This window comes from Bubalus bubalis, chromosome 13, assembly GCF_019923935.1.
Source record: "Bubalus bubalis isolate 160015118507 breed Murrah chromosome 13, NDDB_SH_1, whole genome shotgun sequence".
NCBI classification, from domain to species: domain Eukaryota; kingdom Metazoa; phylum Chordata; class Mammalia; order Artiodactyla; family Bovidae; genus Bubalus; species Bubalus bubalis.
The window spans coordinates 75,220,178-76,315,051 of record NC_059169.1 but is presented as its reverse complement, the minus strand read 5'-3'; the positions used below and the strand labels follow the sequence as shown (position 1 = coordinate 76,315,051).

The following is a 1,094,874-nucleotide window of genomic DNA, read 5'->3' as shown; positions in this document are numbered from 1 at the left end:
TGTCCATCACCAACTCCTGGAGTCCACCCAAACCCATGTCTATTGAGTTGGTGATGCCATCCAACCATCTCATCCTCTGTCATCCCCTTCTCCTCCTGCCCTCAATCTTTCCCAGCATCAGGGTCTTTTCAAATGAGTCAGCTCTTTGCATCAGGTGGCCAAAGTATTAGAGTTTCAGCTTCAACATCAGTCCCTCTAATGAACACCTAGGACTGATCTCCTTTAGGATGGACTGGTTGGATCTCCTTGCAGTCCAAGGGACTCTCAAGAGTCTTCTCCAGCACCACAGTTCAAAAGCATCAATTCTTTGGCACTCAGCTTTCTTTATAGTCCAATTATCACATCCATACATGACTACTGGAAAAACCATAGCCTTGACTAGACGGACATTTGTCAGCAAAGTAATGTCTCTGCTTTTGAATATACTGTCTAGATTGGTCGTAACTTTCCTTCCAAGGAGTAAGCGTCTTTTAATTTCATGGCTGCAGTCACCATCTGCAGTGATTTTGGAGCCCAGAAAAATAAAGTCAGCCACTGTTTCCACTGTTTCCCCATCTATTTCCCATGAAGTGATGGACCAGATGCCATGATCTTCGTTTTCTGAATGTTAAGCTTTAAGTCAACTTTTTCACTCTCCTCTTTCACCTTCATCAAGAAGCTCTTTAGTTCTTCTTCACTTTCTGCCATAAGAGTGGTGTCATCTGCATATCTGAGGTTATTGATATTTCTCCTGGCAATCTTGATTCCAGCTTGTGCTTCTTTCAGCCCAGCGTTTCTCATGATGTACTCTGCATATAAGTTAAATAAGCAGGGTGACAATATATAGCCTTGACGTACTCCTTTTCCTATTTGGAACCAGTCTGTTGTTCCATGTCCAGTTCTAACTGTTGCTTCCTGACCTGCATACAGATTTCTCAAGAGGTAGGTCAGGTGGTCTGGTATTCCCATCTCTTTCAGAATTTTCCAGTTTATTGTGATCCACACAGTCTGTGAAGCTAACATGGCACAAAAATCAACTGCTGTGTGTGGGCTTTGTTTGGATCCAGACATCAATAAATCAGCTATTTAAACAATTTTTGTAACACTGTGAGAAATTTGGATATGAACTAGATGACAAAAAAGTTATTAATTTTTATTGGATGTCACAATGGTGTGATGTGTTAGAAAATGTCTATATTTAGCAGGAACATATACTAAAATATTCAGAGTGAAATGAAATGGTATCTTAATTTGCTTTAAAATACTCCATCCAAAAAAGGAAAATAGAGAAGAGTATTGTGGCAGAATCCTGACAATTGTTTAATCTGGACTTAGGGGATATGAGGTCTCATTATACTGTTCTTTTTACTCTTTAAATGCTTACATTTTAAAGTACAAAATTAAAGAGAATGTAAAATCAAGATAACTCACTTCAAAACTATAAATTTCAGAGATGGAATAAACTTCAAGTGAAGTCTGATTAAGGACTCGGTTTCTTCTTAACCTCCTTGTAACTTTCAATGGCGTCTGCTGCATCCTCAGGCTAGCCTTCTAATGATCAGGGCACCATATGTCCTGGTAGGCCAGGACACTCCCAGTTACATCTATTGTCCTAACACAACTATTTATAGCACTGTCTTTCATTCAGATGTGACCTAGTTTGGGATGATAAATTACATGGTTACCCTAGCTCATGGTTGTCAGCCAACTGTCAACCACAATTAGGGCTTCATACTACTCTGTTTATGTTCACCTGAATAGGAAGAAACTGCTTTCCCTGAAGCAACCAGTAAACCTCTCCAATAATCCCTGTGTCCCAGAAGGGCTGTGTACCCATCCATGAACAAACATCATGGCCAGAGTGGTGGGTCCACTCTTGAGAGCAGGGAACAGTCAGTCCTTGGGTCCTTGTTTGGTGGGGTCAAGACGGATTGAATGCGGGGAGGAAACCACTAAAGGTCACAACACATCTTGCCATGTGTCTGCCAGCACCCTAGTTTAGGTCTCAACATCTCTTACTGTTACTCAGGCCACTGAAATAACTCTTGTTGATCTCCTTCTTTTGACCCCACATGACTACCAGAATCTGATCATATCACTGCCACATTTGACATTTTCTGATGTCTTGCCTTCACCGGTAAAGTAAAATCTAAATGCCTTTGCTCAATAAACAAAGCTGCTCCATATCTGGTCTTTGTCTGGTTATCTGTCTACCCTTATCCAACTTTGTTGTCCTTTTCACACTTTTCAGTTCAGTTCAGTCGCTCAGTTGTGTCCGACTCTGTGACCCCATGAATCGCAGCTCGCCAAGGCCTCCCTGTCCATCACCAACTCCCGGAGTTCACTCAAACTCACGTCCATCGAGTCGGTGATGCCATCTAGCCATCCCATCCTCTGTCGTCCCCTTCTCCTCCTGCCCCCAATCCCTCCCAGCATCAGAGTCTTTTCCAATGAGTCAACTCTTCGCATGAGGTGGCCAAAGTACTTTAAGTTTAGTGAAACTGAATGACTTTCAGGACTGTTCATATACAATGCTTTCATTGTCTCATCCCCCCCCAAGCTTGCCTCCTTCTTATCTGTCCAGCAAACTTGTAGTCACCCTTCTATGGCCAACTTGAGCACTAACTTCTCCAACTCCTGCCTGGGTCCTTCTAGAACTTACTAGGTATATGGCATTGTTCTAAGAGTTTTACAAAAGTCAGTTTATTTAGTCCTCATACAGGAGGGGCTATTATGTTACTACTACCACAGACATACACTAGATCCACTATGTCTATGTCTATTTACGTACTCTATGTTTATCTGCAGGGTCAAAGTCTTTTTTTCTTCTTCTTCTTTTTTTTTAGAGCCAAAGTCTTTTATTTGAATGAGAGTCCTCTGATTCAATTCTGCCTTTACTTTCTTCTACATTGGTAATCTATCTGTAACAAAGAAGAGTCAATTTTGACTCTTCCGTGCTAGATCTGTTTCTTTGACTTTAACCCCCCCTTTTTTTTTTGCCTGTTTTGTTATTATAATCATTCATAATGTCCTGACTCAGGGAATCCTGCCCCTCTGCCTGTGCTGTGCTGTGCTCAGTCTTATTTGACTGTTAGTGACCCCATGGACTCTAGCCCTCCAGGGCCCTCTGTCTATGGGATTCTCCAGGCAAGAACATTGGAGTGGGTTGCCATTTCTTTCTTCAGCCCCTCTGACTGGTAAGCTCAAGTTCAGAACCCTTGAGGCTCCAGGTCTAGTGGAAGTCAGTTGGTTTGCTATCCTGGACCTATTTGGTTATAATCAGTTTATGTCCTATTCTCAAACTGTATCATTCTTTTAAATACTGTGCTTTGCCCCCTTCCCTTCCCATAACAGTTGGGGCTGGGAAGCAAGAAGAAAATATACAAGGAAGCAAACAGATGAAAGAGGTAATATAAGGAAAATAGTAGTTAATACTTATAGAATTTAACTCAGTATCCAGCACTGTTCTAAAAGCTTTACAAAAGTCAATTCATTTAATCCTCATACAGGAGGTGCTATTATTATCCCTCACTTTAGTAGTCCAGCTGGCAAAGAATCCATCTGCAATGCAGGAGACCTTGGTTCAATTCCTGGGTCAGGAAGATCTGCTGGAGAAGGACTAGGCTACCCACTCCAGTATTCTGGCCTGGAGAATTCAGGACTATACAGTCCACGGGGTCATAAGGAATCTGACACTACTGAGTGACTTTTACTTTCATTTACTAATGAGAAACTGAGGCACACAGAGGTCAATTTTTTTTGCCAAAATCTTTTTAAACAAAAAATGTTGAAAACCTTTTTTCACTGAGATATATCTAAGATAAATTGCCTATATCTGCTTTTCTTTAAGAAAGTGTCAACTACAAATTCACTCTTGCCAAGAGGTTCGGCATCTGCCTCTCAAATGAACCCTCTGAGAATGAACTCTGTGCTGCAGCTGTTGACCGTCAACAGGCCCTAAAGGGAGTTAAGGGTGGAGAAAGAGGCACTTTGTGCTCCAGGAGAACTGGTGGGACAGGTCTTTAGATAAATATTTCCAGGAACTAAAGTTCATGATCTCAATCCTTGCATTTCTTCATATCTAGAAAAGCACTAAATTCTTTCATGGTGACATCAGTTCCTCCTGACTAGCAGAAAACCTTTTGAAAGTTAGGTGCTTGACTGCACTGAGCTCCCCCTTCACCAAAATCATATATACTGACCTTCCCCCACTACCTCTTCAGAGCGGTCCTCTCAGAGCTATCTGAGGTAATGTCTCCCAGGCTGCAGTTCTCATTTTGCCCCAGGTGAAACTTAACTGGCAACTTTCACACTGTGTATCTTTTTTTAGTAGACAAAAGTCTACTGAATGTAGTGTTATAACAGGAGCGAAAGGGGCAGGGCACAACTTTTCAAAGAATGACATAGCCCAAGGACGCAACATAAACCAATTAGAATCAAATGGGACTGAGATAGCAGACAAGACTAGACCTTGATCCTCAATCAGCAAGTGAAATGACACACCCAGAGCTGCCATGACAATTCCAAGGCACTGTTACAAGACCAAGGAGTGGGCGGTGACCCAAATCCTGGAGATCTCCACCCCTTCCCAAAAATAGTTGGAATAATCCTCCTACTCATCAACATATGAAATTAACCAGCCTATAAAAACTAACCACACATTTCACAGTCTCATTGGCCCTCTGCTATGGCCCACACTCTCAGTTTAGTTCACTCAATCGTGTCCAACTCTTTGCCACCCCATGGACTGCAGCACACCAGGCCTCCCTGTCCATCACCAACTCCCAGAGTCCACCCAAACTCATGTCCATTGAGTTGGTGATGCCATCCAGCCATCTCATCCTCTGTCCTCCCCTTCTCATGCCTTCAATCTTTCCCAGCATCAGGGTCTTTTCAAATGAGTCAGCTCATCGCATCAGGTGACCAAAGTATTGGAGTTTCAGCTTCAGCATCAGTCCTTCCAATGAACACTCAGGACTGATTTCCTTTAGGATGGACAATAACAAAGTGGGTCTCTCAATTTCCAAGTCAGTGCAAAACCATTTGTGGAGTGGAAGATAAAACAAGTTTCTTTGTAATTTCACCTTAAATATAGCCAGTCCTATGGGGGGGAAGAGGTGGAATACGCAGATGGTCACTTCGATTGCCCTCGTGGATGGGAGAATTGTGGTTTTAAACAGAAGTGTGATCAGTAGTTGGGGTGTGTGTGTAGGGGGGCAGGTATGGTGTGGGTCTTAGGGACTTTCGGGGAACTTCAGTCACTGCATCCGGAGGAGACTCCGGATGTCTCCTCGTGTGGCTCAACACCAGATCTAACACCAGATTGTAAGGATGTGGGGAGGAAGCTCCTCAGGCTTTGCCCCCAGAGTCTCGATGCGGGCTTTAGGTCTGCAAATGGGAAACAAACGACTTGATGGCACAAGCTAGCTGCGAACGAGATGCCCTGGGGCCGCGGCCTCCACTGGCTAGGCGGGCGTGGCGTAGGTGAAACCCGCGAGCGCGTTCCGGCCTCACTAGTTTGTCCCTGCGGCCGCCCCATAGGCACCGCGGCGCTCCGAGGGTCCCGAGCCGCGCCGCCATGGCTGCCCGGGTCGGCGTCGCGCCCATCGGCGATGGCCTGCGCTATTCCGGGTCCTTGCAGCCCCCCGCCCAGCCGTCGGACGCCGACCTCGACCGCGGGCTGGTGAGTCTTAACCGGAGCTGCCGCCGTTCTGCCGCTCCGAGCTGCCCGGGCACGCCCGCTGGCGCCCCCTGGAGCCCCGCAGGCCCTGCCCGAGCCCCTCTGCGCCCCTTTACCCCCGAACCGGGGTCGTCCCGGGTGTTCATCCACTCTGACCCACCCCTCGTTCATTCAGCGTTCTTGCTGCTCTGTGCCCCGCGTCGACGAGTCGGCGTGTTGGGAGACTCTCTGGTCCCTCAAGGAGCTTCCCCTCTTGTCGGGGAGACGGACCAGCACCAGGCAAGCAGTTGCTGTGTGACAACGAGCTGTGGGATGGATGCTCCCATCACCTAGGTGGAGACCCCAGGCCAGTCTGTCGGGGCTCCAGAGTGAGAGGCCAGGGGAGGCTTCTTGGAGAGAGCGGTGTAACCGTCGGTGTGCAGCTAAGATCTGAAGATTGAGTAGCAGCAAAGTCGGTGAGGAGGGAAAAGTGTTTCAGATGCCAGCAGTAGTACCTACAAAGTCGTAGCTCAGGGGACACAGGGCTCATAGCAAGGGGTCTCTTCAGGCTGAATTGTAGAGCTGGGAAAAGAAACTGTCCAGTATCAACATACTGCGAGCCACATGTGTTTTTGTTCCTTTTTGTTTCGGTTGGTCCGGGTCTTAGCTGTGGCACGTTGAGGCACGCGGGGTTTTTAGTTGCAGCATGTGAACTCTTGAGTTGTGGAACGTGGGGTCTAGTCCCCTGACCAGGGATTGGAACCTGTGTCCCCGGCATTGGGAGCTCGGATTCTCAGCCACTGGACCCCCTGGAAGTCCACCACATACGTGTTCTCTGATTTTCTGCAGTAGTTAAGTCGCTAAGTCTTGTCTGACTTTTGGGACCCCATGGACTGTAGCCCGCCAGGCTCCTCTGTCCATGGGATTTTCCAGGCAAGAATACTGAAGTGGGTTGCCATTTCCTTCTCCAGGGGGTCTTCCCGACCTAGGAATCCAACCGTGGTCTCCTGCATTGCAGGCAGATTCTTTACCATCTGAGTTATAAGGGAAGCCCATTATATACAGATTTTTCGTAGCCATATTAAAAAGTGAAAAATAAGTAGGTGGATTTAATTTTAACAATGTGTTTTTATTTAATCCTGTATGTCCACAGTGATGTCTTGACGTGAAATCAAATAAACATTATTAATGAGATGTTTTACTTTTTTTTTTTTGGTACTAAGTCTTTGAAATCTAGTGAAACTTACACTTTCAGGATCTTTCAGTTTAGACACATTTCATGTACTCAGTTGCCACCTGTAGTTAGTGGCTACCTTATTAATCTGTGCTCTTCTCCTATGGTGGGGACCAGGACATGGAAGCTTCTGGTAAGCAACACATAAACAGGTAGGTGAATGCTGAGAACATTGGTACCATTTTGATGAGCTTTAGGGGAGAGACAGGTTTGGGCTACTGTAAAGTTCTCTCAGGCTATGTGTGAGAAAAATGGATTAATTGGAGAAAAATCTGGAAACTTGGCTCTTTTATCTCTTATTCACATCACATTCCATTCTGATCCCACCCACAGTAATGTGTCTTGCCCTTAGATACACTGCACTTTATGTCCTTACTGTTGGTTGATTAGTCATACACAGTCTTGTGACATCTTTTATGTTGCCCTGTCATTTTCCAGAGTTTTTTTGTTTCTTAAGAGCAGAGCCTGGGCATTTTCTTCTGTGGTGGTGCTTTAGTCGATAAGTTGTGTCCGACTCTTGCAATCCCATGGACTGTAGCCCGCCAGGCTCCTCTGTCCATGGGATTCTCCAGGCAAGAATACTGGAGTGGGTTGCCATTTCCTTCTCCAGAGGATCTTCCCAACCCAGGAATCGAACCCTGGTCTCCTGCATTGCAGGCAGATTCTTTACTAACTGAAGGAGTCTTTACCAACTGAGGGAAGCCCTTTTCTTCTAGTAAACGCTCAGTTTGTGCGGCTTCCCAGGTGGTGCTAGTGGTAAAGAAACCATCTGCTGATGTGGGGGACGCTAGAGACCAGTTAGATCCTTAGGTTGGGAAGATCCCCTGCAGGAGTGCATGGCAACCCACTCCAGTATTCTTGCCTGGAGAATCCCATGGACAGAGGAGCCTGGCAGGCTACAGTGCATGGGGTCGCAAAGAGTGAAGCAGCTTAGCATGCACAAAGGAACACTCAACTTATTCTTACCTGATTAACTGATAAATTTCTGGAACAGAGTCAGATGGGCTGGAAAGGTTTCAGAAAGCAATATGCTTTCATTCAACAGACATTTCTTGACCACTGCTGGGTACCTACCGGGTATCATCCTTGGAATGAGTAAATGAACAAAACAGATAAAGGTTTGAAGTAGCAAACTCTTTGAGTTCTTGCTGTGTCTGATTCATGCCACACTGCAACCCTGTGAGCAAGGTCCTTTTCAGTTGTCACTTAAATGAGGAGGCAGAGACTCAGAAAGTGGTAACTCATCCAGGGTACTTCACCTAATAAGTGGCACACCTAGGTTCTAAATCCTAACGCTCTCTGTTATTTATTTGGTTGTGCTGGGTTTTAGTTACGACAAACAAACTCTTAGTTGTGGCATGAGGGATCTAGTTCCCTGACCAGGCATTGAACCAGGGCCCCTACATGGGGAGCGTGAACTCTTAGCCACTGGACCATCAGGGAAGTCCCCTAACACTCTTTCTACTGTGACTTGCTGACTCCTTAGAAATAAGGCTTTCTTTCTTTCTTTTTTTTTCATTATTCAACTTTAAAAAGAAAATTGTAGTTGATTTACAGGGTTGTGCTCATTTCAGGTACATAGCAAAGTGATTGAGATAAATATATATATATATATATTTAGATTCTTTCCCCTTATAGGTTATTACAAAATATTGATTATAGTTCCCAGAAATAAGCCTTTCAGAATGGAGTGTTCTATCTGTGATATAAAGCAGATAAGATATTAGGTTGGGTAGAGCTCATCTCTTTATGGAGAATTGTAAAAATCTCAGTCCTGGACTGATTTGCAAGGCAATTGGAACCCTGTGGTATTTTGGAGATAGAAATAATAATGGTGATTTTTTTTTTTTTAACATTTGTAGCTACTTTGGAAAAGGCATGTAGAGAATCTAAGCTGTCAGTCAGGAGACATCTTCAGTAGTCCAGGCACGTGGAGGCTAATGTGTAGGCCAGTGATTCTAAACCTTTCTAGCCCAGTGTCTCCTTTTTGTAACGAATATGAAAGTCTCCTGTAATATCCTAAAGATTAATAGTCAATAAAAAATACCCATAAACATAATTTTAAAAAAGCAGTGTACTGCTCTAGTTGAAGCATAAAGGTGCAATAAGTATTTTATTAGAAAATGACATGTCTGCTATTTAAATGTGTAAGCGCTCGAGTGTGATTACATTAGAGGACACAGTGAAGTACCGATCAGTTGCTGGCGTATTGCACCAGCCACAGAATCACTGTGCGCGTGATGGCAAACGTGCAGGCTGATCTCAGATGTACTGCAGCGGCAGTTCAGACCCACAAGTGCCGTTGCCATCGACGAACCAATTTCTCCCAGGTTGTGAACAAGTTTTGGTTAAAGCGTGGAATCTTTCCTCAATCGACATGGTGGCTGCCCTTGTGGAAAATTCAGTCTTCACTAACACAAATGTTATATGTAGTAAAGTCCTAGACTAAGATGGTCATACGCAGGCTTTTCACCTACTCAGTGTCCAGTGGAGTCTTTTGAAACCGTAAGGGATCCAGTTTGTTGTCCAGTGATGTCTCATACATTTTAGGACTGCTAGGATCAATAGTCCCCATCCATCAAATACCCTCCCTCCCATCCCACTTATCGTGACAACCAAAAATGTCCTCACAAATTTTCAGAAGGCCCCTAAGGGTCTTTTCTGCTTTTGTAGGGAATCATTGGTGCAGGCAGTGACCCGTGATGAGGTGAAAGATAAGAAAGTTGGTAGTAGTAACCTTGGGGGAACTCAGAGGTCCTGAGAGTGATGGGAAGGTGACAAAAGGTGGTGTAACAAAGAATAGATAACTTAGGTATGGGATGCATTCACTAATCTCATTGAAAATAGTAGAAAATAAAGTGTTTGTCAAGGAATTGAAGACATTTTTCATATCATTTTTTAAAAGGATGCAACTTATTTTAAAGTTTTTGAAATGTATCTGTAGTCATATATAGTTCTGTCTCAGACAAGCTTGGGGATTAAGAATTCATGTTCACTAGCCTGTTTGAGAGATTAAAAAGATTAACATATAGGCAGAAATACCTGTGTAATACTTTGAATAAAATATCTTACAATTAAATATTTCATAATCAGAGGTCACAGTCAACTTTGTTTTAGCAAAGCTGCTTCTAATGGACAAGTAGAAAGGAAACTTTAGATTTTAGAGAAGAATATTAACAATTTTTGAAGCAGTTTGAACTATGCTCAGTTTGTATGACGTGCTAGCTTTTTAATTTTTAGTACTTTCCCAAAGAGCACGCCTCCTAGTGTTACTGGGTTGGTGTAGCTAGCTTCCCAGGTGGCTCAGTGGTAAAGAGGCCGCCTGCCAATGCAGGAGCCACTAGGAGACATGGGTTCCATCCCTCGGTCCCCTTGGTGCCCTGGATCAGGAAGATCCCCTGGAGGAGGAAATGCCAACCCACTCCAGTATTCTTACCTGGAGAATTCCATGCACAGAGGAGCCTGGCGGGCTATAGTCCTTGGGGTCACAAAGAGTCAGATGAGACTGAACACACACACACACACACACACACACCCTTTTAAGAAAATTAGCCACATATGTTTCTGTGCAAGCAAAACTAATACATGAAAATCAAAACATATCAAACATGAAAATTATCAGCTGCTTATTCATTACCCAAAAAAGACCACTTTTGTTTTTCAATTGCAATTTGAATTTAAAATATTTACCTTGAAGCTTCACTTTGAAGAAATCATATGGATTGTCTATTATATGCCCATATTTTCAGCCTTGCCCTATTTCCTTGCTGTTCCTTTTACTGTAGAATAGTGTTCCTGTCACTGTAATATAAGAGGAGGCTAAAATGTAAGCTCCATGGACAGGGACTTTGCTGTATTTCCAGCATTTGTAATGGTACCTGATACATGGTAAGCACTTCAAAAATAAACTGTTGAATGAGTAATTGTTATTGTGGAATGGAAGGAGTTTATTTTATCCTACAAATAAAAATACAAGATTCAGCTTATCTAAAGTGTAGTTCATTACATCCCCTCTCCATACATGGCAATTCTTGTCTGTCGCCTACCTTGAATAATGCCATCATCATTCTTTCTCCTTTACATCCATCAAGATATCTTCAGTCCATAAAGATACTTATTCTGTAATTCCTTTTTCTCTCTTCTCACTATTGGTTTTTATCATCTCTATCCTAGCCTGTTGTAATAGCCTTTAAAAACAGGTCTTTTTGCTCTGACCCTTTACAGTTTTAAACGTCACACTGCTATCAGTTATTTTTCTATACTACAGACCTAATTATAGGACTATAAATTTTTAAAATTATTTTACCAAGGTCCTTTTTATTAATTTACCAAGGTCCAAACTTTCCATGGGTTTCCATGGTGGCTCAGTGGTAAGAAGGAACCTGCCTACCAATGCAGGAGACGTGAGCTCTATCCCTGGAGAAGGAAATGACAGCCCACTCCAGTATTCTTGCCTGGAAAATCCCACGGACAGAGGAGCCTGGTGGGCTACGGCTCATGGGGTTGCAAAGAATCGGACATGACGTAGCGAGTAAACAACAACAAACTTTCCGTGGTAACTGTTTAAATTGTATAAATATACCATTGTGATCTACAGGAGTCTTCATGAACTGACCCCTAAATAAGCTGAGTTACCCAGCCCCATTTTCCATTCTCTGTTCTGTACCCTGAGCTGTGACTTTACCTACTGTAGTTTTCTCCTCATCTGAAATTCTTTGCCTGCCAAACTCCTCTTAATTTTTTAAGACTTAGGTTATTGATGTGACACCTTGCCTGACTCTAGTCCCCTAGTAGAATAAAGTTGTTTCATCCTCAGTACTTCCTTAGAAAGTCATACAGTTTTTTATTAAATTATTTCTTATATCAAAATTATTTGTTTATGTATAAGCACCTGCGTGGTGAAGTCTCAAGGGTAAGAACTCACCTGCTTCTGTGACCATGGTAGTCACTTAGTTGTTTATTTAAAGAACAGCTGTTAACTTTTATTACTACTGAGTGGCTTTATAAATAAACAGGGATATTTAGTTCCATATACTTTTTTAAAATTTTAGTTTATTTTTTGGCTGCACTAGATCTTGGTCGCTGCATGCGGGCTTTCTCTAGTTGTGGCGAGCAGGTTTCTCTGCTTGCAGCAAGCTGGTTACTCATTGCTGTGGCTTCTGTTGTCACAGAGCATGGGCCCTGGCACATGGGCTCAGTTGCCCCATGACACCTGTGATCGTACCAGGCCCAGGGTCATGTCCCCTGCATTGGCAGCTGGGCTCCTAACCTCTGGGCCACCCAGGAAGTCCTTGGGTTCAACATATTGATGCGTGTGTTCTTTTCTGTTGGATTTCTCCGTTATGTGAACTAAGGGAGAACAAGAGTCTGTGTATGTCTTGCTCACTACTCTTTTCCCGAGAATTTAGCACAAGGCCTGGCATAGATGCTAAATAAGTGTGTATTTATAAATAAATGCTAGGTGAACTTTCAGAGAGTGACTGGTCTCCCATCTTGGCGTTCTCCATCACAACTACTTTTTTGAGGCCGAATACTTTTTTACTTTTATTTCCCTCTGGTACAACTGTTATCTATCTTGAACTTAAATGTTGCAGTCTCAGGATAGAAGTTTTAGCATTGTGTAACACTTTCAGGCAGTTTATATTTATCTAGAAGGTTATTTACTGCTTATGCTGTTTTGGAAGGATAAAATGCCTTAGGGAATTTGTAAACAGTTTTATGCCCCACCACCCCCCTCGCCCACCAGCAGTAGCGGCTTTGCTGAAGTGTGCTGTTTTCCCTGTTCTCAGAAATTCTTTGATTCATGATAGCGGAACATTTAAAGTAATTTTTCTCGGTGTGTGTGTGGTTTGGTGGATATTTGAAACTAGTTGATGATAACAGATACCTGACTTGTCCCACCTGTTGACTTGCTGGCATTATTTAAATAGTGCTTCTTCTCTTGGAAATGTGTCTTTTAAACTAAAATTAGATATTCTTTACAGGCAAAGACAGTTTTAAAAATCTTTACTCTCTCAGTTCTCAACGTGTTACCAGGCATGGTTTCTGCTCTGTACATTTCTACCTAATGATTAACAGAGGAATGAAACAACTAGATGAAAGAAAAATGGAAGATTAGAGGACATAATGAATAAAAAAGACTGTCATAAATGAGATTCTCTGATTATTATTTTTTTTAATGGTAAAGAGACCATGTATTAAATGTTAAGTATAGTCAGAGTACACATATACTCTGACTTCTTCTGATGTTGCTTTTCAACTTTTGGGAATTGTATTGCTTGATGCTTCTGATAACATAGTTAGTCTCCAACTCTGTTTTTAAAGTCTGTTGATGCGCTTCAGTTTAATCGTTCTTCTGTAACACCGAGTACATGGAAGCTGTGTGCTGGGTGTGTGGGGGAGATGAGTGAGCCAGCCCTGCTACCCTCAAGGTTGGAGGGCAGCAAACCTCTTTTGTAAAAGGCTGAGTAATAGTTTCGGTTGGAGAACATAAGGGCCCCTGTCAGAGAATTTTAAGTAGAAGTTTTAGTAAGTGCCATGTTGTTGTTAAGGACTTCCCTGGTGGCACAAACAGGAAAGAATCTGCCACCTGAGTTTGATCCCTGGGTCAGGAAGATCCCCTGGGGAAGGAAATGGCAACCCACTCCAGTATTCTTGCCTGGAGAATCCCACGGACAGAGGAGCCTGGGGGGCTACCGTCCATGGAATTGCAAAGAGTCGGACACGCCTGAGTGACTAACACTGTGTTGTTGTTCAGTCGCTAAGTTGTGTCTGACTTCGCAACCCCATGGACTGTAGCACACCAGGCTTCCCTGTCCTTCACTATCTCCCAGAGTTTACTCAAACTCATGTCCACTGAGTCGATGGTGCCATTCAGTCATCTCATCCTCGTCACCCCCTTCTCCTCCTGCCTGCCCTCAATTTTTCCCAGTGTCAGGGTCTTTTCCGGTGAGTAGGCTCTTTGCATCTGGTGGCCAAGGTATTGGAGTTGATACCAAATTTGTTGATACCTTATTTTATATTCCCACTTGGCATAACTCATTCATTCCTTCCGTTTTAGAAAACTTGTGATATTCTACTGTTTAGAAACAGCTTAGAGTTGTTGACTACTTTACTCTCATTTTTAAGTGTCAGTGTATCTCTTTCCGGCACTGTTTATTGTCTATATTCTATCAGTATGATAAAGTGTTTTTAACTGAGATTTTGTGGAGGATTTGTCTCAGGTGCTTATAATATAAAATCACTTTTGGCCAGAACAAAAAGTGTGACCATGTGGGATCTTCTAAAGTCTTTTCTTTATTAATACTCTTTCTTAATATCATTAATAAACTTTTTTCTGAGTTTGTTTCTCCTTAAACAATGCTTCCCAATCTTTTCAACCTTTAATAAGGTACAAATTTTCATACCTGTCTCCTGCTCCCATATATTAATAATATTTTTTATTTTTGATCATTGAATATATACAATTGAGATAAAAATTAATGCTGTGTTGATGTTTGGCAAAACTAATACAATTACGTAAAGTTTAAAAATAAAATAAAATAAATTAATAAAAAAATTAATGCTATGAATGTATTAAGTTCATGATATGCAAACAAATAGGGAGGAAATGAACTAACTTTTTAGTGAATGCTATTAATCAAACACTGTTATATTTTTCCACTTCTCATAATAACCAGTGAAGTTAGATACTACTTTTTGTCATTTTACTCATAAGAAAACTAAGGATCAAAGTGGTCAATTAACTCTCTCAAGGTCATAGAGCTAGCAAGTGACCAGACTAGGATATGAAACCAACTTTGACTTTAAAAGTCCTTGACTGTTCTACATTACCATATTTTTTCCTGTTTTTACTTTTTGTTGTACATATTTTTTACTGTTCCATCATTTAGAAATCAGAAATGGATGAAATTCAGTTCCAAAAAATGATGTACAGTCTTGGTTTGGGGGGTAATTTTTAGAGCCTTCAGAAGCTTCAAGATGTGTTTAAAAATTCTTAAATTTCAAAACAGAATTAATTTCATTTCATCTCAACTCAGAAAGGAAGAAAATAATACTGTATAATGAAACTTAAGCTAAAAGCATTGCTACTTTCAGAAATTATGGCCTTAAACTAAAAGACCCTATTGTAATGTAAAGAAGTAAAAGTAGCTTTCAGAAAATGTTGATTTCCCAAGAAAAAAGAATAAGCAAATTGCAAGGTGTTGCAGGTAAACCAAAAGAAAGAGTTTAAGGACCACTGGCCAGGGAATTCAAAGTGGGCATAATAGAAGACTAAGTACATGACGGGGGTGTGCTAGCAGGACACACAGCCATCACTTTTACAGTCAGGGGAGGGATAAAATTAAGGGATTAATTTCTCAAGGATCACAAGGGAGATACCAAAGATCAGGTGTATTTGTTTTTATTGAAGAATTTGTTTTTAAAGTTTGTTTTAAAGTAGACAGGTCAGAGGGTTTTCTGACTGGAGAAGTTAGTTATTATTAATAAACCCCTTGGCAACCACTCCAGTATTCTTGCCTAGAGAATCCCATGGATGGAGGAGCCTGGTGAGCTCTGGTCCATGGGGTCGCAAAGAGTTGGACACGACTGAAGCAACTTAGCGCACCACTGACTGGTGGGCTCATCCCAAGATTTTTCTTTTTTAATAACCTTTATTTTTTCCCCTGATTTTAAAAGAAACGATTGTATAATATCATATAGTAATTGAAATAGCTACCATTTATTGAATGTTTACTGCATGTAAAAATACGAGGTGACGTATCAGATCAGATCAGTCGCTCAGTCGTGTCCGACTCTTTGTGACCCCATGAATCACAGCACGCCAGGCCTCCCTGTCCATCACCAACTCCTGGAGTTCACTGAGACTCATGTCCATCGAGTCAGTGATGCCATCCAGCCATCTCATCCTCTGTCGTCCCCTTCTCCTCCTGTCCCCAATCCCTCCCAGCAGCAGAGTCTTTTCCAATGAGTCAACTCTTCGCATGAGCTGGCCAAAGTACTGGAGTTTCAGCTTTAGCATCATTCCTTCCAAAGAAATCCCAGGGCTGATCTCCTTCAGAATGGACTGGTTGGATCTCCTTGCAGTCCAAGGGACTCTCAAGAGTCTTCTCCAACACCACAGTTCAAAAGCATCAATTCTTCGGCGCTCAGCCTTCTTCACAGTCCAACTCTCACATCCATACATGACCACAGGAAAAACCATAGCCTTGACTAGACGAACCTTTGTTGGCAAAGTAATAGCAATGTCTTTGCTTTTGAATATGCTGTCTAGGTTGGTCATAACTTTTCTTCCAAAGAGTAAGCATCTTTTAATTTCATGGCTGCAGTCACCATCTGTAGTGATTTTGGAGCCCAGAAAAATAAAGTGTGATACTGTTTCCACTGTTTCCCCATCTATTTCCCATGAAGTGATGGGACCGGATGCCATGATCTTCGTTTTCTGAATGTTGAGCTTTAAGCCAACTTTTTCACTCTCCACTTTCACTTTCATCAAGAGGCTTTTGAGTTCCTCTTCACTTTCTGCCATAAAGGTGGTGTCATCTGCATATCTGAGGTTATTGATATTTCTCCCGGCAATCTTGATTCCAGCTTGTGTTTCTTCCAGTCCAGTGTTTCTCATGATGTACTCTGCATATAAGTTAAATAAGCAGGGTGACAATATACAGCCTTGATGAACTCCTTTTCCTATTTGGAACCAGTCTGTTATTCCATGTCCAGTTCTAACTGTTGCTTCCTGACCTGCATACAAATGTCTCAAGAGGCAGATCAGGTGGTCTGGTATTCCCATCTCTTTCAGAATTTTCCACAGTTCCTTGTGATCCACACAGTCAGGGGCTTTGGCATAGTCAATAAAGCAGAAATAGATGTTTTTTTTCTAGAACTCTCTTGCTTTTTCAATGATCCAGTGGATGTTGGCAATTTGATCTCTGGTTCCTCTGCCTTTTCTAAATCCAGCTTGACCATCAGGAAGTTCACGGTTCATATATTGCTGAAGCCTGGCTTGGAGAATTTTGAGCATTACTTTGCTAGCGTGTGAGATGAGTGCACTTGTGCGGTAGTTTGAGCATTCTTTGGCATTGCCTTTCTTTGGGATTGCAATGAAAACTGCCCTTTTCCAGTCCTGTGGCCACTGCTGAGTTTTCCAAATTTGCTGGCATATTGAGTGCAGCACTTTGACAGCATCATCTTTCAGGATTTGGAATAGCTCAACTGGAATTCCATCACCTCCACTAGCTTTGTTCGTAGTAATGCTTTCTAAGGCCCACTTGACTTCACATTCCAGGATGTCTGGCTCTAGGTGAGTGATCACACCATTGTGATTATCTGGGTTGTGAAGCTCTTTTTTGTATAGTTCTTCTATGTATTCTTGCCATCTCTTCTTAATATCTTCTGCTTCTGTTAGGTCCATACCATTTCTGTCCTTTATCGAGCCCATCTTTGCATGAAATGTTCCTTTGGTATCTCTGATTTTCTTGAAGAGGTGATGTATATGTATGTCCTAATTCATAAAAACTCAGAGCAACCCGAGAGGTAGGTTATTATTAACCTCATTTTACAGATGAAGAAACACTGGTATCCCTGGAGAAGGAAACGGCAACCCACTCCAGTATTCTTACCAGGATAATCCCATGGACAGAGGAGCCTGGTGGGCTACAGTACATGGAGTTGCAGAGAGTCTGACATGACAGAGGATTGTGCACAGAGCATGAAACGCTAGTATAGAGGTTAAGTAACTTGTTCAGGGTTACATTGCAGACATGTAGAGAGCAATTCAAACCATATTTCTCTGAATTGCAAAGTCTGTGATCCAAAGTCTTTGTTTCAGTGAAAAAAGGTAGGTAATAAGAATATATGACTACTGTTAAATGTTTTGGTTTATAGGATTCCATTTTTTTTTTTTTCCTGGTATATATGCTGACCCTTCTGTCTTGTAACTTTTATTCTCTACCATGGTCTGAAAACATTCCTCAATATATTATTTAATTGTGGGTGCACATTTTTGATATGCCTTTGTTTATTTAACTATTCTATTATTGGGTATTCAAATTGTTTCCAGTTTTATATATTACAAATAATGCAGTGATGCATATTCTCATGTAGACGTTTTTATGCACCTGTTTTCTTAGCCTAATGACATGAAAATGTTTAAGGCTATTGATTCCTAGGATGAAATCTAGACTGTCCCAACTTGAATTTGCAGCATCAGTTTGAGAATGTTCATTGAACCACTCCCTTGACAACCTGTAAGGCTTTGAGTTATTAGCTAAATGGATGCCTCTCTTTATTAATGGCCTTTATACAGGACTGTGACAGATTGCCACATGGCCCTACCCAGAAGTTGAAGGAGGTACTGGTAATCGTACTTTCATACTTAACAAACTGGTTGGTTTTATTTTAAATGTAGGACTTTTGGACATACAACTTCCTGTTGGAGGATGAGGGAAGGTAACATTTTGTGGGGTGGGGAGGGGGGAGGAAATTGTAAGCAATGGGGACATCAAGAACCAGTGCTAGGGTCTGGTTTGACATTAGATAATTAAGGGACACTATTTTCTCTAGGTAGTTTATAAAATTACCCAGTAAGTGGTTGTGCAAGACTTTTTAAGGCTTTTGTGAACAGGCACTGAAGTCAGATAGGGATGTTTCTTTGAGTATGAACTCACACTGTCAACATAATTGAATGATTTTTATAATCTATTAAAAGAGTGTGGAAGTAGTTTTAAATTGTTGCTTGAAGACCTAGGCTGTGTCTGGGATTAGGGTACCTGTGTTCCAGCCCCAGGGCAGACACTGATGATCATTGCTACATCTCAGACATGGCATGTGACTATTTAGGACCTGCATAAAAGGAAGGAAGTAGAGTGGGTTTTGACTAGATATTTTCTATTATTTCTTTGAACTCTAGAAATGCCAACAAAACATTGGACAGCTTAAGAAAACTATTAAAAATAAAACAGAAACTTTTTTTGTATAAAAGTATAATGTCTCTGTTCCTAGCATATCATATGTACATCTGTTTGCACCTTTCAAAAGTCAGATAGAAACGGTTTCCAGAAAGAGATAATAAACAGATGAATTGGCAGAAGTGTGTGATTGTGTGAGAGGAAGAGAGACAGGGAAGGCTCACTTGAAGGTAGGCTAAAATAGTTTAGAACTTCGTTTAGAATTTAGGAATAGTGTAGAACTCAATTCAGGAAGTTACTGGACAAAAGTAATCTAATGGAAGTACAATAATAAAATGATACAGGATATCAATTGGCTAAAAAAGTCCCCTGTCTCCAAATTTTAGAAAGTAGAATTAGGGAAACTCCGTAAACTTGAAAGAGTTAAATTTAGGGCCATTGAATAAAATAGCAGTGATGAACAAGTTAAACTAATTCCTGTGTATGTGTGTGTGCATGTGTGTGAAAATTGCTCAGTCATGTCCGACTCTGTGCGACCCCATGGACTATACAGTCCATGGAATTCTCCAGGCCGGAATACTGGAGTAAGTAGCCTTTCCCTTCTCCAGGGGGTCTTCCCAACCCAGCGATTGAACCCAGGTCTTTACCCGCTGAGCCACAAGGGAAGCCCAAGAATACTGGAGTGGGTATCCTACCCCTTCTCCAGCAGATCTTCCCAACCCAGGAATCAAACTGGGGTCTCCTGCATTGCAGGCAGATTCCTTACCAACTGAGCTATCAGGGAAGCCATAGAACTAAATGAACCTTGAATTGCCCAGAAGACCAAGCTCTTGAGAGTGGGTATATCTGAAGCTTCAGGCCAAAGAACTCCTCTCACTGATAGACTTGACACATCTGGTGTCAGGAGGAACAAGCATGGATGCAAAGCCTGCCTGAGTTCTTACTTCCTAACATATCTTCCAAACACTGCAGTTATCTTTCAGTATCATTCTCATTTAATTTTTCTAATTAGAATTTGGTTTGTCCCTTTTTGGCCTGTCTGCTCAGGGTTATTATCTTGAGATGATTCCTGTTGTTAGATAGATGGACATTGACCTTATATTTTACAAGTTGTCTGCTCTGATGTTTGAAATACTTCACAGGTTACTGGTATAATCTGTATTTAACATATTCTGTAGATGACCTCTGCCCTCCAACACACATGTATATTCAGTTGCAAAGACCTAAGGTCATGGTGGGGCTTCTCAAGTGGCTCAGTGGTAAGGAATCCACTTACCAAGCAAGAAATGTGGATTCGATGCCTGGGTCAAGATTCCGCTGGAGAAGGAAATGGCAACCCACTCAAGTATTCTTGCTTGGGAAATCCCATGGACAGGGGAGCCTGATAGAGTCCATGGAGTCGCATTAAGTCACACATGACTTAATGACTAAACAGCAGGTGTAGCAGCAGCAAGGTCACAGTGAGTTAGGGCAGAATCTGAATCAAGATTCAGGTTTCCCAGCTTCTAACCTTTGTTCTCGCCTGTATCCTTCCTTTTCCTATCCTCACCTGTATCCTATCCCTCAGTTTTATCTTGACTCTTCTCAGAAGCCGTCTATAATACAGAAGCAGAGTCCTTAGCAACTGGCCATCTGTCTAGGGGCCATCTACCCACACATTCATCCGTTCAGTCAGTTGACACTAACTTTTATTTAACCCATCGTATATTCTAGGAATACAAAAATGAATAATGCTTGCTTCCTGCTCCCTGGAGGCTCACAGTTCAGTAAAGGAGACAAGTTATGAAGTTGTAATCTGTGATCACAGTAGACAAATAAACTGGGATGTAGAGATGTGGGAGTTTGAATAGAGGAGGGGGATTCAACAGCCACTGGCATTGATTTCTTTCATATTTGGAAGTTTACTTGATGCTGCTGCCTATCTAGAGTAGTTCGTTTTTGTTTTTTTTTTTTTTTTGCTATTTAGTAACTGATGTATAAAAATAGATTTAAGGGACTAGATCTGATAGAGTGCCTGATGAACTATCGATGGAGGTTCGTGACATTGTACAGGAGACAGGAATCAAGACCATCCCCAAGAAAAAGAAATGCAAAAATGCAAAATGGCTGTCTGAGGAGGCCTTACAAATAGCTGTGAAAAGAAGGGAAGTGAAACAGCAAAGGAAAAAAGGAAAGATATACCCATTTGAATGCAGAGTTCCAAAGAATAACAAGGAGAGATAAGAAAGCCTTCCTCAGCAATCAATGCAAAGAAATAGAGGAAAACAATAGAATGGGAAAGACTAGAGATCTCTTCAAGAAAATTAGAGATACCAAGGGAACATTTCATGCAAAGATGGAGTCAATAAAGGACAGAAATGGTATGGACCTAACAAAAGCAGAAGATATTAAGAAGAAGTGGCAAGAATACACAGAAGAACTATACAAAAAAGATCTTCACAACCCAGATCATCATGATGGTGTGATCACTCACCTAGAGCCAGAAATCCTGGAATGTGAAGTCAAGTAGGCCTTAGGAATCATCACTACAAACAAAGCTAGTGGAGGTGATGGGATTCCAGTTGAGCTATTTCAAATCCTAAAAGGTAATGCTATGAAAGTGCTGCACTCAATATGCCAGCAAATTTGGAAAACTCAGCAGTGGCCACAGGACTGGAAAAGGTCAGTTTTCATTCCAATCCCAAAGAAAGGCAATGCCAAAAAATGCTCAAACTACCGCACAATTGCACTCATCTCACATGCTGCTAAAGTGATGCTTAAAATTCTCCAAGCCAGGCTTCAGCAATACATGAACCGTGAACTTGCAGATGTTCAAGCTGGATTTAGAAAAGGCAGAGGAACCAGAGATCAAATTGCCAACATCTGCTGGATCATCAAAAAAGCAAGAGAGTTCCAGAAAAACATCTATTTCTGCTTTATTGACTATGCCAAAGCCCCTGACTGTGTGGACCACAATAAACTGTGGAAAATTCTGAAAGAGATGGGAATACCAGACCACCTGACCTGCCTCTTGAGAAATTTGTATGTAGGTCAGGAAGCAACAGTTAGAACTGGACATGGAACAACAGACTGGTTCCAAATAGGAAAAAGAGTTCGTCAAGGCTGTATATTGTCACCCTGCTTGTTTAATTTCTATGCAGAGTACATCATGAGAAATGCTGGGCTGAAAGAAGCACAAGCTGGAATCAAGATTGCCGGGAGAAATATCAATAACCTTAGATATGCAGATGACACCACCTTTATGGCAGAAAGTGAAGAACTAAAGAGCCTCTTGATAAAAGTGAAAAAGGAGAGTGAAAAAGTTGGCTTAAAATTCAACATTCAGAAAACTAAGATCATGGCATCCGGTCCCATTACTTCATGGGAAATAGACGGGGAAACAGTGGACACAGTAGCTGACTTTATTTTTTTGGGCTCCAAAATCACTGCAGATGGTGATTGCAGCCATGAAATTAAAAGATGCTTATTCCTTGGAAGGAAAGTTATGACCAACCTAGATAGCATATTAAAAAGCAGAGATGTTACTTTGCCAACAAAGATCCGTCTAGTCAAGGCTATGGTTTTTCCAGTGGTTGTGTATGGATGTGAGAGTTGGACTGTAAAGAAAGCTGAGCGCCAAAGAATTGATGCTTTTGAACTGTGGTGTTGGAGAAGACTCTTAGGGTCCCTTGGACTGCAAGGAGATCCAACCAGTCCATCCTAAATGAGATCAGTCCTGGGTGTTCATTGGAAGGACTGATGTTGAAGTGAAACTCCAATAATTTGGCCACCTCATGCGAAGAGCTGACTCATTTGAAAAGACCCTGATGCTGGGAAAGATTGAGGGCAGGAGGAGAAGCGGACAACAGAGGATGAGATGGTTGGATGGCATCACCGACTCAATGGACATGGGTGGGTAGACTCCGAGAGTTGGTGATGGACAGGGAGGCCTGGCATGCTGCGATTCATGGGGTTGCAGAGTCGGACACGACTGAGCGACTGAACTGAACTGATGTATATATATATATATATCTGACATCCTGATGTGTTAGCGACTATGGTCACTAATGCTATCTTTACATGAGCAGTGGTGAAAAAAATCTAATAAGTTCTAAAAGAAATTAGATAAATTTATGAATAAATAAATAGTTTTCGAGAACTCACATGTTTTGTTTTGAGATTGTGAATCAGTTTGTAACCTTTGTGAGATGATCTTATTAATCTCTGTCTCTACCCCTAGTACAGTGCCTGGTTTGTAGTCAGCACCCAGATTAAATGTCTAAATAAATGTTGAATTTGTGACTAATGAATGTGCCTAAAAGCAGTATTTTCTGGTTCTGAAACACAGCAAAAATATGTATCATTCAGGGTTCTCCGAAGAAACTGAGCTAAGGAATCAGCTTACCTAGTTGTGGGAGCTGGCAAGTTTAAAATCTGTAGGGCAGGCCCACAGGGTGGAAACCTTCAGACGTCAGCTCATTCTTGAGTAGAATTTCTACTTCCCCAGGGAAATCTCAGTTTTTCATATTAAGGCCTTTCAACTGACTGGATGAGGCCACTTGCATGATCAAAGAAACCCCTTTCCTTAATAAAGTCAGCTGAATATAGATGTCAGCCTGATGTACAAAATACCAATATGCCAACACCTGGCTTGGGATTTAATGGACTGACCTGACACGTAAAATTGACACATAAAATGAACCATCACAGTATCCTTGGGTTTGAGAACTTGAAGCCAAATGTGCAGCCTGGTTTGGCAAACCTATGATGAGCCAAGGGGCTCCTGATGCTCTGCAAGGCCACCAGGACTAGGTTGGTACTGAGACAGGACTTTCTGACTAGTCACATTTAATGTGAGCAAAGAATACCTGCTTGGTTACTAGAGACAAGGTTCGTATCATTAGGTCACTGAACGAATGCACAACAGCACTTTCTCATAAGTTATAGCAAGGATTTAAGTTTGGAGAACTTTTTGTCAGTTACATTAGAGAGTGGAGAAGCACTCGCTTGGCATGAGCCTAGGGTTTTGTTTCCTACTGTGTTTGCTTCCGAATGTTGTTTTGATTTGTTTCTGTTTTGCCCTTTTATTTCCTCTCTAGTCATGCTGTAGAAATGAATGCTTGCCTCTGGTTTAAAATAAGTGACTTTAACGTTGAGCAAGTAAGACGTCATTAGCATTGTTTTTTCTCTTTTACTTAGGTTAAGTTTTTCACTTCAGTTGGTTACAGAAATGGTGTTTTGAGTAAAGTGCAGGTGTATTTGTTTGAGGCAATGTAATGGTAAGGGCCAGGTAGATTAATGTGGATTGGTCCAATTTAGATACGAAAATCTGTGAAATTCATGTCAGCTTGAAAGTTTAGGGAAGGATAATTGTAAAAAAAATAAAAATTCTCTTCTAAATGTCTTTGTATCATGTCTGCCCCTCTTTCTGGAATATAAATCCTCTCCTTCTTTTGATCTGCATGTGCAATACCTCTTTCTCCAATTCTGCTGATTTGCCAGCAGTCTTTCTTATTTCTTCCCTTTTTTCTCCTTTCCACTTGCTGTTGTTTAAATTCAAAGAGCTTTCTTTGGAGAAATTGAACCAAGTAATGAGGCCACATAAAACACCAAGTTCAGCAGAAAGTGATTTGCTTGTGATTAACCCTTGAGAATTGAACCACTGCCAGATAACGAAGAATGCAGTTTGAGACAACCTGCTCATTCTTCTTTTCCATTAGTAGATGAGACCCTTTCTTCCCCAGGTGTTAGGAATTCATGTACAGCTTTGCTCAGGTTTTATTGATCAAACTCAGGGTGGCATGTTTTTAGAAAAGCAAGACCAAAAGGGAGCTTATGACAGCCCTTCCCTCTGCCCCACTTCCTCCTACAGACTTTCCAGCAAAAGGCAACTCCATTCTTCCAGTTGTTTAAGGCAATAACATTGACGTCTTTCCCGAAGCTTTATTAAAGTATAATTGGCAAATAAAAACTGTGTATATGTATGGTTTACAACATGATGATTTCATAGACATATACATTGTGAAATGATTGCCATGCTGCTGCTGCTAAGTCGCTTCAGTCGTGTCTGACTCTGTGCCACCCCATAGACGGCAGCCCACCAGGCTCCCCTGTCCCTGGGATTCTCCAGGCAAGAACACTGAAGTGGGTTACCATTTCCCTCTCCAATGCATGAAAGTGAAAAGTGAAAGTGAAGTTGCTCTTAGCAGCCCCATGGACTGCAGCCTACCAGGCTCCTCCATCCATGGGATTTTCCAGGCAAGAATACTGGAGTGGCAATGATTACCATAATTCAGGCTAATTAATACATCTGTCATGTCCATCACATTGTTACTTTCTGTGTGTATATATGTGCGAGAACACTTAAGTTTACTCTTTCAGCAAATTTCAAGTGTAAAACTTATTCATCTAACAGAAATTTTGACCCACATTACCCCATTTCACCCACTAATCACTGTTCTACTCTCTGCTTCTATGAGTTTGACTTTTTTTTAGATTCTACATATATATGTGAGGTCAATCAGTAATTTGTCCTTCTGTGTCTGACTTTATTTCATTTTGTGTTATGGCTTCCCTCGTGGCTCAGACAATAAAGAATCCACCTGCAATGCGGGAGACCTGGGTTTGATCCCTGGGTCAGGAAGATCCCCTGGAGAAGGGAATGGCAACCCACTCCAGTATTCTTGCCTAAGAATTCCATGGACAGAGAAGCCTAGTGAACTACAGTCCATGGGATCACAAAGAGTTGAACACATCCTCCAGGTTCATCCATGTTGTCACAAATGCTAGAATTTCCTTCTCTTTATGGGTGAATAATATTCCATTGTACATGCATACCACATTTTCTTCGTTCATCATCTTCTCTTTCCTTTATACCTCACATCCAGTCTCTCAACAAATCTTATTGGCTTTATCTTCAGAATATATCCAGAATCTGACCACTTCCCCCCAACTTCATGGCTAATCACTTCGGTCCAAGCTACCACAATCTCCTTCCTGGATTATTTTAAATGACTCCTAGCTCATCAGTGCCTCTGTCTTTGACATGTCTTTTCTCAGCATGACAACTAATAACCATTTTAGAATTGTACATATGAAGTCTTAGGCCTCTTAAAACAGACATGGCTTATCGCACTCAGAAAGACTTAAGTCCTTATGCTCATGCTAAGGCCTGACACGACCTGTTGTCCATGTTGCTTCTCTGCCCTCATTTTCTGTTCCTTCTTCTCTCCTTTCTTTGTACGTGCTGGCCTCCTGAGTGTTCGTGGGCACAGCAGTTTATACACGCTTGCCTTAGGGCCTTCAGATTTGTTGCCTCTGCCCATAATGGTTTCTCCTTAAATACTGACATGACTACACTTTCTTCCTATTTTTCGCCACCCAAAAGTCACCTTTTCAGTGAAGCTTCCTCTGTTCACTTATTTGTTGCTTTCATTGTATAAACACACGTAAATTCTCTGGTCGCTTCATTTTCTCCATTGCATGTATCACTTTCTGTGTATATTTTTCTGATTTCTGTTGTTTGTGGTCTGTCTCTTTGAAATACTCAGAGATGGGAGAAAGCCTCCAAATGGCTGAAAAAATGCCTGGCTTTTTTTATTGGGAGTTTTGGTATTTTTCTTTGTTTAGCAGTTCAGTTACTCCTCCTTATTTCTCTACGTGGATATGTGAATTGTATTCATTTAAATTTTTGTAATGAAATTTACCTGGCACAGACCCTTAATTTCATCTTCTTTGTCTTCTGTGAGACTTTTGGATGTATTTACCTGGTCCAGGATATTTTGAAACATGATTATGTGTTAATTTCTTAATTAAATTTAACTATCATTTTGCATTATATTTTCCCATTTCAATCATAATTCCATTCACTAGCAGACACCAATACACAGAACAAATAATACAAGTTCCAGGAGGCATCTGGGTAGTGAGGATGTTGCTTAAGATCATTTTCATCCCTTTATATTTTTGAGAAACTGTGTGTGTGTGTGTATGTATGCTTAGTTGTGTCCACCTCTGTGACCCCATGGACTGTAGCCTGCCAGGCTCCTCTGCCTGTGAAATTTCCCAGGCAAGAATACTGGAGTGGGTTGACATTTCCTACTCTAAGGTGTTCTTCCTGACCCAGGGATCAAACCCCTATCTCTTGTGTCTCCTGCATTGGCAAGTGGATTCTTCACCCCTCGCACTACTTGGGAAGCCCCTGCTGCTGCTGCTGCTAAGTCGCTTCAGTTGTGTCTGACTCTGTGCGACCCCATAGATGGCAGCCCACCAGGCTCCGCTGTCCCTGGGATTCTCCAGGCAAGAACACTGGAGTGGGTTGCCCTTTCCTTCTCCAATGCATGAAAGTGAAAAGTAAAAGTGAAGTCGCTCAGTCGTGTCCGACTGGCAGCGACCCCATGGACTGCGGCCCACCAGGCTCCTCCGTCCATGGGATTTTCCGGTCAAGAGTACTGGAGTGGGGTGCCATTGCCTTCTCCTATTACTAACTACTTTGTTAGACGGGAAATCTAGAGATAAGCAGTCCCTACATCCAGAAGCTCACATTTTAGAAGGGGTTTAAAATAGGTAAATCAGGGGAAAGGTTGGGGGAGTGATAGGTTGGGAGTTTGGGATTGGTATGTACAAACTGCTGTATTTAAAATAAAATGCTTTTCCATTAAATAAATAAAACGTATGTCTAATTCTAAAAATAGAGAAAGAAATAGGCAAACTATTATTATTAATAAAGAATGTGCTATGTACTGTAATAGAACTGCTAAGTATTGGGTTGACCAAAAGTTTTGTTTGGGTTTTTCTAACAAACGAACCTTTTGGCCAACCCAATACCTTGGGGTCACTGAAATGTTTTATTTGAGTGAGGAGATGGGTGATGAAATGAGGTGACCTTAAAGCTGTTTGTTGAAAAATAAGCAGGGATTTTCCAGGAGGACTGAGCATAGAAGAACAGGAAGGATTAGGAGTGAAAATGTGAGAGTGAAGGAAGGACTCGCAGACATCTGCCATGTGTACATGGTGCATCGGTTGCTCTCCATGATCTTTTCTCATAATCATTTTGAGCTTCCTGTGATGTATATGTTCATATTCCCGTTTTATAGATGAGGAAATGGGCCTAGAGACATCAGCTTAGGGTCCCAGATTTGGTCAAGATTGAGTTGAAATTAGAGCCCACACCTGATTAACTCTGAAGCCCGTGGAGTCTACATTCAAGGCTGAAGGGATGGAAGACTGAGGAAGTTCATGCTTGCTTCACAGATGGAAACTGAAAAAAGTAAAGTAACAGTAGTGGCAAAGAGGAATCCGGAATGCTGTGAATCAAGGATGAGGGAGAGGGCGAAAGGCCAGCCAACAGCAGAAACCGTAGTTTTATAATGGTGCTCTTTAGCATAGACATGAGACTTTTCTCCAGCCAGATTTAGCAGTCTAGGCAAAGGATTCTTTATGGTAACTCTCCAACCATTTTGAAATCAATCAGCAATTTCACTGGGAATGTACTGTTTGTTAATTTCTGCAATGCTGTTATACATACGCTTGGACATTTTAAAATCTAAAATATTCATGTGTTGTTTGTAGTCATAGGAGATGCAGCGAAAACTATGCTGTTTGGCATTTTGAGAAATATCTGAAGTTGTCATGAATTTTTAAAACTTTTAATTCAATACCATTAGCCAGTAACATATACATTTGTTATGTGTATACATATCATCTTTGTTTTCCCTGGTGACCATGATGAGATTGTTAAAAACCAAATTTCCAGATTTGGCATGAATAGAATTTTTCTGTTTTCCTTATATAGACCACTTTCCCAAAACACTGGCCTAGACCAGTTGTAAAATAATTAGTGGGTAGAATTTTTACCTGACTGTAACTGATCTAAATTTTAGATATACATACCTTTTTTATAAAAAAGATCAAGTTGTTATAAATACGTGCTAGCATACTTTTACGTAGGAAAAAAAAATGGATCTAAGAATTCATTTAGATCTTTTACCTGGAAAATGTTAGCTACTTTTCCAGCCGTCTGAATCTTCAAAGAAAATGTTACAAAACTAAAACTTGCTGAAGGCAGTCTTGTGGATATTTAAAACCAATGAAAACACCTTGTGTGGCATCCACATTTACCATCTACTGTCAAGATTGCTGGGAGAAATATCAATAACCTCAGATATGCAGATGACACCACCCTTATGGCAGAAAGGGAAGAGGAACTAAAAAGCCTCTTGATGAAAGTGAAAGAGGAAAGTGAAAAAGTTGGCTTAAAGCTCAACATTCAGAAAACGAAGATCATGGCATCTGGTCCATCACTTCATGGGAAATAGATGGGGAAACAGTGGAAACAGTGTCAGACTTTATTTTTCTGGGCTCCAAACTCACTGCAGATGGTGACTGCAGCCATGAAATTAAAAGACACTTACTCCTTGGAAGGAAAGTTATGACCAACCTAGATAGCATATTCAAAAGCAGAGACATTACTTTGCCAACGAAGGTCCATCTAGTCAAGGCTATGGTTTTTCCAGTAGTCATGTATGGATGTGAGAGTTGGACTGTGAAGAAAGCTGAGCACCGAAGAATTGATGCTTTTGAACTGTGGTGTTGGAGAAGACTCTTGAGAGTCCCTTGGACTTCAAGGAGATCCAACCAGTCCATTCTGAAGGAGATCAGTCCTGGGTGTTCTTTGGAAGGACTGATGCTAAAGCTGAAACTCCAATACTGTGGCCACCTCATGCGAAAAGTTGACTCGTTGGAAAAGACCCTGATGCTGGGAGGGATTGGGGGCAGGAGGAGAAGGGGACGACAGAGGATGAGATGGCTGGATGACATCACCGACTCGATGGATATGAGTTTGAGTGAACTCTGGGAGTTGGTGATGGCCAGGGAGGCCTGGCGTGCTGCGATTCATGGGGTCACAGGGAGTCGGACACGACTGAGCGACTGAACTGAACTGACTGACTGACTGATCTCCTACATATGTACGACACCTATGGCAGTTTTAGCTCAAGCCAGAGTACAGGTGTATACATATCTGTCCTTTTAAATCACACTGCCTGATTTCTTTTCTTTTCAGCACATATTCTAATTTTCCAAAGGCAAAGAAATAGGAACATTTCTCTGGTTTCTGTAAAAACACAGGCGTAGCATGGTGTCAGTGTGGTTGCATGAAAGCAGTCTTGGACATCTAACCTGGCTGTTGCCTGGTCGGTGGGAAATGACAGCACTAGTGTTGCTCACACATGCCTCGTTCTCCATTTTGCTTTTAAATGGTCTTTTCAACGTTGTTTTTGTTCTGTTACTGACAATTTAATTTTGAAGCATCATTGTTTAAAAAACATTCAAAATAGAAATTGAAGCACATCATTGTGCTTGACACTAGATCAAATATGGTGTTGTGTCTAGAAAAGAAATAAAATAGATCCTGTTAGCCTGACGGTACAATACCAACATTTAAATAAATGTGAAATAGCATAGTGATAAAGCAAATGTGAAAGTTTTTCAACAGTGGTAAAGTAGAGAAGATGTTGATGGAATTCTCTATTATTTACACAGTTAAGCTAAATGAACCATAGGCTATTTCCTTTTTTAAACCTCAGTTAGCTTAGATGTAATTTTATACTTTAAAAAATTTAAGGACAGATGTAGGTATGGTTGAGAGTTCTCTGTGAACTACTTGGTTAGATGTCAGATAGACTCTCTTGTGCCTCCTACTTTCTGTATTTGCAGTTAGATGGTTACTTTTTTCTGTTTGGGTCATTCACATATATGAAGGGTTGGGGGAACTTGTTGTTACCGTTGTTTAATCCCTAAGTTGTGTCTGACTCTTTGTGACCCTCTGGACTGTACCCTGCCAGGCTCCTCTGTCCATGGGATTTCCCAGGCAAGAATAATGGAGTGGCTTGCCCTTTCCATCTCCAAAGGATTTTCCAGACCCAGGGGTCAAACCCCTGTCTCCTGTTTGGCAGGCAGATTCTTTATTACTGAGCCACCTGGGAAAAGCTATCTAAATTCATGTCTGAAAAAAAATTCCATTGACTTTTTAGTGAATGAAAAACTGTTAGGTAGTAAATAAATATTCTTTTCTAGGAAACAAATGATATTCTTATTCTGGACTATTCGAGGTTCAGTTCAGTTCTGTCACTCAGCCGTGTCCAACTCTTTGCAACCCCATGAACTGCAGCATGCCAGGCCTCCCTCTCCATCACCAACTCCTGGAGTTCACTCAAACTCATGTCCATCGAGTTGGTGATGCCATCTAACCATCTCATCCTCTGTCGACCCCTTCTCCTCCTGCCCTCAATCTTTCCCACCATCAGGGATTTTCAAATGAGTCAGTTCTTCACATCAGGTGGCCAAACTACTGGAGTTTCAGCTTCAACATCAGTCCTTCCAATGAACACTCAGGACTCATTTCCTTTAGGATGGACTGGTTGTATCTCCTTGTAGTCCAAGGGACTCTCAAGAGTCTTCTCCAACTCCATGGTTCAAAAACATCAATTCTTCGGTACTCAGCTTTCTTCACAGTCCAATTCTCACATCCATACATGACCACTGGAAAAACCATAGCCTTGACTAGACGGACCTTTATTGACAAAGCAATGTCTCTGCTTTTGAATATGCTATCTAGGTTGGTCATAACTTTCCTTCCAAGGAGTAAGCATCTTTTAATTTCATGGCTGCAGTCACCATCTGCAGTGAGTTTGGAGCCCAGAAAAATAAAGTCTGACACTGTTTCCACTGTTTCCCCATCTATTTCCCATGAAGTGATGGACCAGATGCCATGATCTTCGTTTTCTGAATGTTGAGCTTTAAGCCAACGTTTTCACTCTCCTCTTTCACTTTCATCAAGAGGCTTTAGTTCCCCTTCACTTTCTGCCATAAAGGTGGTGTCATCTGCATATCTGAGGTTATTGATATTTCTCCTGGCAATCTTGATTCCAGCTTGTGCTTCTTTCAGCCCAGCGTTTCTCATGATGTACTCTGCATGTAAGTTAAATAAGCAGGGTGACAATATACAGCCTTGACGTACTCCTTTTCCTATCTGGAACCAGTCTGTTGTTCCATGTCCAGTTCTAACTGTTGCTTCCTGACCTGCATACAGATGTCTCAAGAGGCAGGTCAGGTGGTCTGGTAATCCCATCTCTTTCAGAATTTTCCACAGTTTATTGTGATCCACACAGTCAAAGGCTTTGGCATAGTCAATAAAGCAGAAATAGATGTTTTTCTGGAACTCTTTTGCTTTTTCGATGATCCAGCAGATGTTGGCAATTTGATCTCTGGTTCCTCTGCCTTTTCACAATCCAGCTTGAACATCTGGAAGTTCATGGTTCACATATTGCTGAAGCCTGGCTTGGAGAATTTTGAGCATTACTTTACTAGCGTGTGAGATGAGTGTAATTGTGCGGTAGTTTGAGCATTCTTTGGCATTGCCTTTCTTTGGATTGGAATGAAAACTGACCTTTTCCAGTCCTGTGGCCGCTCCTGAGTTTTCCAAATTTGCTGGCATATTGAGTACAGCACTTTCACAGCATCATCTTTCAGGATTTGAAATAGCTCACCTGGAATTCCATCACCTCCACTAGCTTTGTTCGTAGTGATGCTTCCTAAGGCCAGCTTGGCTTCACATTCCAGGATGTCTGGCTCTAGGTCAGTGATCACACTATCGTGATCATCTGGGTTGTGAAGATCTTTTTTTACAGTTCTTCTGTGTATTCTTGCCATCTCTTCTTAATATCTTCTGCTTCTGTTAGGTCCTGCTTCTGTTAGGTCCATACCATTTCTGTCCTTTATTGACTCCATCTTTGCATGAAATGTTCCCTTAGTATCTCTGATTTTCTTGAAGAGATCTCTAGTCTTTCCCATTCTGTTGTTTTCCTCTATTTCTTTGCATTGATTGCTCAGGAAGGCTTTCTTGTCTCTTCTTGCTATTCTTTGGAACTCTACATATAGATGCTTATATCTTTCCTTTTCTCCTTTGCTTTTTGCTTCTTTTCTTTTCACAGCTATTTGTAAGGCATCCTCAGACAGCCATTTTACCTTTTTGCATTTCTTTTCCATGGGGATGGTCTTGATTCCTGTCTCCTGTACAATGTCAGGAACCTCTGTCCATAGTTCATCAGGCACTCTATCAGATCTAGTCCCTTAAATCTATTTCTCACTTCCACTGTATAATCATAAGGGATTTGATTTAGGTCATACCTGAATAGTCTAGTGGTTTTCCCTACTTTCTTCAATTTCAGTCAGAATTTGGCAATAAGGTGTTCATGATCTGAGTCACAGTCAGCTCTCGGTCATGTCTTTGCTGACTGTATAGAGCTTCTCCATCTTTGACTACAGAGAATACAATCAATCTGATTTTGGTGTTGACCATCTGGTGATGTCCATGTGTAGAGTCTTCTTTTGTGTCGTTGGAAGAGGGTGTTTGCTATGACCAGTGCGTTCTTTTGGCAAAACTCTTAGCCTTTGCCCTGCTTCATTCTGTACTCCAAGGGCAAATATGCCTGTTACTCCAGGCATTTCTTGACTTGCTACTTCTGCATTCCAGTCCCCTATAATGAAAAGGATATCTTTTTTGGGTGTTAGTTCTAAAAGGTCTTGTAGGTCTTCATAGAACTGTTCAACTTTAGCATCTTCAGCGTTACCGGTTGGGGCATAGGCTTGGATTACCGTGATATTGAATGGTTTGCTTTGGAAATGAACAGAGATCATTCTGTCATTTTTGAGATTGCATCCAAGTATTGCATTTCGGACTCTTTTGTTGACCATGATGGCTACTCCATATCTTCTAAGGGATTCCTGCCCACAGTAGTAGACATAATGATCATCTGAGTTAAATTCACCCATTCCAGTCCATTTTAGTTCGCTGATTCCTAGAATGTCGACGTTCACTCTTGCCATCTCCTATTTGACCACTTCCAGTTTGCCTTGATTCATGGACCTAACATTCCAGGTTCCTATGCAATATTGCTCTTTACAGCATCAGACCTTGCTTCTATCAGCAGTCACATCCCCAACTGGGTATTGTTTTTGCTTTGGCTCCATCCCTTCATTCTTTCTGGAGTTATTTCTCCACTGATCTGCAGTTCCAAATAGGGAAGGAAGTTTGTCAAGGCTATATATTGTCACCTACTTATTTAAATTACATGTAGAATACACCTTGAGAAACACTGGGCTGGAAGAAGCACAAGCTGGATTCAAGATTGCGGGGAGAAATATCAATAACCTCAGATATGCAGATGACACCACCCTTATGGCAGAAAGTGAAGAAGAACTAAAGAGCCTCTTGATGAAAGTGAAAGAAGAGAGTGAAAAAGTTGGCTTAAAGCTCAACATTCAGAAAATGAAGATCATGGTATCCGGTCCCATCACTTCATGGGAAATAGATGGGGAAACAGTGGAAACAGTGTCAGACTTTATTTCGGGGGGCTCCAAAACAATGCAGATGGTGACTGCAACCATGAAATTAAAATACGCTTACTCCTTGGAAGATAAGTTATGACCAACCTAGACAGTATATTAAAAAGCAGAGACATTACTTTGCCAACAAAGTCCGTCTAGTCAAAGGTATAGTTTTTCTAGTAGTCATGTATGGATGTGAGAGTTGGACTGTAAAGAACACTGAACGCCGAAGAATTGATGCTTTTGAACTGTGGTGTTGGAGAAGACTCTTTAGAGTCTCTTGGACTGCAAGCAAATCTAACCAGTCTGTCCTAAAGGAAATGAGTCCTGAGTGTTCATTGGAAGGACTGACGTTGAAACTGAAACTCTTAATACTTTGGCCACCTGATGTGAAGAACTGACTCATTTGCAAAGACGCTGATCCTGGGAAAGATTGAAGGTGTGAGGAGAAAGAGACGACAGAGGATGAGATGGTTGGATGGCATCACCGACACAATGGACAGTCTGAATAAACTCCAGGAGTTGGTGATGGCCAGGGAAGCCTGGCGTGTTGCAGACCATGGGGTTGCAAAGAGTCGGACACGACTGAGCAACTGCACTGAACTGAAGGTTAAAGATAAAGACCTTTGGGAGGTTAGCATTAGCACTGGAGGCTCACCATGTTCAGCATCCTGTAGAGGACCCATTTGATACAAGCCTTTGCCTTATTATACACTGCATCTCTTATGCATAATATAGCGACTCGTGTATACTCATGCTTGTGTCTATGAGGATACTGGTAGTAATGGGTGGGTTTTGGGGACAGAGTTTAATGAAGGGACTATTTGCAGAGTTGTGGGCATAGTTTAAGGTAAACAAGAAAGGATGATGAATGACCCAGGGACTAGTGACAGTTGGAAACAGTACCTACTCAGGCAAAGAGGCAAGGGGTTGGGAACTGTGCTCCAGAACCCAGTGAGAGTTACGGGTGTGGAGGAAGGGCTGCTGAACAGCAGCTGCGGCCGGAGAGGAAGCATAGCAGGGGATAAATGGTACTGATTTTCTGTGTCCTTCTACTGCTGCTTTTCTGCTGATTCTTCTTTTGAGAAAAGCAGTTTCACGTGCACAGGCTTTCAGCCCTGCTCGGCCTCATGAGGAGAGGTCTTGGACTCAGAGCACTTTTTTAGCAAAAGGTGAGGAGCTCACACAGTCTGTGTTTTGCGGGATGATCGTTTCCTGTTTCAGTCTTGCCCCCAGCTTTCAGTATCTCAGACTCCAAGGGTGGTGTGGGCTAAAGAGGGGAAGGGAGCACCGGGCCAGTCTCCTCTTGTCAGCTGTCATCCCCCAGCCCTGTGAGACTGGTGCACACGGCTGGGCTGGAGCGGATCTTACTCTGGCCCTTCTCTGGGTAGGAAATCTTATTCTATCCAGTGCTTGAGCATTGTGGTTGGCTTCGAAACTTTGGTACCAAGATATACTGGGCAGAGATGTTTAGAGTCCTTTTCTGTGATTGGTAGCTAGTGCTTGGTGTTCTGTGAAACTTCCTCTCATTGGCAAACCCAACCAGTAGCAGGAGGGCAAATGAGGACTGGATAATGTAGTCTTTTGAGCTAAGTGGAGACAGAGGTATAGAGCAAGTCAGGGAAGAGCGGAAAATGAACCTGGGGGGACAAATGGACAATAATCATTGGTGTATTCAATACTTATTTATTGAAAATTAAATTGAATTTTTAGCTGTTAAATACCGTTGAGCCTTACATATTGTTAAAGTGAAAAATGACCAAATGCCTAATGGTTGAATGTTTTTGATATAAATATCTTGACATAAAAATCTCTTTAGTAAGGCAACTATTTTGTCTCATATATATTTGAATAGTCAGAATAGTAAAAATGATATAATAATTAATCTATAAAAAAGAGCCTACCTCAAAAACCACTTCTGTGAGTCTTTTGTTCAGACAAATTTAAAAGTACATGGGCCAAGCCATTGTGCTAAGTCCTTTTAGTACATTATTACTATTATCCTAGAAGTGTATCCTGGAAGAATATCCTAGAAGAATCACCCAAGAAGTGTAGATACTACTGCTTGGTGCTTGATTCATTGGTGAACAGAACAAATTCCACAAAGGTCAGAGATCTTTATATTCTGGTATTAATATTTCTACACCATTTTGGTTTGGTAATTGTTATCATTAGTATTCATGTTTATCAGCCATTTAGATTTTTGTTTTCTATGAAGTCCCCGACCTACTCTTTTGTCCATTTCTATTGGATTGTCTGTCTTATTAATGGGGAAGAACTCTCTGTATTTTTGGATATGTGCTTATTATCTTTTATGTGTTGCAAATGAGTTCTCCCATTCTGTGGCTGGTTCAAGCTGAAATACTGAGAATATGTCAAGTCTTGATAGGCACAGATAGATATTTCTAGTGAGATAAAAGAGTAAGTAGAGTTTATAAGGAAGGACAATAAATTCACACATGAAGCAGTTGAGTACTTTGGTTGAACTGAGGATTTTTAAAGTGAACCAATGGAAAATAAGACTGGGAAACTCAAAATATGTAGTCCCTGGGAAGCTTTGGAAAATGGCAAAAATACACCTCAACAGAACTTCCTTTTCTTTCTTCTTTAAACTTTTTATTTTGTGTTTGCGTAAAGCTGGTTAACAGTGTTGTGGCACATTGTGTGCTGTTTCAGGTGAACAGCAAAGGGATTCAGCCAACACAGAATGTCTTCTTTAAGCCAGTACACATCTCCCTTCAGTTTCAGGAGTAATTAAGTCTAGGCAGCCTGAAGGGAGGGCTTCCCTTGTGGCTGAGCTGGTAAAGAATCTGCCTGCAATGCAGGAGACCTGGGTTCGATCCTGGGTTGGGAAGATCCCCTGGAGAAGGGAAAGGCTACCCACTCCAGTATTCTGGCCCGGAGAATTCCATGGACTGTATAGTCCATGGGGTTGCAAAGACTCAGACAGGACTGAGCGACTTTCACTTTCACTTAGCCTAAAGGGAACCTTGAAGACAGTTTGGTCCCTCTGGCTAGCTAGCTCTAGGCTTGCCCTCTACCAGAGAAAGAATCTTCCTTCCCTGAGATTGTCCCAGTGCTCTGCCCAGTGAGAAGGTGTATCTTAAAACTGGAACTGAAGAAACCTAGATGAACTTTCTTCATCTTGTCTATAAAGAGCTCTAGATTTCTCAGAGAGCGTTGCGTGCATGAGTGGTCAGTTGCTTTGGTCGTGTCCGACTCTTTGCGAGCCTATGGATTGTAGTCCACCAGGCCCCTCTGTCCATGGGATTCTTCAGGCAAGAATACTGGAGTGGGTTTGCTGTGCCCTTCTCCAAAGAGAGCCTTACTGGGTGTTAAAGTTAGAGCACCTTCATACGGTTGGCCTTTGTGTCCTGATGTTTATCCTTTTAGAGTCTCTTGTTGAATATTTAGGGGTTTAATTTCCTAAGACTTGCATTCCCTTACAGAACTTGAAAACTAATAGCTGTAGGGCTTTTTGGTTTTACTGTCCTTCCAGTCTCAACCTCCATTTTTTGACTTCTGCACTGATGTGAAATGAATCCATTCCTGTCCACTGGTGAGATTGTTGTAGCTATTCTTAGTCTTTGCTGGATGTGACGGATTTGCCTCTCTCACCACTAATCAGACAAAATCATTTCTATAGTGTCTTTCTTCAGTTATGACCCCATCAAAATTTTGATTTGGCTGCAGATACCTGAAAACCGAAAATATGAGTAGTATCTTAGGAAGCCAGAATTTTATTTTTGTCTCTTATAAATAGAGGCTATCCAGGGGCACTGGCAGCTCCATGATCGTCCAGACCAGTGTTCTTCCACCTCATTTTTCCTCCTTCCTTGTCCGACACGGCAGCTTCTGGTATAATGTCTACATCGCAGCCAGTAGGAAGGAGGAATGGAGCAGGGGAGGGACATTCCCCTGCCCCCTGAAAGACTTCGCAGATGCTGCACGCACTGCTCTGCTTATATCCTATAAGCCAACATTTACTAAACAGTGCTGTACCTAAGCCTAAGGGAGGCTTGGAAATATGTGTCTGGCTAAAAATAGGAATTTTTGATCCTGTAGAAGAAAGGGAGAATGGATCTTGGGGGCATCTATTGATCTTTGCTACCTAAAACCTTTTTCTGTTGTGACTTAAATATTTTCCCCAGGTGGTTAAGGAGAAAAGCAGAGAATAATATGGAGTGTATACCTAATTCAAAATTTATCTGGACGAGCTCATATTTTTAGACTCTGGATTTTTCGCTCTTATTTTAAAATTTTTACCTTGGTCTAGAAAGGTAGAAATAAGCTAGTTCTTAAGCTTTTCATCACTTTTACTAATTTTCCACAATTTAGCTTCTTGGCTACACTTGGATATCATATTTTATCAAATTTTTAAATAGAGCGGAGTCCATTTGTGCATCACATATGTAAAGGAGGAGGAAATATTTGCCTTTTATATTTATGGAAGATAAATACACTAGACCCACTGTTAAGAATAGTCTATAGAAAACATTTTAGTAACAAGTAACATAAAAGCTCTTGGTCAGAATGAAGTCAAATACATGGAAATTGAATGAAGTCTAAAATTAGTTCACTGAAAATCAGCCAATATAATGTGTAGGAGATAGAATCTCATAGACACTGCAGATATTTAAACCTTCTACAGAGCAGAGCTTGAAGAAAATGCGATATTTAACATAATTGTTCTCATTATTTTAAATGATTTACTTTAAAAACTCATATGTAGCACTGTAAATGATAATCATTTTTTTCCTCTGTAGGCAAGAAGTTTGATAGCTGTGGGGCTGGGTATTGCAGCTCTTGGCTTTGCAGGTAAGATAAATAAAGGATACATATCAATAAATGTTGTAGGAGAAATATTTCCAAATAGCTTTTAGTGAATTTTGAGAAGACTCTCAGTTTTCTGAGGTTTTTGGTTTTAAGACATACATTCCCGTTCTTTACAGCATTCATAGTCTGTGAACATTTGTCAGTATAGATAAACTTTGTAGTGAAGGAAATTAATGCTACCAAAGTTTGGGAAACTAGCTCCTGTAATAATTGATCTTCCTGACATTTTTTTAGTGTGAGCTATAGTATACTGTTAAAAAATAAACTTTAATGTGAAGCAGTATAAGTGATATGGAGCTCTTCTGTACGCCCATATTTATTTTTTTCTTGCAGATAAGTTTATACATTTTCTGTCAGTTCTTTCTGATGAGCTAGTTAGTCTTGGTAGTGTGTTTATTACTCAATTTAATGTATTGGTGTAATTTCTTTGGAAACCCAGGAGGATTTCTTTAACTGCCAAAAATCTTTTTAGAAAGAATAGTTATAAAGATTTAAAGTAAAATTGCTATTGCTTCCAGTCATTAATTTATAGTTTTAAATTACATAGCTATTCTCTAATTAAATGTTCATCTGAGAGCATTTCTTTGTTGATAAAGATTTACATTTTTCAGTTAGCTTTTGTGTCTCCTAAGGGCCATGGGTTTGATTGTATTAATTGGATCTTCTTTGTAGGTGGAGCTATTAATACATTCTATTGTGGTTATATACAGTGACATCCAATAGGAAAAGAGACTTAAAAGATTTTATTTTGTTTTACATAATATTTAATTGCACACAACTCTATTTAAAGCACCTTACCAGTGAGAACTTTAAAAATAGGACTATCAGTGGTTCAGTTTTTCTTGGTTCTTATACCATCAAAGTCTTATGTCTCATTATGTAACTATAGTTAACTACTTATGGAGGTTTCATGTGAAGAGTATCATGTCTGAAAAGGAATTTTGACAGACTTGCCCATAAACATAAAATAATTTTAATATTAATTGCTATGGCATAATAGGCATCAGTTCAGTTCAGTTGCTCAGTTGGGTCTGACTCTTTGTGACCCCATAGACTGCAGCACGCCAGCCCTCCCTGTCCATCACCAATTCCCGGAGCTTGCTCAAACTCATGTCCATCAAGTCGGTGATGCCATCCAACCATCTCGTCCTCTGTCATCCCCTTTTCCTTGCACCTTCAATCTTTCTCAGCATCAGGGTCTTTTCCAATGAGTCAGTTCTTCGCAACAGGTGGCCAAAGTATTGGAGTTTCAGCTTCAGCAACAGTCCTGCCAATGAATATTCAGGACTCATTGCCTTTAGGATGGACTGGTTGGATCTCCTTGCAGTCCAAGGGACTTTCAAGAGTCTTCTCCAACACCACAGTTCAAAAGCATCATTTCTTTGGCACTCAGCTTTCTTTATAGTCCAATTCTCGTATCTATACATGACTACTGGAAAAACCATAGTTTAACTAGACGGACCTTTGTTGGCAAAGTAATGTCTTTGCTTTTTAATATGTCTAGGTTGGTCATAGATTTTCTTACAAGGAGCAAACATCTTTTAATTTCATGGCTGCAGTCACCATCTGCAGTGATTTTGGAGCCCAAAAGAATAAAGCCTCTCACTGTTTCCATTATTTCCCCTTCTATTTGCCATGAAGTCATAGGACTGGATGCCATGATCTTAGTTTTCTGAAAGCATGTCTTTCTCATTTCAAATAAAAATCTTATATTTGAATTTAAAATAAGAATAGGCATAGTTCAAATTCAAATGTAAGATTTTTATTTGAAATTAGAGAAAGATATGCTTTTGCCAAGGTCTTCTTTCTAAAATGAGAAGAATTGGTATATGTACTGCATACATATTACACTCTTGCCAAATTCATTTTACTAAGTAGAATATTAAATAGCAGGCATTTCTTTTTCATAGTCAACTACAACTAAAGTGTAGAATTTAGAAGAAAAGTATTCCTAGACTGTTAGAACTTTGTCTTCTCTTTTATGGTTAAAGTAAATGTCCAAATGTCAGTTCTTGAAGCCTTTGATTGCTTTTTTACATCAAGATTGCATGACTGTGGTTTTCAAGTAATTTTGAGACACTTTAAAAGCCATGGACATGAGTTTGAGCAAGCTCTGGGAGTTGGTGATGGACAGGGAAGCCTGGTGTGCTGCAGTCCATGGGGTTGCAAAGAGTTGGACACGACTGAGTGACTGAACTGAATTGAAAAGCCATATTTTATACTATTGAAGAATCAAATGAAAGTTGATTTCTATGTGATAAGAGATTTAGACGAGTTAGGGTTTCAGCTTTATTTAATTTTACTTTAACGTTCTCCTTGGTTTCAAGAGCTTTTTGTCTCCTACTTAGGTTGACTATTTCACATCTTCCTAGGTCTAACTAGCATCCTTTATTTTTCACTATAGCATGTTGTCTGAACAGGAATAACAGTATATTTAGACAGATAACTTGTTATAAAAAATCTATGTAGTTGAATTTTCCCAGTAGAAATCTTTTTTTGTTGTTGTTGTTGTTTTTCCCAGTAGAAATCTTAATTTGCAAATAACGTGGTTAGAAATTTCAGAGGATCAAAGCTTTTCGAAAAGAGACACTAGTATTTGTAGACACACAGTCCGGTTAGGACACACATTCTGATTGGCCTGATGATATTTTATTCCTGTTCTGTGCCCTCAAAACCGGTTAGGACCTGTTTTGCTATTGATACTTAGTTGTCTAGTCTCAGAGGGGTTTTGATAATTAGGGTGACTAAGAAAGAAAAGTACTAAAATAAAAGAAGCTTTTGGTCATCCTCTGTGAGAAATTGATAGTAAACACATTCTTTGTAAATATTTCCCACGTAATTGCTTTATTAGTTAGCGGTAACTTCATTAAAAGCAGTCCTGTTTTGTATAGATCATAAATATGACTTGTTTTCTCTATATTTCAAAGTGATTATCATTGTGAGAAGCAATAGAATTGTTTTTTTTTTTAATTGAAGTAATTAAAATGAAATCTGTCCTCCATTTAAGAAATTAGAAGTTTGAAAAAATGACTGTCTTTCTGGTAGGTTTTGAAATAGTTATTAAACTAACATATGTAAAGTAAACTATAAATAACTGCTATGGTGAGCACCTTGTGGGTATTGGCTTTCATTACAGAAAATGTATTTGCCTTTATTCCTGTTACTATTATATTTAGGTCGCTACGCATTTCAGATCTGGAAACCTCTAGGACAAGTAATCACAGAAACTGCGAAGAAGATTTCAACTCCTGTAAGTTAAAAAAAAAAGAGTTTAGTTAGAAATCTAAACTTACTTTGAAGTTTCCTGGGCATATTATATCTATGTTTGTTCCTGACTTTGCTAATTACTATATTCCTTTTAGTAGTATTATATCAACTCTGAGATAATTTACTTTCCTTGTTTAATTAGTGTTCATTTATTCATTCAGTGATTGTCCTGTGCCAGGGCCTGGGCATAGCTGGTGAACAAAACAGACATGGTCCCTGTCCTGATGGAGTATACTCCCAAATGTATTTCATCTTGAAATTTGAAACTAGCTTCCTTGTACCACCACACCTGGCTGTCTCAGACTGGAAATTACATGATTCCAACTTTGAAACCTATAGGGCTTATACATCCATCTACCAGCATCATGGCTACTCTGCTGAGCGGAATCTAAGTGAAGAATGAATGGTAGTAGGTATCTAAGAAGCTATGGTGTGGTGAGCTGGGGTTTGTGACTGCTGGAGACCATGCCCAGAAAGCTCACATCACTTAGGGCCAAATCGACTATGACAAGGGCTGCAGATTTTAAGTCTAATGGAAGGCCTTTGGAAGGTTATGAGCAGGAGGGCAACAGACTAGAATAAGCCAGAGGAGAAGCTGTGAAATGTGTTGAAAGGGCATTGAGACAGTCCAGGGACTAGGTGATGGTCAGTGGAAATAGAGCAATATGCCTGGAAATAGTGACATAAATGTTCAAGTGTTTTTCCATGTTTGTTGTTGTCCAGTCCCTAAGTGGTATCCAACTTTTTGCAACCCCATGGACTGCAGCACACCAGGCTCCTGTGTCCTCCACTATTTCCCGAAGAGTTCTCAAATTCATGTCCATTGAGTCAGTGATGCTATCTAACCATCTCATCCTTTACTGCTACATGTTTATGTATAGTAAATTGGGAGACTTTCAGAAATCATTTCTCTCCTGTTTGATGATCTTCAGTAGACAGACTTATAAATAGAAGAGTCACGTTTTGTAGAATTACACTATTTAACATTGTAAAGGAAGGGAGAGAAAGAAAATGAGAAACGTTTCACTGCTCTGCGGAGGTTCACAGATAAGGTGGCGTAGTTTAAGAGAGCGTCATGGGTATCCTGAAAGGCGGCCCCAGCATTTCTTAATAAGAGGAAAGGGATGCACACACACACCCGGCCCCCCTTTCCCCTTCCCTCTGTGGGCTTCAAGTTAAGACAAGTGGCTTTCTTCTGGCCTCTTTTCCACAAAGTACTACTCATCCAGTTTGCAGTGAAGCCTCTTGGAGTATCTGTCATCATCGTAATTAAACCTCAGTGAAGATATTAGTTTTTAAAAATAATTCTTTAAACATTAATTGTTCCAGGGAAATTGAAGAATGAAAAATATGCACACTTTCCCTTGACATTGACCTCAAAAAGCCAAGTTCATAAGCTCGGCATTTCCAGTGTTTTGATTTTATAACTCTGTTCATTATTGAACCAGTTACTAACAGATAGGGACTGCAGTCATGCATCAATAAATTCCTGTCACTAATTCCTGTCACTCAAAGGAGAAGGTTCGACTCAGGTTCCTATGGGCTCTCTCTTCATTTTTTCTCAAAGTGTATTTGCTCCTTCTATTCTTTAACATCAGTTTGTTCTTATATCTCATCTTTTTCTCATGCTTCCCTCTGCCCCATTTTTCTGGAATGTTGCCTAGAATAGTTTCTTTCACATGAAATGTATGGAGAGTTTGTTTCTTTCCCTCTTTACATATACAGCTGTTTGTTCTGTAAGATCCTCTTATATTTTTTCCTTCCAATGTGTCTCTGCTCCTGGAACTCATATTCGTGGCCTCTTCCAGCAGTTTGGTAGATTGGCTTCAACAGTTTACTTGAATGAGAGGATTGGCAGTGTGCTGTGAGCACGGAGGTGGGTTATGTCCACAGTCACGTCTCTTCGGAAGCAAGGAGCCCAGAGGCTGTCTGGGAACCTGCAGAACCCAGGAGTGGTTGAGTATTGTATTTTACTCCTTGGAATAAATGCCCCCTCTCTTCAGCCCTCTGGGTTCTGAAACGTTGTCTGTTGTTAAGCCTCTCTGCTTCCCTTGGGACCTGCTCTGTACACTAACATGTAAAATATCATGTATGAAACGAGTTGCCAGTCCAGGTTTGATGCACGATACTGGATGCTTGGGGGTGGTGCACTGAGATGACCCAGAGGGATGGTATGGGGAGGGAGGAGGGAGGAGGGTTCAGGATGGGGAACACATGTATACCTGTGGCGGATTCATTATGATATTTGGCATAACTAATACAATTTGTAAAGTTTAAAAATAAAATAAAATTAAAAAAAAAAAAAAAAAGATGCATTCCAGGCATATGATTCTCTTTTTTGGCCCGAGGGCTGAGGTGGCAGGTGGCAGCCCTTATGCCCTGTACTAATGGAGTTAGGAATGGTCTGTCTGCCGTCCTGGTTCAATTAATTACCCTGATGTTATGTTTTGTGTTTGTTGACCCTGGATGTAGTGTTTTCGTCTTTCTTTCCTCTGGTGATTGGGTTGCTGTGATTTTTCTGTATGTGCAGTCTTACCTGTTTTCAACCGTTCAGGATTTCTTTGAACTTTCTGCTTTGGTACTTGTTCCATTTCTTGTTTTCTAGGCCTATTGTGGATTTTTCTTGTTTAAAATATCTCATTTCTCATTTCAAAGAGCCTTTGCAAAGTAAAAGACTAATTATTCAGTCTGCTATTTTGAATCAGAGCCTTTTACTTAATTTTTAAAAGTATTTATGTGTGTTTATTGACTCAGCTATTGTCTAATTACCCCTAATTTTTTTCTGGAGAAAAACCCAAGTCATTCATCTTCTTTTGAGGCTTTTATGTTTCTATTTGTGAATTTGCCTTTTTACTTGAATACAAGTTTTTAAAATTGGACTTAAATTGTTTTTATGGTTAGGTGAAATTCATGAAAATAACACTAATTAAAACTATCCTTCTGTGGATCTATAAATCAAATAGATGATTCTACATAATTAAGGTTTATACTTCATGTGAAACGTAAAAGGTATTTCTTCTCTTAAGACTATGGAATGATATATTTTTCTGGTTGTTTGGAGGGCTGTTATGTTTCAAGTGATTGAGTAAATTAGCTAATGAAGACTTTCATTTAACTTGGTTCATTTCACATCATTTTTGATAATATATAGCGCTACAGTGGAGAAGGCAATGGCACCCCACTCCAGTACTTTTGCCTAGAAAATCCCATGGACGGAGGAGCCTGGTAGGCTGCAGTCCACGGGGTCGCTAGAGTCGGACACGACTGAGGGACTTCACTTTCACTTTTCACTTTCATGCATTGGAGAAGGAGATGGCAACCCACTCCAGTGCTCTTGCCTGGAGAATCCCAGGGACGGGGAAGCCTGGTGGGCTGCCGTCTATGGGGTCGCACAGAGTTGGACACCATTGAAGCGACTTGGCAGCAGCAGCAGCCGCAGCACTATAGCATTCAATGTTAATTTTAGTAAGAAAGTTATTTTGACTTTTGTGTATATATTTATATATTTTATGAGTAAAATAATACAAATAATAATTTGTAAGGATCAGAGTGTCTTTCAAATAGACAACATAATAAATCCCACTCTTTCTGTTCTTGGAAATTCTATTAGAAAAATGTAACTATCTACTCCATCTGTTTGATATAGTTGTTCCTTATTGCAATCACATTTTTTGTGAATCTTACCATTTTGTTGACCCACCAATGTTGTCAGAAAACAGTTCTGCATCACCTGTTTCTATATAAGCTAATAATATAATGCAGTATTGGTATGTTATATTTGTAAGCTTCAAAGGGCTTACAATTTCAATGGAAAATTATGTAATATAAAACCTAAACTCTATATGAGTTTAGAAGGCATGATTTTGTCTTCTGTCTACTTTTCTATATAGCCCCAAATAGTAAACGTCTGTCCTCAAAAATGATCTAGTTCCTTCAGAAGGATCGTGATGATTGTATGCTTACAGATTGACTTACTTGAAAGCAGGTCAGTATTTACGGTCTGCCTGAGCCTCATCCAGATGCTAGACTTTAACCTTGTCTTAGTCACCTTTTCTACCTGGAAAAAAACAAAGTAAAAAATTTGCTTGGATGTAATAGCTGCTTGTAGGGTTAATGAGCTTTGTGAATATAGTGGAAATGACAGTTTATGAAATATCAATTTATGTTTATTGTATGCTGAACACTTCAAAACTTGGAACTCCCAAAGGTAGATACTCATAGAAATATTAGGGAGTAAGATATGCATCTAGTAAAAATTTTAGCTGCTTGAGAGAAATCTTAAAGCCAGCTGTTCTTCCTCTGTTAAAGCCCTGCTCCTGTATGTATATTCCCTATGCAGCTCTTATTCTTTTATATATTCCTGTGTGTGTGTGTGTGCTTGTGTATATATACATAATTTGTCCATGTTAATATGTGTACTTAAACGATTTGATTCCCTTCCAGTTTGGAGGAGGAGATTGTTTTTTGTTTTCTTACTAGATTGTTAATTACGTGGAGTTTGGAGTGGTACCTTATATTCCTCACAGCACTGGTACACAAACAGAGGAACAACTGTGTGGTGAAGGACAGAATTTCACTTGCCTCATTTGAAAAGTTCCTGGCACATATTAGGTGCTAAAGCATTTGTTGAAGGACTGTCAGGGGATTATTACCAATGGAAATTTATGACAAGCTGGTCAAAAAGAACAAGTTATATAAATGACCAGATCTGGCTCCCTGTGACTCTTTACACTCTAGTAATTTCCTTGGTTTCCTTTATTTAGTCCTTTAAAAAAAAAAAAAGATTGTATAAGTAACCATGTTCATTGTTGAAAATTTAGAAAGTATAAATGAACACAAAGAAAATAATATTCATAATTCCACCACCCCAAAATAACACTGAGGGGGTATATACTTTCAGATTTTGTTTTATGCAAGCACATACTTATTTATCATTTCTTAGGAAAGGATTCACATTTTAGAAACATGTGCGCATTCAGTCATGTATGTATGTTTTTCCTTGGTAAAGTTGAGTTCACGCATGCAGTTTTCTCTGAGAGCTCCTGAAAACAGTTGTGTCTCTCTGCTGTCTCCCATTCCTTTCTTCCTGTTCTCTCCTAAACTCACTCTAATCAAACCTTCATGCCCAGTCCCTTCACTTAGCCTTAGGTTTCAGATCAGATCAGATCAGATCAGCCGCTCAGTTGTGTCCAACTCTTTGCGACCCCATGAATCACAGCACGCCAGGCCTCCCTGTCCATCACCAACTCCCGGGGTTCACCCAGGCCCACGTCCATCGAGTCAGTGATGCCATCCAGCAAAGGTTAAATCCAGAGGTCTAGCCTCAGCTCTGCTCCTATTTGGAAGCCCTTGAAACTGTTTTCCACTTGGTCACTTTGGGCGCCTGCTTCTCCTCCCCCGCACTGCTGGGCCTTCCCAGTGTCTGTTACTGACTCCCTCCATTTCTCTGCTGCTGAATGTTGCAGTCTCTAGGGCTCAGTCTTCCCACTTCTTAGCTACACTCCGGCTCCAGGTGATCTTGTTTAGTCTCATGGCTTTAAATACCGCCTGTATACTCATAATTCCCCAATGTTATTCCCAGGTCAGACATTTCCTCCCCTTAACATACATAGTAGACATCTGAAACTTAATATAACCAAAACCAATCTCCTGATATCTATTACCCACAAAAAACAAATAACCATTCCTCCTCTAAGTCAATAATTGGCAGTTTAGGCCAGAAACCTTGCAGTCATTTGCAGTTGAAGTTCTCTGGAAAGCAGAATGAGACACAGATTAGCAAGCTGTTAGTTTATTGGAGAATGCTCTGAGGATCAGCAGCTCCAGAAGGCGAGAGAGGGAAGAAGGATGGAGGGTAATTTAGGCTGCAGTGCAGTCTTTGCAAGGCTTGAGGCAGCCGGTGGTGGGGGGCACAGGGTGGGCGCTCTGACTCTGAGGTGACTCATCGTGGTTGTCCCAGGTTGTGGCAAGGGGCCATGAAACTAAATGACATCACCTGGGAAGTAAATATAGAAAAGAAGCTCACAGACTGAGCCCTGGAGAACTCCAGTGTTTGTACCATGAGGTCAGCCAGTCGTCAGCTAGAGGCGGCCCTGGGAAGGGGGCGTGGCATTCTTCAGCCGAGGCCCTTGCTGGAGTTGGACAGCAGAGTGCTGTCTGCCAGCAGCAGCCCTGGGGTCTGAGGAGCAAGTGCCTTACTGCTGAAGGGGGCCCTGTGCTGAATACGGCAGTGTTTACCGCGTCATCTCTCCCTGCTTTTTCTCATATTCGACGTTCAGTCCAAGCAAAGGTCATTTCTGCTGTCCATATCCACCCCAAATCTGACGGCTCTGGCTTCTTCCTCTTCTACCAGTTTGCTCCACACCACCCCTGTCTCTTGCCTAGATTATGGTTGTGCCCTCTTACTGGTCTCCTGCCTCTACTCTGTACCTGTCTCTGCACAGCAGAGTAATCCTTTTAATTAATTTCATTTATGTATTTGTTTTTGGCTGTGCTGGGGCTTCTTTGCTGCATGGGCTTCTCTGTAGATGCAGCAAGTGGGGACTGCTCTCTGGTTGCTGTGTGGGCTTCTCTTGTTGGGGAGCATGAGCTCTAGTGTGCACAGGCTTCACTAGTGGTGGCCCGTGTACTCAGTAGTTGTGGCTCCCTGGCCCTAGAGCACAGCCTCAGTAGTTGTGGCGTGTGGACTTGCTTGCTCCATGGCCTGTGGGATCTTCCCAAATCAGAGATCAAAGCCCTGTCTCCTGCATTGGCAGGCAGATTCTTATTCACTGAGTCTCCAGGGAAGCCCTGGAGTCATCCAAATCAAATCTGGGTGCCCAGTGTTCTGGCCATCCTGCCCCTGAGAGTAAAGTCCCCCGTCGTTCCCGACCTCCAGGGCCCCCCCCGTGGCCTCAGCCCCTCCCCTGCCACTCCTCTCTTCCCTGCTCGGGCCTCTCCAGCCACACTGACCCTACAATCCAAGAGGGAGTCTACTGCTCCCTCTTGGCCTTCCTGTCTGCTCTCCTGATGTCCTCTCTATTTTGTCAATTTCTCCTCCTCTTTCTCAGTCAGCCAGTCTTGTAGGTTAAAAAGATATCTGTCATCTCAGCAGTAACTTGGTCAAGGTTATCCATTGAGAAAGTCCCTGTAGAGCTTAGAAAAAATTGAAGCCTTTTGTTTCTACCGGTCTCTTTTATTCCTTCAGTGTAGGAACATTGACATATTGGGAAGTGGAAACCATTGCTGACGTACTTTGAGTGATGCCCAGGTTCCTTCTCCAGTGCTCTCCCGCCCCACCCCCCACAATTCTAGGTTGATTTCTGGAAAATCCGTCACTCCCACTGCAGCTGTGTGGTGGGGTCCAGGTCATGCCCCTTCATACGTGGAACTAATCATTTCTCGCTCTTTGTTCCCTGTTCAGAGCTTTTCATCCTACTAGAAAGGAGGATTTGAACAGAAAATGAGTAGGCGAGAAGCAAGTCTCATTTTGGGTGTAAGGTAGGTGTCCTGCGTAAGTGTTACTTTGTTCTGTGGCTGAGTTTGTCTTGAAAAAGGAGAAAATGTGACAGTAAAATTATCCTTATATTTTAAATTATGAATAGGAGGCAGAGGAGAAAATAGGAAAGTTTTACATCTCAAACCTTGAGTCTAAGAGATTATCCTACTACTGATAAAAAAAAATCAGGCATAGTTGTGATGTGCCTTTATTCCTTTACAAGGAGCTGTTGTATTTGAACACTAAAATTTAAAAGCAATTATCAAAATCCCTTATTGTGACATTAAATTCTTTCTGAATTCAGTTTTCTATTTGATTTGTATCATATTTTCAATTATAACATGGAATCTCTTTTGCAATTCTTCTCTAGTTCCACAATTTGACACCTAGCATGTTTTATTATTTCTGTCCTTTATCGAGCCCATCTTTGCATGAAATGTTCCCTTGGTGTCTCTAATTTTCTTGAAGAGATCTCTAGTCTTTCCCATTCTGTTGGCAGAAGATAGTAAGAAGAGGTGGCAAGAATACACAGAAGAACTGTACAAAAAAGATCTTCACGACCCAGATAATCACAATGGTGGGATCACTCACCTAGAGGCAGACCTCTGGAATGTGAAGTCAAGTGGGCCTTAGAAAGCATCACCACGAACAAAGCTAGTGGAGGTGATGGAATTCCAGTTGAGCTATTTCAAATCCTGAAAGATGATGCTGTGAAAGTGCCGCACTCAATATGCCAGCAAATTTGGAAAACTCAGCAGTGGCCACAGGACTGGAAAAGGTCAGTGTTCATTCCAATACCAAAGAAAGGCAATGCCAAAGAATGCTCAAACTACCACACAATTGCAGTCATCTCACATGCTAGTAAAATAATGCTGAAAATTCTCCAGGCCAGGCTTCAGCAATACATGAACCGTGAACTTCCAGATGTTCAAGCTGGTTTTAGAAAAGGCAGAGGAACCAGAGACCAAATTGCCAACATCCCTTGCATCATGGAAAAAGCAAGAGAGTTCCAGAAAAACATCTATTTCTGCTTTATTGACTATGCCAAAGCCTTTGACTGTGTGGATCACAAGAAACTGTGGAAAATTCTGAAAGAGATGGGAATACCACTTGACCTGCCTCTTGAGAAATTTGTATGCGGGTCAGGAAGCAACAGTTAGAACTGGACATGGGACAACAGACTGGTTCCAAATAGGAAAAGGAGTACATCAAGGCTGTATATAGTCACCCTGTTTATTTAACTTATATGCAGAGTACATCATGAGAAACGCTGGGCTGGAAGAAGCACAAGCTGGAATCAAGATTTCTGGGAGAAATATCAATAACCTCAGATACGCAGATGACACCACCCTTATGACAGAAAGTGAAGAGGAACTAAAAGCCTCTTGATGAAAGTGAAAGAGGAGAATGAAAAAGTTGGCTTAAAGCTCAACATTCAGAAAACGAAGATCATGGCATCTGCTCCCATCACTTCATGGGAAATAGATGGGGAAACAGTGGAAACAGTGTCAGACTTTATTTTTTGAGGGCTCAAAAATCACTGCAGATGGTGACTGCAGCCATGAAATTAAAAGACGCTTACTCCTTGGAAGGAAAGTTATGACCAACCTAGATAGCATATTCAAAAGCAGAGACATTACTTTGCCAACAGAGGTCCATCTAGTCAAGGCTATGGTTTTTCCTGTGGTCATGTATGGATGTGAGAGTTGGACTGTGAAGAAAGCTGAGTGCCGAAGAATTGATGCTTTTGAACTGTGGTGTTGGAGAAGACTTTTGAGAGTCCTTTGGACTGCAAGGAGATCCAACCAATCCATCCTAAAGGAGATCAGTCCTGGGTGTTTGGTGGAAGGACTGATGCTAAAGCTGAAACTCCAATACTTTGGCCACTTCATGAGAAAAGTTGACTCATTGGAAAAAGACCCTGATTCTGGTAGGGATTGGGGGCAGGAGGAGAAGGGGACGACAGAGGATGAGATGGCTGGATGGCATCACCAACTCAATGCACATGAGTTTGGGTGAACTCTGGGAGTTGGTGATGGACAGGGAGGCCTGGCATGCTGTGATTCATGGTGTTGCAAAGAGTTGGACACAACTGAGTGACTGAACTGATGTTTTATTATACTTATTTCACCTTAGTAGCCATTTATTGTCTGACTTTGGACAGTGTAGGAGATAGTTAATGATCCTTTGTGATTACTGTATGATATCATTTAACACTGAGAGTTAAGAATACATCCCCTAGCATAGATTTACCAGTATCTATATTTGTTTATGTTCCCTAGAGCTCACTCAAAATTTTATTTGGGTTGGTTATAGTATGTTACCTACGACAAATCTTACAGTGACTTAGTCAACATAATTAAGCAGAATAGATCATAAAGTCCGATATTGACAGAATTTTTAAATCTCTCTAGGTTAGCAGATATTTAAAGCCAAAACATATTGTTATTTCTTATGACTAATCAAAACAAACAAACAAACAACACAAAAGGTGGGTAGGGGAGAAACAGGTCAGTTTGGCTTGGTGCTTCATTTAAATATAAGGAGAGATGAGCTTTCTCACCAAGAATACAAAAAAAAGAAATGATTTTAAGCAGGGGAGCCACACTGTTAAATTAGCTATGTTGTTAACTATTCTTTGGTTTAATATTATCTGAATGCTTCTGTTATTTGTCTTCGGTCCCCATATCATCCCATTCTGGATATGTGTATACAAAGTACATTACTAATTCAAACAAAAGTTTTTGAGGATATCATTTAATATCATCCAAGGTACTCCTGTTTTTTGGATAGATTATTTGGAGTTGACTTAAAATACATGGTTATTAAGTTCTATTCCATTGAGCAGGAAGGTATACAGAATTTCACAAGGAAAATTGAGTGACTAACAGCACAGACTCTGATAACAGTGAACCTGGGTACAAATATCAGTTTTACCACTTGTTAGCTGCGTGGCCTCAGTCTCTTCATTAGTTTCTACTGCATAGGACTGCTGCAAAAACTAACACATAGGAAGTTTTTTAGCATAAACGTAGCAGTTAGTAAATACTCAGTAGATATCAGCTAAGCAAACAGATTCTGATTGTATCACGGAGGCACTGATTTTTAGCTTTTATGCATTTCAGCTTCATTTTTGATTTGCAATTAATACTACTTTGCCTTGTTGGAATAATGTAAAATGCTGAGTGGTACCTTTTTTATCAAAGAAAGAAAGTGAAGTCGCTCAGTCATGTCCGACTCTTTGTGACCCCATGGCCTATAGCCTACCAGGGTCCTCTGCCCATGGGTTTTTCCAGGCAATTGTACTGGAGTGTGGTGCCATTTCCTTCTCCAGGGGATCTTCCCAACCCAGGGATTGAACCCGGGTCTCCCACATTGTAGAGACGCTTTACTGTCTGAGACACCAGGGAAGTCCTTTTTTTTAAGAGCTTACCAAAGAACAGGTGCTGAATAAAGTTTGGTCCCCTCTCTTCCTGTCTCTCTCATGAGTGCAAAGTCTAAATATTCGCCTTTAACACATTAAATAGAAAGGTAAAATTTATTTGCTTTCCTCTAGCTCTTTCTTTCAGTCAGGCAGTGTTGTTTTGAGGAGATCCTTTTAAGATGTGAATACATTGCTGTGGTTCCATTTTCCTTGGTCTTGGAATCCAAATGATTTAGACTGTATGACAAGTAGGTAAAGACAAAATGGAGCTGACTCTGATAATACCCTGTTTAAAAACAAAGAAATTCTCTTTGTTACTAGATGATTCTATGTTTTCTTACCATATTGAATAAAGCCTAAAATACTTTACTGAGTTGCTTGGGAAAACTTAACTATATCTGCTATTTTCTGAAAGTACACATACATTTGTGATATTCAGACTTTCTAAAAACTTCTGTGGAACTCTCTTTAAATGTTATTTAATAGACTAGTAGTAGAAAAAGGTGAAACCAAAGCTGCTCTATTTGCTGCAGGATCAGGGAACACTGCTCTGTTCTAGGCACTCTAATCCCCTACTCTCAGTCAAATACATTCCAGGGAGCAGTTTGAAATCCCTGATCTGGGCAAAACTGTATTTCAAGTTCCATTTTCAGTTCATAGTGAAATTATCTGTGCTAGAGATATATCAGAGCTATATTTCATTTTTAATGCTTTGTTTAAGAACTGAGATTCTCTCACTTAGGTAGGTGCTTTGTTTCAAGGAATGCATCTATTTCTTCCAGGGTTTGCAGTTTCTTATTGTATAGTACAGCCTCTTATCCTCTTAGCTTTGTATTTCTGTTGTATCAGTTGTAATCTCTCCATTTTCATTTCTGATTTTACCTGAATTCTGTTTCCTTGGTGAGTGTAGCTTCTGGTTTGTCTGTTTTCTTTACATTCTCCAAAAAAAAAAGCTCTTGGTTTCATTGATTTTTTTTTTTCTTTTTTTTTGGTCTTTTAGTCTCTATTTCATTTATTTTCACTGTGATTTTTATTTTCCTTCTACTAATTTTAGGCTTAGTTTGTTTTTCCTATACTTCCCTGAGGTGTAAAGTTAGGTTGTTTGAGATCTTTTCTTTCCCCTTAATGTAGGATTTTAATACTATAAACTTTCCTCTTAGAACTGCTTTGGCTGCATCCCAGAAGTTTTAGTAGATTGTTTCTTTGTCTCAAGATACATTTTTATTTTTCTTTTGGCTTCCCCTTTAACTTAAGACTTATGTATTTTCTTTATAGAAGAATACTTTATATGCTTATGTAGCAATTGATAGTGTATTTTTAACATGTCTGATGGTCTGTTATTTAACCCCAGGAGATTAGAAGCTGCAAGTAACTGGCAAGTAACAGCTTGAGACTAGAATCCTGCCAGAATGGAGGATTGGCAACTGACAGCAAGGAATGTGGTGTTCAAAGCAGAATGTAAACATTTTATGACCAATTAGTAGAAGGGCAAGCAAACCTCTGCAGACCTTGAGAGTTTCTTTCCACTTAACTGATATTCATGGTAATCTTTTTTGAGTCATTCAAGAAATGCTAGATTAGATTATTTATACTTCACTTTTTTAATGTACATTTTTACTTATGAGAAAATTATAATTCAGAGAGTTAAGTAAGCAAGACACAGTTTTATAGACAATGAGCAATGGATTTAAACCAGTGTCTGAATATCTCGAATAGTACCTGCTGTTAGTCCCTGTTGTGTGGTTCATCCTTACAGATTATTTTGAGTTTCATAGCAACCACCAGGTGCTTTGAGTTAGCCACTGTTATTTCCGTTTGAGGCCCCGAAAAATATCTTAATAAGCTAATGTAAATGTTAAGTAGAAACACCAGGATTTTGTTACTGTTAGTGTAAATTTTTTTCCTTGACTGGAAGATGTACTAGAAAGAAGGATTTCCAGTATTTGAATATATTAGGTTTTACACGGATAATTTTAGGCTTATTTAACTTTCTCCTTCAAGTTTTGCTTAGAATTTAGGCTCTCACAGCCAAGCTTTTCCCATAGATTTCTCACAAAACTAAATAAATTAATGAGCTATGAAGAGTTTTGAGGTGTTCTGTTGAAAGATAATAATAGTAAAAACTATTATGTAACATTTGCTATACACACCAGACCTTGTTGTAGCACTTAGTTGGCATTAACTAATTTAATCCCTTGTAATTACTTTATGAGGACTACGTTGTTCCTGGCTCTGTTTTACAATGAAGAAACTAAAGCACAGAGAAGGTAAAAAATTTGGCCAAGGGCATCCCATCCTTCTTGGAGTAGGAGAAGGCAACCCACTCCAGTATTCTTGCCCTGAAAATCCCATGGACAGAGGAGCCTGGCGGGCTACAGTCCATGGGGTCGCAAAGTGTCAGGCCTGACTGAGTGTGTGAGCACACACACCCCATCCTTCATGGCAATGCTGGGATTAAAATCCTGCTGTCTGGTAGCTCTAGAGTTCAGATACCTATTTGTTATATCATATGTACTGCCTTCGCCTTACCCCCAAAGAGCTTGAAGCACAAGTTTTCACACTCAAAGTAATAGTCTGTAGACTATGATTTCCCTGTCCTAGTTCTTGTGGATGTGTTTTTTTAATTGAGACAAAGGACTGAAGAAAGGTACATGCAGCATTGAATCTGATTTATTTTGATGGTTGGTAGAATGAAGTGACAAGCTGTAATTTTATATTTATCCACAAGATGGTGAAATTCTCATTAGTTTTTAATTTCTTGAAACTCATATAAACTGTTAATTTATGATCTGTATTTGACGCTATTTGTTATAAGCACTTTCTTTTTACAGCCCATCTGCCAGCAAGGCCAAGATTAGAGCAGCTCACAGGAGAATCATGATTTTGAATCACCCAGATAAAGGTAGGTAAAATTCCTGTTTTTCATAATACGTGAATCAGAATATGCTCTGAATTTCTTTGTTTACTTAAACTCATTATAAATGATAATAGTTGAAATGGAAATTTATGTGTTACATGTGTTGTGATTTTTCTTGTAAATAAATGAGCCTTTAGATTGGAGTTCAGTGACTCACAGAAGTGATAGATACATAGTTATCAGCTTTTGAGAACTTAGTTCCTGATTTCTATATGTAACTTATCTGACCCCTGTTTGAGGCTCCTAGCATTTTGATGGAAAAGAGAAAGGTGAATTATGGACTCTCTGATTGTGTAAACTGATTTGGGCATAATGAATTGTATTTATTTAACCTTACACATAAAAGCACAAGATTTAAGAGGATATTCTCTAAATCTCTGCATGTATGTCACACATGATGCTGAGTTTCTTAATTTTATTTTGGAAGGCTCTAAGGCTGAGCCATTTGTTTTTCACTGGCCAGGTTTTTAATGTAAATTTATCTTACAGAAAGACAATTATTATAACTTTAACTACACTACAGCTGCTTGAGAGAGAAAGCCCATATGTTCATTACTGTTTCTGTTCTACAATAACAGATGGTAGAAAGTTACACTGTATTTTAGGAGTCAAAAGTTGGGGTGGCGGGCTGGGGGGGCAGAGAGTGCAGGGTTTCTTGTATCCTTACAGACTTTTAATTTACAAATTATTTTGAAAAAAGTTAAAAGCAAATTTTGGGTTCCTCTCCATCCTAACTGACTCCAAAATAAGGCATTCTTTTTCAGCTTTCTCACTTAATTACTTACTATAAAAATTCTTTTCACTAAATATCATCTCCTTTGGTTTTTGCACTTGCTATTCTTTCATGTGAATAAACCAGAGACTAAACTTTGAAAAGAGGTTTTGCTTAAAATTTCTAAACAGCTTCAACAGTTACTCAAAGATCCATTCAACTAATTTACTTTGCATTGTGGGCTTTCAGAGTAATTGACTCAGAAACAAATGTGTTTTAAGGGCCTACTTGAAGCTTTCTGTCTCCTAAACATCTTCCATCCCTTCCAGGTCAAGTGTGTGGCCTTCTCTGATTGATTGCAGGGGGATCAAGCACTTATGTCTTTCAGATGATTGACAAGTTATTGATTGTGTCTACTGGCAAAGAATTAAGCTCTAAAATGTTTCTAAAAGAATATATATATTTTAGATACTTTAAGTTAAAAAAAAAAAGAATGTTTATGTTTGTTATGAGCCAGTAGTGGTTAAATAAATATTTTATTTATTCTGAGATTGTATATTTATGAGAAGTGGGGCTGTTGGCTCCCCGTAATGTGCTTACTAATATTCTCCAGTATGGTCGCATTGTGGGAGGGAATGGATGCAGAAGTGTTATTCCCCGACTTTTGCCTTCTAGCTAGCAGCATGGGCTTGAATATCCCTTAATCTCTCTAAATGTCAGTGTTATCATCTACAAAATGAATGGATTTTTCACATGCCTTTTTTGGGTATATGATATAATGTAATGTTTTTATGCTGTTGCTGCTAAGTTGCTTCAGTCGTGTCCGACTCTGTGCGACCCCATAGACGGCAGCCCACCAGGCTCCCCCGTCCCTGGGATTCTCCAGGCAAGAACACTGGAGTGGGTTGCCATTTCCTCTCCAGTGCATGAAAGTGAAGTCACTCAGTCGTGTCCGACTCTTCGCGACCCCATGGACTGCAGCCTACCAGGCTCCTCCATCCACGGGATGGAGTACTGGAGTGGGCTGCCATTGCCTTCTCCTAATGTTTTTATGTACCTGTTCAATTAATGAAGAACCCTATCTCTCTACTTGGATCACATTTTTAACTAAAGAAAGATGCTTTTAATCAACAGTTGTCAATAACAGATGCATTGACAACTGGAGACATCTTGTCCACATAGTTGATCATTCGGCCAACATTTTACAACATTTGGAGTTTCAGAGAGTTCTTAGACTTCTTAAAACCCATCCATATACTCATAGTTAAGAATTCTTGCTCTAGTAAAAGTATGATGATTTAAGGAATATTGCAGCTACTTGAGGGAAAAGAATTCATGTATGTTGGAGCTGGGAGATAATCATTAATCTGGAAACTGTCCCTTCAAAGGGAAGGTTGTTTTGCTTCATTTTTAAAGGGAAGAAGATAATGGATTTTGTTGTTGTTTATTTTTACAATGGTTTACATATTCCGATTTCTAACTCTAGTAGCTTTTTTTTTTTTAAGGAATATTTATTTATTTATTAGTCTGCACAGAATCTTCGTTGTGGCAAATGGGATCTAATTCCCTGACCAGGGAAGTGTGAGAATGGGCAGGCTTTCCTGGTGGCTCAGACCGTAAAGAATCTGCCTACAGTGCAGGAGACCCTGGTTTGATCTGTGTTTCTGGAAGATCCTCTGGAGGAGGAAATGGCTTCCCACTCCAGTATTCTTGCCTAGAGAATCACATGGACAGAGGAGCCTGGTAGGCTACAGTCCATGGAGTCTCAAAGATTTGGATACAACTGAGCAACTAAGCACCTGAGAATCTGCAACTCTCAATTTGCCTCCTCTTTTTATAATTCTTCACCATATTTGCTTTGGCCAGGTCACCCTTGAGTGTTATATAGGTGGTTAAGAAAACTTGACTCATCTACCCAGTGCTTCTGAAATTCATGAATATTCTCCCCCGCTACCACCCTACCCCAGATGACTTTTCTCTTGGTTTTGCCACCAGCTGGTAAAACAAAAGCTAGAACTTCAAATGTGTGATCTACGATAATTTGTTACATATTTCATTATCACCTTGGGCAGAGAAAGTGACACCAGAAAAATTAGGTGTGGAAATGACTGGAAATAAATTTTTTGTAACCAGTTTTAAGTGAGCATTCAGATGTACTTTGGTAAAAAGTGAATTTTGCCTTTTCTTTGAGTGAAAAAATGTTAATGCAGTAAAAATGTCTCAGATCTTTGATCTAATGCCTTTAGAATACCTTTTAATTAGATTATAGTTGTAAAAATTACTGGAGAAGAAGGTTCGTTGTTGTGAAGTCAGTAGTAGTGGTGTTAGTCACTAAGTTGTGTCCAGCTCTTTGTGACCCCATGGACTGTGGTCCACCAGGCTCCTCTGTCCATGAAATTCTCCAGGCAAGAATACTGGAGTGGGTAGCCGTACCCTCCTCCAGGGGATCTTCCTGACCCAGAGATCAAGCCTGGGTCTCCTCCATTGCAGACAGACTCTTTACCATTTGAGCCACCTAGGAAGCCCATATGAAGTCAGTGAAAGTGAAAGTCACATCTGGCTCTTTTCGACCCCATGGACTGTAGCCTTCCAGGCTCCTCTGTCCATCGAATTCTGCAGGCAAGAATACTGGAGTTGGTAGCCATTCCATTCTCCAGGGGATCTTCCCAACCAGGGATTGAACCCAGGTCTTCCACATTGCAGGCAGATTTCTTTACTGTCTTGAGCCATCAGGGAAGCCCAAGACAACTGGAGTAAGTAGCCTATCCCTTCTCTAGGGGATCTTCCCAAACCAGGGACTCCTGCATTGCAGGCAGATTCTTTACCAGCTGAGCTACCAGGGAAGCCCCAGGTAACTTGAAATCAGTAGTTTGACATTAATGCCTAACAAAAGTGCAAAGGAAAACAGACTAAGTTAACTTTGAAAAACTATGGAACCTCTCATAGACTACCTAATCCGTGCTTCTCAAAGTATAGTTGGCTTGTTCGTTCCAGGCCATTTTGTTAGCTGTGTACAAGAAATCAAAAACTAAAATCAATAGTAAGCCTTCAGACACGACTGAAGTGACTTAGCAGCAGCAGACATCTTTATAGCCATTTGACATTGTTGTGGCATCAAGTATGGGATACCTTTGTGTTTTGTAAAATATTGGTCCACCACAGAGTAGAAGACAATTCTTTAAAGTGCTTCACCATGCAACATCACTTTCAGTCTACCTCAACCTTAAAAGAATCACTATCTTGATGCATAATACCATGGGTTAGCTTTGTCTCTTAAATATCTAGTCATGTGCATCTGGCTGCTTTCAATCAACACTGTCCCTATGGGATTCATCCCTATTGTAATGTGGAACAATTGTTTGTTCATTCTCATTAATGTAGCAGCCTTAGCAAGGTGTGTACTGTGGACCCCCAGGATTACTCTTTTAGGAATTTATTCTTCCCCTTTTGGTTTTCAGGCCTTCTTTGGGTATACAATGTAATTATTTTTTGAAATCCATGTGTTGGCTCAGATAATAAAGAATCTGCCTGCAATGCAGGAGACCTGGGTTTGATCCCTGGGTTGGCAGGATCCCCTGGAGAAGGAAATGGCAACCCACTCCAGTATTCTTACCTGGAGAATTCTATGGACAGAGGATCCTGGTAGGCTACAGTCCATGGCATCTCAGAGTCGGACCTGATTGAGTAACTATCACACACATTTTGTATTTTGTAGGAAAGTAACAATTTTCAAACTCTTTGGTCTCAGATCAAAAAGTATATCAATAAAAATGATCAACTAGAGAGATCTATCGGAAAAGGCAATGGCAGCCCACTCCAGTACTCTTGCCTGGAAAACCCCATGGATGGAGGAGCCTGGTGGGCTGCAGTCCATGGGGTCGCTACGAGTCAGACATGACTGAGCGACTTCACTTTCACTTTCCCTTTCATGCACTGGGGAAGGAAATGGCGACCCACTCCAGTGTTCTTGCCTGGAGAATCCCAGGGACGGGGGAGCCTGTTGGGCTGCCGTCTATGAGGTAGAACAGAGTTGGACACGACTGAAGCATCCTAGTAGCAGCAGCAGCAGCAGAGAGATCTATGAATTAGAAGAGATTAATTTTCTTCACCTCCAAAATCACTGCAGACGGTGACTGCAACCATGAAATTAAAAGATGCTTGCTTGCTCCTTGGAAGAAAATCTATGATAAACCTAGACAGCATATTAAAAAGCAGAGACATTACTTTGCCTACAAAGGTCTGTATAGTTAAAGCTATGGTTTTTCCAATAGTCATGTTTGGATGTGAGAGTTGGACCATAAAGAAGGCTGAGCACTGAAGAATTGATGCTTTCAAACTGTGATGTTGGAGATGACGAGAGTCCCTTGGACTTCACTGAGAAAAAAAAAACAGTCATTCCTAAAGGAAATCAACTCTTAGTATTTATTGGAAGGACTGATACTGAAGCTGAAACTTCAGTACTTTGGCCACCCGATGGGAAAAGCCAGCTCATTGGAAAAGACCCCGATGCTGGAAAAGAGAGAAGGCAGGAGGAGAAGGGGACGACAGAGGATGAGATGGTTGGATGACATCACTAACTCAGTGGATACGAGTTTGAGCAAGCTCTGGGAGATGGTGAAGAACAGGGAAGCCTGGTGTGCTGCAGTCCTTGGGGTCACAAAGAGTTGGACAGGACTGAACAATGACAAAATTTAAATTCAAAAAGGATAAATATAATATTCTTTTAGGTCCCCAAAATCAGCTGTATAAATATAGGAAAGAGACGTGGCAGTGTTTCACATGAAAGAGAGTCATATGGGTATTTTTTATCTCAAAGGCTATAATATTCAACAGTGTAAAAGCCACTAAAAATAAGTCAGTGCATTCTTAAGCTGCATTAAAGGGCATACAGTATCTGTATTATAAGACTGAATATTTCCACAACCTTCTGTACTTGTCACTCATTTATTCTAGTATTACTAGCCAGTCAGTTTTGGGGGGTAATTAGGCAGTAAAGGCTAGTATGGAAAATGCCACATGATAAGGGCTTTTAATAAAATAAAGCATACTAGGGAGACGGATAGAGATCGGCATTTGGAGAGGAGAGAGTTGCAGTATTACTGATAGTCAGCCTAAAAATTCTAAGGAGATCACTGACTCAGTGGACACGAGTTTGAGCAAACTTCAGGAGATGGTGACGGACAGGGAAGCCTGGTGTGCTGCAGTCCATGGGTCGTACAGAGTCGGACACGCCTGAGCAACTGAACAATAAATTGGGAGCTGGGCAGTGTTCTAGGCACTGGCACTCAGCAGTGGAAAAAGTGATGTTCAGGCAAAGCAGTAAAGGTCATCTGAGATCAAAAACTGTTGGACTACAGTTTCTTCTCAGAGGTATAATAGGAGGTATTCTTGTATTGTGTAATAGGTAGAACCCTTTAGGACTTCTAACTCTAGGTTTCTGTGATTCTCTAATGATCTGATAAACTGAATCAGACTCAAAGTATTCTTCAGAGCCTTCTGTCTCTGTTTATTTTTTTAAATTATATTGAGATATAATTCAAGTACCATATGATTCATCTACTTAAAGTGTACAGTTCACCCAATCAGTCAGTTCAGTTGCTCAGTTGTGTTCGACTTTTTGCAGCACCCCATGGACTGCAGCATGCCAGGCCTGCCTGTCCTTCACCAACTCCCAGAGTCCACCCAAACCCATGTCCATTGAGTCAGTGATGCCATCCAGCCATCACATCCTCTGTCATCCCCTTCTCCTCCTGCCCCCAATCTTTCCCAGCATCAGGGTCTTCTCAAATGAGTCAGGTCTTCACATCAGGTGGCCAAAGTATTGGAGTTTCAGCTTCAGCAACAGCCCTTCCAATGAATATTCAGGACTGATTTCCTTTAGGATGGACTGGTTGGATGTCCTTGCAGTCCAAGGGACTCTCAAGAGTCTTCTCCAACACCACAGTTCAAAAGCATCAATTCTTCGGCACTCAGCTTTCTTTATAGTCCATCTCTCACATCCGTACATGACTATTGGAAAAACCATAGCCTTGACTAGATGGACCTTTGTTGGCAAAGTAATGTCTCTGCTTTTTAATATGCTATCTAGGTTGGTCATAGCTTTTCTTCCAAGGAGCAAGCGTCTTTTAATTTCATGGCTGCAGTCAACATCTGCAGTGATTTTGGAGCCCAGAAAAATAAAGTCTCTCACTGTTTCCCCATCTACTTCCCATGAAGTGATGGGACCAGATGCCATGATCTTCGTTTTCTGAATGTTGAGCTTTAAGCCAACTTTTTCACTCTCTTCTTTCACTTCCATCAAGAGGCTCTTTAGTTCTTCGCTTTCTGCCATAAGGGTGGTGTCATCTGCATATCCGAGGTTATTGACATTTCTCCCGGCAATCTTGATTCCAGCTTGTGCCTCACAGTTCACTAGTCTTGAGTGTATTTATAGATGTGTGCAGCCGTCAGCATAGTCAGTTTTAGAACATTCTCATCCCCTCAGAAGGAACCCTGTCGCCCTGTCGCCCTTTGGCCGCACCCTCACCCGTCGCCCTCCCCCAGCTCTGTGCACCGACCTGTATGTGTGGCCTTGTGCCGGTGCCACGCAGCCTTGACACCCTTTGCGTTGGAATACGTCTTCATTTTCTGAAGTGTGAGTCCTCTTACTTTATTCTTCTTTTGTAGGATTGTTTTTGGGTATTCTGGGTCCCCTGCAGTTGTAGGTGAATTTTAGAATCAGCTTGTCAGTTTTGACAAAGTTGACTGGAATTCTGATAGAGATTTTGTTGAATCTGTGAGTCAGCTTAGGGAGTATTGCCTGAGATCTTAATGTTAAATCTCCTTATCCATGGACATGGGATGATTTTTCATTTACTTAGATCTTTAATTCCTTTCAATAATATTTTGTAGTTCCAAAGTGTTTTATTCTTTTTGATGCTGTTGTGAATAAAATTATGTTCTTAACTTTATTTTTGGATTGTTTAATGTGAATGTATAAGAATATCATTCATTTTTAAATATTTGTTTTATATCCTTCAGTCTTGCTGAACTTGTTTATTCCAGTAGGTTTTTTTTTTTTTTTGGTAGCTTCATTTGGATTTTCTAACTATAAGACTATGTCATCTGTGAATAGTTTTATTTCTCCCTTACCAATATGGATGCAATTCATTTCTTTTTCTTACCCATTTTCCCCTGACTAGAATCTCCAGTACAGTATTGAAAAGAAGTTGTAAGAGGGGGCGTTCTTGTCTTGTTTCTGATCTTAATGGAAAAGCATCCAGTTGTCTAATAATGGGTATTAGACGAAGTGTGCTATTATTAGCTGTGGGCCTTCCATAGATAACCTTTATCAGATTAGGAAGTTCCTTTCCAGTTATTGAGCCTTTTTTTCATGAAATGATGTTGGACTTTGTCAAATGCTTTTTCTGCATCTATTAAGGTTATTATGATATTTTTGTTTTTTATTCTGTTGATGTAATGAATTACATTAATTGGTTTTTGGCTGTTAAACCAACCTCTCATCCTTGAGAAAAATACCACTTAGTCATGGTGCACAGATATTTTTAACATGTTGTTGGATTTAGTTTGCTAGTATTCTGTTGTGTCTTTTACATTCACATTTGTAAGAAATACTGATCTATAGTTTTCTTGTGATGTCTTTGTTTGGCTTGGTATCAACGTAGTATAGGTCTTATAAAACGAGTTAGAAAATTGTTCCTTCCCCTTCCATAAACCATCTGCACCTGGGTTTTCTTTGCATAAATTTTTGATTACTGATTCAGTTTCTTTACTTGTAATAGGTTTATCAGATTATTTGTTTCTTCTTGAGACAGTTTTAGTAATTTATGTCCTTTGAGGAATTTGTCTAATTTTGTAGTTTAGGTTATTGAGATTTTTTTCTTTTTTAATACAGACATTTACAGCTATAATTGCCTTCTTAGCACTACTTAAATTATAGTCCATAAGTATTTATTTCCCAAATTTGTCCTTGTTATTGATTTTTAGGGGCTTCCCAGGTGGTGCTAGTGGTAAAGAACTTATCTGCCAATGCAGGAGACCTAAGAGATGTAGGTTTGATCCTTAGGTAGGGAAGATCCCCTGGAGGAGGGCATGGCACCCGACTCCAGTATTCTTGCTTGGAGAATCCCATGGACAGAGGAGCCTGGTGAGCTACAGTCCATAGAATCTCAAAGAGTCAAACACAACTGAAGTGACTTAGCACACATGCACACATTGATTTCTAATTTCATTCTGTTGTAGTTGGAGAAGATGATGTATTGCTTCTATCCTTTTAACTTATCGAGGTTTGTTTCATGGCCTAGCATATGATTTCTCCTGATATTCTGTTGTTAGGTGGGGTGTTCTGTGGATGTCTGTCAGGTCTAGTTGGTTTAAGTGTTGTACAAGTCTTCTGCTTCCTTGTTGACCTTCTGTCTAGTTCTATCCTTTATTGAAAGTGGGACATTCTTACTGTCCGTTTCTCTGTTTGTTTTGGTTTCATGTATTTTGATGCTCTGTTAGGAGTGTGTGTGTGTGTGTGTGTGTGTGTTTATGTGCACACACGCATGCATGTGCACTCAGTCACTCGGTCTTGTCCAACTGTTTGTGGCCCTATGGACTGTAGTGCACCTACAGAGAAGTGACAGGCTTCTCGGTCCATGAGATTTTCCAAGCAAGAATACTGGCGTGGGTGCCATTTCCTTCTCCAGGGGATCTTCCTGACCCCGAGATTGAACCCTGTTCTCTTGAGTCTCCTACATTGTCAGGAGGATGCTTTACCACTGCACCACCTGAGTATAATTGTTCTATCTCTTTGTTGTTCAGTCACTCAGTCATGTCCAACTCTCTGCAACCCATGGACTGCAGCATGAAGTCCATGTTATATCTCTAGTAACATTTTTTGTTATAAAATCTCATATGAGTATAGCCATTCTAGCTTTTCCATAGTTGGTGTTTCATGATACATTTTTGCCCGGTTCTTTTATTTGTGATTTTGAATCTAAGGTCTGTCTCAAGACTTCCCTGGTGGTCCAGTGGTTAAGACATAGTCTTTCCACTGGAAGGGGCACAAATCTGATCCCTGTTCAGGGAGCTAAGATAGTGCATGCTGTACAGCACAGCCAAAATAATCATAATAAAATTATTTTTATTATTTTATTTAATATCTGTCTCCTGTAAAAGGACTATTGTTGGATCATGTTGTTTTAATCCAACCTGACAATGTTATGACTAATTGGATTGTTAATCCATTCACATATGTTATTGATATAGTTTGATTTATGTCTGCATTTGCTTTTTGTTTTCTGTCTTGTGTCTTTTTTGCCCCTCTGTTTTTCTTCCTTTCTGTTTTCTTTTGTACTGAGTGAATATTTTCTAATGTAGTATTTTGGTTTTATTACTTCATTATTTTTGAGGGTTTTTTAAAGTGATTGCTCTAGGATCTAACCATATACATCTTAAGTTTTCAGAATCAGCTTCAGATTTAGACAGGCTTAATTCTTGTACTATATATAGAAATAATACTTCAATACTCCCCCCTTTTATGGTATTACTGTTATACATATAACATCTGCTAATGTCACAAGCCTAACAGTACATTTTAGAATCATTACTGTCTGCTGTCATCTTCTCAGTCTGTAACACCTTCGCTCTTACATAGCTCCTTTGTGCTATTAATACCACATATGATATGCATGGATTACATTTCTATATGCTATAGGCCCAATAATATGTTTTATGCATATTATTTTACACCATTACTTTTTCCATCAGCCAAGAGAAAAAAGAAAATTAGGCATTTATATTGTCTTTTATAATTACACAGTTATATTACTAGTACTCTTTGTGGATATCAATTTAAATTACCATCTGAGGTCACTTTCTTTTAACCTAAAGAATTTCCTTTATTTATTCTAAAGTGGATCTGTTAACAGTAAATTCTTTCAGTTTTTGCTTATCTAGGATGCTGTTTCACCTTTGTCTCTGAATAACAGCTTTATTGAATAACGGGCTCTTGGTCCACAGCTTTTTCTTTGAGGACTGTGATTATGTTATTCCATGGCCTTCCTGTCCTCCATGGTTTCTGCTAAATTAGCCTTTTATTGTATTGGGCTTCCATTATAAGTGACACATTGTCTTTCTTTTGCTACTATTAAAAGGTAAACCGAGGCATATTAAAAATTTTAAGAGTCTATTTGAGCAAAAATTGACTTGAATTTGGCAGCACCAAACTGGAAGTGGTGAGGAGCCCTCTAGAGGAAAGACTTCCATGGAAGAGGCAGAGCAAACAAGGAGTTACTTGATTGGCTATAGCATAAGAATTTGCTTTACTTGGAAAGTCCTAGTTGGCTCTGTGTGATTAGTTGTGCTTGGGTTTTAATCTCTTAATGTTGAGAGACTTATTGGCTTAGGGTTTAGTTTGATTCTAAGGCACTAAAGCCACCTCAGTCTAATGGCCTCTCTGTTTATTTATTTTAATGATACCTTCCATATTTTCTCCTTGTCTTTGACTTTTAGCATTTTTTTATGGTGTGTGTTTTAGGTCTTATTAGATTAATCCTACTTGGAGTTTGAGATTCTTGGGTATGTAGGTTATTGTTTTTCAATAACCTTGGAAAGTTTTTAGCTACTATTTCTTTAAAGACTTTTTCCCCTCCTTTCCTCTCCTGATACTCCCATTTCATGTAATTTATGGATTTCATGATGTCCTACATTTCTCTGAGGTTATGGTTTTTTCCCCTTCATTCCTTTTCTCTCTGATGTCAGCTTACATACTATCAATCACTGTATCTTCAAATTCACTAGTTCTGTCTTATGCCAATTCAGATCTTCTCTTGAGCCCTTCTAGTAATTTTTTAAAAACTTTTAGTTCTGTGAATGTATGGTTCTGTGAATGTATAATGTAAAATTTTAGTTCTGCGAATGTATAATGGCTACTTTGGAATCGTTTCCCATAAATTCAATGTTTGGTCACTCTCACAGGTAGTTTCATGGCTTTTTTCATGATGTATACATGGGTCGTACTGCCGTACTTGCCTGCTCCTTCACATGCCTTGAAATACTTTGTTAGAAGCTGAATATATTAGATTATATATTATAGCAGCTCTGGTCCGCCACCCTTTCACTGATGATGAAGGCTTGTTATTTTGTTTGTTTATTTGTTTAGTAACTGGCTGGATTCTTTTAGTGAAGTAGCCTAAGGCCTTCTCAGAATGCCTTTCCTGTTTGGAACCACCATGCCTTGAGGACTAGGAAAAGAGTTTTCAAGGTCCCAGTATTTATTCTAAGGGAGCCAGGCCCAGGGTAGAGCTTCTGATCCACTTTCCTGTGCCTGAGCTTCAGCACTGGGGATCTGGGGGCCGGAAGAGCAATATACAGGTCCACGCAGCCCTTCCCAGAAAGAGTCCTCTGTGCAGGAGCTGGGGAGGGAGGGAGCCCTGTGTTCTGACTGCAGCAGGCCAGTGTGGAGTCTCTGCCTTGCTGAGTGGAGAGGGGGAAAGGAACGAGCCATTTCCCACAGACTCCTGCCTCTCTTACTGAATTTTCATACTTTAATTCTTTTTTATTTTTGTTTTGAAGACCGTTTCTAGAGGCTTCCAGTGGTTGGGAGTTTATGGTATAGTATTGACCAGTTGCATTGGGAAGTGGGTCAGTGGAACTCCTCATTCTGGAAGTCAGTCTCCTATATGCTGCTTCGTGATTTTAACATCTTTCTTTTGAGAAGGGTGGATGAACTTTAAGAACCCTTCAAATCAGCAGATGACAATGCTTTTTACTTCAGTCTTACAGACTTGGGATGTAGAAATTCATGTTTTAATCAGAGTTAAGTGTAAGTAAGTAAGTGTTAGTCGCTCAGTCGTGCCTGACTCTTTGTGACTCATGGACTGCAGCCCACCAGGCTCCTCTGTCCGTGAGATTTTCCAGGCAAGGATACTGGAGGGGGTTGCCATTTCCTTCTCCAGGGGATCTTCCCAACCCAGGGATTGAACCCGGGTTTCCTGCACTGCAGGCAGATTCTTTACCAACTGAGCTACAAGGGAAGCCTAAGGATTATGTAAATCTGTATAAAGAAGACCCAAGGATAAAAGAGAACTTAATCTTCAAATTGGTGTATTTTCTATGAAACTCACATTAGTAATAAATTATACAGCCATACCTCAAAGATACTGGATTCAGTTCCAAACCACCCGAATAAAACAAATACTGCAATAAAGCAAGTCACACAGATATTTTGGTTTCCCAACACATAGAAAAATTATGTTTATGTTTTTACTATACTGTTGTCTGTTAAGTGTGAAATAGCATTGTGCTTAAAAAACAGTGTATACAATGGAATAATTTACTCAGTTATAAAAAAGAACACATTTGAGTCAGCTTTAATGAGGTGGATGAAACGAGCCTATTATACTGAGTGAAGTAAGTCAGAAAGAAAAATACCAATACAGTACATTAATGCATATATATCATATTTAGAAAGATGATAATGACAACCCTATATGCAAGACAGCAAAAGAGACACAGATATAAAGAACAGACTTTTGGACTCTGTGGGACAAGGTGAGGGTTGGATGATTTGAGAGAATAGCTTTGAAACATGTATATTACCATATGTGAAACAGATGACCAGTCCAAGGTCGATGCATGAAACAGGGCACTCAAAGCTGGTGCACCGGGACAACCCAGAGGGATGGGATGGGGAGGGAGCTGGGAGGGGGGGTTGGGACGGGGAAACACATGTACACCTGTGGCTGATTGAATATATGGCAAAAACCACCACAATAAAGTAATTAGCCTCCAATTAAATAAGTAAATTGTAAAAAATAGTGTATATACGTACTGTAATTAAAAAATAAACCTGCTATAAAAATGGCACCAATAGACTTACTTGACACAGGGTTGCCACAGACCTTCAATTTGTAAAAACTCAGTATCTGCAAAGTGCAATAAAGCAAAGTCTGATCAATCAAGGCCTACCTGTACCTAACCTGGCAGCAGTTGCTAGTTGTAGACTATTTGCTTATTTTCTCTTGCGCTGGTTAGGATTTTTTTTACCCAGATGTTTTTCAGATGTTTCTTTCTAGAGATGTTTATCCACTCCTAACACATTTGTTTGTTCTATTTTCTGTCTCTCTGGAGTGATTTTACTTTAGTGAAACTGGTCCTTGATGCAAGAAGATAAGGGAATGGTGATTCACCACTTCCTTCTCCCCATCAGGGACACACGTCTCAAGTCCCTGCTGTGTACTCAGCGAGATCTAAGGCGTGATTTCTCTTCAAGATATTTATTATCTAATGAGTAGATAAGCATATATTAATATTTTAAAAGTAAACCACAAGGTGTGATTTTACAATCTTCCCAAGAAGGAAAGGGCTTCTCAGGTGGCACAGTGGTAAAGAACCCATCTGCTGATGCAGGAGATGAGAGATGCGAGTTCGATCCCTGGGTTGGGAGGATCCCCTAGAGGAAGGCATGGCAACCCACTCCAGTATTCTTGCCTGGGGAATCCCATGGACTGAGGAGAAAGGTGGGCTATTGTCCATAGGGTCAGTCTCCAAGTGACTTAGCACACTCAAGAAGGAAGAGGACCCAGGATGGGGTTACAGGCTTGAAGAAAGTAGAAAGGGTTTACAACAACCAAATGTTTAACATGGTAGAAATTTAATAAACAAATAATTATGTAACCAAAGTGAGAGACAGCATGGTATGGTAACCTTCCTGGGAGTCCTGACCCTACCTCATTTTAACTCTGTGGCGAGGGTTGGGCAGGTAACTAAACTTCTTTGTGATTCAGTCTCTTTAGGTAAGGAAAATAAGAACTGAGCAACTGCAAAGGATAGTTGGATGAGCCAAATGAAATAATACATTGGAATAATGCCTAATTACTATCCTCATCACCATGGTCTTCATCACAGGTTTTCTGAGCCCCAGTGATTTTTGGATAGTATTAATTGGTAGTGTCATCAGACTTCATGGAGGTCAACATATCTCTAGTGTTTAATAAAATTTTAAAAACTTAAATATACCTGCATAAAAGTACACAGCTCATTAAATATACAGCTCAATGCATTATCATGAAGTGAATCCATTTACGTAGCCAGTACCCAGATTATGACAGAAAACAACAAAATTCTGTAAAGCAGTTATCCTTCAATTAAAAAATACATTAATGAAAAAAAAATAAAATTGCACAAAGCTTTCTCCTTATGTACATTTCCGGTCATTCCCCACTCACCAAAGATGACCACTGTTTTAGTTTTTATTGCCATAGATAAGCTTTGCCTGTTCTTGAACTTTATATATATATATATATATATATATATATCGTCTAAGCGTATAGTCTTCTATGCTTTGCCTTTTCTCATTTTATTATCTTTGTGAAATTCATTCATGCAGCAGTGAATCCTGTAGTAATTCATTGATTCTTTTTGCTGCATAGTATTTCATTACATGAATGCTGCTACTGCTGAGTCGCTTCAGTCGTGTCCAACTCTGTGCAACCCCATAGACGGCAGCCCACCAGGCTCCGCCGTCCCTGGGATTCTCCAGGCAAGAACACTGGAGTGGGTTGCCATTTCCTTCTCCAATGCATGAAAGTGAAAAGTGAAAGTGAAGTCGCTTAGTTGTGTCCTACTCTTCGCGACCCCAGCCTACCAGGCTCTTCCGTCTATGGGATTTTCCAGGCAAGAGTACTGGAATGGGGTGCCAGTGCCTTCTCCATCATTACATGATGAATATCCTGCCGTTTATCCATTTTTTCTTTGCAGTTTCTTTTCTCTCTTTTGTTACCTGACTTTTGGGAACATCCTATACTCTTTTGTTCTAGATATGAGTCCACTGTATTACATATATCTTTTCTCTTTGGCTTGTTTTTGCCCACCTTAACTGATGTTCATTCATTAATAGAAATTTTTAATACTGTTACAGATCAGTTATAGTTGAAACTTTACCTTTATAATTATTGCTTTTATTGTTTAGGAAATTTTTGCTTGTCTCAAAGTCATGAAGTCAATTTCTGCAAACGTTATTATCTTACCTAGTTACATCTTAGAATGGGATTTTGTATATGGTATGAGATAAGGGTAAAGTTTCAGTTATTTTTATATAGATAACCAAGTGGTCTGGTACTATTTGTTGGAATTATTTCTCTATTTCCTTTCATCTTCCCTTGATTAATTTCTTGTGCCAATCTCCATGATGTTTTAATTATCTAGCCTTATAACAAATCCTCATTTCTGGTATATAAACTCTCTATATATTTTGTTGTTTAAGATTTGTGAGGGGTGGGCTATGTTTGGCCCTTTACATTTTAATGTAAGTTAGGAACTGCCTCATCAGTTTGCATATGCACGTTCACAATTCACACACAAACCTCCTAGGATATGATTCAGTTCAGTTCAGTCGCTCAGTCGTGTCCGACTCTTTGCGACCCCATGAATCACAGCACTCCAGGCTTCCCTGTCCATCACCAACTCCCGGAGTTCACTCAGACTCATGTCCATCGAGTCGGTGATGCCATCCAGCCATCTCATCCTCTGTCGTTCCCTTCACCTCCTGCCCCACAATTCCTCCCAGCATCAGAGTCTTTTCCAATGAGTCAACTCTTCACATGAGGTAGCCAAAGTATTAGAGTTTCACCTTTAGCATCAGTCCTTCCAAGGAACACCCAGGACTGATCTCCTTCAGAACGGACTGGTTGAATCTCCTTGCAGTCCAAGGGACTCTCAAGAGTCTTCTCCAACACCACAGTTCAAAAGCATCAATTCTTCGGCGCTCAGCTTTCTTCACAGTCCAACTCTCACATCCATACATGACCACTGGAAAAACCATAGCCTTGACTAGACGGAGCTTTGTTGGCAAAGTAATGTCTCTGCTTTTGAATATGCTATCTAGGTTGGTCATAACTTTCCTTCCAAGGAGTAAGCGTCTTTTAATTTCATGGCTGCAGTCACCATCTGCAGTAATTTTGGAGCCCCCCAAAATGAAATCTGACACTGTTTCCACTATTTCCCCATCTATTTCCCATGAAGTGATGGGACCAGATGCCATGATCTTAGTTTTGAGATCTTAGTTTTAAAGCTTGAATGTTGAGCTTTAGCCAACTTTTTCACTCTCCTCTTTCACTTTCAGCAAGAGGCTTTTTAGTTCTTCTTCACTTTCTGCCATAAGGGTGGTGTCATCTCATATCTGAGGTTATTGATATTTCTCCCGGCAATCTTGATTCCAGCTTATGCTTCTTCCAGCCCAGCGTTTCTCATGATGTACTCTGCATATAAGTTAAATAAGCAGGGTGACAATATATGATTGGGATCACTATAAATCTGTAAGTCAGTATGGAGCAAATTGACATCTTTACAATAGTGATTTTTCAAATCCATGAACAAGACATCCTTTCATTTATTTCAGTTCAGTTCAGTCACTCAGTCATGTCCGACTCTTTGTGACCCCATTGACTGCAGCACACCAGGCCTCCCTGTCCATCATCAACTCCCAGAGCTTATTGAAACTCATGTCCATCGAATCAGTGATGCCATCTGACCATCTCATCCTCTGTTGTCCCCTTTTCCTCCTGCCTTCAATCTTTCCCAGCATCAGGGCCTTTTCAAATGAGTCAGCTCTTCACATCAGGTGACCAAAGTATTGGATTCTCAGCTTCAGCATCAGTCCTTCCAATGAATATTCAGGGCTGATTTCCTTTAGGATGGACTGGTTGGATATCCTTGCAGTCCAAGGGACTCTCCAGAGTCTTCTCCAACACCACAGTTCAAAAGCATCAGTTCTTCGGCTTCAGCTTTCTTTATAGTCCAATTGTCACATCCATACATGACTACTAGAAAAACCATAGCTTTGACTAGATAGACCTTTGTTAGCAAAGTAATGTCTCTGCTTTTTAATATGCTGCCTAGGCTCGTCATAACTTTCCTTCCAAGGAGCAAGCGTCTTTTAATTTCATGGCTGCAATCACCATCTGCAGTGATTTTGGAGCCCGAGAAAATAAAATCTCTCACTGTTTCTACTGTTTCCCCATCTATTTGCCTTGAAGTGATGGGACCAGATGCCATGATCTTAGTTTTCTGAATGTTGAGCTTTAAGCCAACTTTTTCACTCTCCTCTTTCACTTTCATCAAGAGGCTCTTTAGGTCTTCTTTGCTTTCTGCCATAAGGGTGGTGTCATCTGCATATCTGAGGTTATTGATATTTTTCCCAGCAATCTTGATTCCAGTTTGTGCTTCATCCAGGCCAGCATTTCTCATGATGTACTCTTCATATAAGTTAAATAAGCAGGGTGACAATATACAGCCTTGATGAACTCCTTTCCTGATTTGGAACCATTCTGTTGTTTCATGTCCAGTTCTAACTGTTGTTTCCTGACCTGCATACAAATTTATCAAGAGGCAGGTCTGGTGGTCTGGTATTGCCATCTCTTTAAGAATTTTCCAGTTTGTTATGGTCCACACAATCAGAGGCTTTGGCATAGTCAATAAAGCAGAAGTAGATGTTTTTCTGGAACTCTGTTGCTTTTTCGATGATTCAGTGGATGTTAGCAGTTTGATCTCTGGCTCCTCTGCCTTCGCTAAATACAGCTTTAACATCTAGAAGTTCTCGGTTCACGTACTGTTGAAGCCTCACTTGGAGAATTTTGAGCATTACTTTGCTAGCGTGGGAGATGAGTGCAATTGTGCGGTAGTTTGAACATTCTTTGGCATTGCCTTTCTTTGGGATTGGAATGAACACTGACCTTTTCCAGTCCTGTGGCCACTACTGAGTTTTCCAAATGTGCTGGCATATTGAGTGCAGCACTTTCACAGCATCATTTTTTAGTATTGGAAATAGCTCAACTATAATTCCATCACCTCCACTATCTTTGTTTGTAGTGATGCTTCCTAAAGCCCACTTGATTTCACATTCCAGGATGTCTGGCTCTAGGTGAGTCATCATACCATCATGATTATTTGGGTCGTGAAGATCTTTTTTGTATAGTTCTTCTGTGTGTTCTTGCCACTTTTTCTTAATATCTTCTGCTTCTGTTAGGTCCATACCATTTCTGTCCTTTATTGTTCTCATCTTTGCATGAATTGTTCCCTTGGTATGTCTAATTTTCTTGAAGGGATCTTTAGTCTTTCCCATTCTGTTGTTTTCCTCTATTTCTTTGCACTGATCGCTGAGGAAGGCTTTCTTATCTATCCTTGCTATTCTTTGGAACTCTGCATTTAGAGGTTATAACTTTCCTTTTCTCCTTTGCCTTTCACTTCTCTTCTTTTCACAGCTATTTGTAAGGTGTCCTCAGACAACCAGTTTGCCTTTTTGCATTTCTTTGCTATGGGAATGGTCTTGCTCCCTGTCTCCTGTACAATGTCACGAACCTCCGTCCATAGTTCTTCAAGCACTCTGTCTATCAGATCTAATCCCTTGAGTCTATTTCTCACTTCCACTGTATAATTGTAAGGGATTTGATTTAGGTCATACCTGAACAGTGTGTTCGTTCTCTTGGCAAAACTCTATTAGCCTTTGCACTACTTCATTCTGTACTCCAAGGCCAAATTTGCCTGTTACTCCAGGTGTTTCTTGACTTCCTACTTTTGCCTTCTAGTCCCCTATAATGAAAAGGACATCTTTGTTGGGTGTTATTTAGGTTACTTTATTTCAATGAGATTTTTCAGTTTGTAGTTATGCATCATTTGTTAGATTTGTTCCTAGGTGTTGATTATTCAAATGCTATTATATATTGTGTTGTTTTAAAAGTGTACACTATATACTTATTTCTAGGACATAAAAATTTAATTTTTGTTTATATTGCTGTCATATCCACCATTTTGTTAGATTTAGTTATTAATTCTGTGATTTTGTCTTTAGAGCATTTTGATTTTTTTGCTTACTCCGTCATTCGATTTATGAAGAATGACAGTTTCTTTCTTTTTAGTCCTTTGGGGGAGGGGGTGGAGGGGGACGTTGATTATAACGGCCAGAAACTCCAATAAAGTGTTAAATAGAAATGATAGTAGATATCTTTTCCTTGTTGCTTATCTCAGAGCCAAAGGTTTCTGCATTTTACTACTAAGTATGATATTTGCTATATTTCTTTTGATAACTTCCTCTCACATAAAAGAAGTTTCCCTCTATTCTTAGCTTACTTAAAATTTTTATCGCGAGTGTACATTTTCTGCATTTGTTTAAGTGATTATACATGTATTCTTCCTTATGTTGATGTAATGAATTAAATTGATTAATTTTCTAATGTTAAAGCCAGTCTTGGATTTCTGATATAAACCTAACTTGGTTATGAATTTAGTCTGATTTGATAAGCTGATATTTGCTTTTGCATCTGTGTTTATCTTGTGATATATTTTTTATCAGAGTTTGTCTCAAAGAATGCTACTCATAAAAAGAATTAAAATGTTTTCTTTTTCTTCTATTTTTTTCAGAAAAATTTACTGATACACCTATCCTGGCCAGAATTCTTATCTGTGGGAAGGTTTTTAGTTACAGATTCAGTTTCTTAAATAGTTACAATTCTCTTGATTTTTCCATTTCTTCTTGTATCATTTTATCTTGATACATTATTTTTCTTAGAATTTATTTCATTTAAATTTTAAATGCATTGCTAGGAACTTGATTAGTTTTTCTCAGAAATCTAACCTTTGGCTTGGTTAATTATCTTGAATGCTAATTTCTATTGTGATATTTTCCTTGATGCTTAGGTAATTTACAAGTATATTGATTAATTTCCAAACATTGTAATTCCCTATCTGTATTACTGATTTTCAGTTTAATTCTACCATTGTTAATTCATGTATCGGTACTTCTCAAACTGTCTTGATAGAGGACTTGTTTTTTGTTTTCCCAATCTCTGTTGGGCTGGTAACTTTTGTAAAATATAACAAAAATGATTTTATTAGAAAATTGAAATAAAAAGACATACAAGATCTAAGCCCTAATTTTTCATCATTAGATTCTGCAGATGCACGGTATTATGTTTGGCTGTAGTATTTGCTGAACACTTGCTCTCAGTTTCTAAACCTAGTTTAGTTCAGTAACTCTCACTGTGGTTCAGTAACACCTGTACCCCAGCACTGATCCATGGAACTGAATTCAAGTAGCACTGCTTATTGTGATTTGAGTCTTTGAAGTTTGTTGAAACTTGCTTTAGAGCTCAGCACATGTTGACTTCAGTAAATGTTCTGTGTGCTGTTTAAAAGGAGGTCACTCTGCAGTTGTAGGGTGGAGTGCTTTCTGTATGTCATTTAGATCAAGTGTGTTCAGTATTTCTTTTTATCTAACCCTTCCATGGATTACTGAGAGAGGTATATTAAATCTCTCATTGATTATGGATTCATGTGTTTCCCCCTTTAGTTCTGTCCTTGTTTTTCTTATGTATCTTAAACCTATGTTATCAGTTCAGTTCGGTCACTCAGTCATGTCCGACTCTTTGCGACCCCATGAACCGCGGCACGCCAGGCCTCCCTGTCCATCACCAACTCCCGGAGTTCACTCAAACTCACGTCCATCGAGTCGGTGATGCTATCCAACCATCTCATCCTCTGTCGTCCCCTTCTCCTCCTGCCCCCAATCCCTTCTAGCAAGAGGGTCTTTTCAAATGAGTCAGCTCTTCGTATCAGGTGGCCGAAATATTGGGGTTTCAGCTTCAACATCAGTCCCTCCAGTGAACACCCAGGACTGATTTCCTTTAGGATGGACTGGTTGGATCTCCTTGCAGTCCAAGGGACTCTCAAGAGTCTTCTCCAACACCACAGTTCAAAATCATCAGTTCTTCGGCGCTCAGCTTTCTTTATATAGTCCAACTCTCACATGCATACATGACTACTGGATAAACCATAGCCTTGACTAGATGGACCTTTGTTGACAAAGTAATATCTCTGCTTTTTAATATGCTGTCTAGGTTGGTCATAACTTTCCTTCCAAGGAGTAAGCGTCTTTTAATTTCATGGCTGCAGTCACCATCTGCAGTGATCTTTGGAGCCCCCGAAAATAAAGTCAGCCACTGTTTCCACTGTTTCCCCATCTATTTGCCACGAAGTGATGGGACCAGATACCATGATCTTAGTTTTCTGAATATTGAGCTTTAAGCCGACTTTTTCACTCTCCTCTTTCACTTTCATCAAGAGGCTCTTTAGTTCTTCACTTTCTGCCATAAGGATGGTGTCATCTGCATATCATGTTATCAGATGTATTCAAATTTAAGATTGGCCCTTTTAACACTTTGAAATTTCTCCCTTTTATTGCTAGTGTTGGATTTTGCCTTAAAGTGTACTTCATCTGATAATTAACATACCAGTGCCAACTTTACTTTCATTGGTGTATGCCTTTTTATATTGCTTTAGAAAGATTGTCTCAAAGAAAAAAAAAAAGGTGGTATCTTGTAAACCAACATATAGTTTGCTGGTTAGTTTATTCATCAACCATATTGAGATATAATTTGCATACAATAAAATATATATTTAAATGCATGGTTTGATGAGATTTGACAAATACATACACCCATGTAACACTAGCATAATGAAGACATAGAACATTTCAAAGCTCAAAAGGTTCCTTGGTGTTCTTTCTCATTGCTAGTCTCTGCTCCATCTTGAGCAGTCACCATTCTACTTCTCTCACTGTAGATGTGTTTCATGCAAGTGAAATTGTGTCGTATGTACTATTTTGTGTCTGATTTCTTTGAAGACAAGAAGCAGTGCAGAATGTTGGACGGATCACAGCACATTTCCTTATCTCTAGGATCTTGACACTCAAGTCCTGGCTGACTTGGTAGACCTCCAGTGCCTTCATACTGCTGTGTTTGAATTGTATTGAAGTGTTCTAGTTGGTATCAGTGGGAGGGGTGGTCTAAAACCTAATAGTCCACGAAAGCCCAAAGCTGAAGAGCTCCAGTAGTCATATAGTGAAAGTACAAAGGTTCCGAGATCGAGTTTGAGGGTGAGTTTTCTAATTAAATGGAATCCAAGAAATCTGAACAGGACTGAAAGATTCAAAAGTGTATTTTTTCCGTTAAATAAAGGATATGTATCCTATATATTTTCTGTCAGTTGAGATTTAGTGCCAGAAACAAGGTGTTTTAAGCAGAAGAGCATTTAGTGCAGGAAATGAATGGTTATAAATTGTTGGGAGGTCTAAAGGAGTGAATTTTAGGCTTGGCTTGCAAAAATGGCTCCGCTGGTAATTACAGAGCTGCTCCGTCAGAGGAGCTCTCGTTGACTGCCTCAGGGACCACCGCTAGAGCTGTACAAAAAGCTTAGTTGTTGCCAGCACACCACCACGATCCCGCTTGCGAGCGGCAGTAAAAAGAGGCCCAGCAAGAAAGCCTTTCTCTTTTCTGCTTTCCAGATCTCACAGGAGTGCCTCCCACTGACAGATGCTAATTTGAACCAAGCACTGTTCAGTGCGAATATGTATGTGTGTGTGCATGCACGTGTGTTGGTTGCTCAGTCATGTCCAACTCTTTGCGACCCCGTGGACTGTGGCTCCTCTGTCCATGGAGTTCTCCAGGCAAGAATACTGGAGTGGGTTGCCATTCCCCTCTCCAGGGGATCTTCCCAACCCAGGGATCGAACCCAGGTCTCCTGCATTGCAGGTGGACTCTACCACTGAGCCACCAGGGAAGCCCCCAAAGGGAGTATAGCAATTGTAATTTTTGGCTTAGGAACTTTGCCCGGTTTTAGGAAGATAGAATAAGGGTAGAATGAGAACTGAACCCAGAGTTTCAGCGATGCACGTAAGTGAAAAGTCCAGTATCGCACTAAGAGGGTGAGGGGAATTCAGTGTTGTTCTGAGTAAACTGTCAGTCGTTTCCTCTAGCATTGCCATCAGTAAATATAATGTTTAATGAGACTTTCGATCTTCTGTGCTTTTTTTTTTCTTTCTACTAACTGAGCATATTATGGCCGATGATTGAAATATCCAGAATGCATTTCAATCAATCAAAGGTTATGTTTGAGTTCAATTAATATTTTAATATTTGTGGAGGGTATACAAGATGCCTGGCATTACCTTGGTAACTCTAAAAATGGAAACAGCTTATCACCAAGAGTGACATTACCTAATTCTGAGATCATTTTCAAAGATAATCCTGATATCAGTTTATTTCATAACCAAGCACATATGGAAACTTGTATCGGTTTCATTTCTGATTCTTACTGTGTATTCAAGGACACTCTGATATATTCGTTCCGTAAGTGCTTATAGCAATTCAGATCTTGATGTGAAAATGTCAGTGATCTCCTCAAGGGTGGAAAGCTAACTATAGCTCCTTGAGCGCCACCCTTCCTTTGCTGATTCATTTCCTGCTTCCTTTTTCCTTCTCAAATGGGTGGTGTGATATCAGTAAAAGGCCCGGATAAAGTCAGCACAGTGCACACGCCACTGCTGTCTAGATGTTTTTTGTGTGTGTGGTTTGTTGTGAGCCACTCAGGTCTTAAGATGTTTTCAACAGCTGTGGATCATTTGTACTCAAGGGGGAGAATAAAAAATAAAAAACAAACACAGAGAGACTGGTGAGCTGGACTGTTAGCTTGAGTGTTAAGCATGAAAGTGTTCAGGACTAGAAGTTAGAAGGTGTATGATGCTTAAATATTTTTAGTGTGACAGTTTGGGGCCAGTATTTTTATATGTAAGGGAGCTCCTGTTTGTCATTTATAACGATTCTGAATTTGAAATTCACCTCAGTTTTCCTCTTGCTCTTTATATTAGAAATAATTCATTGTGAAGAATTATGAAAACTGATTTCATTTTATTTAAGGCGCAGTGATGCTGTCTGTGCTCCCTAAGTATTCTAATGGCACTGTGTCAGAGAGCAGGGGGCATACCCTTTAACGTTATTTTTATTATCACTGATTTATTATCATATTATTTACTAATATTGACCAATATTAGTAAAATACTTTTAGAGCTGGGTAGTATATAGTTGCCTTTTTAACTTATTTTTATGAAAATGTATGGTTTGATAAAACTTTGAAGGCACCCTTGGATTGCTTCACCTCCTTCAGAAAGATAACTTCCTTCATAGAAGAATGTTCTTTCCTTAAAAACAAACAGAAAAAAATACATCTTGGAGAAGGACTGTTACTTTATTTACCTAACCATCCACTTCAGAAAATTCTCTGGTCAGATATTTGGCATTTGAAAGGTAATGTCTGACCAGTGAAGTGTTTGAGTGTGTTTTAAATTACTCCTGATCATAAGTTTATTTTTCTCAAGAGATTATCGTTGACTGTTAGGTATCTGTAGTGCTTCACTGAACGAGTTTAATTTATACTGTTGTGATTTCTAGAGAGCTTATAAAATAATTTGTCAGGGCATGAATGTGTGGGAAAATATCAGAGACGTCTAATTGAGTGTTTTTCTTTATTTGAGACTTTAAAAAATGTCAATAGTGAAGTGTCTTTTAATCCATTTTCTTTTCTTTGTCCTCTCAGGTGGATCTCCTTACTTAGCAACCAAAATTAATGAAGCAAAAGACTTGCTAGAAGCAACCACCAAACACTGATGGATGCTCAAGGACCACTCTGAAGGAGAAGAAGGGGGACCTTATAAAAGTTGTCCTGCAAATTAGTCTAAACCATGGCATTCACAATTTTCCTATGTGTACCGACCACAGCCATTTCTTCCATGTCTAAGCTATGTAATAATAAAAGATGAACAGTCTAGCTTTGTATTATCTTTCAAAGGAGCACATGGAAATTCTAGCACTGATCTTTCCCCCTCCTTTTCTTCCTCTCTCTGATAGTCATACATTTGAAGACTTCTATTACTAAGTTCCCCCAACCCCAGCCCCTGCAGCAGTATCATTATCAGTAAGAGTGTAGAATTTTTTGCTGCTTATATTTATGCTCGCATTATCCCTTGTTTCTTCAAAGGAATTTAGCACTCTGCCTACGTGAAGTGCTTTAAATGTTATGAGACGAAACCCTGACTGCCACCCCAGGAAAGTGAACTGAAGCTTGATGGAATTTACTAAAGGGTGTTTTGTAAAGCAGTGGTTAGGAAAGAACGCTGCTCTCCCAGAGATCCCACGGCTGTAGCATGAGAACTTGGAGAGCTGCTAAAATGATTAAAGGTTTACAGAATGAGCCCTGTGAGGAAAGCCTGGAAATTGCTGGGAGAAGTCTGAGGGATTCGTACTTAATTATATAGTCTTCTGGTGCTGTGTATTTATTCAATTATGCATTCTACAAATATTTATTTACCACCTGTAGCGGGTGAGGCACTGTAGGGGTCCTCAAGAGTTCCAGGTGTGAACCAGGCATGGATCCTGACCCAAAGGAACTTGAATTTAGAGGAAAGATAAACCACAGGAGTACTATTAGAGAGGCACAGATGATATGCAAAGAAGTGCAAAATAAAAGACTTTTATACTGGGCGTCAGGCGGGGCGCGTCATAGAATCAGTAGCGTAGAGCTGGGCTTTAAAAACAATGAGATATACCATATGATGGGTGAGTCAGAATTAGCAGAAATAGGGTATATTAGTTCATTGGAGTGCAGGGTTTCTCCAAAGCAACGGATGAACACACAGTCTGGAAGGGCTGGCCCTGTAATGTGCAGTGCATTCAATTACTTTTTTTCCCCCCCCTCAACACAGCCCCTGGTTATCATCACTTTTCTAAAAGGGAGAAAAGAGAGAGTCAGAATACCAGCGTTATTTTCTTGTACTCCTTTACAACGCTGGGTTCATCCCAAGTAAACAGAACTACTGCATTTCATCTATCTTAAAATGCTTTTGTAATCGTCTAGATGCATCTTTCATTTTATGACATCCTGTAGTTGGGAGTTCTCAGCATTGGTGATATTGACTCATTGAGCTGCTGATTCCTCCTTGTGGGGTGCTCTCCTGTGTATGGTAGGATGATTAGCAACATCCCTGCCTGTACCTACAAAAGGCCAGGAGCGCCCCCTCTGTTGTGACCACCGAAAATGTATCTAGATGTTGCCAAACGTTCCTTGGAGGGCAAAATTGCCCCAGGTAGAGAGCCACTGCTCTAAATGTTAACTGTGTTTTCCTTTGGTACATAAAATAATGGATGACCTGACTTAAAATTGATTCTTAGGGTCGCTAAAATACGGTTCTTGCTTTAAAATCCCCATGTGTGTCACGGTTTTTTTTGTGCTTTAGTATGTTTTCTGGGCCACTGCTACCCCTGTACCTTGAATGCCCTCCTGATACCCAGATCTCCACGTGTTCAAAGCCTGGGGATAGTTGAAGGCCAAGCTGAAAAGTCTGTCCCTCCTTTTCTGGTGCTTCCAGCAAAAGTAATCCCATGAATTGTCAGCTCTCAGCGAACAAGGACGGTATCTGTCTTGCTCACTGCTACATTGACACGCAATAAATATTCGTTAAATGAACGAATACAGTCCCGTAGCACTTGATTCTTCACATTTGGTACCTTGTGAAACAACTCTGTGTGTGACGTGACTTATTTCTTCTACAAAAGTACAGGAACCTTTAGAGCAAGAATCTTGTCATTTGTCTTTGTAACCTCCTTAAGAGTGGAGCACTTAGGACTTTGTAGACATCATAAAGTTGTAAGTACTAAAAAAAATGTTTTTTGAATACTATGCTTCAAAAAATGTTACCACTAGTTTTGAAAGTTATGTTATGCAATATTGGGGTACCCTCAGAACATACCTGTTAGTTGACATCATTTTCTAGTCCACACTGTGTTCATGAAAATTTAAGTCCCCAGCACTAGCTTGAAATGTCCTTCATTCTATTCTCATTTATCTGCTGAGTGTGTGCCCAAAAATCAGACACCTGGTTTTAAGTACTATCCTCCTATCACATAATCTGGGGCAATTAATCTGCAAGGCTTTAATTGCCTCATCTATAAAATAGAGAAAATAATAACCCTATCTAAAAAGGTCCGTCTAGTCAAGGCTATGGTTTTTCCATTGGTCATGTATGGATGTGAGAGTTGGACTGTGAAGAAGGCTGAGCGCCGAAGAATTGATGCTTTTGAATTGTGGTGTTGGAGAAGACTCTTGAGGGTCCCTTGGACTGCAAGGAGATCCAACCAGTCCATCCTAAAGGAGATCAGTCCTGGGTGTTCATTGGAGGGACTGATGCTGAAGCTGAAACTCCAATACTTTGGCCACCTCATGCAAAGAGCTGACTCATTGGAAAAGACCCTGATGCTGGGAGGGATTGGGGGCAGGAGGAGAAGGGGACGACAGAGAATGAGATGGCTGGATGGCATCACCGACTCAATGGACGTGAGTTTGGATAAGCTCCGGGAGTTGGTGCTGGACAGGGAGGCCTGGCATGCTGTGATTCATGGGGTTGCAAAGAGTCGGACACGACTGAGTGACTGAACTGAACTGAAAAAGGTTGTTATATGGAATAAGATTGTATAAATAAAGCATTTAGTCATATAGTAAATGCTCAAAAAATGCAATTATTGCTTCTTTCAGTATCCCCTCTGTGAGAATACCTTGAAATAAGGTTTGGTGTATGTTCCAGTAATCACTGATTGTACTCTTGAATTTTCCATTTAAGTAGTGCATGGTGGAGACAGTTCATCTCCACTCATGAAGCATCAACTGGAACTTTTGGCTTGGAGGTTAACTGGGGGTGTCGGCCTGGATCCTCCACACCCCTGTACAGAGGTGTTAATCGCATCACAGCAGCTGGGGTCTAAGAGACAGGAAGAGGAAGCTTCAAACTCAGCCTGAGTCTGAAAACTGGCAGTTTTGATGGAAAACTCATGGAGCCCCCCAAGATTCAAAAGGAGAAGACATACAGAGAATGGTGAAAGAATTGGTGACCATCAAGTGGTTATCACTTTTTATATGTAGTAGGTCTAGATTTTCACCGCCCACCCCCCCCCCCCCCAATCAAATCAGCTAAGGCTTTGCCTTTAAAAAATTCTCCAGGAATATCGAATTTAAGTTCAACCAACTGGTGTAGTTTCAGGTGATACAACTATTATTTTAGGTAGATATTAATTCAGTAGTCAGTCTCAGCATACTTATAAATGCCAGAATACTTATGAAATTGGCTAAGCAGCTACCCATCATCAACTCCTTATTATCTGTAGAAAGCTTACTTGAATGGTTACCTATCTTCAGTAAGTATTGCCTTTATATATTTGCTGTTACTGCAGATTCTTCTTAATTAAGTTCTTTGTTGATGCAGTTTTTGTTTATTCTTACATCTTAGAAGCAGTCTGAGGGAGCAGGAAAGACCTTTTGAAAACAAAGCGGTTACTTCGCATATTCCAGAGAAAGTGTAAGTCAAGTGGACAGTTATCTAAAGGGGGCACAGAATGCCATGTATAGTCTGGTTGATGGTGCCAGTCTCCAGCTTGAAGTCAAAAGTAGAAGTTTAATAAAGACAAAAGTGTGTTCATTGTGGGAGACATTGTTTAATTTTCCAATCATTTCCTTTTGGTTTGAAGTGCATTTTGGTTATTCAGCAAATAGAATATTTACTTTATCAGGCAATGAAAATACAAAATTGGCTCATTTTTAAAATGTGTTGGATTCTCAAACAGAAGGAAGAACAGGTTCTTAGAGAAATTCCCCCCCTCTCCCTGATGCTTTTGAATTAAGAAATTCTAAGACTTGTATGATTGGGTATGTTTGTGATTACCCAGCAGGGTCATAAGAAATAACATACTTTATCCCAAGTATAGAAATCCTCTGGTTGTCATGGGGGACCTTGAAAGAGCTTGCAGTGATGAATTGCAGTGATGCAACACATTTGGCGATTAGCTTAAGGTAGCTTCATGACATTGTGGGGGAAGATGAATCAGCCAGGCTGTTAATGTCAAAAATACAGTTTCTATGACTCCACCCCCTTAGGATGAACTCCAGAGGCTGCAGTGAGAAGTGAAGTACCCAAGGAGGCCAGCTCATTTCACACAGTGGGAACCGCGCCATCCACAAGCCTTCTGCACCTCGCCCAGCACCTCCTGAACAAAGGCCTCTGGCTGCCAGGAGGGTTTGCTAGCAGCAGAGTACAGGAGACGTGCCAGCACCAAGCCTCCCTCTTGATGGAAAGGCAGCCCAAAGGGCATGTCCTGTTAGCACCAGGTCAGTATCATCCGCTTGTCAAAAATAGACCATGAAGTATGAGACAGAATCGTACTTACGGTGGAGTTAGACACATTAGGAGATTAGTTAATATACTAGCTGGAAAACTTGAGAAGATTCTCTGGGCTCATTTTTTAGGTGGAATCTTAGTGATCTGGATCACTGCCCACCAGTGAAATTGCTGGACTTGGTAGACAAAGAAAATGTTCCTTCTAATGATTTTTATGAGCTGAGTAGCTATTGTTCCCAGCTGAGTGCTCTTTTCCTTTTTTTATTGTTGCTGAGCAAAGAATTTATAAAAAGCTTCCCCCCTCCTTTTTTTTTTTATTAAAAACCCTGCTCAATTGAAATGGAAGTTCATTAAGTACTGTTCATTTCTCTTCCTGTCATAATAGCCCTGCCCTGCTCTGCTCTATTCAGCAGTGCCTGGCAGCACTGGTCAACATTTTAAGTCTGAACAGACTATTATATAGATACAGATATGCAATATCCAACATCAAGAGGAAGTTTAATTTCACATGGGCAGAATAGGATCACTCAGGCTAGATGTTGACCATAAATTTCAAATCTTCACCTCAATTTAGAGCGTGGGGAATGCCCGTGGAAAATTAAATCAACAGTCGGAAACTGTTGTGCCAAGCAGCCTGCCTACACTGTCTCTCTGTTTTCACAGCACCTGTTAAGAGATAGGTACTTTTATTATCCCCATTTTAGAGATGAAGAAACAAAGGCTCAGAGGTGTTTAAGAGCTTTGCCAAGAATCCATAGCTAGTAAATGGTAAGACTGGGATCCAAATCTGGTTTGGCTTGACTCTGAAGCACGTGTGTTGTTCAGTCGCTCAGTCATGTCCTACTCTGCAACCTCATGAACTGCAGCACACCAGGCTTCCCTGTCCTTTACTATCTCCCTGAGTTTGTTCAAACTCATGTCCACTGAGCAGCGATGCCATCCAACCATCTCATCCTCTGTCGCCCCCTTCTCCTCCTGCCCTCAATCTTTCCCAACATCAGGGTCTTTTCTTTTTTCTTTGCATCAGGTGGCCAAAGTATTGGAGCTTCAGCTTCAGCATCAGTCCTTCCAGTGAATATTCAGAGTTGATTTCCTTTAGGATGGACTGGATTGACCTTGCTGTCCCAGGGTTCATTGCACTAATTGTAGGTATATGGGAATCATGGTAGAAGGAAGGGCCTGGAGAAGCTCTTGGCTCATTTTTTGATGGTTGTGATCTTGGGCTATAGTTTGGGAAGCAGGCTTATAGATGGATCAAGCGTCACTTGGCGTGAGCAGGGAGTAGTTAATGTCCTTCATTCTGGCCTGGAAGCTTGTGGTGTCCATCCAACCGCTCACAGGAACAGTTCAGTTGTAGAGTTTAGCAGTGTGTACTTCTCTAACTTAAAGTGGGGCTGGAGGAATCTTTGTTGATATTTTATTTGAAACATTCATGGGCAAAAGCTTTCAAGGAGAATGTCTAGAGCAAGGTTCAGAAAACAGCTTACGAAAGTGAAGCAGCAGACCTTGGGGAGAGAAGAGAAATGGAGAAATTGCTCAGTATAATACAGGTGAGAATAAGAAGCCTGCATTTATTGAAAGACGTAGCGAGGCAATGAAAAAAGGCTAAAGAGAGGCAACTGAACTAAAAAGAGATAACTTACACCTTGAAAGGGAATTGAGTGCTCAGTAGAACTTTTCAAAATTACTTTCCTGTATTCCCAAGTGTGGACTGGGTTATTGGTTCATGCCATGCTTTTATGCCAAATTCCAAAATTACACTTTGCACAAAGAGTTGAGTTGACCCATAGAACCTGAGTCGTCAATCTGACTGGGTCTTTAAGGTTGTCACTTAACTTTCTGTCCTTTCACCTGCTCTAATCAAATGGTGAAAAAGTTTAATTTCTAGAGGAGATTTCTACCACCTCATTACTATAATACTCATGGCAGCTTTGTGAGTTCCATGAACATGGGTATTCCTACATTCAAAAAATAAGAGCATTCCAAAGCCAACTCATTTTCCTTTCTATTTATCTACTCTTAGATTATCAGTGCCTTTCTTCTTTCCTTCTAGAATGTGGATAACCAACAGTTGACTTTAAAACTGTTTACATTTTGGCTTCCATGCCTCTGGAGTAGGATGAAAATATCTAATATTTTTTTCCTGCCGTGAGCTGTCGGACTCTATTTGCACAGTCTGCCTCTCCCATCTGGCCTGGAATGTTGGATGCCAGTGTTCAGAGAGAGCAGTGTGTACACAGAAGTCCCTCAGCTTCTTGGTACTTAGCTATTCAGTTTGCATTCCATTTCACTGCATTTTGTACTCACTGCATTTTTGTTGGCTTTTTTTCCTCTTTGTAAGCAGATTTTTTTAATCTGATATATGAAAGTAAATTAATAATAAATACTACCATGTTTGTTTTGCTTTAAAATTATAAAGAATAAACTGTAAGATACTTTCATCTATTTTGTTTTCTGAATACAATCAAAATTAAATCTGACTTGCTAAAATTGAATTTACACTCAACTTTTCTGTTGTACAACTCTTGAAGAAAAGACACTAACCTATGTGTTATGTAACTTCATCTGCCCTATGAGCCCTCATACAGACCCTACTCTAGTTTCTTTCCAGCCCTCCCTGCTGCAGGAGATGCTGGGCCCATCATCTCTCAGAACACAGTATTGATGGGTTCACTTCTAAAGGCAGCTATCGGAAACCAAAGTCATAGACCTGTGGACTCTCTCAGAAGCCATGAATGAAACTTGGGTTTTCACCTCTCATACCAAAACAGGCAAGGAAAAACACAGAAATCAGCCCAACAGTACTTTAAAACTAATTTTAGTATTTACCTCTTACTTCATAAGGCAAATGGGCTTCCCTCGTGGTTTCTGCTTGCTTGTTTTTTTGTTTTTTTTTTTTTTGGTCTGAGGCTTCCCAGGTGGTGCAGTGGTAAAGAATCCACCTGCCAATGCAGGAGACATGAGATGCAGGTTCTATCCCTGGGTCAGGAAGATCCTCTGGGGAAGGGCGTGGCAACCCACTGCAGTATTCTTGCCTGGAGAATCCCATGGACAGAGGAGCCTGATGGGCTGCTGTCCACGGGGTCACAGAGAGTCGGACACGACTGAGCACATGGCAGACACGGCACATCCTCACGTCAGTCTTTGGCCTGCAGCACTCTGGACTGCATAAAGAGCTCTAAACACAGGCATTGGTAATAGAAATGCTGACACGGCCCGACTGTCACCCCTGGCATGTGTTACTGAATATGTCTGCACCCATGCTGGGATCCTATACTTGATGTGAGTGGAGGATGAGGCCGTTTCCAGCGTCTAACGGGGAGAGTCCAGACAGGTGTGCCCCCTATTTCTCCTCTCCCGACACACACACACACACACACACACACCCCCAGGGGATAGCACGCGCACGCACACACACACACACACACCCCCAGGGGATGGCACACACACACACACACACACACACACACACACACACCCCAGGGGATGGCACACACATACACACACACACACCCCCACACACACCCCCCAGGGGATGGCCACAGCTTAATTATCTTCTCTTCCAAGGCCAGTTAGACCTTTGGAGTGTGTTGCCACCACTTAACACACACCCCCGGGAGAGTCTTACGATGTCGTGAGACATGGTCCTATGACATGTTTTCAAACCAGTGGAGGAAAGATGACGGACCGCGCTGGGCCAACATAATACGAAGAGAGTGCCTGCCGCCAAATGCAACCTTGGATCCTGTCTTGTCAGGGAGGAATATGTTTTCACAGCAGTCTGTGATTTAAGCACAATATGCGGAATTGGTGAGCATGTTATATTTGACTGTGCTGATGGGATTTATGTATGGAACATCAGTTTCCCGTACAGACATAATTGAGTACATAGTACAATGATATGAGAACTGTAAGCATACCAATGGTGTGTGGGATATTCGACGTTAAGAAATTTAATGATGAGGAAAATCAGAGAAAACCTGAAAATATGCAAATAATGAAATTATTAATTTGAATTTTTGTTCAAGATATATGTGAAACAGCCACGTCCTCCATATACTCTGTGGAAATACGAACAAATTAGATCTTAACGTGTAACCATCTTCCTTTTTGGATTGATTTCTTTAAACAGAGCTGCTGCTGCTAAGTCGTGTCAGTCGTGTCCGACTCTGTGCAACCCCATAGACGGCAGCCCACCAGGCTCCTCCATCCCTGGGATTTTCCAGGCAAGAGTACTGGAGTGGGTTGCCTGCACTTTCTCCGTTTAAACAGAGCAATAATGCCTAAAGGATGGGTTCCCAGGGTCTGGTATGTGGCTGGATAATGTGCTGTCGGTTACAGCTTCTTCTCTTAGGGCTCTGAGTGGTGTCCAGTGTCAGGAGGTCTGATGGCTTTCTTTTTTTTTTTTTTTTGAAATTTAAAGTCTTTATTAAATTTTTACAATATTGCTTATGTTTTGCTTTTTTGGCTGTGAGGTATGTGGGTTCTTAGCTTCCCAACCAGGGATCGAATCTGCACCCTGTGCATTGGAAGGCAAAGTCTTAACCACTGGACCACCAGGGATGTCCTCCCTTTTGTATTTCTTAATATCAAGGGAGTAGGGTGTTTTCCTCCCATAGCCTGGCTGACAGTTACTCCTGGGGAAAGAAGAACAGTTGGGCTAAACTGGCTGGAAATATCTGGAGCCGTGAATACCTTGTTAGTGGAGGTCAGCAGGTCAGGTGGTAATTGCTCAGAGCCCCATTCAGGGCCAGCGATGGAATTACCATAGTATAAATTGGCTTCAGGGGACAAATCGATCAACCAAAAGAGGTTTAATGATTTTTAGTGTTCAGTTACAATAAGGGTTCGACTTTCTGGATTCAGTGAGGGGATGTGTGGCAGTTGACTCCGCTTAATTTTAGGCTGTATGTCCCCCATCTGACCCCCAGCAACACCGTTTCTCGTTCCCAAGGCTGCCTCAGCCCAAGACAGCTTTTGGTCTTTGCTGTCTGGGAGTTACACATCCACAGTGGCAGCGAGCGTCCCTCTCTCTCCTAATGAGCCCATCGGCTTTGTCCTCTCCTGGTCTTGGCCTTTTTTCTTTTTCACTCTTGCACCAGTTACGCCTCAGGACCCTCAAGGCCTTGGGGCAGCCGGGTGACATTCTTCCTGGTCCGTCCATGAGCCCAGCCTGGCGGCCCAGCCTGCCTCGCCTGCTTTCTCCTGGAAGACCTCCCGCTCGCCTGCCCATGGAGGGAGATGGTGAGACTAATGAAAAAGGGATGAGAACCAAGGAGGAGAAATGCAGTGACTGTTCAGGACTCTTTGGAGAGACGTGTTTGTTCAAGGCATTAGTAATATTTTTACAGGGAACAGCAACATTGATTTTTCACCCAAGAACCATTCTGCCTTTGCACAGAGTCACCGGAGCATTGAACCTTTCTCGTTTGTAAATGGGCAAGGTGCCTCACCCATGGCCTAATAGCATGGACTTTGAGGCTGGTATTTTTTTATTTCCAGCTCCAGGCATGAATCTTTGCTCCATTTTGCAGGTGGGCTGGGAGCTCTTCTATTCACCGAAATCTGTCTTGGGTAATACTGCATTATTTTTAAGTTTTCTCTCTGGGGCTCAGTGGATGAGTTTGCTGATGTTAAGCTGACTCTGTTGTGCATAGAATGCTCTGCATGTGTTCCAGGCTGCAAATCTACCACGCTGATGAGTTTAAAATTTTCCTTTGCAGCCCAGCCAATCAGGTGTCCAGCTAAACCTTGATGCCAATTAGTGTGTTTCACAGAGCCAGGTGTGGAGCTGCCAGGTAACAGCTGTAAGCCAGCTGCACTGCTCTAATGGGATCTGCAACATGTTGGGCTCTGTGTGAAGATGTCTTGTTTTCACTTGACGGGGAGTTATCAGTGGTCTGCTCCTCCACCCTCTCCGTTAGGCAGACACACCCACACGTGTTATCAATTTGATCCGAGTTCAGAGGATGACCGTACCTGGTGTTGCTCTTCCTGCTGCTGCTCTTTATGGTGCTGCCTCCTGGGAAACTGCATTCACCCATCCAGAGTGCTTTCAGAGGGGCAAGGACAGCAAATCTGTTATTATCAGGGCATTTTCTGATAATACTGCATGCCTAACCTAAATTAGCCCATCAAGATTTATTTGAGAATTTTGTGCTCTCTTCTTTAAAAATATATTTAAAGGTGGCAATTTTTCCTCAAAGAACACACCTGAGTTCCTGTTATCTGGGGGCTGGAGACATGGGTTCTGGTCCTGTAGCTCTGCAGCTAATGAGCTGTGTGCCTGGGCAAGACACAGCCTTTTCTGAGGCCCTTTGGATTTGCTGTTCTCTGAGGAGCAGCACAGAGCTGCTGCTGCTGCTGCTAAGTCGCTTCAGTCATGTCTGACTCTGAGTGATCCCGTAAACGGCAGCCCACCAGGCTTCCCAGTCCCTGGGATTCTCCAGGCAAGAACACTGGAGTGGGTTGCCATTTCCTTCTCCAATGCATGAAAGTGAAAAGTGAAAGTGAAGTCGCTCAGTTGTGCCCGACTCTTAGCGACCCCATGGACTGCAGGCCACCAGGCTCCTCCATCCATGGGATTTTCCAGGCAAGAGTACTGGAGTCAGGTGCCATTGCCTTCTCCGGCAGCACAGAGACCTACGTGTAAATCCCTGATCCACATTCTGTTAGCAGAGTGACCTGGTGGAAGTTTTGTCGCCTCTCTTTTGGTTTTCTGACCCATAAAATGGGTATAATATGTACTTCTAAGAGTTATTTGGGGAGTTGAACGATTTCGTAGATAGTAATATACCAGCCTAGTGTCTACACGGTAGCTTTTCCCAAAAATGTCCATTTTTCTTTGTCCTTTCTCTTTGTCTTTGCTGTTTTTTTATTTCAAGACATTACAACAAAAATAAATGGATTTTTTTTTTAATTTGGCTGCATCAGATCTTAGTTATGGCACTCAGGATCCTTGTTGCATCATGTGGGAGCTTTTGTTGCGTCACAGAGACTCTAGCTGGCGTCATGTGGGCTGCAGTAGTTGAAGTAGGAGAGCTCTCGAGTTGAGGCACACGGGCTCCCGAGTGGGGCTCAGCAGGGTGGCAGTCGTGTGGGCTCAGTTCCTCTGCTATGTGTGGGATCTTAGTTCCCAGACTAGGGATTCAGCCTGTGTCCCCGACATTGCAAGGCAGATTCGTAACCGCTGGACCACCAAGGAAGTCCCTAAATGCATTTTTTTTTTTTAAGGAATGATTAACAAATTACCAATGCAGTTGGCCACTGAAAAAATGAGGGCCTTGGGCACCAATCCCCATCCACCACCACACCTCCAGTGGAAAATCCTTGTACAGCTTTAGAGTCAGCACTCTGTCAGCGGTTCTGCATTTCTGAATTCAATCAACTGCAGATCACATAGCACTGTACTTACTATTGAAAAAATTCCATGTACAGTCAATCCATGCAGTTCAAACCCGTGTTGTTCAAAGGTCAGCTGTTAATTCCAACATCCTGATATCAACTGTTTTCATTTTTTTCTGAGGCTCCTTCCAGTACATCTTAACATAGAGCCTTAGGAATTTGCCTAAGGAGAAATATGCAGAAATAGTACAGGAGATGCCTATGGAGAAATATATAGATCTCTCAATTGGAAATCAGAAAAATTATATTATTTTATAATGAGATTATAATGAAAATTAGAATTGCTTTACTAAAATAACTGATTATCAATACTGAGAAATAGCTGAAAAATCAAGAGAATTTAGAGAAGGAAAAAAACAGTCCTATGACCAGGTTTATGGCAAAGCAAAGTTCAATGCTGATATGGGAGACAGATGGGCACCTGGAACATGCAGCTGATGTTTCTCAAGAGGAGCAAAACTGAAGATTTGGTTTTCAGCCAGACAAGAACAATGCCTATTTCCTTTCGTCCATTGATATGGAGGGAGTAACTAACATGGAAGAATTTGTTGTAGCAAAAACACAAATGAGTGAACAGCCTTTGGCACGTAACAGCCAAAAAGGCCTACAAGAGTTACGCAATCTTGGTTATTCTTTAGCTGTTACTAACAAACACTGGTAGCTGGACTTGTCCTTCACAAAGCTAATTGCTCTCTGACCCATATAGATGACACTCTGCACCAGGCACTCTTTTCCCCCTACACTCTCTTGTGGCATTCTGCATTTCCAAAAGAAGGTCATGGGCTCCTAACTTCAGGGACACAAGATGCAGTGGCTGATTCATCTGATGCCAGCTGTGTCCATTTTGAAACTCTGCAAGAGAAAACAAGTGCTAGACCTTCAGTAGGGTATAAAACCTCTCCCTGTTCCCAAGAAAGTGGGGTGGGGGGCGGTACACAGCCCTTGAGGCACTGGCCCGCCGTGTTTCCCTTTCGCCTGGCAAAAATAATAAAGCCAGTCTTTCTGTTTCCTCCAAATCCTGTCTCCCTATTTGTGTTTGGCACTTGTGGACAGGGAGCCAAGATTTTGGCAACAATACTAATAGCTGTCAGTTACTGGCCTGAGAGTTGTGCCAAACATTTCCTATATTCATTATCTCTTCAGTCCTTACAGCAACCAGGGAGCTAGGTATTTTTATCCCCATTTCATCCAGGAAGAGGGCACTCAAGAGCTGAAGCACTTTTCTCAGCGTTTTAACCTTGAAATTGGATCTCTTTCCCCTTAGCCTGCTGCCTCCCAGGGCACGTTCCCAGTTGAGCCCAAAACTTGCCCTTAAAATTCTCAGCCTGAGTTCACAAAACCTTAGGTCCTGGCCAGAACTTGGAAGCTGGAAATTTTATTACATCTCCTCAGGGTGGCCATTCATTCCAACCTGATCACAGTCCAAGGACCTGCCTCGCCTCTCAGGACATTAGTCACTTGTCATGTTACGCTTAGGACGCCAGAGGACGCATCCAGTGCAATGAACAGGAGGCGTGGTGAGAAATTGGCTTCAAAAGCTGCCGCTGGGACCGGAAAAGGCCTGATAGATCTTCAGGCGTTCTGTAGACGTCTTTGATGGATTTCCAGAGCCACAGCATTTTTTTAAGTACGTATCACAGCAAAGAGGATAAACACTGCGTGTTAAAAGGGGACAGCATCAGGTCTGGGGGCAAGAGAGAGTGCTACCGTTTGATGGCGCCTCGGTGGGAAACAGCAAGATTCTAAGAAGTCGGACTTCCTCCGTATTTCACTCCACCCCGACCCTGCCACTTTGCTCTGCTGCAGGAACATCACGTGGGCAGAGTCAAAAGCTCTCCCGAAGCCCCCTGAAGGCCGCATCTGTTATTGTTTCCTTATCTGTGTGCCCTTTCATCCTATCAAACAAGGATATTAAATTGGTTTCTGGCACCACTGGTTCTCCAGAAAGCTCCTTTGGCTGCTCAATCAACCAAAGAGGGCGGATTTATTTGGGTGTTTCCTTTGGGAGTTAGTGGGAAAAAAAGAAAAAAGCCACTCGCAGTTGGTGGAAAGGCATGAGCTGCTGTGCCAGACCTTTGTCAAGAGGATGGCGGCCAAATGGGCAGATGGGATCCATGCAGGACCAGCAGAGAGCCTCTTCATTTAGCCTCGGAGTCCTTTCCCAGCCCGCTCTGGGAAATAGGAAAGCTGTGGAAGACAAGAACATGAGTCAGAGAAACCATCCAGGAGCCTGTGTGTGAAAAGCTCACCTACAGATTGCACCAGCGATTGTTGAGAAGAGCTGAAAACCAGAATTCAATACTGGTTTTGCTCATGTGGCCTGAAAGGCTCTCCCTTGCCTTGTCCTTTTTACGAGTAAATGTCTACCTCTCTAGGGCTTTTCCAGTGGCTCAGCAGTAAAGAATCCGCCTGCCAATGCAGGCGACGCACGAGACGGAAGGGACGTGGATTCCATCCCTGGCTCAGGAAGATTCCCTGGAGATGGAAATAGCAATCCACTCCAGTATTCTTGGCTGAGAAATCCCATGGACAGAGGAGCCTGAAAGGCTACAGTTCATGGAGTCAAAGAAGAGCTGGACACAACTGAGCGACTAAATAGCAATAGATGTACCTCTCCATCCTTCAAAGGGCGCCCCCTTTTGGGGGCTTTCCCAGCTCTGCCTCCCCTCTGGCTTTGCAGGAGAGCCCACTGGCCCTTCTTCGTGCATCCTTAGCACAGTGAGATGACCTCTTGGCGCAACTGTGTGGGTGCATATTATTATATGTATTTGTATTTTGACATGTTCCAAAAAGGAGATACTGTCAATTACAAATGTGTAATTAAAATGTAAAATAAACCATTTACTTTAGGTGACAAAATCAAAGGAAAATAGGGATTAGACAGATAAGAAAAAACAAAGAATGAAGTTTGTGCATAAATTCCATGCTGTGCGTTCCTACTCAGGTGTCAGGTGGGCCATTGCGTCTACCCTAAGCTTTCTGGCAGCCAGCTCAGCTCTGTTAAGGGGTTGCGAACAATGTCCTCCACAACATCTTTAGAAAAGACATCATACACCGCACAGGGCTGTGTCGTACAGCGTCCTTTCCTGTTCAGTCATAGCGTCACACTTGAGTGCCCTTTGGAGAAAGTAGTTCTGCCGGGCGGCCAGTACAGTGTTGGCTTGGTTGGATTCACAGATGGGCTTCATTCATTGAATCAGGGTCGTTGCAGATCTTGATGACTTCAGTGGAGATCTGGATATGTGTTGTAGTGGCACATGGTGTTCGTGAAGGAATATTCATTTCTTTTCATCGCCAAGCATCTCAGTCTCTTCTTAGCTTTGTGGACTTCCCTGAGCTAAGGTGGATCCTGCCTCCCTTTGTAGAAACTGCAAGTGGCAACCCCTTGCTTCGCCTGACTCCTCTGTACCAGCAGATGGGCAAATGACCCAGCCTCCACCAGCCTGCCCCCAATGAGGGCACTGGCAGCGGCTAACTTTCTGAGGGCAGCACTGGCACCCTGGCCTGTGCTAGCTGGTGGTTGATGTCAGAAGCATCAGTAATGGAGGCTGTGACTACCCCCCCACCCCCCACCCCACCCCCGCCCCTCCAAGTCCATCCAAGCCGCGGTGCTTGCTGCAGGATGCCGAACCTGGCTCTTCTGCCTTCTCTATGATTCTGTGCGCCCGTCAATATCCCTGGAATGAGTTCCTTTTCTGCTTAGATCAGCCTGAGTTGGTTCCAGTTGTTAAAGAAAGAACCTGCCTGACACACAGAGCTCTTCTACTCTGCCTCCCGCCACCTACACACAGAGGGAAGGGAAGTCAGACTGCTGCGAAAATCAGGGCTGCATGAGCACGTAAGGACACAGTCCAGGTCTGTCCACGGAGAGTGACCGAGAGGCACAGCCAGGCAAATGGGACAAAGGGAGGCTATTCTAGCGCCGGCCTCCAGGAATCTCAAAGCCTGGAATTGTGCTGTCCAATACGGAAGGCAGTGGCCGTTTAAATAGAAACTTAAGTTATATGCAATTAAATTAAAATTTGTTATTGTCGTTCAGTCGCTAAGTAGTGTCCGACTCTTTGAGACCCCACTGGACTGCAGCACACCAGGCTTCCCTGTCCTCCACCCTATCTCCCGGAATTTGTTGAAACTCATGTCCATTGAGTCAGTGATGCTCTCTAACCGTCTCATCCTCCCTCACCGCCTTCTCTTCCTGCCCTCAGTCTTTCCGAGCCTCAGGGTCTTTTCTAATGAGTCAGCTCTTTGCATCAGGTGGCCAAAGTATAAGAGCTTCAGCTTCAGCAACAGTGCTTCCAATGAATATTCAGGGCTGATTTCCTTTAGGATGGACTGGTTGGATCTCCTTACAGTCCAAGGGACTCTCAAGAGTCTTCTCCAACACCACAAGTCGAAATCATCAATTCTTTGGTGCTCAGCTTTCTTTATGGTCTAATTCTCACATCCATACATGACTACTGGAAAAACCATAGCTTTGACTATACAGACCTTTGTCAGCAAAGTAATGTCTCTGCTTTTTAATACACTGTGTAGGTTTGTCATAGCATTTCTTCCCAAGGAGCAAGCATCTTTTAATTTCATGGCTGCAGTCACCATCTGCAGTGATTTTGGAGCCCAAGAAAATAAAATCTGTCACTGTTTCCAATTTTTCCCCATCTATTTGCCATGAAGTGATGGGACCAGATGCCATGGTCTTATTTTTCCAATGTTAATTTTCAAGCTAGCTTTTTCACTCTCCTCTTCACCCTCATCAAGAGGCTCTTTAGTTCCTCTTCACTTTCGGGTGGTGCCATCTGCATATCTAAAGTTGTTGATATTTCTCCTGGCAGTCTTGAGTCCAGCTTGTGCTTCATCCATCCCAGCATTTCACATGATATACTCTGCATATGTTAAATAAGCAGGGTGACAATATATAGCCTCGATGTACTCCTTTCCCAATTTTAAACCAGTCTGTTGTTCCATGTCCAGTTCCAACTGCTGCTTCACATACAGGTTTCTCAGAAGACAGGTAAGGCGATCTGGTATTTCCATCTCTTTAAGAACTTTCCACAGTTTGTTGTGATCCACACAGGTGCACTACCCACATATCAAATATTCAACAGCTACATTCACCTCGTGGCTACCATTTTTTACAGCAAAGAGAGATAACATTTTCAACATTAGAGAAAGTTCCATTGAGCCGCACTGGCGAAAACCTTGAAATTCCAGGCTCAGTGGCAGGACTACTGCCTTCTTTGGTCACACCCATCCTTTCTGATGGCTGATGGTCAGAGTACGAAGGCAGTGGAGCGACCTCAAATCCACACCAGCTGGCAGGACCTGGAAGCCCTGGGTGTGCCCTGCAAGAAGCCTCGGCGACACGGGGAGCCCCCTTTACTCTCCTGTGTCTTCATTTTGTGCCTCTTTACACTGCTTTTTTAGGTTGACTCAGGGGAAACAAAAGTAAAGGCTTTTGTGTCTAGTGTTTGCATCTAGTCCTCACCATCATCCTTGTCTTTCTGGGACCTGGACCATGCTCTGCAGCCCAGGCCAGGACAGAGTCTGCCTAAGGGATGCAGAGCATGTGTTAGCGGCAGGGGCTATGTGCTTACCCAGGACCTAGCATACTGCTCGGCGTACTGGAAGCACCCAGCAAAATTCACTGGGTTGACATGGATCTAATGCAAACTCCAGGGGACCTGACGTAGGACAGTCAGATTATTTTCATCCCAGACATCTTTCACTCAAGGGGTGAAGGAGACACTGATGATGATGATATGATGGTGCAGGTGTGTTAAAGATGGGACTAAAGTATATAAGCTCATTATAACGAATTATGCAAAATAGGGTACATATGTTTGGTGCTATGGGAATGTTTTTCTTTTAAAATTCCTTAAATATTGTTATAGATATCAGAGGGGTTAAGAATGTTCAGATAGAGGTGATTCCTTCTGTGAAATGGCAATACCAGGACCTACTCATGGATATAGTAGGGGTTTCCCTGATGGCTCACCTGGTAAGGAATTCACCTGCAATGCAGGAGACCTGGGTTCGATCCCTGAGTTGGGAAGATCCCCCTGGAGAACACAACAGCCAGAGAATTTAGTATTCTGGCCTGGAGAATTCCATGGACTGTATAGGCCATGGGGTCTCAAAGAGGTGGACATTACTGAGCGACTTTCACTATCCCCTATCCACCCTGGTGGCTCAGATGGTAAAGAATCTGCCTGCAATGCGGGAGACCCAGGTACAATCCCTGGGTAGGGAAGATCCCCTGGAGGAGGCAATGGCAATCCACTCCTATATTCTTGCCTGGAAGATGCCATGGACCGAGGAGCCTGGCCAGCTATGGTCCATAGGATTGCAAAGAGTCAGACCTGACTGAGCAACTAACACTTTGACTTTTCACGGACTGTATAAGGACTAAGTGAGATAATGCAAGGAAAACATTTAGGATGGTCTTTGGCACCTAAATATGTGCTTCCCCAGTAGCTCAGCTGGTAAAAAAAATCCTCCTGCAATGCAGGAGACCTGGGTTTGATCCCTGGGTTGGGAAGATCCTCTGGAGAAGGGATAGGCTACCCACTCCAGTATGCTGGCCTGGAGAATTCCATGGAATGTATATAGTCCATGGGGTTGCAAAGAGGTGGACACGACTGAGTGACTTTCATTTCACTTTGGCACCTAAATACTAAGTATGAGGTGGCGATTACTGTTATTTTTTGCCCTGGAAATCTGCAGGATAATAAAAGATCGGGGACCCTGGGCATCCCTTCATGTTGTGGCTTCGGTCTCCCTTCCTGTGGGGCAGGGAAGGGAAGGCTCTGGACCTGGGGACCCGTCTGGCACCTGAGAGCCCCCAGCCCTCTACCCACAGGGAGCTGTGCTAAGCCTCCACTGCGCACTCCCTGCCTGAGGATGCTGCCAACCTTCTCAGGCTCTTTTAGGCTTCTTGGCTTTAAGCCATAGGGATTTGAAGAGATTAAAAAAAAAAAAAAGAATTCCAGGCTTGTCATCTTTGCCCTTTGCAGCAATTTTATCCAAAACAAAGACACCCTCCAGTTGTCTTTCTGTGGCTCCCCCTCCTTCCTTCTGGTGAGTCCTGCAGCTAAGAACCAGGGCCTCTCTCAGTCTCCTGGGAAAACCCGAAGAGCTGCTTTTTCTCCATCCCCTGCTCTCTCTGTAGGTTTCTGTCTTTCTGTGCGTGTGTTTCTGCCCCTCCCTTCTCCCTCATCTTGGGCTCTCTGTGTCCCTAGAATCCTCTCCACCCCTCCAGGGGCTGTGGTCTGGAGTGCAGCCGCTACTAAGGACCATGCCCCCCAGGCCTCCACCACAGCGTCACCAGACACTGGTTGGTGACGTAGGGCGGGGCCACCCATCAGTAAATGGATTCTTTGTTCCTGGGCCCAAAATAAAACTGCATCTTCCTTCTACCAGCCCTTTTCCATACAAAGCAAATACAGTATACGGGGTCCTGCCTGGAAAAATTGGTGGTGAGAAAGTCACCTGGCAAGTCTTGCAAGACAAATTTTGGAACAGCCAGGGTTATGAAATAAAATCTCAGCAGCTGTCTTACAGACACGGTCTGCTTTTAAGCATGCAAAATAACTAAGAATAAAATGATTATAATGAAAGCGCTGCACTTTATCTGAAGCCACTCATTATCTGTTTTTTGGTATATATTCTTCCCCTCTTTGTTTCTCGGGATAACCTTTTTATAGTAGGGGAGGTTGTACTATTATCTCCATTTTTTTTAAAATGTATTTATTCTGGCTATGCTGGGTCTTCATGGCTTTTCTCTAGTTGCAGCAAGCAGAGGCTACTCTCTAATTGTGGTGCACAGGCTCCTGATGGCAGTGGCTTCTCTTGTTCCAGAGCATGGCCTCTGCAGCACGAGGGCTTCAGTGGTTGCTGCTCCTGGGGTCTAGAGCACAGGCTCAGCAGTTGTGGTTCACAGGCTTAGTTGCTCCAAGGTATGTGGGATTTTCCTGGATCAGGGATCGAACCTGTGTCTCCTGCATTGGCAGGTGGATTGTTTGCCACTGAGCTACCAGGGCAGCCCTATTATCTCCATCTTTAAAGGTGGGAACTGGGGCTCAGAGAGCCATCATGATTGGCGCACTGTCACAGACTTGGTTTTACTGCCCCAGGGCCCAGATCCTCATTTACTAGGGATGGGTTTTCAGCCCCTGTCATTCCCTCCACACCCCTGTCAATGCTAGGACTCTACAGTTACCACCAGAAATTCCAAACCACGCAGACCAAGCTTGCCCAAGAGAATCTGTATGGCTTTGACGCACGTGGTGTCCTCTATAAACCACGGTCACCATGAGACGCTCCTGGGGACTCTGGGCTGAAGGGCCATTCAGAGCTCTAATCACATTCTGGGTCTTAGTCCACCGCCGGTGAGTCTTAGAGCAGAGCATCAAGTGCTGAAACAGTAAACCCTGGTGACAGAAGGAGCTCTCTGAGGTTTCGGTGGAATAAATGACTCCACTGGCTGGATTTCTCTAAAAGCAGTGAAGCGCAATTCCTGCTGCGATACTGGGATAAACAAAATGTAATCTACAGCATTGTCCTAGCTCATCCAAATCGTGTCTTCCTTTTTCATGTAAGTAATTGAAAAAAAATTGCAGAGAGCTTCAGGAGCGTTATCTTATTTGGATCCGATTTTAAGCAGAACGCTGAACATTTCCTACTGAAGGCAACTGCCGTGTTGCTGTAAACGCAGGTGAACTTCAAGGTGAAGGAGCTCCCGTGTACAATCACAAATGCAAATGTTTAAAGCTACTTGACAATTTTCCGCTTGCAGCTGCCCATTTTCTCTCTTGCGAAACTAGTAATGATACAAGCAGTTGATTATGGTTTACAATAGCAATAAACCTCTCACAATTGGTTGTTTCCAAAATAAATAGCCATTCTGTTAAATGTTAAATAACAAGTCATAAACGGTTGAAAACAACCAATTTCTTGTGGATTATTGCCTGAATAAATTTCAACAAGAATGGCAGATCATTAAGCTGTAAACACCACAGATCAAAATCATTGAAAGTTTTTCAAAAAATCAGTCAATCAAGGAATCCATCAAGAACTCCCATTTTACAAACCAAATCACACCATGCATTCTAGTGTTCTCTTTGGAGCTTCTCCTTTGCTGGTCATGGTTAGCTTGATACTTGTCCAAATTCTTCCATGTATTTTCAGAATTAAAGAATGCTTTTTTTGGTCATGTTGGTGCCTTATGGGATCTTAGTTCCCCCACTAGTGATCGAACCTGTTCCCCTCCCCAAAAATGATACCTAGCCTGGTAGTTAAACTTGCCCATTCTGAGAGCTTGCAGTTTCACTCAGCTGCATTCTACAAGCCCTACACTTAAAGTCTACAATATTCCAATTAATAAAACACAGACCTGTCCACTAAGTTAAACATTTGAGTCAGAGCTCAGTGGCAAATATATTCAAAGTGCAGCTCTAATACAGGGTGTTCTTGTGAGAGGAGCCAACTTCATCTGGGTGATTGACAGAAGATTCCTCGCCATAGCAACCAGGGTTCTCTCTCTGGAATAACAACATTAACCTCTTTCATAACCAGTTTTTCACCGGTAAGTTTAAGAGCCAGTTGCATGCATCTTGCCTGATCCTTTGTTTCTATTTTTGAATGAACAGTTCAAACTTAGATAAAAATAGAACAAGATGCAGGGAAACCAAATTAATTTCTCATTCCTCCTGAAAAAAGCATTATAATGGGTCTTGTAGGCAGAAGAGGTAAAGGGCAGGAAGGGTCCCCGTGTCTTCTGAGCACAGAGTGATGGCAGAGAGATTTTTGTTCATCTGCTGCCTCTGAAATACCCTACAGCACTGATTTGCTTTGTGCTGTCATGGGACTGGGGTAAAGAATTTTTTTTTTTTTTTTCAGATTTTATTCCTGCTTCATTATTTGAGGGGCTTCCCTGGTGGCTCAGCTGGTAGAGACTCTACCTGCAATGTGGGAGACTCAGGTTTAGTCCCTGGGTTGGGAAGATCCCCTGGAGAAGGGAATGTCAACCCACTCCAGTATTCTTGCCTGGAGAATTTCATGGACAGAGGAGCCTGGAAGGCTACAATCCATGGGGTTGCAGAGAGTCAAACACAACACTTTCACTTTAACACTTCATTATTTGAGCTCATAATCCCTAATAACACACACACACACCATACAGACACACCCCTACTTAGGTGTGATCCAATGCAAAGCAATAAATGGTCTGTAGAAAATGGTAGGAAAATATATATTCTCTCCAGAAAAACATGCATATTCCATCATCTTTTTGAAAGGAATTGCTGAATAGATCTGGAACCACCTCCTCTGTCTTGTATCTAATGTTCTGGAGAACCATGGATATCAGTGACTTGCCATGTCACTGAAGTATCTCACCAGCCCTTCACAGGGATGCTGTGATAACGTTCTGGACCGGACTTTTTTTTCTTGAATATTTATTTATTTGGCTGCTCCAGGTCTTAGCTGTGGATTGTGGGCTCTTTAGTTGCAGCATGTGGGATCTAGTTCCTCCACTGGACTGAACCTGTGTCCCCTGCACTGGGAGCAGAGTCTTAGCCACTGGACCACCAGGGAAATCCCTGGACTGGACTTCTAGTCAGAGACTTTGGTGAAAATCATGGCACTCAAGCCTCAGGGAACATGGAGGCTATGAAGAGGAGAGACAGACCACAGCCCTAGATGGGCCACTGCCAAATTCTCCCCATCTCTTGTCCCAGCTGGGATCCATTTCCCACTGGAGCCACCTCGATTGCAATTCCTCCCTTGAGAGGCTGAGTGGTCTTTCTCCATGCTTGTGTATCACTCAGAGCCACAGTGTTGAAACCAGGACCTCACTGGAACCTTGGAGACCTTCGGTCCTCTACTGAGGAGCGAGTAGGAGGGAAGGGAAAAGCTGCTGCTTGGGTCAAAGGAAGAGGGATCTGGAAAAATGGTTTCTTAAAAGAGCTAAATCATGTGGGGCATAAGGGGGCAAGGGTGGCCATCCGGCAGAATCACTCCAGGTGAACCTCAGACCTGATTTGCAGTTAAATGAAGAAACTCATAGCCAGAAGTCATGACAAACGGATCCCACCAAGTATTCTGTATAGCAGTTTTATCCTAAGTTTGGAAGTAGGAAGAACTCTGAGATCCCCACTGTACTGGAGACAAACCCTGCAGGCCTCCTAAGACCCTCTTGGTGACCACCTTATTTCCAAAGATGCAGGCAGAGTCAGCCCCTCACTGAGAAACGGTGTGCAGGGCAGCACCCTGGTGTCACGCTGCTTCTTGTCCTCCCTGCCTTGTCCCCCTTTAGCCCTCTCACTCCCACCTCTCCAGGATTTCACTTCCCAAACAAAGTAGCTGCAATGTCATCCTCGCCTCTGGATCTGTATGGGGGGGGGGGTACCAAGAAAACCACCTGGATGAATCAGATTCAGGGTCGGGCAAGGTTCTCTGAACACTTTATAGGCGAAGGAGTGGGTGGTGAAGGGCATGGCCCTTCTCTCTGAGGGAATCTGAAGACTCCCCTTCACTTGCTAAATGATCCCTGACTTTACAGCCACCTGGGGAGGCTGCCAAGGCTGAGGTTTGAAGAAGGTTGCCTTAACCACTTTTTAGAAATAGAGTAATGGGGAGGCTTCCCTGGTGGTCCAGTGGTTAAGATGCCCACTTCCACTGCAGGGGGCACGGCTTCCATCCCTGGTCCGGGAATGAAGATCCTAAATGCTGTGATCAGGTCAGATCAGATCAGTCACTCAGTCGTGTCCGACTCTTTGCGACCCCATGAATTGCAGCACACCAGGCCTCCCTGTCCATCACCAACTCCCGGAGTTCACTGAGACTCATGTCCATCGAATCATGATGCCATCCAGCCATCTCATCCTCTGTCGTCCCCTTCTCCTCCTGCCCCCAATCCCTCCCAGCATCAGAGTCTTTTCCAATGAGTCAACTCTTCGCATGAGGTGGCCAAAGTACTGGACTTTCAGCTTTAGCATCATTCGCTCCAAAGAAATCCCAGGGCTGATCTCCTTCAGAATGGACTGGTTGGATCTCCTTGCAGTCCAAGGGACTCTCAAGAGTCTTCTCCAACACCACAGTTCAAAAGCATCAATTCTTTGGCACTCAGCCTTCTTCATAGTCCAACTCTCACATCCATACATGACCACTGGAAAAACCATAGCCTTGACTAGACGAACCTTTGTTGGCAAAGTAATGTCTCTGCTTTTGAATATGCTATCTAGTTTGGTCATAACTTTCCTTCCAAGGAGTAAGCGTCTTTTAATTTCATGGCTGCAGTCACCATCTGCAGTGATTTGGGAGCCCAGAAAAATAAAGTCTGACATTGTTTCCACTGTTTCCCCCTCTATTTCCCATGAAATGATGGGACCGGATGCCATGATCTTCATTTTCTGAATGTTGAGCTTTAAGCCAACTTTTTCACTCTCCATTTTCACTTTCATCAAGAGACTTTTTAGTTCCTCTTCACTTTCTGCCATAAGGGTGGTGTCATCTGCATATCTGAGGTTATTGATATTTCTCCCGGCAATCTTGATTCCAGCTTGTGTTTCTTCCAGTCCAGCGTTTCTCATGATGTACTCTGCATATAAGTTAAATAAACAGGGTGACTATATACAGCCTTGATGTACTCCTTTTCCTATTTGGAACCAGTCTATTGTCCCATGTCCAGTTCTAACTGTTGCTTCCTGACCCGCATACAAATTTCTCAAGAGGCAGATCAGGTGGTCTGGTATTCCCATCTCTTTCAGAATTTTCCACAGTTTCTTGTGATCCACACAGTCAAAGGCTTTGGCGTAGTCAATAAAGCAGAAATAGATGTTTTTCTGGAACTCTCTTGCTTTTTCCATGATCCATCGGATGTTGGCAATTTGATCTCTGGTTCCTCTGCCTTTTCTAAAACCAGCTTGAACATCAGGAAGTTCATGTTTCACACATTGCTGAAGCCTGGCTTGGAGAATTTTGAGCATTACTTTACTAGCATGTGAGATGAGTACAATTGTGTGGTAGTTTGAGCATTCTTTGGCATTGCCTTTCTTTGGGATTGGAATGAAAACTGCCCTTTTCCAGTCCTGTGGCCACTGCTGAGTTTTCCAAATTTGCTGGCATGTTGAGTGCAGCACTTTCACAGCATCATCTTTCAGGATTTGAAATAGCTCAACTGGAATTCCATCACCTCCACTAGCTTTGTTCGTAGTGATGCTTTCTAAGGCCCACTTGACTTAACATTCCAGGATGTCTGGCTGTAGGTGAGTGATCACACCATCGTGATTATCTGGGTCATGAAGATGTTTTTTTGTACAGTTCTTCTGTGTATTCTTGCCATCTCTTCTTAATATCTTCTGCTTCTGTTAGGTCCATACCATTTCTGTCCTTTATCGAGCCCATCTTTGCATGAAGTGTTCCCTTGGTATCTCTGATTTTCTTTCTTTTTTTTTTTTCTCTGATTTTCTTGAAGAGATCTCTAGTCTTTCCCATTCTGTTGTTTTCCTCTATTTCTTTGCATTGATCACTGAAGAAGGCTTTCTTATCTATTGCTATTCTTTGGAACTCTGCATTCAGATGTTTATATCTTTCCTTTTCACTTCTCTTCTTTTCACAGCTATTTGTAAGGCGTCCTCAGACAACCATTTTGCCTTTTTGCATTTCTTTTCCATGGGGATGGTCTTTATCCCTGTCTCCTGTACAATGTCACGAACCTCATTCCATAGTTCATCAGGCACTCTATCTATCAGATCTAGGCCCTTAAATCTATTTCTCACTTATAATCATAAATGCTGTGAGGCTTGGCCGAAAAGACCAAAAAGAAATAAAGAGCCTTTGATACATCTGCTAAGGGTCAACAGGGAGAAAATTAAGTCTCCTAGCGTCCAAGGTGTTTGCAAGGTGTTTCTCCTAAAACAGAACTTTCTTTTAATAGCCAACAGAAAAACAGCAACTGCAGCGAAACTGCACAGATTGCTTGGTCCTCAGCCGGGGAGCCCTCAGGCCCGCCTTGAACACGCGCAGAGGCGGGGCCCCCCAGGCGCCAAGGCAGGCAGGCCGGAGCCCCGCCCGCACTCCCTACCCTCCTCTTGCAGTCTCGCTACACCCTGCGTCTCCTGTGAATATTTCAGTGTTTACAGGTGTGCTGGTTGCTTCACGCTCCTGGCCCCGCGTCCTAGGATTTCCTGTGTTGCAGAGTCGCTGTGGGTCTGGTTGCTTGCAGCTGGTGCTAATAAGGCCACCGTCTGGGTTCAATCCCCATCCGGGCCAGTTCACTGTGCTCCGCGGCCTGAGGCTGAAGCTCCGTGTTCACTTCTGGTCAAGGGCACGTGGCAAAGGGGGCGGGCGACCTCTCCGGGAGGAAGTTACTCCCCATGGTGTCTTCACCGCTGCAGAAGTCAGCACGGTTTTCTCCAGGATTCTCTCCTCTCTAAGGAGGTAAGTGTTTTTAGAATTTGCCTTTTTCACTCCATCAGCGAGTACTCACCAAGCACCTGTTTTGTATTTAGGACGCTGAGGCACTCCCTTTGTCTGTTAGATCATCCATTCTTCATTCACTAGAATATAGTCCCCTAGAGGTGGGGGTGGGCATTCTGTGGATGTCACGAAATAAACTAGGTGGGGTTACAGATTTTTTATAAGTTTTTGTATAGTGTAATACACAGGAATAGACTTACTCAAATATTTATTGACTATTATCTCTTGGACACTAGGAATACAACAGTGAAACAAAACAAATTAAAACATCTCTGTTCTCAGGGAGTTTATGTTCCAGTGTGGAGAGTGATAGTAAAGAAAAGCTAGTTAAAAAAAAAAAAATGTATGTTCCCTGATGATAGGGCTTACCTGGTGGCTCAGAGGGTAAAGCGTCTGCCTGCAATGCAAGAGACCTGGGTTCGATCCCTGGGTCAGGAAGATCCCCTGGAGAAGGAAATGGCAACCCACTCCAGTACTCTTGCCTGGAAAATCCCATGGACAGAGAAGCCTGGTAGACTACAGTCCATGGGATCGCAGAGTCGGACACGACCAAGCGACTTCACTTTCCCTGATAAGTGCCAAGGAGAAAAAAGCCGAGATGGAGGTTTCTGGGGAGGATCCTGCGGTTATAAACAAGGCGGTCGGCACAGACCTCGCTGAACTGACACTATGTGAGGACCTGAAAGTGGGGAGACTGAGCTGTGTGGGTACCAGAGCGGAGAATGGCTCAGGCAGAGGGAGAGCGAAGGTGGAGACCATGGCGAGGGCGCGTGCATGCTGTGTTGTTGGAAGCATGCACTGGGGCGCCGCCGTGAGTGAAGGTTGGCAATGGAGACACCCCAAGAAAGAGGGGAAGGAAAGGGGACCAGGGAGGGTCCACGATCACTGGGAAGGGCTCTGGTTTCTTTCTGAAGATGGAGGCTCCTCCAAGGTGGTGCTTTGTTTCAGAGCGGTAAAAGCTCGATATGAATGTGTTCATCCGCGTTTCTACAGCGGGACTCGGTGACGGCAGGCATTTTCAGACTTGAGGGCTGAGCGTGGCTCCCTGCCCCACCCTGACCCCCACGTGCTGCAAGCCTGGGAGTCACGTGTGGTGGCATCTTGGGAGCCCCCACGGAACCTGGGATTACTTGATCCACCAGCCAGGCGCGTGGGAGCACATAACAGACGCGGAAGAAGAAAGGCTTGAGTCATGTCTTACCTTGTAGATTACAGCCATCTTTCACATTTGCCGGGAAACGGGAAACTTACCACGTGACCCAAGGCCAAGTGAATGGAGGAGAAAGCACCAAGTTCCCAGAAGGAAGTTGTTGCCTTGGGGTTATGGGGGGCGGGGTGCGTGTGGTTAGAATCCTTAGAGAAGAGGGGAAATCGGAGCGGGTCCTGAAACCTGGGGGGCGATGTGGGTCTGTGAACAGGAGCTAGGAGGGCGTTTCAAGTCTGTGTCCCTGAGTGAGGGATGGTAAGACATTTTGGACCCATTCGGAGGTCAGAAATAGGACGATCTCAGCTGGAATGGAGTGGCCTTGTTGGGAAAGAGTAAGGAAAGGGTGGCAAAGAGTGAGCCAGACCGTGGAACCCTTGGCGTGCCAGCTGGAGAAGTGTGGACTTTTTCCTGAGGGTGCTTCAGACAGAGCCCTGCCGGTTTCCTTCATGCCTGAGATGTGCAGGTGGAAGCCCTGCCAGATGTGACATAACAGGAGACCCACTTAAATTTGGATTTCAGATAAACAGTGAATAATTTTCAATATAAATATGCCCCACGAAATACTTGAGGCTTAAATACAGGTACATATAAATTTCAGATAGACAATGGACAGTTTTTAGTATAGTGCAGTGTTATGTCTCATGCAATATTGGGGATATACTTACACTTCAGAAAATTCATTTTTTATATGAAATTAAATTTTAACTTGACATCAGGTATCTTTTTATTTAAGTCTGTAAAGCCTAGGATGTGAAGCTGAATCAATGCTGCTCTGCGATGCTATGGACACCAGGCCAGAGTTCCCTCCTGTTACACTAATTGGCCTGGGCAGCTCTGCCCCCGGGGAGTTGATTCCTTGGCCTCCCCCGGTGCCGGCTCAGCTAATAGCTCCAGCCTCTGAGTTGCCCCAGAGAACTACCAGCAGGCCCCCGTCTGCCTCTGCCTCTCTAGGCATAGAATAGGAATCCTGATTTTGCCAGCAAAACAGTGGCAGCCCTGAGAATCAATATGGGTCCTGATGTGCAGAGTGGGGAATACACAGTCTACTATCCTAAATCAGTATCGCTTGTGCAAGCGGGCTGTCATCACCCAATCAGGCATACTGAAATGAGATGTTGTTGGCAGCCTGTGTCTTCATGGAGAACTCTTCAGACACCCCTTAGACTCTTAACAGGCTCAGAGGAAAGAGCAGTAAGTTCGAGTTCTTTCCTTTTACTAATGCAATGCCTTGGGGATCTGCATCATGTTCTTGGTTTTGTTTTCTTTTCTTTTTTTTTAACGCAAAATTGAGAGCGGGGAAAAAATCTCTAGCGGTCTTCTCTCCTTTGGGACTCTCTCTTTTAAATGTGATCCGTTCAGTTCAAGAACCAAAACACAAAGACAGAAAAAAACAATAGAATTTGCACTGAAAGTCTCAGATGTGTTGGACTCTGTAGTGAGCATTTTGTACGTTTTGTGAGGTCATATCCTTAGAAGAATTCTATGAGAGAGGTAGGATTCTCCTCATTGTGCAGATTTAGAACTCGGGACTCACTGAGGCTCAGTGATTTGCTCGGGACCACACAGCCTGCCAGCGCGTCAGTGTTACCCAGTCGTGTCCTGACTCTCTGTGACCCGGTGGACTGTAGCCCACCAGGCTCCTCTGTCCGTAGAATTCTCCAGGTAAGAATACTGGAGTAGGTAGTCATTCCTTTCTCCAGGGGAATCTTCCCAACCAAGGGATCAAACCCATGTCTCCTGCATTGCAGGCAGATTTTTTAGCATCTGAGCCACCAGGGAAACCTGCCAGTGGGTCAGAGCCTTGGTTTAAACCCAGATCAGTTTGACTTGTAACACTCATGCTGGCTTAAGGAGCTGGTTAAGCTGCATACACACACAGCTGGTTTGTCAGGCCAGCTTGTCCTTGAAAATTCTGAATTACCTGGTTGTCCAGTGGTTAGGACTTGGTGCTCTCCCTGCGGTGGGCCTGGGTTTGATCCCTGGTCAGGGAACAAGGATCCTGCAAGCTGCTGGGTGTGGCCAAAAGGAAAAGTTGTAACTGATCAACATCCTCTGAGAACCTGTCTCTGGTTGCTTAGAAAACCTCAGCTACTTCTCTCTGCTCTCACAGGGTTTCCGTTCCGCCTGTGTCGCAGAGCCTCTGCCATTGTGCTGTAAAAACACCCACCTTTCTACTTATCCTCAAAGTCCTCAAGGTCAAAGCCTTCTTTCTATCAAGTGTGTGTCTCTCTACATTGAGGGACCAGAGTACTGTTTGGCACACAGTAGACTCTCAGTAAATATCTGCTGTTGGATACTATTATTTCCAATTCTCTTTTCCCATTTGTTTAGGGAGTCCAAGAATGCTGTTGTGTTGGTGTGTGGCATTTGTCACTGCTGGCCTTCTGCACTCCTATCTATTTTCTTACACTGAGTTTTCTATTTTCCTGTCTTCGATGGTCACGCAGCTAACTGGCCAACACCAGTACTGATAAGGGCTTCCCTGGTGGCTCAAATGGTAAAGAATCTGCCTGTAATGCAGGAGACCTGGGTTCAATCCCTGGGTTGGGAAGATCTCCTGGAAGAGGGCATGGCAACCCACTCCAGTGTTTTTGCCTGGAGAATTCCATGGACAGAGGAGCCCATGTCGCAAAGACTCGGACACGACTGAGTAACTAAGCACAGCACAGTACTTATAAAGGAATCTTCTGGGGTCAAAAGGTTGGAGCAGCAGGGATGCCAGGATGCATATATTTGCAGAAGTCCAAGATGGTCTTCTCAACTGCCCTTCCTTGTGATCTGATGGAAAGGTAGTGGCAGAGTGAGCCCAATGGAAGGCCTCACTTCCCAGATTTAGGATCTTAAGGCTGATGGATTGGGTTGGCCAAAAGTTGGGGTTTTTCCACAACATCTTATTGGCCAACCCAATGTTTTCAGTCACAGCAATACAGGGATGGAGTGTCAAGAGAAGATTGAAAAATATGCCAGTGAAGGAGGATGGCAGATTAGCTCTGATCCTGTCTTCTCACAAAAACTTCTTAGAAAGTCACCCTGTTTTTGAAAAGAGTACATATTCCCAGAAAACTTCTTTCAGGAAGTAGATGGTACGTCGTCCCTTGATTCTGCTTCCAGAAGGAAATGTGGTCATCGAGGGAAATGTGGGAGTCCCCATGTCCTCTGGCCCCTTGGGGATGAACGGGCCATGAAGCCGGTAACTGGTGTTCATGGACAGGTATTGGCTAAGAGGGTTGAATGCGTTCCCAGCCTAGCCACCGGGAGCTCAAACACGAAGGAAGTGTGTATATGGAGATCCAGCCTTTAAACGCTCCTGGCGTTTGTGTTCTTCTGCAGATCCGAGGTCCTTCAATGGGGTTTTATGACTAACAGTGATTGCCCTGCCACATTAATTCATCTCCCACAGGCTATTTTTCTTTCAGGTCCTATCTGGGGCAAAGATGACTGTGTTAAAAGTCGGGACTTGTTCTTGCTGACAGAGTTAAATTTGGTCTGTGTTTCTTCTGCACAAGAAGCAGAGCCTGAACTGCACCGAACAACTCTCTTGAGGGCACGTCCAGTGCTGAGTTTGTCTCTGTCATCTTCATCCTTTTATTGTTTTCGTTACAGTATATATTTCAGTGGTGTCAGGATTTTTTAAGGCTCCATCTTGGGAGACGGTCAAGAAATGGCCTGTGTTAGCATGGGTGAGGCTCAGACAGGTTTATGCATATGAGCCAGGCTGTTTATTGATCCCATGAAATAAGAAACCATTTGAAATATCCTGGTTGTGTGAAATATAACCCTTGACCAGCCAAAGCCATTTGTCTGCCTTGCCTGTTGAGAGAAGCACATTTAAAATTCCACACCTGGGAGGAACTTCTTGGAAAGAATATTTCATGCAAATGAATACATTCTTTGGATTTGCACTGCAATTTGGATTAGAAAATATGAGCTTGTTATGCCTGGACATAAATTTTGTTAGAGGCCACCTTGAGGATGAGAGCATGGATTATTCCGGGGGTCTTGTGTAGGATCTGTCACGGAGTAGGTTTTGGATGTATTTGTCTCCACATCCTGCGTGAGGGGTTTGAAGCTTGAACCGCTGCTGCTGTTGGTTTAATGCTGTATGTTGCTAGGGTGGAGGCTGCAAGGTTCAGAATTTTAAAATAAAGTGCTGGAATCTGCTGGGAAGAAATGGAGAATGGTTCTTAATTCCCATCTTGAGGGCTTTATGGATAGTTACTGGGGGGGAAAGAACTTCCAACAATTAAAGTCAGAGATTAATATTTTGTACACGTTTTGTATTTGGGAGAATGTTGTGTTTTCCTCGAGAGGTTTGACTTTATTTTTTAAGCTAGCCTGTGAAACATGGCTAAGGAATATTGGAGAAACTTCAAGAAGTTTCTAAGTAATGTTGAAGAAACTTCCAGTCAAGACCAGGGACACTAATCCTGCCCCAGACTTTCTTTTTCACAACTTGCCATTTCTGAAAGCCTGAGCTTGGCAGGCAGCTGAGTGTGGTTTGAGCACCTTACTAGAGAAAGCTTTGGGACAGCCTTGTTGTGAGGTCATGGGGGCTTCAGGCCCTGGGCAGAACTTGGTTATGAGTCTGTTACTGCCATGCGCTTGGCCATGCACACTGAAAAAACTTTATAAATTGAAGAAAAGGGAATTCCTTGGTGGTCCAGTGGTTAGGACTCCATACTTCCAGTACTGGGGCCCAGGTTTGATCCCTGGTCAGGGAACTAGGATCCTGCAAGCCACTCAACATGGCCAAAGGAAAAAAAAGTAATTGGAAAAAATATATATATATATAATTATAGTGAGTGAAAATCGCTTGGTCATGTCCGACTGTTTGTGACCCCATGGACTGTATAGTCCATGGAATTCTCCAGGCCAGAACACTGGAGTGCGTACCCATTCTCCAGAAAATAGTAGTATTAAATTAAAAGTTTGTATCATAAAATTGTATTAAATTTTATATTATAGTTTGACCTACCTCTTGAGAAACCTATATGCAGGTCAGGAAGCAACAGTTAGAACTGGACATGGAACAACAGACTGGTTTCAAATAGGAAAAGGAGTACGTCAAGGCTGTATATTGTCACCCTGCTTATTTAACTTCTATGCAGAGTACATCATGAGAAACGCTGGGCTGGAAGAAGCACAAGCTGGAATCAAGACTGCCGGGAGAAATATCAATAACCTCAGATATGCAGATGACACCACCCTTATGGCAGAAAGTGAAGAGGAACTGAAAAACCTCTTGATGAAAGTGAAAGAGGAGAGTGAAAAAGTTGGCTTAAAGCTCAACACTCAGAAAATGAAGATCATGGCATCTGGTCCCATCGCTTAATGGCAGATGGATGGGGAAACAGTGGAAACAGTGTCAGACTTTATTTTTTTGAGCTCCAAAATCACTGCAGATGGTGATTGCAGCCATGAAATTAAAAGACACTTACTCCTTGGAAGGAAAGTTATGACCCACCTAGATAGCATATTCAAAACCAGAGACATTACTTTGCCAACAAAGGTCCGTCTAGTCAAGGCTATGGTTTTTCCAGTGGCCATGTATGGATGTGAGAGTTGGACTGTGAAGAAAGCTGAGCACTGAAGAATTGATGCTTTTGAACTGTGGTGTTGGAGAAGACTATTGAGAGTCCCTTGGACTGCAAGGAGATCCAACCAGTCCATCCTAAAAGAGATTAGTCCTGGGTGTTCATTGAAGGGACTGATGCTGAAACTCCAATATTTTGGCCAACTGATGTGAAGAGCTGACTCATTGGAAAAGACCCTGATGCTGGGAGGGATTGGGAGCAGGAGGAGAAGGGGACGACAGAGGATGAGATAGCTGGATAGCATCACAGACTTGATGGACATGAGTTTGAGTGAACTCTGGGAGTTGGTAATGGACAGGGAGGCCTGGCGTGCTGTGATTCATGGGGTCGCAAAGAGTCAGACATGACTGAGCAACTGAACTGAACTTAAAGTATAATATATAATAAATTTATAAATATATATTACTTATATATATTATATCATACTAACATTTCTTTTTTTAAATTTTATTTTATTTTTAAATTTTACATAATTGTATTAGTTTTGCCAAATATCAAAATGAATCCACCACAGGTATACATGTGTTCCTTGTGTATTATAATAGCATAATAAAATTAGATTAAATTACATATTATATTAAATATATTTATAATACATATTATAACAATTGCATATAATTGTTACTGAATATATAACTATATTCTATAATTCTATCTATAGCTATATATTATCTATATCTATATATTATAAATACATTATATTTATATCTATATCTATATATTATCTGTGGGTATTTATACATATATCTTATCACATAGATTTTGAGAAGGTGCTATTCAGAGAGTGACTATGAGGTTATCTTGAAGATGCGGTCTCACACTCAGCATAAGGGCTGTAGGAAGTGGTGTCTGCCCTGATGTTCCTCTTTGGAGTCATGGACATCATCATCCTGATGTCAACACTTTTCTGGTTTTTGCTTCTCAAACACTAACGTGTTAGCTTCATAAACACGTGATAATTAGGCTGAACTGAGAGTGGGGACAGGAGCAGAGAGCAGGCTAGAGAGCTTTTCCACCAGAGCTCTTGGTCTCTGCACTTAGGGCCCTCTCTGTGGCCAGAGTCCTAACTTCACTGTCCCCTGGTTCCTCGTGGGGAATTTCAGCAGGAGCTTTTAGCTGGTAATGACCACACTGTTCTAGGTGCTACAGGACATGAAGATCATCAAAATAACCCATTGTTAGTTATCAGAGTTTGCAAAGGGCTTTTCTCATTCTTGATCTCATGAACTCCTCCCTCAAGGAGAACTCTGGTTCTGAGCCTGAAGGTGGCCCTCCCCTAGAAGGTCCAGATAGCCCTCTTCGCTGAAGGCTCCTTGTAACTTCTTGCTAGAGTGCATCCATTGGAATTTTTCCTGAGTTCTTAGATCATCTTTGCTGTAAACCCTTTCTCGGGTAGATTGACTATGTTCACTTCATTTAGTTCTTCTGGGGTTTTATCTTGTTCTTCCATTTGGGACATATTCCTTTGCCATCTCATTTTGCTTCAATGTCTGTGTGTATTTTTATGAGTGGACTAGGTTAGTTGTGTTTCTTGACCTTGGAGAGGAGACTCTCTGTAGGGGATGCCCTGTGTGTCCCAGCAGTGCACTCCTCTGTTGTCCCCTCTTATCGCCCAAAAGACAGGGACCAGCTGGTCCCAGGGGAGGTTCTCCTCTGCATTTGCTGACTTGGCTCCTCATGCCGCTGGACTGGAGTTCTCTTGCTTCTGGTGTCTGCCCCCTTGTGGGTGAAGCTGACTCTTGGCCTTCTGGTGGGCAGGTCTGTGTCTAGACTCAGCTGTGGCTTTAGGAAGTCTTTAAGCAGCCTGTCTGCTCATGGGTGGGGCTGGGTTCCTACCGCATTGGTTGTTTGACCTGAGTTTTCCCAGAACTGGAGCCTGCAGGCTGTTGGGTGGGCCAGGTCTCCAAAAGTGTCAAGGAGTCAAGCAAGGTGTCTGCCCTGGGCCAGAGTTCACGTAGACAGATACTCCCTGGTATCTCCACCAGCTGTGTCCATGTCCCCAGGAAGAGGCACAGCTGCGCCCTGCTCCCCGCCACTGGGAGCCCCCTGAGGCCAGCAGATGTGTCTGCCCGGCTCCCGTGAGGCCACTGCTTCTCGCTGGCCCAGTGCACCTTGGGTGCACCTCCAAGAGTGGAGTCTGTTTTCCCCAGCCCTGCTGTGCTCCTGTGCGCAAACCCCACTGACCTTCCAAGCCGAGTGCTCCGGGGGCTCGTCCTTCCAACGCCAGAGCCCTCAGCTGGGGAGACTTTTGAGGGGCTTGGCGTTCCCACTTGTATGGGAGAACTTCTGTGATATTGTTTTCCAGTTTGTGGGTCACCCACCCAGGGGGCGTAGAATCTGATTAGGTGGCACATGCGCCCCTCCCACCAGCTTGTTGTGATGTCTGCATTATGTCTTTGGATATAGAATATCTTTTGGGGGGCAGCTTCCGATCTTTTGTGTCAGTGGTTGTTTGGCGGGTATTTGTGATTTTGGTGTGCTCATGAGCGGGGGTGAGCTTTTAGTTCGTACAGGAAACCTCCTTGTCTGCAGTCACCTGTCCGAGGAGCCTGCCCACAGCAGGCTTCCTCACGCAATTTTGTTCAAATTAGTAGTTACTGGAATTGGAACGTTTCAAGGCCCCTGGGAAAGGATTGGTTAATGTTGAAAGAGTACATTCAAGGGTTTGAAATAAGATATGATTGTGGAAAAGAAAAGAGAGAGAGAGAGGAGAGGGGCCCATGGTCCCAGTGGGTGGACGCCACTGCTTTCTGGAAGGGCTTCCCTGCTGCTCAGAGGACAGAGGTCTCACCAGAATCAGCGGGGAATCCCAACCTGTTGGCAAGACAGGCCAGATTGCCTTCATGCCCTGATTCACACACACACAGAAGGTTTTAATGCTTTTCCCTCATTCACAAGAGTGCATCAAGCTTTAAAGATCCCTGTGTTACAGGTTGAACTGTGTCCCCCACAAAAGGGGTGTTGAAGTCCCACCCCCACCCCCCCCCCCCCCCCGCGCATATGTGACCGTGTTTGGAAACAAGAGTCATTGCAGATGAAATCAGTTAAGATGGAGTCATACTGGAGTAGGGTGGGCCCCTAACGTATTGCGACTGGTGTTCTTCCAAAAAGGCCAAGTACGGAGAGAAACACGCAGGGAGAACCCCACACGATGATAAAGGCAGAGCCTGGAGCGACACCTCCACGCTAAGGAGTGCTGAGGACGGCTGACAGCAAACAGAAATTAAGGAGAAAAAGAAATGGACCCTCCCCAAGGGGCTTCAGAGAGAGCACGGCCCTGCTGGAATCTCGGGTTTAGACTTCCAGCCTGCAGAATTCTAAGAGAACAAACGTCTGTTTTTTTAAGCCTCCCGGTTTGCGGTACTTGTTATAGCAGCCCTGGCAAACGAACGGTTTGACCTTATGACCCGTACAGCAGAACCACGACTGCATTTACTTGTGAGCAACTTTGATCTCATTCAAGAGCCTAGGAGCTCGTAAGCATCCCTAGAGCCCACTGCCTAACACAGACCACAGAGCACACTAGTAAATATGGGTTGAATGAATACATTTTAGGAGTTTAGATCTCCGTGGTATATTAAATACAAATAAAATGTTAGAATTAACAAGGGAGAAATGACTGCCTAGATTGATGTATGTATTTTATTTATAACACTATATAATCTCATTTACAATTTGCAGAAATGAATATTATGCCATACTTTGAAACCCTAAGTAGTGGCTTTCCTCCACAAAACGAGTGAAACAAAAGTCTGTATCTTGTCTCTGAGGTTGAAGAGGACTGCTGCGTTGGTCAAACAAGAGACCTTGGTCTTCACCACCTCTTTAACTTCTTAGCATCTTTTCTGGTTTCTCACTGGAGCTAGAATGGCTGCTGAGGGACCCTCCCTGCCTGTGAGATTTACATTAGTGGAGATTTAAAGCAAACACTACTTCAAAACTAGCAGTAACTTCAATAATTGACTGAGGTTAATGCCCCAAGGCAGAATCTCAGATCATCAATTTAACTTACCTGGTTCTTAATGGCTGGGAAACAGCTGGCATCTGGGTAACCGCTGGGCACCTAGGAGGCCACAACAGGAGGGACCCTGTGCCTTGGAAGAGATGTATGATATTAATCTCATTGGATCTTTGTTTCTGAGTAGCAATTTAGCAGATACTCGGTTGCTGCTGCTGCTGCTGCTGCTGCTGCTGCTAAGTCGCTTCAGTCACGTCCGACTCTTCGCGACCCCATGGACTGCAGCCTGCCAGGCTCCTCCGTCCATGGGATTTTCCAGGCAAGAGCACTGGAGTGGGCTGCCGTTGCCTTCTCCGATACTCAGTTGAGAGGGACCATCGCACATATATGTTTGCATGTGTGTTCCTAAATGAACCAAAAACATCAGAGTAAAGGGTTAATAAGGATCCATATTGCAATCACTTATTGAAGATGTACAAGAAAATATATGGGAGATAAGAGAAAGAAAAACAAACGAGTTAGAAAGGGTCCCAAATCCTTGAATGACTTTGTCCTTCTTTTCACAGTTTATCTATTCTTTGTACTTAAAGATTCTGGTTCCATTGGGTGCCATCATTTACTTCTTACTCAAAGGAGATCAGCAGTGACATTTTGGGAGATTTCCTTTTTTTTAGACCCTGAGAGAGCGCACACCATCAGCCTCATCCTTAAGTTTATCATCCACAGACATATCTTACTCAATCCAGGTTTTAACTTCCTACCTTATGCCAGGCTCAATGCTTGACAGTTGAATGCAAAGATAAGTCAAACAGAGCTCCAGATTATAAAGAGTTTATGATCTAGAGAAGGGATTAGATGCATTATGTAGGTATGAAAGCGTCCCTTCATTTTCTGTTCTTAAGGGTCATCTTGGCCAACCCTTGGAGGGCAATCAGGAAGTTGAGTCACATTGTTGCCCAGATCTGGAGTTTTCCCTGCCATCTCCTATTCGTGAGTCTCTTCTCTGCAGCTGTGTCAACAGGTAATCTCAGAAGTCACCTACTCAAAGGGCTGGACGAGATCCACCTCTCCCTGGACCCCTTGATGCTTCGGCCCCCATGAAGTCCAGTAACTCAGGTGACAATGTAGATATGTGGAGTTCTGTCCTGAATGGTTAACAGTGTGGAGGTCTCATTTGGGTTCTAAACTTTCCGGAGATGGTATAGGTTGCTACCCGGGGATACAGAAGGTGAGATCTACTTGACTGTGGGCCCAGCAAGGGCTCAGTGAGAAGTCCAGGGCTCCTGGGTCACTCTGGACAGCAGCAGTGTGAGTGTCCAGGACCAACATGTGCCCTTTTGCGCCCTCCCCTAGAACTAGGGCCAGCCCAGCCTCCCTAGTGACTCACAGGAGGAGGAGAATGGACTCAAGAGGGCAGATAGCTGGCTGGCCCTACCCAAAGGCAAGCCTGTCTATGACCCCCATCTCCACCCCCTGGGAACATGATGGACCATTGGCCTGAGAGAAGGAGAGGGACTGAACCTGTACCCTACTTTTAAGGGAAGCACCCCTACCCATGGGCATGTAAGATGTGCACCCAGGAATTTCTCTCTCTGCTCATCCATCAGGTCAGTTCCCCCTCCTTTGGTCAAAGGGCCCAGATGATGAGAAAGGGAACTAAACTCTGCATTCCAATCCTTCCTTCTGATCTTGGGGTGGAAATTTCCTTCCCTCCATGAAAATGAGCACGTGCTTTGGGTGCTGCTGCTGCTGCGAAGTCTCTTCAGTTGTGTCCGACTCTGTGTAGCCCCATAGACGGCGCAGCTAAGAATGCCCCTGGAAGAGAGGCAAGACAAACAATGACCAGACAGACCCTCCAGAATATTCTGAATTGGATGGCATCACCGACTCAATGGACGTGAGTCTGAGCAAACTCCGGGAGATAGTGAAGGCTAGAGAAGCCTGGTGTGCTGCAGTCCATGGGGTTGCAAAGAGTCAGACATGACTTAGTGACTGAAAAACAACAGAAAGAAGATTAGAGCTGAAACTCCAGGTAGACATTTCTTTCTCCTACACCTTTCAGACCTGCATGAGGGAATTGTCCCGCCACACCTCCCCACCCCCGCTCACCTAGCTCTGGCCCTGAATCGCTCCCCCCACAACCGTCCCTACAGTGACCCCCCAGGTCTCAGCACAGGGACCCCACGCCCGCACTGTGCCTTTCTGAGGGTTTCTTTGAGAATCTGGTAACGCACATCTTAGCCTAGGTGTGCGGCGATGTTTGCTTCTTCATCACAGCTGCTGCATGGGGTGGGCCATGGACTCCACCCTGTGGCCCTAGGGGAGCTTCGGGGGGGCTGACCACCTCAGCAGGCCATACATGAAGTTTGCTTGGTGAGACAAGCCCGGATTTTCCGCAGAGAGCACACGGCCTCATTCTAGAACACTGCATGGGGAGAGGGGCATGTTTGCCATCCCTGGCTTTGGGCCTTGACTCTTAGGAAGAGTGGACACTCACTGTCCTGTCCCTCCCAGACCCTGAGACCTTCAAGAGGCCACGGGGAGATGCTCACTGTCGTGGCGTAAGATGTGGCAGCAGGCCCGGTGCGCTGCCTCAGGTTACAGTGTTCTGATCCAGGTTTTCTCCTAATGAGAGCTCGTCGGAAGGAGGCTCTCCAGGTGCACCCTCACCTACAGACAGGGAAGCCTGGCATGCTGCGGCCCGTGGGGTCCCAAAGAGTCAGACGAGATTGAGCAACAACAGAGATGTAAATCAGTGAGCTTACTCAGGGACAGAAGGTTGAGAAGCGCACAGAAGTTACTGAGTTTTGATGGAATGTAGGCAGGCACCAGAGGATGCACCCTGGGGAGGGAAGGAGGGACGGAAGAAACCCCAGGAGCAGAGGCTCGGAAGTGAAAAAGCAAATCTAGCCTGTGTGGTTTAGTGAAAGTGAGGGGGAACGTGAGGTTTACCATTTGGCTGGGTGTATGGAGTAAGTGGGGAGGTGGGAAGACTGACAGAGAACCAGGGCTGAAAGGCGGGCTGTGCAGCTCCAGCTTCATGTGGAAGGCATCCCGCGGCGATGGAAGATTACTGAAGAGAGCACACTGATCAAGCAGACCTTTAGAGATTAATCCCGCAGCGGTGTGGAGGTGGGCCTGGAGGGCAGATTAGGATGCTGATGGTGGTAACGAAGAAGACATAATAGTCAAGTTTATGAAGACAGTCATGGTTTTCAGCACTTTGCATCCATTACCTTCTGTAATCCCCTCAACACTCCTGTGAAAAGAGATGACTGTTTTCTCTATTTTACAGATAGTGAAAGTGAGGAACAGATAAGTTTGGTAATTTACCAGGTCACCCAGCTAATAAGGGAGAGACCTGCTAATGAGGACTGACTGTACAGCACAGGGAACTCTACTCAGTGCTCTGCTGTGACCTAAATGGGGAGGAAATCCACAAAAGAGGATATATGTGTATACATAGCTCATTCACTTTGCTGCACAGCAGAAACTAACACAGCATTTTAAGACAACTATACTCCAATACAAGGCAATTTTAAAAATATGGATTCATGAAACTACAAAATTACAGAAATATGGAACAACAACAACAACAAAAGGGAGACCTAGATACAGCCAGGGGCTGTCATCTATTCATTTAGACAAACTACAAGGAGAGCCGGAGCAAAAGTGGGGTTGCCAGAAAGGCAGAGATAGTTGGGCTGTCACAGAATCAGAGGCCACCAGATGGTAATGATAGCAGGAGGCTGGGTCTCTGGAAACGGTGCTAACGTCACTGAGATAGGGGCACCCAGGGGCAGAGCTGGCTTCCAGAGCTGATGGGGCACCGAGGTCCCCACTAGCATTTCTGCCCCCAGCCCCGGAAATCCTGCAATAGTCATCCCACTGCTGTCTCTCCTTTCTGCTTGCTCTCACCATCCACTCTACATGGTGATGTCTACACTATGGAAAGCAGATCGCATCGCTCTACTGAAATCTTCCAGTCTTCACAGCTCATCAGTCTAAATCCCAGGTTCCTTACCCTGTCCAGCAGACCCTACATGAAGTGGCCACAGTCTCTCCGACGGCGTCTCACAGCCCTGTGCCCCGGCCGCCTGGCTTCCATCTCCCTGGCTCCGCACATGCTCCGCATGCCCCTGGAGCCACATGCCCCCCAAGCCCCTGGAGCCCCGCCCACCTGTGAGCCTCCACGTGGCCGCCGGCCTCTCTCCGCCTTGCTCCGGGCTCACAGGCCCCTGCTGCAATGCTCACCGCGGAGCCGCCTGCCTGGGCTGTGTCCTCTGAAGGGATTCCTCCGTTTCTCAGTCTCATCGATCGCCACGAATGTCATCACATTCACGTGCGTGTGTATGTACTGGCTTCCCAGTGCTATGGAAACAAGTGACCACACTCTTGGTGACACAGAAATGTGTTCTCTCATGGTTATGCAGAGCAGAGATCCAAGAAAAGTGTCCTGGGGCCACAGTCAAGGTGTCAGCCGTCAGGGCCACATTCCTCTGGAGGTTCTAGAGGAGAATCTTGTTCTTTTTTTTTTTTTTTTTTAAACAAATGCATTGTTTTTGTTTATTTGGAAAACTTTCTCACTCACTCTTTTTTTTCTTTTTGCTGCCCTCCACTCTATTTTTTTTTTTTTTTTTTTTTTTGCTGCCCCAGGTCTTGGTTGCGGCATGCCGGCTCCTTTAGTCACAGCCTGTGGGATCTAGTTCCATGACCAGGGATTGAACCCGGGCCCCCTGCATTGGGAGCACAGAGTCTCAGCCACTGGACCACCAGGGAAGTCCCTGGAAAAATTTTTTAAAGCAGGTATTTATCACTTTTCCATTTATGTTCTTTTCTTATTTTTTAAAATTTATTTTTTTAAAATATATTTGATGAGCCACCAATGAAGCCCAAAGGCAAGGGAAGTATAGTTGATTTACATGTTAATTTCTGCTTTCAGCAAAGGGATTCGGTTATATATGATTCTTTTCCATCTTCTTTTCCACTAGCTTTATCACAGGGTATTGAATGTAGTTCCCTGTGCTGTACAGTAGGACCCTGTTGTTTATCTGCTGATACCTGCATCTGCTGATCCCAAACTCTAGCCCATCCCTCCTCCACCCCGCCTCTCCCCTTGGCAGCCACAAGTCTGTTCTCTGTGTCTATGAATGTGTTTCTGTTTCAGTGATAAGTTCATTTGTGTCATAGTTTAGATTCTATGTATAAGTGATATCACATGGTATTCGTCTTTCTCTTTCCTACTTACTTCATACTGTTTGTGGCGTTCTCAAGGCAAGAATCCTGAAGTGGTTTGCCATTCCCTTCTCCAGTGGACCGCGTTTTGTCAGAACTCTCCACCGTGGCCCGTCCGTCTTCACTTGGTGGGATAATCTCTAGGTCCACTCATGTTGCCGCAGATGGCAGTGTTTCATTCTAGGAGACTCTCTTCTTGCCTCTTCCACTTCTGATGGGTACTGGCATTCCTTGGCTTGTGGACATATCACTCCAGTCTTCAAGGCCAGCGTCTCTCTGTGCCATCATATTACTTCCTCTTTTACAGCGTCAGAATCTCCCTCTCCTTCTGTCTTAGAAGAAAACATGTGAATGCACTTGGGATCCACTCTAATAATCCAACATAATCTCCCCATCTCAACACCATTAACTTAATCACATCCACAAAGATACTCTTTCCATGTTAACATTTACATGGAGAATTTACATTTAATCTTTCCATGTGACATTTACATGGAGAATTCTGCATGGGGAAGGAGGTTGAGCCTAATTATCTCTAAGGATTCCTCGGAAAATTCTATGAAAGAATGAGCCCATTAAAAAAGGAACGTACAGAGAGGGAAATGAGGAAAGACACTCCACTGCTTTGCCATATAGTTTGGTCTAAGGATTAGGAACTGATATCTTTGGGGGGCCATTATTCAACCTCCTACAATTTCTGTTTCCCTCCACTTGCTCAGTGGAAGAAATCTACTATATCCTACATACCTAGAACATAGCAGGTACTCAATCGTCATTTATTAAATCAATAAATAAATTAATATAGCCAAGTGTATTTTATTCTTAAAAGTATTTTTCATTATATGTTCATCATTTAAAAATAACCCACCATATGATTCCAACTTCTATAACAATAAAATAGCTTTGATATAACAGTCACATAAATGAAAACATGATTTAATGAAATGGCATTTTATGAGCTTTAGGCAAGCAAACGTTTGAATTATCTTGTTTAAATTAAATGGCTCTTTTGTGTTCAGTAGTAAGCATCACTAAGTGTGTCTATCTTGCTAATACAGTGGCATCATTATATTCTGAATTATACAATTTAATTACATGTAACTTGAAATTTAAACTGAAACATTGTTGAGACATAAGCCTGACCTTCACTTCCATTCATTCCTGTTTTTTTCCAAATTATGTGACACTGAGAAACGGTTAACAAAATCTTAGTTTTTCAGTTGCTTAAAGAAACCGCAAGGAATGGACAACTCTGGTTCTCAGCCTGGCTTTGCCACTTATAGGCTGCATAACCCTGGGCAAGATATTCAAGCAGCTAAGATACTCAGACCTCACTCTGTAAAAGGCAGCTCTTGAGAAGCCTGAGATGAGGTAAGATAAGCACCTCAAATATGCCTGTTCACTGTCAGCCGGTACCAGCTCCCTCTTCCTCCATCCTTTCGCTCAAACAAGCCAGAAAAAAATAACTTAGATCTGATAAATAACTCTTCAAACCCACGCCACCGTACGTAAACATACTGGCTTAAAATATATAGGTGGCACACACTGCATGAAGTCCGGACCACCCCAGCCTGAGCTGTGCTCTATGACTTTGCTGTTGTGTTGGGCACTGCGCCTAGCTGCTCCGTGAAACTTGACTCCTCCCCCGGGGGACCAGAGCTCCTGACTGGCTTGTTGGTTTGGGCTTCCCTTGTATGTAGTTCAGCTGGTAAAGAATCTGCCTGCAATGAGGGAGACCTGGGTTCGATCCCTGGGTTGGGAAGATCCTCTGGAGAAGGGAACGGCTACCCACTCCAGTGTTCTGGCCTGGAGAATTCCATTGACTGTTTACCATGGGGTCACAGAGTCAGACACGGGTGAGCGACTTTCACTTTCGCTACTTTCACTTTCCAGGGGACCAGGGTCCAGGAGTGAGAAGGAGTGAAGCTGAGCCCTTTTCAAAGGCTCAGAGAACGTGCTCCTTTAGGCATCTGGTGGTTAATAGAAGCGTCATACTACAAACCCCCTCCATGGACCACAACTTGGTCATGGTGAATGGAAGGACTGATGTTTGGGCCACCTGATGTGAAGAGCCAGCTCATTGGGAAAGACCCTGATGCTGGGAAAGATTGAGGGCAAGAGGAGAAGGAGGAGACGGAGGATGAGATGGTTGGATGACATCATCGACTCAATGGACATGAGTGTGAGCAAACTCCGGGAGATGGTGAAGGACAGGGAAGCCTGGTGTGCTGCAGTCCATGGGGTCACAGAGTCAGACATGACTTAGTGACTGAACAACAACCAGCAAATCAGGCTGGGTTGGCTGGCAGAGGGAAGGGGGAGCGGGATTTGCCATCAGAACCGTCCCTTGGTTCTCTGAGAGAGAGAGAGAGAAGGGGACTGAAGCAGGGTGATGGCCAGGTTTTCTTCAAGGAGAAACAGACTACATAACCGCGTATGTTTTTTTGGAACTTAAAAAAAAGGGGGCCAGTTTACCAACCTGAGAGGGGTGTCAGAAGTCACAGAATATATGTCAAAGCAGAGTGGAGTGTTTTTCTTCCTTTCCCCTCTGTACTTCCTTTTTTTATGGGCTCACCATTTCAGAGAATTTGAGTTTCAGAAGAGTCTTTAGAGATAATTAGGCTCGACCTCCTTCCCCAAGCAGAAATCTCCTTTATGATGTTCACAACAGATGGCCATCCTTTGTCATGTTGCTTTTGTTATGATTTATTTTCTTAAGTAATCAGTTTTTATAGAACACCATTAAGTTAAGGAGTTTGTTTCTCAAGTCCCCATGAAATGCCTCTCTCTTTACAATGTGTGTGTGTGTGTGTGTGTGTGTGTGTCCGTCCCATATCCCATTCCACCCTGGGACTTTCTGACCCTGGTGGCCCTAACTATTAGTAGGGGCAGGAAAGGGAAAAACGACTTGACTTTTCAGGCATAACTCTTGGACTGGATTTAGTGCCAGGGGATGGGAAGGGCAGGAATAATTTTTTAAAATATCTCCTAGCTTGAGAAACATCTTTCTGACCCTTAGTGTTATTTTTTTCCCAAATAGTGCCAATCAAGATTTAATCCTTCTTCAAGTAACCAGGTCCAAAGAAAATTTTTATTTATGTTTTTGTTTCATTTTTCAGCTGTGCCATCCAGGTTACAGGATCTTAGTTCCCAGACCAGGGATTGAACCTGATCCCTAGGCACATGGAGTCCTAACCACTAGTGTGTGTGTGTGTGTGTGTGTGTGTGTGTGTGTTCAGTCACCCAGTAGTGTCTGACTTTTTACAACCCATGGACTATAGCCCGCCAGGCTCTCTGTCCGTGAAGTTTTCCAGGCAAGAATATTGGAATGGGTTGCCATTTCCTCCTCCAGGGGATCTTGCTGAGTCAGGGATCGAACCCACATCTCCTGTGTCTCCGGCATTAGCAGGCAGGTTCTTTACCACTATGCCACCTGGAAAGCCCCCCAACCACTGGACAGCCAGTGAAATCCCCAAAGAAAAATTCTATAGATACAAAAAAGCATGCAAAAAGATAATAAACATTTGAGAGTCCTAGGATTATGCTGCTGCTTCAGTTTTCATATCCTGCTCTTTTCATGTTGTGTTGTTGACATGTCCTGTATCATTATATGTTCCCCTGCAGCCTAACTCCTAATTATGTGTCGTGTTCTGTTGTCTGGCTAGATTTATTTACTTGTCCAGCCCCTTCTAGTTCCTCTCACGTCTTGCCTCCTTATGCTGGTCAGGGAAGCTGCCTCTGGCATAAGCCCTTCTTAATCTCCCTTGACTTCTGTCCAGACACATAAATGCTCGTCCCAGCGTATCTGGATGGCGTGATACAATTACAGTGTGTTTCTGGGGAGTCATCACAGTGGTGCTGTGAGAAGGACAGCCAGAGCCAGAGATTCTAACGTTACAGAATCTTGAATCCACCTGGAGCTGATGGGCTTACTTACTTGGATTATTCACTCCTGTAAGTAGACACACACACACACACACACACACACACACACACACACAGAGTCCAACTCCTTAGAAGAACTCGTGGGCCAATAGGATTCAACCTGCTGGTTTGACTTCTGAGTTTCCAATTCTCTGTCTCATACGGTGCTGCCTGAACAGCTGTTTTTAAGGACAGCCTTGGCCCGTGGTCCTTGACCTTGTTCTACTAACTTCCACCTCCTCCTGCCGTAGATCCACAGCCTGGACACTGGCAAGGTCTTACTTCCTCCCACGTCCTCTGCTGTATGTAACCGCCGTCTTCACTGTGGTGTCCTTGGAGGGCAGACTGAGCTGTCACATAAAAGAATGCCCTCTTCTCGGCATTGAGCTCAGTCCCCTGGACCTTAAGCAGTGCTGCGTATGCCCTGGCTCTCCAGTGGTATTGGCAGTGATGCGGCTTTACCTCTCTGTGGCTTTAGAGGCAGTAGAGAAAAACACCCAAGAGAGGACGCCAAAGGCAGACACGTGTGGTGCCTCATGGTAGCTGCTGGAGTCGGCTGTCACCCGCTTTCTCCCAGTACAGACTTTGCCTCCAAGCTGCAGAAATGGCCCTGTGCCCCCCACCCCCTCCCTGGATACAACACTCAGCCTAGGCTTGGATCTGAGACCCATACAGAGTTAATCAGAGGCTGTCCCTGGGGTTGGGAGACCTGGGTTCTATCTCTGGGTGGGGAGGATCCCCTGGAGGAGGGCATGGCACCCCACTCCAGTCTTCTTGCCTGGAGAATCCCATGGACAGAGGCGCCTGATGGACTGCAGTCCGCAGGGCCACAGAGTCAGACGTGACTGAGCAACTAAGCACACACATAAATCCGTGGGGTTGACTCACATAGCTCTGTTCTGGGCCATGCAGATGAGGAGAAAAAATGAGGCCATACATAAAGAGGGCAAAGACAGCAGAAATGAGAGAATGAGAGCAGCGAAGAGAAGAAGTGTCGTGGAGGCGCTGAGCGTTGGTTTGGTCCTTTAGGTCCGGCCGCCTCCACTACTACTTCAGTTACATGAAAATCCTCAGCATCCTCCTTGTTTCTTCCTGACTTGCAAGAAAGATGGTTCATTGTACATGTGTTCCATGCAGCCACAGCTGAGAATGGTCCAGAATGTCAATAGTTCCAGGGTAAAGGACCAAAAGGGACTGCTTTGATATGAGCAAGGTGGGTCTCTCAAAGGCAGTTGAGGCCATCAAAATAGCTCCAGATGTTCCAAACTCATTGAGACAAGTTCTAGACTGTAGGCATGCATGTGTGCATGCCAAGTCACTTCAGTCTTTTCCGACTCTTTGGGACCTCATGCACTGTAGCCTGTCACAATCCTCTGTCCACAGGATTCTCCAGGCAAGAATACTGGAGTGGGTAGCCATTTCCTTCTCCAGGGGATCTTCCTGACCCAGGGATTGAACCCGGGTCTCCTGCATTGCAGGCAGATTCTTCACTGTCTGAGACATCAGGGGAGCCCCATAATCCAACAGTTCATACCAGCATCCCTGGCCTCTGGCTTCCCTTGTTTCTGCTCGAGTGGCTTCCGTGGGTATAAAGTCTCCTTGGCCCCCTGCCTCATCTTTCTTCTTTGGCACTTCAGCTTGTGTGTTTGCTTCTTCCTCTGCTTCGCTCTCATGACGTGGAGGTTTCTCAGAAGATGGTGCTAAGGCTTAGAGCCTCCGCCTCCTTCTTAACAACGGGAGTCAATTATTCTCTTGTATAGGCCAGTTTTTGACGGCCTCTGACACATGGCCAAGCTGGCCCCGGCTAATGCACATTCTGGTGCCAGCAGGTGCCAGTTTGATTTGTGAATACAGATGAGACACCCTCTAGGGACTTCTGGAGATGGCAGTAGGATACTTTGAGAAAGAACCATTTCCTGCAGGCAAGCAGGATGAGGTCTCCTGCAATAAGAATTTGGATTCTGAAAGGGAAATATGACCTTGCTTTGTAATCACAGGCTATTGTGCATGCATGCATGCTCAGTCATGTCTGACTCTTTGTGATTCCATGGACTGCGGCCTGCCAGGCTCCTCTGTCCATGGAATTTTCCAGGCAAGAATACTGGATTGGGCTGCCATGCTCTTCTCCAGGGGATCTGCCCGACCCAGGGATCAAACCTGTGTCTCTTGCATTGGCAGGCAGATTCTTTACCACTGTGCCTCCTGGGAAGCCCCACAGGCCAAGGAAGCCAGGAATATCCTCACAAAGTCATGCAAACCTCTTAGCCAAACTGGTGCCTGCTGGATCTTGGCCACTTGCCTGGCACTCTAGGATCTCAGAAAAGATCAGACACAAGTCTGAAATGTAGCTGTGGTGGTCACTTGGGTTCTAACTGGACGCCCTCCACTTCATTCAACAGTCTACAGAGAGGGACTTTCAAGGTAGGATTGTGAGGTTTTAATGGTAAGATCGGTGTAAAGAGGTGCTTCCCAGGTGGCTCAGTGGTAAAGAATTTGCCTGCAAATGCAGGAGACATGGTTTTGATCCCTAAGTTGAGAAGATCCCCTGGAGAAGGGCATGGCAACCCCTCTAGTATTTTTGTCTGGGAAACACCATGGACAGGGGAGCCTGGCGGGCTTCAGAGTCGCAAAGAGTCAGATACAACTGAGCGACTAAACAACAGCAATGTAGAGAGAGGAGGTCGCAGTGATTTAGTCAGTTGTGTCCGACTCTGGAGACCCTGTGGACTCCAGCCCTCCAGACTCCTCTGTCCTGGGATTTTCCAGGCAAGAATACTGGAGAGGGTGCCAGTTCCTCCTCCAGGAGAGAGAGGGGGAGGAGGAATAATCAAGGGTAATGTCAAGGTTTAAGGTTGGGGAGGCAGGTTTTGGTGATGCCACTAACCTAGATTAAAAAAGTTATTGAGGACTGGGGACTTCCCTGGTGGTCCAGTGGCTAAGACTTCTCACTCCCATTGCAGGGGGCCTGGGTTAGATGCCTGGCAGGGGATTAGATCCCACATGCCGCAACTAAGAGTTTGCCTGCCACAACTAAGACCCTGCACGCTACAATTAAGACCCTGCGTGCTACAACTAAGACCCTGCATGCTACAACTAAGACCCAGCATGGCCAATGTTAAAAGAAAATGTCGAGGGAGACCGGGCACATGGCAGAGATCAATTCAAAGCTGGACACATTACAAGGGCAGAGCATGCCGGACACAGAGATGCAGGGTGTCAGCTGTTGAAGCGGGTGCTTGGAAAGCAGATCTAGAACTCAGGGAGAGAGAGCTCCCAGCTGGCACTTAAGAGCTAGAGGTCACAGACATATAGATGGGCTTGAAACCTTAGCGACTAAATTACATTACTTAAGCTGATGGCTGCGGTAGTTTCCTAGGTTTACTGTAACAAATTATCACAGACTGGGTGGCATAAAGAGGTGGACACTACCCCCCCCCCCCCCCCCCACAGTTCAGGAGGCTAGAAGTCTGAAATCAAGCTGTTACCAGGGCCATGTTCCCTCTGAGAACTCCTGAATTCTTCCATGCTGCTTCCTACCTTCTGATAGCTGCTGTACTAAAAAAAAAACAAAAAAACTCAACAAACTAAATTTTAAAGACCTTTATTGACTGTAGTCAATGATTCAAGAACTGAGCAGCACCCCAGAAAGGAGCTCTGAGGAGCTGTACAAAATAGAAGACTCACAGGCAGAAGGATGTGGGAACAAGGAGGTTATACTAGACAAAGAAGCAGCAGGCCATTGCAAGGTTACTGTCCTTTAGGGGAAGGCACGTGTCTATGTAGCAGAAGACCTCACTAGAGTGAACAGCTGATTCCTGATTGGTTTAAAATTCCATCTCTGGAAGAGGCTGAAACTATAATTAAGTATTAGATCTCAGTTTAGTGACATGGAGTTGAGCATAAGTGACTCCATTTTGGGCCTGTTGTTTTAACACTGGCAATGTTGGCGTTCCTTGGCTTGCAGTGGCCTTGCTGCAATCCCTGCCTCTATTTGTCATGTGGCCTTCTTCCTTTTGTGTCTTTGTGGGTTGTCTCCTTGTCTATAAGGACATAATCATACTGAATTTAAGATCCTTCCTAGTCAACTGAAAAAAAATGTACAACCTAAAAGCTGCAAATTATATGTTATTTGGGGACCATACTGAGGACTATAGCTTGGGAGACAGCCTCTCAGACAGCTGTAAGGAACTGCTCCCCAGAGGTAAGGAAGGAGCCAGGATATATAGGAATATTTGCCGGAAAAAAAACCTGTAGTTGGACATTAAAAGATTAATGCTAGTTGCAAAAAAACAGACATCTCAAATTAATGGTTTGAGTGCTTTTCTGTGTGTGGGAAGATGCAAGAGTCTGTGTTCACTGAAATTATTCCTTTGATATGCATCTTAACTCTCTAGGGCCAGTATCCTGTTTTTCTCCATCCTGAATTCCCCTCAGGGTGCACCATCTGGCCATCAGCAGTGGCTGATGGCTTGGGGCAGGCAACATTCTTGGCCCACAACCTTATCTTAACTTCCTTTGCAGAAGTCAGTGGCAACTCACTTGCCTGGTGAATTCCATGGACAGAGGAGCCTGGCAGGCTGCAGTCCATGGGGTCACAGAGAGTCGGATATGACTGAGCAACTAGAATTTTAACTTAACCAGTTATATCTGCCAAAACTCTGGTTCCAAACAAGGTCATGTTCTGAGGTTCTGGGAGGATATAAATTTAGGGGGACACTATTCAACCCAGCATGTTGGGAAGAGAAAAGGCAAGCTAAGGACAGAACTGTGAGAAGCGCTGACACTGTAGAGGCTGGAAGGAAGGTGTCAGCAGAGAAATGAGAGGTGAAGAAAGGAGATAGGAGAGAGGGAAGGGGAAAGAAAGCCAAGGTGGGGTTCTCTGTGGTCCAGTGGTTGGGAATCCCACCTGACAACGCAGGGATGCTGGCTCAGTCCCTGGCCTTGGAAGATCCCATGTGCCTTGGGCAGCTAAGCCCATGCACTTAGAGCCTGTGCTCCAAACCAGAGGAGCCAGCACAGTGAGAAGCCCACGCACCGCAACTAGAGAGTAGCCCCTGCTTGGTGCAACTCGAGAAAGCCTGCATGCAGCTGTGAAGACTCAGCGCAGCCCCAAATTAAATACAATAAATGGAAGCCAAGGGGGCAGAGAGTCTTCTCGAAGTGCAGGGGCTAACCCACATCCAGAGCTGCCGAGAGAGCAAGCATCCATCAGAGAGTACTGGGAACCTCAGTGGGGGACCAGCTATCCCAGTTTACCCCTGACTGGTGGAGCTGCCTTGGATGTAGGACTTCCCGTGCTAAACATGGATGGATCCAGGCCCACTTGGACAGGGAGTCTCCCCGCTTCCCCACCCACTCACCACCTGTCATTATTTAGAGTTGAGGGTGGACAGAAGGCGGGGTGCAGCCTAATGAATTGGGGAGTGAGTGGGAGCTCAGATATGTACTTCCTAGGGCGTGGTTGTGGCTCTGATGGTGGATGAGTTGTGTTTTTCTGAGAATATTCGCCACAGTGGGAATTTTCTTGGTTAGAATGTGGACTGGGATGTTTAGTCACCAATGAAGTCTTCAGGTAAGGCCAGCTCAGTCTCTATAACCACCTGACATCATGGAACAACCAAATTATGGGAGATCAAAATGTTCCTCAAAGGCAAGGAAAGCCACTCCGACCCTCCTTGGCTGGTGGGAAACTCTGGGGCATGCTTTTTAAATGAACCCAGTTTTGAAAGTTCACCTTACTCCACTGAATGGGATTGCTACCTCGCTCTGCCTTCAGAGCACTTATCTTCAAAGTATTCAGCACCAGGCGGAAACCTTGATTTTCCTTAGAAAGAAATCATCAGAATGTCTGATTTCGTCCAGACGTCTGGATGTGTGATTTCATTATTCATGGTTGGCACTCCTCTTCTGGCTCTTGGTCTGTAGTTTTCAGAATATGTGCCTAAGCAGGCTCTCTTTTCCATAACCTGATCCCTTTACCCTCTCAGCCCAGAATCACTTTCCATTTATTCCTGATAAAGCGCTGATGCTGTGAGTCAGCATATATTACATCTGTTATGATACAAGCACAGCACTAGACTGCTTTCCAGCCCAGATCCACATCCAGATCACTGTCAGGGATCCTCAAGTGTTTGCTGATGATAAACAGCACAGGGGCCTGGGGAATTTTTCACAACCGTCAGATCTGGGGAAGGAATCCTTTTCTAGAACAGATCTCAGAGCCTGTCACCAGTCTCCCAATTCTACTGCTAGCTTGCCAAGGTAGTTAAATAATGTCAGCCTTAAGTCAATAATAAGCATTTTAAGATACACAGAAAAAGGAGTTCCCTGGCAGTTCAGTGGTTAGGACTTTGAGCTTTCACTGCAGAGGGCGTGGGTTCAATCCCTGGTCAGAGAACTGAGAACCCGCAAGTGTGGCGAGGCCAGAACAAAAACACCCCATGTTAAAGCACCATTTAATTTAAATTCTTAAATGGCTTTCCACCTCTTTTCTTTTTTCTCTACAGTTTTTTCTTTTATATTGGAGTATAGCCGATTAACATCGAAGGGACTCAGCCATACATATACATGTATCCATTCTCACCTAAATTCCCCTCCCATCCAGGCTGCCAGATAACATGGAGCAGAGTTCCCTGTGCTCTGCAGTAGCTCCCTGTTGGCTGTCCATTTTAAATATAGCAGTGTATGCATGACCATCCCGAACTCCCTAACTAGCCCTGCCCCCCACCTCCACAACTCTAAGTTCATTCTCTCAGTCTGTGAGTCAATTTCTGTTTCATAAGTAAATTCATTTGTATCATTTCTTTTTTGATTCCATATATAAGGGAAGTCATATGATATTTCTCCTTCTCTGTCTGACTTAACTCACTCAACATGACAATCTCTAGATCCATCCATGTTTGCCTTCAGCACCTTTAAGGCTGGAAAAACATCTCAAAGCCTAGCACACTCTTTTGGATCTAATGCGTATGACTGGACATTTAATTAGCATTTTCAGGTAGACCAGTGATTTGGGGTTTGACTTGAGAGTGAATAGATGATATATTTCTTAACTAGTAGTTATGAAACTTTGTGGAACTAAAGCTCACAGTCTTATTTTTATTTTCTTCCTGCTGGATCATCGAAAAGGCAAGAGAGTCCCAGAAAAATATATATTTCTGCTTTATTGACTATGCCAAAGCCTTTGACTGTGTGGATCACAATAAACTGTGGAAAATTCTGAAAGAGATGGGGATACCAGACCACCTGACCTGCCTCTTGAGAAACCTATATGCAGGTCAGGAAGCATCAGTTAGAACTGGACATGGAACAACAGACTGGTTCCAAATAGGAAAAGGAGTATGTCAAGGCTGTATATTGTCACCCTGATTATTTAACTTCTATGCAGAGTACATCATGAGAAATGCTGGACTGGAAGAAACACAAGCTGGAATCAAGATTGCTGGGAGAAATATCAGTAACCTCAGATATGCAGATGACACCACCCTTATGGCAGAAAGTGAAGAGGAACTAAAGAGCCTCTTGATGAAAGTGAAAGCAGAGAGTGAAAAAGTTGGCTTAAAGCTCAACATTCAGAAAACTAAGATCATGGCATCTGGTCCCATCACTTCATGGGAAGTAGATGGGGAAACAGTGGAAGCAGTTTCAGACTTTATTTTTTTGGGCTCCAAAATCACTGCAGATGGTGACTGCAGCCATGAAATTAAAAGACGCTTACTGCTTGGAAGGAAAGTTATGACCAACCTAGATAGCATATTCAAAACCAGAGACATTACTTTGCCAACAAAGGTCTGTCTAGGCAAGGCTATGGTTTTTCCAGTGGTCACGTATGGATGTGAAAGTTGGACTGTGAAGAAAGCTGAGCACCAAAGAATTGATGCTTTTGAACTGTGGTGTTGGAGAAGACTCTTGAGAGTCGCTTGGACTGCAAGGAAATCCAACCAGTCCATTCTGAAGGAGATCAGCCCTGGGATTTCTTTGGAGGGAATGATGCTAAAGCTGAAACTCCAGTACTTTGGCCTCCTCATGCGAAGAGTTGACTCATTGGAAAAGACTCTGATGCTGGGAGGGATTGGGGGCAGGAGGAAAAGGGGACAACAGAGGATGAGATGGCTGGATGGCATCACCAACTTGATGGACATGAGTTTGAGTGAACTCCAGGAGTTGGTGATGAACAGGGAGGCCTGGCGTGCTGCAATTCATGGGGTCACAGGGAGTTGGACACGACTGAGCGACTGAACTGAACTGAACTGAATACTTTATATTACTTGTGCTGCTGTATATACCTCCACTAAATTTAAAAAGGATATGTTTTGTTACAAGTAAAAGTAAACCTACACAGCAGGGGCTTAAGCAATAAGTATGTTTTTAATTTACTCACCAAGAAGTCTGGAGGTAGGTGATTTCTGGCTAAGTTTAGAATTTCTGTGACATAAAGACACCAGATTGTCATCTCATGTTTCTCTGGCCTTCTCATGGCCACAACGTGGCTACCACAGCTCTAGGCACTACATGCTCACCCGATCCTGGACAAAAGGCAGAAAGTAGGGTCACATAAGAGTGTTCTCCCTGTGTGCCTCCCTCCTTTGATCAGGAAGGGAAAATACTTCCCAGATACCTCCAAGCATAGTTCCGTTTAGCAGCACCTTCCGTTGCAAAGGAGGCTTGGGACATGAGTCTCTAGCATTTTCACTCTTCACAGTGGGAGGCGAGCAAAAGGGAAGTGGGATTTGGAGTGGAACCATACAGCAGTGTTTGCCATGGGATCATGCTTATTGATCTTAGTCCTTCAACCTCCGACTTGGAAACAGATAAACCATCTGTTTTCCCTTCCTGGGGAGTAGCAAGTTATGAATAAATTATGCTGCCAGAGCCCAGAGAGTCCTTAAGGCAAAATACTGTCAATCCAAGGCCCTCATTTCATTAAACCCGTATTAGTTTGTATTGCTTATTTGATGGCCTCTGATTGCTCCCTAGGATGGGAAGGATTGGCAGTGGAGGAGAAGGGGAGAACAGTCCCTCACATCCAGTGTTCCAGCCCCTCTCCCCAGCACTGAATACACATAAGACTCCACGTATTCCAGCCATGTCTGGGTAACCAGGAAGCTATGGCTACAGATTCATAGCAGGGGGATTGATACGTTCGAGACCATGGAGAAGGCCACTGGGGAGAGGAGACATTGCTGAGAGAGCAGCTTCAGGCGCCAGTGAGGAAGTTGGAAGTGTTGGGGAACCCTAGGCCTTCACGAGGCCCTGAAATAACTTCTGTGTCAAGCCACCTCCCTGCCTCCCACGCAGTCTGATTCCATCTTCCCAAGTCTCTTCATCTCAGGATTTTTAAAGGGGCTTTAAGAAAGTTTCATTTCCAGAGGACGTTTGCTCTGGAAGCAGGGTTGGCTCATGACTGACTGTGGATCCACAGGTCTCCACTGGAGAGCTTGAGCGTCCCAGAGGCCGAGCAAAGCAAGCTTCCCGAAGAATCAACTATAGCCATGGAATCGCCGCTGTCACTGTGGGCCTGAGCCTCTTAAGTCGGCCCAGGCTTCCTATGCCACAGGGCTTGAGCCACAAACACAGACAGCCCTTGCTCTCTGCAGGTCTCTCTCCCGAGGTTCATGCACACTCCTATCTTTATTTTTCCTCCTCAGAGCCTCACTGTTTTGCGGACCTGACTCTGCTTTCTCTCTCTGATGCTATCTGTTTTCTGCTCCCTGGTGTTTGCGGGGCACAGGCAGAGGCCCCCACTGACCACTCCAGGCCCCTGGGGACCCACCCTGCTCAGGCTGGCCTACTCAGCCAAGAAAAGACATGCTGACTATGAACATGGCCTGCGCCTTGGAGGTTAGACGTGAACAGGCTTCCTCGAGAGTTTTCTGTGTCTGGTCTGCCTTTTTCCTGTGCCACGATCTGTTCCTCTGTTCCCCCTCATACTCTACTTTGGCTCCTGGAAATGGTAGTGCTGCGTGGTCTTCATGTAAAGGTCATCCCAATGGACTGTCACCCCCACAGGCTCCTGGGGCTTGTTGGGGAGGCCTGACTTGACATCTGGTTTCCAGAAGCGCCAGCAGACTCAGGATACCATCTAAGTGTGGCCCGGCCTCTGATTGAATCAGTTTGAAAACAGTCACAAGTAATTTGCAGCCCAGATGTCAGCTGGAATCCTATTGAGTTTTGAGTTGTGATTGACATTGGCTTCAGGGCACAGTGAGCAAAGGCAGGGACCCAGGAGTCCATGTGCCCGGATCCCGCATCTGGGTACTCTGTGACTCCCTGTGTGATCCTAGGCAGGTGACTGAACCCCTCTGTTCCTTCATCTGTAGACTAGGCATAATCGTGCTCTTTTTTGCAGTTGGGGTGACCATTCAAGGAGCTGTAGCAAGCAAAGCATGCAGAACAGGGCCAGACCTGCGGTGCCGCCATTAGCTCCGCCCCTTTCCCCTGGCCACCCTGGCCCTGCAGCTCTGCTGTAGCTCAGGGGCCGTTCCAGGGGCTGTCTCACTGCCCCGTGCTCCCTGGTGGTTTTCTACACAGCCACCCCATTCTGGGTGCCACCCACTTTTCTCTCTTTCTTTCCTGTTTTTTTTGGCTGCTCCGTCTGGCATGCAGGGTCCGCGACCAACGATTGACCTCGTGCTGTCTGCATTGGAAATGCAGAGTCTTAACCACTAGACCACCATGGAAGTTCTCAGCCCTGCTCTGTTTGCTCTCCCAAATACCTCTAATCTCTAAGGTTGGGTAGGCAGACAGCTTTCTGAAGTTGTAGGGCAAGGAGAGGGATTTGTAATACAGTGCTGCACAACTTAGATCAAAATATAATACATCCAGTTCTTAAAAGTTCTTTGAACTCCACAGTCCCTAGCCTCCAGCCCTCTCCTCGTCTCTCTTTTCTGATTGCCTTTTCCCTTACCTTTATCCCTCTGTCTGCTTATGACAAAGTCCTTGAGGCTTTACCTCTGCCCTGAATATTCCAAGGTTTTTTTTTTTTTCCTTGAACAAAGATAGCTCTTTTGCCCTTAGAGGAACTCAAGTTGCAGCTTCTTAACTAAAAAAATATTCTGCTGTTTATATGTTGATCATAATAACTGATGGTGACAAGCAGAGAATTTTTTCACAGGCACTAATAAGAAAATGGTAACTAACAACCATCATTAGCATGCATTTTACAGTTTACAGAATAAGTTCAAATTTCTTATTGTCTCACTTGAAGTTTCTTTTCTGTTTATGCCTGAAGGGTTTATAAATACAGGCTGTGTAGCAGAGGAGGGAATCACAGAATTTCTCGTGAAGACACACGCACACGTGTGCACAGCTCCCTGTTTTATGTGGACTCTGGGATGCTCACATAAAGCTCCGTAAGGGGCAAGGCCCCAGATCAATTAATAGACAAAGTCATTGACGCAGTGTCTGTTGATCCCAAGTCCTGGGCTGGAAACTCCTGACACCAGGGGCCACTGTGAGGAGCTATTACAACCTTGTTCTCCTAGTGGATACACGTATTGAGTTTCTGAGAATTCAGAGAACGGATGGGCTCATCTTCCTCTGGGATTATTGGGTCATTTCTCAGCATGTCTGCAGCCTGAAACAAGAGCGAGGCCCTGATGAATCACACTCAACATCCACAGTTCAAGCAGGAGAAATCTGAAATTTGAGCGGAAATTTAAGTACTTCCGAGCACACACCCTTTCATCTTCAAGGACTAATTCACATTGTTTATTTTGTACATTTCTGTAGGGTCAGGTTGCCGTTCCTGGACCCTTATTTCTTAACAATTGGTGGGTGGAGGGACACTTGTAAGTATATTCATTCAGTGGGAGAGCTTGCTTTGACATGTATTTCATTGGCAGAGGCCATAAATACTTTCCGCACACGTGTTTGTGTATCCGTGTGATGCCTCATTTTGGAAAGCAACAATAACAACTGCGTCATTAAGCCACAGAGAGGTTAATGTTTCAGCTGGCCGCGTGGAGAAGACAAACAGAGATCGTCTTGTCAAGTCATGAAATGGATTGTGCTCTGGCACGAGCTGCCTGCTTATTTCTGGGTTTCGCAGTTCCAGGACTTGAATTTAACCTGTGACTTAAGGTATCTCATGACCTCAGGAAACTTACAAGCTTCTCTCTGTCCCTACCCCAGGGTCACTGCGTGGATGGGATGGAAAGCTGCTAGAAGCCTACAGCTTGGATCAGTCATTGCCCAGGCCTTTTCAGAGCGTCCCTGAATAAAGAAATGGAGCCCAGTGACTTGTCTGGAATGTCCTTAAGGCTCTTTGCCACCATCAGAGCTTTTAACATAGATTTAATGTTGTCGTTGACTGATCAGTTTTCAGTCTCCATCGCTGGATCAGAAACTCCAGGCAGAGACTGTATCCTATTTATCTCCATATATCGAGCATCTAAAAAGCAGACATCACTTTGCTGACAAAGGTCCATATAGTCAAAGCTTTGGTTTTTTCCAGTAATCATATGCGCATGTGAGAGTTGGACAATAAAGAATGCTGAGCACCAAAGAATTGATGCTTTTGAACTGTGGTGTTGGAGAAGACTCTTGAGAGTCCCCTGGACTACAAGGAGATCCAACCAGTCCATCTGAAAGGAGATCAGCCCTGAATACTCATTGGAAGGACTGATGCTGAAGCTGAGTTTGGCGACCTGATGCAAAGAACTGACTCATTTGAAAGACCCTGATGTTGGGAAAGATTGAAGGCAGGAGAAGGGGATGACAGAGGATGAGATGGTTGGATGGCATCACTGACTCAATGGACATGAGTTTGAGCAAACTCCAGGAGGTAGTGAAGAATAGGAGAGCCTGGTGTACTGCAGTCCTTGGGGTTGCAGAGAATTGGACATGACTGAGTGACTGAACAACAACAACAATCCAGCATCTAACGTAATTACCCTATTACAGTAATGGATTAACAGGTTGGTTGATTGGAGAAGTGAATGGCCCTGTGCCAAGGGGACAGTGAGATTAGTTTTGTCTGATTCTGCTATGACAGCGCTCACTTCTCCTAGTTTCCTTTGGCTCACTTTATGTCTCTTGTGCCAACTAGAAGTTGTCAGTCGCCATCTGGTTCTACAAGGATTGAGTCTCTCTAGTCACTGCAGCTGGTGACCATGAGCACACTCTGAAAAGAGTTCAGGGCAGAAGTCAGAAAGGAGGCCTTCTGTGCTCTGGAAAACCTTGCAGGACAGGACTTCAGGTAGTTTGATATTTCCAGGAGAAAGTTTTATGAGCCCAATGTCTTGCATCTTCTATCTAGAAAAGCACTAAGGGCGTTACTGGAGGCACCTGCTCCATGTGATTAATAGCAACTTCCTTGTGACTAGCAGCAATTTTCTGCTAAAGTGTGTGCTTGACTGTATGTATCCCGCCTTCATTAAATTTACATATATATATGTATATACTGGCCTCCCCGCCGCCTCTTCAGAGCAGTGCCCCAGAGCTCTCTGAGAGGCTGTCTCCCGGGCTACAGTCCTCATTAGGCCCAGATAAAACTTGGCTCACAACCCTCACGTTGTGCTTTTTTTCTCAGTTGACAGCTGCATATAGGTAATGAATATTGATTGAGAACACTTACACTTTACTTATTCACTCTCGCCCTCAACTGACATGAGAGTGAATAATTCTGTCATAAAATCAAATGCAAGATCAAACCTAGGGTGACAAACTGAGTGAAGTAAGTCAGACAGAAAAAGAGAAATATCATGCGATACTGCTTATATGCAGAATCTTTAAAAAAAAAAAGGATACAAACGAACTTATTTATGAAACAGAAACAGACTCAGACTTGGAGAAATGAACTTAGGGTTGAGGGTGCAGGGGGGAGGGGGAGGGAAGAGAGAGTTAGGGAGTTTGGGGTGGACATGCACACACTGCTCTATTTAAAATTAATAAACAACAAGGACCTACTGTATAGCACAGGAAACTCTGTTAATATTCTGTAACAATTGGGAAAAGAAATTGAAAATGAATAGATTCTCTGCATAGATGTGTATAACTGAATCACTTGTTGTACACTTGAAACTAACACAACATTGTTAATCAACAATGTTGTTGTGTTTGTTCAGTCGCTAAGTTGTGTCCGACCCCATGGACTGCTGGCATGCCAGGCTTCTCTGTTCTGCACTGTCTCCCAAAGTTTGCTCAAACTCATGTTTATTGAGTTGGTGATGTTATCAACTAATAACCATCAACTAATAGCTAATCAACTATATTCCAATATGATATAAGAAGTTTAAAAAAAAAAACTCAAAGGGAGGCATGAGGGATTGGGACCTTGGGAGAAGAGATGCCTAAGCCCATCCTGAGGCCAGGCCTGATGGTGTGTATGCACAGCCAGCTCCCAGGGGCAGTTTGAAATGTGTTTGTCAGGAGGAGAGAAAACGAGCAGCCCTTAATGGATGGGGCTCAAGGATGCTAAACAGCCTCTAACATTTGGGTTGGTCCCTGTAATGAAGAATCTTTGTTCCAGTGCCATGCATACGGGAGTCATCTTTTATATTGTAAGTTTAATTTCGGGATATGATGTTTCTTTCCTTCCTCCACGCTTTTCTTCCTTTTTCTTCTTTTTAAAAAAATATGTATTTTTATTTGACTGTGCCAGGTCTTAGCTATAACATGCAGGGATCTAGTTCTGTGACCAGGGATTGAACCTGGGCTCCCTGCATTGCAAGAGCAGAGATGTAGCCCCCTGGGCCACCAAAGAACTCCCTCCTCCTTTTTTTTTGAAATTTCTTTTCTTTCTTCCCACCTCCCCTTTCTTCTTCCAAAACTTAAACATCTACAACAAGAAATCTATATGGAAGGCTATGAAGATGAATCAGCCAGGAACTTGGCCTCAGGGAGCAGAGTCATGCAAGAAGAGAGACGACACGTGCTTAGAAACAAGAGGACTGGGCAGAAAATAATAAGCAGAAGGCGAGTAAAAGTCGTGTTAGAGGAGATCAGGCGGAGAGATGTGTTTGGTGTTTTCAGTGAAATGCATCTTACGAATCAATACCCAATCATGTTTACAGAGCTTAACAGTTTACAAAGGTCTCTCCTATGACATTCCTGGTCTGTATTCACTCTCACAATAACCTAAAAAGGTGCTTGCTTGTCTCAGATCTATTCTTCACTGGTTCTCTGCTCTGCTCTGTATCCCCAGGGCCCTGACCCCGCAGGCCAGGTGAGTGCTCAGTCACTCAGTCGAGTCCGACTCTTTGCGAGCCTATAAAGTATATCCCACGGGCTCCTCTGTCCACGGGGTTCTCCAGGCAAGATTACTGGATTGGCTTGCCCTGCCCTCCTCCAGGGGATCTTCCCCACCCAGGGATCGAACCAGCATCTCTTAGGTCTCCTGCATCATCAGGTGAGTTCTTTACTGCTGGTGCCACCTGGGAAGCCCCTCCTGCAGGCCACGCCCCCGTTCCTTATCAGCTGGTTTCTCACAGGGTTCAGTTAATGGGAGCACTGGTGGGAGGTGGGAGCTGCTCCGTTAAGCTGTGAGGGGCAGTGTCTTTTCTGGGCCCCACCTCCCACCAGACAGGCCTCGGTGCCTGGACTCCAGAGTCCTGCCTCCTTCTACTTTCTGCTTCCTGTGTTGCAAATCTCTGGTTACCTTAACCATCTTTTCCTGGGTCTCAGAGCCTCCATCACCTGACTAAGCAACTCCTTGCATTCAATTCCCTTGGTTGTAAATATTTGAAGGGGATTATGTTTTCCTAATTAGAAGGAAACTAATTAGAAGGAAAGCATTATTCTTAGCATTTAGAGATAAGAAGAGAGAAGAATTAAAGGACTTTCCCAAGGTCAACCAGGCATATGAGGAAAAGCCCAGGTCTGTCTCCTGACTCCAAATACAGGCCTTTATCCACTGCTTCCTGCTGCTCTTCATTGAGCTAATAACGATGGAAAAGATTTTTCCAAGATCATATGAAAGACATATCAGTTTTTTTTTCTTTTTTAAGGTTTCGTGATGTGGCTTTTGTTTCGATTCGTTCTTGGAAAAAGTTAATGTATTAGCTAGATTGGGAGAATGCCTCACAAGTGCTTATGGATATCAGTCTGACATTTGGCTCTGTTGCTCATGATAGCCTCACGGAGTAATGCATGTTGGTACAGTCACATGGATTAGCAAGTGACTGGTGCAAGATAAAGTCCTCACAGTATTTTATGCCATAATTTTGTTGTTGTTTAATTGCTAAGTCGTGTCCGACTCTTTTAAGAGCCCATGGACTGTAGCCTGCCAGGCTCCTCTGTCCATGGGATTTCCCAGGCAAGAATACTGGGGTGGGTTGCAGTGCCCTCCTTCAGGGGCTTTTCCTGACCCCAGGATTGAACTCACATCTCCCGCAGCTCCTAAACCCCTGGGGAAGCCCCTTATGCCGTACTATCTCAGAGGATTACTATGACTGTCATGATTATCTCACCTTGGGAGAAGATGAACAGTAAAGATATTGAAAATGCTTTGGGTTTGGAAACATTCTGATAAATATGTGAATCAGAGATACATTTGTACAGGTTACCACACCCTTGACAAGAATAGTTTAATTCTTCAGTGTTACTGAACTAAATACTAAATGTTCGTAATCACTAGATCAATTAATTCAACAATAATAAATACCTGTTCTCTGAAAAAGCTTTTTTAAAAATAAGTTTACTGATTTATTTTTGACTGCACTGGGTCCTCGTTGCTGCGGTAACTTTTCTAGCTGTGGGGCACGGCTTCTCACGGTGACGCCTTCTCTTGTTGCAGAGCAAGGTCTGTAGAGGGCTGGCTCAGTGGTTGTGGTCCACGGGCTTAGCTGCCCTGCGGCACGTGGGGTCTTCCTGGACCAGGATCGAATCTGTGTCCCCTGCATTGCAGATGGAATCTTAACTGCTGGACCACCAGGGAAGTCCTCTGAAAAAGCTTTTGAGGGAGGGTCTGAATCTGAAGTAAGGGTCTTGGTGGGTATAGGCCAGTGGGGTACTGGTCTGGAAAGGATGGGCAGGAATGGGGGCTTTGTATGAAGGCTCAGTTTGGGGGCTGCTTGAAGCCCAGAAGACTCATTTGGGGTTGGACTCTTTGTTCAGATGATACTATGACTTGACTCCTATTATTTCTTGTATAGAACAAGTAACTGAAAATAAGAGTCTAGAAGCCATAAGTCGTGGTTTATCATGGACCATGGACCACATCCATTGCCAGGCACATCTATCTTGCCTTGAAAGCAGAGAAGGAGGAATAGGATAAAAAGCATTTGGTGGTGAGATTTCCTTCTTTGCACATGAAACCAAAAAAAATAGCCTCTCTTTCTCTCTCTCTCTTTTAAGTGTGTGGCATTGAATGCTATATTATCAACATCCTTGAAGGATTGGGTTTGGATGAGTTTTCAAATAAATCCCAGTGATTCTCAATTGTGGATTCTAGTGGACAATTGGAAAGTTGTGGGTCATTTTGTTTGACACAAAATGGGGTTGTTTGGTATATGTCACGGTAGCAAGGCCAGCTCCACAAAACAAAGAATTAAACTAGAATTATTGCATCCACCCCGAGGTGTATCACTGTGAGGTGCTCTGTTGTGCCTGTCCCATTCAAACTATAGAGCTGAGAGTTGAGACTATACTGTTGCCAGGGCTGGGACGAGGGTCTTCCCTGGAAAAGAAAGGCTTCCAGATATGAGCTTTTTGTAAAGGAGGAGATTTATCAGGAAAAACTCTCATAGTTCTTTGGGGGAAGACATCTAAGAGTGCTTCTGCTTAGAGCAGAAGTAGGACCACCTGCAAGAGAGAGTTATCATGGATCATATTAGATGTGTGGCTTAGAGGTGCCGACGGCTCTCAGCAGAGAGAACTGGTGAGTTGGTGGAGTTATCACCAGGCTTCTTTGGGCTGTGGAAGGAGCAAGCTGGCCTGTTTCATCTAGCCCCACTGCTGAGCAGCATCTTTTCCACGTTGTTAGGTTGGTGGAAAGTGCGAGTCCTCCTTGGGAGGGTGCATTTAAATGGTTGCAGCAGCCTCTGATGTCTTGGTGGTGATGGTAATGATGCAAATGAAAGAGCACTCAAGGAAATGCCAAAGGGGAAAAGAATAAGACTGCATGATCCACTCACCCCTTCCCCCTTGGGGAGTCTCCAGCTGTTACCAACTTTGGAAGATTGCGGTTTTATTTTGTTGAGGGAGTTATGGGTAGATGCTCATTTGTCCTCCCTGGGCACTTTAGAAGACGACACTTCCCAGGAGTTAGTGTGAGGCTGAGGTGACCCACGAAATGTGGGTGGAAGTGACCCATGCCACTGCTGGACCTGGCTCCTAGAATCTCCTCTGAGGTGCTTAGCTTATTCTGTCTGTTCCCTGTCCAAGGACACTGTGGAGGCATTCCATGGGAGCAGTCCAGTTCCGGGGTATTGCACAGAGGCATCTGCCCAAGAGAGTCACTCACCCTACTCTGGACTGAGACGTGAATAGTAATTAAATTTATGTTGTATCGAGACACTGAGATTTGAGGTTAATTTGCTACAGCATCATAGCCTAGTTTTTGTACAAAAACGTTGAAAGAGCACCAATCAATGAACTGTTGCTCATTACCTAGAGAAAGGGGTAAGGAGCTCAGCGAGGTGATAGAACCCAGGAGAACTGGTCTGCCTAGCCCTGCAGTCTCAGGGTTTAGGTGGTGGGGTTGGCCTTCTGGGGTGTCTCTGGCTGATCATCTTGCTTGTTGCCCTTATTGGTCTGAGTCAAGGCTTTTCCTGGTTGCACATCATCTCTCAGTCGAGATGGATTTCAGCTTGAGGGTTTCTGGGAGGGTGGCAGGACATGTTGGCAGATACCATGGCTGGTGTCTCCTCCTTCCTTTTGGCCCCTACTGAATTCTTCCAGTTGGCGGCAGCTGGTCAGTTCTGTGTTCCTTATCGGGACCTCCTTTTGTGAGATAACTCGTGCACGTGGGTGATTATCGTACCAGCAAGGCAGGTAGTTCTGGTCAATGGTTCCCTAACAGCTGCCCTCTGAGAGACTTCATACGCAAGATACTTCTGGGGAGTTGGGTGGAGGTCTCTTTTGTAACTACTTCTTGCTAGGAGTGGGATCATCTTGCCCAGTAGAGTAGAAGTCTCTATCTGATCTAAGTAGGGTACTTCATGTCTGAAACTGGCTTCCAGCCTTGTAGTAATGACAATTTAGCCTGAAACTGTAGGAGCCTGTTGGAGATAAACCCTGTGAGCAGTTGAAACAGACAACAATTATTCGAATCTGCCCTTTGGAACTTAAGGAAGGTCAAGGAGGTGGAATGAAACCTTTTCCCCACAAACAAGAAACAGGGGACATATAGAATTTGTACCTGGAGCCCTGCAGCCTTCTGCCCAGTTTCATATTTACCCCATGAAACTAACCAGCAGGACCCCCGTGGCCCTTCTTGTTGGAGCAGGCCTTCCCCCCCAGTTCCTCTCTGAAGTACCTAGATAATAGTATTTCATGCATATTTCCTGAGTTACTTTGTAGATGTGGAAACCTCTCACCAAAAAGAAGAATTAACTCTTTGATGACCATAAGCCCACAGCCCCAGGCCTCCTGGAGCCTAAGCACTGATAATGTTAACCCCCGTGACACAGCCCTGTTACCTTACCATCAGCCAGAGATGCACAAGTTAATCACATACTCTGTGACACTCCCCCCAACACCCCTCCCCGCCCCCACCCCCTTGGTCCCAAGCTGGCTTTTGAAAGTACTTTTAAAACCATTAGGGCACCCTGAGGGATGGAATGGGGAGGGAGGTGGGAGGGGGGTTCAGGATGGCGAACACATGTACACCCGTGGCTGATTCATGTCAATGTATGGCAAAAGCACTACCATATTGTAAAGTAATTAGCCTCCAATTAAAATAAAAAAACAAAAACAAAAACAAAAACCCTTAGGGGAGCTTAGAGTTTTTAGGGCATGAGCCACCCGTCTCCTTGCATGGCCTTGAAATAAACCTTTTTCTGCCCTAACAGTACAGTTTATTTGGCCTCACTGTGTGTGGGGCACACAAACTTTCACTAACAAAACCTGTAACCTTATAAATATTATTTTAAATTTTAGTAGCTTGTAATTGTACTTTGAGGGCTTCCCCTGATGGCTAAGTGGTTAAGAATCTGCCTGCTAATGCAGGAGATGCAGGTTTTATCCCCAGGTTGGGAAGATCCCCTGGAGAAGAAAATGGGAACTGACTCTAGTATTCTTGCCTGGGAAATCCCACGGACAGAGGAGCCTGTGGGCTACAGTCCATAGGGTGGCAAAGAGTTAGACAGAACTTAGCAATTGAACAATGACAAACAACAAATTGTACTTTGAACTTTCTACATATACACTCTTGCTTTCTGCAAAATAAAAAAAAAAAGAGGAAAAGATTGTTTTATCCCTTCCTCTCCAGCTCTTATATGTATTTATTTTTCTGGCTTCATTGTGCTGCCTAGAACTTTTATTAAAATATGTGAATATAAGTGGTAGTAGCCCGCATATCTGAATCACTTCAAATCTCAGAGCAAAATCTTTCAACAATTTACCATTAACTGTGATGACTGCTGTGGGTTTGGATAGATAGTCTTTAATAGATAAAAAATATTCCCTTCTCTTCTTTGTTAACAAAGAGGTTTATTTTTTATGAAAGGATGTTGAATTTCTGCATCTGTTGAGATGATCCTATTTTGTCTTTTATTCTGTTAATGTGATAAAATACATTGATTTTTTTTTGTTGTTTTTGTTCTCCCCTCCAGCTCTGTCATTTATTTGCATAACTCCTTGGGAGAAGCAGTAAAGAGAGGTCTGTTACATCTTCAAAACAGAGAAGGGCATACTGTACTTTACGCCTACTTGTTCAAAGAGTTACAATACATGCCACAAGAAAGAAATGATGCCCTCCTAATTTTGAAGCTGATTGTTAAACTGTCAGTCTTTTATAATTACAGTCCATACTGCTGCTGCTGCCGCTACTGCCAAGTCGCTTCCGTCGTGTCCAACTCTGTGCGACCCATAGACGGCAGCCCACCAGGCTCCCCATCCCTGGGATTCTCCAGGCAAGAACACTGGAGTGGGTTGCCATTTCCTTCTCCAATGCAGGAAAGTGAAAAGTAAAAGTGAAGTCGCTCAGTTGTGTCCGACTCTCAGCGACCCCATGGACTGCAGCCCACCCGGCTCCTCCATCCATGGGATTTTCCAGGCAAGAGTACTGGAGTGGGGTGCCATTGCCTTCTCCAAGACAGTCCATACTAGAGGTTGCAAACTGGTGACCAATGTGGGTAAACGTGGCCTGCAAGTGGGTTTTGTCTAGCCCACAGTGGTTTTAAACTCCCCCTCACCCCCACTCCCCCTCACCCCCAATTTGTTGCTGGAGACACAAAGATTTTACATCTGTGATTTCAGCTTTCTCTCTTTAAAAAAAAAAATTATGGCTATGCTGGGTCTTCATTACTATTCTCGGGCTTTCTTGAGTTGTGGCGAGCGGGGGCTGCTCTCTCGGTGGGGCGCACGGCTTCTCATTGCAGTGGCTCCTCTTGCTGCAGAGCGCGGGCTCTAGGGTGCACAGGCTTCAGTTGTGGTGCATGCATGGGCGTAGTTGCCCCATGGCATGTGGAATTTTCTCAGACCAGGGATCCAACCTGTGTCTTCTGCATTGGTAGGCAGATTGTAAACCATTGGGCCATTAGGGAAGTCCTCAGCTTTCTCTTTCAGTTCAGTTCAGTCGCTCAGTCATGTCCGACTCTTTGCGACCCCATGAATCGCAGCACGCCAGGCCTCCCTGTCCATCACCAACTCCCGGAGTTCACTCAGACTCACGTCCATCGAGTCGGTGATGCCATCCAGCCATCTCATCCTCTGTCGTCCCCTTCTCCTCCTGCCCCCAATCCCTCCCAGCATCAGGGTCTTTTCCAACGAGTCAACTCTTCGCATGAGGTGGCCAAAGGATTGGAGTTTCAGCTTTAGCATCAGTCCTTCCAATGAACACCCAGGACTGATCTCCTTCAGAATGGACTGGTTGGATCTCCTTGCAGTCCAAGGGACTCTCAAGAGTCTTCTCCAACACCACAGTTCAAAAGCATCAATTCTTTGGCGCTCAGCTTTCTTCACAGTCCAACTCTCACATCCATACATGACCATAGGAAAAACCATAGCCTTGACTAGGCAGACCTTTGTTGGCAAAGTAATGTCTCTGCTTTTCAATATGCTATCTAGGTTGGTCATAACTTTTCTTACAAGGAGTAAGCATCTTTTAATTTCATGGCTGCAGCCACCATCTGCAGTGATTTTGGAGCCCAAAAAAATAAAGTCTGACACTGTTTCCACTCTTTCCCCATCTATTTCCCATGAAGTGATGGGACTGGGTGCCATGATCTTAGTTTTCTGAATGTTGAGTTTTAAGCCAACTTTTTCACTCTCCTCTTTCACCTTCATCAAGAGGCTTTTTAGTTCCTTTTCACTTTCTGCCATAAGGGTGGTGTCATCTGCATATCTGAGGTTATTGATATTTCTTCCGGCAGTCTTGATTCCAGCTTGTGTTTCTTCCAGTCCAGTGTTTCTCATGATGTACTCTGCACAGAAGTTAAATAAGCAGGATGACAACATACAGCCTTGACGTACTCCTTTTCCTGTTTGGAACCAGTCTGTTGTTCCATGTCCAGTTCTAACTGTTGCTTCCTGACCTGCATACAGGTTTCTCAAGAGGCAGGTCAGATGGTCTGGTATTCCCGTCTCTTTCAGAATTTCCCACAGTTTATTGTGATCCACACAGTCAAAGGCTTTGGCATAGTCAATAAAGCAGAAATAGATGTTTTTCTGGAACTCTCTTGCTTTTTCCATGATCCAGCAGATGTTGGCAATTTGATCTCTGGTTCTTCTGCCTTTTCTAAAACCAGCTTGAACATCTGGAAGTTCACGGTTCACGTATTGCTGAAGCCTGGCTTGGAGAATTTTGAGCATTACTTTACTAGCATGTGAGATGAGTGCAATTGTGCGGTAGTTTGAGCATTCTTTGGCATTGCCTTTCTTTAAAGCTGACACTAATGAACCCGTGCAGCAATCAGCTGAAGAGAACAGGCCCTCTTTTGAAAAGGCAAAGCATCTGGTCTGTAATTTGCCTCCGGTACGTCCATTCATACCACATTTCTACTTCTAATTTTGTTGCACATTTTGTTATCTTGGCAGACTACCTGCCCTTTCACAAAAATGTTGTTTAGCAAGTAAACAAAATATAAAAACATTAAAATTTACACTGCTGTAAAATGCTGGAATCAGATTAAACCAAAATAGAAACTGCAAATTAAGGGGCGAGTAGTGAAACCGAGCAGGGCTCTGTGGGGCTCCCTGGTGCTGGAGCTTTTCTGTCTCCATTTCTTGTGGGCAAGACTCCAGCCTCCATGGCCTTCCCTGAGTTCCAAAGGGCGGGTTCAAGGGAGGAACTGCTCATCATGGGAGGAGCAGCCAAGAGACCACCTGAGGCAAGATTAAAGGGACCAGAGAAGCTCATCAAGATTTGGAGACCCACCACCTGGGAGGGCTCCCCAGGTAGCCCTAGCGGTAAAGAACCTGCCTGCCAGTGCAGGAGAGATATAGGATGAAGGTTCGATCCTTGGGTTGGGACGATCCCCTGGAGAAGGAAATAGGCAACCCACTCCAGTATTCTAGCCTGGAGAATCCCATGGACAGAGGAGCCTGGCAGGCTACAGTCCACGGGGTCTCACAGAACCAGACATGACTGAAGTGACTTGGCATGCACACACCACCTGCGTGATTAAGGGAGTGGAAGCCCTGCTCACACCCGAATCTTGTCAGAGACCCACTTTAAAAAATGTTATTTATTTTTTAATTGAAGGATAATTGCTTTACAGAATTTTGTTGGTTTCTGTCCAACATCAGTGTGAATCAGCCACAGGTGTACATGTGTCCCCTCCCTCCTGAACCTCCCTCCATCTCCCGCCCCATCCCACCCCTTTAGGTTGATACAGAGCCCGTTTGAATTCCCTGAGCCACACAGCAAATTCCCATTGGCTGTCTGGTTTACATATGGTAATGTGAGTTTCCATGCTACTCAGAGATCCCACTTTTGAACAGCTGTTACACATCTCATCAGGTCCTCTGGAGTTGAGACACCTGTCCAAGGGCAAAGCCAGGTCTTCTCCCTTTGCCTGTCAAAGCAATAAGTCTGTCCTTTTCTATGTCACTTACAACGCTGTCTCTGGGATGTGATTTTACAACGACATACAGAGAGGCTGAGTTTTTGATAAGTGGAAGTTTAGAACTTGGATTTTAAGATTTCAAGGCAAGCCAAACCATATATACAGCTTAGAAAATATTGTATGGTAAAACATAAGGTAAAACCCATGGAGCCCTATACCAAGGTCACAGGACGAAAATTTCTGGAATTAACCAAGCTCCATAGCAACTGCTGCCATGAACCTCCTGATCTTAACTGGCCAGTTCCCTGACCCCATAATACAGACCCTATTAGCCAGCCATAGCATCCTAAACAATCACCTCATGCCCCTCTTCCAGCTGGAATTTTCTCTGTCTTGAGGCTATAAAAATTGGCCACTAGCCTCCGAAAGGGGTCAGCTGTCCCCTTGAGCCAGCCCGCTGTTCTAACAGCGTCTCCCACTCTAATGAACTATTCTCTTCTCATTCTGCCTGAAATATCTGGAAATTGTTTTCCAATCCATGCACAGACCACGACCGACCCTAAAGTTAAGAAAATTTGTAAAGCCATTTGTCAGCAATTTTTCAGCTATAAAGATGTTTTATTTATCTTGTTAAACTGTAAAGATTTCACTGACATAAATTTAAACTATTTCATGGAACGACCACTTCCTAGATAATTAAAACAATTTACATATTAAAGAATATATTCTATAGAACATATTCTATAATATGAAATCAGACCCAAGAGTGTATTATAAACAATAAACTGTCCTTAAGTATTGGGTTGGGCAAAAAGCTCATTTGGATTTTTCAATAAGATGTTACAGAAAAACCCAAAAGAACTTTTTGGCCACCCCAGTATATGACCTATGATTTATTTGGTATGACTAATTTTACTACACTTCAATTCAAGGCACAAAATTGTTTAGTTTTTTATTTTAATTGGAGTAGGTTGGAGAAAAAGCAGGGTGAGTGTTTAAAAACAAAACAACTTTTTATTTATGTTACAAATCACAAGCTGAAGATACTCTCCAGCAGAGACTCAGAAGCAGTATGATAACTGTTTGGTAAGTAACAGTAATCCAATAAATTGCAATCCAAAAACATTAAAAAAAAAGTTATTTTGTAGATATTTCAGAATCCCAAGCTCTTCTTTACATTACAGGAAAAAAATGCAAATAAATCTATATTTGAGGCAATATAACAATCCACATCTTTCTCGGGATAGACCATACCAGGCCGCTCAGTATGGCAGGATGTTAATCTGTCTTGTCTGCCCATTCCATGAGGCCACTCAAAACATCCTGAACTGTCAAAGAACCTAACTCTTGGGTTGTTCTTAACAATTTTGGATATTTCATGGATTTCTGGGAGTCACTGCCCAGTTTTCATATCACATAAATGGAGAGAGAGGGGCCATTTCCTATGCGTGCTGGGAAATTTCATGCGAATCCCTTCCTGGATTCATTCTAGGAATTTCCAGCTTTTCTGCATCTCCTGAATCTAAGGGCTTCCCAGGTGGCACCTAGTGGTACAGAACCTGCCTGCCAAAGCAGGGGACACCAGAGACACGGGTTTGATCCCGGGGTTGGGAAGATCCCACTGGAGGAAGGAAATGGCAACCCACTTCAGTATTTTTGCCAGGATAATCCTGTGGACAGAGGAGCCTGGTGGGTTATCATCCATGGGGTCGCAGAGAGAGACGACTGAAACAACACGCATGCACCACTTGATTCCAAATGCTTTAAAGGGATGTGCAGAGCAAGAGGCAAAAAAAGATAGTTTGAGATGTGAAGTTCAGACGCAGGTGCGCTGCCCCTCTGAGCTCACCAACTGCGGGGCGCGGTACCTTCCAGTCCTTTCCAAGCCACAGAAAGCTTGTTTGATAGTTCTGCAGATTAATCACAGCTGACCCTGCTGTTCCACTGCTGAGTTCTGCCCAAATGCCTGCGAAGGCGTCCCAGAGCAGCAGGCCACCACTGTGAGAGGCCCAGACAGCAGTGATTCTCAGCATGTCAGCGTCTGCAGGCAGCCCAGCACCCGGGTCGTGGTGACAAGCCCAGACACCGAGTGTCCCGCCATTCACACAGGTGGTCACTGCCTCCCTTGGAAGCCCTAGGGGGAAGACGCATGGATGGGGAGACCCGCTGTTCTCATGGAAGCCTGGGATATGGGCCTGGAAGCAAAGGCACTGGCCAACACAAAAGGGCAAGGGGCAAACAAGATGCGTCATTAACCAGGTAGCGGGTGAACGCTTTATCTGAGCCCTTGGCTGAAGGGCCTGGGCTTAGGGCACGCACTCCAGGCAGAGGCGAGGTGACCACAGATGAAGCCTGGCCTCGCGGTGCCACCCTTGTCAGCCAGGTTGCTTGTGTCCAAAGAAGCGGCAGTCCCTTTAACCAGGGTGGTCCAGGCCAGAAGTTGTCTTGAGGCTACTGTGAGCAGCTGCGTCCATCGCAGCTCAGGACGCAGGGGTGGTCCGGGACCCAGCTGTCCGCATACATTCAGCGCAGGCGCACTAGCAGCTGGCCTCCTGCAGAATCTCAATTTGGAGACTTTGGGTCACTCGAAAGGCAGCAGGCAGGTTTTCCTAGTCTTGCTGTGACTCCAGCTCCTGCTCCGCCTGGCCCCGGGGGCTGGAGCTGCAGCTTCTGCTCAGCCTGGAGAGCCTCCACAAGCTTCTGCTTTACGAAATTCAGCCCGTCGTGGTACTTAGGTCTGCAAGGTGAGTCCCTACCCCCAACAGCCATGGCAGCTTGTTCTGGAAGTTGTCAATACATTGCTTTTTGAATGTTTAAACACACTTGTGTGTGTGTGTGTGTGTGTGTTTTCTTTCTTAGACACAATTTGGCCATGGTGTGTTTTCTTTTCTGTATATTGGTGAATTTGGTTTGCTAAAATTTTGCATCAGGTTTTTGCATGTAATGTGAGAGACGGACCTCTAATTTTCTTTTGTTGGTATGTCCTTGGCGAGCTTTAGTTTCAGTGTTATGCCTTCCTCATTGAATGAGCTGGGAAGTAGTCCCTCTTTTAACAGTCTGCAAAGTTTATCAGGCTGATGTAATTTATTCCTTAAAATATGTCGACCGAGAAAAAGCGCACACTGTGAGAGTTGTGAGTTAAGTTTTATTTGGGAAAATGAGGATTGCAGCCTGGGAGACAGCCTCTCAAGATAGTTCTGAGAACCTGCGCAGAAGAGCTAAGGGGAAGGTCAGTATGTATGAGGTTTTAAGGGATAAGTGCAAACAAGAATACATTTTGGCAGAAGGTTGCTGCTGGTCGCAAGAAGTAGATGTCTCCCTAATGATTTTAGTGCTTTTCTAGGTATGAGAAGATGAGAGAAACTGGACTTATAAAATAAGTTCACCATAAAAATGCAACTTTTCCATATGGGATATTTTTTCAAGTTCATAATCTTTTTTATCACAAACACAAAATACTTCTCTCAAGTCGTATTCAGTAGACTTCTTACATCTCATTTGTCAGAACTGTGTTGACTCAGAAACAGGAGTATTTGGAGAGTTGATCATTTTCACCTGGGCCCATGCTGCCACAGACAAGACTGGGCTTCTGCTAGATCACAGAAAAAATCAGTTAAGTGGATCTTAGTTCTTTAGCTTTTGTATAATTTTTCTTTTAAGAGTTCTCATTTAAGTGATATCATATGATATTTGTCTTTCTCTATCTGACTTATTTCACTTACTATGGTAATCTCCAGGTCATCCGTGTTGCTGCACAGATATTATTTCATTATTTTTAATGTTTGAGTAGTATTCCATAATAACATCCCATGCCATAGTACTCATTCCATATGTACTATGTCTTCTTCATTCGTTTCTCTGTGGATGGATATTTATGTTGCTTCCACGTCTTGGCTTCTGTAAACTACAGTGCTACAGTGAACATCGGCATGCACATATACTTTTAAACCATGGCTTTCTCTGGATACATGCCCAGGAGTGGGATTGCTGTGTCATATGGTAAGTAAGTGTTAGTCGCTCAGTTGTGTCCGACTCTTTGCGACCCCATGGACTGCAGCTCACCAGGTTCCTCTGTCCATGAGATTTTCCAGGCAATGATACTGGAGTGGGTTGCTGTTTCCTTCTCCAGCTCCACTTTTAGTTTTCCAAGGACCTCCATACTGTTTTCCATGTACCAATTTACATTCCCACCAACAAAATAGGACGGTTCTTCCCTTTTCTCCATTCCCTTTCCAGCATTTATTGTTTGTAGATTTTTTTGATGATGGTCCTTCTAACTAGTATTGAGATATATTGGGATATATAGGTGATTAGCAATGTTGATTGTTTAATTAGTTTCAGGTGATTAATTAGTCTCAGGTATACAGCAAAGTGATTTAGTTATACATATTCCTTTATCTGGGCGCTTCCCAGGTGGCTCAGACAGTAAAGGATTCACCTGCAATGCAGGAGACCTGTGTTTGATTCATGGGTTGGGAAGATCCTCTGGAGAAGGGAAGGACTACCCACTCCAGTATTCTTGCCTGGAGAATTCCATGGACAGAGGAGCCTGGCGGGCTGTAGTCCATGGGGTTGCAGAGTCAGACAGGACTGAGCGACTAACACACTATACGTGTATCTAGGGCTTCCCAGATGGCACTAGTGGGAAAGAACCTGCCTGACAATGCAGGTGGACAGACTCGGGTTCAGTCTCTGGGCTGGGAAGAGCCCGTGGAGGAGGGCATGGCAGTTCACTCCAGCGTTCTTGCCTGAAGAATCCCATGGACAGGATTCTGGGGTCCATGGGATCACAGAGGCAGATATGACTGAAGTGACTTAGCACTCACGCATACATGTATCTATTCTTGTTCTAATTCTTTTCCCATTTAGGTTGTTATGCAATACTGAGCGGAGTTCCCTGTGCTGTATAGTAGGTCCTAGTTCATTACCCATTTTAAATATAGCAGTGTGTACACGTCACATCCAGACTCCCTAACGATCCCTCCCTCCCCCTTCCTCCCTTAGAACTGTAAGTTCATTCTCTTGAGTCTGTGAATCTGTTTTTGTTTTATAAATAAGTTGATTTATATCAGTGTTTTTAGATACGACATATAAATGGTAGCATATGAATATTTGTCTTTCTTTGATTTATGTCTCGCTAAGGATGACAATCTCTAGGTCCATCCATGTTGCTGCAAACGGTGTTATTTCATTCTTTTTAATGGCTGATTAATATTTTATTGTATATGTGTGCCAGATCTTCTTAATGCATTCCTCTGTTGATGGCCATTTAGGTTGCTTCAATGTCTTGGCTATCGTAAACTGCACTTCAGTGAACACTAGGGTGCATTTGTACTTTCGGACCATGTTTTTCTCTGGATATATGCCCAGGAGTGGGATTGCAAGGCCATATGGTAGCTCTATTTTTAGTTTTTTAAGGAACCTTCATACTGTTCTCCACAGTGGCTGTACCAGTTTACATTCCCACCAATAGTGTAGGAGGGTTCCCTCTCTCTGCACCCTCTCCAACATTTATTGTCTGTAGATTTTTCGATGGTGGCCATTCTGACCAGTGTGAGGTGTTAACCTCATTACAGTTTTGAATTGCATTTTTCTAATAATTGATGGTGTAGAGCATCTTTTCATGTGCTGCTTGGCCATCTGTATGTCTTCTTTGGAGAAATGTCTGTTTAAGCTTTCTGTCCTCTGCCCATTTTTTAATTTTTTTTTTTTTTTTTTGTATTGAGCTGCATGAGCTGTTACTAGATTTTGGAGATTAATGCCTATCAGTCCCGTCGTTTGCAGATATTTTTGCCCATTCTGTGGGTTGTTTTTGTTTTGTTTTGTTTATGGTTTCCATTGCTGTGCAAAAACTTTTGGGTTCAGTTAGGTCCCATTTGTTTGCTTTTGTTTTTTCATTAGTCTAAGAGATGTATTGAAAAGGATATGGCTGCAGCTTACGTCCAGGAATGTTCTGCCTGTGTTTTCTTTTAAGAATTTTATAGTATCAGGTCTTACATTCAGCTCTTTAATTCATTTTGAGTTTATTTTTGTGTGTGGTGTTAAAGAATGCTCTAATTTCTTTCTTTTACTTGTAGCTGTCTAATTTTTCCAGCACCACTTATCGAAGAGACTGACTTTTCTTCATTGTATAATCTTGCTTCCCCTAATTGACCATAGGCGTATGGGTTTCTTCTGGGCTTCTATCATGCTCCGCTGATTTATATTTCTGTTTTTGTGTTACTATCATGCTGTTTTGATGACTATAGGATTGTAGGACAGTTTGAAGTCAGGGAGCCTAATGTTTCCAGCTCCATTTTTTTCTTTCTCAAGGTTGTATTGGCTGTTTGGGGTCTTTTGTGTCTCCATACATATTTAAATTGTTTTGTTCTAGTTCTGTGAAAAATGCCATTGGTAATTTGGTAGGGATTGCATTGAATCTATAGATTGCCTTGGGGAGTGTAGTCATTTTGACAATATTGATTCTTCCGATCCAAGAACACAGTATATCTTTTCATCTGTTTGCATGTCTTCAATTTCTTTCATCAGTGTCTTATAGTTTTCAGAGTACAGGTCTTTTGCCTCTGTAGGTAGGTTTATTCCAAGGTATTTCATTCTTTTTAATGTGATGGTAAGTGGGATTGTTTCCCTAATTTCTCTTTCTGATCTTTTATTGTTAGTATATAGAAATGCAACAGATTCCTGTGCATTAATTTTGTATTCTGACTTTACCAATTTATGGATGATATCTAGTAGTTTTCTAGTAGCATCTTTAGGATTTTCTATGTGTAGTATTACATTATCTGAAGATATTGACAGTTTCACTTCTTATTTTCCAATTTGGATTCCTTTTATATCTTTTTCTTCTCTGATTGCCATGACTAGGACTTCCAGAACTATTTTGAATAGAAGTGGTGAGAGTGGACATCCTTGTCTTGCTCCTGAACTTAGAGGAAATGCATTCAGCTTTTCACTATTGAGTACGATGTTAGCTGTAGGATTGTCATATATGGGCAATATTATGTGGAGGAATGTTCTCTCTAAGCCCTCTTTCTGGAGCGTTTTTATTATAAGTGAGTGTTGAATTTTTTCAAAAGCTTTTTCTGTATTTTTTGAGATGATCACGTGATTTTTATTCTTCAATTTGTTTATGTGGTATATCCAACACTGAATGGTTTATGGATATTGAATAATCTTTGCATCCCTGGGATAAATTCCATTTTGTCATCGTATGTGGTCCTTTTAATGTATTGTTGGGTTCTGTTTGCTAGTATTTTGTTGAGGGTTTTTGTGTATATGTTCCTTAGTAATACTGGCCTGATTTTGGTATCAAGGTAATGGTGGTCTCATAGAATGAGTTCAGGAGTGTTTCTTCTTCTGCAATTCTTTGGAATAATTTCAGAAGGATACTAAATGTTCCTTCTCTAAATGTTTGGTATAATTTGTCTGTGAAGCTGTCTGCTTTTGGACTTTTGTTGAGAGTTTTTAAGTTACTGATTCAATTTCAGTAATAGTAATTGGTCGGTTCATATTTTCAGTTTCTTCCTGGTTCAGCCTTGGGTGATTGTACATTTCTAAGAATTTGTTCATTTCTTCTAGCTTGTGTATTTTATTGGTATTTAGTTACTCATATGCTATGCTATGCCATGCTAAGTCACTTCAGTCACGTCCGACTCTGTGTGACCCCATAGACGGCAGCCCACCAGGCTCCCCCGTCCCTGGGATTCTCCAGGCAAGAACACTGGAGTGGGTTGCCATTTCCTTCTCCAATGCATGAAAGTGAAAAGAGAAAGTGAAGTCGCTCAGTCGTGTCCGACTCTTAGCGACCCCATGGACTGCAGCCTACCAGGCTCCTCCATCCATGGGATTTTCCAGGCAAGAGTACTGGAGTGGGGTGCCATTGCCTTCTCCATAGTTACTCATAGTAGTCTCTTATCCTTTTTATTTCTTTGGTGAAGGTTGTAATTTCTTTTTTATTTGATTTTATTGACCTGCACCCTCTCTCTCTTTTTCTTGATGAGTCTGGCTAAAGTTTTATTAATTATGTTTATCTTCTCAGAGAAACAGCTTTTAGTTTAGTTGACCTTTTCTATTGCTTTTGTAGTCTCTAGTTTATTTATTCTGTACTGATCCTTATGATTTCTTTCTTTTTGCTAACTTTGGGTTTTGGTTTTTCCTCCTTCTCTAGTTGCTTTAGGTATAAGGTTAGGCTTTTTATTTGAGATTTCTGTTTCCTGAGGTAATATTGTATGGGGCTTCTCTGGTGGCTCAGATGGTAATGAATCTACCTGCAATGCAGGAGACCTGGGTTCAATCCTTGGGTCAGGAGGATCTCCTGGAGGAGGGCATGGCAGCCCACTCCAGTATTCTTGCCTGGAGAATTCTATGGACAGAGAGGAGTCTGGTGGGCCCCAGTCCATGGGTTGCAAAGAGTCAGACATGACTGAGTGACTAACACTTTCACTATCATAGTGCAATAAACTTCCCTCTTAGAACTGCTTTTGCTGTGTCCTGTAGGTTTGGGATCCTCATGCCTTTTTTTTTTTTGTCTCTAGATACTGTTTGATTTTCTCTTTGATTTCTTCAGCGATTCATTGGTTGTTCAGTAGCCTGTTGTTTAGCATCCATATGTTTGTGTTTTCTGCAGTTCTAATAGTGGATTTCAAATTTCATAGTGTTGTAGTTGGAAAAGATGCTTGATATTTTAATTTTCTTAAATTTACTGAGGCTCACTTTGTGGCCCAGCATGTGGTCAGTCCTAGAGAACGTTTCTTGTGCGCTTGAGAAGAATGTGTATTCGTCGTCTTCTTCACTTGATCCGTTGATCATTATGTAGTATCCCCTGTCTCTTAACAGCCTTTTGTTTTAAACTTTGTCTTCCATGAGTATTGATACACTGGCTTTCCTTTGATTTCCACTTGCATGGAATACCTTTTTATGTCCCCCCACTTTCAGTCTGTATGTGTTGCTATATCTGAAGTGGGTCTCTTATAGACAGCATATATAAGGGTCTTTTTTTAAAAATATATTTTAAATTTTATTTGGTTGTGTCGGGTCTTAGTTGCAGCATGCAGGATCTTTAGTTGAAATATGTGGGATTTTTAGTTGTAGCATACAAACTCTAGGTCCTTGACCAGGGATTGAACCCAGCCCCCTTGCATTGGGAGCATGGAGTCTTAGCCACTGGACCACCAGGGAAGTCTCCACAGGTCTTGATTTTGTATCCTTCCACCCAGTCTGCGTCTTTTGGTTGGGGCATTTAATCTGCTTACATTTAAGGCAATTACCAATATGTATATTCTTAACTGCCATTTTGTTAATTGTTTTGCATTTATTTTTGTAGGTCTTCTTTTCTTCCCTTCCTCCCTTGTTCTTTTGTGATTTGATGACTATCTTTAGTGTTGTGTTTGGATTCCTTTTTCTTTTTTGTCTGTACATAGATTATAGATTTTTTTGTTGTTTGTGGTTACCATGTGTTTTGGTATAGCAGTCTATATGTAAGTAGAATTGTTTTACCTTTCTGGCCTTTTAACTTCAAAGGCATTTACAATGTCATGCATTTGTAGTATTTTCTCATGATTCCTAGTTTAGATATCTTAGTTCTGTGTGTATGATTTCCTACCTTTACTGTTTGCCTTTACCAGTGAGCTTTTCCATTTGTAATTTCCTTGTTTATAGTCCTGGCCTTGTCTTTTGCACCTAGAAAAGTTTCTTTAGCATTTGTTGCAAAGCTTGTCTGGTGGTGCTAAATTCTCTTAGCTTTTTCTTGTCTGTCTGTGGTTTTTCCAGTGGTCATGTATGGATGTGAGAGTTGGACTGTGAAGAAAGCTGAGTGCTGGAGAATTGATGCTTTTGAACTGTTGTGTTGGAGAAGAGTCTTGAGAGAGAGTTCCTTGGACTGCAAGGAGGTCCAACCAAACCAGTCCTTCCTAAAGGAGATCAGTCCTGGGTGTTCATTGGAAGGACTGATGCTGAAGCTGAAACTCCAATACTTTGGCCACCTGATGCAAAGACTCATTGGAAAAGACCCTGATGCTGGGAGGGATTGGGGGCAGGAGGAGAAGGGGATGACAGAGGATGAGATGGCTGGATGGCATCACTGAACTGATGGACATGAGTTTGGGTAAACTCCGGGAGTTGGTGATGGACAGCAAGGCCTGGTGTGCTGCGATTCATGGGGTTGCAAAGAGTCAGACACGACTGAGCGACTGAACTGAACTGAAAGCTTTTAATTTCTCCGTCAAGTCTGAATGAGAGCCTTGTTGGGTAGAGTATTCTTGGTTGTAGCTTCTTCCCTTTCATAACTTTAAATATATCTTGTCACTTCTGTCTGGCCTGCAGAGTTTCTGCTGAGAAATCAGCTCATAACCTTATGGAACTTTGCTTGTATATTATTTTTTGCTTTTCTCTTATGCTCGTAATACTTCTTTGTCTTTAATTTGTATGGTTACCATGTGTCTTGGGCTTGTCCTGCCTGGGACTCTCTGTGCTTCCTGGACTTGAGTGACTGTTTCCTTTTGCATGTTAAGGAAGTTTACAGCTATTATCTTTTTCAAATATTTTCTTGGGTCCTTTCTCTCTCACTTCTGCTTCTGGGACCCCTATAATGTGAATGTTGGTGTGTTTAATGTTGTCCCAGACATCTTTTAGACTGTCTTCATTTCTTTCATGGAAATGGCAACCCACTCCAGTGTTCTTGCCTGGAGAATCCCAGGGACGGCGGAGCCTGGTGGGCTGCCATCTGTGGGGTCGCACAGAGTCGGACATGACTGAAGCGACTTAGCAGCAGCAGGGGCATTTCTTTCACTCTCTTTTCTTTATTTTGTTCTGTGACTGATTTCCACCATTCTGTCTTTCAGCTCACTTATTTGTTCGTCTGCCTCACTTTTTCAGTTGATTCCTTCTAGTGTATTTTTCCGGAGAAGGCACTGGCACCCCACTCCAGTACTCCTGCCTGGAAAATCCCATGGACGGAGGAGGCTGGTAGGCTGCAGTCCATGGTGTCGCTAAGAGTCAGACACGACTGAGCGACTTCACTTTCACTTTTCACTTTCATGCATTGGAGAAGGAAATGGCAACCCACTCCAGTGTTCTCGCCTGGAGAATCCCATGGAAGGGGGAGCCTGGTGGGCTGCTGTCTATGGGGTCACACAGAGTTCGACATGACTGAAGTGACTTAGCAGCAGCAGTGTATTTTTCATATTGCAGTTACTGTACTGTTCAGCTTTTGTTATTTAGTTCTTCTAGGTCTGTGTTAAACATTTCTTGTATCTTCTCAATCTGTGCCTCCATTCTTTTTCTGAGATCATGGATCATCTTGACAATCATTATTTTGAATTTTTTTCAGGTAGACCACCAGTCTCTACTTCACTTTGTTCTTCTCCTGGGGTTCTATCCCCTTCATCTGGGACATATTCCTCTACCATCTCATTCTAACTTTCTGTAATTGTTATTTCCATTCTGCAGGTGGCAGGGCTGTAGTTCTTCTTGCTTCTGTTGTCTGCCCCGCTGGTGGATGAGGCTAAGAGGCTTGGGCAGGCTTTCTGGGGGGAGGGACTGGTTCTTGCCCACTGGTGGTAGAGCGGGGTCTTGTGTCTCTGGTGGGCAAGGCCATTTCAGGGGGTGTGTTGAGTGGGCGACTGTGTACTCAGGAAGACTTCATGCCACCTGTATGTTGATAGGTGCAGCTGTATTCCTGTCCTGTTGGTTGGCTGGCCTGAGGCATCCCAGCATTGGAGCCCACAGGCTGTTGGATGGGGCCCCGTCTTGGTGAGAGAATGGTGGACCCCAGGAGGGCTCACACCAGTGACTTCTCCCCAAAACTGCTACTTCAGTGTCTGTCCCAGCGATGAGCCACAGCTAACCCCGCCTCCATAGTAGATGCTCAGTACCAACAGGTGGGTCTGACCCAGGTTCTTATGAGGTCATTGATTTTTTTCCTCCTGGGTCCTGATATGCATGAGAGCTTGTGTGCACATTCCAAGAGTGGAGTTTCTGTTTCCTCAAGTCCTGTGGAATTCCCGCAATCAAAGCCCGCTGAGCTTCAAAGCTAGGTTCTCTGGGGGGCTTCTACCCCTGTTGCCATCCTCGAGGCTGGGGATGCTGTCCCGGCACTCAGAACTTTTGCATCTGTGGGAACACTTCTGTGATACATTTTGCAGTTTGTGGGTCATTGACCTTGTGGGCACGGGATTTGATTTTATAAGCAGTTGTGGCAGTCTACTGTCGTGTCGTGGCTGCTGCTTTGTTTTTGGATGGAGGCTAGTTTTGGGGGTGGGTTCCAGCATTTTTATGTGGATTGTTATTCATGAGTTGTGATTTTGGTGTTTTTGTAAGAGGTGAGCTCACGTTCTTCTACTCCGTCTTGTCCCCTCCTCTCCCATATGGGATGTTTTACTTCACATTCATGAATTCGTCTTTAACTGATTTCTTATATCAATGTCTTATTCCATTTGGGCTGCTATAACAGACAATACTGTAGACTGGGTATTTTAAACAAATATTTATGTCTCACTGTTCTGGAGGCTGGAAAGTCCAAGATCAAAATGCCAGCAGATTTGGTGTCTGGTGAGAACTCACTTCCGGTTCATAAAATCTTTTCCTGAAAAATATCTATCTGAAGGCCTGTTCTGCCAGTTTTTCCTAAGCACAGAGTGCCTCATTCCTGATCTCTACCCTAGACTCTCTTCAGAGTGTGTTGAGGGTCATTGGCTAATGACTTCATCCTTATAGAGGCAGATGGCAAGCAAAAGTTTTTAGTTCTTAAATATTTGATGAAAGTGGTGATTTCTTCTGGATTTCAGATTTTCATTGATGCCAAGGCTTTAGATTATGGGTTTGTTCCTTTAATAGATTAGAACTATTTAGAGTTTCTATTTGATTTGCGTAAGTTGAGCCTTCCCTAGGGTACATTCCATCTAAAAATTTAAATTAATTGGCTTAAAATTGTTCATAGTAAGCTCTTATGATGTTTCCAATATAGGATCTGTAAGGTGTTACTTTTTTCATTCTCAATTTTTGTTGGTTGTGTTCCCTCTGTCTCTGTGTCCCTCCTTCTCTTTCTCATACACATAGCTTCTCTGGGCTCATCTTGTTCAGGCTGGTCAGTTACAGACTTGGGCCACATCTAACCTTGAGTCTGTTTTTGTCAATAAAGTTTTATTGACACACAGCCACACCCAGTCATTTATTGTCTATGGCTGCTTTCACTCTACAATGCCAGATAGAGCTGCACAGAGACCACAGGCCTGCCAAGACTAAAATAATAATAATACACCCGGCCCTTTACAGAAAAAGGATCTACTTGAATAACTTTCAAATATACTATAAAGCAGTGTTAACAGTAGTTTTCAGGTTGTACATTACATCCCAAGGGTTTTTTTATTTTACTTTCTTCTTTGTAGTTTTTGTGTTTTCAAAACCTTTTTATATTGAATATGTACTGTTTTATAGGGTTTTTTATTTTACTTTCTTCTTTGTAGTTTTTGTGTTTTCAAAACCTTTTTATATTGAATATGTACTATTTTATAATCTAGAAAAAGAGTCATAAAGTAAGCCCATGGCTGACCTTAATCCAATGGATTGTGTGAATCCAGTTCTAAAGGATTAAAATACCATCTTTATTTCAATTAAAGTACAGTTGATTTATGATATTATACTAGTTTGAGGTGTACACCATAGGGATTGAGTATTTTTATAGATTATATGCTAAAGTTATTATAAGTATTGACTGTGTTTCCTGCGGTGTGTGCTATATCCCTGTATCATAGTAGTTTGCACCTCTTAATCTCCTCCTCGTATTGTTCCTCCCTCCTTCCTCTCCCCACTGGTGACCACTAATTTGTTCTCTGAATCGATGAGTCTGTTTCTGTTTTGTTATATTCATTTACTTTGTTTTTCAGATTACACGTATAAGTGATAACGTGCAGTATTTGTCTTTCTCTATTTGACTTATTTCATTAAGCATAAATACCTCCAGGTCCATCTGTGTTGTTACAAATGGCAAAATTTTGTTCTTTCTTGTGGCTGATAACACAAAGTCTTTAGCGAGCTAGAGATTCTTTGTATTTTTAAACAATTTAGTTCCTGTATTTCACACTAAGAAGACAAGAGCTTGGAGGAAGCCGTAGGGGAGGCTCCTGGCAAGGTGAGACGGAGTGTCTGCGCCGCTCCGGGGAGCAGTCGGCTCTGTGGCTGTAATTGTCTTTTCGTAGTTGACAGCGGTTTTAGCCCTTGCAGCCCTGATCGTCTTCAGTTTTATTGATTGAATTAATACTTCTTTATCTACAAAAAGTAGAATGGATTTTTTAAAGAAGTCTTTTTCATTATGACAATCTATCCAATTGGATTCTATTAACTAAAAATTTTGGTTTAAAAGCATCTAAGTAGTATTAAGGGAATTCTCTTCTTGAACTTTCTAATTAGCTTTCATAAGAGCCAATTTCCACCCCTCCACTCCCGTTTTTTTATAGAGCAGGTCATGTGTAGATGGATCTTATCTTCAAAGGAAGGCTGAAGAGGGGCAGTTTGGTTTCTTGACTGATTACACAGCTTTTCCGTATGGGGTGTTTTATTTTACATTCTTGAATTAATCGTTAGCTGATTTCCCATATCTGATTCCATTTGGAATAGCAGTCCTATTCCATTTGGGCTGCTGTAACAAAAATACAGACTGGGTGCTTTTTACAAATGAATTTTTGGCTGTGCCGTGTCTTTGTTGCCGCGCACGGGCTCTCTCTGGTTGTGGTGAGCAGGGGCTCCTTTCCACGGTGGTGGCTTCTCTTACGTGGAGCGCAGGCTCTAGGGCGCTCAGGCTTCGGCTGCTGTGGAGCACAGTGTCAGCTGCCCTGCAGCATATGGAATCTTCCTGGACCAGGGACCAAAAGCGTGTCCCCTGCATTGGCAGGCAGGTTCTTAACCACTGGATCACTGGGGAAATCCCTAGACTGGGTGTTTAAAAAACAAATACTTATTTCTTACTGTTCTGGAGGCTAGCAGGTCTGAGATCAAGATGCTGGCAGATTTGGTGTTCGGTGAGAACTCACTTCCTCGTCCATAGACTGCGGCCTTCTCGTTATAACCCGGCGTGGTGGAAGAAGGCAAGGGGGCCCTCCAGTGTCTCTTTTATGGGAGCACTGATTCGTGTGGGTTCCACCCTCATGACCTGATCACTCCCAAAGGCCCCACCTCCTGATATATCACACTGGGGGCTAAGGATGTAAACTTATGAATTTTGGGGGAACACACATTCATTCTATAACATCTGACTTGCATTTTCTTTCAAATGTTGATTCACTGATTTTTTTTTCCCCCTCCATCCCCTTCCCCCTCTTTCTTCCTTGAGTTCAGAAACCTAGCGAACTTATTTTATATATTGATTCACATATGGATACTCTGGAAACTTTCTAAAGGTTTTTATTGCTCTTTTTGGCTAAACATTTTGCTGATAGTCCCAGGACCCTGAATTCTTCCCTAATTCAATGAAATGGCCTGTTTTAATATTTAAACTGGTCTGCAAGAGTAAGGCCATCTTGATACAACTAAGGGTTCTGCCACCCTGGACTATTGCTCAAAACATATTTCAGTTTTATTTGAAAGCTTTTTTATGTGTATCCCCCAAAGCACCTTAGTTGAAAATCAAATATGTCTGGAGCTTTATACAGACCAATGTCTCTTTCTTGCTTCCTGTATACCAGTAAAATTGTGTATTTTATTTTAACCGCAATCTGCCCGTGTTTAAAATATAAAGCTAAGGTTAAGGATTTTACTGCTAACAACCCCACCTGGACACCTCAGTTTCGAGATACAATCTCACAGAGACTGTTTTATTAGCCCCACAGCTCAACCCTACTAAATATGCCAGTTTATCTTATTAATCCTTGGCTACAAAAATATCAGAATCATTTACGAGCTAAAGTTTGTTTTAGCTTTTTAGTTTTCTGGACCTTTTCCACGTTATTTCCATTAGCCTGGGGGAGGAGAGTTTCGGACTTGGGGACAGAGAGGCTTTGGGACTGGCCACCCACTGTAGCTGGCCTCTCCTGCTGGTCCCTTGGCCCTAGGACTTGGTACTTCCTGGTGGAAAAAGGGCGTGAGGGCGGCAGAGAAGGAGAATGCCTCTCCTGGCCTTCTATGGCCGGGCTCTGATGAAACTTTTTTTTAATTAATGTTTGTTTACTTATTTATTTTTGGCTCCGCTGGGTCTTCATCCAGGTTTTCTCTAGTTGTGACGAGCAGGGGCTGCTCTTCATTGCAGCGCACAGGCTTCTCGTTACAGCAGCTTCTCTGATTTTTTTTTAATTGAACGATAATTGCTTTACAGAATTTTATTGTTTAGCAGCTTCTTATGGAGGAGCACAGGCTATAGGCACGAGGGCTTCAGTATCGCAGGATGTGTGCTCAGCGTTGTGACTTCCAGGCGTAGTTGCACGTGGAATCTCCTCGGACCAGGGATCCAACCCAAGTCCCCTGCATTGGCAAGTGCATTCTTAGCCACTGGACCACCAGGGGAGTCCAGGCCCTCCTTTGGTGTAAGAGGGTCTCCTGTCTTATCCAGGGAGGAACAACCTGGATGCCTGCTGTTGCTTAGTTGAGGTTGGGGGTTCCACGTCTGGGTGGCCTTCCTTTTGTGGTGTCGGGGGGGTGCAAGCTGCCCTCCCACTGTGTTGCTCCTCTGGTCCCAAAGCAGCCGGCTTTCTTCATATCACATCTTGCTCTCCTTTGGTGCCTGCTGTGCTGTTCCCAGTTTTTATTCTTGTGTTTAGTGGAGAGGAGTCAGGAGAATGGGCCTCCGCCCCTCTTGTCTGAACCGGCTTTCTTAGCTGTATAAAAGGTTTTATTTTATTCATACTTCTTCACTTATTTATAAAATAATGCCCTACATTCAGGGACCATATGTGGTTTTTCATGCCAGAAGAACTCCAGGATTTATTTTCTGCTCATAGACAAGAGCAATGATTGGACTGAAATGGTGTAGAACCCATGAAATACAGCTTGGACCAGTTCTCCAGCTGGGACTCAGGATGTCTTGAGTTGCTTTCCAGACCTCATGCTCATGTTCACGTTTCACTATCGTACTCAGGAGATGGGCAAAAATGTGTAAGTCGGTTGGAATTAGGGGCTGGGGAACCAGTGCCACGCACCTCCTGCCCTTTCATGTTAACAAGGACACTGGCTGCTTGCTGAATCAGAGATCTTTATTGCTTGGAAGATTTGGCCCCACCTGGCTTTTCTTGCCACCCAACAGAAACTTGGGCATATCTCGAATTTTATTTACCAAAGCAAAGTGCTCAGCTGAAGCCTGGACCTCACAACCACTGGGCTTCAGGAATGTCTAGGGGCAACATGGAGAACTTACAGACAGCTGACAGCATCTCCTGGGAAAGAGCGTAACCCCGCCCACTGCTGGAGCTCAGACATGGGCGTGCATTTTTTTAAATTGTTCTCTTTCCCTCACATTCTGTATCCAGCCTGTCTTCACATTCTGTATCTAACCTCTTGTCAACACCACTTTCTATATATCCAGAATCCAGCATCTTCTCATTGTCTCCATGGCTGCCGTTATTCAGTCGCTCAGTCATGTCCAACTCTCTGTGACCCCATGGACTGTAGCCCGCCAGGCTCCTCTGTCCGTGGGATTTCTCAGGCAAGAATACTGGAGTGGGTTGCCGTTTCCTTCTCCAGGGGATCTTCCCGGACCAGGGATCAACCCACATCTCCTGCATTGGCAGGCGGGTTCTTTACTGCTGAGCCACCAGGGAAGCCCTAATGGGAAGCCAGCCAGGGAGGTCTCGATGGCTACGTCCCCACACACCACCAGTGCGCTGGCTTCCCAGCCGATGTCCCCTTCCCTCTAGCTCCTTCACCACTGAACTGCAAGTCAGGTGATGAAACTGCCCTGTTTAAATCCCTCCAGTATTTCCAGCTCGCTCAGGGTAAGATTCAAAGTTCTTCGGTGGCCCTGGGGCGCCCACAGAATACTTCACTGACCTCATTTCCTCCTCCTCTCCTCCTTGTTCATTCCTCTGCAGTAATCGTGGCAGCTCGCAAACCTGCCAGACACCCTTCCACCTCGGCACCCTCACACACACAACCCTCTGCCTTCGGTGATCTTCCCTGTACATTCACATGACTGACTTTAACCTCTCAAATAAGCCCCCTTCTCAACAAGTCCTTAATAACCCTGGTATCTGAGCCGGATGGCTAGACGGTAAAGAATCCGCCTGCAGTGCTGAAGACCTGGGTTCGATTCCTGGGTTGGGAAGATCCCTTGAGAAAGGAATGGCTACGCATTTCAGTATTCTAGCCTAGAGAAACCCATGCATGGAGGAGCCTGGGAGGCTACAGTCCGTCGGGTTGCAGAGAGTCAGACACGACTGAGCTATGGACACTAACAAGCGTGGTATAGAAAATATTCTGCACTCCAGGGTCGCTCTTAATCCCCTTACTCTGCTCTGTTTCTCTTCACTGCACCGGGCATCTCTTGACATAGATCTGTATTTGTCTAAGGAACATGTAAGCTCTGTGGGAGAGAGGACTCGGATGCGTTCCTTCTATATCACCAGAACCTAGGACGGAGCTTGACACGTGATCAGTGCTCGCTGACGAATGAGGGAATGGATGTAGATGATAACCTACGTCTCTTCAAGGTGGGACTGGGACGCCTCCTGCAAGAGCTTGTCATCGTGAAACGAGGCACGTGCGAGTTTTAACCCAGCGCTGAGGAGGGTTGTTCTAAAGACTGAGTCATGACTGTCAGGTCCAGTACCCGTTGGACACATTTTGGGGTCTTTGAAAGACAGGAAGACTTTACATAACACCAGAAAGATCCATTCCATTTCGCTGGACTGGAAAATATGGGCGCCCAAATCAGCACTGGTGCGGGAGGGAATGTTCTCTTTTCTCCCTGCGTCGGTTTCCGGTGTCTGTGACACGCACGGCCAACACTTAGCAGGTTGAAACAGGACCCACTCGTTCTCTCATAGATCTGTGAGTCAGAAGTCCTGGCTGGGCTCTCTGCCTAGTGTCTCGCAGGCCAAAGTCATGGTGTCGGTCGGGCAGGTTCTTCCCTGGAGTCTCTGGGGAGGATCCTGCTTCCAAAGTCATTGAGATTGTTGACAGTGTTCACCTCCTGTGGCCAAAGGACTGATGTCCTTGTTTCCTTTCTGACTGTCAGTCAGGGGCCGGTATCAGCTTCCAGAGGGCATCTGCGTTTCTTTCTGCACTGCCCCTCAGTCTTCAAGGCAGCAGTGATACATCAGATTCTTCTGCTTCCTATTTCTCTGACTTCTCTCTCTTCCATGGGCTGCAGAAAGCTCTGCTTCTAAAGGGCTCATTCAGTTTGAGTGAGGCCCAGCTGGATCCTCTTTCCTTTGCCCTAAAAAGTAACATAACCACAGGAGTGACATCCCATGGTGTTCGTGGATTCGACCCATACTCCCCAAGGGAAGGGGCATGAAGCGAGGGTCACAGCGGATGGTTCTTAGAATTCTACCTAACTCAGCTCACTGCACATCACAGCACAATTGGGTTCTGAGAGGGTCCCGGGCATCAGAAATGATACCTGACGAGAGGCAGTGGAACCCACTGTATTTGTGAGATGAATAGTGGGACTCCTGTTCAGCCCTGGGGAATTCTGGAGGGAAATGGGATGCTTCTGGGAGAGGCGCTGCCCTTGTGACTTGACAGACCAGTGGCACTGGCAGGAATAGACTTGTTTATGGACCCGTGAGAGATGCCTGGTAGAGAACTGCAGAAGGACTTGAGAAACAAAGACTTTTCAAAGGGTCGGTGATCCTATAGCAGCAGATGGGGGCCACCGACGAATCAAATGTGAGTCATTACTGTTCAGGTGACATGTTTGTGTATAAGGAAGTAAGGACTGGAGAAATTTCCCCTGTGAGAGCGGATGTTAGCAACTTAGTCTGAGGTCTTGAAGATCTGTGGTCTTTCAGCTCAAGATCTTAACCTGGTAAGTGGGGCTTCCCTGCTGGCTCAGTTGGTAAAGAATCTACCTGCCAGTGTAGGAGACGTGAGTTCGATCCCTGAGTCAGGAAGATCCTCTGGAGGAGGAAATGGCAACCCACTCCAGTATTCTTGCCTGGGCAATTCCATGGACAGAGGAGCCTATCGGGCTACAGTCCACAGGGTTGCAAGAATCAGACACGACTTAGCGACTAAACAACAACAACCTGGTAAGTAGCTAAGCCAGGTCAAGCTCTAAAGCCCATTGAGTTCTCTGGACTTCCCTGGTGGTCCAGTGGTTAAGAATCCGCCTGCCAGTGCAAGGGACGTGGGTTCGATTCCTGGCCCGGGAAGATTCCACATGCTATGGGGCAACAAAGCCTGTGTGCTGGCATTACTGAAACTTGCACCCCAGAGCCGGGGCTCTCCAGCAAGAGTGGCCACTGCAGTGAGAAGCCCAAGCACCACAATGAAGAGTAGTAGCCCCCGCTCGCCACAACCAGAGAAAGTCCAGGTGCAGCAAAAAAGACCCGGCATGGCCAAAAATAAACCTAAAACATTTTTTAAAGCCCCTGAATTCTCTTAAGCACTGTGCCAGGGGTGGGAAGCGAGTGGCAGACTTACTGTGCTGGGCACACCCTCGCATGCCCCAGCACTGACTGACCGCATAGACCTACTGGTGAGCCTTGGACTCATCCAGACTGACCGCCACTGCCGATAAAACAGTGGAAATCCAGGACAGAACTCACCTCCCATCCCTCAACTACATTATACCACAAATCCCAGCCATGCCAGAGACAGAAATTTTCTACTTCTTTCTTACTCTAGCTGCAAAATTGCATATTGTAAGTGTTAAAGGAAGACGTTGACTCCCTCTATTATGTACCATTAGTTGAATCTGACCGAGAAGAGAAAGTGAGGAGAATTGAAATCTTTTATACATTTTTTAAGGGCTATTACTCAGACTTATATGAATTCAGGGATCCTCTTCTGTGAGTGTTCCCCTTTTCTAATTCTATTCCATTCTAATGAATGGAATTCTAATTCCATTCTAATGAATGGAAAAGGAATTAAAATGATTAGATGGCAGGGATATAGACCCACAGAGGACGTAGCACAGCCATTTGTGCCATTTAACCTTCTTAGAGCTCGCGATGTTCACATTAAGAGGCAGTGCCCTGTTCGCACGGACAAGCAGAGCGGGCTTAGAGAGCTGTTGGGATGCCCCCGCTAGTGGAAGTTACTGAAGGCCGTGCAAGCTGTCGCCATGAGAGGCACAGGGGTCTCTTGGGTGGCGCAGAAGCTCTCTTCAGAAGTAGGAATATATGGGGGCTACTGGAGCCTTTTGTGGTCTTGAGGTTAGAACCTGGAAGGTTAACTTGTTAAAAAATGTTTATTGAAGTGTAGTTGATTTACAATGTTGTGTTAATTTCTGGTGTACGAAAAAAAAAAGTGATTCAGTTATATGTGTGTATATATGTGTTTTTTTATATTCCTTTCCACTGTGGTCTATTATATTGCATATGATTTCCTGTGCTATACAGCAAGACTTTGTTGTTTATCCAATATCCCTATTTGCATGTACACACACACAGACACACACACAGACACACACACACACACACACACAATTGTTTGTATCTGCTAATCCCAAACTTGCCTGGTGGCTCCATCAGTAGAGAATCCACCTGTGATGCAGGAGACCCAGATTCAATCCCTGGGAGGGGAAGATCCCCTGGAGAAGGAAATGGCTACTCACTCCAGTATCCTTGCCTGGGAAATCCCATGGACCCAGGAGCCTGGTGGGCTCCAGTCCATAGGGTTGCAAAGACTTGGATGCGCCTAAACCACCACCAATGCCAAACTCTCAGTCCATCCCTGTCCCACCACTGCCTCTGGCAACCACAAATCTGTTCTGAGTCTGTCTCTTTAACTTCTTTATATAGACTTCTTAAGGATGGATCTAACCTGCACAGCCAGCTCACACACAAGAAATCAGGTATTTCTAGATGAGACAGTTGAGTGGAAGAGGAAAACCATGACTCAGTCTAAAAGCCAGTAACAGGTTATGTGAGAGTAACACTTGATGCGGTTGCCTTCCAGAGCCCGGTGATACAGCTCTGACCAGGTGGGAGCCACCTGATCTCAAAGCTTTCTGTATGGTTCTTCTCTCTTCCTAGTCTGCCCTTTCCTTCCTCTTTGTCTGGCTACCTACAGTTCAGTCTCAGATCTCAGTGTGAGTGTCATGCCCTGCAGGCCTGATCAGATGCCCCAGTTACACGCCTGCCTGGAGCCCTGGACTTGGTCTCAGTTACCCTTGTAGTTGCTTTTTTAGTGATGCTTTACTAAGTGAGTAATTGTGGAGCTCGTTGCTTAATAAGGTTTTAAATTCCTTGAGGGCACGGCTTAGCTGCCCTCAAGTGGAGTGGGTAGCCATTTCCTTTCTTCTTCTTGTCTGTATCTGCAAAGCCTGACTCAGTGTTTAACTCTCAGGCAGGGGCCCAGTGACCATGTGTGCAATGAAAGAAAGAATCGAAACACCAGAGCATGGCCTTTGGAGCATGGCTGTGATGGAAGCGTGCTGCAGATGGGCCTGGTTTTCAGTATGCCTTCTCCCTCTGGTAGCATCTCTCATCCTGTAGACTTCCACCAATTCTGAGTTCATGCGCATAGGCCTTACTTAACTCTCAGCTGGCTGTTGGGTATTTCCCCAGTTAAGAAACTGAGCTGACAATGACCAGGGCTATTTTAAGCTATTGTTGGAGAATCTTCACAGTGTGTTTCTAGGTGCCAGGTGCTGGGAGGATTCTAAATTGGTAACCAAGGTGCTGATCTAGGAAATGTCATGTTCCATGAGGAGCTTCTCTTGAGACTCTGAAATTAGGCCACATGGCAGATGGGAGAGGTGGGAGGGAAATTTTTTTGTGGTGGTGATGTGTAGGAAGATGGATCAAGCAACTGTTTTTGTTTTTAACAGAAGCTGTGTTAGTCAAAAATGTCTGCAAGACATCTGGCATTTTTATTAAGCCTCTAGAAAAGCTATGCACCTCAAAAATATGGGCCTTACAGGCAAGGGCTCTGCTCGTTGGTTAATTGTGGGAGGCTTGGTGGGTGGTTAGTTGTTTGTTTTCTTCTGGTCAAGGCTTGCCTTTCTTGCATTCGATCGTTTTTATTTATCTGGCTGTGGTCGGGTCTTCACTGCGGCAGGTGGTGTCTTGTTGCGGCACACGGGCTGTCCAGTTGCGGCATGAGGGCTCCAGGGCGTGCAGACTCAGGAGCTGCAGAGCACAGGCTTAGTTGCTCTGAGGCATGTGGGGTCATAGTTCCCTGACCAGGGATTGAACCAGCGTCCCTTGCATTAGAAAGAAAGAAAGTGAAAGTCACTCAGTCGTGTCTGACTCTTTATGATCCCATGGACTGTACAGTCCATGGAATCCATGGAATTCTCCAGGCCAGAATACTGGAGTGGGTAGCCTTTCCCTTCTCCAGGGGATCTTCCCAACCCAGGGATCCAATCCAGGTCTCCTGCCTTGCAGGTGGATTCTTTACCAGCTGAGCCAGAAGGGAAGCCCAAGAACACTGGAGTGGGTAGCCTATCCCTTCTCCAGTGGATCTTCCTGACCCAGGAATTGAACCAGGGTCTCCTTCATTAGAAGGTGGATTCTTAACCACTGGACCACCATGGAAGTTCCAGGGCTTGACTTTCTAATTGACTAACAAAGTCACGAGACTCCCTTATCTCGTCAGAAATGGGTCTTTCTGGTCAGAATCAACCCCCCAGGGCCTTGGTGCTCCCAGAGCGGTTGGTAGACATTTCATTTCATTCTGCGCATCCCCCAGGAGGCAGCAGGCCAGGTAGCATAGGAAGCCTGTTGCTCAGGTCTGTGTCCAGAGCCTCAGCCCCAGGGCATCATCATCACACGCTTGTCCTCAGGACAGGTGTGTTGGTCTCCAAACTGAACGTGTTAGAGCAGTGACCTGGCCTCCCCATCACCACCAGCCAGGGACTGGCTGTGGAGAAACCAGTCCAAAGCATCTGGCCCTTTTCCATTTTTTCCCTTTTGTTGTGTGAGTTTCGCTTCCATCTTTCCCTCTCTCTCGTTCTTTCTTCCACCTTCCCTCTCAGTCTCATTCTCTTTCTCCGTTTCTGCCTCTTTTTGTTGGTTTTTCTTATTCTTCTTCGTCTGCTTCTCTCTCCTCTCCCCCTTCTCTGTGCCACGGAAGGATGTGTAGGTGTTTAACTGCACAAGGGCACCTTGCCAAAACGAGAAATGAGGGCTGAAACCCAGCCTCCACTCTGCTCGCTAAGGCATAAGCACGGGCATGGGGTTTTGCCTACCCAGAGGAAGCATCTTTTTCTACTTTACAAAAAAGGATTTTTGGGGGCTAACAGCTGCTGTTTCCTTCCTGAGAATACTTCCAGGGGAGACAGTCATGGTCTATTTTTCCGCTTGACCCAGGCTTCCTCAAACTCTCAAGAGGGACCTCTTTTCCCCTCCTTCTCTCACCTGCTGACCAAATCTGGGTGGGTTAGAATTGCCTTTGCATCAGCAACATACCATTAAACATGTCTTTCTGCAGTATTCTTGTGCTTTCATCTTTTTTCTGCTGATCCTTTAATTTTGTTGGAGCTCTTTTGAGTGGAAGAGCTAGCCTTTCAGTTGCGTGCCTTAGATGTTTAACTCTGAATTTCTCTTCTCAGTTGTCTGTTTAAACCCTCTTAAGCTCTTGTTGATCCATTGGCAGCGGTGGTGTTTATTTAACAGCAGTGTTAGTTCCGTAACGTCTCACGGGAAATATTGAGGATGGGGGCTGTCTTTGCAAGATGTTAGAAGTCAGACAGCTGCGGACTTGGAATTTCAAATTCTTGGAATTCTCTCGAAGTTACGGTCATTTCTAACTTTCCTTTGTGCCCATAGTGCCCGGCAGGTTGTTTGGCTGGCACAGGATAGGTATTCATCAAGATTGTTGCATGCCCCAAAAGTGTTAGCCGCTCAGTCGTGTCTGACTCTTTTCGACTCCATGGCCTGTAGCCTGCCAGCTCCTCTGTCCATGGGATTCTCCAGGCAAGAATACTGGAGTGGGTGGCCATTCCCTTCTCTAGAGGATCTTCCCAACCCAGAGATTGAACCCAGGTCTACCCTCATTACAGGTGGATTCTTTACCAGCTGAACCACAAGGAAAGCCCAAGAATACTGGAGTGGTTAGCCTATCCCTTCTCCAGCAGATCTTCCAGACCCAGGAATCACACTAGCGTCTCCTGTACTGCAGGCAGATTCTTGACTGTTTGAGCCACTATGGAAGCCTGCATGCCCCAAAGAAAGGCATAAATAAAGCCTCCTTTCACTGCAGGCTGACTTAGAGACTCATCCTGGTGCTAAAAGGAGCCATTATAGATCTACCCTGAGGTGGGTGCCCTGGCCCTCACACTCAGCTGGCTGGGGTAGAGTGAGATACCGCCTGTGTTAGGCTCTGTGTGAGCTGCAGGAAACGGGAGCAGATTAGACCCAGCCAGCTAAAACACATCAAGTGCTTGGGGAAAGCCAGCTTCCGCAGAGCACGGCCGCATGTCAGGACCCTCAGCTTCGGAGAGATTGTTCCTCGGTCCCCTGTTCTAGCGTGGTGGTGCCGGCAGCTTTACTCTGCCTTTTTTTTAGTTCCAGTTGACCTGACTTCCTGCTGACCTCCAGCCCCCGGCTCCTGCTTGGTGTTAGAGTGGCCCTCAGCTTCCAGGGTCCATCCCTCCCGACGGCCTCTCTCCGTGGGCCCTGCTGTCCGGCTTTTCTAGGGGGACTTAGTGGGCTGCTGCACGCTGCAGAGCCCTTGCGCCAGACAGAGCCTTGTCTACGGGGAGGCCCTCAGATGGGTGCCGGGCGGGGGCAGGTGTTCAAGGCTCCCCCAGAGTCCTCCCAGAGCCTGGCCTTTGCTTGTGAGGGCTGCTGCTGTCCCTTGAGCATCAGACCTCAGTGTTCCTAAGGTTACAGTCTGTCCCGTCCAGCACTGACCCCAGTCAGTGCCGCTGTGCCAGCAACACTGTTAGGGTTTAAACAAACCCAGGCTGGCACCGAAACAGGGAGAGGACCGCGGAGCAAGTCAGCCGGTAGAGGGAGCACCCTCAAAGCTCTAGGCCCCGCTGGGTCCTTGCAAGTCATAGAGACATGGCCTGGTTCACGGTCACTTCTGCTCGGCTGTGATTCCTTTCTATGTCATTGACTCGAATGACTGAGAAAAGGTGCTGGAGGTGTCTCAGAAGTGCCAAGGGACAGTATCACACTGGCAGTGTCTTCCCAACCTTTGAGTTTCCTTCCAGAAAATGGTTCAGAAAATGGCATTAGGCCATCAGGGATTGGCAGAAATCTTTTGACGTTATGAAAGAATGACGTAAAACTCCCTGCAGCCTGGGAGGACTGACTGAAGATTCTGTGGAATTGGGAGAAGTCATGGCTGGAGCTTGCCAGACTCCAGGGGATTTGAGGCGAACAGGCACTGCCTTATCAAGGGCTGCACGACCGTGATTCAGGGGGTGACTGTGTTATCTTCATCCCGCCCCTGCCTCATGCTGTTTCCCAAGAAACACACTCAAGACAATCACCAGGAAGAGTCCTACTCTTTTCTTTTTGTAAACTTTTTGTTTTATATTGGAATATAGCTGGTGAACGGTATTGTGAGTTTCAGGTGACCAGCGAAGGGACTCAGCCATACATACACATGTATCCATTCTCCCCACCCCACCCCCCCATCGAGGCTGCCACATATCATGGAGCAGAGTTTCCTGTGCCTCACAGTAGGTCCCTTCTCTCTTCCATATAGCAGTGTGTACAGGCAACCATAAGTCTGTTCTCCAAGTCTGAGAGTCTCTTTCTGTCTTGTAAGTTCATTTGTAGGCTTTCTTTTTAGATTCCACGTATAAGGGATGTCATACGCTGTTTCTGCTTCTCTGTCTTACTTCACTCCATATGACCCTCTCTCAGCCCTTCCATGTTGCTGCAAATGGCATTATCTCATTCTTTTTATTGGCTGAGGAATAGAGCCCCCAGCCTCGCACTGGCACTCATTGGGATTTTCTCTGCCAACGTGAGGCATTAACGGCGCTGAATCTGCCCTCTTGTTCCACAGTGAGTGTTGCCGTGAGTCCAGATGCAGCTTTCCTTTCGGGGGCTTGGCAGCTGGTCCAAGCCTCCTGCCTGGCTTTGCGCTGGGGGGAATTGGGGAGAGGCAGCCCAGGCCATCGTCCTGGTACCCCTCGATTGATCTCCCCCTCTACGCGGCAGACTCAGTCCCTGATGCCATCCATCCTGCACATTTCATGAACAGTAAATTCATTTGAAAACCCTGCCGCTGAGCAGCCATCTGTCTCCATTTTTGTCAATCTGCTATTATAACAGTGCTACTGTACCATGAGGCCGCCTTTCATGGACAACTCCTTGATCCGAAGGCGACTGTGTTCAAGGTGGAGACAAGAGCGATGGGCCGGGCTGACAGCATTTCCACCCACTAGCCTTTCATCACTGGAGCCTGGAATTTAAATCTTGTTTTTGACCCAAGGTGGTGGTATCGATGGTTTCTATCTTTTGCTCTGCTTGATTTATATACTTTAAGATTACAGAGTGTTCCAAGGTCCTGATTTATAATTTATTAGGTAAGGCAGACAAATGTTGTTACCACTTGAGAGACGCTGGTGGATAAACTGAGGCATAGAGTGGTTACCTTTCCAAGGTCAAATAGCAAAGGAGGAAAAATTGGAATGTGTCTTGGAATTATCTCCCTCTTAAACAATGGAGCTGTCTCCCTTTAACCATGTTTTTAAATTTTTTTTTTTGTACTATTTAAACATTTCACGAAACTGCTACACATGGACTTTTTTTTCCTTCTGCAGAGACTGGTCTGAAAATAGCAGAGAGAACTGGCAGCTCTGGGCTGAGTTGTAAGAAGCTGACACCTGGAACCCAAGCCAGTTTTTAATACATAACGTCCTACGGTGTTTCTCCTTGCAGCACTGGAGACCTCTCTGCACTAATCATTTTTTATTAGGGGTGGGGAACATATTAAACAAAACCCAAAAAACCGCAACAACATAAAAACCTCTGAAACCAAGCCAAGGATGCAGATGGGATTGTAGGCAGTGGGAACTCCTCTTGCAAAGGAAGCTTGGTAACTTAGGCTCTGTTTCCATGTGCTTGTCTCTGGAGGAATCGTTTGCAAGAGCTCAGAGTGTATTTTCCTATGCTTCCCATCAGTGAGCACCCTTAAAAGCCATTCTGGGTGGGACAAGAAGAGTTTTAGGTGGGGAACCTGGTGGCTCAGATGGTAAAGAATCTGTCTGCAATGCAGAAGACCCGGGTTCGATCTCTGGGGAGGGATGATCCCCTGGAGAAGGGAATTGCTACCCGCTCCAGTACTCTCAGAGGAGCCTGGTAGGCTGCAGTCCATGGGGTCGCTTAAGAGTTGGATACGACAGAGCGTCTTCTCTTTCACTTTTCACTTTCATGCATTGGAGAAGGAAATGGCAACCCATTCCAGTGTTCTTGCCTGGAGAACCCCAGGGACGGGGGAGCCTGGTGGGCTGCTGTCTATGGGGTCGCACAGAGTTGGACACAACTGAAGCGACTTAGCAGCAGCAGCAGCAGCCAGTACTCTCGCCTAGAGAATTCCATGGACAAAGGAGCCTGGTGGGCTCCATGGGGTCATGACGAGTCGGACATGACTGAGCGCCTAACACTTCTAGGTGCAAACAGGTTTTCAGAGCTCTTGGAAGTTTCATTATTTCCATGGCGCTGGCACGCCTTATCTGTTAACATGGAGACTTAACCTGAGACAAGTCTGATCTGACCTGCAGGCGTGGACTTCAGGGAAGGCAGGTGGCTCTTGTGCTCATCCTTGCAGCACCCAGGGCTGTCGCCAGCTTCACTTCCGCCCACCTTTCTCTGAGGGAAGTGCTTGGCATCGACACATTCCCTCCAGTCTCCTCGTCAGTCCTCTTTGTGGCCTTCCCCCTGCTTCATTTTTTTTTTCCCAATACATTGGACACACCACCTCCTTCCAGCCAGAATTGAAAAGGCCAGCTTGTCTTTGAATAATCAGTGGATGTCAAGGTAAACCCTTCTGTCTTATTAAATTTTTTTTTTTTTTTTTTTTTTACTTATTTGGCTGTGTCGGGCCTTAGTTGTGGCGCGCAGGATCTTCTTTGTGTCATGAGGGAGCTTTCTTTGCAGCACGTGGGCTCTCTAGTTGTGGTACTCAGGCTTCAGTAATTGTGGCACGTGGACTTAATTGCTCCCATGACTCGTGGGATCTTAGTTACCCGACCAGGGATAGAACCCACAGCCCCGGCATTGGAAGGCTGATTCTTAACCACCGGACCACCAGGGAAGTGCCGACTTCTGCCTTACTCTTGTTCCCTGGGGCGATGGTTGACTTTAAGAGTCAACTGGGATAGGTATGACACCCAGCTGTTTGGTAGCTGAGATTTGCTGTGAAGGTACTTTTTAGATGTGGGTGACATTTAAATTGGTAGACCTTGAGTAAAGCAGATTAGCCTCATAAGGTAGGTGGGCCTCATCCGGTCTGTTGAAGAGGAAGATGGGCCACTGCTGAAGAGGCTGTGCCGGAGGAGGAGTGTCAGAGTGGGCGGGCTGCTCCAGGTCCCGAGTTTATTGCTGCTCAGTCTGAGGTCACAGGCTGGTCTGTGGGCCTGGGTGCTCCCCACAACTGGGCTGGCTGTGCGCCTGTGCTCAGGCCACTGGACGGTCAGGACCACCGCTGAGTGGTCTAAAGTATTCTTCCGCTGACTCTTCAACAGAGACGGAAATAAATGTGACCAAAAAAGGGAATTGGTAGTATTCGCTGTGGAGTATTATGAGGATTAAATGAGGGTGGACTTGCCGCACAGTGAATGCTGTGTATTTATTAAATTAACCTAGTATCCGTCTATTGCTCTGATGCTGTACGCATAAGAAGATGTTCGTGTATGTACCTCATGTGAGGAGAGGTGGAGAAAACCATGCAGTGCTCTTCATGGTGTTCCCAAATCTCTGTTTCTAGTTTTTCTGGAGGCACGTGGTTGGTGTGGTAGTAAAGGAAAGAGCAGGAACATTTGGAGGTAGATCCAGCCACCTTCAAACCTCTCTCTCCCATCTGCACACGGTATGATTTACAGCAAGTGATACTACCTTTTTGAGATTCCAGACTTTTTTAAAAAAATTGAAGTATAGTTAATTTACAATGTTAATTTCTGCTGTACAGCAGAATGATTCAGTTAAACATATATATATATATATACACACACCTTCTTTTAAAATATTCTTTTCCATTATGGTTTATCATAGCATTCTGAATATAGCTCCCTGTGCTGTACACACAGCAGCAGGACTGTGTCGTTTATCCCTTCTATATAATAATTGTTTGCATCTGCTATTTCCAAACTCCCAGTCCACCTGGCCCTGGCAACCACAGCATTATTCTCTATATCTTTGAGTCTCTTTCTGTTTTATAGACACATTCGTCTGTGTCATGTTTTAGCTTTCACGTGTAAATGATGTCATATGGTATTTGTCTTTCTCTTTCTGACTTACTTCAATCTGGATGATAATCTCTAGGTCTATCCATGTTGCTGCAGATGGCATTATTTTGGTTTTTTTTTTAATGGCTGAGTAATATTCCATTGTATATATGTACCACATCTTTTTTAAATTATTTTTTTAATTGAAGGATAATTGCTTTACAGAATTCTGTTGTTTTCTGTCAAACATCAACATGGATCGGCCATAGGTGTACATATATCCCTTCCCTTTTGAACCTTCTTCCCACCTCCCTCCCCATCCCACTGCTCTAGGTTGATACAGAGCCCCTGTTTGAGTTCCTGAGCCATACAGCAAATTCCCATTGGCTATCTATTTTACATATGGTAATGTAAGTGTCCATGTTAATCTCTCCACACATCTCACTGTCTCCTCCCCTCTCCCCGTGTCCATAAGTCTGTTCTCTATGTTTCTCCATTGCTGCCTTGCAAATAAATTCATTGGTACCATCTTTCTAGATTCCATACATATGCATTAGTATATATTTATCTTTCTCTTGCCGACTTACTTCACTCTGTACAATAGGCTCTAGGTTCATCCACCTCATTAGAATTGGCCCCAGTGTGTTCCTGTTTATGGCTGAGTAATATTCCGTTGTGAATATGTGCCACATCTTCTTTCTCCATTCATGTGTATCAGTGGACATTGAGGCTTCCATGTCCTGGCTGTTGTGAATGGTGCTGCTGTTAACATTGGTGTGCACGTATCCTTTTGGATTAGAGTTTTGTCTGGATATATGCCCAGGAAATGGTGCTTCCTGGGTGGCACTAGTAGTAAAGAACCTGCCTGTCAACACAGGAGACGTAGGAGACTCAAGTTCAAGGAAGGATCCCCCTGGAGGAGGGCGTGGCAACCCATTCCGGTATTCTTGCCTGGAGAATCCCGTGGACAGAGGACCTAATGGGCTACCATCCACAGGGTCACAGAGAGCTGGACATGACTGCGGTGACTTGGCACACATCCACGTGCCCAGGAATGGGATTTCTGGATCATATGGTAGCTCTGTTTTTAGTTTTCTGAGGAACCTCCATACTGTTTTCCATAGGGGCTGTAACAACTTACATTCCCAGCAACAGTATAGGAAGGTTTTCTTTTCTTTACATCCTTGCCAGCATTTGTTATTTGCGGAGTTTTAAATGATGACCATTCTGATCAATGTGAGGTGGTATCTCATGGTAGTTTCCATCTGCATTTTTCTAATAATTAGCGATGTTGAGCATGTTTTCATGTGCCTGTTGGCCACTGTATTTCTTCTGAGATCTGTATGGTCAGGGCTTTTATTTTTAAATTGGGTTGTTTTTTGTTGGTGGTGGTGAGCTGTATGAGCTGTTTGTATGTTTTGGAAATCAAGCCCTTGTTGGTGGCACTGTTTGCAGATATTTTCTCCCATTTTAGGTTGTCTTTTCGTCTTTTAAAAATGGTTTCGTTTCTTGTGCAATAGCTTGTGAGTTTGATTACATCCCACGTTTATTTTTATTTTTGGTTCTATTGCCTCGGGAGACTGACCTAAGAAAACACTGGTGCGATGTATGTCAGAGAATGTTTTCCCTGTGGTCTCTTCTAGGAGTTTTATGATTTCAGGTCTTTTGTGTAAGTCTTTATCCATTTTGGGTTTATTTCTGTGTATGGTGAGAAGGGGGGTTTCTAACTTCATCTCTTTACATGTGGGCGTCCAATTTTCCTAGCATCACTTGCTGAAGAGACTGGACCCTAGGCTTTTTAAGACTCTTAATTGGACCTCAGCTTGATGGGGTGGAGGTCTTGGGAGATTTACCTAGGGGTCCACAGAGAATTCACTGTGAGATGATGCACGCTTTGGTGAATCACCGAAGCTGACCACCATTGAGAAGCAGGCTTTCTCAACGCGATACCTGTCATGCTACTGGAATCTTCAATAGTTTAGCCCCTAAGTTTGTCCAATTCGCTCAAGAATGATGGTTGCAGACATATTGGAAGCCTGATAAAGAGCTTTAAAACCTGGTGAGTGGTGCAGCAGAAGTTATTGGAGGTAGATGATAAATGGGGACGAGAACAGACCAGCTGCCAAATGAAGGTGTTTCAAGTGAACAGCCATGAGAAGTCTCAGCTACACACAAGGCTGCAGGCTTGGAAGGAAGCTTGGCTCCCAGGGATGTTACCTGGTGATAGTGGGGTGGTCTCCATTTCAGTAACAACAACAGGGAATTCCCTGGTGGTCCAGTGGTTGGGACTCCAAACTTCCATCGCAGTGGGCACAGGTTCACTCTCTGGTCAAGGAACTAAGATCCCACATCCAGGCTGCATGGTGCGGCCAAAAACAAAACAAAAAAATAAAATTGCGATTTTGTTTTTCTCATAGTCTAGAACAGTGGTTCTTAGCTAATAGAGATATTGCCCTTCAGGGGCCCTTTGACAATATCTAGAGTCAGTGTTCTTGCCTGGAGAAGCCCAGGGACAGGGAAGCCTGGTGGGCTGCCGCCTATGGGGCCGCACAGAGTCGGACATGACTGAAGCGACTTAGCAGCAGCAGCAGAGTCCGTTTTGGTTGCCACTTCCGGAGTGGGGGGTGAGGGGTGCTGTTGTCATCCAGGGGCATCTAGGGCTTCCCGGGTGGCACTAGTGGTAAAGAAGGCACCTGCCAGTGCAGGAGGTGCAGGAGATGTGGGTTCGATCCCTGGGTCAGGAGGATCTCCTGGAGGAGGAAATGGCAACCCACTGCAGCATTCTTGCCTGGAGCATCCCCATGGACAGAGGAGCCTGGCAGGCTACAGTCCATGGGGTCACACAGAGTTGGACACGGCTGAGTGATTGAGCAGGGGTGTCTCCAGCATCCCCCAGAGCACAAGGCAGCCTCAGAACAAAGTATGCGACTCAAACCATGAATAGCAACGAGGTGGAGATGCCCTGCTCTAGAGGCCTCCGGGAAGGGGAGGCTGCCCAGGTCTGTGCTGTCAGACTGCTGGCTGGAGAGGCCTAGAGTCATAGCTCCTCTGTCCATGGATTCTGCAGGAAGGAACACTGGAGTGGGTTGCCATGCCCCCTCAGGGCCAGGGATCGAACCCAGGTCTCCTGCGCTGCAGGTAGATTCTTTACCATCTGAGCCACCAGGGAAGCCCTGCAGGAGAACAGGAGACTGAAACGTATTTTGGATGTTTCCTCCAAGACAAAGGAGTTCGTTTAATGCCAAGTTCTGTGCTATGGACGCTACCACAGCACAACCAGATATTGGACGAAATGATTTGAGACCAGTTCACCTCACTGCCTCATTGTGACGGTGAGGTAAAGCCAGGATGGATTTCATGATGGAAAGTCCCTGACAAGGGACTTTGTTTCCGCCCTTTTTGATACATCTGTGTGGCCTCCTCCTGCTCCAGGCTTTATCTCCCCAGTTAGAGGGCAAACTCTGAGTTGCCAAGGGCTATGGATTCTCTCCCCTTTCCCGGGCTTTCTGCTATACCTCACAAAGGGCAGGCCCTCAGGAAGGAAATGTTTAATAAAGGAAAGTCACCATTCAGCTTAATGTAGTCCAACAGGCTGACAACCTGAAAAAAAAAAATTAGGACAGGAAGAAGAAAACCACCCTCACTGATGAATGTTCTAAAATTAGAGTCTGCAGTACAGGTTGTATATTTCCTTAGAATATTAATATGCCCTCCCTGGAGTATATCATGGAGATTTCTCTGGGAAATTAGCAAGCACAGGGGAAGAGTTTCAGGCTGGAAGGATAGTTTGAATATCTTAAGTGATTGAAATAAGCAAATTAAAAAATGAACTTGTTATATTCAGGACCAGATTAATAACAGGGCAGTTAGTTTTAGGCCATTTTTATGGTGGCAGATAGGAAACACCAGAGGATTCTTATGTCCCAAAGAGGCATTCATCAAAATGTTTTTATAGTCTTCAAGTTTCAAGGGAACAGAAAGAATAGTGTTTCCAATCTACTCTGCTTAGGAGGGTGTGACCGCTTTAAGACAACTCCATGCAAAGCCAGGACTAAAACAGTTTCTTGACCACAAGACTGTCATCCTGTGCTGTTTAACCTGCCTTCTGTCGTGATGCCTGATGTTCTACCACTGACAGGTGAGGAGATGAAAAGATGGTAGGTGTTTGGTCAGGCCAATGTGGACATGCGTTCCAGCTTTACGCTCCCGTTCTGTGAGGCTTGGTTAGCTTTCCTGACTCTTGAGTTCTCGTGTGGGAGTAAAGAAAATAATTACCACAAGCAGTTCTTTAATCTGTCCCATGAAAGCTGCTTCTAGGTCTCCTAAAGCTCGCTCCTGTAATGCAGTCATTACAGATTTTCATAACTTAGACCAGTGCTTCTCAGAATGTGATTCGAGAAACACTTGTTCTGCAAGGTATCTTCAGCAATTTTTCTCTAATGTGTTTCCTGGCTAAATGTATGTGTGAGACACCAGTTAAACCAAGGTAAACAGACACAGGAATTCTCAGAGCCTTTTATAGGTTAGTAAGTACAGTGACTCACCAAAAGGATATAATAAATAGCATTTCACAAATTTGCAAACATAGAAGTCTTTATTTTTAGTGGAATATCTCATAACATCTTCTGGAACACTAGTTTTTATGGAAGATAGTTTTGGAATTATGGTAGGTTGATTGCATTGATCCCCTACTCCTGGTTTCTGGGCTCAGTCATGTGACTTATTTTGGCCAACTGGTGTTTAGCAAAGGAAATCAGTCCTGAAGATTCATTGGAAGGGCTGATGCTGAATCTGAAACTCCAATACTTTGGCCACCTGATGTGAACAACTGACTCATTGGAAAAGACCCTGATGCTGGGAAAGATTGGAGGCAGGAGAAGGGGATGACAGAGGATGAGATGGTTGGATGGCATCACCAACTCAATGGACATGAGTTTGAGCAAACTCTGGGAGTTGGTGGTGGACAGGGAAGCCTGGTGTGCTGCAGTCCATGGGGTTGCAAAGATTTGGACATGACTGAGCCACTGAACTGAAGTGTGATGAAAATAAGAGACCTGGAAAGTCTTTGTGCATTCAGGTTTTCTGTCTTGCTGCTCTTTATAATGAAGACATCGGTCACACTCTTCTCTTGCTTCTTCGTCATCGTGAGTGTATGCTAGGGCTGCTCTGATGGAAGGATGAGACTTATGGAGAGTGGATCTGTCACAGCTGAGGTCATTGAGACATGCTTGCTTCAAGCCAATTACCACCAGAAACATGATCCCAGCCATTAGCTAGTTGACTTAAAAAAACATGCAAGTCAGGGAATTCCCTGGTGGTCCAGTGGTTAGGACGCCATGCTTCCACTACTAGAAACCTGGGGAATCGATCACTGGTTGGGGAACTAAGATCCCACAAACTGTGTGTGTGGCACAGTGTCCCGCCCCCACCCCCCCATAAAAAGCAAGTGAGCCCAGTCAAGATCAGGAGAAATTCCCAACTTAAATCACACACCTGCAGACCTGTGATCACCATTAATGTGTGACAGGAGAAAACTGACATGGAAATTGGAATGGAAACTGGTACAGAAGTGAAATGTCTACACTGATCTCAACTGCTCATTTTATTCATACATGCATAATACACTTACCCCTTCCTCCCAAGAGCCCCGATGATGTCATTTAATCACAGCATCAGGCTCAAGTTCCAGGGTCTCAAAATGAATAACATGTTCCAATGTGGCTCCTGGATATAAATTCTTTGTGACAAAAAGCCCTATGAATGAAAAGGGTAAGCTATTTTATCCCAAATCTTATACACTAGGGTAAGGAAGGACAGGGTAGTTATAGCAGACAATCCCATTCACAAGATGAATGGAAATTACATGAGGCAGCAGTTCACACCAGTTCTGAAATCCAGTCCTGTGAATGCTGCCAGGAGCGCCTGTCCCAGAGAAGGCGAACATTCCTTGACCGGGCCTCAGCGCTGCTCCGAGGGCGCCTCTGCAGTCCATTGTCTTCTGTGGCTCTCTGCGCTACTGTCTGGGATGACTTGCTGGTCCTCTCTCCTTCGTTACCTCTTTGTGCTTTGAACAGTTTTCTCGCCCTGCTTTTTCTTTGTGAAAATGAGGAACCTAAGGATTTTGTTACTTTTTCAACAGTCAGGTTTTTTTTTAGGATAAATTGGTAGAACTCTTGCCAATATAGTGCCCTCAATGTTTTTGTGGGTTTCTTACAAATCTGATGAGCCGAAAGCAATACCTACAATTCTTTTAGAGCTAGAGCTCTGTCTAGACATAATTACTGTTTGGGCAAGTGAGGTTTCTGTGGGGGCAATGCTTTGAAGACTCCTACCAGTCCTTTTGTCTAGCTTAGAGGTTCTTCGAGGTTCTGTTTCTTTCAGAGGTCATAATAAAAGGTCTTAAATGTTTGTTTGGCTCCTTGCCCCAGGCGTTATTTTACTTTGAGAATCTTTTGCTGACTGAAGAGACAAGAGATTGTTTTCCAACCAAGAAGTTACCTTTCTTCTGTAGCCCCTTTAAACTTGTTTTGTTTATTTTTCTGGCCATGCTGGGTCTTTGTTGCTGGGCACGGGCTTTCTCTAGCTGTGGTGAGTGGGAGATCCTCTCCTTTGCGGTGGGCGGGCTCCTCATTGAGGTAGCTTCTCTTACAGCGAAGCCCAGGCCAGACACGCGCACACGGGTTTCGGTGCAGCACGCAGGCTCAGCAGTTGTGCACGGGCTTAGTTGCTCTGTGGCATGTGGGATCTTGGACCAGGGGTCGAACCTGTGTTCCCTGAATTGGCAGGTGGATTCTTAACCACTGCACCACCAGGGAAGTCCCTCGATTATTTCTCAAACCCTTCTGATTTCTCGTAGGAACCTCGTTGACACGTGGGTAGCAAGAGCCACTGGTACTTTCAGGGTTCTGCCTAGATATGTTATTACTCAAATCCCCAAGTTCAGTAAGTACATTTCTTCTCTTCTGAATTAACAAATGGCAGTATTACCAGTTTTTTTGGCTACTGCATAACCAATGTTGCTATTTTTTCCATCCTTCTATAGCCATTTTCTTATTACTTTTCCCGCTTCTGCCCATTTCTTGGTCTCAAAGACACTGTCTCATTTTTTACTCTTTTGTTATAACAGCACCCTAATTCTAAATCACAGTTTCTGTGTCAGTTATCTGTTGCCACAAATAATGCTGCATAACAAGTCACCCCAAAATTCAGTGGCTTAAAACAGCCATTTAATTAGCTCGCAAATGTGCTGATTCACATTAGGCTGAAGTGTACTTGTCTCTGATACGTTCTCTTGATTACATACATTATTCATCCTGTGTTCTAGCTAGCCCGCTGTGTTCTCATAGCCGTGGCAAGAGTGCACAAACCCAGTCAGGCAAGAGAGCAGGCAGAGACGTGCAGGTGCTGGTCAAGCTTCTGCTAATATTTCTTCGGCCAAAAAGCAGGGCAAAATGACCAAGTCCAGAGTTGAAGTGGGAGGAGATTACAAAATTACAAGGAAGGAGGGGTAGATACAGGAGAGCCATTGAATAGTTGATAGTCTTCATTTGCTATAGGAATTGTTGCAGTATATATAAGAACCTTGCTCCATTGCCTCTCTGGAGCAGAGCTCCTTGATGTCCTCATGGGTTAGCTAGCTCAGTTTTCTTGCCTTTTCTGACTCTTTTGTAAATTTTTTTTGTAAACCCACCTACATTATTATTATTATTATTTTTTGGCCAGTATCATCTTTTAAAGGCATGTTTCATATACTTCCTAATATCACCTAGAGGGGTTAGTTGAAGAAGGCAATGGCACCCCACTCCAGTACTCTTGCCTGGAGAATCCCATGGACGGAGGAGCCTGGTGGGCTGCAGTCCATGGGGTCACGAAGAGTCAGACACGACTGAGCAACTTCACTTTCACTTTCCACTTTCATGCATTGGAGAAGGAAATGGCAACCCACTCCAGTGTTTTTGCCTGGAGAATCCCAGGGATGGCGGAGCCTGGTGGCTGCCGTCTATGGGGTCGCACAGCGTCGGACACGACTGAAATGACTTGGCAGCAGCAGAGGGGTTAGTGGCACCTTCTCTTATTTGTCCTCTAAGTGAATCATCCTCCTGGGAAGAGTGAATAGCTGATAGAAGAGGGAAGCACTTGAGGGGGCAAAAATGATGACCAGTAGCAGAGATGTTTGAGTGTCAGCGTATATGTGTAAATGTGGCTACATAAAGATGCATTTGTATGATGTGTGCATATCTGTGTGAAGTTTTATTAGTATGTGACTAATACACATCTGTGCACATGTGCATTTGTGCCTGTATATATGCACAGTGGTGGGTGCTCCTTCCCAGCTTATTAAAAAAAAAAGACCACTGTACTTGATCTGATAAATCATGAGACAGTGACAGGACAAAGTCTTATGGGAACAAAGGAAACAGGAGTCCAAAGAGTTAATGAGAACAAAGCGGGAGTTGAGTGCCTCCAAGTTTGAGAATCTTCTGGCAGTAGTGAACGTTTCCTTACCCCTTTTCCCCACCTCCTCCACGTTGTCCCTTAAACCTGGATGCTGGAGAAATAGGAGCTAAAACATCCCTTTTGCCATTACATAAAGTGATATGAAGCAGAGAAGCACAAGAGAGATTTTATTTCTCTGATTCCCCCACCAAAATGTCCCCTTCTTATTGGAGGTCAAGGACCAGGGATAAGACATCCAGTCCTTTCTCAGTCCCAAAATCGGGATGTTGTCCTGTTTCCTTTGGAATATTTTATATTTGAAAAAACACAACAGGTTTGTCTTTGCCAAGACTGCCTTCCAAGAGGTCTGGTTTGAGTTAGGAACTTTACTGGTTCTTCGTTGATTTCTGGAGTCCCTAAAACCTCCCATTGAGACCACGGGAATGCAGAGTTCTTCAGAAGGCCTAGATCTAGCTCCTCGCAGTCCACCAGTCTCTTGGGACTGCAGGAGATTTCCTGTTATGCTGTGTTAAGGCATCTGTTATTCCAGGGAGGAATCAGGAAGCTGAAGCCACTTGATGTGTTAGTGGCGACCTCTGAGGGGAGATTCTTTCCAACTGGCAGTGGACTGTGGAGGCCATGAGATGGAAAACGGCTGCTAAGTTCTGTGCGCTTAGATGACCTAGTAAGTCCCGGATAATGGGAAGAATCACAGGAAGACTATGAGACAGGTTGTTCCTATCATCCCTATTTCAGAGATCAAGTCACGCTCCTGTGATCATTCACTTGAAATGATTCCAGAAAAATGGAATCTCGCTGTACTGCTTCTGACCAGGTGACCCACCCCTTCCATGAGCTAAAAACTGGAGGCTCCTCCTTTATCAGCCCATAGAAGTAAGCGATATAAAATACTTGACTCTAGGTTGGCATCGTCTAGATTTCGCTGTCTGTTCTCTGCCACCCAGTTTGCTTGCATATAGCACCACACAGCCTTTTCTTTGATGGACATTGAACCAAAGTTACCTTTATCTGCTCAAGGAACAGATGTTGGTGTTGTTTAGTCACCCATCTGTGTCTGACTCTTTTGCAAACCCCATGGATTGGAATTTTCCAGGCAAGAATACTGGAATTGGGTTCTCATTTCCTTTCTCCAGTGGATCTTCCCAACCCAGGGATTGAACCCACGTCTCCTGCATTGCAAGCGGATTCTTTTACCACTGAGCCATTGGGGGAGCCCTCAAGGAACAGATACTGAGGTGCAAAGTCCCTCCCAGCTGCTTGCCCAGCCTTAGGAAGTGACAATTATCCTAAGAATTCATAGCACTTCCTATTTGAAACTTGATTTACTGTGATTGTAAGTCATAAAAATGATACATGATATGTTGATTTGACGTAACAATCAATGTCTGTTTAATAAACGACCCACAATGGCGTTCATATATTATCACCATCTGAAGACAGTGTTTGACTTGCCAGCCCATATTTCACATTCTATCTCAAAAAAATACGAGAGACAAACCCTCACTTATGCATAAACATATTCAAAGGCAAAAGATTTATTTATTGATGAGAGCCTCAAATTGACCAATTTTTAGCTTTTTCTTTTGAAGAGAAGAATGCTTTCTGAAAAGAGATTGCTACCAGATGTGGTGGGTTGCATAGCACTCACTCAGATATGAAAAGCAGATGAAATGGAATATTCTGGTTTCTGCTTCAGTCCTATTCTTATCTACACGTAGCTCTTCTTAAGTGAACTTGACAGTCTCGGGTTTGATATTAAGACAGACTGCTTTAGTAAACAAGAAAAAGAGTTTTTACTCCCTACAACAACAAATGAGCTTTATATAGGAATTTCTTCATGCAGGGGAAGATATTACAATTTTCAACACACAATAAATACATTTGCTAGACAAAAAAATGCATTTCATTACCTGCAATGCACTTTCTGTTGTACATTAACCACTTTCTTGCTTTGTCTAGAAAAGTACCATTTTCTACTGTAAAACGTTTGCAATTTCTTTTTATGAGTCTGTTTTTCCCACGAAGTAAGAACGTTCCATTACATGGCCCTGTACGATAAATGTACATTATGTAAGAGGTGAAATGGGCAGTTGAAACGTCTCAGCTTTATTGTTTGTGTATCTCCATGGTTCTGAGAGCAGGCAAAGAGAGTTAAAATTTTGGGCCCGAACAGCTAATTTTATTAACACAACTCGTCTGTAATTACTAGATTTACTGGAGTCCTTTACTTTGACTCTCTCAGCAACTATAATAGATGTGTATGTTCTCTTAAAATAATACTATGGCATGTTCCAGCTACAGCTATAATTTTTCTTGACCATGTTTCTGCTGGGTTAAAGAGAACATAATTAATACTTTATTTAATCCTTGCATACTGTATACCTAGTTGATCATCGTTCAAAATGGCAGCTGTCCAGAGCCATACAATGTCTTCACAGTTGAATGTATATGACCCTGATTACTGTTTGTTGGAAATAAACCAAATAAGTAAAAAGGGAGTTGCTACAAAGAATTCTGGTTCTAGATTTTCTCCTGGCTGAGGGTCACTGTGATGATGACTGCCGATTTGCATATAAGCATTGCAAAGTCTTGGCAGGTTAGGGGGCTTCCCTGGTTGTTGAGATGGTATAACATCTGCCTGCAATGCAGGAGACTTGGGTTTGATCCCGGGGTCAGTAAGATACCCTGGAGAAGGGAGTGGCTACACACTCCAGTATTCTTGCCCAGAGACTTCCATGGACTGAGGAGCCTGATGGGATACAGTCCATGGGGTCACAAAGAGTTGAACGTGACTGAGCTCCTTTCTTCGCAGGCTGCTGCTGCTAGGTCACTTCAGTCGTGTCCGACTCTGTGTGACCCCATAGACAGGAGCCCACCAGGCTCCCCCCTCCCTGGGATTCTCCAGGCAAGAACACTGGAGTGGGTTGCCATTTCCTTCTCCAATGCATGAAAGTGGAAAGTGAAAGTGAAGTCGCTCAGTCATGTCTGACTCTTTGCGACCCCATGGACTGCAGCCTACCAGGCTCCTCCATCCATGGGATTTTCTAGGCCAGAGTACTGGAGAATCCCAGAGTTTCAATTATTTTCCTTATGTTGATTTTACATTTGTACATATTTAATAGACTACTTGTGGGGATGATTATATCTGTTTTATACTATTATTTGTCTTATTTTATTCTTATATTTAGAAACATATTATTGGCTGGTTATCCCTAAGGGCAGGAATAGACAGACAGCAGGGAAAGGGGCTTGCCTACTTTGCTTGGGATGATGTATCTAAAGTTTCTGTGTTCTGTGTTTTAAACCGGGGCAAGCTTTTAAAAAAAATTAAAATGTATTTAGGCTGTGCTGGGTATGACAGAGGATGAGATGGCTGGATGGCATCACTGACTCGATGGACGTGAGTCTGGGTGAACTCCGGGAGTTGGTGATGGACAGGGAGGCCTGGCGTGCTGAGATTCATGGGGTCGCAAAGAGTCGGACACGACTGAGCGACTGATCTGATCTGATCTGATCTGGGTCTTCGCTGCTGCGTGGGCTTCTCTCTACTTGCAGCGACTGGGGGCTACTCTGTAGTTGCGGTGTGCAGGCTTCGCGTTGCAGTGGCTTCTTCCGTTGCGAGGCGGGCGCCAGGGCACGCAGGCTGCAGCAGCGGCAGCACACAGGCTTGGTAGTTGTGGCTCCTGGCCTCCGGAGAACAGACTCAGTAGTTGTGGCCCACGGGCTTAGTTGCTCCATGGCGTGCGGAATCTTCCCTGATCAGAGATCGAACCCGTGGCTCCTGCATTGGCAGGCGGATTCTTTACCACTGAGCCACAGGGTCACCCTAAAGTTCAGTTTTTGAAGAAACCAGTGACTTCAGTCTCCCTGCTCCGATCTGGGTGCTTTATGCATGCTGTCTTACTGAATCAATCACCGTGATCCTCTGACATAGGTGTTAACATTACTGTATCACGAATGTGGGGCTAGCACCTCCCTGGGGTTAAGTAACGGGGCTGGGGCTGGACTCGACTCCACACAGACTCAACACTCTCCTAGTATGAGAAACGGTCAGGTGTTTGAAGCCCAGACATTTTTCAAAGACGATCCACTTTCTGAGAGCAGAAGAGGGGAACTGGAGTTGGTGGAACTAGAAACACAAATTTTTTAGTGATCTAATATATAAACACATTCATAATAAGTTGTTTAACTCTGAAATGTTTATGTTTGGTATGCTGCTTGTGAAAGTTGTAGTTTATTCAGATACTAATGACAGACTGATTGAATATACATGTGAACCTTTTACCATGTTGACATAAAGTGAGCCAAGCTATAAGATTTTAGGACTCTAACATCTCTTTATTTTCTCAGTTTATGAGGAGAAACTATGAGTATTATGGTAAAGTAGTTCTTACGGTTTTGGGATAAAATGTCTTTTATTGAGTGAAACAAACACAGCATCCATTTTTAGAAAATGGATTAAAAAAAAAAAAACCCTCAAAGTGAAACATCTCCAACCCTTAGCAAGAGAAAATAACTCGTCACATATCACATTTGTTGCATGGATATGTGTTGAAACAGTCTTTTTCTACACAATTACTGCCAACATTTTCTACTTTTGTCATTTCATTTTTATCACCCTCAATGAAAATGAGGTTTATCTAGATGGAAGCAAACTTCTCTACACTTGCAAATGTTGTTTTTGATGTGGTATTTACTAAAAGTACTTAAGTACTTTCAAACGTAGACAAGGGACTTTTCCTTGCTGCAGTAGATAACAGGTACTTAAGCCAGCAAGAAGAGTTCTCACACAACAAAGTATTATTCAGCCTCAGAAAGGAATGAAATTCTGACACATGCTATGGATGAATCTGGAAGACATTCAGCTAGGTGAAATACGTGAGACTAGGTACATTCAAAGAGACATAACGTAGAAGAGAGGCTACCAGGGGCTGGAAGGAAGGGGGATAGGGAGTTATTGTTTAATGGGTGTATTAACATTTTTGTTGAGGATGATGAAAAAGTCATACAGTGGTGACTATCTGTGCCACCACTCTGAATGTGTTTAATGCCACTGATTTATACAATTATGAATGGTTAGAAGTATAAACGTTATGTGTATTTTCCCACAATAAAAAATTTTAACATATTCCTGCCATATTACATGTATGCACGTACAGGGGATTTTTGCAGAAACTAATGCCCGTGGTAATTTGTTATGTAAGTGAATATTTAAATGTGTACAGTCAGTAACATTCAGGTGTACCAAAAGACGTATTAAAATGTCGCTGGTCAATAATGTGTTAAAAAAGAAGACTTCTGCCAGGATCTTACAGCTGAGAAGAAGAACGTTCTGGCCTTTATTCTGTATTGGGCCTAATACCTCAATATGATTTGATTCAGAAAATTCCTGTGTGGGCTTTTCTTTCATTTATTGGGTCCATTCAGTCGATAAATGCCTAGAAGTCATGGTATGTCGTGTCGGTCTGCAGGCGTAGAGGGCTGAGTAAGGGAGGTCTACAGCCTGCAGGACGTGGGAGAGACAGGGTTACAATACATAACTCGGGCCGCAGTGGGAACATACTGTGGTAATGGTGGGAACCAGGAGAGGATCCTGGAGACCAGGGCTTCATCAAAGAGTTGCTAATCAATCTGGGTTTCAACCTTAAGAAGGAATTGGGTTGCTTCTTGTATTTCCATAGCATACAGTATATTATTGCTCACATTTTCTGTCTTGGAATCTCGGATCTAAAATATATGCAGCCTTTTAAAATATTTTGTAATTTTTTTCTTTTGTGTCTAAGCAAACTGATCTCTGGTGGCAGAAAAACATCTTGGTTCTTTCTCTGTCTTGCGTTCTAAATATTTATAAGTAACATCACTTTGAGAAATATTCAAAGTAAATGAGACAGGCTTGGATCCCTCAAAGAGCCTGTGACCTAATGGGGAGATAAGGCAAAGACTGCTGGGGAGTAAGTGCCTCAAGAAATCGTCCACATGGCATGATGGTCACACAGAGGCAGGAGAAGCGACTTCTGGGGGATGGAGAAATGTTTTATGGCTGAGGAGAGGCTTTGTGTTTCCTCTTAAAGCTGTGTAGAATTGTGACAAGTAGTGCATGCATACAGACTCAGTCACTTCAGTCGTGTCCACCTCTACAGTCTACTCCGTGGACTGTAGCCCGCCAGGCTCCTCTGTGCATGGGATTCTCCAGGCAAGAATACTGGAGTGGGTTGCCATTTCCTTCTCCAGAGGATCTTCCTGACCCAGGGATCGAACCTGCATTTCTTACATCACCTGTATTGGAAGGCGGATTCAGGTTAAGTATTCCCTTTGGTTAGATAGATACAAACAAAAGCCAAAAGACAAAAACTTACTAGTCTTATTTAGGGGAGGAGTGAGAAAGCAATCCAGAAAGACCCATCGGGGCCAGGTAACAAGATTTCCAAACTTTCAACATTTTGCTTCTCAGAATCCAAGAACGATGATTTGTTACTGGGTGGGTTTAGGAGAGAAGGGTCTTCCCACCTGTATGCATGTACAGGGGATGGAGAATAAAGGAGAGCAAAAGCGGTGGTCTGAAGGCCCTGGGTGACCACTGAGCTCATGGGAGGAGTGGGGACAGACTGAGAAGCGTGGCATAGTAAAAAGAGCAATGTGTTTTGGAGTCATTGGGTCCTGGTTTCAAACCTCGTATTCAGAGTTGTCTAACTGTGCAAATTTGGCCAGATTGTTAGCACGTGTGAGCCTCCTTCTCCTTGTGTGACAAATGAGGACAATAACACTGTCCTTTTTAATAGGATTATCCCGAGGATTGGGGAGGACGGGGTGATAGGAAGACGCCCCTCAGAGGTACCAACGCCATTTCCTTCCCCAGGTGACCTCTAAAGTCCTATCTGAAACCAGCATGTGTGTGAAATAATTCAGAAGTTTTCTTTTTTTTTCCTGGCAAAAATAAGTTATTCACATAATTGAAGTTAGAAAGCAGTGTCTTATCTCAGATCTAACATAAGGTCATGCCAACTCCTTCTCCTGAGCAGAAGCCGTAAGTTGGGGTCTGCCCTGTGCAGTGTGTCCTCAGGCTACAGTGACTGCGGGCGATACTTGAAAGTATGAATGCACACTTGAAAACGCTGACCAGGTTTCAGCTTGCAGACGGTCTAGATTATGGTACTTTCCTTTGGGCCCCTACTAGACGTTGTCTTTAACTGCCACTTGACTGAATTCGTCTCTTCTAGTTCTTTTTCAGGTGAGCCTCTTAGGTCTTCTATTTTATGGTAACCTTATCTGTAAATAAGGGTCCCCTTTCGGATTGTTGTATCCTTATTCGTCTCCTGACCTAAACATGTCAGGATGAGGGTGATGGTGGGCATTCACAGATGGCAGTGGAGACCTCAAGTGTTTCAGCATTAATATGACATTGATATTTAGGTTGGATCATGGCTCCATTATCAAATCTTTCCTGTCACATGGTTCACATCATATAGACACTTTTGGGAAAATTTCTTTTCCCCATTGACCTCTGAGTTCGTTGGTTGGGGTGGGGGGGTGTTCCTTTCTTATTCAGCTACATATTCATGGTGTTAGCACTGAGCCTGAATATAACATATGTGTAGATATTTATGCGAGGCATGAATAAGAATCTTAATTTATCAGAACTCAATAAAAAGAGCCGGAGGACAATAATGTCCAGTAGGAAATTATGAATGTCTTTTTGGAATTTTAAATAACATTCACTGTTCAGCTGTCTTCCTAAAAAATGTTGTTTCATTTAAAATCAATCAGTATCTTGAATACTTGTTTTTTTTGTGATTCTCATGTAAGGAAACAGGAGGGAAACACAACTGAAAGCTGTATTCTACTTACATTTAAAGAAGGCAAACCTAAATTTTCTCTAAATTGTTGATGTGTGAATTTTTTAATTCTTTTTCTAACTTGTATGTTTTCTGGAAAACATACAAATAAACCCAGGAATTAATAATAGTAACTGGCTACTTTTTTATATGCATGAGGACACAAAACAAACATAAAATTTATGTTGATTATATTTGGCTGTCATATCTTGGTATTATTTGAAAATAATACCCATTTTAACGCTATATAATCTTTTCTGAGTACTTTCTACTTTATGATTTTTATATATTGCTGTCTGAAATGTTTTGTCGCTTCATGTCACTTATGCATTTATTTAATAATTTAAAAATAATGGGCCATGAGATGGGATTGAATAATGTGAAAAATATTTCTTAAAATATATCAAAGAATAATTTGCAAAACCAATATGGTAGAAGTCATATTTATTGAAAAAAATTAATATCTTTGCTATAAAATTTGTAACAGCAATATTTACTGAATGTTTATTTTGATGCATAAACCTGAATGTTACATACCAAGTACAAGACAGGAGCACTAGTTTGTCTTTTATTTACATTTTATGAAAATCATTATGCAGTCCATGTTAAAAGAATGTATGATGGAGGATTGTTACATTAGAAAAATAATATTCTTGGTAAAGCATTCTCAAGGAGTCCCATCACATTTTCTGCCTCTTCAATAAGGCAAAAGTCCCTAGAACAGCATATAACTTAATTTACAAAATACAATAATTGTTCAGACACATATTCAAGTTTTCTTTTGGTATGATTCTTTTTCCTTACTGTAAAATTACTTTTTTTCTTTCTTCTTTTTTTTTTTACTAAAACAGAAAGACTTTCAGGAAAATGTCATTGAATGATTTCAGCTATACATTACATATACAGCTTTGTAGCCTAGCAACGACCATTGCTACACCATTATTTAAATAGTCTGCTTGGTGAGCTAGTCTCAAATGTAGCATATTTTAGGGTTCTGCCATCACTATGACTGTGGAATCATTGGTTTTCATAGCAAACAGATCTGTCACAGTATGAAGCTTTGTTTTAGGGAACTGGTACACAATTACATTTCCACTCACAAGAGAACGCCACGGATGTAACTACAGTCAGGCTCTGACGGCTCCATGAAGGTCCCGCGTTGGACCTGCCCCAAACCTCCTGGGCTCACGCGGCGCAGCCCTGGCCGGGTTCAGGCGGTTTTGTCCAGAGATTTCATCGCTCTTCACAGTTAGGTAGTTTTAATTCCTTCGAAGGCACACAACTTCCACCTTTTTTCCAGTGTTGCTCCCACGCCTGTGAATTCCTGCTTAAACATGCGTGGCAACCTCATCAAAAGCATTTCGATTTCGTTTGCAGATATCTGTTAGAAAGGAAGAAAAGTCACTTTTGGGAGGGGAGCTCATCTTACAGGAGGCAGGGGGCTGAGTAAGGACGCGCTTTCCCAAATGAGACAAGCGTGCGGTTTTCCGCTTGGCTGTTAAGTAAGGTCTTTACAGAAGGAGCGCGAGATAAAGGGCTGAGAGTGATTCGCTGCATCGTTTCCTGGGCAGCTGTTAGGAGAGGGGCATGAGATAAGCAGGTGGAAAGTTCCAGGTTCACTCTTCATATGGATGACTGCCTTACTGGCAGCGTGATGTCTGAGCAGCCCTGCCTTGATCTAAAAAGGAGATGGGGTAAGATTTAAGATGGCTCAGAGCAAACTGATCACCACTTCTGGAGAACCACAGTCCTCTGATCCAAAGGGCAGCTCTGCTGTCTGGCTCGGTGAGGACCAGAAGACCAGTGGGTAGATGTCCCGTCACCCTAACTTCCTTCTGTTAACTTTCACAGGGACCAGAAGACCACATAGCTTTAGGAATAAAAATGAAACTCAGCACCCACAGCAATAAAAGCCTCAATGTCTAGTCATAAAACCCAGGTAGGTTTTTTAAATGCAATTTTTTTTCTTCTCCCAATTTTTATTACATATATTTTTATACCAATAATTCATTTTTTCTTAAAGATTGGAACAACCACAATCTTTCTACTCTAACACAGGCATTGCTCTTATTTTCCTGTGTTTGCATCCTAATCCATGCCATATATATATATATTGGGATCTCAGATAGAAAGTTGACTGGGATCCTGAATTTCTGTTTAAATTTTGTATCATACTATTGTTATGAGCTAAAAATGGCCCTACCAAGATAGTCTCCGTAAGTCACAGAAAGGGGGATAACAGCATTCAGTAAGGATGTGTGAAGACTACAGGCTTAGCACAGCTTTGGACATTCAGAAGTGCTCAGCAAATAAGACATTATGTTTTCATGGTACAATCACTGTGTAGATACTGTGTGTGTCCTAAGTTGCTTCAGTTGTGTCCAACTTCTTTGTGACCCGGTGGACTGTAGTCTGCCAGGTTCCTCTGTCCATGGGGACTCTCCAGGGGATCTTGCTGACCCAGGGATCGAACCCGCCTCTCTTATGTCTCCTGCATTGGTAGGTGGGTTCTTTACCAATAGCGCCACCTTGGATACTTCCCAGTTAACAATTAAGAGAGACCAAACAACTGATACCACAGAATACAAAAATGTAAGAGAATACTAGGAATAATTATATGCCAACAAGTTGGACAACCTATAAGAAATGGATAAGTTTCTAGAAACTATACAACCCACCAAAACTGAATCAATAGATATTTTGAACAGCTAGATCACTAGAAGTGAAATAGAATCTGTAATTAAAAAAACAAACAAACAAAACAAAACTCCCTGCAAACAAAAGTCCAGGACCAGATGGGAATTCTACCAAACACACAAAGGAACTACATGGATTCTTCTCAAACTCTTTCAACAGACGGAAGAAGGAATATTCCCAAAGTTGTTATAGGAAGCCACCATCACCTGATACCAAAATCAGACAAAGACAATGTCAAAAAAATTATAGGCCAATATCTGGGGCTTCCTATGAGGTGCTAGTAGTAAATCTCCCTGCCAATGTAGGAGACGTAAGAGATGCAGGTTCAGTCCCTGGGTCGGGAAGATTCCCTGGAGAACAAAAGGGCACCCCACTCTAGTATTCTTGCTGAGAGAATCTCATGGACAGAGGAGCCTGGTGGGCTACAGGCCATGGGGTTGCAAAGAGTCGGACACAACTTAGCGTCTGAGCACATATCTTTGATGAATAACAGATACAAAATTTAAAACAAAACATTGGATCAAACTAGATGGATGCATGGTTAGAAGGAAGTCCGTCTTGCCGTGGCTGACTTTGAAGAGAGAGGTGAACGTGAAGTCGCTCAGTCGTGTCCGACTCTTTGCGACCCCTTGGACTGTAGCCTACCAGGCTCCTCTGTCCATGGGATTTTCCAGGCAAGAGTACTGCAGTGGAATGCCATTTCCTTCTCCAAGGAATCTTTCCAATCCAGGGATTGAACCCGGGTCTCCCTCATTGTAGACAGACACTTTACCATCTGAGTCACCAGGGAAGTCGAGAGAGGTAGAGAGCCATAATTCAGGGAACACAGAACAGCTTCTAGAACCTGGACAAGGACCCCTGCCAGTGTTGCTGGGGCATCCTGCATCACTCAGAGCCCCAGAAGTGGCCCTGTTAGTGCTGAAGGCAGTTCTGTAATGGATGTACAATTAGACGTCATTATCATCACTGTGAAGGGGTGCTGTTGTGCCTATTGATATGGCACTGGTTTAAAAAAAATCAGTAATTAAGAGTTGATTCATCATGCCGATGGCAGAATAGAAGGAACGTGAGCTCACTTCCTGACATAAGCACACCAAAATCCCAACCCATTGCTGAACCACCACTGATAAAAACAAAAACAAAAACACTTGAACCTACCAAAAAAGATATTCTAATCCAAAGATGTAAAGAAGAAACTCAACAAAAAGGTAAGAGGGGTGCATGTGTGATAGAGTGAAATCCCATTACCCCCTGGGTGGGTGACCCACAAACTGGAGAAGAAATATACAGCAGAAGGTCTCCCACAAGAGTGAGAATTCTGAGCCCTATGTCAGACTCCTTAGCCTTGGGTTCTGGCATCAGGAGGCGGCATGCCCAGAGCATTTGGTTATGAAAGCCACGAGTGCTTGAGTGCAGAAGTTCCGCAGGACTGGGGTAAACAGCAGCTCCGCTCTTGGAGGGCAACACAATGTCTCGTGTACACCAAGAGCCAGGGCCAAAGCAGTGCCTTTCTAAGAGCCTGGGCCAGACCTTCCTGCTGGTCTTGGAGGGTCTCCTGGGGGAGGCAGGGGCGGTTGGGGCTCACTGTGGGGACAGACACTGGCGGCAGAAGTGCTGGGGACAGTTCATCTGTGCGAGCTCTCCTGGGCTGCCACCAAGACCTGGCCCACCCAAACGCCTGTAGGCTCTGGTGCTGGGACACCTCAGGCCAAACAACCAGCATGGTGGGAACACAGCCCCTCCCATCAGCAGACTGGCTGCCTAAAGACTTCCTGAGCACAAGCCCCTTGCCACAGCCCCACCCACCAGCGGGTGTGTACCAGCTCTTCCATCAGGAAGCCTGGATAAACCTCTAGACCAGCCTCACCCATCACAGGGGCAAGACACCCCGAAGCAAGAGAACTACAGACCAGAGCCTACCCTGGGACCAGCTGGTCCCTGGCCCTTGGATGACAAGAGGGGGCGTGTACTGCTGGGACATGAAGGACAGCCCCTATATAATGCCACTTCTCCAAAGTCGAGAAACATAACTTTCCACTTACATAAAAATGTGCTGCTAAACTGGAGCTCCAATGATGTGAAAAGCCAACTCATTGGAAAAAGACCTTGATGCTGGGCAAGACTGAGGGCAGAAGGGGGTGACAGAGGATGAGATGGTTGGATGCATCACTGACTTGATGGACATGAGTTTCAGTAAACTCGGATATGGTGAAGAACAGGGAAGCCTGGTGTGCTGCAGTCCATGGGGTCACAAAGAGTCGGACATGACTGAGTGACTGAGTTGTTGTTACAGTATACAGTTAGAAATTGAGACAACGTGAGATGGTAGAGGAATATGTTTCAGATGAAGAAACAAGATAAAACCATAGGAGGACAACTAAGTGACCTGGAGATAGGCAATCCACCCAAGAAAGAGTTCAGAGTAATGACGGTAGGGATGACCCAAGAACTCAGGGAAAGAATGCATGCAGAGTGAGAAGTTACACATTTTTAATAAAGAGCTAGAAAATATAAAGAACAAGAGTCGATGAATACAGTAACTGAGATGAAAAAAGTAGAATCAATAGCAGAAAAAAACGAGGCAAAAGAATGGATAAGTAAGCTGGAAGAAAGTCATGGAAATCACTGCCACAGAACAAAATTAAGAAAAAAAAAAATAATGAAAAGAGGACAGTTTAAGAGATCTCTGGGACAACATCAAATGTACTAATGTTTGCATGATAGGGGTTCCAGAAGGCTTAGGGCCTGAGAAGATATTCAAAGAAAGAATAGTTGAAAACTTCCTTAACATGGGGAAGGAAACAGTCACCCAAATCCAGTAAGAAAGTCCCGGGCAGGATAAACCTAAGGACAAACAACACACCAAGATGTATACTAATCAAACTGACAAAAATATTAAGTCAACAAGAGAAAAGCAACAAGTAACATACACGGGAATTCCCATAAGGTTATCAGCTAATTTTTTTTCAGCAGAAACTCCAGGTCAGAAGGGAGTGGCATGATATAATTAAAGTGATGAATGGAAAAAGCTACAACTGAGAAAACTCTACACAGCAAGGCACTCATTCAGATTTGACAGAGGAATCCAAAGCTGTACAGACAGGCAAATGCCAAAAGAACTCAGCACCACCAAACCAGCTCTACAAGAAATGCTAGAAGAACTCCAGTAGGTGGAAAGGAAAAGGCCACAACTAGAAACCAGAAAATTATGAAATGGGAAAGCTCACCAGTAAAGAAATCATCCACACGCAACTATATCTAAACTAGTAACAGGAGAGGAGAGTGCAAATGCAGGATATTTGAAATGCATTTGAAATTAAGAGATCAGCAACTTAAAATAATCATGTGTATGTGTATATATACGTGTGTGTGTACACAGAATGCTATATATCAAAACCTCATGGTAACTGCCAGTAAAAAAACCTATAATATATATTTTTAGGCAAAAAAGAAAAATGAATCCCAACACAACAGCAAAGATATCCATCAAATCATAGGATGAGAATAAAAGGAAAAAGACCTACAAAAACAAATCCAAAACAATTAACAAAATGGCAGTAAGAACATACATATCAATAACTACCTTAAATGTAAATAGATAAAAGGATCCAACCAAAAGATATAGACTGGCTAAATACAACAACAAGACCCATATATATGCTGTCTATAAGAGACCTACTTCAGACCTAGAGACATATGCAGACTGTCAGGGGATGGAAAAAGATATTCCATGCAAATGGAAATCAAAAGAAAGCTAGAGTAGGAATACTCATATTGCACAAAATAGACTTTAAAATAAAAAGCATGTTACAAGAGACAAAGAAGGACACTACATTAAACAATAAAGGGATCAATCCAAGAGAAGATACAACAATTGTAACTATATATATATATGCACCCAACATAGGAGTACCTCGATATATAAAGCAAACATTCACAGACATAAAAGGAGAAACTGATAGCAACATAATAATGGTTGGGGGCTTTTAACACCCTGTTTCATCACTGGACAGATCATCCAGACAGAAAATCCATAAGGAAGTACAGGCCTTAAAGGACACGTTTATACCAACTGGACTTAGTGATATTTAAAGAGCATTCCATTCAAAAGCAGTCGAATACACATTCTTCTCAAGTGCACATGGAACATTCTTTAGGACTGATCACATGCTGGGCACAAAGTAAGCCTCAGTAAATTTAAGAAAATTGAAATCATATCAAGCATCTTTTCTGAGCACAGCACTTAAGATTAGAATCAATTACCAAAAAAAAGAAGCTGGAAACACAGTCATGTGGAGGCTAAACAAGATGCTTCTAAACAACCAATGGATCACTGAAGAAATCAAAAAAGAAATAAAAAAAAAAAACCTAGATGCAAATGAAAACAAAAGCACGATGATTCAAAACCTATGGGACACAGCAAAAGCCGTTCTAAGAGGGACGTTTATAGCAATACAGTCTTACATCAGGAAGCAAGAACAACAAACAAAACCTAAAGCTAGTAGGAGGAAAGAAATAAGATCAGAAATAAATGAAAGAGACTACAAAAACAACAGAAAAGATCAAACTAAAAGCTAGTTCTTTGAATAAACAAAATTGATAAACCTTTTGGCAGACTCATCAAGAAAAAAAGAGAGGGCACGCAGGTCAATAACATCAGAGATGAAAAAGGAGAAGTCAGACTGTCACCATAGAAATACAAACGGTCATAAAGGACTGTTACAAGTTACTGTGTGCGAAGTCACCTCGGTCATGTCTGACTCTGTCTGACCCTAAGGGCTGTAGCCCACCAGGCTCCTCTGTCCATGGGATTCTCCAAACAAGAATAGTGGAGTGGGTTGCCGTGCCCTTCTCCAGGGGATCTTCTCAACCCAGGGACCGAACCTTTGTCTCTTACGTCTCCTGCATTGGCAGGTGGGTTCTTTACCAGCTGAGCCACCTTCGAAGCCCTACACCTGTAAAATGCACAGACTAGAAGAAATGGACAAATTCATAGAAAGTCAAAAGAAAATCTCTGAAGACTGAACCAGGATGAAATAGAAAATAATAGACCAATTACCACTACTGAAATTGAATCAGTAATTTAAAAATTCTCAACAACAAAAGTCCAGCAGCAGGTGGCTTCACAGACTACTTTCAAACACTTTGGAAGAGTTAATACCTGTTCATCTGAAACTTGTCCAAAGAATTTCAAGAAGAGAACACTCTTGAACTCATTCTACAAGGCCACTATCAACCTGATACCAGAGTTAGACAAAGATGCCACAGAAGAGAAGATTATAGGTCAGTATCACTGATGAACAGAGATGGAAAAATCCTCAAGAAAATACTAGCAAACCAACTCCAACAGTACATTAAAAGGATCATACACTATGATCAAATGGGAGTTATCCCAGGGATGCAAGGGTTTTACAATATCCACAGTATGGATCAGTATGATACACCATATTAACACATTATTGCCTGGGGGATTTTTGCAGGAACTAACACCTGTTGCTGGTGATTGTTATGCAAATGAACATTAAAATATCTCAATAACGTTTTGTAATAATATGTCTGTGGTCAATAACTTATTAACAAATTGAAGAATACAAACCACATGATATCAATAAGTGCAGAAAAACATTTTGAAAAAATTCAACCTTCTTTTATGATAAAAACTCTCCAGAAAGTGGGCACAGACGGAACATGCTTCAACATAATAAAGGCCATTTATGACAAACCCACGGCTAACATCATACTCAGTGGTGAAACTCTTGAAAGCATTTCCTCTCAGATCAGGAACAAGACAAGGAGGATATATATACTCTCACCACTTCTATTCAACATAGTTTTGGAAGTTCTAGCCACAGTTCAGTTCAGTTCAGTCGCTCAGTTGTGTCTAACTCTTTGCAACCCCATGAACTACAGCATGCCAGGCCTCCCTGTCCATCACCAACTCTAGGAGTTTACCCAAACCTATGTCCATTGAGTTGGTGATGCCATCCAACCATCTCATCCTCTGTTGTCCCCTTTTCCTCCTGCCCTCAATCTTTCCCAAGATCAGGGTCTTTTCAAATGAGTCAGCTCTTCACATCAGGTGGCCAAAATATTGGAGTTTCAACTTCAACATCAGTCCTTCCAATGAACACTCAGGACTGATCTCCTTCAGAATGGACTGGTTGGCTCTCCTTGCAGTCCAAGGGACTCTCAAGAGTCTTCTCCAACACCACAGTTCAAAAGCATCAATTCTTCTGCGCTCAGCTTTCTTTATAGTCCAACTCTCACATCCATACATGACTACTGGAAAAAACATAGCCTTGACTAGATGGACCTTTGTTGACAAAGAAATATCTCTGGTTTTTAATATGTTGTCTAGATTGGTCATAACTTTCCTTCCAAGGCCACAACAGTCAGACAAAAGAAATAAAATGTATCCAAATTGGGAGAAAAGATGTCAAACTGTCACTATATGCATATGACATGATGCTATATATAGAAAACCCTAAAGACCACACAAAAACCGACTAAAATTAATAAAATAATACAGTAAAGTAGCAGAATACAGAAGGCAATGGCACCCCACTCCAGTACTCTTGCCTGGAAAATCCCATGGATGGAGGAGCCTAGTAGGCTGCAGTCCCTGGGGTCGCTAAGAGTCAGACACGACTGAGCGACTTCACTTTCACTTGCATGCATTGCAAAAGGAAATGGCAACCCACTCCAGTGTTCTTGCCTGGAGAATCCCAGGGCTGGGGCAGCCTGGTGGGCTGCCGTCTATGGGGTCACACAGAGTCGGACACGACTGAAGTGACTTAGCAGCAGCAGCAGCAGAATACAAATTGATGTACAGAAATCTGCTGCATTTTTTTACTTTGCACTAACAATGAAATATCAGAAAGGGAAAGTAAAAAACCAAAAATCCCTTTGAAAAAATCATATAAAAAATACTTAAAAATAAACCTGACTTAGGAGGTGAAAGATTTACATGCTGAGAATAATGAGACAATTGAAGATGATTCAAAGAAAGAGAAAGATACCGCATGCTCTAGGGTTTTATTAATAAGAATCAGGATGATTAAAAAGGCATACTGTCCAAGACAATCTACAGATTTAATATGATCCCTGTCAAATTACCCACAGAACAAAGAATCCTAAAGTTTATATGGAACCATGAAAGACTCGAATTGCCAAAGCAGTCTTGAGGGAAAAGAACAAAGCAGGAAGCATAACCCTCCTAGATGTCAGACTGTAGTAGCTGTTCATCACCAAGTTGTGTCCCGCTCTTTGCAGCCCCACAGACTGCAGCATGCCAGGCCTCCCTGTTCCTCACCATCTCCTGCAGTTTGCCCAAGACAACAGTGGAAAGCTTCAATAATCAAAATGGTATGGTAGACAAGGATAACAGAAATAGACATGGATAAACACAAACAGACATGGATAACAGCCCAGAAATAAATCCACACACCTATGGTCAATTTTTGACAAAGGAGGCAAGACTATAAGGGAGGAAAGACAGTTTCTTCAGCAAGTGGTGTTGGGAAAGCTGGACAGCTGCATATAAATCAATGAAGTCAGATCACGCCCTCACACCTCTTTCACACCATATGCAAAAATAAACTCAAAATGACACCATAAAAATCCCAGGAAGAATATAGGCAAAACATTTTCTGACATAAATTATACCAATGTTTTCTTAGGTTAATCTCTCAAGACAATAGAAATAAAAGCAAAAATAAACAAGTGGGACCTAATTAAACTTAAAAGCTTTTGTACAGCAAAGGAAACTATAAACAAAATGAAAAGACTTCATACAGAATGGGAGAAAATATTTGCAAACAATGTGACCCACAAGGGCTTAATTTAGAAGAGACACAAACAGCTCATCTAATAGTAGAAACAACAGCCCAATCGGAAAATGGGCAGAAGGTCTAAACAGACATTTCTCCAAAGAAGAAGTTCAGTTCAGTTCAGTTCAGTTCAGTCGCTCAGTCGTGTCCAACTCTTTGCGACCCCATGAATCGCAGCACGCCAGGCCTCCCTGTCCATCACCAACTCCCGGAGTTCACCCAGACTCACGTCCTTCGAGTCAGTGATGCCATCCAGCCATCTCATCCTCTGTCGTCCCCTTCTCCTCCTGCCCCCAATCCCTCCCAGCATCAGGGTCTTTTCCAATGAGTCAACTCTTCGCATCAGGAGGCCAAAGTACTGGAGTTTCAGCTTCAGCATCATTCCCTCCAAAGAAATCCCAGGGCTGATCTCCTTCAGAATGGACTGGTTGGATCTCCTTGCAGTCCAAGGGACTCTAAAGAGTCTTCTCCAACACTACAGTTCAAAAGCATCAATTCTTCGGCACTCAGCTTTCTTCACAGTCCAACTCTCACATCCATATATGACAACTGGAAAAACCATAGCCTTGACTAGATGGACCTTTGTTGGCAAAGTAATGTCTCTGCTTTTCAATATGCTATCTAGGTTGGTCGTAACTTTTCTTCCAAGGAGTAAGCGTCTTTAGGTGGACAAATTGGCATATGGAAAGATGCTCAACATCGCTAATTAGAGAAATGCAAATCAAAGTTACAATGAAGTATCACCTCACACTGGTCAGAATGGCCATGATTCAAAAAATCTACAAATAACAAATGTTGGAGAAGGTGAGGAGAGAAGGGAGCCCTCCCACACTGCTGGTGGGAATGTAAGTTGGTGCAGCCACTGTGGAGAATAGTGTTATTATTAGGATTGTGTGTAAAATGTAACACAGGGCCTGGCACAGGTTCAATTTCTCTCTATCTGTATTTCAGCAATGCTGATTGAATCCTGCATGCTCACATCAGGTCATCGGTTGTGCTGAAAAGCAGCAACATGTTGTTTCCTATGGTCGCTTCTGACCTGAGCCTAGACTTCAACCACAAAGGAAGCAGAGGTCGGCAAGCGGCAGCAGAGAGGCAGCAGCACGTCCTGCGTCTGGGCCAGGCACAGGGTCCGTGCTTTAAGTGCACTGTCTCATCAAAAAGTTATTTAAACAGGCAAATAAGCCGTTCACTTGCCAGAAGAAAGAAATGCAGAGGCAGAAGTTCACGTTCCAGTCACGAATGATCCTTAACCTGCTTTACCATCTTGCCTGGCTTCCTGGATGGCTCAATGGTAAAGAATCTTCCTGCTAAGCAGGAGATGTCAGTTCGATCGTGGGATCAAGAAGATCCCCTGGAGAAGGAAATGTCACTCGACTCCAGTATTCTTGCCTGGAGAATCCCATGGACAGAGGAGCCTGGTGGGCTACAGTCCATGGGATTGCAAAAGAGTCAGACGTGACTGAGCGACTGAACAACCACCGCCACCATCTTGCCTAAGTCACTAAGTCTCTTTGGGCGTTTTCTCACTCGCAGGAAAGGAATTGGAAGGAAACTCATCGGATGCTCTAAGGACTTCTACTGGGGTGTTGCCCAGCACACGCTAACACTGGGTTTTGGGCAAGCCTTTAAAATTCACCTGTCCACTAGGTTGTGGCGAATATCTCAAACTGAGAGAATGTGGTAGGTCTTTTGTGCGCTTTTAAGCTCAAAACAAATGGCAGCCAACACTAGGTAGCACTTAACTATGTGCCAGATACTGCTATAAATGCTTTTATCTATTAAGCCATTTAATACACATAAAAAACCCATTCTATAGGCAGTGAAGCTAAGGTACAGAGATGTTGAGTGAGTTGTCCGAAGTCACACAACTAAAGAGTAGTGAAACTGGCATTTGAAATTCTCATGATTACTTAGTTGGAATAACCAGCTAGTCAGAAATGATTATAATAACCACTGGTGTCTTCAGAAGTAGTTAACTGCCAGTTGCTGTTGATAGTGCTAGGTAACTGCCTGATTCAGTGAGGATGGTGTAAATATTATAATATGGACAGGGAGACAATTACAGAACAGGCACTTCAAATGAAATCTTATCTAAAATACCCATTAAAAATAAATTAAAAGCTTCTCTACAGTGAAGGAAACCATCAACAAAATGAAAAGGCAATCTACCGAACAGGAAAAATACTGCAAGTCATATGTCTGATAAAGGGTTAATATTCACAATGTACAAAGAACTCACAAAATCAATAGCAAAAAACCAAGGAATCCAATCGAAAAAATGAGTGAGGATCTGAACATTTTCCAAAGATGACATACAGATGGCCAACAGATACAGGAAAAGGTGTTTAGCATCACTAATCAAGAGAAAAAAAAACCACCACAATGAGATATTACTGTGAATAATCTAGAGATAGTTAAAAGTATAGAGAGGATCAGGGCTTCCCTGGTGGTCCAGCGGCTAAGACTCCGAGCTCCTGATGCAGGGAGCCTGGGTTCGAGCCTTGGTCAGGGAACCAGATCCCACATGTCACAACTAAAGATCCTGTGTGCTGCAGTGAAGATCGAAGATCCCACATGCCTCAACTAAGACTGGGCACAACCAAATAAACAGGGCAAGGACGTTGCTGCGTATGTTACTTGCAAAGACCAAGTCATTTTATGTGAATATAAAGGATTTGAGCATCTGTGGATTTTGGTAACCACAGGGTTTCTTTGAGCCAGTCGCCTGCAGATACCAAAGGACAACAGTATTGGGGAAGCAATTAAAAGGAGCCTGATGCCAGGAAAAAAAATAATTCATTTACTAATAAGGTGCTCAGCTAGATTCTAGAGCATTTCCTTAAAGATGTTTATATCTCATGCGAGAAGAAACAGCAAGGAGAAACTGCTTCATGTTATTATTTTGATGGTTTTTAAACCTTTTCCCTTCCTGATAAAACAACCTATATGACATGTGACATTTGGGGATTTTCAAGACAAATTCAAGAGAAAATTCAATTTGTCCTTCTGTTTTAGTGTATGGCTGAAGAAGAATGTTAACCTACAAATTTCTTCACTTTATTTTTTCTTCCCCTTCCTTATTAAAACATGTCAGGCATTATGATCCTGCCTTCATGGTATCCTTTCTCTTCCTCTCAGTCATTTCATGGTCTTCAGAACTGGAAGCGTCATGGAATCATCACAAAGACACAGCACTCAGCGCTCACTGGCTGCGATCAGAGCCAGAGGGACCCGTCTCCCCGCTAGGTGTGCAGGATTCCCTTCCCCAGACCCCTTCTGAGGCCGGGGATTCTCCCTGAGCGCCTGTAGGTCACGGATGGAACCCTGGGGTCCAGGGCAGGGCTGTTGCTGGCCCAGCTGGTACGTGGAGAGGCTGGAGCTCCGCTCCGGGCTCCTGATGCTGCATCTAGCCCGGCTTTCCAGCACCGCATTCGCTTTCTCACAAGGATACTATGAGACGAATCAGATACATGAGGCTAAGAGAATCCCGTGCGGCGTTATGATATAGGTCAGCAACGTGCCGTGACTGTGAAATCTCATTTTCCCATACACCACATGCTGGTGCTTTGGCAACTGGGGAGGGTTGTGATAAACATGATGCTTTTATTTCCTCTTACTCAGCTGGCTTTAATTCCGGGAAACTGGGGGTCTGTGTGTCTTTTTATTCTTCAATGTTGTCAGTGGCTCCCCCTCACTTCTGTTTAAAATTTTCTAAGGTTTACTCTTTGAGAAAGGATTGATTTGCTCTAATTAGAAGGAAAAGAAAGGATGAGAAGGAATAAAGGCTCTAACCAAGGGGCTTGGGTGATGGTGGTTTGTGAGAGGCAGAGGTCATCTGTAAGATGTACTTGCTTTATTTTTTGGTTTGCTGACTCTGGTTCAAGCCCACTGCCTCCTTGCCAGGCCACTAAGCACATGTATACACGGACACAGGAAGGCATAAATAAATTTTATCACCGAGGATGGTTGGCTCCATGTCCCATATCAATCAGCCAAGGGAGGCCAGTGGAAAAGGGGTTTTCATTTTGGGGGACTGAAGAGACACCCACATAGGCTTTGTCAAGGCTGGAGAGTTAAGAGAAGCCAACTGCAAAAATCAGATTTCTTTTTGTGGAATGAACTGACTGTTAGCCTTTCCTGCACGTTGAGATCTTACTCATCCTTCACATCCCTGGGCAGGTCACGGTGTCCTACAGCCACACAGACGCCTTGCAGCGAATATCCGCAGAGTGTGGGTGGGGAGGGAGGCAGGACACAGGAAGAAACGGGAGAGGGGAAAAGGGAAAGACGATAAACGGAAGTGAGGACCTGGGGGAAAGAGAAGGAAAGGGCTGGGAGGCAGAGGATCAGGGAGGAAGGCGAGGAGGTGTGAGGAAAAGCACAGGAAAACAGGAAGAAGAGAACAGAAGGAAAGAACCAGAAGGAGAAGAGGAAAGATCTGGAGGGAAATGGAGAGAGGAAGGAGGGGAGAAAGGGGAGAGAGGCGGTGAGGACCGCTCAGGCGCCCCAGAGGAGCCATGAGAACCAGCACGGACTCGCGGGCGCCCCTGCTGGTCATGATGCGCACGCACTTTGCCCTTCTCCAACCCCTGTTGCGCTCCCTGTCTGCCCGCCCTACCGAGCGAACATCTCATTAGTTCACCTCTGACTCTCAAGTTCCTTCATAAACACACCATTTCCTCATTGAGACTATGAGCTTTTTGAGAGCAGCGTCCTTTCTTAGATTTCTTTTGTACCCTGGCCACTCCCCGTTCTGCCTTGTCCGTAGGAAACACGGAGTTTGTAAAAAAAAAAGCAGTGACTTAACCAAGCAGTCACTGGGTCCCTGGTACCCTCGTCAGTTATAACTCCCTTTCTGCTTTTCACGCTGCCAGATGGAAGTCTCCTTACCTCCAAACCTTCCTATGCCACATGCTTTCCAGAGGCGCTGTGACGTCTGGAAAACACATTCATGATAGCCTGTCTAAGCAACAGAACACTCATTCACTCATGTGGCTACTCAGGAGAACACCAGAATATATGTAATATTAAAGATTATTCAGGTAGGGGGACTTGCCCTGTGGCCCAGTGGTGAAGACTTCACCTTCCAGTGCAGGGGGTGGTGGGTTCGAGCCCTGGCTGGGGAGTTAAGATCCCATGTGAAAGGGTCAGTTGCTGAGTCGTGTCTGACTCTTTGCAACCCCATGGACTGTAGCCCGCCAGGCTCCTCTGTCCATGGGATTCCCCAGGCAAGAATACTGGAGTGGGCTGCCACGCCCTCCTCCAGGGGCTCTTCCTGACCCAGGGATTGAACCCAGGTCTCCCGCACTGCAGGCAGACTCTTTATATCTGAACCACCTGAGATTCCACGTGCTTTGCGGCCAAAAAACCCCCAAAACATAAAATAGAAGCAATATTGCAACAATTTTCAATAAATACTTTAAAAATGGTCCACAGTGACAAAAAAATCTATCAAAAAAAAAAAAAGATTATTCAGGTAGGCAATCTCACAAACACTATTTGGAACATCTTCTCCAGCCTTACCGCCTAGCTATCATCTGGGGAAGAATGCTCTCCAATTAAGGTCTATTTTGCACCTCCTTGGAATTGACAAGATATTTTATCTATTTCACAGGAATGCTTCCAGTACATAGATGCAAATGGTTTTCCCCTCTGGCAGGAAAGGAACACGTCATGAGCACCCAAGCCTGTTACCAAACATGGTGTCATGTCCCAAATGGCAGCTCTTTCTAAAAAAAACTAGCCTCTGTGGCCCCATTATATCGAGTCTGGTCTCAGAATCAAATCTTTCACTTTGTGAGTTTTAGGAAGAGGCTGCTGGTATGTAGGTGGGGAGCCAGAGACACTTGGAAAACTGGGTCTGAATCTCTTAGACAGTATTGGGGGAAGATCAGAGGTCTCCCCCCTCTTCACTGTTAGACAGAAAATATTCATCTGCTGATGCTCAGATGTGACTTCTGCAAGGCTTAGGATGAGCCAGTGAGCTCAAAAGGCTCTGGGCTGATATGAGACATTCTAGGCATTAATCATAAAGCATTTTCAAGATAGTGTTGCCCATTTGGAAAAGCTTACCTGCCTGTGCCCGGGGCATGAGTTTTGACTCAGTAAAGCTTCAGGAAGCCATCTCCCCCCAACCACTCTGGCACTGTCTTCCTCTGAATGCATCTTTCTGACTTGGTCATATGTTTGTGACATAAGAGAGCTGAGCAAATGAGAGTGAGTGGTTTAGAAGAGGCAGAAAAAGTATTTAACTGGAAAATGGACTATTTGGGGATACACAGTTTTAGGGACCCAAGTGCAATGTACATGCCCATCCTAACTTAAATTAATTCCTGTCTCTCCTTCCATTTCTGACCATCCATATCCTCATCTGTGGCCTTCAGGGAACTCCTAAGAAAAACAGCTCTGCTACAGGCTGGACGGAAGCTGCTTTCCTTGTTCCTGTCTGCATGTGTGTGCTGAGTCACTCAGTCGTGTCTGACTCTTTGTGACCCCATGGATTGTAGCCCGCCAGGCTCCTCCGTCCATGGGATTCTCCAGGCAAGATATCGGAGCGAGTTGCCATTTCCTTCTCTGGGGATCTTCCTGACCTAGGGATCTAACCCAGATATCTTGCATTATTGCAAGCGCCTTCTTTACCATCTGAGCCACCAGGAAAGCCCATCAAAACAGGGCAAGGCAGAATCGAAATGTTATCTAAACAGCAGTGGTGATGATGCCTCTGTCTGATCTCAAGGAAACCATACTGTGCCAAGTGGGATTTCTACAAAGCCCTCTCAGGACTTCCCTTGGTGGTCCAGTGGTTAAAAAATCCACCTTGTCATGCAGGGGACTCGGGTTCAATCCCTGGTCAGGGAATTAAGATCCCACATGCCACAGAGCAACTAAACCCAAGTGCTGCAACTTCCCAGCCCAAATGCCACAACTAGAGTCCACGTGCCGCCAGCGAGAGATTCTGCACAATGCGGCGAAGATCCCGTGTGCTGCAGCTAAGACTCAACGCAGCCAGGTGAACAACCAAATGAACAAACAGTAAAAAGCAGGAGCCCTCTCAGCAGAGTCAGCAAACATCCCGAGCTGCGGAAGCCAGGCTGAATTCCCCATCTTCATGCAACATTCACCAAAACTCTGGAGTGGGGGGAGACCGTGACACTCAGCTTGTCCCGATTAACCAGAGCGGGCGCCAGGAGCTAACCAGGATTAACTAACAGGATTCACCAGGCCGCTGTGCAGGAGAATGTCAGCGGCGGGGCCGCGGCCCTGCAGGGCCCTGAACCTCCTGGTAGCAGATGCGACGACAGGGCCCTGGAGGACACTTAGAGGATAAACCACTCCTCGTTTTACTACCTGCTGAGATTCTGGGGCTGTGGGATTCCAGTCTAGAGCCGTAATCTGCTCTTTGGATTAAAAGTCTTAAATATCCTCTCAGCCTCACTGGGTTAGAAAGAATATTTGGTCCAGTCCTTGGCACCCAGGAGTTTTAGTCAGAACACTTTTTTTAATATAAAGTGAAAGTGAAGTCACTCAGTCCTGTTCGACTCTTTGTGACTCCATGGACTGTAGCCTACCAGGCTCCTCTGTCCATGGGATTTTCCAGGCAAGAATACTGGAGTGGGGTGCCATATTTAAATTTTATATATAAATATTAAAATGTTTTATATTTATGTATAAATATTTTATTTTGTATTTATGTATATATTTTAATATTTATGTATAAATATTTATATATTGTAATATCTATGTATGGATTTATTTTAATATTTATGTACATTAATATATTTATGTATAAGTATATATAATATGTATATTATATTCATATAAATACATGTTTATATATAGGAGAGTGAAAAAGTTGGCTTAAAGCTCAACATTCAGAAAACGAAGATCATGGCATCTGGTCCCATCACTTCATGGGAAATAGATGGGGAAACAGTGGAAACAGTGTCAGGCTTTATTTTTTGGGGCTCCAAAATCACTGCAGATGGTGATTGTAGCCATGAAATTAAAAGACGCTTACTCCCTGGAAGGAAAGTTATGACCAACCTAGATAGCATACTCAAAAGCAGAGACATTACTTTGTCAACAAAGGTTCGTCTAGTCAAGGCTATGGTTTTTCCTGTGGTCATGTATGGATGTGAGAGTTGGACTGTGAAGAAAGCTGAGCGCCAAAGAATTGATGCTTTTGAACTGTGGTGTTGGAGAAGACTCTTGAAAGTCCCTTGGACTGCAAGGAGATCCAACCAGTCCATTCTGAAGGAGATCAGTCCTGGGTATTCATTGGAAGGACTGATGTTGAAGCTGAAACTCCAATACTTTGGCCACCTCATGTGAAGAGTTGACTCACTGGAGAAGATCCTGATGCTGGGAGGGATTGGGGGCAGGAGGAGAAGGGGACGACAGAGGATGAGATGGCTGGATGGCATCACTGACTTGACGCACATGAGTTTGAGTGAACTCTGGGAGTTGGTGATGGACAGGGAGGCCTGGCGTGCTGCAGTCCATGGGGTTGCAAAGAGTCGGACATGACTGAGTGACTGGACTGAACTGAACTGAATGTTTATATATATATATATATATATAAAATAGATAGATAGATACTTTTTACCTTAGACATGAGTAAAGGATTTGACAGTCCCACTAAGCATTTGAGCCAGGAGATGGAGGGCTGTCTGGAGGAGATGCCGTGTGTTTTCTCTGTGAGGGTAATGCTGCCTTCTAAAATAAAACTATGAGTCTGAGAGGAAATGGAATTCCCCTTCTGGAAAAGTCTGCCATCCAAGGGCCAGAGACCAGGTGTATGACTTCTCTCCTCAGTGAGGGAGACCGCACAGATCTCAGCTGAGCAAGGGGGTGATGGACCCTGCCTTGAGGGTGAGAGTGGAACAAGAACTCCCGAGCTGCTCGCCATCACGTAAGTGACTATACCTGGACGTCCGCGCGCGCTCACACACGCCTCACGGGCGCGCACGTCGGACTAGCGCCCTGCCGTGATTACACGGCTAACAAGTGGGTTCCTAGTGAAACGACCACTGCTTTCTCAAAAGGCTTCCCGCTTGGGGTTTCTAGAAAGGGAAGGAGAGAAGTGTCAACAGTCCGAGGGAAGGATGATAGCAACAACAGGAATCATTTCTTGAGGGCTCATTCTATGCCAAGAACACTGGTGCGGGCGGTATTTCATTTACTCCTGCAGACAAAGGTAGTGGTGATATCAGGAAGGATGACGCTGGAGAAGGAAAGCACAGCCAAGAAGCTCCTCAAAGGCTGCTTTCAACAAAGGAACGTTGTATTGCTCCTCCTCCTCCTCTCTTCTGAATTCACAAGAGTGTGTTCTGTGCCTCAAGCCCAACCCCTTCCAAGCGAAGGGAGACCACAGGGAGGGCAGTGCCATGATTCTGAATATCGAGACTCTTCCAATCACCGGGCTTCCCTGGTGGCTCAGTGGTAAAGAATCCACCTGCCAGCGCAGGAGATGTGAGTTTGATCTCTGGACCCGGGAGATCCCAAATGCTGCAGAGCGACTAAGCCCGTGTGCCGTAACTACGGAGCCTGTGCTCTAGAGTCCGGGAACCGCAGCTACTGAAGCCCATGCACCTGAGAGCCCACCCTCTGTAGTAAGAGAAGCTTCAACAGTGAGAGGACTCAACACAGCAGCAAAGGGTGGCCCCCACTTGCCACCAGCTAGACAAAGCCCATGCAGCAGTGAAGACCCAGCACTGCCAAAACGAAATCATTTTTTAAAAAAAGTTACAGAAAGACCCTTACAATCCCCTCCTTCCACAGGGCCGGTCCACCCTGTCCCCAGCTGCGGGAGACTCAAGAGGGCATGGATCTCTACGACTGCAAACCACCTTTTGTTCCAGCTGATTTCTTTCGAAGGTGAAGTGTAAGGCCCATGAGAAAGGTCGATCGTTTGTGGGATCATGCACTGGTTTGATCATCTGCATCAAAGAGAAGATGACAATGAAGCCCTACAGTTGATCCTGACCACTGAAGAGTCAGGATGACTGACATGTACTGAGGTCAGAGAGCCGCAGGCCATGGACCCAGTCCTGTACACCCCATGAACCTTATTGCCATCAACGTAAGACCTGCTTATTTCCATTGGCCTTCCCAGCAGGACACTTAGCAGGCTGCCTAGTGACAGGCCTAGCATCTCTGTCCCTTCCAGGGCTGCCTGAGGCAGTCCTGGTTAATGCCACCGCTTTATTTCGACAGTAAATACATCACTGCAAAATCACTCCAAAATCACTGCAGATGGTGACTGCAGCCATGAAATTAAAAGACGCTTGCTCCTTGGAAGAAAAGTTATGACCAACCTAGACAGCATATTAAAAAGCAGAGACATTACTTTCCCAACAAAGGTCTGTCTAGTCAAAGCTATGGCTTTTCCAGTAGTCATGTATGGATGTGAGAGTTGGACTATAAAGAAAGCTGAGTGCAGAAGAATTGATGCTTTTGAACTGTGGTGTTGGAGAAGACTCTTGAGAGTCCCTTGGACTGCAAGGAGATCCAACCAGTCCATCCTAAAGGAGATCAGTCCTGGGTGTTCATTGGAAGGACTGATGTTGAAGCTGAAGCTCCAATACTTTGGCCACCTGATGCAAAGAGCTGACTCATTTGAAAAGACCCTTATGCTGGGCAAGATTGAAGGCGGGAGGAGAAGGGGCTGACAGAGGATGAAAAGGTTAGATGGCATTACTAACTCAATGCATATGAGTTTGAGTAAACTCCGGGAGTTGGTGATAGGGAGGCCTGGTGTGCTGCAGTCCATGGGGTTGCAGAGAGTCGGACATGACTGAGTGACTGAACTGAACTTATTTCAACAGAGGCCCCTCTCACCATTCACCGGGATCTGATACTTTCACTGAGTTTTTTGTCCCTTCTTTTTTGGTGCACAAACGCCTCTATGGGCTAGGAGCGCAGCTGTCTGCAGAGGAGGAAAACTAGCCTCTGAGAAGAGAGGAGTGACGTCCTGACCTGGGTGTGCCTCTCGAGGCACATAGCTGAGAAGAACTTTTGTAGTCATTTTTTTTCTATTTGGGGAATGATGCTAAATACCACTACTAACACAGTTTTCTTGAGAGTTGTATCAGATCTTTATGTAATTTGAGGTGATTTTCCTCTATCGTGTCAAGCCCTTAGCATAGAGTTCTGGGAGGACGCGGCCGAAGGGTAATGCCCCATTAGCCGCCCTGACCTCGTATCTCCCTTGTTGTGCGGACTTTCAAACCAAACTGCACTTTCAAATCCCTCATATGCTGCTCAAAGTCATTTGATGTCTGCTAAAAGTCAGTGTCATTTTCGATAACTGCTTTTCTTTCCACAGGGACAAAAGCAAGGAAAAGAAGACATTCTCTGCCAGAAACTGAGTTCTTGTGAAGAAGTACAGACAGACCTCCATCCGCTGTTATATCCCTAACACAGATCACATGGGTTCAACCTGCAGCCAGCAACCAACGTCCTAAGTTTTCGCAATGCCAGTTGAGAAAAAGGACTTACCTTGGAGTCCAGCTGCTGCATGTACGACCAGAGATATTCTATATTGGCTCCGAAAGGATGGACGTGAAGAAACGTGGATATGATGCCTGAAATGAAGAGGGCAAACGGATGTTATTGAGAGGCAAGTAAAAATCTCAGGCGAATATTGTCATCTGACCCCAGTGACAGTTTTGTCAGGGCCGAGTCGTGGTCTTGCCACTTGTATCCGTGCTCGGCAAGCATTCAGTAATAGCCTGTTTTGAAGACAGTAATAGTAGCGTGGCCAACAGAACATTGTCTCCTGGAAAGACCGTAGTTAGAAAAGCGAGACTGAGAAAATACACAGATGAATAAAGGTATTTCCAAACAGAGGCTTCTGGCAGCATTTCAACTACCAATTTTATGCTTGATTTACCAATATAAGATTGTAGTTATTGGAAGGATCAAGTGATCCCCTTCCTCCCCCTCGATGGACTTCACAATATGAAAATGGCTCCTGCGGCTGTGTCAGAGAGCACTCTGCCTCCAATTCCCCTGGTAATTACCAAGGCTAGTTACAGGAAATATTTAGTCCCTCTTTTCCCTCACTGCCACTGAAGGAAGCACAAATCCTCTGCTATTTCCCCCTGGCTGTTGCTGTTGTTCCAAGGGAGCCAGCCCGCTCTCCCCTCTCTGCTGTAATTTACAAGATCATTTTAAAAGGCCTGGGAATGGATGGTTTGGCTGGAGTCTGATTATAAATCAGAGGGCTTTTTCCATCGTGAAATTCAACTGTCAACATTGCACTGACAAATGAAAAGCTGAATGTCGGTGTTAGGGCTGAAGGAAAAGCATCACCCTCCTACCTCCCTGCTCCTACATCCAAAATTAAAACAGTGAAAATGAGAATGTTGACCCCACAGGCTGTATACTCCTGTTTTTAAGAAACCATGTTCAGACTGACGTTTTTGGCTTCTCTTTGGAACAGGCTTTGAGATGAATCACGTTTGTGGATGAGGCCCCTGATGTTCTGTTTATTGTGACGCTTTGGTGCTTGAGAGCCAAAGGTCAAAGGAAAGACCCACACTGGTATGCAACTGGTCATGGTCATCGTATCAACTGCAGGGTGTCCTGGGACTGCCCTGGGATAGGATCTCATGGCCCCCTGGGCTCCCGTGAGATGCTTGGAATGCTCCGGATGAGTGTCAGTTTTTAAAGAAAAATTTCCCAGTTTATCCTTAGGCTGAGAACAGAGAACCAAGAGGTCTACACAAGTACTCTTAAGACTGGTCCTCAGAGCACTTTAGTGGGTGCTTTCTTGGACAGTGAAATGGGGAACATAGAAACACTTTTCCATAAAACTAAAATCTCAGTTTTCAGAGATTGACCTTTTCCCTGAAATACAAAGAGCTACTGTTTTATTTTGATATTATGTTCTTCTTCTTCTTCTTTTCTTAAAATGTCCTTCTCTGAAATAATGGTGATGATAAGTTAGGGATGGAGTAAAGGGACAGAACAGTTGATTAAATAGTTAATCCCACTAGGGGACTGTAGGTAAAGGAAAAAGTATGGGAGACCGCTATAAATTAATGACCTCTATGACATCTATGCTCTCTGCACACCTAAAAAATAATTTATGGAAAGGTGTCATTTCAAAGTGAAAGATCCTCATTGTACCAAGACCTGAAATAATTTTTTCCATAGTGCCCTGACAGTAACCTCCTTGGATCATGAGGTACAAGGAGACGTCCCCCTCTCCACCAACACAGAGGAGGAACTTATGATGGAAGCATAATGTCTACTCAAGAATGAGGAAGAAGGTAGTCCTTTCCCGCTCCCTGCTTTTCCTTTGATCATAAAACTGTAGCTCTCTAAGTTCTTGGGGCTCGCAACCTCTTGCCCACCTGCTTATAAGCCTCCCATGGGAAGTATTCTAGTGAATCATTTCTTATCCATCACTTTGCCTCCTGCTGAATTCTTTCTGTGCTGAGACATAAAGGACTAGAGCTCCGGAGCCCTCTGAAACGCCACTGAGCAGGTTCAGATAGCAGGTAGCAATGGTAGTTTTAATCTAAGTGGCAAACAGCCATTTTTAAAAACTTCTTATTTTGTATTGGGGTTCAGGTGATTAAACATGTTGTGATAGTTTCAGGTGAACAGCAAAGGGATTCAGCCACTTATATATATCTGTACCCATTCCCCCCTAACTTCCGTCCCATCCAGGCTGCCACATAATACTCAGCAGAGTTCCATGTGCTCTACAGCGGTCCTTGCTGATTATCCATTTTACATAGAGCAGTGTGTACAGGCAACCATAAGTTCATTCTCTAAGTATGTGAGTCTCCTTCTGTGTTGTATGTTCATTTGTATCATTTCTTTTTAGATGCCACGTATAAGGGATGTCATAAGCTGAGCGCCGAAGAATTGATGCCTTTGAACTGTAGTGTTGGAGAAGACTCTTGCGAGTCCCTTGGACTGCAAGGAGATCCAATCAGTCCATTCTGAAGATCAGCCTGGGGATTTCTTTGGAAGGAATGATGCTAAAGCTGAAACTCCAGTACTTTGGCCACCTCATGCGAAGAGTTGACTCATTGGAAAAGACTCTGATGCTGGGAGGGGTTGGGGGCAGGAGGAAAAGGGGACGAAAGAGGATGAGATGGTTGGATGGCATCACTGACTCGATGGACGTGAGTCTGGGTGAACTCCAGGAGTTGGTGATGGACAGGGAGGCCTGGCGTGCTGCCATTCATGGGGTTGCAAAGAGTAGGAAACGACTGAGCAACTGAATTGAACTGATAGGATATTTCTCCTTCACACTTCCCTTAATGTGACAATCTCTAGATCCACCCGTGTTGCTGCAGATGGCACTATCTCATTCTTTTTAATGGCAAACAGCCATTTTTAATATACTTAAGTGGAATTGTTTTGTCCCTCTCCTACCGCTTCATTTGCTAATTTGTGTTTGAACTATTTCCCTGTGCCTGAAATTCTCAAATCTGGTGAGGTGGCACTGTAAGTAATTCTGTCACCAGTATAGAAGCTTGTGAATGATTTATTTAGAAAGTAAATTAGAAGTCTTTAAAAAAAAAAAAATACTTTGATTTGCATTCCTTAGGTGGGAGAGAGGGGGCAGAATTCTCATGGGGAATTGCTTCTATTTCAGGATGGTGAGTGGTGCTTCTCTGCTGTCCCAGGCTGAGGACGAGTGGTTCAGTGTCCACTGCTTTCCAGAGAAGAGCTTCCGACAAATGGTGGACAGACCCCCAGCCCCTGTAAGGGGGAAAGGTGGTGGACAGGGAAGGGAGGGGCAGTCAGTGCTGGCTTTGTGGGAAGGCGAGGGTGTTCCCAGTGAGAAGCTCTTTGCTTTTCCTCTCAAATGGGATGCTTCCAGGGAGGGAGGAGGCACCTCAAGAGAGCAGCCTGGAGAGACTAGAGGGGTCCTGCAAGAGGGGGACGGGCATTCCTTTCCCTGGTGGGACATCCACTTGGGCAGCAGACTGACTGATCCGGCTTTGCTGTGAGCCGAGCACAGGGGAGACGGTGGGGCTGAGACGGGGAGCGGTGTGGCGCGGCAGCCTGTGGGTGACAGGACTGTGAGCGTCCCATGGGACACGGGGGCATCTCAGAAGGTGGACGGGCTTGAGCAGTCTTACAGGTGTCGCAGGGGCTCCAGCAAATAGAGAAAACAACATTTTTCACGTTAATATCCCTACGGGACAAAGATTCATCAGCATCTCCTGGGTCACCCAGCTCCTCCTCTGAATACCCTTGGGGGTGTGCCATGAAGTTAAATGCGCCCAACAGGATGGACAGTGTGGTTTAGAAGAGAGTGGGGTGGGGCTGAGGGGGAGTGACTGACAACTCTGGGCCGAAAGAGAGAAGATATGAAGGAGGAAATTTAGGGATACCGGAGATGGAAGGACCTTGGAGTGGCTGCTTTTCTTGCCTCTCTGATGCTGGCATCCCTCCTCCTTACAGTCCCTCAGCCCCAATCTTGGGTCTCTACCCCCAAGGAACTCTTCCCTTAGACAGTATTTGTGTGTTCAGGTTCAGCAGCAGGAATATAGTATACATTTACAGTAAATGTATGTTGAGGGACCTTCCTGGTGGTGCAGTGGCTAAGACTGCGAACTCCCAATGCAGGGGGCCTGGGTTCCATCCCTGCTCAGGGAACTAAATCCAGTGTGCTGCCTCAAAGATCGAAGATCTCACATGCTACCGCTAAAAGACCCAGGGCAGCCAAAGAAATAAGTTAAAAAAAAAAAACAAAAAAAAAACGTTGTTCAGTGGCTAAGTCATGTCCAGCTCTTTGCGACCCTGTGAACGGCAACACACCAGGCTTCCCTGTCCTTCACTGTCTCCTGGAGTCTGCTCAGACTCACGTACATTGACTTGATGATGCCATCCATCCATCTCATCCTCTGTTGTCCCCTTCTCCTCTTGCCCTCTATCTGTCCCAGCATCAAATGTACCTTGAATGAATTTATCCTCTAGAACTGAGAATAGCTAGTATATTTCTTTGACATTTCTACTGTTCTGTTATTGATAAATGAGGAGAAATAAGAACCTTAAAAATTGGTACCAGTACTCACTAATGATATCATACTTCCTCAAAAGCAGGTAACTTTGAAGTACTATTCATCAGTGATTCCTGCCCTTTGCTCATGCTCTACGGATTCAAGAGAGTAACCTGGATATTTTGGGTGCAGAAACTTCTTACTGAAACTATTTTGCTCATAAAGCTAAGGGGAAAATGCTCATGTGATTTCTAGAGATGTCTCTAAAGTCAGATTAGAAACCCTAATCCAGACATGAGTCTTTTTCCCTAGGAGAGTATTTAGAACCATCTTAGTGGTAGCTGATATTAACAAGCCATTAGCTTTTCTTTATAAAATTTTAAGGAGTTGTCACTAGATACCTGTGGGGCCAAAGCAGGAAGTTAAATAAAGGTTCTCCAAGCTTTACCTCTGGATGGGAACCAAGTTATTCAGTATTGCTAGAGACACAGTATAAATGGGAAACGCGAGTCATCATCTCTGGCAAGTCCTGCACCCCCTCCTCCCTCCTCCCCTGCCCATCCCAGCAGCATCGCCAGAAGCATCAGTCATGCTATCTGAGAACATGTAGTGTCCAGGCCCTGGTTCTGGATCAGTTCATTTTAGGGAAGCTTTCTAAATAATCAGCTAAAGCTTCTTGCTACATTGCTTTAGTCGTGTCTGACTCTTTGTGACCCTATGGACTGTAGCCCACCAGGCTCCTATGTCCATGGGGATTCTCCAGGCAAGAATACTGAAGTGAGTTGCCATGGGGATCTCCCCCACCCAGGGATAGAACTCATGTCTCTTAGGTCTTCTGCATTGGCAGGTGGGTTCTTTACCACTACCATCACCTGGGAAGCCCTCCTTTAAAGGAACTGGGAGATTTCCTGAGGCTGGAAAAAAAAAAAAGATAGGTATAACTCAAAATCTAATCTATAAACCCAGAAATGGAAACTATTTATGGTTCTCTGGAAGACCATAAAGACCATAAAGGCTTGGTAAAAGAAACACAAGGAACTGAGGGTGGAGAACTCAGCCATTACTGAACTGATGGATCTCCAAAGGGATGGATTCAACAGCTGGTCTTGGTTCGATCCATGGAGAAGCAAGGTCTCCATGTTTAAGACTGGATTTCCCAACAGTGGAAAATACAACTCTAAATTAGCTAAATTAAGAAATAAAGAAGAAACAGAGGAGGCTGTCAGTACTCTTGGATTTGCAACACAGCTCAGGGCCTAGTTTATAAAGAAATACAAGCCAGCTCTATATACCTTGTGGCAAATCCCTCACTAGGAAAACCCATTTAAACAGGCACATTAAGACATTTTCAGCTTTTCCCATCAAAGTCATCTAGCCCATTCTTGATTTCAGACCTCACTAAGACCAAGGGAGCAGCATTTCAATTAGATTTGTACGGATTCATCTCCTTAGCAGCATTTGGGTACTAAGTCCTAGGGAGTATTGCATTGCACACACAGACAAGGTTCCTGCTCTTGAAGAACTAATTTTCTAAGTAAGCAACACAGATGATAAACACAAAGATTAAAAATAAAACGAGGACTTCCCTTGTGGTCCAGTGCTTGGGAATCTGCCTGCCAGTGCAGGGGACATGAGTTCGATCCCTGGTCCGGAAAGATTCCGCATGCCTCGGAACAGCTAAGCCCGTGAGCCATGACTGCTGAGCCCACATGCTGCAACTGCTGAGGCCCCTGCACCCTAGAGCCCGCTCCAAAACCAAGAGACACCAGCACAGAGAGGAGCCTGCGCTCCACAGCTGGAGAGCAGCTCCGCTCGCTGCAGCTGGTCCATATGCAGCAACAAAGACCCAGCACAGCCAACAATAAAATTAGAAGAAAACAAAAGGAGATGCTTTCAGATGGTGAACACAGTGCGGAAAAGAAAGCAGGTGACAGGACAGCACTGGGAGCGGCCCCAAGTGCGGAGGAGGCTGCTTTGCAGGAGGCTGCTTTGCAGGAGGCCAGTGGAGGCGAGCTGCCCAAGGGCAGCTGAGGAGTCAGCCACAGTGAGCCGGGGGCGATGGCTCGGGGAGCGGCAACAGCACGTGCAAAGGGCCTGAGGTGGGAACGGGGTGGCAGGAACACACATGGCTGGGGAGCGACAGAGTGCACTCAGAGGTAGGTGGGGGGCCAGACCACACAGGGCCCCCGCTTTAGGAGGCTGGATTGAGCTCTAAATACAGCAGGAAACTAGTGGAAGGCTCTAAGCAGGGACATGATGTGAACTGAATCACGTTTTAAAAATTTCATTCGAGCGGCTGCACAGCATACAGACAAAAGGAAACTGGCAGACAAATTAGAAGCGTTTGCAACAACCACTGGATCACTGAAGAAATCGCAGAATGAATTTAAAAAGATACCTGGAGACAAATGAAAACGAAAACACGATGCTCCAAAACCTACGGATGCAGCACAGACAGTTCTAAGAGGGAATTTTATAGTGATACAGGTTTACTTCAGGAAACAAAGAAATCTCAAATAACCTAAACTTACACCTAAAGCAACTAGAGCAAGAATAATAAACAAAACCCAGAGTTAGTAGAAGGAGAAAAATCATAGAGATCAGAGCAGAAATAAATGAAACAGAGACTTAACAACAACAAAAAGCTGGCTCTTTGAAAAGATAAACAAAACTGATAAACCATGAGCCATACTCAGCAAGAAAAAAAGAGGGTACAAGTCAATAAAATAAGATATGAGAGAGGAAAAGTTACAGCCTTCACCACATAAATACCAAGGATCCTAAGAGACTACTATGAGCAGCTATATATACCAATAAAATGGAAAACCTAGAAGAAATGGACAAATTCTTAGAACTAAAAGTACAATCTCCCAAGACCAAACCAGGGAGAAACAGAAAATGTTAACAGGTCAATTACCAGTACTGTAACTGAGTTAGAATTAAACTCCCAGCAAACAAAAGTCCAGGCCAGATGGCTTCACAGGTGAGTTCTACCATTTAGGGAAGAGTTAACAGTTAGCCTTCTGAAACTATTAAAAAGAAACTGCAGAGGACCTAACACTTCCAAACTCATTCTATGAAGTCAGAATCACTCTGATACCAGAACCAGACAAAGATACTACAAGATAAGAAAACTACAGGCCAATATCACTCATGAGCATAGACATAAAAATTCTCAACAAAATACTAGCAAACCAACTCTAACAATATATTAAAAATATCATACACCATGATCAAGTGGGATTAATCCCAGGGATGCAACGAGATTTCAGAATCTGAAAATCAATCAGTGTGATATACCACATTAACAAAGACTACAATAGATGCAGGATAAAGCTTTTGATAAAATTCAACATCCATTCATGATAAAAACTCTAGAAAGTGGGTACAGAGGGAACATACCTCAATGTAGTACATGGATTTTTTTTTTCTCTTAGAAAGTGAAAGAAAGTGAAGTTGCTCAGTCGTGTCCGACTCTTTGCGACCCCAAGGACTGTAGCCTATCAGGCTCCTCTGTACATGGAATTTTCCAGGCAAGAATACTGGAGTGGGTTGCCATTCCCTTCTCCAGGGGATCTTCCTGACCCAGGGATTGAACCTGGGTCTCTTGCATTGCAGGCAAATGCTTTACCATCTGAGCCACCAGGGAAGCTTTTCTCTTATGGACTCCTATTTTTTAAAATTGTACTGATACCGGCACCAAAACAAACATATAGATCAATGGGACAGAACAGAAAGCCCAGAAAGAAACCTACACACTCATGGCCAACTCATCTGCAACAAGCGAGACAGGAGTATACAATGGAATAAAGATAGTCTCTTTAACAAGTGACGCTGGGAAAACCGGAACACCTACATGTAAAAGGGTGAAATTAGAACATTCTCCAACATCATACACAAAAATAAACTCAAGACGGATTAAAGACTAAATTTAAGACTGGGTATGATAAAACTAGAGGAAAACATAGGCAGGACGCTCTTTGATGTAAATTGCTGCAATATTCTTTTAGATCTGTCTCTAGAAGGCTTAGCTCTGCAGAAGAAGAGCTGTCCTTAGACGCAGTCATATCTTGCTGGAAATCAGTAGAGGCCTAACCAGGAGTCTGGAGAGTCAGCAGGGAGGGGTTATGTGAAATCTGGGTCTCCCCCTAAGCCGCTGGGGACAGCTGCCTGTGGGCGGCTGCAGAGGACAGAGCATTTATGAGAAGTGGAGAGAGGCAAGACTGAGAGTGGGTGGCAGAAGGCTGATCAAACACTTCTGTGCTTTGGTCTAATGTTTCTCAGTGCCCTGGGATTTTAAAAACCTTTAATTGTCCAAAAAGTAGGTTTTCCCACTTATTTGTTGATGATAAATACCGGATCTCGCACAGCTTTGTAAAACTGTGTCTTTTTCTCTTAATTTTAAAATTAATTTTTATTGGAGTATAGTCGCTTTACAATGTTGTGTTTCTGCTGTACAGCAAAATGAATCAGCCCCATGTATGCATACATTCCCTCCTTTTTGGACTTCCTTTCCATTCAGGTCACCAAAGTGCATTAAGCAGACTTTCTTATGCTATATAATATTATTGCGGCGTGGCTCCGACAGTCAAGAATCTGCCTGCAATGCAGGAGACCCGGGTTTGATCCCTGGGGTTGCGAAGATCCCCTGAAGAAGGGAATGGCAACCCACTCTAGTATTCTTGCCCGAAGAATTCCACGGACAGAGGAGCCTGGTGGGCTACAGTCCACAGGGTCACAAAGAGTTGGACACGACTGAGCAACTAACACTTTTCACACTGTACAATATATTCTCATTAGTTATCTGTTTTATATATAGCATCGATAGTATATATGTCTGTCTTATTTTTAACTAAACTGCTGAGACCGCACTTGGCTCTTTCAGTAAGTTGCTCCTTGTATCTGAAATGGCCTTGGAAACTTCCCATCTATCCAGAGGAACTCTGTCCATCCTGTAGGACGCCCTCAACTGTCCTTTCATCCCAAAAGGCATCTGCAGCAGAAGCAGCTCCTTCGCTGTGTTTCTGATTTGACTTTCATCGTCATTGACTACTTTCTTTCTCGTTAGTCTATAAAGTTCTCGAGGGGAGAGCTCGTCTCATCAGCACCATCAGCTAACACACGTCTTGGCACATGGTAGGTGGCAAGTTCCTGAAACAGACCCCGAGGTGCCTGCTTCAGTATCACCTCAGATGTTAGTCTCTCAATAAACCGAACCTCTGTGCATGAGGACAAAGACTCTGCCAATTAAACAGGCTGCTCAGATGATTCTTTTCCACAGTACAAAGAGTTAGTTGCTCAGTTGTGTGTGACTCTTCGTGATCCCATGGACTGTAGCCCACTAGGCTCCCTGTCCATGGAATTTTTCAGGCAAGAATCCTGGAGTGGGTTGCCATTCCCTTTTCCAGGGGATCTTCCCAACCCAGGGATCGAACCCAGGTCTCCTGCATTGCAGGCAGATTCTTTACCGTCTGAGCCACCAGGGAAGCCCTTTTCCACAATGAAGCCTAGTAATTTTTACGCAGGCTTTTGACAAAAGTTTGTTGGTTTGTTGATGTGGACATTTGTGTTATGGAAACAAGATTTAGGTCGATGACTCATTCTTTATGATCAGTAGCTTTCAGACAAGAACACACTCCCTAGATTACTTTTCTCAGGTGCAGCCTAAATAAAACCTTAACTCTTTTCACTGAAAACACCAAAAAGTTGCCACTCAACCTTCTATAAGTGTTTTTATCTACAGTTCCTTCATTTGCTTTCTAATACCCATGCGTTAGGGGGAACATTCCAATTCAGATGCAGACTGGCTGTGAGCAGGTGGGTTACATAGTGAGAGCGATGGATACGGTGGTCACGGTAGGAGGGGTGGGGCTTGATGTGAACAGTCATCTTGGTTACACATAATATGTGTGCCGTGACCCACAGAGGGGCCACAGGCCACAGTGATATGTAAAGAAGCCTGCCTGATCATTAAGAATGTGAGGATGGTTCTCAGGGATACGGGTAAGTTTTGAATAACAACTTCATAAACAGAGTTGTTAAGAAGGTTTGGGCTGTATTTGGATGGGATTTACAATGATGACTAGCACTGCTGGAGTGCTGATCAAGGCTGCTGGGAATGGAAATCTATTGTTAGAATTAATTAAGCAGGAGAAGATGGAGTGATGCAGAGTTAGACTGTCAGCATCTCCTCAGAGCTATCTGCTTATCAATAAAAAATGTTGATCCATTCTCCTTCCTAACAACAGCCAGAGGTTTCCAACTGAACCTAGCTCCAAAGCTTTGGTTCTAAACCAAAAGTATTGACTCATGCTCTCCCACATGAATTCAACGCATGCCAAATCCAACATGCAGGGCACATGTGAAATAAACCAGGAGTTCTGGCATAGACACTGGGCAATGCCAAGCTGACCTAATGTGTGGTTACTATATAGCTTTGAGATATAAAATGCTACCCTCCCAAACTTCCATAAAAATGTAATTCTGTTAGGTTCAATTATATGCCAACCTGTCTTCACAAGAATTGATTGATTCCAGCAATCAAAATACTAAAGTGCTTTCCAAGGGCCTAGCTTCTTTGGTTGAGTTGGAACATAGCACTCAATGCCCATTAATTGTGAAGCGGAAAGTTTGGCAGAACGGTGGAACTCCCAAGGGACTCAGGATGGAAATCTGCAAAGATCCAAGTAGTGTTACAGATGAAATCCCACTGATCTTCTTTAATGTACACATAATCTATATGCCTTAAAGACACCACTTTTATAAAATGGTCATGAGAATGTCTACAAAGAATACACATTTTGGCCCAGATAAATTCACGTCACAAATTAAAGTCACAAACTAGGACTGCACATTGTTTAGGAAGTGCCAGCCTCAGTGTTAAGTTTTCTGTAGATAAAATTCATTTGAGTAGCTTATCTCTCACTCCCCTCTTCCAGGCAATCAAGACTTGTTCCACTTTGCATTTTTATATAAAATTTGTGTGTCCCAAGAGGGTTTTAACTGAATATATTTGCATGCAGCATATACTATAGGCACCTAGATATGATGAAGGTTTTGTTAATAAGCATTTCTAATACAAGGGAGATTTTCTGCTGTGCTCCTAGCCTTTTAGAGTGACTTAGGGCAGGCCTACTGTATCCTGGATATGGGTTTAGTTATTCCAAGGGCAGATTCCAGAGAAATTCCACAGTACTGCTGACCCCTCCAGATGTATCACAAGTCCAGGGGACTCCCAAAATCATTCTGCCTACAAGTGTTCTTCAGAAAAGAACTAGAATCTCCCCCCTCTCTCTAGCTTGCTCCAAAGCAGTTCTGAACCCGCAGTCTATCATTCTGTCTCTATCACAGTCCTTATCCAGATTCCAGAAGCTGCAGGAGAGCTCTCTATGGCCCCAGCATTTGGGTGTCCACAAAATATGAATGGCCAAACTCAACTAGTAGAGTGGCACATTTAATTCAGGGGGCAACTGCAAGATCCATTTCACCAATCTTAGAAACTCTTTCTCTGGAACTTGCCTGGTGGTCCAGTGGTTACGATTCTGCGCTTCTAACACGGGACTGGAAATTCAATCCCTGGTTGGGGAACTGAGATCCCACATGCCACATGGTGTGGCCAAAAATAAAATAAATAAAAAAAAAAAGAAAAAAGGAACTTCTCTCTACTTTTGGCCATTCCTTTGGATGATTACTCTCTCTCTGACTACAAAATGGTGTAAGTACCTACGTATTTTGGGTAGGGTTTGGGCAGGAAGTCACATCTGTAATCAAACTTCCATTAAATAAAGTTAAATAAAACACTGAGGTGGAGAGGTAGTGGAGAAATGAAGGGAAAATTAAACTCCCAAATTTAATCAAACTGTAAATCTTGAATCTTACTTCTCGTTAAACAGCCTCATATATTGATTCAAAATGAGTTTCACATCCTTTTTTTTTTTTTTTTTCTTTGCCCAGCCCTGAACTGCAAATGCTAATACGAGAGACCACTTTGAAAGATCAAAAGTGAAGGAAAAGTTCTGGAAAATTTGGAGTTGGTTGTACCTAATTTTTATTGAAGATCCTGATTTACAAAATTTATTCTTCTAAACAGACATGAATTTACCCATTTTTAAGTTTTTTTTTCCCTAAGATTAGAGACCTCAGTCGAGTTCTCCCGTGTCCTCCCATTCACCTCCATTGTGTAAAGCATTTCTAACCTTTAGAGGTGGCTGACTGAAAAAAATGCTGTGTGGTGTGTGTGTCTATACAGACAGCCCCCGACTTACAGTGGTTCCACTTAATGATTTCTCGACTTTATGATAGTGTGAGAGCAGTGTGCATTTAGTAAGAACCGTAGTTTGAATTTTGGCTTTTCCTGGGCTAGCCACACCCCCCGTGACGCTGGACAGCCGTATCGAGCTGCGGCTCCCTGTCAGCCACGCGACCGTGAGGGGAACAGCCAACACGCTGAGAACTACTCTGGACCCTACAGCCAGCTCTGTCTTAAAGTTTCAGTACTGTAGTCAATAAGCTACATGAGATATTCAGCACTTTATTATAAGTAGACTTGTGTTAGATGGTTGCCTGTTAGCTCATGCAAGCGTTCGGAGGTAGGCTGGGCTAGGCTATGACGTTTGGTGAGTGAAAGAAAAGTGAAAGTATTAGTCACTCAGTTTGTATCTGACTCTCTGAGACTCCATTGACTGCCCGGCTCCTCTGTCCATGGAATTCTCCGGGCAAGAATACTGCAATGGTGGCCATTCCCTTCTCCAGGGCATCTTCCAGACCCAGGGATGGAACCTGGGTCTCCTGCATTGCAGGCAGATTCTTTAGTGTTTGAGCCACTAGGGAAGTTAGGTGTATTAGATCCATTTTTGACTTGGATATTTTCAACTTAAGATGAGTTTATTGGCATGTAACCCCATCATAAACTGAGGAAGATCTGTGTGTGTGTATGTGTAATATAAATGCTGCAAAATAAATTTATATATGCAAAATAAATACTGTGTGTGTATATATAGGGGCTTCCTGGGTGGCTCACATGTTAAAGAATCTGCCTGCAATGCAGGAGACCTGGGTTCCATCCCTGGGTCAGAAAGGAGGAAATGGCAACCCACTCCAGTATTCTGGCCTGGAGAATTCCATGGATAGAGGAGCCTAGCAGGCTACAGTCCATGGGATCCCAAAGAGTTGGACATAACTGAGCGACTTCAGGGTATGTGTATGTATATATATGCATATATATGTATGTATGTATGTGTGTGTGTATATATAGATATAAAAAATCTAGCTAGCTAGCTATATAGTTGGAGAAGGCAATGGCACCCCACTCCAGTATTCTTGCCTGGAAAATCCCACGGATGGAGGAGCCTGGTGGGCTGCAGTCCATGGGGTCGCACAGAGTCAGACACGACTGAAGCGACTTAGCAGCAGCAGCAGCAGCTGCTATATAGTAATTATGTAGCTGATATTGTAAATGAACTGTGTTCTCCAAGTAGAACATAAAAGTAGCAGCAATCTATACTGACAGGAAAGAAGTAAAGAAAATGGACACTGTTCCCATTTTTTTAAAACTGCCAAGTGGTCTATATTACTCAGACTTAAAGAGGGAGCGTTTACTGTTGATCATTAATTATGTACTCCAGTTATACCCTAAAAGCACTGTGGGAGAAACCACAACTTTGTCACACTGAGCAAAAGAGAAACTGTTGTCAAGAGTCTGACATATTTTTCAGTAAAAGAAAAATCCAGTTGCCAACTACATATGGGTTCATTTTGGGCTCCTGGAACCAACAACACATCAGCATGTCTTATGAAACTCATGCACGGCTGTATATCATCACAGAAAAAAAAAATAATTGGTTTTCCTTGGAGTATCTCTAAGTTGATGTCATATTCAATAACCCTGTAGTTGAAAAATCTATATGTGATGGATGAAGTCTGGACTGTCTTTTGAGTTTAATTCCTCCCGTGCCAGATTCTCCAGGACCTGAGGTATCTGTAGTTCTGAGGTGAGTGCCTGCAGTATTTAGAAAATGCAGCCACGTGCTACTCCTGCCAGATAATGAACCATGGAAGAACAGTTTGTCTCACGTGGACCACAGCCTCATTCCTCACTCTTAACCACACCGAGGGGGAGCCCGGCTAACCTTGGGACCTGACACCAGGCTCAGTGCTGAGGTGTGGCTGAGTCGGCGCTGTGCATCGGGAGCGAGGCTGCTGGCTTCGCCTCCTCTGGATCTGACGACTTTGGGAACAGCCTGAAATATACGGGCTTCCAAGGTGGGGTCCCAGGCCTGCTATCAACACATCACCATCAGGAACACTTCCTTGTGAGACTGAGTACTACCTTTGTATATGCTGATGGATTGGGGGTTTGGGTTTAGCAGATGCATGGATACAGAATGGACAGGCAACAAGGTCCTACTGTCGAGGACAGGGAGCTATACTCAATGTCCTGTACTAAACCACAGCAGAAGAGTACGAAAAAGAATGGATACATATGTATCCTTCTACTTCTCTGTCTATCTGCTCTATTAATTTTTGAGAATTTGATAGTGAAACTCCAACTAAAAATCTTCATTTATCTACTTAAAAAATAACTGTAATGTATCATGAACTATATGTAACTTTGTTCTGTATTTTCCAAGTCTCCTGTAAATGTGTTATCATACTTAAGTAATTTTAAAAATTAAACAAACAAAAAAGAATGTGTGTACGTGTGTGTGTGTATATATATGTGTATGTGTGTGTGTGTGTATGTATAACTGGGCCACTTAGCTGTAGACTGGTAATTAACACAACATTGTAATTTAGCTGTATTTCAATAAAAATAATTTTAAAAAGAACATTTAGAGCTTTCTCTGGACCTGGCAAAGAAAAAGCCAACCTTGATACATTTTGTGGGGCAGCTGAATATGTTTTAGGCAAACACCAACTTTTTTCCTTCTTTCTCTTCTTTAGTGAGCATCTCGTTTCATTTACCTTGGATAAATGAACCCAGACTTGGGCAGGGAATCCTGGTCAGCTGTCCTAGACTAGCCCAGCTCTGTGGTCTAGATGCCCCTGTATCGTTAGTGCTGCAGGTCTGGCCTTGGAGCTGACCTCAGGGCATGGCTGCTCCTGAGTCTGGGGATCTGGTTTCGGGTAGAAGATCCCCTTTGGACTGAATCCAACCTGGCCTCCAGTTGTGGCTGCATCTTGAAATCAAGATTTGTAACATGTGACCTGCAAGTTAATCTGTTTTTCTTGTATTCAGTTTTATGTTGGATAACCAACTACTATACATGGTTGGAAAGTGAAAGTTGCTCAGTCGTGTCCGACTCTTTGTGACCTCATGGACTATATATTCCATGGAATTCTCCAGGCCAGAACACTGGAGTGGGTAGCCTTTCCTTTCTCCAGGGGATCTTCCCAAACCAGGGATGGAACTCAGGGATGGAACCCAGGTCTCCCGCGCTGCACGACAGATTCTTTACCAGCTGAGCCACAAGGGAAGCCCAAGAGCAAAGTCCCAACTGGCTGGTCTGCCCCTGATTTGTAATGTGTGTAATACAATCTTGATGAAGCTAATCCTATCTTTGACCAGAAGACAAAGCTTTTAAATCATCAACATGTTGGAGGTGAATAACTTAAAAATACTGTTTAAGTGAATTATTACTAATGAGAGAACAGATGAGGAAAACAGAATTTCCTTACCAATCAGCAGAGCTTCTTTCTCTGATTTTAAGCCTTGGCTTCTTTTCTCAGTGTTGTTCTCTCGGTCTTGGTTGACCAATGCGACTGTCAATACGTTGATTTCCTATAAAGTCAAAAAACAAAATCATGTAGGTTTTTTGTGCATTCCGACAAAAGCAACGAGGTCTTTTAAAGTCTATAAGAGAGGTCACTGCTTCTATTTATAGCCGAAGATCAACTTTTATAACTGGCTGGCCTATTTACCCAAGAGTAGAAAAGTAATTCTAAAACCTAGGTTCCCAGCTACTGCTTCTAGTGAACTAAGTACTAAATAACTGAAAAAGTGGCACATTTTGTACAAATTGTGTTACTTTTGTCCACGTTTTGATAAAACTCTGTTAGCAAAAAAAAAAAAAAAAAAAAAAAATTGACCATAGCTAACTTTAAGAAGTTTTGAAGTATGAAAATTTTCCTGAAAGGCATATACAGAATAATTTACAATATTATGTGAGTAATCTGTGTCAGTGTATGAGGACACAGGCCTGCTGGGAAGGTCAGAAAGAACTGGTAGGAGTGTTTAAGTGGAGTAAGTATATCCTTATACACAACTGCAAAAGGAAGATAAAGCAAAGGTTGGGAAATTCTTTTCTTTGAAAACTAAAAATGAAGAATTGTACAAGTTGGTATGGGAGGCTGGACTATTTTTAGTTTTTTATATGGTCTTTTTAATTGAAAAAGAGAAAAAGATTTAACTCATATTGTCCCAGACTTGATATCAGGACTCATAATGGGAATAATTTAATAGAAAATCAAGTTTAATGATCGGAGACCTGTATATATGCGATGGCAGAATCATTAGTGTAGTTGAGCCTTGTTGGAGGGCAATTTCTCACTGAAAGATACGTCTCAAAGAAGGACTAGCCCACTGATAAAGAATTAAGGATAGGGGCTTCCCTGGTGACTCAGTGGTAAAAAAAAAAATTCCACCTGCCAATGCAGGAGACATGAGTTTGAGCCCTGGTCAGGGAGGATCCACATGCTGGGGAGCAATTAAGCTTGTGTGCCACAACTATTGAGCCTGTGATCTAGAAGCCTGGAGCTGCGACTGCTGAGCCTGAACCCCACAACAAGAGAAGTCACTGCAATGAGAAGCCCGCTCACGGCGACTAGAAAGTAGCCCTCACTCTGCACAACTGGAGGGAAGCCCATTGAGCAATGAAGACACAGCACGGCAAAAAAACAAAACAAAAAAACAAAACTGTCACCTTAAAAAAAAAAAAGAATTAAGGACACTGTTTCCATTAGCGGATGGATTCTGTCAGAAGGACAGAGGGTAGGGAGGCAGGGACAGAGGACAACTTAGATGGTTTGGCCAGTGATCCCAGGATTGGAGCTGGTTACTCCAGCTATTTAGCTATTTACTCCAGATATTTAGCTAACTTTTACATATTAACAAAGCTGGCCAGATAAAAGAATACAGGAAATTGTTAGGAGCGTGTTGAGTCTGTAAAGAGCACACTGCGACCTGAAGGCATTCAAATTAAGAATGATCCGGGGCAAGTCTGGAGCCCGTTAGACATAAAAGGTCATGAGAATGAAAGATGCTCTTATACTTGCACAGAAGGGATCTTGGAAACCAGTCCCAGCAGAAACACAATCCAGAACTTGAAAACAATAAACCCAAAGGTTTATGTAGATGAGATGAGAACACTTGATGAAGAGTCACAGACAGTTCCTTCTGTGATGAAGCAAGCGTTTTAAGGGCTAGTAGAGAAGGCAATGGCACCCCACTCCAGTACTCTTGCCTGGGAAATTCCATGGATGGAGGAGCCTGGTGGGCTGCAGTCCGTGGGGTCGCACAGAGTTGGGCACGACTGAGCGACTTCACTTTCACTTTTCACTTTCATGCATTGGAGAAGGAAATGGCAACCCACTCCAGTGTTCTTGCCTGGAGAATCCCAGGGACAGAGGAGCCTGGTGGGCTGCCGTCTATGGGGTCGCACAGAGTCGGACATGACTGAAGCGACTTAGCAGCAGCAACAGAGATGTATCAAGAAAGAGGATGGATCAACATTAACCAGGATGATGACAGTGTTATTTAAGAGAAATATAAATAATGAACTTCAGGGCTGAGTGGAAACAGTATCTCTGAGAAGGGGTGCTCTGTTAATAGCCAGGATGATGACGGGGGCCAAATGAGATCACGAGCAGAGTTTAGCAGACAAGAGACCCACATTAGCTGCCAAAACTGAGTGGTGTCCTGGGGCATCACACAGCTGAGGATCCAGGTTTTCGGGGGAATATGGACCACAGAGGGCAGGCAGCAGGTCAGAAACCAGCAAGAAGAGGAAGGGCGGGCCAGACTAAGGCCAGTCAAGAGTGCTGTAAGGCATCCATCCTCATGTCCAAAGCTGAAGTCATAAAAGAAAGGGACTGTGAGCAGCCTCCAATAAATGTGGCTCAGTCAACAAGGACTCAGACGTGCCTCACCAGTGACTGTTGCTTTGATGATTGTTTTAGGGTAGGATACATGAGGTTGGAAAACTGGAAGTCCTGGGAGCACCCTTCTGTGTAAATATTTCTTCAGACTGAAAATCGCAGCCTATGCTCTGCTCTTAGTATAAAATCCACGCTTTAAGTCTAAATCCTAGTCTGACCTTAAGGGTTTCATATTCTCTACTTAGGATGTTACAACTTATCTATTTAGTAATTGGGGAACATCTTTTACTACGACATTGGATCACAGGTTAGAAAGACTTAGGCCCATTTCTTAAAAAAAAAATTAACTTTAATTTCCCCCTCAAATCTATGGAATATAGAAGGAACTTTCACCATCAGAAGCATAAAACTGTTGTTCAGTCATTCAGTCCTGTCTGACTCTCTGCGACCACGTGGACTGCAGTACACCGGGATTCCCTGTCCTTCACCATCTCCTGGAGTTGGCTCAAACTCATGCCCATTGAGTCGGTGATGCCATCCAACCATCTCAGCGTCTGTCGTCCCCTTCTCCTCCCGCCTTCAATCTTCTTCAGCATCAGGGTCTTTTCCAATGAGTCAGCTCTTTGCACCAGGTGGCCAAAGTATTAGAGCTTCAGCCTCAGCATCAGTCCCTCCAATGCATATTCAGGATTGATTTCCTTTAGGATGGACTGGTTGGATCTCCTTGCAGTCCAAGGGACTCTCAAGGGTCTTCTCCAACATCACAGTTCAAAAACATTAATTCTTCAGCACTCAGTCTTCTATATGGTCCAACTCTCACATTCATACATGACTACTGGAAAAACCATAGCTTTGACCATATGGACCTTTGTTGGCAAAGTAACATCTCTGCTTTTTAATATCCTGTCTAGGTTTGTCATAGCTTTTCTTCCAAGGAGCAGGTATCTTTCAATTCCATGGCTGCAGTCACTGTCTGCAGTGATTTTAGAGCCCAAGAAAATAGTCTCTCACTGTTTCCATTGTTTCCCTATTTGCCATGAAGTGGAAAATAGAATTTGTATCTTTTATCCCATACAAATTCTTTGCCCTGATAGATGTAATATGCCCTTAAGAATTACATGTCTACTAGTGAAGGTGTTCCAGGTGCTTAAGAGACTGAAAACTGGATACAGTAAGTGCAGATTGGGTTAGGAAGTAAGAGAGGTTATCAAGGACAAATTGCTAATAGTGTACAAAGTATACACTAGGAAGGAAACATTAGGATGGGGATCAAGAGTTTCTTCACCATGAGATCAATAGGATTATGAAATAGTATTCCAAGGGCAGTGGCAAGAACACCATTCACTTGACATGGTCGAAAAGCACTCCAGACTAGAAAATGCACAATAAGTAACAATCCTGCACTTGGCAGGAGAATGAGCCAGATTATCTAATAAATCTTTTCGCTGTCTACCTTTTAACTCTAATTTCTGTGACACTTACAGGGAATCATGAAAGGCCTGGAAGAAGAGGTTTTCAATAACTGGAAACTACAGATGCCATGGAGGGTTTTTTCAGACTTCTGAAAGGTTAGCTACTCAAAGGCAGACATTTCTCCTTTAAGAGTCCTTGTCAATTACTTTAAGAGATGGTCAAAGTAATTTATCCATTTAGAGAAGCTCTTTTTCAATAATTTACTGAGCTAGGTTCGTGCTTTGTTGTTTTGTTTTTGTTCTCCTCCACCTACCAAGCCCCTAAGAACCAAGTACATGACTTCTCCAGCCTTATAAAATCTTCGTGTTACTCCTTTCCTTATTCCTGTGACCTCCTTAACTTTCATGCTAATTCCACCACAAAGTTTCTCGGATACATGGTGTATACCCACTGTGGCTACTGCCTCACCACCTGGAACCTCAGCTTTCTCATTACTCACCCCCTGAAACTATCCTTTGAACTGCTTATATTTTTCTCAGTCTGTGTACCATGTGATGTTTGACATCACTCACTCATCCCTTCTTAAACCCTCTGCCTCACTTGCTTCTGTTACATAAGAAGTCCTGGTCTTTTTCCTCCTAATTGTTAATTTCATCTTCATTGGCTTTTTTATTCCCTCTGTTGGCCCAAGGGTTTCCCTGGTGGCTCAGGTGGTAAAAAATCTGTCTGTAATGCGGGAGAACTGGGTTCAATCCCTGGATTGGGAACATCCCCTGGAGAAGGGAATGGCAACTCAGTCCAGTATTCTTTCCTGGAGAATTCCATGCATAGAGAAGCCTGGTGGGCTACAGTCCATGGGGTCACAAAGAGTCGGACACGACTGAGCAACTAACACACTGCTGGCCCAGTACACATGGATAAAATGGTAACTTTCTTATACTCTTAACTGGGGTACTTTTGCCAAAGCTCAGTCACCACTTTTTCTCCTCTATTTCCTTTGATCAGAGTTCTTTCATTCTCCTGGGTTCATCTATCATCACAGTTCACGCTTTACCTTCTGTTCCTTATCATCAATTGACCCCTGGGCTTGCTTGCTTTATCACTTCCCATTTCAAATTCAAAATGAAAGGTGGGGGGCTCCCCCGGTGACACAGTGGATAGGAATCCACCTGCCAATGCCAGGGACATGGATTCAATCCTGGGTCCAGGAACATTTCACATGCCATGGAGCAACTAAGCCTGTTGCCACAACTGCTGAACCCGAGTGCCCTGAGAGCCGCAGGCTGCAACTGCTGACCCTTCATGCCCTGAGAGCCACACGCTGCAACTGCTGACCCCGTGTGCCCTGAGAGCCGCACGCTGCAACTGCTGACCCCGTGTGCCCTGAGAGCCGCACGCTGCAACTGCTGACCCTGCATGCCCTGAGAGCTGCACACTTCAACTGCTGACCCTGTGTGCCCTGAGAGCCGCACGCTGCAACTGCTGACCCCGTGTGCCCTGAGAGCCGCACGCTGCAACTGCTGACCCTGCGTGCCCTGAGAGCCGCACGCTGCAACTGCTGACCCTGCATGCCCTGAGAGCTGCACACTTCAACTGCTGACCCTGTGTGCCCTGAGAGCCGCACACTGCAACTGCTGAGCCCGCGTGCAGCAACTAATAAGGCCTGTGCACCTAGAGGCCGTGCTCCACAATAAGAGAAGCCACTGCAGTGAGAAGCCGCTGCCCTGCAAGGAGGAGTAGCCCCTACTTGCTGCAACTAGAGAAAGCCTGAGTGCAGCAACAAAGACCCAGTGCAACCAAATAAATAAAGAAAAATAAATAAATTCACAAAAATGAGAGCTGGTCGGGAGGTGGCAGAAGGCACACTACATGCTTAAGTTTTGCCTTGGCTCTTCTACGAACAATGAGTTGACCTTGGGCAAGGAAAGCAACATCTTCAAGCCTCGGATCAATAGTCTAAAAATGAGGGTGCTGGAGAGGGTTCATCATCTCTGAATGTATGCGTCATGGAACCCCATCAGCTCTAAAATTAACTAGGAGCAGATCTCTAGAATTTCCAGTCTGTTACTTCTTTCTTCTGTTTTATAATATAGGACTTCTATTTAAAACTTCATTTAAAGGGATGTCCTCATTTTTATTAAAACATTTTTGATTATTCTTTTTTTAACGTAAATTTATTTATTTTAATTAGAGGCTAATTACTTTACAATATTGTATTGGTTTTGCCATACATCAACATGAATCCGCCACAGGTGTACATGTGATTATTCTTTATAAAGTCCATTATTGTCTTAAAAATTAATGTAAATGCATATTATATGCAAAACAACATGATTTCAGAATAGAAAAAAAGAGGCATTCTTTAAGGTGCAATTCTTAGCCCCGGTATACTGTCTGTACTTAACCATCTGTTAAAACTCTGCGGAGGAGCGTGTGTCGGGGGTGGGGGTCAGGATAGGAGTTAAATACTTATTTATTTATTATTTAAAGTAATACCTTAATAAGTATTTGCCGAGGGAGGAGGGAGGAGGGTTCAGGATGGGGAACACGTGTATACCTGTGGCTGATTCATGTTGATATATGGCAAAACCAATACAATATTGTAAAGTTAAAAAATAAAACAAATAAAACAAATAATAAAAAAACAGTACAAAAAGGGTTCAAAAAAGTTTAAAATATGTGCAGACTGTGACTTTAGAGGGTAAGAAAGTAACAGTATATGACAAAATATGTTCATTAGGAGGAAAACAAAGTTCAAAATTTATAAGACATAACATTTCTTTAAATAAATGAAAGCAAAGTAAATCAACAGATAATAGTAACTACAAAATATAAAATAATTCAATGTATTAGAACAAGGTACGCTTCAGTTACATTATGATGTTCCTCTCTAATTATTTAGTCTGGAATAAAAGTCAGTGTTCTCACCTCACACCAGTCAGAATGGCCATCATCAAAAAAAAAAAACCTATAAACAGTAAATGCAAGAGAGGATGTGGAGAAAAGAGAACCCCACTGCACTGTTGCTGGGAGTGTAAACTGGCACAGCCACTCTGAAGAGCAGTATGGAGATTCCTTAACAATCTAGGAGTAAAACTACCCTATGACCCAGCAAACCCACTACTGGGCATATACCCTGACAAAATCACAATTCTAAAAGATACATGTATCCCGATGTTCATTGCTGTACTATTTACAATAGCCAGGACATGGAAGCAACCGAGGTGCCCACTGACAGATGAATGGATAAGGAAGTAGTGGTACATATACACAATGGACTATTACTCAGACATAAAGAGCAAAGAATGTGAGTCAGTTGTAGTGAGGTGGATGAACCTAGAACCTGTTACACAGAGTGAAGTCAATCAGAAAGAGAAGAACAAATACTGTACAGTAACACATGTATATGGAATCTAGAAAAACAGTACTGACGAACCTATTTACAGAAAAGAAGTGGAGATGCAGACCCAGAGGAGGACTTGTGGACACAGCAGAGGAAGAGGGCAGGATTAACTGAGAAAGAGGCACTGACGTATAATATACACAACCACGTGTCGAGCAGCTAACTAGTGGGGAGTTGCTCCGTAACACAGGGAGCCCAGCCCGGCACTCTGTGACGACCTCGAGGGATGGGATGGAAGCAGGGAGGGAGGCTCCCGAGGGGGGTGATATATGTATCTAGTCTAGATGTATACGGATAGCTAATTCTCCTTTCTGTATAGCAAAAACCAATACAGCAATGTAGAGCAATTATCCTCTAATTAAAAAATTAATTAAAAATAAAAGACTGCATCCTTTGGAATGAGTGGAATGTCCTTATTTTAAAAATGTGTGCATCCAGGTCCCTCCTGATGTGGTGCTTCTTCTAAAATTCTATAATGCCTACATTCTAAAATGTCCAGTTCACCTCACCTGTCAGGGCTGCATTTTCTTCTAACTTTTCTCTTTCACTAGTAGCAGCATCATCCTTCCACTTGCAGGCCTTTGGTTCATCCTCTCCTGCCCCCAAAGACCTTTCTAGATCAGGATCCCATCGAGGATCTGTGAAATCTCTCTCCTGCTTCTCTCCCATCACCACTCCCAGTGCTCTACTCTCAGTCCGCTTCATTTCTTCCTTGGACCACAGCAGGGACCTCCCGCTTTGTCTCTGCGTCTGGCTTCTCCCTCTTCAAGTCGACCTTATATGGTATTACCAGATCAGTTTTCTAAAAACGCCAGTTTCACCTTGTCAGTCTCCACTTCAAAACTCAGATGCTTGGGGACTTCCCTGGTAGCTCAGTGGCTAAGACTGTGCTCCAAATGCTGGGTTCTATCCCTGGTCGGGGACCTAGATCCCACATGCTGGAACTGAGACCCAGTGCAGCCACATAAAAACAAAAATTAAAAAAACAAAACAAAACACCACCACTTTGGATACTTTCTGATAACCCGTGGAAAAACGCCAGATTGAGCCTGGCATTTTGGATTCAGTCCTCCCCTTACAGCCTCTCTTCTTTAGATGGTAGGTCCAGATACATTCTTAGAAAACCCTCTCCTCTTTTCTTCACCACCTCCTACATGTATTTTTATACACAGTACAAATCCCATATCTCTTAGCACCATTGATTCCAGGCTATTTGTAAGCTTCCCTTATCTCAACACATTTCCTATGTCACTTAGTGTGGCAGTTGCCCACTTGCACATCTGGCATAAACTGAGGATCACCTGTGTTTGCTTCTGCAAAACTGCCAGCTCCTGCAGGGCACTCACATATCCCAGCAAGTGAGGCAGCCTGGCCAGGTGGGACCTGTGTTCCGATTCTGTCCCCATTATTTACGTACTGGATAACTTCAGGCAGGGTGTCTCTGAACTGTCTTACATAAACCATGGAGAACAACGTATGCCTATCCCTCCAGGGTGCTGTGAAGACCAAATGTCATCCGTGAAATGGTGCTTTTGAAGACTATAACCTTCTAGGAATACTGTGCCATCACTGTTATTAAGATCATTATTTCCTTTTATTATTCTCAGGACCGACTGGGTACAGAACAGGCGCATATACATACTTGGGGTACTCCACCTACGGGAGAGTTCTGTGTAAGACCCTGGCTACGGTTACACAAAAGCACGTGTGCAAAAGGGGCAAACTGCAGCAGGCTTCGAACTGTGCATAGTCCGTTTTCCTAATGCTCCGTGGCACTCTTACTATCCTGCTATCCTCTGATTTAGAAAGAAATAAAAAGACGCCGTTCTGCAGAGCTGTACGTAAGCACACTCGGTAGCTGATTACTGAATAACACACCAAATGACATTCCCCCGCCCCCGCCACACACATCTGAGATAAGGAGACCTCCACCCTGTGGCCCTCAAAGGGCTACTAGAGCAAGGTGAATGAGAGAGTCGTCAAGATTCGCTTGGTCAAGATTCACCGTGTCGCCTCCCCACTGCCAACACCACGCCGTAAGACTCTGGTTCCTTCTCCGCCTCCTTTGTTCCATGTTTGTGCCCAGGCCTTAATCCTAGACATCACACGCCATGAAGCCAGGGGCCCTGCAGACAACCGTCAAGATGCCGATCGGCTGCTTCAGCAGCCTTTACTTAACGCTTTTTCAAGATACCAAAGCAATCCATCAAGTGCCATGGCAGTCTCTAGTAGCCTTCAGCTAGTTTACACAAGATTAGAACCACAGTCGGGGAGGAAGAATGGATTCTTTTTTTTTTTTGAAGCATGGATTCTTCTCCTGCTTTTCTTTATGAGCCAGTGACTAAGATGGTTATACAGCAGGTACCCCTGATAAATGAAGGACAATAAATGAAGGCTGATAAATGAAGGATGACCCATAAACAACGGCCTGGAATAGTGAAAGGATATTCCCAGGTGGCACAGTGGTAAAAGAATCCACCCACCAATGCTGGGCACATAGGAGACAGAGGTTCCATCCCTGGGTCGGGAAGATTCCCTGGAGGCTGAAATGGCAACCCGCTCCAGTGTTCTTGCCTGGAAAATCCCACGGGCAGAGGAGCCTAGCGGGCTACATCCACGGGGTTGCAAAGAGTTGGCCATGACTGAGCACTCACACACAGAACGGCGGGAAAATGGTGGATTTAGACACAGAAGACTGGTCCTAAGCGCGACTCACTTGCTGTGGGCCCTCATTTCATTATCTCTCTTTGTTAAAGGTGGACTTGGTAGTGGATGAGCCCTACAGTCTCTTCTTGCCCCCAGATTTCATCTCTGCTATGTGCTCTTTTCCCTGACTTGGCACTTCCATCCAAGTAAGACAGCCAGCTTGGCACTGACGATATATACTTACCCTGCATTTCAGTGCCAATAAAAATTAGAGAGAAAAGAAAAGGAAGAGGGAAGAAAAAAAAAACATTTAAAAAGCAAATGGATGGGAAAAGGATTGTCGAGAATGAATATCTGAGTAAGCTTCAAGATTCCTTAAGGTTCAAGGGAATGTAAGAATGGATCAACCCCCAAGAGTAAACATGATGGCAGGGATTTTCTGTGGCTTAGAAGTTCCAAGGCCCCACTAATCTTACCAGTTGCTGAAGCTCGGTACCACCAGTCCTGAGGGTCAGGGCCCCCCACCCACCTTTGCTCAGCAGCCTTTGATGTCCAGGGTCTGCAGAGGGGAGCCTCAGAGAGACCGTCTGAGAGCAGACGTGTGGCTCCTGCCCTCAGCCAAGAGGCAGGGATTCATCACAGCACTAGCTCATTTTCTGTGCTGGGATGTTCCACCTCATTGGGTTTCAATGCCTGGACTTAGACCCAGAGGGCATGCATCATGTCCTAAGACACCTAAAAGATTTTCTAAGATTTCCAATCGCAAAGATTAAAACGGGTGAGAACCGATTAAGAAATCAGCCGAAACTCCACTACTTTGCCCACCTGATGTGAAGAACTGACTCATTCTGAAAAGACCCTGAGGCTGGGAAAGATTGAAGGAGGGAGGAGAAGGGGACGACAGAGGGTGAGATGGTTGGATGGCATCACTGACTCAATGAGTTTGGGTAGACTCTGGGAGTTGGTGATGGACAAGGAGACCTGGCGTGCTGCAGTCCATGGGGTTGCAAAGAGTCAGACATGACTGTGACTGAACTGAACTGACTGATTAAGAAAGAGAAAACTCAGGGTAGTTTAGTTACCTGAGATAAAGCATTTCTCCCGGTGGCTTTCTTTCTAGATCATCCTTGGTGATATTTATTTAATAAACACAGACAGTGCTTACTCTGTGTAGGCAGTATTATAAGAACCTTATGGGGACTTCCCTGGTGGCCCAGTGGCTAAGACTCTGCGCTCCCAGGTTCAATCCCTGGTCGGGGAACTAGATCCCACATGCTATAACTAAAATGATCCCACAATCCACAGTGAAGACAGAAGATCCCGTGTGCCACGACTAAGACCCAGCACAGCCAAATACAGAAATAAGTAATTGAACAAAGAACTTTACACACACGAACTCATGCAATCCTCCTCGGGAAGACTGAGCCCTAGGAGATCAGCACTGCTGCACTGCCATTTTACAGATGAGGCAAGCGAGGACTGGAGCGGCTGCGGACTTGCGTGAGATCACAGAACCAGTAAGGAGCAGACTGTGGATGTGACCCTGCGCTGTCTCCCTCTAGGGTCTTAACCACTGTGCTGAGTTCCCTCTCTGGCCCTTGTAAATTGCAGAATGCCTGTTGAGTCCTGGGCCCCCTCTGTCATCAGTCCTGGCCCACTGGGGAGTCAGCAGGGGCTCCAGGCTGGCTGATGAGTGGTGGCTCGGGGGCAGCTGCGAACGCAGAGGGGAGCAGGGAGGAGAGTCGTGGTCCCGGGTTCCCCCTGCCCAAGCCAGAAGGGGCCTGGCTTGGGAGCAGGGTTAGTGGGGACGGGCCTGGCTCTCTGCTGCTATTACGTGGTGACTCCCTGTCCTTTGGACAAGTGTGACTTGTTGTAACCATGGTCCATGCAACAGGGAAGGGTTTCAAAGGCAGGATGCTGGGGCCAGTGAGGAGGAGGAAGATGCTGCATGCATGCCCTCCTGGTTTTGAAGATGTGTGCGGGGGAAAGCTGGGGTCAGGGCATGCTCCAAAGACCAAGGGAGGGCCGTGGGTGGGTCTGGCTGAGAGAGGGAAGAGGCTCGGGCAGGGGGAACACGGGGGAGCCCCAGCCACACTCCAGGTAAGTTGAGGTGATGGGAGAAGACAGAAAATCGGGGGATACAGAAGCCATTCTACAGGAAGAATGGGGACTTCCCTGGTGGTCCAGTGGTTAAGACTCTGTGCTTCCAATGTAAGGGATATGGGTTCGATCCTTGGTCAGGGAACTAACATCCCACATGCCATGCCTTGTGGCCAAGAAAATACAAAAAAAAAGAAAAAATAAAGAATGAACAGATTGTGTGTGTGTGAAGCAGAAAGTCTGGACAACTAGCAGAATAATGATACCAGAATCAGGGGTCACAGAGAATGAGAAGGACTGGCCCCAGCAGTTGAGCAATACTGGAGGTAGCTGGAAAGTTAACACTTAAACACATAACGAAAGCACTCATAATAAATACTCGAAATTAACTCTGTACTACTGTCTAACTCTGTCCGAATCGTGGACAGGTAGCTGAAAGTACGGGTGGGTCCTGACCTCAGGACAGCATCTGGGCTGGGAGCGGCTCTCCAGCCACCCTCCGTCTCCGCCCCCCGCAGGTAACAGCTGCCACTTGCTGTACCCCCGCCATCCTTCGGTGTCTCTGCCAGGACTTTGTGCGACCGTGCCACCTGCAGGCATTTCTCTACATGGGGACAGTGTCCTCAGGGGTACACAGTCCTCTGCACACAGCTAAATCTGCAACCAATATTTTTTTTTAAAAGAATAAATAGTAAGTAGACTTGGTAATCTTTGTTGAATTAAATCAAGCGAGTCTGTTATTACATGGAGAGGCATAAATTTTGTAGACGAAACTGACTGGCAGTCATAGGATCAGGTCAGTACCCCCGGTCAGGAGTGATTTACCAGGAGTCTGTTGTTCAGTTGCTAAGTTGTGTCTGACTCTTTGTGACCCCATGAACTGCAGCTCGCCAGGCTTCTCTGTCCTTCACTATCTCCCAGAGTTTGCTCAGACTCCTGTCCTAGACTGGAAGTCTAGGAGGACTACGTGTAATGAAAAGAGAAAATAAACAATGCAGTTGCTTTGGGTATTTTACATCCTTTGGTCCCTAAATGTATTTGTTGAGGCATCATTTTAAAGTAAAATAATTTCTTTACTAGTTTAGATTCAGTTGGTACAAAGTTAATTTTGAGTTTGTATCTGTCGTTATTGCTTTCAATATGTTTTAAAGTATTAACATTTTTGGGGACGTCACATTATAAGCTTATAACTCTTTTCTTTCTTTTTTAAACTTAAGAGTTCTCCAGTTCACTTTAATTTTTAAAACATTTCTTGGCTTTCTCATTACAAATAAATATGTATTTATAAATAAACATATATTTTTAATATAGAACATTGACAGAATATAGATTTTAAAAAATAACTGGAATTCTACTATCCAGTTATAAGCACTATTAACATTCAGTTATCTTACCTTTCATATTTTACATATAACCCTCCTCCCACATACATGTACACATATATTTACTATTATATAATATACATAGACACATGAATGCATATATACAGTTGTGTGTGTGTGTAGTTCAATTCTTTTTTTAATCTATTTTTTAATTGAAGGATAATTGCTTTACAGAATTTCTGTTTTCTGTCAAACATCAACATGAATCGGCCATAGGTATGGGATTATCCCACAAATACTTTTAATAAGAAAACTCTGATAGGGAAGAGCAATTTCAATTTTGTGATGTTTTCCATTAAATACTAAGAGCATACTGCTGCCCGGATCACAGCTTAATTATGGCTATCACAGTTCACACCAAGCTTAAACTGTGGTCCCAAGCTGGTGATTAGATGACTTTCTATTGGCATAGTTTTGTGGCAGCCACATTAAATAAAAGTGATGTAAATGTAAGAAAAATCACACTTTTGTCTTCCTTTAACTCCATTCAGTGAAGCGCAGGTTGCAGTATTTTGTTTTACTGTATGCTACTACGGATGTTGCCAAATGAAAAAAAATACCCTTGATCTCAGAAACAGTTGTGTATTTCTCTTCAGTACATAAAAAATGTAACCCCTACTACTGTATCTACCCAAGTCCATACCTTCATAGCCTGAAAAAGTACTGACATGAAAAATCTCCTTAACCAATAAAAATGGAGCAGCAAATAGAAGAAACTAAAGCGAAATACTTCTAAATGTATGTATGTGCATCCAGAATTAGTCAGCTTGATTCATCTTGTATGATACTGACTCTATTGCCGGTAAAGATTAATTGTATTATGGCGCTCTTGGCATGTTATTTTCCCAGTCCATTTCTCAGTATGACATTTCTTATTTTTCTCCGCTACAAAGCACCCACTATCATAATTTTCACCTGCTGAGTTTACATTACTAATGATAATATTAAAATTCAGTGTTTTTTTTGACCTTTATAGAGGTAAATTAGGTCATGAGAATAGATGGGATGCAATCTGATAAATGGGAAAGAGAGACATTTAATTATGATTAAAGTAAGATCAAATTCCACAGGGCTTGCCAGCCATACTGAGATCTCAGTAAACATTAAAGCATCTCCCCTCCTCCATGCACCAAAATCCAATTCTCTCTCCTCACGGCCTTCCGGCATACGCCAGCTCTGAGAAATACTCCAAGAATGGAGTGGTCTGGATTGCTGATGCATGGTGCATGATAGATGTAGAATTAGGAGTCCTCTGAACTAAAAAAATAATGGCACTGATAGTTAGCCCTTGCTGAGTGCTTGGTAGCTACCAGGACCCAGCCCTGCTAGCCTCCCCACTTTACAGATGATAAAATCAAGGCATAAATAAGTTAGTTTCCTAAGCTCACATACCCATAAAGTGGTGGCTGTAAGACCCGGCTCCAGGGAGTCAGCCTGTCGAGCTGTTAGTCTATACTGCCCCTGTGCAAGGTACTTCTCAGGGAATCACAACTTCTGGACTTTGCTCAAGTCTCTAATCCCAGCCCAAGTCCCTTCCTTGCTGAGAGGACTGAAGCCAATGTTTGGGGATTTCCCTCTTCAGCATCTGCTGTCTCCACAATGGGCCATGGGCTCTCTGAGAATGGTGACTGAGCTGTAGTCACGCGTGCTCCCAACACACAGCACTGTGTCTAGGACACTACCCTGCCCATCACGTGGACTTGGGTGGACACAGGAGCATCTGGTTGTGAGTAGTTCCCAAATGGCTGTGATTTCTTATAAACCAGAATCAGGTGATTCCTAGCTGTATATTTTCCTTCTGGCGTTGAATCACAGCAAAGTTCAACCTTTAGACTTAAGTCTCTGGACACCTCAGTTCAGTATAATCCAATTCACTGAACCTCCATCACTCTCTTATCCATCAAATATGAATTGAGTATGTACTACATGGTTGGTTTTATGCTAGATAAGAGTCAAAGATGGCTAATAGTGTTTCCTGCTCTGAAAGAACTTAAGAGTCTAGAGGATGGATAGGCACATAAAATATATTTAAATGCAGTGTGATGTAACTCTGACAAGTGCTGGCTTTAGGGGCTGTGGAAGCCCACAGTGGCTTAATCTGGACTGGACAGTAGGCAGTAGCTACTCAAAGTGTGGCCTGCAGATTGATGGCACTGGGAGCTTAATCAAGTGCAAGTTCTCAGACCTCAGCCCAAACCTTCCCAATCTCTAAGCGGGGCACAACAAGCTGTGCTTTAAGAATTCTGCTCTCCTTTTGATTCTGTTGCTTACTAAAGTTTGAGTAGCACCACCTTAGAGAGTATAAAATTCACAGAGGCGCTAACCATCAGGCAAGAAAACTTACACCAAATCAAATCTGTAAAATAAGAAAGCTGGATGAGCAATCCCTGCTACTTCAATTCTAACTTTCACCACTGGCAAGACTTCTGTACACATCTTACACTGAACTGCAACGAAATGAGCTTAATCTCTGAGATCAGCTGCAGATAATATATAGAAGGAATCACCTAATCAGGCCAAAGAGATTCACAGAGCTGTCTGAATTATGTCCATCAATCAATAAGTATTAGAAATGTATTCTATTACAGATGTGCCTACATACATAGGCTCATCACTGTGTTAGGTTCTGGAACGCATACCTACATATTATGGGCCTTTAAGGCACTTAAACCTGAGTTGAGGAGCCTATCATATCTGGGTGGTTCAGAATGTTTGAGACAATGATAAATTCTGTGGGAATAAGAAGAAGATGGTCATTAACTTGGGCTGATCCCAAGAAGTGGGAACTCAGCTGGGCTTAAACACAGTAGAATTTGCATTGCGGACCCAAAGCATGACATGAAAGATGGAGGAAAACTGAGTTACCAATTAAAAAAGTCTCACTATTTAGAGTTTTTAGTGAATGGTGCTGGGGAAGATTGAGGGCAGGAGGAGAAGGGGACGACAGAGGATGAGATGACTGGATGGCATCACCGACTCAATGGACACGGGTTTGGGTGAACTCCGGCAGCTGGTGATGGACAAGGAGGCCTGGCGTGCTGCGGTTCATGGGTTTGCAAAGAGTTGGACATGACTGAGTGACTGAACTGAACTGAACTTTGACCTGTTGACTAAAGTCATTTATTTAGGAGACCGGGTCAACAGTTACTCCCAGTAGCAGACCAATAGTCATTTCTGTTCTGACTAAGGGGACCAACCTGAGAATTGGTATGTAAAATGTCCAGGAACCACACCCAAGCTTACAGTGGTACAACATGCCATACTTCTGCGCACGTGTGTCTGTGTGTGTATACACGTGGTGACAGGAGCAGGGAATTACACCCGCACAGGTGTGGGAGCTTTACACAGGTCATGCTTGAAGACTTCTGCCCTAGCTTCAAGTCCTCCTTCTCAAAGCTGGCATGGAAAGAAATTGTGCAGATTCTGAAAGTCTCATGAACATAAGCAGCTTATGAGCATACGCTGAACAGTTTGGAAACTGTCCAGACAAAGAAAGGCACTCTGAGATCTCACAGGGAAGCTGACCTAACAATAAAAATGACGGCGATGCTGAGCATCATGGCCACAAATCTCTCCTACAAGGGCAGTTTCAGGGCTGGAAAGGCTGAGGCTTAGAGGATTTTCTTGGGGGGAAGAAAAGGAACAGAAATCTTAAAACAACAATGACAAACAAAACCTATTAAGTGTTCTGAGGCTGTGAGTCTCTCTAGAGAGAACATAAGATGTGAAGGCCTCTCCCATCAGCAGGAGTGGATGGAAGCTTTCCTTCCCAGCTCAACAGTCTGCTCTGCCTGGATCGGGAAGACATGGAGGAGGGCGACACAGAGGTTGGCGGGCAGAAGTTCTGAAATTTTGTGAGACCGTAAGTCAGGTTTCGGAGAAGGCAATGGCATCCCACTCCAGTACTCTTGCCTGGAAAATCCCATGGATGGAGGAGCCTGGTAGGCTGCAGTCCATGGGGTCGCTAAGAGTCAGACACGACTGAGCGACTTCACTTTCACTTTTCACTTTCATGCATTGGAGAAGGAAATGGCAACCCACTCCAGTGTTCTTGCCTGGAGAATCCCAGGAATGGTAGAGTCTGTTGGGCTGCCGTCTATGGGGTCGCACAGAGTCGAACACAACTGAAGCGACTTAGCAGCAGCAGCAAATCAGGTTTAAAGCTACAAGTAGGAGCTGCGCGGCCTTCCTGAAGGTGTGGTTACGCTGCCCCGTTCCGGATAGCTACAGACAGGATGTCTGGTGCCTGGGAGCGCAGGGTGGCCGGGTGGCCCTCTGGGCAGGGTGGGCAGGCTGGGAAGGAGGGAGGGGGTGCTGCATTTGGCCATGAACTCATGGCTGGGGGCATGATTCTCACTTGTCAGGCCCTCAACAGGGTGGGGTGCAGGGGCGGGGGGAAAGAGGAGCCTCTATCAGAGCAAGAAGGGCTTGTGAGGCTGAGGGACTGGAATGCACTTCACTTGCTGGCAGGTCATCTGAAATTTCCAAGTCTGACCTTTACAACCCCCTCCAGGAAGTCTGCTAGGATTGCAGCTGCAGATTAGCATCTGGGTTGTTTTTTTTTTTTTTTTTTGGCCTAGAATTCCAGGGTAAACTTATTTTGGGGTAAAGTTTCCATGACATGGGCATATTTGTATGACGACGTACACCTTTGGTGAAGGCAGTTTGGCCAACTCGAGCTGGCAGGGACGGGTCCACACCCATTGGTTAGCAACCCTTGCTCTTCTGCCTGTGGTTTTACAAGTGCTGGCGGCCGCAGAAAGTGATGGAAACTTAGGAAAACTCTTCCTGTGGCGATCTGCTCTGCCCCACCTCCCCTTTTTTTCTTCTTCCACCTACTTTTCTTCTTTGTCACTTTCCTACACATTTCCTCGAAGAAATGCCACAGTCTCGTGAGTTATGTGCCGCTGTGATGGATGAGGTCTGGAGATGAGCAGTGTGTGTGCAGAGAGAGAGGCTGACCGCCCTGCACAGAGTTCTAGAAACCTCTTGAGACCCCAGGAAGCGCCGAGCAGGAAATCCTTGAGCGAGACCAGTGTCACGGGTGGTGAGCTGGGCTACGCTGACCCCAGCCTGGGAAGAAGCATCTCTTACTTCCCTTTCTACTGGTCCCCGTGGTGGGAAGAAACGAGGACTGCGGAAATCACTGCATGACGTTTAATATTATAAAAACAACAACGGGGCTTCCCCAGTGGTCCAGGGGTTAAGGATCCGCCTCGCCATGCAGGTGAGGACCTGTGTTTGATCCCTGGTCCGGGAGGATCCTGCCTGTGGTGGGGTGACTAGGCCCGTGGGCCACGACTACTGAGCTTGTGCTCTAGAGTCCGGGGGCTGCAACTACTGAGCCCATGGGCCGCAAATACCGAAGCCCGCAGACCGAGAATTCTGCAGCAAGAGAAGCCACCGTACTGCAACCAGACAGGAGCTCCTGCTCGCCGCAACTAGAGAAAGTCTGCACACAGCAATGAAGACCCAGTACAGCCAAAGATTAAAAAAGAAAAAACAAATGTCTAGGAAGCCCTATGGCTCCTAAGAAACACAGAGGACTAACAAGAGAGGATGCCCACCCCCTGGTGAACCCCTATTCCCCAGCGTTTTCAGAGCCACTGATCCCAGTGACGTGCCAGCAGGAACGGAAGCCGCCTCAGAGAAGAAGGTGCCCTGTGTTCCCCTACCTCTTCCAGAGGCCCCAGAACCACTTCCGTCCACCTTCTGGGCCTCTGGCTTTTTTCATAAACGCTCCTCAGCCTTCTTCCTGTTCTGTTCTGAGCAGCACACCTTGCAGGGCTAGGCAGGATCTCCTGGGAGAAAGGGGTTGCGCTCTCTGGGTTTATTACACTTCAGAATGATGCTGCCTGCACTCAGCTCAGGTCTGTGTATTTCTGTCTGTGTCTCTTGCTGACGGTTTGGAGTTTCCATGTATCTGCTGGGCCATCTTAGAAAAGAAAAGTGAATTTTCTATTTGGGCTTGGAACTCTTTTCATTCTTTTACTTGAACCTTCTTCTCAACTGCGTGTATCCTCCTGAGACAGTGGACTAGCCTCCATTTGTACAGGGGTAGTCTGGGTCTGAGGTCCACACAGAGAACAGACTCTGCCCCCGCCAGGCCACCAGGAAGATGGCCCTCTAGTTCACAGCACAAATTCCTCTGATAACATGTCTCCGCCTTGTTTTCTAAATCATTTATGAAGGCTATACAGTTTGCCTGTATCTTCAGAATGCAGACTTTTTTCATGCCTTTTTTGGGGTCACACTGCACAGTATGTGGGATCTTAGTTCCCTGACTGACCAGGGATCGAACCCACGCCCCCGGCATTGGAAGTGCAGAGTCTTAACCACTGGATCACCAGGGAAGTCCCAGAATGTAGACATTCTTGGGAGCTATTTCCCTTTCCAATTGAGAACTCAGTACCCACTCTCTGTGGTAACTCTGTGTCTTTCCAGCTGCATCAGTCAAGTCCCACTTCTGTGCGACCCCATGCATTGTAGCCCACCAGGCTCCTCTGTTCATGAGATTCTCCAGGCAAGAATAGTGAGTGGGTTGCCATGCCCTCCTCCAGAGGTTCTTCCCAATAAGGGATCTAACTCATATTTCCTGCATCTCCTGTTGCAGGCAGATTCTTTACTGCTGAGCCACTGTGGAAATCCCTCGATGTGGTAACATCCAGACATTATTATCTGTTGTTTACTTCATCACTTACCATGTAGGCGATGAGCTTTAATCTTTTTAAAGAATCAGAGAGGAGTCTGGGGAGATAGGATACATGTATATATATGGCTGAGTCCCTTTGCTGTCCACTTGAAACTATTCCAACATTGTTAATCAGCTATACTCCAATACAAAATAAAAAGTTAAAAAAAATAAAGAATCAGTGGATCTTCCTCTAACAGTTCAGTTCAGTTCAGTCATGTCCGACTCTTTGCGACCCCATGGACTGCAGCACGCCAGGCCTCCCTGTCCATCACCAGTTCCTGGAGTTTACTCAAACTCATGTCCATTGACTCGGTGATGCTATCCAACCATCTCAGCCTCTGTCATCCCCTTCTCCTCCTGCCTTCAATCTTTCCCAGCATCAGGGTCTTTTCCAATGAATCAGCTCTTTGCATCAGGTGGCCAAAGTATTGGTGTTTCAGCTTCAACATCAGTCCTTCCAATGAATATTCCAATGATTTCCCTTAGGATGGACTGGTTGGATCTCCTTACAGTCCAAGGGACTCTCAAGAGTCTTCCCTAACACCACAGTTCAAAAGCATCAATTCTTTGGTGCTCAGCTTTCTTTGTAGTCCAACTCTCACATCCATACATGACTACTAGAAAAACCACAGCCTTGACTAGATGGACCTTTGTTGACAAAGTAATGTCTCTGCTTTTTAATATGCTGTCTAGGTTGGTCATAACTTCCCTTCCAAGGAATAAGCATCTTTTAATTTCATGGCTGCAGTCACCATCTGCAGTGATTTTGGAGCCCCCAAAAATAAAGTCAGCCACTGTTTCCCCATCTATTTGCCATGAAGCGATGGGACCAGATACCATGATCTCCGTTTTCTGAGTGCTGAATTTTAAGCCAACTTTTTCACTCTCCTCTTTCACTTTCATCAAGAGGCTCTTTAGTTCTTCTTCACTTTCTGCCATAAGGGTGGTGTCATCTGCATATCTGAGGTTATTGATATTTCTTCTGGCAATCTTGATTCCAGTTTGTACTTCATCCAGTCCAGCATGTCTCATGATATACTCTGCATATAAGATAAATAAGCAGGGTGACAATATACAGCCTTGACGTACTCCTTTTCCGATTTGGAACGAGTCTGTTTTCCATGTCCAGTTCTAACTGTTGCTTCCTGACCTGCATATAGATTATTCAGGAGACAGGTCAGGTGGTCTGGTATTCCCATCTCTTTCAGAATTTTCCACAGTTTGTTGTGATCCACACAAAGGCTTTGGCATAGTCAATAAAGCAGAAATAGATGTTTTTCTGGAACTCTCTTGCTTTTTCCATGATCCAGCAGATGTTGGCAATTTGATCTCTGGTTCCTCTGCCTTTTCTAAAACCAGCTTGAACATCTGGAAGTTCCCGGTTTATATACTGTTGAAGTCTGGCTTGGAGAATTTTGAGCATTCCTTTGCTAGCGTGTGAGATGAGTGCAATCGCGTGGTAGTTTAAACATTCTTTGGCATTGCCTTTCTTTGGGATTGGAACGAAAATTGACCTTTTCCAGTCCTGTGGCCACTGCTGAGTTTTCCAAATTTGCTGGCATATTGAGTGCAGCACTTTCACAGCATCATCTTCTAGGATTTGAAATAGCTCAGCTGGAATTCCATCACCTCCACTAGCTTTGTTCGTAGTGATGCTTCCTAAGGCCCACTTGACTTCACATTCCAGAATGTCTGGCTCTAGGTGAGTGATCACACCATCGTGATTATCTGGGTCGTGAAGATCTTTTTTGTATAGTTTTTCTGTGTATTCTTGCGAACTCTTCTTAATATCTTCTGCTTCTGTTAGGTCCATACAATTTCTGTCCTTTACCCATCTTGGCATGTAATGTTCCCTTGGTAACTCTAATTTTCTTGAAGAGATCTCTAGTCTTTCCCATTCTGTTGTTTTCCTCTATTTCTTTGCACTGATCACTGAGGAAGGCTTTCTTATCTCTCCTTTCTATTGTTTCAAACTCTCCATACAAATGGATATATCTTTCCTTTTCTCCTTTGCCTTTTGCTTCTCTTTTCATAGCTATTTGTAAGGCCTCCTCAGACAACCATTTTGCCTTTTTACATTTATTTTTCTTGGGGATGGTCTTGATCACTGCCTCCTGTACAATGTCAGGAACCTCTGTCCATAGTTCTTCAGGCACTCTGTCTATCAGATCTAATCCCTTGAATCTATTTGTCACTTCTACTGTATAATCATAAGGGATCTATCACTAAATACCAATTAAGTGGAAAAGCTTCCCCACTTCAAAAGTGCTTAAATGGTGGACGAATTAACTAATGCATTGTTAAAGACTAGTCACTGCACACTATCTATGACAGCAAAGACAGAAAACATTTTAAAGTCCCATGGCAGACACATTAAGTAACCTACAGGACACCTATGGCATGAAGTATGTAAGCAGTCATTAAAAGTCAGAAAGAGAAAATCAAGTGTCATGTATTAACGCATATATATGGAATCTAGATGTCTCTAGGAAGCAGAGACATTAGTTTGCCAACAAAGGTACATCTAGTCAAACCTATGGTTTTTCCAGTAGTCCTGGATAGTGTGAGTTGGACTATAAAGAAAGATGAGCACCAAAGAATTGATGCTTTTGAACTGTGGTGTTGGAGAAGACTCTTGAGAGTCCCCTGGACTGCAAGGAGATCCAACCAGTCCATCTGAAAGGAGATCAGTCCTGAATACTCATTGGAAGCACTGATGCTGAAGCTGAGTTTGGCCACCTGATGCAAAGAACTGACTCATTTGAAAGACCCTGATGTTGGGAAAGACTGAAGGCAGGAGAAGGGGATGACAGAGGATGAGATGGTTGGATGGCATCACCGACTCGATGGACATGAGTTTGAGCAAACTTCGGGAGTTGGTGAAGGACAAGGAGACCTGCAGTCCATGAGGCTGCAAAGTGTCAGACACGACTGAATGACTGAACTGAACTGAGAAAGCTGCTCCTGATGAACCTATTTGCAGGGCAGCAGTGGAGATGCAGACACAGGGAGCAGACTTGTGCACACAGTGGGGGAAGTAGAGGGGGGACGAGCTGAGAGAGCAGCACTGAAAAGTGTGTTATCACCACGTGCAAAATACACAGCCAGTGGGAATTTGCCGTGTGACTCAGAGAACCCAAAACTGGCGCTCTGTGCCAACCTAGAGGGGAGGGAGGTGGGAGGGAGGCTCACGAGGGAGGGGGCCTGTGTATACCTATGGCTGACTCATGTTGATGTATAGCAAAAACCAACACAGCGTTGCAAAGCAATTATCCTCCAATTAAAAGTATAATAAATTAAAAACATAGAAATGTCACATTAAGAAAATCTCTTTGATAACATGGGAGAATGCTCATGATTCACCATGAAAAATAAATGTAGGCTATAAAACTGCCCATATGGTAAACTGTAAATCTGGTAAAAGCGTGTATGTGTGTACACGGACAAAGCTGAAGGAAACACAAAGAAGTGTGAACACTCATTTCTGAGTCGTAAGATTGCAGGTGGTTGTATTCTCTGTATTTTCTTGCACTTTCCACATTTTATACAAAAAGAAATGCTCTTTTAAGTTAAGAACATGTGTGTGTGTGTGTGTGTGTATTGGATCTATAAAAGTTACTAATCTTTCACTGTAAACAATTGCTTTTGCTTCTACATCACATAGGATTATCATTAACCTTTGGGGGGAAGAGTATTGGTTTCCAAAATGGAAAACTTTGGTTTCAGATCTTGGCATCAGGTATAAAACTATCATGTCTGTGTCAGATCATTTCACTCAGTACTGAAATTTATGTCTCCTTTGGCTGTTTCTAACTTGACCTGGGGGAAAAGGTGTTTTCACTTCTCCAAATCCGACCTGTCAGCTTTATTAAACATGTGCCAATCCTATTAGAGCTGACTCATTGGAAAAGACTCTGATGCTGGGAAAGATTGAAGGCAAAAGGAGAAGGCGGCGGCAGAGGATGAGATGGTTGGATGGCATCACTGATTCAATGGAGATGAACTTGGGCAAACTCTGGGAGATAGTGAGGGACAGGGAGGCCTAGCGTGTACTGCAATCCAGGGGGTCGGAAAGAGTCGGACACGACCTAACGACTGAACACCACCACCACCAATCCTATTACATGCTCCAAATCCTCTAGTGGCCAGGCAGTTCCTCAGAGCTCCTGTCCCTGACAAAAAGGACCAACTGCAGCGCCGGCTCCGGCTGCAGAAATACAGGGTGTACTTGGCAGGAAGGCTCCCGGTAAGGAAACCTCTCGAGCGTTTGCCAGAAACAAAAGCGCGAACCCTGAAGTCAGCTTCGGTCTTTCCTGTGGGTTTTTTCTTTCTCTTTTGCCTTGTTTAATACATAAGTATGTATGCTTTCTCTCTCATGCTTATGCACCTGAAAGACGAGAGCACACTCTGAAACCGGGCCCAGGACTCAGCCCCAGCAGAGCTCCCGCATGCAGTGCACACCGTTAGGATACCTGGTGAACGGTGGCTGTCTGCTGCGACATGCTAAACCTGAAGAACGGCCTTCACACTGCAGCTCTTTCACAGATGCCTCACATCTTTACTTGGACACACTGAGGATTCACTTTCTTGTAGACGCAACGTGAAAAGCTGAAAAATCTTTTCTCTTTTGTGTTTTTTATTTTTGGGGATGGGAAAGGTATTCCATGGGATGGTGGTAACCTTCAACACCACAAATTCAAACTCTTTGCAGATTGCCAGTGGTTTCTCTATCTCCAGTGTGTGAGCCTGAAGTAGGCAAACAGAGGTTGGGAGCAACAGCTTGCCTGGAGCAGACGCAAAGAGGGAGGAGGAAAAAATTCACGGGAAGGGACTCTCCTGGCTGTCCAGTGGTTAAGACCCTGTGCGTCCAAAAGTAGGGGGCGCAGGTTCAATCCCTGGTCAGGGAACCGAGATCCCACAAGCTATGTGGTGTGGCCAAAAAAAACAAAATTCATGGAACACCTTGAGAATAAATTGTTCTGTATATATTGCTGGCTTAAGTAGCCACTTTATTCAATCCCTCTTACTCTCACAGCCTTTCTTTCTTCCCTTCCACCAAACGTATGTACGTAAGGGTCATAGCTGGCGATGGGATACCTCTGGGAGGCATTTGGGAGGAAGGTTGTTAAAAAAGATGCAAGATGAGGACAGATATGACATTCTTTTAATTCAATAAATAGTAATAATTTAATTTGAGATTCTATTTTTAAAGTGAGATTTTAATATCTGTTACATATAATGAGCTGGGACCAGGTTAGTTATTCAGCAATCCTAGGAATTAAGAGAGAGCTGAGAAGGAAAAAAAAATCATAGCTTGGGCTTTTAGGAAAGAAAATTGGTTCTGGAATAACTGAAATCTCTAAAGGATCTGTGCTAAAGGCTAGTTTTAAACTTCGGTGTACTTATACAAATCCAGTTTCAAATACAGGGAGAAACCTATTTCAAATCCCAAATGCAGTCCTCTTAGAGAAAAAGGCTTGGCAATCGATCTGTTTCTGGCGCTAATGCTTATAGTTTTCAGAATCTTTTTTCTTGTGGGCACGAGCCTACAGAAGGTCCTGTGCGTGGGACAAGGGTGGGCTTTGCAAGGGTACCTTTGCTTGGGGACTTCAAGAATACTGAATGAGGTGTCGGGCAGATACTGTCGTTGCTCCAGAAGATGCAAAAACAACAGAAAAGTTTAAGTGACTGCCTGACTCGACATGCAGCTAGTGTCCCCCATAAGCTTGGCTCTTGAGGTTAAACTGGCCAATGAGTTATTAAATCGTTAAGATTCCACGTATCTTTGAGCGGATCCCTTTAGGATGACTGATGGATATGATCTGTGTGCACCTGCCAAGCTAATATTCTATTAAAAAAATGTTATTTATTTAGTTTTGGCTGTGCTGGGTCTTCATTGCTGCTCAGCTTTTACCCAGTTGTGGTGAGTGGGGCCTACTCTCTAGTTCCGGTGTGCAGGCGTCTCTTGTTGGGGAGCATGGGCTCCAGGCTGCCAGGGCCTCAGCAGTTGCAGCTCCTGGGCCCTAGAGCACAGGCTCAATAGTTGTGGTGCTTAGTTGCCCTGCAGTATGTGGGATCTTCCTGGACCAAGGACTGAACCCGTGTCTCTCACATGGCAGGCGGATTCTTTACCACTGAGCCACCAGGGAAGCTCCCACCCTAACATTCTGAATACCCAGCAGTTCTATGAGGTCCGAATCTCCCTGCCATACTTTGCAACATGGCTGTTAATGTACAGAATCCTCCAGAAACAAACAGGAGCAATGCAGACCAAGATTTTGGGGCGTGTAAATCATGGCATTTTTTATAATGTTAAAAAAAAACGAGAAGTTAAAACCCTAACACATTAGGCATGCAGTTTAATTAGTTCATGTCTCCATTCTACAGCCATTAAGAACCATGCTTTTGAGGAACATTTGTTGACATGAAAAATATTCATGGTATAATGAGAAATCAGAAAGGTATAAAACAAGACACTATGAAATCATATTTATTTCTTCTTTTTCTTAATGGTTTTTCCCCTCTGGTCATATACATGCATGTGATTGAGAAGAACTAAAATAAAATACTGATAGTGACTATTTCTGAATAATGAGATCTTTTTCTCTACCTCTGTGTGTTGTCTAGTCACTCTCTCGTGTCCAGCTCTTTTTCGACTCCGTGGACTGCAGTCCACCAGGCTCCTCTGTCCATGGGATTTCCCAGACAAGAATACAGAAGTGTGTTGCCATTTCCTTCTCCAGGGGATCTTCCCAACCCACAGACTGAACCCCTGTTTCCTGCTTGGCAGGCAGATTCTTTACCACTGAGCCACCAGGGAAGCCTCACTACCTACCTTTGTATTCTTTCCTGTGATTTTCCAGTTTCATACAAAGCTCCTTTTCTAATAAAATATATTGTTTTAAGGAAGCAACTGTTAATCTCACAAGAATATCCAGCAAAGCCAGTGCCAGTCTACTATATATTATTAATAAATAATAAATGTACAAAGTTCTTGTCCTTGCATGTGAATAATGATGGTTGAAAAAAAAAAATCTATATGCCTTAGTCAATAACCTCTGGGCCAGAAGCTTTAAACCTCATGATCCACATTAAAATTCAGCATGTCAAAGCACTGCCTACTGTATTAAATACTGCTGATACTGATGCATGAAAAGGGAATTGATACCTGTTGAGAAGGTACTCTGGGCCGGGTGTTTATATATAGCGTTTTGCATAGGTCACTTCTAGACGAGGAAGGTGAAGTTCTAAGAGGTCAAATCACTGATTCTGGTCACATGGCTAGTCAGCGATCAAAGTAGATGCAAACCTTCTCAGTCTGACCACAGGGTGAAAACTTCAGATGACACACAGATATTTTTTAAAAAAAATCTTAAACTATTTTGCTAGTGCTCTGAATGTGTGGCCCAAATAATTACGTTTTGTTTCTCATCTTGCATGGCAGCCTGGAAGAGGTGCTGGGGAAGCTGCCTAAAGGAGACAGCATGACGGAAAAGAGAAAGGCAAGGGAACAATCCACCTACAGGGACATACCTGAGCAAACAGGCGATTCTTACGGCTACAGAAACCAGCCTAGCCCTCTGCCCAGTGACAGAGAAGACAAGCCGTTGCTACCAGGCTACATCAGTCTGCGAATCTCTCCCCCCTGCCTCCCCCCAGCAAGGTCCTGCTCCTCCCTCCTACTCGGCCTGCGCGAATAACATCTCTCAATGGTGGTTTTTGGTGGTTGATTACAAAGCACGTGTCATGGATTCCAGAGAGGTTTAAAAAATTTTTTTTTCATAATTGTTTTTTATTTTTTGGCCATGCCTCACGGCATGTGGGATCTTAATTCCCTGACCAGGGATCAAACACGCACCCCCTGTATTGGAAGCACAGAGTCTTAATGACTGGACTGCCAGGGAAGTACCTAGAGAGGTATTTTTAAACATTAAAACTTTCCTTTAGAGAGGACATCAGACCTTAAAGATGATCTCTTTTCACTTTTTCCATTCAATAATAAATGTCTTTAGACATTTCGTAAGAAAGAGCTTACAGAACAGACATTGTGTCAGGCCTGTCTTCCCATGCATCATCCCGTTTAATGCCATCAGCCGATGAGTTCATAATCTTAACAACATCCTACGCAGTTAGAACCTCACAATCACTTAGTGATTCCGTATCAAGTATCCCATTTGCTTCCCACAGTAAACCTTAAGGAAGGAGAGGGAGGTGCTATCACCCCATTTTACAGATCAGGAGGTTGAGGCACACTGCCACTTTGCCTGGCTTATTGGATTAGACAGCAGCTTCCTCGAAAGGCACAGAGGGGCTGACTCTGGGGAGACAGGGAGCAGTGCACGCAAAAATTCTAAAACGTAGCAGCAATGTGTCTCTGGAAGACAGGATCCTGAAAAAGGGTTTTCAGGTAGGGATGGAGTAATCAGACACTGGAGGGTGAAGACAAACGCTGCTTAGGCCTCACTGTTGCCTGTGAAGAGCTCTGGGTGAACGGCTTCCTTCCCTAACTTTCCAGGAGGTCATGCTTGATTATCCATTATGGAGAAGCCATAACAACCACATCTTAAGGTTCCCATGTGCCTTAGCTTATTGTGTCATTGTGAGTTTTTTGAGGTCGGCTTTGTAGATAATTTTGCAAATGAAGCTCAGAGGGGTTTAGGAACAGGTTAAGCTGACATAGCGAGTAAGCAGCAAAGTCGGGATTTCAAACCACATCACATCACGTCCACCTCACCTTCCTGTACACGTGTCTCATCTTGTGTGTTGCCTGCCCGCGTGTTCCTTAGCTCATCAGTCTTTTGTTGTAGGTTTTTGAGGGCAGACGGCAAGCCTTATATTTCTTTGTAACCACCCCTCCGGGACTGAGCAGAGCCCCACGCACACAGTAGGTTCTCAAAAAGCATCATATGTCAAATATCTGTTTGGGAGTAACAGAAGTTATCAAGAGGGACTCTTTGGTACTTTGAATGTCAAGCTCTCTGCTGCATATAATTAAAACAAGAGTGAACACGAGATGTGTAATTTCTCCCAGCTCCAGCTTAATCAGGCATTCATTACCATGTCTGACTCTGTGTTACGTGAAAAGAACTGCTCAGTAAGCATGTTCTGTGATGAGGCCAGTCAGATACAGACAGACATCAAAGAGATTTCAGAAAAGGCACAAACAAAATCATCAAACATGTGGAGAGACAATGATCTCCATGGTGTACTGCTTAATCTGAGACTAAAGAACTTACAAGGTAAAGAGAGTATTTGACTACTAAGGAGAAGAAGCTGGATGCCAAGTGGGATCGGGTACCATTAGCCTCTCTCAAGAGTAAGGATGTACCACGCTACTGATCTGTGTCAGAGACAGAGCGAGGTACACATTCAGGGGTTTTTCTGGGAGGAGGAGTTTGCTTTGAACCCTCTTCAGCACAGCAAGCATTTCACTGTGATGGTTATCACAATCATTTCACTACCATCTTCACAGCCAGGCAAACCTAACAAATACACATGCAATATACAACTTATCATCCTGCCGGGTCTCATTCCATTTGCCATCCCAACACCACATTAGTTTACAGCTTTCAAAACATAAAGGGCTCGAATGAATTCATTGAGATTGGAACTTTTATGACAGAGATTAGCTCAAGTACTTCTACGCTGACATTTGGTAACCTAAGCTAATAGGACTTACCCTATTTTATTGCCACACCACACACTGGTCATCTTCATAAGCTACTGAGAGGCAGGATTTCTGACTTCCTTTGTGTTAAAAAGTGCCACCTTCTCATGAGCATTTAATCAACACCAAGCAAGAAAAGCAAACGTCAGATTTGGGGTACCTACATTTGTGTCCTCGTGGCTGTGGCCATTGGTCTCGACCAACTCCTTGGTACCCTTCAACTGCAGGTTTAAAGAGAAAACAAAAACAAAACAAAAACCCAAATGAATAAGCAAGCATATCTATTAAGTGCATAACATCCTGTTGACCCTGATTTATCTGAAGCTACACTTCAGAAAACTTCCAACAAGAAAAAAAAACAGAAGGAGCACATAATTCTAACGAGTCTTACTGAAACCAGTTTGAGGCCAATATTTTATGAAACTTGATGGCTGGCAAAAAAATAAACGGGCCTTGGCCATTCTTTTTAAATAATAAGATTAGAAAGCAGTTTCATAGGCATAAAATGTATAAAATTGGTTCTTAAGAATAATAAATGATTTCATTTCCTCGTTGTATTGCTATTAATTTAAACCCTGCAGTGTTTGCAAGTTGCCGCCAGCTAAATGATGTTATACTAATGATTATTCGAGAGTGATGTATTTTCAGTTGCTTTAATGCGCCGCAGCGCTACTCTACGCGTCCTCCTAGAGAACCTATTCGAATGACTGACGTGATTTCTGGAGGCCTAGAGAAGATGCTCTGCTGCTTTTTGGAAAGGGAGAAATGGGACCTCAGCTCCTTGGTCACCAAGGCATTAGAAGAAAAGCTGAGACTTTTAACAGTGCACATCTGAAAATGCCCTTCTCCCTGTTCTCTCTCAGAAGGCTTAGGAGTAATCAGTTATCGGGAGATTTCCCGGAAACCTTTAATTGGCATTTTTATTCCAGCCTGACTTGAAGCAAACACGTGGAGACAAAGAACAAGGGCAGAGGTGAGCAGCCTTGCAGCTGTCTGCTGGCATTTCTTCCTGGCTTATTGCGCTTAGGAAGCAGCATCTTCAGCACTCTCTTTTTCTAATGCCTAAAATAAAGCACTCACGGTGCGATATAAATGCTTGAAGTTTGAAAGAAAACAAATGCACCACCAACATGTTTGACTCAGATGTTGGTTCTTTTGGGTTCTATGTACATGTCAGAAGGAAAGCTTCTTTGGTTTTTGCAAGGCGATCTCAAACTCTCAGCAAGAAAGGCACCCGCTCTCCAAGCCAAGAGCGGGGCTCTGCCAAAGCCATGGCGACATGATGGGGCTGAGGACGGGGCAGCTGACTGCGGACCCGTGGAGCCGAAGAAGGCTCACTTCCACATCATCGCACTTGAGAAAGAGACATTCCGTCCAGGGGTCCTCAGGGTAGTACCACAGATGTTTCTGCACGCAACAAGGACAAGGGAGCACGGGCAACGTGTGTCAAACGTGAGAAGCCAAGTGCACCTCGGCAGCAGGAAGCCCAGCTGGTCAGAGGGCATGAAGGGACTTCAAAACACCTGCTTTCCGATCTGAAAGTTTTCTTTCCATGGGCGACCCTCACCATCTCCCTCGCTGCTCATCCCGCCTTGCAATTCGCACTTCCGGGAGTTAAGAGCGGGGCTGGCTCAGAAGAAGGTTTTGCTGTTTTTCAGCAGAAGGAATGGACTCTATTTAAAGCCCTGTCCCACCTTCACATGTTTCCCAGCACAAACACACCCACTGCTCTCCTTCTTCTGTTTAAATAAATTCCATTGTCCTGCTTTGTGTTCCCCTCACTCTGCCGTGTGTGTGTGTGTGTGTGTGTGTGTGTGTGTACACGTGTGTGTGTATGAGATCTCACTCCCCATTTGCCTGCTCTCTGCTGTGGGATCCACACGTGTCCTCCTTGCCTGGGGTGGTGGGCTGGCCTCTCCGTCCTCACCAGCCTACCCTCTGTCCCCTCTGGAGCTGCTGCTCCCCTCGAGATGGAGAGGTTGGCGTCGTGTCCGAGGACACCTGGGCTTAAGTACAGGGTGTTGAAAAGTGAGTGTTAGTTGCTCAATCGTGTCCAGCTCTTTGTGACCTCGTGGACTGTAGCCTTCCAGGCTCCTCTGTCCATGGAATTCTCCAGGCAAGAATACTGGAGTGGGTTGCCATGACCTTCTCCAGAGGATCTTCCCAACCCAGGGACTGAACCTGGGTCTCCCGCATCGCAGGCAGATTCTTTACTATCTGAGCCACCAGGGAAGCCCATGCAGAGGTAGGTGTGCTTCTAATTGTACGTGCGTGTGTGGGTGTGTGGTGGTGGCGATACGGAATATGGCAGAAGGAATATGTCCACTGCCTGTTCTCATCTCTAAGATGACAGATGGGGGCACCAGCCGAGGGGCTCTTGGGAAAACAGCGGCCGACGGCCCCTCTTAGACTTACGTATTCTTGGGGCCTTTGCTTGAAAAAGAGCCATCCCATTAGCACAGCAGATTTTAAAATGCTTCCTCTCCAGTCATACTTCCTAGGTCTTCAATGATTTCAGTTGTTCTGAATCTCTTTCATGTTACCCATTTATCTTTTTTTTTTTTTTTTTTTAAGGAATGGAGAATGAAGTGTGATGCTTCACCAAAGCTTATGTGTGCTCACTGCTCTTTAAAAACGCGTGTCATAACAAGGATATAGCAATGGGATCTGCAAAACTTAGCGTCTATTTTTATGACTGGGGTTTGGACTTCACATCAACATAAAGGATTGGAGTCCTTTAGAGGAAGAGGAATTCACCCCTCCTCATCCCAGTAAATCAAAGAGACAGAGAGAGAAAACACAAAACAACAAAGCTCAGGGACATGTATGTTCGATCAGGTGCAAATCTGGACCAAATGTGCTCCAATTTGTTGGAAGCTTTTTCATAATGCAAAGGAAGAAAGAACAGGACAGAAGAAAGACTGCAGGTCTCTTAGACAGCACATCACTGTGAATTTAGTCATCAATATTTCCCAGTTCAATCTAACTTCTCCAAAATCATACACAGTCAGACTCAGTCTGTTACCGAATCTGTCTTAATCATATAAAGATAATGATTAGTTTAAGAAAGGATTTTCCTCCAAAGCTAAAAAAGCTTATAAACTATCCAACACCTTCAAGGTTCTCTCACAATTCACTGATACTTTTAGAGGAAAGTGACTGAAAATGTATTTTCTTGGTTTCAAACCATTAAAAAATCATTTGTACAGTGACTGAGTCACAGTGGACTAGGTCATACTTTCCCAACTTCATAGTTTTTTTTTTTTTTAATCACTTTTGAAGTGATTTATGTTGTACAAAGGACCTCCTCATATATCATGGTAAATGAAAATTTTAAAGCAATCTAAATTTGACTACCCCCAAAGGGTTGGGGCTACTACATGTGATTTTTTTTCCCCTTCCATTTGCCATTCATTACTTCATGGGCAGCCTGTGAAGGCCAGAAATAGGAAAGTATTTCAGGAACTTGCCTGGCTTCTCCTGTGTAGATAACGGGGCTTAGATTTCACTCAGCTGCCAAGCAATCCATCTTACCCTGCTGTAAGACAATACTTTCAAATCCACTTATCAATGTCAGGCCACACTTTAGTATCAGAGAAAGCCAGGATGAAATGATCAGATTTACAAACTTCGTATAAAAGGTCTGTTGCTCACCCTGGCTAGATAAGTGTCCTGATGCACAGGGGAGAGTTTTGTGGGTTTTTTTGTTTTTTTTTTTAATGTTGCTATGAATCAGTCCTTTTTATTCAGATGTCTGCAGGAGGACCATAGGCTATGCTAAACTCATTTTCCTCATGATTAGACTTAAGATGAAACTAGCTGCTTGCTCTGAAATTTATCTGCATCTCCAATGTTTTAAAATTTAATCAAAATTCATTTGTCTTCTGGAAGAAAGTTTCACAGATCGCTGGAAGGCTTGGATGGCCTAAGAGGTACCAAAGTGAGAACAGAGATGCTGGAGATAAGATCAAAAATCCCACGCAGCAAAGCTGGGAGGTTGGGATGATCCAGGCTAACCCTACTGCAGATTAACTTCATCCAGAGTTTGCACATGCGTCAAACACGGGGAAGCGTGTGTCTGTGTTTGAACTGATGCGCGGGTCGGAGCTGTGGCTTTCACTTACTTGTTCCTGGAGGACTTTGAGTAATGCTTGTGTGTGTGACTGCTCTTCCTTTGCTTGCTCCAGTTCTGACTTTTTGTTGTTCAACTCCTCCTGGATGGTCAGCAATTGCTGTGAAATTAAAGGATGGTTATGATAAGATAGAAGGCCAATTGGAATATTTTAAGAAAATCAGAACATCCATTCCAAAACACAAGAAAAAAATTTTGTACATGCCTTAAAGTGTAATCTGGACTTCAGCTGACTTTTTAAAATGTGCATTTCACGCCCTACATAGGGTAATGAGCGTGCAGTTAATGCCACAGTTTCAGGCTGTCGGTGACACTGAGGCACAATGCTTGTGTCAGTGTCTGTGAAGGCGCCTTTGTTTCCCTTTGAACAGATGCACATTTATAAAAATAATGCATGTTAGGTAGGAAGTTAGGCATGAGCAACCAAGGGTGCCCTAGAAGGAAAGGATGAAAGGCTGATCTCTAAACCCCATCCCAGAGGCAACCAGGAGAGCTCATAGACATGCTACAAAATTACCACAGAGACTTTTCCACCTCCTGAACATGTGCCATAGCACACAGGGGATACAAACTAACCACAGGGGCCTCCTCTAGTAACCTTAGGCAGTTAGGAGCCCATTAAAGGTTCATGAATATTCTACACATATATGCACCTGATTGTAACAGACTCAATTATGAGAAGACATACACAACAGAACCTGCTGTTATATAACTTGCGAGTGTCCATCAGCCTTGAGCCTATGCCTATTTGCATTCCCTTTCATTGACTGGTGGTGGGTACAAGCCCTATTTTGCACAGGGCACAAGCAAAGGAGGAGACAGGAAGTGTAAAAAGGGGGAAGACAGGAGGTATTGTGAGAGGACTAGGACTCCTGCCTGTGTCTTGGGGACTATCCGTCTAATAAAACATCTGTTTCCTTGGGCTGTAACTTGTCTGTTGTTTTAAACCCTTTAGTCAATTGTTCCAAACGTTTGTTTCAACAAGAAGCGAGGAAGTGAAATAAACCAATAAGACATGCAGAATCCTGGTAAGAAACGAAAACATTGATAGCTGAAGAGATTTAAAAAAAAACAAAAACACTTAAAATAATTAGTCCATGTCCAAGGTCACATCAGTTTACATTGGACCCTACAGCTAGCTTTAGAGCAGCTCTGTAAAGCCGTTTCGCCAGGTGGCTGGGACCACAAACGAGACTTTTACTTTCTCTGTTATGACGGTGATGTTTTATTAGATCAGCAGGACTCAGGTCCAAACGGCAATCAATATATCAGCCGAGAAAACTGCTGATATAAGCTGTCAAAACACTCAGCTACGGCCTGCGCTGCTATTTGGAAGCAGGGCCCTGATGGCATTGCTGGAAGCTTGAGCGGTCCTTGCCCCCATCAACTGTAACTCACGCAGAGGCTCACCTGGCCTGCCAGGAGGATGCGGCTGCCCAGCGCTAATTCCCTGTAACGCGGTTCTCCGTTAATATAGACACAGGCTGGAGAACACATTCAAGAGCTTCCAAACAGGCCCTGGAAACAGTCTGTCTATTCAGAGCTTCTTGACAACACAGGGCTAGTTTGCAAAGACAAATGTGTGTTTCTTCTGCTCCGGCACAAAACAAGCGGTGCCCTAATGACATGGAAATGTCAGTGCGGAGCCATCTCCACGCCGAGGCTGCTGCTTCTGGGGCTTGACAAGCTGGCTGCAGAGCTGCCTGGCCGGTTCTGAACTACCAAGACTGGAATAAACAATGGCACTGGATTCCTGGTGCTTAAACCTACCAACTGGAAGGATTAAATCAAATCTTCAAATCCGCTAGTTTAGGGGCTATGTTGAAGACAGGAAGTGCTCAGAAAAACACACTGTATCTTAACCCCCGGGCTTGCTTGTCCTGGCCCCTCACCTGGTGCGGGATACAGATTTAAACATAAACAGAGATTTCCCTGCAGTTTTGAAAACACTCAGGGTTTCTTATTTCACTACCTGCCCCTATCCTACACTGCCCATATGAGGCAATACACACAGCCCCCACGGGTCCCTTTAGACGTTATGTGGATTAATTGTGCACCGATTACAGTGCAGAAACCAGGGGGCCGTATTGTACTTTGGCACCATGACAGGTAACGAAAATGGCCCTTTCCAAACGGTGGGGAATGATCCTGTTTCCTTATTCTCATTCACGACCAGCCCCAGAATGGTTCTGAAGGGATCTGGTGCTCTGACTTCCATGATGCTGAGTGGATTTTTTGTGTCATTAGACAATTTCGAATCCAATCCTGAAACCTCCTTTCAAAATGAGCCTAATAGAGGACAGGGAATTATCTTCAACAGCTCCTGTTCACTCACTGCTGTAAGCGAAGTAGCAAAATTTAGAAACAACTGATGTCTGGCTGAAGGGGACTGGCCACGCTAAGGATGGTGCCCCTGGACAATGGAAAACCAGGCAGCCATTAAAAATGAAGTTACACAAGTGTCTCTGGACACAGGAGAAACTCAACATACTGTTCCCTGCATGAGGGGTTCACTGAATTTTGCAAAACAGAAAAGGATCTGGATAGAGTCTGCGGGTGAGTAGGTTCGTGGATCTTTCTGTTAGTCTGGCTTATAATTTTCTGGGAAGTCTGTAAGGAGCAGACACTGCTTTAGTAATAAGAAGAAAAAAAAAGCAAATGAACTTAAATAAGGTTGAGGAAACAACAAAGAGGAAAACTACTTGGACACAACTCTCAGTTGTCATTACCAACACTGTGAATAAATCAGAGGGGAAGCGAGAACGCTACTGGGGTCTGCCATTTCAGCCACACGTTACAACACTGCTTCATTCAAAACATGACTGTGTGTGCACGTGTGCACGCATGCATGCACACACACACTCTCCCTTCCCTGGACCTCACTTCCCAGGTTAGCATCTACCTTATCTCACTCTTATGTGGAATCACGCTTTTTAATTTAAATTGTAATTGCAATTTAATTTTTTAAATCAAAAAGTGTGATTCCAAGGAATCATCTGCATTTCCTTCTCTTCTCATATGCAGGCAACCGTTTTCAATGGTTTCTTTTTTATTTGAATGTGTTTTTCCAAAATATATACTGTTGTATACTGTTGTCGTGTGAGTATGCAATTGCATGTAAGTGGCTGTGCCATATTTCTTGTTTACTATGTTTTTTACGAAGTGCAATTCTTTTAAGATAACCATGTTGATATGTATATATCTCTAACTAATGCCTCTGGTGGCTGAGTAATAGTCTATGGGATATGTCCACCCAGTTATACTTATTTCACTCTCCCAGTGAAGCCCACTCAGATTACCCCCATTTTTTGCCCCCTGTCAGGGCTACAGTGGGAGATTCTGGTGCTTGTCCCTCTGGACCTGTGGGAGACTTTCCCTGGTGTGTATCCAGCAGTGGATCTGCTGGTTCACATGACATGCTTGAGGATTTCACTGCCAAAGCGGCTTTACAAAATGGCTATACAGTCTGCCCACTCACCAGTGCTGGATGAGTTACTGAGTCCACACTTTACATTACCTAGCTTCCTAACATCTGTCAGTCTAATAATATCAAGATTCTTCATCTTTTAAAATCATCTCATACTTTCTCTGATCCCCTGTGATTTTAGGCTTTACTTCCACATGTATAACCTGGGTTTAGAAACGGCAGAAAAACCAGAGATCAAATTGCCAACATCTGTTGGATCATAGAAAAAGCAAGAGAATTCCAGAAAAACATCTACTTTTGCTTCATTGACTATGCAAAGGTCTTTGCATGGATCACAACTGTGGAAAATTTTTAAATAGATGGAAGTATCAGACCACCTTACCTGTCTCCTCAGAAACCTGTATGAGGGTCGAGAAGCAAGAGTTAGAACCAGACATGGAACAATGGACTGCTTCAAAACTGGGAAAGGAGTATGATAAGGCTGTATATTGTCACCCTGTTTATTTAACTTACATGCAGAGTATATGATGCAAAATGCTGCATTGGATGAATCTCAAGCTGGAATCAGGACTGCTGGGAGAAATATCAACAACCTCAGATACGCAGATGATACTATTCTAATGGCAGAAAGTGAATACAAACTAAAGAGCCTCTTGATGAAGGTGAAAGAGGAGAGTGAAAAAGCTGGCTTAAAACTCAACATCAAAAAACTAAGATCATGACATCTGGTCCCATCAGTACATGGCAAACAGAAGGGGAAAAAGTAAAAACAGTGACAGATTTTATTTTCTTGGGCTCCAAAATCACTGCAGATGGTGACTGCAGCCATGAAATTAAAAGATGCTTGCTCCTTGGAAGGAAAGCTATGGCAAACCTAGACAGCATATTAAAAAGCAGAGACATCACTTTGCTGACAAAGATCCATATAGCCAAAGCCATGGTTTTTCCAGTAGTCATGTATGGATACGACAGTTGGACCATAAAGAAGGCTGAAGAACTGATGGGCCATAAAGATGGATATGACAAGTTGACAGATACAAAGCTCTGAAGAACTGATGCTTTTGGTGCTGGAGAAGACTCTTAAAAGTCCCTTGGACTGCAAGGAGATCTAACCAGTCAATTCCAAAGGAAATCAACCCTAAGTATTCACTGGAAGAACTGACCCTGAAGTTTTAATACTTTGGCCACCTGATCCGAAGAGCCGACTCACTGGAAAAGACCCTGATGCTGGGGAAGATTGAAGGCAAAAGGAGAAGAGGGCAGCAGAGGATGTGATGGTTAGATAGCATCACTGATTCAACGGACATAAATTTAAGCAAACTCCAGGAGATGGTGAAGGACAGGGAAGCCTGGTATGCTGCAGTCCATGAGGTCTCAAAGAGCTGGACACAACTTACTGATTGAACACACACACACACACACACACACACACACTGTGTATACGTCAGTGCTAGTCTCTAAGTTTGCCCCAGCCTCCCCTCCCCTGCCTGGGACCACATGTCTGTTCTCTATGGCTGCGTCTCTATTCCTGCCACACAAAGAGGTTCATCTGTACCATTCTTCATAAAAAGCAGAGACATTACTTTGCCAACAAAGATCCATCTAGTCAAAGCTATGGTTTTTCCAGTAGTTGTGTATGGATGTGAGAGTTGGACCATAAAGAAAGCTGAGCGCCAAAGAATTGATGCTTTTGAACTGTGGTGTTGGAGAAGACTCTTGAGAGTCCCTTGGACTGCAAGGAGATCCAACCAGTCCATCCTAAAGGAAATCAGTCATGAATATTCATTGGAAGGACTGATGCTGAAGCTGAAACTCCAACAGTTTGGCTACCTGATGGGAAGAACTGACTCATTGGAAAAGACCCTGAAGCTGGGAAAGTTTGAAGGCGGGAGGAGAAGGGAATGACAGAGGATGAGATGGTTGGATGGCATCACTGATTCGATGGATACGAGTTTGTGTAGGCTCTGGGAGTTGGTGATGGACTGGAAGCCTGGAGTGCTGCAGGCAATGGGGTAGCATAGAGTCAGACATGACTGAGTGACTGGACTGAACGGTACCATTTTTGCGGATTCCATATATGTGCAGTAATATATGATATTTTCTTTCTTCTGACTTACTTCACTCTGTATGACAGACTCTAGGTTCATCCACATCACTACAAATGACCCAATTTTGTTCCTTTTCATGACCGAGTAGTATTCCATTGTATATATGTACCACAACTTCTTCATCCATTCATCTGTTGATGGACACTGAGGTTGCTTCCATGTCCTGACTATTGTAAACAGTGTTGCAATGAACATTTAAGTCAACTTAAAGAATGCTTTCAGGCTAAAATCAAATCATTTGATGACTTATAATGTAGAAAAGAGCTGCCCCCTCTAGCCAGACAGGGCCCCTCACTAAGGCACATGGTTGGGCAGTGGAGCAGGGGCTTATTCTCATTCCCATTCACCCATTTGGCCTGCTGTCCTGCTCAGGGCAAAGCTTGCACAACTATTTGCAGCAGTTTTGGGTTCCTCCTCAATAAAGACCCCCTCCATTCATCCAAGCAAAGTTAGTTTTCTTTCATCTTCCCAAAGCACTTTTATATGACTTATTACAGTTCATAGGAATCTCCCCAGCTAGACTACATCCACCAAGGGTAGAAGCCATAACTGGGTTACCTCTAACATATAGTAGGTGCTGAATGAATGAATGAGTAAAGAGGTAAATGAATATTTGCTCTGGTTCCCCCAATTCTATGAGATTAAGCCATAATCTAGCAAAAAACAAAACAAAGGAAAAAACCACACACACACACACACACATCAAACTAAAACAAGCTCAGTTACAAAAACTACTTGATCTATCACTGGGTAACTTATTGTTCCAGACATATGGATATATGAAAGCTTCAGAGGGAAACAGCAGTTCCACGAAAGGCATTCTGATTCATTACTCTGGAAGTAATAGATGCTGTCCTGAAGCTATAGGGGAATATTTCTTCAAAGTCTAAGGAAGCCCAATCAGTGAATTTATAATTATGTAATTTCTTCCCCATGTCCCACCGGAAAGCAAACAAATAAACCAAAACCGCCACTAGGAAAAACAAAATCAACACACCCCTAGAGTACTGTCTGCATTCTTTCAAACCGTTTCTTTTGTTTACAAAACATCAGCTCATGAACCTAATATTTATGTATTCAAAACAGTGGTAATTCAGAACTGCTATTCCTTATTTGACTAGATGCCCTATAAAAACAATGAGATAGCCTGCAACTAGATAATTTAAGTCAGGCTTTCTCAGTCTTTTTTCTCTTCAAATTTATGAAACTGTATAATGTTCTTTCCGGTTTGAATTTTTAAGTACCAAAGTGCCTCAATTACAGAAGTTCACAGGCAGCAAGAACTTAATCAGAAGAGCCTTTCGGTTGGACTGGCTGACTGCAGCATAATTTTAATTTAACAGTGGAGAGTGTGGTATTAAACAGATGCACTATTACATCTTTTGGTGGTTACAACTGACTCTGTTCCAATTAGACAATTATCCATATGCCAATCAAGTACAAACACTCGGGCGGACAATAACAGGTAAATAAATGCAGTACCTGACACATCTTGATGTTTCCAGGCCACTGATTTAATAGGATCATTTGTAATGCTCTTTGGGGATGTAGACTTCGGTGTGTAATGGGTCTTTCTCTCTGACAAATTCAAAGTGCATTACAAATGTTATTTGGAGCCCCAGAATAAGTGAGGTCACATTTCCATTTTTATAGATGGGTGAATCATGGGCGCCCAGAGGTTAAGTCATGGACCTAAAGCCATGGCGTCTTGCAAAGACCTACCGCTTGCCCAACTCAATTTCCCCGTTTCAAAGTGCACTTTCTACCCTGGCAACCACATCAAGCCCTCAATATGAGAGGGAAATGAGGACACACCAGGTTTAAAATCCTCCTAGCAAGGACTTCCACCTAGGCATTCACCATTTTCCACTTACAAGTGAGGCTGTTTTTGTACCTCATGGGACATGCCTTTTATGTACCCTTTGTGAGCAGTACGGTAAATTTCACTTTCCTTTAAAAACTGTAACTCTATCCTTGTTTTTTTTGCTTACGTTTTATACTTTTGTCACTAAAGTGAAGTCTATATAACTAAAAGATAGTATAAAGTTAGATCCCATGAAAATCATGGACTATGGTGCAAATTCACAGTAGGAAGTACACCAGCAACGTCTGATGATGAGCTGTTGTTTGTTGAGCCACTCAGTCGTGTCTGACACTTTGCGACCCCATGGTCTGCAGCACACCAGGCTCCCCTGTCCTCTATGTCCTGGAGTTTGCTCAAACTCACGTCCATTGGGTCGATGATGCCATCCAACCATCTCATCCTCTGTCGCCCCCTTCTCCTCCCGCCCTCAATCTTTCCCAGCATCGGGGTCTTTTCCAATGAGTCGAATGATAAGCTGACGCTCACAGAACTGTGATAGCTCAGGAATCTTTGGCAGGAGTGGTGAGCTGCTGGGGCATGGAGGTGGTGGTTGGTGTAAAACCGAGAGGATCCCTAAACGGAACACTGGTTTTGTGTCTTTCATGGTGGTGGTGGAGCACTTTCTAAACCTAGAGTGGTGGCAAAGTCACGTGAACTTACGCCACGAGGTGGAAACACGCTGACAGTGAGCGCCAATCACATGCCAGGCTCTGCCTGAGGTAGACACAGCCAACAGTACTCCTGACAAGAGACAGAAACCCACCTGGCACCTAGACCGTTCACTTTTCTCCTTGGGAGAAGGAAAAAAAAGGATGGAATTGAACTAGCTTGAATTTTTGGGGTCACATGAGATGCTAAGACTACTCAAAATTTATTCTAGTTTAAAATGTCACTGGCTTTGGACTTCCCTGGTGGTACAGTGGGTGAGAATCTGCCTGCCGAGGCGGGGGACATGGGTTCAGTCCCTGGTCTGGGAAGATCACACTTGCCATGGGCACCGCAACTAGTGACCTGCACACCCGAGAGCCTGGGCTCCACAAGAGAAGCCTCTGCGATGAGAAGCCTGCACGCCACGAAAAAGAGCAGTCCCTGCTAGCCGCAGCTAGAGAAAGCCTGGGCAGCCTCAGAGACCCAGAACAGTCAAAAATAAAAAATAAATAAATTTTAAAAATGTCATCTGCTTCTCCCTGCGGATGAAAGTGCACTTCAATTTACCTTAAGACCCAAGGATGATGAAGACTGTGGCCGGGTATACGCACCTGGGCATCTCCCTCTCCACCTCTAGCTCGGTGACCCCTAGGGGAGAAACATCTCTCGGAGAGAGCCCCACCATTCAGATGACTGATAACAGGACTACTGGATCATAGAAATGAAATTGTGCTCCGAGCCTAATATCCTATTACACCAGGCTATACATATTTAATTCCTTGGGTCTTTCCTCATAAATCAATTCCTTCAGGCCCTTAATCTCGTCAATATCTTTTCTGATATTGAATTTTAAATGCCACTCTCATTGCTAGGCAGAAAGGCAATCTCTTGCTCATGATGGGATCAGGTTTCATTTACAACTGAGAGATGCTTGGAGTCTGATGCTGTTCCCTGACCCCGCGGTCACAAATCCTGATGTCGGCCGGAGCCAAACAGCCCAAGGGCAGGTCTGACCTGGCTGGTCCTCTGAGAGGTCGAGACCAGGAACCCTGGGGTCATGTCTGTGGGTGCTCTGGGACAGCTCTGGGAGACTGGGGAGAGGCAGAAGTAAGTGTTTTCAGGGGTGCAGATCCTTGCAGGGGGGTCCTGTGAAACATGGGCACCCTGCCACCCACCCAGAGCAGTGTGCTGATGGGGGTCCGCTTCTCTGAATGTATGTGTCTGACCCAAGATACACACAGCATGCCTACATCAGAGTAAGATCTCAGGAAGTGGGTGAAGGGAAGGAGAGGCTTGTGGATTCTTTGGAGGGGAAGCGTGAAATCCAGAGGGCAAGGGTTTGGAGCGCGAATGTTTCCAGGTTCCCCGGGGCTGGTCCCTAACACTGGGATCTCCCTGGTTGCAAGGAAAGGGAAAAAAAATCCACGAATTCTGTGAGCTGTGCAGAATTTCCAGAGGGGAGCAGGAACGATGAATGTTAAGACTTCAAGAGTGTGGGAAACACGGGGAACTACTGAGATGAGGATTTGGGGGCCTAAGTATGCAGTGGTAGGATTCCCACAGCGGGGCTCTAGGCGCTGTCGGACTCGGTACAGGAAATAAGCAAGTGCAACTGCACGGAACTGAACAAAAATTAAACTATCCAAAGGTCCATCTATTGACTATCAGTGCACCAGCAATTCGAACAAAATCGGACAAAACACTCCATCCTGATAAAAATCCTTTGTTGACCTAAAACCTAAACAGTTGCTGCCTTTACTGTTAAGATTCAACATATATGTACGCTTCAAATGAGTACTGTTCCATCTCTTACCCTTTAATAAACATACTTTATGTAGAAACTAATTTGGAAAATGTTGGAGTCACAGTCTGCTCCCCGCCAACCTTCCCCCACCCCCCCAGACTCACACAGGACTCAGCTAAGCCCAGTTTTGGGGCTTAAAAGCACTTGAGCTCATCTAAATCCCATGGACGGAGGAGCCTGGTAGGCTGCAGTCCATGGGGTTGCAAAGAGTCGGACACAACTGAGTGACTTCACTTTCACTTTTCACTTTCATGCATTGGAGAAGGAAATGGCAATCCACTCCAGTGTTCTTGCCTGGAGAATCCCAGGGATGGGGGAGCCTGGTGGGCTGCCGTCTATGGGGTCGCACAGAGTCGGACACGACTGAAGTGACTTAGCAGCAGCAGCAGAGCTCATCTAAGACACACAGTGTCCCCAACCCCTGCAGCACTACACAAATTCCTAGATTTCTACAGCAGATTCAAAATAAACAATGAGAACACAGTTGTTGCCAAGACTAAGAACTAGAACTGAGTTACTCTACTTCGTTTCACAAGACCCCTTAAAGAAATTTTATGTCAAAAATTGGAAACAGCGAAATGTGGTGAGGACCACGAGCCATTCTTGTTGAGTGCAGAATTGATTTCTCATGTGAAATATTTTTACTGAATTTTCATATTTTACAAGCCGAAATAAATTCTTTCAAAATTGTTAACTGTTTGCCTTAAAACTAAAGAACAAATCAAGAAAATGTTACGTCAGTGACAGTAACAGCAGTTGTGTAAACTGTACCCTTTGCATTTGGTTTTGTTGAGATTCACGGGCAGGAGGAGAAGCGGGTGACAGAGGATGAGATGGTTGGATGGCACCATCGACTTGATGGACATGAGTAAACTCCAGGAAATAGTGAAGCATAGGGAAGCCTGGTTTGCTACAGTCCACGAGTCTACAGCAAAGAGTCATGACTGGGCAACTGAACAACAACAAACATTCAAAGATCCACGTATTTACTGGCCATTTACGTACTGTAATATATTCAGTTCAGTTCAGTCGCTCAGTCGTGTCCGACTCTTTGCGACCCCATGAACTGCAGCACTCCAGGCCTCCCTGTCCATCACCAACTCCCGGAGTTCACGCAGACTCACGTCCATTGAGTCGGTGATGCCATCCAGCCATCTCATCCTCTGTTGCCCCCTTCTTCTCCTGCCCCCAATCTTCCCAGCATCAGGGTCTTTTCCTATGAGTCAGCTATTCGCATCAGGTGGCCAAAGTACTGGAGTTTCAGCTTAAGCATCAGTCCTTCCAATGAACACCCAGGACTGATCTCCTTTAGAATGGACTGGTTGGATCTCCTTGCAGTCCAAGGAACTCTCTCTCAAGAGCCTTCTCCAACACCACAGTTCAAAAGCATCAATTCTTTGGTGCTCAGTTTTCTTTATAGAGACATACTGTAATATATTAACTATAATCAAAATATCAAAGTTCAAACTGCTAAGTGAGCTAAAAAAAAAGATTTAATAGATGTGATTTTTGTCCCTTTTTATTATACTATTAAAAGTTTGTAGGCATCATATATGTGAAATTCAATATCAGAAAAATTTCACTGTATTTCTTTCTTGGCCATTATTATTACTTGTTTCATTTCATGATTATTACTGAAAATAAGCTGATTATTACTGAAAATAAGCCTGTCACATAGAGGAGGAGGATGTTTAAAATAGGATCCTCCCTGAGTGTCAAGTTACACCAGGCACACTGCTGGCAGGCAGCCCACTGTCTGGGCAGGAGAGGAGATCATGACCTTGGGGTGGAGGACTGTGTCATCAGACAGGGTTTTAGAGACCATTTCCGCTACTTGGATATCCTCTTGGGAGGGCCTTGTGTGAAAGACAAGATACTTTCTGGCATCTGTACAATCCAGTAGTTATTTACCATGATACATGATACCCCGATCAGGCAACATTATGAAAAGAAGTCCAGCCAAGGTTTGGCGAAAAGGCCAAAAAAAAAAAAAAAAAAAAAGAAGCCCCAGATCATCATTTCAAGGTTAATATGGTCAGCTCTGAGGCTGACGTGCTGTGTGACCTTGAGCAAGGCATGTTACTGCTCTGGTCTCCTCTTTCCCTCGCAACTGTCTCATGAGGAATGATGTATCATGTGCAAAGCAACACATCAATTAATGTCCTGCTTACCGGACTCATGAAGATAACAAAAAGGGTTTGGAAGACTCTAAAATCTGCTATCTCTTCTTCAGACGATTTTTCAATAGTGTACTTTGCAGGGTCGCTTTAACCTCCTGTCTTTCACTGTCCTCACATGTTACACAAAGATGACAGTACTTGCGAGAGGGATATTGTAAGACTAAAGAGTATCCATTAAGTACGGAAGGCTCCTTGAATGGCAAAGGGTACCAAGTTAAACGAAAGCGCCGTCACAATCCTCTCTGCAAAAATGGAGAGACTAAGGTCAAGTGACTTTTAACTTCCACAAGTGGGCACTCTTGGGGATTAATATTCAGAGGCAAGGTCTGCTGTTCAGGCCCGTCCTAGCCAGGCCAGTTGTCCTCCTTCAGCCAATTTTCAAAACACAGGGCCAGCCAACATGAATTAACACCATTCATGCAATTCCCAAGAGAAGGTGTCAACTGCTTTGCCAGAGTAGGAATACAGATCGGTGATGCTCTCTCTGTTGCCTCTGCTGGCAATTCTGCTGCAAATGATAATCCAATTTGCTGGGATTTATTTATTCTTATCACTTTTTTTGGGGGGTGGTAATTATATAAGGTGGTCATCACCCCAGCCTCTGGGCACATGTACAGCTGCTAATGTAGAAATTTAAAATATTAACATGCTTTCCAGCCAGGTTGGCCCATTTGCTTCAAACAAGCACGGAATTGCACAGCTGGGTCTCGAATCGCGCCCCAAAGGCCAACAGAGATTTGTTCTTTGTCTGCAGAGTTTATAACCCAGTCATGAGCAAGCTTGTAGCCAGAAAATCCTTTTATGGATGACTTGTGACCAAAATTCTGTGGCCATCTCTGAAGGTGACTGACGCAAAGTGATCTGGGCCTCATTCAGAACAGCCCACGGAGAGCAAAGCGTGCTCTCTGTAGTATCAACAAAAGATACTACCACCATCACTGGCCACCTGGCTGCAGTTTTAGAAATGAACATTTTAAAAAATTATTTTTAAATTTATTTGTTATTAATTGAAGGATAATTACAGTACTATGTTGCTTTCTGCCATACATCCACATGGATCAGCCACAGGAATACATACGTTCCCCTCCCTCTTGAGCTTCCGTCCCACCTCCCACTCCAGGTTGTCATAGAGCCCTGATTTGAGTTCCCTGAGTTATACAGCAAATTCCCACTGGCTACTTATTTTACATAAGCTAGTGTATATGTTTCCATGCTACGCTCTCCAAGGAATGCCCATTTTGAATTCATGGTTAAGGGTAAGAATGCAAGTTGTGGTTTTGAGAGATTTTAGTTGAGTCCCAATTGGTGAGAAAGCTGTCATGATCTAACATGTGCTGCATATACATGAGAGAAAAAAACAGCTGAAACTTTTATCTCTGCATCAGCCACAGATGTCTGACAAAGGATGGACATAGGTCATCACCTATGTCACTTAACTCTCAATTAATGGAAGAACTTCAGGGAAGCCAACTCAATGACAACAATATTCTCAATTTTCCTTTGTCAACACAAGTTAATGTTTTTACGTCCAGGAGACTCACACATCCAAGGGCAGCGTGAGAGGAGGGTGAGAAGTGCCCCTGAACTGAGGACTTCGAATCTTTAGGTGGCCCTGCAACAAGGTCTGTAAATACTGGGCACATTTCACCTGTCACAGAAGATGTGGGAGGCAGAGGACGTCTGCTCATGCCCCGAAGTGTCCACGTGACTTTAATACACTGGGGCTGATCTGGAACCCCACATGAGCAGTCTCAGAGTAACTGGAACCTTCTGGAGGTCTCTAAGTTTCACTGGTTTCTGGCTCCAGGGCCACGTCCTGGGGACATAGGTGAGGGCCTCACCAGATGAGAACAGTTTCCCTGGACTTCCCTTGTGGTCCAGTGGGTAAGAATCCACCTGTCAGCGCAGGGGACATGGTTTGATTCCTGGTCTGGGACGATTCCACATGCCGTGAGGCAACTAACCCTGTGCTCTGCAACAAGGGAAGCCACAGCTAGGGGGCAGCAACGGAGATGCAGACACAGAGAACAGACTTGCAGACACGGCGGGGACGGGGGCGGGACCACCAGAGAGTAACACTGGAACATATACATTCAGTTCAGTTCTGTTCAATCGCTCAGTCGTGTCCGACTCTTTTCGACCCCATGAACTGCAGCACCCCAGGCCTCCCTGTCCATCACCAACTCCCAGAGTTCACTCAAACTCATGTCCATTGAGTCGGTGATGCCATCCAGCCATCTCATCCTCTGTCGTCCCCTTCTCCTCTTGCCCCCAAGCCCTCCCAGCATCAGGGTCTTTTCCCAATGAGTTAACTCTTCACATGAGGTGGCCAAAGTACTGGAGTTTCAGCTTCAGCATCAATCCTTTCAAAGAACACCCAGGACTGATCTCCCTTAGAATGGACTGGTTGGATCTTTTGCAGTCCAAAGGACTCTCCAGAGTCTTCTCCAACACCACAGTTCAAAAGCATCAATTCTTCGGTGCTCAGCTTTCTTCACAGTCCAACTGTCACATCCATACATGACCACTGGAAAAACCATAGCCTTGACTAGACGGACCTTTGTTGGCAAAGTAATGTCTCTGCTGTTGAATATACTATCTAGGTTGGTCATAACTTTCCTTCCAAGGAGTAAGTGTCTTTTAATTTCATGGCTCCAATCACCATCTTCAGTGATTTTGGAGCCCCCAAAAATAAAGTCTGACACGGTTTCCACTGTTTTCCCATCTATTCCCCATGAAGTGATGGGATCCGATGCCATGATCTTAGTTTTCTGAATGTTGAGCTTTAAGCCAACTTTTTCATTCTCCTCTTTTACTTTCATCAAGACGCTCTTTAGTTCCTCTTCACTTTCTGCCATAAGGGTGGTGTCATCTGCATATCTGAGGATATTGATATTTCTTCTGGCAATCTTGATTCCAGCTTGTGCTTCTTCCAGCCCAGCATTTCTCATGATGTATATATTACTCTATGTAAAATTATATAGCCAATGGGGATTTGCTGTTTGATGCAGGGAGCTCAAATCTGGTGCTCTGAGACAATCTAGAGGGGTGGGATGGGGTGGATGGTGAGAGGGAGGTTCAAGAGGGAGGGGACACATGTATACCTACAGTTGATTCATGCTGACCATGAATCAGATCAACAGAGCCAACACAATACTGTAAAGCAATTATTCTCCAGTTACAAATAAATAAATTTGAATTAAAAAAGAAAGCCCACACATAGGAATAAAGACCCAGCACAACCAGAAGCAGCTCATATACCAGAAAAACAAACAACCCAACCAAAAAGTGGGCAAAAGACCGAAACAGCCATTTCTCCAAAGCAGACAAACAGATTGCTAATAAACACATGACAAGATGCTCAACATTGCTCATTATTAGAAAGATCATATCAGATCAGTCGCTTAGTCGTGTCCGACTCTTTGTGACCCCATGAACTGCAGCACGCCAGGCCTCCCTGTCCATCACCAACTCCTGGAGTTCACTCAGACTCATGTCCATCAAGTCAGTGATGCCATCCAGCCATCTCATCCTCTGTCGTCCCCTTCTCCTCTTGCCCCCAATCCCTCCCAGCATCAGTCTTTTCCAATGAGTCAACTCTTTGCATGAGGTGGCCAAAGTACTGGAGTTTCAGCTTTAGCATCACATTATTAGAAAAAAGGCAACCCAAAACTATAATGAGTTATCACCTCACGTTGGTCAGAATGCACATCATTAAAAAACTCACAAACAAGTGCTTGAGGGTGTGAAGAAAAGGGAACCCCCTTGCACTGTTGGAAGGAATGTAAATTGATACAGCCACTATGGAAGACAGGATGGAGATTCCTTTAAAAGCTAGGAATAAAACTACTACACGAACCAGCAATCCCATTACTAGGCATATACCCTGAGGACACCAAAACTGAAAGACACATGTACCCCAATGTTCATTGCAGCACTATTTACAATAGCTAGCTCATGGAAGCAACCTAGATGTTCACCGATAGATGAATGGATAAAGAAGCTGTGGTACATATATATAATGGAATATTCAGTTCAGTTCAGTTGTTCAGTAATGTCTGACTCTTTGAGAACCCATGGGCTGCAGCACACCAGGGTTCCCTGTCCTTCACATCTCCCGGAGCTTGCTCAAACTCATGTCCACTACGTCAGTGATGCCATCCAACCATCTCATCCTCTGTTATCCCCTTCTCCTCCCACATTCAATCTTTCCCAGCATCAGGGTTTTTTCCCAAGGAGTTAGTTCTTTGCATCAAGTGGCCAAAGTATTGGAGTTTCAGCTTCAGCATCAGTCCTTCCAATGAAAACCCAGGACTGATTTCCTTTAGGATGGACTGGTTGGATCTCCTTGCAGTCCAAGGGACTCTCAAGAGTCTTCTCCAACACCACAGTTCAAAAGCATCACTTCTTCGGCGCTCAGCTTTCTTCACAGTCCAACTCTCACATCCATACATGACCACTGGAAAAACCATAGCCTTGACTAGACAGACCTTTGTTGGCAAAGTAATGTCTCTGCTTTTAAATATGCTATCTAGGTTGGTCATAACTTTCCTTCCAAGGAGCAAGTATCCTAATTTCATGGCTTCAGTCACCATCTGCAGTGATTTTGGAGCCCCCAAAATAAAGTCTGTCACTCTTTCCATTGTTTCCCCATCTATTTGCCATGAAGTGATGGGACCAGATGCCATGATCTTAGTTTTCTGAATGTTGAGTTTTAAGCCAACTTTTTCACTCTCCTCTTTCACTTTCATCAAGAGGCTCTTTAGTTCTTCTTCACTTTCTGCCATAAGGGTGGTGTCATCTGCATATCTGAGGTTATTGATATTTCTTCTGGCAATGTTGATTCCAGCTTGTGCTTCTTCCAGCCTGGCATTTCACATGATGTACTCTGCATATAAGTTAAACAAGCAGGGTGACAATATACAGCTTTGACATACTCCTTCCCAGATTTGGAACCAGTCTGTTGTTCCATGTCCAGTTCTAACTGTTGTTTCTTGACCTACATACAGATTTCTCAGGAAGCAGTTAAGGTAGTCTGGTATTCCCATGTCTTGAAGAATTTTCCACAGTTTGTGGTGATCCATACAGTCAAAGGCTTTGGTGTAGTCAATAAAGCAAAAGTAGATGTTTTTCTAGAACTCTCTTACTTTCTCAATGATCCAATTGATGTTGGCAATTTGATATCTGGTTCCTCTGCCTTTTCTAAATCCAGCTTGAATATCTGGAAGTTCATGGTTCACGTACTGATGAAGCCTGGCTTGGAGAATTTTGAGCATTCCTTTGCTGGCATGGGAGATGAGTGCAATTGTTCAGTAGTTTGAACATTCTTTGGCATTGCCTTTCTTTGGGACTGGGATGAAAACTGACTTTTTCTAGTTCTGTGGCTAGAGTTTTCCAAATTTGCTGGCATATTGAGTGCATCACCTTAACAGCATCAGCTTTTAGGATTTGAAATAGCTCAACTGGAATTCCATCACCTCCACTAGCTTTGTTTGTAGTGATGCTTCCCAAGGCCCACTTGACTTCACATTCCAGGATGTCTGGCTTTAGGTGGGTGAATACACCATTGTGGTTATCTGGGTCATGAAGATCTTTTTTGTATGGATCTACTGTGTATTCTTGCCACCTCTTCTGAATATCTTCTGCCTCTCTTAGGTCCATACCACTTCTGTCCTTTATCGAGCCCATCTTTGCATGAAATGTTCCCTTGGTATCTCTAATTTTCTTGAAGAGATCTCTAGTCTTTCCCATTCTGTTGTTTTCCTCTATTTCTTTGCATTGATCACTGTGGAAGGCTTTCCTATCTCTCCTTGCTATTCTTTGGAACTGTGCATTCAGATGGGTATATTTTTCCTTTTCTCCTTTGGAATGCAGTATTACTTAGTAATATTCCATTTTCCATTTTCTCCTTAGTAATGGGATATTACTCAGACATAAAAAGGAATACATTTGAGTCAGTTCTAATGAGGTGGATGAATCTAGAGTCTATTATACAGAGTGAAGTAAGTTAAAAAGAGAAAAACAAATATCATATATTAATGTATATATATGGAATCTAGAAAGATGGTACTGATGAACCTATTTGCAGAGCAGCAATGGAGATGCAGACATAGACAACAGACTCATGAACGTGGTGGGGTGGGGAGGACGGGGGAGTGAATGGAGAGAGTAGCATGGAAGCATATACACTGCCATGCATAAAGCAGTCAATGGAAACTTGCTGTATGACTCAGGGAACTGAAACTGGGGCTGTGTAATAACCTAGAGGAGTGGGATGGGCAAGGAGGTGGGCGGGTGGGGACATACGTATAACTATGATTGATTCATGGTAATGTATGGCAGAAACCAATGCAATATTGTAAAACAATTATCCTTCGATTAAAAGTGAATAAATTAGAAAAATATATATATATACATACATATATATTTCAAAAGGAGCAGTTTCCCTGAGGCGCTTTAACCACCTGTAGGCATCCTCGGAGGCAGCTACTTAGCCTCTGGACTACCTGAGGCTTGCTAGTCTCTGAACTGTAGACTGTCATAAAGGAAAAAAAGAAAAAAAAAAAACAGGCAAAACCCCAGCAAGAGTAGCAGCAGCTGCAACAGAAAAGCTCAACAGAGACTGCCACTGTGAAATGTGCCACATGTTCTTAATATCCGGGGCTGAGATCTATCGGGTAAAATGAAATACGGTACCACCCATTTTGCACAGATCTCAAGGACGCAGACAGAAAATTACCATTTTAAACCAAATTTCTCTGCTTCTGAAACATTAAACATAGGAAGCATTAAAGAAGTGAGCTGAATCTCTCAGACCCTTTACAATAAATGGTGTCGGCATGGCCGTGAATGATAACAGCAAAAAAGGCTCCCAAGGTATAAAAATTAAGAGAAATTAAAGTTGTAGTTCCACACTTAGTATCAATATCAATCTACCCTGGGATGATGTCTTCCTCCAGCCTCAGCAATCCTTCAACTAGAGATCAGAGACTGCATGCAATTGAACCCTGCAGGTGGGAAGTCTACCTATGTTCTTTGACTGAAAACTTCAACCACAGGCTTTGCCGAAGTCAGCAGAAAGACCACCATCTAACAAGGACGATCAGCATCTGGGATATATAGCCAGTTAACAAGCATTCTAGAAATAGGAAAATCAACACCAAGATGACTTTAATTTTTTTCTAAAAGAAACAAAAAAGAAACCACATTTTTAGGGTCTGCCAATAGACTTTGCGTAGCAATGATTTTTGCTTCCAAAGGACAATTTGAAAATGTAAATCATGATACAGGCAAGTGACATAAAGCAGTTACATTCTAGTCCAAGTGATTATATCAGGATTAAGAAGGATTATGTAAGGATTACATTGGGAAAGTTAAAAAAAATCACTTGTTTTGCCACTGAGTTCACTGTGGATAATGTTGTAACAAGAAATGAAGGTTTTATTTTATTCCAAGTTGTTACAATCTTCATTTTTTACTTAGTTTTATATTAATATTATGAATGAATATTCAGTAGCTGTTAAAAAGATTATATTATTCTGACTTAACCTGTTAATGGGGTTACATTATATTAATAGACTTTTTTAATATTGAACCAACCTTGAATTCCTGGAATAAATCCAATAGGGTGGTTTATAAAATACTAGATTAAATTAAGTTTTCAAAAGGAATTTTAAATCTAAGTTCATAAGTGAGACAGACCTGTAATTCCTCCACCCCTCTTTTTTACTGCCTTTGTCCTGTTTTGGTATCAAGTGTACTATTTATGCCAGCCTTATGAGTTAGTTGGAAAGCTTTTCCTCCTCTTCTATCATCTGAACAATTCTGTAAAAGACTGTCATAATTTTCATTGAATATTTGGTAGAACTTTTCTGTAAATCCATTTTGGATCCATTGCTTTGATGTGAGGTTTTTAAGCTACTACCTCCAGTTTTTAAAATGAGATCATTGCGGCTTTTGATTTTTCCCTGATTTAATTTTAACACATTTTTTTCCTTTAGCGATCTTTACATATCACCTGAGTTTAAAAACTTGTGGTAAAGCTAGTCCTGATTTTTTCATAGCTCTTTAATTTCTGTCATATCTAAAGTTGTAACTCATTTAAAAAATGTTATTTATTGGTTTATTCTCTTTATGATCACTGTTGCCAAATATTTCTATTATATCAGTCTTTTCAAACAGGCAACAACTGCCTTTGCTGATCTTCTGCAGCGTATGACTCTGCTACTTTAGTAAGTTCTGTGCTTATCTTTTGGAGAAGGCAATACCACCCCACTCCAGCACTCTGGCCTGGAAAATCCCATGGACGGAGGAGACTGGTGGGCTGCAGTCCATGGGGTCGCACAGAGTTGGACATGACTGAAGCGACTTAGCAGCAGCAGCAGTGCTTATCTTTACTTATCTTTCCTTCTTTGTGTTTATTCTTTTAAAACAAGAATTCAATGCTTACTTCTGTTTCCAATTTTCTTTTTTCCTAAAACAGACATTTAAAAGTCTAAAATTTTTCCTCTAGGTTCTGTTTTAGCTGCATCCCACAAGTTTTGATATGTTGTATTTTAACTATCAATTATCAAGTATTTTAAAATTACAATCCTGATTTCTTTTTATGTGGATTTATATGTGTGTTTTAAATTTTCTAAGCATACAGAATTTTAGTCATCCTCTGTGACATTGATTCTTAATAATTTTAATGTGGTCAGAAAATACAATAGCACCACTTTGAAATTTATTGAGATTTGCCTTAAGGTCTACTATGGAATTAATTTTTGTAAATATTCCAGAAATATTTGAAAAGTACAGTTTTCTGAACAGGTCCTGCTAATCAACAGTGTAGGAATCAACATAATATTGTAAAGCAATTATCCTCCAATTAAAAATAAATAAATTTTTAAAAAGAGTGTAGAAGCTGAATGCTATGGAAATGCTTCATCAACTGCAAACATCAGCAGGAAGAGCAAGAGGAAGGGAACAGCAGAGCTGCTTTAAAGTGTCCTTATTCCCTGTCATCTTTTAAGGTCTTTCACTAAGAGTGGGCTTGGCATGTCACCATTGTCCTTTAAAGTCTCAATGTGTGATATAACCTCACTTTCAAAAGATTAGGAAAAATAATTAGGAAGAAATTTTAAGCACTGTGCTACCTGGATCGGAGCTTTCTTACTACTCTTTCTAAGCCTTGGTTCCTTGATAAGCACAATGTACATGTCAGCTCTCAGGATGCAAGGTTCTCAAAACATCTGGATGGTAGCAAACAGTCTAAACAGAAACGTATATGACTTATGTACACACACTCAGTGCGAGTGAAGACAGAATGGCTGTTTCCCGAGGCTGCAGTCATTCTTTCAGAGCCCTGGGGCCATGCCTGTAGTACCTAATGAGGTCAGCGACTAATAAGTTCCTTAGCATCTAATTGCAGCAGAGAGCATCCATGACTTCTAAAGACAGAAGGGCTCAAAAAACCCTTACACTTCAACAAAGACTTGTCAGAGAGTGGGTTCTATTCAATCAGTGAGATGAGGTTAGTATATATTTGGGCATGACTAGGAGAAGCAGTGGATATTAAGAATCAGGGAAGCTGGTTTACAGGTTTTAGTAGCCGAGACTAAAACATGTGTGGTGACTCAACAATTTGTTCTTTAATTCATTCATTCTTTACTCAGAGAGTTGCTGGATATACAAAAAATAAAAATTAGCCTTTAAAGATGGACCTTAGGCACCAGAATTAATCTCTATTCCATTATCAGAAGAAAAAAGAGACTGACAGTTATTTGACATGTTGGGGGAAGGATCATAGCCCCCTGTGTCTCAATTCACTTTCCAGGGGGTAGGAGATCAATATGAATGAACGTAAAAGGAAAAGATTCTCAGAATGCAAGCATGAGCAGGCGGAGCAAGGAGCCAAGGACCGAGAACCAGGAGCCGTGAGGAGCAGGAGGTGAGCTTGGGGTTTGGGAGTACGGCTTAGCTCAGTGACTTCAACTCTATTTGATTAAAATTAGGAAATAAGTGGGCTGGATTAGGGGTCTCAGCAATGCCCCTCTTAGCTTTAACAGTCTGTGTTTCGCAGTTCTCTTGGGGTAACTATGGTGGTAACAATCTCTTGTCGTGCTGCAATTGAGCCCATGCCCAGTCCAAAATTTATATCGAAAGCAGAATTCCCATTATCATCATATGCTAGCTTGTTTTTTATACTGTGGGTGAGCCATGAGAAATGGCAAGAAAACTGTGAACCTAAAATCAAGCATATCTATCACGAGCTGGGCAGAAAAAGCAGACTAAAAAGACCAGCCTAATCAGTTAAGATCCAAGGGTTCAGGAGGGAAAGATCAGACTTGAGAGTGCTCCTTAAGTGATCCGGTGATTCTTGGAAATCTGAGCTCATGATATCCTGTGTAGAGGGGTGAAACTTCATCCAGAACACTCCTTTTCTCCTTCTCCCTAAATGATAACTAAGAGGACTACCTGGGGAAAATCATTTTGTAAAGAGAAACTCGGCACAACACCCTTTTTATGGACTTTACAGTTACATCATTACCAAGATTTTCCTGAAATAAACTGAGTAGCACTGGAGATGAGAAATACATGCCACAATGGAAGAAATATTGGAGAAGGAAATGGCACCCCACTCCAGTGTTCTTGCCTGGAGAATCCCAGGGACGGGGGAGCCTGGTGGGCTGCCGTCTATGGGGTCGCACAGAGTCGGACACGACTGAAGCGACTTAGCAGCAGCAGGGAAGAAATGTAAACCCAGGAGAAAAGAAGACAAGATACACAGAGAATTAGCGAAGGACAACATTGCAGGGCACCAGTCTGTATTTAAATAATTGAAAAATGTATAATGCACTGGTTCAGGAAATGACTTTGGAAAAAATGTAAATCACGGGTGAAAACATATATCTCTAACACGGGGAACGAGAGCCCTGGGGCTTGCCAATGAAAGTCTTGTGACTGGAATATGTGAGTGATACCAGCTTGAAATAAAGTGGTGGTGGTGGTGGTGGAGGAGGACATAAAAACACGAACTGTGTGTGCATGGAGGGACAGCAGAATGAACTACACGTGTAATCACAATAAATTACAGAACAAACGAAAGAAGGGAAAAGTGAAAATAAAGGCATGAAGTGTCATTCTGCTCATCTCTCATTTGTAAGTACCGTTTGTAATGCCCATTCCTTGGAAACCTATAACCAGAGTGCTAATATACTTTCTCCTTTTATATCTTCCAGAAAATAAAGCTGCTCTGGCCATTTACTAAGTGTGTGTGCACATGTGTGTCTGTGTCTGTGTGTGTGTATGTGAGACACAGAGTGGGTGAGACAGACAGACAGACTGACCCAGCGACACACAGAGAGGGAACAGAAACCGGAGAGGCGATCACCAGACTGAGGAAGCTGCATCGAGTTAAGAACTTCATGAGGCAGGGTCTTTTCAGCGATCAATTGAGTGAAGTGGGTGGTTTATAAAGGGAGGGCCAGATTGGGCACTAACTTTGTTTAAGCTTCCCTTGATGACTATTCTGGGTGCTTTGTTAAACAGAGGAGAAAACGTAGTCTTTAACTAACCATTCCAACATCTTGGTACTGAATTCCCAGCTCTACTCTTTGGCTACAATTCCAGAAACGTGAACTGACTACGTTCAGCTAGTCCACTGGTCGATATTTAAAAATGATAACACTGCATGTTTATGCGCACAGAGAGAAAGAGACTGAAACAATATATGTAAATGTTACCCACAGTGATACCTGGGAAGCGACACCCTGAATGATGTGTTTCCTTTTATGTGCTTCTTTTAGGTTTCCCAGTTTTCTGCACTGAGCACACACTGTTTTGTAAGATGGAAAATAAAACAAAAATTAACATGACAAACCTAGACCCAGAAAAACTGCAGCTCCCACCCACACTTCTCCTCCCCTGTGTTTATTCTCTTACTCAGCTGAAGATTTCTTCCCCTTCTGAGTCATTCTTCTTTCTCCTTTGTTTCCACGCGGTCTTCTTTCACCCCTGCCACACTTCTCCCTGCTTTCTCTTCACAGCCCTCATTTCTGATGAGGAGGAAATTGGCCGCCCTTGCTAATCCTCATGTTTCCTCTCCTAACCAGCTGCATGGAGAAAGCCCCAGAGCACAATTCCCCCCCAACGGCAGCCCAATTGGAGAGATGGATTAATTACATCGTCTGGCTGCGAGCTGACACCTGCTGTACGCAGGCAGCCATGTGTGCGTCCGGGCCCAGGGCTTTGGTGCGGATGAGCCTGTCTCTTTGCATTGGCAGATGCTGAAGAAAGAGAGTCGAGGCCAGGACACAGGGATTCATTTCAGCGTTCATGGCTGCAGGGGAGACCCGACAGTGGTCAAGTAGTACGTGTCTGCAGCCAGAGTCCATTTTGATTTACTGCATTTAAGAAAAGATCCATGGTGCTGTAAATCTGGGACTCCTGGCCTGGTATATGGCCCATACGTCAGGAGGCAATTTCTAAAAGAGGTGGTGGAGAGGAGGGTCATTTAAAGGTCATCCACCAACTATGGCTGACAGTGTCGGGGGAAAAGCCAAGTTCTTTTATCCTGGGAATGGCTGCAAATCTACCAACAGTCCATATTTCCCAGGGCAGACGTTGGGGAAAGTGGCAAAAGGTAGAAGCTGAGAGATTTTAATGGTCTGCAGGGCGATGCCGTTATGTCTACCCCTGGCTCCTGCACTGATCTGTCCACTAGTCTCATTAATTTTTAGAAGAGATGATTACTAATGAGGATGCATTTGATGATCAAATTAATTACTGGCAGAGCAGGAGTACTCAGGGTCAACTGAAACCTCCCCGAGTTAAACTTTATTAGGGCTTCTCTTTCCTGTCCCAGAAGTGAAGAGATTTATTTTCACAGTTCAAATCTAATAAATAAAAGCTGCACATGTGTTATTTTCTTCTTGCTGGTTCTTACTCTGCCCAGGTAAAAATCAAGGGGCTGGGACACAAGAGTCGGAAAACAGGCAGTGGATTTTGGCCAAAAGTATTTCTAATGAGTGAGGAGCTCTAGAAGGTGTCCTGGGCCCCTGATCACCACAGCTCTGAAGCCCCACTTCTCTGCAGGCTCCACTGTGGGGAGTTATGGGGAGACAGAGAATGCAGAGGCCGTGGTCTGGCAGGACTGGCCTGGAATTCTGACTCTGCTGCGTCCGGACCCTGGGTAAGTCACTGGCCATCTCCAGCTCTCAGGTTTTCCCCCGAGAAACCACAGTGAGCACATGCTCCTGAGGTATGAGCGCCAAGAAGAGGAATGAAGGGGTTTCTGGTGCGTAACTGTAGGGAGCGGGTCCCCCAGCCATAAAGGGGCATAAGAACAACAGAACAAGCCACCGTAGGGTCGGGAACCGCATGTCTCCAGACTTACTCTGCGAGTCCTGGGTCTTCTCCTGCATGCTTGTGCCAAGTCACTTCAGTCGTGTCTGACTCTCCAGGATATCTTCCCAACCCAGGGCTCAAACCTGTGTCTCTTGTGTCTCCTGCATTGGCAGGCAGGTTCTTTACCACGAGTGCCACCAGGGAAGCCCCGAGTCTTCTCTTAAACCTCCGCACTTCTTCATGTTGGCCCCGAGAATGCAGCGATCGCAGCTGGCATTTGTGGAACAGCTTTTCTGAACGCGTTCACGTACATGGCCTCATTTTACGGCCGCAAACCCTGATGGAGGTGAGCAGGGCCTGTTTTCCAGGTTAAGAACCTGAGGTTCAGACAAGCTGACTTATGCAGTGTTGTGCAGGAGACGGCCAGGCTGGACACCCTTTCTGTCCCACTGGTTCGGTGTCTTCCTCCTCTTGTGCAAGGCTCAGTGTCCCACATGTCCACGAAGGCAGCCTATCTCCTTTCTCATCAGAAGGTCTCTCTGTCCGGTGAAAATGGTATGATGCCCCATGGTCTGCCCCTGTCTGAAACTACTAAAAACAGCAGTTTCCTCTCCACGCACATCGCTTTTGGTCCTTTGTATCTTGTCCAGATTTAAATGGGCAAGTGCCTTCATCACTCCCAACCCCCTCAGCAGATGTCAGGTGGGATCATTTCAATGTGATGGGAATGAGCCAAGGACCTGTGCACTGGTTTCCACTTCTGGTTCCAAATGTCCCCAACCATCCCTTCAAGACTCTCACTCAGCAGTGGGTACCAGACGCCCAGAAGTGCCAGGGAGTGTGATCTGCAAGTGCTAGAAAATGGACATGCTGCCAGCAGGACAACTGATGTTCAGCTGAAGGTAAGGGGTGCTGAATTATAAATGAAGGTATCATCACCATCACGCGGGCTGCTGTTACAATGCACCGTCCCACAGTCCGACTCCTTTGGCTTCCCAGGTGGCTCAGTGGTAGAGAATCCACCTGCCAAGCAGGAGATGTAGGTTCGATCCCTGGGTGGGAAGATCCCCCGGAGGAGGAAATGGCCACCCGCTCCACTATTCTGGCCCAGGAAATCTCATGGAGAGAGGAGCCTGGTGGGCTATAGTACATGGGGTCACAGAGTCAGACACGACTTAGCAACTGAACAACAGCAAATCCCAAGGTAATGGTTGAAGAACAGGCAGAAAATGAAACGACAAACTCTGGGGTAGTTACGTGAAAAGGAACGATGACCATGGTGGACCCTGGACTCAGCAGCTGTTGTGAACCCTGATGTCTTGCCTTGGAACTTATGTCAAGCCACACTTTGAGAGATGTACATGTTTTTATGATTGTTCTAATTTTAGCAAAATGTTAAAAATCTTTGATATGAATGTGGGAAACGTCTTGTGAGTTGTTTTTTGATTCAGAAAGAAAGAGACTGCATCTGGGTAGCTTAAATAGAATAAACATGCTTATGTCTCTGCAGCCACAGCTTGTAAAAATTCCAGATGTGTGTGTGTATGTCTTTATGCACAGAAATATTTTTTTGAACTTTTTAAGACTACAGAATGTTTTACTACTTGCCCACAAAGATTGCCCAGACCCTTTCTCTACACTGTAATAATGCAATTTTCTTGCCTTGTCCAGTGATACTGAAGTATTTTCTGCACTGATGTAAAATATTTTCATACAGTAAAGATATGGATGAGTAAACAACCAAAATTTTCAGGATACTTCTTCAACTGAGCAATTTTGAGGTTCATGAGCCCTCCTTAGGAAGAAAAGCCTCATAATAAACTGCAACTTAAATTCCCAACGAATCAGTCTTTAGTTTTGCCCAGCCTGCACCTAGTTCACTGATCTATATATTTCACAAAAGCTCTTAAAAGTTAACCTGCCAATATAAAAGTGGTGAATTCCTTCTTTTAGAGAACTCTCTCCTCTTCTCTTCTGTGTTAATGTCCGCATCACTGTGTTTTTAACTCCGGAGGAAGATCTGTCCTTCCGCCGCCTCTCTAGTATCTCCACGTATCCTTCTCCTTCCTCTACCTCCAGCACCTTCTAATCTACTCTTCACAGGCCCACTGAGGCTGAGGCTTGCCTTCCTCAATATCATTTGTTTTTCTCAGTTCTGTGCCTCTTTCTCTTTTCTAGGGCAGCCAGCCAATATAGACTGGAGAAAAGTCACCCAGTTAAGCAGTATTTCTATTTTCATTCATGAGGATAAGTCCATGAGTCACATTTTTAAAGAGCCACCTGAAGGGCTTCCCTAGTGGCACAGTGGGTAGGAATCCACCTGCCAATGCAGGGGACGTGGGTTCCATCCCTGGTCCGGGAAGATTCCACGTGCCACGGAGCGACTAAGCCCGTGCACCACAACTACTCAAAGCTGCATGCTCTAGGGCCCGAGAGCTGCAGCTACCGAGCCCGAGAGCTGCGGCTACCGAGCCCGAGAGCTGCGGCTACCGAGCCCGAGTGCCTGGGTGCTCCACAACAAGAGAAGCACTGCAGCGAAGAGTCCATGCGCCACAAACAGAGAATAGCCCCTGCTTGATGCAACTAGAGAAAAGCCTGTGAGGTAACAAATTATGAGTTATAATTAATCAATCAAGTATAATTATATAAATTAATTATAGTCATAATTAATTAACTAATAATAAAAAGAATCAACTTAAAACTCCAACTTTCCGTCACCTTGTTCAGACTATTCATCTCCATTTTCTCCTCCCCTAAATGCCCCTAATTTGTGTATCTGCCTTCCTCATCCTGAAGCATCCAACTTTATTCCAAAATATGCTGCCCTAAGTTCCTATGTTCCTACCTCCTAGACGTTTAGAAAATGTGCTCTCTCTTCTCTTGTTTCTGCAAAGCCAGAATAACGTGGAATGTTCCCCCCAAGCTCCGTTCCCTTTCCACTCTCCAGGCACCATACTAACCCAGAATTCGTTCAAGAACTGGATTAAAACCAAGAGCTCCTGAAACAGGTTCTTGTTCAAAATGTCAGACTCAGTCCATGGGTGTTAGGTTTTGCTTTTTCTCTCCTCCACAGACAACTGAAATGTATGTCAACAAATAAACTTAAAAGAGCAAAGCGAATACAAGGGAAACGCCAGGGAGTTCTTCTTATAGGACAGACTCTGGCAATTGTGGAATCCCCAACTCTCCTCAAAATGAAGCCTGCCAGTCAGTGAGCCGCTGAAAGGGAGACTCCGCTATGGCGGAGACCTGGACTCAGCCAGCAGCAAACCACGCAGCATCCTGGAACAGTGGCCTCCAGCCCTTCATCCCAGATACAAACAGGCTACTAAGCATGACCTCCCATGAGAAGAAACCCGGAGCACGAAGGAGACAGATGGAGACACAGAAATGAAGCATGCAGTCCTGGAATAAACAGAAATGGTTCAGGACCAAAGAGAACTTAAAAAAAGAATTCTAATTGGTATTCTCGAAAAGATTGAGAAGAGACGGTAACCAAAAAATAGCACTGCATGAAAAGATAATAAACAAAGAACAGAAATAACATTTGCAAATAAAGTAATGTGACGATCAAATAGAAACTTCAGGGGAAAGGATAAAGTTTAAACAGATCATATGAGAAAAAGGATAATGGACAGAGCGCACCGGCTTCGTAGGTCCATTATCTGACTGCTGGGCATTTTCAGAAAGCAAATACAAATGCAAATCAGAAGTGAACAGTTATCGAGAGAACAGAGATGCCTGTTGCATCTGTCTGCGTTCTCTGCCTGCAGAACCTCGCCCATGTTCTTTGTAGCGCTGTCTTTGAAGGCCACTGGGAGCAATGGGGCCGCTGGCCTTCATAGGATTTTCACAATGTTTAAGGGACATGCTCTTCCCCCCACCCCCAGATTTAAAAAAAAGTTATGTGAAGTTGTCTTGGGTAAGTTCATTTTACTTGTCTTCCTCTAAAACCTTCTAATGATCAAAAACACCCCCAGCCCAGCACAAGCAGCATCCGCACACAGTCATTATCACAGCAGCCCTGGACATGACTCCTGCTGCCATAACAACGACCCTAACTGTGACCTGTGCACGCCAGACCTCCTGACACGTGAGGCTGGGAAGGCAAAGCAAACACTAACTTTTCACTATCTCTTAAGAAAAAAAAAAGTACTTACTTAGACAACTGAATAAAGAAGATTTCAGAAGAGATGCTTAACTTTCCTTATAGTGGTCAGATGCACTCACGGGTGTTCTCATTTCAACACATTTTTCATTTAATTTATAATACATATCCCACAAACCAATCCTTGATGATTTGGCAAAACTCGCTGGGGTTACGTGGTATTTTAGGAGAGTGACGTTATTGTATTTCTTTGCCCTCTTCTGCACGATTAGTCTAGATTAGGAGTTGTAATACATATACAGAGAATTCCACATATGCTCCTCTTTAAGCATAAAGTGGGGAAAAAATTGTTACTTAATTACTGAAATAGTGTTGATTGTAATAGGACTCTTTTCCCAATTCCCCCCGCACCCCGGTCTCTTTTGCTGAAAGCTGTCAAGACAGCTGAATAGCCCTTGTCTTTACTAATGTCAAGCCAAAAGTGTAAGAGAGTTCTACGTGGGCCAATAAACCATTGGCCTTAAGACATCTGGTCTCAAGACAGTTGGTCTTCAATGACATTTGTTAACAGCATTAAAGAGCATTGGCTGAAATTCAGGGTGTATGAGGGAGCCTTCTGATATAACCGTCATTAGTCACTCAAGTTTTAGGACCGGCAGCTTACAATGGTATCCTGTTGTTATCTAAATATTTACCAGTCCTATCAAAACGACTTATACATGGCTTCAAAAAGAATTCTGATTTTTAAGTTGCTTATTTAGAAATATGACAAACTGACTTATTCTCATGAATTAGAACACAAAGCCTACTTAAATGAAGGTGTGGTTAAAACCATAAAAAGATACTACTATACACTGCTTCAGTCAGTCAGTCAGTTCAGTCACTCAGTCGTGTCTGACTCTTTGCGACCCCATGAATCCCAGCATGCCAGGCCTCCCTGTCCATCACCAACTCCCGGAGTTCACTCAGACTCATGTTCATCGAGTCAGTGATGCCATCCAGCCATGTCATCCTCTGTCGTCCCCTTCTCCTCCTGTCTCCAATCCCCCCCAGCATCAGAGTCTTTTCCGATGAGTCAACTCTTCGCATGAGGTGGCCAAAGTACTGGAGTTTCAGCTTCAGCATCATTCCATCCAAAGAAATCCCAGGGCTGATCTCCTTCAGAATGCACTGGTTGGATCCCCTTGCAGTCCAAGGGACTCTCAAGAGTCTTCTCCAACACCACAGTTCAAAAGCATCAATTCTTCGGCGCTCAGCCTTCTTCACAGTCCAACTCTCACATCCATACATGACCACAGGAAAAACCATAGCCTTGATTAGACGAAACTTTGTTGGCAAAGTAATGTCTCTGCTTTTCAATATGCTATCTAGGTTGGTCATAACTTTCCTTCCTAGGAGTAAGTGTCTTTTAATTTCATGGCTGCAGTCACCATCTGCAGTGATTTGGGAGCCCCAAAAAATGAAGTCTGACACTGTTTCCACTGTTTTCCCATCTATTTCCCATGAAGTGATGGGACCAGATGCCATGATCTTAGTTTTCTGAATGTTGAGCTTTAAGCCAACTTTTTCACTCTCCACTTTCATCAGGAGGCTTTTTAGTTCCTCTTCACTTTCTGCCATAAGGGTGGTGTCATCAGCATATCTGAGGTTATTGGTATTTCTCCTGGCAATCTTGATTCCAGCTTGTGCTTCTTCCAATCCAGCATTTCTCATGATGTACTCTGCATATAAGTTAAATAAGCAGGGTGACAATATACAGCCTTGACGTACTCCTTTTCCTATTTGGAACCAGTCTGTTGTTCCATGTCCAGTTCTAATTGTTGCTTCCTGACCTGCATACAGAGTTCTCAAGAGGCAGGTCAGGTGGTCTGGTATTCCCATCTCTTTCAGAATTTTCCACAGCTTATTGTGATCTATACAGTCAAAGGCTTTGGCATAGCCAATAAGGCAGAAATAGATATTTTTCTGGAACTCTCTTGCTTTTTTTTGATCCAGCGGATGTTGGCAATTTGATCTCTGGTTCCTATGCCTTTTCTAAAACCAGCTTGAACATCAGGAAGTTCACGGTTCATGTATTGCTGAAGCCTGGCTTGGAGAATTTTGAGCATTACTTTACTAGCATGTGAGATGAGTGCAATTGTGCGGTAGTTTGAGCATTCTTTGGCATTGCGTTTCTTTGGGATTGGAATGAAAACTGACCTTTTCCAGTCCTGTGGCCACTGCTGAGTTTTCCAAATTTGCTGGCATATTGAGTGCAGCACTTTCACAGCATCATATTTCAGGATTTGAAATAGCTCAACTGGAATTCCATCACCTCCACTAGGTTTGTTCATAGTGATGCTTTCTAAGGCCAGCTTGACTTCACATTCCAGGATGTCTGGCTTTAGGTCAGTGATCACATCATCATGATCATCTGGGTCATGAAGATCTTTTTTGTACAGTTCTTCTGTGTATTCTTGCCATCTCTTCTTAATATCTTCTGCTTCTGTTAGGTCCATACCATTTCTGTCCTTTATCGAGCCCATCTTTGCATGAAATGTTCCCTTGGTATCTCTAATTTTCTTGAAGAGATCTCTAGTCTTTCCCATTCTGTTGTTTTCCTCTATTTCTTTGCATTGATCGCTGAGGAAGGCTTTCTTATCTCTTCTTGCTATTCTTTGGAACTCTGCATTCAGATGCTTATATCTTTCCTTTTCTCCTTTGCTTTTCGCTTCTCTTCTTTTCACAGCTATTTGTAAGGCATCCTGAGGGAGCCATTTTGCTTTTTTGCATTTCTTTTCCATGGGGATGGTCTTGATCCCTGTCTCCTGTACAATGTCACGAACCTCAGTCCATAGTTCATCAGGCACTCTATCTATCAGATCTAGGCCCTTAAATCTATTTCTCACTTCCACTGTATAATCATAAGGGATTTGATTTAGGTCATACCTGAATGGTCTAGTGGTTTTCCCTACTTTCTTCAATTTCAGTCTGAATTTGGTAATAAGGAGTTCATGATCTGAGCCACAGTCAGCTCCCGGTCTTGTTTTTGTTGACTGTATAGAGCTATACACTGCATATAGTGACTAAAAAAAGAATAAAACAAAACTAACTGGCCACTCCAAGTGCTGGCTGACAAGGATGCTGGAATTCTCATGTAATCTTTCGGGAATGCACATCAGGAAAGACATTCTGGAAAACAGTTTAGCAGTTTCTTAAAAAGTCAAACATACCATATGACCCAGCAATTCTATATTTACCCAAGTGAGATGAAAAAATTATGTCCAAACAAAAAGCCTGTAAACGGAATGTTTAGAACAGATTTATTCACATTGGCTTCAAACAAGACACCGTCCGAATGTCCATTAACTGGTGACTAGACAAACCAAGTATGGCCCTTCCTTACAATGGAATACCATTCAGCATAGAGAGAATGACCAGCAGACACACCCAGCAATACAGATGCCTCACAAATCCGTCATGCTGAGGGACCGGAGCCAGACTCAAGAGGCTGTACATCCTGTCCAAGTGCTCAGCTGCTTCGGTCATGTCCAGCTCTGTGCGGCCCTCTGGACTGTAGCCCGCCTGGCTCCTCTGTCCATGGGATTTCTGGGGCAAGCATACTGGAGTGGGTTGCCATTTCCGTCTTCAGGGGATCTTCCCGAGCCAGGGATCGAACCTGGGGATGGACGCAGGGATCGAGCGTCTCTTACGTCAGCCTGCGTTGGCAGGTGGGCTCCTTACCGCTAGTGCCACCTGGGAAGAATATACACTGTGATTCCACTTATACGACTTCCTTGAAAGGGCAGAACCAGGAAGGCAGAAAACAAGTCAGTGGTTCCGAGGAGTGGGCTGGACTAAAAGGGGCATGAGAGAACGTGCGGGTGCTGGTGGTGATAGAACTGTTTCATATACTGAGTGTGGCAGTGACTGACAAAACCCTGAAAATAGTCTCTTTCACTGTGCATAAATTTTACTTCGATAAACCCAAGAAAAGACTTCAGTGTGGTAACCTGAAGATAAGTAAGAATTTCAAGTATGGATATGCTTTCCTTGGATACCTAAAGATACAAACAAAAGCCCACAGCCTCACTCTCCCCATGGCAGAGACAGGTTAACTATGTCACCAGCTTCAGATCAGGTAAAGGCTATCGTGTTACCACGGATACCAACTATTACTTCATTTTGTGTGAAACCTCTAATACGAAACTGTGACTCACATGCAGGGCAGGGGGAACACTGAGAAATACCCAAATTCACTTGAGGCTTTTTTTCACTTTTCCAAACCCTGCCCATAATATTTCCTGCATGAACTCATGAGAAACCATGTGAAGTCAGTGAACACATCCTTCAGGGATGGAAAGAAGAAAGGTGAGCAACTTTCCAGCTAAACTTGAAGGCAGTTCTAAAAAACTGTATGCTAGTCCTAAGGCTAGTAAGACTGTTTATATTGTTTTGTTTATTGCAGAATAATTTTCCCCAGATGGATTGCTAAGACAGTGACACGTGAGAGACCAACGCCTCCTCTATCTGCTGACTTTCCTGGGAGGTGATTATTTTCTGATTTATAAAGTGGACAGCAGGCAGATTGAGGGTGGGTTTTAAAGTTAGGAGAATTCTTTGCAGTGGGGCTCAAATTGACAGGTTGTGGGAATTCATTCAAAGTGAATAAGGTAGGAACATGACTCTTAAGAAGCACATACATTTAAAAACTCTATTAAAGATGTGTTCCACAATAATCACCATGGGTCCACCTAAGGGCCAGTGAGAATGAATACTGTACCTGCTGCCACTGACCTAGTGCCCCTCACGTGCTGAGGAGGAGCTACACGGACCCCTGGGGCATCAGTTCTCCCCACACCCTGCCCTGCTCTTTCCAAGATCCCAGAGTCCCCCAGAGGCACTGGGCTAGTTCTTGCCCCTGTACCTCTGTCCCTTCATTCTTCCATTCAACAAAGATATTTTGACATCTCCTCTATGTGTGCTGCTGATGGAATTGTGTCCCCCTCCAAATTTAGAGTCACGTACAGATGTGAGAGCTGGACAATAAAGAAGGAAAAGTGCTGAAAACTGATGGTTTCAAATTGCGGTGCTAAAGAAGAGTCTTGAGAATCCCTTGGAAAGCAAGGAGATCAAACCAGTCAACCTTAAAGGAAATCAACCCCGAATACTCTTTGGAAGGACTGATGCCAAAGCTGAAGCTCCAATACTTTGGCCACCTGATGTGAAGACCTGACTCATTGGAAAAGACCCTGACGCTGGGAAAGACTGAAGGCAGAAGAAGAAGAGGGTGGCAGAGGATGAGATGGTTGGATGGCATCACCAATTTAACAGACATGAACTTGAGTAAACTCTGGGAGACGGTGAGGGACAGGGAAGCCTGGTCTGCTGCAGTCCAGGAGGCTGCAAAGAGTTGGATGTGACTTGGCGACTGAACAACCACCACCACCAAATCTATATGGTGATGTCCCAAACATCTGTACTTCAGAATACAAAATTATGGAAACAGAATCTGTGCAGGTGTTATGAGTTAAGATGAAGTCATATTTGAATAGTGTGGGCCCCTTAACCCTGTACAGATTGTGACCCTGGCACACACACAAGGAGAAGGTCATGTGAAGATGAAGGCAGGGAGCGGGGTGATGCGTCTACAAGCCAAGGAAGCACAAAGCTTGCCAGCAAACCCACAGAAGCCAGGGGAGAGAAGAGAGCAGACACTCCCTTGGGTCTCACAGGGAACCAACTTTGCCAGCAACCTGGTCATGCACTTCTAGGTCTACAACTGTGACCATAACTTTCAGTGATTTAGACCAAACCAGAAGAAACCAAGACAGACCTCCAAACAAAACTCCCCTGCCCCCCAAACAACACAAACATAGGAAAGGACGCTTTCTACGGACAAGGAGATTCTGCAAACGTATAAAAGGCTGCAGGAGGAGAACTGCCCCTTTTAGGGGCTGGAGCTCAGTGAGGATGCCCAGCGCTGTGGACCAGTGTGGACCAGGGCATGCTTCTTCCTGATGGGCCAGCCCACCCTGCCTCCTGACTTCTCTCACATTTGAAACTTCAGCCACCTTCAAGGTTTTGATCCACTTTTCAAGCAACCAGGGTCACCTTTCTTGGGAGGAAAAGAGGACCCTGTTGCAGGAGATACGAGATAGTAGCTTGCCGGCTAGATCTGGCGTCATGGTCCTCGGAGAAACGGCCAGACGCTCCTCTTGGCAAAGGCACCGCACACCCCCCGATGGGGACAGATGGACAACCCCAGGAGCCCCGCGTGGCAGCTGTTACACTGATTTTCGAGTGCGGGGGCCCGAGCCCCGCCTGTAATAACATTTTCCTGGCTGGCTCTGACCTCTGAATCTCGCTGATTTGTCTAACACACACTGTGAACATCAGCGAGTCAGGACTCAAAGCCAAGACGGCAGAACTGCTTTTAAATGGCAGGAGATGCTTAAGACAGGATTTCTGTGACTTGGTCATTAACTTGTTTACATCCTGATCTGCGTTTCTCTCTCACGTCCCTTCCTCTCAATTATTTTTTCCCTCCCTTGATACTGCAACCTGTGTTTGGCGAAGGTTTCAGCGGCAGTTACCTCTCATCTTTAAGACACTTCTGTAGGCAATTCAGGCTCCTTAGACAGCAGTCAATACAGATGGGGGAATTTGAAAAAATATCCTACTCACTCCATCATTTTCCATCAGCCTGCTTGTATTTCCCCCATTTAACGAAAAACAATCCTTATTCCTCTCCTGTAGAAAGGAGAGGTTAAATTGATATATTCAGAGGAGTAACACAAGTACCCTTGTATGATGATAATTTCAGCTACATTATTCTAAGATAACTCAAAGGCCCAAACCCCTTAAGTGCATCACACATCAATCGATGTTTCCAGATATAAATCTAGATATGACTCTTTGACCCTCTGCAGCCAGTGCCCGGGTTATCCCAGCCCTTGAGCCCTCGTTCCCCATAGTCCATGTTCCTTCTCCTTCCTACAGAGCCCATCACTTCTGTTTCTTTCTTACACCAGCTGGAAAGATCCAGATTTAATTTGAATGTGCCAAACTGAAGCCCGTGGCTCTTTAACAAAAAGCAGAGACGTTGGCCTCTTTCTGAAGCTTCCCATCGCCCTGAATTCCAGTCCTTCATCCAACCCAACAGCAAACATTTCTGAAATGCAGAGTGTTTCCAAAGAACCGGTCTACATCTGAAGGATCACCCGGGAGAAGAGGAAATAAAAACAGTTTAGATGTTCATCGATCTCGTAAACAAACTTGCCACGCTTTTATAAAAATCAGTCTGCTTGCTTGTAAGTGGAGACGTTCTAAGATTACAGAACACTGGTGTCGTGATGGGCACGGATTTTCTAACCATTTGCCAGGGGGCTACATTTCCCGTGTGGAACTTTCAATGCCTTAGATTCTCTTCCTTTGTTTCCCACCTGGAGGGTGTAGTTATTGATACTGCAACCTATTTCTTTGTGTGGCTTCTCCCCAGACCCTCTCCTCCCACAAAACATCATCGGGACTTTCCTGATCCCACCACTCAGCTTTTCTGCTGTCCTTTTTTCTCCTCCAGCTTCCCACCACCCCCCTTCCCCTGAGCACATGTGCCCCTTGCTCTCTGAGCAGAGGTGCAGGTACCTGCTGCATGCCTTGCATCGTCTGCTGCAGGAACTGCACCTGCTGGTCCTTAGTCAGGTTTTCCTCCGTCCGAAACAGCTGCTCCTTCTCCTGCTTCAGCAGCTCCACCTCGTTCCTGTAGGCATCCAGCTGCCATCGGAGGCTGTCGTTCTCCTCTTTAAGTGCGTAGGCCTGGGCGGCCAGGGCTGCGGGGCAGACAGAACGAGTTCAAGTGAGTAACCATCTCGCTGAGATGGAGGGCCTTCAGTGCTAAAGGGAGCCTTGCACCCCAATTTTATATTTTCTAATTTTTTTTTGTTGTTGTTGATATGGACCATTTTAAAAGTCTTTATGGAATTGGTTACAGTATTGCTTCTGTCTTATGTTTTGGTTTTTTGGTGCAAGGCATGTGGGATCTAAGCTCCCCCACCAGGGATCGAACCCACACCTCCGGCACTGGATGGCCAGGGGAGTCCCCCCCTCACTCTGATTTGCCACCTTTGTGCCAAACTTAAATGCCCTACCGTGGGGCGCTGCTTCATTTTACGGCTGGTGCTGCCTTATTTTGCAGCTCACTTCTTTGGGGATGTGTTAGCTATTCTGTCTGTCCCATCTTATGGGTGCCTGTGGGTACAGGATGAATTCCTTCTGAATTCTTGTCTCCTGACCCCTGCCCCGACCCTAGGCTCCCTCTCAGAAACTGATCTGGGTTGGTGGTGATGAAAGCGCTCAGAATTCCAGGCAGACACTCTGTCTGCCTTGTGACTGCCCTCTCCCTTTCGGCAGGATGGCTCAGCTCCCTGGAGGGCCACGTTCACATCATTCGTGGTCCCCAGGTGGAGGCATGCAGCCACAGCCACCCAGGGGAGGGTGGCGGGGATGGATCCACACACCGTTCCTTCCTGCTGAACTGCCAGGACAGACTGCACAAGCCTGTTAGCTCCTTCTAACTCCTCTCAGGACGGAGACCTGGTTTCATCTGTTTCACCAACAGCCTCCTACGCTACTCCTTCCTGAAACCCGAAACTCTCCAAGTAGGGGGCTCAGAGCTCACTCACCTCCCCACCCAATGGAGAAACTGGGATGGGTAATTCAGGGCCTTACACATCTCATGACTCCAAAAGTAACTGAAGTGGAATACAGAAGAGTGAATGGGACCAAGGAAAATCGAGGATGGGGACTCCCTTCCTTCGTCTCTAGCTGACTACTTGGTGGTCTCCGCAGCAATCACGACAGCTTTTTGAGCTCTCACAATGTAACAGACACTGGACCACACACTCACTCACTCCATCTCCCCCATCAGCTTCTGATGCAGGTGCTGTTCTTATTACTCCGCTTTACAGATGAGAAAAAATGAGGTGCATGGATGATACAGAACTTGTCTGATTTCACAGAGAAAGTACCATCAACAGCCTTCAAACCCAGGTCAGGCTCCAGAGTCTCTGCTCCCAGTCACTGGGCTATTCTGCCAGCCCAATGGGTTTAGTTCTGAACAGATTATTTTAAAAGAACCCCCAATTCTCTCTCTTTTTTTTTACCAGTCTCCCATACTTTCTCTGCCTCCTTCAGAAAATCCATTCGCTACTTTTGTAAGCAAGATAAAAGGGGAGATATTTCAAAAGTCTGTTATCAGAAGCTTCTTTAAAGACGTGACTTCTGGTTTGTAAGGACACGGTGTGGAACCTCGCTCCAGCAGGTTCTTGGTCCAGGATCATTTCCACCCCCTCCCCAACAATCCCCCAGTTCCAAAGCCAGATCAAGGTCAGCCTCTCAGGTCACAGTTCCACCATGAAGAGGTGACAGATGTGAACAGAGTTGCTCTGAAAACCCACTGAGCTCTCTCCTCAAATAACCACCATCAAATTACGTCAATAGTGGTTTAATAGTTGAGTGTTTTACGGCATTCTACTTTGTAAAACTGATGATGTATATAGTACACACTGAAAGACTAATCAAATAGAACATACAAGGGATCAACTAGTCATCGAGCATTCACTGCATATGCACTCTGTGCCGGAGCCTGTCTGGGCCTCTTGGATCACAAAACAAGGAGACAGAGAATGTCTCTCCTCTCAAAGAGCTTGACATACAACAGAAACCTACAAGTTTGAAAGGAATGTACTCAAAGGAAGAGAGAAGAGGCTAATGCCTGACATGTATGCTATGTGCTAAGTCGCTCAGTTGTGTCTGACTCTTTGCGACCCCACGGACTGTAGCCCACCAGGCTCCTCTGTCCATGGGATTCTCCAGGCAAGAATGCTGGAGTGGGTTGCCATGCCCTCTTCCAGGGGATCTTCCCAACCCAGGGACTGAACCCACGTCTCTTACATCTCCTGTATTGGCAGGTGGGTTCTATACCACTAGTGCCCCCTGGGAAGCCCACTGTAGGCACTCAAAAAATATTGGTTGGATAAATAAATGAGCGACCAACTTAGTGTCAGGGTGTATGACAGGGGAATCCATTCTACAGGAATTCAGAGGAGAGAAAGGAAAAAGCAGATGGGAATAATAAAGGAGGGCTTTGAAGGCTGAAAGCCCATGAACTGGTGAAGGGCGTCTCAGTCAGGAACAAGAGCTGACGCAAAACCCAGAGATGGAAAGGCAGACTACTCGGGGCAGAAAGCAGAGAAGCTTGACCAAAAAGTGCAAGAGTCCGTCTGGAAGCAGTGAGAGAAAGGTGAGCCATGCTGCGTGATGAGAGGGGATGGAGGCCAGCTGGACTGCTGGGCCAACGGGGCGGCCAGTTGAGCACTGCTGAAGGTGCCTGGCAGTGGAAGATGTGACGAAATTGGTGATTTAGGAAGATTGGTTTGGCAATGGTGCGTGGAATGAACTGGAGGCTGAAGAGGATGAGTAAAGGAAATTTTATTTGCTGTATATGTATGTGCAAACCCCAGAAACTGCCAGTTTTACAGTTTTCAGGCACTGACTCATAAATCAGAAACGACCCAGGGTCTACCTTGGAGTATGGGCTGAGTGTGTGCACGTGTGCTAAGTTGCTTCAGCCGTGTCGGACTCTGCAACCCTATGGACTGCGGCCCCCCAGGCTCCTCTGTCCACGGGACTCTCCAGGCAAGAATACTGGAGCGGGTTGCCATGCCCTCCTCCAGGGGATCTTCCTGATCCAGGGATCGAACCTGTGACTCCTGCATTGCAGGCAGATTCTTTACTGCTGAGCCACCAGGGGAGCCCCGAGTACAAGTTGGTGGTTTTTTAAACATGGTGCGGCCCAACACTATACCACATCAGATCCTGTCCACACCCTGACACACACCCTGACAACTCAGTTTACCAACCCCTAAGGAAATGGTTACCAGGCATCATTTAAGAGAGGGATGTTGTAATAGGGCAAAATTAGAGAAAATGCAAATGACAGAAAAAGTGTTGGCGCTACAGAAGCACGTTACTACATTTAGTAGCATTCAAAGACACTTAAGTCATTTCCTTAGGAAGCTTCATTTGGCCCCTTCTCAGTTCAGAGTGGCATTTTTATTATCATAACTGATAGCAGGTGTTCGTGAAGAAATCGATTAGTATGCAGAGATGGAAATTACATTTTCCAAATGAATTGCCGAGTCTGCAAGATATGCTGAAATCTGGGTAGCAAAATGCAAGCAGCTATAAAGCATGTGCCAGCAACATTATTTAAATAAATTGTCTGAACATAAATACATAGAGGGAAGTGCACCATCCATTATTTTAGGACTTCTCTTAGAATGGCACAGCTGACAGCTCTTGCTCTTGGCTTGAGCTGAGTGACCACTGCTCCTGCCAAGTAGGATACAACGTCGTCAGCATTTCTGGAATAGGCATGTGATATCATCATATTAAAAAAGATGAAAAAAAATCCAGCAGGTGTAACTATCCACTCTCATCCCCCGCTCCCCTCCCCCCAAATCAATACCATAGCCAACCCCATCAACATTTATATAATTGGGGCATATAACTGATTTACATTCCTTATTAAGTGATTTCAAGCCTGATATCTGCAAAAAAAATCTTGGTTTCTCATGTGGCTGCAAAGTGGTTATTTTATAAAGGGTGAGAAATTGTCTATTGACTCCACTTAACTTCTGGCCACCTGTTTGTAAACATTTTTCAGCATCATGCTGCATGGATCCGCCCCTCAGATGAGGCTTTCTGAAGAAGTTAGATTATGTTTCTTGGACCAGGGCTCCAAAGGAAACGAAAAATCCTAATCATTTCTAAGTTAATATCATTTCTCGGTGTATTCAAAATTCAGAAACTTGAAAGGTCTACCTTTTCCTTTTTTTTCTAGGATACTGCATTAAACAGTTTTGAAAATGTATAATGAGGCTTCCAGGATAAAATTTACCCTTGAATTACATTCAATTACAATACAAATGGCAACCAACCTACCATTCAAATAAGCAGGATTAAAAATAGACAGTGGGCATCTTTTTGTAGGAACTCCTGGGGAGTATGCACTGTGTTGCAACAAATAGAATAGTGAACATGTGGATTACTGACTTTCAATAAAATTTAAAGAAAAAGAATACAGTGAGACACTTTAAATGTAAACTATTCTGAACATAACTGAATTTTGCTTTGGTGATTTTATGTGAAAGTCGCTCAGTTTTCTCCGATTCTTTGTGACCCCGTGGATTACACAGTCCATGGAATTCTCCAGACCAGAACACTGGAATGGGTAGCCGTTCCCTTCTCCAGGGCATCTTCCCAACTCAGAGATCGAACCCAGGTCTCCTGAGTTGCAGGCAGATTATTTACCATCTGAGCCACAAGGGAAGCCCAAGAACATTGGAGTGGGTATCCTATCCCTTCTCTAGCGGATCTTCCTGACCCAGAAATTGAACCCAGGTCTCCTGCGTTACAGGTGGATTCTTTACCTGCTCAGCCACCAGGGAAAAGCATTGCTGTATCCAAGGGTGTCTCAGATCATCATTCATTCATTCACCAATCAGCTGTGTGAAGCCACATGCGGGGAGCTGTGACCTCCATGAGGGTAAAGCCAATGCAGGCATCGGCTTATCCTTGCTCAGGACCTTAGGAAAATTCTGTTACAGGGATTTTCTGGTTGATCAAAACGGAAATAAAGACACTGGAAAAACCCTGTTAAACAAGATTAAATTCCATTTCAAAAATTAGCACTAGACTACTAAAATTAACCAAAGCGTATGAAAGTTGATCCAAAGATTGAATTGCATCACTGTAAACGAGGCTTAAAGGCATTACAGCACCTCCCTGCACCCTTGACTAGATCCTATACAAACCAGTATTCTTCATATTAATTATGGTCAGAGTGACCTCCTCTTCCGACTCCTCTATTACTTACTGTGTTTCCATGGGAACAGATAATGGCATGCTTAACTTCTTTAAGTAAATAATCTGGTGAAAGCCTTGAAATCTCTCTCTTAGCAGCCTGAGCCAGCCTCAGAAAAATAATTAGCACTCTATGGAAATATGTAAGTTATTTTGGGTTATGTCCCAGTAAGCTGACAGTATGTTAATATCTTTTTCCTGCTCAGGCAAGATGTAACTAAATAATCAAACACTATAACATATTGTTTCTAACAATATCTGGATTTCTTGAGAACTTGGTGTCACTGGGGGGACTCTGTGTTTAATGTCCCTCCCTCCCCTCTGCCAGCTGTCCTCCTGGAATGCCAGGAGGACGCTGCTGAGCTGTGCATTGCCTCCTCGTGTGCAAAGAGCATCTCTTCCAAGGATTTCATCAGCTGCGACCGATACAGGCACTTGTGCTAACAGGTCCAGAGCCCAGGATGACGGGATGGGTCTGAGACCTGGAAGATATGGCTGCCGTATTTGTTTGCCTTCCAGCTCCCACAGACCCGGGCACCTAGGGACCAGGCTCCATCTGCCTCTCTGCGTCTGCTCTTCTTCTTGAAGGGCGCCTGGGGTGTCCAGTTGCTCTGCTGTGGCACAGATACCACGCTATGTCATGCTTTTCTCTGCTTGGTGAAGCTCATTCTTGAGGGGTGACCGGGCCAGGCACTGCCATCTGACTGGTTTTCACGGATGCAGCGTGAGGGGTGTAAGATGTGCCTTCTGCTCAACCCCTCATTCTCTTCTTGCTGCTGAAATGGGCCTGGGTCTCTGAATCACTGCATGGAGGAAAGGTGCCCAGGGACCAAGAATACCTGCTTTGGACTCTACTAGGCTACAAAATCACTGCGGATGGTGATTGCATCCATGAAATTAAAAGACGCTTTACTCCTTGGAAGAAAAGTTATGACCAACCTAGACAGCATATTTAAAAGCAGAGACATAACTTTGTCAACAAAGGTCTGTCTAGTCAAGGCTATGGTTTTTCCAGGGGTTGTGTATGGATGTTGAGAGTTGGACGGTGAAGAAAGCTGAGCACCGAAGAATTGATGCTTTTGAACTGTGGTGTTGGAGAAGACTCTTGAGAGTCCCTTGGACTGCAAGAAGATCCAACCGGTCCATCCTAAAGAAGATCAGTCCTGTGTGTTCATTGGAAGGACTGATGTTGAAGCTGAAACTCCAATACTTTGGCCACTCTTTCTCATGTGAAGAGTTGACTCATTGGAAAAGACCCTAATGCTGGGAATGATTGGGGGCAGGAGAAGGGGATGACAGAGGATGAGATGGCTGGATGGCATCACCGACTCGATGGACATGAGTTTGAGTGAACTCCGCGAGTTGGTGATGGACAGGGAGGCCTGGTGTGCTGTGATTCATGGGGTCGCAAAGAGTCGGACACAACTGAGCGACTGAACTGAACTGTGCCCAAGAAATAAGCTTTTTTTTTCTTTGAAGTTTTGGGACTTAACTGTAGAGCAGCTGACACTATTCTACCCCAGTTTCCCAAACACTGGCTTGGATCAGAAACTCCCAGTAGGTGTGTTTAACACGTATTTCTTGGTCCTCCCCCCAGAGTTTCCAATGGGATTATGTCAACGATGTGGCTTGAGAATCTGCATTCCTTCAAGTTCCCTGTGATGCTGATGTTGCTGGGGCCGAGACCACATTGGAGAGCAGCGGCTCAGACCACGGCTCCGTCTACTCCTTGGCATCTGAACTGTGGCTACAGTTAGCTTGTTTGGACAAATACTTCTGAGGGCACCACAGGCTCAGCCTGGCCTTCTGGTTTCATTCCTTGACCTTCTGAATGAGCCCCAGCCCCATGCTCTGCACCAGGGTAGGCAGTCCTGTCCCAGGCCTGTCCCCATGCCCCAGCTACCTCCCTATAAAAACGGGGAGATCTGAGCAGAAGATACAGTCACCACCACTTTCCTGTGCCTGGTTTGTTCACCAACAGTCCCAGCAGGCATAGCAGTAGTAATGAGAACAGTAATAGCAGTAGTAATAGCTAAGGATGTTACTGCCTAAGCCGATGATTTACACAATCTCCTTCTGCGCTCGTGGAAACATGACATAGTAAATATGACTATTATTTCTTTTTTCCAGGAGATAGGACTAAGTTTGAGAGACGTGGAGGTTACACAGCTGGCTGGAGGTGCAGGGTTTATCCTCGGCAGGGGGAACTCCAGCATCTGCACCTCCCAAAGAAACGCCACTGGGGTGGCCTCACACAGCAAGTGCTGCAGCTTGAGAGCAAAAGGAAACCAGGGGCCCTGCTTTTGCAGGGCCTGGTGTGTCCCTAACAGAGGTGAACACTGCCTTGCTGGCTCCGTTTGGTGACTGTTCCGCAGGAATGGGGCTCTATTATGGAGGCAGAGGGGATGAGACTGTTTTAAATCAAACACACACGGATCTTCTGCAGGAGTTGTTTGGGAATAAGCCATGTGGAAGTTAAACTAAGGATTCTAGAGTCTTGAGGCTTGACTTGATCCACTCGGCAGGGATCCTGCCTTCTGTGCTGTGTCCCTCTTCTGTGAAACAGCAGCATTGAGGCTGCCAACCACTGAGAATCTGGGTTTTGGCCAGTTAGTGAGGCTCCCTGACTTGACCACAAGTGTATGGCTTTATTTCTGAGCCTCTGTTGTGTTCCATTGTGCTTTATGTCTGTTTTTGTGCCAGGCCATACTATGTGGATGACTGTAGCTTTGTAGTATAGCCTTAAGTGATGAGGTCTGATTCCTTAAGCTCCACTCTTCTCTCACAGAAAACTCTAACTTGAAAAGATACACGCACCCAATGTTCAAAGCAGCACTACTTACAACAGCTAAGACATGGAGGCAACTTAGGTGTCCATCAAAAATGAATGGATAAGGAAGATGTGGTATATACACACAATGCAATACTACTCTGCCATAAAAAAGAACGAAATATGGCCATTTGCAGCAACATGCGTGGACCTAGAGCTTATCATAGTAAATTAAATAAGCCAGAGACAACTATCATAAGATATCACTTATATAAGGAATCTTAAAAAAAGTAAGCTTATTTACAAAATAGACTCACAGACATAGAAAAGCTATGGTTACCAAACGGAAAATGGTGAGAGATAAATTACGAGTTTAGGATTAAAACATGTATACCAATATATAGAAAATAGATAACTAACAAGGACCTACTGTATAGCTCAAAGAACAATATTCACTATCTTGTAATAACCTATAATGGAAAAGAATCTTAAAAAGAATACACACAGACACACACGCTTGTGTGTATGCTAAGCCGCTTCAGTCGTGTCCAACTCTTTGCTACCCTATGGACCACAGCCTGCCAGGCTCCTCTGTCCAAGGGATTCTCCAGGCAAGAATACTGGAATGGGTTGCCATGCCCTTCTCCAATATATATATATATATGTATGTATATATAACTGAATCACTTTTTGCACACCTGAAACTAACACAATATGGTAAACCAACTGTATTTCAATACAATTAAAAAAAAAAAAAAAGGCTCTATGAAGACAGCCAGGTCCAAGGCCTCAGGCTGCTCTTGCTGTCCTGAAGGACGTTCCAGTGCACACCGTACCCATCTGAACGCCCCTATGCTGTGCCTTTCTAAGTGTCTTCAGCTGAAGGAAAGGTGGTAGAATCCCCTCTTCCCACAGATTCCCCTGGTCTGAATGGGCTCAGAAAGGTCCAGGACAAGGACCAGATGGCCCTCAGATGACAGGACAAAGCCTTGGCTCCTCGGGCTGGTGTCACGGCATGCCTCCCAGCATCCTGGCACAGGGCTGGGGAGCATCAGACGCCTGCCTTGCAGCTAGTCTCCTGCTAGACAGCCTCTCCTGCTCCCAACAAACTAAAATCGATCTGTTTTCCAGCAACACCTGTATCGCCACTGAAGCAGCAATCTTCTTCCAACTGCTGGCGGAAATTCCTTCTGTTACAGTTTTTCAGGATTATTATCATTACAACTTAGCATTGACATAACATTTTCTGTTTGCAGTGTCTGTGCATTAGCTGTGATTAGGGAGAACTCACCAGAAGCACAATGCAGTGTCTATTTCCATCTCTGTGTGAGGTCAGTGGAATAAGGGTAATTTGAAAAGTGCAGGTAAGCTGGATCCTGTTATTATAATGGCTTGTGCGAGTCTGCAGGCATACCTGGCAGCAGGTGACTCGGGAAAAGAAAAAAAACAATCTTCCAAGACCCTGTTCACAGAGCTCCTCCTAAGGACATGATCTGCTGCTGGCCATGACTATGCTGTGCCCCTGGGCCACTGACGCTGCTGAGAACTGACCTCACACCTTACTGCTTTTCCATCAACGTTATTATATCTGATCCCCCCCCACACCCAACTGTCCCATTCACTGTCCTGGAGGGAAGTAAGTGAAAGAAAGAGGCACGCCTGTTTCTTCTACGAGCAGGGAGCAGGGTGAGTCTGCCATTTAAAAGGGTCCTCAGGGAGGCACAGAGTCCTGCAAAGCTCAGCTCCTCACCTGTGCTAGGTGAGCACACCTGCCTGACCTCGGGGGCTCGGTGCCCAGGGACGGGGGAAATGAGACAGGCATGGATGGTCCCTCACCTGCTCTCCCCTCCCCGTGCTGTGGTTGTCGGAAGGAGGGAGAGGCTGGGAAAGGAGGGCTGCTGGGGGGCGGGTTGGACCTTGAAGGCAGGCTCACGCTGCGAAAGGCTGCAGGACTCGGGAGCGGGCCGCCGCCGTGAGGATCACGTTCACTGTGGACCCAAGGAGCCGGTGCCAGCGACAGGGCAAGATGGACGCGGGGAGGGGAGGAGGCTGGGCTGCCGAGGGCCCCGTCTGCAGTCACCACGGCGGACTCGTCAAGGGAGGCATTTCCACCAACTCTCGCTTTTAAAATCGGACTTCAGTTTGCTTTTCCACCTTCGGTCCCTATTTTGATTTCCACGGCGCGTAACTACCTTCCCACCCCCCAACTCTGAAGGCTTTAAGGTTTCTTTTTTAAGTCCGTCAGACTTAAGACGGCGATCTGTCCCAGAAGGACGCAGGTTTTCGGGAACAAGGGCCCCACCCTGGCCATGGCCTCGCCGCCTAGGCACCCTCTCCGGGGACAGTGCTCTGCCCTCGCTCGCGGCTGGTCTCTCCAGAGAACAGCTTCAAACAGCAAGCCTTGCCCTGAAGGCGTTCACTGCTCTCCCTTCCTCGCCTTGCTCTCCTCCCGACCCGCAGATTTCTTTCCCTTTTAACCAACAGTCACTTCCAATTTTCTTCAAGAAACCTTTCCCTCAAGGAGTGATGTTTTTCTACTTGTTCTAACCCCCTGCACTCATACATGCACGCGCGTGCTCTCGCGCGCTCTCTCTCTCTCTCTATGGCTGGTTTCTACCACACAAGACTGAAATGTGCTGTGGAGGTCAGTCCACGTGAAGCGTGTGCTCAGTCCTAGACACCATCCTTCACAAGGAAGAGCGGCCTTTTCTACAAAAAGGTTATTAAAACACCAAATATCTGGGGTAACACAGATGAGCTAAAAAGAAAGCCTCTGGCTCCCCTCAGGTTTTGTGCGGAGCATAAACCCAGTCTAAGAACAGGAAGCGAGGCTGCTGGGTGGCGGTGGGCAGCGATTCCCCTCCACACGAGCCTCCTCACCAATGCTGAGACTGGCTGAAGCCCACATGTTGTGTCTGGCACCGGGACAAAAGACTACTACTGCATTCTCTAGACACATAACCAAGGTGGAATGACATGGCACCTGTGTGCCACTAAGTCGTGTCTGACTCGGTGCGATCCCATGGACTGTAGCCCGCCAGGCTCCTCCATCCACGGGATTCTCCAGGCAAGAATACTGGAGAGAGTTGCAGTTCCCTTCTCCAGGGGATCTTCCCGACCCAGGGATCGAACCGGTGTCTTCCACGCTGCAGGCAGATTCTCTACCGCTGAGCCACCAGGGGAGCCCAGAATTATGTGGCGCCCAGCCAGCAGTCCAAGCTTGCTCCACACACAGCCGCTACCTGTCCTACCCTGGTGTCTCATAAAAGGGAGTTCCTGGACCCATCCCAGCCCCCCGGAATCTGAGCTTCTGACACGGGGCCTGAGGTTGTGCATTTCAGCAAGCTTCGAGGGTGACTCTAATGCCAAAGTTTTAGGACCACTTCACTAGCCTTTAGGGACCAGATCCCTGGTTTCTCCATAACGTCTTTCAGGCTTGTGCTTCTTTCATTATTTTTTGACACCTGCTTTCTCTCAGCCTTTTCCTAACGGCTTCTGTTACTGAAAGGAATTTTCCCCTCTCAAGCTTGTACCGTTCAGCATGGCTTTCCAGGATTTTCTGCCTTCTGTTCTGCCTTCTCACACTTTGCTCATCTATCTCCCTGCTCCTCTGAACACTGCTTACTGCCCTTCCCGTGATGATATTGTGACTGAATGCTTTCATAAATCCTCCAGGCAGTGTCTCCAAAACACATTTCTCTGATCTACTAGATGTGGTTGTGTATTACTTTTTCTTGCAGCCATATTTCTGGAGAGATCGCGGCTGCAGTGGGTTTGTGGCCTGCACCCAGGAGAGGCTGGGCTGCACCCTCGTGCTCGCCAGTGGGGCAGGGGCGGCACTAATCACCCTTGACCGAGGGCCCTTGGACCAGCCTCTCACTGGAGGAGTGGAGACCCTTCTTGCATGCGAGCTCTCCCCAGACCAGTCGGTAGGTCCTGCAAGGCCTTTTTCTTTGGCCAACACCCAGACTCCCCTGCTTTCTTCTCTCACAGCTGATGGATGAGAAAACAGTCCCTGGCTATTCTCCCAGCATCAGAGAAGAGCAAGAACTCTGTCCTTGGCTCTCATCCCATCTTTCTGCATCGGGCTACTTTCATTTTTCCTCCCAGCTAGTCTTTTTTCCCAATTAACCGAGGGCTATTAGGATGCACTGCACACAGATATGGGGGGAATTCTCCACCTGGATCATGCATGTCATACTTAAATAAACTACCTCCCTTTCTTCTCTCTTTGGTCCTTTATCGTTGTCTATATCAGTTGCTTCCTTTCGACTAAACATTTTTATCTTCTACTTAATTTTCATTCTCTTCTTCTCTCTTTTTAGTTGGGATACAGTTGCTTTACAAAGTTGGGCTAGTTCTGCTGTACGACCAAGTGACTCAGTTATACATTTACATATATCCCCCTCCCTCTTGGACCTCCCTACCTCCTACTCTTCATGCTACCCCTCTAGGTCCCCACAGAGCCCTGAGTATAGCTTCCTGTTTGTTACCTTACAATCTTTTTTAACCTTCTTTTCCACCTATAATTGACAGCCATCAATTCTCCTGTCACGGGCCAGTGGTTTCCAATCCTTTGCACATCAGACCTGCCTGAGGAGTATTGTAATAACAGATGTACCTGGGCATTAACCTCCAGGCACTGGTGTTGTGTAAAGCTTCCCAGATCTTCCCCACTCACAGCCGGGGCTGGGAACCGCTCATTTCACTTTCTGTGATTGCTCAGCAGTATCTGTTCTCCACCTTGTCACAGTACCACTTGCAAAATGCCCTGGAGACCCTTAGTTGGTTATTTCTTACAAAGTTGAGAAAACCCTCTTAGGATGAACCTTATATTACTGCCGAGAACGCTGAGGCTTGGAGAAGGAACATCACTGGCTGAGCCACACTGGAAACAACTTGAAACTTCCTCTGGGGGCCTCTTACCTTGTCTGGTCCAAAGTTATTTCTGAACTCTGCGGTGAATCTAACATCTCTCTTCCAGCAACACCAATTCTCACTCATGTGGGCCACTTTCTCAGAGCTTTTCTAATGGTTTGACCACCCAGGTGAGGTGGTCTTCAAAAGAGCATCAGCGTGAGGTTGGCATCCCTCAATCAGGCCCAGAAAATGGGAAGGAAATGTGAGAAGCAGCCTCTCAAACACTTATCTTCAGGGACTTCCCTGGTGGTCCAGTGGTTAGGACTCGGTGCTTCTGCTGCAGCAGGTTTGATCCCTGGTCGGGGAACGAAGATCTCACATTCCACGAAGTGTGGCCAAACAAACAAAAAACTTACTTCCAAAACTCATGTTCTCTCCTCCAGCCAGACGGCTTCAGCTGGACACCTCTTTCCATTACTTCTTTTCATCCCTAGAGCTTGAGTGTGACCAAATTTTGCTTTAACAACCTCGGCATTCATCTTGGAGTCCTTGGGCAGGGAAAAGTGCATGTGTTTCATAAACTGTCTGGATGGCTAAATTATAGCATATTTTTCCCTGAGAGAGAGTTGTTCGGATATTAAAACCTACTATATATCGAGTATGATCATGCTTCTCCATCCCCACAAATAGCAGTTCTTGCTTTGCTTATTAAAATGATGTTTCTGATGGGGATAATTTTTCAGGTAGCAATGTTTTATTCTTACTGGTGACGCCTTAGGATCCCTCTGCAAGTGCTGAAGCCCCAGTTCAGCAGAATTAATCAGACACTAAATGCTTTAAAACATCACTGCCCCTTTTTCTAATTGAGAAATAGTGCTATTTGGGCAAGTTGAGAAGGTGACCTTGATTGAATTAGAAAGGTCAGGGGCAGAACAGACTTCAAGCTCATATTCAATGATTTTAAAGAAATGACTTCCCTCCAATTAAGCAGAAATTAGCATGAAATATTTTGTTTCTGAAAGGTGAAAAGAATTCCCCCGAGAAAGCAGTTCTCTGCTTACTAGCTTTTTATCGAACTCAGGAGAGAAGGTGGTTTTATATCAAGTGCTTTGTTAACATGGTGTTGATGGCCTGGCGTCAATTACACTATTCCTTTGGAGCCTAAATGTTATATAGAATGGGCAAAGTGTTCAATCTAAGTTTTGATTTCTATTTCAAAAGCTCAAGGACCTAACAACTTTCTGTTACTACCAAAGAGAAAAAAAAAGCTCTATTTTCCCATCTGCAATCATCTCAGCCTAGTTCCAGGAGAAAAATGGTTTCAAACATTACCTGACATATTTCTTTGTTGTTTTCCCTTTTAGCTCCATCCGTCACCTTGCCAAGTCTCCCATCTTTTAATGACCTGAAAGAACACACCCGTCTTCCTGCTCTCAACAGTAACATGCAGATGTCTCTGCATAATTCTGGAAGAGGCTCCCACAGAGAAGTGAGGAGGGACAGGACACAGATGGTGATTCAGGGACCACCGCGTGCATCTGAGCGGCAGCGGTTCTAAGAGGACGCTGGGTGGGCTGTTCTGCATCCCAGCGTCTGCCCTTGTCAACCTCGGAGAGTTGTGCAGACACAAATTATACAATATGCAAGTGCGAGGCAGAGCAGTGTTAGGAGGAGAGAAGGGGCTTTGCAGCTATATGCCAGTTTTGAGACTTGGGGGCAATTAGTCAACCTCCATTAGACCTCAGGGTTCTCATCTGAAAAACATGGTCAGCACTGTGAGGATCAAACAGATAACAGATTTTTTTTTTTTTGGTCTAAGCTGAAAAAATATCCTTCAACAGATTAAAAAATTAGTTGAATTGGTTCTTCCTAGTTTTTATTTCCAATCCATTTGGTTAACAAATTCTTGTCCATTGACTGTGTACCCTGCAAGGTGTTGGCCATTCCGGGAGGTTAAAAGATCCTGACCTAGTCCTGAAGGAGTAGATGGGTGGAAAGTCTTCCATCTCACCATTATTTACTTAAACAAACAAACAAAAAAAACAAACAAAAACCAAGCAAATTTTCTCCAGGATGACAGAATTCAGCTGAATAGATTTACCCTTCTTTTCAGATCCTCGCAGCATTCACGGCTCTGCCTGTGAGAGTTTATCTGTTAGTCTTGGCTGTGACTTCTGAGGGTGTGGAGAGCAGGTGCAGGATGGACCTATGATCCAGTGTTATTCCAAGGAAAGGAGATCTCTGGTAGCTACTGGGATTTTTCAGAGTAGGAAAACAACACGCTCAGTTCAAAGACTGTCTCAAACAGTCTTAAAAGACTTAGCTACTTTTCCTCCTTAATACGGCACCGCAAGACATGATATCATGGTCCCATATGCGTTGCAAGTAAGAGTTCACTAAATATTTGTTTTTGTTTTATCGTTGCTTTGTATTATGGCATTGCTTAAGACAATTTCATGGAAAGAAAGGGCTGAGGATAGAGAAATGGCTAGCTTTACAACTTTCAGATTATATAACTAGAAGAAAAGTCTAGAATGGCAAGTGGAGACATTTCTTAAACAACTGACTGGTAAATCACTAAAGAAAAGAATAACAAAATTCTGTGAAGCAATTATCCTTCAATTAAAAAAAAAGAATTAAATTTCTTATCCTGCTTCCAAGAGATTTGCTAAACTTGTGTTACCACTTATGTTTTGCCTAAAAACTTGTAATTACAAAAAATCACTAATACAAACTTGCAGAATTTATTCAGCATTCCAGCTACTTATTGTTGGGGGTAAAAACTACATTTTTGTCATTATAATTTTGGATATAGGGTAATAAAGGAAAGGACATAATACTTCTAAGAATCTTTTTCCAATCAAAACATGCCTGAGTCTGTGTATCTCAATAAGATTACTACTGTAGATGCTCCCCTTCAGACATATATTTTCCAGATTGATTGAGGGGTACATCTCATAAAGAAGAAGCCTCAGGAGCAAGGAAGGAGGGAGAATGCTTCAACAGGTCTTGAAATTAGATGGAAAGTCAATGAATGATTTCCAGGTAGGCTCTCCCAGTCCCTGGGCATGCAGAGAAAACATGAGATGGGAAATCAAAGATCTAATACTGTAGCTCGGATCACTCTCGATCAATCATCACATCTGTGCTTGCGTTTGGGGTAGTTTTATTTTCCTCTTCGCCTTTTTGGAGAGTCAGGGAATGGAACACTTGGGCTTCCATTGGAAGACAGTGTATCTATCTGGTTTATCAAAGGCGTACATGACATGGCACGATTCCTCCCCCATGTATATACTTCAGTTCTTCAAAGCATGTCTTCTTCTTGCTCAAAGCCACAGAACAGGCTGTTTTTGAGGAAATAAATACCACTCGACTTGAAAAGGGATTGTGCCAGTTTCCTGAATATTTTTAGAAGCTGGCATTTCTGCTGGCATGGGCTAGAGAACAGTTTGCTACATGCACTGCGTGTGCTGAAGCTAACTTCTTTCTAGTCAGCAGAAAACCCCGAGAGTAACGGGAAGACCAAGAGAAAGCCACAATGAGCTTGGTCAGGATGAGCACTTTCAGGTAATGAACATACCCAGTCTACCTCTGCCTCCCAACGGCCTCATGGCGCCATGCACGAGGCAGGCACTCAATGTCCTTGGTGGATTTCACTGACTCTGTTGATGCCACTCAAGGTGTCTGAAGGATATTCTGGAGCCTTTCCCCCTCTAACACGCACGGAGCGGTGCCACAGAAAGATCATCAACCTGGAAAGAAGGGAACTAGTACTGAGTTCAGGACCTTCTACTTACTATCTTGGGCAAATAACATAACTTCTCAATGTAGAGCTGCACACTCCTATCTGTGCAGAGGGGGGTATACAAAATGATTTCTCAGCGTTTCTTCCACATCTGATGAAGAGACTCCTCATTGCCAATCTCCTTGTGACGAGCAGCTTTGCTGGTGGTCCAGGGGTAAGAAACCACCTTGCAGTGCAAAGGGGACCCTGATTCGATCCTTGGCCTGGGAAGACCTCAGACCCAAGCAACTAAGCCAGTGCACCACAACTCCAGAGCCTGGGCTTCAGCTACTGATGCCCGTGTGCCTAGAGCTCATGCTCCACAACAAGAGAAGACCGCACATCGCAGTGAGAGAAAGTCCGTGCGCAGTAACGAAGACCAGTGCAGCCATAAATAAGTAAATATTAAAAAAAAAAAAAAGAGCTTCACATGTCTGCCTAGATTCGAACTTGAATGATTTCTCAGATCTTTAGTTTAGTAGCTATGCAAATATGATCATAGTTAGCATAGGAAACTGCAAGACAATATGGTCTAGGAAGCTGTAAAATACAGAAAATTAAATGTGATCATTCCGTTTGGGTTTTCCTGATAGTTCAGTTGGTAAAGAATCTGCCTGCAATGCAGGAGACCCCGGTTCGACTCCTGGGTCCGGAAGATCCACTGGAGAGGGGATAGGTTACCCACTCCAGTTTTCTTGGGCTTTCCTTGTGACTCAGCTGGTAAAGTATCTAACATGCAGTGCGGGAGACCAGGGTTGGATCCCTAGGTTGGGAAGATCCCCTGGAGAAGGGAAAGGCTACCCACTCCAGTATTCTGGCCTGGAGAATGCCATGGACTATATAGTCCATGGAGTCGCAAAGAGTAGGACACGACTGAGTGACTTTCACTTCACTTTCCCTGTCCAGGGCGTCCAAGTATCATAAATAGCAGGTGGACTTTCTAAGAAAGGGAAGAAATAAGTACTGCTATTCCTTTAAATTACTTTTCCATTAGTTCTATGGCACTTAAATGTGCATAGCTCACTGAAATTCTACTAGACGTCTGTCCTCACGGTCTGTCTTCCTACAGCAGACATTAGCATCTCTAGGTCTGCGATTAATGAAGCTTATGGGCAACACCGTTAGAAGTCAAGGTACACTCACTACATATCACTGTCTTGAATAACGCAGTATAAAAGCACAGAATTAGGAAGACTGTGTTCACGAAGAGTACATTAGGGCTAAGAAGCTGGTAGTAGCATATGTTTTAATATGGTCTGGTATCGATTCTTTTGGCCAATGTTCTGCTTTAACAGTGGGATAGTCACACTTGAAGATTTCAGATGGAAAGGTAGAGAAGAAAATCAATAGATGCTATCTTTCCACGACCAACCAGCTACATATCTGTATGGTTTTCTGCCATGCTCACATTTAAGGGACCTGAAAGATGCTATGGGGAAGGCTGGCCCAATTTTCAGGCTTTAATAACCTTAGGTATCTACTCTGACCACCTCAAAGACTACAGCTTCAAATCATAAAAGGTTCACAGGAAGGAGTCTATGACCCAGAAAGGATACACATGCATTTGCTCTATATTTTCTGTTTCATTAACATATAAAAAAAGCTTTAAAAAACTTCCCTTGCTATACAAATTGGTCTGACTGAAAACAAAATCACATAGAATTGTTTCTGAGCTTTAAAAATATATACAAAGATGCTTATATAGTTAGGCTGTGCAGAAGAAACAGAATTAAAAACTAAAGTCTTTGTTGTGTTATAACTAACAGTTTTATCTTTTGTTATTGGCAATAATTAGATTCTCCAAAATTAACAAGCATTTTTCATATAAAAAGTAATTTCATTTTTGAAGTGCTACAGCCTGCCAGAGGGCAATGGATTGATCTACTAAAAGCATTTTCTATAAGCACCAACTAGAAACATAGGTGGGCACTTAAAACATTACATCAAGTTTGAAAAGAATAATTCTCATTTTGTAATCAGAAATTCTGACTTTTACTTACAAACTAAGAGGAAAAATTAGGAATAAATGCTGCTAAAGAATTCTTTTTTACATTTAGAAAGGAAAAAGGAAAGAGTCACAAACTTACCCAGATTCTGTCATCTAAACTCGCTCAAAAATACTCGGCTGTTTTTTCCAGAAGTTGTGCAAACCCCAGTTAAATTCCAACAACACTGTGTTAATTTTGTTCAAATGCAAGCTGAAAACATATTTTAACATCCTGTCAGAATGAGATACTAAGAGTGTCGATAAAATGACACTAAAATAAATGTAAATTTAGATTGCTGTTACAAGTGGCTGCCTGGCTCTGGGAAGATGCTAGGTTGCTATAGTACTTTCCATAGCAACTTTGCATCTTATTACATAAATATTCCCTCAGTGTCCTTAGAGCCTGCTAAGAAAACAGGATTAAATCTACTCCCCAACGTAATGATCCCGCAATCAAACCTTATCAGAATGAAATGCCCAGAAAACACAATAAACTGTAATGTATATCACAGTGTTCCTGGCAGCTGGAAGGCATCCGAGTACCACAGGCGGGTCAGGGGCAGCTGTGCTGTGACCTCAAGCTGCCCACCGGTCACTTGTCTACACTCCCTCTGGGTCAAGGTCTCTGCGCCTCTCCCTTTCTGAACGTTGCTTGGTAAGTTCCCCATTTTTCTCCACTGCCTGCCATCTGTCCATCCGCCCAGGTGCTCTTCATCACACTCTGGGGGCTCCTGTCACCAGGCAGGAAGCCAGGGTTTCAGAGAGCAAATGCAGCAGGGCTAGAAGCACGTGCTGGGCTGTCACCCAGGAAACCAAGCAGAGAGCCCCCTGGGCTCCAAGCTAGGATGGACCAGGCGTGGATGGCCAGAGACTCTCCACCAGGGCTCGCCTGGGTTCTCTGGAGGGGCCACACAGCTAAGTGGCTGAAGCATTAGGGAAAAATCCATGGTCTCTGAGACACAGCACAATTTCAGCAACATGAACTGATTCGACACGAAACACACGATGATGGAAAATTTGTGCATATATGAGAGCGATGTTGGGAATACGGCATTGTTGTGTGCTACAGAGAAACAAGATTATAAAGGGATTTGGCTTAAAGAGAGTTTACGCTCCAAATGTGAATTTACACAACAGATAAGCAGGGTCTGGTGGGACAGATGTGTTGCTGTGACGAGCAACCCTCCACCGCAGGGTGGGGACTTCCCGGGTGGCACTAGCGGTAAAGAACTCGCCTGCTGTCGGGGGTTGCGCGCTGCGTCCGGATTGGGGCCAGGCTCCTGCCTCAGGCCGCCGGGGGCTCAGCTCTGCGTCTGGGGCGCCCCCTGGGGAATTCGGTTTTAAAAAAAAAAAAAAAAAAAAAAAAAAGAACTCGCCTGCCAACGCAGGAGATACAAGAGATGTGGGTTTGACCCCGGGTGAGGAAGATCCTCTGGAGGAGGGCATGGCAACCCACTCCACTACTCTTGCCTGGAGAATGCCATGGACAGAGGAGCCGGGCAGGCTACAGTCCACAGGGTCGCACAGAGTTGGACACGACAGAAGCGACTTAGCACGCACGACGCACACCTCTTACATATAAAAGGTAAAGAATGATTTATACACTTCTCAGAAATACATCCATCATGAGATGAGAACTGCAGCTGCTCATGAAATCACCAGGGAACTGAAAAATCTGTCCCAAATAAACATCGATTTGATTTCCTTTGGCAAGATTAGCAAGATTAAAATACAAAGGAAGAAACAGAGGAAAAACCTGGACTGCTTGCAAATGAAGCTCCATGTCAAGAGATTAGGAGCGAAGCTGGCTGCTCAGCGCACTTCTGAAGACTGATTTCTTCATCCTGAAGCCATGTAATTGTAGCTGATCACATCTCCTTGTCTGGCCCTGGAGGTCCCAGAAGACATTCAGTTGTGGTAATAAAATGCTCATGTTTAACTCGGTGGCAACTGATGGACACACATCACCATTCTTATTTCTCTTTTGGGTAACCATCGCATGTGAAAACAGGAAGTCTACAAACACCTTAGGTGAGCCTCTGGGGCTGGCGTCTAATTGGAATGCCTCTGTTGGGTCTCCTTCATGGCTCTCAAAAGCACTTCCTTCCAGGAAATAAACTGAATCAGAAAAATGAAGGCAGTCCTGGTGTTCAAAGAGATCAGGGATAGCCAGAGAGAGCTTTATGATTATTAATCTTTTAACCTGACTTCCGGCTGTATATGAAACTTCAGACATACTGAATACTGATAACCCAATTATGAGTCCCTAACGTGACTCAGTTGTCAAAAATCCTTGTTTAACTTCTTACTGGAATTAAAAAGAAGTCTGTATCTATGCTGTGGTTGAGTCTCCATGGAAAATCGACAACCTGGACAACACTCTTCATAATTAAGAGTATTGGTCCCTACAAAGAACTCCGAGTTTAAATGAGGTGTAGTTAAAATTCAAGAGTGTCTGTATGTTATGGAATGGTTTAAGGGTTGTGTATTAAGCGAGGGCTGTTTTAGTTCTACTTTTCTCAAATCTGTGTTCAACATATAATGTATACTCACCAAATACTGCGTGAGGTACACACACTGGAAGTGATGCTCATTTTGTTTTATACAGAATTTAAATTAATGGCTTAAAACATATTTGGCTTCAGGCACTGCATTTCTATTAACTTAAAAAAATGTTCATATTTCTCTTCAAAAAGCATCTTATAGCCAGGAGGGCAAGGTTGACTGTGTCTGAACTCTCCCCGTACCCCTGGGTCCATAGTGCCTTGAACACAAGATGGTGCCTGACAAATGCTTGCTGATCACTAGGTTAACACTGAATTTTAACTCTCTGGTTCATAGCCTCTTCAGCGTGTGGCACGGGAATTCCGGGTATGCAAAAGTTCTGAACGTTGCGGAGAAATCAACCGTCCCTGTTTGAACACGCCACTTAATGCCTGACGTTGCAGTTTAACCGGAGCAAGTGTTCTTAGGGCTACCATCCTCTGGTTGACTTACGGGACGGCACCATCCAAAACAGACAGGAAGAAGACTGAAGTCAACCAACTTTTATTGAGCACTTACTTGGTGAAAGGCCCAGGACCAGGTGTTGGAGGATGATTAAGGTAAGAGGCAGAGTTAACAGCCACTGAGTTACTTGTCATGTGCTAGTTGGATGGGCTTCACAAGATGAACTGACTCACTGAACTCTCTCAACACTGATGCTGATCAGGTTCTGCCAAACGAGGCCTTACGCTTTAGGACAGACTTCCCCTCTCCTTCCCTTCCTTCCAGCGCACTCCTGCGCCCCCTCCATTGGCGATCTGGAGGGAGGAAGGAGAAAGGGGGAGGGAGAAGCAAGCTGGGGGGAGGGAGGGAGAGGGAGTGGGCAGGAGAGAGTGAGGGAAGTAGGAATAGACTTGGCTTCAAAAGTTTGGCTTGATTGCAGCAGGAGGCAGACTGTGCAACAATACATTTGAATTTTTATCAGAAATTATCTTCAGGGGTTTTGGAGCAGGATGCCTATCTTCCTGAATGAACGCTTTTGATACGTCTGTCTTGATTTTCAAATGTATTAACAAAACTCATTTTCATTTTCATCAGCATTTCAGTTTGGCTCCATCAAACCCCTTTTCCCTCTTTAAGAGTCACCTGCTGAGCCTCAGTGACCAGCCTGCCCAGAGTGATCTGGAAGGGACAGCTGGTCTGGGCGAACTCTGGCCAAAGACACACTATAAATTACCAGGAGCGGTCAACAGCCAAAGTACAAGGAAGCATTCTTCTTAATCAGAAGAGCAGGGATGGCCTGAAAACCTTTGATTAAAGGAAAAAATTAAACTCAAGGTATCATAGAAATCCTTCCTTTTCTGAAAACCAAAGTCCATTCTCTCCATCTCCTCATCAGAAATAAAACCTGTGGAGGTTGGTTTTTTGTTCTGGGAGGGCAGGGCTGGTAGGAGGCTCCCAGGAGGGGATTCCCCCCTGGCATTTCTAAGAATTTCTGGGTCAGCTGCTGCCAGAAAGGTCTGAGGCAAAATCTCAAGATTTCAGAAGAAGAGGAAGGGCCAGGGGATTCCTTAGAGCAGGGAACCCCAACCTCTGGGATCTGATGCCTGATGACTTGAGGTGGAGCTGATGTAATAATAATAGAAATAAAGTGCACAATACATGCAATGTGCTTGAATCATCCTGAAACGGTACCCCCACCCCTCAGTCCATGGAAAAATTCTCTTCCATGAATCCAGCCTCTGGTGTCAAAAAGGTCGGGAATCACTGCAAAAGATGCAGAAGCTTACTTCTATCGTGAGTCTGGCAATTTCCCTTCAGTGCAGTAAAGTGCTGTCTTCAGAGGCCTGCTAAGAGGTGACTAGACATGCAAATTTGTACCTAAAAAAAAAATAAGTGGCCTATTACCTAAAGAGATGCCTCTGAAAGACCCGTTTCCCTCAGGCTGCGGTTCAGGCAGCTGGACCTGAACCACTTTCAGTAGTTCACAGGGATCTTTTGTCTGAGGCTTGGCCAAAGATCAAGGGGATTCCTGCTCTCAGGTTGTGCCCCCGCAATAGGCAGGGCTGAGAGAACCACCACCTGCCTTTCGGCAGGGTCTTGAGGGCCCGGTGGAACAAGGGTGGCTTTCCCTTCCATCTCATCAGTCCTGCACTTTCCCCATAAACCACATGCCATGTTCTCTGGTCCATCTCGTTTGGAAAAGCACAAGAAAGACTCAGAACTCCTCAGGGCCTGGCATTTGCTCTCTGGTTCTTTCATCTCTGCTCTGGGTACCTGGTGTGGACCATGTACTGGTTGAGTTCATTAATTCTGCTAACCAAAGGAACAAGCCTAGAGAACATTCTGCAAGTTCAGGTCCTATTTCAGGCTCTTATGAGATGCCTGGGGGAAAAAAGTCATAGCAGTCTGGGAAGGGCTCTTTGGTCAAACCTCCTGGGAGCATCTTTGTGGTCCTGACTGAGAAGAGAGGTCCTTGGTATCTTGCAGATTCTTCTCGAGCAAAGATTGCAGGTCATTCTATAGGAACATGCTTACTACCACAGTCTGTAAGATTTTCTCTGTGGCTTATTATTATTCTTGTCTGCTCCCGAGTAGGCTATGAAATTATACATATTTCTTACTTGAGAAATTGGTAGGTTGTTTAAAAAGAAATGTCACCACCCCTCAAATAGGAAAAAAAACTTACAGTTTCAATCAGAATTCCTGATTGAGCCTAGTCTTGTCTTCTCTACCTACCTTATAAGGTTGTTAAGGATCCGGGTTTTGTGCAAACTTGCCCCACATCTAGAAACTTCAAAAATGATGAAAGCCTTTTTTGAGAAAAAAATTTACTAATTTATTGGAAGAGCTTGTTGAATTTAAGAAAAATCACACCCAAACTCACTCTCTTCTTCTGATATATGAAAGTGTGCAGAACAGAAATGCTGGGCAGAAGGTGCTTTCCTCACATAAGCAAATCCAAACCCAATAATCGAGCAGTCCTGAGAAACGTGACATCAGTTTAATAAGAGACATTACATGTGTCACATAAGTGTTTGGTTCATTTTCCAGACAAAAGATATATGGCTTCAAAACACAGCGCGGTGATGCCTGCTTTTACGCTAGGCTTTAAAAGATTTAAATGAATGGAATTTGAGGATGAAAGGGAAATTTTCTAAGGCCTGGCTCTCAAACTTGAGCCTGCATCAGGATTCCCCACAGGGCTTTTTTAAATCACAGATTTTTGGATCTCACAACCCTCCTCTTCCATCCCCTGGAGTTTCTGACTCAGTAAGTCCTGAGTAGGACCCAAGAAGTTAACATTTTGAATAAGGTCCTAGGTGATGCTAATATTGCTGGACTGGGGAACAATGTTTTCAAGAACCACTGCTCTAAGGAAACGAAACTCTCCTCTGTATACTTCTGTGCAGGAGCTTTTTCTTGTGATCATCTTATGCTTCAGGTATTCTCTCCTAAAGCACTGCAGAAACAGAGTGTTCTGACAGCTTAAAAATTTTTTTTTTTAATTAATTAGTTTAAAAAATAGAAGTATAGTTGATTTACATTGCTGTGCCACTCTCTGCTGTGATTCAGTTATACACACACATTCTTTTCCATTATGTATCCCAGGAGACTGGACTTATTATAGTTGCCTGTGCCGTACAGTAGGACCTTGCTGATTATCTTGTCTAAATGTAATAGCTTACATTTGCCAATCCCGAATTCCTAGTCCATCCCTCTCCTTCCCCCCGCTCCCCTTGGGCAACAACAAGTCTATTCTCCGTGTCTGTGAGTCTATCTCTGTTTTGTAGACAGGTTCATTTGTGCCATATTTTAGATTCCACATATAAATGATACCGTGCTTTCTCTGACTTACTTCACTTAGTATGATAATCTCTAGCTGCATCCATGTTGCTGCAAATGGCATTATTTCACTCTTTTTATGGCTGAGTAGTATTCCATTGTGTATATGCACCACATCCTCTTTATCCATTCGTGTGTCGATGGACACTTAGGTTGTCTCCAGGAGGCATAACTCTCCCAGACTTCAGAAAATACTACAAAGCTGCAGTAATCAAAACAGTGTGGTTATCTGTACAACAACAGACATATTGATCAATGGAATAGAACAGAGTCCAGAAATAAATCCACACACCTACGGTCAATTACTCTCTGTCAAAGGAACTAAGAATATACAATGGGGAAAAGACAATGTCTTCATCAAATGGTGCTGAGAAAGCTGTACAACTGCATGTAGATCAATGACGTTAGAACACACGCTCGTGTCATGCACAAAAGTAAACTCAAAATGGTTTAAAGACTCAAACATTAGACATGACAACACAGAACTTCTAGAAGAGAAAACAGGAAAATCATTCTCTGACCTAAATCATACCAATATTTTCTTAGGTCAGTCTCCCAAGGCAATAGAAATTAAAAAATTAATGCATGGGACCTAATCAAACTTACAAGGTTTTGCACAGTAAAGGAAACCATAAAAAATAAATGAAAAGTTTAAAAATAAAATAAAATTAAAAAAAAAAATAAATGAAGAGACAACCTACGGACTGGAAGGAAATAAGATGTGACTGGCAAAGGCTTAATCTCCAAAATATACAAACAACTCATACAAATAAACAACAACAGAAAACAACCAACCCTATTTAAAAATGGACAGAAGACCTTAATAGACATTTTTCCAAAGAAGACATACACATGGCAAGTAGGCACATGAAAAGATGCTCAGTATCCCTAACTGTTAGAGAAATGCAAATCAAAACACCTATCAGAACAGCCATCATTAAAAAAAGTTTACAAACAATAAACACTGGAGAGGATATGGGGAAAAGGGAACCCCCGGACACTGTTGGTGGGAATATAAGCTGGAACGACCGCTGTAGAGAACAGCCCGGAAGTCCCTCAGGAAACTAAAAATAGAACTACCGTATGATCCTGCAATCCCCCTGCTAGGCATATACCTGGACAAAACTCTAATTCAAAAAGATACACGTAACCTATGTTCATAGCAGCACTCCTGACAACAGCCAAGACACAGAAGCAGCCTAACTGACAACTTTGAAATCCTGACAACCTGATCATTTTGTAATCCTGATCTTGGCCTCTACTAACAAATTCATAAAAATCCGTTGTTCCTGGTCACCTGAGTCTTCCTGTTAAAAGGCCTGGGAGAGGGGGCTGTTTTATTCCCTTTTTGGCAAAGGTGGCAAGGGTGGTTGTCCCAGGCCCTTTAGACAACACTCCTCCCCTCAGACAAGCAGTCTCCCCGGGTGTCTCCTACCTCTGAGTGAGCATTTCCCCTGTGTGCTTTTATTGATACAACACCGAGGGAATTACACACAATTTGAGAAAAAGAGTTTTAAGTCGGCCTCTCAGATTAGTCAGAGCATATAAAGCAAGGTTCTCTCTAAGCCTCTCTCCTTTTTATAACTCAAGGACTGATGCCCCTTTCTTGGTACCGAATAGGGCCATCCCTTTGATCATAGGTTAGGAACTAAAATTTATTGGAAAAAAATCTAATTCTCCAAGCATGTTGCTTTGGAGGCTAGAAACCTTCTTTAGGGATTAAACATTTCCCATGAAAGAAGTACACTGATTGAAACCAAATTTTATCTGTATTTCAGCATCAGCAGTGGCTGCCACACTCTGGAAGAGGATTTTTATGGGAACAGGCAAATGTCCCCGAAAAAAAAATGTCTTAACAGCCCCAGACTCATGCACATAAGAAACGAATGGGACAATTTAAATCATTATGTTTCCAAAAAGGAATTTCAAGTTCTATTAATAAAAGGCAGAGTCACTCAAAGATGAAAAGTTTAGCGTAACTCAAATGAAAGTGAGTGATGTGACCACCTGCCGATATGTACGCCCCAGCTAAGATTAGGAAGACCATTACGGCAGCTCACAGGGCTGTGGTGGTGATCAGCGTTACCTGATTCATCGACTCTCATCTTTTTAGTGGGACTATCACAGTTCTCATCGTCCGACATTTCCATCTCTTCTTCGCGACGGATGCCCATAAGCTGCTCACTCTGAGCATTCCGAAGTTCCTGGAAGCAGAGGACCCATGGGCGTCAGAGTCGCAGACACGTGACACTGCTTTCTCAGCGGTCTCTCGGGGTATTAAGACTGATACAGACATGTCTTCACCTCCCATACGCTGCCCCACCTAACCCAGAGGGGAGTTCTGCGGGGTCTGGGGATACCGAGGGATTCGGTATCCGATTCGCAAGAAATCCCTGCTCACCAAAGGTGAATCAAGGGCTCGTCAGCAAGATATTCAATCTCTTGAGTCTTAATTTCCTCTTTGGTAAAAATGGGGGCAATAACATCCACCCTGGCAGGGCTATTTTGAGGCTCCCACAGAAATGTCTATTACCAGGAATGGCACGCAGGAGGGGCTCAGCTAGTGATTAGGAATGCACACAGGAGAATTTTTAAAAAGGCCTCATCTACCCCTGAACCACCGGGGTCACTTTAGGGATATTTCATCTTTCTTAGGGTCAATTCACTCACTGAGATAGTGGGACAATAAGAGTTTTGAGGATAAACAAGTTAATGCATGTGACATTCTTAGCATCATGTGAGATTTGGTTAAGTTGAAAATTAAGTTCATGCATAATAGTGTCCCTGAATGTATGTGCCCACATGTGATCTCTCTCTCTCACACACACACACACACTTCAGATATCCAAAGGTGTTCCAGGACAAAATAAAAGCAGATGCCCTCTTTTCTGGTGTTTCACATTATCACAGGGGTTTATTGTTTGTGATGTAATGGTTGTTTTAGCATCCCTTTAAGATCTAAGGATTGTATCTTTCTCTGTTTCCTAGAGAAGTGACTGTAATCAAGGCATTTAATTTCTTTGAGTCTCAGTCTACTCACACATAAACGAGATAGTAGTAATACAAGGCTGTTTGAATGGAAAAGTGTTATGTTAAAATTCATTTTCAAAAATAAAGACTTACATAATAAATTGTTTACCACTGTGCCTAAAAATCAGGACACTGTAATGGTTTACATTAAATTACTATATTACTATTTTGCATCAAGCTGGATATTATATATTTGTAAATTCTTATCTATACTGTTCTCTTACATGTTCTGATCTCAAAGAGGGAAAAAAAAAATAAGAGCAGGGTTGCATTATTGTTTTTCTCCCCATTTAAACCAAGGTCTCTAAATAAAAGTCAAACAGTTAAAATAATTTCACTTTATAATAAATGACTCTATGACTCACAATAAAACTAAATCACAACACTAGCGTGTTAGTGGCATGACTTTAAACGCAAAGTGCCCTTTCAATGGATGGATGTGTCTGTATTATTCTGTTATAGGTCCTCTCAATTCTCCTCTCTCCATAGTGCACACATTTTAACTGAAGCACGATGGATGGGGAATTATGTTTTGCCAATCACGCTCGCACGGTCAGCTCTGAGCCCCAGGAAGCACTACTGCAGAAACAGGGAAGCCATAAGACAGGGAGAAGGAGAGGTAGAAGGGACGTCCCTGGGACAGGACCACCCGTCACCGGGCAGTCCTGAGCGGCACAAGGATGAAGGCAGCGTTCCCTTATTTGACCGTGCCACCCAGCAGAGAGAGGTTCCAATTCCGCCTTAATAACACCATCGGAGCTCGGAGGTGGTTGTCACATGTGATTAGTGGGGAGGTTTTTAGATTGTGGACAGCTAATCTTTCCACTGACAAGGAGCCCACTTCCCCAGGAGGTGGCCTGAAAATACTCGAAACAAAGAAACTTCAGGTGGAAAGAATAAAGGAGGCTGAAAGGGTCTGTTGTTTAGTCTTTACAATTAATGACAAACTGTCATACAGTAGCTGTTCTCGGAAGGGTGATGGAAAGGAAAAAAAAACTGAAGGGGGGACAAAAAGCGGTGGGTGTTTCCACAGGGTGCCTCTGGTTCAGCAGTAAATCACTAGTACACTCTAATAAATCTGTAAAGGTGTTGCCGATAATTAACAGATGCTGTTCACGGGAACGTGGAAAAAATCTAGCCAATTATCAAGCTTATATGCAACTGAGAAATCATCCACAATGTTAAACTGCCAACCGGTATTTAATCAGTTAGGCAACATGGAGGAGAGAAAATCAAAGGTAATTTAGAATTCTATTTCCTGGTATATCAAAAGAGGCGGTGGGAGCGGCAGGGAGATGCAAAGACCCTTTCCAGGAGCATCTCTCTGGACTGCTTCTGTTTCTGCCTCCCGGGAGGAGTGAAGAAGCAGGGTTCCTTGGGACAAAGCCAGAACCCTTTGTGTGTCCTGTTCAGCAAAGGAGAGGATGGCCCTGCACAGGAGGCAGCGGCAGGGCTGGGGAGCAGGACCAGACATGGCAGGAAGCCTGATGGATCAATGAGTTGCTGACACTCACGTACTAATGCCAGATTTGGTAGGTCTGGATTTATCCAGAGTTAAGCCACCTGCCCTTCTCTTAACATTTCTCCTAGTATGTTTGGTTTTGTGTGAAGCCAAAAAAGCAAACAATTCATAGGCAGATCATTCCCACACCTGAATCGTGCTTTGTGGATTCCAATGAGTGTCTCAGAACACTCATCTTGGATATTTCATCACTGATTTCCAGGACTCTTTCCTCCTGAAAATCAACCCTGACATGGGTCCTGAGTCAGTCAGTGTCTGCGAGAGCCTGAGATGAGCTCCTGTTGGTTTTCTGCCCCTCTTTTCCCCAACAATGAAGAGAAACCCCACCTCCTCCTTATCCATCATCCTGGGCAGAGGAACAGAATTGTATCAGTCACCAGCCACATTCTCCGAATTTGTGAACAAAATAAAAAATGTCCTTCTTCATAATAAATTGCACTAGCGTTTTAAGTGTCCCATTATTGTGAAGTCATTCAGTATTCACCATAATCACAGTGATAATAAAGAATTCATTTGGTATGCATGTGGATGCTACATCCAGAGCCATTGGTATTCAACTGTAATTTAGCATTAGTTAATGGGCACTTAAAATGCTACCCAGATGATTGATTCCCCGGCACTTTGTGGTTCCTCAAACTCTACATAAAACACTTATTTTCCAAGTGTGAGCCAAAATCATTAAATAAATAAACCTTACCTTCTATAAGTTTGGGATTTGGAAAGAGGGGGTTATCATTTAGAGAGCTTTAATATTAACATGCTAGAGATGGAGAAGCATCCAAATGAAAGATATTCTCTCGTTAAATAAAAAAAAGAAGAAGCAAACAAAGACAGTATACTTACTTTCAAATTACAGGTTCAAAGCGAACACTACACTGCAGGGTTAAAAATAACAGCTGGACGAGCAATGACTCATGACACATTCTGGTTCTTGTAGGTGGCAGGGAAGGTTGAGGTCTGAGCTCTTGCCTCGGGGTAGATACTCACACTTCACACATGCACGGATGCAGAAAGGTGGGCAGTGCTAGCCGAGACATTCACTACCTAGGGACATCTGCTCTGGGGAGGGATCTGACGGGACCCATCGGCTGGCACAGGGGACTACAACATTGCTTAAGATGAGAAGATGTGGCTGAAAGGCACACTTGCCATTTCTAGCCAAGGGGCAAATGGTATCCATGGTGCCACAGAATACTGGGAAAAAAAACAACTCAGTAAAGACCAGTTTTCTACTTTATGTTACACTTTTTCGGCACAACGATTACGCCAAGGGCTTATTTCCGAGCTCTTTACTATGAATGGGAGAGATGCTTTTCTCTGCAGGAAAGAAAAGCTCTCCGTCCTCCAAGCATCAGGTCAGCTGCTTTTATGGACCAGGGGACCAATCTGAGCTGGATGTGGGGCTGACAGTGAGACAGGACACGGGCCGGTGGACTGCCCGCTGTAACAGAAACCATCATGGCTGAAGCCACACTCTTCCCTGCCAATCCAGCTGTGTGACGGTGGTTAGAAAGTAATAATAAAATCACCAACCTCAGAGTGCTTTCGCCAAATGTCTATGTTCTTGCGCTGAGCTTTCGAGAAATGGTCCCAAGCTTTTTGTCTGGTAGAAGCGTTGAAAACGGCCACAATCTGCTCAACTTTGGTGAACAAGGAAGTCAAACAAGACAAGTAATTTATGTTGTGATCACTCCAGGGAAGCAAAGCAAAGGCACTAAGAGTCTACAGATGATGTCACAGTAGAAATGACATCATCCATATCCATCCGATTCGTGCCTTTTTGTACTTACATGTTAGCAAGGTTGGGGAGGTCTCCCTTCAAGTCTGTCTCCACAACTTTAGGTTGACACAAGTTCTAAATACAGCTGGGGAAAGGGCATGGACATTGGCACCCAAGCCTTCTTGGGTGTCTAAAAACATGACTTGGTGGATCTGTCGACGTAGATCTATAGATATCCAGGCACCGGTGGTGGCATACAGATACAGATCTACAGATCCAGGAACGCCCGGGTGGGCGCCTGAGAAGTGAAGCCAGGGTGGAGTGGCTGAACGAGAAGAGCCAAACATCCATCTTTCCCTCTGCTGGCCTCCATCTCAAGGGCCCTGTTGCCGCCCTCTGAAGACATTACCGTGTCCAAGTTCCAAGGTGGGGCAGTGAGTAGTGGTGTCACGTTTCCCCTCGATCTCAAGGCCATTTTCACTCGTTGGTCCCCCCTTCTCCCCCGTGGCACCCACTGCAGCCAGCTCTCCAGCCCTCTGGCAGTAAACAGGAGCCACTGCCTCCACTTGAAGACAGACCGAGGCTCTCACCCAACCAGCGGCACAGTGCATGCAGATCTTAATGCAACACCATGTGGCGCCCTCCAGGGTTTCAGCACAGCCACGGACCATTCTCGGTGACTCTGTTTTCACTTTCATGATGCTCCCCTCCCCCTCAGGCTCCCAACACCCTTGAAGTTCTACTTCTATCACTTTAACTTAACGTAGCACTTCTGTGGCTTCCAGGCGAGGTGCTATGTCTATGGTCAGTGCTGAGGGGTGGTGAACAAAGCTCTCCAGGGAAAGGAAAGGATTCTTAGCAGTGGAGCTCAGAGATGGAGCCAACCGACTGCAGATTTAATTTTGCTCAAGCAGTTACCAATCTACTAAGCACGGGATTAAGGAAATCGTGGCACTGAATGAACCATATGATTAAACCTGAACTTCTAAACATTTAGGAAATGTTAGGAAAGCACAGGTAAAATGAGCTTATTATGGATGCTAATGCTCTACTTAACATAAATCTTTCTTAAGTGATTTCCCAGGGCTCTATTATAAAAAAGGACATCAAAGCTCTTCCCAATCTTCCAGGTATCCAAAGAATGTCAAAGAGAAATAGAATAATGCCCGCAGAAGAGCAGCACCTGATGCCCTGATTTCAAAAGTGAGCCCACAAAACAAACAAGTGTGTGATGGAGGAGAGGAAGAAAGCGGATTTCCTTCACTGACTACACGGTGCTGGCTAAGTCGATGTAGTCGTGTCTGACTCTTCATGACCCTATGGACTGTAGCCCGCCAGGCTCCTCTATCCATGGGGATTTTCTAAGCCAAGATTACTGGAGTGGGTTGCCATACCTTCCTCCAGGGGATCTTCCCGACCCAGGGATCGAACCTGCGTCTCTCATGTCTCCTGTATTGGCAGGTGGGTTCTTCACAACTGAGCCACCCGGGAAGCCCTACTACATGGTAAATATCTTCTAATATTAACGAGTAACTACTTCTCACTCTGTGGTGATTTTCACAGGGGCTCTCCCGTGGACTGTTTTCTGCCTCAAGGGAATCCCAACTCCGAATCTCCTTATCAAACTTCATCCTCCGGTCACCTGATGAATTCGTTGCGCTTACTTGGAACAGGAGGATCTGTGGGCAGCTAAGCTCTCCCCCACCTTGAGTACACTCACTTCCCCTCTCCCGCCTCACCTAGAGGAAGGAACACTGCCAGGCCAGTCCCGCCAAGCCACCCCTGGTGCTGACTTTCCCCTGATCACCCACCCCCAGGGCTCCGCTCAGCTGCGCGGCTGTGGAGAACTGGTTCGACTCCTGCCGCCTGGGTTTCCTGTTGCTTTGTCTGCGGGGAGGCTGCGAGAATCTGGGGCTTCAAGCTGCCTGCTGCAGGGGCAACACAGAGCTGCAGGGGCAACACAGAGCAGCCGGCCCAAAAGGCCACGGTGGGATCCACCGTCTAATGAGATTATCTGTCCAGGGTGGTGATCATGGGATTGTTAGAGAGTAAAGGGCTCCACTGCTTTTAATAGTAGAACTCTAACCAGCATCATGGTTAGATGACGGTGTCCTGAATGGTGGGTGTCCTGACACCAGGCCTGAGGACAAAGCACAGGACAGGTTGAGACTGAGTATCTGGGGGGTGAAAGTCAACATTCTGCCAGCAGTCAGGGAAGGCTGTTAACAGAGGGGATATACAACAGTGAAAATGGTGAGGTCACACGTGTGTGTGTGGAGTGGCAGGAAAGTAAGAGGGATCATTAATGCACGTGGAGGCGTACAGAAGGCAAGGCATGTAGAGGAAAGACTGCACAGGTTCAAGGGTAAAAACAGACCCCCGGGTATCTACTGAAGCCCAGTACTCTTGAATGAGGTTAAGTGCCTCAATTATTTAGAACATGTTATTACCACATCCCAGGGCATAAGTTCAATTCATTCATTCATTCATTCAGCAAACATAGAAGATCCTCTGAATGAACAAGCATTTGACTGATTGTTAGAAACACACAATTAAGACAAAGCTCATGCCCTTGATGAGATCACTGTCTCTAGGGAGAAATAAAGACAAGCAGGTAATTACCCTACACAAGAGAGGTATTGATGACAGCTACCAGTCCATTCTGAAGGAGATCAGCCCTGGGTATTCTTTGGAAGGAATGATGCTACAGCTGAAACTCCAGTACTTTGGCCACCTCATGCGAAGAGTTGACTCACTGGAAAAGACTCTGATGCTGGGAGGGATTGGGGGCAGGAGGAGAAGGGGACGACAGAGGATGAGATGGCTGGATGGCATCACTGGCTCGATGGACGTGAGTCTGGGTGAACTCCGGGAGTTGGTGATGGACAGGGAGGCCTGGCGTGCTGCGATTCATGGGGTCGCAAAGAGTCGGACACGACTGAGCGACTGAACTGAACTGAACTGAACTGATGGGGACACAGTAACTAACTCAGTTAGGCATAAATCAGATGGAACATCCCTAAAGAAGGCCACATCTGCTAAGTCTTAAATGATGAATCAGTGGCTTGCCCAGTAGAGAAGGCAGGGGCGGCTGGTTCAAAGACAGGCATGGAGCTGTGAAAGGGCTTTGTGTGAAAGTAGCTGGTGAGGATGGGGCTGAATCTGGGTGAGGATGACTCAGGAGGGACTGTGTATGTTATAAGCCAGAGTGTGACTGTATACTGTAGACCAGAGGAGGCACTGTCAAGTAGGATTTGTTGGGGAGACATGATGAAGGCTTGGGATTAACACAGGGCGCTAGGTGGAGAGAGGAGCAAGGAGTCAACAGGACACAGTGGCTGACTTGCTATAAGGTTGGAGAGAAGGGAGAACAGAATGGCTCAAGCTTGGGACGTACACCAGAGACCAAGAGGATGAGCACAGTGGAGGTCTGTGAGAGGAGATTAGGAGCTGACTTCTGGACAGGCTGAATCTGAGATACCTGAAGGTCATCCAGATGGAGCCAAAACATTAACACACATTGGAGGTTTGGGGAAAAAAATAAGAATTCAGAGATTTATCTTGAATTTTCTGGGCCATTTTCAACTTCATGTAATTAATTGTATTCTGTTCAATAGCGCATTAACTAAAATGATTATCTTTATTTCTTATTAAGTTTTATACTCCCTACCCCGCCCCACATATTAACAAGTTAAAGAAACCTCAAAACCAAAACCCCCAAACTGGGTAACTTGGCTTAGGTTTAAAAAATAACTCGCACAGTATTTCTGAGGTCCAGCTGACTCCTCTCATTTCGGTACAGACTAACCGTGAGCCAGCTGTGTCTTTCAAATGAAAAGTGCATGAAAGGACTCAGAAGAATGCTAGGCTCGGCATGAATTCATCCTCTTTAGGGAAACACTATCTCAAAGAGTATGCCCTCATGGATGGGATTCCAAGCCAGCGTATTTTTTAAAATCATAAATCAGGATGACTGCTAGGATTGATGTCCCAGGGAAAGACCATTTAGTCTTCATTGTCTCCAGCAGGACACACCAAAGAGCAAGTTGGTAAATTTGACTACCACTCACCACTTCCCCAGTATGATTTATACAACATATTCCATAAGGCAAAACTACAAGTAGTTGCTAACGTGGGATCTTCAACACTCTACTTCAATGCTGAGACAGAGAAATAGTACACAAGACGGTGCTGGCCTGAGTTCACAAAGACAGCATGCAGAAGTTGAGCTGTGAGCAGAATAAACTCACGTCAACCCCCACGGGGCCTTCACCACCCAGGGATCTGCAGAGTGGTGGCTGGAGGCCCCACACCAGCTTACAGTGGTTAGAATACTTCAGCATTTTGGAAGCATTATCAACAGAGCTCTCAGTAAGAGAATTAATCTGTACTCTTCATACTTTGCAAATCCCCCCTCCCATTATATGTATTCAGGCCAGTTCAGCCGCTGTCGTGTCCGACTCTGCGACCCCATGGCAGCACACCAGGCCTCCCTGTCCATCACCAACTCCCGGAGCTTGCTCAAGCTCACGTCCATCGAGTCGGTGATGCCATGGGTTTCTAAGTTTTAGGTTTGCCTACATTTAGGTTATTTGAGAAAAATGAAAAAAATTTAAAGTGATGGCCATAAAAGGAAATGAAGTTGGGTCATTTGTGGTGGATGTGGATGGACCAGCGTCTGTCATACAGAGTGAAGTAGGTCAGAAAGGGAAAAACATATATGTGATATTTTATATTATTATAATGCATATATGTGAAATCTAGAAAAATGGTACAGAGGAGCCTGTCTGCAGGGCAGGAATAGAGATACAGACGCTGAGAACAGACGATGGGGACACAGGTGCAAGGGGAGGGTGAGACGAACTGGGGCAGGAGGACTGACGTATAAACACCGCCACACATGAAGAAGCTAGCTAGTGGGACCTGCCGTAGAGCACCGGGAGCTCAGCGCGGGGCTCTGCGCTGACCCGGAGCGTGGGATGTGGGCGGGAAGGAAGCCCAAGAGGGAGCGCGTATCTGTGTACATAGAACTGATTCACTTCCTTGTACAGCAGAAACGAACACAACACTGGGAGGCAATTATGTGTGTGCGTGCTCAGTGGTGTCAGGCTCTCTGCAGCCCATCGGGCTCCTCTGCCCATGGAATCTTCCAGGCAAAAATACTGGAGTTGGGTGCCGTTTCCTGCTCCAAAGAATCCTCCTGACCCAGGGATCGAACCCCAAAACAATTATCCTCAATAAAAGAATGAGAGACTGATTTTTTTTCAAAAGGATGCTTGAATGTCCGTCTTCGGGGTGACAGTCGAGTCCCCGAGGACACATCTGGCAGGTGTGAAGGAACATAAGGGAAGGACGAAGAGAGGAAATGGCTCATCACCCTTTGAAGAAACTCTTACGAAAGGATAAACTGAAGTATACTAAACTTTGTGAAGTTCATTTCAGCAAAAGTGGATTCCAACCGAGCAGGAGGGAACCGGAAGTGGCCAGGAGTGCTCCGCTGACGGGAGCCGGGGAGACTCCCCGGGAGCAGGCAGAGGCTGAGCAAGGGTACTGGCTGACTCGCTGGTGCTCAGACCCCCAGCTGCTTATTTGGCGAGCGGCTGCCCTCAGGTTTCTGTCTTAACCTTGAGGCATGTGCCGGCGGAGGGTTTGGTTTCCAGCCCCACCATGGCCTGAGAGCCTCCTCAGCCTAACGGCCTCTACGTTTAATTAACTGAACACTGTGTGTGTGTGTGTGTGTGTGTGTGTGTGTGTGTGTGTATGCGCGTGCGCGTGTGTATGTGCGCGCGCGGGCGCGCGCGTGTGTGTGTGTGCGCGCGCGAGGTGTCCGGCTTTTTGCAATCCCCTGGACTCTAGCCCCGCCAGGCCCCTCTGTCCATGGACTTTTCCGGGCAAGAACATTGGAGTGGGTTGCTATTTCCTACTCCAGGGGATCCTCCTGACTCAGTGATGGAACCCACGTCTCTTGCAAGTCCTGCATTGGCAGGTGGAGACTTTGCTGCTGTGCCACTGGGAAGCCCAACTGAACAAACACCTTACTAGCGATTATTCGTTCTCTTATACACGTAACAGGCACACATACTTGTTAGGATTTTTTTTTAATTCTGAAGAATTTATACACATAGGTGTGCATGTCGAGTGTATAAGAGAACTGAACAGTCTACTAGTGAGTGACTATTCATTCTCTTATACACATTACATGCACATGTATGTGTATAAATTCCTCAGAACTTCAAAAAAATCCTAAGACTAAGTAATTTAATACATTTTCCCGGTATTTCTCCCCCACTTCAAACTGTTTGGACATCTGTTGACTTCAGAACAGACTTCTTACATGAGAGAGAACTTTACAAATCCTCTTGAGAAGCACTTGACTTCAGTCTTCTCAGAAAAGACAAGCTCAGAACAGGGCGTTCTGGGTAAACACCCAGGACAGATCCCACTCCAATATGCTTCTGGGGAAGGAGCCAGGCACCAGACTTCTGGGCCGCCCCAGGCTCCTGGTTTTTGAGCTCTGGACAGAAAAGCACTGGAAGCAGTCAAAGAGAAAGTTAGGCTCCTCCAGAGAACAAACACAGACCTCCTCCCCCACATCCTCCTGAGCTTATGTCTGAGTCTCTGAACCTCCTGCATCTTCTGTTCCCACCAAACAGCTGTGACAGAACCTCCCATCCATTTGGCGGTGGTGGTTTAATCGCTGTCTGTGTCTGACTCTTGGGGCCCCATGGACTTTAGCTTGCCAGGCTCCTCTGTCCATGGAATTCTGCAGGCAAGAATACTGGAGCGAACTGCCATTCCCTTCTCCAGGGGATGTTCCCAACCCAGGGATCAAACCCAGCTCTCCTGCACTGCAAGTGGATTTTGACTGAGCCACTAGGAAAGGCCGATACCTGGAGAAATTGATGAAGTCCTCATAGGCAGTAGGCCTGCTTACATAGAGCACCTCAAACAAATCTTCCAGGCAGAATGTTTGCTCTTAAAACTTGTCTAGGTTCCTGATAGAACCTTAAACTCTGTGGGGTTCAGAGGAAATTTTATTTCCCTTTAAGGGCTAACATTTTCCCAAATTCTCTGCCAGTGGCTCGGAGAGATTTTCAAAGGCATGTAACAAGTGAAAGAAGGGGAGTTTCCCCACCCTGGCTCATCAGTGCTGTTATTAAATACTAAAAGCGGGGGTGGGATGGATGAGCCTTGGCCTTGGATTGAAGAATTAGAACAGAGAATGGATAAGTGATCCAGGGCTTCTGGGATGCCCAGAGGAGCGAGACAAAGCCAGAGGGAGGAGCAGTTAGTGTCGAACACGACATGGGAGGCTGCTAGAGCGGCTCCCAGAGATTCCTGCGCCCTTACTCTGGTTCTGGGTCCTCGGCTCAGGAGCCAGTCAGTCTGGCGGGAAGCCCAGGAAACGGAATTAACTCGGCCCAACCCATACATTAAGGAAGCATGGGCTGGAATTTCAAGTCGAGGAGGAAAAACGGCCTTCTGGGGTTCTGTCTTAGGATGAGTCAAATGAATCATGCTGTGTAACCCTGTGAAATCCATGACAGCCTTGTTAAAAAGTAAAAGTGTTAGTCGCTCAGTTGTGTCCCACACTTCGTGACCCCATGGACTGTAGTCTGCCAGGCTCTTCTGTCCATGGAATTCTCCAGGCAAGAATACTGGAGTGGGTTGCCATTCCCTTTTACAGGGGATCTTCCCGACCCAGGGATCAAACCCGGGTCTTCTGCAGTGTGGGTGCGTGCTAGGCCACTTCAGTCATGTCTGACTCTCTGCGGCCCTCTGGATCATAGCCTGCCAGGCTCCTCTGTCCATGGGATTTCCCAGGCAAGAACACTGGAGTGGGTTGCCATTTCCTTCTCCAGGGGATCTGCCCGACCCAGGGATCAAACTCATGTTTCTTATATCTCCTGCTCTATAGGCAGATTCTTTACCATCTGAGCCACCTGTGGCCAAAACATCACCAGCAGGTGCCGCAGTTCTGAACTTCCTGTCTGGATGAGGTAAAAAATCTGATTTTGAGCGGGGGGAATGGGATGGGGCTAGGAAGAAACACATGCAGATTAAATTGTTAAAAAAAAAAAAAAAGGGAAAAGAAAAGGGTCCTTTTAGCAAATTTTAAGCAAGCAGGAAATGGTGACACTGTTTAAATAAATGCTAGGACATTGGACAGTGACTTTTTAAGCTGTGTATAAATCCCATTACATTTCAGAGAACTGTAGATGCCTTTATTTAATGCATCTATTCAAAGATTCAGGGAAGTAACATAACAAAAATCCATGAGACTTTTATAATTTTAATGGTTCCTTACAATATATAGAACTCATTAAGCTTTTTAAGACCCAATAAATCACCCTGTCTAGATTATCCCTTTGGACTAAATGAAAGTAATATATGTATATACGAAAAAAGGAATAAATTGAAAAGTCAAAGTCTATCTCCCCATCCTGACTACTTTCCACTCAGTGTCTTTTTATTTCTTTACTTATATTTTTTAACTGGAGGATAACTGCTTTACAATGTTGTGTTAGTTTCTGCTGCATGACAAAGCGAATCAATTATGTGTATACATATACAGCCGCCTGCTTGAACCTCCCTCCATCTGAATCAATTATGTGTATACATATACAGCCTCCTGCTTGAACCTCCCTCCATCCGAATCAATTATGTGTATACATATACAGCCTCCTGCTTGAACCTCCCTCCATCTGAATCAATTATGTGTATACATATACAGCCTCCTGCTTGTGTATGCATGGAACCTCCCTCCATCCCTCTCCTCTAGGTCATCACAGAACATGCGGCGGAGCTCTCTGTGCTGTTCAGTACGTTCCGTGTCTCTCTTTAAACTACTGTTAAGAGCCTATCCCTCCAGAGAAAATGTTATACGCGGAGTACACACAGTGTATTTTACTATGTGCAACCTTTTTAAACTTACATAGACGTGCTATTATATACACTGTGCTATATCTGAGCTTTCCTGGTGGCTCAGATGGTGAAGAATCTGCCTGCAACGCAAGAGACCTGCATTTGATCCCTGGATTGGGAAGATCCCATGGAGAAGGGAATGGCAACCCACTCCAGTATTCTTGCCTGGAGAATTCCACAGGGTCTTGTTTGGAAATCTAGCCTTATGTGCATAATTAACAAGGCCGCAGTGGACACCCTCAGACGTATTTTCTGACACATTCTTACCTAAATGTCTTTATAAGAGATTCTTAGCAGTGGGAAAAAGATAGAGTATCTGAATTTTTAAGTGCTATCACCAAGTTTCATTCCAATTTTCTGCCCACTAAGTGTTTTTCAGATTCTTTTCCTATCCCATGTCAACAGCTGGTAATCAACTGTTTAAATTCTGCCATTCCTGATCAAGGAGAAAAGGCTTGAAGGACATGATGACCAATGCTCTGAATCTGAGCTATCTGCATTTGCAGTTTCCATTATGAATCACAGAAAGATGCCTACAGAGTCGTCAAAACGGCCCCTTTGTCAGTGGTTGGCTTGTCTATCACTCATCAGGAAGGGGAGAGTTACAGTTTGTGTCCCTTCTTTGTGACCTTCAAAATGGTGACCCTGCCTTCCTCTGGGTCACCATCAACTCCATGAGTGGTGCTAGGAAAATCAGACAACAGTTGTTGGTTATTTGCAGTTACTTAGACTTAATTGGGTTGCCATTTCAGTGTTCTTGCCTGGAGAATCCCAGGGACAGGGGAGCCTGGTGGGCTGCCGTCTATGGGGTCGCACAGAGTCGGACACGACTGAAGCGACTTAGCAGCAGCAGACTTAATTGGGCAGACACTACACTTGATTTGAAACAGTGGTTTTCAAAATGTGGATCCTGGACCAGTACCATAAGCATCACTTGGAAACTTATTAAAATGCAAGGAGCCCCTACACTTACTGATTAGAAACTCTAGGGGTGGGGTCCAGCAAATTATTCTTATGAAAACATTTTCCCAGTTTTATTGAGATGTAATTGACATTGTGTAAATTTAAGGTGTACAACATAATGATTTGCTATAGGTAGATATTGTGAAATGATTACCCTAAGGTTACTTAACATCCATCATCTCACCTGGGTACCATATTTTTTTCTTGTGATGAAAAATATTTAAGATTTACTGTCTTAGCAACTTTCAAGTATGCAATACAGTATTGTTAACTATCGCTGCCATGCTGTACATTCCATCCCTGGGAATTATTTATAACTAGAAGTTTGTGCCTTTTGACTGCCTTCATTACTTTCCTGCACCTCCACCTTCGGCCTCTGGCAACTACCAGTCCAGCAGACACTCTTTTCTAAGGTCTTCAGATCATACTCACACATAACAAAAGTTTGAGAATCTCTGATTTTAAAATATTATCTCATTTAAATTTCCCAACAACTCTCCATATACTGAACGCTATGGTTTTTCTAGTAGTCATGTATGGATGTAAGAGTTGGACCATAGAGAAGGCTGAGCACAAAAGAATTGATGCTCTCAAACTGCAGTGTTGGAGAAGACTCTTGAGAGTCCCCTGGACAGCAAGGAGACCAAACCAGTCAATCCTAAAGGAAATCAAGCCTGAATATTCACTGGAAGGACTGATGCTGAAGCTGAAGCTGCAAAACTTTGGCCACCTGATGTGAGGAGCCGACTCACTGGCAAAGACTCTGATGCTGGTAAAGACTGAGGGCAGGAACAGAAGCGGGCGACAGAGGATGAGGTGGTTGGATGGCATCATCGACTCAATGGACCTGAGTCTGAGCAGACTCTGGAAGACAGTGAAGTATAGAAAAGCCTGGTGTGCTGCAGTCCATGGGGTTGCAAAGAGTTGGATATGACTGAGCGATGAACAACTATAACTCTCTGAGGCAAGAGTTATCGTTATGCCTGTTTCACTGACAAAGAAACTGAGATTCACAGAGAGGTGTCGTTATCAGTCACATACTTGGCAAGTGGTAAAGTTGGGAATGGAAACAGCATCTGGGCAACTTCACATCATGCATTTATAACCACTTGTACGTGTATCTGTACTATGAGCCCAAGTCTTATGAACACTGGGGAGTGCTAGACCTTTTACAAGGCACTGAAGACAAAAACGGAGAAGGCAATGGCACCCCACTCCAGTACTCTTGCCTGGAGAATCCCATGGACAGAGGAGCCTGGTAGGCTGCAGTCCATGGGGTCGCTAAGAGTCGGACACGACTGAGCAACTTCACTTTCACCTTTCACTTTCATGCATTGGAGAAGGAAATGGCAACCCACTCCAGTGTTCTTGCCTGGAGAATCCCAGGGATGGGGGAGCCTGGTGGGCTGCCGTCTATGGGGTCGCACAGGGTCGGACACAACTGAAGCAACTTAGCAGCAGCAGAAGACAAAAAATGCCAAAGATGCTGCTGGTCCTCGCAGCCCCAAGGAACCCCAGTATGAAAACTTCTGGAAAGGAGGTGGCAGAAAATGTCAAAGGAGGCGGGAACGACTTTAACGACAGCTAGAGAAAAGCTTTAAGTAGAATTTTCTAACACAAAGAAGCCAAATATTTGTGTTTATGCACAATAAAGGACAGAAACATATGAACCTAATAGAAGCAGAATATATTAAGAGGCGGCAAGAATACACAGAAGAACTGTACAAAAAAGAGCTTAATGACCCAGATAACCACGATAGTGTGATCACTCACCTAGAGCCAGACATCCTGGAGTCCGACGTCAAACAGGCCTTAGGAAGCATCACTACGAGAACAAAGCTACTGGAGGTGATGGAATTTCAGCTGATCTGGATTCCAGCTATTTCCAATCCTAAAAGATGATGCTGCGAAAGTGCTGCACTCAATATGTCAGCAAATTTTGAAAACTCAGCAGTGGCCACAGGACGGGAAAAGGTCAGTTTTCATTCCAATCCCAAAGAAAGGCAATGCCAAAGAATGTTCAAACTACCACAAAACTGCACTCATCTCACACGCTAGCAAAGTAATGCTCAAAATTCTCCAAGCCAGGCTTCAACAGTATGTGAACTGAAAACATCCAGATGTTTAAGCTGGATTTAGAAAAGGCAGAGGAACCAGAGATCAAATTGCCAACATCCACTGGATCACAGAAAAAGCAAGAGAATCCCAGGAAAACATCTACTTCTGCTTCATTTACTATGCTAAAGCCTTTAACTGTGTGGATCACAACGTAATACGGAAGATTCTTAAAGGGATGCGAATATCAGACCACCTGACCTGCCTGATAAGAAACCTGTACTCAGGTCAAGAAACAACAGTTAGAAGCGGACATGGAACGATAGACTGGTTCCAAATTGGGAAAGGAGTATGTCAAGGCTGTATATTGTCACCCTGCTTATTTAACTTCTATGCAAGTACATCATGAGAAACGCTGGGCTGGATGAAGCACAAGCTTGGAATCAAGATTTCTGGGAGAAATATCAATAACCTCAGTTATGCAGATGATACCACCCTTGTGGCAGAAAGTGAAGAACTAAAGAGCCTCCTGATGAAAGTGAAGGAGGAGAGTGACAAAGCTGGCTTGAAAATCAACATTCAAACAACAAAGATCATGGCATTCGGTCCCATCATTTCATGGCAAATAGATGGAGAAACAATGGAAATAGTGACAGACTTTATTTTCTTGGGCTCCAAAATCACTGTGGACAGTGACTTCAGCCATGAAATTAAAAGACGCTTGCTCCTTGGAAGAAAAGCTCTGACAAACCTAGACAGCATATTAAAAAGCAGATACATTACTTTGCCCACAAAGATCTATCCAGTCCAAGCTATGGTTTTTCCAGTAGTCATGTATGGATGTGAAAAGGACTGACGCTGAAGCTGAAGCTCCAATACTTCAGCGACCTGATGTGAAGAACTAAGTCATTAGTTCTAAGTCATCAGAAAAGCCTCTGATGCCGGGAAAGATTGAAGGCAGGAGGAGAAGGGGACGACAGAGGATGACATGACTGGATGGCACCACCGACTCAATGGACATGAGTTTGAGCAAACTCCAGAAGTTGGTGACAGACAGGGAGGCCTGGTGTGCTGTGGTCCATGGGGTGGCAAAGAGTCGGACATGACTGAGCGACTGAACAATGATGGGACAAGAAACTGCACTGAGCCCTCTCCAATCTGAAAGACACCAAGGAAGAGTCTGAGAGTCTGGAAAGCGGGCCCCTTCTCGCCTGTCTGCCAGACTGCAACTGATCCCTCTTGTGGTGCATCCTCAGCACGTGCTTTCATCTGTTAAGAAAATCTGTCCTGCTTCTGTTTATCACTGTTGTTGAACAAATGCCTCGGCCGGGAAAGCTCAAGGCGGGGCTGGGTGAGAGCTTTTAGGGGTCTAGGAGTGGCAGAGGGCTTCGGGGTACCCTGGGAGGGCGGGGAGGGGCAGCAAGCCTGCATGGCTGAGGCTGTGGCTCCATCTCTCAGCAGCCACGCAGCCTGCAGAAACCTCCCCTGGTTTGAATCCCTCGGTCAAGAGAGGTGGACCAGTCAGCCCCGTGCATCCTTCCTATCCCTGTTGTCCCACCACAAAGACGCCCGCAAACTTCTTGTGAAGGGACAAATGGCTTCTCAGCTCACATGCCGACCTGCTCGAGCGGGGTGGGCCCACCTGAGCTGCCCGGCTCCTCCAACAGAGCTCTCCCGCCGTCTGTGGCCACACTCTCACCAGCCGCACGGGACGGTGTCCTTTCTTTGAGCACACATACTAACCTGTACTCCCTTCTCAGTTGCACAGACAGTTACGGACACGTCGGCCTTCAAGGAACTTTCCTGGCCCCTCACTTTCCCTCAGATCTAATGTGAAGGTCCTGTGGCTTTAAAGGGGTCTTTGGTAAAAGATATTTCTTTTAAACGTGTGATTCTTTCCAAAGTAGCTCAGAGGCTGTTTCCTCACAGGAGCCCCCCCGTTTCTCCTCCTCTTCCCCTCCCCCTTGCCCTGGGCAGTGGTTTCTTTCCCAGACCCTGAAACTGGGCTCTGATCCACGGGGGAAAGGCCTTCATCCTTAGCGCCCGAGAGTTAGATATAATATTTCCTGAAGTTCTGTGTTTCACACAACATTTGTATGTTAATTCTTAAAATCTAGCCCTCTAAAAGTCTTCATTGTTCCAGAGTGTGACACGTAACTTCTCTCTCATCTTTTGCTATCCTTACATTTTAAAAGAAAGGCCAATATTATAGTGTATTACTTAACCAGCCATATATATAGGTACAGGTATGGCTTCTCGGGTGGTGCAGTGGTGGAGTCCGCCTGCCAATGCAGGAGACGCAGGAGACCTGGGTTCTATCCCTGGGTCAAGGAAGAACCCCTGGAGAAGGAAAATGGCAACCCACTCCACTATTCTTGCCTGGAGAATCCTGTGGACAGAGGAGCCTGGCGGGCTTACATGGGGGTCACAAAGTCGGACATGACTGAGCACGCATAGAAGGACAGACAGACAGACGGAGGCGATACCAAAAAGGCTCAACTCAGTTCTGGCAAGTTTCTAGAAACTTCTGCCATCTGCTTTGCTGTCCTATGGAACAGAAAACTGTGCTCATCATTGACTGGGAAGTTATTACAAAAGATATTGTCTCTGGATATTTTTTTCCCCTAGAGCCAAGAGGTTTTTTTTTTTAAAATGAAACTTTCATTTGCAGCACTGACAACACTAGAAAATACAGCCATCTGTGTAATTTAGAGGAAAAGCAGAAAACCTGGCGCGTGGCTAAGGCCGTCATGGGGAACTTCCTTCCCAAGGATGCACAACAGCAATGACGACCACAGACACGGGAAAACATTTTAACACTTCATAAAATTCTTTTTTTCCCGACAGCAGGGACACGGGAGCCAAATGTCCCTTGGTGGAAATTTAAAAAAAAAAAAAATAATAAACTGAAAAGTTTGGCTCAGAAGTTCCTAAGGAGGAAATGATTTCAGAGAAAGCCTTTTAGGCGGGAGAAATGTGAACAAGGATGCCAATCGCCTGAAAGGGGGGGTTGGGGTTTAGAGGGAGATCAGACACCCCTCACATTTCACTCCAGCCCTCTGCGCGCTACCTGGCACTTAATAGGGACCCAGTAAATATCGTGGATGGGTGTCATCATTCATTCAGACGCCAGAGGCTTTTACGATTTCAGTCAAGAAAACAGATGAGGACGTGCCAGAGGAGATGCAAGGTGCAGCCTCTCTGATATGAATTTTGGCCGATCAATAGTCACACATGATCTCAGGGGGCAAACGTGGCTTAAAGCTCACAGTGCCGCCTGGAGCTGTAACCCCACAGCGGGGCAGAGTCGGGACAGGCGTGGGTGGGGGGCACCCTCCAATCCTCTGTTCTGTGATCAGCTCAGGAGCCACTGACATCCTGGCTGGGTCCTGGCAGGTGCTGGCCGTGTGCAGACGTTCAGGGATGTTCAGGGGCCGAAGCTGTTGATACAATACATGCACGCGTGTGTGGTCAGTTGTGCCCGACTTTGTGATGCCGTGGACTGTAGACTGCCAGCCCCCGCTGTCCACAGGGATTCCAAGGCAAGAATACCGGAGTGGGTTGCCATTTCCTACTCCAGGGGATCTTCCTGGCCCAGGGATCGAACCCCTCCTCCCCTGTCCACTGCACTGGCAGGAGGATTCTTTAGCACTGAGTCACCTGGGAAGCTCGCTGACAGGATAAGGACAGCGGGATTTTCAGAGTGGGAAGAGACAATCCTACGGGATCGTCTGGTGGAACACTTTCCCCACAAGAGATGATAAAACAAGACTCAAGGAGCTTCAGGATCTTTCCTAAAGTCACCTGCCTAACTTATAATCAAGCTGGGACTAAAATCAGGATCTCCTGGTGCCTGGTTGAAAGTCTTTCCACTGTTTTTGAGATCTAAGACGAGGTTGATGCCATTCCCTATCATAGAGGTACAAAGCAAATTTGCATGATGGTTCTAACCTTTCCAATCGGCAGGTTAAAACAATATTAATAACAGTGCCATAATACTACTTCTACAAAATTCTCAACTACGGTACACTCTGTGTATTTCACTTTTAAGGGGAAGGGTATATTAGAGCAAAGTCAGATGAGATCACGGCTTACCTCAAAATCCAACACTGAGAATGAGTTTTAGGTTAACACTGCAATTTCCAATCTTCAGTTTCGTCTACCATATCTGATCAACAACCAACACTTGTACTGAGGTGCTTACAAGTATCACGTCTGAAAGTGGTACAGCGAGGTGAGAAAAGAGAGCAGCAGATGGACTGTCTTTGGTTAGCCTAAAATCGTGCTAGAGGAAAAAACCAAACCCCCAAAACCTGATGCTTAGGAAATCATCAAATGCTCAAGTGGACAGTACTAACAAGCGCCACAGAAGGGAAGAGAGAGGGTGGTGGTGATGTGTAGAAAAGACAGGAAAACTTCATGGAGGAGATGTGATAGGAGCTTTGGTTCTTATCAGACAAGGACAGGGAGGAGGTCCAAGTGTGGAGGTGAGAGAGAGGGTTGCGCTAGAGGCAAAGACTTCCTTTTCTAACCATATTGTAGCATTTCTATTCGGTGTGATGCCAGTACATTTCTTTACCCCCACCTGCAAACTATAAATTCATATTTATAACATCCTCCTCTGATCATTTTCAGCTTTCATGAACACACATCACACAAAGAAAGTCAACTGTCTGAGAAGCTGAGTCTTAGTTTCTAAGCTACCCACAGACTGCTAAATGGTGGGGGCCCAAGAGGTCTGCTCTCAGAACCTCAGTTTTCTCTTCTCTAAAATGAGAAGGTTTGGGCCGACAAGTGTCTGAAGTCCCCTCCAGGTCTGACACTCAACAATTTCTACTTTTCTGTTCTGCTCGTTAATATTTATGGCATGTACTCTTTTTTTTTTTTTAACTTTGTGTTGGGGTAGAGCCAGTTAGGAGCTTCCCAGATAGCTCAGTTAGTAAAGAATCCACCTGCAATGCAGGAGACCCCGGTTTGATTCCTGAGTTGGGAAGATCCCCTGGAGAAGGGATAGGCTACCCACTCCAGTATTCTTGGGCTTCCCTGGTGGCTCATATAGTAAAGATTCCACCTGCCATGTGGGAAACCTGGGTTCGACTTCTGGGTTGGGAAGATCCCCTGGAGGAGGGCATGGCAACCCACTCCAGTATTCTTGCCTAGAAAATCCCACGGACAGAGGAGCCTGGGGGGCTATGGTCCAAGGGGTCGCCAAGAGTCAGACACAACTGAGCAACTGAGCACATGCACAGAGCCAATTAGCAATGCTGTGCCAGTTTCAGCTGAAAGGTGAGGGGACTCAGCCACATATACACATGTATCCATTCTCCCCCAAACTCCCCTCCCACTCAGGCTGCCACATAATATGGAGCAGAGTTCTCCTGCGTGCCAGGCGGCTTCTTACCGCTGAGTCACCAGGGAAGCCCTCCGTGATGGCACATATTCTTAGTATCACTAGGCCCTTCTCCATCACCATCTGCTTCCTGTTTGCCTTTTCCACACCTTCCTCCCTTCCCCATCTCCTCTCTCACCAAGGAGTGTGCTGGGAAAGTCCCAGAGTGGCATGATCACGGAGTGTTTAAATTTTCATCAGACGTGTGTGCGTGTTGTAACAAGGCATGCCCAATTGATCATCTTGGCATGCATATTAATAATTGAGGGCCGTAGAACATGCTTCCTCAACTTTATAAACAGTTTCTCTCTGAGCTTTGAAATGACAAGCTTTGCTCGTAACTGAAAAACTGAACTCAGGCAGGCCTATGGGGAGTTTCCTCAGAGGTATTAATGTTTAAAAAGCGAAGAAGATCAAAACCTGAAAGTCTCTCACTTGGGAAACCAGGAGGAGTTTCTGCTCAATGGGCAGGTTAAGAGATGACATAAAGATGAAAAAAGGATGATGTGAGAATAAAATGGCATAAGGATGAGATGATTCACCTGCATTGAATTGTCTTTTTCCCTTTCTTTATATCTAGTAAATGAGAATCTATCCAGCTGGCCTTGAAAGGAAGGGAAAGACCCAGGGGCCCCAGCAGGATAAAAGAGGCTCTCACCTAAACATCCTGGAAAACTGCACATTCATGGTCAGAGGTGGAAAATGATCCAAAATACGAGTGGCTGCTGTACTCCCCAAACTCTGGTTGGGTTTAGCTGCTGCCCTTTGACACGATACACCAGGGCCCACATGGAAACAATGCCCGTTGGATTATAATTACATAGCCCACCCTGGGGTGAAGGCTGGAGACAGGAAGAAAGTCAGAACTTAAATAAATGTTGGCGGAACTGAATACCAACAAAGCTAGAAGGTAACTGCTGGCCTCTGATGCAGACCTTGAAATAAATCACAACTTTACATTATTATTCATGGCTCTTGATTTTTTTTCCCCTTTGAGCAAATGCTATTTGTTCAAATATGAAAACAAGGACAAATGTGATCAGCAAAGCAAGGAGATACATGCATTCAACCCAGCTTAATGGACTAACATTTCATGCAATTTCCCTTTCCCTGTTCAACAAAATCTATATAGGCATCCACACTTTTCTGCACTTGGACCTTTGTAATGTACCTGAATTTTCCTGGTAGTTGTTAGATGGACACCGCCTTCAATGCCAGGCCAACCCCACTTACTGTAATAAGTTAGTTCAACAATAGACCTGCTCCCAAACTACCTATGAACAACTCCCTGAGACTTGACTTTCTAATAGAAAGGCTCCCATGGAATGCTAGAACAATTGTGGGGATCTTTTAAGTGGGAGGAAGACACTGCCAAATAACCAGCAGACTTCCAGCCACTTTGCAGAGTCAAAGCTGAGATGTCATTCCTGAATCTTAGTGCTTTACAATCTTAATCTAATTCTAAACGAGAAAGCCAAATGTGGCTCTCGCAGTGTCTGCCAGGAATATTAAAGCTGACAAATGGGGGGTTTGACTGGTTCTGCTTTTGGAAAATGTGACAAGTATGAAGACTGCTGTGGACTTCAGCAGCTATTACTTTAGAGGCAGCTCTATGGATACCAAACTCAGCCTGAAGCCAGCTGGGGAAGCAGAAAATGAGGTGCAGACCGAGAAACATTAACTCCACCAGACCTGAAACAAGATCTATTTCAAAATTCAAAGGCGGATGAAATGTACACATACCTACCACGTTAGCCAGGTTACCAGTAACATTTTCATGACGAATTTCATGTTAGAACCTGGATCCCTTTTGCATCTGGGGAATTGCCATCTTTGTAACAGCACACAGAAATGAATGGAAAATTCTGGTTGTTCAGTGAGCTGTGCAATGCTCCCGTTCTATCTCAGAGGTCTAACTCCAGCTGAGGCTCACATTGAAAGGATCTGCATATTTTCAAGTCACCCTCAAGGGTCCTGGCTATTGACGATTCACTCGAAGGCCTCCCAGGCCTTCCGGCTGAGGCCTGTAGCCCTTGGACAGCCCTGGGGGCCGTCAAGTTCACCTGGGCTTTTCACCTTCTCTGTCGGCTGCCGAAATACTTCCAGGATCAAATTACAGGGTTACGGAGGAATCTCTCAAATAGTAACAGGGAGATGCGGAATGCACAGGCTGTCAGACGGTGACAACTGGGAGATGTCAATGTGAAATTTGGTGTTTATTTTGCTACCTCAACTCTTCTTATATCCTCTGGCCTGTGACCAAGTCTGGTAAAATGTAGCAATCTCCAACAAAAGCATAGCTGGTGAGCTCTCTATTCAGTTTGTTTGATTATACATGCAAGGTGAAAACTCTACAGACAGGACTAACACTGATGAAAAACTCTTCTGGGAGGTTCCTGGAAACGTCTTAGCTCACTGTTTCAGGCTTACTTCCTGTCTTCCTTCCAATGCACTCATTCATATTCACTCACTCACTCACCCATGGAATATTTCTTGCATATTTCCACATCCCAGGCGCCTGATACACATCTGTGACTAAGAGACACATGTCTTTTCCTTTGTGATGCTTATAATAATAATCATAACCAGACAATTTATCAAATTATACCCATTTGAATGGGCTTCCCAGGTGGTGCTAGGGGTAAAGAACCCAACCGCCAACACAGGAGACATAAGAGATGCAGGTTCCATCGCTGGGTCGGGAATATCCCCCTGGAGGAGGGCATGGCAAACCACTCCAGTATTCTTGCCTGGTGAATCCCATGAATAGAGAAACCTGGTAGGCTACAGTCCACAGGGTCACAAAGAGTCAGACATGACTGAAGTGACTTAGCATGCACCCATTTGGATAAGTGCTCTGAAGGACTGATGAAATATGAATGGCGAGCCTGTTAGGAGAGGGGAGATCAGGAAGGCCTCTCTGATAGGATGGTCTTACAGCCAGGACTGAAAGGATGAGGATTCAAGATTGCAGACTGCAAGGATGAGAACATCAGACAGAGGGAATGGATGTGTAGAGGCTCAGAGATGGGAGGGAGCTTTGATGGGCTCAGCAGGAAAAAGGCCAATGGAGATGATGCCTCGTGAGTCGAGCGAAAGCTGACGCAGAAGAGGCAAGCACAGTGAGCTTGGGAAGATGAATGTTATTTTAAGTGCAATGGGAATCTACTCAAGGGATTTCAGTGGAGAAGATGTGCTCTGAATTATGTCAGATGATGTGTGAAAAATAGATTGAGCTGGAGTAAGGTGGAAAGGGAAGAATCACACATGGCAGAAACTGCAAAATGTCTGCCTGCAGCCATTCTTCCCTCCTTCCTTACCTGAACTCCAGTTTTATTCTGGAGGGCAATGGGTCCAGTCAAAAGAGTCTATTTCCCATTTTCCTTGTATAAATAGCTTGGCATGGCTACATGTAATACTTCTGCACAACAGGACATAAATAGAAGCCTGTTGGGGACTTTTTGGCAAGTTTTGCTTTTCTGTTTTAAAGGTACAACCCTTTCCTCTTTCTTCCTCTCCTTTTTCTTCTGTGATTCCAGCTAGTAAAAAAAGAAGTGATGGCAGGAGAAACAGCAGCCCTCTTAGACAACTATCTAAGAAAGCTAATAACGTCACAGAAACCTCAGGCCTGGCGCTCTTCAACTACCAAACCAGTGCCAACAATCTGGGTTTCACCGTATGTAAAACAAAAACTCTCCATTTGTTAAGATCAAGTTTGGTGGGGGGTTTCTATTACTCCCAGACACCATCATCGTTCAGGCAGCCTGCACTTGAAAGGCTATAGTGAAAATGAAGAAAAGTGGGCTAATTTGAATGTTGAAACAATGGGATTTCCCGATAGCCTAGATGGGCTTTGGTGGTGGGAGATGGTGGGTGTGAAAAGTACTCAACAGGATCTGAGTCTGAGAATTAGTAAAATGGGAAGGAAAAACCCAAAGAGGGGCAGGTTTGAAGATTAAAAGCAAGAATTGAACTTTTGATATTGTACAGGTGAGGTGCCTAAGCGGTGTCTTGAGAGTAATCTCCATTCCTATGATTTCCATGAGACGGGATCTTCCTCCTAAATCTCTTGCTCTGGCCCTTCATTCTCTCCTTTTCAGGGAGGGAGAAAGTAAATCCGCTTGCCTGGACAGAACACAGTGAACCCTTGACTAACACGGGTTTGAGCTGTGTGGGTCCACTCACATATCCTGTACTACAATATGGCATCATCCATGCTTGGATATGGAACCCAGGACAGGGAGGGCCGGCTGCAAAGCTACACTCGGATTTTTCATCACATGTACGTCACTCGAGGGTCACCTGTACTCATTTCCATCAGCTTCTCCACATGTGATGTGGCACATACAGATACAGGCTCTGCGGGAAGCAGCCTGTGGTCCTCAGTGCTGCCTGTGGTCCTCGGTGCTGCCTGTGGCTGGAAGCTCAACCCCCAGGTCAGCATCAGGGAGCCCACCACGGCTGCAGATCTCAGTCCCATGATCCGGTTCAGCCTTAATCAGGAGTAACAAGCTGGTGTTGGTATTCCCACATGCTAGACCTGTCTATCTGTCTCTCAGTGGTTTCACACCTTGGCCCGCTTCTACCTGTGTAAGGTTGGACATGTCCTGTTCACTCAGCCACATGATCGCGTGCTTGTTTTTAACAGGGGCTTGTTGCAAAAGATACTGCCAGAAAAAACGAAAGCCCTCCCCTATTCTAACGCCTTCCTATATTCCTTGTGAGAGTCAAGGATCGAATCTTCCCTGCCCAGTGGGACGATAAACTGCATAGGAATGGGGATTTATTTAAAACTGATGCCAGTAAGCAAAGGGTAATCGGTGATCATTCTACTATTCAGGCAGCTGGCTTCTTGCCTCAACTTTGCAGAGGCTGTATTATTAGAATTGGTGTGGCCTTTCCTGCTTTCTGTTACCAACCCACCCTACCCCCCCTCCACCTACGAGATCCATTCTCTGCTTCTCTCCTTTACAGGTGGTCTGGGTGTTAGTGTATTTATCCTAGCTCTAGTAACCCAAACTTCAGAACTGCTGGGCATACACAGCCAGGTAAAAGGTCATTGCTCACCATCAGGGAATCTAGGGAAGGTGGTCTGACGGTGACGTCTATGAGATATACCAGTTCTATTGTTCCTGTAAAGACAGGTGTCCTAGGTTGGTGTCATGCTGGATATCTGGTCACTTATCAGAGTTTACGTTTGGGAGTTATTTGACACTGCAGCAAAAATGGTCTTTTGACAACAAAGTCAAATAAAACACATTTACAGTGAGGCTTCTGGTTTTTCCTTCCCTTTTCTCTTTCCATCCTATCAGGCACATTATTGCTGGAGTTTATACTGATGAAAGAGGTGATGGGTATTTTGGCATAGTGTATCATTGAAAATAATACTTATCCTCAGAATGAGTATGTAAATTGCATGTGTCACGTCTTGTGTGGGACCCTGCACCTGGTGTGGAATGGAGCGTGGCATTGTTACAGTGCCATTCAGCGGCTTTTACCAGGCGCGGGCACATCAGCAGCTGTGATGCATGCGGCCACAGACACAGAGAGCATGCCCATAAAAAAAAAAAAAAAATCCGTCCTTTTTTTTAATAGAGCCCTGGGTAATTACCCTAACCATTGTTCTATGAGAAAGCCCTGTTTACACCCTTTCATCAGTTTAGGATCTAGATGGGAATGATCACCGGCATTAAGCGGTGAAGGCAACTTGCTTTTTCAATGAAGAAAGGACCAAAAAAAAATAATAGCACCGAAAGATCTCTGCTCCTGAGTCGCCCGTGTTCACAGCCAAGGCTCACCCCACATGAAAAGGATCCTGAGGAGGAGTCTGTCTGACCTTCCTCCTAAACAGAGCCCAAGGATAACGAGGACTGTGTGTTCTGGGGCTGCTTCTACTCTCAGCGCAGGGAGGACGTGGGCTCTGCGTACCCAGCCTACGGGGGAGGGTGGCTGCCCTGAGGGGTGGTGTGGACTGCGGAGGGTCCAGCAGGCATGGGAGCATCTGTCCACCCTGCCCTGGGGCCCGGACGGGGTGTTCTGCGGAAAAGCTACAGAAACGCTGCTCACCTTGAGAAGTAAGCTCTCAGGGCGGGGTCCGTGTTCCTCCAAGATGCCACAGAACATGAAACTGGTTATGAGGTTTGGCCATTCGGTATGGAGTAAGATGGGAAACTATGGGACTACTTACCCCCAAATGGGAAAAAAAAAATGAGTACACAAGAAAAGGCAACATCACGACAAAAAGAGATGGCCCCCAGAAGTCTTACTTACATTGAGTGAGGATGCCGGTTAAGGCGTTTTTGAAGTTCTCCTTGGCCTCCTCCATCTCCTGCTCATGGGTGGCCTTCTCGTTCATCAGCCGGCGCACGTGGCTGTTGGCTGACTGCACCATGGAGTAGAAGTGGTTTGCGGACCGCCGGTTCACCTCCCCTCGCTCGATCCAGGACAGCAGCACCGTGATGGCCTCTGAAAACTTGCTGTCGTCTGCAAACGGAAGACCACCAAGTTCAAATCATGCCAAGGCAAGGTCTTGGTTTTCACTTCGGGTCCTCTCCAAAGGCATAGCACAGTCCATCCTGTGTATATGTGAGTGTGTGTTAGTTGCTGAATCGTGACCGACTCTTTGAGACCCCATGGACTGTAGCCCGCCAGGCTCCTCTGTCCATGGAATTCTCCAGGCCAGAATACTGGAGTGGGTAGCCATTCCCTTCTCCAGATCTTCCCAACCCAGGGATCTAAGCCGGGTCTCCCGCATTGCAGGCAGATTCTTCACCCTCTGAGCCACTAATGGCCACAACTTGACCTTGTGAGCTTTCCTGCAACTAATGGTTCCCTCATCACTTAGCTTCTCTTTCCTCATCTCACTGCACGGCACTACAAAGCCACCCAAGAAACAAAGAGTGGCTTACCCTCAGACTACCAACTTGGTGAGCCCAGTTTCAGGAGATCTGTTCTGGGGATCCTTTGAAATATGACACAGCTGCATTCTTCCACCAAACCCAGATTTCTCTTTCTCAAGACTGGCTCAAAAAACTGTTACCTGTTTGGCCTCCAGTTGATTTCCTTATTCTTTTATTGGTAACGGCATACAGCAATATCAGTTTTCTGACTTAGGATCTGCTGAGTTATGGTCAGGATGTGGATGACGGGTGAAATTACTTTTAAAAGTAGTCATGATGTAAGATATTGTTCCCAAGCTAGTAGTAGCAATAGGTCAAATTCTTGTTCTGCTGCAGTTCAAAACCAATTTCGCTTTAGGTTTACTATAACATATTTGATTATGGTGAAAACTAGACCATTTCCATGCTTTCAACAAAAGAGGACCTGTTTCTGGGGGGTGTTGGGGTCAGTGTGTGTGTTGGGGAAGGCTGCTAGAGATCCATTTGTATTTGATTTAGGAGTATGGGGCTTGGGGTAGAGGCCAGGAGGTTCCACCTGTAAAGTAAGTGATAAAGTTCATTTCAAAAGAAAGCAAATAGACTTGCCTGTTTGCAAACAGTTACTGGAGCAGATCTCTGTTGTACGGCTTAGACATGGGAAAAAAGTAAGTTTGGAGGTGATTAATTGGAACCGGAAGTTGTATGTCAGTTATTACAACATAAATCAATCCTACTGCTGCAAGCGCTGGGCTTGTTTTCTAAACTTGAGAAGTCTTTCATTTTTGTATTTTTCTAGCCTCTAAAAACATAATTTATGAAAAATATCCTAGAAGCGAACACATTATAAATTAATTATACTTCAATAAGAATTATTGTAAAAATAAAGAAAACAAAAATATCCTGCATTTTCCAAGGAAACGGAGTCAGGGTCCTAAATATCAGGAGGAAAATTAAGACTAAAAGATTCAGATACTTACTCATTTATTTGACAAATACAGAGCGGCTACTATGTTCCTTCCATTAGAGGAACACCAGAGACATCCTTATACGCTGTGTATGTGTGTGCACTATTGTTTATATATTATATATTGGTCATATATACATACACACAAATCCATATTCACACACACACATACATACATATATGCACACACACTCCAGATGAACAGATAGAGGGTGATTCATATTTAGCAAAGGAATCTTATTTTATTTTACTACCCAGACGTTTTCTAATCAGGCACTGTTAGTATTTTACACCCCATACGAAGCGTGCATTTGCAGAGTGCTTTCTGAGTTTTGCAGAGTGCTACAGAAAAACCCTTAATCCCTTTTCTCCCAGGCATCCCCTCCCAAACCAGGGCACGACTTCACGGCTGCGGCTGCTGCCTGCCCCAGAAGTACGTGTACTGTACGTAGGCAGGCTAGCCTGACCCGTGCCCGTGGAGCGGGTTCTGCCCTCTCCAGGCTGGAAATCGCGCTGCTGATGGGCCACCATCTCTAGTCCTCTCCCGCCCAGGTGGTCCCCGTCTGGGCTTGGGGATCAAAGCTTTATTCCTGAGCAAACCTGCCCCCGGGGCCCTCACGCTTTGATCCGAGGAGATAACTGGCCTGAGGAAGGCCCACAGGGCAGCCTGCACAGGAAGGACTCCAGTTTCCTTGCCAATTTCAACCTGCCGCTGAGCGAGCATGTGCACGCGTTCAGCGTCACGGCTGGCCCACACAGTTCTGCTAACTCTGGGATTTCAGTCTGAGTTCAACCCTTAGTGAACTCCAGCTGCACGAGTTTCTTATTTCATTTCATGGATCGGAGCAGGCTAGTACAGAGTCCATCATACAACTTAACACCGTGTTCAGCCCGAGGAGAGGCCCAAAATTTAGCATGATGCTTGTGGGAGCCCCACTGAGACACTTACAGTCAGAATAAACTCTGCCTCCCTTCCACTCTCTGCCTCTCTTCCTGCCCATGTATGTTAGGAGAATGGGCCTCCAAAAAGACAGCAGAAATATACCTGATGCCTTTAAGAAATCTTTTCTACCTGGCCCCCGGCTTCTTAAAAGATAACAACAGAAAAGGGAACTCTTGACTTCATGGACCATTCTCCCCCTTTGCTGTGACATTTTCATCTCTGTGTAACACAAAGAAAAATCCTAAACGTTTTTGTTATGGGGCTTCCGAGAGAGAGACAGAGAGAGAGCAAGAGAGAGAGACAACGAGAGAGAGCGAGCGAGCATGCACAAACAACGGGGCCCCATCTTCCTTTCACCCATGAATGGGCACGGTTTTTCTTCTCTTGCTTGTGGCTACACAGATCATAAATACCCTTAGTGTCAGGAAGAACACACTTAAATTTTAAAAACAGATGTTTGCTCAAATGATCTAAAAGCCACATTTTATTGCTCTTCACTCTTAGACCTAAAGTGTAAGTTCACCAGTAGATTATAGTTAATACATAGTTTTCAGAGAGAGAGCAATTTTAGGATTAAGCAATTAAAAATACACAATGAAAAAGCAGTGAAAAAGTAAGTAGGCAAGAGACTTGCTATTGTCATAACAAGCAATAGTAGGCAGATTCCATTTTCTCAATATATGTGAATAAAATACAATACATATTATATGTTGTATATATCATATACATATGTACATATGGCTTAGTATATAGTTTTGAAAACTTCCAGTTTCATCATTTCTGAATTTTCTGTGGCAGACTCATGGATGACTGATGCACTACATTTAAATTAACCATGAAAACATTAGTTAACATGTGATTGGTTAAGTCTAGTCAATATTTGTTGCCATGCAAGAAGTGAATTTATATTAATTAAGACTAAGCCGGCAGCTCCTTCTGAATGGCTACATGAGTGTGTTGGGAGTGGTCATTTTCAATATCCAAATGAAAATTCAATTCTGCCTTCAGGGGAAAGATCACTAAGAAAACAGAAAACAATATAAACTAATTTAAACAGGACATAGATTGCAGCACTATTAAAGCTATTTATGTGGAAAGAAATTAACACGGCTCATAAAAATCACATCCAAGATGCAATTAGAAAAATTCCAAACAGTTTTTGTGAACACGCTTGGACTTAACTCTGAACATTAGTGCCCTTTAGAAAAGAGAATGGTCAAACACATCTTCTTCACACTAAGAACTGGGAAAGTTTGCATATTATGGAGCGACTATGGACCATCTGGTTTTCCCTAGTGGATAAGACGGTAAAGAATCTGCCTGCAATGCACAAGACCTGGGTTCAATCCTTGGGTCAGGAAGATCCCCTGAAGAAGGGAATGGCAACCCACTCCAGTGTTCTTGCCTGGAGAATTCCATGACAGAGGAGCCTGACGGGCTATTTACTGCCCACGGGGTTGCAAAGAGTCGGACACAACTGAGCGACTTTCACTTTCACATGGGCCATTTATTTGCTCACTAAAAATTCTCCAGTGTTTCCTAATCAGGGACCTCGCAATGTCACACCTGGATTACTGCAATCATTTGTTCCATGGCCTCCCTTGATTGGCATTTCCCCTTTCAATCCATTAGCTGTTCCTTTGTCATGGTCCTCTTTGTTAACACAGTTTTGACCAGAGATATAGTAATATCTCTTTTGTTACCTGAACAGTATGGACTGGAGACTTATCAATACGTTTTCAGAGAGTGATACCATGAACATCACCGGGCGAAGTTGTTTGAGCTTAAAATTGATCAAGGGTTCACTGTACAAATTATGATTGTCATTATCTTTCACATTTTGCTCCATTAGGTTTCTGTTCCAGCCTTGTGTATATTATAAATTTTCAAAAATGATGCATTGCAAAACTTTGAATGAAAAAGAATTTTTTAGTGAATCTTGTGCAGATACCTTGATTGTCTGAGTGACATATATACTAGTGTTTCAGAAGATGCCAGTTCTTCGGAATATAGTTCTGATTCAGACAATGTGAATATTAGAACAACAAAAAGACAAAAAACCTTAGTGATTGATTCTGACACGAAAAGTGAAAATGAAAGTCATGGTGCTGGACTTCCTTTGCTTCTACATATGAGTGGATTGAAGACAACATTTCATGAAAATTAGAAGACTTTACACGGGTGTGCCAGGTGTAACTATTGCATATAATAACCCGTCAAGTGTTAATAAAATAACAGAATTATTTTTTTGGCCGGTCAAAATAAAAATAGCCAGCCTCAGATATTAGTTTCTGCAAAAAAACTAAAAAAAAAAAACAGTTAAAAATGAGTTAAGCACCCTGCCCTTGTCTCCCTAATTCTGCATGTGCTGTGTACTCATCCTAGGGTCCCTGGAGATCCTGGTCGACCCAGCTAACTGGTCTGCTTCCCTCAAGAGTCAGCCTAAGTGCTTTTCATAAAGGAAGCTTTCCTGTAACCCTAACATGAATCAAGGATCCCTTTGCTAATGTTCCCACAATTCCTTACATATCCTGCTATTAAAACATTAGTCATTCTGTACAGTAATTGTTGGTTCATGTACCAACTGGCCTTCTAAACCTCTGAAGTGTCAGGATGAGAAGAAAATTTCCAAGACATATTTAAACCTTCTGTTCACTCTGAGTTTTCCCCTTTGTACTTTATTTCATTACACTCTGTGTCTAATAGATTTGTAGTGCATTAGTACTGGAAAGTTACAGCAAGTCCAATGGTCAAGAGTTGATAATAAACATTTTAATTTCATGTTGAAGAGTATTTTCACGTTGTCCACCAGAGATAAATGTTCTCATGGCACTTAGGCTGGCTGGTCCTTTTATCCTTCAGGCCTCTGAGGTTATTTCCATTAGCAATGAAAGTTAAGAGTGATCTCAGAAAATTACACAGAAGTCTTCCACAGTAAGCTAACCAGCTTATCCAATGACTTAAAAATCTTTTGAAAGTTTCTTTTTTTTTTTTTTAATTCTGGAAAAGTAATAACCTTTGCATTTAACCTTGTATTTAGCTTTTTAATTCTGGGAAGGGAATGACTTAGCTTTGTGAGGACTAAAGAATATTATAATGATGGTCACACTTCAATGTTGCTACCTGAATCCATACCCAGTTCATTTTATTTCTAGTTACTTCAGAATTTGTCAACCTCTCTCCCTATCCCCCTTTCTCATGTGTATTCAGCATGAGGCACGCAGTAGGCATTTTAAAAATTGCACATGGGATACATGCCTGCATTCTAAGTTGCTTCAGTTGTGTCTGACTCTTTGTGACCCCTTGGACTGTAGCCCACCAGGCTCCTCTGTCCATGGGATTCTCCAGACAAGAATACTGGGTGGGTTGCCATGTCCTTCTCAAGGGGGGATGTTTCAGAACCAGGGATCAGCTGTTTCCTGCACTGGCAGGTGAGTTCTTTACCACTAGCGCCACCTGGGAAGCTCACATATGGGATACATCTCTCCTATTCAAAGACCATAAGCATGAGCCTCATTCTGGGGCGTGTTGAAAGTACAGTCTCACCCTTACTCAGGCCTCCTGACTCAGAATCTGCATCCTCATCCAAGTGTTTCATATGCACATTGAAACTGGAGAAGACCTGGAAGAAATTACTCAATAAAAACCAAGGAAACTGGTTAGGAGCTTACCTAACTGCAAAAGATCATGAAAACCGGAAATGGAAAGGGGCATCTGAGAGAGGGGAGAATACTGAAAGATCTTCACGTGACTCCCGTGAGATTTATGAATCTCTGTCCGCAAACCCTCCACTCCCACTTAAAGAACAGTGGCTTAAACATCAGTCATCCTTATGCCAGAAAAAGAATGTGAAAAATAAGTCAAAGTCTTGGAAATGGGCACTGAGAGCGCAGCAGATTTTTTCGATGGAATGCCAGACTGGAGGACCCTCTGGGGTTTTCTGATTTTACTGGGGTGTGAATCTCCAACTGTCATTGACTAGGCTATTTTACCATGCTTTAGGGACACAACGTAAATTGTGAAAACTGATAATGCAAATAATTCTTCTCTGTAATAATGAAAATAAATTTTTGTCCAAAAGAAAATGTAAGTCTTTACAAAGCAAACTCTCTTTTGAACCAGTTTTAACATCTTACTCGTTCTCTCATTAATTAATGCCTTAAATAAAATCACTGACACATGTTCATTTCATATTTGTAAGACAGTCATGATTCCATTGTCACGGCATCCTCGAGCAACCACTGACTATAAGCTCCTCGGAGGCAGGGCCCACGCCATGGTTGTATCTGAAACCCCAGGCAGGGCACAGAGCCCAGGGCCCAACAGGTGGGCACTCGGTGACCTTTAATCAAATGGATGCACAGACAATGAAGGGGAAGGGGAAAAGGAATCAAACCGGTAAGCAGTTTCTTCTCCCTCTTTGTGGGCAGAGGAGATCTGGCCCTGAACTTCAGAAGGCAGGGGTGGATGACTTGAGAGAAGAGCACTGAAATATGTACACTACCATATGTAAAACAGATGACCAGTGCAAGTTCGACGCATGAAGCAGGGCACCCAAAGCTGGGGCTCTGGGACCACCCAGAGGGATGGGGTGGGGAGGGAGGGTGGGTTCAGGATTGGGGGGGTGGGCACATGTATACCTCTGGCCGATTCACACTGATGTATGGCAAAAAGCCATCACGATACTGTAAAGTAATCATCCTTCAATTAAAATAAATAAATTAATTATATACATAGGCAGGACAAGAGCCAAGACAATGAACCCTGAATATGAAAACTGAAATGCGTTAGTGGAACCTGATTTCTGGCGGGTCCAGAAAGGAACGATAGGAAGGGAGAGTTCACATTTGAACAAAATGTCCCAAGAATGAGAGGAAAAAAGTAAGACATTCTACAATGCTTTTCAAAGAAATGGGGGTGGACGCACACACAAACATACTGAATGATGTGTCTATAAAATTGTCCCTGGTTTCTGGCTTGATAGGTAGAGATAACTTAAGGTGTACATATTGATCCAGGCAGAATGGCTATTTCAGGATGGCACTACAACATCCCCCAAATTTTACCATGTGTTCCTAAAACATGGACATCCCAAAACAAAGCTCCATCTCTGGCTGCTCAATTAACCATCAGAAGGCGTGGTACCTCACCTACCCTTCAGATCACGGATAGCATGAAAAGCTACAGAGATGATTAATACTTTCCCCCCTACCCGGTGGCTCAGCGGTAAAGTATCTGTCTGCAATGCAGGAGACGCAGGTTCAATCCCTGGGTTCAGAAGATCCCTTGGAGGAGGGAAATGGCAACCCACTCCAGTGTTCTTGCCTGGAGAATTCCATGGACAGAGGAGCCTGGCAGGCCATAGTTCATGGGGTCACAAAGAGTCAGAGTCAGACACAATTTAGTGACTAAATAACAACAACAACCCTACCCTACAAGCTCACTCTCTGTTTCTCTCTCTCTCACACACACAATCTCTCAGATTTAGCACATGAACATGCACTGATTATTCCTGCTTTTGGATCAGGCAAAATGTGAGTAGATGAAATGGCCCATCTCGCCTCTGTGAAGGTCAGTAATGCCAAAGAAGTGATTCTCAAACAGGCTCCCATGCTTCACATCTCCTGTGTCCTGAGAAGGAAGTCCGGCTTTCAGCTAATGGAATTTCCACTTGGCTCATAGCATTATTGATTCTTTCTTTCTTAGAACCATAAATGTTGACAACCATCTCAGTAAGACGCTGGCAACCTCTTCCACCCTTTCTTCCTCTGCTAGGCTGTTTCGGGGCCATTCCGTATGCAAATCAGAGACAAGTCCTTGGAAATTAGGAATGTTGATCCCAGGAAGACTGTATCCTGGATGACACATGGGAAACAGGGAGTCCCAAGGACACTGCTTGTAAAGCTTTGTAAAACTTCACCTGAGGCCGAGAGAAACCATTCTTTCATCACATGGTGAAAGATTATGTGAAGTTTTCTAAAAGGGGGAATAGTACACAAAAACTTTGAAATGCTCTTGCCAGGAGAAATCCCCCCATGAATCAGGAAATCATCTCTCCTCACTGTCTAATCAATCTCTTCCTTCCACAGTCCAAACACAAGGCTCCTCCCGGGGTGGATGGTCTGTCTTAGAAAGGCAGAAATTCATTATCTCATCTGCCGGGTGCTACCGTCTCCAATAAAGCACAATTATGCTGGTATTGAGCCCCTTCTCACTTTCTCAAAGCCGTGCTATAAACTTTGCATCTGTGAGAAGTTACTTTCTAGTCAGTCTTCATTAAGTGGAATCGTCTCAGAACGATGTCTATTTAATCCGCGGGGTGCCCACTAATTTTCTTTTTTAGAATCTGCATTAACCTTAACAGACGTTGGGCGTTTGGTGCCTTAGACACTACACAGTTGCAACTCAGTGTCTCGTCTGACTTCAGAAGGCCCAGAGGTCACTGGAACGGGGCTACCTGGTCCCAGGAGGTTGGCCATCTCTCATCCCAGAACAGTGCTTTGTAAATGCCTGGATCACTCAAGTAAACCGCAACTAAACGCAAACTCTGTAAGGCAGGGGCTTTGTGTTCCCCTGGCCTCACAGTGTCAGGGGTCCAGCAGAGCGCTCAGGGATGCGTGTGGAGTGAATGAATGATAGCTGAGGGCATGTCCCCATGCCCTCCCCATGCTTTCATTCCTGGTGTTGTGGCCGGAAATGCAACATGCTCACACACTCCCGACAGCGAAGGAAGAGAGAAATGGAATAACCTACTGAGCATCTACTATTAAGCATAGTTTTAACACTGGGCAGGACATGGAGGGCCTTGTGGGTCATAACAAAGACTTGGCCAGAGGGGAAGGTTGAGGGGAAGGGATACTTAGGGAGTTTGGGATGGACGTGTACATACTGCTATATTTAAAATGGAAAACCAGCAAGGACCTGGTGTATAGCACTGGGAACTCTACTGTTATGTGGCAGCCTGGATGGGAGGGAAGTCTGGGGGGAATGGATACATGTATAGGTATGGCTGAGTCCCTTTGCTATTCACCTGAAATGACCACAACATTGTTGATCAGCTATACCTCAATACAAAATAAAAGCTTTTTTAAAAAAGATTCAGGTAGTACAGATTTTGCTGGATAAAGCTGATTTTCCACAAGAAAATTGTAAGGATAAACAAGTATGATATAAAAGAGGGGAAAAAATGCTTGTAATAAACCTGAGATAGCAAGATTTCTCATGGGAGGAAAAAAAAATCAAATCCAATTAGGTATTTTCAGATTGCATTTCCATTTCCTTTCTGACCCAGGCTTATTTTACCTGAGGTCTTGATGGCATTTATATCCCCATATTGAGGAAAATCATCTTCAGGGAAACAGTTTCCTTGGCTCCTCCTGTCTGGCTTTTCAGTGTTACAAGGAGCATGGAGTGGATTTCCTCTCTGAGGCAGCCAATTTCCTAAGCAATTAAATGCTGTTTATGTTCCAAACTCTGCTCTGGTTGAAACTGTCAAGCTTGATACTACCTGACTGTTGCCTGAGATGTCGTCCAGGCTAGTTCATTCTACTGTAACTGCACTCTACTAAAACTTCCAATCTGTTCTCTCCTCAAGGGATCACACAGTGCTTGGCAAAGGTGCCGCTTCTAAATTCTGCATATTATGCTCTTCTATATAAATATATATTTTTGAAATGGCAGGGTTTGTAAATGACTTTACCAAACGGATACCCCAGTCTGCTATCCTCTTACAGGAAAGGCCACGCTGTGTGGCTTGTACGTGCAGACACTCTGGCGCTGGCTTCTTAAAAAGAACATTAATGCAGATGCCAAGCTTTCCTGAAATTCCTCCACGGGGTCACAGCGGCAGGGTGCACGTCTCTGTCACTTCTTGGTGTGGACATGATCAAATGCAGCATAGCTGATGTAGTACGTTTAGCTGATATACACAATGTGTATCAGTAGTGATACTGATATACACAATGTAATCAGCAGTGTTAGTTGCTCAGTCGTGTCCAACTCTTTGAGACTCCATGACTGGAGCCCGCCAGGCTCTTCTGTCCATGGGATTCTCCAGGCAAGAATACTGGAGTGGGTTGCCATTCCCTTCTCCAGGATATCTTCCTGATCCAGGGATCAAACCCAGATCTCCTGTGTTGCAGGCAGATTCTTCAGTTGTCTGAGCTACAGGAAGACAATGTGCTGGATAGTGAAGGAAAAATTATTTGTTCCGAGATCAACATTCCTGCTTGAGAAGGGTGGTCTTTCTCACTCTGCCCACTCCTTATGGATTCTGGTCTGAACAGAAAAGTGAGAGGGTGTCTACGTTTGCATTTTATATGTTTTTTTATTAAAGGGACAGCCACAGCCTATGTATTCATGATGGCAGGGCTCGCCTTTGCAGAGAGCCAGAGCACGTGCCAAGGGGCATTGGTAAGAGGGACTCCACGGTTATGTCAACTGAAGAAAGTTCCACAAGGCCTAAGTCATTGGGCACCGCAGCTGCTGACTTTCAACACAGCCTGAAAGGAATTCAGAGCAGGGATTAGGCACGTGGCACTCTGTGCTCTGGGAACACCGGCAGAACGGACCTCCAGATAGGCAGGTATTTTCGGGAGGAAGTTTCATGAGCCCAGATTCTTGCCTTGCCCCTCACGGAGAAAAGTACTAAAACCGTTTACCAAGATGTCTGTTCCTCGTGACTAGCAGCAACCTTGTACTGAGATGCCTGCTTGGTGGCAGGTAGCCCCTTCACCAAAATCACGCATACACTTCCTCCTTTACCTGTAACTCTGGAAAAGCTCCTCAGAGCCATCTTAAGAGGCTGTCTTCTGAGCTGCAGTCCTCAGTAAGACACTGAATAAACTCAACTCACAGCTCTCCGAAGGTGCGTTTTTCAAAAAATTTTCCAGGTCCACAGTTTCAGAGGGGCATTTCAGTGGCAATTACATCTGATTAAGGGTCCCCAAGGCCAGAGGAGAGGATGAAGACTAGAAGCAGAAGTCTTTTTTTTTTTTAATTCTTTTTTAGGACTTCCTTGGTGGCCCAGGGGTTAAGAATCTACCTGTCAGTGCAAGGGATGCGGGTTCAATTTCTGATCTGGGAAGATTCTTCAGGTTGTGGGGCAACTAAGCCCGCCCTAGAGCCTGAGCTCTGCAACAAGAGAAACCACAGCAACGAGAAGCCTGCGCACAGCAAGTGCAGAGTAGCGACCACTCACCGCAACTAGAGAAAGCCCATGTGCGGCGACAAAGACTCAGGGAAGCCAAAGGTAAATGAATAAATAAATAAATGATTTTAAAAAATTCTTTAAAAAAAAAATAGAATGTCAACTTTTTATCTTCCAAAAATAGGTCTGGGGCAGCTTTTCAAGTTTCCTTTAGTGAAAACACACAATCCACTTTGAACACTGCCAGCTAGGCTCTAAAACACTCCCAAGGATAAATCACATCTCTCCTCTCCTAAGAGTCCTTCATGACTTCTGCACTGTTTATGGAACAAAGCCCAGATCCAGCGGCAGCCCTCGGGGCTCCCCCGTCTGGCCCCACAGTGGGTTCCCAGCATCACCTTCACTCCTGTGAGCTTCCAAGTGGCTCTCATGTTCCCCAGAGGAGGCAACGTGCCTCCCTGTTTCTGTGCCCAATTCCCCATCTGCTTCCCTGTGTCTTTTTTCCTAGGGCTCCCGCCTCTGACAAGAATGCCTTTGGACCCTTTCTTCCCCTGGTGGGGGGGAATTCTTGTTTCTCTTGCAAGGTTCAAGCTCCGCCTCCTCTGTGAAAGCTTTCTTGACACCTCCCTCAACATCACGCTCACGTGTCGCTGAGTTCCCAAGCGTGCTGCTCACATACTGATGGACCACTGTGTCGGTGGCTTTGTCACAGCACGTTGTTTCCTTGTAGACACTTGTGTGTGGCCAGCGACCACGACCTGTGTTCTCTCTTTAAAACCTGACATGCCGGATAACTGAGGAGGGGTTGACCGCCACCTGCCTGTACAGTGCACCCATGTTGCTGGGGTCAACAACTCTGATCAAGAAAGAAACAACTCACACACATGTCCTCCTACCTTCAAAATCTGGACCCTTCCCAACCATCTGTGGTTCACTGCGGCAGGTACTAAAGCCTCTGTCTGTCTCTCCCAGAGTCTCAAACCCGGGAGAGGAGCACAGAAAGCATTCAAAGAAATGAAGTGCTCTCACTTCTAAACCTCATTCTTCTGCAGCTGTTAGCAGGGTCCCTTCCACTCTGGCTCTAAAGACAGAGGGGCCCTCTTCTACATTTCTCTTCTGTCCCGCATGGGTCCCAGCTTGGTTTCTGATGAGCCTCTGGGGAAGCTTGGTTAAGAGCCCAGTGGAGGTGCAGACCATACAGATCAGCAGGAGCCCTGGGACCGCCCAGCCCCACAGGAGGAGACACGGGCTCATTCAACACGGTGGGAACCTGGTAGCCTGCTTTGCAGTTGTACAGGAGCTCTCCTGCCTGTCTTTGCATGAATTTTGTTGAGTGATGAAGGCACCCAATCAGGGAGAACTCAGGGGTGAGGGCCGGGCTCTGTCCAGGGAGCATGAGGAAGCCCAGGTGGGTGACGCCAGCTCTATGAGATCAGGATGCAAAGGGCCAGGAGAGACGCCCGGGGCCTCGGCGCCTGGGGAGGGTGCTGGCATGCGCGGACTCAGAGGAAGCCGGTGCCAGGCTCCTACCTTTGAGCTTCTCGGCCAGCAGGGCGGCCTCGTGCTCCGAGTAGTGCATGATGGGTGGTGGCGAGGGCGGCCGCAGGCGGTCCTCCTCCAGCTTGCGCCGGTGCCGCTCCTCGCGGGCGCGCATCCGCTGCTTGCACTCCCACTCGTAGAAGTCGTCGCGCGCCTGGGCAAAGTCCACGTGCAGGCGGCCCGAATCCTTTTTGTCCGTGCTGGACCCTAAGCGCATCCGGTAACCTGAAACCAATGGGGGAGTCCGGTCACATCACAGGGTCACGAACATGGTCCCGTGCCACTGTCGACAGTCGTGTCCAGGCCATTCAAGGTGAGCCTGGGCGCTCTCGCTGACCTTTTTCCCTTAAGAAGGACATCCTTCCCAGGGGAGGTGGGAAGCTGCCGTCCTCCGCGATTTGGAACGGGGCCAAGATGTATCTGTTACAGATGGGCAGCTAAACTCTTCGCTGGGAAGTGATCTCCAAGCCAGTGTTACCAAGATGATCTCAAGAACCAGGACACCTATCCTAACTCCTTCTTCCCTCTGGCTTCCAGGAAGCTCACAAACAAACGGAGCAGGGAGCTTTTTTTCTACCAGCCCCCTCTGGTTTTTATGGCCTCAATTTTCTATTTTCAACGTACTGTAACTCTACCTCGTAAGCTCACTTACATTCTTTTCAGAAAGTGATGGAGTGTGAGTAAAGAAAGAATATCTATGATATTTAAAAAGGTCTAAGTAGTAAATTCTACCACGCCTCACTCACAGGCTATCGCTTCATTCTGCCACTCCGTTCTCTGTCTCGGCAGCTGTAAAAGCCACAACTACCACGGCAATTTGGTAATACTGTTTTATTTCCACTTATCCTCTGGGGCATGCAGGAGAATATTTTACCTTCAATCAAGAGGCCTTCCTTACAGCCCTCCAGCACCTCATCTGGCACACAGCACTGCACAAACTGTTTGTGTGCAATCTCTGAAGGCCACAGGAACGCGTGTGAGAACCCAGAGCTAGACCAAAAAAAGAAAAAAGGGCCCGGAGGTCTCTGGGGGATTTGCTGTGAGCTACACAACTTACAGAGATTATGAGCCGCAACTGGAGCTGAGACATCAACACACACGGGAACTGCAACCGGACCGCCAGCCTAACTTCAAATGGAGGAGGCCTGGCTTTGAGGTTGCTCTTTAGTTTGGGGTGCTCGGATTTTAGAAACATAAATTCAGGTCCCAGCAGGATCCTGGCTGTTGGGGGCTGCCAGAAGAGAGAGCAGAAGGAGCTCTTTTGCCGTGTGGGGACTGCACACATGAGCCACCACTGCGAGATGCCGGGCAGCACAGCGCTGATGCGTGAGCGCTCGTGGTGAATTTCAGAGGACCGTCCTAGTATCTGGGGTTGAAACTGAGCTGAAAATCCCAGGACGGCCTGGCGCCTCCCCAGGAGGGCACTTCACATCTTTGAAAAGTTAACAAACGTGAAACTGATCTCACACCTGATTCCTGTTGTGACTGTCTCCCTTCCAAGTTTAAATGATATTCTCCCAAAATGGGAAGACATAACAATACCTATCAATACTGATCACAGAGGAGCAGTATTAATGCTAAAGCAGAGTGTATCTTGGCTGTGGGCCGTGGAGCACTTAACAAACCAGCAGGCTGTGGTAATATATACCTAACAGCTGAGCAGGCAGAATGGCCTAAGACTGGCCAGCTGTCCCAAATGGCCAAGAAACTTTCTCCTGCTTGGGTCCAGAACATCACTTTTCAGACATTTCTGCTTCCAGAAAGCACCCCCTCGTTCACCCAAATACCATCATTAAGGCTCTTAAAAGAGCCTATGATGAGGCCGAGTCTAAATTTAACTTGACCGTCAGATGTGATCATGGTCCTAAAATTAGACAGGCCATCCAGCTGGGCTCCGGCTTGCAGTAAAGCTTGCACACAGGAGGGGCAGCCTGTCTGACTTCCTGCCCCTCCCAATCAGCCCTTCAGATCTTCCCAGGACGATGCTGCACCCGGGCAGGGGACGCTGGAGGTGAGGCCTTTGCTGTGGGCTCCTTCTGCTGCCAAGGGGCAGTCAGGAGGGGGCCCAGGTCAGAGCTTGAAAAAAATAATATATAGCATCAAGGCATAAATTTGGGACTTTCAAGTGCCTAAATTTGGAACTGTTCATCTCTGGTAGTGTACTATGAGGTTTCTGATTGGGTCTAAACATTGTGCTATGTTGGTGTTGAAAAGCACCTCTGATTTATTCTAACTCCTTCATTTAATAAGGTGGGATAAAGTCACAGTTATATTGGTAGAGCTGTGATTAGAATCTGAATTCCCAGGGCAAGGCTACTGAGAAACCAGTCCTACTTTATCATTATCAGGATATTTGTGTTAAAAACAACCACTTACTGAATGGTTCCCATGCTGCGTATGTCCTGCTAGGTGCTTAATATCCATTATTCCCATTATTTGGATTTATTCCTCATAATCATCTGATGAGGTAGCACTGTTACTGTCTCAATTTTGCAGATGAGAAAACAGAGGCTCCAAGAGAGGTTATCTTGCACGAGGCATGTGAAACCCAGTGCCAAGCACTCAACAGACTTCCTGGTTGTCTAATAGATTACTCTGATGCTGTAGCTCAAGAGTTGCAAGAAACATGTATGCTGTACAATATTTCTATGTTTTGTCTTCCATCTCCATTTTGGAATACTGTTAGGTTTTTGCCCCAGTTTGTCAGGTTTTATTGGAATAAAGGTTTTAAAATTCCCCAGGTCACTATTTAGCACAGGGATATCTCTGCAGTGTTGGAATAACCCCAAGGCTTCTGGGGTTTGCAAGAGAATTTGATGGCCATAGGGGCTGACGGCGGAGAAGGCAATGGCAACCCACTCCAGTACTCTTGCCTGGAAAATCCCATGAATGGAGGAGCCTGGTAGGCTGCAGTCCATAGGGTTGCAAAGAGTCTGACCCAACTGAGCGACTTCACTTTCTCTTTCTTCATGCATTGGAGAAGGAAATGGCAACCTACTCCAGTGTTCTTGCCTGGAGAATCCCAGGGACGAGGAAGCCTGGTGGGCTGCCGTCTATGGGGTCAAAGAGTTGGACACGACTGAAGCGACTTAGCAGCAGCAGCAGCAGCAGCAGGGGCTGACTGCAGAAGTTAAGAAAACCTGGTAGTAATGTTCAGATTTTTTTTTTCCTATTCTTTTCTCACCTTTCCTCACTAGCTTTGCTTCAGGAAGAGGGAGGTGGTATGCAGAGTGACAGACTGAAACGTGCAGATGAAGAAAGAGAGGGAAGGAATAGCAGTGAATTAAATCCAAAAAGATGTCCTTCGAATGCTCTGCGATTCTTAGACTTGGCAAAGACCTTGTTGACAGGCTCCGTATGAAACAGGATGGGAAGAGAGTAGGGCACAACCCCTTAAAGAATGACATGACCTCGAGCCTTATCATATGCTCAGTGTAATATACTAGTATATGCTAAATGACACACCACTCTAGCACTGGGACAATTCTGAGGCCAACCATAAAAGGTCAAAAAGTGGGCAGTGGCCCAATATCTGGAAATCTCCACGCCTTCCCTAAAATAGTTCAAATAATCCTCCCACTCATTAGCCTATAAAATAACAGCTCCTAAAAACGAACCATGCCATATTTCAGGGCTCTCTCTCACCTTCTGAGATGGCCTCATTCTGTCTGCGGAGTGTGTTTCTCTCTAAATAAATCCACTTTGTACCTATCACTTCGTCTCCAAATTCTTTCGCGATGGAGGGAGAACCTTAAATTCACTGGGAACACATACACTTGCTCCAACACCCACCCAATGGAAGGCAGCCTTACATTCCTAGTTTCGACATCTGTAAAAACCGCCTGTAAATGGCACCAGAGAAGCAGGGCTGGTGGGTGGGCTTAGAGGCTAAGTGCGCGAGCAAACAGAGGGAGACTGGGCCTGCCTTCGGCCAGGACCACCTCCTGTAAGGCACTGATCTTAAACCGGTGCCCTGCTGTCTAGAAAGTGAACCACTTCTGAAAAACTGAAATTACGCTGAGAGAGGGCTGTATTCCCCTCGAGAATTACATCTGATAATAACAGCGGTCCTCGGTAGTCATAATATTGCTTCTTAGTTAATAAGCATTTGAGGACATTGATTAGAAAGCCAATGGAATCCCTAAAGCCTGGATGGTAGGAAACCCACGCCTGCAGCCTAGAGGTGCGCTCACAGACTTCGAGGTTCTGGCACCCGGGGGGAAAAGGCAGAATCCCTCCTCTCCAGCCCCAAATTGTGAGCGCTTTTATTGCACATTAAGGCCAAAGGGAATACGCTCATATTAATATCACAAAACATCACCAAAGCGCTGGGGGAAAAAAAACCCTTATGTAATGCAAAGTACCAGAAAGGTAAATGGCTTTATCAACCATGAACTCCTCGGCGAAGCGGATGTGACAGAAATTCTTCTTGCTTTTCCGAATCGCTGTGATGTCACCGCACTGCTCAAAGACTTCCTGGATGATCTCCTCGGTGGCGTTTTCCGGTAAGCCTCCAACAAAGACAGTCTTACACCCGGGAGGTCGTTCTCTTGTGGAGGGGGGTGGAAGATCTGAGAATCACAACCAAACACAGGGTGTTTTGCCTTTTACTTATTTTTGCTCTATTTTATTTTATTTTTCTTTTCTCTGGTTCACCTGACAAAAGTCACACTCGCAGACTAACTTTCTCTATTCTGAGCAATGATGAACGTCTAGAGCAACGGACATGGATGGGGGTGTCAGGTTTCCAGTGCCTGCCTCCTTCCCACCTCTCCGTTCCTCTCTGCTCCTTTCTACAGAGTGGCTATGCCCGTCCATGAACAGAGATAAAGCAAATGTGAGCATAATTTCATTTCTCCTTCATAATACAGAGGCCCAGAGAACTGGCGGGGGCTGTGGGGGGAAGCTTTCAGAAACTACAAAGCATGATGAAATGACAACATGCTGGAAACCTGAGGCTGGTTATCTGCTTTGTCTTTCTGGGGTACAATGGAGCGACGAGGCAGAACGGGAAACAGCCGGAAAGCGGGCACAGTACTTACTTGGCTGGGAAACAGCAGGCCTGAAAAAAATATGCTTTCAAAAAAAATTATTCACATTTAAATGAGCAAACTCCCAAATTTGAGGGAGGCTGTATAAAAAGATAAAATGTACACTGTCACAACATTTTACCTAGTTTATATGTAGATTACTAAAGCAATCTTCTAGAAGGTCCACTTTAAAAAGGCAACACTGATTAATATGAATAAAAAAAAAATTCAGCTATTTAAGCCCATAAACTTAGCATCAGAAGTTAAATTAAAAAAAAAAAAAACTGGCCTATTCATTTCATCAAATCTGTGTTTCCTTCAAGTGAAGGCAATCTGGCCCAGGAGCTCGCAGATGTGGGCTCCCCCCACCAAAATTGCTAACTGCCAAATTAATTCCGTTTTCCATCTAGCAAAACACATTTCAGGGTTTCTCTCCTGCATTTGTGAAGATGGATGGAAGTGTGCACATATTTCACACTCTGATCCGCAGCAAATGCTAGACTTCATTGCGCGCAAAAAAAAAAGATTCTTAATGCTGTTTATACATCCCCAATCACACGTGTGCCCTTCATGGTGTCGATTCAGCTCCTGGAAAGACACAGGGACCCACAGATTTTTTCTGTTCTAGAGACAAAGGACTTCTGTAGCATGATCCCCACTCTGCGTACCAAAGTGGGAGAACTTTGAGTCATATTTGGAAAATGAATACTATATTTAAAAAAGACAAAGAAATTAAAACTTGATGATCAAATACTGCTCACAGATGCCACTTACTTGGATTTTGAGGGAAAAGAGTACAACTTTTGCAGTGGATTATTTCTTTGACAACAGCCACTTCTGTTGGCGGTGGGGGTGGTACCAGCCCCAGGCCTGGTATCATCGGATTAATAGGGGCGATCCCAGTCATCATGTTGAGGCCCGGATCAAAGCCTGGTACACAGATCGAGTCTGTAAAGTACATAAGATATCATTTTGGCTGGTGGATCTTAGATCAGTTTCTGTGGTTACTTTGCTGTTTTCCCGCAAAGGTGATTTGACTTTCGGCTTTCTATTTTTTAGGAATTTCTCATTGGCATAAATATAGCAATACAGAAAGGTAACGAGTAAAGATGAACTTAATGCTTCATGGAAAAGAAGATATGTTATTTAAAATGTTAACACAGCAGGACAGAAGATAGCATATTAGAGTGCAAAACCATGAACCAGGAAGCTCTGCTATTATTGTCAACTCTATTTTCTGTTTCTTAACTTCCAATGCAGATGTGACTGGCTTATGACCAAGGAGGTGGGAAGAATATATTTAACACTGAAGTGCCCAGTGAATCCAACTGTCAACCTGGTTTTATCAAAAGAGGCTTCTTATCCAAATGACCTAGATTTAAGAAAAGTTCAATTTAGATGTGCATACTTTATAATGATGCATTCAGGTCCAACCTATCCTATTTCCACCGGGAAATAAAAAACAAAGGGTGATTATAATTACGAAGGCTGGGTTAGATACATTATCTGCATACTCAGTCGAATCTGATTCTTTGCAATCCCATGGACTACAGCCCGCAAGGCTCCTCTGTCTATGGGATTCTCCAGGCAAGAATACTGGAATGGGTAGCCATTTCCTTCCCCAGGGAATCTTCCTGACCCAGGGATCAAACCCACATCTCCTGCGGCTCCTGCACTGGTGGGTGGATTCTTTAACACCGAGACACCTGGGAAGCCCATGGGTTAGATACATGTGGGCATAAAATTAGCTATATACATTTCTGAGATCTGTGGGATAATCACACATTCTTCCTCTAATTCAATCAGCAAATAATTGACTGCCCTTCTGAAATCTTTATTTGTGGAATAAAAAAAATACAGCTTTATGCCCTGCAATAAAAATGGAAGGGCACAAAAAGGATGGGTTTTCCAATATAAACACTGAATTTTTTTTTTAGTGTGATAATAAAAGAAGTCATTTCAAAGGGATATAAAAGTTTTTTTTTTAATTAGTAAGGCCTTTCTAAGGGTGGGGATTGTTACAGTGTACTGTGTTTGTGAGTAGCTGCAAGGAGATCTCTCTCCTGAGGATTCTTCCGTTTTCAGATAACAAATACTTTTCCTGGCGGCGTGGTACTGCTCCCAGACAGACAGATCGGCAGCTCAGACGCCACTGACGGTAGCCCTGGTGACCCTCCACAACCGCTCTTGGGAATGAAGTTTTCTTCTGTAATTTCTCTTTTTTCCGCCATTATTCTAGCTCATTCCCCTCCTTCCCTCCTGCCCCCTCTCCTTTGAGGTGCTCATGTCCAGCTGGTGCCTCAGGCCCTTGGGAGGCTTCATTCTTTGCTTGGCTGAGCTGACAGGTCAGCTATGCCCAGAGGCAGGTGAGGAAGGGACAACTCCAGGCTCTGTTTGCTAAGACAGGCCAGGACAGAGGCCCAGCGCCAACTTTCCCTTTCTGGGAAGAAGCCTGTTAGAGCTTTCTTCCAGCTACTGCGGGTGTTTCTGCTTCTCTTCTGGGCTGAATGGAAGAAGCAGCAGGGTGATCCTGCTTTATGACCCCAAGAGGACCACTGGCCCATTTATGAGGAGATTCATTTAATCTGACTGCATACCAGCCTCACTTCAGTAAAAGGAGGTGGGGTTTTGGGTTTGGTTTTTGCTTTTTGGTTTTTTTGTAAAGAAACCCTCCATGTAAATGCTAAAGAAGCATTGTCTTTCAAAGCAGTGGCCCTGACATCCTAGGCCCTTCTTCTATATAATCATGGCTCTCAGTTTCTTTGTCTCTCACGTGGGGCTTTGAGTGGACAGTCTCTGCGAGCACGAGCCTCTGAGGACTCCAGGACTCTGCACTGATAACTGCTCAAAACAAAGTGAGATACAAATATCAAAATTTGGAAGAGACAGAGACAGGTCTAACACTCTGGTTATTCACTTGAAATTTTCATGAAGTTTCAGTCTTATTCCCATTTCACAGATAAACTAATCAAGGCTTAAAGCCGGAAAGTCAGATTTCCAACATCATAGAGCAAACGAATGGCAGAGTCAGAACTAAGGCCCAGGTCTCAGGCCCTGGTTTTAAATACATCTCTTTTTATAACCACTTGAAAGTTTCCACTGAGAATGACCCAACACTATCATTCACATAATGCATGCCACTACTACAAAAGTACTCTACTCTTAAAAAAAAAAATCAAGATACAGCCTTCCGATCCAGATGCCAATTCTAAAGGAGAAAGTCCAGAATAGAATGGCTTCCAATGTCATCATCACTGACATAACTTATTGGCTTCTAAGGAGAACATATTAGAAATAGACATATTGCCAAGGGGAATATTGGCACGGTGATGCCTTTATTTAATCTCATTCCATACATGAGATTTGTCTGTTTCTTTCCTGGCCTGGCTCTTACTATTGTTTGCCAACACAGGGTGATTTAAGGCTGCAACCACTCAGGACTGCAAACCCTGAAATGAGGGCTCTGTGAATTACAATAACCAGATGTTTCCCCAAATGAGACGAGGGGTCCAGCCCTTGAGTTCTCTTTTAGTTGTAGCAGACTTCTGTTTTCTTTTTGAAGGCCAAATAAATAAAGACATCTTCAGAAATAGAAACAAAAGATTAACAACTCTTGAGCAAAAATCTGAATACACAGCAAGAGTTACTTTGCTTTTTCTGAGACGTGAATACAAAGAGATTGGGGAGGGCTTAATGAAATCCGCATGGTGAGTGCAGTAGTCTGAAAAGCACTTCGCAAGGAATTAGTGCTTAAATTATGTTGGACCTCAAAGAATCTGAGATTCTGTTTTTAAGGGAAAGAGGTAAGAAAGATTAGACTTAAAAAATTATGAACCCATTACTTTTTAACAATATATGAACACATGAAAACTGTTTTCTCAAACAGCACAGCAATCTATTTTGGATGTATGCATTAAAGAAAACGCACAAGTTCTGAAGGTGTGAGAGACACATGCATAACAAGACAAAGGTGAGGAGACAATGGATGTTCTCAGAGTCAGTTCCTCATCTTGTTTTGAACTTGAGAGATGGTGAGCTCTAATTCCACTCAGGGAAAAGAGGGAGGAGGTGGGAAACTGCAGCAAGAAATAATTCGATTAAGCTATGACAAACCTGGAGATCGTATTAAAAAGCAGAGACATCACTTTGCCGACAAAGGCCCACAAAGTCCAAGCTATGGTTTTTCCAGTAGTCATGTACAGATGTAAGAGTTAGACCATAAAGAAGGCTGAGTGCCAAAGAACTGATGTTTTTGAATTGGGGTGCTGGAGAAGACTCTTGAGAGTCCCTTGGATGGCAAAGAAATTAAACCAAGACATCCTGGAATATGAAGTCAAGTGGGCCTTAGAAAGCATCACTACAAATAAAGCTAGTGGAGGTGATGGAATTCCAGTTGAGCTATTCCAAATCCTGAAAGATGATGCTGGGAAAGTGCTGCACTCAATATGCCAGCAAATTTGGAAAACTCAGCAGTGGCCACAGGACTGGAAAAGGTCAGTTTTCATTCCAATCCCAAAGAAAGGCAATGCCAAAGAATGCTCAAACTACCGCACAATTGCACTCATCTCACATGCTAGTAAAGTAATGCTCAAAATTCTCCAAGCCAAGCTTCAGCAATATATGAACCGTGAAATTCCTGATGTTCAAGCTGGTTTTAGAAAAGGCAGAGGAACCACAGATCAAATTGCCAACATCCGCTGGATCATAGAAAAAGTAAGAGAGTTCCAGAAAAACATCTATTTCTGCTTTATTGACTATGCCAAAGCCTTTGACTGTGTGGATCACAATAAACTGTGGAAAATTCTGAAAGAGATAGGAATACCAGACCACCTAATCTGCCTCTTGAGAAATTTGTATGCAGGTCAGGAAGCAACAGTTAGAACTGGACATGGAACAACAGACTGGTTCCAAATAGGAAAAGGAGTTCATCAAGGCTGTATATTGTCACCCTGTTTATTTAACTTATAGGCAGAATACATCATGAGAAACGCTGGGCTGGAAGAAACACAAACTGGAATCAAGACTGCCGGGAGAAATATCAATAACCTCAGATATGCAGATGATATCACCCTTATGGCAGAAAGTGAAGAGGAACTCAAAAGCCTCTTGATGAAAGTGAAAGTGGAGAGTGAAAAAGTTGGCTTAAAGCTCCACATTCAGAAAACGAAGATCATGGCATCCGGTCCCACCACTTCATGGGAAATAGATGGGGAAACAGTGGAAACAGTGTCAGACTTTATTTTTCTGGGCTCCAAAATCACTACAGATGGTGACTGCAGCCATGAAATTAAAAGACGCTTACTCCTTGGAAGGAAAGGTATGACCAACCTAGATAGCATATTCAAAAGCAGAGACATTACTTTGCCAACAAAGGTTCGTCTAGTCAAGGCTATGGTTTTTCCTGTGGTCATGTATGGATGTGAGAGTTGGACTGTGAAGAAGGCTGAGCGCCGAAGACTTGATGCTTTTGAACTGTGGTGTTGGAGAAGACTCTTGAGAGTCCCTTGGACTGCAAGGAGATCCAACCAGTCCATTCTGAAGGAGATCAGACCTGGGATTTCTTTGGGAGGAATGATGCTAAAGCTGAAACTCCAGTACTTTGGCCACCTCATGCAAAGAGTTGACTCATTGGAAAAGACTCTGATGCTGGGAGGGATTGGGGGCAGGAGGAGAAGGGGACGACAGAGGATGAGATGGCTGGATGGCATCACTGACTCGATGGACGTGAGTCTGAGTGAACTCCGGGAGTTGGTGATGGACAGGGAGGCCTGGTGTGCTGCGATTCATGGGGTCGCAAAGAGTCGGACATGACTGAGCAACTGATCTGATCCTAAAGAAAATCAATCCTGAATATTTATTGGAAGGACTGATGCTGAAGCTGAAACTCCAATACTTTGGCCACCTGATATGAAGAGCCAACTCGCAGGAATAGACCCTGATGCTGGGAAAGATTGAGGGTAGGAGGAGAAGGGGGTAGCAGAGGATGAGATGGTTGGATGGCATCATCAACTCAGTGTATATGAGTTTGAGCAAACTCTGGGAGACAGTGAAGGACAGAGGAGCCTGGCATGCTACAGTCTACTGGGTTGCCAAGAGTCAGACACGACTGAGTGAATGAACACGACAAGTATATAATAGAACTTTCTGCTACAGTTTCTTTCTTTAGAAACTATACTTAAGCAAGAGGAAGCATCACTTATTGCCAAGTTTGCAGCCAGGTCCAGCTGCTCTCTGTATGGCTAGCTGCGATCACAGAGACAGCAAGGCTGTAGCTCAGAAAATAATTTAATTGTCTTTCCCCAATTAGACAAGACAAAAACAGAAACAAAAATCCTGTTGAATCAGTTTAGTGTTTTATCAACCAGATGACCATTTTTCAGAGGGCGACTTGCGGTTTGTGTTGCAAGCTTCTGAGGTATGGCAGTCGAATCCATCCATCCATTCATTCATTTGACACATGCTGAGCACATACAATTGCCAGGATCTGGAGTTACACAGGTAACAGCAACACATTGCCCACTTGGGAGAAATCACAGAGTTTGAAGAGAGCAGGAAGGATGAGGACCACCCTCAGCAGAAGAGCTGAGACATGCGAACGGAGGTGCACAGGGCTAAGAGTCGTCCAGGAAGGGGCCAGCCAGGGGGAGCCTGATGGGAGAAGTCTGAATAATCCTGAGGCCACAGCACAGGGAGCACGTGACGCTGCGGCCGTGATGTGATGAGGGGATCTTGCCATTCGAGCCAGTGTGGCACCACCGGATGGCGGCCACTGAAGGCCAGGTGTGCCCTCTGCCAGGCCAGAGGCCCCGAGCTGGGTTCTGTGCTGCCCTCCATCCCTCCTGCTCTCTTCAACTGCTGCCCCGAGCAGGGGCTTTCCCCTTTTCTGTCCTTCCAGGCATTGCCTCCGTAAAGAATCTCATATTTAAGGTGAGCACTAGATCCCATTTGAAAGAAAGGCAATGCATAGTATAGTCAAGGCTGGACAGAACTGAGTCAGGTGTGGGCTGGACTGTGGCCGAGTGGACGGACATATGCTGTCAGTGCCAAGAACAAGGGCAGCCCAGGAGGCAGGACACAGCACTCTAAGAGAAGAAAAGAGGGAAAAGGTGGGAATCAGGCCAACTGGTAGCATCTGAGGTCTAGTGATGGCGAGAGATCGTGAGCAGCAGACAAAACATGAAGCCAGGCTGGCCGACTTTGCCAGGAGACACTGTCTGCAGGTCACAAAGCCTAAGCCACCCTGGTCCACGGCTCTGACTCATTCCAGGGGAAACTGGAGTTTGGCAACAACACTATGGGGTCACAGGTCAAGAAAAACTAGGCAATCGGGCAGGTTACCTGAGTGGAGACTCAAGCTGGAGAAGTAAGATACTCCTAGATGCCAGGAGTGACGCCTGGGGTTTGCAGGAGGAAGCAGACACTCTGGTTATAGGTCCCAGAGTACAGGGCAGGGTACTGCCAGGTCAACCCAGTGGGATGCTGAGTCCCAGAAGCAGGGTGCTGGGGTCCCCTTATTTCCTACCAGAGAAAGCCCAGGGAGCTGCCAGGCATGGGGTTCAGGGCCCAGGGCATGTACAGGCAGAGACAGGCAGGAGGGGTCCCAAGAGACGTGCAGTAACTCCCCTCCTTTCTCAAGAAGTGCTGACTCAAAACAATGGGATATATGGGGACATTCTTTTTCTTGGAGTTGAGGATGGTGATGCTGTTTTTCCCAAGGGTTCACACTGCAATTGACAAGTTTTGCTTCCATAAGATCAGTTAAGCTCACGGATTATTAAGGCAATGCTTTTTTCCAATCCAGGTCTGCCTTTCCTTTAATAGCCTTAAAAATCATTTCATGATCAACAGGGAAAAGCAGATGCTAAAAAGGGTGACCCTGAAGTAGACAGATGTGGGCACAGCCAGGTGAACAGAAGTTCCGTAACTCCTCTCAGCTTCAGCGTCTTCATGAGGTAAAGGCGAACATGAACGCTGGGCACCCTCCATCCACAAAGCGGGAGCGTCAGAGAGGACAGTCTGCAGGACAGCCGGGTACGGACCTGTAAGTGCCCGCGTCTGCAGTCAGACGGCCTACGGGCAGGCCCCTGGGTCTCCCACGTACTTGCTGTGTGACCTCAGGAAACTGAACTAACCGTGTTAAATCTCACTTATAATAGCCATAAAATGGGGATAATCATATTTCAACCTTAATATTCTTGGGTGGATTAAACAGGATTAAATAAAAACCCAAAGTGTTTAACATAACATCTAACATATGGTCAACAAACGGTAACGGTTGCCTACGACATTAATATGGATTTTCATACCTACTTAATGTAACCTTAAATAAGTATGTTATCAACACTGTATACACATAAAACATCATCTTGGGGCTCCCCTGGTGTTTCAGTGGTAAACAATCCACCTGCCAATGCAGGAGACATGGATTTCATCCCTTATCCGGGAAGATTCCACATGCCTCAGAGTAACTGAAGGAAATCGACCCAGAATATTCATTGGAAGGACTGATGCTGAAGCTCCAATATTTCAGCCACCTGATGCAAAGAGCAAACTCATTACAAAAAACCCTGATGCTGGGAAAGATTGAAGGAAGGAGAAGAAGGGGGCGACCGAGGATGAGATGGTTGGATGGCATCACTGACTCAATGGACATGAATTTGAGCAAACTCTGGGAGATAGCGGAGGACACGGGAGCCTGGCGTGCTGACGTCCATGGGATTGCAAAGAGTCGTACATGACTTAGTGACTGAACAACACCTAAGCCCATGCGTCACAACTACTGAGCCTGTGCTCTGGAGCCTGGAAACCACATCTACAGAGCCCATGCACCACAAAAACTGAAGCCCATGCATTCTAGAGCCTGTGCTCTGCAACAAGAGAAGCTGCTGCAATGGGAAGCTCGTGCACTGCAACAGAGATCAGCCACTGCTCGCCAGAACTAGAGACAAGCCCGCACAGCAGCGCTCTAGTGTTAGCTCGGTCACGTCCAACTCTCTGCGACCCCGTGGACTATATAGCCTGCCAGGTTCCTCAATCCACGGGATTCTCCAGGCAAGAACACTGGAGTGGGATGCCATTTGCTTCTCCATGACCCAGCACAGCCAAAAATAAATAAATACATAAAATTATCTTTAAAAAATCATGATGATGGTAAATTTCATTTGACTAACATTTAAACGCTGGGCTTTGGCTAGGTACTTGGCCTGCAAAGACAAAGATGGGAGTCCTTTCTTAGTGAAATCAACAGTCTAGTGGCAGAAACAACTACACAGAAAATGACAATACCGTGGGAGAACTGTTGCGGAACATTTAACCAAGAGGTGCTACGGAAATACAGAGAAGGGGCATCAGAACCCGTTTGGGGCAGGGGTTGTCATGGCTTAAACTGTGTCCCCCAAACAGGTGTGTTGAATTCCTAATTCTCCTAGGGAGCTGAGAATGTGACTTTATTTAGAAATGGGTCTTTGCGGATGTGATCAAGTTAAGGTGAGGTCATACTCTGCTTAGGGTGGGCCCTATCTAACAGGACTGGGGTTCTTATAAGAAGAGGAAAGACACAGACAGACACACAGAGAAGATGGAGGCAGTGACTGAGAGGAGGAGGCTGCAAGCCAAGGAGTCCAGCAGAGCACTGACGAAAACCAGCAGCTAGGAGAAAGGTGCGAAACAGGTTCTCCTCTAGATCCTTCGGAGATAAGACAGCCCTGCCAACACCTTGATTCCGGACTGCTCGCCTCCAAAACTGTGAGAGAAGACATTTCTGCTTTAAGCCCTCTCACTCTGTTCTCTGTTCTGACAGCCGTAGGAGACTGATCCAGAGGGACAGCATCATTGAAGGAATCCAAGAAGGGGGGCGGGGGTGACAGCTGACCTCAGTCTTAAAAAGGATGGCTTCTACATACGCACTGGGCGTATAAAAAAGGTATTTCCACAACATCCTTATCAGGATCAGAAACACAAAGATAGTTCTAAATATTCTCTTAGAAGAAGTGTTCAAAGCAAGCCCCCTGTGGGCAGAACAGCCCTTCGGTTTTTCCTCTGGAAAAACAATCCTAGAAGACTGCTATATGTTTGTTGAGAACAATCTGATCACAAAGACTGTACATTAATGTAATTGTGTACTTTTAAACGGTTATGTGAGGCTTCCCAGATGACGCTAGTGGTAAAGAACCTGCCTGGCTATGCAGGTAGACGTAAGAGACACAGGTTCGATCCCTGAGTTCGGAAGATTCCCTTGGAGGAAGGCACAGTAAACCCCTCCAGTATTCTTGCCTGGAGAATCCCACAGACACAGGAGCCTGGCGGGCTACAGTCCATGGGGTCACAAAGAGTCGGACACGATTGAAGTGACTTAGCATGCAGGCACACGAACTAGCAGAATCTTGAGGAAAGCAAAATTGAAAATGCTGCTGTGATCTTCCCGAAGAGACCGGGAGGCGGAGAGATGTGTGTGCCATTTAATCCCAAGGTGCTATCCCAAGTAAGCTCCTGGAGCCCCGCCCGGCTGTGCACGCCTTACAGGCAAAGACCTCATGCCATCAGTAAAGCCGGCTGTCTCCTATGGCAGATGCAACGCTGGCAGTTAGAGGAAACGCAGCTGTCAACAGCTAACTTGAGACAGAAGATCTGTGCCCGTGTCTGTAAATATGACATGATGCCAAGCGAACGGGATTTTCAGAACTTCTGACCCAAACTGGTGCAGAGGAGAACTGACGGCTGGAAAGGGCTCTGTCAGATTTTTCTAGTAACGTGCACGTGGGAACCAGACACGTTCTGATGGAGTGGGAGGTAAACGCCCATCAAAGGTTCTGGGAAATTCATTCACGCTGAGGGCCGGGGGATTTGAATTTTCTGCCAGGGCAGTTTGGGTACAGAGGCCCGAGCCGTCACACTCCAAGGGAGCCGCTCTGTGTCCCCCGGGCTTGCGGAACATGCTCCTCAGACACAGTGGCCTCACCAGTGAGGCATAAAGATGGTGGGCGGTGCCTGCCAGGCAGGATGGGCTCGATCAGAGAAGGAAGCAAAGGCGACTGGGCATTATCACGGACCATCACATTTCAGAGCTGCAGGGGACTTGGGCATTTCCTAGTCCTACCATCTCGATTTGGAGATGAGAAAACTGAAGCCCAGAGAGGTGAAGTGACTTGCCCAAAGCAACAGAGCTGAAGAGGCATACAGTTGGAACTGGAATCGGAAGTCCTGGGCTTAGTTATCATGCATTTGTAGTCTCCAACACCTCTGCATCCTGCCTTTATTGGGATACACCTAGTGACAACCACCTCTGTATTTGCTGCCTCCCAGGATAACCCATTCCATTGTCCAACTTTTGTTTTTTTTTTGATGTAGATCATTTTCTAAAGTCTTTATTGAATCTGTTACAATATTGCTTCTGTTTTATGTTTCAGTTTTTTGGCCTGGAGGCATGTGGGATCTTAGCTCTTCCACCAGAGATTGAATCCACACCCCCTGAGCACTGGAAGCTGAATCTTAACCCCTGGACCCCTAAGAAAGTCCCTCTAATGGTTTTCACTATGAGATACTGACTGATAAGCAGAGAAGAATTGATGCTTTCGAACTGTGGGACTGGAGAAGACTCTCGAGAGTCCCTTGGACAGCAAGGAGATAAAACCAGTGAATCTTAAAGGAAATTAACCCTGAACACTCATTGGAAGGACTGATGCAGAAGCTCTAATACTTTGGTCACCTGATGCAAAGAGCTGACTCACTGGGAAAGACCCTGATATTGGAAAAGATCGAGGGCAGGAGGAGAAGGTGGTGGCAGAAGATGAGATGGTTGGATGGTGTCACCAACTCAATGGACAGAGTTTGAGCAAACTCTGGGAGATGGTGAAGGAAAGGACAGAGGAGCCTGGTGTGCTGCAGTCCGTGGGGGTCACAAAGGGTTGGACACAACTGAACAACAACAGTCTATCTGCTGTCTTTGGCCTGGACTCCTGGGCTATTCCCAGGTCGAGTTCTCTCCCACCTTTACTGCTCAAACCCATGAAGAATGGTCACAGGAACACCTGAGTTTCCTCTCAGCCGCCCTGGGCATCCTGCTCCTATAGTCCTTCTACGTGTTACTGTCCTCAAAGACCCCCTTTCCTGAGGTCTGGGGGTCTTCCCCAGAAACAGGCCATGCAGACACTGGCCCCTCTGATCAGGAGTGCTCACTCCCTTTCTGAATTCTGAACTCTGTGGTTTTGCTGACTGGATGCGTCGTGACTGAAAGACAGTGGTCACGTTGGAGTGCCCGCTCTGTGCCAGGTGGTGCCCACAGCTTCATGTCCATTCGTGATTTGGGTCTTTCTGGCAGTTCCATCACAAAGGTGACATCCATCGAGGGACCCCAATCCACTGGAACACGCATCTTGTCTCCTCAGGGTGCTGTCATGGGGCACTGCAGTTGGGCACTGTGAAACAAAACAGATGGTTCTGCATTCTGCTCTGTGTTTTCCCCGATTTGTGTTTTTTAGGTTCTCCTCCTGTCTTGAACGTTCCCTCCCGGGCCTTCAGCGTCTTATACGAAAGCAGGACAAGTCTTTCAGTAAGTTCCTGCCCCATCCAATTCCCCAGCAAATTTCTCTTTGCAGGTCACGCTTGGCCACAGGAGAGAAGATGCCCTTAGACATATCCCATTTAGTTGCCTTCCCCTTAATGCTTATTTCTTCTGAAGACTTTGTTGCTCATTGGCTCCAGTTTTGAGGGCCATTGCCAAGTCTCCCAGCACACAGGGTGACCCCTACTTCCTTGTGTTGGAAGCTCATCAATTCAGTTCAGTCGCTCAGTCGTGTCCAACTCTTTGTGACCCCTGGACTGGAGCATGCCAGGCTTCCCTGTCTGTCTCCAACTCCTGGAGTTTACTCAAATTCATGTCCATCAAGTCGGTGATGCCATCCAACCATCTCATCCTCTGTCATCCCCTTCTCCCCCACCTTCAATCTTACCCGGCATCAGGGTCTTTTTCAATGAGTTGGCTCTTTGCATCAGATGACCAAAGTACTGGAGCTTCAGCTTCAGCATCAGTCCTTCCAATGAATATTCAGGACTGATTTCTTTTAGGATTGACTAGTTGCATCTCCCTGCAGTCCAAGGGACTCTCAAGAGTCTTCTCCAACACAATTCAAAAGCATCAATTCTTCGGCGCTCAGCTTTCTTCACAGTCCAACTCTCACATCCATACATGACCACCAGAAAAATCGTAGCTTTGACCAGATGGACCTTCATTGGCAAAGTAATGTCTCTGCTTTTTAATGTTCTGTCTAGGTTCATCACAGCTTTTCTTCCAAGGAGCAAGTGTCTTTTAATTTCATGGCTGCAGTCACCATCTGCAGTGATTTTGGAACCCAAGAAAGTAAAGTCAGCCACTGTTTCCCCGTCTATTCGCCAGGAGGCGATGGGACAGCACTGAGTTCTTTCCCCTGCTCTGCGGCCTCCTGGCCCTCTCCCGCTTGTTTTCTGTGTCTTGGCTGAATGTTCTCCATGGCAAACTATTCACAGTGTATAGGACATCCACCCTACTCCAGTCCACCGAGATGTTCTTGAGCAGATGAAGTAACTTTAGGGTTTTCTGTTTTTGGGGGGCCACGTCATGTGGCATGTGGGATCTCCTAGTTTCTCGACCAGAGATCAAACCCATGTCCCCTGAATTTGAAGTGTGGAGTCTTCACCACTGGACCCCCAGAGAAGCCCCTTTCCTATTTATTTCACTGGTACCTGTCCTTCCTCTCAGTTTCCAGTTTGTAACCTCTTGTGGGCAAATATCCAGGGCAGGCCTTTTAGACAGACCTATTCATGAAGGGTTTTCTACGCCATCTCCCCCCCCCACCCCATGGCTATTTAGGCTCGCATTAGCTCTCATCCTGGAGAAGGCAATGGCACCCCACTCCAGTACTCTTGCTTGGAAAATCCCATGGATGGAGAAGTCTGGTGGGCTCCAGTCCATGGGGTCGCTAAGAGTCAGACACAACTGAGCGACTTTCCTTTCACTTTTCACTTTCATGCATTGGAGAAGGAAATGGCAACCCACTCCAGTGTTCTTGCCTGGAAAATCCCAGGGATGGTGGAGCCTGGTGGGCTGCCTTTTCTGGGGTTGCACAGAGTCGGACACGACTGAAGTGACTTAGCAGCAGCAGCAGCAGCAGCAGCAGCTCTCATCCGGAGCGCTGTGAAAGCCTCTTTGTCTGCCCAGAAGCTTCTTTTCCCTTCCTCCCTCTTTTCCTGCCCTCCCCCACCCCTGCTCTCTCCCCGTTCATCCCCTTCTCACCCCCCTAGACCTGGGATCAGCCAGTGATGCTCACAGGAGGCCCACAAGAATAGACCCTAATTGGGGCCTCTAAATTGCTTCTTTCAAACTTTTCACATCCCTATCTCATTAGCCGATGATTAATTTTCTCTCTGTACGATGTTAAGTGACTTCGTACAGCAGGACTGTTACATAATGATAGGGGGGAAAGGACTGAATAGGCTCGTGGTGTTCTCGGCTTTGTCCTCACTGACACGCTCATGGCATGGGAGCAGAAAGTAGAGCCGAAACGCTGTTGAATGCTGAGAAATATTTTTGACTATTCAGTCAAGCACGTAAGAAGCGGTCTTTAATTTTTACCCATTTATTTATCTGTTTATCTGCCAATCTTTCCAAGAAGTGGAGATACTCCCGTGTACATAGAAAGGCTAGAGAGTTTATGTCCACATATTTGTTTCTGGAATTCAATGCCTCTTCATTCTGCAGAGACGTTTCCTCTTCTTTGAGGTCAGGGTAATTGCCAGGTGTGATATTGATATAAAGCCCGCTGTTCAGTTCAGTCACTCAGTAGTGTCTGACTCTTTGCGACCCCATGGACTGCAGCATGCCAGGCTTCCCTGTCCACCACCAACTCCTGGAGTTTACTCAAACTCATAACCATGGAGTCAGAGATGCCATCCAACCATCTCATCCTGTGTCGTCCCCTTCTCCCCCACCTTCAATCCTACCCAGCATCAGGGTCTTTTTCAATGAGTTGGCTCCTTGCATCAGATGCAGAGGTGGTATTTCACAGCCTCGGAACGTCTTTATAGAGATCTTACCTGTGAAACCTACATCTTTCCAAGGTAATAGACAGGACCTAACCTTTTCGTTTTATTTATCAACCTTAGTTTCAGTTGCAAAGGCATCTGGGAGATAGGTAACATCTCATAAATTTAAACCGGAACAAAGAAAAGCATATTCAACGTGTAGCTTCAAAGAAAACATTCACAGCATATTATCTTAAACAATTTATGTAGGTTTCGATTTAAACTTACTGTTTGATGGGGCGGAAGGAACACATAGTTGGTCTCTTTCAATAAAGTTTAAAAATAAAATAAAATTAAAAAAAAATTGAACAATAAAAACTAATTTTAAAATGAAAAAAAAAAAAAAAGATCAGCACAGGGCTGTGGACTTGGAGAGAAATTAGAACCTATTTTCAAGTAAACACTTCACACTTCTAAAGGAAACTTCAAATCGTGCGTTGTATTTAAATCACAGACTAATCTAATATTAATTTAATTTTTCCACTGTGGGAATATCACCTTAACTCTTGGGTCTAATACAGTCCCTGGCACCTGGTGTCACCCTCAAGAAATATTTGTGAAGTGAATGAAAGAAACTGCAAAATTCACAGAACTGACAAGAGTTCTTACTAAGGGGACAAGACAAGGTAATGCACGGTGGTTAGAACCGTAGGGTCACTGCACAGATTCATGGAAGATTCTAGAGCAAATGCTATCTGGTGTTCTTTATACTGATATTTAGCTTATTAACTGAACAGTGAGAGCGATGAGGGTTTCTGCCAGTCATTCCTCTTCTTATCATTGGAAAATGATGTGGTTGTGATTGTTACTCACATGTTACCGATAATGAGTCTGAGAGGCAGAGGAGCGAGGGGCTGCTCAAGACCACAGAGGACACTACAGGACAGGTCTCGGCGCTCGTCAGTGTCGCATTTAACACCCTCCTGCCAGCTCATGGCTGCAAAACACAGACCTGATCCTACAGCCATGGGATGGAGAGACAGGAGGGTGGTACAGTATCATCTAAATTCGTACAAAGTCAATTTGCTTGGGTGCACTTCAAAAATTCAGGGCAGGAATGGGTACCATTTTTTTTTTTTTTAACTACAACTTACTTTCATGCCAAAGGGAATCCTATAATCTAATGGCATAAGTCAGAGTCACTTTATCAAAGCAAGCTTACAAAAGAGGTAGAAATAAAATACAGGTTCATCTACTGCTAACATTTTACAAAGGGAGCATAAGCCATATTTAATATACATCTCTGATTTTATATTATGTTCAATTAAGGGAAAAATAAAGATGGGGGAAAATAAAGATGGAGGGGGAACGAAAGGAAATGTAGACTCTGGGTAGGAATGAGGAAATATGGGGGAAAATAATAGCCGAAGATGGAAAGGAAAGAGAAATCAAACAGAAAGGCTGCAACGGATTAAGAAATGGTCTGAGTCCTGAATTCAAGGGCGGGCCTGCCCTCCTGTCCAGCTAACTAGCCTATCTCCATACCTCATCTGTAGAAAGAGGAATAAAAATGATACTTATCTTAGGGTGGTCATGAGACTTACATAAAACACATAAAGGGCTTGGAAGAGTGCCTGGAATATAAGAAATGCTTGATACGTATTAGCTAATCACTTCGATGATGAGTATCACGTATATTTGAGTGTGCAGAGCAGGGCCAACCCCTGGGCCACGGGCTGATGCCAGTCCACGGCCTGTTAGGAACTGGCTTGCCCAGCGGGAGGCTGAGTGGTGAGCGGGCGAGCCAAGCTTCATCCGTATTTACAGCCACTCCCCATTGCTCACATCGCTTCCTGAGCTCTGGCTCCCATCAGATCAGCGGTGGCGTTAGATTCTCATAGGAGCGCGAACCCTCCCGTGAACTGCGCATGCCACGGATCCAGGTTGCGCTCTCTTCACGAAAATCTATTGCCTGCTGATCCGATTCTGCGTTGTGGTGAGCTGTACAGTTATTTCATTATATATCACAATGTAATAATCAGAGAAATAAAGAACACAATAAATGTAATGGCTTGAATCATCCTAAACCGCCCCCCCTCCCTGGTCCGTGGAAAAATCGTCTTCCACGAAACCGGTCCCTGGTGCTGAGGCGTGTGAGAACCGCAGGTGTGGAGCACGCATGTGTGAGCCACACTTGTACATGGTACAATATCGCCCTGGTGTCCTTCCTTAAAAAAAAAAAAAAAAAGCCTCCTGCAGTCTTCTGTTTCTAAGTTGATGTTCTGTTATCTATCTAAATTCCAAGAAGTAATTCTTTAGGTGGAAATCAGAGGGTCTTTTCTAGGTAAACAGAGGGGGTAGAGCTGTACAGGTTCACACAGGAAACGTTTCTCTGTAAGTTTAGCACCAGGGAAAAACTCCTCTCTGCCCCCGAGGGCCCAGGATATTTTTCTGTGCCTGGAAATGAGAATTAGAGAATTCAGAGCTGTTTACACTCAGCTTTTTCTGCAGGAATATTAGCTGCTATATCCAAACACACCATGATATTCATATATCTGGCATGTCTGCTTTCTCCTTAAATTTAGTTTTTCCCTTTGTAATCCTGTTTTATTAACTTAAATGAACATGTCTATGTTATTAAGCTTCTTTATACATACACACACAGTCTTTAAATAAATTAAAACTGAGCAGTGCCAGACTTTAAAAATACTTTGTTACATCTGATGCTCTGGCCAGATTTAATTATTTATATGTTAATATGAATTTTAATTTAGAAGATGCCAAACCATACTCTCTGATAGCCTGTCATTTCTAGCTATACCCTGAGAAATCTCAGTGGCTGATTTTTTTTTCAGAGAAGTAAACTAAGGTGGAATAATTTTGCTAAGAAATTGCCATTTAAAATGAATTCAGCCTTTTGAGCTGAATGTGGTATTAGACTTTGAGGAATATCTCCAAACAACATGTTTTGGTCAAGTCCTCCTCCAGGGTGTCAATCCCTCAATATGAAAAACTCAGCGAATTCATTCCTGGCATGAAAAATAGATCGTAATTTTTTTTTTTTTTTCCTGGAGAGTTCAGGGTGAGGAGCAGAGATTAGTCCACAGATCTTCATTTGAAATTACTTTCTGTCCAGTGGTAAATCCACAGAATGTTTTTGTTCTTCATTTGGGGGTCCATGTCTCCTGCCTCACGCTCATTCTCAGAGGCCTCTGGCTTTGAACTGTCACTAAGCCTTTACGCAACACCATCTTTCCAACATCCTTTCTCCATCATTTAATGGGCTAGTCCTCATTGCATCTCTCCAAGATCATTCCCCCTTTAAACATGAGTGAGGAGGCTGGGCTTTGGGAGACTAAAGACATTTGCCCACAGCATCCCTGGACTCGGAGGAGAGGCAGACGGTGGGCCAGCCCTTCCTGGCTGTGGTGAGGGCCTGTTCGCCTGTAGTCTTCCAGGAAACCCAGGGCACAGGGGGAGAGCCAGGATGCTCGACATGCAGGGCTCAGCCCCACGTCCCCCCCAGGCTCCTCACTGCAGACCTGAGGCGCCCACCTGCCCTGCCTACTCCCCACTGTCACTGCGGATGCCAGATGTCATGATGGACACTTATGTGCTGGCCGTTTACAAACCCGAAAGCAACATCCAAATGTAAATTATAGTTAGGATTTTTCCACTTCAGAGACCTCTGGGGCTCCACAGTGGTGCTAAGTGCTTCTCCTGTGCAGAAAGAGAATCCAATATATTATTTTGTATATTACTGTGCTTTAAAGAGCAGACAGGAGCACGGCAGGAAGGAGGAGAGGGAGGGGAGAGGGGCATGATATATGTGTATATGTGTGTGTGTGTGTGGTATATCCTCTTTCTTCTCACTATAACCCATGGTGCCAACACAACCACGCCATACTCCACATTAGGGCCATCACTCAGTTTTACAGCTGGAACACTGAGGAGCTGAGAAATCTACTGTCCTGGGTCCCTCTGAGATCTCTGCTCATTCATTATCTACAAGGATGTTAAGTCATGTGCTAGTGGCTGGGGGAGCAGAGATAAGCCAGGAGCCCAGGCTCTGTGGCGCTCAGTACACTGTGACACAGACGCGTGGGCACGTAGCCGCATAAGAAAGAGGCAGCAAAATTCAGGAGGATGCTGGCCTACACAGCATCCGCGCCATCCCCTTGAAAACAGCCGGTCCACACTCTGAAGGACAAGGAGCCTTCTCACTGCAAGTATCTGCCCAGCTGAGCCACTGGGTCCCTGAGCCTGAGCACCGACTTCTTCTGTAAATACATTCCCAAGTCAGACAGTGGCTGCCCCCCGGGGCTGGAGCTGCCCTTTTGACCACGGTCATTTTTGCCACATTTATCAAATGACTCTTTGAGGGCAGAGGACTGTCTGGTGTTTTGTTTCTTTATCTGTGTTACTATATATCTTTCTCTTCGTCTTAGTTCTGGGGACATTCTGGATCAACAGGCCTCCATCAGGCTGAGTTTATATCAGAAGCATCCCTGGAGTGGAGGACGGAGGTACAAATCTGTCAGGGACAGAGTCTGAGGCTCTGCTAACCTACAGCTGCTGGCTGAAACCGGACGGGGAATCTCCATCTGTCGGAAATGCCAGAGTAGAAATGCTAGCTTGGGCATTCAGACCCTTATTCAATTATGGTTTTTTTCTTTTGACTGTAACAAAAACAGATCGTAACACTTTTTTTGTTTTTTTAAACATGTGGTATTTCAGTCAAAAGGATCTGAAACCTTGATCATGGGTACTTTTCTTCCTTCCATCACACAGTGATGGGACAGAGGTGTGAGGGAAAGGAATAATTTCTGCATAAAGTGTCTATTGCACAAACAGAGCTAAGTTGAGCTAAAATCACAGAGTGAACTGGGAGGACATGTATCAAGTGTGAATCATGCAGTTTGATTCTGGGACCTTACTTGGGGCTTCCCAGGTGGCTCAGTGGGAAAGAATCCACCTGCCCATGCAGATGTGGGTTTGTTTGGTCTCGACTTCCTGGGAAAGAAATGGCAACCCACTCCAGTATTCTTGCCTGGGAAATCCCACGGACAGAGGAGCCTGGCAGGCTACAGTCCATGGGCTCGCAAGAGTTGGACAGGACTTAGCGACTAACACCAGCAACAGCCCTTACTCGATGGCTTGAACAGAGAACTCTGTGACACACTTATTAAACACCGTCATCACCAAGCACTTGTCCACAAAGCTTGAGTTGGGTGCTGGGGACACAAAAAGGTTGAAAACAAGGGTTTGGGCTTCATGGCTCCAACGGGACAGAAACTTCCAGGGAGAATAAAAGTGACAAATACAAAGGGCCTTCATGTTTTGAAAAGCATCTCAAAATGAAGTGAAAGGGCTGATGGTACAGGTGACATTACCTGATTCACTGACAGTGGAGAGTGAAAAAGAGAGCCACACATGTGAGCAGGAAATCCCAAACCCTGAGAATGATGCCAGAGAAACCCAGTCCCACAAGGTGCCCCTCACACTGTTCTTCTTGGCCCCCGTCTGTCAAGGGGCTCTGCTAGGATGGCTCTGAAATGTTATCACCTTAAGAAGCAGAGAAGGATGCACTGGGAGGATGCAGGTCAGACTCCTGCCAAGCTTTCAGAACTGAGCTCAGGTACCTCTCCCCTTGCGTTACCCTTCCACACCTGGCCCTGCTAGCACTGTCCTCTCCGGTGGCCATGGACACCAGCTCCCCCATGGACTGACTTTATACCAGCATGACTGGGAGGTTTCCTGAGTTATGGTGATCACTACCCAATTTTCTGCTTCTTTACCATCTCTTTCATGCCTCTTCCCTCCACAAAGAGCTCCTGGGTATAATCCCCGCTTTCTTTTTGGATGAATTGCCCTCTGAGTTGTGGCTGGCCTTGAAGAACACATGTGGACCATGGAGGAAGGTTTGGTTAGGGTCTGGAAGGGTACTCACTTTTACTGAGTATCCCAGAGGCATGGCAAGATGCTAGCGACCTTAGCAACCTTGATCCAAGTTGTAGAAATTAACCTTTTCTACAGCAGTACATGAGAAATTAAGGAAGGGAAGAAATTTAAGTCAGGTGGTCACTTAGCAATGGCTGAGTCAGAAGGCAAAGCCAGGTCAATCTTACTGCAAAACTCCTTTTGTGACTTCAGGACTGTCAATGACAAGCCCCTGAACTGGATGGATTATGGGGTTTCATCACTACACAGGACTGACCTTTAGCTGGTAAACACCAGGATGGCCATTATCACCATTTCAGGCCAGTATCTGTTGTTTGGTCAGTGCCCAAGACCTAACAGTTGTTAAATATTTGGGTATCATTGTTTCCCTTATTCAAACGAAAAATGTGGAAAATGTTTAAACTTCTGCTTCTGGTGAGATGAGAGTAACAGAGACTGAAAATGCTCTCCCACCTGAAACAATGAAAAAGCCAGATAAAATAGATGAAACGTGGTTTTCAGATAATGGACATCAGGCAGTATAAGACAATCATTCCTAAGAGACGGGGAAACAAACAAGGCAAGCCACGTGACTCCCAGGGTACTTCCAAGAGAGGACGCAGCACAGGGAGGAGGAGCCCTGCAGCTTCCTCAAGTGAAGACATAATAGGCAGTCTGGGGAGGTCAAGTCCATCAGAGCTTACAGGGTAGGGTGCTGGAGAAAAGAACTACAGACACATGTGTATGTACACACACGCCCACAAACACACAGCTCCCAGACTTAAGAGGACCTACTTCAAGACTTCCGCTGAGGACTGGTGATAAATGCATATGAGGACACTATTCAAGGCTGAGAGAAGAACCACTGAAAAGGACTGGAAGAACAAATCCCTAGTGATCACAAAGCTGGGGAGAGTTTGTGCCCTCATCAGCCACAGCAGAAAAGTCTCACAATTCTCAAGTATTGGGTAGAATACCCTGAATAGTATGGCCTCATTGGTAGGGCAAAATTAACCCTAGATTAATAAAGCCTCAAGTGCAAGTCGCTCAGTCGTGTCCAACTCTTTGCGACCCCATGGACTATACAGTCCGTGGCATTCTCTAGACCAGAATACTGGAGTGGGTAGCCTTTCCTTTCTCCAGGGGATTGTCCCAGCCCAAGGATTGAACCCAGGTCTCCCACATTGCAGGTGGATTCTTTACCAGCTGAGCCAGCTTCAAAGCAAGACTTAAAAGGTTGAGACTATTTCCAATTAACTTAAATGTCTCCTGGAATAAACCTCAAGGATATTTAGAGGAATAAAAAAAATATCCAACACCTAATAAGGTGAAATTCATGTTTGGCAACCAATGAAAAATTACTTCCACATGTGATAGGCTAACGCAAATCTGGGAATATGTTATTTTATATGGTTAAGGGATATTAAGGCTGCAGATGGCATGAAAGTTGCAAAACAGCTGACCTTAAGAGAGATGACCCTGGATGATTTAGGGGGCCGAATATAATCATAAGGGTCCTTACATGGGGAAGAGGGGGACAGAAGAAAAAGTTAAAATGATTTGATGTGAGAAGGATTCAACCCACATTACAAGGCTTTGAAGACGGACGGGAGCCATACGCCAAGGAATGCAGGCAACACTGAGAAGCTGGAAAAGGCAAGGAAGCAGTTTCTCCTCTGGAGCCTCCAGAAAGGAATGCAGAGTTGATGACATGTTGATTTGAGCCTAACAAGGCCTTCTAACCTACCGAAGTGTACACTGATAAATTGTGTTGTTTTAAGCCTCTAAGTTTGTGGTAACTAGTTACAGCAAAAGAAAGAAATACACCAGGCACTTAAAGAAGAAAATGTGACCTACAATAAAGAGAAACACACATCTGTAGAAACAATAACATAAATAACATTAATTATTTATGAGACACCATTAGTAGATGAGAAAATTAAAATGGTCACAACTGTGCTCCATGTGTTCAAGGAGATAGAATACAGAAGACTGAACACATTATATAGACATGGAAGATTTAAAAAATACAAGTTGAACTTAATTAAAAGTAAATCCAATTGAACTTCTAGAGGTGACAAGTATAACGCATGACATGAAAATACGCATAAAATTAACAGCAGATAAAAATTAAATTACAGATAGTGAATTTGCAGACAATAGTAATAGGAACCACCTAAAAATGAAACACAGGGGTAAAAATAAGAAAAATATAAACAGAACATAAAAAGAGCTGCGGTACAAAGACAAACGGCCTAATATACTTGTAATTACTTTCTCTGAAAGAAGGTAATTGAGTCAGAACAATATCTGATGGCCGAAGAGTCTCTAAATTTGATAAAAACCATAAACTCAGAAATCCAAGAAGCTAAGGAATACATGGTAAAAAAAAAAAATAATGAAGAAAAGTATATCAAGATACATCATAATCAAGTTGTTTAAAACCAGGGATAAAGAAAAATTATTAAAGGCATCCCGAGAAAAACAGATATGTTATATACAGAGGAATAAAGATAATAATGAGAACAGATTTCTTATTGAAAAAAAATGCAAGCTAAATGATTGAAATGAAACCTTTAAAGAATTGTACAAAAAAAATTGTCAACATAGAATTCTGTACCAAAAAAAAAAAAGCTTTCAAAAATGAAAGCAACATATTGACATTTCTGGACATAAAAGCAAAGAATCCAACACAGTCAATCTACACCATGGTAATATTAAATAAAGTCCTTTAGGCAGTAAAATTGTAAAATTAAGTCTGAAAACTGCAAAATTCAGACTTAAACTGAAGTAGGAAAAACCACTAGGTCATTCAGGTATGATCTAAGTCAAATCCCCTATGATTATACAGTAGAAGTGACAAATAGATTCAAGGGATTAGACCTGATAGAGTGCCTGAATAACTACAGATGAAGGTTTGAAACACTGTACAGGAGGCAGTGACCAAAACCATCCCAAAGAAAAAGACATGGTTGTCTGAAGAAGCCTTATAGACAGCTGAGGAAAGAAGAGAAGTGAAAGCTAAAGGAGAAAGGGAAAGATATACCCAACTGAATGCAGAGTTCCAAAGAACAGCAAGGAGAGATAAGAAAGTCTTCTTAAATGAACAATGCAAAGAAATAAAGGAAAACAATAGAATGGGAAAGACTAGAGATCTCTTTAAGAAAATTAGAGATCCCAAGGGAACATTTCATGCAAAGATGGGCACAATAAAGGACAGAAACGGTATGGACCTAACAGAAGCAGAAGAGATAAAGAAGAGGTGGCAAGAAGAACTGTACAAAAGGTTCTTGACCTAAATAACCACGATGGTGTGGTCACTCACCTAGAACCAGACATCCTGGAGTGTGAGGTTAAGTAGGTCTTAGGAAACATTACTATAAATCAAGCTAGGGGAGGTGATGGAATTCCAGCTGAGCTATTTCATATCCTAAAAGACGATGCTGTGAAAGTGTTGCACTCAATATGCCAGCAAATTTGGAAAACTCAGCAGTGGCCACAGGACTGGAAAAGGTCAGTTTTCATTCCAATCCCAAAGAAGGGCAATGCCAAGAACTATTGCACAACTGTACTCATTTCACATGCTGGCAAGTTAATGCTCAAAATCCGTCAAGCTAGACTTTAGCAGGACATGGACTGAGAACTTCCAGATGTAAAAGCTGAATTTAGAAAAGGCAAAGGAACCAGAATCAAACTGCCAGCATCATTTGGAATATAGAAAAAGCAAAGGAGTTCCAGAAAAACATCTACTTCTGTTTCATTGACTATGCTAAAATCTTTGACTGTGTGGATCACAAAAAAATGTGGAAAACTCTTAAAGAGATGGGAATACCAGATCACCTTACCTGTCTCTCAAGAAACCTGTATGCAGGTCAAGAAGCAACAGAACAGGACATGGAACAACGGACTGGTTTCAAATTGGGAAAGGAGTACATCAAGACTGTATATTGTCTCCCTGCTTATTTAACTTCTATACAGAGTACATCATGTGACATGCCACACTGGAGGAATCACAACCTGGAATCAAGATGGCCAGGAGAAATATCAATAACCTCAGACATGCAGATGACACCAACCTAAAGCAAAGAGGAACTAAAGGACTTCTTGATGAAGGTGAAAGAGAAGAGTGAAAAAGCTGGCTTAAAATTTAAGATTAAAAAAAACCTAAGATCATGGCATCTGGTCCCATCACTTCATGGCAAATACATGGGGAAACAATGGAAAGAGTGATAGACTTTATTTTCTTTGGAAGAAAAGCTATGACAAACCTAGACAGAGTATTAAAAAGCAGAGATATCACTTTGTCTGCAAAGGTTCATATAATCAAAGTTATGGTTTTTCCAGGAGTCATGTACAGATATGAGAGCTGGACCAGAAACAAGGCTGAACAATGAAGAATTGATGCTTTCGAACTGTGGTGCTGGAGAATACTCTTGAGAGTCCTCTGGACAGCAAAGAGATCAAATTAGTCAATACTAAAGGAAATCAACCCTGAATATTCATTAGAAGGACTGATTCTGATGCTGAAGCTCCAGTGCCTTGGCCACCTGATGCAAGAAAAGAGCCAGCTCATTGGAAAAGACCCTGATGCTTGGAAAGATGGAGGGCAGGAGGAGAAGTAGGTGACAAGAGGATGAGATGGTTGGATGCCATCACTGACTCAATGGACATGAGCTTGAGCAAGCTCTGGGAGATGGTGAAGGACAGGGAAGCCTGGCGTGCTGCAGTCCATGGGGTTGCAAAGAGTTGGACATGCCTGAGCCACTGAACAACAAAAAGACAGTAAAAAAAAGTGAAAGGAAATGTAAATTTTAGCCTTATTCTACACAAAGGGAAGATGAAAAAGGGAAATGGTAAATACAGAATTCCGTGTAAAACAGATTTTTATATTTCTTTAAAAGATAATTGAAAAAGCAAAAATACTAGCAATGTATTTTGGGTTCATAGCAAATGTAGAAGTAAAATGTATAAAAGCAAATAGCACATAAAACAAGGGAGGGAAATAAAATTATATTGTTTATGGTTCTTGTACTATACATGAAGTGATAAGTCAACAAGAGAGAAAATTGGAATTGTAAAAGATACTCAATTGAAAAGAACAGAGAAAAACAGAAAGGCTGGCATTAAGATCAGAACAGATAAATAAAACCCATCAGTCAGATTGATTTTAACCCAACTGATAATCATATTAAAGGCAAGCAGTCCAAATACCCTAATTAAAAGACAGAGATTGTTAGATTGGATTAAAAAGGCAAGGCTCAACTATATGCTGCCTACAAGTAACTCATGTTAAATCTGAAACCGTAAATAGGTTAAAAGTATTTAAATTCTGTACCATGCTAATACTAGCCAAAAGGAAACGGGAAGAAAGCTATTATTAGTACCAGACAAAATGGGTATTAGAACAAAAACTTATCAGATATAAAGGGGTCACTTCAACATAATAAAGGAGTCAAATAATTAAGAGAACATAATGATCCCAAAACATTTCTGCACCAAATAAAAGGACTTTAAAAATACTCGACATAAACGTTAACAGAACGGAAAGATGATGCAGAAAAATCCATAATTACAGAGATTTCAATAACTCCCTAGTAACAACTTGCCAGAGCAAGTAGGCAGCAAACCAGTAAGAATACAGAAAGCTTAAACACTATCAATCAATGTGACCTACTAACATTGTAGAACACTTCTCTTAACAATAGGAGAAAACATTCTTTTCAATTATACACAGTGCATTTACCAAATAGACCATATTCTGAGCAGAAAGCAAATCTCAATAAAATTACAAAGATACAAGTCATAAAAAGCATATTCTCCAACCACAATAAAATAAAATCAGAAAGTAATGACAGAAAAGCACTTGGACAATCAAATATTTGGAAAATAACTTGTATTTCTGAATAACTTGTAGGGTCAAAGAAGAAATCAAAAGAGAAATTTAAAAATATTTTAAATTAAATGAAAATATATACAACAAACCAAACTTCATGAGACGTGGCTACAGCAATACTTAAGAGGGATATTTACGGCACAACACTGCCCAATTAGAAAAGAGTCTCAAATCAGTGAAACTGACCTCCACCTTAAAAGTCTGGAAAAAGTGATGAGTAAATTAAGCATAATATAAACAGCAAAAACAGGTAAAAACAGGAATCAAATATAAAACATTAAAGTTATGGAGAAAAATCAATGAAACCAAATGCTAGTTCTTTGTGAAAATCAGTGAAATTGATAAACCTTTAGCCGGGATTAGGAAGCAAAAAAGACAGAAGATACAACATATACGGATATTAGGCATGAGAGAGCTAACGTAATTACAGATCCTAATAAGTATAACTTGATATTGCGAACAAATTTATGTCAACAAATTGGACAACTTGGATGGAACAGATTCCTTGAAAGACACATATTAGTGAAACTCACTAAAGTAAATGTAAATAATCTATATAGTCCAATATCTATTACAGGAACTGAATTCATAATTAAATCATTCTTACAAGGAAACTCAGGTCCAAGATGACTACACTAGAGAATTGTACCCTAGCATAAATTAAATACTAAATAAAACATAATATTAATTCTCTATAAACTCAGAAAACTGAAGAGAAGGCAATACTTTTCAATTTATTTTATGATGCCAACATTACACTAATACCAAAACCAGGCAAAGAAGAAAAGAAATAGAAGAAAGAAAAGAATAGAAGAAAAGAAAAACATAGATAATATCAGTCATGATCTTTGATGAAAAATTTTAGGAAATTTAATCTAGTGATCTGTATAAAGGATAACACATTACAACAAAGTAGGGTTTATTACAGGAATGCAAAGGTGATTTAACACTAAAAAAACAAACAAAAAAAATCAATGTAATTTACCAAAGTAGCAGGTGGAAAAAGAAAATAAAAAAACAAACTCACAATTATCTCCACAGAAGCAGAAAAAGCATCTGAAAAAACCCAACATCCGACTTTCTCAACTTAGTAAAGGTGACGAACTTAAAATCTACAGACATCCTCATACTTAACTGTCTTTTCTTTATAACATCAGGAACAAGGCAAGGATATCCACTCTTACCATTTATATTCATCCTTTAATATATATGACAACACAGAAGACTTTCAGGATGATTTACCTAGTGAAAGAAGCCAGAAATTGAGTACATTCTGCATGATACATGTATATAAGATTATGGAAAATGCAAAATAATTCATAGAGACAAACAGAAGATTCATGATTGCCTGGGTATTGAGGTGTGGGGGGCAGTGGGGGGCAGTGGGTTTGAATAGGGAGGAGAGTATTTACAAAAAGAAGAAGGAAGCTTTGAGCTGTGACAAATATGTTCATTATTTTGATTGTGACGGTGATTTCACAAGTATATTCACATGCCAAAGCTTATCAGGTTATACAATTTAAATACATATAGCTTATTGTGCATCAATTATACTTTATACACATATGAAGTAAAATTTAAACAAACAGCCCACTATTATGCTAATTCTATCATCTCAGAAGTCAACAAGAAACATGCAGGAAATTATAGATGAACTCAGCAAAATTTGGCATGGTTCCTGATCTCAGGCAGTTTTGAAAATTATAGATGACTTGGTAGGTTTTCCAGGTAGCTCAGCTGGTGAAGAATCCACCTGCAATACAGGAGACCCTGGTTGGATTGCTGAGTCAGGAAGTTCCCCTGAAGAAAGGGTAGGTTACCCACTCCAGTATTCTTGGGCTTCCCTGGTGAGACGTAAAGAATCCACCTGCAATGTGGGAGACCTGGGTTCATTTCCTGGGTTGGGAAGATCCCTTGGAGAAGGAAATGGTAACCCACTCAAGTATTTTTTCCTGGAAAATCCCCATGGAAGAGCAATCTGGTGGGCTATAGTCCATGGGGTCACAAAAGAGTTGGACACCACTGACCGACTAAGCACAGCACAGGGTAAGATTAATTCTCATTCTCAACTCAATCCAAGAGTGACAAAGTCTCCCAAGTAACATTAACAACTTGCTGGGTTTTAGATGTCACTGTGTATCTGAATTTCCACCCAACTGTAGAGGCTGGGAGAAGGCAATGGCACCCAACTCCAGTACTCTTGCCTGGAAACTCTCATGGACGGAGGAGCCTGGTGGGTGGCAGTCCATGGGGTCGCTGCCAGTCGGACACGACTGAGCAACTTCACTTTCACTTTTCACTTTCATGCATTGGAGAAGGAGAGGGCAACCCACTCCAGTGTTCTTGCCTGGAGAATCCCAGGGATGGCGGAGCCTGGTGGGCTGCCGTCTATGGGGTCACACAGAGTCGGACATGACTGAAACGACTTAGCAGCAGTGTATCTGAATTTCCACCCAACTGTATTAGCTCAAATTCCTCTCCCAACTTGTTAAATTTCAAGACTTGTCCTTGGAGCCATGAGCAGAATAAGAAAAACACAGATGGTTCAACCTCACTGTAATAATGATTCAAGGCAAGCACAGCTTAAGCTGTTTGTATTTCAGATTTTAAAATAGAATTGAGGAAAGCAACATCATTATCCCGGATGCTAGAGTGAGTATTGAGGCAAAGCAAGTTTAGATCTTGCTAATATTGCAACATGATTCCTTTCAGTTTGCAATCCATGTGAAATCCATACATCCTTCCACTGCTTCCCTCAGCATTAGTATTTTAAACAAATTCTACATGCTTAATAAATAAAGTCTACTTATTTATTCAAAGGCAACAGACCCTATGGTACTATCAACAAAGGCTTCCCTTGTGGTCTCCTGCTGCTGCTGTTTATGGGGCTGCAATTACAGAAAAAGGTTCTTGGGAAAGAAGAAACTACACCATTACCATCAACAGGAATTCCCCCAGCACTGTGGAGACTCTCTATTGAAAGCAATACAAAGACAGTCTGTTGTTGGCAGAATGCATAGAGTTCGTTTGGCAGCGGCTTTGCTGTTTCTGGACACCACCCTGCAGGTTGTGTGTGTGTGTGTGTGTGTGTGTGTGTGTGTGTTCTGGACACCACCCTGCAGGTTGTGTTTTGTGTGTGGTGTGTGTGTGTGTGTGTGTGTTCTGGACACCACCCTGCAGGTTGTGTTTTGTGTGTATGGTGTGTGTGTGTGTGTGTGTGTTCTGGACACCACCCTGCAGGTTGTGGTGTGTGTGTGTGTGTGTGTTAGCCGCTCAGTCATGTCTGACTCTTCGCAACCCCATGAACTGTAGCTCTGCCCATGGCATTCTCCAGGCAAGAATACTGGAGTGGGTTGCCATCTCCTCCTCCAGGGGATCTTCCCGACACAGGGATGGAACCTTGGTCTCCTGCATTGCAGGCAGATTCTTTACTGTCTGAGCCACCAGGGAAGCCCACCCTGCAGGTTGATGATGCTCAACTCTGAGCATCCCCCTTCTCCTTCAGCATCTTTCTGGGTAAAAGTCTCAGAAAGGGAAGGCTGCCACTCCTGGGAAAATGCAGGAGGCTGATGGGCGGGGGAGCCAGGTGACTTGTGCGCATTTTCTGGTTGTGCCATTCACTGGCAGCGTGACTCAGGACAGATCCCTCAGCCCCTCTGAGCCTTGGGGGCACTTACTTGTAAAAATGAGCTACGATCAGCACCTCTTTCATTAGATAAGGATTAGATAATAACTGTAAGGTGCTTGGCAAAATGCCTGGCACATACACAATGAATGTAAGCAATTATTACTATTAACACAGCTTTGCAGACACAACCATAGTTGTGGAGAATGGATGACTGAAGCATCTCTAAACTGCCTCCTCCTGACAAGCACAGGAGGAATAAGACAGAGAAGTACTTCCTCCTAATGATGCAGCAAAATCTTCCATGAAAAAGTGCCGTACAAAACCACTCTATCAAATAATAATGATACTAATACCATCACTTCATGGGAAATAGATGGGGAAACAGTGTCAGACTTTATTTTTCTGGGCTCCAAGATCACTGCAGATGGTGACTGCAGCCATGAAATTAAAAGATGCTTACTCCTTGGAAGGAAAGTTATGACCAACCTAAATATCATATTCAAAAGCAGAGACATTACTTTGCCAACAAAGGTTCGTCTAGTCAAGGCTATGGTTTTTCCTGGGGTCATGTATGGATGTGAGAGTTGGACTGTGAAGAAAGCTGAGCGCCGAAGAATTGATGCTTTTGAATTGTGGTGTTGGAGAAGACTCTTGAGAATCCCTTGGACTGCAAGGAGATCCAACCAGTCCATTCTGAAGGAGATCAGCCCTGGGATTTCTTTGGAAGGAATGATGCTACAGCTGAAACTCCAGTACTTTGGCCACCTCATGAGAAGAGCTGACTCACTGGAAAAGACTCTGATGCTGGGAGGGATTGGGGGCAGGAGGAGAAGGGGATGACAGAGGATGAGATGACTGGATGGCATCACTGACTCGATGGACGTGAGTCTGAGTGAACTCCAGGAGTTGGTGATGGACAGGGAGGCCTGGCGTGCTGTGATTCATGGGGTCGCAAAGAGTCGGACACGACTGAACGACTGAACTGAATACCATCAGTTGTTGAGTATCTTTGAATACAAAGCAAAGGCATCACATACACTATATTATTAATTCCCACCACAATCCCAAGAAGCAGATGACAGCACACTCCCATTTTCCAGACAGGGAAACTCAGGCCTGAAGAAGTTGAATGCTTTGCCTCAGCGCACATGGCTGGTAGGAGCATTTCTGCACAAAGCCTGGCAGGGCCTGCTCTTTAGAACATGATTTTGCCACGATGCCATGTGATTTTTCAACAGACAAAGTGGTGCTGTGCTTTGAGCAAAGCTGTTCAGAAGGAAAACAAATCTTTCAACAGGCAGAGTTTCCAAGAGGTCACAGTCTTTTGAAATTATTAAAAGAAGGATGGTCTCACATACTGCTGGGTGAACCATACCTTCCTCATCACACCTGAACGTGGAGGTAACATCATCATTGCTGAGCCATTTCTGTGTTTCAAGAGAATATACTTGAAATGATAATGACTTTTTTTCCCCCTGCTTTTTCCTTTGTCCCTACCTGGTACCGCAATTCAAATCAGGCTGTTCCGTTTTCTTCCTCAGGGAAGGATATTATGCAGATAGCACAGAGCAAAGAAATGTGTGGCATGGTGGCATAAGGTATTGTAAGAGTTGGAAGGACCTGGGGCATCAAGATCCAGAGCAGAGCTTCCTGTTTCCCAGGGGGAGGGAAACAGTCTCTGACTGATGCATTTTAATGTGTATTTGGAGGATTTCATGAATAAAAATTACAAAGTAATTATAAGCAGAAGAAAATTTTATCTTATACTATCGGTAAGCTCATAGCTATGAAAATATTCTCAAGATTCTCAAGAAACCATATAATGATTAACTTGTATATAAAGTGACAATTCTATGAAAACAGTCGCTTACATTAAATTCAAATTGCAACTACTAAAAATACTTGCAATATGTATGACAGATAAAAGGCTAAACCTCTAGCATATAAAGAACACTAATATTTTTTTAAAAAAGGAAAATGTTTCAGTAGGAAACAAACAGGTAATTTATGAGAGAAGACATTGATACATACAGTCTGTCAAGATTTGAAAAGGTTCAGACTTAACAGAAAGAGAGACAGGATTTGTGGTTGCCAGAGGTGAGAGGTGGGCAAAGGAGTCGGATGAACGTGGTCAAAGGTATGAACTTCCAGTTACTAGATGAGTAAGTCATGAACTGCATGCTGGGTGCACTGAACACTACTGAGTGTTATACAGTAAAGCTGTTAAGAGACTAGACCCCAAGAGTTCTTCAGATAGGAAAAAAAATTTCTATCTCAATGAGATGGTGGATATTAACTATAGTTACTGTGGCCATCATTTCATGATACAGAAGTTAAATCATTGTGCTGTACACCTTACATTTACACAATGCTGAATGTCAGCTGTATCTTAAACTGGAAATTAAAAAGATCTGAAAAGGTTCACATAAAAGCAAGATTCTTTTCACTCATTAGCAAAGATTTAAATGACAATCATAGCAGTTTTAGCAAGGATTTGAGAGATGGGCCAGCATTACAAGCGGCTAAGTCAATTATTATGCATCCAAAGAGTGTTTACTGACATGAGAAAACGGTCTTCTTCCTCCCTGGTATGAAAAAATGATAAGCAATTATGTATTTGAAAAGATACCATATTTTTAGTATCAAATACATTTGTTTATACTTTTGTAGAAAAAGTGACTGGAAGGAAATACATCAATATAAGTTGTGGGAACTCTGAGCCTTTAGATTACAATATTTTTCTTCTAAAGACAACAGAATTTTTACAGTAAAATTATGCTATAAAATTTTTCTCTGCATATTCCAAGTTCCTCTAAAAAAAGAAAATCTCTATCTTTGATAGAAAATGGATGAGACAAGATTCATGTTACACATCCCTCCTATCATCATTGAGACATGCTGATAATGTATACAGTTTCTTTGTAATAGTATTGGTGTTGTTTTCCCAAGAGGATTATTTAAGATTGGATGCGTAGGTCTGTTGGAAAATGTAACTTTATGTAAAATCATTTTTTAGAACTGGAAGTCCAGCTCAGCAGGGATGAAGAGAACACATATGACGGTACAGTATTAACACATTATTATTTTGTTCCAAGTAAATGATATGTTTCCTAGCTGCTTTGCACTCAGCAAATCTACAACTGGGAGAAAAGTTGATAAAAACTGCTGCTGCTGCTGCTGCTGCTGCTAAGTTGCTTCAGTTGTGTCCGACTCTGTGCGACCACATAGATGGCAGCCCACCAGGCTCCGCCATCCCTGGGATTCTCCAGGCAAGAACACTGGAGTGGGTTGCCATTTCCTTTTCCAATGCATGAAAGTGAAAAGTGAAAGAAGTCGCTCAGTTGTGTCCGACTCTTTGCGACCCCATGGACTGCAGCCCACCAGGCTCCTCTGTCCATGGGATTTTCCAGGCAAGAGTACTGGAGTGGGGTGCCATTGCCTTCGCCAAGTGATAAAAACTACTGCTTAGTAAATAGTATATTAATAAACCATTGTTTACTCCCTCATTGTTTACTTAGGTATAAAAATTTTAACTTTTTGCTTAATTTACAATCAAAAAACTAGAAACAAAATTACTTTGGGGCACTATAATTTAAGCATTACACGAACATGATGGTTCCTTTTGGGAAATGAACTTTGAAATTCTACTTAATACTTTAATAAGTAAAAATTCTCTTCAGGTGCTCTTTTAAAATGGTTACAACTGATTTCTAAAACATTTTAGTGTATTCTTCCTAGTAGCCTTTGACCACAGGCTTTCAAATTCCTACCAGCAATCAGACTTCAAATATCAAAACTTGACCTGATAACATTAACTACAGAAAAAGCTGTGAAACACAGTTTTTAAAATTGGAAGGTTAAAAAATAAACCCGACTGGATTTAGAAATGAGAGAAGAAAACTTTCTGAAAGATGTTGAGTCTTCTATAAGATGAAGTCCTCTGCTTCATCGATAGACTCTTCCCCCAGCAAATATTAATAAGTGCCTTTTAAGATAGACCTGCCCACCCTCTCCTGAATCTTACCTCCTGGTGGGGAATTGATGGAACATAAACCATAAAGCAAGAAGCTACCTTTAAGCAGTGGTCAGTGCCCAGCGCAGGGATGTTACCTGTAGATAAAGAGGAGGCAGGAAGCCCTGTGGCTGGTGAAGGAAGCGCTCGCTGGTCATGTCTCTTTTGATTTGAGCTCAGAACAACAAGGAGTCTGGCTGTGAGAGGTGGGAAGCTCTAGGTGAGGAGATGCTAGGCAGAGGGAATGGAAGGGGCAAAGGCCCGAAGGTAAGAATAAGCTTAGCGCACTCCAGAACCAGGCATACAAGGAGGCCAGAGTGGATGCAGCCTGGTGGGCAACGGGTACAGTGAGGACAGATTATGCATTTTGCAAACTGCTCCCAAGAACCTCCCTGTCCCTACTCTTCAATTGGATAATCACTACGTTTTATGACTTTCTGCTTCAGTGATCATTCATTAGTATTTTCACTTTAAAAAGAAAGATTTGAAAACTTTGGTTGTTTTAATTCTATCCTAATTGCTAGAGGTTATGGACAGAGGAGACTAGTGGGCTACATGCAATTCACAGGGTTGTAAAGAGTCAGGCATGATTGAGCATGCACACAGAGATACACACGCATACATGTATATATAATGTGTATGTGATTATATAAACATACGTACGTTTATAAACATATATACATGTGTATAAACATGTATACACATGCACACACTTATATGCCGGTATTTGCCAGAGATTCAGTCTAGGCAGCGGTCCCCAACCTTTTCGGCACCAAGGACCTGTTTGGTGGAAGACAATTTGTCCACAGACTGCAGGGTGGGGTGGGGGGCAATGGTTTCAGGATGATCAAAGCACATTGTGCACTTTATTTCTATTATTATCACATCAGCACCATCTCAGATCATCAGGCATTAGAATCCAGAGGATGGGGACCCCGGCTCTAGAGAAACAGTGGCTTAAAAATCTTGGCAGAAGAGGCAAACTTGAATGAGCATGATTTGGAAGAGCCTGAAGCCGGGGAAGCAGAGTCAGCCACAGGTGGGTGGCCGCTTTCCCCCGCCAGAGAGAGCAGCTCAGGATGCTAGTGAAACCAGAGATGACTAATAAGACACATGAATGACACGGACAGGTATATTCTGAAAATAGAGTGGGAAAACACTAACATTAGAGATGGAGTCAATAATAACAATGAAGGCTGCCAGAATTAAGCAGATGGGTGTCATTTAAGAAATTTGATCTAAATAGAGAAGAAATTCAACCCATGTGTGAGAATGCTTCAGCTATTTTGTTTGAAGAGAAACTAATCTTGCTCACTGGAAACAATCAGAAGTCTAAGCAAGAAAAGGCCATGAAGGAAGGTACCTAAAAGGCAATTCAGGGGGAATCCCCTGGTTGTCCGGTGGTTAGGACAACACGCTTCCACTGTAGGTAGAACGGGTTCGATCCCTGATCAGGGAGCTAGGATTCTGCATGCTGCACGGCACGGCCAAAACATTTTTTTTTTTTTTTAAAGCAAATCAGAATGACACAAAAACAATAATGTTGGCGAATGAAGTATAACAGTAAATTTTCTTTGCTTGCCCAGAGTTCTGGAAATGAGTTGACAGGGGAGAGGACAGTGTTTCTTACACTCCATCACTCTCTGGAGTAAAGTATCTGACGGGGCTTCAGTTCAACACCCCTGACCCACGTCAGTTATGCACCCATGCGTGCCTGGCACTGTCTCTGCTCACAGAGAGGAAAGCCCACTAAGAAAAGAGGCCTGCTGTGAACATCCCCGGCAGGTGGAGTGTCTCCATTGTACAAAACCCGACCAGCAGAGTAAATAATGGAAACAGACGGGCTCTAGCCCAGGGTCACACCGCATCATCAGGACCATCACTGCCTTGGTGTGGACAGGGAAGGGCATCACTGGGCTTGCCCCAAGCTACCAGGGGAGGCTACCTGAACGGAGTGGGGCTGGAGGTACCCTTGGAGGAGCTGGCAGACTTTAGGTGCGTGAGAAGCTAGGGGAAGGTGTTCCTGAATCATTAACAGCTCAGCAAGAGCAGTTCAATCTGATCCAACTGTGAGCCTAGAAATATTGTTGGATTATTAACTAGCAGGTGAAACACAGAAAACAAACCCCTGGTGTCACTGTGGGCTTCCATCTGGCTGCAGGACCATTAGGAGGCCCTTTAAATTATGACTCTTGGGCAAGACAAAGAAAGCAGAACTTGTGCTCACTAAATTAGCAAAAATAATTTCAGTAACACCCCGGGTGAGCAAGGATGCTAAAAAGAAAACATTCAGGCATTTCTGATGAAGGTATAAATTGTAAAGCCCTTTCAAAAGTAATTTTGTGATGTCTCCAGAGTAACTGCAATGATCACTACTTTCTGACCTGGAAACTGACCTTAAAGAAATATTCCAAATGGGAAATAAAAAGTCCAAGATACCAACTGCAGAGTTACTTATACTATCTGAAAACTGGAAACATCTCAAAGACCACCAACAGAGTAGTCAAAGCAATGCAAATCAATCAATGTGTGAGATCTTTTTCACCCAAGGAGAAAGTTTAAAATGCTTTTAAATATCCACTATCACTGTGAGAGTTGGACCATAAGGAAGGCTGAGTGCCAAAGAATTGATGCTTTTGAAATGCGGTGCTGGAGAAGACTCTTGAAGAGTCCCTTGGATGCAAGGAGATCCAACCAGTCCATCCTAAAGGAAATCAACCCTGAATGTTCACTGAAAGAACGGATGCTGAAGCTGAAATTCCAATACTTTGGCCACCTGATGCGAAGAGCTGACTCACTGGTACCGACCCTCCTGATGAGAAAGATTGAAGGCAGGAGGAGAAGAGGGAGGCAGAAGATGAGACGGTTAGACAGCATCACTGACTCAATGAACATGAATCGGAGCAAACTCCAGGAGACAGTGAAGGAAGCAGAAGGGTACATTTTTGTTTTCCCGTCGACCTCGCTTCACAAAGCTCCGGCTGTGCCTGAGCCCAGGCTCAACCAAGCAAGGGAGCAGCGCAGCATCTGTGCGGCCCATCGCGTGTCCATGTGGGACAGGCTCCTTCTCTGAGGCAATCAACCCTGTGTTCTGTGTCCAGTGGCTTCTCCCTGGGTCCTGGGCTTAGGAAGGAAAAGGAAATGAGGCCAGACCTGCTCTAATCATGTTCATGAGAAACAGAAAGCAAGACTTAGGGCAAATATGTAAATGAAGTCTACATCATTATTATGAATTATTCAGTTCAGTTCAGTCACGAAGTCATGTCTGACTCCTTGTGACCCCATGAACTGCAGCACGCCAGGCCTCCCTGTCCATCACCAACTCCAGGAGGCCACCCAAACCCATGTCCATTGAGTTGGTGATGCCATCCAACCATCCCATCCTCTGTTATCCCCTTCTCTTCCTGCCCTCAATCTTTCCCAGTATCAGGGTCTTTTCCAATGAGTCAGCTCTTCACATCAGGTGGCCAAAGTATTAGAGTTTCAGCTTCAACATCAGTCCTTCCAATGAACACCCAGGACTGATCTCCTATTATGAATTAAGAGTCACTAATAAGGATCATTAAGAATTTATTGTAATATAGTACCCCTTGTATGGAAAGCTAAGAGCACCAATTTAGGCGAAATAGTAAGATTTGGAAGTTAGAAGGGACTTTAGATAGTCATTTCTTATATTGGTATTTAGGGTTTAATTTTTCAGAGAGGTTTCAGGTACTGTATTTCATTTACACCTTAGTGATCCACTCCATGGTGGCACGTGTTTCTTATACTATCCCCATGCTTCTAGCCGATGTTTATAACCTATCAGGATCCTCTTTCCTGCTAAAGTTGTTGCTGTTCAGTCGGTCAGTCGTGTCTGACTCTCTTGTGACCCCATGGACTGCAGCACGCCAGGCCTGCTTGTCCTTCATTATCTTGGGAAGCTTGCTCAAACTCGTGTCCATTGAGTCAGTGGTGCCATCCAACCATCTCATCCTCTGTCACCCTCTCCTCCTCCAGCGCTCTGTCTTTCCCAGCATCAGTGTCTTTTCCAGTATGTCAACTCTTTGCATCAGGTGCTGGGATTGACCTCACCACGTCTCCTGCATTGGCAGGCCGATTCTTTTACCACTGAGCCACCAGGGAAGCCCACAGACTAGAGAAAATCCTAACCAAGCAGCCTTGTTGGTTCTTACTGTAATTGCTTTTCCTCATGGCTAGATCTGATTTATGAATGGACAGTTCCTTAAAGAAAATTAAGAACTTAGTGAAAACACGAGTAGGAAGATAGTGAAGGACAGGGAAGCCTGGTGTGCTGTAGTCCATGGGATCTCAAAGAGTCGGACACAACTTAGCAACAAGAAGAAAAACAGGTGTGAGGGTAAAATGGGTGAAATTTTTGGAAACGACAATTTGGCAACATCTAAACTTAAAATATTCACTCCTCTAAGTCAATTCTAGAAATTTAGTCTTTTGACTACCAACTATCCAGTACTTAAGGTGTGTAAAGGACTTTACTAAATTCCAAGGCATCTGCTAATTTCCTTTCAAAATTATGTAATACACAATACCTTTAATCCCTAAAAAAAGGATGTCATGATAGATACTGTTATTATTACTATTATATTATCTTTTGGCCATGCCATGTGGCATGGGGACCTTTTCTTCCAACCAGGGATGGAACCTGTGCCCCCTGCACTGGAAGATCAAGTCTTAACCCCTGGACCTCCATGGAAGTCCATGATAGATACTGTTGATAGGCCCATTTTCTAATGAGGAACATGAAGGTCACAGAGATTAAGGGATTCATCCTTGCTGTTGTTCAGTTGCTAAGTTGTATCCGAATCTTTGAGATTCCCATGGACTGCAGCACTCCAGGTTTCCCTGTCCCTCACCATCTCCCGGAGTTTGCCCAAATTCATGTCCATTGAATCAGTGATGCCATCCAGCCATCTCATCCTCTGCCACCCTCTTTTCCTTTTGCCTTCAATCTTCCCCAGTACCAGGGTCTTTTCCAATGAGTCAGCTTTTCACACCAGGTGGCAAAGTATTGGAGCTTTAGCATCAGTCATTCCAATGAATATTCAGGACTGATTACCCTTAGGATTGAGTGGTTGGATCTCCTTTCAGTCCAAGGGACTCTCAAGACTCTTCTCCAGCACCACAGTTCAAAACCATCAATTCTTCAAGACTTAGCCTTCTTCATAGTTCGAGTCTCACATCCACACATGACTACTGGAAAACCACAGCTTTGACTGGGCGGACTTTTATTGGCAAAGTGATGTCTTTGCTTTTTAATATGCTGTCTAGGTTTGTCATAGCCTTCCTTCGAAGGAGCAAGCGTCTTCTAATTCATGGCTGCAGTCACCATCTGCAGTGATTTTGGAGCCCAAGCAGTGAGAATGTCACCACTTCCATTTTTCCCCCTTCTATTTGCCATGAAGTGATGGGACCAAATGCCATGATCTTAGTTTTCTGAATGTTGAGTTTTAAGCCAGCTTTTTCACTCTCCTCTTTAATCCTCAAGAGGCTCTTTAATGCCTCTTTGCTTTCTGCCATTAGAGGGGTATCATCTGCATATCTGAGGTTGTTGATATTTCTCCCAGCAATCTTGATTCCATCTTGTAATTCATCCTTATCCTTACTAGCCCTAAATTCATATGCCTAGCAAGTACAAGTCAAATCCTTTACTTGCGTTTCTAGTGCCCCATGATGCAAATGGTGGGAATTTTAGAAGGCTAAAAATACAGTCATCTTGTTTATGTCAAACATCTCTTTGTTTAGCCACAGAACTCCATTTCACGGAGGCAAACCCCGAGGATCTGGGGTCTAATTCTGTATTTTCTGTGGAATAATGGGTAACACTGCTCCCACTATATTCTGCAGGGGGGCAGTGTTGTTGGGGGGAGGAGAGAGACAGTGGCAGGGAGGGAAAGAGAAATGGGCTCTTAGGTAGGAAGAAGCGTGAGGTTGTTGGTCCTCTAACCTAGCACGTGAGAAAGAACACACAGAAATAACTTATATGCAAATATAAGATGCTGTGTGAATGCTTAAGTGGAGGTGAGGATTATGAAATCTATTATTCACAATTGCTGCATATACTTGGAGAGCAGATTCCAACAGGGAGGTGAGGTCTTATTATTTCACAGCAGGAGAAGTAATAATCCTTATTGCTTCTAAAAGCCATGTGGACTACAATGGATTTCACAATAATCAATTAATTAACCAAAGTAAATATTTAGAATGAGTTACAGCACAAAACGATGATATCAAGGCATGCAAATGAGCTTCAGACATGTAAACGCGCTCTTTAGAAGGAGAGATTACACAAAAGGGGGCCGTGGTGTTGCACCAGATGGCCAGTAATAACTTCAGTGGACACATGGCATTATTGTTCTGTTACTTATCAAGGAAAATGTCTGCAAAAATTCAGTCAGTATACACAGGGTTTGCCAGTGACAGGACTGCATCAGTTGAGAATGTGTTTCATTTTGAGTTTTAAAATCCTCCCACTCAATAACCGGATTCTAGACCAAGGATTCACTATTTCTCTATGCCTCAGTTTTACCATCTACACTATGGACTGAAATGCTTAGCTCAGATCAAGGGCTTTGGGGCTCTTTCTTCCCAAGGACTCTGATTTTTGCACGAGCCCCTCTGTCCTGAATCTCACACTTCTTCCTATCTAAGGGGTCATTTCCAAAAGTGAACTGTTACGTCTGAGTTCATTTTAATTTTCTCTCGACCTTGTATCTCCCTCAAGTTACCTTTAAATTTACCTGCCCTCTTTGCAGACAAAAACCTTCAGAGTCCTTCGTTCGTTTGTTTATATCTTTTTTAAAAATTAATTTTATTGGCATATAGTCGATTTACAATGTTGTCTTAATTTCTGTTGCACAGCTAAGTGAACCAGTTATATATATACCTATACCCACTTTTTTTTTAATTAAAAAAAATATATTTTTAGGCCACACTGCATGGTGTGCAGGATCTTAGTTCCTGACCAGGGAATGAACCCTCCTCCCTGCCCCCTGCAGTGGAAGCGTGCAGTCCTAACCACTAGACCTCCGGGGAAGGCCCTCTGTTCCATCTTTAACCCACCAACCCGGTTTCTATTTGTACCAGTGGCAGTGACTATCGTTCAGGTCCCCAGTGACCTCCCCACTATGGCCTTTGCACTTGACCTCTCAGACAGTATCAGTCCTGTGGCTGCTCCATGGCTGAGAAACGCGACTCAGCCCCCAGAAGGTCATGCGTCTGTCTCCTCCTAATCTTCTCGGTGCTCTTTCTCCATCTCCTTAACTGACTCACCTTTTCCTCCTGAACATTAAATGCTGTGGATTTTCAAGGCCTGCTCCCCTCCCCACCCTCTGTCCGCTCCAGCCTGTCTCCCTTTGCGATGGATACAGGTCTTTTTCTATGTGTGGATACATCTGCCCCACTGTGTCTCCCACTCCGCACTCTCATTTCCCTCTGCCTACTTCATGCCACTTAGATTTTCTCACAAGAGCTCACACTGAGGACGTACAGATCTGAATACACAGTTCTTCCCCTATTTGTTTCTCCTTTACTCGTTTTGTGAAATGTCTCCACCATTTACTCTGTTTCTCGAGCTAGAAACCAGGGGTCCATCTTGATTCCACTTTTTATCCCATTCTCCTCTCATCTAATCACCAAGTCCTGAGCTCTCACCCTCAAAAATCAATCACAGGCCCATCCTCATCTCTTCGACTTCACTCCCACCCTCCCACCCCCAGGGGAAGCCACACTCACTCTAATCCTCTGACTGGGACTCACAAGGTCTCTTGGCTGATTCCCGCACGTCCATCCCCACCCCAGCACTGAAACCCATTCTCCTTTACCATTCAAATTTAATTATGGAGTCTCTTGGTTGAGTGAGTGAATGACAGAATGAATGAATGAATATAATAACCATCAGTTAATCTCAAACTTGAGGAGGGCATGGTAACCACTCCAAGTATTCTTGCCTAGAGAATTCCATGGACAGAGGAACCTACCAAGCTACAGTACATGGGGTCACAAAGAGTCGCACACGGCTGAAGCAACTTAGCACGCACGTAGTCTCAGAATTAAGTCCAGACCCTTTCACAGGATGCAGGGAGCCTCGAACCACCTCTATAACTCTTCCCATAACAGCCTCCACTCCATCCCCTAAACTGGCCCTCTGGTAGTTCTTCAAGCAAGTCAAGCTCCTTCTGCTTTGAGGGTCCCTCATACCCGCTTCCTTCCACACTTTCCACAGCGGACTCCTCCCCATCCTTCAGGATCTCGGGCTAAATGCTGAGCGGATTCCATAAAGATCTACGGTCGATTCCCTCCTTCGGGGGCTACCATTGCAGCGCCCTGTTATCTCCTTCCTAGCAACCGTTATGACTTGTAACAATGCACTTGTGAATTTGTTTGCCTGCTTACTGTTTCCAGCATCAGACAATAGCTCCATGAGGGCAGAAATAACTTTAGTTCCGAAAAGTGGACAAGTAAAGAAGGCAATGAGGGACAGAGGGATGGAAGGAAGGGAGGGATGAAAAGGGGATGGAGGGAGGGAAGCACGGGCAGAGGAAGGGAAAATGGATAGGTATCGTCAAGTTATATAAAATCAGAAAGAGTATAGAATCCTTAAAACTGGGAGGTGGCCATATTAATCCAAAAATTCATTTTCGTGAGAATAAAATTTTAGTTTCAACATTTTCTGCATATTTTGGCTTTATTTTTACATACACATTAATATTTTTTTTTTCCTTAAATTAAGCTACCAGTTTCTGTACAAATTTGTTTTGTTTTGTTTTTTTAGCCAAAGCATGAAAAGCATGACTCTCCTGACAGGTCTTTAAAAGGAATCCCTTCTCTGCTTTCTTTTCTCTGTCCTTAGCCCAAACAAACAAACAAAAACAGAAGGTGTGAGGAGCGAGGCTGCTGCAGGAGTGGGGCAGATGCCTTGTCTTGATCATTCTAAGTTAGTACCAAGGAGTCTGAGGCAAAGCCAGGTACAGTTCTGTAGATATTTCTGATATTGCATTCAGTTCAGTTCAGTTCAATTCAGTCGCTCAGTTGTGTCCGACTCTTTGCGACCCCATGAATCGCAGCACGCCAGGCCTCCCTGTCCATCACCAACTCCCGGAGTTCACTCAAACTCACGTCCATCGAGTCACTGATGCCATCCAGCCATCTCATCCTCTGTCGTCCCCTTCTCCTCCTGCCCCCAATCCCTCCCAGCATCAGAGTCTTTTCCAATGAGTCAACTCTTCGCATGAGATGGCCAAAGTACTGGAGTTTCAGCTTTAGCATCATTCCTTCCAAAGAAATCCCAGGGCTGATCTCCTTCAGAATGGACTGGTTGGATATCCTTGCAGTCCAAGGGACTCTCAAGAGTCTTCTCCAACACCACAGTTCAAAAGCATCAATTCTTCGGCGCTCAGCCTTCTTCACAGTCCAACTCTCACATCCATACATGACCACAGGAAAAACCATAGCCTTGACTAGATGGACCTTTGTTGGCAAAGTAACATCTCTGCTTTTGAATATGCTATCTAGGTTGGTCATAACTTTCCTTTCAAGGAGTAAGCGTCTTTTAATTTCATGGTGCAATCACCATCTGCAGTGATTTTGGAGCCCCAAAAAATAAAGTCCGACACTGTTTCCACTGTTTCCCCATCTATTTCCCATGAAGTGATGGAACCGGATGCCATGATCTTCATTTTCTGAATGTTGAGCTTTAAGCCAACTTTTTCACTCTCCACTTAGCATTAGTAATAAATAATTCATATAAAAGAGGTGAACCACAAATAATATGAGGAAAGAGTATGAAGCACTGTATGCTTTTGAATTGTTGCTGGGAGGAAATTCATTGTCAGCCAGAACACAATAGGGCTTTGCCCTTTGGCTGTGGAGCTGGCTGGAAGTAGAAGTGAGGCGCAACAAGAATCCTACACAGTCGTAGGCTGCCTGCTGTGAGTACTCAGGCCCACAACCTGATGAAGGCTAACCAGAAGCCCTTAAGGAAGGTCCTGTTTAATTTATTTTTTTCAAATAGGAGAAAAAGTACGGGCTGGTTGGGGGGGATACTTTCAAACTGTGGTGTTGGAGAAGACTCTTGAGAGTCTCTTGGACTGCAAGGAGATCCAACCAGCCCATCCTAAGGAAATCAACCCTGAATATTCATTGGAAGGACTGATGCTGAAGCTCCAATACTTTGGCCACCTGATCCAAACAGCTGACTCATTGGAAAAGACCCTGATGTTGGGAGAGATTGAAGGCAGAAGGCGAAGGGGATGACAGAGGATGAGATAGTTGGATGGCATCAAACTCAACAGACATGAGTTTGAGCAAACTCTGGGAGATGGTGAAGGACAGGGAAGCCTGGCATGCTGCAGTTCATGGAACTGAAGAGTCAGACACGAATGGGCAACTGAACAACAAAAATACAAAGAGAGAGTAGGTAAACAGGCAAAAAATTACAGACAAAAGATTCTGTTTATAATCATTCATTGAGCATGCCCTGTGCTGGGAGGTGTGGGGGCACAAAGATGAATAAAATACAGTGTCCCTTAAAAGGCTTAGCATTAAGCAGAAGATACAGACTGGATGGAAGGAGGGGTGGATGGATAGATGGGCAGATGGATACATTCACAGGTGCAGCATGAAAAAAAGATGAATGGCCAAGCCTGGTCTCCTGGGGAAAAGAAAGTAACCAGGATGCAAAATTTAACGAGTAAGAGTTAAAGAGACTCCGATTATAAATGTGGAGAAATGAACACGCTTCATTAATTTTATCTGTATCTCCGTTGCCTTGGGAAATATCAACAGACCTTCCCTTTATTTTACTGTACACAAGACTCTCATAGTGAATGAATGAAAAATGTAGTCTCCTGTTGATTAACTCTTGCGCTCAGGCAATCAAGGCTAGGGATTAGTTGTTGCTTTACAATCAGTCTCCTTCAGTGACAGGGGCACTCTCAGACCTGGCATGCTCTTTAGCAGGCGTGGAAGGGACAGGCAAGAGCGCCTGGGTGATCCTCTCCACCTACCAAAGATGGAGGAAACAGTCAAGATACAGTATTCGACAGGACTGAACTAGACCCTATCCTGATCTCTAGCTCCTCATCCATGAAATGCAAGGTCTGGGTCAGCCGGAGGTTTTCTTCACATCTATTCTGGTGTTGGCTGCCTGGAGCATCGTGTCAAGATATAAAACACATCCTACTTTAGGAGAATTGATGCTTTTCAACTGTGGTGCTGGAGAAGACTATTGAGAGTCCCCTGGACAGCAAGGAGATTAAGCCCATCAATTCTAAAGGAAATCACCCCTGAATATTCATTGGAAGGACCCATGCTGAAGCTGAAACTCCAATACTTTGGCCCACCTGATGCGAAGAACTGACTCATCGGAAAAGATCCTAATGCTGGGAAAGATTGAAGGCAGGAGGAGTAGGGGACGACAGAGGATGAGATGGTTGGATGGCATCACTGATTCAATGGACATGAGTTTGAACAAACTCCCAGAGATAATGAAGGACAAGGAAGCCTGTTATGCTACAGTCTATGGGGTTGCAAGGAATCTGACGTGACTGAGCAGCTAAACAATAATAACAACTTCAGTAGGAAAGATGGTCCTGATAGGTTATAAGCATCTGCTAGAAGCATGGGGATAGTATAAGAAACACGTGCCACGGTGGAATGGATCACTAACATTTAAATGAAATATGGCACCTGAAACCTCTCTGAAAAATTAAACCCTAAATACCAATATAAGAAATGACTATCTAAAGTCTCTTCTAACTTCCAAATCTTACTGTCTCACCTAAGTTGGTGCTCTTAGCTTTCCATACAAGGGATACTATATTACAATAAATTCTTAATGATCCTTATTAGTGATTCTTAATAATTCATAATAATGATTAAGACGTCATTTGTATTTTTGCCCCAAGTCTTGCTTTCTGGTTCTCATGAACATGATTAGAGCAGGTCTGGCCTCATTTTCTTTTCCTTCCTAAGCCCAGGACCCAGGGAGAAGCCACTGGACACAGAACACAGGGTTGAATGACTCAGAGAAGGAGCCTGTCCCACATGGACATGCGATGGGCTGCACAGATGCTACTCTGGCTCCCTGCCTTGGTTTGAGCCCGGGTTCAGGCACAGCCGGAGCTTTGTGAAGCGAGGTCGGTGAGAAAATGAAAACATACCCTTCTGCTTCCTTCCTGCTAAGGTTTTCACTAAGTTCCTAATTTTCTTTATGTGATGTGATGTGATGTGAAGTCGCTCAGTCATTCGGACTCTTTGCGACCCCGTGGACTGTAGCCTACCAGGCTTCTCCGTCCATGGGATTCTCCAGGCAAGAATACTGGAGTGGGTTACCATTTCCTTCTGCAGGGGATCTTCCTGACCAGGGATTGAACCCAGGTCTCCCGCACTGGAGGCAGATGCTTTAACCTCTGAGCCACCAGGGAACTGTCAATTCATAAATCTGATCTAGCCATGATGAAAAGCAATTACATAATAAGAGCAAACCAGGCTGCTTGGTTAGGATTTTCTCTGGTCTGTGGACTTCCCTGCTGGCTCCATGGTAAAGAATCAGCCAGCCAATGCAGAAGATGTGGTGAATTCAATCCCTGGGTAGGGAAGATCCCCTGGAGGAGGAAATGGTAACCCACTCCAGTATTCTTGCCTGGAGAATCTCATGGGCGGAGGAGCCTGGCGGGCTACAGTATAGGGCCACAGATAGTTAGACACGACTAAGAGACTAAACAACAAGATGGTCTGTACCCTATTAGCCTTAGCTGACAAGAAAGGCTGAGATAGATATGGAAGGCCCTGCTCACACTCTTGCCAAGATGACTTGAACTGACAATCTCCAGTTTCTAGAATCTATGCAACCCTCACCTCCACATTTGCCATTGGTTATTGGATATTCAGCAGATGCCAATAAGGCAAACGGCTTGAAACTGGTGGGAGTCAAGTCCTTCCCTCTCCTGAAGTTGTTTCTTCAAAGCCTAGAAAGATTATGGAGCTCTTTACGGTGATTCTCCCACAGCATTTCCAAGGCCATGTCTGCGATTTACTTCACAGGGGCTCTCTCCACTGAAGAACAAATAAATAAACAAAAACCAACAAAAACCACCATCACCACCACCAGAAAGATTACCTTAATTACAGAGCTACTCATCCTGTGGTTCTCGTTAAAAGTTACCATCCTGCTTTACTTCCTCAAGATGTTACCTGGATGCCCGTCACTGTGCGTAGTAAGTAAGGGACTTATATTCTAGACATGAGGATTTTCCTAAATCTCAAAATTTCAGAGCCTTAGTGGAATCTGGACACCCTCCTTTGACAGGTGGGCAGAAGAGGGCCCTCAGAAGCTGTGCAACTTGGCCGGCGGTCACTCAGCCCTCACGGGACTGCAGAGGGGGCTCACACCCCGGCCCCCCAGTGCTCCACTTCCCTGACTGAGGCTGCCTGGCGTTTCGGGCACCTGTGTACCCCCTAGTCTTCTCGGGTCAGTTAGGACCTTCTCTGGCCCCTGTGGAGCCTCTCGCCTGCCCTTCATCTGGCCCAGCCCCAGCGAGGATGACACAGAAAACCAGACATGGATGACATCACCGTCTTCCTCGATTATTTCCCTAAATTGCTTTTTTCCCTACCCATGACGAGGTAGTATTTTCTCACAGCTGGGGATGAGCAAATTCAAAGAGATGTTCTCAAATGCATGGTTTCCAAGAGACAGAGAGGCCACAGAGTTTTGGAAACAGCCAATGAACATTTTTGAGTGATTGCCTGGCTCATGAAAATGTCTCTGGTTAGAAGCTCTTCGGCAGTGATTCACTCTGAGCGAGGGTCCCCTGCAGAGACTTGAGCTGCCTCGCATAAGGGTGGTGAGGCAGATTTTTCCTGCTGAGATGGAATAAATGTCTAGGAAGCATTAACTGATAGAGGTCACCAGAGTTCCAGCCAGTGAACTGAGGAATATTTCTTTAAAGATGCCCTCGTGGTCGTAAAGCCTTAGTGAACTTGAAGACTACAGTATTTCTCCTTCAGCTTAAGGATTAAGTGTCTCTTTGCCTACAGGCATAAACTTTCAGAAGTCAAGCTTCAAGGTCAAAGCTGTGCCTTCTATGAGAGCAAGTAACTGTCCTTGATGAGGAGGAAAATATAGTTTATTATAGTCCGGGGATGTGTGTCTTGATGCTTGAGATTTTCTTTTTTTTTTAAGATAAAATCTGTTTTTAGATGAGATTATACACAGTGCTTAAACATAGTAAATTCCCTGGTGGCTTAGATGGTAAACAATCTGTCTGCAATGCAGGAGACTAAGGTTCAATCCCTGGGTCAGGAAGATTCCATGGAGGAGACCATGGCTACCCACTCTAGTAGTCTTGTCTGGAGAACCCCATGGACAGAGAAATCTGGCTGGCTACAGTCCATGGGGTTGCAATAAGTCGGATACGGCTGAGCGAGCCACACTCGCACTTTGATCGGATTTTTAGCCTTACATCAGCAGTCTCTTGTTAGCGACTTTATGGCTCAGGCACTTTCACACATTCACACACACACCACTAGAAAAATTATGGTATAGTTAAGGAATGTAGCATCAGAAAAGTTTCTCTACCTATTCCCAGACCCAGTCGGGTAATTTTGTTTGCTTCCCAACAGCTCAGGCTCTGAAGTACCTCAAGGAGTTGTGCTCTCAAGTCTTCAGTCGTCATTTCTGGGTCTCCGGAGGTCTGAAATAGGACTGGGGATCTCTATTCCAGGGAATGCTGGCACAAGGGACTTCTGGAAATTACTTTGGGTAATACTGTCACAGAGGTACCATTTATGGGTGTGCGCTGGCGTGCTGCAGCCCATGGGGTCGCAGAGAGTCAGACACAACACAGCGACCGAACAACAACAGCTACTGCACAGGAGAAGGGCCGTCACTGCTCCTAGAACAGGAGAACGTTCAGAACGAGAGTCCTCGTTTGGAGGGGCCAAGTCTTCTCTCTCATTCCCTTCACACAGAGAGTCACCCAAGAAGCCTCTTCCCCACTTCCTACGTACCCCCTACGCTGCCCTCCAATGAGAGTACAGGAAGCGCGCGTTTTGGATCTCTGCGTGGTGTCCCACACTTTACGTCACCCCTTGCAGGAAGTGCAACAGTCCTCTGGTAATAATGCTGGTGTTGTTATGGCCCTTTTATACGCAGACAGACTCAGGGAAGTGAAATCCATTGCCCCAGGATATACAGTTAAGGGAAAGAGCCTGGATTCAAACCCAAGACCTCAGGCCACCATCTGCTTCTCATAGAGAGCTCGTCAATTTCTATGGAAAAGGATTCTTCTTCTGCAAAGACCACAGGAAGGGTCCTGGTTTACTGCTGCTACTGGCTAATGCCCCCTTGCTCCCTCACGCCTCCCGGCCCTGCTGACCCCCTGCTTGCCCTCATGGGCTTCCCCCATCCAGCGACTCCTCCATATTCTCTGACACAGGTCCTCCCCGTTTCGCTGCTCTGTCTCCAGTCTGCTGTAGGACTGCACGGTCAGGCTCCATGACGACTCTCCTGTGATGCTTATCCTATCCTCTTTGGACCCCTGTCCTTTTCTTCCAGCCTCCTGCTAAAACCCAACCAGGACAAAGGCCACCCTCCTTCTCCGTGCCTGCCCACTGGGAACATGCCACATTGCTCAGGGAAACCGTGTGAGCTTCCAGTGAGTATTCATCAATCTCCCTAAACTTCCACATTCAGTTTCTTCCTGCTTCTCCAGTGATTACCTTCAAGGGCTCTCCTTTCTCAGACCTTTCATACCTCATCAGCCCACCTAACCTCACCAGATAGCTTTGCCTCCTACTTTTCTGAGAATGCAGAATCCTTCAGCCAAGAACTCCTTCCACTTGTGTTCACCAAATCCACAAGTCGTACCCTTGCTCTGGATTCAGGACCATCCGAAGAGTGAATATTTAAGCTGATCCAAGTGCATCTTGCGAGTCCCTTGGATGGCAAGGAGATCAAACCAGTCAATCTTAAAGGAAATCAACCCTGAATACTCATTGAAAGGACTGATGCTGAGGCTGAAGGTCCAATCCTTTGGCCACCTGATGCCAAGAGCCAACTCAATAGAAAAGACCCTGATGCTGGGAAAGACTGAGGGCAAGAGGATGAGATGTTTGGATAGCGTCACTGACACAACAGCCACGAGTTTGAGCAAACTCTGGGAGACAATGAAGGACAGGGAAGCCTGACATGCTGCAGTCCATGGGGGTCACAAAGAGTTGGACACTATTTAGCAACTGAACAACAACAAAGTTCATCTCATGAGCATTAATCACTGAAAAATTCAGTTTCTTTTATCCTTTGGGAGCACTTTCTTATTTTCAGACTGAAATGTACATATTCACCTTATTTCATCATCGTTTCTGGTTAGGATATTAACCCAATGGCATGACCACCATGATTTTATTCATAGCAATCAACTTTATATTACTAAACTATTCCTGGTTAAATTGTAGTACGTATCTTAGATCACTGGACCTCAAGTCCTAAAATTGTAAGGTTTAATAGAAATATCCAGATTTCAAGCACAATGATATGCATAAAAATTAAATAACTGAAATCTTTTAAACTTCAATGCAATACAAAAATAAATCTCTACAATCATCACTTCTCCCCAGTCTCCAAGATATATTTCCACCTAAGATATTTATCTTAAAAAATAAAAGTGTAAAGATAGGGCTAGCTTGAGGTAAAAATGTAGAAGATTTTGCTTGAATCATTTCCTCCCAGTTCCTGATAGAATAGAAATAATTTAGGCAGCCAGACCTGGATTTCAATTCCAGCACTGTCTCCTTCTGAGTAAGTTAACAAACATCACCCAGGCTCAGTTCCCTTGTCTCTAATACCAAGTAAATAATATTTAGCTAGCAGAAAAGTAATTGAAAGTATTTAGAGTATTTGGTATGTATTAGGTGCTCAATTGGAGAAGGCAATGGCACCCCACTCCAGTACTCTTGCCTGGAAAATCCCATGGACGGAGGAGCCTGGTAGGCTACAGTCCATGGGGTCACTAGGAGTCGGACACGACTGAGCGACTTCACTTTCACTTTTCACTTTCATGCATTGGAGAAGGAAATGGCAACCCACTCCAGTGTTCTTGCCTGGAGAATCCCAGGGATGGGGAGCCTGGTGGGCTGCCGTCTATGGGGTTGCACAGAGTCGGACATGACTGAAGTGACTTAGCAGCAGCAGGTGCTCAATAATTGGTGGGCATATTACTATTCTTTTCAATGTTCCTAGTAAAGTCATTCATACCATAGCCTCAGATTTATACTGAGTATGTCTTTAGAGAAAGCACGCAGGCACACTGAGACAGCAAAAGAGACACTGATGTATAGAACAGTCTTTTGGACTCTGTGGGAGAGGGAGAGGGTGAGATGATTTGGGAGAATGGCATTGAAATATGTATAATATCATATATGAAACGAGTCGCCAGTCCAGGTTCAATGCATGATACTGGATGCTTGGGGCTGGTGCACTGGGACGACCCAGAGGGATGGTATGGGGAGGGAGGAGGGAGGAGGGTTCAGGATGGGGAACACGTGTATGCCTGTGGTGGATTCATTTCGATATATGGCAGAACCAATACAATATTGTAAAGTTTAAAAATAAAATTTAAAAAAATAAATTAATTAATTAAAAAGACTTGAAAACTTCTGTTTCTAGTCATGAGGAAGCAACTGGGATAGAATCAAACCTTCTGCGTCAAGCAACTGAAAGGTGAGAGACTTTCCTGGCAGTCCAGTGGCTAAGACTCCTCGCTCCCAAAGCAGGGGGCCCAGGTTCAATCCGTGGTGGGGCGATGAGATCCCACATGCTGCAGCTAAGATCCAGCAGAGACAAGTAAATAAATAAACAAAAATAAGTGTTCAAAAAAGACAAAACACATGAATGACAGTTTTCAGGCATTGGACAATGGGAAGTAGAAGACAGTGATTACTGAGAGAATGGAGACAGATGAAGTGAAAAACATCGATTGCCCCAGTCTGCTGTCTAGGAGGTTTCAGGGATTTACCTCAGGGAAGAGAAACTCAGAGCCTAAGGGGGTACCTGAGTTCAGTGTCTGAGGAGGCTGCGGTAGCTGGAAATTACAGGGCTGAGCGCTGGGAGGAAGGAGCTCATCAGAGAGAGGGCGCTCTGGAGACCTTTGGCTGGCTCTCCTCAAGACTCTGGATGAGTTTTGATCAGGCATGTGAGGGAAGTACTAAGGCTGAGGCAAAAACCGTGGGAGAGGAGGAGTAGGTGGAACCATTTCTGAAGCTCTGGGAACAGATCAGATTTCCAATAGCCAGACAGGGGAAACCTTGCAATGTATTTGGGTAAAGGTCCAGTAGGGTATCGATTCAGAAGGAGGATAAAATTATCTCCAGGCCGAAGGCTGCTTGAGACCCAGTTACCCAAGATTCAGAGAAAGTCTTTGAATGAACTAAACTATTTTAAAAATATTGAAAGGAAAACAAAAAAATATTCTACCACCTAATAATGTAAAATTCACAATGTCTGCTGCTACTGCTGCTGCTAAGTCGCTTCAGTTGTGTCCGACTCTGTGTGACCCCATACACGGCAGCCCACCAGGTTCCCCCGTCTCTGGGATTCTCCAGGCAAGAACACTGGAGTGGGTTGCCATTTCCTTCTCCATCACAATGTCTGGCATCCATCAAAAAATTACTAGGCACGCAAAGAAATGGAAAAATATGGCCCATCAAGGGGAGAAAAACTAACCCAAAGAAGGACATGTCGAGACATCACATATAACAGAATTGGTTGATGAAGGCTTCCTGGGTGGCTCAGTGGTAAAGAATCTGCCTGCCAATGCAGGAGACATGAGACACGGTTCAATCTCTGGGTTGGGAAGATCCCCTAGAGAAGGAAATGGCAACCCACACCAGAATTCCTGCCTGGGAAATCCCATGGACAGAGGAGCCTGGAGAGCTACAGTTCATGGGGTTGCAGAAAGTCAGACGCGACTGAGCATCTGAGCACCACACAAAAACAGCTATTGTAAATAGACTCCGTATGTTCTAGAAGGTAAATGAAAGCCTAAGCATAATAAGAAGAGATGGGAAAGATACAAAAGAAAAAGGAAAAAAAAAAAAAGATAAAAAGAATAAGGAAATAATCTCACAGACATCAAATAAGGAGGATGATGGCTATCGCTAACCTAGATTAATGACATAAAAGCTATACTATTCCAAGTATCAGGTACAAAAGTGACTTTTCCAAAATTAATACTTTTTATATAACTGATTATATAAAAAGTCAAATCATACATTCTTTCATCTATGTAGTTATTGAGCACTCAGCTCTGTGTATGATGATGAAGAAATAGCTGAATTAGACACGGTTCTTGCTTGTATAAGTGTACAGTCCAGCAATCTGTTAAATAAATGATAGTCTAATTATATAAAGGCACAACTCAACTACAACTCAAAAACACAATATCTAACCCAGAAAATGATCAGGCTATAAAATAAGAGAAAATAAAAAGAAATGAGATACAGAAAAATATATATAATTATTCCATATTTACAAGTAAAAAGCTTTGAAATTAATTCAAAACAAAAACCTAATATACAGTAACGTGCATCTGTGCATGTGCACACATGGGACAGAAATGCACAAACTGATTTTAATACAGGAATTTAACTGTTTGGGTTTTTTCTTTCTCTTCCCAGATGCATTAGATGTCTACTCTGAGGCCAGGATACAATTTTCCATTATGAAATGCAAATATTTCCCTTCAATTCATGTTGCTGTCAAAAATATCAAAGCTTCTCCATCCCAGGGGAAGAAAAGGAAACCAAGAAAACCAGGGGATGTGTGTGTCCATGATGTATATGCATGTGCCGTTGCTGTTTAGTTTTAAGTCATGTCCAGCTCTTTGTGACCTCATTGTCTGTAGCCCACCAGGCTCCTCTGTCCATGGGATTCTCAAGGCAAGAATGCTGGAGTGGGTTGCCATTTCCTTCTCCAGGGGATCTTTCCGACCCAGGGATGGAACCCACGTCTCCTTCATGGCAGTTGGATTCTCTACCACTGAGTCACTTGGGAAGCCTGTACACATGTGTACATGCATTATGTATTTCTACGCAACAGGTGTATACTTAAATATATCCATCCGTACAGAAATATACATGCAATTCTATGAATATATTTTCTCTAGTTTTAGCCTAGTGGGTAGGAAAGTGACTTGCCTAGTTCAAAAGGCTAGTTGAACAGTGCATATACCAGGGTACGACAGATCAAAGACTAAGCTAATCAAGAGATGGACACCAACTTAAAATTTTATTTTAATTGTTATGGTATACACAGGAAGAAAAAAATTACACATTGATAATTCAAGAGAAAGTGAAGAGGAACTAAAAAGCCTCTTGATGAAAGTGAAAGAGGAGAGTGAAAAAGTTGGCTTAAAGCTCAACATTCAGAAAAGGAAGATCATGGCATCTGGTCCCATCATTTCATGGGAAATAGATGGGGAAACAGTGGAAACAGTGGCTGACTTTATTTTTTGGGGCTCCAAAATCACTGCAGATGGTGATTGCAGCTATGAAATTAAAAGACGCTTACTCCTTGGAAGGAAGGTTATGACCAACCTAGATAGCATATTCAAAAGCAGAGACATTACTTTGCCAACAAAGGTCCGTCTAGTCAAGGCTATGGTTTTTCCAGTGGTCATGTATGGATGTGAGAGTTGGACTGTGAAGAAAGCTGAGCGCCGAAGAATTGATGCTTTGAACTGTGGTGCTGGAGAAGACTCTTGAGAGTCCCTTGGACTGCAAGGAGATCCAACCAGTCCATTCTAAAGGAGATCAGTCCTGGGTGTTCTTTGGAAGGAACGATGCTAAAGCTGAAACTCCAGTACTTTGGCCATCTCATGTGAAGAGTTGACTCATTGGAAAAGACCCTGATGCTGGGAGGGGGCGTTGGGGACAGGAGGAGAAGGGGACAACTGAGGATGAGATGGCTGGATGGCATCACTGACTCAATGGACATGAGTTTGGGTGAACTCTGGGAGCTGGTGATGAACAGGGAGGCCTGGCGTGCTGCAATTTATGGGGTTGCAAAGAGTCGGACACGACTGAGTGACTGAACTGAACTGAATTCAAAAGAAGTCAGTCTACAAAGAAGTAAATTTACACAGCAGGTAATAATTATGTGCTTCATTCCATGAAAGAGGGGAAAAAAAGACAGTATCTCAAATAACTATCGTGTTACACAAGCACTTGGAAAGGGCTTGCATTTTACAACATCTCTAGCCATCAGGGACATGGGCCGTTGTCACTTGTGGGGAGTTATGGGAGGACAAGCCTTGATTTGTCTGGAGTGACATCAATTACTGTACATGGTATCTCGTACAGGAAGGAGCAAACAGCTTCTGAAAAAATTTTCCACAGATCCTCTTCCCTCTAGAAATACTGTAGACTCACACACATCGCCAACAAAGCACTAGAACACCAGCTCCAGGAATGCGTGTGAATCCGCAGCGCCTGTGCCCTGCCTGACACAGAGTGGGTGTGCAGTCTCCAGTCTACCATTCACCTCTTTAGGGATTCCCATAAGCCTCCGGATGTGGGGCCATGATGCCTTCTACCACCCTTCAATGCAGTCCCTATAAAACAACTTGGGTGATTTTTTTTTCCCTCTTTTAAACACGAGTCAGAGGTTGCTTCCCTGCTTGAAATCCTTCAATAGCTTGCACTTCAAATAACATCTGTACTCCTCACTTTGGCAGGCATGATCTGGCCCAGCCAACCTCTCCAGACACACGTTAAGGACCAGCCTGACAACCCACCCCATGCCAATTGCCTTCTCCTGCCTACCCATACACACCTTTCATTTCCTTTCAAGAGCCAGGTTCTCACCACCTCAGGCCTTTCCACAGGGCATTTTCTGTTTTTAGAATTTTCTCATCTTCCCAAACTCACCTTTTCTTCCTGTTCTTCCCTCCTGCTAGTGGAATAATTTTAATCTATCCTTGGGGTCTTGGCATGAATATAACTTCTTCAAGGGGACCTTATCTGAACACCCTCCAATTGCTCCGAGGCGAGTCAGGCTTTCAGCTCTCTTTGGTAACAGCCCACGATTGTAATTATATTATCACCTGCACAGCTATTTGGAAAACATCTGCTTCTTTAGAAATGTGTCTCTCCATAGGAGCATCACCTGTCTGTCGTGTAAACTGCTGTTTCTCTAGTGTCTTGTAAAATACGCAGTGCATTATGAACCTTCAGTGATGGTGCGGTGAATGAATGAATACACCAATGTACCGCCCTGCTGTCCTGGGGAAAAAAGGGTAAATAACCGTGGAAAGTAGAACAGAACTGTCAAGGAGACATGAAATCAGATACATAAATTGTGAAATGTTAATTCGAGGGCCTACTTATTTTCTGGCACTTGATAATGAGAAGTCTTCCGACATGATGGGAAATGAAAACAAAAGAGGACTGAACATCATCTTCTGGAGAGTCCAACCACTAAGCCCCCAGGCTATCCTCATCCCTTAATCATGCCAGGGCCATCATTAGTATCGAGAGGGACTAAGAAAAAGGACGTTTGCTGGTTGGAGTGTAACTTTCATTTAAGAACAAGTGTGTGGCATAGTTTACCATCAGATAGTCTGAGTATCTCTGTGAGCTGGTGAGAAAGCTTTGGTTATAGATCTCCAGGTTACATTTTTAAAGTCTCTGACGACTTCTCTTATTTCAGACCTTGGAATCCAGCAGCAATAGAAATCAAGCGGGTCAAAGAAAGGAGAAGATGAAGGAGTTATCTGGAGATGCAATTGGAGTCTAGGCTGATCACGGCATGAGCAGCTGAGGGCCTATGTTAATTTCAGAGCAAAAGTGTAACTAGCAGAGACAGGAGTCAGTGGCCATCCACGCGCCACGCGTGCCAAAGCAACATCTCCACATCTGCTTCTTTCATGAGCTCGAGACCCTTACATGTGACTGATCACCACATGCTTCCTTCAACAGCCTCTTCATATTCAACACATCCAAAAAGGAACACACCATCTTCTCCCCACTCCCCTTCTCCCTTCCCTGTTCTCAGTCAACGACCGCACCACTTACACAATTTCCAAAGCCAGAAGCCCAGGATTAATGGATTTACTGTTGATTATTCACTTTCCGTGCATTTCACATGGACCCAGTTATCAATTCCTTCTTTTTTTTTTTCTTTAATTAAATGTTCCCTTCACTTCTCTCCCCACTGTGACAATAATTGCCATTATTATCTCATGGCTGCGTAACCACTACACCCTCTCAGCAGATTTCTTTGCCACCAGCCTTTCACCACTCCCATCAGTTCTCTGTAGGACTTAACGCAAGTGCTCTGTGGAACTACAGATCTACATTCCACATGTAAGTGATATCACATGAAACTTTGTCTGTCTTACTTACTTCACTTAGTATGACAATCTCTAGGGGAGGGATAAATTGAGAGATTGGCATTGACATATACACACTACCATTTATAAAACAGATAACTAATAAGGACCTACTGCATAGTACAGGGAGCTCTACTTAATACTCTGTAATGGTCTACATGGGAAAACAACCTAAAAAAGAGTGGACGAATGTGTTTGTAAAACTGATTCACTTTCCTATACACCTGAAAAGTGTACAGTATTGTAAATCCAGCATACACCAATAAAAATGACAAAAAACCCATAAACACACATACACACACACACACACAAACAAGTAAAAAACTAGAGCTCTAGTCATAGGACTCTCCAGCTTACCACTCTTCAGCCATATCCTGTAGCATCCTTTATTTGCTAGTGTCATTACTACTTATCATGCTGATTTGTATTTGTTTATCCCCGCTTTTCTATTTCTCCCACTAGGCTCTCATATAGGAGAGTGAGGTCTATGTATTGTATTCCCAGTATTCATCACCACATCTGGCTTGATAAATCCAAGTTAAAAGAGAGATGCTTCAGGAGATGAAAGGATTTAACAAATGCCTCTTCATATCTGGGCATATTGAAGAGGATAAAGGTGTTCCTGGGAGGATTAAACAACCCAACAAGGAAGCTAGACAAAAAATATTCAGAGGAAGCAGAGTGGAATTAAAATGAGTGGAGGCATCCATGAGTGAGAGAGGAAGAGGACAGCTCATGTCCCCATGAGCTGTGAAGCTAAGCTCTTCTCAGAGTGGCAGGGAACAGGGGTGCGGAGAGTGAACTCAGAGCTTCAGAAGGAACTGCGAGGTAGGAACCGAGGACCAACTCGGATACTTGTGAGAGTTAAGCCATGATAAGGCAGGTGGCACTCCCACAGCTAATGGGGAGCTGTGATGCCTTTTCTGAACAAGTATTTGAAACACAACAAATGTCACACTAAGAAACTTGAGGTAAGAGATATATGTCCACTTTAAGTCAATAACAGGGCTTCCCTGGTGGCTCGGATGGTGAAGAAACCACCTGCCAATGTGGGAGACCTGGGTTTGATCCCCACATTGGGAAGATCCCCTGGAGAAGGGAATGGCTACCCATTCCGGTGTTCTTGCCTGGAGAATTCCATGGACAGAGGAGCCTGGAGGGCTACAGTCCATGGGGTTGCAAAGAGTCAGACATGACTGAGCGACTAACACACAACAAGTCAATAACAGCTAAGGAGAGATTGCTGATTTAGGCAAGAAAACTTCAAAAAGTGTAGAGCAAATCAAGGTATAAACTCATGTCCAGAGAACATCCAGGAAATATTACCAGCTCCCAGGCGGGCCTGGGCAGGCAACTTAACACCTGGTCAACTCAGCTGCTGCTTTCCAACCCTTCCAGTTGATGGCTATGAGTCTGGAGGAGAAGCCAGGATATACGGAGAAGGGGGCAGCTGGTCGCACAGATGGTGTGAAGCTCGGGATTTGATATTCTGTTTCAATCGATGATACCAGAGATGGGGGGGCTCCTGGGAAGTGACACTGTGTATCACAGGCAACACCAGATCACGTGAGGATTATTTTGAAACCTGAGATTAGGAAGTGACACTGCTCAGTGAAAACACAAACACACACACACACACATACACACACACACACACAACTGTAAACCAGATCACAGGGAGCATACCAGAGAGGGCAACAAAAGATGGATGGATGGCCGTGGCCTGGGATCTCCATAACTGGAGGGAAAATCTGGTTTGACGGCAGTATTCTAATGTCTCGTGAGATGTTAACAGATATTTGTTAAAGGCTAAGTTATGTTTGGGGAATCCAAGATACACGCCACTACTCTTTCAAACTGCACATTAGCAGAGTCAAGGCTCTGAGGAAACCCACAGAGAAAGCAATCACCACAGCCTCGTCTAACTCAATGAAACTATGAGCCATGCCGTGTAGGGCCACCCAGGACGGATGGGTCATGGTGGGGAGTCTGACAAAACGTCCACTGGAGAAGGGAATGGCAAACCACTTCAGTATTCTTGCCTTGAGAACCCCATGAACAGTAGGGAAAGGCAAAAAGATAGGACACTGAAAGATGAACTCCCCAGGTCAGTAGGTGCCCAATATGCTACTGGAGATCAGTGGAGAACGGTGAGATGGCTGGATGGCATCACCGACTCAATGGACATGAGTTTGAGCAAGTTCCAGGAGATGGCAGATGACGGAGAAGCCTGGCAGACTGCAGTTCGTGGGGTCACAAACAGTCGGATACGACTGAGCAACTGAATTGAACTGTGTTAAACCCAGAATCTACCATGGCTATTAGGCCACATAAATACTTACACGACATCCACCCTACCTAACAACTGTAAGACACTGATGTTCCATCAGGCCAGTTTAGAAAATCTGGATCTATACTAAGGCACAAGGTATGGATAATAGAAACAAATCAACAATAACAAAAATTTGAAAATTCCTCAGAACTAAAAATATGTGGAATAAAATAAGTGTACAATACTATAAGGAGGTAAGTATCATCTCATGATAAGCCAAGACTCTGAGTATGGGATTTAGGGCTGGAGTATAGGTGGTGCTAGTGGTGAAGAACCCGCTGGCCAGTGCAGCAGACAGAGACGCGGGTTTGATCCCCGGGTCAGGAAGATGCCCTGGAGGAGGGGATGGCAACGCACTCCAGTCTTCTTGCCTGGAGAATTCCATGGACAGAGGAGCCTGGTGGCCTAGAGTCCATGGGGTTGCACAGACTGGACATGACTGAAGCGACTGAGCATGTATGCACTTACCAGTAGAAGGGTTCATTTGGGATAAAATAAGCAAATTCGATGAAATGATCTTGAGTAGCACTTCATAAAAAGAAGGTAGATGGGGAAGTTCATGAAAGTGGGAAGGGGACTGCGGTAATGATGAAAGGGGAGGAAAATTAAAGAGGTGTAATCGTGGGAGCTCACAATGACCCATCAGAGTGGCATGATACAGCAACCATAAATGCACTCAATTTCCTGGGAAATCCTTTTGATAAAATCAGAGGATATGAAAAATGTGTGTCCTGCTTTGTTGATAATTCATATCTCCCAATAAATAGGGAAAAAGTAGTAAGGAATGGGATTCAGTGTCAATTTGATTTTAACAAGCAAGAAAAGAATAGTTGGTCATTCAGAAATAATCAGAAACTTTGGGAGAAGGCCAAGTGCTCATAAAATCTAACCTCTCTGTCATCCTGTTAGAGACAATTTAGAGGAGATTTCTTGGAAGGAAGGGTACAGTTAAAAGTTGCCTCAGACAGGTGCTAGCATTAAAACTGGGCGAGGGGCAACATTCTGCGGCTCTATGATTATGGGGGAAAGAAACAGCACCACCCATTAGGTACTTCATGTAAATATACAACAGAGCTGTAAGAACTGAAAAGATGTGGAGGCAGGAAAAAAGAGAGGTTGGTAGTACAGAACAGATACTTTAGAAATAGATTAAACGTGCACAACAAGTGAATTTCCGATAAAAGAAGAAAGTATATCCATGGAGGCATGGACAATTAGACTATGTATCAACTGTAGAGAGTGGACAAAACCTTTCTGTATTTAGAAATGGAATACTCAAAAAGCACTCATAAAGGAAATGGTAAACTTTCTTTTTTTAAAAAAGAAATAATATTAAAGAGGTGAAAAACAGACTAGATAAATATTTTTAGAGAATATGAACCGCAAGATTAAAATAATTTTACAGGTAAGAATAGTGGGGTGGGTTGCCATTTCCTCCTCCAGGGAATCTTCCCAACCCAGGGATCAAAGTCACATCTCTTACGTCTCTTGCATTGGCAAGCAGATTCTTTACCAACTGCACCACCTGGGAAGCCCCTTAAAATGCTTAAAAGCAATGACCAAATACAAGCCAATAAAACAAAATTACCCCGAATCCTATATGATAAGTGGATATAGCATGAAAGTAATCTATTTACAAAAGAGGAAATATGAATGAAAAATAAATGAAGGAAAATGCCACAATTTATTTTGATATTTGGCAAAACTAATACAATTTTGTCAAGTTTAAAAATAAAATAAAATTAAAAAAAAATAAAGAGAGTAGTTATAAAATAATTTAAGGCAAAATAACAGGATGCCACCTTTGCATATCAAGTCAGTAAATATTAAATATGCATTTATATTTTGAAAATTAATTGTTCAGTATTTAACAAGAAACTTTAAAATGTTCATTTCTTTTGACCGACTAATTCTACATGTAGGAGTCAATCCAAGGGAAATAATTCTAATTGCCAAAAACTTCTATGCATAAAAAAGGTTCACCATAATATCGTTAAAAAACATCACAAGGAAGAAAGGAAGGAGTAAGAGTTAATGTTTAATGCATGCTTACTATGTGTAGGTACTATGCAGTTAGTATATGTCATAAGTTATCATATTTCAATCTTACAACTGTCTCATGAAATAGATACAATTATCATTTTACAGAAAAGGTAAAAAACTCGAAGAGATTAAGTTCTCCAGAAACTTGGCTAGGAAGAGTAAAATAAAATTAAAAAAAAAAAAAAAAAAGGAAACAGCTTAAGTGCAAATACAGAAAAACTGGTGAAGATTTATTCAAAGGACTATTCTAAAATTTTAATATAAAACTATAAAATGGAAAAAAAATAATTTAGGATAAGGTGTTAATAAAAATACTAATAGAGATTTCTATATTTAATAGTACTCAAATACTTCATAGAGAAAAGACTGGAAGACAATATATACACAGTAACCAAGCACAACAGAACTTGACCCTGAGAGAGCCTCGACAAAGGAAGTCTGCAGGCTGCCACGAGAACAAAGCCAAGTACAGTTCCCCTGATGGGTGGGGAGGGATGACGCAGGATGCTCCGGAAGACCCCGAAAGGCTCAGACGCAGCTTAAGCACTTTGGCTAATATAGGAGATGGAGAATGTAATTCAGGGCAGATACGGTAAATCTTCTACAACGAGTAGGGCTGTAATTCTTTTCATGGTAAGTTGCTGGGAAAATCATAAATCGGTCATGGTTAAAATGTCAGAAGACTCAAAATAATAAGAAAAAAATAATGAATTATTGAGGTTGTGGCTTACCCTGGAAGTCATACAACACTTTCTGAGAGGAGTGGAGGTGGAGACAAGAGTAAAGTGATTTCTGCTGTATGAATATTTCAATTAGGCAGCTGGGAAAATTTGGGACAGAAACATATAAATCTGTACTCTCAAGTTATTAGGAGGAAGTATTTGTCTAGATTAGCTTTAGGGAAAAGGGGTCTGGATAAATACATGTTCAAATGATAGAAAATGTCATTTATGTGCATACACATACATCCCATAGCAGACTAAGCCTCTACTGCATTTATTTTATAACATTTTGGGGAATTTTATAAATAGCCTAAGCATAATGTTTTGTAATATTAATATCTGACTTTCCTTTTCCTATCTCCCACCTTCCTTTGCTTCCTGTCCTCTCTTCTCCTTTGTTATGTTATAGAAGAAATGGCATTACATATATGCTTGTATTCGTGTGCACACTGCCACACACAGTACATATAACTTACTACAGCTAGTTTAGACTCTTATATGTACTGCCCTATTGACAAAACAAAAACAACAAAAAATCAAATGCTTGCTCAACTCAGCTCAAAGTACACACATATATGGGTGTGAAACTTAGTAACTCTCCAAAGGCAATAGGTTTATACTTAATGTATCCTGTCTACTCTAATACAACTTGATGTGCAAAAGTGAGTTGTTCTTCTGACATATAACAATGACCATAGTGTAATTCCAATCCCAAAGAAGGGCAATGCCAAAGAATGCTGAATCTACTGCACAACTATACTCATTTCACATGCTAGCAAGGTAATGCTCAACATCCTTCAAGCTAGGCTTCAGCAGTACATGAACCAAGATACACAAGCTGGATTTCGAAAAGGCAGAGGAACCAGAGATCAAACTGGCAACATCTGCTGGATCACAGAAAAAGCAAGAGATTCCAGAAAAACATCTACTTCTACTTCATTGACGATGTTAAAGCCTTTGACTGTGTGGATCATAACAAACTGTGGAAAATTCTTCAAGAGATGGGAATACCAGACCACTTTATCTGTCTCCCTGAGAAACATGCATGCAGGTCAACAAGCAACAGTTAGAACCGGACATGGAACAATAGACTGGCTCAAAATTGGGAAAGGAGTACGTCAAGGCTGTATATTGTCACCCTGCTTATTTAACCTCTATGCAGAGTATATCATGCAAAATGCTGGGCTGGAGGAATCACAAGCTGGAGTCAAGATTTCAGGGAGAAATATTAATACCTCAGATATGCAGATGATATCACTCTACTGGCAGAAAGTGAAGAGGAACTAAAGAGCCTCTTGATGAGGGTGAAAGAGGAGAGGGAAAAACGGCTTAAAACAACATTCAAAAAACTAAGATCATACCATCTGGTCCCATAACTTCATGGCAAATAGATGGGGAAAAAAATGGAAACAGTGACAAAATTTATTTTCTTGGGCTCCAAAATCACTGCAGATGGTGACTGCAGGCATGAAATTAAAAGATGCTTGCTCCTTAGAAGAAAAGCTACAAGAAAACTTGATGGCATATTAAAAAGCAGAGACATTACTTTGCTGACAAAAGTCCATCTAGTCAAAGCTATGGTTTTTCCAGTAGTCACGCATGGATGTGAGCTGAACCATAAAGAAGGTTGAGTGTTAAAGAATTGGTGCTTTTGAACTGTGGTGCTAGAAAATAGTCTTGAGAGTCCCCAGGAGAGTACGGAGCTCAAACCAGTCAATTCTAAAGGAAATCAGTCCTGAATATTCATTGGAAGGACTGATAACTGAAGCTGAAGTTCCAATACTTTGGTCACCTGATGTGAAGAACTGACTCATTGGAAAAGACCCTGATGCTGGGAAACATTAAAGGCAGGAGGAGAAGGGGATGACAGAGTATGAGATGGTTGGATGGGAATCACCGACTCGATGGACATGAGTTTGAATAAACTCCAGGAGATAGTGAAGGACAGGGAAGCTTGGTGTGCTGCAGTCTACGGGGTTGCAAAGACTTGGACACGACTTAGTGACTGAGACCTGGGTTTGATGCCTGGGTCGGGAACATCCTCTGGAGAAGGGCATGGCAACCCACTCCAGTATTCTTGCCTGGAGAATCTCATGGACAGAGGAGCCTTGTGGGCTACCGTCCATGTGGTCGCAAGAGCTGAACACAACTTAGGGACTAAACCACCACAGTAGCGACATAGCATAATAACTGTCAGTTTTCCACTGAAAATTCTGGAAAGGCAGAGAGGCAGGGACCACCCCTGCACCAGGACAGTGCCTCAAAAAATGTGTGTTAAGTGAGTGAATAAGTTGAGTAAAGTGGATACAGGAGACCTAAGCATCTTTCCAGGCAGCACAAATCCCATCCCACTGATAACATCTTTCCTCAGACCCCAGGCATTGATCCTCCCAGAAATTACTATAGGACTAGTCTGAACCACCTCTTAGCCCATGATTCTACCCATCTTTTTTTTTTTTTTTGGCTGGTTTTTAATCACTATGTTTTTTAATTCGGGGAGACATGCTCCCTGAATCCTCAAGGACACTTATATAGGTATATATTTATTCTATTTCCCAAAGCACTTGTTACAGAGCACATGGAAAATCAGCAACAAACTTGTTAAATTCAACGATGAACTCTTGCCAAAGACCTCCTACTTTGTGAGGTCTCCAAACGTTTTCTCTCTTGAATGCACTCCTGTTATGACAATTCCAAAATATGATGGAAAGAAACCATGGAACACAATGTCAGTTAACTCAGGCTTCTAAGCCTTGCCACTTCAGTGCTGGAAAAGCCACCCACCCAAACTCCGGGCCCCCTTTCCCTATTTTTAACATGGGAACACGAACCTGAGCCGCAACCACCATTAGGACCTACCTGTCTCAAAGAGAAGACTGGAATCAAATGCTGTAACATCTGTGGAAGAGCTTTGCAAATTGGAAAGCAAATATTAGCTCTACTATTTACCTTTTTAAAATACAAAATTCATGATGCAATGCCATCAGTGCGAGATACTGCGTGTGAGTTTTTTTCTGGGAACGGCTGTTCGGCAGAAGAGTGAGGTGACAAGGACAAGTCGCTCAGGCACATGGCCTGCCAAACATGCTCTGGGCATAAATCCCAGGCCAGGCTCAACACTTGTGTGTGGAGAGATTACGAGGTGCCAAGCACCCAAGCCTGCCGGCACGGCTGCAGGCGTCTTCCAACCCCAGAGAGAGCTTACCTGACACGAGCTGCTGTCCAGGCAAACCCACGGGAACCATGCCCAGGTTATTCATGGCGGTGGCCCAGGCGGTGGGGTCCGTCACCGACATGTTCAGCTGGGTCGCGTCTATTGCGATGCTTCCCAAACCATCGGCCGCTGCGGGTGGGAAAGCAAATCGACTTAGATTCCACCGGTGAGGGTGTCTGAAAACAAATCGCGTTTCTAGAGACGTGAGGCTTCCTTTAAGCACATTCCCAAATCACAAAAAAATACGGCACTGTAATCGACACCAACACTTTCTCTGTCAACATGACGGAACACATTCTGGGAGGAAACTTAACGACATGCAGTTTATATCATACTCAGCGTGCCATTAAGGACGCACCTTTGGGGGGAAAAATGCAGAATCACTTCCTTTTCCCAGGGAAACATTAGTTAAGTTCCCCAGTGAAGAGGACTCTTTGGGTAAAACAAGTCAATTGGCTAAGAATAAATAAATTTGTCTGTTTGTAATTCTGAAGCAGGCACACCCTCTAACTATCTAATAAAAATCTCCAAATTCAGTTGAGCAGTCAAAAGCGGTCCTGATTGAATTTATTAAGATTTACCTTATAACACATTCCATCCTTAACAAATAATGAACATTCGTACATGAAATGCAGGTGCCTGTCTGAAGTGACTCCCAAAATATTTCTTACAAGCACAGACTTTTATTAAGACAAAATAAATAATATTGAAAACAAATAGCACAGAGCTAAAAAAGAAGACAGCAAAATATATCCAACTGGACTTGATGCTCTTTTTTGTTTTAAAGAAATTTATTTTCTCAATTACCTTTGGTTAAAGTCTTTATTGAGTTTGTTACCATTTTTGCTTCCGTCTTATGCTTTGGTTTTTTGGCCTGGAGGCATGTGGGATCTAAGCTCCCTGATGGAGGGATCTAAACCACACTCTCTACACTGGAAGGCAAAGTCTTAACCACCAGCCCACCAGCGCAGTCTGAGTTAACTGTGATGGTCACTAGTTCCACGGCCTGGCTTGTTTGAGGAGCACAGGCTCCCACTTCGACACATGTTTCCATGGCTGGGGAGCCTTTCCACTATGATGCAAAGGGCCCGCTTTGTGTCCTATGCCGGCCACCGACATATACCTGCAGCCATCATCTGAGGAAGCTGCTGGGAACACTGGGTGATGCTCTCAACGCCACCTGCATCTACGACTGAATCACGAGCATCCTGAGCGGCAGGAGTGCTTTGATGGCTGAGTGCAGGGTCCCCGCGGACATCATCGGATTCTGCAAAAGGGGGAGAGCAGTGGGGTGAGAAAGCCTTCCGGGGCAAATCTGTCATCTACTCCAAACAACAACAGCAAACAAACAATGGCAATTTGCAGGGGCACACACAGAAGCGAAGCTGCCTCCTTGTACAGTCTCAGTTTCGGAGGCCGGGAGACGTGAGGGTCAACCGGCAACCACCTGGAGCAGGGCTGGCTGAATAAACCGCCCCTCTGTGGAGCGGCTAGTACCTGGCCTCCAGCTGAACAGACTTCACAAACGGAGCTTATCAGGCCCTGCACAGCCTCCTCCACACACGGCATATCAATGGAGAGGGCAGACTCGCGGTACATGTGATTTTTTTAAGTTCAAAAATTAATTGATGTTATTTTCGAAGACAGTCATCTGTGAAACGTATTCAGACAGGGAGAAAAAGTGGGGAAAAGGAGAAAAAAAGCAATAAGCTATTCACGGTGAGATTGGTAAAGGACGTGCCCAAAATACAATCGTGCGAAAAGGCAAAAGGGAAGAATGGCATGCTGCCTGTCCGTCGAAGAAGTGCAGAGGGTGATGGGGCCACTGAGGAAAAGCACTTGCTTTTTTTTTTATTTCTATGACAAGATATGATTAACTGGCTGTACCTTGTTTGGTCTGAGTTTTCCTGAGAATTGCACAGCTTATATATAAATGTATTTTTATAAGCCTTTTCAAAGCACTTTTCTAACCAAAAAAACCCACAATAAAACATTACAAAAAGTTGCAAAGGGCCCCTCCAGACTTCACTATTTTTACAATGCTATGCTTTCTCTCCATCCTTAAAAATGCAAAAACATACCTTCCTATGTACATGTTAAGTGCACTTTCACCAGCTTGAGACTAGAAGATAAAATATATCACTTGAATTTTACATAGACGGGTAAAACAACTGAATGCAAAGTATTTATTTTTATTTAGGTATCCATTTAGAAATTTTTATTACATGTGCTTCTCTTAATAGGTATTTTAGAATTAGTGTTACAGTCTCTGTGTTAGTATATCTAGTATGAAGATTGGCCCTTTGATTTCTTTGATTCTTAGGTGGGAGAATCAGTGATCCCTTTGAACACTACTCTCAATAAATAAATAAATAAAGAAGACAAAGAAAAAACTTATTTCCAGGTGAGTATAAGTTTCATTCAAATGGAAGCTCAGGTTTCAATATCTCAAGGATAGGTGGGTATTGAGCAAATTGTTTCTTTAGTCTCCATGAATCCCTAGCCCTCAGCACAGGGACATAAGAAATGGTAGGGAATTGTTTTCCATAGTCTATCAGGAAGATGAAACCTTTTCATCAAGAAGCAGTGAAATGATTCCAATTTTGGGAGCAAACTGCACTCAGGTCAAATGTTTTATACCATGCAATTAGACTCTTCCACCTAAATGAATTCAGAATGTGTTTAATGTATTACATGCATCCATTATCTTAGGCAATGAATGCCATCAAAGAGATTCTCACCATGTAAAATAAAACCAGTAACATCAAGGCATAAGTAACCAAATGCCTGCCCTCTCGCTGTCCACTCACTAGCGACATTTCTACGGTGAAACCTTAAAGCAATTTTCTTCTCTCCACATCCACCTGTTTCAGAACACCAAAGCAGAGACAGGCTAGAATGTGTTCCGTCTTTTGCTCAAATGGCCCAGAAGTAGAGGCAGTTCGGATCACTGCAAGGTCACTGTTTGTCTTACTTATCGCCCCACTGAAGTTTAGTTGGCTAGCTTTTTTCTTTTCTAGCTCAAGTTCTCCCCAAATGGGCATTAATCACAACTTTTTCCTGTCCGATGAGTCTGCAGTTCTGGAACACTACATCAGAGAACATCCCTCTGTCATGTAGGCTTTATGCCTTGCGCCTGACCAGCCATGTTTCACTTTGCCTTTTTCGCTGTAGTGTTTCAGGGGAGGTGTTAGTCTTCTTGGCTTTTTAACTGTCTGTTCCAGTGTTCGTTTTCACTTTAATGACTGCGGTCTTATAAAGGGGCATCAAGTGTCCTGGTGGCCCATAGCTTCTACCTACACTTTTCATCACCATCTTAATAAACTACTGTTTCATGGAGGAAAAACACTAACAAACTGCTACTGTTTCACCAAAACAACTGTTGTTTCCTTGGCAAGTTGTGCTTTGTGAACCTAAAGTTGCCCCTAATGAGACTGACATTCAATGAATTACATCTCCTCAATCTGCCAACCCAATGGTTTGAATGACATACAACTTCATGTGGCTGCCACGTACCTAGAATAGTGACTCTGAAGGAAGTTCTGTCATGTCTCAGGCATTTCCAATAGCCTGAGGGATGCCTTGCAATTCTTCAAAACTTTTAAATTGCTTTATCACTTGGCTTGGGAGGAAGGTGATATTTTAAATTAATTATTATTCCGGAATTTATGAATAGTTGCAAGAGTGATTTTTATACTCTACTAACTTCTATTGTTCCTATTGAGTACCTGCTGCTCTAAATGATTCAAGGCCGTAATACCTAATTCATCATTCTAATCAATTTCTCTGCCTTAGTTTTCTTATTTCTAAACGATACAAAAGACTGATATTCTTAATGATGTTTATTTACACACAGACATGTGGGGAGTTAAAAATTACAGCTAATAAAGCACTTGGAATAAAGCAGGTATTAATTATTATTATTTTATTTGGAAGTGTAGCTTGACATTAAGGTACCCTGGGATCTTGGTGTTCCACTGGATAATTATGTAATTAATTTTAAAACAGTTAGTAACACTTAATATTTCTAAAAGTAAGTGCTGCCCTAGTTTTCCGTGTCACATCTAAACTGTACAGGACTATTTCTTCCCTTTCCACTGTTCCTTTGTAAAATAATGTAATTTAAAAGATGTACAAATGTTTCTCTCTAGGTTTTTTTTTTCCAAGCTATCAAACTACAAAAGCCTTCAAGAGATTCATGATCAATTGTGAAACTGGCACTTTCTATTTACAGCTATTAGTGAGGTAAGATCATTCCCAAACAATCAGGAATTGGGAATTCCCAAATTCCCAATGTATAAAATGCCTAGGATAACAACACAGTTTTGTCCAGGGTTCAATGGAAATCTAACCTGTTCTTTGTTAAGTTTCATTCAAGTACAAAATCTCACACCCAATTTCATAATTGTTCAATACAATATATTTATACTCAGGATTTTACTGGGCTGTATCAATGGAGCAAATAGCTTTGAAACTCACCAAGGCTTTGACTGTGTGGATCACAGTAAACTGTGGAAAATTCTGAAAGAGATGGGCATACCAGACCACCTGACCTGCCTCTAGACAAACCTGTATGCAGGTCAGGAAGCAACAGTTAGAACTGGACATGGAACAACAGACTGGTTCCAAATAGGAAAAGGAGTACATCAAGGCTGTATATTGTCACCCTGCTTATTTAACTTCTATGCAGAGGACATCATGAGAAACGCTGGGGTGGAGGAAGTACAAGCTGGAATCAAGATTGCTGGGAGAAATACCAATAACCTTAGATATGCAGATGATACCACCCTTACGGCAGAAAGTGAAGAAGAACTAAAGAGCCTCTTGATGAAAGTGAAAGAGGAGAGTAAAAAAGTTGGCTTAAAGCTCAACATTCAGAAAACGAAGATCATGGCATCTGGTCCCATCACTTCATGTCAAATAGATGGGGAAACAGTGGAAACAGTGGCTGACTTTATTTTTCAGGGCTCCAAAATCACTGCAGATGGTGATTGCAGCCATGAAATTAAAAGACGCTTACTCCCTGGAAGGAAAGTTATGACCAACCCAGACAGCATATTCAAAAGCAGAGACATTACTTTGCTGACAAAGGTCCATCTAGTCAAGGCTATGGTTTTTCCAGTGGTCATGTATGGATGTGAGAGTTGGACTATAAAGAAAGCTCAGGGCAGAAGAATTGATGCTTCTGAACTGTGGTGTTGGAGAAGACTCTTGAGAGTCCCTTGAACTGCAAGGAGATCCAACCAGTCCATTCTAAAGGAAATCAGTCCTGAATATTCATTGATCACTGGAAGGACTGATGTTGAAGCTGAAAGTCCAATACTTTGGCCACCTGATGCGAAGAGCTGACTCATTGGAAAAGACTCTGATGCTGGGAGGGATTGGGGGCAGGAGGAGAAGGGGATGACAGAGGATGAGATGGTTGGATGGCATCACCAACCTGATGGACATGGGTTTGGGTGGACTCCGGGAGTTGGTGATGTACAAGGAGGCCTGGTGTGCTGCGGTTCATGGGGTCGCAAAGAGTCAGACACAACTGAGCGAATGAACTGAACTGAAGCCTAAGAAAATATTACTTGGCCTAAAAGAAAGACACAGGCTTCTCCTGCTCTAACACAACTCTTTGTACCTGTCCAACTCTTACGGGTCCCAAGCATACACACATGCACACCCTGTGAGTAATAAAAATCCATCTATAACTGTCCACAAAACAGATTCCTGTTAAAAAAGGGTGAGTACTGAATTTTTTTCTTTTTTTAAGAATGACCTAAGTCCTTAGTTTCATGCCTACTTTAATAGAAGAATAATTATACTGAGGAAGTCAGATTTATTAGTGTCTTGTAGAGAGTTGATTCCAAAGGAAACCTATTTCATAGGACATCTGAAACTTCTTTAATTTACAGGAAGTAGTCATAGCATTATCATGGGTTACATTTACAGAAAAAAGAAAAATGCATTCCCAAAACTCTACTTTCTGCTTCTATTACTAAGAAAATATTCTCACTTTGATCTCCATCATCCTAGTCAGTAGGATGCTCTCTGGAGGTTATGGAAATGCTCATAGTTTAAAACAACACAGAACACTGTTAAATTGACATTACTTATGTTTTAACTCGATAATTTTTAAGCAACCATTTAGGAATAAAGGAGACATTTCTGCTTCCTGTAATGGTAAACAGTAACTCAGTAATTTCCCACTGAGGAACAACCAGAAGAGCCTAGTATCTTTCATCAGTTTTATAAAATTCTCACTGTTATCTCTTCAAACACACAAGGATCACAAAGACATGTTTAAATTATCGAAGAGGATTACGAAACAGGCTTCTAAGGAGAACAGGTCCTCTTAACTGATCTAGGATCTGGGTGGAATCTGTTAAGTTTCAAGGCAGAGTGGAGTTGCTCTGAAAAATGTGGTTAAAAAGAAAAAGGACACCAAGGCTAAGTGCTTTGAGGGGGGTAAGAAAGAAAGGATCTTTGGGGGTCACTCATGAGAAAAGGGGACTTCAGAGAAGAGAAAGGAGTAAAGCCAGACTACTGGGAAATATACAACGTAAATCTTGCCCTTGTGCCCTCTAAGGAAATGTCAGTAAAGACTACATTACATCTTATTAATAGTATTATATGGGAGTAATTCTTGGATGGTGGATACCCTTTAGAGGCGAGAGCCTGAAGAGGATAATGAGGAGGAAGTTGATGACAGAGACAACTCAGGGTACTACGTGATAACACACGATAAAGTTTTCATATCTGTTAAACATAGAGGATGTTGGATATTAATGATCAATGTCTCCTGATTAGTGTGGAATAAAAGGATTAACGTTTGGAAGAAGAGATTTCGATTATATTAAAGTTTATGAGGAATGAGATTTTGTGGGGGAATTTCTGATGTGAGAATTGCAGGGTAGGAATATTACATCAAGTAAAGCTAGAAAGGTCCTACTTGGTAATGGAAGAGAAAAAGCCGCCTCTCGGCAGAGGATGGAACTGGGCTGGGGTCAACTCAGGCAGGGTTGAACCCTGTAGTACTTTCTATCGAATCCATGATATCGACAGGGCTTTTTTAATAAAACCTGACCTATAACCTTTAGTTTTGTATTGGTATGTTCATGAAGTCACTAGACTCTTTTCAAAGGGGCCATGATGTGACATGTCTCACAGCCGCGCACCCGAGGAGAAAAATGCCATTTCCGTGCTGAGTAATTTTTAGCTTGTTCTTTGTGGCTCAGCTGGTAAAGAATCCGCCTGCAATGTGGAAGACCTGGGTTCAATCCCTGGGTTGGGAAGATCCCCTGGAGAGGGGAAAGGCTACCCACTCTATTCTGGCCTGGAGAATTCCACGGACTGTATAGTCCATGGCGTCACAAAGAGTCAGACACGACTGAGCGGCTTTCACTTTCGTTTAAGGTAAGAAGACAAAGGAGATATGTATTCCCTCCTCTGTGTTCGCACAGCGCTGTGTTCTGTGCACCAGCACTCGGAACTTCATACTCTAATTAGCTGTTTATGTCTACATCCCTGATAAACAGCATACTTAGAATGATCATGGAAACTGATCGTTTTTGCATACCCCGCAGCAAGCAAGTACAGTACCTAGAATTATGGCAGATGCTCAGTATACACATAAAATTGTTTATAAGTCTATACATTTAAATCCTTATGTATAAATTACACATTATATATGTGTTTTTCAAGAAAATTCAGGCATAAAAGGAAGGAAAGAAAGTAAAAAGGAAAATAACAGAGGGAGACAAGGAAGAAATAAGAGAACAAAAAGACAGAATTCAGTTCCAGGGTCCAATCTCACAGGCTGGAGGTTTGAAAGCTAAAGAAAAAAGGGAAAACTGCAACTGAAAACTAGAACACAAGATGAAATTTAAAATATCAAAGACAATTTTTTAAAATGTTAGATTTTTCCAGATGTCTTGGTGCTATTAACAAGTCACTCTCCAAGAGCTAAGACCCCACACCTCCCTGGTAACCAACACAGGGTCATAAGCACGTGACTGCGATGTCCTCCTTTTGTGAGACTTCTTCCCAGCTATTCTCTGGAGGAGCCGAAATCCATAAATAAAATCCATAAATAATGGCATCTCCAGGTCCATTAAGCAGTACATTAGTGTAACAAAGGCATACAGGTATAGTGCTAAAGACGTGAAATCAGGGTAAAAGGGAAAGTTTCCATTTGGCAGGCACCACAGAGGATAAAAAGCAGGTCTGGCCATTTCTCAAACACAGAATGCCATTAAGGGTCTGTGATTATATCCTCCATCTTTCTACTTTGTCGAGTAGCCAATTTTAAACTACAAATCATCATCCTTCCAGCTGAGGGGAGGAAATGGTTACTGAATGGATGATGAAGTTTTGCCCACGACATATCTATTTCTGAAAAACTGGATGCTGAGAGAGGGGAGTGGGGACTGAATATGAGAGAGACAGAAGGTCTCCCTCTGAAATGATGTGATCAAACAAAAGAACCAACTTTGCCAAAGAGACAACTCAACCAGCATGGCAGGACAGCAGATAAAGCCAATTATCTTTTGACACAAAGAAAAATACTATTTGGCATTACTTACCTAAGTGTAGAGAAATGACAGAAGTAAAATTATTTTGTTTTCAGGAGCTCTTTGCTTTAAAAAAAATTACACTTTATATTTCTAAACTGAACAAAGTAATAAATGAGAAAGCTCGAGACCACAGGAATAAAGTACTTCTCTTTCCATTAAAAACAGAAATAAAAAGAAAATAGGACTGGATGCTACTATGATAATACCTATTTCAAAGTCTTTGCAGAGACACCTTCCATACTTAGGATAGTTCAGATTTTCTGAAAAGGGCAATATTATACTTGAAAACTGTTTATGAATCATGTAATAGGTCAGTTAAGTCCCCTCACTAATGGCTACCTACCAATGGAGACAAACTCACCCAAGTTCATAGAATATCAATATTCTAACCTGAGAGTTCATCACGTGTAACTTCACCCAGATACAAAAGTCCCCAAAATGTTGCTGACAGGCAACCATCTCAGGACAGCCTTAGAAGTTCAAATCTCCCTTCAGCAGAGGTCTTATCTGGAAAACAAGATATCTGAGCTTTATCAGTCCTGCCTCTACAGTGATGTGCAGCCTTGGGCAAGTGACTCTTCCAGCCCTTCCCTAGGGATACGGAGGTATAAACTCAATATCTGCCAAATTAGTCAGTCACGGACAAGTTTATAAAAGGAAATTAAGGACAGGCATCCCCTGGTGGTCCAGTGGGTGAGAATCTGCCTTGCAGTGCAGGGGATGCTGGTTTGATCCGTGGCCCAGGGAGATCCCACATGCCTTGGGACGACTGAGCCCCTGAGCCGCAGCTACTGAGCGCACGCACCTTAGAGCCTGTTCTCCACAAAAAGGGGAGCCACCGCAGCGCAACTAGAGAGCACCCCGCCCTCTGCACAACTGGAGGACACGGCAACGAAGACCCAGTGCAGCCACAAATAAGGAAAAGAGAAAAAGTAAACAAGGCCGTATCAGGGAATTCTTGCTTCCCCTCAACAGACTAGCTTTTTCTGTGGGCACCTGCTCTGTTCTCTTTCTTTCCCATTGAAAAAGTTCTACAGAACAGACAATGTAAGCAAAAGGCTGGAGCTACCTAAAAACTTCTCTTGAAAACTATGGGAGGCCGATGGAGAAAGCAGAGAGAACAAGAGTCCTTTGGAGAAAGATGGTAATGCCTCCCGAAGAGGCTTCAGGTCGACTCCTGGCTTCAAAGACACAACCACCATCTAGGTTGAGCAAGAATGCACGTATATGGACGGCTGAGTCCCCTCGCTGCTCACCTGAAACTCACACACTGTTTGTTAATCGGCTACACCCCAATATAAAACAAAAACTTGTTTTGCTTTTTTTTTGATCTCTATAAACCATAGGCAGTCCCACAGATCAAAGAACATTTTTTTTTTAATGGAATGCACAGTTGTAGAAAGGCATATTGGTCATAAACTGATCATTTTGAACCATACTTATGCACTGAAAGTGATTTCTGGAAACTTCTTATGTAAGGGAAAGCAGAGGACATTTAACTCTACAATTCGTGCTGTCTGGTACTCAGCTGGTTTTTTGTTTTTTTTTTTTCATTACACTCTCATATCACACCTTGACCCAACCATGGAAAATATATTAAGCTACAGAGTGGAACACTTTAATGGTAAAGGGTGAAAAAAGTGACCCTTAAACAGCTGCAAACTCTGGTAAATGAGTTACCTGTTCTCCAAAAAGCCTTGAGCAGAGCTCTTTAATCTATGGAAATCCACCTACAATAAAACCTGGATGGGGCCGTGACTGGTGTGAGCTGGTTGCTCATCCTGTTTAATCTCTCTCCTTGGAGGGTCAACAAGAACATGTTAGTTACTCTTTAAACTAATGTGCTCTTAATGATGCCATTGCAACACGATGAATAAAGCATTAGCCCCACAGCCGTGATCGCCCCAGGAGCAGGAAACCTCACCTCCAGCGTGTTACTGGGGCTGGAGACCTTGTTTTCTCTTCCCTAAATGAGCACCCACAGCCCTTGCTGATGCTCTGTAACCAGAAGGCAGGAGTCTGGAGGCCCTGGGCTCCCTGGGATGATCCTTTTTACTCTTCGGGGAGTCACAGATGGAGACAAGGGGCTGGGATGGTTGGGAGGGGCCACCAAGGCACAGTGCAAATGCCTGTGCAGTGAGATTTCCAACTGGAAAGTTCAAGGCTGGCAGGGAGCATCCTGAGGAAATGGGTCAAACCTTGGCTGCTACTGGCCGTGCTTGGCAACATTCAAAAAGAGCTGCTGTTGTTGTTCAGTAGCTAAGTTGTGCCTGACTCTTTTGTGATCCCTAGGACTGTAGCCCGACAGGCTCCTCTGTCCACGGGATTTTCCAGGCAAGAATACTGCAATGGGTTGCCATTTCCTTCTCCAGGGGTTCTTCCCAACCCAGGGATCGAACCCACATCTCTTGAATTGGCAGGTGGATTCTTTACCACTGAGCCACTTGGGAAGACTCTCAAAAACAGGGGGTGGAATAAATAATGATGAGAAGGTTCCAGCATTGAAGACAATGTTGAAGGTCAGTGTAAAATGATGCTGCTATTTGAGCATAATTCCATCCTTTGCCTCCCTTCCCCTTTCTCTCCCCACCTCTCCCTTATCCCCCTCTCAGTAACAGAATCCAATCCAAAGGTTTAAATATGCTTCCCCCCACCCCACCTTCTCCCATGAACACTCATTCTCCCTCAGTGCCAGCAGGAGATGCAATTCGCCTCTTCAGTATGTCTTAAAGAAAACCTTCCTTCCGTACAAGGGGATGGCATTTGGAGGACTAGGCTCCTCAAATGGAATCTCTTTCTCTACTCCTATCTTCCAGATTAAGAACCCATCCGCCCGGGGAAAGTAGCCTATTTCTCTAAATATGACTGTTACCAATGAGGCACTAAAGGCACCAGATAATGTGGGAGAGCTGAAAATGGCTTGTGTCAACCTGCAATGAAACGTGCACGACCAAAAGCAAATAGTCGTTTAATGAAATACCGGTGCATTCTGTATTATGACAACGTCTCTAATTAGCAAATTTAGATCTCATTAGAGTTAAAAGTCATCTGTAAGCAGGGCTTGCTCACATTGCAAAAAAAAAAAAACACCCTGAGCTTGCACAGTTATACAAAAATCAGAGTTGGTTGTAAATGAAATGAGTAACGTGAAGGCAAGTAATTTCAAAAGCAGAATTACAAAGACCCAGACTGGGACTTCCCTGGTGATCCAGCGGTTAGGACTCCATGGTTCAACTGCAGGGGTGCAGGTCAGATCCCTGACCAGGGAACTAAGATCCCACATGCTGTTGATGTTTGGCAGAAACCAACACAATTCTGTAAAGCAATTAAAAAATAAATAATTTACATTAAAAAAAAAAAGTCCCACATGATGTACAGTGTGGCCAAGGGGGAAAAGAAAAAAGTCCTGCTCAAAAGTTGTGTAGACAAGGTCATATTGAATGTCATGCGTGAGTGCATTTTGTATGTTTGATACAATGTAGGATGAGGCCTCCCGAAGAAGGCTGTGGGTGCCTGGAGCCTGTGAGGTTTTAAGTGGCTGTTTTGAGGCACCATCCAGCCCCTTCTTTCCTTCTGCACGTGAGATAAACAAAGCTCCGTCTCCCCTCAAATTCACCAAACTCAGATCAGATCAGATCAGATCAGTCGCTCAGTCGTGTCCAACTCTTTGCAACTCCATGAATCGCAGCACGCCAGGCCTCCCTGTCCATCACCAACTCCCGGAGTTCACCCAGACTCACGTCCGTCGAGTCAGTGATGCCATCCAGCCATCTCATCCTCTGTCGTCCCCTTCTCCTCTTGCCCCCAATCCCTCCCAGCATCAGAGTCTTTTCCAATGAGTCAACAGCACCAAACTCAGGTCAAGATCAAATGCCATCCCCAGTTATTTATTCACAGATTACTTACAAATTACCGGCAGGGGAGTAAGCTAAAACTGACCCTAAAGGACACAGATCTGAGAGGAAAACATCTGGCTCCTCGTGCTGAATGTAATTTCATGTTAGCTGAGAGTAATCGTATTTATTTATGGTTTTATTATTTATAAAAAAAGAAATTATGCTGAATGTGCTTAGCGTGAATTACAGTGTATTGCTATTGCTGCCACGGTTTATTATTTTCACAGCTAGATGGCTTAAGCGCAACCTAAACAAATATTTTAAAAGAATTCCCACTAGCATTGTCACTTCCCCCTGTTTAGTCTTACTGCAAAAGATCGTCTGCTCGTCAAGGACTCTGATGTTCTTACTCTTGTGCATTTCTAAATTTTACGATTTATTATATGAGATAACGCTTACTGTAAAATGATGACTAATGAGTGGTGGTTGAGCCATGCAGGGAATGAGTTGACGGCACTTAAGAACCTCGTAGCTGTCAATTCCAAACATACTCCAGGCCTAGGCCCATTAATGCAATCAGGATAATGATTCCATTACTCGCACGATGAAGCAGACATGTGTTCATGCACTTATCCAGCATATCAACCTGACACAATCTCTACAACACAAAGAGCTTTATTCATAATTAATTAGCTAAAAGTAAGGTGGATATGACTGTGAGACACACAATCAACATGAAAAGTAATGGTAGCATTATTTCCAGACTGCCCACAGGAAAATCTCTTAACATTAGTCTCTTTCTTTAATAGAGGACACCATCTTCATGCAAACAGGCTTCCCAAACTCTTGCTACCATTCCTATTCATCAGCTAATTCAACTGCCCTTTCTTTGAGCAGTGAAATTTGCATGAAAAAGCAGTGACATAATTTCTCCCCATAACATCACTGTATGGCACGTAGATGGAAACTAATGTTCTTATGCGGACACTTTTATTTTAAAGGCATTTTTACTAACACTAATACTTGGCCTGAATTTTTTTTTTTTAAAGCCGAAGTCCATAAAGTGAAAGGAAAATGTCATTTCCTAAGCGCTCGCCATGAGGTACACAGCAGGAAAGTAGCTTACTGTGTTACATCTATATTCTTCATTTCATGAAAACTCCCAACAACCCGTGAGACAGTTGTTACTAGCACTTATGTTTTTGCAACAGAAGAAAACTTAAGTTTCAGAAAATTAAGACTGACTCATGTACCTTGGGTCACAAGGCTAATGACTGGCAGAGCCCAGGGTTCAATCTGTCTTAGCCTGGACCTCTGTTGTTACAGACTTGAGGAACTTTTCTCTAAGAAAGAGCCCAAGTAGGAGGTCCCTTTTGGTTTTGACTGATTCTGAAGACATAGGAATCTGGGGGAAAAGCATTAGTTATATCACCTAGGGATGCAGTCACTCAATAGATCTTTATTAAAAGCTTCCTATATGCAGGTCCCTGTGCTTGAAATCAGGAATACGGTGAACAAGACAGACCCCATCTTCAAGGAGTCTGCAAACTAAGAGGCACCAGTAGATGAATGAATACAACAAAATAGAGACTCACAGATGCAGAGAATAAACTAGTGGTTACCAATGGGAAGAGCAAAGGGGACTAAGAGGTACAAGTGTTAGTCTCTCAGTCGTGTCTGACTCTTTGCAACCCCATGGACTGAAGCCTGTCAGGCTACTCTTTTCATGGAATTCTCCAGGCAATAATATGCGAGTGGGTAGCCATTCCCTTCCCCAGGGGTATCTTTCCAACCCAGGGATCGAACCCAGGTCTCCCGCATTGCAGGCAGATTCTTTACTGTCTGAGGGACCAGGGAAGGCCAAGAGGTACAAACCACTAAATATAAAATAAATAATATACCAGGATGTGATGTATAGCACAGAAAATAGAGCCAATAGTTTATAATAACTATATGGAGTATAATGTACAAATATATTGAATCAATTCAGGTATATATATGTTATATACCTGAAATTATAATCCGGTCCCATCACTTCATGGCAAATAGATGGGGGAAAAAATGCCAACAGTGACAGACTTTATTTTTTGGGCTTCCAAATCACTGTGGACTGTGACTGCAGCCATGAAATAAAAGATCCTTGCTCCTTGGAAGAAAAGCAGATGACAAACCTAGACAGCATATTAAAAAGCAGAGACATTACTTTGCCAACAAAGGTCTGTCTAGTCAAAGCAATGGTTTCTCCAGGAGTTATGAATGGATGTGAGAGTTGGACCATAAAGAAGGCTGAGCGCTGAAGAACTGATGCTTTTGAACTGTGGTGTTGCAGAAGATTCATGAGAGTCCCACGAAAAGCAAGGAGATCAAACAAGTCAATCCTAAAGGAAATCAACCCTGAATAGTCATTGGAAGTACTGATGCTGAAGCTCCAATTCTTTGGCCACCTGATGACTCATTGGAAAAGACCCTGATGCTGGGAAAGACTGCGGGCAGGAGGAGAAGGGGAAGACAGAAGATGAGATGGTTGCATGGCATCACTGACCCGATGGACATGAGTTTGAGCAAGCTCCAGGAGTTGGTGATGGACAGGGAGGCCTGGCATGCTGCAGTCCATGGGGTCGCAGTGTCGGACAAGACTGAGCAACTGATCTGAACTGATTATAACAAAACAGCAACACAGCTAGATTCTGGATGTAACCACGTTTTAACATATTGTTAATCTTGAAGAAAGGAAGGGAAGTCACTAAGATTCTTCCCTCCCCACCCACCTCCCTCCTACCCTCTCCCCGCAAAATGAGAAAGACAAGTGGGCTGAAACCAGAAGCTGCTGGAGCAGTAAACAAACAGGAAGCTAGATTTTTCGGAGGGAAATGCCAGCACTAGCTTTGTGTCAGATGACAGCCTGTCCTGGTGAGGCGGAGCCAGGGCCCGAGGACCCCACAGTCATCCCTTGTTGACTTGGAAACCTTCTTGCATCTTTGCATGGTCCTCCCTCCAGTCCCAGTCATCCACCTTGACCCCTCTACTTCAGGTATGAAAGTAGACAGGGGGATAAAACATGAGCAAATCAGCAGAAATCACTGCTGGAGAACATTTCAAGACCCATGCTTTAGGGAGAAGTACATTTTTTCTTAGAATATTGATTGTGCATCTAGAGAAAAAGAGGTGGAGAGGAAATGTGTAAGACATCTATCTAGGGTTGATCTGCAGGCTGAGCATTTTAATGGGCTGGGTCTTATCAGAAAGCCTCACAGATGCCTTTGCCCACACTGGGCTTAACTCTGTTCAAATGCAGTAAGCCCCCGACATATGAACAAGTTTCATACCAACAGTGTGTTCTTAAGTCCAACTTGCTCATGAAGTCCAATAAAGTTAGCCTAGGTACCCAACTAATACCACTAGCTATATAGTCAGTTCAGTTCAGTCACTCAGTCATGTTCGACTCTTTAAGACCCCATGGACTGCAGCATGCCAGGCTTCCCTGTCCAGCAACTGCTCCCAGAGCTTGCTCAAATTCATGTCCATCAAGTCGCTGATGCCATCCAACCATCTCATCCTCTGTCGTCCCCTTATTCTGCCTTCAATCTTTCCCAGCATCAGGGTCTTTACTTGTGAGTCAGTTCTTCACACATCAGGTGGCCAAAGTACTGGAGCTTCAGCTTCATTCCTTCTAATGAATATTCAGGACTGATTTCCCTTAGGGTTGACTGGCTTAATTTCCTTGCAGTCCAAGGGACTCTCAAGAGTCTTCTCCAACACCACAGTTCAAAAGCATCAATTCTTCAGTGCTCAGCTTTCTTTATGGTCCAACTCTCCCATCCATACATGACTACTGGAAAATAGCTTTGACTAGACAGACCTTTGTTGGCAAAGTAATGTCTCTGCTTTTTAATATGCTGTCTAGGTTTGTCATAGGAAAAGGAGTACGTCAAGGCTGTATACTGTCACCCTGCTTATTTAACTTATATGCAGAGTACATCATGAGAAACGCTGGGCTGGAAGAAGCACAAGCTGGAATCAAGATTGCTGAGAGAAATATCAATAACCTCAGCTATGCAGATGACACCACCTTTATGGCAGAAAGTGAAGAAGAACTAATGAGCCTCTTGACGAAAGTGAAAGAGGAGAGTGAAAAAGTTGGCTTAAAGCTCAATGTTCAGAAAACTAAGATCATGGCATCTGGTCCTATTGCTTTATGCCAAATAGATGGGGAAACAGTGGCTAACTTTATTTTTTTGGGCTCCAAAATAACTGCAGATGGTGATTGCAGCCATGAAACTAAAAGACGCTTACTCCTTGGAGGGAAAGTTATGACCAACCTAGATAGCATATTAAAAAGCAGAGACATTACTTTGCCAACAAAGATCCATCTAGTCAAGGCTATGGTTTTTCCAGTGGTCATGTATGGATGTGAGAGTTGGACTATAAGGAAAGCTGAGCGCCAAAGAATTGATGCTTTTGAACTGTGGTATTGGAGAAGACTCTTGAGAGTCCCTTGGACTGCAAGGAGATTCAACCAGTCCATCCTAAAGGAGCTCAGTCCTGGGTGTTCATTGGAAGGGCTGATGTTGAAGCTGAAACTCCAATACTTTGGCCACCTCATGCGAAGAAATGACTCATTGGAAAAGACCCTGATGCTGGGAAAGACTGATGGCAGGAGAAGGGGGCGACAGAGGATGAGATGAATGGATGACATCACCGACTCAACAGACCTGAGTTTGGGTAAACTCCGGGAGTTGGTGATGGACAGGGAGGCCTGGCGTGCTGCGGTTCATGGGGTCACAAAGAGTTAGACACAACTGAGCAACTGAACTGAACTGAACTAGGTTTGTCATAGCTTTTCTTCCAAGGAGCAAGCATCTTTTAATTTCATGGCTGCAGTCATCATGTATAGTGACTTGGGAGCCCAAGAAAATAAAGTCTGCCACTGTTGGCAATTTTTTCCCCATCTATTTGCCATGAAGTGATGGGACCGGATGCAATGATATTCGTTTTTTGAATGTTGAGTTTTAAGCCAGCATTTTCACTCTCCTCTTTCACTTGCATCAAGATGCTCTTTAGTTCTTCTTCACTTTCTGCCATAAGGGTGGTATCTTCTGCATATCTGAGGTTATCAATATTTCTCCCAGAAATCTTGATTCCACCCTGTACTTCATGCAGCCCTGCATTTCTCATGATGTACTCTGCATATAAGTTAAATAAGCAGGGTGACAATATATAGCCTTGATGTACTCCTTTCCCAATTTGGAACCTGTCCGTTGTTCCACGTCGGGTTCTATCTGTTGCTTCTTGACCTGCATACAGGTTTCTCAGCATGCAGGTAAGGTGGTCTGGTATTCCCATCTCGAAGAATTTTCCACAGTTTGTTGTGATCTATAAAGTCAAAGACTTTGGTGTAGTCAATAAATCAGAAGTAGACTTTTTTTTGGAACTCTCTTGTTTTTTCAATGATCCAATGGATGTTGGCAATTTGATCTCTGGTTCCTCTAACTTTTCTAAATCCAGCTTGGACATCTGGAAGTTCCCAATTCACATGTTGTTGAAGCCTGGCTTGGAGAATTTTGAGCATTCCTTTGCTAGCGTGTGAGATGAGTGCAATTATGCAGTAGTTTGAACATTCTGAGGCATTGCCTTTCTTTGGGATTGGGCTATATAGTACTGCACTGTATTAGGTTTATAACACTTCTCACATAAATAATACATATATAAAAACCAAACGCACAGAGACACACACAAACATTTAAAATCCGACAGTACAGTACCTTGAAAAGTAAAATAATGTAGTACGCCAGCTGGCATACAGGGGTGCATTCACATCTTTGAATATTTTGCAACTTGAAGGTTGTATGTAGGGCTTCAGATCAGATCAGATCAGATCAGTCGCTCAGTCGTGTCCGACTCTTTGAGACCCCATGAATCGCAGCACGCCAGGCCTCCCTGTCCATCACCAACTCCTGGAGTTCACTGAGACTCACGTCCATCGAGTCAGTGATGCCATCCAGCCATCTCATCCTCTGTCGGCCCCTTCTCGTCTTGCCCCCAATCCCTCCCAGCATCAGAGTCTTTTCCAATGAGTCAACTCTTCACATGAGGTGGCCAAAGTACTGGGGTTTCAGCTTTAGCATCATTCCTTCCAAAGAAATCCCAGGGCTGATTTCCTTCAGAATGGACTGGTTGGATCTCCTTGCAGTCCAAGGGACTCTCAAGAGTCTTCTCCAACACCACAGTTCAAAAGCATCAATTCTTTGGCGCTCAGCCTTCTTCACAGTCCAACTCTCACATCCATACATGACCACAGGAAAAATGAGAGTAAATCTGTGATTTGAGCTGAGAGCTTGTTGCAAGTATCACTACCATCAGGGATTGCCAAGAACTGTTATCCCTGTGTAGAGAGCTTCTACTGTCATCTCCAACTCACCGTATCACCATCACCAAGACAAAGAGGACAGTGAGAGAGAAGGCTGGCAAGATACACAGGCTGGTCGGGGCCACCTGAGCGGGAGGGCTGGGAGGTAAAGTTGGGTTACTGTCCCCCTCACCCCTTCTGTACTAGCATTCCTTCCTGCCTACTTGTCTTCCTTCACAAGCTATCTCATTCCACTGGTAGCTGGCTACAAGCCTGACCTGGAGTTGAAGTCTCCTTTCTGCCTTCCACCATGAACAAGAGCTACAGGAAGTGGAGATATCAGGGCAGGGGAAAGCTGGGAGCTGAGTGAACCAGAAACGCCACCGTCTGTTCTCCGGGGCTGCTGACATCCTGCAAGTGCTGCAAGCACAGGGTGTGTTAGCGTGTGACGCACACGTGAATCCAAGTCCCACTGCCTGCTCATCAGGATGGCTACCCTGTGCCAATTACGTTTCCCCTTGCAGTGAAGATGACCTTACACACTGAGAGCTGATCTGGGGCCCCCTTTCTGCCTCTCCTATAAAACCAAGCACAGCAGTTTGCACATCACAGGAGAGCGGCCATCACAAGTCCCCTCTGGGCCAGTTCCCTGAGCTTCTCCACTTGATGTACCTTCAGATCTCATCTCACGCGTTATTTGAGGGGCTAATGCCTAACGCCTTTTGGAGGAACTGAAAGAAATGAAGCACTGCTGTCAATGCTGTGAGACATTTTGATGGTTAAAATCTAGATCCCTTTACCGAGGTTCTCACAGAGGAATTCTTTTGATTATAAAACAGCAGCAAAACTTCCACAAACGACAATTTCATGAGTGCATCTTTACACCAACTTTCCCCTCTGAAAAGTACATATTCTGGACTCTCTGGTTTTTTTTTTTTTTTCTATCAGTATTTTGGCTTGATTCATTGTTGGTTCACAAGACACCAGAATAATAAGCTAGGTGGCTTGAGGCTGTGAGTGGCAGGGTTTGGCATTAGCATCAGAGTCTTGGTCTGTGAACTCCTGTGGTCCAGGAGATCAAACATGGGAAAGGCCTGGAGTGCCCACCTTGATGACTTAATCCATCAAACCAAGTTCAGAACAGCAGCCAACAGCAGCTTGGATCATTTGACTACATTACTTGCCACTGGCTCACACACTCAGGAACCAAAGAGATGCACAGGCCATTTTAGGCAGAGCAGCCAATTAAAAAGGAAATGTGAGCTAATCCTGAAATGTGATGCAGAAGAAAAGAGAGGTTATAATTGGATCCTTTCTGAGAGTTGTACTAAGCTCAAATTATTTCTGAATTTGCAATCTCCTTGCTGAGTTAAACTGCAAAAATAAGTTTATATGAGAAAAGGTGATTTCTGAAATATATTAAGTATAATATATAATGGCTGTAAATTTATACATGAAATCCAGAAAAGTGTTTTTTTCCTTCATGCCACATGATCGGAGTCTTATTTTATACTCTACTAGATTTCTTTTTTCTTTCTTTGGCCATGCCTTGCAGTTTTGGGGGATCTCAGTTCCCCAATCAGGGACTGAACCTAGGCCCACGACTGTGAAAGCACCAAGTCCTAACCACTGGACCCCCAGGGAATTCCCAGCCACTAGTTTTCTCGTACGTGGATATTCTTGACCCAAATCAATGAAAGCGTATGAAATATAAGCAACGGAGTCTCCATACAGAGATGGACCAAGACACTGAACTGGGTGGCACTGCTTGTCTTGCCCACTGCAGCCAACATCATGCCTGGTATTAAGAAGTGGAACATGACTTCAGTCTCACTAAGTGGGGGTGGTGGAGGGTGTTAGAACCAGAACAGAGGAGAAACTAGGCCAACAGCCTACTCTTTAGCTTCCTCCATTTACCAAAAATAAAACCGCCAAACCCCCAACCAGCTTTTAGTTCGCACCACATTTGAAGTTTCCCGAGAGAAAAACTTAATAGCAGTAACAAGGGCATCTGCCTGCCAATGCGGGAGACAAGGTTCGATCCCTGGTCAAGGAAGATCCCACATGCCACGGAGCAACTGAGCCCACGCGCCCCAACTACTGAGCCCTCGTGCCACAACTCCTGAAGCCTGTGCACACCAGAGCCTGTGCTCTGCAACGGGAGGAGCCAGGGCAATGGGAAGCGGGTGAATCGGAACTCGACAGCAGCCCCTACTCGTCACAACTGGAGACAAGCCGGCACAGCAGTGAAGACCCAGCGCACTCTAAATGAATAAATAAAGTTATCTAAAAAATAGCAGTAACAAGATGTTGAGGTTGATAGAAGCCGGTATGCTCCCTGTCCATTCACCTGCCTTCTACTGAAACTAAATCAGGAAACTGCAGCCTATGTGGTCAGAAGGTCTTCCTAGTTATATTCATAATTTCCTCCCCTCCTTTCTGTGCTCCAGAGAACACCTTCATAGACATGGGGTGTTTTAAAATTCTGATCAGAATTGGCAGTAGGAAAAGAGCTGGGGAAATAACGGAGACTCCAGTACTTATATGAGACGTTTATAAACCCCATGAATTTTTAACAAAGGAACAATATTCACAATTATATTTGAAATGAGGTTTTCTTTGTGGGCGCGCTTATGGTAAGTGGAGTGTCAGTGGATTTTACTTTATATTCAGTAAACGATACCAAGTGCAAAAAAAAAAAAAAAATCACAATGCAACAGAAAATAAAAGCAAATTGTTGATTGTTCTCAGATCTTTTTTCTTGTAGATTTTCAGAAGTGTGGCAGTTTTCCAATTGTATTTCATTTTATTTAAATGCCACATATATGCCAAGGAACTCAATGGTACAGAAAGTCGTTTTCCAACATTCCTAACCCAAAGCTATGCTTTTGCATTTTATAGAGAAGTTGTTTGTTTTCCACTGTAAAAAAAAATATATCCAAATGTAGAACTTTGGGGGAGAAAGACATTAAAAAAAAAAGCCATCTCAAATAAATACTGAAAAAATTTAATAGTGTAGACGATAAGAGTGATTTACCAGAAACTTTCAACCTGGATTCCCTGGTGGCTCAGATAGTAAAGAATCTGCCCACAGTGCAGGAGACCCAGGTTCGATCCCTGGGTTGGGAAGATCCCCTGGAGAAGGGCATGCCAACCTACTCCAGTATTCTTGCCTAGAGAATTTCATGGACAGAAGATAAGAAAAGAGCTTGAGGCAGTAGCTACTTAATTTGCCTTTTGAGGCTAAAGCTTACCTCTCGTCTTCATATGGCTTGGGTTTCTAGCTTCACAGAAACATACAGAACTTCTTATTGCCCGCTGAGGTCTGAGATTCTGCCATCTCATCATCCCTGCTGTCTCATTTCCTGTAGCCCCCTTTTTCCCCAGGGCTCCCAGGCCACAAGCTTTGCTACTGTTCCCTGAGCCTGACAAGCAGAATCCTCTCGGTGACTTGGCAGCTGCGGTGCCTCCAGACACCTGGACACTGGCCCTGTCCTCTCCCTCAGCCTCGCCTCTGCTGAACCATCACCCTCTGCAGAGAGGCCATCCCTGACCTGCCAAAAAGAGCAACTTCAGCTCCCTTCCGTCCTTCCACCAGCTGGATTTTTCCCCAGAGGATTTCTCAGTATTTGAGGTTATATTATATAACTATTTCTTTGATAAGTTGGGTCTTTGCCTTAGGGCAGGCTGCCTTTCAAAAACTGTTTACATGGTTCCTGCTAAACCATCATCAACCAAAACAGGGTCTGGAACGCAGCAGAACATGCACGCTCCCCTCCCCCCACACAAAAGCACCAAACACACAGAATGAGTGAGTAGGTCTGTGTACATCCGTGTGTGTGTGTGTACATATACATTCATATACATACATACTGCATTGTGTTTTTTTCCATTTTTTTTTCTATTTTTCTGATGCTTTAATATCTGGGCCCTTCCGGACCCTGGAGGGATTGCCAAGGATTGTTGGCTAAAGACAGTCAACCAGAGGAGCATATTCTTCAAATGCAAGCCAACCAATTGAGAGCTCGTATCTTCAATCCACTCCACTAAGCCCCTGCCCTAACCACCCCAGGACCAGGCACCAGACAACTAGAAACAGCCCTGTCCCTCATAACCTGCTGAAGTGATTCAAACTAGCCAATCCTAAACCAACCTGCCCTACTTTACCTGTTCTTTCTTTCAGAAACTACCAGGAAGCCTGTTGCTCACTCTCTCCCCTTGCTCAGTCTGCATCCTGACCCAGGGTGGCATGCTTTATCTTCTTAGGATCTGTGAGTGACACACGACTTTATGGATGGCAGTCTGCTTCTGACCTTTGGCTTCACCATAGCTGATTCACGTAGATTCACTAAAATCTACGTTTTACAATTCATCATACAAATCTGCTGAATGACTCAAGGAATGCCACTGAGTCCTCTGTATATTCAAGGAATATGATAGATAATCATCACCAGGAGTTATGGTATCTTTGGACTCACAATAAATAAAATAACTGTACCATTTTAAAGTAAAGCAAAGAGAAAGTCACTCAGCCATGTCCGACTCCTTGCAACTCAACCCTTTGGACTGGAGCCCGCCAGGCTCTTCTGTCCATGGGCTTCTCCAGGCAAGAATACTGGAGAGGGTTGCCATTTCCTCCTCCAGGGGATCTTCCTGACCCAGGGATCAAACCAAGGTCTCCTGTATTACAGGCAGGTTCTTTACTGTCTGAGCTACCAGGGAAGCTATTTTAAAGATGTATAGGTAATCTGGCCTTCATCTTGGTTCTAAGAATAATTTATAAATGGATTGATTTCTAAGGTTATTATTGCTGGTTTTCTATTTGACCTTCCAGCTTTTTTGGGGTAGGAGGCAGTCTAGAGCCCATCAGTGAATAGGAGCAGCTTTTCCTTGTTCTTTCTGCCATGGACACAAATAATAAACCCTGGACATCAAACACCAGTAAATTGTCAGTAAAACACATACAAGTTTATTCTCTTTACATGCAATAAAATAAGAAGTCCTACTCAAACTTTTCTAAATACAGCGAGCTCTCAAACCAATGGGGACACATTTCTTCAACAAAAGCCCTTGGTTAGCTTTTCTAGCACATGAGAACGCAGGTGTTCTCTTTTTAGTCCAAGAAAATGCAGTTCATGCTGTTCCAGGGCCCACTGCTCAGATGCCTGGATGTTCTCTGCTGGAACATACCCCTCGGGCAGGCCCAGACTGGGCCTGCAGGCATGGCAGCTGCGGAAAAGGATCCTGGGAAGCTGACCTTGGAGTCACCCTCACAGTAAGTGCCGGGGAATGTCGGGGGTGTTACCCGTTACGTGCACCTGGTGAGGACGAGAGCCCGGGGCTGGCATCTTCAGCACAGTAGGGATGGGCCAGAAAGAGAGAGAGACATCCACAGGAATGGCCGGGGGAGTTTCTGGAATGAACTGGAGGGAGCTTTAACCCTGCCAGTTGCTGTCTTTGGCAGGAGAGATCTTGCTGAGGTTTGACAGCCTGGGGAGCCTGACTCTCTCAGGGGGAGTAGCCAATGGAGCCTCCCACTCTCTGAAGCTGTCTGCTTGCAAGTTTATGCTTCCTGTATTCGCACCGCACAGCCATTCCTAATTGTGGTCACCCTGCAGACAACCGCACACTCCCTATCAGAAATGCTACTTGACCTGCATGAGGTGTTGGTCATCGAACAGAGGAACCCTCACAAAACTCCAGAAAGGTCAGAAAACTGTGCTCATGTGCTTTGAAAACGTGCTTTCCAAATACATGCGAGTTACTTTACCCTGCAAGACAGACTCTAAGTCCAACCACATCATGACCAATGACCCAATTTCGATCCTTTTTATGGCTTGGGTATCGTGTATTAACACAGATGTTTGGAATCTAGAAAGATGGTGCATATGAGCCTGTTTGTGGGGCAGGAACAGAGAACAGAGGCAGAGAGTGGACATGTGCACCAGGAGGGGAAGGGGAGGGTGAGATGGATTGGGAAACGGGAAAGTAGGATTGACAGATACATATACTGCCGTGGGCAAAACGGCCAGCTAGTGGGGAGCTGCCCTATAGCACAGGGAGCTTGGCTCAGTGCTCTGGGATGACCTGGAGGGGTGGGTGGGTGGGCTCAACAGGGAGGGGATGTATGTATACATGTAGCTGAGTCATGTTGCGGTACTGCAGAAACTAACACAACATTGCAAAGCAATTAGCCTCCTATTAAAAAATGCACACAACTGCATCAGAAACAAACAAATTCGGGGATTAATAATTTACAGCAGAGGAGTCCAGAGCGCTTCCTCCAGTCCACTGGCTCTCCTTTTCCGCTTGGCCCCCTAGCCGTCCTCACAGATGGCTGCTCCCCAGAGAGCCATGCTCCTCTCTCTCTTCTCTGTGCGTCCTTCCTTCCAGGCTCGCAGCCTGGCCCCCCTCCTCTGAGAAATCTCGCAAGACCCACTGTTTACGGCTTGCTCCCTCCAACTCCGGACCTCCTCTGGGGTGACATGTTCCTCTGTTGTTATATCCAGGGATTCAATGTGAGCCACGAAACCCTCATTCTGACTTGTAATAGTTATATTTACTTTAAGCCACGTGAAACGGATGTCTTTGAGGATTTTTTTTTTAAAAGGTCAAATATTGGCAGTTTCATACAGTTCAACCTAATATGTGTCAGGAATAAAAAAAAAAAACGTATTAAAAGGAAACCATACAATTTTGCAGGTATTATTTCTTAGGGAGAGGTTTCAGTTCAGTTCAGTCGTTCAGTCATGTCCGACTCTTTGCGACCCCATGAATCGCAGCATGCCAGGCCTCCCTGTCCATCACCAGCACCCGGAGTCCACCCAAACCCATGTCTATCGAGTCAGTGATGCCATTCAACCATCTCATCCTCTGTCATCCCCTTCTCCTTCTGCCCTCAATCTTTCCCAGCATCAGGGTCTTTTCCAATGAGTCAGCTCTTCGCATGAGGTGGCCAAAGTATTGGAGTTTCAGCTTCAGCATGAGTCCTTCCAAAGAACACGCAGGACTGATCTCCTTTAGGATAGACTGGTTGGATCTCCTTGCAGTCCAAGGGGCTCTCAAGAGTCTTCGCCAACACCACAGTCCAAAAGCATCAATTCTTCAGTGCTCACCTTTCTTTATAGTCCAACTAGGTACTTTTTTGAGTCACATATAAAGAAGTAAATAAATGCTTCTGATGACACAGAAACTACAAAAGTTGTTAAGCTGGTATCCACCATCAAATGGCAGGACAGCAGAACAAATGCATTTTGACAACCAGTGTTCCATATGCCCCTCTGGCCATTTAACCTGCCTGGGGGTTTTGCGTGCGTGGCTATTTTCTTTGCTTATCTGTGCTTAGGTTTTCTCTCCAACTAGTTTGGAGAAGGAAATGGCAACCCACCCCAGTGTTCTTGCCTGGAGAATCCCATGGACGGAGAAGCCTGGTAGGCTGCAGTCCATGGGGTCGCACAGAGTCGGACACAACTGAAGTGACTTAGCAGCAGCAGCAGCAGTTCCCCAGGCAGGCAAAGGCAGCGAGCAAGGTGAATGGTGAACCTCTTAGCGCAGGACCTTGTGCATAGCAGACAAACCCAGGAGGGGGACCTGGTCGCTACGATGATGCTCTCTCACCAGGAAGCATTGTTTGTTTTCCTTATTATTCCAAAGCCAGAAGCTGATGGGCCACGCTGTTCTGGTCAGGAGGCCTGAGACCTGGAGCAATTTACCACTCAGGACTCTTAGTAGCACTGCTTATTAGAAACTGCCAAGAAGTGTTAGGAGGCACTGTGGTCTGCTGGACAGAACATGCATTGACCATCTGGACTCCCTCTATTCAGCGGAACAGTACGCACAGTTCCCTCTGCTCCTCAGTCCCAGTGGGCAGGGCCGCGAGCAGGTGGGAGAGGAGAGACTGCGAGAAGCTAGCTAGCTCCTCCTGGGACAGCCTCCTGGCACATGACCCCCGGCCCCCATCCAGCTACTGAGCACTGCAACCAGCATCAAAGTGTAAAAGAAAGTCAAAGTTCCTCAGCCGTGTCCGACTCTTTGCGACCCCATGGACTGTAGCCCGCCAGGCTCCTCTGTCCATGGAATTCTCCAGGCAAGAATACTGGAGTGGGTTGCCATGCCCCCCTGCAAGGGGATCTTCCCAACCCAGGGATCGACTTTGTGACCCCATGGACCGACTTTGTGACCCCATGGACTGTAGCCCGCCAGGCTCCTCTGTCCATGGAATTCTCCAGGCAAGAATACTGGAGTGGGTTGCCATGCCCCCCTGCAAGGGGATCTTCCCAACCCAGGGATTGAACCCAGGTCTCCTGCATTGCAGGTGAAGGTTTTTTTTTTTTTAACCATCTGAGCCACCAGGGAAGCCCAGGCTCGATTAAACACTGTCCTTTATCTATTTATTTATTTTTTTTGCAGTTTCTAAATTCTCTGAAGAGTTTTATTCTTTTATTTTTAAAATTTATTTATTTTAATTGGAGGCTAATTACTTTACAATATGTGGTGGGTTTTGCCATACATTGACATGAATCTGCCACAGATGTACATGTGTCCCCCATCCTGAACCCCCCTCCCACCTCCCTCCCCATCCCATCCCTCTGGGTCATCCCAGTGCACCAGCCCTGAGCACCCTGTCTCATGCATCGAACCTGGACTGGCGATCTGTTTCACATATGGTAATACACATGTTTCAATGCTATTCTCTCAGATCATCCCACCCTCGCCCTCTTCCACAGAGTCCAAAAGATTGTTCTATACATCTGTGTCTCTCCTGCTGTCTCGCATAAAACGATGCCTGTAATTGCAGCAACATGGAAGGACCCAGAGATTGTCACAGTGAGTGAAGTAAGTCAGACAGGGAAAGACAAATATCATATGATATCTTTTATATGAGGAATATTAAAAAAATGGTACAAATTAACTTATTTATAAAACAGAGAGTCACAGATGTAGAGAACAAACTTACAGTTACTAGGGAGGAAAGGGGGCAAAGGAATAAATTGGAAGACTGGGACTGACAGGTACACTGCTGCTGCTGCTGCTGCTAAGTCGCGTCAGTCGTGTCCGACTCTGTGTGACCCCATAGACGGCAGCCCACCAGGCTCCCCCATCCCTGGGATTCTCCAGGCAAGAACACTGGAGTGGGTTGCCATTTCCTTCTCCAATGCAGGAAAGTGAAAAGTGAAAGTGAAGTCGCTCAGTCGTGCCCAACTCTTAGCGACCCCATGGACTGCAGCCTACCAGGCTCCTCCGTCCATGGGATTTTCCAGGCAAGAGTACTGGAGTGGGGTGCCATTGCCTTCTCCGGATAGGTACACACTACTATATATAAAATAGGTAACTAGTAAGGACCTGCTGTACAGTACAAGGAACTCTACTCAGTACTCTGTAATGGCCTATATGGGCAAAGAATTTTAAAAAAGATTTGGTTACATGTATAACTGATGCACTTTGCTGTACACTAGAAACTAACACAACATTATAAATCAATTATCCTCCAATACATTTTTTTAAAAAAATGATGCCTGACTCTTTCAAAATGTGTGGGGCTAATTATGACTCCCATGCTTTTTAAATCATTCATGTCACTTGGATGGCTTCTATATATCATTTCTTTTTTAAACATATAAAATATTTTGCACAGTTGATATTCTGAAAGCTCTTGTAACTCAGCTTTTATATTAAATCCAGTGTTTAAAAAAAAAATTCTAACCAGTCTTCACGGCAATGCAGAGAACGACATGTCTCCATAGCACCTAGGAGGTCAGTCACTAGATGCTGCAATCGATAATATTAGAGGGAAAAAAATTTTTTATTGTAGAAATGGGTGGTGAGGAGACAGAAAAGATGCTATTTTCTTCTGGGGTGTCAGGGAAGCACCACAGAGAAGAAAAATATGGGCTGAGTCTTGAAGGATAAAAAATACCTCAGTAGGAAAAGAGAGGGAAAGCGGGCCTGTGGCTCAGGAAGGGAATGGTAACCCCTGATGCTTGAAATCCAGAGTGGGAGGGGCCTCTGAAAGGACATAGCTCTCTCTCCCCTACTGTACCCCGAAGTGAAGTCACTCAGATTACATCGGTCTCCATATCCATATAAAGACGGGGTGGCTTTTATTCTCTAAAGTGTTGCTTTGAGGAAAATGTCAAGGGATATAAAGTAAAGTAAAGTAAAACACTTTCCTACATAAAGATGCCAGTTAATCAAACAGAAAATGAAACTCACCTTTTTTTTTTTTCATAAAAAATAGACTGAAGAGATTAAGAAAGTCTTGATAATGTAAACAAGCATTTAGTCACCAACTCATGCAATATGAAAACTAGGGTTTTACTGCTCAAAAGCATAGGAGAGATCCTTTTAGTAGAGAGAAAATAATGTCCATTTTTTAACAGCATAAAAAGTAATCTCAGAATTCATTTAACCAAAAGAGTGAAAAAATACGCTAAATATTACATATTTTAAGAGAGTTTTAAATAAAGTCACAGAGGGCAGATTTACAATGGTTTGACTAAACTAGGTTAGGAATGGCAGGAGTCTCTTCCCAAGCTTTGAGGACACGGAAGAACTAAATAACAGCCTAGTTATTATATTGACTAGCTGCAAAAAAAAAAAAAAAAAAGTCAATAACAACATGAAGATGATTGGACTCTTAGACGGAAGTTACGGTACCAGTCTGGATTCTGTAATAGTGAGGAGAGAGAATGTAAATTCTAATCAGATCCACACCACTGACTTAAGAAAAACATTTTAAAACACCAGCAAAAAGATACGTATAAAAGGAACACAGAGATACTAGTTATAATTTAAAAGAGACTCTGAAAAAGAAGATTTTGATCGTATAACTACATAGTCTAATCCTAGGAAAAGAAAAGGGGATGCTACTATGGAACTGACCATGTCTTTACAAGAACTCTGATGAATTCTGATCCTACTAGGATGAAATAAATGGAAGCAGTGACACACAGAGATCGTCATAAAGGGGTTGGAAGAATCCTTAGGAGAATTGCAGAGGCCTAAATCCAGAAGGACTGGGATTGAACATTTTGAAAAACTACCCGAGGTGGTACTCAGAGTATGTTTTAAAATATCTGAAGAGAAGGAACAAGGAAAAATTAAAATCTTTTGGAGGAAGGTCATTAACAATAAACAACAATGTTCACAGGACTGTCACAATTCCCCTTTTGTACATTTCCCTCTGCAAGCAAAATAATCCACACATGCAAACAAAATAGTCCATAAATTGGGAAGGTGTAATAAACAACACAAGCAAGGGACGTCTGCCTGAGGAGGTGGTGGGAGTGAGGAGAGGGAAAGCATTAGGTGAGCAAAGGATGTTCTCAAAATAAGAAGCAAGAGTAAAACTCCATCCCGGGAGGAGAGTGGCCAAGATGGTAGATTGGATTGCAGATGGTAGATCAATTGCAGATGGTAGACTGGATTGCACATGGTAGATTAGGAAGCTCCTGACCTCACCTCTTCTCATGGACACACCAGAATCACGACTATTTACAGAGAAACTACTGAAGAGAAAGGCCAGAAGACCAGCACAAGAGATCTTCTCCAACTAAAGACATGAGGAAGGAACCACAACAAGACAAGAAGCAGGGAGAGCAGAGACCCAGCCCAGGTAAGACCCAAGTTCCCCAGTGGATGACCCACAAACTTGAGGGTAATTACAATTGCAGAGGTTCTCCCCAAGGAGCGAGGGGTCTGAGCCCCACACTGGGCTCCCTAGACCAGGGTTCCTGTGCTGGAAAGATAAGCCCCTAGAACGCTTGGCTTTGGAGGCTAGTGGGGCTCACATTTGGGAGAACTAGAGGGCCGTGGGAAACTGAGATGCCACTCTAAAAGAAGCGTGCATAAAGTCTCTCGAGCTCCAGGATCAGGGCAGAAGTGGCCATTCGACAGGAGCCTAGGTCAGGCCCCCCTGCTGATCCCGGAAAGCCTCCCAAGAGGCAGAAGGCAACTCGGACTCGACCTGGGGATACAGATGCTGGCGGCAGGGATTTTTGAAAGCTCATTCCCACGAGCACACTGATGCCAGCAAGCAGCATTTTGGCATTCTCCCTCCAGCTTACTAGCCTCAGCATCCAACCCTGGCCCCACCCAGCAGTCTGCAGGCACCACACTAGGATGCCTCAGGCCAAGCAGCATCTGGGAAGGGACACGGCTCCACCCACCAGCAGACAGGCTGCCTGAAGACCCCTGAGCCCACGCCTCCCCAGAACTTGGCCTCAACAGCCAGAACGCTCAGGGTCTGGACCTACCCACCAGGAACACCAGGGCCTAGGAGCCAAAGACCCTGAGATCCAGCTCCACCCATGAGTGGGCCAGCAATAGCCCAGGGATCAGCCCCAGGACCCCCTGGGCCAAGCTCTGCCCACTAGCAGGCCAGCATCAGTTCTGAGACTGCTTGGGGGACCCCTCATTCAGCCACTGTGGTCCAGTCGTACTCCCCTGCAAGTCAACACCAACGTTGGGACATCCCAGACTCCAGCTGTGTCAGAAACCGATTCGACCCTCCAGCAGGCTGAGAGCAGATCTGGGATCCCTGGTCCCACAACGACCCGCTCCAGAACCTGGCTCTGCCAACCTCTGCACAGTAGGTTAGCAGCCTCCACACCAGGCAGGGCATGGCAACCATCAGGACTGGGAGCCAGCCTGGCAGACTGCCCACGGGCGTCAGCGCATCACTAGTGAAGGACGCTGCAGCTGATAAAAGGGGAACTCCTAGAGTACACAGATCACTCTGGTGACCAGTGGGGATGGCACTGCCAGGATACACAGGACCTCTCCTACAAAAGGCCACTTCCCCAACGTTGGAAAATATAACCAACCCACCAAACCTATGAGAGGCTTCCCTCGTAGCTCAGTCAGTAAAGATTCTGCCTGTAATTCAGGCGACCCAGCTTCGATTCCTGGGTCGGGAAGATCCCCTGGAGAAGGAAATGGTAACCCACTCCAGTATTCTCGCCTGGAGAATCCCATGGACAGAGAAGCCTGGAAGGCTACAGTCCCTGGGGTCACAGAGAGTCAGACATGACTCAGCAACTAAACCACCACCACCACCAAACACAAAGAAATAAAACCAGGAAATCAGGCAAAATGAAGTGACAGAGGAATATGTTCTTCATTTTGGAACAAGAGAAAACCGTAGAACTAAGGGGAGTGGAGCTAAGCAATCGACCCAATAAAGAGCTCGAGGTAATGACCATAAGGATGTTCAAGGAACTCAGGAGAAGACTGGATGGACAGAGTGAGAAGTCAGAAGTCTTCAAAAAAGAGGCAAAAAATATGAAGAACTAAACTGAGATGAAGAATCCAGTAATTTTAATAAAAAATACACAAGAAGGAACCAACAGAAAGTGAGAAGATACAGAGGAACGGATCATCAAGCTGGAAATCACAGTAGTGGACTGTGAACAGAAAAATGAGCACAGTATAAGAGGCTTTTGGGCCAACTTTATGTGTACCAACATTCATACCATAGGGTCCCAGAAGGAGAAGAGAGAGAAAAAGGGGCTGAGAATACACCTGGAGACATAGTATTTGAAAACCTTTCCTAACCTAGGAAATAAAACAGATATCCAGGTCCAGGAATCACAGAGTCCCAAACAGGATAAACCCAAATAGGTCCACACCAAGACATGTTGTAATTCAAATGGCAAAAATTAAAGAGATAAAAGCATCAAAAGGAAAGCAACAAGTTATATACAAGGGAGCACCCATAAGGCTATTAGCTAAGAAATTCTGCAGACCAGAAATGAGTGGCACTCAAAATTTAAAGCAATGAAAAAGGAAAACCTACAACCAAAAATCCTCTACCTAGCAAGGCTCTCCTTCAGATTTTAGGGAGATCAAAGTTTTACAAATAACAGTATCTTGTAATGGCCTATAATGGAGGGGAGTAAAAAATGCAGGATGGTTAAAATGCATTTGAACTTAAGAGATCAGCAGCAATCTTGAAGTGAATGCGGTATAATACAAGGTTAAATGCTACCCACTTTACTCTCTCACAAAAAATCTGAGCTTGCAGCAAGTTTATCAGGATTAGGTCATTTGACTTTGAGAGCTTAGTGCAACTTTGAAACTGCCCGTAGTGACTACTAGAATTCTAAGGAGTTAGCATCAGTTTTAAAATGAAAACTTATTAGCTCTGTGTCTATGGGAAAAGGACAAAGGATGAGAGTAATCTTCATATATTAGAAGGAAAGCAGTCATATAAAATGGACTGGATTAGCTAAGCAATACACCAAAAAAATGGAATTCAGACCTGTAGGAGAGGATACAGGAAACCAGCTTCAGGTTCATTTATTCTTTTTCCCTCATTTATTCGTTTTCCCTCAGTCAGTGAGTATTTAGTTAACTCCTATTGTGTGTAGCACAAGTTCGAGGCAAATAAAAAACCAAAAAACCTCATTCCAAAGAAGGCTGCCCCAGATAGATACGTCAGTATATGGATATACGTGATTAGTCACTTCTGTTGTGTCTGACTCTGCAACCTCACGGACTGTAGCCCACCAGGCTTCTCTCTCCATGGGATTTCCCAGGGAAGAATATTGGAGTGGGTTGCCATTTCCTCCTCTAGTGGATCTTCCCGACACAGGGATAGAACCTGAGTCTCTTGTGCCTCCTGAATTGGGAGGCAGGTTCTTTACCACTAGCGCTACCTGGGAAGCCCAGGATATAGGTATGCACATAGATAAATGGGTGCATTAATTAAAACATAGGTTAATATAAAGAACAGAGAGAAAGAACCAGTTAAACTAACTTTGGAAGCAATTTTAGATTTTCTTGAAGGATGAATGAAGGTGAAAACTGGAATAAAGAGTGCTTCAGGCATTGGTCACACTATGAGCACAGACACTGAATGGAAATGTGCATGGTATGGTATAGAAATGAGTGTTTCTGTCTGCCTGGAACTATGGGGCAAATGGTGAAATGGCACGGAATGGTGCTGAAAATACAGGTGGGGGGCCAAGCTGGAGGGTTTGATCTCCACAGGAAATGAGGGCCAAGCAGAGTGTTCTACACCAGGAGTGACAGAATTACATTAGTAGCTTAGAAACCTTCTCAGAGTAAAGTAAGGGTCTCCTCACAGGGAGGGAAACATGGGGAGGGTAATTTCAAAGTAGTTCCTACAGACCAGGCAAGATGGGATTGTGGCAGCAGAGATGGAGAGGGACCAGATTTGAGAGAGACTCCTGGAGACAAGAGTCCATCTGGATTTTCCTGATGGTTCAGATGGCAAAGCGTCTGCCACATTGTAGCAGGAGACCGGGGTTCAATCCCTGGGTTGGGATCTCCTGGAGAAGGAAATGGCACCCCACTTCAGTATTCTTGCCTGGAAAATCCCATGGACGGAGGAACCTGGTAGGCTACAGTCCATGGAGTCGCAAAGAGTCAGACACGACTGAGCGACTTCACTTTCTTTCTTTCTTTCCTGGAGACAGAGAGCTAGGACTGGAAGGGCAGTTGGAATACATATGTGATGGTGCAAGAAGGTCATATTCAAAAACTATTCCCAGGTTTCCGGCTCAGGGGATTGGTGAATAAAAGCAGGAGATTTCCAGGGCACCAGGAACAGGTAAAGTATTAAGTTTAGTTCAAAAGGAGGAAAATGTGAGTTTTCCATAGAGCAATTAAATGCTTCCATTCCTGAACTAATAATATAGAGACATGCTTGTTCCTAGGCTTCTCTGAGTAGCCACGAAACTAGCCTCTGCGTCCAGCACAGAGGTTCTCGGCCTTTGATGGACACCAGAGTCACTTAAGAAGGTTTTTACAAATGCACATGCTGGTTTCCAGGCTTCCGCAGTGGCTCCCTGATAAAGAATCTGCCTGCAACGTAGGAGCCACAGGAGATGCGGGTTCAATCCCTGAGTTGGGAAGATCCCCTGGAAGAGGGAGTGGCAAACCACTCCAGTATTCTTGCCTGGAAAATCCCATGACAGAGGAGCCTGGCAGGTTTACAGTCCATGGGGCAGCAAGGAGTTGGATACAGCTGAAGTGACTTAGCACACGTGCATGCATGCTGGTTTCCACCCTCAGATTTTTAAGCCCTTGGTGGGTTCAATGTGAGGGCCAGGCATTAAAAAAAAAAAAGCTCCACTAAAAGATTCTTATGTGTGTCAAAATTTGACAGCCACTGGAACATAAGAGCTGATAAACAACAGATTCATTTCAAAAGAAGAGAGGGAGAAGGAGAAGGCTTCCTGCAGTTTTTGAATCAGCAGCTGGTTGACCTTCTATACTCAACAGCATGGTGTTGGCTGTCAAGTCTGCACAGTGCCCTTTCAGATCTTTCAATCTCAAGGGTTCAAGATCATGCTGTTACAGAAACCCCGGATTCCACCCTTCCAGACAGTGCACCAGCTGAGTGATTACTGGCTCGACCTGAAGACTCTTATATCTCTGACATTATTAATGACCTCTTACGGCAAGCTGTCCTTTAACTTGATAACATTTTGTATATTTGTAAATACATATTTTTATCCATTTGCTTTTCTTCCTATGCCTGTCTCTTCTACTAGACTGAAGTTTCATACAGGCAGGCATTCTGTTTCTTTTGCTCATGACTGTGTATCTAGCACCTACCGAGGAAAACACAGGTGCTCAGTGAATAAATGAGCAATGAGTCAGATTTTTCTCATGAAAATGTTTCGGCCACTCTGCGTCACTTTCAGTATGCCTACAGATTCATCCAGGAGGGTCTTACAGACCCAGGAAACAGTTTCAGAAGTGTTGAAATTACACACAGCTGCAGACAAGATATTTTTAGATCTTCTTCCTCGAGAAAACATTTTGGTTCCAAGAACTCTGATGTTCTATAAGATAGCTCTGTAGATGAAATAAGTCAAATTTTAAAATGGGGAATAAATAAAAGGGTGAAATAGGGACAGCTGTTTTGCCTAAAAAATACAGTTTAAGCTCTGGTATTGTTCCTCATCGAGACCTAGGAAGTCGTACCCTCAAAGTCTGACGAACTTGGGGCTTTCATATCATTTGTGTTAACGATCAGGTCTAATGATTAGGTACAAAACAAACAAACAAAAGGGTGAGCTAATGGGGAAAAAACTCAAAGTTAATACAGCTGCTGCTGCTGCTAAGTCACTTCAGTCGTGTCCGACTCTGTGCGACCCCAGAGACGGCAGCCCACCAGGCCCTTCCGTCCATGGGGTTTTGCAGGCAAGAGCACTGGAGTGGGTTGCCACCGCCTTCAGAGTAATTCAAGAAGTAGAAAAAGGGCTAACTTCAAGAGCCAGAAACATTAAACATTTTTATATTGTGATCAGTGTGCTGCTATATGTTTAAACAAACATTTGCCAGGACTTCCCTGGCAGTCCATCTGTTAAGATGCCATGCTTCCACTGCAGGGGACAAGGGTTTGATCTCTGGTTGGTGAACGGAGATCCTACACACCACAGGGCATAACCAAAAAATAGAAAAAACAAAAGCAAAAATCAATGACCAACAGTAGTTGCTATGATATTTAATTAACTCAAGACATTTCAAAACATTTTACTATCCCGAGAGGTAATTTGAGGTGTTTATTTTTTTTTAATACAAAAATTATCAGCATTCTACTTTTCCTAAAATTTGCCAGGCACCTATTATATGCGACCACTTTTCACATTTATGATCTCATCTGATTCTCACAACAACTTTATAGATCAGGAAACAAGAAAGTCAGAGTAATCTTAGAAGTATGCCGAAAAATGAAATACTGTTGGAAAAAAAAATGTCAATTAAAATTAAAAAATCACTTAAGTATCATGCTAATCCAAATGAAAAATATAGAGTATACTTATAAAAGCATATTTTATTAATATTAAAATGGTAAATGTAGACTTCAACCATCAGAATGCTAGAATACTATGCTCTAATTAATGATATAATTTGGCTTAATAAACAGAAAATAATACTATTTCAGTTGATGTTATCAAAAAGATCTTAAGATTAGTGATTTGATATATGGACATCATGTGCCCATAACACACCAAGAAGGGTAATAGCACTTCTGAGATATCCTTGCCAAAACTGCATAACCTCAATTAAGTAATGAGAGAACCTGAGACGAACTCAGATCAAAGACATCTAACCAGTACTCTTCAAAAATCATAAACAGGAAAGACAAAGAAAGAATACCAAAAAAAAGAGAAAGAATGTAGAGCTGTCCTATTCATTTTATATCTCTGATGTATTCAGATCATCTTTCTGAAGCTCAGTAGTCAATGCATAGTCCTGGCTGTATAAATGTAGGTTTAAAAAACTGGATTAATTGCATATCACACCCAGGGTATTAGCTAAATTCTGTGATGCAAGCTTATTTTCATATCATTTGCAATTTTTCCCAAACAGCTATTAAAAAAAAAAAAAACAACTAGAGATTTCAGTTAACTGATTGAGAATTACATTAAGCTAAGCTCAATCTACATGTCATTTCTTACAAAGGCTGTGTATCTTTCTCAATCAGTATCTCAGCTGAGATGATTAGAGTTATGATGGGTGTTGCCACTGTCCAAACAGGAGAGCAGGCAGACAGGAGAAGTCAAACCAAAAGAGGGTGGGGGACACTGAAGCAAGGAGGAAGGAAACATTTTTCCCTTGAAACACACTCGTTAACCTGGGAGTACCGCTAGAAGCTCCAGGCTAGAAGTGAGCACTCACTCCTAAACAGATTTTAATTTTTAATCCAGCTGAATAGGTCAGGTGCTGCTCTCCCACCTGGAGGCCCGTCCCTGGACCAACCTGCCCCAGGGCGGTACTGCAGGTCTGCTAGTAATGTTCACACCGGGTAACTGTTACTTCCAGGCCACCACGTGACTGCATGTTCTCATCCCAAAGACCTGCAGTAAAAGGGAAGGGATCGCGAAATGAGGTAGGGGGTTTCTTTTTAGATGTTTTTTAGGAGTGAGAGGAGACACAGCCAATAAACATTTTTTTTTTTAATGGAGGTGGGAGGGGGGAGAATATCCATGTTTGAAATAAAATTCTCATAAATAAAGATCAGCTTTACTATTTAATTAAAATTGGGTGGAGGCACAAATGCTGGTCCAAATGTGATGCTAATGAGACAAACGCGCAGACACGAGAAAGATCTCCCAGGAAATCAGAACGCCTAAGTGTAGGGAGAATTGAACAGAGAAGGCGTCCACACGTGGGGCTAAAACAAACCAAGATGAACGGAGGGTGACTGACTCCCAAGCTTTCTGCAGACCTAAGATCAGCTGGGTATTGGCATAGGCAGGCCTCAGCTGTCCATGGAAAATGAGAGCAGGTTTTAAAAGCTGCAGTTTAATTTCAAGGGTACTCAACATTTCTCGTACTGCTTACTGGAAAAGGCCAACACCCGTGTGTTTTATTGATGCACGGCAGAACCTTAGTCTAAAAGCACCAGGTCTGCCTTGTGGCATTTGCTGAGGGTGTTTTAAACGCATAGTGCCAGAGTCAAGAACATTGTCTCTCGGACTCAGTGAATGCATTATTAAAGGACTTCTGCTGTGCCCAACACGGGGTAGGGAGAAGAGGGGGCAGAAGCCTCACATTCTGAATGCAAGGGGACAATGACGAAGTCATGCGCTATAAACTCTAACGGCAACAGCCCCAACTCACACTCCACCGCCCCCTCGTCAATTCTCTTTTGGCCAATCTAAAAAAAAAAAAAAGGCAAATGGAAACATTTAAATAGAACTTATATAAAACTTCAGTTCCAAGCACAGTCTCTTTGGTTCTTTGGTGAATAAGGCTTTCACATCAGCCCTCGTCAGCCAGTTCTACTTGCAAACCACGAGTATAACATACTGGCTGTTTCCAGTAAGATTTGTGCTAAAATCATTAAATGCCCACACGAGCAATTTTTTTATTAACTGAACCAGAAATAATACATAATGCATACCAATTTTACGACACAGAAGAGTTATTCACTTTTAGTAAGCCAAGAATATCTGTTGTACAAATTAAAAATCTTAGGAATAAGTCCGGTGTTTTAAATAGACTATGGAAAAGCATGAAGCTTATGCCAAGTGAATTTTGAATGCAGGAGAGCCTTTATCATTCTAGGAAAAATACATTTCTACAACAGGCAAATTCTCTTGATAAGTTCAGAAATGATCCATTTTCATTTAGAAAATGATACCCTTTCACTTGGAAAAGTATTTTTTAAACTGCTGCCTTGGTGCATTTTAATACATAATTGGATTTATAGACATCAGGTTTACACACAACTTTTCTAGCATATATCTTTGGCATAAGGCAAAGTGAACTGGTGACCAAAATTTCTTTCCTGTTAAGATGTTGGCAGCAAACACATGACCAGTATCCCCAGATGCATGGCAATAATATATGCAAAGTCCTATGTACAACTTTCCCTTTCAAGATAAGAATATAAAACAGTTTCTTCAGAAAATTCCAGAAGACCATGGTTTTAAAATTATTCCTTTACTTGATATACTTTTCCCAAACTCAGAACCTTTATATTAAAAAGGGTTGGTGCTGATACAATGAGTCGACCTCGTAAATATGTACAGAGCTCCCAGGGCACCTCATCTTCTGTGCTCTGAGCAGGGAGGTAGGTGACGGGAGACGTGTCAGGCACCGTCTGCTGGCCTTGCCTTCGGGGAGCCCACGACTGGGTTGGCAGCACAGATAACGTGTAACTGGTTCGAACGTGCTGGAACTATATTCTCATGGAATGAATAAAACGCTCTGATGGAGCAGAAGACCAAGGATTCTGGAACAGGACGTGAGAGCAGGAAGGGCTGATGCTCAGCAGAGGAGATGACATTGGAGCTGGGTCTTAAAGGATGAAGATTAGGGAAGGCAGGTGAGAGCATTCCAAGCCAGGGGAAAAAATCACACCAGCCCATCTAACCCAAGTGCTTATTACTGGATGTTTAAAATTTCCTTCAAAAAGACTCAGTTTTGTGAAGTCTTAACGTGAAATAAAAATCACGAACGATATGGTTTCTTTCTTACTGGCCTGGCCTTCTCACAAGCAGCCTAGACATTTCGGAAGTACACGTCACAAGAAAGAGAGGATTTAAAGTTATCTTGGTAGAGGGACTTACTTCCCTGGTGGTTCAATGGCCCTGCACTCCCAATGCAGGAGCCTGGATTCAATCCCTGGTCAGGGGACTAGATCCCAACTAAGAGTTCTCATGCCACAAATAAAAAGATCCAGCATGTCACAACCAAAAATGACCCCGCATGCTGCTGCTAAGACCTGGCACCGCCAAATGAGGAAATGCATCTATATATTTTAAATACGGTACCCCACCAGGAACAGAGAAAGTGAGAATGCGTCCATAACTGAAATAATAGATGGAATTAGCACTGCGGATGTTTGCAACTGAGAAGTGCTACCACTGCCATTCGGAAAAACATAATGCAATCATCATAGCTTTTTGGTCTGTTTAAAATATAAGTTAAATTGAAAGAAAGAGGGTCTGCTAAGAAAAAAGTCTGCCAAGAGCTATTAACTCGAGTGTGTAAGAATTTTGCTTTGGAAGGGAAGACAGCAAGGAGAAACTGATCAATTTCTCCCAGTCATTTAATCCCACCAGTCTCCCGAATGGAGACGAGGGCTGGACTGCAGCCTTCGTGTTTCGTATTGTGTCCCTCTCCTGCCACAGAGGGACAAGGAAGAGGGAAGCAAGGTCCCCTGGGAAGACTTGGATGGAGGAAGCATTAGGTTCTAATGCCCAAGTGAAGATGGTGCTGAGAGGCTGAGACCAAGAGAAGGACAGGAGTTTACTGGGTTTTCACAGTTGCTATATGCTAACGATAGTGGAGTTAAAAGCCTGAAGGAAATTTAAAGACTGGAAAAGGTCAATTTTCATTTCAATCCCAAAGAAAGGCAATGCCAAAGAATGCTCAAACTACTGCACAATTGCAGTCATCTCACACATTAATAAAGTAATGCTCAAAATTCTCCAAGCCAGGCTTCAGCAATACGTGAACCGTGAACTTCCTGATGTTCAAGCTGATTTTAGAAAAGGCAGAGGAACCAAAGATCAAATTGCCAACATCCACTGGATCATCAAAAAAGGAAGAGTTCCAGAAAAACATCTATTTCTGCTTTATTGACTATGCCAAAGCTTTTGTCTGTGTGAATCACAATAAACCGTGGAAAATTCTGAAAGAGATGGGAATACCAGACCACCTGACCGTCTGACTCTTGAGAAACCTATATGCAGGTCAGGAAGCAACAGTTAGAACTGGACATGGAACAACAGACTGGTTCCAAATAGGAAAAGGAGTACGTCAAGGCTGTAGATTGTCACCCTGCTTATTTAACTTATATGCAGAGTACATCATGAGAAACGCTGGGCTGGAAGAAGCACAAGCTGGAACCAAGAATTGCCGGGAGAAGTATCAATAACCTCAGATATGCAGATGACACCACCCCTATGGCAGAAAGTGAAGAGGAACTAAAAAGCCTCTTGATGAAAGTTAAAGTGGAGAGTGAAAAAGTTGGCTTAAAGCTCAACATTCAGAAAACGAAGATCATGGCATCTGGTCCCATCACTTCATGAGAAATAGCTGGGGAAACAGTGGAAACAGTGTCAGACTATTTTTTGGGGCTCCAAAATCACTGCAGATGCTGACTGCAGCCATGAAATTAAAAGACGCTTACTCCTTGGAAGGAAAGTTATGACCAACTTAGATAGCATATTGAAAAGCAGAGACATTATTTTGCCAACAAAGGTCCGTCTAGTCAAGGCTATGGTTTTTCCAGTGGTCATGTATGGATGTGAGAGTTGGACTGTGAAGAAAGCTGAGCACTGAAGAATTGATGCTTTTTGAACTGTGGTGCTGGAGAAGACTCTTGAGAGTCCGTGGACTGTAAGGAGATCCAACCAGTCCATCCTAAAGGAGATTAGTCCTGGGTGTTCATTGGAGGGACTGATGCTAAAGCTGAAACTCCAATACTTTGGCCACTTCATGTGAAGAGTTGACTTATTGGAAAAGACCTTGATGCTGGGAGGGATTGGGAGCAGGAGGAGAAGTGGAAGACAGAGGATGAGATGGCTGGATGGCATCACTGACTCGATGGACATGAGTTTGAGTGAACTCCGGGAGTTGGTGATGGAGAGGGAGGCCTGGCGTGCTGCGATTCATGGGGTCGCAAAGAGTCGGACACCACTGAGCGACTGAACTGAACTGATCTGAAGGCAGCTGGAACCTAACTATAATAGGGTTATACATTTGCTTCTTCACATTTTACAAAATGAAGTTAATTCATTCATATTGGTATTTTTTTCAAAGAGGTGTACGCATATGTGTAAGTGTATGTGTGTGTGTGATTGTGTGTCCAAGAGAGGTTAAAAAGATAAACCAAGTATCCAGACTGTGTGCAGTGTTTACTTTGAGCCACGGACAAGCAGAGCCAAGCTGTAGGGAGAATGGATTTAGGAAGATGAGCCTTGGGGATTAACCCTCTTATTATTCCCCTTGTAAAAGAAGGCAGCTTTAGAGAGCTGAGCGAGTGCCTCCCTGGCATCCACGGGTCCCCCTCCTCCCCAGGCGGGTGTGTGGGCTGCCTGTGGCTCCGGGTCTGCTGCTGACTCGCTGCCTGAGCTTGGGCTGGTCGTGGCTCTCCCGGGCGGAGAGGAAAGGCCAGGGTGTGGATTACACACTTGGCACTGGCCTTCCTCCCCCAGTGTCCTCTGATTTAGCAGCACAACGTGATGTTCTAAAGAAATGTTATCGTCCTTCTGGGTTTCATATTTGCACGTGTTAGAGCCCCTGTAATAATAACAATGCCCCACCTAGTGTCAGAACAGGGAATACTGACTCAGGAGTGTGAGCGGGCCCTTCATGGCTTCAGGGCTCAGAATGGCAGGGGGCATGACAGATGCCTGCTTGCGGGGTGGGTGGTCTTTCTCTTGTCCCCCCTGCCCAACTTGGTGATGTGGGACATTTTTTAAAAAAGGTCTCCTGGAATCACCTTTCCCACTCTTCTCACTGGCAGCCATCACCATCGACCTGAGAGAGCCCCCGGGGGATGGAGACAGGCAGGCAGCACCTTCCCAAGGGAAGAGCCCGAAAGATGCTGGGAGAGTTGCCAGCAAGCCTCCCGGCTCTGGCCTCCTGGACTTACACCAGGGACTTCTGCGGGGCTTAGATCCTCTACCCTCCCTTCCTCACTTCTTTCTTTCCAAATGTTCCCGCAACAAAAACCTCTCCAGCCAGCTGACAGCTAACCACACACATTACCAACTTCCCAGGTTCTGTGCAGCTCTGCCCTCCCCTTGCTAAGTGGGCCCCACAGGAAAGAAACCAAGGGAGGGGACGACACCCGCAAAGGGGCAACACATGTGTCACTGAGACATGATCCTCCCCCTTATGTGTTTGACACTCCTCTGGATTTTTCTGTGTGTGTGTCTCCATTAACTGCCAGGGCAATTTAATTTTTATATTGCTGCGTACAAACTGCTTCATTCTGGAACCTGCCTCCCTCTTCGGATGCAGGTCAGTTTGGCGGAACAGTGTCTACCTCGGGCCAGACACCGTCTTACTGACATCTGGGCTGAGACAACATGTTGAGCCCACGCTCAGAAATTCTCTGTCATGCTTCCTGGTCTGCTCTCAGCCTGTGACCTAGGTGACTAGAGGCACATTTTACTTTCTATGACCAAGTTTAGTGCCAGAGGGTTACCATCTTCAAGCCTCATTCCCGTGGCGGCTGGATCCACCCCACCAGCAGGGGCTGAGCTTCCGGAATGCACACAAGCTGGCTGGGCTGACGCTTCCAAAGACTCACCTGCTCTGATCTCTTCCAACTGGTGGCCTCCACTCGTCTGCCTTCTAGTCTTACTGTCTGGTCAGTCACTGAATTGTGACTTCTGCCCAGCCCTCAGCCCTGGCTTGTCAGGTTAACGTGCCTTGACATTCCAAAATCAGCTTGATTCTAAGTGGCCCATATTGTCCTCAACTCCCTCATTCCCCAGGATCTTCAAGCCCATCCTGAAGGCGATGCATCCTCTGCCTGAATTTAGAGTGATGCTTTTGCACTGTGGTGCTGGAGAAGACTCTTGAGAGTCCCTAGGACAGCAAGGAGATCCAACCAGTCCATCCTAAAGGCAATCAACCCTGAATCTTCATGGGAAGGACTGATGCTGAAGTTGAAGCTCCAATACTTTGGCCACTTTATGCGAAGAGCCGACTCATTGGAAAAGACCCCGATGCTGGGAAAGACTGAAGCAGGAAGAGAAGGGGACAACAGAGGGTAAGATGGTTGGATGGCATCACTGACTCAACAGATATGAGTTTGAGCAAGTTCTGGGAGACAGTGAAGGCCAGGGAAGCCTGGTGTGCTGCAGTCCACGGGGTCGCAGAGTTGGACACGACTTAGAGACTGAACAATGACAAGGAGCGATGGTCTCAGCTCAGTTCCACTGACATCCATTCAGAACCGGCAGCTGTGGTACCCTTGGGAACAGCTGTTACCCAACCAACAATTGAGGCAGCTCCCACAGAACACTCACAAATGAGATTTGCCTTAGGGAGCCACCAGGACATAGGGGTCTCTGCTAATTACTCGAGAAAGAAAACATCTGGAGTATTTCCTGAACACCTAGAACAGTGGCAGGCACACTATGGGGATCCTTCAAAATTTGGCAAACTACGTAAAGACATCTTTCAGACAACAAACTGCAAATACTGACAGTTATGATCAGATACTGTAAGTTCCCTCAGGGTAGCGAGTCTGGGTTTATATCCATCCTCAGGGCCCAGGGCAGGACCTGGCCTTTAGTAGAACTGGCAAATATTTGCTGAGTTAGAATGACTTTGTTGATAAGAGCATGTCAAGCTACGTTTGAAGGATATCTAACCTCCCAGGAATGTGGATGAGGCTGGACTTCTGAAGATATCCAAAACACAACTATCAGACGGGTGGGAGTCCTGAATCTATTAATACACGCTAGGGTGTTCCTGAGCACGAGAGCCTCAGCTCCTGAGCACGTGAGTCTGTCCGGTGAGCATGGACCACCACGGGACAGGAGTGGGGACTCCGCAGGATGGTCTGTGACCCTGCGTGCATTTCCCTTCTTCTGGGATCCTTGGCACCTTCAGGTCTGACCTGAGATGCAGGAGATGGACAGGTACTTACTCATAAGCAAAAGCAGGAATGTGGGTTTGGCCCAGCATCTCTGATGCCTGAAACACATCGAGAGTAAGCAGTCAGCTATAGGCCTCTAATGGAGCACAGCAGAGCTGCCCAAACAGTTAGATGGCAAGGAGCTTAGACGATCAGGCTTCTAGTGAATGGTGTAAGTAAGCCTAGTAGCTTAGAGCATTTAGCTACTTATTTTTATGGCTTAAGAACTCCATGAATGTTTGGAACTCTATACTTAGGTTAATCAAGGGTACATGATTTTCAAAATATATTAAAAGAGGTTAGTGTTCATTTCACATAAAATAGAAAAGATCCATCTTTAAAATGCTCACAGCAACTGATGCTTTTAATTGAGCAGAAAAAAACATATACAAACATAGAAATGTTTCATCCTAGCTAGGGTTCCTGACAGTCATCCTCAGAGATAACATTTCCACAATGGACGTTTCAATTACTTATGACAGTAATATTTATTGAAAGGTGAAACCATAAACGTATAGGCGCTTGAAACATTATTGACCAAAAGTAAATTACGCTGCAGCTGGTGCGCTGCATTTTAGCCCTGCTTTGATTTTATCAGCATTTGTCAATTAATCAACATGAACCTTGTAAAACATGTTCTCTTATTAGTGGAAACAAGCAAGTGCTTGCAGACTCTGAAGGAAAGGTCCTTTCATAATTTGCTAATTGTGCAAAGACGGATCTAAATTTTTTAAAAAAGGGCAACTCTCATTACCACCCTGCAAGAACAGAAGTTTCAGTTCAAACTTGCTAACTAAATCATGGTCAAAGGTTGAGCTGTTTTTTGTTTTTTTTTTTTTTTTTGTTTTTATATTAAATATGGAGAAAGATTAAGAAGGAAAGAAATTAATCTAGCTGCAGATTTTCAAAATATATTTTAGGAAGCTTTTGTTGTCACCTCTGACCCTTCACTTTCATGCATTGGAGAAGGAAATGGCAACCCACTCCAGTGTTCTTGCCTGGAGAATCCCAGGGACGGGGGAGCCTGGTGGGCTGCCGTCTATAGGGTCGCACAGAGTCGGACACGACTGAAGCGGCTTAGCAGCAGCAGCAGCAGCAACAGCAGCAGCTGACCCTTGAGAGCTGCTGCCAACCTTGAGGCTAGGGTTATATAAACAAATCAACTATATTTCCTTGGCAGACAAGTGAAGAGAAAAAAAGACAAAGCCACAGAAACGGGAAATGAAGCAGCACAAAAGAGCCTGGCAGGGCAGTGTTTTCTTTCCTTCTTTTTTCTTTGCCTCAATTCATCCTTCATTCTGCTAGATGAAATGTCAGCCCCTTACTTCTGCCTGCCCGGTTCATTTTAAGTTCAATAAGTGAGAAAGAAGCTGAGCCCGGCTCTCCCTGGAGGGAAGACAGGCTTCGTTCACACCCACCACCTCTCCTGGCCACCAAGAGCAGGCTTTACCTTCTGGGCAGAGCACTACCCCCACCACCCAGCTTGCTGCGGTCACCAGAAGGGCTGGAGGAAGTTTAAAATGGGTAACATACCTCGGAGAGCAATTTCTACCCTGGGGTCTGCAGGGCTGAACCGAGAAATCCGCACCATTTTAGAAGTCTAAGAGCAATTTAAGAAGAGATCTCGTGCCTCGAGGCGTTTGGAAGAGTCGGAGTTTTGAACAGAGCTGAGAGAGAGAACGTTCCTTGAATGGGGATGGGGCTTGGCAGATGGTCTGGGCAAACTGCAGGGCTCCTTTTATAACAGCGAGGCCTGGGTGGCTCTCAGCTTGCTTAAACTGGCTTATCAATCCATTCCATTCCATTGGGTTCCGTGTTCTAAGTAAGTCATTATTTTAAGTCATTTTGGGCACATTTCCCTAAACAGATGCAAACACTCCTTTCCTGTGTGAGACTCCCTTGGGCGAATTAGGTTTCTTGGAATAGGGTCAGGGAGCAATGAAACAAAATACCTACCACCAACAAGCCTGTGGCTTCAGGGGATGCTGTCTTTTTTTTTTTTTTTTTTTTTTTGGTAGGCCCAAAAAATTTGACTACAAGTCAAATTTTAGAGACTGTTCGGCCAGTAATGTTGAATCTGATTGGGCCACGAATGTTAAGCAAAATCCTGCTATCTGCAGCCCAAGTTTCCTTTCGCAGTCATGACAAATAAGTTCCCCCACCCCCAGGCTGATCAAAGTATAACTGACAAATAAATTTGTATGACATTTGTATAAACATGATGATTTGATATACTGGGCTGACCAAACACAATGTTTGGGCTTTTTCATAACATCTTATGGGAAAACTCGAAGGAACTTTTTGGTCAACCCAATACATACAACGAAATAACAATTCATAATTGAAGGCATAACGAAAAAAAATTTAAACACAGATTTTTTTTCCCCCCTCTGCCTGTTTGGGCCTCCTCCCTCCCCTCAAGTGTGCACTGTGAAGCTGCTTCATGTGTTAACCAGACCTCCCAAATGGCAAAAAGGCCAGTTCAACCATAAAGATCGATTTCTCTTCTGGCACCAGCCATGTGACTCCTTGGAAGAGAAGCATTCCTTTCTCAATCCTGTAAGGGGTCACGATGACCCACCACTTGCCTTGTATGTGTACACATCTCTGCACATACAGAGCCAATATATTATTCCCCTTAAAGATAGTGACTGGTGTAGAAAAGACTGATCAAAAGATCGAGGAGATCCTGGGCTGCACTAATGGAAGTTCTGAGCTTAAATATTTACGACCTTGTAATGTTACTAGCTGTATTACTTGCATTCTTGTATTATACTACTTGTATTCTATTTTACAAGATTATTGTTTCTTGTACTATCAAATGCAATGATAAATGGTAAAGTGATAAAAAAAAAAAGATGACCAGGTGACTTGAAACAATATACCAAACACAGAGTTCTATTAACATCCATGATGGCAGATGTAACTCTAGATGTGAGAAGAGAAAACTCTAGATGTGGATTAGACAAAGACATTTCCTGAACCATAGCAGAGTCTTGGTTCCCTTACCTATAAAACTGGGCTTTTGGCTACTGTTAATGAGACCTAGTGCGCTAACAGCACATTGAGAAGCCTATCAATGAAATCCTTGCCTGACCTGGAAATGAACATTCCTAGCACAGTGGGACAAATTGGTCCTGGGTATGCCTCCAAAACCGTGGGTGAAATTCAGACTGAAAAGGAGGGACTGTAAAATAAAGAAGGTTGTTCACCATCCAGTTCTACAAGACTCAAGTCATTAACCACTGCAATTGCTGACCTACAACACACCCTCAAAAGAATTTGGGGCAAAGATTAGGATGCAGTTACTTCGTGCTCTAGGAAAACTGGCAAAATTGACCCTAAGATCACTAGACATTTTAGGAGAAAATTTTATCAGCTCTCAGATCCTTGTATCCTCTGAATGTAGAAAAGCCCTAAAACCATGAAACACTTCTCTTCCTTGCAACCAGCAGTAACCTTCTACCAAAATGCTTGCTTAATTGCATGCACCCCCTTCTCCAAAAGTCACATATACACCAACCTCCCCACTTTACCTCTTTGGAACAGCTTTCAAAGTTCTGAACTGTCTTTCAGGTTATAATCCCCAGGTTGGCTTGAATAAAATTTACACTTCTTTCTTAGATTTATTATTGATTAATTTTTTTTATCAACACACATTATATTGTGAAATGACCACAATAAAGCAGTTAACATACCCATCACCTTGTGTGTGTGTGGGAGTGGTCAGTGACAAGAGTTAATTTTTTTATGGAAGCACAACTGATAGTCATAAAATAATGAAAATTTTCCTTATCTAATATTTCTAATTAAAAGCTGCTAACCAAATCCTATTTCCTTAATAAAACTGCAGCAAAAATTTTTATAAGGGAAAAGCTACCATGAAATTATTATCTTCTGTTCTCATCATCCTACCTAACACATGTGGAATATTTCTGAAATAGATATTCCTTACTGTATTTTTTTCTTTGAGTCTTAGGGAGAAAAATCCCTTTTATACTCTTTTAATATTTGCTTCTATGAACTTCAGCTTCAGTTAGCTCACTTCCATACATCAAGATTCTTTTCAAAGCAGAAGAGAAGAAAAAGGAAAAAGAAAAACTCAAGTTGTTTCAGTTATGTCCAACTCTTTGCGACCCCATGGACTGTAGCCCGCCAAGCTCCTCTGTCCATAGGATTTCCCAGGCAAGAACACTGGGGTGGGTTTCCATTTCCTTCTCTAGGGGATCTTCCCAACCCGGGAACCGAACCTGTGTCTCCTGTGAGTCCTGCACTGATTGAGACACCAGGGAAGCCCAAGAGGTAAATGCAAGCGTGGCGAGGGAAGCTGCTGGGTGACCTGAAAGCCGCTCCCTGGTAGGAGTGATCTCTACCTAAAACATACCCATGGTATTAAGAAACCACAGGGAAGAAATGAATGGATGTGGGTGGCCGGTTTTCACTTGTTTCCTGGATGTCTCAGACTACTGTAAATAAGTGTGTTTCAATTCAAATGGTTCCATTATCTTGGAGGGCCTAAGCATTTGTAATAGCCGTTTCTGGAGTATGCAAAGCTTATGCTTAAGGAGCATTACTGGCATTCAATGCAGTCAGACTGCGTTAAGCAGATTTACAACCCTGTTCACAGCTCTCCTTGATCGTCTTTATTTAAAAGTAAGTTCAGCCTGACGAGGTGGCTTAAGAGTCTGCCCGTGTTTCAGCCTGTTAGCCATGCCCACCAGAACGCCTGGCTCTACTGTGCACCCTTCACCACTTCTCTAAATGAAACTCCAGTTGCCAAGGTGAATGGGAAGGACTGGCAGGTGGCACTTCACTAGGAAAGAAAGTTTCACGGGGGCAGCTTGTTTTCAAAAGTATCCAGGGCTGCGGTTGCCCAGGCAGCTCGGTGGTAAAGAGTCTGCCCACCAACGCAGGAGACGTGGGTTAGATCCCTGGGTCGGGAAGACCCCTGGAAAAGGAAAAGGCAACTCCAGGATTCTTGCCTGGGAAATCCCATGGACAGAGGAGCCAGGCGGGCTACAGTTCCATGGGGTCGCAAAGAGTCGGACATGACTCAGTGACTGAACAATGACACGGCTAGCAGATTGGGAGACATGTGTCACTGAAAAGACAGTTTGTTGCCTATAGTTCCCAAGAGGAGGGGTGTGCAGTGCCACAATGGGCCACGCAGGCCCACGTGGGGAGGCACCAGGATTGCCCACGAGCAGAGGAAATAAGGGAAAAGTGTGGACAAAAGTCTCTCCTGTGGTTTCTGCAAGGTAAGAAGGTTCTGAATTTGGCAGCTTAAATATTTTCAGCGTGTTCTAAGGCATTGGGACGACTGCCAGCAGCTGGCCCTGGTATAATCTGGGGCACGGGGATAGTGCTCTGGATAACAAGAGCCTGATAAAAAGGGGCAGGTGTGGACACAGCCTCAGGACTGGTTCACCTGCAAACCAACGGTGTGATCCCAGGCAAGCTGTTTGCTATCTCTGTGTGAGTGTGTGGAAGTCGCTCAGTTGTGTGCAACTCTTTGCGACCCCATGGACTATACAGTCCATGGGATTCTCCGGGCCAGAATACTGGAGTGGGTAGCCTTTCCCTTCTCCAGGGGATCTTCCCAACCCAGAGATCGAACCCAGGTCTCCCAGATTGGAGGTGGATTCTTTACCAGCTGAGCCACAAGGGAAGCCCTAGGAATTAGCTAACTCTGGGTAAGAGCAGTGCCTCCCAGGCATCTGGAAGACTCTGAGACCTCAAAATACATCTCACAAAATACCGAACATAAAAAACAAGACTAATATGAGCCTGTCTGGAACACTGCTGTAAGAAACATAAAAACAGAGCTTCTCAAACTTTATTGTGCCTAGGAATCACTTGGGTATTTTGTTAAATGGCAACATCTAATTCTGATTCATTGGATCAGCTGGGGATTGAAACTTTGCATTTCTAATAAAGTCCTCAGTGATGCTGGGACCTTGATGATGCTTTGAGTCATTAGGGATAAGAATATTCCTGGGTCAGCTTCTGCAGGGAAAACAGAAGAACTTAACATTTACTGAGCCCTGCTTTGCACTAGATACTGTGAGGCCCTGAATACACACATTTCACCTTGTTTTGCTTGGACAATATCCTTTGCTTTTAAGAAGAATTATCCCAATATTATAGGGAAGGGAAATAAGACTCAGGACGGTTAAGTAACCTGCCACAGGTCACTTAGCTGAGACTCGGAAGATATAAATACATCTGACCTAGAAACCCAATTTTTCCTCACCACAACCTAAGTACAGATGGTTTCTGTGATGGAAAATAAAAAGTCTCTGTTGGTAAAGGCTTCATAAAATATAAACTGTGGACTTGAATGGTGGTCCATATACAACTTGACTTCTGGAAAGAAGAGAAATTCTGACTGGTGTCCATTATCTCAGGAACAGAAATAAACAGTGCTGACTAAATAACTTATATTTTACTATAGCCAGTGGAGAAACATTTTAGATGGATTCTCTATTACACTTGTGTCTTTATTTTAGAAAGTGATGCACGTCCATGGTGAAGATAGAAACAGTAAGAGTCTGCCTTCCTCCCACGTGCCCTATGTTGTATAGAGAGAACTACTGTTACCTTTCTGTCGGTTTCTAGAAATTCTGTGCAAATAGTAACCTCCTATGCAAATAATCAGCTTTCCCACACAAATTCATTCATTCCAGTCATTTATTTTTCCAGGGGGAGAAGCAGTAAATAAAACATGCACCATCCCTCATCACCTGACATTCGAGTGGGCGAGCTACATCACAGACAAATACACATTATGTCAAATGGGAATAAATGGTAATGAAGAAAAAGCCAGCAGTGGAGGGCACGTGTTTGCAACTATAAATGGAGTGGTTAAGGAGGGCTTCATGGAAAAGATGGTATCTGAGTAGACATGAAGAAGCCCATCTTATTCCACATTTACTTTTTCCCTTTAGCAATATATATTAAAGCCCTTGCTGTATCAGAACGTGGAGATCTACCTCATTCTTGCTAATGGCTTCATGGTTACTCCACTGTTCACATACACCATAACACGGATGGGCATATTCTGTTATCTTTACAAAGGAAACATTTTAGATTCGTCTTGTGATTTAATTTGTTAGGGGATCATCTGAGTGGTTATAAGGAGATGTGAGCAGCGTGGTGTAAAGCCTGATGGAGTAGAAAGAGCAATTAGGTGCAAAGCTGGGGTTGGAAATCCTAGTGGCTGGTCAACCAGATGACTGTGTTATCACTGACTATTTCCTGAAAATCTGCTTCATATTGGTTTCCCAGGTAGCCCTAGTGGTAAAGAACCTGTCTGCCAATGCAGGAGACATAAGACATAGGTTTGATCCCTGGGTAGAGAAAATCGCCTGGAGGAGGGCCTGGCAACACACTCCAGTATTCTTGCTTTGCCTGAGGAATGCTACGGGCAGAGAAGCCTGGCAGGCTACAGTCTATACGGTCGCACAGAGTCGGACACAACTAAATGGATTGAGCACACACGCACTACTTTATATTAGTGCTTTATCCTCTTCTGCTACATCTTAGACAGGGCTATGTCCACCACGTACAGGGAGATATCTAAAAGCTTCTCTACCCTGAGACCAAGGCAACATTCTACTGATGTTTTGCTCAATTCCAAGCTACCCTATAATCCCTGCAGAGTCAAATATAAACCCTCTGGGTGACACTTTTCCATGTTCCCTACAAAGGAAACATAAGCAAAAGTTTTAGGGAGCAGCTAACCCTCTGGGCTCTGAGTATGATCTTCCTCTTTTAAGAGAAAACACATCAGCTTCCTTAAAACAAAAAGGCACATAAATTCCTTTCCTTCCAGTAATATTTATTTATACAGATACAGATGTTTAGCATTGGGCCATATGACTGAACAGATTTCAAATGTAATGGAAGATTCATTTATTCATTTAATTATTATCTGAGGCATTACCTGTATTATGTCAGCACTCTGCCAGCCTCTGGAAGAGGAATAAATATCTGTGCAATATGGTTCCTACCCTTGCTACCTGCTAACTCTGAAAAGACTTGACAAGGGAAAAAAAAAATAGGACTGACTGAAAGCCATGTGTGGTCAGTGGTGCCAAGGATAAAGCAAGAGGAATTAAAGGAAAGGGGAGGATGCTGTGATCCAGAGAGGGGGTCCTGGCTGAGATACAAATAGAAAGAGATGCAGGTGGAACCAGGGGGTTTGGGGAAGGGATGTGTATGTATCTTGGGGGGATATATATGAATGGAAGGTGAATATAACTATGTTTTATATTTTTGTGACCCCATGGACTGCAGCCCACTAGGATCCTTTGTCCATGGAATTTTCTAGGCAAGAATACTGGAGTGAGTTTTCATTTCCTCCTCCAAGTATCTTTCTGACCCAGGGATTGAACCCACTGTCTCCTGCATTGGCAGGTGAATTATTTATCACTGCACCAATTATATAAGCAAAGGCTGAGGTGAGGGAAAATACAGGCATTATAAAGGGAACAGGAAGTGGCCCAGTAGAGTTAAACATAGAATATGGGGGGTGGTTGCAGATGACAGGAGATGTCAGCTGGAATGAGACCGGTAGACGGTTCTCAGGCCTCTATTTTGTCATTAGACATGAGATAGATAAACAAGTCCTGAAAGAGATCAAGAAAAGCACCACTGACCTCTTCTTGAGCTGTTTTTGCTTTTTCTGGGAGAGGGGTACTGTGTACTTTGCTTTTATAGCCTCTGTTTCTGATTCCAGTAAATTTAAAAACCAACTTAAAACCTTTCAAAGTCACATATGCCTAGAGCTTAAAAAGGCAAGCAGGGTATAAGAGGCCTAGAACCCAAATCAGCCACCCCCCACCCCACTTGTCCCTGCCGCCCCTTCCTTCTCCTCCGAAACCACTTTTGTGTGTGTGTGGTTTACTTTTTTTTTAATTTATTTATTTTAATTGGAGGCTAATTACTTTACAATATTGTAGTGGTTTTTGCCATACATTCACATGAATCAGCCATGGATGTACATGTGTCCCCTCTCCTGAACCCCTCTCCCACCTCCCTCCCCATCCCATCCCTCTGGATCATCCAAGTGCACCAGTCCTGAGCACCCTGTCTCATGCATCGAACCTGGACTGGTGATCTGTTTCACATATGATATTATACATGTTTCAATGCTATTCTCTTAAATCATCCCACCCTCAACTTCTCCCACAGAGTCTGGTTTGCTTTTATTATGAAAGATGATGCTTTGCCTAAGTGAGCAGCCTCCGATACAGGTAAGACTTTTGCCTCAACTGGTTCCTTTCAGTATGGTTATACCTATGGGCTGGCCCAGGGCAGGTAGCCTAACCAGTAAATCTAACCCAGCCCTCCCCACCTCAAGGAGGTTGAATCCTGTCGTGGAAAAGGACACCGCTTTTAACTTTCAATTCTGATATCTGATTCCATATATTTAAGTGATACATGTACACTGATATTTCTTAAATGATCATTTGTAGAGCTTACCTAATGTCTTACTACTCTGTAAAATGAGGAACACTCGACACTCTTATACCATCACCCCTTCCCAAAGAGCATTCTTCTCTCATCTTTCCAGTTGGCTAAATTGGAATCTTGCGAAGAAGGCAATGGCACCCCACTCCAGTACTTTTGCCTGGAAAATCCCATGGACGGAGGGACCTGGTGAGCTGCAGTCCATGGGGTCGCTAGGAGTCGGACACGACTGAGCGACTTCACTTTCACTTTTCACTTTCATGCATTGGAGAAGGAAATGGCAACCCACTCCAGTGTTCTTGCCTGGAGAATCCCAGGGACGGGGGAGCCTGGTGGGCTGCCGTCTATGGGGTCGCACAGGGTCAGACACGACTGAAGCGACTTAGCAGAAACTGGAATCTGGGGTTAAATCAATATTCTTTGTTTACATTGTTATGCCATGCAATATCGTTCACTTTTAAGTCACGCCCTACAAGAACACACTTCCTATCTTAATCCATATTTTTCATTTGTGCTGTCTTTTTTCTTCCTTCTCGTGTGTATTTATTACTAACGGCCCTCAACTTTGCAGAGGAACCATAAAAGCCCTACTGCCACCCTTTCTGACGTGAGCAGCTCCATCAGTGACCCTCTCAGACCTGTTTGTCCCTCCACGGGCCTCCCGTTCAGTCCGTCCAGGCTAGTGGTTCCCCAGGCCAGCTGCCCACCTGTTGTCCTGGGGCTTCTTTTTAACACCATCTGGCGAAATCCCTGTGCCTCTCGCCTGTGCTGGGTCCCCCGCCTCCTGGATCCCATGGTTGCCTCTTTCTTGGTTTACAGCCTCATTTTTGTGGAGCTCATTCTCTAGTAGCTTCCTGAGAAAAGGTACACGGGAGGTAAATTTGTTGAGACCTTTCTTGTGTGTCTGAAAAACATCTTAACTTCTACCCTCACACTTGGCCTGCTGATTAAGCTTTCTAATTCTAAGTAAAAGTCATTTCCCTTTAGAACTCTGACGGCTGAGTTCCACTGTCTTCTAGCGTCCAGTGTTGCAGTTGAGAAGTCTGAAGGCCACTTGTTCTCTTGACCTTTCATCTGTGACCTGGTTTGTTTCGCTGGAAGGTTTAGGAATCTTTTAAGTCCCTGGGATGCTGAAACCTCAGAGTAAAGAACCTTAATGAAACTTCTTTACTTATCCATTGTTCTGGGCACTTTCTCCCCTTTAAAACTGGAAATTCCTATTGTTCTGGTTTGAAATTTTTCCTGTATTATTCTTTGATATAATACATCATTTTTTTTTCTATCTTTCCTTTGGGGAATAGCTACGGTAAAATGCTGAAGCTGGTGGGCTGATCCAATCCATTTTTCACCTTCTCTCCCCTACCCTGCTATAACTGCTGCCTGTTAATCTACTTTCTAGAAACTTTGCATGACATGACCTTTTACACCTCTGAATAATTTTGTTTTTAACTATGAGTTTAATTTCCAAGATCTCTTTCTCATTTTCTGATTGTTTCTTTTTTTCATAGAATTTACCTTTTATTTCATGGATGTCATAATGTCTCCCACCTTTCTGAAGATACTATAGGTTTTTAAAAGCTCTTCTTTTGCTTCTTGAATTGTCGATATTTTCCCCAAGCCCTCTAACCCATTTCTATTTTGATCTCAATATTTTATTCTGTATTTTCTATTGGGAGCCATACTCACATCTATATGTGATAGTCATCGTATGTATTATACATAAGTAATACAAAGAATTTATTTATATTTAGGGACGGTGAGTCCTCACACAATGAATTGGAAACACTGACTGGGGGCCGGTACGCTTATCCGGCAGGTGTCCCCCGAGGTAACTGGGTGAGACTCCAAATGCCAGTCCGGTCATTTAGTTTCTCTACATAAGAATCCTTTAATCTCCTGTCTACAGAGCCTGTCGTGGCTACAAATGCTCTGGGGGCTCAGCTGTAGGACAGTCCGGGCAGGTCTTACCCACCTGTTCACTCTATGGAGTTGCACTGAATTCCCCTGGTTTCACCTCTCTATCCTAGGCTTCAGTTTCCTGAGTCTGGAGCATCTCGGAGCCCAAGACTACGCCCCAAGCCTCCATCAGGGACAGGTTTGGGAGCGGCTGTGTGAGGGTGGGAGAGGAACAGGGCCAAGTTCACACGTGCACTCTTTCACCAAGTATTATTGATCACTCTGCACCCGCTGTCAGCCTCCTCCAGGCTCACTCGCACGCCCATTCTAAGCCTCCCCAGGATCCTGCAGAATAGATCTGCAGGCTTCTCTCGGGACCCCTCACCAGTTCCCCCATCACAGGGCCAGCTTCCCAAAGTTTGCTCATATCTCCTGTTTAGTACCACCTGCTTCTCTGCCCTCTCTCAGGCTCTATCTCTGTATAGTATTTTTTTTTTCTTATTCTTTGCCAAAATTTTAGGGAGATTTTTGGAATAAGAAGATTTAAATGCATGTGTTCAATCCGACAGAACCACAAGCTCCCAGTCTTATGAATTTTACTTTGTCACCTATGTACTTACTATGTACGTCACCCTAGTCTAGACAGTTTATCCAGAGAACCTTAGGTGTTACCCTAAACCAACTGCTAACTACCTAACAACTACTTTCAGGTAGGGTATTGTCAAAATCATTTTAATTCTCGGTGATTTTCTACAGAGTACAAGTTCAAAGTGAGCTGGACTCTTACAAATTTATCTTTACAGCATCTCATTATTATTCTGGTTCTAGAAGTTTGGATCAAAGGTCAATTTGAAGTAGATGCCACATCCATTTTCAAATAAGAAGGAAGGAAGGAGAGGAGGGAGGTGGAAAGGGAGGAGGGAGAGATGAAGGGAGAGATGGAGGGAAGTAGGGAGGAAAAAAAGAAACAGACATCAAGAAAATGATTTAAAAACAGAACAGTAAGGGGGCTGGTCCAACAAATACTATTTTAAGAAAAGCTATGTAAGTTTATTAAATAAGAAGAGAGACAGCAGGAAACAACCTGACTTTAAGATAACTAAATGAGCACTCACTTGGAAGGCAGTTGCTTAACTCCTACCACCCAATGTTAGCTGTGAAACTCCAGTTACTCATTCAACAACTTGCCTTCAGAATTCATATAAAAAAATCACCATTATCCAGCTAGAAATTATATACATATGAGATTCTTGCAAATAGTTGCGAGATCACCTTCCAATTATGTACTCACCCTTTTATTGCCTAAATGTGTATATATATACACATACATATGTATATTAATGTACATATGTAGGTATTCCTCACCTCATCCCCCTTAAGACAGCTTGCTGGTTGTTCTTTTAATATATTACTTCAATGTATTTTTATTTTCCTAAGTACATTTCCTACAAATTTCTCTACTTCAGTTCATTTCAGTCGCTCAGTCATGTCTAACTCTTTGTGACCCCATGAACTGCAGCACGCCAGGCCTCCTTGTCCATCACTAACTCTCAGAGTCCACCCAAACCCATGTCCATTGAGTCGATGATGCCATCCAGCCATCTCATCCTCTGTCATCCCCTTCTCCTCCTGCCCCCAATCCCTCCCAGCATCAGGGTCTTTTCCAATGAGTCAGCTCTTCGCATCAGGTAGCCAAAGTACTGGAGTTTCAGCTTCAACATCAGTCCTTCCAATGAATACCCAGGACTGATCTCCTCTAGGATGGACTGGTTGGAGCTCCTTGCAGTCCAAGAGACTCTCACGAGTCTTCTCTAACACCACAGTTCAGAAGCATCAATTCTTCTGCCCTGAGCTTTGTTTATAGTCCAACTCTCACATCCATACATGACCACTGGAAAAACCATAGCCTTGACTAGATGGACCTTTGTTGGCAAAGTAATATGCAATTCTTTCTACTCTCTGATATACTCAACTATGGGTCAATTAGTTTTTAAAGAGGTATTCACGTTGTCAACAAGAATGATCCTAATGTAGCTGAAACCACATCTCCATCTCTGAGTTTGATAAGATGAAAAACTCTGTAGTCAGATTGACCTTGTTTTCAATTTCACTTCTACTTACTGAATGTCTGACCTTTCAGTTCAGTTCAGTTCAGTCGCTCAGTCGTGTCCGACTCTTTGCGACCCCATGAATCGCAGCACGCCAGGCCTCCCTGTCCATCACCAACTCCTGGACCTTTAGGGAGCTAAATAATCTCTCCAAGAGGAAAATGGACATACTATTATCCATTTTGCAGGCTGCTACATGGATGAAATCATAAAATGCATATAAAGAACTTGACATATTATAGGTGTTCAATAAATTAAAGCTATTAAAATCAGAACATGAGAAGATATTGAAACCTTGACTCAAAAAATTCAGGTTCTTTACCACGAGCACCACCAGGGAAGCCCCAGATCACTGGCAGGCTGGTCAACTGGAAGCAGCTTGTCAGTCACTGAAAAGCAAGGGGGGAGTTTACAGGCAACGAGGGAAGCCAGTGTGAAAGTGGGGGTGGGGAGAAGGCCTGGAAGAAAATTACTTTATTTTGGGTCAGTTCCTTAATCTTTTTGTAGTTTATCTATCTACAAAATTAGGAAGTTGGATGAAGTCCCTCCAGATACTCACAATGAAGAGTTCTGTGGTTGGATAATTTTGGAATATGACTCTTCATGTCATGCCTGTCCCCTCCTCCATTTAAGGCAGCAGCTTGATTTTCTTTTACCTGGAATATTACAAATCTGAAAGTGTTAGTCACTCCATGTGTCTGACTCTTTGTGACTCCATGGGTGTAGCCTGCTAGGCTCCTCTGTCCATGGGATTTCCTAGGCAAGAATGCTGGAGTGGGTTGCATTTCCTTCTTCAGGGAATCTTCCTGACCCAGGGACTGAACCGGGGTCTCCTGCATTGCAGGCAGATGCTTTACCATCTGAGCCACCAGGGACTGCCTACAAATCCTTTCCACATTTCCCCTCCCCACCCAGGTACTATGTATTAGCATATTCTAGAAAGGATGGATGAGCTGATCTGCAGTTTCTCATCCTAAAATATGTTTCTCTGAGTTTTACTACTTCACCTAAATGTTTGGTTAAGGAAAAAAAGGATAAATGTGATGTGTCGGGAGTTTTATTTATTGGTGCTTTCTCCATATATAGCAGCATATAACTTTTAGAGTGGGAGAAAAAAAAATCTATCACAATTTCAGTGAAACCAGCTATTTCTTAGTTTAACATTTTAGCTATGGCACCATCCATGTCTTGGGCAGGTGATCACCAAAGCATTGGTTGAACTGCTGCCAAGTCAGTGGATTTAATTTGGTTATGAAGATAGACATATTACTGGGACACATCTGGCGATTTTGGCAGACGGTGAATGAAATGAATCAACCGTGGAGTAATTGGACTGGCTGCTCAGTGATCAACATGACCGGAATGGAAAATAACTGTGGGATAAATTAATCCTTACGCAGCAGGACTGTACCGTTATTCCAGAATACACCTCAAATCAGTATTCAAGATGAATATACTTTCAGGTACAATTACCAATTCAAACAATTAAGGTATTTCTAGTAGAAAAATATGTTCACTTTTTCTATCAATCTACCAACATTTATTTTTATCTAAAAGGAAAAGATGGTGCCGTTTGCTGGGAATGGAAGCATTTAGTAGGAAGGAGGCCAAAGAACCTTACCAGAGAAAAGATCTAGGAGCCAGATGCTCTGTAACTTTCCATGGAGCCTTCAGTAAGTCTTTGTTTTCTTTTAAAAATAACTAACCTCAAGTAGCTTATAATTTAGCTGATTATATTTACACATTTGGGGTTTCTATTTCATGCCTTCTTACATTACAAAATCATTTTTAATTCTGCTACGTAGTGGAGATATACGTGAACAAACTTTTCAATGTTCTATAGTTAACCTTTGAATGACCAAAAATTCATTTGGGTTTTTCCCTAAGATGAAAAGAAAAACTCAAACGAACTTTTGGGCCAATCAATGCCCTAGTACAGACAATGAAGCTCCCCTTCTTCCCATTTCACCTTAATTGCAAGAATTCTATCAAAACTTGTTGCAACATTCTTTTTCTTTCTCTCTTGATATGTCTCCCACCCCTCAAGACTGCTAAGGTTCTAATTATGTCTATATTTTCATTGAATACTCTACTCCCACCACCAAAATACATTTCCTTCTCAAAAGGAAGTTTATCAATTCTGTCAAAATAAAGTTCATCAGTTCTGTAGGATCCAAATGCTGAGCATGTTAGTAGTAGAGTAACCAACTGAGAGGTTTCTGTGTAGGGCTTTCTGTACTCCTCTGTCCATAGATTTCTCTAGGCAAGAATACTGGAGTGGGCTGCCATTCCCATCTCCAGGGGATCTTCCCAACCTAGGGACCAAACCCAGGTCTGCTGTGTTGCAGACTCTTTACCTCCAGAGCCACCAAGGGAGCCCCAAACAAGCACAAGTCCCTGACAAATGAAGACTGTGAGCCACCTCCGTTGGTAGCTTGAGAGGAGGATTGGAAGTGGCAAAGGCTGCCTGCATCAGAAAGTTGCCACGTTAATCCTCTCATTAGAAGCACTCTTCTTTCATCACTAACCAGCTGTAGAACGCCATCAAACAGCAGATAGAGGAGCACATTTAATGACCTTTAACTTTCCCTTACACCAGTGGTTCTCAGTCTTGGCTTCTCACTAAAATCATCTGGTAAGCTTTTTTTTTTTTTTTAATGATACCATTCCCTGACTTATGAACTGAAGTTTAGCCCTGGTCATCAGCATAGATGTCTAAAATTTCAGAGCTTATTCTAACGTTATCCAGGGCGAAGAAACACTGCTTGGCATCCATTCTGGGATTCAAACTACAGGTCTAGCAAGAGTCATTCAAAAGCAAGGAGAAAGCTACTTTATTATCTCTGACTTTTAAAAGGTTGCATGCACATTTCCACTTCACATTTAAAATACATGAGAACCCACAAACCGACTTTAAATGTAGCTCAAACGGTAAAGAATCTGCCTGCAATGCAGGAGACCCGGATTCAATCCCTGGGTCGGGAAGATCCTCTGGAGAAGGGAATGGCAACCCACTCCAGTATTCCTGCCTGGAGAATCCCACGGACAGAGGAGCCTGGAGGGCTATAGTCCGTGGGGTGGCAAAGAGTCGGACACGACTGAGCGACTAACACTACTAGGGTTCATGATATGCTTCTCCCTTGCTGTGTTTTCATTCTGATTATCAATCACCACTATCTACTGAGTTTTGTTCTTTTTTTTTTTTTTTTTTTTGCACAGGAAACTGTTTTAGGCAGGTACTGTGGGGCTACAGTGATTTCAAACCCAGGGTTTCTGCCTTCGGGGAGCTCACACAAGAAAAGGTGACTAGATGATAAAGCAAATGACCTCATAGAAGAGACTCAAAGAAGGAAATGGCTGTAGCCTGAGATGGTCAGGAATTCTGCACAGAGGAGGTAGGACTTGAAGAAGGCCTTGGAGGACTGGCTAGCATTCTAATTAGAAAAGGCCTGGGACTTCCCTGGTGGTCCAGCGATTAGGAATCTGTCTTCTAATGCAGGGAACACGGGTTTGATCCCTGGTCCAATAACTAAGATCCCATGAGCTGCGGGGCAACTAAGCCTTCCTGGGCACCACAACTACTGAGCCCATGTGCTCTGCCCGCTGCACTCCAGAGACCCAGTGCTGCAACCAGAGTCTGTGAACCACGGTGAGGGGTCCCGCATCCTGCAGTGAGGATCCCACGTGCCACAACTGAGTCCCGACGCAGCCAAATTAATTAATTTTAAAAAGAAGCAAAGACCTTCCAAGGAGGAAGTGGGTACGATGCCATCAGACTACCAAATTTAAATATACACACAAGTAACAAAGTTCATATTCTGAGAAGTGCGAACTATATGAAGCCAACTGCTGAGCAAAGAGACATAATGAGCTCATTCACATTTTTTTTTTTTGGAGATAACCACTCTTGACATCGAAAAGAAGAATTAAACTGGCAGATCAAACAGCTGGTTCAGCTGAAGCAAAAAGACAAGCTTGGCATATAACTCAGAGAACAAGCCACAGAACAGCAGCCTCACACGGTACAGGGTCCTTCCCTCTCTCTCACGCTGGGCCCACAGAAGAGACCTCATTACCCAGGCATCAAGGCAAAAGCTGCCCAGAGCATCACCAAAGCCTTGAGGTTCCCACTCTACATGATCGCATGACTATCTAATGTTGAAGGAATATATTCAGGACAAAAATCGTCCAAAAGTTATATGTTGACTTTTACGTCATGTGATGGTCAATCACTGATTTTCAATCACTTTTCTAATGCAATGGCTTTCTCTCTGGATTTCAGAATTCAAGTACCACTGTGCCATTTGTCCCTGCCCCCTAAAATAGTTAGTTTTCCCCTTAGAAAACTAAGATGTTTTCAACCTAGAAAACCAGATATTCCAATATCTGGTCTTCGGGCAAGACAGTAACTAAATGCCAATAAACGATCTGGGTCTGCATCATCCCAGGAAGTCAGCTGGCAAAAAGAACATTTAGAAGTAGGCACCACTGGTTATTTCACACATTATTAACTTATAGTACAATTCAAATAAGCTTACAGCTGGCAAAAAAAAAAAAATCTCTTCTGTAAAGTGATCTCAAACATAATAGGCTTAATCAGAGATAAATTAAATTAGGCAGCCAAGCATACTACAGCATATTAATTCTGAGTAGTTATTAAATACATTTTCTGTTATCAGTGGTGTGAACAACATTATACACAAACAAATTCTTCCAGAGGACAGCAAATAAAGTTTATGTTTGGGATGCTGTGTGCCTGACATTTCCCCATGCCTCCTTATAACGTTAAATAATCTTTTCTGCTAATAATGGCACTAGGTTAAGTCTCCACAAATGAGTCAACTTCCCTCCCAGGCTATTAAGCAAAAGAACAGCAGGGGAAACTGCCAGCGTGGTTTTGGTTTTCTCCAAAGGAAACTTTTCTACCTTTCTGCCCCAAATTTTAGAAAGAAGGCATTAGTAAGTCAAGCTGGAGCAAAACTGTCCAAAATATAAGGTGGTGAATATCCATTAGGTTAAAAATGATGTATCTCATTCTGTGTTTTGGGGAGCCTGGTATGCCTGAGAATATTCAAGGAAGGAAATTACTAAAGTTGAATGATCTTTTGTAAATAACATCCTCCCATCCTGTGTTTCCTTGAATGGTAGTAATCTAAGCCATCAAACTAGCACTCTGATTCCATAGACCAGGAAGTGGTGCCTCTGTGAAAGAAAAGAAAAAGAGACATCTAAAGGATGAAAAGATACATCAAGGAAGGTAATGTACACACACATATATACACACATTACCTTCCTGGATGTACTTCTGCCATATTACCTTGTTCTTTCATTAATCAACCAGGCCCTTCAATTTCTGTATCCAGAAGCAATTCAAGTTGCTAGGAATGAGCCCCCCTCCCCCTGCCAACCCACCAAGTCTGAGAAAAACGTTTGACACTCCTTGCGCTTTGCACATTTAAAACTCAATGTAAGGTGACAAGAACATTAAGCTGCCCAGTGAGCAAAATGTGAAACTAATCACTATCTGTTCTTAGCCATGGGTATAGTAATTGGCAAATTAAACTGCCTGAGAATAGCTGGGCCACCTGCATCAGAAAGCATCTCCTCGGAATGACTAATGAAGACAAATGTATGCTTTACTGGCAACTCCAGCAGCCTGAAAAGGCACACTACACCACCTACTTCATTTACAGTAAGGGTAAGCACACTGCAGACTTTTCATTTCAAAGCAGGGGTCCCCAACTCCGGGATCCGATGACTGAGAATCTGAGGCGGGAAATAAAGTACTCGATAAACATAATGTGCTTGAATCATCCCCAAACTATCCCCCACCTCCCTCCCGTCTGTGGAAAGACTGTGTTCCACAAAACCTGTCTCTGGTGCCAAAAAGGTTAGGGACCGCTGATTTAAAGGAATAAAAGCTAACCACCTGCAATATTTTGTATATACATACTGATTGAATTGGACTTCCCAGGCGGTGCTAGTGGTAGAGAATCCTCCTGCCAATGCAGGAGACACAAGAGATGTGGGTTCGAGCCGTGGGTCAGGACGATCCCCTGGAGGAGGGCAAGGCAACCCACTGCAGTATTCTTGCTGGGAGAATCCCATGGATAGAAGAGCCTGGCGGGCTACAGTCCACAGGTTTGCAAAGAGTCAGACACAACTAAAGTGACTTAGCATGAACACAAAGCACAAAGGGTTGAATTTACATTGTTATTTACTCTTGAAAACCCAACACTTCTCTTTTTAAGTTGGCAAACTGGGATCAACTTGCTGCCTAAAATGTTGAATTGCGGCTTTATAACAACTAGATTCAAATAAATAAAACTTCAAAAAATACCTTTATTTTAAATAAACTTGCTGTTATTCATCCATCCATCCATTCTGCATTCATACATCCATTCTATATTTACTGAATACCTACTATGTGCTAGGTACTGCTTGATATTTGGCAGAGAGAGAGAGAGGGATGAATGACAGTTCCTTAAGGAGTCTGTCAACTCTTGGAGGAAAGCTGCACACACACAGCCAATTTCTACATGTTCTTGTAGGAATCATTTCAGAGTACCTTCTCTTTCCTTGGAGACTTCAGAGAGGAGGTGACTCTGGAGCTGCATTTTAGGACCAGGTAAAAAGGGTACAAAATGAAGAGTTTTTGTGGCTGAAGAGGCTTGAGAAAAAAAGCCTTGGAAAATGAGAGGCAAGCATATGCAAAATCAATAAGAAGGCTGTGGTCTGAATGAGAAAAAGAAATCTCCTTCAGAGTATATGAAGGAAATAAATACAAGAGGCCAGAAAGTCAACCAGAGAAAGAAATGGCAACCCACTCCAGTATTCTTGCCTGGAAAATCCTATAGACACAGGAGCCTGGTGGGCTCCAGTCTATAGGGTCGCAAGAGTTGGACACGGACTTAGCGACTAAACCACCACCACCAGAAGGTCAACAGATGATGGTGAAGGCCAGGCAAGGGTGAGGCTGTGCCGGGCCCCAGAAGACAGGTCCAGGATGTGGCATTTCATTCTGTGGGGCATTTGTTTGCAAAACACAGGACAGGGGGACCCTCGGGTCACAGGAAGGGAGGGAGGCAGACTGGGGAGGAGTCAAGAGTAAGGAAGCGGCCTTCCCGTCAGGACGCCGGGCCCTCAAACTCTGCTTCAATTCCAGTAGCTTGGCCAATGTCTATCTCCTACTGGGCCTTCTAAATTTTTAAAATATGTGTTTTGAGTTTGGAAAAGTTTGAGATTTACAACAGTTGCAAAGCTAATACAAAGAGTTCCCCTTAAACACCTCACCCAATTTCCTTTGACATTAACCTCTTCATGTTACCACAGCCATTTGTCACAGCCGAGAAGCCAGCCCTTGCACGGCGCTGTTAACTCTGGGCTCCAGTCACATTTCACCAGTATTTCCACTCGCGTACTTTCTCTGTTCCATAGTCCATGCCAAGACATCACACTGCATTGAGTCACCGTGTCTCTTTCGTCTCTTTTCATGTGTGACAGTTTTTCGGTTTTTCTTCCTTCTTAACTCATGACCTTGACAGTCTGGAGAAATAGGAGCCAGGTATTTTTGTTCTCACTCTGGGTTTGTCAGATGTTTTCCTCATGACTAGACCAGGGTTATGGGTTTGGGGAAGAATACCACAGAGGCGAGGTACATTTTTCATCTTGTCATATCAGGGGGCATATATCATCAACAAGTCTTGGCAATTGCCACGCTAACCTTGAACACTTGGCTAGGTGGTGTTTGTTGGGTTTCTCTGCTGTGAACCCACCACTTTCCCTCTTCACATACACTCTTATTTGGAAGCCGGTCTCCCCGGGCCACACTGACGGACGAGGGTAAGCTTCACTTTCTGGAGGGGGCTTTATCTACCCACATTATTTGGAATTCTTCTACAAGGAAGATTTGCTCCTCCTACTGCCATTACTCATAGGTTCAACCCTTTATATTACAGTGAACTCATGCATATTTATATTTTAGATTATAATCCAATAAACACCACGTTACCTATTCCATTGCACAAACTATTCCAGCTTTGGCTGCTGGTGACTGTTTTTAGGTTGTCTCTCACATTCTTCTGACGGGCCCCCATCCTGTTGTTTTCTGAGCACTTTTACTGTTTTAGGGAATCCCAGATAATCCAGTCTTACATTGTACTTTCACTACCATAGCTCCAGAACCAGCCATTTTTCCAAAATCCCTTGTCTTTTTTTTTTTTTAGTTGGCTATTTTATTTTATTTTTAATTTTATTTTTAAACTTTACATAATTGTATTAGTTTGGCCAAATATCAAAATGAATCCGCCACAGGTATACATGTGTTCCCCATCCTGAACCCTCCTCCCTCCTCCCTCCCCATACCCTCCCTCTGGGTCGTCCCAGTGCACCAGCCCCAAGCATCCAGTATCGTGCATCGAACCTGGACTGGCAACTCGTTTCATACATGATATTTACATGTTTCAATGCCATTCTCCCAAATGTTCCCACCCTCTCCCTCTCCCACAGATTCCATAAGACTGTTCTATACATCAGTGTCTCTTTTGCTGTCTCGTACACAGGTACCATTTCACACCAGTCAGAATGGCTGCAATCCAAAAGTCTACAAGTAATAAATGCTGGAGAGGGTGTGGAGAAAAGGGAACCCTCTTACACTGTTGGTGGGAATGCAAACTAGTACAGCCACTATGGAGAACAGTGTGGAGATTCCTTAAAAAACTGGAAATAGAACTGCCTTATGATCCAGCAATCCCACTGCTGGGCATACACACTGAGGAACCCAGAAGGGAAAGAGACACATGTACCCCAATGTTCATCGCAGCACTGTTTATAATAGCCAGGACATGGAAGCAACCTAGAAGTCCATCAGCAGATGAATGGATAAGAAAGCTATGGTACATATACACAATGGAGTATTACTCAGCCATTTTTTTTTTTTTTAATGGAAGATGATATTTAGAAACTAGTATCTGGGTATGGGTGTGCTAGATGCTTCTGGGGTATCACTGCTCCCAGGCCCTCTCAGCAGAAAGTGAGGAAATGTATGTGTGTCTGTGTGTGTATATATACATATAAATATATATATATATAGTGTAATATAACAATTATAGCTATATATATCGGAGAAGGCAATGGCACCTCACTCCAGTACTCTCGCCTGGAGAATCCCATGGATGGAGGAGCCTGGTAGGCTGCAGTCCATGGGGTCGCGAAGAGTTGGCCACGACCAAGCGACTTCACTTTCACTTTTCACTTTCATGCATTGGAGAAGGAAATGGCAACCCACTCCAGTGTTCTTGCCTGGAGAATCCCAGGGGCTGGGGAGCCTGGTGGGCTGCCGTCTATGGGGTCACACAGAGTCGGACATGACTGAAGCGACTTAGCAGCAGCAGCAGCTATATATATATATATATACATAAATTGCTTCTATAATCATTAATCAGTATATATATTACACTAAACATGAATTCACACTAATATGTCCACCTGTACCCCAGTACCAAATGGTTCGTTCTGGTTCTCCCTCTCTGCTTATCTGCAAGAGCCCTGACAGAGAGAACCAGGCTCTCACCATCCATCCATTTACTTGTGTATTTGACTCCAGTATTCGAACCTTCTTTTGAAGATGAAATTCTATTACTTTAAAATAATAGAAAAAAAAAACCTTGAAAACAAACACAAATCAGTTTGAGAGGTATTTTACAAGATTAATTCACAGAACTTAAGTGATTGGATGTGGAAAGTGAGAGAAGCTAGAAATAAATGTGGATTAAGTAATGGGGTGAACAGTGTCTTTTTATCTCAGTTTTAAAAAAATACACGGGGGGAAAGGATTTGGGAAGAAAATAATTGAGTCTGGGGAATTTAAAATGGAATATCCACGTGGACATGCATCAAAGACCTCCTGAAATGAGGGTCAGGATTTCAAGAGAGTTCTAAGCTGTAAAAGTAAATTTCAGGATCTTAAGCCTAAAAAGGAAGATAGAAAATCTTGGGGCCAAATAAAAAGGCCAGGAAAATAAAATGAATAGAAATAGAAGGTAAGGGACGACAGCCTACACAACAATAATACTGAAAAATACATGTTGAATACAGGAACATGTACTATCTCTCCATTGATTTAGATCATCTTTAATTTCTTTAAACATGCTTTGTAGTTTTCAGTGTGTGTGTCTTGTACTTCCATTATTAAATCTTGTCCTAAGTTTTTTTTATTTTGATGCCATTTTAAATTGAAATGCTTTCTAGATCATTCACTGCTGCTGTAAAGAAATGTAAGTAGTTTTTAATATACTAATCTTCTACCCTGCAAGTCTGCTGAACTCATTTCCTAGATCTACAGTTTTTTGGTGAATTCCTTAGGATTTCATATATATAAGACTGTGTCATCTACAAACAGAGTTTGTTTTGTTTGAAAGTGAAAGTAAAAGTCATGTCCGACTCGTTGCGAGCCCATGAACTGTAGAGTCTATGGAATTCTCCAGGCCAGAATACTTGAGTGGGTAGCTGTTCCCTTCTCCAGGGGATCTTCCCAACCCAGGGATCGAACCCAGGTCTCCCGCATTGCAGGCAGATTCTTTACCAACTGAGCTATCAGGAAAGCCCTTGTTTTATTTGTCCCTTTTCAATCCAGATGCCTTTTATTTTTCTTGCCTGCTTTTGTTAGAATCTCCAAACTATAACTGAATAAAAGTGGCAAGGGCAGACAATTTTTTTGTTTTTTTTAATCTCAAGTAGGAAACTTTCAGTCTTTCACCATGGATGCTCACAGATATTTCATTATCAGGTTGAGAAAGTTTCTCTCGATTCTTAGTTTGCTGAGGTTTTTTTTTTTTTTTTTTTTTAATAACTTATTTATTTCTGGCTGTGCTGGGTCTTCCTTGCTGTGTGGGCTTTTCTCTAGCTGCAGCGAGTGGGGGCAGCTCTAGTTCTCTTTGAGGTGGCTTCTCTTGTCATGGAGCACGGGCTCTAGGGTGCATAGGCTTTAGCAGTTGCAGCCCCAGGGCTCTGGAGCACAGGTTCAATAGTTTGAGGCACAGCCGCAGGTGCTCTGTGGCATGGGGGATCTTCCTGGGTCAGGGATCAAACCCGTGTCTCCTGAATTGGCAAGTGGACTCTTTATCACTGAGCAACCAGGGATGCCCGAGTGTTTTTTAATGAAAGGTGTTTCGTCAAATGCCCTTCCTGCATTGGTTGAGATAGTCATAAGGCTTTTGTCTTTTCTTCTATTAATATGGAGTCTTACATTGATCAATTTTTGAATGTTGAACTAACCTTGCATTCCTGAGACAAATTCCACTTAGTCATGGTGTAGAATCCTCTCTACATGTTGTTGCATTTGATTTGCTAGAATCTTATTGAATATTTTTGAGTCTACATTTATAATATTGGTCTGTATACTTGTTTGATTTTGGTATCAGGAAAATAGCACAACTGCAGTTTTACATATTAGCAGGAAAGAATTGGAAGATAAAAAATTTAAATTACACCTAAATTATTAAAACTACATTAAATTCTTAGTGATAAATGAACCAAGAGGTATGCACAAATTATATACTAAAAGCTATAAGACACTGCTGAGAAATATTAATGAAGAGACAACATATATTTATGGATTGAAAGGCTCAATACTGATGTCAATTCTTTCCAAACTGAGCCTTAAACTTAACATATTCTCAATTGTAATCTGACTAAACTGATTACTTTTAGAAACTGACTGCTAAGTCGCTTCAGTCGTGTCCGACTCTGTGTGACCCCATAGATGGCAGCCCACAAGGCTCCTCTGTCCCTGGGATTCTCCAGGCAAGAACACTGGAGCGGGTTGCCATTTCCTTCTCCAATGCATGAAAGTGAAAAGTCAAAGTGGAGTCGCTCGGTCGTGTCCGACTCTTTGCGACCCCATGGACTGCAGCCTACCAGGCTCCTCCGTCCATGGGATTTTCCAGGCAAGAGTACTGGAGTGGGGTGCCATTGCCTTCTCCATAGAAACTGACTAGCTAATTCTAAAATTTATATAAATTCTCAGAAGAAATATCTAAACCAATTATTACAAAAGAACAACAAAGATGGAGGGCTTACATATCTGGCTTGACATCTTACGGTAAAGCTACAGTAATCAATACAGTACGGCCCAAGCATAAGCAGCAATAAAATCAGTGAAACAGCATAGAGAGCTCAGAAGTAGGTGCACACTTATCTGGTCACTTGATTTTTGTGAATACCACTTAGGCATTCCAATAAGGAAAGAAAAGGCTTTTCAAAAATACTGTTAGGAAAATTAAATATCCTACAAAGAAAACAATAAGCCCTACTCCGACCTCTTATAACATACAAAAGTTAATTTCAATAAGGATCATAAATCTAAACATAAAAGCTTAAACTATAAAATTTCTCAAAGAAACCACAGAATTTTTTTTTACTTGAGTGTAAAGCTATTTTAGGATACAGATAACAGTACTTATGACTAGATTTTGAAATGTATGAAAAAAATTTTCAGAATTTATGAAAAGATTCTAATAAATTACACCCTCCAAGTTAGAACCTCTGATCAACAAAAAAACATCATTAAGAGCATTAGTAGGCAATCCATAGATTAGAATTGGAAGGAAATACTTGCAATGTATACATTAATAAAATACTAGAGATATATATATCTTATACCTCAAAAATAAAAATACATACAAACAACCCAACGCAGAAGGATGTGCAAACAATGTAATGAACACTTTAAAGATATATGAATAGCTAGTAAGCACATGAAGATGTCAACATATTAGTTATCAAAATTGCATATTACATCACGATGAAATATCACTACAAACCCAATTCTAGCTTACCAGAATGGCTAAAATTAAAGATACTGACAAGACCAAATGGCTAAGGGTATGTAACAACTAAAAACCATCATTTAGTGGTGGTGTGGATATAAAATGGTGCAGCTAACTTTGGACAAAGACTTCTTCTAAAACTACACCTACTATGACTAAAATTCCACTTTCAGATACTGACCTAATAGAAATGAATCCCTAGGGTCACAAAAGGCTTGACTGAGAATGTGCATGGCAACTTCATTCATAGCAGTCGGAGCCTGAGAAGAGCACAGGTGTCCATCCATAGAACAACGGATAAACAAACTGTGAAACAGTCACACAATCAGACGTCACTAAGCAGGAGACAGAAGTGAACCACTGATAGACCCAAGAACAATCTCAAAAGCATACTATGGAAAAGAAACCTGACACAGAAGAGCATGCAGTATATGGATCGATTCATGCGGAGTTCTGGAACTAGTGAAAGTGTTAGCAGCTCAGTCGTTTCTTACTCTTTGAGACCCCGTGGACTATATAGCATGCCAAGCTCCTCTGTTCATGGAATTGTATCTTAAAGAGTTGGTCATGACTAAAGTGAGAGACGCACGGAATTAGAATTGATTTACTCTGGGAAGTGGGTGGAGGGCGAGATGTGCTGGGAAGGAGTATGAGGGAACTCTCTGGGGGTGATACACACCTGGATAGCACAGGTCTATGCATTTATTAGAACTCATGGAAATAGACACTTTAGATCTATGCATTTTATGTAAATAGGCAAATTTTAACCTAACAATTTTACTTAAAAAATAAGAATCATGTAAAAAAATCATAAACGTTGAATTCTAGTAACGGTACATATGCCCAAGTATTTGGGATAACTGTAGAGATATCTGGAGATCAGCTCTGGGATTTCTTTGGAGGGAATGATGCTGAAGCTGAAACTCCAGTACTTTGGCCACCTCATGCGAAGAGTTGACTCATTGGAAAAGACTCTGATACTGGGAGGGATTGGGGGCAGGAGGAGAAGGGGACGACAGAGGATGAGATGGCTGGACGGCCTCACTGACTCGATGGACATGGGTCTGAGTGAACTCCAGGAGATGGTGAAGGACAGGGAGGCCTGGCGTGCTGTGATTCATAGGGTTGCAAAGAGTCAGACACGACTGAGTGACTGAACTGAACTGAACTGTAGAGATGTCTACCCCTTACTGAGAAATGTTTCCAAGAATATAGTGGATTCACGGATGAAGAGAGAGATGTGTAGAGGTAAGCATCTGAGTGACCGCTGTAAATTTTTCGACTTTTCTGTACGGTTAAATATTTCTCTAACAAAATGTTGCCAAAGGAAAAAAATCCTTAAAAACTGAGTCGTTCACAGTAAATAACAAATAAAAAAGAACAGAGAAAGTTCAAAGAAAAAAAAAGAAAGCAATAGTCATTCAGTCATGTCCAACTCTTTTTGACTCCACGGACTGCAGCCTGCCAGGCTCTCTGTCCATGGGATTCTCCAGACAAGAATACTGGAGTGGGTAGTCATTCCCTTCTCCAGGCAGTCTTCCTGACTCATCAAACCCATGTTTCCTGCACTTCAGGCAGATTCTTTACCATCTGAGCCACCAGGGAAAGTCCAATAAATAAAAGGAAAAAGTTCAAAGGAAAAAAAAAAAAGAAAGCAATCCCAACTTCTTTTAAGTTACTAGCCATGTGAACTTGACAAAGTTTTTAAATAAAGAGTCTATGTCTAAATTTCCTTATCTGTAAAGTTAAAATGATAAATAATACCTTCTATGTGTATGTACTAGTCACTTAGTCTCTGGCTCTTTGAGACCCCATGGACTGTAGCCTGCCAGGTTCCTCTGTCCATGGAATTTTCCAGGCAAGAATACCATGAGAATACTGGACTGGATAGCCATTCTCTTCTCCAGGGGATCTTCCTGACCCAGGGATCGAACCCAGGTCTCCTGTCTGGCAGGCAGCTTCTTTACTTCCTGAGCCATCAGGGAAGCCCAGCACCATCTGCACAGGATCCTTAAAGGGCTACACTTGCTAATATATGTAAAGAAGAGTTCTTGATATAAATAAGCACAGAGTAAATGTCTCAGCCACTATTTCTGGTGAGCATGGGGTGCCCGTGGCCATAAACCCATAAAAATAAGATGTCTCAGAAACAGAAGAGGGGGACACTGTATGCACACTTGGAGCCAGTTGTCACGTTTGTTGCACACGTGACATTAGACTCGCTGTGATTTCTTTTTTTCTGGGCACTGTGTGTCATTGATCAAGACCCCTAAGTGAATGAGCTAGGAGACTGGAAATATTATTTTAAAAAACTCATAAAGCATATTTTTAGAAATGGTATTTCCTTGACTTTTCGTTCCAGGAAAATAAGAACACACTGCGTGGAGCCTGCTGGGCCCAGAAAAGAAAGCCTGCCAGATGCCACGGCAATAAACAGAATGGGGCTTCAGAGAAGAGATGGAAATGAGAGCGTGTAACACTGTGGTTCCAACGCCCTCACCAAATGATATTTAGCCCACTGAAAGGATGGGGGCTTTTGGAAATTCACCTTTGTAGGTCACCTTTAATTAATTTTCTTATTTATTTGTTTAGCAAACATTTAAATCACAGCCTACCAGGAGCAGCATTCTATGCGTGCCCCCCAGGACATAAGCAAAACGAAGCTGAGTGAGGCAATTTTAGGAAGAAAAAAAGTTCTAAGTGCAGTATAATGAGAGGTTAGTCCTATTTGCACCTGCCACATCCTTTTTCAATATTTATTCTAAAAATACACTTTTTAACCTTTTCAATCAATAGATTAAGCAGCCACATATTTTCATAAATGACAGGGATGCTCAGGAAAAGAGACAGGAGGATGTGTTATGTGAGTTATGTCTTACTTTGCTGAGAAATGCATAAGTAGAAATACATTTGTGTAAATTGTATTTCCTTCAGTGCTTGTATTATCGTTTTTATAAATCGATATTGTAAACACAAGTAGGATTTCTTAATGTGATATCTTTGACTTTCAATTTAGTAAATGCTTCTGAGAAGAAAACTGGGCTCTAGAATGTTGAAAATTGACTCATTCTATGATGAACACTGTCCTTTCAGTTTTCAAATATATACACTTGTGATAATTCTAAGAAGCTGATATTGATGAATTTTTACCCAGAATTTGAAAAAAAACAACAACAAAAATTCTTTTAAATGAAAAGAAAAGTACATCCTGTTCCCCTGACTCATCTTTATTTTGGGATTATACATTCTGTGCTAAAATTTAGAATGGAAGTTCTAACAGGGATGGCATTGTTCAGCAAATAGCAGACCTTTGCGTGTGTGAACATTTTCAAATGAATGGAAATGGTCTTAGACATTTTATCTGGAAAACTTTCGCCTATAGTATTTATTCAAATATTGTCCATATTTTCAGGGAAGGATTCAGAAAAATGTCTTTCTCATAAAAAGAAGTCATTCCCTTGTGTCTATTTATAAAGGAACTCTCTCTCCTCCCTACACGACACAACACACAGGCCCTGTGCTATCAATAGAAGCAAAAAATAAAATTAAAGAAACACTGACTGCATGCCAAATTCTGGGATAAGAGAGAACAGAGAGCCGGTCAGCAATTACCTCTCCTAGCCCTGATCTTTTCCTCCCACTTATCTCTCCCAGGCTGGGGATGTCTGTGACCTTTTTTCTGAGGGGAGATACAAGCTGTGAGTCGGGTGCCCCGCACTTTAAAGTCTTATTCTTCTTCTTGAGTGAAACCTTAACTGTTAAGAGGAAATGAAATGTTCTGTGTCAATGAAACTACTTGGTCACTTGGAAATCATCTTTATGGGTTTCAGCACCAATACATCTACGATGTTAAAAAACATTCTTTCAATTTAAATAATAATGAATTTGTCACAGAGGTACATTAAGAGCCCTATATGCAAATAAGGGGCTTCCCTGGGGGCCCAGTGGTAAAGAATCTGCTGGGCATTGCAGGAGATGTGGGTTTGATTCCCGGGTCAGGAAGATCCCCTTGAAAAGGATATGGCAACCTGATCCAGGATTCTTGCCTGGAGAATCCCATGGACAGAGGAGGCTGGTAGGCTGCAGTCCATGGGGTTGCTTAAGAAGCTGGACATGACTTAGTAACTAAGGAACAACAACAACAACAACATCCAAATAAATCTCTCCACTGACTTCAGGTGAATCCACTGTTTTCTAAATCAATACCTGTTGTTGAGGATGATCAAAGGCAAACTTTTGTTAGTTCCTCCCCATGCAGATCATCTCAGAGTAAAATTATTATGGAGAGATTAGGGATTCATAAGGCAAGACAGGGTTTTTTGCTACTGTTTTTGTTACTGGGATTTTTATTAACCACAAGCTCATACAACTGCATTTATTGAGAGTGCCTAACTGCCTTGAAATGAAACATCACATAATTCTAACAAGTGTGCTCTATCTAGTTCACCCAAATTAGGAAGGCTTCCCTGTATTAATTTTGTCTCTTTCACAAGCATCCTTGAGGTTCTTTATTCTTAATTACTTATGACTGTGTTTCAGGTATTAAGAGCACACTTGAAATTTACAATTTTTCTAAATTCCTAACACTTATTAGCTTTGTTTTCTGCCTAGACCTGTTAACCTAATTTTGTCTTCAACACTTCGGGGGATAATACAGTGCTTATTTTTAAATTTTGCATAGCTCTTTCTACATTCAGGACCCCAAATTCAAGTTTTAGTTTACTCAGTATGAATTTGATGATCCTCTAATGTGAGTTAAAACCCACACTTACTAATTTTTTTCATTCTTCTCCTTTATGTTTCAAACTTGAACAGATACTTCTTGAAAATTTTATAATCCAACGTCATGACCAATCTTTCCACCAGCATTAATGGCCTAATTCTTTTTATTTTTCTAAAGTTCTGTGGACTGTGATATAAAAGAAAAAGAAAAGGATATGCAGAAGGACGATAGTAGGCCTATTACTGGACACATTTCCTCATTTCCCTCTGCAGCTTTGTCTCCTTGGACAGTGTCCAGAACCCAGGGGCTCCACCCCAATTCCTGAGAGGATGGACCTGCAGAGAAAAGGGGAGGAAGGCAAGGAAGGCTGCAGACCTGGTGGTAACTTGAGCTGAATCCCCAGGCCCCAACTTGGAGGCAGACAGAGGGCCAGAGCAGCAACTTCATTTCCTAAAGTGAAATCCACCAGAAATTAACAGTGTGCAATGTGTGGGGATTCCAGCACTTATTAACAAGTATGCCAAATGAGAACCCAAAGTCATCTGCAGACCCGTCATTATGATGGATACTGATTAAAAAATCATACATTTACTGCTATAAAATAGCACTAATAATCTCATAATGGGGATATTGGTTCTACCAGAACAAATTCTACCTAAAACCATATGTGAGTTAAGATTTAAAGGCATTTCCTTGCAGATTTCAGATACACAGGAAGACCTAAATAGTATGGCCAGCAGAGCAGCTCTAGGTAATGTGGGCAAGAATTTCTGGCTGAAATCCTATTTTCTGAAGACTTATACTCAGTGACAAATGTCTGCTGGAGACTAAACTTGGCACAGATCTTAGGGTAGTAGAACTCCATCAAATGTAACAAAAATAAGGATTAAGCGTAGGGGAAAACCCTATAAACTTGACTTTCAGAAGAGACTAGAGCATTGTGTGCAAGGGAAACCAAAGGAAATTCTCAATACTTACTGATCTTTTTATATAGAAAATTACTTTGGCAAGTGCTAAGATCACTTACAGTCCAATAATTTCCAGTACCTTGAAAGGAATAAGTAAAAAGAATAAGAATTGAGCCCCAGAAAGGCTCTGTCAGTTCTAAAAATAATTGGTTTACTCTTCAATTTTTCAAAGTTTCATTTTTTTAGTGATGTCAACTGGCTCATCCCACAGTCATATATAAAAATATAATGGACTAAAACAACCTTTAATTTTTAGAATAACAGAGTTTCAGGCCCATCTAAACACTGAGATACATAGCTGTCAAAATTTTGAGAGAGTAGACATTTGTTTTAGAGCCCTAAATAATCTGGTAACCCTAAACAGAGACTTTGATTTTAATAACTTTTGGGAATAACAACATTTTGTATTCTCAGGTAACTCCAGTCTTTGTTTTTAGACCTCAGTTTCCAGTCACAGGAGATATAAATGCTAAAGTTCAGTGTTTTAGTAGATGGAAGACTATTACCAGGAACATTAAAATATCTCCAAGTCAAATGACCATATAACTTCTACAAATATTTATTACTGTTACCTTTATAAATATTTATTACTTTGTTCATTTATTCAACCATTCACCAAATATTTATTCAGAACATACTAGGCAAAATACAAAACAACTCTAAAATCTATTAAAAAGTACAAAAATAGATTCATTTGAAGATTTTTGATAGCTCCCATTTTTTGAGGCACCAGAAATTAAAAGACACTTAATTTGAGATAGATCTTGAAACATTATATCTAACTTTGAAAGAAATAATGCATATTTTCCTAATGTGATTATGAAACTAAGGAAGTATTTAATTAGTTTAATGGAAGATAAAGGCCTCCCAAACTAGCTGATCTCTGAGATGATGGAAAATAAGAAACTGTGCAAATGCCCTTTAAAAAGTATCTCTGAGAAACACCAATTGAATCTCAGAGGCTAAAAATTAGACATAATCCCTTCTTTCTTTTTTTTAAATTCTCTCTTGTTAAGTCTTTGCTTTATTTCTTTTGTCTTTTCTCATGGTTCAGACATAATTATACTTGATTTCTATGGAATAATAAAGCCACATTAGAAACTGCTCACAGAAAAAAATCAGTAGAAAAGGGCAGAGGCACAGCAAACAGCAACAACAAGACAAAACAGAAAACTTTGTTGACAGAAAGGAAATAAAAAGGTTTTCTAGTATAAAGAATAACTAGTTCTCAAGTCGGAGAAGGCGATGGCACCCCACTCCAGTACTCTCGCCTGGAGAATCCCATGGACGGAGGAGCCTGGTAGGCTGCAGTCCATGGGGTCGCTAAGAGTCGGGCACGACTGAGCGACTTCACTTTCACTTTTCACTTTCATGCATTGGAGGAGGAAATGGCAACCCGCTCCACTGTTCTTGCCTGGAGAATCCCAGGGACAAGGGAGCCTGGTGGGCTGCCGTCTATGGGGTCGCACAGAGTCGGACATGACTGACGTGACATAGCAGCAGCAGCAGTTCTCAAGTGCCTGTTCAATGGCAAGGAGGGTCCTGCATTACCAAACATTGAACCTACAGCTACATGTCTCCCCGTCTAGTGAGTGATGGATGAATGAGGGGTGCAGGAAGGTGGCTGTCCGGAAAAAAAAGATGACCTGTAAATGTTCCATTATGAGAAGGGAAGTACGTACAACAATTAATTATGATGAACGAGTCAAATGTCCATGTATTAACAGATCCAGAACGAAACAAATGGCTGGAATTCCCTGGCATTAGGACTCCACGCTCTCATAGCCAAGGGTCTGGGATCAACCCTTGATCAGGGAACTAGGATTTCACAAGCCACACAGCCTACCCTCCACTTCCCCCAAAAAAACTGTTAAGGAGAAACAAATTGAAAGGTATAAATTCAGTATGATCTCATCTATGAAAACTTGAAAGAAACATTCCATATCCATTCACACAGACATAACTAGATAAGGAAATAGAACATATAACACAAATGGAATAAAATATAAAATCTTATAAGTGATATTATCTATGGGATGTTTAAATATTAGAAAGAATGGTACTTTTTTTCACTTTAAAAAATAGATATCCAGAACTTTGGCAGAATTAACATTTTTAAACTACGATAGTGGAGATGGTGGCCAAAACGGTGAGTAGGTGGACCTGAGCTCACATCCTCCCACAGAGAACTAAAATTACAACACAGAGCAACTCGCGATGAGAATGATCTGAAGACTAGCTGAAAAGATTTTTTTCAGTTGCACACATTTTCTCCCGTTTGGAGGGTTATATTTTCATCTTGTTTATGGTTTCCTTTGCTATGCAAAAGCTTTTCAGTTTAATTAGGCCTTTTAGTTTAAAAGGCCCCGTTTGTTTTTATTTTCACTACTGCAGCAGGTGGGTCAAAGAATATCTAGTTGTGATTTACGTCACAGTGCTCTTCCTATGTTTTCCTCTAAGAGTTTTAGAGTGTCCAGTGTTACATTTACTTCTTTAATCCATTTTGAGTTTTTTTTTCAAAGCAAGCACTGATAAGGGATTAACCTCCAAAAAATACGAACAGTTCTTGCTGCTCAATTAAAAAAAAAAAAAAAAAAAAAAAAGCATGGAAGACCTAAATGGACACTTCTCCACAGCAGACACAGAGATGGCCAAGAGGCACATGAAAAGATGCTGCTGCTGCTACCGCAGCTAAGTCACTTCAGTCGTGTTTGACCCTGTGCAACCCCAAGGATGGCAGCCCACCCCACCAGGCTCCCCATCCCTTGGATTCTCCAGGCAAGAACACTGGAGTGGGTTGCCATTTCCTTCTCCAATGCATGAAAGTGAAAGTGAAGTCAATCAGTCGTGTCTGACTCTTAGCGACCCCATGGACTGCAGCCTACCAGGCTCCTCCAGCCATGGGATTTTCCAGGCAAGAGTACTGGAGTGGGGTGCCATTGCTAATTAAGAGAAATGCAGATCAAAAGACTTGCTCTACAAAGAGTTATTACGTTACATAGGTCAGAATGGCCATCATCAAACACTCAACAAACAATAAATGCTGGAGAAGAGGTGGAGAAAAGGGAAATCTCTTGTACTATTAGTCAGTCAGTTCAGTCACTCAGTCGTGTCTGACTCTTTGCAAGCCCATGAATCGCAGCACACCAGGCCTCCCTGTCCATCACCAACTCCCGGAATCCACTCAGACTCACGTCCATCGAGTCGGTGATGCCATCCAGCCATCTCATCCTCTGTCATCCCATTCTCTCCTGCCCCCAATCCCTCCCAGCATCAGGGTCTTTTCCAATGAGTCAACTCTTCACATGAGGTGGCCAAAGTACTGGAGTTTCAGCTTTAGCATCATTCCTTCCAAAGAAATCCCAGGGCTGATCTCCTTCAGAATGGACTGGTTGGATCTCCTTGCAGTCCAAGGGACTCTCAAGAGTCTTCTCCAACACCACAGTTCAAAAGCATCAATTTTGGTACATATACACAATGGAGTATTACTCAGCCATTAAAAGAATACATTTGAATCAGTTCTAATGAGGTGGATGAAACTGGAGCCTATTACACAGAGTGAAGTAAGCCAGAAAGAAAAACACCAATACAGTATACTAACGCATATATATGGAATTTAGAAAGATGGTAACAGTAACCCTGTGTACGAGACAGCAAAAGAGACACTGATGTATAGATCAGTCTTATGGACTCTGTGGGAGAGGGAGAGGGTGGGGAGATTTGGGAGAATGGCATTGAAACATGTATAATATCATGTATGAAATGAGTCGCCAGTCCAGGTTCGATGCACAATACTGGATGCTTGGGGCTGGTGCACTGGGACGACCCAGAGGGAGGGTATGGGGAGGGAGGAGGGAGGAGGGTTCAGGATGGGGAACACAGGTATACCTGTGGCTGATTCATTTCGATATTTGGCAAAACTAATACAATTATGTAAAGTTTAAAAATAAAATAAAATAATAAAAAAAAGTATCAATTCTTCAGCGCTCAGCCTTCTTCACAGTCCAACTCTCACATCCATACATGACCACAGGAAAAACCATAGCCTTGACTAGATGGACCTTTGTTGGCAAAGTAATGTCTCTGCTTTTCAATATGCTATCTAGGTTGGTCATAACTTTCCTTCCAAGGAGTAAGCGTCTTTTAATTTCATGGCTGCAGTCACCATCTGCAGTGATTTTGGAGCCCAGAAAAATAAAGTCTGACACTGTTTCTACTGTTTCCCCATCTATTTCCCATGAAGTGATGGGATCGGATGCCATGATCTTCGTTTTCTGAATGTTGAGCTTTAAGCCAACTTTTTCACTCTCCTCTTTCACTTTCATCAAGAGGCTTTTGAGTTCCTCTTCACTTTCTGCCATAAAGGTGGTGTCATCTGCATATCTGAGGTTATTGATATTTCTCCCAGCAATCTTGATTCCAGCTTGTGCTTCTTCCAGCCCAGCGTTTCTCATGATGTACTCTGCATATAACTTAAGCAGGGTGACAATATACAGCCTTGACATACTCCTTTTCCTATTTGGAACCAGTCTGTTGTTCCATGTCCAGTTCTAACTGTTGCTTCCTGACCTGCATATAGGTTTCTCAAGAGGCAGGTCAGGTGTTCTGATATTCCCATCTCTTGAAGAATTTTCCACAGTTTCTTGTGATCCACACAGTCAAAGGCTTTGGCATAGTCAATAAAACAGAAATAGATGTTTTTCTGGAACTCTCTTGCTTTTTCCATGACCCAGCAGATGTTGGCAATTTGATCTCTGGTTCCTCTGCCTTTTCTAAAACCAGTTTGAACATCAGGAAGTTCACGGTTCACGTATTGCTGAAGCCTGGCTTGGAGAATTTTGAGCATTACTTTACTAGCGTGTGAGATGAGTGCAATTGTGCAGTAGTTTGAGCATTCTTTGGCACTGCCTTTCTGTGGGATTGGAATGAAAACTGCCCTTTTCCAGTCCTGTGGCCACTGCTGAGTTTTCCAAATTTGCTGGCATATTGAGTGCAGCACTTTCACAGCATCATCTTTCAGGATTTGAAATAGCTCAACTGGAATTCCATCACCTCCACTAGCTTTGTTCGGAGTGATGCTTTCTTTCTTTCTTTCTTTTTTTTTTTTTTTGGAGTGATGCTTTCTAAGGCCCACTTGACTTCACATTCCAGGATGTCTGGCTCTAGGTCAGTGATCACACCATAGTGATTATCTGGGCCGTGAAGATCTTTTTTGTACAGTTCTTCTGTGTATTCTTGCCATCTCTTCTTAATATCTTCTCCTTCTGTTAGGTCCATACCATTTCTGTCCTTTATCGAGCCCATCTTTGCATGAAATGTTCCCTTGGTATCTCTAATTTTCTTAAAGAGATCTCTAGTCTTTCCCATTCTGTTGTTTTCCTCTATTTCTTTGCATTGATCACTGAAGAAGGCTTTCTTATCTCTTCTTGCTATGCTTTGGAACTCTGCATTCAGATGCTTATATCTTTCCTTTTCTCCTTTGTTTTTGGCTTCTCTTCTTTTCACAGCTATTTGTAAGGCCTCCCCAGACAGCCATTTTGCTTGTTTGCATTTCTTTTCCATGGGGATGGTATTGATCCCTGTCTCCTGTACAATGTCACGAACCTCATTCCATAGTTCATCAGGCACTCTATCTATCAGATCTAGTCCCTTACGTCTATTTCTCACTTCCGCTGTATAATCATAAGGGATTTGATTTAGGTCATACCTGAATGGTCTAGTGGTTTTCCCTACTTTCTTCAATTTAAGTCTGAATTTGGCAATAAGGAGTTCATGGTCTGAGCCACACTCAGCTCCTGGTCTTGTTTTTGCTGACTGTATAGAGCTTCTCCATCTTTGGCTGCAAAGAATATAATCAGTCTGATTTCGGTGTTGACCATCTGGTGATGTCCATGTATAGAGTCTTCTCTTGTGTTGTTGGAAGAGGGTGTTTGCTACGACCAGTGCATTTTCTTGACAAAACTCTATTAGTCTTTGCCCTGCTTCATTCCGTATTCCAAGGCCAATTTGCCTGTTACTCCAGGTGTTTCTTGACTTCCTACTTTTGCATTCCAGTCCCCTATAATGAAAAGGACATCTTTTTTGGGTGTTAGTTCTAAAAGGTCTTGTAGGTCTTCATAGAACCGTTCAACTTCAGCTTCTTCAGTGTTACTGGTTGGGGCATAGACTTGGATTACTGTAATATTGAATGGTTTGCCTTGGAAACGAACAGAGATCATTCTGTCGTTTTTGAGATTGTATCCAAGTACTGCATTTTGGACTCTTTTGTCGACCATGATGGCTACTTAGATTGATGCAGGCACTATGGAGAACATTTTGAAGGTTCCTTAAAAAAATAAAAACAGAACTACCACATGACCCAGCAATTCCACTACGGGGCATATACCCTGAAAAAAACCACACTTTCAAAAGACACATGCACACCACTGTTCACTGCAGCACTATTTATAATACCCAGGACATGGAAGCAACCTAGATGTCCACCAGCAGGGGAATGGACAAAGAGGATGTGGTACATATCTGCATTGGAACAATACTCGGCCATAAAAAGGAACCCAATTGGGTCATTTGTAGTGATGTGGATGGACCTAGAGTCTGTTGCACAGAGTAAAGTCAAAGAGAAAAACAAAGACTGTATTAATACACAATAGAAAAACATATAGAAACTGGAAAAATGGAACAGGTGAACCTATTTGCAGGGCAGGAAGAGAGATGCGGATGTAGGGAATGGACGTGTGGACATGGGGGTGGGGGGAGGAGGGGATGAACAGTACTATTAGGAATCACATATATACAGCACCACGCGTGAAACAGATGGTGAGTGGGAATCTGCGATGACCTAGACAGGGGGGACTGGGTGGGGGGGTGGGAGGGGGGTCCAAGAGGGAGAAGATACATGTATACGTACAGCTGATTCACTTCATCGTACAACAGAAACTAACACCGTAAAGTAACTATACTCCAATTTTTTAAAAAGGATCTTCTCCAATGGAAGATATAAATAAGGAACCACAACAAGATCCGTAGGAGAGGCAGAGATGCCATATAGTCAAGACCCGCATCCGAAGGTAGGTAGCCCACAGACAGGAGAATAATCCCAGCTGCAGAGACTTCCCTCAAGGAGTAAGGAGTCTGAGCCTAATCTTGGGCTCAAAAGCCTGGGGCTGGGGCGGGGGAGGTCCTGCATCAGGAACATGAGCCAGAGTTTCTGGCTTTGAAGGATAGCAGAGCTTGCATTCAGGAGAACCAGAGGCTACAGGAAACAGAGACTCTTCTCTTAAAGGGCACATTCCAAATCAAAAGCAATTGGAAAGGAGCCTGATTCAGACACATCTGCTGGTCTTGGAGAGCCTTCCAGAGAGGCAAGAGGCTACTGGCACTTACCCTGCTGACAGAGACACTGGAGGTGGCCATTCTTAGGAGCTTATTCTACTACGAGAACACCAGTGCTGACAGACACCACGCTTGAGCCCTCCCTCTAGTTTACTGGCGCCTGGACCTGGCCTCCCTAGTCAACTTTGCAGCATCAGAGTCGGGATGCCCTACACTAAGCAGCCAGCCTTGCTGGGACATATCCTCACCCACCATCAGGCTAGCACCAGGCCCTGGACTTCCTGGGTTACGCAGGCAGCTATACCAGGACACAGCTCCACTCACCAGTGGCCAGCAGCCTCTGCACTTGGCAGAATCTTAAACCCAACAGGCTGGGGACCTGTCACATCAGTATACCCACAGTAATCAGCCCCCTGCCCCCAACAGAAGGGCCCAAGCAGCCCACAATGGGGAGGAACTCCTAAATCATTTAGCTCAGGTGAACAGAAGGGAGTGTGCATCTGGGCCCCATAGATGTCTCCTACATAAAAAGGTCGAATTTCCAAGATCAGGACATGCAACTGACCTACCTAATTTACATAAACAAAAACAGAGAACAGGCAAAATAAGGAAAGAGGGGAACAGGTTCAAAATGAAGGAACAAGGTAAAATCTTAGAAGGGCTAAGCAAAGTAGAGACAAGTAGTCTACCCAGTAAAGACTTCAAGGCAATGATCATAAAGAAGCTCGATGAATTTGGGTGAAGAATGGGTGAACATGGTAAAATGTTTAAGAGAGACTTACAAAATTAAAAGAAGAAATAAGCAGAGCTGAAGAATACAATGACTGAAATAAAAAAGAAGGAAAGTACAGTAGATTTCATGATACAGAGGAAAGGATCGGCAAGCTGGAAGACAGAGTAGTGATAATCACTCAAGTTGAACAAAAAAAGAAAAAGATTTTAAAACTGAGGCTACATCAAGAGATCTATGGGACAACGTCAAGTGTACTAACATTCTAAGGGTCTCCCCCAAAAAGAAAGAAAGGGGTAGAGAACCAATTTGAAGACATAACATCTAAAAATTTCCCTAACTAGGAAAGGCAATGGACATCCAAATCTGGGAAGCTCAGAGAGTATCAAACAAGGTGAACCCAAAGATGTCGACACCAAGATATATTAAAATTAAAATGGCAACAGATAAAGAGAAAATATTAACAGCAACAAGAGAAAAGCAATTATTTACATACAAGGGAACTCACAAAAGGCTATCAGCTGACATTTCAGCAGAAATTCTGCAGGTCAAAAGAATGACACTATATTTTCAGAGGGATGAAAGAAAAAAAACACACACACAATTAAAAATACTTTCCTCAGCAAGGCCATAATTCAGGTTTGGAGGAGGGATGAAGAGTTTCAGAGACAAGCCAAAGCTAAAGGAGTCCAGGACCACTAACCCAGCTTTACGTGCGTGTGTGTGCTGAGTTGTGTCCGACTCTTTGTGACCCCACGGACTAGGCTCCACCGCCTGTGGAATTTTCCAGGCAAGAATGCTGGAGTGAGTTGCTACTTCCTATTTCAGGGGATCTCCCCAACCCAGAGATAGAACCAGTGTCTCTAGCATCTCCTGCACTGGCAGGAGGATTCTTTACGACTGTGCCACCTGGAGAGCCCCAGAAACAGGCTTTCTAAAAAATGTTGAAAGAACTTCTTTAAGCAAAATGGTACACCTAGAAATACGAAAGCTATAAAAGGACAAATCTCATTGGTAAAAGCAAACATACGATAAAGCTGGCAGTATCAGGTTCCCTGGTTTCAAGCGATTATACAAAGCTACAGTCATCAAAATAGTGTGGTGCTGGCACAAAAGCATAAACCTAGATACAAGGAATGGAATACGGAGCCCAGGGGTAAACCTAAGCCTCCATGGGCAATCAGTCAATGACAAACGGGGCAACAATACAAACAGGGATAAGACAGCCTCTTCAATAAACGGTGTTGGGAAAACTAGATAGCATGCAAAGAACCAAACTGGGCTACCTTTTCACACCACATAAAAAAACAAAAAGGACTGAAACTTAAATAACCTGACACCACAAAACTCCTCGGAGAAATCATAGGCTGTATACTCTTTGACATTGGCCTTGGCAATAACTTTCTGGATGTGTCTCCTTAGGAAAGGGAGACAAAAGTAAAATTTTAAAACTGGGACTGCATCAAGCTAAAAGACTTTTGCATGATGAAGGAAACTATTAACAAGATGAAGAGGCTGCCTCGTAAATGGGAGAAGATATTTGCAAATGAATCTCTGATATGGGGTTAATATCCCAAATATATAAAACTCATATAACTCAACATCAAAAAATGAACTACTGACCGAAAACTGGACAGAGAACCTGAACATTTTTTTTTTTTTAAAGAAGACACATGAAAAATGCTCAACATTACCAGTCATCAGGGAAATGCAAAGTAAAATCACAATGAGCTACCACCTCACACCTGTTAGAATGGTTGTTACCAACAAGACAAGTGCTGGTGAGGATGTGGAGAAAAAGAAGCCCTAGAAAACTGTTGGTGAGAATGTAAATTGGTACAGTCACTCTGGAAAGTAATATGGAGGTTTCTCGTAAAACAGAACTACCATATGATCCAGCAATTCCACCTCTGGCTGTTGCTCTGGCAAAAACAGTGATTTGCAAAATATATGTACCCCTATATTCAATGCAGCGCTATTCATAACAGGCAGGATATGGAAACAAGTTAAATGTCTACTAATAGATAAATGGATTAAGGAAGTGGTGCATATATTCAATTGGAATATGAGTCATAAAAGAGAATGAAATCTTGCCATTGATGACAACATGGGTGGACCTGGGGGGTATTATCGTCAGTGAACTCAGTCAGACAAAGAAAGACAAACGCTGTATGATTTCATTCATATATGGAATCTAAAAACCAAAACAAATGAACAGATATAAAAGAGCAGACTCAACAGATATAGAGAACAAAACAGGTCGTTACCAGAGGGGAGGGGGTTGAGGGAAGAGTGAAATAGTTGAGGAAGATTAAGAGGTACAACCTTCCAATTACAAAAAAGAAAAGAAAAAGTGAGCCTCGGGGAGGAAATGCCCAGCGTGGGAAATATAATTAGTTATATTCTAATATCTTTGTCTGTTGACAGATGGTAATTAGATGTATCATGGTGATCATACTGTAATGTACAGAAATACGGAATCACTATCTTGTCCACCTGGAATTTGCATAATGATATAGGCCAGTTATACCTCAATTTTAAAAAACTCTGAACACTGGGAAGAAACACATAAAAATGCTAATAATGATGGGTATCTCTGGGGGTAGGTATCTTTGGCGGTTTTTAATTTTTACCTTATGTTTTATGTATTGCTAGTTTTATGTCATCAACACGTATTGTGTATAAAACTGGAAAGAAAACAAAAACAAATCCACTAAAAATAAAAATAATAAAATAGAACATGGCAGTAAATAGACTTTATTATTTTCCGTAGGCTTAAATTACTTCATAATAAAATTTAATGTATTTTTAAATTTTGTGGTTTAAAAGAAGCATCCTGTAGAAATTCAGGCAATTAGAAGGAACTATTCCAATAGGTTCAATTTTCTTATTGTTGAGCCTGGATTATACAAGGCTGATTATTTTCCATCTTTATCAAGAGGAACAATGGAATATTAATATAAGAGAAGAAACTGTCCTTGATATAAATCACTGGCACTTTTGGCAAATGGATAGTCATTTCTAGAAGGAAGTGAATTATCTGAACATAGTAATTATATTGAATCCTGTAGCTTCAAGAGTGTTTCAACTCACACATTATCCATGAAGGTTACTCTTTTTCTTCCTTACTGGGTATGAATATGAAGCTTTAGGGGCATGATCAATGGATTGTACATTTTCATTGCTGTTAAACATGCATAATTAGAGTCTGGATTTCACAGTAACAATTATCAGTGGTAAAGAATCTGCCTGTCAATGCAGGAGACACAAAAGATGTGGGTTCGAATCCTGGGTTGGGAAGATTCCCCTGGAGGAAGAAATGGCAACCCGCTCCAGTATTCTTGTCTAGAAAATTCCATGGACAGAGGAACCTGGTGAGTTACAGTTCATGGGGTCTCAAAGAGTCGGACACGACTGAGCGACAGCATGCATAAAGTATGGACTAGCTATGCAAGACCACAACTGACTTTTTATTTTAAATCCCTCACAAAACTTCTTTTAGACTGAAAATTGCCATTAGACATTTTCTAATGTAATTCCAAGGAGCTGGTTGCATGCTGGGGGTCTCCAGCAAGAAAGGAAGCCACAAATATTTTAACTTTGGATCATATGTAATTTTTAGAATTAATAGCAAGACTCAGAGCATTTCCTTGGTTTTTAAATCATAGTGGTAAATAAGTTGGAAACATTTCACTAGTGAGGCGAGACTCACTTGAGATATATTGTTAAACATGAGGGATGAAAATATATCACAGACACAAGTGGTATTACACAGCACACCATTTTTCTGAAAACACAGTCTCCATGCATGAGCATCAGATATATACCCACCATAAGAGAGCATATTGACCTATAATTTTCAATATTACATCCTTGTATTTTTTATTATATGCTATTTTTCAACTAGTAGAGGAACATGGTCTCATAAAGCTAATATTTATTCTTCCATGTTTATAGAGCTAGTGGTATACTTCAGGAAATGAGAAACTCCGAGAAGCCAAATAGAACTCGGTGTCCTGAACACCCAAGAAGGGAGGACAGGAAAACCGCCATGTTTAAAAAAAATCAGGACCAGAAACTCAGCTATAAAGCTTTAAATAATTCAACAACACAAGCTAAGGGAAGCCTTTGGTGTTATTTCTGTCTCTATAATAGTAGTCTTTTTTTTATAGATGATAAATCTTATGTAGGAGTCTTCATTTTAGCAGAAAGCAAAGAAAGAGAGTCCTTTAGTCTAGTTCCCATGCGCAACTCTGCACTTGCCGTGTGTATTTTGTGCAAACCAAGGCAGACGGTACGTGTAACCCACATAACAACCAAGATACCCCTAACTGTATTCTTAAGTCACGAATTACCCTCATCTTCTTATTAATTGAACTATACGACAAGCTCCCCTGGTGACTCAGTGGTAAAGAATCCACCTGCCAATGTAGGGGACACGGGTTCAATCCCTGTGTCGGGAAGATCCCCCGGAGAAGGAAAGGCAATCCATTCCTGTACTCTTGCCTGGGAGATCCCATGGACAGAGGAGCCCAGTGGGTGACAATCCATGGGGTCGCAAAAGAGAGACACAACGCAGTGACTCAGCAACAACAAAACTCTGTACTAGGGAATTCAATGATTCCCTGTGTTAAAAAAAAATAGTAGCAAATGAGAATTTGTTTTCCTATGGAAAGGTTATGCCTGTGTTAACGGTAAATGTCTCAAGAGATCAGAGCCTTAACAAAGCTTTTATGGGAAACATTTCCTGAAACCCATTGTTTCTATGCCCTTTCTTTTTCATGGAGAGCCTCTTTGAGGTTTTGGAAGAATCCAGAGAAATAAAAGGCATTAAGTCATGACCCCATTCTCTGCATGCATGAAGAATGAAAGGGGGTGGAGGGGATGCCAGAAGGTAAGTGAGGGACAAGACAGAAATGTGGATGGAAGGTGGGTGAGGAAGGAGTATCGGGTCTGATGGGAGAGAGAGTTTTGGCTGCAGTAAAGGACCGGTTAAAATCCTTATACACTGATCCCTGAAGTCAGCCCACGGGGCACACAGCTGAAACTGGGATGCATGCCACAGATGCAAGTGAAAAACTACTCCTTTGCTCCTTACCTTTTCCAGTCTCCCCTCGGATTTCAGCCGCTCTGCCCCTTCCCTCTCTCCGTGACTCAGCGGGTGTCACAACAGCGACACACCCACCCCACCACTTCCGCTGTGGTCTGGGCCCTCTCCTTTCTGTAGGTCCCCAGAGCTCTCCACTCTCTCCTATTTTCCTGCACTGAGTTCTGAGATTATCATCCCCAGATCCATGTTCCTGTAGCAAACAACAGTGACCTCCTCTAGACACCAAATCAGAAATTCTGGTTCTCAAAAGAGCATCCATATACACGTTGGTGTGTTTCTAGACAGCTGAAAAATCAAGGCAAGCCCAGAATTTTCAGAAGAACGATAGGATGGGAAGAGGATGGTACCCAGAGTTAAAATGGGGTCCGGGCCAGCCTCACCATTTGCTCAGCTCTGCCCGTTTCAGCATGTTCAGTTCTTGCTGAAGACTCTGTGGTCTGGGCAGTCCCGGTCCTCCTCAATAGGGATGTGAGGAGGTTTGAATCTGGTTATATTGCACCAACCAGGGACTGGGGGCAGGGGTGCTGCTGGTCTGCAGTTCCTGGAAGGCAGGGCTACTAACCTTTCTAAACTCCATGGGCCAATCTTACAGCATAAAGAAAAAATCCCCTGGGACTTCCCCGGTGGTCCAGTGCTTAAGATTCTGCACTTCCAATGCAAGCGGGGCAGGTTCGATCCCTAGTCAGGCAATTAAGAAAATTCATACGTGCCATGTCAAGAAAAAAAAAATTTTTTTAAAAAGAAGCACTCCCTTCAAAATGTCAATAGTAGCCCCACAGAGGAACACCAATAGATGATTTTTAATGCTCCAGTAACTATGGGGTCGCACAGAGTCAGACACAACTAAAGTGACTTAGCAGCAACATGTCTGTATTGTCAAACTTAAGCAGAATGTAGAGAATTTAAGAGACTGAGAACGAAACTGTGAGGGTAAAGAAATTTGTGGGTTGTACGATCTCATAGGAAAGGTTCAGAAAAATGTGCTTCTCTCTCCTGAAGAGGAAAAGGATGACTTGAGACTTGAGTCTGTAATGATGTAGGTGGACTCTGACCAACACATTCCCTGTCTCCGTGGCAGCAGAAATAAACTGCTACGCAAGGAGGTCAAGAATCCCTTAGGCTTTTAGACAAGGAGGCTCTAAGAAAGGAGAATCTGTATTAGGATTCAAAAGGAAAGTGGATACGTAGTATGAAGGTCTGAAGATAGACAGATTCTTGTTGGTTTCAGACGGTTCAAGTGGGATCCTGCTTGCCGAGTAGGGAAGAACATTTGGGTCACTTGTCAAGTTCTTCCCAGTGCCTCTTTTTAATACAGATACTCTTTGTTACATCTCTGCATACCACAGCGTCCTACCAGACTGGAGAGTTAAGGTGGAAACACAACTTCCCATCTTCCCACTCCCCCATACACATGGCTCATCCTTCAAAGAAAGTCCATCATGAGGCCCAGCAATGAAGGCTACAGTGGGAAAACGAGTCTAGCCCGGCAGGGCAGTGAAATCCACTTTGATTTCTCAGTAGCAATAAAAGAAATTAAAAAAAAACAAAAAACAAAAACAGAGTAGAGAGCTATTTAGGGGAGAAAACATTTGTCACCGTGGACAGAATGAAAGTCCAACCAAATGAAATAAACGCCTGTGGAAAAAGACATGTCATTCCAGAAGAACTACGTTCCTTCTTCCATGCTCTCCATTTAGTTTTTGTGCACTCGGTGTACAAAGCTTTATTTGTGAGCTTGATCGTTTTTTCATCTATGAAAGAGGCGGGGATTAACTTCAGCCTTTAGGTGGGTCTTTTATCAGAAAGTACTTTCAAAATAAAAGTGATTTACTTGGTACCATCTCAACAGCAGAACACGTATTTCCGAAATAAAATGCCTGTTGTGTTAGCAAGCTTTGTCCTTAAGTAAGCAACAATATAGTTAGTAATCTTTCAAGCTGTTAACACACACGCATTAAACAACAACCGTGGTCTACCATAATAAATCATACAGTGAGTACCCCTTGTTACGGCTAAATGAAAACATTCTGGCTACTGAGATTGTATAAGTTGAAAAATGTCAAAATGATAACACTAGTTGATATTGACAAATGCAGTTTTGATTTTCAATGTTTCAAAGCATAATTTATCTGCAAAGTCTTCGCTAATTGAAAGTACTTAACAAAATCTGATATATGTAGACACTCAATATAAATTCATTGAATCTATTCAGTTAGAATTTATGAGCACAGAAATAAAACTTGTTTAAGCCAACGTGGGGGATATGTTATTTCTAATATCCCTGTAACATCCCAGAGAGTACATAATAATAAATATGAGAAACAGCATATCAAATTTCTTCTCATTTCTGTCTCCCAGTGAAATCAAAGGATTACAATCTGTACATAATCTACTTCCAGAGTTCTTATTGCCATAGAGTAAGACTATTACCCATTTAAAAAATATCATTGAAAATTAAGAATAACTTCATGACACAAATGGAAAACTTAACACAAACCTTAAGAGCTCCAGGAGACAAGAAGACAAATGTGTTCACTGGGGACTTGACTGAAACCACTTATTCACCAAACTCTTTTAAATGGAAGCTGTTCACAAAGGCAGTCCCATGGAAGATAATGGAGCTTCGACATGCCAGATGCTTCTGTAAGGAGAAAAAAGCACTCCATTAGGACACGTCCGAAGTATTGTGACTGTCAGAACCGGCCACTGTGGTCAGAACATGCTGGGATAGCATCTACGACTATTGTTAAAAGTATTAATTGCTATTAATTTTGCACTCCCAGATCGTCATATTCATAAATGGCAGGGTGGGGTGGCAACCTTTTCAGCACTGTCTCTAGAAATGACCAAGGGCCAGCAGCACTTTATACTTAAGTGAATCTGCTTTTCTCCTTCTTTAACCAGATGAGGGTTGAAGGACAGTTCTCACCATGCAGGTGGCAACAACTGATCTTCACCGAGAGCGCACCAGCTGTGAGACCCCGGGCACAGGCTCTCTGATGTGAGGAATGGCCCTGCCATTGGAAGGCACTGGCGCCATTTCCCAGACAAGAAAACGAAGGCACAGGTTCCTGATCAGGCTGAAAACCAGGGCACCAAAGCCCAAAAGGCCTCCTCCCTCACTTCACTCTGTGGTCTGTGTGCTTTAGAAAGCTAATTCACCTGGCGCAGTTGCTATGGAGAACAGTATGGAGCATCCTTTAAAAAAAAAAAAAAACTACACAGAGTTACCACAGGATCCCACAATCTCACCCCTGGGCATGTATCCAGAAAATAAGGCAACTCTGCAGCCCAATGGCCACAGCAGCACTATTTACAAGAGTCAAGATATGGAAGCAACCTAAGTGTCCACCAACAGATGAATGGATGAGAAGATGTGGCACATACAGATTATGGGGTATTACTCAGACATAAAAAAGAATGAAATAATGCCATTTGCAGCGACATGGGTGGACCTAAAGAGTATCATACTAAGTGAAGCTAAGTCAGACAGAGAAAGACAAATATCATATGATATCATTTAGATGTGGAATAAAAAAAAATGATACAAAACAGCGATACTTACAAAACAGAGAAAGACTTACAGACACAGAGAACAAACATGGTTACCAAGGGGGGAAGCGTGGAGGAGGGGGACAAATTAGGGGAATGGGATTAACAGATACAAACTACTATATGTAAAATTATATAAACAACAAGGATCTGCTGTACAGCACAGGGAACTATATTCAATATCCTGGAATAACCTACAATGGAAAAGAATCTGAAATATATATATATATATATATATAAAACGGAACCACTCTACTATATACCAGAAACTAACACATTATTGTAAATCAACTACACTTTAATACAATTATGTAAAGTTTAAAAATAAAATTAAATTAAAAAAAATAAAATAAAATAAAAAGCAGAGACATTACTTTGCCAACAAAGTGTATCTAGTCAAAGCTATGGCTTTTTCAGTATCACGTATGGATGTGAGAGCTGGAAAAAAAAAAAAATTTAATAAACAGAATTTTGACAGGGGAACAGGTTATACTGCAATATACCAAATGAACTCACATATTACTAAATTGATCAAGAAAATTCCTCTCCTAATTTGCTTTAGTTTTATATCAGACATTGTCTCACTGAGTCAGGAGTCATGGAAATGCAGACACCCAGCTCTACACGGTGCACTTTCTCTCCCACCTTCTTCCTGATGCAGAGAGAGCCCTCTGGAGCCCCAGAGGTCTCCTGGTGTGGTGGGGAGGTTTGTGCGTGCCCTGGGACATCAGCGATACCAAGGCGAAGGCCGCATCTTCCTCTGGCACCTCCATGTGGCCCACAGTTCCTTTGTTTACCAGGGGAAAGAGGACGTCACCTTTGCCTAAGGAGAACCGCGTCCCTGACGCAGGGATGGAGCCTGCATCCCTGTGGCTATCTCTGAGTGACAGGACTGTATCTCCTTGTCGCTGTGTCCATCTATGAGGGCCAACTGACAGGTCTTGGCAGAGCTCCATCTATTGATAGATTTCCTCTCTTATTTTCAGTCAAGTACCTACATGTTTTGGGTTGTTCCGGTGCCAAGAGCTGACCCTCCATCAGTTTTCCCAGCGTCCATGTTTGTGGTGTGTTTCATATTTACTACCCTGTAATCAATCACTTCAAAATTCCCCTCGAAGTGCCAGCTTTTAATGACACTGTCTTCTGTACAAGCCTTGGAACTTTTAGCTCATATCTACACTGTGGCCGGGAAGCTTTACAGAAAGGCTAGGGAAGATTGAAGAAGGTCACGTGAAACTTTAAAAACTTTTCATTTTATTTTAGGCAACAAAAGCTTAAGGCATGAATAAAGAAATAAGGAAGAATGATTGACAGCATTTTTAGAGCTCTGCAGAACTGGAGCCTAGGATTACTACATGGGGCCAAAAGAAAAAACAACCGAGCCAAACACAGCCGGTTTATCTCTGCATAAAAGAAGGAAGAGGAGCTTCACAAAGAACAGGGAATGGAAGTATCTGGACCACGGAATCTAAGCTAAAAGACAAGAATACAAAATAAAGAGCAACTGTTCTTAAAACTTCACAGACTAGCATTCTCATTTCTTCACACCGCTTAAAAACAAAGTTTCACGTGGAATGCCTCAACTTATAGATTGTGTTTTCCATAAAATATTGATGGTGCCTTCCAAGCAGTCACTCAGCCACAATTTACTGCAGACTTCATTTTTAAATTTTTTTGAAATATAATTGATTTTCAAATGTTATGTTAGTTTCAGATATACAGCAGCATGATTTAATTATATATGTATATAAATATATATGTACATAAACATATATTCCTTTTTACATTTTCTTCCATTATAGGTTATTACAAGATACTGAGTAAAGCTCCCTGTGCTACACAGTAAGTCTTTGTTGGTTACTATTTTTTATGTGCTGCTGTTTTTGAGTCACGCCCGACTCTTTTGCAACCCCATGGACTATAGCCCACTAGGCTCCTCTGTCCATGGGATTTCCCAGGCAAGAATGCTCGAGTGGGTTGGCATTTCCTTCTTCAGGGGATCTTCCTGACTCAGGGATCAAACTGGGGTTTCCTGCACTGGTAGGTAGATTCTTTACCACTGAGCCACTAGGGAAGTCCCATTTTGTATATAGTAGTGTGTATATTTTAATCCCAAACTCCTAATTTACCCCTTGCCTGCTTTCCTCTATGGTAACTATAAGTTTGTTTTCTGTATCTATGAATCTATTTCTGTTTTGTAATTAAGCTTATTTGTATGATTTTTTAGATCTCTCATATAAGTGTTATCATATGAGATCTGTCTTTCTCCAAGCCAGAGAAAGACAAATATCACAGTGCATACTTCTGAGTCATCAACATGTCAGAGAATTCCAAGAATACTGAAAAAAAGGCAACACAGTTTTTCCCTCAAGCATCTTACTGGTTTGGAATGGGATGCTACTTGGATGTCCAAAATTTTAAGAAGGAGGTACTAGTACGTGGTTGAAAGAACCGGGTCTGGACCAGACTGCCTGGGGGTGTTCTTGTTTCATCAGTTACTAGCTGTGTGATCTTAGGCAAGGCACCTAAGACTCTTTAACCCTGGCTTCCTCCTCAGCAAAATGCAGAAATGATATACTTCCCATATAAGTTGCTGTGAGCATTAAGTAAGATAACCTATGTAAAGAGTTACATAAGAGTCGGACATGACTTAGCGACTAAACAAGTAAACGGCAAACGATATAAAGCGCTCGGCACAATAAGAGGAGCGCGGTCAGAACGCATCAGTTGGTAGTGAGGAGAAGTACTGCTGTTATATAACAGACCACAATGACGTCAGAGAGGGAAGAAGTGCTCTGAAGCCTCGAAAGGACTGGAGATCCTCTTTCTTGGGGACAAGGGGGATAGTGAAAGCATCAGTGAGGAAGGTAGCATTTAAGATCAACCATAACTGAACACACACAAATAATTCGGCTTTTACAGAACTCCTCTAATGATCATTGAAAAGTCAGAAAATAAGCTACTTGAGAAAAAAAAAAGGCCCATGAAATTAGACATTATTTTCCAGGATCCGGTGTGGAAGTAGGCATCTATCATAACCACCCGACCAGGGACTAATACAAAGGAGAATCTATGTATTGCTACGAAGAAAGATACAATGACCCACTGGGTCCTATTCTATTCAACTGTAATCCAAAATGACACCAGGGCTTTTAATGGAACTTGGCACACTCTGGACACATCATTTCTAAACTTAGCCTCAAACTGAAGTCACAGGGCTTGTGACTCAAATCTCCAACATGACCTTTACAGGGCATTGTTCAAGGAAACATGCCTGTCATCATGCAGAGAAACTATATGCCCTTTCATTCCCGCAAGTATGATGAAAAGATGCCCCACATTGTTACAGGCACAGAGCCGCAAAAGGATTCCGACTTTGACTCTCTAGAAGCAACGAAAACAAAGACTCTATTTGATTTTGTATCCTTCATGTAGAAATGCTGTCTTATCGCATTAATGAACATTCCTATTTCCCCTATATTCTGGACTTTATTTAATTCAAAAGAAGCTTGGCAGGAATCTCATCATTTGTGGATTTAAAATACAGTGCCTCTGAATAAATCCCCCTTTCAAGGGCTTACTGAGTCATGCTACTCTGTCCTTGTCAGACCCATAGAATATTTTACTGAACAGAAGAGCTGAGGCACACGGTAACTGAAATTCCCCAACACCTTCTCTGCTTCCCAGCCCTGGGAGGTCTGCTGAAGGAGGGTGGACTTTAAAAGACATGGTGTCATCATTCCCTTCTCACCCTTCTTTATTTCTTCCACTGAACTATGGAATCCTGTCAACTCCTCTTCCCATTCACCCAATTCATGACATCACACCTCATATACCACCATAAGCTTTTTGCTGGTGTTCCTTCTTGTAGCTCATCCTACAAACAGTCAAAAATATCTGGGATCACGGTCTATGGTGGTGATAAAGAAGTATTTGAAAAAAAATGAATGCATGAATATATAAATGAAAAATTTTCAATGTAACTATATATTCATGCACTACTCAGTAACTTTCTGTGAAATTAAAAGATGCTTGCTCCTTGGAAGAAAAGCTCTGACAAACCTAGACAGCCTATTAAAAAGCAGAGACATCATTTTTGCCAACGAAGGTCCAACTAGTCAAAAATATGCTTTTTCCAGTAGTCATGTACAGATGTGAGAGTTAAACCACAAAGAAGGCTGAGCACTGAAAAATTGATGCTTTTGAACTGTGGTGCTGGAGAAGACTCTTGAGAGTCCTTTGGACAGCAAGGAGATCAAACCAGTCAATCCTAAAGGAAATCAACCCTGAATATTCACTGGAAGGACTGATGCTGAAGCTCCAAAACTTTGGCTACCTGATGCAAAGAACTGACTCATTGGAAAAGACCCTGATGCTGGGAAAGACTGAAGGTAGGAGGAGAGGGGGACGACAGAGAATGAGATGGTTGGATGGCATCACTGACTCAAGGGACATGAGTCTGAGCAAACTCTGGGAGATAGAGGACAGGGAAGCCTGGCATGCTGCAGTCCATGGGGCTGCAAAAAGTCGGACATGACTGAGCAACTCAACAACAACCAACTCAGTCACTTATGATGTCTCCCTATTTTCTTAAGGATCAGATCTATGTCCTCATTATGAATACCTGTTTCCACCATTCTCTCTAACCTTAAAAGATACTATTTCTGATCCAAATCCTTGGGTCAACTAAAAACTGTCTGCTCATTATATTACAGTGAATCTTAACTAGGGATGTGTCAAAGTTACCCACGTCAACTAAACTGTTACCCACGTCAACTAAACTGTTACCCACGTCAACTAAACTGTTACCCACGTCAACTAAACTGCAGTCACCCAAGCAAAAATAAAAACAAAACAAAAAAAAAAGTAAAAAAGGAAAAAAAGTAGAGAAAGATGTAAAGATAGAGAAAGAGCTAAAGACTGAAAAAGAGAGGAACGGAGAAGGAAGGAATCAGGGAACGCATCAAGATAGAGAAAAGAAGTTAAAAAAAAAGAGATAACAGAAAAAGATAAAAAGAAAAAAAATTAAGGAAGAGAAGAGGATAAAGAGAAAGAAACGAAGGAAAGAAGGGTAGCGAAAAAAGAAGGGTGAAAAAAAAGTGAGAAAGGCAGGAAGAGAGAGAGAAAGACAGTAAGAGACGCTGTGACCAGGTGCCCTGGCGAGCTCCCTCCCGCTCTGCGCAAACCTTTAAAAAACAAAAAACTTATCCACCACTTTCTGATTTAAGGCCATCGCCGCCGCCTCCGTTTGCGCCTTTCAGGGCTCAAGAGTTCCCCACTTTGCCCCCAAAGCCTCTCAAAGTGTTACCTAAGCCTGAGAAAAAAAAAAAAAAAAGTTTTTTAAACAGTGGAGCTTTTAAAACAGACTGCCTGCACGATATGCAGAGCGTGCTCCTTGGAGAAAACCCCCTCAGGGGGGTCTCACCCAGGCTAAGAGAAAAACCGTAAGGGGATTTAACAACAATATTAACCCTTGACTAGCTGGTTACTCCAATTCCAATGGGAGTGGCTGGCCCCCTGCCTGAGGGCATTGTAGGACTTGTGCTAGGGCGAAGCTCGCTTTCTTAAAAAAAAAAAAAAAAAAAAAAAAAAAAAAAATTCGGTGGTACATGGTGTAGTAGATTCTGATTATATTGGAGAAATTAGTTTTGATCTCGCAGCCTACCAAAACTGCAAATTAATAAAGGTCAAAGAATAACACAGTTTTTGCTTTTACCTTATCAGACAGGAAAAAACTTGACTTCTCAAGCTAAGAGCCACAGAATATTTGGATTTAGTGATCTAGCTTTTTGGGTGCAGAAAATTACAGCTCCAAGGCCTTTAAAAGATCTTTTAATTCAAAAAAGTAAAATCTCAGGGCTATTAGACACAGGAACAGACGTCTCTTAACATTTCTGGGAAAGACTGACCCAGCTCCTGGCCAACACATACTACTGAAAATGAGTTGGTGGGATTAGAAAAAGCAGAGTGGGAATGCTATAGAGAAAAAGGTGAGAGAGCGTTTAAAGCCTTGAAGAGTAGTGAGTTCCCCGTTGCTGGAAGTATTCAAGCAAAGATTAGATGGTTACTTGTCATATAAAAAGCTATAGACCAGATTTAGTTTACAAAATGATAATTGGAGAAGCTTATAAAGATGTTGTGTAACACCTCTTTACTTGCTTCTCATATTTAGGTGCCAAAAGTTTTAAAAATTGATAATGCCCATTTGAAGATTGTTTACTAACTTTAAATGATTTCCAAAAATTATTAGGGGACATTAATTGGATACGCCCACATTTAAAACTGACTACTGCAGATTTAAAGCCTTTGATTACTTAAAAAGCAATCCTAATTCCAGTTCTAAGAGAAAGTTGACTAAATGAGACAGTCAGCTCTTGTTAAAGTAGATGAGACTTTAAATGATCAGTTAATTAGGATTAATATTACCAAAAGATGAGATTAAATTATTCTTGCCACAAAACATACACCTACAAGGCGCTTGTGACAAAAAGGCCCATTGGTTCCATCTATCAGTGACCCCAAGAAAAATAGTTTTATCTTATCCCAGCTTGGTGGCACAATTAATTATAAAATGAGGAAAAAAGAAGCGTAGAACTTTTTTAAAAAAAGTAGCAAATATAATAATTTTACTCAATAAGGATCAACTGCAAGTCTTTTACAAAATACTGATGATTGGCAAGTTGCCCTGATAGATTTCAGGGGTCAAATTTTGTTTCATTTGCCCTCTAGCCCCCACAGTAGTTAAAAGTTCAAAAATGTTAAATTGGCAGTTTGAAGATACCTGTAGAACTTTCCAACCCTATGTAGTTCCTATGCTCTTCTTTACCCTATGGGGGAGGGACATGCTGTCTCGAATAGGAGATACTCAGAGAAGGGTTTTCTCAATTTCTTAGTTATCAACAGGCGGTACAATTAACAATACTTTATATATGTTATAAATACATAATATAAATATATTCGCATAATTACAGTTTGCCTAATTAGGTATGGGTATAAATAAAATATAATAAAGGTATACCTAATTCTATTTATGGATCTATACTTGATTAATTTGTATATAATTAATATGTATACTATATATGCATATTATATATATACTGTATAATTAAATATGTATTGCAGTAATATAATGTGTGAGTGGCTGATATTAATTGGTATAGATTGATGTGCTGTGATGATATATGTTCTATATACCGTATAATTATATATGTATGACATGTATTATTGCAGTACATTGGTTTGTGTTGGTTGGTATTAGCTGTGTACGTATTGTATTGCTGTAATATATATATTAATATATTAATTATAAAGATTAATTCAAGTATATCGATTTATATATATTATATGGTAACAAGTATAAACTATATAAATACATTTTACATTTAGGTATATCTGTATACTAAAATGAGATAAGGAGGTTATACATTTATTTTTTAAATTTATACAAAGACCTAAACTAAACATTAGACCTAAATTAACATATCTTTAAATTCATGTTGTTAAAATGTAAATTTTAAAAATTAAAAAATTAAATTGACAACTGCTTGACAATTCCTTTGCCATAAAACCCCCATAGGTGTAATTGGGGAAGCCAGGCAAAAAATTGGTTTTATGGCAAAACGGCTCCCTAGAGTGGGTCCATCTTCCCGCTCAAACTAAAAAAGTAGTGGCTTCTTATCTAGGATTAATAGCTACTTTGATATTAAAAGAAAAAAGCGGAACATTGAATTATTTGGTAAAGAGCCATCAGAAATTGTAATTCCATATAATAAAAAACAACTTGATGTGCTTCTAATGTTTGAAAATTGGCAGATTACTATAAGAAACTATTTTGGTCAAAATTTTTACATCATTTACCTTCACATGTTTTGTTGAATTTTATATCCAGACATCCAGTTAATTTTCCTGTCAGATATAAACAATCTCCTGTTCCAAATGTTCAAATAGTTTTTACTGATGGGTCAGCAAATGGTAAAGCCTTCATAGTTACTAAAAATCACCAAAAAATTTTAAAAACACAAAAAACTTCAGCTAAAAGAGCTGAAATAACAGCAGTCATAGAGGCTTTTGCTATGTTTGCAGATGAGGAATTTAATCTTTACTCTGATTCTCAGTATGTGGTCAGGCTGTTTACACACATTGAGACTGCGGTCCTGCCTGAAAATAAAACTACCATATTTCATTTGTTAACTAAGTTACAGCAACAAATTTGGAAAAGGAATAAAATATTTTTCATTGGACGCATTTGGGCTCATTCCGGATTGCCCGGTCCTTTAAATGCCTTTAATGATTTGGCTGACTTGTTAACCAGAAATACAGTGGCTACTGTGATTGAGGAGGCCAGAGCCTCTCACTCACTTCATCATCAATACGCTACTGCTTTAAGATATCAATTCCAAATTCCCAGAGAGACTGCTCAAGAGATTGTGCGTTCTTACTTACACTGCCCCACTGTTTATAATAGTCTACCTATGGGAGTTAATCCTCATGGTCTCAAACCTAACGTACTCTGGCAAATGGATGTAACTCATGTCTCTTCATTTAAAAAACTGTCTTTTGTTCATGTAACTGTAAATACCTTTTATCACGTTATTATTGCAACTGCTCGTACCAGAGAGGCAGGTAAAGATGTGATACAACATCTCTTTACTTGTTTTTCATATTTGGGCCTGCCAAAAGCTCTGAAAACTGACAATGCTCCTGCTTACACTTCTAAGTCTTTTCAAAAATTTTGTATAAAGTTTCAAATTAAACATAATACAGGCATCCCTTATTATCCACAGGGACAAGCCATTGTTGAAAAAACGCATCAAACATTAAAAATCCAAATTCAAAAACTAAAAGAAGGGGAGTTTAAGTATAGTTCTCCCCATCAAATCTTGCAACATGCTCTTTTCGTAATAAATATTTTAAATACTGATTTCAGCCAGAACTATTGCAATGCTTTGTCATTGGTGCCTGGAGCAATTAAATGCAAAACCATTAGTCAAATGGAAGGCCCTCTCAGGACAATGGAAGGGTCCTGACCCATTATTAACTAGCGGTCGAGGATGTGCGTGTATTTTTCCACAGAATGCAGATTCTTCAATTTAGACAGGCTGATTCACCATGTTGCAGACCCCCAGACATCCAGTTCCCCCATTGCTTCGATCGCAAAAGAGGAGCCCACCAGAAGGGGAGGCAAGATAAACATCGAGATCCCGGCGGGACCGACGGGGCTGCTGCAGCCCGAACTCCAACCAGAAAATAATTCTACTTATTCTGTTTTGGCTTGTCTACCCTCTTCTTATGTTTTTCTCTTTACCAATGATTCTGGAAAACTTAATGTACATGTGACTTTAAACTGGTGGACCCAATGTAGTGACCTGTGAACAATGTATGCTCTCATCTTGTTTAAACCCTCAATATAATGTTTGCTCCTTTGTAGTGTTACAACGTCCACCTTATCTTATAATGTAACCACTTATTGATATAACTATAGTCTTGCTGTATTACAACAACTTCAGGATTTAATGCGATTGCGACGATTTGTGGGCTTACTTATTTTAGGAATATCAGCTTTAATAACCGCAATTACTTCTGTTACTGTGGCAGCAATATCATTGACTCAACAAGTGCATACTGCCCAATATGTTGATACCATGTCTAAAAATGTTTCACTAACTCTAACAACACAAGAAGCTATAGATAGGAAATTAGAGATGAGAGTAGATGCCTTAGAAGAGGCAATAATGCATATTGGGACTGAGTTACAGGCGTTAAAAGTGAAAATGGCTCTGTCTTGCCACGCTGATTACCGGTGGATATGCGTGACATCTTTAAAGGTAAATGAGACAGATTATGAATGGGAAAAAATAAAAAATCATATCTCAGGTGTTTGGAACAGCTCTGACATTGGCCTGGACTTAGGGAAACTTCATAATCAAATACAGACCCTGGAACACTCTCGACTGGATTTTACTGCCGCTGGGGCAGCTAATGACTTTTTTCACACTTTCTCTGACTTCATTTCAGGAAAAAACATTCTGTCTAATATCCTTGGATACATCGCTGCTGGTGCTTTAGTTTTGCTTCTCATATTCATTCTTCCTTGTATTGTCAGGATTCTTCGACAGAACATTCAGAAGCTCGCGACTGAGCTGCATCTGGCTGTTTTAAGAAATAAAAAAGGGGGAGATGCTGGGAGCCGGCACATTGCATATTGAGTGAGGATCTGGAATAGCTCAACTGGAATTCTATCACTTCCGGGAGCCACCGTGAGGCACTCCGCCCATGACAAAGGTCATGAGGAAGGAGGCTCGGCATACGCAAAGGCGGGATCGAGCCTCAGGAGTCCCCCTGGAAATTCTCGAGCATCTACCCCCAAAACCAGAGTCTGCCTACTTTCTGCTTTGTGCTTTCACCTACACCTCTGACTTTACGGGGGGCTGTCCCCCACTACCTCTCTCTGAAAAAAGAGTTAGCTCACAGCTCCAGTTAATAATTCCTGGGTGTGACAGTGTTTAACCTACAAACTCCTTTGGAAATCCTCTAGCCTGCCTGAATGGGTTTTTCCGGCCACATGTGATTGTTCAGAGCCTCCCAACTGTGAGAGGCAGGAGATGTTCTAAACTGCCTAAACACAGATTCCTTTGAGTAGTTAAAAGATTGATTAGAAAATGTATTGGTGAAGGGTTTTTCACTTGTTGGGCCAATGTTTGCTGCTAAGTCTCCATACTCCTACTGTGTCCTTGGCAGTGTATTGATTGATGTAATGGGTGTATAGAAATGTAAAATGCAGCTTTGTTCAATGCTTTTTGGAAGGCTGGCGCCTGACTTTGGAATAATCACCTTTAGAGAAAGATAAGTTTCTTAAAATGTTAACAGGCCTCCGGGCCAGAAGATGATGTCTATCACCTGAACTTTTGCATATGATAAGTTTACAGGAAAAAAGCCTGGCTTGCTGCATGACTCTACCCCTTCCCCCATTATCCTCTATGCATAACTTAAGGTATAAAAACTACTTTGGAAAATAAAGTGCGGGCCTTGTTCACTGAAACTTGGTCTCCCCATGTCATTCTTCCCTTTAACTTCCGGCTGAGCGTCCATCTGGAGCGTGGATGTCCTCTGCGACCATTTATTTGCCTGGGCTTCTAAGACCCACTCGAGAAGGTGTCTAAGGTGGGGCACCTTCCGCTATTCGAGAGGGCGCCTGCGGCCTCCGTGGTCAGAGCTAACCTGGTGTCACGGGTTATATTGATTTTCCGCGTAAACCAAGCCACTCAGCTTCTTTTCTCCACTGAATTTTCCTACTGAGCTATCCTTATTTCAGCCGCTTTTCTCCACTGAATTTCCTCACTGAGCTATCCTTATTCTATTACTCTTTGTATCCTTAATTAAAGTGTAATTAAGCAGTTATTCCCTGACCCTCGCCTAGCCGTCTCTCCTTCGAATACCCTGGATCAGCCGGGGCTGGTCCCCGGCAGAAAGCTGTCACTATATGCATTTTTCAAATGCTCCACAGATGCTCAGATGTGCATGGCTTGTGAGCAACTACTGCTGCTGCTTCTCTTCCTCTTGGTGTATGAACCCACCTAGCACAGCTTAGGGAAGCCTCCCCTTTTAAGTGAGTCTTCCTAAGCCACAGCAATATTCCATCCTTTCTCTAGTTCCTCATTATAGAGTTAAAACATTTCAAACTAGAAAGGATCTTCCATTGATTCTCTTGACTGACTCTATTCCAGTATTCACACACTTAGGTAATCCCCTCTCCTTCCCCACCTTGAGTGTGGGTGAGACCTAGTCTTCTGATGAATAAAGTATGGCAAAAGTGATGGGAAGTGACCTCTCTCTTGCCCTCTGACCCTAATGATGCCAGCTGCCAGGCTGGCAGTGCTCTCTGGAGAGGCCCACTGGCAAGGGTCTGAGGCCCTCAGTCCATCCAGCTGTCAGGGCACTGAGCCCTGCCAATGATCACTGGGTGAGCTTGGAAATGGATCCTGGTGCGGTTGAGCCAGGGGAACTGCAGATCAGCCACAACTGGGATAACTGTGCGTCTGACCAACACCCTGACTGAAGCCAGGTGAGGGACCATGAGCCGGAGGACTGCCCTGGGTCATGCTGATTCCTGACTGTGATAGTTAGTATTACGTGTCGTTTGGCGAGGCCACAGTGCTCAGATATTTAGTTCAACACCAGTGTGAATGATGCTGTGAAAGGATTTTTTAAATGAAATTAACATTTAAATCAGTAGATGCTGAGTAAAGCAGACTAACCTATGCAATCCTGGTGGGTCTCATCCAATCAGATGAAGGCCTTAAAAGGGAACCATCTGAGGTCTCCCGAGAAAGAGGTATAATGCCTACAGACTGCCTCTGGCCTTGAGCTGAAACACAACTCTTCTTTGGATCTCCAGGCTGCCCTGCAGATTTTGGACTTGCCAGCCCCCATAATCACATGAGGTAATTCTCTGAAATAAAGTTCTCTACAAATAGGTAAAGATACTGATATATATACATGTGTATCTCTATATATTTGTGTATGTGTGTGTATAGAGGAAAAATGTTGAGTGTCCAAGAATTGATGCTTTTGAACTGTGGTGCTGGACGAGACTCTTGAGAGCCCCTTGCACTGCAAGGAGATCCAACCAGTCCATCCTAAAGGAAATCAACACTGTATATTCTACGGAATGACTGATCTGATGCTGAAATTCCAATACTTTGGCCACCTGATGCGAAAAGCCAACTCACTGGAAAAGACCCTGATGCTGGGAAAGATAGAAGGCAAAAGGAGAAGGGGGCGGCAGATAGTAAGATGGTTAGATAACATCACCGACTCAACTGACATGAATTTCAGCAAACTCCAGGAGATAGTAAGGGACAGAGGAACTTGGCGGGCTATAGTCCAAGGGGTCACAGAGAGTCAGACACGACTTAACTGAACAACAATGTGTGTGCACACGTGTGTGTGTGTGTGTGTGTGTGTTCATACTCTACACACATGCACCCTGTTGATAGTATTTCTCTGGGGAAATACTTAAGTTTCAGGGTAATTTGTTAAGCAGCAATACATGACTAATATGAGACTCCTCCCCCTCCATAGCACTAACCACACTGAATTATAATTGCTTTTTAAATTCCTCTCTAATTAGGGCTTCAAGCTCTGTCAAGGCAGGCATCATGTTCACCATGCTTGCAACCAAATCTACAGCTCTCAGTATTGTGTCTATGGTATATGGCCGGGGCCCAATACATATTTGTTAAATAAACAAGTAAGTGATAAAGCTTTCACAGCAGCGTCTTCATATTACAAAAAATAAAAAAGATGCAAAACAAAACAAAAAACAATAGGACAATTCTGAAACTAAAATTGTTACTGTATATAAGTACAGGTTCCTTCAAAAGGGGTACTAATCAATGTGAAAAATTTTAAATGACACATATATTGCTTTACTGTAGAGATGAGAGAGGCTGTGCCACATTTGGAGATGGGAGAGGAGAATTTATGGAGCTGGAGAATCAGACTAGGGTGTGAATTCCAGAATAACAAATCTGAAATTTTGTCAACCGGCTTAGAGCTACCGCAAGCGTTCTTGTTTCAGATGGATTTTGACCAGGAGTGTTTTTTTGAGGATAAATGTGGCATCAGTGTTCTGAATAATTAAAAAAAAAAAAATAAAGGAGAGGACTATTGCTAAGAGAGTGAAATAGAAATATAGTTGTGAAAGTATAAAGGAAGGCCTAGATGGAAGAAAAAAAAAGCAGAGAATAGAGGAAATTTCATAAATTAGATGGAAGTCATGATAAAATAGAAGAAATAATCAAAGCTGCAAGAATATTTTAAGCCTGGGTTTGAGGAAAATTGTAAGAACACTGACCGAATGTGGAAATTCAAGAGGGGAACCTGGTGTGTGAGCACAGGCCCAGGAGAGTGCAATGGGATGACCCACGCTGCTCTACGCTTTAGAAGTCACATTCCTTTCCATGTTCATGACTATTGAACACCCAAGATTTAATAAATCTTCCCCCAAAGATCAGTACAGAATACAGAGTATGTCTACAGTTTCTTTCAAGTGGCATATAATTTACATACAGTAAAATGCACAGATTCTAGGCGTGTACTTCAGCGTGGAGCATCCGCAAATGTAACCAAACACTAGTTAAGATAAACAGCCTTTTCATCACTCCAGAAAGTGCCTTTCTGTCAAGCCCTTCCAAAAGGGGAGCTCTGGGTTCCATCTCTGTCAACGGCTTGGTCTGTACTTGAACTTCATGTATACAGAATCATAGATTATACGTTATTTTTTGTCTGGCTTCCTTTGCACCATAGTGACTACACTTTATTCTTGTTGTTAAGTCTATTCAGTTAATTCATGAGCATTAGTGTATAAAAAATATTGTATAAATGAGTATCATTCCATGGTAGGAAAACACCATAGCTTCTTACCCACTCTCCGGTTGATAGACATTGAGGTTGATCCAGTTTTCAGTCACTATAAAGTTATTACAAACACTCTGATACAAGGCTTTTTTTAAATATACTCTCTCATTTCTCTTAAGTAAACGATTAGAGCAAGGCTGATGGGGCCCAGGGAAGGTTCATGTTTAACTCTAAGGAGCTACTAGTTTTCCAAAAATGGCTGTAATATTTTGCATCCCCGCCAGTACTGACTGAGAGCTCCTGATATCCTGACCAACATTCCGCATCATTGCTGCTTTTATTTGTTGCCAAGTCTAGTAGCTGTGAAGTGGTATTTAACTTTGCATTTCCCTCACGACTAACAATGTCATTATTGATTCTCAAATGTTTACTGGACGCTCTGGTATCTTCTTTTGTGAAGGTTCTGTTCAAGAAACTTTGCCCCTTTGGGGAAAGGGTGTTTTCTGTCTCCTTAAAATGAGTTGTAAAGGTTCTGTAGAGATTCTGGATGCAATTTCTTTGTCAGAGTATGTATTACACAGTATCTTCCCTGTCTGTGGTATCTCTATTAATAACGTCTGTTTACGAATGGAAGTCCTTCATTTTGGCCAAGTCCAATTAATTTTTTCCCCTATAGTGTTAGTGCTTTTGGTATTCAAAAAAATAGTTGCCATCTTTCGAAGACACTGGCTACATTTTTTTCTAGAAGCTTTACAGCTTTTGCTTTCACATGGAGATCTATGATACATCCTGAATTACTTCCTGTGTGAAAGTGAAAGTCATTCAGTCATGTCCAACTCTTTGTGACACTCCATGCAATTTTCCAGGCCAGAATACTGGAGTGGGGAGCTGTTTCATTCTCCAGGGTATCTTCCCAACCCAGGGATTGAACCCAGGCCTCTCGCATTGCAGGCAGATTCTTTACCAGCTGAGCCACGAAAGAAGCCCAGGAATACTGGAGTGAGGTGGGCATTAAGTTTCACTGTGTTTCAACACAGTTAATGAATGGTTCCAGCACCATCTGTTGATGGACTGTTCCTTTATTCCACTAAACTGCTTTGATATCGTTGTTGAAAATCAATTAACTATATAGTTGTTTATTTCTGATTCTGTTTCACTGATCTGTTTCTCTATCTTTTATCTAATATTAGATTTTCTTAATTATTGATGCTTTTAGAGTAAGTCTTAAAATCAGGAAGTGAGGGTTCCCCCACACTGTCATTCATTTTTTAAAAAAAGTTTGACTTGGACTTTCCTGGCAGTCTAGTGGTTAAGACTTCATGCTCCCAACACAGGGGGCATGGGTTTGATTCCTGGTTAGGGAAGATCCCATATGCCGCATGGCACAGCCAGAAAAGTAAAAAAAAAAAAAAAAAGGAGAGAGAGAAAAAAAAGTTTGACTCAGTTTTTTAAAAAAGAGGAAGAAAGTGTTTTGATTCTTGTAAGCCCCCCTGTGTTTTCATATAGATTTTAGAAATTGTCAATTTCTACAAAAAACAAAACAAAAACCCCTTTTTGATTATGGTAATCTATATACTATTTTGGGAAAACCAACCTCTTAAAAATACTGATTCTTCCATTACATATATATTTTTCCACTTAGGTCATCTTTAATTTTTATCAGAAATATTTTATAACTTTCAGTGTTTAGGTATTGTGCTTTTCATTTAAATATATCACTATCTTATTGTATTGATATTATTGTAAGTGGTGGTGTTTTTAATTTCATTTTCTAATTATTTCTTCATGTATAGAAATACAATTGATATTTTACAACGACCTTATATCCTGAGGCCTTGATAAATTGAATAGATTTCTGCCAAGTTCAAATAGATCTTTTTAGATTTCTTAGAATTTTCCAGATATGTAGTCATACCATTTGCAAACAGAGACAGTTCAATCACATCTTCATTTCCAATCTGTTAACTTCTAAAATTTCTTTTAGTAGCTAATCCTATTTCATTGGCTAGAACCTTGAGTTCAATGTTAAACAGAACCAGTGAGAGGACATGCATGCTGCCTTCTTTATTTAGGAGGAAAGAATTCATTGCTTCAGCTTTTCATTTTTGGAAGTATAGTTGGTTTACAATACTATATGGGTGTCAGGTGTACGGTATCGTGACCCAGCACCTTTACAGAGTATCCTACACTGAACGCCATTATGACAGCTAGACTGCCCTGTGCTGTGCGCTGTATCTGTGCTGCTCGTCTACTGTACACCTAGCGGCTTGTGTCTCTTAACCTCTATCTGTCCCTCCCTCGTTCCCTCTCCTCCCTGGTAACCACTAGTCTGTTTTCTGAATTTGTGAATCTGTTTGTTTTGCTATATGCATCTGTCAGTTTAACTTTTAAATTCCACTTCTAAGTGATATCACACAGGGAGGGATATGTGTGATATCTTTGTGTATGTGTCTTTGACTTATTTCACTAAGCATAATATTATCTAGGGCCATGCACATTGCTACAAATGGCAAAATTTCATTCTTTTCTAATGGATAAATAATATTCCACTACACACACACACCCCTTAATCCAGTTGTCTGCCGATGGTACTGATGGGTACGTGGGTTGCTTCCGCGTCTTGGCTATTGTAGCTAGTGCTATGGACACTGTGCTGCATCAATCTTATCAAATATAGTTTCCATGTTTTCCAGATATATACCCAGGAGAGGAACTGTCGGATCAATAGGGTAGTTTTATTTTCAGTTTTTTGAAGGACGCTCCACAGTGTTTTTCATAGGGGCTGCACCAATTTACATCCCCACCAACAGTGTATGAAGATTCTCTTTTCTCCAGATCTTCAGCAACGTTTGTTATTTGTAGGCTTTTTGATAATAGCTAGTCTGACAGGCATGAGGTAATATCTTGTTCTTTTGATTTGCGTTTCTCTAATAATTAGTGATGCTGAGCATCTTTTCATGTGCCTATTAGCCATAGGTATGTCTTCTCTGGAAAAAAGAGAGGTCTTTTGTCGGGTCTTCCGTCCAATTTTTAATCAGGTTGGTTGTTTTTTTAGATATTGAGTTACATGTGCTATTTATATATTTTGGCTATTAGCCACCTGTTACATCATTTGCAAATATTTTCTCCCATTCCACAGGTTGCCTTTTGTTTTGCTGATGATTTCCTTTGCTGAGAAAATGTTTTAAGTTTAACTAGGTGACTTTTTTTTTTAATTTTTGCTTTTATTTCTTTTGCCTTAGATTCAGAAATGTACTGCTACAATTTATGTCAGAGTGTTCTGTCTATGCTCTCTTCTAGATGTATGGTTTCAGGTCCTACTTAGGTCATTGATATATTTTATCTTTAATCGAGTTTAATTTTTGTCTCTGGCGTGAGGAAATGTTCTAATCTCACTCTTTTACAGGCAGCTGTCCAGTTTTCTCAGCATCACTTACTGAAGAGATGGACGGTCTTTTCGTCACTGTATATCTTTGCCTCTTTCACTGCAGGCTAATTGACCACAGACGTATGGGTTTATTTCTGGGCTCTCTGTTCTGCTGCATTGACCTTATGTCTGTTTTCGTGCCAATGAAATGCTTTCTTGATTGCTGTACCTTTGTCATAGTCTGAAGTCTGGGAAGCTGATACCTCCCTTCAGCTCTGTTCTTTTTGCTCAATATTGCTTTGGTAATTCAGAATCCTTTTTACCAGTAGTTCCAACAAATTCTAGAATTATTTGTTCCAGTTCAGTAAAAATAGGTCATGGGTAATCTGACAGGGACTACGTTAAATCTATAGATTGCTCTGGGTGGTATGGCCATTTTAACAATATGAACTCTCCCAGTCCAAGAGCATGGAATATCTTGTCCATGTCTTTGTATCATCTTCAATTTCTTTAATCAACATTTTTATAGTTTATAGAGCATAGGACTTTCACCGCCTTGGTTAAGCTTATTTTTCTTTCTGATGCAAATTTAAACAGGACTGCTTTTTTACTTTCTATTTCTGATAGTTCATTATTGATGTACAGAAAAGCACCAGATTTCTGTACTATTAATTTTGTATCCTGCAACTATCATCCTTTTTATATATCACTGCATTCTATTCCTAATTGTGAATTAGATATTTTTGCATCTATGGTCGTGATAGATATCAATGTGTATTTTTTTAAACTGCGTCAGGACTTGGTATTAAAGTAGTATATATCTCAGAAAATGACTTAGGAAGTGTTCTACTCTATTTTCTGTTATTTACCTAAGATTAGTGTCATTTCTTCCTCAAATATTTGAAGAAATTCACTAATAATACCATCTGGATCTGGGGGGATTTTGGTTGTTGTTATGGGAATGTTAAATTTAATTAAACAAATCCAGAGCTATTTCTACCTTCCATTTTTTTCTTGTATCATTTTTAGCTGGATTTTTATCTTATAAAACAAGAAATTTTGTCAATTTCCTCTAAGATGACTTTGTCCCTCACTACTTCTCACACCCTCTAATAACAATTCCTGCACTTATTTTTTCCCTTGCCACTTCACTTGCCTGAGCTAGATCTATCTCTCAAGGTTTCCTTTCTTGACATATTCAGATTGATGTTACTTTTTCTCTCTTCTGTGAGCTTCTCCAGTCCTTACTAATTCAATCGTGTACTGCCTTGTATTTTCCATTTTCTTTTATTAGTTTATTTTATCTCTGAAACTAGATTATAGAATTCTTGAAGGCAGAAATTATACCTTAAACTTCATTGTTGCCCATAGCAACTAGCATAGTCATTTAACATTAAATAAATATTTATGAGATTATTGATTTGTCCACTGTGGGTTAGTTTAAACATCTACTGTGGATGAGTTTGGAGCACCTTATATAGTGCCAGGAAGCATGGAGAGTTAAAATTAATGATAGTAATAAGAAACTAGTATCAGGCACACTAAAAGGCATAGGAGCCAACCTGAAAGAGCTCCCTATGGCCAAAACTGGAACAATTTGAGAAACAAAACAAATAATTACAGTACCCGACCATATAATCCAAAGAATAAAATAAACAGCGTGAGTTCATACTCCTATAAATAAATTAATGAACAAACAAATAAATGGGAGAAAAAAGGCACTTCTTCCTTACAGAATTTTAGGTAGAAAATGCAGAGGGAAGGAGGGAAAGAGAAAACAATTAGAAACCCAGCAGGAAATGCTACGGATATGATCTAACGATGAATATTGAAATTAGTTGGGAAAGCTTTAAGGAGGAACAGTTAAATAACCTTAAAGTAGCCTACCCTAAAATATTTATTAATTACTGCAGTCGATTTAACGTATGCCACCAATTCTTTGATAGTCTCCTATCTGGGATATGTAACAACTTCTCTCCCCTTGACTGTGTGCCAGACTTAGTAACTTGCTTGAAATGGATGTAACATGGAAAAATAAAATGGCCAACTGCGAAGAAACCTGGTAGATACTACCTTAATCAACTGACCAAGGTTCATATTACCAGGGTAAGACATGTTGATATCATATACCTTTTATATGATGAGAAGTGTACTTCACCACTGCGGTATTCTTCCCTATAATCCCAAACTCTCATCTGGTCAACACAAAACATCATAAAAAAAAAAAAAAAAAACAACCGAAGAATATTCTACAAAATGTCTGACTAGTACAATTCAAAGCTGTCAGAGTCGTGAAAGATAAAAAATAAAACTGAAACTGTTGGAGCCTGGAGGAGACTATGTGGGACAGGGTCCCCCTGGCATCCTAGACTGGACCCCGGGACAGAAGGACGGGCAGATTTGAAAATCTGGTGAAGTCTGGCTGCAGTATGAAGTGTAGGTAACTGCATTTCGTCATTGCTAATTTATTAGTTTCGATGGGGATACCATAGTTTGGTATTCTTTATGGGAAGCCGGGTGAAGAGTACAGAAGAACTCTCTGAATTGTTTTTCCAACTCTTTGGTAAACTTAAAATTATTTCGAAAGTAAAAGGGTTTGTTTTTTTTCCCTGCTATTTAAAAAAAAATATTGGGAGTATAGTTAATTTACAATGTGCATTAGTTTCAAGTTTTTTAAACACCGTTTTACTTTGTAAAACAAAGTGCTACATTCTCTAATTATATCATTATTAAAAACCAAACAAAACAAAACCTTGTATTGGAATTGCTTCCTCAAATTCAAAATGTTAAGGCTTTTGATATGTATCAATTATAGTGGCTTCAATTGCTATTAAAGGAAATTTAAAAACCCAATCAACATTTAAATATCTTAAAATATAATAAAGGCTTTTTAATGGCTCTCATACAGTCCACAGATAACTCAGGTCACAAAGCTTGCTTCCCTCCAGTAGCTCGACAGTGTTATCTCCTGCTTCTTTCTATCCTCTGCTCTGCCTACTTTGGTTAAGAGCCTCCTTTTCTCATAGATACCAAATGGCTGCCAACAATTCCTGGGGATACATTTTCTCTTTCATGCTCAGAGGAAGAACACATCTTCCCCAACCCTCAAACAGAAGCCCCAAGCTTTCCTCTAGATCAGTTTGTGTCACGTGCCCATTCCTGAGCTTTGACGAGGCACTGAGATACTGTCGCTATGCAGAGGCTTCCCTGGTGGCTGAGCCAGCAAAGAATCCACTCACAATGCAGGGCATCCAGGTTCCATCCCTGGGCTGGGAGGCCCCCTGGAGAAGGAAATGGCCACTCCACTATTCTTGCCTGGGAAATGCCATGGACAGAGGAGCCTGGTGGGCTACAGTGCATTTGGTCACAAAGAGACAGAAAGGACTCAGTGACTAAACCACCACCACCAACAGAATACCACAGACTGGGTGGCTTATAAACAAAGAAGAAAAAAAACCAGTCCCACAAAGAATGTGAATCCAGGTTTCCTCCAGCCTTCATTTATACTGAGAATTAACCTTTAAAAGATCACAATAAAATCAAAAGCTGCCAACATGACAATTAAAATGAGTAGGCCAGTAAGGAAAGCCTTTCTCATTTGTTTGGCTGCCTGCATCTTAGCTTCCTGGGCAGGGATCAAACTTGCGCCAATCCCCCCACCCCTCCCCCTGCAGTGGAAGCATGGTCTCAACCACTGGACTACTAGGGAAGGCCAAGGCTTTTTAATTAAAAAAATCTATTACATCACTCCATACACTGATGTTTGGAAACACTGGAATTTTGTGCTCTTTGTGTTTATATTAATAATTGGACTTATACTCCTTTTTCTGAAACATAGGGTAGTTTGGATTTATAATTACACAAAGTTTATGAAACAGGATAAACAAGAGCAATTTATTAGAAACATTTTCGCTTATTACTAACATTATGACTATTAGGAATAGCTACAACTATTCCTAAGACGACACAGGGTACCATTAAGAGAAGGAAATAATAAAGGCCAATTCCATAACTACTCTCACTTCAAAAATCACTGAGATAATACTGATCTTCTTAGGGAACAAAAGAACCTAACAGGTATCCTTTGACGAGGCAGTGCCAAAGTATTTCACATTTTAGCTTCTCAATCAACTATAAAAAGAGACAAGTACTGGTTGTACTTGCTTCCAGCTTAAGACGGCAAACTGATCATGTCAGTTTATCCCACGCCTTCCCAGGTTCTCATCAATATTCAGGTCAAGAAACCAAGTAGGCACAAATCTACAAAACCAAAGAGGAATGGATGAAACAGTCCAGCAAAATTCTAGACGATGGAGTTGATCAGAAAGCAGACAAAGTTATAACCTGAATACACTTAAGAAGGAAGGATGACCATGACAATACAGAAACTTGGAGGATCCTGCAAGGAAACAGCCAGGTTTCCCATAAACACCCTAGAAAAAGCAGGATGACAGGACATACAATCTCTGATGATGCAGTCCCCAATCAAATTTTCATTCTTTAATACATTTGGACATAAATTATTTGGACATATTCTTAAGTATATTTGGACAACAACTGTTGACAGACATTTGTATTGAAAGATAAAGGAAAATATCTTCAATAAGCAAAATCCAACCAAACAAAAATGATCTTTGAGAAAACCTGAATAATTTGAGGAACAGAACTTGAAAACATTGAGAAATAAGAACACAATTCTGTTTTAAAAAGGAACACTCAGAATAAGAAAGGGTATTAGAAAATTTAAAGTATAACAGTCAAAAATTAAAAAAAAAAAAAAACCAATATAAGGTAAGGAAGCAATTTTAAATAAGTCCCCCTGAAAGTTAGGCAAAAAAACTAAGACAGAAAAAGTCCAAGAGAAAAAAAAAAAAAATGTACAGAAGCCAACCAGAAGGCCCCACTACTACAGATTTTTTAAAGAATTCTAAAGCAGGAAAACAGAGGAAAGGGAATGATCAAAGAAATAATTTAAAAGAATTCCCACAACTATAGGTCACAAGTCTTCAAAATGAAAGGGCCCATCAAGAAGGCCATCAAAAAAGCACATGAAGAAAAGAACCACAATCAGATAAGTTTTGGTAAGAGATCATAAAAGTCAGTTTCTAAAAATTGAAGGGGGGAAAAAAGTAACTTTCAAAGAGGCAAGAATCATATTTCTTACCAGCATTACTAAATGCTAAAAAATAGGGCAATGTCTTCCAAGTTCCCAAGAAAAACTTACTAACCTATAATTCTTGATCTAGCCAAAACACTAATCATTTACAGATACACAGAAATTGAGAATATTTACCTCTTATATACCCTTTCTGGTGGTTCAACAGAAAAGAATCTGCCTGCAAAACAGGAGATCTGGGTTCAGTCCCTGGGTCAGGAAGATCCCCTGAAGAAAGAAATGGCAACCCACTCCAGGATTCTTGCCTGGGAAATCTCATGGACAGAGGAGCCTGGTGGGCTACAGACCTAAGAGTCACAAAGAGTCGGACACAGCTTAGTGACTAAACAGCAACAACAACACATACCCTTTGTAGGAGGATCCCTGAAGTATGCTTCAGCAGTCCATGGAATTAAAGTGAGAAAGATGGATCCAAGGAAGGTTAGTGGAAGACGAGATGCCTAGACTACAGATGCTCCAGGCTGTGGACAGCATAAAGTATGTAAGAAAAGGGGGTATTGCAAAGAAGCTGAAAGGACTTAAGGATTCCCTAAAGACAGATTATGGGGGGAAAATACAAACTATCAGAAACTCAAGGGAAAACAAAAAATTACAAAAAGGCAAAGTAATCACAATATACTACTTCAATTGGCAGTAACAATGCTTGCTGCTGCTGCTAAGTCGCTTCAGTTGTGCCCGACTCTGTGCGACCCCATAGACGGAAGCCCACCAGGCTCCCCTGTCCCTGGGATTCTCCAGGCAAGAACACTGGAGTGGGTTGCCATTTCCTTCTCCAATGAATGAAAGTGAAAAGTGAAAGTGAAGTCGCTCAGTCGTGTCTGACTCTTAGCAACCCCATGGACTGCAGCTTACCAAGCTCCTCTGTCCATGGGATTTTCCAGGCAAGAGTACTGGAGTGGGGTGCCATTGCCTTCTCCGGTAACAATGCTTAGATACTCATAATAGTTTTTGTTGAATTTTTTAACCTTCAGAGTCAATCTACTAACATAACATTAAGACCTTCAGATGACTAACACTAGGTATAAAGAAATTAGCTTTAATAGTGTAAAATTAAAAGTCCAAGTGAAAGAAACTAGAAAATATTAAAGCCAGAAGTTACAGAAAGAGTAATAATCTCATCTTATAAACTAAGGAATCACTAGATACTGCCTATAGATAATAACTATATTAACTATTGACTATGACTTCCCTGGTGGCTCAGATGGTAAAGTGTCTGCCTACAATGCGGGAGACCTGGGTTCAGTCCCTGGGTCAGGAAGATCTCCTGGAGAAGGAAATGGCAATCCACTCCAGTACTCTTGCCTGGAAAATCCCACGGATGGAAGAGCTTGGTAGGCTACAGTCCATGGGGGTCACAAAGAGTCGGACATGAATGAGTGACTTCACTTTCTTCTTTCTTTCTGCAGTTAATAAGGGGCTTCCCAGTTGGCACTAGTGGTAAAGAAGCTTCCTGCCAGTGCAGGAGATGTAAGAGACACGGGTTCCACCCCTGGTTTGGGAAGATCTCCTGTAGAAGGTCATGGCAACTCACTCCAGTACTCTTGCCTGGAGAATCCCATGGACACAGGAGGCTGGCAGGCTACAGTCCATAGGGTCGTACAGAGTTGAACATGACCGAAGTGACTTAGCACACACACATAGTTAATAAGATAGAAATAATCAGTTAATAGGATAGAAATAAGCATATTATTTAAAGGTATGTAGGCAACAAAAAACTAAAAATGGTAGTATATTGAAAGTGGGATGGCTGTAGTACAAATAAGCTAGATCTTTATCATAATATTAAGTTAATAAACAATATCTAAATTTAACAAATCAATAATGGTTAATATACTGCACATACAGACAGACACTCAAGACAGCCAATATTACAAATATATTTAGAGCTATAAACGCAAAAATTGTAAACATAGGAACATATAAAAGAATTGTAAGTTTTTCTCTGTGCTGGGGGTGAGGTCTAGGACAATAGCTTTGCATTATAAGCCCATGGCTTTTTTTTTTTTTTTCAAAAAGTGTACAAATATGTACACTTTTATACATACTTATATATATTATCAATAAAATGCATGTATATATGTATATGTCTATATATATGCATTTTATCAATAAAAATAAGTATTTTTGAAATATTTAACATTTTGAATGTGAAATATTTATTAACACTTTAAAAATCTATCTGGGAATCATCCCACTAGACAATGCTTCATAGTGTAGCCCTCAAGATTTAAATAAGGTCTTGGTATTTCATAAACTAAAACAGTATATTTTAAAGTCTCAAATAGAGACTTGGTCTTCTACAAATCCTAATGGCCCAAAAAGTGCTGATGAAATTTAAAACTGATGTGATTACAGTATTTATGAAAAATACAGGAGGTAAGTAAATGCCTGTCCTTCATGACTCTCCGTGATGGCATCTGACACGTGTCAGACAAAAGGGGGCACGCTGACCTCTAGCTGACCAATACAACAACAAACGACTCCTTAGGCTGGAGAGTCCTTAAACCCCCAGAGTCCGTCATTTATGCCCTGTGTGGTTCCCAGTAAGCTAGACCACAAACTGTCCATCAGAATCGGGTCTGTGGAGCACACCCCCAGCCTTCATGTCTAGGTGACAATACCCCCTCTATCAAACACGATGAAGCTCGAACGACAGGCAGAGCAGGACACCACAGAATTTATGTCACTTGAAATTTGGGATGTACCTGATGTGGCATGAATTTGAATTTTCTGGTTATAATAAACTGCTCTGTGATATGGATTTGGAAAAAGTGAAAATGAAGTGGAAAATCTTCAGAGGAGACAAATGTCAGAATAAGAAAGATGGTAGAGTCTGTGGATGGTATTCTCATTCATCTTCAAATTTCTTTTGCTCTGTGTTTAAATATTTCAAATAAAGAGTTTTTCCAGTGTCATTTGATAGAGGCAAACATCTGAAACTCAGCAGCAGACTTTAAATAGTTTCATCTTGTAGGATGCTTTAAAAATGAATGCTGGCTTGCTTTTCCTAAAGAAAAAAAAAAATGCAGGCTTCTAGCCCCCCACCCCTTCTTGAATGAGAATTTTCCAGCTGTTGCTAAGTTTCCAGACTTTATGTTCTCAGGGTTGGATAGTCCTACTAGTAAATATTCCTTTGCAGCAAAAATTAGGGCTCAGAAAGACTGGCAAGTGGTAATGGACCTCAGATCTCTGTTGGAAGTGTTCATGGGAAAAGCCTGGGTATTTGTGTATATATCTATATGTCTGTGTCTATATACATATAAAACTAGAAGAGAGAAGTCACCAAACTGTTTCTGCAATGAAATAAATAACCACCAAAAAAAGTAATTCATAAATGTTATAGGATTCTCTTCCTTATGAATGAAATCAGAGCTTAAAGAGCCTTAAGATAACAGCATGTGAATTTCATAAGCCTTCTAGAATCTGGAAAGAACAAGAAGTTGCTCCCCTGCCTGCCTGCACTGCCATTTCTGAGGCATTCACATGTGGCAATTGTTGCTACTAACGTTATAGTTACTATGCAATCCTTTTAAGTAGGTAAGATTCATGACAGCGAGTTCCATGTCTCACTTACTACTGTATCCCACTGTCTGGAACAGAGCCTGACATATAATGGGGACTTCGTCAATTTTGAACCTGAATAGCAACCTTATTTCATTGTACAGAACAAAGGAGCAAGGAGAGACAAAAATGCTTTGCGAATTCTCAAACACTCTAAGATTTTAGTGATGGCTGTTGCTATTCTGCATAATGTCCAGTTCCCTGTTGGGGACAGTTCCTAAGGGCTCTGACAAAGCTGTTGCCTGCATTTTTAAGTCTAATACCAGGGTATATAATTAAAAGCACCTACAGAGGTAAGAGGGCTTCCCTGGTGGCTCAGTGGTAAAGAATCTGCCTGCCAATGCAGGAGACACGAGTTCGATCCTGCCCTGGAGAAGGAAATGGCAGCCCACTCCAGTATTCTTGCCTGGGGAATCCCGTAGACAGAGGCGTCTGGTGGCTTATAGTCCATGGGGTCGAAAAGAGTCAGACACAGTTAGGCACACAGGCAGGCACAGAGGCGAGAGGTGGACCCGGACAGCTGCTCAGAGCATAAACCCTGGAGCCAGCTGCCTGCCATCAAATTTCACTCAGTGGCACACTTTCTGGCTATATGACCTTGTTGTTCAGCCACTAAGTCGTGTCCGACTCTGGTACCCTATGGACTACAGCACGTCAGGCTTCCCTGTCCTTCACTATCTCCCAGAGCTTGCTCAAACTCATGTCCATTGAGACGGTGATGCCATCCAAACACCTCATCCTCTGTTGTCCCCTTCTCCTCTTGCCCTTAATTTTTTCCCAGTATCAGGGTCTTTTCCAATGAGTCTGCTCTTTGCATCAGGTGGCCAAACTGTGGTGAGTTTTTTCATCTCTGTTGGCAACCCACTCCAGTATTCTTGTCTGGGAAATCCCATGGACAGAGGAGCCTGGTGGGCTACAGTCCATAGGGTCACAAAGAGTCAGACAGGGCTTAGCAACTAACACTTTCACTTTTTCTATGCTTCACTGGCTTATCTGTCAGCTGGGAGATAATGGTGCCTAACTTCCATGGCAATTGTTGAAAATGACTGCAAGGAGATCCAAGCAGTCCATCGTAAAGGAAATCAGTCCTGAATATTCATTGGAAGGACTGATGCTGAAGCTGAAACTCCAATACTTTGGCCACCGGATTCGAAGAACGGACTCATTGGAAAGGACCCTGATGCTGGGAAAGATTGAAGGCAGGAGGAAAAGGGGATGATAAAGGATGAGATGGCTGGATGGTATCACAGACTTGATGGACATGAGTTTGAGTAAACTCCGGGAGTTGGTTTGGACAGGGAAGCCTGGTGTGCTGCAGTCCATGGGGTCACAGAGAGCTGGACACGACTGAGCGGCTGAACTGAACTGGTAAGTAACGCATTGAAAGAGCTTCTGAGTGCTGATGCTGCTACTCCTATTACTACAGGGAAGCAGAGAAAAACAGAAGGAAATTCAGTCATGTCCATGACTGCTTGTTTTTAAAATTTTTTTTTTACCAGTGCCATACAAATTTAAGCATAGAGTTTATATTCCTGAATTCCTCTGAATATTCAACTTAATGCCCTATTTTTCTATATATTTAGCTCCTTCAAGAACCCAGTGGTACTACAGTTTGGCAAGTTACAGGTTGCAGACAAAACTAGGATATCAGCTGAGGCATTAAATCATGGAGGGAACTTCATGCAGCTATGCATGTTTTTCAAAGCACGTTGCTGTGATTTCTTTTTCGTGAAGTCCTTTTATTTTTTTTTTCTATTTTATTTATTTATTTATTTATTTTTATTTTATTTTTTAACTTTACAATATTGTATTGGTTAAAGTGACATGGACATTGCAATCGTTTTAAACATACAACTATTTTAATTTTTACTGAGATCTGCTTTTGCGATGTCCTTGGAGTTGGTAAGCTGACACGTGTTCTGACAGCAGTTTCATTCAGAGGTGCTTAGTCTATGATTACTGTTCACACGGTGGAGGCTGTGCCGCTGTTTATATTGATGCTGCGCTCCATTAGTATTGAAATCCAGATGCCAGTTTACTTCATCGCAAACATATCAGACTGACCCGAATTCTCCCAGAGACTTAAAAGGAAAAATCCCAAATGAAACCACACACCTTTTGTGAGCCACACTCTGTGCGGTGGGCGAGACCTTTCAGTTAGAACTTAACTAAATCTAGGTCAAGGGATTCTCTTGGAGGAGGGCGGGGGGCAGTAGTTTGCCAAAGAAATTCTAAAATTTCCAAAATAAAGCACAATGCAATATGCCATTTCACTGATTCTGAGTTATTCTTGTATAGTGGTTTGAGAAATGTCAGATCAGTGGTGGTCTGCCTCATTTCATCTCCTTGTAGAAGAAAAAACTGTCACCAGCCAGCTCCTGCTTCAAACTTTGATAATTTTGCAGGTTCATTCTAAGAGAACTAATAAATTCCCAGAAATTCCCTCCCCTGGGGTGACCATGGCAATACCTTCGTGTAAAGCTTAGAAGCGTGTGTGACTGACTGACTGATTTATACTTTTATAAGATCAGGTTGCCCTGGTGCTTCAGGAGTAAAGAATCCGCCTGCTAATTCAGGAGACCCAGGTTGGATCCTTGGGTTGGGAAGATCCCCTGGAGTAGGAAATGGCAACCCATTCCAGTATTTTTGCCTGGGAAATCCCAGGGACAGGGGAGCCTGGCGAGCTATAGTCATGGGCTCACAAAAGAGTCATATATGACTCAGCAACTAAACAACAAGATCAGTTTGAGCTTTTCTATTACTAGGAAGTCCAAAGATGGCTATTTGGATTTAAACCACTACAAGCAGTTATACAAAAATCTTTCCAGAAGGAAAGAGCTCAGAAAATTAATTCTAATTTACGTTCCTTCTGACTGTGCTATACACTTGAGATAATACACACTGTTTGAGGCACTTTTACCATTTTGCATTTTTATCACCAAATTCAAACCTAATCCATCCTGAGAACAAAAGCTGGCAAGAAGCACTTCAAGTGATAAGCGAACAAAATGCAACAGAAAAGCAACACCCTGACACGGAAATGTCATGTGAGTTGCTGAATGGCACACTGCTCCAAAGTTTACCATAACATTTTGAAAGCCTTTGCCAGTGAGCATATAATTGACTGAAAGACTTGCCAGCACTGTTTTAGAGATGTCTAACATACTATATAATAAAGAAAATCATTTACAAAGAAAGTTAAATGTTAAAAATGCATTTTTAGAGAGCTTTCAAAACCAGTGTTTCCCCTCCCATTTATGGCCAAGGAAATAACTCTGATATTATCTAGTTTAATATTTTCACGTTCATATTTTACCCGCTGCCTATCATTCACATTTTTGCATGGCAGTCAAGTCGGACACGACTGAGCGACTTCACTTTCACTTTCCACTTTCATGCATTGGAGAAGGAAATGGCAACCCACTCCAGTGTTCTTGCCTGGAGAATCCCATGGATGGAGAAGCCTGTAGGCTGCAGTCCATGGGGTCGCACAGAGTCAGACACGACTGAAGTGACTTAGCAGCAGCAGCAAGTCAATCACCCTAAGAATGTAAGAAGTACAAATTTCTTGGCTCAAAATGCTATCAGTTAAGATCCTGACTCATGAGGTCGGAATCTACCCTTTCTTGTGAGTGTTATATTCTCCCATTCATCCACCCGCCCAACCATGCATCCATCTAGTCATCCATCATCTATCTATCCATTTTTCTAACAAACACTCGCCAAGTATCTAAGCTGCAGCAAGCATTGTGTGGTTGCCAGAGACTTAATGATGAACAAGACAGAGTTCCTGCCACCATGGATTTACAGGATAGCTGGGAAGACTCATAGTGAAAGGAATACTAATTTTAATTTAGGATAAAGAAATTAAAGAAAGAATAAAGGTCCTGGGATAGAGGAAGAACAGAATGCTAGATGGGAAACAGGACGGTCATAAAGGAGTCCTAAAGAAATGGCATTTACCCTGAGGCCTTAAGAATAAGTAGTACTAGGTCAGAAAAAAATGAAGGGACTTGCGGGGGCCAGAGGGAACAGCACCATGGAGGGAGTGGAACATTAAAAACAAAGAAACCTCAAAGAAGGAGGGGCTGGTGTGTAAAGAACTCTTTAGTGGCAAGTAATGAGACTGGAAATATGGGCACAGGTTGGGACACTTTCTATTTTTCTATGATTCGTTTTTTTCCTTTCTCTTATTATTTACTGTTTTAATCAACACTAGACAGGGTAAATGCTGAAGATACAACCGGAAGTAATAATAAAGAATTTAAGTATTATTCCATTATTCTTAGCACAAACTTCATCTTGCAATCCAGTGAATTGTCTAAATACAAGCACTAACCATTTACTCCCCTAGAAAATCTGCGGGAGCTCTTAAATAGCAAGTATCATGATCACATCTTCAACTTTACATTTCCTTTATGAGACTTATTATAATGAGGGAAAAAAACCCAAAAGTAACAAATACATTTAAAATTGATAAAAATCACAAGTACTCCTTCAAGTAAACTTTGAGCTAAAGTTCAACTTTAAGTAACGATTCTCCCTTAGCTGTTGATCACATAATTTGCAAAACAAGTTTTCAAGGAAAAATAAGGATCTCAACACTACAGTTTTGCATTATTATATGAGCACAATTGTTTTCCTAGAATACATCAAAATCTTTAACCATGAAATGCATATATTAAAGCAATGCTTATTTACATACTGACACACTTAGGTACACATTTGTATGTGGATCTATTTCTGTCTTAGCTGGCAGGGAGAGGAGCAGTAATAATTAGCTTTTATTCTTGTGGTATCTATTTCATAGTTACCTCCAGAGACAAAAGAGGTAATTTTGGATTTCACCTTTTTTGTTGGATTCTATTACAATTAAAGTGGAATTAAAAAAAAAAACTCAAATTAGTTTTATATGTCCTAAATTTCCAACTGAGAGTTTTTTTGTTTTTAATTCTAACTAGTTATTTGCATCACAGTAAGTCCCTATGGGTAGCTGCTAAATTCCTAAACCAGAAGCAGCTATATTTCAGGAAGAGGGTTTATATCTTAACACCTAATATGTTTTTATAAATTATAAATTTAAAAATATATTTATAATTTATAAATTAAAAAAAGATCTCTTCTAGCCTTCTGTTTTTTTTCTAAATTTGCTCTTCACATTGGCATGGGAACTTGCAGCTGCAGCCAAACGCATTGGTCAAGAGGGAGTGTTCACTTCAACAGCTGGGAGGGAAAAATGAGCAGCATCTGCCGGCCAACAATCCTCTGTGTGCTCCCCACCCAAGTGCTGGGTTCTGGCCCCATGCTGTTCAGTCAGCCTGTTCTGATTAACCCTTCCACATTCAGTTGTTCAGCTGTCCCACACGATACACTGAAATCTAGCCCAGCAAACAGCAGGCCTACTTGGGCTTAATCTGTGGCACTTTCTTGTAACCAGAGCTGTCTAACAATGGGACTATTTGTCCTATAAAGTAGTAACGTAACTGAACAGGACTCTATGGGGCCTTCCTGGGACAGACCTGCCCCACATCCTCTGCTTTAGCTCCTCTCTGAAGTGCTTAGATAACAGTATTTGACTGCTTGCCAACACAGGTTCCATCCTTGGGTTGGGAAGATCCCCTGGAGAAGGAAATAGCAACCCACTCCAGGATTTTTGCCTGGAGAATCCTATGAATGAAGGAGCCTGGCAGGCTGCAGTCCATAGGGTCACAAAGAGTGGGACACGACTGACTGACTTATACAACAACAATGAGCGGTTTTTGATGCACACTTCCTGAGTTGTTTTGCAGGTGTTAAAAACCTCCCCCTCTCCAACAAAAGGAAGATGGTAACTACTTAAGGACCATGAGCACACAGCCTCAGGCCTCCTGGAGCCTAAGGACTGATAATGTTAATATCTGTGACAGCACCCTGCCACCCCACCATAGGCGAACTGTGCACAACCTGAGACTCCCAGCTCCTTCAACTGACTTTTAAAAATGCTTTGCCAAAACCCTTTGGGGAGCTCAGGGCTTTTAGGGTATGAACCACCTTGTCTCTCTGCAGGGCACTGCAATAAGCCTTTCTCTGCTCCAGACTCCAACATTTCAGTGCTCGGCCTCACTGTGCATGGAGCACGTGAACTTGTGCTAACAGGGACTTCCTTCATCTTTATCTGCTGAGCTCTGGAATATTAGCTGGATAATCAAATGAGATACTAGAGAAGAGGCAGGTGGATTCCATGGAAAAACGTGGGCAGAGGTCCAGTTTCCACACCCTCACCCTTCCCAATCCTGAAACAGCCGTGTCCTCAGGGGTGAGGCTTTCTGCTGGCCCAAATGTGGGTTGAGGCTCCCTCCCTTCCAGTCATGAGACCACTTTACAACGGTCAATTCATTAGTGCCTTTCATCTTCACAGCAGAGCCATGACAGTATTCCCGGACAAATACAGGGGATGCTCACAGTGAAGTTGCTTCCTTGGTGGTTCAGACGGCAAAGAATCTTGCCTGCAGTGCAGGAGACCCCGGTTCGATCCCTGGGTCCGGAAGATCTCCAGGAGAAGGGAATGGCTACCAACTCCAGTATTCTTGCCTGAGAAATCCCATGGACAAAGGTGACTGACCGGCCACAGTCCATGGGGCAGCAAAGAGTCAGACACACATGAGCAGCTAACTCTTCACGATACTAACCGACATGCCCAGGGTTACACAACCAGGATGTGGCAGAGCTGGGACCAGAATACAGTCCTTCTGAGTCCCTAGAGGTCACCTGCTTCTAAAGGGCAAACGCTCAGGCAATGTCTCAAAAAGAGTCTGGGACTATGTGTGTGAAAATCACTGATCACTGGGGTGGTGTTTTAAATGTGCATTTCTGGATCCCAGTCAAGAGTGAGGAATTAGATTCTCTGGAGGGTGGGGCCGAGAGTCTGCATTTTAACAAGCTGTCTGGGTAATGCTTGCTCACAGTGGGCTTGGAGGACTGCCGCACTACATCTTTTCTTCCATCTCTGAACTTTGGAGGAGCTTGTCATTAGGAACATTTCTGGGATTTTTTTATCCATCAATTGAGTGTCTTTTATGAATAAGCCACCACCCTGACCTTCCCAGTCACATATATTAACACATTATTGACCAGAGACATATTACAACTCCAGGTGTTAGCGTCTGCAAAAATCCCCCAGTCGATAATGTGCTAACAAATGCTCATAGAGTATTTACTACTTGCTAGGCCCTGTTACTTGATTAACTTCTCACCACAACCTCACAGTAGCTGACATTGTCATTATACTCATGTTACAGAGGAGGACACGTATACACAGAGGGGTTAAAGGGACTTGCCTCAAATCACACTCAAGATACGAGCTCGGACTCTCTGGCTCAAGTTCGTGTTTAGCTATTGCACTAGGCTAGACCCGCTGCTTCAAACCAAGATTTGTAACTGCCCTGAGCAGTGCTGGGGGAGCTCTGCTCACAGCCACCTTCGGCCTGAGCCTAGTGAATCAGCTTAGGGTCATCCAAAGCGCCCCTGCTCCACGTGCGTTGCCTCCCTGCATTTGGTTCCCTTTCCCAGCATGCCCTGTACGCCCCACCCCTCTCTTCACACGGCTAATGCCTTCTCCTCCGGCAAAACCTGGACACAACACCCAGATGTCCAGGACACGTGATGGTCCCCTCTGCTTCGCCTCTAGGCCCCGGCACACACTGGCCTCCTGACACTAGTCACACTGAGCCACACCTGCAGACCTACTCCCATCCTCCACCGGGAGACTCTAAACCCCTCAGGGTGGACATCAAGCCTTGATTATTATCTGCCCAGCTGTCTGGAGGTGAGCCGGAGCGCCAGAGATGTGCATGGCATAGATGACTGGTTGTTTGCAAAGTAAGGAACGGTCATTCGTTTTATTTTCAGTAATAAAATTTACCCAAGGTTTCTAAACCCCTGTGCTCATTTACATATCATTAATTTCTGGACAGCAAGCCTGAAGAATAGTAAGCGAAAGCCACTGCCAACTGGAGATCAATCCAAATTTCCGATAAAATGTCTCTGAAACTATGATTTAAGTCAGTGGGAAATCTTCTGTGGACCTGTGAAAATGGTGAAATGAACCACTGGTTTTCAGGGAAGCGCCTGTACCCATTAGTGCCTGCTGGTTTTGGTGCTGAAAATGTGTAAGCAGATGGGGGAAGTGAAGCTTGGCTTGTGAACGCGGTCCTTCCCTCTCCAGCTGGCAGGAGCCAGAAATTTTGCAAGCTCCCGCTCTCCTGGCTACTGTAGGATCAAGTTTCCCCGCCCGGCAATGACCGCTGAAGCCATCTAGGGAAAACAACCTTGTTCTGCAGAAGAAGAACACAGAGGACAATGGGGACGGCTTGGTTCCCTTGGCTCCTGCTTCTAGAAAAGTCTGCTTGGTGTTTATCTAACTTGTCTCTCAGCGGCCTAGTACATCAAACAGAAGAGTTGCGAAATGGTCTATAGTCATAGGGTAAGAATAGTTTACATGCCTAGAAAGCCACCCGAATTGTAATCAAATTCCTCAAACAAGCAAAGCGGCCCCAAATACGGAACATTCACCTCCCCATCTTATGTGGCTTACTAAATTCTTGAGATTGCATACATGCTAAACAGGCTCACTGACATTTTTTTTTTCCTTCCTTTAAAAGAGATTTAGTCTTTTCCCTCACATCAAAGAAAGAATATCAAAGAAACACAAAATGGAATTTGTGATTAGTAGAAACAGACCGTATTAATTTTTCCTTCTAAACAATACCCTAGGACGAAAATAGGCGAAAGCTATTATGCTAATTCAGTGATGGAGAGCTCAGATTGCGACACAAATAAACAATGTGTTTCAGATAAAACAGACTATACACTGTACCTCACAATTATATTTTATGGTGGAAAATATATTTATGAAGCTTTTGGCCTGGTGATTTAAGAGAAATGCCCTCAAGTCTTCAAGTTTCTATAAGTTCCATGTGAAACATTACAGTTCTGTGACTTCCATTACTTACGGAAATAAAGCCCAATGTCTTTGAACAAAAGTCCAGGAGTCAGTGCCCTCTGCCTTGGTTGTAGGACGGATGGACTCTGGTGTCGGCTAATTATCTTGGCTCTGCCCTGAAGTCAAGGAATGCACTATTATTTTCCTTCCTAACAGAGCCTAGGAGACAAGTCAGGGAGCCCTGATGGCTGATCAAAGAAACAAAACCAATCTAAAGAATGCATTCCTCACCAGGAAGAACTCATTAACCATATCAATAAGGCTTGTTGTTGTTTGGTCGCTAAGAGACCCCATGAACTGCAGCACACTAGGCTTCCCCATCTTCCCGGAGTTTGCTCAGACTCAGGTTCATGGAGTCGGTGATGCCATCCAACCATCTCCTCCTCTGTTGCTCCCTTCTTCTGTCCTCATTCTTTCCCAGCATCAGCGTCTCTCCTTTAGATGCCCCACCTCCTCCTTTCAGTTCATCCTCGGGAGAGATGCACTGTGAGCACTCATCCACGTGTTTGATCCTTCACTGATACTAGATTTCCTCTGATAGGTGAGACTATGTTTTCTCTCCCACAACCTGGCTATCAAACACTGCCACCTATGCAACCAGCTATTGGCAAGCAGGCACAACAACAGGCATGTACTCAGTTCCATGAGAAATCTCTGTGTTCTTTTTGGTGTTCCAACAACATTTTGGATCAAAAGTTCAATGCAGGCAGATATGATATTCTAGTGCACCATTCAGCTAACTCTTTTAGTTAGTTAAGGATAGTCTTACATATAAGACAGTGCTGCACTACCAACTGACCGGTCATGTTTCCCATATTTGGTTCACTAGATCCTAACATCCTATTCATCCACAAATCTTGAATCCCTTCATTTCACTGTTGGGGAGTAAATTCTTCAGTTCAGTCGCTCAGTTGTGTCCAACTCTTTGCGACCCCATGAACTGCAGCACGCCAGGCCTCCCTGTCCATCACCAACTCCCAGAGTTCACCCAAACCCATGTCCATTGAGTCGGTGATGCCATCCAACCAACTCATCTTCTGTCGTCCCCTTCTCCTCCTGCCCTCAATCTTTCCCAGAATCAGGGTCTTTTCAAATAAGTCAGCTCATCACATCAGGTGGCCAAAGTATTGGGGTTTCAGCTTCAACATCAGTCCTTCCAATGAACACCCAGGACTGATCTCCTTTAGGATGGACTGGTTGGATCTCCTTGCAGTCCAAGGGACTCGCAAGAGTCTTCTCCAACACCACAGTTCAAAAGCATCAATTCTTCAGTGCTCAGCTTTCTTTATAGTGCAACTCTCACATCCAAATCCTCCTCATTGATCAGATCCAAAGATCACTGAGACATTTATCGTAATCATTTCATGAATCTTCCAAATACTAGCAAAAACCTGAACTGAATAGTCTCAGGAATTATATATATCCATCACTGAGATGCAGATTAACTCACATACAGCACACACACACACACACACACTACACCCCACTACGTCTACAATGAAGAGTTTAAAAGTAAATTATAGAAAACGTAACCAAGCAGGTTATCCATTCTTTTTAACACTCTTTCATCAAATTTAAGATTGAAATGAATAATTCTAGGCAATACATGATAAAAGTCTCTCTCTCCTACTCACGTCAGAAATTCCTGCCAAACCTTACTTCCTTTCCACAGTGTATGAAAGACCTGGTGGCCTAAAGAGAGCATGGATGGAGGACATGAACAGCCTGGGTGCTGGTTCCAATGCAAATACCCATGTGGTACCTTCTGGTTAGGAATCTCTGTGCAACAGTTTCCTCCAGAGGTACTGTCAGGGCAACTGAGATGCATATTAATTCACATCAAATTGCAACAAATTCAATTCAGCTACATTACTGAACAGACATATGTGTGTCCCCCAAGCTCAGCATCCACGGATATACCACCTTCGGCCCACAGCCTATAGCACTGCATTAATCAATCGCTGGTTTGGGGAAAAGAAAACAAAAACAAACAAAAAATCCAACAACAAAAGAACTTCTCTGCCTACTAATAAGGAACGAATAAGGAACAGATTCTCTATTCAAAGAACGAAACTTCAACCTATGTCTACAGCCTACCTGGCCACCACCTGGACCATTTCTTCCCATTTCCTGCCTCTGGGTTTCAGCTCAAACTGTTCCCAGCATCTGATATGCCTTTCCACACACCCCCTAGGGTAGGATCTCCCTCTAACCAGTTCTGAGACTGTGATGAGTTCACCACAGTTTGCCTAGAACACCCGGGAGAAAGCCTATACTGAGTATGTGGTCAACAGCCAAAGTGGGCCCGGGAGAGTGAGGACTGGAAATCCCAAATCACGGAGCTCAGGAGCCGGCCGTGGGGGGAGCAGGGGGTTGGTCAGCAAGAGGAGGCAGAACCAAACATAGCAAGTGCTCAGAACTCTTCATCCTACGTGATCTTCTCTCACTACCCCGCTCTCAGCAGTCCCAGGCTCACACTCAAAGCCCTTGTCTCTGCTGCCCTGTCTTAGACTAAGGAAATGGATCCAGACTTCCAATGGGCTCAGAGTCCCTGCTACTAATAGACCCCCACTGTTACACATGACTTCCCCATCCCTGAACATTTACACCACTTTCTAAGAGTCCACGGATGTGTCTGGGCCCTGAGCTTCATGAACAAGCCTGGGCCTTATTCATCTGAAGTGTGCCCAGAACCCAGCAGAGCAATTGGCCCGTAGAAAACGCTCTGCAAAATGTTCATCAAATAATTGAATAAACACAGGAACTCTAGAAATGTGGCAGGGCCTGCTGACAGGCTGTTCCGCTGGCTTGGTGAACAGGTTTCATCACAATGACCCTGGGCAGTACCCATTCTTTTGCTCACTCTCCCACAGCAGGTCAGAAGCGAATCCTAAAGTGCCTTCCCTAGCAACCCCTGTTGGGATGGACTCTATGGGTACTGCCCCTGGTCCTTCCTTATATTCCCTGAAGGATAATAATCACCCTTCACACATAGGTATCTTGATGTTCTCAGTATCTTACTAATAAGTTCTCTAAAGTAAATGGCAAGTTTTTTTTGTTTTTTTTTTAAATTTCAGAACTATATTTTATTTAAATTCTTAAAAACTGTCTAATATCACTGCTATGGATCTGAATGTTTGTGCCCCCGCCCCCCCGCAAATTCATACATTAAAACCCAGTGTGATGGTATTAGAAGATGGGGGCCTTTGGGGAGTGTTTAGCTCATGAAGGTAAAGCCCTCATAGGTAGGATGAGTGTCTTCATAAAAGAGGCTTGAGAAAGATCCAATACCTCGCCTGTCCTGTGAGGTTACAGAGAAAAGATACCAGGAAATGGGCCTTCATGGGACACAGAATTTGCCCACACCTTGATGCTGACCTTTGTAGCATCCAGAACCTTAAAAACACTGCTGTTGTTTATAAGCCACTCAATTTATGGCATTTATTAGTCTGATAGACTAAGATGTAAAAAAGTGAAAGTGTTGATTGCTCAGTCATGTCCAATTCTTTGCAAACCCGTGGACTGTGGCCTGCCAGGCTTCTCTGTCCATGGGATACTCCAGGCAAGAATATTGGAGTAGGCAGTCATTCCTTTCTCCAGGGGACCTTCCCAACCCAGGGATTGAACCGGGTCTCCTGCACTGTAGGCAGATTCTTTCACATCTGAGCCACCAGTCAAGTCCCTTGACTAGACTAAGATAACTACTAATAAATACTGACTTATCTCCTACTACATGCAAGAAACTAGGCTAGTTGGGTTAGGTCCAGAAAATAAAAAACAATCTTTTTTACTCACGAGGCTTTTTATCTAACATGGGGAGACATGGTTTGTTCCCACAAAGAAAAGTGAAAGAAAGTGGAAGTGACAGTCACTCAGTTGTGTCTGATTCTTTGCGACCCCATGGACTGTAGCCCACCAGGCTCCTCTGTCCAAGGGATTTCCCAGGCAAGAATCCTGGAGTGGGTTGCCATTTCCTCCTCCAGGGGATCTTCCCGACCCAGGGATCAAACCCGAGTCTCCTGCATTGTAGGCAGATTCTGTAGCACTAAGTTGCCAGGGAAACCACCACCAAATGAGCTCCGCAGACACAGCACTGGAGGACTTGACTGCGGCGGCCGTCAGTCAGACGGTGCACAGAGTGTTTGGAGAGAAGGTGGCGCCGTGATGGAAGCACAATGTGAGCACGTAAGACTCAGGGAAGTAACGGCAAGCAGATTCAGGTCTCAGGATGCTTTGCAAGAACCCTGGCAGGAAGAGGCCTTGACGGCACACCAGGAGCACAGCAGGCTCTGTGTCAGGAACCTCGTGATCACGGCAGCAGGCTCACCCTGGGCCCCGACCACCACCCGCGGCGACCGTCGCTCTTTAAGAGCAATCCTCTCCTGAACTCCCTCATCCCTGTGAGCGGTCAGGACTGAAAAAGAACACAATTTGCTAAACTAAGGCAGCTAACAAATAATTGAGGCTGCTGAAAACTTTTCAGTGTGGCTTATTTGTATGGGGTGAAAAAGAGAAAAAGTGACCTGACAGACCAAAGCAGGGTTGCTATGATCATCAGAAGCACACCAAATGACTAATGGTTTTAGCAAACACCTCAGGAGACGGGCAATTAAAACGGGCCACACAAGGAGCTGGAGGGCACGACAACATGGCAGAGCTTCTTGCATCTGCGAAGTTCACCTCTAACTGCACTTCATAAACCCAGGAGGAGCCCCATTCTTTACAAGTTTAATTTCAAAGGTCTAGCAAAGGAATTCAAGACTACTGTATATCTTTTCACAGGCACATTATAAAATATTAGCAGAATGCCATAAATGAATCAAAATGAGGCTACAGAGACTTTCTCCAATGTAGAAAACTACCCTTCTCTTCATTATCTGCAGAGGACTTAGCATCAACTCTGTAAGTTCAACAGGAAATTGCCTATACTTGCCAAAAAATATGACATTACTCAGAGAGTTGAGACATAAAACCTGTGCCAACTACTGGTAATTATTGGGTTGGTCAAAAATTTCATTCGGGTTTTTCTGTAAGATCTTCTGGAAAAACCTAAATGAACTTTTTGCCCAATCTAATACACTATAGAAAAATGCAGTCATTCTCTTTCACATATAATCAAATCAGCTGAGAGTAAAGACGGGAAAAACCAACACTTAACTGGTTACCTTATTCAACTTCCATAACCCTGTGAAGCAGGTTTAATTATCTTCATTTTCATTGATGATGGAAGTGAGTTTAGAAGAGCAATTTGTCCAAGGCTATGAAGCTAATAAGGGGTAGAGCTGGGACTCAAAACCTGAGTCCAAAAGCTCTTGCGTCTTTGTGCACAAGTGAACACTCTACGTTCAGTGAATGATGTAGGAGGGTAGGCAAGGGGGTATACGGTGTGCTAAGAGATTGCTTCACCCTCTGGCCCGACCACTGAGCAGAGTGAACTGTGATGCCAACACTCATGACAACTGGGCAGGGACAAGAGAGGCCAAATGTGGCTCAAATGAATGGGTTGGGGAGAAAGAGATGCTTGCACAGATACGTGGAGTTCAGTGAGTCAAAAGACAGTGACTAGCCATAGGCTATAATTATTCCTACCAAATTCCTGGTTTTTAAAAATAGAATTTCATGTCAAGTATCTCACTGTCAAGAAACACAACTATGTAGATGATCTGGCTATTTGAAGACCACCCTGGGCTGGCAGATGAGAACAGGAGGTGGGTTTCCATCAGAAGACCCCATTCATTCACTCTCATGCCAATGACTGATCCCCAGTTACATGAACAATAGTTCACTGGTCAGGGTGGAAGATACATGCGATTCCTGTCCTTAAGGGACTATAATATTGCAGAGGAAGACTGATAAACAACAAACATTCCAACGTAGAGTCAAACGCAGAATGTGATCTGTACTCATCACCCTGCAAGTCCAGAGAAGACAGGAACGTGGTTTCCGAGGACTCCAAGGTCCCTCCCAGTCACCACCCCTAATACTCCCAGCCCAGGCAAAAACAGAAAGGGACGAACTAGGAGGTCCATGTTTTACCCCACATGTAAATAAACAATATGATTCCTTCCAGATCAGCTAAAGGGAAGGAGGGAGGGGAGAAGAACGAACCAAAGACAGGAGGAAAACTCTTACGCACTAACTTTAAGGAATTTGTCAGAAATTCACATGGTATAAACGCTGTGTGTATGCTGTACTGGAAATAGTTTTCCCTAATGTGGCATGCCTGAGAACATAGCACTATTTTCCAAACAAGAGAAAAGCGTGCTTTAGACCATAGCTCTCATTTGGAGCTTGTGAAAAAGTCAATAGAATTTGACTTGTGTCCAGACCCTTTGCATGAGATATACTGACTCTTGTGTCTAGAAATATGGTTTTTTTTTTTTCTATAAGAAAACAATTAAGTTTTATAGGTATATGATGAAAGGCACAAAATGATAAACTCTAATGTTTTACTGACATGACCAGTTGAATAATAATAGACTTAGCATTAATTTTAGACCAAGGAGATATTCACCCCATTAGACTTGTCTGGATACAACTCAATGTGATGACTGGAGTAGGAAATGGCAACCCACTCCAGTATTCTTGCCTGGAAAATTACTTGGACAGAGGAGCCTGGTGGGCCACAGGCCGTGAGGCTGCAAAGAGCTGGACACGACTAAGCACACATGCAGGGTGATGACGCATGCCATGCAGGATACTCTAAGGCCCTGTAGAGAGAGCAGGCAGGATCATCCGAAGACTGAGCCGGAGGCTCAGCCCACTTTGCTTAACAACAGATTCTGCTCTGGTACCTGGCTCCCACAGGAGGAAGGGCTGTGGCCGAGTTCTCTTCCCTGTGAGACCAGTGATTACGCTCACCCAGAGGAAGGCTACAGTCTCCCTGTACCTTCTATATCTTGCATATGAGTCCAGTCCTTTGGTATCCAAGTGGTTCTTTGTCCCTGAGCCTTACAAGGCCACTCTCGCATCCCTCCTCCTCAAAAGGAAGGAGAGCAGAGGACGTAAGCCCTGAACAGCCTCGGTACTTGATCAAGCGTGGGGGAGGAGGGCTCAGTACCACAGTGTTCTCAACACCCAGCTTTACACCCAAAGATACTTTGCCCTAAAGGGACACTGGTTGGGATAATCATGAATTGAAGTTTGAACAAAAAGACTGAAAGTATAAATTGTTCAATACTGTATTTCTACCATATTTTATTCATTTATTTGTAAGACTAACTCCTCTACTGGACTCAGAGCTCCCTGAGGTCTGGAACTATATCCTCAAGGCCTAGCTCAGTCTGGCAGATAGAGTGAGCTCATTACATGCTTGTCAAATACACGAAAAAATTAGTGCTACAAGGCAACAGAGTTGCCCCAAATGAAATATGGATTTCAAAGCTGATGTGGCATTTAAGTATTTATAAGACACCATGGAGAATGATTAGTAGAGTCAGGAATAGAATCAAACCCTAAGTATCTGATGATTTATTTGTGGGTGAGAGCATTTGAGAGAGAATATGGTTATCAAGGTGGGGTCACCTTCTGACAAATCAGAGGCTGATGTTCAATGGCATATATATCAACATTCTTGAATTAGGAGGAAAAAACCCTATTTAAAAATAGGGAAATTGAAAAAAAATTAACGAGATTCAGATAATTCAATATTTTACTACTAAACCACAGAGATCTAGATTGCTAGGGAATAGCAATTGCTTTGAATTAAATACCACTCTGGGTAAGCCAGTGTTAGCTTAATGAGCTTTCTGTGTACTGGGCTTAATAAAAAATTATATTAGTTGTTTCATACAAATATGGTAGAGCTGATGAATTACTCATAATGAAGGAAAATAACTCCTAATCCATTTTAATAATTCCCTTATTTCAAAATACAGAAATTTATCCCTAAGCACACAGAATCCTGGATGATGATACAGGCTCAGAGAAATTAAGTGATTTGCTGAAGTCACATAGCTAATTAATGATGGAGACAAGATCGGAATTGTGGTCTCCCAACTCCTTGTCTGGTACACTCTCCGCCACCTCAGTGGTTCCCTAACAGTGCTCTGTGGAGCCCTCCAGGCACCCAGGAATGGGGCACTGGAGACCTGGAGGGCAGAGTCCCACAGCTTGCCTCCTCGTGCCTTCTTGGCAAGTAGACTCCCTGGGTTTTCAGTGGTTTAGTACCAGATTTACGGATTTCATGCTGTTAAAAAAAATACTAAAAAAAAAATTATCATCATGCCACAAAAAAAGACTATTTTGTTACTAAAAACATTTAGTATTAAACAATCTCAGAATAAGTTGAGATTCTTGATAAAACACAATACTGTCCTATATTTTTCTCATTTCACTATGGATCACAGGGGGGAAAAAACATGGAAAGGAATGTTCTGTAGACCTGCATTTGATAAGTGATGATTTTGCGGGGAAAACACAGTATCTAGGTGTCTCAACCACATCCCACTAGCAGAGTACCCCTGACTGAGCTGTTTCATCCTCCACGTTTCTGTCTGTAAAATTCAATAATAATTCCCGACCCACATACTTCAGGGGTTCTTCCTTCACAAAAAATTGAGTCTGCTTATTCTCAAAATGTGGCCTCGGGACCACCTACAAAAGCAACATCTGAGGTGCAGATTAAAAACCCCTGTTCCTTGGCCCTGCCCTAGATGAGGCTGTCAGAAAACGAGATCCGGTTCTGAGAGACGTGGGTCAGGAGGTGGTAAACCTGGGCTCTTCTTTTGCCGGTGGTGGTGTGCCTTATCTGTTCATCCTGGTGGAGACCAGTGTGGATTTCAAGGATGGAATTCCTTTGCGACTGTGCACTAACTAGGAGATAACTAAAAAGGAGACCATGAAAAGGAGGGCAGGAGCAGGGAGGACCAGAATAACGAGAACATCAGTCATTCTCACAGCTGCTGTTTTCTCCTTTGACAAAGACTGTGACCGGGATCATTGACTTTTTAACCCACTCTGCTCAACTCTTCACAGGTAAGCTATTTTTAAGCAGAATCTTTCAAGGATTAAAAAAAAATTCGTTTGACAGATGCTGAGTTGCTCTGGCAGAAGTGACCAGGGACCTGTCCCTTGAGCCCACTCTCTTGGACACCTTCCACCCTCCAGGTGGCCTCTGAAGCCCCCTAACCCGGAAGACAGCAGAACTACCCCAGCTCTGAGGTGTCAGTCTGGCTCCGGAGAAGGTAAATCTAACCATCAAGCATCAAACATTAACCGGTGCCGTTGGCTCAACTATAGTTAGCACAGAAAATACAGCCCACCACCTGATTCTTCTTCTTGACCAGGGATTCATGTGCAGAAGAAGTGGCGGGCATGGCCCAACACAAATGCCACCAATGAGAAGACCCTAACCCTGAACTTTTCAAATCCATTACTCACAGCGTCTTCCATTTCTCCACATCCTCATCAATGCTTGTTATTTTCTGTTTTGCTTTTTTTTTTTAATTTTTATAGTAGTCATTCTAAAGGGTGTGAGGCGATTGCCCACTGTGATTTTGATCTGCATTTCCCTAACGATTGTGGGAGCATCTTTTAATACACCTGCTGGCCATTTGTATGTCTTTTTTGAAGAAAACTCTGTTCAAGGGCTTTGCCCATTTTTAAATTGAGTTTTGTTGCTGTTGCTGTTATCTTTGTAGGAGTTCTCTATAAATTCTGGATATTAATCCCTTATCAGATATATGCAAATATTTTCTGTTGTTCAGTGGGTTACTAAGTGATATATTTTTTAATTACTTGAATTTTAATATATTTTTCGCTGATGTCTTCTTAAGCTTTCCATAATTTATTTTGGATGGTGTACTCCTACAAAAGAGAGATGGGCCTGTTAGTCTGATCTGTGAAATTCTTAGCAAACAATGCTCTACACAGGTTCAATGCCTGATGTTTTTTGATGATGACTTTGAAACAATGTAGGATATTATTTGGTATCACTTTTCTTTCAATCACTTTTCTATTTGGTTGGCAAATAAGAGTATAACTGTTAATTAAATCACATAATATTGCCTGATTATGAATAAAATGTCCCAGCTCACTAGAGCATAATTCCTACAGCATTAGTGGAAAATTAACTAGCTTTATTAAAGATTTGGAGGACTAGTCACTTTTTCATCATCCTTTACATCTTGCACCTCTGCATCTTGCACTTAAAAGTCTTTGTTTCTTATCCACTATTTTCATCCTTTATCCTGGCCTTGTAAAAACAAGATGAAAATTTTAAAAAATCACAGAGATTTCTAAACGACTTTTTCATGCTCTGTAATAATAGAAAGGCATAGTTTTCTAAAATATTGGTTAAAAAGTAAGATTTTCACGTTCTTCGAACTAGAAGGCCAAAGAGACAAAAAGAAAAGCAGCAGTTAGCAGAACAGTTTGGATTTAAATTTTTTGTAGTCTAAAATAACTTTACGTTCATAAACAATTTCTCCCAAACTCCATACTCACACTAACCATACCGGGTTGGCCAAAAAGTAAAAATGTAACAAAAAAACCCAAATGAACTTTTTGGTCAACCCCATATTACAGGTCAGGGATACCAGTTCCAAGTCCTGAAGCAGAAAATCACCCGGTTAAACACAGCTTACTCTACTTTCTTTTTAACTTGGAATCTGCTCCGAAGTAAACAGCAGGGCAAGCCACAGCCTCCCTCAATGTGGGTCTCTTCCCCTCCCAAAGACCCATGCATGAGTGCCTTGCACAGTACCTGACATACAGCACACACTCAATACAAGTCTGTTAAGTAAACTAACACTTTAAATACATTAGCTAGGGTTTGTGGTGTATTGTGTGCCAGGCCCTGTGCTGTGTGCTCCAAGCTGTGATGTCACAACTCCAGCAGCTGCTGTTATCACTTTCTAACAGCCACGCTATACTACACTCAATTCTGTATTTCTTCCCATCAACCCCAGTTATAGCCTTTCTCTCCTCTAAAAATTCTACTGCATGCTACTGAAGAAAAAGAGAAGGGACTTGGTATTTTTATCTTGATTTTTGAGGACCCCCATTTCTCAATCTTTTTGTATAAGTAGAGTTTATTAAACTTGTTTCAGCTCAGCTGGGAAGAAGTCTAGAAGCAATATATTTTTGAGTTTCATCCTGTCCCACTCAATTCAGTCGCATGCATCTTGCAAGCAGGCTCCCAAGGTGGCACTAGTGGTAAAGAACCCACCTGCCAGTGTAGGAGATGTAGGAGACGCAGGTTCGATCCCTGGGTCTGGAAGATCCTCTGGAGTAGGGAATGGCAACCCACCCCAGTATTCTTGCCGGGAAAATTCCATGGACAGTGGAGCCTGGCGGGCTGCAGTCCATGGTGTCCCAAAAAATCAGATATGCCTGAGCACATCTTGCAGGAAGGAAAAACAATGCATATGACATACACAATAAAGAATCTGAGTGAGGAGGCCAAGTTTCAACAACTAGAATTATTATTGGTTATGATTAAAATATAAGGACACCTGAATTTCTCTTTTCTGTTTATGCTGTTTGAGTCTCATTAAGTCCATGTTTCTGCTTTCTTCTAAATATTATTTTCCATATTTCAAACATCTAATTAAGTAAACACAATGTAAACTGAGATGATATACTGTGTGGAAAACCATAAAATTATAGAGTAGATAGGCTTCCATTATAATCCAATTTTCACTCCATCATAATTTTCCCAAAGGGTTTCCTCTGGGGTCGAAACTTTCTAAGCTCAGTTTTGGCTCAAACCTGAATGTTTTAATTCATGAAAATTTGAAAAAGATTTAACTCCACCTTTTCTCTGCTGATCATGACTTTGTTTTCTATAAAAGTAGACCAGGGTTTCACCTCATTTTGTTGACATAGCTTCTGCCAGATCCCCTTTCTCCTGAATCCTTGAGCACTTAATTAATTCCATCCTGTAAATGGCACAAAAGACTAATGAGTTGATCTTCTTTGATCCATTCCCCTGCCAGTTCTACCCCTTGCATACTGTACCCTCTGGTATATGCTCTCTTGGTACTCAGGACTATTGTCTTACTACAGACACCCAGAATTGTTGGATCAAACGGGATGCAGATTTCAAATAGTCATAGATATATATTGACAAACTAACTTATAAAATGACTGCAAAAATTACTATCATTCCACCTGTACACAAGAGTGTATCTATTCTCTATATTCATCAACACTAAATATTATCGATTTGCTGGATAAAAATTCCTTCTCTGTTATTTTAACATAAACTTTCATCAGTGTTATGAGTTTGGATATTTTATTGCTCACTTTTTTTAATGCTATCACTCATTTGCTTTTCATTTCGTTGTGGCAGATCTAGAAGTTAGTTTTAGAAGGTTCTGCACCTCTAAAGATATCTTTATTGTACCTTCATGTTTGAGACTTTCTGGGCTCAAAATAATCTTCCGTGAAAATTTAAAGGTTTTATACTTCACTGTATTACAAAATTTAGGATAGCCAAAAGAAGTCTGCTAACATAATGCTTCCTTTCTTCTTAGGTAACTTTCTTTTTCATCCTTGGGAACAGAATTTTTTTCTTTATCCTATTCTAAGAGTTCTGAAATTTCATCACGGGGCACATAGGTATAGTATAGGCTGTTTTTCTTTCATTTTGCTGGAAATTGGTCAAATCATTTTAATCTCAAGGCACAAGTCTATCTCCAACTTAGAGGAATTATCTTCTGGCTATTTCTCTGATAATTTCTTTGATTATTTTCTTATCTATTTCTCTGCTCGCTTCTAGAATTCGTAGTAAGTAAACGCTTGATCTCTTGGATTGATTTTCCATGCCCCCGCATCTCTCTCGTGCTTTCATTTTGTGACTCATTGGCTTTGCGTTTGGGGAGGAGGCTTTCAGATTCCAAATCACTATTCTGGCATTCAGCATTTTCATTCCATTATTCAGCCATTCCATTGATTTTTTTCATTTGAAGACTGGGGATCTCTTTCTGGTTCTGATTCTATGATTTGCATTTTTTAATTTTTAAACTGAAGCAGTATCATGTTCCTCTACACTTGAAACACACTTTCATGAGGTTAGCGTGAACAAAATTTGACTCCCAAACTGCATGTGCCCCAATATAACATTTCAGTTAGGTTGCTTAATGCAGAAATTGGGGGAGAATCCCATAACACTATTGTGTGCATACCTAAACAGTGAATTATATGCTCCTAACAATAACGGTAGTTAATATATGTTGCAAATTTCCTGCTTTTTAAAGTATCTGACAAGCTCATTTAATCATTAGAGAAACTCTGTTACTATTTTACAGAAAAAAAAAAAAAAAAACATTGATAGAAAGTGGCTAATTGCTGCTGCTGCTGCTAAGTCGCTTCAGTCATGTCCAACTCTGTGCGACCCCATAGACGGCAGCCCACCAGGCTCCCCCATCCCTGGGATTCTCCAGGCAAGAACACTGGAGTGGGTTGCCATTTCCTTCTCCAATGCGTGAAAGTGAAAAGTGAAAGTGAAGTCGCTCAGTCGTGTCCGACTCTTTGCCACCCCATGGACTGCAGCCTGCCAGGCTCCTCCATCCATGGGATTTTCCAGGCAAGAGTACTGGAGTGGGGTGCCACTGCCTTCTCCATAATTGCTACAAGTAATTATTATTGCTAGTAATTACTAGCAATACTACTAGTTGTATTGTTGTATCATTTCTAGTGATACCAAATACTACCAGAGAAGTAGAGGAGTCAGGTTTGATCCCAGGCAGAGTATCTCTAGCACCCACTCAATTAAAAAAGTCAATAGTCTAACAGTTGTTTGCACAACTATTAAAACAACAGACAGACAGTTAGTGCAGCTGTCGTGCTAAGCAATGCAACCTGGATAGTCTAGAGTTTAGATGCCAACAGTGCTTCTGAGTCAGGATCCCTCTGAATCAACCACTGAAGCTAGGAACACTCTCCTGGGCACCTATGACATTTTAATATCCATCTAATGTTCCAGGAGGCCTGTGAGCAAAGGCGATCTTAGAGCAGACAGGAAGTAACTAAACAAAGCATCCTCTGCTCACAGTATTTCAAACAATACCTATCAGCTCTCATAAATCATCTGCTGCAATGACGGTAACAAGCTTGACGCCAGTATTTTTAAGACCTGAAGTATATAATCAGAGGAGACAAGTTGTTTGGGGGGGTTACTTTGATAGACGGAAAGAGTACAATTTCTCCAAAAGAACCAAAGTGGCGCAAAGAAGAGGTGCTGCCATTCAATTATTTCTTCCTTATCGTTTCTGATAGAAAGTCCCCTGGGAGTGACCCCGCAGAGCCTACCTGTGTCCAAATGCCCTTAGCTAGGGAGCATCATACAAGTGATGCTGAGAAATGAAAATGACAGGACTTGGAAAATGGCTGCAGCTGAGTGCCAACCAGCAGAAATCTCTTCTGTGCAGATATAAGGCATCATCAGAATCTGAATATAGTTATCTTTCCACATTAGCCCTAAGTGGTGTGTGGAATCAACCAGGTTGAGAATGATTAAAAGTTAAGAGGGTGTAGTTTCCGTGACAATAACATTAAACAAAACTGCCTCGACTAAAGTACTGCTGGCTATTTTTAAATCTTTAAGAACAAACAGGAAATTGCTAGATCATTAAAATCAAATTAGCATAATTTAGGATCTAAAATTATTAGAGTGTTAATGCAATGATTACATTTCTGTAAACTCAGTTAATGAAAAATCACTGTTACTTCTTGGGAGGAAGAAATTGCATTAACTAAGATCACTAGGTACCCTTTAGACAGTTCATCTCAGTATGAGCCAAAATTTGTATGAGTAATATGAATGCTAATATTTTATATGAAATTAAATATTAAAATTAAATTAGGATGAAAACTCATGGTGATATATAATAATACGTAGAAAAAGGAATTTTCTACTACTCTATTCAAAATATACATACAAATGAATAAAAACTAAAATAAACAGTTGTAAAAACAAATTCTAGCGATCATTTGTACCACGCTGTGCCTGTAGTTAACAATTCTGTACTGTACACTTGGAAAGTTAAGAGGGCACCCTGCTCGCCAAAACCAAACAAAACCTACACACAGCAATGAAGACGCAGCATAGCCAAAAACAAATAAATTTTTAAAAAAATTATGCACCCAACATAGGAGCACCACAATATGTAAGACAAATGCTAACAAGTAAAAAAGGGGAAATTAATAATAACACAATAATAGTGGGAGACTTCAATACCCCACTCACACCTATGGATAGATCAACTAAACGGAAAATTAACAAGGAAACACAAACTTTAAATGATACAACAGACCAGTTAGACCTAATTGATATCTATAGGACATTTCACCCCAAAACAATGAATTTCACCTTTTTCTCAAGTGCACATGGAAACTTCTCAAGGATAGATCATATCCTGGGCCATAAATCTAGTCTTGGTAAATTCAAAAAAAATGAAATCATTCCAAGCATCTTTTCTGACCACAATGAAGTAAGATTAGATGTCAATTACAGGAGAAAAACTATTAAAAATTCCAACATATGGAGGCTGAACAACACGTTGCTGAATAACCAACAAATCACAGAAGAAATAAAAAAGAAATCAAAATATGCACAGAAACGAATGAAAATTAAAACACAACAATCCAAAACCCATGGGACACTGTAAAAGCAGTGCTAAGGGGAAGGTTCATAGAAATACAGGCATACATCAAGAAACAAGAAAAAAGTCAAATAAATAACCTAACTCTAAACCTAAAGCAACTATAAAAGGAAGAAATGAAGAACCCCAGGGTTAGTAGAAGGAAAGAAATCTTAAAAATTAGGACAGAAATAAATGCAAAAGAAACAAAAGAGACCATAGCAAAAATCAACAAAGCCAAAAGCTAGTTCTTTGAAAAGATAAATAAAATTGACAAACCATTAGCCAGACTCATCAAGAAACAAAGGGAGAAAAATCACATCACCTAAATTAGAAATGAAAATGGAGAGATCACAACAGACAACACAGAAATACAAAGGATCATAAGAGAGTACTATCAGCAAGGCGGCTGCGACAGGCGCGCCAAGCGCGGCCGAGAGGAGCCACCCCATGTCCGAGGTCAGGGGCAGAAGCTGGGAGGACCCTATGCCCGAAGGGCAGTGGCCAAGAGGAGTTACCCCACGTCCAAGGTCAGGGGCAGCGGCCGAGAGTACCAGACTGCGACGGCGCAGGAATGGCCAAGAGGAGCTACCCTGCGTCCGAGGTCGGGGGTGGTGGGGGCGGCCGAGAGGAGATACCCAGAGTCCGAGGTCAGGGGTGGTGATGAGAGGAGTTGCCCCGCGTCCAAGGCCAGGGCCAGTGGGCGGGAGGAGCAACCCCACGCCTGAGGCCAGGGGCGGTGGCCAGGAGGACCAACCCCACGTCCAAGGAGCCGTGGCTGTGTGGGTGCAGGAGGGCCTAGAGGAGCTACCCCACGTTGAAGGTCAGGAAGGGCGGCGGTGAGGAGATACCCCTCATCCAAGGTAAGGAGCAGCGGATGCACTTTGCTAGAACAGCCTTGAAGAGATATCCCACGCCCAAGGTAAGAGAAACCCAAGCAAGACGGTAGGTGTTGCAAGAGGGCATCAGAGGGCAAACACACTGAAACCACACTCACAGAAAACTAGTCAATCTAGTCACAGTAGGACCACAGCCTTGTCTAACTCAATGAAACTAAGCCATGCCCATGGGGCAACCAAAGACGGGTGGGTCATGGTGGAGAGATTTGACAGAATGTGGTCCACTGGAGAAGGGAATGGCAAACCACTTCAGTATTCTTGCCTTGAGAAGCCCATGAACAGTATGAAAAGGCAAAATGATAGGATACCGAAAGAGGAACTCCCCAGGTCAGTAGGTGCCCAATATCCTACTGGAGATCAGTGGAGAAATAACTCCAGAAAGAATGAAGGGATGGAGCCAAAGTAAAAAGAATACCCAGTTGTGGATGTGACTGGTGATAGAAGCAAGGTCCGATGCTGTAAAGAGCAATACTGCATAGGAACCTGGAATGTCAGGTCCATGAATCAAGGCAAATCGGAAGTGGTCAAACAAGAGATGGCAAGAGTGACTGTCGACATTCTAGGAATCAGCGAACTGAAATGGACTGGAATGGGTGAATTTAACTCAGATGACCATTATATCTACTACTGCAGGCAGGAATCCCTCAGAAGAAATGGAGTGGCCATCATGGTCAACAAAAGAGTCTGAAATGCAGTACCTGGATGCAATCTCAAAAACGACAGAATGATCTCTGTTCATTTCCAAGGCAAACCATTCAATATCACAGTAATCCAAGTCTATGTCCCTACCAGTAACGCTGAAGAAACTGAAGTTGAACGGTTCTATGAAGACCTACAAGACCTTTTAGAACTAACACCCAAAAAAGATGTCCTTTTCATTATAGGGGACTGGAATGCAAAAGTAGGAAGTCAAGAAACACCTGGAGTAACAGGCAAATTTGGCCTTGGAATACGGAATGAAGCAGGGCAAAGACTAATAGAGTTTTGCCAAGAAAATGCACTGGTCATAACAAACACCCTCTTCCAACAACACAAGAGAAGACTCTATACATGGACATCACCAGATGGTCAACACTGAAATCAGACTGATTATATTCTTTGCAGCCAAAGATGGAGAAGCTCTATACAGTCAGCAAAAACAAGACTAGGAGCTGAGTGTGGCTCAGACCATGAACTGCTTATTGCCAAATTCAGACTTAAATTGAAGAAAGTAGGGAAAACCACTAGACCATTCAGGTATGACCTAAATCAAATCCCTTATGATTATACAGCGGAAGTGAGAAACAGATTTAAGGGCCTAAATCTGATAGATAGAGTGCCTGATGAACTATGGAATGAGGTTTGTGACATTGTACAGGAGACAGGGATCAAGACCATTCCCATAGAAAAGAAATGCAAAAAAGCAAAATGGCTGTCTGGGGAGGCCCTACAAATAGCTATGAAAAGAAGAGAAGCGAAAAGCAAAGGAGAAAAGGAAAGATATAAACATCTGAATTCAGAGTTCCAAAGAATAACAAGAAGAGATAAGAAAGCCTTCTTCAGTGATCAATGCAAAGAAATAGAGGAAAACAACAGAATGGGAAAGACTAGTGATCTCTTCAAGAAAATCAGCAATACCAAAGGAACATTTCATGCAAAAATGAGCTCGATAAAGGACAGAAATGGTATGGATCTAACAGAAGGAGAAGATATTAAGAAGAGATGGCAAGAATACACAGAAGAACTGTACAAAAAAGATCTTCACGGCCCAGATAATCACTATGGTGTGATCACTGACCTAGAGCCAGACATCCTGGAATGTGAAGTCAAGTGGGCCTTAGAAAGCATCACTACAAACAAAGCTAGTGGAGGTGATAGAATTCCAGTTGAGCTATTCCAAATCCTGAAAGATGATGCTGTGAAAGTGCTGCACTCAATATGCCAGCAAATTTGGAAAACTCAGCAGTGGCCACAGGACTGGAAAAGGGCAGTTTTCATTCCAATCCCAAAGAAAGGCAATGCCAAAGAATGCTCAAACTACCGCACAATTGCATTCATCTCACACGCTAGTAAAGTAATGCTCAAAATTCTCCAAGCCAGTCTTCAGCAATACGTGAACCGTGAACTTCCTGATGTTCAAGCTTGTTTTAGAAAAGGCAGAGGAACCAGAGATCAAATTGCCAACATCCGCTGGATCATGGAAAAAGCAAGAGAGTTCCAGAAAAACATCTATTTCTGCTTTATTGACTATGCCAAAGCCTTTGACTGTGTGGATCACAATAAACTGTGGAAAATTCTGAAAGAGATGGGAATACCAGACCACCTGATCTGCCTCTTGAGAAATTTGTATGCAGGTCAGGAAGCAACAGTTAGAACTGGACACGGAGCAACAGACTGGTTCCAAATAGGAAAAGGACTTCGTCAAGGCTATATATTGTCACCCTGTTTATTTAACTTCTATGCAGAGTACATCATGAGAAACGCTGGGCTGGAAGAAACACAAGCTGGAAGCAAGATTGCCAGGAGAAATATCAATAACCTCAGATATGCAGATGATACCACCCTTATGGCAGAAAGTGAAGAGGAACTCAAAAGCCTCTTGATGAAAGTGAAAGTGGAGAGTGAAAAAGTTGGCTTAAAGCTCAACATTCAGAAAACGAAGATCATGGCATTGGTCGCATCACTTCATGGGAAATAGATGGGGAAACAGTGGAAACAGTGTCAGACTTTATTTTTCTGGGCTCCAAAATCACTGCAGATGGTGACTGCAGCCATGAAATTAAAAGACACTTACTCCTTGGAAGGAAAGTTATGACCAACCTAGATAGCATATTGAAAAGCAGAGACATTACTTTGCCAACAAAGGTTTGTCTAGTCAAGGCTATGGTTTTTCCAGTGGTCATGTATGGATGTAAAAGTTGGACTGTGAAGAAAGCTGAGCGCTGAAGAATTGATGCTTTTGAACTGTGGTGTTGGAGAAGACTCTTGAGAGTCCCTTGGACTGCAAGGAGATCCAACCAGTCCATTCTGAAGGAGATCAGCCCTGGGTGTTCTTTGGAAGGAATGATGCTAAAGCTGAAACTCCAATACTTTGGCCACCTCATGAGAAGAGTTGATTCATTGGAAAAGACTCTGATGCTGGGAGGGATTGGGGGCAGGAGGAGAAGGGGACGACAGAGGATGAGATAGCTGGATGGCATCACCGACTCGATGCATGTGAGTCTCAGTGAACTTCGGGAGTTGGTGATGGACAAGGAGGCCTGGCGTGCTGCGATTCATGGGGTCGCAAAGAGTCAGACACGACTGAGCGACTGATCTGATCTGATCTGATCAGCAACTATGTGCCAATAAAATGGACAACTTGGAAGAAATGGACAAGTTCTTAGAAAAGTACAACTTTCCAAAACTGGACCAGGAAGAAATGGAAAATCTTAACAGACCTATCACAAGCACAGAAATTGAAACTGTAATCAGAAATCTTTCAGCAAACAAAAGCCCAGGACCAGATGGCTTTACAGCTGAATTCTACCAAAAGTTTAGAGAAGAGCTAACACCTATCCTACTCAAACTCTTCCAGAAAATTGCAGAGGAAGGTAAATTTCCAAACTCATTCTATGAGACCACCATCACCCTAATACTAAAACCTGACAAAGATGCCACAAAAAAAGAAAACTACAGGCCAATATCACTGATGAACACAGATGCAAAAATCCTTAACAAAATTCTAGCAAACAGAATCCAACAACATATTAAAAAGATCATACATCATGACCAAGTGGGCATTATCCCAGGGATGCAAGGATTCTTCAATATCTGCAAATCAATCAATGTAATACACCACATTAACAAATTAAAAAATAAAAGCCATATGATTATCTCAATAGATGCAGAGAAAGCCTTTGACAAAATTCAACATTCATTTATGATAAAAACCCTTCAGAAATCAGGAATAGAAAGAACATACCTCAACATAATAAAAGCTATATATGACAAATCCACAGCAAACATTATCCTCAATGGTGAAAAACTGAAAGCATTTCCCCTAAAGTCAGGAACAAGACAAGAGTGCCCACTCTCACCACTACTATTCAACATAGTTTTGGAAGTTTTGGCGACAGCAATCAGAGCAGAAAAAGAAATAAAATGAATCCAGATTGGAAAATAAGAAGTAAAACTCTCACTGTTTGCAGATGACATGATCCTCTACATAGAAAACCCTAAAGACTCCACCAGAAAATTACTAGAGCTAATCAATGAATATAGTAAAGTTTCCGGATATAAAATCAACACACAGAAATCTCTTACATTCTATACACTAACAATGAGAAAATAGGAAGAGAGATTAAGGAAACAATTTTCTCATTGTTAGTGTATAGGAATGCAAGGGATTTCTGTGTGTTGATTTTATCAAAGAGGACACAAACAGATGGAGAAATATACCCTGTTCATGGATTGGAAGAATCAATATAGTGAAAATGAGTATACTACCCAAAGCAATCTATAGATTCAATGCAATCCCTATCAAGCTACCAACGGTATTTTTCACAGAGCTAGAACAAATAATTTCACAATTTGTATGGAAACACAAAAAACCTCGAATAGCCAAAGCAATCTTGAAAAAGAAGAATGGAACCAGAGGAGTAAACCTGCTTGATTTCAGGCTCCACTACAAAGCCACAGTCATCAAGACAGTATGGAACTGGCACAAAGACAGAAATATAGATCAATGGAAGAAAATAGAAAGCCCAGAGATAAATCCACGCACATATGGACACCTTAGCTTCGACAAAGGAGGCAAGAACATACAAATGGAGAAAAGACAATCTCTTTAACAAGTGGTGCTGGGAAAACTGGTCAATGACTTGTAAAAAAAAATGAAAGTAGAACACTTTCTAACACCATACACAAAAATAAACTCAAAATGGATTAAAGATCTAAATGTAAGACCAGGAACTATAAAACTCCTAGAGGAGAACATAGGCAAAACACTCTCCGACATAAATCACAGCAGGATCCTCTATGATCCACCTCCCAGAATATTGGAAATAAAAGCAAAAATAAACAAATGGGACCTAATTAAAATTAAAAGCTTTTGCACAACAAAGGAAACTATAAGCAAGGTGAAAAGACAGCCTTCAGAATGGGAGAAAATAATAGCAAACGAAGAAACTGACAAAGAATTAATCTCAAAAATATACAAGCAACTCCTGCAGCTCCATTCCAGAAAAATACATGACCCAATCAAAAAATGGGCCAAAAACTAAACAGACATTCCTCCAAAGAAGACATACAGATGGCTAACAAACACATGAAAAGATGCTCAACATCACTCATTATCAGAGAAATGCAAATCAAAACCACAATGAGGTACCATTTCACGCCAGTCAGAATGGCCTGCGATCCAAAAGCCTACAAGCAACAAATGCTGGAGAGGGTGTGGAGCAAAGGGAACCCTCTTACACTGTTGGTGGGAATGCAAACTAGTACAGCCACTATGGAGAACAGTGTGGAGATTCCTTAAAAAACTGGAAATAGAACTGCCATATGACCCAGCAATCCCACTGCTGGGCATACACACTGAGGAAACCAGAATTGAAAGAGACATGTGTACCCCAATGTTCATCGCAGGACATGGAAGCAACCTAGATGTCCATCAGCAGATGAATGGATAAGAAAGCTGTGGTACATATACACAATGGAATATTACCCAGCCATTAAAAAGAATACATTTGAATCAGTTTTAATGAGGTGGATGAAACTGGAGCCTATTATACAGAGTGAAGTAAGCCAGAAAGAAAAACACCAATACATTATACTAACGCATATATATGGAATTTAGAAAGATGGTAACGATAACCCTGTATGTGAGACATTAAAAGAGACACAGATGTATAGAACAGTCTTTTGGACTCTGTGGGAGAGGGAGAGGGTAGGATGGTTTGGGAGAATGGCATTGAAACATGTATATTATCAAATGTGAAACAGATCGCGAGTCCAGGTTCCATGCATGAGACAGGGTGCTTGGGGCTGGTGCACTGGGATGACCCAGAGGGATCGGATGGGGAGGGAGGTTCAGGATGGGGAACACATGTACACCCGTGGCAGATTCATGTCAATGTATGGCAAAACCAATACAAATATTGTAACGTAATTAGTCTCCAAAACATAAATAAATAAATACAAAACTTACAAAAAATACAATAAAAAAATTAAGAGTGTAGATCTTATGAGTTCACACACAACAATACAAAATTTTTTACAGGAATAAAAATAATCCTCTTAGGGTGATGGGAGTATAAGAGGTTTTTTATTTTGCTTAAAATGTCAAAATATTTAATTTCTAACATGTTAAAGATGGAAACAGTAACTATACTGGTACAAAATATTATCAGTGGGAAACTCTGTAAAATAAACAAAATGAAGAAAATAAAAGGACCACTAATTCTTTTATCCTGAGATATTACTATTGTTTAACAGTTTGATATGGGGCTTCCCAGGTGCCACAGTGGTAAAGAATCCACCTGACAATGCAGGAGATGCAAAAGAGATGTGGGTTCCATCCCTTTGTCCAGAAGATCCCCTGGTGGAGGAAATGGCCAGCCACTCCAGTACTCTTACTGGAAAATTCCATGGACAGAGGACCCTGGAGGGCTCTGATCCATGGGGTCGCAAAGAGCAGGACACGACCAAGCACAACAAATAGACCATACACGCACATGTACACGCACACACACACAACAATTTGCTATATACTTTTCAGTTTTTCTTTTTACTAGAAGAAATATTTTCAAATGTTGGGCAATTTTTTCTGCCCCTTTATTATTGACATGCTATGGACTTTTCCCCCACATTTTAAAATGTTTTTCCCTAACAGCAGTTCTCAAAGGATGGTCTGCAGACTCCTAAGTGTTCCCTGACCGTCTTTCTTTGGATCTGCGAAGTCAAACCTATTATGTTTTCATGACAACACTAAAATGCGGTTTGCCTTTTTCACCAAGTTGATCTTTGCGCTGATGGGGCAAAGGCCAGCACCGGTAAAACCGCTGTAGCCTTCAAGGCAGTTTCTGAGTATGGAACGGTATCAAAAAACAACATTCAGAATTATTTGAAAGGGCTACTGAAATACTCCTCCCATTTATCTGTGAGATGGAATTTTCTTTATATTCTTCCACTGAAACACATCATTCACAGATTGAACAGTGAAGTAGGTATGAGAATCCAGATATCTGCCAGTCAGTAAGACATTAAAATAGGAAATTAAATATTAAATTAAAATAGGAAATAGAATTTCCAAATAGGAAAAGGAGTCCATCAAGGCTGTATATTGTCACCCTGCTTATTTAACTTATATGCAGAGTACCTCATGAGAAATGCTGGGCTGGAAGAAACACAAGCTGGAAGCACGATTGCCAGGAGAAATATCAATAACTTCAAATATGCAGATGACACCACCCTTATGGCAGAAAGTGAAGAGGAACTCAAAAGCCTCTTGATGAAAGTGAAAGTGGAGAGTGAAAAAGTTGGCTTAAAGCTCAACATTCAGAAAACGAAGATGATGGCCTCTGGTCCCATTACTTCATGGGAAATAGATGGGGAAACAGTGGAAACAGTGTCAGACTTTATTTTCTGGGGCTCCAAAATCACTGCAGATGGTGACCGCAGCCATGAAATTAAAAGACACTTACTCCTTGGAAGGAAAGTTATGACCAACCTAGATAGCATATTGAAAAGCAGAGACATTACTTTGCCAACAAAGGTCTGTCTAGTCAAGGCTATGGTTTTTCCTGTGGTCATGTAAGGGTGTGAGAGTTGGACTGTGAAGAAAGCTGAGAGCTGAAGAATTGATGCTTTTGAACTGTGGTGTTGGAGAACTCTTGAGAGTCCCTTGGACTGCAAGGAGATCCAACCAGTCCATTCTGAAGGAGATCAGCCCTGGGATTTCTTTGGAAGGAATGATGCTAAAGCTGAAACTCCAGTACTTTGGCCACCTCATGCGAAGAGTTGACTCATTGGAAAAGACTCTGATGCTGGGAGGGATTGGGGGCAGGAGGAGAAGGGGATGACAGAGGATGAGACGGCTGGATGGCATCACCAACTCAATGGACGTGAGTCAGAGTGAACTCCGGGAGTTGGTGATGGACAGGGAGGCCTGGTGTGCTGCGATTCATGGGGTCGCAGAGCTGGACACAACTGAGCGACTGAACTGAACTAAACTAACTGAAGACATTAAAGAGATTTGTGAATACTGAAAAGAACACTTACTGTTTTCACTAAAATTTTTGTTCTTGAAAACTTTTATACCAAAAAGTATGTGATTTATGTTAACAGGTAAAGGTAATATGTTTAATGTTGTTTTTAAATATATAAATAGAGATATATTAATATTTTTATTTAATTTCTAATACAGTAAATATTGATCGATATAAATCACATGAATTAAGGTTCTTTGGCATCTTCAGTCATTTTTAAGGGTGTAAACAAGCCCGGAGACCACCAAGTTTGGAAGGGATTTTCTATGTTTTGGGCAGACCACATGGCATATGGGATCTTAGTTCCCGATCAGGGATGGAACCTGTGGCCTCCTGCAGTGGGAGTGTTAGGTCTTAGCCACTGGCCTGCCAGGAAAGTCCCAAGGAAAGGACTTTTATCAAAAAAATAGTGGTCTTTTTAATGTGTGTGTATGCTCAGTCACTCAGTCATGTCCAACTCTTTGCGGCCCCATGGACTGTAGCCCACCAGGCTCCTCTGTCCATGGGATTTTTCCAGGCAAGGATACTGGAGTGGATTGCCACTGCCCACTCCAGGGAATCTTCCCAACCCAGTGATTGAACCTGCATCTCTTGCATCTCCTGACTTGGAAGGTGGGTTCTTTACCACTAGTGCTACCTGGGAAGCCCAAAGTCTTTTTAATGGGCATGCCTTAATGTATTTAACACTAGAATATACAGTTCTTGAAAGCAAAAACTACTGTGCAAAACCTAAAGAGCCTGGAGAGCGAAGTATCGCTCCTGGCATTCCAGGTCCTTCCCCCAGAGGTGGGGCGGATGCAAGACCAGGAGCAAAGGCCAGACTCCCCTTGGCTGTTTGAGCACAGCCATGCTCACTCTTCTGCTTAGCTTTTTCTCTCTTCTCTATATTTTGTCTAATTTTTCTAGGATTTCCACAATGTTCAAAGAAGGTGAAATAGAAATTTATTTCAGTAAGCCACATGATGCTTTCCTTGAGCTCACGTTATACTTCTGATATCTTCATTTTTTTTTTTGATTTCAACCTCAGTCAGGTTGCATCCTGAGCACCTTAGTTTTGTCACTCCCTTCCCATCTTCATCGCCTCTCAGTCAAATACCAGAGATGTGAATAGCCCTTAATGAATTAGAATTATTTAAATCAGCGTTTTTTTAAAAAAAAATCTTAAGAATATACAAAGGAGTACTAAGAACTCATGGCCCAGATTACTTATTTTGCAAATTCGGATTTTCTTAAATCAGGATGATTTTTTATTTTTTTTTAATTAATCTAGTAGAATGAAAAAAAGAGTCTGTTCAGAGTCCTAAAGCATAAAAATTCCATAAAATGCCATTCTCTCATGCATTAATGTTACTTTTAATGAATTAAATATATACACAGTTAACCTCATTAATCTCAAATGGTCTCCGGGGGGCTTGCCTAAGTCACCTTAAACATGACTATACTCCCTAAAATGTATTCTGCAGTACTTGGGCATTTTCATTGTTATAGAGGCACTTGCGTACCCATTTAGTCTGGTATCCATGCAGGAAGATTAAAGAGCCTAGAACTAAAGGACAGGACAGTCATGTGAAGTTCTCAGACTGTGAACACAGGAGCAGCAGATCCTTTCTGTAGTTCAGAATGGAGTGTGAGAAATTTTTACCAGGGATTTTCAAATATGAATGTTGAGTTTTGCCTCTGCAATCGTATCCTGACCCTTTCTATTTTATACCAATCCGCTCCCTTCTGTGCAACTGATCCCTTCCATTTTACGAGTCAATCACAGACAGACTGCGGGTCTTCAAGAAACAGAGATCCTCAAGGAGTCTAAGGGTAGGGTACGAAACAGCCCACTGGGAGCCTCCTCCCAGTGTCATCCAGGCCTGGGTTACCGGCATTCGCTCTGGTCTTATGTTCTCAAGGTGAGGCCCACCGTCGCTGCAACCAGTGAATGAAGCTCTTCCTTACCTCTACAATTCACCCACGGCTCTGCTCCTATAGGTCTACCTTTTTCTTCTCCCAGGGTTAGAAAGTAATTTATTATTATTATTATTATTATTTTTTTGGATAGAGTCTTGTCATTTTCCAAGGATAATGATGTTGCCTCCTTTCCCTCCTATAACAGGAGGAAAAAACATACAAAAATTATAAAAACTAAATACTGCTCCCTCCCCTATCCCCTAAGTCCTAAAGGAGTAAAGACAGTACCACATCACCAAGGAAGGAAAATGCACCTCAACTCACTTTTCCAGGGTTGTAGACGGTGATGTGGTTGGTCTCTGGAAGGCACAGTCATTCCCAGGTGAGCACAGCAGGAATCCGTGCTTTTGGAGGCAGACGCCGCAAGTGGCCTTCTCACTCAGGTACTTTTCCACCAGCAACAATTATGCCCTCCAGAGACGCCTGTGGTTGTCAGAACTGGGAGAGCGAGGGGGGGACTGTGTGCCCCTGGCATCCAGTGGGCAGAAGGCAGTGCTTCGTCGCTTCAGTCACGCCCGACTCTTTTTGACCCCGTGGACTGCAGCCCGCCAGGCTCCTCCATCCATGGGATTCTCCAGACAAGAATACTGCAGTGGGTCGCCATGCCCTTCTCCAGGGGATCTTCCCAACCCAGGGACTGAACCCACATCTCCTGCATTGCAGGTGGATTCTTTACCATCTGAGCCACCAGAGAAGCCCAAGAATACTGGAGTGGGTGGCCGATCCCTTCACCAGGGGAACTTTCTGGCCCAGGAATCGAACTGGGGTCTCCTGCATTGCAGGTGGATTCTTACCAGCTGAACCACCAGGTAGAAGGTGGGAATGCTGTTAACCATCCTACACACATGGGAGGGCCCTCACAGCAAGGCATTACCTGGCACAAAATACCAAAAGGTTGAGAAACTCTGCCCCCATCTAATGCAAGACGTGCAGATTCTGGATTCATGGACATAAATGGAAACACGGCTTGCAGAACTCAATAGTTCATTCAACTCTTTGCATTTTTGTACTGTGTGCATTATCAGAGTGATCTGGTCTCCAGCTCTAACACCTCCCTACTAGTTGCGGAATCTTGGGCAAGGCACTGAAACCTTATGCCTCATCAACGAATGGAAAAAAAAAAAAAAACCCACACACAACAATAACACCTTCAAGACAATTGTCATAGTGTTACATTAGTAACACACATAAAATACACGCTCAGTGAGTAAATGTTAGCACCTACTGCCAACACCATCTCGTCACCACCATTATGATCACCGCCAAATACTTAATAACTACCAGGAGCCTGGTGCTGTGTTTGGACATGAAAATACACTAATGGAAAAAAAAAAAAAAACACACACTTGGAACGTATGCTCAAGGAGCTCATGGAAACACACAGCTAAGCCAAAATGTAATTAGGAGCCACAGCCTGCAGTTCTGAAATTGTAGAGGATTTTCCCAAAGCGAGAGACACACTTATGAGCCCTCTGAGTCTTCAACGAGATGCATCTCCTCGGGCATCACAGGGTCCTATGCTTGTCCTAACCGGGTCTTCTCACGCTCTGCTTTCCTGTGACCTCTTCCTCCCATTATAACCTCGGGTTCTTTGGTTTTGGACCTCAGGCCTTTTGTAGTGAAGAGTTAGTCTCACAGCAAAGAGAAAACAGCACATAAGTGGCATGACTTCCCGTGGATCTCGGAAAGGAGGAGGGCTGACCCTATCACCATGCTGAAAATCCAGGGGTCAAAGGTGCAGCCCAGGAGGAGCTTATGGTCCGCATGTACCATCAATCTACTGCTCCTCATGGCATTTTTGGCATGACATCAGCTAGAAACTCCTAATTTAGCAGAAAAAAGCATCTTTCAAGGAAAAAAAAATTCCTCCAGTTAAAAACGTCTTCAGAATTTTATCGTATCAAGTGACTTTTACTTATCCCTCTTACACCATCGGATGCACCTTAGTTCCTTGCTCTGTGCACGAAAGTTCTAATCTGCACATGCGCATTATAATCTGTATGAACGACTACAGTGTCACATTCACTAGAATAACGACCTGGAGCATAAATAAATAGGGCGTGGAAGGAAAGCATATGTCTTACGACAGTATCCTTTAAGCCCTCCAGCTCAGAAAAGAAGTTCTGTCTTGCATCATTCTACACATTCAGCAGCCCAAAAAATCACTTGAAAGGTAAAAGCTCCATTTAGATGGTGCATATTTTTTGTGGATTTGGATTAAACCCAAATGATTATTTTTCCGTTAATGTGGAAACACTGGAAAAATGAATCACGTTTTAATTGCCATAATGCTGTATCATTTATTTACACTAGAAATGATTGGTGAATCTGGTTTGGTGGTAAGTCCTAAACAAGCCAATTAGTACACAGATTAACCTCTATAATCACTCTCCAGCCAATTGCATTCCATAAGTTTTTCATAAAATTAGTTTGCACTCATGTTTCTTAATGAGGCAGGTAACTTGCCTTGCATTTCAGAAACCTGGTCCTCTCACATAGGAAAATTTACAGTCTTTGCCTTGAAGAAATATATTGCTGATTTACTTGCATGTAATACAGAAATCCTCTAATTTTCTCAAAGGCTTCAAACCATAAGAGGATATAAGATAATTAGTTTTGGGGCTAGGCTTCTCTTGTGGCCTAGACCGTAAAGAATCTACCTGCAATGCAGGAGACGCAGGTTCGATCCCTGGGTGGGAAGATCTCCTGGAGAAGGGAATGGCTACCTACTCCAGTATTCTTGCCTGGAGAATTCCATGGACAGAGGAGTCTGGTGGGCTACAGTCTATGGGGTTGTGAAGAGTCGGATACGACTGATCGACTAGCACTTTCACTTTTTCATTAAAAAAAGTTTCACTTAAAAAAAAAAGAACTTCATAGGTTCTCAACTCTATAAATCTTTCTTCAAGAAAAATACACATCCCAGACCAGAATGATAGAGAGGCCAGAGAAGTGCCTTCATGACAAGCTTTCTCCTTCAAAGTACATCATCACTTCCCATAACACTGCTTTTTTGAGTCACTAAGTCATGTTTGACTCTTTGCAACCCCACGGACAGCAGCATGCCAAGCTTCCCTGTCCTTCACTAACCCACAGAGTTTGCTCAAATTCGTGTCCATTGAGTCAGTGGTGCCATAACACCTCCCATAACACTTGTCTATTATTCTGGTCACTCATAATCTTACATGTTTGGGAAGTAATATTTTTAAGATCTAATTGTGATAAGCACTAAGATGTCCCCCTTTTGCTGGGGCGGTCCCAGGCATGAACTTATTTATGTCCCAAACTGAAGCCCCATGTGTCCCTGAAGTCAGGTGTCCCCTGGCATGTGGAGGATCATTCGTGGACTTGTCCACGTAGACAAGAGGAACCAAGGAGCCTCCTAAGCTAAGAATGGAAGGAAAAGGACCAACAAGGATCTTCTAAGACAAGGGACAATGCTACTCGTACAAAGAACTGATGCTGAGAACAACAAAGTATCCCCTCTGAATACAGAGGGACTGTTGGAGCAGGTGAGCAAGAGTCCTCGGTAGAGAAATGACCATGAATGCAGTGTCAACAAAGAAGAGCAGTTGATCTGAACCTCAGTGGGGCACTAGAAATGCAAGATGTGAGTAGCGTTTATCCAGCAGCATGTATCAGTGTACAGAAGATAGCTCTCACTCCTGAGCTGCAGCTGAGTGCCCGAGATGTGAGGCTCTGTCACCCTTGAATGGGCATGGGTAGAAATCACAACTCCAAGGAGCCCATAGGGACTGCACCTGGAGGCATAGCCACTGGAAGCCCTCCCCAGGGTGGGAGCAGAATGAACTTGCTGGTGATCAGCAGTGATCAAAAGGACTCGCTTGCAGAATATAAGTGAGACATTCACTGGAGATTCTGAACTACTAGGGAGGAATCTGACAGCGCTATTATCGAAAGCCAAAGAAATGCTGTTTTGTAACTGTTCCTGTGATTTGTTTTTTATTCCCAGGATGAAGCGGCTCAGGATATACAGGAACCATGTGGAAGCAATCATGGTGACTGCGATAATAGCTACTTTATTTTTCTGTGTAGTTCTCGGCATCGTTCCTGTGAATCAGGACAACTGCATCGAACTATTTCACTGGAAATTAATAAGCTGTCAAGTTAAATTATAAAAGATCCTGTGGTATGAGACACAATATCCAGAAGCATTGAGCTGGGGCCGGGGTGGGGAGGGAGGGAACTGCTGAAAATCAGTGTTTCTTCTACCCTCTCACCATGACGAAGCACAAACATGAAAACTTTCTTGCCATATTACTGACTGAAACCGAGAAATCGGAGGATGACTTGGGGTACCCCTGGCACCACAGTCGACACCCACCAGGTCGAGTTCTCAAAGATACGAGGCAACAGAAGGCATTCTCGAGGCTGGCACTCAGCCTCTGTCCTCCAAGCAAGTAACAACCCCACCTCTCAGTGAACTTGCATTTCCTGGGCCCTTGGACAGAGCCTCCTTGGGCCTATGACAGCTTGTCCCAGATCTTGCCCTTGACCTGTCTTCTGGATCTGGCCATGCCTTCCAGTTCTGCATGCCTCTCAATATGGGTATTCTTCCAGGCAATGTCTAACTTAAAATCATAATACTTAAACTCCTCGTGGGCTTCCCTGGTAGCTGATAAAGAATCCGCCTGAAATGCAGAAGAGCCCGGTTTGATTCCTGGGTCAGGAAGATCCACTAGAGAAGGGATAGGCTACCCACTCCAGTATTCTTGGGCTCCTCTGGGGGCTCAGCTGGTAAAGCATCTGCCTGCGATGTGGAAGACCTGGGTTTGATCCCTGGGTTGGGAAGATCCCCCGGAGATGGGAACAGCTACCCACTCCAGCATTATGGCCTGGAGAATTCCATGGACTATTTCATGGGGTCACAAAGAGTCAGACATGACTGAGTGACTTTCACTCACTTTAACCTCCTCTTAACATCTTTCTAGGCATTCTATATGGCATCAAACATAAAGAGTGTCCCCTTCATTTTACTTTTATTTCATCAATTCCGATGAAATGAAATCATAGAGAAGATGAGCGATTAAATGTTCAATGGCACAGCACAGGCCTGGAAGAGGCCAGAATGTCCTCTGACAGGACACAGGCTTTAATTATAGATCTAGGGGGCACAGATATAACATACAATGTTGACTTTGGAGTGCATACTCTTTTCAAATTAAGACAATTTCCTTTTCTTCCTGGCATCCTAAGAATTACTATCATGCTGCTGCTGCTAAGTCACTTCAGTCACGTCCAATTCTGTGACCCCATAGATGGCAGCCCACCAGGCTCCCCCGTCCCTGGGATTCTCCAGGCAAGAACACTGGAGTGGGTTGCCATTTCCTTCTCCAATGCATGAAAGGGAAAAGTGAAAGTGAAGTCTCTCAGCCGTGTTCAACTCTCAGCGACCCCATGGACTGCAGCCCACCAAGCTCCTCTGTCCATGGGATTTTCCAGGCAAGAGTACTGGAGTGGGGTGCCATTACTTTCATGGGCTAATGTTTAATTTCAATCAATACTTTCTTGACTTATAACAAAATAATCACACAATGTTCCTCTCTTATAAAAAAAATAGAACAGAAAATTATATTAAATCAATATTGTGCTATACCTTAAACTCAATTGTTCATGTGGTAACATTTTTATATATTAATTAACTTGCTAATACTTTCTTCAGAAATTTTATACCTATTAAAGTTGTTGATAGTATTTTTCAGTATCTGTAAGGAACTATAATGATACCTTTTTTCATCTCTGACTACTGTATTCTCTTTTCCTTGTTTGACCTTGTCATTTCTAACAGACTTTTCAAAGAACAAAGTGGCTTGGATGATGGTGTCTGCTATATATTTGTTTAGAAATATTCACTATTTTCTGCTCTTCTCTTTATTTTCTTCCTTCCCGCTAATTTCTTTCAGTTTTTTTTATCTTTTTGAGATGGATATTCAGTTAATCAATTTTCAGACTTTATTCTAACATACGCACTTAAGGCTAAAAATTTCCATAAAGACGGATTTAGTTGCATTATATACATGAAATTTTGAGATGTCAAAATTTCATTATCATTCAGGTAAAAATACTTTCTAAATACCATTGTTATTTCTTCTTTGACATATTTCATTATGTAGAAGAATTGTTAACTTTTTAGTATAAAAATACTCAAGATTTTAGTGTTTTTTAGATCACTGTCTTGTCACTGATATAGCTTAAATGAGTAATGATCAGCTTTTAATCATTTGTAAGATTTTAATCCTTTCAAATATTTTGAGACTTGACTTCTGATCTGGTCAAGTTTGGTATATCCCATGTATATTAGAAAAAGATGATTTTCTGGATTTGCTGTGTGTTCAATGCTCTATATGTGTCCATGTCTGAAGTTCGTTATAGTGTTCAAACCTTCTAAACACTAATTTTTTGTCTGTTCTATTACTGAAGAAGATAACAAAATCTCTTACTATGTTATTCAAAAAAAATTTTTTTCTCTTAGTTTCACCACTTTTTGCTTTAACTAGCTATTATTAAGTGGCTAAAACTTAACAATTATTATAACTTCCAAATGAATTAAAGCTTTAACCATTGTAAAATATCGTCTTTATATCCTGTAATATTTTTGCTTTAAAAATCATCTTAGTATTAATACAGTTACAAGTACCTTTAGGCAGGGATGGAGGGACAACATTGGCATCTGCATTTTATGGTTTTTTCCCAATTTTTTAACTTCTAACATTTTTATAGCCTTATATTATATGTGTGCACGCACGTGTATGCATAGCATTAAGTTGGATCTTATCCAATTTAACAACTTCTGCCCTTTAATTAGAACATCATGACTATTTACAATCAATATGTTCTATTTACAGTTAATACAATTGCTAATATATTTAGACTGAAGTCTACTATATTATCATATACTTAGCTTTCTGAGTATTAGTATCAACTTCAATTGTGGGTTTTAGGAAAATTAAAATATCCTAAATCAAACTTTGCATCGGTAAGTATTCTTCAAGATTTAAAAACAAACGAGGAAAACCTCTGCAATGCAGGCCTGTGAATGCAGTTACAGAGATGTATTAAAAAATATATCAAGTATGTAGCACCAGGAAAAATACTCAATATTTTGTAATAACCTATAATGGGAGAGAACGTTCGACCTATATCTCCATTTACCTACCTATCTGTAACTGAATCACTTTGCTGTACTCTTGAAACTAACATGACATTGCAAATCAACAATATTTCAGTAAAAAATTTTAAAAAATAGAGCAAGTGTGACAGCATCATAAGGACATATGCACTATCTCCTGAGAGGACCCCTGTGGGAGAAACAGAGCTCGTGATGCTTGGGGTCAGAAGGTGTGCAGGATGGCTCTGAGAAGGAGAGCGCCTTGGTGCATTTGAGGAGGAAACGGGATGTGTGGCAAGAAGTGGTAAGATTAGTGAGACGGGCACACGCTAGACCCTCAGAGCTTTGTGGGGTTGTTGACTGTGTTAGAAACCCACTTCCCAGTATAGAGGGCAATGCCATGGTATGATTTATGTTTTTAATAGTTTACCTGGGCAGCTCTAGTAAAAGCTGATGAGAAAAGGCAAGAATGGAAGTGGGTGGACAGTAAGGTTAGCCATTTCAGACTCCAAGAGACATCTCCCTGCCAAAGCCATGTCTCCTACTTGACAGAAGCAGGTGGAATTCAAAGTATCTCTCAGGGTGGAATCATTAGGAGATAATTAACAATGACTCGCATGGGAAGCAAGGGACAGGGTGCTGTTAATGATGGCATCGTCATTCCAGCCACACAACACTGATGTGAAGTGTTAGTAAGGAATTTTTATCTACAATGAAGTCTAATAACTATAGGCCATTTATCAAACTTACCGATTAGCTTATCATTATCTTATTTTCATTACTTAATAAACTTTCCAAATTGCAAGCTTATGAAAACCTCTCACGGTTCGACAAACGCCAGTCTCTAATGTTTTTCCTTTGCGGTGTTTGTGTTAAAAATGATTTCAAAGAAAACTGAATGGTACCCTACATACTACCCAATATTATTCTTCTCACAAAAGACATTATAAGGTTTGGTCGGAAACCCTCTCAGTGGTTCATATCAGGTTAACACTGACTCTAAAAAAATTAAAATGCAAAACTTTTGTTCTTTTGCACTTCTCACAAGAAAGCAAAATTGAAGTAGACGATTCTGCTGAACGACAATTTGCTTCCCCCAACACAAAGCCTCAGCACCACTGCTTCCAAAAGAAGCATTTCTATTATAGAAACCATCATGTTTCTTGCTGAAGTGATACCCTCAAAACATTTACTGGGCCTGCCTTTCACTGAGGTTTTCAAGTTTTGACCTCTCTCTCGAAAAGAAAATGATAAAGTCCCTAATGGAATTGTAAGACTGGTGAATAGCAAAGTTCTTCTTTTCTTTCCCCCAGTTATAAAATGATGCCAAGAAACATCCAAAAGAAAGAATATTTTCTGAACATTAGAGAAGCTTCATTTATAGGAGGGGGGGGGGGAGCCACCCTTAACAATCATAAACTGCAAAGCACCAGTAAAAAATAATACACATCCCTCAGCTGCAAAAACCAAGTGATACAGACACCAGAGGTCCCTGGAATGTAAAGAACAGGCGTGTGGGCTTCCTTGGTGGCTAATAAAGAAAATCTGCCTGCCGATACAGAAGACGTGGGTTTGATCCCCGGTCCAGGAAGATCCCATACACCATGGAGCAACTAAGCCCGTGCACCCCAAATGACTGAGCCTGTGCTCTATAGCCCATGCCACAACTGCTGATGCCCAAGGGACCCAGAACCCCTGCTCTGCAATGAGAGAGGCCACCGCAACGAGAAGCCCATTCACCGCATCTAGAGGGTAGCCCCCGCTCGCCACAGCGAGAGAAAAACCTGCACAGCAATGAAGCTTCAGCATAGCCAAAATAAAATACATAAATAAAATTAAAAAGTATTAAAAAATAATAATAAAGCACAGGCATGTGTGTTAGATTCGCCGAAAAAGTTCTTTTATGTTTTTCCATAATGTCTTATGGAAATGAACATTTTGGCCAACCCAATACATGGGAATGTGGAACAAGGAAGGGGGTGAAAGGAGAGGAGGGGTGTTGGGGTTTCTCTTGCTTGCAATCGAGATGCGTCTCCTGGGGTTAAGGAATAAAGAGAGGAGAGAAAACACAGTTGATGGATTAGACAGAACCTTGTTTTTCAAACACTATGTAGTGAGCCATTAATGAATGGTTTGTGACCAGAATTTATTAGCTAGAATAGAAGGTATCAGAGTACATCATATGAATAGAGGTAATATTTTATGAAAGGTTTCATATATATATGAATATACTTTGTGAGAATGTGTAAATGTGTATTATTGATTTGTCACATAAAATGCTTTTAACTCTATGGGTGTGTGCTCAGCCACTCAGCTATGTCTGACTCTTTGTGACCCCATGGACTGACTGTTGCCCGCCAGGCTCCTCTGTTTATGCAATTTTCCAGGCAAGAACTCTGGAGTGGGTTGCCACTTAATACTCCAGGGGATCTTCCCAACCCTGGAATCAAACCAGTGTCTCCTGTGTCTCCTGCATTGGCAGCAGATTCTTTACCACTGAGCGGCCCGGGAAGCCCTTTTAACTCTGTGGTCTGTCACAAAAAGTGAGTCTGAGCTACAGTAGCTAAGGTTCCCTGTCCCCTGCTTCTACCAGGAAAGGACTGTCTGTTAAATATCTTTTGCTCATTTTTGACTTGGACTTCGTAACTTCAAAATAAGACACTGAGGTTTCACTTTAGCCCTGTTCGTGGTCACAGAACAGAGAAGAAAATCTTGCTTCCGAAGTTTCAGAAGTTATCCCTGCCTTGTCTCACTCTGTGTCACATGGTGATTCTCCTTAAGTTGTCCTCAAATCCTTTAGCCACACTAGATCATTGGGCTTTCAAAGATTAGGAAGGTCCTTTCTCCATTGGCTATCTGTTTGTTAGAGGGTCTTAAAAACTGGCATATGAGCTAGCTTTATTTGAAAGTACATTCCTATCTAAACTATTGTTCAACTGAAAAGGAGGAAAAAAAAAAAAGGATGCAGTGAATCAAAATCACTTCAGTGCTGTATAAACTTGGGAAATTATTCATCCTCTCTGAGCCTTAGTTTCTTTGGCTATAAATAAAAGTTAATACTACCTCTGTAGCCAGACTGTTGCAAGGAGTGGAGATGATTCCTACAAAGTGCCCAACAAAAGTTAGGCATTTGAGAAATGACTATTTTGAACTATAATAACCCGAGAACCCAAGCACACAACTGCTTCTTATCCCTCTTCTGTATGAGCAGGCATCTTGCTTCCTACCCCCATGATGAGCACTTTTCATCTCTTTTCATCCCGAGCGCAACGCAGGGCCTGACATCCAGTAGATGCTTGATAAAAGTTGACAGAATTGAATTTAAAAAAAAAAAAAAAAAAAAAGGTGGTGTTGTGTTTTCTTGATAACAGAGTGTCCCTACTGCCAAAGCAATTATGAGGGCCAGTATTTAGGCCCATATTAGCTGACTGGGCTTTCTGTGGACTAGGAGTGTAATCCCAGCGGGAAACACCGACCACCCGAATGGTCTGACAACAAACGAAGTCAAGCTCCATCAGGTGAGCCACATTTGCCCTGACAGGAAGTTAGTGCTTCTCTCTGCTCCAAAAAAAAAAAAAAAAAAAAAAAAGCCAGTAATTGAAAGCACCCGGGGGTCAAGATGAGCCTCGCACTTGGACTGAGGAGAAAGTGGTATTTTTGCTTATCTTCAAAAGCAGAGACTGGGTTGATAAGAGAGAACAGTTGTTTTGCTCAGAAACAAGCCCGTGACAGACTATATTGAATAGGAAAGTGTGAAAGTGTTAGTAGTTCAATCGGGTCCGACGCTTTGTGACCCCGTGGACTGTAGCCCACCAGGCTCCTCTGTCCATGGAATTTTCCAGGCAAGAAATACTGGAGTGGGTTGCCATTCTCTTCTACAAGCAATCTTCCCGACCCATGGATCCAACCCGGGTCTCCTGCATTACAAGCAGATTCTTTACCATCTGAGCCACCAGGGAAGCCCGTACTGAATAGAAACCAATTCTTATTTTCTCTTCCAAACTTTCTTCTGCTCCCATCTCTACACACACACCTCACACCCCTAAATCTGCATGCACTGGGCTGTCTTCCCAACCCCAGTCCCTCAGGTGGCAAGGCCTCTCTGAGCACTTGTCCAAACCAACCTCACCCGAGCCCTGCTCTCTTGTGACCACAGAGCTTCATCTGAGGCTGGAGGGGAGCCTGGGTCTGAGGTTTCTCTGCTGCCTCAGAGGAAGTCCAGATATTGTTAATGCAAAACGTCTGTGCCACCAAATAAAACAGGCCACGTGTGTCTCCGTAAACAATCGGTCATCTCTAAAGGACCCCAGGCTGTATGAAGGTGTGAAGTGTTCTCATCCTTCCATCTTCAAAGCAACAATGAAAATATAGTTTTTGGTCATCTAGCCTTTCCGGCTGACCCAAGGGTGGCATCTGCTTTCTCTTCTGTCTTTAAACTGCTTCACAGAAATGATCTTTGTATCAGATTTCTTTCTGTGTCCTCTCTTACACACACAAATAAGAGGCCCAGAGGAGGAGGAGATGGGCGGGTGGGGAGGACGGAACAGAATCCCACAGATGGCGTCAGTCAGAGGCCTGGTCTGCGGGCCCCCTGGTCTCTATGAAAGGTCGGCTGAGAATGCTGGGCCTTCCTGCTTCTCCCTCTGTTTTTCTGCCGGGCGCCAGGGTTACACATTCCATAAAGCAAAGCCAAAGGTCACATGTGGAAAAATGGCAAGGAACTTTCAGGGACTTGTGGATTTTCGAAAGTTGACATCCACGCTGTGTGGCAGTGTCCGTGTTCCCTGGGGGCGTCTGTGTCAGAAGGATGTTTCAGAGGAAGATGTCTCCTCCAGAACAAACCATACAAAGTCTGACATCCCCTGTTCTCCCTTCTCTTTCAGCCAAGGTAGTCATGTACGGATGTGAGAGTTGGACTACAAAGAACACTGAGAGCTGAAGAACTGATGCCTTTGAACTGTGGTACTGGAGAAGACTCTTGACAGTCCCCTGGACTGCAAGGAGATCAAACCAGTCAATCCTGGAGGAAATCAACCCTGATTATTCGTTGGACAGACTGATGCTGAAGCTCCAATACTTTGGCCACTCAATGCAAAAAGCCAACTCACTGGAAAAGACCCTGATGCTGGGAAAGATTGAAGGCAGAAGGGAGCGAGAGAGGAGAGATGGCTGGATGGCATTACCAGCTTAATGGACATGAGTTTGAGGAAACTCAGGGAGACAGTGAAAGACAGGGAAAGCCTGGCATGCTGCAGTCCATGGGGTCACGAAGAGTTGGACACAACTTAGCGACTGAACAACCACCACCTGGTCTGAGCCACATGGACCTCTGATAGGTGCAGGGCGGGATGTGGTGGGGGTGCTATATCCACTGGTTGAAGTTTTCCTGGTAATGCAAGGGGCAATTGAACTACCGCCTTCTGTATGATCCATATATAACAGTGGATCAGCATTTGAACAGGTCTAGAAAATTTAGATGTTCATTATTAACTGAGGCCCTATATAGTGCCCGATGATAATTAAATGCTGAGAAGACAGTGGTGAATAAGGTCCCCATCCTCATGGAAAGTGTATTTTTTAAAATTGCAAGGACAATTTTATTTTATTTTATTTTTTTTTAATTTTATTTTATTTTTAAACTTTACATAACTGTATTAGATTTGCCAAATATCAAAATGAATCCACCACAGGTATACATGTGTTCCCCATCCTGAACCCTCCTCCCTCCTCCCTCCCCATTCCATCCCTCTGGGTCGTCCCAGCGCACCAGCCCCAAGCATGCAGTATCGTGCATCGAACCTGGACTGGCAACTCATTTCATACATGATATTTTACATGTTTCAATGCCATTCTCCCAAATCTTCCCACCCTCTCCCTCTCCCACAGAGTCCATAAGACTGTTCTATACATCAGTGTCTCTTTTGCTGTCTCGTACACAGGGTTATTGTTACCATCTTTCTAAATTCCATATATATGCGTTAGTATACTGTATTGGTGTTTTTCTTTCTGGCTTACTTCACTCTGTATAATAGGCTCCAGTTTCATCCACCTCATTAGAACTGATTCAAATGTATTCTTTTTAATGGCTGAATAATACTCCATTGTGTATATGTACCACTGCTTTCTTATCCATTCATCTGCTGATGGACATCTAGGTTGCTTCCATGTCCTGGCTATTATAAACAGTGCTGCGATGAACATTGGGGTACTCGTGTCTCTTTCCCTTCTGGTTTTCTCAGTGTGTATGCCCAGCAGTGGGATTGCTGGATCATAAGGCAGTTCTATTTCCAGTTTTTTAAGGAATCTCCACACTGTTCTCCATAGTGGCTGTACTAGTTTGCATTCCCACCAACAGTGTAAGAGGGTTCCCTTTTCTCCACACCCTCTCCAGCATTTATTACTTGTAGACTTTTGGATTGCAGCCATTCTGACTGGCGTGAAATGGTACCTCACAGTGGTTTTGATTTGCATTTCTCTGATAATGAGTGATGTTGAGCATCTTTTCATGTGTTTGTTAGCCATCTGTATGTCTTCTTTGGAGAAATGTCTATTTAGTTCTTTGGCCCATTTTTTGATTGGGTCATTTATTTTTCTGGAGTTGAGCTGTAGGAGTTGCTTGTATATCCTCGAGATTAGTTGTTTGTCAGTTGCTTCATTTGCTATTATCTTCTCCCATTCTGAAGGCTGTCTTTTCACCTTGCTAATAGTTTCCTTTGATGTGCAGAAGCTTTTAAGGTTAATTAGGTCCCATTTGTTTATTTTTGCTTTTATTTCCAATATTCTGGGAGGTGGGTCATAGAGGATCCTGCTGTGATGTATGTCAGAGAGTGTTTTGCCTATGTTCTCCTCTAGGAGTTTTATAGTTTCTGGTCTTACGTTTAGATCTTTAATCCATTTTGAGTTTATTTTTGTGTATGGTGTTAGAAAGTGTTCTAGTTTCATTCTTTTACAAGTGGTTGACCAGAGTTCCCAGCACCACTTGTTAAAGAGATTGTCTTTAATCCATTGTATATTCTTGCCTCCTTTGTCGAAGATAAGGTGTCCATATGTGCGTGGATTTATCTCTGGGCTTTCTATTTTGTTCCATTGATCTATATTTCTGTCTTTGTGCCAGTACCACACTGTCTTGATAACTGTGGCTTTGTAGTAGAGCCTGAAGTCAGGTAGGTTGATTCCTCCAGTTCCATTCTTCTTTCTCAAGATCGCTTTGGCTATTCGAGGTTTTTTGTTTTTCCATACAAATTGTGAAATTATTTGTTCTAGCTCTGTGAAGAATGCTGTTGGTAGCTTGATAGGGATTGCATTGAATCTATAGATTGCTTTGGGTAGTATACTCATTTTCACTACATTGATTCTTCCAATCCATGAACATGGTATATTTCTCCATCTGTTAGTGTCCTCTTTGATTTCTTTCACCAGTGTTTTATAGTTTTCTATATATAGGTCTTTAGATTCTTTAGGTAGATATATTCCTAAGTATTTTATTCTTTCCGTTGCAATGGTGAAAACAGAAAGAGAAATTAAGGAAACAATTCCATTCACCATTGCAACGGAAAGAATAAAATACTTAGGACAATTTTATTAAGTGGCATTTTACTTAGGCCTTGAAAGTTTGCCTGCAAGCCAAGAAAAATTAAGTAAATGAAAAAATGTGGCCCCCCCCAAAAAATGTGCTCCAGGCACAACAAACAAACAATCAGAACTTCAAGGAAGAAAATGCGATCACAGTGCACTACTTGGCTAAACTGTTTTAAAAAAGGAAACACAAAGACAAAGTGCGTGGAAGTTATGGTACACAAAAGGAGACGAAGCATACGTAATTACGCTAGTCCATGAATTCTAGTGGTAACAGGAAAGAGACAAGCTAAAAGCTATTTCAAAGTGTTGCGCTGTGAAGGAGGTAAAATGTGGTCAGTGGATGGAGTGACTGGATATGGAGTGGGGTTAGGAAGGTTTAGAGAAGGCGTCTAGGAGGAGTGCCTCTTCCTGCAGTTTAGACCGTAAAGAATCTGCCTGCAATGCAGGAGACCCGGGTTCGATCCCTGGGTCAGGAAGATCCCCTGGAGAAGAAGGGAATGGCCACCCACTCCAGTATTCTTGCCTGGAGAATCCCATGGATAAAAGAGTCTGGTGGTCTACAGTCATGGGATCGCAGAGAATTGGACATGACTAAGCGACCACACTTTCACTTTCTAGGAAGAGCTGGTATTCAAGCTGAAAGCTTAAGGATCAGAAGAAGACACCAAGCTCTGGTTCTGGTCAAGAGCAGCACAGGCAGCAGATGCAAATGCCCTGTGGCCACGTGGAGGGGAAGTCTGACCCGGACACCTGGGGTCTGCTAAACACTGAGCAAGTGGCACAAGGAAAGGTCACGGGGCAGGAGGGCCAGATCCCATGGGGGCTTCTGGACAGTGAGGAGTTCCCATGTCACTTTCACAGCAAAGGGGAGCCACTGCAAAGGACCTAAATCAAAATGAAATAAAGTCCCTTTACCTTCTCACTGCATGTCTCCAGCTCATCGCCTTCTATGGATCCATGCCTCCCAAGACTGCAGATTTCCAGGGCACAGAGATGTGGGCCCTGCACCCCCAATTTCTGCTTTTTTTATTTTTTTTTATTTTTTTTTTTTTGCTTTTTTTTATTATTTGTGAAAAATACTTAATGAAGACTGAATTTTGAGGACTTCCCTAGTGGTCCAGTGGCTAAGACTCTGAGATCCCAACACAGGGGGCCCAGTTTTGATCCTGGGTCAGTGAACAAGACCCCACAGGACGCAACTAAAGATCCCACATGCTGTAGGGAAGACGGAAGACCCTGCAGGCCACAACTAAGACCAGGGCAGCCAAATACAGTTTTAAAATAAATAAAAATACTGAACTATGATGATAAACTGTTTACATCTAAATAAACCAATCATTCAAAGAGCCTTTTAAGGGATTTCCCTGGTGGTCTAGTGGTTAAGACTCTGCACTTCCCATGCAGCGAGTACGAGTCTGTTCCCTGGTCAGGGCACTAAGATCCATATGCTGAGGGGTGTGGCCAAGAGGTTTAAAAAAAAAAAAAAAAAAAAGGAGGAGAGATCTTTTAGCTACCACCAGTCTCACCATTCTTGGGTGTTTCAGAACGGCTTCAACAGCAAGACACAGGAACTAGAAAACAGTTGTGCGTGCGTGCATGCTCAGTCGTGTCTGACTCTTTCGTGACCCCATGGACTCCAGCCCACCAGGCTCCTCTGTCCATGGGGTCCTACAGCCAAGAATACTGGTATGGGTTGCCATTTCCTTCTCCAGGGGATCAAACCCATATTTCCTGCATTAGCAGTAGGATTCTTTTACCACTGAACCTCCAGGGAAGCCCCAGAAAACAGTCAGAAGAGTACAAATTACTCCAAATCATCCTTCTCACAAATCCCTCAGCTTGACTTGCCCGGCCTTGATGTCAGATTGAATTCCCTGGAAGCGAGTGTCTTCTGCGCAGTATCTCAGATACAAACAATGCGGGCTGGACTAAATGGCTCTCTTCCCACATGTGTTGTCAGCATCTCCCTTTGGACCAATTGAGGATTATTGTTTCAACAAGGCATGCAAGCTCACTGTTTGCTAAGCTGGCTCAGCCGACCATTAAATCATAGGAGAGATGGACCTGGCCCATCCTCTTGCCTCCGAACTGGATCACTTCTCCAAGAACCCCGCCCTCGGTCCAAAGACCAACTGGAGAACAGGCTCTTTAGCAAAGTCTGAATTGCATTTTCCTGAGGGAAGGGTCCTCTAATACGATCAACTACTTTTGTCAAGTTACCGCTCCTTAGTCTACACCTGCTTTAGTTTCCTTAAATGAAAACAAACCAGAGACAAAAGTACAGAAGTGAAATGGCTTCAAAGAGGCAGAGAATCCATAGAAGAACACATTAACTTAATTTGTACCCCTAGATAAATGACAAGATATGTGCGTAAGGGGAGCAAACGTTTTAAAAAATTCATTAATGGTGTGTGAAGATGAAAGTTATCTCTGGCTGAAAAGGTAACTGATAAAAGACATCAAAGAGAATGCTCTGCAAGTACACTTGCTAAATAATCACCAGATGAGACCGACAGAGGTGCAATCTGGCTTTGCTTTCGTCTTGTAAATCCCAAGAGGATGCTTTCATTTTGAAATACTGGTGAGCAAACCACGCAGGAGGTTTTACAATTTGGAATGACTAGTTTGAGTTAACAATGGATGGTCATGCGTGCGAAGCTGCTTCAGTCGTCTCTGACTCTGTGCAACCCCAGGGGCCACAGCCCACCAGGGTCCTCTGTCCAAGGGACTCTCCAGGCAAGAATACTGGAGTGGGTTGCTATGCACTCCTCCAGGGGATCTTCCCCACCCAGGGATTGAACCTGCATCTCTTAAGTCTCCTGGATTGGCAGACAGATTCTTTATCACTAGCGCCACTACAAAAAAAAAAAAAAAAAAAAAGTTCTGCCCCAATACATCTGCATATGTTCAGACAGCTCCAAAAATCTGCAAGGGAGACTAAACCAGGGACAGCTCTTCAGAGGCTCTTCTGGAAAGTGGGACTCTCTAGTGCTGAGATACCACTGCAAACCCTAGGAGAGAGAGGGGTCTGAGATCCCAAGTGCGGCCAGGTAAGGCAGGTACAGATACAAAAATGGTGTGTGGGTTTAACTTCCCCAGTGCCAAGGGCATTGATGTCCAGAAACCTAAGTCCTCTCCACCGAGAGGGTAGTTGGAGAATATATTACTATAAAAACAAAATAAAGTTTTATAAAAAATTAATGATTTTCTATGTCTAAAATTTGGTGAAAGGCTTCTTTCCTTTTGTGTGTAATTGATATAAAGTGCTGTTCTGAAATAAGGCTTTAAGAAACTAAGGTTAAATTTCTGATAAATACATGTGAAAACAGGATATAAGCTTCCCTTTCAGAGGAAATATTGGGGAACTGCCACGGATTCTTTTTAAATCAAAAGTAACAAAATTCTGCTTTAAAAAGAAACCACAAAAAAACCCAAAACAATTTATTTAGAACTATTCCAGTTTCAAATGACAGAAACCCAATCCAAAGTAGCTAAAGAAAAAAGGAAAAATTATTGGCACACTTAACAGAAAAGTCCAAAGGATAACATATTCAGGTATGGCTAGATCTAGGCGCTTAAATTATATTATCAGAAACTTTCTCCTTCATTCAGTTAAAGCCTTAGCTATGGTTTTGTTTTTAAGCAGGTTATCGTTAATAGAACCAAAATAATTACCAGAAGTCTAGATTTCTGCTGTATCATATAACCACCTCAAGCTTAAAACAAAAATAAAGCAAAATTCTTCCATGAGTTCAAGAAATATTTTAAAATTGGTCTCATTAACCTGGCTTGCTTCACATGCTAGCTCTACGGTCTGCAAGCAGGGTGAGGGAGTAATACTCTGAGTAGGATGATGTGAGCACCACTTGAATTCCGCAAGTTAACAAGAGACCTAAGGCAACCTTTGACCTCAGGCTCCCTAAGGAAAACTTAGGATCTTGTTACAAGGAAAGGAATGCACGCCATCACGTAAGACTAAGAGACATTTACTGTATGATATCTATTGTTCCCTCCATTCACCTGTTTCCTCCTTTTTTCATCAAAATCCTATCCAAATTGATTTCGGCTACACCCTCCAGCAACCCTCCCCCCACCAAAGTCCACTGGATTGCTCACTTCAAAGTGGTTAATTAAAAAGAAAGTCTTTTTTCAGACTCTCACCCATTGGTTTCAGACCCCTTCCTGGTTCTCCCACTGACTCTTGTGCTTCCCTTTGCAGCAGAAGTCCATACACTTTTTGAAACTCTCTGCTCATGTATTCATATTAAATATAACAAATTCCCCAAGGCTTTTCATCCTTGCCACCTAGGACCATCCTTGGCATAAAAACAGCAAATATTTGTGGTTGAGAGAGACAGTTCTGTTTTATAATGTATCAGTGAGTCTGTTGTAAGATCAGTCATACTGAATTTACTAAGGGAGAGCAATGAAACAGTCTCCAGAAGACCTTGCATCTTAATGCCTCTATCTTGTAAATGGAAATTTGAAAATTCAGTCGCTGAGAAATGAGTTGTTACCTAGTCTCGAAAGCCCAACTCAGACAAGCATAGCAAAACATTAACTGCTATTTTAAAATATTTTAAAATAATTCATTAGGAAGTGCTCACCCTTCTGTTCAACCTAGCAAAATAACTTTAATGCAACTTTAATTCCTTTTTATGTTTTCAGCTTACAGTGTTGACTTTACAAAAACAGAAGTTCTGTGGTTCACAATGACCAAAGACACTTCATGTCAAAATAGCTATAGATCAATAATACATGCTTTTTCAGATGATGTCATTTTAAACACTGCTTAAATTGACTACCACTTAAAATATGAACAGTATAAGTGGATTCTAGAGGATGCTGCTCGGGCATCCTGCAAACATACACAAGCTCTGAGCCTCACTCACATCTGTCTCCTCCTCAGCATCAAAATAAAATGAGGATTATCTCACAAGAACCCGGTTCTCAGTTTAGAACCGTCCACTTCAAGTGGAACTCCGTGATCAAGCCCTAAAAGCTGTACTGAACCCCACGTCAAGGTCCTGTCGGTTCAGGAAAGACTGATGCTGAGGTCCTAGGAGCAAGGGGAAGAGAAACCAATACTAGCTAGGGAAGATCTGGGGTTGGGTATTTTAGGCACACATGGCGGGTGTCCCACCATCCGAAAGTTTTCATGCAACATGGGATCTTCCTTCAGAGCTCACCATCACCTGGTTTCTGGAGGGAAAAATGGCCTGAACAGGACTTCTCAAGAGATGGTGCAGGCGGACAGAGAACCACATTTGCCATTCCTTATGGGCAACTTAGGGCCATTTCAAATAGTTTTGCCCACACATCTTTCTCTTCTTGTACCTGATTGCAGACAAGGTGCATCTCTCCCTTCTTGAAATAAGTGAAATTCCACTCTTCAGAGAATCAACTACCACGGAGACACTGAGAGAGAACTATCATTGGCCTGGTTGCTACATGAGAAAACGAAACCTAAGAGAAGTGAAGTAACTTTCCCACAATAATGTGCTCCAAGACCCCAATTCTCCTTCTCCTTCCAAAGATTCTAAGGGTTATCTTCAGGATACTTATTCTTGGCAAAGGAGCTGCACTTAATGTTAACAAGAGAGTTAATCTTGGATGAATCTTTTCAGATATTACAAAAGAAACCTAAATCACCATTTTATGCTATTAAAGCAAGGGTTTCATATGACAAAATATGCCTCATGTTGAAAAGTTTAGACTATAAACAACCCATATTTAGAGAGTAAATCCCTAATGTATTTGTGTCTTATCCCAGCAACATCCTTCAAGTACTCTAATAACCCAAGACACTTTTTTTAAAGTAACTTTAGAGAATTCTCAAAAACACACACAATCCTAAATTTAATTTCACTTGGCTTTGTAAAATAAAATCAAAATCACAGATGCCATCCCCTCAAGACATGCTTTCTCAGATCCTCCTCCAAGCACCACACCCCCTCGGAACACAGAAGGAGCTGACATTTGACATGAGAGCTCAGAATGGGGTGATTAAATCAAGTCTGGGGGACTGCTTATCTTCTAAAAAGAATCACATGGCGTATTTCTGCTCCAAGAAACTGCTGACCTTTTAAAGCAAACAGAGCATTTTTATATACCCGAAACATTTTTTTTTTAATCTTAAAAGGTACATTATAATTTGGTCAAATTTAATAGTTGTAGGTTTAATAAATTGCAACCATCTCTGATCCTGTTGGATGGCAAAGCAAAAGAACATTTGCTATCCTAACACCATATAAATCACACATTACATCATGATGACACAATCTCTCACTAGGCTGTTACTAGCCTCCCGGCTCCCGCAGGCTTCCTTCCAGGGCCACACCTGCCCATGGCATCGGGAAGACGGCCCAGCGCAACTGCGCATCTGCAACAGCCCAGCCGCGTTGAGACCGGACTTAACACGTGTAGCAGTGAGCTTAGAGTCCCTGGTGTCTCAGCTAGTGGAGAATCCGCCTGCAATGCGGGAGACCTGGGTTTGATCCCTGGGTTGGGAAGATCCCCTGGAGAAGGGAAAGGCTACCCACTCCAGTGTTCTGGCCCAGAGTATTCCACGGACCGTATAATCCATGGGGCCACAGAGTCGGACACGACTGAGCGACTTCCACTTAGCGTCTTTTTAAATTTTCTTCAAAAAACACTCCACCGCACTTTTTCAGCTGAGTGAGCAGCCACTCTATAAGGAAGCTGGACTCGGTTCTTAGCCGGCCTGATCGCTGCCTGATGCTCCGTGCCCACATCCTCTCCCCAACCTCTGCCAGGAAGGAGCAAGCGACCTGTAGCCACGATCCTCTGAGAGATTTCTCATGTCTAACCAGGCCTCTTTGAGGGTTCTTTAGGGTCTCTTCTAAAGGGTTCCCTCTTTAGGGAAGAAAATGCTTAAGTATTTACTGACAGCCCCCCACCTCTCCATGGGAGACATTTTCTGATGTCACGGAAGCGTGCCATGTGCCAACCTAGCTTTGAAATTCCTAGAAGCTACAAAAGAGGGCCCACCTCTGCTCTGGGAGGCAAACAGTGCATCGTAATATATCTATTAACGAGGCTCTTAGTTAAAGAAATGCAGCTTTGACTGTATTCCCAGAACCTTCCTCCTTCCCTTTTTATTCTTCTTTCCTCCCCTTTTTCTTTCTCACAGACACAGAATTTTAGGGTCAGGAGAGACTGATGGTTAAATCATTCAGCTCCCGTGGCTGTATACTTTCTCCTCTGTTTCCACTTTGTCTCCCCGCCCGTGCATGCTTCCTGCACCCTTCCTCTCTGCTCCCGCTTGCTCTGAGATCCCTGAAGCCTACAGGGTAGGCAGAGGCAGGATGCTGCCCTCCTGGGATGAACAGCAGGACTCAGACAGCCCTGAGGTCCCATAAGGGTTTGTGCGTGATGTGTGCTCAGTCGTGCCTGACTCTTTGCGACCCCAAGGACTGCAGCCCGCCAGGCTTCTGTGTCTATACGAGTGGAGTGTCCATGCTGGAGTGGGCTGCCATTTCCTCCTCCAAGGGATCTTTCCAGCCCAGGGATAGAACTCACATCTCCTGCATTAGCAGGTGGATGATTTACCACAGAGCCACCTGAGAAGCCCAGCATAAGGGTTTAGGCCATGTCATAATTTGAGGTTCAGGACCAAGCCACCCGAAAGGACCTACCTGACTGCATGGTCCTTTGTCTGTCTTAGCACATGAAAATGAGACCAGGTGCTCAGTTTCTATTGAATAAATGGATAAATTGTTTATCTGAAAAATAACATACTTGAAGGCCATCATTCTCTTTTAAAATGGAAACACACCCATAGGAGAATTAAGGGAGGAGCTTTCTTTGGTCACAAAGACCTTATTATGAACTGTTTCATCAAAGTACTTTTACCTAATTCAGTCAGCCATAATTGGAGGAGGAAAATGAGATTTTGTAATGACACAGAGAGGGCAAAGGTGCAATAATTTTGGAGGCTGGGCTATTCTGTATGTGGGCAGGTAGAAGGTTGAGAGGTCTTGAAACAAAACGGGAACTTTGGGCAGGGGCAAGCTACGGACACAGTGGGCACCTGAAGGTAAGAGAGGACATCAGGAGATGGGAAAGGTAATAGAAAGGAAGGATGGCAACAGCAGAGAACATGAGCATCACTATGACCATTTGGATTAGCATTATGCTGCTGCTAAGTCTCGCAGAACCTGCACTGAGTGGTCCATGACAAGTCAATGGTGAATGCGGGACTACCACCATTCGACAAGTATTGTAATTTTCCAAAACAAACAAACAAACAAACAAAAACTGCTCCATAAGACAGACGCTTACTCCTTGGAAGGAAAGTTATGACCAACCTAGATAGTATATTGAAAAGCAGAGACATAACTTTGCCAACAAAGGTCCGTCTAGTCAAGGCTATGGTTTTTCCTGGGGTCATGTATGGATGTGAGAGTTGGACTGTGAAGAAGGCTGAGCATGGAAGAATTGATGCTTTTGAACTGTGGTGTTAGAGAAGACTTTTGCGAGTCCCTTGGACTGCAAGGAGATCCAACCAATCCATTCTGAAGGAGATCAGCCCTGGGATTTCTTTGGAAGGAATGATGCTAAAGCTGAAACTCCAGTACTTTGGGCACCTCATGAGAAGAGTTGACTCATTGGAAAAGACTCTGATACTGGGAGGGATTGGGGGCAGGAGGAGAAGGGGACGATAGAGAATGAGATGGCTGGATGGCATCACTGACTCGATGGATGGGAGTCTGAATGAACTCTGGGAGTTGGTGATGGACAGGGAGGCCTGTCGTGCTGTGATTCATGGGGTCGCAAAGAGTCAGACATGACTGAGCGACTGAACTGAACTGAACTGAAGACAGACTGGGCTTGACCTTTGGCTGCTGTGATGATTAAGTCTGAAAAGAAAACTCATACTTTACTGGGGTCAAATACTCACAGTTCCTCAGAACTGCCTCACTAAAACATATCTGCCTCCTTCCTTTTTTATTTCATTTGTATGATTTGATTTTGCTTTGGTTTCTGGTTTTACAAATTATTAGTTCCCAAGTAGATAACGACAAGTGAAGGGATTAAAGGAAATGCAGGATGATGAAGTAGAAAGCCCAGCATAAATCAGGCACATGGCGATGTTTACCTAAGGTAGACAGGCTAAAGTATTGACTTGTTTTTCTTATTGTTTCCCTTCTAAGTCCAGAATACTGTGAGAAAGCACAAAGTTATCTTTTCAAGAATACTAATGCTACTGGGGAAAATATAAATAATGACAGGTAGGTCACTGCAATAATATTATAAGTATACAAGGCATTCCTCATTATTTCCAAAGAGATTCCACAATCTCCTCTGGAAATTCTAAAGAGATTTTCCCATCCCTTCCAAGATGTATACAAGATACAAAAAAGTAGGTGGGCATAAAGATGCATCTATACATGAGTAGAAACCACATGGACAAAACAGGGTACAATATTACTAACTTAGCAGTAGTCCTAACTGAAATCCCATTTCTGCCTACATTTATTTCAAAAGAAATCCCTCAGTGGCCCATATAGAATTTAAATGACATGCCAGAAGATTGTTAGAATTAATAAACTAATTCATAAATGGTACAAAGTCAACATATAAAAATAAGTTGTGTTTTGATACACTAAAAAAAGAAATATCTTAAAAATGTTATATCTTAAGAAGAAATAAAGAATCCCATAGACATTACAATAGGATCAAAAATAACAAAATATTTAGGAATAAATTTAACCAAGGGGGGGAAAGATCTATATGTTGAAAATTATGACACTGATGAAAGAAACTGAAGCAGATAAAAATCAATGGAAAGAAATTCCAAGTTCATGCATTGGAAGACTTAATATTATAGTCAATACTACCAAAAAGTGAACTATGGATTTAATGCAATCCCTACCAAAAAAAAAAAAAAATTAAAAATCCACCCTAAGATTCATAGGGGACTCTAAACAGTCAAAGCAACCTCAACAAAGCACAAAGTAAGAAGTCTCACACTTCCTGAATTCAAAACATGGCCAACAGGACAGGAAAAAATGCTCAAACATCACTAAGCATTAGGAGAATGCAAACCAAAACCACAATGAGCTATCACCTCACACTTCTTAAAACTGCAGTTAGCAGAAAAGACAAGAAATAACACGTTAAAAATGATACAGAGAAAAAGAAATCCCACTGCACTTCTTTTTTTTAAACTTATTTACATCGGAGGATAATTGTTTTACAACTTTGTGGTGGTTACTGCCATACATCAACATGAGTCAGTCATAGGTATATATGTCCCCTCCCTCTTAAACCTAAAGAGCCTCTTGATGAAAGTGAAAGAGGAGAGTGAAAAAGCTGGCTTAAAGCTCAACATTCAAAAAACTAAGGCCATGGCATCCAGTCCCATCACTTCATGGCAAATATGTGGGGAAACAATGGAAACAGTGACAGACTTATTTTCTTGAGCTCCAAAATCACTGCAGATGGTGACTGCAGCCATGAAATTAACAGATGCTTGATCCTTACAAGAAAGGCTATGACCAACCTAGACAGCATATTAAAAAACAGAGACATTACTTTGCCGACAAAGGTCCGTCTTGTCAAAGCTATGGTTTCTCCAGTAGCCGTGTATGGATGTGAGAGTTGGACTATAAAGAAAGCTGAGCACCGAAGAACTGATGCCTTTGTGGAGTTGGAGAAGACTCTTTAGAGTCCCGTGGACTGCAAGGAGATCCAACCAATCCATCCTAAAGGAAATCAGTCCCAAATATTCATTAGAAGGACTGACACTGAAGCTGAAACTCCAATACTTTGGCCACCTGATGACAAGAACTGACTCTTTGGAAAAGACCCTAATGCTGGGAGGGATTGGGGGCAGGAGGAGAAGGGGACGACAGAGGATGAGATGGCTGGATGGCATCACCAACTCAATGGACATGAATTTGAGTAAGCTCCGGGAGTTGGTGATGGACAGGAAAGCCTGGCGTGCTGCAGTCCGTGGGGTCACAGAGAGTCGAACATGACTGAGTGACTGAACTGAACTCTTGAATCTCCCTTGTACCTCCCACCCCGTCCCACTCCTCCCCTGGGGAACTCTTTCAGTTCAGTTCAGTTCAGTCACTCAGTCGTGTCCGACTCTTTGCGACCCCATGAATTGCAGCATGCCAGGCCTCCCTGTCCATCACCAACTCCCGGAGTTCACTCAGACTCACGTCCATCGAGTCAGTGATGCCATCCAGCCATCTCATCCTCTGTCGTCCCCTTCTCCTCCTGCCCCCAATCCCTCCCAGCATCAGAGTCTTTTCCAGTGAGTCAACTCTTTGCATGAGGTGGCCAAAGTACTGGAGTTTCAGCTTTAGCATCAGTCCTTCCAAAGAACACCCAGGACTGATCTCCTTTAGGATGGACTGGTTGGATCTCCTTGCAGTCCAAGGAGTTCTCAAGAGTCTTCTCCAACACCACAGTTCAAAAGCATCAATTCTTCGGCACTCAGCCCTCTTCACAGTCCAACTCTCACATCCATACATGACCACAGGAAAAACCATAGCCTTGACTAGACAGACCTTTGTTGGCAAAGTAATGTCTCTGCTTTTGAATATGCTATCTAGGTTGGTCATAACCTTCCTTCCAAGGAGTAAGCGTCTTTTACTTTCATGGCTGCAGTCACCATCTGCAGTGATTTTGGAGCCCCCAAAAATAAAGTCTGACACTGTTTCCACTGTTTCCCCATCTATTTCCCATGAAGTGATGGGACCAGATGCCATGATCTTCGTTTTCTGAATGTTGAGCTTTAAGCCAACTTTTTCACTCTCCACTTTCACTTTCATCAAGAGGCTTTTGAGTTCCTCTTCACTTTCTGCCATAAGGGTGGTGTCATCTGCATATCTGAGACTTGATATTTCTCCTGGCAATCTTGATTCCAGCTTGTGTTTCTTCCAGTCCAGTGTTTCTCATGATGTACTCTGCATAGAAGTTAAATAAGGAGGGTGACAGTATACAGCCTTGACGTACTCCTTTTCCTATTTGGAACCAGTCTGTTGTTCCATGTCCAGTTCTAACTGTTGCTTCCTGACCTGCATATAAATTTCTCAAGAGGCAGATCAGGTGGTCTGGTATTCCCATCTCTTTCAGAATTTTCCACAGTTTATTGTGATCCACACAGTCAAAGGCTTTGGCATAGTCAATACAGCAGAAATAGATGTTTTTCTAGAACTCTCTTGCTTTTTGTCTGTTGGTCCATGTCCAGTTCTAACTGTTGCTTCCAGATCTGCATACAGATTTCTCAAGAGGCAGGTCAGGTGGTCTGGTATTCCCATCTCTTTCAGAATTTTCCACAGTTTCTTGTGATCCACACAGTCAAAGGCTTTGGCATAGTCAATAAAGCAGAAATAGATGTTTATGGGAATGTAAACTGGTGCAGCCACTACAGAAAACAAAATGGAGCTTCCTCAGAACATTAAAACCAGAACTATATATAGTATGACCCATCGATCCCATTTCTGGGTGTACAGCCAAGTTAAATCTCTGTCTCAAAGAGAGATCTGCACCTCCATGCTCACTGCAGCATTATTCACAACAGGCAAGAGGCGGGAACGACCTGATGCCCATCACTGAGGGAATAAACAAAGTAATGTGTACATATAGTGTGGAATATTAATTTAGCCACATGAAAGGTAGAAATTCTGACTTTCGTGATAACATAGAAGGACCTAAGGGTCGCACGCTAAGTGAAATAAATCGGATGGGAAAAGATAAGCCCTGTGTGTTCTCACTTACATGTGGAATCTAAAAAAGCTGACATCACAGAAACAGAAAGTAGAATGGTGGTTATCAGGGGCTGAGGGGTGGGGAAAACGGAGAGATGCCAGGTCAAAGGGCACAAACTTCCAACTGTAAGACAAATTCTGGGGGAGTCAATGCACAGCATGGCAACTATCGTTAACAGCACTGAATTACACACACACACACACACACACACACACACACACGCACACATATACATATATGAATGTTGTTAAGATAGTCGATCTTAAATATTATCACCATCAAAATGGTAATTATGTGAGGGGACAGAGATGTTAACTAATCATATTATGGTAACCATTTCACAATATGTACATGCATCAAATCACCACACTGTATACCCTGAACTTACATATATGTCAATAACATCGCAATAAAGTTGGGGAGAAGGGAGGGAGTTACATATGTGTAAGTGCTGCATAATTTACAGCACTTTACATTCATAATCTCCTTTGATGTTTATAGTTTTTTTGAAGCTCTCATTCTAAAATGATGAAATTGGTACCCAAAGGCCTAGTGTGACCACTATAAGGATACACAGCTACTGGTCATAAAACCGAGAACCAAACCTGGTCTTCCAGCCCAATATACTTCCTGTTGCATTAGCAAAATTTTCCTTTTCTTTACTTACATAAATTTCCAGAGTACAGCACTATAAACCCAACATCTGTATACACTACACAGTGATCGCTATTGCAAGTTGCCATAGCTACTGCGAGTTCCCGTCCGTCACCACAGAGTTGACACCACCCACTTCACCCATTTCATTCACTGCCCAACTGCCTTCCCCTCTGGTAACCACTCATCTGCTCTCTGTGTCTATGAGTTTGCTTTTATCTTTTTGGTTAATTTGCTTTGGTTTTTAAAATTATACATATGAGTTAGAACATACGGGCTTCCCTGGTGGCTCAGACCTACAATGCAGGAGACCTGGGTTTGATCCCTGGGTGGGGAAGATCCTGTGGAGAAGGAAATGGCCCCCCACTCCAGTACTCTTGCCTGGAGAATCCCATGGACGGAGGAGCGTGGTAGGCTACGGTCCATGGGGTTGCAAAGAGTTGGACACGACTGAGCGACTTCACTTTCATTTCAGGACATGTGGTATCTGTTTTTTGCCACCTGACTTATTCCACTCAGCATAACACCTTCAAAGTCCATCCAGGTTGTCTCAAATGGCAGGATTTCATTCTTTTCATGGCTGAGTAGTAGTTCACTGTATTTTTACTGCATCATCTTTATCCATTCATCCATCAATGCAAACTTTATGTTGTTTTCCTATCTCAGCAATTGTAAATAACTGTTGCAATGAACACAGAGGTGCATACATGATTTTCAATTAGTGTTTTCGTATTCTTCATAGCAATACAGAGAATTAGAGTAACTGGACCATATGGAGGACCCATAACTTAATTTTTGGAGGACTTTCCATACAGTCTTCCATAATGGCTGTGCCAATTTCCAGTCTCACCAACAGTGTATAAGGGTTCCCTGTTCTCTCCATTGGAGAAGGAAACGGCAACCCACTCCAGTATTCATGCCTGGAAAATCCCATGGACTGAGGAGCCTGGTGGGCTACAATCCATGGGGTCGCAAAGAGTTGGACATAACTGAGCGACTTCTCTGTGTGTGTGTGTGTGTGTGTGTGTTCTCTCCATCTTCTCCAACATTTGCCATTTTTTGTCTTTTTTAATTTTTTTATTTATTTTTTTAATTTTATTTTATTTTTAAATTTTACATAATTGTATTAGTTTTGCCAAATATCAAAATGAATCTGCCACAGGTATACATAATAATAGCCATTGTAACAGGTGTGAAATGGTATCTCATGGTGGTTGTGATTTGCATTTCCTTAATATTTAGTAATGTTGAGCATCTTTTCATACACCTGTTGGCCATCTGAATGCCTTCTTTGGAACAATGTCTATTCAGGTCCTCTATATATATATTTTTTTTAATCAGATTATTATTTTGCTGTTATTATTGATCTGGGATATAAACCTGTTATTGGATATATGATTTGTGAATATCTTCTCCCATTCAGTAGGCTACCATTTCATTGATGGTTTCCTTCACCAGGGAGAAACTTTTAATTTGACACAATCCCATTTTGTTTATTTTCCAGCAACTTTTAAAATTTTCCAAATTGGGCTAATTATACCTTGGAAATAATTAAGACTTCCAAGACATTTTGAAAGTACAAAGAAGCTTTATCTATAACAAAGTGATACTTGCATTTTTAACATGTCCTTATACCCAAGAGTTCGAGTGTTGAATAATACATTCCTGTCCATAGGTATCCTTGGATACTAAACTCTAAAATATAAATCAACACCAAACTCAGAACATCCCAAATCTTTCAAAAGTAAAAAGAAGTTAGGATCAAGGAGAGAAGCTATGGAGAAGAGAGCTATGATGGCACCACCTTGGCCGCATCCTACTCACTGCAGGAAGGGCAGCTGCCTCCGGCGTTCCATGCGTCCTCCACCGTCCATGCTCTCAGCCCTTGTTTCTCTGCCTTGGACCCAACTTTGCTAATTTCACAGTACCAGACAATACTTCTTTGTGTTATTTAAAGTACTCTATTTAGGCCCGTTGACTCCACTAATTAGTCTATAAATATTGGACCTTTACCCACCGCTTTGGTAAGCGAGATAATTCCGGGGGAAAGGCCAAAGCCTTTATGGTCAATCAGATGACGAGGGAGGGAGTATGGTCTTTCAGCTGAGGACAATGGACAACATTATGTGGTGAGACAGAAGCTATTAGCAGGATCAATATTTCTCCTAGCACCTTAATAAATCATTGCATCAGAGCCCCGACACAGGATGGAGACCTCAGTCTACCTATGTGGAGGCTTCTAAACTGGAAAATAAAATTCCATTTAAACTACAAAGACTTAACTGGCACACAAAGGAAATGACAGGTGACAGCCTCCGGGTTCTGAGCGTGTTCGGAGTTTTTAAATTATTAGTGGGGGAAAAAAGGCAGAAAGACAAAGAACGCTGCTACTCTCCGGGCTGCACATTTACAATTTGCAACTGGTAAATATGTATGAATCTGCTGTGCTAGCTCGGCGTGACAGACAGCTCCAAAGAGTCAGCACAGAGCAGAGGAAGCCTGGTGGGAAGCTCGGTGGCTATAACCCACCTCCCCCACACTTAACAGTCCTCAAACTTCCTGAATCTCCTCTTACTTAAATACTCTCCTTTGAAAATGGTTTCTTAACATGAAAAGTATTTTGATGCCAACGGACAAAGCATAGCCAAGTGTCCCACGCTCAGCTCTAACTATATCACAAGATATAATAACAGTCAATCCTAAAGGAAATTAACCTTTATATTCTTTGGAAGGACTGATGCTGAAGCTCCAGTGAGTTGGCCACCAGATGTGAAGAACTGCTGCTAAGTCACTTCAGTCGTGTCTGACTCTGTGCGACCCCATAGACGGCAGCCCACCAGGCTCCCCCGTCCCTGGGATTCTCCAGGCAAGAACACTGGAGTGGGTTGCCATTTCCTTCTCCAATGCATGAAAGTGAAAAGTGAAAGGGAAGTCACTCAGTCGTGTCTGACTCTTAGCGACCCCATGGACTGTGGCCCACCAGGCTCCTCTGTTCATGTGATTTTCCAGGCAAGAACACTGGAGTGGGTTGCCATTTCCTTCTCCAATGCATGAAAGTGAAAAGTGAAAGTGAAGTCGCTCAGTCGTGTCTGACCCTTAGTATGGACTGCAGCCCACCAGGCTCCTCCGTCCATGGGATTTTCCAGGCAAGAGTACCAGAGTGTGAAGAACTGACTCACTGGCAAAACCCTGATGCTGGCAAAGATTGAGGGCAGCGGGAGAAGGGAGGGACAGAGAATGAGGTGGCTGGATGGCTTCATCGACTCAATGGACATGAGTTTGAGCAAACTCCCGGAGACAGTGAAGGACAGGGAAGCCTGGCGTGCTGCAGTCCGAACGGTCGCAAAGAGTCAGACATGACTGAGTGACTGAACAACAACAAAAATAATTGCATCTGTTTTATAAACTCCTAACCTCCCCTGTTCTCTTTGATGTTTACAAGAAAACAAGCAAGCAATTAAAAATAGTTACTAGGCCTAGCTGTCCAATTATTTTAACCATAGACCTAATTGTTTTTCTTTTCTAATAAGTACCCAAAGACAAAAGAAACATTTTGCAGTGATCAACACAGGGAACATTAGGCTTTCTGTTAAGGACACTGTATCTCCTTTTTTTTTTTTATACAGATAGTGAATATAGACACTACTTTGATTCCACTATGACTTTTTCTTTGTGCTACAATGCTTAATTAAAAACTTTTTTTTTTCTTATAATCACAAATGACTTTACTGTAGGTCTCTCAAATCATGCAGCAAATGAAAGCTGAGAACTAAGAGGTCACACCAGGAAATTTGTTTAGAAAAGGCTATAGCTGTCAAACCAGCAATAAAAGAAAGCCAGGCTCCCTAACAGCTTAAGATATTCTTCATGATTGATGAATTCATTTCACAAACATTTATCAGATGTTTAAATATAAGTTTGATAAGAATTATATCAAAGCAAAGTTCCCAGAAGGTTCCATCCTCAAAGAGAGCTCGACCATCTAAATGGGCACATGGCAGGTACACATCAGAAAGTTACACAGCATTACCGGATTTAAGTTATAACACAAAGTAATGCTCAGCTGTCACAAGCACGGCATGTAATCATGTGCCAAGGAGGGGCTACAGCAAAACTTAAATAGAAATCTCTACTGGCAGGAGTCTTCAGGGAAAGGACTAGGGGAAAAGATAACACAGCCGAGTGAGACAGGATTTGAGTGGGTGAACAAGAACACTAAAATACTCCTGAAGGAAAAGCAAGACAAGCCAGTGAAAGCACAGAGTCCACTGCGAGGCTGAAGGTTCACGCGGCAGATCAGAGCAAGCAAGGGCAGAAAAGTCCACCCAAACGACCAGGAAGGGAAGGGGCAGGACCGCCTGAAACTCCAGGTGAGGAAAGTTTAGTATGATGGGAGAAGAGACGGAGAGTCGCAAGATGCTCTGACAATCTCCAAGTCCAGGAGCATCTGGGGTGTAGAAACTGCAAAGGAAGAAGATACCCTCTCTACATAATAGGTACATTTCATGTACGGCCAGACTTGCAGAAGGAAGTCAGAGCTTTCAGGAGACGCAGGGGCAAGCCACAAGTTCAGAGAAGGGGTGCTGGGGACATGGTTCTTGCAGAAGGAACTCCTTGATGGGAATACAAGTGAGGGTATGTGAGAGGAACCCCTGCCTGGATGGTTTCTGAGACAGGAGGGACAGAGGTGGCAGAGATGAGAAGCACAGGGACTTTGACTGAATGCAATCTGGTGTCACAGGTTCTGGGGCTCTGCTCCGTGCTAGAAATAGCACCTTCCTTCAGCCTCGCCTGTCACTGGCAAGAATCATCTCCTAAGAGATGATCTTCACACCTTAACCAGCCCCGTTCCAACAGCTGAAAGAGCTGGGCTGAAAGCAGAAGATTCACTTTGTGGCTGAAGTAGAAAAAACAGGAATGGGGAGAAACATGTTGGTTAGGAGGTCACCCCTCATGGGGCCTAGAGGGTTCACTAGAACGGTCAATCTTCCACCCAAATCCCCTGCCTTATGAAGTTCCAGCAAGTCCAGGGACAGTGACCCACTGAGGGAAATCGCGTCAAAGAGAAGAGGTGGAGGGGTCCTGGCTGTGAGAGCTGTGCCCCTTGGGCCATTACTGCTTGGAAGATTGGATCTGTGGTGCGTGCTGAGGGCTGGGAACCAACGTGGTGGTGGGCTGTCAACAAGGCAGCGTCTGCTACTTCGGGTGCCTCCGGGGGAATGCCCCTGCCAGGCTCTGAGCTGGCAGCTGCCCTTGCGGTTCCACAGCAACTTTCTGACGGCTTTCAGTGTTTCAGGAGAAAGGCCCTCAGCTGTTGGGTCAGTGTCGGGGCTTGACTGGTTGGGAGAATTCTGCCCTGAGGTCACCAGTGTGACTTGTTCGTCTGGTGTCCTTGATCAAGCAGCAGTGGATCCGAGAACAATTAGCTGTTTGTTCATCTGCGTGAGGCTGAGCGAGGCAGGATGGACGATCCAGCCGGACTTAGGCTCCGGCACCTCACTCAAGGAGTCAGGATGCTCCCAGGGTTTGTTTGTATGGGCGACAGGGCAAGTCCAGCATTTCTATTGCAGATCACAGTGAATTAGTCACTGATTTGCCTTCGTTGCTCTGACAAGCTTTATTTATTTTTGCCTCTGTGACCAGGAGACACTCCCACCTTTCAATATTAAATAGATTGGGCAATTAATTATTTTTTCATTCTTTGTTTTTCCCACTCTTTCAGGTAAAGGGAAACATGGATCGTTATGGCAAATTACAGATGCTAATCAATAAAAAACAAAAAGATTAAAGAGAAGTAGATTTGTGTAAAAAAAAATGTTTTCATGTAGCAGAACTTCCTTTTACCAGCCAGTCTTGGGGACTGAGCCATCTTTCTTATGAAAGAGCATTTCTTTTCTGCCACATGATCTACTTCTCTCCGCTAACCACACTTTGTCCCTTTTTAAAGAGGATGAAAGCAACATAAGAAAACTTGTTTTCGGCCTCCCTAGCCCTTGCCCCTCTTCTCTGAACTACGCGGCTTCCATTACCAAAAAAGGTGGCACAAACAGAACAGAAATGTGTTACCAGGGACGTGTTACCTCAGTTCACTGCACCACTCGCTCAGCTAAACCTGGCAAACTCGGCCACATCTGGCCCCTTGGCAAGTCTCGGTGGAATTCAGCGGTGGCAGTCCACAGAAGGAGACGGCAACCCACTCCAGTACTCTTGCCTGGAGAATCCTGTGGACAGAGGAGCCTGGTGGGCTGCCATCTATGGGGTTGCACAGAGTCAGACACGTCTGAAGAGACTTAGTAGCAGCAGTCCAGAGAAGCAGTGCTGAGACCGACACCAACCCTCTGGCCTGCTGATCCCTCAAATGTGCAAAGGTCACAGGTCACAAAAACGCCTCCTCCAACACATGCACCCTTACTTGGTGTTTTCATAGTTGTTGTTGTTGTTTTTTTTCCCTCTCTCATTTTTCAGTGCTTGATTCTCTCCTTTAATAAAAACCATTTTTGTCCTCTGGCTGCTTATAAACCTCACTGGAATCCAGAATCCTGAGCACAACCTTACTTTCTTCATGACATGGGAAAAAGTACAGACTCAGGGAGATTTCAAATCTGTGGACCCGAAACCCACTGTGGATTCTGTAGATTTAGATCTCACTGTCTCTCAGGCAGTTCAAACCGCTTCTGAAAAGAAATGCCTATTTAAATAGGCTTCCTCTATGGGACTTCCCTGATGGCTCAGATGGTAAAGCGTCTGTCTACAATGCGGGAGACCCAGGTTCAATCCCTGGGTTGGGAAGATCCCCTGGAGAAGGAAATGGCAATCCACTCCATTACTATTGCCTGGAAAATCCCATGGACAGTGGAGTCTGGTAGGCTACAGTCCATGGGGTTGCAAAGAGTTGGACAAGACTGAGCAACTGAACTGAACTGATGTTTCCTGAGGTTTAAATAAGTTATCACAAATCATAAGTATATTAAAAAAAAAAAAAGAAAAAAAAAAAAACATGAACAGGAGAATAAGAATCCTAACTGCAGAGAATACATGGAATTTCCTCTTGTAAGTCAGTAGCCAAAGGTAATACCGTAGGAAAGGAACCATCCAGAACAGTGGCGGGAATGACAGCCACAAAGATCAGCAAAATGTATATAATGTATAACAAAGAAAACCTTAATTTCTAACAGGAGCATGGACCACAAGGAAAAATACCTAGTTCTTTGGGGTAACATATAAAATGCGTAAATATATTCTTCTTTAATAAAGGGCTTTCAATATACTCTAACTGGGGGTTTTCTTCAAAACGAATATATGATTAAAGTCAAAGTTTCAGCTGGTTCAAAAGACTACCCAAGAAATAAAGGCTTCCCTACAAACAGAGGCTCACTTTCTAGATAATAACCCTACAGTTTCAAGTACAGTTCATGCATATAAAAGCATATATATCCATATATTTACATATGTGCATATTTGCTGGTACATGCTTAATCTATATGGAAACTGGCTATTTTCTTCAGATGTGCTCAACTATATATAAAATTCCTACAGCCCTGGTTTGCATCATTGCCATGGATTGACTTACCCTTTTTTTGACAGCTACTTTGTATCTTACTGAACAGGTTATCATAAACACTGATATTCCTACTGAAACAGGAGGGAAGTGGGCAGGGCACAACCTTTGAAGAATGACACAGGCCTAGGGCACAATATCAACCGATGGGAACCAAATGGGTCCAAGATGGCAGACACGTCAACTTGACTAGGCCTTAATGCTCAGAATAAGCTCCCTGCAAACATGTCAGCAAGCTAAATGACACACCCAGAGGTGCCATGACAGCTCCAAGGTCGACCATCAGAGACCAGAAAGTGGGCGGTGGCCCGTTCCCTGGAAATCTCAGCCGCTTCCCCAAAACATTTGGAATAATCCTCCCACTCGTTAGCTTATGAAATTACCTGGCCCATAGAAGCTAATCACAGCACGTTTCGCGGCTTCCGCTTGCCCTCTGTGATGGCCCACACACTGTGGAGTGTGTTTCCGTCTGAATAAAATCCACTTCTTACCTATCACTTTGTCTCCCACTGAATTCCTTCTGCCATGAGACACAAAGAACCTGATTCTCAGTAAGTCCAAACACCAGGTGAGTGATTTTAATTAAAAGATCGTGGGTTTGAGTCTCAAGCAGGGTTTTGGCCGGGTTCGAGTCCCAGACGTGTGGGTTACAGTCCCAATCTAAGGTAAACGGTTTCACTATTGACATACTTTGAGATTACTTCCAAGTTTTAACTGTTACAAAAGAAGATGCAATATGCTTTCCTGCAGTGAGAGTTGCCTATCTTGTACAAATAGACCTAAAATTCCTCCAAAAAACCACCTTGCCCATCTACACTCCTTCCAACAGTGTGAAAAGTTTTCACCCTCACTAGATAACATCACCAGCTTAAATTGTTTTTAATTGACAAGTGAAAAATGCCACCTCATTTTAACTCTTTTTTTTTCTTTCATCACTAATGAGGTCATGTTTCTTGGCTATTGTATTTTTCTCAGAATTAACCATTCATATTCTTTATTTATTTTCTTCTACTGGGTTGTTATTCTTTAATGACGCAAACATAGGAGCCCCTTGCTTAGCAAGGAAATTAGCCCATCGACTGTCATACATATTACAAATTCTTTACCTGATTTTCATTTGTCTGTTGACTAAAGTTTTGTTTCAGAGTGGGAGGCAGTCGTCTAGAAAGTTAGGTATTATTAAACAATATGTCAGCAGCTGTATTGAATGCAAGGTCACCAGAACTCATTGACGGAAAGCCCTCTAGTAGGCTCTGACCGTGGGGTCACTCTCACCTGGCTTTTCTTGCCTTATCCTCAGACAGGATCCTGACTCAAAAGTGCCTGTTCCTTTTATCTAGAGGTTGCTCAAAATCCAGTAAATATTTGTTTTATTTGTTCCCCCTCCTTCCTTGCCCAAAATTTTGGGGAGAGTCAGGGAGAAAAGAACTCATTTGATAAAATAAATTCAGCCACTTCCTAGGATTCCGTTTCCATCCTCCCAGTGATTAGCCCAAATCTTATACTCCAGGGTTCTGCACCCTGTCCCTCGTCGTCACCAGTGACATGGGTTATCAGGCTGTGCCCCCTGTAGGGCACTGGCCGGACTTGCCACCGGCACGCACAGAATGACAGGGCAGGAGTCCAGCCAACAGAGAGCTCGCCTGTACTTCTGCAGGTGGGAGATGGTGACAAAGGCCAAATCCTCACCCCCAACTTGTTCACGGTATTGCCCAGAGCTCCAAGGCTCAGAATCCTTAACTATGAGATACAGAAAAATACAGGGTGTCCGAATAATAAAAGCAGCTACATAAGAGGACTCCTATATCTGCTTGCAATACAGGAGACCCGGGTTTGATACCTGGGTCAGGAAGATGCCCTGGAGAAGGGCATGGCAACCCACTCCAGTATTCTTGCCTGGAGAATTCCATGGACAGGTGTGACTGGTGGGCTACAGTTCATGGGGTGGCAAAGAGTTGGACACGACTGAGCAACTAACACACTTCATAGCATAGGATTCCTATATGGTAAAAGGAATTTTTACATAGAGCAGCACCTGGCACATGGCAAGGTTTTAAATAAACACGTGGTGTGATTTAGTCACTAAATCATGTCCAACTCTTGCAATCCCAGGGACTGTAGCCTGCCAAGCTCCTCTGTCTATGGGATTCTTCAGGCAAGAATACTGGAGTGGGCTGCCATTCCCTTCTCCAGGGGAAATCTTCCCAACCCAGGAATTGAAACTGGGTCTCCTGCATTGCAGGTGGATTCTTTACCTACTGAGCCATGAGGGAAGCCCTAAATAAACATAGTTCGTTAATGATAATGAGACCAGAGAGCAATGTAAATTAAGAGTGTGATAAAATCCAACCAGCCTTACTCCAGTACTAGGTGACCGCAGAAAAGGGAGCCCCACGAGGTCTGTGAAGAAATGCAACAAGGAAAAGGCAGGACGTGAGAAGGAGGACTAAGATAAGCAAAGACCGATGCTGTGTGCATTCCGAAGGCGAGGCTGGGAAGAGCCTTAAAGACACCACTCCCCCCAGACCCTGAGTAAAGCAGGGTGGGCACAACCAAAGCAGCATTGAGACAGGAGGAGGAAATGGAGACTGCCCAGGAGTTAACCTCTCAGGCAGCTGCACTCTGTTTGTTTGAAGACGAAAATGTTTACTTACTCTTTGCTCTCAAGGAATAAACTGGATCAGCTGTTGTCGCAGATGGAGAGCTAACCCGGAACAGAAGAGAGGAAAGCTGCCTTCCCAAAGTTTCTCTCTCCGGCAAATGTTTGCAAAGAGAAGCACCTTTCCCACAGAAGCCCTGCCTTACACTGTAAGGCTTCTGTGTGTGCTGTGTGCTCGGCCGTGTTCAACTCTGTGCAACCCCTGGGCTGTAACCCCCCAGGCTCCTCTGTCCATGGGGTTTCCCAGAGAAGGATACTGGAAGGGTTGGCATTTCCTCCTCCAGGGGGTCTTCCTGACCCAGGCGTCGAACCCGCTTCTCTTGCACCTCCTGCGCTGGTGGACAGATTCCAGGCTTATGGGAAGAAGAACTTCTAGGTTGGCCCCTGCAGCCCCGGCTGATAAACGCTGCTAAGGCAGGGCTGGAAGCCTGCCTGGCTCAGTCATTCACTTGATATTTGATGTCTGCCTACCACCTGGGCACAGCTCTCCTAAGACAGGAGTGGCAGTCGTGGGCAGACACAGAAGGTGTCCACACTCTGAGGTTTGTTCAGTGCATGTGGCGGGGGGGAGGTGAGGGAGTGGGAAGAGCGAGGTCCACAGAGCAGAAAAGTAAATGAATGGATGAAGGAGGTGCCATCAGACAGGAAAAGTGCCGCGGGGAAGGTAAAGGCAAGCCCCATCCTGGGGTGGAAGGTCACTTTGAGGAAGCAGCATCAGATGACACCTGAATGAAGAGACAGATCAGCAGCAGGAGTTCTGGGCAGAAAAAAGCAAAAATCAGAGCAAAGCAGTGGAGGCTGGGAAACGCCCAGTGTGTTCCTGGCACAAAAAAAGCCAGCAAGGCTGGAGCCTAGCGAAGGGGAAAGTGCCAGGGGCCATGCTTCCTAAACAGAAAGTGACTCCATGTTCCAGCTTCATATATCATGCCCGCATGTCCCCCTCCCTCTGCCAGGGTCTTCATTGGCAGTGCCTGCCAGAGGTTTGGTGCTAGTGGTAAAGAACCTGCCTGTCAATGCAGGAGACCTAAGAGATGCGGGTTCGATCCCTAGGTTGGGAAGATCCCCTGGAGGAGGGCATGGCAACCCACTCCAGTATTCTTGCCTGGAGAATCCCATGGACAGAGGAGCCTAGTGGGCTACAGTCCATAGGGTTGCAAAGATAAAGCAACTTGGCACGCACGCCAGGGGTTTAGCAGCTCCTTAGCCGCTGACACAGAATGCGTGAGGCCAGGTCTTCAGAAGGGCCCAAGGCCAGCGGGTCTCATGCAGGGATCCAGCCAGGGGGCCTTGGGATTCCAAGGATGGAAGGAAAGTGAAATGCTTGAGTGAGTGAAGGGTAACGAGGTGCTCATGGCTCCAGTACCCAGAAAAGTCACCCTGGATATTATATATAAGGGGGGAGGGTGGATTTCAACCCATCTTCAGAGAATTTTCGTCTGACTTAAAGGAAAGATACATGCCTCCCCCTCCGCCCCTTAGTTTGCCTGTGAGCTTCCAAATTAGCACTTTGGACAAAAATCAACTGGGAAGAGCAGAATTCCAAGGGAGTCCTATGTGCAAACCAAGACCAGGGGAAGGAGACAACTGCTGACGTATCACTAACCTTTTAAGATTCACGTAAGTACTAAAACAAAACAAAATGCTATCCTAGTAAATGTCCCTAAGGATGACCCTGAGAAGCAAAACCAAACCATTGATGGTGGAAGTGAATCTCACATAGTAGGATGATTTTTAAAGCGGTTTTTCTACCTGCTGACATCTTTTCAAAATGCCTACTCTTTATAATCACCGTGAATATTATAGTATCAAAATAACTTGTGACTGATAATTAAGAACAGAAAATTTAAGAAGTGCCTGTTTTTCTAAGCTGAGTTTCAAGTAAATGATTTCTACTAAAATCATGCTTTCCTACAGAAATGTTGAATATAAGTAAGTTGCTCTGAAGAGCTACAGTTAACACTTTTTACCCACTTGCCATTTATCAGCAAGGATTAATAGGCTAGTTTATATCTGACACCACACTTCTTTACTCTTAAAATAGTAAGACCAAATTTGACTGCTTTCTTAAAAAGAATGTTTGTTCCACAGTCACAAAGAATAAAACTCAATGAACTTGTCACCAAAGGTTAGGCATTTTGAACATTTCAGGTATAGTCATTTTGGGCAAACTATCAATGCATGGGTGGAAGAATTTTATGCTTATTATATCACATGAATTCTACTCTACTAATAATTCTAAAGGGCTTCCCTGGTGGCTCAGATGGTAAAGAATCTGCCTGCAAAGCAGAAGACCTGGGTTCGATCCCTGGGTAGGGAAAATTCCCCTGGAGTAGGAAATAGCAACCCACTCCAGTATTCTTGCCTGGGAAAGTCTATGGGGTCGCAAAGAGCCAGACACAACTGAATGATTTATCACTTCACTTCAATAATTCTAAAGAAGAAGAACACCCAAATTGAATAAATGTACTTGATTTCTGGATATGGGATACACATATTGTTATCCTCAATGGCAATAGCATCTCTATATTCCGTTAGAACGTGACTTTTTGTTCAAGTTCTATGTGCAGCAATAGAGAAGGAATTTTAGTTATATGAATAAAAAGAATAAAGCATTATTTCTGAAAGACAAGAGCTAAAACTAGAAGCTAAAAACTTAGTGTTATTTGGACTGTTATCATTTATAATTAAAAGACATTGCTTCCACTCTTGGAAGAAAAGGTATAGATCTTTGAAAATTTAATAATGTACTAATCTATACACATATTCTGCATAAAATGTGGTAAAAATGGGTGAAACTTTCGCAAATTATAAAATACTGCAAAATGTAAGCGCATGTCATTATTACTGGAGTCGATTTATTCTGCCATTTATTATCACTGAAGCCCTGTCCGTAATTATTTTTTTCACTGACCAGCCACAGGTCATTTAAAATAAAAATGAGCAGAAGCATCTGATCCCCTAGAAGTAGAAACAGCTAATGCAAAAAGGTATTCCAGGGACTTCCCTGGTGGTCCAGTGGTTAAGAATCCACCTACCAGCACAGGGGATGTGGGTTTGATCCCTGGTCGGGGAACTACGATTCCACATGCAAGTAAGCCTGTGCAGTAACCAGAGAGCGCGCCGCGCTGCAGCAACTGAACCTGTGCGCTCTAGAGCCCGTGGCCACAAGAGAAAGTCCACGCGCCACAGAACAAAGAGCCTGCATGCTGCAACACACGCCCAGTGCAGCCAAAATAGTTTTTTTTTTTTTTTAAGAAAAATGTATTCCATCCACGAAATGAATGTGTTGATTCATAATCTGAATGAAGTGCCTTCCTCTGAGTCAATTCTGATTGGTTTTTCCAAGGTCTTTTTTAAATTCACCAGAACGGATGAAGCATAAAAGATACAACTAAAACCTGATCGTGTAATTAGCAGCCTGGAAGCTTAGACCAAAAACCATGTCATAACCAGGTCCTCGATAGGAAGGTCAGTATCAGGGCGTATCCCTTATACTTAACTCTGAAGAGTCAGCAAAGTAACACATTTTAATATAAAATCAGCATCAGGGGTTTTTCTTCCTGTGAGCATTAATTTTTAATACTTTAACCTCCATAACTATTTTAAAAAGTACTTACTCTTCAGTCCAATGAGTTCTATCATTTTCATATAACCTTTCTATAATAGTTTTAAATGTCTAAGATGGTTTAAAATGGATAAAATTAAATCCAGTAAATAAATGGCTTGCCAAGAGTTACTTTTTTTCCTTAAAAAATTTTTTTAAATTGTTGGAAATGACAAATATAACTCCCAAAGTTAATTTTACACAGTAAATGATTAATCTTCATGCATTTATAAGTAGTAAAATGAGAATCAAGATATCCCTAATTTAGAGGAGAAAAACTGAGGTTCAGAGAAATAAGCACCTTGTCGAGAAGGGATCGGTGCTTAATCCACAACTCCACTGTGCTCCTTTCCCATAATCAGAGCTGCAAGGAAGAGAAACCGAATTTACAAGGGAGATTTCATAAATCCTGATAACACGAGTCAGGGTATGCTTATGTAACTTCAAACATCTTGGAATTAAACAAGGCAGAAACCCAGAGCTTGGTATTTATTGAATTACACACATACCTTTCCTTGCTCTCCTGTTTACAACAAATTTACAATAAATATTTATAGGATATTTTGATTGGTGAATTCTAGCCAGTGTGCTCTCTAATGAGACTACAGCTTGTTTGGGTTTTAAAGCTTTCTGACACTTAAAAATGTTTACTTTGAGTTACACAACAACATATGGGATCCTTTTTGTAAGCTAAATTTTATATGATCTTAAATGAAAAAAAAAAAAAAGGGAGAAAAAGCCTCAGAGTTAGCAGTAATATTGGATCATGAGGACTTACTGTGTCATCCCTCTTTGTATCAACGAGGATGTAGTTTCTTATACTTAGGAGAGTTTAAAAGCACAAGCAAAATTTTTGCTCTTAGTATAACTCCAAAGTCTCTACTGTGCAACAGAGTAGAATGATTAGCAGATGTAATCCAAATGTATTGTAGGTTTCAAAGAATTTAGTTATTTAAAAAAAAAAAAAAAATGTTTGCTTTGGGTCTCTCAAAATCACAGAAAATTCTCCCTCACTGTAAAAATGCTGATTGGTTGTACTCTCACAAAACAAAATATGAAAAATTCCTAGGTGATGGGTTTTTCTTTGTGATAGACTAACAGTCTCCCCCACCCCCCCCCGATTCTTTGACAAACAGCACTATTATTTATAAATGAGTTAAATCAAATAGTATATAGCCATAGCCACAATACTTAGATCAAAGGTGTGAGATAAACGCTTTGCCTCAAAAGGATAACCCAGAAACCATGTTCCGCCTTCCCTGATGTGCGTGGAACCTTCCAGAACAGCCAGCAGGCCGTGCACTGTCCGCGTGACATGCTATCACCTTAAGAATACCCAAAATCTAAGTCAACATGTCAGCTTTTGACAAGGAAGAGCTGTCCTCAACAAACACGTCAGGGTGCCTTTGGAAGGAAGTCGGACATCCCTCCTGCCATTTCTGTCCCTAAGAGACAACTCACACTTTCCCCATCAACCCAGCACGTGTTGTCAAATCAGCCTGCTCCTCCTGAAGTTCTGAGGGTCAAGTTAGATCACATGTTGAGAGGAGAGAGGGCAGCACAAATGAGAAAGAACCAAGCAACAGAAACAGCACATCCACACATGGTCATCAGTTCCAGCTTCGTCCACGTCGTCACCTGGCTGCTACTGCTGTTGCTAAGTCACTTCAGTCGTGTCCGTGCGACCCCATAGATGGCAGCCCACCAGGCCCCGCCGTCCCTGGGATTCTTCAGGCAAGAACACTGGAGTGGGTTGCCATTTCCTTCTCCAGTGCATGAAAGTGAAAAGTGAAAGTGAAGTCGCTCAGTCGTGTTCGACTCTTAGCAACCCCATGGACTGCAGCCTACCAGGCTCCTCCGTCCATGGGATTTTCCAGGCAAGAGTACTGGAGTGGGTTTCCATTGCCTTCTCTGTCATCACCTGGAACAGACCCCAAAACCACAGAACTGATTTCCTGGGTCTGCCAAAATTTAAGCTGCTACATGAATTTGTTGACTTAGGCCCATTATTCGTATAATTATTATTTTTTCAACACCACAATCATTAAGCTTACAAAACTCATTTTATTAATGAAATTAGACAGAGGAAAGCAAACCGACTTCATTTCCAAAACCAATTTTAATCTATTCATAGTTGGCTGCCCAGGGGTCAGGAGTGAGAAGCACATGGAGGCCGGGAACAATGGAAAAGTGTGACTGACTGATTTCATGCTGTACATTAAGGGTGCTGACCTGTTGAATCTCCAGGGCTAACAACACAGGTAAGGTAATCAATAAACATTAAAATAATCAGTTCATGCAATATGGCTGAGGTCTCTTTGCAAGAGGGGCTTTAAAAAAAAATAGGTAACAAACAGTAAATAGTTGTATTCCCTTAGATATGCCTTGATTTAGGAATCCACACACTTCCACACACTCAACCTTCATCTGGCATACTTCCAGAGTTCTTTAAAGGGTCTTCCTGCCTCCACCCTCTCAGTCTTTTCCAAACAACACTGCTATTAAAATGAGCTTTTCTATAACTATGTTGGATCACATCTGCCCTTCTCACCCCCGGTTCTGCATTCTTATTGGGCTCGTTTATGAAACATGGCACACAGATTATAAAAACTGACCATGGCAGGCAGATAAACAGATTGGAAGGATGGATGGATGGGAGGGTTGGAGGCAAGCTGGGATGCTGGCTGGCTTGTTGAATCAACGAACAGACGTAAAGAAGGAAACAGAGAAAGATGTTAAGATAGACCCCAGATATTCACCCAGGATATCTTCATTAACCAATTTATCAGTTATATGGAGAATAATTTTTCTGTTCTCTGAGCCTTTTGCTTTGGCTCACAGGCCTTCATGAAAGCTTTGATTTCATTGTAACCCCTAGGCTTGGGTGAAAGACACTCTGACACTCGCCCAAAGAGACTCTCAGCAGAGGAAATGTCCCTTAGGATTCCTGTGTGGAGAAGCAGATTGAGACAACGCCTCTTTACTCAGGCCAAGCTCCTTAGCTTGCAAACCCTGTCTTTCTCCATCTGGCCTCTGTTGTTCTCAGTCAGCTTCATCTATCACTAATCTCACTCCCCAAGGATGAGCCTCTGGTAGCTCCCCGACCATATCATGATACGTCTACTTCCTTGTCTTTTCACGTGATGGTTTTGCTTTTCTGCCTGCTTGATAAATTCCAGCGTGGTTCTGAACACCCAGTTTATAAATTATCCCATGTCACACCCTGGGAAAAGTTGGTTATTCCCTTCTCTAGATTAGCTCTGTTAACTCTCCCATAAATATAACTGCACCAATCACATGTGCTGTCTATGAGTTTAAATTAATATCTGAGAGCAGGAACTTTGTCTTAATTTGTCTCTGTTCTCTTAGCACCCAGCAGAGTTTGGACACATTGGGGTAGCTTCAGATGTTGTCAAGTTACAAGGCAAAGGGAATAGTGACTACGTTAACCAAGAGACGAGATAAGAAATAAAAACTGTTTTGTGCGATGTAATTTGTTTAATTTCAGTTCAGTTCAGTTCAGTCGCTCAGTCGTGTCCAACTCTTTGCGACCCCATGAATCGCAGCACGCCAGGCCTCCCTGTCCATCACCTACTCCTGGAGTTCACCCAGACTCATGTCCATCGAGTCAGTGATGCCATCCAGCCATCTCATCCTCTGTCGTCCCCTTCTCCTCCTGCCCCCAATCCCTCCCAGCATCAGAGTCTTTTCCAATGAGTCAACTCTTCCCATGAGGTGGCCAAAGTACCGGAGTTTCAGCTTTAGCATCAGTCCTTCCAAAGAAATCCCAGGGCTGATCTCCAGAATGGACTGGTTGGATCTCCTTGTAGTCCAAGCAACTCTCAAGAGTCTTCTCCAACACCACAGTTCAAAAGCATCAATTCTTCGGCACTCAGCCTTCTTCACAGTCCAACTCTCACATCAATACATGACCACAGGAAAAACCATAGCCTTGACTAGATGAACCTTTGTTGGCAAAGTAATGTCTCTGCTTTTCAATATGCTATCTAGGTTGGTCATAACTTTCCTTCCAAGGAGTAAGCGTCTTTTAATTTCATGGCTGCAGTCACCATCTGCAGTGATTTTGGAGCCCCCAAAAATAAAGTCTGACACTGTTTCCACTGTTTCCCCATCTATTTCCCATGAAGTGATGGGACCGGATGCCATGAACTTCATTTTCTGAATGTTGAGCTTTAAGCCAACTTTTTCACTCTCCACTTTCACTTTCATCAAGAGGCTTTTTAGTTCCTCTTCACTTTCTGCCATAAGGGTTGTTTCATTTAGAGATGCTCAAATTTCAAACTTCCAGTAAGATGTGCCCCAAAGGGAACCAGAAAGTTGGGAAAGCTGGGCGTACAGCTGGGGAAAGGGGTTAGGGCTAAAGACAGTCATTTGGGAGTTTTTATGTAGGCGGCAGTGGAAGGTATGGGTGGATAAAGAGGATTTGATAAAACACAAGAGAAGAACCTTACAGAAAAGCTCTGGGAAATAACATGGCAAAGAACCTAGAGAACTTAAGAGGCCAAAGGTATTAAAAAGTTAACATTAGAAGGAGCATCAGCCATGTAAGTGTCCCACAACGCTCGTGTGGGATGGACGTTAAATGGAGATGATGAATTTTACACCTTGGGGAAATGAAGTGCAGAGACAAGTAAGACGCCACTGAGAGCAAATCCAGTGGAGGGAAAGGACCAGGACAAAACAGACTGTGGCTGCTGAAAGTGAACGAGTGTCTTTCATCCTGACTCATCACTGAGACAGTGTGCGTGGATGGAAGATGACTTCAGCAGGAAGCCTTCAGTGGCTGCCTAAGTGGGGAGTGAAGGAAGGCTTGATGGGGAGGTATGATGAGAAGGCATCAGCAAATGAGCAAAGCAGGAAGGATGCTCCTCTGCCCACTGCAACCTTTTACTTTATATTTGGGGCAAGATGTCCCTGGGAAAGTGCTTCCATGATTCCTACTGGGGACAAATGTTTACCCCGCTCCTCCATTCCTCATGTTTCTGCAGAGGTAAGAGAACATCAGCTTCCCAAGAAGGGGCAAGTCGCTGTATTCCCCGTTACTTCTCCTTGAGAAGAAGCAATTTATCTGATTTTTATGTTTGGGGAAAGTTAATGAGCATGTCGAGCTCATCACCTTCCTCCCGTAGAATCAGAGGCGGCACAGAACCTCCTATTCATTTTCAATAGCCCGCCACAGCTGGGGAAGACTGAGCTGTCGAGCTCTGCCTGTAGCTGAAGGGCCAGATTATATCCAAGGGGCTGTATTAGGAAACCCACGTGGTCACAGATGTAAACCACTTTGGTTGACAAACGGAACTGAGAACTAACCAGCTCGTGTTCTCCGGTTCAGTCCTACTGATAGTAAGGCATACGGTATGTGCGTCACATGTCTGACTCCCCTGTTTGCCTTTCAACTAGGCTGGAATTCAAGGGGAGAATGTGTTTAATTATAACCACCTTAAAGCTAACTTTCAAGGAGACTGTTGCTGCAGCTGCTAAGTCGCTTCAGTCGTGTCTGACTCTGTGTGACCCCATAGACGGCAGCCCACCAGGCTCCCCCGTCCCTGGGATTCTCCAGGCAAGAACACTGGAGTGGGGTGCCATTTCCTTCTCCAGTGCATGGAAGTGAAAAGCGAAAGTCAAGTTGCTCAGTCGTGTCTGACTCTTAGCGACCCCATGGACTGCAGCCTACCAGGCTCCTCCGCCCATGGGATTTTCCAGGCAAGAGTACTGGAGTGGGTTGCCATTGCCTTCTCCGAGGAGACTGTTAGAGACACAGAAATATAAGGTCTCCAGTTCTCATCTGCCAGTTGAAGGGGTGAGGGTAGCTAATACCTAAAATCCTTTGTGTGTGCGCACGTGCTCAGTCATGTCTATTTGCGCCCCCGTGGACTGTAACTCACCAGGCTCCTCTCTCCATGGGACTTTACAGGCAAGAACACTGGAGTGGGTTGCCATTTCCTCCTCTAGGGGATCTTCCTGACTCAGGGATCAAACCCTCATCTTTTGCGCCTCCTGCATTGGCAGGCAGATTCTTTACCACTGCGCCACCTGGGAAGCCCCCAAATTCCTTTCATCCATCTCTAAACATTCGTGTGTTCTTGTATACAAGCGCATAAGATATAAGTAGGGGGAAATCAGGAGTTAGAGACATCCTAGGAGCAAAAGGAAGTAAAGATTTCAAGTAGAAGCAGGCGGGTAACCATGTAGTCCAGCAGAAAAGCCTCCTGGGATGAAGGCAGATCGAGAGATCAGAGGGTACCTTATCAAGAGCAATCTCCAAGAGAAAAAGGGATCAAAAGAATGAAGACCACTGTACGTAAACAAAAATGTATATACACGCCTACAGACATAGAGGAAAAGACATAGGCAAACCAAAGAAACAAAGAATCAACCTGGAAAAAAAATTCCTCCCCATTCCACTGATGAGAAATCTATGCTTATATAAGCCTGTTCCCTCACTAGATTACAAAACTTGGTGCCTCTGCATCTAAATTTTCCCAGGGGGGCGGGGAACAAAACAGCCACAAAATGCTTAAAGGAAAATGCTAAGGACTGTTTGGCTCAAAGACCAAAACAAAGCCTTTTAACTGAGCTGAGGACAGTAGAATGTTATTTTGCTCTCTTGTCCCTTGGAAGCTCTGAGACCTTTTCAGTTCCAAGATTGCATATGGCAGGGGCGTAGGTGAGGAGGGGTTCCAGGCTGTGAGCGCCATGGGGACCGTGATGATCTGGGTCAGGTCAAGGCACTCAGGGCCTGAGGACCAATGCATTTCATCCGGTTCATTAGTGAGCACCTCTGGGAACAGAGGGGAAGAAAGTTTTTTTTTTTTTTTCCCCGGCTGCTGTAAACAGAAATCTCAGTGAGCTCTGTCCTGAATTCTTGCACAGGAAATCTCTGCTCACCTGCCTTCTGAGACGCAGGTCTCTGGCGGGCACCCTCCAGAGGCCCAGGTGAGATGCCGTCCACGCAGAGAAATTGGTTGCTATGTGTTTCATTGTGGCAACCGCGATCCACGAGGGCAAAGCTGATCCACCCGGGCTTTCAGCTATAATCCCCCCCGGAATCTCTCCCTGCTGTTCCAGGGATAATTGTCTGGTTATCCCCGAGGCCAGTTCTTACAGCTTTCACATAAAAATCACCTCTTGCATAAGACATGAAATTTAAAATCATCCCTTCGTAGCTATCACTGAGTCACTCTGTTACCTCTGGGACAGATATAAATTATGCATTCTTTGAGTCTCTTGAAAATTTGAGAGGCACAGGGGGACAGAGAAGGATCTCACTGGCATGCATACATATACATATATATATATATATATATATATATGGCATTTCAGAAAGAAACAATAACTTGTGTGATATTAACTGCCCCGGAGGCTCCCTGCATGGTCAAGAAAATTGCATAAAGCGTGAGAAACTAACAGCAGGCTTGCATGCTAATGACGGCTGGTGACAAGGACTCGTTCAATGTCACTGCTTCCTGTCCTCACGCTGCTTGTTGTCCTTATCTCAGTGACATCTCCGCAACTGATGCAGCCCCAGGCGTGAGCGTCTTTCTGGGCGTCGGTGACCACGAGGGCACTCAGCAGGGCCTGCATTCAAACCCTCTGCGTGCCTTTGCCAGCCCTTCCCCCCACGCCACTCCTTGACACCGAGAGTCCTCCGTCTGTACCGTGGAGATGGGTAGGGATCCTCCGGAGCTAGTTTGATTTTTACCCCTTGGTGCCACCCAGGTCCGCAAACACGTGGATGTTCCTATTTCAGAGACGGCGTGACATGTTCTTAATCAGCATGAGGAAAATGCAACGGCTGTCACCGGGAGAAAAAAGGGATCTGTGTGTTCTGGTGCTCGCCTGCTACAATGACCTATTTCACACCAGCATCTGGCCGGTGTTGATGAGCTCTTCCAGATGTGTGTGGGGGGCGGGGGGGCAGCACGGCCCAGCAAGTGCGTTACCCAGACGCCCACGGAGCGCTACAGATGTTCCATGCCACAGTCCACATTCAACACGGACCTGACTCATTTTCCCCCCATTGTTATTCTAATAAAAGAACCTTCCTGAGAGAATCAAGGGTCTGATTCTCGTTTACCTCAGAGGCCTCAAATAATCTGCACGCGTGCTTGCTCAGTCGCTCAGTCGTGTCCAACTCTTTGTGACCTCATAGACTGTAGCCTGCCAGGCTCCGCTGTCCACAGGATTTCCCAGGCAAGAAAACCAGAGCTGAGTTGCCACTTCCCCCTCCAGCAGATCGTCCCAACCCAGGGACGGAACTCACGTCTCCTGCATAGGTAGGCAGGCTCTTTACCACTGCACCGCCTGGGAAGCCCACCTGAGATAACCAGAAGACAAATGAATGAACAGCATCCTCCCAGATCAGTCTCACCACTGAGGTTAATTCCACTGCGTGGTTTCTAAGAGCTGCTGGTGACTGTTGGAGGAGTTTACTGACTGATCGGAAAAATGAGACAAACTTCAGTCTCCTGCTTGAAAGGCTTCCCTTGGGCAAAATGCACCGTGTAATGTTAACTTTTCAATTTAAAAATTACAGACATATGGAAACTACTGCTCCCCCCACCACAAACAGGAGAGAAAATCACTGTCCAGATGCTAAAACATGTACCACTGTCGCCGAAAACATCCACCAACTCTGTATGAAATGCCTGAAGCCCTTGACCTAATGAGGTTACTGCCAGGGATACAAATGAGGAGAAGAGAGAACGAAACTGAGAAAGAATTTTGTGTGTGAATTGCCATATTTCTCCTGTCATTTCACCAATTTTCTTCTTCAAAATTACAACATGGACTGCAGATCTTCAAGGCTAGTACTTCATATGGCAGAGCAAGTTCTATTTAAAATGTAATACATGTGTCCATCTGATAGGAGAGAACAAGGGCCCACGGGAGAGGTTTTTCAGATAGGGACGGGGTTCTGTGTGTGTGTTAGTCTGTAGCCCGCCAGGCTCCTCTGTCCATGGAATTCTCTAGGCAAGAATACTGCAGTGGGTTGCCATTCTCTTCTCCAGGGGATCTTCCAAACCCAGGTCTCCCTGCATTACAAGCAAAGTTTTTTCCTTTGGAGCCACCAGGGAATCCCCTGTGTGGGGTCTTAGAAAGGTATAAAGATGCCAATCAGGAAAGTGAACCACAGAAAGGCTACTCCCAGCCGCTTAGTCAAAGTGTGGTGCAGTGAGCGGATTTTGCAAAGCAAAAAGTTCTTTCAGCCTGAGCCCTTGCGGCATGTACCACTCGGGTACCTTGACCTCCACGGCACAATCCATCAATTTCTACTAATATTAATGTTGTGGGTTGAAATCAGAGCTTGGAAGACACTGATGGAAATGGTTTGATGAGTGAACCATGCATGCCGCTTCCTAAGTTTCCCATCGTGGTAATTCACTGTGAGACATGGGTGGACACGTAGAATGCTGGCGCTTCCACTGCTGATCAAAATAGACGCTTCGTTTTCCACTTTAATCCCAGCCAGAGCATCTGTACCGTCTCAACACCTGTCATGCTTGAATTATCCATCAAGAGGAACCACCGGTTTCCAAAAAACATACTTTATCATCATAGGGGATTCCTTGCTTGAGAACCATGACACGGATATTCACACCAATTTGCTGCAGAGACACGAGGCGCGGAAGATCCAGGACACTCAGGATTCTTCCACAGTGACTGACATCAGGACCGGGAACTGTCAACAGCACCACGCCTGGACCTGCCGGATGCTCTAGGAACTAAGCATCAGACTGAAATGGGATGGAGAGGGAAACGGACTAACGAAAGCCGGATGTTCTTGCGCCTTCCCTCGTGGAAGTTTCTGCAAAGTAAGGTCTGAAAACACAGACGAGACTAAGACGATATACAAGGCTGTGGAATAAAGACGACGAATAGGACCAGGAAGACTCAAAAGGAGCTCTTTTTGGCCAGTTGAGAGGCAGGCAAAGTGGGTGAGGGGGCAGTAACAACAGGGAAAACAGGATTCCTGGAGGAAAGGCACAGGGAAGAAGTTTACTGCTTTACAAGATTTGGGCTCAAGTTCACCTAGGACTTAACCAGGGCTTAAGAATCCATCGGTCAGTGCAGGGAACAGGGGCTCAATCCCTGGTCTGGGAAGATCCCAGGCGACATGGAGCAACTAAGCCCATGCGCCACGACTCTCGAAGCCTGCGTGCCTGCAGCTTATGCTCCACAACAAGAAAAGCCTCTGCGATAAGGAGCCCATGCATTGCAACTAGACAGTAAGAGTCCCCGCCGGCCATAACTAGAGAAAGCCCATGGGCAGCGACGAAGACCCAGTGCAGCCAAAAATAAAAGTAAATGAAGTTCATCTAAACCGACTCAGGTTCGACCCCTGGGTCGGGAAGATCCCCTGGAGAAGGAAATGGTCACCCACTCCAGTATTCTTGCCTGGAGAATCCCATGGACAGAGGGGCCTGGTGGGCTACAGTCCATAGGGTCACAAAGAGTCGGACATGACTGAGCGTGCCAAAACTGATTTTTAAATTTAAGTACCTATAACTAAAGAATAGTTTTGATTTTGAAAGAAAAGGTGCAGGTGTCAGGTATGGAGTGAGTCACCTGGTCCTCCAATATTTCACTTTACTGAGAATACACATCAGTATAAAAGACCTCCTGAAAGGAGATAGGCCGGGGTATGGCCCTCTCATTTGGGCTTATAATGAGAACTAGAGGGAGCTTGACTCCCATCTGATACTTCCCATCTCCGAGGCCCCCTTGGAAGCAAGCGCTGCCTGCTGATGGGTGAGAGCTGAGAGGACAGCCTGCCAAAGTGAGGGGTTTCCCGCGACGAGCCAGGCCCGTCTCAGGAGGCCCTGACACCGCGCTCTCACAGGCCTCCACTCCATGCCTGCCTCTGACGAGTGGAAAACACATCAGCTCCTCTCTGGACAGAGGTAAGCGACACAGGAGACTTCGGGAGGCGGCCTTCAGGCCGTATCTTCCAAGCACCTAAAAGCAGTGTTGTTACAGCATTCCTAAGAAGTGGATGTGAGAGCTGGACTATAAAGAAAGCTGAGCACCAAAGAACTGATGCTTTCGAACTGTGGTGTTGGAGAAAACTCGAGAGTCCCTTGGACTGCAAGGAGAGCCAACCAGTCCATCCTAAAGGAGATCAGTCCTGAGTGTTCATTGGAAGGACTGCTGCTGAAGCTGAAACTCCAATACTTTGGCCACTTGGTGTGAAGAACTGACTCATCTGAAAAGACCCTGATGCTGGGAAAGACTGAAGATGCAAAGAGAAGGGGACGACAGAGGACGAGATGGCTGGATGGCATCACCTACTTGATGGACATGAGTTTGGGTGAACTCCGGGAGTTGGCGATGGACAGGGAGGCCTGGCGTGCTGCAGTCCATGGGGTCACAGAGTCGGACACGACCGAGCGACTGACGTGAACTGAAGAAGTGCCCAGCCTTCATGCTGACCCAGCAGACCTTGGGCTTTTCTCGAGAGTCGTGTGTTACAAGATGCTTTTACACTGCAGTTATCACCCAGTGACTGTCTATCCTGGTGGCTCAGAACAGCGGGACCAGGACTGTCATCAGAAGAGTAAGGCAGATTCCTCAGTCATTCAGCAAAGTGCTGGCTGACGTCCTCTTCACCCGATAAAACGTCTGCCTGGGATTTCGGGATTTTACACCAGGTTCTCCTTTGTAAAATCAATCAACACAGGTGGCATGACCACCTCCTAGTTACAAGGGATGAACATGTGCACCATGAGTGTATCTACAGGGCTAAATCCCTGGGAAGGACATTCTAGAACTACACTGTAATATGTAAGTTCCTAAAGACTGAAAAGAAAAAAAAACAAAACAAAAACATGAAATAATTTACATTCTGTTGTGAAGTATCAACTTCGTAGTCTAATGAGAAACTTGTGAGAGGAGATAATGAAAATAAAAATATTTTCTTCAATTAAAAAGACAACTCAGGGAGAATCGTTGAGAATGAAGAAAATGAGATCTTAAAAAGCAGGCAGAGTAGCTGCCTAAATCTGCTTCCCAGGTGACACAAATGGTAAAAGAACCCCCCCCACCCCCACCCGCCGATGCAGGAGATGCAGGTTTAATCCCTGGGTCGGGAAGATCCCCTGGAGGAGGAAATGGCAACCCACTCAGTAGTTTTGCCTGAAGATTCCCATGGACAGAGGAGCCTGGGGGGCTACAGTCCACAGGGTCGCAAAAGAGTCAGACGCGACTGAAGTGACTTAGCACAGCACACAGCTGCCTAACAAATGCATAGCCAGTCCCAGCACTTTCCCACTTAGACTGGCCCCAAATCCTTAACAGGAACTCTTGCCATGAGACACCAGAGTTTAAACGGAGAGTGAAGTGGAGTAGCTCATCTCTCCTGCTTTTAAGACCTGACCCGCCCGTCATTCACGTTTCTCCTTTCTTCAGGGAATCTTCCCACACCAAATGGGCTTAGGTTCCATGCAGGGTGATCTCACAGGCCTCTGTGCTTTTTCTTGATATAAATCACACCTGCACTTATTTTTCCACATCTCTCGACCCCCCTGGATCTGAGCTGTCCAATATCGTAGGCCCTAGTTCACGCGTGGCTACTGAGACTTGAAATGCAGTGAGTTCAAATGGAGATGACCTTTCATGTAAGATACATGTTGATCGGATTTGGAAGGCATTATGTGAATTCTGCTAGAAGGATGCAGCCTGGCTGACACCTTGATTTGAGTGCACTCCATTAAATCCTCTGATCTTTAGTTCTATTAGAGAAGACATGTGGGTTGTTTTAAACCCATTGTGGCTGCTAGAAGGTGGACCTATATGGATTACATAGTATTTCTGCTGGATGGAAAGCAAAAGTCAAGTCACTCAGTCGTGTCTGACTCTTTGTGACCTCATGTACTGTAGCCTACCTCTGTCCTTGGGATTTTCCAGGCAAGAGTACTGGAGTGGGTTGCCATTTCCTTCTCCAGGGGATCTTCCCGACCCAGGGATTGAACCCAGGTTTCCTGCACTGCAGGGAGACTCTTTACTGTCTGAGCCACCAGATGGAACTGGGGTCAATTATAAGCTCCAAGAGGTCACGGCTCCCTGCCTTGCCCCATCGCACACTCTGGCTCAAGCTAGCTAGTTCAAAAGAGCAGGAATGAAGGGAGCAATTTAAATAGAGTTCCTCTCCTTTCAGAAATCTGTAATCCACTCATTACTCTGATAAACATTCTATTCTATTCTAAAATTTGCAATCCACTCATTGCTCTAAGCCAGGTACTGTGAAAGGCCCCGAGGACACAGAAATAAACAAGAAGTGGTTGCCAGGGGCTAAGAGGGGGAAGAGAGATGGGGAGTGACTGCATGGTGGGTATAGGGTTTCCTTTGAGGATGATGAAACTGTTTTGGAGCTTGATGGCAGCGACGACTGCATAACTCTGTGAAGGTACTAAATGTCACTGAACTGTTCACTTTAAAATGGTTAATTTTTTATTATGTGAATTTCATTTCAATAAAAACTAATAAAACAAGAAGATGGCACTGTCCCTGGTCCCTGACTTCAGGGATCTCAGTGTAGCTCAGAGTTGTATGTACATGAACATGTGTGTGCCATAACGCACTAGAGGCCTATGCCAGAGCCGTATCCAGGTCACAGCTGCTTGCAGGGGATCCGTGGCCGGGTGGAGAGAATGTGCCTGGGTAAAAAAAACAGGTGTCAGGAAAAGCCTGAAAAGGGAATGGCAGCTGTTTTTCCTAAATCTTCCTAAATTTTCCTAAATATGATTTTTTTTTTCTTTTTAAACCTTGCAAAAGTAGAAGGACTAATTCCACTAAGAAAGCGCAAACATTTATAGCTACCCTAAGTGACTTCTCAAACTCTTGGCTTTCTCTATCAGTCTCTGTCTGCTTGTATGTCTCTAGCCTGATTCACAGTCCTTATACGGGAAAGCCGGAGTCCTTAAAGTCACAGCTATGATAATTACTCACAAACACAGAACCTTTGGGGTAAGAGTTGTTTAAAATGGGAAACTAGAGAAAGGGAAATGGGAACCACAGACTTGATCGATTCTATGGGTGATGCAATAAAATGGGCATGCAATGTATAATCAGAGACAAAGAAGGGGAAAAAACAAAAACAAAATAAAACCAGTTTTGCTCTGAATTTTTTTGACTACACAGGATAGTCATTTGAAGCCATCTGGCTGCTGATACAAACAAGATGTAGAGACCTAAACACAACTTGGGAGGAACACCAGGAGGTCATCAGACTCACAGGACAGACACGGCAGCTAAGAACATTTGGCTGCTCTTCCAGTGGGAAAGACTTAACCACCACCTGGAAATATTAATAAAAACGATCTCAACTAAGAGCTGACTCAAGCTCAACTTTAGTGTAAACAAAGAGGAAAAGGTAAGTTTGGGAAAATATATTTTGATTGAACAGGATTCTATACTGTTTCCAAAAGTTTTGACACGCATGAAAACTTTTATTTCTAATTCTCAATAATGATGAATGAAAACACAAATATTAATTCTCAATCCAAATGCTACTTCTTCTGAAAGGACTTCCTATCAAAAGAAAAATCACTCACTAATTATAAAAAGTCACCTTGCTTTATTTTTATCAGATCACTATCTGATACCTTCCTGTTCACTACCTGTTTCCTTCTGCTTTCCTCCTTCTAGAAGGTCAGCTTGATCTGAGCACAAATGGTATTTCTCGTTCACTGTTTCATCTGCAGCATCTGAGAGTGCCAAGTCTTAGAAGATAATTTTGCTGAATGAATAAACAAGAAATTCAAATTTATTATTACCTGACTTAATTCCACATCCCATCTCCTCCCCCCAATGATTTATAAAACTTTATAACTGAAAGACATTAATTTTATATCTAGTCTAGAGGTCATACTCGACTTATTGAGTATAAGTAGGGATGTGAGTTTGACCATAAGGAAACCTGAGGGCCAAAGAATTGATGCTTTCAAACTGCGGTACTGGAGAAGACTCTTGGGGGTCCCTTGGACAGCAAGGAGATCCAACCAGTCAATCCTAAAGGAAATCAACCCTGAATATTCATTGGAAGGACTGATGCTGAGGCTGAAGCTCCAATACTTTGGCCCCTTGATGTGAACAACTGACTCACTGGAAAAGACCCTGATGCTGGGAAAGATTGAAGCCAGGAGAAGAAGGAAATGACAGAGGATGAGATGGTTGGATGGCATCATCGACTCGATGGACATGAGTTTAAGCAAGCTCTAGGAGATGGTGAAGGCCAGGGAAGCCTGGAGTGCTACAGGACATGGGGTCTCAAAGAGTTGGACACAACTGAGCAACTGAAAAACAAAAATATAGGATCATTTAAGAGCATAACACCAGAAACCCTACTGCCTAGATAGGAATTCTCCTTCCTTATTTTTTTTCTTCTAGGATATGACCTTGGGTAAGCTACTTAACCTTTCTCTGACTTGGGTTTCCTCATCAGTAAAAATCAAGTTATATCACATGGTTGAAGACTAAGCGTCTAAAATAGTGTCTGGAACCTACTAAGCACTAATAGAAACTCCATAATGGATGGAGACTTCCCTGGTGGCTCAGATGGTAAAGAGTCTGCCTGCAGTGCAGGAGACTTGGGATCATTATCTGGGTGGGGAAAATACCCTGGAAAAGGAAATGGCAACCCACTCTAGTTCTTACCTAAGAATCCTATGGATGGAGGAACCTAGTAGGTTACAGTCCATGGGGTTGCAAAGAGTCGGACATGACTGAGCGACTTCACTTTCTTTCACTTCCCATAATGGGTGGAAGTCACAGAAGAAAGATTGGTGGCTTAACAAAATGTGGAATTTTCTGTCCTTAGATGGTTTCAGGAATGAGTTTTCTATACCCAGAGGTATTCAAACAGAGACTTAATGACCCACTCGTTGGACATACTGGAAGAAAGATTTATGCAGCAGAAAGCCATTGACATTAGGTAACTCTTAACATCCCCCTTCCTGTTCCTGAAACCTTTAGCTCTTATGGTAATGACTAACACAGTGAACTGAAGCTAAGAAGGAGACAGCACAGCTCCCAAGTGCAAAAGCAAAGAGCATTTTAGGCTCCAGATTTTCGTAAGAGAGTTGATGTCTTTTCGTATGTGAGGAACTTCCTGCTGACGTCTGACCACCAGTGTTGGTCTTTCCTGACCTCCTCACAAGGACTGAGGGGTAGATGAACGTAGGGACTGGGGTACATGTGTTCTTGGAGATACTAAAAGTTAGACTTGCTTAGAAGGCTTACAATAAAGAAAACTAAAAGGAATGTGGAGGGAAGAAATTATAAAGATGCTGAGATCTGCAAATGAGCCAAAAAAAAAAAAAAAAAACCCCAGACAAAAACACTATAGTTCTTAATGGAAAAGGAAGAATTTAAATATATTCACATTTAAAGAAATCCATATCTTACTACAGAGAGAGGGATAGGAAACTGGGAACAAGCCAGCCTCTCCCCAAGAGGCCCGAGGTAGCGAAGAGCAGGCTCGGGGAGTTCTGAGGCCAAAAAGACAACCATCGGAGGGACAGGCTGGGCAGGAAGGGCGATGTGCGTGGGGAGTTCATCAAGACGCAAGCAGCTCATAGCGTCTTTTTAAAAGAGGGTGAGACCTGAAATCTAGGTTCAGCATGAACGAACGTTATCAGTGGGTTCTAAATGGTGGTAAGGAGAGACATAACCTGGGACACTCGAGTCCGTGAGAAACACAAAATCCGAGGTCACCTGCAACACCAGGAAAGACCATTAAATGGCATTCTGAGTTTGTTTTCACATTAGGTGAGTTTTTTTTTTTTTTTTTTTTTTTTTTCCATCTTGCACATGTGGTCTCATTTTACTTTATTTTTTGCTTATTGTCACCGAAGCACCATTTATTGAATGGTCCAGTTTAACTGCACTGATCTGACATACCTTTTTTTTTTTTTAAACTAAAAGAAGGATTTTTTAAAATTGAGTTTACAATATTGGTTTGATTTCTGTCATACATCAACATGAATTAACAATAGGTATACACATGTCCCCCCATGTTGAACCTCCCTCTGACCTCCCGGCCTTTCCCACCCCTCTAGGTTATTAGAGTCTCAGGTGAGTTCTGAGTCATACAGCAGATCCCCACTGGCTGTCTGTTTTCGTATGTTAGTGTCTGTGCGTCCATGCTGCTCTCCCCACTCACCTCACCCCCTCCCTCCTCTCCCCCTGTATTAGGTCAAGTTTTATGATACTACATTCACTGCAAATTAACGACCTGAGCATGCTGAGTCAGCCCACCTTCAGTCTTTTGTTTCTGTAAACAATAATGGACCTTTTAGTACCAATAAGTAATGGTATGAGCATTCGCAGACATATCATAACTTAATTCTCACCAGTGGTCGATTTGGAGCAGCTTCCCTGTGAGGTATTTTCAAGGGCTGACCAGAATAGCTCTGCACTAAGAACAGTCTGTATGCTCAGGTGAATACCTAAAAATACCCACTTATTCTCCTTTCTATAGCAGTCAAAGTCATTTTCAACCACCCTACAAAAGACTTTGATGTCAGTGTGTGTTAGCTTCAGCTAAGCTGTTTCAAATCCTATCCACACATTTGGGAAGATTCTTTCAAATTGGTAAGCTAACCAAAAGTTACTTTGAAATTGCTATGCCCCTTCCACACTGTTTGCATACGAATTTTTTAATTTAATTGGAGGCTAATTACTTTACAATATTGTATTGGTTTTGCCATACATCAACATGAATCTGCCACAGGTGTACACGTGCTCCCCACACTGAACCCCCCTCCCTCCTCCCTCCCCGTACCATCCCTCTTGGTCATCCCAGTGCACTAGTCCCAAGCATCCTGTATCCTGCATTGAGACTGGACTGGCGATTCGTTTCTTATATGATATTATACATGTTTCAATACCATTCTCCCATTCATCCCACCCTCTCCCTCTCCCACAGAGTCCAAAAGACTGTTCTATACATCAGTGTCTCTTTTGCTGTCTCGCATACAGGGTTATTGTTACCATCTTTCTAAATTTCATATATATGCATTAGTATACTGTATTGGTGTTTTTCTTTCTGGCTTACTTCACTCTGTATAATAGGCTCCAGTTTCATCCACCTCATTAAAACTGATTCAAATGTATTCTTTTTAATGGCTGAGTAACACTCCATTGTGTATATGTACCATTGCTTTCTTATCCATTCATCTGCTGATGGACTTCTAGGTTGCTTCCATGTCCTGGCTATTATAAACAGTGCTGCGATGAACATTGGGGTACACGTGTCTCTTTCAATCTGGTTTCCTCAGTGTGTATGCCCAGCAGTGGGATTGCCGGATCATAGGCAGTTCTATTTCCAGTTTTTTAAGGACTCTCCACACTGTTCTCCATAGTGGCTGTACTAGTTTGCATTCCCACCAACAGTGTAAGAGGGTTCCCTTTGCTCCACACCCTCTCCAGCATTTATTGCTTGTAGACTTTTGGATCGCAGCCATTCTGACTGGTGTGAAATGGTACCTCATTGTGGCTTTGATATGCATTTCCCTGATAATGAGTGATGTTGAGCATCTTTTCATGTGTTTGTTAGCCATTTGTATGTCTTCTTCGGAGAAATGTCTATTTAGTTCTTCCCATTTTTTGATTGGGTCGTGTATTTTTCTGGAATTGAGCTTCAGGAGTTGCTTGTATATTTTTGAGATTAGTTGTTTGTCAGTTGCTTCATTTGCTATTATTTTCTCCCATTCTGAAGGCTGTCTTTTCACCTTGCTTATAGTTTCCTTTGATGTGCAGAAGCTTTTAAGATTAATTAGGTCCCATTTGTTTACTTTTGCTTTTATTTCCAATATTCTGGGAGGTGGATCATAGAGGATCCTGCTGTGATTTATATCAGGGAGTGTTTTGCCTATGTTCTCCTCTAAGTGTTTTATAGTTTCTGGTCTTACGTTTAGATCTTTAATCCATTTTGAGTTTATTTTTGTGTATGGTGTTAGAAAGTGTTCTAGTTTCATTCTTTTACAAGTGGTTGACCAGTTTTCCCAGCACCACTTGTTAAAGAGATTGTCTTTTCTCCATTGTATATTCTTGCCTCCTTTGTCAAAGATAAGGTGTCCATATATGTGTGGATTTATCTCTGGGCTTTCTATTTTGTTCCATTGATCTATATTTCTGTCTTTGTGCCAGTACCATACTGTCCTGATGACTGTGGCTTTGTAGTAGAGCCTGAAGTCAGGCAGGTTGATTCCTCCAGTTCCATTCTTCTTTCTCAAGATTGCTTTGGCTATTCAAGGTTTTTTGTATTTTCATACAAATTGTGAAATTATTTGTTCTAGCTCTGTGAAAAATACCGTTGGTAGCTTGATAGAGATTGCATTGAATCTATAGATTGCTTTGGGTAGTATACTCATTTTCACTATATTGATTCTTCCAATCCATGAACACGGTATATTTCTCCATCTATTTGTGTCCTCTTTGATTTCTTTCACCAGTGTTTTATAGTTTTCTACATAGGTCTTTAGTTTCTTTAGGTAGATATATTCCTAAGTATTTTATTCTTTTTGTTGCAATGGTGAATCGAATTGTTTCCTTAATTTCTCTATTTTCTCATTATTAGTGTATAGGAATGCAAGGGATTTTTGTGTGTTGATTTTATATCCTGCAACTTTACTATACTCATTGATTAGCTCTAGTAATTTTCTGGTGGACTCTTTAGGGTTTTCTATGTAGAGGATCATGTCATCTGCAAACAGTGAGAGTTTTACTTCTTCTTTTCCAATCTGGATTCATTTTATTTCTTTTTCTGCTCTGATTGCTGTGGCCAAAACTTCCAAAACTATGTTGAATAGTAGTGGTGAGAGTGGGCACCCTTGTCTTGTTCCTGACTTTAGGGAAATGCTTTCAATTTTTCACCATTGAGGATAATATTTGCTGTGGGTTTGTCATATATAGCTTTTATTATATTGAGGTATGTTCCTTCTATTCCTGCTTTCTGGAGAGTTTTTATCATAAATGGATGTTGAATTTGTCAAAGGCTTTCTCTGCATCTATTGAGATAATCATATAGTTTTTATTTTTCAATTTGTTAATGTGGTATATTACATTGATTGATTTGCAGATATTGAAGAATCCTTGCATCCCTGGGATAAAGCCCACTTGGTCATGGTGTATGATCTTTTTAATGTGTTGTTGGATTCTGATTGCTAGAATTTTGTTAAGGATTTTTGCATCTATGTTCCATCAGTGATCAGATCAGATCAGATCAATCGCTCAGTCATGTCCAACTCTTTGCGACCCCATGAATCACAGCACGACAGGCCTCCCTGTCCATCACCAACTCCCGGACTTCACTCAGACTCACGTCCATCGAGTCAGTGATGCCATCCAGCCATCTCATCCTCTGTCGGCCCCTTCTCCTCCTGCCCCCAGTCCCTCCCAGCATCATAGTCTTTTCCCAGTGAGTCAACTCTTCGCATGAGGTGGCCAAAGTGCTGGAGTTTCAGCTTTAGCATCATTCCTTCCAAAGAAATCCCAGGACTGATCTCCTTCAGAATGGACTGGTTGGATCTCCTTGCAGTCCAAGGGACTCTCAAGAGTCTTCTCCAACACCACACTTCAAAAGCATCAATTCTTCAGCGCTCAGCCTTCTTTACAGTCCAACTCTCACATCCGTACATGACCACACGAAAAACCATAGCCTTGACTAGACGAACCTTTGTTGGCAAAGTAACGTCTCTGCTTTTGAATATGCTATCTAGGTTGGTCATAACTTTCCTTCCAAGGAGTAAGCATCTTTTAATTTCATGGCTGCAGTCACCATCTGCAGTGATTTTGGAGCCCAGAAAAATAAAGTCTGACACTGTTTCCACTGTTTCCCCATCTATTTCCCATGAAGTGATGGGACTGGATGCCATGATCTTCGTTTTCTGAATGTTTCTTTTTTTGTGGCATCTTTGTCAGGTTTTGGTTTTAGGGTGATGGTGGCCTCATAGAATGAGTTTGGAAGTTTACCTTCCTCTGCAATTTTCTGGAAGAGTTTGAGTAGGATAGTTGTTAGCTCTTCTCTGAATTTTTGGTAGAATTCAGCTGTGAAGCCGTCTGGACCTGGGCTTTTGTTTGCTGGAAGATTTCTGATTACAGTTTCAATTTCCATGCTTGTGATTGTTAGTAAGTTCATCTTGCATTCTAAGAACTTCAGGATTTATTTTTATAGATAAGGTTCCACCTTCTTTCAATGGAAATCTGATTTTTTTGTGTGCTATATGTACAGAGAAGGCAATGGCACCCCACTCCAGTACTCTTGCCTGGAAGATCCCATGGACGGAGGAGCCTAGTAGTCTCCAGCTCATGGGGTCGCTAAGAGTCGGGCATGACTCAACAACTTCACTTTCACTTTCCACTTCTACACATTGGAGAAGGAAATGGCAACCCACTCCAGTATTCTTGCCTGGAGAATCCCAGGGACAGAGGAGCCTAGTGGGATGCCGTCTATGGGGTCGCACAGAGTCAGACATGACTGAAGAGACTTAGCAGCAGCAGCATATGTACAGAAATTGGCTTGAGTCTTTAGAAATTTATTTTAGAACTAAAAGTTTTCAAATTTCATGTATGAATATTGTGTAGTATGCCATATTTACATTCAAGAACTCATCAATTTTATACAGCTTGCCCTTGGGGAGATTAAATTGCAGCAGATGGTAATAAAAGTTAGGACTCTGTTGAAATATGATACATTGACTTATTTTAAGGCTATTGGAAAAGTTAGATTATTTGGGAGACCTTTCTGGTAGTCTCTTGCACCCTAACAAGAGCAAAATATTGGAAGGAGAAGGGTCTGACTCAAGCAATTTTAGCTATCTCCGATTCCAACTGGCTCCTTCTGCCAGCACTATTTAATTGATTTCATCAGATCCTCAAGAGAGGGAAAGAAAAAAATTTCTTCACATATAATTATAAATAATTTCTTTAAAAATCTTAAATTTTCTCATAAGACATAAAACTATCATATAAACGAGCAGGGGAAAAAAAGTTTAAAAACAGTTTCCAACCACAAGTGATTCAAAGTTACAAACAGTAACTATCTAGAGGGTATTTTTCGTTGTCAAAATAAACCAGTGAAGCTTACTGGCCTAAACTGCATGGAAGCCAGGGAAGGTAAACATCCTGCAACACACAGGAGAGACGTTCACAAACAAGAACTGTCTCCACCTAAAGTCAACAAGGTAAGAAGCATAGAAACAAGTTAGAAGCAGAAAACGACTTTTCTCTTTCCATTCATGATAAAACAAGTATACAAAAAACGGTAATGATTTATAATATCTGAAAGCCATAATTTAAATAGCAGATCTAATTAGTATAGATCATATCCACATTCTGAAAACAGAGAAAATAATCTTTTCCAGAATCCGTCAAATGGGCATAAAATTTGACAATGTATTACACCAAAAATAAAACATCAATACATTTCACTAAATAGAATAGTATAGAAAATATACTTTTCTCATGATGTAATAAATCTGTCAATTACTAACAAAATTAGAAAAAGGTAAACTGTATCATCTGAAAATTTTAAACCTCTCATAATTTGGGGGTCCAAAAAGTAATATCTAGAAAACAACTGTATGGAAAAAAACTCCATGGCATAGTTAAAGCAGTGCCCAAAGAAAAATTCCTAAACAGCTTATTTAATAAACAGAAAGGAATAAAAAATAAAATAAGCACTCAAGTTAGGGTGTTAAAGGAAATAAAAACTATAGGAGACAGAAAAGGGAATGTAGATAAGTGTAAGTTAATTAGAAGAAAAAAAAAAGAGTAGAGGATTGATAAATAAATCTAAAGGCTTAAACTGTTAGCTAACCAAGTCAAGGGGGATGACCAAGTCAAGGGGAATAAGGAGGCTGACACAATCAAAATAAGAAACAGTAAGAGGTATACTACATTGATATAGAAGATTAAAAAAACAAACAGACTTCTTGCTGAACTCTATACAAATAAATTTCAAAACCTGGATGAAAGAGGTAATTTTATAGAACATATGGTATGCCAAACTGGCTCTAGGAAAAAAAGATTTAGACCAATTATCATGCAAATAAAGGAAATAAATGGTTATTCCCAAAACTGGACACACACACACACACACACACAAGGCCTAGACGATTTCACAGTATAATTTGCCAGAACTTTAAAATAATACATAATTCGAATATCATTTAGACTCTTCTAGAGCACAAGGGAAAAAAGACAAAGGTGATTTCCAAGTTCTTTTTACAAAGCAATAGTAACGTTGATACCAAAATCTGGCAGCCTACACCAAAGAGAAAATTATAGTGCAAACTCACTTAGGGATAGCTGTGTGGAAATTTGAAACCAAACACTGACAAACAGAACCCAGTAGCGAATAAAACAATATGCATGGCCAGATGGAATTCATTTCAGGAATGTAAAGAATTAAAAAAACTTAGGAATAAATCTGTCAACATCAAATTCCTCAAAGCCTTTGACTGTGTGGATAACAACAAACTGTGGAAAATTCTCCACGAGATGGGAATACCAGACCCCCTGACCTGACTCCTGAGAAATGTGTATGCAGCTCAAGAACCAACAGTTAGAACCAGACATGGAACAACAGACTGGTTCCAAATTGGGAAAGGAGTGTGTCAAGGCTGTATATTGTCACCCTGCTTATTTAACTTATATGCAGAGTACATCAGGCAAAATGCCAGGCTGGATGAAGCACAAACTGGAATCAAGATTGCCGGGAGAAATATCAAAAACCTCAGATATGTAGATGACACCACCCTTATGGCAGAAAGCAAAGAAAACCTAAGAGCTTCTTCATCAAAGTGAAAGGAAAGTGAAAAAGTTGGCTTAAAACTCAACATTTAAAAAACTAAGATCATGGCATCCAGTCCCATCATTTCATGGCAAATAGATGGAGAAACAATGGAAACAGTGACTGACTTTATTTTCTTGGGCTCCAAAATCACTGCAGATGGTGGCTGCAGTCATGACATTAAAAGATGTTTGCTCCTTGGAAGAAAAGCTATGACCAACCTAGACAGCATATTAAAAGGCAGAGACATTGCTTTGTCGACAAAGGTCCATCTAGTCAAAGCTATGGTTTTTCCAGTGGTCATGTATGGATTCGAGAGTTGGACTATAAAGAAACTGAGTGCCAAAGAACTGATGCTTTGAAATTGTGGTGTTGGAGAAGACTCTTGAGAGTCCCTTGGACTGCAAGGAGATCCAATCACTCAATCCTAAAGGAAATTAGTCCTGAATATTCATTGGAAGGACTGATGCTGAAGCTGAAGCTCCAATACTTTGGCCACATGGTGCGAAGAACTGACTCCTTGGGAAAGACCCTAATGCTGGGAAAGATTGATGGCAGGAGAAGAAGGGGACAACAGAGGATGAGATGGTTGGATGGCATCACCAACTCGATGGACGTGAGTTTGAGCAAGCTCTGGGAGCCAGTGATGGACAGGGAAGCCTGGCTTCCCATCCTGCAGTGGGGTCGCAAAGAGTCGGGTATGACTGAGCAACTAAACTGAGGGCACTCAGTTCATGAATGATGATTTCCCTCTCCATGTTAATCCCGTCACTCCAGTGACAGTCATCCTAAGTCATTCAGCCTTCCATGTACTTAATGTTATTTCCTATCTCTTGACCTCTCCTGATTTTGTATCTCTGTTTGAAATGTCATGGGTTCCAACTTCTTCCCGTTTCTAAATATTCTATTCACTCATCAAAACCGCAATTTAAGGGACTTCCCTGGTGGTCCAGTGGCTAAGACTCTGCACTCCCAATGCAGGGGGCTGGTGCAGCCAAATAAAATAAATTTCAAAAAACTCGCATCTAAATGTTAACATATTAGAAAAGCTTCCTTGATTCTCCCCACAATCAGAAACCTCTCTTCTTATGCTAACTACTGAAAAGCTCCATTTCTCTCTCTGTCCCTTCCTTCTTCCGTCCTTCTCTCACGGCACATGTATTTAACCCTGTATAGTAGGTATTAGTACCTGTAAGACATGACTTCTCCTATCAGACTGGAAACTTTTTGAGGGTAAGGGCCCTGTCTTGAGCTCTCCAGGTGGCGCAGTGGTAAAGAATCCACCTACCAATGCAGGAGACACAAGAGATGCAGATTCAATCCCTGTGTGGGGAAGATCTCCTGAAAGAGGAAATGGCAACAGGTTCCAGTATTGTTGCCTGGAAAATTCTATGGACGGAGGAGCCTGGTGGGCTACAGTCCATGGGGTTGCAAAGAGTCAGACACGACTGAGCGACAGAAACAGACACTCCACACCATGTCTACAGGATATACCATGTCTTAGATGCCGCTGTCTGCCAATCTTCCCAAGTACCAATCCTTCCATACTTGCATGCTTTGGAGCACAGACACACAGAAATCAAGACCTTAAAGGCAAAAAGCAAGCTGCAGACTTGTGAGCAATGCTGTCCTTAAAATGTTACTGCATGTGCACAGAAGGAAAAGTTAGCATCTTGCAGTAGCCATGCAAGCCCTACTCTCACCCCACACCCGCAATCAGGGCAGCATGAAACGGGCTCAAGCTCCTGACTGGGCAACCCTAATCACAATACCTTCCACCAGCCAGTAAGATGACAGCAACAACTAACTGCAGAAGCCGAAAGACGGCTAGAAGCATCGACTGAAGGCACGGGAGGGGGAGTGGGGGAATGAGTGAAGAAGTCAGGATGGAACAGTTGGTTTCATTAGCGTGTCAATATGGAAGCAGGTACTTCTCACGCCCACCTTAGCACACCTGCTAGGCACAGTCATCCTCTTCACATTTTCACGCAGCTCCAGATATTAACCTGTGCTCTCAAATTTCACTGGAAATGTGTAAGCTTGTGAGACAGTCATAATGTCGAGTTTCAAAATGTGTGCGCAATTTGTTATGCATGGTGGGGTCAGCAGTTCTACCAGAATGACACTGGGAGCTTTGCCGAGAGCAGAATATTAAACAGAGTGGAGATGACGTGGTATATGAGACATCGACACTGGGTCAGGAAAGGACCAGAAGGCCACATTCCGACAACTGCTGATACACTTTCTGAGAACTGGACTTTCAACCTAAACCTACTATGTTGTTTCCAGGTGCTATTTCAAAAGCAATGAAAACGTTCTGGCTCATTCTGGATATAGGAGTTACAGTTTAAGACCGAATCAAATGCAGAAGTTGACATACATAGCACTTTCCTGGTAGGGAACTGTAGCGATGACTTCTTTTTTTTGGCCTGCCCCTCCTGTTGATCATCCCTTTCATAGAATGTGCCCTTCTGAGATATTTGAGATGCCCTCTCTTGGTATTCTCCTACTTCTCTCAGGCTCCCTCATCTTTTCCCACCTGCCCTTATATTTCAGGGGTCCCCAGCCTCTGTACTCAGTCCTCATCTCATGTCACACCACACGTTCTGCCATTTCCAAGCTCACTACTGTTCACGGTCTCAACCCCAAACTAAAATTGAAGCCTTATGTCACGAACAAGGAGAAGGCAATGGCAACCCACTCTGGTATTCTCGCCTGGGAAATCCCATGGACAGAGGGGCCTAGTGGGCCATGGTCCATGGGGTCGCAAAGAGTTAGACATGACTTAGTGATTAAATCGGAGAAGGAAATGGCAACCCACTCCAGTATTCTTGCCTGGATAATCCCAGGGACGAAGGAGCCTGGTGGGCTGCCGTCTATGGGGTTGCACAGAGTCGGACACGACTGAAGCGACTTAGCAGCAGCAGCAATAGTCATGAACAACGTCTCTATCTCACACAGCAAATTCCCACTGGCTATCTACTTTACACATGGCAATGTATATATCTCTATGCCAGCCTCTCAATTCCCACCTTCTCCTTCCCCCGCCGTGTTCACAAGTCTGTTCTGCGACTCCATTGCTCCCCTGTAAATAGGTTCATCAGTACCATATTTCTAGATTCCATATGCATGCGTTAATATACAGTATTTGGCTTTCTTTTTCTGGTTTACTTCATATCCTCCAATAAAAAAAAATTTTTTTACATGTCTTTCTCAGATAAGAATCATGTACCTAACGGTCCCCAAATTGTTGCCAGCTGCTCGTACATAAATTGAACTCACCTTGTCCAACCCAACCAAGAGAGTCTAAATGATGGTCCCCCAAAGATGTCCATGTCCTTATCCCCAGAATCTCTGAATATGTTACTTCACATGGCAAAAGGGATTTCATAGAGGTGATTTGGTTACACACATCGCGGTTATCTGGCTGGGCTCAATATAGTCACAAAAGTGCCAAGGAGAATGAGGCAGGAGAATCAGCATTACAGTAATTGAATGTGGGAATGACCTGACTGCCCAGGTGGTTAAGATTCTGCACTTCCAACACAAGGGCCGTGGGCTCAATCCCTGGTCAGGGAACTAAGACCCCATGTGACACATGGCATGACAAAAGCCAAAAATGTAAAATGGCAGCCATGAAACAAAGAATGGAAACAGCTTCTAGAAGCTGGAAGAAGCACGGAAGGGTGCTTCTCTCGAATGTCTGAAGAGAGTCCAGTCATGCTGACATCTTGATGTTAGCCCAGTGAAACCCATTCAGACTTCTGACCTCCAGAATTATAACAAGTTTACCCTGCTGCAAACCACTAATTTTGTGGTAATTTATTACAGCAGCCATTGAAATTCTGAGTCCATGGCACCACCCTGAAACATCCTCAGATTCATTAACCGCTCTAGATTATCACTCTCCCACATGCCTTGCCAGGAACTACTGACTCTGCCTCATCAATTCGTCACGTTCCCTTCCAACATCTGTTCTTATCTCCATGGCTACTCTCAAAGACAGATCTACATCCCAGAATGCTTACTGGTCTCCCTGAACCTGCTTAGGACACTCCCTCCCCCAACCCCAACCTGGGCAAGGTCAGTCTTCAAACTTTCCCCAGGGGATCTCCACAAGGCACAAATCTGAGCAAGTCGCAAACCAAATGCCTCACTACTGACAACAGACTGATATGTTTCTTTTACCTGAAATAGCGTTTTCATAGATTGACACCCACCCAATTTTAATCTGTGTCCTCTGTCTATAAATTCGGTGCCCCACACAGCATTCCCATCGTATTTGGTACTTCCGCTCTATTCTGTCTCTTCACTACTTGTCTGTGGCCAGTTTCTACATAGAGTTCAATTCCGAGCCGGCTGTGTGCTGGCGAGCTCTTGACTGTGACCTTCGTGAAGGCTGGGACCTCGGTCCATCTCCTTCTCAGTGCTAGCCCAGCCCACATGCTGAACAAGGAGGCGGGACAAGCCTTTCCTTCTCGTGGCCTCTGGCCTATGCCTGCCCTACCTTTCTCTTAGTTTGGCTCATATTTGGCTTTGGAATTACCTTGAGAATTAACTCGGTAAGACACCATGCCCTCATAGCCCTGTATTCTCAAACAGCAGGTGCTAGATTTGAGAAGTGATCCAACAACAACCCACCCTGGGATAAGGGCCACTTCTTCTAGGGTGAAGGACTCCACCTTAAAAGACAGATTTAGGACAAGAGACCCCTGTCAGTCTGAGTTCTGCTGCAGACGAGACTCATTCCGAGTTCTTCTTGCACCACCTACTCTCTTTCCCTCCTTGGTCATAAAGAATTCCACTTTCTTTCCATTTGCAGCGTAGATAAATTTTTTTGTACTTTCAAAAAATCTCCATTCCTTTTCTCTGGCCCATATCCAATTTCTGAATATTGTGTGTAAAATACGGAAATGAAAATGAAACTCTACTATGGGCTTTATCAATGTTTAACACAGTGAGTGAAGTATTTCATGATTCTGGTGGATTATGTTCTGGTTAACTCAACCCATATCGTGTATGTCTGCCTTTTTGCTAACAGTCCTATATTGCAGACTCATATCCCTGAGTGACAGGGTGAGAATGACTTTTTATCTGCAGAATACTTATGTGCCAATCCCACTCTATATGATGGCTAGGATAATTTACCAGTATTTTCCTTTCTAGAATAAAAAAAAATAAAAACTCACATTTGCTAAGAACTGTCTGATGCGCTGACAGTATAGTTCACCTTGATTTGATGTTCCTCTTGATGATTGCAACCATCAGGTTCAAATCGGAGCCTCACAAAGTTCTCTAGCAGTCCTCTTCACTTTTAAATATATGTTACATATTTGTGTGGGTAACAATTCAACTCCAAGTAAAAAATAAACGCACTTATTTTTTAACACCAGTTGATACAAACCTCAATCTAGATTAAGTAAATTGCTGTTAATTTAAGTAAGTTCATTTCAGAAGCCCTAAAACACCAGAATGATGATTTAGACAGACCATGTGAAGACAGTCCTAGGAGTTATCCTCTGATTTCATTCATCTCTGTGTATTTTTGTTTGTTTGTTTAAATCTACAATGAGAAAGACAGTGTTGAGAGCAGAGAACTTTTTTAAAAATTTTTTTTTCTGATAAAGCAATGGAAACAAAGACCCAAATTATGTTTCTGAACTGAAATGAAAGAAAATAAACAATAAATGTTATTTCTGATTCAATTCTGGGGGAAAAAATCTCAATCTAGATTAAGTAAATTTCTGTTAATTTAAGTAAGTTAAGTTCATTATACTTTCTCACACTGACCTGAAAAAATTGAAGCATGAATATTAGAAAGAAATGTTTTGACATACAATAAACATAGATTTAATATTATATCATTGAAACAAGATGTATAAGTGAGTGAATTTGGAGAGGAAAGGTATGGATCACAGTCTTAGCTCATTCATGCACCATCAAATCAAAAAAGTCACATTTTGCCTCTAGATCTCTATTTCTTTTTTTAAGTAAAAATAATCAGTAATCAAACTAACACTTAAGCCTTGTATTAAGGCCACAGGACTGGAAAAAGTCCGATTCAAAGCCTCAATGCCCTCAAATATTAGCATTACACAAAGCAGAATATAAAACAGTCATGTTCCAAATAGCTAAAGAAATAAAAAAGAGAACAGTTTTAATACACAAAAATATAAGACTATCAAAAAACAGACTTAGATGATAAAATAGATGTCTGGAAAATAAAAAGAAAATTTTTGAAACTGAAACTGAATGCTACACATATTAGAACACACCTGAGGGTCTTCCCAGCTGGCTCAGTGGTAAAGAAGCCGCCTGCCAGTGGAGGAGACATGGGTTCAGTCCCTGGGCCAGGACAATCCCACACGCCTTGGAGCAACTAAGCCCGAGCATCATAACTATGGAGCCGGGGCTCAAGAGCCTGGAAGCTGAAACTACCTAAGCCTGTGTGCCCACAGCAAGAGAAGCCACAGCAGTGAGAAGCCCGCCCACTGCAACTGGAGAGTAGCCCCGGCTCAGGGCAACTAGAGAAAAAGCCCACGCAGCAACGAAGACCCAGCACAGCCAAAAGTTAATAAATAATTAAGGAAAAAAAAACCTCAGTGAACCAGAAGACAGACCAAGACATATAAACCAGATTATCACATAAAGTGACAAAGAAAATGGAAAATGTGGGAAAGTGGCTATGAGACAAATACAATAGAAATGACAAGAAATGTATTATAATTGAAGTTGTCTTTATCAAAAGACGCTGTAAAGAAAGTGAAGAGCTAATCCACAAACGCGGTGAAAGTGATACCAACAAAGGATGTTATACAGAATATAGGAGACGAAAGCATGAATGCTCAATACAGTTATGAATGGAAACTCAAATATCCAGAGAAATTTACCATTTCACACCCAAGATTTGGAAAAATTAAAAAAAAAAAAAACTTGTAGTTCCAAATGTTAACAAGAACTCAGAACACTGAGAACCGGTAGAATATTAAATCTGCCTAACCACTTCAGAAAGTAATTCAGCATCTTATCTGGAGATGCACACCCATTGACTAATCACTTCAATGATTAAATATATTCCCCAAAGAAACACACGCACCCATGAAACAGGGACCTGAGAAAGCTCAAAGGTCTTGACAGCATGGTTTATAATAGTGGGGAAAAATCTAACTATAAGCAACTCAAATCATGCCCATCAACAGATCATTAAAAACTTCTGGAAGAGTCATATAATAGAATATTTCGCAGCAGTGAAAATTAATGAAGTATAGCTACACTGATCAACACAATAAATCTCAGAAAACCATGCTGAGTTTAAAAAAAAAAAAAAGCAAAAGTCTCACTCTACATAAACTTCAAAAGCATATAAAAGAATACATTGTCTACAAATACACTGCTGCCGCTGTTCAGTTGCTAGGTCATTCCCAACTCTTCACGACCCCATGGACTGTGGCCCACCAGACTTCTCTGTTTATGGGATTTCCCAGGCAAGATTACTGGAGTGGGTTGCCATTTCCTTCTTCACGGGATCTTCCAGGATCAAGGATCAAACCCGTGTCTCCTGCATTGGCAGGTGGATTCTTTGCCACTGAGACACCAGGGAAGCCCCTACAGATACATACATGTGTAGTAAAACCCTAAGACAGAGCATGATCACTGAAGCAAAGTGGTTTGCTGGGAGACAGAGGGGAGAGGATAAAATCAGAGAGGAGACAGGAGCCATCTGCTTTGTTCCTAAGGTCTATTTCTTAAGCTGTGTGACACACAGCTGCTGTTTTACTAGTCCTTAAAATATATTAACATGTTACGTATTTTTCACTGTATGTATAAAATGTTCCAATAAAATTCTAAAAAGAGCACCGAGGAAAGGAAACAATAAACCTGAGTAGGACTGAGGGCTCGGCCAGGTACGTCTTTGATTCTCTCCCACCTGTGTCGTTTCTCAGACTTAAAGGTACACCTTGCAGCTTCCACCCACAAATCCAGCCGAAGGATAATCAAGGTTTGGGCTAATAAAAGTTTGAGCTAATACTTTCCAAGGAACCTTTCAAGTCAAAAGACCAGCTTTGGCTTTGAAGTCCTCCTGGTAACCCCCACATCTGCAGGCGTCACCTCCTCCTGGTAGAAAACTCCCCCCACCACTGCCCGGTAGCTCCTCAACGGAGGTGACCAGGGCCACCTGTAGACCACTTCAAAAAGCTTCCTGGAGTCTCTTCTAGACTAATTACTCCTAATTATCACAATGCTCTGTATGTATTTTCACAGTAATATGGCTGGCAAGTTTTTAATCATTCATCTTACAGGGGGAAAAATCATTTGAACACCTTTTAGACTAGAGATGAAGGTGAAAGCAATCCAAGAAAATGTACCAGCACAACATCTTGTAATTAGATATCTATTTAAACGCAAGGGACTTTCAGATTTCAGACTTTTGTGGCTGTATGTCAGCTGACTGGTGTTTCCTAAAACGTTCAGTCCTTATAAAGATAACTTAGTACAACTGTCGTGATTTAAAATCTTGAGGGTCTGAGACAGGGAAAGATGGGTGACTAAATAACTTGTGGGAACATTCATGTGGTTTCATTCATAGGTGATTAAAAATACTATCGCTGTTTTAATAAAAACACACACAAAATGAAAAACAAAATCCTAGGAAGAAACAGTAAGTGCAAGGCTATTTGACTTACTCTGATCTACTCTTTTAAGTGATAGAACATTAATATATCTATTAGTATGTGATTTAAGTTAATTCCTCAAAATTAGTTTGGTTGGATTTTAAAGTTTTTACAACAGTATGCAAACGCTATTGGTATATATTTTTTTATGCTGAAAACACAATCTTAATGATTTAAGATTGTGAAAACACAATCTTCTATATTATAGAAGAAAGAAAAAAAGGGAGGGAGAAAAGAAGGAAAGAAGAAAGGAATCAAACTTTTGCTAAAGAGAGCCTACATGATTCAACTAACCCACTTTAAGGTATGCTGATGTTTGCCCGATTAATATCCTTCTCTGCAGATAAAAGGTCCCCAAACAGCTAATGTTTATCATGTAAAGTGAAAGTGTTAGTCATGTCCCACTCTGCAACCCCAAGGACTATACTTGCCAGACTCCTCTGTCCATGGAATTCTCCAGGCAAGAATACGGAGTAGGTAACCATTCCCTTCTCCAGGGATCTTCCCAACCCAGGGAACAAACCCGGGTCTCCTGTACTACAGGCAGGCAGATTCTTTAACACTAAGCCATCATACACCCTCCTAAAGTCAAATTTGGATCTGATACAGTCGGTGCTAAATACTCGAGCACTCTGAAAAATCAACCTCTAGCACGTCTCTGAAGGCAATGGCACCCCACTCCAGTACTCTTGCCTGGAAAACCCCATGAATGGAGGAGCCTGGTAGCCTATAGTCCATGGGGTCGCTAAGAGTCGAACACCACTGAGCGACTTCACTTTCACTTTTCACTTGCATGTATTGGAGAAGGAACTGGCAACCCCCTCCAGTGTTCTTGCCTGGAGAACCCCGAGGACGGAGAAGCCCAGTGGGCTGCTGTCTATGGGGTCGCATAGAGTCCGACTCGAGTGAAGTGACTTAGCAGCAGCAGCATGTCGCTAGTAAGTATTCCTTGGCTGCAAAACTATACAATTTCAGAAATTCTTAAAATTCGACTTGATATTCCAGCATCATTGATGTTCTCAAAAATATTAGTACCTCTCATAATAATTATTCAGTAACAATATTTGGTTAGTGTTTCCAATATTAACAGAATAAATGCCAATGAATTCCCATCACTGCTAGTACACTCTGTTTAAAATTTTGCTAACAATGGTTTTAGAGGAGAGCTGCAGTCTAGGGTCTGGTCCAGATTGCTGCCTGGAGTGACTTTCCCATCTACTTAACTTCCTGCAGGGTTGGGTGGATCGACTGTTTGGCAGACAACCAAGGGATTCCACTGTTTTGCCCAGAATGCATCTTCAGGTCCACGTACTTCCAGGGAAAACAACCAAAATAAAGAAACAAGCCCACAGCCTTACCAATCGATGGATCAGAAATATAACTGTCTGGGGATGGGGTGAGCGGAGAGAGTCTGGGAGACCCCTACAGGACAGCTCTTCCAGGGCTGCAACTTCCCCAACTGCCTTCCCTTAGTTACCCTGCCTGTAATGAAACCTTGAAGATAAATAAATACACCAGAAACATCTCTTTCCTCTCAGCAGATGTACTCTTTTAGTTGAGGCAATCACAAGACAGCCAGATTTCAGGAGAGGGGTTAGAGTCCCTAAAATTAAAAAGGCAGCCCTTCAAAACCTTTAAAGCTTATCTGGAAGGTGAAGTCAACTGAGCGGAGCTACAGAGAGCATTTCCTGCTTAGCAGGAGTCTGGCGGGGTAGGGGGGTGTTTGAGGGGGGACGCCTCACCCTTAAGGATCCATTTGGATTTGTATGAATAATTCTATTGCTGTCCCCCTACCCCTAGCCCAGCACACACAGGCACCTCTTTCCAAACAATTAATTCATCAGCCTTTCTCCAGGGGAAGACCTGGACTATTTAAAACTCAGTTCACAGTGAGGATGCTCAGTAAACATGCATTATTTGAACTACGTCTCTTCTCCGAGTGTCAAAATATATGGTCCGTTTTGCACAGAAGCTGAGCGATGGAGTTTGGAGGCACACCGAAACTACACGTTCGGGCAATTGCATCCATCCGAGTTTTTGGACTAGGGTCCCATCCTCTTACCTCCAAGTTCTAGCGTGCTCTCTACAAGGTTTTCTCTTACAGAGCCCCATCAACACAACCCCATTTGCTCTTGGGTGGGTGAAAGTGTGCAGAACTGCAAGGAAAGAAGGCAGAAGGGATTCCCAAGATGTGCAGATAATCTGCCCCTTAAAATGTTTCTCCTCCCTTGGCAACCTGGGAAGTGGTCCCTGGGGGTGTAGTACAATCCCTGGAAGAGATGATTTTGATCGTGAGCAAATATGAATGGCTGGGATGAAAACAGCAACTGACTTGGGTCCACAAACAGAGGTCAAGGACATCTTCCCATGGGCACCGCCACTAGCGCCTGTCTGGTGTAATGGTGGAATAAACATTAGTCTGTACACACACACACACACACAATTCCTCAAAACAGCATCTTCCTATGAGGAGAGCTATATTTGTACAAAACAATATGTTTGAAAATTACGGACAATGTAACAACAATTCCCGCGTTATTCTCTTGTTTAGGACTTCAGTTCAAAAGGCTAATTAGTATTTTGTTTCAGCTGGAGGGAGAGGGGGCTCAGGTTGACAGGGGACCCACAGAGTCTAACTGCTGGCGGACAGACTAGGCGGTGAGGACATGCCAGGCATTGAGGGGCCTTTCATGCCTCATCTCACTGAACTCTCCCGGCAACCCTGGCAGGCAAGCAGGAGTTATTACCTTGATCTTACAAAAGTGAAGAAAGAGAGCTTGAGTGAATGTACATAACTTTTTGCGGCCCCCAAAGCTAACTGTTGGTGGAGCCAACATTCCAAAAGACCCAGGCCTGACTCCAAATTCCGCCCTTGAGGCTACACCGCTGTTTCCTGGGAGCTGGGGTGTGTGGAGGCCGTGGAGGTGACCTGCTCCAGTGTCCCTTCAAGAGAGCCCACGGAAGGGACTCTCCCGGTGATCTGGGGGCTAAGACTCCGCACTCCCAATGCAGGCGGCCCCAGGGCCTAGTCAGGGCACTAGATCCCACATGCCGCAACTAAGACTGAAGATCCTGCATGCCACAATAGGACCCAGAACAGCCAAATAAACAAATATTTTACAAAGAGAGCACGAGCCTGCTGCAGGGAGCCTGGCCAACAGATAGGTGCTGGACCTTTCCATCCACGGTGGCTTTCCTTCGAGACCACAATTCCAGAAGACTTTTCTCTGCCCGTGTCTGAGCACCATGAGGTAGCATAACTGGCCCATTAAGGCCAGACCTGGGGTTCCTCTAAAGCTGCACCACCCAATTTGGTAGACACTAGCAGCATGTGATAACTGAGCACCTCAAATGTGGGCAGTGTGACTAAGGAGATAAACACTTAACTTCCTTTTAATTAATTTAAATCTAAGTAGCTCCAAGGGGCTACTGGTTACCAGACTGGATGGTACAGATACAGGGCATTTCTGCTACTGCATAAAGTTGTACTAAACTGCATTGCCCTTAAAAGACAGGGCTTCTCAGGTGACTCAGTGGTAAAGAATCCAGCTCCCAATGTAGGAGATGCCGGTCGGGAAGATCCCCTGGAGAAGCAAATGGCAGCCCACTCCAGTACTCTTGTCTGGGAAATCCCTTAGAAAGAGACAAGGCTGGCAGGCTACAGCCCATGGGGTCGCAAAGAGGAGAATCAGACGTGACTTAGCAACTAAACAACAGCAACGGGAAAGGCCACTTATGCCTGAAGAGACCATCAGACTGCAATGTGCACAGATCGAGAAGCAGCAGTGAGAAAGCCTGACCTGAGAGGTGCCTCCCCTTCAGACAGTCATCTCAGGAGACCCTGCAGATGCAGGGAAGGCTGTGGGAGGTGAAGCGAGGTGGGTGGCCCACAGGAAGGGGGCAGGCACGGAGCGCACGTGACTCAGAGCCACTCTGCCTCTCTGGGGCTGGCAGCAGGGCTGCGGAGAAGAAAGGGCGTCTCAGGGAGGGAAGAGTGGCAAACTGAGGTCAGAATGGGGTGGAGCGGGCAGGGCTTTATGTGGCTCCTGAGAGAGACGGGAAACTAGGGCCCAGAAGCGGCAAGGTCTAGGGGTAGGACCAGGTAGGTGCTGGTGACGTTTGTTTCTTCACCATTTTCTCCTACGCTCTTCTTTCTCCTTGATCGCCTGACTCTAAACTCCTCATGAAAAATCTTAATCGGCCCTCGTTCGCCTCCACCCTCCAATCACCAGGGAGAAACACAGACCTGCAATAAATATTTTGTTTCTTTTATGTATTAGACTTTTACGCTCACTAGTCTTCATGCAGTTTAACATTAAAATTTTTTTCTCAAAGAGAGTTAATCGAGAGATTGAAATTGACATATATACACACCACCATGAGTAAAACAGCTGGTGGGAAGCTGCTGTTCAGCAGAGGGAGCTCAGCTCAGTGCTCCGTGAGGACCTAGAGGGGTGGGGTGCCAGGGCAGGGAGACCCAAGAGGGAGGCGCATATGTGTGCATACAGCTGATTCACTGTGTTGTACAGCAGAAACCAACACACCACTGTAAAGTGAATACACCCCAATAAACAAAAAAGAGCTAACTGTCTTTTAAATATGTATTGTGACCCTCCATTAACCTTTCATTGGGTCACAGAGTCAGTGATGAGACGAGGTTACCCTTTTTACCTTTATCAGGGGTATTTTCGCAGGGAAATGTTGGCCAACATTAGCTTTCTTGTATAAAATTTAAAAAAAATCTCTTGCAAAATCAAATACACTTATAAAATATGTATATACAATCTCACTTACTGTAAAGCTGTAGTCAACACAAAGGTCTTCTTTTAAAACAGTCTACCTTAGGAGCTACCTGCAAACTAATATCTGTTCTGTTATTTACTAGTTATTAGCCTGAATTGGTACCTAAACCATAACATGAGAAAATAAAAGATTCATATCAACAGCTTTAAATTCCATAGCCTCAATTCCCAGATATGCTATTAGTTGGTTTTATGAATTTCTCTTCAAAATGTGTGGAATTAATGCGTTCATCTAAAAAAGCAGCTAAGAATTCATACACAGCTTAAAAACTACAAACTTCAGAAACACAGATGTTCTACCAAATTCTCACTTGCTTACTTCCAGCTAAATTCATCACTGAGGTTTAAAAAGATTTTCTAAACTGTCAAGGATAAAAAAAAAAAAAGGTAGTATACATTCACATCTGGCTCTGTCACCATCTAGGCGATTATAGACATTAAACATCTGGGCAGGGGAGAGGATCTGTTTGGGAGCTTTTGGCTACCATGACAACTGAGTGTAGTCTCTGCTTATCTACTTTTAACACCACTGCAGGCCTTTCATTTTTGTTCAAAAAGCCCACAGTAGGCACCATTTTAACACAGCGATCATCATGGTAACTAATACTTACATGTAAGAAGTCAGTTCCTAGAGCATCTCTCTTATTCCTGTTATTTATTACTACGGACAAATTCTTTCCAGTCACAGTCACGCAGAGAAAGTAGTCTGGGGGCTTCCCTGGTGGTTTAGATGGGCTTTCCAGGTGGAGTTAGTGGTAAAGTACCTGTCTGCTGATGCAGAAGACATAAGAGACGTGGGCTCGATCTATGGATCGGAAAGATCCCCTGGAGAGGGGCATGGCAAATCACTCCAGTATTCTCGCCTGGATAATCCCATGGACAGAGGAACCTGGCAGGCTACAGTCCATAGGGTCAAAAAGAGGTGGACAGGACTGAAGCGAAGACTGAAGCGACTTAGCACACACATGTGCTGGCAGTTTAGTGGTTAAGAATCCATCTTGCTATGCAAGGCATGTGGGTCTGATCCCTGACCAGGGAACTAAGATCCCACATGCAGCAGAGGGACTGAGTCCACGCGCTGCAACTGGAGAGTCTGTGAGACACAACAAAGATCCTACGTGCTGCAACTAAGGCCCAATGCAGTCAAATAAGTAATAAATGAACAAAATGCACAGAGCACGTGGGTAGACATGCTTTCCAAAGACCTACAGATGACCAAATGCTTGAAAAAATGAACATGAACAGATATCAGGGGATGCAAATCAAAACCACAATGAGGTATCACCTCACACCTGTCAAAATGGGTATCATGAAACAGCAGTTAACAAGTCTTTCAGAGAAGACGTGGAGAAAAGCGGACCCTTCAACACACCAGACTACTGGTTATACACAGCTCCCAATCACTCTGGTGTCCTAAAATCAGCCAGGCTTGGAAAATGCTAAAAATTAGGCCTCTTTACTCCCTGAGAGTCAAGTAACTGGCATAGCACTTTCCTCCTAAAAATATGTATCACCCTCCCCACAAGAAAATATGCTTCATGAAAGCATATTTAGACAAAAACAAGTCATTTTTGTCTACTTTAAACAATGTGTTTTCCACAAGACCTATAGTGCCTACGTGGGTGCCGCATGCTAAGTCTGCTTCGCTCATGTCTGACTCTTTGGGACCCCATGGACTGTAGCCCGCCAGGCTCCTCTGTCTATGGGATTTCCCAGGCAAGAATACTGGAGTGGGTTGCCATTTCCTTCTCCAGGGGATCTTCCTGACCCAGGGATCAAACCCTGAGTCTCTCACATCTCCTGCATTGGCAGACAGGTTCTTTATCACCAGCGCCACCTGGGGCCTATAGGGCTTGGCAAATATTTGTTGAATGAATGAATATTCTGTCGTGTCTCCTATACTCAAGCACATTGAAAGAGCCCAAAGTCCAATCCTCCATCTCAGAACTAGGGTAAACACAGCCTATGGTTCAGACAGCCGGGCCCTTTCCCTGGCCTGCTTCATCTGCTCACAGAGGGGTCTCTCTGCTGGGGGGCTTTGTGACCAGCAGGTGCAAGGCCTGCCATGAAACTCAGTCTCTGGAAATATCTCCAACCAAAGAAGGGCAAACGGTAAGTCTGCAAAAAAAAAAAAAGCATGACACGGCCGTTTTTCACTTTGACTGTAACTTGTTAAAAACAAAAAGTTAAACTATAGGCAATATGGGGTGCTATGTATAAAACCGGAGGAAAGGGTCTGGGCTCCTTTAAAATGCATTATTTAGAATGTGAAACCACTTTCTTCTGAAAGCTTTATTCCTGCTTCTCTTTAAAATATGTATTATTTTATTTATGTATTATTTAAATTTGTATTATGTTTATTATTATAAATATTTATTTATTATTTGGCTGTGTTGGGTCTCAGCTGCACTCTGCAGGATTTTGACAGGTGTGAGGTGATACCTGGAGAAGGCACTGGCACCCCACTCCAGTACTCTTGCCTGGAAAATCCCATGGACGGAGGAGTCTAGTAGGCTGCAGTCCAGGGGGTCGCTAAGAGTCATGTCACTTTCCCTTTTCCCTTTCATGCATTGGAGGAGGAAATGGCAACCCACTCCAGTGTTCTTGCCTGGAGAATCCCAGGGATGGGGGAGCCTGGTGGGCTGCCGTCTGTGGGGTCGCCCAGAGTCGGACACGACTGAAGCGACTTAGCAGCAGCAGCAGCAGCAGCAAGGTGATACCTCATTGTGGTTTTGATTTGCATCCCCTGACGTTCGTTGACATTCAGCATCTTCTCCTGTGTTTGGTCATCTGCAGGTCTAGCTGTCGTTAAGTGAACTCAGTTGCTCCACCGCACATGGGACCTTAGTTCTCTGACCAGGACCCGAACCTGTGTCCCCTGCACGGCAAGGCAGATTCTTAACCACTGGCCCAACAGAAAGTCCCAGAATGTGAAACCTCCTTTTTTTTTTTTCCTAAAAATTCAAGAAGTAGTTTAACAGAAGCTCTGAAGGCAGCACCAAGCTGACAAGGACCTGGAGAGTTAGTATTCCTCCACTTACTCTAAGGAGAGTCCTGTGGCAAGTGGCGTTTTTCCACCAGAGAGAGAACACTGATGACCCCCTGAAAAGTGTTAATGGCATCCTAACTAGATTTAAGTGAAAACAGTTGAGTGTTAGTGTGCCTGCTGAAATGCATGGAGGCGGTCAGAATGCTGTGGGGAAGCTGGAAGAGGCTCTGACAGAGCTAATAGACTCACAGCCCTGGGTGAACTGGGCCAAGAGTACGTAGCCTGTAACTGAGTCTGCAGAGAGGCTCATTTTTCATAAATCACACTTTCTAATTTTCCTTATGTAGGAGTTGCCGATATATCCCAAATAACTCATTTATAACTACGTAACTTATTAGTAAAAAGTTCCTTCTGATTGTCCTTATTTTCAACCGTTATCAGTGGGCAGTAAGTGAATTCCTTGGCAGCAAAGTTACCTAAAGGCTGGTCTGGCCACAGAGGAACCCTGGGCTGGTATGTGTCTAGAGCTCTCAATTCCCCCAAAGCAATGACATGTCATTTCACACACGCGCTTGCTAGGTTGCTTTAGTTGGACACTGAAGTGACTGAGCACAATCCAAAAAAAAAAAAAATCAGCATGAAAAAAAAACCTAGTTCTGAGTCATGGACCAAAGCTGACTATGTTACAGCATAAACCACTGGAAGTGTTAGCTGTGATAAGCTATAAAAACTCCTAATAGAACTACTGCTAATAGGCATAACAAAATTCTGAATCCCAGGTTTTATATCAGCTATAATCTTACAGACTCTTATATGCACATGAGTGCTAAGTCGCTTCAGTCCGTTTCGACTCTTTGCAACCTATGGACTGTAGCCCACCAGGCTGTGCCCATGGGATTTTTCAGGCAAGAATACTGGAGTGGGTTGCCGTGACCTTCTCCAGGGGATCTTCCCAACCCAGGGATCAAACCTGCGTCTCTTACATCCGCTGCATTGGCAGGCAGGTTCTTTACCACTAGCGCCACCTGAGAAGCCCTATTTCACATGACTTACCAATAATTCTGTAGGGTGGATGTGACAACCCTCATGCTATAATTATGAAAACCTACGCCCAAGGAGGTTACAGCTTACCAATGAGGGCAAATACGGACACTCAAATCCCAGACCACAGACCCAAGAACCTACTGCTCTTTCTACCGCATGATGAAGATTCTACTGGAAGAAAATTTGGTCTCTTGGGAGATGTGCTGGGCCTGGGTATCAGTGAGGACACCTGAGCCAAGTCTCAGGTAGAGACATCTTATGGACACTCTATAGTCCTGATCCCAGAGTTTTGCTTTTTTTTTTTTCTTAATTTTTGGCTGTACTGGGTCTTTGTCGCTGTATGTGGGCTTTCTCCACTTGCAGTGAGTGGGGGCTATTTTCCAGTTGCAGCGCTTGTGGGTTTCTCATTGTGGTGCCTTTTTGCAGAGCATGGGCTCTAGAGTGCACGGGCTTAGTAGCCCCATGGCATGTGGGATTTCCCCTGATTCTTAGCCACTGGAAGTCCCAGATCCCTGGTTCTTATCTGCCTAAATCCCATCTTGTGCAGTTAAGGGTACTGCACCAAGCTTATGGCTGTTGTTGCTTATTCACTCAGTTGGGTCTGACACTTTTGTGACCCCTACAGACTGCAGCCCACCAGGGATGCACAGTCCATGGCATTTCCCAGGCAAGAATACTGGAGTGGGTTGCCATTTCCTCCTCCAGGGCATCTTCTCGACCCAGGGATCAAACCCACATCTCCTGCATTGGCAGGCAGGTCCTTTACCACTGAGCCACCAGGGAAGCCAAAGGCTTACAGCTAGTGACACCCACGTCACTGAGCTGCCGGGGACGGCTCCCTGGTGTCTAGGATGCAGAATGGCAGGGAATGACTCCTTCATGTGACACGAACTGTACAGTATCTTCCTCTGTTAAATGTTCCCGGGGAGAAAGTTTTAGAAACACATCCTCCGCATCACTAAAGACATTTCAGTAACTGCATCTTTAAGACCTGAAAACATCCTCTTATTTGAGGGCTAAGAACGAGTAGGAGTGTGGGAAGAGCGATGTATTATTTCGGGTTGAAACTCTGGATAATAAAAGGACTGACTTTTAAACAACATATTTTTTCCCCCAAAACTTAAATTATGCCTATTCTGTTCAGTGTCACAAATATTTTTATCTCCTATGCAAAGAACATTGTGCTGGGTGTCAAAAGATACAGAGATGAATAAGAGATGATTTCTTCCCTCGAGGAATCATTGATCTAATGAAAAGATGGGAATCTTTCTAGAATTTACATGTGCCTACCTTCTTAAGAATAATATTGTACAACTTTTCCTTGGTGGCTTAGGGCATCGTTATAAATATCTGCTGTTGTCCTGGCAACAAGAGTGGGCACAGCTGTAGTTAGAAATGAGCATACTCTGGTACTAATGGCTACTGATCACGGGGATTAACCAAGAGCTTGTCGTCTGCCTCCTGGAACTGGCTGGCTGGCTGGCAAGGCAGATACACGTATCCTTCTGCTCCCTGGTCTTTTCCCATTCTTCTCATGCTGCACATGAGCCAAAGACATGCTGCATGACAAATGTGCTTTGACCATGCACACAACTGTCTTAAGTCTTCACTGAGGCTCTCCAGGGCTAAACTCTTCTGCTGACCACCCTGTTGAGTCCCCACAGTTTCCCTGAAGGTCACTTTTTATCGCTGAGACTTTCTCTGATGTCAGTGTCAGCCATCCGTCTCCCTCCAGTCACTTGAATGTCCACAATGCTGGCACCACCCCTTCAAATCTCTGCCAAGTACCCTGCAACGCTTCACTCTGTTGTCCTCCAATGACACTGTGCCTGAGATGCCTAGCAGAGAGTAATCGGAGAATAGGCGCTGGAGAAAGGCCAGTCTTTGATGTGACCCTCGCCCTGGTCTCGGCATCTTTCACACCATCGGGCGGACTCATACAGATACTGCTCTGTGGTCAGCAAACCCACACATCACCAACACATCACTTTTTATTTCTGTGCATCTGGGAATAAAGTTCGGGCTTCCCCGGTGGCCCTCGTGGTGAAGAACCTGCCTGCCGATGCAGGAGACAGAAGAGACACGGGTTCGATCCCTGGGTGGGGAAGGTCCCCTGGAGGAGGGCATGGCAGCCCACCCCAGTATGCTTGCCTGGAGAATCCCATGGACAGAGGAGCCTGGTGGGCCACAGCCCACAGGGTCGCACAGAGTCAGACACCCCTGAAGTGACTTAGCACACACGTGAACAAAGTTTTCTTTTCTCCTTCACCTCTGCACAAGACATTCATTATGCTTGCCACAACTCATTCTTAACGGTACAGTCTGATAGCTTAAAAGCTCCTTAGTATTTTCATAAATTTTCTCCACTCGGTGGTTCTTTTTAATAAAAGAGTCACTTTGGCTTTATTTATATTTTTACAAACAGTTTGTATTTCAGATATAACATAATTCTGGGTCTGAGTCACGTTATCATGGACGCACAACTCAAGTTTTCTAGAAGCCTCACCATCATTCCGAGGCTGCTCCCTCTCATCTAATGATGGCAAACCTATAGATGACATGAAAGTCTAAGGCTCGCAGCTAAAAGACAAAGCAACTATAAAGTATGGCACACGCAGCATCTGATTATCTTTCTCCAGATAACCTCACACTTGCAATTCAAAAAAAGAAAATGGTCTTGTCTTCTTTTGTAACATAAAAACAATGTCATGGAATCCTAATTTTATTTTAATCTCCTTGCAGGCTCTCATTAAAGCTAGCACATATTATAATTGAATTGAAAAGTGATAACCATTACATTATTGTGGCATAAGAATTAATGTAAGGTGCGTCAGGGCAAATATTAAAATAACTATTATGAATGTAAGAAGAACATGCCTCCACTATACTCTTAGGGGTTTCATTTAGGTAAGAATTATTTCTATCTCCTTCTTATTCATCCAGACGAGAGCCAGATAAATGACAGTTGCGGATCTAAACTTATCTTTACTAATAGGGTTGTTTTCTCAGAGAATAACTTCCTTATGATTGATTGCCCCAGTTTTGAAAATTTGCACCTCTCAGCCCCAGGTGTTCTTTGGAAGGCATGATGCTAAAGCTGAAACTCCAGTACTTTGGCCACCTCATGCGAAGAGTTGACTCAGTGGAAAAGACTCTGATACTGGGAGGGATTGGGGGCAGGAGGAGAAGGGGACGACAGAGGATGAGATGGCTGGATGGCATCACTGACTTGATGGACGTGAGTCTGAGTGAACTCCGGGAGCTGGTGATGGACAGGGAGGCCTGGCGTGCTGCGATTCATGGAGTCGCTAAGAGTTGGACATGACTGAGCAACTGAATTGAACTGAACCAAACGTCTCATGAGTATATGAAAATTCTGAGTGTTTCACGTCAACCTATTTGAAATTTACATGGCAGGGTTCCAAGCTGGGAGTTACAAAGTGCTCATCCCTCCCACGCAACAACCATCTGCCCTGGTCATCAAGACAGTGTCCAAACACCAAAGTGCTCTTGGCATTTATGTAATGTTTTCGTGGTATTTTTCAGGTGGTAAATGAATTCTAGCTTGGTATCCATTCAAACTGATATTTCTGAAATATTTACTCAACCTTTATTAGCTGGAATTGGGGGAAACTTATTAAGAAAAGTGTGTATCTATCTCTTCATGGTTAGTTAGCAAGCCTAGCGGATGCGCTGAATGAATGTATCACTTTCTCTTGCATCAATCTTTTTCACATTTTTTTTGGCTCATTACTGGCTAAAATTAGTTATTCACACTCATGAGGGCAGCAGTAACCTACATATATTGAGTTACAACATGGATTGCAAAGTTCTTTGGTTTCTGTTCGTGTTGTCAAAAACGTTTTCCACTTTTCCCTGGTCCTTTTTTTCAGCTCCGTCTTCCTTTACGATATGTCAAAACCAAGCAAACTCTTGGAAAGCACACAGACAACAAAATAAATGCACAGCATGGTGACCAATAGTTAATACTGTAATATATATTTGAAAGCTAAGAACATAAATCTGAAAAGTTTTCATCACAAGAAAGAAAAACTGTAAGTGTGGTGATGGATGTTAACTAGACTCAAGGTGGTTGATCATTTTACAATGTATCAAATCATTATGTTGCACACCTAAAACTGATATAATGTTAAATGTCAATTTTATCTCAATAAAAGAACATAAATTTAAAAAATAAACAAATCACTTATTTCCAATAAACAGGCCTATATATACTACTACTCAGGATAAGAATTTCAAGAGACTGCATTTCCAAATTCCGGTGCTCACAATAGCGGTGAGGTTTGCTGTAACATAGCACAAAATATCCAATACAGTTCAGCAATGCCAGCGATTATTATAGTTATGAAAATATTCAATAGAGACAGTTCAGCAACTGTCAGCCAACCATTCTTATTGTTATGTTGCCCCCACACCCCTGGGAGGTGGTTGGAATAAATTCTGTCTTGTCAGTTGCCGAAGAGTTACATGTGGAAATCTGGGTTAATACGTAACACATTTCCCATTAACTAATGATCCTCTATCAGTCCTGGTGCCTGAAGACTCTGCCTTTCCTTAATTCAGATCTGTTCACCCAGGCACATACTCGTATCCCCGGATCCATCTATCAGACATCAAGGATGACACTGATACTTGGAAGACTAATTCTCAGTCTAAACATTTAAATGTTATATGCGAAATAATGTCGCAGGATCTGAAGCAAGGAACTTGCACACCTGACTCAGTCACACACCCGGTGCGGCCCTGTCCAGATGTTGGAATGCATCAGTCGTTTCGGATTAACTTATAATGAGAGAAATCAAGGCACGACTCATACAAGTCTCAGAGGTCTACTTAGGTGACGACGAAGACCTACGATGCCCCCTGAAGTATGGCTGACTCTCCAGTCTTATTAAGAATATACGTTTCTGACATTTTAAATATCTTAAGTCAGGGATTTGAGCCACTTGGGAAAAACAGTGTTGCAGCATGTAATTTAGGTTATTTCAACAGAGCCAGTTCAATCTTAAATCACCGTTTCTAACGCATTCTAGCAATGCTTCTTTTGTAAAGCCACTCTGCCCAGTAGTTACAGCAATCATCGAATGTGATGTAACAACAAATTACATGTAGGGTCTGCAAAACATGTCAACCTCCCGGCAGTTGGGAGCTTCTCCCAGGAGCCTGGGCTTGCCCCTGGCATGGTACTCTTCTTCATCAGTTTCACAATGCCACACTGCTTCCCAGCCTACTAATGCACAGGCCTCAAACACAGACCCCCTAAGCACTCTCCAAGACACTGATATTACCTTCAGCGTAGACACTTTCTTTCCCTCTTGGCAAATTCTACATTTTTTACCAATCACTATCAACAGTCATCTTCATATATGAATATTAATACTGTATATTAAATAATTCTTGGTAACTTGTTTGGTGGGAAGAATTGAAAGGAGGGGGGTCACCCTGGTGGCTCAGTGGTAAAGAATCCGCCTGTCAAAGCAGGAGATCCAGGTTTAATCTTTGGGTCGGGAAGATCCCCTGGAGAAGGAAATGGCAACCCACTCCATACTCTTGCCTGGGAAATCCCACAGACAGAGGAGCCTGGCCAGCTACGGTCCATGAGATTGCAGAGAGTTGGACATGACTGAGTAACTGAAAACACACACACACACACACACACACACACACACACACACACACTGATCATAAGCAAGCAAGCCAAAGGAACATCATTTCCACTACGAAAAGCTGACCTCTGAGAAGCAGCTTGAGAGAAGAGATTAATGCCCGAGGCAGGATCATTTCTAATAAGATGGTGGGTATTACATCAAGGAAGAGGAGACAGAGTATATTTCCCAGTGACCAGCCCATTCAATGGTAGCTGAACATGTTGGAAATGAGAAAACACAGCCATATCCTATATGGATGACGTTCATAGCCTTGTGAGTCACTAGTCAAGAGCAGCATATCTGAAGGTTGAGAAAGATCTGGAAGGGAACTGGATTATCACTGACAAATAGTTCTCAATGGATAGAAGCAACATTTTTGCTCATCCCAGCTGTCATCAATTACAAAGGGCAGATTTTTTTTTTTTTTTTGCTAAAGACAAAGGAATAGAATTATAGGTTCTTTCCCAAAGAGTAAAAAAAGAGAGCAGACTTTATGACTTTTGGAAAGCTTTGACCCAAGAATTCCTATAAGGTGACTTGAAAATTAATGTTTTTTCCCCAAGGGAACTTGTATTAAAAATTAATCTAATAACCAGTTAATTATCATAAATTCTCCTCAGTATTTTTCTCACCAAGACTTTCATGACTCTCAAAATAAATCAGTAGCATTATGACCTGTGCCTTCCACTACAGCCCAGGACTTTGTTCCATAAACACAATACAATAAATTTCATTTCTCATCATCGATCATTCTCTTTGCAAAGAAATATTGAGCCTTACATTTCACAATAAATATTTTTGGGTGGTTAGAACTGCACTTAAGGAACATTTCTGAGTGATAATAAAAGTTTACCCTAGTGGCCTCCTTAGTTTTTTAACAAACTGCAAAACCATTTTCCAAGTTGGCTGTATAATTACACATTCCTATCAACAATCGATCAGTGATCTAGTTTCTCTGCTTCCCTGCCAGCGTTTGCTCTTGTTACCAGTTTTAATTTAGCTATTGTGATAGATGTATAGTGATTTTGCACTGTGATTTTAATATGCATTTCCATGATGGCCAAGGATACCAACATGTTTTCACATGCTTATTGGCCACTATATATACCCTTCGATGAAATTCTTCCTGTCTTTTCCCCATTCTCTAACTCGATTGCTTTTCAGCGTGGACTTTTGAGAGTTCTTTATGCGTTCTGGGGCACAAGCTCTTTCACAGATTAAGGGTTTGCAAATATTTTCTCCCAGTCTGCAGTGTACATTTTTATCCTCCCAACAGAGTCTTTGGCAGAGCAACACAACTTCATATGAACAAGTTCTGAAAATGTTTTCTTTTGTGGATCATGCTTTTGGCATCAAGTTAAAAACTCTTTGTCTATGCCTACACACCAAAGATTTCATCCTATTTTTTCCTAACAGTTTTGTACTTAAGTCCATGATCTATTTGGAGCTAATTTTTGTTAAAATAAGGTTCATTTTTCACCTATAAATGTCATATTGCTCCAGCACTGTTTGTTAAAAAAAGGTATCCTGAGATATTCCCAGTTCTTGGTATGAAGTGTGATTTTCAATTAAACTCTGAACACTTTTGTATTATGCGCCGAGACACTGGATCTTATTTAAACTCACCTTAACAAGGCTTTCCCTGACAGGGATGACACTGCCTCATTATTGCCAAGTGAAAGTAGAAGTCCAGGTTCCCTAATGGGCCTCCGCTGACACACAAGGGCAGAATTTTGTTACATGAGTATCCATTTTCACTTGTGGAGCCCTTGTACTCTATTATCTCACACCTTTATTTTCCAGACATTTTGGCCTCATAGTCCTTAAGTGCTACTTCAACAGTAGTGGGAACAGATTATTCCAAGCAGCAATAAAGCATCCTTTAAAACAGGAATACAATTAAACACCTCCCTCAGTTAAACCTTACTGCCATTATTACATGGTCCCCAAAACAGGCTTTGCTTATTTTAATTCAAAAGCTGAACTTCCTGCTTTTCTCTGCAAAGAAACTCGTAAACAGAAAAGGATTAACTCCTTGTGGACCTCAGTGTATTACATAAAAGGGTGTGTGTATGTGTGTGTACACACTTCTGATAATATTTGCTCACTGGAATACTTTGGGGAAAAAGAAATGCATACAAATATAACTCAACATAATACCATCTAGCTATAAACTCTTCATACATTTTCTTTGGAATGGTCCACTCTAGTTTCTTCCATGAATTTTTGTTCCTTCTTTTTATAAAATGGGCTGATACTATAAACATCATTTGGAACCCCGCTTTATTCACTTAACATTAAATAATGTGTTTTCCCATTTGGTTAAATGGTCTTTAAAAACATGAGTCTTTAATGACTATAGTAATATTCTACCTTATGAAGGTGCCATAATTTATTTAAATGTTCTTCTATTTGAGGCTATGTTTCCACACTTTTGCTGTTTTTAATGATATTGCAATGCATACCCTTTACCATAAATCTTTGATCTATTTTTTTCTTAGGGCAGACTGCTAGAATTTGGATTACCAGATTGCAGTTACCAGTAACGCCAGGCTCCATTCTAGAGCAGGAAGTACTGCTGTGGGTCAGGACTTGGTTCCCTCTTGCCCATGGGCCTGAAAGGAGTTTGCAGATTCTGCATCCTTCCAGCAACACAAGGCCGGGGTTGTCTTCAGAGTACTTGTTTAGGGTACACCATGTGGCCAGGCAAGCCTGACGCTCCTCCTGCTTGCGCCAAGATCTACTGGCTTCCCGTGCTCCTTAAAGAAGCTTCTGGGAACCAGAGAAACTGAGTCATGCGTGCGCTTCCTCTAGTTTGCATCCTACCTCTTTTCACCTCTGCAACTGTGAGGGCCAAGGGGAGGGTATGAGTCAGCAGAACGGTGCTTTTTGCAGGAAGCCTTACTTGTTAATTTATTTCAGGAGAAATAAAAGGGTTACAGTATCAGTACATTTGAAACAAAATCGGTGACTTCCCTGGTGGTCCGGTGGTTATGAATTTGCCTGCCAACGCGGGGAACGCACGTTTAATCCCCAACCCCAGGAAGATGCCACATGCTGGCAGGGGGGAGAGGGCAACTGAGCCCACAGGGTAAAGCCACTGACCCTATATGCTGCAACTGACTAGGTCTACTTTAGAGCCTGTGTTCTGCAACTGACTAGGTCTACTTTAGAGCCTGTGTTCTGCAACGAGAGAAGCCAGGCCAACTAGAGAGTAGCCCCGTCACAATGAGAGAAAGTTCATGCACAGCAGCAAATCCAGTGCAGTCAAAAGTAAACAAATACAATTATAAAACAAAACAAAACAAAAGAGAAAAAGAAAACTAGGAACACAATACCTATATGTAAATATATTTCTATTTACCTATTGCCAAAATTTAGGACACTAGTTTCATTACGCTGTGCGACTGCATTACTGCTTCTAAGTCGCTTCAGTCGTGTCCGACTCTGTGCAACCCCATAGACGGCAGCCCACCAGGCTCCCCCGTCCCCGGGATTCTCCAGGCAAGAACACTGGAGTGGGTGCCATTTCCTTCTCCAATCTCCAATTACACAATGCTCTTAATAAAGCACTTTCAAGCTATTTTCTTTTCTTAATAGAATATATGTTATTTAATTGTAAAACTGTACACTACCTCCTTATACCCTTTAAAACAAGAATATTTTCCATTGCCATCAAGACAAACAGGAGTATCTTTACACAAAAGAACTCATCTGTCAACTTACTTTAAAACACCCAATTTCCATCAGCTGTTTGCTCTCCCTAGGAGCAGCCTTAGCAGGGGATAATTTACATTTTATTTATTCATGTTCTTTGCTCATTTTTCTATTGAGGTGTTAAGGTTTCTTTTTCTTATGAATTTAGGAAATTCCTTTAAGTATTGATGATATTAACTCTAGGTCTGTCATATTTGTTGCAAAATTTTCCCCAGTTTTCAGAGGCATTTCATTCTGAATATGATTTCAGAAATGTTTAACTTTAGGACATTAAAATATGTCTTTTACTTCAGCATTTTTTCTTTTGCACAGTTAGGACACTTTCCCAAGTCCCAAATCACATACATACTAAGCTATGTTTTCTTCTAGTTTTATTATGATTTTAATATCATTTTTGAGAAATCATTTGATTCTTCATTGATTTTTATATCATTTTTATCATATAATAAATTATTTCACCTACTGGATCTTTTAAAGCCCTTGCAATTGTACCACTGTGTTATCTGATGATTCTCATACTGTTTACTGAGGGGTATATTGAATATTTTGGGAGGCAAATATTCTTTCCTCCACTACCATTTATTTACCTTTTCCTCAAAAATTTAACTAGCTCATCCATTCATTAATCCAAATGAATTTCATAGTCAATAGTTTCAATATAAAAATTCTCTTAGATCTTAAACATAAGATTTAAATTTATGATTATTAAAGATGCTTACACTGGTAAGCATGCAAAAAGACATTTAATTTCACTACTAATCATAGCACAAGTTATTTGCCATCTAAAGGTAGGTAGAAATTTTAAAGCTTGATAATGTTTGGGGTGGTATAAGTATTGGGGAAATTAGTACTTTCAAAGACCACTGATGACAAAGGAAATTGGTAGTTATTTTAGAGGAAGTTTTTCATATCTATGAAAATATAAAATGTGTGTACCATTTTATCCAACAATCCCCCTTCTAGGACTCTGTCTCACAAACATTTTTACACATGTACATAAAGATACAAGGCAGGTCACTCACTCCCTGCGCCATCGTTTGCAATTAGACCATAATGGAATCCACATAAAAAAACCACCTTAGGGGAATGATAAAATATATAGTGTCCATACAGTAGAATATTGTACAGCTATTAAACAGAATGAAGCAGATCTATTTGTAATGATCTATGTGGAACAAAACCTCGAACATACAGTAGTCCCTCCTTAATTGCGGCTTTGCTTTCTGAGATTTCAGTTACTCATGGTCGATACAGTCTGAAAATACTAAATGGAAAATTTCAGTAATAAACGAGTCCTGAGATTTAAGCTGCACGTCATTCTAAGTAGTGAGATGAAATCTCACGCCGTCCTCATCTGTCCCACATGGGATGAGAGCCATCCTTTTGACCGTCATATCCCACCTGCCAGTCACTCAGCGGCTGTCTCAGTTATCAGATCAACTGTCTAGATATCTCAGTGCTTGTATCCAAGTCACCCCCCCCCTTTTTTTTTTTAACTTAATAATGGCCCTGAAGTACAAAAGCAGTGATTCTGGCAATTTGGATGTGTCAAAGCCAAGAAGGAAAGTGCTTCATTTAACTGAAAAGGTGAAAGTTCTTAATAAGGGGGAAAAAAAAAAGTCATACACTGAGGTTGCTAAGATCCACATTAAGAACAAATCTTCTGTCGTGAAACTGTGAAGAAGGAAGAAGAAATCCATGCTAGCTTTGCTGTTGCATCTCAGCAGAAAAAGTTACAGCCCTAAGGCATGATCAAGCATTTACTTAAGATGGAAAAGGCATGAAACATGTACAATAAGATATTTTGAGAAATCAAAACTACAATGATTTACCACCTCACACTGGACAGAATGGCCATCATTAGAAAGTCTACAAATAACAAATGCTAGAGAGGGTGTGGATAGAAGGGAACCCTCCTGCATTGTTGGTGGGAATGCAAGTGGGTGCAGCCATGGTGGAAAACAGTATGGAGATTCCTCAGAAAACAAACAAAAAAAAAAAACCAGAATGATCACATGATCCAGTAATTCCACTCCTGTGCATTTATGTAGACAAAACTATCATTCAAAAGGATATATGCCCCCAGCATTCACTGCAGCCCTGTTTACAAGAGCCAAGACATGTCCATTGGCGGATGAATGGATAAAGAACATGTGGTACATATATACCATGGAACACTCCTCAGCCATAAAAATAACAACGTCGTCTGCAGCGACATGCACGCAACTAGAGATTATCATATTAAGTACGTCAGGAAGAGAAAAGCAAACAACACATGATATCACTTATATGTGGCATCTAAACCTATGATTCCATGAACCTACCTGTGAAACAGACTGGCGGTCCTACTATAGAGCACAAGGCCCTACTATAGAGCACAGAGAACTACAGTTAACATCCTATGATAAACCATACTGGAAAAGAATATTTAAGAAAAGATGGTTTGAGAGACAGACACATATTCATACAACTTTTATTCAGTGTATTGTCATAATTGTTCTATTTTGTTATTATTATATTTAGTCTCTTACTGGGCCTAATCCTTTATGTAAACTTTATCACAGATAAGTATGCATAGGAAAAAAACAGTATATATACAGAGTTCAGTACTATGCAAGGTTTCAGGCATCCAGTGGGGGCCTTGGGACATCTCCCCTATAGATAAAGGGAACTACCACATACTATTAAATAAAAAATTAGTTTCCAAACAATATGACCAACACAATGCTATTTATACTTAAAACATCTGTCTCCATGTGTTGAGAGGTAGTTGTGCTGTGCTAAGCCACTTCAGTAGTGTCTGACCCTTTGTGACCCTATGGACACTCCTCTGTCCATGGGATTCTCCAGGCAAGCATACTGGAGTGGGTTGTCATACCCTCCTCCAGGGGAATCTTCCCCACCCAGGGACTGAACCCAAGTCTCATGTCTTCCGCATTGGTGGGTGAGTTCTTGACTACCAGGGCCACCTAGGAAGCCCCTGAGGGGTAGCAGGTGTAAAAATATTGAGAAGGGCAGACACTAAAAGGGTAATTTTATTTACTTCTGGGGAGTAAGTGAAATTAAGAGAGTAGAAAGGAAGACTAACAGTTAATCTAGGTATTTTGTACATTATTTATCTGCTAAAATGTTGTGTTCATATACAACTTCCATGTTTTAAATTTAAAAATTTAAAAGCAATACCTAGTCACTACTTATCTTTTCCTGGACCACCATTTTGGGTTTCTACATGTTTATTTACTCTCTAACTGGAAGAAATTTATTCATACTTGGAGTTGGCCAACAAATAAAGTGTGAATCCCGGCTGGCCATGCTGCTTGGGTACTAGTTTCTGCACCTCCTCTGGGTTCTATCCTAAGGTCCAAGTTAGCCTGGAAACTTCTGGGGTTTAGCCAGCATTCATTTTGGACTACCCTAAATGACTGGGGTGAGATTTCTTTTTTCTCATTGCATATTTCTCTACCCTCCCCACCCCGCCACCCCAAGTCCCAGCAAACAAAGAGAAAAGCTACAATCCATGCAATCAATGAGCTTCATCTGCCTCCACATAAAGCAGTCTGACAGTGTGTTATGTGGGGGAGGGGACTTTACCACTGAATGGATTTTATTCCTCCCCTTCTGCACCACCCACTAGACAAGGAGAGTAAACTTCTGGGAACTGTAGTCTACACGGACATATAAAACCTTGGTGCAAAGGAGAAACCCTGTTACAGTAATTTTTTTTTTTTTGGCTGTGCCGCACAGCTTGCAGGATCTCATTTCCCCAATCAGGGGTTGAACTCGGGCCCCAGCAGTGAAAGCATCGAGCTCCAACCACTGGACCACCAGGGAACACCCATCTGCTACAGTATTTTGAACACGTCAAAAAAAGCACATGGCCCACAGGAGAGCACTGCTCGGACTTTCTTTTGGTACAGAAATCCAGCAGTGGCCAACAACTTTCAGTCTCAATTCAGCTCTATCAGCCTAACCATCAGTAGAAATTCCTCCAGGAATCCTGCAAGAGGCTGTGGGTCCTATTTTCCACTGGTACACTACATGTCTTTATCCTTTGCTGTGTCATCAGGGGTACTTTAGCGGAAAGCTGGGAGAGGCTGCATCAGGGCTCAGCAGCCAGATGACACTGGAAACGTGGTCTTCTGCAAATAAAAGTCAAGCCCCAAATACAACACAGCACCATCAATGGACAAAAGGGGCCATAAACACAAAAGGTGTACATGGACAAACACAACCGTTAAGACCTTGTCTGTATCGCGGTGGTGTACCCACTACTTACTAATCAATCATGGCGGCTCCCCAGGGCGCTAATTCTCCCGAGGACCAAATTCCCATTTATGGTGTATGTGTACAGAGAAGAGAAAACGTTTCTATGAAAGCTGCTCTGAAAGATCAGGACCAAAGGGACAGAAAGGAATGAAAAGCAGCATAACAATACAGAGAGACTGAAATCTGAGTGGAAATACAGACAGACAGTGGGGGATAAAAGGGGGATTAATACCTGTGAAGTGATGAGAGAGGACAGAGTCCCAGACCGGGTCCCAGAGAAAAACCCTGTATACTGTCAGTGGGAAATGGAAGCTCTGCTGGAAAAGATCTTCAGTCTAATTTTTTTCAGACTTAAAACTGGGATTTCATGCCACCAGGAAACAGCGGGTAAGCAGGAAAGCAAAGGCAATTTATCACAGTGATCATATCCACTGATAAGCATTTCTTCCTTTGAACAAATGCCCACTCTTAAAAACCAAGTCGCAATCGAATTAACAACTTGGCTTCCAGTGATGTTCCCTGTAATAATAATTTAAAAAAATCTTCCAAAAATATAAAAAATACTGACCATTCGATAATTTTTGGTCTTTCGACAAAGATAAACTAAGAAGGATATGCTAAGAAGGATATCTGCCACTCTTTAGCTTAAATGTGGAAATCTATATACCTCCTGTAATTTCCACATGAGAGAGGGGAGAATACATTTAAAGTTATCCAGCATCAGTAAAATATGAGTTACATCAGTATTCTGTTGGACCTCATCAGCTACTCTAGGGCAATCAGACAGCAAAGGAGGGGCCAGGACTTGCGCTCGACTTGCTGTTGGAGCTAGCTGTGCGTGCTCAGGGTGGACAAAGCATAATGCTGTGACCTCCATTCAGGGCAAAAGAAAACTAAGGAGTCCCAGGATCCAGGGCCATATGCAGTCCTTGGAGGCCATCCTGCATGGTAGGCAGGCTGTCAACAGGGAAGCAGCAAGGCCCTGTGTCCCTGGGCTGGACTTCCCAGCACAGCCACTGATGCAGACAGTGGAGTGAGTTGGGCCTCAATCCTACAAATGACGGAAGAAGAAGAGAGTTCTGACCTGGACCACATTCAAGTCAACTGAGTTCAAGAAATCGGGGCACAGAAGGTTTGCTGTTTAAGAAGAAGCCAACCTAGACAGCATATTGAAAAACAGAGACATTACTTTGCCAACAAACGTCTGTCTAGTCAAGGCTATGGTTTTTCCAGTGGTCATGTATGGATGTGAGAGTTGGACTGTGAAGAAAGCTGAGCACGGACGAATTGATGCTTCTGAACTGTGGTGTTGGAGAAGACTCCTGAGAGTCCCTTGGACTGCAAGGAGATCCAACCAGTCCATCCTAAAGGAGCTCAGTCCTGGGTGTTCATTGGAAGGACTGATGTTGAAGCTGAAACTCCAATACTTTGGCCACCTGATGCGAAGAACTGACTCATTTGAAAAGACCCTGATGCTGAAAAGATTGAGGGCAAGAGAAGAAGGGGACGACAGAGGATGAGATGGCTGGATGGCATCACCGACTCAATGGACATGGGTTTGGGCGGACTCTGAGAGTTGGTGATGGACGGGGAGGCCTGTGTGCTGCAGTTCATGGGGTTGCCAAGAGTTGGACATGACTGAACTGAACTGAAGAGGCATCAAGAAGTTGCTGTTGTTCAGCTGCTCAGTCTTGTCCGACCCTTTGCAACCCTATGGACTGCAGCACACCAGGCATCACCAAGGGTTAACACTGAATGGACTGACGATGCGTCAGGGGGACTTGGAACCACACCCAGGGCCACACACGTGCTGGTGACGCTGCAAAGACTAGAAAAGGTCTCCTATTTATAGCGAGTAGCGCCTCATCACATCCCAGTTCAAAGCATGGACTCTTCCCTTGAAGTCTGCAGTTAGCAGCTCTCACGGAATCATAGGATGCTGACTCTGGAAGAGCAGGTGGACCATCGGCTCGGGCTGCCCAAGCTCCAGGGTAACGTGCTGCTTGGCTTTGGTTTTCTCATCCAGCAGTCTCTATGAACACCTCTGGAGACTCTTGAAAGCTCATGAACTTTTGTGATGAGGCTCTTATTAACAAGTAGAATCAGCAAAAAGGGTCCTATAGTGTGGCCTTTTCCTACTAATTCGACACATCTAAAGAGGATAACCAGGGACCTTCCTGATGGTGCAGTGGTGAAGAATCTGCCTTGCAATGGTGAGGAAGTGGGCTCGATCCCTGATTGGGGAACTAGGATCCCACATGCTGGGGGGCAACTAAGCCCACGCACCACAGCTAGAGAGCCCATGTCACAACCAGAGATTGTGCACCAGAACGAAAGGCCCCACGTGACACAAGGAAGAGCCTGTGTGCTTCAACTAAGACCAGACAGTCAAATAAATATTCTTTTAAATCCACTATAAAAAATAAATAAAGGGAATAATCACACTCCAAAATGGGTCAGAGCAGTCTAGCTTCCTTCACTCAAATCCTTGGAAAAGCGGACATGCTAACAAGCCCACCAACACCTTGTAAGACTGACAATGAAATATATCACGTTCATCACGGGTGAGCGAGTCTCCCTCACCACTCTGTGCCCAGCTCTATCTTTCCAGGAACAGGGGCTGGTGTGTTGGGTTGTCTTTGTCCTTCAGAAGCTGGGGGTCTGTGGGTCCTGGCTGCCCTCTGTGGACTGGGGAGCCGAGTGATGTCAGGTTTCATTAGGAGGCAGGAAAGAGAAGGGCTGGTCACAGCCACACACAGGAAGCGGGGTGGGGGCTGGGAATAAGGGCCACAGGTGTCCCCGGCCCAATCCAATCAGGAAGACGCCCCAGCAAGACCCTGGGCTCCTAGCATAGGGTGCCCTCGGAAGCCGCTTGTGGCAGGAGGCACCCTGTGCCTTGGCACGAACCTTAAACCATGCACCCCTGCTCTACTCATCTCGAGCTCAAGCACACCTTTCAAACTGCTGATCGTACAATGCTCTGCCTAACCTGTTGGTTCCTTCTGTACAAGTAGAACTGAAGACTAAGTAATTAGCAGATGGCCTGATCTCTTCCCTGGCTTCCCCTTCAGTAATCTCACAAACAAACTGTGAACAAGGCAAGCATCTCGGGAAGGATCACAAGAAGTCAGCAAGCCTGCATGCGGTAAGTGGTGGAAATGACACTGACCCCCCATCTCAATGATTAGATGAGATGACTTCCCTTTCCCCTTCAAAAACTTTCATAGCTGAGCAGAATCTTTGGAACCGGTTTTTGCAAGGACAATGAGGCCACCATCTGCCCAGACTGCCCGCATTCTGATTAAAGGCAACTTTCCTTTCTGCCAGCATCTGCCCCCTCTCTCGAGTACTGATTTCTGAGTGGTGAGCAACTGAGTTCAGTAACACCCCCAGTTCTCCATGGAAGGCCACCTTCAGATGAGCCCTACTCCAAGCATAAGTGAGGAGCTGACATCCAGAGCTCCTCCTAGGCCCATAGTGGCCTGGACAGCTATTAGGACATGGGGACCTCCCAGGTCTGACTCATCTTGGCACCAGAGGAGGAAGACTAGAAAGAAAAGGGCTGGAGGAGAGAGGAAAAAAAAAAAAAAAAAAACTTTCTATGACTCTAACTTTATGGAGAATAGCATAAGCTTTCTATGGGGGCTGCATGGAAATCCCAGGGGACTCAGCTCACAGTGCCTCCCCTTTCATAGAATTCCAGTCTGGGCACCATCCCCATGTTAGGATTAAAAGTATTCAGAACCAACTTTCCAAGAGCTCCAAGTATTGCACACATGCATTTGTTTTTATTAATCTGCTACATCTTTACAAAATTCCCTGTTATTTGGTTAGAAATGAACAAAGCAGGGTTAAACGCTTACATCTTTTTCAACCACTGAAGCACAACTGAAAGAGAACTGACAATCTACCACAGGTAATACAAAAAGTTAAGGAGGATGCTTGGAAAAATCGGTCCCAAAAGGAGAAAAAGAAGATCACTAGCACAAGTCTATATAGGCAAAGCTACGGTTTTTCCAGTAGTCATGTACAGATGTGAGAGTTGGACCATAAAGAAGGCTGAGCGCCAAAGAATTGATGCTTTCAAATTGGTGCTGGAGAAGACTCTTGAAGAGTCCCTTAGACAGCAAGGAGATCAAACCAGTCAATCCTAAAGGAAATCAACCCTGAATATTCATTGGAAGGACTGATGCTGAAGCTCCAACCCTTCGGCCACCTGATGCAAAGAGATGACTCACAGGAAAAGACTGTGATGCTGGGAAAGATTGAGCGCAAAAAGAGAAGAGGGTGGCAGAGGATGAGACCGGTAGATAGCATCACAGACTCAATGGACATGAATTTGAGCAAACTCCGGGAGATACTGGAGGACAGAGGAGCTGCAGTCCATGAGGTCACAGAGTCAGACATGACTTAGGGACTGAACAAGACAGCCCTTACCCCAGTGAAGCCTCGCGGCCTACGGAGGGCCAGCAGAGGCCAGGCCTATCCATACCCCTCCCCAGTCGCAGACAGATACTCACGAAGCAGGAGGTGAATTCAGAACATGCACAGGTTAGGTGTTTCTGATCTCAGAGGGTAGCTGCCACATTCAAATTCAAATCCTTTATGAATGGCCCTCATAGGGACTTACCCGGTGGTCTGATGGTCGAGGGTCCACCTGCCAGTGCCGGGGACATCTGTTTTATTCCTAGTCTGGGAGGATCCCATATGCCTCAGAGCGGCTGAGCCAGCGGACCACGACTAAAGCCCAAGCGCCCTAGAGCCTATACTCTTGACCGTGATGAGGAGCCCGTGCACTGCAACTACAGAGTAGCCCCTGCTAGTAGCCAAAGTAGAGGAGGCCCACGAGCAGCACCAAAAACCCAGTGCAGCCAGAAACACACAAATGATAAAATAAAAATGATTCAAGAAATGAACAAAAAGCATGGCATTCATACACGCTGAGCATCTCTGCTTTATCCACAGAGATTTCCAAAACACTCACCTCCTGTCTCTCCCCACTTTTAAGAACAGTCTTTCCCAACATGTGCAATAGAACTGCAAAGCGGGGGGACGCTGTGGGGCCTTCGGGGACAAACGGTCCCCCATCTCTGAGGTTCCCAGACAACCTTATCTGACGCGCATTTCCTGAGTTGTTTTATAGATGCTAAAATCTCCATCAGAAAGAAGACTAACGTGATGGTTGTGAGCACACAGCCCCCAGATGGCCTGATACTCCTCTGTTATCCCACCATCGACCAATCAGAGAACTGTGCTCGAGCTGATCACATAACCCTGCCGCGTGACACTGTTTCCTCACCCTTGTCTTTAAAATTCTTTGCTGAAACCCATCGAGGGAGCTCAGGGGTATTTTGAGCATTAGCTTCCTGGACTCCTTGTCTGCTGCCTCACAATAAACACTGCACTTTCCTTCACCACAAGCCAGAGGCAGCAGATAGGCGAGTGGACCCCAAGTCTGGTTTAGAAGCATAATGAGTTACTCACCATTTCCTCAACCAGTTAAGTCTGCAAATGGCAGGCACGTTTCACCTGTGTCCAACCAGGATTTTGCAAGGTTGAGAACAGGGGTTTAATTTGAAACTCTTCATTACAAAACTCACCTCATCTGGCAAAGGGGAAAATCCCAATCATCACATTCTTTGCTGAGCATCACTAGAGGAAGCCAGAGAAAGACAAGGACCAGGAGAAAGGGTCAAAGAGCAACTCTTTAGCTTCTGAAAGAAGCACAGGCCACTCTGTCCAACTCCCAAAATCAGAGCTTGCTGAATTCAGTTCAGCCCTGCTGCTGCTGCTAAGTTGCTTCAGTCGTGTCCGACTCTGTGCAACCCCATAGATGGCAGCCCACCAGGCTCCCCCGTCCCTGGGATTCTCCAGGCAAGTTCAACCCTAACAACCATGTATGGACGAGATTTTATCACAGCAGTCTCATTCTGCAAAACAGGACTACATTGGCTTGCCTTTCTTGATGGCCAAGAAATAATGGTACATCTTGTAAACAGAGGCTGGTTACTTCAGGGAAGTGGTGGCGGGGGCGAGGGAGGATGATAGGAATTAATTTCAAATCTATCACATAGTTTCAAGTTATTTCCCATGAGATTTACAGAGCCCAGCACTGGAAGCAATAATTTTCATAATTTATTGGAAATTGCATCTCAGCCAAAGTGGTGTATTGTGTCCTCACAGTGAGACTTCACCCAGGGAAACAGAATTAACTCACCCTACCATCATAAATGTCCAGGGTCTTTTTCAGAAAACTGTAATATTTGACCCTCTAATTCTGAGAAAGTTTCTTTAAATGCACTGCACTTTAGCAAAGACTGTAATTTAAGGAACTGATTTCTAACCTAATAAACTTCTTTGCCAACTAAACCAAAGAGTTTATATCTGTGAAACACACAGCAATAATAGAACCAAATGTCTATTTTTTTTGGAATCGTACATTTCCCAGCAGGATTGCTTAACCGTGCCTTTATTTATGGATACATATTTTCTTCTCTAAGGCCATTTCATAATCTGCTAAAATATACTTTTATATAAAATATACAATTTATATATGTGAAAAGTATGTTTATATGTTTACATGTCTGTACATGTGTTTATGTGTGTATATGCATGTGTGTGTATGTGTGGGTGTGAATATGAACAAATTGGCACAGATTTAGACTGAGAAAATCACTGATAAAGGATGCTGCATATTGCACATGTATCTGAATACTGGATTTTAAAACCACTGGTGACAGCATTATTTTATTAAAATTATGCAATTCATTCACTGAGGCTTCCAGCTCAGAATATAACTCTCCACAAATCTGGATTTTTCAGTTTTAGTTTTCTGTTGTTTTAGAAGTATTAACACCTCTTTAGGAACTATAAACAACATCCGGCTGGCATGACATTAACACAAACACTACAAGAAATGTGATGCATACAAACTACTACATTAAGAGAAAAAAAATCTGAGAAATTAGGTAAAATTAGTTAACAAGGAAAAAACTGGCTATTGCATAAAAATAAGAACCTAATATTTTCTTAAAGAGATTTATACTGACAATACCTTGACCTTAGTCTTAGATCACCAATACCCTATTTGACTCATTAACTGAATTGAAATAAAAATAACAGGATTGATCAGGACACTCGGAGCTGAAAACAGTACCCTCCCTAATACATCCTATGAGATCAGGAGCCTGACTCAGCATGATTTTTTTTTTTTTAAAAAGGTCTTGAAAAATGCCCTTTGCATCTGTGAGTGATTTAGAAAATTTTCAATACTCTTTTTATTAAATAAAGTTTTTATTGTTATTCTTGCTACCGTTATATAAAAATATGTATTTTGGCAGCCTTACAAAATTAATTTTAAAATAATTCCCCCAAATTATTGCATTAAAAGCAGAGTATATGTATCCCTCAAAATGAACATTTCTTTTATCTGAGTAATTGAAGCCAAGCAATGTTTATGCCCTGCTTTAAAAGAAAAAAAAAAAATTAAAATTTCAGGCTCATCCTATCTACTTTCGTAGCTCCTTAATTCCACAACATCCAATTTTTTTTTTTTTACATTTTAACATTTTTGAAAATGAGATACACCCTAAGCTAAAATCTATATTAAATATGGGTTTATTATCTCCTAAAACACTTTTAATGCATCCAGCAATCCACAGTGAAACAGACATGAGAAAACACATGATTTTTCACATGCCTACTACTGACTAGGCATGTAGATTCTGCTATATGCTTAATAAAACAGTACTTCTCACACACAGCAGTCCCTAGAGGCAGCCTAATGCCCACAATCAATCGCTGTTCTGCTTGAAAGAAAGGAAAACGGTGGCACCAAGAGCCGCCAGAAAGAATAGAAAAGTGAACCGGGTACTTCTCCGGTTCCCTGTGAGGCAAGCAGGGGTCACGTGCTTCACTTCTGGCCAATGGGAAGAAAGCAGAGAAGCAGCTGTCCTAGGAAGAGAGACATTGCTGGTGTGACCCCTGCTCTTCCCGCCTTACGCTTTAAGGATAATGGTACCAAGGCTCAGAGAGGTTAAAATAACTCAACCCAAACCATGCCTTTCCTAAGCCAGAGGCGAATGCCTCAGGGCAATCGGCCAATTCCTTAGGAGCCAATTTCTTTAGAAAGCTAAAATGTTACCGGGGTAATATGCGCCAGTCAAATCAAATTTCATCATGCAATCCTTCATATAACAAGCGCAATATAAAAACAGCACTCTGAGGTAGGAAGAAGCCTGTCCCACTGCCTACCCACTCACTCACCCACCCAAAGAAAGCCTGCCTAGAACCACTCATCTATCTGTAACCAGCAGTCACTGCCTGCTAAAATTCTGCAACAGGGCTTCCCTGGTGGATCAGTGGTAAAGAATCCACCTGCCAATGCAGGAGACACAGGTTAGATCCCTGGTCTGGGAATATGCCACTTGTTGCCGAGCAACTAAACCCATGCGTCACAACAAGAGAAGCCACCGAGATGAGAAGCCCAAGCACCACAGTGAGGAGTAGTCCCCGCTTGCTGCAAACAGGGAAAGACCGCATGCAGTGATGAGGATCCAGCGCAGCCCAAAATTATTATTTTTTTTTTAAAAAGAAAGAAACCCAGAACCCAGAGCTCTGTCCAAATTTGCTGAGCACCTACTCTGAATAAAGCTCTAACATGCCCCTACTCTCAAGGCCCTTGAGTCCCTGTGACTTTTGTGTGATTTAAATCAATTCAATGAAAATCAGAGACATTATCATAGAAAAATTTTACAGTCTCATTTGCCTCTTAAGATATCTCAAATTCAAATGAAGCTTTCCATCTGACAAAACCCTAAAATATATACTAATCAAGATAAAAATATCCAGATTGATCACGGCCACAACGATAACCATTTATTACTGAGCACAATGCAACAGGCGTTATTTTAAATGCTTTCCAATTTCTAATACACAACAACATTAGATACTATTAGATACTATTATTATTATAATTTTAAAAAATGAATTAAAAAAGCTTACAGACTTAATAACCTGTCCAAATTTATGTATGCTAATAACCACTACACAATGCAGCCTCCAATTTCAAAAGATCCTGCCCTCATTCTGTAAGTTCTTAAAAAAGATAACAGTTCCGCTACTCACATGTACAGAGTTTTATCTGTCTCTGTGGGTCTGTTTTTCCATAAAAACATCTATGTCTGCTTTATTGGCTATGCCAAAGCCTTTGACTGTGTGGATCACAATAAACTGGAAAATTCTGAAAGAGATGGGAATACCAGACCACCTGACCTGCTTCTTGAGAAACCTGTATACAGGTCAGGAAGCAACAGTTAGAACTGGACATGGAACAACAGACTGGTTCCAAATTGGGAAAGGAGCATGTCAAGGCTGTACATTATCACCCTGCTTTTTTAACTTCTATGCAGAGTACATCATGAGAAATGCTAGGCTGGAGGAAGCACAAGCTGGAATCAAGATTGCCGGGAGAAATATCAATAACCCCAGATATGCAGATGACACCACCCTTATGGCAGAAAGTGAAGAACAACTAAAGAGCCTCTTGATGAAAGGGAAAGAAGAGAGTGAAAAAGTTGGCTTAAAGCTCAATATTCAGAAAACTAAGATCATGGCATCTGGTCCCATCACTTCATGGGAAATAGATGGGGAAACAGTGGAAACAGTGGCTGCGGATGGTGATTGCAACCAGGAAATTAAAAGACACTTGCTCCTTGGAAGGAAAGTTATGAGCAACCTAGATAGCATATTAAAAAGCAGAGACATTACTTTGCCAACAAAGGTCCATGTAGTCAAGGCTATGGTTTTTCCAGTGGTCATGCATGGATGTGAGAGTTGGACTATAAAGAAAGCTGAGAGCCAAAGAATTGATGCTTTTGAACTGTGGTGTTGGAGAAGACCCTTGAGAGTCCCTTGGACTGTAAGGAGATCCAACCAGTCCATCCTAAAGGAGATCAGTCCTGCGTGTTCATTGGAAGGACTGATGTTGAAGCTGAAACTCCAATACTTTGGCCACCTGATGTGGAGAGCTGACTCATTTGAAAAGACCCCGATGCTGGGAAAGATTGAGGGCAGGAGGAAAAGGGGATAACAGAGGATGAGATGGTTGGATGGCATCACCAACACAATGGACATGTGTTTGGGTGGACTCTGGGAGTTGGTGATGGACAGGGAGGCGGGACGTGCTGTGGTTCATGGGGTCGCAAAGAGTCGGACATGACTGAGCGACTGAACTGAACTGGTGGGTCTGTTTGCTTTGACTGTCCCCAAATTAAATCAGTATCAGGAAAGCAAGCTAGGAGCTCAAAGCTGAGAGAAATATTACCCATTTGGAAAGGGCCATTTGTTGTGAAAAAAATAAATCAATAAGGTAAAGAATAGGAAGTGTTTACCAAGAAAGTTCCCAACACCTGATACCTTCTGAACTGAAGGAATTATTGGAGAAAATTATATTTTTAGAAAAGCATTTAGGGATTTCCCTGGTGGTCTAGTAGTTAAAGACTTCCCCTCCAACACAAGTGGTATGGGTTCGATCCCTGGTTGGGGAGCTAAGATCTCACATGCCTTATGGCCAAAAAACCAAAACATAAAATAGAAGCAATCTTGTAACAAGTTCAATAAAGACTTTAAAAATGGTCCACACTAAAAAAAAAAAAAAAAATTTTTTTTTTTTTTTAAGAAAAGCATTTAAATTTATCCTAAGGGTACCACTGATACAAAGGTCATTTCAACAAAATGATTTTCAAAGTAACAGAAGCAGAACTTAGGGAGGCGGCACTCAAGAGAAGGCCACAGCAGAATCAAGACTGATTTGCGCCCATGTCCAAGGAGTAGAAAACACAGACCTCATTTCCCCAAGATCCTGCTGGGACTGAATATCTTTACTTACTTAACTACTCATCCATGATACTATCTGAAAAAAATGCTGACCCTGCAACTTTGTGCAGATGCCTGCTGTGGCCTCAACAACTCTTTATTGAAATACACATTTTCCTGTCTAATAGAGCCCAGAGTTTGAAGCTCCTTCACTTGAGCTGACTTTCTACTGCTTTATCTCTGCTATGGCTGCATTTGTGCTAGGTGTCCAGTATTTGTCTCTGTGACCACGTACAGTCCAAGGCAAAGAAAAATACAAGTAGAAAATGAAAAGCAAGAGATATTTCTTTCACTGTCTTGCAAACTAAAACAACTACAGTTAAGTAGGGAAAAAATTCCTGTAAAAAATTAACTCCCATCGTTTTTTACTTACAAAAGAAAATTGTTGATGTAAGCAAACTGATCTGTATGTGTATGTGTGTCCTGTCTCACCAACGTGCAAGCTTCTCTTCTGTATTATAAGGCTCTAAAGGGCATGGGTAAATTCAAGAAACCTCCCTTCTCACACGGGACGATGCCAAGGCCGGGGCCATGGTGGCTGTGCCCGCCCCCGGGTACTCTCTGGTTGTAAGGGAGCTGAGCTGATTTGCTGATGACGTGGCCAGGTTTGTCACTACACACCCAGACAGAACCCTGCCCAGGGGAGGGGCCTATTTAACATGAGTTGGACTAAACCGAAATAATGTCAGTGTTATCCAGTTACCTCCACTAGCAACCAATCTAGGCAAGCTTTGATATTTTCTAAATTGTTCATTTGCTTTACTCTCTTTAGAATTGTTACTATTTTTAAAGTGTAGGCATATGGTTATACTTAGCTGGAAGTAAATATTTAACCCAATCTCTACTAAGTAAAGCCATTAACATTTTGCATACAATCTGAAGACATATACAAAAATACATATATACACAAACACACATTTGGAATAAAAGCTGTTCTCATCATAAGAGTGCTGTTTTCTATTTGGTAACAGTGAATAGAGATTTACACATCAGGAGGCAGACACCTTACCATTTATCTTTCGTCAGCCCATCTGCCAAAATACATCAACTTTCCTCTCCACCTCCACCTCCTCAGTCATGAATGCCCTCATATTCAGGATGCGCGCATGCTAAGTCACTTCAGCCGTATTCAACTCTGAGACCCCATGGACTGTAGCCCACCAGGCTCCTCTGTCCATGGGATTCTCCAAGCCAGAACACTGGAGTGGGTTGCCATGCCCTCCTCCAGGGGATCTTCCTGACCCAGGGATTGAGCCTGCCTTTCTTGCGTCTCCAGCACTGGCAGGTGGGTTCTTTACCACTAGTACCATCTGCTGCTGCTGCTGCTAAGTCACTTCAGTCGTGTCCGACTCTGTGCGACCCCATAGACGGCAGCCCACAAGGCCCCGCCGTCCCTGGGATTCTCCAGGCAAGTACCACCTGGGAAGCCCTAAATTCAGAACACAGTAGCTGCTTATTTTAAAAAAATCTAGAACCTCACAGCTGCTCCCAACATGTCTCATTCTGTTCCCACGGCAAAGCTTTCACCTTGTTTGTCAAAACTGAAAACCTGTTTCCTACTTTTCATTGGAGAGATCGATTAAACTGATAAAAATAGAACCCCAAACTGCCATAGCTCTTTTAGTCATCTTAATGAATTGTAATTAGTTTCTAAATATTCAGTTCCTGATTCCCGATAAAACTGAGGGCATAGGCTCATGCAAGCTCTGGTTATTTCTTAACACCAGCGCTGGTAACAGAAATCTAACAGTCCATTTCTTCCCTGTGGTCTTTATGTTTTCAACTCTGATTAGCATGTGTGGGGCTGGTAAATAACTGAATTGGTTTTTACAGTGAGTGACATATTTTGAAATCTGCAAAGCATCTTATGCTGAGAAATCAAGCCAACCCTTGCTTTTCCCAAGATAGCTCTGTGCACTCCAGTAATAATAAGCTGGAGCAGATCTCGACTTTCCTATTAGCATCTCACAATTTATGAGCTTTTGATATCCATGGGATGATTTTTAGAGGATGATTTTAATTCCCCAGTGTACCCAGATAACTAGGAAAATAATAGACAATAAATGAGTGCTTTAGAGAAGGAATTTAACTAAGAATTTAAAGCTTCACCCAAGCTGAAAGTAATCAAAGAAACTTTACAATGGTCCTGATCTGACTTCAGTATTCCCTTGACATTATAAACGGAATGTACCAGCTTTGAATAACTTACTCCATTTAGGCTGCACAACTATTCTGTGACGCAGTAGTCATTATCTACAACAGTTGTATGAGGAGATTAAGGCTCAGATATTTTAGGCAAGTTACAGAATTAGGAATTAGCAGATCTTAAATTCAGTCCAGATCCAGCTGCATTCAATCTAGATCAGCCACCTTCACAGCGCTCACCAACCCCCAGGCATAAGACATAAAGTGAGTTCTTGAACTTTCTGACATTTACCGCAGGCACCATGTGGATCCTTGCGGGGCTTCCCAGGTGGCACCAGTGATAAAGAACCCGCCTGCTAATGCAGGAGACCTAAGAGACACATGTTGGATCCCTGGGTCAAGGAAGATCCCCTGAAGGAGGGCATAACAACCTACTCCAATATTCTTGCCTGAAGAATCCCATGGACAGAGGAGGTTAGCAGGCTATAGTCCATAGGGTCACAAAGAGTCAGACGTGAATGAAGCGGCTTAGCACATAGCATATAGACCTATGTATCAAGTTTAAGCCTAAAAAATATTCAAAGTTCATTTATTTCATGGATTATCCAAGACTTTTGGCTTCAATTTATCACTGATTACATACTGAGCAGGAAATGGTAGGGCTACAATTTTCAACCATGATCTTACGTAAAGATTTAACATATCTGTGGAATTTGAAAAATCAAATATAAAGAAATTTTTTATATTTTATATATATATATATAAATATATACATACCATATATATGTACCTCAAATAATAATTTTAATAGAATTTGCCTAGTAAGTTTATCGTGGAAATCAAAGTGTGTATTGTTCTAAGCAAAAATCTTTAAGTTTCTATCAGTATCATCCACTGACAAAGTATTAATGTCTTAAACTTTGTCACACCGGTAACAAAGCTGTGTGTCAACCACACACCCCCTGCATGCTCCAGGTAAACTGCTTTTAATCTATATATCTTTCAATTACCAATTCATTAGAAGTTTGGAACTCCATAGTAATTAAGTATTTAAGCAACAAGTTTGGCAGAATCACCATCCAAAAGTATTGAGAACTCACTAAGTGAACAGAATTAGAAATGGATTTTTTTTTCCCCCAAAGTGAATTCAGATTATACCAACTCACTGGTACAATTCCAGCTACTTAAACACAAACACCTCTGATAGGTAATTATTAGGAATCTCTGCTAATTCTGCATTAGGTTCTACTGGGAAACTTCATTACACGCCTTGTGAGAGCTTTTGTCCCAGACTATCTCTACAAGGATGTCTGTAAAGTGAACAGCCTAGAAGGATGAAGACAGTGTCTCCCTCCAGGACAAATGACAGACTGGTTACCTGACCAGGATATTAAAGGCTGGATATGTTTGCCAGCAGCCCTTTATAACAGCGGTCCCTAACTGTTTCGGCACCAGGAACCAGTTTCGGTGGAAGACAATTTTTCCACGCACCAGAGGGCCAGTGGGGGTGAGGGTATGGTTTCAGGATAATTCAAGTGCATTACATTTATTGTGTACTTTATTTCTAATCTGATGCCGCCACTGATCTCACAAGGAGGTATTGGTCCGAAGCCTGGAGGCTGGCGACCCCTGCTTTGTAAGAATGATGGCTTCTTAAGCTCTGCCCGCCTCAGCTGTGACACAGACCCTCCTGGGTGAAGCACCCACTGGGGTTGCTAGGCCCTGCCCCTCTGGGAGTTGAAGGCCAAGAGAAACTGAGCGGGAGCTCCCGCTGCCGGCTGGGCCATGAGCAAATAAAATCCTTTGTGTCTGACCCAGGATTTTCCTGTCTATTTCCAACCGGTATAGAACTGAGTCAGGTGCAGAGTTCACAGGCAAGGTAAAATCTCAGAGCTTTACCGATCTTGACAGTTATGTATGATTGATTAAGTATTTGCAGAGGCTCTTAACTCCAAGGTAAGTTTCTGCACCTCCTTTCTGAAGCCTGAAACTCACAGCCACCACGTTCGTTCACACAATTACGGCAAACCCACTGAATAAAACCACCTTCCTTCAAGACCTGGCCACCTGACAGCTAGTAAAACGAGGGGGTTGCAGAACAAGCGGAGGCGGCTTGTCCACTGTCCGCTTATTAGTACCTTAGTGACCATGGATCTGCACGCCCAAAACAAGACATCCTTCTAATGCCCTGATGGATTACATGCTTTCCCAGGCTGACCTGTAAATCCCCACCATCAATCAGTTTCACGGGAAGAAAAACTCCTGTCTTGCTCCCGTATTTTGCTCAAGTTTTTGAGGCGCGGAGGTGCCCCTACTTGGTTCCGTTCCCCGACCTTGCCAGTCTGGCATGTGGACAGTAATAACGAAGATTTACAGGGCCCTTCTCAACAACCGTTTGATCCTTGTCCCACCTGGAGATGCCGACGATTTGTAGGCTCTCTTCACAAGAGGCTCGACGAATCCAAGTGCTGCCCACGAACCCAGGTCTGGTAATTGAGGCAGCAGACGTGTCAGCTCCGGGCTTCCAAGCCTTTCCCCTGTAATGGTTTGAGTCTCCTGTTCAGTGAAGGGCTCAGCCGGCGTCTGCCCCGCCAGTCCCGGACCCGGCGCGCCCGCGGTCAGCATGGTCCAGCCTCCTCGCAGCATCTCCCACGCCCACCCAACCGCGGGGCTGCGCCTGCGCAGGGCGCCTCCTGCCTCTGCTTCCTGGAGACCCCAGGTCCCATCACCCACCTGCTCCCACACACACCTGCAAGGCACGGAGGCTCTGCCCCGCCTCGCCCCCACTGTGGCTCTCTCAAAGCTCCTTCCTGCTAAATCGCCGCAGTCAACCTGACTTCTTTGCGGCCCTATGGCCCGCAGCCCCTCAGGCTCCTCTGTCCAGAGGATTCTCCCAGGCAAGAATACTGGAATGGGTTGCCAATTCCTTCGCCAGGGGATCTTCCCCGCCCAGGAATTGAACCCGTCTCCCGCATTGGCAGGAGGATTCTTTACCACCAGCGCCACCTGGGAAGCCCCTTTAGCTCTTTTCAGCTACTCTCAAAATGGCCCTATGAGCAGCAAGGGAGGACAGCGATTACAGAGCAGGACCTAGAGCCAGAAGACATGGGGTTTATAACTCCAGCTCAATTACATATTTGTTGTATGATCTCAGGTGACTTATTTAACTTCTCTGCCTTAGTTTCATCATCCATATAATGGGGATAATAACTACCTCTGTTACAGGATGCTGTAAATACGGCATGAATTAATTACTCCAAGCAGGCCTATACTCAGCAAATGTATCTGTTACCAGTACTAGAACAACCACTCCGAGTCCCCACTGGACACACCAAATCCCATTTTCGGTTAGCACCTCAATTTCTCATTGTCAGGCCTGGAACTGAATTCAGGTGAACTTTTCCAGGGTCGCCACATCCAAAGCTAGCCTAGCCCACTCTGCCATCAGAAACGTAATTGTCAAAGAAAACATGACAAGCTCCAGAAATCTTTATCATTGAATGAATAAATGCACTGAACAACTCTGTCCTTCACGATATATATTCTGAAAGAGAAATGAAACTCTGGGCTAGCCCACCCTCTGCCTGCTCTTTGAGTAAATTCACATAGTAGGCAGAAAAATAATCCCCCTCCAGGCCCCTCACAAGACATCCATGAACTTCTCCTGGAGCCTATGAGTATGCTATCTTACCTGACCAAAGGACTTTGCAGACTTGAGTAATAAGAACATTGAGATGGCAGGTTTTCCTAGTTTATCTAAGTGAGCCCAATCTAATCACATGAATCCTTAAAGCAGAGAAAGCACCCCAGCTGCAGTGAATCAGAGAGATGGCAACCCGAGAAAGAGTCAACTCATCACGGCTGGCTTTAAAGACCTTGAAAGGGGTGCAAATCAAGGAATGTGTGTGGCCTCAAGAAGCTGAAACAGGCAAGAAAATGGATTCCCCCTGGAGCCTCCAGAGAGAAACGCAGACCGGCTAACACCTTGGTGTTAACCCAGTGAGACCTGTGTGGGCTTCTGATCTCTAGAACTTTAAGATAACAAATGCCTATCAAGTTGCTAAGTCTGTGGTAACTTGTTGCTGCAACAATAGAAAGCTAATGGAGTCCCTCTGGATCCCCCTCATAGGGAAAGACCACAAGCCAGTATATGGGCACTATATTACTGTGGGATTGAGCAACAGAAAAGCACATACTTCCTCACTAATTCATTCTTTCATCGAGTCACTCGATGAATTTGAATTATGAAGCACTTGCCATAAGCCAGGCACCATTCTATGTGTTATGAAAAACAACAGTAAACCAGGGAGGCACGGCTGGCTTCCGTGGCATGGAGCTTATGTCTCAGAGGTAACACAGAGAGAGACAGAGACACTAAACAGGCCACTAAAGAAATAAAACCATTTCAAACAGTGATAGGTGCTGTGAAGAAAATGAAACAGAATGATGAGACAGAGAACACAGGGAGCAGAGCTGGGGGGAAGGAAATCCCAGACTGGGTGGGAGGAAGGCTCTCTAAGAAATGACATTTGAGCTGAAATCAAAAAGGTACAAGGAGTCAGCAAGGCAGAGATCTAAGTCAGCTCCCGAGCTGCTAACCCGCGGCTGACCAAGACATTCTTACTGAGACTGTAAGAGATGAAATAGCCACTCTGAGAAACTGACAGGACTCCTTGCTCCGAAGAAAAATGCACCGTGTGAATCGCTGCTCCGAAGACAAGTGCACCGTGTGAGCTATTTCACTCATTTTCCTGTCCTCCCTCTTCACAACCATGACTTTCAAGGCTCTATTTTTTAACATACTTAAGGAGCAGGCTCGGAGAAGGCAATGGCACCCCACTCCAGTACTCTTGCCTGGAAAATCCCATGGACGGAGGAGCCCGGTAGGCTGCAAGTCCATGGGGCAGCTAAGAGTCGGACACGACTGAGCGACTTCACTTTCACTTTTCACTTTCATGCATTGGAGAAGGAAATGGCAACCCACTCCAGTGTTGTTGCCTGGAGAATCCCAGGGACGGGGGAGCTTGGTGGGCTGCCATCTATGGGGTCACACAGAGTCGGACACGAGTGAAGCGACTTAGCAGCAGCAGCAGCAAGAAGCAGGGTAACGGCACCACTACCCGCCGAGCCCCTGATAAGCACTCTTCGTGAGATCACTTGGTGCTCTCCTTATCTGAATATGGACGTGGTTAGGTTCCTGGGACGGCTAGATTGCTCTTATTTGTGACGGATTCCCCGGTGGCTGATGCCTCTGTCAGCGACACTGGCTCCAGGACCAAATTCCTCGCTCAGGGTTCAGACTCAGATGGAGAACCAGAGGCGATGCAGACCCCCTGGTTCATCCTGTACGCTTAATCAGGAGGAAAAAATATCAAAGTCTGTAGATGGTGAGGAAACGTGTAAGATTCTCTCTCCTGTCCTGTCAGGGAGGAATGATGGCTGCTGTCAATCAAAACATACATACAAAGGATAAACCACTTGATTCATCAATTAAAGGGCAACTTTCTCCGACAACTATGGTAAGCTAGTGAAAACAACTCCAATTTTTAGTAAGACTGCCATAGTGTCATTAATATCTTTCACAACTGCTTCTCTCTCAGGTCCTTTATGAAGGTCAAACTAGAATATCCAAGGAATCTGCCACGAGTCAGCATTTCCAGACATACACACACAATTCAGAGCAATGCACACCACCTTGCACACTTGCTAAGGGTTTCTTCCACATACACCTTCCCATGTGAGAAGGAGACAAAGCTGAGATACACAAATGAGTCAGTTTCTAGAGGTATGCTACCCATTCCTTATATGTTAATATAATAAACATACATATAGAAATTAAAATTTCATTTCAGCCATGAAATTAAAAGACGCTTGCTTCTTGGAAGAAAAGCTATGACAAACCTAGCCGGCATATTAAAAAACAGAGACATCACTTTGCTAACAAAGGTCCATATAGTCAGAATTATGGTTTTTCCAGTAGTCATGGATGCATGCGATAGTTAGCCCATAAACAAGGCTGATAACTGAAGAATTTACGCTTTCGAACTGTGATGCTGGAGAAGATTCTTTAGAGTCCCTTGGACTGCAAGGAGATCAAACCAGTCAGTCCTAAAGGAAATCAACCCTTAATATTCATTGGAAAGAGTGATGCTAAAGATGAAGCTCCAATAATTTGACCATTTGATGCAAAGAACTGACTGACTGGGAAAGACCCTGATTCTGGGAAAGACTGAAGGCAGGAGAAGGTGACGACAGAGGATGCCATGATTGGATGGCATCACTGATTCCAGGAGATAGTGAAGGATGGGGAAGACTGGTGTGCTGCAGTTTATGGGGTCACAAAGAGTCGGATGCAACTTAATGACTGAACAATAACAACATATAGACTTACTATTGAGTGGGAAGGCTTCTGTGTTGGGGAGTTGGGGTGCAAGGTTAACACTGTGTAACGCACTGACCCTGAGGATGGTGATCATATTTTAGAGCCAGAATATCTGAGTCTGATTTCCAACTCCACCAAATAACAACTATATGACTTTAAACAGGACACACCTCTGATTAATCATCAATTCTTTCTTCTCTATTGACTGAGGTTGAAAGAAATGCCCTTTCACCTGTTCAGAGGGTTCTCACAACCTCAAAATGAGGTTGTTGGGAAAGAGCAAATTAGCCAAAGCGGCAGTGGTCAGGCTCTCTTGCTCCATGCCCTCTCGCTCTCCCCCCGCCCCGTTTTGTAAGTAATGATTTTGTAGCAGCTGAGCTCACTTATAGCACCGCACATACACCTCACGAGCTACGTGCTTGGCCATGGGCTACTTCTGTTCTGTAAGCATATATAAGCCCCACCTGGAAAGCCCTTGAGGGCGAATTGGGTTGTGTTGTGTTATGTTATATCTGCTGCTGCCATGTGGGAACCAAAAAGGTAGAGTCTGCTTCTTGGGTGCACTTTGAAAATTTAAAAGGTGAGTTTTTAAAACCTTTAAATTTTTCTCTTGAATCTCTGGATTCCCTTTTGATCTTAATAGAAATTAACATTATGCACTTCTGAAGTTCTCAATATTGTTTTCTTTTAGATGGGAGCTCTCATCACCAGGTATATTTAGGATTGCAGAACTAAAATTTTTAACATTTTAAAATTTTTAACATAAGTACTGTTCATTGATTACTTATGAACAGTACTACAGATAATAAGTAGCTTACTCAGTAATTAATCTGCCTGCAATGCAGGAGACCCAGCTTTGATTCCTGGGTTGGAAAGACCCCCTGGAGAAGGAAATGGCAACCCACTCTAGTATTCTTGCCTGGAGAATCCCATAGAAAGAGTCCATAGGTTTGCAGGAGTCGGACACAACTTAGCTTCTAAACCACAGATAATAAGTACATATTTTTAAATAATTTAAATCTTAGAAATTAAAGCAGATACCTTTTAGAGTTGTGAAGATTTAGTGAGAAAACTGTGGTCATGTCAAATGCACAATAGATCTCTCTTTCTTCAGCTGTAAATGTAGTCAGTTTATACCTCTGAACGAGTTTAGTTTCTTGATCTTTATCTGTACATGTAAAGGCTTCCTACATGGAACATTTATGAAAACAACACATGTGTATAGAAAAGTCTGACTTATAAACAAAAGTATTTGTTACATATTATGAAGTATAATAGGAGAAGGAAATGGCAACCCACTCACTCCAGCACTCTTGCCTGGATAATCCCACGGACAAAGGAGCCTGGTGAGCTACAGTCCATGGGGTCACAAAGAGTCGGACACGACTGAGCGACTAACACACACACACACACACACACACACACACGCATGTTGCAGCAGCCAGAAAAGAATAAACGTGTCTGCAGTTCCTACAGCTTCTCGCATTTTCTTCCAGCCTCTTAGCTCGCGCCGTGCCTAAAGCGGGTTCAGCAGACACTGCGCACAGTGAGACACAGCGAGACAGAGATGTACTCTGTGAACTAAATACAAGTGTAAACCCAAGTCCCCTGGCCTTCTCGTTCATGGTGCTACAAATATATTGGGTTTAAGGCAAAAGCCTGGGTCCCAGGTCTCCACACTCTGCCGGGGAGTCCTCGTCTCAGTCATTCGCTCTGCAGTGCCCAGGTGGCGGTGGGCAAGGCGATTCCTAATCTGAGAGCCTTCCTCTCCTCTTCGCCTGTGCTTTTCCCCGTTGCACTGGCCTTCATTGCTCCATCAATCCACAGGTTACAACGGACACCACTAACAACCCTGTCTGGACACATAACTTCCTGTAGAACACCAACTCCAGGCCCAGCCATCAGGGAAACCATTTCCAATCTTGGGCCTTGCTATTTCAAAAAGTGACCACCAGGAAGGAGTCATTAGGCATTATGACCAGTTCTTTACAGGGACTGACAATTATATATTAAGGGCCAGATAATATTGTAAACTTCAAAGGCTTTAGTACTGTATCTAACACATTGTTTTTTGCTTTGTTTTTTCAACGCATTAAAAACAATCCTGAGCCTTTGTCCTTACAAAAACAGATCTGGATATGTCCCAGGTACAGAGTCTACCCACCCATGCCTTACGCCACAGCCTCCTTCCTCCGGGAGCACACTTGTTTCTGTGTGTGTGAGGAGGTGTCTGCTGTAGTAAGGGGAGTTGCTGCTGTTAAGTCGCTTCAGTCATGTCCGACTCTGTGCGACCCCATAGCTGGCAGCCCACCAGGCTCCCCCGTCCCTGGGATTCTCCAGGCAAGAACACTGGAGTGGGTTTCCATCTCCTTCTCCAATGCATGAAAGTGAAAAGTGAGTGTGAAGTCACTCAGTCGTGTCCGACTCTTTGCGACCCCATGGACTGCAGCCTACCAGGCTCCTCCATCCATGGGATTTTCCAGGCAAGAGTGCTGGAGTGGGGTGCCATTGCCTTCTCCAAAGGGGAGTTGAGGGGATGCTAGTTAAGTCAGGAGAGGTACCTTGAGTCTCTGTTACCTTGACTACCCAGGCTGTTGCTCAACCTAGTCCCACTCGCAGACTTCTTCCCATGTGCCTTTCTCTCAATCTGGCCTCTTTTGAGGAATCCTGAGCCATAGGAGAAAGCAGTCCGTGTCTGAGCTCCAGAAGTGAGTCAGGCTCAAGTTCTCACACTCAGTGCTCCTGTAAAGCAAGCATGTGGCTTCCATGTCCCCTGGACATTCTATGGCAGTGAGAAGGCCACTCTGCCCACAGCACACGGATGGAAGATGCGGGCTGCAGTTACCTACGATACCATCCAGCTCAGCAAAAAGGCATCACTGGGCCACCTAGAGTACCTTAGACATTTATAAGCTGCTATGGACAGGACAGGAGTCACTAAGTTATTTGCGACCCCATGGACTATATAGCCTTCCAGGCTCCTCTGTCCATGATGTTTTCCAGGCAAGAATACTGGAGTGGATTGCCATTTACTTCTCCATAGGATGCTATGTTTATTATCAAAAAGGAAGAGGGGGAGGAGAGGAGAAGGAAGAAGGAATAAGGGAGATGAGGAGGGAAAGGAAGAGAAACCACTGCATAATATTTCATTTGGAGGTCATTATAACCACAGAGCCATTTTCACCTGATACTTACAGCAAGTTTATCAAACACTGTCACATTATCCAAAAGCAAAAGTGAGACTCCTCCTCATTGATGGCAAGGCCAAAGAATGTTCAAACCACCGCACAATTGCACTCATCTCACACGCTAGCAAAGTAATGCTCAAAATTCTTCAAGACAGGCTTCAACAGTACATGAACCGTGAACTTCCAGATATTCAAGCTGGATTTAGAAAAGGCAGAGAAACCAGAGATCAAGTTGCCAACATCCATTGGATCATTGATAAAGCACAAGAGTTCCAGAAAAACATCTAGTTCTGCTTTACTGACTATGCCAAAGCCTTTGACTGTGTGGATCACAAAAAACTGTGGAAAAATCTTAAAGAGATGGGAATACCATACCACCTTAAATGCCTCCTGAGAAATCTGTATGCAGGTCAAGAAGCAACAGTTAGAACTGGACATGGAACAATGGAATGGTTCCAAATTGGGAAAGGAGTACATCAAGGTTGTATATTGTCACCCTGCTTATTTAACTTAGATGCATCATACAAAATGCCGGGCAAGCTGGAATCAAGATTGGTGGGAGAAATATCAATAATCTCGGACATGCAGATGATACCACCCTTATGGCAAAAAGTGAAGAAGAACTAAAGAGCCTCTTGATGAAAGTGAAAGAGGAGAGTGAAAAAGTTGGCTTAAATCTCAACATTCAGAAAACTAAGATCATGGCATCTGGTCCCAGCACTTCATGGGAAGTAGATGGGGAAACAGTGACAGACTATATTTTTGGGCTCCAAAATTACTGCAGATGGTGACTGCATCCATGAAATTAAAAGATGCTTGCTCCTTGGAAGAAAAGCTATGACCAACCTAGACAGCATATTAAAAAGCAGAGACATTACTTTGCCAACAAAGGTCTGTCTAATCAAAGCTATGGTTTTTCTAGTAGTCATGTATGGATTTGAGTTGGACTATAAAGAAAGCTGAGTGCCGAAGAATTGATGCTTTTGAACTGTGGTGTTGGAGAAGACTCTTGAGAGTCCCTTGGACTTCAAGGAGATCCAACCAGTTCATCCTAAGGGAAATCAGTCCTGAATATTCATTGGAAGGATTGATGCTGAAGCTGAAACTCCAATATTTTGGCCACCTGATGCGAAGAGCTGACTCACTTGAAAAGACCCTGATGCTGGGAAAGATTGAAGGCAGGAGGAGAAGGGGCCAACAGAGGATGAGATGGTTGGATGGCATCACCGACTCAATGGACATGAGTTTGAATAAGCTCTGGGAGTTGGTGATGGACAGGGAGGCCTGGTGTGCTGGAGTCCATGGGGTTGCAGAGTCAGACATGACTGAGCAACTGAACTGAACTGACTGAAAGGAGAGAGAGTAGATTTGGTCCTCAGTGAACATCTCCCCTTCTTAAGAGATAACTTCACTTTGATTCTTCTTGATTTTCACACACATGCCGTAAGTCAAGGCCTTCCCATGTGTAGAGGGTGCTCAGCTACAAATCAGTGAGTGAGTCCCCTCAGCCCACAAAGGAGCCAGAAAACAGGGCCCCTTCATCTCTGTGTCTCAGCATAGATCGGTCACCTGAAGGTGCCTCTCTCAGGGCATGAATGGGGGATGCAAGTCCCCTCTGACCCTGGCAGATCCAGCTGTACCCAAGGACACCCGTGTCAGTGGGTTCTCATCCTGACTCTTGTTCTTGACAAGCTGCACAACATCATGCAGAGGTCAAGACATGGGCTGTGACTCAGCGTCCACAGACCTGATGAATTCAGTCCATCTTCTAAGCAACTGGCACTAAGCTGACACAGAACCCGGTGATAACATTCATGGCATTGATGATGGTGACCGTGGCGCTGTTACCAACCGGTCAGCTGGAAAGCCTGTGCTCATTGCCACTTAAGGAGGGCTGACTTTGAGAGGGCTGGAGACAATGTAGAGACGGAGAAGGTGAAGCCATCCCGAGAGCTGGTAAGTTGTAGGAGGAGGGTGACTAACAGCCATGAAGATGATCAGAAAGAAGAAGGGTAAAGAAAAAAAAAATTAGCCCAACTAAGACACCAGAGCTGACTACTGGAGCTGAGGATGGAGGCCTGTCCCCACGGAAGATGCCGAATGCCGGGAGGTCTACGCTGAAAGAGCACTTTCCTCAGTAGTGGGAAGGTGTGGGAGGCCTTGTCTGGGCTGATAGAAGAGGAACACAGCAGAGAAGCTGGGGGGTCAGTGATGTGGTTTCAGCCGCTCAGAGGAGAAGGAAGAGCCACAGGTGGTGCCTGGAGCTGTACCAGGAGGAAAATGGAAAACCTGAAACTGCCTGTAAGCGGCCAGGGAGAGCACCAGTGACAGATGGGAAGGGGAGGAGGAAAGGTCGAGCAGTCAGGGCTGGGGAAGTGCCTGGCCCAGGAGGACTGATGGCTGTGTTTTGGTTGCCAAGACAACGAGCCTAAGGAACAGCCGGAGAGGCCCCAGACTCTCTCTCTGGGGTCCATCTGCTCTGGGTTAATCCTGGCAGACCTGATCTTCTCCCACTTAAGTGTACAGTGTGCTACTCTTGTCGCGTGAGGTGTGTTTATCACCTGAAACAACTCGCCCCTGACTGTATCAAGATCCTGCTGGTTACAATCAATCACGATTCAGAAACACATATTTTTCAGCATCGTTAGTGGAAACAAATGTCTGCAACAACTAACCCGAAGCCAATCACAGGAAAGAAAAAGGAAAGCATTCTAACCTTTAGCATTAGGCATAACTTCTTTAAACACTGAGAATGTTACAGCAGAGATCTACCTTTCCCAGCAGAGAATGTACTTCATATTTGCCTCTGGAAACTAAAGATACTACATATAAATTTGAAATCATATATTTCTTCAAAGTATTAATTTTTAAAGCGGCCAAAATTGCTAACAACCAGGGAAAGTACGGATTTATAAATTATGTGCTTGGTACATAGTATACATTGTGAATTTGCATGCATATTAAATGCAAATAACCAGAAGAGTGTAACATTAAAGCTTCAAATTTATATGTGCAAAAGACAGTAAATTCTAACACTGAAATTCTTCCCAGAAAAAAAATTAACTCGCCACATCCCATGTGATTACTGCAGTCAGTGGAGCAGCCTCAGTGCAGAGTTCAGGAAGAAAATAACTTTTATCAGTTATGCCCATCCCGCCAACCAGGTAGAGCTCACAAGACCATTTGGCATCGTGTGAGACAGTGGTAGGGTATTGATACTGCTCAGCTTTTCAAAGTTTGTTTTTTAAATAATTTGACAGGAAAAAAATGTTCCACTAAAACTGCCACCTTTGAATCACTAAGAGAACCTTTCTTGTAAAAATTTAAACACTGAGGAAATGGGGCAGAAAACAGCTGACTCTGCTCTTCCACTAAAGGAAAAATCAGAGATTTGTGATGGTAAAATTTTACATGTCAGCTTGGTCAGCTGTGGTGCCCAGTTATTTGGTCCAACAATAGTCTAGATGTGGCTGTAAAGGTATTTCTGTAGATGTGACTGACATTACCTATCTGTTAACTTTAAGGGAAAGAGGTCACCCTGGACAGTCTGAGTGGGCCTCGTACGATAAGCTGAAGGTCTTAAGGGCAAAAACTGAGTTTCCAGGAGAAAAGAGAATTCTGCCTAAAAACTCTAGAAATCTGGCCTATGTTTTTAACCTGTTGACTTGCCCTAAAGATTCCAGATTTAAGGCTACAACATCAACTCCTGTCTGCTGGCCAGCCCAGTGAGTGTCAGACTTGCCTGCTTCACGCAACTGTGTGAAACAATTACTTAAAATAAATAAACCACACACACATATTATACACACACACATATACACACACATATACACACACATATACACACATATATTATACACACATATACACACACATACACACATATTATACACACATATACACACACACACACATATATACATGCACGATATCTATTGATTCTATTTGTCTGGAAAACCCTGAGTGATATGGGATTCAAAAAGATTTCCCATTTAGAACAAAGTGTCCAGTATTACAATCCATCCTGAAGGCTGGGTGAATGCTGCTTGATTTTGATTACAATATAAAAATTAATGTATTCTTTTATTAATTTTTTTATTTTGAGACATATAACATTACATCAATTTCACATGTACAACATAATGATTCAATATATGTATATATTGCAAAACATTTACCATAAGAAGTCAGGTTATTGTCAATCACCACCCATAACTACAAACTTTTTTCTTGGGATGAGAAGTTTTAAGCTCTAGTCCCTCAGCAAGGTCTGAATGTATAATACAGTGTTATAGTCGCCATGCTCTACAGTACATGGCAACGACTTACTTATTTATAACTAGAAATCTCTACCTTTTGACACTTTTGCTCCTTTTGTTCAAAAAGCTCCACCACTTCAGAATGCAAACCTATCTTGAAAATTGCCTTCCTGATACTCATTTAAAGCCTTTTCACTCCAATAAGCTGACTCTAAGAAGAATAATGGGGAACTGTATCTGTAAAGGGGGCTCATGAAAATCTCTTGGCTGGCTGAACATCTGGTTAGCAATACTGGTTTGGAGCTCACCTTGTTTGTATTTGTGAATTCTTTGTAGATGCTAAGTCTTGGGTAATAAGATTGTCCCCCCCCCCCCCAACATTTATGACCTAAAAGCAAAGATCATGCCATCAGCTCTAATAAAGCAAATATCCGTGTCAAGTTCAGATCAAACAATTTCACGGGTTTAATGCCACTCTGATTGCTCCTTCTCTGTCTCCTTTCTCCCTTGGCCTCACCAAAGCAGCTTACTGTGTGTGCACTCCCGCCTTGGCTCTTACTGGCTCCTCTTTGCAACATGGAATGCTTATCCCCACACCCGGATCCAATTACTGTGTATACAGCCCAACCCAAGCCCGTGTTTCCTTTCCTGGACCGATAACTCTTCTCACATCCTTTTATTTATTGCCAACTGCAGGATCTCCTGGGGGCAGGAAGAATGAGGGGAAGGGCCCTACCATGTCCAAAGGATAATCAATCAATTTAACAAATTTCTATCTTTTGCAAACTGATCCTTTGCCATGGTTCCATGACTTGTAAGCTGGGAAGAGAACTGACCTATTCAGGAAGGCATCTGGACATTTGATGCATAATCTTTTGGATAACCCCGACACATTTTTTTGGGGGGGGGGGAACCTGTAGGGATGGGAGGAGTTCTCCAAGGCAGCCTAGGAAAATCTCTTCTCTTTCTCCCTTCTTCACTGCAGCCCTTCTCACCAAGTGCCTGCCTCTTTCCTCTTCTTTCGAGTTTCTGTATAGCCCACAAAGCAAGCATCATCTCCCCTAAATGTCATTTTGATCATGTCACTTGTTGCCAAGAGTTCCAAATGTTTCTTCAAGAAAATTAAATTTCCATCCCAGATCTCAAGTCCATCAGATGACTCCCTGCTTTCCTCCTACTCCTCTTTTCCAGCCCCGCCCCCGCACCCTGACCCCGCCCCCACTCCCTGGTCCCAGCCCTGCCCAGTCCCTTCTCTGCTCTCCAGATGGTGATGCTAACCCTTCTCTCTCCTGCGGGCGTGCATGCTCAGTCCCTTTAGCCGTGTCCAACTTTTTGTGACCCAATAGACTGTCCATGGAATTCTCCAGGCAAGAATACTAGAGTGGGAAGCCATCCTCTTCTCCAGGGGATCTTCCCGACCAGGGATTGAACCCACATCTTTCATGAGTCTTGCACTGGCAGGCAGGTTCTTTACTTGCCCTCTTTTTAGAATCTTCTTTTGAATCTTTGCTTGGAATAGAAGTCCCTTAACTTTATAAAACTAACTCCTGCTCATTTTTCACAGGGAACATTCAAGAGCTGATGGGCTTCCTGGATCCCATATCCCAAATAACTAAGTCAACATGGTTATCCACCATTCCTGATTCAGATCCTGAAGTTGGGACTCACAGCTCACATCCAGGAAATCCTGGAGCAAAAAGTCAGTAACCACCTGAGTAATAACGCTCTTGATCTCATCTGAAAGCACGCCTATTTGTTTCAATCTCCTAATAAAATCACAAATGAAAAAACTCCCCCAAATTTAACCTTTCCTCTCAGCAAATTCTCTTAGACAGGAAACTGGTCTACACAAGTATTATTAGGCATGCATACCAGAATGCATTTTCCATTGTGATTTATGCACATTACCTACAGTTATGGATGTATTTTTGGAAAATTGTTTTTAAATATTTAATAGCCATTAAACGGGTAAAATAATACTCTGCGCCTTATGGAACAGTGAGAAGTCATTCTAGCACTTTGTGCAAGAATTTGCAATTGTAATCAGTAATTTGGGCAGAAAGAATGCCAATGGTTTTCAATCATCACTGGTAAAAATGTAAATTCTTTAAAATTAAGACTCTGAAGTTCACCTGCATTAATCTACTGCTAATGCAAGCTGGGACTATTCCCTAGGATTTTGAATGGCTTAACATCAGCAAGACATGTCACAAACGCCATCCAAATCATTCAATACATATCATGCATTATTCCAAACTTCTCAGAAGATAAAACAGAGGCAATGAGAGTGTTTGAAGAACAAAAGGAAAAATGAAGCACAGAGACCTTGGGTTAAAAGTATAAAACCCTTGAGAGGGTTTTAAGGACATTTTAGAGTCCTGAAAAATGAAGACAAATCAGCAGGCCCATTAACTCAGCAGTGAATTAAAGTGTCATTGTTTCCAGTTTCAGCCTTGAATATGGAGGGCGCCGAATGGACCACATTCTCCTTCCCTTACGTAGAAGGACGGTGAGCAGTCACTACTCTGTATACTGAAGTGCCTTTCTTCTTTTCCAGCTAATTTAGTGAAAGAGTGCTATCCATTTCCTACCTCTTTTGAAACATTATTACTAACTTCCCTAGGACCACATTAAAGGGATAGTGAGAAAATTAACAATTGGAGATTCAAAAAAACACAAGCTCTATTCCCCATTCATTTCAATTTTTCTTCCTTTTAGTCAAAGGTGCTGTTTATTATCTTCAGATGTTCTGTTCTTTATTGTAATACTTGAAACAGAGTGGAAAATACAGCATGTGGATAATCCACAAACTGACGAGTCCAACTTGTGACCCCATGGACTGTAGCCCGCCAGGCTCCTCTGTCCATGGGGATTCTCCAGGCAAGAATACTGGAGTGGGTTGCTGTGCCCTCCTCCAGGGCACCTTCCCGATGCAAGGATTGAAGCCAGGTCTCCCACATTGCTGGCAGATTCTTTACCATCTGAGCCATCAGGGAAGCCCAATACTTGAGACAAAATGGAAAATACAGCATGTGGATAATGCAGAAACTAAAGAAACTCTGAATTTAAGAAGTGAGCCGTATTCCACAATTATCTACATTTGCTTGCCTCATCTCATGGAAATAGAGTCAAAGCAGCTCCCTCCAATCCCTGGATGAGGTAAAAGGTCTGGAAGATCTAATGTGAACACATGAGAGAGATTCCTAAAGAAGCAGCTTGTATTTATACTAATTTGTTCATGACGCAGTCTCGCCAGTTAAGTAGGGATAGGCCCACGGGTTAACTGCTTGCAACTCTTGCAGTCCTTTCGCGGGCCTCTGCTTCCACATCCAGAAGTCAGTGCATCCCAAGTGGTAGGTCTCAGCACACTGCTGTGCTGTGAACTGACTCCAGATCTGCTGTGAGGTCCTGACACCACTGGGCCATGACACCCACATGGACATGCTGCTGTACAAGGCACCACTGCCCTTCTGGAGAAGTGGCCGATGCAGCTGGAGGGAGGTGTTTGCATTTCAGATGTGCAAGGAACATCTGGACGGAGGCGTGGCTCTAGGAAGTTGGGGAGAGAGACTTGCTGGGCAACGCTCCAGGTATCAGCTCCCCAAATTCTCTATGGATTTCAGAAACTTCTTTGTGCTGGGGGCTAATGCACCCTTTTCCTTGGCATCCAAGCAACCTATGGGGTAACTGCTCTGACAATGAACATGCATTTTACAAATTAGGGCCCTGCCATTATTTTTAATTACTTCATAGACAAAAAAAAAAAAAAAATACAATGGGCAGTATCAGAGTATCGCATGTACAGAGAAAAGAGAAGTATTAAAGCAATTGAATTTTTTAAATACAAACTTTCAAAAATATTGTTGTAAAATTTGGAATAGTGTGGAAACAGCTCGAATATTTCTTAATTGCTGCCTGTATAGTATCTGACAGCGACGAACACGAATGCCAGGAGAAGAATCACTGACATCTTGATCAAGAATTCTATGAGAGTATTTCAGGCAAATAAGCAATATGAAACAAAGTTACATTCATGAAAACAAATTCAAGTTTCTTATTAGAAATTTGAGAACATTTTATTTGGAAGTTTCTTATCTATGCAGTAATCCCAAATGGATGTCCTCAACTATGTGCACCACCATGAGGTGAAATTGAGGGCTGATTTAAATAATGTGCTTATGTTCGCACCTCTGGGATTTTCAATTTTAGGTATTATCTACTGACCTCTCACGGAGAAGGCAATGGCACCCCACTCCAGTACTCTTGTCTGGAAAATCCCATGGATGGAGGAGCCTGGTAGGCTGCAGTCCATGGGGTCGCTAAGAGTTGGGCACGACTGAGCGACTTCACTTTCACTTTTCACTTTCATGCATTGGAGAAGGAAATGGCAGCCCACTCCAGTGTTCTTGCCTGGAGAATCCCAGGGACGGGGGAACCTGGTGGGCTGCCGTCTATGGGGTCGCACAGAGTCGGAAACGATTGAAGCGACTTAGCAGCAGCAACTGACCTCTCAAAGAGGAAGATGAGGGTTTCTTTGTTTCATCCACATATACTTGTCCCATGTTCCTGTCCTGTCAGATTTCTAGCACAAGTGTGGTTATGTTAAATACCCATTTTTATATCATTGCAACTACAGACACTCTTAATGTCTGAGTCAGGTATTTTTCACGGGCTTCCCAGGTGGCTCAGTGGGAAAGAATCCACCTGCAAATGCAGGAGCCAAAGGAGATGCGGGTTCATTCCCTGGGTCGGGAAGATCTCCTGGAGGAGCAAATGGCAGCCAACGCCAGTATTCTTGCTGGGAAACCCCATGGACAGATGAGCCTGGCGGGCTACAGTCCATGGGCTCGCAAAAAGTCAGACACAGCTGAGCACACCAAGCATACATGTATTATTAATGCTACTCAATGATTATATTTCCTTTTCAACATTACTTTTTCTTCTTCCTGGAGTTAATCTCTGTTGCATTCAGGTTACTTTCCTTATATATCTACCATGAGGTTATCCCCAAAGCCTCCCCCAGTTCTGTAAACTTCTTAACATTTTATCAATGTCATCATCTTCAAGAGGTCTTTCCTGTAGCCCCCAGCTTACTCCTGTTGAGATCAGCGGGACACTTGTCCCTCTCCATGCCTGGCTCTTCTGTTGTCCTGTCTCTGGGATCTGGGGCCTTCTTTCTCCCCCACCCCCAACTGGTTTATGCTATCATTTTGCATTCCAGTCCCCTATCACGAAAAGGACATCTTTTTTGGGTGTTAATTCTAGAAGGTCTTGTAAGGCTTCATAGAGCCATTCAGCTTCAGCTTCTTCGGCATTACTGGTTGGGTCATAGACTTGGATTACTGTGTTATTGAATGGTTTGCCCAGGAAACAAACAGAGGTCATTCTGTCATTTTTGAGAGTGCATCCAAGTACTGCATTTCAGACTCTTGTTGACTATGAGGGCTACTCCCATTTCTTCCAAGGGATTCCTGCCCACAGTAGTAGATATAATGATAATCTGAATTAAGTTCGCCCATTCCAGGCTATTTTAGTTCACTGATTTCTAAAATGTCGATGTTCACTATTGCCATCCCCTGTTTGACCACTTCCAATTTACCTTGATTCATGGACCTAGAATTCCAGGTTCCTATGCAATATTGTTCTTTACAGCATTGGACTTTACTTTCACCACCAGTCACATCCACAGCTGGGCATGGTTTCCACTTTGTCTCAGCCTCTTCATTCTTTCTGGAGCTACTGCTTCACTTATCTCTGGTAGCATACTGGGCACCTACCAACCTTGGGAGTTCATCTTCCAGTGTCATATCCATTTGCCTTTTCATACTGTTCATGGGGTTCTCAAGGCAAGAATACTGAAGTGGTTTGCCATTCCCTTCTCCAGTGGACCATGTTTTGTCAGATCTCTCCACCATGACCCATCAGTCTCCGGTGGCCCTACATGGCATGGCTCACAGTTTCACTGAGTTAGACAAGGCTGTGGTCCGTGTGATCAGTTTGGTTAGCTTTCTGTGATTGTGGCTTTCATCCTGTATGCCCTCTGATGGAGAAGGATAAGAGGCTTGTAGAAGCTTCCTGATGGTAGGGACTGGCTGTGGGGGAATCTGGGTCTTGTTCTGATGGGTGGGGCCATGCCCAGTAAATCTTTAATCCAATTTTCTCTTGATGGGGAGTGGAATGAAAAAGTAGGAAGTCAAGAGATACCTGGAGTAACAGGCAGTGTTGCCTGTTTGTACTCCAATGTTGCCTTGGATTACAAAATGAAGCAGGACAAAGGCTAACAGAGTTTTGCCAAGAGAACACACTGGTCATAGCAAACACCCTCTTCCAACAACACAAGAGAAGACTCTACACATGGACATTACCAGAGGATCAATACAGAAATCAGATTGATTGTATTCTTTGCAATTGAAGATGGAGAAGCTCTATACAGTCAGCAAAAACAAGACCGGGAGCTGACTGTAGCTCAGATCATGAACTCCCTATTGCCAAATTCAGACTTAAATTGAAGAAAGTAGGGAAAACTACTAGACCATTCAGATATGACCTAAATCAAATCCCTTATGATTATACCACAGAAGTGAGAAATAGATTCAAGGGATTCAATCTGATATACAGATTGCCTGAAGAACTATGGACGGAGGTTCATGACATTGTACAGGAGGTGGTGATCAAAACCATCCCTAAGGAAAAAAAAAATGTAAAAAGGCAAAATGGCTGCCTGAGGAGGCCTTACAAATAGCTGTGAAAAGAAGAGAACTGAAAGGCAAAGGAGAAAAGGAAAGATATACCCATTTGAATGCAGAGTTCCAAAGAATAGCAAGGAGAGATAAGAAAGCCTTCCTCAATGACCAATGCAAAGAAACAGAGGAAAACAATAGAATAGGGAAGACTAGAGATCTCTTCAAGAAAATTAGAGATAGCAAGGAAACATTTCATGCAAAGATGGGCACAATAAAGGATAGAAACGATATGGACCTAACAGAAGCAGAAGATATTAGGAAGAGGTGGCAAGAATACACAGAAGGACTATCAAGAAAGATCTTTATGACCCAGATAACCACAATAGTGTGATCACTCACCTAGAGCCAGACATCCTGGAATGTGAAGTCAAGTAGCCCTTAGGAATCATCATTACAGACAAAGCTAGTGGAGGTGATGAAATTCCAGCTGAGCTATTTCAAATCCTAAAAAAATGATGCTGTGAAAGTGCTACACACAATATGCTAGCAAATTTGGAAAACTCAGCAGTGGCCACAGGACTGGAAAAGGTCAGTTTTCATTCCAATCCCAAAGAAAGGCAATGCCAAAGAATGTTCAAACTACTGTACAATTTCACTCATCTCACACGCTAGCAAAATAATGCTCAAAATTCTCCAAGCCAGGCTTCAACAGTATGGGAACCGAGAACTTCCAGATGTTCAAGCTGGTTTTAGAAAAGGCAAAGGAACCAGAGATCAAATTAACAATGTCAACTGGATCATGGAAGAAGCAAGAGAATTCCAGAAAAACATCTACTTCTGCTTTATTGACTATGCCAAAACCTCAACTGTGTGGATCACAACAAACTCTGGAAAATTTTTCAAGAGATGGGAATAATACCAGACCACTTTACATGCCTCCTGATAAATCTGTATGCAGGTCAAGAAGCAACAGTTAGAACTGGACATGGAACAATGGACTGGTTCCAAACTGGGAGAGGAGTACGTCAAGGCTGTATATTATCACCCTGCTTATTTAACTCATTTGCAGAGTACATCATGCAAAATGCCAGGCTGGATGAAGCACAAGATAGAATCAAGATTGCTGAGAGAAATATCAATAACCTCAGATATGCAGATGACACTACCCTTATGGCAGAGAGGGAAGACGAACTAAAGAGACTCTTGATGAAAGTGAAGAGAAGAAGAGTGAAAAAGCTGGCTTAAAACTCAACACTCAAAAAACAAAGTTCATAGCATCTGGTCCCGTCACTTCATGGCAAATATATGGTGAAAAAAGTGGAGACAGTGGCAGATTTTATTTATTTTCTTGGGCTCCAAAATCACTGCAGATGGTGATTGCAGCCATTAAATTAAAAGATGCTTGCTCCTTGGAAGAAAAGCTATGATCAACCTAGACAGAGTATTAAAAAGCAGAGACATTACTTTGCTGACAAAGGTGTGTCTAGTCAAAGCTATGGTTTTTCCAGAAGTCATGTACAGATATGAGAGTTGGACTATAAAGAAAGCTGAGTGCTGAAGAATTGATGCTTTTGAACTGTTGTGTTTGGAGAAGACTCTTTGGAGTCCCTTGGACTGCAAGGAGATCATACCAGTCAATCCTAAAGGAAATCAGTCCTGAATATTCATTGGAAGGACTGATGCTGAAGCTGAAGCTCCAAAACTTTGGACATCTGATGTGAAGAACTAACTCATTGGAAAAGACCCTGGTGCTGGGAAAGATTGAAGGCAGGAGGAGAAGGGGATGACAGAGGATGAGATGGCTGGATGACATTACTGACTCAATGGACAATGAGTTTGAGCAAGCTGCGGGAGGTGATGCTGGACAAGGCAAGCCTGGTGTGCTGCAATCCATGAGGTCACGGAGAGTTAGACACGACTGAGGGACTGAACTGGCTGACTGGCCCTGTCATCTGCTAGCATGCTGCCACGTTTCATGACAAGCACTGGTACTATCTTTTAATTGGGAAACTCCTGTCTTTGGTTGGGGAATTCTGTTGAATTAGTCCTTTGATGGTTTTCTGTCCTCTGCTTTCTATATTCTCTTCAAGCTGGGTGGTACTATTTTTGGACATTGGACCTCATGAGCCAATCCTATAAATTTCTTGTCTTTTTTTTTTTTTTTATATTACTTCGTATTTTTTCTTTTTACTTCCCATTCTGAGAAATTTCCTTAACTTTAATCTCCCAAGTCTTACAAATTCTTTTCTGTGTCCCAGCTGTAATATCACACCTTATGTCTCTGAAGATACAAGTGATTTTTTTTTTTAAGATTTCTTCCTTCTTGCAAAGGTTCTGTTTCCTCTAAGTTGCTTTATTTTTCCTGTTTGCACGTTTTAGTGTCTGTCTCTCATAAGAGAAACTTTTCTTAAATATCTCATGTTCCTTGGCTGTCTGCTGATAATTAAAGAAAGCCAATAGAAAGGGTTGTATGGTGGGGAGAGGGTTGGGGTGGAAGGAGAGTTGACTTGGGATTCACTTTAGGATTGTTCTAGTTAGGGCTGTTCTTTGGGGAACCCCTGATTCAGCACCCTTGTGTTATATTTTTAGGTCAGAATCCCAGGGAAGTCTCCTGGGGTCTCATGTAGGCAGGTTATCACCCTGTGTCCTCGGGCTAGGGGGCAGGGAGAAGATGGTAACTGTAATTGGTAAATCAATGCAATCGCCCTGATTTCAACACTATGTATGGATAATACCACTTTTTACTTTTCCTGACACCTTCCGAATTCCATGGACGGAGGAGCCTCGTAGGCTGCAGTCCATGGGGTTGCTAGGAGTTGGACACGACTGAGCGACTTCCCTTTCACTTTCCACTTTCATGCATTGGAGAAGGAAATGGCAACCCACTCCAGTGTTCCAGTGTTCTTGCCTGGAGAATCCCAGGGATGGAGGAGCCTGGTGGGCTGCCGTCTATGGGGTCGCACAGAGTCGGACACAACTGATGTGACTTAGCATTCCAATGCAGAAGCCTCTGTTTATCATTTCTACAGAAAAAACAAACAAAAAAATCCATTCCTATGTTAGAATGGAAGGGGGGCAGCTACCCGCTTGTGTAAAGTTGGGGAACAGAGCTGAACATTCATCAATACTCCTGATTTTAGCCCTATTTTCAGGCTCATTTACAAGGGGTTCTTGTTGCTGAAAATTCCTGAGCTTCTGTAGAATCCATCAGTGTAAATTCTTCTTTACACTGTAAATTCTTCTTTACACTTCTTTACACAACGAAGAAGGCTACTTCTTCATTTCTCCTCTGCTCAATAAGCTACCAATCATTCACAGATTCCAAAATGCTATGTTAATTGCCCCATTTCTTTGTTCTTTTAGGTGGGTGATTGTTTTTTCAGACAGATCACTTAAATGTCATTTTAATGGTGTCTTGAAAAGTACCAGAAACTAAAACATGTATCATCTATAACCGGAAACCTATCTCACTCTTCATCTTTCCACGTTGACATTGAAATGGGGATTATTCAGCTTTTTAAACAAATTTTTAAACCGTTCAGACCAACTCCAGTGTTCACATGGAATTTACTGTTGTTCAGTCACTAAGTGGTGTCCAACTCTTTGTGACCCCTTAAGACTATAGCCCGCCAGGTTCCTCTGTCCATGGGATTCTCCAGGCAAGAATACTGGAGAGGAAATACTTGCCATTTCCTCCTCCAGGGGATCTTCCCAACCCAAGGATAGAATCCAAGTCTCCTGCTTTGGCAGGTGGATTCTTTACCACTAAGCTACCAGCGAAGCCCTTAGGTGAAATAGAAAGCAGGAAAAAGAGCAGCTTGGGAATTTAGGTGAAACTGAACCTAATAATTGTATATTTTTATAAATCAATATGTCATGCTGCCCTAACAATGTGTTGGGCATTGTGGGAAATTAAAATATATCCCTATTTCAGAATAGCATCTAAAAATTCGCAAAAAGGTTAAATAGTTTAAAATGTCCTTAAATGGATCACGAGCCTTAAAAAAGGTATCTGGAGGGGGAAAAACCACCACACAGAAGAGCTGAATGATAAGAGGCAAAGCCAATGGAGGAAAAAGGACTTAAACTCAGTTTTGAAGAACAAACATTAGAAACATTTCTACTGTAGAGTCTGCAAACTGTGTATTAGATACAAAGCGATCAATTGATTGAGAAATAAGATTTATTTAATGCAGACCAAGACTGCTGGGAGAATGGAGAAAAAGCTCTTCTACTTAAAATACAGCTGCTTTAAGTCTTTATTCTTAGCTTTTCACCATTGTGGGTCCTTAAAATGTTGAAATTGTTTTTTTTAAATTCCAGTTTAGTTCACAACAAACCTGTGAAAAGAGATACAGTGCCATGTTATACTTTTCAGGGATCTTCAGATTTTAAAGTCACACTCCTATAGACATTGAAAACCCCATTATCACTGAAATATGCTCAGTCACTAAGTCCTGCCTGACTCTTTGCAACCCCATGGACTGTAGCCCACCAGGTTCCTCTGTTCATGTGATTTCCCAGGCAAGAATACTGGCGTGGGTTGCCATTTCCTCCTCCAAGGGATCTTCCCCACCCAAGGACTGAAACCACATCTTCTGTGTCTCCTGCCTTGGCAGGCAGATTCTTTACCACTGAGCCACCTGGAAAGCCCAACTTCTGGTAAAACAATTCTGTTACTGTGTGCCTGCAACACTTTAGTTCCTTGTACCATTTATCTCACTGAAATAAACGTCTTCACAACACAGTTCTTGATAACACACAGTTTTAAGGAATATCACGTTTGCCTTGGCCAGACAGACTCTAACTGGAGGGATATAGATATGAGAAGAAGACTTCCAAGGAGAGCATCCTGCCTGTTTGAAAACGGGATGATGCCCTGCAGAGATCCATGTGCCTTCCATCGGGCCCAGGAAGGGCCAGTGAGAGTTGAGTGTGGACAGACAGTGGGAGAAGTCTAAACACAGAAGCTCTTCAGAGCCATGGGCTGCGGAAGGGTGTAAAGTACAAAGAGCCTGTAACTTGGGAGACAAAGGGGAGACGCAAGCTTTCTGGAGAGGCAGTAATGTCATCAAAGGGATATTTCCCCCGAAATGTAATTTGCTAGTGCTCTACAGGGCAGAAAACATAGTCACAGGAAACAGGTCAGACCTTAAATAACACAGAGACCCGAGGTCACCAAGACTGGCCTGGAAGGCCAGGCAGCAACGTGAGAGAGAACTCACTGCAGAGGTCAGTGCGATGGAGCCAACCCCACTCACAGCATGACGGACGCAGTCCAGCAAGGAGAAGGGGCGGGACTGAATCAGTACCCACAGAAGGACTTACACTGAAGTTGCGTTTCAAGAAAAATCCGTGGTCTCCTCTGGCTTTTAACTCAAGAAACCTTTCCTGAGTATCTACTATGTGCGAGGCAGACCAGCTTTGCTCATCACTTTGTCCCGTAACCTTATGAGCTGAATGTAAAAAATTCCAGCTAATTGATTTCACAGACTGATTGATGTTCTTCTGTAAGAACAACAGATTGATTTTTTTTTATAGACAGCAATACTAATTCTTCCATTATGTTCTTCTCTCTCGGTGCACAGAGCCCAATCGACTTTAGGGCCAAGTCAATGTGAAGAGCAGAAGAGAGGCATTAAGAGAAACAAGGTCCATTAGGTCCAATATTGCCTCAATTACTTTAATTCCATTATTCCTGTTCATATTACTCCTGTAATCGATATTCCCTTTTGGTTATTCATGTTTACCCTTTTCAAACTCACAAGTAATAGGATTATGGTCTTTTGAGCTCAGTGGCAACAGACTTTCATAAATATATTTCTGCATTTGTGATTATCTCCAGATCTGCGGCGGAGAAGTCTTAAATTGAATCAAGTCTTCCAGGGCCATCTCCTGGAGAGATGCAGAGCTTCTTAATGCAATAGAGGTGCTCTTACCTGTTATGTCATTTGTCATTCACTGTCAAGATGGGGCCTATACGGCTTCATGGCTTTCTAAGTCTCTTCTTCGCACGTCCCAGCCTTAGGGCGGATAAACTAGCTTTCAGAGTGAACGTTCCAGCTTTTTGTCTAATGTAACCCTCCTCCCTTTGCTGACAATCATTCTGCCCTGAGAGAGGTCATCTGGATCCTACGTTAGCCACTGCTTCTCCCAGGTGGCAAGTAATCAATCCCTTGGTTCCACCTCTGTAGCAGCCTTACAAATTACGGGAACTCTGTCTTCCCTCCACTCTTCACACACATCAATGCAGCGTTCACTGTTTGCAAGAAGCTGTGCTTTGAGCACAAACAGGACATGTAATAAGTACATGGCCCTTTCCCTAAGCACCTGCCAGCCCTTCCGAGAGTGTTAATGAACTGAGTTGTGACATCACAGAGGCAGGTGTCAACCCGTGATGTGAAGAGCTTGTTGAAAGTTCCCCTGGAATGAAGAAAGGGTAAATTATGAATGGAGAAAAGTTTTCATAGAGGAGATGAATTTAAGTGAGGTCCTGAAGGATGGTGGCGGGGGACGTTCTGAAGATGGAGCTTGAATGGGAAAGAATAAACTGTGGGTGAGAATCCAAAGTAGGCAAATGTAGCCAGGACTGACTTACAGAGTGAATACTGGGGTGGCCAAAAGGCTCATCTGGGTATTTCATGAGACGGTACGAAAAACCCAAACGAACGTTTTGGCCAACCTAGTCAGGGCACTGAGGTCATCAAGCACCAGCTTAGGAAGGCCTGACTTCCTCTTAGCAGCAGCGAGGCGTGGAAGTGTGGCAGGGGGTGAGCCTGCTGGCACGGGCAGCCTCGCTGCTGTGGGCAGAATGGAGGCAAGTACAGGTTGCAGACCTGAGATGAGAGGAGGGCTCCCAGTGTGCAACACAGCTCCTGGGGGCCGCGGTCCTCTTTGCTCTGTTTATTAAACACTGAGAGCAATGACGATGTCATGCTTATTTAATAATATGCCAGGCCCTGTGCTGCTGCTACTGCTGCTGCTAAGTCGCTTCAGTCATGTCCGACTCTGTGCGACCCCGTGCTAGTCATCTTGAAACCATCATCTCATTTCCCACTCACAGTGGCCTGGGGAGACGGGGCTGCTCCCACCCTCCCGCGGAGCCTCAGACAGCTCGCGCTCCAGCAGCATTAGCCACGCAGCGAGGACCACGCGCCGCACCCTGCCCCGCCCCCACCACGCCCCTCCCTGCCCTCCCCACCGCCGCACCCCAGCTCCCCAACGCAGCAACCTGCCCCCCACCACGCCGCACCCTGCCCCGCCCCACGCCGCACCCCTGCTCCCCCACACCTCACCCCGCCCCGCCGCAACCCCCCCCACGCCGCACCCCTGCCCTGCACACCACCCTGCGGAGCCGCCCCCCACCTCCACCCCCCGCCACCCCTGACCCCTGCCTCCTTTCAAACGTTCTCTCCACCACACTGGTCCCTCTGGCACGGTTCTGTTTCTTCCAACCTCCACTCAGATTCAGACCTTCTCTAAAGCATTTCCTGAGGCCCCCCGAGCCAGCCCCACTGCTCTTTTTCCTGTGTGTGAGGAGCCCACAGCCCAGAGCGCCAGCAGAGGAGCCATCTCCGCGTGATCGTCTCCCACCTAGATTGTAACCCTCTTCCTGTGACCCCCAGGGACACTTTTGGCACGCGTGAGAAGGACAATATTTGCCTGAATGAACAAATGAAGAAACGGAAGGGTCCTATGAACACACAGTAGAAGAGGGAACGAAAAACCTGGGAAAAGGCGGTCATGGACGCAAAGGTGAAAGGAAAGCAAAAATATGAAAGAATTATAGAAAATTTGACAAAGCTTCCTGAGAGCTAAATGTCGGGGGAGCAAGTGATGGAGGGGCATGCCAAGCTTCTGAGCTCTGCGCCAGAAGCCCTCCACTCCTCTCCATGACTTTTTTATTATCAGCTTAAAAACACTGAGTATTAACGCACGGATTTAAAAGAAACAAAATAGGAACTGTCAGGAGACAGAGGCAGAAAAAGAACCCAAGGAGAACAAACACTAAGATTTGTATCTTAACTTACCCATGTGCAAACATCTTTGGAGAAAGTCTGATAGAATCTTGATTCAAAGCACAAGTTCTTTAATTAAAATACTTCGCATGTATCATAAATACACACTAAAATTTCAGAGGCCTTTAAAAAAACTACTGTTAATTACTAACAAAACAAAACAAAATAATTTCCCCTTTGTTTAAAGATCCAAGTTTCATAATGACTACATGTATTATTATCAGTTCCACGAAACGCATATATCTGAATTTTCAGAAATCTCAGATTACTGAAATTAGAGTGTAAAATGCAAATAGAGGAAAATACTTAGCAATAGTAAATTAGTTTCTAGTTTTCAAGGCACTTAAGGTTTTATTTCTGGTGTATTTCTCTTTAATGGTAGAGAAGTGTCAGGTACACACAAAATAACCTAGTTATTAAAATAAGATTTATTATAATAAAAATTATACCAATGCATAATTTAGGCACTCAGTTCAGTTCAGTTGCTCAGTCGTGTCCGACTCCTTGTGACCCCATGAATCGCAGCACACCAGGCCTCCCTGTCCATCACCAACTCCCAGAGTTCACTCAAACTCATGTCCCTCAAGCTGGTGATGCCATCTAGATATCTCATCCTCTGCCGTCCCCTTCTCCTCCTGCCCCCAATCCCTCGCACCATCAGGGTCTTTTCAAATGAGTCAACTCTTCGCATGAGGTAGCCAAAGTACTGGAGTTTTCAACTTCAGCATCAGTCCTTCCAATGAACACCCAGGACTGATCTCCTTTAGGATGGACTGGTTGGATCTCCTTGCAGTCCAAGGGACTCTCAAGAGTCTTCTCCAACACCACAGTTTAAAAGCATCAATTCTTTGGTGTTCAGCTTTCTTCACAGTCCAACTCTCACATCCATACATGACCACAGGCATACCATAGCCTTGACTAGACGGACCTTTGTTGGCAAAGTAATGTCTCTGCTTTTCAATATGCTATCTAGGTTGGTCATAACTTTCCTTCCAAGGAGTAAGCGTCTTTTAATTTCATGGCTGCAATCACCATCTGCAGTGATTTGGGAGCCCCCCAAAATAAAGTCTGACACTGTTTCCACTGTTTCCCCATCTATTTCCCATGAAGTGATGGGACCAGATGCCACTAAGCAAGCTGTTTGCTTAGTGATAAAGAATCTGCCTTCAATGCAGGAGACACGGGATTGATCCTTGGGTCTAGAACATCCCCTGGAGAAGGAAATGGCAACTCACTCTAGTACTCTTGCTTGGGAAATCCCATGGACAGAGAAGCATGGGGGGCTACAGTCTATGGGGTCACAAAAGAGTTGGACACAACTTAGCGACTAAACAACAAAGAGTTTAATGATCAAGATGCAATTGCTCATTGAACCTGACACATCACTATCAAAGAGTTCTTCCACCATTACTCTGATATGATCATTGTGTGACCAAAATCAATTGTTTTAATTTATGCCTGTTGACATTCTCACATACCAAATGAGGAGATTCACATAGTAAGTTACAGAAGGCTTGTAACAGAGAGTAGTATGCACTTTGATAAAATGGAAAAGAAAGTAAACACTGGAGGCATGAAGATGAAGTTATACAACCATATACGGTGGCATTTGCTGGAACTCTGCCTGCAAGCATCACATACCCTGTAAATATGTTATGTAATCTACCAATTTCCTTAGGACTAGTGTCAACATAAAAATGCTAAAATGACTTATTTTCATTTTCACTTTCTCCTGCCTGTCATCATCTTATAAATCCAGTGCTGTCTGGACCAGCGCTATTATTTGACCATAGGATGGCCTCCGTGGGGTTGAGAAGCCTGGAAGTCAATTACCCCAGCCTGCCTGCTGTGCAGTCTTGGGGAAGTCAAGCTGGAACCCTGTGGTCCATGGACTAGCCCAAGGGCTGACATCAATTTACAGGATCCCTAAAGATGCCTGCTTCATTCCTCGGACCAGGTTCCCATGGCCTTGGACTTCGCTCAGCAGGAGGCTTCCTTTGGGGACAGAAAGGTAAGCCTTTCTGTAAGACTTTCTTTCCTGGAAGTCACAGTAGACACATCCAGAAAGCTCCACCCTTGCAGGAAATAAGGGTTCTCTAAATAAACATCTCTGAGAAATGTATCCTTTAACTGCTATCTGGAGACCAGCATCCTCATAATGTTATCAAATCTAAACACACAAAAGGCTGCAGCTAATAGTCTGAGCTGAGGAAGCACAGAGAAGAGAGAAGACACAACAGGGGCAGGTCTGTTTCAGGAGCGCGTTTAGAGATGAGGGCTCTGGAACAGAATGTTATATTTAATAAGTGCAAAGTGATACAGCTGGAAAGAAAGAAGAGCCCGGCTAAGTATGATTTAAATGGTATTGAATTAGCTGGAAAGATACGTTGATGTTCTGATACAGGTAGTGTGTAAACTGACAGCTCAGCCTGAGATGCGACAGAGAAAGCAGGCTGGGCTCACGCAGAGTGCTACCTTTTAGAAATTGTCTACTTGCTCTAACTTTTAAAGGGACAACTCTTATCCCATTTAGGATGTTGTTGAACTTGGACTCTCCCGAAAGTTAGAGCTTGCTGAGGACAACGGAGTAGAAGTCCCGTCCGCTCCTCGTCACTGAGCTTTACTTTTGCCAACTGAATTTGACGATGGTTATTACGGTCTCTGCCATTCACTCATTCAACCAATATTAAGCAACAAGCTTGGTTCTAGTTTCTTCAGGGCAAACCAAAATCAATGAATTTGCCTTTCCTTAGACAATGTTATGGGTTGAATTTATGTATCCCCAAAAGATATGAAAATCTTAATTAAATGTGGCCTCATTTAGACATAGAATCTATGCAGATGGTTAAATTACGAGAGAAGTCATTAAAGGCATCTCTAATTCAATATGATAGGTGTCTTTAGAAGGGGGGAAATTTGAACATGGAGATAGACAGTTCAAAGACACAGGAAGAAGATGGCCATTCATAGGCCAGGGAACACCTGAGATACCAGAAGCTGGGACAGGCAAGGACCACATTCTCCCTTACAACTTCCAGAAGGAACGAAGCCTACCGACACTTTGATTTCAGATTTCTGGCTTCCAGATGACAAGTGTCTGTTGTTTGAGCCATCCAGCCCTTGTTACTTCGTTACAGCTGCCAGAGAAAATGAATACAGACTGAGTTATGAAAGAGTGATGCCAATGACAAAATTGCCATGGTCAACAGAACTCCTGTGGGGGTCTATCCACAGATAGTTAATGGGGCCAAGTTCAATACTGGACCAGAGGTTACCACCATCGACATCAGTTCCATAAAGGCCACCAAAGAATAAAGATGGTTTATATCCTACACAGAGATTGACCCAATGGGAACTGTTTAATCCTCTAAAAAGATGATTAGAAAGAAAGAAGCAATAAAGGTTAATGGGAAATTAATCCTGGTGACCTATTTGGGCAAATCAAAGTTGTGGGACATACATTTATTTAAAAGGAAAACGTAAAGACACTCTACAGAAGGGCAACTTCAGATAAGGGAACAGAGATAACACTTTAATTAGAAGAGTCTTTGGTGTTCACCCATTTACATCACTGTTGAAAAGATAAAAGCCTTGTGATAAGGTAATAAAGATGAACAATCATAAGAAGTCTATGTTAACTCTGTAGAAGATGGAGAGAGATTTCTGGTGACCAGTCCTGTTTTTTCCCTGGTTGTCTACAAAGGTACTCTGTTGTAGGGACTCTGAGATGCTTCCAAAATGTGCATTAATTCAGTGAGACCACCCATGACTGGCCCTCTGCACGCTGGTTATCAGTGAGTAGAACACACACAAGAGAATATTGTCAACTGAATGTCATCTCAAACAGTGACAGGCAACCTGCCGCTGGTCATGCCCGTGGCCTGTGGGACTCACCACCCCTTTACCTGCACATGGTGAGCACGTTCTCCTCCAGGGATTATAAAGATGGCATCATACTGGCTGTGGATGACCTGGAAAATAAAGGCCGCCTTGTTAGAGAAGACTTCCAACTTCGAACTCAGAGATCTGTTGGAACACATGTAAGCAGAGGTGAGATTTCTCTTGCAAAATTCAAGCTGAACATTGCCTCTTCCTACTTGCTGCCATTCTAAGTGACTGTCCTTGGAGAACTTCTCTGCTTGGTCACAATCAATAAATGTGAAGGTCTCACAAACACAGCCCTTGAACTGCTGATCTTCCAAAGAATATTTCTGCTTTAAAGTCATCCCTGTTGCTAAAGTAGCTACACCAGGGCCAGGGCCTCCCAAATCCGGAAAAGCCTAAATAAATAAAGCTGTATATTAAGAGGAGTACAACCTAGAGGATCATTTGAAAGCAGTTTTGGGGGCTGATCAGTATAGGGTTTCTCTGTTTAAGTGTGGGAAAGATTTCTCACAAATTTGCAAGCTGAAATAAGAGTTAGATACTTATAAAGTTTTCCCCGTAGGAAGTCCGCTGTTCTGCAGACTATAAAAATGCATCTAGGTATTTGCATAGAATAAATCCCAACTTTATTTACTAGAACCATTTTTAAAATCCTGTTACTCAAGTCGGGTCTACCGACCAGCAACCTCAGCATCCCCAGGGAATGTGAAATGCTCAAAACTCCTGAAACAGAATCAGCATTTTCACAAGATCCTCACGTTAAGTCCTATGCATACTCATGTCTGAGAAGCATGGCTCTGAAGTGCCTCATGCATATGGCCTGCAATTACAAGACACAAGAAACAGGCTGCCTGAAACTTCAAGACCATCCTCTGGTGTCCAGGAGTGAATGGACTCATAATCCATTAATTATAGTTGAATAAACTCCCCAGAAGCCCCTTACTGCTGGCTAAGTCAACTTTTCCTTTTCAGAACAGATAGGCTAATGGTACAGATACGTAAAAGCATAGCTCATTCTAGAAGAATTTGCTTTTATACTCATAAGACAACCACCATAGCCATTCATTTATTCCATGAACAGTTAGTGAACATCTATTCAGATGCTCCATAATAACTAACACAGGCTTCCCTGGTGGCTCAGCGGTAAAGACTCTCCCCGCCAATGCAGGAGATGCGGGTTCCATGCCTGGGTTGGGAAGAGCCCCTGGAGAAGGAAGTGGCAACCCACTCCAGTATTCTTGTCTGGAGAATTCCATGGACAGAGGAGCCTGGCGGGCTACAGTCCACGAGGTCACAAAGAGTCGAACATGACTTCGTGACTAAACAACAACAATAATAACCAGCATGGGCAAAGAGTCCAGAATGTGCAGAAGGATAGGAATTACAATAGGAACGGGAGCTCTAATCAGGAAGGGTCAGGACCAGAAGCCAGGGTGCAGAGGAAGACAGGGGTGCTCACTTTAGATAGTACCTGCCCAGACCTGGAACATCGTGAAGGCTTCCTGCCCACCTTCAGGCACAGTGAGTGTGGCGCTGGATTAGGGCAAGTCCCCAGCCCAGCAACGAACAAGTCAACTACCTTACTTAGAGAAAAATATTGGTTTGGGACTGTATAGATTGTTTTTCCCAACCCCTTTGAATATTTGTATGCATGAGCTCTAAATGCAGCAACCCTCAGGAAGAGTTTTTCCCTTTCAACTCTCCTACCTGTGCACAAGGAAGGATGGCAGACATCAAATGCAAGCAGCCCTGACTCAGAAGTCTGCCCAACACTGCGAGGCGGCAGGAAAGACAGAGCCGGGTCTCCGCGTCGGCTCTCTGATCACACAGCGTCAATGCAATCGCAACCAGCGACACGGGGGGCCATAAACAGAATGGCATTGAAGTTAACACAAAAGTCAGGGAACTGTCTGCCGGGAGGACCCTGGCTGTTTGGCGGGTGCACTGCTGGGAGCAACTGAAGGCTCTTAGGGAGTCCACCATGTACACACCTTTCTCTGTGCCTGGCTCCTCTCTCCGCATTTAAATCGTTCTCATCCTGTCTTCTTCCCCCTGGCTTCCGCTTCCTCTGACTCATTCTCCTTCTCTCTTACCACCTCCAAGTGCCCTCCCACCTCTCATCTCACTCTCTTTTCCCCCTTTTCAATCTGCCTGCTTTCTCACCCCCTCCTGCTATGAGATGAAGGAGAGGAGGATGAGAAGCGAGGATGACGGAGCATCTTTATCCCTTGCCCACCTTGAGCTCGCTTCCCTTTTCTCTGCTAACATTCCCACACTTCTTTTCCCTCTTCTTTCTTCGTTTAATTGGAGTCTAATTGCTTTACAATATTGCATTAGTCTCTGTTGTACAACAACGTGAATCTGCTATACGCATGCACGTGTCTCCCCACTCTGGGACCTCACTCCCACTCCCCCCATCCTCCCCATCTCGGTCATTACAGAGCTTCAGGCTGAGCTCCCTGTGCTGTAGAGCAGCTGCAGCTGGCTCTCTCTTGTACGCTACTGCCACACGGTAGTGTACACATGTCCATGGGCCTCTCCCAGTTCGTCCCACCCTCCCCCCAACCTGTGTCCACACGTCCATTCGTCACATCTGCATCTCCAATGCTGCCCTGCAAACAGGCTCATCAGTACTGTCTTTCTAGACTCCACATATATGCGTTCCTATACGATATCTGCCTTTCTCTTTCTGACTTGTTTCACTCGGTACGACAGGCGCTAGGTTCATCCACATCTCTGCAGATTTTTTTGTCTTTCCCCTCTGCCATGTTCTCTCTTTTCCTAGCGTTGAACCTGTCATGAGTGTGCGCCCAGGCATCCCAGGCATAGAGCTTGGAAGTAACAGCATGATGGCTGGACTGCTCTGCTGTCGTGTCGTCACACTTGAAGTCCACACGTTCTCCCAACCAGCTGCCAGATCAACAGTTGAGAAAGGAAAAAAAAAAACCCACACTTTAAAAATGCAGTAAGCTAGCATTTTCTTAGCAGTCTTTAAAATGTCGAACAATGCTGAACTATTCAGCTGCTGTGCTCAAAGGGTACACAGACGTAAAATACACCCGGTAAAAGGGTTTCATTCTACCACTGGTTTTTCCTAAGGACACTCCCTTCAACCTGCCATGACTCCAACCCTTTCCCTAGTGTCGCCTGACGCCTCTCTGTGCCGATCCCCCAAAGCTTCCAGGAATGACTGAAACCTGCCTTGTCACAGGCTGGAGTTCCCACAGTGCTTCCCGACAAAGACACAGCGCAGCAGACAAAAAGGCTCCATGAACACCCCATCAGGAAGCCTTACCAGTTACAGCTTAATAAATATATGAGGATTATTATAATACAGAAAATGTCTGGTAGCACCACTTCCTGCACGAAATGCACTTAGGGAGTACTCGGCAGAGTAGGCTGTGATACGGCAATCTCACACATACTCTCTGAATTGCAGAAAAGCCATTTGGTTTCCTCTATGTATTTCACTCTTATTTTCACCCCTGTGAACCCTCAGCAAAGCTCCAGACAACTCTGCTCAGCTCACCCTTCTATTTCAGAGAGTAGATGTAGTATGTGCCCCTGGCATAGAGTATATGCTGCCCAAATATCTGAGGAATGAGTTAATTAACCAAAGAATCAACTGATCAGTCAATATCAGCCCAAGACATGACACAATTAAGCAGCCGGAGGGAAACACTATGGCACATGGGTGTACTTTGAAAACCTACCCCAGGCTTTTTCCATTGGCCCTAATCATAAAGTCAGCCTAGCGTAGTGGGTGTAACTCACCTCCAAGAAGTCAAAGGGGCAGAGGGACTGACTGCCGAGGGATAGAGTGGTCACATGTGACAAGTGCCATTCTAACAGCAAATGGGCGGATAGAAAAACTCTATAGAACTGACAAAGGTTCTCCAAAAAAAAATAATAGTAACGTAGCCCAGGATAAATGAGTCAAGCCCCCCATGTATCCCTGCATGATGCTGTGCCCCTGCCCTATCATCAGTGATGCTCTCATCACATTTTTTCACGCCTTCAACAGTGTCTGAGTCAGGCTAGCAGTGAGGACCTGGCCATTGGTCACCAAGATTTCCTAGATGAGTCAAGAAGGCTCCAGAATGGATTCGCTCTGCAGACCAGGAAAGGCATTGCAATCCTATCTTAGAGAAGGGGAAGACAGACATGACAGATTGAACTAGGTCTAAACTAGTCCAAAACATCTCGCCTCTCTGGATTCACATGAGAATTCAGGGGCCAGGTCAGCTGGCCCCCCAAATAGGAAGTCACTCCATATCAACCAACAAGAGTTAGAGAAGAGGCAGCCTTATCGGCAGTGTTTTTGTTATATCTGGCTCTGACTCTCTTAGTGTATTACATTACAAATAATCAACACTCTTCCCAAAGTCAGCATGCACTTTCTTCATGTTCAAAAAGAAGAACATGTTCTTTTGAACACTAGCAGCATTCAGTTCAGTTCAGTTGCTCAGTCGAGCATGAACTGCAGCACGCCAGGCCTCCCTGTCCATCACCAACTCCCGGAGCTTGCTCAAACTCATGTCCATCGAGTTGTTGATGCCATCCAACCATCTCATTCTCTGTCATCCCCTTCTCCTCCTGCCTTCCATCTTTCCCAGCATCAGGGTCTTTTCCAGGGAGTCAGTTCTTCACATCAGGTGGCCAAAGTATTGGAGTTTCAGCTTCAGCATCAGTTCTTCCAATGAATATTCAGGACTAATCTCCTTTAGGATTGACTGGTTGGATCTCCTTGCAGTCCAAGGGACTCTCAAGAGTCTTCTCCAACATCACAGTTCAAAAGTATCAATTCTTTGGCACTCAGCTTTCTTTATAGTCCAACTCTCACATCCATACATGACTATTGGAAAAACCAAAGGTTTGACTAGATGGACCTTTGCTGGCAAAGTAATGTCTCTGCTTTTTAATATGCTGTCTAAGTTGGTCATACCATTAGCAGCATTAACACTATTAAAGTGATTGAGCTGAGATGGTCACCTCTCCAGAAACCCATCCAATTATCCTGTAGAAAGAGCCTCCTATGTTAACTCCACTGCCCCTCTGACCTGAAACAATTTTAACAAACACCCTGCATTCTGAAAAGAAGGATGTGACCTTGTAAGGAAGAAACTTTGACAACTCTAGCTAGAATGAATGTATTTTCATTTACATCTGACCCAGAGTAAAGTACCTCAATGATCCATCAATGGAAAAAAGAAGAAAATATCTTAAAATAATCCCTAGATATGACATATATCACTACCTCTGCATATCAGAAGACCTAGATTTGTTACCATTCAACAAAGAGTGCTAATAGTAAGGAACTGAGTAAAAGACACCATGATTTAACGCTTTCTCCTAAATTTCATTTTGAGGTTTCAAGCAATATAGTTTGCTACCTATATAAAGCCCATAGCTCTACAATTTCAGTGTCAACTATACATTACTGTAAATATTTTGAAGAAAAAATAATAGTTGTATTTGCCATCAGCGTCCACTCCCTAAAGGTGTGTGAGTGCGTGCATCCTAAGTCGCTTCAGTGGTGTCCAGCTCTTTGTGACCTCATGGACTGTAGCCCGCCAGGCTCCTCTGTCCATGGGGATTCTCCAGGCAAGAAGACTGGAGTGGGTTGCCATGCCCTCCTCCAGGGGATCTTCCCGACCCAGGGATCAAACCCAGTCTTTTATGTCTTCTGCACTGGCAGATGGGCTCTTTACCACTACTGCCATGTGGGAAGCCTTCCCCCTAAAGGTTTACTGCTATGTTTTTGCACTGGGCCCTTAAGGATGGCAAAGGGAGGGGGCATGAATCTATGATCGCCCACAGCCAGTTCTCAGTGCAGTCTCCCCTCTGATTAACAGCATTTCTTTTCCAGATCAACTCCCTGTTCAGTTGACCAGCATCTCAACATGTGTGGATTTCTTCTAATCTCACCTCAATAAGCTACTGCTTGTGGGAGGATAAAAACCCACTTCCTTCCACATTTGTGGGCCTGTGTGTATTTGAGTGTTCATCTCTCATACAATTTCCAAGTTAGAACTCTAGATCAAGTAGACAAAATAATGCATATGCAAAAAGAACTACAGCATGAAGACAGATCAAGGAAGGGGGAACCCTGCCCATCACTTCTACTACATCTTTGAAAGATATAATTCAGCTAACCCCCTCCCAGTCCCGAGATCCCTTGAACAGCAAGGAGATCCAACCAGTTCATCCTAAAGGAAATTAGTCCTGAATATTCATTGGAAGGACTGAAGCTGAAACTCCAATACTTTGGCCACCTGATGAGAAGAACTGACTCACTAGAAAAAACCCTGATGCTGGGAAAGACTGAAGAGGGAGGAGAATGGGACAACAGAAAATGAGATGGCTGGATGGCATCACTGACTCAGTGGACATGACTTTGAGCAAGCTCCAGGAGTTGGTGATGGACAGGGAAGCCTGGCTTGCTGCAGTCCACGGGGTCGCAAAGAGTCAGACACGACTGAGTGACTGAACTGAACTGAACCGAGTCTCTAGATCCTGCCAAGCCCTCCATTAAACAGATCTTCCTGAGGGAGGGGTCTGGGTGAACACCACTGTAAGAGATGACCACATATTTCCATAGTTTACGAGGATAAAGCAATTACAGCTTCAGTCATTCATGAATAAAGCCTCTTTAACATTTTAATGAGAACATTAAACTCAGCTGCACTCGGTTTGGCCTCCCTAGAAAGTCTGTTAGCCTTGGAGAAAGTTTCTTTAGGAAGCGGTAATGAAATTGCAGGTTCTCTGTTCCACCGCCTCCAGCCCCGAGGGAAGCCTGGGCCACGAACACTGGCTGCACAGTGACTCTCCTGAAAGAACCCATATATTCTGATAAGGCTACAGTTTGGCAAATGAGAGAAGGCATCTGGAGAAATACCTTCTCCTCTGCAGCATTTGTGCGCTTGTGTGTGCTCACTCATTTTATATCTGACTTGTCCCCTAATTCGCTTTTTATGTTATACACAGCTTGGAGTACAATGTGCGACTCAATAATGTTCAATCATACTTTTCTGCTATTCTCCCTTAATCATTTTTCTACCGCCTCTGTGCTCCTTTGCGATGTGACTGATTCCCACTAAGGCTCCCAACGGCCGCTTGCCTGGAGGCCCATTAAATTCGGCAGACATCCAAGAGAGCTTCAGGTGCAAAAGGTGAACGAGAAATAACTCTCAGACTCAGTGACTTAACACGAATGTCTGCCTCTTCCTCCAAACAAAACCCGGAGCTGTGCGAATGAACGAGTGTGCCACCTCAAAGACCAACTACGGGAGAAGAGTGAAGCTAACGGGGGCTCATATATGTGGGTCACTGACGCGTTCAATCCTTCCAACATTTACTGAGCATCTTCTATGCACTAGCCTGTTCTAGATACTCAGCTGCAGCTAGAAGTAAGGCAGACAAGACCTCCACTCCCACAAAATTTGAGATCCCGTGGGAGAGACAAGCAGCAAACAATAAAAGAAAATGTCAGAGGGTAACAAGTGCTAGGAAGAACATACAGAGGGTGATGTGATACAAGAGGCTAGTTAAGTAGGGTGGACAGGAAAAGGCAAGCAGAGTGAAAAGCTATAGCAAGAAACATAAGGTCACAGAAAGATGCGGGGGAATCTTAAAGGCATAGCACTAAGTGAAAGAAGCGAATCTGAAAAGGCTACCCACTGTATGATTCCAACTATATGACATTCTAGAAAAGGCAAAACTAGAATGGAGACAATAAAAAGATCAGTGGTTGCTGGGGATGCGAAGAGGGTGAGATAAACAGGAGGCACACAGAGGATTATTAAGGCAGTGAAACTTCTGTATGATACTATTGCGTTAGCCAATTTGGGTTTTTTCCATAAGATGTAATGGAAAAACCCTAATGAAGTTTTTGGCCAACCAAGTATATAATGGTAGACACATGTCATCATCCATTTTTCAAAATCCATAGAATGAATGTGCGACACCAAGAGTGAACCTGAAGGTTAACCATGGACCTTGGGTGATGGTGACGTGTCAGTGTAGGCTCATCAGTTGTAATAAATATATCTCTCCAGTAGGGGGTGTCCATAGTGGGAAAGACCATGTAATGTGGGTGGGAGATATATGAGAATGCTCTGTACGTTCTCCTCAATTTTGCTGTAAACCTAAGATTGCTCTAAAAAGATAAAACCTATGGTTTAAAAAATTCTTTGGGATTTTCCTGGTGGTCCAGTGGCTAAGACTCTGTGCTCCCAATGCTGGGGGCCCGGGTTTGATTCCTAGTCAGGGAACTAGATACCGGGTGCCACAACTAAGACCAGGAGTAGAAAAATAAGTAAATAAAAATATTAAAATAAATATAAATTTCAAAATTGTTACAATAAGAAAATGTGGGGTGTTGAAGAATGAAAAGGGGTAAGGCTTCGCTAGAGCATGGTAAACCAGGCAGGAAGAAAAACGCCACCAAGGAAGCCAAGGAGGTCATGGTTAGAAGTGTGAATTTCATTCTAGAAGCATCAGGAGCCACTGGCTAGTCTCAAGCCGGCCCTGTCATCAGGTGCTTTCTGTTTCTGAAAAATCACTCTGGCTCCCATGTGGAAGATGGATGGGTGACAGCGAGGAATCAACAGAGGCTGATGAGAGTGGTGGAGGGCGGCAGCGGTAGCAGGGGGTGGATCGGAAATATGCTTTGAAAGAAGAACTGGCAGAATCGGTGATGGATATACTGGAAACGGGAGGTGAGGGAGAAAGAGAAACCAGAGATGATTTCTGAATGGGAGGAGCGACCATTCACAGAGATGGGGAAGACCCTTGGGAAACCACCTATGAAGACCACGCAAGGCGCATGTGAAGCTCAGAGCAAGTACTGGGGCTTCAGGCTCACTGGGGAACTCAAGGTCAACTTGCTTGACCTCTGCCATAATGTGAAGGGCAGATGTGTGTGTGCATGTGATACCCGCACTCACAGATATGGATATATGCAAACAGGCATTGTGCTTAAGAGACGGGCTTTGCAATTCAAAGCAAATCTGAAATCGTTTCAACAATCAAGAGATAAAGTGTAGGAGTTGTGTTACTGTTGTCGTTTTTTCCATCAGCGTGCAAGGCAGCTGAGGACAAATGAGGTGAAGCATCTTGGCGGCGGTCACACAGCCAGGGATCAGCAGAGCTGACACTAGGAACCAGGTCTCCTTGAAGGAATTCACACCACCTGTCACACTCTCTGTAGATCATCCGGAATGTGCAGGGCGCCCATGAGCCCCGCTCTCTGTGCGGGAACACACTCCCGGGGTGAAGGAAGGGTGGGGGTGTCGAGGTCCTTTCCTTTAGCTCATCCTGTCTGGACACTATTGAAATCATCGCTACGGCATGGCTGACAAACTACAGAAAATCAATACCATGCAAGCCGACCTCTCAGAGAGCAAATCAAATATTCAAGTGCAACGTGACACCGATTTTTCAACAGATGTTTTAATTATGAACAAGCCCTGCAGAAACCTCCTTGGGGTGCCACACACGGAGCGTCCTCAGAAGCTGGCCTGACACCACCTCTCCAGGACCTCCTCCCCTGTGTCTTGGGTTTCCCCAAGAACACCAGAAGCACTGAACACATTTGAGAAAGAGGAAAAAGCGAAGCATGGGCAGGCTGGGGTTTTTTGCAGTATCATTTAAAGGAGGAAAATTCAACTAGATGGAATCACCCCTAAAATCATTCTGATCATATCTGAAGAAGACAGAGGGCAGGTTTGGGAGGGCTGGGCATGCTCTCTCATCTGCATACCACCTCACAGGACTTCAAAACAGTATCTGCTTGGCCACCTCCCTGCTGGTGCAGTGGACAAGACTTTGCCTTCCAATGTAGAGTGTGCAAGTTCTATCCCCAGTTGGGGAGCTGAGATCCCACATGCCTGGTGCCAGAAAACTAAAACGTAATATTGTAGCAAATTCAACACTTGCTCAGTCACTTCAGTCGTGTCTGACTCTGTGACCCCATGGACCATAGCCCACCAGGCTCCTTTGTCCATGAGATTTCCTAGGCAAGGTGGTTTGCCATGCCCTCCTCCAGGGGATCATCCAGACCCAAGGATTGAACCCACATCTCCTGTGTCTCCTGAATTGCAGGTGGATTCTTTACCGCTGAGCCACCAGGAAAGCTCAACATATTCAAATAAAGACTTTAAAATTGGTTCACATCAACAACAACAACAACAAAAAAAAGAGTTCCAAGCAGCGGGTACAGGTCCAATCTTTGGCTGGAGAACTAAGATGCCACGTGGGGTGCAGCCAAAATAAAAATGTCTCTCCTTTTTCCATCTACTGGGCTGTCCATCATCCACCAGGCTCCCGTGAAGCTGTGAGGTCTCCCACCTTGCCGTTTTGAAGTCCGAAAGGGAAACGGTGAGGGGCGTCTGCCTCTGTTTCTTGCTGTGAGTCGCACACTCCCTGCTCTTACTGAATGTGGCTCCTTTGTGTCTTATTGATTTGCAGACTTGCTCTCCGCGGCTTCTGTCTACTAATGTGTTTCCGAAGGACCCCTGCATGGTAGGCAGAGCCCTGCTAACAGACAACAGGGCCACTGTGAATGGGCGCACCCTAGCCAGACTGAGAACACGCAGGGAAGGAGATTTGGGGGAAAGCAGTTTGAGATGCTTGGTCAGCAGCATCCTGTCCTCCAAGCTGGAGATTTAGAAATTCATCTGTCAGGGTTAAAACCACATGGCACAATGGGACTCCCTCCCCCTTCAATACCGGCTTTCTTTCCAAAGCTTTCACGAAGGCACGTAGGACTGACAGGCTCTCCGCACACACCAGAGGAGGGTGGACACTCGCTCTATTGTTAGACAGATGCTTAGGCGGCTCCCTGTCTGAAACTCCCCGCTGGTTCCCACCACGGCTCCATTCCCATCAAGCTCCTCCACCAGGCCCCATCACGCTGTGAACCCCTCTCTGCCCTGCAGAACCCTTTGTCCTGCCTGAAAGTGAAAGTGTTAGTCACTCAGTCGTGTCCGACTCTTTGCGACCCCATGGACTGCAGCCCGCCAGGCTCCTTTGTCCATGGGATTCTCCAGGCAAGGAGACTGGAGTGGGTAGCCATTCCCTTCTCCACAGGACTGTCCCGACCCAGGGATTGAACCCGAGTCTCCAGCATTCCAGGCAGATTCTTTACCATCTGAGGGGACAGATCCTAGGACTGATTCTTCACCATCCAGGGAATGCCTGGACAGGTCATTTTCTTAACTCCATCTTCTCATATCAGTGAAGTTTTCTTGCTTTTTTTTTTTTTTTATGCTGTGGTGATTGAGATTTGCCAAGAGAGTTCAGAAAAGACAGATGGCGAGAGTGAAGGCAAACTGGGGATAATTCAGAGAGGACTCAATTCAGACGGTCTGAGCCTAGGAAAAGCCCAAGCTGGTGGTTAAGATGGGCTGATGGGGGGGGCCTGGGGAGCAGACGGGGACACAAGTAGGAATGACTGAAAACAAGTGGGTGAGATACCAGGGATGGCATTCAAGACAGTGGGCTTTCAACACCCCTGTGGGACACCTTAGAGGCAACTTTGGAGGCTAGAAGCAGAAGGCTACAGGAGGCCAGGGGTCCCTGACACAGGAGATGGCTAGGAACACAATAGATAATAAGGCAAATGCTCACGCTCATCTTCCTAAGAGTCAAAGCAACCTTTCTCAACAGCTCTATTTCTTGTCTTTCCATCACAGCTTGAGCCTGATGTCAAATGCTCTTTTATCCTCATAAGACACCTGAGACCCGGCCTGCCAATTATCAGAGTGATGATCCTATCTCTACACAATTAGACACTACAGCTTTTCTGCCAATCACTTCTCACATCTATTATGTCATTTAATTCTCACCACACCATGTGACATGCATGTTTGCATGCTCAGTCATGTCCAACTCTTTGCGACCCCATGTGGCCAGCCAGGCTCCTCTGTCCACGGGATTTTCCAGGCAAGAATACTGAAGTGGGTTGCCATGCGCTAACCCAGGGGATAGTCCCTACCCAGGGGATCATCCCCACCCAAGGATCAAACCCATGTCTCTTGTGTCCATTGCACTGGCAGGGGAATTCTTTACCACTGAGCCACCTGAGAAGTACTGCGTGACATGAGCACTATTAAATCAATGAATCCAGGTTCAAAGAGATGTAAAATTGTGCCCATTTCCACCCCCAGTGAAAGAGCCTTCTGTCAAACCCAGGTCTTGTGACTTGAGATCCTATGCTTTCTAGAAGATGCTGTTAGTGTATTTCTTGTTCTTTACCTCTATGTGCTGTAAATTTTACTCATCTAGGTTTGGCTGGGCTTTCCCGATAGCTCATGGGTAAACAAGGTGCCTGCAATTCAGCACACACGGGAGATGCAGATTCGAGCCCAGGGTCAGGAAGATCTCTGGAGAAGGGAATGGCAACCCACTCCAGTATTCTTGCCTGGAGAATTCCATGGACAGAGGGGCCTGGCAGGCTACAGTCCATGGGGTCGCAAAGAGTCAGACATGACTGACTAAACACAGGCTTCACTACTTCAGAATTTCTGAGGCAATAACCATCATCAAGTGATATCCCACTTACTTGGAATCCAGGAGATGCTATGACAAATATGCACCCAATTTCATAAAGGGTGCCAAATGGGGAAGCTACCAGTCTAAAGGAGGAGAAAAACAAAGCTTGCTTTTGCTTAGTCATGAGGCCTTAGAGCACCAATTTCATACCACTATGCAATTAAAAAATTAATTTGCTAACTACAAGTGATTTAATTGTTTTGTGGCTAAGCAATATTTTTAATTAAAAAATAGCCCCCCAAATATGAGAAATATGATTTGAAAGGAACAATACTGGGTCTACGATGGTGCATGCATGCTCAGTTGCTCAATCGTGTTCGATGCTTCAAAACCCCATGGATTGTAAAGCCCACCAGGCTCCTCTGTCCATGATATTTCCCAGACAAGAATACTGGAGTGGGTTGCCCTTTCCACCCCCAGGGTATCTTCCCAAATCAGGGATCAAACCCTAGTCTCCTGCATTAGCAGACAGATTCTTTATCACTGAACTACCTGGGAAGCCCCCACTGAGTCTAGAGGCTAAAATCAAAACCATCCCAGTCGTACGGTTTTGTCGAGTAATTTTACTACTTATTACATTACCCTGTAGTTCAAATTTCTATCAATTCATATCTGCATCTCCTTAATGTGTTTGGCATTTTAAAGCTGATCTCCAGATATCTGTTGAATGGATGGATAGATACCTAAGCAAATGAATACATGTGTTCATCAGGCGACTCTCCATGCTAACTGAAGAGGGAAATGCTACTTGCTTCAAGGACAAAGAGCCGAGCCACATGGATACAGATTCGAATTCTGTTTGCCAGCTGTGTCATTGTGGGCAAATTAATTCACTCCTTGATTGTGCATTTCCTCATCAGCTAAACGGACACCACTGAGTACCACACAGAACTGGCTGAGGATCAAATGAAGTCATAGACTTGACACACTGCCTGGGTTGCAGAAGTTGCTGTAGCTTATTTATCTCCCCTTCTGTCTCCCACATTTAGTGTGTCCCTCTTTCATCGTCCTGACCCTGAGATCAAACCAACATCTCTCCTATCTCCAGCATTGGCAGGCAGATTCTTGACCACTAGCGCCATCTGGGAAGCCCAATCCCCTTTCATACCAACCTTTATTATGGTGCTTCAGTACAAAAAAGCCTGCGGTGAATATCAAATTTATTCACAGTGATGGTCCATCTCCCCTCCACTAACATCAGACTCATCTATTCATGGTCTAGAGACAAGTTGTTGTACATAACAGGTGTTCAACAGATTTCAATGACCAAATATTTTGCAGACTAAATGAGTAAATGTCTCAGAGAAGCGAAGCTCATCAATACTTTTTATATTTGAAAACTTTCTAAAATGTAATGTACACTTAACCACTTGGCTAAAAGAACAGGTTGAAGGAACTTTAATTTTTTCTTGACTTGGGGTTGTCAACATGAATGTAAGTTTTAGCACTGGAATGGGAATTTTTAATTCCTTGTAGTCTTTTTACATTGGTTGATTTGCTCACATTGAAACTGAAAGTGTTAGTTGCTCTGCTGCTGCTAAGTCGCTTCAGTCATGTCCAACTCTGTGCGATCCCATAGACGGCAGCCCACCAGGCTTCCCCATTCCTGGGATTCTCCAGGAAAGAACACTGGAGTGGGTTGCCATTTCCTTCTCCAGTGCATGAAAGTGAAAAGTGAAAGTGAAGTTGCTCAGGTGCGTCCGACTCTAGTGACCCCATGGACTGCAGCCTACCAGGCTCCCCTGTCCATGGGATTTTCCAGGCAAGAGTACTGGAGTGGGGTGTCATTGCCTTCTCCGGTTAGTTGCTCAGTTGTGTCCAACTCTTTGTGACCCCATGGACTGCACTGTCCAAGCAATTCTCCAGGCAAGAATATTGGCGTGGGCAGCCGTTTCCTTCTCCAGGGGATCTTCCCAACCCAGGGATTAAACATGGGTCTCCCACATTGCAGGCAGATTCTTTACCATCTGAGCCACCTGGGAAGCTTGCTCACACTAAATTTTCCCAGATTTTGACATTTTGACCATGGTTTTCATTTCTTCCTGTGGTCAGGGGTTTCATCCCCTGGAAGGCATGAGACACTGGGGAATTAAGAGAAAGTCCTCGTCATCTTCAAAGAGTTTACCAGACCTCATTCTCAAGAGATTTCTCATCTGTTTCTGCTTCATGACACGTATGTTTGCTAAGAGCTTGAAGGAGGGCCCATAGCTTTCCTAGACCAAGGAGTACTGCTCTATCCCTAATGCCTTCCACATAGAAGGCACTCAACAAATACGTATAAAGTGAATTAACAGAGTAAATAGTATGCAACCTTTGTCCGCACCATTTTCTATCTGAAGACTTTATTCTAATCCACGACTAGGCCCCTTACTTGTTTGAGGCTGTACTATCTCACCTGCAAAATCAAACAGTTGGGTAAGGGATCTCTAAGATCACGTTCAACATTCATCTTCCATGATCCTATACTCCTGTGAACCTGTGTATGTTCCAGATTATAGAGCTGTTGGAAATCCGATCACCAGGTAACTGAGATCTTAGAGACATAATGAATAAACAATGCATCCTTCACCCTCTAATCCAGACATCCTCACAAGGAGATATTATCCTTGTACCACGGCAACAAATACAGAAAAAATGAGCTCTCTTATTTCTTTCTCTCATCCCTCACATCATATATAACAGTAGAAAGACTGACCTTGGGATGTAAACATATCGATCCATTTTTTTCCCCGTGCCAAGTGTTCATAAGTGAAAAACTAGTCTGTCTCCAAAGGAGTCAACTGCATTCAGGCCAATAAAACTTTAAAGGAAAAAAAATTTTTTCCTAACAACTAAATCTAGCGCTTTCACTGACCCTATGTGCCCAGCTATTTCTCGGTTCATATATTAACTTCTCAGCTACATTTGTGTAAATGGTAACTGTAGTCACACTGTTTGTACAGAAGTATAATTCAACTCCTTGAAACCAGTCTTTCTTAAAGTGGAAACTTCTAAATTAAAAGGGTTTATACAGACAGGAAGTAGACACTTTCAAACACCAGGTTAAAGGTCTGTCAACCCAATTCTCTGCACAGCTGGGAAGCCACTTATGGACACAGTTTCTCCCCTGGAGACAGTGGATGCCTCTCATAGCTTTCTCTAGGTAGGATGGGGCCCCTTTAATTCCATCCTGCACAAATTCGATGTATACCTTCCTCAAGTAGTGTATCAAACTCTCAAGGGGATGCAGAAAATGAATAAAACATCATCTCTGCCTCAGAGGAGACGCAGCAAGGCCAAGAGGATAAAAGCAGCGACACTGGAAAACAACTGCCTGAGGACGCAAGCTGGCTTAGCCATAATCAGCCAGAGACCCTGGACAAGTTGCTTAACCTTTCTGATCCAGCATCTTCATCAGCACAGGGGTGCTAAAGACGGGACCTAGTTACTGCCGCTACAGGGATCAGCTGAGTAACTTCCCTGATGGCATTAAGAGCTGGTCCCTGCATCATGATCATCCTCTATACGAACACACAACCCATGATTTTAAATTTTTCATTGTCCTATTGAGTAAAATTATAGCAGATTCTAGGAAATAAAAGGAATTAAAAAAAAAAAACCAAAAACAGACAACCTGGAAAGCTATTCCATTCAGTTCAGTCGCTCAGTCACGTCCGACTCTTTGCAACCCCATGGATGCCAGGCCTCCTTGTCCATCACCAACTCCCAGAGTTTACCCAAGCTCATGTCCATCGAGTCGGTGATGCCATCCAATTATCTCATCCTCTGTCATCCCCTTCTCCTCCTGCCTTCAATCTTTACAATATTGTATTGGTTCTGCCATATAGCAAAATGAATCCGCCACAGGTATACATGTGTTCCCCATCCTGAACCCTCCTCCCTCCTCCCTCCCCATTCCATCCCTCTGGGTCGTCCCAGTGCACCAGCCCCAAGCATCCAGTATCGTGCATCGAACCTGGACTGGCAACTCGTTTTGTATATGATATTATACATATTTAAATGCCATTCTCCCAAATCATCCCACCCTCTCCCTCTCCCACAGAGTCCATACGACTGTTCTATACATCAGTGTCTCTTTTGCTGTCTCGTATACAGGGTTATTGTTACCATCTTTCTAAATTCCATATATATGTGTTAGTATACTGTATTGGTGTTTTCCTTTCTGGCTTACTTCACTCTGTATAATAGGCTCCAGTTTCATCCACCTCATTAGAACTGATTCAAATGTATTCTTTTTAATGGCTGAGTAATACTCCATTGTGTATATGTTCCACAGCTTTCTTATCCATTCATCTGCTGATGGATATCTAGGTTGCTTCCATGTCCTGGCTATTATAAACAGTGCTGCGATGAACATTGGGGTACACGTGTCTCTTTAAATTCTGGTTTCTGCCTTCAATCTCTTCCAGCATCGGGGTCTTTTCATGAGAGTCAGCTCTTCGCATAAGGTGGCCAAAGTATTGGGAGCTTCAGCTTCAACATCAGTCCTTTCAGTTAATATTCAGGACTGATTTCCTTTAGGATGGACTGATTGGAAAACTATTGGGTTGGCCAAAAAATTGTTTGGATTTTTCCATAAGATAGGAATAACTGGAACAAACTTTTTGGTCAACCTAATACTTTCCAACAAATTTCATTATTCTTCTGTCTTCCTAATGAATCTTAACAACATCTATCCTCAGAGTGATGTAAAGATGGTGGTGGGTAGGAGTATAGAGAAAAATGTAAAGAATTATGGGACAGAGAGAAAAGGAGAGGAAAAGGAGGGAGAGCAGTCAGGAGGCGCATTTCTGAGCTAGCTGAACCATCAGGTAGACAGGAGGTGAACTAAGCTGGAGAGAACCCTTGTGGCAGCCTTGCCCTGATTTGTTTGCTCCTCTGCCCAGAAAATCCTTCCTCAAGCACTAAGCTACCACACTTTTCCTTAAAACTCTGTGTTTTTCTTTCCACTGTTCACACCTCTATTTTATAGAATATGAGATGCAGAAAGAACCTTATTGTTGCTGCTTAGTCATTCAGCCCTGTCTGACTCTTTGCGGCCCCACGGACTGCAGATGGCCAAGCTCCTCTGTCCATGGGATTTTCCAGGCAAGAATACTGGAGTGGGTAGCCATTCCCTTCTCCAGGGGATCTTTCCAACCCAAGGATCAAACCCAGGTCTCCTGCATTGGCAGGTGGATTCTTTACCACTGAGCCACCAGGGAAGCCCATAAAGAGTCTCAGAGGTCACCCAATGCAGCTCTCTATTTCACACATGGGAAAAATTTGAAGGGCAACAAGACCAAAAACTGAGGGCTGACGAGACCAAAAACAGAGGGCCAATGAGACCAAACACTGAGGGCCAACGAGACTAAATACTGAGGGCAATGAGAACAAACACTGAGGCCAACGAGACTAAACACTGAAGGCCAACGAGACTAAACACTGAGGGCAACGAGACTAAACACTGAGGCCAACGAGACTAAACACTGAAGGCCAATGAGACCAAACACTGAGGGCCAACGAGACTAAACACTGAGGGCCACGAGACTAAACACTGAGGGCAACGAGACTAAACACTGAGGCCAAAGAGACCAAATCATTTACCTGGGGCTGGACAGCTCCACAGTGGCACAGACAACATGCACACTGGACTCCCAGTGCCCTGAATCTGTGCCGTCTCCTTTAGGACAATAAAATGGGTGAAAATGAGTCATTCACCGTCTGACTCTTGGTGACTACCATCTGACTCTTTGTGACCCCATGGACTATACAGTCCATGAAATTCTCCAGGCCAGAATACTGGCGTGGGTACCCTTTCCTGTCTCTGTGGGATCCTCCCAACCCAGGGATCGAACCCAGATCTCCTGCATGGCAGGTGGATGCTTCACCAGCTGAGCCACAAGGGAAGCCCAAGAATACTGGACTGGGCAGCCTATCCCTTCTCCAGTGGACCTTCCTGACCCAGGAATTGAACTGGGGTCTCCTGTATTGCAGGCAGATTCTTTACCAACTGAGCTACGAGGGAAGCCATTTACCCAAGTCGAGTCTTACTGGCCCTTATACAGTCAGGTATGTAAGTTTTTATCTTGGGAAGAAAATCTTGAGAAATATTTTTAAATAAATTAACAAGAAGCTTACTGTTTTTAATTCAATAAACATGTTTTATTATTAACTTCATTGCCTGCTAAGCCTGAAATTAGGTTTTCTTATGCTTGGGTAGGTCCTGCCTAACCAATAACACAACAATCAGATTTCAATTAAACAGATACTCACTCTTGGGCTACACACACACACACACACCCCTCAAAGAGGCACTTAATCAAAACACAATTTAAGTCCATTCTTGCTGTCATTCTTCTGGCCTGTATTTAAGAAGTAGGTATCAAATATAATAAGATAAGGCTCTCTGAATAAGGCTCTCTCCAAGTCACTCATTCTCCAAAGTAGGAATGTTTCTTGCTATTGCTTCCTATTTCTAACCCAACAACAAAAGGCAGCCTCCCCAAAGGACTCTTCCACAAGCTTTTTACTCTGTCTTCTCTGTGAGTCCTTGGTCTGTTTGGGCAAAACCAGGTCAGTAGTCTCCTGAAGACTTTTAACTTTCCTTCTTCCTAGTTTTCAATTCTGCAGTGGAAGAGGGAGGCTCTGAAAACAGAGCTTTTGATGCATCTTAACAATATATTTAGAAACAGGGAATTCTGTGGTGGTCCAGTGGTTAAGATTGCCCCTTCCAAAGCAAAGGGTATGGGTTTGATCCCTGTTTGGGGAGACAGATCCCACAAGCCTCATGGCCAAATAACCCCAAATTAAACAGAAATAATATGGTAACAAATTCAACAAAGACTTTTTTAAAAAAAAATCCTATAAAAATAAACACTGTAAGTATGTTTTTGCATTGTGGTTTTAGCTCAGATCCTTACGGGTAAGCATCTGGCTAAAACAAACATTTTAACGTGAGAAGAAGCCACTTGTTTGCTGATGCCCGCCCCCTTCCCTTCCCTGCTCTCAGGGTAGTTGGGTGTGTGCTCTGTTCCTCAGTCCTGCCTGATGCTTTGCGACCCCATGGACTGTAGCCCACCAGGCTCCTCTGTCCACGGGATTTCCCAGGCAAGGATACTGGAGTGCGCTGCCATTTCCTCCTCCAGGGGATCTTCCCCACCCAGGGGTTGAACCCCAGTCTCCTGTGTCTCCTGCATTGGCAGGCAAATTCTTTACCCACTGAGCCACCTAGGAAGCCATGTGGATGCGCCCTCCCTGTGATTAAAATTTGGGCTCTCTTCTCACATTGCTTAGACTAGAGGAACATGTGAATCTGGGCCACTAAAAATAACTCAGTTCTGTTGCCTAAATAGGTGTTTACTTTTAGTAGACTACAGGAACATAGAGCCTATTTATTAGAACTGCGCTGGGTGAAGTGTTGTTTACATGGATTACACTCTGTGACAACGATTTATTTTGTTTTCCTTATTCTCTTTCTTTTTCTTGCACAGTCGAGATAGGCTGGTGGTAGTTGCGGCTGCTGTCCTCATTCATATGAAATTCAATTACAGGAGAAGCAGAAGAATGTGGCATTGCCAAAACAACTGCAAAAATCAAACACTGAAACTCAGGAAGACCTGAGCCAAAATCTGAAAGTTTCTATGGAAAAAAAAAAAAAAGCTGCTGCATCTTCCTACCCTGCCTGCCAACCAGCAGAGGCAGTTCACTCTCTCCAGATGCCTCTCAGAAAAAAAACACCTCACAAGTAACAGGAGCTGAGATCCCTTAGGGAGCCAATTAGATTTAAGCCGTTTTCTAAATTCTGTTAAAAAAAAAAAATCAGAAAAATAAAAACACACAAAAAATCCCAACCTGGCACTTGAAATGACATTTTACATATTCTGCTTAGGGCCTGTGGAATAATACTCAGATAATGACTAGTTGTCATGTTTATAAAATAAACCTCGAGTTTTTCATGTAACAGAATAGAATCACTGGCAAGGAAAACAAACTGCTTCAGAGCAAGAAGAAGGTGGCACAACAAATCTGATAGGTACCTCATCCTTTGTCTTTGGAATATCAGCTAAAACATGACCAATTAGGCCAAGGTCGGTGGCAGGTAATCGCAGAAAAGTTCTCCTCCAAGAGCTGGCTGGGTGATGCTCTGAGCTTCCTGCAACTGTCCCGCAAAGGCAAGATGGGACAGTGCTATCAGGCAAGAGGACTTCTAGATCTCGCACCCCCAATACAAGTTCCTCAGCTATCCTTTGACAACTGATGACGGCAGAAGGTGAGACAGGGAAGAGAAGCAACTTCATAAAGGCCAGTGAGGGTCTCCCCAGGTGCAGAAGCAGGTCTGGGTTTCAGCTGCTGGTGGGACCCAGGGACCTGGTGTCCCGTGCCTCCTGCATCTCTGCAGAGCTCACCATACTAATCCCATGGCTAGTTGTATTTCCTCATTAGATGTACAGCAGATGTGTCAAAGACAACAGAATCAGGGAAAAAGCCAGTAAGACTTATACATAATAACTTCAGTTGGGTTTCTGAGATGGTTTATCTTCACTCCAGGATGAAGTGGCCCCAGATCCAACTCCAAAGATGGTTTTATAAAAAGCAACCAGACTCCATCAGACCCTCACTCACTCCTTCACCCTGTCTTTTGTATGCCATCAAAGTAACTGGGTCCAAGATGTGAACAAAGAGGTAAAAAGGAAACATGCCCTCAAGAAAATACTGCAGGGATCCTGGGCAAGGACATGCTTTTGTCCCACCATGTGTTTGAAGATGTGTGTGTGTGTGTGCTTGGTTGTGTCCACCTCTGTGCAACCACATGGAATGTAGCCCACCAGGGCCCTCTGTCCATGGAATTTTCCAGGCAAGAACACTGAAGCTGGTTGCCATTTCCTCCTCCAAGGGATCTTCCCAACTCAGGAACAGAACTCACATCCCCTGTGTCTCCTGCATTGGCAGAAGGATTCTTTACCACTGAGTCACCAGAGAAGCTCACGTGACTTAACGTGAACATCCAAAGATGAAGATGCCAGTATCTATGCAAGAAGCAGCTCACGAGTCAGCACCTCATCTTCTCAAGTTCTACCTTAAATATAACCTATTCCGTGAGGTTGTTCTAATGCCCTAACCGGAAATAACATCTTCTTCACTTGAGTTTAGCTATGTATGTAGTTGTCTTATTGCCCCTTAAGTTCTTTGAACAAGGATATTTTACTGAGTGGAAAGAATGAAATATAATGAACATAAGATTCTTGACTATGTGGTAGAGATAGCTATTGAGGGATCCAAGTGGTCAGGGAGGACTTTACCGAGTTACACTTAATAGGACACCAGAGTTAAACTGTCAAAGGAAGAAAGGAGCAGATTCAAAATTAAGGAAGAAGATAAGCCTGAGGTCCTGGGATGTCACCTAACATATTCATTTAAAGTATGTATGCTCTGCTCTGCTTAGTCTCTCAGTCATGTCTGACACTTTGCGACCCCATGGACTATAGCCCGCCAGGCTCCTCTGTCCATGGGATTCTCCAGGCAAGAATACTGGACTGGGTTGCCATGCCCTCCTCCAGGGGATCTTCCTGACCCAGGGATTGAACCCAGGTCTCCCGCATTGCAGGTGGATTCTTTACCACGTAAGCCATCAGGGAAGACCATTTAAAGTCTAGTAGCTTCTAATAGTATGTCAAAAGGCTTTCCATGTGGGTTGGTTGGTAAAGAATCTGCCTGCAATGCAGGAGACCACGGGCAATGCAAGAGATGTGGGTTCGATCCTTGAGTGGGGAAGATTCCCCTGGAGAAGGCCAAGAAAGACACCGAAAGGTCCTTTTAAGATGGGAACATCATTCGCATGATGGTGCTCCTAATCCATACCAATGACAGGAATCACTAGAGGATAATAACATCTTTGTTTTTGAGGCCCTGGAATGCCTCTGAGGACCATCCGCCTGCAGAGCATTTTCAGAAACAATTGAATTCCCAGGCTGCATTAACCACGTTGAAAAATATGACCTCTATGGTAACAAGAAAGGATTAAGAGCTTAATTAAGCCAATGCTCCCTTATGCCCAGCATGCCTGCCAATCACGATCAGTGACAAGTTATGTCTCTTCATGGACTTTTTGGACCAATTGGATAATTACAATATGGGACTACATACATTGCCTCAGTTCTATTCAGTTCAGTCACTCAGTTATGTCTGACTCTTTGCAACCCCATGGACTGTAGCACGCCAGGCCTCCCTGTCCATCACCAACTCCAGAGTTTACATAAACTCACATCCATTGAGTTGGTGATGCCATCCAACCAGCTCATCCTCTGTCGTCCCTTTCTTCTCCTGCCTTCAATCTTTCCCAGCATCTGGGTCTTTTCAAATGAGTAACTAAACAGCATCAATATAAATATTTCAGCCTTGCAATGACTTTCAAAGAAATTTAGAATCTCTTTTTAGAGCTAATACCTTTTAGAAATAAGTGTTCCTTCAGCATTTGCTTTCTTTCTGGCCCCATTGTACAAATCATTTTGCTTTTCCTCACTTTTCCAAGATCCCCAGGGTCATTCTCTAAGGCTGTCTGCTTTAAAGACGACTTGGTGCCAAAGATCCCACCCCAGCTCTGAAGTTCACTCGGATGACACTTTCACACACTGGGTCTCTTCCTATTTACCTCCATCCAAATCTAGTCATTTTCTGCAAAAAAGTTTCACTTCCCGGGAGCTGCAACCTGCCTCTTGCACATTTTCCATCTATTTCCCTGGGTAGGCAGCTGCCCAGAAGGCAGCAGGGAGGAGGAGCTTTTTGATCTAATGAAGCTACTCTGCAGGACTCACAGCTAATGGCTAGGAGCTGGGCTGGTAGTTCTCTGGGGAGCGCAGGTGAGCGCAAGTGTAAAGGCTCAGCTGAGAGTCATCACGGTGCCTCGCTGGTAGCCTAGAGCATGGACTCCCACTTCGGAGCGGTAACCTGTTAATGGCTTACATAATGAAGAAATGAGTCAGTGTACTTGGCAATTCAGACCTGAGCTATGGGAGGCCTCAATTCAAAAGGGAATTCTGAAAGACAAGTATCAAATGGTGACATGGTGACTTTTTTTTTTTTCCTTTAAGGTGCTGGTAGTGGGGAAGAAAGGCTAATAAGTGATAGACATTTGTATTCTTCTGCTGTTTCCAGCTTTCTGGGCTTTTAGATGACTGCTGGCTCCAGGTTGAGCCCAGCTTTGGCCAGCCCTGGGCATCCTGGGGAACGAGAGCACCTTGGCCTGCTGAGCCCAGACCCGTTATGGAGCAGATTCAACCTCCTCAGGAACTGAAGATGCCTCCCGGCCTTTTAGAAGACCCAGGGCAAAACTCACCACGGGATTTTTTTTAAATTGAAGTCTAGTTGAATTGCAATGTTGTGTTAATTACTGCTGTATAGCAAAGTGACTCAGTTATATATGTGTGTGTGTGTGTGTGTGTGTGTGTGTGTGTGTGTGTATTCTTCTTCTAGTCTTTTCCATTATGATTTATACAGGTTATTGAATTCAGTTCCCTGTGAGATACAGTAGGACCATGAATGAAATAACTCCACTTGCAGCAACACGGATACAACTCGAGATGATCATGCTAAGTGAAGTACGAAAGACAAATGCCATATGCCATCACTTGTATGTGGAATGAAAATATGACAGAAATGAACCTACCCAGGAAACAGAAATAGAGCCAGGGAACAGACTGGCAGTTGTCAAGGGTAGAGGAGACGGGAGAGGGTTGAATTGGGAGTTTTGGATCCCGGGTGCAAACTGGTAATGCATGGAATGGATAAACAACTACACGGTTTAAACAATGAGATGTCTCATAATATAAAGTCTTGGCTAACATAAACCAATCAAGGAGTCAAAAGTCATGGATGAGACCTTAGGACAGATAACCTTTCGGCAAGCTCTTGCCATGGTCATGGCTAAAATGGCAAAGGAAAGTCTCTTGACCTTCTAAACAGAGAAGAGGCAATAGGCAAGGCTTAGAGTGACTTCCCTTTCACTTTTCACTTTCATGCATTGGAGAAGGAAATGGCAACCCACTCCAGTGTTCTTGCCTAGAGAATCCCAAGGATGGGGGAGCCTGGTGGGCTGCCGTCTGTGGGGTCGCACAGAGTTGGACACGACTGAGGTGACTTAGCAGCAGTAGAGTTTGGGACTCAACAAAAGATAATCTTAATGAGCTCTTAGGATATGCCAGGATCTTATTTATATTATCTCACTGAATTCTCATAACAATCTTTGAGGCAGATGGCGGTATACTGAGCTGGCCAAAAAGTTCATCTGGATTTTAATCTCTCATGGGAAAACCCAAATAAACCTTTTGGCCAATCCAGCAATATTATTTATAGTATTAAATCCCCATTTTTAAGATGAAGAAACTGAAACTTAATGAGCTTAAGTAAATCATCCATATTTCCTCAATCTGATGGGATTTAAATGAAAGTGAAAGTGTTAGTCACTCCTCAGGTCCGACTCTTTGTGACCCCATGAACTGTCTCCCACCAGGCTCCTCTGTCCATAGGATTCTCTAGGCAAGAATACTGGTTGCCATGCCCTCCTCCAGGGGATCTTTCCGACCCAGGGATCAAGCCTGGGTTTCCTGAATTGCAGGCAGTTTCTTTACCATCTGAACCACCAGGGAAGCTCCCACATGCTATCAATTACTTACACTGTCAGTGGCCAGGGAGATTTTTTAAATAAGAATTAGCCTGTTTCCAAGAAATTTTGTAGGATGAAGGAAAGGGGTGAGCAAGAAAAATAAGAATTCTTGAAAAAAAAAAAAAAAAAAGCTGAGAAGAATAAAAAGAAACAACCCGAAGAAAACAGAATTTCTCTGCCATATTGTCAGTTCATTTCTGTTATCTGGCTTAATGAGGCAGGAGGAAATTCTAAAGTCAGACGATGTGAACATTTGCCCACAAAGACTGGGGCTTGTTCACAGCCAAGCATATTGTCTGTTAAACACAGTTTCCAGTGTAGACTCAGACCTCACTCACATGGGGTTGCTCTTATTCACCAGCGATCTGTCCCCACCAGTAATCTGTGGCTATTTCAAGAGGTCAACACCCAGGAGCTGAGTTTTCCAACTGAGTCTCCTCCTTGGAGAGGCAGGGGAGGGCTGGTGACATCATGGGAACAGTGTCTGTCTTCTCCGCTATGACTCAACCAAACATGTCAAAGAGCAATCCCACTGCTGGGCATACACACTGAGGAAACCAGAAGGGAAAGAGACACGTGTACCCCAATGTTCATCACAGCACTGTTTATAATAGCCAGGACATGGAAGCAACCTAGATGTCCATCAACAGATGAATGGATAAGTAAGCTGTGGTACATATACACAATGCAGTATTACTCAGCCATTAAAAAGAATACATTTGAATCAGTTCTAATGAGGTGGATGAAACTGGAGCCTATTATACAGAGTGAAGTAAGCCAGAAAAAAAAACACCAATACAGTATACTAACACATATATATGGAATTTAGAAAGATGGTAACAATAACCCTGTGTACGAGACAGCAAAAGAGACACTGATGTATAGAACAGTCTTATGGACTCTGTGAGAGAGGGAGAGGGTGGGAAGATTTGGGAGAATGGCATTGAAACATGTAAAATATCATGTATGAAACGAGTTGACAGCCTAGGTTCGATGCACGATACTGGATGCTTGGGGCTGGTGCACTGGGACGACCCAGAGGGATGGAATGGGGAGGGAGGAGGGAGGAGGGTTCAGGATGGGGAACACGTGTATACCTGTGGTGGATTCATTTTGATATTTGGCAAAACTAATACAATTATGTAAAGTTTAAAAATAAAATAAAATAAAATTAAAAAAAAAAAAAAAAAAAACATGTCAAAGAAATACTACTCTTGCTGGCCCCAGAGCAATGCATGAATGATTCGATTTGCCCAGCAAAGTCCATGGAAAACAGTAGGCTACCTCTATCCCAGTTCCACGAAAAACTGGGCAAGGCAGCCATGAGAAGTTACTCAAGCAAACCCGAACCACCAGAGAGAGGTGACCTTGACCCGCCTCCTTCACTCCCCCCATAAAAATGTGTACACACATCTGCATGTTCCTCTTGCCGAAAATGGGACAAGACAATTGGCTTCCTTCCTGCTCTGTGCTCTCATTCTACTTTAGACCAACTGCTAAGTTACGGATCTTAGCAGACTGTCCTGCCATATATTTCACCTGTGTGGCTTCCCAGGTGGCTCAGTGGGAAAGAATCCACCTGCCAATGCTGGAGATGCAGGTTTGATCCCTGAGTTTGGAAGATCCCCTGGAGGAGGAAATGGCAACCCACTCCAGTATTCTTGCCTGGGAAATCCCATGGCCAGAGGACCCTGCTGGGCTACAGTCCACGGGTGGCAAAAAGTTGGACATGACTCATCAACTAAGTAACAACTTTCCACTTAGGTAACAGCTCCTCTTATCCCCTGAATATCTGAGTCCCATTCATCTGATATCATGTGTAACAAATACTGTTAACAAACCAATGTAAGATTGAACGTAATGATGAGTGAAGGACAACTTGCTCCCAGTTCAGCTCAGCTCAGCCACTCAGTCGTGTCCGACTCTTTGCGACCTCATGGACTGCAGCACACCAGGCCTCCCTGTCCATCACCAACTCCTGGAGCTTACTCAAACTCATGTCCATTGAGTCGGTGATGCCAGCCAACCATCTCATCCTCTGTCGTCCCCTTCTCCTCCTGCCCTCAATCATTCCCAGCATCAGGGTCTTTTCAAACGAGTCAGCTCTTTGCATCAGGTGGTCAAAGTATTGGAGTTTCAGCTTCAACATCACTCCTTCCAATGAACATTCAGGACTGATCTCGTTTAGGATGGACTGGTTGGATCTCCTTGCAGTCCAAGGGACTCTCAAGAGTCTTCTCCAACACCACAGTTCAAAATCATCAATTCTTTGGTGCTCAGCTTTCTTTATAATCCAACTCTCCCATCCATACATGACCACTGTAAAAACCATAGTCTTGACTAGATGGACCTTTGTTGGCAAAGTAATGTCTCTGCTTTTTAATATGCTGTCTAGGTTGGTCATAACTTTTCTTCCAAGGAGTAAGCGTCTTTTTATTTCATGGCTGCAGTCACCATCTTCACTGACTTTGGAGCCCAGAAAAATAAAACCTGTCACTGTTTCCACTGTTTCCCCATCTATTTGCCATGAAGTGATGGGACCGGATGCCATGATCTGTGCCCTGCAAGAGTCTATTTCCCAGTCCTGTGTAAGTTCTGGCAGCTCTACAGTGGGGTTAATGGTGACCTCCTCCAAGAGGACGTATGCCATACCCGTACCCAGAGCCCCTGTCCCTGCGGCAAACCACTGCCAACCCGTACCTCCACAGGAGACGCTCACAGTTCTGTCTCCGTCTCTGTGGGGTCCCTGGGTCCTGGTGCACACAAGGTTTGTTTGCAACTTGCTTCCAGGCTCAGGCTAACTGGAGCAACAAGAAATGTGCTCTTTCCTCTATTGCTTATGATTGAGGATGGCTGACGCTGTCGCACTTGGCAGGGGGCAGATCATGCCCATTTGTAGTGTTAGATGTCTAGGATGTTTGGGCACTTAATGAATGAGTTTCATGTGTGGTTATACGTGCATGTATAACCATGCAACTTTTTGGTTGGCCAAAAAGTTCATTTGGGTTTTTTGAAAGATGCTACAGAAAAACTAGAATAGACTTTTTTTGGCCAACCAAACATTTTGCATTTTCCTCTGCAGAATTCATCACTTCCACTTTGTATCCACCAAGCCTGCCTATCTCATAATTTTCTCCCTTAATTACGTATTTCTTTGGACTTAATTCAAGTAAAATCCTTAATCTAAAAAGGTATTCTCCTTCTTACTATAAGACTCCAGAGGGAGGAAAGGGTAGAAAATGTGACTTGGAACTACCTCACAGAGCTGCCCGCGATACGCCAGCTGAGCTCCAAGTATGATGGATGCTGGAGTTTCAGCAAGACTCAATACAGATGTGGTGACTCCTCTTGCAGAATTTACAGTCAGTGATCGAAAGAGATAAGGTGAGTAAAGCATAGTAACAATGACAATGGAAACATAGGGTGTTACAAGAGCACAGAAGAAAGAGATCAAAGCTAATCTGGAAATCCGGAAGGGCCCCCTAGACAAAGTCCTTTCAAGTTTTGACCTGAGAAATAAGCAAGACTTATCCAAGTGCACCAGGACTGTGGGAAAGAGGAGGGGAAGACCCAGGGACAGGGGAGAGCACAGCGTATGAAAGAACTTACGGAATGTTGTCATTTCCTTTGTTCGCTCAGTCATGCCAGACTCTTTGTGACCCCATGGACTGTAGCTCGCCAGGCTCCTCTGTTCCAGGCAAGAATACTGGAGTGGGTTGCCATTTCTTTCTCCAGGGGATCTTCCGGAGCCAGGGATGAGACCTGCATCTCCTGCACTGGCAGGTGGATTCTTACCACTGAGCCACCAGGGAAGCCCACTTAAAGTATGGCTGGGGTTTGTAGTCAGGAAACGGCTCGAGCCCCAGCTAGTCTATTCTCAGGGCAATCAAGAACACCGAAGGGTTTTAACCAAGATGGTGACATTTGGATTTGAGTTTCAGCAGAGGGACTGGGGTTGTAGAGAAAGACATCTAGATATGCAGTTGTACCATTAGAGTAGGCTAAGTGCAGCAATAAATAGATCTTCAACATTTTCCTTTTAGCACGATTACTTGGCTGCCATATGGAGAATGGATTATAAAACTGTGAGACTAGATACACAGAAGCCACTTAGGATGCTGTTGCTGTCGTCCAGATGAGGGTGCTAATGGCCATGATGGAGATGGAGAGAAGTGGATGGGTGCAAGAGAAGATTAAGAAGACAGAATTAACAGACTGTGACAATCTTAGGTCAGGGGAGGGCACAGGCTTCCTTAAAGGGCCAGAGAGGAAGAAATTAGGCTTTGCCAACCATATCATTTCGGTCATGATGACTCAACTCTGCTGTTTTGGTTCAAAGAGTAGACATAGACAATATCCAACATCCACACTGTACCTGTGTTCCAGTAAAATTTCCTGTACCAAAAGATACATGTCAACAGGCCAAATTTAGCCCAGGGCTGATGCCTGCAGACCCCTGGACTAAGTGAGGGATGAAGCAGGAAGAGTATGAAAAAACAGTCCCAAGCATGGGCATGAGCCCCTGGATGGCCAGCTTACTATTTTCAAAAATATTGATTTACTGGCCATGCTGGCTCTTCACTGTTGCACATGGGCTTTCTCTAGCTGCAGTGAGCAGGGCTTACTCCTTGCTGGGGTACAGAGACGGCTCATTGCAGCGGCTTCCCGGGCTGCGGCTCGTGGACTCTAGGCGCTCGGGCTTCAGTAGTTTTGGCACATGGGCTTAGTTGCCTCGTGTCATGCAGAATCTCCCTGGAACCTGTGTCCTCTACACTGGCACATGGATTCTTAACCACTGGACCACCAGGAAAGCACCCTCCCCACCCCCGCCACCAACCTGGCTTGCTGTTCACAGACAAAGGGATGCTGGAGACAGAGCGGCATCAGAGAGAGGGAGGTGTGGCCAGTTTTTAGACAAGCTGAGTTCAAGAGACCTGAGAGACATCACTCAGATCCTAGATACAGGACACACAGGGATCTGGGAGTTGTCTTGGGGAGAGCAGACTAAATGTTACAAGCAGATAACCACAATTCTGCAGCTTCGGTAATAATAAGGTTCTCAGATGGTGATGCCAGACACTCCGAGGGGGAAGCGGGGACAATCATTCCAGGATCCTGTTGGGTAGCAGTGCCTCGTTACCACCCACAAGGACGACAGTTCAGGGAGGAGCACTGGCAGGAACCCTCTGAGGGTCAGGTCGGGAGGTGGCATTATGTCTGCCCACCACCCACTGGAGAGACGTCACCCATATGGCCATGGAACTGCAAGAAAGGCTGGGGACGCGGTGGAGTTGCGTCCCAGAATGTCTAGGATCAAGGGTAGAGTGGATTTGCGGGGGAGGTCACCAGGATGGACCACCAGAGTCAAAACTACCTACAGGCTAGAAGGCTTGAGGGTGAATAAGAGAGATTCAGATAACATGACAAGTGAGACCAAGTCCAGGGCCCAGAAGGACACTGATACGAGATGAACGGAGAAGATTCATCCCCAAACAATCCAGCCAAGGAGAGGAATGACAGGGGGAAAAGAAAGCTGGGAGAGTGTGTGAGAGATTTAATGAACATATGCAGACATGAGCACAAATTTAGTCGTTAAGCATCAAGCACATCTTTGACAAGTTGACACATATTTGGTATCTCTGGTATTTAGATGAGTGTGTGCTCAGTCACTCAGTCGTGTCCAACTCTTTGCAGTCCCTTGGACTGTAGCCTGCCAGGCTCCTCTGCCCATGGGATTTTCTAGGCAAGAATACTGGAATGGGTTACCATTCCCTTCTTCAAGGGATCTTCCCGACCCAGAGATCAAGCCCGCATCTCGTGTCTCCTGCAGTGGCAGGCGGGTTCTTTGCCACTAGCACCACCTGGGAAGCCTCTATTTAGATGAGAAAGGAGCCAAATTGCCTTTAAGAAAAAAAGGGAAATCAGCTCCTCCAAAAATTCTAGGTTTCCCTTACCATTTAGATGGACTGCTTTAGGGCTATGTAGGGCAATCATTTTGTTTCCATTCACTTTTGTGTCCATAAATCAACGTATACAGGTAAAATGTGTTTTCTGCATCAAAAATGTTATGTGGTCTTATACACATTGTGAACATACTAATATAAATATGAATATATACCTGTCTGTATACACACATTGACTCAGCACTCCCCGAGTTCATTCTTACAATGCATTTCTTTTTCACTTCTAGTTTTTGGCAATTTTCCACACTCTCTGCTTTGTTCAAGGCCCTTCCACCTCCCACCCAACCCATGTTTAGTCCTTGCTCCCCATGAGAAGACCAAGAAAAAAAGTTGTATTCCACCCTGATAACACTTGAAGCACTGCTTCATGATTACAAAATACAACAGAGCCTGTTCCTGAAACAAGAAAATCAAGGCCAGAACACCTAAGCTCCTGTCTTCAGCTATTCTGAGCCCAGGAGACCTCAGCTGAGAAAACAGAAAAAATCTGAGATCGAGCAGAGTTGTGTCTACCAACCTTCCCACTTTTAGAATGTTAAATCTTTAGGGTACAGAAGGGGCTTCCAAAGGTTTTGAATCTGGAACACTCTTCAGCAGAAAACCAGCCAGCCTTGCTTATAAATACATTTAAAAAAGACAAGTAGCTTTTTAAAAAATGATCCGCCCAGGAAGTACACAGATGGTAAAGAAAGTAAAATTAGTAACCTCTTCTACTTGCCCAGCATAAATTATTATGTACTCAATCCGACCAAGTGACTATTTATAAGCCTGACCTCGAACACCGTGGGGTTCAATAAATATGAATTGCAGATAGTGACAATGTTACCCATATTTCCTTACTTAATGACACGCAGGTGGCAGCTCAGTGGCACAAATCATATGCATTTTATTTTCCCTTCACTGCTCTTCATCTTGGAACTCACATCAGGTCTAACTACTGGAAAAAGCCTCCCAATTAGCAAAATTAATTCTTCCTTTGATTTGAGAGAGACCAGCCCGTGTTTACAAGCAAGGAAAAACTTTGCAAGCAGCATTTCTGCCCTGACTTCTGTGATGAGATGTTCTGTCAGCTCCAACAAGGCTTTCTTATTGCTACTTTTATAGGGGCATCATTATTCAAAGTCAGCTCGCTTCAAGTATCATCTGCAGAGCACACATCGAGAAATTTGGCTACTGATGCAGATAATGTATGAAACTGAGAAACTGCAACTTGTTTCCCACCGGCCAGATTAAATACGTAACTTAAAAAAAAAAATTCTAGACTCTTTCAGCTGTTTTGGGGGGAGTTGGAAGAGGCGGGTAGGAGTTCACCAACATGAGGTATACAAATGTCACAGGCAGTTGTTCAAAAAGATTATGCAAATGCGAAATTCACAATTTGAACCTCTATTATCTGATGCTTCAAACGGCTGCTGGGCTGGAAAGCCCATCGATTTTCCTTGGTCAGATTCTCCTCCTATCTCTGTCATTCTAAAACCGCCAAGCCAACTCAGCCGTCTCTTCCTCTTCACTAGATGGTCTTGTTTCCTCCCAGTCTAGAAACTGAAGGCCATTCAGCCATGCTGGGAACCCTGGGCCCCCCTCCCCCGCCGTGTTCTCCCACCAGCTCATCAATCATCCTGTGTGAGCTGTCACCAGAGAGCTGCCCATCACCCCCGTCTCTCCCTCCACCACCTTAGTTTAGGTCCTGTCACCCTTTACTTGGACCAGCACAGAAATGACTCGTGATCTCCTTGCCAGGCTCAATTTCTGTACAATGGATTCAGCTCATGGAAAGCAAACAAAACCTACCTAAAACAGAATTCAAAAAGTAAACGGTCTCTGCTTAAAACACTTTCATGAAAAACACCCTCTGAAAATAAATCTAAACTTTTTAAAAGGCAATAAGAACGCCAAACATCAGGCACCAGACCACAGCCACAACCTCATTTCTCATGTTGTCTGCCTATTTCTCTCTCTGATACACACACACACACACACACACACACACACACACACCCCCGCCCTTCTAGTGATACTACACACACACACACCTGCCCTTCTAGTCCCCACCTCATGAACCACTCACACTAAAGTCGCTGCCCAGAATGCATTCCTTATTCCTGACCCTCACGTGGCTCCTCCCAGTACACGTTTGCAGCAGGGACCACCTCTGCTCTTGGCCGACTCAGGACGCCTTCTCAGCGCTCTCCATGTACTGTCTATCCGACTCTGCGAGTGGAAGCTCATATTGCCATTCAACAACACATTTTTGTATCTCTGAGTTAACAGCACAGTCATCTACAGAGTACAATAATAGAATTAGATCCAAACCCATGGGAATTTTGTGTATGATGAAAGTGGAAAAGCTATGGACTCTCAAATAATGGTGCCCAGATAATGGGTTAAAAATGTAGAAATGACCATTTTGGATACTCAGCCAGTTATCTTACCCCCAAATTAATTCCAGTTAGATTAAGTATTCAAATATCCAAAAAAAAAAAAAATCACAGAAGAATTAGAAGAAAATTCATGAGACAATATCTGTAACACAAAGGAAAGACTTTTCCAAGCATGATGTTAAAAATCAGAAACTATAAAGATTGATATATATAACTAAATACATAAATAAGTAGCTTTTTAATTGGAGAAAAGTACTATAGTCCAAGGGAAAAGACAATCAACAAATTGAGAAAAATGCCTAGTGGGTATATTGCCTAGTTTGAATAAACTGATTCAAATGGAAGAAAGTTAATCTCCATAGTATGTAAAGAATTCTTGAGAACCAATACAAAAAGATAAACCTTCTATTAGAAAAAGAAAACAAATGACATAAACAGACACACAAATTGCTTCTCAATCTGTGTAAAGTTTTCAAACTCTTAAGTCAGAGAAATTCAATTTTTCAGTGATATTTTGCATGTAAGAACAGCAAAGATTAAAAAAATACTCTGGATTATTGAAGGTATGAGACAGGGGCACTGTTAAATACTGCTGAGAAGAAAAGTCTAGGAAGCAGTTTGACAATGAGTCTCAAAAACTCTGACCCTGAATTTTTCCCAGAATTTATCCTGGAGAACAATCTAAACATCCAGCACTGCGGGGGAGGCAGGGAGGGTTCTTAATAAAATAGAATATCTCCTTTACTCCAGCGTTCTTCCCTGGAGAATCCCAGGGACGGGGGAGCCTGGTGGGCTGCCGTCTATGGGGTCGCACAGAGTCAGACACGACTGAAGCGACTTAGCAGCAGCAGCAGCATGGCACTATTATCATATACCCATTAAAATTCAAGATAGATGCACAAAAAGATATATGCACACAAAAAAAGATATATACACAAAAAGATATATGCACACACACACACACACAAAGATACATACACAAAAAGCTATGCTTGATATGTCAATTTTTTTAATTGATTTTAAAACAACTAAAAACATCCTACTTTAAGATATGTCTGTTTATTTGCACAGGAAAAAAAAAAAAATTGGGAAGGACATTTACCAAAATGTAAATCATCATGATCTCTGAAAGATGAGAATAGAATTTCTTCTTTATATCTTCTTTCCTTCTTCTTCATACCTTTTCATATTATGATTTTTTTAACCAAGCGTATGTATACTTTTATCATTCAAATAATTACCAACAATAAAACTATTACCACTATTTAAAAAGGATGAATAAAATGGAGAAAGAAGACAGAAACAGTCTTCATACAAATAGATTGAGAGAGCCCAGAGTCTCTGAAAGAGACTAAAAGAGCTGCCGTTTTAACTGAATTATGCCAGCCAGGAATAGGGGATAGTGATGAAGTTCATCTTCTACAGGGGTGCCAAACCCCACTGACACAACACAACAGGAGCGTCAGGGGACGCACACTGTCGGAAGCCACCCGCCCTGGCCAGGCACCATGGCAACCATTCGCATGAGCTGTTTTGACAGGAGGTCCTGGTAAGGAACACGGAACTAATAGGCCACCACCAACAGGGAGAGCTCAGGAAAGGTCAAAAGGAGACACCACATGTCCAACCAGCTCCCAGAATCCTTCTTGCTGGCATCCATCTTGGCTGAACAAGGCGTGCACCACCAGGAAAGACTCTGAGTCAGAATGACTGGCTAAAGCCAACCCGGAAACTAATCCCATTACCACAAAACCCAAGACTGCAAGCCACATGGCAGAGCAGTCCTCCTGGGTTCCCTTACCCTACTGCTCTCTGCCCGGGAGCCCCTTCCCAATTAAACCTCCTGCTTTGTCAGCATGTGTGTCTCCTCGGACAATTCATTTCCGAGTGTTTGACAAGAGCCCAGTTTTGGGCCCTGGAAGGGGTCCCCCTTCTTGCAACAGGGCCACCTGAACTAATACCTGAACAATGTACACCATGAATTTACTTTTCAGAATTTCTCTCCTATATGAGATGATCAACAGATACTCTGATCTCACTGAGCATAAAACAATGATGAACTGTTCTTTTTCATAACAGAGTAAATAAAGCTAATATCCTCCTTCCCTCATTATGACACTTTGGCTAGTTTTAGACAGGAAAAAAAAAAAAGTTGGAAGACTTCAATTCTAAGGATAAATCTATGAATAGGTTAGCAGGACATGTAAGTCTACACACAATTTTTTTTTTTAATTCCTATGATTAGCTAATACTTATCACAAAAACAGATGGGTATCAGAATATGGTTAGAAGAACAACAAACCAGATGTCAACTAACTAAACTTTAAATTCTACGTATTTTATTACCCAATTTTAAGTCCATTGTTTTAAAATAGGGCGTTTCAACCATGGGGAGTAGGGGAAAGCCAGGACTCAGTGATTGGTCTTTCTGAAGACAAAAGAAGTAAAAGCTATTTATAGTGACCTTTGAATGTTTACCTTTGAGCTGGCTAATCAGATGTAAATTGTCACTCCATGGATATGCATAATCAACTTTATTCCCTTTGCTAATTGAGAAATAGAGCTGTTCATGTCAGGAAACATTTGAAAAATACACCGAGCTTGCTTAGTGGAGCAAGGTCTTTTAAAAAGTCATAGTTTCCATATGGTAAAATCATGGAAATTAGACTTACAGGGGAAAAAGAAAAAAAAAAAACACTAAGAAAGGCTAATTTGTTATTGAGCTGCTAGTCTGGGTTGGAACAAAATCAGTCTTAACAATTTCAAATCTTCTTTATTCACTGATGTGTTGTTGGACATTTCAGTTGCTTCTATGTCCTGGCTATTGTAAATAGTGCTGCAGTGAACACTGGGGTACATGTGTCCTTTGGAATTATGATATTCTCAGGGCATATGCCTGGAGAAGGCAATGGCACCCCACTCCAGTACTCTTGCCTGGAAAATCCCATGGACGGAGGAGCCTGGTAGGCTGCAGTCCATGGGGTCGCTAAGAGTCGGACACAACTGAGCGACTTCACTTCCACTTTGCTCTTTCATGCATTGGAGAAGGAAATGGCAACCCACTCCAGTGTTCTTGCCTGGAGAATCCCAGGGACGGGGGAGCCTGGTGGGCTGCCGTCTATGGGGTCGCACAGAGTTGGACACGACTGAAGCGACGCAGCAGCAGCAGCAGGGCATATGCCCAGTAGTGGGGTTGCTGGGTCTAGGGTAATTCTACGTTTCGCTTTTTCAGGAGCCTCCATCCTGTTATCCATGGTGGCCGTATCAATTTGCATTCCCACCGACAGTGCAAGAGGGTTCCCTTTTCTCCATACACTCTACAGCATTTATTGTTTGTAGGTAATTTTGATGATGGCCATTCTGACCTGGGTGAGGTGATACCTCATGGTAGTTTAACACATACGTGTGCAATCTAGAGAAATGGTACAGATGAACCTATTCCCAAGGCAGGCAGATGTAAAGAGCAGGCATGTGGACATGGCGGGGTGGGACTGGGGGGTGGGAGGGGCGGGGAAGTGGAGGGTGGGATGAATTGGGAGATGCGGACTGACATCTATACACTGCTGCTGCTGCTGCTAAGTCGCTTCAGTCGTGTCCGACTCTGTGCGACGCCATAGATGGCAGCCCACCAGGCTCCCCCGTCCCTGGGATTCTCCAGGCAAGAACACTGGAGTGGGTTGCCATTTCCTTCTCCAATGCATGAAAGTGCAAAGTAGAAGTGAAATCACTCAGTTGTGTCCGACTCTTCGCGACCCCATGGACTGCAGCCCACCAGGCTCCTCAGTCCATGGGATTTTTCAGGCAAGAGGACTGGAGTGGGGTGCCATCGCCTTCTCCGCATCTATACACTACCATGGGTAAAACAGCTAGTGGGAAGAAGACGCTATAAAGCACAGGAAGCTCCGCTCCGTGCTCTGCAATGACCTAGAGGGGTGGGAGGGAGACCCAAGAGGGAGGGGATACATGTAAGCATACGGCTGATTCCGTTCATGGAACAGCAGAAACTAACACAACATTGTAAAGCAATTATATTCCAATTTAAAAAAACTCAAACCTGGAATTTTTTTTAAACACTTATGTTCAAAAATGACTCCATCAGCCTTTATGGAAAAGCATTCCATCACTTTACTACGCTGAGTTCCTCTCCTGCTGAGTGTACGCTTGCCCCAGCCGGCAGTGGCTGTGGCTTGGAGGTCACTTTGCCAGGACACTTATTTACCTACTGAACTTGGTTCACACAAGTCAGTCCTTCCCTTTCTTTGACTCTCCTTAAGCCTCTTTAGTTTTCTTTAAAACTGATCCCCAGTAGGTAAGTGGGTCTCATCTCAATTGGGTAAAAATGGGCTGATACATTCTCTGGACAGACACTTCAAGGTTATTTCCATCTTTATAATCCTAGTGGAAGCGTCCATTATTTCAATTATTGTTGGGGTTCTGGAACAAGTGACTGACGCCGCGGCCACCTGCAAGGACCACCTCGCTTCTCTGATTCCGAGATAGGACCCACTTCCACCTTAGTCAGTGACTTCCTTGTATATGAAGCCCAATTTCTCTCCCTCTTCGAGACAGTCCTCATTCATGAACATTCTATCCCTTTTAAATACAGGAGTAAAACCCCCTCCTTAATTGTTCAGTGCATTTGGTCTCCCACATGGTGCATGTAAGAAATGAAAAGCCACCACTCAGCGTAAGCCCCAACCACTCTCCTCGCAGGAGGATGGACAAGCACTCTGTTCTCCGGAGGCTAGAAAACCCAAGGAACAGAGGAACAGGAGGCAGGGCACTCAGAACACAGTCCACAGCCCACTCAGTCCAGGCACTGGAAGGCACACGCGGCAGGGTGGGGCTTTATCCTGGGGGGTCCTGACCTCAAACTCACTGTCTCAGCTGGCAGGCATCACAGAGCCACATGTCCACAAGACACACCGATATGTGCACTAAGGCCCTCTGAGAAGGAAACATAATTAGTGGAATAAGTATGTGTTTCGAGGGACGGTGCCATGCTCCACCCCCACTACGCACTGCAGGGTCCTACGAGGGTTACTTAACCTGTCTGAGCCTTGACTTTCTCCTCTGTAAAAGTGCTTTCACCAGCCTCCCAGAGTCAGAGGGCCCACCCTGGTTCCATGAAACATTCAAATTCCTTCCCTGTTTACCTTTAAATTCTCTAATCATATCTTGGCTTTTTTAAAATTAACAATTCTGTGGAGATGTCATTCACATACCATAGAAATTCACCCTTTTCAAGTTGATGTGCTGTGATGTGCTTAGCTGCTCAGTTGTGTCCAACTCTTCGCAACCCCATGGTCTGTAGCCCACCAGGCTCCTCTGTCGATGGGGATTCTCCAGGCAAGAATACTGGAGTGGGTTGCCATGCCCTTCTCCAGAGGATCTTCCTAACCCAGGTGTCCCGCATTGCAGGTGGATTCTTTACCACCTGAGTCACCAGAGAAGTCCTTTAAAGTGGATAATTCAGTGGGTTTTAGTGTATTCAGAGTTGTACAACTTCTACCACCATGTAATCTCATAACATGTTCGTTATCCCGGAAAGGAAAGCCCATATCCATTAGCAGTCACTCCCCATCTCTCCATCACAACCATTAATCTACTTTCTGTTTTTATGGATTTGCCTAGATGCCTTCTAGGCTCATCCATATTGCAGCATGCATCAGCATTTCATTCCTTTTTATAGCTGAAGCACATTTCATTGTCGGGATATAAGATATTTCCCTTATCCATTCATCGGTTGATAGACATGTTTAGCTAACATGAATAATGCTGTCATGAACATTTGCATACGGACACGACTGAGCGACTGATCTGAATCTGATCTGAACACTATGGACGTAACATACTGTCAGTTCTCCAGGGTATACATCCAACAGAATTCCAGGGTCATAAAGGTCCCTCTATGTCTAACCTTTTGAGGAAATGCCAAACTGTTTTCCAAAGTGGTCATACCATCCTCTTTGCTTTTGTCCTTTGGGTTCCTTCTGTGCCTGCTTTCTGGTTGTTCAGTCTCATCTGGGAAGTAACTAGGGTTTTTGTAAAGGTGTTTCCTACAGAAAGAGTAATTTTTAGTCACTACAGGTAGAGAAAGGGCTTCCCAGGTGGCTCAGTGGTAAAGAATCCACCTGTCAATGCAGAAGACACCAGAGATGCAGGTTGGATCACTGGGTCAGAAAGATCCCCTGGAGGAGGAAATGGCAACTCACTCCAGCATCCTTGACTGGAAAACTCCATGGATAGAGGAGCCTAGTGGGTTACAGTCCATAGGGTCGCAAAGAGTCAAACACGACTGAGCCACTGTGCATGAAGGCCTAAGTGGAGAAAACACACAAGGTGGCCGACATAGACACACACAGACGCACAAGACGCACATAGACGCACAAGACGCGTAAGGTGGCGCACACAGACAGGTCATCCACGTCGGACAGCAGTGGCATGGAGTTCAGGGGCCACTTCAGGAAGTTCTGAGTGGGGTTCAGGATGGCTTAAATTTCGAGGCCCTAGCTTTATAACAATACACCACACGGATATAAGTATACCTGCATCTTTATTTCAAGGACTTACAATACAATTGGAACAATACAACAGGAACATACATAATGACAAAACATGGTTTTAAAGAAACCTAACACGTGAGAGAACAGTTCCTGCTGTGCACATCAGGGAAGATTATTTTGGAGCAGAGACCATTTTTCCTGGCTCTTAAAGGCTTAAATTTCATGAGGAGGAACAAATCTCAGAAGGAATTCTGTAAGTAAATGTACCTAGTGAAGGTATGAATGAGAGGAGGGATTAGGAAAACAGAGAAGAAACAAGGAAGAACTGACATTCTGGCAACTGACCGAATGTGCCAAGTGAGGCCCAAAGTAAAATAAAGATGCCTCCCAGATTTGGGGCTGAGACAGTCAGATCAGATCAGATCAGATCAGTTGCTCAGTCGTGTCCAACTCTTTGCGACCCCATGAATCGCAGCACACCAGGCCTCCCTGTCCATCACCAACTCCCGGAGTTCACTCAGACTCACGTCCATTGAGTCAGTGATGCCATCCAGCCATCTCATCCTCTGTCGGCCCCTTCTCCTCTTGCCCCCAATCCCTCCCAGCATCAGAGTCTTTTCCAATGAGTCAACTCTTTGCATGAGGTGGCCAAAGTACTGGAGTTTCAGCTTTAGCATCATTCCTTCCAAAGAAATCCCAGGGCTGATCTCCTTCAGAATGAACTGGTTGGATCTCCTTGCAGTCCAAGCAACTCTCAAGAGTCTTCTCCAACAACACAGTTCAAAAGCATCAATTCTTCGGCGCTCAGCCTTCTTCACAGTCCAACTCTCACATCAATACATGACCACTGGAAAAACCATAGCCTTGACTAGACGAACCTTTGCTGGCAAAGTAATGTCTCTGCTTTTGAATATGCTATCTAGGTTGGTCATAACTTTCCTTCCAAGGAGTAAGCGTCTTTTAATTTCATGGCTGCAGTCACCATCTGCAGTGATTTTGGAGCCCCCCAAAATAAAGTCTGACACTGTTTCCACTGTTTCCCCATCTATTTCCCATGAAGTGAAGGGACTGGATGCCATGATCTTCGTTTTCTGAATGTTGAGCTTTAAGCCAACTTTTTCACTCTCCACTTTCACTTTCATCAAGTGGCTTTTGAGTTCCTCTTCACTTTCTGCCGTAAGGGTGGTGTCATCTGCATATCTGAGGTTATTGATATTTCTCCCGGCAATCTTGATTCCAGCTTGTGTTTCTTCCAGTCCAGTGTTTCTCATGATGTACTCTGCATAGAAGTTAAATAAGGAGGGTGACAGTATACAGCCTTGACGTACTCCTTTTCCTATTTGGAACCAGTCTGTTGTTCCATGTCCAGTTCTAACTGTTGCTTCCTGACCTGCATACAAATTTCTCAAGAGGCACATCAGGTGGTCTGGTATTCCAGATGCCAGTAACATAAATAATGGCAAAGGCTAGAAGACCTTGCATGAGAGGGAAGCAATGAGTCAGTTCCTTTCCAGAAACCTATAGAGTTTAAAGTCCAGAGGAGGGAACTTCCCTGGTGGTCCAGTGGTTAAGATTTAGCCTTCCAATGCAGGGGGCGCGGGTTTGATCTCTGGTCAGGGAGCTGAGATCCCACAGGCCTCTAGACCAAAAAACCAAAACATAAAACAGAAATAAAACTTTAACAAATTCAATAAAGACTTTAAAAAATGGTTCACATTAAAAAAAAAAATCTTGGGGAAAAAAAAAAAAAAGTCCAGGAGAACACATGTAGGTGGGGTCTACCTGGCAAAGGAAAACACAGAAATGGGGCTTAGGAAATATTTCCTCATTGAAGTCATTGCTGAAGACCTCAGAGGATGTAATAAGAGAAGAAAAAACGGCCTGTCTCAACTTCTACCCAAACAGGAAATCAGTCCTCTGGGAAAGCCAAGGAAATCAGGACTATGCTGGGTCAGGATTTGGGAAACTGACCCAACTTTAGGACTGAGCCTCAAGGCAGGCAGTCAGCTCTTCAAGCACGAGGGTCTAAAGGCCACGGCAGACTCAGGCTTAACCAGACCAGGGCTGACATCTGGGGGATTTAATCCGCTAAGTCAGGCCTAGCAGTAGGAATTCCCCACCAGAGAAGTAAGAGATTTCTGAGCTACCTCCTGCACTGACTGAAGAGGTGAAGGGCAGTGTTCGGCCTCCCAGGACAAGCAAGAGCTGAGCAGAATGTCCAGGTTCCATCTGAAAGGATGGGCTCCACAATGGCTCTGCTTCACAAAGGATGGACAGACGCCACAGAGGCGGGTGCCAAGCCTCAGCCTGTCTTCTCACTCAGACGGGAACCCAACATGCTACTGCCGATGACTTCCATGGGGCTTTCTGACCTGCTCAGGAAACATCCAGAAACCCAGTGAAGCCAGACCTTCAGACGCTTATAGCTACTCTGGAACCAGGGCTGAGGAAGAAAGGGACAGGGCCATACAGAACATCTGTATTTGTTGGGGCAAAGAAGGAAGAGGGAGAAAAATGATGAGGCAGAGAAGACATTCAAAGGACGCTCTGCACCTTAGTGAGAGTGAGACTGACGCAGGAGAGAAGTCAGGAAAGTCAGAGGCAGAGGAGAAGACTCAGCAGAAATGAGTGGCTCACCACAGAACCCTCCGGATCCCCTGGTTTTCACAAAAATGTTCACTGCACTGTATCCATTAGTGATGTGCTACCACAAATAATGCTGTGTTGGGCCATTTATTAAAGCTCTCTTTTTGGTTTTTGGCAACTGATATGTAAGAGTAGCAACTCCTGTATAAACACCTTTTAGTGAACATATCCAATCTTGATCTAGAAACTCTCCTAAAAGCAGAAGGAAAAATCAAGAATATAAATTGGAACTATGGGCCTTCAAAAGCTCTCATCGCTAGAGTACCAGAAAAATGTAAGAAATGCTGCAGAATGCCAAGTCATGGCAGAAATGACAAAATGTAAAATTCAGTGGTTAGAAAATAGATGGTGAACTAAAATGTAAACAATTAAATTATATTCTAAAAAGGATCTTTTGGAAATTTAAAAGATGGTAGTTTTAATACAAACAAAAACTCACAAAAATTGAATAGTTGTTTTTTCCCCTCCTCTTTTATGGAGGCAAAAAGAAAAACAAAAATCATCTTAACACCAAGATCAAAAAATAGAGAATTTCAATCAACACTGCTGCACTTTTCACAAAATTACAACAGGCTGAAAACTGCCAGCAACACATGTCAGATCTTTTGTACACTTCACTAAAGATGTATTTATTCAAAACAAAATGTCTCCCAGTGATCCCGCTGTAGAAGAAGCATGAGTCATATATGCTGAGAAACTCTCGTCACAGTTTTAACCTTTTGGGGGAGAAAAAAAAAATGCAGAGCTTCCAGCCCATCCACTGGAAACTGAAGAAGCCTGTGAAGAACAATTTCACAGTTTTAAAAAACAAGAATTGCTTTGGCAGTATGAGGCCTGATACCCAGCACTGCAGATATAGAAGTGAAGAACTCATTCCAGTTCATGACTGCCTTACAATTTGAGAAACAATTGTTCAACGACTCATTCTGAAACCTGTATGGACGCTGAGACCAACACCACAAAGCTTGAAGGATTAAAAAACAAACAAAAAAAAAGCTCAGTGGATAATAAACCAGCATGGCGACTTAGGCCCTCCATGAAGCAGCTCAAGGAAAAGCTTGTGAAATGAAAGTTGCACAGTCGTGTCCAACTCTTTGCAACCCCATGGACTATACAGTCCATGGAATTCTCCAGGCCAGAATACTGGATTGGGTAGCCTTTCCCTTCTCCAGCGGATCTTCCCAACCGAGGGATTGAACCCAGGTCTCCCGCATTACAGGCAGATTCTTTACCAGCTGAGCCACAAGGGAAGCCCAAGAATGCTAGAGTTGGTAGCCTATCCCTTCTCCAGTGGATCTTCCCGACCTAGGAATCAAACCAGGGTCTCCTGCATTGCTGGCGGATTCTTTACCAACTGAGCGATGAGGGAAAAGCTTGGGGACCCCTAATATCACGCTGTGCCTGCAGTGTAGAATGACTTGATGGAGGCATGCCACCTATGGAATGATCAACAAGCCATACAGACCACTTCTTATTTACACGCTGTGGCTTCCCATTCAGGGTTCTGATCCGGGGCTCTACAGAGGAACATATCCACTTCCTTGTTAGGGAAAAGCAACAAAGAGATTTGTTCTCATTCTCGGATGGAAAAAGTGCTCTCGTCCAATAGCAACTACTTGAGGGGTGACAGTTTCCAGAGCTTTCTTAAAGTGACTCCTTTTCTGAATACTAAATAACTTTTCCCATGCTTTTTGAGTGAGCTGAAAAACCAGTTTTGGAAGATAAGATATTAAACCATTTCTATAGGGAATAAGAACACTGGAGATTATTTACTTTGCTGTAATTACTCCAGCACATAGGGAGATTAGCTTTCAAATACTATCAGGTTTGCGTAGAGAGATTTCAATAATGAAGAAAAATTAGTGCATGTTTTGAATATTTAGGGGCTTGAAATATATATTACTGCTAAAGAGTGAACACTGGTTAATACCTGTGCAGTGAATAATAATTACCCAAACCATTCATTGCTCCCATGTTTCTTTCCCCTCAAATAACAATTTGTTTTTTAAAAGCATCTTGATTCTTATTAGAGCCAACAGTACATTAGTAAATGAAACGTATTTGCACATCCACAAATGAGTTTGAGCTTCACAAGTCTTGGATTTTAAATCAAGCAGCAAGGCAGTCAACACTCTCATTCAGTAAGGGTAGAAAAAAAATCTGCTTTTGACTTAAAAAAAAAAAAAACAATTTTCAGGAAGAGATAAATGGCCTTTAAAATTTCATTATTTACTAGGATATTTGGAGGGGATTTTCAAGATTATTGGTACCATGACTTTAGCTGGCATAAAATGTATTACTGCAAAAGTTCTCATAGCGTTCCCAGCTTTATAAGCCCTAAGCAGCTGCTTGTTATCTTTCAGGGGAGAAGTTGCTAAGATTAAATGAAAATGTTTACATAACTTTTTTTTTTAACTGTTTACTTTGAAATAGTTATGGACTCACAGAAAATTAAAAAAAAAAAAAATTACAGAGTTCTGTGTACTTTTAGCCCAGGTTCCTCCAAATGGTAACATGTTACATTATAATACAACATCAAATCAGATTTCCTGGTGATCCAGTGGTTGAGAATCCACTTGCCAATGCAGGACCAGGGTTCAATTCCTGGTTCAGGAAGATTCCACATGCCCAGGGGCAACTAATAACCTCATGGACCATAACTACTGAGCCCATGTGCCGTTACTACTGAAGCCCAAGTGCCCTAGAGCCCATGCTCTGCAACAAGAAGAGCCACCGCAATGAGAAGCCCACGTACTGCAAATAGAAAGTAGTCCCCATTCGTTGCAATTAGACAAAGCCCACTTGCAGCAACTAAGATCCAGCACAGACAAAAAGAAACAATAAACCAATAAGATTTTTAAAAATGTACATCAATCCAGGAAATGATATTGGTACAATACTCTTATAAAAACTTCAGGCTTTATTCAGATTTTACCACTTTTACATGCATTTATGTGTGTGTCTGTGTGTGTCCACACACGTGTATGCACTTCTACGTAATTGTATCCCCTATATAGATTCAGGTAACAGCCATTTCAAACGAGAACATCTCTCACCAAGGAATTCTTTCATGCTACTCCCTGCATCCCATCCCTGTCCTTGGTTACCACTAATGTGTACTTCATCTCTAGAACTCTGTCATTTCAAGAATGTTATACATTATGGAATCACATATTATGAAACCTCTTGAGATTGCCTTTTTTCCTACTCAGCATAATGCCCTTTAGATCTATCCAAGATGTTGCATGTATTAATAGCTTGCGTGCACCCTTTTTGGTGCTCTGAAATATTGCTAGCATTTTCATCATCATACAAATTGACTGGGCTCAAAAATATAACGGTGGATTTTACTGGATCAATAAATAATACTCCTCTCATGTTCCAAACAAAATCAGAAAGCAAATGAAGCAGTCATTCAGGGCCAGAGATATCAGTGTATTACTGTTCAATCTGATTGGAGAATGTGGCTTTTTATCTGCAGCCAAAAGCCCTGGCTAACATTCTACTGCAGGATTAAACTTCTTCACTGGCATAAGCTGGAAAACCACTGGTAGACGGATCAGAAAGTCGGGGGCAAGCTCACTTCCTATTCCCCAACTCATCTCTTAAGAAAGTTCAGACACTCCAGAGGCTGAGGAGACACCGTGAAATAGGAAGTGTTCCTTCCATATGCTTCTTTCCTCGCGCGTAGCATTCACATTTTCTCTCCCCCACAGAAACACAAAGATCATGGAATAATTATTCCACCCAACAATTTAGCTTTCTTCTCTTGTCCCATTCACAATCTTTTTTGCTTATCCCCTTCATTTATGGGTAACCAGAAATGTGACCATCTCCCTAAGCAGGGACTAGTTTTCAAGACTATAAGTCTAGGCGGCTTCAGGCAGCATTCTCAGCTACCTCTTTTAGGACCTCTGGGAATGTCACACATCTATCCTCCTCCTATGATCGAAAGGTCCAGGGATGAGCCTATTCCTAAATTAGTTCTATACCGGGGTCCCCAGCCTCTGAGATCTAATGCCTGATAATCTGAGGTGGGGCTGATATAATAGTAATAGAAATAAAGTGCACACTAAATGTAATGCATTTGAATCATCACAAAACCATCCCCTAATCCCTGGTCTGTGGAAAAACTGTCTTCCATGAAATCAGTTCCTGGTGCCAAAAAGGCTAGGGACTATGGCAATACAGACTATCTCAACACTATTTCTCAACAGTGGATTTTCACTCAGGAGCTGAAACATTCAAGGCGAAATGTATAACCAAAAGGCAATACAGTAGGAGTTCAGAGAACTTAACATAAATTCTGAATGAAAACTGTATCTGTTTTGTTTTCCCCTTATGTTTTTTTAACAAGAAATGGCTAACTATAAAAAATATGCTATATTTACCAATTCTGTAGCAGTCTTCCTTAAGAAGCTATTTCCTTATTAGTGTCTCAAGTTAACATTTTGAAGAAACAACCTTGTATCTAATGGAATATATTTTATTTTTTTAAATTACATGTGATGGATGGCAAAATGGTAAACTAGAACAGGTTGCTGTATCTCTTACTTGGGCAAAAATCTGGAGAAAATATCCCTTTTAAAAAAATCAAGTATAGTTGATTTACAATGTTGTGTTAGTTTCTGGGGTACAGCAAAATGATTCCGTTTTATATATATATTATTTGAAGAAAATATCCTTAATAAAAAAGAACTAAAATTCTAACACACCCAAACGTCAAGAATAAGGAATGACACCAAAGAGAGATGTACTCTTGTACTTTTCTTAATAGTGAAAAGACTGTGTTAAAAGACTATTCATGCTAGGACTAAAGTCAAAACCAAAACAGGCCTGCATTAATGAAGTCTTACACCAAGCCTCCACAAGTTTAATGTGATTACTACATACACAACTAGCTGCTACAACACAACACAAATATATTCAGAGCAAAGATAATCTAAAGCACCTACAGCATGTTATCCACAATATCAGCATGCAATAAAAGTTCACTAGATATAAAAATAGGACAATGGGACACATAAACAAGAGAAAATTCAGGCAATAGAAATAACTCCAATGTTGGCATTAGCAAACAAAATTATGGTAAAGATGTTATAAAATCTATATGAGAAATTTGGTCTAAAGAATGATTAGCTAGGGGATTTTACGAAAGGTATAGAAACTGTAAAATTGGACACATGTAAATCCCAAACAGAAAAATACATTATTTGAAATTGAAAATTTTAATGACTGAAACAATCAGCATATTGGCTACAAAAAAGAATCAGTAAACTTGAAGTGAGGTCAACAGAAAGCATCCAAACTAAAGCATAAAAATCAGAGAAATAGTCAAATTTACTATCATTATAGAGTCTCAATAAACTGAAGGATGTTACAAGGTAGTCTAACATTCTTATAATTGGACACCTCAGAGGAGAGAAAAAGAAAACACACCCATACATATGCACACATATACATATATGGTTACATATGTTTAACTGAATCACCATATACCTGAAATTAACACAACACTGTAAATCAACTACACTTCAATTTTTAAAATGTCATTAAACATTAAAAAGAAAGTTCTAATAAGTTTAAGAAGGCTGATATATATCAAACACCTTTTCCAAGCACTATAGTATAAAACTAGAAATCAGTTATAAGAATGGAACATTCACAAATCTGTAATTAGACAAAATGCTACTGAACAAAGAGTTAAAGAAAAAATCAAAAGGGAAATCAAAAAAATCTTCAGACAAACAAAAATAGAAACAATAGGCCAAAATTTATCGAACATAACAGAACTAGGTTTATGCAGGAAGTTCATAAAAACCTCAAATAAACAACATAATGTTACACCTCAAGGAACTAGAAAAAAAGAACAAATGAAGCCCAAAGTTAATAAAAGAAAGGACATAACAAAGATCCGAGAGGAAATAAATGAAATAGAGACTAAAAAATCAATAGAAAAGATCAATGAAACTAAAAGCTGGTTTTTTGAAAAAAATTAAGCAAAATAGACAACACTTTAGCTAGACTCTTCAAAAAGAAAAAGGACTCAAATACATGATAGAGGAGATATTATAACCAATACCACACAAATAAAAGTGTTGTAAGAGACTACTATGTAAAATTATATGTGAATAAATTGAAAAACCTAGAAGAAATGGATAAATTCCTAGAAAGACAACCTACCAAGACTGAATAAAGAAGATACAAAAATCTAAATAGACCAATTACTAGGAAAAAGATTAAATCAGTAAACAAAGCTTCCCCCAAAACTAAAGTTCAAGACCAAACAATTTCACTGTGAATTCTACCAAATATATAAAGAAAAATTAATATCAATTTTCCAAACCTTTCCAAAAAATAGAAGAGGAAGAAACACAGCCAAACTGACTTCACAAGGCAAGCATTACCCTGACACGAAACCACACAAGGACATTACAAGAAAAAAATTAAAAGCCAGTATGCCTGATGCACAGACTTCCCTGAGGCTCAGATGGTAAAGAATCTGCCTGCAAAGCAGGAGAACCTGGTTCAATCTCTGGGTCAAGAAGATCCCCTGGAGAAGGACATAGCAACCCACTCCAGTATTCTTGCCTGGAGAACTCCATGGACAGAGGGGCCTGGAGGGCTACAGTCCATGGCGTCACAAAGAGTCAGAGAGAACTGAGCAACTAATACTACTAACCCTGATGCGCACAGATGCAAAGATCTTCAATGATATGTTAGCAAACTAAATTCAACACTGCATTAGAAAGATTCTATACAAAATGATCAAGAGGGATTCACTCCAGGTTAAAATGGTGGGTCAATATCTGCAAAACAATGTCATACATCACACTGACAAAATGAAGGATAAAAATCATATGATCATCTCAGTAGATGCAGAAAAACCTGTTGACAAAATTTAATATCCTTTCATGATTAAAAAAAAAAAAAACTTTAAACAAACTGAGTGTATCTCAATATGTGTTATGTGTGCTAAATAGCTTCAGTCATGTCTGACTTTTTGTGACCCCATGGACTGTAGCCCGCCAGGGTCCTCTGTCTATGGGAATCTCCGGGCAAGAATAGGAGACGTTCCTGACCCAGGGATCAAACCTGCATCTCATATCACAGTATAATAAAGGCCATATACAATGAGCCCAAAGCTAACATTATAGTCAACAGTGAAGAGCTTCAAGCTTTTCCTGTAAGATTATGTACAAGACAAAGATGCTCACTCTTACCATTTCTATTCAAAATTTTTCTGGAAGTCCTAGAGAGAACGATTAAGGAAGAAGAAAAATAAAAGGCATTCAAATTGGAAAGGAAGAAGTAAAAATGCCTCCATCTGCAGGTGATGTAATATTATATATTAAAAAACTAAGGATTCTACCACAAAACTGTTAGAACTAAAAAAGCAAATTCAGCAAATTTCCAGGATACAAAATCAATACATAAAATCAGTGGCCTTTCTATACAGTAACAAAATACCAGAAAGAGAAATTAAGAAAACAACGTCATTTATAAAACAAATAAAATACTTAGAAATAAACTTTACCAAGGAGATGAAAGATACCTACACTGAAAAGCACAAGATATTCATTAAAGAAACTGAGGAAGATACAAATACATGGTAAGATATTCCAAGCTCATGGAATGGAAGAAATAATATTGTTAAAATACCCATATACCCAAAGCATTCTATAGATTCAGGGCAACCCCTATCAAAATTCCAATGGCATTTTTCATGGAATTTTTTAAGAGTCAAAGTTTATATGGTACATTAAAAGGTTTTCAGCATCATGAATCATGAGGGAAATGTAAATCAAAACCACACTGAGAAATCACCAAATAATCTTTAAAAAGAAAAACGAAATGGAAAGACAAAAGCTGGTTTTAAATTTTATAAAAACACAGTAATCAAGAAAATGAAGTACTGATATAACAGATGAATAAATTAAGGGACTAGAAAAAAGAAATGGGAAATACGTTTGGACATGTATGACCAACTAATTTTCAAAAAAGTCACAAAAATAATCCAGTAGAGAAAGTATAATCTTTTAAACAATTGATGCTGAAATAACTGCAAATCTTTAATGATAAAATGTGTGCCTCAAAGCAGACAGAAAAAGTGATGCAAGATGGTTCACAGGCCTGAACATAAAAACTGAAACTGTCAAGCAGCTAGATGAAAACATAGGAAAATACCTTTCTGTCCTAAAGATGGCAAAGCTCTTTCTGCACACAAACCCACTAAGGGCTAGGCCAAAAAAAAACCCTGATATCATCATTTGCCAAAATTAAAACTTCTGCTCTTCAAAGACATCATTTAGAAAATGAAAAGAAAAGACATAAATAGGAAGAAAATATTTGAAAGATACATACCTGACAAAGGACTTGTATTCAAAATACTTTTATTCTATAATCTAATAATAAAGAAATAGAAAATAAAATAAAAAATAAACAAGCGTTAAATAGGACCGTCACACAAGAAGATACAAATGGTCAATTAGCACATGTAAGGATGTTCAATTAGACATCACTAGTTATCTAGGAAACAGAAATTAAAACCAGAATGAGACCTACCTATCAGAATGGTGACTACAAAGATGAGAATGTGGAGCATCGAGAGCTCTCAGACATCACTGCCGGGAACATAAAATGATAAGAATGGTTTAGAGAAGCATTGGCAGATTTTCATGTATCTATCCAGTGATGTAGTAATTCCATTCCCAGGTATCTACACTTTCTGTCCCCTCATCCACCAAGAAAGGTATTCGACACAAATGTTTATAGCAGCTGTATATATACTAGTCAATTAATCAAAACAACTAAAAATCCCATCAGCTGCTTGATGGATAAACAAAGTGCAGGGTATCCATACAACAAAATTAGGGACAGCAATAAAAGAAATAAACTGCTGATATTGACAACAATCTGAAGGAAATTTTTAAATATCATGCTATGCTGAAGACACCAGACACGAGTATATAATGTATCAGTTCAGTCCAGTCACTCAGTCGCGTCTGACTCTTTGCGACCCCATGGACCACAACACACCAGGCTTCCCTGTCCATCACCATCTCCCAGAGTTTACCCAAACTGATGTCCATTGAGTCAGTGATGCCATCCAACCATCTCATCCTCTGTCGTCCCTTTCTCCTCCTGCCTTCAATCTTTCCCAGCATCAGGGTCTTTTCCAATGAGTCAGTTCTTCACATCAGATGGCCAAAGAACTGGAGTTTCAGGTTTAACATCAGTCCTTCCAATGAATATTCAGGACTGATTTCCTTTAGGATGGACTGGTTGGATCTCCTTGCAGTCCAAGGGACTCTCAAGAGTCTTCTCCAACACCACAGTTCAAAAGCATCAATTCTTTGGTGCTCAGCTTTCTTTATAGTCCAACTCTCATATCCACACATGACTAAAACCATAGCCTTGATGAGATGGACCTTTGTCGGCAAAGTAATGTCTCTGCTTTTTAATATGCTGTCTAGGTTGGTCACAACTTTCCTTCCAAGGAGCAAGCGTCTGTTAATTTCATGGCAGCGGCCACCATCTGCAGTGATTTTGGAGCCCCCGAAAATAGTCTGTCATTGTTTCCACTGTTTCCCCATGTATTTCCCATGAAGTGATGGGACCGGATGCCATGATCTTAGTTCTCTGAATGTTGAGTTTTAAGCCAACTTTTTCATTCTCCTCTTTCACTTTCATTAAGAGGCTCTTGAGTTCTTTGCTTTCTGCTATAAGGGTGGTGTCATCTGCATATCTGAGATTATTGATATTTCCCCCAGCAATGTTGATTCCAGCTTGTGCTTCATCCAGCCCAGCATTTCTCATGATGTACTTTGCATATAAGTTGAATAAGCAGGGTAACAATATACAGCCTTGACGTACTCCTTTCCAGATATAATGGATAATTTAATTTCTATAAATTCCTACAACAGGTCAAACCAAGATGCATTGACAAACATCAGAAAAGCAATTGTATTTGTGCTTCAGAGAAGGATAAAGAAAGTGAGTAGAAAAAGGTAAGAGGGCTTAATCTGGGAGATCAAAATTTCCATCCTTTGCTTGGAGTGGTAGTTACATAGGTATATACATTTGACAACTTCATCAAACCATACACTTAAAATCAGTGCAATTTATACATGTCAGTTATACTGTCCCCGCCCAAAAGATACATATTTCCTAAATGATTCTAAAATGCAAGCAATATCTTGTTAACAAAAATAACATTTTAAAAGGGATATAAAAGTACAGAAATAAAAGAATAAGAATATTTATATATCAGATATGAATGAACCAGAAGAGATCTAGCATAGCATTCTTAATAAGTGACAAAAAATAGAATTCAAGGAAAAATCATAAGGGACAAAGAAATTACATGTTAACAAATAGAAGAGGAATTTGAGAATATAAATCTATCATGTACATAAATGCACCTAACAATCTTGTCTCAGAATAAGGAGACAAGTGGATATATCTAAAATTGTAATTATGATATTAACTTACACTCTTGGAAACCGATGGATCATGCAGACAATAAAGTAGCAAAACAACAGAATATGATAACACAGCGAATAAACTGAAACTAGTAGCTTTAGATAAGACTTTGCATGAAGGAGAGAAATGTGCTTAGAACACTCCTGAAAAATGATGATGTAACAGGTCACAAGAAACAATAAATTCCAAAGAATCGACATCATATGGAGGGACTTCCTAGTGGTCCAGTGGTTAGGAGTCCGCACTTCCACTCCTGGGGGCATGGGATCACTATGGTCAGAGAACTAAGATCCCACGCTCTGCAACGGGGCCAAAAAAAAGTGATATAGGAAATGTCCATTGAAAAAAATGTCCTATGATTATAATACATAATAAACTCAGAAACTGATCACAACAGGGAAGCTAATCAACAACAAAAAGGACCTGTGTCTGGAAAATACATTGTTGTTCAGTCACTCAGTTGTGTTCGACTCTTTGCAACCCCACGGACTGCAGCACACCAGGCCTCCCTGTCCATCACCAACTCCCGGAGTCCACCCGAGTCAGTGAGGCCATTCAACCTTCTCATCCCCTGTCGTCCCCTTCTCCTCCTGCCTTCCATCTTTCCCATCATAAGCGTCTTTTCCAATGAGTCGACTCTTCAAATCAGGTGGCCAAAGTATTGGAGCTTCAGCTTCAGCATCAGTCCCTCCAATGAACACCCAGGACTGACTTCCCTTAGGATGGACCGGTTGGATCTCCTTGCAGTCCAAGGGACTCTCTAGAGTCTTATCCAGCACCACAGTTCGAAAGCATCATACCATACCACAAGAACAAAGACTGGGGGTGGGGGGGGTGTGGGCCAAGTGTGTAAAGGGAATGAAAATTACAAATTTATAACTGAAAAGTTATGAAATAAATAACTCATGGGGATGTAATGTACAACATGTTTACCATAAATAATACTATTATCTATAGCAATATCATATAGTATTTATTATGTTGAAATTTGCTATGAGACTAAAACTTAAAAGTTCTCATTACAAGAAAAATATTTTGTAAATATGTGTGGTGGCAAGTGTTAACCAAACTAATTGGGTGATCATTTCATAGTATATAGAAATATCAAGTAATTACATTGTACATCTGAAACTAACATAATGTTATATGTCAGTTACACTTCAATAAATAAATATTAGTTAAAAAAATAAAACCAGATACAACTACAAACATAAAATTTTAAATGAGAAAAGAATAACCATTAAACATTCCAAAAAACATTAAATATCAGAATTAAGATGAAGTACGAACCTTCCTTAAACACAAAATATTACAAATTGTATAATGTATAAAAAATAGAAACTATAATAATGATTGTTTTATTTTGGGTGCACAACATGTGGGATCTTTGTTCCCTGACCAGGCACTGAACCCACACCCCTTGCCCTGGAAGCTTAGAGTCTTAACCACTGGAGGGCCAAGGAAGTCCCACGGTAATTTACAAAATCTCTTCCACAACAAAAAAAGATCAGTCTCAGATCATGTTGCCATCAAGCTGTACTTTTAAGGAATAGAAAATCCCTATCTCATACTCTTTGCCAACAAAGGTCCATCTAGTCAAGGCTATGGTTTTTCCAGTAGTCATGTATGGATGTGAGAGTTGAACTGGGAAGAAAGCTGAGCACCGAAGAGTTGATGCTTTTGAACGGTGGTGTTGGAGAAGACTCTTGAGAGTCCCTTGGACTGCAAGGAGGTCCAACCAGTCCATTCTGAAGGAGATCAGCCCTGGGATTTCTTTGGAAGGAATGAAATCCTTCCAAAGCTAAAGCTAAAACTGAAGCTGAAACTCCAGTACTTTGGCCACCTCATGCGAAGAATTGACTCATTGGAAAAGACTCTGATGCTGGGAGGGATTGGGGGCAGGAGGAGAAGGGGATGACAGAGGATGAGATTGCTGGATGGCATCACTGACTCGATGGACGTGAGTCTGAGTGAACTCCGGGAGTTGGTGATGGACAGGGAGGCCTGGCGTGCTGCGATTCATGGGGTCGCAAAGAGTAGAACATGACTGAGCAACTGAACTGAACTGATCTCATACTCTGACTAGTATACAGGAAAAGAAGAACAGCTGTCTAATATACTGGATGAGAACAGTGGTATCTTAATTATAAATCTTGATAAGGACAATGCAAGAAAATCTTATTAATTAACATAGATGCAAATACCCTAAAGTAAACATTAGCTGAAACTCCAATACTTTGGCCACCTGATGCAAAGAACTGACTCATTTGAAAAGACCCTGATGCTGGGAATGATTGAAGGTGGGAGGAGAAGGGGATGACAGAGGATGGGATGGTTGGATGGCATCACCAACTGGATGGACATGAGTTTGAGCAAGCTCCGGGAGTTAGTGAAGGACAGGGAAGCCTGGTATGCTGCAGTCTATGGGGTTGCAAAGAGTCGAACACGACTGAGCAACTGAACTGAACTGAACACTGGTGCACACAGGTGCACACACTCATTCACGTACACATGCACACACATGCATCCATGTTCACATGCTCAGAGTTAGGTGTGAGCACTGGTTTCCATGGCTTTGTCTGCTCTAGGCTGCCTCTCTGTCTGGAAGCTGAACTGTTCATGCAGTAACTAAGCATTCCGCCTCCCCCTGAATTCTCCCCAAACCAATGGAAACAACCAGTGGCTGGGAAACCGAGATAGGAGATTACAGGTGAAAGGAATGGAGACTAGAAATGCACCAAGTCCTAAGACATTCATAGGCAAGACACGTGATTCAAAACTTCATCTCAACATAAGGAATCAAAAGCAGCACCCACCATAGAACCCAAATGCCGCTCACCAAGTATGGCCAGCCTTGGAACACACTGTGGAGCAGCCAGAACTCTGAGAGACCGCAGGAGATATAAGAGATCATGGGTTTGATTCTTGGGTCAGGAAGATCCTCTGGAGGAGGGCATGGCAACCCACTCTAGTATTCTTGCCTGAAGAATCCCATGGACAGAGGAGCCTGGTGGGCTACAGTCCAAGGGGTCACAAAGAGTCAGACACGACTGAAGTGACTTAGGAGCAGCAGCAAACCCTTTGACCATGGACCAGATGGACCACATTGCCTCCTAACCCCTGGCCCGTCTAGATGAATGGGTGTCTTGCCCAATCCTGGCCTCCTGTCTCAGGTTACCAGAGAAGGTATCAGGACCCACAGGCTATCTCTGAGACATGATTAGGGCAATGTCTTTAAATTCACTGGGATTTTCACATATAAGGAAAAGAACTTACAGCCTGTTCACCTAATCCTTTCTTCAAGTAGATATATTTGGGAAAAAAAATTCAAGATTTATATCTCTAACTGTAGTCATTTTAAAAGCAAGACAGAGAATTAATAGTGTATCATTTTGAGGGGAAATTGTCTAAAGCTAATATAAATTACTTACATTATTATTGAAAAATCACATATATAAATCTGATGTTTCTCTCAGGATGATATTTGCAGATTTATAGATCCTATGCAATATAAATGAGAATAAGGAAGCCAGGATCTTATTCAATTTTTCTCATGCCACACAGAGTAAACGTTTTATAAACCTACCACGATGTCCTTGCCCAGGCCACCCTGGACCATAGCTGTTCCTACACCTAATGGGTCCCTTACCCCCATCTTCCATGCCGTGGCACAAGTTTTCCCTCATGTAGAAATCCTTTCAATGACTCTCTTTTTTTAAATTGAGATATAACTGACATGTAACATTGTATTATATTCAGGGATACAACATATGGTTCAGTATTACAGCTTTTTTCTTGCGATGAGAACTTTTAAGATCTACTACTGTCTACTCCCCTGGTGGGTCAGATGGTAACAGACTCGCCTGCCAATGCAGGAGACCGGGGTTCAACCCCTAGATTAGGAAGATCCCCTGGAGAAGGAACTGGCAACCCACTCCAGTGTTCTTGCCAGGAGAATTCCATGGACAGAGGAGCCTGGTGGGCTACAGTCCATGGGGCCTTAAAGAGTCGGACACAACTGAGTGACCAACACTTTCACTGTCTTAGCAGCTTTCAAAGATGCAATACAGCATCATAAACTACAGTCACTGCTTATCTTTATCAACTGCTTTCTCCAGCAGCTACTTGACTTTATCTTCCCCTTGAAACTTTCCTGCCAGGCGCCCAAGCCCATAGGCTGTCCTAATTACCACTCAGCCTTGCATTCAACTGACCTGTTTCTTCGCTGGGCAGGGCTGGCCTCATGGGGTCCCTAGGGGACCCATGAAGTGTGGGAGTTTGACAAGGCTCAAAGCCCAAGATAAGTACATTTATCACTGAGTAGCGAGTAGGTAGAGGCACTGAACGTCCCCAAAAGCCATGGTTTTCACTGGAAACCAGAACCTGATCTGACTGCAGAAAGAAGGCAACAGGTCTAAACATTAGTCAACCATTTATGCTGAAAATAATGCCACAGAGAGAAAAAGAACGAGAGGGTAATCCATAGTCTGGTTTCCTTTCAGGACTTCCTTATTTATCAGTAAGAAAAGGTAGAAAGAGTGTTAGGTAGAATATGCACATGAGAAGCAAAATAAACAACTGAGGCAGTTTTGTGCAGCGTTTCCACTGTTCTGGTAGGAATGAGACACACAGGAATTATGTAATTTCAGTGATTCCACATATAAGTTTAGTGCCCTTACATTTATATTTACAACCTGCATTGCATCACCAAAAAATGAATGGTAAAGTTCATGCTGAGTGTCGAAGAATTGATGCTTTTGAACTGTGGTGTTGAAGAAGACTCTTGAGAGTCCCTTGGACTGCAAGGAGAGCCAACCAGTCCATCCTAAAGGAGATCAGTCCTGGGTGTTCATTGGAAGGACTGATGTTAAAGCTGAAACTCCAGTACTTTGGCCACCTGATGCAAAGAGCTGATTCGTCTGAAAAGACCCTGATACTGGAAAAGATTGGGGGCAGGAGGAAAAGGGGACAACAGAGGATGAGATGGTTGGATGGCATCACTGACCTAATGGACATGGGTTTGAGTGGACTCCAGGAGCTGGTGATGGACAGGGAGGCCTGGCATGCCGCAGTTCATAGGGTTGCAAAGAGTCGGACACGACTGAGTGACCGAACTGAACTGAAGTGAATAATTTACATTTTCAATTGTTCCTTATGTAGAATGACATTAAATAGCAAGAAAAAAGAAAGAAGGAAACCACAAAAGAGAGCAAAAAAATTACATTAAAATTAAAAAAAAATTATACCTTTAATGGCTTCTTTTTCCCCTGTTTTTGAACAAGCGGCCCCTCATTTTCAGTTGCTCTGGACCCCGCAGCCAGCCGTGCCTCTAAAACTTATGTTCCCAGAGGGCAATGACTTTGCTTTATCCATGGCTGTATGATTGCAGCACCTTGGCCCCTACTTTTGAGTTCAGTAAGTATTTGTTGGATCTGGAATATGGTGGGTATAATAAAGAAAAAAAGACCACAGTGTCCCAAACTAGGATAACAATAATCTGGCTGTCTGCTCTGAGCAGGACAGAACATATCTGGGATGTTAAGCTCAGTTCCAGGGGTCACATGTGAAGGGATCTGCCTGTGATGCAGGAGACCAGGGTTCGATCCCTGGGTTGGGAAGATCCCCTGGAGAAGGAAACAGCAATCCACTCCAGTATTCTGGCCTGGAGAATTCCACGGACAGAGGAGCCTGGCGGGCTACAGTTCACAGGGTCGCTAAGAGTCAGACACCACTGAGTGACTAACTTTGGTAACGTATTACCTGTATTAACCAAAGGAAAATTAATTAACCTTTGTCAGCATCAGTTTTCTCTTTTGCAAAATAAGGATAATAAGGTGTTTTTAAAAAGATAAGAGGGGAACACAACCGCTGACTCCTAACCACTGAACGTCTGCTACTGAGAAAACAGAAGGTTTAAGAGTGACGTGTAACAGCCCAGTAGAAACCAACGGAAAGAAGCTTCTAAGAAGGCATAAAACCAATATGAAGAATTTACGAAGGCAAACATGAGCCTGCCTGGGGATACAGTAAGTTCCTTGTCTTTGAGAGAGGAGAGGGGCACTTGACAAAGTTTTAAGAAGCATGCAATATCAGATAAAGACTAGGACAGAAAATCGGAGAAGGCAATGGCACCCCACTCCAGTACCTCTTGCTTGGAAAATCCCATGGACGGAGGAGCCTGGTGGGCTGCAATCCATGGGGTCGCTGGGAGTCGGACACGACTGAGCGACTTCACTTTGACTTTTCACTTTCATGCACTGGAGAAGGAAATGGCAGCCCACTCCAGTGTTCTTGCCTGGAGAATCCCAGGGACGGGGGAGCCTGATGGGCTGCCGTCTATGGGGTCGCACAGAGTCGGACACGACTGAAGTGACTTAGCATAGCATAGCATAGGACAGAAAATAGTAACAATGATTACAGTAGACGTGGAAGATTCTAAGTGCCAGACGCTACAAGAGGTGCTTTACACATATTACCTTAGTGAATCATAACAAGCAATCCATGAGGTAGACAATATTCCTCTTATTACTGTTATTCTTAGAGGATAAATAAGAAAATTTAATTAATTTATTCAAGTTCACCAAGCTAGTATATTATGAAGACAGCCACTTACCACTGAATTCTAATTCTGAGACTCCAAAACACTGGACAACATTCACCCACATGCTAAATGAAATAAGAATGATTACAAATCCTGTGTCTGAATGTGAAAGACTCCCCAGATGGTACCTTCAATGTCACACCAATATGACAGCACCCATCTGAATCATTATGAGGGAACCTACAAGATGCAAGAAACCGTCAAGGAGAATTACATCATTCTCAAGCAGAGCTTCAAAAACATCAAGGAGCCAGAAGGCGTTTTCTTCCCTGAACATCCACAGAGTTACTGCGTTTCCAGCCTGCCCCAAACTGTTGCTCCATCTACCAAAACAGCTGAGTTTCTGGAGCTCTATCACTACACATACAATTCCCAACGTTGTCCTCAGCCTCCATCTGCAGAGCAAGTGAGAGCGCAGGTCTGCCAGAAAGCAGCTTTGTCCCATTTTAAGATATGTGCTGCAGCTTTTTATACTCACACATCTTGAAAATCACCCTCGGAAAGCCATATTTGGGTGTTTGGGTACATGGTAGTCTAGCAGGTGTGAAATTACCACTTTGTGGGACATAATTCACTTTATCCGCCTTGCTTCCTACCACGAAAGCCCAGAACATGGTTGAAACCAACATCTGTCGAAAGCAAAGCGGGGATGCTCATTTAAATGCTTCCCTTTCCAAAACGTGACTCAGGAGCCATGAAAGTGTTCTGGATTCTACCTGTTAGGATTGTTTTGAAAAGACATCACCCCAAATTTCAACTGAAAATTCAGAAGTGGAAAACAGCCTACTCTATCTGCTATTCTTAAAAGGACTTTGAACTCTTAATCTTCTTATATTCATTTTTGGTAGTTAACAAAGCACTCTATGGGCTTCCCTGGTGGCTCAGCTGGTAAAGACTCTGCCTGCAATGTGGGAGACCTGGGTTCGATCTCTGGGTTGGGAAGATCCTCTGGAGAAGGGAAAGGCTACCCACTCCAGTATTCTGGCCTGGAGGACTGCATGGACTGTATACTCCATGGGATCACAAAGAATCTGACATGACTGAGCGACTTTCACTTCACTTCACTATGAGTACAAGTTCATTTCTGGTGTACTTCTGCAAAAAGGGAAAGCCCACAATGAGAGTCACTGAAAACACTCAGGTTTAGAAGTGAGTTGACAACATAGCTGAAATGGGATCCAAGATTCTTTCTATCCAGGTGTTGCTCTCCATCAAATCGGTGGTAGCATTTTAAAAACCTATACAAATGCCTGAAAGAAAAAAGACAAAAAAAGAAAGAAAAATGTATATGAAAGAAAGAAGTATTGGACCATATCCTCAAGCTACAAGTAGGAAAAGGGGAAACTAGACACCTGAATGTTTCATTAGGATAAAAATGTCCACATACACGCTCTGCCACTGAAAAGTTACTCTGTGCTATCTCATCAGCAGTACAACACCTTATCTCTTCACATCACTAGGCTGTTTTTATATCTGAAACTACGCAATATATTACACTGTAATACCTATCTGCTTCAAACCACAGTAGAAAAGTACCTACACAGCATAAATCACACATGACATCACATTAGGACTTTTAAATAATGCTGTGAACACCAGGAAAAGATTCTAGGGGTCCATTTTTCATGTTCTTTTTGCTACTGCCAAAATGGAGGTGCTTACTTTGCCTCTCTACCAGTTCCTTTCAATTCAAGAAATCAAATGTGTACAAACAACTTTTCATGTGTGAAAGGTACCAAATGCTGCCATACAAATAGGAACACCATATCCATCCTCCTCAAGACCCAGAATGCTGAGTTCAAAAACACCAAGTCTATCTTGGCTCTACCCCTCCTGATGAGTCTGATTCCTGTTTCTCCTTCCATGCTCCTTTTGACACCTGATTTACCCTGACATCCAACTCATGGAAGGAAAGGACAGAAGAGGGAATTCCCACAGCATCCACGCCTCCCTCTCTCCTTGGCGGCACGAATGTACCACATGGAGGAAATAATCTACTGTCTGAACCTGGGCGCAAGGACAATTTTATTCACTTGCGTACTTTCCTTGACTAGCACAATAGTGGAAACTCAGTCAACACCAAATGCATATGTAAAGATTAAACAAAGACCAGTCAAGTCTCTCTTTGAATTATAACCCTGGTAACAGGTTTTGGAGGAAATTCAACTAAAGAGTAAAATGAACTTCAAGATTCTGGATGGCTTCCAATCCGTATTTGACTAATTCATCCTTCCTCAAAAGAACACATTTTCTCTTTCTCTCCATCCCCTCCTTTTCTGTCCTTCCCCTTCCCCATCTCTCTGTTTCACATACCCAGCTTCTATTTAAATCTATGCAAGAAATATACTTCTATATTATTCAGTTACCCTGCTTCCTCTTGCTGTGAAAGCAGCATATATGAGATAATGACAAAATACAAATTATCTGACTCTATTATTCTCATCATGAGAGCACAGGGCCATTGAGAGAAGGGGAAGGCCAGAGCATGGCTGGCAGCATTGAATGCTCTGCTATTTAGCAGGACAAAGCGAAGGTAACATTTCTTGCACGTCAGGAATTCAAGCATTATTACATGGAATGTATGTTCCAACTTCCTTGATTATTAGGTTGTAATTCTAAAGCATCTGACCTTGGCAGGAGAGGATAAGCGAAGATTTTCTTGACTGCCATTTAGAAGGAGTGATGAGTGCATTTTCAATTTTGTTTTTATGAGGAAACCAAACAGGAGCGCCTTTCTCACTGATTAAGCAATCATCAGCCAATCACTCTGAGCCTGAAAAGGTGACAGTAAATGCCGTTACTTCCCTAAAATGCTTGAATGTTAAGAGATGAGGATATGATTAATTGGGCCTTTATAATTACCAGAAGTCTAAAGAGTAAGGAGAAAATGGTGATGTCAAAAGATCCTGAACTTACCTCTTCCAATGGACACACTAAATCTACAACTACATATAGAATGATCCCTATGGAAATGGACCTGAAGACTGGATGAAAAGAAGGTAAAAGTGTCAGTCACTCAGTTTTGTCCAACTGTTTGACAATACATGGACTGTAGCTCACCAGGCTCCTCTGTCCATGGAATTCTCCAGGCAAGAATACTGGAGTGGGTTGCCACTTCCTACTCCAGGGGATCTTCCCCCAACCGCAGAGATCGAACCCAGGTCCTCTGCTTTACAGGCAGATTCTCTACCACCTGAGCCACAGCATTTACTTCCAATAAAAACAACCTCCAAATGAAGAGTAGAAGGACATTGATATGGGGAGCAGTGGAAGAGACAGAGTCTTATCAAAGGGAAACACATACCAGCCATGGTGATTCACAATTGGGAGGGATCACAAAGATACTTTTTTACTCCTTTCCCCTATGTTTTATACTTTTGATGACATGTTTTACATTTTTAAGTTTTATACATACTTTAACAAATCGTTGTTATTTTAGTTAATTAATTATGGTACCTTTATCTTTTAAACTTCATACTTGCTTTATAAGTGACTGATCCACTATATTTATTACATATTTTCCTTTTCCAGATAAATTTTTAATTTTGTATGTTTTATTATTATTAAATAGTGGCAATTTTTAAGTTTCAGTTCAGTCGCTCACTCATGTTCAGCTCTTTGCAACCTCATGGACTGCAGCACGCCAGGCTTTCCTGTCCATCACCAACTCCCAGAGCTTATTCAAACTCATGTCCATCGAGTCAGTGATGCCACCCAACCATCGCATCCTCTGTCATTGTCGTCCCCTCCTCTTCTCGCCTTCAATCTTTTTCAGCATCAGGATCTTTTCCAATGAGTCAGTTCTTAGCATCAGTCAGTTCAGTTCAGTCGCTCAGTCATGTCCGACTCTTTGCAACCCCATGAATCGCAGCACGCCAGGCCTCCCTGTTCATCACCAACTCCTGGAGTTCACTCAGACTCACATCCATCAAGTCAGTGATGCCATCCAGCCATCTCATCCTCTGTCGTCCACTTCTCCTCCTGCCCCCAATCCCTCCCAGCATCAGAGTCTTTTCCAATGAGTCAACTCTTCGCATGAGGTGGCCAAAGTACTGGAGTTTCAGCTTTAGCATCATTCCTTCCAAAGAAATCCCAGGGCTGATCTCCTTCAGAATGGACTGGTTGGATCTCCTTGTAGTCCAAGCAACTCTCAAGAGTCTTCTCCAACACCACAGTTCAAAAGCATCAATTCTTTGGCGCTCAGCCTTCTTCACAGTCCAACTCTCACATCCATACATGACCACAGGAAAAACCATAGCCTTGACTAGACGAACCTTTGTTGGCAAAGTAATGTCTCTGCTTTTGAATATGCTATCTAGGTTGGTCATAACTTTCCTTCCAAGGAGTAAGCGTCTTTTAATTTCATGGCTGCAGTCACCATCTGCAGTGATTTTGGAGCCCCAAAAAATAAAGTCTGACACTGTTTCCACTGTTTCTCCATCTATTTCCCATGAAGTGATGGGACCAGATGCCATGATCTTAGTCTTCTGAATGTTGAGCTTTAAGCCAACTTTTTCACTCTCCGCTTTCACTTTCATCAAGAGGCTTTTGAGTTCCTCTTCACTTTCTGCCATAAGGGTGGTGTCATCTGCATATCTGAGGTTATTGATATTTCTCCTGGCAATCTTGACTCCAGCTTGTGCTTCTTCCAGTCCAGCGTTTCTCATGATGTACTCTGCATATAAGTTAAATAAGCAGGGTGACAATATACAGCCTTGATGTACTCCTTTTCCTGTTTGGAACCAGTCTTTTGTTCCATGTCCAGTTCTAACTGTTGCTTTCTGACCTGAATACAGATTTCTCAAGAGGCAGGTCAGGTGGTCTGGTATTCCCATCTGTTTCAGAATTTTCCACAGTTTATTGTGATCCACACAGTCAAAGGCTTTGGCATATTCAATAAAGCAGAAATAGGTGTTTTTCTGGAACTCTCTTGCTTTTTCCATGATCCAGCAGATGTTGGCAATTTGATCTCTGGTTCCTTTGCCTTTTCTAAAACCAGCTTGAACATCAGGAAGTTCATGGTTCACGTATTGCTGAAGCCTGGCTTGGAGCAGGTGGCCAAAATATTGGAGTATCAGCTTGAGCATCAGTCCTTCCAATGAATATTCAGGACTGATTTCCTTTAGGATGGACTGACTGGATCTCCGTGCAGTCCGAGGTACTCTCAAGAGTCTTCTCCAACAACACAGTTCAAAAGCATCAATTTTCCAGCGTTCAGCTTTCTTGACAGTCCAACTCTCACATCCATACATGACCACTGGAAAAACCACAGCTCTGACTAGACGGACCTTTGCTGGCAAAGTAATGTCTTTGGTTTTTAGCATGCTGTCTAGCTTGGTCATAGATTTTCTTCCAAGGAGCAAGTGTCTTTTAATTTCATGGCTGCAGCCACCATCTGCAGTGATTTTGGAGCCCAACAAATAATTTCTCACTGTTTCCATTGTTTTTCCATCTATTTACCAGGAAGTGATGGAACCGGATGCCATGATCTTAGTTTTCTGAATACTGAGTTTTAAGCCAACTTTTTCACTCTCCTCTTTCACTTTCATCAAGAGCCTTTTCAGTTTTTCTTCTCTTTTTGCCATAAGGTGGTGTTATTTGCATATCTGAGGTTATTGATATTTTTCCCAGCAATCTTGATTCCAGCTTATGCTTCATCCAGTCCGGCATTTCACATGATGTGCTCCACAAATAAGTTAAAAAAGCAGGGTGACAATTTAGGTAAGTCCAATTAACATTTCTTGTAGTGATGGTTTAGTGATGATGAACCTCTCTACCTTTTGCTTATTTGAGCAAATCTTGATCTCTCCTGCATTTTGAGTGGTTATCTTTGCTGGGTAGAGAATTCTTAGTTGGAAGACTTTTTTTTTTCTTTTAGCACTTTGAATATTTAATGCCAGTGCCTTCTGGCCCACAAAGTTTTGCTGACAGCGATGGCAAAAGGTAGTAAGATCAAGTTTTGGAATGTGTTCAAATTTAATTTGCTACCAACTTAAAACACCCTGCTATTTACATAGGGTGCTATATTTGAACCTCACACTAACCACAAGAGAAAAACTTATAGTAAATCACAAAAGACAATGAGAAAGGAATCTAAAGATGACACTAAATAAAATCATTAGAAAACAAGGAAGGAGAGAAAGAGAAGAAAAACAGGAATTACAAAAATGCCTAGAAAACAATTAACATACTAGCAACAAGCATATACCCATCAATAATCAAAGTAAATGGACCATATTCATCAATCACAAGACACAGAGTGGCTCAATGGATACAAAATCAAGATCCATATATATCTGCCTACAAGAAGCTTATTTCAGGAGAAAAAAAAACACAGACTGCAAGTGAAGGGGTTAAAAAAGATACGCGATTCAGATGGAAATGAAAAGAAGGCTGGAGTATCTATAGTCATATCAGAGAAAAAAGATTTTAAAGCAAGGACTATACAGAAGACAAAGAAGGGCATTACATAAATGATAATAAGAGGAATCCAGCAAGAAGATAGAACACTTATAAATGTACATGCACCCAGCATAGGAGTGCCAAGACATATAAAGTAATTGTTAATGAATTGAAAGGGAGAAGTTGAAAGCAATACCTTAATGGTAAGGGATTTCAACATCCCACTTACATAAATGGATAGATCATCCAGACATAAAATCAATAAGGAAACACTGGCCTTAAATGACACATTAGGTTGGATAGATTTAATAGATATATGCAGAACATTCCATGCAAAATCGATAGAAAAGACATTTTTCTCAAGTGCACAGGAAATAGTCTCCTAGATAGGCTGCATGCTGGGACACAAAACAAGTCTCAGTAAATTCAGGAAAACAGAAACAATGCCATCCTCTCCAACTACAAAGGTATGAAAACTAAAAATCATCGACAAGGAAAAAACAGGAAAAAGCACAAAAGTATGGAGATTAAACAACATTCTACTGAACAACCAGTGAGCCGTATAAGAAAGAGAAATTTTCAAAATACCTAATGAGAAATGAAAACAGAAATGAAGTACAACATAAAAAAATTATAGGATGTAGCAAAGTCTTTTCTAAGATAGATATTCACAGAGACACAGGCCTACCTCAAAAAAAATAAACAAAAAATCCCAAATAAACAATCTAACTTCATACTTAAAACACCAAGAAATAGAAGAACAAGTGCAGTGTAAAACTAATAAAGAAAAAGTAGATAATAAACATTAGAGAGGAAATAAATAGAGACAACAGAAAAAACTGATGAAACTAAGAGCTGGTTCTTTGAAAAGAAACTAAATCAACAAAACTTTGGCTAGACTAACCAAGAAAAAGAATCAAAGAGGACTCAAAATCAGAAATCAAAGAAAAAATATATAACAGATAACACAAAAATACAAAGGTTCATAAGAGACTACAACAAATAATTATACACCAACAAAATAGACAACCTATAAAAATGGTTAAAGTTCTACAAATGTACAATCTTCCAAGAATGAATCAGGAAGAAATAAAAAAATCTGAATAGACTGAATACTAGCAAGGAGCTTAAGACCCCAAAATCTCCCAACAAACAAATGCCAGGATTAGATGGATTCACTTTTGAATTCTACAGATCACTCTACAGATCATTTTCAAACTCTTCAAAAAATTGAAGAGGAATGAAGCCTTCCAAACATTTCATGAACCAGAATTTTCCTGATACCAAACCAGACAAGGACAATATAAGAAAAGAGAATTATAGGCAATATTCCTAATGAAAATAGACACAAAAATTTTCAACAAAATATTAGTAAAATGAATATAACAATATTTTAAAAGGATCATATATCATGATCATGTAGTATTTATTAGAGGGATGTGAAGATGGTTCAATATACACAAATCAATCAATATGATATTATCACATTAACAAAAAGAAAGATAAAAATCATAAGATTATCTCAAGAGGTGCATAAGAAGCTTTAAAGAAAATTCAACATCCATTTATGATAAAAATTCTCAACAGTGCAGGTATAGAGCAGAATGTACCTCAATATAATAAAGGCCATATGTGATAAGCCCATAGTTAACATCATACTCAACAGTGAAAAGCTTAAAGCTTTTCCTCTAAGATCAGGAAGAAGACAGGGATGCCCATTCTCACCAGTTTTATTGAACATTGTATTGGAATTCCTAACCACAACAATTAGACAAGAAAAAAATAGTAGGCATTCAAATTGGAAAGGAAGAAATAAAACTGTCACTAATTGCAGATGACCTGATACTGTATATATAAAACCCCAAAGATTTCATCAAAAACTGTTAGAAATAATAAATGAATTCAGTAAAGTAACAGGATAAAAAATTAATATAGAGTAAACTGTGATGTTTCTATGAGTGAGTGACGAGTGAGTGATGTCCCTCAGTCCTGTCTGACTCTTTGCGACCCCATGGACTACAGCCTACCAGGCTTCTCTGTCCATGGGATTTTCCAGGCAAGAGTACTGGAGTGGGTTGCCATTGCCTTCTCCAGAGGATCTTCCTGACCCAGGGATTGAACCCAGGTCTTCCGTATTGTAGGCAGACACTTTTACCATCTGAGCTACCAGGGAAGTCCAGGATACAAAATTAATACAGAGTAATCTGTGATGTTACTACACACCAATAACAAACTAGCAGAAAGAGAAATTAAGAAAACAATCTCATTTTCAATTACATCGAAAAGAATAAAATATCTGGGAATAAATTTAACCAAGAAGGTGAAGGACATATACTTTGAAAACTATAAGACACTGATGATAGAAACTGAAGAAGATACAAATAAATGGAAAGATGTTCTATGTTCATGGACTGAAAGAATATTGTTAAAATGTCCCTACTACCCAAAACAAAGCAATCCAATACAATCGATATCAAAAATCTAATGGCATATTCCACAAAACTAAAACACATAATTCTAAAATTTGTATGGAAATGCCAATGACCCCAAATAGTCAAAACTATTTAAGAAAGAACAAATCTGAAGTCACATTTCCTGATTTCAAACCATAGCACAAAACTATGATAATGAAAAGAGTCTAGTTCTAGCACAAAGGCGGACATACAGATCAGTGGAACAGAATTTAGAGCCCAGAAATAAACTCACACATATATGGACAAAGGATTTATGATAAAAGAGCAAAGAACATATAATGAAGAATGGATAGTTTCTTCAAAATATAGTTCTGGGAAAAGTGGACAGCCACATGCAAAAAATGAATCTAGACCACTATCATATACCATGCACAAAAATTAACTCAAAATGGAACACTTCAATGTAAGACCTGAAACCATAGGTTTCAGAAGAAAACATAGGTAGTAACCTCACTGTCATCGATCTTAGTGATGCTTTTGTGGATCTAACTCTGAAGACCAGGGAAACGAAAACAAATAGTACTATATCAAACTAAAAAGCTTCTGCACAGTGAAGGAAGATATCAAAATGAAAAGGAAACTATGGAATGTGAGAAGAAATTCTCAAACTAGATATCCAATATGGGGTTAATATCCAACGTATGTGAAGAACTCATATAACTCAACAGTAAAAAAATTAAAACTGCATTAAAAACAGGCAGGTGATTTGAATACACATATTTCCAAAGAAGACCTATGGATGAACAACAGGCAGAGGAAAAGGTATTCCACATCACTAATTATAAGGAAAATGCAAATCAAAACTACAATGAGATCACACCTGCTAAAATGGTTATTATCAAGAAGACAATAACAAAATAATGTGGAGAAAAGGGACCCGTCATACACCACTGGTGTGACTGCATATCGATACAGCCACTGGAAAACAGTATGGAGGGTCATCAAAAACATTAAGACTAGAACTACCACATGGCCAATGTATCTACCCAAAGAATATGTAAATGCTAACTCAAAGAGATATCTGCACCCCTATGCTCACTGCAGCATTATTTACAGTAACCAATATATGGAAATAACCTGAGTGCCCATCAACAGACAAATGGATAAAGAAAATGTGAGACAGACATGGGCATAATGGAATATTACTTAGCCATAAAAAGAATGAAACCCCACCATTTGCGATAACCTGGACAAAGGTATACTATATGAAATAAGTCACACAGAGAAAGACAAATACCACGTGATTTCATTCATATGTGAAACCTAACAACAACAACAAAAAAAATACATTAACAAACAAAAGAAAAGAAGAACAAACTCACAGGTACAGAGATCAGGTTACTGGTTACCAGAGGGGAAGAGGTTGGCAGTGGGTAAAAACTGTTATAGGAGGAAAGCTATATTGTGATGAATGGCAACTAGACTGGTGACGGTGATCGCCTGGCACTACATACAGGTGTCAAACTAAAATGCTGCGTGTGCTATGCCGTGCTCAGTCCCTAAGTCGTGTCCAACTCTTTGGGACCCTTGGGACTGTAGCCCACCAGGCTCCTCTGTCCATGGGGTTTTCCAGGCAAGAATACTGGAGAGGGTTGCCATTTCCTCCTTCAGGGGATCTTCCCGACCCAGGGCTCAAACCTGGGTCTCTCTCGTCTCCTGCACTGCAGGTGGATCCTTTGCCACTGAGCCATCAGGAAAGCCCCGTGATGCTGTATATCTAAAACATATAAATGATAATAGTAATAATAAGTGAAGTATATGGAGGCTCACCAACTAGAGATGCTCTTCTCTTGCTGTGACGTGTCCCAATCAGAAGAGCTAACACATCGGCAGTCAAAGTCACACTTCCCTCAGTGAGACACAGCCAGGAATCGGACAACAGCTTTACAGATAAGAGCAGGCTCTTTGTCTCCAAGGTCAGGTTTACTTCCCACCAGTAAGAAATGTCTGCAGGAGCAGTAACTGCTGGTCACTGTTGTTGCATTTTTTTACAGCCACCTTCTGCTCTGGGCCACCTATGAGCCACTTAAAGATAGTTTTGATGCTCCTAACTTTTTTGGTAACCAGACATGATCCAAAGAGGGCATGATGACATATTAGTTTTCAAAGCAAGCCATGTATTTACACAACAAGGGAACGGAAAAAAATGGTCACGCAACTGAAAAAAAATTGTAAAACCACAGAAAGGCACACATGAAAGGACAGAGAAGATCTCAGGCTTTTAAACTCTAACTTTCGTTATGCAACTCACGGTTTCAACTTTACTCATCCAGTGACCATCCCATCATCCACGTGAGATTAAAAAATGAACTACTAGGGAACACTTGAATCCCCCCCCAAAAAAAAATATACTTATGCTTTAAACAATCAAGGACAAGGCAAAGACCAGCCTTAATGGAGGAAGTAGAAATTCTCCTCTGGTCAGAATTCAGCCCCAAAGAGACTAAAGAAAACATATTGCTTCTTTTAGGCAAAAGCATTGGAACTTTGGCCTCAAGGGCAAAGTCTTACACCAAGAACATCCTGAATATTGTCTCAGTCCTTTCTTTGCTCTGTGCAAATGTTGGTTGTTGTTGCTGTTGAGTCACTAAGTCGTATCTGACTCTTTGCAACCCCACGAACTGCAGCACACCAGGCTTCCCTGTCCTTCACTATCTCCCGGAGTTTGCTCAAACTCACGTGCACTGCAGAGAAGGCAATGGCAACCCCCTCCAGTACTCTTGCCTGGAAAATCCCACAGATGGAGGAGCCTGGTAGGCTGCCATCCATGGGGTCTCGAAGAGTCAGACACGACTGAAGTGACTGAGGAGCAGCATTGAGTTGGCAATGCCATCCAACTATCTCATCCTGTCGCCCCCTTCTTCTACTGCCCTCAATCTTTCCCAGCATCAGGGTCTTTTCTAGTGAGCTGGCTCTTCACATCAGGTGGCCAAAGGACTGGTGCTTCAGCTTCAGCATCAGTCCTTCCAATGAATACTCATGCTTGACTTCCTCTAGGATTGACCGGTTTGATCTCCTCGCTGTCCAAGGGACCCTCCAGAGTCTTCTCCAGCACCACAGTTCTAAAGCATCAACTCTTTGGCTCTCAGCCTTCTTTATGGTCCAATTCCTACAACCATACACGACTACTGATACCGACACCCTCTCTCTTTCCTGGGGTCCTTCTTGCCATCTCAGACTCCAGAGTACAGGCTGAAGTCGCCCAGAGCACTTTCTGTTGTTGTTGTCGTTAATCTTTACAATGTTGTGTTGGTTTCTGCCATACAACAAAGCGAATCAGCCATAATGACACATATATCCCCTCCCTCCAGGTCATCACAGAGCATCACACTGGGCTCCCTGTGCTCCACAGTACGTTCTCACCAGCTACTTTAACAAACTCAAGTTACATGCCTTTTTATGATCATTCTGTGGCTAATTTCTCACTACACATGTTCAACTGGATGGAAGTAAAGGAGCAACACCCACCTTCAGATCCAGCAATCATCCCCCTGCACACACACAACCAGTACAGGTCCTGCTCTGCAAGTGTGTTCATGGTTCAGTTTTGTCTGACTTTTTGCGACCCCATGGACTGTGGCCCACCAGTCTCCCCTGTCCATGGAAATCTCCAGGCAAGAATACTGGAGTGGGCTGCTATTTCCTTCTCGAGGGGATCTTCCTGACCCAGGGATCGAACCCAGGTCTCGAGCATTGCAGGCAGATTCTATACCATCTGAGCCACCAGGGAAGCCCCAGAATTTTGCTTCCCTCACTCTTGGTAGACAATGTAGACGTAGATTAAAATTACTTCAATCTACGTCCTTTTCTATCCTTGGCTGGCAGGCAACCTAAGTAGACTGTCATTAAACAGTGGTTCTAGAAAGTTTGTGTTAGGCATGGGGTTCCCTGAGGTCAGGGGGCTCACCACAGGGATGGTGAAAGATGGTGGTGGAGTCCACGTGTGGCTGCTGCGGAGGAAGAGGGGAGGGAGAAGAGACCAGGCAGAAGTGTGCAGAAGCACTGATCTGAATTAAACGCTGTGCGGCACAGCTAAGGGAAAGGCAGGATTCAACAGCCTCCCTCCCCCTCCTCCCCACCCCACTCTTTAATCAAACATACGGAGCCATCTGAAAAACAGTATCAACTTTGAAGGTTTGTTTAATGCTAAAATCATTACCTTTACTATTAGGCATTTGATTACTGATTCTTTCATTTTAAAGAAATCAAATTTTCACGTAAGCTGTAGGTACAAAATAGGCATTTTTGCACATCTGGTATAGACACTAGTATCACCAATCCACAGCAAGAAATCATTCTAGATTTAAAACAAAAGCCCCCACTTAGCCTCCTTTCTATCACAGGAAATGTACAATAGTCTAAAATAGTCAAGGCCGTGCAACCAGCTGTGGGAATTTAGTACCCCTTGGGCTTTCATAAAACCAATTTCCCCTCCTTTTATTTTCCTTTACTTTTTTCTTTTGATCTTTTTTTTCTTCTTCCTTGAAGAGGTATGAAGAGACAAAAATGAGGTGGGGATGGGGCAAGAGACCTATGAATCAAACCAGACTGGATTTTATGAGTCAAGAGCACATTCTTTTCCTCGGGTAGTCCTCAGAATAAAAGAAAAAAGGGAAAACCTCAAATTCATAAGTTTTAGTTCAATGCTATTGCTTAATGTGGAATTAAATACAATCCTAAGGGAAATTAACCCTGAATACTCAATGGAAGGACTAACACTAAAGCTGGAAGCTCCAATATTTTGGCCACCTGATGCGAGTGGCTGACTCACTGGGAAAGACCCTGATGCTGGGAAAGACTGAAGGCAGGAGAAGGGGGCAACAGAGGAAGAGATGGTTGGATGGCATCACTGACTCAATGGATATGAACTTGGGCAAACTCCAGGAGATAGCAAAGGACAGGGAAGCCTGGCATGCTGAAGTTCATGGGGTTGGAAAGAGTTGGACATGACTCAGCGACTGAACAACAACAATGACAAAATACAGTCTGAACAAAATAGTATCATTTGTCAAGTTAAAGACTTTGAGGGGGTCAAAAGCATTTTGCTTATTTCTTCCCATAGCTATTTGCCAGGCTGCCGGGAGTCGGCGTATTGCATATTGAGTGCATATTGCATATTGCATATTGAGTGCAGCACTTTCCACAGCATCATCTTTCAGGATCTGGAATAGCTCAACTGGAATTCTATCACTGCCAGGAGCCAGCGTGAGGAACTCCGCCCATGACAAAGGTCATGAGGAGGGAGGCTCGCCATACGCAAAGGCGGGATCGAGCCTCAGGAGTCCCCCTGGAAATTCTCGAGCATCTACCCCCAAAACCAGAGCCTGCCTACTTTCTGCTTTGTGCTTTCACCTACAACTCTGACTTTACGGGGGGCTGTCCCCCACTACCTCTCTCTGAAAAAAGAGTTAGCTTACAGCTCCAGTTAATAATTCCTGGGTGTGACAGTGTTTCAACCTACAAACTCCTTTGGAAATCCTCTAGCCTGCCTGAATAGGTTTTTCTGGCCACATGTGATTGTTCAGAGCCTCCCAACTGTAAGAGGCAGGAGATGTTCTAAACTGTCTAAACACAGATTCTTTTGAGTAGTTAAAAGATTGATTAGAAATTGTATTGGTGAAGGGTTTTTCACTTATTGAGCCAATGTTTGCTGCTAAGTCTCCATACTCCTTACCTACTGTGTCCTTGGCGGTGTATTGATTGATATAATGGGTGTACAGAAATGTAAAATGCAGCTTTGTCCAATGCTTTTTTGGAGGCTGGTGCCTGACTTTGGAATAATCACCTTTAGAGAAAAATAAGTTTCTTAAAATGTTAACAGGCCTCCTGGCCAGAAGATGATGTAATTCACCTGAACTTTTGCATATGATAAGTTTGAAAGCCTGGCTTCGATTAGGACCAGGAACTGCTGTCCTTGCATGACTCCACCCCTTCCCCCATTATTATCTATGCACAACTTAAGGTATAAAAACTACTTTGGAAAATAAAGTGCGGGCCTTGTTCACCGAAACTTGGTCTCCCCATGTCGCTCTCTCTTTCAAATTCTGGCTGAGTCTCCATCTGGAGCGCAGAACCCGCCATGCTTGCTAATTATGCCTGGGCTTCTAAGATCCGACCGGGGAGGCCTCAGTGTCTCCTCTCCTTCAGGAGAACGGAAGGACACCTGCGGCCTATGTAAGTGGTGCAAACTTCTTGTCTTGAAGTTTTATTGGTCTCCCGTGTAAACCAAGCTACTCAGCCTCTTTTCTCCACTGAATTTTCCTACTGAGCTATCCTCATTCTATTATTCTTTATATCCTTAATTAACGTTTAATTAAGCAGTTGTTTCCTGACCCTCACCTACGCCGTCTCTCCTTCGAATACCCTGGATCAGCCGGGGCTGGTCCCCCGCACCAGGCCATCTTAGATCACAAGCCCTCATGAGGTGGCGACATCCATCTGGGTCTAGTGTAGTGGCTCATCTCTCCAGCATTTAACACTCTGTCCCTTCAGTGGACATCTGGAGAGCTTGGGCAAATGCATCATTTTTTCCCATAAAGTGCGCTGAGATCAAGGGCTCTCTGGGATGGTAACAGAGGCTGAGTAAAATAAGAATACATTCATTTGAGAACATGAGTACTGGGTTTGGGGGGGGGAAAAACTTCAACACATTTGTTCACAGCAGAACTTGCTGCAGAATGTGAGATGCAGTGGGAATTGCTAAGTGAGAGATACGGTGAGCCATATTTCCCAAGACTTACCTGGCCACTAAAACTCCCCAGGGTTGCATGTGTGCTAAGTTGCTTAGTCGTGTCTGACTCTTTGCAACGTTATGAACTGTAGCCCGCCAGGCTCCTCTGTCCATGGGATTCTCCAGGCAAGAATACTGGGGTGGGTTTCCATGCTCTCCTCCAGGGGATCTTCCCAACCCAGGGATCGAACCCATGTCTTTTACAACTCCTGCATTGGCAAGTGGGTTCTTTATGACTAGTGCCACCTGGGAAGCCCCTTCTTGGGGTTACATGTCACTAACCAATGTTCTATAAAACATAAGTAGGAGGTGAGAAATGGACTACATATTTGCAACTGAATCATGCATATTTATAAAATGGTTTGCCTAAGTTCTTAAATAGCAGCTGGAGGTGTGTGGATACCAAGAACCTGAGCGCCTGGGAGAGGAGGGTGGAGAGCAAGTTTCTGCCCTTTCTTGGGTTAGGTAAGCTGCTCTCGAGTTCCTGAGCACCCAGTTACCTTCCAATGCAAACCTGAGTCCCTCTCTCAGCTTTATTCATTCTTAGTTGTGCTATGGGGGATCCTTTTTTATTTTTCTCTTTAGTAGAAGGATGTGGGATCCAGTTCCCCCAAAAGGGACTGAACCTGGGCCTCCTGCACTGGGAGTACAGGGTCTTAGCCACTAGACCACCAGGGAAGTCCCTTCCCCTTCCCTGAATTTGTGGTCCCCTCTATCCACGGGAGTAGGGAATCTTTTCCACTCTCACAATTTTACCTACCGTCCATATGCTGTGTGTTTACTCACTCAGTCGTGCCCAATTCTTTGCAACCCTTTGGACTGGACCCCACCAGGTTCCTCTGTCCATAGGGTTTTCCAAGCAAGAATACTGGAGTGGGTTGCCATTTTCCTTTTTCAGGGGATCTTCCTGACCCAGGGATTGAACCCATGTCTCTTGTGTCTCCTGCACTGCAGGCAGATTCTTTACCTGCTGATCCGTCAGGGAAGAGCCATATGCTAATGGATCCCAAACTAATAACTATAGTTAGCCACCTTAAACACTTCTGAAGCAAAGAGAAGAAAACAAAGGAAAGGAAACAAGGAAAGAAAAGGAGAGTGGATTCTTCAGGGCTGGCTGTGCAGCACAGAAACTGTTTCTATCCCACAGAGCATCAAATCGGGCCTGGCCTCCTCCTTCTCCATAAACCTGATCCTCCACTTCTGCTCCCAGTTTCCTCTGTAGACGCCAGAACTCCTCTAGCTGCCCAAAGAAGAAATCTCAGACTCATTCTATTTCCCACCGTTGCCCTCAGAACTTCCATCCACTTAAACTCCAAGCTTGGCTGCTTTTACCAACAAGATTCCAATTCTCCCTTTTAGCCTGGATAACTCAAAAAAGTCTCCCTTTAAATAGTGTGCATGCCTCTGGCCATGTTCCACTCTCAAACCCATCCCCAGAGAACCATTCCCCAGAGAACTGGTGAAACACAAAACCGACTCCACCAAGTGTGTGTGCTCCGTTGCTTCAGTCGTGTCCGACTCTTCGCAACCCCATGGACTGTAGCCCGCCAGGTCCATGTGATTCTCCAGGTGAGAATTCTGGAGTGGGTTGCCAGTTCATTCTCCAGGGGATCTTCCCAACCCAGGGATTGAACCTGAGTCTCTTATGTCTCCTGCATTGGCAGGCAGGTTCTTTACCACTAGCACCACCTGGGAAGCCCTGTCTCCACCACATCTGTAATCAAAACCCTTCATCAGCACTGTATCATCTAGAGGCCAAAGCCCCAACTCCCTAACTCAGGCTCCCATGTAGCCTCTGCCCAACGCCCAGCCTCACCATCAGGGGCCCATACTTCAAGTGGTCCAGAAACTGCTCCTGACTTCCTGCTGTCCCTGAGTTATTTCTGACCTCGGTACTTCTGTCCATTCTGTTCCCTCATCCTCAGCTTCATCCTGAAGTATTCAGCTCAGGCACCCTCTCCTCCAGGAAGCCTTCCCTGGCCCCGGCTAATCTAGCGATCCATTCCCAGTACTTCTGTGATACTCTGTAACCTGCTACCCTCATAGCAGGCAGCCTCATAGGCTGCCTCACTCTTACTTATATATTTATTTTAAACTGAAGTATAGTTTATAGTTTATAAACTAAAGTATAGTTTATAGTTTATAGAAGTAAAAATAAAAATATATTTATTTTTAAATGTTTTTAAGTCTGGACCATTTCTAAAGTCTTTACTGAATTGGTTACTGTGGAAAAAAGTAATTATCTTATAATTAAAATAAATAACTTTTTTAGAAGTGAAAGTAAAAATGTTAGTTGCTCAGTCATGTCTGATTCTTTGCGACCACATGGACTGTAGCCTGCCAGGCTCCTCTGTCCATGGGATTTGTCCAGGAATACTAGAGTGGGAAAATGACTCCACTACCCAAAGCAATCTATAGATTCAATGCAATCCCTATCAAGCTACCAACGGTATTTTTCACAGAACTAGAACAAACAATTTTGCAATTTGTATGGAAATACAAAAAATCCTCGAATAGCCAAAGCAATCTTGAGAAGAAGAATGGAACTAGAGGAATCAACGTGCCTGACTTAAGACTATACTACAAAGCTACAGTCATCAAGACAGTATGGTACTGGCACAAAGGCAGAAATATAGATCAATGGAACAAAATAGAAAGCCCAGAGATAAATCCACACACCTATGGACACCTTATCTTTGATAAAGGAGGCAAGAATATACAATGGAGAAAAGACAATCTCTTTAACAAGTGGTGCTGGGAAAACTGGTCAAACGCCTGTAAAAGAATGAAACTAGAACACTTTCTAACACCATACACAAAAACAAACTCAAAATGGATTAAAGATCTAAATGGAAGACCAGAAACTATAAAACTCCTAGAGGAAAACATAGGCAGAACACCCTTTGACATAAATCACAGCAGGATCCTCTATGACCCACCTCCCAGAGTAATGGAAATAAAAGCAAAAATAAACAAATGGGATCTAATTAAACTTAAAAGCTTTTGAACAACGAAGGAAACTTTAAGCAAAGTGAAAAGACAGCCTTCATAATAGGAGAAAATAATAGCAAACAAAGCAACTGACAAAGAATTAATCTCAAAAATACACAAGCAGATCATGCAGCTCAATACCAGAAAAATAAGCAACCCAATCAAAAAATGGGCCAAAAAAGTAAACAGACATTTCTCCAAAGAAGACATACAGATGGCTAACACATGAAGAGACACTCAACATCACTCATTATCAGAGAAATGCAAATCAAAACCACAATGAGGTACCATCTCACGTCAGTCAAAATAGCTGCTATCAAAAAGTCTACAAACAATAAATGCTAGAGAGGGTGTGGACAAAAGGGAACCCTCTTACACTGTTGGTGGGAAAGCAAATTAGTACAGCCACTATGGAGAACAGTGTGGAGATTCCTTAAAAAACTGGAAATAGAACTGCCTTAGGACCCAGCAATCCCACTGCTGGGCATACACACTGAGGAAACCAGAACTGAAAGAGACACATGTACCCCAATGTTCATCGCAGCACTGTTTATAATAGCCAGGACGTGGAAGCAACCTAGATGTCCATCAGCAGACGAATGGATAAGAAAGCTGTGGTACATATACAGGATGGAATATTACTCAGCTGTTATAAAGAATAGATTTGAATTAGTTTTAATGAGGTGAATGAAACTGGAGCCTGTTATACAGATTGAAGTAAGTCAGAAAGAGAAACACCAGTATATTAACAGTATATATATTACAGTATATTAATGCATATATATGGAATTTAGAAAGATCGTGATGACGACCCTATACGCAGAACAGCAAAAGAGACACAGGTGTAAAGTACAGAGTTTTGGACTCTGTGGGAAAAGGCGAGGGTGGGATGATTTTAGAGAATAGCACTGAAACATGTATATTACCATATGTGAAATAGAAAAAAAAAAAAAAAAGAATACTAGAGTGGGTTGCCATTTCCTCCTCCAGGGGATCTTCCTGACCCAGAGATCAAACCTGGGTCTCCTGCACTGGCAGATGGATTCTTTACCACTGAGCCACCAAGGAAGCCCTAGTTACTATACTGCTCCTGTTCTGTGTTTTGGTTTGTTGGCTAAGAGTTATATAGGACCTTAGCTCACTGACCAGGAATCAAAACTGCACCCCAAGCACTGGAAGGCGACGTCTTAACCACAGGACCAGCAGGGAAGTCCCCTCACTCTTCCTTGAGGGTGTGTCTCGTCCTTCAGCACAGAAGCAATGTATTACCTCTGTATATTGTCACCCTGCTTATTTAACTTATGCAGAGTACATCATGCGAAATGCTGGGCTGGATAAATTACAAGCTGGAATCAAGATTGCAGGGAGAAATATCAACAACCTCAGATATGTGGATGATGCCACTTTAATGGCAGAAAGTAAAGAGGAAGTAAAGAGCCTCTTATTGAGGGTGAAAGAGGAGAGTGAAAAAGCTGGCTTAAAACTCAACATTCAAAAAACTAAGATCATGGCATTGGGTCCCATCACTTCATGGCAAATAGATGGGGAAACAGTGGACACAATGACAGATTTTATTTTCCTGGGCTCCAACATCACTGGGAATGATGACTGCAGCCATGAAATTAAAAGGCACTTTCTTCTTGAAAGGAAAACTATGACCAACCTAGACAGCATATTAAAAAGCAGAGACATTACTTTGGTGACAAAGGTCTGTATAGTCAAAGCTATGGTTTTTCCAGTAGTCATGTACAGATGTGAGAATTGGACCATAAATAAGACTGAGTGCCAAAGAATTGATGCTTTTGAACTGTGGTACTGGAGAAGACTCTTGAGAGTCCCTTGGACAGTGAGGAGATCAAACCAGTCAATCCTAAGGGGAAAAAACCCTAATACTCATCTCGAGGACTGATCATGAAGCTGAAGCTCCAATACTTTGGCCACTTGTTATGAAGAGCCGACTCACTGGAAAAAACCCTGATGCTGGGAAAGATGGAAAGCGAAAGCAGAAGCGGGCAGCTGAAGATGAGATGGTTAGAGAGCACCACTGACTCAATGGATATGAATCTGAGCAAACTCCAGGAGACAGCGAAGGAAGGGGAGCCTGGTGTGCTGCAGTCCGTGACGTCATGGAGAGTTGGACATGACTTAGCAAATGAACAACAGCAACAACCAAGTTCCGAGCACCGTGCCCATTACATAAGAGGCGACCAACGACATGTCTACACCATAACCAGCTATGACCAGCACAGACCCACTAACCCGACCTTGTCTCTGAGTTCCTGCCCACCTCTAAGAACCATGGCCAAGCTCTAGGTAAGGGCCATGGTAAGTCATATCAATTTGGCATACACAAGAGATTACTCCAATATAAACGTCACTAATCTGGCTGGCCTTTCCAAGCTAGTCTTAATTAGTGAGGTTTTATCTGTTGAGATGCTTCACAAAGAGCTTTTTGGACTGAATTATTCTGACGTGTGCGCCAGTTTTCTGTCACTTTTCATGCATGGAGCCTTCCCCAAGAAATGACAGTTTACAATTTTTTCAAAGTTCGTGTTGAGGATATTTCTAGGCAGAATATTAGAGCCACCTGTTTTCACTCAATCATAACTCCCTTCCTCAGCCAAACTTATTTAAGCTTGGTCCCAGTCCTATTTTTTTTTTTTGCTTTCTTTGGGAATAATTTGAGGGGGAAAAAAAAACCCATTTAGCCATTCTGGAGTGAGAGGAGATTTAAAATGATTAAAACATACTTTACATTGAAGGTGTAACTGCTTTTGGCTCAGAATAACCAACATAATTCAAAAATGCATTCAAACTACATTTCAGTTTAGTATCTAGCTTACTCTTCCTGATGAAATCACCATCTAACCACCTTAAAGCAAAATAAAATACTTTTCAGTTAAAAAAGGACTAAAGCTATCACTTCTGAGTGAAGGCAATCAGCATAGTATTTTAGCAGAACATCACGATTATTATAATACATAATAAAAATAAACACTTCTGCCATTGGGGTCCTTGGCTCTGCAGAGGAAAGAACAGAGCTTGACCCATGGGCTTGTAATGTAAATTAAACACACAATATGAGCCACACAAGTTTCAAAGGTTAGAGTTAATTAACATTTTATCCCAAGCAAAGGAGGAAAAGGGACAGAAAAATAAAATCAATATTAAGAGAATCAAAAATCACCTCCAACCTTATAGGAGGCATCTGTAATGGGAGTATAACTGAAAAGACATCACCAAGCCCGATCTGATAGCCCTTCCTCCTGCCCCTACTCAGCCAACCCTTAAAAACAGCATATGTGTGGTTGATTCAGCCTCACGAAGCCAATGGCAGACCTGCCAAGAGACACGAGATGGATCAGATGAATTCCAGGGACTCATTCCTGTTTTATGACTGGCTCTTCTCTCTTTTGTCTTCCCTTTATGACTAGGCATCCCAGGTCGGGCAGTGGTAAAGAATCCACCTGCCAATTCAGGAGATCAAAGCTTTGATCCCTGAATCTGGAAGATCTCCTGGAGGAGGAAATGGAAACCTACTCCAGTATTTTTACCTGGAAAATTCCATGGATACAGGAGCCTGGCAGGCTACAGTCCATAGAGTCACAAAGAGTCAGATAGAACTGAATGACTAAGTACACATGTACTCCTTAAAAGTATCTGATGACAGAAAATACACTGAACCTAGATTTATCACACATCGCATTTATCCTTTTTTTTAAATTGAAGTATAGTTGATTTATAGTATATTAGCTATAGGTATATGACATATGATTCAATATTTTTATAGACTAATTATACTCCATTTAAAGTTACTAAAAGTAAAGTCTGTATTTCCTTGTTCTATGCAATGGATCCTTGTTGCTCATCTATTCCACACATGTACCTCAATGTTCACAGTCGCACTGCTTACAACAGACAAGAGATGGATGTAACCTGCGAGTCTACCAACAGATGAATGGATAAAGAAGATGTGGGATATATGCACATGGGATATTACTTAACATAAAAAATCAAATTTTGTCATTTGCAACAATATGGATGGACCTAGAGGATATTACACACAGGGAAGTAAGTCAGAGAAAAACATATACTCCATATTATCACTTACATATGGAATCTAAAAAGTAAAACAAATGTATGTAACAAAGTAGAACAAACAGACTCACAGACAGAGAAAACAAACTGCTGCTGCTGCTGCTAAGTCGCTTCAGTCGTGTCCGACTCTGTGCGACCCCATAGACGGCAGCCCACAAGGCTCCCCCATCCCTGGGATTCTCCAGGCAAGAACACTGGAGTGGGTTGCCATTTCCTTCTCAAACAAAAAAACAAACTAGTGGTTAGAAAACAAACTAGTGGTTACTAACAGAGAGAAGCAGAGAGGGGCAAGACAGGAATATGGGATTAAAAGATACACCATAGTTATTTTTATGTATGCACCCTCAATTCCTTTTAACCAAACACCATTTGAAATTGATGTATAAACAATCCAGAGCTTCCCAAGTGGTGCTAGTGGTAAAGAACCCAACTTCAGGAGACATAAGAGACTTGGGTTGGATCCCTGGGTCAGGAAGATCCCCTGGAGGCGGACATGGTGACCCACTCCAGTATTCTTGCCTGGAGAATCCCATGGATAGAGGAGCCTGGCAGCTGCAGTCCATGGGGTCACAGAGAGTCAGACACGACTGAAGCAACTTAGCAAGCACACGTAAATAACTTAGGCTTCTAGAATACACTTTTGTCCTCATAAAAATTAGCTGTATCTTCTACCAAGTCACTGAAATACACATGCCAAATCAAGAATAAGGCCCTGTCAGCCTCCTACTATTTAAAAAAATGTTTTTAAGTGAACTATCTTTTCCATCAGTTCAGTTCCGTTCAGTCGCTCAGTCGTGTCCGACTCTTTTCGACCCCATGAATCGCAGCACGCCAGGCCTCCCTGTCCATCACCAACTCCCGGAGTTCACTCAGACTCATGTCCATCGAGTCAGTGATGCCATCCAGCCTTCTCATCCTCTGTCGTCCCCTTCTCCTCCTGCCCCCAATCCCTCCCAACATCAGAGTCTTTTCCAATGAGTCAACACTTCGCATGAGGTGGCCAAAGTACTGGAGTTTCAGCTTTGGCATCATTCCTTCCAAAGAAATCCCAGGGCTGATCTCCTTCAGAATGGACTGGTTACTGAAGAAGTAATACCAAAACCAGTACACTTGAAAAAAAGACAAAGTGCTAGTAAATGAAAGAGTAATAAGATATATGTCTCTTAAACCTTGCTCCAAGATTTTCCTAAATGAGAATCCCCACAAGTATTAAGTTGGCAGATTCTAAAAGCTCAGACAGCGGAGCACGATTCAGGCATCACTACCTATGAACGCTTTGGGCTCACTCACCGGGTTCTCTCTGGCCTTTCGGTCCCCCCCAGGGAAGCAAGACAAAGCAAGCTCTCCATCTGCCCATCAGACTGCTCCGGGTGCAACAGAGACCAGGCTGTACACGGTGACGGCTCACACCACTGACACAAATTACAACTAATTGCACAGGGGCACACACACAACGTAAAAGACAGCCCGTGTCTGAGAGACCAGGCCCGTCCTAAGAGGCGGCTCAGTGTTATCAGTCCCTTTCCTGGAACCTTCCCTCCATCCCTGGTGTGGAGGGTAAAACTCTGTTCAGGACATGCCTTTATACCTGGATGTTCAGACCCCATTTCTCACAAAAAGTGTATGTATCATGGGGGGTGGAGAATAAAAATATAAGGATTTTACGTATCCAAAGTCAATCCTAAAGGAAATCAACCCTGAATATTCACTGGGAGGACTGATGGCAAAGCTGAAGCTCACAAAACTTTGACCACCTGATGTGAAGAGCCAATTCACTGGAAAAGACTCTGATGCTGGGAAAGACTGAGAGCAAAGAGAAACGGGCAACAGAGGATGAGATGGTTGAATAGCATTATCAATTAAATGGACGTGAGTTTGAGCAAACTCAGGGACATAGTGAAGGACAGGAAAACCGGTGTGGGGCAGTCCCTGTGGGTTGTGAAGAGTCGGACATGACTTAGCGATTAAGCAACAAGTGATCAATCTTATACCATTCTTATTGGGGAACAGTAACAAATACACACACACACGTGTGTGTATATTACAACACTGTATTTTATATGAATGGTACATAAAATACCTTCTACAGCAAGAGAAAAGACAAAGTGGTAATTGCTATGTGAAAGCTCCCATAACCATTTGTGAAGAAAGCATCAGCTCAGTTATTTCCCACAAAAAGAACTGGAAGATAATAACCTCGATGCACAAACGAATCCGGGGCTTTACAAACATGTCAGAAGCATCAAAAGGCATTAACGTAAGCCACATCCAACGTGGCAATTTATCCTTAGACTTTGTCTCAATGCTCCCAAGTAAAACCAAGACCCCGTTTTTCAATATACCAAAAGCACTGTCCTTTAAAAAGCTTTTTCATCTCTCTTTGTACCAGAGACTTGATTTCTAAACACATCGTTCAGATTGCTGACCTGCAGGTTCAACCCCTCAAGAGGCTCCCTGCATCTTAGACATGGAAGGAAAAAAAGAGCTTTAGGGTTATGTTGGGGTGAACAGTGTCCCCCAAAATGGGAGATTGAAGCCTCAAATCCAGTATCTGTGGATCCAACCTTATTTGGAAATAGATGTAATCAAGTGAAGACGAGACCATTAACGGTGAGTCCTAATCCGATCTGACTGATAGATACCTTTATAGGAAGAAGGGAACAGATATTGACACACAAGTGTCCTGTGAGGACCAAGGCAGAGGCTGAAGTGCCACACCACAGGCTAAGGGGCGCCAAGGTCTGCCTTCCACTGTTGCCAGCAAGCCGCTGGAAACTAAGAAGGGACAAGGAAGGACCCCAACCCCCCAGCCCTGGCCCCTGAGATGTTGGGGGAGCATGGCCCTGCCAAAACTTTAATTTCAGACTTTCGGACTTCAGAACTATGAGCCAACAAATTTGTGTTGATTTAAGTGATACTGTTTGTGGCACTTTCTTATGGCAACCCTCAGAAGCTAACACAAGGCACATCTTTCTTTTACCTCCCAAGCAGGACTTCATGAAAATTAATCCTGATAGGGGTCTAGTTGAGCCCATAGGAGCTCCCTCCATAACCTACAGAAGCGTTAGTCACTCAGTCATGTCCATCAACTGTTTGCGACTTGCCAGGCTCCACTGTCCATGGAATTCTCCAGACAAGGATCCTGGAGTGGGTAGCCAATCCTTTCTCCAGGAGATCTTCCCAACCCAGGGATCGAACCCAGGTCTCCCAGATTGCCAGCAGATTCTTTACCCCCTCAGCCACCAGGGGAGCTCCATAACCTACACCAGTGGACAAAACCCCCTGACACTAGAACTTCATACCTGTAACTAAGAGGGAAACTTGCTGCAAGCTGCCACCTTCAAGCCTGAAAGAATCTTTGGAAACTGCTGAGGTCACCCTGCCTTCCTATCCCCAGGGGACTCATCCTGGACGAGGCGATGAAGGAGATCCGGCAATCAACTTCTCACCTGTCATTTGCTTCTTCAGAACACCCAGCTCTAAAGAGGCCCTAGCAACCTGATGTTTTAACAGCCACAGGTATGAGCGCATAGAGGATGACAGCCCTGGATTATTTAATGAGATCACAGCATGTAACGCTAGCAACCAGGAAGACTGAGCACTCGTGTTGAAGAGACGGTAATACTGTGTGATATGAAGGGGATGCCAGTTTGCTCTGTGTGGAACAAAGGCATGTGGGATGTGTTCATTAGGACAGAGGACAGCTCCGGAGACACAGAAGCAGAGAACTCACTACAAGAGCCAGTTATGCTTTTAGAGGTCGCATCCCGTAATTTTACAGATGAGAAAAACCACACTCAAGACACATCTTGAGGACTCCACTGCCAACCCTGACCTAGGCAGGCCTTGTGCCAAACTACTGTCTGTCTGCTTCTCAATCTCCAAAGAGTAGGGTGATGATGTCTTTTTTTTTGCAGGGGGGTGATGATGTCTCTCCGTAATGTGCTTTTTTTTCCCCCTCCTTTTGAATTTTTTAAAGCCTCAAACATGACAGTTGGGATATGCTTTGGTTTCTTTTTTTTTTTTAACTGGAAGATAATTGCTTTACAATGATGTACCGTTTCTGCTAGACAACAATGCAAATCAGCCATAAGTGTGTGTGTGTGTGTATTTACATATACATGCATGTGTATTTACACATACATGTGTGTTTACGTGTGTACGTGTGTTTACATATACATGTGTGTTTACATATACATGTGCAGGTGTATTTACATATACACGTGTGTGTTTACATATACGTGTGTATATATTTACATATACATGTGTGTTTACATATACACGTGTGTGTGTGTGTATGTGTCCCCTCTCTCGAGTCCCCTCCCACCAGGTCAATACAGAGCACCAGACTGGCATCCCTGTATTACAGCAGCCTCCCACCTGCTGTCTGTTCTCTACATGGTAGCGTATATATGTCAGCACCGCTCTCTCAGTCTGCCCCACCCTCTCCTTCCCCTGCTGGGTCCACAAGTCAGTCCTCGACATCTGTGTCTCTATTCCTGCCTGCAAATAGATTCATCAGTACCATTTTAGATGCCCCAGTTAAAGCCAATTCTGTGCCCACAAAAAAAAAGGCAAAAACTCTTAATATTTAAAGTGGAAAGTGGATTTGGGAAAATGGGAAAGATATTCCTATACAATAAATGTTAATCAAAATTCTCAGTGTTTAAACGTATCAGAAAGCATGACATTTAAGGTAATAATCTAGTAGTTGGGGCTTTAAAGATCACAATTACAACTTGGCTTTTCTGAACAGACATTAAAAAAAAAAGCTCCTTTCTGCCACATGTTAAAAAATAATAATAATAATGATGTAATCAATAAACCACATTACAGTCTTTACCAAATTGAAACAGATGATATTTATTACCACTTTTCTTCAATCACACAGAGTACTTGGAGAATTAGGAAGGTGAATGAAGAAGGCAAATGTGGAGCAAAAAAAATCCAATGTGAAAGATGAAAGGCCACGGAGAAAAATAAGTCAAAAGCTAAGGATGGTTAACACACACAGATCGCATCAGACCAGAAGGCTGGTCAAGGTGAAGGCTTAAAACAACCCAGGCCTCCCATTCAGCACTGACCACAGCACAATGATGGGAAGATGCCACGCTTCCTCAGATTTCCCATAAAAGGGCAGCAGCAGAAGGAAAAGTGAGCAAAACACAATGACGACCAAAACCCATCTTCAGGACTAACTCCTTCCGTTTTCCTCCTTTTATTGATTTTTTTTTAAGCCCACTTTGCACTCTCCCAGGCAGCTTGGTTGCAGGGAACACCATTTAATGCACCTTATTGATTCGATCGTACACATTTATACGTGTGTAGAAACTTCTGCTACAGTGCCTTTATTGATCTTTTAATTGGTAATGGAGGCCAGACAACCTGACAAGAGCCTTATTGCAAATATTTTTTATTTTCTCAAGTGAGGGCAAGAAAATCATCAGGAATGTTCAGCAAATGAAGCACTGTGGTTATGTTTTAGAGATGCTGTCACTAAGAATTTTTTTTTTCTAAAGTCAGAATTACATAAGACTGACTGAACAACCCATTTGGATGGAAATGTCTTTTTTTTTTTTTTTCAATTTCTAGAAATATTCCTGCTACTGCTGCTGCTAAGTCGCTTCAGTCAGTGTCCGACTCTGTGCGACCCCATAGACGGCAGCCCACCAGGCTCCCCTGTCCCTGGGATTCTCCAGGCAAGAACACTGGAGCAGGTTGCCATTTCCTTCTCCAATGCATGAAAGTGAAAGTCAAAGTGAAGTCGCTCAGTCGTGTCTGACTCTTAGTGACCCCATGGACTGCAGCCTACCAGGCTCCTCCGTCCATGGGATTTTCCAGGCAAGAGTACTGGAGTGGGGTGCCATTGCCAAATATTCCTGATGGGCCCTTAATTTATCGGCCCTGGGAATGGCAAGCCAGTGTTCCCTTTCAGTGCAGCCGTCTTCAGATTACACAGTGCTCACAGGGTGAGCAAGCCTTCTGGCCAAGCTGCCACCAGGTTAAGCGCTTCTATTAACAGCAGTTGTGAACACACTGTGAAGGGGCCCTGGTGAATGACTTCATGACACTGAGTTAGTTCTGAATACTTTGTCTCTCATCTATAGCACGGCCCTCTAGTCCTAGGGAAAGACTCATTCTCACTCAGATATTTTGTACCGTTTAAGTCCCCTACATACAACCTTCAGGTCGTGAGCTTTCAAAGGTGCAAGCGTGCATTTGTAAGTCCAATCATGTAAGTGAGATCACGTGTCTGGAGTTACCTGTAAAGGCTGGATTCTGAGGCTAACTTTGCTGGACTTATGAACAAACTGGACATAGGAACTCATTCTCAGAATGGAAACTGTCCACATACAGGGGCTGAAAAATGAGAGTTAAGGGGACCGTTTGGGTGGCAAACTCTACAGAAGCAGTCACAAGGCTGTAATGAAAAGTGGGTTCCAAGGTCTTTGGCAGAAGTGGAGGGAATGGAGCCCAGCCCTTACTGAAGACAGGGAGGCAGCAGGGGCGTAAGGTTCAAGGCGGAAAAGAGATGAAACCTTCGCTTGTCATCCATGCCCCTCAAACTCCTTCCTCGTCTCTCTCCCGCAATCCCAACATTATGTAGCCTGGTGGTCGTTGTTCAGTCACTCAGTCATGTCCGATTCCTTTCGACCCCATGGACTGCAGCATGCCAGGCTTCCCTATTCTATCTCCTGGAGTTTGCTTAAACTCAAGTCCATTGAGTTGGTGATGTCATCCAACCACCTCATCCTCTGATGCCCTCTTCTCCTTTTGCCTTCAATCTTTCCCAGCATCAGGGTCTTTTCCAATGAGTTGGCTCATTGTATCAGGTGGTTAAAGTATTGGCGCTTCAGCTTCAGTATCAGTTCTTCCAATGAATATTCAGGTTCGATTTCCTTTAGGACTGACCAGTTTGATCTCCTTGCAGTCCAAATGACTCTCAAGACTCTTCTCTGGCACCACAATTTAAAAGCATCAATTCTTCAGCGCTCATCTTCTTTATGGTCCAATGCTCACATCTGTACATGACTAATGGAAAAACCATAGCTTTGACTATGTAAGCTTACATATAGTCAACTTAAACTTGGATGAATCACGTGAACCAGAAGTTCCAGTCAATGCAGTGAGTGAAAGTCGCTCAGTCATGTCCAAGTCTTTGCGACCCCATGGAATTCTCACAGTCCATGGAATTCTCCAGGCCAGAATGTTGGAATGGGTAACCTTTCCCTTCTCCAGGGGATCTTCCCAACCCAGGTCTCCTGGAGACTCCTATGGGAGTCAATGCAAGGCAGGTCTAATCTCACTCTGCCATAGAAGATTTCTAGTGGAAGGCAGATTTAAACTTTGATTTTTGTTTAATTAAGTAATATTGACAAGCAAATATTTTTCGTATTGCATTTTGTACTTTCCAATATCAAGGCAAATAACATGTGTAATAAAATCAAGTGTATAAAAAGATAGAAATAAAAGGAAAAAACCAAGGATAGCCTCTAAAAGGCATCCCCAGAATCATGGATCAAATTTGAAGAAAAATAGTTTAAATCTGTATTGCTACATACCATTCACTGACCTTTAGGTTTTCCCATGCCTAGATAACAGCTAGGTGGATCTGCCACTTTCTGGCCTGCTGCTGCTGCTGCTGCTGTTAAGTCGCTTCAGTCGTGTCCGACTCTGTGCAACCCCATAGACGGCAGCCCACCAGGCTCCCCCGTCCCTGGGACTCTCCAGGCAAGAACACTGGAGTGGGTTGCCATTTCCCTCTCCAATGCATGAAAGTGAAAAGTGAAAGTGAAGTTGCTCAGTTGTGTCCGACTCTTAGCGACCCCATGGACTGCAGCCTATCAGGCTCCTCCGTCCATGGGATTTTCCAGGCAAGAGTACTGGAGTGGGGTGCCATTGCCTTCTCCATTCTGGCCGGACTGGTCATTAATATTAACAGAGGGTCTACATATCTTGAGGTTTCCGGGCTGGCTCAGTGGTAAAGAATCCGCCTGCTAATGCAGGAGATGCGGTTTCAATCCCTGGCTTGAGAAGATCCTCTGGAGGAGGAAATGGCAACCCATTCCAGTATTCTTGCCTGGGAAGTCCCATAGAGAGAGGAGCCTGGAGGGCTACAGTTCATGGGGTTGCAAAAGAGTCCGACAGAACTACTGAACAACAGCGACACATATCCTGAAGTTCTTCTGGTAACTACCAGACAGCCTGGGCATGGGTCTGGTGCCTGATGCAGATTTCCTCCAGCAAACGATCTCTGGGAAATCTCTGCCTGTCTCAGCAGCGGCAGTGAACTGAACACGCAAACAGGCTGACAGGCTCCACTGTCTCCCCCGCCCCCCGTTCCCGAGCATGGCACGCTTCTTCCGTGTGGTTCAGATCTTCACTGAGTTCTTCTGGATAGATGGGAGCTCTTCCCCAGCACTGATCTCACTGACCAAGGACACCACCCAAACCTGTGCAAGTTAAACACGTTGCCCAGAACGCCTAGTTAATGTACTTATATATCATGAGCGCACAGCAGAATAACATAGTCAAACAAGGAAGGAGACGAGGCCTGACCTTCCAGAGAGGCCCACCTGATTTAAGGCCTGGTATTCACAAATACCAGTGTTATTGAGCAAGGCGTAATTTGTGAACATCGCGACTATACCTTGACGTTTATTATTTAAAATTCATGTATAGCTAATTTGCCAATCCCACTGAACACACAACGGGCCCTCACATGGCAAACAGAACTAATAATGTGGGATCTAATTCTTATGCAGCCCCACATCCAACACAGGGGATCAACCTCACTTGAACCAATTCTGACAGGAGAACAGGGGCTGTGATTTTAGGCCATTTTCCTCTTTTATTTTCTGCAGAATTCTTACTTTAAATTAAACCTACATCCATAACTGTAATTCATTCCCTTGAAAATCTTCAGGATTTTTGAATTAAAATGTGTAGGAAAATATTATTATTCATAATATGGTATTTTCCAAATATTATAAAGCATTGGAAATGCCATATTTTTTATTTTGTAATATGAAAACTTTCAAAAGCCCTTTTTATCCAGGCTCAAAGAGCACACAGTATATGATAAAACCTAGAGGAAAAGAATTTTATAAACTAGACCATAGTTTTTTAAATATAAGAATCTCTAATCAGTTTTTCAACATAACAAAATGTAGTTTTTACAGTCAAATGATCTAGTAATTTAAGGAAAAGCTCTGTGACATTAAGTGAAAAAACAAAAAGATCTTACACCAAAAACATTCATTCTATGGTTAACTGCCTTTCTCTAGTGCAATGTGTAGAATTACAATGGAATTAGTTCTTAAGTTATCAATTAAAAAGGTTAAGTGGTAAAGATAATATTAACCCATTCTATTTAAATGGTCCATCTCTCATCCACATTTAAATAGAAACAGTGCTTTCATTTGCTGCTTTTCAAAAAGAAGTGCCTTCCAAATAATAATCCTTTAATGGCATATCATTAGAGATGTTTCAAAAAAATAATAAAGACAGTTAATGTCTAATAGGCATACCAAGATGGCAACAGATTCCTCTTGGGTTATATTTGCTCAGTCCCTTTTCCTGTTACCTGACCATAACAAGCATCCTAAGCATAGATTAACAATTTTTGCCTAAAAAACTCTGAAACCATCTCATTTACTCATACTAGCTTTTTCTTGTTCAGTCGCTCAGTCGTGTCTCACTCTTTGCAACCCCACAGACCGCAGCCCGCCAGGCTCCTCTGTCTATGGGGATTTTTCAGGCAAGAATAGAGGAGTGGGTTGCCATTTCCTTCTCCAAGGGATCTTCCTGACCTAGGAATCAAACCCACATCACCTGTGTCTCCTACATTGCAGGTGGATTCTTCACCGCTGAGCTACTGAGGAAGCCTTTGCTAATCAGCAACGCATTCTTACAAAGGCCCAACACCACCCTAACTAAAGCTGTAGAAGAGGCACTTTCTTTAATCCAGTCCTTTTGTGTTCTGGAGGTCATCCCATACCATGTCCTTGCTGAAACTTCTCAACTAGCAGCCGAGAGCCTCACCCTCAACTATTCATGACTTCATAGGGTAGCCTCTTTATGGACAGTATTCCCAAATCTGGCCAATCTGCAAAGGCACAGTTTCTAAAAACCTATCCTTTCTCTCCTTTCTTCTGTCTGCTACCATTTCTTAGGTTCCAACCATCTAATCAGATTGATAGCAATTGTTCACTAAGAATCTTATACTGATCCATTCATTCAACAAGTATCCACTGAGCACCAACTATGTGTCAGCATTCTTCTAGGTGCTAGGGGTATATCCATGGGTGGGATCAGATCAGGACGTTCACCTTCATGAGAGGCTAACACAATACATACACGAATTAACTGATAATAAAGAGAGATGTAGGTATGTATATGTATATTCCGTTAGATGTTTCTCAGAGAAATAAAGAAAAAGAACATAAAAGAAGAGTTGCAGTTGTGGGGTTGCATTTTAAATAAGATGGTTACACAGGTGATTAGCTGCATAAAGGCCTGAAGAGGGGGAGAAAGTCCTGTGGAGGGACACGGGGAAAGCGTTCCATGCAGAGGGCAGCAGATTCCTAAGTATCAAGTCTAAAATTTCTGAGCAACAGAAGAGGCCAGTGCCTCTCGACTGGGGTACATGAGGCGAAGTGTAGCCAGGGCGGGCACCAAGGACCGCTGTAAAGACTCTGCTTTTACTCTGAACGGGGAGGGAAGCTACTGGAGGGTTCTCAGCAAAGGAATACCATCACTTACTATTTTCAAAACATCTATACAGGAAGTCCCCGACATACGAACCTTCAAGTTACGAGCTTTCAAGGACGCAGACCTGTGTTCCATCGACGCCCGGCGGGATGAGACTGCCGCTCGCCCTCCGGGTCTATCAGTGACGACTCTCAGCTGTATCATCTCCCGCCGCCTCTCTCGCCTCCACCCAGAAGCTCTTGCCTGTTCCCTCAGGGCCAGCCCCTGGATGCCGGCTGCTGTCCTGCACTACTGTGCTTTTCAGGGCACCGCACTGTCAGATTAAATACACTTTCTTTATTTCTATGTTTGTTTTTATGTATTATTTGTACGGGAAGTATTATAAACCTATTATAGAACAGAATGATACAGTTGAGTGCATTAGTTGGGTACCTAGGCTAACATTGCTGGACTTACAAACTGGATTTAACAAATGTGCTCTCGGAATGGAACTCGCTTGTATGCGGGGAACTTAACTGTATTGAGATACAACTGACAAACCATATGTTCTTCCATTTGTAAAGTGTACAATACACTGGTCTTTAGTATATTCATAGAATTATGAAACCATCACCACAATCAACCCTAGAACATTTGCATCACTCCAAAAAGAAACGCCATGCCCCTCAGCAGCACTCCCCAAGCCTCAAGCTCCTAGCCTAGGCAACTCCTCTGTAGACTTGCCTATTCCGGATACATCGTATAAATGGCATCATGCAACATGTGCTCTTTTGTCACTGGCTTCTTTCACTTAGTATAATGTTTTAAAGGGTTGCTCTTGTTATAGCATATACCAGTACTTCATTTCTTTTTACTGCTAAATAGCATTCCATTACATGGATATACCACACATGGTTTATCCAGTCATCAGTTGACGGACATTTGGGTTGCTTCCATTGGCTAACTGTCACAAATAATGCTTTTAAGAACATTCGTATTGTAGTTTTTATACAGATGTGCGTGTGTGCTAAGTCACTTCAGTTGTGTTTGACTCTTCAAAAAGCTATGGCATGAGCCCGCCAGGCTCCTCTGTCCATGGTATCTCCAGGCAAGAATACTGGAGTGGGTTGCCATGCCCTCTGCCAGTTTTATACAGACATGCATTGTCAGCTATCTTGGGTAAATATAATGCCTAAAAGTACACTTTCTGGGTCATATGCTTAACCTTTTGAGGAACTGCAAAGCTGTTTTCCAAAGTGGTTGAAATATTTTTACTTTCTACCAATAGTGTGTGAGGGTTCCAACTTCTCCATATTCTCAACACTTGTAATTTTACCTGTCTTTTTGATCACAGCCACCTAAGCTGGTATAAAGTAGCATCTCATTGTGGTTTTGATTTGCATTTCACAGACGGCCAATAATATTGGCATCTTTTTCTTCTTACAGGTCATTTGTACATCCTCTTTGGAAAATGCATATTCAGATCCTCCACTGTTTTTTTTTTTAAATAGGGAAAGTCTTTTTTATTACTGAGTTGTGAGAGTTCACTACATATTCTAGATAAAGGTCCCTCATCAAATATACGGTTTGCAAATATTTCCTATCATTTTTGTAAGCTGTCATTTCATTTTTTTATGATTTGCCATAAAACATTAGAGTTTTTAATTTTGATGAAATTCAAATTATCTATTTTTGCTTTTATTTTTTTGTGCTTTGGGGGGTCATATCTCAGATGACCCCATTGCTTAATCCAAGATTGTGAATTTTTATACTTCTGTCTCTTTCTCAGAGATTTATCATTTTAGCTGTTAGTTTTACATCTTTAATTAATTTTTGTATACCGTGTGAGAGAAGGGTGTCTAACTTTATTCTTTTGTATGTAGAAACCACGTTTGTTTCAGCATCTTTTGAAAAGACTGTTGGTTCTCCACTTAATTACTGGCTCCCATGTCAAACTAAATTATACTTTAACAGGATTTGTCTGTTGCCCTTAAATTGGCCAGGTAAGAGATGGTGGTGGCTCAGCAGGGAGGGTGACATGGCAATGCTGAGAAGAGGTCAAGTTCTGGATACGTTTTGAAAATTGAGCTGATGAGACTTGCTTAGAGATTGGATGTGGGTGCAAAAGGAAGAGAGGACTTAAAGTCAGCTCCAATATTTTTGCCTTGATGTCACACAGACTGTAATTCTAGTTTGGAAAAGAGTCACATGATCATCCGGGCTCCTCTGGCCATGGAATTCTCTGGGCAAGAATGCTGGAGAGGGTTGCCATTCCCTTCTCCAGGGGATCTTCCACACTAAGGATAGAACCCTGGTGTCCTGCATCTTCCGCATTACAGGTGGATTCTTTACTGCTGAGCCCCCAGGGAAGCCCCTTCATGAGGAAAGAGGTGGCTTAAATGCCCCTGTTCCAGACGAGAGCAGACGGACCATTCAGAAGGCTACCGTGATAATCCTTCTTTGAGGATTTATCTGAATTGTCCCTAGTCCTTCCTAGAGACACAGTGACTGACCTCTGACAAATAATTAGTTGTGAGAACTACAACTCTCACCATGGGGCAAGGCAGAAGACGGTACAGGCTAGAAGGGATTTTTAGGCATCCTTCAAGTCACACTCCTGCAGAAGGTATTCACTGGAAGACAGGAGAGCTTCATTTCTTATTAACTCAAGCAGCTCTTGTAGCAGACTTGCTAATAGGCCCAGTCCTGGGGGTTCTCAGGCATTAATCTTCAAGTTCTATGAAAGCCCCTTGAGAAGATGGTCAAGGCACAACTCACACAGCTCACATCTCCACACTGGTAAAAATAAGCAGCACATCTCTAGCGTTCCTTAAAGGGACTTGATCTCCCTCCCCTGGCCTCTGGAGCAGCAGGTCAGGCAGGACAAGGATATGACATGCAGGGAGGGAACAGGGGCATTTAAGCCACCTCTTTCCTCATAACGGGGCTTCTCCGGGGGCTGAGCCATAAAGAATCCACCTGCCATGCGGAAGACGCAGGAGACCCGGGTTCGAGCCCTGGTCGGGAAGATCACTGAAGAAGGGAATGGGAACCCAAGCCAGCATTCTTGCCTGGACAATTCCATGGACAGAGGAGCCTGTCGGGCTACAGTCCATGGGGTCACAGAGTCAGACACGACTAAAGTGACTTAGCACGCATGCACGTTCTTATTTTAAAAAAAGGTGATTTTCTTCTGGATTTAGCATCCCTCCTCTCCCCTCTAGCCTAGCCAAGGTTTCCATTTCAGAGTTCTATGGAGTCCGGAGGGCAGGGGGAAGAGCTAGTGCTCCTTTCAAGGGAAGGCTGGGAGGCATCTCTGAAAACCGGCTCTGGACAACCTTGAACTAGATCTGAGAACCTGCTCTACAGACAGACAAAGAGCCTCTGTTCAGGACCCTAATAAGTCCCTCAAGTCATTCCTTGTCAGTGAAGCAACAGCTAATGAGGAAGCAGTGCCTCTCAGCACTAGACACACTCAGAGGGAAGGAGGCCAGGCTAGCACGTCAAGGATTTCCAAGGCACACAAAGGAAAATGTAAATCTGTCCCCGGGCCTGGAGACAAGACAAAGACCAAATGGAATCCGAGAGGAGGTTGTTAAGCAGTTCGTTAAAGATGCATGGGAGGCTTTTGATGGACCCCTCCAAGACGGACGTTAAAACAAACAACCCAAATGTAAATATGAAGACTGTTTGCTTCAATTAAGTCTAAGCTACAGGAGTGTGAACTTTCCTATTGCCTCCGTGCACCACTCTGCCAGTGCCTTCACCATTATTAAAGTGTGTTTATACAGGGTTTGGCTTTTCATCTATTATGGAGAAATCACATCTTGCCCACAGCACTACAGGGGCCTGAGCACAGTAAATCCCCCACTGACCTTGAACCCAAGCTACAACAAACAGTCACTCTCCTTGGTGCTGAACCGCCTAAATAATGCACTGCATACATGCCTACGAATATAAATTACAAACTACAAGGCGTCTTACCAACAGGGTTTTCCAGAAGCCAGTGTTTGTACGGGCACTTGGATGCAGACAAAATCCTTGGGGAGATAACTGGGAAGACGCTCCCTGGCAGAAGATGATCATGTATGTACTGAACACTAAGACTCTTGAGAGTCCCTTGGACTGCAAGGAGATCAAACCAGTCCATCCTAAAGGAGGTCAGTCCTGAATATACATTGGAAGGGCTGATGCTGAAGCTGAAGCTCCAATACTTTGGCCACCTGATGCAAAGAACTGACTCATCGGAAAAGACCCTGATGCTGGAAAAGACTGAAGGTGGGAGGAGAAGGGGACAACAGATGGTTGGATGGCATCACCGACTTGAGGAGTTGGTGATAGGCAGGGAGGCCTGGAGTGCTACAGTCCATGGGGTTGCAAAGAGTCGGACACAACTGAGCAACAGAACTGAACTGAAATGAGGAGTGCTCAGTCACGTCCAACTCTTTGCAACCCCAGGGACTGTAGCCCACCAGGCTACTCTGTCCATGGAATTCTCCAGGCAAGAATACTGGAGAGGGTAGCTGTTCCTGTCTCCAGGGGATCTTCCCAACCCAGGGATCGAACCTGGGTCTCCTGCATTGCAGGCAGATTCTTTACCGTCTGAGCCACCAGGGAAGCCCAAACACACACAAGAGTGTGCTGGGGTTGGAGCCTCACCAAGGAGGTGGCAAGACTGCAGCAGCCTCTGGTCAGAAGGCTTCACAACGGTGGAGGAAGAAGAAGTTGCAAGAGCCGAGGTAACTGCAAGGAAAAGCTCAAACTGGCAAAGCATCGTGAGACAGGTAACAGGAAGCAGGAGTGAAAGAAGACAAAAACATCAACCAGAATGTCAATCTCATGGAAAATGGCATTTCCATTAGAACCACCAAGAAAATGCATCCACATGGAAAAGTGTTTCTAAAATAACGTTAAATGAGAAAAGCAAGATATAAAACAGTGAATGCACTATGGCTGCAATCACGTATACAAAAGGTTGAAAGGTGGACGGGAATCTATCAACAGAAAATTCAAAACGACCAAACGACAGTGGCAGAATTATGGACAGATCAGTTTTCTTTTAAAATGACTTTTAATCTTATGGTAAAGACACATGTGTATACACTCACCATATTTTTATAGGCAATTAGAGTGTATGTAAATATTCACTGCAGTCCTGTAATGGTTTAAAAAATGGGAAGTGATTCAAACATCCGTCTATCAGGGACAGATCAAATAAATTCTGGCATATACAGAAAATAACTTCCTATGCCACTTTAAACACTGAGGTATATCTGTCTGTACTGATGTGCAGCTAAGTCTGTGAGATACAGCCAAGTAAAATTTTTAAAAGGCAAGATGCAGAAAAACATGCATGATATAATAATATTTTTATTAAAATAAATAAGTGCATTAGTATATGCTGGTATATATACAGGAAAGAAAGAGTTTGGAGTAACAGACATAAATGCAGGGAAAATTATGGGACTGCATGTTTTCATTTCCTACATTAATGTATGTCTCTGATGCTTTCACTTTTCACTTTCATGCATTGGAGAAGGAAATGGCAACCCACTCCAGTGTTCTTGCCTGGAGAATCCCAGGGACGGGGAGCCTGGTGGGCTTCCGTCTATGGGGTCGCACAGAGTCGGACACGACTGAAGTGACTTAGCAGCAACAGCAGCTGATGCTTGAATTTTGTACAATACAAACTTATATGGGTCACAGTTTTAAAGAGTGAAAATTGCACCAAAATTTTTGAAAGCGACTAGCATATGTGGGCTTTCCCTGTGGTTCAGCGTTCAAGAATCTGCCTGCAATTCAGGAGACACAGGAGATGCAGGTTCGATCCCTGGGTCAGGAAGATCCCTTGGAGAAGGAAATGGCAACCCACCCCAGTATTCTTGCCTGGAGAACCCCCATGGACAGAGGAGCTTGGCGGGCTACAGTCCATGGGGTCACGAAGAGTAGGACATGACTGAGCGACTAACACTTCATGCGCTGAGATCTCACTTACATCATGCAGCAAAGATCCCACGTGCTGCAACTAAGCCCCGATGCAGCCAAATAAATAAATAACAAAGATATAAATTTCTCAAAAAAAAAAAAAGAAAAAATAGAAGTCTATCCCAGGGTAATAAGCGGTAAAATCTAAGCACAGCTTTGAAGAGCAGAGGGTGGGTAGGGCTGCGGCGGCGCAGGGTACACACAGGCAGTGTAACTAAGGGAACGAAAAGCGGTGGTCACACTGAGCTCTGACCTGGGCAGGGAGCTAACCAGTTGCCCTGAGTTGAAGGGTAGGAGGAACGAGAAAACCCCCTGAACCAAAGGAGAAGGTACTTCACAGGGTACGAAGATCCACTGCCCATTCACAGAGTCCCGAGGGAAAAAAAATGACAGGGAATTTCTGAAACACAGAAGGAGGTGGCAAAAACATGGAAAAAGCAAGGCTGAGAATGACTGCGTAACAGTGAGTAAAACAGCACAAAAGAATATCAAGAGGCGAGGAAACAGAATTTATGTGCAGACTCATAACATATGGCTGATTTACCAAAAGCCGGTCAGGCACCCAGTAAGCTGGCTGCAAACCCATGAACCTGAAATCTTCTTTCCTGCTTTCAAAAAGCAATCAGAACTTCAAAATGCAGTTTGTCTGCCCTTAATAAGTTCAGCAAATTTCAGCTGAAAATCACTGTTCCTTATAGATCCTGTTAGCCCGTGTCACCATGTCCCAGATGTTCCTAGGAATCAAAACAGCTAATTTGTTCAGTTACCAAGCCCTCCCATCCGGTAGGCAAGGAGAGCTGACAAGAGCAAGCAGCATCCCTCAGTATAAACAGTAAAATGATGGGCTTGGCTCTACCTCTCACAGGCACATCTAAACCACTAGGTGCCTCAGGCTCCCAGTCTGAAAAATGGGTACACAGAATTGTGAGATTCAAATGATAGAAAAATGATAATTCAGTGTCCTGGACATAGCACAACACTCAAATGTTACTGAATGAACACATGAACCGAGGTAGCTTGGTGCTACACATACTATTATGCATAAAACAAAGGTATGGGAAAGGGTAACTAACATTCTAGTGAAATCTCTCTTACTGAAGTAAGGGCAAGTCACTTGCTTTTAACATCCAAGTCTCCCATCTACTGCTTCTACTACTGTTATTGCCCTTCCTGGGCATTTATAACACATCCTCAACATTGGAAAGTATTATTTCTGTGCTTTTTGGCTTTTCTCTTTAGAACTGTAAGATCTCAGATGGTGAGGAATGTGACTTCAGGATTCATGAGTAGGCAAATTACCAATGAACATTATAAAGCCACGCAGAGAAGAATGCATGTCCAAGCCTTCCTCGGGCCCAGGGCGGACCCTACCGTGCCACAGTTTATGTGGTGGCAGTGAAGGGGACCCCAGATCCTTTGGCAACGCTGAGGTGAGGCAGTCTTCAGAGCACATCAAACGGGGTACCTTTCACTTGAAGGGCATTAGGATTAAGCAATACTCTCTAGGTTAGGGGTTGTTAACTCTAGGTCCTTGGATTCCAAAGGGACTCACGGATGGAATTCACAGAGGTGCTAATACTCAACTGGGGAAAAACGTCAGATCTTTATTTTTGCCAAAATAAACAACAAACAATTGTTTAGCCACTAAGCTGCGGCTGACTCTTTAGCGACCCCGTGGACTATATAGTCTGCCAGGATCCTCCATCCACGGGATTTCCAGGCAAGAATACTGGAGTGGGTTACCATTTCCTTCTCCAGGGGATTTTTCTGACCCAGGGACTGAATCCATGTCTCCTTCATTGGCAGGCTGATTCTTTACCACTAAGCCACCTGGGAAGCATTTTTTATTTTTTTCTTACCAATATCCAATTGAAATTTAGCATTTGCTTCAGTTATGGATCTAGGCAACAAATCATAGGAGCATTAATGGGACTTGTACATTTGTCACCAACGGAAGCCATCAATGTTTTCAGATCTCATTGTAACTGACACTGATACCTGAAAACATCATGTACATTTACAATCAGCTTGAAATTACAGCAGTTACTATTCCCTCTGCCAGATCTAATATAAGCAAAGGGCACATGTGATATTACTACAAAACAGATTTCACTTAATACTTGATAACTATAATTAACATAATTGGTTCCTTATTATTCTATGTATTTCCTCTTACGTCTTTACATACTTTGCTCTGAGAAGCAAAAATAAACTCTGCCGGACTACCAAAGATGTCCAGGACACTGAAAAAGTATAAGAAGCCCTGGACTGCAGCGCCCAACAACTGAAAACACCATGCAGGCTTGAAACGATGCAAATGCAAAGGTGGAAACTTTTGAGTTTCTGAGATCTGTAATTATTCTGAGATGCGTGAGTTGCTTATATTGACGAGAAAGTTCGAAATTGATGACAAGACTTACATAATAGAGCAGCTCATGCATGAGACAGTCCAATCTGAGTTCTTTTTATAACCTTTTTCCCTTTGGGTTAAAAAAAAAAAAAGCATCTGAGTCAAGTGCTTGGCTTTGAATTCTATCTCAAATTTACTGTCTGGCCTTGGGCAAGCCAGTAAACCTCTCTAAGCCTCATTTTTTCTTGTCTATAAAATGTGAATGATAATACCTGTCTCAAAGCATTATTAAGAGGATTAAATAATACATGCAAAACACTAAATAATACATGCAAAGTACTTAGCACAGTACCTCACATAGTAAGTACTCAATAAATCAGAGCAATATCACTGCCTTTCGTCATTAATGGCATTTGAATCATAACTTATATTGAGACGTAAGATGATTTCTTTAAAAGATTATACAATCAAGAGGCAATATAATACACGGCCTCAGAACACAGACTCTAAAGATAGACTGCTCGCGTTTGAATGCTCCTCCACCACTTACAAGCTGTGTAACTCTGAGTAAGCGCCTCAGTTTTTTTGAGATTGAGTTTCCAGATCTGTAAAATAGGGAAAATGGTCATATCCGCTTCGTAGGATTGTTACAAAGGCCAAGTTATAGCCATATGTGAAGCCCACTACAAAGCGCCTGGCAAACGGTAAATACTTGGTGATCATCAGCTATTGCTACATCATCAATAGTCATTATATAATGGTTTCACAACAGGCGACACAGAACTCTTTCTTCTTCCTCTCATCTTAATTTCAGTGATGAATGACCATAAATGAAGTGGAGAAGTTCCATTTCAACAAAACTATTTCCTGGAGAAGGGAATAGCAACCCACTCCAGTATTCTTGCCTGAAGAATTGCATGGACAGAGGAATTCAGCTGTAAACCTGGCGGGCTGCAGTCCTCGGGGTCACAAAGAGTCGGATGCGACTGAGACTAACACATTTACATGAATATATCTGGATGCTAATAAGAACAAGGCAGGGAGGAAATTCAGCTGCAGTTATTTCCTAGGAGGGATTAGAAAGGCCCCACTTCTCAGGGCTTTGTAACCAAGGCCAAGCTCACATAGAAAGATACTTAAAAAAGAAATGCTTCCCTCATGACCACAGATCTGTGTCAGAGAGGGACAAGCGCACCTCTGCTTCTGTTCCTTTAAACAGGCGCCAAGGGGGCCTCTGTGGCCCGGGCTGGAGCTCACCTTGGAGAAAGGAGCCATGGAGACGCGGGGCTCGGTGACAGCGAGGCCCACGTCAGCATCACGGGACAGAGGCGCACCTGTGCTCAGCAGGGGGCCGGCCCTGCTCCTCACCCCGCAATTAGTAGGGTTTGGCTTAATTTAAAACCTGCACCTACCACTCATCTCTGAGAATGGAACTGAGGCTGTTTTCTGAACTCAGGGTCACAGTAAAAACAATAATCATGATGATAACAAACACATTCACTTCTCCCCATCTTTTAAGGGAGCTGAGTAATCAGTAACCCAGCAATTCACCATCACGGCAAAGTCAGGAAACAAAACTATCCTCACCTCACTGTATTTCCTTGATTTTTACTCATAAAAATCAAAAACTTTTACTCATAAGCTTTAGGAATTCAGGGTTCTCTGCTGACTGTAATATTAACACTCCCAGCATATAAGGGAGTAAATATTAAAATCAAATGATGATACGTAAGCACCATAATTCTGACAGATGATAAAAACGAATGCTCATCGCTCTCCCCAGTACGCCACAAAAATGCAAGGGTCGGATCTGCTTTTTATTACAAAATAACAATTAAAAGATTACTAAGTCACCAGTTTGAAAGTCAGAAGCACGAAATCTTTAGGTTTTCCCCAGCTGCACGCAGCGGTATTCCCTGGAGGTTGAGTTTTCCAACACATATAGCTAAAGGTCCACACCAAGAAGGAAGGAAAACAAGAAGCTTTTCATATCAGGAAAGCAAAATTTGGCATACTCTGGGCTCAGTGGCCAAAGGTTATCAGGGAGTAGAAATATTTACAGTGGAATTGGGGTCAGTTGGTAATTAGAGGGCTCTCCTCTTTGGGCTCAAGTCATGCCAGTATTATTATTTCCAGCATCCCTAAACAGGAGCCACAGTAAAACATTCCAACTGAGGGATTAACAGTGCCCTTTCCATGCTGGCTTTCAGCACTGCAGGGGCGCTGCCAAGCACCCAGGGAGACGCAAGTCTGGGCTTCAGCGCCTGGACCACTGGAGCTCAACCACACCGAGATGCTTTCCAAATCTCCAGGCTGCTGAGTTTGGTTCTCAGCTCCGGGCTGATGCGATTCTGCGGCAGAGCAGGTTCACAATTTGGATTAAGGCAACATCTCGGATCTGGAATCTTCTGACAAAGCAGCCTTGGACCAAGACTGGCACATGTGCACTGTCAACAGATGGGGTGAGGGGAGACAGGAGAGAAATCCAGGAATGGATGTCCACGGTATGTGTCTGCAGAGTTGGCATTAAGTGCCAAATTTTCCACAGGACCCCGTTTTGGGGTGGGGGCCATTCAAAATACAATACCTATCCCAGGAAGTGATCATATGGGACCTTCATCAATGGAAATTTTTCTTATTTAGCTAAAATCCCACATATCCTTAATTATCAGAGGTAAGCATTCATTCTAGGGTGAAAATAATCTTCCTTAAACACAGCCTCCTCCTCCCTCCCATCATAAATGGGAAGAAAATCTAAAAAAGAGGGGATATATGTATTCATATAACTGATTCACATTGCTATACAGCAAGAAAACTACCATAACATTGCAAAGCAACTACACTCCAATAAAAATTCATTAAAAAAAAAAAATACATGGTCTATTACTGCCCAGATTAAACAGCTTTGGTGGCTTTCCTGTACCTAGGAGCTAAAAATCCTAACACTTCAGAATGATGAGCAAGACCTCTGTGGTCTGGTCCCTATCTACTTCTCTGCTCTGCATTTACCTCCAGGCTGCCAGGATGCTAAACCTCCCTGTGAGTCCTCAAAACTTCTGCCACGCTCCTTCACACCTCCCAGCCCTCACTGAGCCTCTGTACTCTGTTCTGTCTTTGCAGCATTTCTGACAAATGCGTATCCACCTTTCCCAGCTCGGCGAAGATCACCTCCCGGGAAAGACTGACCACCCCTTTCTGCGCGCCCATGTCATGCCCTGTAACCGCCTACCTGCCACAGCCCTTCACTGCACTGGTTCTTCCTAGTTTTATGGAGGAGTAACTCAAATTCACTGCATATTTTAAGTGTACAGTTTCGTAAGGTTTAGCATAGGCGGTACCTGTGAAAATATGACCGCAATCAAGATCATGAACATAGCCCACTAGCTTCAAAAGCTTTTCACACCCTGCTGCCGTCTCTCCCTGTCACCCCCTCCTGGCCTTTTCTCATCCTCAGGAAAAACTGATTTGCTTTCAGACACTATAAATTCACTCTCATTTTTAACAGTTTTAAATCTACAGAACTATATGGTATATATTCTTTCAGTTGAGGACAGAGGACTTGTTCCTTTCATTCAGCATAATTACACTGAGATTCATCCATGCTGTTGCACGAATCAATAGTTCATGACCTTTTATTCCTGCGTCATTTCAGCACAGATAGGGAGACCCAGGTTCGATCCTTGGGACAGGAAGATTCCCTGGAGAAGGAAATGGCAACCTGCTACTCCAGTATTCTTGGCTGGGAAATCCCATGACAGAGGAGCCTGGAGGGCTAGACTCCCTGGGGTCACGAAAGAATCAGACACAACTTGGCTGCTAAACAGCAGCAGGAACAGAGGGCTGCGCTACAGTGAGCCTGCTCCCTCACCTACTGATGACCATTTGCGCTGTTTCAACATTTTGGCTATTGCAAAGTCCACTGCTACGAACCGTTCATCCGTAAGTCTCTGAGCAGACACATGTTGTTATTTTTTTCTCTTGGGTAAACATTTAGAAGTGGGAACGGATGAATCATGCACAAGATGTTTAATTTTCTTAAGGAACTATTTTAAGGAACCGCCAAACTATTTTCCCTAGTGGCTATTCCATTTTATATTCCCAGGAACAAAGTATGAAAGTTCATTTCCTCCAAAGCCTCATGGACATTTGATATGGTTAGCTGTTTTATTTATAGCCATTCTAATATGTCTTTGTGTTATTTCATTGGAGTTTTAATTTGCACTTTCCTCATGATTCATGACATTGAGCATCTTTCCATGTATTTATTTCTATTTCTTCCTTGGTGAAATATCTGTTCGTGTCACATGTCCATTATTTTAGTCGGTTGCTTATTTTCTTATTATTAAGTTTTGAGAATAATTCATATATTCTGGATACAAGTCCATTATCATATGTATTTGGAAATATTTTCTCCGAATCTGTTGCATTTTCTTAACAGTATCTTTTGAAGAGCAGAATTTTTAATTTTAGATGAAGTCTAATTTATCAATTTGTTCTTTTATGGATTGTAGTTTCTGATCTAAGAGCTAAGAAATCTTTTTGTTTTTTTCATGACTGTATTAAGTTTAATGTGTATAGCACAATGGTTTGATTTACATGTATTATGAAATGATGACTTTAGGTTTAACTAACATCCATAAAATCTAAGAAATCTTTGTCCAACCCAATGTCACAAAGACTTTTCCCTATGCTTTCTTCTATAAGATTTATAGTTTTATGTTCTCCTTATATGTCTATAATCTATTCTGTGTTCATTTTAATACATACTACAAGGCATTCTTCAATGTTCATTTTTTCGCTTTTGGATGCTGAATGGTTTCAGAGTCATTTGTTGAAGAAACAATCCTAGAGTCAGTGAATGAATCTAGGACCCCTTTATCTATAACACACATGCATCTTTGTCTGTATACACGTGTATCTCTTTCTGTCTCTTTCTGCTGTTCTAGCACTCTATACGTTTACTGAATTAACAGCACCACACTCTCGGTTACTAAGCTTTATAAGTCATTAAATCACCTAGTTTTTGTCCTTCAGTTTTGCTCATCTCTTCCGGAGTTGTTTTGGCTAGCTAGTCTAGTATCTCTGCATTTCTACGTGACTTTTTAAGTTCATCTTTGCAATTTCAAAAACTACCAGCATTTTGATTGTGGGTGAATCTACAGATCAGTTTGGGGAAAACAGACATCATAACAATATTGAGACTTCTGACCATGTACAAAAACACACCTCTCCATTTATTTAGGTCTTCTTTAGTTTTTCTCAGTAACAACGTGTGCATTTTTAGCGTCTAGGTTTTGCACATCTTTCGTCAGGTTTATTCATAAGTATTTCTGTCTTTGATGCTATTGTAAATGGCATTTATTTCAATTTCTGATTGCTCAGTGTTAGTATAAAACAACTATTTTTACGTATTGATATTGTATCCTGGAATCTTGATTGCTGGAATTAAGAATTAAGTTGCCATCTCAATGCCTCAGGGGAGAAAGAAAGTTGATCACAACCACATTCAGGAAACTGTATGCTGTGGAGATGTATTTCCTAGGGGAAAATAAAGGAAGTCAAATATCTCCTCAACATTCCTGTTTCTATATTTCTGACCTAGATGGTTCGAATGAGTCCTTGAGATCATGAGCCAAGTGCTTTGGAAAAAGTTCTAAGATTAAATGCACATGGTCCTTCCTAAACTGTTTCTGAAATGAGCAATAGTATAATCCCTCAGCACAGAAAAGGAACTCCAGGGAGCCCGTAATAGTAGAGCTTCACCAACCTATTGGCCCTGATTCCTTCAGTTTCTGCTCTTTTCCTCACCCTTTTTTGACCAGGTTTTCTCAATGGGAATCTAGCCCTTCCATTTCAGAACCGGGCCATAAATTGGAGGTTTTCCTCTATGAATCTACTTGCATGATGAATGATTAGTCTTGAGTTCCTGACTCTGAATTCTACATATGAATACACGTCTACAGCCTGTGTAACTGAATCCACTTACGTGCTTATGGACCGCACATCCATAAATAGGATGCCTGCTTCCCAGTGCAACATATCCTGTTTGCTGCACTGATTCTCCACAAGAGAAAATTCTGAGGTCACGTGTTCCACCATCCTCCACATCCCCAGAATTCTATCTGCTTGGGGCATAAAAGAAAGGACACCATTGTTACAAACCCCAGAACACAAAACCACTTCTCCATCCCACACTGCACAGGGAACTTCAAAGCATGCTCCTAAACTGAAAGGATCGGGGGTAGAATGTGAGCATCTTCAGCTATATCCACGTCTCCAGATGACTATCACCGTCAGAAGCGGCACCTTTAAGTATGAATGACACAAGCTATGAACGCCAGGGCTCAATGGAGACGCCAGGGGAGAAACATACAGAATTAACATCAAAGAATGAAATCTGGTCAAAACTCCCTAAACCTGCTTCCTATCTCTCTGCGTTAATGTAACAGTTATTCAGGAGGCCTCTGCTGCTGTCTTAATCAGGGTCTTGCATACCTGGGAAGCTCTAATGCCTGTCCCTCCCATTCTCTCTTTCTGGTTATAAAGCATTACCTGTGGGCCATGAATTTCTCTCATATTAAAAAAAAAAAAACTTTTTACAACCATCATACACTTTATAGTATAAATTACAAAACACAATGAAGCCAAAATAAGAAAACAAATCATCATTAAACTAGCCAGCAAGAAATCACCACTCCTAACATCTGGTATATATTCTCTCAGACTTTTCTTCCCTGTTACAACATTTTCAAAACAAATGAAATCAGAAAGCTATCCACAGTGATCTTCAAAGTTGTCGAGGAGGTAAGCATGGCAGGAACACATGTTGATTATTTTTTGCTGCGATTTTACCGAGAGAAGTAAACATCAGAAAGAGTGTTAGAACCTTCAACAAAAGCCGTAAAATAATTATGGTGTGACGCCTGTACTCCCTCCGGCCGCCTGTGCTTCATTACTAAAATGAGCAGAATTAACTAGCAAATGGAGAAATCCCTCACTAATTAGAACACCGTACTCAGAAAACTGTCACTCAGCCAGGTGGCACAGACAGAGCTCTGGACAGCCCGGGTGAGTAGGACTGCACACTGGGGGGCGGGAAATGGGGAAAAGATAAGGGCCATGTTGCTGCTGCTGAGAAGGAAAAAAATTTAATAAATGCAAGAGACCCAAAAAAAAAAAAAAGTGTATATGAAGTGGGAGATACAAGCTGCCACTTGGCACTGTTCTGTACACCCATTTCTCTCACTGGGCTGGAAGTCCTCAGCAGGTGTGTGTATATATATACACTTTTTATATATATATAAGTGTATACATATATTTGGCTATACCCCTTAGCATGTAGGAGCTTAGTTCCCTAACCAAGGAGGGGATCCAAGTCCCTGGCAGTGCAAGCACCGAGTCTTAACCACTGGAATGCTGGGGAAGTCCCCTTACAGGTATATTAATCCTCTTTTTTGTATCCCCCATGCGTGGCCCTTAGTTAAGATTTGCTAGATGAATTTAGGACTGCCCTAGAAGCAGCTGAGTTAAAACTGGAAGGGAAGAAATTAGCCTACAAAACACACTACAAAAAAAGATGAAGATATAATCTTCTTTAATTATAACTGTCCCATTCTGATTTTGGCAGAAGTCAACCCTGCATGTGTTAAAGGTAAATGCTTATAAATAAGCTGGATAAAATTAAGGCCCTAGGCATCTTTAATCCAATTTCTTAACACACACATACACACACACAGATTTTCCAACTCCTAGGCAAATATACAGGGCTTCCCAAGTGGCTCAGTGGTAAAGAATTCACCTGCGAATATAGGAGACTCGCCTTTGATTCCAGTGTTGGGAAGATCCCCTGGGGAAGGAAATGGCAACCGACTCCAGTATTCTTGCCTGGAAAATCCCATGGACAAAAGAGCCTGGCAGGCAACAGTCCATGGGGTCACAAAGAGTCAGACACAACTGAGTGACTTAGCACGATGACTAGTCAAATATACTTTCACAAGTACACTACTTGTGTATTATAAAAGAAAAATGAGAGTTGGACCATAAAGAAGGCTGAGAACTGAAGAAATGATGCTTTCAAACTGTGGTGCTGGAGAAGACTCTTGAGAGTCCCTTGGACTGCAAGAAGATCAAACCAGCCCATCCTAAAGGAAATCAGTCCTGATTAGTCATTGGAAGGACTGATTCTGAAGTTGAAGCTCCAATGCTTTGGCCACCTGATGCGAAGAACTGAATCTTGGAAAAGACCCTGATGCTGTGAAAGACTAAAGGCACCAGGTGAAGGGGATGACAGAGGATGAGGTGGTCGGATGGCATCACCAACTCAATGGATATGAGTTTGAGCAAACTCTGGGGAGTTGTTGATGGACAGGGAAGCCTGGCATGCTACAGTCCATGGGTCACAAAGATTCAGACATGAATGAGCAACTGAACTGAACTGAACCGAAAAGAAAAATGGGTGGAAGATAATTATAAGATACCTGATATGGTATGTTAATTGCAAAATGGCCCTCAATTCTCTGTTACTCTCTGTATCCATACTCTTGGATATTCGATTTTGCAATTTCTCCCTTCAAAAGGTAGATGGTCTATTTTCTTGCTTCTCGAGTCATGGCTGGCCTTGTGACTTGCTGTGATTAATAGAATACAAGGGAAGTGAAGGTGTGCCAGGTCCAAGTTGTTGTCTTGTTGTTCAGTAGCTAAGTCACGTCTGACTCTTTGTGACCCCATGGACTGCAGCAATTCAGGCCTCCCTGTCCTTCACCATCTCCCAGAGCTTGCTCAAACTCATGTCCATTGAGTTGATGATGCCATCCAACCATCTCATCCTCTGGTGCCCTCTTCTCCTTCTTGCCTTCAATCTTTCCCAGCATCAGGGCCTTTCCCAAAGAGTCGGCTGTTCACATCAGGTGGTAAAGTATTGGAGCTTAGACTTATTACTCAAAAGACCTGGAGGACCTCCACTCTCAGAACCCTGCCCGGTCACCAGACTGGCCTGTTGGATGAAGGCAGACAAGAGGGATGTGGGCCCATCACTCCTGCCGACAGACAGCTGACCACCAGACTTGAGACCGGCCAGTCCTGAACCATGTGGCAATGTGCACATAGAGGCAGATGAAACCCACCCTGAGATAACACTAAAAACCCACCAAGGTGGCTAAATAAAAAAGAAGGCTCACACCACGTGTTGGTAAGGAGGCAGAGAAACTGGATCACACAATTGTAGCTGGTGAGGGTGTGAAACGGGATAGCCATTGTGGAAAACAGTTTGGCAGTTTCTTATAAAACGAAGGCTCAGATGGTAAAGAATCTGCTTGCAATGTGGGAGACCTGGGTTCGATTCTTGGGTCAGGAAGATTCCCTGAAGAAGGAAATGGCAACCCACTCCAGTATTCTGGCCTAGAGAACCCCATGGACAGGGGAGCCTGGTGGGCTACAGTCCCTAGGGTCACAAAAAGTCAGACTTGACTGAGTGACTAATACTTTCATTTTCCGCTATAAAAAGAAACACGAGGGAATTCCCTAGTGGTCTGGTGTTTGGGAGGCTGCCTGCTATTGAAGGGGGTGAAGGTTCAATCCCTGATCAGGAAATTAAGATCCCACATGCTGCAGGGTATGGCCAAAAATTAAAATAAATAAAACTTGAAAAAAATCCTTTAAAAAAAAAACTACCCACCACTCATACTCTTGGGCATTTATCCTAGACAAGTAATATGTTCAAAACAAAAAACCTACACAAACGTCCACAGCAATTTTATTCTTAGTCGTTGAAAACCAGAAACAACCCAGAAGTTCTTCAACAGAGAAGATGCTTAAAAAACTGGACCGCTCCTCAACAACGAGTGTGCTAAGTCGCTTCAGTTGTGTCCAACTTTGTGCGACCCCATGGACCGTAGCTGTAGCCTGCCAGGCTCCTCCGTCCATGGGACTTTCCCAGGCAAGCATATTGGAGTGGGTTGCCACTTCCTGCTCCAACTATAAGACGTAACAAACTCTTGGCACACATCAATTCATGCAGTCAAGGCGCTCACTAGTGAACAGAGCCTACAGCAAGGGAAAGGAGACCTTATCTGCTCAAGGACCGGGAAACAGAGCTAACTCTATTTAGAAAAAGCTGTAGAATGGAAGAAAGAAAATGTGTGTCAAACAGCTGGGTAAATGAAAACCTAGGCTGGAAATGGATAAGTCGCTATAATACACCTAAAGAGATGTAATTAAACACATATCCCGAGAGTCACAAGATCTTGCAGTCAAACTTATTTCCATTTAAACTTTCAACCCCTCAAGCTATGCTCCACAATACCTAATGAGAAAGTATCTCCCTTTAAAAAAAAAGTAATGGAGATGCTGAACAGGCCAGTATCTTTCAGAGTTGAACGTTAACTGTAACACTCTAAATCAGAGCTTGGCGTAGGCATCCCAAGCTGCACATCAGAGTCATCGGGATAAGCATTTTGAAAATGAGGATTAATGGCCTCCATCTTCTATCACCTTGGAATGATAGAGAGTGATGTCACTTCTGGGTGTAGATAAAGGCAACAGTTTAAGACACTTACTTCTTTGATGGCATCTGAATCCAGCCGAGGTTCAGCCTCATCAAGCTGCACTGCGTTTAAGGGCATCCGTCCATCCAGCCATTCATTCAACAGGGAATCACTGGGCATCTCCTTTGTGTTAGGTACCACATCAGATGCTGCAGCTACAGCTGTGAGCAAGGGTGACATGGTCTCTGCCTTCATGAGACTTCTATTCCACGAGGCGAGGAACTTAATTTATTTTTATTTCTTTTTAAACATTTTATTTTGTGTTGGAGTATAGCCAATTGACAATGCTGTGATTGTTTCAGGTGAACAGCAAAAGGACTCAGCCATACATCCACAGGTATCCACTCTTCCCCAACACCCCCTCCCACCCAGGCTGCCACGTAACACAGAGCAGAGTTCCACGTGCTATCCAGTAGGTCCTTGTTGGTTATCCATTTTGAATACAGCAGTGTGTACATGTCCATCCCAAACTCCCTAACTATCCCTTCCCAGGGGGCAACCATAAGTTTGTTCTCTAAGTCTGTAAGTAGGAGAGGAGCTTAATTACTTGTTGATAACAAAATGTACAATAATGGGGATTATAGAGGGGCTTAAGACTTCACCAGATGCAGAAGAATCTACTCATCTGAAAAGTTATCATCAACAGTAAGTTGATCTCTTCCACGCAATGTAAAAATAGCTCATTTTTTTCCCCCATTTAAGTAATGAAAAATACTTCATTTTGCCTGCTATTATCAAAGAGTATTCTGGTCTGGCTGAGTGTATTTTCTAGGAAGCTGGAAAGTATCACCCTGTGGTAACATTTTATTTAAAATTTCAAAAAACTACCAGTGAACCAGTGAAGTTGCTCACTCATGTCCAACTCTTTTGCAATCCCGTGGACTGTAGCCCACCAGGCTCCTCCATCCATGGGATTTTCCAGGCAAGAGTACTGGAGTGGGCTGCCATTTCCTTCTCCAGGGGATCTTCCCGACCCGGGGATTGAACCCAGGTCTCCTGCACTGCAGGCAGACCCTTTACCACCTGAGCCACCAGGGAAACCTAAAAAACTACAATCCTTCTAAAATGCAACAAGTTATTCACACTTCTGTATCAGTACACTGCACAGGTGACCAGAATTTACTCTCCTTTCGATGGTGACACTGGGAATGTCAGTACCACCTGTCACTTTGAATTCTGCCCAAGAGGACCAGACCTCTGGCCTGCTGTCTGCAGACCTGCCCACCACCTCTCCGGTGACTCGCGAGGACAACAGTGTTGGGCCGCATCACACAGCCCAGGGCAGCGCCGCGGTCTGTCTCCCATACGGCCCATTCACTCCAGCGGCATGAGTCCCTGCCACCTGCCTCCACCACCACTCCTCACTTCTCACCTGCTTTCTTCAGCTTTTATTCTCCTTGTATTTTCTAAGCTAGATCAAAAATGAAAATTTCCAAGGGAACCCAAACAGCAGGCACAGTATTCAAATTTAAAGTAAAAAGACCCTTTGCCTACAACAGAATTCAAATGCATGGGATTTGTGAAAAGTCTTTTCGGGGTGTGTGTGTGTCAGGGGAGGGTGTTGAGGGATACAGTGCTTTCCTGCCTTCGCTTCAGAATCACAGCTATCCCAGAGCATTAAAGTGGAAGAAAACAAAGAAAGAAACACCACCTGCCTGGCAGTGAGAACTGCATCAATTCATATTACTACAGCATTTTTCCCTCAGAGGAGCTTTGTACTATTATCTTGCTTATTTTCCCCAAATGCGTGAGATACAGAAAAAAACCAAGTACAGCTATTAATACTTTGAGAGGGAGGTTGTGGTGATCAAGACTGTGAGTTGTCCAAAGTCACAAGAAGAGACCTGAGGGTCTTCCTGCCTCGTGGTCCTCATTTTCATCCCAAAAAAGAATGCTTCCCAAGGCTTCCAGAGACAAGCTGCCCACAAGATACCTGATTTTCCGCTCAGATATAGAGACACTGAAGTTAAAAAAAAAAGCAAGTTCCTCAAAACTAAGATCAGTAAATTTTTCTAATAGATGTTTTCAATCATGAAAACCACCGTTATTTCACACAAAGATTTATGGATAGTACCTAAAACTTATAGGAAAATACTCATTTTTCTACACCATCAGATGGACTTGTCACTTTGAAACTGCTGAGATAAATGCAGAAACTCTCAAAGTACTTGTCATACAGTGAAAAAAAAAAAAAAAGCAACCGCATGCTATGACAGCATGTAAAACTACACACTTTCACAAGACTTTGCATTAGAAAGTTACAAATATTAACTACCCACCCACTCTCTTTGGCTGTCCTCTCAGGCTACGGCACTAGACCGGATTGTTTTCAGATGAATTTCACTATGGGGACCCACCTCTACTGGCTATTCAACTAGAGGGGCTTGGGCGCCTCTTCTTTCTCCTCATTAGTGTCTGCAGAATCTCCCAGGATGCTTGTTATATGATATAAGTGTTCACAATGGTCTCGTTGCTTTAAGCCAAATTTGTGTCACTTCCCAACCTCAATGAGTAAAATACTACGAACTTCTACAGCAGAGGAGTTGGAAATAGCATTCCGGGCAGTCAGCAGCACATCAGGAAGAGAAACAAACATGGTAAAATAAAAGCGTGAGTCTGTGTCCTTCTTGAGGTCACTGCTGCCTGCCTCCTCCTGTAAATCTAATCACTGCACATCCTCCTCCTCCACTTTTTCTGCACCAGATGTCAAATAAAGCTGGACCTCCCACTCCAGTACCCTTGCCTGGGAAATCCCGTGGGCAGAGGAGCCTGGCACACTACACTAAGAGTCGGGCACGACTTTGCAATTAAACAACAACAACTAGCGGGCGTAGAGGAATCACGTTTAAAGAGCCCAGGTGAGCGTGAGGCGGCCAGGACCACCGAGATGCGTCTTGAGGGATAGCTCAGCACTGGCGGGAGTCGGCAGAGTTCCTCTGACAACATCTCCATCAGGCGAGAGGCTCATAAATTAAAGCCGCCCGGGGGCAGTTTAAACTCTGTTACCAGTCTGGTCTCTCCTTCCACACTGCCCCTTCTGTTTGCAGCTCCCAGATAAGGGTGAGCTCAGGGTGTGGCCACTGCCAGTCCTTCTGTGCAGACCTCCTTCCAACCTTCCCCTTCCTCCCCAGCCTGATGCTGAGAAGAGAGAAGCAAAGCTGTGCAGGTAGGGCGTCGTTATTTACTCTATGGGGAAAGCCAGGCGTCCGTTCTCTGCGATAATTGGGGCTGAGAAGTTACCTCCCTTTTAATGCTCTGTTTGGAGTTTCTTCCTTATCAACTTCCTCTGCTGTTTACTCAACCAGGGGATAAAATTTGAATTTAACTCCCTACAACTGCTGCTGTATGTCTTTTAAGTCAGGTCCCCAGCCTCCAGGATCTAGTGCCTGATGACCTGAGGTGGAGCTCATGTAATAATAATAGAAATAAAGTGCACACTAAACGTAATGCATTTGAATCATCACAAAACCATCCCCTAATCCCTGGTGTGTGGAAAAGCTGTCTTCCGCAAAACCCGTCCCATGGTACCCAAAAGGTTGGGGACTGCTGCTCTAAGCGGTACTGCTACCAGTTAAGTACTGAACCAGACAAAACAAAATATAGAAAGAAAAGAAGAAGCTGGATCTCTTGCCTCCAAGAAGAGTCAGCCAGTGGTACCCATGTTCACCGGGAAGACGTCAAGAATCTGGGACGCTCATTCACTTGGATCCTACAGTCCCAAGGAAAGGCACTTGGGATAGCCAGCTGTGGAAGTTAAGCAGGATATTTTCTCTTACTATTCATCATGCAAAACGATACTTATTCTACCTAAAATCAGAAAGTATTTTAAGAAAAAAAAAGGGGGGTCACGCTATATGAAGCCCATATTTATGGACTATTTACATTTTTTGTTAATGTAATTAAGAGGATGTCCAAATGAGTCAATCAATTCTCAATTATTCCTACTAATGGAGTGGATCAATACAGTTGGAGAGCCTGAAATGGCAGCCCACGAAGTTTAATGATGGCTCATAAATCCCCTCTCTTTATTATTGGTATATGGGTGCATTGAATATTCTTCAGGTTTAATAGAATTCATCAATTCACAGTGCTTGGGACTCTTAGAGGGTCGTTCTGTTCAACCTTCTTTTGCACACAAGGGAAATCTGGCTTAAAATGCTGAAGGGACCACCACTGTAAACGGAAGGGGTTGGGGGGGGGGCTCAGTGTAACCATGGCAACTGACACTGTGATGTAGAGCCCTGTGGCCTATATTTTAAAAGAAGTCTTAAAAACAAGTAGTTGCTTCAGTTAGTGTCTTTCACCTCCAGCCCCATCCTTAGTAGACTTCCCAAAATACTAGTAACAAATACCACCTACTTGAGAACCTCCTCAGTACAAGTTTCAGATGGATTTAATACTCCAGCATACATAGGACTTAATGTCCTTCCATCATGCCATGGCTATGGATTGACATCTTCCTCAAGGAAATAAGCAATTAGCAATTTTGATTTTTAAAATGGATCATTGAAATTTTCGCTAGCCTGGAAGCAGCAAAAGGCTTCTGTAGATCAATTATGCAAGAGGGGTAACATAGCAACTTACTTAAAAATAAAATGTGAGCGCAGGCTGGAAATAGAGTTACATGCATCCGCACGGAGACGGAAGACTCACAGAGCATCCGGATCCTCAACACGTGAGGATGTAGCCTGTTCCAGAAGAATTCTGAAGGCAACTCCAGACTTCCCACAACCTTCCCTGGCAGCACATGCTCCCGTCTGCCTCTCTCAGCACCGTCAGGAATGAAACACCAATTTCAAAGCTGCCTGCGTCCGTGAGTGGCTGAGTCGCGTTAGCCATGTCCGACTCTCTGCGACTCCATAGGCTGTAGCCCACCAGGCTCCTCTGTCCCTGGGATTCTCCAGGAAAGAATACTGGAGTGGGCCGCCGAGCCCACACCGAGGATCTTCCTGACCCAGGGATCAAACCCAGGTCTCATGTTTCCTGCGCTGGCAGGCAGGTTCTTTACCACTAGCGCCACCTGAGAAGTCCCTAAAACCTGCCTACTGCAATTTAATGGGGCTTCCCTGGTGGCTCAGATGGTAGAGAATCCGCCTGCAACGCAGGAGACTCAGGAGCAGAAGACCCAGGTTTGATCCCTGGGGTGGGAAGATCCCCTGGAGGAGGAAACGGCAACCCACTCTAATCTTCTTGACTGGGAAATCCCATGAACAGAGGAGCCTGGTGGGCTACAGTCCATGGGGTCACAAGAGTTGGACAGGACTTAGTGACTAAACAACTGCCATTGAATAGGTGTGGTGTTTTTTTCCTAATTTGCCAAAATGAGGTCGCTGACAACATAAACAAGGGGATACGGTGCCGCTCATGTGTCAGTGCCACAGAGGAAAAGGTGCCTCAACCTACCTCTCCCCAGTCCCAGCCCACGCCCCAAAACATCTATAGAAACATTTTTAAACGTACAAAAAAAGTGAGCACGAGAGAGTTCGAGAAACCCTTGAGAGGTCTGTGAACGAGAACACTACTGGAACAGAAGGTCTTATATTCCACAAGGAAACATCCTCATAAACCCAGCTGAGAAATGAGCCCACTTGTAACCACACAACCGGGCGCCAGGATAATTACAATAGAAACACTTTATTTCAAATCATGAAAAGAGTTACACTTGATCTTCTTGTTAGCAGGGGCTGTGCAGACAGCAACATTAACTGTGAAATGTAAGGGCAGATAACAGCTGATTTGAAAGGGGATTGTGTAAATCTAGTTAAGGAGCAACTTTAGAAGATTATTTTCAATTACTGAGATAGCATCATGGTTCTCAGGAAAAAAAAAATGGAAAGGTTTGTTCTTTACACCACACACAGTGTACTGAATCTAACAAAACCACCTGCTTTCAGGCAATAATATCAGCCAGCAGCTAATATGCCTTGCTTCCACTTTACCCTCCCCTTCTTCAAGTCATTTTCAATTATTGCTAGCACTCACTCAGCTCTGTGACCAGAAAGTCATTTCAGCAGGAGAAACAGCTTTAAAAAAAAAGATCCCCTTCAGAATAATTACTAAAAGCTTTTAGATTTCCAAGTGCCAAATATACATAGCCTGGGAGACCTCTAAACTAGGGCTGAGGTCAGGCAGGTAAAGAAAGGGTGCCTGCTTCGTTGATGGAGTGGCAATTGCTTCCCCTGTCGGAACATTTAACCCAGAACGTCTGGGCCTTGGCCCCCAGTCACCCCAGCTCATATACAGGAACACACGCAGATTCATACGTTGCCCAAAATGCAAGCTACATTGCTAGCTACATGAGATAACCTTGTCAAGTGAAATCCCCATTTGTCATTTGCTTTAACGTGGCTTGTGTAGAGGGTGCGAATGCTACAAAGAATCTAGCCTAAGAGCTTCCCTGGTGGCTCAGTGGTAGAGAGCCCGCCTGGCGGGTTCAAACCCTGGGTTGGGAAGATCCCCTGGTGAAGGAAATGGCAACCCACTCCAGTATTCCTGCCTGGAGAATCCCGTGGACAGAGGAGCCTGGTGACTACAGTCCATGGGGTTGCAAAGAGTCGGACACGACTGAGTGACTGACACTTTCACTGAATTTGTTTCCTCACCTTTAAAACTGGGACACTGATAATTACCCAGTTCATTCAGAAGTCACAATGATCAAAAGATAAGATGGTACTTTGCACACTGTTAGATGCTGTATGAATGCAAGTAATGATTAATATCTCAGTGTACAAATATAGTATGATATCTCCACATGCAGCAAAAATGTTATTATTCCCCATGTGCACCACATGCCTATGCTCGATTTCCATATTCTTTTCCCAGAAGTGAAAATTGCTCAGTCATATCCGACTCTTTGCAACCCCATGGACTTATATATATACAGCCCATGGAATTCTCCAGGCCAGAACACTAGAGTGGGCAGCCTTTCTCTTCTCCAGGAGATCTTCCCAACCCAGGGATCGAACCCAGGTCTCCCGCAATGCAGGCGGATTCTTTACCAGCTGAGCCACCAGGGAAGCCCAAGAATCCTGGAGTGGGTAGCCTATCCCTTCTCCAATGGCTCTTCCGAACCCAGGAACCAAACTGGGGTCTCCTGCATTGCTGTCAGATTCTTTACCAACTGAGCTATCAGGGAAGCCTAATCAGAAAGAGAAATTAAAAATTTAGCAGAAAAGCACACTTCACTGTCTTAAAAAAAATGTTCTTTTGACACTAAAACTAAATATTTAAAAATCAGAGAATCATTAAAGTCACTTTACATGCACTTCTCCTCCCATTCAAGGGCTTCCCTGGTGGCTCAGATGGTAAAGAATCCACTTGCCAATGCATGAGACCTGGGTTTGATCCCTGAGTCGGGACGATCCCCTGGAGGAGGGCATGGCATCCTGGAAAATCCCCATGGACAGAGGAGCCTGGGGGGCTGCAGTCCATAGCGTTGCAAAGAGTTGGACATGACTGTGGCTGAACAGCAACAACTCCCTTTAATTAGCCACAATTTTCTGTGCAGACATGTGACTACAGATGCCACCAAATCCTGCAGATGCCGCCACTGGGCTGTCACCTCAAAAGCAAAACGGCACCTCTCTAGAAGCACAGCTCCACAACATCCTGGAGGACTGGGGCAGCTCTCTGAAGAGGCAAAGCAAACCGAGAGTTGATGTCACTCTTCAGATGGTGGGAACTTAGGACTGTGTGCTCAAGGTTTCTCTTCAAATACCTCTGCTCTTCCTAACCAAAATGCTCCCTTGTCCCAGAAACAGAAAGAATTCTCTCAGTTGATCAAGACCACCGCTGCACAGTAGGAAATCCTAAAGCAGTTCTCTGAGCTTGAGGAAGCACAGCATCCTAGCCTCATCCAAGCCACAACCATGCCCTCTCAGGCCCCAGGACAACAGGGCATTGCATCACAACGTCTCAGTGGCAGGAGGACGGGCTTGATACAATGACGCCTCAAAGCCCATATGCTCCCAACTGTCCCATTATGGATTTGTCATCGTTTTAAGGTGACAAAAAAAAAAAAAAAAAACAACTCTAAAATAGTGTTCACAGTCCTCTGCTCCCTTCCTACAGAAGAACTGAATGGGGACTTCCCCGGGGCCCAGAGGTTGAGACGTCATCTTCCAACACAGGAGCTGCGGGGCTGATCCCTGGTCCAGGGGAACCGGGTCCTGCATGCCTCCTGGCCAAAAAGCCAGAAGAGAAACAACAGGGGCAATACTGCAAAAAATTCAGTCAAGACTTTAAAAATGGTTCACATCAGGGCATCCCTGGTGGTCCAGTGATTAAGAATCCGCCTTGCAATGTAGGGAACCTCGGCTCGATCCCTGGTCTGGGAAGTGCCCTCATGCCCGGGGCAACTAAGCCCCTGTGTCACAACTGCTGAAGTCCGAACACGAGCCTGCCCTCGGCAGCAAGGGAAGCTGCTGCGATAAGCCCACGCGCCACAACTAGAGAAAGCCCTTGTATAGCAAAGAGGGCCCAGTGTGACCAAAAATAAGTCAATAAAAAATAAATACACAATTTTAAAAAATGGGCCATATCAAAAGAAGAAGAAGAATGAAACAGACATAGTTTCTAAACATGCAGATATATTCAAGGTCAAGCTACGGCTAGTCAAAATCCTGCAAAAGAGCTAAACAAATCTCATCATTGGCTGGGAGGCTGGGAACGTTCGAGTCCTCACTAAAGGGATGAAAAGCCTGTCCCAGCTGTAAGTGATCATAAGCGACTTGATCATCAGCTGCCCGCTACAGCTGTATCCACCGCTCAGCTCACCCAAAGAGATTCACACTGTTGTGATGCCAAAATAAATGTCTCTCGTCAAAAAAAAAAAAAAAAAAAATCACCCATTTGAAAATAACTCTCTAATCTGCATCCTTTCAATAGAACTGAAGTGCACTTCACCAACACAGAGGACGGGCATCTTGAATTAGCAGAGAACTATTTTTAACACATGAAGGATAAGATATGAAATTAGTTTCACGGGGAATGAGAACCTCGGAGATTATTTACTTTGCCTTAATTACTTTGACTCACCATTAATTTAGCTTTCCTAGGGTACTCAATATTTCACGCTAAGATTTGGAGACCAAAGAGATGGGAGCACAAGTCTGGAGCTCCGGGTCGGGGGTAGCATCTTCTCCGCAGAGGTGCGGATGGTCGAAGCCCAGTCACAGTGTGTGCCGCTCAAGAACACGTTCAGGGGCCCGTTTCTGTTGTTTTTCTGCCCCGGGACCAGGAGCTGTGCCCTGAAGGATGCACACAGCCAAACTTTATTCAGCTTCTGTTCAACTCCTCGGCCAATAACATCACTAGTGCTCATAGCTACTCAGGCGACTGCCAAAATAGGGCAAGCCGCGACTGCCTGGAGCCTAGGGGAGGCGAGCTGGGGCTGCACGCTTCAAGAAGTTGTTAATGATCGGTGCAGCTGGGCGATGCAGTGATTCCCAGGAAAGGAGACAGAGGAGCCAGCCTAGCAGACAGTCCACGACGGCTGCATGAGAGCATCCGTGGGTCAGGAGGCGCTCGCTCCCAGTAAAGCACTCACGATGCCTGGGGGCTGCTGTGTGCAGCTGGGCACTGACTAAAGTCCTGCAACGCACCCCCAGGCCCAGAATCACCTGCCCGCCGGCAGACGCCACGGACAAGGGCTGCGCCAGGCAGCGGACAGCAATGCACAGGTTCCCAGATGCAGGAGGGGACTTGCTGGGATCACTCAACCTGCTGGTGCTTCCCCCATCCTCCTGCTCCACGTGGCCTTCAGCAGTGGGAGGCCTGGGAGAGGGGTGCAATGGGCAGAGACCCTGAGACCCACGATCTTTCTGACCCACAATCGAAAGGACTCTCCCTTACTCTCAAGGTCAGAAGAACTGACCGTGTGTTACGTAATCCCATTCCTGAGAGTTCAAGCCCTTCTTTTTCTCCATGAAGCACGCTACACCCTGACATTCTCTTTTCCCCTATAAAGGTATTTTTCACTCTGACACAGCTGTGCTTTATTTGGAAGTTGCCCTTTTGCTTCTTTCTCTTGATGAGGATATTGTTTGACTTCACCGAGCTGTAGCCTTCGAGCGTGCTGAACCCACATCAACAACGGAGCAGCGAGGTTCACACGTCTCCAGAACTCTGCAACTTCTCTACTGGTGATAAAATAGCTCTCATGGAAATATGCTTCCACGATAAACATTTCTAATTTAACAATAATAATTTATATTTCTGTAGCACATGCATAGCTTTGAAACATGCTCACATATATTATGAAAGAGAAAGTGTGAAAGTGTTAGTCGCTCAATTGTGTCCTGACTCTTTGTAACCCAACAGACTGTAGCCCACCAGGGTCCTCTGTCCGTGGGATTCTCCAGGCAAGAATACTGGAATAGGGTGCCATCGCCTTCCCTCCTGACTCAGGGATCGAACCCAGAGCTCCTGCACTGCAGGCAGATTCTTTACCATCTGAGCCACCAGGGAAGCCTATGCTTCATCTTAGCTACTTCTCCCCACCTGGCCCCTTTCCACGAGGCTTCTGCTCATGAAACTGCCACCGTGCAGTCACGTCCCCAGGGAACTCTGTCCTCTTTGTCACTGCCCACACAACAGCGGTGGGTGTCACTGCAGCTTTCTGGGTCACACACCTCATTTGTGCCATTCGCACTTTCAGTCCCTTTTATCATTTACAATTCTCCAGTGACTCTCCTCACTGCCATATCTTAATTTTAATACTAGACATTACATTCATTCCTTGGCATCATCAGAGAAAACAAAGCACAATGCCATTAATCATTTCCACTGGGCAGAAAAGGAGCCTCAAAACACAGTGTGGTCGAAGACAGGGTTCAAACTTCCTACCTCTTCCTCCTACCGGCTTTGACAGTGGACCAGTTGCTCAATCTTCTGGAGCTTTGCTTTCCTCTGGTTACTGACTGACATAAGAAAAGGTTGCCATGAGGATTAAACTGGACGGCATGTCAACTGTGCCTGCAAATACACAAGAGACGCCAACTGCAATCCTCCTGCTGGGTCCCCACTCACGCCACTGTCATTCACACCAGCAAAGGTGATCCCACAAACAGCACCCTGCACCCTTGGGTTGCTCAAAGCATGTCTTCGCAGAAGTCTTGCCACTCACTTCCTCCAAAGGATGACCACGGCACACGAGATCCTATCATCCCAAAGAGCACTGCTTTCCAAGCTTTTTTCTACAAAATTCAACTGCAAGACGTTCCAACGTACTACAGTTGAAATTGCAGGGTACATGCATGAATGGCCATCCTCTCCTGGCATTTCCAATCCCATTTGGCCTGTCTTCGTATCACCCTGAGACGGGAGTCGACAGCAACAAAGTGAATGCAGAGCACGTGCTGACGGCAATTTGCAGGTGGCCACTCAGGGCACCCGAAGAGCCATCCCTGAGCCGCCGCCCACCAAGCACGAGACTTGCAGCTGGCAGAATCCGTCCTTTTTGCCTGCCTGGTGAAACATTTTTACACCACAGAAGCTTTGATTAATCTTAAATTCTGTCACATCAAATTTGTCTTGCTCAGAAAAATTGTGACATCTGAAATTCTGCTGTAAATCTGAAGTCTCTGCTTAATGATTCAAAAACTTAAAAAAAAAAAAAAAAAAAAAAAAGGCTCCCAACAGGCAGTTGAGGGATTTCAACATGTACCTGGCAAAAGGGTGGTTTTAGAGCTTGGATGGTGGGTGGCTTACAGCTATTAGGTGGAAAGTGGACATACTTTTTGATCCAGCAACTCTTCTAATAAGAATGTACCCCAGTGAGGTCACTGCGCAGGTGTAAAATGGTGAACATACAAGCATGCTTAGAGTGGCAATGATTTTCCAATAGAAAAATCAGAAACAACTTAAATGTCCATCAGTAAAGCCTGAAGTAGGGGCTTCCCAGGCGGCTCAGTGGTAAAAATCCGCCTGCCAAGCAGGTGATGTGGGTTCAGTCCCTGGGTCAGGAAGATCCCTTGGAGAAGGAAATGGCAACCCACTCCAGTATTCTTGCCTGGAGAATCCCATAGACAGAGGAGCCTGGAGGGCTACAAAAGGGTCACAAAAGAGTCAGACATGACTGAGTGACTAAACAACAACAAAGTCTGGAGTCAAGCCTAAGAGACGGCATTAGCTGCCTCCTCAGCAAGCTGTTTCCGGTATTTTCTAGCAGAACTCTGGATGTGTGTATGCACTGAGATTGGGTTGGATTAGCACAAACTTCTACCCAAATCTGAAGCAATCAGTGCATGCCACTTCCCTGGTAGCTTTACCTATGATGGTTCAAGCAGAAGGAAGCCAGGATTTCTTTTTTTTTTTTTTTGATGATGATGATGATTTGTTTATTTGATGATTAAGAGCAGCTATCTTTCACTGGACAGTGAATGGGTCCCTAGAACTTCAGCTGTTTTGCCACCATGAGGTGCAAGGAAAAAAGCAAGTTCTAAAGAAAGAAATCCTGAATCCTGATTAAATCATGCCTGAGCCCCAGCCCACAGGATTTTTCAGTATGTTCTATTATTTAAGCTAGTTTGCCCTGGGATTTGCATTACTCACAATGAAAAGCATCCAGTACAACTATTCAGTCATTAAAAAGATAAGATATATTTGCTGACATGGAAGGATGCCCAGCACACGTCAGTAGAACAACAGAGTAGATTACAGAATAGCATGCACAGCAAAATCCCTTTTATTTAGAATTTCATCTGTATATCATGCATACATGTACACGTGCAGATACATACATACATATATATATATAGAGAGAGAGAGAGACAGAGACAGAGACAGAGAGATATGCCTGGAAGAACTTTACTAAAATGTCAGCAAAGGTTAGCTCCAGTATTTCTGAAGACTTTAACCTTCCTCTTTGTATTCTTCTAAAGTGTTTGCTCTCATATAACAACATGTATTTGGGCAGGGCACAGAAAAATCAAGCTTTAAGGAAAGTTATTTACTGATTCTGTGTATCTTGAGCGTAAAATAAGTGGACAGTTTTACCTCCTATCCCTCACAAATCCGAAGTGTTTCAAGATTAAAAAAAAAGAAGATGCTAGCCAGACACTCAAAATATTATTTCTTCATAAAATTCCATGATGAAGCAGTGAAACCACTTTAAGATCTGAGTTTGTACACTGCTGAAAAAGAAACACAGCCCGAGGTGCCTAAGCGTCTTTCTAGGAGAGTGGAAATAATATTAACCAAAATGAAACATCTTCTTAAAGAAGCTGAGCACCTCATTTTCCCAAAAGGGAAAGCGGGAGTGGGGGAGGGCAGGAGGGGCAGAGAGAGGGCAACCCACAGCTGCTTCCAGAAAGAGCAGTGCCAGTGGGCAGGAAAAGGGCACAGGGCGGGGCTGCTGTGGGATGCTGCCATGCTGGGGTGCAGAGAGCTTAACCCCTTGGCTGCTGGCGGACAGCCGCACCCTTTTCTCATGGGGACAGTCCCCCCACAAACCTAACCCCACTCCCCAGCAGCGAGGACTGTGACAACCCTTCAAGCTCTCCAAAGGTGATGGCTTCAGGTAGACCAGAAAGCCAGATGCTCTCCATGAGCATCTCAGTTCTAAAGGTATAAGTCAACCAAACGTATTATCTCAACTGTTGGGAGGAAGACGATTATTTGAAAGATCCAAACACCATTAGGACAGAATCATCTGAGTGGCTGAGACGCGGCGGGAAATTCTGTCTGTAAGAGGTAGCACTGGGTTAGAAAAACATACCAAAGGCAAGTGGAAAACAGAAGTCAAAGACAAAAATCTCCATCTCTTTGTTGGTGATTTTTACTACAGCTTGTAGGATTTTCTGATATGAAGTCTCAAAAACTTTGGCTCTAAAGTCAGTTAATTTGAGGAAATCTCTCTTTAAAGTTGTAAGAATCTTGTAACTAGAAGGTAACTCCAAAAATACCAAGATGATTTTCTTTACAAGTTAATTTCCTGCAGTTGTTGGCTTTTTTTTTTTTTTAAACAATAAATTAGGCTTCCCAGGTGGCTCAGTGGTAAAGAATCTGCCTGCCAAGCAGGAGATGCTGGTTCGATCCCCAGGTTGGGCAGATCTCTGCAGAAGGAAATGGCAACTCACTCCATGGTTCGTGCCAGGAGAATCCCATAGACACAGGAGCCCGGCGGGCTACAGCCCATGTGGTCACAAAAGAGTCAGACCGTGATTTAGCGACCAAACATCAACACAATAAATTACTACACAGTACCTACATTGTATTTCATGATAATGCCACTGTTCACAAGTCACTCAGGGAGAGGCAGGATACTCCCCAAGGGAAAAGAATCAAAAACAAACACCACCCATAAAATTATCTACATTACACATCCCAGTCCGCCTTCGGGATTAAGTCAAAGATACATCTCGGAAAAGCATCTCTCTCACTCAAAGTCACAAGCACGCTCTAGGCAATCCATTTTTCTATCCTGTGTCTCGTTCTGATTCATCCCTCTTGGATGGACTGCTGGCGACCTTCAACCTGAAAGGGCATCGGAATGAGAAGACAGTAAGTGGTTCTCAAACCGCAGTTCCTGTAAGAATCCCTTAGGGAACCCGCCTCATTCCTTCTGCTTCGGTACCGGGGGAGGGGGGGGGCGGGGCTTAAGAAGCTGTACCTCCAACAAGCATCCTCCACACGTCTCAACGGGGTATGGATCACCCTTTGGGAAACACTTTCGTAGGCTATTACAAAGTGACCAAGCCACTTGCAGATCATCGCACGAGACGGTCCAACGCTCACGCGGCTCACCCCACCCTTCTCCACGTCTCGGGTGACTCCTCTGGCCCCCCTGGTCCAGGAAACCACTGCCACCACCTCTTCCTGCAGTCGACTCTAATTTCCCAGTTGCTTGTCTTGCTTCCACTCTTGCCCTCTCTAATTCCGTCTCCAAAAGCTTGCCAGAAAGATGTTACGCAATAAAATCGCACCACGTGACTCCCTAAAGCCCACGACTGCTGCATGGGTCGGGGGTTTCCATTCCGGGTGGTGGAAATGTTTTAGGATAGACACGGGTGGCAACCGCAGAACGCCGTGAACACACAAAACGCCGATTTGTTCACTTTAAAATGCTTCAGCTTATGTTGTATAAATTTCACCCCGATTAAAAATAAAGAAAGAAAAACAAAACAAAAACCTTTTCAGTGATGCCCCAGGGGGTTTGGGCTACAATCCAAAGTTCTCAGCTTGGCCTGGCAGGTCCTGCACCACCAGACCCCAGCCTACCCTCAGCAGCCTCACGCCAGCCACGGTCACCCTCATTCTGCCCTGAAGCCACACCGCCTCTTCCAGGGACCCCCGCTCACACATAGACCCTCCCCACCACCGCGCCCTGCGACAACCCCAACCAATCTCCAGGTCTTGAATGACTCTCCCACACAGGCCTTCCCTAACCACCGTCACGGTATCTTTTCAGAGAAACCTGGTCTTTTCCAAGAACTTCTCATAAGCTTCAGTTCCATCATGCTTTTTGTTTTACTTGATATTCTTTCCAGTAAACTATGGACTCCCCAGAGGACAGGACCGGGACTTTTTGTCCGCTCCTGTGTTCCCAGCACCCAGTGGGAACCTGGCAACCATAAAATCATTTGGCACAAAGGTTGTGTAGCATGCCTTCCTCCAAAACCATTAACTCTTTGCTACAAACAGAGTAGAGAGCTGGGTCACGATACAATGGGAGATTTAAAATATACATGTCAACATTATTAATAACTAGATGAGAAATGTCACAGACTACTGAGGGCCAACTCAGCACAGTACAGAGACACCCACCTGGCACAGAAAGCAAGCTCTCCGCCTTCTGCAGCACCTGCTTTGTGTTTCTGGGCAGAGTCAAGTCCCTGATACCCAAGAAAACTCCAGATCCAGACTGTCTCCTTATGCCACTGCCCGTCGCTGAGGAATACAGGAAGAAACAGAGACTGTATCTCTGCAGAGAGATGCACCTGAGCCAGGTGCAAGACCAACCTTCGGAAGGATGTCAGGGGAACCCGTGGGCTGGCTCTCTCGTGGGTACCAATTCCTTAAAGGAAAATGCGGAGAGCCTGACCTGGGAAGAGAGGATGCTGAACTCAGTCTGTTCTGAGGGATATTTCTTTGCAAGAGAAATAGAGGAGAAACTCACATAAGAGCAGGCATAATTGGTGTTTTGTTACTAAACAAATTGTTCTTTGGTGATTATAGGTGTGCAACTGACTTATTCTTTTCAATCTTGCATTTGTATTAACTAGAATCCTAATTTGTAAGTGTGTCTTAATTAACTTCCTTCAAAGCTTCTGCCCATTGAAAACAAGCTTATTTCTTTTCCATTGGGCCCAGCTCTCACCACTTGAGCTCACCATGGAGAGCAGAGATTAGCAAGTGACCCAGCCCCAAGTAGACCCATCTGTGCAAAACTCTGCGTGAGCCCTGTTCCCCACACAAGGGCAGGAGAACATCAGGACTGGGTACATTTACTACCCATGTCATCAGTTATTTCTCAATACTTAAACTGTCCTTTAGCCAAAGCTCTTGACTTTTCCCTAAGCCCCAGTCCTTAGACCTGGTGGTGATTTGCATGACTGGGAATTTAGGGTGTCTCCCTGTATGCTGAGGGCTCCCCATGTGGCTCAGTAGTAAAGAATCCACCTGCTAATACAAGAGACGCAGGAGAGGCAGTCCGATCCTTGGGTCGGGAAGATTCCTTGGAGAAGGGAATGGCAACTCACTCCAGTCAGGTCTTGCCTGGAGAATCCCATGGACAGAGGAGCCTGAGGGCTACAGTCCATGGGGTCGCCAAGAGTCGGACAGCTGGGCACAGACAAAGCTGAGCACTTGTGTGCTGCAACGCCAAAAGGTCCTGCTCCTGGCACCTGAGGATGGGGCACCTACAACTGGGCTGTGTGTGCAAGCTCTTGGACCTCTTGGTCAAAGACAACTTGAAGGCTTTCTCCTCGCTCCAATTCCCAGCTCTCTGTGCTCAACTGGAGACCCCCTGGAGAAGGTACAGAGCTGCCCCTGTGGCCAACTACGGGCCCTTTATGGAAGCAACCAACAAGACTTGCCCTCCAGCAGGGGAGGGGCCTGGACACAGTCCTTACGGCACAGCACGAGACGACCTTGCCAGCTGGCCGCCAGCGTGGCTTCCTCTGATGCAGCTCCTAAGTTAGCTTTATACTGGAAGATGCCACTTGAGTCCTACCTCTTTCTTCCCAAAGCATCCTTATTAACGTTCTTACCAATGGTTTACTACAAAACCACATACACTTCTACAGGAGATGAGGGGGTGAGGAGCCTGGTAACACATTTTGAAAGCATCTCAGTACAGGAAAGTGAAGTGCCTGCAAACCCAGGGTTGTTGTTTAGTCGCTAAGTCATGTCCAACTCTTTTGTGACCCCATGGACTGTAGCCTGCCAGGCTCCTCTGTCCATGGGATTCTCCAGGCAAGAATACTGGAGTGGGTTGCCATTCCCTTCTCCAGGGGATCTTCCTGACCCAGAGATAGAACCTGAGTCTGCTGCATTGCAGGCAGATTCTTTACCACTGAGCCACCAGGGAAGTCCAGCATAGATACAACTGTAAACCAAAGCACAATCAGGAGTGAGTCGTGAGACCAACACACTAATATAGGTATAAGGATATTACACACAGGAGATGGAGCCAGCCAGAAAAACCACTTGCAGAAAATAAGGCAGGAATGGTTAGACAAAGAGAAGCTCAAGGACAAATTACAAGGACATCAGGGGAGGTTGCCAAAATGCAGAATATATTTGACAAAGAGAAATTAGCGCTTCGGAAACCAGAGCCTAGGAGAAGATGAATAGTCACTAAAAGGAAGAAGACTCCTAGTGGGAGGCGGTGACATTAAAAATGCAGGTACTTTCTGCCAGGACTGGAGCTGACCAGATTCTTGCCGTGGAAGAAGCCAGCATGTCACAAAGAGGAAAATCTCATCAGATGTTTATCATTCCCATGCTTTGAGGACCTGGGGACTGTCTAACTAAGGAAACAGGAATCTCTACAAGTATATTTCACAGAGGAACTGTATAGGCGAGAATCAGTGACTCCGGTGATGGGAGGAGCAGAGCGCCTACACCAGGATAGTTAGATAATCCAGAGACTAGCTCAAAGCAGGAAGCTGCCGCCTCCCCTGGGCTGACACGGGACAACAGACAAGAAGAGGAGGTAGGGCTGCAGGCGTCCAAGGTCACTTGTGAGCAGCTGGAACCACAGAAGGTCCGTCAGGCATGAGTGGTGCTACGGGGAGGGACTCCCGCTGCCAGGGCTGCCCCAGGAAGCTGGAGGAAAGAAAAAAAAATACCCTCCCTGGCTGGGCCCTTCTCCCTGCTGCCTCCTACGTGCCTCCCGAGGGCTGAGGACAGCAAAAGCCAGAAGACCCAGAAACCTCGGAGAGCAGCCTGCAGGGGTGAGCCCCCAAGGACCCGGAGGGGAGGGGGAGACCAGGAGCGCCGGGACGCTGGAGGGGCCACGCGCTGTAGCAGACAAGCTTCCCTCCCAACAGGCGCACTTTTAAAAGAGTCCCGTAAGCAGGACCTCCCTGGTGGCGCGGGGTAGAGAATCCATTTGCCAGCGCAGGAGACACAGATTCAAACTCTGCAACCACTGGAGACAGGGGTTCGAACTCTGCAACCACTGAAGCCCGCGCCCTAGAGCCCGTGGTCCGCAGCCAAGGGAGCCCCTGCAAGGAGAAGCCCAAGCACCGCAACAAGAGAGCAGACCCCGCTCGCCGCGACTAGAGAAAGGCCGGCGCAGCAACAATGACCGAGCGCGAGCCAAACTGAGTAACAAGGGTTGGGGAATTTATTCTATCCTTTATAGTTTATTCTATAATTTATATAATACCCTTTCTTCAGTTATAATCACTCCGGGACTAGTCTTAACAAGCGCATTTTCCCCCCAAAATCCTAGGGGGCTAAAGGCTCTTTGAAAAAATATAGGTATCGAATAGGAGAAAATATACACGAGCAAGGCTGAGCGCACACCCCCAAATAAGTCCAAGTGAAACGGGAAACCTGAGGAAGACTGGCCTGCAGCCATCCAGGTTGGTCATGATGCAGTCCTACAGGTCTGAAAGATGTTACCAGGGGCAGGGGAGGGGGAATGTTACCAGACACAGGCTCACGACTTCCCGGCAGTCTTTGGAAGTCTATTGGAAGGCCGCACTTCCAATAGAGAGAGCTTGGGTTCGATCTCCCGGCGGGAACTAAGATCCTGGCATGCCACGCAGCCAAAAAAATTAAGTGTACAACTTGAAAAGTTTCAAACTGATTTACGCATTAAAAAATAAAGTACAGAGGTTCTGCGTTACTTCTTACAACTGCACAAGAATCTATAACGATCTCCAAATTAAAATTTTAATTAAAAAATATCGTAAGTATGTGCATGCATGCTAATTCATTTCAGTCGTGTCCGACTTTTGAGATCCCATGGACTGTAGCCAGCCAGGCTCCTCTGTCCATGGAATGCTCCAGGCAAGAATACTGGAGTGGGTGCATTCCTTTCTCCAGGGGATCTTCCCCGACCCAGGGATTGAACCTCATCTGTCCCCTGCATTGGCAGGCAGGTACTTTACCACTAGCGCCATCTGGGAAGCCCAGACATACCTGCAGCTCTTCTCAATTATTAAGCCTTCTTCCTTTCCACTGTGTTTCCCCCATAAGTGTCTCCAGTTTGTATACTCACAAGCACAGCATCTCTGCTCTCAGGACTCTGATCCGCCTGTGCAGCAAAGCTCAGGAAGGTCTGAGCTGGCCCCGTCTGCAGCTCCTCCAAATTCTGTCTATTCTGTGTTATTGGCTCAGGGCTACTTTTGCAGAAATATGATGGTGTCGCTTACTCGTGTTTGATTCTTCAGCCTTGGCCTTTCTGACTGCAGACGGAAGCCAGGACATTAGTATTCACGCACAGGACAATTAGGAGACTGCCTGATCTTAGTACAGATCAGCTAACAAGCCTTAACCTGCTCATTTCACAATGAAGTATTCATTTCAAAACTGCTCTCTTTCTGGAATGCATGCTTTCCTTCCCGCACCCTCTGGTCTCCTGTGAGAGCTGGTGGCCTAAGAACCAGTGGGAGAAGCTGCGTTGGGAGACCCTGGCACTTTGACAGATCAAGAGGCAAGAGCCAGCCCACCCCAGCCACCACTCATCCACTTAGCTAAAATACAGGCTCCGGGAGAAGCAGGGAAAACAATAGATAGAAGTGCATGCTAGGTCTTCCGGAAACTGATGCTGGATGAAAATCCCTTCTTAGCCAAGAGTATGAGGGTGGGGGGAAAAAATCACTATTCATCACAAAATGGACACGCACCACAGACATCTCTCCAACTCTCCTTCTCTACCACTCCACAAATCCTGCCTGTGAAATATAACTTTCTTCCTTTAATGATCTGGTGGTGAATTATTTATATGCTTCAATTTATCTTTCTGTCTTCTTTTATTTATGCCCAGAATTGTACTGCTTAACTCCAAGACAGCCTGACCAGGACTGCAAGCAAGGCAGAGGCAACCCAGCCCTTTAGGAGGTCACTGAGCCAGAGGGACAGAGCAGGCGGAGCTGTGGGGAGGGGACCAAGGTCTCGGTCTAGGGATGCGCTAAGTGAGCCCGCGTCTCAGGCCTTTGCATCATGCTGACTTTTCCAGCCAGCTTTCCATCCAAATCCATCTTGTATCCCATCCCCATCTCCAGTCCCCCAGCTACTATCTTCACTATTTGTCTGGGCAGCGCCACCTCGGAGCTGGTCTCCATGCCCCCAATTCTATCAATCCCTCCCCCCACACCTGTTATCAAGAGTAACAATGCCATCATCACAATTCTTCAGCAGCTCTCTATCACCTGAAGCCAGAGCTCCCAAATCTCCCTCATTAGTGAAACCTGTGTGGTAGTGATTCAGTCACTAAATCATGTCCGACTCTTGCAACCCCATGGACTGTAGCCCGCCAGGCTCCTCTGTCCATGGGATTTCCCAGGCAAGAATACTAGAGTGGGTTGCCATTTCCTTCTTCAGGGGATCTTCCCTCCCAGATCAGGAATTACACTCAAGTCTCCTGCACTGCAGGCGGATTCTTTACTGCTGAGCCAGTGGGGGGCATTACTTTTAAAATAAATAAATCAAGCAGATTCTTCAGTGTCTTATGTTGGGTTTCTCCTGAAACAGACCTTGAGATAGAGGTCTCTTAAATGCAAGTTATTCAACTGAGAGAGGATCCTGGGCAGGACTAGTTCCTGGGGAGGAAGGCAGCCAAGTAAGCCCATATCCTGCAGGAGATGGCCACCACGGGCAGCACCGTCAGTCTCACTAGGGGATCCTGGGACATCGTGCAGGACATGGGTCAGTCTCTGCATGGGCTGGGTCAGGAGGCCAGGGCACTGCCTCCCTGCTCTCTTCGGTCATCAGCTGAGGTCCACTTCTGGGGTCACTTAGCTTCACTGTCCCACGGCTGCCCCACAAGTCAGAGAGAAAGCCCTGGAGAACAGTAGATGCTTGCGGAAGAATTCTGCAGAAGTGTACAGGAGCGTGAGTGTCTGGGCGTATGAATGAGTCTACCTGACCTGGCCGTGTCCCTGAAGATTCTGATTCGGGAGGCTGGAGGGTGGGACCCAGGAATCAGAACTGTGGCAAGCACTGAGTGGGACTCTCTTGCACAGGCAGATTGTGAAACACTGACCCATATCATGAAGTGCCAAACCTTCAGTAGCAGCTCCCAGCAGTCACCTGTAAACCACACGGAACTTGTGCCCTTTCCACAAGTCTTCCTTTAGGCAGCATACTCTTCTACAAGCAGGAAATGTGCTTTAAGAATGTCCGTGATCCCCAGAGCCAAATACCAGTCATACAGTAAATGCTCAATAAATGTGTATTGATGAAACCACCCTGAAAAGAAACAGTATGGTACTAGGTACCTCGGCTCCCTGGACAAAACTATCTTCCAAATCTCTCAAAATAGTAGTAAAATGAAAAAAAATACCTATTGAGCACCTAGTCTATGCAAGACACTCAGGAGTTCCTCCTGAGATGCTCCATAACTGCTGATTCGCATGCACCTTAACAGAGACTTGCTGCTGTAACACAGAACTGTGAATTAATCCCTACAAGGGAGACAAAAGACTGAGGTCATGGTAGGAAGGTGAAGGATGCTTTCCAAGGAACTGGAAGCCTTTCGGGCTTGACCCTACCTGGTCATTCTGCCGGGGTTGTCCCCAGAAACACGGTCGCCCTCCTCCTACTTCAGAGATGGAGTGGGATGAAGAGGAAAGTCGTATTTCAGCAGCAGGTGCTGATGTCTCAGGATGAAGGCTTCTTCCAAAGACCAGAAATTTGGTACCTGGGGCCTCAATGGGAACTCTGGGCTCCACCCTCAGAGGCACAACAGTTTCTGCGGTTTTCAAGGAGCTCTCTCGCAAACGAGACCAAAGCAGAGGCCTGGGCACTCGGAGTCACTACAGACCTCATCGGTGGCTTTTCTCCCCCGGTCTGGGATCTTAAACCACAGCCCAGTGGCCACGCTCCAGTCTGGATAAGCAGGCTGGGGCTAGCAGACTTCCCCCTCCCGCTGCAGCTAAATAAAGTATTCCTTCAGACCAGCTGCCCTAACCTTTGTTAAGCTGCTGTGGGCTATTAAAGAGTTCTTCTGTACTTAGGATGGCTGTATTTGGGAAAAATCAACACCCCTGGTATAACTTTCTACACCAACAAGAAGTACGTTCCAAAATATCACTGACTACGTTAGTCCTTTTGATATGCTTTTATACAGGGCTGGAAACAATTGGAAAAGTATTTCTTCTCCATTTTCCAGGCTTTTGCTATTCATGAAGATACAGATCAAAATATGTGCAACATCACAAAAAGGAGGTGGCAGGTGCATACTTCACAAAATACCCTGAGAGTCTGCTGCAAGCCAAGCGCTGCTGCAGGTACCGGGTGCTGACGGAAGGGCCACAGGTTATGCGGTCAGCACAAATGTGACATTTTTCCAAGGGGAATAATTCAATTTAATTCTTCCTCTTCTGCTGCATTTCTGAAAATCTGAATCCATCAACTTCGCTTAAAATCTATCAAACACAGGTAGCCCCATTCAATACTATTTCTGTCCACCCTTAAAATTAGAACCACCTAAAGAAGCATATGTAAGACCTTAAACTCAGTATGTGGGTGTGTGTGGAAGTGTATATGTGTCAAAGAATGAGAAAATATGCTTTCTTGGCCAGCCTGTAGGGCAGCAAATGGGATGCTGCTTAGATAAATATTTATTTGTTTGCTTGTTTTTAGCAATCATCCTATTTGTGTGGGTGAGAGTTTACAGCTTATAATAGCAAAAGCTGACATAAGGAAGTGGAAAACATAAATATCTCTTGCTTAAAGATTCTCTTTACTGTATGAAAAAAAAAATACAAATCAGGCCCTTTGGCATTCTATTGTTAGGACAAAAACAACAAAAAGAAAAAAAAATGCCAACGCATATGTATGCATACACACACATTATCTTGAACATGAAGATAGAAGAAGGAAGTTAATTAAATTTCAAGATTCCAGTGGACTAAATTAAATGTATGAACTACAGAATATTTAACATCATGCCACAAAAAGACAGTTCTGATTTTTTTTAATAATAATAACTTTAAATTTTAGATTACTCCTAGAAGACCCAAAGCAAGTGCTTGTCCTGAACTACAGACTATGAAAAATAACTTTAAAAATCAGTGAAGTTCACTTGAAATCTGCCAAATTATTCTGCTTGGAAATCCTTCTAGCTAGAACAAGTTAACAGCAGGCTTCTAACACTAGGTGAAACTCGCTGCAAATCAATTTATTCCCCCCGACCAATCTGCTAAAGTGCATGCTTTTCTGGTGAAAATGATTCTTCAATGATACTTAATACTGTCACTACGTTGTTTCTCCAACCAGTTCGATCCAAGTTCTTCTTCCAGTTAAGGTGTATTAAAGTTAAATGCCTACCTTTGTCATAAATAATAAACGACAGAACACAGATTCTTCAAAGTATTTATGGCAGAAGGAAACTCAAAATGTATCGCCCACGCAATACATTTCCTAAGCTTAAAAAGAAGGCTTAATAAAGCACATGTGATTCAAGTTCCCATCCAATACTCCATTCATTAGCATCTCAGGGTTCAGAAACAATCTATGCCATTGTCATCTCTCACAGATAGATGACTATCCTCCACAAGCAGGCTTCAGGTGACACCTCTGGCAAAACAGTTTTGAAAAGGACCAAAAGTAGGATGATGCAGCAACACAGTCTGTCCTGTGTACTTTATTTTTTTTAAAAATTTTTTATTCTATACTGGAGCACAGCTGATTAACAATGTTGTATTAGAGTCAGGTGTACAGCAAAGTGACTCAGTTATACATACACGTGCATCTATTCTTTTTCAAATCATTTTCCCATTTAGCTTATTACAGAATATCGAGCAGCATTCCCTGTGCTACAGAGTAGGTCCTTGTTGGCTAACTGTTTTAAATATAGCATGTGTACATGTCAATCCCAATCCCCAATCTTGCCTCTCACCAACTCATCCCCCAGGTAACCATAAATTCAGTTCTCTAAGTCTGTGAGTCTGTGTCTGTTTTCTAAATAAGTTCTTTTTTTTTTTGAGCCCTGATCATTAGACCAATATGTCTATCCCTTACAGACAGAAGACCACAACGAGTGATTAATTAGCTGTAATGGTTAAACTCTTACAGGTATACCCACTCACCAACACAATCCTCAATCTCATCCCCATTTTAAATTCATATAGAGAAAAGGAGAACATTAAAGACTCTCCAAAGACGTAAACAATTATCAAAGCAAGGGAAAGGGCATCCCCAGTCTGAGGAAAGAGGTGGGAGTCCCAGGACTTTCTGAGACTGAAGGCTGTACACAAGGTATCTAAAACCAAATGGAGCCTGGTGTCAACACTGAATTTTGACTCCCAAATACTACTGTGTTCTTCTAATGATCTTTATCAGGGTAAAAATCCTGATTATAAATTATGTGTAAATAAAGAAGAAAGAAAGAATGATTTGGGGGAGGAAACAGGGTTGGGGGGGGGGATTTTCAAGTGTGACCCAAGGCAAGACCTCCTGGAGAGGGCTCGGTCACCAGGTCTGAGTCACAACATTTCCCTGGGCCTCAGTGTCCCTTAAAACTAAAGGCTTAGGCCACAGCATCCATCTCTAACTCCCTCCTGGCAGTAAAACCCAGTCACCTATTTAGGTATCAGAGAGAACTCAAGTTTTTGTAAAATCCTAAGGGCATCTGAGAGCGGCAGAAAATGTGCTTATGGTGTTTACAAAGGGGAGAATGAGGAGGGTCTCAACAATCCTCCCAGCCTTGCATTTTTCAGTTTCTACAGGGCTTAAGAGGGCAATTGAAATTAGATGCTTCATTTCATCCCACAATAACAATGTAATTCAGATTGTAACAAAATGTTGAAATGTTCTTTTTAAAAACATCCCCTTCCAAAGGAAACAGCTTCACCTTCCTCAAATGCAACTTGGTAGAGCTGTCTCCTCCCTAGGGCTGCAATGCCCGAGCTACAGTATGAGTGTCAGGATGTGGAAGCAGCTGTCACCGCTTTGTTTTTCATTCACAGTAGGTGGTTGCCAAGCAACAAAATACTATTGTCTGTTTCCATGATCTATTGGCCAATTCTACCGGTGATAATGCTTTCCGCAGTTTAAAATAGGGCCACCTTTTAGACAAGAAGAAATGCGAAAAAATTCTAAGAACAATAAACATATATATAAGCAAACACAATGAAGGTATCCCTAAATTATGTTTATAAACATACAGCTGTGTGCTGATATACATACATACATTTTGCATGTGTATGTATGTGTGTGTGTGTGACTATTTATTATACATTCTCCTCCTACCTACCTCCAAACTCATCTAAATTGAATAGGCCAAAAACTTGATCTAAATCCCAGAGGGCAAATTAAAGCATGACCTGGAGAGACGAAAACACAGTCCGAATTATTTTCTCAACAATAACAATAACTTCCAACTTGCCAGATGTATCAAATTCTGTCTCTTGAATACAAAGTTCTGCAGTCAGGAAAGCAATTCTACTGATATAAAAATAATAAATGGAATGCCTTTACTATCTACTTTGGAATCACTGATCATTTGTTGTTTTACTTCATGTCATCATCTGCTACCCCTGTGTACAAAGATAATAATTCAAATGGGAAAATTCTGTTTTTCTTTACACCCAAGAATATTAACATATATTCACTTTTAAAATAATTGAATTGTTCTCTCTGGAATAGCCTCATGTGATTCCCCACTTTGTTCTGATATTGGTCCCTCAGGAATAGCCGTCATGCTATGTTACTTTTGCATATTTCACTAGCTTACAAATAAAATAACGCAGTGTACTCAATATAAAGCTGTCAACATTCGCTTGCATCAGTTGCTGTTTGTTTTCCATTGACAAGGCTTCTAAAGATAAGAATTACAATATTCTTAGATGTACAGACACAACATCAAAACAGCCTGAAGGAATTAAAGCTGGAAACTGCTAGAGGCAATCATGCTTTGAAATGAAGAGAAATCAGTATCACTTATGCACACGCATATATTTCTGCAAAGACCCTAAATAATGCCAGAACAGTCTTTGCATTTTATGCAACGCTCATCCATCTTCCTTCACAATATTTCCAAACCACTTTAACTATTTAGTTCAATTCTCTAAACAAGCCTTTGAAATTCACCTTTTGAAATTCACCACCACTTGCAAATCTACACGTTGTAAGAAACTGGTAATAAGCAAAACTCATTACGTGGATTGACGTTATTACTGTAAAATCTGCTATCAAAAGGGCAACTTTAACAAAACAGAAACAGAGTCTGTTAAATAATTAACTGAATACTAGTCAAATGATCACTTTTCCGGACGGAACCATCCTCAGCGGACCGCTCCTGGGAGGGAGCGCCCAATCCAGGTTTCTCCTTCAGGTCTCACCCCACACATGACCCACTTCCTTCTCCCGCAGCTTCTCAAGCTTGTTCACCTGTATCCAGACCTCACTAAGAAATACGCTCTCCCCACTTTCTCCACCCTTTTCGTATTCCTTAGACACTCATTACTTTCTGCAAACCACCGGACTCAAACCTGCAGTTTGCCACGAACCTCCCCATAAACACTTGTCTTCCCGATTCTTCTAGATCTGCTTTAAAAATCTCCGCCACCGAACAAATACAATATTAATAAAAGAAAGGCTACAAGCCAGTTGATTTTTTAATGTCATAGCAGCAAAATGTTGGGGGGAAAAAAGACAGAAAAGGAGACATGCAGGCGTGTACTTGGAGGAAAGCGGGTGGGAGTGTAGCTCTGCACAGTGGGTCGCGGGGACTCAAGGGGCCTCGCTTCCTCTACCTGTCGACCCCACTTCCCCCATGTGCGCACCGCCGCTGACAACCACAACACTCCCGGACCACCCCCTCCGGAAAGGGGGCGGGGTTACGCCTTCGGCCAATCAGAACCCGCAAGCCCCGGGTGTCCAACCTATGGGGTGGCCCTGGCCGTGCCGGGGGAGGACGCGGGGTGGTCGGGGAGGGGCCGCGTCCGTGGGAGGCGCGCACGTGTCGGGTCCAGGGAGGCGGGGAGGCTGCGAGGTGGCGAGCGTCCTGATCCCGAGGCGTGGGCTCTGCACCCCGGCAGCCCCCGAGTCCCGCTGCCCAGTTCCTCTTTTGCCTTGGCCCGTTCGGGCAGGACATGCTCCCGCCGAAAAAAAAAAAAAAGACCGGTCCACAACGTCGGACTTCCCCGCTCCCCCCCGAGTAAGGGGACAGTCACAGATAACAGTAGTACCCGGCTCAGACAAGACCGGGAGGAAAGTTTCAGGCCCGCACCCTACGGAGTCCTCCAGGGCTGGGAGGAGGAGGAGGACGGAGGCTGGGCGGGAGGGTGACGACCTGGAAAGCAGAGGGCAGCGGGAGGGCTGCGCAAGCCGGGCGCAGACCGGGGCGCGGTGCTTGGGGGACGCTAGCGGCGGGGTGCGCTGTCCAAGGTGTACGGGAGGTGGTGGGCGCGCAGCGGGCGCGGATCCCGAAGCCAACACTGGCTGGCGGCGGCGGGGGGGGAGAGAGCTCGGAACGGCTGTCCGGGGGCGCCAGGCACCGCCCCCGCCCCCCGCACCCCGCCACCCAGGCTTGTAAAAGTGAGCCTAGTGGAGCTGAGACAGGAAAGGGAAGGGCGCGGGCGGCTACGCCGAAGCCCCTCACGCTCCCCTGCACCCCTCCCTCCCGGCCGCACCTCGAGCTCCTTTCCTTTCTCCCTTTCCCCCGACCCGAGCCCACTCCTCTCCGAGCCTCGATCCCGGTACCGCGGCGGGGGCGGGACCGCGAAACCCCCGCTCCAAGCCCGGACGCCCCAGGGATGCTGCGGGCCCCCCGGAGCTGCTTACCTGGGGCCGCGGCACCAGGAGCGGGCGCGGCGCGGCTCCTCCTCGCCTCCGCGCCCTCCTTCTCCGCTTCTCCCTGGACTCTGTCCTGGGCGCCGAGCTCTGAGACCGGGCCGGGCTGCAGCCGCCTTCCCCGCCGCCGCCTCGACCGCCGCTGCCGCAGACAGAGGACGCCCAGTGGCGGCTGGAAGCCCGTGTGAGTAGCGGCGCCGGAGATTCCGCGGCTCCGGGCGCGCGGCCGTGCGCACGCGCGCCGGCGAGTGTGAGTGTGTGTGTGCGAGTGCGCGCGCGCGCCCACGGGGAGGGGGGGAAGAGGCCGAGAGATGCTCGTAGGGACCGAGGCAAAATTCTCCTGCCTCGGGAATCCGTAAGCCGGGAAAGGAGGCTCGAACGCGCGTCTCGCCGCGGGGAGGAGCTGCCCGCCGGGCGACGCCGAGGAGGAGGGGGCGGCCGCGCCGGACGCGCAGGTTCCGGATCCGAGCGGGGCTGAACCGAGCGGGACGCGCAGCCACGGACGCGGCGGAGGCGGCGCCCGCAGCCCACGGTCACGCTGCCCGCTCTGGGGAGGGGCCGGGCCGCTCGCTCCCGCCGCCGCCGCCGTCCGGACTTCTCGGCTGGGCGCGGAGGCCAGGGATCGAGACCCCCACCGCTGCCACCTCGACCGTGGAGGCGCCCCGGGCCGAGCCGGGGAACCCGGGCGCACGTGGCCGATTACCGGCTGCAGCCGGCGTGCGCAAGAGCTCCAGGCGTGCGGTGGGCGGTGGACCCCGGGCGGCGCGGCCCGCCGCCTCCGCTGGGTGGAGGAAGCCGGGCGGGGGAGCGGGGATGAGGTCGGTCCAGGGTGCGGTCGGCAGGCAGAGTCGAGGGTTGTGGGGGGCTTCCGCTCCGGGCGGAACGCTGCCTGTTTTCCCCTTTGGAGGGCACTTTTCCTCAAAGTTATCCACTGCCCAGGTAAAAGTGCTGGGTTCCTCTTTGTTCGGAGCCAGCTCATTGTGCAAGGCATCTGAACACTGTGCTGCTTTGAAGTCCGGCTTCTCCAAGAACCAGCCAGCCTGGCGCCTCTTAAACCTTTTAAACCGCTACTCTCTCACTCATCCAGGCTACACTTTCTATCACAGAAATAAAATGTCCCAGCACATTTACATACCTTTTCTCCTAAAAGATTTGTCGTCCTAGCGGTATTCTTTTCCCTGCTTATTTTAAATTCGGAGTGCACTGTTATTCACTCAAGAATTTCTTAAAAGGTCATAAGGTCTGTTTGATACTTGAAATAACCCATCTGAGTCCGCCGGTAGGGGTTGTGTTCCGCGTACTTTTGCATGTCCTCCAGTACTGAGCCCAGCACCGAGCACTCTGTGTGTTCTCTATAAACGTTAAATGAATGACATTGTTTTCTAGCTTCACATGTCCTGAAGGCAAAGGCTTGGATGCTGGGAAAGTCATTACCACCCCACCAGGCTTGCTTGATTTTCACTTAGGCTATTACCCTGTGTGTGTGTGTGACTATTTTCCCCTCTGGCGGCCTGAGCCTCAGTGCAAAGAAAGATAGCAGAGAATACTGACCCTTAGTGCTGTCTCGCCAAGGTGCAGGCAGAGTGCACTCTGCAGGGAACCCCAGAGGACACCCCGGGTGAGAAGGCTAAAGAGTGCTTCATTTCAGTCCTGGGGGAATCCGGTCTCTCAATCGGAAAGTCACATTTCATTAACAGTTTATAATGTCTTTTTTTTTCGTGCAGGACAGGAAGAGAGTTTTAAGAGAAATGCACGCTTCTAATAGCTTGTCAGGTACAAGCTTTTTCTTGTAAAAAGCATTACTTCATGGCCACTTGCCAATCTATGCAGGGTCATCTCAGATTACTAATTCTGCTGTAGCACCGAGCCCACACAGTTCCACGCTGGTATTTCCACAATTATCCTCTGAGAAGCAGAAGTCCTCGATTTTACATTGCATACTAAATTTCAGTGCGTTTGAACTCGGGCTGTTCTATGAGCTGCTTCTCTCTCCACTCATGATACCACAGCTTTGAAGCAGAACGGAAATAAAGTGAAAATTAAAATGGATTTATTTGGGTGCTGCCTTGTGTTCTCTAGTGGGAGTCCCTTTAAATGACTTCTTTTCTGTCACTCAATTTACAATCATTTTGGAAGCCATTTGTTGTGCTATGGAATTCATGTGCTTTTTTGTTAAGTTAAAAGCGTGGATATTTAAATTTTTTACTTGGAAGCTCTAGAACTTGCAGGAGCAGAAAATCTCTGACACTCCAAATGGACTCTTGACAGCCAACCTTTAAAATGGGTATGAGTCAAAGTCTTCCAATGTAATTGTAAAGCTTTATTTTGCTTAGAAAGATGCCTTTAGGGTTTCATTCAACAGCTTCCCAAGAGCTTGCTCATTTGGTAGGATGGAAGAATGGAACAAAGCCATAACTTCTCTGATGAGCACCAAAGGGAGCAGACTTGGCCTTGTAAAAACAAAAACATTTACAAGAAGCCAAAATTTAAAAACAAGAATGTAGGCTTGTAGCAGTCCTAATAAATGTTAATTTAAAAGATAAACAATAGAAAGAAAAAATCACAACATAAGAGTTAAAAGTGCTTCTGACCCACTTAAAGTTTGGAAGAGGAGCTAGGATTAAAATGCTATAAACCATGGCTCTTCATGCTAGCTAAACACTAAATAATAATAAAATGTTCTACTGAAAGATCCATTTTCATATGTTATTATCAGTTAAACTGAGAATTAATAGCATAATTATAAAGGTTTGATTTTTCTTCCTTAAAAGGGAATGCTCCTTAATATAACTGCCTTTTTAAAAAATTCTCAGCAGTGCAATAAACCGAGTTAAACGTTAACTTAGAAATACAGGACTGGAAAAGGGTAGGGTGTGTAGAGAAACACTTTAAACTGATTTGACCACAACTAACTAATCTATTCTGTCCGTCTACAGAAACAACAAAAGCTTTCTAACTCTGAAGACATAAATTTAGGCTGTGAGATGTACCGTGAATTCGAAAATCAACTCCTCATGCCGGGGGCCGATTGCCCCAAATTCTTTCAAGTGAGAAGACAGGGACCGTTAGCTGAAATGCCGCTGTTGAGTTTAGTGGTGTGTGAGCACGCATAAGGATACAGGTAATTTTCCCCATCATTAGGTCGCAGATCACTTCGTGCATTAGAGTTTTAAATGATAAAAAATACCTTGACCTGTACATGGACCCAAATGCCAGCTCAGTAAAGAGTGCAGCCTGGGAACAAGAAGAAGTTTCAATTACCCTGTCTTCATGCTTTATACACTGGTTTATTCTAGATATTATTAAATGCTTAGGGCAACTTAATTCTAACTGGAGATCAGGCATGTTTAGGAAAGTAAAAGATCAGAAAAAAAAGGTTAAAGTGTATTCCAAGCAAGTGTAGATGGGCCTCCAGAGTTATCAGTGCTGATATTCGAGATGCAGGAGAAAATATTAAATACCGCTTGTTCTTAATAGTTTATGGAGTGATGGATTTCCTGGAAGTGAAGAACTTTCTAGATCCTCTCCCCAGCTAAGTGAACATATGAACACAAAAAAAACAATAAAATTTCAGAGAGTTAAGGGAACACCCTCTGAAGCTCAGGATAAGAACCCCCATATAACATAGATCCTTTGCACATTGACATTTATGGCTAAAGGGAACTGAATTGGTAGATACACTACTATCCTTACATCTGTTTTTAATCTAGTAAGTTATTTAACTGCCAAAGACAAGAAGGTGCAGAAGCAAATCTGTAAACCCCACAAGTAACTAGTGAGTACCTACTTCATCAGTTCAGTTCAGTTCTATTGCTCAGCCGTGTCCGACTCTTTGCGACCCCATGGACTGCAGCACGCCAGGCTTCCCTGTCCATCACCAACTCCCGGAACTTGCCCAAACTCAGGCCTATCAAGTCAGTGATGCCATCCAATCATCTCATCCTCTGTTGTCCTCTTCTCCTCCTGTCTTCAGTCTTTCCCAGCATCAGGGTCTTAACCTACTTCATAATCAGTACAATTCCTCACGCCGTGATTGTTACCAATAAAGTATAAAATGCAATCTATCTCTGCCTCTAAGGAGCCTACAATCCAGCTATCATTATTCTTGGAAACAAAAAAGTAAATATAAGCATACTTTATCACTTGACAACAAACTTAAACTTGAATTACCAATGTGACTTAGTGAGCCACTGGTTAAGTAAATAAACCAACTGAAAACTGATTAGTGGCCAAGGTATATATACATATTTCATATTCATATTTTCTAGTAGTGATCACTTAGATTATCACATGATGTATAAGGTGAAAAGCTCATCTGATGCTGAATTCTGAATTTTAAATTGGGGACAAGAAGAAAATTATGGACAAGAAAAAATCAACCATATTGGCAACGGCAGCTGTGAGTTGCCTATCATTGGGGATCCTTGGGCAGAATGGAATTGATTAGAATATGCTAATCAATTTTATAGACTTTATATTTCAACTGATTCATAAGTTAGTAGGGCTACCCATGTATTTTGAAGTTTCCATATCTACAAAGACCCTTTAGTCTATTCTTGGATAATGTTATTATAATACTTGATTATCACTCTCCTTAAAATTTCTTAGTTTTGTCCTCTGTTCTTTTCACTTATTAACATGATTTTTAAAAATTTATTTAATTTTAATTGGATAACTGCTTTACAATATTGTGTTGGTTTCTGCCACACATCAACATGAATCAGTCATAAGTATACCTAGGTCCCCTCCAACACAACTTAGTTTTGGCTAATAGAGCTTTTGAAACTACAACTCTTCACTCAATTCATGAAAAACTTATAAATAGGAAAAGCAATAATCCAAGGAAACAAGAAGCTTTCAGGTGAAGGCAGTGTTAAGGGGAAGTCCCCTGCCACTTACAGGGTGGCACAAACATAAAATCAGACATGTGATTCAGTTCAGTTCACTCGCTCAGTCATGTCCAACTCTTTGCAATCCCATGGACTGCAACATGCCAGGCTTCCCTGTCCATCACCAACTCCTGGAGCTTCCTCAAACTCATGTCCATTGAGTCGGTGATGCCATCCAACCATCTCATCCTCTGTCATCCCCTTCTCTTCCTGCCTTCAATCTTTCCCAGCATCAGGGTCTTTTCCAAGGAGTCAGTTCTTTGCATCAGGTGGCCAAAGTATTGGAGTTTCAGCTTCAACATCAGCCCTTCCAATGAATATTCAGGACTGATTTCCTTTCGGATGGACTGGTTGGATCTCCTTGCAGTCCAAGGGACTCTCAAGAGCCTTCTCCAACACTAGAGTTCAAAACGTGATTAGAGCTGTGGAAAGCTCACCCATCCATGTGTTGACCATTTATATAACCTGCCTCGCCAAGTACCAGGACTACCAGTCACATCTTTTTCCTTTTCCAGCGGCAGTCTTGATGTCATATAAAAATGGCACTGAGCACCAAGTGTATGATCCAAGGTCAATCCCAGCCTGGTTTTAACCTTTTTAAAGGTGCCGGGAGACCTTGGCAACTCACTTTCTAAGCTTCAGTTGACCTTGCTGTGTAATCCGGACAATAATAACTACCTCATTGGTTAAGAACATTACAACGTGAGAAAGGGTTTCTCATGTAGGAGCTTAGTAACTCTTGCACAGTCTTAGATCTAAATCAAGTGTGTGGCAGAAAATTGGAACATGTACATGAATGGGCAGCTCCCATAGAAATGCTGGAGCCTTTGTAAGACTATAACTTAGAGAATGTTGAACTGATTTGATGATTTCTTGGAGTCCCTTCCAAGGATATTTTAAGAAAACCACAGACAACCAGAAGTTGGCAGAAACAGACACATTGCAGGAAATTGTGGGCTCCATAATTCTAGAGGTGCTGTAATTCTATAAATTCTGCTGCTGTTGCAAAACCCAAGCTTTTGTGTTCATTTGTTTTTAATTAGTCTCTGTTTTTCCTGCCACACAGATCCTGCTTCTCCAGTGGTGCTCCGACTAACTTCGCTATAGGAATGTTTATTTTACAGATTAAGGCCAACCATAAAATTTCTTTTGTTTTTAAACAAAAATAATTCACTGTTTATCCCTCCTTAATTGTGAAAGCAGTGTGTGTGCTCACTGGGGGAAAAAGGGCAATACAGAAATGTATAAAGAAGAAAACAATTGTCTAACATGCCTTCTCAGGGAACAACCAACATTCCTACTTTGGTGTGGATCCTTCCAGACATTTTCTTTGCATCATTTTATTCTTTTAAAATGTCATTCAAGTCAACATATCAGCCACTTAAATATATGCCACCAGCATTTTAGCAAAAATAACTAGACTCTTGCACAAAAAGGTTCAAAAGTGTTTTCATATTTTTTTTTTCCTTTCATACCCTTTCTTATCAGGATGGTTTCTTTGCTCAGCAAGTCCTTTAAATGGGATTTTACCAAGTCATCCTTGAAACCTTTCCTTTGTACTTCCCCACTTGGAACACATCTAACAATGAGCACTTTTTAGTGACCCCTTAAAAACTTCATCTCACCTTGAGCTGACGTATTCTGGAGTCACAAGCCCTGCTCCTTGGCCTCTAGCCATTCTGTGGATGCTTTGCATTACTTACCCCCCACCCCCAAGATGTGGTCCAGCACTGACCTTGGCTCTGGTACTGAATTCCCTGATGGAACAGGAAAGATTCTTGATTTCAATAAGTAACCAGAATGTTCACTGGAGTGACCATCTACTGGTTATACAGAAGGCTGGCCAGGAGGTAAATTATTTGAGTTCATGTTTTGTGTCAACTGCTGCAGGCAAAATTTGGGAAATATGTTTTATTTTGTTTTCAGGGTCCATAAACAGTCCTTCAAGACACAAATGCTGACTGTAATTACAAAAGAATCTCCTGCTTTTGCAACTGAGCATACTCATTATTTTACCTAGGAAGCTATCATTGTTAATGAAACATGTAACAATGCTTATAATTTTGCTGATTTGTTCATTGTACAGAGCACAAGTTCCCAAAGTAAAACAACTCCAACTCAGCCTATCCCACTCTGCCAATCCAAGAGACCAGGACATCTGGCATCACTCTTGAAATCTAAAGAACTGACAATAAGAAAGAAGGAAAGAAAACAAGGTGAGATTAATTATCTATAGGAGCCTTCTAAGGAATATACACTCTATACTGTGAATTATGAAAGTTTTAAGTAAGTTACCACCTTCTATGTCCAACTCATATAAGAAAATAATGAGATAATAAAATGCAACATATGAGATAAGCTAAAATCTTAGAAATTGCATACATGGCATAGCATTAAAAAAGTTTTAGAGAATTGATAACATGTCTCTAGCATTCATCAAAGGAGAGAGCCACCATGTTTGGAAAATCAGAGAGTTTCAGCAAAGGTATACTTGGAAAGGTACACTTGAGTTGTGCAGGATCATTTGTCCTGGTTCTTTCCTGTCCTAGGTGATGCAAGTTCATGTCTATAGGTCCACCTTGGGCTGAGAAGTTGTCTTAGGCAGGAAAGGTACCATGTGTACAGTACTGGCTCTGAAAGGTGAGGTGAGAGAAGAAACAGCAAGTCTGAAACCTGGAGACAGGACATGGCCGCTGCTCTGGAACCAAGTCCATGAGAGCTGGGTAGCCGTGGAATGCGTCTTGTGTGTGGGACTTGGCTTGGTTAAAGTGAAAAGGGGTGAATGTGCTCCACTTTGATTTCTTTTGACCCCAATTCTCAGAAGTCAGCCTTTGTTTCAACTAATATAATAAGGCCATATTTGACCAGAATAATTAAGTTAAATACCAAAATATTTTTAAATTTAATTATTAAATACTTTATGGAATTATGCTAAAATATAGTATGTTGTATATCCTTTAATCTTCACAAATTAAAATCAGCAGTATAAATATAATATTTAATAGGAAGATAAAGATCATAGAACAGTAAAAATATTATGGGATTTAAGATCAGATTGGGCTAGATTTAAATCATAGTTCTGTCAATCTCTGAGTGAATATGGGTGAGTTTTTCAGGTTGTTTTTTTTTCAAGATCAGTAAAATGAACTTTTTAAAAAATTGGAGTAACTGATTTACAATATATGAGTTTCAAGTGTACATCAAAGTGATTCAGAGATATATATATATATACACACACATATATATACCTATATATGCACATGTGTGTGTATATATGTGTGTGTGTGTATGTGGTTTTTCCTGTGGTCATGTATGGATGTGAGAGTTGGACTGTGAAGAAGCCTGAGCGCCGAAGACTTGATGCTTTTGAACTGTGGTGTTGGAGAAGACTCTTGAGAGTCCCTTGGACTGCAAGGAGATCCAACCAGTCCATTCTGAAGGAGATCAGCCCTGGGATTTCTTTGGAAGGAATGATGCTAAAGCTGAAACTCCAGTACTTTGGTCACCTCATGCGAAGAGTTGACTCATTGGAAAAGACTCTGATGCTGGGAGGGACTGGGGGCAGGAGGAGAAGTGGACGACAGAGGATGAGATGGCTGGATGGCATCACTGACTCGATGGATGTGAGTCTGAGTGAACTCCGGGAGTTGGTGATGGACAGGGAGGCCTGGCGTGCTGCGATTCATGGGGTCGCAAAGAGTCGGACACGACTGAGCGACTGATCTGATCTGATCTGATATGTGTGTATATATATATGTTCAGTCCCGGGGTCACGAAGATCCCCTGGAGGAGGGCATGGCAACCCACTCCAGCATTTTGCCTGGAGATCCACATGGACAGAGGAGCCTGGCGGGCTACAGTCCATGGAGTCGCAAAGAGTCGGACACGACTGAGCAACTAAGCACGTACACATGCCTCTCTGGAGAACTCTGGCTAATACACCCTCCTCTATACCAAACAGACCTTTGAGTTCACACGCCTGCTTTCTCTACATTCTTTCAAGGTGTCAGCCATTTCTTCTTAAACATTTCTTCAGTGTGACTGACTGTAGATTCTTCTCTGCTCAAAATAGAACTCCATTACGCACACTTGAGGACATCAATTTTTCACTACAAATAGTCTCTTTATTTATTTTCCATGTCCAAGCTATATTCAGAATACATAACATATTGATACCTTAAAATACAACAAAAAAAGTCCAACAGAAAAGGTATACATCTGTCCTGCCTCCTCCATGTTCGACTCCATACCCCTCATATCATACCACATATTCACCCTTGTAAACAAGTTTCTTGTGATTTCAGCTAGCATGAATCATTTGCTCGGGGCCGGACCACTCCTCAATTTATTGAAACTGTAAAACTGTGGACCGAGGCCCAGACTGTGAAAATTTCATTAAGAGTCACAACATGTGTGATCCAGCCTGAAACATTCAGTGATTTTCATATCATAAAAATCACAAGTTTTGGGAAGTAAATTAACCTAAGTTCTTTTCTATATTTAAGACAGTCCAAGAGTCAAATTTTCAAATGCAAATATTCAGTCTCTATATTTCTTAATCCGTGGTAAGGGATTAAATCAGTATAAAGAAGAGTTCTGAGACAAAGAAGGTGATTGCATTGTAATTCAGTTAAGAAAGATGATGGATTGTCGTCTCTGAAACTCTTAAAGTGAAAGTGAAAGTGAAGTCGTGTCCGACTCTTTCCAACCCCATGAACTGTTGCCTACCAGGCTCCTCTGTCCATGGGATTTTCCAGGCAATGGTGCTGGAGTGGATTGCCATTTCCTTCTCCATGGGATCTTCCCGACCCAGGGATCGAACCCCGGTCTCCTGCATTGTAGACAGACACTTTACCATCTAAATAGGTCTAAATGAAAGTATTTATGCACAGTACCTCCTAAAGGCAGACACTGATAATCAACCAAGTACTCTTCTAGTCATATGATTCTCTGATACTATAGAACAGAAAATTCAGAGTAGGATGATATGTTTCAATAGTTTTATTACATGACAATTATAGAAGGAAAAATTAAAAGAAAGGGAAATTGGCCTTCAGCATGTGTTTTAGTAAGACAATCTTTATTTCAGATTTCTGAAATGGAGACAACAGTCTGGGAGAGAAGAAACAAGATTTTGTTTTTATTGTGATAAAGTATCTTTAGTTAAAGATTTTGTTTTTATTGTATGTGTGTTTGTGGGAGAGAGAGAGAGAGACCTAAGCTACCTGCTATGGACTGAATGTTTGTGTCCCCCCAAAAATTCATATGTGGAAGACTAATCCCCAAAGTGATAGTATTGGTATTAGGCGATGGGGCCTTTGGGAGGTAATTAGGTCATGAGGATGGAGCCCTCATGAATGGGATTAGTGCCCTTACAAGAAGAGACAAGAGAACTTCTTCTTTGCCATGTGAGGCTAAGACAAGAAGATAGCCATCTGCAAGCCATGAAGGGAGTCTTCACAAGACCCTGGATCTACCAACACCTTGATCGTGGACCTCCCAGCCTTTAGAACTGTGCAAATAAATGTTTTGGTTTAAGTCCCCAAGTCTGTGGTATTCTGTTATATGAGCCTTAACTATAGCACCGCCTCAGGAGTTACTGTAGTGGTGGGTGTCTTTTACCCCAACTTCAGCAAAGGGGCCATCCTGTAATCTGTTCTTGGACTAGAAGACGAGTAGGATTTCCAGGGAATCATTAAAGTTTTGCTACAACCATGCATAATTATGTGATTGTGTATGTGTTTTACTCATACAGTCTTCTCATTAATTAGACATTTAACTAGAATCTTATTTCATTCTTTAGAAAAGAGATGTCAATTATGACTTTATATTTGGGTTATGTTTCTCTGAAGCTATTTTCACTCTTTTTAGATTTCATGTTACATATGACTACCTGTAACTAATGAAAATAAACTAAATGCTTTATGCTTTAAACTGTTTTGGTGCATCTCACATCAGGGCTCTTTTGCTTTTTTTTTTTTTGGACAATTCTAACCATGTTATAAAAGAAAATGTCATAAAACTATGCAGAACCACAATCCACAACTAAATCTTCACAGTGACATTCCTTAAGAAGGCAGAGTTTGCCCCAAACAACCATTTCATGAAATTCTACTAATAACTGCATTACTCTGGAAACCAGTGGAATGGACTTGTAAATCCTACAGATGGAATAAGATGAGTGTAAAAGGTACAAGGCTTCCAAGTTCAAGCCATGCTTTGAGTTTCCTTTTAAATTTATTTACCAGGTTTCTTTCTTTTTCCAGCACATTTTAACAGCAACTTATTTTAGAATGTTGACTTATTTTTATGTGACATGAAGATGGAAAACACATCTAAGAGTCAGAAAATCTGGGTTCAAGCCATGAGTCTCTCTCTAACTGTCTTACTTCCAGTAAATTATTTTAACAACTCCAGCCCAGCTTTTTCATCTGTAAATTAGAGATAATGGTGATGTCCATCTCATGAAGTTATTATGGAGATTAAATTTAATTGTTCATGTAAAATATTTGTAAAACCTAAGGCATCATATAGATACTAAAATACCTGGGGGAGTAGTATTACAATTGTTACTACTTAAAAATATTAATATTTTCAAAGCTAACTGTAGGATCACAGTCAACTATGAGTTGAACTACTTAGTATAGTTTCTAGAGCAAAATAAAGAATCTCCTTGATGTTCATCTCATACCAACATCAATGTTTCCCCCATTGAGGGCTCAATGTAGTATAAAGCATAGAGCATCTTGTTGGATTCAACTGCCCCATGTTATTTATTCCTTTCTTTTTTTTTAATCGACATATAATCTTTTTTTAAATTGACATATAGTTGATTTACAAAATTTCATGTGTACAGCAAGGTGATGCAGTTATATATGAATATGTGTATCTTTTTCACATTTTTTTCCATTTTAGGTCATTACAAGATATTGAAAATAGTTCTTTGTGCTGTACAGTAGGTCCTCGTTGTTTATCTATTTTATATATAGTAGTGTGTATCTGTTAATCCCAAGTTCCTCATTTATCCCTCCTCCTACTTACTCTTTCCACTTTGGTAACTAAGTTGTTTTTTTTTTTTTTAATCTCTATGAGTCTATTTTTGTTCTGTAAATAAGTTCATTTGTTTCATAGTTTTAGACTCCACATATATGTGCTATCATATGATGTTTGTCTTTGTCTGACTTATTCCCTACTTTTTACTCAATTTCTTTTCAGTCCTCCTATAGCTTTCTTTTTATTTTGCATTATGTGGATTATTTTTTCACAGGAAACAAATATCCTAAGGGCTATGAAAAAATGCCCTTAACCCTTGCCATCTAAGAAATTCACAGGCCTTTTATAAACACGTTAATGATCATCACACAATACTGTCTACCTTGAATGTTTTCTCATCGTTCTGTCACACATGTCTGCCTAGTTTAAAATCACAGGGCAGGAACTCTAATTCTGTCTGTAAACCAGGGAGCGAGCATTGTTGTTCGATAAACGCACAAAGCAACAGCACGCATGTGAGGTGAATAGGTGGAAATTATTATTTCTGTCTATTGCAAGGTGAAAATGGGCACTTTACAATTTTCAAAGCATTCTCCTATCGATTGCCTGGTTTGTCCATCATACCGACACTGCGAGGAAGCTGGATGGGGCGCTTTGACTGTTGGCCTCCATGTGTGAAAGCAGAGAGTGAGACTAAAAGGTTAAGTGCCCACTCTCAGGTTCCTTGGCAAGTCAGCAGCACAGCAAGCGCAGAGCCTCTGCCCATGCTCCTCTTAACTGATGCCCCAGGAGCTTCACAGCCCTCCCTGGGGCTGTCTGTGAACACAGCAGGAAGCATATCTATCCTCTTTCCTTTCAAACTCAGCACTGAACTCTGACTAGGGCCCACAGCAAGTGCTCAATAAACAGTTGTTTGATTAATTAATTAATACTATGGATGTCCTGTCGGCAAGATTCAAGAAATAATTATTGAATCTATAGTGAGGCCCGTATCTCTGCCATCAAGGCTGTTGCTCAGCCCACAGAAAATCATGACATATTTCTAATTTTCTGTTTTGTTTAGGGCAACTTGTGAGGCCAGTTGTCAATCCCACTTTCCAATCATATCATTCTCTCAACAGGTTGATAACCCTGTTCAGTAGCCCAGTCATACAGCCATCACTCTGATAGACTCAACTATAAAACTATAAAACCTATAAAACACATTAGAAGAGCCCTTAGAAGTTTCACTTCTCATTTCACTAAGAAAATGTGTGACTTGTTACTGCCTGAATCTTCTGTGTTGTCTAGAAGTCAGACACTGATGCCAGGACACATGTGGCCGAGCATCTGCTGTGAAGGTCCTCTGTGCTAGTGGCATACAGGACTTCTGAGACACTGGTGCTTAGACTGGGCGTCGGGAAGTGCTGGGCATGCAAGCTGGGTTGTGCAGTAAGGGAGCTGGGGACTGTAGAGAGTAAGGAAGGGAAGGCTATGAGAATGGCTGTCCATTTCCCAGCAATGCTTTTCTTAGATGTGCCAGCAACAGTGAGGGATCCTCTCACCTAGATGAGACTGAGCTGAAGGGGCTGCTTGCTCACGCGTTAGTTGCTAGCGTGATCGTCAACCCCTGATGGTACCAGAATCAAATGACAAGGCAAGAGTTTGAATGTGCACTAGTGTAGGGACAAAGTCGACCTCCTCCACCCCCTTTCTATGTATGCTTTCGTTTTGCAGAAGCATTTTAGTGTGTTAGTAGCATTTGGCCTAATTATTTTTTCAAAATGGTTCAAGGAAGTCAGTGGTTGAACTTAGTATTATTTCTTTTAATCATAATCAATTCTGATTACAATCCAAGAGACTGCCAACACTTTCTCACCCACACAGCCTTTGTTAGACAGACATATTGGTGAATTCAGCTAACTCTGCACCCTCAGTCCAGTTTTTCAATTTCTAGTAAACTGACAAAACATCCATCAAACTATTTCTCTTGGAAGAAAATCTTATTTAAAATGAAGACCTTATGATAAAATGTTCTAATAACATTTTGAGAAATTGTAGAATATATAACCCTGGATTCTTGAGCGCCAATATCATGTGGTAGTTCAATTTTAATATCCCTTCCATAAAACCATCTGAGATTTTAAGTACTTTTTCAACTTTTTATATCAAATTAGAGATCTGAGAGACACACAGAGAAAAGGACAGAGGAGAGTGGGTCCAAACTCCCTATTTCTTGATCCTTAAGTCTTCTTCATGTTCATTTTGCTTAACCTTTTCACATCCTGACTAGGCATATATTAACAAATATCTCTGAATATCACAAAATAATACACACACACACACACACAGAAAGTATCTAAGTTAACAAACCTAAACATCTAAATATCAACCAGTCCTCCTATTTAAATTAAACTACAGACAAATACTTGTCGGGTGTTTCCCTACTCTTCAAGTAGGGAAGCTAATTTCCATTAATAGGAGTCAACAAATGAATGACTTAGAAACAACAGTGTCTTCCTTTTGGTGTCCTGTTATTCCACAATTTCACTGTACTTAATAACATTTTTTACAGTGTCATTTTTGTTAAATTTTAAATGAACTAATAGATGCTTTTTAAGGTAATTCTATTGTTATTTACTTTTAAAATTATGTTTAAAAATAATTATCAACAAACTAATTTTTTGTAGTTGCAAATCCAGGTTTTAATATATCCAATTATTTAAGGGTCCACCTATGCTCTGAGTTAATTTTTAAGCAAATATTGAGCTACTCCTATGTTTCAGGCACTGTGACAAAATACTGCAATCACTTCCTATGGAGCATGTATTGTTATCCTCATTTTTTATAGATGACAAAGTTCTGCTTCAGAAAGGTTAAATAAGTTCTCAAGGTAAGAAAACAAATAAATAGAGTTGGACATGACTGAGCGACTTCACTTGCACTTTTCACTTTCATGCACTGGAGAAGGAAATGGCAACCCACTCCAGTGTTCTTGCCTGGAGAATCCCAGGGACGCGGCAGCCTGGTGGGCTGCCATTTCTGGGGTCGCACAGAGTCGGACACAACTGAGGTGACTTAGCAGTAGCAGCAGCATCTATCTATGAATCCAGATCTGTCTTTCTCCAAGGCCTGTGCTCTTTTCAGTATATCATATGGTTTCTCAAATCTCAGAACCACCAAGGTTTATATAGATATAACACAGAAAAATACACACAAGAAGAGGATTCTCTCTTTTTTAAAAATAATCTTGGCATCCAAAAAACAACTGCACTGAAAAGACATGAGTATCAGTAGTGAACTTCTTCTTTTTTTTTTTTTTTTTTTAGTAGTGAACTTCTGACATCTTGGTATATACCTGCCTTGGCTTTAACCTGGACAAAATCTTTTTTTTTTTTTTTATTGAAGGATAATTGCTTTACAGAATCTTTTTGTTTTCTGTCAAACTGCAACATGAATCAGCCATAGGTGTACATATATCTCCTCCCTTTTGAACTTCCCTCCCATCTCCCTCCCCATCCCACCCCTCTAAGTGGATACAGAGCCCCTGTTTGAGTTCCCTGAGCCATACAGCAAAATCCCATTGGCTATCCATTTTAAATACGGTAATGTAAGTTTCCATGTTACTCTCTCCATACATCTCACCCTCCTCCCCCTCTCCATGTCCAAAGTCTTAATTAACACTGGACCAACCTTGAGGAATCAACCTTGCTTTTAGTAGATATGGTTTGTGAGGGAGATACTTTGCCATTTTTTGCACTTCTAAACAGTTGTGTCACCAGGTATAAAGACTAACAGCAGATTTAATAAGCTATTTATTTCTATAAAGAGAGAGACTCTTATTATTCACCAAGAATAGACTGCATTTGGGGATACTATAATAGATGGCCGAAATAACAACTGAAATTCTGAATACATTAGAACCCCCACCATGTTGCCAACCAATTAAAATTGACAACCAAGTAGAGCAAATACACATGGATAAATAAAATTCAAAATGTTTCTAAGGTGATCCCCCTCTTATCTCTTTACTAGTTGGTATTTTTCTTCCCTCTGAACATTCCAGTTTCAATTTGTTAATATTTTTCTGCTTGGTTTCTGAATTTTAATCAAATTGAATACCGACAGACATCAAATTTTAATTCGCAGGAGAATACCTTGGCACTTTGATGTATTTAGTGCTCTGATGTTGGGAAACTATCACTAACTAGAAATACTAGCTTTTGTAGACAATATGTAATTTTCATAATCTTAAACCAGGATGGGGAAAAATAGATACTATACTAAACGTTTCAGCCATGTGTTCACCTCTCTGCATTAAATTAGTATTGGCAGCTGAGTAGGAGATTACAGGGTACAGCTGCTTTAACCTTCAACAGTAAATGATGCTTGCTGAATTGCCTCTGTGTGCCTGCCTCTAAAGCCCAAGAAGCTTAAAAATATAGGCTTGATGCTAATGATGAGAAAACACAGTAAATTAGTATCCTGTAGGTTGGGGGAGGGGAGAAGGCAATGGCACCCCAGTCTAGTACTCTTGCCTGGAAAATCCCATGGAAGGAGGAGCCTGGTAGGCTGCAGTCCATGGGGTCGCTAAGAGTTGGACACGACTGAGCGACTTCACTTTCACTTTTCACTTTCATGCATTGGAGAAGGAAATGGCAACCCACTCCAGTGTTCTTGCCTGGAGAATCCCAGGGATGGGGGAGCCTGGTGGGCTGCCGTCTATGGGGTCGCACAGAGTCGGACACGACTGACGCGACTTAGCAGCAGCAGCAGCAGCAGGTTGGGGGAGGGTTACAACTAAATATACTGCTGATAGAAATTATGGAATTTATTTTTCTGAAGTTTTTAGAAAGTTTTGTATCAAGCTTGACTGATTCTGGGAGATTAAGTTTGATATAACAGCATAAACAACAGATAGTACTACTTGATTATCTGCTGTGGATGCTGCACTGTATGGATGCTTATACTATCTGGTTTCATTTTCATAGTATCCTTATGGAATAGGCATTGCTATCACAATTATACACACGGTAAAAATGATGCTCAGATAAGTTAAATACTGGACCCAGGGTCCTATGATTAGAGCTGGGGCTGGAACCCCCAGAGCTCACACCAGTGCTCCATCTGGTCTCAGGACCTACCCACAAGGATTACACCTTGTTTCTCTCATCAATAGACACAACAAGAGGTTTGTTCATAAATGTATTATAGCATTTTTTAAAAAATGATGTTCGAGAACAGCTAAGTATAATCCCAATACAAACATAATTTCATTTTAGCACAAGTGCAGTTCTGGCCTAAAATTGATTTTGAGCCTACATCTTTTTTGAAGAGGGAGCATCTGTAGAGTGGATGGGGGTGGGTGGCGGAGGAGAAGTACATCTGTCTCAGCAGCACTGAAGGAAAAGGGACAAGCTAAATGCATTCTACGCTCAGACAAGATTAATAATCCTTAAGTACTTTCCTATTTAATAAATTGTGACAGAGTTACTCAGTGTAGGTCCAGAAGAGGACATAATGATTGGGCTTCTTGTAAGGAACGCTTTTTTAAAACAGAGCTTGGATTTATATTACTGCAAAAACAAATAGATTTGGGGGCAAGGGGAATGGTTCCTTGCTGAATTAATTTGTAAAAAGTAGCAGACAGTGCCATCTACTGGGCTTTAATTTTCTCTTTGTCAGAAGTTTTTCTAACAGCTGTGTACATGTATCAGAGAAGGCAATGGCATCCCACTCTAGTACATGTATATTCAATATACATACACAAGATAAATAAAACAATAAAATAAGAAAAAATGTGTTACCTGTCATGAAGATTTCAAGATATTTTAAAGTGGCTGTTTGTTTCTTTATGAATACATTCTAGGTTACTTTACTAATGGTATTAACAGAAATATTCAATAAAAACAGAAATCTATTTTGATAATAGGGATTCCCAGTTGGTACAGTAGTAAATAATCCACCTGCCAATGTGGGAAATGCAAGAGATACAGGTTTGATCCCTGGGTTGGGAAGATCCCCTGAAGGAGGAAATGGCAACCTACTCCAGTATTCTTGCCTGGGAAATCCCATGGACAGGGGAGCCTGGTGGGCTACAGTCCATGGGGTCATGAAGAGTCAGACATGACTGAGTGGCTGGGCACACAAGGCACTGTGATGTTTAAAAAGCTCTTTCTAGACAGAAACTTAAATTACCCTACATGGAAGCATCATCAGGTAAAATTTGAGTGAAACCTCCATAGGTTATGAGATAACCCATCTCCTCTGCTCAGCTGACAACTCTCCAACCTCAGTCTGATCTACCTCAGAGGCTAACATATTACCTTCTCTACAGAGAAGAGGAGGAATAAAATAACTTATCCAGGGAAGGAGACCGGGGCCTATGTGGTGTGCACGATGCTGGTTCTATGCTGCCCATATGGTGGGAAAAGATGGCTGGAAGTGTTGTCCTATCTCTTCCCAGGAGGACTCAGGGCACTGCGTCTCCCGGCTTCCATACCAGTCAGTATGCAAGGTGGTTCGTGATCCACCTCCTGGCAACATCCTGCACAGTGTTTCGCAAACTGAGGTCCTCGAACCACCCACATAGGAATTACCTGGGGAGCTGGCAAGACTGAGGTTCCCGGTCTGCACCTAAGATGTGCTTAATCATAAACCTCTGGTTCCGGCACCCAGACATTTTCATTTAACAAGATGTTCTTATGCATGTTGAGGTTTGATGACCACAGTCCAGCACCTTGGGATTCTTGACTCTGTAGCCTCTGTGGTGCCTAAGACCACACTGCAGGTGGGTAGGCCTCCAACCATCCATCTAGGCCTTCCCCGATTGGGCTGTTCTGGAACACTGTGTGTCTGCACATTAGCACCATCTGTGGCATTTAAAAAGCTGTGCATCATTCACCCATAAAAAAGAATGAAATTATGCCATCTGCAGCAACATGGATGGACCTAGGGTTTATGAGACTAAGTGAAGTAAGCAGGCGAAAGACAAATATCATGTATCACTTATATGTGGAATTCAAAAAATTTTAAATGAACTTATCTACAAAACAGAAAGACTCACAGACATAAAAAACAATCTTACAGTTATCAAAGAAAGCAAGGGAGAGGATGAATTGGGAATTTGGGATTAACAGATGCGCTCTCCTTAAAAATAATGGATAAACAACAAAGACCTACTGTATAGCACAGGGAACTATATTCAATATCTTGTAATAACTTACAATGAAAAAGGATATATATAACTGAAACACTTTGCTGTACACCTGAAATCTTGTAAATCAAGTATATTTCAATAAAAAAAATTGCTGAAGGCATACAAAAAAAGTCTTCCACAACATAGATTTACTTGAAATACATTTTAAAAAATTATCCATTCTTGGGTCCTAGCTCAGTGATCTCTATTAACTGGGTGTCTCCCCAGGTCACACCAATGTACAGCCAGTCTTGGTAAGATGCAGCTCTGGGGAGACTCCAGGCCTACCCCAACAAAGGCAGTCTTCAGGAAAACTATGGAGCAGACAGGAAGCATCTGCTGGCCATCTCCTGCTGCTTTTTGAATGTCCCCTCCTTCATCTTGGCACCTGTCTCTCCGTGTGGGCTGCTCCTCTCTTACTCCCGACACTCAGATTCCTTTCATTTATCCCATTCTTTATCAGTCTTATTAATGGCAATTTACCTCTCCCAGAACATTAACTTTTAATGAACTTCAGTGCTCAGCAGGTGGCCTATAAACATAAAATATTATTTTGTCATACACTGTAACAGAATATCAATAGATAATTTATTCTTTTTCCAACTATGTCCTCAGATTGGTGCTCCTTCTTCAGATCAGGTGTCAAACACTTTGGCTTGGTAAAGGCTCTCCGATGTGGTGGTGACACGTGTGTGTGGTTCACAGAGTGTGTGAAGTGTGTGGCAGTGTAGACAGGGGTTCACTCACCCGGCCTCTTGTGGAAGTCAGCTCATGTGTGGTGTCACCTCTTCTGGACATGCTGGTGCAGTGAGGCCACCTGACTGCCAGTAAATCAGACCTTCTCTCACTCTCCCTGAGGACAACAGTGACACCAGGGAAATGCAACCCCAGGACTGACAACACCCTCCTGTCAGTTAACTACAGCCAGTTCAGCCATCAAACCCAGCTCGGGTTCGAGCCCCTCTGTGAAGTCTTCTCCTAGGTCAGCCCTGTCTGCAGTGATCTCTTCTTGTCTAAAGCCATAGCACTTACAGCTCGACACTCTCCATGACAACTAGTCACTGGTTTAAAATACTTCAGTTGTGTTGAAGAAGGCCTTGAAGAAAGATGATTTGAAAGTGAACATTTGCAATAATATGGAGCATGGGTATTGGTGTTACAATTCTTGGAAATATTCTCATAAGAGGCAGGGACCATATATTTATTATCTTTGATATCACGCTCATAGTATCTCCTATCTCATTAAATAGTGGCTCATTTAATGCAACTTTTTCTTTCCTACCTGTCCTAGGGGCTAAGATGCAAATAGCAATTTTTGAAGTGTTCAAAGGCTCCTTTAATGCAGGACTTGCTGAGTATTCTGCAGATTGGAGGTTACAGTCAACAGAGTAGAATTATGTCTGAGGTTGAGACCCTCTGAACATCACTGTCATGAAATTTTGATTCAGTCTCTTCCATACCAATTCCTTCTTCACGTGGTGACCTTAGAAGTCTACTTATTTCATTTCATCCAGCTCTAATGGGCTCTCCAGCTTGTCTCTTCATGCAGAACTCCTCCCAGTGTAATTCCATTATGCTCTAAGCACAAATTTTGCCCTGTTTCCCCAGACACTTCCATAGCCATAAAACATTTCCTCTTCTTACTGGTTGTTGGTTATCCTTTTCCAGAGGATCTTAACTTCGGCAACAAATCAGAAACATTTGAATAGCTCTGTCGAATGCTGATGCCCAGGTCTCTTAAGCAAGTCTGATTTCATTGGTTTGGAGTGGACTCAAGGGGTCAGTATTTTTTAAAAATCTCTCAGGTGATTTTTACAGAGCTTTCCTGGTTGCTCTGACGGTAAAGAATCTTCCTGGAATGCAGGAGACCTGGGTTCGATCCCTGGGTCAGGAAGATCCCCTGGAGAGGGGAATGGCAACCCATTCCAGTATTCTTGCCTGGAGAATCCCATGATAGAGGAGCCTGGCGGGCTACAGTCCATGGGTTGCAGAGTCAGACACTACTGAGTGACTAACATTTTCACTTTCAGGTGATTTTAATATGAGAATTGAGAACACTACTTTTTTTATGCTCAGCTAGGAAGCTCCTATTTTGTCTTTCTCATCAAATTTAAGTCAAAATTCCTGACTTAAGATGTAACTATTAAAAATTAATATATGAAAATATTGACATTTACAGAAAGTAGGCAGACAGTGGTATACACTGTATAAATCTGAATATAATTGTATAAATACAATGTATTTAAAGTGTTATACTCTACCTTATTTCCATCAGCTTATGTGGCTAACTAAAATCCTCAGATATTTTAAAGGTTTTAAGGCTAGGGATTCTCCCAAATGTGTTTAAGAACCACCGAGTTAATATATTAATTATAAATGGCTATGAAATGGAAATCTCTGGTAAAATAAGACCTTGAAAATCTTCACCAGTGTTCTCTCTTCCCAAGCATTTCTCTTTAGTGCTGGAGAAATTAAAGGGTTGAGAGGTGTGTTTGCTTTAAGGACTGCCTTGAATGGAATTTAGAAACACGACTCCCACTCAAATGTGCTGCCCAGTAGATGATGTTGCCAGCTATCGTATCTAACCCAGTTTACTGCCCACTCAGTGCACTGTTTCCAGGATTTATTTGTTCATTACCTTTGAGGACAATAGCACAGGATACTTCTCAACCCATCTCTATGTTTTGCATGGCACATCAGTGTCCAGGGGATATGTGAATGGCTAATAAATATATGTGTGTAATAGGTTTCACTAAAATAGAATGATTCACATTAGGACAAAATGCCCTCCTCCATCCATTTGAAATTGTTTTATTTAACCGCATTCCACATTATTTTGGGCTGCCGTCTATGGGGTCGCACAGAGTCGGACACGACTGAAGCGACTTAGCAGCAGCAGCAGCCACATTATTAGATCCCTACTCTCTGTCAGTAACCAATGGAGATTACAATGGTATAAAGTCTGCATGTCTAACCATCTATTTTATCAGCAAATATTAGCTGATCTGAAATACATAATTCTTTTATAAAGTGTGTTTTTGAACAACATTTGAAGAATGAGAGTGTTTTTAATCTGCCAATTTTGCTGAATAGGTATTTATGGGTATATGGGAACTCCAAGGAAAATTATGAAAGAATTCACAACCAATTGAGGGATGAGCCTTAGAAGGGTACTGAGATTGTTATGAAACCATGCCATCCTTCAAAAAACATATTCTGTTCTGTGAGCTGAAAACAGCCGTTTCTGTTTCTTTTTAAAGAACTTTAACAGATTTTTCTACGTTTGGGTTCAGAGATGTGTAATTGAAAAATCAAAAGACTTGACAAGTCAGAAAGCCAGACTGAGAAGAAGCAGAACACACAGGTGTGCAATACTTGACAGCCCCCCAACCATGCTGCCTCCTTTTTTTAACTACAGACCCATTATGTAGGTTTATTTTCTTTGTTCTGTTTTACTCATTAACTAAGCATGTCAAAGTTGACCCAGCAGCATCTAAAAGCTTTGTAGAAGTAAAGTGGAATCTAGTGACACAGTAGCATCACATATTTTTAAGTATGAAATATGTCCATTTAGAATGATTATTAACATTGGATAAATGCCCAGGTAATGAATATTTTTGCTATCTTAGACATTAACAGAGAAGATCAATAGAATAGCAAATTGTCAGAACATGATGGTCCCCTGCTGCCACAACAAGGACAAGCTAAAATCTAGAAAGGAGAGAGTGAAAAGAAGCCAACTTTGTGACAATTAGCAATTAGCAGTGACTTGTGGCTTTTGGCTACTATTGATCAACTGACAAAAGAAGAAAGAGGGAGGGTGAAGGGGAAGAGAGGAGGGAAAGGAATGTCTTCTTCACATTGTTCTACTAAAGAAAACTATCAATGTTTGTAAAATTTTGAATTAGAAACCAGAAGGCACTCCTCATTGGATACCATGATTTACATGGTTACACATTGATTACAGAGTAAATCATTCCTTCAGCCTCCTATAAGATAATGGCAGTTGACTTCACCTCCTCTTCAACCATTCCAAGAAAATTTGTTTCAATGAGCAAAAACCTGGCCTACATTAGTAGATCATTGCTTCCCTGGTAGCTCAGCTGGTAAAGAATCTGCCTGCAGTGCAGGAGACCCCGGTTTGATTCCTGAGTCAGGAAGATCCCCTGGAGAAGGGATAGGCTACCCACTCCAGTGTTCTTGGGCTTCCCTGGTGGCTCAGATAGTAAAGAATCTGCCTGCAATGCAGGAGATCTGGATTCAATCTCTGGGTTTGGAAAATCTCATGGAGGAGGGCATGGCAACCCACTCCAGTATTCTTGCCTGGAGAATCCCTATGGCCAGAGGAGCCTGGTGGGCTACAGTCCATAGAGTCGCAGAGTCAGACACAGCTGAGCAACTAAGCACAGCACAGGGCCATGTGACATGTAAATCCAGGGACAATATTCTAGAGGATACTTGCTGATTTAGCAGGTATGACTCTCAAACCACAAACACAACTGTGCGAAAAATATCTATTTACTTTCTAAAATGCACCTTAATTTCTGACTCCAGACTTCCTATCACTCCTGCCTGGAGGAAATCTTAATTTCCTGCTTCTCTTGGAAGCCTCCTTGGCCCCCCAAACGTCTCATCATTACCGGACTTTGCACATCCCAACCAGTGGACACCAGAGAGGTGCCAGGTTTGAGCCAGCTCCTGAGGCTGCCCATTGAAGTGGAAGGATCCCAGCATAAGGAGAATGTGGGTGCACGACAGAGGCTGGGAGCTGCAGGGGATGGTAGGAGGCCATATGGAAGGTATTCTATGAGAGAACGGTGCAGACTAGAGTTCCCTGACTGGGAGGGATTTAAATCATGAGCACAAACACCTAGACAGAGAGTCTACATCTGACAGAAGACAAATGGCAAAGCTAAGTACATAGGCTTTTGCTCTTTCCTCTCAGCCCTCCTCCTTGACCTTGGGGTGTGGAGAGGAGGTTGTGCTGTTGCGAGTTGGAGACTGGAAGAAGACGGCAGTAGAAGCAGCCTGCACTTCTTAATCCTGGCACCCAAACAAAAGCAGGAGTCAGACCTCAGCTGAGAGAAGAGAAGTCTTATTGTAAGCAGGGAATTAGAGTTACATTTATGCCTGCCTGAAGACAGGACTGTCTTTTAATTTTCATTTGAAAAGACAGTCTTGTCTCTTTGGAAGGAAAGTTATGACCAACCTAGATGGCATATTAAAAAGCAGAGACATTACTTTGCCAACAAAGGTCTGTCTAGTCAAGGCTATGGTTTTTCCAGTAGTCATGTAAAGATGTGAGAGTTGGACTATAAAGAAAGCTGAGCACCAAATAATTGATGCTTTTGACTGTGGTGTTGGAGAAGACTCTTGAGAGTCCCTTGGACTGCAAGGAGATCAAACCAGTCCATCCTAAAGGAGATCAGTCCTGAATATTCATTGCAAGGGATGTTGAAGCTGAAACTCCAATACTTTGGCCACCTGATGCGAAGAACTGACTCATTGAAGAAAAGACCCTGATGCTGGGAAAGGTTGAAGGTGGGAGGATAAGGGGACAACAGAGGAAGAGATGGTTGAATGGCATCATCGACTCGATGGACATGAGTTTGAGTAAACTCTGGGAATTGGTAATGGACAGAAAGGTCTGCTGTGCTGTAGTCCATGGGGTTGCAAAGAGTTGGACACGACTGAGTGACTGAACTGAACTTCCCTGCTCAGTTATGAGTTCTGTAACTAAATTGACTCCTGAGATACCTTAGAATTCATGCAACTGTCTGGAGCTTTCTGACTCAGAGTCAGCCTTGTGTTATATATGATCTGCTATAGGTTTGGGGGTTACAGGATATATTCCAGCAAGTTTTGTTCAAGCATTTGTTAAAATAAAAATTTACTTTCTTTTAAAAATGGAAGTATAGTCGATTTATAATATTGTGTTAGTTTCAGGTGTATAGCAAAGTAATTCAGTTACACATATTTTTTTCTGATTCTTTCCATTATAGACTTTTACAATATATTGAATGTAGTTCCCTGTGCTACACAATAAATCCTTGTTGTTTATCTCGGTTATATATAGTGTTGTTTATCTGTTAATCCTACCCTTCAAGTTCATCCCTCCCCTGTCTTTTACCCCTTTGGTAATTGTAAGTTTGTTTTCTAACATCTGTGAGTCTGTTTCCATTTTGTAAATAAGCTTATTTGTATTATTTTTAGATTCCACATATAAGTGATATCATGTAAACAATTTACTTTGCAGAGATAGGATAAAATGGCATCAACCTACTAGCTGGTTTTAGAGCTATAACAAAGAAAAACATCTGGGCTTAGTTTTTTACTTTAAGGGAGAAATCAGAAAATTTAAACTGCCACCTCTTCGTATTTATTTGGTATATTTTGAGACTTTAAAAAGAAAAAAGTGTAGGTTGCTTAAAGGCCTTGTGGCTTGCTCCAAAATTGTTAGTTTCCAATTTAACTTAGACTACTGAGTTGGTTGGCTGAGGACTGCTTGCAGGAGAGGGACTTACTTAATGATGACAGAGAACACTGACATATATAAACTTCATGTTTTGAAAATCATTATGCTGGATTTATGGTAAGTTATAATAATCACAGAACACTATGTGGATAACATACCATAGTAATGACTCCACAGCCAAAACAACCTAGAGACTTAGATCCAGCAGAGAAGCCAGTGATGTAGATACATGCTCAGAGATCTGGTTCTCTTCTCTCCCTCCATGAAGCAGCCCTCCCAACCCTACCCAGCCTCAAAGTCAGTATATCTGATTCAAATATGCTCTTTCACTCTCTCCCGCATAGTAACTAGACCTGTGTGCTATGGGTATCCCAGAACACAATGACTGTAGTTTGAAATACCCAATTTTTTTTCCCTTTCCTTTTCATCCAAATCCTATCCATCATCACAAAGATAGTTCATATTGTTCATTCCTCTGAAAATTTGTAAAATATGTTGGTAGTTCATTATAATTACTCTTCCAGTGTTGCTGAACTGATTCATCTGTTTCATATATTATTGGAAGGCACACTTGGGTATAAGATAAAGGAGAAAAAGGATTATGCATTGTACTTTATATTACATTGCAGAGAGATGCAGTTAGTAGATGTACAATTCTTGAATAAATGATCCAGAACCTTGGAATGCTTAATTAAATCAAGTTACATATTTGTGTGGTGCCCTAGCAAATATTGAGCATTTCTTAGGTATCTCATAAATATTAGCACTCCACTTGTAATCTGAGATGTCAAATTTAATTTTAAAATAAACCAACAAGTCACGCAAACTACTTCCCAGGTATGAGTTCAACCTTCTTTTTTACAACTTTTATATTTACCACCATACTAGCAAATGGAGAGAACAGACATTTAAAATGACTTCCCTCTGGTAAAAGTCCATAATTTTTTAAGAAAATTAAAAAGTGTTTGACACACTGAATTTATTTAATCCAATTTCCATCCCATCTTTTGCTATGCTTGCTGACCCTGGACAAGAGAACTTCGCTAAATAAACACTGCAAAGCTGAAATTAGTAGGTTCACCACCGATTTACACCAACCATGGATTTACTCTAATCAGCACCATTTAGATCATTAAAGCCCATCCCTTTCTTTTCTAGCTTTGTGGCAGCTCACATAATTCCCCTTTTCCTCTAATGCGCTAACACTACACTCTCACCCTCAGCTGTTTCCTTACCCTCTAATAATCAGGAACTCCTTTGATTTCCCATTTTCTTTCAGTTGTCCTATTCCTTTATTCATTTTTTCCCCATCCTGATTCAGGAGTGCTCTTTCTTCTCAAGGCTACTCCCTTCCTTTCTGCCCTGGAACCTGTCCCCTCCTGGCTTCCAGGAGCAGCATCCATGAATCAGCTTTCACTCTCTTATATCTTCAATGCTGCCCTTTTCAAGAGCCCTGCAAGCCTGGTCACCCTTTTAGTTACCCTGTAAGTCATCTTGCATTTCTATAGAACGGTCAATATATGCTATCTCAATTTATCCACTTCTTGAGTTGGATGTATGGCGTCCCTCTGGTCCTCATACCTAGGGCCACAAATCCCAGTCCTAAGGGGTAGTAAGCTTGTGCTTAGATTCTATGACAAAACTAGTGACGAGGGAGCAACTGTCACCCCTTAGATTTAGTTTTGAATCTCTAGGTCAGGTGCTCCTACCAGAACTAGATGCTGCCTGCGTGTGTGCATGCTCAGTCTCCTCACTCAGTCACGTCTGACTCTTTGCAGCCCTATGGACTGTAGCCCGCCAGGCTCCTCTGTGCAAGGGATGCTCCAGGCAAGAATACTGGAGTGGGCTGCCACGCCCTCCTCCAGAGGATTGTCCTGATCAATCCAAGAATCGAATCCACATCTCCTGTGGTTCCTGCTTTGCAGGCGGATTCTTTACCACCGAGCCTCCTGGGAAGCCAAGATGCTGCCTGTTGTCACTGCTACTAGAACTTACTGAAGCTAGCCACCTACTGGCTTCGATTTCTGCCTACTGCTAACTCCCAATGCATTCTTTTCTTCCCGCTTCACATTTAGACAGACCTCAGAACGTTGACTTTACTATTGATAAAGCTGATTGGTAAATGTATCTTAGATATTTAGGCTAATAATTTTATTAAATTGGATTTTCTCCTGTAAGAGCAGACTAGAATGCATCCTCTCTGCACTTGCTTTGCAGTCTGGCTTACAAGAAAAAGGATCAGGGGCTAAGCATGATTCCAAATCAACAAAAGGTAAGTCACTCATCTACTGGGACAAGTGGAAGATCAGAGATTAGCTGAAAACATTCCTACCATAATTTTCCATTCCTGGAGAGTAGATTGGACATTCTCTTCCCTTTATGGAAATATGAGTCATGGGGAATAAATGTTCTACACTGTCCATCCTCTGCCTCCTTGCTAAGGCTTCTCCTAACTGCTCCTCTGTGCCAGAAAGCCTCTAATCTTAGCCATCATGGGAGCCCTGCGGCTGCTGGAATACACTCACTCCTTAACCCTAATGCCGTTTTCTGGCTCAAAGATCAACTGTAAGACTGTAACTACTCAATCCAGTGACACCTTCCCAGTCTCAAATCCTCAGCTCTAAAATTCTGATCACTTCCCATCTGACTGTGGAAAAAGAGACAAAGGTCATGGGGTCATGCAATACGGTTTTGTATACTGCTTCTTATATGATCACCACTGTTTCCAATCAGAAGGGATCTCTCTTCATAACTAAGGTCCTCTAAAATTAACATTCCTACTGATGTAGTGAGGAATGGGAGCTCTGGAGTAAAGTCAGATCACAGGTTACATTTGAGTCCAAAATCTGACACATACTAGTTAAATGACTTCATCTAACTTTCCACTTCATTCATAAATTGAGAATTTTATTAAGTAATAGTAATACTAATTATATTAACAGTAGTTAGTATGTACTGAATATTTCATTCTAATCACTAAGGACTTTATGTGCATTATCTTATGTAATCTACAACAACTTCATGAAGCATATAGTATTATTATTCCCATTCTACAGATTTTAAAACTGAGACTTAATGAATATAAGAAACTTGCCCCTAATCACACCACAAATGGATAATAGCTTGGGCTAGTAAAATCTAGTAAAACAGGTATCAGAACTCAAGTTTATATAACTGTAAAGTTAAAGCTCTTAACCACTGTATTTTTCTACTTTCCCTATACTTAACTGCATGTAAAGATCTCCTACAGGGCCTTGTACAGAATGTGAAGCCATTAGATAGTCAGCTGGCATCATCATGATGGTGTTGTCATCGTTATTACTGAACAAAGGATTACATTCTAACTTGGACAACAGTCTTTGTGTAGTCTTTTCTCAACTTGTTTTTTTATCATTTGAGGAAAGGAGTCAATCTTTTTCTCTGAAAATGTTATAGTGTTATTCATGTACTAGAAGAAAACATAGGTATGTTCCTTTACAAGTTAGGTACAGTGAAAACTGTCCTGTGACACCAAATATAGAAGTAATAAAAAAACTGATAAATTTAACTACATAAAAATGAAATGATGTTTGCATGGAAAAATGTACTTTAAGCAAAGTAAAAAGACAAGCCCAGGGCTGGTGCACTGGGATGACCCTGAGGGATGGGATGGGGAGGGATGGGGGTTCTGGATGGGGAACACATGTGCACCCGCAGCTGATTTATGTCAATGTTTGGCAAAAACCACTACGATATTGTAATTAGCCTCCAATTAAAATAAATTAATTTTTAAAAAAGGACAAGCAACAAACTGAAATAAATATTTGCTAATTGTATCACAAATAAAAGATTCTTCTGTCATCAAGATAGATGTGTTGACCAATGAAATAAAATACAGAGCCCAGAAATAAACCCTCCCATGTGTGGTCAAACAATTCTTGACAAGAGTGCCAAGACCATCCAATGGAGAGAGGACAGTCTATTCAGCACATAGAGCTAGAACTCCAGATATCCACACACAGAAGAATGATGTTGGACCCGTACCTTCTATTATGCACAAAATTAACTCAAAACAGATGAAAGACCTAAATGTAAGAATCCAAACAATAAAACTCTTAGAAAAAAACAAAAAGGAAAAGCTTCATGACACTGGATTTGGCAAGAATTTTAGGGGTATGATACAAAAGCACATCAAAAAGAAAAACTAAATAAAAGGCTTTCATGAAAATTTTCTGCATTTCAAAGGATGAACTCAACAGAGCAGAAAGGAAATTCATGGAGTGGGAAAATATTTGTAAATACATATATGATAAACAATTACTATCTAGAATATATAAATGACAAAAATAAAAGCCCACTTAAAAATGGAGAAAGGATTTGAGTACACATTTCTCCAAAGAAGATATACAAATGGCCAATAATCAAATGAAATGATGTTCTACATCACTAATCATTAGGGAAGCACATCTCAAAACCAAAGTGAGATATCAATTTATATCTATCATTTTATATCCATCACCTTATATCTAATTATAAAAACAAAATATGAGTTGGTAAGATGTTGAGAAATTGGAATGAGTGTGCATTGCTGTCTCTCAGGTTTGGGAATGAGTTCAATGTAAGTGATCGATATACTATATGGCTACCATAAAAGCCTCTGTAAACTTAAGTTGCATTAACAGAAAACTGAGCCCCAAGAATGGGATGAAATAGGTCTCTTCTACAAGGACTGGTCAGACTACACCTTAAGTGTCATTTTCTGTTTTGCATCTTTCAGGGGACAATGTCAGGGCAGAGTACATCCAGAGGGATGTGACTAAGATGGTGGAGGAGCACGAACTAAAGTCACATGAGTTGCTACAAAAGAACTGGGAATATTTAGCTCAGAGAAAACAATTCTTGGGCTAGACGTGAGCTCCATATTCCCAGCTCTTTTAAACCAAGTTCATAGTCACTTTGAAAACTACATAATTAGAATATATATCTCCTAATTTTTACAATCTACTTTTCCTCTTAATTCAGCAAATTTATACTCAGTAATATTCATATTAATAAGGTCTTTTTTAATCACTGTTTTTAATAAGGTATATTTGGCTTTTCATTTTTTTATTCACTCCATTCCAGGGTCCATCATATTAAGTAGTGCTGCAATTTTTATTCAGATTCAAAGAATGCTTACAGTTTCAAGGACTTTGGTTTTCTTTGAATTTATTCACCTAAATTGTGATGTATTAGCAATTACAATAGTTAATATCACAGAATACACATTGTCCTTTGGTATATGGAATGTTAAACTATGTTACCATGGTCATTTATTTATCAGCTACTCAGTGCTGTTCTCAAACAGCCCTGGTTAAAGCAGCCATAATTATACTAAGCTATAGCTGAATGAAAGTATCTGGGAAACATCCTAATGAAGGCTCAAAACCCCCTTTCTACAAGAAAATTAGCACTCTTAAAGGCCTAATAAGCATGGTTAAGGATACTTCTGATGCCAAAACTGAAAAGCACTCAAAACTCCCATGCCATCAGCTTGTGGAAGATCGCCATTCAAGGGGGAAAAAGCAAAGAATATTTGAAAATGATTAAAAGAGAGGCTATTTTGATATAAAGAATAATATAATAGACATGGAAAGCTGGTTTTCTGAAAATGATTGTGCTACAGATGTAATTAGCAAAGCTATAAAGTGTGTCATTGAAAAAATATATTAGAAATATGGTTAAACTCCATAATTATGCATAACCCATATAGAAACAATAAAACAAAGTGAAATTGCCCCAAATCATCCTGAATACGCATTATATTTATGAGTAATATATGATATGCCATTCAGAGAAATGTTACGGTTTCCATTTTTAAGAAAGATTTTCTTTCTATTTCCATACAGGCCCCTTGTTTATATTTTCATGAAACTTTTACAGATTTCCTCTTTAAAATATAGAGTATTTTATACAGTTTTTCAATACATAAAACTCTTTTAAAAAGCATGGTGCAAACTGTTTATAATTGAAGAACACAAAAGCATGTTTCTTGTGGCTTGTTAAACATGTTTATTTTCATTAGGGTTACCTAAAAGTTTCATTTCATCTTCTAGAAAACTGTTTAAAGAAAAGTTTTGGTCTTAATAAATATTCACATATTTTGGCTTAAAACCATAAAAGTAAATTTTGGAAGTAATCTTCATGTTCTTTTATAAATTATAAATGAATTATCTGTTATTTGGAATCGTTCAATGTCAGTCAAATGATTCCATGCTGGACTCTCCATAATTAAGCCCAACATTTAAAAGCTTAAAGTTATTTTAACCTATTTTAAACAAGGAACTCTACATAAGTTCTCTAAATTGTAAACCAATATCTATTTTGAGTCAGAATTCATGATGCAGATTTCTTAGTACTTCTAAGCTATTGTAGAGAAATACTTCTAAGTTCATTACAGAGAAACTGAGGCATTTGATTTTATTTTCCTTTTTTAATTTATTTTAGTTGGAGGCTAATTACTTCACAATATTTTGGTAGGTTTTTGCCATACATTCACATGAATCAGCCATGGGTATACATGTGTTTAAATGTAGTTCAAGCTTTATAGTAGCTGAACTTGGTTCTGAGGCTGTATTAGTATTGACTCGTAGGGGACAGAACTTGAGGCAAAGGGAATATGTGAAAATATTGCCTACAGAAGAGTTAGAATTTTGCTTTCGCTGGAATACAGGGTTCATTGTTAAGCAGAGCAGAAAACAAAAATTGACAAGTGGATTAATAGGCAGGTTGGGACAGATTTTTAAGTGTTTACTGTTTGGTCCTAAAGTGGATTTTGTGTTTTGGGAAGGTTTTCTTCTTTTTTTCAGAAAAAGTGTTTCATGCTCAGTTTTTACTCAAAGACGATAACTCAAGCACTAACATTAACAATAAGATTAGAGGTGGGAGCGACTGAAAATAGGGGTATTGGGAGATATTGATCACAAGAGTAATGGTCGATCATTTTATTCACTAATTCATTCAACGTAAAGCTGAGCATCTATTATGCAGGCCAGATATTTGCTTGCTAATGGAAATGAAAAAACGGAATAAAATAGAAACTTTCAGAGTGTGATGAGCGAAAACAATCATGAGAACTTAATAACTGCTTTGCAGTCCATCTCAAACGTCACCTCTTCTTTTAAACTCTCCCACCCTCGTCTGGAAATAATTGCACCTTATTTTGTGTTTCCACAGGGCTTGGTTTATGCTTCTGTCATGGATGTTTTATGTTGTATTTGACCCTTACACACACACACACACACACACACACATATATATATATATATATATATATATATCTTGCCAACTAAATTGATCTAGATAGAAATAACCATGTCATATTCACTGAACAGAGAAGGTAGAACATAAAATTTTTTCTTTGTCATCATCAGCTGGTTCTAACTCATAGCAGTCAGCTTCTTTTTAATATTATGTTACAAAATGAAAGCCATTGTTCAAATTTTGTTCATACCACTGGGCCCTACTTCCATAAATATCTGACATTTTTCAGAGTTTTAAATTATTTACATCAGCTTAAAATTTTGAGGACTAGCAATATTAATGTTTTTAAGTATTTGAAGGCCCAGAGCAAAAAGTCTAAAATTTACTTTAGCCTAGGTTAAAACGATTTTCACAACAGTAATAATTGTTTTTTGTAACTAATTTTACATTTTTCAGTGTTTCTAAAGTAAAAAAAATCACAAAGATATTATAAAATACCCTTAGCAATAAATACTTTTACAATGACTGTAAATTATCTGAAGCCATCATGACAGGTGCTATGACTCTGACTCTTTACAATGTTCTGTCTTCTAGACCCACGTTTCTTTGTAATATTTTGAGCTAATTACTCTTGATCTGCAGCAGGCTGTTACTGTAGTGTTTTGAGCTGTAGTGAAATAATCAATGATTAAAAGGGAGAACAGCTAATTTTAAGAAATGGATAAGATTAGGAAGGACTGTTGAAAGAAAAAAGAAACAGGATGACTGTACAAAACAGTAACTGACTGAGTATACTTGAAGGCTCATAGTAGTTTTACTGTTGTACTAAATATCTGGAGTAAAGTTTGTGCCTTTTGGCTTGCCTTTTTAACTTAAACACAAATATTAAAATTATACTAAATGAAAAAGCAAGAGAGTTCCAGAAAAACATCTATTTCTGCTTTATTGACTATGCCAAAGCCTTTGACTGTGGGGATAACAATAAACTGTAGAAAATTTTGAAAGAGATGGGAATACCAGACCACCTGACTTGCCTCTTGAGAAACCTATATGCAGCTCAGGAAGCAACAGTTAGAACTGGACATGGAACAAAAGACTGGTTCCAAATAGGAAAAGGAGTACGTCAAGGCTGTATATTATCACCCTGCTTATTTAACTTACATGCAGAGTACATCATGAGAAACGCTGGGCTGGAAGAAACACAAGCTTGAATCAAGATTGCTGGGAGAAATATCAATAACCTCAGATACGCAGATGACACCACCCTATGGCAGAAAGTGAAGAGGAACTCAAAAGCCTCTTGATGAAAGTGAAAGTGGAGAGTGAAAAAGTTGGCTTAAAGCTTAACATTCAGAAAACGAAGATCATGGCATCCAGTCCCATCACTTCATGGGAAATAGATGGGGATACAGTGGAAACAGTGTCAGACTTTATTTTCCTGGGTTCCAAAATCACTGCAGATGGTGACTGCAGCCATGAAATCAAAAGACGCTTACTCCTTGGAAGGAAAGTTATGACCAACCTAGATAGCATATTCAAAAGCAGAGACATTACTTTGCCAACAAAGGTCCATCTAGTCAAGGCTATGCTTTTTCCTGTGGTCATGTATGGATGTAAAAGTTGGACTGTGAAGAAGGCTGAGCGCCGAAGAATTGATGCTTCTGAACTGTGGTGTTGGAGAAGACTCTTGAGAGTCCCTTGGACTGCAAGGAGATCCAACCAGTCCATTCTGAAGGAGATCAGCCCTGGGATTTCTTTGGAGGGAATGACGCTGAAGCTGAAACTCCAGTACTTTGGCCATCTCATGCAAAGAGCTGACTCACTGGAAAAGAGTCTGATGCTGGGAGGGACTGGGGGCAGGAGGTGAAGGGGACGACAGAGGATGAGATGGCTGGATGGCATCACTGACTTGATGGACGTGAGTCTGAGTGAACTCCGGGAGTTGGTGATGGACAGGGAGGCCTGGTGTGTTGCGATTCATGGGGTCGCAAAGAGTCGGACGCAACTGAGCCACTGAACTGAACTGAACTGAAATGGAATAGTGATTAGATTTCAAAGGTGCTAAGTTTCTTGCTTTTTTAAAAATTATTATTTTCTGTTGCTGCTGCAGCTGGAAGCAGAACGGATCTGCAATGAGGAACAGGAGTAAAGTAATATTCATCTCTTGAAAATAGAGATTTTGGTGTGTAATTATTTTTGCAAGGTGACTTAGTTTGGGATCCCCAGAAGCAGACTCTGAGAAAGTAGTTTATCCCAGTTTCTCCTGGGAGAGTGAAGTTCTGGGAGAGTAAGGGATGCAAGAATGGAAAGAAGAAGCCAAGTGAGGCTGTTGTATTGGGCAAAGTCCTTTTGAGGGTAGCAAACCTCCCACAGACAGTATTAGGTGAGAGCTAGTGGAAGTAAAATTATGGCTCACTTGGGAGAGGGGTATTCAACAGGATTTTAAAAAAAGATCTGAGAGAATCTGGGCAGAGCACTGACTGTGTAGTGTTTTGCAGAAAATTTATCTTTGTGACGCATTTCGAAGTAAAGATGGAGCCTCCTGCACAAGACAGTTGCAAATTAAAGATGGTCTTCAATGTTCAGGATCTGTATTTAGGCCAGTGAATTAAACTTTGAGTTACAACAAAAATGGGAATTGGAGCTTAAAGATGATACAACTGGAGCTGTTCAGGGAGTGAGAAAAGGAAAGCTCTGAAGGTGGAAATGCTATTTTTTGATGGAAAGAAAAAGAAAAGTGGGAGAATTAGACTAATTATTAGGAAACTGTGCATGAGTAATTACATTGACAGATTAATTGAGATTGAAAGGCATAGAGGATGAATAATCTAAATTGGCGAAAGATTAGAAAAAGAATGGACTCTTTTGAGAATTGAGTGCTTTATATAAACTTGTATGAACCACAGATAAAATAGCAACATTTTCTAACTTCCCAACCAAGTCAATATCACATCCAACAGATGGAGGCGTCCTCAAAGCAGCATCCCTCTAAGGAGCAACAGACGCTTGACAATGGCTGAGGAAAGAGCTGTGTGATGTCTTCAGCCCAGGGATACATCTGGCTGGTGCACTGGGCATGAATTAGTTAACACCATGGCGTCGCACAGAGTCGGACACGACTGAAGCCACTTAGCAGCAGCAGTCTCTGAGGACAAAACAACTCGGTTCTGCAGGATTGTTGGCTTTCTCCTATATCACACACACAATGAGGCACTATGCAATCAAGGAAAAATAAGTCTTGAGAGCACCTTGAGGAAGCTTCTCCGATATGAGCACAGGCATTACAAATTTCTATTCTACATAAAACAATGTCACAGAGAGTAATAAGTAGATGAGGTGGATGGTATGTCTCGACATAAATGTTTTGGACAAGAGAAATTTGAAAATGTATCTTAGATGGGCAGCGCATTATCATTGCCTCTAAATTACCTTGTGCTACATGACTGAGCAATACTGGCAAATATATGTAATTTAAGTGTTTTATTCTGATTCTTACATGGTTGTTATGCCAGAGAGCTTTTTAAAACTATTTATCACGTTAATTCTGGTTTTGCTTTTGGAATACATCATCTAATTAATTAAGAGATTGAAGTTTCATTACTTCATGTCTGTCTTTACTGGGTTATGTCAGCAGCAACTCTGTCATTACTAAATCATATGCTATTTTTATGTTTCTCAAGATCTAGACCTCACAGTCATCATTTAAATAGAACATTACAGGGGAGAAAAAGCAATATGACGCATCCCATTCTTAGCTATGTATTGAATAAATCTATTCTGCTATTTTAGTATCTATTTCAGTTCATTTTTCCTTGTTTCAGTCATAGTTCAGTAACATTCAGGAGAAAGTGCTATATGGTAAGCTAATGTGATATAGAAGACGCATTAATTACCTGCCAAATTTATCAGAAAAGTAAAAGAAAAAATCCTTCCCTTAGAAATACATTATAAATTTAAGTAAACAAATACAGGATAAGTTATTTATGACAGGCATATAACTTTTTCTGATCATTAGCTTTACTAATCATTAGCTTAATTTTTGAAAAATAAAATATTTATAGTACTGAAAACATGAGCAACTAATAAATCAGATAGTTTTTAGTTGAAAAACCACAAGTTTTTCTTAATCTACTGACTCTCCCCACCAAAAAATAGTCCTAAATTTCCACAGTATTGATGGAGGCCTTAATTATTTTTATGGATGAACAAAAGATTCCAAGTTCAATCAATGAAAATGATATAGGAACTTTGCATATTAACTGCTATACCCTATATGGCTCACACAGTAAACAATCTCTCTGCAATGCAGGAGACTTGGGTTCAATCCCTGGGTTGGGAAGATACCCTGCAGAAGGAAACGGCTACCCACTCCAGTACTCTTCCCTGGAGAATTCCAAGGACAGAGGAGCCTGGTGGGCAACACGACTGAGCAACTAACACTTTTCTTGTGAACTTTACAAGGTTACAAAACAACCTTTATAAGTAGAATTTCACTTCCCTTGCAAAATGCTTTACTAATACTAACTTGCATGCACTATTATCTATGGATCTAAGTGCTTTAAAAAAAAAAGACATTTTTATAACAGTTGTAGGTTTACAACAAAATTGAGAGAAAGAGGTTTCCCATATACTTCCTGTTCCCACACATGTGTAGGCCCCCCACTTATTAACATTACTCACCAGAATGGCACATTTTTTTAAACCAAGGGTAAACCTACCTCAAAATCACCCAAAGGCCACAGTTTACCTTAGGATTCATCCTTGGTATTGCACATTCTATGCATTTGGACACATGTATAATGACATATATCCATCATTATGGTATCATACAAAATATTTTCAGCGCCTCCCCCAAAATTCTTTGTGTTCTGCCTAATCATCTCTCCTCTAACCCCTCACCCCCTAGTGACCCTGGCAACCCCTGATCTTTTTACTGTTTCCTTAGTTTTGCCTTTTCCAGAATGTCATATAGTTGAACTTAGGTAACCTTTTCAGATTGGCTTCTTTCACTTAGTAATATACACTGAAGTTTTGACATATCTTTTCATTGCTTGATAATATTTCTTTCTTAAGCACTGAATAATATTCCATTATTTGCCTGTAACACAGCTTATTTACTCATTCACCTACTGAAGGTCATCTTGGCTGCTTCCAAGTTTTGGCAATTATGAAAAAAAGCCGCCATAATCATCTGTGATTTGGTGTGGACATTGGTTTTCTATACTCCTTTGGATAAATACCAAAGAGTGTGACTGCAGGACCATATCTTAAGAGTATGATTAGTTTTGTAAGAAACTGTCAAAGAGTCTTCTAAAATGACTTGCCTTCCCAGCAGCAATAAATGAAGTCTCTGTTGCTCCGCATTCTCATCAACTTTTGGTGGTGTTGGTGTTCCAGATTTTGGCCATTCTAATAGGTATATGGCAGTACCTCATTGATTTATTTCTCATTTCCCTGATGACATTTCATGTGGAGCATCTTTTCATGTGCTTATTTGCCATCTGTATATCTTCTCTGGTGAGGCATCTGTTAAGGTCTCTGGCCCATTTTTTAATCTGGTTATTTGTTTTCTTATTGCTGAGTTTTAAAATTTTACTTTATATTTTAAATAATGGTTCTTTACCAGGTTTGTCTTTTGCAAATATTTTCTTTCAGTCAATGGCTCGTCTTATCACTCTCTTGACAGTGTCTATTACAGAGCAGACATTTTTAATTTTAATGACGTCTGGCTCTTCAATTATTTCTTTCATGAGTTGTGCCTTTGGTGTTGTTTCTAAGGACATCCCTATGTTGATGGTCATCTAGGTTTTCTCCTATGTATCTTCTATCAGTTTAATAATCTTGCATTTTGAAGTTATGTCTGTGATCTAGTAACCTTAACCCTAGTCCTAAAAAAGTAGCAAGAAAAAAAAAAAAAAAACCTAGTTCTGAGTCATGGACCAAAGCTGACTGTGTTACAGCATAAGCCACTTGAAGTGTTAGCTGTGATTAGCCATGCAAATTCCTAATAGGACTACAATTATTAGGCATAATAAGATTATTAATATCAGGTTTTAAATCAGCTATAATCTAACTGAGTCTTTGCACATAGATAAGTGAGGACAAAATGGACCTGAGATACTTGTTTAATGTTACTGCTTTGAACTCATTAAATCCTAAAAGAGAGTATTTTAAAATCGTATCTTAAATAATTAATAATTTATTTCTGCTTCTAAAAATTTGACTCAATGGAGCCAAAATAAGGAACACTTTTACTCTAGAAGTGACAAATTAAGTATTGATTTGTGGCTGTGGACATACATGAGAAAAAATACATGCTATTCTACATTGGCTAACATTCATTTTTCAAGAGGTGGTATGTTTGTCTTACATGATACTATAACTTGAATTTAGTTATAAAATAGTAAGAATGTATAGACAGAAAAGTGAACAAAAGATTGTATACATTGCAAAGCTCTAAAATACATTTATCCAACAGCAAAGAAAAAATGATTGTTACCTTCTGGATAAAGGAGAAAACTAAGTAAATATCAAAAGCCTTGAATACATAACAACATTATAATAAATGTCAATATTTATGGACTTCTTTGAAGCCAAGGTAAAAGAGCAGGTTGTCTGAAACAGACAACCATTTAAAATACCTTAAAAATTCAAATCATTGAAAATTCAAGTGCTTCTTTCTTTTAAATGTTTGCTTCATATAATAGTGAAGGCAACATGTTTATAAATAGGCATTGATGAGTTCAGGACATCTTATACACTCAAAATATTCATACAGAGTCTTTCACTATTCTGTGAGCCTTCCTACTATCTCTCTATTGCTATCAATTATAGTGTTGGAAGGAACTTTAACAAAGAGATGACTGATTCAAAAAAGGAGAAAATATATCTGTCCTTAAGACAACCCCTTGATAGTGGATGCTGTTGTTAAGACCCAAAGGATATTCTCACCTTTCTATCCCATAATTTTTGTGGCATAGTCCAGGCCCTACAACACCCTATAGCCATGCTAATCTTTCATTCCAATACGTTTTCTCAGTTCAGCAGCAGTTTTTTCCAGCTGTTGGATGTTCCATTGCCATTGTCTTCTATTTGAGTGAAGCTTATTTAACTGACAGTGCAAACGCTTAAGAATTGCACCATATCTTTTATGTTGTACCTATTAAAAGAAGAGCACATATCAACAGGGCTTGAGAAAGAAAAATAGTAAGCAGCCATAAAGGATATTTTGACTACTCTAAATAGGAAAGCACTCAATTAAAAATTACTTAATAAATAATAATGTTAATAAAAATAAATAGTAATTATAACTATTTATTCAGTGCTTACTACATGTTAGATACTGTGATGAGAGCTTTTTACATATGATTAAACCCTCTTAACTCCTTATGAGGTAAAGATTATTATTCCCATTTTTGTATAAACTGAAGGTCAAAGAGTTTAAGTCACACACTCAAGGTTTCACAGCTGGTAAATGATGGTGTTGGGATTTGAACCCAAGGCAAGCATTTGTGATGGAAGGCCTTCTACTTATCAAAGTAGTTTCCAGTTAAGAGATATGTTTTTTTTTTTCCTGTATCAAGTGGTTCACTGAAATATAGACCCAACTGATCTAAAAGATCTGGGAAATAATGTAGGCCATTTTCCTGCCAGTAGGTCAGTATTTATACATGATACAGTATATATACCACATTTTGTTTATCCGTTCATCCATCTAAGGACATTTGGGTTGTTCCTACTTCTGGCTATTGGGACTAATGCTGCAATGAATGTGAGTGCATGAATATTCCTTTGAGAGACTGTTTTCAATTTTGCAGGGCATATACCCTGAAGTAGAACTGTTGGGTCATTTAATAATTCTATTTTGAGGAATTGCCATGCTGTTTTCTACTCTGGTTGTACTAGTTTACATTCTCACCAGCATGGAGGAGGGTTCCATTTCTGCACATACTGAAAGTACTTTATACTATCTGCCTTTCTGGTCATAATCAGAGCCATCTTATGATGGTATGACGTGGTATTTCCTTTGAGTGTAACGGTGGTGTGGTAAAATGTCCTTTTTAAATGAACTGATAGGATAATATTAATAGAATAGTAGGACTGCGAAAGTTACCCCTTCATTCTCATATCTGATTAAGAGAGAGCTCTAGTCAATCAGGAAGGTGCTGCTGCTGCTGCTAAGTTGCTTCAGTCGTGTCCAACTCTGTGCGACCCCAGAGACGGCAGCCCACCAGGCTCCCCCGTCCCTGGGATTCTCCAGGCAAGAACACTGGAGTGGCTTGCCATTTCCTTCTCCAGTGCATGAAAGTGAAAAGTCAAAGTGAAGTCGTTCAGTCGTGTCCTACTCTTAGCGACCCCATGGACTGCAGCCTACCAGGCTCCTCCTCTAGGTCAATACAAAAAAGAATCAATTTGTCAAAACACCAGGCCACATTTATCAAAGTAACCAATTTGCCAAAAAAGCTTATAGCTTAAGATGGCTGTAGAGAGACAAGACTCTGGGTTTCTGGGGCCTTAAGACTCTGCCCCAAGCTGTCTCCCCTTCTCTCTGTAACTCAGCTTTCCTTTCTACTGGGGCCCTTCTTCCTGGGACCCTCAGGGGAGCACCCCCCTCTCTCTCAGAGCTCCTCCCTTAGTGAGCTCAGAGTTTCTTTACCTTTATCATGCCATGGCTCATTTTGATAGTATAGCAAGGACCACGGACTCCCTCTTAGAATGTTTTTAAATGTATAAAATACAATACACGGGATTACAAAAGAAATCAATTATATGGAAACACAGTTCTGCAGAGCATCAGGGGAACTAGGACAGAGACACTCTAGGTATTCCAAAATACTGATATAAAAACTCATCAACTAAGTCTTCACATAAATAACTAAAAGCTTTATATATCTTTTGAAGTTTTCAGTTTTTTTAATTCTGAAAATTCAGATAGTTCATTCAAACTGGTGAACTAGGCCTCCTGATATGTTGGCAAAACAGAAACTGACTTTAAAAGAATTATAAATAAATTAGTAAACAGAAACATTATCATATTAGGTAATGAAACTATATTCAAAAGAAGATTTTAATATATCAAATATATTCAAAGGGATATATATCAAGTTGGGCTTCCCAGGTGGTGCTAGCAGTAAAGAATCCACCTGCCAATGCGGGAGACTTAAGGGATGCGGGTTTGATCCCTGGGTTGGGAAGATCTCCTGGAGTAGGAAATGGCACCTCACTCCAATATTCTTGCCTGGAAAACTCCATGGGCAGAGGAGCATGGTGGGTTGTAATATAAACTAAAGAAAGAATAATCCATCAGAAGGGATTATGTGAAGAACACAGCATAAAAATGGGCAAGTGAAGATAGTTCCCACTCAGCGACTCTCTGATAAGAATGACACTGTTATGGAGATTGGCTCCTTGAGTGTCCAGAGCCAGAGGTCAAGAGCACTCAAACTCAAGTGATGGACTTGATTCCCATGCTCAGTAACTAGCTTTATGATTATCTGGCTTCCAGTGTCATTTCCTTACAAGGAGAAGAAGCACTAATGACCGATACAAGTTTTCTGATTTCCTTGAGAGTTTTGTGCTTTCTTGTAAATGAATAAACTGGCATTTGAGTTTTATATAGTTGCTATTTGTGAACTCTAGTAACACTTGTTTATATCTCCCCAATCCTGGGATGCTTACAAGGTCAAGTTTCTAAGCTAATAAGGCTAAAAGGCAGTTTGGGCCTAGAAGTGACTTCGTAAAGATGAAGGTCACATTGGGAGCTTTCTTGGAGGCCGGCCAATTGTTCAGCCTCTATAGGTATAATTCTGACTTTAGTAAGTGTCAATACTTAAACTTGAATACCATTATACACCTAAGGATGTAGTGGTTCTGTAGAAAATATAGCTTTTTTTTGCCTCTAGGAAATGGATACATTACTATTCTTATTTATTTATTGTTACCCTTGAGGCAGAAATGAGAATAATAATGAAGCAGGGGTGGTGCCCACAGAATACAGGGGTAACAAGAACTGCCTCTTCATTCCCTTCGCTCTAGACATACTTCACTTCCAGAATCTGAGTCCAGGTATGTTCTTATCTTAAGACCTCTGCACCTGTTTTTTCCTTTGCCTGAAAAACTATTCCTCAGACTTTCATGACTAGCTCCATCACTTCTTTACATTGTGTTTTGAAAGTTGAACGTACTCTGATTCCTGAAATAAACTTTGCCTGGTCATGACGTATTAACTTTTTTATACATACCAGCTATAGTAAATTTGAAAATATTTTGCATCTATGTTCATGAGGAACACTGGTCTGTAATTACTTTTCTGATAATGTTCCTGTTCATTTTGTGTGTCAGGGTTAGGCTGGCCTCCCAAAATAAGCTTGGAAGAGTTCCCGCCTCAATTTTCTGAAAGAATTTGTATAATATAGATATTATTTCTTCCTTAAATATGTGACAGAATTTACCAGTGAGGTTATGTCAATCTTAAGCTCTCCTTATGGGAAGAGTTTTAATTATGAGCTCAATTTCATTGATTTCTAATTCATACCATTTATATAGCCTAATTTGAAATGGATCATAGAGCTAAACATAAAAGTAACTTCTTCCTGTGTTGATGATGATATGTGTATTTTTCAAGGAATTTGCCCATCTCATCTAAGCTGTCAAATTTATTGACATGAAGTTGTTTAAAAGAGGCTTTTATCAAATTTTAAGTCTATAGGACCTAAAGTAGTAGCCCCACTATCCTCCTTTTTCTGATCAGTATTGTTACGGTTTATCAATTTTATCAGTCTTTTGGCTTTGTCAATTTTTCTGTTTTTCCATTTTCTATTTCTTTCATTTCTACTATTTATTATGTCATTTCTCCCTATTTGCTATTGGCTTATTTTTCTAGTCCCCTATGATAGAAGCTTAGATAATTGTTTCTAAACCTTTTTCCTTTCTAATATACACATTTAAAGCTGTAAGTTTTCCTCTAAATACTGCTTTAATTGTACCTCAAAATATTTATATGCTGTTTTCATTATCATTCAATTTACCCTAATACCAAAACCTGACAAAGATCCCACAAAATATTTTCTAATAATTCTTGTGATTTCTTCTTTGACTCGAGGATTATTTATAATTGTGATGCTTAATTTCAAAATGTTGACGTATTTTCTAGCTTTGGAACTGTTACTGACTTCTAACTGAATTCTGTTGTGATTAAAGAATATATAATTCTTTGAAATTTATCATCCAGTATACTGTCTATCTTGGTGAAAGTTTCATGTACATTTGAAAACAAAGTATAATCAATAGTTGCTAGGTAGAGTATTTTATAAGTGGTAATTAAGTTTAGTTGGTAGATTAGTTGTTCAAATTTTCTATATGCTTGCTTATTGATTTTGTATATTGTTCTATCAATTACTCAAAAAAGTTAAGCTCTCTAGTATGACTGTAGATTTGTGTCTTTTTCTTTTTAATTTTGTCCATTTATACTTCTGTATTTTGAAGCACTGTGATTAGGTAAATTTATATTTATTCAGTTCAGTTCAGTTCATTATTATTATTCATTTCTGACAAACTGACTGGCTGTCTTCAACTTTGGGGGTAGTCCATACCTTAGAATCTACTTGGTATTAATATAGTCGTGACCAGCTTTCTTAAGATTGATGTCTTCATAGTTTATCTTTTTCCATCTTTCAAATCATGTGTCTATATTCAAAATGTATCTCTTATGAAAAAGTTATGTTACCAAACTGTTTTTTCAATCCAATCTGAAAATTTTCCCCTCTTAATTGGATTTTTTAGTCCATTTACATTTGATGTAACTAATGGTATGCTTGGATTTAAGTCTACCATTTCAATATCTGTGTTCTATTAGTCTCTTTTGCCTTTTTTATTTCTTACTTATTTTCTCTCTTCAGAGTGGATCACAGGCTTAAATATAGAATGCAAAACCATAGATCTCCTAGGAGATAACACAGGAGAAACCTAGATGACCTTGGGTTTGGTGATGTCTTTTTACATACAACACTGAAAGCACAATTCATGAAAGAAATAATTGATAAGCTGGACCTCATTAAGCCTTCTGCTCTATAAAAGATACTGTCAAGATAATAAAACAAGACACAGACTGGGAGAAAATATTTCTAAAAGACGCATCTGATAACTGCTATTCAAAATGCACAACAAATTCTTAAAACACAACAATAAGAAAAAAAATAACCAGATTAAAAAATAGGCCAGAAACCTGAACAAACACCATATCAAAGAAGACAAATGGTAAATAAGTATATGAAAATATGCCCAACAAGAAATGTCATTAGGGAAATGAAAATCAAAACAAGATATCACTACACATCTATTGGAAAGGCCAAAATCTGGAACACCAACAACACCAAATGCTAGTGAGGATGTGGAGCAATGGGAACTCTCTCCTTCATTGCTAGTGGGAATGCGAAATGGTCCAGCCACTTTGGGAGACAATTTGGCAATTTCCTACAAAACTAACCATATTCTACCACATGATTTAGCAATCATAATCTTTGGCATTTACCCAAAGTGCTTCCCTGGTGTCTCAGTGGTAAAGAATCTGCCTGCAATGTAGGAGACTGCCTGCAATACAGGAGACCAATTTGATCCCTGGGTCAGGAAGTTCCTCTGGAGAAGGAAATGGCAACCCATTCCAGTATTCTTGCCTGGAAAATCCCATGGACAGATGAGCCTAGCAGTACAGTCCATAGGGTCACAAAGAGCTGGATACAACTGATCGACTAAACCAATTCAATTCAAGCAAGTTGAAAACTGATGTTTACACAAAAACAGATGTTTATAGCAGCTTTATTCATAATTTCTCAAACTTGGAAGCAACCAAGATGTCCTTCAGTAGGTGAAAAATAAACTGTTGTATATCCAGACAGGCTGGTTCCAAATTGGGAAAGGAGTATGTCAAGGCTGTATATTGTCAACCTGCTTATTTAAATTATATGCAGAATACATCATGAGAAATGCCAGACTGGATGAAGCACAAGCTGGAATCAAGATTGCCAGGAGAAATATCAATAACCTCAGATACACAGATGACATCACATTGGTGAAAGTAAAGAGTAACTAAAGAGCCTCTTGATGAAAGTGAGAGAGGAGTGAAAAAGTTGGCTAAAAATTCAACATTCAGAAAACTAAGATCTTGGCATTCGGTCCCATCACTTCATGGCAAATAGGGAAACAACAGAAACAGTAACAGACTTTATTTTGGGGGGCTCCAAAATCACTGCAGATGGTGACTGCAGCCATGAAATCAAAAGACGCTTGCTCCTTGGAAGAAAAGCAATGACCAATCTCAACAGCATATTAAAAAGGAGAGACATTACTTTGCTGACAAATGTCCATCTAGTCAAAACTATGGTTTTTCCAGTAGTCATGTATGGATGTGAGATTTGGACCCTAAAGAAAGCTGACTGCTGAAGAATTGATGCTTTTAAACTGTGGTACTGGATAAGACTCTTGAGAATCCCTTGGACTGCAAGGAGATCAAACCAGTCAATCCTAAAGGAAATCAGTACTGAATAGTCATTGGAAGGACTGATGCTGAAGCTGAAACTCCAATACTTTGGTCACCTGATGCGAAGAACTAACTCATTGGAAAAGACCCTGATGCTGGGGAAGATTGAAGGCAGGAGGAGAAGGGGATGACAGAGGATGAGATGGTTGGATGGCATCACCAACTCAATGGACATGAGTTTGAGCAAACTCCCGGAGTTGGTGATGGTCAGGGAAGCGTGCTGCAGTCCATGGGGTCACAAAGAGTCAGACACGACTGAGCAACTGAACTGAACTGAATTGATATCCAGACAATGGAATATTATTTAGCAATAAAAAGATAAATAAATAAAAGAAAAAATGAGCTATCAAGCCATGAAATGACACAAGGAACTTTAAATGCAATTACTAAGTGAAAGAAGCCAATCTGAAAAGGCCACAAAGTATATGATTCTAACTATATGACAGTCTGGAAAAGGTAAAACCATGGAGACAGTAGAACCATTTTTAGAAAAGATTGGGCTTTCCTGGTGGCTCAGATGTAAAGAATCAGCCTGCAATGCAGGAAACCTGGGTTCAATCCCTGGGTTGGGAAGATTCCCTGGAGAAGGGACTGGCAGCCCACTCCAGTATTCTTGCCTGGGAAATCCCATGTAAAGAGAAGCCTGGCAGGCTACAGTCCATGGGGTCACAAAGAGCTGGACACAACTGAGAGACTTTCAGGGCTTCCCTGGTTGCTCAGAAGGTAAAAAGATTGGGAATAGAGTCCAAAAGACGTAGACTTATATTCTATTCTGTCTCTTATCACTAGCTATATAAAATTACACGAGTTATTTAAATTTTCTGAAATTCTGTAAAATATGTTACTATGAGAATTTAAATGGTATAGCTTTTAAAAAGTACTTGATCCAAACTCATTCTACGAGGCCACCATCACCCCAATACCAAAACCTGACAAAGATGCCACAAAAAAAGAAAACTACAGGCCAATATCACTGATGAACATAGATGCAAAAATCCTTAATAAAATTCTAGCAATCAGAATCCAACAATACATTAAAAAGATCATACACCATGACCAAGTGGGCTTTATCCCAGGGATGCAAGGATTCTTCAATATCTGCAAATCAATCAGTGTAATACACCACATTAACAAATTGAAAAATAAAAGCCATATGATTATCTCAATAGATGCAGAGAAAGCCTTTGATAAAATTCAACATCCATTTATAATAAAAACTCTCCAGAAAGCAGGAATAGAAGGAACATACCTCAACATAATTAAAGCTATATATGACAAACCCACAGCAAACATTATCCTCAATGGTGAAAAATTAAAAGCATTTCCCCTAAAGTCAGGAATAAGACAAGGGTGCCCACTTTCACCATTACTATTCAACATAGTTTTGGAAGTTTTGGCCACAGCAATCAGAGCAGAAAAAGAAATAAAAGGAATCCAGATTGGAAAAGAAGAAGTAAAACTCTCACTGTTTGCAGATGACATGATCCTCTACATAGAAAACCCTAAAGACTCCACCAGAAAATTACTAGAGCTAATCAATGAATATAGTAAAGTGGCAGGATATAAAATCAACACACAGAAATCCCTTGCATTCCTATACACTAATAATGAGAAAATAGAAAGAGAAATTAAGGAAACAATTCCATTCACCATTGCAACGAAAAGAATAAAATACTTAGGAATATATGTACCTAAAGAAACTAAAGACCTATATATAGAAAACTATAAAACACTGATGAAAGAAATCAAAGAGGACACTAATAGATGGAGAAATATACCATGTTCATGGATTGGAAAAATCAATATAGTGAAAATGAGTATACTACCCAAAGCAATCTATAGATTCAATGCAATCCCTATCAAGCTACCAATGGTATTTTTCACATAACTAGAACAAATAATTTCACAGTTTGTATGGAAATACAAAAAACCTCGAATAGCCAAAGCAATCTTGAGAAAGAAGAATGGAAGTGGAGGAATCAACCTGCCTTACTTCAGGCTCTACTACAGAGCCACAGTCATCAAGACAGTATGGTACTGGCACAAAGACAGAAATATAGATCAATGGAACAAAATAGAAAGCCCACAGATAAACCCACGCACCTACGGACACCTTATCTTCGACAAAGGAGGCAAGAATATACAGTGGAGAAAAAACAATCTCTTTAACAAGTGGTGCTGGGAAGACTGGTCAACCACTTGTAAAAGAATGAAACTAGAACACTTTCTAACACCATACACAAAAATAAACTCAAAATGGATTAAAGATCTAAATGTAAGACCAGAAACTATACAACTCTTAGAGGAGAACATAGGCAAAACACTCTCCCACATACATCACAGCAGGATCCCCTATGACCCACCTCCCAGAATATTGGAAATAAAAGCAAAAATAAACAAATGGGACCTAATTAAAATTAAAAGCTTCTGCACAACAAAAGAAACTATAAGCAAGGTGAAAAGACAGCCTTCAGAATGGGAGAAAATAATAGCAAATGAAGCAACTGACAAACAACTAATCTCAAAAATATACAAGCAACTCCTACAGCTCAATTCCAGAAAAATAAATGACCCAATCAAAAAATAGGCCAAAGAACTAAATAGACATTTTTCCAAAGAAAACATACAGATGGCTAACAAACACATGAAAAGATGCTCAACATCACTCATTATCAGAGAAATGCAAATCAAAACCACTATGAGGTACCATTTCATGCCAGTCAGAATGGCTGCAATCCAAAAGTCTACAAGCAATAAATGCTGGAGAGGGTGTGGAGAAAAGGGAACCCTCTTACACTGTTGGTGGGAATGCAAACTAGTACAGCCACTATGGAGAACAGTGTGGAGGTTCCTTAAAAAACTGGAAATAGAACTGCCTTATGACCCAGCAATCCCACTGCTGGGCATACACACCGAGGAAACCAGAATTGAAAGAGACATGTGTACCCCAATGTTCATCGCAGCACTGTTTATAATAGCCAGGACATGGAAGCAACCTAGATGTCCATCAGCAGATGAATGGATAAGAAAGCAGTGGTACATATACACAATGGAGTATTACTCAGCCATTAAAAAGAATACATTTGAATTAGTTCTAATGAGGTGGATGAAACTGGAGCCTATTATACAGAGTGAAGTAAGTCAGAAAGAAAAACACCAATACAGTGTACTAACGCATATATATGGAATTTAGAAAGATGGTTATGATAACCCTGTATGCGAGACAGCAAAAGAGACACAGATGTATAGAACAGTCTTTTGGACTCTGTGGGAGAGGGAGGGGAGGGATGATTTGGGAGAATGGCATTGAAACATGTATAATATCATATAAGAAACGAATCGCCAGTCCAGGTTCGATGCAGGATACAGGAAGCTGGGGCTGGTGCACTGGGATGACCCAGAGGGATGGTATGGGGAGGGAGTTGGGAGGGGGGTGCAGGATGGGGAACACGTGTACACCCGTGGCAGATGCATGTTGATGTATGGCAAAACCAATACAATATTGTAAAGTTAAAAAAATAAATAAATAAACAAAAAGTACTTGAAAAATACCAGGCAATCAATAAAAAACAACTGATTTAATAATACTGAACATTTCTCCCCGTATTTTCATTACCATGTCATCTAGCTATCTGAATCATTCTTACCTTGCCTTTAGTTTACCTTTCTACCTTTGTTTCTTTGGGGTTTTCACCTAGGACAGGCTTTCTAGTTGTGCAGTCATTTCTGTAGCTGACCTCAGTAAGTGAATGGATTAGTTAATTGTGTAAGTTGTAAGCTGTACTGTAACAAGTTAAACGTGTTTTGTTCCTGCTCCCTAGTAGCTCCGAAAGCACTCTTAAATTTTTCCTGTACTTTAAATTTGGAGCTCAAATTGAACAAAATTTAGGCAAAAGTAACCAGCAATGAATCTTAAGGTGCTTTACATAATACCTATTATCACAAAATGTTACTTGCAGCACTCATCATTTGCTAAGAACTTCTTAAATGCTGTAGTTTCTCCTTCCTGAAAATGCTTAGATTTGGCAAATAACATGTTCTTAAACCTTGAACTAAAAATTACTGATCGTTGCCTAATGCTTTGTATTAGAAGCTTTGTGTTTGTATGCTTTGAATTTTGCTTCCCAATTTTTTTGTCAGTGACTCATAACTTATCTTTGTTTTCTCTCTCTTATCTTTAGTTCCTTTCTTCTACAATGTATTTAAAGACAGACAGTAGACAGGGGAAAAAAGGCATTTGGGGGTAAGTATTTGAAATACTTCCTTCACTCAGACATGGCCTAAAACAACCAAACACATTTATTTTATTAAAAAAATGTAAAATCCAAAAACCATTTTCATTTTTTCTTAATCAAAAATGTGAACAGTAGCATTAATATGAAGATTAAATATGCAAAGCACAAAATGTTTGAAAGAGTTAAACATTAGAACAAAAGAAAGCTATAACCTAGGTAAAAGATGACCAAGAACTGCACCAAGGCCACAGCCGAATACATCCAGAAGGGGAAGAAAAAAAAAAAAAAAAGACTCGAAAAAGAAATAAGTAATAAAAATCTGTTTAAATTTATCCTCTCAAAAAACTGCTTGTTTTGAGAAAGAGGTTACTTGGATCAATGATAAATTCTCATCAAGCAATAAGAGAAATTGTTGGGAAAAAAAAAACGCAGTGTTTCAAGGCAATGCTGTGGCATTTGTCCTTCAATGTGATAGTTTATTATAGATAATCTCTGATTTCTTAGATTTTCATTTTTTCATTTCATTTTTCAACCATAATATAGTAATAGAATTGAGGAATATTTTTAATACATTAGAGTTAATAAAACTAAGATTAAAAAGTCTAAAAGAGTCTTTAGTAACCCTAATATGAAAGCTTAAAATTAGTAACCCTATTATGAAAGCTTAAAAAGAGTTTATTAAATTTCAGCATAAGTATAATGATGAAAACATTAAAAACTGAATATCAAGCTCAGTGACATTCCATCTAAATCTAACATTAGTAGTCACTTACATCACCCTTTACCACTAAATATACCCATGTACACTTCTGCTTCTGTCAAAATAAAGTATAAGTATTTCATATAACTACTCCTCATGCCAAGTACAACTAAAAACCCTGGACATTGGATATAATATTAACATAAGAAGTTCTGAAAGGTGGAGAGAAGAAGGCAAACTGACTGGAGGCCTTAGGATTCAAGGAACGACTTGGTAATAGCTCCCTGGGTTTTCATTTGGCCTCATACATCACAGATAAGAGGAAGGAAGAAAGAAAGCTCAAAATGCCAACAGATGCAGACAACAACAAAACAAAACAAATCCAGGAAAAGCCTGCTCTCTAATCAAAGGACCAGGAAAAGGGCAGCCTAAGACTGAAAATTTTGAGGCAGCAGCTACTCGACTGAAGACAAACACCACGGAAAAAACAACAATGGCTCCACCACCACCCACACCAGCAAACACCGAGTGGGAAGCCTCGACTTGCACCACTGCTGGGCTATAACAGGGCCCCAGTCCTCCTGCTGGGCTGGTGTCAGAGAAGGCTGACTGGGGAGACAGGGCTCTTCATTCCCTCTGGAAAGGAACAACCACATCCTCTGGTGTGAGGGGAGCCCCTTTGGGGAGGCTAGACTTCTGCTCCATCTAGTGGCTAACAAGGCACTCTCCCCCTTCCCACTGGGAGAGTGTCAGAGGAGGCCTAGCGGAGAGTCGAGGTTTTTTACCATCACTCAGCAGTAGCAAGGCCGCATCTTTGTGGGAGCAGTAATGAGGTGCTCCTGCCCCGCCCAGCCAGGGGCTTATCAGCAGAAGCCTAGCAGGCAGCCAGGACTCCCACTTCTGACCAGCAGTAACAGGAAGTCCTTATTCCCTCCAGGAGTGTCCATGGAGTCTCTGAACTTCCACTACTATGTGGAAGTAACAATGATACAGACTCTTACAACATAATACCCAACATGTCCAGAGTTCAACAGAAAATCACTCACCAAAGCAATAACCAGGAAACTCTCAAACTAAATAAGAAATAACAATCAACATGTGCCAACACCAAGAAAATGCAGAGGTTAGAATTATCTGGCGGGCATTTTAAAGCCATCATCATAAAAATGTTTCAATGAGTAATTAAGGAATGTGCCTGAAACAAATAAAAATATTAAAAGTCTAAGAAAAGGAATAAAATATTCAAAAAACCAAATGGAAAAGACACAATAACTGAAATAAAAAACTTAGTGGGATGGTTCAATAGCAGAATGGAGGGGATAAAGGACAGACTCAGTGAATGTAAGATAGAACACTAAGGAGTATGCAATATGACCAACAGAGAGACAAAAGACTGAAAAAAAAGAAATGAAGAGAGCCTCAGGGACCCGTGGGACTCCATCAAAAAAAGACCTATAATTTCTGCCATTAGAGTTCTGGAAGAATAGGAGAAAGAGAGCAGACCTGCAAAAGTTTCAAATAAACTCGAACTGAAAATTTCCAAAATTTAGCAAAAGACATAAGCCTACAGAACTGAGAAGTTAAGAATTTTCAAAATCAGATAAATCCAAAGAAATTAATTCCAGAAAAAAACCCACTCCAGTACTCTTGCCTGGAAAATCCCATGGATGGAGAAGCCTGGTAGGCTACAGTCCATGGGGTCACTGAGAGTCAGACACGACTGAGCAACTTCACTCAAAGACAGCAAAGCTTGAAAGTAGCGAGAAACAAATGTCTGAGAGGAAAACAATTCAATTCAAATGACAGTGAATTTCCCATTAGAAACTACGGAGACCAGAAAGAAGTGGGACAGCATTTTTCAACTAAAAAGAACAGTTAACCCAGAAATCTATATCCAACAAAAACATCTTTCAAAGATGAAAGGGGAACGAAGACATTTTCAGGTGAAAAAAAAAAAAAAATCCCAAGACTGGCACCAGCTGACCTCTCCTAAAAGAATGAATTTAGAAGCTTGAAAGAGAAATAAAACAATAAAGGAGGAAATCTTAGAACATCAGGGAGTAAGAAAGAATATGGTGGAGCAAAAATACAGATAAATACAACAGACAGATGGAAAGGGCATAGCTAAAGGGTATCAGGTTTCTTTTGAAGTGATGAAAATTTTAAAAATTGACTATGGTAATGGTTACAAGGGCTTCCTTGGTGGCTCGGTGGTAAAGAGTCTGCCTGCAGTGCAGGAGACACATGAGACGTGGGTTCAATACCTGTATTCATATTAAAAACCATTTAATTATGCATTTTAAACGAGTGAATTATATGTTATGTGATTTATATCTCAGTAAAGCTGTTTTAAAAATCAGAATCATGGTAGCCTGAGAAAAAGGGACAAGAGACCTTTCTAGGCATGATGCAGAAGTTTTATATCTTGTTCAGTCATTGTAACACAGGTATAAATTGTCAAAATTAAACAAGCTGCTGCTGCTGCTAAGTCACATCAGTTCTGTCCGACTCCGTGCGACCCCATAGACAGCAGCCCACCAGGCTCCTCCTCCCCTGGGATTCTCCAGGCAAGAACAATGGAGTGGGTTGCCATTTCCTTCTCCAAAGCATGAAAGTGAAAAGTGAAAGTGAAGTTCCTCAGGCATGTCCAACTCTTAGCGACCCCATGGACTGCAGCCCACCAGGCTCCTCCGTCCATGGGAGTTTCCAGGCAAGAGCACTGGAGTGGGTCACCAGTGCCTTCTCCGAAACAAGCTAAAGCCTTACAAATAATGTACCTACTCTTATGACAGCTAGACTTTAATAAAAATTATTAAGAATCTCAAATTTCCTTCCAAAATGCTTTTACCAGTTTATACTCATACCAATAGTATTTTAGAATTCAGGTGGTCCACATCTTACAAATTGTTAATATTGATAATTGACAGGCCAAATTTGGGGCCTCATTTTGGGGCCTGATTTATCAATCCCTTATTTAACTTATATGTAGAGTACATCATGAGAAACACTGGACTGGAAGAAACACAAGCTGGAACCAAGATTGCCGGGAGAAATATCAATAACCTCAGATATGCAGATGACACCACCCTTATGGCAGAAAGTGAAGAGGAACTAAAAAGCCTCTTGATGAAAGTGAAAGTGGAGAGTGAAAAAGTTGGCTTAAAGCTCAACATTCAGAAAATGAAGATCATGGCATCCAGTCCCATCACTTCATGGGAAATAGATGGGGAAACAGTGGAAACAGTGTCAGACTTTACTTTTGGGGGCTCCAAAATCACTGCAGATGGTGACTGCAGCCATGAAATCAAAAGACGCTTACTCCTTGGAAGGAAAGTTATGACCAACCTAGATAGCATATTCAAAAGCAGAGACATTACTTTGCCAACAAAGGTTTGTCTAGTCAAGACAATGGTTTTTCCTGGGGTCATGTATGGATGTGAGAGTTGGACTGTGAAAAAGGCTGAGTGCCGAAGAATTGATGCTTTTGAACTGTGGTGTTGGAGAAGACTCTTGCGAGTCCCTTGGACTGCAAGGCGATCCAACCAGTCCATTCTGAAGGAGATCAGCCCTTCAATTTCTTTGGAAGGAATGATGCTAAAGCTGAAACTCCAGTACTTTGGCCACCTCTTGCGAAGAGTTGACTCATTTGGAAAAGACTCTGATGCTGGGAGGGATTGGGGGCAAGAGGAGAAGGGGACGACAGAGGATGAGATGGCTGGATGGCATCACTGACTCGATGGACATGAGTGTGAGTGAACTCCCAGAGTTGGTGATGGACAGGGAGGCCTGGCGTGCTGCGATTCATGGGGTCTCAAAGAGTCGGACATGACTGAGCGACTGATCTGATCTGATCTGATCTACTGTTAATGAGGTTGGTCATAATTTCCATTGGGTTTTATCTTTTTTTATATATATTTATGTTTTAAAAAGTAAGACTTTTCAAACCATATTCCCAAGGTTCTATGGCTTGTTCAAAATTTGCTTATCGCTTAGTCACTTATGTATGTTACAAATACACCCTCTCAAAACGAGTCTAGTCTTCTTTATTGTTATGCTGCATCTCAATAATCTAGAAATTTATGATATAGCCAAAAGTAGTATTTAATCATGCAGTTTGGATATATGTCTGTGTCTTTTAAAATAAATACTTCTGTAATGCAAATGCAAAGTAATTTTGTCTCTTACATTATCTTTAATCCTTGTGGAAGTCTATGTATGTACATGTTCAGAGGTAGGAATCTAATTTTACTGCAAAACTGTTGTAATTTTTTTCACATGACTAACATTTTGTTTGTTCCATTTATGATGGATTATTTCTAGATTCCTTTTTTCTGCTTCATTAATCATTTTTTCTATTTCTATGCCACATATATGGATTTATAATAAATCTTGATATTTAGAAGGGTAAAAATATCCATTTATTTACATTGCTAGTAAAATAGAAGATAAAATCATGATGTTTCTTAAAGAGAATGTTTTGTAAAGGTAAGGGCTTTTGTCTTCAAATTCCTGTTGCTTTTTCATTGTGTCAAATTAGTCACAAGCAAGTTGAAAATATGCATCTTTTTATTTTCCAAAGTAATTTTAAAGGGTGAAAATTGTTTGCCCTTAACAACATACACTTTTCCCTTTTTGTTCTCCACTCATCTAAACAATGACTATAAGGTCTACCAGTGGCATCTCAAATTTAGTCTCACTTTTAATTTATCATTCAGTTTGTTTTCTAATTGGATTATTGAAAAATTACAGATAGGAAGTCAGAGGTTTAGAATACCAACACTTCCATTGTCTTTACTTTGAAGAGTCTTTAATTTCTGTCTATGAGTGGTCCTTTTTGACTGGATAGCCTCTGCTGTCTATCCATATTAATTGGTTACAAAGCTGATGGAACGTGGAGAAGGAAATGGCAACCCACTCCAGTATTCTTGCCTGGGTAATCCAAAGGCCAGAGGAGCCTGGTGAGCTACAGTCCTTGGGGTTGCAAGAGTTGAACATGACTTAGCAACTAAACCACCACCACCACCTGATGGAATGAAACCTGGAAGAACTCTAGGCCAGACTGAAATAAGACCGAGTACTTAATTTTCTTGAATACATTCAAATATCTGAATATTTTGGGAGTTAGCTATACTTATCTATTAATAGTTTGGATGTATCAACTGTTTTTCGTAGTTCTTTTTGGCTCTCTGTTTTGGGAACTGACAGTAAACTACACAAAGTATGACTACAGTATTAATAAAAGTTTAAAAATGATCCCATAAAACATTGAAATCCAGATATTTAAGACTTACCTCTATTTCTTTTCTTAACTTTTCATGTGTCTTTATTTCTTTCTCAAGAAAACAAGTTTGTTCACTGATGGATTCTTCTACACTTGTAATTTCATCCTTCAGTTTTGTAATATCTTCCTGTATGTTTATAAAATTTAAAATATACATGTCAAACAATGAATCGCCAATAAAATCCAAGATTTCAGTGTTTCTATAATTTAAGACGATTAACCATGACATTTGATTAATACGATTAGAATGTTACTTCTATAGGAATAAGGAACGAGAAAGCATTATTCAAACAAGCAAACCTTAGATTTGAAGATACAGAAGTAAAAACCAAATGAAAATAAGACACAAAGGAAAGCGGAAGTCATAGCGACAACTGTTTGGCAATGCTGTATAGGATATTTTTTTAATTCTTAGGAAGCAATAATATTTTAAGTTTTTATCTCCCAAAGTCTTCAAAGAATATTAAGATGCTTAGGGTGCAATTATTAATTCACATTGTTTGTGTAACAGCATTAAGCACACTAAATAGATTTTAATTGGTCTGGATCCATTAGACTGGAAGCTAGTTAACATTTTTGTGAGTCACACTTTCTGTAACAAATGGATTTAACTGTTCATCTGATTTTGTTGGACCACATATTTTTACTAATCCACAAGGGATTTGGGGATGTTTCCTTTACGCATTTGTACTTTTGACATAGTTGTTACATAACTCATGCACTTACACAAGGTTTTAAAAGCTATGAATCCAGTTAGAGCACTCATGGGTATTTTACCAAGTTAATGATAATTTATCACTGAGTAAGTGTACTCACAAAAAAAGGAATACTAGAAAATGTTTTAATAAGTGACATTTCAAACCTGTGCTTGTCTCATCAGGTGTCCTTCTGGATTCTGGAGATCCAGCTTAAGTTCCTCTTTCATTGTCTTTAGTTTTTTAACAAGGTCTCGTTTCTCATTGAGTTCAGTCATGAATGACCATTTGTTCTCTACCTCTCTCAAACTATCTTTATGTGCTTTTATCTTGGCATAGTATTCATTATATTTTATCATTTGTTCCTCAAAATTTTCTTGGGCTGTTTCTATGTCAGATTTAAGCTTCACATTTTCCGCGTGTAAGGATTTGATTTGATTTTCCAGGTCTCCACACTGAAGTCTGGTATTCTGTATGGCAGCATCTTGCTGATAAATTTGCCTTTCTGTTTCTTTAGTTTCTGCAGAGACAGATGCTATTTGTGTTTCAAGCTCATGAAGTTCATTCTGTAAGATATTTCAACATTATTGTTATTAATTCATGATATTCAACATGAAAGAAAAGCCATTGTTTTGATCCACAGTGTGTGTAGAAAAATCACTTAACATAAAAAATATTTTTTATCAAATATAGAAAAATTGATGCATAGTAGGAGACATGTAATAAAGTAATGAAATTATCATATAATCAGAGAGAGCCCAGGGTTACATATTTCTTATTTTTTAATGTTCATCTAATTCTCAGTATTAAAATTTTATCATTTGTCTCGACATTTTATATATAAAAAATACTTTACAATAATTTTAACAATATATTTATGGGCATCAGAAGTACAAACTAAAGAAAAATTTATGATAAAAATGATAAAACTCTGAGTTAAAAGAACAAAAGATCTAAGTTCTAGTGCCCTTACTGCTGTTTACTAGTTGGGGTGATTATACTTGCTGTGCTCAGTTGCTCAGTCATGTCAGACTCTTTGTGACCCCATGGATTGTAGCCCACCAGGCTCCTCTGTCCATGGGGATTCTCCAGGCAAGAGTACTGGAGTGCGTTGCCATGCCCTCCTCCCAGGGATCTTCCCAACCTAGGGATCAAACCCAGGTCTCCTGCACTGCAGGCAGGTTCTTAACCGTCTGAGCCACCAGGGAAGCCCATGATCAACTAGCAAACTTAATTATCCTATTCAAGCCTCACTTTCTTCACTTGTAAGATAAGTATGAAGGTATATTTATCTTTGCCTCCCATGTGGTACAGCGGTAAAGAATCTGCCTGCCAATGTAGGAGGTTCAGGAAACGTGGGTTCGATTCCTGGGTCAGATCTCCTGGAGAGGGAAATGGCAACCCACTTCCACGATCTTGTCTGGACAATCCCATGGATAGAGGAGCCTGGTGGGCTACAGTCCACAGGATTGCAAAGAGTTGGACATGACAGAGCACACGTAACTCTTACCTCTCTTTTTACTCTTATTATATGATAATCAGGGGCATTTGACATTTCTAACCAGCACCTGCTTTTTAGAACCTACCCAACACTCGTCTCTGTTTCTCAGATACCTCTGAGCATTCCTTCTCTGTCTCATTGGTTCCTTAAAATATAGATTTTCCTCAGGGTGCAGTCATCATAATTTTCTTCTCCCATTCTATCTATACTCCTTGGATAATCTTACACATACTTAGATCTTGAGATACATATATACTGATGATTCACAGAATATAAGTGGCTATTAAGTCCTAGGCCCAGCTACCACTGGGCATCTCAAATTCACTGTCCAAAAATCAGACGACACCTCCCCTCCCGTGGCCCATCCTGTTCTCCCTTGTATCAGTTGCCAATCGTCAGAACCACAAAAACTCTGTAACACACTAGTGTTTATTGCTACCAACTAGTTGGTTCTGTTAACTTCAGGTGGCTTTGTTCAAATGTCTGGAGATCGGCAGTCTGTAAAATGGTTTAGGTTGGCTTCAACTGGGCTGACCAGGGTGTCTTGGCTTTGCTTCACGTATATCTTTTCCTCCAGTGGGCCAGATCAGGTATGTCCTTCTCATGATTATAGTAGATGTAAATAATGGAAGCCCAATTATGTAAAAAATTTTCAAACTTCTGTTAGAATAACATCTGCTAACATGCCATCTGGTCACATGATCAGACTTCTCAGTGGAGGGGTAGAAAGTGTGTCCACCCACTATGGGAGGTCATTATAATGATAAATGGTAAAGGGTGTGGATATACACAAGGATGAATATTTGGGACCAAAAATGCAAACTACCACACCTCTATATTCCCAAACTTAGTTAATGGTATTCTTTTGGGAGCCATATTTAATTTCTCACTTCTGTTTATATTTAGCATTAGTTGCTCAGTCGTGTTTGACTCTTTGCGACCCTGTGAACTGTAGCCCACTAGGCTCCTCTGTCCATGGAATTCTCCAGGCCAGAATACTGGAGTGGGTAGCTGTTCCCTTCTCCAGGGGATCTTCCTGACCCAGGGATCAAACCTGAGTCTCCCGCATTGCAGGCACATTCTTCACTGTCTGAGCGATCATGGAAGCCGTCTTTATATTTAACTATTCATCAAATTCTGTAGATTACTCAGCCATTAAAAAGAATACATTTGAATCAGTTCTAATGAGGTGGATGAAACTGGAGCCTATTATACAGAGTGAAGTAAGCCAGAAAGAAAAACACCAATACAGTATACTAACGCATATATGGAATTTAGAAAGATGGTAACAATAACCCTGTGTACGAGACAGCAAAAGAGACACTGATGTATAGAACAGTCTTATGGACTCTGTGGGAGAGGGAGAGGGTGGGAAGATTTGGGAGAATGGCATTGAAACATGTAAAATATCATGTATGAAATGAGTTGCCAGTCCAGGTTCGATGCACGATACTGGATGCTTGGGGCTGGTGCACTGGGACGACCCAGAGGGATGGAATGGGGAGGGAGGAGGGAGGAGGGTTCAGGATGGGGAACACGTGTATACCTGTGGTGGATTCATTTTGATATTTGGCAAAACTAATACAGTTATGTAAAGTCTAAAAATAAAATTAAAAAAAAAAATTCTGTAGATTTTCCCACCAGTATAACTATAGGCCTTTATTCTTTTTCTTCTATCTAGTATGGTCATCCTCTTTAAATAAATGTATAATTATGGGAGGGAAGCACTTCACTAAGAAGGCAGACCCAGCCTATCCTTTTCTTAACAGAGACAGGAGAGGGAAGTACACTGAAAGATACAACATGCTGATGAACTTCAATCTTTATCTCCAGTTTTGATTTTTAAAATGCCCATCTGACATTCTATTTGGATATCTAACAGACATCTCAATATACATGTTCAGAAGTTCAGTTCAGTTCAGTTCATTTCAGTTGCTCAGTCGTGTCTGACTCTTTGCGACCCCATGAATCGCAGCACGCCAGGCCTCCCTGTCCATCACCAACTCCCGGAGTTTACTCAGACTCACGTCCATCGAGTCCGTGATGCCATCCAGCCATCTCATCCTCTGTAGTCCCCTTCTCCTCCTGCCCCCAACCCCTCCCAGCATCAGAGTCTTTTCCAATGAGCCAACTCTTCGCATGAGGTGGCCAAAGTACTGGAGTTTCAGCTTTAGCATCATTCCTTCCAAGGAACACCCAGGACTAATCTCCTTTAGAATGGACTGGTTGGATCTCCTTGCAGTCCAAGGGACTCTCAAAAGTCTTCTCCAACACCACAGTTCAAAAGCATCAAACTTCGGTGCTCCTAAAAGAGCTTTTAATTTGCAAGCCCAATATGTTCCTCTTTCAGACTTTCTGATTTCAATAAACTTTCCACCTTGGATACTAAAAGACCTAGAAGCCATTCTTGATTCTTCCCTTTATCTTATCACCACAACTTATTTAACAGCAAGCCTTGATGCCTGGGCCTCTAAAATAAAATCCCAACTCACTTCTGACCAGTCTTTGTAGCATGGCCCAGCTCTTAACCGATCTCCCTGTTTCCATGCTTCTTCCCCTCCCTCAAATAGAACTTCCAACACTGTTCTTCAAAGTTGTTCCGGTTATATAGGTTCTTTGCATTTCCATAGGTCTTTTAGAATCAGTCTGTCAAGTTCTCTAAAAAAGTCTGCTGGAATTTTGAGTAGAACTGCTTTTAAACAATAGATAGAAGAGAAAGACCTGATGTGTTAACAATACTGGATCTTATGATTCATGAAAAGGGTATATCTCTCTATTTTGGTCTTTAATTTCTCTCAACAGTGTGTTGCAGTTTTTAGTACACAGGTCTTACATCTTGTCTTAGTTTGCTATAGCACAGCCATAACAAAATATCATAGACTTAGTGGCTAAAACAACACAAATTTATCTCTCACAGTTCTGTAGGCTGGTCAGAGTGTTAGCATAGTCAGGTTCTGGTGAGAATTCTTCCTGGCTTGCAGAGGGCCAACTTCTCACTGTGTCGTTACATAACAAAGAGCAAGCTCTCTGGTATCTTTTCTTCTAAGGGCACTAACCCTACCACCAGGATCCCACCCTCATGACATCATCTAAGCCTAATTACCTGACAAAAACCTCATCTCCAACCACAATCACATGGGTTTTTATGGCTTCAGCATATGCATTTTGGGGGTGATACAAACATTCAGTCTATAATACAATACTTTTGTTAAATTTACCCCTATTTCATAATTTTGATGCCACTGTAAATAACAATGCATTTTAAATTTCAATTTCTGATTGTTTCTTTTAAAATGTAGAAATACAACTGGTTTTTATAATTAATCTTATCTTGCAACCTTTCTAAACTCCCTTATTAGTCCTGAAAAAGTGAAAGTGAAAGTCACTCAGTCATGTCCGACTCTTTGCGACCCCATGGACTATAAAATCCATGGAATTCTCCAGGCCAGAATACTGGAGTGGGTAGCCTTTCCCTTCTCCAGGGGATCTTCCCAACCCAGGGATTGAACCCAGGTCTCCCACATTGCAGGTGGATTCTTATTAGTCCTAATAGATTTTAAAATAATAGATTCCTTAGGATTTACTCAAAAAAATCATGCTGTATGTGAATAAAAACAGTTTTACTCCCTCCTTTCCAATCGGGATATCTTTTCTTTTTCTGTGAAGGAGTGGCTTGAATTATTGGTACCACAGAATGAGCAGAAGTGATAAGAAGACATATGCTGCCTTATCTCTGATCTTAGGAGAAAAATATTCAGTCTTCCACTATTATGTATGTTGCCTGTAGGATTTATGTAGATGCCCCTTTTAGTTGGCTAGAACTTTCTTCTATTCCTAATTTGCTGGTAGTTTTTATCTTAAATTGATGTTGGATTATAACAAGTATCTTTCATGCATCTAGAATTCTCTTTCTAAAACATAAGTTTAATCATTTACTCTTTTGAAGTCTATCAAAACCCTCTCATCAACTCTAAAATAAAATTTAAGCTTCTTTTCATGCTATACATCTCTTATTGCTTCTCAAAATAGACTCTATGTTATTCCACTACCAAACTACTTATAGCTCTATGAATGTACCAATGCTATTTCAGGCCTCTGAATTTTCTCAGTTTTTTGTTTTTTTTTTTTGCCTAGAATATCACATCCTTGTTTCCCTTTAATCCTCAAACCAATCCCATACACCCAATCATTCTAGTGAACTCCAGCTATTCTTTAAAACTCAACTGATCATTCCTTTTTCAATGTTAAATCTGTGTTTATGTCTCTATTGTTGACATACTTCCCTGCATGTAATTATTTGTTTAGTTATTTGTCTCCCTCTTCAACAGATGGTGAGGACTTCTCTGGTGGCTCAGATGGCAAAAGAAAACACTTGCAATGCAGGAGACCCAGGTTCCATCTCTGGGTCAGGAAGATCCCCTGGAGAAGGGAATGGCAACCGACTCCAGTATTCTTGCCTGGAGAATTCCATGGACAGGGGAGCCTGGTGGGCTAAAGTTCATGGGGTCACAAAGAGTCTAATATGACTGACTAACACTTTCACTTTCATTTTCAACAGATGGTGAGTAGCTTAAGAGTGAGGACAATGTTCAGCAAAATGTTTAACAGAAATTAGGTTCTCAATATAAATGAAATAACACCTCTAAAACTCCTTGAAGATTGACAAGTTTTATGGAATGATTCTTTATAGAAATCTAAGACATTATTATTTTTATATTATATCCTACTGTCAACATGTGTTCTTTCCTAAAGTGACTTAGTTTAGTTCAGTCGCTCAGTCGTGTCTGACTCTGTGCCACCCCATGGACTGCAGCACACCAGGCCTCCCTGTCCATCACCAACTCCCAGAGTTTACCCAAATTCATGTCCATTGAGTCAGTGATGCCATCCAACCATCTCATCCTCTGTCATCCCCTTCTCCTCCTGCCTTCAATCTTTCCCAGCATCAGGGTCCTTTCCAATGCATCAGTTCCTCACATCAGGTGGCCAAATTGGAGTTTCAGCTTCAACACCAGTCGTTCCAATGAACACCCAGGACTGATCTCCTTTAGGATGGACTGGTTTGATCTCCTTGCAGTCTAAGAAACTCTTAAGAGTATTCTCCAACACCACAGTTCAAAAGCATCAATTCTTCCACCCTCAGCTTTCTTTATAGTCCAACTCTCACATCCATACATGACTACCGGAAAAACCATAGTTTTCACTAGACAGACCTTTGTCAGCAAAGCAATGTCTCTGCTTTTAAATATGCTGTTGAGATTGGCCATCACTTTTCTTCCAAGGAGCAAGTGTTTTTTAATTTCATGCAATGCAAATATTTACAAGAAATCTATACTACCACATAGTGTAATTATCATATCTGTTGATGCATTAACGCCTAAAACCATATTCAAAATCTGGTCCTACACTGCCCACCAGGGTCCCAGCAAGGATACCTTAAGTAATGTTTACAAGTATTCTTTCATTTAATTATCATGAAAACCTTACAGATAGGTCCTATTATTATCTCCATTTTACAAATGAGAAAACAGAAGCATGGAAAGATTAAATCAAGGAGCTAGAAGTAGCAAATCATCTCCTGGCAATTCAGATCTAGAGTATATTCTTTTCATATCAATGATACATTTAATTTAAAAAATCTTTAAAAAGTAAAAACACTGTTTTCATTTTTCCTTCTTCTGCTTTATTAACAGAATAATTATGTCTATGCTGAATACAAAAACATGTATGGCTTTCAGATTCCTGTGATGGAATTATGAACATATTCTGAAATTTAAGTGTTAGTTGCTCAGTCATGTCCGACTCTTTGTTACCCCATGGACTATAGCCTGCCAGGCTCCTCTGTCCATGGGATTCTCCAGGCAAGAATACGGAAGTGGGCTGCCATTTCCTTCTCCAGGAAAAATTTAAGGAACACAGAAATGTTCCTTATCTATCTGAAATGTTCATTGGCAACTAGTAATTTCTAAGCCACATCTTTAAAAATACTGGCTTAAAAACTTAACCTTCCTTCAATTCAGCATTTTAGGAAAAACTATCAAATAAAGTTAAAATAATTCTATGTGACCACTGTGTTTTATATGCTTATCTATAGTATGATGACACTGTTGAATCTCTGCACAATGAATAGGTAAAATGTTCCTAAAAACTGGAATATTCATGTAGATTTTACTTAAGGATGTTATGTGTGCTTAGTCACTCAGTAATGTCCGACTCTTTGTGACCCCGTGGATATAGCCCACCAGGCTCCTCTGTCCATGGGAATTCTCCAGTGAAGAATACTGAAGTGGATTGCTATGCCCTCCTCCAGGGGATCTTCCCAACCCAGGGATCGAACCCAGGTCTCCTGCATTGCAGGTGGATTATTTACCATCTAAGACACCAGTGAAGCCCTTACTTAAGGACACAAGAATAATTTAGAAGGTATAAATATGAACATTAGAAATGTTATATTGCTTCCTCAGAAGTTATTAAATTTGCTTAATAACTAATTTAATATAGTTTTGAAGAACATAAAAACTCATTTACAAGACTTGGTGAAATAGATTACCTGCAAATGGAACAGAACTTTTCTGTTTCTTTCTATTTCTGATGTTTGTGATTGTTGTTGCTTTGCAACTTGTTCTACAGCATCGGTTAATGACGATGTGTCTTGTTTAGCCAGAGCTAGACAAAAAGAATAAAGTACATAATAAAAATCTAAACACAAACATTGTAAGAAACTTATGTTTCATCACCCCAAATCATGAAAATTGTGATGTTTTCTCATTAATAAACTAAATTTAGGGTTGATATTCTTCCCTTTCTGACTATAAACAAAACTAAAATCAAAGGCCATGATAATAGACAATTCAAAGTCACCTACTGCAATACTACACCTGTTCCTTTATGGAACATTATAAATATTTTGATTGTCTTAAAATTTTTTATCCAGACCATCTGCACATATACTATAATTATAGTGCTACCATAACAACTATTTCTCAATTACAGTTGATGAATTTTCATTATAGGCCTGCATTTTCAGGTTGTTATGCCTTTTCTAAATACTCTAGAAGCTTCCTCCTGGCAGCTTTCCTCTATTCTAATTTGCTACTAATTTTAACCCAATTTTCCTATCACACTACTTTTTCTGTTACTGCTCATCTTTCAGCTCTATATTTATGAAAGGTGCTTCATTACCTTCTTTGGGAACTCCTTGACTCTTCCTTTCGTTTTCTGACATTGTTGTGTCTCTTTCCACCTTTTCAGTTCACCTTTTCTCATACAAAATAATCAGTGCTGATAATCTTTCACTTTTATTTTTTTTGTTGTTATGTATTAGTGATCCTGAAAGTAAATTAACTGTCAAATGTGTCACAGGGATGGCGATGACATTCATCATCAGTTCCAAGAATTAAAATACAATGATTGAGTGAGAGATTGGGGAAGAAAGTAGAACTTTCTATGGAACTTGCTTGTCCTGCTTTTTAGCTGTTATGACCCTGAGAAGTTTCTTAATTTATTTGATCATCAATGTCCTCGTCTGTAAAACTTCACAGGGCTAGTGTAATAATGAATGCGGGCTTCCCCAGGTGGCGCTAGTGCTAAAGAATTCACCTGCCAATGCAGGAACCACAAGAGACGGAGGTTCCCAGAGACCTGGGAATGTGGGTTCCCAGAAGTGGGTCGGGAAGATCCCTTAGAGTAGTAAATGGCAACCTACTCCAGTATTCTTGTTTGGAAAATTTCCTGGTCAGAGGAGCCTGGTGGACTACTGTCCATGGGGCCACAATGAATTGGACATGACTGATCACACAATCAGAGAAGGCAATGGCACCCCACTATAATGAATGTATGTAACACACTCAGCACAGTATCCGACATATATCTTAAGTAAATAATTATCTCCAGTACTATTGTGAAGTGTATTCTAAAACTACAACCAGAATCTGTGAAAAACAGTAACAAGATGGATTAGCAATGGCATTCCTGTCCAGTGCCAGCCAGGGTAAGCCTCACACAGGTTTAAAATCACCAACCTCCTCTATACTTAGGAGAAACTGATGAGATGAAGGGGGAGATATTTTTCTATCTTGAAAGGTGAAAAGAAAGAGTTCTTTCCCCTACCAGGGAGTGAATGCAATGAATGAATGCTGAGTTGACAGAATTAAAGACATTACCAGTTTTTGGAAAAAGCATATCTGATTTTGCCTGTCCATTCCTGTACAGAAGAAATCACACAATTCTGCATGATTAATAAAAGGAATGTAATGTTTCTGCTTAACATTTGAACATATGGATTTTTCTTTTTAGATAACATCTTTTTTAAAAAAATCTTAGTTGATTTTTTATAGAACTTGTGAATCTTTCCAAATCATACTAAAGTCATGATAAACTTTGCCAGCCAGAAGAAGTAAAATATTATCATAACAGTAAGGCATGTATATAAGGAAGCTTCCACAAGGAAATGTGCAAAATCACTAAATATCTTTCTAAAGATTGCTTAAATATTGATACAGAGTACTTGTATACTAGTTACAAGTGTTTTTAAAAAACAATATTTTAAAAGACTGCAATCTGATAAAAACAACAACAAAGTTAAATCACTTCCTAAGTCAGGAAACTCAAATCTATCCAGAAATATCTTATCAAGCTAAAGAAGTCCTGAGAGAAATACTCAACAGTGTCATAATCACCTCTGAGAATATATGATTCTTTCCTGTTTATTCACATTACTTCCTTTCTTCAAACCTCACTTCTGAGCTGCCTCCTCCAGGAAGTCTTCCCTGATACTGAGTCCATTCACTCTGTTCTTGCCATTGCTCTATGTCTTTTCTGCCCCTAGATCAATGCCAATGAATCCAAGCTCTTTAGCTTTTTTTGTATGGGTTTCATGGTTACAGATGTTATTCTTAGTGTTACCTATGTTGAAAATGCATACCGTCTACATTTATACTCTCAGTGAGTTCTCTCAATTGATTATAAAGATAAACAACTAAATAGTGCTTTAGTTTTTTGCCCCACTGTTCTAAATGTTTTAGATTTTTAAAAAATGAACATTTATATAGTGCTGATTCTGTGCTATGTGTGGGAACTCTATAAATATTCAATTTATAAATATTAACTTATTTAGCCCTATGAGGTAGATACTACTAGGTCTTGGGGTAAGGGCTAATCTTGAACCAAGGTTGAGCAACTGCTAGTTTATTAGGTAAATTCTTTCCAACCTGAGACTCAGATTCCTTATCGATAATAGTAGCAGCCTCATTAGATTACTGTGAGGATGAAGTGAAATAATGAATGTATTTAGCAAATTTCTGCCACTCAACTATTTCTATTCCTATTACTGAATTTACATTATTTTATACTGTATTTCCTTACTATATTATAAGCTCCAGGAAGGTAAATACAGTGTCTTATTCATTTTCATATTCTCTACAAAGTATTTGATGAAGAAACCAAAAAAAAAAAAAAAGAAAAGAAAATTAGATTTTTAGAGTAAAAATAAAGTAATTGGTACTTTTGGATCTCTACTCCTGAAGCAGCATACACTGAAGAACTATTGGGTGATGTTTCTTTAAACAAGCTATTCATGAAAGGATATCTAGTTTAAAATTGAGAAAGTAATTGTTTTTTTCCAGATCTCCCTAAAATGGACAAAAAATAAAAATGAAAATAAACTACTGCCATCTACTGATAATTCCTTACAATTGCATAAATCAATGAAAACACGAGTTTAGAGATTAGACAATATCAGTTATTCTTTCAAGCCACATATGGGGTACATATATATATATACAAAACATTGTGGGAAATATAAATATGAATTAAGTGACTCTGATTTTAAAAATAAAAACCTTATAATATCTACAGTATTTGATAATAGACAAGTATTACATGTAAAAAATCATTTAGCAAAAACACTTTCAACTAAATAACTAGCTTTACAGAAAACAATGCAATGGAAATACTATAATAAACCACCATGTCCTATATTAACTACTGTTGTTTAGTCGTTGTCATGTCTGACTCTTTGAAACCCCATGGACTGCAGCACACCAGGCTTCCCTGTCCTTCACTATCTCCCAGAGTTTGCTCAAATTCACATCCATTGAGTCGATGATGCCATCTTACCATCTCATCCTCTTCTGCCCTCTTCTCCTTTTGCCTTCAAATATTAACTATAGCCAATATTTATTAATTACCTGTAAGTATTTCCACATAGTGGGGTCATTCCTGGTAGCTCAGTGGTAAAGAATCCACTGGCCAATACAGGAGACATGGGTTTGATTCCTGGGTTGGGAAGATCCTCTGAAGGAGGAAATGGCAACCTGCTCCAATCTTCTTGCCTGGGAAATTCCATGGATAGAGGAGCCTGGCAGGCTACAGTCCATGGGATTGCAAACAGCCAGACATGACTCAGTGACTAAGCAACAGCTTTCACATAGATTATCTGTTTTATCCTTCAGAGCAGTCCTACAGTCTAGACATTATTTTTACCTATATTTTGAAAATAAGGAAACTAAAATTTGGAGAAATTAGGAAATTTGCCAAAGTAGGAAGCATGAAATTTGAATTAGGATCCAAATTAACATTAGGTATTTAATATGTACTCAGGCATTGTAATAAACAACATTTGTGCACCATCTCATTTGAATTCAAGAGGCAAGTGCCTATAATTGGCCCTTGGGAGGAGATTTTTAAAAGGCCATGTTTCCAGCTTTTGGAAATTCATCATCCAGTACCTCCCTCTAAGTTAATGAACAAAATAAAGCAAGGCTGTGAAATCCTTCCCCCCACCCTCCCAACCCCGGAGTTTTGAGAGCTTCCGGCTTAAAAGAATTAAGAGGCAGCCATCCATGTGCATCCATGTCACATAAACATCATTTTTCATCCAGAATGGAAAATACTGCTATGTGGACCTGCCAGGTAGTTTTAGTTAAGTTTATAATTTCCTCCCACCTCTTTTAGAGCAAATATTTTATGAGAAAACAGGGAGAGAAAAATTGTGTAGATAATTTTCAAATGGCTATGAAATTGCCTTTAAAAGTTTTTGTTTTCCAAGTGGGAGAGGAAGTTTAATACCTCATGTTGATTTCGACTGGGGAAGCTAGAAAACTAACCTGGGGAAAGATAAAAGTGTTCCAGGAAACTGAGACCTAAAAAAACATGATGGAATCAGTTCTGGATGGCTTAGTTCCAACAAAAAACTAAAGAGGCATCATGGGAAAAATATAACATACTGCACGTATTAGTAAGAATCAATAATACACACAATTCAGGTAAAAAAGACTATTTCTACCACAGGTTTTCAAGAGAAGCTAGAACATCAGAGTCATACCAAAAGAATAAATTAATTGAATCATTAAAATTAAAAAAATTATTATAATATCATACCTATTATATGGCATAGTCTTAGAATCTACTGAAACTAGGGATTATTCTCTTCTGTGGCTAGGCGATGAGATTAAAGTTTCAGGTTGCTGAAAACAGAAAGTAACCAGAGGATTGGTACTATTCCTTAAGTTCCTTTCAGAGAGAATGTAGAGAATATTTATATATTATTCATTGTTTATAGCTTTCAGTCGAAGGTGGGATTTCTCTGAGCAAGTTTGGTGTATGAAGCAGGGCACAGAAAGCCATGCTCTGTGATAACCTGGAGGAAGGAACAGGGTGGAGAGGGAGGTGGGAGGGGGCTTCAGCGTGGAGAGGTCCTATGATGGATTCATACTAATGTATGGCAAAAACCATCAAAATACTGTAAAGCAATTATCCTCCAATTAAAATACATAAATAAATAATTTGAAAAAAGATTTCTGCCTCCATAATTACAAGAGAACACATTTTGTTGTTTTAAGCCATCCCGTTTGGTCATTTGTTATGGAAACTAACGTAAGTTTTTCACAAGGAAGTTTGCATGTTTTATGTCCATTTCTGGAAGGACTCATAAACTCTAGTGTAATTGGCTTAAAGACAACTGTTACCAGTTTTAAAATTATCAAGATAAGGATTTACATGGTGATGTAACAAGTCCTGGTGATTTTCCCAATGGTTCCCCTTAACAGCCAGGCACTATCTCTGTCCCCCAAAGACTTTTTAAGTCTCTATGGGTGAAGTAGATGCAAAGTCAAATAATGAAAATGTAGAGGTACAGTGTGTGTTTTCTAAGTCTACCCACACTTAACCTCTCACCAATTAACTCTATTTCCTTTTAAATCATAAGCTGCAAATCCCCACATCACGCTGAATGTGCATGCTGAATGCTGAAGGGTTAGAAAGCCACTCTCCAATGAGTCTGCCCACTTCTGCTCCTACCAGTGAAAATTGTACATCTGACAATGTTGTTTGTTCTCAAACCTGTTTATGCCAGTTGAACCTGTCACTGTGCTTTCACAATTTAATTAAGCATTAAGTAAACTAATGTAATAGTGTGGGGAAAAAAGTTTGTTCTTTAAAAGCTGCATTTACATTTTTCAAGGCCCAATTAAGGTGAGTTGCTTGAATGAGTGAGATAACTATAAAAAGATTATAAAGAAGTAATTTGCACTCCGATAGCTTCACAAGTGTCTCTTGCGTGCATGATAAGTCGCTTCAGTTGTGTCCAACTCCTTGCGATCCCATGGACTGTAGCCCGCCAGACTCCTCTGTCCATGGGATTCTCCAGGCAAGAATACTGGAGTGGGTTGCCATTCCTTTCTCCAGGGCATCTTCCTGGCCCAAGAATTCATAGAACCTATGTCTCTCCTGCATTGGCAGGTAGGTTCTCTACCGCTAGCACCACTCAGGAAGCCTCATTTTCCTCTTAAAAGAATGAAATTTTGAGAAAGCTTAGCTGATGGTTGGGAAGTGTGCTTTACGGTAGCAATATGACGCAGAACTCTAATCTGGAGGCCATGTACAGGCTGTGGCAAAAGGCTGTGCCCTCAACAGACTGGCAAACAAGCATGTAGCTGTTTCAGGTTAAAAAAAGAAACTTAAAGGTATTATGGTATATTTTTTATACTTTTTCATGACTGGTTTAACTTTCCTTTGAAACAGTTTTATTTAGATATAATTTATATACTACCATGTTCATATTTATGAAGTATACAATTTAATCTTTAATTGACTTTTTCAATGTATTGCTTGGTTATGGATCCAGACTGCATCTATGAATGAGCTTCTCCTGTACAAACAAAATGCTCAAAGTAGTTGATTGTGCTTGGTGAGGGGATGGGGCTTCAAGGAAGGTTATATTTGAGCTTGGAGGGTCTTGAACAAGTAGCTGTTTAAAAAAAAAAGTATATATAGAGAACAGTGTTCTAAGTAGAAGAAATAGTTTATGTAAAGGATGAAATCCCAAAAATAAATAAATAAAGGATGAAATCATATGGTGTTCCAAGAAACAGCCTTTAGTTTGAGTGGTTTGGTAATAGGGAAGTCATTTTTTCAAATCTAATTATGCATCTGAATCATCTGTAGAGATTAAAACAAAACAACAAGCAAAGCAAAACAGGCTGAGACTTGACTCCTTGAGTTTCGGATTCAAATGTGTATCTGGAGGTGGTAGAGGGGGGTGGTCCCTGCATTTCTGCTTTTTAAAGTTCTACTTGTAGTTCTGATAGGCCGCCAGGATTGAGAACCACTGGAGTTGGGGAATGGGGATGAGATGAGTGTCAGATCAGGCCATAGTCCTGGACCGGATGGTGAAAGGAAATGGTTTGTAAATACAATATAATGACAAACTTTCTCTTCCCTGACGGCTTCTCTATTTTGAAATATTTCTTTTTTAACTTGTTTACTGTTGTATGACAGGACAAATGCCCACCATCGTCTATAAAAGCAGACATAAATGTTTTAACCCAGCTTTGTAACTAAAGACCTCTATTTTGTTTACAGTGATATTCAACATAAAACAAGCTTGGGGCAGAGGGGATCCGCTGCTACACCTACCACTCAGTGCTCTTAATGTCCAGAAAAATAATGAAAAGACAGTTTTCGGAAAAAAAAAATCTGCCAGATACTGAAGAGTGGGTTAACTGGTAGGTGGATTGGGGACCATATTCTCTACTCAAACAGAATAGCAGCAGTCTCAGTTCCCAGTGCTCTTCTAAACTCCCAGATTGCTGAGATTCTTTCAGGGAGACATTCTTCAGAACTTCTCATGTGAGCAACTGTCAGAAAAAAGGGACCCCTCCTTCCATCATAACCAGTGCCACAGGACGCACCTTGTCTCCTGCGCTTTGACGGTTGGAGATAGTTTCCCTTTGGCCATAGCATCTGCCATCTACATTAGGTAGGAGCTGTTCGGTATTTTAAAATAAACAAATGTTACGCTCTTTGAGGGGAGAAAGGGGGTGCTAATTTACATTTTTATCATAACTCTTAAGGTCAGTGCCTTCTAATTTTCTATGCTTGGCCCATATTTTTATAAGGACATCGGTTTATCCACACACGTGAAGGAGCTATGAAGTCTAGTCAGAAAGTTAGGTGGGATCAGCAAAAAAGGCAAAGGAGGGTTCCGCCAACTTGTTTCTGGAAACAAAGCCAAACAGTAAAGATGAAAGAAAAAAAAAAAAAAATCTGCCTCAGGAGGCGCAGTAAGTGAACTTGGACGAGACACAGTGCCAAGTGCTAACGTAAGGAGGTTCTTGGGCCAGGGCCCTGAGGATGAAACTGGGGGTCCCGAGCGCGCCGAGCGCTGCCTCAGGAGAGGGCGTCGTGCCCGGGGAGGGAGGCGGCCGCCGCCCCCTCCGCCGCGCGCCCCGTCGGGAGGCCGGCCCGCTGCCTCACGGCCCGCCCGCCCCTCACCCGCCCCGCCTCCTGCCCGGCCTCCCGCCCGCGGACCTGCCTATAGCTCCGCTCGGCCCGGCCGCTGCTCGGTTCCCGTTCCTCCTCCAGGGGCCGCGCGGCGGGTGCGGGCTGGCGGCCGCCGGACCCGGAACTGCTGACGGTTCCCGGTGCTCGAGCGCGTCCGCCCCCAGGGTCGCTCCCGCTCCCCGGCCCCCAGCCCCCCGGCCCGGCCTCCGCAGCCGTCGGGTGGAAGCGGGGCGGGTGCGCCGTCCGCAGTCGAGCGGGTGCAGCGGCTGAGGCGGGACGGGCGCCGCCCTCACAGCGGCGGGCACCCGGCTGAGGACTGAGGGGCGCACGCTCGCGGCCTCTGGGTCTCGTTCAGGCTCAGGACCGGGGCCGGCAGACGCCTCAGAGCTCGAGCTCGCCGCCGAGCGTGCAACCGAAAGTGACGGAGAACGGCCTCGAGTGTGCGCCCGACCGTCAGAAAGGCCCGCAGGGGCTGCAGGAGTCGGGGCGACGGCCCGGCATGTGGGCAGCGGCCGACCCGTGGGGCCGAGCGTCGACCGGGCGGTGGCCGAGGCGTCTGTCGTGCGGCTTTACTCGGTGCGGAGGGCGGGGGTTAGGAGGGGCAGAGGCTGACACCGGAGGGGTCAGCAGAGACTGAGCGGCAGCCCGGAGGGGCGGGCAGGGGCTGGGGTGAGAAACGGTGTGCGTGTAGTCGGGGAGTGAGGAGAGCCGGGCGGGGGCGGGGGCGGGGGTGAGGAGAGCGGGGCGGGGGCGGGGGCGGGGGTGAGGAGAGCGGGGCGGGGGCGGGGGCGGGGGTGAGGAGAGCGGGGCGGGGGCGGGGGCGGGGGTGAGGAGAGCGGGGCGGGGGTGAGGAGAGCGGGGCGGGGGTGAGGAGAGCGGGGCGGGGGTGAGGAGAGCGGGGCGGGGGTGAGGAGAGCGGGGCAGGGGTGAGGAGAGGGGGGCGGGGGTGAGGAGAGCGGGGCGGGGGCGGGGGCGGGGGCGGGGGTGAGGAGAGCGGGGCGGGGTGGGGGGTGCGCACGTGATCCAAATGGCAGTTGCTTGCGTGATCGTTGGACTTAGGAAGGGACCGAGTGCCAAGTGCTAATGTAACGAGGTGCTGCCATACCCGTGAATCCTGGAGGCAAACCTCTCGGTCATCTCTGCGCTTAACCTTCAAAACGGATTTTTTTTAAAAAATTGAAGTACAGTTAATTTACAATATTAATTTTGGGTTCAACATGGTGAGTCAACGTTTTTATAAATTATACGCCATTTAAGGTTATTCGCAAATACTGGCTGTATTCTCTGTGGGGTACAATATACCCGTGTAGCTTATTTATTTTATAAATAGTAGTTTGTATCTTAATCCCCTTAGCCCTATCTTGCCCCTCTCCGCCTTCCCTCAACCTGCTGGTAACCGCTCATACCTGTGAGTCTGTTTCGGCGGAGGGGGTGGGGGGGGGGGGCAGAAATACAATTTTTCTGAAAAAAAAAAAAAAAAAAAAAAGAAATTAAAAAAATTTTTAATTTTAAATGCAACTCCATTAATTTTATTGAACTTAAGGCCAAGGTATTAAGATCATGGCATCTGGCCCTATCACTTAATGGGAAATAGATGGGGAAATGGTGGAAACAGTGTCAGACTTTATTTTGGGGGGCTCCAAAATCACTGCAGATGGTGATTGCGGCCATGAAATTAAAAGACACTTACTCCTTGGAAGGAAAATTATGACCAACCTAGATAGCATGTTAAGAAGCAGAGACATTACTTTGCCAACAAAGGTCCGTCTAGTCAAGGCTATGGTTTTTCCAGTGGTCATATATGGATGTGAGAGTTGGACTGTGAAGAAAGCTGAGCGCTGAGGACTTGATGCTTTTGAACTGTGGTGTTGGAGAAGACTCTTAAGAGTCCCTTGGACTGCAAGGAGGTCCAACCAAACCAGTCCTTCCTAAAGGAGATCAGTCCTGGGTGTTCATTGGAAGGACTGATGCTAAAGCTGAAACTCCAGTACTTTGGCCACCTCATGCAAAGACTTGACTCATTGGAAAAGACCCTGATGATGGGAGGGATTGGGGGCAGGAGGAGAAGGGGACGACGTAGGATGAGATGGCTGGATGGCATCACCGACTCAATGCACATGAGTTTGAGTGAACTCTGGGATTTGGTGATGGAAAGGGAGGCCTGGTGTGCTGCAATTCATGGGGTTGCAAAGAGTCAGACACGACTGAGTAACTGAACTGAAGGCCCAGGTATCTCGCAGGAAGGGATGTGACCTAACAAGCCTATCATGTCAGAATTAATGATATATCAATGATACGTTGACACCCTGTAATTAAAAAACAGGACTTCCTCCAAGTCAATACGTAATTCCTCGCTTAAAATTTATTATCTGAAAACAAAACCAAACCTGTTGTTCTACTGAAAAGAGGTAAAGTACACTCACAAAATGAATTAAGAGCTGGCTGTGCTTTCATTGTCAGGGTTCTCTTCTGATAAATAGTGGATTAGCTTTTCTGGGAGGAGTACAGGCTCGCTATTCTGGTTACATTTTTAAATCAATGCAATTCTTCTTTTTACCCATCCACAAGTTTCTGTTGTAACTATAACTATATTGATATAATTTTGCATTCTTACTTATGCTAATTTTTCTTTACAGGTGAATTTTGGGGGACACACAAACTTCATTCAAGAACTTTGTACAGAATTGAAGGATGGCAGAAGCAGTGTTGATTGATCTCTTTGGTTTGAAACTGAACTCTCAGAAAAACTGTCATCAGACATTATTAAAGATATTGAATGCAGTCCGATATCACCATGGTGCCAAGGCCAAGTTCTTTTGCATAATGTGTTGTAGTAACATCAGCTGTGACCATGATAATTGTGAATTAGAAACAGGCAATGGATTATCAGCTCTCTTGAGAGAATTTGAGATTGTTAGCAATCCCAGCATGGCTGCCTCTTTGTATACAATTAAACAAAAAGTTGATGAAAGAAATTTGAGTTGCATTAAGGTAATTGTGCCTGTGCACCGGAAGACATTAATGAAGGCTTTCATTGATCGACTCTTTACTGATGTTTACAATTTTGAGTTTGAAGATCTACAGATGACTTTGAAGGGAGGTCTTTTGAAACAGTCTACTGAAGTAAACATAATCACATCTCAAGAACTAGAAGCAATCCAGAATGAAATAGAAACATATTTGAGAAGTTTGCCAGCACTGAAGGGAGAATTAACCATTATCACATCTCCTTTGATCCCAGGTATGTTAAACACTATCAGTTGTTTTACTTGAATATGAAAAGCGAGTCTGTCTTTACAGGTTGTTCATCACTTTTAACCTTGTTTCTTTTGTAGACTGGTGTGAGATTATGTGTTCCTTAGCATCAGTTACAACATGGGAGTGTCATGGACAGCCTTATAGAGTCACGAGTATGAAGGGATAGTCCCTTCAAAGCCACTCTAAATAAATTCGCTTTATGCAAATTCAGCTTTAAGACAAATCCCCCAGCCTTGGTTTTAAGTGAGATTTATGACCCTAAGCATTTCCTACTTAGAAATTCTGAAACCTTAACTCCGTAGTGCCTTCACAGAAGAATGAAATTTAAAACAGTCAATCTCACTTATTAGTAAAAGGATATTTACTGTGAGCTATATGCTATTGGGATAACAAAAACTAATGGGGAAAAGATACCCTTTGAAGAGCAGTAATCCCACGGAGAAGGTAAAACAAACTCAAAACATTGTGTCATAAGCACAGATGAAGCTATAAAGAGCTGTAGAAATTAGAAACTGGACAAACTAATACAGGGTGAGGTTATTAGGGAAAGTCTTAATAAGAGAGTGGGTTTGTAAGGCTTTATATAGTCTTTTGTACAGCCTGGTTTTAATCTTCATTGTTTATCCTCAACAGATACTTTCATACATGGATTTACTACAAGAACAGGTGGGATATCTTACATACCAACTCTTAGCTCATTCAATCTCTTCAGTAGTTCCAAACGGAGAGATCCCAAGGCTGTTGTTCAAGAAAATCTGCGTAGGTTGGGGAAGGCTGCAGGATTTAATGTGAATAAATTTTACCAAATAAAGGTACAATTTTGTTTTCATATTTTGGAAGATTTAAAGTATATTCTTGATTCTGCCAATGACTATATGGACTTTAAATAATCTATTTAATGTTTGCATCTAATGTTTTATCTAAAACTTAGGATAATGTTTGTGATTATTTTTCTTAGAGATACATATCATATTCTAAAGATCAATTCTGTGGTATAATACACACACACATACACACACACATCTGGAACTCCTTACATCTAAAAGTATAGTTGTTTTTTACTCACTAAGTTGTGTCCGATTCTTGTGACCCCATGGACTGTAGCCCATTGGCTCCTCTGTCTATGGGATTTCCCAGGCAAGAATACTGGAGTGGGTTGCCATTTCCTTGTCCAGGGGATCTCCCCGACCCAGGGATCAAACCTGAGTCTCCTACATTGGTAGGTGAGTTTTGTTTTGTTTTGTTTTTTTTAACCACTGAACCATGAGGAAAGCCCCAGAGTATAGTACCACTGCCTTTTTGATTTAGAGGTAAGTTTCCTGAATGGTGGGAGAGAAAAGCCATTGTTTTCTATATCAACACTAGGAGGAACTAGGGTAAAACTGATAATTGTTTCTTACAGGATTCTAGATTTCTCTGACTCCAGGAAAAGTAAAAATATTATTGATTTGGAAATTTAATTTCTTTCAGTCAATTAGTACTTTGTGGAAGGTACTGCTATTAGGTTTAGACCCTAATGCTGGGAAAGATTGAGGGCAGGAGGAGAAGAGGGTGACAGAGGATGAGATGGTTGGATGGCATCATCAACTCAATGGACCTGAGTTTGGGCAAATTCCACGAGATAATGAAGGACAGAGAAGACTGGTGTGCTGCCGTCCACGAAATCAAAGAGAGTCGGACACAACTGAGCGACTGAACAACTACTGCAATTAGAGATTTACCGATCTCTAGTGAGGGCTGTTCGTGATGGATGGACTATTTCGAATTTTTTTAAATTTATTTTTAATTGGGGAGATCTCTTCAGGAAAATTAGAGATACCAAGGGAACATTTCATGCAAAGATGGGTTTGATAAATGACAGAAATGGTATGGACCTAACAGAAGCAGAAGATATTAAGAGATGGCAAGAATACACAGAAGAACTGTACAAAAAAGATCTTTAAGACCCAGATAATCGTGATGGTGTGATCACTCACCTAGAGCCAGACATCCTGGAATGTGAAGTCAAGTGGGCCTTAGAAAACATCACTACGAACAAAGCTAGTGGAGGTGGTGGAATTCCAGTTGAGCTATTTAAAATCCTGAAAGATGATGCTGTGAAAGTGCTGCACTCAATATGCCAGCAAATTTGGAAAACTCAGCAGTGGCCACAGGACTGGAAAAGGGCAGTTTTCATTCCAATCCCAAAGAAAGGCAATGCCAAAGAATGCTCAAACAACTGCACAATTGCACTCATCTCACACGCTAGTAAAGTAATGCTCAAAATTCTCCGAGCCAGGCTTCAGCAATACGTGAACTGTGAACTTCCAGATGTTCAAGCTGGTTTTAGAAAAGGCAGATAAACCAGAGACCAAATTGCCAACATCTGCTGGATCATCAAAAAAGCAAGAGAGTTCCAGAAAACATCTATTTCTGCTTTATTGACTATGCCAAAGCCTTTGACTGTGTGAATCACAAGAAACTGGAAAATTCTGAAAGAGATGGGCATACCAGACCACCTGACCTGCCTCTTGAGAAACCTATATGCAGATCAGAAAGCAACAGTTAGAACTGGACATGGAGCAACAGACTGGTTCGAAATAGGAAAAGGAGTACGTCAAGGCTGTATATTGTCACCCTGCTTATTTAACTTCTATGCAGAGTACATCATGAGAAATGCTGGGCTGGAAGAAGTACAAGCTGGAATCAAGATTACTGGGAGAAATATCAATAACCTCAGATATGCAGATGACAACATCCTTAAGGCAGAAAGTGAAGAAGAACTGAAGGGCCTCTTGATGAAAATGAAAGAGGAGAGTGAAAAAGTTGGCTTAAAGCTCAAGATTCAGAAAACTAGGATCATGGCATCTGGTCCCATCACTTCATGGGAAATAGATGGGGAAATGGTGGAAACAGTGTCAGACTTTATTTTTGGGGGTTCCAAAATCACTGCAGATGGTGATTGCAGCCATGAAATTAAAAGACGCTTACTCCTTGGAAGGAAAGTTATGACCAGCCTAGATAGCATATTAAGAAGCAGAGACATTACTTTGCCAACAAAGGTCCGTCTAGTCAAGGCTATGGTTTTTCCAGTGGTCATGTATGGATGTGAGAGTTGGACGGTGAAGAAGGCTGAGTGCCGAAGAATTGATGCTTTTGAACTGTGGTGTTGGAGAAGACTCTTGAGAGTCCCTTGGGCTGCAAGGAGATCCAGCCAGTCCATCCTAAAGGAGACCAGTCCTGGGTGTTCATTGGAAGGACTGATGCTGAGGCTTAAACTCCAATACTTTGGCCACCACATGTGAAGAGTTGACTCATTGGAAAAGTCAACTGATGCTGGGAGGGATTGGGGGCAGGAGGAGAAGGGGACGACAGAGGATGAGATGGCTGGATAGCATCACCAACTCGATGCACATGAGTTTGGGTGAATTCCGGGTGTTGGTGATGGACAGGGAGGCCTGGCATGCTGTGATTCATGGGGTCGCAAAGAGTCGGACACGACTGAGCGACTGAACTGAACTGAACTGAATTGCTTTACAATGTTGTGTTGGTTTCTGCCGTACAACAATGTGAATCAGCCACAAGTATATATATATCTCCTCCCTTTTGAACCTCCCATTGGCTCTCTGTTTTACATATGGAAGTGTATATATGTCAGTACTACTCTCAACTGATCCCACCCTCTCTTCCCTGCCCTCCTGCTGTGACCACAAGTCTGTTCACTACGTATTTGTGTCTATTCCTGCACTACAAATAGTTTCATCAGTACTATTTTGATTTTTTTTTAAATGTTGACGTCTGTTTTCCTTTGAGGAAAATACATAGAGATTATCATATCATAGAGTTAAATAAATTTGTTATTATATATATATGGACCTGATGTATTTAAGGAATGCTAGTAACCTTAAACTGGTTATATAATTTTGTACAAAATACATACTTTCAGGAAAGCTTATGGTATGAGAAATTCTATTTTAAAAACATTTTTATTTCACATCTTTGGTTTTAGACTGATCATGCCAATGATGTCTGGATTATGGGAAGGAAGGAGCCTGAATCTTATGATGGAATCACCACAAATCAAAGAGGAGTCACAATAGCAGCTCTTGGTGCTGACTGTATTCCGATAGTTTTTGCAGATCCTGTCAAAAAAGCATGTGGGGTTGCTCACTCTGGTAAGTGTACTTAGTTAAGCACCTAGGATTTTTACCAATCTGGGGGAAAGTTATAATTTTTCTCTGATGGACATTGTTTTTGTTCATTCTGTAAGTAATGGTCCGACTCTCTGTGACCTCATGGGCTACAGCACTCCAGGCTTCCCTGTCCTTCACCATCTCCCAGAGCTTGCTCAAACTCATGGCCATTAAGTCGATGATGCCATTCAACCATCTCATCCTCTGTCATCCCCTTCTCCTCCTGCCCTCAGTCTTTCCCAGCATTTAAATAGTTAATTACTACCTATGGTGATAAGTAAAGATAGAAGAGGGCTAGTAGACTCAGGTCAGGAGCAAATACAAGGAGTACTTATGTCAAATTATGTGACTCAGAGTATAATCCCTAAAGAAAGCAGTTGCCTAGGCTGATTCCTGGGAGATTTGTAGGGTTTGGCTAGGTACCAATGTTTCTCAGCAGGAGTGTTATTAACATTTGGGGCAAGATAGTCTTACATTGCAGACTTAAGTTTGCTTGGCTTTCAAAATTCTTAATGCCAGTTGTACTTGTTGTAATAACCAAAAAGAAAAGCCTCTATGCTTTTCAAAACATTCCCAGGGAGTTGTACTGAGTTGTATTGTCTCTGGTTTGAGAAGTCTACCCTTGAAGTCTAGGTAATAGGGAATAGGAAGGTTAGACATGTCACAGAAGGTGTTTTTGAAATGCAGCAGCAAGTGTAAAGATAAAAAACAAGATATGTTTGGAAAATTGCATTTAGTTTAATATGTTATAGTTGATTAGCTTTAATTATTCTCTGAAAATAAGAACAAAGAATTTTTAGGTGCTATGTTTGTTAAGGTTTTGGAATTTTGTTTGTTGGAAGTTTTTTAAAAATACTATTTATATTATCCAGTGGTAATGAGTCTATGTAAAATGAGGAGTGCTTGTAAATCTATGGCTACTTTGTTTGCATTTTAGACTATAGACAAATAAAGTGGTTTTTTGTTTGTTTTGATCTAACTAAAGTAATGGAATTGAATGACTAGAAGTCAGGTTTACTATTTAACATTGTCAAAAGTTATTTAAAATATGAATCTTAGTTCCTGGATATAAAACGTGAATATTATTTGTTACTTCCTGGGTTTTGAAACATTAAATTTAAAATTATGAAAGATAAATGAAACAGTCTTGAAAAGGAACAAAGTTAGATGTCTCATACTTCTTAATTTCAAAACTTACTATAAAGCTACAGTAATCAAAACAGTATGTATAGTACTGGCATAAAGACAATAGAGCAATGGAATGGAATAGACATTCCAGAAACAAACCCTTGCATTAGGGACAGATGATTTTTGACAAGGTACCTAGACTATACAATGGGGAAAGGACAATTTCTTTAACAAATGGTACTAGGGAAACTGGATAGGCATATGCAAAAGAACAATGTTGGACCCTTATGTCATATATAAAAACTAACTCAAAGTGGATCAAAGATCTAAATGTAAGAGCTAAAACTCTAAAAATTATAGAAGAAAGTATAAGTGTAAATCCTTGTGATCTTGGATTAGGCAATGGTTTCTTAGATATGATACCAAAAGCACAAGCAACAGAAGTAAAAATAGATAAGTTGGATTTTATCAAAAACAAAAATTTCTGTGCATCAAAGAACACAATCAACAAAGTAAAAAGTCAGCCCAACAGATTGAGAGTAAATATTTGCAGTTCATACATCTAATAAGGAGTTAATGTTCAGAATACAAAAAGAATACCTACAGTTCAACAACAACAAAAACTAAAAGATTTGATTGAAAAATGGGTAAAGGACTTTAGTAGATCTTTCTCCAAAGATGATATACAAATGGTCAGTAAAAATGTGAAAAGATGCCCAACATCACTAATTTGGAAAAAGCAAATAAAAACCACAGGATATCACCTCACATCTGTTAGAATGGCTGATATTTTTTAAAAAATGAAAATAAGTTTTGTTGAAGAGAAATGGAAACCATGATGCACTATTGGTGGGAGTATAAAATGATGCAGCTGCCATGAAAAACTGTGTGATGATTCCTCAAAAAGTTTTAAATAGAATTCATATTATCCAACAGTTCCACTTCTGAACATATATCCAAAGAATTTAAAGCAGGATGTCAATAGGATATTTACACATCTATGCTCAAAACAAATTATTCACAATAACTAAGAGGTGAAAGGACCCTTAGGAAAAATACATAAACTGACCCTGCTCATTTTTAACTTAGATATAAATTAAGATGACATTTTGTTATGTTATGACTTTGCTTAGCTCTCTTTCTTCCTATTTACTAGGTTGGAGAGGTACCATGTTAGGTGTTGCTATGGCTACAGTGAACGCTATGAGAGCAGAATATGGCTGCAGTTTGGAAGACATTATTGTTGTATTGGGGCCTTCAGTCGGACCATGCTGTTTTACTCTTCCAAGGGAATCAGCAAAGGCATTTCATAATCTTGATCCCGGATGTGTACAGCTGTTTGACTCACCAAATCCCTATGTTGACATCCGTAAAGCCACTAGGTATGTTTGATTTCAGGCTACCCTGTTGGTTTAGTGGTAAAGAACTCGCCTACCAATGCAGGAGATGTGGGTTGATCACTGGGTTGGGAAGATTCCCTGGAGAAGGAAATGGTAACCCACTCCATTTTTTTTGCTTGGGAAATATCATGGACAGAGGAGCCTGGCAGGCTGTAGTCCATGGGATCACAAAAGAGTCAGACAGGACTTAGCAATTAAACAACAATAACGATTGATTTCAGTCCAGAATTGTAATGGTGAAATCTACCATTTCCTGTTGTGTCCCTGTTCTGTAACTGAATGACAACTTGCATTGTTCCAAGCAGATCTTTCCCAGAGTTCTTTTACACTAATATCAATGCTTTTTCCGTATTGCTTTGTCTGTTGGTAAAGTAAAGTTTCTGTCTTTCGAAAAATCTTTATCCTAAGGATTCTTCTAGAACGGGGAGGAATTCTACCACAGAATATTCAGGACCAGAACCAGGATCTCAACCTCTGTACATCTTGTCATCCTGACAAGTATTTTTCCCATGTCCGAGATGGCCCTAACTTTGGTACACAGATTGGCTTCATCTCAGTTAGAGAATGAGGTACAGTAGCTTCTCTCTCCCTTCTCCTCCCTGCTTCCACCTTTCCCTCCCCTCATTTTGAAAAATAATTGTACTTAACTTCACTCCTTTATTCCTGTAGGAAGAATTAATTTTCTACTTTTTAGTGAAACAATAATGGTAGAACAGTTCATTTTCAGTGATGTACTCTAATATAAAAGGAAAGTGTATATATAAGAGTATAAAAGTAAACCAATTTTTCATTAAATCCTTTTTGTATGCCATTTAACTCTTCTATATGCTCAACATCTTCTATTTTTATCATAACATCTTTATAATTTTTAAAATTCTTTTGAATTTTAAGAAGAAATCCTTGCTAAAAAACCTGAATTCTAGAGTAATAATACATACACAGACCAGCCTAGTTTTACAACCAAACTTCCAACTGGTTATCTGTAGCAGGAGTTGGTCAATTTTTTTAAATATCTAGATAGTACACATTTTAGGTGTTGTGGGACACATCGTCTCTGTCTCAGCTATACAAGTCTGCTTTTGTAAAGCAAAAGCAGACAGAAGCAGAAATGAATGAATATGTCTGTACTTCAGTAAAATTCTGTTGACAAAAATACAGGTGAGGGGCCAGATTTGGTCCACAGGGTATAGTTTGCTGACACTTGAGCTACAATCATAGAGCAGGATTGAGTGTAATTTCATTAAATTAGAATTTCTTAGAGATGGATTTTTTTGGTTATACAAAATTTTGTGACAGTGATATGGCACTGACTCTTTAGCATATATCTGATTTTCCTTAAGGTTATTTTAATGAATATTGTTTTTAGCTTTACAATGTCTTTAACTCTTTAATATACAAGAGACTTTAATAAATTTAGTGATTCCTTTAATAGCACTACTAATGGTCTCATATTTGATTTCTATGTATTTTTACAGATACTTGACTGGATTTTTGCATAACTATTTCCTGCTTCCTTCCAAACCAACTTTAAGAAAGAAATGTAGCTGTTTGATATACTTAAAACCAAAAGGATTACAATGAATAATTCAACTTTCATATATACTTTCATTATTATCAAAGCCAAATGATTTATTGATTTTAACAATAACTGACACAAAATCAATATGATATAGTTTGTATGTTATACAGATAAGAATTATTCTTAAAGTTTGTCCTCTGTATTTGTTACATACATCAGGAATAAGTCTATTAAGTTTAGTATTTACTGGGTAGCCTCTATTTGTCAAGCATTCTGTGAATCATAGATGAAATCAAGATGAGTAATACTTTTTCCCTTTGAGTCTAATGCAGTGAAAGAGATAAACACTTCTAACACTTAAGTTTAATTTTAACAGCAGAAGAGTACAGGAGAAGGAGGATTAATTCTATCTGGAACGCAGACTGGAGAAGGTATTGCAGAGAAAATGACTTGTCACATGGATCTGAAAGACATATAGACTTTTGACAAAGAACAACCATAACAGGTTAAGGGAATACCATAAACTAGGGCATGAAACTGAAAGTGTTCTAGAAAGAGGAGGGTGTGGGTAGGAGTTACTGGAAAAACAGGTTAGAAACAAATTAGGGTCTTGACTGCTATGTCAAAGAATTTTGGAGTTTATTTTCCAGGCAAAGAGTAGGCATAGAAAGTAGGGGAGTATTTTTATGTCCTTGGAATTATATTAACATGATGGATTTGTGAGAGACTAAAGCAGAGAGATTAATTAAGAGGCAATCAGAATACTTTAAAAAAGAAATAATGAAGCCTGAATGCAGTGGAAATTAAAATTGAGAGTAAATAAAATAGTATGACATCCTGTTCCTAGAGCGTGGAGGTGAGAGGTGAAGACCAGTGGGGAAATCCCTGATAACTCCCCAGTCTCTGCTTGATGACTGTCTGGAAGGGCAGCAAAGATGGGGAAGAGGTTTGGGACACGGGAGGAATAATGAATTTGACACATAGACTGAAGGGCTTCGAGATGGAAATATGTGCTCAATAATTAGATACAGAGACCTGGAACCTGGGAAGGAGCCATGAAGAAAGAGAGATTTGGGAGTTGGCTGCACAGAGATAGTGCCTGGGTCTACTAGAATAGGCTGAGTCATCTTCACAGAAACACAGAGTGAGAAAAAAGGAGGTCCAAGGATGAAACCTTGCACACCTGCATTTGAAGAGCCAGAAACTGAACCAGTAAAAAAGATTAATCTAGAAAAAAAAAATACAGTTATTTTGGGGAGAGAAGCCAGCATAAATATGAGAAGTACTCAAAAAGAAATCTTCAGGGAGTTCCCTGGTGGCATAGTGGTTAGGATTTGGTGTTTCCACCGCGGAGGCCTGAATTTGATTCCTGGCCAGGGGCGGGAGGGATCATCCTGCATGCTGCTGGTTGCAGCCAAAACACAAAAATAAATAAGAAGAAGCTAGTAGATTACTAACTGTGTTGAGGCTGTTCTATGGGTCGCTGTGGTGATGAATTTCAGTGCTTTGAGGAAGAGGATGCACCAGTGTCAACACTGCTTTGCTAGTATTTATTGAAGTAAGTGAAGTCGCTCAATTGTGTCCAACTTTGCGACCCCATGGACTGTAGCCCACCAGGCTCCTCCACCCATGAGATTTTCCAGGCAAGAATACTGGAGTGAGTTGCCATTTCCTTCTCCAGGAGATATTCCTGACCCAGGGATTGAACCCGAGTCTCCTGCACTGTAGGCAGATGCTTTACCATCTGAGCTACCAGGGAAGTCCAGAGGACGTAAAACACCGGGGGCTGTATTTTGACACAAGGGGTGTATGTGTATACTGTGCGTGTGAAGGAGCGGGGGTGAGTAGTTTTAAGCGTATGTGTAGGCTGAAGAGAAAAGGTGTTTTCACTTGGGGAAAATGGTATGGTACCTATTTTTACCATGAATTTTGTCACAGTGAACCTTAAAAGGATTTATTTCATACATGTATTTCTTACCTGAATATGCAGAAAATTACATTTGTTTGGTACTTCTCATCCATTACCTCATTTTACCCTTACAGGTACTCTAAAGTACATAGGTCAGGTGCTATTCCTTTTGTTCAGATGACCCTCAATGAGTTAGAGACTGAAATCACATTAATTGTGATAAAGTAAGATTTGAACCTATATGTCTTGTGACCCCATATCTCATTTCAGATTTTTGCAGTTAATCAAAGCTATCTAAATTAAAATTTTACAACTTTTTGTTAATGTCAGTATTCTTATACTCAGTCAAAATTTTGTTGAGGTGCTAGGGTAGATTAAAAAATACAGTTGTAGCCCATGTTTTTTTAATATCCAGTGAAAGGTGACAGTCAATACAACAATTTCAATACTGTGATATGTGTTGTATGGTTGTGACAACCTGATACCTTGTTTGTTTAATTCTTTTATGAAACTCATGAGAAATTTATATAAAATATCTCATTTCAAAGTAAGAAAGACAAGATAAATGTTGGGTACTAACACATATATCTGGAGAAGGAAATGGCAATCCACTCCAGTGCTATTGCCTGGAAAATCCCATGGACAGAGGAGCTTGGTAGGCTACAGTCCATGGGATCGCAAAGAGTTGGACACGACTGAACGACTTCACTTTGACTTTCAACGCATATATATGGAATCTAGAGAGATGGTACTGATGAATTTATTTGCAGGGCAGCAGTGGAGAAACAGACATAACGAACAGACTTATGGACAGATTGGGGGAGGAAGGAGAGGGTGAAATGTATGGAGAGAGTAACATGGAAACTTACATTACCATATGTAAAATAGAAAGCCAATGGGGATTTTCTGTAGGTCTCAGGAAACTCAAACAGGGGCTCTGTAACAACCTAGAGGGGTGGGCTGGGGAGGGAGATGGGAAGAAGGTTCAAGACAGAGGGAACATATGTATACCTCTGGTTAATTCATGTTGATATTTAGCAGAAAACAACATTTTGTAAAACAATTATACTTCAGTTAAAAAATAAATACATTTTAAAAAATACCTCATGTCTTCCAATTCAGGGAAGGCATTAAATACAAATTATAAGACAGCAATTTCAAACTCACGCAAAATACTCTTTTGTTTCATGATAACAATAAGATTAAAGAATAATTCCACTGAGAAAGATGGGTAATTTTCCAATTTGTCTCTCTATATTAATCTGTTGAATGCAAAGTATTAGGTAGCCATGTTTTACTTTATGTACCAAAATATTCTAAAGCCAAATAAAAAATTATTTTTGAAAAAAATTACATTTGATTATTTATGACTGGATTATCTGTGTCAAAGCATATAAAGAGAAGTTGTCTCCTTGCAGTTTTACTGAGTGAGAAGTATTGATTCAATGACTCAGAAACAGACTGTTACTGTGAAATAGTCATAGCTTATTGCCTCTACAGGAGTCTCTCTCACGTTTAAGCATTTGTATGTAGGTTTCTGGGACTTTCAGGGTGTAACTACAATGATGACTTTTAGTAAGTTTTGTTCTGTTTTCAATCTCAGTACTGCTTCTAACTGCACATAGAAAATACAAGTTGTCATTTTAGTGAGATGATAAATTAATTTTTTAAATCAGAGTTCAGGAGATCATTTTTTAGAGGTATTAATTATCAAACTAAAATTTATGTAATTGTAATTTGAAATTCCAAGGGGTAGCATAGTGACTAATTATGCTATACTCCATTGCCTTACAAAGCAATGCAAAAAAATGGTCTTTCCATGACGAGGTAGTAGCTCTGCTACTTTGTACAAGTAGCTCTGTTCTGTTTCTTGGTATAAAGTTGAACCAATCTTAACCAATGTGTTTGTACAAAATACTTGTAAAGCTCTCATTTTAGATACAAACTTCTTTACACTTTGAAGTAGATAAAAACATTTAGGAATCCTCACCTCCCTGGGTCTCACTTCTACAGAATCTCCAGTAACTGCTTTTCTGTAAGTAGATTTTGAGGGAGGAAATTCAGAGAAGCTTACTCTGTGTCATGTGGCAAACAGATAATACCCATGGATTCATAAGCTGGAACTAAGAGGACAATGACATATGAATTACATCATTTTATATCTCAAAGTGGGATTTTACATTTTTTTCACCTGGTTTTCCTGAAGTTATCCTTCCAATGTATCCATCCTACTTCTTTATGTGAACTTTTAGAGAATGCCTTCAATCTGTAGAAGTCCACTCAGTTATCTGTGTATTTGTGTGTGTAGACATGGATCTGTGTGTGTGCTAAATAGTAAATGAGAAATATCTACGTGCCATGTAAGATACATACCTTATTGCCCTAGCTAGTGTAAATTTACACAAAATACATTGGATGCAGTGGAATCAGGTTTCTCTGTATAAAAATGTTGTGAATCGTGCAGTAAAGAATGGAAGCGTGGTCCCTGTGCTCACTGTAGTGTTTATGGGAACTCTGGCCTAGAGCATGCCTGTTTCCATTGTAGGCAATGTTTTAAACTTTACTTGTGATGGCAAAGATGAGGCAGCTCCTGTAAGTAATGCACTGTTCCATGCTAGGTCATCCTGTAACTAAGGAAGAGGAAATCTGCCAGTACTGTTTTTTCTGGATTTAATTTAGTTTGGACTCAATGATCACATGTCAGTTATGTGGAGACAAACTTCTCATACTCTCCCCACAGATGCATTTTCTTTGTAGAAAAAGATATGCTTATGTCCCACCCCCTGTGTTTGTGTCAGGGGCCTCAGGTGAACTATGTCCTTTCTGTATCTGGAGCAAGCTTTTTAATTCTCAGAAGGCTGGGGTGTCCAGTTACTGTATCTTCTTAAGCAATTAAAATTTCTAGTCGATTCAATAGCTCGAACTACTACAGTCCTTTCTAACAATAGCAACAATAAAAAGGGTACTCATTTCATGAGAAACATTTGAGTGTAAATTAGATTGATTTATGTGACAATTGAGTTTTGCATTTTCATCCTTTATTTTCTTATTTCTGCATCACTTATTACTACATTTACATCTTACCAGTGCTTCCCTATTCCTTCACTTTCCTTAAGCACCTGTTTTAGTCTATTAGTGCTCTCAAGCTAATTATCAATGTATAAGAAATATGTGGAAGAGAGGATTAAGTTGATACCACAAATTCGAGGTGGTAAAAAAGTGATCCACAGTTTCCAACTGGTCAAGAACTTTAAAAAGGATAGGAGATATAGCCGAAACCAAGATGTCAACTACACTTCAGTAAAACTTTTTAAAAACTAAATTGGCTATACCATTTTACCAAAAAAAGGAGGCAGACTGTTCTAGATAAAAGTATGTTTATTAGACCTAACAATCCCATGTAATGAGCGGTTCCTACATTTTTGAGACAATTGGGAAAAATTTAAATATGGTTGAGGTATTAAATGATGACAGGAAATATCATTAATTTTTCTGCTGCTGCTGCTAAGTCACTTCAGTTGTGTCCGACTCTGTGCGACCCCATAGATGGCAGCCCACCAGGCTCCCCCGTCCCTGGCATTCTCCAGGCAAGGACACTGGAGTGGGTTGCCATTTCCTTCTCCGATGCGTGAAAATGAAAAGTGAAAGTGAAGTTGCTCAGTCATGTCAGACTCTTAGGGACCCCATGGACTGCAGCCCACCAGGCTCCTCCGCCCATGGGATTTTCCAGGCAAGAGTACTGGAGTGGGGTGCCATTTAATTTTTCTAGGGGTTAATGATATTGCAGTCTTGTTAAAAATGTCTATGTTGATCCTTTTTGAACTATGTAGGAGTAAACAATATGCCAGTTACTATGAAATATTTTAATAATAAAATGGATATGATGCAAGTGTGGCAGTATCTTGATAATTGTTGAACCTGACTGATGGTTATCTGGGGGTGCATTGTACTATTTTCTCTGCTTTCCTGAATGTTTTCAATTGAGCCATAATTTCTTGCCCTGCTAGTAATATTTAAAGTAACATTTCTGTTTCAAAAAATATGTACATGTTTCAGTTTTCTTTTTTTTAAAGCAGAAGATGAACAATGTCAACTCATTCTTGTACATACATGATGTGGAGAGTGGAAAGAAGATCGCAAAAATCGGTTGAACTCTTGTTTAAAAGAAGAGTTTGAGGGTTGTATGTCATTTATATTAACACTGTTCTCTTATATAGAGGAGGAATAATTCACAAAATATCAGACAAGGAACTGCCTTTTCTGCTAAATAACAGCTATCTTAAAATAATAAGCTTACTTTCATCTTTTCTATTATATGAAATGGAATCTGGTTGATACAATGATTACTTTAATGAAAAACTACATGAAGAGTCTATTCTCTAGCATAAAAATAGACTAGGACAGAATAAAAATGTATGGCTTAATAGGAGTTTATGATAAAAGTCAGTGTTTTCCAATGAGAATTAATGGGACTGCCAAAAAAGTTCATGGGATCCCAGGTTGCCATATAGAAGTATACTTCTAGAATATGCAAAGCAATGTCTTTTTCTTCTAATAAATTGATTAGACAATATTTGGAGCATTATAATGTATTTTGGGAAATAATCCTTGTATAAGGTCAAAGAAAAGCAATACTAATGGTGAGGGTAAAAAGCAAGAAAGTTCAGAGAAACATTTGCTTCTGCTTTATTGACTATGCCAAAGCCTTTGTGTGGATCACAACAAACTGTGGAAAATTCTTCAAGAGATGGGAATACCATAACACCTTACCTTCCTTCTGAGAAATCTGTATGCAGGTCAAGAAGCAACAGTTAGAACCAGACATGAAACAATGGACTGGTTCCAAATTGGGAAAGGAGTATGTCAAGGCTGTATATTGTCATCCTGCTTATTTAACTTATATGCAGAGTACATCATGAGAAATGCCGGGCTGGATGAAGCACAAGCTGGAATCATGATTTCCAGGAGAAATATCAATAACCTCAAGATAATACAGATGACACCACCATTATGGCAAAGAGCAAAGAGGAACTAAAGAGCCTCTTGATGAGAGTGAAAGAGGAGAGTGAAAACGCTGTCTTAAAACTCAACATTCAAAAAATGAAGATCATGGCATCCTGTTCCATCACTTCATAGCAAATAGATGGGGAAACAATGGAAACAGACTGTTTTCTTGGCTCCAAAATCACTGCAGGTGGTGACTTCGGCCATGAAATTAAAAGACACTTGCTCCTTGGAAGAAAAGCTATGACCAACCTAGCCAGCATATTAAAAAGCAGAGACATTACTTTGCTGACAAAGGTCCATCTAGTCAAAGCTATGGTTTTTCCAATAGTCATGTATGGATGTGAGAGTTGGACCATAGAGAAAGCTGAGTGCCAAAGAATTGATGCGTTTGAACTGTGGTGTTGGAAAAGACTCTTGAGAGTCCCTTGGACTGCAAGGAGATCAAACCAGTCAATCCTAAAAGAAATCAGTCCTGAATGTTCATTGGAAGGACTGATGTTGAAGCTGAAGCTCCAATACTTTGGCCACCTGATGTGAAGAACTGACTCATTAGAAAAGACCCTGATGTTGGAAAAGATTGAAGGCAAGAGGAGAAGAGGACAGCAGAGGATGACATGGTTGGATGGCATCACCAACTCAATGGACATGAGTTTGAGCAAGCTCCAGGAGTTGGAGACAGACAGGGAAGCCTGGTGTGCTGCAGTCCATGGGGTCACAAAGAGTCGAACACGACTGAGCAAGTGAACTGACTGGTGAGGGGACTCAAAGCCAGATTATGGAAGGCATGGTCAAAGGGACTAGAAATGATTAGTTTGGAGAAAAGAAGTCTAAATGGAATTTAAACACACTACAGGTATCTGATGTACAAAATGCTGAAGGGATAGAAAGAAAAAAGAACAAATACAGTGGAAATTATAGAAAGGCAACCTGCCATAATCCTTAAGTACCCCAGCAAGGCCCCATCTGCTGTTTCTTCCCTGCCACCCTCCCCCCGCCAGACCATTTATCAGGATAGTTTGAAGCAAGCAACCTTTGAGGGATAAGTTAGAGATCCCACTTTGGAGAAAAGACAGACTTGTTCACTACTTATTATAAAAGCAGTGAATTCCCCAAGCTCAGTGTTCTTAACCTAGGACAAAACCCTACTGTGTGCATATAATATACCTGGGCCCCTCTTTGGTGCCCTCATTGACCTTGGACCATAAGGGAAACTAACTCAAATGTGATGTTTATCCTACTTGTTAACTATGAATAATGGAAAATTTTGTCTCTGACTCAGACATCTCACATCTTCTGCCAACACTGGTGAAACAGTAATAGACTAATTTATTAGTTCATAAGTAGGATTAGATAAATAAATACCAGACCCAACAAAGGAAAAACACAATAGTGGGTTCCCTGTTGAGAGGTGTTCAAAAGTGGATGCACAAACCTTTATGTTAGTATACTGCATAGACATAGCAAAAACTAAAGCCCCACACTAATTTTCCTTAGACTTTTAATGTCATTCCATTTGAGTAAATTTTCTTTTTAGGGAACACAGTATATAGGTTTAGACTTCTCTGTAGAATACCAGAAGACTTTTATTGAGTTATCCCAAGAGAATATTGCTGTATCCCTCCAAGATGAACCATTAGGAAATCCCTATATAAACATGATTCGATGCATCTTTAAATACCCAACTTCCACCCACTGTCCCTACATATCCCTAATCTCATAAATCTTTATTTGCTAGCAGATGAAGGAAAACTCAAAAAGTATTGAGCCAAAATTTAATTCATCCCTGACTTTTCATCAAAGCTTTTGGCACCCTGAGGAGTCAAGACTTGAATCTCGAATCTCTGCCTTGGCAGCCCTCTTTCTGCCATATAAGAAGCTAAATATCTCTTATTTGTCTTATTGGAAATTCATGAACTTCAGTTTTATTAGCCTTAGTGAAACTCTAGTATGTAATGTGGTAAGCACACTCATAATATTTTTCTTTCACTGCTAAAAGCCTTTCATTTATCAGAATACTTTGAAAAATATGTATTACAATCTAGTCTGGCTTTTGCATGAGTGGTATGATTCAGGTTTGCATCACATATGATATCCCTGAACACAGAGTTTTAACACAAGCTTCCTGTGGTAGGCTCACATTCTTTGTCTTCTTCTTTGCATATGATTTGTGCATCACACACATTCATCCGCTGGGTGGCGATGTGTACTCAGGGATATTTACTGTTTCTCGTTCCCCCAATCTAACTGAATTTGACATCAGATGTTTTTATTTGGAAAATTGGCCTTGTATCAAACCTTATGAAACAATATTACCTGAATTCAAGCTTCTACCTACAGAGACTTTAGTAATTTTAATACTTCCTCCCAGCGACTGAACTGACCTGACCATTTGTTCTCAACCACATGCTCCTCCCAATATATTCACAGACCACACATTTGCAAAACAGATGATCCCTCATGCTCTTCTCAGTCCATACCATTCTATAATTATTCATACCTCACTCCTTAAACACACATATGCCCTTTCTGTATTCCCCTAAACTGTTTTCCAACCCCAACACTCTTAGTTTCCTACCTCTCATTTCTGTGGCTTGTGCCTGACAATGGATTTTCCTCTTTTCCAATTTGTTTCTTAAATATCACATCTCCTTCATAGTGAAATCAAGAGACACATCATTAAGCTCCTATATAACTTGACAGATATCCACTCTGGTTCTTTACTACATACTAGATAAGGAGAGCAGATTCAGGATATTCAGCCTTGGGAAGTTATGTAGTTGCACTTGACTTAACTATCCAAAATGCAGAATGAGACTAATTAACTAGCTCTATGTAAGATTTCGGGCATCCCTGGTGACTCAGCAGTAAAAAATTTGCCTGCCAAGGTAGGAGATGCAGGTTCAGTTCCTGAATCAGGAAAATCCCCTGGAGAAGGAAATGGCAACCAAGTCCAGTATTCTTGCCTGGGAAATGCCATGGAAAGAGGAGCCTGGTGGGCTACAGTCCATGGGGTCACAAAGAGAGTAGGACACAACTTAGTGACTAAACAACCATATTCCATTATACATGTACATATCATCTTCCTTATCCATTCATCTATTGACGAGCACTTGGCCTAGTATGTGATCTATCCTGGAGAATGTGCCATGTATATTTGAAAAGATTGTGTATTCTGCTGCTTTTGTATAGAGTGTTCTATTAATATTAAGCCATTTTGTTTTAATGTGTCATTTAAGGCCTGTGTTTCTTTATTGGCTTTCTGTCTGGATGACCTGTCCACTGATGTAAGTGGACTGTTAAAGTCAATTTCTGTAAGTTACTGTCAATTTCACCCTTTATGTCTGTTAATATTTGCCTCATGGATTTAGATACTGGTGCTCAGAGGTAAAAGAATCCACCTGCAGAGGAGGAGACCTGAGTTTGATCCCTGGGTCAGAAAGATCCCCTGGAGAAGGAAAAGGCAACCCTCTCCAGTATTCTTGCCTGGAGAATCCCATGGACAGAGGAACCTGGTGGGCTATATAGTTCATGGGGCTGCAAGAGAGTCAGACATGACTTAGTGACTAAACAACAACATGTAAGATTTATTTTCAATTTAAGAAAGAGAAAAACTTCCAAGAAATTAAATTTTCTGTCAAGTCTGATTGCAATATGAGAAAACCCACAAAAATTTATATATATGTATATATATGATTGAAAATAAAACAATAGTAATAGTAGCTGCATTAGATGGTGAAATTATGGAAACTTTCATTTCTCCTTTCCATTTTTCTGTATCTTTTTATATTTTATATTTATTTTAATGAACTACACTTTTTTCCTGGAGGAGGAAATGGCAACCCACTCCAGGATTCTTGCCTGGAGAACCCCCATGGAAAGAGGAGCCTGGCGGGCTACAGTCCATGGGGTCGCAAACAGTCAGACACTACTGAGCCACTAAGCACTTACTTTTTTCAAAAGAAAAAATTATATGTAACTGTGTCTAAAACATATTTATTTCTCTTCCCTGGATTGAAAACCTTTTTCTTTCATATATCCTTCTGCCATCTAATTTTCCAAACGGTACTTAATAATATTTTGAAATTTCCTTGCAACCACAAGGTGCTGAGTGTTTTGGGAGGGTTGGCTCATGCTTTTTTTTTTTTTTTTTTTCTGTTAAAGATTTATTTTAGAATAGCTTTTAAACTTACAGAGAATTGTAAAAAACAAGACAAACCAAAACATAACCACTTTTCCCTATTACTAACATCTTACATTAGTTTGGTACACTTATTGCAATTACTGAACCAATACTGACACAGTATTTTTAACTAAAGTTCAAACCTTATTCAGATGTCCTTTGTTTTCATGTCCTTTTTCTGTTCCAGGATCCCATCTACGACACTCCATTACCTTTAGTTGTCATATCTCCTTAGGCTCCTCTTGGCTACAAAAATTTCTCAGGCTTTCCTTATTTTTCATGACTTTGGCAGCTTTGAGGAATACTGGTCAGGTATTTTGTAGAATGCCCCTCAACTGGTATTTCTCTGATGTTTTTCTATTAATTGAACTTAGATTATGGATTTGGGGGAAGAAGACCACAGAGGTGAAGTCATTTCATGGGTAAGTGCTATCCCCATGACTTAGCACCATTGGTCACCCGGCTGAGGTAGTGTTTGTTAGATTTCTTCATTGTAAAGTCACTCTTTCCAGTCCATGCTTTACTCTTTGGTGGTCTGAGCACAGTTATGCTGGTTCCAAACAGGAAAAGGAGTACGTCAAGGCTGTATATTGTCACCCTGCTTATTTAACTTATATGCAGAGTACATCATGAGAAACGCTGGGCTGGAAGAAGCATAAGCTGGAATCAAGATTGCCAGGAGAATATCAATAACCTAAGAGATGCAGATGACAACACCCTTATGACAGAAAGTAAAGAGGAACTAAAAAGCCTCTTGATGAAAGTGAAAGAGGAGAGTGAAAAAGTTGGCTTAAAGCTCAACATTCAGAAAACGAAGATCATGGCATCTGGTCCCATCAGTTCATGGGAAATAGATGGGGAAACAGTGGAAACAGTGTCAGACTTTATTTTTTTGGGCTCCAAAATCACTGCAGATGGTGACTGCAGCCATGAAATTAAAAGACGCTTACTCCTTGGAAGAAAAGTTATATCCAACCTAGATAGCATATTAAAAAGCAGAGAGATTACTTTGCTAACAAAGATCCATCTAGTCAAGGCTATGGTTTTTCCAGTGGTCATGTATGGATGTGAGAGTTGAAGAAAGCTGAGCACTGAATAATTGATGCTTTTAAACTGTGGTGTTGGAAAAGACTCTTGAGAGTCCCTTGGACTGCAAGGAGATCCAACCAGTCCATTCTAAAGATCAGTCCTGGGTGTTCATTGGAAGGAATGATGCTGAAGCTGAAACTCCAATACTTTGGCCACCTCACACGAAGAGTTGATTCATTGGAAAAGACTCTGATGCTGGGAGGGATTGGGGGCAGGAGGAGAAGGGGACGACAGAGGATGAGATGGCTGGATGGCATCACCGACTCGATGGACATGAGTTTGAGTAAACTCCAGAAGTTGGTGATGGACAGGGAGGCCTGGCGTGCTGCGATTCATAGGGTCACAAAGAGTCAGACACGACTGAGCGACTTAACTGAACTGAACTGAACTGATGCTTACTGAGTAGGGAGTTACATTCCACCTCTTTGAAGGCAGAGAATCTACATAAATTATTTGAAGATTTATGCAGAGGAGATTTGTCTACTCTTCTCCTTTTATTATCTATTCAATTATTTATATTAAAAGAAAAGAGAAACACTAATTTGAAATAACATGCAGCCCAATGTTCACAGTAGCACTGGTTACAAGGCCAAAATATGGAAGCCACCTAAATGTCCATTGGCAGATGAATGGATGAAGAAGGTGTGGCACATATATACAACAGAATACTACTCAGCCATAAACAAGAATGAAATAATTGCCATTTGCAGCAACATGAATGGACTCAGAGATTATCATACTAAGTGAAGTAAGTCAAGCAGAGAAAGACAAATATATGATATAACTCACATGTGAAACTTAAAAAATAAAATGAATGAATGAATATAACAAAACAGAAACAGACTCACAGATAAACAGAACAAACTAGTGGTTACCAGTGGGAAGAGGGCAGGGAGGAGGGGCAAGATATATGCAGGGGACTGAGAAATAAACTACTATGTGTAAAGCAAATAGGCTACAGGATATATCATACAACACAGGGAATATAGCCAATCTTTTATAATAACTTTAAATGGGAGTAAAAACTATAAAAATTTTGAATTACTATGTTGCGCACTTGAAACAAATATCATATTATAAATCAATTATACTTCGATTAAAAAGAAAATTCAGTCATCCCAATGAATCTTTTTGTATTTTCAGGACTGATATATAGCTTCTCTTCTGGCCCTGTTAGCGATTCTACGTACGCCAACACTGAGGCCCAGAGATCAGGCGACTTCTTTAGGTCACCCCCTAGTCAGCAGTATGGAACTGGATGCCTACTCTCTTGACCTTCAGATCAGAGCTCTTTTCACCACAGAGCTTTGCCTCATTTAATAACTGACTTATGCATTCAACTCATTCATTTGTTAAACAATGACAACAAAAAATACCTGAGTAACTGCTCCATACTTGTCACTCTGCTAGGATTTGCAGGTATTTAAATTTTTGGAGAGTTTATACCACTTTAAAAGAATTGAATCTAAAAGTGTATAAACTTCCACCAGGTGGCACAAACCCTCAGACTGGCAAGAACATTTGTAAGTATTTTATAGGTAACCAATTCAGCTTTTCCTTTCAGACTTTTTTTTTTTTTTTCAAATTCAGACAGTGAGAATTGGTCTGAATGTATTATCCAGGTTTATCATTTTCTGTGAAGGTGCTACACATCTTCCAGCCTTCCAGCAAAATCTTTGAGTTACTTTTCTGTTTCATTTCACATTTTACTTATGGAGTCACTGCTTGTTCAAATTGGCTCCTTCCCTCACCTGTAGGTAGTTCATGCTGCTGCTGCTGCTGCTAAGTCGCTTCAGTCGTGTCCGACTCTGTGCGACCCCATAGACGGCAGCCCACCAGGTTCCCCCATCCCTGGGATTCTCCAGGCAAAAACACTGGAGTGGGTTGCCATTTCCTTCTCCAATGAATGAAAGTGAAAAGTGAAAGTGAAGTCGCTCAGTCGTGTCCAACCCTCAGCGACCCCATGGATTGCAGCCTACCAGGCTCCTCCGTCCATGGGATTTTCCAGGCAAGGTAGTTCATAAAAGCCTCCAATTTGGCCGTGTCAGGGGAAAAACACCTGCGCTGGTCTCAGCCTACTGCAAGTTCACTGCCATTTCTGGACCTTGCTTCTGCTTTTCTCTTTCCCTAAAATTCCCCCTTAACTCTTTCATTACTGAATCACCAATGTTGAACAAACATTTAAGTAGGCATTAAGGTGATGCTAATATAAAAAAGTCCTAGACTATATACTCTCTCCTCACAGTGTTGTGTCCCTCCCTACCCTTCTAAGGGTAGAGAAAATCTTGTTGATAAAATGGTTTTATGAACAAATATATTGAAAGCATTTGCCAGAAACTATGGTGGCCAAATTATCAGCCTTGTAGAGATGGTCAAGAAAGAACGTGGTCCTTGGGTTAGGACTGGATACATCCAGTGTAAATGGATACAGAGTTAAATATAGTTTTACACAGTGAGATGAAAGGGCATGGTATTTCAAAGTCTGACAATGGATAGAAGGTAGGAGGTATATAGGCAAATGGCCAATGCAGTGTGAAGAAGAAAGACAGGGACGAGATTTTGAGGGCCTTTGAATTACACACAAAGAAGTGTTACGACTTACATACTGGGCACTCCTATGTTGGGAGAATGTTATGCTTTAGACACTTGGAGTCACTGAAATATTTAGAAGGGGGGATGACACAGACTTTCACTTTAGAAATATCATCTGCAACTGTGTGTGGCATATATTAGACAGAGGTGAGATCAGATACAAGGCAACCAGCTAGGAAAAGGGCATAGAGCCTGGGTGGAGAAGTGAAGGCCTGAGCCAGGGTAGAAGCCGGAAGCTGTCTGAAGGAGATCAGGGATGAATCTGAGAGATTCAACAGAATTTGATGAGGAATCAGACTTGAGAGTAAAGAGAGTGTTGTGTGACCACAGTTTCCTGATTTAGGTCACTGGGTAAGTGGTGATGTCATTAATCAGGGTAGAGGATACAGGAGGCTGAGCAATTTTTAGGAGGTAGTGGTGATAAACGTCTTGAATCTCCTTGAGGACATATTATCCAATTATTTGCACTAATCAGCTTCATACATTATTAATACACAGGTTAGAATGAAAGATTCCATAGAGAAAAATCTCCTGCTGCCATTCATCAATCAATCAATATGCTGTCAAAAGTATTTTAGGGGTTAAGTGGAATGGGTATTGTGGACCGTACATCCCAAACTTTTCAAGACAGTTTTACTTCCTACAGGTTTATTCTTTTTAATAAACACAGGTCATTAAATGTATAATTAATATGATTTAACTTTTTATCTCTTGTAAAGACTGTTCTCATAAGTAAGTCCATAAATAATTAAAAGGTTTAAGATCTGAGTCCTGTTAGTTAGGAATCCATAGCCTAATCCAGAGGAAGAATTTGACACCCAGTGGGAAACCATTTAGTGATCAACTGTAGTGTACAGAGAGCATCTGTCTTTTGGGGCAGAGAGGGCTGCACCGAGGAGAAGCTGGAACTGCAGCAAAGCTCTGAAGGCTGAGCAGTATCTGAAAGTCTGACCCTGAGTGAGGAGAGTCGCCTTAGGAAAGGAGCCAAACTGGAAATGACCTCACCGTGTCCGAGGGAGATGGAGGACCATCTTTCTTGATTTTTCTTTTGACTCAGCCACAAGGAGAGGCTGCTGGGTGCTGTGACGCCTATTTCTGCCTTCCTATATCCATCTCCTCAGCAGGATTCACTATGTGATCATTTTTCTATGATAGAATGAAAATTTCTAGTTGTGTGGATTCCAGGATTTCTTTTTGTCATCCCCTTTCTGGCTTTTTCCCATTTGCATCTCGTTCTGAATTTTAGCTTTTCTGACCTGAGTCCTAAAAGCTTTTGCTAGATTGTAGGATTCCCTAGTCACCTTAGTCTCTATTTTGGGTAAGATTCCTGTTTTCCTGTGAGGTATACACACAGTGTTTTGAGGCAGTGTTACTGGAATTCCCATTAGAGTTAACTGTATAACAGTGAAGTATTCTTCTAGCATAATGGATAGATAAATGTGTGGTACTGAAAACTCCATAATGTAAGGAAGACACATAATAGTGACTCCTGCACAGAGGCATCTGATAAGTTTTTGTAAATGAATTAATCTTATGTAATAACCTATTTTAAAAAGAATACATCTTTTCTGTTCTATACTTTTAAAAAAAATTTACCTATTTCATTGCAGCGTGCAGGGTCTCAGTAGTTGCCACATACAGCATAGTTGCCCCATGGCATGTGAGATCTTAGTTCCCCAACCAGGGATCAACCCACATCCTCTGCACTGGAAGGTGGATTCTTAACCACTGGAGAACCAGGGAAGTCCCATGTTATATACTTTTCAAAAGCACTTTTTACCATCAGAACAACAAATACAGTAGAGGCTCCAGAGATACATGGTGAGGTCATGCTTCTTCTGAGACGATTCCTCCAGCTTCTCCTTAAGTCAAGCTCCGACTCCCGAGGCTGTGAGAGCAGGTCACAGGCCTTGTGTGTCAACCCCCTTCTCTCCAGGGTCCCTCGCTCAGGGATCTGTTAGAAGTGTATCAAAACATTAGTCCAAGTGGCTGGCTCCACCTCAGCTATGATGTTCTAATGGGAATTCTGAACACTCTGAAAATAGTCCATTCTTCAAGATTGATGAGCATTCCTTTTTTAATTTGCTGACACTGTGTGTTGGACAAGCTATTAATATATCTGATAGACAAAAATTAAAATTCAGCTAGCCGTACTCTGATGATTGATCATAAATCCAAAATTGGCAAAGTCCAATTAATGAGGTTTTATTATCCACATATACATGTGTATGTATATAGGGTTACATGTATGTAAATCAATAAGGATAGCAATTTAGAACTGAAGGGACACGGAAAAATGAATTCTATTTAAAGCTTACAATTTAGCAGATGAAGAGATCTGTGCCTGGTAAATTGTACGTCTTGTACCCAAGAGACTAGCTCTATATTTAAACACAGTCCAGAAATAGCCTCCTTTACAGATGTAATTTGCTATGACTCCATGGCTCCACTGAGCACATACATGTTATGTAATGCTCTTAGTCCTATTAGCTGTGTCTTCTCTTCCTGTAAGTCTCCAACCACTTTGAAGATAGATTTTATCTTTTTACAATCTTCATTTATCTTTGCCGAGTCCCTCCCCATGTCTGGTACTGGACCCAGCATCAGTCAAGCCAACAGGCAGCCATGATCCTGCACTGAAATTAAGGAAACACACAGTCAGCTGATAGATTTCTTGGGAGCTTTGCAAATCTTCTGCTCCAGTACACCTGACAGCTTCCCCAGTTAACCTTGTGTGCTGTTTGGAGTGCTGTGGTCTTTACTCTTCTCCTGATAGTGGGAAGCTCTGCCCTTATGATAGGGCTATCCCATCCCATTGTTTCCCCACCCTAACACCAAGAATTGCAGGGGACTGCACTGGGTTTGCCATTCTCTGGTTTGGATAAAATTTAGAATTGTTGCCACTCACCAGCCCTCTTTTAATGGTGCCTCTCAGCTCAATCTCCTCCATTCAGGCAACCTGAGTGGTAAATAACATAGCAGCCCATGTAATCCCACCCTGAGATCTAAAGCTATTGCTTGCCTGGCACTGTTACATAAAATAAATGGGTGTTGAATAATTTGAAAGAGAGTGAATAATATATTATACAGTGTAGTAAATAGCAGAGACATCATTTTGCTGACAAAGGTCCATACAGTCAAAACTGTGGTTTTTCCAGTAGTCATGTACGGATGTGAGTGGAGGACCATAAAGAAGGCTGAGCACTGAAGAACTGAAGTTTTCAAATTGTGGTGATCTTCTTGAGAGTCCCTTGGACTGCAAGTAGATCAAACCAGTCAATCCTAAAGGAAATCAACCCTAAATATTCATTGGAAGGACTGTTGCTAAAGCTCTAATACTCTGGCTACCTGAGGCGAAGAGCTGACTTACTGGAAAAGACCCTGATGCAGGGAAAGATTGAAGGCAAAAGGAGAAGGGGGTGGCAGAGGATGAGGTGGTTATATAGCATCACCAACTCAGTGGACATGAATTTGAGCAAACTCCGGGAGATGGTGGAGGACAGAGGAGCCTGGCATGTGACCGTCCATGAGGTCACAAAGAGTTGGACACAACTTAGCAACGACAGTGGCTCAGATGGTAAAGAATCTGCCTGCAGTGCAGGAGACCTGGGTTCTATCCCTGGGTTAGGAAGAACCCCTGGAGGAGGGAATGGCTACCCACTCCAGTGTTCTGGCCTGGAAAATTCCATGGACTGTATAGTCCATGGGGTCGCAAAGAGTCAGACACAACTGAGTGACTTTCACTGAAACTAGCAACAACAACAACACAACCTGATACATACAATACCAGATCCTTTTCCAGGTGCTGGAGACACAGCAGAAAACAAGATCAAATTTCTGCCCTCATGGAGTTTACATTCTAGCAGGAAGGGCACAATAAACAAATAAATTAACAGATATATAATATAAAGTCACTGCTTAAGAGTTAAGTGCTGTGAAAAAACAAGAAGCAGGAGAAGGGAATGGAAAATGACATCACTAATCGACATCGCTAATCATCAGGGAAATACAATCAGTGAGTTATCACCCACATTGTCAGAATGGCTATTATCAAAGACGAGATATAACAGGTGTTGGCGACAATGTGGGAAAAGGGAACTCCTGTGTACTGCAGATGAAATTGTAAATTGGTGCAGGCACTTTGTAAAACAGCGTGGAGGTTTCTCAAAAAGTTAAAAATGAAAAAAAGAGAGAGGTATTGCCCCTGAACAGGAAGTCACTATTATTATTGTGACAAATGTTACTGAGAGATCACAGGTCATTTATTGAGTGTCTTCCATTTGTTGGGTATTTTGGGGGCATTCAAAATTTAGAGATGGGTAAAACACAGGCTTTGACTTCAAGAAGCCCCAGGACAGAACTGTGAACAAATCAAAATGTCAGGAAATGAAGGCCACAAAAACATTTACAACTCTCCAAGCTTGCTGCTCTTGTTCCCACTTTATACATGAGACACCAAGACTCAGGATTAAATGATTTATTCAGTGTTATACAACAGACAAAACTGAAATCCAGCATGGAGACAGGGAGTTAACACCTAAACCCTTCCTGTCGTTCCATACAACCTTCTTCAGAAAGCGAGAGCAGAGGGGATCCAGCCCAGTGCCTCGCTGGATGCTGGGATCCTTGCATCCTTCAGTGGAAAGCCAACGTCTTGGTGAATTTGGTCATAGATGATGAAAGTAAAATGGAGGATTACATATGCTTTGTCTTGGTTTATAAGTCTATTCTTTTTACCCATTGACAGGTTGTCCATCAAACTAGCATTTGTAATATTAAGTAGTAAGCTAGATTTGCATACCTATCTTGGGCTAGTAGAAATATGAGGTGTCCCCTGGAGGGTACATTGGTCAGTTTTCAAAATATCTGAGTCATAGGTCATAGCCTTTTAGTGAATTGGATTTTTGTTAATATAATGATGATAGTATTTTGATGATAAAAGGAAAACTGAATGGATCATTAGGTCTTCCGTTCCTGAGAAGTAAGAAGTATTGTGGGCAGTCATATGGTATCCTGAGAGCTAGAGTGTATGTACAAATACAACTTTCAGCTCTGTTGGCCACTATGGAGCTATTACCATAATGTTCTATATCAGTATTTATTAAGTGTGCCATAACAGTTTAATACAAAATGGCTCTTCATATTCATTCAGAAAAATGTCCATGAGCTAAATGTTTGCAGAACATTTACCATAACTCTGTTAAGGTAAATTATAGGTACCATACTATTGTTCCTGTGTTAAGAAAGAGAAATCCAACTAGAGGAGGAAATAAAAATATGCAATTCATGTATAGAACAGTCTTTTGGACTCTGCGGGAGAGGGAGAGGGTGGGACGATTTGGGAGAATGGCATTGAAACATGTATAATATCATATATGAAACAAGTTGCCAGTCCAGGTTCGATGCACGATACTGGATGTTTGGGGCTGGTGCACTGGGACAACCCAGAGGGATGGTATGGGAGGGAGGAGGGAGGAGAGTTCAGGATGAGGAACGCGTGTATACCTGTGGCGGATTCATGTTGATATATGGCAAAACCAATACAATATTGTAAAGTTAAAAAATAAAAACAATAAAAATCCAAAAAAAATAAACTGAATGAAAAATCACAGACCAATTATCAGTGTTTATTTAAAATAAATATATAGTAAATTAAAAAAAAATATATTCACTTCACTTGGGTACAATAATAAATCATTGGGAAAGTCCAAAGTAGAATAGAATTCTAGTGACTACTAGCCTGGATTAATAGAGCTTTAGTTTTTAAAACAAACTTTTGGGGAATATGAAGGGCACAAAAACAAACCTGACCACTAAGACTTAATTTTGTGTGGCCTATCAGAGAGAAAGTTAATGAGTGCATTTAATGCTCCGGCAAGAACTGGGATAATTATGAAAACTAGAAAGGATTGGAAAGCTCGATCAATCAGGACAATGTTTCTGTGCCATTGTTTTACACTGGAGATGTTTGCATTTTGTCCATTTCTTATAGTGAGTTTCGTATTGTCTCTTTGAGGTCTGGATTTTGTTTTACTTCAGTTCTAGTTAGCGTAATGCTGAATGCCAGTATTCTGTTACTTCAGTTCTCCCCTCCTTTCCCAATTTCCAAGCCCTTCCATGGAAACTCAGTATTGAAAGTCTGTCTCAGGAGTGGGTTGCCATGCTCTCCTGCAGGGGATTTTCCCAACCCAGGGATTGAACCGCCTCTTGTATCTCCTGCAATGGCAGTCAGTTTACCACTAGAACCACCTTGGAAGTCCCTTTACTAACAAAGGCCCTGGCAAATCTGCAGGTGTCCCTTCCCCACCTTGATGATGGAGCATTGGAACCAAGTTGAGCCTGTTGTTCAGGTAGCCTTCACTCTTGAATCTGCTGGAACACATTTTCAATAGACCTCTGGTGGAATCTGGAAAATAATGACAAGGAAAAAAAAATCACCCAATGCAGGTCTAGATACTCAGAATATTTTATTTACAGTGGGCAAATATCCTTATAGTTTTAGGAGCTCTTCCCATGTGTGTGTTTGATATAGAAACAGGATCTCAGATGTTTCTCTCTCTGGAGAGGATATTTATTTACATAAAAGAAAGGCAAGGTTAGAATGGTTTGTCTATGAACCTGTGTGAGCAAGCCCCTGGTATAAGGAACTAGATCTATTAGGCTCTATTTATTATTACTATCTAGCAATTAGGGTCTATTCTCTTTTTATTGGTTTTATTTTTTCGTCTTATTTTTTAAAAGAGGAGTAGATGGAAAAACATATGGCCCTCTTCCTTTGGATCAGAAGGTAAACATTCTCTCAGCATGGAGCAAATTATTTGGGAAAGAGTAAATTAAAAAGTTAGAACAATTTGAGATGGGAACACTCAGCCTTGTTTCTTTGCCAATAATGGATATTACCTCATGACTATGTTTGAAATTTTCCTCAGCCTGTTTTTAAGGTCTGGAATTGATCAATTCAAGCATTTCCATGACACCAACTTGATTTTTCTCCATCTGAATTTCATATAGTTACTTCTAGCTAGAAGGTAATTCGTTTGGCTCATTATAAAAAATGTTGAAATGGCCAAAGTTTCCAAGATCATTTCTATTTTTTTTCTTTCTTTTGGTAAAACCAAACTGCTTAGCCAATTGTCCAATTAAAATTAATTTCCTATGAGGGAAACTTCTTCTTATGGTGAAGGTTCCTAATTTACTTGGACATCTTTAGATATATTGGGTTGGCCAAAAGGCTAATTTTCCATAATCTTATGGAAAAACCTGATGAACTTTTTGGCAAACCCAATAATTTGATTATTTTATGATGGTTAGGCTTTTCTTTCCTTTGGACCAACATCTATTCTGTGACTTTTCCCTTTCTGTACTTTTTTTCTACTCATTATTCAGACAGTTTTGCTCTTCTAGTATCATACTATTTTAATCACTGTAGCTTTGTAATATATTTTGAAATTAGGATACCTCTACTTTATTCTTGTTTCTCAAGATCTCAGGATCAAAATAGCTTTGGTTATTCAAGATCTTTTGTGACTTCATATGAATTTTAGGATTTTTTTCTATAAAAAGATACCATTGAGATTTTGATGGAAATAGTACTGAATCTGTAGATTGCTTTGGATAATATGGATATCTTAACAATATTGAGTCTGAACATGGGGTGTTTTCCATTTATTTGTATTTTTATTTTCTTCTTTCTTTCTTCAATGTAGTTCAGTTTTCAGTGTACAAGTTTTTCCAACTATTTGGTTAAGTTTATTTCTAAGTATTTTATGCTTTTGATGTTACTGAAAATGGGACTGTTTTCTTGATTTTCTTTTTGGATATTTCATAGTTAATATATAGAAGTGGAATTTGTTTTTTAAATTAATTAATTAATTTTAATTGGAGGCTAATTACTTTACAATATTGTAGTGATTTTTGCCATATGGAATTTGTTTTTGTCTGTTGATTTTCTATCCTGCAGTTTTCCCAAATTCATAATTAGTTCTAAGATTTTTGTGTGTGTGTGAAATCTTTAGGATTTGCTGTGTATAGGAGCAAATTATCTGTAAACAGAGATGCTTTCACTTTTCCTTTCTGATTTGGATGCCTTTTATTTTTTCTTGCCTAATTGCTTTAAGACTTTCCATACTATGTTGAACAGAAGTTTCACCACTATATTTCAATCAAACATCAGTAATAGTGATTTAATCTCTTATATATTTTTTCTTTTTCTCTTTCTTTCCAATACTGCTGCCACTTTGGTTTTCATCACTTCTCTCTGCAACAGCCTAACTGATTTCTTCCTGATCCTACGTTGCTCCTTTTGATTTTTACACATCTCAGTGGAGTGGCATTTCAGTAATAAAAATGCTCCCTTTCTTAAACACATGTTATGTATTCCTTTAACTTTTAGGACAAAAATAACATTTTCTTTTTTGCTTAGCATGTAAGGCCCTTCATGATCTGATTTTCAGACATCTCTTTAGTTTTTGTCTTTTACCAGCCCTTCATACAAAGCATTTACCAAGTAGAACTCCTATCATCATCTAATATTGTGTACTTTCCTACCCCTGGTCTGTGGTGCAAGCTTTGAACATTATAAGATCTTTTTCAGATTATCTTCTCTGGATCTACCTCTTATCCTTCAACTCATTCATCATCAGTCAGCTCAGTGTCCTTGTCACTCAATTTCATTCAGATGTCCCTCTTTTGTGCTCTGATAGTGTCCATATCACATATCTTTTTAACTAGACCACATGTATCTGGAGTTGTTACCCTATGCTTTTTTAGTATATTTTCTACTATGAAAAGTGAATTAAGTGCAAGTGTTAGTCACTCAGTCATGTCTGACTCTTTGTGACCCCATGGATTGTGGCCCATGAGGCTTCTCTGTCCATGGGATTCTCCAGGCAAGAATACTGGAGTGGGTAGCCATTCCCTTCTCCAGGGATCTTCCTGACCCAGGGATCAAACCCAGGTCTCCCTCATTGCAGGCAGATTCTTTACCATCTGAGTCAGCAGGGAAACCCATTTTCTACTATAGTCACTGATTATTTTTACATTCTAACAAAATAAATAATTGAGGGAATACCTATTGAGGGACTTGATAGTATTGGGCTGCAGAAGAGAATGGTGTGGAGGGGTGAGGTGGGCAATAGAGAGGTGAAGGGTCATGATACCTGTTTCCACACCTGAGAGCTTTCCTAATGGAGGGTTTATAAAGCCATCTGGGGGATACTGCAGGGGAGCAGACTTTCTCTTGATATGGGAAAAATGAGCAGTGTTGTTTGAATAAAGAATAGACTACTGGGTCATGAGGAAGTGAATAAATCACTTATGGGTCTGTTTAGAGAAATGTTGGACTTTGTCTTTTGATTAAGTTTTCTGTTGAAGGAAGGAATTCAGCCTTTTCTGGAGGGCTAGGTCAGATGTCCTATGAGGTTTCTTCCTAATGTTTAAAAAAGTATTTATTTATTCATTTATTTTTGGTTGAATGGGGTCTTAGCTGTAGAACGTAGGAGCTTTCCATTGTGGTGCGAGGGCCCTTTGTCGAGGTAGGAACATAGGGGAAATGTCTGTACCTTCCTTTCAAGTTTGCTGTAAACCTAAAGCTGCTCTAAAAGGCAATGTATTTAAAAAAGTAAATAACAGCCTCGTCGCACTTATACCCTGAAAACAGACTGACCTACCTAGTAGCATTCAGAAACTACCAGCATAGGCAAAGGATTTACTGCACAAGTGTTTGATGGAGCGGCTTCCTGATTTCTGTGTTTCACTCTTTTCCTCATCAGTAGTATCCCATTCCTGATGGCCAGTATTTCACAGTACAGTGGTCAAGGAACGATGTTTCATGTATCCTAAGACACTTATCTCATTCTACCTTGTGTTATTAACACATTGCTTTTTTTGTGCTTGAATATCCACCCAATTAGATACTGAATGATGTCTTCAATTTTCATTTACCCTCTGTAGCTTTCATATCTGTCCTTAGCAAGGATTCCATAAGTAATTGTTAAGCTGAATTGAATTTAGGTGACAGGGCAAAACAGATTGAGCTAATCCATTCTAAAATAATGTGGTATCTACCAGAGGGATAAAACTAGGAAAAAAAAGAAAAACCTGAACCTGGGACCTCACGATACTCTGGCATGAAATGTGGCAAGTGGATAGTACAGGCCGGTTGGCGAGGGAGAAACGCCCATTACAGGGTGGGGAGGTGAACAGTACAGCTGAGAGTCATAGCAGGAACGGGGGGCTGAGCACCTCCGTCCTGACTTAGCCTTAAGTGGTCCTCAGTAGCATGCGACAGGCAGACCCCCCTGGGGATCCAGGAAATATTGCAAACACAGGGAATTCAGTCCATTGTTAATGTTGGCTAGATTACATACAGTATGAGTTTAAATACCAGAATTCACAAAGCAAGAATGTTTCTGTCTATTTCATAGGAATCTAAAAATGGCATTAGCTACCAAAGACAAAGAAAGAAACCACCAGATTTTTCAAGAGGAGGAGAAAGGATTTTGATTCCTTTTTTTTTTCTTACAGATTTTTTTTATGGCTCACAAAGCTATGCTCATGAATCCTTTGGTGTTGACAGCAAGATATGCCACAGTATCTACCAGGTAGCTGTTGATCTGTAAATCATCCACCTTCTCTCCCAGACTTATTGCCTCTGGGGAGCCCCTGTGTGGCAGCATCCTGCTTGGAGCTGAAAATAATTGCTGATCTTTATAAAGGCACAGTGAGGCCTGAGGGAAGGAATGCTGGACCTAGAGAATAGTGGCAGTGGTACGAGAGGAGCTGACCAGTCTGTATAGTAACCTTTTACTCAAAAATTCAACTGAAAGCCTTCCCAAGTCTGCACGTTCAGTTCTGTTGGCCTGTTATCTGCAGCAGCAGAGATCAGATATGATGACAAAGCTATGCGAACCCTGGGTGGAGAGACATTCCCGTGATGCGCCCTGTGGGACTTTTTCCTTCCAGCTGACAGCATCGTCTGTTAAAAAAAAAAAAAAAAAATTATGCTTCTAATCAAGACTGAAGCTGAGAAATTGTCCTGACAGGGATGGAAACTGTAGCATGCATGGCCTGTTCGATTTGCATTCTTTGTTCAGTGGGACGTAAAGTCACTACCAACAAATTGAAATACCAAGGCTATTCTCTTTGACTTTTCCTATACACAATCACTCCACCCGCCACATGCATGCCTGCAGACACGCACATCCACCTTACTACTACAGAGTCAAGTCTTTTTTTCTTTTTAGTTTCAGGTGGAATCAATCAATCAATTTCTCTCTGTGTATCTGTCTCTCTCCAATACTTCCCTGACTCATGGCTGACTTTCCTTCCAGATTTGGTTGTTTTAAATTCAGGGCAACCTTGATAAAATAAAGATGCTTTACCACTAAGGAGATTTGGGGGAAAGTAAAAAAGCCTCTATCCTTAAAGGAAATACCAAAAGTTGAGTCAAAAAAATTTTTTGAGTGGTCATTAATTGCTGTAATAAGTGATCGTTTCCCCACAATGATTAATTTGAAAGGGACAAGAGTTATCTACAAGTATACAGTTTGATGCGTTTGGTAGGGGAAAAAACAAGCCTCCTTACTTTATAATGACAGCTTGTGTTTTAGGTCTCTTCCTAACATGGGGATGTTGCCAAGGCAATAGCTTGGCAATCTTCTACATGGCTGCTTTTTACATTAATCCACACAGGCTTCACGGATGTTAATCTTTATAACACACCTATGTAGTCCAGAAGGGCAGACTCTTTTTAGTCTGTTTTTCATGAAGAATAATAGAAAAAAAATGTTTCTCGTCTCCCTTCTCCTTCCCAGGACACACTGTCAGTGACCAAACCTTGGACTGTGGCATGGCCTTAGGACCTCAGCCCAGGACTGTGGAGAAAAGAGAGCAGGAGGCCTAAAGGGAATGAATGCGCCAAGCCAGAGCAAGGACACAGCTGATGGTCAGAGCTGCAAGGTCGGCTACTGAGAAAACATGGAGGCCAGCGGGCAGAAGCCCAAAAGGAACCAGAGCCAAAAGTCACAGTTAGCAAAGCTCAGAGCCAAAGCACAAGACAGGAACCAAAGAAGCAATCAGCACTGAGCAAGAATGTCCAGTGTCAGCATTCAGCAAGTGCCCTCGTGACCTCCCTCGGTGCAACGGCGCTTCCTTACCCCTGATGTGGGCAGCTCCTTTGGAAAGCAGCCACCACAGCTGGGCTTGGTGGTGCGATTAACCTTGGAGTCAGGGTGAGCTGTTTACACTTTTACTAGCTTTCCACTATGAGGAGACAGAGTAGAGACAAGATCTTTATACCTAAGATGTCTCTGGAGTCATAAAATTCACCAAAGTGAACTTTATGGAGGCAGGGCTTAGACTAGGGCGGGCAAGTAAGGTGCCAAGCGTGTCAAACTGAAGTGGGCATTCACTCTTCGGGTCATACAGATGCAGGCCACTGGGACTCAGAGAGGGGAAGGCGCCTCCCTACCCAAGGCCGAGCACACTGGCCCTGATACCTGATGGCCTCTGTTCTTTCTTAAGAGTATTTTCTTCGAGAAGAACAGAGAGGAACTTCCCTGGTGGTCCAGTGGTTAAGAATCTGCCTTCCAATGCAGGGGACATGGGTTCGCCCCCTGGTCTGGGAACTAAGATCCCACATGGCTTGGGACAACTAAGCCCACCAGCACCTCAACTACTGAGCCCACAGACCACAACTCGAGAGAAGCCCACACACCGCAACAAGGACCCCGTGCGCTGCAACCCGACTCAACGCAGCCAAATAAATGCTAAAAAAAAAAGAACAGAGAGAAAGTTACTGAGAGACTTCAGCAAATACTGAATGAATAGATAACGAATTAAAACTGACAACAGGGAGAACCGGACTCACACGAACCCCATGAAAATACTCAGTGTTCTTCATTTTAGTTCCACCTGGTGATAAACAGACTTGTTTTATTTTATATACTAACTTTTTTGAATCAATATCTATGTTAAGTGCCCACAAGCTTTACCTCTGAAACTTATCATTTAAATCACTTTAATTGATTCTGATCCCAACCAAGTAAGATGTTAAGGAAAGAACAAGAGAAATAGCATAAAACTTTATCCAAGAAGACTTATTCATCAGTTTTGATTTGGGTTGGTTGTGAAGAGCTCCCTCACATCCATATTCTAAACCGAAACAGGAGTTTCTTCAATTTTCCATTCAAGAGTGATTTTCTTTCTCCCTTTTTCCCCCAACTGGGCTCCACAGATTGGGCTGTCTTCTCTCAGCTTCTGGGTCTGTCATCTGCCTCCGGGGTTTATAGTTGCTGACAACGAGCTTCAATAATTCATGAGGAACAGGACCCATTTTCTCAGTTGGCTCAGTGATGCAAAGCAGATTAAAAACATGCTTTTTGTCAGTGAAATAAGTCAAGAGGAATCAGAGACACCCTACAAGGAGTAATATTGAAGGAGTTACTGCTGTGAAATGTTTTCCTACCAAAGCACAACCAGATAAAACCAGAAACACACTGGGATCTCACCAGTATCCTTGAATCTTGCTTGCCTGGTAACTGTACTCAAGACTCCCCTGTCCCACCTCCAGAGTGTGGAGTTGATTTACTGTGGCTCTCAAGGTTTGAGAAAGGGAACTCTAAGGACAAAATGAAATTCTAAATTCACTCGCTCAATTTATAACCTTTTGCTTGCATTTGTCTGCTAATTATGTCAGTAAGATGTTTCAGTTCAATTCAGTTCAGTCGCTCAGTCATGTCTGACTCTTTGTGACCCCATGAACCGCAGCACGCGAGGCCTCCCTGTCCATCACCAACTCCCGGAGTTAGGTAACAACTATTATGCATTGTTTCCTTAACTCTCTTCAAAAGAAGATGCCTTTTATATCTGCGTGGTCTCAGACAATAGGACAGGAAGGAGAAGGCCATGCAGCCTTGATGCTGACTCTTCAGAGAAAGAGCCTCCTGGGGATGTGCTGTTGCTCAGGTGTCTTTAATATTAAATGTAAAAGTTCTGTGTCAGGCTCAAGTCCTCAGACTGGCCTCATCCCAGAGGAGGCTGGAGCCTGCCAGGGCTTTCCATGTCCCGATTCTGTTGATCGATTCTGCTCATTGAAATTCAGCAGCAAAAGAAGCTACCTGATCCCTGCAGCCAGCTCCTCTCCCTGTGTAAACAGGGCCATGGCTCACAGGCATCGTAAACCACGGTTTCCATGGCCAAGTTCAATATTCTGGTTCCTCTCTGAAGCCAATAACCAGACCCCTCCAGATGAAGAATGTATTTATTTAGGTTCATGCAGAAACCAAAGTAGAAAGAAGGGTGGGTGAGAAAATCCTATACTGGTCTTTGCAGTTGAGCTGAGAGCCGCTTTGTGGAGCCTGGCTGACCACATCAGCGGCCCTGGACACATACCACGCCCTTTGCATGACCTTGGCAGGTCTTGCATTTTCAGTTCAATTTCGGCATTAGTGGTTTTCCTAGATTTTTCTTCCTTGTCTTTCCCACATATCTCATATTATTACAAAGAGTGTATTTTGGATAGACTGGTCCTAGTCACTAAGTGAAAAATTATGCTTTTGAAGAGTGTATTTGTAATGAAATATTGCAAAGTTCACTATCTGGAAATCAGGTGACATCTGCTATATCCATATATATATATATATATATATATATATATATATATATCAGGACATATAAATGTACACAGATATACAGATAGATGGGCTTCCCTGATGGTTCAGTGGTAAAGAATCCACCTGCCAATGCAAGAGAAGCAAGAGACATGGGTTTGATCCCTGAGTCAGGCAGATCCCCTGGAGTAGGAAATGGCAACCCATTCTAGTATTCTTATCTGGAAAATTCCATGGACAGAGGAGCCTGGTGGGCTACAGTCCATATGGCAGCAAAGAGTCAGACATGACTGAGCAACTGAGCACACATATAGATAGATAGTTCTAGATGTAAAATATTAACTGTATTTATATGAAGTTTTCTTTAGGTAAGTAAATATAATTTAACCTTGGTTCCACTTGGCTTTTGGCAAGAGGTTGGCATCTTGTTTTTCATCCAATTGGCAAATGCACATAATTAATAAATGAGTTTAAAGGATATGATTTCTCCTTTCATTTTCTTTAACATGTAATTTGAGATTGGAATAAAACAGAATGAATATCAGTGGAGGCCCAAAACCTTCCATAAAATTTAATAGGATAAGCCTGCGGTAGCTGGAACCCTAGCCCTGGAGGTCTACACTGATCCAGAAATTCCAGTCATCAAAATCTGACTTTTTTTTGGGGGGGGGGGGTTCTCTATAATACTCTGAAGCTTGTGGTAGTCCTAAAAGGGTTGCCCCTTCACTCTTACAATTCTGCCCCAGGCTGAAGAAAGAACTGACTTCGAAATGTGTCCTGAAAGCGACTTAGTCCCAGCTCTCTCCTCACAAAGGTGAGTCTTCTAGGTGTTAAAACTATCATGGCTCCAGATACAGGGGATGTGCTCATAGGCTTCACTGCAGGGATGCTGGGAGCAACTTGCTCCCTCAGGTGAGTGCCACACGGACGAACAAAATGCAGGAGTGGGCACAAGACTGTGACATGCTCTGGTCTTACCATGTACTGCACCAGCAGAGTCCGACTCGGCACACAGCACAATGCCACACTCACAACACAGCAGAGCCCGGCTCCACACACACCGCAGCGCCACACTCACGACAGCAGAGCCCGGCTCGGCACACAACACAACGCCACACTCACGACACAGCTGAGGCAGCAGTTTCCAGACCATACCTCATTAAGAGGTGCGGGTCCTTATCCGGGGTGCAGTGTCTACTTGGTATTAATGGATGTTATACGGTGTGGCATCCTCAGCGGGCAGAATACAGAGTTCCGAGAATTGGTAGAGGCAGGACTGGCCCTGCTTACCATCACCCCGGTTACCTTCTTGGAGAATTTCTCTTCCTCTCTTTCAATGTCTAGGTTCTGTGGGTTTAATGGCCCTAATTCCCTCTGGTCCTTCCACCAGAGGACACGGCTGAGTCCTGTAACCATAGTTGACAGCTGGGCCCTCTGGGTTCCTTGTGCCAAGGGACCGACAGGCCAGAGGGGATGTCTCCTGGCATCAGGAGACGGGGAGCCCGTCATACAGTGCAGGCAGGAAAGAATCTATTTGACACCCATATTTTTTAGGTGCCTCTTGGTGCTACTTTGCCCATTTTTAACCGTGATAGACAAGTTCAGAAACCCTAGTCAGAGAAGAACATGGTGACTGGGAGCTTGGACTCTGCTAGTGGGTTTTTGCCAGCAGGTGAGACACCCAGCCCTGCGGAGGTACTAGATGAGATTGAGGAGAATATAGAATGGATGGTGGAGGAGCAGACAGTGAGTTTCCCTTGCGACTCCAAGACTGGCTGCTCAGCTGGGGCTGTACCTAATGCCGCAAAACCTCAGTAAGTTTTACTTGAGAAAGGATACACCAGCACCTTAATCTTAACAAAACTGCTTCCAGAATGTCTACAAAGAAGTATATTCAAAGGGTGGACTTGTGAACTCTGTGAAGTGCAGCCTAGATCCTCATTCAGTACCAAAAAGCTTATTCCCCAAGCTGCTGGGAGTGCTGCAAATGGATAGCTTTGGCTGTCAACTGTCTTTGGAACAGTCTGAACTGAAGAGAGCCACTGGAATCCAGGAACAGGTTGACCTGAGGATGTCAGACTTGTTGCCTCTTGCTGAAACAGTTTATCTCTGTACTTTGCAGCTTCAGAACTCAACTGTGGGGTTTGTTGAGGTTTTTGTTAAGACTGTGCTGCTGCTAAGTCACTTCAGTCGTGTCTGACTCTGTGCGACCCCATAGACGGCAGCCCACCAGGCTCCCCCGTCCCTGGGATTCTCCAGGCAAGAACACTGGAGTGGGTTGCCATTTCCTTCTCCAATGCATGAAAGTGAAAACTGAAAGTGAACTCGCTCAGTTGTGTCCGACTCTTCACGACCCCATGGACTGCAGCCCACCAGGCTCCTCCTTCCATGGGATTTTCCAGGCAAGAGTACTGGAGTGGGGTGCCATTTGTATCCTAATATCTCCCTTTGTCTACTGCTTTTATCTTTGTCTTCCTTCCCTTCCTCAGGTGTTGATCAAGACAACCAATAATGAACTTCCTCCATGCAAACGACTCCTCAGTTTCTGGTTCCAGAGAAACCTAACTTGCAGCAGTGCTATGAAAAAAACCAAACAGGGTTGTTGTTGTTCAGTCACTAGGTTGTTTCTGACTCAGAGGATGAGATGGTTGGATGGCATCACTGACTCAATGGATTATGAATTTGCACAAACCCCTGGAGATAGTGAAGAACAGAGAAGCCTGGCATGCTGCAGTCCATGGAGTCACAAAGACTTGAAACAGGGTAATGGAATAAATATCAGGACGGCCCGGCCTTCCCAGGCGGCTCAGTGGTGAAGAAGCCAATGCAGGAGATGCAGGGCATATAGGTTCGATCCTTGGGTTGGGAAGATCCCCTGGAGGAGGAAATGGCAACCTGCTCCAGTATTCTTGTCAAAGAAAAACCTATGGACAGAGGAACCTGATGGGCTAAAGTTCATGGGGTTGCAAAAGAATTGGACACAGATGAGCACAGATCAGGAGGGGATGCTCTATTTAAGACAGGCAGGTAGGACTCCTCCAAGGAGCTGATATTTGAGCTGATATGTGAATGATGAAAAAGGGCATGGAAAGATCTGGGGGAGAGCCTTCCAGACAGACAGATATATGAAGACCGTAAGGGAAGAATGAATTGGATATGTTCCCCAAAAAGGCCAGTGTTAACACAAGTGTGATAAACAAAAAATGGGTGGTAGAAAAAGCTGCCACATATGGAGTCTGAACTTTATTCTAAATATGGTAAAGTATTATTAGTGATAATTTAAAGTATTACTTTGACTTCTACTTTGCAAGCGTAGTGAATGACTTGCTGATGTTCAAAAGAGAATCGGGAAAGATGGTGAGATATAAGACCACCCAGGAAAGAAATGCAGTGTTTGGGGCAAGCGTGGTGATGGCAGTGTGTGACTGATTTTGCTATTTATTTCAGAGGTGAATCTAAAAGAAGTTGTGATGGGTTAGGTATAGGACAGTGAAAAAAGAGTAATTAAAAATGACCCCTAGGATAGGCCATGAGCATATAGGGCCACTTCACTAACTGAGATCTGAAAGACTAGCAATACAACAGAGGAGAATGTTTGAGAGGAAATCTAAAGCAATCTAAGGGTAGTGTATAAGGTTCTAGAGAAAAGAATAGATTCAAAGTTTAATTACCTAATTAAGTAGTGAATTCAACCTTGCTGATCTTTGCCTTCCTTCTCTGCCTCAGTTTCCAGTTTTCCATTCTTTCCTAGGCATTTTGACATTTGTCAGCCCTCCATCTATAACTGCCTATAAACTGGTAGCAATTTCTCAGAGATTCTGCATTTGCAGCCATCTCCCAGCTGACACTGATACCGTGATCAGAGCATCAAGGTTTCAGTCAGACAGACCCCATTTTGATTTATTTCCTGGCCAATTATTAGCTGTATAAAGCTGGTAAAATTTAAATCTCAGAGCTTTCATTTCTTTTAAAACAGGAACAATACAATTACTTTATAAAGTTACTGAGAGAATTAAACGATGTCATGTCTCTCAAGCATGAAGCAAGCTGCCCAACTCCTGACTCACACTACTGCTACTACTACTAAGTCGCTTCAGTCGTGTCCGACTCTGCGACCCCATAGACGGCAGCCCACCAGGCTCCGCCATCCCTAGGATTCTTCAGGCAAGAGCAGTGGAGTGGGCTGTCATTTCCTTCTCCAATGCACTGGGGCTCACTAATTTAGTCTCCCTCTTGTTTGGACTCAAACAAGCTGTATATTCACAAATTATACTAAAATTTAAAAAATCATTATAAGACCATTGGTGTTTAGAGAATTGTGCAGCTTCAACTACAGATAAGTAACTCCAATGGTCCACAGAACGTAGTCATTTGAACTTTCCTGAGCTATGCTTTTGAGTTGTGCACACTGAGGGGAGGGTCACTGGCAGGTGAGTCCTGTTCCTAGGGTGAGACCTATGCAAGGCCCAGGATCCTCATCTCAGCCTAACTTCAGGGTCCTTGGTTCACAGTCTAATCCATGCAGCTTTTGTGAAGCAAGAGAACCTCTGTATTTTATGGAAAATGTTCCTGCTAAACAAAGGCACAAACAGAAAAACAACAACAAATAACTCAAACCAACCAATGCAGAGTGTTGGCATGAAAGTGAAGCAAAAACTAAGAAATCTAAGAAATAATGATGATTAAACAGCAAAATAGGAGTTTAGACTAATTTGTGGAGTGGGAATGCCACATTGGCAGTGGCTTGGAACCATGATATGAATGCTTTTACCATTTGTCCCATAAGGAAATAAGGAAAGGCAATTCAAAAACTATTTCAATAAATTTTCCAGACAGAATTCATATTAGTTGCTTTATAAATGAGTCTACTCCTCTATTTATAGAATTATAAAGGTCTTAGGGGGTCAATTAGGAGTTTTTAACGATATCTGACTGAACCTTATGGAAAAAATTGTGTGCTATAATGGTATCTGTGATCTGGGGAATTTGTAAATTGTGAATTGGAAATTGTTAACCATTGGGTTGGTAATTTATACTGTAAAGAGAGAATTGGCATCTTTCATTTTCTGATTTACACTAAGACCATGGTGCTTGTCAATAATTCTTCAGTATCATTTACACAAAACACAGGCATAAATAAGACATGCCCTCTTTTGAGGAAGGAAAAACACTGGCTCCATGACACAAATATAACATAACCCTGAAAATCGGGAGGATAAATTGTGTTCGGGAAATAATATTGGGGTCTGTAACTGGCAGATGCTCATACTATAGGTGCATTTAAACAATGGCTAATCCCTCGGTAAGCATTCAGAGAGACAAAGGGGAGATATAGTTTCTTATGATGCTAAAGCACTTGGGGCTCAGCTGGTAAAGAATCCGCCTGCAATGTGTGAGACCTGGGTTCAGTCCCTGGGCTGGGAAGATCCCCTGGGGAAGGGAGAGGCTATCCACTCCAGTATTCTGGCCTGGAGAATTCCAGGGACTATACAGTCCATGGGGTCTCAAAGAGTCAGACACAACTGAGCGACTTTCACTTTCACTTTCAAAGCACTGAGCTAACTCTAAGAGAGAAGACACATCCTAAAAGTGATCAGCCGATCTCAGCACATTCTATCTCTGTGAAGTTACTTAACTTTGGATCCTTCCTGTGCTAGCTAGGGCTAAAACATGCCTAAAGATAAATCTATTTCCACAAAAAATTATTTATATATTTACATCCACAAACAAAACAAGACAGCAGTCACATTTTCACAAAGCTCTGATCAGTCTCAACACTGTGGTGTTCCTTTCATTTGAGCCTTGCAATCCTTGTGGGACTTGCCATGGTTGTTTGAAGAGTCTGAGTTGAATTCTGTAGACATGTTAGGCTATGTTGCAGAAAGACTGGTATTTCCTAGGGCAGGTTAAAGAGAGTAAACTACAAGATCAATTAAAATTCAATTGGACACTAATTCCTCTGCATCATCTTTTGGAATCCTCACTTAAAATGCAGATACTCTAGGGAGGGTAATGCATTAAAGATCCATAAGAGAAACACTATCAAGAGAGCTGAAGCCAAGGTCAATTTCTATCTGAATAACTTCCTCAGAATGTCACTCATTCTTAGAAAACCTTTCAAGACTTTTTCAAGAATTCACTTAAAAGTCTTATCAGTGATTTCCTAGTCCGATCCCAAAGAAGGGCAATGCCAAAGAATGCTCAAACTACCGCACAATTGCCCTCATCTCACACTCTACCAGTGTAATGCTAAAAATTCTCCAAGCCAGGCCTCAGCAATATGTGAACTGTGAACTTCCTGATGTTCAAGCTGGTTTTAGAAAAGGCAGAGGAACCAGAGATCAAATTGCCAACATCCACTGGATCATGGAAAAAGCAAGAGAGTTCCAGAAAAACATCTATTTCTGCTTTATTGACTATGCCAAAGCCTTTGACTATGTGGATCACAATAAACTGTGGAAAATTCCTCAAGAGATGGGAATACCAGACCACCTGACCTGCCTCTTGAGAAATCTGTATGCAGGTCAGGAAGCAACAGTTAGAACTGGACGTGGAAGAACAGATTGGTTCCAAATAGGAAAAGGAGTATGTCCAGGCTGTATATTGTCACCCTGCTTATTTAACTTCTATGCAGAGTACATCATGAGAAACGCTGGGCTGGAAGAAGCACAAGCTGGAATCAAGATTGCCGGGAGAAATATCAATAACCTCAGATATGCAGATGACACCACCTTTATGGCAGAAAGTGAAGAGGAACTAAAAAGCTTCTTGATGAAAGTGAAAGTGGAGAGTGAAAAAGTTGGCTTAAAGCTCAACATTCAGAAAACGAAGATCATGGCATCTGGTCCCATCACTTCATGGGAAATAGATGGGAAACAGTGGAAACAGTGTCAGACTTTATTTTGGGGGGGCTCCAAAATCACTGCAGATGGTGACTGCAGCCATGAAATTAAAAGACGCTTACTCCTTAGAAGGAAAGTTATGACCAACCTAGATAGCATATTCAAAAGCAGAGACATTACTTTGCCAACAAAGGTCCGTCTAGTCAAGGCTATGGTTTTTTCCTGTGGTCATGTATGGATGTGAGAGTTGGACTGTGAAGAAGGCTGAGTGCCAAAGAATTGATGCTTTTGAACTGTGGTGTTGGAGAAGACTCTTGAGAGTCCCTTGGACTGCAAGGAGATCCAACCAGTCCATTCTGAAGGAGATCAGCCCTGGGATTTCTTTGGAAGGAATGATGCTAAAGCCGAAACTCCAGTGCTTTGGCCACCTCATGCGAAGAGCTGACTCATTGGAAAAGACTCTGATGCTGGGAGGGATTGGGGGCAGGAGGAGAAGGGGACGACAGAGGATGAGATGGCTGGATGGCATCACTGACTTGATGGACGTGAGTCTGAGTGAACTCTGGGAGCTGGTGATGGACAGGGAGGCCTGGCGTGCTGCGATTCATAGGGTTGCAAAGAGTCGGACACGACTGAGAGACTGAACTGAACTGAACTGAACTGAGTGGAGATAGGCTAACCACTGGAATCACCAGTGAAATGAAATGTGGAGAAAAAAATGTAGCATGGCATTCAAGTAGTCTTAATCAAAGCAGGGAAATAAACTTTTGTTGAGTCTCCTAAGTCCCTGACTCTGTCCTTTGAGCTTTGCATATGGTGTCTCATCAAATCCCTTCACCAATGCCATTATGCTCTTACTTCTATCACTGTTTTATGGACGGGAAGCTGAGGCTATGGGAGGCTGAGTAGCTGCCATTAGGAGCTGATAAATAGCAGATCTTGGAGTCAAAGTTGACCTACCTCCTTTCAAATCTCACTAACCCCAGAAAAAATCTTACGTAGGAAATTTCATCCAGGGCATTTTAGTTCTCTCCATCAGCATTCAGGTCTATAAGGTTCTGACTCATACAGAGGATCTTCAAGAGAAGACACGTAGACGATAAAAGGTTAACATGTTAAGTATTACGAGACCTACTATCGAGCAGGATTGGAGCAGCAATGGAAGGAAGGCTATTTCCCATGTCCTATTCAGAAGTGCCTCATTTCTTTATTTTTAAAATATTTAAAAAATGAGTCTGTGTCAAAGCTAAACATAATCTTGCCATATGATCCAGTGATCATGCTCCCAAATGAGCCAAAACTCAGGTCCACATAAAACATTGCACGCACATTTTTATAGCCGCTTTACTTCAACCTGTCCAAATTGTATGCAACCAAGATGTAATTCAATAGATGAATGGATAGGCAAATTGTGGTACATTCAGACAATGGAAAATTACTTAGTGATGGGAAGAAGTGAGCTAGTGAAAAAGTCATGGAGGAAACAGTGCATATTGCAAATCAAAGAAGCCAGGCTGAAAGGCTCCATACTGTATGATTCTCACTATGACATTCTGGAAAACAGAATTACAGGCAGAGTAGAAATATCAGAGGTTGCCAGGGGGTTAGTAGGGTTGGTGGGGTAGGGGAAGGAGATGAACAGCTGGCACACAGAGCATTTTTAGGGCAGAAAACTATTCTGCATAATACCATAACAGTAGATATATGACCATGCATTTATCAAAACCACAGAACTGCACAACACAATGAACCCTGGTATAAAACTGTGCACTTTAGTTAATAATAATGTGTCAGTCTTGGTCCACTGATTGTACCACACCAATGCAAGATGTTAATAATAGGAAAACTGTGGGCAGAAGGTGGGATGTCTTAGAAAGAGACTATGTGGGAACTCCATACTTTCTGTTCAATTTTTCTATAAACCTAAAACTGCTCTAAGAAGTACCTTAATTTAAAAAATCATTCTAAATCTAGACAATAATATTGCCCTATAATTATGTAATGTGATAAATATCAATACAATGGTAATCATATTACAATACAGAAGTGTATCAAAGAACATCTTGTACATCTTAAGTTTACACAATGTTGTCATTCAGTCACTATGTCGGGTCCAAATCCGGGACTCCATGGATTGCAGCCTGCCAGGCTCCTCTGTCCTCTACTTTTTCCCAGAGTTCACTCATTTTCATGTCCATTGAGTAAGTTGCTATCTTATAATCTTATCCTCTGCCGCCCCCTTCTCCTTTTGCCTTTGGTCTTTCCCAGCATCAGGGTCTTTTCCAATGAGTTGGGTCTTTTCCGATGAGTCAGCTCTTTGCATCAGGTGGCCAAAGTATTGGAGCTTCAGCTTCAATGTTACATACCAAATATATTAAATTAAAAAACTCAGCATTCCCTGGCAGTCCAGTGCTTAAGACTCCATGTTTATACTGCAGGGAACGTGGGTTTCACCCCTGGTAGGGAACAAAGATCCCACATGCTGTGTGACATGGCCAAAAACTTAAACAAACAAAAAAACCTCAAATACTTGAAGACAAAACTTCAGGTGGATACAGTCTACGGGCCACCACTTTGGATCTCTGCTAAAATTGGTTTCCAGTACTCAGTAAATGCTGCTGCTAAGTCACTTCAGTCGTGTCTGACTCTGTGCGACCCCATAGACGGCAACCCACCAGGCTCCCGGGTCCCTGGGATTCTCCAGGCAAGAACACTGGAGTGGGTTGCCATTTCCTTCTCCAATGCATGAAAGTGAAAAGTGGAAGTGAAGTCGCTCAGTCGTGTCTGACTCTTAGTGACCTCATGGACTGCAGCCCACCAGGCTCCTCCGTCCATGGGATTTTCCAGGCGAGAGTACTGGAGTGGGCTGCCAATGCTAGTGTTCAACAAATTAAAAAAAATTTAAAATTTAAAATGTCAATCATTCCAAAACGATTCCATTTTTTCTAATATCTTGTTAAACTATAGCAGGTATAGGTAGAGAAAAAAGAAGTAATATGAATAGTGTAAAGGAAAGAAAGGCAGAAAAAATATGAGAATTAGAATAAACTAAAATAAAATGTGTGCTAGCAGGGGAAAGAGAGGAGATTAGAAATTTACAGAGCCACCTCTTCTTAATCTTTTTCCTTCTTTTCTTCCTTTGTTCTTTTCTGGGCCATGAGGTAGGAAGGAGGACTTGAGCAAGCTTAGAATGTGGAGTAAGACGACAGCATGGTATCGTAAAAATAGTCGATGCGCTTTCCCCAAGGCGGGCATTTTACTTAGGGCTGACGGAAGCGCAGGATGTCTGGAACAGTATATACTTATGAGATGGTTAAGGCTGAGATGGTTAAACTCTAATTTCTGGGTGGTTGCGGGAAGAGCATGTACAAGGTGCTGCCACTGGAAGAATCAAGGGGCTGAACGACTGGGAACCAGCTTTCCGTCTGGTAAACAGGACACACAGGGGCCGTGGGCGGGAGAGTGCTGGAAATCATCCGCAGCTGTGAAATGCAGACTTAAGCGTGAGGGAGGTGAAGGAGCTTGGAGGATGGGGGAGGATCTCTCCCCAACAATTTTTTTTTTCTGTCGAGGAGTAATATCACTAGAATGGCATTCTCTGTGTACTTGTGGATTTAAATGTTTTATTGCCTTTACTGCCTCCCTACTGAAGTTTCTAGAGGAAAAATGGTACATGTTTGTGCTCAATCTACATTTTAACTGAAAGCCAGTTAGTCAATATGCAAGAATTTAAAATCATCTCTGGATGTCTCTGAAACATAAATAAGAATTGCTATTTTTTCACTGTTGTTCTGAGAGCAGATTGATAAATAAAAGCACCCACACTCAGTATGCCCCTTGGGGAATGTTTTAGAATGAAATGAGAATCAAGAAATAGATCATTGCCAAGGGGACATTTCAGGACTAACTTTCTGGTCATATTTAGGATCAAATCCCCACAGAAAGGTGGCAACATTATAATATAAAACTGTTGTTCTGGATTTGTTGGCTTGATTATTATAGGAAAAGAACAACAACAACAAAAAAACAGAATGTAACAATTATCAAACGTTGATAATCAAAATAATTATCAATCATTAGGAATGATTATTTTACTCATTTGATGCAAAGACTAGAAACCTAATGTGAGATTTCAATGCAATATTCAAATTTTATTTACCAGAAATCCTCCAAGTACATGAGCATATTCTAAATATATTCTACTTATGCTTTTTGGTCTTCATGGAATTACTTCCATTTTTACAGATAAACATCCCTCCTATTACTAGTCACCAGTGGTGATTCTGGATATTGAAAAAAACAAAACACTATCACAAAATAAGCACACGTTTGTTAAGAAGCCTGACACCAATTTGTGATAGAGGTTTCTTTTTTCCATTCTGCTTTGTGTAGCTGGAAAATCAGGCTACATTTTTTTTAAAGAATGAAATAAATCCTTGTAATTGAGGGAGTTTAGTGACATTCTCCTCACACGCCATCATTAGTGACTGCTGGAGTCTGATCTTAGATAATTGCTTTATTAGCCTCCATCATTATGAAGATTTATTTAGCATCAAAAGTTGATAGTCTGCCAGACTTAGTTGCTGCTATAATATTATATGGCCAGAAAAAGTAGACGATGGGAGGCAAACATGGAAAGTATGTTTGAGTCTAGCAAAGTAATAGGGTAGATATAAAACTCCTTTTAAAAGACTTCAGAAGTTTTGAGATTTTTCAGACCATCTAAATACATGGAGCATTTAAAGGAGAGGAATGTAGAGCTAGCTGAATGGGAATTATTTCAGGCATGTGTGGCTGTAGGCAGGAGTTGGGGGTGAGAAAATGGAATGAAGGGAATTAGGATTAAGTAGAGGAAGGAGACCCGAGAAGTGCACTGAGTTGGGTGGGATAAGCCTAGACCCTGACAGCATCTTGTGTGTTGTGTATGAACTGTGAGCTCTTAGTGAATGGCAGCTGATGTAGCAGAAAAACTGAGAAAGTGCTGTGAAATTGAGAGTCTGGAGCTGACGTATTACTTAGAAACTGTGACACATGTGATCCAACGCCTAAGTTGTGTCACTTTACAAAAGCACTTTATAAAAGTAGAATAGGCAATCCAAGCTTTAAAATGCTTCTCAAAAATATTCAAGGAAGCCCAGGTATGTGACTCCAAGCATATTTAACTAAAGTCTTTTTGAACCTGCAGCCCACAGTTCCCAGCATGTTACGTGCACAGGGCTGTTGACTCATCTGTCATTATTTAGCAAATTGCCTAATAAATGAGAATAGAGTTTCCAATATTATCAGTAGGTTTTCATGAAAGGTATTGGTATAAATATTGTTAAGTAGATTCTGGATTACAGAAGGTTTTCTGCTGACTATCCTTTTCTTTATCTAATGAACTCTAAGGGAAAAATGATCCACCTGTGTTTCTTGGCCCTCCCACAAATAGTCAGAATTCCATTGGTTGCCGTGGCATAGCCTGTTTTTGTGATAGAAGCTTTACTGGAGTGATGACTTGTACTGAGAAAACTGTGATGCCCCAAGTTTTTCTCCTTGAGTTATTATCTATCCAGGAAAGACGCTGGTTTAAAGAAGAAAAATGTTTTTTTTTTAAGGAGCCCCAAATCTCTGTTGTGTTTGCCCATGTGAACACCAATCCAATGGAAAAAAAAATGACCATGTTGCCTGTCTTAGCAACAAAGTGCCTACTGCTGCTGCTGCTGCTGCTAAGTCGCTTCAGTCGTGTCCGACTCTGTGCGACCCCAGAGACGGCAGCCACCAGGCTCCCCCGTCCCTGGGATTCTCCAGGCAAGAACACTGGAGTGGGTTGCCATTTCCTTCTCCAATGCATGAAAGGGAAAAGTGAAAGTGAAGTTGCTCAATCGTGTCCGACTCTTCGCGACCCCATGGTCTGCAGCCTACCAGGCTCCTCCGTCCATGGGATTTTCCAGGCAAGAGTACTGTAGTGGGGTGCCATCGCCTTCTCCTAGTGCTAATTAAATGGCTAAAATATGTACTAAAAGTTATAATTAGAAAAATTCCTGTAAAAATCAGTAAATCTGAAACAAACCAATTGATTTATTAATTCAGCCTAAGGAAATTTTATCCTTGATAACTTATAATTGAGAGAAAAGTCCAAATTTCTTTATCACAGCAGACTAATGGGCAGATCCATTTCATTTTTATATTAAGGAATACTTTCCCAAACCCAATCCATTAAGTCATGCTTAATTAAAACATAAAATATGGTTCAAAATTCTACATAAAAAATTATTCTTTAGTTTTTCATCCTAGAGAAATCCTAGAGTAGATTTGTAACTCTATAAAATCAGAAGAATAAATATTCAGTAAACACATATGATGGGTCAGGCCTTGCCTTAAGTCTTATGGGAGGAAAAAAATTCCTGTCTTAAAATCTAGTAGAAGAACATAGTTAAGAACTGAAAGTTTAAATAGTATCATAAGATATAAGTAATAAAGAAAACAATGGAAAAACACATACAAGGCCAACTGTGAGTATATGTCAGACATTAAAATTCCTTTGGAAATCAGTAGTTCAGCTATTACCCACTCCAGTGTTCTTGCCTGAAGAATCCCAGGGACGAGGGAACCTGGTGGGCTGCCGTCCATAGGGTCGCACAGGGTCAAACATGACTGAAGCAACTTAGCAGCAACAGCAGCAGCAATTCAGCTATTTGGCTAAACTACAGAGTTTCTGAAGATGGTATACTTCCCTAGTGGCTCAGATGGTAAAGAATCTGCCTGCAATGCAGGAGACCCAAGTTCCATCCCTGGGTCAGAAAGATCCCTTGAAAAAGGGAATGGCAACCCACTCCAGTATTCTTGCCTGGAGAATTCCATGGACAGAAGAGCCTGGTGGGCTACAGTCCATGGGGTTGCCAAGAGTTGGACACAACTGAGCAACTAACGCACTTTCTGGGTAGAGGAGATAGGCCTAAGAAAGAAAAACTGTGGTAAAATTATGGGCCTTAGATGCCAGGCTAAGGTTTTAGAACTTGATTTTACAGGGAAACCACTGAAAGATTTAAATTCTAACCTTCAATGGAGAAGTGAAAAATCAGAGCAGCATGTTGGAAAGGTGACTCTTTCAGCTGTGTGCAGACTGCACAGAGAAAACTTCAGACACTGAGATGGCTTAGAAGGTATGGCCATTTCCCAGGTTGTTTAGGTCCCTCCAGGGAAATGGGATGGGCTTGCCACCATCCCAAATTCAATTCAGGGGTCCAGAATGATGACACCACACACAAATAGAGTCCAAGAAGCTTTATTACTCACACAATGGAGATTTTAAGGGAGTACAGGACAAATTCCCAAGCAGGTCTAAAGGTTTGAGAGAGCAGGCAGGTCTGACTGGCATGAGTTTTTAGGATGGTGAGAGCGTAGGGATGGAGTGAGCATCCTCTCACATGTGCTGAGGCTTGTGTGATCTGAATTTCCGGCTGCACCAAAGGAGGGAGCACCCAGGCTATTTTTTAGCTGGTTCAGATGTGGGGCAGAAGGAGAAGGGGAATAATAATGTGGCTGGAAAGTTGTCAGCAGACATCAAAAGTGGAGTCTGATTCACTGTAATGCACACATAAGGTAGGAAGTGCCAAATGAATGCTGTCAATATTTTAAACCTGAGCTATAACCCTCCACCTGATAGAACCTGCATGGTAGGAGGCAGGTATCTGGAGGAATGGATTTTCATAAGCGTGCAGTTATATAACATTCAATTTACAGGCCCATCGAGGGCCTTTGGAATGTCAAAGAGGAAGTCTCCAGGGCTCTGAAATAAATATCCCAGGAACTCTTGACCTTTTGTTCACTGCATTTCTTTTAAAACAAAATCTAATATATTGCTTATGTTTGGAAAAAGATTTTTTGAAAAACTCAAAGCTAAATGGAATTTGTTTGCATCTGGGATCACAGTTGTAGATTCTAGCCTTCAATAAATCAGTTGGTTTTGGTTTAAGGATCAGTTCCATGCTGCCAACCTATGTGTATAGTAATAATTATCTAGAAAGCTTGTTTACAATGTCCATTTTAGCCCTCAACCCCTGGGATTCTGGGTGAGAGGTTTTGTGTGGGTTTGAGGAATGTATCGCATGAAACAAATGTTCCTGATACAGGGCTCTACAGGCCTCACTTGAGAAGCATCACCCCACGGTGTACCTAGGACTGCACTAGGGTCGCAAAGCTTCATGTAAAGTTTAACATGATCATAATGAACAAAGACATGTATGGATGTGAGAGCTGGACTATAAAGAAAGCTGAGTGCTGAAGCATTGATGCTTTTGAACTGTGGTGTTGGAGAAGACTCTTGGGAGTCCCTTGGATGGCAAGGAGATCCAACCAGTCCATCCCAAAGGAAATCAGTCCTGAATATTCATTGGAGGGACTGATGTTGAAGCTGAAACTCCAATACTTTGGCCACCTGATGTGAAGAACTGACTAATTTGTAAAGACCCTGATGCTGGGAAAGATTGAAGGTGGGAGGAGAAGGGGATGACAGAGGATGAGATAGTTGGATGGCATCACTGACTCGATGGACATGAGTTTGGGTAAACTCTGGGAGTTGGTGATGGACAGGGAGGCCTTGCGTGCTGCAGTCCATGGGGTCGCAGAGTCAGACATGACTGAGCGACTGAACTGAACTGAATGAACAATAAGTTGACTGCTTTACTGGTTCTTTCTCTGTTTAACCAACCTCTAACTTCTGCACCTGTGAAGTTTGTAAAAGCAAACTTAAAAGCCAGGACTATGATTCTGTTTAGTTGCTGTTCAGGAGTTGGCAGTGCTTGAGTGCTTACTATGAGAAAGGGCTGTATGTACTTTTTCTTTTTTGATTTTCACAAAGTCAAATAATTATCACATTATAATGTATAAAAATTGAGGTTCAGTAAGATTAAGTGACTTGCCTAAGTCACACAAGCACTAAGTGGTTAAATGCAGATTCAAATTTAATGTTGTCTAAATTAAACTCATGTTATTAACCACGACACTCTACTGTCAGGAGCCTGGTTCTAGCTTTGCAGTCTCACTTGAGTGGTGACAGGGGTCCCATGGCACTGAGAGCAAGGGGAAAATTAGGCAGTTGCCTGTTTAGTTTTCTCATATATTGTTAGTAGAATAATGGAAATTGGTTTGATACCATATATATCTCTGTTCTCCAGGGTAGAATTTTCCTTATTGGCTGACACATCAGCCCTTCTGAGAGCTTTTGGAAGACTTATATTTTGTAGGTTGCTTCCCCGTAAGCACAGTTTGTCTAGTTTAGAATAGCACTTTTTGGACCAGTCACTTTTACGAGGCTGAGAGGAACTAGGGTGGCTATGAGACAGTGAGGGAAAGGGTGATGAGACTTGGGGGCTGGGAAGTATGCAGGGCACAGATCAGACAGGGTTTGGATGTCACATCAGAAATTTGGCTTTTGGTCTAAGTATGGTGAGGAACAAATGGAGTGTTTCAGATAAGAGATTTGGTGCTCTGATTTTGTCTTAAAATAGCCTTTTGGTTGCTATGTGAAGAATGGATGAGAGGAAACAGAGTTGAATAGGAATATGGATAAGGAGGTTATTTTACTCTGACTATTTTGAATGTGGAAAAGTTCCTCGTGAAGGAAAAGCCAACAAAGGAAGAAAACTGATAGTTTTAGCCTTGGTGGAGCAGAAGCAGAGTGGAACACAGGAAAAAAAAAACTTTTTCTAGAGGCTTCCACACTTCTTCCTCAAAGTAATTTTGGAGAGAAGATAAGAAGAGGGAGAGAAAATCAGAACTTGAGCATTTCAGATTTCTTTTTTTTTTTTTTTGCTCCTTTTTAGCCTTCTAAAACCCAGGTACCACCCCCCTCCCCACCCCCCACCAATATTTTTCTCAACTTTAACAGTGTTGACTCTGAAAGCCTACCTACCAGGCAGGTGTCTAAGATAACAGTAATCTCTCTAGGAAATTCCATATGTAAATATCTTTCCTTGGAGAGTTGAAGAAAAATATGTTTCTTGATGGTGGATAAGAACCTGGCTCTGGAGTTTTTCTCCATCATACAGTGTACTCTTGGAGTGGCTTGAAAGCGGCAACCTGGTGTCCTAAGGCGAGCATCTCCTTGTCTGAGAAAAGCCACTCAAACTGCCATGAGACCTAAATGGAGAGCAGGTTCCATAGATGCTGTGCTTTGTCCACGTAAAACTCCCCTGATCGCAAGCGACAGAAACCAAACTTGAATCACTGTAATGGAAAAGGGTGTTTACTGTAAGCATAGATGTCTCCTGGAAATCAAGGTCAGAAAGATGGCTTGGCTTCTGGAACAACTGGGTGAGGTTTTTGAAAACCTTGACTCCCCAGACTATTTTTTTAAAAACAGTTCTATCTACATGACAGAGAAGACAGCTGCTGAAAGCCCTCAGAACTTTAGTCACTTATACAGAGATAGAGAATGTGATGCTCTCAACCCAAGTGTAAAACTCTGGGAGAAAAAGCTTGTTGGCTCTGCTTGGGTTAGGTCTTCTCCTGTGAATAACTATGTCAGAGGAGGGTAGCACTGGGCTAACAGAGTGGACTCTACAGCATCCATCGAAGTGGATAGGAGGGGGCAAATCTTTGAGGAGAGTTGAAAAAACACAAGTTTCTACAGAAGTTTCCAATGATAGAAAGGTACTAGATAAAAAGCCCTACAGATATCCACTGCACAAGAGAGTTTGTGTATGTGAATGTTGGTAGAACTAGTTCTCTTAAATTAATGACCAACCTAAAGCATCAAAAAAGCAGGAGAACACTCAATCCAGAGATATCTAAGCATTGAGAAAACAGAATTAGTAACAAAGGTGGACTCTGTATTTTTCTGTTAACTGTTATTTGGGTAAGCCATTTCAGAGAAGGATTGACTTCTTTGCCTTCCATATGTAAATGCTATGTTAATTTCCATGAGCTGGATTTTCCTATAATGAGGGAAAATGCTTATTTATAAAGTTTATGAGAGAACAAAGTCCCTCTTAGCCTCTCCCCTATCTTCCCAATCTGCTGGATGAAGATATTTACCCCTGTTAACATATAAAAATATGGACAATCTACACAAATAAATCATAGACATATTTTGCATTTCAATATACATAAATCCTATGGGTTTTTAAAATACTTTATCTAGATATAATTTCAAACTTAAAGAACACCATATCCCCCCATCTATCCAGATTCTCCCTTACATTTGCTCCTTCATTTTCTGTCTTTATAGATAAGGATATGGATACAGATATACCCATCGGTGTTAAGTTTTTTCTGAATCATATGAGGGGAAGTTGCAAATATGATGCTCTATCATATCTGGATCCTTCGGTGTATATTTTTCCACATCCTTTCCACAAACAAGGACACTTTTCTACATTCTACCATACACGTTTGCCAATCAGGAAGCTGGCACTCATACTACTGATAACACTACTTTCTGATCCACAATCCACAGATGCCATTCACATTCCTTCAACTGTCTCTGAGATGCCTATTCCTCTATCTCATTCAAGATCCAGTCCAGAATCATGTGTTACATTTAGTTCCCTTCTTTCTAGAGCAGTTCTCATTCTTCCCCTGTCTACCATGGCCTTGATGTTTTAAATTCTGTATCTGTATTTAGTTCCATCTTCATTCTATATAATGTCCTTCAACTTGAGTCTGTGCAATGATTCCTCATGCTCAAACAATAATGCCCATGCATTCTTGAAGCAATACCCCCCAGAAACAATGCTACCCCTGCTCTTCTCAGGGCACTACACAGGAGACAATATAATGCTGACCTATTCCACCATGGTGATGTAAACACCGATCACTTTCTGTGGGAGGCCTTCAAAGATGTCTGAGCTCTAACCCCAGGAACCTGCAGTAGGTCACCTTAGGTGGCAGAAAAGATTCGGCAGATGTATTTAATGTTAAAGACTTTGAGTTGCTAAGGTTATCTTGGATTTTCCAAATGGGTCCAATCTAATCACATGAGTCCTTTATAAAAAAAGAAGTGAAAGTCGCTCAGTTGTGTCCAACTCTTTGCAACCCCATGGACTGTATTCTACCAGGTTCCAGGCAAGAATACTGGAGTGGGTAGCCGTTCCCTTCTCCAGGAGATCTTCCCAACCCAGGGACTGAACCCAGGTCTCCCAAATTGCAGGTGGATTCTTTACCGTCTGAGCCACCAGGGAGAAGAGATTTTATTAAGTCAATAGAGAACCAGAGAGATGATGGTGTGAGATGGCAATCCACCATGGCTGGCTTTGGAAATACAGGCCAGGAACCGATGAATGCAGACAGCCTCATGATGACGGAAAAGGCGAAGAAATGGCATCTCCCAGGAAGCCCCCAGAAAGCAGCAGAGTCCAGCTTTAGCCCAGTGAGAATCCTATCAGACTTCTCACCTACAGAATTGTAAAGATAATATCAATAACTGAGTATTCTTTAAGCCCCCAAGTTTTTGATAATTTACTGCAGCAGCGATTGTAAATAGATATACTTGGTCAGCATGATACGTTTGGTTGAAATCTATTGCTTGGGCTTATCTGAACATAACAGGATATTAAAAGAGCATTGTGGTTCTCACAGATCGGATCAGAGGCTTGGGAACAAAGGCTTGGCCATGGTCAGAAATCAAGGTAGCCAGGGAAGCAAGCCTGGGCTGTTGTAAAACAGGGAGGAGAGAATGGACCAGATGCAGTTAGGTGCGAGTTCACTGTTGTAGGTTTCCCTTCTCCCTCTCCATTCTTGGTTAACATGTGTTCAGGAACTACAAGTTAGTTCTTCCCTAAGAAAAAGCTTACAAAGTTAGCTCTCTTGGAACTAAAAGATTTAACAGTTACTATACAAGACTAATGTTAACAATTTTTCCTACCACAGCTTTCTTCCATTAATGGTAGATTGAGGCAACAATACATTTTTCTGGATCCCACTGCTGGGCATACACACTGAGGAAACCAGAAGGGAAAGAGACACGTGTACCCCAATGTTCATCGCAGCATGTTTATAATAGCCAGGACATGGAAGCAACCTAGAAGTCCATCAGCAGATGAATGGATAAGAAAGCTATGGTACATATACACAATGGAGTATTACTCAGCCATTAAAAAGAATACATTTGAATCAGTTCTAATGAGGTGGATGAAACTGGAGCCTATTATACAGAGTGAAGTAAGCCAGAAAGAAAAACACCAATACAGTATACTAACGCATATATATGGAATTTAGAAAGATGGTAACAATAACCCTGTGTACGAGACAGCAAAAGAGACACTGATGTATAGAACAGTCTTATGGACTATGTGGGAGAGGGAGAGGGTGGGAAGATTTGGGAGAATGGCATTGAAACATGTGAAATATCATGTATGAAACGAGTTGCCAGTCCAGGTTCGATGCACGATACTGGATGCTTGGGGCTGGTGCACTGGGACGACCCAGACGGATGGTATGGGGAGGGGGGAGGGAGGAGGGTTCAGGATGGGGAACACATGTATACCTGTGGTGGATTCATTTCGATATTTGGCAAAACTAATACAATTATGTAAAGTTTAAAAATAAAATAAAATTAAAAAAAAAGAAATCAAGGTAGCGCTGAAATACCAAGAGATGGGATTCAGAAGCTATGGTAATAATTCCATTCTGATGTGTTACTCCACCAAGACTATGCACAATGGGGAATGAATAGCTATGCATTTCACCAAAGGAGTTTAGATCTTATCAGCTCAGACAGAGAGAGCCTTAAGCATTTTGTAACTTTATAAAGATGAGGTTTTCCATTCAGCTTCTCCCTAAATCTGTACATTAGTTTCCCCTCTTTTAAATGTAGCCTCTGGTTTTCTCTTGGAGTTCAAGTCCATACGAAACAAGATCGGTAGCAATCTTGATGCTTTTTAAGTCTTTGCTCCTTCCTTCCCTTTCTCTCCTTTCTTTCTTCCCTCCCTCCCTTTTTCTCCCATTTTTTTTTTCCTTTGTCTCTTCTCAGGCTTTATGGAAAAAAAGAAAGCACATCCCTGGGAAGTTCTCCAGCCCGTTTTTCTGCTATATCTTTGCACTTACAGTCTTCTCTGCCTGAGTTGCCCGCTCACCCGCTCTGTTGGCAAACTACCACTTATCCTTCACCAAGGTGAATTCTCTGATCTTTCTCTAAGTCCACCAGGAGGAATCATTATCTTCTTTTTTCCCCCACTGGTGGTTTTTTTAATCGAGGTATAGTTGATATATAATATTATGTAAGTTACAAGTCTACTAATATAGTGTTTCACAATTTTTAAAGGTTATACTCCATTTATAGTTATTATAAAATATTGGCTATATTCCCTTGTGTTGTCCAGTTTAACCTTCTACCTTATTTTATGCACATTTGTGCCTTAGTCCCCTACCCCTATATTGGCCCTCTCCTTTCCCCTCTCTTCACTATTATCCCTAGTTTGATCTCTTTATCTGTGAGTCTGCTGCTTTTTTCATTATATTCACCAGTTTGTTGTTTTTTTAGATTCCACATATAAATGATGTAATACAGTATTTAGCTTTCTCTGTCTGACTTATTTCACTTAGCATAATGCTCTCCAAATTCATCCTCTTTGAGGCATTACTGTGTCTTCTCTGACCTTTAATTACAGCATCATTAGTGACATTAGTTTTCTCTCTTTCTCCTTCTCCTAGACCCTAAGCTCCTTTCAGGAGTTATCATCAGGAGTTTAGCACTGTGACTGGTCTGTGGTACGGCCAGTATGTTCTCATACCAACCTCCACATACGGTTTATCGTATGAAGTGTAAGATGTGAAAGAGGACAGTATTTTCACTCATTCCTACCTTGCCTCAAGTAAAGATTCACGGAAAACTTTTAGAGGAAGCAAAGGATTCTAAAGTTGATTACATCTTTTCGATATAATCCTAATTCTTTAGGATTCTCAAAGGGGCAGATACATTTAATGTCCAGCACCTACCCACTTCAAGAATCACTTCTAGGGGGCCGGGAAGGACCAAGTGTGACACAAGTGTGCTGCTAACCTCGTTTTTATTGTGGAAAGGTGGGAGCAGGAACAGGGGATCTTCACTTAGATTTTAATGTGGGACAGAACCTTCTGGAAGAGTCTGAGCACCAGGAACTCTTAAGATAAGGGCTTCAAGAAACCTGGAAGGTAGTAACAAGAATATCAAAACTTACAAAACTAGAATTAACCTTTAAGTTTCATGACTGCTCATAGAATTATAGGAAACAAATAAAAGTTTAGAGCTGGAAGGGATTGTCACAAACATTTTAAAACAATTTCTAACCCATCTATTGTTACGGATTACTGATGAACTTTGTAGGTGGCCCTCTTCAGTGTTCCTCTCATCTCTTATCCTGACATTGCCAGTGGAAAGTTCCCAGGGAGTCGCTGCTTTAGGGACAGGGATAGGAGGGGAGAGAGATGCAGCTACTTGCTTTGCCCACGCCCGGAGGGTAGATTCAAAAGATAAAAACACTGGAGACACAAGCACAGTCTATCTCCATTCTCAAGATCATTTATTTATGTTTTCAATCCTTTGTTTCATTCTAAAAATTATTTAAGACTCTATGTGAAAACATATGTGCAGTATAATCGAAAGACAACAAAATCAGAGACAAGATTAACACACAAGATCCTTGAAATATATTCCCTGAAGAGGATCCAGATTTGGCTCTGAACTTCCTAGCTGCCAAGTAAAATGAAATGTAATTGATTACAACGTGCAGACTGTCTAAAAATGAAAACAAATCCCTTTTTTTCAGAGACACACAGCTCTTGATATTGAGAATTGAGAGAAACCTCTCCTGTGATTTCCCATAGAGATCAACATCCTCAACAATAGTTTCTGCCATAAATAAAATGACAAGCGTAGAATGACTTCCTCCTCTTACCTTCCTGTATGCAAGTCAAAGAGGCACAATGCCAAAGCATAGCTATTAATAGTACACAAAGGGCCAAATCAGTAAAGTCAAAAGCAATGTTTTTTTCCCCTTAGCTCTTTAAGATTCAAGGGGGAGGAGTGGACTCCTGTAGTCTTAATGTAATCTTCTTTGAGTGACATTTTTTACAACTAAGTTTTTTATTTGAGAAAGTTCCACAAAGAAGAGTATAGAGTCTGTTTAGAACCTAATTTTCAGGTTACTGAGAAAGCAAAGTTTCCTACATACATTTTAAGAATAAACTGAGAGAAGGGCAGGTTTGACATCTCTTTAGACATTATTTTATGAATAATAAAGGGTCTAACCAGGACATGTGAATGCCCCAGTGGCAGTCCCACCTTCACACAGGGTTACCCTTAGTCAGGGCCAAGATCTTCCCCAGAAACTAATTAATTATTTAACCTGAACACATAGGCAATTCATGCCAGAAGCATTATGGGTTAATACATGTCCACAAAAATTTCACTGGAAAATGTTTCCATTAAGTGATGTACATCACCTGAAATGGCTATTAAAAAAAAAAACCTCAAAGATACAGTCTAATTTAAAGAACTAATGTAAAATACTATTTAATACAAACTAGTTAAAATTTAGAATCTCTGAGCTCAAAATGACAGGATTCTGGAATGGCTGATGTTCATTTGTTCTTTCTGTTTATAGGAACGGCTGTCTAGTTTATGACATCAAACTATATCATCAATTTCCAGCTATGATGAAATACCTGTGTTTCTGCTGGAAAACAAAGAACCATTAAAAAAAAAATAGAAAAAGAAGACTTGTTGCAGCCTTGCCAAAGCAATCAAGACATAAAGATCCAAGGAAAGGGAATGGCAGAGAGGTCAATCAACTTCAGTGTCAGTTTTTCTCCTGGGGCATTTTCTGAGCCTCGGTGTAGAGTAAGAGATGAGATTTTGGGCAGAGAACTGCTAAAAGGCAGATAATTTAACAACTAAAAACATTAACTTCTGTAAAGAGAAAATTAAGTGAAGAAAAAGTAAAACAGGCATATAAAAGTTACTAATTATACCCAACTAGGGAAGATAATCTCCCTTCCCACAAGTGACCCCCAAGGGATTGTGACCTCTGCACCCTGATAAACTCAGTACCCGGGTCAGGGGTGGGTGGGAGGTTCACTCCCCACAGAGTCACCTGCCTACTGCACTTGGTACTGCCAGCCCGGATGCCACCCTGGAGGGCATGTCCTGTCTGAAGGTGGTGTGGAGCACGTCCCAGCCTTTGGGTGGGTGGGGGCAGGAAGAGGAGGCTGAGCATGTCCTGAGGTGCCAGGGAGTGGGAGAGTGGGTGCTGAGAGCCTGTCTGAGAGAGGGGAGCTGCGATGGGCCCTCCTGTGGGCCAAGCCTCCGAGCCATCAGCACATGCTCAACTGACTCCTAGACTTCATTTTAAAAACATAAGTCGGAGATAAATTGAAGAGTTTTAAGACAACGGCATTAACCACAAGCGTAAGGCCCTTGTGGGCATGGGACACCGTGACTGCACCCGTAGCATCCCCGTGAGCCTGGCCTTGGTTAGAAACGCTGTGTTCAAGGTTGTGCAGCCTGGCCATCATCTGCTAGCGGGTCTTCCTCCCGTGCCAAGTTATTCCTGCTTCAGCCTCTGTTTTTTGATGTTTTGTGCTTCATTTAAAAACACATTCTTTTTCTTGCTAGTAATTAGCTTTAACAATTCCTCATGTCTGAACTCTTCCATAGAAAATTCATAGGAATGAAGGTACGGCTAATTTTCAGGGATAGCATGTGAATATTCTTAAATAAACAAATTATATATATATATATACATCTTCATTGGTTTTAACTGGGTTGGGTTAAATTTCATCTCTATGATTCCCCATGCTATTTTATTTTGATCATCAAAGATACTATTTAGTTCTCCAAGGGACTTCTTCTGACATATTAGTTTTCCTGGTTTTAAGTGGAAAATTAGAATATCACACTGGTTTGCATTACCTAGATCTGATGAATGAAAATATTAAAAACTGAAGTTCTATTCAGAAAAATACATTTCAAACTCCCAAGGAGGTAGATGTGACTTTTCTGTTGGTTGTTTTCACTTTGGTTTTCAAGATTTCTGATAAAGAGTGAAGCCCAAAGCCAAATAATCATACTGAAAACACTTCGGGCTAAGATTGACTAATGTCTGTAAAGGGCCTCTTTTAGAAACTTGTGTGAGATTCTAATTCGGACAACCAAGCCAAGATTGTGAAATTATAACTTCTCATGGCACAGCTAACACACTTTGTTTCCTGGCTCCAAAGAAAAGTATAATCTTAACATGTATCCAGTACCTCTTAAAATATATTCTGACTCATCTCTCAAACTCCAGGCCCTATATTCCTGCTATAAATTCGATATTTAAGTACATGTTGAAGCCTCAGAGGACGTGAGCTTGGTTAGCAGGGAGCCCTATTTATAATCTGCAAGCTCCATTTGTTTTTCTTATCTTTCTGAGATTTCTGGCTCAGTTAACAAGGTGGAGTTGGAAGCTTTAGCAAAGAACTCTGCAGTTTAGGCAGTATAATGAGGGAAAGAGGCCTTAAAGGAGGGAAGGTTATCGAGCCCCACGACAGTGAGGTCAAACAATACCAAAACATTGGAGTTTGGAGCACAGAAAGGTTTATTGCAGGGCCTTGCAAGGAGCTGGGTGCCTTATGCCTTAAAAACTCTGAACTCCTCAAAATGTTTTCCAGGCAAGCCCTTTTCTAGGAAAGGTGTGTGAGGGTGTGTGTTGGCGGGGGAGGTGGGGGTAGAGGGGGCGGGGAGCGTGAGGTGTGACTAGTTGTTGCAAACTTCTTGGTATCAGATCCTGTATTCTTGAGGTTAGGAAATGGTCAGGTCATGATATTCCTGCAAATCACCACCAAAACAAATGCTTTTCTCTGTTATGACAAGATTGAGCAAGGTCCCAAAGCTCAACTTTCACCCTTCGAGGTCCAGGCCTTGGCTAAGTGGAGGAGGGGTCTCTATGCAGGCCAGTCACCCTGCCCGGAGAGCATTCGTCCAGCACCGGGACTGGGTTCATCCACCAGCGCTGGGCCTGGCTAAGAAGGCAGATCTCAGCTGGCGGGGCCAGGTCTCCAGACCCTACTCAGCCTCATCACCGAGGCAGGCAGAAGCCCAAGACATAGTCCGTCCTCAGGCTTTTCATTTACACCTCAGAGAATCAGTTGTATGGGATCACTAGGCATACAATCAGGTCAATTCCCAGCTCACAATTGTCTTTCTTAGAAAACAGCCCCAGCCACAGAGGTGGGCCTGAAGTAATGCTGTGCAATGCCCTTGCAACTTAACCCTGACCTCCGGCTATCTCTTAGGGGTCAACAACTGATCTAAGCTGTACCAGCTTTTGAAACTTGAATGGAGAGACTGAGGTTGGTTGAAGCTCTTACCTTAATGGCCATGTCTGTACACACTCCAGTTGCTGGGCGCTCCATGGGTCACGTAGTGAGGGCCTGGGGAGAGGTTTGCTGCTGCTTCAAGGCATGGGCCCGGCCAGGGGTGGCCGTGGAGAGGGCTCTGGAGCTCTAGAGACACAGCCCTCAGTCTCTTCTGGGGCCCTCAGCTCACCCGCCAGCCTGGGCCAGAGGCCTGCAGGGCCCGGAGTGAAGGCCTCAATCCACCTCTTACCACATGCTCTGGGGCAAGGACCACTGGGAGCTGACTATTGGCTGAGCTGGACCTTTAACCTCCTGGCTCAGGGTCTCGCGATAACGACTGGGCGCCCACCCTGCTCAAAGGGCCAGCAAGACTTGGTAATAAGCGTCGACAACTAGACAGGGCAGTTAGAAGTCATTCTCTATTTCCCACCATGCTACCCTCCACTTCTCTTGCTAAGATCTCCAAAGCATACCTTGTTTTACCTGTTGAGTACGTGGGAGGGGTGGCGATAACTCCAATGATGCGGTATTGGGAGGCTGTGGTGACAGGAGAAAGGGAGTTCCCAGAAGCTTGGCTGGTATGCCCCGATTCAGTGCTATGCTGGAGAAGGTCGTATTGACTTAAGAGAATCGACTGTTACATATTTTGGTAGCTTGAAATGGCCCAGACATCCTGGAATGTGAAGTCAAGTGGGCCTTAGAAAACATCACTATGAACAAAGCTAGTGGAGGTGATGGAATTCCAGTTGAGCTATTTCAAATCCTGAAAGATGATGCTGTGAAAGTGCTGCACTCAATATACCAGCAAATTTGGAAAACTCAGCAGTGGTCACAGGACTGGAAAAGGTCAGTTTTCATTCCAATCCCAAAGAAAGGCAATGCCAAAGAATGCTCAAACTACCACACAATTGTACTCATCTCACATGCTAGTAAAGTAATGCTCAAAATTCTCCAAGCGAGGCTTCAGCAATACATGAACCGTGAACTTCCAGATGTTCAAGCTGGCTTTAGAAAAGGCAGAGGAACCAGAGATCAAATTGCCAACATCCGCTGGATCATGAAAAAAGCAAGAGAGTTCCAGAAAAACATCTATTTCTGCTTTATTAACTATGCCAAACCCTTTGACTGTGTGAATCACAATCAACTGTGGAAAATTCTGAAAGAGATGGGAATATCAGACCTGCCTCTTGAGAAACCTATATGCAGGTCAGGAAGCAACAGTTAGAACTGGACATGGAACAACAGACTGGTTCCAAATAGGAAAAGGAGTCCATCAAGGCTGTATATTGTCACCCTGCTTATTTAACTTCTATGCAGAGTACATCATGAGAAATACTGGGCTGGAGGAAGCACAAGCTGGAATCAAGATTGCTGGGAGAAATAGCAATAACCTCAGATATACAGATGACACCACCCTCATAGCAGAAAGTGAAGAAGAACTAAAAAGCTTCTTGATGAAAATGAAAGAGGAGAGTGAAAAAGTTGGCTTAAAGCTCAACATTCAGAAAACTAAGATCATGGCATCTGGTCCTATCACTTTATGGGAAATAGATGTGAAAACAGTGGAAACAGTGTCAGTTACTTTGGGGGGCTCCAAAATCACTGTAGATGGTGATTGCAGCCATGAAATTAAAAGTCACTTACTCCTTGGAAGGAAAGTTATGACCAACCTAGATAGCATGTTAAAAAGCAGAGACATTACTTTGCCAACAAAGATCCGTCTAGTCAAGGCTATGGTTTTTCCAGTGGTCATGTATGAATGTGAGAGTTGGACTGTGAAGAAAGCTGAGCACTGAAGAATTGATACTTTTGAACTGTGGTGTTGGAGAAGACTCTTGAGAGTCCCTTGGACTGAAAGGAGATCCAACCAGTCCATCCTAAAGGAAATCAGTCCTGGGTGTTCATTGAAAGGACTGATGCTAAAGCTGAAACTCCAATATTTTGGTCACCTCATGCGAAGAGTTGACTCATTGGAAAAGACCCTGATGCTGGGAGGGATTGGGGGCAGGAGGAAAAGGGGATGACAGAGGATTAGATGGCTGGATGGCATCACTGACTCAATGGACATGAGTTTGAGTAGACTCCGGGAGTTGGTGATGGATAGGGAGGCCTGGCATGCTGCAATTCATGGGGTCGCAAAGAGTCAGACATGACTGAGTGACTGAAGTGAACTGAACTGAATAGATCAAAGCCCCCATTCACCCACCCAGTAGCCCAAGATTTGATTTACCAGGGCTATGGTTTCTGATTTTACGACTTTCTAGAAATGTTCTCTGGCTCCCTCTTATTGGAGGGAGTTCTATGGCTCTTCCCTGGTGATGCTCTGAGGCCCCTGTCTCCATTTATCACCATTATATATAGTCTTGCCTTAATTCCCAGTTATGTGGGCCATAATGGCTAGCACATAATAGATGCTTCACAAATGTCCCTTGTATCAACGGACCCATAAAATACATATTTTCAACTCACATTAAAACTAGGAAAAGATAGATCTTCACTAGCAGCATTGTTTTTTCACTCCTTTATTCATATGTGGAATATTTAATGAGCTCCTATCAGATAACAATGTACTCGGTCCTAGGGATTTACCACAGAGTAAAGCATGTTTCCTTTCTTCAAGCTCACAGTTTTTTCGAGGAAGACATGTATAAATAATCACACTACACTTACATGTATGTATTAATAATAAAATATGAATAAAGAGTCATGTTCAATTTTAAGAATGAATGTGTTAGAGTATGGGTGTGTTTTTATAAGGAGTGTGTTAAGAATCACCTGCAATAATATGAAACTTGAAATACGGTAGGTATCAATCAGTAAGGCACTGATTAATTAAATAATTACCAATAAAATAAAATAATTACCAATAAAATGGAACGCTATGAAGCCACTAGAATTAGGTAGGGTTATGGATGCTGATATGGAAAGAATCTCAAAGATTTAGTTTTTCAAAGGAAAGAATAGTACAATGAAAAGTTGCATGTATATAATAATCCTTTTTTATTAAAACAGTATCTATGTAATATATTTGCATGTAAGAATGCTATTCCATGCATACAAAAAATTTTAAGGGAAACATAAGGTTGTTATCTTTAAAAGAGATTGTGGAGAGGTAGATTTTTTTCACATTTTAGTTTTGATATTTATATATTTCAATTCTCTATTATCAGTAATTGTAAATTTTATATAACCATTTGGTGGTGGTGGTGCTTTAATTGCTAAATTATGTCTGACTCTCGTGACACCATGGACTATAGCTCACAAGTCTCCTCTGTCCACGGGATGTCCCAGGCAAAAGTATTGGAGTGGGTTGCCATTTCCTTCTCCAATAACCATTGGGTAATATTTATCAAAAATGTGTAAATGCCTACCTTTCATTCCAATATTTTTAGTACCAGGTACATATCCTACCAAACAAGAGCACAAAGGCTGGTGTGCGAGAATGTTTGGCCCATCACCTAAACGGTGAAAATCGGGAGCGAAACACCCATAAACGGGGCAGTTTGAAGGAACTGCTGCAGTGCATTTAAGCAATGGCATATCAGGCAGTGGTACAAACAGATAAGGCCTCGAAAAAAAATGCCCCTGGTTACAAAGCAGTGTATTACACCTTCACTGGTGGCGGTTTAGTCACTCAGTCATGTCTGACTCTTGCGATGCTGCGGACTGTAGCCCGCCAGGCTCCTCTGTCCATGGGATTCTCCAGGCAAGGATACTGGAGTGGGTTGCAATTTCCTTCTCCAAGGGATGTTCCCAACTCAGGGTTTGAACCCGGGTCTCCTGCACTGCACGTAGATTCTTTACCAACTGAGCCACCAGGGAAGCCCACCCTCGTAATGATGAAAATATATATTCAAATCCCCAATGAGGGGATTCGGTCTTGGAGCAAATTCATCAGCTGAGAATCAACTCCAGTCAGAACTGCATCTGTGAGCGCTAGGAACACACCCAGCTCAGGTTCACCCTCCACAGGCCTGGAAGCAACTCTCTGGAGGGTGAGTGGAGTCCTGGCTTGTATTCCACGGGCTCTACCAAGGCTCTGTGCTCCATGGAGTAGAATATGGAGTCTGAATTTCTCTACTTGTCTTGCTTTCTCTTTGCAATTTTCTCCATTTCTACATATTTTTATAACACGTGCATTCATCGGTTTGGTAGGTTGTAATACAATTACAACAGGTAAAGATTTATATGGAGAAAAAGATCCAAAGGCCTATGTGCCAAAGCAAACAGTTTACTTCTGAGAAAAGGGTGGAGATAGAAAAAGATAAAATAGTTTTTCTTTGTGCCTTTTATACTGTTTGAGTGCGTATTATTTTATACTTGGTAAAGTATATATTATTTTACACTTAGTATTTTATGTTAAAAAGAAAATTAAAAAACAGATATGGCTAACACAAACGTAAGGAAGTATGGAGGGGTATGAGACAAAGGTGTGTTGAGAGACTGGATTTGACTCTGTCGATAATGAGAAGCACATGGAGATTTTTAACCTCTAAGGGTGGTGAGAGTCAACTGGTATTTTTGGGAGACAGGATTGAAAATTATAGGCGCTGGTGAGAGGCAGACTGAGTTTACGAACTAGTTATCTTTTGGTTTTTATTTACCGTATGAAAATACTGCTTATCTAATTTTGGATGGAAATACTTTGCGCTGGAGGTTCCTAGGGTACAGTGAATAAGTCCCGATGTGGCTTTTAAGAGTAGACGAAGGGCCACACGCTCAGGCCCCTTCTTTCCTCTCTGTGGTCGCCCTCATTTCATGTCCCAGCTCCATTAAGAGTCTATGGGTGTCTTAGCAAGAGGGAAATTCAGGCTCTTCCTGAGTCGTGCAGATAGACAGATAGTGTTGCAGGAAAGAAAACCTCCCAGCAGAGGTTGGTCTTTCTGGAATACAGAGCTGGACAATCCCCATTCTGAGGGTATCAAGGGTGTCAGGGAGTTTGGCAGTTGTCATGTGAGGGTGGCCTGCGTCGTGCTCAGTGGCATTGACTCCTGGCAGATGGACCGGGCTCTTTGACTCAGAGTGATTTTGATTCCTTCAGCTGGTGAGGGTCACAGCGTGCCAGTCTCCTCAGGACAGGCTTGAATGAAAACCACCATGTCAATGTAGGGGGGATGAGAGTCCGGTGGAGGACTGATCACTGGACTTGCAATACTTCATGTTAGGGGAGGTGGCCCAGAAACTCTCCAGCAGAAGAGGCAGGAAGGGAGGTTATGCATCATTTGTGTGTTGTTTTGGTCCAGAATATTGTCTGCTCTTGTTGGCAAATACTGTATGCTGTCCAGGAACGTGGCAGTGGGGCTGGGTGAAGTCCTCTGCTTTGAAAGAGACCTATTCTAACAAGCCCAAAAAGCTTCGGGGGGAAGGTCGCTTCCTATCCCTTGCTCAGATGAGATAGCTTTAATCTGTAATAAGTCTGAGGCCCATGTTGATACCATTCATAGAGACTGGTTCTTTCATTATATACCTAGCCAGTTCCTAAGACAGGCCTTCCCAGGGAGTGTGGATCAAGACCATTTCTAGTGTTGGTTACATCATAGAAAGTAAACAACTATCTCCCTTTCTGTTGCTAACTCAAATCCACTCCACTGGCTCCATTTCTTTCTACCTTTGTGGTAACTTTACGTTGGACTTTTTTTTTTATCCTCTCTGCCACTTACCTTGATTGTGCGTACATGCTAAGTCACTTCAGTGGTGTCCAGCTCTTTGCGACCCCATGCACTGCAGCCCACCAGGCTCCTCTGCTCACGGGGATTCTCCAGACAATAACATGGAAGTGGGTTTCTCCAGGAGATCATCCCAACACACAGGTTGAACCTGCATCTCTTCTGTCTCCTGCATTGGCAGGCAGGTTCTTTACCACTAGCGCCACCTAGGAAGCCCTACCTTGCTTGGTAACACCCTAGGTAGATCATTCCAACTTATTCGTTCATTCATATCATTTACTGTTTCAACAAGTACTGTGTGTGTTGAGAGCTTGTGTGGATCAGGTCCCACGTGAGGCACTAGGAACATAATGCTGAACAAAGAGAGTCATGGCCCTTGCCCTCATGTTACTTGAAGCTGGGAGCAGGATTAAAGCATGAAACAAGGAATAACAGGAAAACACAAAGCCACACTGTGAGAAGGCAGTGACGGAGTGGTAGGAGAGGTTACATAAAAGGAGAATCCTCTGGCGAGGAAAGTTGGAGAAGGCTTTGCAGGGGAGATGACTCTGCTGAGCTCTTTTTTCAGAACAGCCTGGCTTTTGGCCAAAGTTGATGAACTTCGTACCAGAAAGTGAAACAACATTTCCCAAGTCACTTTAAAAGAATGCGAAATAAAGGAGCCCTGTTACACCATAGTTCTAGGTCAACGGTACTTAGGCGGCTATAGTCACAGAACTGAGGGCCACTCAAGTAACTCTGAAGGACAAAAATAAATAAAGAAACAACTAAAGACAGCAAGCAGAAATACCCTGCTCTGCTTATTAAAGGGTAGAGTCCCTTCCTAACACCTGAATCTATGAAGTTAAAAAGACATCCATTTTCCACTTACTTTGGGCACTTTTTCCTTCTGAATGTTTTGTTCTGTCTCCAGCCTATTAAAACCCATTTCCAACGTTTTTTTTTTTTCCAGTTTTTCAAGGTCCTTTGGGATTTTGACCAGCAGTTATTTCTCTCCTCGCAAAGAGACCTGCATTAAGCTGTCTCTGACTAGAATGGATTGAGTTATTTGACTTTCAAGCTGATGGAACTTTGGGAGGTAAATGCAGGTGTCAGGCAATGCCCTCTGCTTTCTGGAATCCCAGGATGGAATTTCCAGCCATAAGCAAAGGTGCCAGTTAGCATTTCTGGATGGAGAGTCTGACTAACAAGCTCCTTTCTCAGGAACCAGGAATGACAGTTGCCTGGCACTAGTTATTAGCAGCTGTGGAACCGGACCACCCTGGTGATGTGTTACAGAGCTTGCTTCAGAATTCCCCCAGCCAAGAGGAGACTCATGAGGCAGGATTTTAGGAACTGCATGGGTAGCCATCTTGAAATTTCAGAGAAACTTGTCTGGCTTACAAATCATGAAAATAAATAAATGCTATGTATTTTGAAAGAGAAACAGGGCTGTCTAAGTGTGGGGAGATTGAAATGGATGCAAACATATATATATATACTAACTTCCTCTTTACTGACAAGACCCTGAAAAGACAATGGCTTCCAGGGCAAATGGATGAAAATGGTCACGGTTAGTTTGAGGTGTTTAAATCATTAGACGCCCTACAAGCCACAAGGCAGTGGACTCACAAATTAAGCAAGAGTGATTGGTGGTAAAATAACAAATTAGCCAGTATATGGAAATGTTCAGCTGTTACGAAACTTATCATTGCTAACATGTAGGAGTAATCAAAATAATTCCAAACTAATAAAGCTCATTAATATTGAAAACAGGGAGACAGTTCACTTAAAGTATATATATTTTGTACTTAGTGTATTTAGCATTTCACATCCTGTGAGCATCATGACAATCCATTTTTACATGTTGATATGAGTTTATTTCTCATTATAAACAAAACACTTTTATCATGAATGAGTTAAAGAGATGGAGAGATATTAAGTTAAAAACAAAATTCACAGGGAAATCCCAACTGAGATCACTACTGTTGAGAATTTTGTCAACATCCTTACAGACACTTCAGCGTGTGTGTATGTGTGTGTGTGCCTAGGCTTCCTTGGTAGCTCAGCTGGTAAAAGAATCCACTTGCAATGCAGGAGACCCCAGTTCAGTTCCTGGGTTGGGAAGATCCTCTGCAGGAGGGCATGGCAACCCATTCCAGTATTCTTATCTGGAGAATCCCCATGGACAGAGGAGCCTGGTGGGCTACAGTCCATGGGATTGCAAAGAGTCAGACATGATGAGCGACTAAGCACAGCACAGCATATATATATATTAGATACTGGTATAATAATTTTGTATTTGCTACCAGGTTGAGACATTGCAGTATATACAGTCAATAAATATCTTTTTTCCCTACTCCTTAGGAAAGAAATTTTGTTCACTTATCATTTTCTTCTACCTTGTTATTCAGATTACGGTAATTACTACGAAAGAAAGAGGGAAGAGAAACAAGAGGAGACGGGTTGATCACTTTGGGAGCAAAGCTGGTGGCTAAGACTGCAAAAGCTGTTGGGGAGAAAGAGGCTTCAGGAAGGAGCTGTTACAGTGTGAGAGAACAGGATGAGAAAGGTGGGGTGCAGAAGACATTTTAAGATATGATGCTGTGAGTTAGGAGCTGTATGTTCTTTACTTTTTTCTGGAAGGTGAGAGCAAAGACTGAAATTGCTGGTTTGGTTAAGTCTTTTGGTAGCTGGGCCATTTCTGTGAAGGTCGTGAAGCTGTGAGTGGATCACAGTGGGATCTGGGATTCATCTGATTTATACACAAATGGGATTATATCAACTATGCTGCTTTGTAATTCCTTTTCTCTCAAAAATGTCATGGTGCTTCTTCTCAAGTCAACAAACATGAATCTCTGTGATTCTCTTAAGTGGAGGCACAGAGTCTCTGGAGGGGAATATATCACATCGTCCTAAACTGGGCCCATGTTGGTGGATGTTTAGGTTTCTAATGATGATGAAAGTCTTTATATATCTTGGCATATTTATGTGACTGTCTCACTGGGATAGACTATTTATACCTAATAAATAGGCTGTTTATTAGATATGATATTTTACATTTAAAATTTTATTACATAATGCCAACAAGTCACACTAAGTTGTACCTCCATGGAGTATAAAAGTCCCATAGCCACCCAAACTCATTCTTATCATCTATTAATACTTTGCAGGTGAGAACTGCCACAATTTGGACAACATATCTAGAGTATACATCTGAAGAAGCTGAAACCCAGGAAGACTGAGGGACTCTCATCTAAGATGTTAGAACTGAATCGCTCTAGTCTGGTGATCTCTCTAGAGGTGTCTTGTGCCTGGAAAAGCCAAATGACAATGACATCTGTTAGGCCTCATGGGGGACTAACGCTGCCCAGAAGGGAAAGGGAGATACTGAAAAGTGGTGAATGAAACTATTTTCAGTTCAACTCATCTGTGTAACCGGGGTACACACCATGGTGATAAGACGATGTGTATAAAAGTACTTCGTGGGGCTTCCCTGGTGGTCCAGTGGTTAGGAATCTGCCTTGCAATGCAGGGAACACTGGCTTAATCCCTGATCCGGGAAGATCCCGCGTGTCACGGGGCAACTAAGCCCGTGCGCCACGACTACTGAAGCCCTCGTGCACACAGCTTATGCTCCGCAACGAGAGAAGCCACCGCACTGAGAGGCCCACACACCACAACTGCAGAGTAGCCCCACTCTGCAACTAGAGAAGGCCCACACGCAGCAACGAAGGCCCGGCATGGCCAAAAGTAAATAAACGCACGTTTTTAAACAAGTACTTTGTACATTGTTAGAGACTGAGGCATCACTTGCGAAAGCAACTGTCCCCTTCCTCGGCACAGTCAGAGCTCTGCTTAGCTAACTGAAGCCCTATAAACACTCTGCTTTGACCTTGCATCTCAGTGTCATTTTTATCTTTTGCAACCTGATAGCCGAGTTCCCAGTAAATGAAGTATTTATTACAAAAAAGTGCTGACAGGGTCATTGCCAATCTGGACCATGTTTCCTTGTGATATCCTGATGATTCAAAGCCAGAACATCTGATTCTGTGCTGTCCTGTAGCAAATGTACTAACAGACAGTATTTGCATCTATCAGTTCACATCCCCAGGTTGCCTCTGACCTCGGCCTAGGGGGCTTGTTGATTCTATGCTTATTTATGTTCATTTTGTCTCTAGAAAAGTGGTTCCAGATGGTCCTCTCTGAGTTTATTTTACCAGCTCAGGTCTTGCCTGATTCTTAGGGATTTCGGTCACCCGAGCAGCTGTGTTTAACCTTGTTTGTTAGTCCCTGCCCAAGAAACCCATCCGAATTGGCAATACTTCTGAAAACACAAGTGAGACTAAATTACAAATGGAGAAAGTGTCTGGGTTAAAATAAACTGTCACCAGACCAAAGCTATCTCTTTCCATGTTCTTTTTTTCTGTAAGAAAAACAGGGAACTAGATCTGATCTTATTCTTAGGTGAGATTTGTTGTTCAAATCTTTTTAAAAGCACGTGTCTTAGAATTTCTTTTCTGTAAGAAAGGGAGGGTGTGCAGTTCACTTGTCTGCTTGTAGTAATAAAGCTTTAAATCTAATTTCTGCTGTTCTGCCTTTGGTATTTTATTTCGAACAAGAATAGCACAGAAAAAAAATGGATAGAGGACTTTGTAATTGGAGCGTGTCTTGTGTTGCCTAGTTACTGGGACCTTCTGGAGATTAGATTTTCAGGATGCTTAAATGCACAGAACAGCAAACAAAACTCTTACCTCGCCGGAAATTCCTCTGTGAGGACAGGACAACCTCTACGGTTGGAAACTTAGGTGAAGGGAGAAAATCATAATAAATAATAATTATTTTCAACTATATCTGCCCCTAAGAGATGAACTTGCCATCCCAGAAACATGGTCAATGAGAAGTGTTCTCATTCAATATGATGAACTGCATCCTGCTTTAATTCTGGGGATCCTATGATAAGTATCCACTCGCCTGCTTATCTTCAAAAGCTGCCCCTGCAATCTGAAAGAGAAGAGGACCTTCTAATTCATTGGTCTTGAAAAAAGTAAAATACATGCTTTCAAGTATCCCTAAGGAGGGCGCTATAGGATTTTTGTTAGAAATGGACCTGAAGACAGAGAGTCAAGCCGGTGAGGCTTATCCTCCTCCTTCAGCTAGCTAATTTAGAATGAAACTTCTGCCAAATGATGCTTTTAGCTCAGCATCGTCATTGCCCCTTTCTATGTTCTCTCCTGCATCACAGGAGGGAAATCTAAAATGTCACTTTCCTGAATTCCTTTCCAGGAGAATTCTGGGTTAAATCTGCCAATAATAAGAACTCAGGTGAGATTAGGAAGGAGAAGAGGAGAATGTGTTTTCTCCTGTGATAGCCCCGTGTAGGGAGCTAAGATCATTGCTGACAGCTTCCCTAGGATACAGAGTTTGGGCAGAGGGGCAGCCCATCAGATAAGCAGTGAGGTCACTGACGATGGTTTCCCCGCCATCATTGCATCTCCAGGTCTCCTAGAGTGCACTCTTGACCTTTGCCCCCTCAACTCTTCCAAATCTTTCTAGTTTTCTATATTAAGTAACTCCCGACTCAAAATGCATAGTCATTTTTTTAGCCTTCCTGAATAATCCTGAATGACACAAAGGTACAGAAACAAAGGCTCAATACTCTGGTTACCAAAGTTAATAAACCTGAATTTTGATTATCACCAAATTATAGACCAGTATATGGCTTACAGACATAAAAATATATATGGTATAATTTCACATCTATAATGTTCAAAAGCAAAGTAATTTGTGGTGTTGAAAATAAGGACAGAGGTTATGTTTAAAGAGTATCAAGAGGGTCATGATTTGGTGAGCCATTTGGAGGGTTTTGAATGCTGGTAAGCATCACTACGAACAAAGCTAGTGGAGGTGATGGAATTCCAGGTGAGCTATTTCAAATCCTGAAAGATGATGCTGTGAAAGTGCTGCACTCAATATGCCAGCAAATATGGAAAACTCAGAAGTGGCCACAGGACTGGAAAAGGGCAGTTTTCATTCCAATCCCAAAGAAAGGCAATCCAAAGAATGCTCAAACTATTGCACAATTGCACTCATCTCACACACTAGTAAAGTAATGCTCAAAATTCTCCAAGCCAGGCTTCAGCAATACGTGAACCGTGAACTTCCAGATATTCAAGCTGGTTTTACAAAAGGCAGAGGAACCAGAGATCAAATTGCCAACATCCACTGGATCATGGAAAAAGCAAGAGAGTTCCAGAAAAACATCTATTTCTGCTTTATTGACTATGCCAAAGCCTTTGACTGTGTGGATCACAATAAACTGTGGAAAATTCCTCAAGAGATGGGAATACCAGACCACCTGACCTGCCTCTTGAGAAATTTGTATGCAGGTCAGGAAGCAACAGTTAGGACTGGACATGGAACAACAGACTGGTTCCAAATAGGAAAAGGAGTCCGTCAAGGCTGTATATTGTCACCCTGCTTATTTAACTTATATGCAGAGTACATCATGAGAAATGCTGGGCCGGAAGAAGTACAAGCTGGAATCAAGATTGCTGGGAGAAATATCAATAACCTCAGATACGCAGATGACACCACCCTTATGGCAGAAAGTGAAGAGGAACTAAAAAGCCTCATGATTAAAGTGAAAGAGGAGAGTGAAAAAGTTGGCTTAAAGCTCAACATGCAGAAAATGAAGATCATGGGATCTGGTCCCATCACTTCATGGGAAATAGATGTGGAAACAGTGTCAGACTTTATTTTTGGGGGCTCCAAAATCACTGTAGATGGTGACTGCAGCCATGAAATTAAAAGACGCTTACTTCTTGGAAGGAAAGTTATGACCAACCTAGATAGCATATTCAAAAGCAGAGACATTACTTTGCCAACAAAGGTCCGTCTAGTCAAGGCTATGGTTTTTCCTGTGGTCATGTATGGATGTGAGAGTTGGACTGTGAAGAAAGCTGAGCATTGAAGAATTGATGCTTTTGAACTGTGGTGTTGGAGAAGACTCTTGAGAGTCCCTTGGACTGCAAGGAGATCCAACCAGTCCATTCTGAAGGAGATCAGCCCTGGAATTTCTTTGGAAGGAATGATGCTAAAGCTGAAACTCCAGTACTTTGGCCACCTCATGCGAAGAATTGACTCATTGGAAAAGACTCTGATGCTGGGAGGGATTGGGGCAGGAGGAGAAGGGGATGACGGAGGATGAGATGGCTAGATGGCATCACTGACTTGATGGACATGAGTCTGAGTGAACTCCAGGAGTTGGTGATGGACAGGGAGGCCTGGCGTGCTGCGATTCATGGGGTCGCAAAGAGTCGGACACAACTGAGCAACTGAACTGAACTGAATGTTTGATTTCTTCATCAAGATGGTTCTTAGATGGATGAATTCTTTTTGTACTAATTCTTTAAGCAAGAGAACTATAATTTATAATTTTATTTACAGATGTTCAACTTTAATATGTATTTAAAAAATGTAAGGCTGGTAGAAAATCTCATTTTTTAGTTTCAAGCCTAAAATAACAGTGTTTTATTTAAGTTCAATCTTACTCTTTGACAGTTGCTAAAGAAAAAGATAACTAGAGAAGCCTGATTGAGAATTTTAACAATTAAATCAGGTTATAATTGGATAGAAAACTGAGCTTGAAGGCAGCAAGTGACCCAACTTACTTAGCCAAAGTTTGCCTTCAAGCTCAGTCTTCTACCCACTTATAATCTGATTTAATTGTTAAAATTCTCAATCAGACTTCTCTAGTTATCTTTTTCCCAATTAAAAAAGTTTATGGTTAAATTGAAATCAACATTACATAAAAACAGGTAAGTGGAATCAATTAGAGCTAATTTGTCATCTCAGGCATTACTTAAGAAATGTCAGGCTCTCCAGTAAAAAGGTCTATGTGTAACATGGGCAGAGAATGTGCAGACCTTACCAAGGTATTTAAAATTTAGGAATAGGAAGCAGAGATGCTGCTTCAACAATGGGCTATTGTGAATTGAATGTGGCTCCAACTCAGGCAAAAAACACATGCTGTAAAACATCACCATGAAAAATTAATTGAATACTGCTTGAAAACCCACGCTAATTTTGCCCACTTGTTCATTTCCCACAGCTTCTGCTACCACTGAGCTGCCTAGATAGTCATCTCTCAGGGCTTGGGATTCCTAAGGCATACTGGACACATCAGCTCAGCATTCCCTTCCCTGCTGTTCTTGTCCAGAGAGTATGGGCTGACCGTGAATGCTCTCTGAGTTAGAACCTTGAGTTTTATTAAGGCGCCACTAGTTTCTGGAGACAGAAGGCAATGGCAACCCACTCCAGTACTCTTGCCTGGAAAATCCCATGGGTGGAGGAGACTGGTAGGCTGCAGTCCATGGGGTTGCTAAGGGTCAGACATGACTGAGCGACTTCCCTTTCACTTTTCACTTTCATGCCTTGGAGAAGGAAATGGCAACCCACTCCAGTGTTCTTGCCTGAAGAATCCCAAGGATGGCGGAGCCTGGTGGGCTGCCGTCTATGGGGTCACACAGAGTCAGACACGACTAAAGCGACTTAGCAGCAGCAGCAGCAGCAGTTCCTGGAGAGCTCTGGATTCATAGATAAGAAAGGATAAGAAGGTTCTTTTGGCAGAATTCTCCCTTGCCCCACACAACTTTTGCTAGGATCAAAATCTTAACATATTCCAGGACATTCTAGGTTCATTACAACACACATATGGTTTTGAAATCTTTTAATCCATGACTTTCAGAAATCAGCAATAGTGTGAATTTTTGAGCTCCATGACTTTTTCTGAACTTGCATCCAGCATAATCCAGAAAAGACTACTTCTTACCATCTATTTACTCAATGTCCACTATATGCCTGGCAGTGAGCTTGGTGCTAAAGTTGTATAATGACTAAGGTGTAGTCTCTGTCTCTAGGAAGCTCTTGATTGGTTGCAGAACAGTCATGCAAATTGATAGTCTAGTCACAAGAATGAATTTTGGTGCTAGTTAAAGCACCAAAGTTTACATCCTAACTATGACTTTTAAATTTTGTTTTCCTGATACTTCTTTGCTGGTGATCTTCCAGTGTAAGGGTAACTTCTATTTTGATTAGGGGCTTCCCTAGCTTCTCAGCAGTAAAGAATCTTCCTGTCATGCAGGAGCCTCAGGAGACCTGGGTTTGATCCCTGGATCAGGAAGATCCTCTGGAGAAAGGAATAGCAACCCACTCCAGTATTTTTGCCTGGAGAATCCCATGGACAGAAGAGCCTGGTGGGCTACAGTCCATAGGTTTGCAAAGATATGGACATGACTGAAGAGACTTAGTATGCATGCACTATTTTGATTAAAGAATTTTTTTCAGAGAATTCATCCTGCTTGACTTCATTTAAAAGTACTAAGCCTAGGCATAGTTTAGGAGTATCCCAAGATCAGAAGATGAAAAGAATATACATATAAGAATTGAGCTGGGACTTCTTGCTTGAAATTGATACTAATTAAAAGTCCTAGGAGTAGGGAATTTTATGGCAAGAAGCTCCTATAATGGTGACTTGTAAACTAAGTTTGAGAAGGTTCTGAGAGATATATTGATGTTGTGTTGAAAGAAAGGTCAAAGATAGTGCCTAGTATGTTTAACTGTCACCTGTCTATCAACAGATGATACTTCAGTGATATAGCTGCTGCTGCTGCTGCTGCTGCTAAGTCGCTTCAGTCGGGTCTGACTCTGTGCGACCCCATAGATGGCAGCCCACCAGGCTCCCCCGTCCCTGGGATTCTCCAGGCAAGAACACTGGAGTGGGTTGCCATTTCCTTCTCCAATGCATGAAAGTGAAAAGTGAAAGTGAAGTCGCTCAGGAGTGTCCAACTCTTCCTGACCCCATGGACTGCAGCCCACCAGGCTCCTCCGCCCATGGGATTTTCCAGGCAAGAGTACTGGAGTGGGTTGCCATTGTCTTCTCTGAGTGATATAGCTAAGAGCATGGAAATTTAACATAGTTTCTGTAGTCTCCAAGTTTCTATGTCTTTTCAGAGCAGAACATTCTATCCTAACTCAGGAATTATTCCTGAAATTTTTGTCTGGAAAATAAATTAGCTGCCAAATTTGATCAGAGACTTGAACCAGAAAAGATTCTCAGTCATGCAAGAGGTTTTTTTAACCTAATATTTATTGCCCTTGGGTTCAAACAAATCAGGATTTGGTTAAAAACTCTGCTGAAGGACTCTCCTTCAGTCTTGATGGAAAGATCTGGTGATGAATATCCAAAAGATCAGGAATTACAGGTCATGTGACTTGGGCTGGATGATAGGAGTAGGAAGAACTTGGTGGAAGTTGGGGGTTTCCACCTTGAGTAAAGGAGAAGCCATAGCTTGGCTCACTAATCACTGCAAGTAAGGGCTACAGGCCTAGAGGGTTCAAGAGAGCCTACCTTCAATAGAAGCTGGAAATCTGCATATGTCTTTGGGTTTCCCTAATTTTTAATTATGGTTAACTAATTAGGAACTAGAAAAAGGTAAAAGGAAAATAACTTTGCTTCCAGTTAGGATCTAGAGACATGTGAAAGCCTTTTGCTTCCATAGGTAACAAAAAGTAAGATCCATAAAAAATTTAAATCATAATTTTCCATGGGGCAAGCAAAGAGCAGTGGTTACATGGAAGCCTTGATGAACAGAACTGGCTCAATAATTCTCCTTCCAAACCAAATTTTACTGAGAAATCAACAGTAAAGGAGGAGGATGGTAAGTAGAGAGGAAATAACAGAAAACCTATGTTCCCATGGTAACTGAATTCCAGGATGCTGATTGAGCTGACTCTAAAGATGAACCAAAAATACTTACAAACTTTCTTGTAGCTCAAATACTGAAGATCAAAAAGGCAGTGACAAGGAAGATGGCGTTGTGCTCAACATCAATTTTTATCTGAGAAATGCAAATTAAAACCACAATGAGATGCAATTTTAGAGCCACTTAGACTGACTAAAAGTATGACATCAAATGTTGGCAAGAAGGAGAAACCATTGGGACATTTATACCCGGCTGTGGGACTATAATTATTTTGGAGCACTCATTGGCAGTTTCCTATAGTGTTATGTATGCCTATTCATGGCAAAGCAATTCTATTCCTATACATATACCTAAGCAGTATAAAAAGTTTATCCATCAAAAGACTGTAAAATAATGTTCTTTACAGCAGCTTTATTCATAGTAGCTGAAAATACTCCTAAAAATATAAGTGCCTGGGACTCCAGGCAGACACTTTTGGAATCAGGAATGGCATTGAGGAACACTGCATGTAGACCAAGCACCTGTTGATTGACCCCATTGAGGGACCGCTGAATTCAGTGACTACACTCTGTAGTGGATGTGCTTGCCTTTCTCAAGAAAAGCACCAGGAGTCTTTGCACTTAAAATAACCAGGCACCAAGGGGTCAAGTGGTGAACTTTGCTACCATTGGTTAACATCTGGGTCATGCAAGTGGCATTTTCTTCTTCACAGTGCTCTCCTTAATAAATGTCAAATGTTTCTCTCCCGGCAATCAACACTGGGGAGTAATTTGCTTTCCAGCTTCCATCCAGGGTTAAAATAAGTTTGAAGTCCTTCTCCACAAAAACAAGTATAGCAAATATCAATCCTTTCAGCAAATAATTGAGTTTTAAATTGCATCTTAATAATATTCTTCCATCTTCCAAACAGCTGGGCTGGAGGAATTTTGTGGGAATGCAAATCTGAAACCCAGGGGTAGGAGGTGGGGTGGGGAGGCAATTTCACAGGGTCTAGTCAATGAGCTGTCATGCCAATCCACATTTGCAGTGTTTCTGCCTATTCAGTGAGTTGAAACTAGAAGAAAGTATTTTTTCTCCAAACATTTCTCCTGATCACTTTCATGTGATTGCCATCTTTTCATCTTGTGCAGAAAGTCTGAGCCCAAAAAGCAGACTTCATTTCTGTGCTATTGATTGAAAGAGAAAAGGTGTGCTGAGAGTACTATAGGAACCTCCATCTAAAGAGACTAATCATCTTTTATTTCTGCTGAAGAAATAAAAAAGCAAGTGGGTGGGTGCTCAGTTACATCCAACTCTTAGGGACCCCATGGACCGTAGCCTGCCAGGCTCCTCTGTCCATGGGATTTTCTAGGCAAGAATACTGGAGTGGGTTGCCACTTCCTTCTTCAGGGGATCTTCCCGACCCAGGGATCGAACCCATATCTCCTACATCTCTTTCCTTGGCAGGTGGATTCTTTACCTCACCACAAGAGAGATAGGTAAAATGGATTTTTTTCCCTAAGCCTACCTTGTGAGCACACATGTGCAAGTGTGTGCCTTTATGTGTATACGTGTATACTCACAGATGTGAACCAAGCTGAAGTTAGCACCCTCCAGGTTACAATGGGAGGCCTGGAGCATTTCCTATCGACTCAGGCATGTGAGTGTGTAAGGACACAGGGCAATGTTTGGCAGACAGATGTCTTTTCTTTTCTCTGATAGTAGCCTGGACGGTGTGCCGAGGCGCTGGGGGAAGTACTGCTACAGATACTGAAGTCTAGCCCGGTGAAGCCTCTTAGGCTGACAGATAGGAGTGAATCTCGAAAGTCCATCAACTCTGCCAACTCAATTTCAAATGTAAGGCACGCCAGGCTAACTCAACAAATAACTCAGCATCAGTCAGTGGGAAAGTCTGCTGGAGGAAATGGAGGAAGACAGAGGGGTGAGAGAGCACAGGTCTACATGGGAAGAAACTGATGATTTGTTAGGTCTGACTTCTGTCAACAAGCAAGGCAGTTCATCCTGGTGTCATCTTAATTATCTTCTATCCTAAAAAAAAAAAAAAAGGTGGTAAGTGGCAACGATTAATTTGTACTGTAAATTAATTATTATTTTTCTTTCTAGGAATTCTGACTCACAAAGCATATTATATAACCATCTGTTTTTCTCTAAAGATAAATTCTAATCTAATCTAAAGATAGATTCAGTCATTTCTGTCTCCTCAGAAAAAGTACTAACATCAATACTGAGCATCTGTGTGTGTGCGGGGGGTGGGGGGGTGGGGGGGTGGGATATTTGGTGGTTTTTCTTTTGCACACAGGTAAGTTTTGTGTCCTCTAGGGGAACTTATGGCTTCCCTGGTTCCTCAGATGGTAAGAATCCGCCCGCAATGTGGGAGACCTGGATTCAATCCCAGGGTTGGCAAGATCCCCTCGAGAAGGGAATGGCAACCCACTCCAGTATTCTTGCTTGGAGAATTCCATGGACAGAGGAGCCTGGAAGGCTACAGTCCATGGGGTCACAAAGAGTCGGACACGACTGAGCGACTAACATTTTCACTTAAAATTTCTCTTGCTTTCTGGTCTCCAAACTCTAATGACCAGTTGTTTGTAGGACTACATGCTTTGCAGAAACCAGGGATCAAACTTATCTTACTCCGGGGGCTTAGAAGGAAAGAGAACCTTCCTCAAGGTGAGGATGAGGAATTCACACAAGTCAATACTTCAGAGGTGATGTGGGGTCTCACCTGGCTTGGCACCATTCTTAGAAGTGATATCACTTTATCTACTCAGTTTTGACTTCTTTTCTAAGGAAATAGAGACGGCAGTGCATTCACCTCTTTTTGGAAAGCAAGAACAAATGAACACGATCATCTGCTTTTCTACCTTCTGATTTCTCCTTTTTGCTTATTACATACTGTCTAATAAAGGGCCGGTGGGAACATTTTATCTATTTATTTAACACTTATTTACTGTTTCGGAGAAGGCAATGGCACCCCACTCCAGTACTCTTGCCTGGAAAATCCCATGGACGGAGGAGCCTGGTGGGCTGCAGTCCATGGGGTCGCTAAGGGTCGGACACGACTGAGCGACTTCACTTTCACTTTTCGCTTTCCTGCATTGGAGAAGGAAATGGCAACCCACTCCAGTGTTCTTGCCTGGAGAATCCCAGGGACGGGGGAGCCTGGTGGGCCGCCGTCCATGGGGTTGCACAGAGTCGGACACGACTGAAGCGACTTAGCAACAAATGTACTGTTTATTTATTTAACACTCATCTATTGATTCAACAACTTCTGCTAGTATCTGGGTAGGAATTATACCTGCTCAGGTGTAGGTAGGGGCAGTGGACTGGGTGAGGTGGTGGTCTGCTCAGACACTGTCATCTGGAGTAAGTTGTGTCTGAAATCAGGAGGGGAAAGCACCTGTTTGGAACATGATATAATAAATGACTTACAAGTAGCTTCTTTAATCTCCCCTTCCGCACAGTCCCTTCATTCTTTGGTCTTGGACCCTGAGGATGCTAAGTTCTCCTGTTTTCTACACAAACTTAACCCAAAGAACTCTCAGACCAGAGCAGTCAGCAGAGGAGCTGCATGGTCTCCACACATATGGCCAGCCTCCCAGCCCTCCCAGAGACCCACGCCTTCACTCCCCACTCCCAGGAAAATCTAGCATCCTGACCTGTGCAGAGAAAGGACTGAACTCTTTGTTGAGTCAGTGAGAAAGTGGATAAAAAAGCACGTTCACTTTTCTGCGGCACCTCCGCTCTCCCGTTTTTAGTCTGAGTGAAGATAATCCAAGAGAACATTCTCTGACAGAGATGAAAGCCTCAAGGCATTTGTTTTATGTCCTGGAGAACAAGCAAGGAGATCTGAAGCAAAGCCTTCCCGCAGAGCCCTGAGCTCCTAGGGCCACTGATAACGATGTGGTTTTGAAGTATGGGCAGTGGATCAGAACTCTCAGAAAGGAGGTTCCTTGGGACCCTGGGCTCTCTGCTCTGCTAGCCTGGACATCCTTAACAAGAGCACTGGCGGGGAAGAAGGCAACAGTCAAAGGAGAAAAAGTTCTCAGTTCCACACAGGATTTGGCCATGTTGTTTAAGAGACATCTTGAAAGAGCAAATCATAAAAACCGTACACTGTACATCGAGTGGAGAATTCTGTGGGCTCAATCTGAGAAGTGGATCTCTGCTCTGGCTGTAGGGCCAACAGTCATGCCCAGAAACATGAATTCAAGTTTGGTAATAACACGCAGGATTCTTCTAATAGCTAACCTTCAGACACTCTCAGGTGGCTCTTTCCTGACCAGCTATGTCATTGGAGGTATGGGCCTTCAAGAATTGTCTCCTCAATAGCTCCTTGCTTACTTACAAACGTCCATGGACACCCAGTTGCTTCTGTGGTCCCTGTAAAAAGCCAGATAAACCATAACACTTAGCAACTCATCATTCTTTAGAGATTAGCAATGCGGAAATAATATCTATTGTTTTTATCATTTGAGTCTGAAGAAGCGTCTGAGAATCTATAACCCGCTACACTAAATGTAACACAACACAAGAGCAGCTAGTCTTTCAAGGAGATATCTGCGTATCAGCTCTCTGGAGAGGCCGTGGGAAAGCCTGTTTTGGATTTTTCTCTTTTCTGGCCTGACAAAGTTTTGCATGCCCACGACAGCTCCCCTCCTTGGGCTCATGTGTTTCTGAAAATTGTTCCTTGCTCTTAGCTTACTCTCTTCTCTGTGAGCCAGTCTTTTCATGCCTTTAAATGTTAACATTTAAAACACTTCCTCAAGCCTTTGGCCCCCTAGAAGACTTTTCAGAAAACTCCTCTCTAAATTCTTCACTTTGGTTGGCTCAGCTAGAGCTGGTTTGAAATCATAAGAAGCCATATCTGTGATTTCTGTTTATCATTTGCATGCGGTCCTGTGTTTGCATTTAAGTTAGACTTTGTATCTGTCCCAGGTGGGCAAGGAAGGTCTTTGGCTTTGCCATAATCCGGAGAAGCATGTCATGCACGTGACAGATGATGTTAATGGGGTCTAACTGATCAGCGAAAAGGGCGGACAGACTGAACTTGGCAGAGAGGAAATGAGACATGAAGGCCTGAGGGTGGCTGAAGAAAAGGCAGAGTTATCCCAGTGCACTGCGCTCTGCTGATGGGCTCCTGTTCAAATATAACAGAGAACAGCAGGGACTCGATGCATCAGTCAGGGACTCAATGCATTTACCATCTGATGGATATTTGGTTGTTTCCTGCTTGGGGTTCTCAGTCCAGTTCCTGGAAGACATATGCCCTGCAGACTGCAAGTTCCAGTTAGAGGGGAATTACATCTTTTAAAAAAATACAGTTTTCAGAAATACAACATAACTAAATAAAATCCAGTACTGAAGGCAGGAAGAAACAGCCGTCTCCTAATGTTTAGCTGAAATAGCTTTTCCTCCACTACGTGGGACACATATTTTTCAGTTCCTTCATTGAAGACAGATTGGAAAAATGAGAAGCAGCTGAGTTGGGGAAATTAATTACTGTATCATTGTGTCAAATGCTGTAATGCTTTAAACGTAGGATTAGATGGAGTTCATCTGGGGACTAATTGTTGAGAGGCAGCATAGGATAAAGGAAGAAAACAAAAGCAAGATGTTCTTGAGTCAGTCATTTAATCATCCTCCTAGACAAAAGATAACCTTGTGTTATAAGTCTTCAGGTTATAGAGTGAAAGATGCTTTTTACATTCTCTTGTACACCAAGGGCATAATCTGACCCAGTTGTAACCCAACCTGTGAATCAAAAAGTTGCTTTATAACAGGATTTAATTGTTCTTGTCTGGAATTTTTCCCCTCATTGCAGTTGTGGGATTTAATTAATTTTTACCCACAGGTCAGTCACTTCAAGGCAGATGCCATAAAAGGGCAAAAAATTGTCTTAATGTGGGTTAGGATTAGATGCAGGCTGCTTCATTTTATTACTATTATCAATTGTTTTAAGAGCTTTGCTGAATGATCTCATTGTACGCATGCCTTGAGGCTTTCTAGAGCAATTTGGAAAATACATTATAGAATAAACCACAAGATTATTAAAATGACTTTAAACAGCATGAGTCCAATTTCCAAAGGAGGTTATAATACCCATATTTACTCATATTTCATCTTCTTAAGTAATTATTCACACTCCATATTTCAAGAATAAAATTTGTAAGAATGAGTCCCCACTTAATTATCTCATCCCCTCTTTCTTCTTTTATTTCTGTTCTTTTTATTCTAAGAAGTAACTTTCTGGCTTCTAGCGAGAGCTCACAGGGGAATTTAATAACAAGAGGCTGAGTGATCTAGATGAAAACATCAGAATCCCTCCTTCATGTACTTTCCTTTCTATACATCTAATTTTTTCCCCATCAAGGAATACCTTTTGAAAAAAAAAACAGAGCGGGTTTGTTCTCACCATGGTTGGCAAAGAATTAAATCACGGTTTCTTCTTACTGCTCTTTAATTGCCTGTTTCTTACCTGTTTCTGCCCCCTTGTTCCCTGAAGTGTTAACGACTGGGCTGGAGCCACTGAGAACGACTAGAAGAAGGATGGAGCAAAGAACAGCTTCTCCAGGGACATCTGCTGGCGGCTCCAACCCCCGGTGACCCCAGGGGCCACAGGAACAGACTGGATGCAATTTGCCTGAAGAGGTTGCCTATCGTTAACCTGTTCCAGACAAAACATACCAACATACTGAATATGAAACCCAAAAGAAAAGGATATTCTAAATAGAGACCTTTTCATCACTTCGTAAATATATTTTCTTCTCCTTTTCTAATTCCTCTTTTTTTTTTGCCTTTCTTCCATATTAATTATCATAGATATATTTCAAATCAAGATCTCTATCACAACCCCTCTTTTATTTCTAGATAAAATGTTTGACATGGAAGGATGATTTTTCATGAAAATATGAAATAACTTGCCTGTCTCCATTGTTAAGAGAGACAGAGTGTTGGATTCTGTCTTCAAGAGTTCCAGATGCAGTGATGATATTAACTACTGCACATAACCACATAGTACCTCTGCTTATTTCGTTGTAAAATAGGTGTGTGTGTGTTAGTTGCTCAGTCGTGTCCGACTCTTTGCGACTCCATGGACTATAGCCTGCCAGGCTAATCTGTTCATGGAATTTTCCAGGCAAGAATACTGGAGTTTGGGTTGCCATTTCCTTCTCCAGGGGATCTTCCCAATCTAGGGATCAAATCTGGGTCCCCTGTATTGCACGCAGATTCTTTACCATCTGAGCCACCAGGGAAGTTGTAAAATAGGTATGATATGATATTTAACACCTCCATTTCACAGAGCCTGGGTGAGGCTGGAGTGAGATAAATACCGAATAAAACTTAAAATGGAAAATACATACTACAGAGACATGAAGTATAGCGCATGGTAAAGAGCAGAGTCATAACTTGATCTTGTCTTTTGTTCCTTGTTTGCTTTTTGCATTATGCCAAGCAAATAATAACAGCCACTATTTATGTTTCAAGCACTGTGCTAAGTGGTTTGTATATCTTATTTATTTATATAATTACTGGTTACTATACCACCTCTTTTTTCCAGATGAGGAAACAAAGGCACAGAGAGGTAAAATAAGTTGCCCAAAGTCACACAGCTGGTAATGTAGTGGGTTGAATTTTGCCCCTGCATAAGAAATATATCCCAGTCCTACCCTCTGTACTTGGGCAAGTGACTATTTGAAAAAGCATCTTCATAGATATAATTAAGCGGAAGATCTTGAGATAAGGTTATCCTGGATTATGGTGGGCCCTACATGTAATGTGAGCATGCTTATATAAAAGGCAGATGGACACACAGACACAGAGGGAAAATGGCCATGTGAAGATATAAGCAGGGACTGGAGAAATGTTGCCATAAGCCTGGACATGTCTGGGGTCACCAGAAATGAGCAAGAGACAAGGAAAGAGTCGTCCCTAAAGCCTTCAGAGGAAGCGAGGCCCGACTGACTGCTTGATTTAGGAACTTGCAGTGACTAGAATGGTGGGAAAGTGCCTTTCTGTTGTCTTAAACCATCCAGTTTGTGGTAAGATGTGACACCAGCTGCAGGAAACCACCGCAGGGCCCAGCCCAGGATTCAAACAGAGCAAGCACGACACCAGAATGGAAACACTTGGTCATTTTCTCTTAATTTCCTTTTTATTTTAAATACAAGCAAACTTGGGAGAAAAGCAAAATTTCCAACTCAGTGTGCTATGATTGTTTCTGTGAAACGAAAGGGTTAATAAATTGTGGGCCTGTGCTCTTACACAAACTAAAACATCAAAATCATTTTTATGTGAGGATGGGGTTGTTGAACGCTAAGCTTTCAAAATATTTGGTCCAGAAGTTCAGTTCAGTTCAGTCGCTCAGTTGTGTCTGACTCTTTGCGACCCCATGGACTGCAGCACGCCAGGCCTCCCTGTCCTTCACTATCTCCTGGAGCTTGCTCAAGCTCATGTCCATCGAGTCGATGATGCCATCCAACCATCTCATCCTCTGTCATCCCCTTCTCCTCCTGCCTTCAATCTTTCCCAGCATCAGGGTCTTTTCCAGTGAGTCAGTTCTTCACATCAGGTGGCAAAGTATTGGAGTTTCAGCTTCAACATCAGTCCTTCCAAAGAATAGTCAGGACTGATTTCCTTTAAGATGGACTGGTTGGATCTCATTGTCCAAGGGACTCCCAAGAGTCTTCTCCAACACCACAGTTCAAAAGCATCAATTCTTCTGTGCTCAGCTTTCTTTATAGTCCAACTCTCACATCCATACATGACTCCTGGAAAAACCATAGCCTTGACTAGATGGACCTTTGTTGGCAAAGTAACGTCTCTGCTTTTTAACATGCTGTCTAGGCTGGTCATAACTTTCCTTTCAAGGAGTAAGCGTCTTTTAATTTCATGGCTGCAGTCACCATTTGCAGTGATTTTGGAGCCCAAGAAAATTAAGTCTGACACTGTTTCCACTAAGTATTCCACTGTTTCCCCATCTATTTGCCATGAAGTGATGGGACCAGATGCCATGATCTTAGTTTTCTGAATGTGAGCTTTAAGCCAACCTTTTCACTCTCAGCTTTCACTTTCATCAAGAGGCTCCTTAGTTCTTCTTCACTTTCTGCCATAAGGATGGTGTCATCTGCATATCTGAGGTTATTGATATTTCTCCCGGCAATCTTGATTCCAGCTTGTGCTTCTTCCAGCCCAGTGTTTCTCATGATGTACTCTGCATAGAAGTTAAATAAGCAGGGTGACAATATATAGCCTTGACGGACTCCTTTTCTTATTTGGAACCAGTCTGTTGTTCCATGTACAGTTCTAACTGTTGTTCCTGACCTGCATATAGGTTTCTCAAGAGGCAGGTCAGGTGGTCTGGTATGCCCATCTCTTTCAGAATTTTCCACAGTTGATTGTGATCCACACAGTCAAAGGCTTTGGCATAGTCAATAAGGCAGAAATAGATGTTTTTCTGGAACTGTCTTGCTTTTTCGATGATCCAGCAGATGTTGGCAATTTGATCTCTGGTTCCTCTGCCTTTTCTAAAACCAGCTTGAACATCTGGAAGTTCATGGTTCACCTACTGTTGAAGCCTGGCTTGGAGAATTTTTAGCATTACTTTGCTAGTATGTGAGATGAGTGCAATTGTGTGGTAGTTTGAGCATTCTTTGGCATTGCCTTTCTTTGGGATTGGAAATAAAACTGACCTTTTCCAGTCCTGTGGCCACTGCTGAGTTTTCCAATTTTGCTGGCATATTGAGTGCAGCACTTTCACAGCATCATCTTTTAGGATTTGAAATAGCCCAACTGGAATTCCATCACCTCCACTAGCTTTGTTCGTAGTGATGCTTCCTAAGGCCCACTTGACTTCACAATCCAGGATGTCTGGCTCTAGGTGAGTGATCACACCATCGTGATTATCTGGGTTGTGAAGCTCTTTTTTGTACAGTTCTTCTGTGTATTCCTGCCACCTCTTCTTAATATCTTCTGCTTCTGTTAGGTCCATACCATTTCTGTCCTTTATTGAACCCATCTTTTCATGAAATGTTCCCTTGGTATCTCTAATTTTCATGAAGAGATCTCTAGTCTTTCCTATTCTATTGTTTTCCTCTGTTTCTTTGCATTGATCGCTGAGGAAGGCTTTCTTATCTCTCCTTGCTATTCTTTGGAGAAGTAACCTACAATAATTTAGTTTTTTAAAAAATTAAAAATCCTTTTCAGAAAGAGAAAATAGTACATTAACCCTCAGCATAGATAAGCAAACTTACTAACATGTAAAGCCTATAAGGCTCAGTGGCTCAGTGGTAAAGAATCCGCCAGGCAATGCAGGAGACGTGGGTTTGATCTCTGGGTCGTGAAGATCCTCTGGAGAAGGAAATGGCAACCCACGCCAGTATTGTTGCCTGGGTAATCCCATGGGCAGAGGAGCCTGGTGAGCTACAGTCCATGGCATCATAAGAGTCAAACACGACTGAGCGACTAAAGAGAAACAACAACAAACCCAGTAAGAGCAGAACACAAGAACATTTTATTTGACGAGCTAAGATCTGTGCTATTATTATCAGTAACAATGACAATGTCAGCTTGGGATCAATACATCTTGTCTTGTGTACTTAGAGAAAAAGCAAAACAATTCCTTAGAGATATTGGGTCTCTTGGGCCAGATTAAAACTCCTCTGAACAATCTCGGATTTCTTAACATGGTTAATATATTTTACTCATGAATAAATTTTTGTTCCAGAAAATTCCCTCCATTTCCAATGATTTATAATACACCATTAGAAAGCTTTTATAAATATAATTCTTTGGAGGTTGAGTAAAACTTTGGGTCAAGGCTGCTTCCTCTCTTCCTTGCCTCTGGGACATCAGCTATGCATGATAACAATTCAGCTGGATAGCTCAGGAATTGCTCCTTCACCTTCCTCTGAGAGACACAGAGGAGCAGTGAGTTTCAGGGAAAGAGGAAGTGAGCACCACAGCGAGGATCCCAGTCTACTAGCTACTAAGCTTTGTCTTTTCATGCTCAGTAAAATTTGAGTCTGCTTGAGCCAATTCCCTAACTTCATCTCTGAGGTCTCGCCTAACTCTGACTCAACATTTGAGATGGTTTTTGCAACCTTCCCCTTAGTTTTCACAACCCTCCCCTTGGTTTTTCATCTAGTCCATCAGATTCAAATGTCCTTAATGTAGTCCTTCTTTTCCCCTGTCAGTTCAACCTCAACCTGGGACTTCTCTCAGTTACTCATGGTGTTAAGGTCAGCACCATTCTCTCTAGAATCAAGGCTCACAACTTTTCCATCATCTTTGATCGTGGCCCCCCATTATTTGGACTTCTGATCATTTATCAAGGGCTGGTAATCATACTCCATAATGCCTCTCCTATAAAAGTTGTCCTCTCCATTCCCACTGTTCTTAACTGCCAAGGTCAAGTTCTGACCCTGCCTCCTGCCTTGACTATTGAACCACCCTATAACGGGACTTTTTCCCATGTAATACGTCACATACCTGCAGTCAAGATTTGCCTGTGCTCTACAATTTTCCACTTCTCTCTCCAGTCTACAAGATACATTTCAACTTCCTTGAGCTGATCATTGATGTCACCTGACCGTCTGGTCTCAGAATATGATTTCAGACTTGCTCCCTACTCCTGCCTTCGTTCATGCAGCCAGGCTTCAGTACTTCCTCTTTCTGCAATAGCATTTCCTTCTCACTTCCTGCCTTCTATTATTGCATTTCCTCAGCTTGCAAATCCAGTTCTCCCCACTCTGCAAGCCTGAATTTTAGCCCACACAAATTCCTCTCAGATTCTACTTCTTCCAGGATTCCAACACTCCCATTTGAAATAGAGGCAAAGTATTATGAGGATGCAGAATGCCAAGTCGTTTGAGTCATGTCTGACTCTCTTTGATGCATCAACCATAGCCTGCCAGTCTCCTCTGTCCATGGGATTCCTCAGGCAAGAATACTGGAGTGGGTTGCCACGCCCTCCTCCAGGGGATCTTCCTGATCCAGGGATCAAACCCACATCTCCTACATTGCAGGTGGATTCTTTACCACTGAGCCACCAAGGAAGTCCATTAACTATTGTACTAGGTACTGAAAACACAGAGAAAAACGGGACTGCTTTTTCAGCATTTTACAACAGTGCGGAGGTAGATAAGTAATTGGACAATCAAACCTGGGGTGATATAAAACTAGATAAATAGGGTACTCTGTAAGGATACCCGGTCTTTATTTGGCGGAGAACAAGATCAGGGTTCCAGAAAGGGCAGTTATTGCAGGTCCATGCTGTGAGTGCACACAGATTTGAAGACTGTTGAAGGAGTTCTGTCTTGGTTGTTAAGAAGCTGCTCTGATACCCTGGATGCCTGGGCCCAATTCTGTGATCTCCCTGGGATTCAGCTGGGCAGGAGGTCTCCAGTATCTCTGCCAGCACTCCAGCCCACATCTGTTCTTGTTGCTCAGACCTTGACGTCCATTAGGTATTTTCAGTATCTCTGCTGCCTGTCTCACTAAAAGTTTGGGATTGACAGAGATGGTGGGAGAAATAATCTAGCCCACTTGACCAGGGCATGGCCCAGCTCTCGCCAACTTGGCTGCTCTCCCAGGATTAATGCTGTTATCTGAAGTCGGTGCTCTGTGATCACCAAAACCCAGGTTGTGTTCTCTTCCCTTAGAATGTTTCTCATCCTCATAATTTCCCATTATTCTGCTATTTTCAACATTTATGCATTTCTCTTTTCTTATGGCTTTAGGACCCTGCTCTAGGCTTCAAACTCTTGGATGCATGATCAATAAAGTTAGTGAAGTAATTGAATCTTACAGATATAAACCGTGACTTTATGTCTTTAGCAGGGAGGCACTCGCCCATAGGTGTCCCTTTCTCCCTAGAAAGGAGAGCCTCCTTCTGATGACACGTCTTGCCCCAGTCATTGCTGTCCCTCCTCTGTGTCCTGTCCACCAACGCTGGACTCCTGACATCCAAGTAAATTCAGAGACCTCGCTGGAATCACTGAAAGAGTTACTGTTTGACTTGACAGTCTCACTATTGTCCACTGAAATTTTACCAGTAAGTTCAAGTGACAGCTGGGGGACATAGCAAAGAAAAGGTTTTCATTATCAGAGGCCTTAGTGAGATGTGCTCATGGTCAAGGTTCAGATGGGCTGGAAACTCAGGGCCTGAGTCTTGGGGAGGTCAAACGTCAACTGACTCTCAGCACATTGTTGATGCTCTGGGTTTGCCAAGTTTCTTGTACAAAACGGTGCTGTTTTTCTCTAGAGCAGTTTACGTGCTCAGTAGTAGAGCCAAGGCAGGCTCACCGTTTGTTTTCATACCTTTTTGGGAGCTTAGCCTGTGTGATCTGCAGAGGTCTGGATTAACAGTCCTTTCACCAGGTGTCTCGCAGGTTGGGTCAGTTCTTGGCCCCTCGGCTGACTTGTGGGCTCCAGCAAGCAGCTGTGATGGTCATTATTTCCCATCTGCTTGTCCCCCTCCATGTATTTTCTGTTAGGCAAAAGCAAACACAACAAAAAAAGTCAAAAACACAACAAAACTTGAAACATCAAGTGGATGGATCTGTGTAATCAGTCCTTAGCTCTTAAGGGTGTTGCAAATTGAGACCCTATCCTGATTTCATCTTATTTTTGAAACTCTTGTACTTCAATCTCTGTTCATTTTGTTCTGTTCCTTCTTTGAGGTTAGAGCTTAAGCTCCTAGCTCTAATTAGTAGCTCTTCAAAATAGTAGACAACTATTTTGTCTACATTATCTGTCTGTCTATCTGTCATTGATCTTCTCTATTTTTATCATTTGTTTATCTTCAGAATTATCTCATAATTCTCTTATTCAGCACTATGCTTTACTCGATTTACACATATGTAGTATTTATTACAAATAAATCACTAACAATGTTTATGATAGTAGGATCATCTCTTCCCTTTCATTTGCACTTGGAACTAAAGTAGCACCTGCTATATCAAATATTTCTAATAGAATAGCTAGCTTTCACATCATTTTATCAAAATTATTCTCCTTGAGTGAGGTAATTGTGGTAGATTTTATTAGATCACCTATTTGTTGTTGTTATTTCTTTAGAAGCAACTTTTTTCCTGACTTTTTGATATAAAAATTCTTTATTTAATAATTTGACCTACCCTAACATATTCAAAGCTGAGTGCCAAAGAATTGATGCTTTTGGACTGTGGTGTTAGAGAAGACTCTTGAGAGTCCCTTGGACTGCAAGGAGATCCATCCAGTCCATTCTGAAGGAGATCAGTCCTGGGTGTTCATTGGAAGGACTGATGTTGAAGCTAAAACTCCAATACTTTGACCACCTCATGCGAAGAGTCGACTCATTGGAAAATACCCTGATGCTGGGAAAGATTGAGGGCAGAAGGAGACGGGGACGACAGAGGATGAGAGGGTTGGATGGCATCACCGACTCAATGGACATGAGTTTGAGTGAACTCTGGGAGATAGTGATGGACAGGGAGGCCTGGCGTGCTGTGATTCATGGGGTCGCAAAGAGTCGGACACAGCTGAGCGACTGAACTGAACTGAACATATTCAAAACACTTTTATATGGAATTTTTTCCCCTGAATTAAAAATTTTACCAAATAGAATTAACATGTAACTTTATATTAGTTTTAAATGTACGACATAATGATTCAATATTTGTATACATTGTAAAATGGTCGTCACAATAAATCTAGTTAATATCTATCACCAGACATACTTACACATTTTTTGCCTTTAATGGGAACTTTTAAGACACTCTCTCAGTGACCTTCAAATACACAAAGCAGTACAATTAACTATATTCACCATGCTGTAGATTACATTCCCATGACTTACTTACTTTGTAACTGTAAGTTTTGTACATTTGATCCCTTTCACCTAGTTTGTTCATAATCTATATTTTAAAAATTCCAAACAGCTGGGTCTGAACTGACCTCTTCTTCATCGCTGCACAGATGTCTCTCTGCTTCACTCATCCCATATGTCTCAGCCTGGCTAATACTGTTTCCATTTGACCTGAGCCAAACTAGATACTTCACTGTTCTTTTTTTCTTTAACCCACCATATTCCATTTGTGTTCAGTGGTTGCAGATTTTGCAACATAGTTCCCCCATTTTCCAAGTCCACTTTTCCAAGTCCACTGAGCCTGACTTGGCCCAGGTCATCACGGTTCACCTGGTGGAGTCATCGTCTATTGGCTCCACCGTAACCAGTCGGTCCAGTCACTGTACTCCACTCCTTTCCCCTCTGTGCTCTGCTTGTGTTCATTTATCATTGTTTTCTTCCTTAACTTCTTGCTTTTTTTTCTGCCCTCAAAGCACTTCTCAGCTGGGAACATCCCAATTGAAAATTGCTTTAATTCCTTTCGGGGATGTGGTAAAGTATGAAAGCAAAATAAAACAAACAGCACAAACAACCCAAGAAGAAGAGTCCCCTGGTTCTTCAGGTTCCCAGAGCCATTCATGAGCCCCACAGCAGGGCAGGCAGTGTCTTCCTGGTACCCCCATAGGACTGGTCAGACACTGGCTGCTTCTCTCCCAAGACTGGAAGTTGTTTGACTGCAGAGGATGGGGACCATGTCTCACCCACCCTTCGTTCCTCCTTTTCCAGTTACTGTTTAACACGTGCACACCAGGTAGGTCCTGCTGTGCCCAGGGTGGTCTCCATTTGACTCTGCAGCCCCTCCCCGCTCCCCCGAGTCAGTGCCTGCAAGAGAGAAGTAGTTTTCCTCTGTGGGCCCACTTGGGCTCACTGGCTTAAAACCATGCACTTTCTGTGGCCATCTTCTTTCTTTACTGAAAATTATCCTGATTCCTGACTAAAACATCTATATCTTCTCCAGAATCTGGACTGTGCCTGATGTGAGTATAGGTTCTTGCTCTCTGTCTGGTATTGTGATTTGTAAACTTTCTGGGTAAGCTAGCCAAAAATGCAGATTTCTGTGGCTCGTTCCCCCAACATTGTGATTAATACCCCAACAAACTGTAATATATGTTCTCCCATTCATGTCTGGGATCAAGAAAGGGCCTCCTTTCCTTCACCAGAGAACCCACCTCATTAGCCTTGCTCTGATTGGGGCGCTGCTCACCCCAAATCAATCCAGTGGCCAGAGTGACTACCCACAACTACCCATGCTGTTGATTCATTTGGATGACTCAAAGCCAAGAGCTTAACATCTTTAATCAAATTGACAGAATTTAGTTTGGTTTTGTGATCCATAAGTGCCAGTTTCCCCAGGTGTGCAGGTAAAAATGCTTTATAGACAAGAATGGGAAGTGACTGAACCCAAATGAGTTGAAAAAGGAACAAGGTTTTCAGAAGAGAACCATGGGTGTTGGTTGTTATTCACTATGCCTTCTTATTCATCTTTATGTATAGCCACTAGCAGATGCCTGGTGTAATGCATGGTTAAGGCTCATTATGTTTTTGTCAAGTGAATGATAAATAAGTGAAAGTATCTTTACTGTAAGTAATTGAGATGTGTTTTAGTAAATTCATTTGGTCCTCTAGAGTTTCATCTACTTTAAATTCCATAAGGTTTTGTGTTGGTGTATTTCTGTTCCAGGCTGAACATCTTTATGTTTACAGAATCATAATCCTCTCCATGTAATCTAATGTTCTAGAGATATCAAAACACCAAAATTGTTCATCACAGAGTGACACAAAGCTGAAGGCAAAAATGTCAAAGGTAACAACAATAAGACTCCTATGTTAGGAACAGCATTATCAATTGAATGGCCAACAGTGCTCTATTTTTGTTATCAATGCTACTGCTTTCAATCTTAAATATGCAGAATATTGATTTAACACAGCTTGCTACAAAACACTGATATCAAATTCATGTCTGCTGCAAAATACCACATCTCAAATCTGCTTTCTTAGATTTCAAAATTGACATTTAATTAGAGAGAACTTTGTTTTAAGCCTGTGGCAAGTTGATGGTATTAGTTATACACTGCCGCTTAATAATCCACTCTAAAATTCACTCACTTAAAACAATAATTTATTTTGATCATGAATCTTCAATTTGTCAGAGCTCAGCAGGGATAACTCATTTGCTTAATTAGAGGTCAGCTGGGGTAAGCTTGACAGGATTCATGTGTTGCTTGGGCTTCCTGATAGCATGGTAGGTGGTTCTCAAATATAAGCATCCTGAGAGAGAAAGTGAAAACCCAGCGCCTTTAAGGCCAGTGTATGGAAACCAGCATAGTGCCTTTTCCTCTGAATTCTATTAGTCAAGCAGTCATAAAGCCCACATTTACAGAGAGGAAATACTTATGGCAATGTTTGTAAATGCCACGGCGATCTCAGTCTTGGCTCTTGCCCATATAAATGAAGTTTTACTGAAACACTGAATTGTTATCATATCGATTTTCTAAGACTCTCAGAACTAATTCAACTCCTTAGAATATTAGACATCTCCCTTTGATTCAAGAAATCTGACTCTAATTCTTCAATGAAACGATCCTGTGTGTGCCTGGGTGTGTGTTAAGTCACTTCAGTCGTGTACGACTCTTTGCAACCCTGTGGACTATAGCCCGCCAGGCTCCTCTGTCTGTGGGATTCTCCAGGCAAGAATACTAGAGTGGGTTGCCATGCCCTCCTCCAGGGGATCTTCCTGACCCAGGGATGGAACCTGTGTCTCCTTTGACTCCTGCATTGCAGGCTGATTCTTTACCACTGAGCTACTGGGGAAATGCCGAAACAATCCTAACATGCACAAATTCTCCCAGGAATCTGTGCTAACTAACCCTCATATGTCAAGGTGGCCCTGGTCACTGTACTCAGTTGGAATTTTTCTCTGGGCCATAGTACCCTTATCCTGCAGCTAGAGAAGTGGGAGGTGAGCTTGCTGAAAGACTTGTCAGCCAAAGGATGCCTACTCTTCTTCTGTGAAAAATAGACCCTAACTTGGAACACTTCAATTCTTGCCAGAAAATTGTCCAAGACAATTCAGATGTGAATGCTTTACAGTACCTCTTTGCTTGAATTATTTGGGGGCATGACTGGTTAAATACAAAGCGAACACGTAAACAGCTTCCTGAGAAAACAGTGATGCCATTCAGTGCAACCCCAGGAAACACAACTCTTTTGGAAATGTTGAATCTCCTCGTGAGAAAAGACTTCAGAGATCACACAATCTATGTTCCTCTGCCAGAGAATGATGCCAAGTGGGGAGTACATGGTGGGGTGGACATGGGAGTTGGAAAGAACAGGATGCATTTCTTTGTAATAATCAGAAAAGTTTAATGTGCCTCTCTGGTATGTGCATATTCATCTGCCACGCAAAGCTGTACAGTGGATGTGGGAAATCCTCTTTGGCGACCCAGCATGATCTAGGATATAACAAAAATAAAAGTACATTTTAATTTCACTCTGCTTGCTGTTTCTCTGTTGCTGAGATGACTGTGGAGGGCTTCCTCATGACAGGAAGCAGTGCTAGTCACTGTGTTTGGTTGGTACATGGCACCTGGTCCCTGGAAGTACCGTGGTCCTAGTGGGAGGCAGAAAGGAGAACAGAGAACAATGTGGATATTGTCACCGGCCTTTGTCTACTCCAAGATTACATGACTTGAGAGGGGTAAAATCCTAGAGACTCTCCTTTTCCTAAAAGGAACTTTTCATTTGTCAAAAATGTACATGTTTTCTGGATGTTGAGCAGGAAAAGTTCTCTAATGTGTAACTGCAGGGAAGCACTCTCAGTATTTGCAAAATGCCATTCCCCTAGATTTGGCCAAGATCAGGTAATGCAGATTTTTATTTCCTACCTACCCTTTTCTCATGTTTGACTGTCCCCTGGGAGCTTCTATTCTTTGAGCACAAATTTATGCCAACATTAGTAGAAAAAACTGTTTTTTTCTAAATCACAAACTTCCTTGTGTGATGGTGGAAGAATGTCAGGCAGAATACAATTTTGTTATATTTCCCTTTCAAGGAACACCCACAGTCAATTTGTCAACGAAACTGGAAATAAATCTAGGTTGAGATGATTGTTAATTGGCTTTTAATTAATGCTTCTGAAAAACCTATGATTATGAGCAACTGGTTCTTGGAGTCATACCAAATTTATTCAAAAACAGGAAGCAAATATTCGTATTACCTTTGAAATATATTGTCCCTCTATCTTCAAACTTGAATATGCTTTGAATTTACTTCCAAAGAATTCTCATATAAAGGAATCTATTGTGTCCCTTTTTAACCTTATACATTTCTTGTGCTAATATAGTTCTACTTTAATCTGCTGTTACTCTTTTAAATATCAGATTTCAAAATGCAGCACATAAAGATGAACTATGCAGTTCATTATACTTTCTTCCTCAAGTTAAGAATATAATCTGCCCACAACACCTGCTGTCTTGGTGGTTACGTTTTGTTTTCCTCTGTGTTCAGTGTTGTCCCATAAGGCCCAGAAATTGCATCTTCAGTTTAGCTCGTCATTCTTCTTGAGCAGAGAAGGCTGTTTCTCTGCCACTGGGACATAAAACTCTACATTTTATTTATTTTGTTTCTTATTTCAAATATCTGTCCTATGCTTCAAGGCTTTAGAGTTATTTTTCAGTTTTCTCTAGAAGACAGTGTTAGCTTTGTTTTCCAAATCTTCTTTTATATTTTATCTAGAATGTGGATTGAGAGTTCTAGTTTCTTCATGGCTAGCCTCTCCATGTCCTTCTCTTTCTTTGGTTTTTCCTGATTGTCTTGTGTTTGCTTTTATTAACTTCTTAAACTGGATTATCCAGATCATCCCTTTTATTTATGAATCCTGGGTTAGTGTCCTCTTGCTCTCTGTCTCTTCCTTTCAGCCAGGAGCTATAGAGTGGATGGGTGACCTGTAGATATGGGGTTAGGAATGCAATTCTATATCTATTAAAAAATTGATTGATAGGATTACAGGATGCGGGTGGGGAGGGGGGATAAACTGGATTAAACCAGAGGAGCTATTCATCACACAAATGTGAATTATTTCCAGGAAATTTTATTTCAGTGTCTGTAGAGAGAGGGGATGCTGAGGTTAAGGGCTCAGTGATGAAGATGCCAGATGAACACCTACAAAGGATAACAGAAAAGAACTGTATCTCTATGGTTATGAAAATCTAGAAGGGATAAGACTAGTCATCAAAGAAAGAAGGAACTTGAACTGAGGTGGAGGGCAAGGAGGAAGTTAGGTCATAGAGTTTCAAACATAAAACCTAGTAGATGGAGGAAATTGGTACCAATGATACAGAAACAGATTAACATTAGATTCAAACTAAGGAGAGTGTATCTGATGTCCCACAGAAAAAGAGAATTATCTCCAGAACAGGGGCAAGAAGCATTTTGAAAATGGAAAAAGCCAGACTTGGGTGTGTGACCCGCAGACTTAGCCACTGGCTGAATACCTACAATTTAGGCCTTCTGTAGAATTCATTGCCTGAGACAGCAAGGCCTCCCAGACAGAGCAGAGTAACAAAGTGTGTGTGTGTTTTAAGCCACTTCAGTTGCGTCTGACTCTCTGGGACCCCATGGACTGTAGCCCACCAGGCTCCTCTGTTCATGCGGTTCTCCAGGCAAGAGTACTGGAGTGGATTGCTGTGCCCTCCTCCAGGGAGAGTAACAAAGTACAAGGGTTGATGTCTGAAGAGGAGTTTTGAGCCCTGGCAATATGTATTGGCTAGTCTCTGCGGGGAATTTGGGGAACTCAGTGTTTCAAGGTGTCCTAAGCAGATACTTTTCATTATTCTTCTTTAATTTCTTCTTTTGCTGCATGTATGCTCTGAGTCACCTGGAGTTAATTACAGGAGTTCCTGCACCTTCTCCTTTTACTTTGTCCCCCATTTGTCAGGAGTGGGGACATTGTAAAGATGAAATGGGATGTAGCATTTAGAAGCACTGTGAGCAGAGAAGCATAAGAGTTGAAAGTGGCCCATCTAAATTGGGGTTGGTTTTCTATGATGCTCTGACACCCTATTTCTCACCCTCTGATTGTATCAAGATACAGTAAACTCTGAGTGTAGCATCCTGAAACTGTTGGATGTTTTTCAACAAACATTGATTAAGCCTGTAGTAAGTATCTGTATCTGGTGTAAACAATGGAGATACCAGAGGAAGACCTAGGGCTGTGACATAGGTCTGCAGGGGAGGCCAGGGGGCAGCCAGCCTTATAAAGCCTGAAGTTTCTGTGATTTGCAGGGTTCTCTCTAAGAAAAAAAAAAAAAAACTTACAAATATAAATTTAAGTATAAAAGGGAAGTGTTATTTGTTTAGGGTGAGAAAAAAATTCCAACAAAATAAAAGTCAGACAACACAAATATAAAATCTAGGTAGGAAAAAATATATAGTATTTTTATTAACTAACTGCATAACAAACTTCTATTACTTTTTTCCCTGTATTTTTTGACTACAAATTCTTTGATCACCTCTTCATATGACAATGATTTTTAAAAATTTATTTTTAATTGGAGGATAATTGCTCCTCAATATTGTGTTGTCTTCTGCCGTACAACAACGCCAATCAGCCACAAGCATACATATGATTTTTTCCTGATTATTTTTCATAGAAAGACAGAAATGTAATTCAGTCTTTCTGGTCACATAGTTCCAAGTGAATTTTTTTTTTTTTAATTGATCATTTTGACTAGGTATGATTAAAGGCTGAATCACTTAACAATTTTATGTATTGAAAGACACTTTGCACATTGCAAGCCTTGCTTCACCTCACTGCCCTCACGGTCCATGCCTTGCGCGGCAAGCTGTTCCTGTTAAGGTGCAGCACCCGTCTCCTCGCTCCCGAGTGTCATGGTACTGGTGAGTCAGCCCCGTGGGTAGGAGGCGTGTTCCTGGAAGCCACTCCTACACTGGGACACCTAGTGTCACTTAACTATGCATGGAAGTGTGTATGAATCACATAAATACACCTGATTAAATCCAAATAAATGTCTCTCTGTATGAACTCTCTCTAAGCTGGATCCCTCAAATGCCCCCAGCCTTTCCAAACTACCTAACATGAGGACACATATGTAAAGTGGGATGGGGTCGGTCAGAGTGGGACAGAAAACAGTGGACTTAAGTCACTGCAGTTAAAATAGATCATATATGCAAACTTTAGAAAGATCTATGACCTCATGAATGCACAAGGCCCAGGGCCTTTGCACATGAAGTGTCCTGACACTTGAGTTTTATTAGCTAGTAGCTCATTTGTGTCCGATTCTTTGGGACCCCGTGGACTGTAGCCTATCAGGCTCCTCTGTCCATGGGATTTTCCAGGCAAGAGTGCTGGAGTGGATTGTCATTTCCTTCTCCAGGGGATCTTCCTGACCTAGGAATCGAACCGAGGTCTCCCGCATTGCAGGCAGACGCTTTACCGTCTGAGCCACCAGGGAAATCCACCTGGGAGGGAGGAAGGTAGATAACATGACTGAGTGAATAAAGACATCACAGCGATACTGAACTTGGAGCCAAGTCTTGAAAGATAAGGGGAGATTTTTTAGCAGGTCAGTGGTAATGGCCAGGGCTCATGGGAGGTGCCAGTGAAAGAGTCAAAGATAGAATGGTAAGAGTGGGAGGAAAATCAGATGAGTATGGTGGCTTTGGGGAGTTTAGAGCAAATTTCAACAAGGGATGGTTAAGTGCTGTGACAAGTCCAAGTAGATGAGAACATAAAGGGGTCTATTGGATTCAGCAATAAGGAAGTCACGTGGTGACCTTTGCCACTGTGGTCTCAGTATTTTAAAAGTGAAAGTCACTCAGGAGTGTCGACTGTGACCCCATGGTCTATACAGCCCATGGAATTCTCCAGGCCAGAATACTGGAGTGGGTAGCCTTTCCCTTCTCCAGGGGATCTTCCCAACCCAGGGATCAAACCCAGGTCTCCCACATTGCAGGTGGATTCTTTACCAGCTGAGCCACAAGGGAAGCCTGATGTGGTGCAGTGGGTGGCAGTGGTGGGGTGGGTGTCATCGTGATGTTCTATGGGCTGAGGGGGGAATGGACCACAAGGAAGCTGACATTTTGATTCTCTTCCGTTAAGAAGTGTGCCTGGGGAGGGAAGAAGAGGCAGACGAGGCACTCTTCTTAGCACTGTTTTTTGATTAAAGAGGAGGGTGCCCTAGCATGTTAAGAATGTCCTGGAACAAAGCTGGTAAAGAGAGATGTTTTCCTGGTCTGAGCAGAGGGTGTGTGGGTTCCATTTGCTCATAATGTTGCAAACCTGCTTCTAATGACTCGGAAATTCTCTAGGATGACTTCCAGCCCCAATCAGCTAAGCTTGCATACGGGTCCTCAGAAGAGTCTGTACCTGCTCATCCCAACATCCCACGTGGTGGCCCTCAGCTCAGCCCTGCCCTCCCGTCGCACACAAAGAAAGTATTGAGTTCACATTCAGTTTTCCCTCAGTTTCTCAATCTCATTTCACCTCTTGTCCCAATCTTCTGCTTCTGTCTGTGTATCTCTCTCTATGCTCTTTCTTTTCTGATACGACATATTTCCCATGCCATTATATTCTTCAAAGATATAACTTTTAAATGACTGCATAATATTCTGTAACATGGATTAGCCATGTGCTGTGCTGTGCTTAGTCACTCAGTCGTGTCTGACTCTTTGCAACCCCATGGCCTGTAGCCCACCAGGCTTCTCTGTCCATGGGGATTCTCCAGGCAAGAATCCTGGAGTGGGTTGCCATGCCCTCCTCCAGGGGATCTTCACAATCCAGGGTCGAACCCAGGTCTCCCACATTACAGGTGTATTCTTTACCAGCTAAGCTACCAGGGAAGCCCAGATTAGCCATTACTTATTCTAAATCTTTGTTGGACTTTTTGTCTGTTTCGAGATGAATTTTCAGTTGTCTAAATTTTTATGCACAGTAGTTGCTTATTCCCTGAGGACCAATTTAAAAAAATTTTCAAGAAATGGAATCACTTACACAAAGATATGCATGTTTATATGGCTTTTGACATATATTGCCAAATCGCTTTCTTGATCTCTCAAATGTTTGATGATAATGAGGTACTGAGAGATCAAAAGCATTTGCATTTGATGAAACACATCTGAATAACATGATAAAATGCAAAGTCTTAAATAATCATCCTGATACATTTGGGTAAAAGCTGGATTTGATTGTTTTTGTCCATATTTTGAATTGACTAAGGAATGGAGAACTGGCCTCCACATTTTCTAACTACATGTTGTGAAAATTTATTAAGATAAATTGCTTCAGACATACAGTTGGATCTTTCTGGTTCTTAGATTGTGGTTACTGCCCTAACTGGTCAGCCTGGGGTGAAAAACACTTCCTGGCAGTTAGCAGGCTTATTATTCTGGGATCTAGAAACATGAGAGCCAACAAGAGGAAAGCTAATCCACCAAATAAACAAACAGGCATGGTGGACACATAAGGGGCAGTCAGCTCAGGACAGTAAAATACCCTCAGGGAGAGAGGCTGAAAGACCCACCTCCTCCTGCCTTGCACCCCATGGGTCCCTAAATCCTGGCCCCCTCTGGGAGAACTCAGGATGCTTGCCACCTTTCTGGTCCTCCCCTGGTCCCCAGGTTCTAGGATCTTGCAGAATAGCCTGAGGACAACTGAGAGGTTAAACAGAGGAGAAGAGCTTTCCAGGGGCTCTCTCGGGAGATTTTGCCAAATTTCTGGGAATATATAAGAAGCTTAGGCTGTGAAAGCCTGGGTGATCCATGAATATGAATACATCACTAGGGGAAATCCAGCTTTATATTTTTTAACCAAAGCTCTTTTTAAAATGTTCCCTTTTGGATTTCAAAATGCTCCCTTTTCCAAATAACAATCACATAGAGGCATCAAACAAGAAAGCTCTTTGATAATACCCTGCCTATTTGGGGACGGGTGGAGATGAGAAAGATGTGGGTTGGAGCTGTTGGGCTTGGTCACAGTCTAAGAAGCTGAACTTTGATCATTCAGCAGAGAAGGGGCAAGACCATGATGCCTCCAATTCACAGCCTCAGACCAAAACTCATTAATAAGTCATGTCTCACCCACTCCATTAATGATCAGCAAATGATGGGAACCCTAGCCAAGAGACCCAGACTTCAGGACAGAGTGTCAAATAACAGCTGACACAGTCAACTAAAAATAGTACTTTGGATTCAAATGAGTGATTCAGATTTGTTTTCTTACCTTTGCCTGGAATAGTATTATACAGAGGAGGGCTGTTTTGAAATGTTTCTCTTTTATGTGAAAGGAAGGTTTTATTGCAACCAGCTGGCCAGTGAGCTCAGATTCAGCTCGGCGGGAATTGGATCACCCACATGTCCATCTCCAAGGCTGAGGGGATTTGGCACAGCTGGCCTCCTAAACATATGCATGCACTTGACTCTGTAGACCAGGTCACTAAGAACAAGAGATGGTTTGGGAAGTTACGTCAAAGTTTTACACCATTTCCAGAAACTTCTCCCTTTGTGCTCTTCCCATCATTCTGCTTCTTCATAAGATAAAGAGCACTTAAACGGCTAACTGGTCAATGATGAATGACACAAGCTAAACAACTTAGGATACTCTTTGGCTGAGATGATAACTGAAGAACCAAATTGATCTTTCCAGAATACACCCATATACTTAATCACTTTAAATGTGTTGACCAAACTGACCAGATAATTTAATAAAATCTACAATAAAGCATACATTTGTTTCTGATTGGATATTAGTAGTCTTTTTCATCAAATTTGTTGGTACTGGCTAATCAGATTGAGCAATGTGCCTTTTTGAATTTCTTTTTTTTTTTTAATTTTTTAAAATTTTATGTTATTTTTTAACTTTACAATATTGTATTGATTTTGCCATATATCAACATGGATCTGCCACAGGTATACACGTGTTCCCCATCCTGAACCCTCCTCCCTACTCCCTCCCTGTACCATCCCTCTGGGTCGTCCCAGTGCACCAGCCTCAAGCATCCAGTATCGTGCATCGAACCTGGACTGGCGACTCGTTTCATATATGATATTATACATGTTTCAATGCCATTCTCCCAAATCATCCCACCCTCTCCCTCTCCCTCAGAACTTTCTGAATTTCAATCAGTATCACTACATGTTAGGCCCATGAAGGATGTCTAAGCTGTACGTTCTCAAGGTTTTGTCCACTATGAAATGCATACCCCTTGAACGTAGATGAATTTCTATTTTGTATAAGCTTCTCTCCCCCTTGGACATTTTTCTGCCACTCAGCCAATTAGCAGATTCCATTGTATTTAGGGAACATACAATGTGTCTACATTCCTTGCCTGGTCATTGGTGTCTTGGGCAATGGTCCTTGGTGTCATGAGAACAGAGAATGGAGTCCAGAGAAAAGTGTGCAAGTCAGTTTTCTATAGGGATTGCAGACCAGCAGTACATGTTCAGAACCCAATTATTAGTTCCAAAAGGGACACAGCACAGGCAGGGGCTGTCACACCGTGACACCTGCTAGAGTAGAAGCTGAGTGGAACCCGTGAGAGATGGAGTCAGAGTTTAGACCATGAGGCTTCAAGAGAATTCCTTAGGCCAGGAATTCACAGAAGCTCTACAGCAGCTTCTTAGTCCTCAGACATGGGTGTGGGAGGAGCAATTAGAGAGTGACTACAATGGCAACCCACTCCAATATTCTTGCCTGGAGAATCCCAAGGACAGAGGAACCCACTGGGTCGCAAAGAGTCAGACACGACTGAAGCAACTTAGCACACACACACAGCAGATGCAGCCAGCGGTGGCACCAGACTTCAGGATCAGAGGCCCTAACAAAACCTCATTAGGAGTTCCTAACCTATAGACCCCGGTCCAAACACACTGGACTCTTCACACAGACATGCAAAGAGTACCGTGGGCCTAAGTGTTTCATGAATGTGCTAGAAACGTCAGTGATGCCTTCAGTTCCTGGTCTCACTGTTAGACTGTGGATCAACTGGCATGTGAGCTGTGAAAGTCTGTGTGTGGTGGCTGCAGCCCCAAGGAGAGCTAACCCTCCAGCCTATTTCTTCCCAAACCCTTTCTCTTCTCTTCCTCACCCCTTTCCTTTCTCCACTGGGTCTCAGAACTGTCATCAGACTCCTAAATCCTGATGTCAAGACCTGTAGAAACCCCTCAGGTGTGTCTGCTGAGTGGCCAGTCTCTGCAATGGGGCCCTTCAGCTGGTCCAGTGGGGCCGGGACCACTCTCCCCTGTGCTTCCTCACCAGCACCCACGTGAAGACCCTACCACTAACACCACCTTGTTCTAATGGTGGTTTTGGATCTTTGTCAACAGAGCCAGAGTTTGTACCCCATGCAAGAAGCATAGCCCCTTCCTGGAGAAGTCCCTTCCTCCTTAAAGGAAGAAGAGTGGGAGGTTGTGCAAACAGGAATGGAGAACACATTTTGTGCTCCAAGAAGTTCTGTACCCCTAAGAGTGAGAAATGACACTCACTGGTCAAGAGAGAGCAGCCATGCTTCTACTGGCTCTATCTCCAACTATCCAAAGGCAGGCTGGGTAGTGGCTTCTCAGGAGGGAGAGACGGAAGGGAGGGAAGGAAGGAAGGAGAAGGAGGGAGAGACAGGCAGGGCAGAGGGTAACCCTTCATCTTCTTATTGCAAAAGAAGTGCCACAGAAAATAGCAATGCCTTCAGAAAAGTAAATAAGGCAGCTTGTACCCTATAAACTCAAGGCAGGATTGGGGTGAACAATGGGGTTCTCATAAAATCTGAATGGTGTCAGTGGAAACTAGTAATGAGTTAGGCAGGCTTGTAAGTTGTGCAATCTTTCAACAGGTTGGAGGATAGACAGGTTACTTCCAGGAATTTTACTCATCCCTTAAATTCTTTTCTGAGTGGATCTGTGTTAAACAACTGAATGGTAGTGCCAAGCAGGAACGGCAAAGCAGCCAAAAATGATAAAGAAATGTGAGGGAAGGCCCAGGAGAGGGCAGGGTCTGAGTGTTCCAGCACCAGAAGCAGAGCTTGCAACCTAGATCCTACAATTCTGCCAGTTTTTCACAAAACCATGGCTACTTTGTCTAGCTGACACCTTGGAATCGCCCTTTATTATTAACTTTTGAATGATTCTAGTATAAAACAAAATCAATTCCTGACTCATTAGGTTCTACAAAAATAGTGATGGTATTGAGTTGTAGTAGGTACACTTTAAAAGACCCTGCTGCTGGCAAAGATTGGGGGCAGGAGGAGAAGGGGACGACAGAGGATGAGATGGTTGGATGGCATCACCGACTCGATGGACCTGGGTTTGGGTGAACTCCAGGAGCTGGTGATGGACAGGGAAGCCTGGCATGCTGCGGTTCATGGGGTCGCAAAGAGTTGGACACAACTGAGTGACTGAACTGAACTGAAGGCACATTTGACAGTATTATTAATATAAAGGTCTAAAAGAGACTTGGTAAACCCTAGTTAAAACTATGTTTCTCTTAGACCTTCATGTGAAGTTTTCTCTTTTGGAGACTGATTTAACAGCATGTTAACACTGATTTGATGAGGAAGAGGATGGTAATTATGAAATTTTGAAATACAAATGGCCAAGGAAATAGAATTTTCATTAATGGAAATGGGAAAGCCCCAAGAAATGATTAGCCTGAGAGAAAGCTGATGTATTACACATGAAGTGTGAGATGTGGGTAAAACACCAAGTTAGAAACAGCATGTGGGAAGCAAGTATAACCCTGGAGGAAATTTTTGTAATTAGCATATTGCAGAAGCCAAGGAAGCAGATATGATTGAAATGGGAGAGAAAGTGAGGGAGAAGAAGAGGAAGATCAAATAGCATGTGGAGAATCCAGCTCAGAGGAGATCAGCTGAGGATAAGCTTCCTGGTGGAGGAAGCAAAGGAAGAAACTTTAGGTAGGTAGAATAGGGAAAAGGAGTCCAAAATGGTGGTGGCCAAAAGACAAGGAAGGTCTGAGAATCAGAGTGAAGACTTCAGGCAGAACAAACAGCACTCCTGGCTAAGCCCAATTTGCATAGGGCAGGCCCAGGTGGAGGAAAAAACATATAAAAGGAGGAGCCAAAGCGCTTTCTCTGGGACTCTCTCTCCCGCGTGCATGCGCGCGCGCTCTCTCTCTCTTTCCCTTTCTCTCTTTCTCCCTCCCTACACACTCCTCCACTCTCTTCTCTTCGAGTCTTGGATTCTCCTGCTATCTTCTAAATAAAATGGAGCTGTAACACTGATTTGCCTAAGAGCTGTAACACGGTTTGTCCAAGACCCGAGAGTTGTGATGCGCCGAGGGCTTTAATGTCCGTTGCTCCAAATCTTTGTTGTGACGAGACAAAGAACCGAGGAACATACACTCGTGTGACAAAACTAAAGAGAGAACCAGTGCAAAGCTTGGTGCCATGGAGGCCAAGGGGGAATGTGAGCAGCCAAGATGGCCTGCAGTCTAACAGCTCTGGGGCTTGTCTTCTATGACTCTCCCCTCAACTCTCCCCTCTCCTGTGCCCTGGCTTCCTTGCCATTCCTTGAGCAGGCAGGTAGGCTCCACCATGGGGTCTTAGCCCTGGTCAGCCTCTCTGCCTGGAGCAGCCCCCACCCCTGAGGTCCACACAACTGGCAGTCACTTCTTTCAGGTCTCTGCTTGATTGTCACATTCTCAGTGTGGTCTGCCTGCTCTCTTTCCTGTTTTCCCTAGGACCGCTTAATATATTAGGAAAAGTAAAGTGAAGGTGCCCAGTCGTGTCTGATTCTTGGTGACCTCATCGACTATGGCATACCAGGCTCCTCCATCCATGGGATTTTCCAGGCAAGGGTACTGGAGTGGGTTTCCATTTCCTTTTCCAGAGGATCTTCCCGATCCAGGAATCGAACCCAGGTCTCCCACATTGCAGGCAGACGCTTTACCATCTGAGCCACCAGGGAAGCAAATATTACTGGAGTGGGTAGCCTTTCCCTTCTCCAGGGGATCTTCCCAGCTGCGGGATTGAACCCAGGTCTCCTGCATTGCAGGTAGATTCTTTACCATCTGAGCCACAAGGGAAGCCCAAGAATACTGGAGTGGGTAGCCTATCCCTTCTCCAGTGGATCTTCCCCACCCAGGAATCAAACCGGGGTCTCCTGCATTAGAGGCAGATTCTTTACCAACTGAGCTATGAGGGAAGCCATTTAATATATTGATGCTAGATAATTTACTTACTCATTTGTCTACAAAATAATAATTGCTTATGCTGTTTGATATCAGTCTAATCAAATATAAACATCATGAAGGCACCTTTCCTGAGTGCCTACAACAGTCCTTAAGTATACAGAAATATCAAATGACTATTTGTTGAAGGAAAGAATGAACCATGTTGGACAGAGCTGAGAGGACAAGGTGGCTAGCGCAGGGGAATGGGCAAGGTCCCTGGACTTGATCTTGGGTGATCTCAGCCTGCATCAGCTTGGAGCAGGGCCAGGGTTCCCAGCAAGAGACTGAGACAGGGTCGCAGCGGAGGAACAGATTCTAGCTACTAGACCAGTGGTCAGTGAGAAGGGTCCTGGCCTTCAGCTTTGCAGAAAAAAATTTCCACAAAGAAAGTAGTGAAGTAAAGTGTTTATTAAGAGGATAAAGAGTATATATAGTATGTGTGGGTAGGTGCACAGGCAGACTGAGAGAGAGTCACTGAGTTGTGCCCTTGTGGTAGTTTGAATTACTTTCACGGGGCCCAGCCTTCTCCCTTAATTGTCGTACTATTCTGGTCTTGGAGTTTTAGTCCATAGGGAATGAATCTCCAATGGCTTTATCCTGGTAGGGGCCCATTCTGCCTCCTGCCTCAGATTGATGTTTGGGAAATCCTTGGCAGATCTACTGAGGGAAGTTTGGGGATGGTAACTGGGGGCTGGGCAGGGTAGAGGAAGTGGAGGCAGCAAGGTCAGAGAGCTAATTCAGTTACATTTGGGCATATTTAAAACTCCAGAACTGCAAGTAACTGGATCTGCTCTTCACGCTGCCGGTTTCGGAAGACAAATCAAAGGCACGCACTGGGTTGGCATTCACAATGGGCTGGTCTGTGTGGAGTTGCAGTTTAGAGGGCGGGCTGTGACCTGCACTGTGCAAATCCATGTGAGATTGAGCTGTGCTATAAAGGACGGTACACACAGCCTGTTCCAGTACCACCTATTTTAAGACAATCCAGCTTTCTGCAAAACCCAAAGCTACAAATCTCATGAGTCCAGAGTGATGGATTTCAGAGATAAGAGAGAAAAGGGAAGTGGGAAACCAACTCAGAATGCAGCTAGGGCTCCACAAAGAGCACAGGAAGAAGGGGGAAGAAGCCATCCCCTGCTGAGATAAGGCGACAGTCTGGGCCTGCCCTAGAGAAAAACAACCCTGTCCAAGGGCCGCGGGGGAGGAAAGGGCTCAGGGAGGAGGCCGTTCTCGGAAGTGAAGACGGCCAGAGGAGAACAACAAGCTCAATTATAGAAAGATCCGCAGGAAGAGGATCTGCTGCAGGAGGGAATTTTGGAATTTGAGACAGTGAATAAGCCAGAAACTGAGGAGTCAAAGAGGAGAGGGGAAGAGAAAACCCTGAGGGCAGTCAAAGCAGAGTTAAATTCATCTCAAGAACAGGTTCCAAGAATAGGAGAATAGGCAAGGCCGCAGAGAGAGCTCAAGGGGGAACTTGAGGAACAAAGCAAAAAATAAATAAATGGAGGAGACAATGGAAACTCTGAGGGTACCTTTCGTATCTGAGCCTGGGAAGTGTTCAAGGGTGTGTGGAATTTGATGTTGGGTCATTAATTCATTCCACTGTGCCATGTATTTGCATAAGTAACACATCAACACCTTGTGAGAGGCAAATGCAATGCAGAGAAGTGGGGCCCCCCGGAGATGGGGGGAATGATGCTCACCCAAGGATTCAGTAGCTTTTGACCCTAGAGAACGTGGAAGGTGGGCTCACTAGGAGTCCACTCCCTGGTGGACACTGGAGCCACTGGGGAAAAACTCACAACACTCTCTATCTGGTATAGAAGGCTTGATCAATGAGCCAGAAAATATTTCCTTTCGTTGCCATCAGCAGCAGGTAGCACTGGGATCTCCAGCAACTGTTGTGGGGTGGCCTCCTTGCGTCTTAGGCCTTGGCAGGGGCTTGTTTTAACTACGTTCACACAGGAACAACAATGGTTAACATTAACTGGTGGGGGGATGGGGGAGGTCCACGTCATGTGCTGTGCTGAGCTCTTTATAGACAGTCCATCCTGATTATTTGTGAATTCCACTTTTGCTTATTTGCTAGAATGTATTTGTGACTCCAAAATCAATACTCACAGAGCTTTTGTGGTCATCTGGGGACAAGGGCAGACAGAAAAATCTGAGTCCCCTGACATGCATGTGTGTTCCCAGCTGAGGTCAAACAGAGTGGCTCTGCTTGTTTCAACTTTCATACTGTAAACAAGCACACTTTTTGGAGTCTTGGTGCTTTTTGTTGGTGATTTCAGTTTGATATGGGCTCCAAGTGTAATAATGCTGAAGTGCCTTATAGTATTATTGCTAAGCACAAGAAGGCTGTGATCTTTTTTAGACAAAAAGGTATACATTAGATGAACTTTGTTTCAGCATGAGTTCTGATGCTATTGGCCATGAGTTTAACCTTAACGAATCAGCACTATGTATTATTGTTTTTTATTCTTTCTTTTTTAAAAGTTATTCATTTATTTTAAAAATTCTGGCTGCGCGGGGCCATCATTGCTGCTCTTGGGATTTTTCCAGCTTTGGTGAGTGGAGCTACCCTCTCGTTGCAATGTTGGGCTTCTCATTGTGGTGGCTTCTCTTGCGGTTCAGGGACTCTAGAGCACAGGTTTGTGTATTTATTTATTTGACTGTTTCGGTCTTAGTTGTGTCATGAGGGATCTTTTGTTGCAGTACACAGACTCTCTAGTTGTGTCGTGGGCCCAGTAATTGCAGCACCGAGCTCTCTGAGCTGCTCCACAGCATATGGGATCTTAGTTCCCTGACCAGGGATCAAACTTGTGTCCCCTGCATTGCAAAGCTGTCCCTTAACCCCTGGACCACCAGGGAAGTCCCAACACTATATATTAAATAAGTTGTTTTTAAACAGAAACACACACAAGACAAGATTATGTTTTGATTAGTTGAGAAAAATGTGACCAGAGGCTCTCAGGAATCTAAATCTGTATTTCCTCTCCTAGTGATAGTTCAGTATTTTCTAATTTAGTTCATGGTGACTCTATAGACCATAACTGCCATGAATAATGAGAAGTGACTATACATTATTTCACTAAATAATCATGGTTCCAGAAATTAATTCTACAAGGGGATTCCCTGGTGGCTCAGCAATAAAAAATTCACCTGCAATTCAAGAGACGTGGGTTTGATCTCTGGGTAGGGAAGATCCCCTACCCATTTCCAGAAGGAAATGGCAATCCACTCCAGTATTCTTGCATGGGAAATCCCATGGACAGGGGAGCCTGGCGGGCTACAGTCCATAGGGTTGCAAAGATGCTGACTTGACTTAGCTACTGAACTACCAATTCTACAAAGGTCACATTTTACAAAAAGGCCTAGAGAGGTTAAATATTGTGTTCAAAGCTTTAATACTGGCAAGGAAGTAGAACCTAGTTCTGACTCTGAATCTCCAGCTCATGATGCTGATATTACTCTGGCATGAAAGTGGATGCTGGGAAATGGTGGATTCCCCACAATGTATGGAGGATTTTATTCGTGAACAAAACATAAGTTGGTCTGAGGAAGTTCCTAGAAATTGCTTAATGGGAATTTTAAGTAGAACCAGAATTTCTAAAATCACAAGTAGAGAAAGGACCAGGAAACTAGTTTGTTGTTTTTGCTATGACCTTAGTTTATATTCCGAAATGGGATGGCCTGGGGAGACCTGGGTCTACATGAGGTTGTGATCATGCTTTGAAGAGAACAAAACACTGTAAAAATACGTGGTTCAATAGGAAAACACTGAGCTGGGAGCAGGAAGTCCTATTCTAAACCTAATTCTGCCAGTAACTGCTGGCGAGCTTTGAGAAAGCCTCTTCACAGCTCTGAACGTTTGCTAATCCACCTGAAACATGAATGTCCTGGTGGGTGATTCCCTCTGCTCTGATTTTAGGCTCTGAAAACTGTGTAGCTTCTAACTGAGTGATGTCAGTTCTATTCTGCCTGGGATAGAACTAGTTTACACCTTTTGTCTTGGCATAATTATTAACAGCATCCTTCACTCTCCCGTGTGTGACAATCTGGACAATAAATTACACGATTGTCCTGAGGCCAACCCATACTTGTTCTGTGTGTTTTCTTGGCTAGATCAGATACAAGGAAGCCCGTAGGAATGAAGACCAGCAGGTTTCTCCTGCCAGTACACTGGGTTCCTGGTGTCAGGTCACTGAGCTGCTTGGCTGCTACCTGCTGCCAGGTTCCTGGTCTCTCCAACCTGGGACTTGCCTCACACCTTGGGTCTCTGTATCAAGGAACCTGCTGCTTAACCTGGGGAAAAAATCTGATTTGGCTTTCGATTCCCCCAAAAGAAAATTATATCCATTGGACTGTAAAAAGAGGACAGTCTTCGATACAGAGAAGTAACTTGATACAGCACTGCCTATTAAAGGACATGGTGTGTCTCAATGAGGTCATTCCTGGTTGTACTAGGCGACGCCTTTTTAAACAAATTGCCTACATTCACGGTATAACTCTATCCACACTGATTGAATGTAACAAAAATAAATTTTCAAATGTAGAAATAAGAAAGCTAGACTGAGAAGTGAAATGTCGAAACAAAAGCTTCTGGTAGACTTTTGAGTCTTCTGAAATGTACTGTAGTTTGTTTTTCTAAACACTGCTTCACCCTCTGATTGTCACATAAGAAAATTACATGAATGAATCACTATTCAAAAAATAAGGAAATAGATAAAAGCTTCTATTAAACAAAATATATTTTCCTTCACTCACTCAAATTTTATAGAAATAAAGCACACACACAAAAAGAAAATAATTATACCCTATTCTTTTTGATTGGTTAAAATGCACTAGATAATTTTATTACACTGTTAGCCAGACACTTCTTCCCAGACAGTAAAATACAAGCTTTGACACAGATCAGATTAAATAATCCTAAACTTTTTGAATATAGTTTAGAAAATGAAATAATCAATTAATCTAATTCTCTAACCTGTGTTTCAGGTTCAAATGCTCCTTTCCGATCTTTCTGGGTAAACTTCAGCTATTCCATCCAGAAAATGTAACGTATTAATGACTGAACAAACCTCCAGACTGGCATCTTAATTGAAATCCTGTTTCTGCGTGCTGCTCACAGGTTAGGAATGAACAATTTCTCAGTAGCAGTTGCTTGCTTCCTGGAAAGAGCTCTGGTTTAGAAAGGAGAGTTGGGGGAGAACTGGTACTTGGTGCAAACCTAACTGACTGACTTGCGTCTCTTATTACAACCCTGAGACGATATCAAAATGGATTACTGGCTAAAAGATCACATTCCTTCCAACCTGCCAACTAGAAACTCAAATGGAAGACTGTCCCCTGGATGCTCTGAATCAAAGATGTCAAAGTAGCCTTGGGTCTCTCCCTTCGTGAGGCTTGCTCTGTGGTCAGGAAACGTGGTCAGGACCTAGGGAAACCCAAGGCCTGGCAGGGGCTCTGCTAGTCTACACCCTGAAGAGGAAGAAACCACCAACAACTTTTATCTGGTTCAGTTCAGAAATTAAAACCCCCTGTCATTGCCCCAGAGGGATAATTTGATTTTATGAGCAAATAGCAAAAGGCATTTTGCCTTGTAAAAAAAAAGAAAGAAAGAAAAATACTGTCAAAAATCTGTTAGTGGTTGGTTTCTTACAGTTTCTACAATTATCTTATTTTCCGAAATGCTAGATGTTTGTAGAAGATTTTGTTTTGTTGCTGACATGTGTTAAGTGAAAATCTCTTATGATGTTGGGCTTTTATGCTTAATATGTTTTCTGTTAATAATCCTTCTCGTTTGATTATGAAAAAATGAAACAAATGTTGTCTCTTTGTTTTGTGTCTGGTTCAAGATATTTGACTTTTAAATGTTGGCCAAAGGAAGGAGAATGTGGTTGCTGTTTGTTGAGCTTGGAGGAAGAAATTCCCTATGAGTGTTAGTTGAACTCATTGGTACTCCTGCTTACCTGCTACCCATTCTCTTCCCCAGCCACTTTCTCCTTAAATGTTTCACCAACATGTACCTCATGTTTGGGCATAACTACATGCACCGTTTCATCTTCTTCTTTTATCTAACATTTGGAGTAAAATAAAAGTTAGAGAGTAACCGATTCACATCTTGAACTATCGGCAAAGACTGACCAGGCCAAGCCCAGAGACACAGATTATATTTAAGATCAAGATTCAGAAGCAAGGTAGGTGAAGAAGGTCCAGGGTCAGGGAGGCCACAGGTTTGAGGTGATGATGAATGATCACCAGTGCCCAAGAGACTCTGCTCAGGGATGGCGCTTCAGCCTCTTCTCGGTTTTCTATGAGCAGGTGTCTCTGGGCCCACCTCAGGTAGGCAAACATCCTGGGAGTGGGAGACCAAAGGTGTTCTCTGCCTCTGACTGGACGTACTAGATTCAAGTTCTAGGAATCTTGGTGAGATTTTACGTTTGCAGTGGTCATGTATGGATGTCAAAGTTGGACTGTGAAGAAAGCTGAGCACCGAAGAATTGATGCTTTTGAACTGTGGTGTTGGAGAAGACTCGTGAGAGTCCCTTGGACTGCAAGGAGATCCAACCAGTCCATTCTATAGGAGATCAGCCCTGGGTGTTCTTTGGAAGGAATGATGCTAAAGCTGAAACTCCAGTACTTTGGCCACCTCATGCGAAGAGTTGACTCATTGGAAAAGACTCTGATGCTGGGAGGGATTGGGAGCAGGAGGAGAAGGGGACAACAGAGGATGAGATGGCTGGATGGCATCACTGACTTGATGGACGTGAGTCTGGGTGAACTCTGGGAGTTGGTGATGGACAGGGAGGCCTGGCATGCTGCAATTCATGGGGTTGCAAAGAGTCGGACGTGACTGAATGACTGAACTGAACTGAACTGAACTGAATTTTTATTTTCTCAAGGTAGGGACAAAACTAAACAATTTAAGTAATTCTGTTTAATGTAAATCTGAAAAGGAAAAAGAAAGGTCACTAAGAAGTCTGTTCCATACCATGCACAGACCATAATATTCATATAAACTGGAGAGGATGCTCAGAATTGAGAATATTCTGTATAAAGGAATAATAGAAGCAAGTCCTACAAAACATTCTGATGAACCCAAATATGTTTAGAGTAGTGAAAAAATAAAGAGTGCCCTTTATCCATTACAAATTTGACAGGTTTAGTAAAGAACTGTTTCTACACTTACTGTATGACATTAAAGGAGGAGCAGGGAGAGAGTTCATCAAATGAGTTTAGTGAGTCAACGAGGACTTTTTCCTGTTGGGGAGGAAACTATCAAAGGTAAGAAGCCTAGGAAAAAAGAGACATATTTTGACCATTTTTTTTTTTTTTTTCTGTTCCCATGGTCTGGCCTTGAAAAGAGAGATCACAGAACAGGAAAAAAAAATAGTCTGAAGCTTCATAAGAGATGAATTCCAGGAGACAGTGAAGGAGGACAGGGAAGCCTGGTGTGCTACAGTCCATGAGGTCACAAAGAATTGGACACAACTGAGCAAGTGAACAACAAACAGGTGGGTAACTAGCTCTTCTTCAATAAAGAAGATGCTCTTCCTGATCCTCAACAGGCGAAAAAAATGAAATCTCAGTAGCTTTCTAGGAGGAAGGGCAGGAAAAGAAACAGTGGAGGGAATTCCATCCCTAGCTACGGGAGGTCCCACAGATGCAATAAAGATCTGGGACCTGAGTGTGATAAGTGATCACCTGTGATGAATCAAAAGTGCCCCAGGAAGGGAAAAGAAAGACTTGGTCTTTTTTGCAGTGGCTGACAATATTGGAGTGTGACAAAGAGACTGATAAGGAGATCACATACTTAAGGGTATGCCTTCAAATTTTATTCTGTAATTTATTATATCTTATATATGTAAAATAGCTAACTCTGAAAATGAAATTGTTTTAGAAAACATTTTTTAATAAAAAATTCCTAGCTAGGCATTTTCCTGTTTCTGCAGTTTTTCCTAAGTAAAGAAAGCTGTCTGCAAACCCTCCAGCCCTTCAGGAGATACTGGTGCTTATGTGGTGCATAATCATTTCAGATTTAATGCACAAATAATCAGGCCCTGAAAGACTGGCCTTAAGCATCTATACTTATTAACTGATGGCAAATGTTAAACTTCAGGAACAAACAAATGCTCACTCAGATCATCATGTGGTGAAAAAATATATATAAGCATACAAGCCCTTGAGCCAGAGAGACACAGGTTCAAACTCCAGCTGCGAAGTAAATAGCCATGTCACCTATAACCTCTGAGATTTTTGTTTCCCACCTGCATCAGGTGATTTAGATGATTTATAATTTATATGATTTATAATAAGGTGTACAGTTGTAGGAATTATATATAATACATACCAAGTGCAAACACAGCACCCCCAGAACTTTAGGGCCTCAAGAAGAGCTCATTACTGTTAATACAGGAGACTGTGAGGGCATCCATATTTTTATAAATATGGATACTTTATAGATGGAGTATCTTAAATCTTGTGATTTTAAAATCCTTTTGATCTCCTAAATATAAAGCTATAATTCAGCATTCAGGAAAATGGTTTTGGGAAATGTTAAGAAGTACAACATTTTAATTCAAACTAGAAATATTTTTGGCCTCACTTAGGGTGACCAACTTGCCTGCTTTGATCTGAACTGAAGGAGTCCCTGGGATGTGGGACTTTTAGTATAGAAACTGGGAAATTCCCAGGCAAACCAAGATGGGTCAGTCATTCTAGCCTCACCTCAAAAGTACCTGACCTTTTAACACCACCTGGGATCCTTACCTGGAAACCTGTAGGAATCAAATCCTTGAGTCACAACCCAGACCTATTGGGTCAGAAACTCTAGATTGAGGTCTAGCAATTGCATTTAAATGAGTTCTCCAGGTGATTTTGAGACGTGCAGCATGCTAATGTTTGAGAAATGTTTGTTTATAATATGTGATTTATGTCAGACTAAGACATTTCACCAGAGAAGGCAATGGCACCCCACTCCAGTACTCTTGCCTGGAAAATCCCCTGGACGGAGGAGCCTGGTAAGCTGCAGTCCATGGGGTCGCTGAGAGTCGGACACGACTGAGCGACTTCACTTTCACTTTTCACTTTCATGCATTGGAGAAGGAAATGGCAACCCACTCCAGTGATCTTGCCTGGAGAATCTCAGGGAAAGGGGAGCCTGGTGGGCTGCCATCTATGGGGTTGCACAGAGTCGGACACGACTGAAGCGACTTAGCAGCAGCAGCAGCAACAAGATATTTCACAGAGGAAATGGGAAAAAGAAAGAAACAATGTATTAACCCTATTTCAAGATACTTAAGTCAATATTTTCACAGCTGATATTTTCCATTATTAATATTTCCCAAGTTCTCTGTCATTTCATCACTGAGCTATGATCAGTGAGGAATGAGAAAGAAGACCAAGATACTGTAAACAAGATACTGTAATTCAGCTCAGAAAGTAAGCTTCAGCCAGTTAGAGCTTTGAGGGAAGGTTGGTAGGAGCATAGTTATGCAAACTAAAACCCAGGTTCTAGTCTAATGGTTTCTCTACCTTTGCAAAACATCACGCAGTGAGTTTCCAGGGCTGGGTCTAGGGCAGTAAGCATGTAGGTAGGGCCAGAGAATATCTCTGGAGGGAATCACCCAGGAGACTCCCAAATTAATGTCATTTTAGTTCCTGCAACAACCACACCAGTCAATTCCTCGGAAGGCTCTGGTTACTTTTGCAAAGCAAACCAGGGGAATTTTCATAATACTTGGTCATTATATATGACTTCAAATATTTGAATGTCTAGGACACTGGACTGGGCAACAATCCATTTTATCCAATATTGAAATCTTCACAACAGGCCCCTCAGCAGCTAACAGAGTTTTCTCAGTGAAGGGTAACTGCTTTTGGTACTGAGTGAAGAGGGATGAAAGAACAGCCAGATAATAGTGGTGAATGTAAGTGAGGAGTGGGATGAAAGGAAGGTCATTAAGCTCTCATTGTCACCACATTCCAGTGGGAACTGTGGGATGTCAGCAAATGACCAAGGCGCTATGACTTGATCATTTTTCACTGATTGCCTTGATTTTTACATACAAATATGACATAAGCATATATCATTACCAGATTTGCCACAGATCCTAATTTTCCCTCCAATAATAGGCCTAATCACACCCTTCTTTCCCAAGAAGGATGATTTCTGTTTGACCAGGGACAGAATCAGCCGAGGCTTCTTCAGTTGGCATACTTTTCCCCTTCATCCCACTGTGAAGTCCTAAAGGTCAAGTCCTTTTCTTGCTAAACCTAAGAATCACAAAGGCCAAAGTTGTTGCTAGACTGTACTAACTTTAGTCTCAGTTTAAAACATGTAACTTTTCTATTATGCTTAGCATAGCCCCTTCTGTCTGAAAGACAGATATATATTCTTTTTTATATTCTTTTCCAGTATAGGCTATTATAAGATATTGAATATTGTCATTTTATCCCATCCAGCAAAGCAAATGTTCTTCATTGTTCCTTCATGATTTAATTACTGTAGGATATGAATGTAACTTTCTCTGGGAAAAAACCAAACACTAAACAGAAAAAAATTCAGAAACAAAGTTTCAGGCTAGTTTCACTGATTTTTGAGAGATGAAACGGAGGAGATTTGTGCAGGGGAGTTGCTGGGAGGTACTGTGTGGGTCGGGCCTGGCAGACACTCAAGGCGTTAAGTCTGGATTTGAATCCAGACTAGAAAATCATTACTTGCTAAAGGTCTTGAGAATTTGGGCCCAGAAAAGTCTATGTCAATAGATAATAGCTTTGAAAGAATTTATGATTTTGCAGAACTAGAAAAAAGTTGTAACTATTAACCTTTTCTGTCCTACTGTAGAACATCTCTGTCTTGGCCCAACCCAATGTGTAAGAGCAGTCATTTATAATTTCTGGCCTCACAAGCCAGCACTTAAATTCTAGAAAAGGAGCTCAAAGCAGCTCATGGAATATAGTCTCTCACCATAGCAGGATTTGAAGTCTGCTTCTGAGTTAAATCCATGCCTTCTGGAGGCCTCTTATAGATTAGTGGCAAAATGAAAAATTATTTATACTTTAATAACTTACATAATGTAAAACTTGGTGACTATAGTTGATAACACTGTATTATCATTGAAATTTGTTAAGAGAGTAAAACTTTGTTCTCATCAAAAAACAAAAAAGAAAGATATATATGTGATGTGACGGATGTGTTAATTAAACAGATGGTGGGTTTAAAAAAATTATGCTTGACTATCAAGTAGGGAAGTAGTGTATTAATTTCACTATCATATAAGCATAAATGACCAAACATAGTCTCCTCATTTCTTTGGAAATCATACCCTGTCTAGTTTCTTAGGGATACAAGTGTGAAAGAGGGAAAAAGAATAATTACTGTTTAGTTCCCTGGATGCCAGGAGTGAAAAGGACTAGACTAACTTTTAATGAGCACCTTCTGTATGCCGGGTGCTTTGCATATGAACTGAGATGAAGGGATCTCAGTTAACTTTCACAACCACTTTATAAAGTAGGTATTTTTTCTTCCCATTTTAAATGAGGACACCATGGCTCACTGCCTTTTGTTAAAATACAACAGCTAAGCATCCAGAAGCTCATGGGGCCAAGATGTGAACACATGTCTCATTGACGCCCAAGCCCATGTGCTTCCCAATGTGAAGTGATGCTCCCCAGAGTGGTCCTGGTTTGGGTCTAGCCCTGGGCCTGGATTTCCCAAAGCAATGAACACTGGTAGAGCTGTGAAGCTGGGCGGGTTATTGAGTTTCTTCCCTCCCAGTTTTCTCCTAAAGTCTAATCTTAATTTGCGGCTGTAACCCTGCATTCCAAGGCTCACATTGAGCTTGGATTTTCCTCATTACCTTAGCAGTTACTTTCTCACTTGCAACGAGCTGATCGCATCTCTGATCACTGTGCCACCAGTTCCCCAGTCATTCCTCTTACCCACTGCCCACAGTATAGCTGTTTAAGGTCCTACACATGAGCGATCAGACAATGTTAACTGTGATCACTCCTCTTCAGTAAGGTCATTCACCAGTTTCTCAGTGTATTCATTCCTTGGGCTACCCAACCCAGGTGGTTTAAATAACAGAACTATATTCTCCCAAAGTACTGCAGGCCAGAAGTTCAAAATTAAGATATTGGCAGGGCCATGCTTCCTCTGAAAGTGCTAGACAAGAGCCTTCCATGTCTCTTCTTGGTTTCTGGTGGTTTCTAGTAATCCTTAGCTTGTAGGTACATCACTCCAGTCCTTGTATCTACCCTCTATCTCTTTCTTTCTTCTTATAAGGACAAAAGTCATTGGATTTAACCCCCACTCTTATCTACTATGGCCTGAGCATAACTAATTATATCTGCAAAGACCCTATTTCTAAGTAAGGTCACATTCTGAGGTTCCAGGAAGACATAAATTTTGGGGGGCTGGGGGGACACAATATTCCATATAGTGTACTTAGGGAACTACTGGCCCTCATTCCCTGCTGAAATTCACCATATGGGGTCTCCTGGTGGTGACAGTGCCTAGAGCAACAGATGGGCTCAGGAAGCCCTTGGAAGCCATTTGAATATGAAGTTCTGTTCCTTACTCTGGAGACTGCAACAGACTATTCATTCTCCCTGCTTGCTGCTGCTGCTGCTGCTAAGTCGCTTCAGTCGTGTCCGACTCTGTGCTATCCCATAGATGGCAACCCACCAGGCTCCCCCGTCCCTGGGATTCTCCAGGCAAGAATACTGGAGTGGGTTGCCATTTCCTTCTCCAGTTGCAATTGCCTTCTCCTCTCTGCTTATTCTGAAACAGGTAATAGATTTAACTAGCTGTGAACAACATATTTTACCATTTGACATATGGTTAATTATACTTTAAAGTGGGCTTCCCTGATGGCTCAGATGGTAATGAATTTGCCTGCAATGCAAGAGACCTGGGCTCCGTCCCTTGGTCGGGAAGATCCTCTGGAGGAAGAAATGGCAACCAACACCAGTATTCTTGCCTGGACAGTTCCGTGGACAAAGGAACCTGGTGGGCTACAGTCCATGGGGTCACAAAGAGTTGGATATGACTGAGCAATTAACAATATTTTAACAGAAAAAATGCCCTGAAGATATAGCAAAATGCCCTGAAAATAAGGCAAAAAGTTTATATCACCATCAGAGAAAAAGCATATCAGTTTAACAGATGATAGAAATAGCTTAAAAAAAAAAAAAAACTCCTTAATGAAAAAAAGCTAACAAATTTTAAGTTGTGCTTGCCAAAACATAGCTCACATAGACAGCCATGTACTTGGTAACTTTTTCAAGGGCTTGAAGTATTGGGATGGCCAAAAATTTGTTCAGGTTTTTCTGTAGGATGTGTCTGTAAACCTGAACAAATATTTTGGACAATAACTTGAAAGAAAGATTTTTTTTAAAAAATTCAGTTAGATCTAAAGTTCTACCCACCCTCATATACAATGTCAACTGAAATTCCAACAAACTGGTCACACATGTTTACAGGCAGAATCACGATTTTGTACAATGGTCTCCAAGTGAATTACACTGGAGAGAAAGCAAGGATATTTTGCTTATTATCCTCCATTAGCCAAACTGGATTTACAGCTCACAAAGAACAGTCACAAGAAACTGCAGAACAGACCAGAAACTTGCACTGATGGAAATCATCTCAATTTAAATAAACTTTAAGAAGCTTGCTGAATATAACTGTTATGGCAGCCTTTCAAAGATCACTTTCCCAAGTGGACTTATTTGAAAAGAAGTTAGCCAGACTGGAAACAATCTGGAAAACTCTACTCTTGCTATATTTACTTTTTTTCTGTGAGGGTGGGAGGGCTCAGGGGAACAATGTACAGGGGACTAGAGAGACACCATCCTTCTCTAAACCTTGAGATTTGCAAAGAGGTGGAACAAATAAGCATTGCTAAACAGGCAGAGAGTATGTACATCTTGAAGACTGTTTTAAAAGTGTGCAAGCCTCTGGACTACAGAGCTTGTCTAGCAGGCTATGTTAATGCCTTAATGTTTGTCAGGAAACAACACAGGCAATGAGCTAACAGCATGGACTTGAAGACCAGTCAGACTTGTAAAGGAGTCCCTCTAATGTCTCTATGAGTAACACAATTTCCATACATTTCATCATATTGAAATCAAAGCTTGTGAAAGTGTCTATTACATAAAGTTACAACATGCCTTAAATCAGCCTGAGGTTCCTGCCTCCCCTCGAGATGAGGCCCTCTTCCATTGCGCAAAATGAATGGCATGTAAGTGTTCAGTTCATGTTGGCAATTACTAGAAACCCTTTTCTCATTTGTTTTGTTTTGTTTTGTCTTTGGAATGTTCAGAGACAACTTTCTAATAGTTAAACAGAATGCTTAACTGCCTTTTCAGGGGAATTTCCACTGCATTTTTTGTAGGCATGAGGCCCAGGGGTCTGTGTTCTTGGGCTTGAAGTCCCCTTAACAGCTGTGCAGCGTGGGATGCCTCCAGAGTTAACAGATTTGCACTGGTATGCTGGTGTTGCCACTCACGAGTCAGCCCAAACTCTCTAGGCCTGATTTCTACCTGTGGATGGAACTCGTCCCATTCCAGAATGCCGGGTTTGTATCCATAGCTGATATGACAAGTAAGCCTACAGAGAGAACTGGTGAGAGGACATGGAATCGAATGGGGGTCATGGTTGGTAGGGTTAGAATACAGACAGATGGTGAAGTTTAGGGGAAAAGGAAGATGATGAAAGAAGAGGAGAATCAAATGGTTGTAGAGGAAAGGGATGAGGAAGACAAACGAAGAAAAGAGAGGGAGAAAGAGGAAGGAGAGTAGGAAAAAAGAAGAGAGGGTTGACTGGGAATCCCGATTCTGCTTGATTGTGTAAGTGAGGAGCAGTGGCCTGATCCCCGCAACCGGACTGAGAGCTCAGGGCTATGGCTGACAGCGCTGCCTGCCCTGAATGAGGACATTTTGTGAAGTCAGCATTGCCGTACCTTTCCTTTCCAGGAATTGGGATTTGGAGACAACAACTTTCTCCAAGGGGTAAGTGCAGTATCAGACCAAAAACAGGAGGACTGTTTGAAATGTTCTTAGAAAAGGAAGCAAGAGAGGGGAGGAAGTTATTACATAAATAATGCAAGAAAATTTCCCTGGAGAACATAAGAATTTGGAGAAAAGGGCCCTTCAAATACACAGCAGCATAATAAAATGAAAGACACAACAAAGTTCACGGTAGTCCTGAAATTTTATGACGTTCATGAACAGTAAAATGTAAGCATCCAAGAGGAAAAAATAGGTCACACAACACAGATTAGGAATTAGAGGGGCATCCGTCTCCTCAAGGACAACACTAGAAGCTAAAATACAATAGAACAATGTCTTCTGTTCATCAAGAAACTATTTTATAACCTCGATTTCTATACCCAACCCAATTAAGTATTTTCAGACGTAGTCAAAAGTTGATTTGCCACACACAGTTTCTTACGGAGCAACAAAATGTGTTCTATATAAATTAAGAAAAAGAAAGAAAGAAAAGAGAGAAAGAGGCAAGGAAGAGGGATTCAGGAAGGATTCAGGAAACACAGGCTTTATTACAGGAGAGAAGCAAAGGGAATTCCCAGTCTTCTGCTGAGGGTAAAACCTTAAGAGTCCTAGAAACAGTGAAGACTGGAACAGGAAGGCAAGGAGCTGTGAGAAGCTTGTAGGAAGAAGAAATTGAAACTGATGTCACCAGATGCATTCAATCATGTTGAGAGACTCGGTAGTTCAGGTGGAGACTTGAATGAAAAACAAATAGAAAATAGAATAAATTCTATTTATTGGTGGGGGGAGGGAGTTACCTAAGAAAGGAATGTAATCATAGTAAATTACATAGCTCAGCTCTGATGATGTTTACTGCCATAATAGTATAAATACTGAATCCTTATGTAATCACAAATCATAATAAGCTACAATGGAAGGATGAATGAGGGGAAAGTCTGGAGGGTGAAACAGGAGAAGTAAATTCTAATCTTTCAATTTAATAATTTAATATATACTATCTAAGTGTGAGAAGGAAATGGCAACCCACTCCAGTATTTCTTGCCTGGAAAATTCCATGAACAGAGGAGCCTGGTGGGCTTCAGTCCATGGGGGTCACAAAGAATTGGACATTACTAAGCATGCACATTCCACCCCACACCATCTAAGTGTGAGAAAACATTCAGAAATGATAAAAGCCTGTTATAAAAATGGACATAAACAATTAAAAAAGAGTTAATAGTAGTTGGCCCTGGAAAGCAGGAATTTGGAAAGAAAATGCTGCTTTTTTCATTATTGTTGCTTTGAGACTTGTAGCAATATTGAGTTTTTAAATTATATATATCAATTAATTTAATAATTATAAAAGTTATAATTAAAGTGTATTTGGAATGTAGAAAAAAAATACCTCAATATGATGAATGAAGTGAAAACCCAGAAAATCCTTAACAGATAAATATTATATATTCATTTTACATGGGAAGAAATTGAAGCCCAGAGAGCTTGTACACGCATATAGTTACTAAGTGGTAGACCCTGAGCTCAAACCCAGTCTTTCTGATTTTGTATTCCAGGCTTCCTCACAATAACGTCCTGTCTCTCATTATCTTTTACTTTAAAATTGTCATGTTGCTATAAATAATACCACCTACACAGGGTTTCTCAGGTGGTGCTAGTGGTAAAAAGAACCCACCTGCCAATGCAGGAGATGTAAGAGACATGGATTCACTCCTTGGGTCAGGAAGATCCCTTGGAGGAGGGCATGACACCCACTCCAGTATTCTTGCCTGGAGAGTCCCGTGACAGAGGAGCCTGGAGGGCTACAGTCCATAGGGTCACAGAGCTGAACATGACTTAATTGACTTAGTATGCATGCATGCACACGGTAGCAACTAAAAAAATCTGAATATACAAAATGACACCGTTCATTAGTCATGTCTTAGCTAAATGAATGGAATCTAATGTCACCAATGCATCCTCGGTTTGGAACAGAAATGAGCATTCAGGTGAATAGTAGGTACAGCTTTAGGGTCTAAAGCTTTCTCTAGTGGATAGATGCTTCTCTGTAGAACACCCCAAGACACAATAAACTGATATCACTTCTCAATTTGAATAAGTGCCTCTGGGAAATAACATTTCTATTTGCTCTCATGACTGCATTAAACCTTAATGATGTACCTAACATGGGGGCTAGACAAGAATATTTTAATTGAGTGTCAACTATACCACTGGTGCACTCTTCTAGATTTATTTTCAAAAAGCTATAAGCTTTGATAAGTTCTCAGTTCTCATCTATTAGTTTGAGGTAGGCCCCGGTTAATATCACCTCCCTTCCCCAAGCACAAGGCGTCACCAGCCTTCTTCTTGGTAACTAGATATTTTTTACCTCCTTTGACACTAGTTCCTGGATCCGCAATTATGATGTCTACAATGTGAAGAATTCAAGGGCAGCTCCAGTAAAATAAACAAAATCTAATTATGTCAAGATTGGACTTGGCCTGATGTAGGATGATTGGTTTTCATTCTATATATGTGAACACCTGCAAAAATGGCAAATGTCAAGATGTTTCTTAGCAAACTTTATGAAAATACTATAGGAAAAATTTAGATTGAGTTGCTACATATCCTATCAATTTGACCTCTCTAATATAAGTTCTGGGGTTTTAAATTTACAAACTCTTGGAATTTTATTCAAAATGATGCATGTATGTGCATTTTGAAAAAAGACGGTCCATAACTTTCATCATAACTAGATGAAAAAAAGAGGTTCAAGGCATAAAGAAATGAAGTTCATGTGAAATTCTTTAATTATATTCTCCTTGGTGAAAATATAAGGATTGTTACAATGGGTATTCGTAATTTTCAAGAAATAGAAAGTATTAAATATGTTCTTCTTCATTACTATTCAATTATTTTTCTATTTCTGGAACTATAAATCTCAAAGTTCATCTAAGACAAATATTTCCCCTCCCATCCCATCCCCTAAATTTCCTTTTTTTCTAGCTTTTGAAGGTTCATATGAGATTATCAATACTTTTTATTGCAACTTCCAAGTTGAATTTTCTACTTCTTTCTCTGCATTGTGTAGTGAGCATGTCTGTGTGTGCAAGCTAAGTGGCATCAGTCATGTCTGACTCTTTCCGACCCTATGGACTGTAGCCCACCAGGCTCCTCTGTCCAAGGGATTCTCCAGGCAAGAATATGGGGGTGGATTGCCATGCCCTCCTCCAGGGGATCTTCCAGACCCAGGGATCAAACCTGTGTCTTCTGTGTCTCAGCAGATTCTTTACTGCTGAGCCACTGGGAAAGTCCATAGTGAACATACTTAACACAAAAGTGAAAATCTAAAGCATGACATTATTCAGTGATGCCAATGGTGGAACCTGGCTCATCTTTCCCTTTTTCTTTCATTGATCAGATGTAGCTTTTGTGTCATCTCTGCTAGAGCTCTCAAGAGACATTTTCCTGTAAGCAATTACAGAGAAAGTAAAGGGTCAACTCAGTCATGGGTGTGTGGTCTGGATTTCGGAAATTTTTAAAGACATTTCATCATTGGTAAATTTAACCTCTAGCAAACTGGAAGCAGCATATAAAATTTCCAGAAAGGACATTCAACTGATCATTCTCATGAAGGAACATGTTTCTGTAATATTTTAAAGACCAACTATAGAATAGTTTGCATTATGAATAAACAGAACACATACTCTCAAAAACTTAATAACTGACTGAGAACAGCCTTTGGAGTGGAAAGACAAATAATCTGTAGGTCAAGTCAGGTCTTCAGGTAAAGTGATGATAGCAGAGGGGCCACCACGATGTGGAATCACTTCCTTTCCTTTTCACATCAAGAAAATAAATTCTAAAAATGCATCTATAAATTTTTTTAATTTGAGTATAACTTCTTCACAATGTCGTGTTAGTTTCTGCTGTACAACAAAGTGAATCAGTATACGTAGATTTCCTCCTTCGTGGCCCTCCTTCCCCTTCTTCCATCCCACCCGTCTAGGTCATCACAGAGCACCAAGCTGAGCCCCCATACCAAGTCATGCTAACCAAATCAGTGAGACACTAAAGTATAAATCAGATGTAAGTGTATTTATCTGTGCAAAGCAGAATTTATCTATCAGAGTCTGTTATAACTGTTTCTTTTACTTTTATGTCCACTTTTTGGAATCTGGGAAAACAAAAACGACTAACAGTTGAAAACTGAGAGTAGAATTGTAACAGAGAAAACTGACTATGGGAAAATTCCTAATGAACGAGCTTGACTTAACCAAAAGCACAGCTCTCAGATATGAGCGATTTTATAACTGCCTGATGACTCTTGGGCTGCATGTCCTTCATTTGTAAATGGAATCTGCCACTTTCTTGATGTGAACCATTGGTTGAGACAATTGACTTTCTAAGCCTCACAAAAATAACAGCACCTACCTTCTAAGGTTGTTATAACTTTGACTAAGATAACTAGTGTAAAGAGTTTAGCATTGTATTTGACTAAGATAATTAGTTTAAAGAGCTTAACAATCTCATGAAAGTGAAAGTGAAGTCGCTCAATCGTGCCGGACTCTTTGCAACCCTATGGACAGTAGCCGGCACCAAGCTCCTCCGTTCATGGGATTCCCCAGGCAAGAGTACTGGAGTGGGTTGCCATTTCCTTCTCCAGGGAATCTTCCCGACCCAGGGATCGAAACCAGGTCTCCTGCATTATAGACCGACGCTTTATCGTCTAAGCCACCAGGAAAGTCTAATAAATTAGATCCATAGACCCTTTGTTGAATTTCATTTTTCCTCTTACCCTTGTATTTTTTTCCTTTTCCTTCTTCCTCTCATTCTTAAAAAACTACATCATTTTTCCCTTAAAATTGAGATAAATCTGTATCTGAGAAATACTTAGTATTATTTTATGTGTATGGTTTTAAAAGTTTACATAAATGACATTGTACTCTAATCTCATTCTGTTTCATTCATTTTTCATGTTACTAAATGAGAATCTGCTTCATTAGTTTTGACTGTTAGTTACATGATGTCTTGATATGTGTATAAGACATATTTTATTTATCTGCTCACTTAGTGATAAACATAGTGGCTTGCATCTCTTTGCTTCTCCCAAATAACTCTGTGATCAACAGACAAGTGCATTGTTCCTTGGGAAGGTACAAGCTTTTCTCTCATGTATCTTTCCTGGTGTGAAATTGCTGGGTCATAAATTCATGTGTTTCCATATAGTGGACCTGAAAGGACAGCTTATACTTTTACATACTTTTCCAGTAGAGCAAGAAGGGGAATGGGATTGGAGATGGAAAATGAAAGTAATGAAACAAAGACCTCTCAGATGGCTACTAATAATGTGAGTACGATCATCTCAGTCCTAGGCACCTGAGGTCCTTAAAACTGAAATATGACTTGGGACTTCCCTGGTGGTCCAGTGGTTAAAAATCTACCTGCCAATGTAGAGGACATGGGTTTGATACCTGGTCCCGGAATATCCCACATGCACTGGAGCAACTAGAGCAACTAAGCCTGCGAGCCACAACCACTGAAGCCCGTGTGCCCTAGAGCCCGTGCTTCACGACAAGAGAAGCCGCTGCAATGAGAAGCCCGTGCACTGCAACGGAGAGTATAGCCCTCGCTCACCAAAACTAGAGAGAGCCCACACACTGAACCAGAGGCCACGCGCAACCAAAGAAGAAAGAATATGACTTAATGCATTGACAATATAAACACAAAGCTCACTACAATGGCTCGGCATCACCCGCTGTGCTCCAGAGCCAGGATGTCAGCCTCCCATTCTCCTATCAAGATGCTGCAAGGAGATGCTGTCTGTGAAGTCCTTGAAACGCTTGAGACTTAGATTCTATATGAACAATGCAAATATTACTCTGAAAAAACAGATCTTAAAATTTTGATGATTGATCTCTTTGTTAACCAGCACTGGAGACAGCGATGACTTAAATAGTCTCTTTGAGCCTGACTGTGGCTGATTCTCAACTAGCCTAAAAAGATGTCTTAAAAGTGGATACTTGTGCCTATTTCATCCAATCAAAGAATGAATGGAAGGTCTCACATTGACGTCACATGTAATTTAGACAAATATGTTAGCAAGAGGTATAGAATCAGTTTTGAAGTAGCAGTAAGTGCAAAAAGGAACATCAAACAAGGTTCAGGTGTTAGTTTAAATTTACACTCATAAATGGATATGCCTTTAAAAAAACCAAACATAGAAAATCACTCAAGCTATTTTGTCTATGCCAAAAGATTAAAATAACAATATCTTACATTTTCAATAGCACTTTTTGCTTTTTTTTTTTTTTTTTTGGTAGATCCAGAGTCCAACAACAAGTATGACAGCTTTTCAAACCTGGATAAAGTGATTATTTCTTTAGGAATTAGAGACAGACCTGAAAAGAGGCTCCCCAGGTGGCTCGGTGGTAAAGAATCTATCTGTCAATACAAGGACACAAGAGACACAGGTTTGATCCCTAGGTTGGAGAATATCCCTGGAGCAGGAAATGGCAACCCACTCCAGTATTCTTGCCTGGTAAATTCCATAGACAGAGGAGCCTGCCAGTCTACAGTCCATGGGGTCTCAAAGAGTCAGACATGACTGAGCACAGCACAGCACAAACCTGAAAAGGGGGTCATAATGATTTTCTTCAGAAATAATAAGAGAACTAAAGCATAAGAACTAGACCTGGAAAAACAGACTGGTCCCAAATAGGGAAAGGAGTACATCAAGGCTCTATATTGTCACCTTGCTTATTTAACTTATATGCAGAGTACATCATGAGAAACACTGGGCTGGATGAAGCACAAGCTGGATCAAGATTGCCGGGAGAAATATAAATAACCTCAGATATGCAGATGACACCACCCTAATGACAGAAAGTGAAGAAGAACTAAAGAGCCTCTTGATGAAAGTTGAAAGAGGACAGTGAAAAAGTTGGCTTAAAACTCAACATTCAGAAAACTAAGGTCATGGCATGTGGTCCCATCACTTCATGGCAAATAGATGGGGAAACAGTGGAAATAGTGACAGACTTTATTTTTTTGGGGGGGTTCCAAAATCACTGCAGATGGTAACTGCAGCCATGAAATTAAAAGACCCTTGCTCCTTGGAAGAAAAGTTATGACCAACCTAGACAGCATATTAAAAAGCAGAGACATTACTTTGCCAACAAAGGTCCATCTAGTCAAAGCCATGGTTTTTTCAGTAGTCATATATAGATGTGAGAGTTGGACTATAAAGAAAGCTGAGTGCAGAAGAACTGATGCTTTTGAACTGTGGTATTGGAGAAGACTCTTGAGAGTCCCTTGGACTGCAAGGAGATCCAACTAGTCCATCCTAGAGAAAATCACTCCTGAATATTCATTGGAAGGACTGATGCTGAAGCTGAAACTCCAATACTTTGGCCACTTGATGCGAAGAACTGACTCATTTGAAAAGACCTTTATGCTGGGAAAGATTGAAGGTGGGAGGAGAAAGGGATGACAGAGGATGAGATGATTTGATGGCATCACCGACTCAATGGATATGAATTTGAGTAAGCTCCAG

At 42.8% G+C, this 1,094,874-nt stretch overlaps 6 protein-coding genes, 9 long non-coding RNA genes and 1 other non-coding gene across 27 annotated transcripts; 7 read left to right on the top strand and 9 right to left on the bottom strand.

The window, feature by feature from the left end:
* The first annotated feature begins 5,496 nt into the window (after nucleotides 1-5,496).
* Nucleotides 5,497-81,414, top strand: DNAJC15 (DnaJ heat shock protein family (Hsp40) member C15). Its single transcript, XM_025263029.3, is given in 6 exon segments — nucleotides 5,497-5,662; nucleotides 38,911-38,962; nucleotides 42,157-42,230; nucleotides 49,650-49,726; nucleotides 55,980-56,050; nucleotides 81,186-81,414. Coding segments are annotated over 6 exon segments (450 nt in total). The 5' UTR covers nucleotides 5,497-5,557; the 3' UTR covers nucleotides 81,257-81,414.
* Nucleotides 81,415-106,896: 25,482 nt separating this feature from the next.
* LOC123328864 lies at nucleotides 106,897-117,702 on the top strand. The gene is made up of 2 exons (XM_044926893.2): nucleotides 106,897-107,649; nucleotides 117,601-117,702. The coding sequence occupies exons 1-2, from the start codon at nucleotides 106,915-106,917 to the stop codon at nucleotides 117,697-117,699; spliced, it is 834 nt and encodes a 277-aa protein (XP_044782828.2). The 5' UTR covers nucleotides 106,897-106,914; the 3' UTR covers nucleotides 117,700-117,702.
* A 5,489-nt stretch (nucleotides 117,703-123,191) lies between these two features.
* Nucleotides 123,192-125,838, top strand: LOC123328921. The gene is made up of 3 exons (XR_006543923.1): nucleotides 123,192-123,253; nucleotides 124,895-125,053; nucleotides 125,576-125,838. It is a non-coding gene; the product is annotated as an uncharacterized LOC123328921 (long non-coding RNA).
* A 27,490-nt stretch (nucleotides 125,839-153,328) lies between these two features.
* Nucleotides 153,329-212,246, top strand: LOC123328844. Of its 3 annotated transcripts, XR_006543845.2 has the most exons (4): nucleotides 153,329-154,460; nucleotides 200,296-200,383; nucleotides 210,507-210,653; nucleotides 212,112-212,246. It is a non-coding gene; the product is annotated as an uncharacterized LOC123328844 (long non-coding RNA). The 3 variants fall into 3 exon arrangements; XR_006543846.2 differs by lacking the exons at nucleotides 210,507-210,653; nucleotides 212,112-212,246 and adding an exon at nucleotides 209,922-210,055 and having other exon boundaries at nucleotides 153,331-154,460; XR_006543844.2 differs by lacking the exon at nucleotides 210,507-210,653 and having other exon boundaries at nucleotides 153,332-154,460.
* Nucleotides 198,872-502,041, bottom strand: ENOX1 (ecto-NOX disulfide-thiol exchanger 1). Of its 7 annotated transcripts, none has more exons than XM_044926837.2 (15): nucleotides 501,895-502,041; nucleotides 447,999-448,142; nucleotides 446,867-447,004; nucleotides 381,464-381,637; nucleotides 380,024-380,230; nucleotides 375,651-375,884; nucleotides 362,458-362,670; nucleotides 338,669-338,775; nucleotides 334,670-334,787; nucleotides 307,573-307,757; nucleotides 270,471-270,578; nucleotides 266,511-266,567; nucleotides 236,624-236,726; nucleotides 220,473-220,558; nucleotides 198,872-199,825 (listed from the first exon to the last, which is right to left on the bottom strand). In XM_044926837.2, the coding sequence occupies exons 1-15, from the start codon at nucleotides 501,980-501,982 to the stop codon at nucleotides 199,694-199,696; spliced, it is 2,094 nt and encodes a 697-aa protein (XP_044782772.2). In that variant the 5' UTR covers nucleotides 501,983-502,041; the 3' UTR covers nucleotides 198,872-199,693. The 7 variants fall into 7 exon arrangements, with proteins under 7 accessions (XP_044782772.2, XP_044782771.2, XP_044782773.2 ...); XM_044926836.2 differs by lacking the exon at nucleotides 198,872-199,825 and adding an exon at nucleotides 199,902-200,122; XM_044926833.2 differs by lacking the exon at nucleotides 198,872-199,825 and adding an exon at nucleotides 209,829-212,423.
* LOC123328845 lies at nucleotides 221,395-222,866 on the top strand. The gene is made up of 3 exons (XR_006543847.2): nucleotides 221,395-221,519; nucleotides 222,135-222,250; nucleotides 222,814-222,866. It is a non-coding gene; the product is annotated as an uncharacterized LOC123328845 (long non-coding RNA).
* Nucleotides 228,524-228,596, bottom strand: TRNAC-GCA. The gene has a single exon. It is a non-coding gene; the product is annotated as a tRNA-Cys (tRNA).
* Nucleotides 501,999-886,324, bottom strand: LOC123328863 (translation initiation factor IF-2-like). Its single transcript, XM_044926892.2, has 5 exons — nucleotides 885,337-886,324; nucleotides 856,942-857,090; nucleotides 744,910-744,975; nucleotides 539,379-539,522; nucleotides 501,999-502,041 (listed from the first exon to the last, which is right to left on the bottom strand). The coding sequence occupies exons 1-4, from the start codon at nucleotides 886,322-886,324 to the stop codon at nucleotides 539,439-539,441; spliced, it is 1,287 nt and encodes a 428-aa protein (XP_044782827.2). The 3' UTR covers nucleotides 501,999-502,041; nucleotides 539,379-539,438.
* LOC123328848 lies at nucleotides 634,195-646,185 on the bottom strand. Its single transcript, XR_006543850.2, has 2 exons — nucleotides 640,872-646,185; nucleotides 634,195-636,880 (listed from the first exon to the last, which is right to left on the bottom strand). It is a non-coding gene; the product is annotated as an uncharacterized LOC123328848 (long non-coding RNA).
* On the bottom strand, nucleotides 658,144-719,726 carry LOC123328843. 3 transcript variants are annotated; one of them, XR_006543842.2, is made up of 3 exons: nucleotides 716,166-717,377; nucleotides 659,120-659,238; nucleotides 658,144-658,156 (listed from the first exon to the last, which is right to left on the bottom strand). It is a non-coding gene; the product is annotated as an uncharacterized LOC123328843 (long non-coding RNA). The 3 variants fall into 3 exon arrangements; XR_006543843.2 differs by lacking the exon at nucleotides 716,166-717,377 and adding an exon at nucleotides 718,866-719,726 and having other exon boundaries at nucleotides 658,145-658,156; XR_006543841.2 differs by lacking the exons at nucleotides 658,144-658,156; nucleotides 659,120-659,238 and adding an exon at nucleotides 714,886-715,011 and having other exon boundaries at nucleotides 716,166-717,404.
* LOC123328846 lies at nucleotides 719,305-728,070 on the top strand. The gene is made up of 2 exons (XR_006543848.2): nucleotides 719,305-719,436; nucleotides 727,868-728,070. It is a non-coding gene; the product is annotated as an uncharacterized LOC123328846 (long non-coding RNA).
* Nucleotides 869,208-872,687, bottom strand: LOC123328847. Its single transcript, XR_006543849.2, has 2 exons — nucleotides 871,541-872,687; nucleotides 869,208-871,404 (listed from the first exon to the last, which is right to left on the bottom strand). It is a non-coding gene; the product is annotated as an uncharacterized LOC123328847 (long non-coding RNA).
* Nucleotides 886,325-920,056: 33,732 nt separating the features above from the next.
* On the bottom strand, nucleotides 920,057-958,988 carry CCDC122 (coiled-coil domain containing 122). The gene is made up of 6 exons (XM_006053405.3): nucleotides 958,855-958,988; nucleotides 951,229-951,375; nucleotides 950,597-950,712; nucleotides 942,713-943,111; nucleotides 941,861-941,977; nucleotides 920,057-925,259 (listed from the first exon to the last, which is right to left on the bottom strand). The coding sequence occupies exons 2-6, from the start codon at nucleotides 951,269-951,271 to the stop codon at nucleotides 925,110-925,112; spliced, it is 825 nt and encodes a 274-aa protein (XP_006053467.1). The 5' UTR covers nucleotides 951,272-951,375; nucleotides 958,855-958,988; the 3' UTR covers nucleotides 920,057-925,109.
* Nucleotides 958,927-972,535, top strand: LACC1 (laccase domain containing 1). 2 transcript variants are annotated; one of them, XM_025263019.2, is made up of 7 exons: nucleotides 958,927-959,403; nucleotides 961,464-962,068; nucleotides 962,719-962,897; nucleotides 966,074-966,239; nucleotides 968,542-968,767; nucleotides 969,194-969,354; nucleotides 970,261-972,535. In XM_025263019.2, exons 2-6 carry the CDS (start codon nucleotides 961,519-961,521, stop codon nucleotides 969,351-969,353), a joined length of 1,281 nt encoding a protein of 426 aa, XP_025118804.1. In that variant the 5' UTR covers nucleotides 958,927-959,403; nucleotides 961,464-961,518; the 3' UTR covers nucleotide 969,354; nucleotides 970,261-972,535. The 2 variants fall into 2 exon arrangements, with proteins under 2 accessions (XP_025118804.1, XP_025118805.1); XM_025263020.2 differs by lacking the exon at nucleotides 958,927-959,403 and adding an exon at nucleotides 959,845-960,047.
* Nucleotides 972,536-990,713: 18,178 nt separating this feature from the next.
* Nucleotides 990,714-1,026,124, bottom strand: LOC123328842. Its single transcript, XR_006543840.2, has 3 exons — nucleotides 1,025,844-1,026,124; nucleotides 995,882-996,056; nucleotides 990,714-991,487 (listed from the first exon to the last, which is right to left on the bottom strand). It is a non-coding gene; the product is annotated as an uncharacterized LOC123328842 (long non-coding RNA).
* A 28,815-nt stretch (nucleotides 1,026,125-1,054,939) lies between these two features.
* On the bottom strand, nucleotides 1,054,940-1,077,394 carry LOC123328920. Its single transcript, XR_006543922.2, has 2 exons — nucleotides 1,077,313-1,077,394; nucleotides 1,054,940-1,055,731 (listed from the first exon to the last, which is right to left on the bottom strand). It is a non-coding gene; the product is annotated as an uncharacterized LOC123328920 (long non-coding RNA).
* Nucleotides 1,077,395-1,094,874: the final 17,480 nt, after the last annotated feature.

What these genes read in the sequence shown, in the direction of transcription:
- LOC123328864 (XM_044926893.2), top strand. Translation starts at nt 106,915, where the DNA reads ATGTCACGAACCTCATTCCATAGTTCATCAGGCACTCTATCTATCAGA. An exon ending in ATTCTCTCCTCTCTAAGGAG is followed by an intron (nt 107,650 to 117,600) that starts GTAAGTGTTTTT and finishes TCTTCCAAAAAG; the next exon opens with GCCAAGTACGGAGAGAAACA.
- ENOX1 (XM_044926833.2), bottom strand. Translation starts at nt 501,982, where the DNA reads ATGGGATCCAGGAGGCGGGGGACCCAGCACAGGCGAGAGGCACAGGGA. An exon ending in TGGACAGCAGCTCGTGTCAG is followed by an intron (nt 381,638 to 446,866) that starts GTAAGCTCTCTC and finishes TGTACTTTACAG; the next exon opens with ACTCGATCTGTGTACCAGGC. An exon ending in ACAGCCACGAGGACACAAAT is followed by an intron (nt 236,727 to 266,510) that starts GTAGGTACCCCA and finishes TTGACTTTATAG; the next exon opens with GAAATCAACGTATTGACAGT.
- LOC123328863 (XM_044926892.2), bottom strand. Translation starts at nt 886,324, where the DNA reads ATGAGCTGGCTCCGAACAAAGAGGAACCCAGCACTTTTACCTGGGCAG. An exon ending in TCCTGGTGCCGCGGCCCCAG is followed by an intron (nt 857,091 to 885,336) that starts GTAAGCAGCTCC and finishes CCTTGCTCACAG; the next exon opens with CTGTAGCTGCAGCATCTGAT. An exon ending in AACGTGCTCACCATGTGCAG is followed by an intron (nt 539,523 to 744,909) that starts GTAAAGGGGTGG and finishes TTCTCCTTACAG; the next exon opens with AAGCATCTGGCATGTCGAAG.
- CCDC122 (XM_006053405.3), bottom strand. Translation starts at nt 951,271, where the DNA reads ATGTCAGAAAACGAAAGGAAGAGTCAAGGAGTTCCCAAAGAAG. An exon ending in AAGTTCTGTTCCATTTGCAG is followed by an intron (nt 943,112 to 950,596) that starts GTAATCTATTTC and finishes AATATCTTACAG; the next exon opens with AATGAACTTCATGAGCTTGA. An exon ending in AGTTAAGAAAAGAAATAGAG is followed by an intron (nt 925,260 to 941,860) that starts GTAAGTCTTAAA and finishes TTCTTTTAATAG; the next exon opens with GTACAACATAAAAGATATGG.
- LACC1 (XM_025263019.2), top strand. Translation starts at nt 961,519, where the DNA reads ATGGCAGAAGCAGTGTTGATTGATCTCTTTGGTTTGAAACTGAACTCT. An exon ending in CACATCTCCTTTGATCCCAG is followed by an intron (nt 962,069 to 962,718) that starts GTATGTTAAACA and finishes TATCCTCAACAG; the next exon opens with ATACTTTCATACATGGATTT. An exon ending in ATAAATTTTACCAAATAAAG is followed by an intron (nt 962,898 to 966,073) that starts GTACAATTTTGT and finishes CTTTGGTTTTAG; the next exon opens with ACTGATCATGCCAATGATGT.